The sequence below is a fragment of the Triturus cristatus genome, chromosome 4_2 (assembly GCF_964204655.1).
Source record: "Triturus cristatus chromosome 4_2, aTriCri1.1, whole genome shotgun sequence".
Taxonomy (NCBI): Eukaryota; Metazoa; Chordata; class Amphibia; order Caudata; family Salamandridae; genus Triturus; species Triturus cristatus.
In genome coordinates this window covers 808726066-809879498 of record NC_140586.1, presented here as the reverse complement: position 1 = coordinate 809879498, position 1153433 = coordinate 808726066, and the positions used below count along the sequence as shown (strand labels likewise).

Genomic DNA, 1153433 nt, shown 5'->3' with positions numbered 1-1153433 from the left:
ATGCGGGAAAAACTGTAGAAACGGACGGACCTGTGGGAACTTGTGTAGGAGGTTGTAGTTGCGGGGATACAGACGGATGCTCTTGGGGTAGAACACCATCGGCAAGCGGTATGTGTGGTATGGCATTAGCATACTCGGGAGCTACGTCATCTAAATAGGAGGATAGGAAAACGTCCTGTGCTGTTTTGGGATGTGTTTTGGGATGTGCTTTTATCGGGAGCAATGGAGGAGTTAAGTCTTTTTGTATTTCCGGGATAGCCTTAGGTAACCCTTCGGCCAGAAGAGGATACATACCATTCATAAGAGTGTTTCTTTGTCTATCTACTTGTTCTGAGTTTACTCGGGTACCTTCCTCAAGTAATAAATTTTCTCGAGTTTTATTTGAATTCTCTCTACCTTTCTCTTCCTGTCTGTGTGCTTTTTCTGTACGTCTGTATGATTCTTTACGCCATAATTCAATGGCATCTTTCTGTGACTGTCTGGCTTTCTTTTTCCATAATTCTTCTTCTACTCTCATGATGCAATCTGCATCCTAGGTCCCCGTTGCGGGCCATCTCTGACTCTCTGGTAATTCTTTGGTGTAGTCCACCCATAAATCAAGAAATAGTACGGCATCTAGACCATGCTTATGATACATAAAGTATCCTGGAGTGTCCCTAGGTGGAATGGGAACAGCTTCTTCGAGTACACCTTTTCTAGTTTTGATCTGTCTTAGTTTCGAAAAGAGCGGCATTTTTAGATCTTGTTTCTAGAACACACTTTATACGATGAACACAATAATGAACATTCATTCACACCACAATATATAGAACGTATTTAAAACATTTAACGCTTAACAATTTTACGAACAATGATAACTAATAGAAAACTAGTTACTGACATAATACTGACACTAGATAATATTTATTTATATGCAAGACATACTATATATACTGCTAAACAGTACAGATACACTGCTGAAACAGTGCAGACCGGACTTGTGTACCCAAACCCGTCTTGACCGGCACAGACTATGTGCACGTTAAATGCCTCCCCGGTAATGGTACTCACCGGGTAGCTCGGAACGGAAGGCCTCGGAACGGAACTGAAACTGGACCGGACTGGACTCGACTCGACTGGACTCGGAACTTCGGAACTCGGTGGGACTCTGTATACCTCGGATCTCGCTCTCTCAGTTAGGCTCTGGTCGGGATACTTCGCACTTCTCACCGCCTCGTCTGGGTGTTGATCGCAGCCTCAGTCGCTCCCGCTTGGCCGGAGGGAGATACAGGAAATCCTGCAGGTACGCGTTTTTGTCCGTTCAGCTGTGGCAGGAGACCGGGCCTGCAACGCACCGCCGGCGCGTGAGATGAGAAAGTGTCCCTGTTCGGGCGCCAATTTATGTGGTAAATATTTCGTTACCGGTACTATTTTTATGCGGTAAAGTCTTAGTGAGAATAACTCAGTAAAAATAAGAGGCAGAATCCGTGGTATTAGAGGTTTTAAAGGGCTTTATTCCTATACAAAGGAATACAATTCGAATTGTGGGCCTTCTATTCCATCACCACGAAAGTTCAGGAAGGAAGGGGGCATATATTATTGACAGATAGGCAGTTTTATAGAAAATACATTACAGTGAAACAGATGCAAGAGGCGTGACAGCTGATAATACAGAAAAACTGTGCATACGTAACTAATGGAGGCGTAAACATGGGTGTAACTAAAATACGTCATTAAACATGATGTCACAAGTGGGTGGATCCATGAAAGAATCCTGCAATGTCAGCAGAAATGTTTGGCAGAGATGCGCGCGCAGCCGCATGACGTGTGATTGACGTGCAACTAGAGGGTGAAGGGGACTTGACATTTAGCTCTACATGTGGAGACAGAAGTCTGGGGGTCATGTCAACCTAATCCCAAATCATATCTAATATCCTATGTTTAAGGAACTGTGTTATCCAAAAGAGAGGTCTCTTAGGATAGAATCTTATTCTATACTGACTATACTGACTGTTAGTGCGTGTACAAGCGTCTAAGTGTCTACATTAGATGCGAGGGGGTAGGAATATTCCATGGTAACGGGGCTATGAATTACTTGCATGAGGACAGCGAGGCCTGGCCTCTTTGCACGGTAGCTGAAGGAATGTTTACCTAAACTGCTAGACAGGAATGCATCGGATGAGGAGGGAGGAGATAATCTTGAAGGTGAAATACAGTTTTTGGCAGGCAATATGCTGGATCAGGCACCGTTAGCCGCGCAGGGAGTAGGACAAAGTTCATGGATACAGATGCAGGCTCAGACTGGAGCTTTCAGAGGCAGAAGGCAGGAAAAGGCTTGATGACAGAATTCAGGGCCTACTCGCCTGAATCTGTAAAATGTGGAAAGTGAACCACATAAAGTCGGTGGCCTTTCATACTTAGGAATGGAATATCGGACCCATTCATGGCGGATCTGAAAGAGGACATGTTGACGGTGGACGCACATATATTTGCGTCTTCAAAACTGGAGTAGGAGGGAACATACATGTACTTATAGCATGTACATGGAGCCGTTGGGGTCTACGATAGGGGACATAACTGATCACAAAATTCATATTTCCTCAATATGTACAGGGGACAGGGCCACATGGACCACTGTCAGGAATTAGCACTTTTAGAATTTAGAATATAAAGTTACTGTAGCACAAAATAACATATAGCACACAACCAGTAACCACTGGTAACATGTAAGTACCACCTACGCAACCCTAACCACCTTAGGAAAATGTCACGCAGGGAACCAGGACCTCACTAGCACCACCTGTACTAGGAGAAAACAAACAACCACCTAAGTATCACAATACCTGTAGGGGTAAACACACATTACACATGATGCCTAAAACATTCAGAGGTGTAGGGAAGGAAAACACATGATGCATAAAATACATTCAGCGGTGTAAAGCAAGGCACATGACGCATAAAGTACATTCAGAGGTGCAGGTTAGGAACCTTAGCGAGAAACTCCCATACGCCACCACCTGTGGCAGTCCCTAGGCCAACTGGCCTTGTCCAGGCTAGGACGCTCTGTCCCAGTCAAGCTGCGCCAGCTGCGCAAGAAAAAAGCGTAAAAGGTTCCCAACCTAAACGTTGCAGCTGCCCACTAAGTGCTGGGCAGCTGTGGAACGAACTCAGGCACTGGCGTGCCTCTGGAGCCCTCTCTGGGCTCTGTCCACACAAAAATGCCCCCTAGAGCCTTCGTGGCGCTGAACAAATATTTGCCCCGTCGTTGGAGCCTCGTGGGCTCGAAAAGAATGGTGCCCCTAACTCTGGAGCGGCCCACTGCCTTCCGGGGCCGCTCTGATTGCCACCACTAGGCCAGGCAACGTTGGAGCCTTCACGGGACTCTGACACTGCACCCGCACCCCCAACACATGCGCGGAGTCCCCCAGCCCTTTGCACTCACCGGGCTGCTCTCCGGGGACTCCCGCGTCGTCTCTCCTCTCGGCGGCGATGGACTCCGGAGCTTCTCTGCAACGCGGAGGGGCAGGCACCGACAATGTGCCTCGCGCCCCCTCCGCACCGGCTCCGGCCGCACTCCGCCTCACGGTCCAGTGCGGGGTGGGCTCCCGCCTGGATCTTCACTTCTCCCGGGCACTTCGTTCTCGCTGCACAGGAGCGCAGGGTAGGCTCCCGTCCGCTTCCTGCTTCCGGCCCAGGATTCTGTCGCACGGCCCGCCCCCAGGGGGGGTGCCTGACTTCCGGTCCAGGCTGCAGCGGTGATTTCTCTGCTCGTAGAGGGGTAGGCTCCCTCGCAATCACCACCGGCAAGCGGGGTGGGCACCCGCCAACTAACTAATCAAATAAGCGGGGTGGGCACCCGCCAACGAGCACACAATGCGGGGTGGGCACCCGCTGCAGAAACAAAGCGCTCCTGGCGCTATAAAGCGCTCCCAGGCGCTTAGGGATAGCAAGTCCAGCCAAAAAGTCTTCAAAAGGCAGGGGGGCAAAGACTGGGCCCAGGGGCCAGCTCACAGGGCCCTCCAGCAGGGAGGCAGTCCCCAGTGGCGGTCTCTCCTGGCGCCCAGCAGCAGCAGGCCCCCCTCAAGTTGGATCCTGGAAGAACAAATTGTAAGGGGACACAGCCCCTTTTTATACAGTGAAACCCTTTGTCTTCAAGGTGCAGGGAAGGGGCGAAACAGTTACAACTGGTTCCTGAGCACTTTGTTTTGCTCAGCCCCTCTCCCTATTCAGTGGACAGGCCAGGGTCATCAGTCGCACCACAGGGGCCGGAGCCAGCATTGTGTAGGGAAAGCCCTGCCCTATTCAGGACCCAGGTGTACTCCTCCCCAGCCATCAGCATGCTGATCTCCCTATTCACCACCGGGTGACTCCTCCTGACTCTGGGGATTCCCTAGCCCGTCACATGACCTCAACCAGCCAATCGCCAGACAAGCCACACATTTCACACTGCACACAGAAGTGCCCACTTCTAGAAGTGGCACTTCCACACTAGGTACATGCACGCCGCACACATCATCGCGCAGCATTCAATCACACGAGTCCTCACATACCAAACTCGGGCCTGCACACCCCACGCATCAGGAACTACCAGGACACATACATTCCCCCATGCATTCCTATGGGAGGGCAGGCCAACCTCACTACACGTACGCACTTTACCCTGGGACACAGCGGTAAAGTGCGCAGAAACCAAAATTCACTACACCAAGTCACCAATAAAAAGCTAAAAGTTTCGGGGTGAACCTGCCAGAAGGGCCAATTCCAACAGGAAACTTACCAACCCCATACATTTCTGAAAACTAGACACCTGGGGGCTTCCAGGGAGGTATGGCTTGCGTGGATCTCCCAACGTTTCCTTACCCAGAATCCCCTGCAAACCTCAATTTTAGCTGAAAAAATCACTTTTTTCACAATTTTTTGTGTGGGAAAGTTGTGGCATCACCGGGCTCACTCAAATTTCCCACCTCCCAGCGTTCCCCTGGGTCTCCCGGTAAAAATGGTGCCTCACTTGTGTGGGAGGCCCACGTACCCGCGACAGGCAAGGGCCCAAAACGTAGTGTGGTGACATCAAAATTGCCTATCTCAAAACCACCTGGTTTTGCAAGGGGGGTCACTTGGGTTTTTGGCCCGGTGCACGGCGGCCATCGAGGGAAACCTACCAAACCCATACATTTCTGAAAACTAGACACCCGGGGGCTTCCAGGGAGGTATGGCTTGCATGGATCCCCCAACGTTTCCTTACCCAGAATCCCCTGCAAACCTCAATTTTAGCTGAAAAAATCACTTTTTTCATACTTTTTTGTGTGGGATAGGCAATGTTGATGTCGCAACACTACGTTTTGGGCCCTTGCCTGTCGCGGGTACTTGGGCCTCCCACACAAGTGAGGCACCACTTTTACCGGGAGACCCAGGGGAACGCTGGGAGGTGGGAAATTTGAGTGAGCTCGGTGATGCCACAACTTTCGCACACAAAAAAGTGTGAAAAAAGTGATTTTTTCAGCTAAAATTGAGGTTTGCAGGGGATTCTGGGTAAAGAAACGTTGGGGGATCCATGCAAGCCATACCTCCCTGGAAGCCCCCGGGTGTCTAGTTTTCAGAAATGTATGGGTTTGGTAGGTTTCCCTAGATGGCTGCCGTGCACCGGGCCAAAAACCCAAGTGACCCCCCTTGCAAAACCAGGTGGTTTTGAGATAGGCAATTTTGATGTCACCACACTACGTTTTGGGCCCTTGCCTGTCGCGGGCACTTGGGCCTCCCACACAAGTGAGGCATCATTTTTACCGGGAGACCCAGGGGAATGCTGGGAGGCTGGAAATTTGAGTGAGCCCGGTGATGCCACAACTTTCCCACACAAAAAAGTGTGAAAAAAGTGATTTTTTTTCAGCAAAAATTGAGGTTTGCAGGGGATTCTGGGTAAGGAAACGTTGGGGGATCCACGCAAGCCATACCTCCCTGGAAGCCCCCGGGTGTCTAGTTTTCAGAAATGTATGGGTTTGGTAGGTTTCCCTAGATGGCCGCCGTGCACCGGGCCAAAAACCCAAGTGACCCCCCTTGCAAAACCAGGTGGTTTTGAGCTAGGCAATTTTGATGTCACCACACTACGTTTTGGGCCCTTGCCTGTCGCGGGTACTTGGGTCTCCCACACAAGTGAGGCACCATTTTCACCGGGAGACCCAGGGGAACGCTGGGAGGCGGGAAATTTGAGTGAGCCCGGTGATGCCACAACTTTCCCACACAAAAAAGTGTGAAAAAAGTGATTTTGTCAGCTAAAATTGAGGTTTGCAGGGGATTCTGGGTAAGGAAACGTTGGGGGATCCACGCAAGCCATACCTCCCTGGAAGCCCCCGGGTGTCTAGTTTTCAGAAATGTATGGGTTTGGTAGGTTTTCCTAGATGGCCGCCGTGCACCGGGCCAAAAACCCAAGAGACCCCCCTTGCAAAACCAGGTGGTTTTGAGATAGGCAATGTTGATGTCGCATCACTACGTTTTGGGCCCTTGCCTGTCGCGGGTACTTGGGCCTCCCACACAAGTGAGGCACCAATTTTACCGGGAGACCCAGGGGAATGCTGGGAGGTGGGAAATTTGAGTGAGCCCGGTGATGCCACAACTTTCCCACACAAAAAAGTGTGAAAAAAGTGATTTTTTCAGCTAAAATTGAGGTTTGCAGGGGATTCTGGGTAAGGAAACGTTGGGGGATCCACGCAAGCCATACCTCCCTGGAAGCCCCCAGGTATCTAGTTTTCAGAAATGTATGGGTTTGGTAGGTTTCCCTAGATGGCCGCCGTGCACCGGGCCAAAAACCCAAGTGACCCCCCTTGCAAAACCAGGTGGTTTTGAGATAGGCAATTTTGATGTCACCACACTACGTTTTGGGCCCTTGCCTGTCGCGGGTACTTGGGCCTCCCACACAAGTGAGGCACCATTTTTACCGGGAGACCGAGGGGAACGCTGGGAGGTGGGAAATTTGAGTGAGCCCGGTGATGCCACAACTTTCCCACACAAAAATTGTGAAAAAGTGATTTTTTCAGCTAAAATTGAGGTTTGCAGAGGATTCTGGGTAAGGAAACGTTGGGGGATCCACGCAAGCCATACCTCCCTGGAAGCCCCCGGGTGTCTAGTTTTCAGAAATGTATGGGTTTGGTAGGTTTCCCTAGATGGCCGCCGTGCACCGGGCCAAAAACCCAAGTGACCCCCCTTGCAAAACCAGGTGGTTTTGAGATAGGCAATTTGATGTCACCACACTACGTTTTGGGCCCTTGCCTGTCGCGGGTACTTGGGCCTCCCACACAAGTGAGGCACCATTTTTACCGGGAGACCGAGGGGAACGCTGGGAGGTGGGAAATTTGAGTGAGCCCGGTGATGCCACAACTTTCCCACACAAAAATTGTGAAAAAGTGATTTTTTCAGCTAAAATTGAGGTTTGCAGAGGATTCTGGGTAAGGAAACGTTGGGGGATCCACGCAAGCCATACCTCCCTGGAAGCCCCCGGGTGTCTAGTTTTCAGAAATGTATGGGTTTGGTAGGTTTCCCTAGATGGCCGCCGTGCACCGGGCCAAAAACCCAAGTGACCCCCCTTTCAAAACCAGGTGGTTTTGAGATAGGCAATTTGATGTCACCACACTACGTTTTGGGCCCTTGCCTGTCGCGGGTACTTGGGCCTCCCACACAAGTGAGGCACCATTTTTACCGGGAGACCCAGGGGAACGCTGGGAGGTGGGAAATTTGAGTGAGCCCGGTGATGCCACAACTTTCCCACACAAAAAAGTGTGAAAAAAGTGATTTTGTCAGCTAAAATTGAGGTTTGCAGGGGATTCTGGGTTAGGAAACGTTGGGGGATCCACGCAAGCCATACCTCCCTGGAAGCCCCCGGGTGTCTAGTTTTCAGAAATGTATAGGTTTGGTAGTTTTCCCTAGATGGCCGCCGTGCACCGGGCCAAAAACCCAAGTGATCCCCCTTGCAAAATCAGGTGGTTTTGAGATAGGCAATTTTGATGTTACCTCACTACGTTTTGCGCCGTTTCCTGTCACGGGCACTAGGCCAACACATACAAGTGAGGTACCATTTTTCTCTAAAGACTTTGGGGAACGCGGGGTGGGTGGAAATTTGTGGATCCACGCAGATTCCGGAACTTTCCACGACAGACATGTGGGGAAAATGTGTTTTTTTTTTACCATGTTTTAGGTTTGCAAGGGATTCTGGGTAACAGACCCTGGTGGGAGGTAGCCAAGTCACCCCATCCTGGATTCCCCTGGGTGTCTACTTTTAAAAAATTTATAGGTTTGCTAGGTTTCCCAAGATGCCCGCAGAGCTAGGGTTCAAAACCTACAGCTAGTCATTTTGCGAAAAAAAGGTCATTTTTCACTGCGAAATTGAGGTGTGACCACGTTGCGTTTTGTGCCGTTTCCTGTCGCGGGCACTAGGCCGACCCACACAAGTGAGGTACAGTTTTTCTTGTAAGACTTTGGGGAACGCGGGGTGGGTGGAAATTTGTGGATCCACGCAGACTCCGGAACTTTCCACGACAGAAATGTGGGGAAAATTTGTTTTTTTTACAATTTTTTAGGTTTGCAAGGGATTCTGGGTAACAGACCCTGGTGGGAGGAAGCCAAGTCACCCCATCCTGGATTCCCCTGGGTGTCTAGTTTTCAAAAATGTATAGGTTTGCTAGGTTTCCCAAGGTGCCCGCAGAGCTAGGGTTCAAAAACTACAGCTAGTCATTTTGCCAAAAAAGGGTCATTTTTCACTGCGAAATTGAGGTGTGACCAGGTTGCGTTTTGCGCCGTTTCCTGTCGCAGGCACTAGACCGACCCACACAAGTGAAATACCGTTTTTCTCGTAAGACTTTGGGGGACGCGGGGTGGGTGGAAATTTGTGGATCCACGCAGATTCCGGAACTTTCCACGACAGAAATGCGGGGAAAATGTGTTTTTTTTTACAATTTTTTAGGTTTGCAAGGGATTCTGGGTAACAGACCCTGGTGGGAGGCAGTCAAGTCATCCCATCCTGGATTTCCCTGGGTGTCTAGTTTAAAAAAATGTATAGGTTTGCTAGGTTTCCCAAGGTGCCCGCAGAGCTAGGGTTCAAAAACTACAGGTAGTCATTTTGCCAAAAAAGAGTCATTTTTCACTGCGAAATTGAGGTGTGACCACGTTGCGTTTTGTGCCGTTTCCTGTTGCGGGCACTAGGCCGACCCACACAAGTGAGGTACCGTTTTTCTCGTAAGACTTTGGGGGACGCGGGTGGGTTGAAATTTGTGGATCCACGCAGATTCCGGAACTTTCCACGACAAAAATGTGGGAAAAATGTGTTTTTTTAAACTATTTTTTAGGTTTGCAAGGGATTCTGGGTAACAGACCCTAGTGGGAGGCAGTCAAGTCACCCCGTCCTGGATTCCCCTGGGTGTCTAGTTTTCAGAAATGTATAGGTTTGCTAGGTGTCCCAAGGTGCCCGCAGAGCTAGGGTTCAAAAACTACAGCTAGACATTTTGCCAAAAAAGGATCATTTATCACTGCGAAATTGAGGTGTGACCACGTTGCGTTTGGCGCCGTTTCCTGTCACAGGTACTAGGCCGACCCACACAAGTGAGGTACCGTTTTTCTCGTAAGACTTTGGGGAACGCGGGGTGGGTGGAAATTTGTGGATCCACGCAGATTCCGGAACTTTCCACGACAGAAATGTGGGAAAATGTGTTTTTTTTGACAATTTTTTAGGTTTGCAAGGGATTCTGGGTAACAGACCCTGGTGGGAGGCAGTCAAGTCACCCTTTCCTGGATTTCCCTGGGTGTCTAGTTTTCAAAAAGGTATAGGTTTGCTAGGTTTCCCAAGGTGCCCGCAGAGCTAGGGTTCAAAAACTACAGCTAGACATTTTGCCAAAAAAGGGTCATTTTTTACTGCGAAATTGAGGTGTGACCACGTTGCGTTTTGCGCCGTTTCCTGTCGCAGGCACTAGGCCGATCTACACAAGTGAGGTACCGTTTTTCTCGTAAGACTTTGGGGAACGCGGGGTGGGTGGAAATTTGTGGATCCACGCCGATTCCGGAAATTTCCACGACAGAAATGTGGGGAAAATGTGGGTTTTTTGTCAATTTTTTAGGTTTGCTAGGGATTCTGGGTAACAGACCCTGGTGGGAGGCAGTCAAGTCACCCCATCCTGGGTTCCCCTGGGTGTCTAGTTTTCAAAAATGTATAGGTTTGTCAGGTTTCCCAAGGTGCCCGCAGAGCTAGGGTTCAAAAACTACAAAAAGGGTCATTTTTCACTGCGAAATTGAGGTGTGACCACGTTGTGTTTTGCGCCGTTTCCTGTTGCGGGCACTAGGCCGACCCACACAAGTGAGGTACCGTTTTTCTCGTAAGACTTTGGGGGACGCGGGGTGGGTTGAAATTTGTGGATCCACGCAGATTCCGGAACTTTCCACGACAGAAATGTGGGGAAAATGTGTTTTTTTGACAATTGTTTAGGTTTGCAAGGGATTCTGGGTAACAGACCCTGGTGGGAGGCAGTCAAGTCACCCCATCCTGGATTCCCCTGGGTGTCTAGTTTTCAAAAATGTATAGGTTTGCTAGGTTTCCCAAGGTGCCCACAGAGCTAGGGTTCAAAAACTACAGCTAGTAATTTTTCCAAAAAAGGGTCATTTTTCACTGCGAAATTGAGGTGTGACCAGGTTGCGTTTTGCGCCGTTTCCTGCCGCGGGCACTAGGCCGACCCACACAAGTGAGGTACCGTTTTTCTCCTAAGACATTGGGGAACGCGGGGTGGGTGGAAATTTGTGGATCCACGCAGATTCCGGAACTTTCCACGACAAAAATGTGGGAAAAATGTGTTTTTTTTGACTATTTTTTAGGTTTGCAGGGGATTCTGGGTAACAGACCCTAGTGGGAGGCAGTCAAGTCACCCCTTCCTGGATTCCCCTGGGTGTCTAGTTTTCAGAAATGTATAGGTTTGCTAGGTTTCCCAAGGTGCCCGCAGATCTAGGGTTCAAAAACTACAGCTAGACATTTTGACAAAAAAGGGTCATTTTTCACTGCGAAATTGAGGTGTGACCACGTTGCGTTTTGCGCCGTTTCCTGTCACAGGTACTAGGCCGACCCACACAAGTGAGGTACCGTTTTTTCGTACGACTTTGGGGAACGCGGGGTGGGTAGAAATTTGTGGATCCACGCAGATTCCGGAACTTTCCACGACAGAAATGTGGGGAAAATGTGGTTTTTTTTTCAATTTTTTAGGTTTGCAAGGGATTTTGGGTAACAGACCCTGGTGGGAGGCAGTCAAGTCACCCCTTCCTGGATTCCCCTGGGTGTCTAGTTTTCAAAAAGGTATAGGCTTGCTAGGTTTCCCGAGGTGCCCGCAGAGCTAGGGTTCAAAAACTACAGCTAGACATTTTGCCAAAAAGGGTCATTTTTCACTGCGAAATTGAGGTGTGACCACGTTGCGTTTTGCGCCGTTTCCTGTCGCGGGCACTAGGCTGACCCACACAAGTGAGGTACCGTTTTTCTCGTAAGACTTTGGGGAACGCGGGGTGGGTGGAGATTCCGGAACTTTCCACGACAGAAATGTGGGAAAATGTGTTTTTTTTGACAATTTTTTAGGTTTGCAAGGGATTCTGGGTAACAGACCCTGGTGGGAGGCAGTCAAGTCACCCCTTCCTGGATTTCCCTGGGTGTCTAGTTTTCAAAAAGGTATAGGTTTGCTAGGTTTCCCAAGGTGCCCGCAGAGCTAGGGTTCAAAAACTACAGCTAGACATTTTGCCAAAAAGGGTCATTTTTTACTGCGAAATTGAGGTGTGACCACGTTGCGTTTTGCGCCGTTTCCTGTCGCAGGCACTAGGCCGATCTACACAAGTGAGGTACCGTTTTTCTTGTAAAACTTTGGGGAACGCGGGGTGGGTGGAAATTTGTGGATCCACGCCGATTCTGGAAATTTCCACGACAGAAATGTGGGGAAAATGTGTTTTTTTTGACAATTTTTTAGGTGTTAGGTTTGCTAGGGATTCTGGGTAACAGACCCTGGTGGGAGGCAGTCAAGTCACCCCAACCTGGATTCCCCTGGGTGTCTAGTTTTCAAAAATGTATAGGTTTGTCAGGTTTCCCAAGGTGCCCGCAGAGCTAGGGTTCAAAAACTACAGCTAGTCATTTTGCCAAAAAAGGGTCATTTTTCACTGCGAAATTGAGGTGGGACCACGTTGCGTTTTGCGCCGTTTCCTGTCACGGGCACTAGGCTGACCCACACAAGTGAGGTACCGTTTTTCTTGTAAGACTTTGGGGAACGCGGGGTGGGTGGAGATTTGTGGATCCACGCAGATTCCGGAACTTTCCACGACAGAAATGTGGGAAAAATGTGTTTTTTTTGACTATTTTTTAGGTTTGCAAGGGATTCTGGGTAACAGACCCTAGTGGGAGGCAGTCAAGTCACCCCTTCCTGGATTCCCCTGGGTGTCTAGTTTTCAGAAATGTATAGGTTTGCTAGGTTTCCCAAGGTGCCCGCAGATCTAGGGTTCAAAAACTACAGCTAGACATTTTGACAAAAAAGGGTCATTTTTCACTGCGAAATTGAGGTGTGACCACGTTGCGTTTTGCGCCGTTTCCTGTCACAGGTACTAGGCCGACCCACACAAGTGAGGTACCGTTTTTTCGTAAGACTTTGGGGAACGCGGGGTGGGTAGAAATTTGTGGATCCACGCAGATTCCGGAACTTTCCACGACAGAAATGTGGGGAAAATGTGGGGTTTTTTTCAATTTTTTAGGTTTGCAAGGGATTCTGGGTAACAGACCCTGGTGGGAGGCAGTCAAGTCACCCCTTCCTGGATTCCCCTGGGTGTCTAGTTTTCAAAAAGGTATAGGCTTGCTAGGTTTCCCGAGGTGCCCGCAGAGCTAGGGTTCAAAAACTACAGCTAGACATTTTGCCAAAAAGGGTCATTTTTCACTGCGAAATTGAGGTGTGATCACGTTGCGTTTTGCGCCGTTTCCTGTCGCGGGCACTAGGCTGACCCACACAAGTGAGGTACCGTTTTTCTCGTAAGAATTTGGGGAACGCGGGGTGGGTGGAGATTCCGGAACTTTCCATGACAGAAATGTGGGAAAATGTGTTTTTTTTGACAATTTTTTAGGTTTGCAAGGGATTCTGGGTAACAGACCCTGGTGGGAGGCAGTCAAGTCACCCCTTCCTGGATTTCCCTGGGTGTCTAGTTTTCAAAAAGGTATAGGTTTGCTAGGTTTCCCAAGGTGCCCGCAGAGCTAGGGTTCAAAAACTACAGCTAGACATTTTGCCAAAAAGGGTCATTTTTTACTGCGAAATTGAGGTGTGACCACGTTGCGTTTTGCGCCGTTTCCTGTCGCAGGCACTAGGCCGATCTACACAAGTGAGGTACCGTTTTTCTTGTAAAACTTTGGGGAACGCGGGGTGGGTGGAAATTTGTGGATCCACGCCGATTCTGGAAATTTCCACGACAGAAATGTGGGGAAAATGTGTTTTTTTTGACAATTTTTTAGGTGTTAGGTTTGCTAGGGATTCTGGGTAACAGACCCTGGTGGGAGGCAGTCAAGTCACCCCAACCTGGATTCCCCTGGGTGTCTAGTTTTCAAAAATGTATAGGTTTGTCAGGTTTCCCAAGGTGCCCGCAGAGCTAGGGTTCAAAAACTACAGCTAGTCATTTTGCCAAAAAAGGGTCATTTTTCACTGCGAAATTGAGGTGGGACCACGTTGCGTTTTGCGCCGTTTCCTGTCACGGGCACTAGGCTGACCCACACAAGTGAGGTACCGTTTTTCTCGTAAGACTTTGGGGAACGCGGGGTGGGTGGAGATTTGTGGATCCACGCAGATTCCGGAACTTTCCACGACAGAAATGTGGGGATAATGTGGGTTTTTTTACAATTGTTTTGGTTTGCAAGGGATTCTGGGTAACAGACCCTGGTGGGAGGCAGTCAAGTCACCCCATCCTGGATTCCCCTGGGTGTCTAGTTTTCAAAAATGTATAGGTTTGCCAGGTTTCCCAAGGTGCCCGCAGAGCTAGGGTTCAAAATCTACAGCTAGTCATTTGGCCAAAAAAGGGTCATTTTTTACTGCGAAATTGAGGTGTGACCACGTTGCGTTTTGCGCTGTTTCCTGTCGCGGGCACTAGGCTGACCCACACAAGTGAGGTACCGTTTTTCTCATAAGACTTTGGGGAACGCGGGGTGGGTGGAAATTTGTGGATCCACGCAGATTCCAGAACTTTCCACAACAGAAATGTGGGGAAAATGTGTTTTTTTTGACAATTGTTTTGGTTTGCAAGGGATTCTGGGTAACAGACCCTGGTGGGAGGCAGTCAAGTCACCCCATCCTGGATTCCCCTGGGTGTCTAGTTTTCAAAAATGTATAGGTTTGCTAGGTTTCCCAAGGTGCCCGCAGAGCTAGGGTTCAAAAACTACAGCTAGTCATTTTGCCAAAAAAGGGTCATTTTTCACTGCGAAATTGAGGCGTAACCATGTTGCGTTTTGCGCCGTTTCCTGTCGCAGGCACTAGGCTGACCTACACAAGTGAGGTACCGTTTTTCTCGTAAGACTTTGGGGAATGCGGGGTGGGTGGAAATCTGTGGATCCACGCAGATTCCGGAACTTTCCACGACAGAACTATGGGGAAAATGTGGTTTTTTTGACAATGTTTTAGGTTTGCAAGGGATTCTGGGTAACAGACCCTGGTGGGAGGCAGTCAAGTCACCCCATCCTGGATTCCCCTGGGTGTCTAGTTGTAAAATATGTATAGGTTTGCTAGGTTTTCCAAGGTGCCCGCAGAGCTAGGGTTCAAAAACTACTGCTAGTCATTTTTCCAAAAAAGGGTCATTTTTCACTGCGAAATTGAGGTGTGACCACGTTGCGTTTTGCGCCGTTTCCTGTCGCGGGCACTAGGCCGACCCACACAAGTGAGGTACCGTTTTTCTCGTAAGACGTTGGGGAACGCGGGATGGGTGGAAATTTGTGGATCCACGCAGATTCCGGAACTTTCCACGACAGAAATGTGGGGAAAATGTGTTTTTTTTGACAATTTTTTAGGTTTGCAAGGGATTCTGGGTAACAGACCCTGGTGGGAGGCAGCCAAGTCACCCCATCCTGGATTCCCCTGGGTGTCTAGTTTTCAAAAATGTATCGGTTTGCTAGGTTTCCCAAGGTGCCCGCAGAGCTAGGGTTCAACAACTAGAGCTAGGCACTTTGCAAAAAAAGGGTAAATTTTCACTGCAATATTGAGTTGTGAGCACGTTGCGTTTTGCGCCGTTTCCTGTCGTGGGCACTAGGCCTACCCACACAAGTGAGGTACCATTTTTATCGGGAGAATTAGGGTAATTCAGATTTGTAAAGGAACTGTTATTATCTATTGACTTTCGATGCATTTCTGCCTTCCAAATGAAAGGTATTGTGTAAAAAAGAAGTCATTCTAATAAATGACTGATAATTCTCATGCTAGTATGAGTATTCCCAATTTCAGAAATGGGCAAATATCTACTGTTTCTAAACTCTATATTTTGTTCCCATTTCAGAAATACATAGGTGTCTTTCATACCGGTTTTTCCATGTACCCATTTTTACAGAATAATTACTAGATACCCGGTACATAATAAAAAACCATTGCAAGTTGTTGCTCAGTTTTTGGCTCTGGGTTCGTCGGGTTCTTGGTGAACCTACAAGTCCTATGTATCCCCACAACCAGTAATGTCCAGCGGATGCAATGGTATATTGCTTTCAAAGAGCTGTCATAATTAGAAGAAGTTACAGGTGAAAACGTTGACACAAATGGCTGTTTTTTTCAACTAATTTTCAATGTATCTTATATTTAACTTTTTGTTTCTATAAAAAAACCATGATGGATCTACACAAATGACCCCTTGCTGAATTCAGAATTTTGTCTTCTTCTCGGAAATGTATAGCTTTCCAGGATCCATTATTGCTTTTGTACCCATTTCTGCCATTAACTGGAAGGAGGTCAAAAGCACAAAAAATAGCAAAAATTGGCTATGTCCCAGAAAAATGCCAAAACTGTGTAAAAAATGGTGGGTTTCTGACAAAAGTCAGGTATCCCCGAAAAGCTGGGAAAATGATGATTTCAACCCCACAAACCCTTTTTTGATAACATTTACAGGGAAAATCCCAGATGCTTTCATTTGCAGCCCGTTTTTCTAATTTTTCCGAAAAAACACAAAATTTTGCTGTATTTTGGCTCATTTCTGTGGCCCCTCTAGGAGAATCCACAAACCCTGAGTACCTTTAGAATCCCCATGATGTTGGAAGAAAAGGACGCAAATTTGGCGTGGATACCTTATGTCGTCAAAAAGTTACAGGGGCCTAAGCGCGCACTACCCCAAATAGCCAAAAAAAGGCTTGGCACAGGAGGGGGAAAAGGCCTGGCAGCGAAGGGGTTAAACTAGGAGTTACCGATCACACATTGGCAGAAATGTAATATTACCCATATCTGAGATTTCCCTCCCTGCTAGAGAAATCCTATTTGAGTCCCTTATCTAGGTCAGGAGGACCTTCACCATGTCATTTTCTGACGGGGGCGGAGGGGGGGAGAGAGATGGGTGAGACTGACAGATGTCACTCATAACATCAGTAAATGCTGATATCAAAAATTTCCATTTATAGAGAAACTGAGGTATCCCCAAACTGGTTTGTATTGCGCATTTAATCCCTATCATTTGGATTCCCAATGCCTGTATTAACCATTTGAGGTTGTGTCTTAAGTGGCTCACAGGCGGCCTTCCCCCACCATCTGCAGAATTCACCCCGAGGGCGATTAAAACTCCACGAGAGCGCGCGCGACCAATACTGATGCACGTCATCTTCGAAGCGCCATGAGAGCCGAAGGCGACTGTCCTCCGCCCGCATTGTGTATGTGTGTCAATCTTCATTAAACATAATCTACTCAGCGTTCCACTGTATAAATTGCTCATTTCCCAGTTTGAAATGAAACCAGTCCCTGCATGGACGGCGGGGTCTGAATGACGGCAGCCCCTTGCAGAATCCCAGGTTCCTGATTGGATATTCAGTCTGCTCTGCTGTTATCTTCCTGCTTCAGCTCTGACCCTGTGACCTTTATACTTTCACCCATGCAGTCAGACCGGGCGCTCCCGATGCTTTATCGGATACCACAGAACTCCTATTATTCCACTGACAGTGTTTCATTTAAGATATTAATAGAGACATCAGATGTCGCCACTGGAATGGGGGTTCCTTGTTTGTCAGTGCGTTTGTTCAGTTGCCACAAATGCTTCCTGTGTGCAGAAAGTGTCATTGCTTTGACGATTTTTAACTCGGACAGCTGCTGTGAAATAGGGAGCTGATGCATTAGAGGATTTTTGCAGCTGAAGTCTGACATTTGCAAAGTCACTACCACTGCAAAACATCAAGGGGGATATTTACAAGAAAATGTCAAAGCGCGGTGTTATGCCAAAATTGGTAACGCCACGCTCTGACATTATTAAAACGCAGCGATGTGTCGTATTTACAGAAATACGGTGTACCCCAGCGTTTCACCTAGCGCTGGCGCCAATAAAGCTGCCTAGCGCAGGCACCCTTGCGCCACGTTGCAGGGGTGCCTGTATAGCAGGGGCAATTGTTTGCAGATAAACAATCTTGAGAGGCGATTTTCTCTTTCTATGTGTGCTGCAGGTATTCACTGGTCTTAGTTTTTGGCGCTTCCCCGGCCTTGTAAATAGGGGGCAGCGCCAAAAAGCAATGGGCGTTGCGGCGGAAAACCCACTGAAACACCCATTGCACGCCCCTGTCACGCTACATGAAGTGTGAAAAGGGGCCTTGTTTACAAGGCAGTGTTAAGCAATAAGGAGAAGGGAACATTGCCACCAGAACCTCGCTAAAAGTGACATTATGGTCGTGATATCCCCTTGTAAATATGCCCCCACGGTGCGTGCAGCAAAGTCACTCTGCCCATCAGAATGTATTTCTGAATTGCAGTGTGCACTTTGCATCGCATTACAATTCAGAAGGAGGAGGAGCTGCGAAAGAGCCCCCCTCTCTGAGTCTCAATGCGCTGTATCAGTGGTTTGCAACTGATAATGTGGTCCCCAAATCTTGATTGGATCCCAGCTCCTGAAAGAGATGTCTCCACTCGCTGAGTGACAGCTTTTCTTGAGGGACAGCTTTCACTTTGTGAATGTGGACTGCCAGCATGGGGGAAGTGGGAGCAGGAAGTGGTGCCAGAGGCTGCTGTATGTTCTCCCCAATGCCATTCTCAGAATTTCCATTTTATTTTATGATTGCAGCTCCTGTCTTTTTATGAGGCAGAAGCTGCAATGAAAAAGAGCAGCCATTCTCAGACTGCAAATGAAGGGATGGGGGTCTGCTGTCCCTTGCAGGCCTCTGTCCTTGCACTCACAGCACTTTCTGTAAGGTTCCCATATGGAATCCTGCCTCATTAACTGAGCAATATTCTACAAACCTGCCCAATGGTCATTGTGTGCTACAATGGTTCACAATGACGTCACAGCTTTTGCATACCTGACCTTTAGTACATTGGGGTCTTATCAGTGCTTGATTTGTAATTGCATGATTGCTGGTCCTCAAAGCTCCTCTCAGAAGCTCGCAGCCAGTGCTATTAAATGTCTGTGCACAGAATACTTAGGGTGCGTAGTCTGGAATCCACCTCATGCCTCTTCACTCCACCACCAGACACTCCCTTCCCCTTTGTCTTACTCTACAGGTTTCTGCTCTATCCCTTTGTAGCGCCTTACCATCTTTTTCTTCCTCAGTCTTTCCACTGGTGTGTTTTTCCCGCTCTTGCTCTCAGTAAATGTCTGATACTGAAAATAAGTGCCACTCCCCAATGATTAGAGCCAGTGACCCCCACCGGCAACCCCTGGCTCAAATTAAGCACCGCTAATACTAACTCAATAGATGAAAAAAACACCTGTTGTATCAGCATTAAATAGGTACCTGTTTGGGGGAGCTAACCAGTGGCTCAATAGTAATTTATCAACATTTTATTGCACGTGCACGTTGATTGGTGCAACTAAGTGTGTCAACAATTAGAAGAACATTGAAAGGACCCCATGACACACTAATCAGTAACAAGCAAAGGCTTTGCATTAGAGTAGCTGTTTTTTTCATCTGATTCATGGAAGGCAGCTTCATGCATCCAATCATTCGTGCAGCATCCATGTTCATTCAGCATCCATCTTTAAGGTATGCAAGTGAGACGTTACAGTGACATCTTTTCATCAGCTTGCCTAATAGCTGAATAGTGCAGGGTAGGGTTACCTTGGAATAACCAAACAAAAAATAAACAAGAGGTTTAGACAAAAAAGTAAAGGAGGAATTGCATCGAGTAAGGAATGTGGCTAGAATCAGTAACACTAAACACACACTTTTGGGGTGAAACATAATTTCAGCCCAGAAGCTGTCTCCTTCATATTGATCACTGACGCCTGCTGACAGTTTTTATGTGATGTTACCAGAGGCCTTCAAAATGTGTGTTTTTTCATTTTTTATTTTAAGCAAAGATGAATGTAATGAACGCATCTGATTCTCTCTTGTGATTTTATTATCAGCATCTGGGATCTGTAAACTTATGAAGTTGCAAAGACTCTCTCTTGTGAATTTCTCATAAGCATCTGGGATCTATAAACTTATGAAGTTGCAAAGATTCTCTCTTGTGAATTTCTCATAAGCATCTGGGATCTGTAAACTTATGAAGTTGCAAAGATTCTCTCTTGTGAATTTCTCATAAGCATCTGGGATCTATAAACTTATGAAGTTGCAAAGATTCTCTCTTGTGAATTTCTCATAAGCATCTGGGATCTATAAACTTATGAAGTTGCAAAGACTCTCTCTTGTGAATTTCTCATAATTTTTGCAAACAGAATCCTCAGCACCCATAGTTTGCAAAGTTATTTGCTTTTGGTTTTCACCTCAGTGGCAGGACTTTCACTCCCCCTTCCTGTAGTTCCGAGAAAAAAAGTCACCGACTTCAAAACGGTTTGAAAGTCACCAGGAAAACTACTTTACGGTTAATTCGAGAAAACGGCAGGTATTGTTTAAGTCCAGCTAGAAATGTGAGGAACTATTGGCAGTTTATGGTTACAAATAAACCCCAGTTTGAGGAAAAGGGAAAACTGTGTGTATCATGGGATGGCACTGGTCGGGCTCTGAGTGACATGTTGCTTATATTATGAAAAACGCGCACACTACTAGTTACAGTGGCTTTGACTTGAACAAAGATTAAATTACGGGGTTACTCGAGTACAGTATCCATAGAGCAATGGATTACAAGGTGGATCTGACGTCAGAGGGTGGAAACAGACTGGTATCAGTATGTGTGTCTGACACTGAATACATGTGCAGTAATTTCGCATTAATAATCAGTGCTTACGTTTGGGCCATGAGTGCAACTTAAGTATTTTTAAACAGAGAATGTGCCGCACAAATCGTGGTTTGATAACCAGTGTACATAACTGGAGAGTAATGTAAAATATGGGAGTTTATGCGAGATGCAGGAGCAGGGGCGTACCACAGGCCCCGCATCCCCCGCGGTGCGGGGAGCCACCCAGCTGCAGGGGGCGCCCTCAGCACAGCGCTCGGGTCTGAGTGCTCCGGAATAAAATCCGGAGCAGGGGCCCCTCTGTGTACATTGACGGATGAGAAACGCTCCTGCGCCATCCACCTCATCGCAGCCGAGCACATCAAGAGTGCATCCATCAGACCAAACCTTGGACATCCGTCCTCAATTTCAATTTTTAAAAGTGCTCTGCACTAAGTGCAATAAACTTTTGTTACGCCACTGTTCAGGAGGGTTTGTTGTCTGTAATGGTACATACGGTATTCACAGTAGACAATTTGTTTTTCTGCTTCTTTTGGGGTCCTGGTTTGGCTGCAGGCAGGTGGGCAGGGTTTATCAAAAGCTGAAAGAATGCTTGTTTTGGGGAAAAACATTTATTTTAAAAGTTGCCAGTTTATTTTCTGTTAAGCAAGGTTTTCTTTGCTGATATTATTGCAGGGACAGCGTGTTTTGCTGCTGCTGTTTTTTTTCTTCTAAAGTGGAGTAACAACATAACTTGTTGCCTTGTTTGTAGTTTTTTTCTTATTTTGCTGGGTAAAATTTTGGGGCAGATTTATGAGGGACTTGCGCCCCTTTTACGCCGCCGTTGCGTCACTTTTGTGACGCAGCGGCGGCGTAAACCCTGCGCCATGTTGCGCCCCATTTACATCGTGACGCATCTATGGAGATGCGTCACGGTGTAGAGCCCTGCGCCACATGAAACCTGCGTCAGGTTTCATGTGGGCGTTTCTACACAGGGGGGGCGTTCCGTCGCAGGAACGCCCCTGAAAAGTGACTCAATGAAATCTATAAGATTTTACTGAGTCACTTTCCCAACGCTGATGCGTCAAAACCCTGCGCCTGCTTGAAGCAAGCGTAAGGCTTGACGCACCATGTTAGGGATAGGCCAGGTTGGAACAGTGCTGGAGTTGCGTCGCGCTTGCGATGCAACTTCAGCACTGCGCCAACCTTACGCCGGCAGATGCGTCACGTATCTGCTTGTCCTTGCGCCACGATGCACCGCATTATAAATGCAGCGCATCTGCGGTGGCGCAAGGGCAATCTTGCGTGACGCATCTTCCCTGGCGCATCCATGCTGATTTGCAGGGATGCGCCAGGGAACATAAATCTGCCCCATAGTATTTTTAAAAGGTAACATTTCTTTTTCATTTTAAGTTAATTAGTATTGTTTTCTAATATTTTTCTTGGCTTCTTTAGTTTTTTCTGTTGTGGGTTTTGATCTTTGATCTTTTACTATTTTTATCATCTTCTTTTTAATAGTTGGGAGCACTCCTTCCTTGATGTGGAGTATGTGACATGTTGCTTCCTTTCTAGCGTGTGGCAGAACCCCTATCAGTGATCCATATTAACACAGAAGCGGTCTATCTTGGGCTACTGGAACCTTTATTGTGGAGAGAAAGGAGAAGAAGGGATGGAAAGAGAAGCAACAGCATGTGTAAGAACTGCAAGCCGAGATGCTGGGACCTGAAGTTCACAGGCAGGTCCTTAAGGCCAAGTTTGGCCACAAGAGCGTGGACAAGGACGTGGCACTGAGGACAGGGGTCCAAAGAGAATGACCCAATGCCCCAAAATGCCGTATACTCATGGGATTAGGAGTATGTCAAGTTTTTTTTTTGATGTATAAGTTTTTATTGGCATTTTCATAATCACGATACTAATGCTTACATAATAAGGAAAACACAATATTTTCAACAAAGAAACATCACTAGCAATCCCCCCCTCTGGCTCAAAGTCACAAGGCAATGTACGAGTGCTGTACACTGTAGACGGTTCCCCACGACAGAACAAAAAATAGAGGTTTGAGTATAACCATTGCATGGAGTATAGTGTAAGTCATCTTATAAACCCCATTGTATCCATGCCGTCCCTACATCTGCATCGACACACACACATCTAAGGGGGCAACTCGTTGGGGGAGACAACAGTTCAGTGAGCATCACTACCCAGGCGTCCAGGTCATCGGCTAATTTATTGTTCCTATGGGTTTTGCACATTTGGCACTCCTCAGCATTCGCCCACTCACTAATGTCTCTCAGCCAATCAGAACGTTTTGACGCAATCAGTGACAACTACCCTATGGCTATTCCACGCTTGGCCAACACCGGTCCCAAGATAAGAGATGTACTGCTTAATTTCTTCTTTTTCCTAATGAGGGTGCGCCCAACCAGATAATCCTGGTGCACCAAATTGTATGGAAACAGTTTAAACCGCGCATTGGTGGGCGTGGACTTCCTTCCCTCGGGTATTCCCTCCCAGTCTTTTGCAGAGAGTGGCGCCTCCAAGATCTCTTTCCCTGTAAAAATGTGAGATCAGCCCCTTACTGCCTGTCACAGCCAACAGTGTTTTCAAAGTCTGAGATGTCTGTTGGACCTTCAGAAAAGACGGCCATATCCCACGTGCAGTCACTGCTATTTTAGCAAACTATAGGAATTGCCCCATTCCAAGTTGAAACGTGTCAATGGCGTCTGCAAGGTCAATAAACCTATTATTTGGGTATAAATTGTGCAGAGTTTCACAACTGTCTGCCTGCCATTCTAGGGACACCTTCCTGCTCATAAACAATCACTAATGGTGATTTGTTGTTTCTATGTGTGCTGCAGAATGCAGCACACATAGAAAGAGCAAAATACGAGGAGAAATTAATAATTTATCCTCATATCGCCATCCTAAGACCAGGTTTTACCTTGCCTTAGTTTTTAAAGCTGCCCCATCATTGTAAATATGGGGCAGTGTCAAAAAGCAATGGGTGTTGCGGCAGAACGGCCACTTCAACACCCATTGAACGCCCCTTTCACGCTAAGTGAATCGTGAAAAGGGGCCTTATTTACAAGTTGGCGCAAAGCCACATTAAGTGGCTTAAAGCCGCTTTGTACATAAGAAAGGGATATGGCCACCAGAACATCACTAAAAGTGAAGTTCTGGTGGTGATATACCCTTGTAAATACGCACCCAGTATGATAAGGACTGAGGAGCCAGGAAATTGCAGTGAGGAAAGTAATGAGCACAATTATTCCTCATGTCTTACTGAACCTTGAGAAAGCTTTACCACTAAACGAGAGTCAAAGGCCCAGATGTATCAAAGGGTTTTTACCCATTCTATGTCTATGGGAAAATGGCTTAGTACACATGGCCCGAAACGACTTGCCTTCCAATGCAATGAGTCGGGCCTGAGTCGCCAATGCAATGAGTTGGCCCTGGGTCAGAGTTTGCCATGTATGCGATACCTAGTTTCATCTGAAGAGGGGATCAGTGTAGATTTTAGTGGAGAGCTGCTAAGACTCCCATGGCAGGTGGTAGATACATTTGGTGCACAGTGTAGGCAATGTAAAGAAAGAAAACCTATTGTATTTTCCCAAAAAAATAACGAAATATATTGTTTTACTAGTGGCTGTCAGATCTGGAGCAGTATTTACATTTTTTTATGCTAAGATGACTATAATTTTAAACTGCGATCTTTATTAATGGTAGTTCATTTAATTTGATTTTGGAAGTTGGCATTGATACATTTTTGTGGTGTTGTCTCTGCATGTGTAGTACAATGAGAACCACAACGATTTAAGTGAATATGATACATTTTTTATTTGGAAATGTTTTGTGTGGACATGTCAACTTTGTTTTTTTAACTGCAATTCCATGGTATTAATTTGATCAAGTCCTCAGCACAATTGTAGCAATAATCTTCACACTTGGCTCCATGCAGACAAAGGAGCAGCAGAGGGACATGGACCCCTGCAGTCCCTGTGGTACAGAAATGACATCCGTCACAGGCAGAAGCTTAGCCCGTGCCCATTATAGGGATGTATGTCAGAATAATGCATATAGAAATATAGTGTTACTAAATAATTGTGTCCTAAATATAATTTACAAAAATATAATCCTTTGGGTTTGCATTTAATGTTATTTACTTCAATAAGGCGATATATATTTTGGAAGATTTTATTTAAGAGAAAATAATGTTGTTAGGCGATAGTCTGATAATGTTATTCTGGTTCTACACACACTGTACATCTGAGAAATGTTCGGACCGCCTTATGTAAGGTTGCTTCCTAGTTAATCTAATTTAAGTTAACTCGGGTGATGTGCAGCTTTGGTGACTTTTAGAGGGTGGTTCGCTCCCGCTGAGGCAATCTGAATGTCGCCTGGGGTGCGGACCCTGAAAATTGACTACAGAATATCCTGGGACACTAATACCATAGACAGAATGTCAAGGAACAACATATTGAAAGGTAATTACATATAGATTCTCAATAACTAACACCACATATATCTATCTTGACAATATATATATTGTTTCCTTTAAAATAGCTTCATTTCAGCACAAGGCCATGAAACATAAAAACAAAAAACAAACTGCTATGTTAAAAACAAATGATAAAACATGTAATCACTGACATAGTATATTCATACATTCATGTATGAGAGCAGAGGCATAGCAGCGCTCAAAAGAATGTGGGCCTCCTTTATGAGGTTTTGGTGTAGGGCAGCACCGCAAGGAATGTTGCTGCGCTGCCCTACGTCAAAACAAAAGGGCAGGAATGAGCCGTATCTATGTGATACGGCGCATTTCTGTCCTTTCCCCTGCACGGGTGCACAATGGGCTGCCATGCACCAAGGAAGGCACCGTTGCACCATGGTGCACGGGTGCCTGCATTGCAGGGCTGATTGGTTTTGTGCAGGATGGAACACCTTCCTGCAAAAAATCAATCAATTCAGGCGATTTCCTATTTCTATGTGTGCTGCAGAATGCAGCACACATAGAAAAAGGAAAAAACAAGGAGAAATTAAAATATTTCTCCTCGTTGCGCCTCCCTAACCCCACCCCTGGGATGGCGTTAGATTCTGACGCATTCCCAGGTTTTTGATTTCTCGTAAATCTGGGAATGGTTCAGATTCCGTGGGTGTTGCATGGTAACACCCACAGTAACACCCATGGAACGCCCCTTTCACGCAGTGTTGTGCGTGAAAGGGGCACATATTTACAAGGCCAAGAAAAGCCACGTACAAGTGGCTTTATGTGGCCTTGTAAATATGCCGGCCACATTGCGCCACAGGAACGTAAAAAAAGTCACGTTCTGGTGCCGAAAGGGGCCTCATAATTGAGACCCTTAGTGATTACACAAATACCAGCTGTGACGTTATAAGATCAACAACAAAAAATCAATACATATAATTGTGCAATACGAGTCCTAGTTTACAAAGAGCAGATAGGTAATATAGGGTGAGATATATTAAAACATATGAAAAAAGATAATTACAGCAAGTTCAACCATTTCATTCAGGTGTAGAGGGGATTAAAACCATGATCTCTTGACTTGGTAAGAGTATTCTGCATCATTCAGAAACTCTGTCCATCACCACCCCCTTTTTCCCAAATCGATTTTATCCACACTCAGTGTGGGAGGGTATGCTCAGACGTGAGTCCCTTGCTCATTGCACCATCAGGATTCAGGCAAGCCGGGCCGACGAAGGCTGTGATGCCAGAAACCGGTCCCTGGAAGCTTTTTTCCTTCCCAGTATAAGAATTGGCTTGGTAGTTTGGTTTGCCCTGTTCCCATCATGCACTGGGACAGGTACAGACTAATTTGCATGTAGCCAGGTTCTGAGCTGGGATGGTGCAGTGAGCTAAAAAACGGTGATGGATTAAAACCATGATCTCTTGACTTGGTAAGAGTATTCTGCATCATTCAGAAACTCTGTCCATCACCACCCCCTTTTTCCCAAATCGATTTTATCCACACTCAGTGTGGGAGGGTATGCTCAGACGTGATTCCCTTGCTCATTGCACCATCAGGATTCAGGCAAGCCGGGCCGACGAAGGCTGTGATGCCAGAAACCGGTCCCTGGAAGCTTTTTTCCTTCCCAGTATAAGAATTGGCTTGGTAGTTTGGTTTGCCCTGTTCCCATCATGCACTGGGACAGGTACAGACTAATTTGCATGTAGCCAGGTTCTGAGCTGGGATGGTGCAGTGAGCTAAAAAACGGTGATGGATTAAAACCATGATCTCTTGACTTGGTAAGAGTATTCTGCATCATTCAGAAACTCTGTCCATCACCACCCCCTTTTTCCCAAATCGATTTTATCCACACTCAGTGTGGGAGGGTATGCTCAGACGTGAGTCCCTTGCTCATTGCACCATCAGGATTCAGGCAAGCCGGGCCGACGAAGGCTGTGATGCCAGAAACCGGTCCCTGGAAGCTTTTTTCCTTCCCAGTATAAGAATTGGCTTGGTAGTTTGGTTTGCCCTGTTCCCATCATGCACTGGGACAGGTACAGACTAATTTGCATGTAGCCAGGTTCTGAGCTGGGATGGTGCAGTGAGCTAAAAAACGGTGATGGATTAAAACCATGATCTCTTGACTTGGTAAGAGTATTCTGCATCATTCAGAAACTCTGTCCATCACCACCCCCTTTTTCCCAAATCGATTTTATCCACACTCAGTGTGGGAGGGTATGCTCAGACGTGAGTCCCTTGCTCATTGCACCATCAGGATTCAGGCAAGCCGGGCCGACGAAGGCTGTGATGCCAGAAACCGGTCCCTGGAAGCTTTTTTCCTTCCCAGTATAAGAATTGGCTTGGTAGTTTGGTTTACCCTGTTCCCATCATGCACTGGGACAGGTACAGACTAATTTGCATGTAGCCAGGTTCTGAGCTGGGATGGTGCAGTGAGCTAAAAAACGGTGATGGATTAAAACCATGATCTCTTGACTTGGTAAGAGTATTCTGCATCATTCAGAAACTCTGTCCATCACCACCCCCTTTTTCCCAAATCGATTTTATCCACACTCAGTGTGGGAGGGTATGCTCAGACGTGAGTCCCTTGCTCATTGCACCATCAGGATTCAGGCAAGCCGGGCCGACGAAGGCTGTGATGCCAGAAACCGGTCCCTGGAAGCTTTTTTCCTTCCCAGTATAAGAATTGGCTTGGTAGTTTGGTTTGCCCTGTTCCCATCATGCACTGGGACAGGTACAGACTAATTTGCATGTAGCCAGGTTCTGAGCTGGGATGGTGCAGTGAGCTAAAAAACGGTGATGGATTAAAACCATGATCTCTTGACTTGGTAAGAGTATTCTGCATCATTCAGAAACTCTGTCCATCACCACCCCCTTTTTCCCAAGTAGAGGGGATATTATACAGCACAGCAGAGCAATGGCAGGATGTTAAGTTTGACAAAGTGTTGAGGTAGCCTACATGAATGTCTCTACTCAGTACGATAACTGGGGTGTAGGAGATTAATCTATAATGGGTTGTGGAATCGATAAACACTAGGAAAAGGCCTCATGTGTTACACTTTAAACAAATAAACCCTTTGTGTCAGTAGATGTTGCTTTCAGGGTCAGCAGTGGACCCAAGCTTTCTATGAGACGAGGGACCTAGGCCTTAGTATCCACAAGAGACCCAGAAACCCAGCTACAGAACAAGCACACCAAGGGGGGGGGGGAATCAGACCTCAAGATTCTAAGAGCTGTGCAGCTACTTTGCGTCCCCAGAGGTTTACAGAGTGGTTTGATCTATTTTTTGCAAAGGTTAGCTTATCCTGGACAAGCAAGCAAAACATGTGGTATTGTTCCTGCAAAGCCTTTGCACATGGGGCATAAAACACCCTAATTTGTAGCCCACTTGTGAGTAAATGATTTTAGTGGGAGTGCTCCAATCCTGAACTGGAAATAGAGTTGTCTATCTAGGGAGAGAGTAATAATATCCCAAAAGGGTTAGAGGAGGCTGCAGCATTGAAAACCAAAGAACCTCCCCGTCAATGAAGAACCCGTTGCTTCCCGAAGCTCACATTCCATAACCCATGACCAGTAGTGTTTCTTCAGCTGTCCTGCTGAGAGGATGAGGAGACAAGAAGGATTTTCCCATGGTTCCCTTAAACCTATGGCAAAAACCAATTAATTGATTTGCTGGAGCCACTCAATTTTATTGGAACAATCATCATCCACCGCGTCTTTCAAAGCAGCAGGCTAGTAGGCTCATTTTACGGTTGCCCATATCTTTCTCCAGTATAATAGTGGGCGTCATTGGGTTTTGCTAGCTCGAAATCGCCTACCCGTATCATACATAAGAGGTTTAATCAGAGTGGGAGAGGGCAGACGTGGCAAACTTCTTATGAATTCATTCTTTGAGTTTGGTAGGGAGGAGATTTTATAAACCCTACATAGTTCAGAGCCATAAAGGGCTGAGCCCAACACCTTTGCATCATATATCTCTAGAGCTGGAGCAATTTGGTTCACTATATGAGCAATTGTGTGTGATATATATCGTCAAGGTACATGGATGTGGAGTTAAGAATAGTAAATCTATACTTCCCATTCGATATTTTGTCCTTTGACATTTTCTCTATGATATTATCGTGCCACAATATTCTTGTACTCGATTTTTAAGACTAGTCTTCATCCGGGCTTTCTCCACGGCCCTCAGCTTCGGTGTCAATGTCAGTTTTCATATTTTTGGGAGAAGCCGAGATAACCTCTGAATATGCTAATGGGCCTGCAGCATATACTCTTACCATGTCCGAGTCATTTATGTATTCATCCAGTCCTTCTTTTTAACATTTCTGTTGAATAGCATCGACTTTGCTCTAAAGATTGCTAACAAGTGCTGATCCTGAGTAGAGATTTGTGTATCCAAGTACAACGTGGACACCACATAACCAGAAATGTGAGAAGAGGAGAAATGGGCCAGAAGGACGACGAGAGAGGTCAGCTCAGTTTTGGTCCTAGGCAGTGCAAAGATATGGAGGGAGTCTGCACAGTAACTATGAAAGTGTGTAAAGCAATGCTACATTTGCTCTCTGCCACCAAGCTGTCATGAGCCTAATTCAGTCTGTGAAACTAGCAAACATGGCAGCAACAAAGCAGGTGGAACGTTGATCAGTTTTAGAAAATTGATGTTCTTACTTGAGTCATACACAAGGTTGGTTTAAGACTCTTTAATTTAATTATGACTTTGGGTTCGTGCTAAACAGAACAGACACATCCACTGAGCACTTAGATTTACACAATTCCGTTAGAATTATGAGGCAAGGGAATATCAGGGGGGGTCCAGGACGAAGAAAAGGCATGCTGTGTGGAAAGGAAAGGCAAATATGTGGCATAATCCGTGTAGAAAGACAAATTATGTAGCGCATTCAGTTGGAATACTTTCTTGCTATTTAGACATTATAACGCAGTGATAGAAAAGTGGTCCAGTGCAATTGAAAATATGTTGGTTTTTTAGGTATCAAAACTGTACACATTCAGCAGATCTTATTAAACCTTATGCGCCGACAATTAGTGATTTTGTCTTGCATGGAAGCACTGGAAGACCATGTTATTAACTCTCTCCTTTCTATCTCAGAGAATAAAGTAGTTTGTGTAGAATATAAACAAGCGACACCAACAAAAGATAAAATGACATTTACATACTGTTGAACCTGGCCCTTTTCGCAAGGTCATCCCAGAACTTTTTGCCTTCCTCCTGTATTTTTTCTGACCTGTCTTTGCTGGTTTTATGACTCTGGGCACTTTATCACTGCTGATCAGTGCTAAAGTGCATGTGCTCGCTATGGAAAACTTGGTAAGAGTGGTCTACACCTGTTTGGCATATTTAATTTACCTGTCAGACCCTTGTACAGTGGTATCTCATATACCATGGGCCAGTAAATTAAATACTACTGGTGGGCTTGCAGCGCTGCTTGCGCCACCCACCAAAGTAGCCTTTCAAACCTGTCTCAGGCCTCTGCCACTGCAGGGCCTGCACACGCAGTTTACTGCCGCTGTGACGTGGCACATAAAGTGGTTGCCACATCTATGACTCCCCTTTTACTACATGTCAGTCACACCTAAGGTAGGCCCTAGCTAGCCCTATGGGCAGGGTATGGTGTAGGTAAAAGGTAGGACATGTGCCTTAACTGTGTGGCATGTCCTGGTAGTGACAAACATCCTATTTGGTTTCTCACTGCTGTGAGGCTGCCCTTTCATAGGGATGCATTGGGGATTCCCTGCTATATGCTTCAGTGGTAATTCCTGGCATAAGAGGGGTAGCATGATCAAGTTTGATAAGTTTGGAATAGTGGTGATAAATGCTGCGTATTGTTGTTCATGGATTTATTATCACTATTTTAGAAATGCCACTTTTAGAAGTAGGCATTTCTGGGTGCTATGTGTCTTTGTGCCTGCCTGTGTGTATTGACTGTCTGGCCTTGGAAACACAGGGGCTGGGGCAGTGTAGTGGCTCCAGAGAGTCTGGATGAGTCAGCCCTAGGTTGAATAAGCCTGGTCTGCATTTGGAGTGGTGGGAGGAGTAGCACCTCCATTATGATGGCTCCGCCACCCTGTGGTGTGTATAAGGCCAGGGCTTACACCTACAATGGGGAGTGTTGTGCAATGTAAGGATAATTTTAAGTGCCCCCAGAACTGGTTTGGACTGTGTCCAGGGCCCTTTACCAGGGCAGAACAAATACTTTGTGGAGTATAAGTATTGGAGCTGTGACCCCATGTCTTTTGAACTGTGATTGCTTGGAACTGGAACAGAAGATACTGCCAGGAGGTACCGCCATCTGGGAAACCCTGCTGCCTACTGGGTGTCGGAGAGGACTGCCTCTCTGCTAGGGGACCCTGCGTGCTGGCCTGCCTGGGCCCTGTCAACTGCCCCAGTGTTCTCTCAGTGTTTGGGATACTGCCCTGCAGTACTTAAGGAACTTAGCGCTAAGGGAGCGCTGGATTCATTGGGTGCCACATTTTTTTCCCCCAATCCTTGGTGCTTGGCGCTCCTTGAAGTCCCACGGGAGCGGTAATCCTGCCAGGGAATTCTGGGCTGAGCCCCCCACCCCGGTGTATGCAGAGCCCGATGATAATTTGCTGGTCTCCAAAGTGAGGGCGGGAGCCTACCCTGCCTTTCTTTTGCTGAGAAGAGAGAGACTGCCGGAGGCCAGGCAGAGGCTAAGCCTGGTTGTGGGCTGGGCTTCCTTGAGAGAGAGGACAGCAAATGGAAGCCAGGTGTGATGCCGCCTGGTTGTGGGTGGGGCCCACAACCACGATGAGTTGAGGCCTTGCGGCCTGTCATCAGCTGGGAGCCACCGGAGGTCCACAAGAAAGAGTGGTGACTTTGCTCTGTGTTTCTCCGTTGTTGGCACCGCTGCACTGACAGGGTCGTTGCAGCTCAAGGCTGGTGGGTGAGGGCAGACCCTCTCACCTCTATCGCCCTTGTTGGGCAGCTGCCTTGGGCAATAGGGTTTTTCCTACGGAGGGGAGACAGAGTCAGTGCCTCCCCTTCCTCGACCTTAAAGGAAATGGTTCCGACTTTGCGAACCGGACGGGAAGGACGCCTCCACAGAGGTCCAACCTGATTGTGGGGCACTTCTTTTGTGGCATCACGGGACAAGCCCAATAGAGGCCCTGGATTCAAAAGTGGCCCCGACATTCCCCCCTTTCCCTAAAAGGGGGGGCAGTGGCTCCTGTGCTCGGCGCTCAGTGGAGATTTACTGCCTCACAAGACAAGGCGGGCTCTCCGTGAGTGTTACCGACAGGTTATGGTGACCTCTATCATGTGGCTTGTATTACCAACAGTGATGCTGGCTGAGGGAGGTTATTACTGCAGGTCAGTTCCTGAATTACCTAATGTGTAATGTTGGGTTGTTTTCATACTGTATGCAACCAGCCTGCATTTACGTGGTTTCACTGCTTGTGTTACCATGACGGTGGCCCGATTGGCCAAGTGATTCATGAGCACTGTGATGTGATCACAGTGGCTCAATTGGCCTAATGATTTATGTAATCCCTGCATAGGGATGACAAGTGCCTAGAGACACAGTGTAATATATGTGATTGTGGTCTAATGTGTTTTATGGAGAATACAAAGGCTATTTTTTATATACCCTTGTGTGGAGTTTCTTTTCTGGTGTGCCTAGTGTGTCACTGTTGTGTGAGTGTGTTGCACAAAGCTTTACACATTGCCTCTGGGATAAGCCTGACTCCTCTTCCAAGCTACCAAGGGGGTGAGCAGGGGTTATCTTCAGTGTGTAACTCCCTTGCCCTGACTAGAGTGTTGGTTTGTGCCTGGCTTAGGCGCATGCCCTAGCCAACCAAAACCCCATTTCTAACACATACTGCGTGTGGTAATGTGTGTGCGCAATTTGTATTCTATGCAAGCCATTTATGAATAGATTTTGCCTGCAGTTTAAGGTTTACTCACTCTCTGGAAACTGAAAAACATCCCTGCAGACCAGTATTGTAATTTCATTTCAGATTTCTTGTTTGTGTCTCACTAACAAAATATATCCTTAACAATAAATGTTTCATTATTTCCATCCTCAACTGAATTACATTTAAGTATGCACACTTTTTGTTTCCTGAAGCAGACAAAAGGCCGTTCCCCAATCTGTTAATATGTCTGCTAACCCCTTTTGCGGTATATAGTCACCTCTTAAAAGGCACATGGTTTTGACGCATTCCAGATGCTATGTTGCGAATCTGGGAATGCGTCACATACAATGGGCGTTTGAGTGGGAACACCCACCACAATGCCCATGGCATGCCATCCCGATGAAGTGTGAGGCAATGCAGCTACTTGCGCTGCGTTGCTTCACACCATACCTACGAGGCCATGAAGAAATGTGCTGCAAGGGGCTTATTATTCAGCCCCAAAATGTTTTCTTAACATCTGCAACAGTTTGTGGGTATAGTGAAAGGGCAGCAATCCTATAATGATGCAGAAAATCGTGCATCCCTGGAAGCGTGGGTTCCAGTAGCACTGGGAATAAGCAACCTCTGCTTTATACGAGTAGCAGGTAAAAGTCTGAGCATTTGCCATATGTGATTTGATGCTGAGCGATAAAAATACAAATAGTTTACCTCTAAAGGCAGATATAAGTAAATGAGATCTCAAGTGCTGAAATGGAATTGTAGGACACACTGAAAGGATAGGTTTAAATATATATATCACATACTGGCGGTCGCCAATAGGTAGTTATAGTTAGGATCTAGTTTCCATAGGAAAAGCATTTTTTGTTTTGCCAATAACTTTAGCGCAGCTTGACGAATCTTCACAAAATTTTCAAAGGTAAAACGATGCTCACTTCAGCTGCTATCTTAAAGTTTTTGGATCAGCCAATGGTGGGGGGGCTGAGAACCAGTGGTGCTTAAAAGTGTGTTTTTCCTATGTTAATTCTCATAGGACCTTTAGACATGGCTACAGCTCGAACTGCTGAAATGAATTACACCAACTTTGGGAAGGAAGGTAGATGTTGGTTGAAGGAAGTGCCTTTTTTTGATTTGGTGTAAATTCATTCAGTAGTTGCTGAGAAATTTTAAGAAATTCTCAGTTGTACATATAGGGGAGCGGTGGATCCACGACCCCTCCCAATCTCGTGCTGAGATCTAGTTGGCTGCCAACACTTCAAACCAGGCAGTGTTGGCAGCCATCTTGTGACTCTGTAGAATGAAGTTACAAGAAAAAACGTTTTAAAAAAAAGAAAAGGGGGCAGGGTAGAACCACCGTGACCCCCCTAAGCCTCTTTGGGGGTGTTCCAGAGGGACTCCCAAGGCCAAAAAAGATTATTTTTTTTATTTTCGATGGGAGTCACGTTGGATTGGTGATGTCACTGTATGTTAAGTTATTGTAACCTCAGGAAAATGTGATAATACCTTTGTCTGTCCACCCTCGCCGCCGAAATGGACCAGTGCTTAATTTGTAAAATAATAAGTGTAGGAGTCCAATATTTCCTCAGAAGCCTGTGACTGGCGCTTTCGAAGGTTGGCTACTGGATTCCAAGGCTGCATAGCCTTGAATTCCACCTCATGCCCCTTGTATCCACCACCAGACACTCACTGCCTCTTTATTGTACTCATGCAGATTCTTTTTTATCCTTTCTTTCTCTCTTTGTCACTGTTTTTCTCTTCTTTCCCAATTTTATGTTTTTCTTTCTCTTGTCAGGATCAAAGTTTGTTAGGAAAAACAAGTGTCAGGCCCCAAAACCCGAGTGCGGGTAGGTCCCGCCTCTGGCCTCCATCTAAAATTAAGCACTGAACTGGACAGCATGTAGTAGTAGTAGTGGGCCATCTGAGTGGAGGGGCATGAACCTCTGTTAGTCTCTGGGTGCTTGCCCCAGCTAGGACAGGCTGGTGTTCATGCAGTGAAAGACAGACCAATGATTTGAGATCAGGACACCAGGCCCAGTCTGGTAACCATCCCTCTCGACTGCATATTTAAGCCCCCCTGATGCAACATTGGTAGCCCCCTGTATGGCCCTAATAAATATTTATCCATTATCTCCTGGAATTTGGCAGGCATTCAGAAACTCATCAAGGCAAACTCTGCCCTAGAGTATCTCCAAAGCAGTGACATCATCTGCCTCCAGGAGACATGGGCACCAACCACAACAACTCTATTGGGGTATTTTGAAATACATACTCCGGCCATCAGACGTAACATTTTTGGGCGACCAACTGGCGGCCTCTCCGCTTACATTAAACACGCCCAAAGGGTGGAAGTCATCACTCTTACAATCCCCTTAGCCAGAATACAAGCTCTACTTATCAACAGAATAAAAAAACAACAGCAACCACTCCGACTGCTTCTACTCAATTGCTACGTTAATCCTGTATTGCATCAGAAGAACCAAGCACTTAACAACCAGGCGGACATTTTTGGAAACCTCCTGAGTAAATATCCCCACCATAACCCACTCATAGTTGGGGACTTTAACAACAGATCGCTTGGCAATCTATCAAAAGACAACAAACTATCGAAAGAGGTCATTCAATTGCAAACTCTATTTGACAATTTCTCCATACACTCCGCTCACAACCTCAAAAGAGCCCAGGACCGAACATGGCCTCATGCAGGAATATCTCCACAATTGATTATATATTTGTCAGCAACCCGCTAGCCCAACACCTCAGCGACTTTGACATAGATGACCGGTTAGGGAGCAACCACAGACCCCTCACAGCATCTTTCAGACTCTCCATGGCAGCAAGGCACAAGCTCACATCAATTGGAGAATCCACAGGGGCAGAACGCAACAAAGTGCTACGCAGGATCAAATGGACTACAAAGCTAGGCCTAAAATTCACCACCTGGATAACTAACAACAAACAACCAGAAACATCACACAGCCTGGAGGCACTCTGAGAATACTGAACCGCTCTCCTAGCCGACCTACATCTGGTGCTGGGTGGAACACTGGACGCCGGCTAAAAGCAGGGGTTTAATCAACCAACCCGACCTTAGTACAAGGTAGCATGGGGAACGCTGGCAAGCAAGTGAAAGCTCTGAAAGGCCCTAAAAGTGAAACAGAGAGGCGACAACACACCTCAGGGCCACGACATCAAAACCCTTCGAACCACCTACAAGAAAAGTGTATGGGAGCAACGCATCAAACTAATAGAAGCAGACTGGCTTAAAATGTTTTCACTTCTTAAAGGAAAAAATCATGCCCTTTTTTGGAAATACATTAACCAACTCAGCAACCACAACCAGTCTAAGGAGAACGGAGTAGCAGAGAGCATATGAGTCAACTACATTAAAGAGCTCTATAGCGGTGAGTCGGGCGTACCTCGAATTTCCCATTTTACTCAGATATCAAATCCTCAAGGCATGCAGGATTCAGAAATTTTAGAAGCTGAAGTAGTCAAAACCATCAAACGAATGAGGAGTGACGGTGCGCCGGGACCCAGTGGAATACCAGCAGCAGTCTTAAAATCAGCCCAAGCCTTTTGGGCAGGGCTCCTCACGACGCTTTTTAACTAAGCCTTCCTTACAGCAACAATTCCACCAGAATGGCAGGGACCAATTCTTCACCCAATCCACAAAAAGGGTGACTGCTCAAACACGTCCAACTATCGGTTAATAACGGTATTGGACATTGAAGCAAAAGCCTAAGCCCGCATTCCACTGGCCGAACTGGAAACCTGGGCCGCAGAAAAAAACATTCTTCCTCATACCCAGTCAGGAGTCAGATCAGACTGTTCAACAACAGACAACGTAACAGCGCTGGCATGCCTATCGTGGAGTGCCACTCAGGACAAGTAGCGTCCTATATTATGCTACTTCAAGGACTTCAGCGTGGCGTTCGATAGAGGTGACTGGAGAATTTTATGTTACAAATTAAATTCCAGGGGTTAGCCCCCAAACTTCTTACAGCAATGTCACTTCATCAGGGGACCTGGGTTATCATCACAACCAGTGCTACGACAGCATCTGCAAAAATGCCATCAAATAATGGCCTAAAACAAGGCTGTGTACGAGCCCCGTTACTTTTTAATCTTTATACCGCTGATCTGCCAAAATCCTTGGAAAGCGCAAGCCTAGTTACCCCCAAACTTGGGAGCTTACGCTTTCAGACCATGCAATATGCTGATGACATCATCATCATAGACCAAACAAGAATGCGTCTACAAAGAACCCTCAATGCCCATTACAAGTACAGTACGACGAACAAACTCCTGGTGAATCAGTCTAAAACCAAAGTAATGCCTTTTAGCAACCATCCAAAAAGAAATCCATGTTTTGGCGAATAGGTGAACAGAAAAATCGCAACCTGTACCAATTACAACTACCCGGGTGTTTGATTCGACGAAAGGGCAAACCAAGTGACCCACCTGAAGTACATTAGGTCCAAGGGAGCCGGGGTCATTCATAGCCTGAGATGCTTAAACTGGCAACTTTACAGCTCATCAGCTGAGCCACTATTAAATGTCCTACGAACCAAACTGCTGCCAGCCCTGACCTACGGCCACCTAACCTTTCCGGGAAAAACGATCCCATGCCCTACGAACCACCAAACAACGGCTTATAAGAAAATATTCTCCTATCCCCAGCATGCAAGGAGGGCCAGGATGAAGCTGGAGCTGGGCCTGGTAAGTGCAGACCTTCACTGTCTAGGAGACTCAGTGAAACATCTCATCCGCATCCTGCGCGCCCCAGCCCAATCCCCCAATTCCAATATATATTTGCTGATGAGCAGTCCCCATGGCACTCACAGCTGTACCTGCCACTGACACTAAAGATCGAAGTAACAAACCTGTCTAATCCAAGTATCGCTTTGTCAATGTGGAAAAGAACAATAAATGAACGCACCACCCAAGCATCCTATGAAAGAGATACTGAAGGGCTTCAACACAAGCCCCTCTTTACAGACCTGGATATCGCCCAACCGTACTTCAAACAGCCCCTCCGAGCCAAGTTTCGTAAGAATATCTCTTACATGAGGCTGCTCGCTCTTCCAATTCACGCTTTTTCTGGGCGCGGAGGGACGGGCAGTTATCGTGCAGACTCTGTAGTTACCAGCTGCTGTGCTGCTGCCCTCCCCTTGCCAATGATCGCCGCCGCCTTTTGGCCCCACTCTGCCAGGGCAACTTTGATAGATGCTGCAGGGAAGCATCAGATCTGTGCTTCACCAAGAGCACTGTTCAAACCCTCGCAGGGCTAGGGAAATCCACTAACCTCATGGAAGCTGCACTGCACACAGCCCAGCTCCACCGGCACTGACAGAGGTCAGGGGAGTGGCACCTTTGGGGAGGACAATCCAAGTACCTACGAGATGCTTATTCCGACTTACCTCCTGCTAACCCTAACGAGCCTCGCCACCCTACATGCACTGCCCAGATCCTGCTCACACGTTTTGTCTTATTCTATTAGAAAATCGAAGGAAAAAAACCTCTCGATTTTAATGAATGTTTGTAGTTCATTTTATAAGTTTTTAATGATTGAGGGGCAATTGACACTCATAGGAAACTGTGTCATTCCGTTTCCCGACATGTAATGATTTTTATTAATCGAACATGAATAAATAAAATGGATGGAAATGATTTGAGATGTGCTATGGCTGCTTTCACTGCGGATCTATCCCAAGCAGAGGCCTGAATACTGAAGAATGTGCATTTTTCATCTAGTAATGAGGATCGCTGTTCTAGTCAAGTCCCAGTGCACACAATCAGATTGGGCGCTTGCCTAGGCCAGCACGGCGCACTGTTGTATAATACGGTACCTGGGGATGTATTAGATATACTACCCAAAGGGCTCAATGAGCCTATGCACTCGATTTCTGCACCCCCGGTGCACTGCAGCATTGCAGAAGGGGCAGAAGATGTTTGTGCTGCGCTCTCTGTAACACAGATAACATTGGCACACATACAGCAGGGGCCCGCCTTAAGGGGGGATTCCTTAAATGGTCCAATGCAAGTAATGGAAACCCTTTGCCTCGGCGCCCGCCCCTTAATATAGAAGCAGCCAAAGAGGCCGTCAGGTGGTGCACTGACTCTCCGCCCCAAAGAGCTGGTGCACAGGCAGTGCGCCCTCTAGGGTGCCTCTCTGGAGGGGTGAAAGGGGATACCATCGAACCCCAAGACACGTCCCTGCCGGAGAGTAAAGTCAGTCACTGCATCTACCTGGAGGGGCTCTATGCCTCCTTTAAAGTACAGGCAGGAGCTGCTCCAATCAGCCGGTCGGTCTTTCACTAATGCATGAGTTTGTGGCTGTCTTGGGGACAGTGTATTGATTGTAGTATGGTGCTTTTTCCCTTTTTCACGCATGGCTCACCTGTTTAAAGGTGCACCGCAAACAGAGGCAATGCAGGCCCTCGTATTTAATGTTGATCAGAATTTTAGACACGACTGCCATTCACCATCTGTCCTCAATTACTACACTTTCCGAGGAACTTCAAAAGCCCTTCAGACTTGGAGTCAGTGTTCACATGCGTGCTCATCTTAAAGGTGTAGACTGAATATAAACCCACGGTTATAAAAGCGCACTGTGGCGCGGGTCCCCTTGAGGATACTGGCGAGAGAGAGGGCCCGGGCCTGCGCTCCCAGAGGCACTCGATGCAGGCGCACAGTACCCGCCTCTCCATTGCTATCAATCTTCCGTTTTTTACAAGCACTTCACTTCATCCGAGGAGCTTAGCTGGATGTCTTCAGTGCAGAATCAATCACGTTCTATGGCCCTTAGTGCGGCGTGGCTCGCGCCGGCCGCGCGCCCTCCCCGAGCGAGGGATGATTAGCTCGCGCTCATCCATTGATCCCGGCGCCCTCGCCGGCAAAAAGAGAGACACTTCCCTTTCATATCGGCGATATTTCATCCCTGGTTGTCAACATTTAACTGTCCCTGAGCCCCCGTGCCTTTTTGAAGAGGACTTTTATCACTTCCTTAAGGCCAGCTCAGGGACAGCGCGAGCCCCCGGATGATGCACGAGCGCAGCACGGGGCCGCTCAGAGGCCCGGTGCCTCCATGGCCGGGCACGCAGCTCGAGACAATGCAGAGAGTCGCTTTACAACTTATGATTTATTTTATTAGTATGTCTTTGAAACACTGTCTTGTAGTCATCCTTGAAATTGACTCTATCCCCACATCCTTAGAGAGGGGGAATGATCTTCTATGAGGAGTGAGCGCGCAGTTCTCTCTCGTTAGTCCGAGCCCTGGGAGATCAATTGCCCCCAATAATCTTAGCGTCTGAATTTCAGTTTAAGAAACAGGTTATTCCGGTTTAAAAAGAAACCTTATAAACTCATTTACCAGCAATCCCTTAGGAGTCGCTAGGCGTACAGATAATCCTCATATAAAGGTAAAAATGCAGTGCAAAAAAAAAAAAACACAATAAAAAGATACATCTGGTTATACCAGCTACCAGTCTACTTTTTCAAAATACGCATGAATAAAAAAGTCAAGTTTAAGCCGATCCAGGCGTGATTATGAGCCAGGAAGAGCGCAAGTACCGCATGGATTTCCTCTGCGCCCAGTTCTGAATAGGATGGTGTGTCTGCACCGTCCCTTATTTTACCAGGTGGTAATTCTGACGGAAAATTCCCAGGCAGCTTTGGCTGCAGCATCAGACAGTCCTTTTTTTGGGCAGGGGAATTACACAATGCTTGCCCTCTGCCAGATCTTAGTTTCTCCCTCCCCCCCTTACTCCCCATCATCGGGGGCTCCACCCCCACACCATTCAGTGGTCATGTACCATACACTGCACAGAGCAGATGGTAATTGTATGCATTTAACCCCATTGACTTTGACATCCAATGTATTGTATTGTAATTGCCTTTATATAGCGCTTACTACCCCTGAATGAGGTGTTGAAGCACTTTTCCGGCGAGTAGCTTGCTACTCCCCAACACATAAAGGCTTAGTGGTGAATTAGTATAGTGAAGCATGAAAGTAATTTGAGTGGTGGATATGTTAGGCAGTTATTTGGATTGGAAAGGATAGTGGAGGGATAGAAGAGGGAAAATGTTTGCATTTAAATAGAGCTTGCCACCCTTGGCGAGGCTTCAAACTGCTTTTTCGGTGAGTAGAACGCTACTCTGAACCCATAAAGGGTATGTGGTGAATAAGTATAAGTATAAAAAACCTGCTTATAATAAATGCATATATACATCCTACGGTAAGCGCAAGAATTTTTATGACAACTTCCCTGACTGCAATTTTATCTCAGCTAATGATTGATAATCCTTTCACACAGTATATTATATCAGGGGATTTTAATTTAAATTTGTTTGTACCCAATATTAGAGATGAGTTAATTCAGGAACAAGATAATCTCTGGGCAATTCCGCAGCAAATATTTCCAACTGTTCCTTAAAGCTTTCAAAACCCAATTAGGCGCAACTTTTGTTAAGGACATAGAAGCGCTGGGCTTAAGAATCCTAAATGGGAGGTTACCCCAAGACTCCCCACCGGCTTGGACATTTTATTCACAGGACCATAAATCAAGAATTGATTACACTATGGTATCTTTGAATATTTTTATTAATGTGATCTCTTTTTCAATTGTAAAAGCATCTGAGAGTGACCACAGCCAACAAATACTTATTACTAATTTGTCTGTTAATAAACATTCGAATATAGAACATTGCCAGGCCAGATAGGCTCAGTAAACTATAAGAAATGAATATGGAAGGAGCATAGTAAAGAAGATACTAACAAGACGGCCCTTAAATTTGTAGAAACATGTTTTGAAGATAACACCTTAACTTCAATTGAACAATGGGTTAATTTTATTCAAAAACTTGTTAATACCTTTAAGCAAAAAATCTTTAAAAAAGAAAATGTGCAAACAGAAAGAGAGAACAAAATTACTCTAACTGTAACAACTAGGATCTTGAAAAGATCTCTTAATCAACTGAGGAGACAGAAAAAGATGAATCCTAATGATATGGATTTGGGTATAAAATTAAAAAGGGTCAATCGTAACCTACAGAAGTTATTGTGGGAGGAAAAGAACAAAAAGAAACATGATTTTTGGGCCAAAGTATTCTTCTGTAGCAAACAATCAAACTCCAGAAAATTCTGGATGTTGATAAACGGCTTAGCACGATCAAATAGAACAGTTGTAACATCATCCTTAACTGAGAATGAGTGGATCAGGTTTCTGTCTATACATTTAAATCCTGCCGGGGACACAATACGATTGAAACCTAGGGTTAATATGTATGAGCCAATGAGAAAGGACAAAATACAAGACATTTATATAACAGAAAATCTAATTTGTAAATTAATCCAGAAACAAAAAAATGGTGCCCCTGGCCCAAATGGTATACCGTTTGCTCTTTATAAGAATGACCCCAGACTATGGTCAGGATATCTGTCAAAGGTTTTGAATGAAATTGTTCGGTCATCATTGATACCTGAAACTTGGAAGGGATCACTGATAGCTCCAATTCCTAAAAAAGGAGATTGGTCTTTGCCGGAAAATTACCGATTTATTACACTCCAGGATACGGATGCCAAATTATTTGCCGGTGTACTGCTATCTAATCTAACTGATTGGGTAAGAGAAAATCAGATAATCCCTCCTAATCAAACTGGATTTACACAAGGATTAGGTACTACAACAAATATCCTTGTGTTATCTGTTCTAATGGATAAATATATTACTAAGAAACAATCATTATACTTGTGTTTTGTAGAATTTAAGGCAGCTTTTGACTGTGTGCAGAGAGACCTTTTGTGGCAGAAGTTAATAGATCTAGGTATACCTCTCTCCCTTTTAAAATTAATTCAACTTCTTTACTCTGACACATGGGTTAGTGTTCGGATGGGAGATGGCCTAACGGTAACAGAAAAAATTCCAACAGCATCAGGTTTGAAACAAGGATGTGTCCTGGCCCCGTTGCTTTTTAATTTATTTTTAGCGGACCTAACGCAAGCCTTGGATGGGGTGAATGCTTGCCCACCCAAACTTGCCAACACCAGGATATCAAACCTGCTATATGCAGATGATGTTATTCTACTTAGCCAAACGAAGGTTGGATTACAACGCCTGCTAAATAGGATATCTACCTACTCCAAAGAAAATCGAATGGTGATAAACGAATCAAAGACAAAAATGATGGAGATTAATAAATATTCAAGGTCAAAACATAAGTATAAATGGTTTCTTGATAACTCACAATTACAGCAAGTAAATACATAGAGATATTTAGGAGTATTATTTGACGAACGAGGATCATATCAACCACCCAAGACGGATATTCAACGGAAAGCAAAAATATTGTTAGTGGCATTTAGAATTATACAGAAATCCATAGGAGTGCAGAGTTATGGTCCTTTGTTGAAAGTATTATCAGCAAAACTTTTACCAACTTTGACATATGGTAGCGAAGCATTGTGTGGAAAAGACTCGTTCATAATCAATAACGCAGTCACGAAGATCTATAAAGCTCTCTTTTTAATTCCACATAATGCATCACCTGCGCAGATACGAATGGAATTTAGGATGACCAATCAGGTCCTTGCGCGAAAAGGTCAATTCATTAAAGTGTGGAAAAGGATAAAAATGGATACTGTTAATCAATTGTCCAAACTATTGTGGCAGGAAATAAATTTAAATCGGAAAGCTGAGGCATGGAAATACCTATTTACATCATTAGAGGAATATTCAGCAAACTCGGTCTGGGAAATGCCAATTACTTTGAACTCTTTTGAAAAAGTAATTAATAGCTCAACAAAGCATTTATCATTACTTCTGGATAAAGACACCCTCTCAAAAAGAATACATGCGTGGCCGCTCCTGAATGGCTATACCAAGGTTAAAGTGCAACCGTACCTTGGAACTCCTTGGTCTGAGAAATTTAAACACATTTTTATAAAAGCCCGTTTTGGAGCATTTCCAGGCACATGTCATCTAATGCCATGGTTAAGTACAATGGGTCCTACGACTTGCAGTTTATGCAAATTTGGCGAAGAAAACATCATGTATCTACTTTGTGTTTGTCCAGAACAGAAAGTTGAAAGAATATCTATTCTTAAGAGACATTTTAATGTTCGAGGAATAAGGAGTTGTAGACAGGCATTAATAAGATGCCTCCATACAGATGATATAATTTTAAACTCGGCCTTTGTAAAAATGTTAATGAGATTGAGAATCAAGTTAGAATACCAAAAATTGAAAGAATGTAATGATGGAAGTACATAATATGTCAATAATGTAACAAACTTGAAGTTTAAATGTTTTTATACTTGATTTTATATTTATTTTATTGTTATGAATTTTTGTGTGTATATTGTAAGGTTTTTATTAATCAAACAATAAACTTTAATAATAATGAATAGGTATAGTGCTATATGAAAGTAATTTGAGTGGTGGATATGTTAGTCGGTTATTTGGAATGAGAAGGATAGTGGAGGGATAGAAGAGGGAAAAGGTTTCAATTTATATAGATGGTTTTATATCTGGTAAATTCGGCCCCACATGGAAATTTCCTATCCCATGGGGATTTAACTTGTAATTACACGTACTCGTGTGGTGATAGTGCACAGAAGTTTTATTTTTTCGGGGATTTACCACTCCACCAGTACTTTGTAACTTGAAATAAGGTCCGTAGTATTTCTTGTAAACTTACAATATTTTGATCTTATTTGATTGGAGAGTGTCAAGAATTGCCACACTATATGCCACAGAATGAATACAATTAGGAGTAGTTTGTGCGTAGGGCACGCAGGCGGACACCTTTGGTGCCACATGTATAGAGGTTTTTACCGGTATCACCAGCCGTACATATCACAGCATGTTTTACAGTCACATGTCAGTTGGTAAGTGCACTCCACCACCTGGCACAAGGAGTGAGTTTTTTGAGTCTGAGGACGCGCAAGACAAGGGAAGCGTGGACTTGTGCACATCCTGAACATGCAAACAAAAGAAGGAAAGCACATATATACCTTGCATATGGTCATAAATACCTGGTAATTGCTCTGGCTGCTGTCCTGGGTACATCACACAGAAGAAAACCTGGCAAACACTGCTACTAGCAAGAGTAGATAATGGTGTGTGCTGGGAAGTAAAGTCAGAGTGCATTAAACACAGAATGGTATAGCATGTGGTACTAAGGCATTTATATTCCCGTAGCTGACGCCAGTCTCTCGAGAAGTCAGATCACGTCATGTCATGCTATAGGGACATTATTACAACCAAGCTGTATGTTGTAAGGAAAACAGGGACTCGGGATAACAAAACCCTCCTTTAGGTTTGTGCTTTTGGCAAACCTGTGATACCAAGCACATACATATTTTTCATCGGTTTGTGTTTTCTTTGTTCTTTCCTGTGCAGTATCCCCAATCCCTGCAAGCCTTTAGAAAGCACAGCTATCACTCCCTCTCTCCTCATCCTATTGGTGTCACTAGCTATCACATCTTTTCCATTGCAAGCCACTAGGATAATGAAGTCAGCGTCTCACCAACTCCCTGACCTGTAAACAGATGTCAGAACTTCAGTGCAGACTGTGGCCCTCTCACACTTGGACTGAGGCAATGCTCTGTTCCAACCATGGAACCGTGGTGCCCCTTGTAAGCGCCCTCCACACAGAGGCATGTTCGATTAAGGGTTTAGAAAGTACAGCAATATCACCCCCCTGAGGGACTTTCATTGGCTCCCACTCCCTGCCTGCATCATCTTCAAGACTTGCTGCATCATTACCAAGGTCACCTAAAACGCCAAACCCACTTACCTGGCCAGGGAATTAACCACCTCAAGTAGGCAGTGCCAAGCAGATGCCATGACATTGTCAGATTGGAGGATGAAATATGCAGAAAATAAAAAGCCAAACAGCAGTCCCGCTCCATCTATGCTCCCAGGATATGGAAAAAAATGTTCTCCTGCATCAGAACTGCTCCAGCTCTCACAATTTAGAAATCAGCCAATGCAATGACTTACCACCTCAAAGTGCAACGCTCCTTCAAACTGCACTTATGAGTTCTTGCCTTTATATTCACCCTCCATTGCTTTGCAGCGGACTTGTGCATAAACATCCCCATAAATACATACCTGCACACATACATACATACATGTATACTCTCCTCACTGCCTTCTTAGCTTCTAAGAGCATTTAAAGACATAGGGCTATATTTAGAGTTTGGTGGATGGGATACTCCATCAAAACGTGGCGGATATCCCATAATGCATTTTTAATATGCTGGACGGGACTTCCACAGCGGTTGTGATGGAGAATAGATAAGACCCAAAGGGGCATATTTACAAGCCCTCAGCGCCACCGGAGCATCACTTTTTTTGATGCTCCGATGGTGCAGCACCATTTTCCATATTTACAAGGTGGTTATGAGCCACTTTGCGTGGCTGTTAGACTGGGTATCCTTGGCATGGTTTCCCCAGACTTTTTGCCTCTACCTCCTGTATTTCTGATGCTATGCAGATTTTGTTTTTGCTGGCTTAGATGCTTTGGGCACTTTGCCACTGCTGATCAGTGTCAAAGTGCAAGTGCTCCCTTTGTAAATTGCTATCCTGATTGGTTATCCATGATTGTCATATTTAATTTACTGGTAAGCCCCTAATAAAGTGCACTGAGGGTGTCCGAAGCTTGTAAATCAAATGCTACTAGTGGGCCTGCAGTACCGATTGTGCCACCCACACAAATAGCCTTTCAAATGTAACCCAGACCTGCCACTGCAGTGTCTGCATGCAGGTTTTACTGCCATGTCGACTTGGCAAGTGCACCCACTTGCCAGGCTCTAAACTTCCCTTTTCTTACATGTAAGACACTCCTAAGGTAGGCCTAAGGTACCCCAATGGGTAGGGTGCAGTGTATGTGAAAGGTAGGACATGTACTGGTGTGTGTGACATGTTCAGATAGAGAAATACAGTGTATTTCGGTTTTCACTATTGAAAGGCTATCTGTCCCCTAGGCTAACATGGGAGTTACTTTGTAACATCTTCCAAGTATAACTTTCCATTAGGACAAGATGGAGAAATTGAGTTAAGGCTCTCCGAACTCAGAGTGTAATACATCTTTTTAGGGAGATCATTTTTAAATTGTGTGTTTGAAAATGCCACTTTTAGAAAGTAGGCATTTTCGTATTTAACCATTCTGTGTGCCTCTACTGGTTTGTGCATTGACTAGCTGGTTTTGGAGTGACAGGGGCTGGGGATGCGCATTCACTGTAGACAGCCACCGGGGGAGTTGAGTTGTGTCCTGCCTTTCCTGGGTGACTCAGAGCTGAGCTGAATAGACCTTGGCTGCATTTAGAGTGGTGGGAGGAGTTTCACTTACACCTGAGGCAGCGTCTCCTCTGCACAATGCTGTCTCAACCACCCATAGTGATGCTGCACTAGAGAGGGCAGAACTGGTTTGAATTGGGCTCAGAGACCCTTGCCACAAAGAAAACAAAGACAAAATGGGGTATAAATAGTGGAACTTAAATCCCAGAGAATTAGATCACTTCTGGACTCAAGAGGAACCTTTTCCAAGGAGAAGAGCTGCAGAGCTGTAAGGAGGAGTACTGCCCTTTTGCTTTGTGTGCTTTGCTGAGGTTTCCTGCAGTGGTTACTTCTGCCAAGGAAAGGATAAAAGACTGGCATTTTGCTGTGAACCTGCTTGAAGAAGAATCTCCAAGTGCCTGTGTGTGCTGGCCTCCTGCTATGAAGTCTCAGGGACACAAAGACTTTACCACCATCTCCTGTGAACTCCACTACTGGGAGTTCTGACCTGCCAAAAGGTGCCTGTTCCAGTTCTTGGCCTCTGGAGGTTGTTTCTGCTGTTGGGAGCTGGAAGAAACCTAAAATAAACAGGAAAAACAATCTCCAACGCCGTCAATGGCACCGCAACCTACACTTAGGCCAGGGGCATCGCTCATGTAGTGCACAACGCACCGCCCGCCTGCACCACAGCTCCAACACACTTCAACACACTTCCAGTTATTGGCCTTCCTGAAGCCAGGGCTCTGAACGATGCCATCACTGCCAGCACCTGTATCCCATTATCGCAGAGCCGATAACTGATGACAGTGACTTCATGAACGCTTCGACTTTGCATCGCCTCACCAGAACTGTAGCCTCACCGCCAAAGCAACCGGCTTCCCCTGTCCTGTACTAGACGCATCACCTCCATGACGTCATGCATTGTCCAAAGGCTTTGTTCCATGGCACTGTTGTTTGGGGGTCCGTGTGACTCTGTGCCCAGTGCCGTGCACCTCGCATCAGCGCCATACTTTAGATGTATGCCTGTCACGATGTTGTAATAGTCCCAGGTGGGGCTATTTGTTTCTATAAGTGCTATTCTTGCAATCATCTGTAAGTGCTATTTTGATATATGTATGTTGGATTTTTGTAGTTTTCGTCTTGTTTGGTTTAGATAAAGATACTTTATTTTTCTAAACTGGTGTGGTGTCCATTTGTGGGGTTTTCACTGTGTTACTGTGTGTTTTGAGTACAAATGCTTTACACATTTTCTTCAGGATAAGACTTCATGCTTGTGCCAAGCTACCAAGGGGTGAGCAGGGGTTATCTAAAGTTTGAATACCCCTTACCCTGACTAGAAGCAATGGTCTCTACTTGGACAAAGGTGCATAACTCTGCCAGTCAGAGACCCCCATTTCTAATAGTGGCTTAATGCCACCTTCTAAATATGCCCCTTTCCGCAGCATTCCTCTGCGGCAAAGGGGTGTGCAATGGATGTTGCTGTGGTAGTTTTCACCGTTCCACCACAACACCCACTGCTTTTGACACTGTCCCATATCTACAGGCTGAGGCAGCGCCACACACGAAGGCCATGGAATACCAGGCATTAGAAAGGTGCAATGAGGAGAAATTATTAATTTTTCCTATCTTATTGCTCTATCCATTTGTACTGCATTCTGCAGTACACATAGAAGGTGCAAATCACCATTATTGATTGATTATGTGCAGGTAGATGTCCAATCCTACACATAAACAATCGTCCCTGTAGATCAGGCACTTTTGCAACACTGTGGCAGGGTAACTGTGCTAGCGCTAGGCAGCTTTTTCTGCGCCAGCCAAAACACAAGGGTGCGCCGTATTCTTGTGAATATGGTGCATACCTTTTTTTTAAAAATGTCGTAGAGCGGCGCTGCCAAATTTGGCGCAACTTAGCGATCCTACATTTTCTTGTGAATATGCCCCATAGTTTTCTGCCCTGAACTTTCACACTCTTTAAACATATTAAAAAAAATTATATGAGAAAAGGAACGTATTGTTTAGAAAAATAGAGCTATGGCATAAAAAAAAGTTACATTTTTATAGCTGGAAGCAAAACAGACTACTGTGCCAAATGTGTAACTAACTCTCTCTATGTATCTCTTTTTTTATTTTTCATAGAAGCTTTCTTTAACATATCAATAAAAGTATTAAAAATTGTAAATGAACAAATTAGTGCCTCACAGTATTACCTACTGAAATAGGCATTGCTAAAATGAAATGAACATTGCAATTTAACCGGAACTACTTCTGCACGCGCGGCAGGTTAATAATGCCTGGGGAGGAAGAAAACCAGCTGTGCAATATTTAACCTTCTTCTCCAATCTATCAGTGACTACTAATGCAAATAATGTCGGAGTCTGAGGCCGAAATGAGGCTTTCACTCGCCGACTGCATCACAAACGATTACAAATCTGGACTCGACATGTCAGCTAGAATTCTAGGAACATTCAGTGGGCACAATCACGACAACAGATGCAGCTGTTTTCAACCTACGAGCCCCAGTCCTTTTTCTGTGAGTGTGCTTACTAAAATAGGGGCACAGGAAACTGATGGCTGAGGCCACCCCTCACGCACCCCCCCCCCCCCAAAAAGGGGACAACTTCAGTGCATGATGTGGCACAGAGGATTGTGTACAAAGCTTGCAAATCATGATTGATGTCTCCTCCCTAAGAGCCCGTCAGAAAAGATCAGACTTAGAAAACCATTGAGGTGAGGTTACAGCTCTGAAGCCCTCTCGGGTGGAGGGCTGAGCTCCAGCAGGTGGGGAGGAGGAGGAAGGGAGATCAGAGGAAAGGATGGAGTGTTCAGCCCGAGCTTGAATGAAATATAGGTTTAGCCTCGGTTGGAGCTGAGTTTCTTTCTCATGTTTGCTTTTTGAACAGCATTCCGTGCTCCATGGGAGAAATATTTTTTTGCAAAAAACATAGGGGAAGATTTACAAGCCCCGTGCGCCAATTTTGCGCCGCCGTTGTGTCACTTTTGAGACGCAGCGGCGGCACAAAGCTAGCGCCATGCTGCAACAGATTTACAACGTGACGCATCTAGGGAGATGCGTCACGTTGTAAAGCCCTGCACCACATTAAACCCGCGTCAGGTTTAATGTATGCAGGGTGGGCGTTACGTCAGAAAAAGCTTATGAAAAGTTACGCAGTGAAATCTACAAGATTTCACGCAGTCACTTTTCCGACGCTGGTACGTCAAATCCTTACGCCTGTATCAAGCAGGCGTAAGGCATGACACACCATGTTAGGGATAGGGCAGGTTGGAACAGTGGAGGAGTTGCGTCGCGCTTGCGACACAACTTCAGCACTGCGCCAACCTTACGCCGGCAGATGCGTCACGCATCTGCTTGTCATTGCGCCACGATGCGCCCCATTGTAAATGTGGCGCATCTGCGGTGGCACAAGGGCAAACTTGCGTGATGCACCTTCCCTGGCGCATCCCTGCTGATTTGCAGGGATGTGCCAGGGAACATAAATCTGCCCCATAGAGTGCAAGATGCATGCTGCTAACAGGCCCGTGTCACGGCATGTCCTTACTTCCAACCAGACTGGCCCCAGCTCTCTCAGGGTCTCACACAAAGATGGAGAGCGTGCGACCTGCAGCTCCAGCAACAGGTAAGCTTTCAGCAACCACAGTGGCAGTGTGATTGCTGCAGGGGCTCATATTGTCTTTGTAATTACCTTTACCTTTACCTTTGTGATCACCTTCACGGTGGTTGCAAAGTGTATATTTTCAATATGCGGGCTGCACCATGTGGTGCCTGCCACATGGTGCATGGATTTTTGGGGGACACCATCGTTACCCTGCACGATAAAATTCAGTCAAACCACCGCTATGCTATATGTATTTGAGGTATCTGGGAACAAAATGTATGCAAAGCCTCACACACATGCACTTTCTAAGAGCTGGTCTGAAGGTCAGAACCTAAAGAAGACAGTGGTTAGACTTCTAATAGTGTTTAAATCTAAGATTCCTGATGCTCAGTCCTTGTTCGCTGTCTCACTCTCCACTCTCTCCGACCAACATTTCAGTCAGGCGTCAAACCTCCTGCATCATTTCTGTGCACCAATGACTCAGCTGACACTGCTCCAAGAATATCGTCTTCCTTGTCTGTGAGCAAACTACACAACATTAAATTACTTTGGGAACCAGGACTCTACCACAAGCTCATAAAACCACCACAATAGACTGCTGTTTTGTAGAGACTAATATACCAGAAACAAGCTTTAAAGCCAAACAGTGACATCAATCAATAAGACAACACTACAGCAGACAGGGCATTGTATCAAAGGACATTACAATAGAAAGCCATGCACTTTAAAGACTGTTCTATCAGTGAGTCCCAAAGCACTCAAAGCAAACAAGGCCCAGAAGCATATTTCTACCACACAGATCAGCACACCAACAAGAGCTTCAGACTAGAGACACTATTCTGCTAGCTAGAGCATTTAACCAGAATACACATTCTACTTGAGAGTTTCATACCTAGAAACATTTCTACAAGAGATGGAAAGAGGCCAAAAAGAACATTCCGGTAGAGGGCTTAGACTTGACATACCTTAGAGCGCTGTACCAAAGAGAGCTTCCTGCCAGAGTGACCATCTCCCAAGAGAAACCAAATTACCAGAGAGAGTAGCAGCCAAAACTTTGAGTGAGACATAGCCAGGTAGCTGGCAGAACATTCCCGGTGATTATGGGTAAAGACAAGCAGGGCAGAACAGGCCCTACACAAAGTACCCTTGACCAGTACACGACACCCCCTGGTGGGACTGCCGGAGGAGATGCCGGTGGGACAACGCCAGACGACGCAACACTGTTGGCTGCCATAATGGAATCACCAAATGCCCTAGATGCGAACATTGGAGCGGTAGGATTCGAGGTCTCCTTCTCATGACAGGACCTTCACAATGCGGTGGACCGAATCCATCCAGAGGCGAGAGCTCGCGTCTCAACAGTCGAGGATCAGGTATCAGCTCTGCAAAAGAAGGTGAACAAATCGGCGGTGGTGTCCCAGGAGACTGCCTCACGGGTAGAGGACGCAGAAGGTCGAGCCTGCCGCAATAACCTGCATTTCGTGGGGCTTCCGGAGGGGTGCGAAGGTACCTCAATGTTCCACTTCATCACTAACTGGCTCCGGTCGTTACTGCCAGAAGAAACACTGTCCACCTGCTTTGTCGGGGAAAGGGCACATCGAGCACTCACGAAGAAACCCCCTCCAGGTGAGAACCCGAGACCAGTAATTGTTCGGTTGCTGAACTATATAGATTGGGACACCATATTACAGATCGCCAGAACACATAAAGATGATGATGATCTTTGACTCGCGCCGAATCATGGTCTTTCCAGACTATACAAGACTGGTGCAGCAACAGCGTCAGTCCTACATGGCTGCTAAGAGTAGACTTAGAGAGCTCAATGTTCAATATATGTTGCTGTACCCGGCCAGGACGCGCGTTGCCTTTAATTCTAAGACTTTCTTCTTCAATACACCGGAGGCAGTCTTTGCCTGGGCGGATGAAAGAACCCATCTGCAGCCTCACACACCTCCATTGGAATCCAACTCTTCTCAAATATCGCAAGGCTCGCAAAGGAACCGGCAGAAAAGGAATAACTCTAAGCGGAGACATCGTTCTGGATCAAATTGGAGAGCACCGACCACTGAGACTGCGTCCTAAGAAGACAATAAATGCCACAGCCCAGTGTGGAGAGACAAAACTTGTTAACTTATTCTTGTAACACTCGTTACGGTTGAATACCATAATGGCGTGGCACCATGAAACAATCACACCCCTAGATTCTTATGTTCATATTTCAGGGGAAGTTGGGAACCGATTGGCGAAGGACCTCAGGTCCTTCCCATTGGGGGTCTTGGGCTTCCTCCGCCATGACAGATGCTCCTGTTTCTAGGAAGTATTGGGATGAGGGGTGGGGGAGGGGGTTCCGTTCAAGTTGCGTAAGTATTTTTGTTACTATTGTTATTTGTACACAGAAGCACCGTCCAGACTCCATATACATGATGACAGAAAGACGTTATACAGGTTGGGGATGACTAGTACGATACACCAGTCCCCGTTTGGGTAGCTTACTATCGTTAGCTGGAATGTTAGAGGGATACTAAACAAAATAAAAAGGGGTGCCGTTCTCTGTCAGGCCAAGAGGTATGCAGCTGACGTCCTTCTCCTACAGGAGACGCACCTGCTTGGTAATAATGCCCCCTGTCTTGCTAGATTCGGGTACCAGGCGGTTTATCATTCTGGGTTCGCCAGGGGTTCTCAGGACACGGCCAGAGTTTTACATCGCAGGGTCCTCTATATACACGCTAAGCAGTGGCTGGATCCCGGGGGTCGCTACACCATCATCTCAAGGACACTGTATGGTGAACTCATTACTATAAGCAGTATATATGCCCCTCCTCCCCTGGAGAACAATTTTTTTGAAAGAAATACACGGCAATGGGGAGAGCTCCCTGAAGGCATGACACTGCTAGGGGGAGACTGGAATGATGTGATGGTCCCTCTCAACAGGTAATTAGATCCCGGGAGGGAACCTAGAATGGGGGAGACCAAACTACACCTCCTTGCCACTACACCGGGATGGGCAGATATCTGGCGAGACTATCACCCATCAGAATAGAGATACACCTACATGTCTGCAGTCCATGGGTCGCTTTCAAGACTAGACTATATCTTCACACCTCGTTGCTGTATCCACCGGATCTCACACATATCTCATTTACCACGGGGACTCTCTGACCATTCCCCGGTCCTATATAGGCTCAACACTAGGGCCCAAACCCCCCCCCTTCAGATGACGCATGTCCTCCATGGCACCTCCGAGACCCAAGTACCAGGAGACCACGTCGAGGACGGTGACAGATTACCTTGCGCCCCATCCAAAGCTATCTTGTGGGTGGCTCTCAAGCCCACAATCCATGGGAGTAGACATACGTTTCCGCACAGGGAACAAGCGCAAACGACGGGCGCAGTTAAACGACCTCGAATGCCACCAAAGGAGCCTAGAAGCTCAACTCATAACAGACTTTAACCCACAGCACCAATGCAATTTACTTCTCACGCAACAGCGCTTACAGCAACATCTCACCCAGGAAGCGAAGGGAATCTGGTTAGCCTCACAGCACTGGATATACCACTGGGGATAAATCCAGCAAAATGCTACACAGACTGTGCCAAGCTAATAACTCCCCTCCGAGTGCTCCAAGACTACGTGGGCCAGATGGGACTGTATTGTTTAGTAGGGGTGAGCAAATATCAGAAGATCACATTTCCGAATTCCTTAGGGATATTCCCCCTGCACTCTTTCAGATCAAATGAGAGAGCAATTAGATGCACCCATCATGGTGGACGAACTTAATACAGCTCTTGGTAGCATCCGTCCTGGCCGCGCCCTGGGACCCAGTGGGTTCCCGCACTAAATTCCTCAAATCACACATGGACGCGTTGGGCCCACACGTCCTGGAGGCATTAGATGAGGCATACGACAGCCGAGTGCTGCCTTTGGATTGGCGACATGCAGAGATTGTTCTCTGTTTGAAACCCGAAGACCCATCGTCATATCGTCCCATTTCTCTCATAAATTTTTAACCCAAGTTTCTGGGTAAAGTTCTTGCCGACCGCCTCCATATGTGCATTCAGGACTTGATCCATCTTGATCAATCTGGGTTTATGCCACATCGCTCCACCAGACACAATATACTGCGGGTCCATAACGTTCTGGCTAAAGCCCGGGAGTTGGGTCGGCCCACGGTGACTTTGCTCGCGAATATGGAAGAAGCATTTGATTCGCTAAGATAGACGTATTCATTCCAACTTTGGCCCACGTTTTCAGGCCTATGTACGACTGCTATACACAGATCTAACTGCCTCAGTCAGGATGGCGGGTCACAGGTCAGCCCCCATTACGATCGGTCGTGGTACGAGACAGGGCTGCCCCTTGTCACTGTTACTGTTCGCCCTAGCAGTAGAGCCCCTGGTGGTGTGGGTAAGGAGCGACCCAGTGATCCAAGGCTTTGAGTGGTCAAGGTCTTGCTCTGATCGCATTGTGCTTTATGCCAATGATGTGCTGTTCTTCATGACAGACCCTTGGTTCTCGGGCCCCCGCATCCTGCAAATACACCGAGTATTCGGAGAAACGACTGGCCTCCATACTAATCCCACCAAATCTGTTCTTTTCCGGTATGCGGGGACCATGGTCGCAACCCCTGGACAGTGCAACTGTCACAGCGACTACAGGCTTCAAATATCTGGGCAATTTTGTTTCACCCTGCACGAAAATCTCATGGGCTCGTAACATAACCGCATTCATTGCCAGTCTGCGGGACGAGACGGCGATCTGGTCTCACCTTCTGCTGTCATTGTACGGGAGGTCAGTGATTTTCAAAATGGTCTCCCTACCACGTATTTTGTATAGAGTTCAGAATTTTCCGTATGACATACCACAAGCATGGTTCTCACAAATCAACGCCATTTACAATCAATTCTTGTGGAATGGGGGCGATCAAGGTAGCATTGAGCACATGCACGCAGTCCACATACTGCAGAGGCATTGCGGCTGCAGACTTCTATGCTTATTATGCAGCTTCCCACTTACTAGTTATTAACGAGTGGTGGCATAACTCACCCTCAGATCCGGCATATAAACTGGAACATAGGGCAATGGAGCATACACCCATTCTCCAACTCCTATACAGCCACACAAACATAGATTTTATGCCGCCTGCTGTTAGAGTAGTGATTCGGATATGGAGACACTCAGTCCGATGTATGGTCTGGCAAGTCCGCATAGCTGGTATCACACTGCTGTGGTATGGTACATATTTACACCCTGTTGCAGCGCTGGAGGGGTTCCAGAAGTTGGATCTGCTGGGTATATCTACATTGGGAGATGTCATGCGGGGAACTACACTCAAATCATTCAACCAGCTGCAGACAGAGTTTCAATTACACAAGACAGTTTCATAAATATCTCAATTTGAGATATGCACTCAACCCTCAAATACACTTGCTTGAGACAGTGCCTGAATATCACCCACTCGAAGGGAGATTGCTCACAGGAGATATTGGGGGCACAAAAAATACGGCAGATTTACCAGACGCTGACCACACACGCTCACAACACTCTACATAATACACGGGCGGCATGGTTAAGAGATTTGCCAGACATGACAGATGACGATTGGACAGAGGCCCTGACCAGCCCCCGGGGAGCGGTGGTGTCCTCGCGTTACCGCCTTATCCAATTCAAATATATACACTGTATATATTACACTCGATCCCGATGTGTCTGTGGCGGATGGGGGCTATTCAGCCCCCAGTGTGTCTCTGCTGTGAGAAAGAAGAGGGGTCTTTTATGCACACCGTGTGGAATTGCAGTGCACTACAGCCATTTTGGTGCAAAGTGGCGTCTTTCTTAGATCACATCCTATCATGAGACTTCCCATTCGACCCAGACTGTTTTTATTGCATAGTCCTGACGGGATTGGAGGGAACAAATATAAACAGCACTTACTCTTCCTGGCCCTCACCCTTGACCAAGCGAGACATCGCACAGCAGTGGAAGGCTACGTCCCCCCGACAATTGGTGGTTGGAAGAAGGCCTTGGACTCTTGCATGGGGCAGAGATCGCTTTCTTTCAGGCCCAGGGGTGCCCCCAGAAACATAGACAAATATGGTCCACATGGGCGATCTAGCAAGGAGTAGAGCTTCCGCCTCTGCCTAACATAGACCTTGTATAGAATGGCTCCCTCATGGAATTCTAGTCCCTGATCAGTTTAGACTATATACTAATGTTACTGGTGGTCGAATATGTCCTAACTAAATCACTTTGGTGGGGTTTTAAAAAAGACATCTATTTACCATCAGGAGTGCCATACGTAAGACAACTTCTTAACAAAGAGGACCATCTAACAAAGAAAGCAAACCAAATGAAGGAGCATCCATCATAAAGGCCATTCAGCGAAATACAAATACACCCTGGGTTTTTGCTGCTAGAATTCTGTTACACCAGCAGTCCCCTTCCATGTCAATATACTGCTTAGACAATGTGATCCCTTGTTAAGAAGCAAGAGTGTTCTATATGATTATATGATGCTGTGTGCTGTGCACCTTTGCCTGGCTTTGACAGAGAAATGATCAAGGTTTCCTTGACCCTCCCTTTTGTTGTGAACAGGGCATACATCAATTAGGCAATAGGCACTTCGATCTTGGTGATAATCGATACTTCGGGACAGGAGGTCCCCCTTACATTCGGCAAAGTCTGTGGGTGGGTTGTCGGGGTCCAACTCAAATGAGACCATCTCAACAAAGAATGAGGATACCAAGCAGATGCTCACACACAAGATAGAAAAAAGAGACAAACTGATCTAGATTCAAGATAGCACATCGTGTTTTTGTTATATATGTGTGTAGTGTAAATGCAAACTGCAGACCACACATAAAATTTAACTTCCACACTATAGGTGCATTGTGTGCACCATCTACAATGGCCTTACAGGATACTTAAATATACCAATTGCGTGAAATCAATTTACCAATTTTATTTAAGGGTCTCAGAACATGCACAGAGGCAATGAATTTGAGTGTCACAGTTCAGAGAGTCCTAATATCAGTAACAATAGGGTCTAGAAAAGGTGAAGGTTCGAGGATGACCACTCAGAAAAGGTGCATTTGCTACAAAGGCCATCTCCAGCCAACAGCTAGGGTACACTAAACAATCCCTTGATGAAGTTTTATGCCCTGGCGACAGAATGAGGACAATTAAATGCCCCTGCAGTGGCACTTATCAGTTCTATGCCCCTCTAAACATACTAGTATCTTTTTGTCAAGTTCTATCCTAGCTATTATCCGTGTACATAGGGAATCCTTCTCATCTGTGAGAAGACCAACCCTAGCATAGATGCACCATGGTTGCGTGGGTGTCGGGCAGGAGGGTGGGGTGGGGGGCTCACGCAAGGGAAAAAAAATAAATAATAACTTACCTTTCAGCCGGGCTGGTCCCGGGTCTCTGGTCCTGCTCCTGCTCTCCTGCTTCGACCTCAGGAACAGGAAGCAGGCAGTCAGGCTCCCTACACTAAGCCAATCAGAACTCTGAAATGCAGCATTGTGATTGATCTGAGCGCCCTTGACACGGTGATCAGCCAGAGGCTGTAGGGGTGGGCATGTTCTCCATGCAGGCTGTAATGTTCTCCATGCAGGCTTTAATGCAGCCTGCATGGAGAAAGGAAGAGTGCGCATGACTGGTCTAAGTGGCCCGAGAGGGCCGACCAATTAGTCATTGCGCACTTGGGAGTGGGCATACTACTCCTCCCCTGCCCTGCTCCGTGAGCAGAGAAGCCTGGCCCACCCGCAAACGAAACATAAAATGATAATAACTTTAAGTTATTATGATTTTATATATCCTTTCCACTGCTTGAAAGCTGCGGGGCGACGCTCCTCCACCATAGTGGAGGAGCCGCCACTGCATCTGATCCTCCTTATCCAGGCAGGATTTAATTTCTTCAGATATTTCCAATAAGGCTTTTTCTATACTATGATTTGAGCAGAAACCCGACTGAGATGAATGGAGGAGATTATTTGTTTCCAAGTAGGAATTAAGGGGCTAGCACAACCAGTACATCATTTTTTCCCATGTTAAAAGTGACGCACCGGTGGCGCAAGGGGCTTGTAAATAAGCCCCTAAGTTGGCAATTGACCAGTTTTTCCACTACCTTAGCTGCCAGCAGTGAAGACAGAGGCTGAAAATTTTCCGATTTGACCGGATTGGCAATAGGTTTTTTCAATAACATAATGATCGTTGCCTGTTTCCAGGCTCTCTGAACCAAACCTGAGGCAAGCGAAAAATTGAACAGGCGAAAGTACCTTGGGAAAACAGGGATCAAAGGAGGGCCCAATTTACACTGGAGAATCGCCATGCATGATTCGGCCAGTGAAACTGAATCAAATAAGTTGCTATTAGAGTTACGTCTGGTGCCACTTCTGTCAAGGAAAGGGGCAGCTTAAAATTTGTAAAGGGGGCCCAGGATCTTCTATATTTTATCAACAAAGAAAGAGGCAAGCTGATTGCAGAGTTCCTGAGTGACATGGATCTTAAGGCGGCAGGCTTTCGAGTGAAGGAATTGATTTACAATTTTAAACGTTTTCTTCATTGAATTATAAGCCTGTCAAATTTTATCTGCAAAAAATTCAGCTTGAACCATTTTAAACTTTATATGACATTTTATTTCTTTAATGCTGTTTTATAACTTACTTTGGCTTCTGCAGAAAATCCAGCCTGCCAACGGCGTTCAAGCTTTTTACAGTATCTCTTATATTGTGCAAGAACAGGGAAGACCATGGTCTTCCTCGGGGAGAGTAAATAGTTCCCAATGGTGCAGCATGATTAGCAGCACATGTAAGCCATTTATGCTCGGAAGACCAGGCTTACGCAATGTATGGCTCAGAGGTAGGCGAAGAATCCTGCAAGGCCAAAGAAAAAGCTAGTTTGGCACTCATACTCCAACTACGGGCTATCCTAGACTAGTGTATTGTTGTGATGAATCAGGATCCTTTAAAGGTAAGTTTAATCCTCAGTACAACCTGGCATCCGACCACCTTGACAGTCCAGCAGCAACTGACAACTGTCGAGTGCCGTCAACCTCACATTCTATGGAACAGAGAAGAGAGAAATGGCATGACATAGAAATGAAGCTCCACGAGGGAAGAGCTTGCTGCACTCAGGTAAGTGACATCATAACATGTATCTTATTTATTCCCTTTAAGAATGATTAGGTGAATCAGATAGTGATCCGACCAGACTGCAGGGTCCAGGGTACCCACAATCATACGGGTGAGAGGTGCCTCTGCCAGTGAATAAGCAGCGCCAGCCAGACCCCGTGGAAGCTCAGTACTTAGGAGGCCCAAGATGGCGGCTAAACGAGTCGCTGGTAGGTAGGGCACCGCCGGCTCCCGTACCTCTGCCGATGAATTTGTCCTCCTGTCGCTGGCGATCCCCAATCAGAGGCCTCGGGCCAGTGCCGAGGTTCATCCGCTCAGGCAGATACTGTCCCTCTGTCTCAGCCGGCAGCGGCGTGAAGGGAAACGGACGGCTCCAGCTGACGAGAGCGAGACCGCCATTTTGACGATCCCGACCTGGAGCGCCCCTGAGTGGATGAACCACGGCACTGGCCCACGGCTTCTGATTGGGGATCGCTGGCTACAGGAGGACAGATTCATTGGCAGAGGTAAGGGGATGGGGTGCACCGGCGCTCCTACCTGGGGGTTCCCCACCTACCAGCAACCCGCCTAGCCACCATCTTGGGCCTCCTAAGTACTGAGCTTCCACAGGATCCGGCTGGCGCTGCTTATTCACCGGCGGAGGCACCTCTCACCCAGCAGGACACCCAGACATCGCATGCCGACACTGTTGGAGATGCCATCTGCAGGCTGGGAGGTCTCTACAGGTGGCCACCTTTGCTGATGTTCGGCCCTGGCGGCCATCTTTTGACTTTAGCTAATCCCCCGCCCTGAATACTTGTAGGCCCAGATACACATTTTCTCCACCCCGGCGAGGCCTCCCCAACTGTTGCTGGACCCTAGGACACCCCTGCTGCCGCTGCCGGGGGCATTGAGCGCAGCACAGCGGGCATTGGATACTGCTGGACTGTGCCTTGGCTGGGACGCGGCACTGGACATCTTGGGCCCCCACAGCCATCTGGGGCCTAGCTGACATCTTTACTGCCCTGGTGTGGCCTCTCTGAATATGGTCGAGCCCTGGAGACTCCCCGCTGACGCTGCTGAGGGCCCTGGGCTGAGCGCGGCGGGGCCCAGGGTGGCACTGTATCATGACTTGGCTTGAGGGAAAGCACCGGCCACCTTGGGTCTACCTGGCCCCTGGGGGGTGTCCGGTGGATCTGGACCCCCTAAACTGCTTAAACGCTGCACTGGGGTGCTTCTTGCCATGTTGAAGGCCTGGAAGGATGCCCTGTGGACCGAGGCACCTGCAAGCAGCCTCTCTAGAGCCATACGGCCACTCTACTCTAGCTGCAGACTTGGCCTTCAGTTGCCAGGCTGTGGAGCCTGATGCTCTGCTCCGCTCCTCCGCTGTGGCGCAGTGACCCCGTAGGACCACCCCGGTGAGTGCACGCTGCATAGGGATGCCTGACTGCTCCTTGGGGGAAGTAGACGCCTCGCCATTCGACACCACAAGCACCCTTGTAGAGTCTGGCCGACCTCCTGGGCTACCACTGAGTGCCATCTCAATTGTGGAATCTACTGCCCGGCCAGTGTGGGCAGTCCTTTATGTGCCCTGGTAGAGGGGTGGCGATATCAAACGCCTATCTGGCCTGGCCTCCGCTCTTCCACCGGACCAACCCTGTCCGTGCTTCACACCCTCCCAATTGGCTGGTAGAGCACTGATCTTCGGCTGCCTCCGTGTCGCATCGCCTGCGCCGGACCTCGCTTCAATGGCCTCCTGACTCAGCCGGACCGGACAGTAGCTTGTACCTGTGTTGGGTCTTTTGCCTGGGGCCTCTTGCTCGTGGCATCACCCCTGAGGGGACATGACTCGCTCATGAACTAGGAAGTAACCTCCCGCGGCCCCTAAAGATAACCCAGTCACGGCCCTGTGGAACACATCGGGCCCAGCCTTAGCAGCAGACATGGCATCAGCAGCCAGGGGACCTTCTGATTCTGTCACACAGTTCTTTATGGCCACCTTCATGCACAAACTCAAATCTGAAATTGGCTCTCTTAAAACAGAGGTTCAGGCCTACGTCAAGGAGCTCAGGAGGGACGTGGTGGAGCTTGGAGGGAGGGTGGACGACCTCGAAAAGATAGTTGTTGTCCGTTCGGAGGATCAAGAACACCTACAGCAGCGCTTGGCCACCCTGAGGAACAGCACATTGAGTTGCAGATCAAGCAGGAGGACTTGGAAAATAGGGGACGCCAAAATAACCTGCACCTGCAGGGGGGGGAGGTCCCGATTAGGGTGGAAGGTTCAGACATTATGACTTTTGTGGCAGACCTGTTCCAGGACATCAGGGCAGACGAGGATGCATCTCCGCCAGCCCTGGACCGCGCCCATAGAGTGTCTGGCCTGCTTGGACGACCGGGTCTCATCCCCGACATCTTAGCTTGGGTCCATTTTTTTACAGAGAAGGAGGCCTTTCTCAAGGCAGCCCGAGACAAAACGGAACTCACCTTCAAGGGTACTCCCATCCAGCTGTTTCAGGGCCTTGCACCCACAACGCTCCGCCTCCGAGAGATTTTCGGCCTATAACGGATAAGCTATGTGAACTGGGTGTTCGCTACCAATGTGGACACCCGTTTGCACTTATCTTCCAGTGGGAGTCAAAGCGGTGGGTGCTGCGGTCCTTCCGAGAAGCTGCCCAATTGCTCCAGATTCCTGACACGCCACCCACGAGTCCCTCGCGCCTACCTCCCAGGGTCCACCAGCCGGCAAAACCCCAATGGACTAAGGTTCATCGCTCCAGAAGCCCTCCCTCCCGGGGAGTTTACACTTCATCCCAAGAGAAACAGGACATTATACAGCACATCCGCTCCTTGGAGGGTGGACATTCGCCTTCAGGCTCTCAGCCATCTGACAAATAGTTGGTGAATGCACCCGCCAGCTGCCTGTTTTTTTCTCTTTTCTCTGCCCCCTGAGCCGGTCCCTTGCGGACGTGGGTCTAGCGCCCCACTCCCTTCTCGACATCTTGTGGATATGACTGTCCTGTACCTGAACTGCGTCTCGACGGCGGTTCCGGACTACACTCCTAGAGGGTGATACTGATCTGCTATGACCCTCCTCCACCTCTATTACTTGGAGAGTGGCATCTCTGGGATGGCCTGTGCCTTGGTGCCTGGCTTATCCCCGGACTGGAAAATACCTTGTTGGCCATGTTGTTATGTTCAAGATACTATGCCTTTTTTATTCTTATCTCTTTCTTTTCCCTTTCTCTACTCCCATCCCTGGCGGTGGGCAGTCCTGATAATATTAGGGTCTCTCTTTGGGCAGGTTATCCTTCTTTCACCCAGCACCCTGCAGCAAACACTACTGCCTTTGTGTTATTTGGGTCTACATTGGGGGGGGGGGAGAACTGCGCTGCATCCCACTCCTACCCTTCTACTTGTGTTGGCGCTCGCTCCTGACCCACTGATCTCATGACCTATGTACCCTGTCTGAAACTCCTCTCCCTCAATGTGAAGAGTCTTAACTCCCCCATTAAGCATTGCCAGATATGGCGATATCTCCTATTGCAAAATCCGGACATCGTATTTCTGCAAGAAACCCATCTCCTGAGAGGCGACGTCTCTCGCATGGCACATCCTCGATACCCTTTTCAATTTTGGGCTTCTGTCCCCACCAAGTCAGCAGGAGTAGCTATCCTCTGTCGGGCAGGTATCCACCAGGGGGACTCCAGGGTAGTCCATAGTAACAATGGCAGATTTCTCAAAGTGATGGTCAAGATTGGGCACCGCATTCTCACCTTATGCACCACTTACACACCAAATCAGGCTTAAGACTCTTTCTTGCAAGGGTTGTTGCGGGAGCACATAACACAAGATGACCCTGGTCTCATTCTGGGAGGGACTTCAACCTGGTGTGGGAGGCAGGACTCGACCACAGTGAAGGCTCATTCCACGGGACGGGGGCCATGTCCGCAGCCTTAAAGAGGCAACTAACTGAGCTTGGCCTTTTATATCTTTGGCGATACCATTCTCCGAACGTACGCGATTACTCTTATAACTCTCATGTTCACTGCTCCTATTCACGCATAGACTACCTTTTCGTCTCACACTCCCTTGTTAAGGACACCCTCTCGGCGTCAATGTCTGATATGTCAGTCTCTGACAACGCTCATGTGGAACTCCTTATTCATGACCTCTTCTCCCGCCCCAAACATCCCTCCCAGTGGCGTTTCCCCCCTCATATCCTCAGAGACCCCGTGGACAAGGCAGAACTTCGAGGCGCTATCACGTCCTACTTTGAGACCAACGACCTCCCAAAGACTCCACTCCCTGTAGTCTGGGACGCTTTTAAGGCCACAATTCGCGGAAATATCACATCCATCGCTATTGCTCGGGAAGCTCGCCTGTTTGAAGACAAACTTTCTCGCGACAGAAAGGCACTCGAGAGATTAGACCAGGAGCATCCTTTGACGATACATAAGAGGCGCCTAGCTATGCTTCGAGGCCAGCTCCGGGCGCATAGTACCAACACGGCCGAACATGCTCTCTTGGCCCTAAGACAGCAGTACTATGATGGGGGGGACAAGGTGGGCACAGTCCTGGCATGCCACCTTCGAACGTAAGCAGCCAAGGCGCACATCGCTAAACTTAAACTGGGAGACGGTACTTGAGCCACTACTGAGGCTGCCAAGCTACAAGCATTCCAGAACTATTACTTGTCTCTCTATGCCAAGGAGTCGCCTGACCCGGGCCAGGTATTTGCCACCTTGGAGGCCTGTGAGTGGTCTCTGATTAGCAAGTATCATTCTCAACTGCTGGAGGAACCTATCACTCCGGAGGAGTTCGCCAGAGCTCTAAAGGAGCTCCCCTTCGGCAAAACTCCGGGCCCGGATGGTCTACCTGTCTCGTTCTATCACGCCTTCTTCCCGCAACTTAAATCTCATATACTCCGCCTCTTCAATTCCTTCTTGGACGCAGTAGGGCCTTCCACAGTTATGGCTATGGCTGAAATCTTACGCTCTGTTCCTCTTTTTGCCCCATCGCACTCCTAAATACAGATCTCAAACTCTACACTAAAATACTAGCTAAACGCCTCAGCTCACACCTCCCTGGACTTATAGAGCCAGATCAGGTGGACTTTATTCACCAACGACAAGGGGCAAACAATGTACGACACATTGCCCACTTAGTTGGGAAGGCACACCATTGGAAGATACCCTCCTGCTTGTTATCGCTCGATGCTGAGAAAGCATTCGACCGAGTAGATTGGGTATTTCTTTGAGCTGTCTTGCAGAAAATAGGGTTAGGCCCGCAGATGATCGCTAGAATCATGGCTCCTTATATCTCCCCTCTTGCTCGGATGCGGGTCAACGGCCAGCTCACGCAACCCATCTCCATCCACAGGGGCACCCGACAGGGGTGTCCCTTGTCCCCTCTCCTATTTGCTCTCGTAGTGGAGCCGTTGGCCGCCATGATACGCCAATCGTCTGATATTCATGGCATCAAACTTGGGGGCCTGGACCACAAAATAGCTTTGTTCGCTGATGACCTCCTTCTCACTCTGTCACGCCCACACTCTTCTCTACCTGCTTTGCATACGTTGCTCCAATCGTTCGAACGGGTCTCGGGACTTAAAATTAACCATGCAAAATCATGGGCTCTTAATCTCACGATCCCTGTGGAAGAGATTATCGCACTCCAATCTCTTGTTCCTTATCAATGGGCATCACACTCCAGTTGATACCTGGGGCTCAATTAGCCCCCTAACCTTGCCACATGGTCTCAAGCAAATTGGCAGGAATGTAAAACTGCCGTAGTAGCTGACTTAAGAGCGTGGAAATTCCTACCACTTTCCTGGTTGGGTCCCTTGAATACGGTCAAAATGTTGATCCTTCCAAAGATTCTCTACCTATTCCAGACGCTACCCACGCCCATCCCTGAGCATCTGATCCAGGGCGTTCAGCGTGAGCTCACCGCGTTTATATGGGGAGGGAATAGGCCCCGTTTCTCTAGTAAAATACTCATGCTACCACGTGACAGTGTTGGCCGGCCCCAACTTGTTGTAATATTATTGGGCGTCGCACCTCTGCTTCATCTCAGAGTGGATGGCGTGGGAAAGCGAGAAAGTTTGGTTTCATATGGACAGGGCAGTGACCTGTCGCCCCATCTGGGACCTTGCGTGGCTCTCTCAGGAAGCACGCTCCCACAGCGCTTATATCGCAGTTCCTACTCACACGGTACTCAAGATTTGGGACAAATTAGCAACACGCAAAGGCCTCACATCCTTCCCGTCTCCCCTTACCCCCATCGCTTGCAACTCCCACTTTCCACCTGCCTACCACCCGCCCTGTTTCTCAGATTGGACGGAAGGGGGATGTCGGACAATTCGGGATCTTTTCATGGGGGATACTTTTAAAACTTTTGAACAATGTAAACAGGACTTCCAGCTATCGGAGGGTGCGAGATTTCAGTACATCCAACTTCAACACTGGGTCCAGGCATCTTCTCTGTCACGGGCGGCCACTCGGCCTTTTACCTCGTTCGAGTGGCTGGTACGCTCCTTTGATAACTCCAGGGGATTAATATCTCGTACATATCAAGTTCTCCAACATACACAATGAGCTGCTCCGCACCCTTATCAGCTGCGGTGGCAGTCAGTTTCCGACACTGATATCGCTCCCACCCAAAGGGAACATTTATGGCGAGACATCACGAAGGTCTTCCGTAGCATACCCCAGCGGGAGTCTACGTATAAAGTTATGACACAAAGGTATTATACTCCTCGCAGGTTGCATAAAATGTTCCCCACCACTTTGCCTCTATGCTGGCGTTGGACCGCTGCTCCGGGAATTTTCTGCACATTTTGTGGACGTGCCCATTCTTGACCATCTATTGGAAGGAAGTTCTCAGTCATATTCAACTGGTATTAGGTTACCCGCTACCTGAGAACCCGCTTACGATTGTCCTGGGCCTCCGGCCGGTGAACCTGCATGCCATGACCCGCCGCGATCGGCATCTCAGCCTCCACATGCTTGGAGCTGCTAAACAAATCATTGCACTTTATTGGAAAAAAACTGAAACTCCCCCGATTAATGTGTGGTTCACTCGCCTGTGGCATACAGTGGCAATGGAGTTACTCACAGCACGCTTGCACCTTCAGGACACTAAATTCACCAAATTATGGAAACCGTTGGTGGATTATCTATGCCGACTGGAACATGCTCGACTTCAACCACTGAGGTTGCCGGCTCTACGCCTCTTTGAGGATGCAGTATACCCCCTAGATGCAGATAGTCTCTGGAAACCCACCGATGGGCCTATTTGAATTCCCCTTCAGAGCCCGAGATCGCCACCTCTCCTTTCGTCATAGTCGACCCTGACCTTACTTGCATGCCATTAGGGACCACTAACGGCTCTGGCTGCCGCAGCGTTTGCACTCTTGTAGGCTACATTCCTGGCAGTGTTAGACTCCCCCCACCCTCCTGCCATACCTCTCGCTCTCTTTCCCGTCTCATCTGCCCCTTCTTCGCTCTCTCTTTCTTTATTTCTTTGTTTTTATGATGGATATACTGTTCTCAGTTGCAATTGTGATTCCCACGAGCAGATCCGAAATGTGTGCCCCTTGGACTGAGCTCTACAGGGTTGGAGTTTAGTCTTGAGCACTGGTAGCTAGGTAACAGTCTCATGATCACCGAAACACAAGGTCATAAACATGGGAGACCTGACCTTGAGGTAGTGTCCCTCCTTACAATCGCTATCTTGTGCCGCATGCAATGCTCCTGACACCAATTTTGGTGAAATATACAGATGATAATAATGGGCAATGTACAATGGTCACTGATTACTGGCTGGACTAATATGGTGTAACAATGTGGAAACATGGTTGATAATACTATTAAGAACTGCATTGTAGGGGGGCGTGGTCTCAGCGCCGGTTCAAGATGGCCACCTGAGTCCCGGTTTCCGACGCACCGGAGCATTTCAAAGACTGCATTCGCGCTATTTCGCACCATTTCAATGCGGTTTTTATAATTACCGCAATCGGAAGATGCAGTGAACGTGGGGAAGGCTTTTGCGCTCGAATTTGGGCCGCGCTAAATGCCGTTTCCGCCATCAGCAACTCCTCCTCAGGGATGCGGCCGCCATTTTGTGTGCTGTTGTGCCGCGTCTGAACTTCCTCACGGAGTTTGGTCAAAGTAGGACAGACTTTCCCTTGTTTTTCAGGTAATGGGTCTTCTTCTTATCGCTGGCATGTTTCTCTGCTGGGAGCTTCTGGATTTTATCTGACTTTTCTCCATATTTGAATGCTGTTTTCTCACAGTCAGCTTCCTCAGCATATGTGCTCCCAGTGTACCCCCAAACATCAGCTTGTGCTCTCAATTGGCACTCCTACGATTATGTATCGAAGCACTTTCTCCTAGAAACATATTATATTTCTACATATGGGCTTTGGATATGGAATCTTCCTGTTTCTCATCTTCGCAAGTCTCCTTCTGGAATGTTTTTCATTATAGCCCTTCTCATTGAATGTCGCAAGCTCCAAATATGAACTTCTGTGTTACCGTCAACTCACTACGTGTGCATCTTTAATGCGTTTGTGTTACTCTGGTATGCTGTTTTATTTTGGAAGTGTAACACTATCCTAGTGTCCACTGAATTGGTCGCTTCTTCTGTGGCCTCTTCTGCTATCACTGGTTTATGGGTAGGCTACGCAAACCAAAATTTATCTTTGTCCCCAAGACCTCTTCGTCGACGTTACCTGCGCCTTCTTTGTCATCTACAGCAACTGCTCCTTCGTCCTCTGCCGACATGGCTAATGTTCCTTCTGCTCGTGCTCCATTGGTGCATTCTACGCCAAATAAAACCTCTCCACCAACGTCCACTTCAAAACGTCTTAAGCAAGACCTCTCATCTTCTGTTCAGTCATCTTCTGCTATTTCCATGGAACTGTTGCTGGAAGAGATACGCGCCTTGCGTCCATTTGTGGAAGAAACATCCATGGAAAATAGAGTTTCTGCAGTGGAACAACATCTTTCAATGGTTCAGAATGATTCACATAGACTCTCCTTGCTAGAGAGGGAGGTTCCGAAGCTTCAGCAACACACAGAGGATTTGGAAAATCGTAATAGACGGAACAACCTACACGTCTATGGTTTGCCGGAATCTTAGGAAGGAGAGGACCCCATCACCTTTTTCTCATCTTTCTTGCCGAAATTGCTGGACATGCCTTCTTCAACATCACTCAACATTCAAAGAGCCCACAGACTTGGTCCACGCCCTTCAATCTCTTCATCCCCGGTCAGACCTCGAGGAGTTATCATCCTTTTCCTTAAATATACTGACCTGCTCTCTGTTCTGTCTGCTGCCAGAGCCAAACGTCAAATTTCTTGGCTAGGTCAAAGAGTATATCTCTCTCAAGATGTTTCTAATGTTACTGCCAGTAGACGGAAGGAATTTCTTAACCTTCGTCCATCTCTCCGTTCAATGGGAGCTCGATATGGCCTCTTTCACCCTTGCATCTTCAAGGTTACTTTCCAAAATCATACTCAGTCATTTGACGATCCTGCAGAACTGAAAAAGTTTATCCATGCTCATACTTCAACTACTATGGACACCGCTACTCCTTCCACGGGTTGACTTGTTGAATGCTGATTTGTTGAATTCCATTTCTCTTAATCTTTCATTGTTGCCTTGTTATTAATCCATGCACTTCTTATGTTTTAGAAATGTTTGAGAAACATTTGTCTTCTCCCACATGTTTATATTCTATTTTGTTATCGAATTAATTGTTATTTTTCAGTCTCCTTTCTATCCATTTTACTGTTTTACTTCATCTCTTATGTTTTTCTTCCATTTTACTTCATGCGCTCTTCCTCCTTTCTTTCCTTTACCTCTCTTTGCTGATCTTTCTTTCTCCTCACTGCCCTTTTAATCGACATTTTTATCTTTTATGCTTAATTCTATATTTGTGTCTGATTTGTTTCTTCTCTTCACTCCTTATTAATTTTTCTTTTTTGACATTTTCTTGTTCCCCTATTATATTTTCACAGGTCCAGCGTGTTAGCTTTACAGTTATTTGGTCTGTTTGTATTCCCTTCTCTGTCGCTCTGGTGTGACCGGGTTTCCTGGTTCGGGCGTTTCGTCTTCCGCTCATCGCCATTGCCCCATCTTCCTTATGTTGTCCTTATTTCCCCCAGGTATGTTTTTTCAGTCGTCCTTTGGATTTGCACTGTCTCTCATTGTAGCTCTCTCTTCCCTTCATTCTTTCCTATCCCCCTCCTCACTATTCTTCTGGATTCTGCATTTGCTCTTCTTTCATTCATTAAAATCCATCTGGTATGGTATGAGCTTTCATTCTGTCTTTATCCTCTTTTCACTTTATTTATTGATATTTTTTCTTTCTTCTTTATCGTTGTGGATTGTATTTTAGTTACATTTTTGATGATTTTACTTTCATTCTCCTGGAATGTAAAAGGTTTTATCGATCCTATTAAAAGACAGAGAATCCCTTCCCACCTTGGCTCCTATAACCCAGATATAGTCCTTTTACAAGAAACGCATCTCACAGATACTGAATCACTTAAATTGAAAAGAGGCTGGGTGGGTACGGTTTTATTCTCGCCATCTAATAATTAAAAAAATGGCGTTGTTATCCTCTGTCATAAGAAACTGAAATGCAAAGTTATTTCACAAGAAAACGATGCGGAAGGTAGATGGATACTTGCCAAACTATCAATTAATTCTGTTCAATTAACTGTTTTTAATGTTTATGGTCCTACTTTGCCTGACTCTTCTTTTTGGCCGATGATTACTCAAAAATGTATTCAGTTCCGTGATGATTTATTTATTTTAGGGGGTGATTGCAACCAAATTGTAGACCCATTTCTTGACCGTAAGTCCACAGTCTGTTTCATTCCACACAAATCTCATAAACAATTTCTTGATACTGTCTCTCAGTCTTATCTTATTGATTCTTGGAGAGTTTCACACCCTGACACTCTTGATTATTCTTTTTTCTCTTCTCCTCATGCAACACTCTCTCGTCTAGACTACATCTTTCTTTCTCAGTCCTTGTCTCAAAATCTTCTTTCGTCCTCTATTGAACCCATAGTTATCTCTGACCATGCCCCTGTTGTTACAGACCTTGACCTGCTCCCTCCACATCTGAAATCCTCTCAATGGCGTTTTAATAATTCTCTTCATACCGATGCTCTCTTCTCCTCCTCCTTTCGCTCTTTTGCTAAAGAATTCTTTGAAATTAACTGCAGCTCCAACTCATCCCCCCATGTAATATGGGACTCCTTTAAAGCCACACCTAGAGGTTTCATAATTGACTTTGTTTCAAAGAAAAAGAAACGCTTTCTTCGTCAGCGGACGGATACCTTAGCTCACATCAAGTTATTAGAACATGAATTCTATACTTCTTCTAAAAATTCCGTTTTACCAGAACTGATTTGAGCGAAAATTTCATTTAACAAAACCACTGCTGACAATGCTTCTTCAATACTCCTTTGGAGTAGCGCTCGTTATTATGGTGGTCGTAATAAGGCAGGGAAACTTTTAGCAAACTATCTCAAAACACGTAAGGAGTGCACTCTTATAGATTCTGTTTACTCTTCTAACAACTCTCTTCTGCATAAAGATAAGGAGATACTTGACGAGTTTTAACTTTTTTATCAAAATCTTTACACGCCGGAATCCCCTTCCTCCCCTTCTCTTATCCAATCTTATCTGGATAAAATTCCCTCTCCCTCTTCTTCTCATCTTAACCTTCTTGATCTTGATAAAGACCTCTCTCTTAATGAACTTTCCACCGCTTTGGAAAATCTTACTAACGGGAAACTCCTGGTCCAGATGGATTTTCCGTTGAATTTTATCTGCATTTTTCTGACTTACTACTCCCGAAACTTCTAACGCTTTTTCATTCTTTTTACTTAGCGGGTAAAACAGAAGGCACTTTCCAGGAGGCCACTATTTGCCTCATTCCTAAAGAAGGTCGCGATCCGCAATTTTGTAAAAACTATCGACCGATATCTCTTGTCAATGTTGACTATAAATTGTTCGCCAAATTGTTAGCTTTACGTTTAGATCCCCTCATGCCTCACCTTATTGGTAAAGAACAATGTGGCTTTGTGAAAGGAAGACTAACCTCCGACAACTCTCGCCTTTTTCTTAAAGTTTTAAATAAAGTCCCCTCCCTATCTATATCTTTGGCAGCTATCTCTGTTGATGCAGAAAAAGCTTTTGATAGAGTAGATTGGTCCTTTTTGTTTGCATCACTCCAATGGCATGGTTTTGGTTCTAAATTCATATCTCTTATCTCTTTATTATATTCTGCACCTAAAGCTTCGGTCTTAGTAAATGGGAGTGTCTCACCTTACTTTCCTCTCCAGCGTGGTGTTTGTCAAGGTTGTCCTTTATCCCCTCTTCTTTTTGTTCTAGCTCTTGAACCTTTTTTGTCCTCTATCCGTAATAATGATTCCATCTCTGGTTTCCCTTATGGGGATCATCAGTTAAAACTTTCAGCATATGCAAACGATATCCTTCTTTTTATCTCTGATCCTGACACTTCTATTCCTCCTTTATTGCTTGAATTAGATTCCTTTTCGCAAGTCTCTGGTTACAAAATTAACTCAGACAAGACTGAAATTCTCCCCCTTACAAAATTCTGCAGTCCTCACTCTTTCCTCTCCACTGGGTTTGCTTGGAATAGTTCAAAAATCAAATATTTAGGCATATGGTTTTCCAACTCTATTGTCTCCTCAATCAAATTGAACATGTCTGCAGTCTTATCTCGTATAGATAAGTTACTCTCTTCCTGGAACCCTCTTTTCCTTTCTGGGTGGGGTCGATTGGATTCAGTTAAAATGATGATTGCTCCAATTCTAATTTACACACTCTCTATGCTGCCTGTTCATATCCCTGCTGTTTACTTCAAACGCATTGACTCATGTCTCTCTAAATTTCTTTGGAAGAACAAAAAAGCCAGAATTGCCCTATCTTCTCTCCGTAAGCCAAAATCTAATGGTGGGGTAAACTTCCCGGACTTCTGCCTCTATCATAAGTCCTTCTCTCTTCGCCAGGCTTCCAAATGGCTCCTGTCAGAACTCTCCCCATTTACTCCTCATTGGCTTTCCATCGAACAAATCGTGTTACTACCCTTCTCTTTCAAAGAAGTTATGTGTTTCTCTGCCAAATCCTCTTATACCTCTCTTCCACTGTTTCGACATACCTGTTCCCTCTTGAAACCTCTGGTTCAATCTCCTGTTACCTCTCGGGAATCTTTTTTAGATTCTCCTATTTGGCATAATTCGCTTATCCTCTTCAAGAATAGGCCCGTTTTTTGGAACTCATGGAGATTAAAGGGTATTATATGGGTTAAGAATCTTTTTAATGGGATTTCACCCTGCTCCTTTCCTCAATTTCAATCTATATTTCATTGTCCTCGCTCCTTTTTGCACAGGTTTACTACTCTCATGTCAATCATTCTTGACATTTATTTTTCTCTCCCCTCTCAATCTTCATCTGACACCCAAAACTCCCTTTTCACTATACTCCTTACACTACCCAAAGCTTCTCTCATATATAAATATTATTCAACACCTGCCGCTGATCGTCCCAAATCCAAAGTGGAACTTTCGTGGGAGTCGGATCTCAATTGTGAATGGTCTACCATCTTTTGGGATAAAATTTGGTCTCGTTCCTTAAAAAGTTCCCGCTCTGCTTCTCTTACCCAATCTATGTTTTTCCTCTATCGCAGGCTTTATTTCTCCCCTTCATCTTTAGCTCGTTTTTCTTCCTCTGCTGACTCTCACTGCTGGACTTGTGACTCCCCTAATGCTGACCTTTTACATCTTCTTTTTTTCTTTGTCCTTCCGTTTCAGTCTTTTGGGATAAGGTCTGGTCATACATTTCTCGAATGTTTTCAATTTCCATTCCTTATTCTATTCCTCTTCTCTTTGCTGGTAGTCTCTCTGACTCTTTAGAACTTTCATCCCATGAGTCTGGTCTTTTCGATCTTATGCTTGCTCTAGCCTTTCAACACATATCCTTCAATTGGAAAACTCTTACAAAACTTTCCATACAACACTGGTGGAATACCCTCTGTCATTTTCATAGACTTGATGTTGCATTCGCCTCCTCTTGTAAACCATTGTTAAATAGAGATCTCTTCTGGTTACCCCTTACCACTTATTTAGATCGTATTGTTTTACGTAGTATCTCATATGGAACTGCTGAGAATTTTAAGCCTCCTTGAATGATATTATCTCTGTTCTTTTTTACTTTTTACTTTTTACTTTGTTTATTTAATGTATATTTGTATCCACTCGATAACTCCCATTCACTTTTCTGTAATGATGTAACCTATATATTTCTCTTTGTTTTATTTCTCCATACCATGATGTTGTTATATCCTTCTCACTCCTTCCCTTTCTTCCTTTTTTCCCTCCCCTCCCTCTTCCCTTCCTTTTTCTATAAAATCTAAAATGTCTTTACTCTTCTATTTTAGGTACCAGCTAATACAGATGTTTCATTTTATTTCTATTTGATTTTTGATTGTATTGCTGTTATGTTTTCCATATCATTGCTCATTAATAAAGCCTTTCAAACATAAAAAAGAACTGCATTGTAGGATTATATTAAATGCTAATAAAAACAAGTTTTAAAAAAAGAAAATCACTTCCTAGTAAAAAAAACACAAAGAGTAGAAGTCCTTTGTCAGAGCCCTATTAAAATATATCAACTGATATGACTGAAAAACCAGTACAATTTCTGGATCTCAGTCATATTTAGCCATCAGAAGATATTCACCATAAGGGTTGTGTGTGAAGGAAAAATGGAATGGTGACAAGGCCCTCACATCAATTGCTTCTCTGGGACCTGGATCAAAACACAAAGGTAAGGCAGAATTAATTGAGTTTTTTGGTCCAGTTCCAGCACTTGAGAGATTGTTGTGCCAGAATCGTTCTTTTAGCCACCACACAAAGTCCTGCCCCTGAAGTAGTTTTGGTGGACTGGAAATGCAAAAACTTTGAAGAATTATTGGTTTTGCCTCAAAAGCCAACTACTGTTTGCCAGGCCTAAACATGCAGCTCTCTATTCAGGGAGCTCTAATGCACTGGTTATGGACATTGGTAGTTCAGGTTGCCCACACAAAAAACAAGGACCAAACCACAAATAAAGAAGTTTTAAAGTGTTATGAATCTAAAATTACCAAAAAATTGAAAAAAAATTTGTGTTTAGCCTAGTAATCACAAAAAACAAATTGCAAGGAAAATGATTTTAAAAATCCTTTACAACCTATGCCATGCCCATGCCTGCCCCCTTCCTAGTCCATATCCCTCAAGAGTCCCTGTAAGGAAATTAGTGGCAAAAGAGATTCCCTGCCCACACCTAGAAACTAACACAATGCTCATACCTGAGCTAAAATCTCAATGTTCATAGGTGAAAAGAGAGTATTACCACTCAATCTCAAGAGACGTGGTGCTGCTAATGAAATGCTGCCACTAATCCTTACCAGGAACCAAACGCCAACCAAAAGCATTGGTAATCACATCTAACTGATGGTCTCTCTAGCTTTTGTAAAGGAAATAAAATGAGACTGAACAGCATGCGTTCCCATTTTTTAGACTCTTGTCAACACTGGCCCTGGAGGGGAAGGGTTACGAGCTCCCAATTTCTAGCATTCACAGCAGGTAGATTGGGTCAAACGAAAGAAGCCAGAACTACTCCGGCACCAGTGTTGAAACATTATTGTTTTTTCTCCAGGAGCTAAGGGCTAGATGTACAAACATTAGGAATACCAATTTCCTAAACTGATTATCTCCGAATAATGTTTGAATTTTCGTATTCCCATATAGTGATTCATAGTAGGCTGCAAATCGACCCACCTCATCTACCTCATGAATATTAATGACGTAGGTCACAATTTGGAACCCATTGGGAATTGCCGCCAACACAGGGAGGGTGGACTGCTGGGGTCAGGAGATTATAATACCTGTGATTGCCTTTTAATAAAGCAATCTTTTTCTTTTTAAATGCAGCCGTTTTTCTTAAAGGAAAACTGAATGTGTTTAAAAAAAAGAGAATGAAACATTCAAGTTTCATTTTTTAAAGAGCAAGAAGTGGTCCTTTGGAAACTGCCTGCTCTTAAAAAATATGTTTTTTAGCATTCTCAAAGGTTTCCAGTTTGCAACGGGTTACCACCACTTTAGGGATTTTGCAACATCAGAGCCTTTTTAACTGCAAAATGGCCTTTTTACATTCACCTAAGCCAAATAGTGATTCAATAAGATGATACCTAATTGCTAATTGGCTCTGTGAATTAATAACGATTTGGTATTTGCAAGGGGCGTGTTAAGGGCAACCCTTCCAGATACCGAATCTTTATGGTATGTATTAATGTTTTGCAATCAAAGTCCGATATCAGTATTGTACCACCTCAAAGGTGGGACCCCTTCCTCTTTTTGGATGTTCATAAAATTATTTTTATGACCAGGCAGTGGTCCACGAGACCACTGCCTGCTCATAAAAAAAAAGGTTAGTGTCATTATTTTTTTTCCAGTTTTTTAAAAGTGCATTTCGTCACAATATAAGATTTAAAATTAAATAAGATCTCTTTGCAAGGGCAATTAAAAAATTCAAACACAATTTTAAAATACAGAACTGTGTAAAACAACATTTTGTTATAAAATTCAATATTTCTTGGCAGGTTATATTTAATAATCAGCTGGGCAAGGATGTACGATGGCAACTACCATGACTGTACTCAATGCTTGAATTGTAGTGTTTGCAAAATTATCCTGGCGCAAACAGGCCAGACTGCTTCTAAAAATTTAGCTATAGAAAAAAACACACAAGACCAAGGTGCCGATCACGATCCGGTAAAAACCGGGTACGAACCGTCGGACGGAGCATAATCTCCGTCCAACGCGTACCCGGTCGTCAATTTTTACAAACAAGGAATCACGATTCGCACGGGTACACCATTACCGTACGAATCGTAAAAAAGCCCGACCGAACAAAAAAACACCTACCAATGCGATCCGGGAAAGCACCGACCTGACGTCGGGACGCTCAAAGCCAGCCATTCACGACCCAGGAATCACGATTCGCACCGACGTCACCCCGCACGGTGAAAATTTTGCGGCAGCCAAAAACTGCCGGGAAATCAGGACGACGCGAACAAGGACCACCAGTACGCGACGGACAGACGACGACGCGAACAAGGAGGACCAGTACGTGACGGACACACAGGCCGACGCCACCAAGGAGGACCCGTACGCGACAGGACGACGCGATCAAGGAGGACCCGTACGCGACAGGACGACGCGAGCAAGGAGTACCAGTACGCGACGGACAGACATGGACCCGAACCTACGAGTCATCCCTGCCCTCATAGCAGTCCACCTCCTCTACAGATTACGACGCAGACGCCGCAGAAGGTCAGAATAACTAAGGGAGGGGGGAAAGTGGGGTGGGGTGGGGGTGGCAGGACCAGGGCAGGCCACAAAACAACCACATAAGTCACACACCACACATGGCCTGGACATACCTGACTCCCATGCCCTGGTCACCACGAGGGGGTGGGGGCGTGTCCTGATAAGCCAGCGACCGCCACAACGGAAGTCCGTCACCACGCGAACCGGCAACACAACCAGACAGGTACGTCCCGTACCCACGCCTGAAGAGCGTGGGTACGAGTCGGACCACGCCCACACACGTCACCCCAACAATGGCGGGACGGATCGCACCCATGTGGCAAAGGCCTGGGTACGGGCCGCACAAGCATCACATAGCGTGGGGACGGATATGTACGGACCCTACCCCCACCCCGTATGCAAGGAGCGCACCCCCCATGCCAACAGTGTAAGTACGACTCGAACCCTCACCCGCGTATGCAAGGAGCGTACCCCCCAGCCCAACAGTGTAAGTACGACCCGTACCCCCACCCGCGTATGCATGGAGCGTACCCCCCACCCCAACAGTGTAAGTACGACTCGAACCCTCACCTGCGTATGCAAGGAGCGTACCCCCCAGCCCAACAGTGTAAGTACGACCCGTACCCCCACCCGCGTATGCATGGAGCGTACCCCCCACCCCAACAGTGTAAGTACGACCCGTACCCCCACCCGCGTATGCATGGAGCGTACCCCCCACCCCAACAGTGTAAGTACGACCCGTACCCCCACCCGCGTATGCATGGAGCGTACCCCCCACCCCAACAGTGTAAGTACGACCCGTACCCCCACCCGCGTATGCATGGAGCATACCCCCCACCCCAACAGTGTAAGTACGACCCGTACCCCCACCCGCGTATGCAAGGAGCGTACCCCCCAGCCCAACAGTGTAAGTACGACCCGTACCCCCACCCGCGTATGCAAGGAGCGTTCCCCCCGGCCCAACAGTGTAAGTTCGACCCGTACCCTCACCCGCGTATGCATGGAGCGTACCCCCACCACACCAGTGTAAGTAGACTCGTACCCTCACCTCGAATGCATTGAGCGTACCCCCACCGTGTATGTTCCAAGCGTACATATCCTGAAATCGGAGGTGTGTGTGCAGAGTCCACCCAGCAGTGCCCTGAGACAGGAGGGGTGGGTGCCTATCACTCCCAGCATTGCCCTGAGACAGGAGGGGTGTGTGCAGAGTCCTCCCAGCAGTGCCCTGAGACAGGAGGGGTGGGTGCCTATCACTCCCAGCAGTGCCCTGAGACAGGAGGGGTGTGTGCAGAGTCCTCCCAGCAGTGCCCTGAGACAGGAGGGGTGGGTGCCTATCACTCCCAGCAGTGCCCTGAGACAGGAGGGGTGTGTGCAGAGTCCTCCCAGCAGTGCCCTGAGACAGGAGGGGTGGGTGCAGAGTCCTCCCAGCAGTGCCCTGAGACAGGAGGGGTGGGTGTGGAGTCCTCCCAGCAGTGCCCTGAGACAGGAGGGGTGGGTGCCTATCACTAACAGCAGTGCCCTGAGACAGGCGGGGTGTAACACATGTGTGTGAGGCCAGAATTATCCACATGCATACTGGCTACAAGGGAACATGTCCCCATGAACTCATGTCAACAGACTCCACACACAAGTACAGTGATCACCAAGGATGCCACGATTGTTGCAGGTGGAGACATGACCCTGCATGCATGGCCAAAGTAGAAGGGCTCCGTCACACACACAGCTCATGTAGACACAGCTCTGCGCTAAACATTGGGAACACCCTGCAGGGAAGAAAGCTGGGTACACAGAGGAAGGAATACACCCTGGGACAAGTGCACCATGCAGTAACTGCTTACATGAACAAAGAAAGTTAGCCAACACCTTGGGATGGCACACAGATCACAGGGTCCCACCAATGAGCAGTACACTACTACATATCCCACACACCCAAACCCTTACACACCACCCAAAACCATGTAGCAGCCCCACCAACACCAATACCAGCATAGCAGTAGTGTGATAATGAAAACAAAATTAAGCTTTATTCAGCATGAGCACAATGTCCGTGGATCGCAGGCAGTTCAATCTTCACAAAGCCCATAGGGCAGACAATGATTCTCAGCTGGATGGGGGACACAGTGGGATGCGTGTCCCCTACCTTGCCTGCACAGTCAAATGGCATCGTCTTCCACACTGGTGAGGGCATCAGGGGGGGGAAGCAACAGGCACCGCAGGGACATCAGGGCAAAGGGGCGGCGTTGTGGGTGCAGGGATGGAGGACTCCACCACAGGGGGTGGGTCAGTGCCAAAGGCGGAGGCCAGGATGGCACTACACACCTTTGCAAGGTCCTCCAGGGAGTCCCCTGCACCCGAAGGGACCTCAGGCCCCAAGGAGGGGGGGGTCAGAGGGATGGGTCGCAGCGCCACCGGGGGAGGGTGGAGACAGGGGGGGAGACTCAACCACCCTGACCGGGGACCTCCTTGACCGCTTGCGTGGTGGTGTAACTGTGGGGCTCAGGGACAGAGCGGCCATGAAGGAGTCCTTGGGGGAGATGTGGCCAGGAGAGCTGAGGGGAGGGGATTTGGAGGGAGTGGACTGGGTGGAATGCGGACTCCCACTATGGCTGCGTGTCACACGTTTGCCCCCCGACCCAGTGGGTGTGCCTACCTCACCCTGTGTGTGCGTGTCAGGAGGAGTGCGGTGGACCTTCCCTGCTGGTGTGGTGCCCGTGTCCGTTGATGTGGGTGCATGCTGACGTCTGGGTGTACGTGGGACAGGCATGGGAGTGGGAAGTGTGGATGGGGCAGGGGTAGGTGGGGGGAGGTCGCGCTGCAGGAGACCCACTGCTGCAGTCAGTGTGGAGTCTATGGACCTCAGCAAGTTGCGTTGGTCAGCCTGCGATGAATTAATGCCCTCCAAGAAAGCCTCGATGTTGGTGAGGGTTTTGCCGTGGGCATGGAGGACATTAAGGATCGCAGCCTGACCAACCTGCAGTTGCCGCTGGATGTCCACAGACTCTGCATTGGCGGCAGCAGTGGAGACAGGGGCAGGGGGTGCGGTGCCTGGCAGGAAGGAGACATGCTGTGACCGGGCACGCTGGGAAGGGACACGAGCAAGTGGGAGGCGGCTGGTGGAAACTGAGGGGGCGGTGCGAGGTGTTGTTCCGCTGTCAGCTGCTGGTGCAGCCTCCGCCCACTCGGAGACATCCTCCTCGGACCTGTCAGCTTCGTAGTCTGATGTGCCAGTCGACAGGTCCTCGGCCACACTCTCCTCCGCCTCTGTCCCACTCGATGTGCCAGACCCGATGTCACGGCTGGCACTGGTGCTCGGTCCCTCCGCCTGGTCTGTGTCCATGTCTCCCTCTGTGTCCCCCGACGATGCTGTGGGCAGGGTGGAGAGACAGAAATTAATCAGACACCTGTACACATCTGTCACATGAGTCCAATCTACATAGGTAACATTGCATGGCCTGAAAAGGAAGATCCCTAACATCTACTGAACAGGGTACCGATGTAGGGCATGAAACACACAGTTGGTTGAGCCACCATGCCACTGAAATACCATGGAGAGCATGAGACAATAGCTAAACACAGGAAACGGAGTCTGACATAGCACCCAGGCCCTGGGGACAATCCAGCACTGCATCTGCACCACACAGCGTTGGCGAAAATACCGATGACCAGGGAGCATATCCATGAACTTGAGACACATGCTGCATAGGTAATGCTGAAAACATGCACAACATGACTCGGTCACTGCACATTGCGTGTGTGTCCAGACACATCACACACTGCCCAGACCCAGCAAGTGGAAATCAGGAGTTAACACATAGGCATTGCCCGCCCCAACAAGACCCTACACGAGGCAAATTGTTGAGACACAGGTGGCACCAACATCTCATAGTCTGGGTGATACACACAGGGGCAGGCAAAAAGCAAGATTGGACGCCAAACAGCCAAGGTGCGCCTGTACAAATAATGAGGTACCAGTGCCCATCCTCAGATGAGTATAAAAAGACACACAGGCACTGGCAACTGTGAGTATGAAGAAGGACAATCAGGTCAGGCTGCACAGTGGACACCTGTACAAAATAGCACGTCTATATACATGGTGACAGGGGACAATGGCACAGAGCACAACCTACGCTGTAGACACTGAGATTGGCCACGTTTATGATGACACATACACCACTGAGGAAAAGGTGCCCCAGGGGACAGTAGTGGGCACGCAACTACATGCTACTGAATGGTAATGACTGCAAAACACGTCACCATCCCTGCACTATGTGTATCGCACACTCATGCACATCATGTCACAGGCCACTACATAGGACATGCGCGCTGTAAGGCATGACACATGAGAGACCAACTCCCATGTCTGGAGTCAGCATCAGTGCCAACTGACATGAAACCCACATGCAGTGAACTTGACAGTGCACAGGCAAGGTCCCACAACCTGTTACACACCACCCCCACACATGATGCTACAGTCATTGTTCTCGTGGACAAAGCGCCAGCCTACATTACCTTGTGAAGGAGTGACTACACACAGACCAGGGAACACATTGCAAGGAGGGGAAGGGTGGCAGGGGCACAGCGCTATACTGGGGCAAACAGGATCTGCACAGCACCTTTAAACCCTGCCAGTGAATTCATGCTACTGTGCCCTTACAAATGCCGGTGACACACAACAAACACACATGTACCTACCCCCTTCCGGCTGCTGCATCGCCTGTAAGCGCATCTCCAGGTCTGGAAAGACCACTGGCAGCACACGCCTGTGGAGGTGGCTCAGACGGCGGCGGCCGCGGTTCTTGTGGCTCTCAGGTGAGTCCCCCAGCAGGAGCCGTGCAATCCTCCGCGTCCAGCACCGGATATCCTGCCAGCGTTTCCTCACCTGGGGCAGGCTCCGCCTCCGACCATCCACACCCCTCACGGCACTGACGGCGGTCAGCCAGATCTGCTCCTTGGCAGTGGCGCCTACCTGTGAGGAGGAACAAGTGACACCACATCAATACACCAGCCACATGTCACAGAGAGACATATGGGTACAAATTAGCTGGTTACAACAAGGCATGTCATGCAGCCAACGCATTGCACCTTTGTCATAGGGACATCATCCCCTGGTGAGGGCAAAAGCAGTACGTGCCACAGTGGGTACACAGGTGGAATGATGGCAATGTCACAATCAATGATCAAGTCTCACACTGTGCATCACACCCACCCCTCCTGTCTCAGGGCACTGCTGTGAGTGATAGGCCCCCACCCCTCCTGTCTCAGGGCACTGCTGTGAGTGATAGGCCCCCACCCCTCCTGTCTCAGGGCACTGCTGGGAGTGATAGGCCCCCACCCCTCCTGTCTCAGGGCACTGCTGGGAGGACTCTGCACACACCCCTCCTGTCTCAGGGCACTGCTGGGAGACATCAGGCACCCCCCCTGGGACCCCCCGACAGTACATGGCATGTGTGTTACACCTGGACGCAATGGCAGAAGTCACAGTCACAACATAGGGACAGTCTGTGGCAGTGGCCTATGCACTCACCTGATACCCTGGTCGCCCATACAGCATGGAGTACTGTGGGAGGATCACATCCAGCAGAGCCATGTTCTCCTCCAGGGTGAATGGCTGTGTCCTCTCCACAGCCCTTGACATGGTTCCAGGGAATCAGTAGCAGCAGCTGGGTCGAAGAATGCAAAGATGTGCAGGCAAGTGCTCCCTCATGGGACCTGGCTGCCTTATATGTGCCCTTCTGCCCAGTCTCATGCACAGGAGTACAGAGTGATTGGTCACTCACATTTGCATCCTATGTTTCCACCAATCCCTTCAAACCTAGCAGTCTGTGGGTTCTCTATCGGTTTTATTCTCCTGCATGATGTCAGCCCCACAAACACATTGCAACAAAGTAGAAGAATTCCAACTGACTTCTGCTGTGCACCTTCCAGAACAATTTCGAAATTTGAACTCGGTCTCCATGACAACCAGCATGCATGTAGGCCTTAATACTTGTCCCCTATGTAATTTGGAGCATCACACACAGGTACGGTGCGTTTCGGGGCCCTAGGGCACCCCAAATGCATGGCAACGGCCCGTACATGCATGCCTACGTTCACTATCACTATGGGTCTGCACGCGTATGCGTACCCGTAGTGGTACGGACCGTACACACGCATGTACGCTCACTATCACTATGGGTCTGCACGCGTATGCATACTCGTAGTGGTACGGACCGTACACACGCATCTACGCTCACTATCACTATGGGTCTGCACGCGTATGCGTACCCGTAGTGGTACGGACCGTACACTCGCATCTACGCTCACTATCACTACGAGTACGCATACGCGTGCAGACCCATAGTGATAGTGAGCGTAGATGCGTGTGTACGGTCCATACCACTACGGGTACGCATACGCGTGCAGACCCATAGTGATAGTGAGCGTACATGCGAGTGTACGGTCCGTACCACTACGGGTACGCATACGCGTGCAGACCCATAGTGATAGTGAGCGTACATGCGAGTGTACGGTCCGTACCACTACGGGTACGCATACGCGTGCAGACCCATAGTGATAGTGAGCGTACATGCGTGTGTACGGCCCTATCACTATGGGTCTGCACGCGTATGCGTACTCGTAGTGCTACGGACCGTACAAATGCCTGTACGCTCGCCATCACGATGGGTACACATACGGCAGCACTCCCACAGTGATTTGGGAACATGCACAGGCCCTCTCAGCAGGAGTACGGCGGTTTTTACACATCACTGTGGTGATAGGCGACACACAGGTAGGAATAGGGCGGACATACTTGTCCATGGATGGACATACTTGTCCAGGAATGGACATCAAGGCATCGTCTGTGCATTACTACATGTGTGGGGCACAGGTGTCACAGGCTGTGATGTGGAACATGCCTCCTGAGTGGAGAAGGCACCAGATGTATGATGAGATGTGTACAGGTGTACTGTGTGAGGGTGCAATGTGTGCCAGGCATGCCCTTGACTCCTTTGACATGTGTGCATGTGGGACTGCGCACTTGGGGTGAGCGTCACTGGCATGGCACGGACACCAACACACGGAAGTGTCCCATGATGCCCGGTACAGGGGTCATGACACATGACTTGTCACTACCCACAGTGCACAATGTGACTATGTCATATATGTGTCCGGGATTTACATCAGGTTGATGTTGTAGCACCCTCAAAAGCTGCAGCCGTTGCAGCAACCAACATGTGGCTGTGTGTAGATTGTCATTGCACACTGTTCCGCACACCATGCCACATGTGTTATCGGATGTGAGGTGCACATGTATGCATGGGACACGGAGTAGCGTGACAAGGCCATGTCAGCATCCTCACAAGTAATGTGTGGTGAGTCATGACATGTGCACCTTCATGGCAAGGTGTGTGGGCTGGACTAGTGTAATGTCATGTGACCTGTGGCTCCAGTGTTCCGCTACCAGTCTCTGCAATCGGCATCCCACTTCTGCTGATGTGTGGGTGTATGTCACTCCTGTCTTGCGTCGGGCTGTGCACTTGCACTGGGACACAGCTATTTCCATGGCGTGGCATGGGGAGGTTCTCAATCACCGTGTGTAGCTGGGTCTTGGAAGGAGTGTCACCTTGCATCCATACGTGTCCTGGGCATGTAGCACATACCTGACTCCCTATGTAGCATGTGTGTATTGCCAGATTTACATGTGCTCAGTAGACATGAGTTGTTCTCGTAGTGCCCTCACTCTTCCTTGTCACTTCCAAATTACTGCAGAGCGCCGCCTCTTGCCCGAAGAATTCCAGACTTGGCTACCATGCAGGAGAATGACAGGATCCGGCTCTACCGCTTCACCCAACCGTTGATTCTGGAGCTGACGGCGAGACTGGCACCACACCTGCAACCGCAGCACAGGTATCCTACGGCACTGACACCCCAGCTGAAGGTAATGGCTGCCCTACATTTTCTTGCCACGGGTACCTTCCAAAATACCATAGCTCATGTTGGTGGCATGTCCCAGAGCATGTTCAGCGGTGTGCTGCATGATTTCTTGGAGGCCATGTTGATTCACCTGGATGACTTCATCAAGTTCCCAACCCCTGAACAGATGACTGAGGTCAAGCGTGGATTCTATGCCCTGGGAGGGATGCCCCATGTCATTGGGTCCATAGATGGGACACATGTAGGTTTGGTACCACCACACGCACGGGAGGTGGCGTACCGCAATCGGAAGCACTACCACTCCATCAATGCCCTTGTGGTGTGTCTGTCCAATATGGTGATTTCACATGTCTGTGCTCGTTTCCCAGGGTCAGCACACGATGCCTACATCATGAGGCGTAGCGGGATGCCTGATATGATGATGCAGCTGCGCAACGAACGGGCATGTGTTGTTGGTGGGTACAGTCTGTCTGTCCTGTATTCTGTATAGCCGACCAGCACGACCGCTTCACCAGTTCTAACGATGTCCATGTGCTTCCCATGTAGGGGACGCTGGCTATCCCAACATGCCTTGGCTGCTGACACCTCTCCGCAACCCCATCACGCCGGCCCAGCTCCGCTATAACACCGCCCATGGCCGGACAAGGCGAGTGATAGAGAGGACGTTTGGCATGCTGAAGAGCCGATTCCGGTGCCTCCACAAGACCGGCGGTGCACTCCCTTATGCCCCGGCGAAGGTCTGCAAGATCTTCATGGTCTGCTGCATGCTGCACAACATGGCAGTTGAAAGAGCTGTGCCACTCATCCTGAATCAACATGACGAGGACCATCCACCCGTGGAGGACGAAGGGCTTGGCAATGGGGCTAGTGATGTGGAGGATGTGGAGCCGCAAGAGGACATCCGGACTCGGCTCATACGCGACTTCTTTGCTTAGTGGTGAGTACCAGGGTCTGAGTGTGCACGCATTGGTCCCCGTGTGGCATGCGTTGTGATGTGTGTCTCCACCTGCATGTATGGCACGTGGGTCAGAGGTGTGTGTGGGTGTGTCACTGGAGTGATGGTGGCAGTGATGGTAGTATTTCCCCAGTCATAATTGTGACCTAGCATGTTGTCATCCATACATGTGTCGAGTAAATGCACATGCAAGTGGCTGTGCTTTTAGTGGCTGACTTCTTGTGTGTCTCTCTTCCCCAGGTACCTGCGCATGCCGTTTGCTGGTTGCATTGTTGTGGCACTGCTATTCCTCATGGACATGACATCGTGGGCTGACTCAGCGTTACAGGCACGGACACGTTTGGAAGTCTCCATGGGGTAAGGGATGCATCTGGGGTGTATTGGGTGTGGCAGTTGTTCACGATGTGTGCACACTGCCCCGGTCGGGGTTTGGTTCCTCTGCAGTCATGTGGCATCCCCATGGGACACGACATGCAGCTGGGTACACCTGAATAGATGGGCTGCCTGGTAGTCAGTCATCAGTGATGGGATAGTGGATTGTGATGATGGCATCAATGTGTGTGACACTGCCCTCGGACACATACGGTTAACATTGTCTTGACATGGCGTGGGACTTCCACATCAGCGGATCTATGGTGTATGTCAGGCTCTCCGTGTGCAGCTGTGGGTTTTAGCTGTTAGCCGACACTTGTGTGCCAGTTCCATGGCTATCACGCATTTGTGCTGCAGAATGGGGGTGCCAGTGTTGGACCCACATGTTACTCCACATGATGTGTTCATGTGTACTTCAAGTTGCCTCTGCAATCCCAAAAACATGACTAATAAAGGTGTCCCTATGCCTCCAAGGTGCCTCTTCTCAGTCAATGCTGGTGTGTTGGCACGGTGCATCCTGCATGTCTGGCATGGTATTCCCTGATTATGGCTATGTGTCAATGTGTCGAGTGGCAAGATGCAAGCTGTGTGTGTGTGCTGAGACTGTGTATTGGGCATGATGTCCATGACTGTGTGGGTATTGTGACATGTGCCATCCCCATGCATCCAACGTTGTCCATGACCCCATTCTCTGCATCCACCGGACTCAAGCTTGCAGGACATGGTTCTGCCACCTGTCTACACATAACTGGGTGCCCCCCAGGACACTGGCCAGGATCCCTGACCTCTGCGCATGACTGTTGCTGTACTCAATGTGTCTGTCAGCACGGTTGTTCGGCCACCCCCTCAGCTGGTTCTGCCCATCACGGGTGTGTATGGTGCTCCATGTCTGTCTTGCCTAATAAACTGTGACCCATGTGTCCTGTGCCAGACTCAGGCCCCAGGGTGTGGATGGTTGAAGTGAACAGATGACTCAGGCATGTTTAGACTGTACAAGACACATGTTAGGTAATAATGCTACCAGCAGGCATCTACTCTTAATAGTGTGATTTATTATTGGGGGGGGGGGGACAAAGTGAGGGGCTTTCCGGGATTAGGGAATCCAAATTTCAGTAGGGGAGTTGGTGTCCTTGCCATTGGAAATCCTCAGAGTCCATGCCACAGTCTTTGTCAACATTGGTCAGCCAGTGACCAGCAGGGCCATGTGGCAGAGAATGTCTCTTGATGCTGTGATGCTGTTGCTCCAGTGGGCCAGGTGCCAGGCCAGGTGTCCTGGGAGATGGTGATGTAGCAGCCACCCTCACGGTCCTTTCCGTGGACGACCCGGCTTCCTGCGGGGAACCTCAGCAGCAGGCCGTGACGACGTCTGGGATGCTCCTTTGGATGTTTCCTCCTCCTCCTCCTGATCCCTCCCTGTGGGTGGTGATGTTCTCCGCCTTCTGGCACAGGGAGGGTCGGCCATGGTGTCGGCCATCCGACGGAGTGTAGCGTGAATCCCCTGGAACGCCGTCACTTGCTCAGCCTGTCTGTCCTCCATCCTCCGTTGGTGTACCTGTAGACAGGCTATTAGCTCCGCATGTTGCTGGGCCTGCTGGACCTTGATCCCCTCGAGGACGGACACAACCTGGGCCATGCCCGTGGTGTCCTGCCGGTATGAGTCCAGGATGTTACGGACATGGGAAAATACCGGATCCCCAGCCAACTGGTCAGGCTCGCGCCTCCGCCGTCCTCCACTCCCACCACCCCTGCCCACTTGCGTCTGGCCTGCACTTGTGGGCACATCGGGTCTCCGGGACCCCTGAGGGGTGGCATTGGCGTTGTCGCCTGCCTCCTCCTGGGTGCCCGGGACACCGTGTCCCTCCTGGCGAGCCTGGCTGCATTGTGGTGTTGGGGCAGGGATCCTGGGTGTCTCCTGGGATGTGGCAGGAGTGGGGGTGGTGGTTGGCACGGTTGTACCTGACGCAGGTGCTGCAGGTGGTTGGACACCAGAGGGGCCAGGTCGGTCGGGGTCGTCCGCAGAGTGGTGAGAGTGGTCGCTGCCGGTGGGATCGGTCTCCTGCATATCCGGGTCCTGTGAGTGTTCCCCCCCAGTGTTGGGGGGTGCAGCACGACGTTGACCTGTGTGTGAGAGAGAAAATGTTAATTTTGGTCCATGCAACATCCATGTTTCATCCGTTTCAAAGTTGGCACATTTCCTCTTGGAATTAGGATCTGTCTTGCATTCCACTCACAGTGCACTTGTGCATGGGTGTGTCCCTTGGGCACCAATTTGGCCCCTTTAACTATGTGTGGCACAGTCTTACTTGCTGCGTCAAGTGTGACTGCAGTCAGCAGTGGAGTGTGCAGGTGTGGCGAGCCATGCATTTGCGCCTTCCTTGTAGCACTGTACATGTGCACATGGAGTGGATCCACACACTTATATGATGCAGGTGGCTGTCCTTGTGCTCGTGTACAGGTTGTGACATGGCCCTGCGTTTTGCCATGATGAAGAGGGGGGGTTCTGGCACTGGCCACCCTTGTCTACATGCACGCAGTCCACCTGCTGACGAGCAGACATTCCCACACACCAAAGGACTGATTTGCTATCCCTGTGTCTCCCTCCTTCTCTGTCCCTCTCTCCCTCCCTCTCTGTCCCCCTCTCCCTCCCTCTCTGTCCCCCTCTCCCTCCCTCTCTGTCCCCCTCTCCCTCCCTCTGTGTGTCAGCCTCCTCCCTCTGTCCGTCTTCCTGTGTCTCCCTCCCTCTCTGTCCCCCTCTCCCTCCCTCTCTGTCCCCCTCTCCCTCCCTCTGTGTGTCAGCCTCCTCCCTCTGTCCATCTTCCTGTGTCTCCCTCCCTCTCTTTCCCCCTCTCCCTCCCTCTCTGTCCCCCTCTCCCTCCCTCTGTGTGTCAGCCTCCTCCCTCCCTCCGTGTGTCAGCCTCCTCCCTCTGTTTGTCTCCCTCCCTCTCAGTCCCTCTCCCTCCCTCTGTGTCCCCCTCTCCCTCCCTCCGTGTGTCACCCTCTGTCACCTTGGCCCAGCTTCCTGGGCACACACTGTTAGCAGATCTTTGAGTGGCCCTTGGCCTGTTGATGTGAGTTTGTTTCTGATCTCCAGGCACCCATTTTGTCTGCTGTGTGTCTGTGCGCTGCTGCTGTGGTGGTGTGTGCTGCCACTCTTTCACAATGTTGGCTGTTCATTAGCTGCTGTCATGTGCAAAACAGTGCCTTCACCCCCATGTGTTGATGCAAGGCGTCCGCCATTTGCTGGCAAGTCATTCCTGTGTTGGGACACAGTGTTTGTCTGGCTGTGACCTAGGCCATATGGGCAGAGGGCATTGTTGTCTGCTTTGGAGTCGCACTATGTGATTTTTGGTGCCCAGCCTCCCGCCATCCGGGTTGCCGTGTCATGTGTTGTTGTCTTCTGTGGCCTGTGACTTGACATTGTCCAGCTGGGTGCATGGGGCATGGTGGCAGCAGTGGCATGTGCCTGCTCATGGAGTGTGGTTGAGTCATGCGATGGCTTGTGGTGGTTGCGTGCCTGTTAGTAATTTTGGTTGTGGTTGCAGTTCCCCCCATGTGAGGTGCGTTGTTTGTGTACTCACCCGGGTCTCAGAGTCCTTCTACTCCTTCAACTGCCTCCACCGGCAGTATGGCCATCACCCTCTCCTCCCAGGGATGGTACTGTACGGCTCTGCGGGAGGGCCCTCCTCCGGTGGCGTTGGCCTGGTCGTGTTCCTCCTGCCTCATGGCTCTGACCCTCCTCCGCAGATCGTACCACCTGTTCTGGCAATCCTGCTTGGTCCTCCTGGTGTCCGCAACAGCATTCACAGCATCGACGATGGTCTGCCACATGGCTGTTTTGGCTGCCTGGCTGGTGCTTCTGACCAATGTTCCAAAGATCTGTGGCTCGACTCTGAGGATTTGATCAACAAGGACCTCCAACTCTCGGTGACTGAACTTTGGATTCTTGGTAGTGGGCATGGTGAGGGGTGTGGGTGGGGATGGTGTGGGTGTGTGGGGTGTGTGGATGTTGGGGGGGGGGTGTGGATGGTTGTGTGTGTGTGTGAATGTGATGAGAGGGTGTTTGTGAGGGTGGTCGTGTGAAGGTGTGCAAGTGTAAGGTGTGGTGTAGCTTGTAGTCTGGTTCTGTGGTGTCTGGCAGCAGTGAGTCTGTTGCAAAGGCTCATGGTTTGTGTGTGTGGGCCCTTTTTATTGGTCCATGGGTGGGTGTGGCAGTTTTTGAATTTTGGGTGGGTGTGTTATAAGGAGTGGTGGTGTATTGGGCCTCTGTTTGTTTTTGGCAGTTGCAGGTCAGTGATTGTGTTATTTTAGTGGTTGTTGGCCATGTTTAGTGGCTGTGTGCCTTTCGAATGGTGTATTCTTGTGTTGTTTTATTTTGTCCTGGTTGTGTACGTGCGTTTTGAGCGTGTGTACGGTGTGTACATGGGCCATTTGGTTGTACGATTATGTTCTTGTGTGTGGCTTTGTACGACTCGTACATGCGGTTGTGATGTTGGGGCATGGGGTGCGCTCCGTACTTAGGAGGTTGTGTTGGGGGTGCGCCAGGAACTACTGGGGTGTAGGTTCACGGTGGTACGACACGTACTGGGGTGGGGGTACGACTGGAACGTACTGGGGTGTAGGTACACGGGGGGTATGACACGTACTGGGGTGGGGGTGGGGCTCGAACGTACTGGGGTGTACATAGACGGTGGTACGACACGTACAGGGGTGGGGGGGTGTACATTGACGGTGGTACGACACGTACAGGGGTGGGGGGGTGTACATTGACGGTGGTACGACACGTACAGGGGTGGGGGGGTGTACATTGACAGTGGTACGACACGTACTGGGGTGGGGGTACGACTGGAACGTACTGGGGTGTAGGTACACGGGGGGTATGACACGTACTGGGGTGGGGGTGGGGCTCGAACGTACTGGGGTGTACATAGACGGTGGTACGACACGTACAGGGGTGGGGGGGTGTACATTGACGGTGGTACGACACGTACAGGGGTGGGGGGGTGTACATTGACGGTGGTACGACACGTACAGGGGTGGGGGGGTGTACATTGACGGTGGTACGACACGTACTGGGGTGGGGGTACGACTGGAACGTACTGGGGTGTAGGTACACGGGGGGTATGACACGTACTGGGGTGGGGGTGGGGCTCGAACGTACTGGGGTGTACATAGACGGTGGTACGACACGTACAGGGGTGGGGGGGTGTACATTGACGGTGGTACGACACGTACAGGGGTGGGGGGGTGTACATTGACGGTGGTACGACACGTACAGGGGTGGGGGGGTGTACATTGACGGTGGTACGACACGTACTGGGGTGGGGGTACGACTGGAACGTACTGGGGTGTAGGTACACGGGGGTATGACACGTACTGGGGTGGGGCTCGAACGTACTGGGGTGTACATAGACGGTGGTACGACACGTACAGGGGTGGGGGGGTGTACATTGACGGTGGTACGACACGTACAGGGGTGGGGGGGTGTACATTGACGGTGGTACGACACGTACAGGGGTGGGGGGGTGTACATTGACGTTGGTACGACACGTACTGGGGTGGGGGTACGACTGGAACGTACTGGGGTGTAGGTACACGGGGGGTATGACACGTACTGGGGTGGGGGTGGGGCTCGAACGTACTGGGGTGTACATAGACGGTGGTACGACACGTACAGGGGTGGGGGGGTGTACATTGATGGTGGTACGACACGTACAGGGGTGGGGGGGTGTACATTGACGGTGGTACGACACGTACAGGGGTGGGGGGGTGTACATTGACGTTGGTACGACACGTACTGGGGTGGGGGGTACGACTGGAACGTACTGGGGTGTAGGTACACGGGGGGTATGACACGTACTGGGGTGGGGGTGGGGCCCGAACGTACTGGGGTGTACATAGACGGTGGTACGACACGTACAGGGGTGGGGGGGTGTACATTGACGGTGGTACGACACGTACAGGGGTGGGGGGGTGTACATTGACGGTGGTACGACACGTACAGGGGGGGGTGTACATTGACGGTGGTACGACACGTACTGGGGTGGGGGTACGACTGGAACGTACTGGGGTGTAGGTACACGGGGGTATGACACATACTGGGGTGGGGGTACGACTGGAACGTACTGGGGTGTACATTGACGGTGGTACGACACGTACTGGGGTGGGGGTACGACTGGAACGTACTGGGGTGTACCTAGACGGGTGGGGGTATACATATACGGGGGGTACGTGTCGGACGTACGGGGGCTGGGGGGAGTGTTGGGCGCGTATGCGGGCACATGTCTCCATGGTTGCTATAGGTGTTCGGTGCGGACGGTGTTTTTTCCATACGGTTGTAGGCTCGGACGCACGGGATGGATCGTGATTCCTCGGTCGGACTTGGATTTTTACGTTTGTAAGGTAAATCGTCCGAGGACGTGTCGGACACATTTTCCGACCCGAGGACGTGTGGGAAATGATTCCCAGTGCGGTTCGTATGGACTTTTTACCATGCGAATCGTGATTGCCAGTTCGTACGGCACTTGTACGATTCGTACGGTAAAAAGACCCGATACGAGTCGTACGGGGACATTTTTTACCGGATCGTGATCGGCACCCCAGTGTCTGAACTGCAGATTCGCAAGGCTTGTTTGAGGAACCGTATTGCAAGAAGTTTGAATAAGGGTACTGTCCAGCATCTTCTTTTTCTGGTGTATCCTGGAAAAAGTAAGGAAGGTGAGCATCTGTCTCCTGGGCTGCTCCACAGGCCTGACAGGCTGTGCTACTCACTGTTTGGGACCTCCACTTATAGGTGAAAGATGCGAGTGACAGAATACCCAGCCCAAATTTTATATACAAGGATCTGCAGATTGGCGGGTCGATCTCGTCTAGGTAGGTTATGAACCTCGGCTCACTTATGTGGTTCAACAGGAAATCAGATAGACTGCCACTACTAGTTGATGTCAGTTCCCACCTCCACTCTCAGTCCAGAAAGCGTCTCTGACCCCTTATGCAGAAGAAGCAGAGATGCGCTTTGGGCATTGCCAAAGATCAGATGCCCCCAGAGCAAAACGAAATTGCTTAATGTAGTTTAGCCACTGCAAAGTGATAACACTCCTGGGGGGTAGGAGAATATCCTTTAATCCGTTCCTAAAGCATTTCAGCTCAGGCACCACCCATAATCTAAGCCAATATAAAGCAATGCAGAAAGTCAACAAGCACGACTTGTGCGTTCAGGAGTCTGGAAGCACACGCCATGTTTGAGACTGCTCATAGCTGGCAAGGTTTCAGATTGCTATGTGTGACATTGTCATATTCTGATTCTGATTCTGAATGACATTTCAATGACTAGGAGTGACACTTTCTTGCGAGCTAAATCTAGCAAAGAAGACGAGGGAAATATACAAATATCAGAAACAACATCCATTTGAGTATTGAGAAACTCTGTGAATTTAACTGCTGCAAAGAACAAGTAAAATAGTCTCACTGTGGCATCAATTGGGCGAATATTTAGGTCCTCTCTGAAGAGAACCCGGGCATGCCACTGTGGCATCAATTGGGCGAATATTTAGGTCCTCTCTGAAGAGAACCCGGGCATGCCATGGGAGAGTCTAAGCGCTGACTGAAAGAACTAGTTTTCAGCAATCCCGAGTAATTTCACATTGCTGTGGCCCCAGAGTTCAGAGCCATAAGCAGCCGCAGCCACGGCTTGGGCTCTCCAGATTTCCAGTAGTGGAGACATTGGGTGGAAAGATGTGTCTTTGGCTAACATCAATGTAGCAGCAGCCCTGTGATTAAGAAGTAGCCCATTCTTGACAATCTGGCTCTTACATGAGCTGGTACTGGACAGACGTATACCCAGGTAGTAGAAATCTGAGACTCGCTCCAAACTAGCTCCCCCTAGTCTGATTGTTCCACAGAATTGTTTGTGGGGATGAATAGCCATAAACTTTGTTTTGTCAGCGTTTATGGCTAGCCCATTTGTGGGCAGAATGGCCTGAATCTTTCTAATAGTAGTTCCAAGCCCTTGTGGGTTTTTGACACTAGAAGGTTATCATCGGCAAATTATAATGCTGGGATCTTAAAACCACCCAGGACCGGGGAGTCGTTTACACATCCCATTAGGACGTCCACGCATCTGTTGATAAAAAGTAGAAAGAGAGTTGGGGCAAGAACACCGCCTTGCCTTACACTCTTGTCTACTGGGATGCGATCTGTTAATTCACCCTCAGGGCCCTATCTTACTTGGGCATTTAATTTTCCCTTAAGAAAAACCAGATGCATTTTTTTTTTAAACATATGCTTTATTTAAAATCAATCACTGGCATGGCGGTCTTTTGACCCCAGTAGGCCACCATTCCTGTGAATGTAGCCAATTGTAGTGGGACACAATGTACGCTCTACCTAAGCTTATTAATGAGGTAGGTCAAATTGCGAACCGCTAGGATTCTGTATTTTGAAAACCGACCTATTAGTACATAGGTCGGTTCGCAAAATACAATTACATTCGGTAAAGGAAATGCAAATAGCGAATCATTAAATGTCGCAATTTACGATTCCTTAAAAGAAATCTTTGTACATGAGAGTCTGAAACTGGTGGTAAAGTATTACCGTTTTGCGACTGGAATTCTTTTTATAAATGCCCCTTCCAAATACCGGATCACAAATGCAAATTGCGATTCGCTAACAAGTTGCTGAATTACATTTTGTCTTTTGTACACTTCAGAAAGCATTTGTTCGGTTGCAAATGACCTGATTGTGAAAAACGGGCTGTTTGCAAGTGCAAAAATGATTTGTACGTCTGGCTCTAAATGTGGTGCTCCCCCTTTGAGGATTGCGCTTGCTTTCTTCAAAATAAATCGCCATTCTAGACTTATCATCATTAGAAAGCATTCAGCCCAAAAAGTATACCTTGAAAACGATAATTTGTGTTAGTTTTGTAATAGAGAACCTTCTCACCATACTGCTAGCGCGGATGTCCCTCCAAACTGGTGGGGTGGGCAGAAGTGACATCAGAGCCTTTGACCACAGGTGACCTTGCTGACCAGTGCCCAGCCCTTAAGGCGCTGGTTCAATCCTCTGTGTGATGACATCATGCACTTTCTCTCTGCATCTTTTACTGCTCCCTAGAAAATGGATGCTTTCTCACACAGTTGCCCTTAGTCTTAGATGCACCCCTCTCCCATCCCTCACATATGTATTTCATCTCTTTAATTTATTCCAATGTACGTGCCTTTTTTAATAATATCAATTGCCTGGCCTTTGAGCACTCTTCTTTTCCATCTGTGCATATTAGTTATCTGTTGTGTTTTTTCCTATTTGACTGATGCGAGTGATGCATGTGTCTCTTTACAACCCTCAAAATCCAGCCTGCTCATTCAGCCTCGCATCACCAAAGGTGCCTGTGCAGGTCATCACTCCCACATGCTTCCTGGTCTCTCTTCGTCCCCTTCCCCTGTGCTGATGCCAATCTGATTACATCACCCAGCCCCCCTATTCAGAAGAGCAGAGCATGGGTGAGATGCCTTCATGATGTCATGCATGATATATTTGTAATTTCGAGTGCTAACGCTGGTGAGCCATTGATCCTTCAGGCTGATTTGAAGGACCTGAAATCTCCTTCCGGCCAACAATAAATCATTCTAGCGACAAGATGAACTTGTGAGAAGTTCTCATTATTAAAACAGGTTACAATGTGCCAACAGAGATCACAGAAAAGATACAGACCGCAATAATGTATTGTATACCATTAGCCTACATCCATCACCTCTGATAAAGGGCCTTCCAGCTTTGCAATTTGCTAATAGGATGGCATCTCGCTTTATTGGAACAGGCACCACACTTCAAGAGATGGCCTCTAGAATTTAAACAAGGGTCTACAGCCAGCATCTCACAGCAGATGTAAACAGAAAAGAGACAACAGTCTGGAAAGAGAGAGAAATAAAACCCAATCACAAGTATCCTAATTAAATGCTGGTTCAGCGAGTGTCACTGTGAAGCCCTGTGTCACTCTCCCAGTTGTGTGTCCAGATTCACCTGACCTTGTTGATTCCAGGTTCCTGCTTCAGTGTCCCTGTCTTTCTGACGTCTACTTTACATCTTTGTTTCTCTCTGTCTCGCTTGTCTTTCTGGCCAGTTGTCTGTGCCCGCATCTCTGACCCAGTGTCTCCCACCCTCAAGATCTGTCGCTCTGCCCCAGGCCCAGCATCTGCGACAATCTTTCCCTGTTCCTCACACCCTGAGTCCTTGTCATTTTCCCAGTGTCTGAGTCAATTTGCACCAGAGAAGCCTATACTAGTGTGGGTGTTGATATCACCCTGTCAAGTGTCCTCAGCTCTCAGTCCCTGTCTCCATCACTGCAAGTGTCCACGTCGCCCTGTACCAGAGATGATGATTCAAGCAGACATTACCTAACTCTCCTTGCACAGTCATCATGTCCCTTCCGTGCCATTGTGAAAGGTGAATCCAAGGGCGTAACACAGGCCCCCGCGGTGCAGGAGGGCCCTCAACCTCCAGGGGGCCCCCTCAGCACCGCACTTCGGCCACAGAGCTCCAGATTGAGTCCGGAGGGGACCCTCTCAAGCTTCGTTACGCCACTGTGAATCATCATTATTTCCTTTACCACAACCGCACTTGCCACGGTCTCTCATGATCTTGCTATGGCCAGAGTCTATGTGAAATCACACATGTGGGGTACAGTTGTGGAACAGCAGGGGCGTAACAAAATTATTCGTTGACGGGGTGAGAAATCACCTCAAATAATAATGACAGTCCTTGTCAGGGTAAACCACAAAAGTCAGTAAACAAACCTGTGCTTAACTCTCTGGTAGTTTGGTACAAAAGCAGTCAGGCTTATCCTAGAGGCAATGGGTAAAGTAAGTATGAAGTACTCAAACAGTAATAACGTGAAACCACAACACCAGAAAAATCCCAAACCAATTTAGCAAAATAGAAAAAAATTTAATAAATCAAATGACACCAAAATGAAAAAAATGCTATCAGTAATACCGATATGATATAGATTATTAAGGTTTGAAATAAAAACGGTGTTAAAAAGCACAAAGCCTAACAGTGCTCACGTTAGACCAGGTCAAAGTCAAAAGTTAAGGCCGATCGTGATGAAATGTGGGTTGGATACAGAGACCAAGTTTGTCCCTGTGGAAAGTTTACCTTCTGAATTAGAAACTTTTGTTGAGAAAAAGTGGTCGTGGATAAGGCACTGGTGGGCAAGCTCCAAGCTGCATTCGACGAGAGGCTCGATTATGGCAGGCTGCTAAAGAGCAGTGTCCTGGTGCGGTCATCGACAAAGTTATTCCCAGGAAGGCTGGATTGCTACTCTGCGTCAGTCCCAATGAAGGCATTTACTAGGAAACTTTTCTGAAAGTCACATCTCCTTCAGAGGGGGCAAACTAGTAAGCTGAGGTTGACCGGCAATCAGACGTAACAGCTGTGGCTTTGATGGCAGCCCTGGTCTTCAATGTTTCTTCAGGCAGAAAGTTAGCAAAAATGTTCTAAATCCCATTTCTTCCCGTTTGGGGACAGGAGGAGTACACTCCAACACCAGAAGAAGGGTCCAGCCCCTAGGCCGCACCACTTGGTGGTTATGACTCGCTCCAACAGAGGCCAGTAGCATGGTCTAGTAAAGGTCCAATTAGTACTGGTCAATTGCAGGGAATGGCCTCTGGAAGCTTGCTGTGTCCCTGTAGGTCAAGCAGGAGGTCAGCCAACTGACCCTTGGAATCACTCTGGCATCCCGAGTTCAAGGCAAGCAGGCCCAGTCTTCCTCCAGGCTTCAGACAGCAGAGTTAATTCAAAGTTGACTTAGTGAAGGCAATTCCATTCCCTAACAAGGTGCAGAAGGCTGCCACCAGAAGCACTTTTTTATACAGAAAAAGTAAAAGAGTGATCCAAAGAATAAGATGTATATCATGCCATATCTTTATTCCAAGATGTAGGCTTACTTGTTTAAAAATATCAAAAAGAGAAGTTGGACCAGGAGATACAGCAGATAACAGTGCAACTGTTGGTTCTGTTAATCAAAGAATTGCACACCCTGAGAATTATCCACATTATTCTTTTTGACTTCTCCTTAAGTCAGGCTGTGATCGAGTGATAAATATCAATCGTATCAAGCTATTGGTCTACCGTTGTTCTCTCATTTTGGAAGGGGCCAATGAATATATAAAGAGTTAGGTGCACATTGCCTATTCCCTTACTCCATTTTCTCGATGTAGAAGGAAGAGGGATACTGGCTCTTCAAGATGCAACCCTTCCTGACTCCTCAGAACCTTCGATCATCTTTGGCTGTTGCAAATCACATGAGTACCCAGAGCGACGGCAATGGCCTATTGAATGTAGACTCCCACTCAGGAAGAGCTCCGCTCTCTCAAACAAAGAATCCTTTCCCAATGTTATTTGAGATAAACATTTTGCCTGAGGTCAATCATCCACTGAGGTGAAGAATGGATTTCAGAAAAGCTGTAAACTCGTTTATTCTGCTAGGTGTATCTTCTGCATGTTCCCAACCCCATCCGTCCTAGCGCCATGAGGTTTATGGGCGTAACTGCACTGTAGAAATAATATTCACATCAAATCAAACTGATATGATCATCATGCGCCCCTACCTGGATGCTGCAATTTGTTTTGATTTCTTTTTACTACAATCTCATTAAAGGAGAGAAGAGCAACATTTAAATATCGAATTACCAACCAATGAAATAGCACTCTTCTTTTTCTGAAGGAGCAGAATCCAGCTGAAAATCAGTCATGCAATCTTAGAACAAGGACACTTCTTTAGAACAGTCTTGTGTCAATTTCAGTTCAGGAAAACAGGGTGTCAGTGTTGAAAAAAAGATGAATTTAGAGTCAGATCTGCCACAATCTCACTGAGATGCTAGAAGATGCAAGATGGTTTTAGAATGAATGCTTCCCATGCATCTACAGACAGTGGATAAAAAGTTTTTGTTTTAATTATGTTATTGACTCTTGAAACCACAAAGGAACTCCTTTGCAAGGCCATTGCAACGTCGGTGTGTCACTTTTTTTGACGCACCGGTGGCGCAGTGTGCCTGCCCATATTTACAAGGCCACGTAAAGTCAACCTGTGTGACTTTTCATGGCCTTTTAAATATGGGCCCCTTTCACCCATTATCTGCGTGAAAGAAGTGTTCCATGGGTGTTGCTGTGTGTGTTCCCATGCACCATCCACGGAACCTGACACATTCCCAGATTTACAAAGTTTTGTAAAGCTGGGAATGCGTCAAAAATCTATGCCTCCCCAGGGGAGGCGTAGGAGTGGCGTGATGAGGAGAAATACTTTTATTTCTCCTCATTATTTCCTCTATCTATGCGTGCTGCATTTTGCAGCATGCATAGAAAGAGGAAAATGCCATCAATGATTGTTTTTGTGCAGGAAGGTGTGCCTTTCTGCACAAAAACAATCATTCCCCGCAACACAGGCACCCTTGCAACATGCCAAAGAGGGAATTGCCACCCTGGTCAGAGAGGTTCATGTTAGTTGTTTCCAGATCATTGATCTATTCTGTCTCTCTGACTTTATGATGTATGTGGGCTACAAAAGTGATGGCGCTGACTATCGCAGATGTTCCTGTGCTGTTATTGCAGATCAAATCATTTGTGCCAGAGGGTATTGCCACGATTTTCAGAGTGGTTCACATTGGTTATTTCCATACAACAAATCAGCAGCGGCTCCTCTGCTATGGCAGAGGTACGTCGCCCCACTGCCGGCAGAGGCAAATAAAAAATAGAATGACCTAAATGCAGATCATTTTATTTTTCGGCCTGTGGCTGACTATTTGGGGCAGGGCCACAGGACTGCAGCAGGGGGAGGAGGAGTGGTGGGCCCTGCTGTCAGTGTGCATGATGGTTTGGCTACCTGTCTTAGGACGGCCAAACCGTCATGCACACTGATATCTCGCAAACCCAGCTCTGTTGCTGGGTGGAGAGAGCAGCTCCCACAGGGTTCCAGCTCCTAATGGAGCACAAAACGACACCGCTTCCCCCAATCCCAACACCGCTCTCATGGTGAGAGCAGCATCGAGATTGGCCGCAGAGGAAGGTGAGAGCTTCAGCCTGTGCCCAGAGGAGGAGATGACCGGCGAGCAGAGCGGCGAACAAAAGACTGGTAGGCACTGTTCCCAATAAAGTGCGCGCGAGCGCACCATGGTCACCCGGAGCGCGCAGTGTCCTGGATTTAGCGCGCACACTGCATTCCTGAGAGACTGTTCACGCCGCCGCTTTTGAAACGCGAGCGGCGCGAAATACGGGCATTTCCTGGTTGCGGGAGGCAGGAAGAGACAATGGTGACACGAGGGAGCGGCAGGTAAGTGTCTCCCTTACCGCCTGTGGGGTTAGGGAGGGCTGGCATTCACTTGCTGCATTCATTTTCATAATGGTGCGCGGCTGTGGGGCTGATGTGGGCCTTTGTGATAGTATTAGTGTTAATTGCAGCGCCATTGTGTGCTGCAATTAACATGAATACTATCTCAAAGGCCCACATCAGCCCCACAGCCGCGCACCATTAAGAAAATTAAGCACGACGTGTGCTTTCAGGATTTCTTTTCTTAAGAGTGCGCTGTGGCGGGGCTGATGTGGACCTTTGAAATAGTATTCATGTTAATTGCAGAGCACAATAGTGCTGCAATTAACATGAATACTATCTCAAAGGCCCACATCAGCCTCGCAGCCCTGCACTATTAGGAAAAGCAATGCAGAAAGTCAACAAGCACGACTTGTGCGTTCAGGAGTCTGGAAGCACACGCCATGTTTGAGACTGCTCATAGCTGGCAAGGTTTCAGATTGCTATGTGTGACACTGTCATATTCTGATTCTGATTCTGAATGACATTTCAATGACTAGGAGTGACACTTTCTTGCGAGCTAAATCTAGCAAAGAAGACGAGGGAAATATACAAATATCAGAAACAACATCCATTTGAGTATTGAGAAACTCTGTGAATTTAACTGCTGCAAAGAACAAGTAAAATATGCAGCCAGGAAAAAAGCATTCTGTGAAATTAAAATACAAACTGCTACTTTGGTTTTTTATTATGTTTGATGGGTGACAGCACAACACATCTTTAATTAAGATTATTATACCAGCTCAGTCTCTTAGGCACCTACTTTGTTGGTTGACGTTCTCAGGCTTGTCGGGTCCGTGGCAACAAGTGGGCCCTTGCGTGGCCAGAACGCAGCCATTTTGTCTTTGGCGGGTAACCAACGCCCTCTACCTGGTCTGGGTGGGTCTGGCTCATGACTGTGAGACAGCCGCTGTTGACGCTGGTGGGGCCGGGGTCGACTTAGTCCAGGATACATAATGCTCACTATAATACAGGCGCCGCCGCTGTGGTGAGATCAATGCGCCCAGCTGCCATACTATTACCCATACTGAGCTGAACTGTGTGGTGTTCTTATCGCACATGCTGCTACTTCAGGACCGGAGCTGATCACTGGTACCCCACCTCTCTTTTCATGTTGCGGGCTGTACCTTGTCTCCGGGCACCAGCAAGGGCTGGCAGTTGTGGCCCGGGCACATTTGGCTTTACCCGCCTGGCGCATTCACGAGGCAGGGTCTATCAAGGCCTCAGCCTGCGCAGATCCTCTTTTCTCTTTACCTTGAGGGTCCCCTCATGACACAGAGGAGACCCAATGAGAGTGTTATTGCCGTGGGCAATAGAGGATTTTGTAGCGACTCCGGCAAGTAATAAGCTTTGAGGATATTTCAAATGATAAATGTTCCGCCTCAAGGAGCTAACGTAAAGTGCTGCAGGATGATTAACTTGCAGATGCCTCCCGCTCCGCTCGCACCGCGGACTACGCGCCTATTAAAATGAGTCTGACAACTTTAAAAGACTCACACACTGTCTCCACAGTAGCCATTGGGCACACTGACAGTGACTCCTCTGACGTCAAATTTATCGTGCTGCTGTAGTGTTACATTGTAGCAGCGCTAGCGCAGATGAGCCGACATGCCCAAAGTATGCCGGGAGCATCGCGCACCACTCTCACAGCTTTCAGCATGGTGTGTATACATCATAGACACTCCGCTTGACAGCTGTGAGAGGCGCTATAATGCGTGACTTTCCATTTCAGTGCGGTGATGCGGACCACCGTACTGAAATGCGATAGTCTCACGCCTGATGCGTGACACTTCGCAGGGCTGACTGCATTTCTTTTATTAGTGCGGGGCTGCGGAGCGGATTGTGGTCCTTTAGCAGTTTTATATAGCGCTAACTAGATCGGAAGGTATCAGAGTGCTTTACATAAGCACCAGTTGCATTATGGACGGACACATTAATTTTTAGACTACATATACTCTAGTGCTTCTACACCATCTATTACTTTTCTTGATACTTGTTTTATTGTGCCCTCTTCCCTGTGTCTCCTTTTTATGGTGATTTATTTTTGTAATTCTTTAAATATTCTGTGCCGCACCCTCTCCAATGATAGGCCGAAGCTCTCCTGCCCTGCATGGATTCATTATGGCACCAGCCATCACTGTGTCATTACCCTGCAGTGACCAGCTATCACCCATCGCAAGCAGGTAACAAAAGAAGAGAGAGTGACCATTATTGGCGCTAGGCTCTTGCTACTTATTGTCATATGTTTGAAATAGAGATACCTTGAGGACGCAAAGGGACGAGTCATTTGTATCATGTTCCAAAAGGTAAAGGATATTTAAATCAGAACCTTTTGGTCTCCTACGTTTCAATGCCAAAACAAAGAACAAATGAAAACGCAGGACAGTTGAAGTAGTTGTAAAGCGGATGCTGTCTTTATCAGCTTTGCAGGCAGAATGTGGTTCAATATAGTCATCTAATTTTAAAAAGCATATATGTTAATTTTTTAAGAACAAATAAAATGTGCCTTGAAAATACTATCACATATTTCTCCTGCAATATAAAACACGGGTAAATACAAACATTACTTGTAGTTTGGATTGGGAGCTATAAAATCATCTATGTGAACGGTTTTTCTGTTTTGCCCTAAATCCTGTGCAGCGGATACACCAACAATCTCCTCTCCTCCCCCTCTCCATGTACCCACTGACTCTCTCCCACTGGCCTCTAATTCACTAAGTGGCCCCGACTCCGCGACTGCGGCACTTACTCAGGGGCAAGCGCCTATAGGTAATGACTCTACCTCCAGGCAAACTCTAGCTCTCACTGCGTTGGATGTCTCTTTTCTGGCCTCTTCAACTTCTCCACCTGCTACTGATCCTGACTCTGACAGATTTGAAAAGCAAAATTTCCCTTTCCACATTATTCTGCAGACTCTGTCTGATCAACTTAAGGAAACGCAGCAGCAATTTCTTCAACTAAGGGAAGACAATATTAAGATTCAGCATTTTTTCAGGACTTGAACAATAAAGTTGGAGGAGTCGTTAAGGATATAGAATCTCTACAGCAAAGGGTTTTGAATGGAAACGGCTACCTGCCATCAGAGTGTGGCTAACAGACACCAGGAGCAAATTGGGAAGTTACAGGACAAGCTGGAGGACATGGAAAATAGACAAAGACGTCTTAATCTTAGACTATTTGGAATACCCGAAGGGTCTGAAGGGGCCGATCCAAGGGCATACATTGTGTCACTATTCCAGAAAGCCTTCCCTGACCTTTCTGATTGGGATTGGGACTCTCAGCTTCAGAGAGTTCACAGACTCCCTCTTTATACAGCAAACAGGGGGAGCAAATTTCCTCGCCCCTTCCTGATCTACTTCGGCAATTTTCTGCTCAGACAGGCTGTCTCATTTAAAGCTAGGCCTAACTCCCCTGTCACGATTGATTCCATTACCTTTTTTGTAAGATCTGATCTCAGCATAGACGTTGGAGGCTTTGTCAGCTTATTGATCCATTTAAGGCTCTGGGTGGACAGGTTTTCTTGCAGGAACCAGCTCGCCTAAAGGTTATCCACGGGGGGCGGACATACATATTCACAGATGAGAAGGAGGCAGAACAGGCTCTCTCCAAACTAACATCTTAGAGAAGGGCGGGGTCAAATATAATAATAAAAAAAGACATAATAGGAAATTGGGAAAATTCTGAGTGCTAATTATAATTGATGTCCATTGCTTCGTGATGGACTAGTATATATACTTACATACTTACATACCCCAGCAGGGTAAATGAAAGTAGGAATAGCTCAAGTCGAATATTCAGGCTTGCGTTTAACCTAGCTGGTTGGTGGAGGGATGGGGAAGAAAGGGAAAGGGGAAAAAAAAAATATTTAAAAAAAAAAGGGATTGGAGCACCATAATATTCAGACTTTACCGAACTGTTCTAAATCTATACAAATGAATAAATATATTTTGTTTAGCAGGTTGATCACCTCTGCTGCCTCTCTTCAGTGCTGCCCAGCCACCGGCAGCAGGGTATAAGAGGTTTTCCTCCTCTTAGGGATTGGGGGAGGGGGCTCATGCCGAACCCCTTTGGGTGGTTCTGCAGGGGTGGGTTGGGGGGGGCAAAAATGTTAAAATGATCAGGGCGAGGGGGGAGGTACTTTGTTATTATAATTTTTTGCTGAAATATGGTATGGAAATTCAAAAATGGGCGGAGGGGCGCAACATGTTTAAATGACGCCCAGAATTAGATGTTTGGCTTGGAATGTCTCAGGACTCAATAGCAGGAACAAGAGACGGCTTGTTACTGAAGAGTTAAACCTGTATAAACCCCAGATAGCTATGCTTTCCGAGACGCATATTACCTATAAAGACCGTAAGCTTCTCGGGCAGTTAGGATATGACGTGATAGTCCGCTCAGAATGTAGTATTCCAACTAGAGGCGTGGCCATTTTAAGACAGAAAAGACTAAGTATAGCAATAACTAAAACTAAGGTGGACAAAGCCGGCCGATGGGCTATTGCTCAAACACTCTGGCACGATAATATCTTCACTTTCTGTGTATTTTACGGCTCAAATACTGACGACCCTTCTATTATAGATAGGTTAAATATAGAACTTTTGGATAGTAGTGGAGAACTCATCATAATGGGGGATTTTAACCTCATTATGGATTATGATATTGACACTACCAAACATCGAGCATTTCAGAGGATGCGTCGATCCCGAGCCGCTGTCATTGAACTTGGCCGCATCCATAACTTAAAAGATGCCTGGCGAACACTATACCCCTCTATTGCTGGCTTCACATATTATTCAGCACCTCCCCAACTTTGCTCAAGAATCGATATGGCCTGGGCCTCAGATAACATTATAGGGAATAGCTCTATGGAGCTATGTCCAAGAGTGGCTTCGGATCATAATCCAATTATATTATCATTCACTATGCCACCGATCTGCCAGAAACCCAGGACATTCACATTTCCCTGACACCTATTGTCCAATAACGACTATATTTCACAATTAAAAGCACATCTAGTGGAATTTATTACAATAAATATAAATTCAGCTCTACCCAGCATAGTCTGGGATACTGTTAAAGCCAGTATACGGGGGTTTACACAACAGTTCGTTCTCAATCAAAATGCATTATACAAATCTGGCTGGGCCGCGATGTGTAATACTGTAATCATGCTAGAAAAACAGCTGTCACAGGCATTGATACAGGGTGTACCAAATGTAGCTGACATATGTCAAAAGTTAGCTAACTCTAAGCTCAACATTAAAACCAGGCTTATGGAGAAAAATATTAATAGCCTACATAAATATCATTTATCTCAATATGAAAGCGGGAATAAGATTGGTAAAATTCTAGCTTACAAAATTGCTGACGACAAATCTAGAACATTTATAAAAGAGATTAAGGGTCCTAATAACACGGCATATACTCAACCAGAGCAGATTCTTGAGCAATTTGTGGCCTTTTACAGGGCATTATATACTCCAGATGAACAGCCTGCCCTGAATAAGATCCAAGAATATCTGGACACTAATTTAATCAAGGGAAAGCAGACTGAAAGCATGGCGCTGCTTTCTGAAAACATTACTGAATTAGAGATTAGAAAGACGACTGCTACGCTTCCTCTAGGTAAAGCTGCCGGAGAGGATACTATCCCACTAGATATTTACAAACTATGCTCGGAGGAACTGCTGCCACTATTATCTAATGTGATCAGTAATATTGGAATCACTGGGAAGGCTCCCGAATCTTGGAATACTACCAGGATTGTCTTTTTTAAAAAAAAAGGTAAACCTGGAGATCAATGTGGGTCATACAGACCCATTTCGCTTATCAACGTAGACGCTAAAATCTTTGCCAAGGTACTGGCTATCCGATTAGCTTCACTTATCCCCCATCTGGTGTCCCCTCATCAACATGGCTTTGTCACGGGGAGAGACACCACCGCCCATATTAATATGGCTATTACTTCATTTGATGTGGCTAGGTTTGGACCCACCCCACTCGGTATGATACTTCTGGACGCCGAAAAGGCGTTCGACAGAGTGGGGTGGGAATTTCTCTGGTCAACGATGTCCACTATGGGCTTTCACGGCCAATTCCTCAAATGGCTACAGGCTCTCTACGACCACCCAACGGCTAAGCTCTGCTATGCCGGGCTAACTTCGACTAGTTTTCCAATCTACCGAGGTACACGGCAAGGGTGTCCATTATCACCCTTTCTATTCGCTCTATCGTTGGAACCCTTTCTTGTTGCTTTACAAGCTAATCCCAACATCACTCCTTTTGAACATGGTCAGAATTCGTTAAAAATTAAGACGTATGCCAACGATATTGCAGTCTATTCAACTAACATACCGGCAGCTATACTGGGTATTATTGAGGAGGCTAACAAATTTGGGTCAGTTTCTGGCTACAAACTTAACTCACATAAAACACAAGTTATTGTGAACTACAAGCCATTGGCTCCGATCGCAGGTACTTGCAGAACAGCCACTTACCTTGGAATTAAAATTTCTTCTGATATTAATGAGATAATTAAACTTAATTATGAGGCTCTTATTAAAGAAACTGTTACAACTTTAAAAAAGTGGCATAAGGTCCCTCTTAGCATTATTGGTAGGATCAATCTAATCAAAATGAGTATATTACCTAAATTTCTATACTTATTTAGGTCCATACCATTCCTCGTTAACAATACGTATTTCAAACGGCTAGATGGGATTTTTAGTAGCTTTATCTGGGGCTATAAGAAGGCTCGCAGATCAATTACTCTGCTTAAACTACCTCTCAATCAAGGCGGTTTGAACTTTCCCGACTTTAGATCATATTTCTTCTCAGCTTTTCTCAGCCGTCTTCGCTGCTTGTTCATTCGCGACAAGCAACTGTTTTATTGCTACCAATTTGCTCTGGGAGAGGAATCTAATATGTTCTTAGCCAAAGCTAACGACCCAAACTACTTCAAACGGGTAAAATTTAAGACCATCAGAGACAGTGTTAAAATTTGGCAACTTATCCTGGCTAAGTGTAACACGTCTTTTTTCCACCCTCAATTATCTTTATGGGCGAACCCTGGACTTCCAGGGATATTTCATGATGGGATATTTTCTATGTGGAAAGCCGCTGGAATAGAAACACTTGGGGATTTATACGGCAATGACGGCCTCTTGGCCTTCGAGACACTAAGAACACTTTATAAACTACCTATAACCTCACAGTTTAAATACATCCAAATGCATGATTATCTAATACGCAAAATGAAGTTACTAAATATTTCAGATTCAGATATCTGGAATTGTTTCTATTCTAACAAGGTTAAATCACTTATTAGTCTCGGCTATAGAGTCCTAACCTCGCTCAAACTAGACGACTGTGGGAAAATGGCGGAAAAATGGAGCTCTCGGTTAGGCTTGATTATTACTTCTAATCAGATTTCTTCTTCGTTTTGCAGTATAAATCGCTCGGTCCAGTCTTCTAGTTTGAGACTCCAACAATATAAAACGATATGCCAGCTATATTAAACCCCAGAAAAAAATTCAAAATGGTCCAGCAATAGCTCGAATAGCGAACGGACAAGGTGTCTTAAATGTGACCTTCTAGCCGCCAATCTTGAACATATGATGTTCACGTGTCCTCGACTTACGGAATTTTGGCATAAAATTAGTCAGGGTATGGCTCAGATTCTGTCACAACCAATCACACTTAGTCTAACTAATGTACTTTTAGGCACTCCGTTGATAAATAATTCATTAGCAGTCCCACAAGCCGATCTCATAAACATACTGATCGGATGTGCCAGACTGACTATTGCTAGGACATGGATTTCAAGAAACCCACCACATGTGATGGAGTGGTGGCTCCTTGTCAAAGAAATTTATATTATGGAATCTTCTCTCGCTAAGATCAGAGGTGTCAAATCTCTTCAAAAGATAGACAGAATCTGGGGTTCCTCAACTATATGAAGGCCTTTCATATTGGTAGAGGGCTAAGATTGGTGAACACACAACTGTTCGAAAGATGGCTGACCAGGGTGATGTCGGAAGGAATGTGTGTTCCCTTTTATTTATTTTTTTTTGACCAATGCTATTTATACCTGCTCTCTCATAAGAAATATTTTTTCTGATTTCTAATTCTGATGTACACTTCTCCGCTCCGCTCGATATACTTGTTATTTTAACCTATACTATGTCTTGTTTTTCCTTTTAAATATCTTGTTGTTCTGATCTCTTGTCCTGATCTCAATAAAAAATTTAAAAAAAAAAAAAAAATCCTGTGCAGCTGGAGGTTTGGATCGTGGCTTGTACCAACTGCTATACTTTCATAAAGGGGTTGAATGCTGAGGCAAGAACTCATACCTCAAAGTTCTAACCTGAAACTCAATTAGAGCCCTAACAGAAGGCAACATAATGTGTTGCTAGTGCTTAATTTGAGCCAGTGGTTGCAGGAGAAGTCTAGGGGTTAAAACGTACTGGAGTGGTTAGGGTTGTCTTTACTAATAAGAATGTATTTCTACCCAAATCAACCCTTTTTACCATCATTAGTATAGTGAAAGATAAGGAAAAAAACATAACTTTAACCTATACCATGCAGATTGCAAGCAGCTCTTTGACACGTCGTACACATTTTTGAAACAGCCATATTAATACTTTGTACTACTTTATGATGAGTCAAAACTGCAACTAGGCAAACAACTCTCTCCAACAGAAATATTAATCACGGGAAACCTCCTTTACCTCGCAGTCTCAACAACCACTAGCATTTGCAACGCATTCACTACCCCGACTGCGACTTTACCACAAGTTACTTTAACTCAGAAGTTGTTGGACTGGTGACAAACTATCTCTGATGGGAAAGCCAGACATTACTCCGTAGCTTGCACATCAAATTGTAAATATGTTATGTAATTGGGTATATATGTGATCTTGTATAGGCTAATCAAAAACAGATAGGGTCTGAGGGCAAATATTTAAAGACCTACAAGGATACCTAAGCCCCAGTGGGCAGTAAACGTTGGTTACCTGCCTTCTTTTTCCTTTTTTTCACTTTTTTAGATAGAAACACGATTGACAAGGCACAGTCTAGTACTTACGTATACCTAGTACATACCAATTGTGTATTCTGTTTTATGAGCACTGAAAAATACAAAAACATTTATTTGTTTTCTTTGCACTCTTTTATATACTTTTGCTTTTTCCTCCTCTTTTGGATGTTTCTTGAGAAGAGGATACAACTCATTCATTTAACCTCGATACATTGAGAGGACCTTGTGAAGAGTTGTTTGGTAACCCAGATGATGACACTGGGCACTATAAGAGTGTAATGATGGGATGCTGACTATCCTTAGATCAAGCTTTTTTGCTTCACCTTCTGCACCTTTCATCTGTTGTATTGTCCTATCACATGTTTACCTTTTTCTATTGGCATAAAAATTGCTACTAGCCAACTCTCTTGAATCATTGATCAAGGGTGCTAGATCAGACCTCGGATTCCTCTCTTGGTGTTTTGAAATCTTGTATAGGCTCCCAACATTCCCCACCCTATGAACAGTGCTCGAGATGAGAATCTTTAGTAAAATCGTATTACGGTAACACCATTGGAGTCCTGTGCTTTTCTAAACCCAAAGTGTACTTGCCTGTGTAACCAATTTATGTCATTGCGTGTATTTCTAAATTGAAAACCTGCCTTAAGACACTTCATATGGCACCACATGTGTGGAAATGCACTCTCTTTTCACTTTTTTAAGTTAAAGTTTGGAGTTATATTTGGCGCTGCACCCACACGCGCGGTCTGGTTCCCGGCGCACTTAGCCTTAGTTGCAGCGCACAGAGACCTTATACTGCCGCACACAGAGGAAAATAATTAGAGGGAAACATTGCTGGCAGGTACGTTTTTTTATGTTTAAGCCTCCCCCAAACCACATCACACCCCCCATACCCCACACTGACCCCCCACATTTCCCTGACACCAGCTGCTACTGCAACAAATATGACTGTATGATGTAAGTGCGCTACAGAAGTGCTGGAGCTGGCTATTGCAACTCTTACTATTTCGTACTTTCTGCATTCACCAGCAATCAAACTATTTTCAAATATTTTTTTTTTACTGTTTTCTATTTTGCTATAAAAAGAGAGTGTTGTTTGTTGATTTCGAGTTTCGATTGTGGTATTCAATGGTTGTTCGTGAAACACTGACATATCTTCTTTTGACACGACTGAAACTCGCAAAGGACCGCTATTTTGTTTTTGTGACCTAGTCAGTGTTTTTTTTTGTTTCATAAATAACTTCAATTAAGTGTGCATAAGTGATACAGAAAAGATCAAGAGAGTAAATCCAACCTCGCATCCTCAAGTCCTCAATTACCTAAGCGCCTAACACCCAAGAAAAGCATTTTACACAATGAACTCCCTCGTGTCACCCTTAGGACACAGTGATTTTGTTGTGAGAAATGTTGACCAATCACCTAACACCATGAAATTCTGCCCGCCTCTCTCTGGACTTGCAACTTCCTCCAATCTGCAGGTGCAGGAGTCCTTGGTTCTTTAAGAAGGAAATGGAAGGCCATGCGCTAACTTGGTGATTGTTGAGTGCAGGTTGAAACATGTTTCAATAAAAGCGCCGTCTGCTGTCTCCCAAGGAAACAAGCAAATGAACACCCCAGTCTGTCCAGTACTGCAACATTTTCCATCCCTATTCATGTAGTCTGATCAGATTCCCCTCTTCTCCATCAACTAAGGTTAATTTCTCTACCCCCATTCTAAGCCCAGCTGTACATTAGTTCCTCTGTCCTTGCCTATACAATAGCAACTGTACCCCTTCCTATACCCTAGTAACTCTACTGCTGCTTACGGCTTAACACCCTCCAAGAGTTTTAACTAGAAACAATTGCTGATTCTTCCAAAAACAAGTTGAGAACAGCCTATTTATTGGTCTCACCTTCATAGTTTAGGTGAATCTCCTAGGCCGTTCATTAAGAGGGATAGATATATTATTGTCCTGAGGAAGGTGGCTTCATCCAGCTTTATACCAACGAAACACGTCAACGCTTGTCTTTTTTAGGGTCAAATTTAAGGAACGAGGTGTTGCATGTAAACAATAAAATAATGTCAATACTTTGATTGATTCCTTCAAATTAACTGTTACCAAAGACAGATGTATATGTCTTATATTGTGTCTCTTTCTGATGTTTTTAATATTGTGTGAAATAACCATTTGAACTATTTTTAACTGTTTTATTGTGATTTTGTATATATATGTATGAGTAATTTTTAACAATATAAGATTACATTTGGATTACGTATATTTATTTTGTTTTTTCCTTTCAAGACTGGTGGAGTGGAATTTTTGAGTGCTTCAGGGTATGTGAGTTGAGAAATTGAACATAGGTCTTCCAAGAATAGTAGAATTTTCAAACCGTTAATGGTAACCTGACTCTTGGAATAGAGGGGTCGCTCTTGTGTTTTTACACAGTGACTTTCTGTCAGAAATGAATAGAAGGTTCTTGAGCCATGTGGCTCCAGAGGATAATTCCATGCTACTCGAATAGTTCTGGAAACTCAATGACTAATGCAGCCACCCCAGGAATCTGTGTTTGACTGCCTGATCATAGGTTAAAAGTTTGGCAGGTCCACTCAGCTTTTCATCCTGCTGCGGTTATAAAATGAGTACCACTTAGTTTAACAATTAACACCGTTATCTGTCAGTAACAGCAAGAAACACCCCCGGGTAAACATGTATTCTATACATACACCTGTTATGTTATGTTGTAGTCATCTTGTTCCGCTCAGACCAGGACAACTTTCCAGCAGGTCATAGGGCCGAACGTAAAAGTAGACCACACTTACACTTCTCTGTCGCTGGGCAGCACCCTTGGAAAGATCGTCCTCTAAACAACCTGGCGAACTAACAACCTCATTCTTTTTAAGGCAAAACTGAAGACTCATACGGGCAGATTTACAAGCCCCTTGCGCCGACTTTACGCCGCCGTTGCGTCACTTATGTGACGCAGCAGCATCGTAAACAATGCGCCATGATGCGACATATTTACAACGTGACGCATCTAAGGAGATGCGTCACGTTGTAAAGCCCTGTGCTACATTATACCTGCGTCAGGTATAATGTATGCAGGGTGGGCGTCCGCCGCAAGGAAGCCTTGTAAAAGTGACCCAGTGATATCTACAAGATGTCACTGAGTGACTTTTATGACGCGACTGCGTCAAAACCTTGCGCCTGCATTACTAACCATTGCTGGAGTTGCGTCGTGCTTGCGACACAACTCCAGCAATGCGCTGCCACTACGCAAACAAGATGCGTCACGCATCTGTCTATCCTTGCGCCATGGTGTGCCGCATTGTAAATGCGGCGCATCCATGCTTGCGCAAGGCTATTTTCCGGTCACACAAATTAACAGGTGCATTCCTGCTAATATACAGGGATGAGCCAGTTCTTTGTAAATCTGCCCCATATTTTCTAACCCCAGCCCTAATGAGAGCACAGGAAATGGCCAGGAGCACAGCGCAGGCCCCTGTGGTGAAGGGGTAATCTTCCAGGCCCCCTCCAGTACCGGGAATCCCCATTCGGCCCAAGACCAATTAATATGTGTAATATATACGAAAGTATAGGGTCTTTTTACATTCTCCATGTGGCCTCATCATTTTGCGTGACCCCACTGGAACTGTCCTATGAGGCAAGTGCTGCCTCGCCCTGAAGTATTTTAATTTATGACTGCACGCTAAAGCTGACTCACTATTAAAGGGGACCTGTGCTGTAACACAGATCGAATGGATTTCAAATGTAAAATTAATTTCTGAGTGGTGTCGACTCGTACCCCTATACCACAAGGAGACTGCAAGAAATGGTATTACAAAAAAAAGTTCTTTGAAGACTTCTCACACCTGATGCTCGAGTCACTCAAAAGCACCTAGAAGCTAATAAGTCAACCAATGCGCGCTATACACACAAAATAAACACTCATCAATCAATCAAGGTTTTACAGCTTCTTTGCAGGAATCCACCACTGAGATGCGCGCCTGCGCGGTACATGCCGCGCTTTAGACGCACCGAATCCTGCCTCTCCTTTGTTTCTCAGTGGTGAAGACAAAGCCCGTGTAATGAGGCAGACGTGTCTGGGTGAGCGTTGCTCACTTTTCCAGGCAGCCGCAGCCTCCCGCGCGCTCCTGTACCTCTGGGAAATCAGTATCGGCAGCACGAGCCGCTGTGTGTCAAGGGAAGAGAAGGCTGGAGTCAGGCAGGGGCTGTGCTCAGTGGGGCAAAGCGAGGGAACGCGGCACGCATTCGAATGATGTCAGAAGAGGGCACGCGCTTCCAGGGAGAGGTGATCTGTGCTGAGACACAGGCGCGTGGATCTGCAGGAATGCGTGCAGCGTGCACACTGGCCCCTTTGCAAATAAATGTCATACTCAGGGCTGCTGGAAATACTTCATGGTTGGGCTGTGGATTTTTCTGTGTGTTAGTAAATCTGCCGCACTTGACACACAGCCCGCCATCTGCTGTATAATTTCTAGATTTCAGCAAAAAAGGTGTTTTTAGCACGGATAGATCAACGGTTATGGGAAAAAACACGAGGCTCACAAGGAGCGATGCAGTGGCAAACTTTGTAAAAGTTTACTGGTCACGTTTCAGTCACTGATTGCTGTGTACAGGCAATAAACTGGTATTATGGGATGAAACTTTTGCCCTGTCAATATTAATACCACCTGGGGAGGGCTTTTGTTAAGGGCATGAAGAAAATATTTCCCTGTTAAAAAATAATTCAAGCAGGATGGAACTAATGATTCATTCTTTGTCTTGAAAATGTTTTCTTTTATTATTCGTGCAAATCCATGTCACACGACAGATATTTTCCATTTTCCTCAACTCAACAGTAACTTCAAGAAGGTACTGAGGCATAGCTGGCAAGGTTTCAGATAGCTATGTGTGACATTTTCATAATTTCAGTGTAATAATGAGTGACATTTCAACATCTATGAGTGACACTTTCTCGCTAGCAAAGTCAAACCAAGGAGAAGAGGGAAACACAAGTACCAGAAATTACACCCATTGCGCAACATGAAACTCTAAGAAGATATTAAAACTGCTGCAAAGCACCAGAAGTGGAAGTAACAGAGGGCAGACAGGCAGGCACTGCAGCTGCTCAAAAGATGAGCTCATTGATCTGACCATTAATGACGGCCTCAACACCACAGCCCGAACCCTGCATAGATGGATCTCGAACAGCGCCAACACCATAGCCCCCCTCAAGAAAAACAACAATACCCGCGCCAAGAAAGCCAGATGGTTTACCACCGAACTTTGAGAGTCCAGACACACTTGCCGCCACCTCGAAAAGGCCTGGAGGAACACTAAATCCACAGAAGCCCACAACAACTTCAGAGTCGCCACCAACGCGCACCACCAACTTGTCAGAGAAACAAGGAAAAAAGCGATTGAAGACAGAATCTTCCCCCAAGCGCACAACAGCAAGGAACTCTTCAACATCATCAAGGAGTTCGCCCAACCCACCAGCGAGTCTATTGACATCCCTCCCTCACAAAACCACTGCGACAAACTCAGCACCTTTTTCCACCACAAAATCAAGAACATCTATGACAACTTTGACGAAGACAACCAACACACTGAACCCTGACCAACCACCCCCAACACCCGGAAACCAGCGATTGACAACTGGACAGCCCTCACCACCGAAGACACACTGAAGACAATGAAATCAATCCACTCAGGAGCCCCACGGAACCCTGCCCCCACCACATCTTCAACAGAGCCGCCGACACTATAGCACCCATGCTCCGCCACACCATCAACCGCTCCCTGGCAACTGCCTCATTCCCGACGACTGGAAACACGCCGAGGTCAACCCCCTCCTGTAGAAACCCTCGGCGGACCCCACCGCCCTCAAAAACTACAGACCCATCTCCCTGCTCCCCTTCCCAGAGAAAGTCATCGAGAAAGCCATCAACAGCCAACTCGCCACATTCATCGAAGAGCACAACATCCTCGAGTCCTCCCAATCTGGCTTCAGAAAAAAACCACAGTACGGAAACCGCCCTCCTCGCCGCAACAGATGACATCCGCACCCTACTGGACAAAGGTGAACCAGTAGCCCTCATCCTCCTCGACCTCTCAGCGGCGTTCGACACAGTTTCTCACCGCACCATAATACGCATACTCCATGACGTAGGAATCCAGGACAAGGCCCTCAACTGGATCCGCTCCTTCCTCTCCAGCAGAACGCGGCGGGTCAGACTCCCCGCTTTCCTCTCAGACCCTACACCTACCACCTGTGGAGTCCCCCAGTACTCCTCCCTCAGCCCGACACTCTTCAACGTCTACATGGCTCCACTCGCCCCCATCGTCAGGACCTACGGTCTGAACATTGTGTCATACGCAGACGACACCCAACTCATCCTCTCCCTATCCAACAAACCCAACACCGCCAAACACAACTTTCGAGAAGGCATGGAAGCCGTCGCCAAATGGATGAAAAACAGCTGCCTACAACTAAACACCAACAAAACAGAAGTTCTCATCCTGGGCCCAAAACCCAATGCCTGGAGCGACACCTAGTGAAGGCCCACCCTCGGAAACCCGTTAACCCCCATGGACCACGAACGCAACCTGGGAATCATCTTGGACTCCGAGCTCAAAATGGACCGCCAGATCAACTCCGTCTTGTCTTCCTGCTTCCACACCCTCCTTCGTAAGACCTTCAAATGGATCCCCCTCGAACATAACAAGACCATCACTCATGCCCTGGTCACCAGCAGACTCGACTACGGCAACACACTTTACGCCGGAATAAACAAAAACCTCACCCGCAAGCTACAGAACATCCAGATTGCCGCCGCAAGACTGGTCCTCAACCTGCCAACACACTGCCACATCTCCCAGCACCTGTGCACACTCCACTGGCTCCCAGCATCTGCGCACACTCCACATCGAGGCGAGAATCACCTTCAAGATACTCACCCACACACACAAGGCCCTCCACGGCACCGGACCAGCATACCTGAACAGCCGACTCAAATTCCCCCCACCCCAAAGGACCCTACGATCAGCCCAGCTCTCCTATGCCATGGTCCCCCGCACCAGAAAGACCAGATCGGGAGGCCACTCCTTCTCCTTCCTCACGGCCAAAGCCTGGCACGCCCTTCCGCTCCACCTCAGACAGACAACATCGCTCCCCATCTTCGCAAGAAACTTCAAAACCTGGCTCTTCGACAGACCCCCTCCTTGATGGAATGGATCCTGCACCCTCCCTACCCCTAGCACCTTTAGACCCTTACGGGTGAGTAGCCACCCTTAAAAAACTTCTGATTGATTGATTGAGCATGCTAGCCTAAATGGCAAATTTTATGGCATAGCACAGCAGGTGCAACTAGGAGATCATACAGTCACTCAGTCTCAGGCACTTACTTTCTTGTGACTTGGAGCCGCGGCAACAGACCCGAAGCGTCACACTCAGCAGCCCGGCCGCCAGAAGTCACTAACCTACTGTCCCTATTTTAAAATACCTTGCATATTTATAGCGTTTTTGGATGTAGGCTGGCACCTCCAAGCAATATTCACCGCTGCACCAAACAGGATTTAATTCTGTTTTGCTCAGATCTCTCACACAAGCACATACACACCACTGCAGTGATGCATTAAGTGGCTGAGATTTTAGAATGTAAAAGAGTGCATTTTCCACAAATGTTATTTTACATGCAATTGTCCTTACATAATATATATATACTGCAAAATGAATTGTTTCATATTTAACACTAAATCTCATTGCATATTTTGTGGTAGCCTATGTATACTGTCTGCTATACAGTTTTAAAATTACTTGAATATGCATTGTGCTTTCAGTTATAGTCTGGGACTATAAATACACAGATCAGATCAGCCACTGCACCAACCAGGAGTCAATTCCGTTCCTCTCTGGTTCGGTACCCAAAGACATCTGCAGTTATTGTATTAACTAAGGCTTTATAATGTAAATTTCCCGCTCAATACTCTACTTGCATTTATCTTTCCCTTTTGAAGTGTGTTATTTGAAATGCGGTTGCTTCAGTTTGGAGGTCTAACAAAAATAGTGGCAGAATGCTGGCCCCCGGGGGAAGTAGGGTCAACAGACCAGTCTTCCCCCAGGGTTTTCACGCAATTAGGCAGAAGGTCAAGGTGCCTTGCGGTCAAGGGGTTGGGCAGGGCGTGTGGTTAGGGCGAGGCCTTATAAGGTACAGGAGAGGATGTTCATCCTCTTCCTGCACCCAGCACCATTTGGGGAAGGGTCCGTAGTTAGTTTTGGAATGCCCGCCCACCCTACAAGTGCCGGGGAGTAAGGGATGGTTTTTCCCCGTTATAGCGTGCCAGTTTAGGACAGGTTGTTAGTGTTTTGGGTTGGCAGTACTTTGGAGGGGTGCGGAGTCAATGACAGGTATACCCCCCACTCCGGGGAGGGGGATACAGGTGCATGATGGGGGTGCAGGGTGCAAGAGTGCGACAGATGGAGATACTGGAGAGGATGTTGAATGACAAGTGAGGAAGTGAATGGAAAGTTGGAGGAGGTCGCACAGTGAAACGGGAAGAGAGTAACAGGAGTGTGGGAAATGGATGGCAAATGAAAGGTCTAAGGTTGGGGATTGTTTAAGTTTAATGATGTTTGGTTAAAGTATTTGTGTTTTGGCAACCGTGTCATAATAAATGGCATTTTACGCTTCAAGTACAGTGTGGTGTGTGCTTATTGCGCAATTTTTTTGAGTGCGGGTCAGTTTAAAGAACAACGAACATTAGAAACACCCCAGTGAAAGTGAGACTCTGCAACTGAAAGTGCAAGTCCATGCAGACATCAGCTTTCTCGGTAATCCATGCTGAACTCACCTACACCAACGAGAGCCAAAGGTGGCTGCCAAGGCAGGCTGAGCCTGCAAAGTATCGTCAATTGCTGCCGTGCTCGGGCCGCCAAGATGCAACTAGTGAATATCTCTGGTTCCAGTATGACTGACTCGCCCGGGTCACAATGCCCAATTTGGAGGAGTTGAATCAAGGGCAGATGAGGGTATGCCAGCCAGAGCTGACACTTTTAATGTGTGTGTTCATCCCGGGGCTGTCCAGAGATGGTTATTGAAGTCAGACTTTAGTCGGGTGAAAAATATCCTGCAGTGCACCCGCCGCCCTGCCCATGAGCAGCACAGCGCCAACTTGTATGGGTGAAGCGTGCAGAGCAGGATTAAACACATATACTGCCTGCTAAAAACAAAAAGACGCCTTATTTAATACTGTGAACACGACACACTACGACGTCAGATCCACGTTGCCCAAAGAGGCCAGGCCAATCAGTGTAATTATTAACAGCAAATGTTACCAAAGCAGTTTTTTTAACACTTTGTATCTCAGCAACGTTCATCTCTCCTGGTCTGGTTTATCATGACATTGTGGCTGCATACACCAGCAGCACAGAGCCATCCAAAATAGATCATGCCGGTTATAAGAATGCCGCAGTGCCCAAGTGCACACACGTCGGTCCCAGGAGATTTCATATGTGTGACTAATGCGTTTTAGTGTGGTGATGCAGCCACCAGCACTAAAATGTGTTAGTCTAACCCCTGTGGCATGGTACTTGGCAAGGGAGTAGCCAGAAATTAACATTGTTCCCACTTTGAACTAAAGCGCTGATGCCACCGAGCAAGCAATGCAAAGCAAGGGAGCCGAACCCTCCCTCAAACAGCTTCCTTGTCTTTTCCATCCATGTATCTATCCATGGAGTCTTTCACCCTTCCATCCACCTGCTGATATCCAATATTTCACCTTTACATTCTGTCATTCATTCTTTTATCCATCATTCAATCTTTCCCCATCCCATCCATCCACTCATCCATTCATTCAGTCTGCCATCCATCCACCAATTCATCCATCAAACAATCCACACATCAATCTATCCACTCTGCCACCCATCCATTTTGTCACACATCCACTTTGCCATCCATCCATCCACTCTGCCATCCATCCATTCTCTCTGACATCTATCCATCCATCCATTAATCAACTCTGCCGTCCATCTATTCATCAAGTCTGCCAATCATCCATTTGTCAACTCTGCCATCCATCCATCCGTTCGGCAACTCTGCCATTCAATCGTCCATCATCCACCCATCCACTCTGCCTTCAATCTCTGCCTTCCTTTCTCGTGCCTCCTGCCACTCTTCCCTTTGTTCTAGTATGCGCGTCTGGCACTCGGCGCACCCGCTGCATTTGTCAAAACGTTACCAGGGTTACCAGCCGCTTTGCCTGCATTTATTGTACCGGTGGAGATCGGGAACAAGTATTATTGAATGGACAATGAATTTTCAAGCACTGTAGACAAGTGAAATTCCTCAGCAATTTCTCCTCTCCACTCGACCATCCTACCACAGAGCTCAACACAGAGAAAGAGAAACTTATCACGAACACTGCCATCATGTGGTCGTTGCTGGTACTGCACTTTGAGTGCTTTCAATATTCAAATAGCAACATTTCAAGTCTTCAAAAGTAACACGTGCAAACTCACTTAACCTGAGTATCAGTCAGTCTGTGGTTGTGCCTCCATCGTTTCTAATGTTAGAAGGTGAACCGCCCATAGAGTGGGAAGCCTGGATAGAGACATTGAAGACTACATTGTAGCTTTAGGAGAATCTAACTTTTCACCACTAAGAAAAAAACCTTTGTTAACCAGATGTCTTGGCACTGAAGGTTAACATATTTTTAAATATTTTCCACAAGTATATGAAGACAACGGTAATGTAATGGAAGATGTTTATAAGGAGGCCAAATTGCGTCTGCACAAACGTTTTGCTAAGACATTGAATATTGTTATGCAACAACACAAGTTCTACACCCAACCCCAGAGGCTTTGCGAATCCGTAGATGGGTTTGTGGCGAGAGTAAGGAAATTGGCCATGAAATGCAAGTTTGAATCCATGATGGCGGAACTCATAAGACCAATTGATTGTTCGGTGCAATAACAAAAATATGCAGGAGCGCTTGTGGGCAGCCGCTGACCCAACATTAAAGGAGTCCATAAAGATTGTAAAAGTAGTGGAGGAATAAGAGAAATGCATGAGGGAAATGTGAAAAATGAGTAATAGGGAAAACATAGACGTAACAGAAGTGGATTGTGAGACGGAGTCGGGTAATTTTGTCAAGAGAAAAGCAACAATTTCCCCTGCGCCATCTAACAAAAATGCAAATTCAAGAACCACTGTATTCACACAAAGCAGATCCACAGCACGTTTTTGCTACCGGTCCGACAGCAACTTTCACTTAGGGGACTCTAAATCCTGTTCTGCTTTGGAAAAGGATTGTCGTTCTTGTGGGCGTAAGGACCATTTTGCTCGTATGTGCAAAGCGAGCAAAGGAAGGGTGGCAGCTGTTGAGAACTCTGCAGAACTCATGGAGCATAGGGTTTTCATGGTGGACTCGCAGCACTTTAGCCAAATCGAACCTGGTGAATGATTCCAAGAGATGCTTACGTCCCAGAGCGGTTTTTGTGGTGAATGAGAGAGCAGTAATACTGATGGGGGACTCGGGCTCCTTGTACACCATTATTTTGAAAGAGCTGTTTTGTGTTTTTGTTACACTGGGTTGGATTGACTAACTGGTTGGATTTTTGCTGAGTCTACGGGTATGGGAGGTGGGTGGGTATGTAATTGGGTTTAAGTTGAATCTTCTCTTTCACAACATGTAACTAGTGGAGATGTGATTCCCCAAAAATTGTTAATCTGATCAAGATATACCATTACAGAATTGGACAAACAGAGACCATACCGAACAGCACTCAAAGAGTAGTGTGAAAATGTGGTTACTTCCGTGTGTTATAAGTAGGCTGTTGTATGGTTAAAAACGTAAAGTGCCACTTTAGGATACGCTAACAATATTGCTTATTACGTAATCTGTAATGTTACAATATGACTGTAATGACTAATATCTTCTGAACTATGGATTGATGACTATCTTTAATAAAAATATGTAAAAAAAAAAAACATTTGAAAGAGCTGTTTGATGAAGTGTGGCCAGGCAGACTGTTGAATACCACAGATGTGGTATTGAAAGGTTATCAAGGAGCCAACATTGGTGTGATGGGTTATTTTGACCTTAACATTGAGTTTCGTAAGTGACACACAAAAGGGAAAATATATGTTGCAAGTGAAGGCCCACCTATTTTGGGTTGGACTCATCAATATGACTTACATATAGTGGGGAATCCGAGGGCATCAGAGCGGGTCATGGTTGTGTATGAGTGTGATGTGAGTGATGTACTGTTATAGTTTGCATCCGTTTTTAATAACAAGTTAGGAGTGACCAAAGACTATACCTGCAAAATAATTTTGAGGAAAGATGTCATTCCGGTGAGACATAGTGCCAGGAAAGTACGAATCACTACGAGGGAGGAAGTTAAAAAGATCATTGACCAAATATTTAGTGATGGTGTCATCGAACCAGTGGAGGCGACACAATGGTTATCTCCTGTTGTGACCACAAAAAAAGCTGATGGGTCATTGAAATTTTGTGTTGACCTCCGCAGCTTACACCAGAATGTGGTCATGGATCGGTTTCCTCTGCCCAACATCACAGAGCTAGTCTTCTTACTGGCGGGGGGGGGGAAATATTTTTCTAAATTAGATCTCAAGAGTGCCTGTCACCAGGTAATGTTACATCCAGACTCTAAACACCTTACTGAATTTGTTACAGCCGATGGAATATTTCAATTTAATACGTTGCCCTTCAGTTTGTCACCCGCAGCAAGCATTTTTCAAAGGCTTATTTCGAAAGTGTTGGCTGGGATCAAAAGTGTCATATTTTTTCAGGATGACATTTTAATTTTTGAAGATAGCATAGATACTCACAAGGACACATTACATGAAGTGCACAGCAAATTGTTAGAGGCTGGCATCACCTTCTGAAAAGAGAAGTGCAAGTTCTTGGTAAGTGAGGTCGAGTACCTAGGGTACCGTATTTCTAGTGTTGAAGTAAGACCAAAAATGAATTTGGTGAGTGCCATTGTTAATGCATAAACTGACAAGGAGAAATTGCGCTAATTTATGGGCATGGTAGAACACTATACCAAGTTTGTGAGAGATTTTGCTAGTAAATCTGAACAGTTACACAGGAAAGAAAGGAAGTATGAGTGGGGAGCAGAGAGCTTACGCTACAATAAAGTAAGAGATGTCGAATGCCAAGATACCAACTCCATTTCAGTGCAACCTTAAGGCAGTGCTCACGGTAGATGCCAGTGCAGTTGGATTGGGTGCTGTGCTTTCGCAGTTACATGGTGGGTTGAAAAGAACGGTAGCTTTTGCGTCCCGTTCATTGACGAATACAGAAAGAAATTATTCAGTCATCGAGCGGGAGGCAATAGCTGCAGTTTGGGCAACTAGCCATTTCTGCACTTTTATATGGGGTTCCAAAGTAATTCTCAGGACCGATCATAAACCATTATTAAGTGTCTTAGCACTGAATGGATTGAAGAACTGTTCAGCCCGTTTGGCCAGGTTTGTCGTGAAATTGCAGGAGTGTGATTTCAAGGTAGACTTTTTGCCTGGTTGGAAGAATAGAGTAGCGGACTGTCTGTCCAGGTTGTCTGACAAACTGTGTGAGGAAGGCAATTTAGTTACTGAGGAAGTTGTGGCAGGTGTGGACGAGGTGTTAGTTGATCTGCACAGTGCGGTGTCCAAGGAGGAGTGGATAAAAGCTTTAGACAAGGATGAGGAACTGAAAGCAGTAACAAAAATGATTAAGGAGGGTGTTAAAAGAGAGAGCACGTATTCTAATACAGTCAGATCTTATTCAAAGTGGTGGAGGAATTATCTGTGAATATGGATCTTCTCATCGTCAGGGGTGAGAGATTTGTTCCCCCTGTGGCACTGAGGGCTAAACTAGTTTGTTTGCCACATGACGGTCACATGGGACAAACATTCACAATTAAAAGGTTGAAAGAGAACTTTTGGTGGCCAAAATGGATGTTGATGTTAAGAGCTGGATTGAGAGCTGTGTGGAATGCAACAATTCTGAGACGAGTTTGAGAGTGGGAGTGGGAGTGGGTGTTAAAGACACTCAGGGAGATATTCTCAAGAATGTGTGATAACCAGTGCAAATTTAGCTTAACGCAACTTTTCACATCGCAGTCTATCGCGCGAAAAGAACACCGTGGTAACGGGATATTCACAAGTCGGCGGTACCATGCGATAGGCTCGCGATAACACGTCAAATGTCCACGATAAAGTCACTGCAACGCTGCAAAAATGCGAAATACGAACGCAAAAAAATCTGCGATGAGGCCAAGCGCGATACAAAAACCAGACACAGGCCTGTAATTCCCATGCGTCATGCAGGAAAATGCACTATAAAAGCAAAAATAAAAAACACACCAAAACCAAATCAAACTGTGTAGCACCATTGATGCACCTGGACCGAGTGCAGAGGACAACCCGAACCCCACAAGCCCCACGGAGGACCAGCCCGGAACCGCGTGCTTGGGGCAGGGCAAGGAGAAGAGGAAGTCGGGGTTCAGTTCACAGGAAGACCGGATCATCGTCACGGAGGTGATAGAACACTACCAACAACTGTTCGTCACCTCCACTGCGTCATTGGCAACACAAACGGAAATATGGCAGTCCATCGTCAACAACGTGAATGCAGTCAGAGTGTAGAGGAGGTCAATGGAGGAGGTCAAGAGGCGCTGGCATGAAGTGCACAGCCAAACCAAGGAGAAACTCACTGCCAACAGGAATGCAGCAAAGGCGACTGGAGGTGGGACTCCTGCGCCACAGGAGGAGCTGGATGAGCTGGAGGAAATGGTGGCCACAGCCTTCAGTGTGGAGACGGTGCAAGGATTTGGTGGTCTGGAAACAGCTCGATATGACCTGACCCAACTGCAACAGAGTGAGTAACGACCAGGGACTGGGGGATGGAGGGAGATGTGCACAATGACACACATGCACAATCATGTGCAGCACACTGCACATCCACAATGAGTTTGGAACATGTCCCTGATACCCTTGGCACACTGCAGCACACATTGAAACACCAAGTAGGCCCCCGTCCACAATGTGCACAAATGGGCCCCCTCCATATCACCAATGCCACAACCTACCCATGCATATGTGCTGAATCCAGAAAATCAGCGGTTCTGTGAGCGACACGGACTATGCAAGTGACACTCCATGACAGATAACATGGCTGCAGTCACACTACATGACATGGTGCACGAGATGACTTTGAGGTGGCTGCGTGTGGACCACATCCGTAAAGGAGCAGGTCACACTCTGACACATCCACGTGCACCTACAACCCATGACGTCAAAAACACATCTACAGACAAACAATGCACAAGAGTCCAAAATATGTGCAAGAGCACCAATGACCCAAGTCTCAAACATCACAGCACCCGAAAAGCACAAAAGTCAAAGGCACACCGACTCAAAGGGATAAGGGGCCAACAATGCAGCACATACACATAGCAATCACAGCACACCAACATTGACGACAATGTGGTACAAAGTGCAACACTTATGCCACAGGACAGAGGACACAACTGGTGCTGCTCATGTGTAGAAACTGGCCAATCACATCTGGCATTGCATGACACTGTGAGATGATAATGTACGAGTACAACCTCACATCCATCATGTAGTCAAAATGTCCACTGTCTCCCATCAAATAGCCAGCTCCTCCAAAACAGTCACAATGTACATTGTAATGCAGTCTGTATGTAAACATGTACAATGCGTGAACATACATGGAACACACTGTTAACCTGCATCTCATCGTTAAATTGCAGAGGCACAATCAACACCTCCTGCAGAGCAGGCCACACATCTCTACAGTGATGATGAAGAGGACACCCTGCACATTTGACCAGACACCCTCCAATGGCTCGTGGACAGCCTCCGCACCTCATCCCCAGGAGCAGGGCAGCCCAGCTGCATCGCGGTGACCCCATACCCTGCACAGACCACACAGCAGGAAGCAGACACCACCACGGCTGGCTCACAGGACCCCACGACCAACACATGGAATTCCAACAACATTTGTTAGCGTGCCAAGACGAGATGGCTGATCAGCTGCGGGTGGGTTTCGACCTCGTGGCAGACAAACTCGATGCCATACGTGGGTATCTGAGTCCCATCAGGGACCACTTACAGTCCCTAACGGACACCCAAGGCCGCACCATGCTCACCGACAATCCTTGACTGACCTCGCTGGGACCATTACTCAGGTGCAAGAACTGTCTAGTCAGACAGGCTCCAGCGATGACAACACGGAGTTGGCACAGATGCGGAGGACAATGGAGACCATGGAGCGGATGCAGGCTGGAAGTAGGGCTGCCACGGCTGAACACCAGCGAGATGTAGCTGGGATCTTCCAGGCCTTGCAGATCCTCATCTTGCCATTGCTGCCACAGAGCCTGTCCCAAATAACTGCTGCTGGAACTTCGACACACACAACTCTGCCACCTGATGTGTTATTGGCACACAGTGCTGCAGCCCTAGCAACTTCGCACCCAGATGTGTCAGTGCCCCACAGTGATGCAGCCATAACACCACCACACATACCTGACACGCCAGACACAGAAGACGTCTCAGAGGAGTAAGATGTGGAGGGTAATAACTGTGTGAGGAAGGAGGCAGTAGCATCCGTACCCGCCACATGGCCTGTCCCTGCCTGGTTCAGCCCTATGCATCATGCCCTGGAACAACACCTCCCACTGTCCCCCGGAACTCTCTGCGACATTCACCTGGACCCCGACATGAACTGCCATATCTGCTCTGGTTACCAATGACACAGCAATTAGGCTGCAGACTGAACTTTTCCTCTTCAGATTAACTTTGCATTCCCCCAAGGACTCTGGTTGTCCCACCACTGGGCAACCACGTAATGTGGGCTTGAACTGGCCATGTACCCCTCCAGCTCCAACACTCCCCAGAATGTGAATAAAACATTCTAAATCACACAGATGTGTCATGTCTATGTTCACTCGAGTGTACAAGTATGGATGAATGTATGGACATTAATTGCACAAAAAGGTACACCCTGGTAAATGTCATCAATGCGCATGTTTGACCCTGACCCACATGGCCATTTAGATTAATGTGAAGGTGTGAACTTGCTGTGGCCTCATTGCACATGAACAACAATCTCACATCTCCCAACGTAGCCTCACGTCCATGTATTATATAGGGCTGTGTGTGTAAATGTCAGATTCGGTAGCCCATCTGAAGTAGTGTCCCCCATCGCATGTGGCTACAGAACATCTCTTCGCATGACTTACTCACACACACATCAGTGTGGACACAGTCTGTTTTAATGTATCATATTGATCCACATTGCAAGAAGTTGGACACTATACTCACATTGCTGAAGACACGTAAGAGCACAGGTCTACCAGCAACTATACCAAACACAGTGTCTGGCTCACAGAGGTGGAGCTGCCAATAAGGATTCACCACCTATGTACCAGAGGCAGTCTGTCCCTCCCTGTTCCACAGACAATGCTCATTGAGGCACACGATTTATCATACTGATCAACACTCATCACAGTTGTACACTGGTGAAGTTGCATAAACTTTATTAGCATGTGCATGTTAGTACGGGCAAGTAATGGGTCACAACAGGCAGACAAATGCTTAAGTCACTTATAGGCAGAATGGGAACGTGTCGAGGTGCAAGAAATGAGAAGGCAAAAATGAACACATATCCTTATTTATTTATTTATTTATTTAAGAGCTTGTATAGCGCACAGCTACCCCCAACGGGGGTGTCCCGGTGCTTGTGGATACAGTGAAAGATGAAGGCAAGTTAGAGTTGTCGATCCCTGGTTTACTGAGGGAGGCTGAAGAGCCAAGTCTTCAGAGCCTTCAGGAAGATGAGTTCCGATTTGGCTTTTCTGATGCGATCGGGCATGGAGTTCCATAAGGTCGCGATTTTGACGGAAAAGGACCGTCCTCCAATTCTGGATTTAGAAAAACGGGTGATAACAAGGCATTCACGATGATTAGATCTTAGGGTCCTAGACTGATGGTATTTGCGAACTCTCTTCTTTAGGTATTGAGGGCCAGGATCATTGAGTGCTTTGTATGCAAGAGTTAGTGCCTTAAATTCAGTTCTTCTCTTGACAGGCAGCCAGTGGAGACTACGCAAATGAGGGGATATATGATGTCTAAGTGGGATGTTCCTAATGAGCCTGGCTGCCGCGTTCTGCACTGTTTGCAGTTTTCTGAGCAGGTATGCTGGCAGCCCCAAATACAGACTGTTTGCATAATCAAGTTGTGACGTAATTACCGCATGGACTATTGTTTTCCTACAGTCCATTGGAAGGAAGAAGAGAAATCTCCAAAGGGCCTTCTTTTTCCAGAAGCAGGACGAGGAAACGGCCTATCTGGGTCTTACATGACAAGGAAGTATCTAGTTTGAACCCTAGATTCCTAGCAAACGAGACTGGGAGGGGGGTTGAGTTCTGTGGGCCACCAGAGATCTGATAGTGGGGGTGAGGGCTGGTTGAAGAATAGCACCTCTGTTTTTTCTGTGTTCAGCTTTAGGCAGTTAGCTGTCCATGCTGAGATGTCAATGAGACACTGCCTGAAGTTTGAAAATACGGCCTCAGGGCGATCTTGGAAGGAAAACACGAGCTGCGTGTCATCAGCATATAAGATAACATCAACACCGCGTTGCTTTACCAGAGGGGCAAGGGGGGCGAGGTAGACATTAAAAAGGGTTGGGCTAAGTGTCGAACCCTGAGGTACTCCACAGATCAGAGGGCGAGAGTTGGAGGATGCAGCCGGATTCTCTGGGTGCGACCTAAGAAGGAGCTGAACCAAGCTAAAGTAGTCCCTGTTACTCCCAACTGTTGAAGCCTGTCTAAGAAGATCTTATGAGAGACTGTGTCGAATGCTGCCGAGAGGTCCAATAACACCATCATTGCACAGTTCCCTTTATCCATAGTCTCCCTGACAGTTTCTGCTACTTTGAGTAGTGCTGTCTCCGTGCTGTATCCTACTCTGAATCCCGAGTAGTTTATTGGATTCAAGGAATGTGGATAATTGCTTTTGCACTTACTTTTCGAGAATCTTAGCAGGTGCTGGCAGAAGGGAGATAGGTCTAAAAATGTTCAGAATTGTAGGGTCTGCATTCTCCTTTTAGAGGATTGGTTGAACAGTAACGATTTTCCAACTAGATGGATAAATGTCAGTTTCCAACGAGGTGTTCTAGAGCTGGTTTAAGACAGGGTTGAGCAGTGGTGCTAATATTTTAAAAAACCTGGCCAGGCAAAGATCAAGTGGGGACCCGGATTTAGTTTTTTCCAGTTGCGTGAGGGATATAACCAAATCTAAAGGGCTAAATTCAGACCATGTTATTGTTGGGAGGAGGCGAGGCAGTGGCGTGATAGATGGTTCCTTCTCCGGAAAGGCTGCTTAAATGTCTTGGATCTTCTCCTGGAAGAAGACCGAGAGATCCTCACAAAGTGTGGCAGAGGGGACAACATTACTTTTCAGTGCCTATGGTGTAAGGAAACCCTGAACAATTAAAAAAATGTCCTTAGTGAAATTGTCAGCAGATTTTATTTGATTGGCGATGTGATCCTTAATAATATTGCGTTTTAATTTGTAAAACTGTTTTATTGCCTTTCTATATGTATTTTTTGCTTCAGGGTCGTAGGCTAGGCCCCAGACCCGCTCAAGTTTCTTACAGCGGCTCTTTTCTGCTCGAAGTGCTGGTGTAAACCAGGGGGCAGAATGTCTGTTCCTGGCCTGTTTTTCTGTTTTCATGGGAGTTATTTGGTCAAGGGCCGATGTGACCCAGTGGTTAAAGGTTACGGTGTCGCTGTTGGGGTCTCCAGTGAGTAGCAGAGGGGTGTTTACTAATATCGGTCCTAGTACTTCGGGGGTAACTTTCCACCAATTCCTTCTGATTTCGTGTTCGGGTTTTATAGCATTGTGGTTTGTGGAGATAGTTAGATAAAAAGGAATAAGACTGTGGTCTGACCATATGAGGGTGATAGGCAACGGTTGGCAATGGTCTCAGCCCACCTTGCCTTGCTGGTCGAGTCATGTGATGTTTGGCGTCTGCTCATTGAAATACCAGTATTTGTAAAGTGCACAGCTACCTCCGGAGAGGTGTCCTGGCGCTGGGGGCCGTCGGGAAGATTAAGCAAGCTATTGCCCAGAGTCACATGGTGCTGGGCTAACCTGCCGCCGCAGCTGGGGATCAAACCGTGAACCCCGTGGTCTGGAGTCAGGCACCCTGGCCGCTGCGCCACACCTCTTCCACATTGCCCTGTGTCAGGAGACCTGCATGGAGCTGTACCACCAGACTGCACCGACTGTGTGCTATGCTGACAGTGAGCAGGTGAAAGGGACCAACAAGGTCACATGTCATGCTACATTGCCATGTGTGTAGTCACTCTCCAGCAGTATGTCAGATTTAGGAACTTTGCCAAATGACACTGTGCAGCTCTACCCATGGGGCTGCAGCACCTTGCACGGGTGTGTGACAACACGCGTAGGTGCAGGCACATGGATTCTGAGTCCGAGCGAATGCAGACATGTCCACTGTTGTTCTGGCTTATGGGACCATTCCTCCACGATGCAACACGGTGTTGGGACCTGTGCTCTGGGTGTCAATCAGTTGTGGTTGCAGGAAGGTAGTTACTTGTCCATGAATGCATGAGCTGCTTCATAGGCAATCCGTTCCAGAAGTACATCGTTCTCGAGTTCAAGGAACACAAGGGAGAGCCAATCCATTAACTGATCCGAACAGATGTGCTCCGACCTCTGCAGTTTCACCAATCCGCAACACAGCCCAATAGGGGAGCGCCTCGATGTGGTCACTGCACACGATGACTTGTGCAATCTCCCATCCACTGCTGCTGGCACAGACACCACATATCATGGCATCCCATGCCCGGGTATCCCGGTTGAGCTCCTGTTCGTGGCCCAACAGGGGGCGCACACACAAGTCATAATCCAGTTCAGGTACCGTTGTGTTGGATAGGCAGACCTCCATGGGCCACTCGAATGTGCATGATTGACGGTGGAACCAGGGCTGGACGCATGTGACGTACGCAAGCCGGAAACTCAGACGGTAACTGATTCGCAAAATTGCCATTGGCAGAGCTCGCAACAGATGCAGCATTGGTGCGTGGTACAGTTCCACATGACTGGGGTTGTGCATGTGCCTGGGATTGCCTGCCATTGCGGTTGTTGGTCTCGCACCACCGGCACTCCTCAGACCGGTGGCAGTTCTGTGGACGATATGCCACAGCTCGGAGCAATGAGTCATATGTGTGTTCAACGTTTGGACGTATGGGTTGTTTTTTACCAATGTGTTGGGGGCATTCCATGCAGGTGTAGTTCGAGCAGGGACAAGTGTGTCTGGGTTGTGGACACATTGCTCTTTCATTAGCGCAGTTCGTGATGTGGGAGTCGCCAGAGTCTGGTCTGGTATCTCACTCAGGGGGTGTCGGGCGCATTGAAGACCAAGGTCGGAGGTTCGGATGTCCTTCTGCCTTGTGTATTGAGACAAAGGAGCTTTCATGCCTAATTTTAGTCTGACTACTGCTTGCATTTCTGAAATTTGATGTGGCCCTCCCGCTGGAGTTATTGCCAGGACTTAGATTTAGGGTGCACCAATTGCGAAACACATGCAACAGTTGGCATGTATGAGCCAAGGGCCCGATTGTCCTTCCGCTCCTTGTTCAGTCTCTCTCTATCTCTCTTTCTCTCTCGCTGTGTCCTTTGATGAGTGCCTGACATACCTTCTTATCTGGGATATTGTCTTACAGGCTGTCACTTACAGATTGTCCAAGGATGACCCGCCATGACTCTTCCAAATAGTTGTTTGGTGAGAAATTTGATTGTGATATTTTGTTTGGACTCTCAATGGTGAAATATTGATTCTGCTTTTTCTGTACTCACATGACTGTTAGTTGTTGTGATTCTGCGGCATCAGGCAAATGATTTTTTTCATAATTCCGTGACCTTGATATGCAATCTCTTGGTCTGGGGGAGGTTGGGGGTTCCCGGGGTGGGACCCCGGGGAGTGTGGAGGGTGATCCAGGGGTGGGTGGCGGTGGGTGTTGTGGCCCTCTTGGGCTCCGAGCTGCATAATCGTTTGCTCCATGGCATCTGTTGTTCTTCAGGTGTGGCTCTGGGCTGGGCTTTCTTTTCTGGTGCAAGTTGTAGTCCGACTTTGCACCAGGTCAGAGCAGGTGTTAATTTCCTGCTGCTAACGCGCCTTATCACATGTTTTGTGGTCTTATCGCCAATCTGGCTGGTCGTTGAGAATGTTGAGGTGTGGTTTTGTGGTGGCTTTTTGCTCGGGAACGCCTACTCTGCATCTCATTAGCGATAGTTGCCGGGGTCATCCGTGGCGATGTTTTTTGCAGTTGCTATCGCAGGTAAACTGGTGGTATCAGCTGTTTGCACCAGCTTGTGAATAGACCGATGAATTTATCGTGACTTTGGCTGAGATAAAATGCCAATAACTCGGCGATAGATCCTTGAGAATATGCCCCTCAGTTGCATATGTCCGTGGCAGATTCGGTGTGGGAGAAAGTCAGTTTGGACTTTCTTGGTCCTTTAACATTTTTGCCAGAGCGAGAACATTTTGCTGCTGTGGTGATGGATGCAAAATCGAGATGGTTTGAGGTAGTTTTCTTGAAGAATATAAGTACTAGAACTAACATTGCTTTATTGGAAGATATCTTCAGGAGAGAAGGAGTGCCTGTGAAACTCGTCACCGACAATGGCACGCAACTCACCTCGGGAGAAATGAAAATATTTTTGGCAAATATTGGTTTGCAACCTGTATAACCCTCAGAGCAATGGTCAGATGGAAATAGTTAACAGATTGGTGAAGGGTACCATGGAAGTGGCTGGTAAAGCGGGACAGAGTGTGCAGAGTGCAATAAGAGATATGTTGTGGGCATACTACACCACACCCAATGCAGCAACGGGGAAGAAGCCTTTTGAGATGATGAGGGGCAGGAAACCTAGCACAAAACTGTTTCCTTCCTGGATGTGGAGGTGTGGTGAGAAGTCAGTAGCCAAAGCAGGCCTAGGATCCTCCAAGTGTGGTGTGATTTGTGTGGGGGACTGGGTCAAAGTCAAGCCAGGTGGTGTGAGGTCCGGTTTGTCCAAATGTTGAGGTCCATACACGGTCAAGGTGGTGGGTCGCAATTGGTTAATGTTGGAAAATGAGCAAGTCTGGAACATGAGAAGAGTGGCTTTATTTCACAGAGGTGGAGATGTAAATTCTTCAGTGCAGGCAGGGTTGGAGGCAGGCTTGTGTTTGCCAGACTTGAATGATAAGGAGTCCCAGGTGACTTTGGCGCATGGTAGTGGGAGTGAGAATGTTGAGGAGGTGATCCGAGCAGAGACTGTGCTGCACAGTGCAGAGGGTGTTGATGGACAAGGGGAAACTCGGTCGGGTGGAAGAGGAAGAAGATGTGGTAGACCTCCCAGATGGCTTGATGATTATGTGTGTGGCTGAGGAGCCACTCAGGGAAGGTGTAGGTGTGTTCCCTCGTTGGGGTTTACAGGTGGTGTTTTGTGGGTGGTGTCTCGTGTGTGGGTTTCCTCTTGTGTTCCTGTTTGTTCCTTCTATCCCTGTTTGTTGCCCAATCACCGGCAGTGTGAGAGGTGGGGCTCTATATTTTGATGAAAGAAGGGGGATGTGTTATAATGTGCCTTTGTCTTTCCTAGTGTATCTAGTCATGTAGAATGTGGGAATAGTGACATAGGTGGGTTCCAGGTCGGTTGAGAGCAGTGGGGGCTGTTAGCATCTGGCTGTTCAGGCATCGGGTTCCTATGCTCCATTAAACCTAAAAAACCCAACATATTGGAGTACTTGTCGTCCTTGGACTGGAAAGAATACTACATCCACATACTCATTCATACACCCACAGTTCCTTCTTTTCACTCTTCCTTTCAACGTTTCTTCTTTCTGTCCATGTTGTGTTTACCCAGCTGTCATTTTCCCTGCTCCTGCTGCTCCTCTACTGATGCTGTATTCCAGCGTTAATGATGAGCTTTTGTCTGCCGAGTTGCAGATAGAAGAGGTCCGTAAATACACCACACCCGCTGTAGCTGCTTAAGTGGGGGTTAACAATGCCCCTGGTACTTGGCAGGTCTGCTCAAAGTACATGAAAATCCCAAATATATTAATTCTCTTTTTAAGATCTGATATCTTGAATATCAGTAAAACTAAGATAAGGAGAAGGTACTTCATCATGGAAGTTCCTCCCACCCCATTTAAAGTCGGGTGGAACTTCAATATGTAGACAGCAGAGACTACACCACGTCCACTGTCTACAAACACCTCCGACAGCCTGATGAAGTTAGGGGCGTCTGAGGTTTAGCCATGTGTCCCCCCTCTCCTACTTTAAAGTGGGCGAACACATGGCCAATTTTCGCTGTCCTTCACTACCAGGTAAAAAATTGAGGTAAGGGGAAGCGACAATTGCAAAATGATGCCCCCCCTCACACATGGCATAGGAGAAAACTCCCATTCTGAGGGGGGTCAATGTTTTTTATTATAAAAAACAAAATCCCAATTTGAGATTTTGTTTTTGGAAATAAAAGAAAATGAAAGTTTGACGACTGGCTCTATCATGTTGACAAAACTATCCATCAAACTTTCAAAGCATTTACAAGCACTGTCGTCGCTGCGGGTCCTGTGTCCACTGGGCTAGCAGACATCTCTAGATCTAGCGGGTGGAGTGCCCTTGATATGGTGGGAGTAAGGTACCCCATCATGGCAGTGCAGCTTAATCCATCTGCCAAAGTCAAAGTTAGGCCCAAAATGTGGAAGGCAACATGGCATAAGAGATGGGGAACCAAAAAGGAACCCTCAAGGGGGAACAAAACATACGTGAGGAAATGGAAATTGGGTGAACAAACACATGAGAGCAGAAAGCGAATGCAAGAAGATGCTGCCAGGCAGACACCAGTGTTCAGAGTGCAGTTAATAATCCCCTGCCACTGCTAACCTGGAAGATGACCTACAGCAGGAACTCCACCCCCTCTCCACACCAGCCACCACCATAGGTATTCCGGAAATCAAGCTGAGGGGCAAACGAACTTTGAACTGCTTTTTAACTTAGCCATTATTAGTCAAAGCCTGTGGGACTATTGCATTCCTTTTTGAACTTTGAATTCTGTGTGAAGGAACAGAGGATTTCTAGAATCAGGCACCCAAAGGCACCCAAAGGCACCCAAAGGCAATTAATATCAGAAGACTCATACATATGAATTTGAAGGTACTTATCTTGCAGGCAGAGGGGTGGTTAATTAGCATTTTTGTGGCTACCTATATCTTGCTACATTTCAATTTCAGTTTCAGGAAAGTCAGCTTCATACCAAGAGCTCAGAGGTTAGTCAAACTGAGGTAATTTCATTGTGTATCACTGTCGCTGTGAGAGGTAAATGCTGGGCATTCATGACAAATGCTTGAGGATCTCCTATTGGACTTGAGATCCATGCTGACCTGCAGACGTCAGTGCCCATCAGAGTGACGAGGCAGAAGGGTGATATCCACAGTTTCTGTTTTCTTTCTTCTGCATTCCACACTTCTAGTTGCCTCACATATCACACTGTGGGTGGTTGTGGATACTGGTGGAAGAGAGAGTTTTTTCTGTTGGATCAAGAGTACAAAGTTAGTGCTTTCTGACTCATATGTCGAAAATTACCTTAGCATGTCAGGGCCAGCAGTTTGTCATGATTCCCTGTTTCCCTATGCCATGGTTGCCCGCCCTAATGCTACTAATTACATCCATAAACCTGCCACACGCATTTTCACATGAGCATCCCATATGCCAAGAAATACTTTCAATATGCCACCATTTTGCCATGTGGACCCTATATGTCAAGAATTGCCATCAGTTTGCCAACATTTTTAAATGCACATCTCATCTAGCAAGACTTAACTTTAATATGCCAGCGCCATCCTTTTGCCACGACTACCCTACATGCCAACAATTACTTTCAGCATGCATGTACCACCATTTTGCCACAGATGCCTCGAATTACTACCAGTATTCCAGTGCGAGCATTTTGTCAATGGTGCCACCTATGCCAAGAATCACTTCCAATATGACAGTGGCAGCATTTTTTCATGTGTACTCCATATGCCAAGCATTACCTCCGGCGTACCAGCACCAGCATTTTGCCATTTATGTCCCCTATGCTAAGAATAACCTCAAATAGGCCTGTGTCAGCATTTTGTCATGGCTGTCTCTGTAAGCTAAGAATTACCTTAAGAGTACCCGGGTATCAGCAGACTCGGAGTTTAAGACAGTCACACATACTCTCACTCACTCATTCACCCACCCACACACTCCTGAGTTACTGAAACAGAAAAACTGAAAGCTGAAGCATGCGCAGTGCATCCACCATATTGAGGCCCTACGAAGACTCCCGCTTTCAACCTCTGCTTTTCACCCCACCCTGTACCAAATTGTCCATGAATAGGGTGAGTTCTGTGAGGTCGATGAACTAACTACTCGCGGTACTTCCATGAGTGCAGCCCCCAGGTGCACTGGCACTTATGGAAATACAGCAGGTAGATAATTGTGTAACGTGTCTTTGGTTTGAGGAAACACCTAGGTAGCATGGCTATACCTCGAGAAATGTGTCTACAATTGGAAAATACAGAGGTGTGCAAATAAAAGGCTCACATTTCCCTTTTTGCTGCTGAACTATCCCCATCTGATGAGATGAGGGAGGGTAAGGTGACAGCCTGATTGATGGTTTCCCCTGGGGACTGCACAGCAAGAGCACGTCTGGCCGACCCTTACCAGTAACACTAAAGTATGTTACAGATTAGGAGGCCCAGAGTTGTGGCAGGTCCTTGTTCAGTGCTGGACCTTTGACAGACCTGGAAACTCTGTCTGATGGCTGGCGCAGGCAGTGGCAGCCATGAACAGATTCACTGCCTCTGACTGCTGCTCTGCCATCACTTGCATCTATGACCAGCATTGTGTTTATTGTATCATCGTAAGCAATAGGCTGGGATTCACTAAAGGTATTTAACAATTTTGGCAGAAATCAAGGAGGGTGGCTCCCCAATGCCCATAAGGGCAAGCCGCCACTGCCTCACTTTCTCCTGTGTGTGTGTGTGTGTGTGTGTACTTGTGTGTGTGTGTGTGTGTGTGTCTGTGTATTTAAGCAGCTAAGATAGCACAATGTAGATAGACACTAATGTGTGCCAGCACTTAGAATGCATTGTCACTCAGTGCAATATGTGGTGTGTGGGTTGGGGGAGTGGGTGGGTGGGATGGCAGATAATGTGTGTTTGTCTGCACGGGCTCCTCACCAGCTCTCGTTGCAAGAACAGGAGAGAAAAAGGAAAGCAGTTCTTTTACAGGGGAGGCAATATAAGATTATACCCGAGTTTAAAAGCTAAATATTAAAAAAACGTTTTTTGCAACGGGACACATAACCTGGATTTGTGCTGCTGCACAACTTCTCTTGGTGGAGCTAAGCACTAAACCCACCCTTGTTAAATCATTCAAAAGCCCCTCAGGTGCCAGGGCTCAGGGTCCACCGCAGAAACACTTCTAGCACAGATCTTACTTCCTGTCAATGTGTCTCCAAGGTCACCTGCCGCCTTCCATTGAACCAGGGTGTGCCACAGAGGAGGGCACAGGCTGTGATGACACCCCCGTTGGAGGGTTCCTAGGACCCTCCATGTCTCCTTCCAAAGTACATCCTTACTGCGCGCCTTATTGTGGGTGGGATAACATTTGTTTGTCCAATGAGGATCCTTTTGCATGTGTACATGTGTCTGTAAATATGCTGTGTATGCACAGTCAAAGGCATTCGCCCGCTGGTATGGGACCATAGTCCTATGTCAATGAGGAAAACACATTTTCATAACAGATGTGCTAACTTCACACCCACAATCGGAGTACTACAGAAGTGGCTGCACTGTTGTAGAGCATCCAGGCATGAACATTGTGATGGAGAACACATCATCCACTTCCCTTTACTTTTTTTGGTATTGACAGACTTTGGCTGTTGACCCATTTCTCATTGAAACGATGCCCAACTTGAAGGAGAAGCCACTTGATGCCACTGCAAGGACAATGGGACTGCTCCCCTTTACACCCTATAAGGAACACTTGGGGGAATGGATCAACTGAGGGGACCCTAGATGTTCCTGTGGGACTTCTGTGTGCTTGCTCTTGAGTCTGCTGACACAGAGGTGCCCTTTCAGGAAGGAGGAGGCTGTGGGACCTGGAGAGAGTGACAGGGTCGGTGTTTAGCTGGCGGGCTGCGGGTGGTCTGTGGAAGACACCCACCCCAGCAGGAGGTAGAGTACCAGGAGCCCAGACAGAGCACATCTGTTAAGTAAGCATACCTTGCAAGAGAGCAGTAAACCCAGGATCCCCAATAAAAACACTATTTAGAGGCCAGGAGGCCAAACAAAAATGTTCCTGGTGGCTAGGGCAGACCAATAGGAGCTACACGAGCCCAATACCATCTAATTTGGTCCTACAGGGCCAGAGCTCTTGACATTTAAAGCTCGGTTCCCTCAAGGATCGAGCAGAGAATGAAGTGCATGGTGCTTTGCTCTCTTCCTAAAACTCATCCGGATAGGACCAAGCCTTGAGGGCCACTGCAACCTTCCTTTAAAAGTTCCATGGGGAGGAGGTGTGTCTGGGGCCCCCTCATTAGAGCCCCTATTGGCCCAGGGGACCCTATCCCCTATGTAACGATGCTAGGCGTCCCAGGAGACCATGGGTCAGAAGAGGAAGCCAATAATAAGTGCATTTCACGACCCCTAAGCCCATGTCTGGGGGGGCTGTGTGCACAGGAATACTGCCTCCTACCCAAGGCCAGCATGAGCAGAAGAACTCCACATTGCTCCAGCCTTCAGGTGGAAGCCAAAAGCAAGCAGCTGTGTTTCTGCCCAAGCCAGGAGCCCAGAAGCAGATTGCTGGCTCCTGCCGGAGGCAGTAACCAAAGAGAGTATTGCTGGATTGCCTGCTGGGCCAAGAAGGCGCGTGGTGAGCCAGCGGGGGCCACAGGGGCATTGACGACCTCCTGCTGCTCGAAGCAGACCAAAAGTGCATGTGGTGGTCCTGTTTGGGACCTGGGTACCTGTTCATTAAAAAGGAGATGCGGCGTGGGCTTCTAAGAAACTGACTGTCAAAAAATACTCAGTCGATAGGCATTCCATGGAGCAGTTAATTGCCCCATAAGTCCTGCAGGTCTATCAAAATTGCCTATCGCTTATATGTGGTGCCCCAAGAAGGGCAGAGGCACCACCAACAACTTTAAAGCATGGTTGGGGCTACAAAAGTGCAGCAGCCCTCCCTTGAAATGTTTTTAGAAAAACTCACATACCTCTCCACGATATAGAATCCCTCATCCCTGGGAGGTTTGCTTTGATTTCAAATCACTCCTGCAGGTGGGGCTTTTGCTGTTCGGCTCTAGAGTGTAGGGAGCCATGTTGGATGGAATAATAGCCTAGTAAAAGTAAAAGAAAGACTCTGGGCACATTGTATTCATTGTATTCAATTGCATTATTGACAATGTTGATGGTTAACATTAGAAGGTCTTTTAATACAATGAATATTACTGAATGTTGGTACGGTCCCTATTGACTTCAGCGGTGTGTTATAACATGCACTGCATGATAGTGCTTCGATTCATTTAAATTGTGTAGTAGTGATAAAATATAACATGTTCTCTGCTTTTACAATGTGGTGACGCTCTGACCAAGCCAATAGGCTTACCTTATTGATAATGGCATCCCCTTATATTATGAGTTGCACCTAGTATAGGTGGGGGGCATTGTGGTTATAGAGTTCAGGACTCACTAGGGGTGCAATGTGATATGAGAGCATCACCCAAGGTATTTACATCTACTTGTTTATATTCACAAGAAGAAAAAAGGTAATGTAAATCCAGCAAAAGATGTCCAAAGGACCAACTTAGTGAACCCAACTTTCAGATCCCTCACACCATCTGGGTAGAATATCTTGGGCAGAGAAATCATGGAATGTTCTGCTTCGGTGGAGCTGGAAGGTTTCTCTCCCATCTGCCCTCCTCCTTCTGGCATAAACCTGTGTGCCGCTGGACTTGCAGATCCACAAGGCCAGTATTCTCATCGGTTCTCTGGACTGCCAAAGCCCATTCGAAGTGGCTTTCTCCATGTGGTTGGATTAGGGAATGTGCTTTATTCTATATGTTCAGATGTCCAGGAAGTAGCAGGTCTATGCTTCCTTTTGCAGTGACTGTGAACCCGCAAGTAGTTTTAATTTCTTTCAGTCATGATTGTGGTACTTCAGTGGACATTGTGGTCATGCACATGTGAGTTTTCATGGCACTAAACATTTTTACAACCACTACTGATATTTTAGCTGATGTGATATTTGCTGTTCGTCAGCAACTTGCAAGATGGCTGAGTCTAAGTACCATACACTGTGTCCACATGTGCATTTGAGTACATCACTGTTTTGCATGCTCATACCAAAGGTGTCCGGCAGGACGTATCTTGGTGTGAGGAGGTAGCCCTCAGGTAGGGTTGTGTTGATTAGCAGAACATCTTTCAAGGGAGGGATATTTCTACGGGAAGCAGATGCCTTCTGGAAGAGGTTATGGCAGACATTAAAAATAACAAAAACCTTATAAGGCAGACACAGCAATTATATTAGGAGCTGGATTGGAAGCAAAACAGTCAGTAACACTGCAAGCTCACACTGAGATAAGAGCCTTGAGATGTTTCAAAGCAAAGGATTCAGACCTGTAAGCTGGTCTGTTGGTTACCTGAGAGCTACCTGAGCTGAGTATTTCAGCAGGAGGTGGGGTGACAAACAGAATAAAACAAGGACAGGATAGATTGTAATACGAAAGGTGGCATGTCTGAAAAAGCGCCAATATTTTTATTTAAAAGAGGAATTTTTCTTCTGTTTCATTCGGCATTCTTTAAACTTTTGATGAAATTTTGAGCAAAATATGTGTGACGGTTTATTATGTCATGCTATGTTTGTGATGCTATGTTATGTCATACTCTGATTTATTTTCTTAAACCAGGTGGGTATTCATTTTAAATAATCTATTTTGAAAGTATTCTGGCCATTAGCAAACAAATCCCACATATGCATTTATCTGGCTATCCAGGCAGTAGGCATCCTACCACTCATCTACTAAATCTCTTTACCCCTTCCGGGCAGTGAGCATGCTTGCCCACTGTGAAGACTTGTAATGATTTACTACAGTCCTATAGCCTGCCTATCAAACTCTCCGCTCATTAAAGGTGACACAGTCACCTAACGGAGTCATATTGGGCCATATTCACAAAGGTAAATTCATCCATGATTTTTTTTTCTATTCCTGCCTGGTGTTCCCAAGTGAATTTCTGGCAGGTGTAAACCCATGTACGTGTGTGGACAGCTCTACCATGGGCGTGGAGTTCTCATGCATCCATAAATCCCACTAAGTGAGAAGCTATGTGGTTGTTTCAAAGCTTGGTTAGCCTTGAAAGTTTGTGAAACGTGGACATTTAACAGCATTGGCAAACTCACGTTTTCCCTTTCCAACCTGTAAAGGGTTGGATTTTTACTCCAGCCAGGGTCTAGCATAAATTCCTGTGCTTAGTGCGAAGGGAAATGGATCACTCCAGGTTTGGTGGAGGTGGGGAGAAGGTGTATCTCCACCAGGAAAAATATTTTCACTGTGGAGGAAAAAAATGTACTTTTGCACAGGTGACCCTTTTGCCACTGAGCACAGTTCTCAACTATGGAGAGCTCCGCAAAGTGGAAATAGGGACCTGCTTGGAGTATCCCATGACCTCCAAGGAACCCACAAGGAAACCTGCACCTGGCTCACCTTTCCATGCTTATTCCTGGGAATGTTTGTGAATTCCTGAACGTAGTAAATCTACATTTGCACGTAAGTGTAAATCTGCAAGTGCAGACTTACTACTTTCTTTATGAACTGGGCCCATCATCACTTACACGAAAACCTGCGTTAGACATCAATCTGCGTTGGGAAGCTGTGAAACTGCTGAAATGTCATCCCCTGACCAGTGAAAGGTGCTGCAATGCCAGACTGATTGTGCACTATTCAGATGCCAGATAACAATAAAAACAATGTGTGGTCAAGTCCATTTCAGGGAGTGTTAGTATTAATTTACCAATCCCCTTCATTTCTTGCTTATCCGTGAACAAGAGGGCCAATTCGCATATTTTAATTTGTTTTAGTGACGCTTCTCTCATTCCTGATTTCTGTGATCACACAAGCAGGTAAACGTTTTGTGGGTCAGATTATGTTTCAGAATTCAAGTAAATGTGTCTTTTGTTGCAAGAAATTGGAAAATGCGGAAAGGACAAATTAAGTTCATGGAAGACGCTCATCCACACAGCTGAGGATAGCGCAGTGATTTCTCCTCCAACCCCAACATATGTTATTATGTTTTAGACTTTGATGCAAGTTCCCAGAAAAATAACTCTCCAACATTAGAACAATCCAGGCTCCCTAAGGAGTGTGCTTCCTTTTATTTATTTTCAATTACTTGTATTTAAATATATTTATTTGCTTGATTTACATTTTTTTTGTAGCGCGTAACAACCCCCGGGGCTTCAAACAGCCTTTGAATGCTTTTTACCCTCTCTGGGGGTTCAACATGCTCCATATTTGCCTTTCGAATCTTCTTTAATTTGCCAAAGTAATAAAAACTAAGAAATAAATATCAAATACTCTGCAAAGCAATCTCACACCCTGCCAGATGCCATCATTCAATCTCATTGCTGCAATTCCCCAGTGAGATATCCACTGCGAGCGCATATGGCTAGCACGGAATCTTTGCGTCTCCATTCGAGAGAAAGGGAGAGGGATCTTACACAAACCAGTCCTTCTGACCATTCAAGAGAAAGGGAGCGGGATCTTACACAAACCAGTCCTTCTGACCATTCACGAGAAAGGGAGAGAGATCTTACACAAACCAGTCCTTCTGACCATTCAAGAGAAAGGGAGAGGGATCTTACACAAACCAGTCCTTCTGACCATTCAAGAGAAAGGGAGAGGGATCTTACACAAACCAGTCCTCTGACCATTCAAGAGAAACAGAGATGGATCTTACACAAACCAGTTCTTCTCCTGACCATAGATCACTTTCTATCTCCAGATGGACCCCTTCATGGAAAAAATATTGATTTGTGTTTTGGGAATTTTGCATTTCCATGGGTTGACCTTTGCATTTTGCTCCTGCATTTATGAATGCAGACAACCGGCATAGAGGATAAGGTCCAGATTTAGGATTTAGCGGCAAAAATCTTCCAAAATCTTTGAAATTTCCATAATCTTTATGAGCGACAAGAGAATAGATGTACTTTCGAACAATCAATGTTTGTGGAATTTGGGGTCTTCCCGAGTTTAGTATGTCAGATCTTCATTTCAGTTCTAAAACTGGAAAGTTTAGCACTGATATCGGAAATTCTAATGTTTCATCAACTGGAGTTTTGCGCCTCAGTTTCCACATTTTCACATAGGACAGTGTAAGCATCTTAATTCTTAATAAGTCGCCCTCTATCAAGGCTGTAAATGTGTACACTGGGTAATGGTTAGAGAAATCCCGTGAAGGAATTACTAGAATAAAAACAAATCCCACAAAGGGATTACAAGAAAAAAAAAAAGACAACCTCCAAAACTCACCATCATGTTGCAATATTAACTGATATATCCAATAATGGCCAAAGATCCTTGTCACCCGTCGCAGGCTCAACCCACTAGACTGGTGCCCAGCCTAGTCGATATATTAAAAGACAACAATAGGTTTTATGGGGAGCTACTAGTATAACAATAATGCAATAAATTAGTAGAAGAACATCCAATTATTGTATTCTTATTACATTTTATTCTAAGCATATTATCATAGAAAATTAACAAGAACTCTTGTCCAGAAAATGGAATTCCATTTCATTACAAATTGATTCCACAAATATTTTTACAGTTGACTTATTCTGTAATTGAATGTTCGTCTACTATTTTATTGCATTATTGTTATAATAGTAGCTGCCCACCAAACCTATTTTTGTCTTGCGATATTAACTGAAACTACCTCGCCTGCACACTACTTGCTGGGCATTGCAAATACCAATCAAACTGACAGCACATGCATCAAACTCTCCTTTCCATAGTAACACACATAGAACCACAACATACCAAAAACACTAGAACCGCACCCCAATCACTGATGATTCACTCCAAACCACCTCCCATCAGAGACTGGAGACCATGGTGTGAAGGCACCTGATCCGTGCTGTGAGACCATATTAATGGCAGAATATACAAACATCTCTTACAGAGCTTAACATATCATCATATCATGTCCTGCTATACTCTTATGTACTTTGTATGTTTTTATTGCGCTATATAAATGCATGTGATTCTGGTATGCCACTAGAATGGGCTGTGGGTGCATTAGTGTTTCTGGAAGGGGCTACTTAATTTAGGTGATTGATTGGTGAGGAGCCATGTTTTCATGGCTTTTCTGATTTAGGCTCTTATTCTACGTGCATCTGAGATTGCAATGGGGTAAATTCGTACTTGAAATTTCCAACACTAGGGGGGTGTTGGGAGGGTAATTTTGGGATACTTAACTAGCAAATCAGTGTTACTGTACCGGTTTCTGCAAGTAAGTCCCTACTACTGGACTCTTCTAGGGAAATATTCTGCCAGGCTGTACCTGGTGAGAATGTGCCTAGAAAATCCAAAGTGTGCAGTAAATATGTGTACAAATTTACAGCACAGCTCAGTATGAACTATTCTGCAGAAATCAGGTTGGTCTAAGGGGCGATTATCAGTATTAGTCAGTGAAAGGTGATTGAGTACCAGAAAGAGATTTGACATCAAACAACCAGATATGTTTTAATAAGTCTAAACTTCTTGAAGTGTGTGTGCTCCTTGGGTTTAATGGTAGTGTTTGCTTGTCTGTCCAAATGCAGTATTCCTGCCTTTCTGTGGGGTTTTATGGCATTTGCTTCTCGCTGCTTCTTGGGTGTTTTTGCCCCACTGCGTGGTCTAGGGCTGCACCAAGTCCTCTTCAAACCTCTTGTGTCTGCTACCCTCTGTGGACATGATGATGTGCCTCTTTATCTCTCTGGTTCTGGTTTGTGACCACTCTGAACATGGGACTCTGGTGAGTAGCCGCTTCTTTCTGTGATTTTTAGGTCTCGCCTGAGACAGCGCTTTAGCGCTGCTCTGGCGAGACTTATAGTAAGCACTTTTGGAAGTGCAAACGAGTGCTTTCAGGCCGCCAACTACAGTGCATGTGCTCCGGGCGCGCGCACCATTTGGCAGCCTGAAAGCACTCGTTGTCTTTCACTTTCGCGGCCGCTCGGCCGCTTTGATGTTTGATCACTTTCACTTTCGCGGCCGCACTTTAACAAGCTCTAAAAGCGTATTTTTTCGGCTACGTTTTAGAGAAGAAAATGTTCTTAAGATTAATTTGTAAAGCCTCAAAATAGTTACATCCCACAAAGAAGTAACTTCTTACACGCAGAATTGTAAATTGTGTTTCTGTTGCTGGTTTGTTGTTCATGAACATGCCTCCGGAAACAAATAGCAAACAATCAAGGGAGTATGTTTGGGAAATATCATTTGTAAGTAATACATGCTTTATAAACACATGAACATGTTTTGTTGGCTGCCATAGCATAGCAGATCTGGCCTGGTCAGAAGTGAGTTTTGATGCATTTAAGGAAGTCCCATTACTTCAAGAGTATTCTTACTGTGTTTCACTTCGGATACCAGGCGCCGCCTGTAGTGTGGAAACGCCTCTATCGCGCCGGTAAAACTTATCCAGAAAGAGCGGTCGTGCTTTTTCACACGAAGAGTGAATATTGACGGACGTGTGTAGAGCTAGGTGGCCCCGCCGTGGGAGCGGGTGCACGTCACGGCGCCTGGAATCCCAGCGCTGCACCTTTCATTGCGTGAAGCCGGACAGAAGAGCTCTGTTCCTTGGCGCACATATTTTGTCTAGCTGCAGGGGAAGCTTTGTCCCGGCTGCTCTGACAATAGACTTGAAAGTAAAGCGCGGTGCCCGGGGGTGGGGGCCCGCGCCCATTGTGGCGCACAATGAGCTCGGCTGCCGCATTCCTGGCCCGCTCAGGGCCGGTGGCTTCCACTGACTGACGGCCTCCGTGGCACAGGCGCTGAGCGCGGCCACGGCTTGTGTAGCCGCAGACGAGCGCCGTTTAGAAATGTTTGTTGCATCCGGTGTTTGTCACCGGGAGGCAACAAAACATGGAAACGCACCAGTTTGGAATATGTCAGCAGCGTGCGCATAAGGCAGGCTCGGTAAAAGCGCGCGGACTGGCACAGCACAGGCGCCTTGCGTAACTTGGCTTCTGTGCTGGAAAGGCTTGCGCGAGGTGTTCACACTGGCAGGCAGTCATGCCCCACGGAGTGCTGTCGTGCTTCCCTGCGGTGACTTGTGGAGAATCCACCACTACTTCCAGGGCCCGCAGGGCCTCCCTCGGACCAGAGGGTTCCCTTCAGGTCAGGGACACCTCCGCTGGCGCGACGGCCTATGTGCGTGTCTGACACCAGTTGAGTGTGTTACTGTGGGTCCATGCACTTCAAGGCTCTCCTCGCAGCAGGGCCACTTTGGTCGCTAACCTCTCAAGCATCCTTTGCATTTTCCCTTTTAAAACACACATAGGAGCAATTCCAAATGATGTAAACTCTCTCTCTCTCTCTCTCTCTCTCTCTCTCTCTCTCTCTCTCCCCCTCTCTCTCTCTTTCCTTCCCTCTCTCTCGCTCTTTCTCTCTCCCACTCTCTTTCTTTCTCTCTCCCACTCTCTTTCTCTCTCTCCCCCCTCACTTCTTCCATGATGACTTTTCTCCATCTTTCTTGCTGTCCCACTGTGCTTTGTCTCTCTCCTCCCCTCTCCCTCCCTCTCTCTTTCTTTCACTCTCTCTCTTTCTCTTTCTCTCCCTCTCTCCCTTTCTCCCTCTCCCTCTCTTTTTCTCTTTCTCTGTCCCCCTCTCTCTCTCTCTCCCTCTCTCTCCCTCTCTCTCCCCTCTCTTTCATTCCCTCTCTCATTATGTTTCTCTTTCTCTCTCTCTATTTCTCTCTCCCACTCTAGCTTTCTTTCCCCCCTCTCTCTTTCCCTCTCTCTTTCCCTCTCTCTCTCCCTTTCTCTCTCCCCCTCTATCTCTCTCCCTTTCTCTTTCTCTCTCTTTCGTTCCCTCTCGCTCTACTCTCTCTCCCCCTCTCTCTCTTTCTTTCTTTCTCTATCTCTCTCCCCTCTCTCTTTCTCTCCATCTCTTTCTATCCCTCTCACTTTTTCTGTCCCTCTCTCTCTCCCTCTCTCTCTGCCTCCCCCTCTCTCTTTCTTTCGCTCTTTCTCTCTCTCTCGCACACACACACACACTCTTTTTCCCGAGATCCATATATTTATAACCACATCTTAAACTTATGGTGGTGCGATAGGTGGCACTGCCTCCTTGTGATTGCTCCCTGATGGAAAAAATGCAAAATGTAAAAAATATTCAGTCTCTAATTTGTATTCATGGCTACAAAACCAATGCTTGATTTCCAAAATGTGGTAAACCATACATTGCTAACAACCTTCCTCAAATATGCTTTTTACACAGCATAAAGTGAATATAAACTGCTTTCTTAGCACCACAAAACATATTTTTTTAGGTCTCGCCTAGGCAGCATTAGGGTTAGTAATGCTCATTAAGAAAACATTTATGGTTGTGGTTGAAGCAAAATCAGCTAATAATTTTAAGGATGTTGGATCACCAGCATGTGTCAGATAGCTAAGTTAACAGAAAATACAGAACATGAGTAGATAAACTGGTGGAATAATTTTTGGTTATAAATGGAACGTCGACAGATGAGGCAAGGATGAAAAAGCATGTACCAATGACCGGTAACAACAAGCATTTGCAATGCAATATGTCTCACATTTACGCGAGTTTAAGCTATTAGCATTGTAAATGACAATGCGTTTTATTTATATTTCAAAAACCAAAACATAAATAAAAGGCCTTTTTATTTACAATGCCAATAGCTCATGCTCAGGTAAATGCGAGACCTGTTGCATTGCAAATGCTTGTTTAGTGTGTTGCCCCTATAGTTTGTCTAATCCTATTTGTGACTCTGTGGTATGTGTCTTCTCCTTTCTGCATCTATGTATCTGTCTTCTCTCTCTCAGGTTCTGATATGTTAGTTCTTCTCATTGGCCATAGGATATGTCTCATCTCCTTTCTGTGTTTCTGGCATGTCTCCTTTCTTTGGGACTGATTTGTTCGATGCTCTCTCTTTCTGTGGTTCTGTTTGTATTTTCACACTCAGACATCTCCATGGCTCAGCGGCTGTCTGTCTCCTCCTTTCTGTCTTCTGTCACGTCTTCTTTCTTTGGTTCTAAGGTGTGTTGGTTCCCTTGAGGCTCCCTCTTATGTATGAATCTTTTTCTGTGCACCTGACTTGGGCCCTCTTCTCTCTAGTTCGGGGGTATGTTGGTTAACCTTTATAGGTCGTGCCTTTTTTCTCTGCTTTTAATCTGTGTTTATGAGACTTGTTGATTCCTGTGGCTCAGTATTTTTGCCAGTTTAATTATAAACTTTGGGGGTATGTTTACCTTTAGCCACTTCTTGGACTTTTTTTCACTTCAGGTCACATTTGTGATTGTGCACTCTTTTTGGTTCAAATGTCGTGTCCATGCCCCTATATGGGTATGACTTCTTTGTAATTTGGGTTTGGTTCTTGACTGTCCACATAGACAAGTGAGTCAGTGTCCCATCACAGTCATTTCTATTAGTCAAGCACTGATGACATGCCTTTTTTACAATTTACAATGTTATGTAATCAATGCATAATAGTACATAGAGAGCGGGCCAGCGGGCCAGCCCCACCCACCCATTGCTTGTTTCAAGTGCCATTCACATTGTGGATTTACACATGAGATCCACTCGGCGTGGGAATCCTCAGGACACCTTGGAAGAGATGCTCTCCTTACCTCCTTCCTGGAGCTTACTGAGATCTGGCTTTGTCAGATATCTCAGAATATTCTCTGCTGCCATCACCGGTGCAGAGATAGTAGTGGGGTAATCGTGCGGCTAGGTCTGCTACATTTCCGGTGCTTCTTCCATACACACACCCAATGTGGAACTGTGATGTGTATTTTACCATGTATGAAGATGGGGATGTAGAGTGTAGATTCAGGTAAGATGGGGCGACCTATCGGGGATATCACCACAACGTCACTAAGGCATTCCCTGTCATTTAAATGACTCTAACAGCCCACTCTGAGCCTCAACTCCGAGTAGAAGTCTAGGGCAATAAAGTCTGAGTGGCTTCCAGACCTGGGCATGCTAGAGGCCTTGATACCTATTTGATGCTTTCCCACATTGTGTATCGCCTCAGGGTGTAGGAGGATAGGCCTGGGAACTGGTGGCTAAAAACCTGACCGAGAAGTGTCTCTCCCACTCACAGAGAGAGCGGGCTCTCACTGGAAACAATGGGGTATATTCACAAGAATGTGTGATAACTACTGCAAGAGTAGCCTAAAGCAACTCTCAACATCACAGCCCATCATGGGAAAATTACGCCGTGCCAACCAAGTATTCACAACGCGGCAGTAGCATGCGATAGTCACCAGATAACGTGCCAAATGGCAGCGCAAAATCCAAGGGCACGCCGCAAAAATGCGAGACACGAACGCAAAAAATCATGCGATATGGCCAATCGCGGTAAAAATATTCGAGAAAACCAGCCACAGGCCTGCAGATCCCACGCGACTGGCGGGAAAATGCACTATAAAAGAAACAAAAAAAAAACACCAAAACCAATTCAAACTGCGTAGCACCATGGATGCACCCGGACCGAGTGCAGAGGATCAGCATGGAACCCCGGGGTCTGGGATGGGCAAGGAGAAGAGGAAGAGGAAGACGGGGTTCAGTCCACATGAAGACCGGATCATCGTCACGGAGGTGATAGAAAACTATCAACAACTGTTTGTCACCTCCCCTGCGGCACTGGCAACACAAACGGAAATATGGCAGTCCATCGTCACAAAAGTTAATGCAATCGGAGTGTCGAGGAGGTCAATGGAGGAGGTCAGGAGGCACTGGCATGAAGTGCACAGCCAAGAATCTCGCCCCCAACAGGAATGCAGCAACGGCGACTGGAGGTGGGAGTCCTGCGACACAAGATGAGCTGGAGGATATGGTGGCCACAGTCAGCAGTGTGAAGACGGTGGCAGGAGTTGTGGGCGTGGACACAGCTCGAAATGACCTGACCCAACAGCAAAAGGGTAAGTAACGACCAGGGACTGGGGGGACGGGGCGAGATGGGCACAATGGCACACATGCACAATTATGTGTCGCACGCCCACAATGATTGTGGAACATGTCCTTGACAGCCTTGGCACACTGCAGCACACATAGAAACACCAAGTAGGCCCCCGTCCACTATGTACACAAAGGGGACCCCCTCCCCAACACCAATATCACAACCTACCCATGCCCATATACTGAATCCAGGAAAGCAGCGGCTCTGTGAGGCACACTGACTATGCAAGTGACACTGCATGTCAGATAGCATGGCTGCAGTCACAATATATGCCATGGCCCACAAATCGACATGGAGGTGTCCCAGTGTGGATCACATCCGTAAAGGAGCAAGTCACACTCTGACATTTCCACGTGCACCCACAACCCATGCCGCACAACACACGCACTAGACAAACTGTGCACCAGGTCACAAAATCTGTCCGGGAGCACATAGGACCCAAGTAAAAAATAATGCAGCCCCCGAAAGCACACAATTCAAAGGCACTCCGCCTCAAAGGGAGAAGGGTACACAAAATCAGAGCTGTAGGGGCAACTCCCCCACAATGCAGCACCTACACATAGCAATCACAGTACATCAGCAATGACGGCAACGTGGTACAATGCGCAACACCAGAGGACAGAGCTCACAACATGTTCCGCTTGTGCGTAGTCATCTGGCATTGCCTGACACTGTGTGATGATAATGTAGGGTACTACCACACATGTAGTTTGTAAACACACTGACTACCATCAAATAACCAGCTCCACCAAAACAGTCACAATGTACATTGGCATGCAGTCTGAATGTAAACACCTGCAATCCTTCAATATACATGTGAAACACTGTTAACCTGCATCACCCCTTTACATTTCAGAGGGACAAAAAACACCTCGTGCAGAGCACACCACACTTCTCATTAGTGATTATGAAGAGGACAACCTGCACATATGTCAGGACACCCTCCAACGGATAATAGACAGTCTCCGCACCCCATCCCCAGGAGCAGGGCAGGCCAGCTGCCTCGAAGTGACCCCACCACCTGCACAGACCACACAGCAGGAAACACTCACCACCACGGCTGTCTCCCAGGGGCCCCCCGACCAAGACACGGAATTACAACAGCATGTGTGGGCATGCCAGGTGGAGTTGGCTGAACAGCTGTGGGTGGGTTTCGAGCTAGTGGCAGCCAAACTCGATGCCATACGTGGGTGTCTGAGACCCATCATGGACCACGTGCAGTCCCTATCGGACACCACCTGTGCGCACCATGCTCCACCACAGACCTTGGCTGACCTTGCTGGGGCCATTAATCGGATACAAGAACTGTCTGGTCAGACAGGCACCAGCAATGACAGCACAGAGTTGCCACAGATGCAGAGGGCAATGGAGACCATGGACCAGATGCAGGCTGGAAGACTGCCTGCCACGTCTGGACACCAGCGAGTAGTAGCTGGGAACTTCAACGCCCTACAGTTCCTCATCTTGACATTGATGCCACTGAGCCTGTCACAGATGGCTGCAGCTGGAACATCGACACACACACAACTCCGACCCCTGATGTGTCAGTTGCACATGGTAATGCAGCCCCATCACCTTCGCAGTCTGATGTGTCAGTGGCACCCAGTGATGCAGCCATTACCCCGCCACACACACCTGACACACCAGACACAGAACCCATATCAGGGGAGTAAGATGGGGATGGAAATTACTGTGTGAGGAAGGAGGCAGTAGCATCCATCACCGCCATATAGCCTGTCCCTGCCTGCTTCTGACCTATGCATCATGCCGTGGGACAACACCTTCCACTGACCCCCGGAACAATCGGCAACATTCACCCGGACCCCGACACAGACTGCCATATCCCCACTGCTGGGCAATTACACAGCAACCCTGCTGCGGACTGCACTCCCCCTCGTCCAAATCACTTTTCATTCCCCAAAGGACTCTGTTTGGCCCACCGCTGGGCTTCCATGTTATGTGGGCTTGGATGGCCATGTACAGCTCCAGTTCCGTCAATCACCTGAATGTGAATAAAACATTCTAAATCACACATATGTGTCATGACTATTTTCACTTACGTATTGAAGTATTGCGGGACGTAGGGACAATGATGCACATGTAGGTACACCCTGGAGACTTACATCTATGCGTATGTGTATCCCTGAGACACATGGCCAATTGTATGACTGTGGAGGTGAGTACTAGCTATGTCCCCATTGCACACTCACTACAGTCTCACAACCCCCCAACGTAGGAACACGTACATGTATTGAATAGGGCTGTGTGTAGGAATGCCCAATCGGTAGCAGGCCAGAGGGGGTATCCTACATCACATGTGACAACCAAACCCTCATGGCGCATACCTACACACACACATCTGTGTGGCCACGTCCTGTTACAATTCATGACATAGCTACACATGGTCTGAGTTTGAACACCATACCCACATTGTAGAAGTCACGTAAGGGCACAGGTCGGCCAGCAACTGTCCCAAAACAATGTCTGGCCCACAGAGGTGGAGCTTGCAAAAGGTAGCCACCCCCATTGTACATGCGTCAGTCAGTTCCTCCCTGTGTAGGGACGATGCTCATTGTGGCACCCGAGTGGACAATCGATTCAACACTCATCACAGTTAGACACCAGTGGATCAACATAGACTTTATTGGCATGTGCATGTCAGTACGGACGAGGCAATGGCCACAACAGGCAGGGACAGGCTTAAGGCGCTTACACGCAGCATGGGAACATGTCGAGGTTCAGAAAATGGTGAGGCAAAAATAGACAACGATCAACACGGGTGACAACGGGCTCAACACACCTTGCCATTCTGGAGGAGTCATGTGTTGTCTGGCGTCTGCCCATTGCCACGTGTGAGAGGGCTCGACTCACTGCCCATGTGATCAGCATATTGCTCTGCCACCGGAGTGCGCCGATTGTCTGCTCTGCTGACAGTGATCAGGTGGAAGGGTCCGACAAGTTCACATGTCGTCCTACATTGCCATGTGTCTTCATTCACCCCAGCAGTGTGTCAGAATTGGTAACGTTGCCATACGACGCTGTGTTGCTCCGACCATGGACCTGCATCACCTTGCACAGGTGTGTGTACACACGTGTAGTTCCACGCAAATGCATCCAGAGTCCTGACGATGGCAGACATGTCCTCTGTTATGGTGGGATATATGAGCATTCCTCAAGATGCAACAAGTTGTTGGTACCTGTGCTGTGTGTGACAATCCGATGTGGCTGCAGGAACGTAGTTACTCATCCATGAATGCCCGTGCAGCTTCATGTGCAATGTGTTCGAATTGTACGTTGTTGTCGTGTTCAAGGAACACCAGGGTGAGCCAATCCATTAACTGGTCCAGGCAGGTGTGCTCAGCCCACGCCGTTTCCCCAATCCGCAACACAGCGCAATAGGGGAGCGCCTCGATGTGGTCACTGCACACGAGGAATTGTGCAATCTCCCATGCATAACTGCCAATACATTCGCAGCATGTCAAGGCATTCCATGCACGGCTGTCTTGGTTACACTCTTGTTCGTGATCCAACAGGGGGCGCACACACAAGTCATAGTCCAATTCATCTACGGTTGTGTTGGATAGACAGACATCCATGGGACACTCTAATGTGCATGTTCGGCAGTGGAACCAGGGCTGGATGCAGGTGATGTAGGCAAGGCGGAGGTTCAGCCGGTAAATGATCCGCAGCACTGCCACTGGCAGTGCACCCAGTAAATGCAGCATACATGCACGGTACTGTTCCACGTGACAGGGGTTGTGCATGTGCCCGGGATGGTCTGACATTGCATTGGTTCATCTCGTGGAACCGGCACTCTTCTGGACAGAAGCAGTTGTGTGGAGGATATGCCACAGCTCTAGGCTATGATTAGATTGTGTGTGCAACATTGGTGAGAATGGGTTGCTGTTTCCGTGAGTGTCAAGGGCATCCCATGAGGGGGTTTCTGTGTGTGGGGTGTGGACAAGTTGGATTGTTCATTTGCGCAATGCGTGGTGTGGCGGTCATCCACATCTGCCATGGCATCTCTCTTAGGGTGTTCCAGAGGCTTTCAGAACCAAGGTCAGAGGTGCAGGTGTGCTCCCGCCTTCTGCATTGGTACAAAGGAGCTTTCATCCCTAATGTGTGTCTGACTACTAGTTGCGTTTTTAGAATGTGATGTGGCTTTGGCGCTGAGATTGAGACAAGGCCTTGGGCTCATGGTGTCCCGATAGCGATACACACACATGTTGGCATGTAGGGCCAGGTGCTTGTGCAGTCTCACTCCGTCTCTCTTCCTCGCTCTCTCCCTCCCTCCCTCCCTCTCTTCCTCTCTTTCCTTTGTTGTGCGCATGGCACTCCTTCTTCTCTTGGATTTTGTCTTCCTGGCTGTGTCCTACAGATTGTCCAGTGCAGACCCGCTAGTACTCATCTGAATGTTTTTTTGTTTTTTGTTTGAATGGTGTTTTGTGTTGGTGATTGCATTGCTGTATGACTGATTCTCAATTTTCTGGGCACGCATGTGTGATGGTATTCCTGCTTGTGCGACATCAGTCAAAAGATTTTTGTTTTGGGATTCGTAGTGTTGGTGTGCAGTTTCTTTATCCGGGGTTGGAAGGTGCTGGGGGGACCCAGGGGAGGTGGGGGTTGTGGGCTTGGGTGTGGTGTCGGTGGGTGTTGTGGCCCTCATGGGTGTCCGGGCTGCATGAGCAGTTGCTCGGGGGCATCTGTGGTTCTTCATGTGTGGCTCTAGGCTGGGCTCCCTTTTGTGGTGCAGGCTGTGGTCCGACTTTGCACCAGGTCAGAGCAGGTGTTAGTTTCCTGGTGGTAACGTGCCTTATCGTCTGTTTTGTGTTCTTATCGCAGTTCTGGCTGTTCGTTGTGAATGTTGTGGAGTGGTGTTGCTGCTTTTGGCGCAGGAATGCTTACTCTGCATCTCATTAGCGATAGTTGCGGGGGTCATCCGTGGCGATGGTTTTTGGGGCTGTTATCACGGGTAAACTGGTGCTGTGGGATGTTAACACCTGCTTGTGATTGGGGCGATACATTTACCGCAACTTTGGCTGCGATAAAGTGTTGTTAAGTCGGCGATAGATCCTTGTGAATATGGCCCAATAAACTTTGCCATAGGTTCCAGCCTAAGGTAAGAGCTATTATAAAGGAATTATGCAAACTGGTCAGATGCCTTAGAAGCAATCCAACCGAGAGGGGCCTTCCTGCAAGCATGGTAGCCACCAGGAAACTTTACAGAAAATAAATATGGCCGCTCACGCGCTCTGCCCATGACAATGTTTGGGCGACCATCTTCTTCGCAAGCAAATCCAGAAAAGGAAAAATAATATGGTCTCTAGACAGATATAGACCCTTTCGTCCTTTCGTCTGTCATTGTTCGTAATCTGTTGAGCAGCTCAGGTGTGCACACTGGTGGTTTGATCTGCTGGTTTGTTTGATCTGCTGGTCTCCAAGCAGATCAAACCAGTCATGCAACCACACCCTCCTGCTTAGAGATCAAACAATCCCGTCCTCCAGAGCATCAGAGGCTAGGGGCGGTCTGCTGGGGCCGCGCAGCCCTACACATCTGCACAATTGCAAACGAGTCACTTTTTAACGTGACTTCGGAGTCAGCATGTCGGTACCTTTTGTTACTTTTACTATGAGATTATTTTGTATTTACTCTCGTGCGTTTTTTACTGTTCGAATAATACAATGGGATTGTTTCACTCGGGAAGATATATCAATCAGTGAAGCAAGCGTGTTGCAATGTACCTTATCCGCCCATCCCCCGGTTCCCCTTCAAGCCCCATCCAGACACACTTAGGTGGCAGCAGTACACGCTTCTGCATACCGTTTATTTCACATAACTGGATAAAACTAGTTCCCTTTCACTTTAGTAGTGGCACAAAATCTCCATGACAATAAGCCACAGAGGCCACTGTAGTGTCCTGCGAGACACGTTCTAGTGTCTCACAGGAAGCTGTAACCCAAGCCACTTCCTCGAGGGCTGGACACACTGCACCCCACACCCATCCATCACGGGTGTCACGAGTGACGTGGCCCCGCTAATAAAAAGGCCCGGGTGCACGTGCTCGTGGTCAGTCACTAACCCACAATCACCAGGTGTCCGTGTCCATTATTCCGGAGATGTGGGCCTGAGGCCCAACACCACAATGGCGACGAGCGGGTCCAGACCCCGCGTGCACACGGGCTGCATCTGTCGTACCCCCGAGAGGAAATATATGCCGAGGTACCGGTACCTGTCTTCCCGCAATGCATGACCAGGCAGCCGCCAGCCGGCACAGGACATGGGAGAGTAGAGGTGAAGTGCTGCTACATTGCCGAGTACGCACCCACTGCCCGAAGCACCAACGATCACAGCCCGCAGCAACGTGGCTGTAGCCTCTGAAGTGGCTGCAGCGTCACAGGGCGAAGACTGCCAGCTTCGCATCAAGGTGAGGTGGTGAGGGAAAGCAAGGCTACATGGGTGAACTGCGTGCAAACCTCGCCCTGCTACTGGCACCGCTTCCCCAGGGTCAAGGCGATCACAGCCGCAAAAGGAGGCAAGTGTGACTGTACAGGCGGAGTGGCAGTGAGGTGAACGTGGCCAGTGGCCCAGTGCCTCCTCCGGCTATAAGGCGCCAGCGACCATCTGCAAGCTGCCCGACACTGTGAGATCAAACCTAGCATTCCCAGCGATGCGCAGCCTGGTGCCCGATGATAAGGAGTAAGGCGCGCACACAAACCAGGCGACCTGGCGCCCAGCGAAAGCTACTTGCAGGGCGAAGAGACTGCGTACATCTCCGTGTCTCCTGCAACACCTGAAACCCGGAAAGCCTGCCCGCAGCAGGAGGGAGGCTGCCGCGGCCAGTTTGAAGTGTGCAAATAAATAAAATCAGCAGCGCGACCACGATCAATTAATTAATAATGAACGACGTTTGCACACCCGAGACTCTGAAGTCGCTCCGGCTAATGGTAAAAACCCCGCTGGTAGAAAGCGCCACACCAGTAGCTGAGTCCCCAAAGTTACCGGCAGCTGCAATACACAAGGAGCACCGAGCGTGCATGAAACAAGGGCAGTAACCGGCCAAGCGGCGCCGGTTCTACTGAGTCAGCCGCCTACTATAGCTCCCGCCTGCAGGGAGCAGAGACTATCCCACACCCACCACAAATGCGTGTCTGCCCCCATTCACCAATGACACTTGCCCGATAGCGGCAGGTAGCGGGAAGCCGTGCCTGCCGAGCCGTCATTTCCCCTCTGCATCTGCTCCCGCGAGACTCATGGGGGGCGGACAACCTGCTGGATCTGGGCAGCCGCCGGAACTCTAAAAGAGAGGGCCAAGCAAAATCAGTGCCCCCAGCCCGAGGCCCATGGCGTCAGGGACGCTGCTGAGGCCTACATTCAATGGGACAGTGCCACCTAGCGGTCAACGGGGGTACCGCACCCCCACTGTTACATCAAGGATACGTGGCAGTGACCTGCCGTGCTGTGTCAGCGTCTGCTGAAATCCCAGCCCACAGGAATGCATAGGCTGTCCTGCACCCGCATGATCTGGATGCCCCACAGGAGGAGAAACGTTGCAGAGACCTGCGTGCAGCGCCCCCAGTGGCTGCATGCCTGCACCGCCGCACAGCCCACAGTATCAGTGAGACAGACTGCCGTGGACTCACAACACAGGTGGCTGCAGCGCCACCTAACGACTGCTCAGGATCTGCACCCAAGCATCTCCAGAATCCATGCCCAGGCGCTGCTGCCGACAGGAGGAAAAGCCCCAATACCCACACACACACGGGAAACAGGATAGTGCCTCCCATCAAGTGCACCCATCCACACGGAGCCCTTGACAGCGGCTGTGTGTCTTCAGGGGCAACCATACCGCACTGCAGTCACCCACAAGGTAAAGGACGAATAGAGACAGAGCACCATTCCCAGCGCAGCCGAGACCGCTGCCGACAGAAGGGGAGAAACTGGTTGCCCCCACCCGGGAAGCCCAGAGACTGCATAGCCTGGTAAGCCCAATCCAATTAAGGGAACACAACAAGTCAAGCTTCAAGCAGCAACGCCAAAAGGCAACAAGCCACAGCCAGAAGAGACTGAGCACTGATCCCAACACCACGGCACAGAGGGGCCAAAGGCGTTGCCAAGTGGCTGAAAGGAAGAATTTTCGAAGCCCCACATAGCAAAGGGCTTACGAAGTCCAAGCCTACCACAGCTACACAAGCTGCCAAGAGACTGTTGGAAGCCAACAACAAAGCACAAGGGAGAGACTGTCAACCCAGCAGAGAGTTGTCAGAACAGCGGGACCAAAGGCCCACAGCAGCACAGCCTGAGCACACAACGCCCAAGAAAGGAAAGGAAGCGCGCCAACGGAAGAATGCATCCAACCCCACCCCAACTAAGAGACGAAAACAGGGACACCTACAGCCCGGCGCCACACTTTCTCAATAGAAACAGAGGCTGCAAAACTCAACCAGTGCCAGAACTGACCGCACCCAGCTGCCCTGCAAGAGAAGGGCACAAGATAGTCCTACAGTGTCTCTGTCCCTATGCAGCATGCCCAATATACCAGATGAATGCACACATGTGAAACTCACACCCAGCAAGGAGGTACCAAGGGCCTAGGACTACCCCAGCACAGGAACGTGCCAAGAAGCAAAAGACATTGAAGCCCAGCAGGACGGCAAGCCCTGAGAGAAGCACCGGAAGGCGAAGACGGAGCGCACGTGGTCCGAAGCGCACAGAAGACCACACCAGCGAACCAGACAGTACGGGCAGGCGCCCAGCGGAGAGAGACTTCTCCACAAAGAAACACAGCTGAATGCAGCACAGAGAGCGACCACGTCCCCACTGCACCAGCGAAGCCCCGCAGTGGGCTGAAAGCAACACAGGGTCCTCCTCAACCCAGCCTCAAGATGGAGTCGGCGGTGACCCACAACAGGCAAGAGAGGAGTCGCACCCGCAGCGGCCCGGAAGCGTCACAGTGTCCGCGACACAGTGTCCTCCTCAGCACTGCCTCAAGATGGAGTCGGCGGTGACCCACGACAGGCAAGAGAGGAGTCACACACTCCACGTGGCGGCCGCCACAGCAACAGGCGCTCCAACGCCAGCGACACTCGACTGGACGTCACACCGCCCAGCACGCAGGAAGCGCGCCGGAGTGAAGGCAGAAGCCGGCGCCATGACAGCGCCGCCTCGAGGTCCAAGCGCAACGCCCTCGAAGAAAGAAGAGTGACAGCCCTGTCACCCTGAAAAACCGGAAGACACAGGTAGACTGAACAGACCAGCGAAAGGAGAAGACCAGAGACTCACAGCAAGCCAAGAGCTCACCCTGACACATCCGACAGCCACCAAGGCGGACCACCGTCCCTGGGCACAGCCTCACAGGAGAACCGAATGTAAGCTGCAGCAGTCGCGAACCGCGTCTCTCCACAACGCTTCCCCAGGTGAACGGCCACTCCCCAAGTGTCGGCAGTCCAAGTCAAGTGGCATCCCTGCCCCTGTCCGCATATGCCACGGGTGAAGATCTGCTCTGAGTGTCCGTCCTCACACCGCCTCAAGATGGAGTCGGCAGTGGCCCCAAGCCAGGCAAGAGAGGATCAACACACTCTACGTGTTAAACCGCCACGGACACTCAACATCGGCAAGGCGGAGGCACGTGGCTGCCCAGGTCTATCCTGACATCCGTACTATACCAGCAAGTCACCATCACCGGTCATTCCGACTCGCCACATGGCTGGCAACCATCACCACGCCAGCCATCAACACCTGCGTCAAACACCACTCCCCGAGTACCCAACAAGCCGACTAAACGAAATCAGAAGCCACCTGTGAACCTGGCCTACACCGGAACCGCGGCAGCGAGTGCCAGTCTTGACCAAGACCCATCCACCCGTGAGGGTTGTGCGTGCGACCAAGCAACGGCTCCTCGGCGGTCCTGCAGCTGCCACCAGATGGCACACAAGCAGCGGCTCCAGTGCAGCCTTCCTACAGTCCCGCAGCAACCCCGACGACGGGCCTCCCCAGGCGGGAGAGTGAGGAGAGACATTGCCCCACCGTCAGGGGACCGGTCCTGGCCAAGCGTTTCAACAGGGACAGTCGGTCCAGTAACACCTTTGTGAATCAACATGTGAGACTCCATCCATGGTCACGACGCAGCACACTAAAAAGAACTGTTAGAACCCACCACAGACTATCACCGACGGCAGTCAAGAGGAAGCCAGGCAAGACACCAAGACAGGACATTGTCAGTGAACGGACGGTACGCAGCGGACGTCTCCAAGCCAGCGGTCGTGTCCTGAGTCCCTCAGGTTAAATTACGGGTGCCCGTCGAGAAGGTCCTGATGGAAGCCAAGTTCACCAGTCCACGTCTGATGTCGTCCTGCCACCTGACTCGAGAAGCTGATGGACCCTGTGGTATTTAGGTAACCGTTTGTTTTCTTCCCCACAGGTTGGACTGACACTTTGTTTGTCCTTCAATAAAGTTGGGGAGGAATGTAGTGTCCTGCGAGACACGTTCTAGTGTCTCACAGGAAGCTGTAACCCAAGCCACTTCCTCGAGGGCTGGACACACTGCACCCCACACCCATCCATCACGGGTGTCACGAGTGACGTGGCCCCGCTAATAAAAAGGCCCGGGTGCACGTGCTCGTGGTCAGTCACTAACCCACAATCACCAGGTGTCCGTGTCCATTATTCCGGAGATGTGGGCCTGAGGCCCAACACCACAGCCACTGGTAGGGCGAGCATCTCGATTGATGGCTTCTAACAATGAAGTAAGTTAGCCCAAATGAGAGATGTCCGATTTTTAGACCTAAATATCGTCAATGGTTTTACAGGAACATACACCCCTAAACTACATCTGTATTTTCTCACACAACGTGTGGGTTGAGTGCTTCCCTTATATGGTGGTAAAGAATAAAACCCCTCCTAGGGTGCACAGCCCACCTCTGTCCATGTGCTTAAGTTCCTGGGATGTCCTGTGCAGCTTTGCATGCCTGTCCGGTCTGGCAGAGACAGCTCTACCTGTCTGACAGCTCTTGTGCAATTGAAACATGAGATGCAGAGCGCAGCACAAAGGACTGGCCACATCAGTCATAACATAAGTAGGGGTATGTTTACCCAAAAAATGTAAAAGCGCGGTGTTACGCCAAAGTTGGTAACGCCGTGCTCTGCCATTTTTAAAACGCAGGGATGAGCCGTATTTACAAAAATACAGCGCACCCATTTTTTCCCCTAGTGCTGGCACTAATAAAGCTTGTTAGTGCCAACGCAGGTACCCTTGCACCATGTTGCAAAGGTGCCTGCGCTGTAGGGGTGATTGTTTATGTGCAGGAAAGTGTCCCACCTGCACATAAGCAATGTTGAAAGGCAAAGGAATAAAGATATTTCTCCTTGTTATGCCTCACCTGGAGAGGCATAAAACTTTGCGCTTTCCCAGGTTTACAAGTCCTTATAAATCTGGAAATGCGTCAAAAGCCATGGTCGTTGCATGGGAACACTCGCTGCAATACTCATGGAATGCTTCCCTTGTGCAGAATAAGGCAACACGGGAAACAACCTTTACAACGCAACTATTACATCGCACTACACTTACAACGCAGGCATTACAACGGAACATCCTTTACAACGCATGACACTACAACGCATACCATTACAACGCATACCATTACAACGCAGACACTACATCGCATGTCACTACAACGCAGGCATTACAACGCATACCATTACAATGCATACCATTGGAGTTAGAATATTAATTTTTAACCCCTACACTATCCAACACTTACCCTACTGTTGCACCCCCTGGAGTTAGAATAGTAATTTTTAACCCCTACACTATCCAACACTTACCCTACTGTTGCACCCCCTGGAGTTAGAATAGTAATTTTTACCCCTATACTATCCAACACTTACCCTACTGTTGCACCCCCTGGAGTTAGAATAGTAATTTTTACCCCTATACTATCCAACACTTACCCTACTGTTGCACCCCCTGGAGTTAGAATAGTAATTTTTACCCCTATACTATCCAACACTTACCCTACTGTTGCACCCCCTGGAGTTAGAATAGTAATTTTTACCCCTATACTATCCAACACTTACCCTACTGTTGCACCCCCTGGAGTTAGAACTGTAATTTTTACCCCTATACTATCCAACACTTACCCCACTGTTGCACCCCCTGGAGTAAGAATAGTAATTTTTACCCCTATACTATCCAACACTTACCCTATTGTTGCACCCCCTGGAGTAAGAATAGTAATTTTTACCCCTATACTATCCAATACTTACCTTAAATGCAATGTAACATTATGCGTTGTAATGGTATGCGTTGTAAAGGTAGTATGTGATGTAATGGAATGCGCTGTAAAGGTAGTTTTTTAAAATGCGTTGTAGTGTCATGCGATGTAATGGAATGCGTTGTAGTGGATGTTGCGTTGTAAAAATTGCGTTGTAAGTGCATGCGTTGTAAAAGTATGCGTTGTAACGTCATACATCCGGCAACACAGTGATTTGCGCTGTGTTGCCTTGCTCCAGATTTATGAAGCCAATCGAAGGCACACAAAGAGCTTTGCGTGGCTTCATAAATATGACTTAGAAACAAAACAGAAGTGTACGGATGCCAAATGAGCATTCAATGTAGACCGCCTATAGTTTCTTTGTTTGACTTTAATGGGTTCATGCTGCATGCATTAACACCTTAATTCCTGATCCACTGGCTTTACCAGTGCTTGTTCCTTATTACTTTCAGTACGCAAGACAAAGCGGGCTCCACTGTTGGGACGCTTGCATATCTGACCATCTTGGGGGCTGCTGTGTGTGATGTGCACCGTGATGGGGTAGAGACAGACGCAGCGACCCCTGGAGGCCAAGGATATGCAATGCATGGCGCTACTGAGAAAGGGCTCTTGCAGCCAGATACTTTTATTCTAAGTTATTTGCAGGGCTTTAAGTGGGCCGGGACCTGCCGGTGCTGAGCACATGTAGTTCTAAAAAGCAAGTGCAGAGACGAGTTCTCTCCATTTTCGCCCTCACCCTCGGTGAAAAAAATAAATCTTAACTCTGCAGCAGTGCCGCCCTCCACTGCCTTTGATGTAATTACAGAGACTCGTTATAGTTACTTCACAGTCTCATCATTTCAGATTGGAAGCATTTTCAATATTCTGTACAACAAAGCCGTAGTTGCTTATTTATCTTATGCAACTAACAACCATTGACAAAGCCAATAGTCCTGTCTTGCTGTAGGTATAATGTTACTTGTTCTGTTATATATTTGGATGCAGTGACAGAAGCAGCAAAATATCAGTCCGGTGGCACACCATGCTATGCAGAGAATTTCAGTTTACGTGTTTTTAAGCCACGCCTTTAATTACATCGGCCACACCCCTTTGAGAGACCCCCTTAGTTTCTTCATTCCACTGAAAGCCCTGTTTATTTGTAAAGCGCTTATGCAGCCACAAAACCACCTCGAAGCTCAGGAACAATGGAACATTCATTCTAAGTTCCAACACTGAGGGCAGCTGAGTTGAATTATCTTATATTGCGTTACAATATATTATGGAATCTTGAATTTGCACCACAGCATAAGGAACGTGTGGTGTGGCATTTACCTAATCAAAAAAGATTGCAGGCCGCCGCCATTGGTGTGAATGCACACTAATAATGCATGCCGGGGTGATTTAGAAGATTTGGGGACACATGCACCCAGTACCTTCATCCGTCTTGACACCCAAACTTCCTTATTCTCCCCCTGTTACTGTTGGCATCGTCCTTCCTCCATTGATCCATTGACTCCTTTCTGACAGTTCCCTGATCCTTGTACACTAGGCCGTCGCTTTCCTTGATGCCAGCTTGGCACGAATGCCATTCTATTCAGACACACTTTATCTGCATGATTAGCAGTGCCAGGGCTAGTGAAGCCAGAGGCACCATGTGCCATTGAACCTTTGCTCCCCTCTTGGACCAGCTCTGATTGGAGAACTCTCTAAGTAGACCGCTGCGGTACAGGCTGGAATAGCAGAATTATTCGAACCAAGTGCATGTGCTCACTCATTCATAAACCCATGCACAATTACTGATTCATCCATTCATGGAGCTATCTATTCATGCACGCAATCACTCACCTATTCACCCATCTATGCGCTCAGCCGTTTATCCATGCACTCAGTCACTCACTCATCAAGCACTTCTTATAGCCATTGACTCAGTTCTGCATTCACCCCCTCATCTTTCTGCAGTCACACAACCACACCCAGCAGTCAGTGAAGAAACACCCCGGCTATGAAGCCAGGCCTATCGGCTTTGCTAATGCCTGTGTACATTAGCGGTCTTCAAGGTTCTTAACTCATTTATGCCCACTTTTCCACTTCAGTAATTTTAATTTCCTGCCTCAATATAAGTATTCTGATGCTGTGCAAAACCACAACAATAAAATAGATAAATGATAAAATGAAACAAATAAATATAAATAAATAAAATATAATAAAATAAATAAATATAGATAAAATAAATGTTCCTTCACCAAAGAGGTAACCCTTTCCTTGTGAACAATCCAAGGCACAAAGTTACCTTACTCAATGACTCAGGAAGTTGTTTCCTCTCTTGTAATTTTGGCAAAATGGCACCAGTTCCCTGGTGACAGAGAACAGAAAGCAGCGGCCCTGAGACAGCTATGAGCACTTCAGAGAGACACAAAGGAGCTGGAGATACTAAGAAAAAACTAAACCATCCCAGGCTCCGGGAATGCTTACCTCGGCTCCTAGATATCAAAATGCAAACCGGTCTAAAAATGGCAAATATTGCTATTGTACTCCTGACCTTTAATTCGGCTTCTCCTGGTGTTATTTTAATTCAAAAGAATAATTGAATTACCCTGAAAGATGCCGCAGGTGCCTCGCAGTCCTGGGCCGCAGAGCTGGAAGAGACTCGCCATTAATCGTATGCAAAATAAATCATCAATAGAAACTAGATTTGCAAAATCAAATTATAGGCGATCGTTAGATATACTGGGCGCGCGTGCAAGGCAATGACAACTGGGTCGTATGCAAATGAGCGCTCGGCGCCCTGCACGTGAGATTAATAACCCAATGCTGCAATGGAACATTCTCTTTGTCATTGGAATGGTACCGAAATGGGGGCAATAAACCCAGGTACATGTATTCATTTCCTTTAGCTTCACCAATGCAGAGAGTTTCGATCAGCTTCTGGACAATTTTCCCAATCTCTCTTCTGTTAATTGTGATGTTGCCTCATATAGATAGAATGTCTTCTGTAAATTATATTTTAATACCTAGCAATAACAATATTTTTTTTTCTGAAAGAGCATTGCTTTTTCTGCTGCTGTGTGTGGTGTTATCTCTGAGCAGAATGGTATGAGCCAGTCACGAGGCATTAACAATAAAAGGGCCTTTCAGGATGCAGCACAAGGAAGCACATTAAACCCATTGCTTGTATGGGAATGGTCATGCAGGAGGAATGCTGGGGCACCACTTGGTGGCTCTTTGTTATTCATCTAGACAGTTTTCACACTGGCATTAGTCTCTTTACTGATTAGGAGCAGCATTTCCTCTGGGCTTCTACTGTCTATTTCTCAGTGTGCCTGGTGTTCTAGTGCCAGTACTATCATTTCGGAGTACTGGAGCTGGTGCTTAGGTAGAGGGAAGCTTCAGGCATTTCAGAACTGGAGGGAGACAAGATTCGAGTCAGGAGTTGATCAAAGAAAGCTGGAGGGCAGGAACCCTGATAGGAACCTCCAGACAGGCCACGCTTGAGGGAGATCATACCAGGCTTAGACTGAGAGACGTACCAAATGTGGGAGACCACAGGGACAGCCGCGGTCCGTGCAGGTAACAGCGGTGGGGCGGTGGGGCCGCGTGCGGGGTATTTCGAAGGACGAAGCAGAGGGGAAATTAAATAATTAATTTTCCCTCTGCTCGAAATCCCCCCCCCCACCCCACGCGGCACCACCGCCCCACCGCTGTTACCTGCACAAACAGCAGCTGCACAGGGAGATTCAGTGAACAAGCCTCGCTTCTACAATAACATTGCAGATAGGTGGATGAGAGGTGTGATAACTCGAAGACAATCTTGACGAGCCGAATATATTTATTGATTTAATGGGACAGCCTCCTCAACTCCTTGTCTTCAGCTCTGCTCCTGAAATTCCTATTCCAAAGGCAACATTCTTTAAGCGGTTATGACCAAACACATTCTACATTCTATAATATATCACTACTTCTTCCCCCTTCTTTAACAAATGAGCAAATATATAAATAAATAACAAAATTAATTAACACTGTTCAATGAGTCTTTGTGGTTTTTTGAGTGCTCCTGTCCTGCTGTTCTTCTGAAGGATTCACAATCACTTCCTTTTGTATTATTTTCAATTTATTTATTCTCTATTGAAGAAGTGTTTTCTTCTTGTCTCTGTATTTGTGTTTCTTGTTCTTGAACTAGGGTGATAAATGTCTTAAAATATGTTGTGTTTCTCACTATTCTATTTCATTCTGTGCAGTAATTGCTGACCCTGTTATTTTTGTTTTTTCCAATGGCGATGGATGAAGTCTACTTGCATATTTCCTTAATTGTCTTTGTTTCACTAATACGAGATCTCCAACCTAATAACTTCATTCTTGAATGTTTTTTCTTTGATCTGCATATTGTTTATTTTTTCCATTCATCATTTTATCTTTCTTTGTAATTTGATCATTGTCTGCAGGGGGTGTTAACAGCACTTGTGCAGACGTGTTCGTCTGGCTTGCCCAAATGACAACTCTGAAGGACATTTACCCGTTGATCCATGAGGTGTATTCCCATAATCACGCAAGACCTGACACAGAGCTTAATTTATGGAAATTCATCACATCTTGGCTCTTTGAATAGATTTGTGTTTAGTAGCTATCCACCTTTTTACTATTCTGTTACCTTGCGGCCAAAATGGGATCATTCTCTTATGTACCACTCCCATATATTCGAGACATTTCTGAAATTCATTCCCATTAAAAGGTGTACCATTGTCTGTCTTCAATATTTTGGGTATACCCAGGCAGACAAATATCATCTAGAATGGGAAGTATCACAGATACAGAAGTGGATCACACCATCTTTACAATTGAAAATCTAGAGTATTCATCAATAATGACAAACAAATATTGTCCAGAATCTAATGGTGCATAAAAATCACACACTAATACAGACTACACAGCCTCTGGAAGGTTAGACATGTGTAGCTCCTAAAAATTCCTTTCTCTCGTAGTGCATTGACACAGGTGGCAGGCCTGTGTAATCTCTTCAACTTGACTATCAAGTCTTGAAAACCACACCTGTTTATGCAAAAGACTTTTGGTTGATGATATTCCTCTATGACTTTCATGTGCCAGATCAATTACACCCTTCTGCAATTTATGCTGGATAACTAATCTGTTACCTTATAGGAGAATTACAGATGGAGCTATTGTTAGGTCGATTTGTAAGTTTTTAAACACAAGTATATCCCTTTTGTTTATACCAGGTTGAGAATTTGTCATAGCATTTATGTGCTTCCATTTGTTTGAAGTTATTATCTGTCTTACTTCTTCCAGAATGTTATCATTAGTAGATTCATGAATTAACTCCTGTTCTGAAATTGTTTCAGGAATTATTGATTTAACTATAAAATGCACATATCCTTCAATGTCATTATTGCGGCTCTCATTTATGTCAATTGGATGTTTGGACAAGTAATCTGCTGGATTATATTCCTTTCCTGGCTTGTGAATGACTTTGTAAACATAATCCATTAACCTCATACCCCATCTCTCAGTGCAGAGAGGTCTCTTTGCTTTTGGATTTCCAAAAATAGTCTTAAGTGCCTAATGATCTGTGACTATGACAACAGGTTTTCTAAATAAAACATCAAGGTAATGCTCACAAGCCTATACCACAGCTAAACTTTCTTTCTCAGTATGTGAATATTTTTTCTGTATCAGTGAGGTTTTTAGTAGCGGTAAACACCACATATCTGGGAGTTTCATTCCTGGGTTCGTGTAGCAGAAGAATGGCACTTAATCCCACAGGGCTAACATCTACTTTTGGCTCAGTATGCAATTGTGGGTCAAACTAATTTAAATTTGCTACTGACTCTATATCATCTTTAATTTTCTTAATTGTGTATTTAAACTGTTCATCCCAGCTAAACATGCTTTGTTTTCTTGTTATCTATCAAAAAGGTCAGCTGATAGTGGCATAGTTCTTGGCATAGCAAGAGCAAAAACTAGCCATTCCTAGGAAGGAGCGTAGTTCTGCTATGGCTTTTGAAATAGTTGTTGACTTTAAAGATGATACTTTCACAGGATCTGGTCTCATTCCTTTACTTGAAAATATATGACCATAGAGAGATTATTCTGGCTTTCTGATTTCATACTTATCTCAATTTAATGTGAATCCAGCTTTCATGAGTTCTTGAGATATATCCTTTGAAGCTTGACCATGTTCACTTTCCATTTTCCCAAATACCAATATGTCCTCACTGTAGTTCATTGAGTTTTCTAGGAGTCTAATGATATTTTTTATTATTTCTTGAAACATCTCTGCCGCTGAACACATCCAAAAATTAAGCCTTTTATAACGGAATAATCCTAAATGTGTAGAAAAGGTTGTTATATACCTTGAATGCTCATCAATCTCTAGTTGATTAGATCCCTTGCAGAGATCTAGTTTTGAAAAGACTATTGCTCCATTTAAGATGCTAATCATATCATTAAGGTTCGTTCCTGGGTACCTTTACTTCTCGGTTGCTGTGTTTCGTACCCTCATATCTAAGCAAATTCGAATTTGGTCTGTATTCTTTTTTAGATACCACTACTTTAGGGGACAGCCAAGGCATTGGACTAGTTACTGGTTCAATGACGTCTTGCCTGAGCAGTAAATTTATCTCTGCTTCCACTTTGTCTTCAAAGTGAATTCTAACCCTCCTATGCATTTTTTTTTTTTGCTGCAGGTTTCACTGTTTCATTTATATGCAGAGTAATGGTTTTATCCTTCAGCGTGCCCAGATCTTCAAACAAACAGGAAACTCTTTTAATATAGGGTGTACTATTGTTATATTGAATGTCCTAGCCAGTATTCCCATCATTTGAGCAGCGAAATTGCTCAATAAGCAGAGACCAGAAACATCTCTCTCTTTAAAACATGCACTTCCTCTTTCAGAGACGTATTTCTATATGTAAAATTTTCTTTAAATTTTCCAAAGCAAGTAACAGGACATTTCGCTCCCCATTGAAACACATTAACATGAGAAGAGACAAGTCAAGGCTTCTCGTGCACCTTGTCGTTTTCAGTTACACGCATGATGTTACACTGTGCTCCACTGTCAAGGACAAATGAGACTTTTGAGATCCTACTAGTATTTCAACAGATGCTGTCTTCTTTATGTTTTTCTTTTTTAACAAGTGAATTTGCTAACTTTTACGTACTTCAGTCATCAGGTATAATCATTCCAATTGTTCAAATTCATCTACAGAATCATGTTCCAAACTCTCCATTTGTCTAATACGTTTAATATTTTGTTTGGTTTGTCTCTTCCAAGTCTTCTCATTGTCATTCCATTTTAGTCTGCAGACACTTGTGAAAGCGTTTAATTTTCTACATTCTTTACATTATTGTCTTATTGCTGGACATGTATTTGAATACAAGAACTGTAGTCCACATTTGTAGCATATTCTTCTGTCTTTCTGAAAAACATTTGTTTTATTAGTTTTTTTTTTTTTTTTTAATTTCAAAAACCTTTATTAACACAAAGGAACATTACAGATATTGTTTTATTAGTTTTATTATCTTTCTTGATTATGTCAGTTTCATTAACTTTTTTGATCATTCGTCTGACTTGTTCCATTGCTTTAATTCTTCCTTGTTCTGTATTAGTAGTGTGTTTCTTAACCTGTGCTTCTGTTCGTGCAATACGGAGAATTGTTTGTAGGTCATATGTCTTTCCTAATAACTTTTTTGTATGATTTCTGCTAAATAATAGCCCTGAATAATTCTCAGTCTAATTGCTGCTTCATTATTGAATTTGTCAAATTCACAAAATATAACCAGATTTCTTAGTTTAGTCACATATTCAACAATAGTTCCATTATCTTGTTGACAGGTTATGCTAAAATTGTATCTTTCTAAATCTAATTTTCTTTGTGGACCACATCTTTCATTTAAATATTTCATAAGTGCTTTGTATGCGTTCTTATCTGCATCAGGGAATGTAACAATCCGGTCCTCAACATCACCACCTACCAAGTTAAGTAGTAAATCTTTGGCTTGGTCATCAATGCATTTTTTACATGTCGCTTTTAAAAAATGCTCAAATCTCCTTCTCCACTTTTCCCATCACTGAGCAATAGTTTGTTGATCAGTTGTGTCAAAGGGTAAAGGTCTCCTGAAAATCATGCTGAAAATATTCTCTTCATCTTGAATATAGATATCACCCATTTGTGCGTTTGCCATTGTAGTTGTTGAGCTTTCACCTGCTTCCCAAATTTTTTTTTGTATTATCCAGTATTTTTAAATATTTATCTCAGTATTTCCAGTAGTTGTTGCAATATATTCACTTTATTTTTAATTTATTCAATGTATTTCAGTTTATGTGACTTTAAAATGGCACCAAGTTATCTATATCATTAATGTCTGTTGTATTTGCCTAACTTAAAGATGGCTGCCTAGATTGGGTGAATTCCGTGCTAATGCCAGCCTGATTTAAAGATGACAGCTGAGAAGGACAATGACAAGTTTTGCATTATTGGTAGTCAACGAGCATGCTACACTGATCAAAGGCAGCACAGGGAGCTTAGCGCATGGCGGTAAGTGGCACTTTCAATCAATTAACTTTTTACCAATCAGCAGTGCAATTAATATAGTAGGAATACACTTGTGCGCATTCTCTTTAGCTCCCGGCAGTGAGACCTAGCACTCATGATGCTCACAGCATTATTTTCTTTTGCGCTTACGGAAATGTGCTCTTACCACTTTTGTTGGAATCAGCACATTGCAGGTTCAACCAGCGCTTGTTGCTAACTTTTAATAATGCAAAGACGATCTTGGTGTGCCAAATATATTTTTTTAAATGCTGGGATAGCCTCCTCAACTCCTTGTCCTCAGCTCTGCTGCTGTAACTGAAACTCCTATTCAAAAGTGACATTCTATCTGTGGTTATAACAACACACATTCTACATTCTATATTACATCACTAAAAGAGGTGGACCCTGAGGTAACTAGTGTTCAGGTAAACTGTCAAGAATCCACGTTAGCAGTTCAGAGTTCATGATGTATTACGTCCACATTAGCAGTCCAGAGTTAATGACGTATTACGTTTGTTACCATAGAAGCTAAGAGAACAGTTTGGTGGGACTGTTGGAAGTGATGAGTCTGTGAAGGAAAGAGAGAATAAACTACATTTTTACAGAAAACAAACTCTGTCAGTTAACTGAAGTTAGATGGAGCAAATAACTCACAGGTAGAATGCCAGTTACAACATTCTCAGCTCCCACAGTGTTAGAGATGAGGTTTCAGAGCCCTTTAAGAGGTTTGCGAACATAATCTATGTCATAATGTGGTGGCTATCCCGTCTGCCACATTAATAGTTCCATAGGCTATAATACTGCACTTCAATATGGCTGATGGAACCTCTGCCATGTTTGGGATGGAGCAAACTGTCTGTCAAATCCTAAATAAGGCCCTACGTTACGATCATGTGGTATAGGTCACTACCATATGGAGAGAGATTAGTTTAGAAAGGAACCCACTCAAAGTGAGTTTCCACAAACATATATATATATCTATAAAGTCTAAATGAAGTGTCAGCCTCGCCAGGTTTTAAATATAAGACTTTTCATATAGAGATGGAAAATAAAGGAGATATTAGGGCAAGTAGCGTCTTTGACCTGTGTACATTTCAGTTGTCTGTTAACGTTTAATAAGCAAAACAATGTTTTAGACCCTAAATGCAAAGTGTAGAAAGTGGTTCATTATGATGAAATAGTATAGTGGTCTGAGAACCAAATCTTCAGCAATTATGTTTTTGCCCATCATGCATAGAACGGACACAAAAATATAAATATGGTTTATTCCAGTGGGCACAATGGAAGCACCAAGTGCCTCATTTCAAGTGCCACAGTATGCCCAATAGGGCTGGTAACAGGAGTTACAGCCCAACTAGGAATATAAATTGTAGTGTTCTACTTGGAGATTTCGGCTGAACGCACAGATTACTGCATGACATTCCCCATAAACTTGTAATCCCCCTTATCTTCCCTCTTGGAATTACCAAGGTACTCAATAACTGTAAAGCCAATGGCGAGGGAAAATAACATGGATTATCTGTATCAACACATTATGCATATTGAGGCCCTATGTGGTAAAAAATAAAGGATCATCAGTAAAAAAAAAGTATTGATATATCACATTAGCAGTAGCGGCCCGTGGTGGGAGTGCTGCTGGGCGCTGATGTGGGGTGGGGAGGGGCAGGGTGGGGGATAGTAAACTACGGATTATGGCTGATTAGAGGTAAGTAAACATATAAATAAATAAAACGAATTTCGTTGCGTGCGCTGCATCGCCAAATGCTGTTTATCCTTGCGCCATGATGCGCTGCATTGTAAATGCGGCGCATCTGTGGTGGCGCAAGGGTAAACTTGCATGACGCATCTTTCCTGGCGCATCCCTGCTGATTTGCAGGGATGCGCCAGGAAACATAAATCTGCCCCTAAGTGCTATGCATACAGTGCAAAATACCAGAGTCTCTTATTTTATTACAAATTAATATTAACCATTCTACCTGTATTATTGATATGCATATGTGGATCAATATCCAATGTCAATCTTGCATAATGTATCGATAATAATGGATTCTTATAAACTGTTGATGCATTTCGGTGGTTGAAATAGTGGATTCCAACATCTTCAGGACAAAATACATGTAAGCGTCTGATTGGCTGTTGAGACACTTCTCAATGATGATGATCATGTAAATGTAATCTAAGTCTCGTGTCGACTAGCCCTGGCAAAACTCCTTCCAGCGAGATTTTGAACCTGAGCACCAACATGCACCAGCAGATGATCCCTCTTTAATCAGAGGTCAATCACTCACAAAGCCAAACTCCAGTCAAAAATCTTCACCAGCAGAATCCTGTACATCAAAAGTTCTTTCCCCCCAGTTCCATTCAGTTCTGAAACTCCACATGAGCTAGATGTCCAGTTCAGCTTGCAATTCACTCACAGCATAATGTCCACGTGTGGCTCCCTATATTAGAACTCTGAGCTGGCACTAACAGTGAATGAGGGGTTCAACAATTCAACAATGCCATGGAAGCCCATTCAGCTCATGTCCCTGCAGTCTCTGCAACAAGAGAGGTAAGGTGACCTTAGAGAAGTAGTCTGTTTTGATGGACCTAGCCAGCCTCAGGCACGTTTCTGAGAAAGTGAGTCCTTGTGTGCTGTGAGTTACAAAACACAACAAATAATGAAGGCGGTTGAGAGGAGTTGGCCTAACGGCTAAGGCGCTCGGCCGGGGAACTGGGTTCGAGCCTCGGTAATGACGCGGAACTTTCTGTGATTCTGGGCAAATCACTTAATCTCACGGTGCCTAACAAAAGTGTCCTCATGTAACGTAACTGGTGCTATGTAAAGCGCTCTGATACCTGATTGGATTTGGGTCAAGTTCGCGCTATATAAAACTCTGCAAAAAACATAAAAAGGCGGGAATGGTTATTCTGGGGATTACTCATATCCAGAAGTTTAGCACCAGCACAGTGCTTCGATCATTAATGGGTTACTGGGCTGCAAACTAAAAATGTATTTATCTATCTTTTTCTATTGCAAATCTGTGCATTTTAATATATCTCAACATCGATGCCTGGTCATTTGTGGTGCCATGTGTGAAAAGAAATGTGGATTCTCTTGCGCATTTATCTAAAACTATTGTGTTTGTACATAACATACTTTATGAATGCATAGCAAATGAACTACTGATGCATTACTGACCTATAATAAAGCACCATTCGGCAGTGAGTAAACCGAAATGAAATAGCAAACAAACCTATGCACTTTAAGATATATATGTAAATATTAATGTGCACATGAAAAAATGAAAGCAACAAGGGTTAAAAAAGAGGAAAGTGGCAAAGCACATGCCATGATGAGTGGCGGGCCTCCCAGCTGGAGTCTTACACATGTAAGCTCTGTTTGAATTGGATTATCAGCTGCTACCTGTATTGTCCACATTTTAATATAAGGCCAGGTGCCTGCAGATAGCTATGGCAAGCGTCCCTGGGTCTGCAGGGGATTTGTATTGGCGAGTGTATTTGCACTGCACATGTTACGTATGTTGATTAGGGTGAACGTGAAATATATCTGTTGTCCTTAACTGTATAGGGGCTATGATTCTAATTTGGATCACCTATAAGTAAGTGGTTCACAAGATGGAGGATAGAGAGAGCATACCAGACACAGATATATAGATTGTACAGCATTCCCGAGGTTCATGCTCCTGTGACAGGCAGGATGGAGACAGATGCCCCTTTGAAATGCATGCACAGAAAAAAAACATAAAGTGTAGTAGTGGGTACAAAACCAAACCTGAAAAACACTGAAATTTGCTAGTCATGGTTCTGTAAACAAACTGTAACTTGCACCATTTACATGCACTGCTTCTGATGTCACATATTACACAACTCAAGAAAAGATAAATTACATCATTGATGACATCATGGATGACAACTCAAATTACATCAAAGATGACATCTACCTTTTTTTAAGCATATTCAACATGAAAGTATGTTTTGCACTTGCAAGCTAGGCCCTGAGTACCAACATCAACAGATGGCCTTTGGCTGTCTGCACCAGAATGTAGGGTGCAGTTTGTGACTTCTGGCCAGTCCCTAAAACACATTCTTTGTGGGCATCTAACATAATAGGTGGACACAGGTCTTAAAGCTGGACACTGTATGAATGTAGTGCACTGGCTGGACTCTGGCCCTGTGCCACACAACCCATGACTGTTTTACTCCCACTGCAGAAATCCTTTGGCCATGTGCAGTGGGGTTGGGCCATGAAGCTTGAAACAAAGCAGACAGTACTTGCACTCCCACCACTGGGCCTCTTGAGCTCAAGAAACTTCCACTGCATTGTAGTGTATCAACCAGGTTGTACTAGTGCCTTTGCAGGTGACAAAACAAGTGCCTTCACAGCATGGCCACTTAGGGACATGAAGTTTTAGTCCTTGCTGATATACCAGGGGGTTGGTACTAAAGCCTCTGCAGCTGTATCCCTTGATCTCGAGATGCTTGCACCCCTTGGCAGTTTACCAAGTGGGCTAGTAGCCACTGTGCACCTGGGCATTTTCAGCCCATGAACCTTTCACTCCTAGGTGGTGTACTGGGTGTATGGAACTAGCCTCTGCGCAGCTGGGTCCCTTGAGTCCATGAAGCTTGCATTCGGTGGTGTTTTACCAACTGGGCACTACTAGCGCCGCCACAGCTGGGCCCCTTGAGCCTATAAAGCATGCTCCCAGTGGTGTTGGACCAGGCAAGTGGTATACGTGCCTCCACCCATGAGGCTTGCCCCCTTCAGGGGTGTAATGTTGGGTGGTACTAATGCCTCCTCAGCTTGAGCTTATGAAGCTTGCTCCTGTTGGTGATGTATCAGCAGGTCATAGACTGCCCGCCATATTATGAGTTGAAAAAGTTCAACTCATAATACGGCGGGCAGTCCTTTTTGCCCTTTCCATGGTGGTGGCAAGAAAACAGATACCGCAATGGGAATGGCAAAAAGGTTCCAGCACGGCTGGAACTTTGTGCGGATAAAGACAGGGAGCACATGTTGTGCCCTCTTGAATATATACACATGGCTGGAAGGCACATGGGGGCCCTGTAAGGCCACCTTTGTTACTGCACCGCCAGCCTTTTCATGGCGGTACTCCGCCATGAAATGGCTGGCGGTGTAGGAACTTGTAATATGCTGAGTGGGACTGATCCAGTCTCCACTCAGCATATTGCTTTGTGGCGCAGCTGCGCCACCGCAAGGGAATGACTGTTCGCTGATGCAGCCGGCAGTGCACCGCCGATACGGTGGTGAACGTCATAATAATTAAGAAATTAAGAAATATATATACTAGTTCACTCAAAATTTCTAACTACATTTCAAAACGTTACTATCAATTATACCAACAATACTAACACCTAAAATTAATACATTAACCAAAACACTTTAAAATAATTAAAAAACAATATTGTTTTACAATCATATTACTGAAAACGACATTATAAACAACAATGGGGCATATGTATCAACATCACCATTTGCGATTCTCAAATAGCGATTTTTAAAGAATCGCTATTTGAGAATTGCAAAACGGGATGTATTTAAAAAATCGCAAACTTTTTGCGATTTCTTAAAATTCCTTAATTGCGATTAGCAAATTGCGAAATCGCAATTAAGGAATACCTGCCCATTCATTTCTATGGGCCAGGAGACCCATAGGAATGAATGGGAAGTAATTCTCAAATAGCGAATTCGCAATTTGCTAATCGCTATTTGAGAATAATTTCAAAGGTGCAAGGGTGTCATGATGACACCCTGATGCACCCCTGAAATGAGCATGTGTGTGCATATGGCGCACATACATGCCCTAAGGGCATGTATGAGCGTCACGTGGCACTTTGCAAAATTAAAAATAGTGCATTTTGAAAGGAAATCGCAAATTACCACCAACTGGAAGTTGGTGGTAATTTGCGATTTCTTAAGGATAATTCGCACAACTTGGGTGCTTTTTACATTTCATTTAAGAAATCGCAATTTGCGATTTCTTAAATGCTTACGCAAAATTAAGAAATCGCTAAATTAGCAATTCCTTAATTTTGCGATGGGATTTTGCCTAATACATCCCGTTTTGCGAATTTTTAATCGCAAACACTGTATTTTGCGAATCGCAGCGTTTGCGATTAAAAATTTGCTTGATACATATGCCCCAATATTCTTTAAAACGACTTACTGAAAAAAACGATATGCTTGACAACAATAATCTAGACCACAATATTTTTGCATCATATGATTTTTATTCCAATGTATTCTGATATTTTGGACTCCATATTTTGTTTAAATTCTGGCACAATGGATGTAACTCTTAATTTATGGGAAACTTACAAGGCAAAATTAACAAAAACTATGGTGAACTCCTGCCATGTATTATGCCTCACCACTTTAAATATCACCAGCTGCCACTGACTGGCAGGCCTTGTTAGGACAAGCAGTTGTAGGCTCTGGAGTCGTAGATTCCTATAGAAGTTTTCTTTTCTATTTTCAATATAGGAGTGGCCTTTAGAACCCCTGCCCCACGTGGGCCTTGATTCAGGTTGGGGCTGTCCTGCCCCTTTATGTTCCCTTTCCTTAAAGTTTCAGGACTCCAGTCCTGAGTTCTCTAATGGCAACCACAACATTGTCTTGCATGTTGCAGCCAGTCAATCTGATCCTTTTTGATCCACAGTGATTTGAAATAGACAACAAGAGAAAGCTCCCTCTGCCAATATGATATGAGAATTTTTTTTAATTAGGATTTGCAGAGGATCTGCAGATTTAAACTGTCAATATTTCTCTCTCTTTTTCTGGTGGTTAACCCGTTCATGCCCAACTTGAGCCTCTCTCTAAACACAACTTTATCGAAAACTACACCGAACCAACACAATCACAATCCTTAAGTAGACCTCTAACTTTGTGCCAACATTGGTGTCATTCTGAATTGGATAGCAAAACTTCCTATGGGAAGTAAAATAGGAAATAGCAGGTTGGTGATGATCGCTTGGGTTGTGGGCCACAAAGATAGGTAAATCTCCTCTGCCCTGCTAGGTTTCCAGTTCACCCTGGTGGCAGCAGGTCTAGCCACAGGATTGAGCTTCAGGGAGCTACAGCTCGATGGTGATGTGTCTATATACGAGCACTGTAAGTTGTGTGCCCAGTTTTCCGCCCCAGTATTTTAGCTAACCACTGGTGAACATATCAGAAAGTGGGTGAATGCCTTGTTTGCCCCTCAAGCTCATAAGCCACCCAGAATCCTATACTGATTCCGTGACCAGAGTCTGTCTGTACTAGCCACCCCATAGTGCTGAGAGTAGTATTGGATGTCTCCAAGGATTCGAACAGGCTGTCAGGCAGTGCATGGTTCTTGTCACTGTCAATCAACCATGGTGGTGTTATTTGTATGTAAGGTGTACTTGCCTGAAAGTCTTAATTAGTCACTGTCTTCAACCTTTTGCCCTTGGAGCATTCCTCGCTTCTGGAATTAAGCAGTTCTGATCTCAAGGTGCTTACCAAGCCATTTGTCAATGGTGCAGAAGAGGAACCTGGTTTTGAGTTTACCTATTTTGATGACAAATGAGTGATTGGAAATACATGTTATGAGGTTCTTCAATTTTTCCTGGTGCACTGTGACATGACTTCTCAATGAAGCATATTTCAAAGAGGGTGGTTCCACTCGGTGCAGCCATGAGCCATTTTCCTGGCAGTACAGAGATCCATGTATGCAGTTGGTATGGCCCCACTTCTGAAAGTGATGGTCTTTGAGAATTCAGACTTTTAATGAGGGATTTGATGCAGTGAGGGCTAACTGAAGTGGGGCCAAGATTATTTTGTGTAAGGGGATTTTGTAGCAGGCATCCCTGAGGATGTTGTTGAGCATTAATGCTTGAAACATATCGTGGACTAGTTAAGATCACACAATCTCTTCATTTGGTTAGATAAAAAGGCTCATACCAGTGAAATACGCTCCCTGACTGTACCTCTTCACATCAAAGACAGGTTGCAAAGAATCAGGAAATCCCTGTATACCTGAATGCACGTGTGGACTATAATGCAGTGGGCACTCCTGGCGCCAGTGACATACGGTCACTATTGTTATCCTGTCATATGTTGATTATTCTGCCATGTAACCTCACTGAAACCTTCCCCTCTAATGTTTACTTGGCGAGATCTGTGAAGTAATCTCTTGTCTGTAGTAGCATTACATTGAAATAATAAATAAAATACATGTACCAATAGGAGAGCTCTTGGGAAGACTTTAATATGTCCCTTCATATAGTCCCTGTGATCAGAAGAGCAAGATACGAGGCCGTACTTTTTCTTGTGTACCACAACTGTGGAATGGCCTCCCTATATCCCTAAAATTAGAACAGTCATAAGTAAAGTTCAGAAAACTATTGAAAACACATCTTTTCTAATTAGGGCGCTTGTGCTGTCTTATACCGAGTTGGGGAGTTAGCGCTGGGAAGCCTTGACAAGGTAGCCAAGCACTCCACAACAACCAAGTAGAATACAATACAGTATTTCCTTGAGCTGTGACATTTATGCAATGATTCCTTCTCTGGTGGGACTAGGACAGACTTTTAGTTTGTGTTTGTGTGTGTCAATACCACGTTGTAATTATGCATGTCCATCTGTGTGTATCTGTACTTGGTGACTTCCTGGTTGCTCGGGTTTTAATCATAATGCTTCCTTTTTTATCTTTCCGAAAGAGTTTCTGAGTTCATAGCCAGTAGGTCACCCTTTTCCTGGGATTGACTAGTTTCATGCCTTTGTGCTATTATGTACTTCTACCCCTAGCTACACATGATGATAAGCTTTAACACTGGTTAATTTGGGATTGGTTTGTGCATTAAGGATTCACTGGGCTGATACATAGAAGCATTTGTATGTGAAGTACTCTTCAGGAGTACTCTTTTACGTAACCTCATATGCCTTTTTGAATCGACCTCAAAACGTCCAACTACCGATTAGCAAAAGTGCAAAAAAAAGGGCATGGTCCTTTCTGTTTCTGCTAGTTATATGACTATTCCAATTGTATTCCTATTTTAGATGTTTTCACATTAATTCACAAAAGCATTTAAGAATACCACGATAATTTACATACTGCAAAAAGGCCCTTATTCTCTTTGAGCCTCACATACAGAGATTGTGGACTCCTTTGTTAGCACAGTATTGGTTGTTCTCTATCTTGGGTGACCTATCTTATGCTAATAACCGCCTATATTTTATTGTAGGCTGGGCTGCAAATTACTAAAAGAACAATTGATGGGACAGATTGCTGATCAATGCCAAACATTCATCCCTAGTCAAGAGATATGGGCCTAAATCCATCGTTTGTTTGCTCCCTATGCCACTCCATTTTAAACCCAGCCATATGCAAATCAGTCTTGACCCTGCTTCCAGCCAGAATTGCCAGGCCAGGTCCTCCCAGGACTGGAAACAAGCATGATGGGACTGCTTTCAGGGTTTCACGCCTCATCGGCTAGGCTAGCTTGACTCCAGTGGCATTGAGAGCAGAGATTGCATATGGCTGGGTCTAACCTGGGGTGGCATGGTGAGCAAAAGAACGATGGATTTAACCCAGATCTCTTGACTGGGGTGAATGTTTTGATTTGTTCTGCATTCCACCCATCATTTGTTCTGTATGTGTTCTGCTTTCTCGACCTAAGTGCGCCGGGTACGCCCAGATGTGGGACCCGGGCTCACTGTGCCACTGGATTCAAGCTAGCCTGGCTGATGAGGGTGAAACCCCGAAACCGATCACAGGAGGCTTGTTTCTGGTCCGGCGAGGGCCTGGCTTGGCAGCTTGGGCTGGGTCAAGACTGATTTGCATTTGGCTGGGTCTAAACTGGGGTGCATGGTGAGCAAAAGAACGATGGATTTAACCCAGATTTCTTGACTGGGGTGAATGTTTTGATTTGTTCTGCATTCCGTCCATCATTTGTGTGTCTTGTGCTGCAAATTACTGACATTGTTCATCTTCCTTTGCTATCTCGCCCGCACTTTGGTAGTGTGGTTGTCCTTCTCCGAATCAGTTTGCCTAACTTAAAGCATATGTCCTTCTTGGTCGTTTTGCAGTTTGCAACCCCTGTGCATCCTTTATTCTGACATTTTGACCGAAATATTTGTATTGGTCTAAATGTTATGCTCGGTGTCCAAGTTACGCTCTGGCTACCAAATAACATTTAGTTTTTGTATAGTGTACTGAAGCTCCATTTAAAGTTCCAGCGAGGTTTCCAGCGCACTGAGTTAAAATCTAAGGGGCAGATTTACAAGGAAGTGACGCATCTCTATAGATGCGTCACTTTCCCAGTGCCACCCTGAGAAAACCTTGCGCCACTATGGATGCACCGTTTTTACAATAGATTGGCGCAATGAGGAGAAATACTTTTATTTCTCCTCGGTTTTTCTGTTTCTGTGTGTGCTGCATTCTGCAGCACACATAGAAAGAGTAATACACCATTAATGATTGCTTATGTGCAGGAAGGCACACCTTCCTGCACATAAACAATCATTCCCTCAACATAGGCACCCTTGAACATGGCGCAAGGGTGTCTGTGTTGGCGCTAGTCAACTATGCTTCGCACCAGTGCAAGGGGTGCGCCGTTACCTTTTAAATACGGCGCATCCCTCCGTTTTTTAAACGAAGCAGCGCAGTGCTGCAAAATTTGGCGCAGCATAGCGCCATTTCCTTGTACATATGCCCCCTAGTTGTGGTGAGAGTTAGGGGTCATGGGCCATTTTCTAGGACGATATACAGGGAATGTCTTTCCCTGCTTTCGAAAGGCCAGATGGGGTGGCCGTGCTTTTTCGTGGCGGCTGCAAAACTTTGGAATTTGCTGCCTACTCACATTGCGAGTTCGGATTCTTATTCAGCTTTTCATAAGCACCTAAAAACCTGTCTCTTTTCTCAACCACACTGGTGTGTGTGGCTCTTTTCTTTTCATCTCTACAGCTCTTTCAGGTGCTAGTGCTGAGACACCTTATGGCTTAGTGCGCTTTATAAATTCAAATTCAAAGTCAACACCGGAGATCAAAACAACATCTTGGAACACCACAACAGACAATACAGGAATGTTGAGGTGACAGGAGGCTACTGGAAAAAAATGCAAAGTGTGTGCGCCATCTGTAATGACAGCATGATGGAGTCAGTATTTGAGGATGCTTGCTGGTCATTTTCTTATCTGGAGGTAAATTACCCCTCTATTCAAAAGTGAGGACTGATTATTGTTCTGTCCAGCCTCTGCCCAACTTACAACAATGTTATTTGTCTCCAGACCAAGGAAAGTTTCCCAAAAATACCCTATAAGACGATCAGAATAAATAATAGAGTCCATGTGCGCAGACAACTCCTGTTTTCCCAATTACAATGGCAGAGGCCTATAAAAATCTATTGCAACACATTTGGTCACAACTGTATTCAAACTACAAAATATCACGCAATATTTGTGTTGTTGGTAAGGTGAACTGTGTTTCCTGTAAGCTGCGAATTCCCCACACACGGAACCTGGCATGAACAGGAGCTGTGGGCACAGCTTTCCAGGTATCGCTGCAAAAACAAAACTTTTCATCAAACAACAAGCTTGCTTTGCATGACTGCAAAACTAACGAGAGAGAGAGGCTTTGTGTGTGTGTGTGTGTGTGTGCTGGAATGAAGCATCCGGCGCGGTTTTACCAGGTATTGTGTTCCACAGAACAAAGGGGCTATTATTAGCCACAGGCCTGTGTTCCGCATCGAGGGATCAATTCTCGGTTTAATGAGAAGAGGGCTTGGCGGGCGACCAGGGCCACCTGCCTCTGCTTTCCAGGTACGCCACATCAGATTGCGCCCTGGCAACAAGGAGGCCATTCTGTCACGCGCCGCGGCCATTTTACGCATGGCTGCACCAGTTCCGAGTATGGGGAGCCGAGGGAGGTGTGCGCCCGGGGGCAGCCGGTTGTATGCTTATGCTTTCCAGGTTTTTATCACACCGAGCTGCAGCAGCCAAGATCCAGGCTGTCTGCAAACACCGGAGTAACACGCTTCGCTGAACCCGTCTCTGTTTATTCACGGAAGTAAATCTGCGCGAATCCATTTTAATCAGAGATATCGCTTGCCACAGGTCATTTGATTGTGTTTATTTAGGCGGAAAATCCATACTCCCCCCCAACCCCCTCCCCGCCCCAAAAGGGTCCTCGCCACGCGTTGAAAACAGATCAGAGTTACTTGCGAGAAAGATCTGAGTCAATATTTTAAATTCAGGAAACTGACAAAAGCGAAGTTTGATGATAGAGAAGTTCAAATGAAGATTTTTTTGTATTTGTTGTTGAATACTTTCAGGGCTCAAGTCGGGGTACCACGCGGGTGGACGGCGCCCCCCCACTTATTTTACCGGGAACTCGATGACTGGAGCAAATGGAGCCACCCATTCACTCTTTGGCCTCTCTGGAGCGAGATCGGAGCTCATTCAGAACGCTGCTCACGCGCTGGCATCTCTAATGCAATCGCCTCTAAGGGGTGAGCGAGGGGAGGCAATGAGTCTGATGTTGCAAGCCACCTTTCGTGACGTCACTTCCTGTCGTGACGTCAGCGTCCACCCACTTCTTTTTTTAGGACTTGTGCCCTGAATACTATATACATTTTACATGTTTACTTATTTTTTAATCATTAATGGCGTGCATATATTATTATATATCATGATGTCATAGTATTACATTTGATAATGATCAGGCTGTCTTACATCAAAGATGAAAAACAAATGGATTTGAAGGTATTGTTAGGTCTCGCGAGCCAAAGGCTCGAAGAGACATTTTATATCTGGGTTTTTTGAAAGTGCTGCCGTAGCCTAAAGCTACAGTGCATGTGCGCGGGCGCGCGCGTCGCGCTTACTTTCACTTTCGCGGCCGCTTTGATCGCGATCGCGATCACTTTCAATTTCGCGGCCACGCGGCGGCTTTGCTGCGCAGACCCAGCCTCCTCTGCCGGCACACCCACAACTGGCAACATTACTAGCGCTTGTTAATCCTGCAGGCATGCGCAGTATTCTCGCTAATTATCTTCGCCTCGTTTACTTTACCGGATTCTGCCATTTGCCTTCCTGACAAGACGCTCACTGGCAAGTGCTGCCCTCGCTCTACATTGAAAGTCTGTGTGAGGGTTCCTGATACAATTAATCACCGTGCCCCATTTTCTGGTTGGTGTGTCTCCCCCGTTCCCCCCAGACCAAGCAGAGCTGTTAATCCCGTGACGGGTGTACATTTGGTGACCGGATGCTTAGTTGGCAGGTCTGCCAGGAAGGGCCTTGCTACAATCTTTGATTTAGATTACCACATGAACAGCAAAAGACTCTGTAGCTACAGTCTTGTTTATTAAGTGAACACTACCTTCTCACCCCACTGAAGAAACACGCCCGTTAACTGCCCCTTTGTAAACAGTCACGAATCCTGCTCTTCGGTGATCCCTATGTCCGGGGCTAGTTTGCGTCCTAGCAGGGTTTTTGAAATACAGATACCTTTACATATAATACATAAATACAGTACACAATAACAGTCTCTTTTAGAAGTAAACACTGCTACGATTGGTAAAATCAGATTTTTTACTTCCAGTCGTTCCCCGTTACACTTGGAGGCAGCTCCTCTCCCTCAGTGTGCTGGGCCACTCCACTGCCGAGGGATCCGAGGGGTGGCCTGTGGTAGGAAAGGTTAGACAAGCTCCGCTACCAGGGATCAGCACCGGGACAGACCACAACATGCGGAGGAAGGGGAGCAGCTCGCCTTCCTCTGTCAGCAGGGCCCGGCTGCAGGGGATAACAGGCAATGAGAAGTCTTGACATGTAGCGTAAATGTTTAATATATGCCACTCAAACGTGGACGTGCTTCGTGACGCCAGGCAGGGCCTGGGATTATCGCAGTAATCATGGACCCTTTTTAAGGCCCCAGCGTTAGCTGAGTCGGAATGGAAAAAGGTCTTGCCGTGGAGTGGAATTCAAATGTTTTCTCAGGTGTCTCCAATGTAAATGATGGAGGTCCCGCTGGTTAATCAGCAGAGTGGGCTGATAATTCTGCCTGGCTCTCCCTTGTCCCAGTGCTGTGTTGTATGTCGGTACAGGTGGGATGTATAGATCACTGTATGTCAATGCGAGTGCAGGTCCTGCGGGCATGGGACCTTCGTACTGTTGTAACATGTTCTAGTATGTTGAGTTGTCCATCTCTTCGATACACGTCAGCATAATGCATATATGCTAAACAGCAAGATGCTTACTACGTCAAAATCCTCAAAATTTGCATGAAGAGGGCTTCGGGCTTCCGTTGCGCTCTTACACCACACTAATGGCAAAATGTGTGCTCAATAGATACGTCTCACATAAATAACATCATCTTCCTGTGCCATATTTGTGGCAGTTTCTAAATATTGAAGATCTAGGAGATTTCATGACCGGTTAAACTCCTGTTGATGCATTTTGACATCTGCATAGTTTTCAGATATTCATTCCCCATTTTATACTATACTATGAATGATTTGGTCTGGCTTGATAGCGCAGCTGTCAGGAACCTTACGTGATCAATAGAAACAAGCATTTGCAATGCAATAGGTCTCGCATTTACGCGAGTTTAAGCTATTGGCATTGTAAATGACAATGCCTTTTATTTGTTTTAGAAACGAAAACAAAAATAAAAGGCATTGTTATTTGCAATGTCAATAGCGGATACTCGCGTAATGCGAGACCTATTGCATTGCAAATGCTTGTTTTTAAATCTGCCCTTTGTGACAGCTCTAGCCAACCCACCAGACTATTGGGTTTCCAAAATCATTATTTTGCTCACCATGCCAACCCAGTTTAGACCTGGCCATATGCAAATCAGTCTTAACCCTGTGCCTCATGGGAACAGTCCAGCCCGAACTGCCAAGCCAGGTCCTCCCTGGACCGGAAACAAGCATCCTAGGACCGGTTTCGGGGTTTCACCCCTCCTCAGCCATGATAGCTTGATTCCAGTGGCACAGTGAGCCCAGGACCCACGTCTGGGCATACCTGGCGCACTTAGGGCGAGAAAGCAAAAGACACACAATTGATGGACGGAATGCAGAAAAAAATCAAAACATTCACCCCCAGTCAAGAGATCTGGGTTAAATCCATCATTCTTTTGCTCACCATGCCACCCCAGTTTATCCTGGCTGAAGAGGGGTGAAACCCCGAAACCGGTCCTAGGATGCTTATTTTCAGTCTAGGGAGGACCTGGCTTGGCAGTTCGGGCTGGACTGTTCCCATTGGGCACAGGGTCAAAAATGATTTGCATATGGCTGGGTCCAAACTGGAATGGCATGGTGAGCAAAAAAACGATGGATTTAGGCCCAGATCTCTATACTGGGGTGAATGTATGACATTGTTCTGCATTCTGTCCATCAATATTTCTTTTTGCATTGATAATTATCGGGACATAAGGATCCGTACCAAAATCTGCATGTTATTTCCATAATCAGTGACAAATTCATAATTGTGTGCTATTGACTGCATCTGATCATGCAGGGGTCATGGATTTCACAGGGTGAAGTAAATATCACCCAAGTGGTGTAATGAGTGCCCAAGTGTGCCAAGAAACATGGAGATATTTACTTCACATTGCGAATACTGACGTGGGGAGCGATATTTACTGGGTGCTGTCAATAATCCCTATTCAGAGTTATCCTCAGGAATATGAGAAGCTAGATTCTGAATTGGTGTTTATTACACCAAACTCTGCTTTCGTTGAAATACAATCAGGTTTAACTTGATAAAATCCACCAGGGGAAATGTTTTGGAGTGTGGTGTTTACCATACATTTTGGATTTCTATTCTCTCGCATAGAGATCACGGCACTGGTCTGCATCAATGTTGTACTTTGCAATTCACATCTTGTGTTGGCATGATATGCACGAACCCTTAAGGGTGGCACCACACGCCCAGTGAATTTGTTATTTAGTGCAGTGTAAATCCATGACGAAATGTGAAGTCAGAAACAAAGTTAAAACTATGGACATTGATGTATACAAACCATTTCTAACCATGGTTTGTGAATGAACAAACAATCAAGTCTTGAAAACTGCATTAGAATGGTGGGGACTTGCTTAGTTCCTCAGGTAAATGTCACTTTGACATCAACTGCCTTTCACCGTGACTCCCCTCCTGGTTATCAGTTTACGATTACCCGAAATACGTTTTCTATTTCCACACACTGCTCCCGTCTTCCCGGCTGACTATCAGCAAAGTTCAAAGAACCCCTTTACCAAAGTCCTTAGACATCTTAGGCAGCACCAGTGTGCATTACCAGGCACCACCTTCTCTCGACAGTGAAGCGATGCAGTTGAAGAGGGAGTAGGTAGGCGTGTTGCTTGAAAATTGCCTCTTTCTTTCAGGTGTAAATTGACAGCTTCCATATTAAGTCCTACAGCCCAGCTGCCCCTAGACTCAGTGAGTGAGCTGCAGTGAATTAGCTGCAGCAGATATGCCCCCTGCAGGCTGGGCCTTCTCCTGGGACATAAGAAGGTGGGGACTATAATGCCGAATGAAGGCTTCTCCTCACAGTTAATAAGACTTGGCAGGTGTATCTGCCTTGTTTAGTACAATTAATGCCCCAATAACGTACCTGTAATCTTCATGATTCCTAGCCGCACCAGTCATTACTCATGAGGTGAACCCTCCTCTTTGACACAGGGAAACGCATAGAGTAATGTGTAAAACAGAGGCCGCCCATCCCTGCTGGGATACATTAAGAAGGGTCTGGATTCCCAGCATCCCCCTGGATGATCCTGCCTCTGACAGAGACGAGGACAAAGGAAGTATGGATTAAGGGTGGAGCATGTCTTTAATAATAATATTTAAAGGATTATGCCAATGTAAAACACTCCCCCTGCTGGGCTTGGGAGTAAAGGACATTGAAGGTAAGTTAATCATTATGAGAAGTTGGGTTCCTGTCAAACTGAAACTCAAGTACCCATTTGAAATCAGATTCTCTGAAAATGCTGCTTCTACTTACCAGCATTGAAATCGAGGTTATGCTTCTAGGAAATGTGCAAATGCACATCACTGAATAACATCCCTTCCGGGCCTACTTAGAACATGAAAATTAGCAAACATATTCAAAGCTACTGGAAGCACAAAAACACTGTGAAACAAAATACATATTTGATTATATACTATTGGTACATTCTTGATTCTAAATAAAAACCATATTAATGTATTGCATAGGAGTATATGAGTATGATACAAACAGCATTTAGGTTTACACATAGGAGAATGTGAGCTGTTGAAAGTGTAATGAGTCAAATGTGGGGCACGGTGCCAAGTGTGGGCACCGTCTCGGAGGTCAATGGGTGACTGCTCTGCCCAAGCCTGTACGGTCGCCTTACTGTGTTGCAAGTGCTGGCAGGAGGCCAACTGCAAGGCAGGTACTGAGAATCTAGGGGCTATTAACATTTTTGGGAGGTTGGGTAAACATTATTTTATTCTGGGAAACAGCCATCACAACGCAAGCATAACAACGCACTACCATTACAACGCAACTTTTACAACGCAAGATCTATTTCAACGCATGCCATTACAACGCATGCTATTACAATGCAGATGCTATTACAACGCATGCCAATACAACGTAAGTATGGGTAAGCTTTTAATTTTAAAAATATTTTTTATCCAGCCCTTACCCTGTAAGTTTTTAATTTTTAAAATATTTACTTACCCTACTGAAGCACCGACCCTGGAGTAACAATAGTAATTAGTACCCCTACACTATCCAGCACTTACCCTACTGAAGCACCCCCCCCCCCCTGGAGTAAGAATAGTAATTAGTACCCCATCTCTATCCAGCACTTACCCTACTGATGCACCCCCACCTGGAGTAAGAATAGTAATTAGTACCCCTACACTAACCAGCACTTACAATACTGATGCACACACCCCGGAGTAAGAATAGTAATTAGTACCCCTACACTATCCAGCACTTACCCTACTGAAGCACCCCCCTTGGAATAAGAATAGTAATTAGTACCCCTACACTATCCAGCACTTACCCTACTGATGCACCCCCACCTGGAGTACGAATAGTAATTAGTACCCCTACACTATCCAGCACTTACCCTACTGATGCACACCCCCTGGAGTAAGAATAGTAATTATTACCCCTACACTATCCAGCCCTTACCCTACTGAAGCACCCCCCCTGGAGTAAGAATAGTAATTAGTACCCCTACACTATCCACCACTTACAATACTGATGCACCCACCCTGGAGTAAGAATAGTAATTAGTACCCCTACACTATCCAGCACTTACCCTATTGATGCACCCCCCTTGGAATAAGAATAGTAATTAGTACCCCTACACTACTATCCAGCACTTACCCTACTGATGCACCCCCACCTGGAGTAAGAATAGTAATTAGTACCCCTACACTATCCAGCACTTACAATACTGATGCACCCACCCTGGAGTAAGAATAGTAATTAGTACCCCTACACTATCCAGCACTTACCCTACTCAAGCACCCCCCTTGGAATAAGAATAGTAATTAGTACCCCTACACTATCCAGCACTTACCCTACTGATGCACCCCCATCTGGAGTAAGAATAGTAATTAGTACCCCTACACTATCCAGCACTTACAATACTGATGCACCCACCCTGGAGTAAGAATAGTAATTAGTACCCCTACACTATCCAGCACTTACCCTACTGAAGCACCCCCCTTGGAATAAGAATAGTAATTAGTAACCCTACACTATCCAGCACTTACCCTACTGATGCACCCCCATCTGGAGTAAGAATAGTAATTAGTACCCCTACACTATCCAGCACTTACCCTACTGATGCACACCCTCTGGAGTAAGAATAGTAATTATTACCCCTACACTATCCAACCCTTACCCTACTGAAGCACCCCCCCTGGAGTAAGAATAGTAATTAGTACCCCATCTCTATCCAGCACTTACCCTACTGATGCATCCCCACCTGGAGTAAGAATAGTAATTAGTACCCCTACACTATCCAGCAATTACAATATTGATGCACCCACCCTGGAGTAAGAATAGTAATTAGTACCCCTACACTATCCAGCACTTACCCTACTGAAGCACCCCCCTTGGAATAAGAATAGTAATTAGTACCCCTACACTATTCAGCACTTACCCTACTGATGCACCCCCACCTGGAGTAAGAATAGTAATTAGTACCCCTACACTATCCAGCACTTACCCTACTGATGCACCCCCCTGGATTTAGAATAGTAATTAGTACCCCTACAGTATCCAGCACTTACCCTACTGATGCACCGACCCTGGAGTAAGAATAGTAATTAGTACCCCTACACTATCCAGCACTAACCCTACTGATGCACCCCCCCTGGACTAAGAATAGTAATTAGTACCCCTACACTATCCAGCACTTACCCTACTGAAGCACAAACCATGGAGTAATAATAGTAAGTAGTACCCCATCTCTATCCAGCACTTACCCTACTGATGCACCCCCACCTGGAGTAAGAATAGTAATTAGTACCCCTACACTATCCAGCACTTACCCTACTGAAGCACCCACCCTGAAGCACCCACCCTGAAGTAACAATAGTAATTAATACCCCTACACTATCCAGCACTTACCCTACTGATGCACACCCCCTGGAGTAGGAATAGTAATTAGTACCCCTACACTATCCAGCACTTAACCTACTGAAGCACAAACCATGGAGTAAGAATAGTAATTAGTACCCCATCTCTATCCAGCACTTACCCTACTGATGCACCCCCACCTGGAGTAAGAATAGTAATTAGTACCCCTACACTATCCAGCACTTACAATACTGATGCACCCACCTTGGAGTAAGAATAGTAATTAGTACCCCTACACTATCCAGTAATTTTTTAATTATATCATGTTATTTCTCAATTGTTCCGTATTTTATCAAATTTTTATTACTTTTTTGCCTAATTTTAATACTCGAGAAATACTCGAGTATTAAAATTAATACCTGATTATTAATTTTGTAATATAGTATTTAGAAAAAATCTGTGTACAGTTTCTGCCCACATATTAATACACTTACCCACCCCAAACCCCTATTTTCCCTGCATCCCGTGCCAGGTTGTATTTTACACATTTAAAAAAAATATATTTATGCGTTGTAATGGTATGCGTTGTATTGTCTTGCTAAGTTATGGCTCTTTTAATGTATTTAATATATTTTGCGTTGTAAAGGTTATCATTGTAAAAACATTCGTTGAAACAGACTATGCGTTGTAAAAAATGCGTTGTAAAAGCATGCGTTGTAAAAGCATGCGTTGTATCGTCATACATCCTTTTATTCTATGTCACTGTATAAGAATAGGAGAGGAAGGAGTACGGCAAGGAAAAAGAAAATCTTTAATGCTAGTTGGATTGGCTATAATTGAAAACACAATTTAATACCTGGGACTGTACATTTATGTAACCCACAGATCGCCTCATAGATAATGCTGTCACACTATTGTGGTAAGTGAGGAGAGTTAGGAGGGAGCATCTAAACTTACACCGATTCATGCACGTCAGCATCATAGAGGAGGCAATGCAGCAAACTATGGAAAGTGTGAGCTTTCTCAACCCTTCTGAAAGCAACAAAAGTAGGCCTGTGCGTAATGTTGAGTAAGTGAACATAATATAGTGTCGAGCAGGATTTTTGGACTAGCTGCTTCTTACACAATGTCCAGATTTCCTCTCACCTACACTGACTGCACAGTTTTCACTTATAAAAAGTTGGTTCAAGCAGAAAAGGCTCACCACAGTGGATCGTTGCAAGGTAACTGGATGTAAGATAACTTATTCTCATTACCACATTGTGAAAATGTGGAGCTTGTGATGGAAAGTATTGCAAAAGTTTGTTTTTTTCAAAGACGCACTCTGAGTAGTGTGCATAAAACCCATAGTTTTAGTGAAAATTAAAGCTGCAAAGCGACAAAAAACTGTGGAACTTCTCTCACCCCTAGAGAAGGAGAACTTCTAGGAACCCACTCCACGGTGGTATCCTGGGCTTCCCCCTTGCTGTGTATTCATTAGTGCTTGCACATGTCTCTGGCTTCCCCGGTATCAGGGCTATGAACTTCTATGTCCCTGTGAATGTAGCCAATATCAGTTGTATCACTGCTCAAGGAGCAAGGAACTTGGTTCTTGCTACTACTTAAATTCTAAATGTGTTTGGAGCCTAGTGCATCCTTACAGATTGTGAAGCACAAATAAAAATACTAGCATGAGAAACATTATAAGTAGGGCTTCCGGTTTTATGGTATTTATGTTTTTAACACTTCCATCTGTATTTATCCATATTTATTTTTTGGCCTTCTTATTGGTATTTATCCATATTTCTTGTGTGTTTTTAGAATAAATGAGGCGTCGTAAAACAGTATATTTACATATTTATTTAACTCTTAGATGTGCAGTCATACGTGGAAATTAAGCAGCCAAATATAACAATTCACTACACCTATAGGTGCATATTAGCTTTATACTACAAATATATGTAAACATATGCCTGTATTTAAGGAAATCTGATCCTGTTTTCTAACTCCCCATCTGTCTAGCTGCTCAGTTTTTGCCTGGATTTCATGAAAGACAGCATGGAGAGTCTTTCACAACAGCACCATTTTCAGTATTTTTCCACTTTTAAAAATAAATACAGACAGGAACACACATTGTTTTCTGTCTGCATTTATCTGTAAAAACGGAAAACTGGGAGCCTCAATTGTAAGACGAATGGCCCACAAATTCCTTCATGCCAATAGACAGATGTGAGTCAGGATTTCGGTCCTCCCCTAAGAGCTCTCTTGTCCCCCAGACCAGATAGACTGTGAGTCTGCACAAAGTATCTACCACAGGATTCAAGGATCCCTGTGTTTGAAGTTCTACTGCTGTCACAAATTTAAAAAAAATACCTGATCTCCTCCGCAGGAGTATCATGGATGACTTTAGAATAATTCACTCATTATCTCTCTGAGAGTCCTTCCCAGTGCTAGACTTGAGTAAAGGAGACCTACGGGGAAAAGGGAATAGGAAGAGATACAGTGGCCAGTTGTAGCACTAGACAAGGGTTGGTTACCTAACAAAATAAAAATACACCAATTACTTCAGATATTTCAGAGAATGTGGATTATTTACACACAAACACTCTTTCCACTAACCTTTATGCTATCTGAACTTCCTTGGTTGCCTGCACTTTGTTACAACACATATATATTCTTTCTAGTAACTTGGGGGCATATTATCAAGAAACGGGTGTGAGAAGTTGGCCTGATGTATGATGTCACTAGTTATAGTGTACACCTTATATCAGTCCAAATACCGTTATGGTGATTGGTTGTAAAGTCAACCTTATAGACCAGCTATCCTAGTGGTAGCATGGACAAGAGCAGTCTTAGGCTAAACTCTGAATGGCATGTGAAGCCAGCTGTGATACCATATATAATCCCTTGAATACCAAATGAAAGGACACCACAACAGATATATATATAAAATAAAGTGTATTTATTCTAAGCAAACCCTCAGCACTCTTTATGAGATTAGAGGTAAGTACAACACAGTCTTATTAATGCATACAGTAAGTCACACAGGTAAGTAATACAGTTAGGCCCTAGGGGCCACGCAAACCATATACTAAATAAGTGGTATAAGAACCACTGTCACGGAAATAGAATAGGCCTAGGCCTAGGGAATCGCTGGGGCTACACTACACTAGCGTTAGTTAGGAAGTGGGAGGCCCACGGGATTCGTGTGCAGAGTGGAAACACTCACGCGTAATGCGTAAAAGTCAATAGCAATATTACAGTTTAGAAATAGATAGATTTAGGACACTTCCGGAGTAGCTAGGAAGTTGAGACTTGAAAACTAGACACTAGGATAGTCACTATCCTGATGAGCACCGGAGTACCCAAGTTACCTAGCCCACAGGCTGCGGGTGCATAGGGGTGAAGATGCGTCGTTTTCATCGTCGACTCCTATGGATGCCTGAAGAAAGATGCTGACAGGCAGTCAGGGGAGAGTGTCCGGTGGATCCCAAGGCTGGGATCAAGAAGAGAAGAAACCTGCAAGCAGAGGGGACAGAGTCAAGGTCACTAGCCAGTGACCACGTGGAACCAGGAAGGAACCAGACGATGTCGTGAAGAGTTGCAGGTGAAGGTGAAGCTTGTCGCTGCAGCCAGGAGGACCAGGAAGCGTCGAGGACGACCAGGACCAGGAGGCGAGCTGTCCCACGAAGGCTCTTGCTGTCGGCGGCGTCGAAGTTGGACTAGGACTCACCAAGCCTTGGCAAGCGGAACCCACGAAGAACAAAGGACTTGCTTCTGGTGCAGACCAGGAAGGTCTGGGGTGCTTCTTCTTTGCAGAGAAGCGGGAGCCAGTCTGGAGGAGCCAAACCAGCGCAGAAGATTTCAGGGTGCGTCCTCACAGAGGCCACTAGCCAGCGGGCAAGCAACCGGACAGACGCGGCAAGCAGGAAAATGCTGAAGGGCCCCACGCAGGACTCGTGGAGTGTGGGGGGCTGATCTTCGGTGCAGATGGTGCTTGGGGTTGGGGCTTCTCAATCCCCGGTGCACAACTTCGAGGGTACCTCAGAAGCTGCGCTGTAAGTTACTAGCCACTTTTCCCAGGTAGCCGGTCCCACGTCGCTCGTCGCCTCCACGGATCTCAGCTCTGCTGCAGATGTGGATGAGGGTCGGAGAAGTCTGGAAGTCAAGGCTCTGGTCGGGCTCTGCAGTCGGTTCCTCGTAGAACGGTCGCAAAGCAAAGGGTAGTCTCTTGATGGTGCCTGTTTGCACAGGGTAGCCACTCCTTGACTACAAGGGAGATTCTTCAGTCTTCTTCTTTCGTCGAATGTCGAAGGTCCAGAGTTTCTGTTCAGTTTTGCAGGTTCAGGATAATCTAAAGTCTTGAGGCCCAACTCCCACTCTTATACTAATCTGGGGGGCTGGGATACCTGCTAGGTCACGCCTTATGGGTGGGACCTGGGAGGGGGTGGTTACACCCACTTCCCTTTGTCCAGTTTCGCGCCAGAGCTGGGGCTGGAGTGCCCCAGCGCCGGTTTGAACTGGACTATGCAAGGAACACCTTGTGTGCCCCAGGCATGTCTCATTCCTTTCAGCCCACCCTACCCCAATACACTAAAGGCTGTCTGGGGAGGTGCTAGCACCTCCCCAAGCAGGAAACCTATTGTCCAGGCCTCCCTGGCTGGGATCACTCCCAGCAGCAGGAGGTCAGACTTGTGTCTGTGGCAGCAGCATCCATTTTGTGATGCTGAGGCTTTGGTTAGAGATAAACAGCAAAGTAGGATTTTAACATGTCTCTCCCTCTAGAAGGGAGGAATAATATCCTCATCACCAGAAATGGTATGGGGGTATTATTCCAAAGTGTTAGACACCTTACACGACATGTTTTGATAAAGCCAAACCATAGTTACCATAACCGTTTAAGATTATAAGGCACTTTAAGAGTATATGGTAGGCTATATCATAGAACAGCTATAAGGACATGGTTCCGAAAGCTGCAGACAGGCTCAGCTCATGCTAGAGCACCATCTCACATGTTACCAAGCACTCTGCCTCCAGGATTGTTAAGGCCTGCCATAGGAGTGACTGATAGGTACACATGTGTCTATATATAGGGGTAGATATAGGCATACTATATCTAAGCAAGGGGTGATTACACGACCTTGCCCCAGCTGAGTGATCAGCCAGTTGTGTCTGATTGGAAGGCCAGACAAGGGGTGGCATAATACATGCTGCAGCCCCTGGGAGGCCTAGGGTACACCTATGCCCTGGGTACCTAGGGTACACTGTACAGGGTCCAATAAGGTGATCCTTACCAATTGGTTATGTACCTAGGGTACATGGAGTCCATTTTACAGAGAGAGCAGACAGCCTGAGACCCTGAATGGCAGGATCTCAGGCCAACTAAGTCGAAAAACCAGCTAGACACTAGGCAAAAAGTTGGGGGTAACCATAGTCAGATATCCACCTTCCTACACAACCCCCCCCCCCCAAATGAAAGGAGATAAGGCTGGCCTTGACAAGGTAAGCCTCTATTGCCTGAGTGGCCATATAAGGAAGAACCAGCACTGGCATGGTTACCCCCTGTCTCATGGTCCACTAAGCAATCCCTCATCCTAAAGATATCATAGGGTCTCCACCATAGGGAATCTCTACCTTTGGTGTGTCTTTGCAAAGTAAAAGGCTGGTATTGAGATGGAGTACTGAAGTGAGTGTCCTCAAAGTGAGGCCTCAGCTTCCTCCAATCATCCTCCACCATGGATGCCTTTCTTTCTCTAACTGAGTTGCACTGTGCTCTCAGGGTCAGCCTCTGGCTACCTAAAGCTGGAGGCTGGGTCCCTTTTGTGGGCTTACTGGAGGGACAGGTCAGGTTTGGGGCCCTAAGGTCCCAGGTTTGCCTGTGCCCAACAGAATCCCTCTGGGGGAGGTCCCTAACTACCTGTGAAGGGGATCCCTCAGGAATGGTTTTACCCATCACCTGGCTAGGGCTACTAGCCAGGCAATCCTCATTCTTTTGATGGGGGGGTTCTTGTGGACAGGGGCCCTCTTGGGGTCCACTGGCCTCCCTGACCTCTGCAGCCCTGGGCTGACTGAGGCAGGGTAGAGAGAGGCAGGCTACCTGCACCAGACTGGGTCCCACCTTGGAAGGGGCCACTGACACCAGAGGCTCTGCCAGGCCAGGCCTGGCTACCTCCTGGGCAGTTCCTTCACAAGGGGTGAGGTCAGATCCCTGAGGAGGCTGACCTTTTCCTAATGTCTGGGGGGAGGGAGACTTTTCTTCCTCCCCACTACTCTCTGTTTGTGTGGAGTGATCCATAGTTTCAGGCTTCACTACACCTATATCAGTCTGAGTGTGGGCTGAGACCATTACAGCCTTGCCAACCTTTTCAGGAAGGCACTCAGTTTGTGTTTGAGCTGTGACTGTCACAGCTCTGCCAATTTCTACAGGGAAGTCTGTCTGTGCCTGGGCTGTGGCTACCACTGCCCTTCCAACCTTTTCAGGGAGGAAAGCTACTTGGACAGGGGTTGTGACTGGCACAACCCCACTACCCTTTTTGGAAAGGCCTACCATTTTAGAATGGGTGTCTTGTTCAACTCCAGCCCAAGCTGAGAGTTCTAAGTCATTCCCCAGCAAGCAGTCCACAGGCAAGGTTGGAGACACTGCCACCCTTTTAGGGCCAGTGACACCTCCCCAGCTGAGACATACCTCTGCCATGGGATGACTGTTCTGTTTGCCATCAATGTTAGTCACCTGGTATGAGAAACCAGGCAAAAGCTGCTCAGAGGGAACTAGCCTATGGGCCACCATAGTGATGCTAGCTCCAGTGTCTCTGTAGGCCTCAGCTTTTCTACCATTGATGTAGGGTTCCTGTCTGTACCTACCCAAAGTGTTGGGACAGGCAGTGAAGTTGGCAAACCCCATGCCACCATCACAGACAAGAGTAGCTGCTGCAGGGGAATTGGCTAAGCCAGGATCCCCCTGTGTTCCCCAAGAAAACCCAACCAAATTTTTGGGGGCACTCCCACCACCTGGGGGATTACTGCTGACAGTAATAGGTGGTGTGACAGGAGTAGTTGGAGGAACAGTTTTGTTTTTAGCCTGTGGACAACTGCTGTCAGTTTTCCAATGCCCAGGTGTTTTACACACATGGCAGTAAGGCTTTTTAACTGTGGTAGAGGAGGGAGCTTGGGACCCACCACCCTGTGTGGAGTTTTGGGGCCCTGGGGAAGATTTCTCTTTTGCTTTATCCCCACCCTTCTCTTGAGGCTTTGTGGTATCTTTCTTTTGGTCACCACCCTGATTTTTAGGCCTAATCCTGGTCCTGACCCATTTATCTGCCCTATTTCCCAATTCTTGGGGAGAGGTCAAATCTGAGTCTACCAGGTGTTGATGGAGAAGCTGGTTCTGACAATTATTAAGGATCTGCTCCCTCATAATCAAGTTGTACAATCCTGTATAGTCCTGCACCTTGCTGCCATTTAACCAACCTTCCAAAGCCTTAGTGGCACAATCCACAAAATCAGACCAGTCCTGTGTCTGTGTCTTCTGGGTGTCTCTGAACAACAACCTATATTGCTCAGTGGTTAAGCCAAACCCATCTATCAGAGCACTCTTCAGGACTTTGTAATTGTTTGCATCCTCATCACTGACTGTGAGGAGCTTGTCTCTACCTTTGTCAGAAAAGGAGAGCCACAAGATAGCTGCCCACTGACTTTGGGGTACCTGCTGTACTTTGCAGGCCCTCTCCAAAGCAGTCATCCATTTGTGGATGTCATCCCCATTCTGATATGGGGGGACTATCTTGCTTAGGTTTCTATGGTCATAAGACCTATCCCTATCTCTAGGGATGTTGCTGCCACCAGTGGGTTCTGACCCACACAATTTTTGCTCTCTAGCCAGAGCAAGCTTCTCTTTGGCAAGGGCAATTTCTTCCCTCTGAATCCTCAGATTAGCTTCCCTCATTCTGGCTTTATGCTCCTTTCTCTCAGGTGAAGTCATTCCCCTGTGAGAGGAAGCATTAGAGATGCTAGAAACATGGGAGTGGATGGATTCCCTTGAAGGGGATCTGTCCCTCCTGCTTCTCTGTGAATGTCTACTTGTGGGTCTGTATGGGGGGACCCCATGCAAACTCCCATGTAAACTTAAGTTAGCCTGGCTAAGTCTCCTTACTTGGCTCTGGCTGTCTACCTCCCCATCTGAAGCCCCATCTGACTCCTCTGTGGTGGGTAGACCCTCCTCTGTGCCTAGGGCACCTGCCTGAGATGCCCTCTGAGCATCATACTCCTCTAGGAGTTGTCTTAACTGAAGGAGGGTAGGGTTTGCACCCTGTTTTATTCCTCTGGAGGTACACAACTGTCTCATCTCCTGGAATGTTAAGGTATCATATCTAGAGGGGATCTTTTGCAGACCTGATCCTCCTGAGAGAGCATCTACTTGATCTACTCTCAGAGACATGATCTAGTGAGGGTGTGGTGTGTGCACCTACCTACACTAGTTGTATATACTAAACCTTTCTAGTAGTTGTAGTCAGGGTGTGTTATTCCCTTCAACCTACAACTACAAAGTCCAGTAGGACTTAAGTATAATAATCTATGTTATATGTACCTAGACAATATCTGTGTGATCTTTCAATTTAGTATCTCAAGATTACAATGGTATTACAACAGCAAGCTCAGATCCCAACCGCTGCTCACCAATGTGAGAAGTTGGCCTGATGTATGATGTCACTAGTTATAGTGTACACCTTATATCAGTCCAAATACCCTTATGGTGATTGGTTATAAAGTCAACCTTATAGACCAGCTATCCTAGTGGTAGCATGGACAAGAGCAGTCTTAGGCTAAACTCTGAATGGCATGTGAAGCCAGCTGTGATACCATATATAATCCCTTGAATACCAAATGAAAGGACACCACAACAGATATATATATAAAATAAAGTGTATTTATTCTAAGCAAACCCTCAGCACTCTTTATGAGATTAGAGGTAAGTAAAACACAGTCTTATTAATGCATACAGTAAGTCACACAGGTAAGTAATACAGTTAGGCCCTAGGGGCCACGCAAACCATATACTAAATAAGTGGTATAAGAACCACTGTCACGGAAATAGAATAGGCCTAGGCCTAGGGAATCGCTGGGGCTACACTACACTAGCGTTAGTTAGGAAGTGGGAGGCCCACGGGATTCGTGTGCAGAGTGGAAACACTCACGCGTAATGCGTAAAAGTCAATAGCAATATTACAGTTTAGAAATAGATAGATTTAGGACACTTCCGGAGTAGCTAGGAAGTTGAGACTTGAAAACTAGACACTAGGATAGTCACTATCCTGATGAGCACCGGAGTACCCAAGTTACCTAGCCCACAGGCTGCGGGTGCATAGGGGTGAAGATGCGTCGTTTTCGTCGTCGACTCCTATGGATGCCTGAAGAAAGATGCTGACAGGCAGTCAGGGGAGAGTGTCCGGTGGATCCCAAGGCTGGGATCAAGAAGAGAAGAAACCTGCAAGCAGAGGGGACAGAGTCAAGGTCACTAGCCAGTGACCACGTGGAACCAGGAAGGAACCAGACGATGTCGTGAAGAGTTGCAGGTGAAGGTGAAGCTTGTCGCTGCAGCCAGGAGGACCAGGAAGCGTCGAGGACGACCAGGACCAGGAGGCGAGCTGTCCCACGAAGGCTCTTGCTGTCGGCGGCGTCGAAGTTGGACTAGGACTCACCAAGCCTTGGCAAGCGGAACCCACGAAGAACAAAGGACTTGCTTCTGGTGCAGACCAGGAAGGTCTGGGGTGCTTCTTCTTTGCAGAGAAGCGGGAGCCAGTCTGGAGGAGCCAAACCAGCGCAGAAGATTTCAGGGTGCGTCGTCACAGAGGCCACTAGCCAGCGGGCAAGCAACCGGACAGACGCGGCAAGCAGGAAAATGCTGAAGGGCCCCACGCAGGACTCGTGGAGTGTGGGGGGCTGATCTTCAGTGCAGATGGTGCTTGGGGTTGGGGCTTCTCAATCCCCGGTGCACAACTTCGAGGGTACCTCAGAAGCTGCGCTGTAAGTTACTAGCCACTTTTCCCAGGTAGCCGGTCCCACGTCGCTCGTCGCCTCCACGGATCTCAGCTCTGCTGCAGATGTGGATGAGGGTCGGAGAAGTCTGGAAGTCAAGGCTCTGGTCGGGCTCTGCAGTCGGTTCCTCGTAGAACGGTCACAAAGCAAAGGGTAGTCTCTTGATGGTGCCTGTTTGCACAGGGTAGCCACTCCTTGACTACAAGGGAGATTCTTCAGTCTTCTTCTTTCGTCGAATGTCGAAGGTCCAGAGTTTCTGTTCAGTTTTGCAGGTTCAGGATAATCTAAAGTCTTGAGGCCCAACTCCCACTCTTATACTAATCTGGGGGGCTGGGATACCTGCTAGGTCACGCCTTATGGGTGGGACCTGGGAGGGGGTGGTTACACCCACTTCCCTTTGTCCAGTTTCGCGCCAGAGCTGGGGCTGGAGTGCCCCAGCGCCGGTTTGAACTGGACTATGCAAGGAACACCTTGTGTGCCCCAGGCATGTCTCATTCCTTTCAGCCCACCCTACCCCAATACACTAAAGGCTGTCTGGGGAGGTGCTAGCACCTCCCCAAGCAGGAAACCTATTGTCCAGGCCTCCCTGGCTGGGATCACTCCCAGCAGCAGGAGGTCAGACTTGTGTCTGTGGCAGCAGCATCCATTTTGTGATGCTGAGGCTTTGGTTAGAGATAAACAGCAAAGTAGGATTTTAACATGTCTCTCCCTCTAGAAGGGAGGAATAATATCCCCATCACCAGAAATGGTATGGGGGTATTATTCCAAAGTGTTAGACACCTTACACGACATGTTTTGATAAAGCCAAACCATAGTTACCATAACCGTTTAAGATTATAAGGCACTTTAAGAGTATATGGTAGGCTATATCATAGAACAGCTATAAGGACATGGTTCCGAAAGCTGCAGACAGGCTCAGCTCATGCTAGAGCACCATCTCACATGTTACCAAGCACTCTGCCTCCAGGATTGTTAAGGCCTGCCATAGGAGTGACTGATAGGTACACATGTGTCTATATATAGGGGTAGATATAGGCATACTATATCTAAGCAAGGGGTGATTACACGACCTTGCCCCAGCTGTGTGATCAGCCAGTTGTGTCTGATTGGAAGGCCAGACCAGGGGTGGCATAATACATGCTGCAGCCCCTGGGAGGCCTAGGGTACACCTATGCCCTGGGTACCTAGGGTACACTGTACAGGGTCCAATAAGGTGATCCTTACCAATTGGTTATGTACCTAGGGTACATGGAGTCCATTTTACAGAGAGAGCAGACAGCCTGAGACCCTGAATGGCAGGATCTCAGGCCAACTAAGTCGAAAAACCAGCTAGACACTAGGCAAAAAGTTGGGGGTAACCATAGTCAGATATCCACCTTCCTACAACGGGGTTACAATTATCGCCGCGTTAGCGGCAGAAAACTGCCGCTAAAGCGGCGATAATGGGCTAACTGCCGCTAAAGCGGCGATAATTTTAACGCTGTGCTTGATAATATGCCCCTCTATGTTTTAAAACAAAGACACGTTTGCTTAGGACAAAGGGATGAAAGAACTGGGTGTTGCAATTGCACATTTAACATTTCTCCCTCCCTGCCATCTTTACTTTTTATTAAATGAAAGCCTGATGTATAATCCAGCAGAAATATAGTTTAGTGACTTGCCTGGCATTAAAAAAATAAACATAGAGGCAATTAAACTTGTCCCAGGTTGTAGTCCTTTTCAAACAAATAATGCCATGGTGCCATGCTTTTAAATAATCTCCAAGTGAAGGATATGCTCCAGAATTGTTTCCATCAGCCCAAGAAGAAAAGGGAGCTTTCAAAGTTATATTTCAATTTCACATTAGCAGGTCCTGAATAAGTCTGTTGACCTTTGTGAACTCACTTTCAGTTGAGCAAGAGAAAACTTGATATCCAAAGGAAAAAAATAATTCAAGTCAAGCAGCTGAAATGAATCACCCTTAATGTCTTCACACTGAATGAACAAACTCATCAGAAAAAAGAGTGTTGTGTTCACCTTCAACGTAACACGTAACACGTCACTGCAGCAGCAAAGACTAGACCACATTTTTAAAAAGAACTTCAATACGGCGCTTGAACCTGTGCAATAGTTCAGTAATGCAATTCCTTTTAATTCTGCTTTGACAACTTCTCCAAAGGCAATGGCTGAACTGGTATTTGAGAATTCGTTTCTTGCTGAAAAGTTTCATTAAGGAAATTATCTTAACTAAAACAACAGATGTCTCTTAGTAATGTTTTCAAAACATAATTTCTTAAAACAACCAATACAGAAATGTAATTTATGACAACTGCAGGATTCCAGGATGAGGCAGTCTAGTAAAGCCACGCTGATGAGAAGTCTCTGCGTAGCCTTTGCTCTTCACCTGTGTTCCTCAGCTTAGATTCTACTCTTCATCTGTGTGCCTGGTTCTTCAGGTGAGACATTCTTCTAGGTGAGATGCCAAGTTTATCTTCTCAAAAGTTTTCTGCTTGTGGTGCATGTTGGTACTGCTTCTCCAGAATAACTTCAAATAATTTCCTTTCATCCTTGAAACTCTTTGATCTCTTTCTGCACTGCTCCTGTCACCTAGTTATTGGAATTCTGCTTTTCCGTCTACGTTGTGCTTTAACAGCTGTCTCTAAGACCTTCGCAGAGTTAGCTATAAATCTTGTGTGAACATCTGTTTCTTTCCAGTGCCTCAATTTGGGGATTTTTAACAACTGCCTATAGTACACTCGAACATAACCAGTTTCACAATGATTCCCTTTTCTCTAGCAAGTTAATAGTCTGCCATTAATATGTTGAGTGTTTACTATAATTAACTTTTTGCTCGAGACATTTTTTCAGTTTCTGTGGAATGTGAAATCCACTTAAAAGAAAGTGTCATACAATTGAAAATAATGTAAAAGCAGAAAGTAAGAGTAATCTTGTATTTTGTGTAGTATACTAGAGCCATCACTTGTGATAGATTGCAGAACACCTGCGAGAGCAGCCATTTGACGAGATAAGCTATGCAACTACAACCTAATAAAGTCTCATGTGCCTTCTCACATATTCCTAGCCCCCTCACCCTCTTCGCTGTCTGTATTGAGCACAGTCATGGACATATTGATACTGTCAATGTGGAAGGGAACTGGTGGATTACATGTCATTTTTATTATCCAAATGGGAGCTTAGGGGGAAAAAATGAAAAGCAGGTCGCCCCCCAATCAGTAACTTCTCCTCAACAACAGACCTGTTTCATCTTATTGTGTGAACAAAAACATAACGTCCACCATATATTTTTAAAGGATACACATAACTTTACGTGTCCATGCAGAGAATCCAAATTATGCTTCTGCCCTTCAGTGACCTAAATCACTGCTTATAATTGTGGTGTATACTGTCTATTAGTGCAGGATTTCCCACCAACATGCGGGTCAAAGAGAACGGAGAAAACAGGTTAAGAACTGAAGAGAAAAAAGGTGAGGAAAAGTAGACTGTGCCTCACGGGAGCAACACCAAGGGAGGTAACAGGCCGGTACTCGCCTGCGTCCTCAGGTTCTCATCATCAACATCTGCCAACTTGAAAAATATATAGAAGGTGGTGAGGAAAAAATGAACCAAATACGTGAAATAGATTTAACAAGTGACCTGTAAAAGGAAAGACCGGGGCCTAGCATAGAAACCCGGTATGCGTAAATTTAAAAACGAGCTAGACACACTGGCTATGTAAATTTATTCCTTGCTGTGTGTCTGCTCAAAAAATAAAACCAACATGTTTCATTGCCTTGTGGATTTTATGGCAATTCCGTCAGGGTTACGGTCAGCGTCCTCACTGCACCTCTTTTCTCCGATGTTTATACCGAATGGTTGCCCCTCTTCGGCATACCTGCAACCACAGTGCGTGATTACTTAGCGGCTCCCGTTACTGCAATAAGTCAGTCGATCTGTCAGGAAGTGTACGGCCAAAGCTCGGTCCCTCTTCGCTGTCCGTATTGAGCACAGTCATGGACATATTGGCACAGTCAATGTGGAAGGGAACTGGTGGATTACATGTCATCCCTGCAGCAAAATTTGAATCTACAGGTTAGTGGTAACATGATTTTGACAACACCTCCCCTGAGATATTTCCTTTGAGTACAGCCCTGCCCTTTCTCCATGAACATTAACCGGAATTCATAGCACCCCCTTCAGAATGTGCCCTAGCGTAGCAATTCTGATCTGTGAAGAAGAAAATATTTGCAAAAACACGCCAGCTGACAGTGTTTGTTTCCCAAGTGTTTGCGAGAATATGGTGTGAGAATTAAACACATGTAATGCATAATATGCAGTGAGATGATACAGTGAAAATTCTGTTTCCCAAAGGATCTATGCATATTATTGCTAAACAAAGCATTCACAATCGTATATTACAGATATGCTAGCCTTATTACAATGCGAAAGATCTACAAGTTTACGTAAAATAAAGAAAATACATAATAATGCCATATTAATCCTAATCTAAAATAGGTGTAACCTTTAGAGGAGATGCCCAGTATATCTTCAGTTTCTTGGAGGACCTGCTGCAATGACAAAGTTTGTGTAAATATGTTTTCCAAACAACTGTAGAAATACTAGGGTGATAATGGCTGTGATCTTGAAACTGACAGAATTTTCAAGTAAGTTCCAGTGCTTATCGGCCTTTATATTGCTACTCTATGTCTTTTTTTTATCATAATCTGTACACTTGCTTTGTGCACTGAGGTTCTGTAAGTCTCTTTGATCATAGTCTGTGCACTTGCTCTGCGCACTGAAAGTCTGTAAGTCTTTTTGATCATAGCCTGTGCACTTTCTCTGAGCATTGAGGTTGTGTTAGTCTTTTTGATAATAGTTTGTGCACTCGCTCTGAGCATTGATGTTCTCTATGTGTTTTTGATCATAGTTTGTGCACTTGCTCTGAGCATTGATGTTCTCTATGTGTTTTTGATCATGGTCTCTGCCCTTTCTCTGAGCATTGAGGTTGTGTTAGTCTTTTTGATCATAGTCTGTCCACTTGTTCTGAGCATTGATGTTCTGTTAGTAGTTTTGATAATAGTTTGTGCACTTGCTCTGAGCATTGCTGTTCTCTATGTGTTTTTGATCATGGTCTCTGCATTTGCTCTGAGCATTGAGCTTCTATGTCTTTTTGATCATAGTCTGTCCATTTGCTCTGAGCACTGAGGCACTATTAGTATTTTTGATCATAGTTTGTGTCGTTTTGATCATCGTCTGTGCACTTTCTCTGAGCATTGAGGTTGTGTTAGTCTTTATGATCATAGTCTGTGCACTTGCTCTGAGCATTGATGTTCATTTAGTAGTTTTGATAATAGTTTGTGCACTTGCTCTGAGCATTGATGTTCTCTATGTGTTTTTGATCATAGTTTGTGCACTTGCTCTGAGCATTGATGTTCTCTATGTGTTTTTGATCATGGTCTCTGCACTTGCTCTGAGCATTGAGCTTCAATGTCTTTTTGATCATAGTTTGTCCACTTTCTCTGAGCATTGAGGCTCTGTTAGTATTTTTGATCATAGTTTGTGTCGTTTTCATCATAGTTTGTGCACTTTCTCTGAGCACTGAGCGTCAATGTCTTTTTGATCTTAGTCTGTGCGCTTGCTCTGAGCATTGAGCTTCTGTGTCTTTTTGATCACGATCTGTGCACTTGCTTTCAACATTGCCTCCAGTAGTTTCAACATCATGTAGCCTTTGCAATGGAATGGCATGTGCAGTTTGGTACTCTAACTTTCTTCTGGCATGTGAATAATACACATGTTCATGCCATTGATCATTGCAGCTGTGCATGGATGTATCTTATGGAGGAAATGGGTTCCTGTTGCGCTGATGCCTGCCGGTGCTGGGATTTATGCCAAATGTTGCCCCTGTAGTCAGAGCCCTGTGTCCTATTAAAAGCCTTCAATAGGTTTTGTATTAACTTTTTCATATAGTTAAAAAAAGCCAATTCTGGCATACATAATTGCAGAATTCCATAATTGGGAAAACGTGCAGGGTCCCTAGACGTCTGGACACATGCAACAGAAAGTGGCGGACATATCAGTATTCTTTACTTTCTGGGTGGAGGTGGGTGAGTGGCCAAGGCTTAACGCAAGAGAGGGTGTTCGGGATGCATCTAGTCGCAGTGTGATATGGCAATCAAAGCCACAGTAGAGCAGCCATTTCGAGCCATGATCTGCTTTTACAGTATAAATAGGTTTTCTTGCTTGCAAAGCTCTCCTGTTCAGATATCTAAGATCATATAGAGAACACAGAACCAGAGCAATATGTTATGTTAAGGAGATTTATAAAGGACATAAGGTCAGATAAGAGGAGTTTCATAAATAGCAAATGTTCGCAAAGCCTTAGAGTATGGGCACTGTTAATCAAAATGGAGGACTGCAAACATTCCCATCTAAATTGGACACTTTGTAGCTCTTTGTTTATAGTAAAATGGTATTCACAATTCAAGAGGCTTGCAAAGACTAAAACAAAACAACAGAAAAAAACAGTATAGCATCAACATTGTTCCTGTAAAATAAGGGGACAGTGCTCCGAAGTTCAGGATCAGGCTACTTGGCTAGATAAGAGGGTGCTGGACCTCTGTACTTGGCTGGTCAATTGACCACCAGTTGAACAGGAGAGGAGATTAGAGGTGAGGGGAGAGGTGAGGAGAGGAGAGGGAAGGGTAGGGGAAGGAGAGGAAGGGAGCGAAGGAGGAAATATTAATATGGATGAAGTATGCCTTTTAGAATGACCTTGACAAGATTATGTGAATACAATGTTAGAAATTGTAATCAAAAGAATCTGAAACAATATTATTCCTACATTACACGTCCTACATATTACTGACAAATCATACATACTGTGTATGTGCAATGGGGCTGGGGCTGATGGAAGGATAACTACATCCTTTTCAATCAAGAAGCCCAATGATGATGCTGTCACGTTTTTGTAACTTGGCGGAGAATCAAGATATACCTCCACATGGCTTAAGTACGTGAATGAATTACAGTAAAACAACCAATACGTTGCAAACTCTGGTTACTCAGGTCAAGTGATCCATTCCCCTTTGATATTTTGTACTACTGCAAGGAAGCTGAATGGATTACAAATCCTTCTTTCTCCCCCCACTTGATAGAAGATGCAAAAATGAATTGCACCATATTTTGCACACCGGATGGTGTTGCAATACAAACCCCAGATGAAGATGGAGTTTGCAAGTTCATGTTAGCTAAACAGGGAACAGAAGTAAATGAATTATATTCAATGGTGACACAAAATGAATTACCTGCCGAAATCAAACTAACTGTAAATGCAGAAATATGGGATTTTACTGGAAAAGAAATAGGATTGATGGCAAATATAGATCCCGTAAAGGTGACAGTGAAAGAAGGTGCTGTTTATCCGAATACCCGACAATACAAAATGAGTCCAGAAGTAAAGGCAGGTGTTGCAGCAGAGATTGAGCGATTAGTCGAACAAGGCATCCTAAAAGAAATAATGAGTAGCCCTTGTAACGGGAAGTATAGGGTGGTTCAAGATCTTAGGAAAATTAATAAGATTGTTGTACCATGCTGCCCAGTAGTGCCTAACCCAGCTGTGATTCTTTATCAGATACCATGGAAAGCAGGTTGGTTCACAGTAATCGATTTATGTCATGCATTCTTTTCCATTCCATTATATCCAGATAGTCAGTTTTTATTTTCATATAAATTCGAGGAGCATGTTTACGTGTGGAATCGTGTGCCCCAAGGGTACACTGAGAGTCCTTCAATCTTTAATCAGATTCTCAGAAGAAGTCTCGATCTCTTGTGTTGCCCAGAGAGTCAGTCCTGGTGCAGCACATTGACAACCTATTGGTTTCGTCAAACACATGAGATGACTGTGTCACTGATTCAATTGCATTGATAAACAATTTGGCAAAAGGTGGACACAAAGTGTCCCCCGAAAAACTTCAGTTCTGTAAAAACTCGGTCAAATATTTGGGACATCAAATAGAGAGAGGAATTAGAAGAGTGACCTCTGAAAGAATCAGAATAATAAGACAAATTCAGTTGCCATGACCCCAAAAAGAAATAAGAATGTTCCTTGGAGTTGAAGGATATTGTAGGCAGTGGATTGTAGAGTTTGCTTTATTAGCTAAACCCCTGATACAGATGACTAAAAAGAGAGCGAAAGATCCTATAGAATGGGATAATGAAAGCATGGGATCTTTTAGAAAGCTGAGAGATTGTTTGTGTGGAGCACCTGCCCAAGGAATGCCGGACTATTCAAAAGAATTTGCATTATTCTGCCATGAGCGGGGTAAATGTGCACTTTCAGTTCTGACACAGAAACATGAATTAATGAGAAGACCAGTGGCGTACTTTTCTGCTACTCTAGATCCTATGGCCTGTGCATTGCCAGGTTGTCTGAAAGCTGTAGCTGCAACTTGTGTAAGCATGGAACAGAGTGAGTCAATTGTGATGGGACACCCTGTCAAGGTGTACGTTCCCCATGCAGTGGTGATCTTGCTGACCAGAACTCGAACGCAGTACCTTACTCCCAGTAGGCTAACTAAATATGAGAGAATAATACTGGGGGCAGAAAACGTGACTATAGTGAGGTGTACTTTTCTCAATCCAGCCACTTTACTATCTGATCCTTATCACGAAGAAGTGAAAGATGAGGTTGAACATGAATGACTTGATGTGACGGTTGCCGTGTGCTCATGACGGAGCGGTTCCGTCATGCCACGGCCGTTGGCGGCCGCTCCGCCCATGCGGCGCTGTTTCCCCGCCTGTGCGGGGGGACAACGCAACTGGGCGGAGTCATGACGGAACCGCTCCGTCATGAGCACAGCTCAACCGTGGCTCATGACGGAGTGGCTCCGTCATGAGCACAGCGCCACCGCGCTGCCCCCCCGCACCCCCCAGCGCTGCGGCGGAATTCCCGCCGCAGCGAAGGGGTTAAGAGAATTCATCCCTAGATTTGGCTTTCCAGTAACGATTGAATCAGATAGAGGATCTCATTTTAATAATGAAATAATTCGACTAATTTGCGAAGTATTCAAAGTCGAACAAAAATTGCACTGTGCTTACCGTCCAGAGGCTTCTGGGGTGGTAGAACAATTAAATGACACGATCAAGTCAAGACTCGGAAAGGTGTGTGCATCCACCCCACTGGAATGGCCTGATGCTTTACCTTTGGTTCTGATGGGACTCAAAAGTATTCCAACTGATGACTTGGTTTTGGAGTATTGCAAAAAGTTAGCTGACAGAGTGCGTTCTATCTCTCATCAGGCTGGGGAAGACGCAGTCAACAGACACTGACCCAAGCGTATGATCTGAATCCTGATGACTGGGTAGTTGTGAAGAATCACACTCGAGAATCGTGCCTAGCACCAAGATAGGATAAACCGCATCAAGTTATATTGACTACTTCAACAGCTGTAAAGTGTGCAGGATTACCTAATTGGATCCATGAAAGTCATACCAAAAGGGTGCCAGCTTCTGAAGAAGAAGAATTTCAATTGAAACGAGAAATTGAAGTTGCTGAAGGTTGTTCAGCTGAAGAACTTCCTATAGAAGATCCTGAGGTAGCTGCGCAAGAACAACCAAGCACTTATCAGGATGACTGGATCCCAGTGGTGGACATACCTGAAGTATTTATAAGCACTAGGAGTCAAACACAGTTAGACAGACAAGAAAAGAATGAGTACCAGTCAGGTGTAGAAGAACTCGCTCAGGAAAGTAGGGAAACGACTATTAGGGTACCTGAGCAGGAACAGTTAAGGAGAGAACAATATATTCAGACAGAAGAAGACCAAAGCCCCATTCATGAGTCTGAGGAGGGACAGACAGAGTTTAGAGAAAACGTTCAGGCAGAAGAAGGTAAAGAGGTAAAAAGACCTGAACAGGACCAGATAGGCATAGAAACACAAGTTCAGAATACAGAAGAAAAACCAGACATCACCAATCCTGAACAGGGTCAGATTGAGGTAGATCAACCAATCCAGGCAGAACAGGCCAGGACAATAAGCCCTGGACAAGGTCAGATAGAGAGGAAACCTGAAGACGAAGATTATCAAATTGTGCCGAAAATAAAATAAAATAAAAGAAGCTTTGAAGAACCTGGCAGTGCAGTGAAAGTTAAGAAAAGTCGAAAAGGTGATAATTGGCCAAGAATTATCAGGAGACTGAGATACCGTCTTAAAACAATCAGTGAAGAACCTGATCAAGTCAACGAAGTATCTAGTCAATCTGGACCTTCCACAGTAACACCAAAACGAAGGAGTCAAATGTTGAAGACATTGAAAAATAAGTTCAAGGGTCCTGAGTGGACATATGTCATTCTTGAAGATTTTGAAAATCTCGATTTAAATGAAGAAAGTGATGAAGAGCTGAACGACGAACAAATTGATGAAGAAGTGAGACCGACTTGAAAGGGAGAGAAGACGCTTAAGGTGTAATCTGATACCAAGTTCTGAATTAAAGATGAGAAAAATCTTCTTGTCAAAAATGTCTGATTCTAAAGTTACTGGAAAACCAAAACAAAGCTGTATAAAGAAGTGTTGTAGGATCTGTATATGTAGCCTATTATTAGTTTCATAATATGGGTAGTATTAGCAATAGCTATTCCCTATTTGATGGTTACTGACAAACAGAATAGTACTAATGCACATACGGAAGTAGCAAACATTAAAGGAGACAGAGTAGATTTAGAAACACCAGACGAGTTAGATTTACACCACACTGTAGACAAAAACAAAACTGATTTAAATGTATTTGCAAATCTCTTAGTACATTATGTAGAAACAATGGAGGTTAGTGATTGTTATATTTGCATGAAATTGCCAAACTCAGTAGCTGAGGGGGTAACTTATCATCACTTACCTTTGACATATCGTCCTTTTCATGTAGTGTACTAGCTAGTTTATTTGATAGAATTGGAAAACTGCAGTATTATTATTCAAATGTAGACGTAATATTTTCAGAAGTCCCTATGCAGAAGAGCATGAACCCTGTCCTTAGTACTAGAGACTCACAATTCATGGGTGAATATTCCTAACACTGAAGACAATAGATATAGCCGATGCACATAAACGCAACCTAACCTGTAAATTGCATGAAGAAGAAAAGATATTTCTGAACTTAGTAGAACAAAGGAGACAGGGTTTCCGAAGAAGGGCCTCAGAACCAAAACCTCAGATAACTAAATGGGCTGAAAGGGAAGACCTTTTGGTAACTGGCAAGACTCATGCTGCTATGTCTCTGGATTTTGAAAAGAAAGGGAAAATCTGTCTCCATAGATTAAAAACATTATATAACAATGTATTTATTGGTTGAAGTGAATGTGAACATAATGTCTTAGTAATTGGGGGTTGGGGACTAAAAAGAGGAGCTGATCCAGTATTTCCTGGAATTTATTATATTTGTAGAAACAAAGCCTATTTTAGGTTGCCTGATCACTGGTATGGGAGTTGCTATTTCGGAATAGTATTCCCTAAAGTTTATCATGTTAAAAGAATCACTGTAAGCAATAATGACAGTAATGGACTAACCCAATATAAAAGAGCTAGTTTTTCGAAAATAGTAGGAGATTTATTTGGTGCATTGATACCTTCAGTGGGAGTTCTGCTGAATTCTCGAAAAATCTGTCAATTGTCAACAGTAGTTGATTGGTTATCTACTGACACTGCTGGAGGATTTTTACTGATCAATACAGAATTAGTTGCTGTTAGATCTATGGTTTTGCAAAATTGACTTGCCCTTGATATCTTATTAGCAAAAGAGGGTGGAGTCTGTAAAATGTTGAAGGCGCAACAATGTTTCACATATATACCTGACAAAGTGTAGAAATTGGAAGATATATTAAAAATATTACACATTTGGAAGAGGAATTAAAACCACTGGAGGTTGACAGTGTATGGAAGAAAATAACAAATACTTTTTCCACTATTACTAGTTGGTTTTCTAACATAGGTAAGATTTTCTAAGGTCAAATATTATTGCCGATCATGGGCATAACTTTGTTAGTTCTGATGATAATGTGTTGCCACAAATGCAGTGGAAAAAGAAAAAGGTACGAAGTGAACGAGAAGTGTAGGAAAAGAAAATTAGACGAAATACGACTTTAAGAATTGAAGAGAAATATCTACAAAAGAATGAAAGGATCACAATTTATGAAAGATAAAGGAGAGAATAAAGGATTTGAAGAAATCGAAATGATAGAATGCTAAAGTTGGCATCTGGTTTAATAGAAGCTAGTGATGGCATAAAATGCCATCAGAGAGGGGATTGATGGAGCAAGGTTTCGTATTAGAAGAAACTTGCTCTTATGCAATCCTCTCGAATAACCTGTAACATTATAACCGACCTGTTTGTAAGAACTAATTTTGCACCACATTTTACATATCATATCTAGGGGAAGCTTTTCTATGTGCTTCACTAATAAGTAAACTGAATGCCCTTAAAATGGCCGCCAAAAATGCCTGGAACTCTTCTGCGCATGCGTCTACTACATCTACGTAGTATGACGTCTTCTTCAGCTTGGTGGGAAATCTTTGCAGCCGCGCAATAGCTTTTAAAATGGCTGCCCGAAACCCTCGCATTAAAGCACATGCTGTGCTGAAACTAACCTACGCAAGTTTTACTAAGCCACTAATGCAAAAGAAACATTAAGTAAATGGGGTTAGAGTAGAAGTAAGTGGTATACAGTAAATTCATTTAATTTTGTATTCTAACATGTTCTTTTCTGACTTTATTAATAGTTCGTATTTGGGCATTGAAGGGTGACCGATGTCCTCTGTGTCAACTACACATGCATGCAACCTCATTGTTCTGAAACTAATGAAACTATTGAATGGCTGCCAATCCATGTGCTCGGTAAGGACATGGGAAGAACAATTCCTGACCCTACGAGAGGAAGAACCTGAAACATTGTATTACAGATTTATCGATCCACATATGAAATGCTTGTAGGTATTAAAATTAAGGGGCGGGGAATTAGACAATAGAACCAAAGAAAAGTATTGCACTTAGGGGCATATTATGAAGCCAGGCGATAAAATTGCAGAAAACTGCAGCTAAAACGTCTATAATGGGTTTGATAATATGCTCTATGGAATTCCAATTGAAGCCCATGTTAGACGTCCTTCACATTTAACATGGGCTTCAATTGGAATTCCATAGAGTATATTATCAAGCCCATTATCGCCGTTTTAGCGGCAGTTTTCTGCCGCTAAAGCGGCGATAATTTTATCGCCTGGCTTGATAATATGCCCCTTAGTATGGTGTGATGTCCTCACCCCATTGCCTGGCCCAATCAAATTGAGGGGTGTACATGGAATTGAAACATTTGGGGGTGGATCATTCATTTGAATTGGTATAACAGAGGTAAGTTCTAGTTAGTTAGACACACTTGACCCACTTGATGCCGATGCTATGCTGAGATGCTGCCCGATTTTGCTACAATCTGATTTAAGAATCCAACACTAGGGAAAGATCGCAGAACAACCGAGGAGGCACATCTAGGAAGGGGTCTGGACGAGCCAGAGACGGAGAGAGTAGCACCAGAGAGGGGTGTAACGCTGGCGTTATACTAGAAGAGGTCACCTTCCCGATCCTGAACCTGTCCTGAATCCTTGATACTCTGATGTCTAGGTCCTCACACCATTCTAGGTAAATATAGTTCTGTGGGGTTGTGCTTCGTATTTGCTCTCTGTTCTTTCTCTCCTCAGGTACTGTCATCATATGAGATTAATTAATGTGAATTGAATTATAAACTAATTGAACTACTTTTCCTGATGGAGAATGTGTTTACGTGTATTTGATTTGACTCACAAAATTATAAATTCAGATAAACATTTAAAACTTCTACCATGTCTGTGGTTCTTGACATAAAAGTTGAATGTATTGTTTTTACTATTATCATTTCCTCCCTATTCTAATCCACTACTAGATCTTTCGTCAGGTACATTTACTTGAGAGACAGGGGTGATAAAAATACTGGTGTAAAGGTTCTCTAAGGTAAATCAAAATTGATGTCCAGCGGATATTTACTAGCTCATTGAATGTATGAATGAGTGTTGTGTGTATGTATGTAATAGAGTTGGTAAACTACGCTGCATCAGTAGGCTGAGGCATATCAAGTCACATGCTCATGCCGTACTCGGCACCAAGATAGAAAAGGTTTATACCTTTTGTTACCTTATGGTACAGTTAGATTCGGATGGGAAATGGTCTCATTTGAAAGACGTAGGAAAGCAACAATTTGTTAGTGCCAAAGAGTCAATTTTTAGATCTGCTAAAAGACTCAGCCAAAAGCCCATAAAGTAAATGTGCTTGCTTTATAACCCAGACTGTGTCTTTGTGGCAAGTTATGGAGCAGGTGTTTGGGGCTATACTGACTATGGGGTCCTCCAAATAGTGGAAAGCTGTTTATGAGGAGCCTTTTGGCAGTGCAAAAACAAGTTGCTCTAATTTTGTAAGTCATCTAGAATTGGGTCTAAACTACTTGGAAGATCTTATTAGGCTATGACCTCTCATGTTGTGGCACGCTGTTTGGTCTAAGACAAAAACCATAGTCAATCAATTGGTTTTATGGGACTGTTTAACTCTCGATCATGCGCGACACATCTCCTGGCTAGCCTATATTGAAGATATATGTTGGGACAGGTGATAAATTCCGCTCATCTGGAGTTTTTTCTTGCGCGTGGCTCACCAACGTTAAGTTGGTGAACAAGAATTGTGTCGCCTAGCACAACTTTGGGGTGCTACAATGGCCCCCAGTGAGATTTTCTCAACACGGGCAGACATGGACGTTGAAAGAGCTGACGCTCGAGTAGAAAATCTACTCGAACTGCAGCAAAGAAGCAACATCCTCCGGCCCTTTGCATGGTGCGCTTTGCATTGTTTTTGCAGCATGGAACAAGCTTACTGCACTGGAAATTAGTGCGATCAGCACGACCCTCCGATTTCCATCTGCTTGCGGAAGTCTGCAGAATCACCCCTAGGTATATGTTTGAGCAGCAGCCAAAGTGCATTAAAAAATGTATGGGAAATGCGATGCTGCATGCAATGGGGTCGGGTCAGTGAGCAAGGGGTGACATCAACGTTGTGACAAAAAAAATACAATGGGCCATATCTACAAATGTGAGGGATTGCGATTTCCTAATTATGATTTTTTTAAAACCGCAAACAGAAAATCGCAATTCCTAATGTATGAAACCCATTGAGTTTCATTTTGTGATTCCTAATGGGGTTGCAATCTACTTACCTCATGAATATTAATGTGGTAGGTCGCAATTTGCGACCCATTAGGAATTGCTGTCATCACAGGGATGGTGGCCTGCTGGGGTCAGCAGACCACAATGTCTGTGATTGCTTTTTAATAAAGCAATCATTTTTTTTTTGTAATAGCAACCCTTTTTCCTTAAAGATAAACGGGTTGCACTTCAAAAAATAAAATGAAACGTTTAAGTTGAATTTTTTAAGAGTAGGCAGTGGTCTCTTGGATCAACATTCACAAATGGGACTGGTTCTCATGGGGGCCACGTCCCATTTGCAAACGTTTACCACCATCCTTGAGGTGTTGGTAAAAAAATGAATGTTTTGCAACCACAATTGGTCGCAAAACATTCAGACATACCACTGCGATCGGTTTTAGAATCCAAATTCCCAATCGCTAAACACAAATTGCGAAACGGTAACATGTCACCAAATCACAATTTGTGTTTGTACATTTAAAAAATCATTTTTGAAGCTGCAAACAGCCCGATTCTACAAATTGGGCTGTTTTGAAACTCAAAAAAGGTTTTGTACATATGGCCCAATAGTCTGTACGTTTTTTTGGTCTTTCACCTTCAGGTAACTACATATAAAATAACACACAACTTAAATGAAAAATAAATGTAAGTTGAGTTAATCAGCAGGAAATGCACTATAGTACATTATGAAACCTCCATTAATTATTCCACTGCAGAGGTTTGTATGTGTAACCAGGGAGCCGAGAATTGAATCTTGGTCGGAGCAGTGGAGAATAGTAACTTGCGTATTTTTAGTGCTATGTGATTCCAGCTTGAGAAAGAAATCAGTGTGAATATGTAAGTCATTATTTTAAACTTGCACTCCAGAGGGTATGAGTTAGGCTGCTACAAAATGCAATGTCCATCCAAAATATAGATTTTAGTAATACCCAGACCTTAGGTAGTGCATTTCTTTCATATCACTGAGCCTTAAAAGCACACACTTCACACAGTTCAGCTGGTAACACCCCTGCAATATTAGTCAGAAAGAATACATCTGTGTCATCATTAAAGTTCAAGTGACTCCATCAATTGAAGTCAATATCAGCTTCCAAGCACCCTTTACGTCTACAGGTTAACCAGTTGAACACATTTACATTTCTTTCAGGCAGCAGACACCCTGTCAAAAAGGCCTGCTTCTTTTTAGGTCTCGCCTAGCGTTAGCAGCGCACATGCGCTGCCCTCGCCATGGCAAGGGCCTTTTGGAATCCATACGGATTCCAAGCGTGCACGCGGTGGGACAGAAGACGTGCATGCGGGGACTGGATGCTTTACTGGCGGCGTGACACTCTGGGGACTTTTTGGGGGGGCACGCCGCCAGTGAAGCATCCAGTCCCCACGTGCACATTAAGAGTCGGCAATTTTTGATTGTGCTCATTGGACTGTTTGCTTGCTTTTTTTTAAGGACTGTTGTCACTAAGATCTATTTTTGGCTACGTGAAAGGGCTGTCACGTGCGTTAACCAAAATAATAGCCAAGCGTTCTTGTGTTTTTTGTTTCTAAAAGGTTCAATGTGTTGTCTCAGAGAGTGGCTGTGGCGAAACATGTCAGCAAATATTTATTCCCGCCGTAAATCTCCAGCTCACAAAGGTCCACTATAAATAAAAGACGTTTTACTGTTCCACTTGTTGCACGTCCCTCCCAGGACACGCCCCCAACCCCAGCGAAGAGTGCAGGGGGCCTTGTTGTGATGTTTCATACATCCCTACTGTGACTAATAAAGCAGCGGCGCAAGACATTGTCTGAAAACGCAGCCGGAGACAGTCACAGTGTTCGTTATCTTCCAAATATTATTGCATTTTTAATATTCTCTTACATTATAGTCCTTCCTTTTCGACCCTTCTGAAAAACTAAGAAAATGCCAAGGCCGCTCCGTTAGCCTCTCTTATTCGTGTGGTGTACCTTTTACTCACACTGCCTCATTGTTTGTCCCTGGCCTGCCTGACCCAGACAGGGTGACTTGCTGAGCGGTTCTATAAGGGATTTGTTATTGTTAGACTTTTCACATGTCAATTAACGTTTTTTTTGCCTACTTTCAGAAAAGCATTTGGCAAATATGATTGTGTTTGTCCTCGTGTTAAATCATTCCATGCAGCTTTCCCAGAAGGCCTGATCCTAAGCGAACTAGAAATAGTCCCTGCTATGGGCTGTAAGAGCTTTGCACCCCTTGCCAGCTTAGAACCCTGCCACCTGATCCAAACCTTCTAGGCGTTTTTTCTACGGTCGTGGCTACAGCTGTAGTGAGACATCACTGCCTTGAAACTATTGCCACCAGTGGCAAGGAACTGCAGGGGAATTGTCTCCTCTTTGCACCACCACGTCCACCACGTCCACCACCACAACCTCCACCACCACCACGTCCACGACCACATCCACCACCACCACCAGCACCACCACCATGTCCACCACCACCCAGTCCACCACCACCACCATGTCCACCACCACGTCCACCACCAGAGTCACCACCGCCACCACCATGTCCACCACCTCATCCACCACCCCCACATCCACCACCATGTCCACCACCTCCACCACCACCACCTCCACCACCACTGCCACCACGTCCACCACCACCACGTCCACCACCACCACAACCACCACTACGTCCACCACCACCACCAGCACCACCGCCATGTCCACCATCAGCACCACCACCATGTCCACCACCACCACATCCACCACCATGTCCACCACCACCACGTCCACCACCACGTCCACCACCACCACATCCACTACGTCCACCACCACCACATCCTCCACCACCACCACCACCACGTCCACTACCACGTCCACCACCACCATGTCCACCACCACCATGTCCACCCCACCATGTTCACCACCACCACATCCACCACATCCACCACCACGTCCACCACCACCACCACATTCACCACCAACACCACCACATCCACCACCACCATGTCCACCACCACCACGTCCATCACCACATCCACCAACACCACATCCTCCACCACCATGTCCACCACCACCACATCCACCATGTCCACCACCACATCCACCACCAAAACTTCCACTACCACCACCACGTCCACCACTACCATGTCCACCACCACCACCACATCCACCACCACCATGTCCACCACCACCACTACATCCACCACCACCACATCCACCACCACCACCACGTCCACAACCACCACCACATCCACCACCACATCCACCACCACATCCACCACCATGTCCACCACCAGCCCCACGCCCACCACCACGTCCACCACCACATCCACCACCACGTCCACCACCACCACGTCCACCACCACCACCACCACCACATCCTCCACCACCACCCGTGACAGGTAAAGTGTCACTGGAGGGCAGGGGTAATAGGAGTGTCAACCCCGGCTGTACATGAGACATTTAAGGATGCATTGGGTGCGAGAAGATAGTAATAGGGGCTAGAAGTATTACATCAGACCCAAGATACATTTTGAAGAGGCGCATTGTCACAAAAAAGGGCTCCTGTAAAAGCACTCGCAGCATCTCTACCTCACAGAGGCATACCTGCACAAGCCACTCACTCCAAACAAGCATTGGCATAGCCAATAGGTCTCGCCTTTGGGACCTTATAAGTGTTTAGCCATGCAACACTTGATGTTGTTGCACCAAGGATATTGTGCTGGAAACTAAACACTTATAAGGTCCCAAAGGCGAGACCTTTTGGCTATGCCAATGCTTGTTTTTAAACTGCCTGTCACTCCCTTGGCTTCACAGCACGGGAGACTGCCTGCCTTTCACTTCAGCCGAAGCATTTAAACTATCTGAATTAACCGTCACGGGACAACTGTTGTTTCACAAAAAGTAAAGGAATTCTGTTTCTTAAATTAAAAAAGTATGGGTACATGGTGCCCCTCCGATCCCACCCCCTTGGATCCTTGTGTTAGGGACTGGTTAATCTGGGGGCCTCATTTATAATAGAATGACGCAATGCAGTGCCGCAGGCAATTTTGCCGCGCTGCGTCATTCAAAAAGTGCTGGGATGCACCGTATTTGCAAGAATACAGTGGATTCTCATGCTGGCGGCGGCGCTAATAAAAAGCAGCCTAGCGCCAACGCAGCATCCTTACGCCATGCTGAACGGGTACCTGCGTTACAGGGATGATTGATTTTGTGCAGAAAGGGACACCTTTCTGCACAAAATCAATAAATGGAGGCGGTTTCCTCCTTCTATGTGTGCATTCTGCAGCACACTTAGAAAAAGAAAAAAATGAGCAGAAATAAGAATACTTCTCCTTGTTGCTTCTTCCTAACGCGTTAGAATCTGATGCATCCCCAGGTAACGATTCCTTTTGAATCTGGAATGCTTCAGATTCCATCGGTGTTGCATGGGAAACACCCACAGCAACCCCCATGGAATGCCCCTTTCACACAGTGTTGTACCTGAAATGGACACATATTTAAAAGGCCATGTAAAGCCACGTAAAGTCAATTTGCATGGCCTTTTAAATATGCCGTGGCACATTGCGCAACCGGTGCATCAAAAAAGAGATGCTTCGGCAGCGCATAATGCCACTAGGACCTCGTAAATGAGTCCCTGAGTTTTTTAGTGGCCCTGGGGGCATATTATCAAGAAACGGCGTTAGAATTATCGCCCCTTTAGCGGCAAAAAACTGCCGCTAAAGCGGCGATAATGGGCTTGATAATATGCCCTTGAGAATTCCAATAGAAGCCCATGTTCTGGTGTCAACATGGGCTTCTATTGGAATTCTCTGGGGCATATTATCAAGCCCATTATCGCTGCTTTAGCGGCAGTTTTCTGCCGCTAAAGCGGCGATAATTTTAACGCCGTGCTTGATAATATGCTCCCTGATTCTTTGTGTACTATCTCTAAAAGTTAAATTAAAGCCTCCTTTTGGATATGTGTTATGAGAAGCTGTGACAGTTGGAAGCTACTAAAGCTGCGAATGTTGTTCACTCTTTACTTCTGACTTCATAGGGAAAGCAGTGTTATTTGTCTGCAGTCACTATTTCTGTACACAGGTACTTGCTGACACGTTTGAGGCCTAATACGATACTTTTTAATTTAGCGTTGCCGCAAATGGGTGAATTCTCACAAGTTTGTTCTTTTTGTCCTTGTACAGGATTTCCACTCAAACTACTTTGAAATGTGTGTTACTTTGTAAAAAATATGAAGAGTGACAAACATGTTACATATGGCCATTATTGAGGAAATTTGGTTTTAGACAGTGCAGACCCTCTCTGATGTTCTCTTCATCTCCTTTTCCATGATATCCTTATATAATTATACTGTAAGGGTTAGGAGAGGAATACATCTAATGTCATTTATATACTCGATGTACCATTTGCTCCTATGTTTTAATATTTTAGTGTTATCTGTGAAACATTTCTTAATATTCAGTGCAGCCTCCCACCTGGGGGTTTTGCTGGTTGTGCATATGGCCAACCTGGCCTTGGCTGCTGGAGGCCTTTTGGATGCTGCTGCAGCTGGGTTTGTTCAGTTTGGTCATGATGAGAGATGTGATAGGTGTTTTGAAGAAGTCGAAAGGGAGTTGGGTTGGATCCTTGAGATGTTGAGAAGGTGAAAAAGACCAGCCGTTTCAGTGGAAGCGATGGAGTAAGCTGGTCTCTGACAGGAATTGTAGTTACACACCAAAGTTACAGGATGAGTGAGGGTGGGCGCAGCAGAGGCGTTTAGAGGGTCAGATACTGGGGTTAGAAGCGGAAGACTGTTGAAGAAGCCCTGGATAAGCGGAAATACATCATTTCAGTTTTTGCTGAATTTAGGATAAGGGAGTGGAAAGCCGTCTGGTACTATATTTCCTAACCAGGCCACCGTCCTGGAGTGGGGTAAAGAGATGAAGGAAGAAAAGGAGAGGAAGAATTGGGGGTCATCACTAAAGAAGAGGTGTAGGAAGAAGGAAGCAATGATTTTGCCAAGGGAGTTTGCACATACTGAGGAAAGGGGTGGGTTAAGAGCCGAGCTATGGCGGACTCCCGCTAATTTGGAGATAGGTGAGAACTTGAAAGAGTGCCATGCTGGGAAGTGGGAGCAGTCCGCAAAATAGAATCAGATCCAACCCTGAACTATGTGGTGGAGGCCAAGGAGGAGAGGGCAGTGTAAAGTGGGATGAGACAATGTAAAGCGGGGTGTCTCTCCTTGTGAAGTGCTGTGAACTTCAGGACAGAATGGTATTGTTTCGTCCTTAGTCCCTGTAGACTGCGTCAATATGAGATTTCCTTGTCTCTGCTCAGACCAATCTGCGGTTTTCGGTGCAGCTCTTCAAATCTATGCTGCAATCAATTTATTTTAATAAATGCTGAAAGGTGTCAGCATGCTGCTAAGAATAATTTTCTCTTCATGGTGCAATAATTTCATTGCATGTCTCAAAGGTCTTCAGCGATTACAGTAACTACGCATTACAAATTCTTAATTTGCAATTAATATTAATTTAAACATCACGTGAATTGCCATATCAGCACTGGTGGCGTCCCATGATAGTTATTTTTAAAGACATTTATTTCCATGGCCAAAAACAGACACATGCATTCACTCAATCACACGCACAAGTGCATGTATCCACATACGCTTAAATAAAAAACATCTGGGATTTTTATAAAATAATTAACATTTTCAGAGTAATTATCAGCTTGGTGGCCTTTAGAAAGAAGCTCAAAACATGGCTGTTTGGCCAATAAGTTCCTCTATCCCCTGCTGGAGCTCTACGGTTATGGGTCTGACAGCGCCGGGACACTCTGCTTGAGTAGCTGAGCGCTTAACAAAACCCCTGATAACATAACATAACATAACATAACATCAGCTAGCTATCACTAAATGCAAACATATGTTAGCAAATAAAGGTTTTATTTAACCCCTTTAGTGTGGGTGTTGGCCATTGGTGCACTACTTTCTCAGTGCGTATGTCGGCCGTCGGCTGACATTGGGGAGATATATAAAGATAGGCTGCTCGGAGAGAGCTTCCTGACCAGCCTGAGGTCTTTTTTTTTTCTTAGTGTAATCATGATCAGCACGCAGGATGCACTGATGTCATTACACTAAAGTGAAAGTATAATGAGCCGATGGGCTCGTTTTCATTTCACTGCATCTGTGCTCAGTGGGCATATCTCATCCCCACGAGCACTGACTGGGGTCGGAGTGGATCGTTGGAAAGGGTAGACTCTCCCCTTTCCAATGATATCTCTCTGCAGTGGATCCCTACATGGGTATCGCCATAGGAGAATGATCCCTAAGCCGGGATCCAACCACTTGACACCAGGGATTTTGAGGAAGCAGCCAATTGGGCAAGGATTTGTGCTCCCTTAATCCCATACCAGATCAGTCTTTTTGCCCCACCCCCACCGGTGTGGCAAAAAAACCACTAGACACCAGGGTCAAGTCTTTAAATAATTACAGAGGGTGGGGGCTGCCCATTATGTCCATGGCCATGTCCCCACCCCAAAAAACGATTGTGACCATTTTTCTGCTCCCTCTGGAGGGTAGATAGAGGTGATTACCCCAATCTGCCCCGGGGGTGTATGTGGGGGGGGGGGGTCAGAAGGCCCACTAGACACCAGTGATTTTTTCTTTTAATATAAGGGTGGAGGATGCCAATCATGGCCATACACCCACCCCACCAAGAGGTTGGGGTGGGGCTGATTGGGGTAATTACTCACAATCTACCAACCGGGGGGAGGCAGAAAGCCCACCAGACACTAGGGTCTATTTTTTAAACAAATATAAGAGGGTGACAGTCTTTATGCCTCCCCCATGGAGGGCAGATGGGGTGATTACGCCCAATCTGCCCCCTCTGGGGGTCGTGCAGAAAGCCCACTAGACACCAGGGAATGTTTTCTTTTTGGGTTGAAACAATAGCGTGGTGGGGGTTGGCCATTCCCCGTCCTCACCAATAAGCCAGACAGACTTTCTGCCCCCCTTGGGGTGTATTGGGGCAGTCACCCCCAATTTGCCTCCCCCCAGGGTGGCAGAACGCCCACTAGGCAACTGGGGCCACATTTATGCAGTATTTTTGGGGGGGAGGAGAGGCCCTCCCGGGCATCGGCCCATGCACTTCCTCACCTCGCTGCCTAAAAGAATTTCTGCCCCCGGGTGGTGAATAGGGGTGTTCACCCCCAATATAGCCCCAGGGGTCAGAAAGTCCACTAAATACCAGGCATTTAAAAAAGGAGCCAAAACAAACAAATGTGGGTGTGGCTTACCCTTGCATTGAGCCATACCCTCTCCCCAGCAGGGGCAACAGTGTCTTTAAGTCTCCCTGGAGGCAGGTAGGAAGTTTGTCCCAATTGGGGGATGGCCTCAAATATGCCCCTGGGGTAGAAAGTTCATTTGACACCACTTGATTTTGTCTTTGTGGCAAAACAAAGTGGTGCGGGCGCCACACTCTGGCATTGACCATACTCCTACCCACAAAAAAGGAACAAACCAGTCTTTTTGCCGCCCCAGAAAGACTGAATATTTGCCCTAATTTGCCCACATGGGCCAGAAAGCCCAGTGTATGGCAGGAACACATTTAATAAAATAGTGGGGTGGGTTGGCCCATCTTTGCATTCACACAAGCCTCACCCCTAAAGCCTCAACAGTCCTTCTACTCCCGTGCGGACTAAGAAATCCCATCCCAATGGCAAACATAAGGACATTTGATTCCTTTGGGTGTTGTTTTTACATTTGGACCAGGTGCGTGTGCTAACTCCTGAATATCGCTCCAATTGCAATGGAAAATGGCTGCACTTGTTGGGCTTGCGTAGGCTGCCACTTGGGAAAACCTACCAGACCTAGACAGTTCTGAAAACTAGACACCCAGGGGAGTCCAGGGTAGTGGGTTTTGCGTGGCTCTCCCAGCATATTTTTACCCTCAATGTCATGTGAACTGCAAACCTTGACTAAAATACACACTTTCTTTACATCTGTGGGGAAAACCTCTGGAATCTGTAAAGAGCCACACATTTTCGACTACCCAGCATTTTCCAAGTCTTCTGATAACAATGGATCTCTCCACATAGTGCTTTAGGGCCTTTTGTGTCAAGGTCTCTTGGCTCACCCACACATGAGGTACCATTGTTATTAGGAGACTCGAGCGAGTGCTGGGGGGAAGGAACGTAGGGCCAGATGTAGGTGGCCAAATACCAAGCGGTAACGCAGAAATTCGCAGAATTTCTGCGTTAACGACCGGTATTTGGCTGAGTGCAATGTAGGTGAGTTGAAACCTACTTGCAAAATAAGGAATCGCAAAATAGCGATTCCTTATTTTGCTCTTGCATTTAAGGAATCGGAAATACCGATTCCTTAAATGCACTGTACGTAGCTCTAAAAATAGTGCACTTCAGCCTTAAGGAATCGCTAATTACCACCAACTTCAAGTTGGTGGTACGTAGCGATTTCCTTTGAAAAAGCACTTTTTTGCTTTTTTAAATGTGCCATGTGGCACATATCCATGCCCTTAGGGCATGTATGTGCGCCACATGTGCACACATGCACATTTCAGGGGTGCAACAGGGTGTCCTTTGGACACCCTGGCACCCTTGAAATAGATCCCGCTATTAGCGATTCGGGAATACTGAATCGCTAATAGTGAATATCTTCCCATTCATTCCTATGGGCCTCCTAGCCCATAGGAATGAATGAGTAGGTATTCCTTCATAATGAATCTCAATAACCAATTCGTTATTAAGGAATGTTAAGGAATCGCTAATATTTTAGCGATTCCTACCTACATTCCATTTAGTGAGTCCTTAATAGCGATTCGGTAAAAATCACTATTAAGGACTCGCTAAATTGAAGTTACCTACATCTGGCCCTTAGTGACTGCCCACTGATTTCAGAACCTTCCATCACAGAAATGTGAGAAAAATGTTTTTTTGTCAAAGTTGAAGGTTTGCAACGGATTCTGGGTAAAAAAACCTGGTTAGAGTCACGCAAGACACCCCACCCTGGATTCCCCTAGGTGTCTAGTTTTCAAAAATGTTTTTGTTGGCTAGGTTTACCTTTGTGCCGGCTGAGCTAGGGCCTAAAATCCACAGCGACCCACTTCGGAAAAAATGTCAGTTTTCAGTGGATAAATGTCATGCGTCCATGTTGTGTTTTATGCCATATCCTTTTAAGGGCACTAGGCCTACCCACACAAGTGAGGTATCAATTTTATAGGCACACATGTGAGAGCATAGAATAGTAGAACATTTGTTATTGCCATATAGATTTTGTTGTATTTGTGCCTTCCAAATCTAAGCCAGTGCGTAAGAAAGAAGAAATTTCTAAAAATGCGTTCTAAATCATATGCTAGTAGCCACAAATTCAGAGAAGTACAAATAACCACTTCTTTTAAACTCCATATCTTGTGCCCATTTCAGAAATACATTGGTTTCCTTGCCTATTTGTCACTTTACATAGTTCACCATATGAATCGGTCTATACTCGTACATAATGAAAAAACATTGTATGGTGCAGCTCAGTTGTTGGCTCTGGGTACCTTGGGTTCTTGGAGAACCTACAAAGCTTATGATATACACCCGCAACCAGAAGGGTCTAGCAGATGTAATGGTATATTGCTTCTGTAAACCAACCAATGTGGCAAAAAGTTACAGATGAAAACGTTGACACAAATGGCTGTTTTTGCCTACTCATTTTCAGTACATCTTTATTTCAACAGTTTGTTTGGGAAAACCTTGAGAGATCTGCGCATATGACCCCTTGCCGAATTCAGAATTCTGTCTACGTTACAGAAATCTATAGCTTTACTGGAGCACCCATGAGTTTTACACTGGTTTCCACCACAAAAAGTAAGTAGGCCGTGAGCACAAAAAATGGGAAAAATGGGATACCTCTTTAAAAAATGCCATAACTGTGGTAAAATAATTTAAAAAATGTATTCAGCTCTGCATGTTCCTGAAAGCAGGGAAGATGGTGACTTTAGCACAGCAAACCGTTTGTTGATGCAAGGAAAAAAACAGGCACTTTTAGCTAGAGCACTTTTTTCCGATTTTTACCAATAAACTCAAAATGTTGCTATATTTTGCCTATTTTCTCTGTCTCCTCCAGGGGAATACACATACCACAAATCCCTCGGCTGTTGAAAGAAAGAACACAACTTTGGCATGGATACCTTATGTGGAAAAAAAGTTATGGAGCCCTAAGCGTGAACTACTCCAAATAGTCAAAAATGGGTTCAGATTTGGCGGTAAAACCCCCAGCAATTAAGGGGTTGAGAACCCATAGTCAAGGCCCGCTTACACAGTAGAGTAGCATCCTTGAAAGCAAGGAAAATGGTCCTGCTGACTGCTCCTGAGATAATAAAAATTATCAGGGTTCAATGGACCCACCAGAGCTCTGGGCACTGGTGTCACTGCACCCGATGCACTAATGGTAGCTACACATCTGTGCTTACACTCAGTATCATAAGTTAGATCCATACATAATCATAAAATGAGAATAAGAAAGGATGAGCGTGAAGGAAAGAGTGGTCAGAGAAGAGGAAAGAAGGAGAGAGATTTGAGAGGAAAAGAAGCTAGTCATCAGAGAGAAAGAATGAAAAAGAGAAAGTGAGAAGAAAGAAAAACCAGGAAAAGAAACGAAGTGCAACAGAAATAATAGATCTCAAAAGGCAGGCCCTACAGAAATATTAGATATTACATTTAACATTTCGCTTCTATTACCTTGCAAAGTTCTGATCTGCAACATCCTTCTATATGCCTAAATTAATCAGTTTTGGCTTAGCTTCCTCAAAACAATAGAAACAAGCATTAGCAAAGCCAGTTACTCTATTTTTAGTAACTAAGGCATGCATGAATTTGAGATTGTCCTACATCTCTTACCCTTGTGTGACTAATGGACCGGGAGCCGTATTGATCCCTTAACGGATTCTGGTGCTTCTTTCTGGGCCTATTTCTCTATTTAGCATTTAAATGACAATTCAATTTAGACACATAGAACCCAATTGATCCTACAAAAACAACAACGGAGAAGTCTTTCACATGGTGCGTCATACAGAAATCAATTAATATAGTCAAAATCAATTAATCAATAAATCCGAGTGCACAGCTCGGTTAAGGTACAGAATCAATCAAAGAAGTCAATAAAGTTGAGGTCAGCAAATTACAAGGTAAATAATAGGAGAGCAATCCGGCACGGATTCTCCACCAGAAGCCAGTAGGAAATGGCTCATTCCACATCCAAAAAGAGTACACCTTTATAGGGTTCCAAAATATGGACTTCAGGCATTTAATACAGAGGTACACAGTTTCCACAAAACAGACCAATCAGAAGTAAACAGTATGAAAAAAGTTGCAAGCAAATACATTTAGAAACTATCTCATAAAACTACAACATGGAGTTTCTGGCAGCCACCACCTGCACAAGAACAAGTATAGTTTCATTTTTCTGCTAAAACAGCAAGGTGGCAGCCTTGGGGAGAAGTTGTACTGAAGCAACGTTCAATATACACTTGAATGTCATTGTCTTGCCTCTGAAAAGTACGTTCAACATTAGTTTGCTGAAAACTAAAAATAGAGATTATACTACAATTGGTTCTGTTAGGCGGATTACATTTCTTTACACTTAAGAGTAATAATTTTGCAGAAAAAAAGGAAACACACATATATGACGTCAATCAAAGTAGATATATTATAAGCTCTTGATTTGTATATTTTTCTTTTACAAAATTGAAAGGCTGTCATGAACAATATTCATAATTCAAAAAAGAGTCACTTTTTAGGTGAGTACGTGATCTAAGGGTGACAAGGTGTTTTGAGTGAAGATAAAATATACAGTGGTTTACAAAACAGTTTATGAAATGTTGAAATCAATTGACATGCGTTCCTAGGCATGTAAATCTCCAATGAGCCTCCCATATTTTATTTATTTATTTTTCACATTTATAGAGCGCACTGTTACCCGGGGGTGTCCTGGCGCTAGTTAAGAGAGTGTGCATAAGCAGAGGGTTACTGTGTGAACAGCCAGGTCTTTAAAGCTTTCCTAAAAGACAGGAGGTCCGGTAGTTGTCTGAGGTTTAGTGGTAGCGCATTCCATGCCTTAGCCGCCCCTAGAGAGAAGCTCCTGCCTCCCCAGCGGGCTTTCCTGACTCTGGGGATGACTACCAGACTCTGCTCGGCTGATCTCAGAGGTCTTGTTGGTCTATGCCACTGAAAGAGTTGGGAAATACAGTGGGGGCCTAGACCATGCAAGGCCTTAAAAGTTACGCAAAGTGATTTAAAAATAATTCTTTCGCGAACTGGAAGCCAATGTAGCTTGGCCAGGTCCCGGGAAACCGAGGCGAATTTAGAAGTGCCTGTGATTAGTCGGGCTGCAGCATTCTGCAAAATTTGGAGTTTGTTGAGGAGCCCCTGTTGGGCGTTCAACAGAAGGCTGTTACAATAGTCCAGCCTAGACAACACCAGTCCTGTAACCACGGTCTTCTTGTGCTCATCTGCAAGAAACGGCAAGACTTTCCGAATGGTTTTTAGAACAAAATAAGTTGCTGAGGAAAGTGCATTAATTTGGGGCTTAAAGGACAGAGAGTTGTCCATAAGTACACCCAGGTTTTTGACCTTAGGGAGCGGAGCTGGTGGGGTGCCCATTTCCTCGGGCTACCAACGTGGGGACCAGAAGTTATTGCTGGACCCGAACAGCAAGACTTCGGTTTTAGTAGAATTTAATTTGAGGCAATTATCAGCCATCCAGTTACTAACTTCCCGCATGCAGCCTCTGAATCTATCCGCTGTGCTGTCAGTTTCCCCGGGCAGCAGAGATACCACTATCTGAGTATCATCTGCGTAAGAGGTTAACTTAAAGCCGAAAGATCTGATGACTGGTGCAAGGGTGGAGACGTATATATTAAAAAGGGTGGGACTCAAGGAGGATCCCTGAGGGACTCCGCAGGGCAGCATGAAAGGGTCAGATTCGTAGTCCCCTAGGGCCACTTTCTGTGTCCTGTCCGACAAAAAGGCAAGCAGGAGTTTTAGCGCATTGCCCTGGATCCCAGTGGCCCTGAGCCGGTCCCCAAGTATCTTATGGTGGACCGTATCAAAGGCCGCGGACAAGTCCAACAGGATCAGGGCAGCTTTGCCTCCTGCGTCCATCACTGTTCTCACATCTTCAGTTGCTTTAATCAGGGCAGATTCGGTACTATGCCCTGCCCTGAATCCATGTTGGGAACCGTCCAGGCCCTGGCCTGCCCCTAGAAAAGCGCTTAGCTGAGTGTTTAGGATACCCTCCAGGATTTTCGTCGGAAGGGGTAGCCTGGCTATTGGCCGAAAGTTGTTCAGGTCAGTTACCGCTAAATTAGGCTTCTTCAACAGGGGTAAGATGGAGGCTTGTTTCCAACGTAAGGGAAATTCCCCCTTATCCAGCATGGCATTGAACAGTGGGGTGAGCCCTGCGGCGACGGCCGATGAGGCCAGTTTGGCCACGCTGGCAGGGCACGGGTCATTGGGGGAGCCTGAGTTTGTCCGTAGAAGTCTGCTCACCACCTCTTCCTCCCTAATGGGGGAGAAGTTGAGAAGCTTCGGAAGGTAGATGTCTGCCTCAGGGTTGAATTCAGGAGCGGGGGTATTGACACGCATGTCTAGCGGACGGAAGATAATATCTACCTTTTCTAAAAAGAAATTCGCCAGCTCTTGGCATAATTTGCGGCTAGGAGGTATCTCCACTGGTTTGATGGCCGCCAGGGATGAAACTGTGCGAAATAATTCCTTGGCGGAATTGCTGGCCTCCTTGATACGTTTGGTATAGAAGTCATGTTTTGCCTCTTGGATCGCCAATTTGTACCTTTTTATCTCTAGATAGAGAAGCTTTCTGTCCTCCTCTTTGTAATTTTTTCGCCAGATTCTTTCCTGCTTTTTACACAACATTTTATGGTCCCTGATATGTTCAGAGAACCAGGGCGCAGAGGGGCTGGATCGGGTGGAGTGAAACATTTTTGGAGGGGCAAGGTTGAGGCATGCTGCTTCCAGCCAGTTAGTGTATGAAGTGGCTGCATCTTCCACGTTAGCCATAAGGGGCTGCATGGAGGTTTTGAGCAGATTCTCTAGAGCCTCTCCATCTATGTTTTTCCACCTCCTGATCGTTCTAGGGGGGTTCATGACTTTACTAGGTCTAGAAGGCAGGGCCAGGCTGATTTCAAAGTGCACTACCGCATGGTCCGACCAGGAGACCGGGAGGATAGCCAAGATTTCAAGGTTGGGAAGATTGGAGAAAATCCCATCTAGAGTGTGCCCAGCCCTGTGGGTTGGGCCAATAACCCTTTGGTTGAGCTCAACCCCATGCATCAGATCTACAAGATTCCGCGTATCGGGATCTGACTCACATTCCAGGTGGAAGTTAAAATCTCCCAGCGCAGTAAATGTTTTAGCGCAAAGTGCTTCTTCTAGCAAGCGACTAAGTGCAGGGAGGAACGGGGCTTTGGGTCCAGGTGGCCTGTAAATAAGGCCGCCCTTGAGAGATTGATGGTTAGAAAGGGTCAGGTTGAAGGTAAGGGCTTCAAAATAGTCGGTGGTACACGACTGGAATGAACCTCTGATAGAATTATGGTAGATAATAGCGAGACCTCCCCCCTTTTTAATTCCTCTGTTCTGGACAAAGCAGTCGTACTCAGGGGGGGTAGCTTTGACGATATCCGGACCTGAGGCAGCATCTGTCCAGGATTCTGTTACAAATGCTATCTGTGATTTAGTTTCCACTATGAGGTCGGCTAACTCTATGCTGTGTCTCACCAAGGATCTAGCATTAAGTAAGAGGCATTTAACTGTAGTGTGTTCTTTCCTAGCCCAAGGCACTGATGAGGCCGAACAGAGCTTACTAGTATGCCAATAGAACTTGGGGAGAGCTTGATTGCAATTGATGCATTGCTGTGGGGGGGGCAATCCATCCTCGCCCATTTCTAAGATCGCGCATCCCGAGCTCCTGCCTTTATCTCGAAGAGCCAGGAGGGTGTCACGGCAGTAGACAAGATGACTTGACGTTTTCCATGACCCCGGACCATAGGTTCCGGCACCAGGCACGGAACCGGCGCGGACGGGCGCAGACGGGCTTGCCTTTGGCGAGCCTTCGGCGCGCCGCCGGCGCGCCCGCTGCGCTCGTCCGCTGCGCTTCCTGGGGAAAGTAGCCATTTTATACAACTCGTGGAGTGAGGGGCGGAGCACTAGTCTGCTCGCCCACCTCCTCTGTCACGAGGGCGGAACAACGGGCCACTCGTCACGGGTTCGATCCCCGATTGTGCAAAAGAGCAAAGATACAAGCTGAGCGGATTCAGGTACAAATATTAAAATAACGAGTGCAATAAAAACAGCAGCAGGTTACAAATATAAAACCACGTACCAAACAGCAATAGGAGAAGGTTTAAGTATAAGTCCCGGCTTCCGCCTCAGGACCACACTGTTACACACACACACAAACAACAGCTGTGAAGTGAGGGCGGGAAGTTTATACAACTCGTGGAGTGAGGGGCGGAGCACTAGTCTGCTCGCCCACCTCCTCTGTCACGAGGGCGGAACAACGGGCCACTTGTCACGGGTTCGATCCCCGATTGTGCAAAAGAGCAAAGATACAAGCTGAGCGGATTCAGGTACAAATATTAAAATAACGAGTGCAATAAAAACAGCAGCAGGTTACAAATATAAAACCACGTACCAAACAGCAATAGGAGAAGGTTTAAGTATAAGTCCCGGCTTCCGCCTCAGGACCGCACTGTTACACACACACACAAACAACAGCTGTGATGTGAGGGCGGGAAGTTTATACAACTCGTGGAGTGAGGGGCGGAGCACTAGTCTGCTCGCCCACCTCCTCTGTCACGAGGGCGGAACAACGGGCCACTCGTCACGGGTTCGATCCCCGATTGTGCAAAAGAGCAAAGATACAAGCTGAGCGGATTCAGGTACAAATATTAAAATAACGAGTGCAATAAAAACAGCAGCAGGTTACAAATATAAAACCACGTACCAAACAGTAATAGGAGAAGGTTTAAGTATAAGTCCCGGCTTCCGCCTCAGGACCGCACTGTTACACACACACACAAACAACAGAATTTGTTGTTTGTCATGGGATGGAGAACATAGGATGTGGATTGTCGCGGTACGTCGATATTTCGACCCAAGATGGTGTGTGATTGCGATGAGGTAACAACGGTCTTCTTCAGGACACGGAGCTTATAATATATCTACTTTGATTGACATAATATATGTGTGTTTCTGTTTATTCTGCAAAATTATTGCAGTAAATGTAAAGAAATGTATTCCACCCAACAGAACCAAGTGTAGTATAATCTTTAGACACCTAGGTTCTGAGGGACACTGGGTCACCCCATTATATTTTATGAAACATAAAAATACACGTTTGTCCACGTGATACAGGTCATTGGAGTAAACATCACAAACAAGATGCAGTATAAGGCCTAAAATGTCTGTTAATTAGAGTTTTGGTATCATTAGTGCAATGCTTTACATTTTCATTAATGAAGATCCCAGAACAAATGCTGTTTGCATGAACTGCATGCACAAATGCTGTTGGAAGGTTAAAGCTATACCTACTGGCTTTGCTAATGTTGTGGGAAAAAGGAAAAACAGGATTTCACTATAGCATTCATTTACGAGATAACAAAATAAAAGTGACAAGGAGTGTGTTGACTTGTGCAATCACTTTAAATTTCGGCAAAATGACCTGTAATTATGTGAAATGTAGGGGTGGGCTAAATATTCCGTACGGCCGGTCACATTGGGGGAATTTCGCTGACTCTGTGTTACTCTTGTAATACGGAGTAACAGCCAAATTTGGGCAATCGAGCACGGTGGAATTTTTTGTCGTGTGCAGCCCCAGAATGGTCAGTTGGGGTGCACGAGCGAGATATGGAATCAACTATCGCAATTTACGATTACTAGAAGGGCATCTGGTGGGGGTTTTCTAACAGGGCGGGCGCTGGCAGCCGAGACCGTTCACGGTCAGATGGTTGCCACTCGAGTAGAAAATCTACTCTAATGGCAGCAAAATTAACTTAGGTAGCTGCACCCTCTAGCGCACCTCGGGGCAGATTTACAAGCCCCTTGCGCCACTTTTGCGTCACTTTTAACATGGGAAAAGTGACGTAAAAGTGGCGCATGGGGCTTGTAAATGAGCCCCCTCGTGTTGTCATACGTGCTTATTTTTCAGCGTGGAAAGCACTCCCGATGCGAGCAGCATGATGTCCCCATTTCCACCCGTTGGCGGAACTCTCCCAATCCCGCAGAATATTTATGTAAACCCAAGGAATTTAGCAGAGGTGAATTCCATGAGTTCTGCCCGAACGTAATGAAATGCCAATCCATCATTTCGTGCTATATTTTAATGTGAAATTAGTCCATTTATCAATTTATGATGAGAGGATGCATTATGCGCTAATAAAAACACAAAAACAGAATTGCTGCAAGCAACAGTTGCTCACATTCTGGTTATTTGCACTGTACCCGCGCTATAATATTGCCATGAGCAGTGGTATAATTAAGCAAAATGGCATAATGGCGTAATTTCAGTAATGTTGCATACCAAGAGTAACACAAAATTCTCAGAATTATGGGAAATATGCCCGCATAATTTATATTTCGTCCAGACCTATAAAATAGTCTTAGCTTATTTAAATTGAAGAACTTTAGAGATGGTGATTGGTGGATACACCAGTAAATAGCACAAGTTTAGATAGAAATACATGCATGTATGTATTATTCTTTTTTTTCCCACTGAAAACAACAAAGGTTACAGGGACGTCATAGTTGCGAAATGGATTTAAAAATATCTTAGAAATTTACTCGGCGAGGGCATAAGTGTCCTAAGTTCCCTTTAGGGCCCATTTTGGTTCTTCTCTATTTTAGCCTAACTAAACGTTTTAGGCAGTCTATGCTTTGCACAGCCACACATAACACAGTTATTTTGTGCCATGATATTATTTTAGAAATGCACTGTATATGCTATTATTATTAAGTTGTTCTTCTTGGGATTCAGCCTGAACATTTTGTACAAGTTCGAATAACATATTGCCCTTTTTTCTGTGCTTGGTAAAATAACATCTCCTGGTGTTTTAGACACAACACAGAGGCACAGTTGCTGTTTTCCAACAAGGTACTTCTTATCATTATAAACCAAGACTTGTCCTTTAAAAAACAGAAAGGAGAATTGTAGCAGAGGGAAAAGGTCTTGGAACGGGCTCCCAGCCTTGCGCAACCTGAGATGCGGACCGCCTAACTACAAGTGCCAGGTATGGGATCCAGTCCTAGTCCCAGAGATCACTGATATAAAACTTTGCTCACGTAGTAAAGGTAGGCCTAGACAGATATATCATTTACCATGGTAGGCCTTTTCATTGTATACAGTTTGCTCATAATGTTGATTACTTTGCTTAGTTCATTATGTTTTCTAATCGCAGCAGAACTGCTACATAATATACAACGGTAGTTTCAATAAATATTGTAAACTTTCTCCATGTTTATTATGGACATGCCTGAGTGAGAAACGAAAGGTAATGCTAATTTTCCATGGCTCCCTCGAAGACTAGAGAGTTGTGTTCTAGGTGCCAATTCACCTGGTACTCCGGAAATGTTAGGAGGGCAGATGAGGCATTGTGATCTAGTCAGACTTAGGCCCATAGGTACTGATGTCGAATGGTGACTCAGTCCCTACATTCTGATTTCCTGTGATGCCAGGGACAGTTCTGTTTCTGAGCAGAAACCCTGCAACAAGAGTTATGGGGGAATGTGTACTAGGAAGTAGCGGAGCGTGTCGTTAGCCTCCATGGCTTACCGACACGCTCCACCACTTCTGAAATGCAAGGCTGCACCCTATTTACAAGAATGTGGTGCAGCCTTTCGTTTCCCCCTGTGATGGAAACTTAGCGCCAACGCAGGCACCCTTGCACTCTGGTGTGTGCAGGGGATGATTGGTTATGTGTAGGATGATGTCCCTTCCTGCACATAAACAATCCTAAAATGCAATTTTGTAACTTTCACGTTTGCTGCTTCGTGCAGCACAAATGAAAGTTACAAAATGGCATTATTTGAAAAGGTTTGTTTATGTACAGGAAGGGACACCTGCCTGTACATAAACAAACCATGCCATTTTGCTTTTTTCATGCGTGCTGCACTAATCAGCACACAAGGGAAAAGCAAAACTGAGGAGAAATAATGCATTTCTCCCCGTTTCGCCACTTTAAGAAGAGGATTTTCCTGGTCTTAATTTTGGCGCTACCTCCTATGTACGCCACCCTTGTACATAGGGGACAGCGTCAAATACAATGGGTGTTACGGTGGAATGCCCACCACAACATCCACTGCACGCCCCTTTCACGCTAACCATAGCGTGAAAGGGTGCCTTATGTACAAGGCAGGGTTAAGCCACATTGAGTGGCTTAAGGCTGCCATCTACATAAGGTGCAGCCCCTATCGCCACCACAACGTCCGTAAAAGTGACGTTGTGGTGGCGATAGGGGCTTGTATATATGCTCCATAATTACTTGAGATACCTCTGACTATAACTGCTGAATTTCTATGGTTTTGTGCTTGTAAAATGAGATCCTAACTATAATGTCCCTGTAACCTTTGTTTTTTGTGAATTTCTAAGGTTTTTTTAAATTCTATTACCTAACTACAATGTCCCTTCAACTTTTGCTTTTTTAAGTGAATTTTTATGTTTTTAACGTAAATGGCCAACGGTGGGGGGCAAGGTTGGCAGGATGGCCAGGCCTGTGGCTAGACTCTGCGGCCAACACCACGTATTCAGCCAATCACACGCCACTCACGGTGCGGCCAGGTCCATCAGCCAACCCCCCACATGCATCCCTCCTTCTCGGGATGATTTCCTTGAGCGTCTTCTTCCTGAAATCTGTGATAACATAAATCTTTGTATAGAGAAGACGACAAGACAACAATGTGGTGAATCTCTTAACTATATGAAGTAAGTGCTTCTTTGTTTGGTGTAGATGTACTTCTATTCCTTGGTATTGCTGAGAAAACACACTTGCTTTGCCTTTGCCAAGACCAAGATGTTAAGCTCATTTGTCCTTCACAGAAGTGGAGCTTCAACTGGGGCATCTGCTATGTTTATATTTGCATGTGCCTACTGTTGAGGTTTAAATTCTGTGAAATGAGCATTAAGGCCAGAACGGAACCTCATCTGTCCTTTTATACAACATGCATTTCAGCACAAAATGGGGACATGGAGGGAGCCCCAATCCTCCGCGGTTCTCGCTGGCTCCCTGCCAGCATTGCTCCTGCACACAGGGACCAGCAAAAAATGCTACTCCAATTTGTTCAGCTGTTTGCCTGCCTTCTTCACAGTAGACACGGAAACCGATGAAAACTCCACTCCCATTGGGTGGGAGCAGTTGTACTGCTCCCGCCTGCTGGGAGCAGAATGGATGTTTGCTCTCACTTGGTGGGAGCTGTCAAAGCTCCTACCAAGGGAAAGCAAACATCTATGTCCGAGGGTGGGCACCTGGCTAGTGGGTGTCCCCCAGGGCCATTAAAAGCTCCAGGAGAGGGGCTACCCTGCCCCATTCATTTGCAATTGCATGGGCTTGCCCCGGGGAGGTGGTGGTCCTCAGGGCCGTAAACGGCTTGGTGAAGGGGGCCAAGTGTGCCCCCCTGCCCAATATACTAATTTAATTTTGCCCCCAGGACCTAGTCCATCCCTTTTGGTAAATTGGCCTGACCCCCCGCCCCGGGAGGTGGTGGTCCTCGAGGCCATTACTGGCCCAGGAGGGAGGTCCAAGCAGCCCCACCAGGCTTTAGGGGTCAAGTTATTTTTATCCTGCCCTTCTCCTTTCTTTTAACTTTTTCTTTGGGACTCGGCCGATTCTGAGTTCCGAATTGGCTGCCAACACTTCCTGGTTGAAGTGTTGTCAGTCAATGAGATCTCAACATGAGATCTGTTGGATCCACAGAGGTTCAGCGTCTCTAGATATACAAGTTTTTCTTTCTTTAATAACTCCCTAACTATCAAACAGATTTACATAAAATTATAAAAAGGGCTTTTTCTAGACCAAGGTCTACCTTTCTGCAAAATTTGGTGTAATTCAGTTCAGCCGTATGCGCTGTAGTCATGTTAAAAAAAATGCAAAATCCCCACAGACATTGCACGAGGAAAAAGTGTTTGGTACCTTCCCTTTTTTTATCATCTCCACTTGAAGAATCACCCGAACAGCAGCTAAAGTCACTAGTATACTAGTTTTGAAAATTGCTTGAAGATTTGTTAAATGGCACAAAAAATTAGTAGCAAAACATAAACGTTTCATCTATGGCAAAAGTTGGAATTATAACTAGGCCTTTATATACTAATGACATCATCCAAGATTCTTTTCTACACATTACTCTATAAACGAGTATGGCATTTGAGGTATGCTCCTGCAAGCCTGGATCCAGTCCCCTGCAGGCAGCCAACGGCACACTGCGGGTTGGGCACAGGGCCTGGCCTGCGACCAGACCCTGTGCCGTGCCCCCCTACAGACAGCCAACCCCACAGGCTGGGGCGGTGTACGGTTGTCCTTTGGGCTGTGTAAACTCAATTTCAAGGGACATTTTCAGAGGGAAGTAGGGTCATGTAGCCCCTACCCCGAGCCTTATTAGGCTCCGGGGAATTCATACCCAAGGGCCAAATCCCATTCTAATGTGAGGGGGTGTTCACCTCGCCTCCTCGAGCCTTCTTGCGCACTGGGGACCCCATCCAAATTCCAATACAAAGGAGAGGGGAGACATATGGTTCCCCACCCTGAGCCTTATTAAGCCCCGGAGACCCCATTCCCTGTGGCCATATTGGAAAGAAATGGGTCGGGGACATTCAGCTCCCGATTCTCTGGGCCTTATTAGTCCCAAATGCAACTAAATAGATGAGGGGGCATTCTTCTCCCCTCCCCAAGCCTTCTTCGACCCCGGGGACCTCATCCCCTGGGCCATAGGTAATTAAAAAGAGGAGTGGACTATGTGGGTCCCCTCCCCCTGCCTTATCTGGCCCCAAGGACCTTGGGAACCTCTCTTTATTATAGATGGGTGCTCTTGTGCCCACCCTGGTACCCACCAAGCAACACATTAGGGGCCTCAGGGGAAGCCATGGACCCCCATGGCCATAGCCAGCTCCCCGCATCGTGCGAAAGCTGGTATTGCTCCCAACCAGATGGAGCAGCTGTTAATGCTTGCTTCCTCTGGGTGAGAGCAATATCTGATCTATTTCCCTGCCTGCAAGAGGCAGGGAAACAGAACAGAAGTCTGCTTCCAGCTGGGAGAGCATATTTAAATCTCCCACCGGCTTGGAGCAGATTTGCATGTTTTCTCTCATTTGGTGGAAGATTTGAAAATGTTCCCACGATGCGGGACCCAACCTATGTTTCCCTGCTTGTGCTGGTGCAGGCAGGGAAACTACTGTATCCCAGGGGTGGGCTTCCCGGTACATAATCACTGAGCTGGGAGTCCTGCAGGATTGGTGCAAAAATTGCAGTTTTCTTATTTTAGGATCCCTCAGATCCCCGCTACATGGCCCAGTGGGGCAGGGTATCCCTACCCTGCCCACTTATATAATGTTTTTTTACTATTTCAGGACAGGGAACTTTCTCATGTTGTTGGTATCCAATCAGAGCATTAGAACCCCCAGGAGTCTGACTCCTGTGGGAGTGAATTGGCCCAAGGGGAAAAAAACTCCCTGGGCCCATCAAAATACTCTTTTTTTAAAAGTGGGTTCAAACGACCCAATCACCTAGCTATACAATTATTTTTTAACCTTCATTTCTCAAAATCTACTGAACGGATTTACACCAAATCACAAAAAGCACAATCTACGAGCTAAGATCTACCTTTAAGCAATTTTTGAAGTAGCGCTGCTTAGGGAAATCTATTGAAAATGCACTGGAAAATGTGCTTTTGGAAGCCCCCTTTTTTCTCGACCTCCCCCTTGACTAATCACCCCAAAACATTTCATGAAGGAGCTGAAGTAAATTTGCTTTTGTTTTTGTAACGATTAATGAAGATTCATTTGTGTGTGTGGGTGTGTGTACATTTATTTATTCACTGAAAAAACCAAAGGTTACAAGGACATTATAGTTAGGTTCAGATTTTACACACACAAAACCATAGAAATTCAGCAGTTATAGTTATCTCAAGTAACTATAACTCGTGCTGTAAGGTAACTTTAAATCGCGTCCCCGCCATGCATAGTTTTCTCATCAATAATTTCACTGCAAATGTTGCAGTAATATTATCAATGATGTCATAGAAGATGTCATGAGTGATGTAATATCTGTGGTAATCAGCAGTGCATTATGAGAGTGTGAGGTATAGTTACCTTGAGGCATAAGATACTTGAGATAACTATAACTGGAAATGCTGCATTTCTGTGGTTTTGTGTGTGTAAAATCTGAACCTAACTAGAAAGTCTCTGTAACCATTGTTATTTTCAGTGAATTTCTAAGACTTTTAAAATGTTATTTCCTAACTATGATGTCAATGTAACCTTTGGTTTTTCAGTGAATTTCTATGTTTTTACTGCTATTTCCTAACTATAACATCCCTTCAACCTTGTTGTGTGAGGGTGTGTGTGAGTATGTGGTGGAGGTGTGACTGGCTTTGTGGGTCTGTGAGGGGTGTGGCAGTGGCTGTGTAGGTGAGTGAGTATGTGTGTGAGTGGCTGTGTGGGTGTGTGAGGGGTTTTGAGGGTCTGTGAGTTGGTGTATGGGTGTGTGACTGATTATGTGGGTGTGTAAGTGGGCGTATGAAAGCTGTGTGGATGTGTGAGTGGTTCTGAGGGTGTGTGAGTGGTTGCGTAGATGTGAGGGATTGTGTGAGTAGGTGTATAGATCTGTGAGTGAGTGTATGCTTTTTTAAAATTGGGTTCTGGATCTTCAGACCCCCCCAAATTCAACGGATTCAGGTGAAGGATATGAGGTGAGTTAAAAATTCTTGCCCATGAGGGGGTCCCTTATAGACCCCTCCATTAGTCCCATGAGGGACCCTGCCTAGGGGAAAAAACTATTCTTAAATTGTGCTTCAAATTTGGGGAGGATGGCCAAATTTGCGGTTAAATAAAAACAAATCAGTTTCAGAAGAAACCCCCAGAGTAGGCCAGGGCCTTGGGGGGAGGCAGAGGGAGACGGGGAGGTGGCATATATGTTAGGGGGAGGGGCACATGGCCTCTCCTTCCCAAGCGGCCCCGGGGACCCATCTCTCGTTCACCCATCTCCCGAGGCCAGTAGCTTTTAGAGGGGTGATGCGCCCCATTTCCCCAAGCCTAAAAAGGCCACATATGTGGCAATGACGAAACTCAATATTATTGGTTAAATAAAGCTGCTGCTGGCTTTGTCAGGGTTTCACAGGAGGAAGAAGGAGTTCCCTGTGTGTGACGGCCACAATGCAGCCCTTGCTTCCTTGGCCCGCTTGAGCGAAGCTGTCTTTACTGAAGGTCACAATGCGCCGGGGGCTGTTCCATGTTCAAGTGACATCAGGCAGTCTCCAGTGACATTAATATCTGAACATAGGATGCATGACCTGGGGAGACTTTTCAGCATTTTTTAAATATTCTAGGAGCTGGGGCTTGATGCTCTTCAGCTCAGGACAACTAATGGTGAGTTCATGGCTGAATTATGTGAAGTGGTTAATGAAAGATTGACACGTGTTTGTAATTGATTTTAAAATGCTTTTTTGATAGTGTCTACTGATGAACATTGCAATGGTTATAAGAAATACATTTAAACATAATTATTGATCCCATTGGTTTAAATGGTGATTCCTAATATGTGATTATTGCTTTCACTAACGAAGTGATCCTTTGACAAAGTCAATAGCCTTGCCTTGTATTTTAATGTGGTGATCCCTTGACAAAGCAGATGGGATTGCCTTGTATTTAAACGTGATGATTCTTTGACAAAGCTAACTGGCCTGCTTTATTTAAAATGACACCCCATTTAAATGGTGATGTTACATCTGATATAGATGGGCCTATTGTGGTTATGGAGGCAATGACCCATGAGGGGTCTAATTTGATTTCAGAATGTCACCAAAGGTATTTCCATCTACCTTATACATATGTTTGGAAATCAATGAGTATTATTTAGTAGTGGGTGTGTAAACAATTACTTTTCATTTTTCAAACAAAAAACACTGACTGGAGAATGGTGTTGTTATGTGCCACCTTATGGAGATTACTAGCCCACACCACCTCCATTTAGTAGGCCTTGGACTGCTTTGCTTCACTACCCTGCGAGAGTCAACCGCCTCAATGGTTGGTTCCCGGGTAAGGAGATATATGTGGGCCTACTATTTGAGCAGGACTCACATCCTGCACCTAATAACCCAATGTCTTCTATATATATTTGAAAGAACTGTTTCCAATAGATTCATAGATCACTGCATTGTCAAGACAAACATAAAAAATACCCTTATGGCTGAAAGATGTAAAGGATTATGATCTCTGAGTTTTTGCACATTCCTGAGTGTTGCTTGCTCGATTGCACAGAGATATCCTTCATTAAGAAGCCAGTCACTATCCATAAAAGGCTACTTTAAGTCTGGCCACTGCCAGCTAGGTAGCCATTGTACGGAACTGCCCCCTCAGTGGATTGCGGAGGGGGAGTCTGAGATGCCAACAGGGCTTGAGGGCTGATTTCATTTGGAAAAAGTCTTCATCCAAGCTTCTTGAGCTGGCTTATCTCCCTCATTTTAAAATAATTGCATCGATTTCCATCCCCTCTATGGTAAGAAGCAACCTACAGCCTGCTACTTCAATATCTATTTGCCAGCATCAACTCATATTTAAGAATATATCAGGTGTGTAAAATCTGTGGCGAGCTGTAATAATGTGTAATGACAATTGGATTGGAACCTGCAATAGCTGCAGCCCCAGGGGCCCTATCATGATGGTCTTTTCTGTTGCAGTGCAGAGACGACTGACTGCTTTATGCATCTGCAGGGAGTAAAGTGAATTCATTTAACCCTCTATTTCTCTGAGTTACTGCTTTATTTTCAGATAGTGTAGCTGGGAACAGTGAGCAAGGCTTGCCTCCTTTTGGCTTTGAGCTGTGCTGTCTGAAAATACTTATTTATGCAGGCCACGCGTGTGTGGGAGGTAAGATGCAGTTCACCTGTCATGCTTGGGCCCATGTCTGTTACACTGGAGAAAGATCTTATTGAGACCATTGTTTTTACAGTACCAGGTTAACAGAGTGGTAACTGTTGTGCAGTTTCATTTCATAAGGCGCACGGATATTGTACATGCGCGACTGCCTATATTTTTATGTGCGATTGCCTACATTTGTTGGGATCGCAGTGTTTATTAAAGCCGATGAACAAGTGATCTTAATGATCCGCCCTAAATATTGTTTACAACGCTCTACTGGGCGTAGATTCTCTGTTATTAACTCCAATGGGGAAAAATATTTGTAAACCAGATTTGGGACACAATATTTTTGCCCAACAATTTTTAGGCTACGATATTTGGGTAATAAACCCTTGCAACCGCTAGCTGGCATTTGTATATAGATCTGAGTGTGAGGGTCAGTCTGTTCAGTCCTGTAGGAAGTCAGCCCAAAAGGCTTTATCAAGTCTCTTCTCAATGGACCGACAGTAGAGACCCTGATCCTGACTGATGTCCCAATTCTGAATTCGGCTTAAACTGCTGTTGGTGCCCAAGTCTGCTCTATAACCCAGGTTCAAGTTCTGCATCCTGGACATTTTTGCCAATACCACTAGGCTGGGAAAATAGTGGGCTTGCATTGATTGCAATACTCAGAATGAGAAATATTATGAGCTATTGGTGTATTTTGCACATTCCAGCATGCGTAAAGAAGAATAGGTCGCATATTGCTCACCGGGTAAATACAAATTCACACGAAATCTGTATTTATGAGACGCGCAGTTTGTGCCCAGGGGGCCATGTTATAGGTTACCCTCCTTGATTTGGAACTACAATTGTCACAGGTTGTTGAAATGTGGTTCCTTTTAGTTATCATTACAACCACCCTGCTGAGTTTGACAGAGTAACTATAAAGAGAAGTTGAGCTACCTTCGTTCTTTGTATAAATAGCTACCCAGTCCAGTCCTGCCCAGTATCACACGTTGGGAGTTAGAGAAAAGCATTCTGGGGGTTTCTTCACATTGCCATTCCAGTCTACTCATGCAAATCAGACAAGTATGTTTGTCACAGACAGCCATTCAGTAGAATGTTTGCAGCTGTTGTGTCTGATAGTCAGCCCATGTGAGTTTTTGATAAAAGGTGACGTTCCGATGGCGCAACGGGCCTCATAAATCTGCCCCAATGAGTTTTGGAACAGGAGAAATGTAAAAGGATGTCTTGTGTTTTTGTTGGACAGAGAATGCACTTACTGTTGCTGTGATAGGTATTCGGAATGTACTTCCTGTCATTAAGTAGCATCACGTCCTGTTTCAAATCCTGTCTCTAAAATGGTAGGCAACCTATGTAAGAAGAATGCTCACTAAAGAGTTAAAAACAAGACCGTTTTAAATTTAATTTGGCAAATCTTAATAGTAAAGTACAGCATTTTATTTTGTAAATAAAGTATATCACCCCCTTCTCTTCTTCTTGTCCTATTCATTACAATGGTAGTTACTTCATTATAAACCATGGCTATATCTTATTTAGTTTGAGTACTTTTAGCTTTAAAAGTCTTGCCATTCATGCGACTGGCTTTTCATCATTATTTTTTATATCTTAACTTTTATAATCATGGTGCTCATTTAATTTGGTCTCCCATCTTCTATTATTCAAGAAGTAAAGTTTTGTGCTCGGTCAGCTGTCTAAGAATTAAGCCTTTGTGACTGCGAAAAGGGATTGTTATTACTTTGTGTGTGATCATCAAAGGTCGATTTTGCTGAGAGTTCTTAGTCAGGGCTCAGAAATGCACCTTCTCTTTGATTGAATCTCAGGCACAAATGATATCAAGAAAGGATGTTTTAACCCCTTCGCTGCGGCGGAAATTCCGCCGCAGCGCTGGGGGGTGCGGGGGGGCAGTGCGGTGGCGCGGTGCTCATGACGGAGCCACTCCGTCATGAGCCACGGTTGGGCTGTGCTCATGACGGAGTGGTTCCGTCATGACTCAGCCCACAGCGCTAATCGCCCGCACAGGCGGGGAATTAGCGCCGCGTGGGCGGCGCGGCCGCCAACGGCCGCAGCATGACGGAACCACTCCGTCATGAGCACACGGCAACCGTGGCTCATGACGGCGTGGTTCCGTCATGAGCACGGAACGAGTTAAGGAAGGAGGCATGAGGGATGTGTTTGTCAAATATTTATCTCTTTTTAGTACTGGCTTGAACATTTAAGCCCAGATTTATGAAGCCTTTGCATTGTCCTTGCATCGCATAGAGACGCAAGGATATCCCAAATGCTTCAGTAATATTTACAAAGTCACGCAAGGGGAGGGGTGTGGGGTTCAGGATTTGAGAATAGAGGAGGTGGGACACATGCCCTCTCCCCTTCTTTTTAAATAAGGCTCTCAGGAATGAGGTCCCCGGGGCCTCTTGGAGGGATGAGGGTCTCACACACCCCTCCCCTTTTGAATTCAATCAGCCCTGGAAATGACCAGGGGAGGGAGGCTGCACAATCCCCTTCCCTTAATAAATCAGTCAGCCTGGGGGGATTGGGTCCCCCCGTGCCTAGAAATGGCCTAGGAAGCGGGGGGTGCATTCCCCCTCCCCGTGAAAATATATTGCACTGCCCCTCCAAGCCCTGATCCACCCCCAGCTTTTTTTTTTAAGTGCGGCAGCCAGTGCTTTAAAAAAATTATTACCTGTAACCTATGATTTTTTCAGTGAATTTGTAAGGTTATTTTAATTCTATTTCCTAACTATACTTGCCTGTCACCTTTGGTTTTTTCAGTGAATTTCTAAGGTTTTTTAAATTCTATTTCCTAACTATAACATCCTTGTATCCCTTGTTTATTTTTCAGTGAATTTCTATGTTTTTTTAATGTTATTTCCTAACTGTAACTTTTGAGAGGGGGTGTGTCAGTGACTGCACGAGTGTCTCAGTGGGAGTGGGTATCAGAGTGGCTGAGTGAGTCTGTGAGTGGGTGTGTGAGTGTCTGGGTGGGTGCATGAGTGTCTGAGTGCGTCTGTGAGTGGGTGTGAGAGTATCTGAAAGGATTTGTGAGTGCCTCCATGAGTGTGTCAGTCAGTCGTCTGTGAGTGAGTCAGAGAGAGTATGAATGATTCTATAAATGGGTGCATGAGTGTCTGACTGGGTCTGTGAGTGGGTCTACATGTCTGAGTTTGTCTGTGAGTGCATGCATGAGTGTGTGAATGGGTCTGAGTGACTGTGAGTGTCTGAGTTGTTCTGTGAGTGGGTGCATGAGTACCTGATTGGGCTCTGCTCCTTCCCTGCTGATTTTCTGACTTTTTTCTGCTCACTTCTTGCATTATTTTGCTTCTTTCTCCTCGTTGCTGACATTTATTTTGCCTCTTTCTTTTTGTTCTGCCCTTTATTTTGCCTCTTTCGGCTAATTTCTGATCTCTATTTTGCCTCTTTCTGCTTGTTGCTGGCCTTTATTTAGCTTTTTTCTGATGGTTTCTGAACTCTATTTTGCCTCTTTTTGCTTGTTTCTGATCTCTATTTTCCCTCTTTCTGTTCCTTTCTGCCCTCTATTTTGCCTCTTTCTGCTCATTTCTGACCTTTATTCTGCCTCCTTCTGCTAGTTTCTCACCTTTATTTTGTCTTCCTGCTCACTGCTGACCCTTATACTGCCTCTTTCTGCTCTTTTCTTACCTTTATCTTGCCTCTTTCTTCTCTTTACTGAATTCTATTCTGCCTCTTTCTGCTCGTTTCTGACCTTTATTCTGCCTCTTATTGCTCATTTCTGACCTTTATTTTGCCTCTTTCTGCTCTTTTCCCCTGGGATAGCCGGGGAAGCCTCAAGGCCCTTGAGGTCCCAACCGGCTCCTCACCTCCTGCCAGAGAGTTGCATTGCTCTCATGCAAAAGGGGCTGTTGGAAATGCAGCTCCCTGCATGAAAGAGCAATCTATTTCATCTCTTTCCCTGCCCATGTCTGTGGGCAGGGAAAGAGATGAACCCTCCACTTCTCGCGGGCGAGAGCACTTTGACAGCTCCCACCCACTGGAACTAGAGTGTTTGCTTTGGCTTGGTGGGAGCTGTCATAGCTCCCACCAAACAAAAGCAAACTGCTATGTCCCGGGGATGGGCTCCCTGGGGTAGAGCAGGAGCTGGCTCTGGGAGGTGGCTGTCCCCAGGGCCATGAATGGCTCCAGGAGGGGGCAGGCTGCGTGGCCCCCCCAGTTTACTTTTCACAGGCAGGCCCTGGGGAGGTGGTGGACCCCAGGTCCGAATATGGCTTGGAGGGGGGTCGCTCGGCCTCATTTCTCCTTTTTAAAGTTATGTGTCCCGGGGAGGTGGTGGTCCCCAGGGCCCAGGGGGTTCTGCAAGGCCCTATTACTTTCAAATTAGCTACCAGGAGGTGGTGATCCCTAGGGCTCGGGAGATGTCCATGAGGCCTCTACCGGTATGATGTTCATATGCCCTGGAGAGGTGGTGGTCCCCAGGGCAAAGTAAGCCCTTGAAGGGGGCCCCATGTGCTCCCCTACTTTTTTAAAAGCGCTAATGCTTTTTTTCCCTGCATGGTCTAACTGGGACCCCAGGAGCAAGGTTAGGGTATTCGTACCCTGCCCCCTTTTTTTTGTTGTGTTTTTGTTTGGGACCCAAGATGGCTGTCAACACGTCCTGATTGAAGTGTTGGCAGCCAATCAGAGCTCTGAAGTTCTCTGCACAAGCTTGTTAATATGCAAGAATTTGCTGTGATCGGAGATATCCAAATTTGGATTTCCATATATTTACATCAAATAACTGAAAGCATGATCTGCGAACCAAAATCTACCTTTCTGCCAAATTCGGTGTAATACCATCCAGCAGTTTGACTGTAGTCGTGTTTAAAGCTCCTATGGGAATTAGCATGGGAAACACACTTTTTATTGCCTCCTCCCCCTTTTTCTCGGCCCCCACTTGACAGATCAGGCTGAAGCTTTCCATTCACAACAAGACTCACTATGACACTCTTTTGGAACATTTCGTGAAGATTCATCAAACCAGGCCAAAGATATAGGCAAGTCAAAAAAAACGTTTTCTTTGGAAACATGGTCCTAACTATAACTACCTACTGGTAACTGCCAATTATATAAATTTTGAGAGAGTGTGTGCGGGGGAAGATATTGGGTTAAAAATACTACTTACCACCTAAGCACTGATTTAAATGTCTTGTGAAGTGAAGGATCGTGGTGTAATGTTAATCACAGAGTGTCACTTTATAACAACTGACATTCCCAATACGACCTAGGTTTCAAAAACAATATTGGCTATGGTTCTGGTCTGCTCTTATATTTCCTATTAAATTTATAGTAGCCAAATCATTCCATTTCAGCATAACACCATTTTTCCTGCCATAGACTTTCATCAAAGATATCAGAGCATTCTGGGTCTTGCAGCTTTCATTTCGTTTCAATTTACCAAGCAGGATTAATGCAGCTATTAATGATTTTAAATGGAAAGCCTAAGGCCTGAATCTACATGTACCAATGTGAAACAATGTAGCAATCCTTCTTAAATTTGCACCGGAAGGTCAAATGTTGGTCAAGTTGTAATTTAGATAGCCAAGGGGTCCCCAGAAGCGGAATTATGCTGATGCGTTCGATGAAGCCATTAGGTAAGACTACTCTTATATGTGAAATCATTAAAAGGCAACTTAAAAAAACGAACGTCAAAGCCAGCAGGTCTGGTGTTGGTCACCAGCCTTTTGGCTTTGACAGTTCTTATTTTGTTTGATCAAAGTTTTTGCAAAACATTGTTAATGGCTAAGCTGCTGGGCCCTCATCAATCTAAAAAAAATAGCAACATAAGCTAGAGGCTAAATAATTATTTTGGTCTGAAAAAAGCACACATTACCAAAGTAGTCCTGGGCACTGACGGGAACTACATTGTGTGTGGTTGCCCTCCTTGTGAAAGGACAGACAGACTAATGGATGAAGTCTGGCTGAAAACCACTGCAACTGACTTTCAGTAAAATCAAAGGGACATTGTCTGCCAGTCTTTTGCCTTTGGTAATGATATTTTTTGTTGAATGTTTTTGTAAATCTTCATTACAAATAGATTGAGAGGGTTAAAAAGATAGATTAACAGAAAGGCTAGCAAAGAATATGGAGGACAGGGTTGCATAGACAGATAGGATTGCAACGCTAGATTGAACGATAGCTTGATAGCTAGACAGAAAGGTAGAAGGTTACATAGATAGAAATGATTCATAGAGAGCTAGTAAGAAACGTTTGTATACATAGGGAAGGTTGCACAGACAGAGATAGATAGATAGATAGATAGATAGATAGATAGATAGATAGATAGATAGATAGATAGATAGATGGATGGATGGATGGATGGATGGATGGATGGATGGATGGATGGATGGATGGATGGATGGATGGATGGATGGATGGATGGATGGATGGATGGATGGATGGATAGATAGATAGATAGATAGATAGATAGATAGATAGATAGATAGATAGATAGATAGATGGATGGATGGATGGATGGATGGATGGATGGATGGATGGATGGATGGATGGATGGATGGATGGATGGATGGATGGATGGATGGATGGATGGATGGATGGATGGATGGATGGATGGATGGATGGATGGATAGATAGATAGATAGATAGATAGATAGATAGATAGATAGATAGATAGATAGATAGATAGATAGATGGATGGATGGATGGATGGATGGATGGATGGATGGATGGATGGATGGATGGATGGATGGATGGATGGATGGATGGATGGATGGATGGATGGATGGATGGATGGATGGATGGATGGATGGATGGATGGATGGATGGATAGATAGATAGATAGATAGATAGATAGATAGATAGATAGATAGATAGATAGATAGATAGATAGATAGATAGATAGATAGATAGATAGATAGATAGATGGCACAGCTTCAGTTAGTAATATAATATTTTAATATCTGTATGGGCACAAGTTACAAGAGCACTGAAAGCAAACTAGAAAGCCATACAAGCAAGACTATGTTTATAAGTATAACCGTGGTCTTCAATTCAAATGCATACTAACATGACATACAGGAGTGCAGGTATAAATGCACTTCTTTGCATGCATGCTATAAAGAGGATAACTTTATAAAGAACAGTTTCAAATAGACACAATCTGGTGTACTGTTAAACAGCAGCAGTCAGATAAACAAAGGCCATTAAAAATTAATATACATTAGCATGAGACAGGAACAGATAAAGCAGGAATATGCCCTGTGCTCACACCAAATGTATTCTGTTATTACCTGAGGCTCTAAACACAAAGTTAACACTAAACTAAACGTGAGACTCTAAATACAAAGGCAGCACTAAAGTAATAATAATTTTTAAAAAACACACTGGCACTGAAGGAAACTAGCTTGTAAGCGGATGTGCTCTTTGTGAAAGTGCAGTCAGTCAAAGTGAAGTTAGCCAGTGGCTGAAGTGGGCTAACCCAGTGGCCCATGCCATATGCTGTACTGGGCTGAAGCAAAATGTGAATGACACAACAAAAGACCAGTGGGTGAAGAGAGTTGGCTGAAAGCCCCTTTAAAAGTATGTGTATTTTTCATATCATTTTTGTAAAATCAAAATGTCTTGGTTAATGCTAGACTTCCAAATGACTATTTACTGTTAGAAAAAAATAAGCAGGACACATTCAAGGAGCAGTCAAACGCACAATCTACTGTATCCTGTTTTACAATTCAATTTTCGCAATATCTTTGGAATGCAGATATTGTCAGTCCTCTAATGGTACATGGTGGGGGCAAGATATATCGTTATATGACCAGCTACATCATACCTATCGCTAGGAAAGAGGCACAGAGGACGCGTGATCCAAGAGTCATGGCGGACATCTTTCTGCATCGCCAGGCATTTTTATCCCAAAGTGACTTATTTCACCAGGTGGATATTTGAACAATTGCTCCCTGAAGGGCCATGAGCAGGCTTTAAAAAGACACTGCTAAAAAATGACCTCCCCTGGTAGATGTGCTGAGAATACAAACTGCTTCAACATGCGAGGCAAAACTGCAGCTGGGCAGCGGGAAATGAGAGTCTGCAGGGCCTAGCTGGTACAAAGCCAAGCATAATAGGTGTGAGGTGCCCCGGGGGAGCCTTGGAGGCAGACGGAAGGCGCGGATGATGAAGGAGGTCAGCTTCTGCTGGATTTTATACAGGCAAAACTGGCCAGCATGCAATTATGATCAGAATTCATTTTCTTCCAAACCTCTGTTCAATTTGGCGCGTAACCGTTATTCAGAGGCGTGCTAATATACACAGACCGATTCAAACTGCGCTCCAGGACACTTTTCTGAGATTTACATTTTTGCCCCATCTAGTAAGTTACTGTCTTCTGCCCAACTGCATTGAAAGTCACAGACAAAGCAGGAGAGACACAAGTCCCTGCCTGTTGCATACCTGCCAACATTATTGTCGGTTACCGTTGAAACAATTCCTACCGCCGACCGATTTTGCAACACATCCCTACATCTTTTTAATGCCTGCTGCCCCCTGCTGGGAGCAATAACCAAAGATTAGGTCAGGTAAAATGGTCTTTGAGCATGAACTATAAACTCCTTTCAGCTGCAAAGACAGGATTCTATTGAAATCATTTCTCTTTTACGCCATATTAGAATTTTATTTTGGGCTTCTAAAAAATCCAAGTACAGGCGTTTGAAAAGGTCAGGCAGAAAACATCCTCTGCCTTGAAAAACCAAGCCTTTGAGGATTTTTCTTCTGCAAATTTTGCTGAATGCAAAAAGAGATTTCACAGTCTTGCAGTAGCTGCTAGAGTTATTAATTGAACCAGTGTTAGGAAGATTAACCCTTACCCTGACCACTGGAATCAAAACGCACTCACTTATGGCATGTAGTTTATATTTACTGATGTCTTCCGGGTCACAAGCCACATGATCATTCCCTCTGATCGTGATCTGAATTCATGTCCTGTGACTTACTGTGATGTCATTGTCGCTACAATGGTCTTGCGATGCAATTTCCTCTGATGTCATTAGTGTGCTAATTAGTTATTTTGACACCTGAAAATCCTACCTCTTTTTGGTCACAGAATGATCACAAGTGTGCCATTGGAAAGACATGTTGAATTCTTGCTAAAATTGCCCAGCACAGTATTCCAAATTGCTGTAATCGGGAGTCAGCCCCCCCAGTTAGCCGGTGGCGCTCTCTTATGCATCTTTCGCAATACACAGATCCAAAGTGGAAAAGCAAGCGCCTCCTTATAAGGGCCTTGTTAAGTCCTTTAGTTTTCCTTCCTCCCCCAGAGGGACCTTCACAGGGGTTACTGGTAACTCAGAGAGGGGCGGAGTTACTGGGGGATTCTAAGTGTGACCACTTTGAATTGAGGCATTATTAGAGGAATGTATCATTTTAGCCCGGAGCCTCCCTTAATTCCTCATTGTTTACTAGTATAGTATTTCACCCAGCGTCTACTGTGGATGAAACACCACATATCAATGGATCTGTAAATCTTGAAATTCCAATGGGGCCATTAACTACTGTTTCTGCACCCATCAGAATTATGAGATCCGCGTAAAATGCAGTTAGCCGCGCAATCAGAATTAAAAAGCCACTTGAATGGCTTCAGTTCCTTCCCTGGACATTGAAGAAGCTACAACGTAATTTACTAACTTTTAGGAACACACATAAACCATTAACACTGGTTAGACAAATGCAAATCCATCAACTCTTCTAAAAACCTACTGCGCGAACCATACGCACTACGGCTCAGATTTACAACGGTTTCGCGCAGCGTGACACTGTGCAGCGTTGCATGAATGGGAGAGAGGAGGCCTGCACCATATTTTCAAACAAATGGAGCAGTTCTACTCTCTCCCTGCGCTGGCGCCCTTTGAGCGGCCTAGCACCAACGCACACACCCTTGTGCCATAGTGCAAGGGTGCCTACAGGATAGCTTTTGTGTCTGAATGAGTACCTTGCTGCACAAAAACTATCCTTGGAGGCTTTATACTCTTTGTATGTGTGCTCCATCATGCAGCATAGTTTTAAAAAAAACAAGGAGAAATAAAGATATTTCTTCTTGTTTTGTCAGCCTTGGGCAGGCGCACTATTTTGGCACAAACCTATGTCTACAACTCTTTGTAAATATGAGTCTGCTTCAAATCCATGTGTGGATGCACGGTAACGCCCATGCAGCACCCATGGGACACCTCCATGAAGCAACGCTGATAAGGCAGCGCAATGCGCTGCACTGTGTTATTTATTTAGGTATTTTTTACAATGCAAAATAAATCCCCATTTGCGCCGATTTGTAAATACCAAAATTGATTTTGCTTCAGGTCCACCTCAAAAAAGTGACGCAAACGTATGCTAAATCTTTGTAAATTTGGTCCTACTTGTTTACTGTGGTTTTCTTCATAGGGGTAAAATAATATAATTATATATAGCTGATATTTTGAAAAAATTCACTTTATTTTGTTTGTCATTTTGCCAAGTATCACACTTGCCTAACTTAGTTTTGATGTTGCCCAGTGGAATGAGTCTCCACACAGCAGCCTTTTCAACAGGCATAAACCACCCCTTCACAGATGACTTCAACCAGTTTGGTGTGGTCCATGCACATAGACACTCTGATGGGTGTCGTATTACTCTGCAGCCTTAGAGGGGCTTTCACTAAAACCAGGCTTCACCCAAAAGATCCCTTCACAGTCTTCAGTAACATTAACATTTCCATAGCCAGCCCTTGTAACCTGTCGGCATGCATTTTTTTTCTCATTATTTATTCTGCATTGTTTTATGGACAGCAAGCTAGCCCCAAGGAAAAGGTATGAGCACATTGTGATTTTTTGTGCAAGTGGCACCCTTGTGCTTAATTTCAGAGCCCTGTTAGTGTTAAATGGGGACAGGGCGTGCAGCTTCCTGTAAAAACGATTAAAATGCTTGCCATCGATTTATTTCATTCCAATAAAGAGTAGAGGAGAGGGTGCTGTGTAATGTACAATGTAAATACAAGGTCCTCATCCTCGGCTCCACCCCCTCAGCCTGGACCGACTCCTGGTGGCCATCCGCACTCGAAGCAGCACCAACACCCACCGACCACACATGCAACCTGGGGTTTATCCTCGACTCAACACGCTCTATGACCAAGCAAGTCAACGCCGTCTCGTCCTCCTGCTTCAACACCCTCCGCATGCTCTGCAAGATCTACAGGTGGATCCCCACTTAAATAAGAAGAACGGTCACCCAGGCCCTTGTCAGCAGCAAGCTGGACTACGGAAACGCCCTATACGCAGGAGCCTCAGCCAAACTCCTGAAACAGCTACAACGCATACAGAACGCCTCTGCCCGCCTGATCCTCGACATCCCGCGCCACAGCCACATCACACCACACCTGAGAAACCTGCACTGGCTTCCCGTCAACAAGAGGATCACCTTCAAGCTCTTCACCCACGCACACAAGGCACTCCACAACACCAAACCAGCATACCTCAACAGACGACTCACCTTCTACACCCCTCACCGTCAGCTCCGCTCCGCTGACCTCGCCACCGTCCCCCGCATCCGAAGAGCAACCACCGGCGGCAGATCATTCTCCCACCTCACTGCCAAGACCTGCAACACCCTCCCCATCCTCCTACGGCAGACCCAGGACCTACTAACCTTCAGGAAGTTTCTCAAGACCTGGCTATTCGAGCAGTAGCAGCACCCCTCCCCCCCCCAGCGCCTTGAGACCCTCACAGGTGAGTAGTGTGCTTTACAAATTTACTGATTGATTGATTATTTCTGTAGAGCACTACATTGGCACTTTGTGGAAACATAGGAGTGCTGTGTTATTACATACATGTGACATCCACCCATTTTCTACAGAACAGGACTACAGTGGGGTCGGAGGTCATCACTGTGCAGGGAGGGCAGTCAGGAGGAGAAAGGTTGAAACCGTAAGCACAAATTGCGGCTGTCCCCCCGTCGTGTCCTGTGCATCCTCCCTTTGCACATCATAAAGTTCCCACCCTTGAACCAGGCGCTAGTTTGTCCTTGCACTATTCCTCATCTTGCGCCAAGGGCCACTCCCCTTTGACCCTAGGCTGCTTCTCCCCTGCACTCTCTGATGCTCGCCTGCCTCGTGTCCTGTGCTTCTCTCCTCTTGAACCTCGCGCTGCTGCCTTCCCTCAGTCTCTGCTCTGCCCCTCCCCTGACTTCATTCTTTTCTTCTCTCCTGATTTCCACCCTTTACTGCTTTCCCGGGCACCACGAGATGCTCCCTCACTTGGCAGTCTGCACTGCTCCAAAATGGGATTTGGAATAGTGAAAAGCTGAGCACTAAGCTTCACTATTATACAACTGGAACGTGGACAGCATCAGATGAAGCTTCCCTAACACAACAAACACTGACAAAGCCGATAGGTCTTGCCTCTGTGGGAGCTATGGCTTTGTCAATGTTTTATAGCCATGTTGCACAGCAGCACGGCTGTGCAGCATGGCTAAACGTAAAATTAGAAAAAAAGCATTATGACGTGCTAGCTCTAGCCGTGTCATAGCACTTTTTTTTCTTCTTGCGGGTGGGCAAGATGGACAGAGAAGAGGGAGGGAAGGGGCATGCGCGATATCGAACGGGCAAGGAAGAGAGCTGGACAGTAAAAATAAAAGCTAGAACGCATCCATTACTGGCCACTTGCTTTTTTTGCTATGGCCGGTGGGAAGGAAGGCAACATGGGCAACGGTAAGGGTACAGACAACAGGGATCAAGCAACACGTACAACAAGGGTGGGAAAGGAAAAAGCAATGGATGTTGAGTGGGAGCAGAAGCAACTCACCCACAAGCGGTAAATGGACAGCGGAAAGGCACTAACCTAGTTAAATCAATCAGAAGGTGGTCCATGCTCTACACTAAAGAAGAGGAAGTGAAGCCAGCATGTGCTGGCGAATAAGGAGGCAGCAACGAGGAGTGACAATGCAGCTGAATGGTAAGCATTGGGCAGTCTCCAAGCCCTTTACTGTAAACAATACCCTTCACAGCGACAGCTCATGCGCTGCTGGCAGGTGAGGCCTAGAAAGGCCACAGGGGAAGAGGCATCGGTGTATTCTTCCTCGCACATAGAACAATTACAACATTCCTGCATTTTACTACTACACATGTGCTAGCTATTGTGTGTTGTGTATTACTTAAGACTGCAGCCATCTTTTCAATATACAAATGTGAAAATGTGAAATGAATTGAATTTCCAGTGTTTTTCTGCCTCTGCATAGATTTCAACAGGCCTCCTGTTGGAGTTACAGAATAAGTACCGCAGCATGCTGGGTGCAGCAGGCTGCCTGCGCTCCTGGCCAGAAATCTCTTTTTAATTATCGCTCAGCATTTCCTCTTCGATTTGTTTCTGGGAAAAAATCAGTTATTCATGAGAACATGCATTCCCTCCATCCAAATAAATTAAACTGCAAAAATGAACAACCAAAATAGTTGGAGGCTTATTTAAGGAGACAGTCACACCGCATGTTAAAGTCACATTCATTAAATAGAAAAGACTTAGCAGAAGGATAATTATCTATAGAGTGAGAGACATCTCAGTGCTCAAGTGGGCAGCAGAATTTATTACATCACCTTCTTGGGTCCTTTGAAATCAAAACCTCTGTACAGCAACAGTCACCCTCATCTCCTCACGTACAAAGGTTTTAGAGGCCCCTATTTACTCATTTGGTTGCACCCTTTCCCCTAGCCACAAGGCAATATTGCAGGGCATTTGGTAGATCATGATGCCCTCTTGTGGCCATTTGTGTTGGTGCCTAAAGGCAGCAGTCTTTGATGGCCCTAATCTAGCACAGACCTATGGTTTTGAGGATCCTTCTCCTTGGGTTTGATTACCACTCCAACTACATTAACATTTTTCCCACTGACCCTAGATGATAGTTCACCTCTGCTGTACAAGCACTACAGATCTAATAATACAGCTCCAGAATTAACCTTACCCGATTGTTTGCACCTTCGGTGTCCATGACCACTAATGCAATGCTGGAAGAGGCGATAATTACTCCCTCACAGGCCTTCAAGGATCAGTGGTCAGTCGGCACCTTAAAAAGCCCAAAAATGACCTTGAGACTCAGAGGAACGTCCGTCATGTCCTTTGAGCTTTATCAATTCAGCTTCTGCATGCGGCAGGGAAGGGAGACCATACTGCCAGATCTCAGGAGTTTGTAGATGAATGATAAATGAGCTTGTTGATGTTAATGTCTGTGATGTTGGACACCATGGACCATCTCACCTTGCTAGGTAGGGCTAATGTAGTCGCAGAAGAAAGCAGATGTGTGTGCCTATGTAACTCCTTGGGGAGAGGATGTGGTCTAATGGCTAGGCGGTCTAACTCAAATCTGGAGAACCGGGTTCAAGTCTTGGCAATGACGCTCAACATCCTGTGATTCTTTGCAAATCACTTAATTTCCCCGTGCCTAACAAAAATGAATGCGTCCTTGTGTAATGCAACCGGTGCTCATGTAAAGCTCTCTGATACCTTCGGGTCAAGTTTGCGCTATATAAAACTCAGAGAGAAAAAAAATTGTTGCTTTACTGTCTGTCCAGCAAGCAGTCATTTCAGGACAGGCCCTGCATCTTTGGTCTGTACATCAAGCCGCTGTTATATCTGATCTGCTCCCGTGGATGATCTGCAGGCTATCCTGACACGCATTGATGATAGCTCCTTGAAGCATGTGCCTCATTATTATGGCTCTTTAGATGGATTATAGGTGCTACAATTAAATGCCATAAAGCTTTGGATTATCATGTTTATCAAACAGACCAAAACCAATGGATCACATTTTGTCAGAAGTTGACCTGCCATCTTTACCCAACCTGGAAAGAGTAATGAAATGCAATGTCCTAATAGGTTAGTAATTGTCAAACAAGATGTGTTTTAAGGTGCTTGTGGAGGAGATGAACTAGGTTTGTGTCCTTAATACCAGGGAAACAGGTTCCTTACTGTAGTAGGGGCCTCAGTGAAGGATTGCTTCAGTGAGGACACAGTTCTAAGTTTGGGAATAGGGTGCCCTGGCTTCTGAGGCCTTTCAAGCGACCAGAGGCGAAAAGCACACATGCCACATACTATGATGGATTTGATTATAGATAAAGCTCCCAATGGCTGACCAAGGGTTCAGCACCTCAATCCATGTCGCATTAGATTTAGTGTCCTGTGCATCTACTTCCCGGCACTCGCCGCCATTGAGCGCCACTGGAATCCAGAAAAGGGAGGGTGTTCTTAGGTGAAAGGTGCACCAGAAACGTAGTCGAGATAAGATATTTAGTTCATCAACCTTTAATTAAACTTGAAATAGAATCAGTCATCAGCCAACACGTTTCGTTCCTCTTTCATAAGGAACTTCATCAGGGCTTAATTTGTCATCCAGAATATTCACAGAGATCCTTAATATTCGTGATAGTGTTGCCAGGGTAATTACCTCTGAGTACAGGTAAATCAAGCCGAGTTCCTGCTTGCGATCCAAAGTGGTTAAGTTTCTCTCACGGCATGGTCGCCAACAGCAGAGTTATGATGGTTTGCTGTATGTTCCTTTATAGGTGAGTCGGCAGAGTTTGAATCAGATGCTTGCCTCAATGGGGAGCCACTGGAGGCCATGGTTTGGGAGGCTTGATTCCAATATCTGCTGGGTATTTGGTGGGTTCCTGCCAGCATGGAATTCCCAAACCCTAATCCAGCTTTGACCACATCTGTTTGAGGTACAGGGTTTTTGCAGGTGAATGAAACTTCTTGTTTTAGCCACCGTGTTTATACAGGAAGGTCTGGTTAGCAGCCGCTTTAGCTGCTGCCAGAGCTCATGGCCTCTACAGTGAAGCATACAGAGAGGAGGCTTTTTTTGTGCACACTATGCACATAAGATTTCAGATCTCTGAATGCGCTGCACTCATTTATAGCATCAGAGCTCTGTGCATGATCGAGCAAATGTCTAAGGGTTGTAGGGTATTGGGTGACGCAACAGAGACAGCATCATAGGACCAGACATAACAATATATATCACCACACCTATTATTGCACTGGTTGTGATTTCAAACAAGCATGATTCACAGCAGCTGTATCCAGGAATGGTCCAGGAGGGCTGGATTCATGCCACTGCTTCAAACTATCCTCTTGCAACTCATAAACATGCAATTATTTTGGGGGATAGCTTGCATTGTAAGTGGATTCTCTAAAAATCTCACATGGATTCCGACCTCTTGTACTCAGCACTGGACTCTCCTAATACATAAAGAATGCAAACTTCAGCCATTGTATTTTTGCCGTGTAGAATGAATAAAATGGACCACCATTTTATCAAAAAGTGCTTAGTGAGCAGAGGTAGGGAACTGAATGTGTGTGGTGAATTAGCAGTTGCCTGACCTTAGCCAAGCAACTTTATTTCTATGTACTCGCCTTTATAAATGTAAATTGAACATCGCTACATTAACAGCTATGCACATAATATTACGGCTTACAGAAGACAAGTCATAATATTACAATTTATAGGCAGTGGCACTGGAATTATGTGATGTAGCATCCACAGCTTTTCCCACATATTTATGTATTTTCCACATAGTTTATCATCTGCTACATAAACTGCAGCTCAAACGCATCAAAATTTACTAAAAGCGTTGCGACATGTGTTCGGGTGCAGTGTAAGGCCCTTCGCAAAGGTCAACTGGTTATATTTCAGTTGTTTATTTCTGTATTTGGTGGTTAAACTGGTAGTAATGAGCTGAAATCTTTGCCCTGACAGTATTAACATAGTTTGCCTTTTCTTGCCACATAATTTCGCCACATAGTTGCCTTTTCTTGCTACATAATTCAGTCAACCCTTCTGGTAATTTGGTGCTCTCCTGCTGCATAATTACAGAGGCCCTGTTTATAGGAGACATGGGTACATGCCTGTTTATTCCGCAAAAGCCTGTCGGGAATTATGTATCGAGATTTACAGCTCTAAAATGGGCCAAGACACATTTCAGACGATGCTCCGGGGTGTATTGGCCTTGGAATTCTCTCCCCCTGGCAGCTTATTTTCTCTTTTATTTGTTTTATCATCCGCCTAACCCAGCGCGCGCTTATCTGTGAGCCTTCCCTCATGCCGAGCTCCCAGAGGCCTCCTCCAAGCACGTGGCGCTCCATGAGGGTAAAACAAAACAAATAACAAGCCCCCCGCCTGGCACCTTTGATTGGGCTGAGTTATGGAGCATCAGGGATAATACGCGGTAATACCGCTTCACGATCAATAGCCGGAGTCACGTCTGTAATTGCCAGATAGCTACTCAAGTCATGAAATATTTTATCTCTGCTGGCCCCAGACACGTACATACATTACGGTAATAGACTACATAGCAGCATGTGTCTTCTTTCCCGCTTTTTTTTCTGACAGAGAGCAGTAGCTTTGTGTAAAGTGAGCCGAGCTACGCATGACCTGCACCCTTGTGGTGCGGCAGTCACGGGCAGTCGGCCAAACCATTGGCAGGGAATAGAGCGTGAGGCCCTCTAGTGGCCTCGAGCTTCGCTTGCACCAGCAATTTATACAGTTAATTAGTGAGGCAGTAAAAGCATCATTTTTACCAAGTGACAGTCTGCAAAATTCTCAATTTTCGCCCTTTCTGAGGCTTTACAAGTTCGCTCTTTTAATGTTCTGTCCGTAATTTTTCTCAGCATATTAAGATATTTCTTGTTGCTAGCGGGCTATTTTTGAACAGAAGAACGTGTCCAGGCATTTTTTTCTGCAGGTTTACCTTCCGTGGAACTTGTTTTTATGCGCAGTGTCAAATTTACGAAGAATTTATCTGTGCAATGTAGCTTATTACAGAGTTCGTTTTTTTATGCACAGTGGCATTTTAGTGGAATGGGACCCGGGGGGACCGCGGCGCGAGCCGGGTGTCCCCCTGGGAAGGTTCGCGCGATGGTACAGACCACGCAGCGAATCACGAGTTAGGTAGGGGGCGGGGCTTAGGTTTTCACCCGGGAGAGGCGGTTAGGCGGGAAACGAGCGCTGAGGCAGAGAGACGGTCGTTTTTTGTGCCGTTTTTTGCCTCATTATTTATTTAATTTGTTATTTAACTAAAGAAGCTGGTCATGGCTGACGACCCAGCTGTTCAGAATGCGCTCCGTGTTCTGTATGAGGCAGGCCGGGTGGACTTACTGGCCCCTGGTGTTCCTGACTTAATGTCTTCAGCTGTGAGGCGCCCGAAGAGAGAGGCGGCGAAAGGTGTGAGCGACGCAGTGGCAGCTTGTCTTCCTGTCAAAGGACGCGTGCAGGAGTTGGCCACCAGAGGTGAACTCGCTCCTTTTTCAGCTAAGGAACCACGCGGCAGGCCTGCTCGTTTGAGCTCCCATTCCCGGCTCCTGACAGCGCGCTGCGCCTTTGCACCAGCAGTCACGGTGAGGGAGTCCGGGGAGGTCTCAGTGACTCGGGTGGGACGAGCTCGTCGTCGAGTCAGCGCCAGGGGAGGCGCGGTTTCTAGAAGCCTGCCTGCATCATCACGCAGAGGTATAGGTGGGAAGGGGAGGGGAATGTCTAGTGAGGGTGCTGACATTATGTTTATTGAGTCCCCTTCTCCTGCAAAACGGGCGTCTTTGAGGGGCGCAGAGTATTTTTTGAAAAGACCCGGTTACATTTCTGGGCATAATATTGACATTGCTCCTCCTGTTTTGTCATTGGGACGCTCTGCAGCTTTGGTGGACTATCCTAGCGATAGTGGTGGGGAGGAGGAGGTTTGTCAAGACAGGTCATCTTTTTCTATCCCTTCTGAGGCTTGTGGGGGACGCCTAGCGAAGGGAACTTATTTCGGTAAGCGTTTTTCAGTTTCTGGGGTGTCCCCTTTACCTAGGGGCCCCCCTGGGTCCAAAGGTGTGTATGCTCTTACATCAGCAGTTGGCTTGGGGCAAGTTACTCCTTCTTGTCTCCCTTTGGGTGAAGATGTGTCAGAGAATGTGGCTACGGTGGTACAGAGGTCATCGGAAGATGCTGGGCCTTTGCAAGAAGATACTGTTATTAACTCTTCAGACATTGTCTCAATTTTCCCGGCTTCTCGCCCCCCTCCTTGTCACCCGCAGGTGGATTTTGATTCTCCTTTTGGTCCTCAACGTGGTCAATGGATTTGGGTTGAGCATGCTGTTCCTGACTCATCGGAGGCGGATGCTTGTAATCATGTCTCTGGTCATGGTAAGTTATCGCATTCTGGCACGAGCGGCGAGGAGGCGGTAGGTTATTCAGTCCAGCAGGCAGCTCAAGTTTTTCCTCGAAAAGCAATTCAAAAACAGGTTTCGCCTTTTGGTAACGTGTCATTTTCATCAAGCGGATCAGGTGCGGATCTTAATATAGCGGCCGGGCTCTCTAATCGGAGGCCTGTGACCAATTGGGAGTTTTACGATGGTGGGGTGGGTGATGGCGAAATGCCAAGTACAAGCAAGGATGTTTTGGAATCTTCAGAGGTGCAGGGTATTCGAGGTCTGGGTTATTTTGATGGTACTGAAGATGTTTTTCCAGAAAAGGATCGTGGGGGTAATGGTTGTTGTTCCGAACATGTTCCTTTCGTGCCTTCAACGGGTGCGGGGGCAACCAATTCTGCTAGTGTCTTACAGAAGTCAAGTGTGGATTTCACGTCGGACCAAGAGCGGCATCGCGATTATCAGCGTCGTGATGATCCTCGGGAATTTCAGAAGCATGCTGCACAACTAACGTCAGGTAAGCCTCATTGGTGGGCTGCTTGGTCACAACCTTTGGTAGGCAAAATTTTGCCGGGCTCGGTGGGGGTGGACGAGTCAAATACATCTAAGGTGTTGGGGGTTGGTTTTTGTGGGGATACAAGGGACAAGGCTTTTCGAACATCTATTTCAGGTAATGCGGATAGTTCCAGCAAATGGTCTTCTTTGGGTAGTGGGGTTGCTGAGGTTGGTCTTGCTGGTTCAAGTCAGGTGAAGGCTACTGCTGGGACTCGGCAGAAGCTTCCTTATATGGGTCTTGCCATGCCATTAGGCATACATCTGTCAGTTAACACCAAGAATAAGATTTGGCTGCATGAATTTGTCGATATTTTTAAACTCCTTCATAGGGATATTCAAGCCAGAGAGGGGTCCAAGGAGGAGGAGTGGGAACTTTCTAGGCGGCCCAGGGTCCCAAAGTCTATAGAAAATTGGACTGCAGCTTTTTTGATATATGCTAGCGTGTATTGTGAGAGGTATCCGGACAGGGCTATTTCATTGTTTAAATATATGGACACCATTCGTAAGGCACATTTGCAGTTTGGGGGCTATGCATGGCTTAATTATGATGAAGAATTTAGGGCGCGGATCAGTATGTTTAAAGATAAACCGTGGGGTGAAGTAGATCAAGAGCTTTGGCTGCAGTGAATGTCCTCTGCTCAGCCGGTTGCGTCAACGCATACTGCAAGTGGTCTGCCGATTATATATCGGCCCTTTCTGCCTCGCCCCGCTCCAGTTGGGGCGGGGGTTACAGGAAGGGGTCACTTGCCGACGCCAGGGGCCTGCTGGAATTTTAACCGGGGCTCATGCATTAGGCAATTCTGTAGGTTCAAACACGAGTGCTCTCAATGTGGCGGTAGACATGCCATCACCCAATGCTTCGCTAAACAGCCTCAAGGGGGTTCAGGGAGTTTTCCAAGGGGTGGAGGGGGATTCCCTCAATTTATGTCAAAGGGCTCATACCCCAATTAATCTGATGCGTTTGCTGCCTTGGTTGGAAGTTTATCCTGATTATGAAGCTGCGTCCAAACTGTTTTGGGGTTTTAAAGAAGGTTTTCGCATTGGCTACCAAGGGCCTCGTGATCACCGTTGGGCTGACAATCTAAAATCTGCTAAGGAACTGCCTCACGTGGTGCAACGGAAATTGGAGGCTGAAATTCAAGCTGGTCGTGTAGCTGGGCCTTTTATTCAATGCCCCTTGGAGAATTTGATAATATCTCTGTTGGGGGTAGTCCCTAAAAAGCGGGTTGGTGAGTTCAGAATGATTGTACACCTGTCATGGCCGGATGGCCAATCTATTAACGATTTCATTTCCCTTGAGGATTCCAATGTCTCTTATGCGTCCGTGGATGACGCTTTGAGATTGGTACGGGAGGTAGGGGTTGGTGCAGAATTAGCAAAATGTGATATTCAATCGGCCTTCCGTTTACTTCCTATCCATCCATCGGATTTTGAATTGCTAGGTATGTTTTTTAATGGAGCTTTTTACGTTGACAAAGTACTTCCTATGGGGTGCTCAGTGTCTTGTGCCTTGTTTGAAACGTTTAGCACGTTCCTACAATGGTGTTTTTCGGTGAGGAGTGGCCACACACATGTCTGTCATTACTTGGACGATTTTATGTTCATTGGCGATGCACAACTAAAACAATGTCTTAAAGGTCTCGAATTCTTTCAGGACTTGGCTGAGGAGTTTGGTGTTCCGCTGGCTCCTGAAAAAACGGAAGGTCCTTGCACTAAGCTCGTATTTTTGGGCATAGAGATAGACACGGTAACTATGATGGCTAGTTTGCCAACTGCAAAGGTAGAAGAGATCAGGTCTTTTCTTTTGGAGGTTCTTGGTAAGGATAATATTGAGCTTCGGCAAGTCCAACGGCTTTTGGGCTATCTGAATTTTGCTTGTCGGGTTGTTAGGGCAGGCAGGACTTTTTGCAGAAGGTTGGGTTTTGCGATGTCCGGAGCCTATCTTCCTCACCACAGAATTCGTCTTACCAAAGCCATCAAGGAAGATCTTCGGGTGTGGTTAACCTTTTTGTCAGAGTTCAATGGAGTTTCTTTATATTTTCTTGGTGACAATACTATTTGGCAGATACAGATTTTTTCGGATGCCTCTGGGGCACATGGTTTTGGTCTTTTTTGGGAGGGTCGTTGGTGTGCGGAGGCATGGCCACGCCATTGGTTATCACAAGGGCGCAGTATTGCTTTCCTTGAGTTGTTTCCACTAATTGTGGCCCTGATGGTTTGGGGTGTGGAATTCAGTAACAGATGTGTAATGTTCCACATTGATAACATGGCTGTGGTTCAGCTCATAAATAATCAGAAGGCCAAAGATCTAAGGGTGTTGAGGCTTTTGCGTTTTTTCATGTTACTCAGTTTAAAATGCAATATTGTTTTTCGTGCAAGGCACATTCCAGGTGTCAATAATTCAATTGCAGACGCCTTGTCTCGTTCTAATTGGCAGAAATTCCGCAACTTGGCGCCTGGTGCAGACACCTACAAAACTCCAATCCCGCAAGACATCTGGGTGCTGGGGGAATGAGAATCATCGATTTGGTCGAGAAATCGATAGCCCCTGCTACTAGACGCACTTATCTACAGGCTTGGTCTGAATTTTTAACTTTTATGAGATCACACTGTTTTGAAGGTCCTTTATTGGATTCCAAGTTCTGTATGTTACAGTTTGTTTTATCTTTAGTCAATAAAGGTTTATCACACACAACCATTTCTGGCAAATTGGCTGGGATTTCTTTTTATGGTCAGCTATGGTGGGGTCAAGATTTAGTTGGGGATGTTTTGTTGCGGCGGATGCTCAAAGGTTTGAGCAGGGAGCGGATACAGTCCGGGCCTTTACGAGAACCTATTACTTTTGGATTGTTACAGCAGTTACTAGTTCAATTGCCTTTTTGTTGTTATGACCTTTGGGAAGTGTCGCGCTTTCGTCTATGTATGATTTGGTTGTTTTTTGGTGCCTTTCGGGTTTCAGAATTATTGGGGTTGCGAGGACAAATGGGGATTCGGTCCAGTGAAATTGATTTTCAACGTGGGGTGTCAATCAAGTTATTTTTGAAAAAGTCTAAAACTGACCAGTTGGGTAAAGGTGTTTGGGTTAAGTTGAGTGGGAGTGGGGTTCAAGGATGTTGTCCTATTTGGGAATGGGATTCATTTGTAGGTTCCCCTGATTTCATACATGGGCCCATATTTTTGCATCAAGATGGGTCAAAAATTACTGATGCTCATTTATTGGCTGTTTTACGCAAATCCTTGAAGAGGATTGGGAGGGACCCCTTACTTTTTGGGACTCACTCATTTAGGATCGGGGCAGCTACGGAAGCGGCTAAATTGGGCTGGGACTGGGAGGACATTAAGAGGATTGGTAGGTGGAAGTCTGCATGTTGTTCTCGTTATGTCAGACTATGATGGCTTATCCGTTTGCTATGATACAGGCTAATTTTTACTTTTCTACCTAGGTCGTGCCATCAATTCTTTTTCCTCAAAAATGCGTACTTGGATCATAGGTCATTCCTTCGTCAAGTGGTCTGCTGTTTTTGCAGAACGTCAGATCTACGGCAGGTCGCTCGGACTTCCTAGCAAAGGCCACGAAGTTCTATGGAAGGGTAACGGTGGGATGAGGTGGAGCAAGTTGTTTTCTATGCTATCTGAATTATCAGCTGACAGAGGTTTTCCAGACTTGTTAATAATACATTTAGCTTGAGAATGATCTTGTACCTTTATCTGGGTTATCGCTCTTGAAACAAATGCAATTGGATCTAGCATTCATCAAGAACAATTGGGTGGGTACGTCTCTGGTGTGGACCGAATTTATTTATAGACAACAGTGGAGGGGGGCCCGCAATCATTCAGCCATGGAAAAAGCTCGCAAAAAATTAAACCGTGCGATGAAGATTTTTTGCAATGCAATGGGTATTCAGGTTTTGTCTCATGATAACATTACCAGTGCCGAGTATCATCTTTTTCAGGAGGATGGGGTTCATTTATCCCAGTTAGGTCAAGCCTACTATATGATGGAATTACGGGACTTGCTGGCGGGTTTTTGGAATGAGAATCTTTGGTGTGATCATCTTTTAAAGTAGAGTATGTTGGTTTTGAGCAATTTTCTTTTGGGGGTGGGCCAGGAAAACTCTTTGGGTTTTCCTGGGTGGCGGTTTTTTGAGGGTTTGGATAGTCTGGAGCGGGCTTATCCTTCCCTCTGGGGCGGGGGGAGGGTGGAAGAAAAGCTGGACAGGTAGACCAAAATGGTCAAAAAGGAAATGATGCCATTGGGGCAGTACATGGGGTAATTTATGGTAAATTTTGGTTGGGGTATTTCTGGAATTGTTTGTGGCAAAAATGTTTGGGAAGCAATTTGATAATATTTATATTGTCTCAATAAGTGGTTCTTAGTTACCTGTCCTAATAAAGTGACCTTTTTTGCTAAGTCAAAATTTGGTGTGGTCTGTCTTATTGCGCGAAAAAATACATGAAGGACCAGATTTACTCATTGTATTTTTCCAGCGCTTGCGTCATCTGTGGCATAACCAATCACCCTTCAAGCACAGAAACATTTTTTTAACCGAATTTTGACTGAAGTACCCGCCAAAATCCTTTGCACTACATCATCATTGAAATGTATGCAAGGGAGCCTAGATCATTGGGAACAGCCCAATTGCCCCTAGGTTTTCATACATCGCCAGATCCGTTAGATGACTTAGTAAGAAACCCAGCTGTATATGTACAAGCCTCTATCGCCATGGGAACGTCACTTTTTCTGACATTGTGGTGGCGATAGGGGCTTCGCCTTATTTACAAGGCAGCGTTAAGCCTCTTAGCGTAGCTTAACGCTGCCTTGTGCATAAGGACCCCTTTCACACTATGGTTTGTGTGAAAGGGGTGGGCAGTGGGTGTTACGGTGGGCATTCCACCGCAACACCCATTGATTTTGACACTGCCCCCCATGTACAAGGGCATCATACATAGGAAGCAGCGCCAAAGTTAAGACCAGGGAAAACCGGCTTACAAGAGGTAGCTCTACATCTTCCCTTACCTTTCTGGGAAAGGCCTTTCTCAATGATTTTTGCTTTTTCGCGCTCAGAAAAAAACAGAACGTGTAGGGCTGGGATATGTTCAAAACCTCATACAACCTTAAAAGTTGGGAATGTTATGCGCACTTTCTTACACTTCCGAGACCACTTGTGCCTAATACATGCCTTTGGTGCCTCGGTGGGCTGTGCGATTGAAATCTCAATTAAAATGTCGCACATCAGCAATCTTAAAAACGTGACTGCAATGCTGCAGTACGTAGGCACATTGTTTCAAGCGCTTGTTGGCAAATGCAGCTGGCTCTCTGGCAGCCGTGCTTCGTTTGTATCTTGGGGGAAATAATTTAAAACAGGTGGGTCTCTTCTGACAGTCATCCTAGCTCTTAGTTTTGCCGTGAGATTACTGCACAGCTCTTCCCTCAGTCTGAGGCTAATGCAGTATAGTGCCTGTCCGTGCGCGAGTCAGTGTCACACTTAGGCAGCTAAGATGCATTTGTGTGTTGTAACTATTCATGTTGGGACTGCCTCACATCCTGGTGGGTTGGGTCCCATGTGGACAGAGAGGCCCTGGAGTCCTGGTGCTCTCCTGATTGATTGCTGGCAGGGAGGGGGCCCAGGGTGGGCTAAGGCTGGCAATCGCAGGGGCGCCTCTGCAGCAGGCAGCAAACTTGTATTTCATAAAAGCACATGGGAATGTGCAGATTAAGTATCAGGAGGTGTCTTAAATATTCCTTTTACCCCCACATACAACATGGGGGATCTCATACTGGTCATGATGTGTACCACAAGCCATTAATTGTGCTTAAACCGTGTTCCCAGCAGCCCTGTGTTATAAAACACTCCTAATAGCTTTTGACAAAACACACTTCCAACCCGTAGGTTGGCAAAAACCATTGATTTCTGTTTCCTGGCACGAGGTTTAGGTATGTGTTTTTTAATGATGCTTGGCCCCGGGGGTTAGATTGTATCAAGGTGGTTCTACGTTGCCAACGCTGTGCCCTGCGTATTGCGGTGCAGTTTCTATGCCCTGCAGGTGTGCGTCTTTAAGGATGGTGGGTCTTGGGAATGGCCCATTGGCCTCTGTGGAAGGGAAGGACACGCACAGTACATGACCATCTACTATACAATGAGAGGCCATACTGTGCCATTCCATGACTGAGTGCCCTTCCTTTTCTGGTGCTTTGCACCATTTCTGGTGTTTTAAGATCTTCAAGTTTCTTCTTGCTCAAATGGGAGTCATTTCTGATATTTTGATCGTCTTCGTTTCATAATTTCGCTCGTAAGAAAGAGTCACTCATAGTCATTGAAATGTCACTCATAATTACACTGAAACTATGAAAATGTCACACATGGTACTCTGAAACCTTGGCAGCTATGCCGGCAGCAGCCCCCATGTTCCAGCCTCCAGGGGCCCCATCAGTGCTGTAGCGCACACAGGCAGCACTACACTCTCTCGCCGGCACTGGTTGCACCAGTGAGTTGCCTCATAAAAGTCCTGCCTCATAAATTAAATGGTGCGTGCCACGTGCAGTGGGTGCACGAGACCTGAGCTTCCAGGCCCAGCAGCAAGGGGGTTTTACATACCTTTGTAAGCTGGTTACAGAGTCTTAGTTTTTTTCTGGTTCCAGTACCCCCTGGGCCCCCCCTCTGCCTATTCCTTACATTTGAAATTTACATTTACTGCTGTAGTGTGAGAATGCATTTCATGTAAAGGAATATAAAGTAAGGTTGCCAAAAGAAAAATGTCAGCAATGTGTTGTTTAAAGAGCCTGGAAAGACCTTGTCTTGACACTAAATAGGGTTATAAATAAAGTATGTATTGATTTGTAATTTGACTTTTCTGTCTTTGTTCACTTTAATTATCAGTCATGTATCATTTAGGTAGCCCTAGAACACAATTAGAAGTGCTTTCTATTTATATTTATTGTTTAAAGTATGCACAGATAAGTGCTGAAAATACAGCTTTAGGTGACTGCTTATTTTTGCCCCGTCTGGGACATCTAAATAATGTTAGTACATAATAGGCTATTTGAATTTTTTTTTCATTGCCTAGAGGGTGGAGAGGATTCTGAGTCAGAGTAACACCTCCCTATATAATCAATTACACAAATGGTTTTACTCCAACTGGCCAGCTAGTGGTCGGTATCAAAGCACGTAAGTGGAATGATGTGAAGTATCTGGTGAGGGAAATTTTAACTTCACCAATAGGTGAGCAAGGAAGCAATTCCTTTTGATTTAGGTACCCTCACACACCCTAGTGGTGTCATGCTTCATCTTCGGGTCACCCCGACGCCTAAAAGTCGGGGTGGGCTCAACCACAATGTTGGGAGCTCTTTGAAGATATTGTAGGCCAGGGGGGGGCTAAATAATAAAAAAAAAACCTCAGGCAGATCCCCAGTTTCCCTTTATTATTGGGTCTGTCTGGGTTAATAACATTGTTAAAATGGGGTCTTAATAGGAGTATTATGGTCCTAAGACCCTAGTGCCAACATGTTTCAGTCCGTATGCGGCCATGAAGGTCCAGGACTTTCTTCAGGGCAAGAGTGGCCTCCCTGGATAGCAGAAAGGAAATTCCCTATTCTGTTTTTGAGGCAAGGGCAGAGTAGCTGCTCCTTGCGTAGATGACTGATAGATTAATCCGTCACGCGTAGTGTTCCATCCGAACTTCGGATGAGATCCGTTCCTCAGGAGATCATTGGGCTAATGGGGGTAGCTCTATAGTCAAACCTTCGTCAAGAGTCCTGCCCCGCCACTCAACCTATTCGGTCCCGATCTCCGTCATCGGAGTCCTGGACCTTCACGGCCGCATACGGACTGAAACATGTTGGCACTAGGGTCTTAGGACCATAATACTCCTATTAAGACCCCATTTTAACAATTTTATTAATCCAGACAGACCCAATAATAAAGGGAAACTGGGGATCTGCCTGAGGTTTTTTATTATTTAGCCCCCCTGGCCTACAATATCTTCAAAGAGCTCCCAACATTGTGGTTGAGCCCACCCCGACTTTTAGGCGTCGGGGTGACCCGATGATGAAGCATGACACCACTAGGGTGTGTGAGGGTACCTAAATCAAAAGGAATTGCTTCCTTGCTCACCTATTGGTGAAGTTAAAATTTCCCTCACCAGATACTTCACATCATTCCACTTACGTGCTTTGATACCGACCACTAGCTGGCCAGTTGGAGTAAAACCATTTGTGTAACATCAAAATAATGAGCTGGCAACCCTAATCACAAGACTAGAAGTTTGTTGCAGGATCAGCACATGATTTATTTCCTCCACCCTCGATCCCTGATTAACACCATAATAGCAATAGTTGAACTTATATCTGAAAACCCTACGTCGCGATCAATAACATGCTGAGTTACTTCAAGTGTCTGGGACTGCACCCTGCATCAGACAACTCACTCCTCATTCTCGCATTTCACTTTTAGGCTCACCCTGCACTCACAGCAATCACAATGCACTCACACTGATTACCATCTACTCCCACCATTCACCCGCTCACCCTGCACTCACAGTGATAACTCTGCACTCATAATGCACTTGCGCTGTACACCCTGTACCGCACCGTGCAGTCACACGAGCACACTACTCACCCTGCACTCATGTCACACTTCACTCACCTGTTCCCCTCACTGCTCAATCTGCAATCTCACTTAAAAAAGCACATCACTAACCATGCATTCTTTTGTCCCACTCTGCACTTACATCCGTACCCAAATTCATATGGTCACCTCACTCACCCTGCAGTCACTCCTCTTACCCTACTCTCACACTGTTGCATCACACACCGTGCACTCACATGGGCACTCTTACCACCCACAAAGCGCAGAGGGTTAACGTGCTTGCTACAAAGAATGTGTACCATGCAGATCACAGAACTGAGTGTGGGTAAACTATGAGTAGTGCTATAAAAAAAATGAAATGTTTTTCAGAAAGCTGCTATAAAGGGATGAGGTGCATTGTTGGTGAGTGGTAGTGAGGGAATTCATGGAAAAGGAGGAGGGAGCTCGTGTCAAAAAAGACTGTCAGATGCCATCCAGAGACTTTTTGAGGTATGGGCAAAGTGGGCTCCGGCCCAGGGCCCCAGAATTCCAGGGGGCCCCCTGAGAAAACAAGCTCTGTTCTGTAGAGTCTTGCCCTGATGGCATTAAATGATTCTTGAACAGATTATTTTAAATACAACTTTCCTTCGCTTTTTTTCAATATTGGTCATGTGTGTCTATTACAGACATTTTGTAGAGGAATGTTGTGTTTGATGCAACATCCATAACATTTTCTTTTGGATCAAATTAGGACCTCACACATATGAGAAATGGGAAAGCGTCAAAGACATTATTTGCAATAATATGCTGCTGTGTTACAATATTGAAAACACGCATCACTATCCCTGATTATTACATGTTTACACATTTAGAATTTGGACTAGTGTGTTTGTGCACTGTCTGTGACTCACCCAAAGAGGGCATGAAAGAGATGGAATAGGATCATAAATTGAAAACTGTTCTTACAGAGGTCCCCAAAATATGTTTGGCGGTTGTCCCCTAATATCCTTAAGACGTTCCTGGTGCCATCTGCGAATATGATGGCCCTAATTACCACATGGGCTGGCACGTCTAGGTCCATGGAAAATACATTTTGTGCATACAGTTCAGCAAAAAACCCAAATTGTAGCAAAGGTGCAGAATGTTTAAACTCTGCATACATGTTTCTGTGGTGGTGCACGAACAAAAAGGGAATTAGTTTGACTAAATAGGTTTGATTTATGTATACTGCTGCTTGCTGTACTTGTTATTGTTTTACAAGTCACTTTCAAATAGTTGCACCTTCATGCACAAGCACAGATCAAAAGGTCATTGGTTGACTAAAGTGGTTTGATTTTTGTATGTTGTTGCCTGCTGTACTTGTTACTGTTTTGCTAGTCACTTTGAAATATTTGACACTTCAAAAAGGGAATTCTTAGTTTAAACTGGTTTGATTTTTGTATGGTGCTGTAGTTGTTATTGTTTACCAGTTGCTTTAAAATATATGTGCCTTTATGCTCAAACTAAACCCGGAATTGTTTCACTAACCTGGCTTCATTTTTGCATACTGCTGGACTTGTTTTTACCATGCACTTTGAATGTATTTTCATTTTGCGGCAAGAAAGAAAGTTAATTGTTTTACTAAACATGCTTGATTTTTGTTTATTGCTGGACTGGTGATTGCTTTACTGTGCACTTTTGCTTTACCAACTACAGTTTGTATAGATTGTCATTAGGTACTTGCTGATATGGTTTGTTTTTATTCTACATACAGTGTTATTTATGGTGTTGCTTGCAACTGTCAGTAATTCGTGTGTCTTGAATCTTGTGTCAATTCTAATTCAGCCCCTTCATAGTTATTCTTCAGCCTTAGGTAGTTCCTTTGACAATAGGACCGCTCTTTGGCATTGATCTGATTGCTTCAGTTCCTGAGACAATAGGATCACTCCTTGGCATTGTTCTGATTGCTTCCTTTCCTGAGACAATAGGATCGCTCCTTGGCATTGTTCTTATTGGTGCAGTTCCTGAGACAATAGGATTGCTCTTTGGCATTGTTCTGATTGCTTCCATTCCTGAGACAATAGGATCGCTCCTTGGCATTGTTATGATTGCTGCAGTTCCTGAGACAATAAGATCAATCCTTGGCATTGTTCTGATTGCTGCCTCAATGAAATAATCTGCTTTTGACATTATTGTTACAAATGGCATACCTTATATGTTAAGAGGGTTTCCCACTTTCTCATTAGAACTTTGAGAAAGACAATATAGAGGCATTTCATATAAATGTTGGAGGTTTCAAATCAAAATATGCCAGATTTTTGGGCGGTGGGGCAAAGTGGTAGGTGATGGGCAGGGCCGCGGGGGGGGGGGGGGCCCTCCATGTGTTTTGCAAGGGACCCCCTCAAATTGCGTTACGCCACTGGAGGGAGGTGTTAAACAAACACAAGGAGATGATGGACGGAGTGCTGAAACTTTTCAAACACTGACCCCCAGTCACAGATCTGGGTTGAATCCATCAGCATTCTTTAGCTCACTTTGCCACCCCAGTTCAGACATGGCTATATGCAAATCATTCTTGACTCTGTGTCTCATGGGAAAAGTCTAGCCCGAACTGCCAAGCCATGTCTTCCCTGGACCGGAAACAAGCATCCTGGGACCAGTTTCGGGCTAACAGCCCTCATCAGCCAGGGTAGCTTCAATCCAGTGGCAAAGTGAGCATGGGACCCATGTCTGGACATACCCTGCCAACTTAGGGCAAACAAAGCAAACACAAGGAGATGATGGACGGAGTGCTGAAACTTTTCAAACACTCACTCCTAGTCACAGATCTGGGTTGAATCCATCATCATTCTTTAGCTCACTTTGCCACCCCAGTTCAGACACAGCTATTTGCAAATCAGTCTTGACCCTGTGCCCCATGGGAACAGTCCAGCCTGAAATGCCAAGCCATGTCTTCCCTGGACCAGAAACAAGCATTCTGGGACCGGTTTCGGGCTAACAGCCCTAATCAGCCAGGCTAGCTTGAATCCAGTGGCAAAGTGAGCAAGGGACCCACGTCTGGGCATACCCTGGAGGGAGGTGTTAAGCCATGACGGCTAACGCCTCACTCCTCCATTTCTATTGTACATATCCCCCCAAGTTGACAAAGGAAACGAGGTGCAGACCATGGGCAAGAGAATATCATGTAACATCCCTATGCCTAAATGTGTAATTTTAGCGAAATTACAATTTTTACATGTTTTACCCTTGGTTAGTGGCCCTCATGTTGAGATTTTCACTGACACGTTTACCTCAAGTACCCATCTCACCCAAGAAACCACTGTGTCACGTTTACACTATAGAACAACGATTAGTTTTGCAAAAAAGCAAATTTTGTTTTGCTCGAGCACAGCCCATGACATCATTAGCATGTCACAGGTACTAAACATGGTGCTGTGCGTTTTAAAAAAAATCTTTCCCACAATGCAGGGCTGCTTATTTTCACACAACACTGTATAAATATTGTACATCTGGGCCTAACTCTTTTGTGCAAAGCATATCTTATGCAGAACCATTTTGACAAGATCAAATACATTGTCACCAAAGACATGATGTTGGTGTTTATGTGGCAAAGCGAAAAACTTTGCAATGATTTCCATTGATCATAATGAATGTTGGGGACAAATAAAGAATGCAGCAATTTGGTACACCCTCGGCAATTAGTTTTCAAACTTAGCAGTATTGGAATTGCCTCCAATTGATGCAAACAATGGTTAGAGAAGAGTTGTCATAATTTAGTGGTGGAAGTGGCCATGTTTCGTAGGTATTTGCAGAGACCGTCGTCGCCATTTTGTTACTTTGTCCTCCTTGCTCGTCACTGTCATGGCATTATGGGAGGCAGGCAAAGGGGATCAGCCTGATTGTCTTCTATTTTGTATTGATGTTAATTATGCGGTGCACGAATGGTCTTTAACAGAATGCTGATCTTTGCAGCTCTCAGAAACTACCCCAGTCAGCACAGACAAAAAGAGCATAACTTAAGAATGCTGGAATGCACTTTTATTTTTAATTCAATCTAACAATGATTTGCAGAGGGTATTGGTTCCTAGACGATGATTCCAAAATTACACATTGGCGAATATATAATAATAAACACAAATGCAAGAGCAACTCAAATCTATTCTGAACTGGGTCTAGTCCTCGAGCACTTTTACAATAACATGCAGTTGTTGTCATTTGACAGTTTCAGCAACCAACCATATAAGATTTTGCACAATGCATTCAGCGATAAAAGGGTCCATTGTCACACAGTTTGAATTCTACTTTTGAGATTATGGTCAGCTCCCCTGGAATTATGCGATTCTGTGGCAGCAGCGTTTGTCACATAACTATGAATTTGGCGCCTTTGCCAAATGATCCACAACCTGCTACATAATCTGCCGGTTTTAACAAAAAAATTAGTTTGTAGCCCAGAGGGATCAAAAGTTACTTAAAAAAACAGTCTCACTTGTTTTTATTAAAACTTCTCTTTATTAAACAATGTCAGCTGTGCAAAACTGTTACATAGGCATGCCCTGAGGTACATGTTTCCTCGATGATTCACACAATCTGCGATTCACAAACATGGTATTGTAGCTTCGGTCCCATCCCAGCCCCCTTCCACTTAACTGCCCGGAACAGTCTCACTGGTTGCTGTTCAGTGGGGGTTAAAATAGTGCTAACGGGGTGAATTATTTGACCAGACAGTGTTGACTTGTGTACAAATTAAAGATAATGATGTAATACTCTAAAAAATGTGCTTCATTATGCTGCATAATTTGCCTTTCCTTGCTGCATAATTTAGTCATTCTTGCCACATAATTTGGTTCTCCCATGCCGCATAATTCCAGTGGCCCTGATTATGGTTTGTCAAATCATAGTATAGCAGATTACATGTACAGGCAGTAGGATTTCCTAAATACAGCAAACAGAGAACAACCTTTAAAGCTAGCAAAATGACATAAATGCTCCTGTTCAATGATCTAATTCTTGCTAAAGAGAAGGTTGGAGCAGTCACGTGACATTGCAGACAAGTCAATTGATGTTCTTTTCTTGTTGATGGCATTGTGCTGATTTCCCTGCTCGCTGTCACTAGGGCGCAAAGGGACCCATGCTTGAGACTGGAAAGCTGGATGCCGGAAATTTTTGGTAACGAATAGTTTCTTACCTGTCGGTGTAGTTTTGCAGCTTGAAGATCTTTCCGGATTCACTATGTTGTGCATTATTCCGCGATCTGGTGGTTGGGTACGGATTCGTATTCTTTCCTTTGTTTTTTTTGTAGCCCAGGTGGGCGTCGACGTCCCACCATTTGGTGCACCTCTCATGACGTCGTCGTGCTTCCTGCTGAAGTCCCACCTCTGGGGCGCCATCTTCGGGTTCTTTTTTCCTCTCGTTTTTTTTTTTTTTTTTTTTATTAAACCCTAGGCGAATGATTAAATTATATGTCCACTTTTCTGTAGTATTTCATTCCTTCTGTTCTTCCTTGTTTTTCCCCCTCTTCCTCCAGCCTCATCTTCCTGGCGGAGGTGGGTGGGTTCGCTAGTGAATCCAGAAAGATCTTCAAGCTGCAAAACTACACCGACAGGTAAGAAACTATTCGTTTTGCAGCGTGAATCTTTCTGGATTCACTATGCTGTGCATAGACTTTGTAGCGGTTTGTTATCTTTGTGGCGGCTGGGTGGTAGATGAGCGTTGGTCGTTGAATATGTGTTGAAGCACCTTCTGACCTACTTGTGCTTCCTTGTTCATCTGTATGTCCACGCAGTAGTGCTTGGTGAACGTGTGCACCGAAGCCCATGTTGCCGCCAGGCATATGTCCTGAATGGGCGTGTTTGCCAGAAAGGCAATGGTTGCCCCCTTCTTCCTTGTGGAGTGAGCTTGAGGCCCCTCCGTTAGCTCCTGTCCTGCCTGATTGTGGCAAAACTGTATAGTCAGTGCAATCCATCTAGCAATGGTGCCCTTTGTCACTGGTCTACCCATGAAACTCGTTGCAAAGGACACAAAGAGCTGCTGAGTTTTTCTGTGCTCCTTGGTCCTCTCAATGTAGTGCATCACCGCTCTCCTAGCGTCTAGAGTGTGTAGAGCCTTTTCTGCGTTCGAAGTTGGGTTTTGAAAGAAACTCGGTATCTGAATACTCTGGTTCATATGGAACGCCGACACGACTTTAGGCATGAAGTGTGGGTCCGTTCTCAGGACAACCCTATCCTTGTGTATCTGTATGTAGGGCTCTTGTAGAGTTAGTGCTTGCAGTTCGCTCACCCTGCGTAGCGAGGTTATGGCTACCAGAAATGCCGTTTTCATAGTCAACATTTGCATTGAGGCCTTGTGGATGGGTTCAAACGGTGCCTTCATAAGCTCCGTCAGGACCACGTTGAGGTTCCATGCCGGCGGCGGCAACCTCTTAGGTGGCGCGATTCTTTTCGCTCCTTCCATGAATCACTTTACTACCTGCCACGTAAAGAAACTTCCACCCTTCTCCCCTCTTGTGTAGGCTACTATCGCCGCTAGGTGTACCCTTAGGGAGGTCGAGCATAGGTTACTTTTCAGAAGGTGCGTGAGGCATCTCAGCACTGTTGAGTCCTTTGTCATTTTATTTTGCAGCCCATTTTTCCTACACCATATTGTAAATCTTTTCCATTTCGCACTATAGCATTTGCGTGTAGTCGGTCTCCTTGCCTCTCGCAGCACTCGAATAGTGCTTGGAGGCAATCTAAGGTCCGCAAACTCTAAGTCTTCAGGAGCCATGCCGCTAGGCTGAGGCTCTCTGGTTCTGGATGTAGAACCTCCCCGTTCTGCATGGAGAGCAGGTCCTTTCTTCTTGTGAATCTGTGGGGATTCCTTTGAGCCATTTCTAGAATTTGGGAGAACCAAGTCTGCCTTGCCCACTGTGTTGCCACCAGGATCAGTGTCATGTTGCTGGTTCTGAATTTGTCGAGCACCCTGTGTAACAGTGGTATCGGCGGAAAAGCGTAGGCAAATGTTCCTTGACCAGCTTATCCATAGGGCATTCCCTTGCTGATCTGGTTGCCTGGACGCGAAGCTTTGGCATTTTGCATTCTGGCGTGTTGCAAACAGGTCTATTGTGGGAGTTCCCCATTTCTGGAAAAGCTTTTGCGTTTCGTGCCCATTGAGCTCCCACTCATGTGAAGCCGAGGTCTGCCTGCTTAGCCAATCTGCCTCCACATTGTCCTTCCCTGGTAAGTGAATTGCCAGCAGGTCTATCTTGAGACGTATGGCCCATCTCCAAATCTCCTGTGCCAGAGTGGAAAGGGGGAACGACTGTGTCCCACCCTGTTTGTTGATATAAAACATGGTTGTGGTGTTGTCCGTTTGAATCAACACTCTCTGGTTGTACAGGTGCTTCTGGAATGCCTTCAGGGCTAGCAGGACAGTCTTCAATTCCAGGTAATTGATATGTCTGACCGCATCTGCTGGAGCCCACAGACCCCTCACTCTGAGTTTGTCCATGTGTGCTCCCCATCTCATTTGAGATGCGTCCGTGGTGATGGTCACAGTTGGGTTTGGTGGTGCAAGGCTTTTCCCTGTAGTTATGTTGTGCCTGTTCCACCAAGTTATCTCTTCCTGCACTGCGTGCGTAACAACCACTAGATCTTCCCAACTTCCGCTTGCCTGTGACCATTGCTGTTGTAGCCATTCTTGGAATGGTCTCATGTGAAGTCGTACATTTGGGACCAGGTGGATACATGACGCCATCATCCCCATGATCTTGCTCACTGTTCTCACTGTCAGAACTCGCCCCTTCTGGTAGAGGCTCGTCTCCTTCGGTAGGGCTGCTGCCCTCCTGTCGCTGGGCACGACCGTTCTGTTTCTGGTGTTGATTTTTGCTCCCAGGAAAATCTTCACCTGTTCTGGCTTCATTGATGACTTCCCCCAGTGTATCGAGAACCCCAGGTTCGTCAGTGTCTTGGTCACCTGTGCTGCGTGTTTCTCGCACTTCTCGTGGGTGTTTGCTTTGATCAGCCAGTCGTCCAGGTAAGGGTACACATGAATCCCCTTCCTTCGTAGGTATGCTGCGACTGCCGACAGGCATTTCGTGAATACCCTTGGTGCTGATTTCAGACCGAAGGCCAGGGTCGTGAATTGGTAATGATCCTGGTTGATGCTGAATCTTAAAAGTCTTTTGTGCCTTATGCTTACTGGGATGTGCAGGTAGGCATCTTTGAGATCCACAGTGGACATGAAGTCTCCATCCCTTATTTGTGGCAGCACCTCCTGTAGTGATGTCATTTTGAACTTCTGTGTTCTGATGAATTTGTTTAGGTATCGCAGGTCCAGGATGGGTCTGAGGTTTCCGTCTACTTTCGGTACCGCGAAGTAGTTCGAGTAGACCCCTTTGTTCCTTTCCTTGTAAGGCACTGGCTCGATGGCTCTTTTTTCGAGCAGCTTCAGTGTTTCCTCTCTGAGTTGAGCAAGCTCTTGACCTGAGCGTTGCCTTCTTTTTGGTTTTCTGTTTGGAGGCGTTCCCTCCAAGTCCACGCAGTACTCGTGTTGTATGACGTTCAGTATCCACTTGTCTGTGGTTATACGTTGCCATTCCTGTAGGTAGAGGCCCAGTCTTCCGCCTACCGGTGTTGGATGCTCGTAGGCGATCGGGTCTCGCCCCCCCGTTGTTTTTGCATTGCGCCTCACCACTGGGGGTATGTTGGGGGTGAGCGTCCCCATGCGTGCCGAGTCACTTAGATGAGGGTTGGTCACCCCCTCGTCTCCTTTGGCCACGTCCGTTTCCCCTCCCGCGAAAGGACTGGCCCCGAGGCTGGTACTGCCAGTTTTGTTTTTGCTGACCTTGCTGGCCGTGACTGTCACCCTGCTGTCCTTGCTGGAACGTCTGGTGCGACGCTCCCTGCTGGTTACCCCCTCTACCGTAGGGTCTCCTAGTTGGAGTGCCTCTTCTCATCCCCCTGAACTGTAGGGCCCCCATGGACCTCGCCGTCTCGTTCTCTTTCTTCAGCTGGGTGAGCTTTTCGTCCACTGTTGCCCCGAACAGCGTTTCCCCGTTGAAAGGAGTGTTTAGTATGTTGCTCTGCACCTCCTGTTTGAATCCAGAGATTCTCAGCCAGGCCTGTCTTCGTTCGGTGATCCCTATGGCCATCAGTCTGCTTGAAGTTTCCGCCCCGTCCAATGCAGTCTTAATGCATGAGTTGGCTATGTTTTTACCTTCTTCCACAAGGTGGGAGGCTCTTTGGCGGTACTCTTCAGGGAGGTGTTTGACCAGTTCCCCCATCTCGTCCCAGTGCTGGTACTGGTGTCGATTGAGGAGCGCATTGGAGTTCGCCATGCGCCAGTGCATTGCAGCGTTCCTTTCGACCTTCCTTCCAGTGAGGTTCATCCTCCTGCTTTCCTTATCGGGGGGTGGCCCCGAGGTCGCTGGCACGTTGGCCCTTCTCCTGGCCGTGGAAGCGATGATGGAGTCGGCAGTGACCGCTCCCTTGATGTAAGGCGGGTCCAGGGAGGAGTGCTTGTATTTCTTCTCCGTCCTGGGCGTGATGGACCGGCATGTTGCTGGTTCCTTAAAGGCCTCCTTCCCCTGGTTCATTACACTTTGGAGCATGGGAAGGAACTGGCTCCTCGTCTGAATGGGGAGCAGAGTCTCGAGAAGGAAATCAGCTTTCGGTTTCTCCTCGTCTAGTTTTACCCCAAAGGCTGCTGCAGCACTCCTGACGACCATATTGTACACCCCGATTTCGTCGGGCGGCGAAGGCCTCGAAGGATACGTGTCCACGGGCTCTTCGGGATTTTCGGCGTCGATGTCTTGCCATTCCAGTTCGTGAGTGGTTGATGGCGCCGAGCTGTAGAACGACTGCTGGTCGTCTTCCTCGTCTTCGCCTTCATAGTAGGTGCCTTCTTCCTCCTCCTCAGGATCTCTCGGCAGCCCTTCGGCGTCGAATTCGTCCTGTTCCTCGATCTCGACGACGTCCGTCGACAGAGTCGTTGGAATTCTGAATTGTTTCAATTTGGCGTCGAAATCCTTCTTCCTCTGAAGGATGCTCTCCATCTCCGCCACGAGCCTTCTCTTCTTTTTCTCCATCTCGGAGATGCTTTCGACGTCGACCGCAGCTCTCTTCGACGGAGCTTGCGTTGACGCTGGCTTGTCTTTCTGCGTCGAACGCCCCATTTCGCGGGCTGTCCTCGACGAACTTTCGGCGTCCTTCGGCACCAGGGAGTCCTTCTCGCAGGATCCGCTCGGCCTTTTGTCCATGGATCCACCCTTGGTCGTCGAAAATTTCGGCACCGGTGCTCCTTTTGAGGACTTTGACTCAGATTTTCGAGAGTCACTCTCGGGTTTTCGAGGCCCTTTCGGGGGTTTTGAACTCGACGATTCTCTTACCTCGTCAGGCGTTTTCTTGTCAGTCTGTACGACCGTGAAGCTATCAGGTCCCTCGGCGATGTTGTCCTCATCGTCGGTGGAGAGGCCCAGATCGTAAAGCGACGGGGCCTTACCCTTGCCTTCCATGCTGAAGTTGGCTCTTTTCTGGCGTTCTCTCACCCGGAGCGTCTTCGGCGTGAAAGCTGAACAGGCGTTGCAGTCCTTGCTCAGGTGGTCGATCGGTAGGCAAAGGTTGCAGACCGGATGCTGGTCCTTCTGCGCGAACTTGTAGTGGCAGTTAGGGCAGAATTTGAATGGTGTCTTGTCCATTGCGCTCAGAGCCTCTGAGTGCGCATCTTCGAAGGGCGTTGAAGAAAATTCCTGAAAATTCTTCCTTCTTCGCGTCCCGGATGTAAGTTATTCCTCTCTGTGATCTCAGTAGTTCTTTCTCGACGAAACTCGCGTTTTCTCCTTCTTCCTTAGATTGAAATCCTGGAGCTTCTCGATGACGATCCAGACCCAACGGCGGAAAAAAGAATCTGAAGATGGCGCCCCAGAGGTGGGACTTCCGCAGGAAGCACGACGACGGCACGAGAGGTGCACCAAATGGTGGGACGTCGACGCCCACCTGGGCTACAAAAAACAAAAAAAAACAAAGGAAAGACTACGAATCCGGACCCAACCACCAGATCGCGGAATAATGCACAGCATAGTGAATCCAGAAAGATTCACGCTGCAAAACTATAGTCTCGCTGAAGAGGAGATATGGCACCAGTTTAGCAAGAGATTTCAGAACTTGATGAGGGAGATTTTTGACTCTCATTATATTTGAAACCAGTGTAATTGTGGTAATATTCTGTAGCTTGAATCAGGTCTTTCATTGTGAACTAATACTTTGAAGAGTTGATTTGTTTTGAGGACCCATGGTTATTTTTGTTTATTTTCTTATTTTGAGGTTTTGTGAAGCACGTCACCTTAGGGCAAGTGCTGGGCGCTAGTGAAGTCGGCTGAGACCCTCAGAACTACCAGCAGAGGTTTAGGTAGTTAAGAGCAGAATCAAATTTGAGGTATAGCCCCCCTGCCCACCCCTCCATTCAATATCCCTACATCTATCTTTTCCACTCCAGAAAAGAAAGTTTTTTAAATGTTAGGTTCCATCTCACATGGCTACAAAGGGCAACGAGCTCCATCCTCTTTTGTCTGTATCCAGCCAGATATGGGTGAATGGGTTCCCCAGGGTGCCCGATGGCAGGAAATTGTTTGTTGTAACTTAGTTCTGCTTAGCTCCAGCATGCAGGAAGCTTGCACCTTACAGCATAATGAGTAGGGGTGGGCGGAATTTGCGAAATCCACTTTCGCAAATGATCGCGAAAATGTTAAAAATTATCGCAAACACGCGGAAATATCGCGAAGATGCGGAAGTTTTTTTCCCGCATGTTCGCGAGATTTTCTGCATGGTTGCGGCACGCCAACTTGCCCATGCGGTTGCTCGCGGGCGCGGCCATCTTGTTTTCAGTTGTCTCGCGGTGCATGATCGCGAGAAGAAAGACGTGATCGCGCGACGCATGTCGTCACTGCGGCCGCGAACTGTCGCGAGACAGCGCAAATGGCTAAAAACAATACAACATCTCATGGAGAACGCGACCGGATCAAGAAAACTTGTCGGCGAACGCAGGGATTCAGGTAAGGCGATCGCGCGCGCGCGAGAATGTATTATTTTACAGCGCGAGCAAGAACCAAATTATCGCAAAGCTGCGGAATGCGGAAATTTTGACATTTTCGCGCTTTCCGCGGAACGCGAAAATGTCAAATTATCGCAATTTCCGCGAACGGAACGAAATTTTTGCCCAGGCCTAATAATGAGGCTCTATGAGCTGGCTCGATCTGGTGCAAGACTAGTGTTGGGTAGTGGGGAGGCTACTGGCCTGAGTGCAGCACGTCTTCAGCAGGAACATGCTCTATGGACCCCCTTCTCATTGAGTCGTGCATTGTTTTGTTTGAGCACACAGTGAGGGCATGAGTGTGTGCATCCAAGGTGCTACGGTACCCCAGGCTCTACTATGTCCATACAAGGGGTCTGGGGTCATGCTACTGTTGACGATGCACTTTACTGCTGAAACCACAGAGATTCTCTAAAAAGAAAACCTACAAGAGAGCCTTCTTTGGAATCGCCTTCAGCATTTGAAACTCCCTCCTCCCCAAAACAAGACTGAATCCCTAACCAGCATCTTTCAAGAAAGAAGTTAAACTACTACTCATCAACACATTTCTGCCTTAGATCCTTGGAACTCTTCTCTCCGAGCTTATCAGGACTTGTCAACTTCACTCATGATTACGTCTCACTTGTTATATTATTGTTTTGATCTATCTGTCCTATCATTGAGTTGATCCCGCCCTCATCGGAGATCTGTCACATCTTGACTATTATAATATAGATTGTATATGTCTCTGTTCATTAACATGTGTAGAGCACTCTGATACCTGCGAGGGTCTCCTTTGTGCTATATAAAACCTTCAAATAAATAAATAAATGTGTCAGATGTGGGGACTTGCCCCAGCATGCCAGTGTCAGTTGCCTTGTGCCTTGCCACCATGGGGGGATAATATGAACTGTTATTCCTCCCGTGCAGTGGTTTCCCTTCGGATCCAAGCAAGGCAGGTTCTGGCTTCAAACACTCAGGATCTATACTTGCATAAATGTACCTTCTGCGAATGCAAGTCTCAAGGCTCATGAACTTCCTGTTGGCATACTTGAATTTTGGTTGCAATTTTGGTGTTCAGCTGGACCAGTTCTATCTGCATCCTTCTAGAGATGATGTTTCTATCCCTTGACTTTGGTCTGGTGTTTCTTGTTCTTCCAGAGCTTGAGACTGGAGGGAGCCTCAGTGGCTTAATGATTAAGACGTTAGACCTTAGCTCTAAGGACGATGGCATCATGTTCTCTCATAGACTTGTCTTCTTCAATGGCCCTTCCAAAGTGCCTTATTAACCTTACATATATGCAAAACCTAGAAGCCCAACATATTGCCTCACTCACTAAGCATTTGTGGGTCGCCTCAGCTTGGATGGGGAACAACACACATTGTGTTTCATCATGTTGTTATCCTTCTGTATAAGTCAAATCACAAGCTGGGACTCCTTCTGGTAGATTTGCTATTTCTGTTGCTTTGTGCTTTTTAATCGTGGTGCTTACAGAGTGCAGCCCATGTGGTTTGGTATGCTTTCTGTGGTGGTTCTGTGGTCTTTTGTAGTGTGGTATCTGGACTTGGCCGCTGGAGCTGGCCTCTTGCATTCGTGTAATTTAGATTGTCCTTCTTCCATGTCCTTTGTCCTAGACAGGTTGGTTCCTTCCTCATCTGTGTGTACTAGAAGACACATTTTCAGCTTTGAGTGTATCAGGTTTGGTTTCTGCTAATATGGGAGTTTTTTTCTATAGACAGAGCCATGACTTATTCCGCAATGTGGTAACCTTCACTTGGAGGGGTGGGGTGAAGGGGGTTGGAATGCTCCTCATGCTCTTTCACAGCACCTTCTCCATTGGTTTCACTTCTGCTACTTATGGCCACACATGCCTGTCCTGATCCTGGTTAAGTTGATGTACCAGTTATGTTTCTTTGGAAATCCAGTTTCTAGTTTCTCCCGATCCACCTTCTTGTCATTTATGTTGTGGGAGTTGTACGTTTAGTTGTATGTTACTTTTAGGACCACACCATTTAATTTTTTTATTGGCCTGCAGGGATCTGGTGGCATCTTTGAGGGCTGCATTGCTTAATATCTGATGATAATATATGGTCTGTGCCAAGGCAGACGGACAAGCGGGTAATATTCTGGTTACTTTCCAGCAACCTTAATTCCTTGAAGTCGTCACAATTGCAGTCCTGTACTTGCTTGTCCACTCCCCTTGGCTGTCCTGCTTCCATTTGTTGTCTGGATTGTTTTTGTCCATCAAAAGGCAGGGATGTGGTGTCTGTTTGTAGTTCGAATGGGGGGAACTTAAAATTGTTTTTTGAACTTGGAAAGGCTAACGGAGGAGCAGTGTGGACGCTTGAGTGCTGCACTCTGAGATGGTGTTGATTGTAACAATACCCATCACCAGGAATGCCAGATGAGTGCTGCAGTAGAACTGGCGCAAGTGCAAAAAAACAGTAGATGGACAGAATGCAGAACAATGTCATACATTCACCCCAGTACAGAGATCTGGGCCTAAATCCATCGTTTTAATGCTCACCATGCCGTTCCAGTTTGAACCCAGCCATATGCAAATCAGTCTTGACCCTGTGCCTCCCGGAACAGTCCAGCCCGAACTGCCAAGCCAGGTCCTCCCTGGACTGAAAACAAGCATCCTAGGATCGGTTTCGGGGTTTCACCCCTCTTCAGCCAGTATAGCTTGATTCCAGTGGCATGCATTCCGTCCATCATTTGTTTGTTGTAACGCTTTTCGCCCTAAGTGGGATGGGTATGCCCAGACATGGGTCCCGTGCTCACTACACCACTGGAGTCAAGCTATCCTGGCTGATGACGGCTGATAGCCAGAAACTGGTCCTAGGATGCTTGATTCTGGTCCAGGGAAGACATGGCTTGGCAGTTCGGGCTGGACTGTTCCCATGAGGCACAGGGTCAAGACTGATTTGCATATGGCCATGTCTGAACTGGGGTGGCGTAGTGGGCAAAAGAACGATGGATTTAACCCAGATCTCTTGACTGGGGGAGAATGTCTGCATTGTCAGCATTCCGTCCATCATTTGTTTGTTGTAACGCTTTTCGCCCTAAGTGGGATGGGTATGCCCAGACATGGGTCCCGTGCTCACTACGCCACTGGAGTCAAGCTATCGTGGCTGATGACGGCTGATAGCCAGAAACCGGTCCTAGGATGCTTGATTCTGGTCCAGGGAAGACATGGCATGGCAGTTCGGGCTGGACTGTTCCCATGAGGCACAGGGTCAAGACTGATTTGCATATGGCCATGTCTGAACTGGGGTGGCGTAGTGGGCAAAAGAACGATGGATTTAACCCAGATCTCTTGACTGGGGAAGAATGTCTGCATTGTCAGCATTCCGTCCATCATTTGTTTGTTGTAACGCAGTAGAACTGGCAGCAAAAGATACCAAATTTTCTCAGTAGGGGACTATGCGGATTTGAAGGAGCCATCAGGCTTGATTTGCTGAGCCAGACATATTGAGATTATAAGGAACAACATTAGCACATTCTGTCAGAGACTTCATGTGGTTGAGCAGCCTGCAATAGAGAGCATACAGATCAGCAAGTAATTAGGTAGTTGACTGGAGAAGATGGGACAGGGGGAACCAGGTCACACCCCCACCACCACCCTGCTAATCAAGCAGCACTACATAGGACATCACGACCATGCTGTCCTGTTTTCAGTTTAAATTTTTAGTGGATTTCAGTGATGTTTTCTCCGGGTTATCCAAACCTTTTGAAATCAGTGCCTACCAGTGGTAATTCAGCTGCCTTACCTCCAAAGGAGACAAAAACTGTGTTTTTCCAGTGTTTCCAAAACATATTGTTTTTTGCAGTGAGTGTTATAAAGCACATATTTAATTTAAATGAGAAGCAATGCAGGGCATGTAGTGTCTGCCCACTGGTAGTGTGGCATGGACATATGTTAGACTGTTTTAAGCATAGAAAGTCTGTGTATTGCACTGTCACACACACTCACATCTCATTACCTCTCACACTCTGTCTGGTTTACAGGACTATAATGGATTAAAAAATAACTGTGCTATATTCAAATGTTTTAATAAACAAATTCCTGGACACAGGTGGGGGTCTTTCACCTACTCGAATTTTATGACATTGTAGGGGTGGGTCATCCTGTCAACAATATGGTACCTTGTGAAATCCTTATAAAATTGAAAATATACCAGATTAATTTGTAGCCCTGCATTCTAAGGCACCTGAAGACTTATGCTTTAAGCATGCTTGCCACTGCTTTTCTGCTCTCTTAGCCTGACTACGTCAAGGGGTTGTAGTTGTTTTGTAGACATTTGTAGCTGCCAAGGATCCCCATGGCAAATGTCTATCTTTAAGGCAGTCCTGGTCTTTTAACAGACATCTCATCTTATTCTGGGGCTTGAAAGTTTACTTAGCATTGTACCTATGGGCTCAAAAACCGCTGCAGTAAAGTGCAGTTGGGTAAAAGCCAGGATTCATTGTATGTATCACACATAACAATGGGACACCTCACAGCTATGAAGTTTGCTAATGTGTGTAAAGTCTTCTCATGTTTTTCACACTATCCCATGTGCATGGTGGCATCACTCTTTTCACAGATACCTATCATTACAGTTATTGATGCGTGTTAAGACTTGTCTTGTTTTACTACTATTCTGTGTGGATGATGACACTACAGTTCTCACAGGTACCTGTCATTACACCTTACATTGAATGTTTAAAGCCTGTGATGTTTAGCAGGTAATCAGCAATTAAAACTGACTGATAAAAAAGGAGTTTTACCCATTCTGTGTCTGGGCAAATGTGATAGATAGTGGGCAAGGTTCTAATTAGCCAGCCATTTCAGATATCAATGAAACATTGAACTCTGCCAAAAGATTAAATATGATTTTAATATTCCCTGATTATAGCATATAAAATAATTAGATCAGATCTAAAACATGCTTCTAAACCCGGCACCCTTATCCATGCACACAAAACTAGAGAAAACAAAAGGAAGAAGAAACAATATTTTACTGACATCCCCAGACAACAAAATTCAACATAATAATCTCATACCCACCCTCTTATTGTTACCTTGTATAACAAAGTTACATTGTGTTGGTTGCTTAAAACAGAAATGGCTCATTCTCTCTCACTTTCCTTTCTTTTAATGTCATTGTAATTTGTGGTAGTGCAGTTGTTTATTAGTGTTTATGTGTTTACGCTGATGAGGGCTGTTTCCTAGTTTTGGGTGTGAAGTGAGGCAATATTGCAACCAACAGGGGAGTGAAGCCATTGATCAGTACTGAGAGGAGATGCCCACAACGTGGAAGTCACTATATGAAGGCCGTTGACACCTTTGGAGAAAGAAGGGCACCCTAGCCAATGGGTTCAATTTTGTGTTTCACTAAACAACATCTGTGTACAAAGCCAGATATGCTGATTTCACTGCAGCTGCACGATCAGAAGATCATGAATTGATCCATCACTGCGGACAAACAATGAGAAATGTTGAAAATAGAAGCCTCAGTGAGATCCTCCATCCTGTTGGGGAAGTAATAACAGAAGCAAAGCTACCCCCCCCCCCCCCTCCGCGCACACACACCAGAGGACACCTTCTCTGAGGTGGACACCAGATGGCAGCTAAATAGAAAAAAGAAATAATGACACTTACCAAGGAAAACCTATTGGCATGTCTCTTGGGCCTGCAAGACAAACTAGGTAAAATCTTCACAGAGACATTATAGATCACCAAGATGGAAATGACATCTGCAATGGATGAGATTGCGAGGGATATAAAAACGATAGGGGACAGAGTAGGGGGTAAAAAGATAACATCTTCATGGTGAACGGATTAATGGAGGAGACCTAGATATCCGTGGGTAGTGTGAACAGTTGAAGGATAGTTCCATGAGGGACACTATTTGAATTAGGAATGCCTGAGATGCAATGGAAGGAGGAATCACAGTGGCCTTCAGTGCAGCACTAGTAAAGCATACCTTCGGGTGGCTAGACAGCCCACAGAGTGGAAGCTCCTTGCCAAGCACCAGTGTAATATCAAAGCGACATTCTAGTGAAACTCAGCATCTCCAAACTCAAAGACAAGATAAAACAAGCAGCCAGGCCCAAGGACACAATTGAATTTGATTGCTGCACAATACAACTATATCAGGCTCTCTCACAGACCACCCTCAATGAAAGGAGGCCCTTCCGAGAATTGACAAGGTAACTGAGAAATAGACAAACTCAAAATAGATGGGCATTTCCCTTTGCAGTGGCTTTCTACTTGATGGGAAGATGAGAGTAATTCACACACTATTGAATGGCAGCACAGATCTGATGATACAACCATATATAAAATTGAAAGCGAAGTAATTACAACCTTGGACTGTGCTCCAGTGATACTGGATTATACCTGGGAACACACCCAAGAAGAAGGGAACATGAAGATTCCGAAGTATACAATATATGACATTGAATGGAGGGACCAGATAAAAGAATATTTTCTGATAAATGTAGTTAGGGACATTCAGGTGCACTCAGTCCAGGGCTACTCTAAGGCTATCATAAGAGGAAGGGCCATAGCAGTAAAGGCCAATCAAAGATGTGAGTGGGCACTGACAAAGAACAAACTGGAAAAAGAACTGAAAACAACTGAGAAACAATGCAGAGGAAAGTAAACAATGGCAATGTGGAAGGAAGTGACTAAACAAAGGTGTCTGATTGACTTCTTCTCGCGAAGTATTCAGAGACAGCATTCCTCCGGCTCAAACAACACTTCTATGAGAAGATAGACAAACTATTAGCAGCAAGGCTGCAAAACACAGGATCACACAAGATCCCTAATATGTGGCGTGTGGATGGGACAATAAATATCTGTTACTGAGTGCCAAGATGAAAGTGTGCCTGCAAGGGTGCCTGCGTTGCAGGTAATGATTGTTTATGTGCAGGAAGGGACACCTTCCTGCACATAAACAATCAATAATGGAGATTTGTAACTTCTATGTGTGCTACAACATGCAGCACACATAGAAGTAGCAAACCGTCATTATTTAATGAAGGTACACATTCCTGCACACAAACAATCGTTAATGTTTTTGCTCTTTCTATGTGTGCTTCAGAATGCAGCACACAGAAAAAAAACAAGGAGAAATAAAAGCATTTTTTTTCGCCTTTCTAACGCATGCTCTTGCGTGGCGTTAGTTTATGTTGCTGTCTCCGATTTACACCGCCTTGTAAATCTGGGGCAGCGCAAAAAAGCAATGGGTGTTTCTATTGAATGCCCACAGCAATACCCATTGCACCCCCTTTCACGCAGATAACTGCGTGAAAGGGCACTATATTTACAAAGCAGTGTTAAGCCACAAAAAGTGACTTAATGCCACTTTGTAAATATGGAGCAGGGCATTGTGCCTGTGGTGCAATGCCCTTGTAAATATGCCCCCAGGTCCCACATTTTAGGTGCAAATGTTAGAACAGAATGGGCGAACTGCTAGAAAACGGTGGATAATAACTAAACTATAAGAACATGAAATGGAAAATAAAGAAAGGGCACAGGGAAAGTGATGCAAAGAAAAAAAACACTTTAAGAAAGAATGCACCAGTTGTAATTCATAAAAGATACTCACATATCTAGTCATAATCTACCAGAGTTTGGAGTGAGGCACTCACTACACATAAATTAACGAAAAAAATAGTCATATAACTTTAGACATTTCAAACACCAATACAAATCACATTGTAAGGCTATAAATATACCTTATGTAAATACTTAAATATAAATTGCTGAAGAAGTATTTTTTATTAAAGTGATTTATTTCACATCTAACACTGCACACACACATTCAAGATATATGACACTTTGCATGTCCCAAACAAACACACACACACTAGACTGGGGCGGAGACAAAGAGATCGGGTAACAAGAAAAATAGCATGGTCATGTGAGGAGCGCCCAAGAGAGAGAGAAAGAGTGAGAGGGAGGGAGGGAGGGAGACGGGGGAGAGAGAAAGTAAGAGAGATGGGAAGGGACAGAACATGCACTCCCGTGTAGTGTTAAATCACAAATGGTACGAACAAAAAAAAAAACTTTCCTGACCTCAGTAGGGGTATAATGCATCTCACCCAATCAAAAGCCAGGGTAAAGCAGAAATACTTTTGGGAGACACACAAACACAAGCACATGGAGGAAAGCTATTTAATTAACAGCAGGGAAATAAAATGAACAAGAAAACCATCCATTCACAAGCAAGGGAATGAGAGAAAGCCCACTCTATGAAGTATTGTAAACAAGGCTGTCTGTGACAGACAGATAAAGCTTTTTGTAGAGATACCTACAAATGACTGGATATCCCTGTAAAATGCATACAACCAGTCTTCCAATTTTACAATGACGTGATTGCTTCATTTTTACAGAAAATATTCTTGCAAATTCATCCGTCTACATACCATGAATTCGAGCTGACACATAGATCTGACACATTTTGCAGTAGTCTATGGCCTCAGACTTATTTCCGTTTAGTTTAGTATGCAGATGAAAGAGGAGTGATTTGTGTCCGCATTGAGCACGCTCTCTGATTCGTTAGCCAAGAAAGGCCAATGATAATAACATAGAAATGCACTGCTCTGCTTTCCTCGCATTTAATGTTTTACTGTGAGAAAAAATACAGATGTATGTTTTTAGTGCACATGATTTCTTAGGTGTGTCTTATACCAGGTTTACTGAAAATCATTGTTTTGTGTTCATGCTTTTTTGTGCAAGCCGGCCTCACTTATTTCTAATAAGATTTCTTAAAAAGTGTCAAGCAGATTTATCATGCGATTGGTATAACAACCTTAGCATACCACACAATCGGCCTGATAAGGATGATGCTCGGATTTACGTCTGAGTGCCATCCCTTTGGAAACGGGGCCAACCGACTAGCTGTCGGTGGTCCCACAGCCGGTATCACGATGGGACCGCCTTCATGGTGGCCGCAATGTGTAGCTTTTGTATTGCGGCGTGTGCTGCGGGCTGCAGCACACGCCGCAGTACAAAATATACAATCTGTACATATCCTTGCAGTATGTGGCAGGCACCATCTGGTGCCTACCACATGGTGCAGGAATATGTAGTGGGGCACCAAAGGTGCCCCCCAGGGTCCATATCGGAGGGCCTCCAATATCCCATTCCGCCTGGCTTTTCATGGCGGGTAAACCGCCATTAAACGGCCGGCGGGAAGGGACATTATTTTCCCTAAGGCGGTGCCTGGCAGGCATCGCCACCATTGTAGGGATAGCAGACCCTTGACGGTCCGACGGGCTCCTTGAGCCCATTGGATCCGTGGTGGTCGGTCTCTACTACCGCTAAGCATCCACCCCCCATCATAATACGGCGTGCGGTAATGCAGGGTCCAATGGTGGTGGGACTGCTACCGAAGCGCTTAATTTTTCCTAGCAGCAGAATTTGCAAGCGCCTAGAAGTGAACCACCTTCGACCGTGCATTGGACAAGAACACAAGTGGTACAGTGCACATAAGGTTTCTTCATACAGAATACCATGTGTGTCCATTTAGTTCACACTAAAATATAATTGATTCTTTACTTCTTCATAGGAACATCAGCACGACATTTCTTTCTCAAATCTTTTGCTACCGGCTATACTGGTTGGTTTCAGGATGTATTCTGAGAAAGTAACTAGTCCAGCTTTCATCATTGACTCAGAACTGTCTTTCCATTGTGCTGCGACCGCAAGGTGAAGTGTGTAGTTGGTCATGAACAATCAAACCCTGACCTTTAGGCACTGACCAATCCAGGGGACCCGGATGGGGTCATAGTGCAGGGTGTGAGTCCATGCTTAGCTCGATATTGTGCAACCTGCAAGTGTCATCTTGGTCTCTACTTAGGTGGAATACAAAATCACCCCACCTGTATGATAAAGGCACATATAACATGATTTATGGATGGTAAACGGGTGCTCCTTTCACACTTGCTTAGGGGGATAGGAACTTATGCCCAGGACTTTTCCTCCAGCATCCACCCCTATGGTGCTTATTCAAATTCAACCAATCCCTTAGCAGGTCTTCTTGACATGTTATCGCACAAACTTCTCTTTTGGAAACGTTCTATTTCACAATCCTTTATTCAATTTATTTATGGTTCATTACAGTAAATTGTATTTTCTGCTTTTTATTATAACATACAGCCAACACGTGATTCGTGGCCATCCCCTTTCTGAAGGCTAAAAAACAATCATGTCGATTTAGAATTCAACCATCCATTATCAATATGTCTCTTCATATCATCATTCACCCATTCATATGGTTACAGAAATAGGCGGGATTCCCCATGCCAAGCCTCTTGAATCATGGGTGAGAGTTTGCGCTGAAAACAATCTTAAGGCACATTGAGTCGATGCCTGAAGTGGAAGAGGCCAAAAACAGCATCCCATTCAAAACAGAAATTGGTGACAGAGTTATTTTTTCAAACCCCTCAAAATACTTCCCAGTCCTATCATGTATGCATACCGTGATTTAATCAGGGGTCTGTTCATTAACAGGGATGTGAAGAATAGCATTGCCCATAGGGTCTGCCATACCACAGCTACTCATGTAGTCCCAGTGTGAGTATGTAGGACTTATCTTGCATCAGACATATGAAAGGTGATAGGAGGGATCCTGACAATAAATCTAGCCAATGGCAATCGCTTGGGTTGTATTCCAACCTATGGTTCTTTTGCCCACTATGACACCTCGGTTTGGACCCAGTCATATGCAAATTAGTCTTGATTCTGGTCCAATAGGAACAGTCCAGCCTGAAATGCTAGGCCAGGTCCTCTCCGAACTGGAACACAAGCACGGGACCCACGTCTTTCTTTTGTGCAGGGTGAAACTGGGCTTGGGTTGCTTGTGCTCTGGTTCAGGTAGGACCTGGCCTGGCAGTTCAGGCTGGACTGTTCATATTGGAGCAGGGCCAAGACTGATTTGCATAGGGCTTGTCCCAAACTGAGGTGGCATCGTGGGCAAAAAAATGATGGGTTAGAATGCAACCCAAGCGATTGCCAGTGATTAGAATTATTGTAAATGTCCCCCCATCACCCTTTGTGTGTTTGTTGTACTTACCTTGCTGCCACATATTACTCAAAACACTGAGAACCGACTTGCTATATTTGACTGGCAAAAGATTAAACTGTCACGTGCTGAAGCAGGAAAAGCCTTACACATAATTTAAGCAGAACCTAGCATGGTAGTCAGCTTGCATGTTCATGGGTTGCTTGCTTTGTCAATTGCATTAATGCTATGCTTTGTGTATGGTGGGTAACATACCAGACGTGTGCAATCTAAGGCACCTAGCCGTCGTGGGCAGTGGCAGAGAAGTCATGTGCCTCCCCTTGCCTGTCTTGCAGTGACTGAGGCATTGTGGGTCAGTGCTGCACTTGACCAGTGATACATGTTCCAAACACCTGCACTGGCATGCCCATGAAATACTAGTCATGGCCCTGCTGGTCCTCTTCAATGATCCAGAGAATAGAATACAGCTGCCATTTTGACATGGAATGACACAGGTGCTGGCGGTTGGTGATGTGAGCTCCTGCGCCCATTCTGCAATCGTATCCAAGAGCGCAAGCGGAAGGAAGCCGCATCTTGCCACTACAAGATCCCTGTCTCAGGAGACTCTGTTTAGAAAGGCTCTGAAGACATGGATTTTTTCTCTTACTGATGCAGCTTGTTTAGCAATGGTGTAGGTATAGGTGTTAGCGTGAATTTGTCTGCCCCCCCCCCAACCATTCCATCTGGTTGGTTTAGCGCCAAGATACTCCCTGGAGTGGTAGCCGCGCTTTATAAGTACACCTTTACATTACATTACATTACATTACATTACGTCTTCTTCAGACACGCCCAAGAGAGCGATTGTTGCAAAGCCTTTCTCGCCTCCTAAGCAGTTGTCCCTTAACATGTCGGCCAGTGCAACAAAAACTTTCACCAATACTGCGGGGAACGTGGTATGTCTTTGGCTTGCCGTTTTACTTTCTTATTTCTGGCCAGGTTGCTTGATTGATGAGGCACAGTTGATGATTGTGCGGTGCTTGTATTGTGAATGACACCCCCTTGCATTCACAGGTTTGTAGTATACAAGATGGGTTGTAAATGTACTTCTACCTTTGTGAATCCATATTATATATATTTTTTTAAGTGCATTGATTTATAAACTTGACAACATGTGTGCTTGTGGTGGTCACTTCTTCTCTTTTTTATTGTTAATGCATGTGACGTCTTTTGTGTTTTTCCCTTTTTTGTAATATGTGTTTAGGCCTCATGCATGTGTGTGTGAGCATGTGAGTGTGCGGGGATGTTGTGTAAGTGCCAACAGTAGCTCTGTATAGACTGTAGTTCCATTTCCCTTTCTTTTTCCATTAGTTCTATGAATGTTATCCCCTGCCTCCACTGATTTCTCTGAGATTCCACTCCAATTTAAGTTGCCCGGTGGATTGTGTAAATTTCTTCAAGGCTTGGCCACAGTAGGTTTGACTCTTGCTAGCCTGTAGTACTACTTGGGTAGGTGTGGGTGTAACTTTTTTTAACCTGGTGTGACTCACACCTCTGAAGGGTGTGCTGTTCCATTTGCAAGGCTCTTCCTGCAAAGAAGGAGCCCCTGCTCTTCCCCCTCCATTTTGGAAGAGATACACCCCATTTTTGGGTCACTCCCCATGGCCATCTCACCTTTACATCTTAGTAGTGGGTTTATGTGTAGGGGTGGGCGGAATTCGCGTAATCGCGTTATGCAAATCTCCGCGAAACGGTAAAAAATCTCCGCGAACACGCAGAAATTCCGCGAACACGCGGAATTGCTTGTTCGCGATACATTTTCCTGTTCGCGATCGCTGTTTGCGTGCTCGGGGTGAAATATCTCGCGAACACGCATATTGAGAACGCGAACAAGCAAAAAATTTCACGAAGTCGCGGAACGCAGATTTTTGGGCAATTTCGCGTTCTCCGCGGAACGCAAAATTGCCCAAATTCCGCAAATTCCGCGAACGGAACGGAATTTACCGCCCAGGCCTATTTATGTGTGCATGTGAACATGCATGTATGTATGTGTAGAGTTGGATAATTCAGTGGTGGAAGTGGGCAGAGGAATGGGGGAGCGGCATTTGCAAGCTTTCTTAATGTCTTCAAACATTTGCCACCCTGGAGGATTCATTTGCTGCAGCCTGAAGTGGGGAACGGGGAGAAGAAAGGTTTCCTCTACTGCGAAGTGGGAGAAGGGAGGGGCAGCTAAAGAATAAACAAGCCTTCTCTCCAGAGGGTCTACTGCTTGAAAGAAATGTACATCTGTGCAGGTGGTTAATGCCAAATCTAAAGCTGCTTGGGGGCCAGTATAGGCTTTGATGGACAGAATCTGGAAATTGTCCTTTCAATGAAAATCTACAAAAAGCTTTTCTCAAGGTACAGTCATCATATTGCTAAAATCTTTGGGGCATATCAGCAACAACCGGCGATAATTATCGCTCAGCGCTCTTAGCGTGAGGATAATTATCGCCGGGTAACGTGGATTTTTATCGCTGAGATAGCGTGCTATTAGCAACGCTTATCTCCTCAGCGATAAAAATCCTCACGCTAACTGCCTAACGTGAGATTATCGCTGGAAACCCAGCGATAATCTCACGTAGTGTGGCGTTAGCTTGCTGATAGGGACTCAGAAGCTTAGCCATGATATCCACCTTCCATAGGATATCATAGCTAAGTCAGTCCTGAAGCAGGCGTAAGGAAAGTAGCGATAACAGGGGTTATCGCTACTTTTCCTGACGCTATGCTTCATAGCGTGGGGCTTGATGATAGGAGAAATGTCGCTTCTCCTGTCATGTTAGGTCAGGAACGCCCACTTTGCATCTCATTAGAGATGCAAAGCTGGGCGTTAGGAATCCTGATGCTAAAGCAAGGTTTCACGGGTCAGCGTGGCCTTGCTAATTAGGCAATAAAATTATCACCGTTTTTCGGCCGAAAACGGCCGTAAAAGCGGCGATAATTTTTTATCGCCAGCTTGTAAATATGCCCCATAATTTCTAAAAGCACTGCAAACATTTAAACACAATCTTTTGACCTTTTTGCGACAGCCCATTTATACTGTGTGCAACCAATCTTATACAGTGCGTAATTTATGTTTCTAAACAAATGACTTGCGCCTTTCACAAGGCTCTCTGTCACAAGCTTGGACCTCTTAACTCTATAAACAGTACACTGGTTGTCCAGTGCCCCAATCAGGATTCATAGCAGTGACCGTCCAGTTACACCCACTGACCTCTCAAGCAATCGCATTAACCAACCGAGCTCTGCTACCAGAAAATGAATCTCCCATGGTTACATTTAAGGTGTGCACACTAAATTTTATATTTTGTCGCCTGTAGGTGAAAGGCCAAAACAATTGTTACAGAATATTTTGTTATTTTTTAGCAATGTCTGTGACCTCGACCTCACACTCTATGACCCCATCCCCTTTATAATATGGAAGACAATTCCCTGACCCTTCTTTAAGCACTTCGACCCCCGGATAAACACAGGGACTGCAAGACAGGCTCGGGAAAGTAGGAAAGAGCTCAGAGTGGAAAAATAGTGGCAGCCCAATAAACAGGTGAGAAGAAGAGATGGAAACAAAGGAAATTACAGACAAGGAAATAACGCAGGGGACGAGGGTAATTACGAGCGAGGAAAAGGTGCGCCAGAAAGAGCCATGTAGACCCGCGGAGACTGCAGGTTCCTTTGTCTGCGCGCTGGTCTCAGCACAGCCCGTTCCGCTAACAAAGGCAGTCGATTCTCTCCCCTATCCGCATCCGGCAGCGCGCTTTCAATTACGCCTCATGAAAAGCCCAGCAGAATGATAACAGCAAATGTCAAGATGGCAGAAAAGAACCGCTCAACCGGGGAGAGAGAGGGGGCAATCCGCAGCCACAATTACAATGCGGAGTCCTTGACGTGAGCCCTAGTCTGGGGCACGTGCGCCGCCGATGCACCAATCTGCCTTCCTGCTGCTGCGCCGGCCTGTTGGGCTCCTTGAACTGCGGTGAAAACTGTGCTTTGTTCCGTTCCTGCGCTTCTCTGTCTGTTGGAAATCCTCGTCGCCAATAAAATGTAGCATGGGCTCCACAGCGAATAAAACACAGAGCTCTACGAAATAAGAAGTTGTACTGAAGAAGGTACCCACGTGCTTCCCTGCAGAAGTGCTTGTCAGGTCCTTACACTGTAGAGTCCCCAAAGCGACATCATCCCATTCCAAACTCTAACACACCCCTACTCCCATACTACACTGTCCATGCCTCCATTTCATCTCAGGGAAGTGATCTGAAGGAGCGCTGGCACAACCACAGTCTTGCTAGCCTTAGTCCTGCGGGCTGCCTTTTAAAACAAGCACGGCATGAAAACACCCGGACTCAATGAATGAATGAAGGCTCACACTTTTAATATGGAAGGAATATATGTTGCAAGTAAATTGAATGTTGGGTGAGTAAATTACAAGCCATCCAGGTAGTCAGCATCGAATCTGAATTGTCTTCCGTTACTGTGCACAAATCACTCTTGCTTTGATGTCACCTCCAGTGCAAAGGTCATCAGATCCCCAGGAAAATTGACAACATGTTGTTTGACTGCTCCCTTTTGATGCAGTCTTGCACCCTCTTTTGGTTATAGTTGGGCGCACATTAAGCCGTTGCAGATATCCTTGATGTTGCACCATCTAACTGTTGTTTCTCTAGTGTTGAGTGACTGAACACCATGGCGGCTTGCTGTTCCCTTTCCATATATTTTTAAAGAGACCTAACTTCACCTGGAGGATGTGGTCATGTCACGTGGCTTGTGTCTTGACTGCGACCCATATACCTGGGTTCTGACCAGAGCTTACCTACCTGACCACGTTGTTTGATCCTTCACTCCTCTGTGCCTCATTTCCCATATCTGCAAAGATGATGGCCGGAAAGAATGGTCTGAAAGCTGTGGAGACTACAGAGTAGGCAGCCTGGCTCTTGTCTCTAAGATGACTTTGCCATTGAGGAGATCAGTAAAGATGGGACATTATAGGCAATGTTCCAACTTTCCTAACATCTGGGGATTGTACAAAGGCTCAGGGTGACAAACTCTGCTGATATTTGACTTGCATATGTGAAGGAGCTGAAAGCAACATTTAAATATCAAACAGGTTAGAACCTTGCAGGGCTCACTAAGCCTTTCATCCTTCCCCAGTCAGTAAAATGAGTACTCTTGAGTTAAGTAATAATAAACAAACTAATACCACCATATATGGACCCAACACATAACTGATTACACTAAATTATTGCATTATTTCACAATTATAACGCAGCAAATAAAAAAGGTTAGCCCCAAAGCCTGTTCCTGAACCATACAAATCACTAAGGACAGTAAAAATGGAGGCCTAACCAGGGTATAATAAGAGACTGAGGGAAGCAGTATTTCTGTTTTTGAAATATTATTTCTCTTATTTTATTGTTTCAAATTCTGGCATGTCTTTAGGTCTTGCACGAGCTCAACACAGATATCAACAAATCAGCAGCACTACAATCAACATAATGGACACCACCAATAACTCCAACTAAAGAAATGGAAACAAATTCAGCAACTGCAATATTTTGAAAGAGATGGGCAACAGGGAGGAGGCACCGACCCAACCACTTGCAGCCATTCGAAAGACATTTAACATTAGTTATTATTTACATTTATGACACACACCTGACCTGGACACTCAGTCACATGGTCTCAACATTATTCGTTTGTGGATGTCCTCCAACTACCTAAAGCTCAAAAAAAGAAGGCCTGATTCTCAAACTGCAATTTTACACTACGTAAAGTAGTACTACATTGGTACTACTTACTACAAAATGAAATTGATAAACCTACCCTATGAGTGGAAATCTCTACCTCTCCTATCTTTTCTATGGAGAGATCCTCACACATGTAAGCTTACTGCTTAGGCTCTCATTATGATGAGAGTCGGAAAGACTCCAACCGCAGGTCGGAGGCTTTCCGAGCCTCATCGCGGTTTCAGTTTTGACAGCAGCATTACGATGCAGGCGATCGAAAGGGAAACAGGCCGATCATTGGACTAGATCAGAGGGGCTCAAGTAGGAAACCATGTAGTGTCTGCAGTAGAAAAAAATCATTAAAGATAATAGTGCTTACAGCCTAAATAAGATGTACGTGTAACAACCAAAGTAAAATGGTCAGTCCTCATGGGTGATTACAAATGAAGACAAGGCGGTAATAAGGAGGGACTAACAAGCCTATTAACGAATCAGAAGCCAACATTTACAAAGGACAATGACATAAGCTGATGACAAATATGGGCGGAGCGTGGGTGGGGCTTGCGGGGCTGCACATGCGCTGCCCAGGCTCGACCTAAAAAATATTATGTTATGCTAAACTATTTTAATAAACTCTTTAAATCTAAAAAGAAATGCAATTACATTTTTTTATTAGGTACATTATTTTAGATTAATTGTATGCACACCTTTGTATATTTTTAATACACAATAAGTAAATATAGACACTTTATGTGGATTTAAAAAAAAACAATCTTTAAGAAATAATGTAATTTAATTTAAATGTAGCATTTTTTTTCTTTTGTTCTACATTTACATTAATATTTAACTTAAAAATATTATTATTAATAAACTTTTCAAAAAACTGTCCCTATACTTTACCATAGGGAGCTCTCCGCCCCGGTGGATGAGAACTCTGCCTACATGTGAAAAGTTACTATTATTAAATTTTCTTTCATGAATTTGGCTCCACCCCCTTTTTCAAGGGGTGAAGAGATGTAGGTCTTAAGTGGAGACCTACAAGTCTAAGTGTAAATTTACACTTGGAAATGATGAAGAACCAAAAGTAGTACATTTACTACAAAGCGCAGGAGTCAATTTACATATGTAGATGTACTTGCCTGTAAATGTACCTTTGTGAATACGCCCCAGAATTCCTTCTCATGTCACTTCCCAACAGCAACACACCAGTTCAAAAATGGCTCATGGGGAGGTCAGTTCTGGATACTTAAAAAAAAAAAAAAAATCTATTGTGTTTCGATCAGATACAAATCACAATGCCGCCATGCAAGGCAGTACATTGATCAACAAACAAAAAGAACAACAAAACGGATGTGACTGATCATATCGCAGTGTTCGTGCACATGAAACTGAATACCACATACTAACCCAAAATCATGAGGAATGCATGTTACATAATGATACCTTTCAGCCATTAGTTAAAGGTTCGCTGCGACCTTTCGTTAAAAGATATTGCCTTAATGGTTCCCAGAAGTCCTTGGGCTTGGACGATGACGGAAGTTCTTCTGAACAGAGCTCAAGATTTTCTTTGCAATACACCATATCCTTTATCCAGTGGTCAGGACGAGGGGCCAAAGTGCTCTCCCATGTTAGCGCTATTCACTGTTTTGCTAATAACAAGCAATTCTCAAAAGTTTCCCCAATGTGCCTTTTACCTAAGGCACAAAGCATAACAAGCAAAGTGATGGTGTGCACTGCAAGGACAGATTGGAACTAACAATTAAACATTCTGTTACTTATTCCCAATATTTCATAACAAGATTACACTGCCGCGCCAGGTGCCAAAAGTCTGCATCGGGTTGGCCACACCGTTTGCAATTACTCGTGTCACGGAGGCCGATTTTATATAATTTAAGAGGTGTGTGGTTGATTTGGTGAATATATTTAAAATGGGTGATTCTGAGATTTCCATTAGGGGTTAGTTTACCAGTTAAAGTGCAAATGTGCTCCCATTCTAGTGGTGTCAATGGAGGATCCAGTTTATCATTCCAGTGGGCTAAGCTACAGTCGTCATCTCTTACCGTTTCATCACGCACCGCCCTGTATAGTTTAGTAACCAATTGACGCTTCGTGGGTGTTACCAGCAGAAGTTGCAAGGAGTGTAGGGGAGGTGGTTCCACAGGAAACAACTTCTAATGTGTTTTGAGCGCAAGTTTCAGGCGGTGCTCAGTTAATTGAAATAGTGGTGTTTGAATAGTAATGTATTGGAGCGCCTCGGAAGTGACAAAACGCCCATACGGAAAGAGATCGTGCATTCGATCAATACCGACCTTCTTCTTGTGCTACTGAGAGTGATGCATGATGTGCAATCGGTAGGGCCAGGACATATATTGGGAGTTTGGCCGCAAGTTTACCGATAGCTTGCCAAGCGGACATAGTAGTGTCTAGGGTGTTTATTTCTGTTGTGGGGGTGCCCCTACGTGTATGAGTGAGTATACCAGTCAGTGGAATGGGGTGTGCTTCCCATCTTCTACCGCAATTTGAGGTGTGAAGGCGTGCGGATGATACCAATGATAGGCGTACTGCACCTGTGCACAGAGGTAGTACAAGTATAGGTCTGGCGCGCAGAATCCTCCTTTAGCATAGTCCAGTGTAAGTATGTTCCAGCCCACTCTAGCTTGCTTGCCGCCCCAAATGAGTATAAGTGAGTTCTCACTGCGTTAAAAAACTGTTTTGGGAGCTTTATCGGGATTTTGCAGAAAAGAGATAAAAACCGCGGCATGACGATTATTTTAGTAACGGCAATGCGGTCAGCAAGGGACAGTGGGAGTGACGACCATCTGTCTACTTGAAGTTCCAGGGACGCACAGGCCGTTCCATAGTTCTCCCGTATGACAAGCTCCGGATCGTGATGCACCCACACGCCTAGGTATTTCACCAGTTCAGTTGACCATATCACTGGATATTCCATATGTGGGGGAGTAGTGATCGTTGTCAAGGAGCTATCACCAACTTGTCCCAGTTGATCATGAGACCAGAGAACAGGCCGAAACTGATATATTCCCGCAAATACACAAATATTTGTGTGGTTCACGAATAAAGAGCACCATATCATCAGCATAAAGGGATATGCCGACGGGGTGATGATTAAAGTTTAGTGCTCACTCCCTGTGATGCTGCCGATTCACACAAGCCAGAGGCTCAAGCATGAGGGCCAATAAAAGCGGCAAAAGAGGACAGCCCTGCCAGGTGCCTCTCTCGATGCAAAATGGTTCTGAGGTGAGACCCCCCACGCGTACCCGCGCCGAAGGGTCAGAGTACAAAAGACGCACCCACCCTAAAAACACGACCGGAATTCCCATCCGTGTTAAAATATAGAACATATATCGCCATTAAATAGAATCGAATGCTTTAGCTGCATCCAACATGACTGCAGCAGCAGGGATATCCGGATTTAATTGTTGGACGTAGAGCGCTCTGGTATGAAGTCAGATTGAACCGGCAGCACTAAGCAGGACATTAATGGTTGGAATTTGGTAGCTGGTATTTTGGCTAGTATTTTCGTGTCCAAATTAATTAGCGGTAAAGGGCGGTAGAATTCACAAAGAGAAGGTGATTTGTCTTTTTTTGAGTAGTGTGAAAAGTAGGGCCTCCCGCAGGGACAGTGTCAATATGCCAGTCTCATGAGCCTCTGCATACATCTCTAGGGCATTAAAAGATCAGCATATTCTTTATAGAACTCAGCCGTGAGGCCATCCGGACCAGGAGCTTTTTTGTTTGGTAGGGATCGTCTCACTGCTTTAATATCAGACTCATTGATGGGTTAGCTGAGGTATTCGCGGTGACCATCTGCTAGCCAAGCGCAAGCAATATCAGAAAGATAATCATCAAGTGCATCACTGTCCATACACCCGCGCAATGTGTACATCTCCGCAGGTCCTGAATTCATTCACTATCTCTTGAGGCGTGATGTGCTCCCCCCCCTTGTGTGTTCATTATTTTAGTGATGTGGTGATGTTCAGTTCTAAACTTGAGTCTGCTGGCTAGTTGGCGACCCGGTCGGCCCCACTCGCCATATGCCCTAGCAACATGGCGGCGCGACAAATAACGGGTTTCAGTTTCTGCCATTGTGTTTGTGTTAGATTCTATAATCTGTTCATGTATATGCGCCAGAGTGGTGGTGCTTGGTTTTGTTATGTAGTCCCGTTCCAGGTGTGCCAGTGCCGTCTCTATTTTGGAGAGTTGCCCCCTAATGTCCCGCAATATACCTGCTGTTGTGCTAATGCAGACTCCCCATCACGGTAACCTTAAAGGCCTCCCATAGGGTGGCTGCACTATTTACAGTGCCCACATTTAATTAAAAGTACTGCGCTATCGCTTTCCTTATGGTGTCAGTATATATAGGGTCTAACAGAGCTTCAGCACGAAAGCGCCAGGTGAATGGGTGGTGTGTATTGGTGGGGATACTGAGGACCACTCTCACAAGATTGTGATCAGATAGTGTGCGAGGAAGCGGAGCAACATCCGTGGCCCAGTTGGTAGTTTCTTCACTTAAGAGCCAAGTGGGACCAACTATTATGTGCTGGTGTGGCGTGTGTGCCCCTTCTTGTTTCATCATTGCATATACACCAAGCAGCTACCAACCCCATCTCGAGCATAGCATCCTTTATGCACTGGGCAACTTTTATGGTGCGTGCTCCCTGTGGGTTCGATTTATCTTTAGTAGGATCCAGATGTGTATTTAAATCACCCCCCCCATAAAATGACCGCATCCGGCCAGGTGCACAACACACTAAGCATTTGAAGAAATACCTGTGGTTCATCCATTATAGGGTCATATATGTTAATAACAGTAATCAGTGATAGTCCCAACTTTCCATGAATCATAGCACACCGGCCCTCATCGTCTGTGTATGATTTGATTGGTGTAAATGGCAGACCCCTTTTAAACAGAACAAGAACCCCCCTTACGTATGTGGAGTATGAAGAGGCAAGCTTGCATCCAGACCACTTAACTTCAATCCTAGCTTCCGATGACTTGGTAAGATGTGTCTCCTATAGGAGAGCTATCTGAACCCCATGCCTATCCAGATACGCAAACACTTGACGGATTTTTGGGGGGTAATTGAGCCCTCAGACATTCCATGTCAGACAAGTGTATCTATCGCTCATGAGCAGAGACAACTATACTAAGCTGGAGTACTTAGTCAAAGCATGTATGGCTGCAACAGTAGGTAAGTATCGTAGCCAATCTGAAGGTACAATCACAAACAACAGCTCCCATTGAGGAACAATAAAACCCCCTACCCCCACCCACTTCAGCAATCCCAATTTGCCAAAGCCATATCCCCAAGATACAAAAGACCCCAACATAGAGAAACAATTACAAAACTTTAGATGGGGTACACCCATTGGGGGACACTGTGGCACATCAACCTCCCAGATGGACCAAGGAGGTGGCCGCCGTCTATAGCCACATACTCCCTGAGGCATCCATCCAGAACCATCAGAGACAATTTACAGCATCAACGACATCCGAACAACTGAAATTGCAGTACTTGTGCAGTGTTATCAGTAACGATATATGGACAAAGGATACCAAGGTATCAGGAGAAGGCACAATCATAGATAAACTATGCAATACAAGTCGCTAATCCAGCCAGTAATGAATGCACTGCCACATTACTAAAGAGCACAATGACATCAATGTCCTAAACAGAACCAGAGCAGTTATAGCCTACATTAGAACCAAAGTGAGATTCATCGGTTACTGGCTTCAATCATCATTGTCCGATGTATCAGGAGGGACATGTTTCTTACGGCAGAGAGATTTGGCAAAGTCCATGGCCCGTTTGGGGCTGGTGAAGATCCTGGCCTTATCGTCCGTGCCTATCCGAAGGCGGGCTGGATAAAGCATAGAATATTGGTTGTTTTCATTGATCAAAAGCTTTTTCACATTTTGGAATTCCTTCCGCGCTGCTTGAACGGTGGCTGTAAAGTCAGGGTAAAAAGATAATGTATTACCTTGATAGGTGATGGGTCCTTTTTGGCGGGAAATGCAAAGGACCGCATCCTGGTCCCTGTAATTCAGCAAGCGGGCGATAATCGGCCTGGGTGGGTTACCTGGAGGCGGGCGAGACGCCAAAGAACGATGAGCCTTTTGTACAATGAGCAGTTCAGAAAGGTTATCAGCGCCACAAACTTCGCGGAGCATATTCTCCACATAGGTTTCCAATTTGCCCACATTCGAGGATTCCGGCAGATCCAGTATGCGCACGTTGTTGCGCCGTGAATGCGCTTCAAGGTCTTCATTTTTAGCTTGAATGACCGCCAGAATCTTTTCCATGTCAGAGACCTTGGTGGTGACCTGCTGCAGGCCATCTTCAGTATTGGAAATGCGTTGCCAGCCTCGCCAATTCAAACGGCCTGCATGTCAAGCTTAGCGGATATATGGTCCATTCGACCATTGAGGGCCGCAATCTTATCATCTATGGACTGTAAACTAGCCTGAATGGCGGATAGAGTCTTTTCAAGAGCAGTTGGTGTTGCATTGTTGGAGTCTAGCTCCGAATCGGATGCAGCAGTTTTCAATGGCTTGCCAGATTTCCGCTGTTCAAAATTGAGGCACGGCTGGCCTTTATCTGGTTTACCCATGATATTACAAACACAGTGGCTCAGCACAAGTGCAGTGTAACAATGCCCCACAGTCCTCTGCACAACCAAGAAGGCAGCGTATTGTGTACAGCCAGTTCACTATACACAGCAGGCCAGGAAGAGTCTCAGCGAGACAACACGCTCCGCTGGAAAAGCACGCAGTGCATGCCTCTCACCGCAGGTCAGCCTGTTGTGTGCAGATTTAGATTCCATATATAGGTTTCCCGATTTATGCCCTTATATAGGTACAATTCACATTGCCCTTATTTGGACATAGAAATCCGGTCCTTATTTAGACATTGTCCGTACAAACCAAATACAGGCATGGCCACCTATATCCGTCCATCCACGTCACAACGAATTCTTGGAAAACCAGACCCTTAAGCCTTTAGGAATTTCTCTCAGCTTGAGTATTGATTTCTCCAAGAACTCATTAAGTATGCATGAACATCTATTCCTTAGGGGTTCATTCATGACGTTCCTCTTCCCGACTTTTACGTCAATAGTGGCATTCCTAGACACCTTCAAGGTATAAATATACCAGCACTTGCATTGGCAAATTGCGGTTCCCGGAGGATTCGATCCAACCCAGACAACGCGGTTCGCCACGGCAAGTTCGGAAGGAGATCGAGTTCCAGCCTGATGCACTGACCTGACGCTGCCATCCTCCTCACGGAGAATCCAGCTCCTGTGCTCTCTGACTTCCCTTGCAGGGGGTTAGACTATCGAGTCCAGAAAAGAGATTCCAACCTCTCTCATTCTCAGGTATGGAGCTGACTAGATCTTAGAGAAACTTTTGGCAACTCTTGGCTAAACTAAAATATAGCTAGCTATACTTTAGAAATGGTACCTACTTCAAACCTCGTACTGCACTTAGGTTAGGTACACTGGGGTAGAACAATTTAGAAGCATCAGATGAGTATCACATTTTAGCCTATGTATTTTTATTAATATATGTCATAGCTACAAACCATGCTATTGCAGTATTATTTTATCTTACTGCTAACCTCGTACATATTGTACATCGCAGTCTGTCTTATGATTGTAGCAATTCATATCTCTTGCATGAGAAATAAGACTGTTCAATAAATCCTTTTATTGAAATGCCCGTCTCTCTATTTCTGTGCAACTCTGTAGAAACAAAGCATGCACGATTGACTGAGTGAAACTGTTATCTATTGTTTTCACGATTCTGAGACTGTTCCGATTCTAAAGGGAAACAAAGTTGTCATGTTTATGCGGTTGTCAGAGACTAATCCCTTCTTGTTTATTCGAGAAGTTTCTATTGACCTCTGAGTTAGCTGGCACACACAAGTAATTAAGTATAATGTACTCGATAGAGACATACTGACCGTAGTCCTATGTCAAATCTATTGTGTATGTTATTCCAATGCACAGAGCCTATTGGGGATATAGGAAATACACTACATGGCGCCCAACGGTTTGGTAAGGCACTAATTTAACGCTAGATACTGAAGTAACTCAGTCATGCTTTTCTCAGAGATCCTCTACTCATAAAACTCCATAAGACGTCTGGAGTGGGTAGGGATAATATCCGCCATAGCTGAATAGGACGAAAGTCCTATGTATTAACTGTTTGGTTTTGTTCAACGTTGAAAGGATACAGTGTTCCAAAATATTGTGCAACGTATCTTTGTTTCCTTGAAACTTGTTCTAAATTTTCATTAAACAATGTCCGACAACGGCGATGTTGTCGTTAAGAACAGTGCAGCTGCGGCTGACCTTACAGGTTTAAATGAAAACGAAGCGGGTGTTATACACATCCCACCAAATTTAAGGAGAGCCATCACTCTAAAACTTATAAAACATGGTCTAACACCAAGAGGTGGTAGAGCAGTTTTCGTGATAGAGGCACATGAATCTCACCAGACAGAGGTATTCTACTCATGGATAGTTTTCCCAGAATCAAATCCAGTAACACATTTGTTTCACTTCTAAAAAGAAGTTGAACCACCAGAGGAATATATTCCTTTCGAGGATATTGAAATTCCACTCACACACCAGGAGCATGAGCTCTGGCTTAAAGGCACCCTAAAACATTACAATCACATTACCAGGCTCGGTCCACTAGGTAGACCAGAAGCAACATGGCCGATTTTAGCCGGCTACACACCTCATCCTGACATTGAAGAAATGTCAGATGTAGATTTACTAGCTCAACTCAAGGAGCTAATCAAAATTTATAGACAATTGGTTCAATATGTCATGAGGACTTTCACAGTCCAACCACCATTAACCATTCAATATCCAACCCCTCATCAGGGGAATACACTAAAAATCACTCTTCAGACTTTACACGCAGTCATGGGAAAAATGCCCACATAACGTGAACGAATTCCATTCTGGATACCTCAAAAAATTACTAAAATCGAAGCAGTATTTCCTAATACTAGCCCTTATGAGAAACACAGAATTCTAACAATCTGTTTACTAATGGGGATCCCACCACATCTGGAAGACTGCACTACTTGGGGCACAGTCTTTGCTGCAATCTACACAAAAACACATGGTGTTCCGTCCATGGCGGTAATACCTGATGTCCTGAAACAGATTCAAAACGAGTACGGGGCAGAGCCTGCTCTGAATTTAGGTATGAAGTTACTTAAAAATTTCTACCAGGTCTCAAGAATAATATTATCTAATATTAAAGGAGAAGCAGCATCAGTGGCGATCCACCAGAAACTAAGGGAATTTGATGTAACAGAACAACCTCAAGAACTAGCCAGAATAATTGAGAAATCCTATGAAGAGTTAGGCAGAGACAGTTTGGGAGGGAAACCAGTAAAACCACACCTGTCTGAATGTCCTGATAAGGTCTTTCCTAAAAACACTCCTACCTCTTCTAAAAAGAAGTGGGAAAATAGCAAACAGATTTCCAAAGAGAAGCGTTCTCGTTCACGAGGCAGGTCTCCTCCACAGAAAGAGCCCTCTGAAAGGAGGTACAACCTCAGAAATAGGGATAATTTGAGAAAACCTGACTGTAGGAACCTGGGGTCACCAGGCCCTATAGGCGGTAGCGTGGCGCGAGCCGGTCGGGCAACCAGAGGGCTATGTGTTAAGCAACCATACACCACACGCTTCTCATGGACTAGAGTCACACACAATAAGGGACGCCACACCGTTTAAATTATGCAAATACTTCAAGTTTATCCAAGTATAGCTGGTCAGATGCAGTTCAGGAAATAACAAGGTAATACATGAATCATAATACCATAGTGACATTACATTCGACACTCTGGGTGATATCTATGCAGTGCCTAACCTTGTTCTAGCGCCGTGCGCGCTTACGTAAAGTCTTTCCCTGAACCGGCCGTCTAACTAAGCGTAATACTTGAAAGGGGACACATTGGGTTCACTAACATGGCACCTGTAGAACTGAGCGCTCCTCGTGATCAAGGGCCCCTAGTACTGTGAAGCAAGGCATATAAACATAGCGCTACGCGCAATCAGTTGCATGTGGATACGTTTGCGTAGAACATTTAATACATCGCGTGACTCGTAATCAGTCGCATGTCATTACCTTTGAGCAGAGCATATAACACAGTGCGCTACTCGCATTCCTGGGCATGTAACTACTTTCGAGCAGAGCATATAACACAATGCGCTACTCCCATTCCTTGGCATGTAATTCTTTCGAGCAGAACATGTAACACAGTGCGCTACTCGCATTCCTTGGCATGTAATTACTTTCGAGCAGAGCATATAACACAATGCGCTACTCGCATTCCTGGGCAGGTAACTACTTTCGAGCAGAACATGTAACACAGTGCGCTACTCGCATTCCTTGGCATGTAATTACTTTCGAGCAGAGCATATAACACAATGCGCTACTCGCATTCCTGGGCAGGTAACTACTTTCGAGCAGAGCATATAACACAATGCGCTACTCGCATTCCTTGGCATATAGTTACTTTCGAGCAGAACAGGTAACACAGTGCGCTACTCGCATTCCTTGGCATGTAATTACTTTAGAGCAGAGCATATAACACAATGCGCTACTCGCATTCCTTGGCATGTAATTACTTTCAAGCAGAGCATATAACACAATGCGCTACTCGCATTCCTTGGCATATAGTTACTTTCGAGCAGTGCATATAACACATGGGGTTACTCGCCGTCCCGGTCTCTCCGGCTGAGGAAGCAGAGTCGGTGGCGTGAAGCGCCACACAAGAGTAATGTCAGTCAGTACTTTGAACGGCTTCCAGCGGGGAAGATTACTGGACTTGAGGAGCGAGTCCCTATGCTCCGGTGCAGTTCACAGAGCACCGCGCTCAGTAACACAGGAGGGGGGACACGGACAGGATCCCTCGGCGGGGTCTCTCCGTCGCGCAGGCAGGGGAGGGGATTCCCACGGAGGGGACAACCCGGGCCAAGTGCGGTGTGGTTTCCAGACCAGCAGGGGGCGCACCAGGGGGGATCTCGGCCTCCGGGCTTACCTCCGTCTCGGCGTCAGCAGGCGTCCGTCCTCACGACGTTGGGGGAACTCGGCCCCGACCTTGCGCTTCTCCTCACACGGCTGCGACGGCAGCGACGGGGCCCCGGACTTCGCCTGGGCCTCGCGACACAGCAGGGCACTCCTCCAGGCCTCCAGGCCGCGGCGGTGAGCGCGCTGGCTTCGTCGTCGCAGGGGGGGGGGCTCAAATTAAGGATGGGGATATGGTGCTCAGCGGAGCACGCTGCCGGGGGTCCCAGACCAGGGCAGGGAGCGCGGGGGTCACAGCGCTAGTACCTGGTCGATCCCCGGTGACTTGGCAATCGGCTTAGTATTTTGTTCACTAGGGTAGCTTGGACACGCAGTCTCAGCTCTGGCATTCAAGGCTTACAGCTCGCTCTTGTCATGCAGTCTCAGTTCTTAAAGTTAGGTTTCAGTTCTCAGTTGACAGATGAAGTCTTTTGGCGCAGATGTATCTGGCGCCCTTAAGGGGTTCTGTTACCGGGGTAGGGATGGAGAGGGCGACTAGGTCCTTCCTAGTCAGGCTGGCAGAGAGTCTCTGGGTCCTCCTACTACTGGGCAAGATCAGTGGGATTCACAGGGCACCACACTCACTTAAGAGGCAGTACCTAAATCCTGTCACTCTCAGAGGCATAAGTCCCTGGCTAGGCCCTACCGCCTACACTCCTGGTGGATTCTTCCAGCTCTGCTTCACCCCAATGGCCAACTCACCACAAAAGTTTCCCTCCCACTCTTAAGTAGCCCTAGGTCAGGTGACCTCTAGCCAAGGCGGCAAAAGTAAAACCCCACCTCCCTTCAAGAAGGTTCCAGCTTCTTCCAGGAGCTTCCCCACTCTAACTATGGGACAAAAAGGCGGGCTGGTATCGCAACATTGTTGTGGGTCCCAGCCAGCTCCTGGCAGCTAGGGTGCTACTATGAAAAACGACCACCCTGCAGTAGCAGGGGTCTGTGGCAGCCATCTTGGGAGAAGTAAGCACCTGCACCTTAACATTACAAAAACGAAAAAAATGAGGGAAAAAGGGCCAAGTCCAACATAACCCCCTTCCAGCCGAAAGCCAGGGTAGACCGATCAATGCCTTGATGGTCTTCCCTGCTTGGGGCGAGAAAAGGTGGACGCAGGCCCGCAACGGCAGGAGCACCCGCAGGTTCTCCTCCGCTCTGGAACCCAATGGTTCCCTAACAAACCTCCCTGGACCAACGAAACCACCCCACTGGGGCTCCCTAGCTAGTGGTGGCCAGGACCGGCCCCTGGGCCGTCCAGATGTCTCTGGCCCGGGTGATCTCGCGGAGTGGGGGGCAGTAGCCCCAGGCCTGTAGTGCCTGTTGACCACTCCGGTCCTCCTCCTTGCAGTCCTAAACTGCCTCTGGTCCTTCCTCCTGGGGTTCACACCCTTAGGCTGACCAGCCTTCAGGGGCGAGGCTCTCCTCCCCCTAACTCTCCTTCTGGGGTTCCTCACCCTACCCTGTGAGGCACCCTCAGACCACCACTTCCTCCTCAGTCTAGGGCCTTGACCCCTCAACTGATCCCTCAACCTAGGGTCTAAACCCTTAGGCTGAGTCGGTGCCCGAGGCGAGACCTTCCTCCCTCTGCACCCCCTCCCAGAGTTCCGCACCCTCCCACTGGGAAAGGTACCCCTGGAAGTCAATTTCGGGGGGACCCTGTTAACAGAGGCCCCACCCGCCAGGTCAGGCAACCCCTGAGCCTGGCATCCCAGCACAGGATCTAAACCCTGCGACTGGGCCAACCCCAGAACCTCAGGCGCGCTGGTTACAGTCGCCCTGGGTCCTCCTGACACTAGGGGCTCCCCTGCACTGGATGGCACATCGGGACAGCCTAGGCTCCCAACCTGGGGCTCCCTTGCGGAACTCTCCAGGCCCTGAGACTTCAGTTGGGGCACCTCGGGACACCTCCCCGTCTCACGCCTTCCTATAGATAGGTCGTGAGGCCCTACAACCCTCTCTCCCTGGGACCTAGCTGGGCTAACTGCCACTCCTCCCACCTCGCTGGGTTGGGAGATCCCTGCACCACCCCCTTCAGGTTCACACCCCAATGCCTCCTCAGACACCCTGGTGATGTCATCCTGGGGTAAATAAACTTCTAGCTCCTGTGGAGCTTCCGGTATGCTGCCACCAGTGTCCTCACTGGACACATTCATCCGGAGGGCACGCAGCTTCAACTCCTTCATCCGAAGCTCGTGCGCCATCCTCCTCTCTTCCATGCCCCATCTCTTGCTCTCTCTTTTATACTCTAATTTGGACAATTCCCATTTTCTTTCACGTTCCAATCTGGCTAGTTCCCATTTTCTTTCTCGTTCCAATCTAGCCAGCTCCCATTCTTTCTCATGTTCCAATCTGACTAGCTCCCATCTTACTTGCCTCTCTTTCCTCCTGTCCTCGTACTCCTCTGGAGACGCGCTCCTGCTAGACCCTGTCCTACTACTGGCCCCAGAACGTCTTCCTGGGGGCACATTTTCAGACTCCTCTATGTTTACAATGTCTAGGACTTCTTGGGCGCTCTCCTCCTGAGGTGCATCTGGCGCTTCCTGTCCCTCATCCCCTCTCCCGTCTGGGTGGGCTTCTACCCATGCCCTAATGGCGGTACGGAGTTCCGGCGCTTTGGCCCTCCGCATCCCAGGCACCCCCAACTCCTGCGCGAACTCCCTTAGTTGCTTCACTGTGTACCCCTCGAGGTCAGCTAACCGGGATTCCATTCTGGCAGGTGGGGACCTAGACTCTAAGGAGAAAATTCCTAGGGTGTAGGCAACAGTCAATAGCTAACCAGGCTTCTTGCACTCTCTACCTGGACAGTGGAACTAATGATCCAGCAACAATGGTTTCTGAGCTGTGGAACAAAAAAATGTAGGATAGGCGTTTAATTGTGGCGCCCTTCGCCTCACGGAAGGGTGCTGTATGGTCACAGGTCCCAAGGATCCCACCGCTGGCCAACAATGTAGGAACCTGGTGTCACCAGGCCCTATAGGCGGTAGCGTGGCGCGAGCCGGTCGGGCAACCAGAGGGCTATGTGTTAAGCAACCATACACCACACGCTTCTCATGGACTAGAGTCACACACAATAAGGGACGCCACACCGTTTAAATTATGCAAATACTTCAAGTTTATCCAAGTATAGCTGGTCAGATGCAGTTCAGGAAATAACAAGGTAATACATGAATCATAATACCATAGTGACATTACATTCGACACTCTGGGTGATATCTATGCAGTGCCTAACCTTGTTCTAGCGCCGTGCGCGCTTACGTAAAGTCTTTCCCTGAACCGGCCGTCTAACTAAGCGTAATACTTGAAAGGGGACACATTGGGTTCACTAACATGGCACCTGTAGAACTGAGCGCTCCTCGTGATCAAGGGCCCCTAGTACTGTGAAGCAAGGCATATAAACATAGCGCTACGCGCAATCAGTTGCATGTGGATACGTTTGCGTAGAACATTTAATACATCGCGTGACTCGTAATCAGTCGCATGTCATTACCTTTGAGCAGAGCATATAACACAGTGCGCTACTCGCATTCCTGGGCATGTAACTACTTTCGAGCAGAGCATATAACACAATGCGCTACTCCCATTCCTTGGCATGTAATTACTTTCGAGCAGAACATGTAACACAGTGCGCTACTCGCATTCCTTGGCATGTAATTACTTTCGAGCAGAGCATATAACACAATGCGCTACTCGCATTCCTGGGCAGGTAACTACTTTCGAGCAGAGCATATAACACAATGCGCTACTCGCATTCCTTGGCATATAGTTACTTTCGAGCAGAACAGGTAACACAGTGCGCTACTCGCATTCCTTGGCATGTAATTACTTTCGAGCAGAGCATATAACACAATGCGCTACTCGCATTCCTTGGCATGTAATTACTTTCGAGCAGAGCATATAACACAATGCGCTACTCGCATTCCTTGGCATATAGTTACTTTCGAGCAGTGCATATAACACATGGGGTTACTCGCCGTCCCGGTCTCTCCGGCTGAGGAAGCAGAGTCGGTGGCGTGAAGCGCCACACGAGAGTAATGTCAGTCAGTACTTTGAACGGCTTCCAGCGGGGAAGATTACTGGACTTGAGGAGCGAGTCCCTATGCTCTGGTGCAGTTCACAGAGCACCGCGCTCAGTAACACAGGAGGGGGGACACGGACAGGATCCCTCGGCGGGGTCTCTCCGTCGCGCAGGCAGGGGAGGGGATTCCCACGGAGGGGACAACCCGGGCCAAGTGCGGTGTGGTTTCCAGACCAGCAGGGGGCGACCAGGGGGGATCTCGGCCTCCGGGCTTACCTCCGTCTCGGCGTCAGCAGGCGTCCGTCCTCACGACGTTGGGGGAACTCGGCCCCGACCTTGCGCTTCTCCTCACACGGCTGCGACGGCAGCGACGGGGCCCCGGACTTCGCCTGGGCCTCGCGACACAGCAGGGCACTCCTCCAGGCCTCCAGGCCGCGGCGGTGAGCGCGCTGGCTTCGTCGTCGCAGGGGGGGGGCTCAAATTAAGGATGGGGATATGGTGCTCAGCGGAGCACGCAGCCGGGGGTCCCAGACCAGGGCAGAGAGCGCGGGGGTCACAGCGCTAGTACCTGGTCGATCCCCGGTGACTTGGCAATCGGCTTAGTATTTTGTTCACTAGGGTAGCTTGGACACGCAGTCTCAGCTCTGGCATTCAAGGCTTACAGCTCGCTCTTGTCATGCAGTCTCAGTTCTTAAAGTTAAGTTTCAGTTCTCAGTTGACAGATGAAGTCTTTTGGCGCAGATGTATCTGGCGCCCTTAAGGGGTTCTGTTACCGGGGTAGGGATGGAGAGGGCGACTAGGTCCTTCCTAGTCAGGCTGGCAGAGAGTCTCTGGGTCCTCCTACTACTGGGCAAGATCAGTGGGATTCACAGGGCACCTTACTCACTTAAGAGGCAGTACCTAAATCCTGTCACTCTCAGAGGCATAAGTCCCTGGCTAGGCCCTACCGCCTACACTCCTGGTGGATTCTTCCAGCTCTGCTTCACCCCAATGGCCAACTCACCACAAAAGTTTCCCTCCCACTCTTAAGTAGCCCTAGGTCAGGTGACCTCTAGCCAAGGCGGCAAAAGTAAAACCCCACCTCCCTTCTAGAAGGTTCCAGCTTCTTCCAGGAGGTTCCCCACTCTAACTATGGGACAAAAAGGCGGGCTGGTATCGCAACATTGTTGTGGGTCCCAGCCAGCTCCTGGCAGCTAGGGTGCTACTATGAAAAACGACCACCCTGCAGTAGCAGGGGTCTGTGGCAGCCATCTTGGGAGAAGTAAGCACCTGCACCTTAACATTACAAAAACGAAAAAAATGAGGGAAAAAGGGCCAAGTCCAACACTGACAGATATCAAGATAATGATACACGTTCCTCTCATACCTCACAGATATCGTCACAGACATCCGAAAGAAGAGCACGGTCAGAAAACAAGGAAGAACGTGTGAAGTCCAAAGATGATCAGCACGTTCAGAAAAATAAAGCAAAACCTAAATTCTCCAAGAAAAAGGTAGCAGGTCTAAAGATCAGACATGCCGAGAATACTGAGAACACCACTCAGGAACGGAGAGTGGGCCCAGACCATGCTGGACAGTGCAGCAGAAGTTACAATAGCTCGCCAGAACCTGTAGGGACTTCTGGAGACAGTGGACTTGAATGAAGACATACAAGTTGAGACTGTAGACACCAGGGTTAGTTCTCCACATAGGTTATATGAAATAACACTCCGGATGGAGGGAGACATACCAAGAAAAGTGAAAGGACTCTTTTGAGAGCATCTTTCAAAGGGTTATGATATACCTCTAGCAGAACAGGACTGGCCACCAGAGTTTGTCAGGGAGTGCCCACATGGCGAGGCCATCATTATGCCTGCCTTCTCCAACCATATTCCAGTTAGTTTAAAATATACATTAGCCAGGAAATGGGCAGTAGCCCAAGCTCCAGCACTGTATAAAAATCATGTGGGATGGGATGAGGGCACACCTCACCATAAAATCCAGTTAAAAAATCAACCGACTGCACAAAGGCGGTACCCAGTTAAGCAAGAAGCTAAAAAACAGGTCAGGGAGATCTTAGATCAACTTGAATATCAGGGGGTGATTGAAACATGCACCTTATCAATGAACAATCCTTTGTTTCCTGTCTCCAAAACAGACAATACATATCTTCTAGTTTTGGATTACAGACACTTAAATTCTTGTTGCAAAACATTTACAGTGCAAAATGCACATAGTACAGCATTAATGAATAACAATGTGCATAAAAAATATAAAATCACATTAGACATTTCAAATGGTTTCTTTTGTCAAAATATTGCACCAGAAAGCAGATATTTTACCGCTTTCTCAATAATGGGAACCCTGCGTCATTTTGTCGACTGCCCCAGGGATTCAAAAACAGCCCGGGGTTATTCTCAGCAAGGGTAACAGAGTTACTACAAACTTATGATGATTAGGCATTGTCATATGTCGATGATATCTATCTGACAGACGATGACCTGGATAGGCACTTGAACAGGGTGAGCACCATAATATTGGGCTTCGCCTCAGAGAGTTACAAATTCAACTTTAAGTAGTCAAGAATTGCCCACCTCAACGTCCTTCTCGTTGGATATGAATTATCAAGTGAAGGCAAACGCCTGGCAGCCAACTTTTTAGAAAAGTGTGCGCTGTTCCAACCTCCAAAAACGCTGAAAAATTTACAGTCGATTCTACGTTTCCTGAATTTTGGAAGAACTTACATTTTAAATTACGCAGAAAGGGTTAAACCTCTCTATGAATAAATCAAACCTAATTTTAAAATCACACATTGGACACAAAAACACACAGAAATTTTGCGTTCCTTCCAAACAGACATGTAAGCAACAAAACACTTGCAAACACGTGTAAACATACGCAACTTGGTGATCCAAATAATTCCGGGTCAGTGTGGATTCACCTACTTAACTTTTTAATGAAGGTGGAAAAGTACCAATTGCATACAAATCCCACTTGTATACACAAGCAGAAATGAAATTCACTTCTACAGAAATAATTCTGACAGCAGTTCAAACTGCTGTAGCAAAAGAAAGAGCCCTAGCACAGGGGAAACGCATTATGGTTGTGACTCCTGTACCAGCCTTAGAGGCAGTTACAAAGGCTAGCATTCCAAATGCAAAAGCTTTACATCTGAGATGGATACAATGGGTTAATTCTCTAGCTGCAACTGATGTTGAATACGTTTTTGATCTATATTTTAAACACGAATGTCCTCTGACTACTGAAATTCTCCCTCTTGACCAGTACGAATTTATAATTTATACTGACGGATCTACACAGCCCGCTACGGGGAGTAAACAAGCTTACAGTGCAGCATGTGCTATCGTTAAAGGTCGCATGCGAGATGGCAAATTCAGACCAATGGTCACAAAAACCCAATCCCTAGGGGATTGTACAGCTCAGCGAGCTGAACTACAAGCACTTAAGATGGTACTTGAAAACACGGATCGCGAATTCCCCACACTCATAGTGTGCGATTCTTTTTACTGGGTTCAATCTTACAATGAATATTTACAGAATTGGATTCAAAATGGTTTCAAAGATGCAAAAGGTGGTACAATCAAGCACAAATTGCTTTGGGAGCAAGTAGTTCAGTTGCGAAACGGACTACAGAATACTCACGTGATACACACACTGAGTCACCAACGTGATGGCGTTCACGTTGAAGGGAATTCATTGGCTGATGTAGCCGCGAAAGGGGCTGTGCAAACCGCTTCCGTAGCTGCAATCACTCGTTCAAAAACGAAAATAGACAGCGAAATAATGCTGGCTCTCATTGCATCAAGCAAAGGCAGCGGTGCGGCATTACCTAATAAGTTTCCACTCAAATACTCATATATCATTGATGCAAATGGCTTTCCGTTTGCTCGAATCCCTGGAGTGGGGGATAGAGTAATTCCAACCAGGGAACGTAGAGCAGCTTTGATTTATGAAGCACATCTGGGAGAGGGTCTGATACAGCAGGGGATCTCAAAGACAATTTTAGAACTAAAAGAGATGTACTCGTGGCCAGGGATGAATACTTTCATTCACATCTTCATTAACAACTGCATAGACTGCAATAGAGATAGCAGTACAGAACGCCATCAGATACCGGACTACAACATAGCCAGCCCAGTTCAGACACCATTATTAGACAGCATTAGACTATCTACGTGCAGGCGTCCTCTTGGACAAAGGCAATCCCAGAAACACTAAGTCTAGGTTCTTATGGATGTGGCCTCAGCGCTCGGCTGACGCTCGAACTGTTATAAAAGATTTGCGAGTCTTTATCGGCACATACGCAATAGGCACACTACATTCTGACCAGGGTCCTGCATTTAGCTCTAGGGCTTATAGAGAAGCCATGGCCAGTCTGGGCGTAGCATTGCGGTATTCTTCTCTGTTTCATCCTGAGAGAATCTCTGTTGTGGAAAGAAAAAAACAGGACATAAACCAGTCTATAACAGCTAGGGTATTAGGTTCGGGTGATGGGTGGGTCAAACATTTATATGGGGTCCAGTGCGCGCTTAACAACTTGCCAAGAAGTTCTCTAGGGGGTGTCACTCCATATGAGGTCCTGTTTGGGACTAGAATGTTGGTTCCGGACTTAGATATGAAAGGCACAGTGGTGGAAAACAAACAATTTGATATCAAAGATCACTTGGACTTAAATGATTTAAGATCGAAACAAAGCAATGTGATCCTGAAGCCAACCACCACTGAAGAAAATCTGGCCGTCCCAGTAAGACCTGTCTGGATCCCAAAGCTTGGGGATCTAGTCAGAGAAAAGAGCGCAGACAAGAAGGAATTTGGGCCTTCTCACAGACAACCAGTACCTGTCCTAGCAATCCACGGATCAAGAACAGTACTTTTGCCGCCCCTTGCTGGTAAAAAGGAGAAAAGATTTGTGTCCATCGACCTGATCAAACCACACTATGTGGCCGATACTGAACAGTAGGCCAAGTGGACTTCGCCAATGTAGCAGACGCACTCCTCTAGCTACAATCTAAGCGGTTCAAACTGAGAGACTCATCACCTTTGAAGATTCGACAGTACGAAATAGAGTACTAAGCAACAATGCTATGGACCGTGTACCTCTTGAGACCCAAATAACAGTTCGTCCTGATACACATGTCTACAACGAAGTAACAAGTGATCAACTGGTTCCAGTGAATTCAACAACTCCTGATGCAATTCCAACCATTGACAGAACTGCTTCTGGCTATTTCATGAACTTTGATATGTTTTCTGAGGATCCCAGCGAGCCTGAAACGACGCCAGTACAAAGAACTTTCAAAGAACAAGCAACAGACTTTTTTCAACTCCCGAAAAAGACTTATCTGGTTTCACCTTGGATTGAACTATGGATCGTTTGGGAATATTCTTCTTTCTACTTTGGTTTATTTTATTTTTTTTATTTGAAAAGTTTGATAGAGCGCGAACAAGACCCTTGCGGGTATCAGAGCGCTTAACAGTCAATAGAGTTTTTATACATAAATCAAAGGCACATTGTAACATCTATACAGAAAAACATGTTGCAAAAACAAAGTGATCAGGTACAACGGGACTCTATCACCTTGCATCAGGGAACAGTAAGATGGAATGTCCAAAACTTAGCTGGACCCTTGTCCTAGGCCGGGTAATGGGAACATTAAAGAAGATCACAACCTGTCTTTGGCCCGTACTCAAGTGAATTTGGCCATGAGAATTGATTTGACTTCCTTTTTGAAGGAGGCAATAGAGGGGTTAAGTCTGGTTTCAGGTGGTAAGGCATTCCAAATTCTTGGTGCCATCCCTGAGAAGGTACGGTTGTATGTTTTTTTCTTGTTGAATCTCTGTGGTTTTAGAATTAAGTTTTCCGCACTTCTAGAGGATCTGAGCCCACCGGAGATTGTTAACTTCTGTGATAGGTAACTGGGTGTTTTGTGGTGCATGGCTTTATCCATCATACACGCTATCTTCAAGTGAATTCTGGCTTCCAGGTGTAGCCAATTCAGGGATTTGAGGTCCGGTGAGATGTGAACATTTCTTTTAGACCCAGTGATGAGTCTCGCTGCAGCATTGACTGTGGCTCTTAATGGTGCTGTGGTTGCCTTGGGTAGGCCGCAAAGAGAGACGCTACCATAATCGACTCTGGGGATGACAAGTGCTTGAACTGCTTGCTTAAAGTCCTTGTTTGGCAGGAAGGGTTTCAACTTCCTCAGTGTGTTTATCTGGTAGTTAGCTCCCTTTGTAGCGTTGCTGATGTGTTTTTGCATACTGAGGTTACTGTCAAGAGTTATTCCCAGAGATTTCGCAGAGTCAACGATGATTGGTTGGACGTTGAGTGCCGTAAGGTGTTTTATCCAATCTTGCATTACAGGGACTTGGGCTGGTGGAGCTATAAGCAGGAACTCGGTTTTTAAGGCATTTAGTTTGAGATGGTTTTTTGCCAGCCACATCTGGGTATTCCCAAGCGTTGTGTTGAGCAGTTTGATATCGTTTAAGGTGTGGATCTTGAGGTATAATTGAGTGTCATCAGCGTACATGTGATATTGCACGTTAGAAGCTTGAAGAATTTCGGTGAGGGGTTCTATGAAATGGTTGAACAAAGTCGGGGATAAAGAGAACCCTTGCGGTACTCCTAATGTTACTGGGACGGGTTTAGACATGGTGTTGTTGACCCTGAATTGTTGTGTTCGATTATGGAGAAATGAGGTAAACCAGTTTAACACTGAACCTGATAAACCCATTCTGTGCTTCAGAAGATCCAACAGGTTCTCATGTTTGACCGTAACAAAAGCTGAGGATAGGTCCAGCAGGATGCGTAGGCATGATCCATTCTGATCCAGAAGTTGTAGCGCGTCATCAATTATATGTGTCATGGCTGATTCTGTACTGTGACCTGCACGGAACCTGATTGGTATTTATTAAGCAGGTCAAAATGGTCGATATGCTTTGTCAGTTGGAGGAGTACACATTTTTCCAGGAGTTTGGCCAATGTAGGGATGTTGGAAATAGGCCGATAATTATTTAGATCCGTAGGGTCGGCCAAGGGTTTCTTAAGAATGGGTGAGACCTGGCCCACTTTGAGGGTGTCCGGAATGCAACCTTGTTGAAGTGAACTGTTTATGATCTTAGTCCAGAGAGGCAGAAGAAGTGGGGTAAGGTTTTTAACCGCGTTAGCGGGTAGGGGATCGGAGAAGTGATTGGCAGGGTTCATGGCACCATGTATTTTACCAATGGCTTCTTCGGAGTATGTCGAAAAGGATGACCAGTCGGCATCATTATTTAGGTTAGGCTGTGATGGGAAATGGTGAGGTGCCATTGGCCTTTTTGGGGGGGTCTTCATGTGCTGTCCCGTGTGTAAGATTAAATCATTCAGGAGGTCCGTCTTGCTATTGTCTGTCTTCATGGTGAAGACGGCGGAGAATTCTTCACAGTTGGGTTGCCGCCAATCTATGTGTTGTGGACGTTGAGCAGGGTCCTTAGATTGGGATTTGATTAGTTCAAAGAGTTTTTTGGGACGATTTCTTGCCTGGTCTAGTTGGTTGCTGAAGAATTCTGCTTTAGTGCGCTTGATCTTTCTGAAATAAGCGTTTCTCTTTTTCCTTAGTGTATTTAGGTGATTGGCTGAAGGAGTTGACCTCCAGGTACGTTCCGTGGCTCGGAGAGAGCGCCTGTCTTCGTTGAGCATTCCATTGTACCAAGGCTTGGAGTCCTTAATGGAGGCTCTCTTTAGTTGCAAGGGGGCTACCTCATTTATTATCCTGGTCATGGAATTAAGGTATTGATTGCTGAGGACATGGACTTCTGAAGATCCCATGGGGGACAGAAGTAGGTTGTAGCTGGAGGATGGAAAAGTAATGGGGTTGATTTTTTTGATTTCTCTTTTCCAAACTTTAGGTCTTGTAGATTGCACAGAGATCGGTTTCACTATTTCCTTGACAAAGAAGGTGATGATGTGGTGGTCAGACCAGTCACAAGGTTGGATCGAGTCTAGCTGAATGCAATCTCTTTTAGAGATTATTAAACCCAATATTGAGCCTTTGTCGTGTGTGGGGCTGTTGCAGCTTTGGGTGAGGTCTAGGTCTTCTAGGAAATTTTTGAGGCTATTGGCCGCAGCATCCTTGTGGTCGTTCCAATGTAGATTAAAGTCGCCAAGGAATATTTGGGTATTTTGGCGCCTGGTGTTTGTTGATACCATGTCCATGAAGTGTTCGGTGAAGGCCAGGTTGTCACCTGGTGGATGATATATCGTGTGTAGGGAGCATAGTGGTTTGTCATTACTGGAGATGTTGAGGCATATGTATTCGCAGGATGGGAGTACCGGTGCAATTGATCTGCTTACTGAGATACTGCTTCTGTGTATACAAGCGATGCCTCCCCCTGTTTTATCAACCCTATCTAGTCTGATGATGTCATAGTTAGGGGGTACTAGTATGTCCATGATAGGTGAGGAGGATTCATTTAGCCAGGTTTCGGTAAGCAGTATCAGGTCTGGTTCTTGTGTGAGAATGAGGTCAGCTATGTCTGCTGCGTGTCTAGCGGCCGATCTACAATTTAAGAGGATGCATTTGAGGCGAGGCGAAATGAGGGATGATGTAGGTTCTTGGATGAGGGGGACTTTTTTAGGTTGTTGTCGATGATGCCTCTACTGTTATGTTTGGTGGTCCTGTGTGGGTTGGGGGGAATAGTTGGGATGGTCATAGCAGAGGGCGAGATGGGGTTCGTAAGGGGGGGTGCATATGAGTGAAGTAGAGATAGTAGGTCCCTCTCTGTCAGCGAGTTGTTGATTCGTCGAGGGCGGGCAGAATTATTAATGGAGGGAACTGATTTCCAACTAGGTAAGATCGGAATTGAGGTATTTGTTAGCTGCATCAAGAGCCCGCTAGCTTTGGGCTGACTTATAGCTCCAGAGAGCCATGGTTGTTTCAATAACAACTCATTAAATGCTTGGATTTCTACTTTGATTTGATGTAGTGCGATCATGATCTCATCAAGTCTGGGGTCTGGAGTGTTTAGGAGTAGGGTTGTAGGCTGTGATGTGGCTACGGTTGGGTGCGTTGTGGTTTGGTCGGGTTCATGGTCTAATGCAGAAATGGGTGGGGGGGAGGGGGTGCCGTGGGTGCGAATGGCTGATTAGGGGATGTGGATGGTTGAACTGTTGGCGTGAGTGGCTGGGATGAGGGTTTAGGAGGTGCACTGGGGGCCAGAAGGGGCTCTGGTGGTGGTGTGTCATCAGTGTAGTGATGGGAAGTATTATTATGTTCTGCCCGATTAACTGTGTGTGGTAGGGTGGGCTGCGGGCTATGTGTGCAAGGCGTCTCGGTGGTAAGTGGAGATGGAGTGGCTGGAGTTTTTGGTGTGGCGGGGAGGGTGTTGATAATTGGGGCAGCTGTGTTCGAGGGTAAGGGGGATTGGTTATCTGTTGGTGGTGTGAATGCTGCCACGGTAGTGTTGGGTTGGAGTATTGCAAGAGGGTCAGGCAATATGGTTGTTACCTTTGAATCCAATGTGCCTAACGGTAGGTGTACTAACGTGACAAGGTTGTGGGGAATGTTTGATAGGATAGTGTGCTGCGTGTTGTAGTCAGAAGTAGTCTGGGTGGCAGTAGCGTCTAATTCTGATGGAGGTAGTGGAGGGGCTGGTTCTGGGGCAGGGCTGTCACTGGGGAGAGGTGCTGGGGTAACTTTTTTTTTTTTTTTGAATTCTGTTTATTGTTTTTCAACACAGCAACAAATTACACAAGCACCGATACAGGCAATAATTAGCGCATCACGCTATAGACATGTTTCTCCAGCATGGAAGGTCTGAGACCAGATTTCAGCATATGTTAGAGCATTGCATTGCATTTTCAATACATGAGAGACTATTAGGTTACCCCTTTGACATCATATCCTCAGGCACAACATAGAGACCCCTGCGATCCAGGGCCCCCCGACCCCCCCATCGCCACTCAGTAACTCAGCCCATGGCTCAACACATCATTCCGAGTCACCAGTATGTGGCCCGCACCAAAGACCCCAACTTCACTCTGGAGGGTCGCCTATCCATGTATGAAGTATAGGACGCTTATAAGGGACCAGCGCAGCGTTCCCATCTCTGTCACAAATTTAACTGCACGCCCCCCCCTCATCAGGGGGTTCCATCCCTCGCGGGCGTGACAGTAAGTAGCATGTTAGGGGAGCCCATATGTCTCTAGGTCTGGAGGCGCTTGGCAACAATTCAGCATATGTGGTGAGTTTGTCCTGGCAAGCCACCAAGTCATCCACCCAGTCCTTAAATTTAGGTGCACGCCCTCTGCCCCAGCGGCACGCCACCCGCCTCTTTGCCAAAAGTAAAGTAAGTGCGACGTATTTGCGATGTGTCGCCTGTACTGATTTGACATATCCAAGCCGTTTATTCGTTGTATTTTTTAGTATGGATTGGCGCGGGGCCAGCGCCTGTGGTTCCGCCGGGAAGTCCGGGATTATCGCCCGAATGCCTGATCGAAGTCGGATATAGAGGAAGACATCCAACGAGGTTTGTTGCATGTCCCGAAAGATGTGCTCAGCAGTGCAAAAGCGCCCATCACAGAAGAGGTCCCCCCAAGTGTCGATACGAGCGCGCTCCCTGAATTGATGAAACACTTTTTCCTGCAACAGGGGCACACTCGGATGATAGCGGAGAGGCATCAATGGGGAGTAGAGCATGGCGGCATTCAACATATGGCCAATACGCCGCCAAGCCCCCGCCGTGCCTGTGAGTGTAGTCCGCTCCCGCTCTCTGGACGCAGCTGGGTCAAATAGCACTCCCTCCAACGGGGTGGGGTGCGCGAGCCAGTGCTCAGCTGCAACTTGCGGCATATACCTTGGTTGCTTTAACCAGAACCACGCATGATGAGCCTGCGCGCTAAGATAGTAGAGCTAAAAATCCGGCAATCCAAACCCACCTTGAGCATACGGCCTAATGAGCACCTGCCATTGTAGTCTGGGCTGCTTCCCTCCCCACACGAGTCGTACCAACTCCGATCTGGGTGTCTTGAAAAAAAAAGCCCCTGGATGATAGGGTATATTTAAGAACAGATAAAGCAGCTGGGGAAGTACCACCATTTTAATTAGTGAAGCCCTTCCCGCCATAGATAGGGGAAGTGTTATTCAGCGATTAACATTTTCGGAGAGGCGTGTCATGGCGGTGCCATAATTTAAGCGTGGGAGTTCCTCCTTATCTTTTGTAACTCTGATGCCCAGATATTTCAGCTCGTCATCACACCACTCCAATGAGTAATCCAGCGGGTATCGTGTCACTGCCGCCGTCAATGGGAAGAAGCAGGACTTGCCCCAGTTAATCTGAATTCCCGACAGAGCCCCAAATACGATAAATTCACGCAGTATTGGATTCATATTCTGCTGCGGGTCTCGTATATATAAGGTGATATCATCAGCATATAGAGATATCAAAATTTGCCGCATATTACATCGCAGGGCCTTGTCATTATGGTGCTGGCGCAGCTTCGCCGCTAGCGGCTCCACTGCAATGGCAAAAAGCAGTGGGGATAGCGGGCACCCCTGTCTGGTGCCTCTAGTGATTTGAAAAGTCTGAGACATGTGACCGTTAACGAGCACCTTGGCAGTCGGCGATTGATACAGTAGTCGAATCCAGGACAGGAATAATGGCGGGAAGCCCATTCGCAATAGAACTCCAAAAATATAATCCCATTCAAGGGAATCAAACGCCTTAGTGGCGTCCAGAAATACAGCCGCCAAGGGCATTTCCGGCGCTACATTATTCATAACAGCGAAAAGCGTGTGTAAATTATGGGAGGTTGCCGTGCCGGGCACAAAACCCGATTGATCCGGGAGAATCAAGTTTTCCATAAGCAAACTCTAGCGCGTGGCAATGATTTTCGCCAAAACTTTGGCATCGCAATTAAGAAGCGATAGCAGCCTATAGGTGTCACATTTCCGGGGTGATTTCCCAGGCTTCAAAAGAGAGATAATAGTAGCTTCTCTCATAGAGGCAGGGAGACGGCCTACTTCAAAGGATTCTTCATACACCTCCCGCAAAATGAGGGCCATGAGGTCTATATAGGTTTTGTAAAATTCTATCGGAATGCCATCGGATCCCGCAGCCTTCCCAGACTGCAGACTCATGATAGCCTCCCGGACCTCATCCAACTCAAATGGTGCACATAAAAATTTCCGCTACCTATCACTTAACCAGGCCAGCGTTACGTCTCCTAAAAAATCTTCCAAATCCAGTCTGTCCCTCCCCCGAGTGGCGTACAGCTGGGTATAGTGGTGCGTAAAGACCTCAAGAATACTGTCAGTATCATGACACACCCCTCCGTCTAAATCCTCCAGTTCAAGAACATACCCAGAATAACGCGGCTTCCTGATTGTCTGCCAAGGCCCTACCAGGACGATCTCCCTCACCATAACAGCGCGCCACCCAATACTTACCCCGGAACCGGGTCTCCCTCTGCGCCATATCTATGTATTCCGTAAGCGTCTCCCGAAACTTGAGTTGGGTATCACTGCTCGGGGTCAAGGCAAGTTGGGCCTCCAGGGACTTGAGCTCCCTCTCCAGTCTATTCAGGGTATTAGTGATATCTTTGAGCACCCCCGATCCTTTTGCAATACAAAACCCCCGGAGCGTGGCCTTAAACGCCTCCCAAATGATCTCCACACTATTCACCGAATCTTTGTTACGTACAAAGAAATCCTTAATCTCTTCTCGCAACTCTGTCTGAAAGACTGTGTCTAACAAAATGGGAGCGTACATTCGCCAAGCCCTCCGGCGCATGTAGAATTCGGAGGACGCCAACGTGATCTTGACGGGGGCGTGATCCGAATAGGTGCGTGCCAAGTGTTGTACTTGAACTATCACTGGTCCCATCCCCCGAGACATCAACCAGAAATCTAGCGGCGCCCAGGAAGCTGCCTGCGCTGTGTAATGCGTCCCCTCGCGAGCATGTGGGTGGGTATGTCTCCAAGCATCTACCAGCTGATAGGTGGTTATGATATCCTGGAGAGCTGCGTGCGCCCTGGTATAGTGGTGAGGCGCAGGATGCGACCTATCTAATCCTGGATCATACGCCACATTAAAGTCCCCGCCCCAGATGATATGACTGGAGCCAATATCAAAGATTCTAGCCCACAACGATGTGAAAAACTCAGGTGCATCAGAGTTTGGACCATAGCAACAAGCTAATGTGACCGAAACCGAGCCCAGTCTCCCCCACGCCAGACAATATCTACCCTGCGCGTCACATGCGGTGCCGGCCAACTGAAACGGTACTTGTTTCTTAATAAGAATTGCCGTTCCCCTTGCATACGATGAATATGAGGAGAAAATTCTATACTACGCCCATTTCTGCGCAAAGTTATTTGGCTTCTGAGGAATGAGATGAGTCTCCTGTAACATGGCTATGTGTATCTTGTGCCTATCCAGATATGCTAAAATGTGCCTCTTCTTTCGTGGGTCTCCCATGCCTCTAATATTCCATGTGATGATGTTCAGCTCACCTGAGAAGGTATCGGACATATGCCAATGCCTGTATCGTCATCTGGCAAGCTACTCTCCACAAGGCCCTCCATGTCATTGACACTAATGTAGAAAATTACCTGCATACGTTTAGTGTGCTCGTACTGCTGCCCGGCAAAAACATTGTCGGAGCCTCAACAAAAATACCCTGAGAAATGAGTATCATACAAATTCCAACACAAATTCGCCCTTCGCCCACCCCCTCCCACTGAAGCAACCCCAACCTGCCAGAAATAGTCTCCCACCCACCCTCCCTTACTTGCATCTTAAACAAAAACACCAATAACATCCCTACCATGAGCCTAAAAAAAGCATTCCCCGGGGTATGCCCACAGAGGGACATTACTAGGTGGCGGCACAGATACCTCACACCTGTGGAGCCCACTGCTGATGGTCAGTCAGGGCCCACACAGGCAGAGGGTGCCCGATGTATATAGGGTAGTGCTCAAGAAAACAGGTTCCCCCCTATCATACAATAGAAGTGACCAGCGAGCTAGTCTATGTGTCCAACTGCTATATTAGTCGTGTAATACAGGATAAGGTTATCACAGTTCCACAATAAAGTCACTGTTCCCGCGAGTCCTCCCCCTCTCTCAACGGCGACGAATGCTGTGACGATTCTCCACCTCCATCCGCGCGATGCGTGCGCTTGAGTCTCTTGAGGTAGTCCTCCACCTGTTGTGGCTTCGTAAAAAAATGCTGTTTCCCCTGATGAGTTATTCTGAGCCGCGCCGGATACAGTAGAGCATAGTCTACTTGTGCCTTCCTCAGCTTGCTCTTTACATCTACGAATTTGCGCCGCTCCTCTTGAACGATTGGCGTGAAGTCTGGCTAGATGGAAAACGCATTCCCATCATACGTCAAATTCCGTTTGCTTCTTGCAACTCTCAAGGCCGCATCCCGGTCTCTGTAGTTTAGCAAACGTGCTATAATTGGCCGAGGACTGCTGCCCGGTGGCGGCCGCGGCCCCAGTGAGCGGTGAGCCCGCTCCACAATGAACTGATTGGAAAAGGTTTCAGCTCCAATGGCGGTCAACAGCAGCCGCTCAACATACTCTTCCATTTTACCAATATTGGTGGACTCGGGAATACCTATGACGCGTATGTTGTTGCGCCGACTGCGTGCTTCCAAATCCTCGTTTTTCGCTGCGATGATCTTCAGAAGCTTGTCCATTTGGGCTAACTGAGTCGTGTGGCTGGTCGTCGCGTCCTCCACATTCGACAGGCGTTGTTCCGCTTCCTTTAGACGATCGTCATGCCCCTCCAGCTTATGAGCTATAGCATCCATTCGCGTGGACATCCTGTCCACTTTGTCCACTATAGTGGCAAACCCTTGCCTGACTTCTTGCAGTATACTCTGGACGTCGGTATCATGGGACATCGCACCTCCCTGCTCCACAACCCCTGTGTCCGAGTGACGGTCGTCCTGGGAAGCCCTAGGGACCTTCTTCGCGGTGTCAAAAGTCAATTTCGGCTGTCGAGTATCCGACTTGCCCATGGCGCCGACAATGCAGGGGGCAGAATATGCGTCCGCTCCGTACCGCTCCGAGGCGGCCCGGCAGCTCTTTATTCGAGGACGCACACTAGCTCCAATCAGCACCAGTTAGGTCAATCTGACACCGCAGCACTCCCACAGCGACAAGTGCTAGGACGTAGTGCTCCGCAATTATCTCCGCTATTGTTCAGTGCCCTTCCTGCCAGTCCCTCAAGGCCCCACACCTCAAATCTCACCAGTGCGCGCTTGCCGGTGGCAGTCCAGGGGCCGACAAATCAATCAGTTCTTTAGTTGGATGACTCTACAGTCGCTCCTGGCCTCCGCTCACTTAATGTGCCCCTGGCGTTCTGAGCCTCTCCTTTTATGGCCCCCAGGTCCGATCAAAAGAAAAGAAAAAAAAAACAATCACAAGTTTGAGATGAACTTGCCAGATCGCTGATCGTATGCGTGGGGCCTCCTGCGCAGCTCTCCAGATCTTCCAGGCGATGGCACACGTCCTTCGTTGCTCCTTCCTTCCCCGGGCACCAGGTCAGCAGCGTCCCGCATATCTCCTCCTTCCGTCGTGCAGAACAAAGGCGCCTCGCCGTCCCCGGTAGCCCCACGGGAACGCGCGACAGCACCTGCAGCACCCAGCAAGCTACAGAGCCCCCCCGCGGGCAGCTATATCCACAGTATCCCAGTGTGCTCCGCCTTCTCCCCGCGTCGCCACCAGTTGCGGTCACCACTAACTTTCCCCCACGGCGTGGGTCGATGTACTTCCCGCCGATGCCGCCGCGGGCCGAGGCGTCCTCGACTCAAAGGCGGCGCCGCTACCTTCGATCTCCCAGCTGCTTGAGGCCTCCGCGACACAGCTCAGCGCCGCTCCCGCCGTCGTCGCAGCAACCCCGGGGCCTCGCCGACAGGGAAGTCACCACACTCGGCCCCGGAGCTCCAGATCTTGGTCGCTGGCCGCGGTCTTCGCTGCTGTCCGGGCCGCAGCTCCGGGCCCAGTCACCACGCGTGCAGCAGCGGACTCTCCTAGTAGCAGGGACCGCCACAGGAGCAGCCACTCGCTCCGTCACTCCTCTCGGTCGGGGACTTGCGGGGCCAGTTCTCGCCCGATTGTGTAGCAAATGCGCCACAATTCACCCCAAAGCAGCAGCCAGAATAGCGGTATCAGACCCTACCTCTTCCAGGCAGGGGGGAGACCAGATGAGCAGGATAAATGTAGTAGAATTTCATCAAGCCGCAGGAGCCTCACATTTGTGCGGCCATCATGCGCGTGCGCCACCTACCGCCCCCCGGTGCTGGGGTAACTTGTATGGTGGTGGTGGGGATGGCCTGGTTTCCAGTTTGGGATTTCGAGACTTGATCTTTAATAATGGGGAAGATGCTATCCAGGAGGTTTAAATTACGGTCAGTGGATTGCATGAGGATGGTGCCGTTATTGTAAATGGTAATCGTTGCTGTCGCGTGAAAGAACTGGGAGGGGGAGATGTAAATAACTAGGCCGTGTGCGGATTTCCTAGTGGAAGCAATCGTAAATAAGGTAAGGGCGGCTTTCCTCCATTGCGCTCTTCATTTCGTATGAAAAATGATATCGGTAGTAGTGTGCCCGTTGTGCAGTGAGAAGTAAGGATCAGCGATAGGTGTTTCAGGATGTATTTTTATGAGATTGTGTTTAAAGCGTTTGGCTGATTTTTTTGATAGGTTGGGTGGGTAAATGATGGTGTAGGTATGAGAGCCTGTGAGTTCCATGGTATGACGGAATTTATGAGACGATAAGGGTCTCACAAAGTGTATAGGGCTTGTGTTGGGTCTGTGTTGTGAGTTAAGGTTGGATTGTGGAGGCAGGTGGCTGTGGTAGAGGGAGGTAAACCGCTGTGGGGGTATGTAGAGTTGGATTTGGGTGGGGAGAGGGTGTTGATTCTATAGCCCTAGTGGAAAGGACCCTGGGCGTAGACTGCGTGGCGAGAAAGTGGGCAGGCTATGCAGAGCAAAGAATAAAATAGGCAAAGGAGGACATAAAGACTCAGACTCGTAACTCTTAGGAAGGTCGGTCAATGTTGAGAGGATATGTGGTAAATCATTGACATCGAGTCATTCTAAGATGGCCGGCTTCTTTGACCGGGAGTCTAATGGCTAACTGTGCTGACCTGAGTCTCTCTCTGTGGCATGTGGATTGGCTTGTTTCACTTTCCTTTCCTTTTTTGTAGTTGTCCTCTTTGAGTTGTTATGCTTAGGATGAGATTATTAGGACAGGAGCGACCAGTGACCGGCGGTGGACCCCTCGCCCATGTTAATTCAATGGTCGGCCATTTTATGAGTCTGTGACCGAGGGGTAAAGTCAGCTAGCTTAATATAGAGATAAAAATAAAGTTAAAAGATAGTAAAAGGTAATAATGGAGGAGGAATGAGTGACCGTACCGTGAGTCCTCCCTGATGTCGTCGCTGCAGTAGATGTACCGATGTAAACTCCCGCTGGTCCGGTCTTTGATTAACGTGGGGATGTAACGGGGCTACTGTGAACTCAATCAAAATCAAAAGCCCAAACAAATCAAAATGCCAAATCCAGCCACCCGTTAGTGTGCACTCCTCGTCTTTATGTGCTGAGCCTTAGGGGCGGGTAAAGGAACCGACTGCTTCCGTTGCGTACCGCAGACCAAGCGGTGCGGGAAGAAGTGTGCTAAATCTGTACCTTTGAGGAGGCGGTTAGAGAGGTTCTGCCTCCTCCGGTGCTGCCTGCCCTTAACCTTGGGCGCTCCAGATCCTTGGCCCGTGCCAACGGTGCGCGCATTTGCAAGTTCGTAGATGGACACTCCTGCAGTCACGTTGTGATCGGAGGTCCGGGGCTGTGCTTCTGTGCTCAGCATCTGCTCTGATGTGTGCTGTAGGGGCCCTCCACATCGGCCTCCGGAGGCGCAGCAGACTTTTCAGGTCCGGAGGCCACGTCAGGAGTCTGGGGGTTAACCTTAAATATCAGACGCCCGACTGGCCACTTCCTTCTAAGATACGATCCTCTTCATGGGGTCATCGGCCTGGCTCGTTCCTTCGTCGCTGCGCTCCAGGACACGGCTCCTCCGGCTGCCCTCAACTTCGGCTACCTCGTTGGGTGGCTGAGAGGGCTCAGCCAGCTCGCCGACCGAGTCTCCTTGAAAGCAGCTGGCCAAGCCACGGGCTGTATCGGGGTAAGTGGCGTTGATTTTTCTTTTTGACCCGATCCTTCTAAAAATAAATACGTGCAATGTAGAGTAACTCCTGTTACTGTGGTGTGTTCCGTTCTGTTCCGTTGTTGTAGTCGCTAACCGGGATATTCCGATTTCGGGATCCCAAGTGCCTGGAGCTCCTTCGTAGGGCTCCTACCAGTCGGCCATCTTTTGCTCCTAGTGGTTAGCTCTGGTATTCACTCTGGGTATGCTGATTAATGGAAGATATATTCAAATGGACACAGCAAGTAAAACAGTGAACTTACTTCTCCAGCCACACAAATCATCCCATCGTGAAGCAAGAGACTTGTCAGCAGTGAACATCACAGCGATTCTTATACCAGATGGTATAGTTTGAGACAAAACCGAATATGACATTTTTGGTCCGTCGGAGCTTTTGAAGATTCTACATTTATTTAAAATTTCATTAAGTGACTTTATTACCCCCATTACCTTTTCTGATGATTGGGACTTCGAGACTGTTAATAATATGATGTCTGATCTAGAGATGTCAACTGCATTCACTAATAATGAATATTTACAAGGTTCATCAGACTATGAACAACTGTATTGTTATAACCACTATGGTCATCATTTCTTGCATAAATCTGCAACACCTAGAAATGTATTTATGTATAACCAATGGGAACATTGTCCTACGTCCAAAGGGTAGCTCGAAAACATTTGCAATGAAATTTCCATATTTTTCAGGGTTTAATATCTCGAATGCAGAGACATTTTACTTTAAGAATGTCAGTAAGACAGGAATGAAAACTATGTTAACGAATACCAAACAGATTTATTCTACAGCCTTTATTGCCCAACTGTCTAGACAGGGTTACGATTTTTGGAAAGACAACATTGAGACAAAAACTGTCTGGGGTACTAAAGATTGGCAAGTACAGGGAATAGAAGCTTTGTTTAGAGCCTGTATCATCCCTGAGCAAATTATGTTTTTGAACGACACTGTCCAACAAACATCATGCCTTGGTATAGCCAAGATTAAAGACATGAACACTACGTCTATACCTGCACCTACAAGTGAAAGGACTACACAGGGGGAGGTCGACGTACATAATATTTTGCATCACAACAGAACAGATCCTGAATGGGCAAATTGGTTGCTCTGGCCCTTAGACACAAACAACTGTCAAGATAGATTCCTGAACAAACCACAAGGTTTTACCTTTCATAGGCCAGACCCACGTTATGTCCAAAGACAGCATCCGGGGGTAGTAACAACTTACAGTCAGACCCTCCAGGATTTCGCGAAATCGGCACTTTTGTAAAAATGCCGCGATTTTTACAAAGTGCCCGCGAAATCCTGGCATCCAGCAGACCCGCCCTCTTCTATTTCTTCTATTGGCCAGTGCAGTGGCTCTTGCCACGGGGCCAATAGAAGGGGGGTCCTCACAGCAGGCAGGCGTGAGGTGTGATATTTATCTACACCCCTCACCTGCCTGCTGTGCTGTTCTTTCACTTTCCTGCTGACGACTCACCTGGTCTGGAGCGGCTGCTGGAGCTCACTGGTCTGGAGCATCATCGTATCGTTGGACCTGGCTGGTGCTGGTGGATCGTCGTCTCGGGAGGCCCAGGTAAGCTGCTGCTGAGCGCTGAATTGTTGGGGGCCCGCCGCGTGCCCAGTGTGCGTCGGGCCCTCGGGTGGCATTTCTGCCGGGGCCCGCTGCACAGAGGGCACGCGGCGGGCCTCGGCTGCCATTTTATTTGGAAATTTTTGTTGTTGGGGGCCCGCCGCACACAGGGCATGCGGCGGGCCCGCAAGGGGGCATTTTTTTAAAAATACGTTGTTGGGGGCCCGCCGCACACAGGGCACGCGGCGGGCCCTCAAGGGGGTATTTTTTTTAAAATACGTTTGTTGGGGGCCCGCCGCGTGCCCAGTGTGCGGCGGTCCCTCGGGTGGCATTTCTGCCGGGGCCCGCTGCACAGAGGCACGCGGCGGGCCCCGGCTGCCACTTTATTTGGAAATTTTTGTTGTTGGGGGCCCGCCGCACACAGGGCACGCGGCGGGCCCTCAAGGGGGCATTTTTTTAAAAATACGTTGTTGGGGGCCCACCGCAAACAGGGCACGCGGCGGGCCCTCAAGGGGGCATTTTTTAAAACATACGTTTGTTGGAGTCCCGCCGCGTGCCCAGTGTGCGGCGGGCCCTCGGGTGGCATTTCTGCCGGGGCCCGCTGCACAGAGGGCATGCGGCGGGCCCCGGCTGCCATTTTATTTGGAAATTTTTGTTGTTGGGGGCCCGCCGCACACAGGGCACGCGGCGGGCCCTCAAGGGGGCATTTTTTTAAAAATACGTTGTTGGGGGCCTGCCGCACACAGGGCATGCGGCGGGCCCTCAAGGGGGCATTTTTTAAAAAATACGTTTGTTGGGGGCCCGCCGCGTGCCCAGTGTGCGGCGGTCCCTCGGGTGGCATTTCTGCCGGGGCCCGCTGCACAGAGGCACGCGGCGGGCCCCGGCTGCCACTTTATTTGGAAATTTTTGTTGTTGGGGGCCCGCCGCACACAGGGCACGCGGCGGGCCCTCAAGGGGGCATTTTTTTAAAAATACGTTGTTGGGGGCCCACCGCAAACAGGGCACGCGGCGGGCCCTCAAGGGGGCATTTTTTAAAACATACGTTTGTTGGAGTCCCGCCGCGTGCCCAGTGTGCGGCGGGCCCTCGGGTGGCATTTCTGCCGGGGCCCGCTGCACAGAGGGCATGCGGCGGGCCCCGGCTGCCATTTTATTTGGAAATTTTTGTTGTTGGGGGCCCGCCGCACACAGGGCACGCGGCGGGCCCTCAAGGGGGCATTTTTTTAAAAATACGTTGTTGGGGGCCTGCCGCACACAGGGCATGCGGCGGGCCCTCAAGGGGGCATTTTTTTAAAAATACGTTTGTTGGGGGCCCGCCACGTGCCCAGTGTGCGGCGGGCCCTCGGGTGGCATTTCTGCCGGGGACCGCTGCACAGAGGGCACGCAGCGGGCCCCGGCCGCCATTTTATTTGGAAATTTTTGTTGTTGGGGGCCCGCCGCACACAGGGCACGCGGCAGGCCCTCAAGGAGGCATTTTTAAAAAAATACATTGTTGGGGGCCCGCCGCACACAGGGCACGCGGCGGGCCCTCAAGGGGACATTTTTTTAAAAATACGTTGTTGGGGGCCCGCCGCACACAGGGCACGCGGCAGGCTCTCAAGGGGGCATTTTTTAAAAAATACGTTTGTTGGGGGCACGCCGCGTGCCCAGTGTGCGGCGGGCCCTCGGGTGGCATTTCTGCCGGTGCCCGCAGAGGGCACGCGGCGGGCCCCGGCTACCATTTTATTTGGAAATTTTTGTTGTTGGGGGCCCGCCGCACGCAGGGCACGCGGCGGGCCCTCAAGGGGGCATTTTTTTAAAAATACGTGTGTTGGGCCCCCCCCCCAGGCCTGCTGGTCATGCGGGCCCAGGGGCACAAGGGGGTGCTGTGGTTTTTAGAGCAGCGTAGTGGGGGGGTGCCATGGGAAGGGCTAGCAAAGCCAGCTGTAACTCCTTTTTCTTCTTTTTTCTTCTTTTGTAGAGTCCCGGAGGCAAGGAGCTGCTGGTTCAAGATCCGGTGCAGAGCACAGGTAAGTTTTGTCCCCGCAGCGTGCAAGGTGTGCGGCAGGTCCAGGTGCCATTCTTTTGAGGCCAGCTGGTCATGCGGACCCAGGGGCACAAGGGGGTGCTGTGGTTTTTAGAGCAGCGTAGTGGGGGGGTGCCATGGGAAGGGCTAGCAAAGCCAGCTGTAACTCCTTTTTCTTCTTTTTTCTTCTTTTGTAGAGTCCCGGAGGCAAGGAGCTGCTGGTTCAAGATCCGGTGCAGATCACAGGTAAGTTTTGTCCCCGCCGCGTACAAGGTCCAGGTGCCATTCTTTTGAGGCCAGTCATGTGTGTTTCATAATTGTAATTTTGTTTTTTGTATGTCTTGGGGCTGCATATTTGTAGGTGAGTAACGCGAGTGTGCCACAAGCCAGAGATCTTTTGGATTCCAAGCGGCCAGCAAGCCACCACAACAAAAGCACGATGGAGAAGTTTATGCAGCCTTTGAAGACTGTGAAGCACCGATCACATCTACCCACCCATATAACTGCAGCAGATCGGGCCAAAGAGTACAGCGCTGTGATGCATGCCGATGGTGGTGTGCTGTTTTGCAATGTGTGCAATGTGGCGGTGGACCACATCCGGAAACACACGGTTGATATGCATGTGAAGTCCCAAAAACACTTGAAGCGCTGTTCAGATGATCCAGACCCTCGCTCTTCACCAAAACGTGCCCGTCAGATGACTGTCAACTCACTTTTCACAAAGAGTACAGCTGCCGGTGCCTCAAACCAGGAAATTATGAGTGAGTGGGTCAATGTCTGCACAGCACTGAACATTCCGCTGAGCAAAACAGACCACCCTGTGTTGCGCAAGTTTCTCCATGAGCGAGTACGAAATGGTGGAGCAATACCTGGAAGTCATCAGCTTCAAGAACGTTATCTCCCAGAGAGATATATAGTAGCAAAGAACGAGCTGAAAGAACACTTGCAAGATCAGAGGATCAGTGTTATATTTGATGAAACACCTGATGTTGAAGGGCGTTGTGTATTGAATGTGTTATTTGCGGTGGTCTCTGCGCATGGTGGCCGTAAGATCCACACCCACCTAGCAGACACAGTGTTCCTCTCACAGTGCAACCATGGGACTGTAGCGCAAGCAGTTGTGAAGGTGCTGACAGAGTACAGCATAGCCTTTCAGGACGTTATTTCCTTTAACACTGACAATGCGGCATACATGCTCAAGGCATACAACACTGTTTTGAGAAATCTGTACACATACTCCATACATATCACCTGCTTGGCACACATAATGAATCTTATTGGAGAGTCATTTAGAAAGCCTTTTGTGGAGCTAAATGCTTTCCTCCTTTACTTCTCGCGCATCTTTTACATGGCCGGGAGCAGAAAGAGAAGGTACCTGCACCATCTTGCTGAGAACCATGGGATGAAACCATGGATGGCACCTGATCCTTGCAGTGCCCGGTGGAATTCTTGGTTTGCTGCTGTCCAGTACCATTGCAAGCATTTTGAGGCCTATGCTGGGTTTGTTGAGTCTGAGATGCAACTCAGCAAGTCTCCCCCAGATTCCCTTGAAAATCTGCAAAGGATTTTGAACAGCGACCAAAGAAACTGCATTAAAGTGCAATTGGACATTGTGGCCGAAAAATGCCAAAACATTTTGCATCTGATAGACTTATTCCAGAGTCAGACACCAGTGACAATGAAGGTGTATGATTATTTGGAGGACCTTCACATAGACCTAACAAACAATTCAGTCCTCACTCTGGAGTCACTACAACCATTTCTGCAGACGAGTGCAGGGGCTAAATTAACTCTGACACAGAAAAAAAAGATAACAGCCCAGCTCAATGAAGCTTTTGAAAATTCTCTGGAAAAGGTGGGCAAATACATGGGGGAGGCCCAACCGGGCATTGGGTTCTTGAAGCAAGTACGCCTTTTCAATCCTGCACGACTCTGCATCCTGCCTAAGGACAAGAGTGCATATTCTGCCATCCCTGGTTTCAGCGAAGTCCCCGATCAGGAGCTTTGCCTCTACTTTGAACATGTAGGCCCAGAAGCAGTACAGGCATCTGTTTCTGGGGTGATTGACACCGACCTCTTTTGGTGTGGGATGGCTGACCGCATTCCAGTCCTTTCACAGCTTGCAGCTGTGTACAAGGACTGTGTGACCAGTTCTGCAGATGCTGAAAGGAGCAACAGCATCTACAAAATTATTTTGTCAGCCAGACGACGGTCCCTCTCAGAGCAATCCATCCGGGCATTATTGTTCCTGCTTTATAATCAGCAGCACAACATTGGGCTACATTTGGACTGCTCAGAAGAACTGCAAGATTAACACGACAAGCATACAGGTACCCTGGGCATTTATTCAGTAACAGGTTTATGTCCTATATGTAGTCTTGAAGACAAACAAAGTGTCTACATTGTAAATAAACCAAATATACATAGCTTCATGTTGTTAAATAACTCAAAAAACAAAGAGATCTGTGTTTGTTGTAGGAAAAAATGCCAAATAAAACGCCGCAAAATTGCCGCTAAAGTTCCATATTTGTGCCGCTAAATTTCCATATTTGTGCCGCTAAATTTGCTAATCCATGCCGCTATATCCTGGGGGGTCTGTGTGTAGGGAAACTTTGCCTTGATTGGCAACAGAAAGCTACACTAGAGGATGTAAAACAACACTTAACTTTACTTCAAAAAGGTGCAGAGATGATATAGAGAGAATTGAGAATCATTCTCGTAGGAATAAAATAAGATTCTTAAATATTCCTGAAAACGAAGAAGGGGCGGACATGAAGACTTTTATAATCGCCCTTCTTCGGAAAATGATTTTGAAGGATAAGGAGGAGATAAATATTGAGAGCGAAATACAGAGGGCGCACAGAGAGCCGTTTCAACGTAATCCACAGAGAACCAAACCTAGAAAGATTTTGGTAAATTTCCTTTCCTATAACATCAAGGAGGAGATCCTTAGTTCTGCTTTAACAAATGGCCCATATGTGGTTAATGGCTACTCCTTTCTGGCTAGGTCTGATGTATGTAAGGTCACAGAACAAAAGCAGTGGGAGCTAGGCGGAAAGAAGGAAGAGCTTAGAAGGCTGGGAGCGAAAGTGCAGTTAAAATTCCCCGCTATGCTCCGTATAATGAGGAATAATAAAATGTATAACTACCGCTCAGTGGAGGATTTAGAGGTATTAATAAGTAGAATGCGCAATGAGCAATGAGAATGCGTCAAAGTAGAAAATAGCTCTCTTGCTCTCCAGCACTCTAGCAATGTATAAATAAGTAGTGTGTTATTTCCTCCGGACTGTACGCCTATAGGCATTATTATGCCTAGCAATGTAGGGAGGGTTCCTCGGGGGGGCACAGTAGTGGAGGGGAGGGGGGGTGGTGGGGGAGCACGGGGGGGAGCAATGGGGGAAAAAAACTAAAAAAAGTTCTCAACACCTTTCATGCAGGAATGCCTTTTCAGTACAGGATTGAAACTAGGAAGAGAATCTATTAAGAAAGATGACTTCGATTAACATCCCGAATATCAAAATTCTTACTTGGAATGTGAATGGCATGAGGTCTAAACCTAGGCAGAGGAGAATACTCGAGTATCTAAAAAATAGCCAGGCACAGGTAATATTGTTACAAGAAACGCACCTCATGGTAAATGAGAGTAAGGAGTCCAAAATTTTATTGCCTCAGATCAACTATTTTGCTGCAAGGGAGTGGCTATTTTGATTAAGACCGGTTGTGGAATAGAAATGAAGGAGTCAAGCACAGATGGTTCAGGTAGGTGGGCTGACAAGGATTTTTTATGTATTGGATATTATGGTCTTGATGAGGATAATCCTCAACACATTGTCGACCTAGAATTGAGGATGGCAGCAATTTCAGTTTCCGTAATCGTAGGCGGCGATTTCAATGTTCTGTTAGACCCTGTGTTAGATCGGTCTACAAGAAGAGAGAGTATATATGTCCCTAGAATGAGGAACGCTCTGAAAAGCATGATATGCGATTTCAACTTAGTTGATGTATGGAGGCATTTGAAGGGTAAGACAAGGGGTTACACGTACCATAGCAAAAAACATCACCACTTTTCAAGACTTGATTATTTTCTAGTTGATAGATCCTTTTCAGCAAATATTAAGAAGATCAAGCATCTCCCTGCTAATATATCAGATAACTCACCAGTAATGGTAACCATACAAGCCCTGAGGCCACAACCACCTAGGAGATGGACTTTAAGACGTGCACTGCTTTTAGAAGAGGGGTGGAGATAGCTTTGAACGAAGCAGCAACTGAATACTTTGTTAATAACCAAGACACTGCCCCCTTGGGTATTGTTTGGGATGCCTTTAAGGCATATATCCGAGGAATTCTAAAAAGCCTAATCTCATTAGAAAATCGGAAAGCACATATATCACTAGAGAACGGTGAAAAGGAGATTGGGATCCTAGAGGAGGCTCTACATTCCGTGATTTCAGAGGAAAAAAAAGCGAGGATGGAAGAGAGGTTACATGCGGCACGATTGGAATTTAAGATGAAAATAGAGCAAAAGTATAAAGCTAGATGGCAAGCGGCGAATATAAAAGAATTTGAATATGGTGAAAAAGCAAGAGTCCAGCTTGCCTGGAAAGCGAAAGTGGAAAGGTCAAGAAATGATATAAAAGAGCTAAAGAGTGAAACAGGAGAAAAGCTGTATAGTTGAGATTCTATGCAGGAGCACATAGTTACAATATTTTCACAGCTATATACGGAAAATATCATTGCTGACCTCACCAAGACCAGATGTTGGCTTAGTACACTCGATCTTCAGTCACTGAGTGAAGAAGGAAAAGATATTCTAGAAGCCCTAATCACAAAAGAAGAGATAAAAGGAGCAATAAAAAAGTCTAAAAATGGGAAGGCGGCAGGGCTCGATGCTCTCCCAACAGAAGTATATAAAAATATAGCTGATGAAATACTACCCGCCTGGGAGATGCTGTTTAATTTGATATATAGAGGGAAAGTGCAGGCTCCAGAATCATGGCGTGAAGCCTCTGTAGTTTTAATTTTGAAACCCGTTAAAGCAGAATCATATACGCCAATCTCCCTGCTAAATGCTGACTAGAAGATCTTCGTCAGCATTTTGGCAGGGAGACTATCTAGAGTAATTCCTCAATTAATACATGAGGATCAGAAGGGGTTTATCCCTGGAAGGCAAATGTGTGAGCTAACCCAACAACTAATAGGATGTATTGATATAGCGACAGAAAGATCTGTCCCCTTGGCGGTGGTCACACTGGACGCCGCTAAGGCGTTTGATCGAGTTTTTTGGGAGTATTTATGGGTAGTACTAGAGCATATGGGGTTCGAGCCTCACTTTGTAATCACATTAAAAACATTATATAACAGCTCTAAAGCCAGGATTCTCTTAAATGGAGCCCTTACTAAGAGTTTTAGGATCACAAGAGGGACACAACAGCCCTGTCCAATTTCACCCCTGTTATTTAACTTATATATCGAGCAATTTGCTCAGGCGCTCTGTCAAGACAATCAGGTGAAGGCCTTCCGTATAGGAATGTTTGGAAAAAAAATCTCATTATACGCGGATGATCTAATCATCTATACAACAGACCCGGTGATAACGATTCCAAGGGTTGAACAATTGGCGGATGATTATGGGGCCCTGTCTGCATACTTGGTAAACAGAGAAAAAAACGGGATCATGTGCTGGAACATTCCGGATTGGAGGGGGAGTGTACAGAGAGAGATTAGATACTTAGGAATTAATATCCTCAATGCAGTGCAGGATGTCCCACAGCATAACCTGGAAAGAATTACAAAGGAAATTGAAATTTTCTTAGCTAGGTGGAAGAATCTTCTGCTGACGGTATACGGAAGGGTCAATCTGATTAAAATGGTCATTCTGCCGAAGCTTACATTTCTTTTTAAATGCATACCTTTAACGTTCCCGAGTACGCTAATAGATAGAATACAGGGTAAACTGGGCAGTTTTGTTTGGGCAGATAGGGGAGCATGTATGTCCTGGAAAAAACTTAGATGCAGATTGGCAGACGGAGGGCTTGCACTACTAGATGTAAAACTATACTGCATGGCATTCCAGTTTAAAAACTGTAGGGTCTTATTATGCACAACAGGGCACAGGGTGTGGGGAGGTTTGTGTGAGGAGATAATTAAAGAGTGGGGAGGGAAGGGATTTCTGTTTAAGTTTGGCGCACAGAAATTCTTCAAAAAAGTAAAATTAAAAATGTTGAAGGCAGCTTTGATTTTGTAGGTTAAGATTAGAAACATTTTAGGAATCGGATACTATTCAGGAGAGGCTCCAATATGGCACTCACCTGGTACGCCCGAATGCTTGCAGGATCAACTGAGTGTCCAACTTAGGAGGGCAGGAATAGAGGTTTGGGGGGACCTGATAGTGATGGATGAGGTGGTCCCATGGGAAGTATTATGGACTAAGACAGGGGGATCTATGTCTCGGTTTAAATTTCTCCAGCTAAAGTCTTAGGGGAAGCGAATAGACGTGAGACTAAGAGTCTTTGGGAGTTTGAAAAAAAACTAAAGAACGAAAATACAGCAAAGAAGGAAATAAGCGGATGGTACCACGCACTACTAACTTCCAAGGAGGAAAAAATCAAAGCCTCCTATGAAATATGGGACGAGGTGATGCAGACTCCTGATCCACAAAAGTATGGCAGCTCTCCTTCAAGTTACTTTACAAAACAGTCAAACCATCAAACTTGAAGAGGAATCATTTCTTTACGGCAAATAGACTATATTGGACTCCGCAAAAATTAGCAAAGTTTGTAACTGATGTCCCCCCCAAATGTCGCAGGTGCGGATTGATCAGTGCTAATGATAAGCATATGTTTATGGAATGCCCTCAGTTAGAGGAGTATTGGTCTGAGGTCGAAAGGATAATTAATGAAATTCTCGCTACAAACATCAAAGTTAACCTTTTCTTAGTAATGCTGGGGGTAGCAGATCAGCTATGTAATGACATCACTGGGGATAAATAGGCCTTGCTATTCTATCTAATTCTTCTCGCTAGGCGGGAAATTTGCAAGAAATGGATTTAACCCAGATCTCTTGACTGGGGATGAATGTATGATTTATTCTACTTTCAGTCCACCATTTGTTTGCGTAGCACTTTTCACCATAAGTGGGATGGGTATGCCCAGACGTGGGTCCCTTGCTCACTGTGACACTGGATTCAAGCTAGCCCGGCTGATGAAGGGTAATACCCAGAAACCGGTCCCAGGATGCTTCTTTCCGGTGCAGAGAGGACTTGGCTTGGCAGTTCGGTCTAGACTGTTCCCATGAGGCACAGGGTCAAGACTGATTTGCCTATGGCTGGGTCTAAACTGGGTTGGCATGGTGAGCAAAAGAGCGATGGATTTAACCCAGATCTCTTGAATGGGGGGGAATGTATGATTTATTCAGCATTCCGTCCATCATTTGTTTGAGTAGCACAATCCTCGTGGCAGCGCGCAACACAATAGAGCAGCAAATGGGGATGATGCGGTGCGTCCCAGCAACCACCACACAGCCAAGCAAAAGCATCAAAGTGAGTCACCGCGCGGCCCAGGTGCGCAATACAGAGAGGGGGCAATTATCCAGCAGTCCCTCGGTGGATATGCACTACACAGCAGTCAAGGAGGTCCAGCACGCTAGGCTGAGTAGAAATAGAGAGGGAAGAGACCCGCCTGCAGAGCACCCCACAACCGCAAGCCCAGGGTACTCACAGTGGACGAGCCAGGTCCCATGCGGGCCAGGACACACACCCTCACCCCATGCTGGCGGCACACTCGATCAGCGCAGCCCGCCCGCGCCATGCGATTAGCAGAGGCTCCCGGTTCAGTCGGACAGCACCAAACTGTTACACTATGATGGTAGATGAGCCGCTCTGCAAGATTTGGCGCGGATGGCACCCAGGGAGCAGGATATTAAAAGGATAGTGACGGCGGCCGGTGGAGCTGCACTACAGTGCGGCCACCTTGCCGTGCACCCTCTAGCACCCCCTGTCAGTTCTGGATACTTACCTAAACAAAGCAGAGTCTATAAAATCCCTTCGCTTCATATTAGACAAAAATGCATGGAACGCCATACCCACAAACAAAGAACCAGCACTTCGTATGGAACCTTTAAAAGAGAGCTGAAATCATGTTACTTGAACACACCCAGTTTATCTAGACAATAAGGCGTTCCACCCAATAGTCACAACTTCTGCACAGTGATATTGTGGTCTCATATCCATCCCACTAACCAATGTCTCCCCAAGGTTTTAGAATGGGTAAAGATGTCACACTATGGACTTTCAAACTTTGTAAATATAATACGAAGTTTGGGGATAGTAATAACCAAAATCAACAATAGTAAAAATGTTTTTTTGGGGTGTAAAGTGTTCTGTCACCTTAAGGTCTTGTCCATGCTATACAAAATTGCCAAAATAGATTGAAAAATTTATGTTTATTTCAATGTTTTTTTTTTCCAGTTATGTTTCACAAGCACATATTCTGCCTCTGCATGAGTTTTAGGCTGAAATCCCTTTATAAGGGGTTGCATTGAGGGAACGTCCCTTTTGTGGTGTTGATTTTTAATTTAGAACACACAGTGCTTTAAATGGACCGGTACTGTTCAGTACTGAGTACTTGCACTTCTTTAATTCGAAAAGGAGTGTACCAGCACTTCTCAGGAGCAAACAGGTACCCTGCATAGCGAGTACCAGCACTTTTATATTTCTATTTACAGCACTGATGAGTACTCCAGATTACATCTGTTGAATATATCAACGTGTCTTGACAATAGAGGCCTTTTTGGCTTCCTGATCTGAGAAGCTCTCTTGCAGAAGGGCCCTTAGATGAGACAAAGGCCCGGTGGCAGATTGTTTCGGTGACGGGTGCTTCTAGCTAGCCCGGCTCGTGCTGCGTCAAGCCCCCTTCTTTCCCATGGGCCCGGCTGCCAAGCATCTCCGGGAAGGACTGTCTTGTTTGCTTGACACGTGTTTAGAAAGCAGCAGAGATGTTTGGATGCATTTGGCTGTCTTAATAAATCTCGCACGTGTCAGCTGTCTCAGGCCTCGACACAAGTGAATCAAACACGCGTAAGCGCAGCTGCACCGCTTACAAAGCCGACTGCTTCACTGATCAGCTCTGCTGCTCCAATGGTACCCATGAGGCAATGCGCGGCTGGGAGGACGTGTCCGGGGCGGGCAGAGCCGTTGACGCAAAGGGCACGTAACCCATCAATCTTCCGAGAACTGCCACTTAGCCTGTCTGACAAATTGCACCTCGCGAAGACCAACAGCCAGTGTGATGGACACACGTTTACATGTTAGGGACCAACAGCCAAGAATGACTTACTCCACTCCCCTGACGTCGGCTTCTATTGTGCAGAACAGAACCCTCTCCACACTGGCAGACCAGAGTAGGGTCCCCTAGAAGGCCTTCCGTTTCAAATGTTTAATTCTTGAGTTTAGATTTAAGTATTGCGAAATTAGATATTTAACAACTTATCATCTACAATTTTCATTATGTGATCTGTATATATTTCACTAGTCAATTTTGGCTTTCAATTTGTTTATTGTTCGTTACTTTTATGGCATTCGTTGTAATCTAGTGATTTCACTGTCCTCTTGTATTTATTGGATCTTAATAAAACACTCTGATGCCCCTGAAGCCTGATTCATACTATATCACCCCACAGATAAATAAATGCAAATAAAATGTCATTATAGTTTGGGAAAACTACAAAAGGACAAATTGTTTTAATTCACGTGAAGAAATCATGACTGTATCGCCGTTTAACGAGTGGATTTTTCAAAGGCTACCCCAACTTTTAATATTTTGGAGAAAACATAGACATTTTGAAAGATCATGGATTATATTATATACTTACGCTCAAACGACTGTTGCTCCCTGCCCTGAAATTGTAGTTGTTTTAAAAGTAACACATGTGAGGCACAGTGGAATCCTTTGTCTATTACATAGAGAAATGGGTGAAATAACCCTCTGACAAATAGAGGTATTAAAAGTGCATATTACAGTAAATAATGTCATAAGACACCCAAATGCACTGTAGGATTTTTATCATGCACACGATCACGGATACTAAAGAAATATAAACGCTAGAGGCAGAACTTGAAAAGCTAAATAGTCTACCAAGTTAAAGTGCACTGGTTACAATCTGGTTGCAAACCGCAACATATAGGTACCCCTACCTGCACTTAGATACGCGTAAATGACGGCCCTGGTGGGCTACACTGCCTTTACCCCTTTCATTTTGACTTAATTCTTATAGTGCACTTCCCTGTTCCCCAGTACACACCTCTGTGGTAATTAATTTTCAAGAAGACATAATGAACTATAAGCCATTTGATACAAAAAATACCTAACCCGAATGTTCAGGATTCATTATTTTTGCATTGAATATTTATTCAGCAAAATACCTGCTCTCAAGAACCATGCACGGATGTTGTATCCTCAAGCAAAATAGCATTTTGCTGCTGAAGCGCTTCCCATCTGCAAAGAGCAAGCATTGGAAAAAGCCAACAGGACTGGTTTGCACTTTGCGTTTTGAATGAAACATTTACAGAAGCCTGCTGCAGTGAAAAAAAAATCACTTGCTCTCTGTATACAACACGTCTATGAGCAATAGAATTTAATGTGTGAAGATTTAGTGTCATTTTAAGATGCTAATAGTTCCTCATGCATTTCAATGGAAGCATACCACAGGGGGTGGCAAAATGCACTAGAAATTCAATAGGATGAGATGAAAGGGTAATACTTCCCCGGTTGCGCCCAAAGCACACTTTATGTATATTTTAACATATTGGGAACAATTGGCCTTGCAGACAGCTATGCTGTTAATCCAGACACCAAAAGGCTATTTTTCGAGCCATTCACTGTAATTTGCTTCTGGCTATTAGTGCTGCTTTAAAACTGCTCCTTTCAGACACATTACGGAAACGCTGTTCCTGTCTACTGTTCATCAATATTTTTGTGTATGTGATCAATTTTGAGTCCAACGTTGTACAATGTTGTTGTGTCTGTGATGAACCACTTGCACTTTAGAGCAGTTATGCTGAATGAACCGCTTGTGTATGGGCCACAGAATGCCCTAATTTTTCTCCCCAATTTCCCTAGCCTTTTTGATTCAAGCACCTAAAGTTTGTAAGTTAATTAAATGTTAGATAATATATTACAGAGTATTTAATTTTAACTTAACATTGTTCTCTGCCCTTATTATTGCACTTCATAAAAAATGAATACCTAGATTGACACCATCAACGCAACCAAACATCTTTCTTTGCTTCCATAGCGAAGCCATAGTATGGCTCCTTGATGACTTGATTTTTTCAGGCACACCTTGGTCAAATCCTGACATTTCCTTTTACACTCAATGCATACTGAGAGAGATAGATTTACTTCACCTCAACTGAACCAATGAGTCTAAAATTCTATACTATAGTGGTTCCTCACCCTCTGTGCAGGCTTCCCGGTGTGAACTATCAAGTGTCCGCTACTTTTGTTGGTGAAGCCAGTGAAGTTAGGTCTGCCTCGCTATTTGAAAAATAAGTACGATGCAAGGTTTGATTACTGTATGGTCTTGCTGATCCCATCGGTGTGTCCTTTTACTAGTCTAGGTTAAAACCAGAATAGTTCATGCTTACAGTTGCAGGAGCACCGGCCAAACTCCTGAAACGGCTTCAACGCATCCAGAACGCCTCCGCACGCCTGATCCTCGACATCTCTCGCTGCAGCCACATCACACCCCACTTGAGAGACCTCCACTGGCTCCCCATCAACAAGATCTCACCCACGCACACAAGGCACTCCACAACACAGGACCAGCGTACCTCAACAGCCGACTCAGCCTCTACACCCCAACCTGCCAGCTTCGCTCCGCAGACCGCGCCCTCGCCACCATCCCCCACATCCGAAGAGTGACCGCCGGTGGCAGATCATTCTCCCACCTCGCTGCCAAGACATGGAACACCCTCCCCATCCGCCTGTGGCAGACCGAGGACCTCCTAACCTTCAGGATACTTCTCAAGACCTGGCTCTTCGAACAGTAGCAGCCTTCCTCCTCCCCAGCGCCTTGAGACCCTCACGGGTATGTAGTGCGCTTTATAAATTCTATGATTGATTGATTAATTGCCAATGGGCCCATGTCTTGAGGAGCACTTTATCTAGTCCTTGGTATTTAGCCTACAGCGCTTTGCATTCTGGGACTTACAGATTCACCTTTTCCATTGTTAGCAAGGGGTTTCCTTTGATAGTAGACCATGGAACTTTGCATTTATTGAAACTGCAAACGTTTTCCAAAGTGAGAATCAACTTATATTTGGCAAAAGAAGGGTATCATCGATTGCCCTTTGCGACATCTGCAAAATGTGTTATGTATGACAAAGGGCTGTGCAATGGGGGACTTTGCATTGCTTGTCAATTACCCCCCATTTCCTGCCCTGAGGTACACCCCCAACTGCAAAGTGCCCTGGTCAGCCTGACAAGCCAAGATCACTGCCCCTCCTCTGCCACTACTTCCCTCTGCACTGCAACACCCACCTACCCTACATTTTCTAGTCACCCCCACCATGCTTCGTCTTTTGCACCCTCCACTACTGTTCCCCTCAGATGAAGCTCTTCCTGGTGATACGTGGGAGGGTGCAGCTTTCTTTCAAGGCTTCCCAGGTCCAGGGTGTCCTGCCCAATGGATACGCAGGATCAGCAAGCAGTTACAGGAGTGTGCGCCATCGATATGTATATATTTTTTTAAAGAGTTTTATATAGCGCGAACTAGACCCGAGACATCGGGTATCAGAGCGCTTTACATGAGCACCAGTTTCGTTACTAGGAGTCGTACACTAGAGTCAAATTCGAATACTTCAAGTGAATTTACGAATGCGGAAATTTTCCAATCCCCTCAACTACGTAGGCATAAATAAATGTGCCCACCTCCAATTACATGAGGGTCATCCATTTAAAGGAAGTGCTATTGGCTAAAAACAAAGAATAGGTGCAGTTGCTGCTGAGAAAAGGGGCCAAATGGCAAATGCATGTTGAGCATAGAGATATTTTTTGGATTGAGTCCCTCAGCAGAGCTTACCCTCTCGCCCACTGGGAAAATGAAAGCTTCAGCACATCATTAACAACGAAATAACCAGTACTTTGGGAGCTACTACCTTGTGTACACTTCTGTTTAGCAGAATCTGTGCAAAGGCATGTCATTGGTAATCTCTCAATTTACATCTTCCTGGATACCTCCACACCTCTGCAATGCTGATATAGCATACTGTGGCCCTGATAACTAGTTGCTTGTTATATTCTGATCCATGCACAAACCCTGGTTTATGCATGGATCGTAATTGCGAGTTTTAAAGTATTTAACACATCCGATAATTAGAGGATGCATTAAATAACTCAACCTTCGTTAAATTTCATCAGGTCAAACCTGCCAAAATTTAACTTGGGGAAAACATACAGTATTTACTGTATCATGCAAATTTTGGTGCGTTAAATACCAAAATCCGCATTGTTATTCCCCAGTAACTCGTAATAGGTGTTACTTATCATACTCAATCAATAACGTACGCTATTGAATTGTTTTTTATCAGGCGCGATACATAACGCCTAAACTCGTAATCAGGCCCATATTGTTTCCATCCAGTGTTCCACAATAAATGTTGCCAAGGCTAATTTCTAAGCGCTGGCACCATTTACCCATGTCGTTGGGGCAATGCACTGCTCACATGTCTGGATAGTTCAGAAAATTAATTTCTCACTCATTGCAAAAATAATAAGAACTGCTAACCTAATTATAATGTTTGCTAGTTTCTTTGGACCCACCCACGACTCATACATTATAAGAAGCATCAGTATTCCCTGATGTTGATGAACCTTCAAGTAGAGAAGGACTGGTTACTTGGTAGGTACAGCTTCTTAAATTATGGGATTCCCCTAAAGTGCCCAGTGGGGAAAACCAACAATATATCTATCACCAAAGGTGACTAGAGGGGAAATATTAAATATTTGTATTCATTAGTCACAATTTGAGTTTTAGTTTTCTACTCTACCTGTCTGTTTCCTTTATTGTTTATGTAGATGCAGGATATTTTACATTAACAATAATATATTAATGATTTTAATACAGAAGTTTTTTTTTTCAATTTATATGTATCTTTTTTAACATACAGATGTTGCTACAATGCTGAAATCTATAGTCATCAAATATCTATTGAATTACCTACGCTAACTCCCGCTATTCCATGGAACAATCCCATTCATACTCATTCTCATCTTTTCACATAGGCAAGAGCAGGAAACAAAAGCTCGTCTTAAATGTCACAATTATATGTAGGTACAATCTTACGAGTATGTCGTGTGCTGATATCCATAATGAACATCAATCGTCAACGGCAAAGCAAACTTCTGCAATGCCATGACCAATGTCGCCAAATGGATGAGTGACAACTGCATCCAACTCAACTCTGACAAATGTGAAGTACTGATCTTGGGAAAGAACACCTCGCATGGGACCACAACTGTTGGCCTGCAGAACTTAGACCTACACCCAAACTGACCGACAATGCATGCAACTACGGCATCATACTCGACAGCCAACTGACCACGAAACAACAAGTCAACACAGTCGCCTCCTCCTGGTTCTACACACTTCGCATGCTCCACAGAATCTTCAGATGGATCCCAACCAACACCAGAGAGACTGTCTCTCAGGTCCTCATCACTAGCTGCGTCGACTAAGGCAACGCCCTCTACATCAGCATTTCCAGTCAGATCCTCAGAAGACCTCAGACCATACAGAACTCCGCAGCCAGACTCACCCTGAACCTCCCCAAACAAACCCACATCACCCCCACCTGAGAGACCTCCACTGGCTCTCCATCCAAAGGAGATGCCAGTTCAAGATCCTCACACACGCCCACAAAGCCCTCCATGACCTGCTTAGATCAACCATCGACTGAACTTCCACCTATCTTCAAGACACCTGACCTCCTCTTCACTCGCTCTCGCACACACACCCCACTCCTTCTCCCACATCGCTGCCAAGACCTGGAACGACCTTCCCCACCAGCTCCGTAGAACCCCCTCTTCAGACTTCAGGAAGAGACTCAAGACCTGGGTCTTCGACGGAGACACAGAGCCCAGATACCCCTAGTGATGGGAGCCGCATCGCACCACCGGAAAGCCTGTGCCTGTCCTGGACTGCATCTCCCAGGAGTCTTTGCCGCCCGCGCCCGTAGGCGCCGTATTGCCAGCAGCTGTGAGCGCCCAGGGGGGCTTACTTAAACGTTCGCGGCTCCTGCTTCGCGGGAGCCGCATCGCACCACCGGAAAGCCTGTGCCTGTCCTGGACTGCATCTCCCAGGAGCCTTTGCCGCCCGCACCCGGAGGTGCCGTATTGCCAGCAGCTGTGAGCGTCCAGGGGGGCTTACCTAAACGCTCGCGGCTGCCGCTTCGCGGGCGCGCTCTGGGCAAAGCCCGGGCCAAGGGCGGGCCCGTAAGCGCCCGTCCGAGAACGGCTGAGACCGGACCGGGCCACCCCTCTTCCGCCAAGTCATCAAAATGGGTACGCGAAAGGACCTTTGCTCTGCTGTATCGACTAAATCTAAGGCTAAAATCCCACGTAACTGTGCCTCCATAATCTCATATCTGACTACTGCTGTGGGGGCTATAACTAATGAGATCCAAGACGTGGAGGCTCAGTTGGGGTTGGGGATCGACAATTTAGCGGAAAATGTTACTGAGGATAAGTCTAGATATTGTCCAAAGCCAAAATATAGATGTGCCTACTTACAACAATGACTTTGCTTCCATATCCGGCCCCAGCAGCAGACCGGAGTATAAGGGAAGTATGGACCTGCTTAGTGACGGGGCTGTAGCTGTAGCATCTGTAAAGAAAGGGAGGAAAAAAATGTTCAAAAATTGGCCCGGCCACCAAGAAGCTCCCTACACGGAAGGTGTGCACTGACCAACGACCCACGGAGAGACGGCTTTCTACCAATTTGGTTAATGCAGATTTGGACCCGGTTTTTATACACATTGACAAACTTGTTGAATCGTTAAAAGATGACTTATTTAAGTGTGTCAAATCTGGTTTGGACCATGTAATGGGCAGGTTAAGCAAAATAGAGTCCAAACTTGATGTCCTCAGTGCAAGTGGGAGCCAGGCCCATAAATTATATGCTGTGGGTAACAAACAGGTCAGGTCGAGGAAGTTAGGAGTCAACTAACATCCTGTACTACAACCATTGACAATGATATCACACCGACACCAATGCCTTTGGGACCTACTTCTAGTTCTGTTGCCTGTAGTAGTAAAACGGGCGATAACACAACAGGAGCTGCGAGCTCCATGAAATGGAGGCCCGGTACATCACCCTCTGCAGGGCCTAATTTACCAACCCCAGGAGCATTTGCTAAACAAATAATCCTGGACTTGCCCCCGGAGGCTTCCCCCTTGGTAGTGATCCTAGCAGGGGTACCTCCTCTCAAATGCAATAGCATCGAGACAACTGAAGAGCTTATGCGTAAAGTGATGTTTTGGTGCAGCAGGGCTTCTGAGGGAGGCTTAAGTGCATCCACACACATCATAATGGCAAGGCGGGTAGGTTGGGTGGGGAACGGACCAAAAACAAAGGATGGTGACTGTATAGTGATACATTTTGATCGGTCAGATGCGGTGGGGTGGGTCCTTCATGGGAATTCTGACAGGGCCAGAGGAGGGATTATAGCTTTACCTTTGGGCTTTTTTTATCCACCTGATATGGGCACAAGGTCAAGAGAGGGTAGGGGGTTACTGAGATATAGGGCTGGTCAAGAAGCATATGGTTCCTTTCCTCATCTCTTGCATAATGCTACTCAGTCTCCCAAGGTAAACATCATGGCTTTAACCCAAGACCACTCAGCAGATAATAGAACTATAGAGTCTAGGTTTGCGACATCAAACAGATTTGTCCCACTTAGCCAGCTGGACAGTAACGATTGACTAGTTCCTCGCCCTGAAGGCCATAGTGGGGACAGAGTTAATAGTAAGAGATGCCGGAGTGAATTTACCCAGGGGTCACTGAGGAACCCGGTACAATGCACTACAATCTTAAGTTGGAATATAGCAGGTCTCAAAAATAAGTCAGCTGATCCCAGGTGGATAGACCTTTTAAGTGAATTTTGTATTATAGGACTACAAGAAACCCGGGACGCTGGGAATCATTTCTGGTTGGACGGTTACACAATCTATATGGAGTCAGCTAAATCCTCCACTATAGGCAGGGCAAAGGGCGGTCTTATGACCTTGATCTCCCTAAAAGTTGCAGGTAACCATTGTAAATTGGACTCAGGCTCACCAAACTGCTTGGTGGTACAGATTATTTTCCCCAACGCTCCAAATCTGCTTATTGTCAATTTTTATAATTCATTTGACAAAATTATAATTAATGAACATTTGGTCAGCCTGAATTGTTTCCTTGATTCTTATAGTAAGAAACAAACTACTTCTTATTCGGTTATCATTTTAGGCGATTTTAATATACATCGTTGTCACATAAACTGTTATGTCTTGGATAGCTTGAGTTCTGCCGTTCATTCAGAAACTCACTTTGAACATACACCGCAGGGTGGTTTTTTGGATAGTATCTTGGCGGACCATGATTTATTTTATCCTAACATAAGGCAAGAGGGTGAAGATATTCCCTCTTTTAAAGGCAGAGGTGTGCACACCATTATTGATTATATTTTTATTAGTGCAGGTCTGACCTTTTGGGTGATGGATTATACCATCGTGTGGTCAGTGTATAGTGATCACAACCCTATTAGCCTGACACTAGCGGGTGGTTTTTAAGAAAACTCAAAAACTGGATAGACCGGATCCCATTCTGGATATTCGTCCTATAGACCGGGCTCGCAGACTTAAATGGTGCTCGATAGTACCGGGGGATTTTCAGGTGAATTTGTCGTACACTGTCGGAAGAGAGATGAATCTTTGTTTAGACGCCAAATCGAGGGACAGGGAGATCCTTACGGCATATATTAAAATTTGCAGCCAGGTGGCTTCTGATCTCAAATGCCCGGCTAGGGAACACCAGAATAAAGGGGAGAGAAGGTTCGATCATAATTGCTCAGTTGCTCATCGAAAGCTGTTATTGGCTTTAAAATCTAAACAACAAGATAAGTGTGTATTAGCTGCAATAAGGAAATCATATAAACTGGCAATTTATAAACGCAAAAATGAGATCAAATAAGGGGCATGGAATGATTTACTCGCTATTGATGTGATCAAAAATAGTGCCAAATTTTGGGACATTGTGAATAAACCTATCTTCCAAGAATCTATCGTCTCCCCATTAGATTGTATTATACAGGAGCAAGACTGGTAAAACCATTTTAAATCTATGTATGGTGACCAAGGACCCTCAGGCACTACTTTTAAAGTTAAAGCTTACACTCTGATGTTTTTGGAGTCAGAAGTAGTGGAGGCCATAGCACAAATGACTGGCAATAAAGCCCCTGGACCTGACGGTGTCCCAGCCGACCTTTTTAAGTCGGACACAATGTGCTGGTCCAAAATACTGGCTCATGTTTTTAATTCCGCTTGTAAAATAGGACTCCCTAGCTCATGGTCAGAGTCAGTAATCGTCCCAATTTTTAAAAAAGGAAATAGAGGGGATGCAAGCTGTTATAGACCAATATCGCTTATTGATTCTGCTGTTAAGGTACTTGGAAGGGTGATACTTGGCAAATTGACAGCTTGGTTAACTGAATCTAACACACTCTTGACTTTGCAATACGGATTCAGGAAAGGACGAGGCACAATCGATCAGTGCCTCAACCTGCACCTATTAATTGGGAAGTACACCATTGCCAGGAAGGGAACACTCTACCTGGCGTTCATGGACCTTTCCTCGGCATTTGACCGAGTGAATAGGCCAAAATTACGGTTGATGCTTCTCAACTTAGGCGTAGATAAAAAATATTGTCTATTTACTCGCCGATCTGCATAGGGACCTGACTGCCACCGTGAGATATGATCAAAAGGGGAATTGCACCCAGAGAATATGTATTACAAATGGTGTGAGGCAGTGGTGTATTTTGGCCCCCTTACTTTTTACCCTTTACATTAACAACCTGGAGCAAGTATTAGGGAAAGCCAGTAAAGACATCCCGCGTGTAGGGGCGTGACTGATCCCGGCACTCCTATACGCGGATGATGCCGCACTGTTAGCAAGAACGGCGGTTGGTCTACAACATCTTTTAAACCCCTTTGCCATATTTATGAGATCTTTAGATCTAAGCATACATTTTTCAAAATCGCACACAATGATAATTGGCACTAAGCCTAAAAGGGTCAAAACACTTCAGTGTGAGGGCAATGTGATCACCAGGGTTACTACCTTTCCCTATCTGGGCGTTCTATTTGATGAACAAGGCACATAGATCCCGCAATTACATGCAAAGAGGAATGTCTTGGCAAGATCCACATCCGCAGTTTTTGCCTTCGCACGTAAACTAGGGGCAAAACCAATGCAAGCACTCTTAAAAATATATAGAGCAAAATGTATCTCAATTGCAACCTATGGTGTGGACATTTGGGGTTTCAGAGAGGCTAGTGCAATTCAAGTGGTTGAGAACGAATTTCTAAGGAATTTGTTAGCGGTCCCACAATCCTCACCTGTATATATAATCCATCAAGAGTTTGGGATTGGCTTTGTTGAGGACCAAATTGCCCTAGCACCTCTCTTGAAATGGATTACAACCTGGTTAAACCCCGAATTAGAACTAAACTGTGAGATATTAAGCGATTGTCTGGCTTTAGATCAAGCTAGCCGTATCCCTTGGTTGAGCCATGTTAAAAGGTTGGCGGTGAAACTGGGTCGGCCAGAGTTATTTAACTCGCCAGCTAAATTAGTTAAGGGTGACTTGCAGTGGGCAAAGGGTTCCTATCTATACATGGTCTCCATGGAGAGAGAAGGAAGGGAGTTGACAAAATCAACTGTTTGCGCCCATCAATTATTAAAAACATCTCCTGCAATGGAACCATATTTGATTGTGGTAACTAATCCTAACCACCGCTTCCTTTTGACAAGATTTAGGTTAAATCAGCTACACTTTCTTCTTGCTGATCCTCCGGGTTGGAGAAAGGTGGAGGATCTGGGTGTCTGTTCATGCGATAACTTTTCTGTGCAGGACACAATACATTTTATCTTTTTTTGTGAGCACTTTTTGCACATTCGGAAGCGCTTTATTCTCCCAATCCTAAAAGACAAAGGCTTCAGTTCTTACGAGTAAAACCGGCACTTATGTACCTACAGTTGCTGTCTAATGTTTGGGAGATTTTTAGTATAGCAAGCTTTCTCATTGCAGCAACTAGGGTAAAGAAGAAAAAATGAGTGATTTGATAATTATGACTATATTAATTCATCTTAATGAATTTAGGATTTTATGATGTATTATTTTTTGGTTGTCTTTCCTGATTTATTCAAAAATTTTAAATCGTGTTGACAATTTATACGGGGGAAAATAATGAGATGGATTTTCAAGATTCAGTTTATATTAATTGACTTTTATGTATTATGTTTTTTTATAAATGTCATATTATAGATTGTTTGTTCCTGACTATTTAATGTTTGACCTTGTGTAAAAATTTCTGCTGCTAATCAATATTTTATCAATTCCAATTTTAACTTCATGTATAGTATGCTTTTATGGTTTTAATTAACCGAATAAAGTACATTTGACTGACTGACTGACTGAGAGTGTTGTGCTTTACAAATGCTGATTGATTGATTGATTGATAGATTGGTAGATTGAACAGCTTTGCACAGTATTGTCTATATGTAGACTATGGCTTTAGCAATCACTCTTATCCTTCTTCTTTCCACACGTTAGCTTTCTTCAGGTCTTTCAAATTTCCTTTCCATTGACCGTCATTCACACTTCCTCCATATGATCCAAAAGGCAGAAGTAGGATTTTATCTTTACTATTGCTATATAATTCTACTCATCCTTTGGAAATCCTACAATCCTTCTCAATGACGGGTCCCTTTCATGCATCATGTTTATACAGAAGCAGTCTTTATTTTACATGTTTTGCTGTAATTGTTCTATTTTACCATCAAAACTAAGTACCGGTTTGGAGAGGGGATTTGGGTGTTACAGATCATTTTGTGAAATTACTCAGTAAGTGACATTATCAGGAAGTACTGGTAATGGGCAGTTGCATCTTTACAGTTGAATGTTTCTATTCATCAGAAGAGCACAGCTCAGATCCAGCAGAACAGGACAAGTTGAACAATGAGTTCTGCACTATTGGTATCATTGTATTGTATAGTATTGTATATATTATTTGTAAAGGGCGACTATCGCTACGAAGGAGCATCATGGCGCTGGCCGGGGATTTAATTGGCATTCCAAGATGACTAGGATATGACAAAGGGATCAAATAAGTGAAAAGCACAGAGAATCTGAAGCTGTGAAAATCCAGGTTTTCAATAATTTCCTAAAAAGGGATTCTGCATGCGTGGATCACAGATGGCGGGGGAGTAGGTTCCAGGCTTTAGCCCCAAGGGCAGCCAAAGATTTGCCGCCTTTTGTCTTACAACTGAAAGGGGTAGTTTTTAATAGATTAGCTGATGAGAATCTAAGAAAGTGGGCAGTGACCTGAGGCATGAACCTGGTAGTTAAGTATTTAGGCCCTATGCTCTGAACTCTCTAAATGTGATTACCAAGATCTTAAATAGCACTCTTTTGTGGATGGGTAGCCAGTGGAGAGATTTAAGGGCTGCCTAAGCTGAGGAACCACGAGGTAGTTTTAGTACCAGACGAGCCGCAGCATATTGCCCTGTCTGCAATTTCTTCAGTACCGTCTTGTTGGTACCTGCATACAATCTGTTGCAGTAGTCCAGTCTAGATGTGATAAGGGCCATAGCTACTGTCTTTCTCGCCGTGCACGGCATCAGGTCAAATTTTTTTTTTTGTATTTTTATCAAATTGAAACACTTCCCTGCCACAGCTAATACTTGTGGCTGAAAAGGTAAAGCAGTGTTGAATTTTATTCCAAGATTCTTGACCACATCTACAGTATTCGGTGGGGGCAGAGTGTCTTTGGGGCTCCATAGGCTGGGAGTGAATGGATTGGACTTCCCTACTAACAATATCTCAGTTTTTTCAGTGTTACATTTAAGATAATTAAGTTGCATCCAGCAGATGACTTATATGAAGCATAACTTAAACTGATCTTCTGATTTGGTGGAATCTTTCTCTAACACTAAGATCAACTGTGTATCATCAGCATAAGAGGTAGTTTCAATGTTGAAAGATGATATCGGTGATATGAGGTGGGCCATTGTTAGACCTGTCAGCCCTTTGGGTGGTCCCTCCTCATCATTATTTATTTTGTCCCACTTTTGCCTCAAACCCTGTTAGTATTTTTCCTTTTTGGGAACCACCAGACTTTTTAGTGTTGATGCAGGGTCAGGGAGCCATTTTCCCTACCCCTGGAACTTCTGTCTGAGGGCCTGAAACACAAAATGGTGGCTACCCATTGTCACCTGGGACATAGCTGGAACCTACTAGTACCTTCCAGAACATTCTAGAACCCTGTGACAGTGTGAGGCAGGTTTAGAATGTTGGGAAGCCAGCTCAGAGTTGGCAGTTGGAGTAGGCAGTTGGCACCTGACTGGAGAGGAGAGAGGACAGAGAAACAGAAGGAGGAAGGAGTAAGGCAGCAGGGGTGGAAACTTGTGCCTGGAGTGGGGTCCAGAAACCCACCCTTGATACTAGTCCCTACTGACCAAGCCCAGCCTAAAGCCCTGTGTGGGATAAAGACCAGAAAATCATCTTAAGGACCTGAACAGCCGGAACAGGCCTTAAAGGAGAAGAACAGCAAGTTCCTGACCTGTTTGGTGGAATCCTCCTGGAGACCCAACGTCGAGAAGCCTGGAGACCTGGAGCCCGAGGTGGAGAAGCGGCGCTGACAGAAGGCAGACGTCGTACCCGGAGCCGCTAGAGGTCGAGTGAGGGCGCCGACGGAGGTCGTGGAGAGACACCGGAGGTCGAGTAGAAGTCACCTGAGGTCGAGGTGAGGCGTCGACGGGGGAGTGAAGTCCGCCCTCCGGAGTCGCCGGAAGCTGAAGTAAAGCGCGCAGGAGGTCGGGAGTGGAGGTCGCACTCCGGAGTCGCCTGAGGTCGAGGCGAAGCGCGCAGGAGGTCGGGAGTGGAGATCGCACTCCGGAGTCGCCGGAACCCGAAGTGGAGCCGACGGAGGTCGGGAGTGGAGGTCGCACTCCGGAGTCGCCCGGAAGCGGGGGAACCGTGACCCTGTGACGCCGGAACACGACATCGAGCCGAGGCCGCCCAGCGACATCCATCCGGAGCCGCCTCACGGCATCGACCCGGCGTCAGGTAAAGCAGATCGACGCAACATCGAACCGAGGCCGGCCAGCGACATCGAATCGGAGCCGCCTCACGGCGTCGACACGGCGTCAAGTTGAACAGATCGACGCGACATCGAACGGGAACCGCCCAGCGACGTCGACCCGGCGCCGAGCGGAGCCGATCTTCGTGAAAAGGGCAGTAAGTGGTAGAAAGGGCATCTGAGGCCCTGTGGAGCCCTAAAAGACCATTCTTGGGGCTAGAGGGGTGTTAGGACCAACCTGAGAGTGCTAGGGGGTGAACTGAGACTGGTGCAGGGACCTGTGTGAGGGACTGTGTAGTTGGAAGAGTCAGAACCTTAGGTTTCCCTCATTCTACCTCAGCTTAGGCCCCAGCCTTGACCACTCTAGGTGGGACATCCCCAGGCCACCCCAGTGACCATAAGCTGTACTTGGGCATGGTAAAATCAATCTACCTCATAAATGTGATCTGATTTGCAATTGTTTGATTGCTTATATTATTTATTGAAGGTGTTTTATTTATTGTCTGACCGTATTTATTCCTGCCTTGTATTTATTGTCTGACAGTATTTATTTGCCCTGTGTATTTATCGCACCTCTATTTATTCCTTGTGTATTTATGACCTAATCCTATTTATTGCACCTGCAAAGTGTTATTATTTAATTGACCTGCTATTTCTGAAGAAAATCCTTTTGTATTGTATTTGTGTCATAACCCTGCAACTAAGAGAAAAATTAAGATAAACACAAAGAGATTCTTTCATAAATTTTTACGGTGTAGAGTCGTTTTTGGAACGGATGAACGCATGGTTATTGTGAGGGTGTGACGTACGCTTAACACGGTGCCTGACCCCCGACCGCTCGAGCCAAGCTACCCCTTGTGTTGGGAAAAACTGGGTGACTGCTAACCCGGTTGCCCGGGGTTTTCTAACATAATTGGTGTTCAGCGGTGGGATAGAGCTGTGCTTGCGTCCACTCGACAACAACTGTGGGTAGTCCATAGGCCTACACCAGGAGTTTTCTCAAAGCGGACTTCCTAATTCTGAGTTTTGTTTTTTCCAAATTTACTCTGGTGGTGGGAGGAGGTATTACAAAAGGTACCCCCCTGCATAGCTTCTGTAAACACCTGTCTTCTATTCTGAGTGTGCAAAATGGAGTTTGTGTTGGAAGATGTGGAAACTTATACTGTGGCCCAACTCAGAGAGTTTTGTCAGCGAGAGGGGGTGTATTGTCCCCCAGGTGCCAAGAAGGCTGAACTCTAGACCAGCTTGAGGGCTTGGGGGGAGGCACGACGGGAAAGTAAGGCTGAGCATGAGGACAGGGATGGAGAGCCTGTTAGCGAGGGGACTGGGTTGTACCAACCTGAGGTGGGGAACCTGTTAGCGGGGCCCAGAACACTTTCCAGGAAGGGCATCACTGTCTCTAGCGGTGGCCTATCTGAAGCAGAGTTAACGGACCGGAGGGAGAAAAGACAGCTCACATGGGAGTTGGCAAAGCTGGAGAAAGAGAAGGAGGGACAGAGGATGGCTCACGAGTTGAGGCTGAGGGAAATAGATCTCCAGATCCTACAAGTCGGGGCACACACTGTTCCTAATGGTGGCAGCAAAGACAAAGAAATCACCAGGGAACCCAAACCCTATCTGCCAAAAGACATAGTAGCTAGCTATAGTGCAGGGGATGATATTGCCAAGTGGCTAGCGGCCTATGAGGTCTCTTTAAGGGCCCATGGGGTGCCAGAGAAGTACTGGGGAGGGGGATTGTACAAATACAGGCCTCCAGCTGGTAGGGATGCATTATTGGCCCTAGAGCAGGATGAGCAGACCCACTACCCCACCATGAAAGTGGCGCTCGTAAGAAAGTTTGGACTAACACCCAAGAAGTACAGACAGAAGTTCCGGGGTAGCCACAAACTGGGCACACAGAATTGGGTGGATTTCCTGGACTATGCAAAGAAGGCATTAGAGGGTTGGATTCAAGGCAGTGAGGTGAGGGACTACGAGGGGTTGTTTGATTTAATGTTGAAGGAACACCTGCTCGAAAAATGTTTCCCTGAACTGCGTCAACACCTGGTGGATAGCAAGCTGACCAATCCCCGGAAGCTTGCTGAGGAGGCGGACATTTGGGCTAGTACCCGGGTGTCCACAAGGGGGACTGGAGGGGATACTCAAAAGGCCGGACAGGGCGCCCCCCAGAAGAAAGAGGGAGGGGAAAAGAAAAAGGAGTTCTCTAAAGGCCCCCAAAATAATTTCCAAGGAAAGGGAACAGGATTCATCCCTAGGGCTAACCCACCCAGAAACCCTAATCCTGGCCAGAGTCAGCAGCCAAGGGTTGTCCATTGCTTCGAGTGTGGTGGCGTCGGACACTATAAGGGAGATGCGAAGTGCCCGAAAAGACCACCCCCTCCCATTGGAGGAAAGGCCCCCGGAGTAGCTAGTGTAGTGCTCGGGGAGGAGATGCCCTTAACTAAGGGAAGGGAGTGGGCGGGTGTCACTTTAGTGTCCCTGGGAGAACGGGAGATGGTTCCTAAGATCCAGGTGCCCGCAAATACCATAAAGTATGGGCAGTGGGTCACCATCAGCGGCCAAAGAGGGGAGGCTCTGAGAGACACAGGAGCCAGTATGACTATGGTACGTAGCCAACTGGTGTCTCCAGAGCAGGTAATTCCCGATGTACTCCACCCAGCCGCGATGGCTGACGGCAGAACCGGCCACTATCCGGTGGCCGAGGTTCCCTTTGAATGGGAGGGGGTTGCAGGTTCACTTCGAGTTGCCGTAAGCCCTGCCGTGCCGGTCGATTGTCTACTGGGGAATGACATGGAGCACAATGCTTGGAAGGAGGTGGAATACCGGACTCATGCTGAGATGCTGGGTACACCTGACTGGGCCTGTGTTAGCACAGGGTCCGCGACTACCCGGAGAGGGAGTTTGTTTCGACTGGAGCCTGGAACAAAGGCACAGCCGGCTGCCGACCAAGGGAAGAACCGAGGACAGGAGGAGCCTGCCTCGGCATCCGCGCCCCGTGTGACGGATAGGCCACCGGAGGTGGTGGACCAGGAGTCCACGGTGGGGGATGTTACCAAACTGGAGGACCTACACATCCCGGCCGAGTGGCACGTGGAGGGAGGGCCGACCAGGGAGGAATTCTGCAAGGGCCAGAGGGAGTGCCCTACCCTTGAGGGACTGAGGCGACAGGCCGAAGCCCAGGCAGCAGGGAACGTTGAGGGGAACTACAACCTTTACTGGGAGGATGGCCTCCTCTACAGTGAACCCAAGGCACCCCTACATGGATCATCACGAGCCTTAGTAGTCCCTCAACGTTACCGAGCCTTCCTACTGGAATTGGCTCACGAGATCCCCTTGGCAGGACACCTGGGGCAAGACAAGACCTTTGCCCGTCTTGTCCCACACTTTTATTGGCCTCAGATGAAAGTGTCGTCCAACACCTACTGCCGGACGTGTGTGTCTTGTCAAGCCAGTGGGAAAACAGGGGTGAAGCTGAAAGCTCCCCTGGAACCACTTCCTGTCGTTAGCACCCCCTTTGAAAGGGTGGGCATCGACATTGTGGGTCCATTAGATCCGCCTACTACAGCTGGTCACAGGTTTATCCTGGTTCTGGTGGATCATGCCACACGGTACCCAGAGGCTATACCTCTAAGGACCATTACAGCACCTGTTGTGGCTAGGGCCCTGATGGGAATCTTTACCCGAGTGGGTTTTCCCAAGGAAGTTGTGTCCGACAGGGGGACCAACTTCATGTCAGCATACATGCGGGCCATGTGGAAGGAGTGTGGAGTGACCTACCGGTTCACAACTCCTTACCACCCCCAGACCAATGGTCTGGTGGAGAGGTTTAACAAAACCTTGAAAGGCATGATCAGAAGTCTGCCTGAAAGCCTGCGGAGGAAATGGGACGTCCTCCTACCCTGTCTATTGTTTTCCTACAGGGAAGTGCCACAGAAGGGAGTGGGCTTCAGCCCCTTCGAGCTTTTGTATGGGCACCCTGTGCGTGGACCTCTCAGCCTGGTGAGAGACGGATGGGAAAGAACTCCCAGAAAGCTTCCCCAGGACGTGGTGAGCTACATGCTGGCCTTCCGGAGCCAAATGGCTAAGTTGTGGAAGCAAGCTTCTGACAACTTGGAGGCCAGCCAAGCAGTAAAGAAGGCGTGGTATGACCACAACGCTCACCCGGTGGAATTGGAGCCTGGCCAGAAGGTGTGGGTGATCGAACCAGGAGAGCTTAGCGCCCTCCAGGATCGCTGGTCAGGACCCTTTGAGGTATTGGAGAAGAAGGGTAAGGCTACCTACTTGGTGGATCTTAAGACCCCTCGTCAGCCCCTACAGGTGCTGCATGCCAACCGCCTCAAACCCCACCACGAGAGGCCCGAAGTCATTTTGATGATGGTGACTGACGGAGCAGAGGACGTGGAAAGTGAGCCTCTCCCCGATTTGTTTGCGTCTCAAGAGAAGGATGGGTCAGTGGAGGGAGTGATTCTCTCCCCATCTCTAACTCCTGAACAGCAGGAGGACTGCCGCCAGGTCCTGGGACAGTACTCTTCGTTGTTCTCCCTTGTTCCGGGTAGGACTCACCTGTGCGTCCATGATGTGGACACAGGAGACAGCCCACCTGTGAAGTCCAAGATCTACCGGATGTCAGACAAGGTGAAGGCCAGCATTCACAGTGAAGTCAATAAGATGCTGGAGCTAGGAGTGATCGAACCTTCCAGCAGCCCCTGGTCCAGTCCGGTGGTGCTAGTACCAAAAGCCGCACCACCGGGTGCCCAACCGGAACTGAGGTTCTGTGTGGACTACCGGGGACTGAACTCAGTAACCAAGACTGATGCTCATCCGATCCCAAGGGCGGATGAATTGATTGACCGGCTGGGAGCTGCCCAATATCTAAGTACCTTTGACCTTACTTCTGGGTACTGGCAGATCTCTCTGACTGACGGAGCTAGGGAAAGGTCAGCCTTCTCCACGCCCAAAGGCCACTACCAGTTCTGTGTGATGCCCTTTGGGCTCAAGAACGCACCTGCCACGTTTCAGCGTCTGGTGAACCAGATCCTCACTGGAATGGAGAGTTTCTCTGCTGCTTATCTGGATGACATAGCCGTCTTCAGTAACAGCTGGGAGGATCACTTGCGTCACCTGCAAGCTGTTCTCCAGGCCCTGAGACAAGCTGGTTTAACGATCAAGGCCAGCAAGTGCCAGATCGGGCAGGGGTCGGTAGTGTACCTTGGACACTTGGTGGGTAGGGGAGCGGTGCAACCCCTCCAGGCGAAGATCGAGGCCATCATGGCCTGGGAACCCCCCAAGACTCAGACTGAGGTCCGAGCTTTTCTGGGCCTCACCGGATATTACCGCCGCTTCGTGAAGGGATACGGTACCATTGTGGCCCCCCTCACGGAGCTTACGTCCAAGAAACAACCTCGACGGGTAGTCTGGACGGAGGCTTGTCAGCAGGCCTTTGTAAAACTGAAGCAAGCCATGTGCGAGGCCCCGGTCCTATGGGCCCCAGACTTTTCCAAGGAGTTCATTGTCCAGACGGATGCATCGGAACATGGCATTGGGGCAGTGTTATCGCAACTCAATGAAGAGGGTCTGGATCATCCCGTGGTCTTCCTATACCGGAGACTACTTCCCAGGGAACAGAAGTGGAGTGCAATAGAGCGTGAAGCCTTTGCAGTGGTATGGGCTCTGAAGAAGCTGCGGCCATACCTGTTTGGCACGCACTTCCTAGTTCAGACCGACCACAGACCCCTTCGTTGGCTGATGCAGATGAAGGGGGAGAATCCCAAGTTGCTAAGGTGGTCTATCTCCCTACAGGGAATGGACTTTCAGGTGGAACATCGGCCTGGAGTGGACCACGCCAATGCAGACGGTCTCACAAGGTATTTCCGCCTTAGTGATGAGAACTCCCAAGGGGTTGGGTAGCTCTCCCCACTTTCAGCTGGGGGGGACGCGTGTTAGACCTGTCAGCCCTTTGGGTGGTCCCTCCTCATCATTATTTATTTTGTCCCACTTTTGCCTCAAACCCTGTTAGTATTTTTCCTTTTTGGGAACCACCAGACATTTTAGTGTTGATGCAGGGTCAGGGAGCCATTTTCCCTACCCCTGGAACTTCTGTCTGAGGGCCTGAAACACAAAATGGTGGCCACCCATTGTCACCTGGGACATAGCTGGGACATAGCTGGAACCTACTAGTACCTTCCAGAACATTCTAGAACCCTGTGACAGTGTGAGGCAGGTTTAGAATGTTGGGAAGCCAGCTCAGAGTTGGCAGTTGGAGTAGGCAGTTGGCACCTGACTGGAGAGGAGAGAGGACAGAGAAACAGAAGGAGGAAGGAGTAAGGCAGCAGGGGTGGAAACTTGTGCCTGGAGTGGGGTCCAGAAACCCACCCTTGATACTAGTCCCTACTGACCAAGCCCAGCCTAAAGCCCTGTGTGGGATAAAGACCAAAAAATCATCTTAAGGACCTGAACAACCGGAACAGGCCTTAAAGGAGAAGAACAGCAAGTTCCTGACCTGTTTGGTGGAATCCTCCTGGAGACCCAACGTCGAGAAGCCTGGAGACCTGGAGCCCGAGGTGGAGAAGCGGCGCTGACAGAAGGCAGACGTCGTACCCGGAGCCGCTAGAGGTCGAGTGAGGGCGCCGACGGAGGTCGTGGAGAGACACCGGAGGTCAAGTAGAAGTCACCTGAGGTCGAGGTGAGGCGTCGACGGGGGAGTGAAGTCCGCCCTCCGGAGTCGCCGGAAGCTGAAGTAAAGCGCGCAGGAGGTCGGGAGTGGAGGTCGCACTCCGGAGTCGCCTGAGGTCGAGGCAAAGCGCGCAGGAGGTCGGGAGTGGAGATCGCACTCCGGAGTCGCCGGAACCCGAAGTGGAGCCGACGGAGGTCGGGAGTGGAGGTCGCACTCCGGAGTCGCCCGGAAGCGGGGGAACCGTGACCCTGTGACGCCGGAACACGACATCGAGCCGAGGCCGCCCAGCGACATCCATCCGGAGCCGCCTCACGGCATCGACCCGGCGTCAGGTAAAGCAGATCGACGCAACATCGAACCGAGGCCGGCCAGCGACATCGAATCGGAGCCGCCTCACGGCGTCGACACGGCGTCAAGTTGAACAGATCGACGCGACATCGAACCGGAGCCGCCCAGCGACGTCGACCCGGCGCCGAGCGGAGCCGATCTTCGTGAAAAGGGCAGTAAGTGGTAGAAAGGGCATCTGAGGCCCTGTGGAGCCCTAAAAGACCATTCTTGGGGCTAGAGGGGTGTTAGGACCAACCTGAGAGTGCTAGGGGGTGAACTGAGACTGGTGCAGGGACCTGTGTGAGGGACTGTGTAGTTGGAAGAGTCAGAACCTTAGGTTTCCCTCATTCTACCTCAGCTTAGGCCCCAGCCTTGACCACTCTAGGTGGGACATCCCCAGGCCACCCCAGTGACCATAAGCTGTACTTGGGCATAGTAAAATCAATCTACCTCATAAATGTGATCTGATTTGCAATTGTTTGATTGCTTATATTATTTATTGAAGGTGTTTTATTTATTGTCTGACCGTATTTATTCCTGCCTTGTATTTATTGTCTGACAGTATTTATTTGCCCTGTGTATTTATCGCACCTCTATTTATTCCTTGTGTATTTATGACCTAATCCTATTTATTGCACCTGCAAAGTGTTATTATTTAATTGACCTGCTATTTCTGAAGAAAATCCTTTCGTATTGTATTTGTGTCATAACCCTGCAACTAAGAGAAAAATTAAGATAAACACAAAGAGATTCTTTCATAAATTTTTACGGTGTAGAGTCGTTTTTGGAACGGATGAACGCATGGTTATTGTGAGGGTGTGACGTACGCTTAACACGGTGCCTGACCCCCGACCGCTCGAGCCAAGCTACCCCTTGTGTTGGGAAAAACCGGGTGACTGCTAACCCGGTTGCCCGGGGTTTTCTAACAGCCATATATATGTTAAACAACATCGACTGAGAGAGGATCCCTGAGATAATTGCCTTTTCAGTTGACCGGTGGTGTCCAAGAGTAACTACTTGCCTACAGTCGGAGAGAAAGGATTTCATCCAGGCAAGTGCCAGATGAGAAATGCCGCATGTTTTCATACAGTGCAATAGGATGTCATGGGAAATGGTTTCAAATGCGGCTGATAGATCTAATGAGATCACCACTGCATTTTTACCAGAATCTAAAGCAAATTTAAGAGTTTCAGGGATTTCTAGTAACACAGATTCTGTGGAGTGTTTAGGCCGAAAGTCCGACTGGCGGAGGTGTAGAATGTTAGCCTCTTCTAGAAAGGTGGTTAGTTTATTACTATTAGTTTTCAATGATTTTACGTAGACTAGGCAGTAAAGAAATGGTCCGGAGGGTAGAAAGAGTAGTGGGATCAGATATTTGTTTCTTTTGGAGGGGTTTGACTGCGGTAATTTTCCAGTCAGCAGGTACTTCAGCTGATTGGAGTGAGGAGTTAATTATATTATTGATAACAGGGTTGATGATATAATTGATGGCATGAAGTACTTCAGGGGGACTGTCGGCGGTCCGACGGCCACTGATAGGCTGTTGGCGGTCAGACCACCAAATGATGGACTGTTGGCTGCCCAACCAGAGATATCATAATGAGGCCATTTGTTTTTCTGCCGTGAGTTCATGGGCTTGCCATGTGATTTCTGGCCGGCTGCTTGGCTGCATTTGCAAATGGAATCGAAGTCTGCGAATGTGACTCTATTCGCTATGTCACAGATTGCAGTCACCTGCAAACTATAGATTTCTCTACAACATTAGACCTTACTAAGTAGAGTGTTTACATAGAAAATTATGACAAATTATTGAAAAAAGCAGAGCACAGATATAAAACATGTAAGCAGAGGTCCTGTAAAAAAATATAATAGCTATGTTTCCATTTGCAATCACATGCAATAACTTAGTTTGTTTAATTACCACAATGAGGAAACTTACGTTGAGCATAGTTTGTTTTTCTCCTTAGATTCTGCTACTTGTAACTTGTAGTTTTGTATTTGTAATAGAAAAAACAATACTACTAATGCCAGAATGCAGAGTGAAAACAGGACTGGACCAACTAACTACTCATAACCGAAATGGACAAATACTATGGGGCTAAAACACCCTAACATGCCCTTAAGTAGACAGGTGAGCATTCACACATAAATGTGAAGTCAATTTCCAGTTGTGACCCAAAATGCAATATGTACCTTCCAGGGGCTGATTGTAGATGAATGAAGTATCCTTTGTGTATAAATTGTCATAAAGAAAGGACTAGCATTCAAGGACAGCAGTCTTTCTGTTGTGGTATCGCAGTGATACCGCGCTTATAAGTGTATGAGAACCAGAGGCTATAATTAGACCAGGCATCAAGATTGCAAGCTAACTAGTGAAATGAGTCCATGATACACCTCTGCAAATTTTATCACCAGCATGTAACGCACCAAGAGATACATGAAGTGGGATCAATGACACAATATCTTGGTAAACAATATCGTTGAGAAAAATATTGTGTTGAAACTATCATTTACCACAATAGGGTGTTCCTATACTTATAATGGTAAGTTACAAAATAGCTGGAATAATTAGATTTTTAGCTATAAAGTTTAAATTGTTAATGCCAAATATTGTAATATATACATTTACTATAAGGCAAATTAAATAAATTCCCCTAATATTCAATACTATATATAAATATTTACTTATATTAACACACACACATAAATTTGTGTCTGTATTATACATTTATATACATATGTTATCTACTGCGGTCGCCAGTAGATAGTTATTGTTAGGACCGTGTTTCCATAAGAAATCTCAAAATTCTATTTTGAATAACTTTGGCGCCGGTTGACGAATCTTCGCGAAATTTTCAAAACTAATTGGGCGCTCCGCTCAGCTCCTACCCTGAAAGTCTCGGGGGGATTCGTCAAGCGGGGGCCGAGAAAAAAGGGGGGTCCCAAAATGCGTTTTCCCCATGCATTTTTCCATAGGACCTTTAGTCGAAGGTACAGCCCGAACGGCTGAACAGAATTACTTGAAATTTGGCAGAGAGGTAGTCCTCAGGTCAGGGAAGTGCCTTTTGCATATATGGAGTCAATCTGTTCAGTATTTCCAGAGAAAATTGCATTTAAAAGCACATACATATCTATAGCCGTGCACCGTGCGCACACCATGCGCGCACCGTGCGCGCACCCTAACGTGCGCGAGCGTAATTCTGATTGGTTGTTACATGTCAGTCAACGTTCGAATCGAAGGAAGTGTCGGCCGCCATTTTGTTTGTTTTCAGTGCGAGAGTGGAAAAGGAAGGTGGCGAACGTGAAAAGGGGGCAGGGTAGAGAGTTCCGGACCCCCTAGCCTTTGTCAGGGGGTCCCTGAAGGACCCCGAAGGCAGAAACAAAACATTTTTAAAAAAATTAACATCGCGCACGGTGAAAAACCATTAAAAAAAAAAAAGAATTTTTAATACGTAGTTTATTGAAAAATAAATATATATAAAAAATTAAAATACATACATAACTTAGCATTTAAAAAACCATACAAATTCACTGAAAAAACCATAGGTTTCACACACGTTATAGTTAGGAATTAGCATTTTAAAAACCTTGCAAATCCACTTAAAAAACCATAGGTTTCACACATGTTATAGTTAGGTGGATATTTCACTCGTAAAAAAACAATGAAATTCCTCCGTTATAGTTACTTCAGATAACTATAACTCGCGCGACCGCCACTCTATCACAAGGATGATGTCATCAGTGATGTCAAGAGTGATGCCACTGACCATGTCATGAGTGATGTAATATGTGACGTCATGAACAGAGGATTGCGGGCGTGCGAGTTATAGTTATCTGAAGTAACTATAACGGGGGAATTTCATTGTTTTTTTACGAGTGAAATATCCACCTAACTATAACATGTGTGAAACCTATGGTTTTTAAGTGAATATATATATGTATATATATGACACAATTAATAAAAAAATTAAGTTTACATTATATTTTTTAAATATTTTAAATGTATCACTATGAAAACCAAAGATATTAATTAATATATATGCATGTGTATGAATATTATCTACTGGCGGTCGCCAGTAGATAGTTATAGTTAGGACCGTGTTTCCATAGGAAATCTCAAAATTCTATTTTGAATAACTTTGGCGCCGGTTGACGAATCCTCGCGAAATTTTCAAAACTAATGGGGCGCTCCGCTCAGCTCCTACCCTGAAAGTCTCGGGATGATTCGTCAAGCGGGGGCCGAGAAAAAGGGGGGGTCCCAAAACACGTTTTCCCCATGCATTTTTCCATAGGACCTTTAGACACAGCTACAGCCCGAACGGCTGAACAGAATTACGTGAAATTTGGCAGAGAGGTAGCCATAGGGTCAAGGAAGTGCCTTTTGCAGGTCTGGTGTAAATTTTCTGTGAAAATAGCATTTAAAGGCATATAAATATCTATACGCGCGCAGTGTGCGCGCTGGGTGCGCGCACCCTGCCGTGCGCGTGCGTAATTCTGATTGGTTCGAATCGGTCGAAACCAGGAAGTGATGGCCGCCATTTTGTCTCTCGCAACGTGCAGACTAAGGAAGATAGGAGCTCAGAACCGTCAAAACGATACGCCCGTTTGTGCTTCGCTGGCTGCAACGGAGAAGCCACAACCCGGAAGAAGGGGGCGACAGGAGGCTCGAGGAGAAGGAATCTGCAAACTCGTTAGAACCCTGCTGACCATACTAGGAAATGTCACTGGGAGCCAACGGAGACAAGGGCAGGCTCTGCAGCCTTAATTGTGTGTGAAAGGGGAGAGGACTATCTGGGTACCGGGGGTGGTGTGGGAGGAGGATGTGGGAAGGGCGTCTGGCAGGGAAGCTTCAAGGGGATGGGGGAGACGCTGTAGGGGCGCGGTGGCAGGGAGTGAGCAAGGAGGATGGATGAAGGAGTGTAGAATGATGGAGGGAGGGAAAGGGATGGCAAGATGTTTACGACATTGAAAGTGGGCTTAAGAGAGGCAAGGGGGAAATGAAGGGATATGCAAGAAAAACGCAGTGAGACCGTTCCGATGAGAAACCAGTCTGCATAATGCGCTTTTCAACCTTCCTCCTTTGACTTCACTGTACTCCGTCTCCCCGCACTATGTGAACAAGACAGGCCGAATTCGCATCAGTCACAGTGTTTCCGTGTATGATGGCAATTTTCCAGGAAGAAGGGCAATGCCTGAACGGTCGGGCACCCGGGTACCACTCAGGCATTTCAGCCTCTCTTCCTGTTCTCCCAGAGCTTTCATGCTTCTCTTCTTAACTACAACTTGACTATAACTTTCTTTCCCTTCATCTCTCTGGAGGTGACCGGTCGGGCTTTCAGTGCAGAATGTACATTATAGATGAGCCCTAAGACTGCCATAATGACAATGTCTTAATGACTAGGCGGCATCTGGCACCTCTGTTTAGAATACTGAAATGTGTGTTACAAGAGACAAAACTCTGGACTATTTGTATTGGATATGGCATCTCATTACAAAAGCAACAAATGGATGGAGGGCAGAGGCATAATGTAAAATGATGGGGTCCATATGCAGAATGTGGTGAGGACCTCTTGAATATCCCTTCTCGTACAGATATTCTAAGGTTTTAAGCTCAATGGGGGGAGGATGGGGGTCCCCTGCACTTCAAGGGACTGTAGGACCGTGTGTTACATCCCTGATAGAGGGGGACATTGTTAGACAAAGCTATGTGAATACCAGTGGGAGCCACACATCTGATGATTCTCTCCGAGCATTGCCTCAACCCTCTAGGGACTGAATCGTGAGATATGGGGGTCCTAACGACAAGGCCACCTCTGTGTATCTGTCCTGTGTGAGCACGTCAGTAAATATGCTGGAAGCCCTCGCATTTTGCTCTGCAAGGAAAGTACTGGCCCACCATGAAAGGTTTTCAAGCAGCCTTGGACAATTTATAAGCTTGAGTCTAGAGAACCTGAAAAAAAAATATTAATAAATACATAACTTAGCATTTAAAAAACCGAACAAATTCACTTAAAAAAACATAGGTTTCACACACGTTATAGTTAGGAATTAGCATTAAAAAAACCTTGCAAATTCACTTTAAAAACCATAGGTTTCACACATGTTATAGTTAGCTAGACATTTCCCTCGTAAAAAACCAATGAAATTCCCCCGTTATAGTTAGTGCAGGCAACTATAACTCACGCGACCGCAATCCTCTGCTGATGACGTCAGATATTACATCACTGATTACATATGTGTCTTTCTGAAAAATAAATATTTGTAATATATGTATAGCTAAAGATTAATGGAAGAAGACATGGGTAAATAAGTGTCTAAATACAGTGATGTAATATCTGACGTCATCAGCAGAGGATTGCGGTCGCGTGAGTTATAGTTGCCTGCACTAACTATAACGGGGGAATTTCATTGGTTTTTTACGAGGGAAATGTCTAGCTAACTATAACATGTGTGAAACCTATGGTTTTTAAAGTGAATATATATATCTATGTATAATATATACACAAAATATATACACAATATAAATTATTCAATAACAATATATATCAATTAATTTAGTCAATAGATAAAATATTAAACATTTTAAACCTCGAAAACTCATTTACTAAAAATACTATAAAAAAAATAAAAAAGAATACATAATATAAAATATAAAAACAAACAAATAATACTATAAAATCTATTTAACCAATATTGGGATACCTACTGGCATCTAAGTAAGTATAATAAAAATACTATTCCCACTCAAGTTTATGCAACAGTAGGGAAAGTGTTGGACTTTGGAGAGGTTAGATTTACTATTTCTACTCCATTCAGTGCAACAGTAGGGAACGTTTTGGACTGTGGAGGGGTTACATTTATTATTCCCAGTCCGGTCTTAGCAACAGTAGGGAAAGCATTGGGCATCAGAGGGATAAGATTTACTATTCCCACTCCAGTATAAACCACAGTAGGGAAACTGTTGAACTTAGAAGCAAATAGATTTTCTATTCCCACTCCAGTCTAAGCAACAGTAGGGAAAGCACTGGACTGTGGAGGGGTTAGATTTATTATTCCCACTCCACTCTGAGCAAAGTGTAGAGAAAGTGTGGGACTTTGGAGGAGGGAATAGATTTACTATCTAAGCAACAGCAGATAAAGTGTTTGGTATAAAAAGTATTTAATACATGAATGCAAATCATATTAAATTAGTAAAAATTTTTATACACTAACTACAAAACATTATTAAATTCCAGTACTCAAAAATAAATATATTTATTTGTAAAACAGTTAACATATCACTTAAAAAATATAGAAATAAAATAAAATTATATATAATATAAAATTTACTAACTACAAAAAAACCTCAAAAATCAAATCATCAATTACATATTTAATTTAAATTATAAAAAAAAAAAAAAATTTAAGTAACAAATATAATCTCAGAAACAAATTCTCATAAACACTTACCATTAGATAAATTATATAATTGTTTTAAAAAAAACATTGTACACAATTTCCAATTATTACATTAAATACATTAATTAATAAAAAAGTTATACATTTTTATTTTCTCCGCAATCTACTCGCCTAAAATACCATAGCATTAAACATACATGTTTACTAAACATACAAAAATACATATGAAATAATTAAAACATTTTAAAAATTACAGAATAATTAATGAATTAGGTAATATACAGAAGTAAAAATCGGTGACCTCACCAGCACCCACGCACTCGCCTCCACGGACTACATCCTCCTCGGGGACCTGAACTTCCACCTCGAGAACAACAACGACGTCAACTCCACCACGCTGATCGGCAACCTCGCCAACCTCGGCCTCAGACAACTCGTCACTGCACCCACCCATGCCGCCGGCCACACGCGGGACGCTGTCTTCTCCACAAGCACCCACGTCACCTTCAACCACACCACCGAACCCCACTGGACCGACCACCGCTGCATTCACTTCACCTTCAAAAAACCAACCACGTACTCCCGCACCCAACAGCTGCCTCGCCATGGCTGGAGCAAAGTCACCGAAGACCAGCTGCTCACCACCCTCTCCCAGAACCCACCCACCGACCCCACCAACCCAGACGCCACAGCCCGCAACCTCAGACAGTGGATCGACGACTGTGCCAACACCCTCGCCCCACTGAAGAAACCCCCCAACAGCCACGCCAGCAAGAGAGCCACCTGGTTCACCGACGAGCTCCTGGCCTCCAAGCGCGCATGCCGGAAACTGGAGAAGAAATGGCTCCACGAACATACACCGGACAACCACGCAGCCCACAAGGACGCCACCCGCAGACACCACCACCTCATCAGATCAGCCAAGAGGTCCTCCTTCAAAGACCGCCTGGATAACAACGCATACAACAGCAAAGAGCTCTTCCGCATCGTTAAAGAACTGTCCAACCCCAGCGGCAACACCAACGACATCCCGCCCTCACAAGAACTGTGCGACTTACTGGCCATCTTCTTCCACCGCAAGATCGCTGACATCCACGACAGTTTCAACACCACGACCGACCCGACCACGCCAGACTCCACCCCTCCTCCGAACACCAACAACGCCAACCGCCTCCCCTCCTGGTCCAACTTCAGCGACGACGAGACACGCAAGGTCATGAACTCCATCCACTCAGGATCGCCGACAGACCCGTGCCCACACCACATATTCAACAAGGCAGACGCAGCCATCGCCCCCCAACTACGGAAGGTCAACAACATCTCCTTCGAAACAGCGACATTCCCAGAAAGCTGGAAGCACGCCGAAATCAACGCCCTCCTCAAGAAGCCCAAGGCGGACCCCAAGGACCTCAAGAACTTCCGGCCCATCTCCCTACTCCCGTTCCCGGCGAAGGTCATCGAGAAAATCGTCAACATGCAACTGACCCGCCACCTCGAAGACAACAACATACTGGACCCGTCACAATCCGGATTCAGATGAAACCACAGCGCCGAGACTGCCCTCATCGCCGCCACAGACGACATCAGGCGCCAATTAGACAACGGCGAAACATCAGCCCTCATCCTCCTGGACCTCTCGGCCGCCTTCGACACGGTCTGCCATCGCACTCTCAAAACACGCCTCCAAGAAGCCGGTATCCAAGAGAAGGCCCTCGACTGGACCACATCCTTCCTCTCCGGCAGATCCCAGAGCATCCGCCTCCCACCCTTCCAATCCAAAGCCACCGACATCATCTGCGGCGTCTCCCAGGGCTCCTCCCTCAGCCCTACGCTGTTCAACATCTACATGGCCCCCCTTGCACAAGTGGCCCGCCACCACAACCTCAACATGATCTCCTACGCTGACGACACTCAGCTCATCCTCTCACTCACCAAGGACCCGCGCACCGCCAAAACCAACATCCACGACGGAATGAAGGCCATCGCCGACTGGATGAGGAGCAGCCGGCTGAAACTGAACTCGGACAAGACGGAGGTCCTCATCCTCGGACCCAACCCCTCGGCCTGGGACGACTCCTGGTGGCCGACCACTCTCGGGACAGCACCGACACCCACCGGTCACGCATGCAATCTAGGATTCATCCTCGACTCCTCCCTCTCCATGTCCAAACAGGACAACTCCGTCTCCAGCTTCAACACCCTCCGCACGCTTCGCAGGATCTATAAGTGGATCCCGACCGAAACAAGAAGAACGGTGACACAGGCCCTCGTCAGCAGCAGGCTGGACTACGGCAACGCACTCTACACCGGAATCCCAGCCAAACACCTACGACGACTACAGCGCATCCAAAATGCCTCCGCCCGACTGATCGTCAACGTCCCCCGCCGCAGCCACATCACCCCCCACCTGACAAACCTACACTGGCTCCCCGTCGACAAGAGGATCACCTTCAAACTCCTCACCCACGCACACAAAGCACTCCACTACATCGGACCAGCCTACCTGAACAGCAGACTCAGCTTCCACACCCCCACCCGCCAGCTCTGCTCCGCCAGCCTCGCACTCGCCGCCGTCCCCCGCATCCAACGAACAACCTCCAGCAGCAGATCCTTCTCCTACCTCGCCGCCAAGACCTGGAACACCCTACCTACTCAGCTACGGCAGACCAAAGACTTACTCGCCTTCAGAAGACTCCTCAAGACCTGGCTCTTCGAACAGTAGCGCAACTCCCCCCCCCCCCTCTTAGCGCCTTGAGACCCTCACGGGTAAGTAGCGCGCTTTACAAATAACATGATTGATTGATTGATTGAAATAAAATATATTTTTGCAAGAAAATAATATTGAATTAAAAAACATTTATTTTCATTTAACTACTCGTCATATTCACCTACCAACCCAGCAATTCACAACTAAAATGTAAGATAAATAAATCAGTATTAAACTAATCACATAAGTAGCAATCATTTAACTAATTATTAAAAAATGTATTAATGACTCCTAATGGCTCAAATTCAAGTGAGGAATTGGCTGTTCACTTGATAGATTGAAAAGTGCAGATGTAAAAATTGTACACGGTGTTCAAACTTTCTGTGATTTTAATTATTTTAATCTTCTTTGATTTTTTAGGTATGAAATGGCATCTTGTTGATCTTGACGCTACAATGAATTGGATAGGTTGGTTTTGTTTTCCAGCCAAGTGTTTTACTTATATAGGACAATTGATTTGAGCAGTAGCATGATTTGTGACTGTTTGCCCACTGGGGTGAGACGCAATACAGTGATTATTTACATCAATATAGAAAAGGAGAGGTGATTATGCCCACAAGGGCGTTATTGTCAGAATCATGTGTTATTACGTATTGTTATGGCAGTTATGATTTTATATTGCGCTAATTTGTCTCTCTTTGCAATGATACATTTGTCAGTTTGACTGCTATTAAGCTTGAATCTAGCTCCAAGTATTATCGCACTTGCGACGAACATTATGTAAACACGAAGATTGGACAAATGGGCAATATTTATTTAAATATTGTAATTATTATTATCACATATTATTTCATGTAATATGAATTAGAGATACAATTTATTTCTGTACTCATATGATTTCATGAAAATTGCAATGAAATTTGTATATATTATCAATGGATTGAGAACTTTAAAGATGGATGCCAATTTGCAAGTAGATGCCTCACTGATGTGGTGGTAGTCCTATGTCTATGTTAGACACTGGTTAAAACTAGTGTTGTAACCTTGAAAAGTGATCAAGGCGCAAGCTGAAACTCATTGTTTCCTGCAATTAAATGTTTCACAAGCATACGTGGAGTGTCCGAGTACGTCTGTTGGAGGAGCAGAACGGAGTGAATATAATATATATATACTTTGGCACAATATTTTTATGATCTACATTATAAGTATGGGGTCACAATATTTTTGACAATGATGTTTTTGACTCAATATTTTTGTATCCCGATATTTGTAACCACGATATTCTGTCAGTGATCCTACTCTGTTAATTAAGCAGAGTAAAGATCAGGGTGGAATTATACTGGGGAATAATTTGAATTATACTTGTGACATTCACATAAATCATGAAATATAGCAATATAGAATTGTTGCTTGTGGGAGACTCATTCAAGCAGAAAATGACTAGCCAAGAGACATTTCCTGCTTGAATTATTTTTGTTTTCACAGAAAAAAATATTTCGTGCCATTCTCACCATTTACCATAATCGACTGCGATATTTTTGGTTCCTGCGATAATTCCCCAACTTCTGGGAACAATCAGGGTCCCTCTTGAAAAGGCATATCTGCATAGCAAAATTTCAGATACCCATTGCATGGGTAATTTCACGTACCAAACTACCCATTTGTGTTGACCGGAAACTTATAAAGGAGACAAAACGTAAAGATTCTTCACTGCAATAATGGAGCAGTACATTAGGGTATGGCTGGCCTGAACTATCAGAAATAATTGACTCACTGATGTGCATAGGTGGGAGAATGGGATGCCTGTCTCCAAATAGAAAACAGTGCTTATTTTGTAAAGAAATAAGTGCCAGGGTTCTGGTCAGGAGGACAGTGTAGCGTGCACCACACATTTCCCATGCCATGCTGCCAATGATAGTAACAACACAACTACTAATCATCACACTCCTGCAAGTATGACAATTTGGACTATTCCAGGCCTCCAAAGCTATAAGAATGGCGTGGGTAGCAGGTAATAGTAATTTTTAATGTATATTGAATTAATAATTAACTGCTGTTGTGGTCATCTCCTCTAGAATTAACCAGTCACAAGCACCTGTGTTGATAATTAAGTGCCGCTGCTGAGCCCCGGAAACCACCAGCTCAAATTAAGCACTGAGAAAACTTTTACAAGACCCTGGCACCTCCATTGCATCACTTTTTTTGACAAAACGTCGGCGCAAACAATGTGGCCAATTTAAAATGTGATGCGTCACATTATACTTGCGCCAGGTATAATGTATGCAGGGTGGACGTTCCCACGCAAAAAGCCATGTAGAACTGGCGCAGTGAAATTTACAACATTTCACCGCGTTACTCTACGCCTTCACTGCGTCAAAATCCCTACGCCTGCTCATACCAGGCGTTAGGAATGACGCTAGGCTTTTTGAATGGGACTCACCTATCTGTTGTGGCACAGTGCTGGAGTTGCATTACTTTCATAAGCAACTCCAGCAAAGCGTCACTTTTGTGCCAACAGATGCGGCAGTATTTATGACGCATCTGTTAATCCATGCGCCATGGAGCACTGTATTGTAAATACAGCACATCCATGGTGGCGCAAGGACATTTGGCACTGACGCAAGGAAACTGACGCATCTATGCAAATGCGTCAGTTCCTTGTAAATCTGCCCCTTTGTGTCTCCATCTATAGGAGACATAAGTATGTAAGGGCATTGAGGAGTATGCAGTGCACTCCAGTGCAGTGCATACCCCTCTGTGTCCTTGCATAAGTATGTAAGGGCACCAAGGGCTATCCACTCCAGTGCATACTCCTGTAAGAGTACTAAGGGAGTATGTGCCCTGCAGTGGCATTTAAACAGGGCCGGAAGAGGGAGCAGTCCCTCTATGCTTAAAAATCACTGCAGATTAAAGTTTAATCTGCAGTGGGTTTTAAAAATAGTGGACTGCTAACTCTCAGCCCTGTTTAAGTACCATTACAGTGCTGATTTAATTCCACTGGTGGAACAGCGGAATTAATTAGTAATTCTGCATTACATGAGCAACAAGGAATTACTTTATTACTCCAATTCCACTTGTAAAATTGAAAATTCGGCCCACCCCTACTTTTTTGTACTATTTTCACCTAAAACATTAAAAAAGTCATACATCCAGATCTACTGATTGGTTGTTTGTTGTTTGTGTGCTGTATACATAGTTTACACATTGCCTCTAAATTAAGCTTGCCAAGCTGCCAGAGGGTTCACCGCAGGCTAATTAGGGGGCATATCAACAACAACCGGCGATAATTATCGCTAAGCGCACTTAGCGCTAGGATAATTATCGCCGGCTAGCGTTGATTTTTATCGCTGAGATAGCGTGCTATTAGCAACGCTTATCTCAATAGCGATAAAAATTCTCACGCTAATTGGCTAACGTGAGATTATCGCTGGAAACCCAGCGATAATCTCATGTTAGCTTGTTGATAGGGACAGACAAACTTAGCCATGATATCCTCCTTCCATAGGATATCATGGCTAAGTCAGAAAAATACCAGACGTAAAAAAGCAGCGTTAACCGCGGTTAGCGCTGCTTCTTTTGTCTCTAACAGGGTTAGCGATATTCTTGATAATAGGAGAAATGTCGCTTAGCGACATTTCTCCTATTATTTTACTCTGGAACGCCCCCTTTGCATCTCATTAGAGATGCAAGGGGAAGCGTAGAGTAAATGGGTGCTAACATGCAAATTTGCATGTTAGCACCCTGTTGTTGATAGGGTGCTAGTTTTTTCTCTGCTTTTTTGGCTTTTAAAGCCAAAAAAGCAGAGATAAAGCCCTTGTTGATATGCCCCATGGGGGCATATCAACAACAACCGGCGATAATTATCGCTCAGCGCTCTTAGCGTGAGGATAATTATCGCCGGCTAGCGTGAATTTTTATCGCTGAGATAGCGTGCTATTAGCAACGCTTATCTCAATAGCGATAAAAATCTACACGCTAACAGGCTAACGTGAGATTATCGCTGGAAACCCAGCGATAATCACACGTTACCTTGTTGATAGGGACAGGCAAACTTAGCCATGATATCCTCCTTCCATAGGATATCATGGCTAAGTCTGAAAATTAGCAGACGTAAAAAAGCAGCGTTAACCGCGGTTAGCGCTGCTTTTTTTGTCTCTAACAGGGTTAGCGACATTCTTGATAATAGGAGAAATGTCGCTTAGCGACATTTCTCCTATTATTTTACTCTGGAACGCCCCCTTTGCATCTCATTAGAGATGCAAGGGGAAGCGTAGAGTAAATGGGTGCTAACATGCAAATTTGCATGTTAGCACCCTGTTGTTGATAGGGTGCTAGTTTTATCTCTGCTTTTTTGGCTTTTAAAGCCAAAAAAGCAGAGATAAAGCCCTTGTTGATATGCCCCATGGGGGCATATCAACAACAACCGGCGATAATTATCGCTCAGCGCTCTTAGCGTGAGGATAATTATCGCCGGCTAGCGTGAATTTTTATCGCTGAGATAGCGTGCTATTAGCAACGCTTATCTCAATAGCGATAAAAATCTACACGCTAACAGGCTAACGTGAGATTATCGCTGGAAACCCAGCGATAATCACACGTTACCTTGTTGATAGGGACAGGCAAATTTAGCCATGATATCCTCCTTCCATAGGATATCATGGCTAAGTCTGAAAATTAGCAGACGTAAAAAAGCAGCGTTAACCGCGGTTAGCGCTGCTTTTTTTGTCTCTAACAGGGTTAGCGACATTCTTGATAATAGGAGAAATGTCGCTTAGCGACATTTCTCCTATTATTTTACTCTGGAACGCCCCCTTTGCATCTCATTAGAGATGCAAGGGGAAGCGTAGAGTAAAAGGGTGCTAACATGCAAATTTGCGTGTTAGCACCCTGTTGTTGATAGGGTGCTTGTTTTATCTCTGCGTTTTTGGCTTTTAAAGCCAAAAAAGCAGAGATAAAGCCCTTGTTGATATGCCCCTTAGTGACTTTTGTGGTTCACCCTGACATGAATTGTGTTTATTATTTGAGTGGGGCTTCCACCCCTCTCAACTAATAACCCAGTTTTACACTCCCACAGATTTCACATATTGCCTGTTTGCAGGGGTTCAAGCCCTATGCTCCTCTCATGCTTGTGTTGTGAAGTGTTAGGGGCATATTAGCAAGGACGGCGTTAAAATTATCGCCGCTTTAGCGGCAGCAAACTGCCGCTAAAGTGGCGATAATGGGCTTGATAATATGCCCTTGAGAATTTCAATAGAAGCCCATGTTCTGGTGTGAACCTGGGCTTCTATTGGAATTCTCAAGGGCATATTATCAATCCCATTATCGCCACTTTAGCGGCAGTTTCCTGCCACTAAAGCGGCGATAATTTTAACGCCGTTCTTGATAATATGCCCCATAGTTTTAACAAACATGGCAAACGGAGACGGAAGTAAAGTGTAAAAAGGTAGAAAGGTGAATGTTAATAAACAGGATTAATAACAAAGCTCGGTATTCTGCAGGGATGTGTGTTTGACTAGCCTGTAAAGGAATGAGAATACCCTTTTCAAGTAACATTTTCATTCTTTTGATTTCATTGTCTGTAGCTTACTTCAGCAGCTAAATCGATCAGCCTTGTTTTTTGGTTTGTTAAATGCTGAATTGTTCTCAACTTGGTCATTAGCAAGAGAACCTTAAATGCATGTGTATCGGTCAGATCATGTTACACCTTTAGCATAACCCATTAACATTAGTTGATTGCAAGCTAAAATATGCCAAATGTTACATAGGTTAAACATAAATAACTGGGGTCATATTGCATAAGTGCCCCCGGGGCACTTTGGTATTACAAATGAACTGTAGGCGATTGTGCGGCCCTTTTTGTAATACAGATAGCGCTGGCGCACATATAATGCCAGAGCTATCACCAGAGAGCATGACCTCATTTGCATGGGGACGCGGCCCCATGCAAATGAGGGAATCCCTTTGCCTCTGCGCCCGCGCCGTATTATGGACGCGAGTGCAGAGGCAAAGAAGCTGTCAGGACATGCACTGACAGTGCGCCACCTAAAAGGCAGTGCACTGTTAGTGTGCCCCCTGATAGTAGCCCTTTGGAAGGGAGAGAGGGGGATCCTATGGACCCCCCACAGACATCCCCTTGCAGGCAGGTGCAGTCACTCACTGCCCCCGCCTGCAAGGGGATCTCTAAACCCCCTTAAAAGTGCAGACGGGTTGCCGCCTGCTTAGCAAAATACAGAGCAGCTGCTTCAAAGCCGCTCCATTTTCACTTGAATGCTCTGCCCCCAGGGCAGCGAGAGTTCACAGCTGCGTAGAGGGCAGCACACTCAACATAATAGGGTGCACTTACCCTTTTCGTGCACTGTGCACTTGTTTCAAGTTTGAAGTTGCGCCATGACGCAATCTGGGAAAGGGCGCTCTATCCATAATATGGCCCCTGCTCGGGTGCTAATAGCATGGGCATTTGAGTAAGCGTGGACGAAAAATTAATCTAGAGAATTCATAATTTGCCTTTTCATGCCACATGTTTTAGTGAACCCCACTGCATAATTTGGTCTTTCTGGGCTGCATAATTCTAGTGGCTCTTGTGATAAGTGACAACTCGGCGCGAAGTCCACCTTGACAGCTCAGTGAGTTAAGCTTTCACTGCAGGCATCGATGTATGACCTAAATAGGTCATGCATTACAATCTCAACAGTGCCAGCCCAGACTTTAATCCTTCAGTGGATGATCAATTACCTACCATTTAGAAAGGCAAAACAAACAATGGTTATTTATAGTGCTTTGAGAGAGCCAAGGGTATCATAGGGGTCTTCTACTGGACCATTCTTCATAAACACCGCATACCCTGACTGCTTTCTCGTATGTGTGCGTGTGAATGGTATCCATTCTGCTGACTGTAACTACTTGTGTACAAAAACGAGAACTGTACCTTTCACGAGAGAGTTACTAGTGTCTGTAGAGATTCTGTGAAGTGTTGTTAACCAGGAAACGGCCACATCAGCTTACTAATGGACACCATCATTTTCTTCTGGAGTCGTTTGACTTCCAGACGTTCATAAAACTTTAACTTCTTTTGTGAGGGCAAAAACTGTCCAGCAGACTCGTGGTTTTTTTTTTTTAACCATGGTTTGCACGTGCGCATGCGCATCACTGCACAGTATGCTTTCCGTCTTCAGTTTTTACATTTTTTATTTCAAAGTATTTTTATTAATTTTTTACAAAGCAGGTACATTCACATTTTCGTTATGGGTTTCCAGATAAACGTAGTTGGTGTTACAGAGATTGCATGATATTGTTTTGTACACGTCCAGCTGGTCCCCTCTGCGTTGACTAGCTGGAAAAATAGAGATAGGATAGCAAGAAGTGAGAAGAAAGGAGAGAAAGAGTAGAGGTAGGGTACAAGAAGTGTTCTCTCGCTAGGAGCCTATTGTGGGGTTGTATCACTGTGTAGAGGACGATCCATCTTGGAGCCCGAGTGGGCTCAAGGGGGTTCGTAAGAGTCCAGGAGCGTGTCTAGCGACTTCCACATATCCCTAGTAGCTGGTCTCCAGGGCGAGTTTTGCAGGGTAGTGCTATCTGCGCCTCTGAGGTATTTTACCCCATTTAAAACAGCATTTGTATGTTGTCCTAGCATTATCCTTCCAGTTGGACAGGACCAATTTAACTGTTGCGGTCAATAGGAGGTCTAGAAGATCCCTGTCCTGCTGTGCAGGGGGTCCTGCGGTTATAAATGCGATGGTGAGGGAGGAAAATTCTGGACTTAAAGTGCATCCTAGCGCCCTTTTAATGAAGTCAAAGATTTCCTCCCAGAACTTTTTGAATTTTGGGCAATAAAAGATGAGGTGTTCTAGATCCCCTTTTTCACTGCCGCAGTTCCAACACAGGTCGTTCTCTCTGAGGCCTAGTGAGGCTAACCGAGCGGGGGCCCAGAAGGTCTTGTGGAGTAGCCAGAATTTTGTTTGTGATAGTGCTGGCAATATTTTGTTACGTGAGGGGGAGGCCCAAAGGAGAACTAGCTCCTGCTCATTGAGTGGAGTGTTGGATTGTTTTACCCAGTAGTTTGCTGTCTTGTCGTTGACTTTTGGTCGGAGAAGTTTGTAGAAGTGTGATATTTGATGACCTATCCTATTAATTTTTGTCATATACTGCATGATTGACGGGGTGACTGGCGAAATTTGGGCTTTTGTTAGGGCTGTTTTGATTTTTAGGAAACTGTAGAACTCCATTGCCGAGAGTTTATATCTATCTTTCAAAGTGTCGAACGTGCTGGGGCTGCCATCTTCCTCAAGCTGAGCTGGGTATGAGATGCCTTTCTCTATCCATGCGTCAAAGACTAGGCAAAGACCATTGTATTTGAAATTGCTGTTGGCCCAGAGGGATTCCCATTTCGAGTTCCTTACACTGTTCTCCATTTTCTTTTCTATTTTTAGTATGGCTATTTTTGTGTTTTTGAAGATTGGGCTGGAGGCGTGTGCATGTTTGTTAGCTGTCAGCAGAGCTAGCGGGTTGAGGTTGTTTAGTATGGCTCGTTCCACTAGTAGCCATGCTGGCATGTAGTCTTGCGGGGGTGACAGCCAGCAGGCTCCTTGCTTTGCCAAGAATGCCGTTTGGTAGATTCTAAAGTCAGCTAAGTTTAACCCCCCCAAATTTTTTGTCTAGTATTAGTTTTTTAATACTAATGCATGCTTTTTTACCTCACCATAGGAAGTTACTGATTAGTTTATCCACTTTGCGGAGGAAGTCATCCGTGAGTAGTAAAGGTAGCATGCTCACCAGGTAGTTGATCATTGGGGTAATCATCATCCTGATTGTTTCTATTCTACCCCACCATGTTATAAATTTGGGGGACCAGGATTCTAGGAGTTTATTTATTTTTTCTAATAGTAGCTTCTCATGTTGGTGTAATGTGGTCATGAGATCGTTACCAGGTATTTGATGAACCCTGTTTGCCAGGTCAGGCCTGAACCTCCCAGGGAGTCCCTAGAGGTGTGGATGTTGAGAGGTTTGCACTCTGATTTGTCCCTGTTGAGCTTATATCCTGAGTGTACTGAGTATAATTCTATGGATTCAATCAGGGCCGCAATAGAGGACTTAGGCTGCTCTGTCACGATAAGGATGTCGTCAGCATAGGCGGCTAATTTAATTTCCACGTCCCTTATATTGATCCCCTTTACTTCGGCATTAGTCTTGATATCGCTAATCAGTGGTTCTAGGGCTAACAGAAAGAGTGAGGGAGATAGCGGGCAGCCTTGTCTGGTGCCGCGTGGCAGCATGAGAGGTTCGGTGAGTGAACCATTAATACCTATGCGTGCTTTGGGGTCCCCATACAATGCCATCACCTTCCTAATGTACCCTTCTACTGGGTTGAATGACTGCATGCATTGCTCGAGGAAGGCCCAAGAGACTCTGTTGAAGGCCATCTCGGCATCAAGGGCGATAGCCACAGCTGGCTTTGTCAGCTTAGAGGTGTGTTCTAGAATGTGGCAAAGGAGTCTGGTGTTGTCGCTAGACATACGGGTCTTTAGGAAGCCTATATGTGAGCTGCTTATCAGACTGGGTAGAACAGGGTTTAATCTTGCTGCCAGGATTTTCGCGTACATTTTGCAGTCTGCGTTGATTAAGGAAATGGGCCTATAGTTCTTGGGCAGCAGTTCATCCTTGCCTTCCTTTGGTATGACAACTATATTGGCCTCTGACATGGATTGTGAAACCAGCCCATCCTCCGCACAGTGGTTGAACACCCTTTTTATGATGGGTTTCAGCTGATCTAGGAAGTTCTTGTAAAAAGTCGTTGTGTAACCGTCCAGTCCTGGGGCTTTGTTATCTTTCATAGACTTGACGGCCATTTAGATCTCTGCTATGCTAATGTCTTGCCCTAGTCTCTGTGTTTCTAGTTTGGTTAGCTTGGGGAGGTCGAGTCTGCTGAGATATTTTGTACACGCCTCCAGGTCAAAGCTCTGGTCGTTTTTGTAGAGTTCCTGGTAGAACTCTTGGAAGGTCTTTAAAATGTCCTTGTGCCTTGTGTGGGTTCTGTTGTTTGAGTCGGTGATGGATGAGATGGTAAATTGGTTACGTTTGTGTTTTAGGTAAGAGGCTAGGAGTTTCCCCTCCCTATTAGCCTCGTAAAGGTTTATGGATTTGTATCTATTGATCCATAGTCCGGCCCTTTCACTGAGGATTTTGTTAAATTCGTATTTCCTACCGGTTAGTTCACGTAGGATAGTAGTGTCATGTGTGGTGCTGATGTGGGCTGCTTCTAGTTTCTTAATGTCTTGCTCGAGCTGGTTCAGGTTTAGGTTAGTGGTTTTGTTAATTTTGGATTTAATTTCAATTATTGTGCCCCTGACTGTTGCCTTGAGTGCATCCCAAAGGTTGCTTGGCTTAATGTCCGGTGCATCGTTGTGTCTAAGATACTCATTTATGGCCTCCTCTAACTTTTTTTTGTTTACTGGGTCTGTCAAGACGTCGCTGTTAAAACGCCATCTTCGGGAGGTTTTTTAATGCTAAAAAAATCAATGCAATGCATTGTGCAACTTTATGTCACATTGTGTCAAGCGCAAAATCTTAGTAAAAATCTTCTATGATCTTATTTAGGAGTAAGCGCTAAAATGGATGTAACGTTTTTTTCTACAAATTCATTCATGAGCCATCATAGCGCTTGTGAGCTCAGTGATACCTTTCACGTTTCACTTTTGCCATCAACTATAGGCTGGTGATAAAACTAGTGCATTACACCCACTTGTAACCATTGCCGAAAAATAGCTGTGTCTCTTACCTCCTATTTCTGCAGGTAAAGGCAGAATACCTTTCTGGAAATGTTAATTGCATTGTAGAGTTTTGTTCCAGTTGTAGCCTGGACTCTACATGACACCCTAAGTAGTGTTGATGCTGCTGCGGGGTACGAAGCAGGCTCCAGGCACATGGATGCATGTCTCTTCTTGTCGGCACTAGTGGTCAGGGTGAACAGCGGACGGGGCATTGGTGGGGTTGTGGCAGGCACTGGGCACTGTGGGGTAGATATGAGCGAGTCAGGAGGGAGAAGGATTAGTAAGATTTAGGAGGAATCTAGTTGAGATCAATGTCTCAAAATGATCAGACTAGAGTATGCCTGGCATGAGCTCAGACTCTAGACAAGAGGTGACTCTACTTCTATGAGCTTAGATATCTCTGGCTTTGAGGGATCTCCACTGGTGAAAAAAACCAAAACCAATATGATACTCAGTCTGCACTACATAAACCAATTAACAAATAAATAAACAAGCAGATAAATAAATACATTAATTATTAAATAAATCAGAATCAAATTTAAATCCCTGACTGATCCACAAATCAACTTTGATTACCTGAGAGAGTGACTTAAACCCTCATCCGCAGTGACAACTCGGATCCAGCAGCAAGAACTATCTAACAGAGCTTCAGGTAAAGAAGCAATGGCAGGCGATCACTGTTTTCCTCTGCCGGCCTGCAAACACTGCAACCATTTACATGGCAACATCAGAGGGGAAAGCAAGGGGCTATCATTTAGGAAAGCATGAAACAATGCTTTTCTAAAAGGAACTTATTCCCCCAGGGGCTGCAGGACTTAGAATACTAAAGATGGTGTTAGCATAATGAAGATGGGACCAACAGAAATAGGTTTAGCAATAAATATATCAGGTGGAGTAAGAAAGGTGGAAGTCTCTGGGATTGTTGAAACTGGTGTGTGCAGGTAAGTGGTTCTTTTTACATTTATTTTCATTTACCCCCCACAGCTCACCTCCAGCCTCCCCACCCCCGTTAAGTACCGGCCGCCACTGGATTACACTCATTGTTGTGTGTGTGTGTGTTTTGCTTAGTTGTATGAGGGCAAGACTCCATTTTGGATCTTCTGTGGGTGGAGGGGATTAAAGAGGGAGATGGCAAAAGTCTGTCAGACAGAAACATAGATTGAAGGAACATCCCTAAGGCTCTTTGAAGTGTACCAGGCCCCTGGTGAAGGAAGAAGTGAGACTGGGATGCTTTTTCAATGTAGGGACAGTTTAGGTCGCCTTTCTACTTCATTCTCCCTCAGAGGTGTTACTGCAGCAATTTTGTTTGTAGCAGCTGAGTGGGAAGACCTCTCCATCTTTTGTGCCATTGCCTCTGATTTTCCAGTCAAGGAACATCCAGTTTTACCCCCTCTTCGAACTGAACCTTAAGTAGCAAAGCCTTTAGTTTCACAAGTCTGGAGCTGATAAACACTTTTCAGGGACTACAAGAAACCAGCTCCATAGAATGATCTCTGGAATACACATTGGTGTCTGCAAAACTAGAATAAATACCCAATAGAAATCAATGTCAATGTGCCAGGATATTCAGTGACCGGAACTACATAGCCATGTGGGTGAGAAATATATGAGCTCCAGAGACAGGATTCATGATTGCTGGCTTCCTACCCAGCTGGTGATATTCTTAAGAAAGTAAAACAGCCTGAAGGAGAAACTGTCTCCTGAAAAAACTGGACCAACTTCCGTGTGGCCACACTCAAAATTGAACTGGTACTCACCAACAACCTTTAGCTGGGGAGTTTCAAATGAAATACGGCTCAGTAGCCTCCTAGTGCATTCTGGTCAATGTGGTCCATCATTGCAAATATGCATTTCATCCAGTGATGCAAAGTTTGATAAATCTTAAATCTCTTCCTGTAGTTCCTTTATCTTCTTAGCTTGATAACTCTTGGATCACAGACATAATATTGATGCATACAATATCAAAACACAAAAATATTGGAAATTAAATATTGTTAACATAATTATCACCTTCCTATCCTCAACTAATAAAACCACAAATATCAAGAACACAAATATCATTGTTAAAATTATCGATTTGTACTTATATTGAAAACAAAAATACTGGAAACAAAAATATCATCACCTTCAAATAAACGTGTAATATGTAAAGAATATTGATTTACACAATATATACATATATATAGTAGAAATTTACACTTAGACAGGTGTAAATTCAGTCTTCTTTATTCAGGAAAAGCACTGCACCCTCCAGCCAGCTCACAGCTAATCTAACTGCCAGCTACCAGAATTCTCGCCACCGTACATTCCACATTACATCATAAGCAGGAAACATTCCTGTCTCCCAAGTTTTTCCACTGCTCCAATAAAATCCATCACCAAATGTTCCAAGGTTTCTCAGACAATTCCCTACAGCTCAAATGTGGTTTCCTACCACACGCACTGCAGACTCTCACCTTATCTTCCACCACTTTATCCATTCCCGGCCACCTGAAAAACTGCATCAGTCTCCTTTTAGTTAGAGTTCTGCCCTATATGGATCAATTTTGCCCTCAAATTACCTGGGGAACAGTTTGATTACACTGGAATACCTTAAACCTACAAATGCTCAACTCATCCTTGACCACGCTATATAGCTTCATTCTTTCACTTTCTTTACCATACTGATTTCAACCTCCATTTATAAGGCGCTTCAACTCTCCAAACGCTTCATCATCCATCAAGCTTGTTGCCAATCATCTTCTGTCAACGCAAATTCACGCACATCACAAATATCCAGAACCCCCTGTTCTTTTTCCCCTTCAGCATATAAACTGTCATCCACTGGCATTTGGGACAAGCAGCCAGCCGCAACATTTTTCTCTCCCTCAACATAATCTACCACAAAATTGAAATCCATCACTGATAGTAACAACTTTTTCTTGGTGTCACACCACCCTCTAATCCCTTGTCACACTTAAATATGTGCAGCAAAGGTTTGTGGGCAGTTCGGACAGTAAAGGGTAAACCCCCTAGATGGTACTTAAAATGGTTTAAACCCCAACATGCCAATGCCTCCATCTATATAGTGGAATAAAACCGTTCCGCTCTCTGCAATCTTCATGATGCAAATCCTATTACCTTTTCCTGCCCATCCACCCTTTGAGATAACACAGCTCCCAACCCGATGTTACTTGCATCAGTGGTTACCACAGTTTTGTTAAAATGACATAGTGATGGTGACTTAATGATAGACTGTTCTCATCAAATGCACTTTCACACTCCTTTCTCCACTCAAATTCACACTTTGGGGGATATTCTCAAGAACGTGTGATAACCATCGTAAAAGTAACCTAATGCAACTTCCAACATCGCAGTCTACCACAGGAAAATTACACTGTGTTAACGAAGCATTCTCAAGACAGCGGCACCATGCGATAAAATCAACGCCACGCCGCAAAAATGCGGAACGCGAATGCAAAAAAAAGCTGCGATGAAGCCAATCGCGATACAAAAATCTGCGAAAACCAGCTGCAGGCCTGCAATTCACCATAAAAGTAGAAAAAAACTGACAAACAAATGCCAACAACATCCAAGCACAATGGATGTTGCCGAAGCAAGTACGGAGGCGAACCAGAACCCCACAAGCCCCCCCCGGAGGCCCTGCCTGGGACCTCGGGGTCAGTGAAGGGCAAGGAGAAGATGAGTAGGAAGAAGCGCTTCAGTCCGCAGGAAAACAGCATCCTGATAACGGAGGTGGTCGAAAACCATCAATAACTGTTCGTCATCCCCACTGTGTCATTGGCAAAAAGAAATGAGCTATGGTAGTCCATCGTGGACAAGGTGAATGCAGTCGGGGTGCTGAAGAGGACAATGGAAGAGGTCAAGAGGCGCTGGAATGACGTCAAGCGCAAAACCAAGCTGAAACTCGCCAACAATCGGAAGGCAGCAATGCAGACTGGAGGTGGGAGTCCTGCGCCACAGGAGGAGCTGGACGACATGGAGGAAATGGTGTCCACAGTCATCAGTGGGGAGACGGTGGCTGGAGTTGGGGGACCGGACACTGCTCAACATGACCGAACACAACAGCACCAGGATGAGTAACAACCAGGGAATGGGGGGACGGGGGGAGAGGGGCACAATGGCACACATGCACAATGGAGCTGAGCACATCTGCGGACAAACCATGCCCCAGACCCCAACTCCCACCAAGAGAACAATGTACCCACGTATGCTACATGTCAGCACTGTACAAGCACAGAAGTCAAAGGCACACCTCTTGAAAGGGATAAGGGGCAGCAAAACAGAGCAGCAGGAGCCACCCCCCCCCCCAATGCAGCACACACACATAACATGCAGAGCACATCAACATTAACAACAAAGTGGCACAAACCACAACACGTCCACAACAGAACACAGGACACAACTGACGCCTACTGAGTGTAGACACTGGCCAATCGCAAGTGGCATTGCAGGGAAATGTGAGTAGACAATGTACAAGTTCAAACACACATCCGTGATGTTGTCGAAATGTCCTCTGTTCCGCAGCAAATAGGCAGCCCCTCCAAAACAGCCACGATGTACACAGTCATGTAGTCTGTATGTGAACATGTACTCCGACAACACATATGTGAACACATTGTCAAACTGCATATCCCCTTCACATTGCAGAGGGACAATCAACACCTCCTGCAGAGCAGCCCTAACCTCTCTTCTCTGATGACAAAGAGGACCACCACAGCTTCGGATCCAATGCCCTCCAAGAGTTCATTGACAGTCTCTGCAGCCCACCTCCAGGAGCAGGGCAGCCCAGCTGCAACTTGGACACCCCAACCCCTGCACAGACCACACAGCAGGCAGCACCCACCACCATGGCTGCCTCCCAGGACCCCCACGAAGAACACATGCCCTTTCAATGCCGTGTGTTGGGATGCCAGGAGCAGCTGGCTGAACAGGTGCAGGTGGGCTTCGACCGCATGGCAGACAAACTAGATGCCATACGTGGTTGTCTAAGTCCCATCAGGGACCACTCACAGTCCCTAACGGACACCAACAGTCTGCTCTATGCTCTCCAATGAACCATGGCTGACATCGCCAGAGTCCTGACTCTGAGACAAGATCGACTGTCTAGTCAGAATGGCTCCAGTGAGTTGGGACTCATGCAGAGGCTCATGGAGAACATGGGGTGGGCCAATACTGAAAGAGCGGCTGCCACGGCTGCACACCAGCGAGAGGTAGGTGGGTTCCACAATCACCTCAAAACAATCCTCATGGCATTGCTGCCACAAGGCCTGGCGCCGATGCATGCTGCTGCTACCACTACATCCACATCTCCGCCCCCTGAAGTGTCAGTGCCACACAGTGCGGCAGACATTCCAACTCTGGCCCCTGAGGTGTCACTGCCACACAGTGCTGGAGAAAGGCCAGCACCACCCACACGTGAGGCACATGAGACAGCAGAGGACGAAGATGCGGATGAAACCGCCTTACTGGTACGGAGAAAACTGTAGCATTCATCTCCGCCATATGGCCGGTTTCAGCTTGGTTCTGTCCTCTGCATCATCACCTTACACTGTCACCCAATACACTCTGCGACACTCACCTTTTACCTCGCAATGGACTGCCATATTCTGTTTGATCGCCAATGACACAGCTAACAGACTGCGGACTGAACTCTTCCTCTTTCTTTGGACTTGTCATTCCCTGAAGGACTCTGGCTGGCCTTCCTCGGGCCAACATTGTAAAGTGGGCTTTGCATGGACCTGTACTGCTCCAGATGCAACACTCCACTGAGTGTGCATTAAACATTCCGAATCACACAGATGTGTTGTCTCTATGTTCTTTCAAGTGTGGTAGTATGGACGAATGAAGGGTCAGTGAATTCCTCGTACGTCCATGTGGCTCATGTCGTTGGTCTTGGGTCACAGGGTGACACATTGCCGAATGTTGTCAGGGTGGCGCCGACGCAACAACAGCGACACACACGTTTGTTACTTCCTTGTCCAGCCCCGTACGGAACAACGCCCAGATCCCCGGGGTCATTGTTCAAACCCTTATGCTGGACTGGCATATGCCAGGCCAGCCCACTCCACTTAAGCTTACAGGGGGGGACGACAATGCTACATGTCCCAGGTCTTCCCTGTAGGGATCTGCTGCTCACAGGTTTAGTTGTCAGCATGCCACAGCCACTCCCTCACGGCTGGTGTAGACCCACACCACACCCATCCAGCACACGCTTCACAGCACATGTGACCCTGCCAATAAAAAGGGCCGGGCACATGTGCTCGATGCAATTTCCAACCTCTCTTGGGGTGTATCCGTGTGGTGTGCATGTAGGCATGGGGGCCGAGGGGCCTGCGACATCACATTCTGCAGGCCCGGAGGTGACATGATGGCGTCCGCACCACGATACCCAATCATAGTGGGTCCATGACTTGTGGGGCACAGACTTGGTGGCACCGGATACACTGTGGCCGGCACAGGCACACTGCCACGGGGTGGTGACTTTGGGTGCACTGAGGTAGGGGCACCGTAAGTGCTGAGTGGGTGTGCAGCCTGCGATGATGCCCCGTCTCAGCGGTCTGGCCTGCTCAGGTTTTGTGTGCCCTGCTGGACCACAGTGTAGGCCTGAGCCAGCGCCATGTCCGTGGGCCCCGGGCTTGTGGCTTGCAGCGGCATGTGGTGGGCCCTCTTTTCTACACGCCGGTGGCGGAAGGTGAGCAGTGAGGCTTGGGTGCGCAGGGACGTGCATGAACCGCCGGGCGGCGGGAGGGGCTGGGGTGCATCTGCCTAGGTGCGCAGGGGCGGGCATGCACAGCTGGGCGGCAGGAGGGTCTGGGGTGCATCTGCCTGGGTGTGCAGACGTGGGCATGCACAGCTGGGCGGCCGGAGAGGCTGGGGTGCATCTGCCTGGGTGCGCAGGGGCCGTCAGGCAATAATGTCTTGAGCAATTGTATGTACTGTGCCATTCATGTATCTGTACTCTGTTTCAGATGACGGGTCTGTCTCAGATGTGGGACCTGGTGAACTGCACTACATACAGGCAGGTGGTTAGAGACACACCAGTGGCAGCAGGTGAGCAATGTGGCCTGGGTGCGCAGTGTCGGCACTCTCTCTCCCTGTCCCTCTCTTCTTTTCTCTCTCTCTCCCCCTCTCTGTCCATCTATCTCTCTCTCCCCCTCTGTCCGTCTATCTCTCTCTCTCTCCCACTCTGTCCGTCTATCTCTCTCTCCCTCTCTTCCTCTCTCTCTCCTTCGCTCTCTCTCTGTCCCTTGATGTGCGCAGGACACACCTTCTCATCATGATTTTTGTCTTGCAGGCTGTGACCTACGGATTGTCCCGAGGGGAGCCGCCATATGTCTTCATATCTGTTCTGTGTTTATTTTAATAAATTTTCATTTGTTGCTTCGAAGGTCAATGTGTGATGCTCATTTGTGTGACGACACATGCATGTCACCAGATGTGATTGTGCGACATCAGGCGTATTATTTGGTACATGATTCCGTGTAGTTGATGTGGCATGTCCTTGGCCGGGGGGAGGGGGGGTGCTGGGGAGGTGAGGTCCTGGGGGTGGTGGCGGTGGGTGTTGTGGCCCTCTTGGGTGTCCAGCACGCATGTTCAGTGGCTCCATGGCATCTGTTGTTCTTCAGGTGTGGCTCTGGGCTGGGCTCCCTTTTGAGGTGCAGGCTGCTGTCCGATTTTACACCAGGTCAGAGCAGGTGTTAATTTTCTGCTGCTAACGCACCTTATCGCATGTTTCGTGGTCTTTTCCCTGATCTGGCTGGTCGTTGAGAATGTTGTGGAGTGGTGTTGTCATGGCTTTTTGCACGGAACGCCTACTCTGCATCTCATTAGCGATAGTTGCCGGGGTCATCTGTGGTGATGTTTTTTGCGGCTGCTATCGCAGGTAAACTGGTACTATGGGCTGTTAGCACCAGCTTGTAAATGGGGTGATAAATTTATCGCAACTTTGGCTGCGATATAGTGCCGTTAACTCGGCGATAGCTCCTTGAGAATATGCCTCTTATTCTTTAACAACATCTGCATGGGTTCAAATTTTTTTGTGAAATTGCATATAAAATGAGAACTGTTATCTGCCAATACCAAAAAATACTTTAACCGTTCCTTATTCTGAGGCCTTGGTACATCAGATACAGTCTTGATGATGTTATTCTTAGGCTTAATTGCCATTGCTGAAATGTAATGGCCTAAATAATCCACCCTGTGTATTTTTCAACTGACATTTTTCTCTCTTTATGGTCAGACCTCGTTTTTCGATTCTTGAAAAAACTTCCCTTAAGACCTCTTCATGCTTCTTTTCCAATCCGCCTACCACCAAGATGTCGTCCTGGAAGCACAAAACCTTCTCCATACCATGGAAAATATTCTGCATGATCCTTGTGAAGACAACTGAGGCGGACGCCAGTCCGAATGGCATCCTATGATATCAGAAAGCCCCCAGAGACATCACAAATTAAGTTAGTGGCCGTGACTCTTAGTGTAGATTTACTTGGCATTATGCCGATGACATGTCAAGTACACTAAACAATTTTCCTCAACCCATCATGCTTAACATCTCAGAGATATTTGGCAGTGGCTGTCTGTCCACTCATATATTCCTGTTCCGCTCCCCCAAATCTATACATTCAGGAAAAGTAATGCAACCTCCAGCCAGCACACAGCTAATCTAACTACCAGCTACCAGAATTCTCACCACTCTTGCATTACACATTATATCATAAGTAGGAAACACACACGTGCACACAAACACACACACACACACATATATAAATATATTTATATATTTATATATACATATATATTAATATATATATATATATATATACACACACATATATACAACTATGTTCAAAACTATCTATCAAACATCATAAATAAAGCCTAAAGTAGCGTTACACATAGAAGGGCATAACTGATAAAAATAATTCTAACTAAAAATAAACTAACCAATAATATCAAACGATAAATAACTATAACCAATAAAATCACAGACACTAATAAATAAACAATATAAAAGGCACACTAATTTTATCAACTATATACTCTAAAAATGACAAACACTGTGAGACGAGGAAACTCTGCCCGAATTTCTGACCATACTCTTAAAGAAGATATATATACATCCAGAAAAATACCTAACCAAGTAAGTAATACTTATATTTAAACTAAAGTTACTTGTAAATAAACTTAAAATTGTAAAATAGCAAATAATTCACAAAACACTCTCCAACTGCTATCTCTTTACATGCACTTTTTCTAAAAGAAAACAATACGACTTTGAAAAGTGATAAGCTGCCAGAAAAAACACCTACCTCACAGCAATAGCGAGGAAAAATAAAGCTAACAATGTTAACCTCTACAAACTACCAACAAATAAACACCCAAAAATAAACTGAGACATTTTTTTCTTCCAACAGAAAAAAAGCCCCTGCTCCGTATTACAACAACCCCAATGGAAAATCTGCTAAACAGATTGAAACATCTAAAAAGAACTTACATGTATGTAAAAATAATTTGAAGTAGTTGCCTAATTTTATATGTAAATTACAAATGTATAAACTATAAAACAAATTGTATTTAATTACACTATTACACTACTTTCAGATACAATGACAGAGAGAGCCAAATACATAACATCCCAGAAAGAAAAGCAATTACTAAGTCACATGGGTTACACCTAAAAGCAAGAAAGTGCATCGACAGCAAATGTGAATTTGAAATGTTCCAAATTTTATTCTAATGCATGCTATGATAGGGCCACTACAAAAGATGATACTGTAATTAATGTAGTAGAACACAACCACACCCAAAATGTGACAGAAGTAGAAGTAAGGGATGTATTGCAGGATATAAGAGAGGCAAATACTATCTCCCAAGACCCCACAACAAAAATCCTAAAAGATATACTGCCTAAAGTCCACAAACATAGCACAGGCCAACTACGACCTATACCCACAATTAAAATGTTTAATTGCACAAACTAAAAAACCCATGAGCGATACTCCTCCTGCCCCTAGAAGATACTACTACATACAAATACTTGAACTTTGAGCAATGACACCTAATGAAGAACCTTTCCTTTTTTATATACATTACAAAAAGAGCAAAGCTACCAACAACTAAGAACGGAACAATAAGCTACCAAAATTGCCCCTATATTTAGCAAACAAACCAAAAGAACGTACGATATGCTACAATTTAAAGTCAAAGTTTTCATAAATAACAAAGGAGTAGATTACTTAGAAATGATTGCTAAAATCATATTATAAAATAAATAGTTACCTACCAAAATCCTCAAAAACTATGATAAGTTTAAATGCAACATATCTTTGTAAATGTGGAGCATTTATGCCATCTCCTTTTCATGTAGTGCAGTGCAGCAGCTTTGCCTGCTGCCCTGTGTTGTGTGAAATCTTTGTAAATCTGCCCCTAAGAGTCAAGTTCTTCTTGTACTGCTGTGTGTAGCACTGCTGCTAGCCATAATCTCAGAGTTGGCGACAAGGACGGGCTTTACCCCGTCTACAGCAGATCTGCCCATGTACTTATGCAAAGCCGGTGAGCTTGTCACAAATCAATCCATGTGATGCAACTGTGCTGGCTTCCCCCGTCAGACACGCCCATGCGGGCAGAACAACTGCATTCACCCGGTAAGACTGAATGTGGAGGCACCCCACGTGGCAAGTTTTGCTGCACCCGTGTGCCAGTACCAGTTATCCCGCAACTGAGGCAGGGAAGTGTGCATTGGCTGCCAATGGTCCACTGTAAAATGGAGACAGTGCAGAGTCTGGTGAACGGGGTATGATCAGCATCATGTGGGGCAGACAGGCAAGAGTTGTTGTAGATGCCAGACACCTAACCAGTAGAGGAGTAAGCTCATCCAGGCACACACCCCACAGTGTTGGTGGCCTCACTGGCACCCTACGACAGTTAGGCAATGGTCATGACAGACATTCTGGCTATAGAACCATTCATCATTGAGGCAGTGTCCTCAATACAAACACCCAAGTGGAAGTTCTGAGTGAAAAGCTTCAATCTCTACTTTTCTACCACAGCTATGGAAGATGAACACAAAAGGGCCCTACTACTGCATCTTGCAGGGGCAGACATTTATAAAACTGTCCCACACCATCACAGAAGTTACCCCACCCACAAATGTGACACTAGTCATGGCGCTAACCACATACTTTGAACCAATGGCAAACCCTGATTACAAGCAGTTCATTGTCCTGCTGTAGATATTTATAATGCACACTGTTAGAAATTAGGAGTCAATGCATGGATTTCTCCTTCACTTCACCAGATTCTACTTCCAGGGTATCAGTAACTGGATTTGGCACCACTTGCAAATCAGGAATCTCAGCACTGGTAGGTGAAGTCTTTGATGGCCCTGAACCTTCTTAACAGTAGGCAAGCACACACAAGCCCTTGGAGACCATTTGAAGCAGGATACAGAAAGCTAAGTCCAGTCCTTTCATTCCCAGGACAGAAGCAGCAAGCCAGCACAACAAAGCAAGAGGCAGAGTGTCAGTTCATTCTACAGCGTCCAGCTCTTCTTCCTGGCAGAATGTCCTTTTTTCCAGAAGTGCATTGATTTGAGTGTCAGGGGTCCAATACTTATACCCCTTTCTGCCTTTGAAGTAGGCAAACTTCAAAGGAAAGTCTTTGTAGTGCGCAGGACCCTGCCTTTCACTGACCTGGCTCTAGACACACTACAGAGGAGTGGAGACAGCTTTGTGTGAGAACAGGCACAGCCCTATTCAGGTGTCAGTGACAATTCCTCCCACCACTTTAGCTCAGGAAGGCTCATCAGCTGGGTGATGCCGCATCAGAATATGCCAGGCACAACTCAGCTCCCTTTGTGTGACTGTCTAGAATGAATGCACAAGAGCCCAACTGTCATCTTAACCCAGGCGTGGATTCTACAGACAGGCAAAGGCACAGAATAGATAAGCAGAAAATGCCCACTTTCTAAAAGTGGCATTTTCAAACACAAAAAAACATCTTCACCAAACGATGTACTTTTAAATTGTGAGTTCAGAGACCCCAAACTCCAAATCTCTATCTTCTCTCAATAGGAAATTACACTTAAAAGATATTTCAAGGCAATCTCCATTTTACCCTATGGGAGAGATAGTCCTTGCACCAGTGAAAAACTAAATTAGCAGTATTTCCCTATCAGGACAAAAACACACCGGTACATGTCTTACCTTTTAAATACACTGTACCCTGCCAATGGGGATGCCTTGGGCCTAACTTAGTGGTGGCTTACATATAATAAAAGGGAAGGTCTAGACCTGGCAAGTGGGTGCTCTTGCCAGGTCGAAATAGCAGTTTGAAACTGTACTCACAGACACTGCAGTGGCTGGTTTGAGACATGTTTGAAGGGCTACTAATATGGGTGGCATCAGTGCTGCAGGCCCACTGGTAGAATTTGATTTACAGGCTCTGTGCACACCTGGTGCACTTTTAGGGGCTTACTAGTAAATCAAATATGTCAATCATGGATAAACCAATCACTAACATAAATTACACAAGGAGCACTTGTGCTTTAGCACTGGCCAGCAGTGGTAAAGTGCCCAGAGTCCTAAAACCAGCAAAAACGAAATGCAGCACACAGTCAAAAACAGGAGGTCAGAAGCAAAAAGACAGCGGAAATCACGCCAAAAGATGCCAGGTCTAACACTCAATAGAGTATGTTAGGCATAAATGTATGGGAAATATAAAGTCTTCTACAATTAGCATTTCATTCATACTATTGCACTCACTGCCACATCGTGCACATACACCGCTTCCCAACATAGTCAATGCAACGTTGCACAAAAAAAATATGTATATACTGAGAGATTTCACATCTAAAATTCATATCTAAGGTGGCAACAGCCCCAGTTGTGGATAGTTAAACTCAACTGTAATGTATGATCTTGAAGAAGACCTATGCGGCTGGAGGATCAGCAGTCTACATAATATCAGGATTTGCATGTACCTAAGGGCAGAAGCCCAGAGGGGCCAAGAAAGCAGACTACATCAGCATCCCTGGTTGAGCCAGATTAATCAGAATAAAGAAACGAGGTGCATATCAGCAATGAGGCGATAGAAAATTATCGCCGCTTTTGCGGCCGTTTTCGGCCGAAAAGCGGCGATAATGTTATCGCCTAATTAGCAAGCTCACGCTAACGCGTGAAACCTTTCTTTAGCGCACGAAATCTTAACGCCCAGCTTTGCATCTCTAATGAGATGCAAAGTGGGCATTCCTGACCTAACATGACAGGAGAAATGTCGCTAAGCGACATTTCTCCTATCATCAAGCCCCACGCTTTGAAGCATAGCGGCAAGAAAAGTAGCGATAACCCCTATTATTGCTACTTTCCGTATGCCTGCTTCAGGACTGACTTAGCCATGATATCCTATGGAGGGTGGATATCATGGCTAAGTTTGTGAGGCCCTATCAACAAGCTGACGCCACATTTCGTGAGATTATCGCTGGGTTTCCAGCGATAATCTCACGTTAGGCAGTTAGCACTAGGATTTTTATCGCTTTTGAGATAAGCGTTGCTGATAGCACGCTATCTCAGCGATAAAAATCCACGCTAGCCGACGATAATTATCCTAGCGCTAAGTGCGCTTAACGATAATTATCGCTGGTTGTTGTTGATATGCCCCCGAGTGTTTACCTCCTTTTTCTTGTTTCATCTTTGGCAAAATTCATCTTCTGTAATGGTAGTTCACAAAATATCTCTTTCCTGGTACTGGTTCGGTAGCAGTATCGGCTGCCTCCAGCTCAGCCAACAGCTTATTTAGCAACATCTGGTGCCAAGATTGCGGCACCCTGACAGCACCAGCAAAGTAGGGCTCCAAGGAGAGGAGGACCTCAGCATTCTCTTTGTTCAAACTACAAATGTCATCTTAGTGTTTCAAACCTTTGCCTCTGAACTTAATCATCTTAAGCACCCATTCCTTCGCAAATAAAAACATCTTTACTCTATAGCTCTTTAAGAAAATCTACTTGAAATGCTACTGACACCAGAAATGAATGTGTGAGCATACTACTTATGAAAATGATGTCAAGCCAGCAACGCTAAAATTAAATCCATAAATCGATAAGTCCTCCCAGAGGTGCACATGGAGCGCCAGTCTTTGGGGAGGTGGGAACCTCTACTAGTAGCACCAAGCCTGCACTCCGAGTCCACAATTAAGGGCAGCTTAGACTGACCAGCTTAAATCTTGGAATATTCTCTGAGGTATCCCCGGGTTGTGTCACATGTTTAAAAGAAGTGATCTGTAATTGGCATCGGTGGACCAGACTACATGTAGCTGTGTGTCAAAGTTCACGCCACAACCTGTACCTATGTAGTGCTTATCATTACACTCATCTGTGCAAGTGGTTGTCAGGCCATTTTTGTATTCACCAGAAGCCACATTTCAGCATTAAACGAACAAAGGCAGACTCATAATCTTTCCACAATGCTAGCGATTCAATAGAAACAATAAACTAGTATATTGGGAATGTGATCAACTGTGGGGTAAAATTAAGGCTGTGTGTGTGGGACACATCAGAGCATGTTTAAACAATGAAAGGCCTCTTTGAAAAAGTTGCTTTTAAATTATTTCTCTAAATGATGCATATATGTCATTCCTCCTATAGGAAGGCCACAGGGAATTCCCAAAGGAGTGTTCCCAGGACTTTTATGGTTTATCTACCATGTTTTTTCCATCTGTATTTGGGGACAGTGGTTAGTTATGTGGTGGTAGATCTGAAAAACTCACCGGGAAAACAGTGGAGAGACAGACTTCGGACATGTTTGAGATCTTCTTTGCAAAAGTACTTAAAGATGTACTGAGAAGTTTGGGGCAGATTTACAATAACTGGCACATCCCTGCATATCAGCAGGGATGCGCCAGTTATTTTGCGTCACGGCAGACACCTCTTGCGCCACCATGAATGCGCCACATTTACAATGCGGCGCACCATGGCAAGCGCGACGCAGCTCCAGCAAGGCTCGGGGTGCCCCTATGCCTAACATGCTGCATCAATCCCTATGCCTGCTTCAAGCAGGCGCAGGGTTTTGATGCAGCAAGGCCGTAATAGTGACTGAGTGAAATCTTGTAGATTTCACTCGGCCACTTTTAGGAGGCGTTCCTGCGTTGGAACGCCCCCCCCCCCCCGCACCGGAACGCCCACATGTGGCGCAGGGCTGTACAACATGACGCATCTCCCTAGATGCGTCACGTTGTAAATACCCCGCAGCATGGCGCTGGCTTTGCGCCGCCGCTGCGTCACAAAAGTGATGCAACGGCGGCGCAAATGTGGCATACGGGGCTTGCAAATCTCCCCCGCAGTATTTAATCCTTCGGATCACTGGGAGGTAATGGAGTTATTTCATGGCATGCAAGAAGTGGTTGCATAAGTATAAGCGTGGTGTGGCAGAGAGTGTGTTTATAGATTCTCTTATGTGAGAAGTGATGCAGTGACGCAGATGCAGACACAGCGAGAATGCAGGAGCAGCCAGTAGCTGGAGCAGCACGGGCATTCGTGCCGCTGTACCTTTGCAGCACCGACACTGGCATCAACAGTGGCTGACAATGGTGCAGGAGCCATGCAGGGATTGAATTAACCCTGATTCGGGTCTGACCAGGCCCAAAGCCAGCCCGTGAACCCACCAAAAAGAAGCTGGCCCATTAGTCCCGCTAGTCCGCCAAGCATGGCCAGGCCGTTGGACCATCAAAGCGCCTTTGGATTTAACCCCGCCCACCCCCACCTACCTTAACCTGCTTTGACTGGACCACCTTGATCCTACCACCTCGTGTGTCCTGAGGACTGGAGAGAAAAGGCGCCAGACCCTGAGGACGCGAGGGAGTGAGGGGAACGGGGGGTGGACACTCAGCCGGAGTCCCCCAGTAGGGGGACCACACCAGGGCGAGAGCGTTTTGGTTGCAAAGGCGGCCGCACAAGGTCCTGGTGCAGCTTGTCGGCTTGCGCTCCCCTATCCTGCTCCCACTCTTCCCTTCTTGCTTTTATTAGTAAAGGAGCCTCTACCTTCAGCAAACCTTCTGCAATCCCTATCGTGCCTCTTTCATCTCCAGCTCAATGAGGAGGGGCCACCTATAAATATATGAACTGGCCCCTTTCACAGAGAAGTTTAAAAGGAACTGGATATAAGCCTCAGCTGTTGTGGCCACCACGGCCTCTGATTTGTGGTCATGTCTACTGGGGTCCTCGATTGAGACACCATTGAGCGGGGCGATACAAAGGGGAGACTGTTCCTCCGAGAGCATTTAATGACTGGCAAATCGTTAAATTGCCCCTGAGAATATTTGGAGGTGGGAAGCTGAAGCAAGCAGAAGCAGTCTCATTATTTAGAGATATGAGGAATTAACCGCTAAAGGGATCTGTTGTGCTAGTTATTCCACTAAATATAAGAAGCAGGTTTGTACATTTCGGCACTGAAGGTATTGGAAGAGCATAAGTGCAGTGACTACAAAAAAACAGATCTTGGCGCCTGTTAAGGACATGAGCAAAAACCAAATCTAACCCACTACGGAATACAGACCCCATAGTCACTGCATTAAAAAGCAAGAATCAAACTATCTCTCTATGAAAAATGGAGAACACAACTCAAGAAGTCAATGTGGATCAAACGGGGTGCCTCAACACCAATGCTTGAATGGGCCTAACCCCGGGTGGTCATTCCAAAAGCAATTCCTAAGGAGGAGAACAAACTAAGAACAACACATCTTGAGAAGTATCTTCAAAGAAATGAACTTGGCTCACTAAAATTGGATCCTGCTTGCTCTCTTAAACTCTCCTCCTCTCTATGCCTGGTCTCAGATACACTAACAGTAGCTCCCATAATGGTGGGTAAGCCAGCATCACCACCACAGGAGTGTCCCTCGTGAAGAGTAGCCTCATACATCTTGGATGAGGCTTCACGTTATCAGATATAGATTTAGAACTATGTAGGAAATATTGGCAACAAGATAAGGACTACAGAAATTACAGCACCTGAACTCTTTGTCTCTGACACTACCCACTATTCTGCAACCTTTTAGCAGTACACCCCCAAATAACTCTTCTGTACTATCACAATTATCAGAGAATCCAGATCTGGAATTAATGGACAATCAGCTGCATCACCTTCTGGATCATGAGGTAAAGATCTCAGCATCCCTACTTTGAGAAAGGAATGTGATCCGCTATAGGTCGATTTGAGAGAGGCAGTGATTAAGGGACAGACAAGGTCCTTTTGGACTTTAGTAGCGGAGGGCTGTGGATCAAGAGTTAGATCACTTCCTTGGCCATTGAAGAAGCCAGCTAGATTGACTTTATCACTGACTTGCGTGCGGCAAATGGAGAGAAGGTAGAATGCGCCAAACTTGAAATGGGTGTACACTCTGACTGCCCTCTCTCGGTTAAAGAAATTAATTGACTTGGCTATGTGAGGGACCAGACAAAGTCCCTATCTCTGTTATAAAACAGGAATCATCCCTTTAGAGCAAAATATTGTTACCAGATTTTAAAAGTTGCTACAAGAAAAGGAAAGCCCCCCCCCTGGACAGGAAGTGTTATGGTCCCTCTATTTAAGAAGGGAGATCGAAAATTGCCAGGGAACTTCCCACAGATAGCCCTCTTAGATGCAGTGGGCAACGTTTTTACATAATGCTTACTGACTCAGAAAAGTGAGTAGGTTGAAGATAACAATATAATACCTGTGGAGCAAATTGTGGTCTGGATAAATCACAGAACAGTTGTTAATATAGCAGCTCTTCAGCTGATTAATGAGAAATATATAGGGGTATCAGGAGGAGTGAACTGTGCGGCCTTTGTAGATTTCTCCAGAGCATTTGATAAAGTGGACCGATCTTTGCTGTGGAGGAAACTCATAAGGCTGGGTATGCCAGGCACCCTGCTAGATTTAGTAATTACACTCCACTCCTCTACCTGGTGTTGAGTACTTCTAGGCAGTGATCGGGCCTCTCTAAAAAAACACCAACTCAAAATGGCTTAAAACAGGGGTGCCTCCTAGCCCGATACTCTTTTTGCTATATTTTTCGGATCTCCCAGTCGGCCTATCACTGAGTGAGGGTATAGTGCTGTCTTTTGGCAGTAAAGTAATAGCCTGTTTACTATATGCAGATGATATAATAATTTGAGACCCTACCCCTAAAGGTCTAAATAGTCGTCTGCAGGTGTTACAACAAATTGCTGATACCCATCACTTAAAGATTAACATCTCAAAAAGAAAATCATGTGTTTCCATGGTATGAAGAAACCCCAAAAATACACATTTCTCTTGATCTCTGGGCTCCCAAAAGTTAAAAACACAACACTTTTATTTGTTTTTGGGAAGATAATGTGTGGCAAACTTAGTGATAAGGCCCATATTGAGAATAACAAAAGTAAAGTTCAGGCCAAATGATTGGATGCTATTTATAGGGCAATTGGCAGAAGACATTTCTCTTACCTCCTCGAGGTTTATTGAGGAAAAAAACCGCCTCTCTACTGTATAGTCTGGAACCGATTGGAATAGCTAAATGGGGCTTCCTAAATGTGATGGAAGCGCAAATATTAAGAAATATCTCTTCGGTTAACTCAGCGAATTCAGTGGCTGCATTAAGGCTGGAAATGGGTTTAAGAAGTGTTATTTGAAGGGCCTGGCTGGGGTGGGACTCTGGGTTGCCAGATTAGTGAGTAGTGAAGAAGACTCATTTAGGTCACTTATGAAGAAAGAAATTCTAGAAGACAAAAAAGAGTAGTCATTAGTATATAGAAATTCCCTCTTTGCTGTTGATCAGTTACATTTAGATCCCAATTTTGCCCTTCCACTAACAGTGACACAAATAAAAGCTACCTTAAAACAGGCCACCTGAGCCCTAAGCTTTCGCCTGGACAGGGAGACGTGCCTGAAAAAAAGAGGTTTCCAGTATATAACTGACTCTATCACAACAAATAGAGTGCAACCATATATCAATTGGAATTTGCCTCATGGGTTGAGACGCTTTTGGATCTTGCTGTGGTTGGATATGGAGCAGCTCAGCCCCCTCATGGCCACATGATACGGAATCTCCTCTGAATGTAATTTATGCCATAACAGGATTCAAGATCTGAACCATGTTCCATTTGTCTGTCCGGCACTTTTATTACACCGTCGAAAATAGTTGAGGCCCATATGCTTGCAGTTATCTCTATGATCAGTCTCGGAAGCACTACAGTCACTTTATGTGCCTCCTAACGAAATGTTATGCTATAGAATTTCTAACTTTTTAACTGTTTTTTTTTTATTTGTACTTATGGTCGTTACAGTATGGTAATTTTAAGGTGGATTGGGATTTTCTATGCATATTATGTGCATTTTTACACGCTATGAGAATATGTATATTTTATATATGTTTTTATGTGGATCTCTTTGAAGTTTCATAACATAAATAGAATAAACTTTAATCTTGAGTGTTTGAGTTAGTGAAATTTGTATGTTAGCTTACTGGATGGGCAACTTTAGCCTGGCAGATCATTTACAAATCGCTCGGTGGCCAGAACTTAGAGTCAAGCAGCCAACAAAAACATAACTCTTAAAAACTCTGCTTAGAGCAACTATTTACCCCGGAATAGTGCAGGAAACGAGGCGATACCGCTGGATCTCCGTTCCAGCAGCTATTAGTGAGCCGGGTCTGGGACCAGGCCGACCAGGTTAAATTTACTGAAATTGTCCTGATTTAATTTTCCAACACCAGGACACAATTCAGCAGAGCCCACCCGTTGTCATCTCTCTCTTCAGAGCAGCTATCTGCAGGTGGGAGGAGGCGTTCTTATTTTCAGTTCTAGCTGGGCCATAAGCGGGGGCCGAAAACAAAGGCCTGACTTAAAGGGCCATCAGTCCTATTTTTGTCCAAGTACGGTCCTGCTGGGAGTCATCTGGAGTCTAACACCTAGCTGCCATTGCAACCGGAGGAGCCACAGGCACACAGCTTATCGCTTCACAAGTACTTTAGAGAAACTATATAATTTGTACGCAGGGTGCTGACTTTGTTCAAGCCCAAAATGTAAGAGATCTACATGCACTGTAGACATGTCAGATATATCTGTGTGTATGAGTAATTTCATAAATAAAAATATAAATGGCAATTACTAATTTATTTTTTATTTCATTATTTAATAGCTTTACTCATCCTATTGTAGGGTATCATAGTGCTTTACATCGCACATAGAGAAACAATGAATCATACAAAGGTGTGCATCAGTGTACAGGATGTTACATAAGACAATGAGGGATATAATTTGTAGGAGTCAAATATCCTCCATACTTGTAAGCATTATATAAGATTGCATAGTAAGGAGAAACACAATAGTCGGTTTTAAATAGTGATTGGGGATGTCTGTGCTGACATTACTCTATTATTGCACAAAGATATACTTTTTTGCAAACTTTGAATAACAACAGATTTAGAAATAAACAATAAGGATCCAAACCTGTGACTTCCAGCTTGCATGCAGCTCCTTGATGACGGTTATTAGCTCACTGTGCTATATTAGGGTCGCAATTTATGAACTGGAAGTAACAAAAGGATTTCTGTGTCAAAAGTAGTAACCCTCAGAGCGGTCTAAATAAAATACAAACCTGTGATCTGCATGCTACATGATGCGCTTTCGGATTACCTTTCAATTTAGCTTCAGTTTCAGCTCTTTCATGTACCCTGGTTGGAAGACACTCGTTCACTATTCAGGGATAGTGATGTGTGTTTTCAATATTGTAACACAGCAGCAGCTCACTAATATTACTGCAAACAACCTCTGGGACCCCTCCCATTTTGCATATGTGAGACCTTGTTTGCATCTAAAAGAAACGTGTTATGGATGTTGCATAAAACATAAACACAACCTTTGTCTGCAAAAGGTTTGTAATGGACTCTCACACATTACCCAGATTAAAAATACATGAAAGGGGAGATTTGCAACAATCTGTTCAATAAATTATTCAAGGTCATCAGGGAAAGACTTTGCAGAACAGAGCTGGCTCTACGGGGGTCCCCTGAAAGGCTGGGGCCCTGGGCCAGAGCCTTCTTTGCCCATGCCCTAAAACGTCTCCGCCTATAAGATATTTTAAAAGGCACCCTCTTTCTGGCCAATTAAATAAACTAGAAGAGATTCGCTGTAACATTTATTCCTGCTGCCAATTTGGGTGTCTCAGGTTAAAAAAACAGAGAAATGTATAAATTGCCTGTCAGACTCCGGTGTTCCTGACCCCGCCCCTCGTGATGCCCCTCTGCCACACCTTGACGCCCGATTCTTGGGTTTTTGGAGAAATGTAGGTTTTCTTTCTCCGATTACAGCACTGCCCCGGAATGATGTCACTAGTGACAACTAAACAGGTGGAAGCAAAGTAATGAGCCTTCTGAAAGCAAAGACGTTATTATCACAAACACTCGGGAATGCAACGCAAATAGATTTTGGAAACGAACATAATAAGGAATACTAGAGCAAACTCAGAACCTGCCTAGCAATAACCGCGTAAGTGAACGGAGCAGGTGATAAAGTACAGGAAACAGCAAAAACTACACTGCACAGTGACAAAAACAAGCTAAAGTAAGTAACTCGCTGAAGTGCTGCCATTTGAGAAAATCCAACTCTCTTATGAAGACAAAACCACAAGTTTACAAACGCAAAACAAATGGAGACAATTCAAAAGTATTAACAAATCTCACCCGTGCCCCCAGTGCCAAATTTGTAAAATAAGGAGTGTAGGTGCCCAAAGATCTGCTCAGAAGCCCGCAGCCGGTGCTATTAAATGTCGACGCGCGAGAATACATCGTCGTGATTGGACCTCATGACTGTTAAATCCACTATCAAACCCCCCCCCCCCTTTATTGCACTCTTGCCGGACCCTGCTTTCTCCCTTTGTGACTTTTTTTCCATCTTTCTCTTGCTCTATTTTTCTCCTTTGTGTGTTCTTGTCTTACTTTCTTGCAGTAAATGTCAGATGATTACAAATAAGTGTCGGTCCCCAAAAAAGAGTGCTAGTGGCCCCCACCGGCAACCACTTGATCAACTTAAGCACTGCACTTCCGTTGATTCCAATCTAAACTGAAAGAAACCTTGCATCAAAGACAGACAATCAACCAAGTCAATACAGCATAATTAAACACAATCTTGAAATAAAAGATTCACTTAAGACAAACAAAACCAGAAAGCTTTTCGACCGCAGCAGGTACTGACAGCCCTATAAAAGGGAAACTTTACCTAAGGGTTTTATTATTACTATGAACTCTTACTGCAGGACAACCGAGACAGAGATCTAACTCATTCTCCCAAGCATTGGTGTCTCCAACACTTAGAGGCTGTAGAAGAGGATGTGCCACCACTTGCAAAATAAGAGGGGAAGCTTCTCTGTCAATCAATCAATCAATCAATCATGGCATTTGGAAAGCGCACTACATACCCGCGAGGGTCTCAAGGCGCTGGGGGGGGGGGAGCTGCTACTGTTCGAAGAGCCAGGTCTTGAGAAGTCTTCTGAAGGTCAGAAGGTCTTCGGTCTGCCGTAGGCGGATGAGGAGGGTGTTCCATGTCTTGGCGGTGAGGTGGGAGAATGATCTGCCACCGGCGGTCACTCTTTGGAAGTGGGGGATGGTGGTGAGGGCGTGGTCTGCGGAGCTGGCGGGTGGGGGTGTAGAGGCTGAGTCGGCTGTTGAGGTACAGTGGTCCGGTGTTGTGGAGTGCCTTGATGAGGACCTCCGTCTTGTCCGAGTTCAGCTTCAGTCGGCTGTTCCTCATCCAGTCAGCGACGGCCTACATTCCTTCGTGGAGGTTGGTTTTGGCGGTGTGGGGGTCCTTGGTGAGGGAGAGGATCAGCTGGGTGTCGTCTGCGTAGGATATGATGTTGAGGTTGTGCCGTCGTACGATGTGGGCGAGTGGTGCCATGTAGATGTTGAACAACGCTGGGCTGATGGATGAGCCTTGGGGTATGCCGCAGATGATTTCGGTGTCTTCGAAGCGGAAGGGGGGAGGCGGACGCTCTGTGTTCTGCTGGGGAGGAAGGAGGAGGTCCAGTCCAGGGCCTTCTCTTGGATTCTGGCGTCGTAGAGGCGTGTTCGTAGTGTGCGGTGGCAGACCGTATCGAAGGCGGCTGATAGGTCAAGGAGAATGAGGGCCGCGGTTTCTCCGTTGTCTAGCAGGGTCCTGATGTCATCGGTAGTGGCGATGAGGGCAGTTTCGGTGCTGTGGTTGCTGCAGAACCCGGACTGGGACGGGTCCAGGATACTGTTCTCCTCGAGGAAGCTGGTCAGTTGTTTGTTGACGGCCTTTTCGATGATCTTCGCCGGGAACGGGAGCAGGGAGATGGGTCGGAAGTTTTTGAGGTCCTTGGGGTCCGCCTTGGGTTTCTTGAGTAAGGTGTTGATCTCTGCGTGCTTCCAGCTCTCCGGGAAGGTCACTGTCTCGAAGGAGATGTTGATGGTTTTCCGGAGATGGGGTGCGATGGTGCTGCTGGCTTTGTTGAAGATGTGGAGAGGGCACGGGTCTTCCAGGGATCCGGAGTGGACGGTGTTCATGATCTTGATGGTGTCGTCGTCGTCGATGTTGGTCCAGGCGATCAGGCGGTTGGTGAGGGTGGTGGTCTTGGGAGCGGGGGTCTCAGTGGGCTGTGTAGCTTTCCGGTGTTCGTTCACGGGTTCAGTTTTTTTCGAGTTTTCGTCAGGTTCTTTTGGAGGTCTGGAGGTCTTCGGCGAACCAGCTGGCTTTCTTGCTAGTGTGGGTGTTTGAAGACTTCTTGAGCGGGCGAGGGTGTTGGCGCAGTCGTTGATCCACTGTTTGAGGTTGCGAGCGGCGGTGTCGGGGTCGGTCGTATCTTCAGGTGGGCTCCGGGCGAGGGCGTTGTGGAAAGCTGATCTTCGGTGACTTTGCTCCAGCAGCGGCACGGCATCTGTTGGATGCGTGGTGGGTTTCCGGAAGATGAAGTGGGTGCAGCGGTGATCGGTCCAGTGGAGCTCGGTGGTGTGGTTGAAGGAGACGTGGGGGCTTGCGGAGAAGATAGGGTCAAGCGTGTGACCCGCGGAGTGGGTGGGTGTAGTGACAAGTTGTCTGAGTCCGAGGTTGGCGAGGTTGTCGTTCAAGGTGGAGGAGTTGGTGTCGTTGTTGTTCTCGAGGTGGAAGTTCAGGTCCCCGAGGACGATGTACTCCGTGGAGGCGAGGGCATGTGTGCTGACGAGGTCGTGATGGAGTCGCTGAACTGTGCTCGTGGTCCGGGGGGTCTGTAGATGAGGGTTCCTCTGAGGGTGGTGTTGGGATCGGTGTGGATCTGGAAGTGCAGGTGTTCGGCGGTGCTGAGGGTGTCGTCAGTGTTGGTTGAGACTTTGAGAGTGTTCCTGTGGACGATGGCGATTCCTTCTCCTACTTCATTGGTGCGGTCCCTGCGGGTGATCTTATAGCCTCCCGGGATGGCTATGGCGATGTCGGGTGCCGAGGAGGGGTTCAGCCAGGTCTCCGTCAGGAAAGCGACGTCTGGGGTGTTGGAGTCCAGTAGGTCCCAGAGTTCCACGGTGTGTTTGCGTGCGGAGCGGGTGTTGAGAAGGATGCATCTGAGGTTGTTGGGTTCTTTGGTAGGTGGGTTGGTGGGCCGGATGCTGGTGAAACTGCAGTTCCGGCAGGGGAAGGGTCCTTGGCTGCACTTCGGGGCGGCCAGGCAGCAGGCGCGTGATTGTCCGGTGTTGAGTGCGTGGAGGGTGCAGGAGTTGTAGCAGAGGCGGGCGTCGTGGTGTTCGCGGGGGCCAGGGGTCCTGGCGCTGGGCGCCGTCCAGGCGCGGACGGGTGCAGAAGGGCTTGCCTTAGGCGTTCCCATATATGGGGAGGTGGGAGGGAGGAGCAGCTGGGAGGTGGGAGGTAGGGGCAGCGAATGGGCAGTCAGGGGGAGGAGCCGCAGGGGACGCAGCGGCGGGAACGGGAGCGGTGAACGGCACGGAAGGCAAAGGAACAGAATCACGGGGGCACAGAAGGAAAAAACGGGCACAGATCACGGAGGCACAGAAGGAAAAACGGGCACAGATCACAGGGGTTACAGAAGGAAAAGCGGGCACAGATCACGGGGGCACAGAAGGAAAAAACGGACACAGATCACGGGGGTAAGCGAAGGAAAAGCGGGCACAGATCACGGGGGCACAGAAGGAAAAACGGGCACAGATCACGGGGGTCACAAAAGGAAAAGCGGGCATGGATCACGGGGGTCACAGAAGGAAAAGCAGGCACAGATCACGGGGGCACAAAAGGGAAAAAACGGGCACAGATCACGGCGGGCACAGAATCAGACCAGAAGGAGAGGATGCTGCAAAGAACAATAATGCCAGGAGCCACGCGGCGGGCTGTAGACGGATCATGGCACAAGACTTCAGAAACAGGTTTACAAGATGGGTAAGAGACGACCATGCAGAGGATCAGCAAGTAAACAATCAGCCAGAGGGTGGCCATTGGAATGAAAGCGGGTCTGGGTGGCAGTGATGCTAACCCAAAGCAGTCACCCTGCACTGTTCAGGTGTTCTTATCCTCAACTAAATCAAACCCACAGGTGGATCAACCTCTCATGCATGGAAAATGTCAACTCATTTCTGTCCAGAAAGAATTACATTAGGAATGTGCCAATAGTGCGCCAAACTCAAAAAAAGCTGATAGTAAGGCCAGCTGCAGTTCATTGGAGTAAGCACACCACATATGCTGAAATTACAATCACTAGAACTTTGTATCATTGGCACAAATACAGATGTAAAGGTTTATAAATTTGAGGAGCTAGACTGCATTGTAGAAAAGTTGGTTTGAAAAGAACACATTTTACAGTCTACCTATGCCCAATGGACACTTAAAGCTTTAGTATGGGTATGAATTGGTAGATACCCAGCCATGCTGATAGGGCCTCCTTTTACAGTATGCTTCACCTGCTACCTTCTATCCACATATTAAAGCATGTCCGTGTGTGGGTTTAACTTTAGAAACCAGGCGTACACATAGGATATTAGACTAGAGGTTTTCACGGTTTCCGTCCGGTGTCTGGTTTTGATATAGCACGTTTATGAGACTTTGTTGATTATGTGGAACCCCTCTGCAGACACGGTATCATAATATTGTTACATTCTCCCTTTCACAATTTGCTGTATGGTTTTATTTTATCATATTGATTGAATGTCTCTATTGCTGCCCTTGCCCTACCCAACATTTTACATCATGTCCCGCTTGTCAAAGCGCAACATGCCTTACAGTGGCCAGCAGGGCAGAAGAGACACCAGCGGGCTGCCGCACACTTCCATGATCCTTACCGTGAGGTAGCTGGCCCACCAGTGCAGTCTGCTACAGTCCTCTCCCCAGGGGCCATGCTGGAGGGCGCCATGGGTTCTTCTCCCAGTATCCTACAATTCTCCAGGAAGGAGTCATAAGATTAATAGAACCCAATCCAAGGGGGTGACTATCCATTAGCTTTCTATGTTTTGTTCCCAACTTATCACGGTGGCACTATTTTATGAGGCAATTTCCGGTCCTTGGGGTATATAAGGAGTTAGAGTCCTCTTCCTCCTTGCGTTGCAACACTACTTTGCTCCTATAGGTGTGTTTCCTTTCTCCTGTTGGTGATTTTCCTCACTCATGTTGGTGGTTTTCCTTCCGCCTATTGGTGGGTTTCCTCGCTCGTGTTGATTCTGGGATTCTGCCTCCCTTTTCTGATTCTCCAGTTGTGTTCTTTGCTTCCTTCACCTGTCTCCTGAATGCTTTCCTCTTACGCCCTTGGATCTTGGAGCCACGCTGACTTCATTGGAGGTTTTTTGTCTGCTGGATTTTTCCTCCCTGGGGCTCCTTCCGAAGGGCACTATGTGCTTAAGCACTTAAAGTGTCGGCAGCCTTGTGGCTACTGGAAGGGTTCGCCCTTACTTCTGGCAGACCAAGACTGTCAAGAACTTGCCATCCAAGGCTTGCAGAAAGAAGTTCTCCACCTGAGAAAGTTGACAGTCTCTTCGTGTACCTGGCTTGTTCTATTTGAGACTCCTAAGCTTGGCTGGAACAAAGAAAGGATTTTTTGTTGGCCCAAAAAAGCTGGAATTACTCTAAAAGAAATTAAGTTAAACTTTGCGGCCTGGGGATATCAGTATCTCTAGACTCCAGTGGGTTTAACCCTCCCATAAATTGTAAGGCTGCAAGAACTGGAGGCATGCTGACTGAAGTGGTAAATCATATCATTCCAGCTGAAGTTCAAATTCAGTATATATTATTATCCTTCATCCAAAGACAGGGTTTCCCACCAGGATATTGAGGAAAAATATGGTGGTGCCAAAATATCGAGGCCTACAAATCAAGTCAAGTACAAAAATATTGTTACGGCACATATATATATAGGTATGAAAAGGAGAGTATGCCTATTATACTTAACTTGACATATATGTGCTTTAACTATATATATAAAATATCCACACGCAATCCATTTTTGTCTCTATAAGATCAAAGCAGACACATTTTGCAGTTAAAACGGATATGTTTATTCTCCTTTCGACATTACGTATTTCAGCAGACCACAGCGGCCTTGGTCACATGACATGCATGCATACTGACATTTCTTTTATGGTTCCAGATCCTGGAAAGGGCAACAAGACTCGGTCCCATTCCGATGTAGAGGCACAAATTTCATTATTCACCGGACTCACTCTGATTCCTTCAAATCACCTTTTTAGATAGGATATTAATCGCAGTTGTCCAAGCAAGCTTTGGTTACCAAAACATCATCTCATTCAACTGATTTTTTGTCACAATTATTTTAGAAAATGCAACACCTCTTTAATCCAATGATGCAAGCTTCGAAATAGCGCATTACACTATTTATTTATCATACTTGATGTATTATAATGCACATTTTTCCGACTCGCTTCACCTTACTATTTAGCATTTACACTAAATGCCTGCATTGGTCTTGTGAGTAGGGCTGGATATCTAAGTGCATGCTAAGTTGAAAGTGATTGTGGTTTTCTGTGAAATACAAACTGGGCCCATGTGGGCAATCACTGCACCATCACCACCTTATTCAAGAACATGCAAACTCATTGAACATGGATGTCAGCATCCAAATTAATGAATTCATAACATTTCTAATCATGCTCAATATTATTTAGGGTAATAGCAACAAGGGGTTTGGCCTTAGGCGGCAGGACAGGGCCGTAGTAAACTAAGAGAAAGGGGGAGGGTTGTCCTATCTGTCACATTCAAATGCTGCTAAACCAAATTAACAGACTAAAGGCCATCAATTCACTTGATATGGACTATAAGCCTTTATTTGCTACTTCGGTCTGTGCACTTTACTCCACATTTAATCATGGGTCAGGTAAGTGCGGATAAGATTCAATCAAGAACAAATTATACATATTAAGGCAACAAATAAAACAAAGACATACAAACTTTGTGATGAAACAATATGATGTAACAAACAGTACATGAAGCGTGATACATTTATCTAAACAATATAACATCAGTCTTAGTTCACAAACGGCGCAGCTACTACGACAACCTTTAGCATCCACATTGTGTAACAAATTCAAGGAGCTGCTACCCACGGGGAAAAGAGAAACATTAAGCCCAGTAGTGAGACAATTCAAATAACATTTCTACTGGGGAAAACTTAATTAAAAGGGAAAGTCCCTGCGTTGTGTAATGCTGATGCGTTTCGATTCCTAAGGTGGTTTGTGTATTCTCTTCAGGGCGTGGACTGATTTATCTAAGGAGCAATAAGAGGGTATGAATTATACAAGAGGAGGGACTCTAAACTTCCCCATTACTCAAGTTATGTGGTAATTTCTCAAAAGTACCTGATTGAATAGAGAAATAAATTCGCACTTTGCAGGCGAGAAGAGGCTAGTTAAAATGTGGATGGCATGATCTAAAATGAGAACAGATGCACCATCAGTCATAAACATGGTTTAGTAAATGTAAATATTCGGTAACTAGAAGAACAAGAAAAGGCACTTACTTGCGCCATACGGGCAGTGCCTTTACAAAGGGTATAAGAATGCTTGCTGTAGGTTAAATGGAAACCTAGTTGTACTTTGGTTTGACGATATATAAACAGAAATGAGTGCTACATCAATAGAGTATCTTAATAGATAGGGGCAGATTTATGTTCCCTGGCGCATCCCTGCAAATCAGCATGGATGCGCCAGGGAAGTTGCGTCACGCAAGTTTGCCCTTGCGCCACCGCAGATGCGCCGCATTTACAATGCGGTGCATCGTGGCGCAAGGACAAGCAGATACGTGACGCATCTGCCGGCGTAAGGTTGGCGCAGTGCTGAAGTTGCGTCGCAAGCGCGACTCAACTCCAGCACTGTTCCAACCTACCCTATCCCTAACATGGTGCGTCAAGCCTTACGCCTGCTTCAAGCAGGCGCAGGGTTTTGACGCATCAGCGTTGGCAAAGTGACTCAGTGAAATCTTATAGATTTCACTGAGTCACTTTTCAGGGGCGTTCATGCGACGGAACGCCCCCCCTGAGTAGACACACCCACATGAAACCTGACGCAGGTCTCATGTGGCGCAGGGCTTTACACCGTGACGCATCTCCATAGATGCGTCACGATGTAAATGGGGCGCAACATGGCGCAGGGTTTACGCCGCCGCTGCGTCACAAAAGTGACGCAACGGCGGCGTAAAAGGGGCGCAAGTCCCTCATAAATCTGCCCCTTACATTGTAGCTTTGTGGGCTAAATGCAACACTTACTTTCGCCATGCCAGCGATGTTTTCTTTAATGATTCCTTTCAGCTCTCAGTCGGTTCAACATATAGCTTGAACAGCGCTGCACCGCTTTCAATTTCACAAATCGGTAAAAAGAGTTGCTTCCTTTAAAGATCGCACAGAAACTGACTGCATCGCGTCTCTTTGTGTAAACAGAAAAGGACGTGTCAGCCTGTGTCTTATTCCACAAAAAAGAATTTAGCACACCCTTGTAGTGAAAGTTTGCATAGTCTAACTTGCAATCAGCTTTGAAGGTCATCTAATAGTGTCTCATTCCCAGTTTCTCTCTCGAGAATGCTTTCGGGTCACAGGAAGTTGAAGAGTAACCTGATCCCATTGCATTATCGTAAAGTGAGTTTGTGAAACAATTGAAAATTAGCTGTGCGATGAGAAAATCATATTCTAAGGGAAATATAGAGCATATATATCTTTTTAAAGGTTTGTGGGTAGCTTAGTATTAAAAAATATAGACCTGTTTCCAGAAATATTTGATTCATGATGCAAACTGGAAATGCAAAGTCTGGACTGGAACTATTTTAGCATTTACCCATTTGTGACATTGCATTCAGTCCTTTAGTGATGCTATTGAAGCGAGCTATCAGGCAGGCTTCTTTTCTTAACAATGAAGCCTCAGCTTCACCCTCTCTTGGTGATGGTTTAGTGACTGGTAGCACAGTCCATTTAAACTCAAGTTCGTGGTGATTGGAGTCAATGAAGTTGTTCACCATAGGTGCTGATACACTTTTATTTTTTATCATTGATCGATGCTGCGCTACACGTTGACGAACCTCTTGCGTAGTTTTTCCAATGTAAATTCTTGGCCAGAGACAAACAATTGCATAAATTACGTTTTTTGCCTTACAGTTGGAAAATTGTTTCCTTGTCCACTTATTGTACTTGTGTATAAAGTCAATACCCACTATCGTGTTACTACAATTCATACAGGTACCACATTTATGGTGGCCCGTCAACGGCTTCATTTTGAACATTGTTCTGAGATCTTTCTTTTTACTGGAAGGGGGTAAATCTGCTCTTACAATTCTTTGTCCACTGCTCATATTCTTCTTCATAGCGAAGAGAGGGACATCAATCTCAAGTTAAGAATTCTGTGTAAGGTGCCAAGAGTCGTACCCCTATATATATTGTGTTTTTGGTGATTAGAGCAGCTACGGCTGCGGGTCCTGTCTAGACTTCAGATTTTTCTTAAGAAGTCTTAAAAAACACTACTTAAGGTCTTTGACCGCTGAAACACCCGTCCCACGATGGCTGATTTTGCAGGTTTAGCTTTTGATGATGAAACTCTTAGTACTATACTGTCTGATAATCCCAGTATTCTGGACTCCCTACCGGAAATCACAGGGAGCCCAAAGGATGACTGGGCCACTTTACTTACTCTTAGAAAGACACAGTCACGAACAGCAGTCCATGGTTTAGTCATGACTGAATATCTACGAGGAAAATGTGCCCCCACTGGTTTAATTGTGACTAACACGCCTATATTATTTCTCACAGACAAACAATTCATGCGGGACTGGTCACTTATCGCCTGGCGGTGTACCCGTGACTGGTTAATTCTGATTATCAGCACGGCGAAACGCCAGGCTGATGCAATTCTTATTGAAATCCAAACACTTGAGGGACAAATCAAAACCACCATTACATCGGCTCTATATAAGAAACAACTGGATGAGACAAACAAGACCAATAAGGAATATAGAGACAATATTCTGATCACTAAAATAGACAAGTTCAAGAAAGATTTAGCCCATTTTTCTTGGGAGAAAATTTACCCCTATACTAGTGACACGTATGTGGCCCCGTTATTTAACAACAAAGGCAGGCGTTACGGGTCCAACTATTCATCGTCTGGGTCCGATTTAGGATCTAGTGACTCCGATTCCTACACTACCGGGGCACCCCAAGGTAGAGGGAGAGGACAATTCCGCAGATTCAACAAAAGGCGTGGTACCCAAGGATTTTATCCAAATCAAGGCCAATGGTGGCCACCGGCTCCTTGGGGCTACCAACCACCCCCTTTCCCACCACACATGCAATCTTTTCCACCACAACAACAGTTTTACCCTCACCAGTCTTTTTTAGACCAGGGTCAAGGTCGCGCCAGGGGCAAACGGAGAGGTACTCCCATTGTCCATTGGCAACCAGATCTGACATTTCCGAATACTCGGAGCAGGAGGGGCAACCAGCAGCAAACCCCCAACTCGACCGGGGAATGAACGATCTTATAGTTAACCTGAGCTCAAGGACCCTTACAGAAGATAAACAGAGTGTTCTGAACAGAGGGTTGGGTTTCGTGCCCACACATTTAGGTGATCCTTTTGCTTTGAGGTGTGAGCTGCAGAACTTCTTCAGAAAAATTCGGCTCCACTTTTTCTTTAAAAACAGAGAGTCGGATGACAGCATGTCTCCCAGCGACAATATGAACAACATGAATACTGGTCTACGTCCCAAAAGTAATTTTACACCTTTGTCACATCAGGTTCCTTCCCAGGTTACCACCTTTGAGAAGGCAGTAACCCATGATGTGATGGCACTATGCGATACACGGTCGACCAACTATTGTAATTTTACTAAAAAGGACAGATTGGCCCTCCAGAATTTGACAAGAGATATGTCCGTTACTATTAAGCCAGCGGACAAAGGGGGTGCCACGGTCCTTCAAGATACCGTGAGCTATCAGACCGAATGCCTAAGACAGCTCAAGGATACTAAATCTTACCGGATTTTGGATATGGATCCCACACCCAGGTTAACTTTGGAGATAAAACAGCTAGTCGAGGAAGGTGAGGCAGAAGGGTGGATCACGCCACATTAGGCAAAATTTTTGGTAGCCAACAACCCTGTGATGCCCTATTTTTATTGCCTCCCTAAAATCCACAAAAGTCAACGACCACCTCCTGGACGACCCATTATATCTGGGATCGGCTCACTACTTGAGCCTTTGTCCAAATTCGTGGATTTCTTCCTACGGCCCATGGTTGCTGAGATGCCCACCTACCTCAAAGATACTTCTGATGTATTACGGATTTTGCCTGAGATCGAGTTTAACATCAGTACCGATATTTTGGCCAGTTTTGACGTGAGTCGCTCTATACGTGCATTCCCCAACAAGAAACTCTGGACTCCATCAGAGGCCTTCTGGAGGCACGTGAGCTGAACAGCATGACCCCCGTCACCTTCATCATGGAGTGTGCCAGAATAGCAATGATGGAGAATTTTTTTAGGTTCGAAGATCAGATCTTTCTTCAGGTTTCTGGCACCTCTATGGGTAGCGTTTTTGCGCCCAGCCTCGCCAACCTCTATGTCCATCTTTTCGAGCAAAATCATGTACTGAACCACAGCAACCCTTATCGTCAACATCTGGTGCTGTGGAAGAGGTACATAGATGATGTACTAGTGGTGTGGCGGGGCACCAGCCAAGAGATCTTGTCTTTTCACACGTGGCTCAATCAACAAAATGCCTTTTTGAAATTTACCATCAAGTATAGTCAGCAATGGTTATCTTTCCTTGACATCTCCATTTTTTCCCATGAAGACACATTGCAATGTGAACTATTCAAAAAACCTATGTCGAGGAACTCTCTTCTTCCCTTTGATAGCTATCACCCTAGGGCTCTCAGGGAGAATCTTCCTGTGGGCCAGTTCCTACGCGTTCGGAGGAACTGCCACAGTCTCATCCGATTATTGTATTTTCCTTTTGAGTATTGTTTTTCACGATTTTATGCACTAAAGGTGTTTATCCTGCAGTAGCCTTCATTTCCACTACATCTAGGTCCTGAAGAAAGCCGGGTCAGTTGACCGATTCGGCTGAAACATGTCGACCACATTAGACTTAGCCAGGAAATAGTCCATTTTCTCGAGACTATTGGTTTTTTTAAAATATGACACCTGGACAATTTTCAATAAATATATTTTTTGCCCAGGTAGCCATTTTTAACTCACACTTACACTAGAGCACTGCACGTCACTAGAGTCTATATAGTTTGAACACACACCTTGGCAGGAGTTTTTTCAGGAGCATCAGGTTGGGCACCCAGCAGGGCCTGTTGGCTCAATACTGTGGCCCTAGATCTTGACCTCCTAGAGTCTCAGATGACGAAGCTCCGCCAGTAAGGGTGGGCTGATGGACTCTTAACTCCTGCCAGGTGATGAGCAAACTATTTGAAGAGGTTTCTTGACATTTCTTTCACAGCGTCCAGTGGCTTTTTGTTCTTTATGAACAGACTGAGCATCTCCTGTTAGTTGTTAAGTGCCAAGAGTCGTACAACACTTACTTTTCTAGACGTAGAGGTCTTTCCCTATCAGAACAAACTTGCTACTACTACGCTTCACAAAAAGGTGACAGACAAGAATGCCATCTGTTGAGATGAATTCAACGAAGAAAAACAGGAGACTCTTCAAAGGTTGATGAAGTTTACTGGTAACACAACCTGACATCCAGCTACCTCCACGACCCAGCTACAACTGACACCCGTGGAGTGCCGTTTGCCTTACATTCTAACTCGAGGACAAGAACACAGAGAGCATGAACGCTCCATACCAGGTAAAGACAGCTACACAAGGTAAGCATGTAAACCCCATAAGTATACTTCACAACACATCCTCTCCTCTTAATGATAAACCCAAATAAAGAAACAAAAGTAAACATCAGAAAAAGAAAGAAGAGAACACAAGTGATAGAGAAGAAAAATAAACGACCCAGAAACCCCCAAACCTACCAAATCCATCATTCAAGACCTAACATAATCTTGAAGATAACCAGGTGGTCTACGGTTCCTGACCCCCATTCCAGCAGGAGTGTCACACAACCCATCTTGATCCACCCCCTTAAATCCCTGAGTAGAAGGACCTTGATCATCAAAGTGAGACACATCTTCCACAGATCTAGAATCCACCTTGTCAGGCAAAAACATTGCACCAGAACAGCTTCCAGTGTCATTGGAACGTTTATCAACATAACCACCCTTCTGGTACAAAGCCACTCTGCGCAAATTCCAACGCTCTCCTCCCTCGATGACCACAAAATATCTATCTACGCTCACAACACGACAAGGGCCCTTAAACTTGGTAAGACCACCCTTAATTCTTCCAGATTTCAATTTGACCCAATCACCAACCGAAATCTTGGAAGGAACAACTTCAACACTACGTTCACCTCCAGAAGAGACCCATCCCTTAAGCCAAGATGGAACAAGGCGAGAACCCGGATGTCGGCCCCTCATAATCAAAAAAGGGGACTTCAACGTAACACTATGAGAAGTTGTGCAGTAAGCCCAAACCGCATCTTGAACAAGTCGACTAGGAGACACCCCATTAGCTAAGGCAAGTTGTAAAGTCCCTTTGACAAGCCGGTTCGCCCTTTCTACCATACCGTTACCCATCGGATTGTATAGAGAAGTACAGGAATGCTTCACCCCACACCTCTCCAAAAAACAACACATCTCACCAGAGGTGAGCTGTGTCCCATTATCCGTAAGTAAAACCTGAGGAATGCCTTCACGTAAAAATAAAGTCTCCAGCACTGTAATTGTAGATCTTGTTGTGATATCCTTCAAAAATTCAAGATGTAACCACCGCGAGTGTACATCTACAATTACAACTGCAAACCTCATATCCAAAGCCATTTCTGAAAGGGGCCCAATAAAATCGAGGCAAATAGTGTGCCACGGTTGACCAGGATCCACAATACGACCCATACAACTCTGCGAACCAACTTTCAACCTCTTCTCGCTCTCTTTACAAAGTGTACAATTTACCACCCATTCTCTGATTTGGTCATCCATGGCAGGCCACCAAAATTTTGTTTTATGCGCCTGATGGTCATACCTTGACCCAGATGACCCTCGTGGGCAATCTTAAAAATGTGTAACCTAATGGCACTCGGAGGAACAAACTTTTCACCTCTCATAATCACATCAACACCATTCAAGGAAAGTTCATCCAACAACTTCCAATAGGGCCTAAGAGGAGCTGAAACCAAACTTTCACGGGGTGAACCTTTCTTAATCAGGATTAAAACCTCTTGCAATATGGGATCTTCAACCATGGCTTTAGACCACTGTGCACTGGAAAAAGATCCCAGACTACATTCACAAACATCAAAAACAACTGCCACAGCCTCCTCATCTTCTAACTTTTTGACAATCTCTTTGTCTACAGTTTCCCAATCAAGAGACATGCGTGAAAGGCAATCCGCTTGCGAATTCCTCCACCCCTGGATAAACTCAATGTCATATAGATACTCTTGTAACCTTGCAGCAAACCTAGCAAGATGTGCCGACCCCTTCCCAGCACCGCCTGCGGACAAAATCTTGATCAAAGGTTTGTGATCAGTCCTTAAGACAAATCGCGAACCCCATAAATATATCCTGAAATATTCCACGCCCCAAGCTGCAGCCAGAGCCTCACGCTCTATAACCGAATAATTCCTCTCAGATTGGGTGAGAGTTCTTGAAGCAAATGCAATGGTCCTCTCAACACCTCTCTGAACTTGAGAGAACACCACCCCAATTCCAGTAAGACTTGCATCCACAGTAAGCAACGATTTGCACAGAGAATTAAAAGGTGCCAAAATCCCAGCGTTACAAATCTCAATTTTAATCTTGGAGAACACATCAGACTGATCTTTCTCCCAAACAAATTTGCATCCTTTGCGAAGAAGTTTCCTGAGGGGCTCAGAAATATCCGCAAACCCACGAACAAACTTTGAGTAGTACTCAACTAGACCCAGAATAGACCTGAGCTGGTCTTTGTCACTCGGGGAAGGAGCATTCTGAATAGCATCCAAAGGTTCTTTTTGGGAGCAATACCACCACTGGAAATTGAGTATCCTAGGTAATCAACACGTTCAGTCAAAAAACAACATTTATCTTTGTTGACAGTAAGACCATGTTGTTCCAGCTTCCACAACACTTTTTTTTTTTTTTTTTTTAATGTTTACAAGCATTTTATTAATAGTAGTCTTTTTTTTTTTTTTTTTTTTTTCCTTCCCCCAGAACGTAGGGCACAGTCACACATTTTATGGCCATAAACTCCAAACCCCCTTCCTCCCCCCACGATTCCCCCCAACTCCCCTAACCCACCCACCCCAACTAAACAATTGAGGTCCTAAGTCAGTCGCAGCCCCATTCGCTTCCCGCACTCAGCCGCCACTCATCTTCATCATGCGTCCCCCACACAAACACCTCTCCCGGGAGCCTCCTCTACTGCAATCTCCGTATCAGGACCCCCATCAGGGCTCCCCGCTGCAGTCTCCCGCCCGCTCAGGTAGTCTACGTACAATTCCCAGAAGTTTTTGGGCCGGCTACGCGGTGGCAGCAACTCGCTGAACCTCTCCGCTTGGGTGCCGCAGTATAGCACATCTCGCTTCCACTGCTCCACCGTGGGCAAGGGGCCACGCATCCAGCTCATCGCAACTCGTCGTTTCGCAACGAGCATCCCCATATCCACCAGGCGTCGGGCCGCCTTCGGCACCCCCCTGGAATGCCCCAATAACGCCACTGCCGGGTCCGGAGCCAACACTACCCCCGTCACCCCTACTATCTGGTGGTATACCGCTTCCCAGTAGTTGTATATGCCCGGGCATTGCCACGCTAGGTGAAGGAAGTCCGCCGCCGGGTGTTTGCACCGTTCACATACAGAGTCTTCACGCAGCCCATATCTATGTAAGCGCTCTGGTGTGTAGTAGTACCTGTTGAGGAACTTGAAATGAACGAGTCGATGTCTGCCATGCAGAGAGATGCGTTTGATCCCCGTGCAGCAGTACGCCCACATAGCATCGTTAATGGTGATCCCTAAGTCTCTTTGCCAGTCCAATCTGCATTTTGCAAACTCGTGCACCCTATGAGATTGCGCCATTCGGTACAGCTTAGAGATCAGCCCGCGGGGGTTGTCATTCTTAATTATGTATGTCAGTTCCTGAACCTCCGCCGGCTCCTCCATGTCACACCCCAACAACTGTTTCCAGGCATGCCTAACTCTGTGATACTGAAAACGCTGCAACTGCGTGCCCTCCATGCCCGAGGTTGCCACCGCCTCCCACGTCTTGACTTGGCCGTCAGCAAACATGTCACCCATAGTGTGTACACCTATCTCGTTAAGCGATCGCCGCACTGCTTCCTCATTACAAGGGGCCAGCCACACCGCCCAAGCAATTGACATTGCCGGTGAATATAGCTGCGCCCCCGACTCGCGCTGTAGTATACAGTTCCAGGCATGCCTAGTGGAGTTCAAGGAATCAAGAAATCCCGTGCGACGGTCCGGGTGCTCAAAAATGACCGCGGGGAGCGGCAGCGGCGCCGCAAACAATGTCTCTAACTTGAGATACGGGACAGTCTCACCCCCGTGTATCCAGCTATGCGCCTGAGCCCCCTGCGCCACCCGATAGTACAGCTCCATGTCGGGTGCCCCCAGGCCACCCATCTGGTAAGGTAGCGTCAGTACTCTCCAGCTGGTCCGCGCCTGCTTGCCAGCCCACGCCAGCCTTAGCATTGACGCCTGTAGCCTCCCGAAGAAAGCACGTGACAGCACCATGGGGATGTTCGCAAACAGAAACAGAAACCGAGGGAGTACCACCATCTTCATGATGGATATGCGCCCCAATAACGAAAGGGGCAGCTTGATCCAGGTCTCCACGTCGTCCTCCAGTTTACTGATGGCCCTTCCGTAATTCTCAGACAGCACCACCTCTGAGTCCCTATGGAGCTGGATCCCCAGGTATCGGACCGGTTCCTCCGACCATTGCAACGGGTATTCCATATCAAATGGGGTCGTGACCGGTGTCAGCGGGAACACGATAGACTTGTCCCAGTTTACCTTCAGCCCGGAGAGCGCTCCAAATTGAACAACCTCCCTCAACACTGGGGCCAGGTTATTTTCTGGGTCACTGACATACAGCAGGGTGTCATCTGCATACGTGGATACCGTTATCCTGTAAGTCGGAAAATTAATACCTCGTAGGCTGTGGTATTCACGCATAGCGCACGCCAGCGGTTCCGCCACCAGGGCGTACAGCAGAGGCGATAGGGGGCAGCCCTGCCTCGTGCCCCTCGAGATTGTTATCGGTTCCGTGACTCGATCGCCCAATCGTATTCTCGCCATGGGGCCACTATACAGCACCCCTATCATTTGAAGGAAGATCGGGCCTAGCCCCATTCTCGTCAGGACCTGTCGCATGAATGGCCACTCGACAGAGTCAAAGGCCTTTTCCATGTCGAGGAAGACAGCGAGCGCGCGCACGTCAGGGCGAACATGTTGCATGACGCCAAACACTGTCCGCAAATTGTATGTGAGGTTCCTGCCCGGCATGAACCCCGCCTGCTCTGGGGCGACCAGTTCGGGAGCGAGAAGGGCTAACCGCGTGGCCAGGACCTTGGCATATAATTTCGCATCCACGTTGAGCAGCGATAATGGTCGATAGGAGCTGCACTCATCGGGTGGTTTGCCCGGCTTCGGTATAGCGACCAAGAGCGCCTCGCGCATGGACGGCGGCATATGTCCCTTGATGCACATATCGTCGAACAGCGTCGACACGTGCGGCAAAAGCTGGTCTATAAAAGCGCGGTAGAACGCGACAGTGAGGCCATCAGCTCCAGGGGCGCTCTGCGCCTTCATGCTCGCAAGGGCCTCTAGAATTTCATCCCTCTCGATAGGCAGGGATAGAAACTCCCTGTGTTCGTTCGCTAGGAACGGCAACTTTATATAGTCCAGATAGTCCCCTATGCTGTCTTCCATCCCGGCTTGCTGAGAAGCGTAGAGCCTGGCGTAATACGACCTAAATCGCTCCACCACCTCCTCCTCCGCCGTGAGCAGCGAGCCATCCCCCGACTTGATCTGCGTGACGGCGGTTCTGCGTCTGCGAGCCTTGAGCAGATTAGCTAACACCGACCCGGTCTGTCACCCTCACCATAAACCCTGGCCGTAGCGTACTTCCCTAGATGCAGCACCTCTGCATCAGCAGTTTCGTGGTACTCTGCCAGGAGAGTTTTTATCTCCTCAGTAGCGTCCTCTCCGCCCGTCTCTAGCAGTCTGGTCTCCAGTGCAGTCAGATTGCGCTCCTGCGTCGCAAGGCGCCGCCGGATATCTCGGAGTACCCCCGAGTGTTTGGCCATCGCCACTCCGCAAATGTAGACCTTAAAGGACTCCCAGACAGTCTGGAAATCCTCCACGGAGCCCAGATTGGTGGCAAAGAATAGCTCGATAGCAGCCGTCAGCTCCTCCTTAAATAGGGGATCCAGCAGCGAGTAAGGGGGAAATCGCCAAAGAAACGGCGGGGGGACCTTTCTGGGCGCCGCCAGGGAGACCAGTATCGGCGAATGGTCGGAAAGCGTGCGCGGGAGTACCGCGCACTCGCGTATCTGCGGTAGGAGGGGCGCAGATAGTAGCCAGTAATCTATCCGCGTATGCAGGTTATGGTATGCTGAGTAATGTGTGTAGCCCCCTATTGCCGGGTTACGAGTTCTCCACAAATCCACGAGATCCAAACAAAGCATACCTCGAGCAATCGCCTTCGCTGCCGCTGGTTGCGCTCGTTTCGGGCCGCCTGATCTATCCAGCTCCGGGTCTAACACTACATTAAAGTCGCCGCCCCAAAGCACATGCCGCGCGCCTGCATCCCCCACCGCTCCTGTCAGCGCTGTGAAAAACTCAGGGCAGTCATAGTTCGGCCCATAACAATTAACCAGGAGTAAATCCATGCCCTTTCCCTGGAAGCGCGTGAGCGCAAACCTGCCCGCGTTGTCTGTGGCAATGCACTGCAATCTGTGCTCCACCCGCGCGCTTACCCATGTCAGCACCCCTCTAGAGTGTGTAGTGAACCCCGCCGCATGTGCCTCCCGCAGGTCCCTAGTGCGTAGGATAGGGCTGTTATTAGGAAGATGTGTCTCCTGTAGGAAAGCAATATCTATCTTATGCCTCTTAAGATAGTGCATTACTTTACGGGCTTTGCGGTAATCATTAAGTCCCCTTACATTCCAAGTGAGGATTCTTAGTGTGTCGTGCCTCTCAGGTATGGCCGCTTCGGTGTTCGCCATAGCTTGCTCTAGGGTGCAATTCCCTCAACTGAGCGTGTCTCCAAGCGCAGGAGCATACTAGCAGATCAAACCGCGCACCCCGACCTAGTGACCTCAAACCCCCGTAACCCAAACCCCTCCCTCCCCCCCACCCACAGAAGACCCACCCCAACTCGGCCTTACAGATTCCCAAACTTGGGCACCCCATACCTCCCGCCACCCCACCCATAACTTTTGAACCCTCAAAGGTGTGGGACGCACACGCGGGCGGAGGTCGCTCAGCGCTCACACACTAGTGTGGAAGCGCCTAGTACCTAACTGCCGCCGCCCGGCCCAGCGAGCCACTATTGTGTCTCCCGTCCCCTCCCAGCGCACTGTTATCATAACTCAGCGGCCCTCTCAGATGGTAGGCCCCAGCAGCGTCCTCGATAACCATATAAAGGATTGGAGCAATTGGGGGATGAGTCACTGTCTATGTGCCTCCCTTTTGCGCCTAGTCAGGGGGGGGGTGCATCTCACAATGTACTGTACCACCTAACGATATCGTCCAAACGCCCCCCACCCGCGCCCCCCAAAGCCTACATCCCTTCAGCCAAGCATGTCCCGCAAAAAATACCAACTAGGTGAGTCCTGCCCTCATGGTCAGTCCTGTGCGTCCAGGTCGCCGTCTCTCTCGTCCCCCCGCGGTGACGTCGCTGGGCTCCGGCGCTGCTCCTTCGCCCAGTCCTTCAGCGCCTTTTGGAGTGCTTTAGGGTCTTGGAAGATGTGCGACTTGCCCTGCCGGTTAACTCGCAGCTTAGCCGGGTACAGCATTGCATAGTCCACTCCTAGTTCCCGGAGCTGCTTTTTGGCAGGGGCAAACTGTCGCCTGGCCTCCTGCACCCGGGCCGTGAAGTCCGGGTAGAGCGAGATGGGCGACCCTTCGTAGGACAATGTCTTCTTTTCCCGGGCAACTCTCAGCGCTGCATCTCGGTCCCTGTAGTTCAATAGTTTAGCTATAACCGGTCGGGGCGGTGCACCCGGCGGGGGCCTTGGGCCCAGGGACCTGTGCGCTCTCTCTACCACGAACATCCCGGAGAACACATCTTTCCCCAGCAGCGCAATCAGCAGTGTTTCCACGAAGGTCTCCATTCGGCCCGTGGCAGTGGACTCCGGCAGGCCAGTGATTTGCAAGTTGCGCCGCCGAGAACGGGCCTCTAAGTCCTCCGTTTTGTCCTGCAGCATCTGCATTTGGCGCTCGAGCTTCTTGTGGTCGCGATCCAGTGTCGTCTGCGCGCCCTCCACCTCCGATATGCGACTGTCAGCTTGGTCCAGGCGCTCCGAGTGCTTGTCCAGGCGCTCCCCCATGCGGTTCATTCGGTAGGAGAGCGCGTCAATCTTAGCGCCCAGGGCGGTGATGCCGCTCTGCAACCCCTTCTCCATGGACAACAAGAGGCCCCTCAAGTCCCGGTCGTCCTCCGCGGGCTCAGATCCGCCTCCCGTAGCATCCTCCTGTGGTGTTTGCGTCTGGGGGCGCCGCTGCTCGAACTTCAGTTTTGACTGGGTTTTGTCGGATTTACCCATCTTGTACCCACACACCGTTCAGCGCGATGCCGCTTGGCCTGGGCACGCTCCCGCCGCCACGTAGCTGTGGCGCAATCGCAGGCAGCCCTCCGCGGGCGTCCTGGTGGCTTGCTCAGCACCCGTTGGCACCACCTGGCGCACCAGCCGTCTGTAGTCTTCACCGTGCTGCTGTTAGGCCGCCCGCTCTGCCTCAGCTTCTCACACTCCCTGCTCGTGGCGTTCGCGCCCAGCTCTACCCCGGAGGCACCTCGCCCGTGGTTTCTCCTATCCTGTTGCCTCCTCCGCACTGCCGCCGCCGGGTACACCGGTGCCCCCAGCCCAGGCCGCCACTTCAACGAGGCCCGGAAATGCCCCCAACGTTCCTCACTCCAAGCCGCTCTGCCACTTATCCTGCTCGCCTCGGGGTTTGAAGGGGGTGCTGCTGACCTTCCGCGCTCCGAGCGCCGCGGGGCTCACCCAGGGCCTCCCAGCGTGCTCTCCGCCGATCTCGCTCGCTCCTTCTCGGCGCCCCGCTCACGGCGCTATCTGCTGCCTCTGTGCTCGCCGCAGGTCACCACATCCGATCTCTGCTGTCCGCCACTATGCGCCTCGGGTCCGCCCCTCGCGGCCGCCGCCGGCCGCACGTTGCCCCACGTCGTCGGCCGTCCTCCTCACTCGAGGCTGGGGATCTGCGGCCTAGGACGCTTCCCGAGTCGCCGGCTCCGGAGGTCGCCCCTTCGCTCGAGCGGGCTGGAAATTACGCCGGCCGACTGCCCAGCACCTCAGGATGTTCCGCTGGGGCCAACCGTTGTTCTGGGAGACGTTGGGATCAGGATTATTGGCGAATATATGGCGTGGCTCGCCGGAGCTCCGAGCTCAAGCAGCCATCTTCGTTGCGAGCTAAGCTCCGCCTCAGCTTCCACAACACTTGTTTGAGACCTACATTATGTTCTTGAACAGACTTCCCAGAAATCAGAATATCGTCTTGGAAGTAAACTACTCCCGGTAAACCTTTCAACAAGTCAGACATCATCCTTTGGAAAACGCTAGCGGCGGAAGCCAACCCAAAAGGCATGCGAGTAAACTGAAAGATCCCCTCTGTAGTGATGAAAGCTGTAAGTGACTTTGAGTCCGGGTGCAATTTAATCTGGTGGTAAGCACTCCTCAAATCAATCTTAGAGAAAAACTTGCCACCCCCAACAGACTGCAACAACTCATTGATATTTGGAAGAGGAAAGGTGTCAATGATTATGTCACGGTTTAATGACCTGAGGTCGATACAAAAACGAAGACGACCATCAGACTTGAGTGTCAAAACGAGAAATCCACGAAGACACCTCCACAGGTTCAATAACTCCAGATTTCAACAACTCATCTAACAGATCTTTAAGACCTTGCCTAACAGAGAGAGGTGGATGTATGACGTTACAACGCACACTTTTACAACGCATGCGCTTACAACGCATGCACTTACAACGCATAATCCATTACAACGCATGACATTACAACGCATGACACTACAACGCATTTTTAAAAACTACCTTTACAACGCATTTCCATTACAACGCATACTACCTTTACAACGCATACCATTACAACGCATAATATTAAATTGCATTTAAGGTAAGTATTAGATAGTATAGGGGTAAAAGTTACTTTTCTAACTCCAGGGGGTGCAACAGTAGGGTAAGTGTTGGATAGTATAGGGGTAAAAACTTACTATTCTAACTCCAGGGGGTGCAACAGTAGGGTAAGTGTTGGATAGTATAGGGGTAAAAATTACTATTCTAACTCCAGGGGGTGCAACAGTGGGGTAAGTGTTGGATAGTATAGGGGTAAAAATTACTATTCTAACTCCAGGGGGTGCATCAGTAGGGTAAGTGTTGGATAGTATAGGGGTAAAAATTACTATTCTAACTCCAGGGGGTGCAACAGTAGGGTAAGTGTTGGATAGTATAGGGGTAAAAATTACTATTCTAACTCCAGGGGGTGCAACAGTAGGGTAAGTGTTGGATAGTATAGGGGTAAAAATTACTATTCTATTCCAGGGGGTGCAACAGTAGGGTAAGTGTTGGATAGTGTAGTTTAATATTATGCGTTGTAATGGTATGCGTTGTAATGGTAGTATGCGTTGTAATGGAATGCGTTGTAAAGGTAGTTTTTAAAAATGCGTTGTAGTGTCATGCGTTGTAATGTCATGCGTTGTAATGGATTATGCGTTGTAAAAAATGCGTTGTAAAGGTAGTGCGTTGTAAAAGTTGCGTTGTAAAGGTTGTTCCCCGAGAGAGGTACCTTCCTGAGCTTATGTTGTATCGGGCAAGCATTAGGTTTGAGTATAATTTTATGCTGATACCCCTTAACACAACCAAGTCTATCTTCAAAGACCTTATGTGCATCTCGAAGAATATCCTCAACTCGTACATCATCTTCTACTACCATTATTTGGTTTGCAGCTCTAGGATTGATAACAATGTGTAGGTCATATTGATGCATCCAACCTAAAATTGACCCTCTTTGGCCACATAAATTTTACCCAGTGTGGTGCGTGATTTAAAAGAAATATGACCCGACATGTACCCCACCACATCTATGGACTGACCTTGGTATCCCACTGGATTGATATCCTTTTCCAACAGAGACACCCCTTGCCAAGTGGTGTGAAACAAAGCTTCAGAAATAATTGTGTACATGGAACCAGAATCTACCATTAATGTGATGTCCTTGCCACAAACGTTAAATACAGCCGTGGGTCTAATTAATCTAGAAGACCCTTGAGTGGCACCCACCATGGTTTGATCGAATTCTTCCCCCACTATCAAAATTTTGTTTGCAAAAGGGTTATGAGCATCATCATCATGCACTACACTTATTTTATACTTCGATCTGTCAACAGAATCAGATTGTCTACACATCCTAGAGTAGTGCCCCTTCTTCCCACAGCGCCTACAGGTCTGGTCAATAGCATAGCACTTTTTAAAATCAGCTAAATGATACTGACTCCCACAACGCCAACATTCCTTGGACTTGGCCTTAACGTTATAACCACTAGCATTACTAGCTTTAAGATTTTTCTTCATAACTGCATTTACGTCTACATGTTCATCTTTGATTTCTACACTCCCTACTTCTTGAGAAGACAATCTATTTTTGTTGCCCAATTCTTTGATACAACTTCAAGGATCACCTTCCTTATGGGTAACGTCTCAGGATCCGAAGGAACTGCTCCCATAATGATGACTTCCAAATACATGGAGAGGCGTCCTGCGAGCAGATAAAGGAACGGGCGTACCCTAAAAAACTGCTGAAATGTGCTTTCAAACGGGCATGGTGTACACCAAGAGAGTCTTTACTTATCAAAAAAGTCAAAGTCCCCCACGTTCTTTTAAAACTACAAGGAAAATCCATTGAGCAGATATCACGGACAATGTTTCTATGTGATGACGTATCTAATGTACATCTTTCACAGGGATGACCATCCAAGTGGGTTGCACGTGCACCCCTAATATTCCGAATAATTATGTATATTTTGTGTGGGAAAAAAGAAATCACAGTTTCCCCCAACCTAGTTATAAGCTGTCGGACTGGGCAACATGAATGCTATTCTGTCCCCTTCCTTGCCCAGCTGACACTCTTTATTAACCTGTTCATTCATCATTTGCGCGAGCTCGCTGATGCCAAGGGTCACCTTCTCTCATTTGACCTTGGGAAGCTTGACATGCTTTCTCCACACAAGGTAAGCCTCCCACCTGATTGCTCGCCGCCTCAACGCCCTTCACTGATCAGCAGCATTTTACAAACGAGACTCCTATCTCCATCTCTCTTCTAGGCACACTTTAGACTCTGATGGGGAGTTTCTCATGCTTGGAAGTGAAATCGACCCTCTGAATCTTTACGACTTTTATTTGTCAAATTCTGCATTCCTTCTTGGAAACATGAAGTTTATGATGTGGAACAGTCTCCTAACCTGATTGCATTTAAAAGTGGGATTTTGACTGAAAATTCAACTTTAGCAACAAAGTTAGGCGCAAAGCTTACACCTGGTGATGCCAAAGTTACCTATGCAGATACATACATTAATTAATTCAATTGATAAATTGCTTCATAAAGAAGGAGAGCAGTACATTCCCAAGGTACAGAAGGAAGGAGATGGGACAAAAATGGGACGCATGAAACTTTGCATCTCAGGGTGAACTGATTGGCATTAATAAATAACCAGTATGAGTATGAACGGAATGTGTCCAGAAGTCTGCTCCAAAGGTAGGTACATTTGATAAAAAATTATTTCGAGTTCAGCTATTGATAACATTTGTAATATTCAATTGACAATGAGATATTATGAACAAAAAGAGAATTTAACATTACATTCAGTCAATATTCCCAGTAATCACCTTACACATTATGGAGAGCCAAACAAACACATGCTGCCTCACAGACCATTCCTTAGGATTTGAACTTGCCCAGTTATTGGTAGGTTACACAATCAATAAAATGAACCTTAATAGACCACTGTGCAAACAGAAGCATCTCTCCCTTTCTAATGGCATAAATCCCCTATTGATGCTACGGTTGCTAGGGGTGATGACAAGCTTTGCAGCCCAAGGAGGAAAGTTATTTCACAGGCAGCTGCTCCTGGACCAGAAACTCACAGTCTCGTGTACCATTCTCACAAGCTCCCACCATTCCCTCAAACCACCCACATACACAGGTGGCCACCAAACGGAATCTCTACATAAATGGCCTGACTCACTAAGGAAGGGCTCTAAAAGTTGAAAGTCTGTTCCTCCACTTTTACTTCCAAGCTTCGGGTATATTTCAAACTTTTGTAGCGTTCACAAAAGAAATCCAAGACTGTTCCTGGGGAATCTACCACAGTCGTGGGTTTGCACAAGAACGCTAGCGTGCAAATATTACTCAAGCGCATATTCTACCAGGTGAGACATATGATCAGACCGTGCAGCATTGTGCATTTGCACAAACGTTTCCTATTTTTCGTTTTGAGAAAACCTTTTCCATTTAGGCCGGTTAAGTGCATGGGTGTTCCCTTCTCTTACTCACCTAGGAATTGCACTTACTCCTGCCTTTCACAAAAGCATATTTGTGTACTTTTCCGCAGTAGGGAACTACCCACACAGGTAACATATTTCTACAGGCTGTTCTATCCGAAGGAGGTGGTTTCTGGTGTAGTGTGATCAGGTACTGGGCAGGGAGCCCAGGCCAACCATGGAAGCTATCTGTGAGGTCAAGGGGTATATGTGCAAGCTTGTCCCAGCACTGGAAGTTTTACTTGTACTTTAAAACCACCTTAAGCAGTGTCTGGCAAGGTCAGGCAATCTCTAAGCCACAGCTACAGGCGGATGTCAAATAAGAAAAAATAGAACACTTAAGATCCACCTGGAAAACCCCTGACATTGCAGTGCCCTTGAAGATGAGGGTATTTTTTGATGAAAAGTTGAAATGATATTTAGAGCAAGGTCAGAGGCTTAATTGACTGGCAGCTGTCAATCAACCCCATCCTTCACAGTTCCATGAACCATTTAAGTTACTTCTCTTTCCATGTCATGGCTCTTGATTTGTGTTGTACATGTGCTGCTGTGCTAAAAGTGAAATTCTGTGCAGCTACAGGGAGAAGACCTTAGGAGCACCCATCTGGGCCCCAACACTTCTAGCCAGTGCCCCAAACATGTAGATAAATTGGCACGCATGAGCATCAAGGAAGCGATACGTGTTGGGCACAACACATGGCGTTGTTGAGATTTACCACAAAACCCCACTGATGTGCCTTGAACCATGAATCAGGAAGTTGGGACTGTTGAGATCTTTTCGGAAATACATACACGAACAAGGACCATCAAGGGGCTGTCGCTCACCTTTGTTGCCAATGGAGCTGGAGGGTTCTTCAGCCCCCCCTCCTCCGTCTCCATCTTTTAAAGACATGGATGAGCTCTCTTATTGGCTCTCTGGGCTGCAGAAATTGATGACATACCGTTTTTACCCATACTCAGTTATAGGATCTAGAGATGTATTCATAAAGCAGGAACCCACAAGATCTCACAACCTTGTGCACAGGGCATTCCAAATCAATTGAGACATGAATTGTTAACTCTGCAGTAATCTCAATGTGAGCTGTCATGATTGGTCATGACATCCCATCTCATCTTCTTTTCATATGGCTTGAGTGTCTGTCCTTGTTCTATAGACAGAAGATTGGAAACCAATGTTCACCAAGAACCAAAACCATATGAATCACCATTAGCAAAGAACAAATCATGTTAACCCTTATCTCTCCCAATATTAAGATACAGTCTCACTACTTCTATTGGACCACTGTACCTCTTTATACTAGGGTGGAGAGCCCACCAATATATCCACTGACTTCAACTTGTCTAAATTAGAGCAGCTGGGCTCATTCTTGGACTTAGAGGCCTCCTCCTTTCCTCAGTAAATTACAATTGTTGCTGGTAAAATACAAGATTAATTTTAGTACTTTATACATAGTACACAGAACCATCTGAGGAAAGACCAATAGTCATACGAAAATGACTAAACGGTTAGGCTCCCTCGAATGCCCAGTAATCATCACAGAAACATTGCTGCAGTGCTTTAAGATCAACAGAGGTTGACAATGGACATTATTGGATCAAAATCATGGAGATCGCTGTGAACAATTACTTATAGACCTGTTCGCAAAGCTTTCCTGCAAAAAATTGTGGGTGATCATAGCATGCTCAACGTCTGGCTGCTGTTACAATCTACACACTCCATTTCTCTTATTCACCCCCTTACCTTTTTTCTAGCTTCACCACAAGTTGAGGTTTCATATCAACCCTCCAACAAGTCAGCTAACAAGACACATTTAAACTAACAGCCAAGTATATAAGGCACTGTAGCAAGCAACCCAACAACATCTAACATAACATAGCAAAGGAAATATCATTGCTTTACACTTCATTTAAAATAAACTGTTGTCGTATATCCTGAATCGTAGTGTGCAAAGCTTGAGTCTGGATCCAGGTGTGTCAATAAAGCCCCTCTTCACTTTAGTTTGCATTAAAAGTTTAATAAATACATTTTTGGTACCAAAGCACTTGGATTGATAAAGTCCCCACACATGCTTAACCACCTGACCATACCAAAAGGTGCCAACACAGACAACTGCCTATCCCTTCAGAGTCACATCACCTCTTCTGCTAATTGGTTGGCACCCTAGAAGAATGTTATTCCTCCCCACCGTTGGTTTGTCGAGGAAAGAGAAAGACAGTATAGATACTGTAAAGCAAAGGTTAAAAAAGGGAGAGGCTGTCTGCAGAGCATGGAGACAATGTGAGGCTAAGGGAAACTTTTAGAAGATCTGCTAAGTGCAGTTGGGTGGGAAGATGAATGGGTAATTTGAAATGGTTTGCCCTATGGAGGCTTGCCTTTGTAATCCCTCTTTTCGCAATTGACGAACAGATTCTGTTGCAAATAAGAAAAGATAACTTTTTCTCTAACTAGGGTGACAAATGGAACCCTACTTGTAAAATGAAAATGACATATCTGTACTACTGCAGCAAATCCTTCTTCTATGATAAAAAGACATATAATACAACCAGGGAAAATAGTTCCCTGATTCTCAAAGCACCTGCTACAACCTAATGTATGACCTCTTGAAGGAATGCAGAATGCAGATGGTGAGATCTCTATGATAGTAATCCCAAACTACAGAATGTGAAGGCCTTCACGATCAATATGGGTGAATTTAGGAAAACTCGTTAATGCTTCTATTCCACTAGAATGTAGGATTGATTTTAGTACTTTGTACAGAGTACACAGAACCACTAAGATCCTTGTGAGCAGAGCACTTCTATAGAGTTGTTTAAAGTTGTTCAAAAAATGTCAGGCGCATAGATAACACCTTTTCTCTAATCGTGCAAACACTATACTGGTGACTATTGGAGAGATCAATTTGGATTGAGGTTTCTCTCCATCCACCTGGATCACCCGTACTCCATCCTTTGTTCCTTCACGTTACTGGATGAAATTGATCTCAAATGAGTCAATCACTTCTCAAAATCAGACTCGCTTCGGACCCATGACCAGTTGGTATCGTTAGGCAGCTTGGTACTGTGATTTCAAAATCCCTTTGCAGCCTTCTGAACTTGTCTCTTAACTCAAGATAAACTTAAAGATGCAATTGCTTTACTTCTGTTTGAAACAAACAGACACTAAACCAGAAATCCCTGCAAACACCAAACAATGTTGTTATTCAGAGCCCCTGCAACGCTCCTCCAACTTCAAGCTGCCAAGAACCAATCAGCTAATTAGGAAGATAACCAGATTTTGGACACTCTTCAGACCGGCTTTCTGCCTTCGAGTACATAGGCCATACTACAAGTGGTGCCGGGCATCCTTTAAAAAGTGTTTGATGTCAACATTTTCAACACCCTCAAATTAATGGTTTTATCTCTGGTATTCAACGCTGTTGGCCAAGGATTGTTGCTGCAGTGGTTTTTTGAAAGTGGTCTGAGGTTTTCTGGAGTGAATCCACTGCTTTGAGACCTGCTTGCAGTTTGTGTCAAGATTAACTTTGAAAGTATTATGTATGAGAAATATATTAATATTTGGCCAATCACCTTTCTTCATGCACTTGCTCCACAGACGCTACTTCCTAGCAGAGTCTTGCACTCATATTTAGCAAATTTGCAAATCCTTCCTAAAACCAAAACGTTCGTATGGGTGGCCTCTACCTTATGAAACTCTTCAATCACATTTCTATTAAAATGATTGTTAGAGAAAGCTTGGACAGGGGCTTTGGGTTTACCCTTTTTAGCAGCACTAGAACTTATTGGGAATAATGCACTCAATAAAAATGTCCACAACCATACCATACCCTAGGATGCCATAACCCAGCATCAGAAACACTTCTCCTGGAGGATGTCTGAACCACTGTGTGCACTGTCCATCCTGACTATTGCACAGGAAGTACCAGAAGAGTGACTGAGTATTCTAGCTTTCATTGGAATGCTGTTTTTGTATCATGAGCCCTCTATCAATGCAGCTCCACTAAAGAGTATTCCTGCAAAAGTGAACAGTAGGGGGAAAACATAAGACAAGATGCATTCCTTTATTACAACTCACCTATAGCTACCTGCCCAATTTTGTTTGCCTTTGCACCAAGTCTGTAGAGACGGGTAGGAAAGGTGCATTGACATCTTCAGACCTGACAAAGTTGTCTTCATTCATTGTATACTCTGTGCCCACTTTATGTCAATTCGTTGACTATGCCATTTATACCCATTCTTTTTAATCAAAACTTAGCCTGTGTCTAGGCGCTTGTAGTTTAGATTGGTGGCATTAAGTAAGCTATGGTACCAAACACGGCTTGCGTACAGTCCCAAGGCCCACCGCAAGAAAAGTAAAAATACATAAATGTTATCCTCACTTCTTTGCACGATTGCATAGTAACTTAATAAACACAGAAGACAGAACCATCGAATGTACTCACCACAGCCTTGGGGAGAACCACAGCATCCAATGGGGTCGGCGTGGGTCCTGGTCCAGGTATCCGCGAAATAAGCCTCTCCAGTCCAATCCAATCCACATATTTATCCAGACTTGGTTCTCACATTAGCCCCTTTCAGCCATCCAGGGGGCCCCTGATCCCTTCCTTAGATGTGTCCTTGCCTTGTTAACAGTGAGGATATCCCTAGGGAGCAATCCAGTGTCCTCCTCCTGGTTCTTCTTATGCTTGTGAAGAGCTCAGGATTGCTGGCCATCAGAGCCCGCTGTGAGCCTGTGGGCGTGTGCCAAAGGCTGCTCAGAGATCCAACACATGCACTCTGCATCCTTACTGCCCTCTTCACCCGAAGATTTAAAACCACAACTTAAAGGGTAATATCCTGGAAACCAAGTTTACCCTCAAAATGCAACACTTACGTGAATGCACTGCAAATTGTAGGCACAAACGTATTTATAGTAGTGTGCTATTGTATGTAGATGCTTCTGATCCCAAGGAGCCCAATTTTAGCAAGATCCACAGGGGGATAGTGAAACACAGATCCTGTTCCTCGCGTACAACAGATGACAATTTGCTTTCCATGCACCTCAAGGTCTTCCCTGTGTGGGAAGGTGTGCTATCCCCCAGACACCCCGTGTCCCTCTACAAAGTTCGCCATTTCGCCTTTGTCGTTCAAGGCTGCCCACAACGGAGTCTAAGATCAATTGTCGTCTATGGCGTGGCGCCCCGCGGTCCATGCACATCCACCTTTGGAAGAAGGGGCAGGCGTATGCATTCAAAATAAAGCAACGCATGACAGCAGCATTTCCCAGTGCCACGGCACCCAGCAGCAGGCACAGGTAGACCTCATGCAGAGGAAACATCTGCAGTCTGGAGGGCAGGCAATGATTGGGAGGGCTTGGAGCCTAGGTGACTGATGGTAACACACTAAGTGAATATATTAAGGACACATATGATACTATTAGTTTAAGGAAAAGAAACAAAAAAGGAACCAAGAAATCAGGAAATATTGAACTTAATCATTTGCCAATAAAGTGTGTATTTCACAAAACAGAAATGTAGAGAGAATGAATGCAGTAGATACAGCTACAATTTGGCTGCTGAAAGGAACAGTTGTCAATGCAATAACACCACTGTGTTGCGCATATATAATATATATATATATATATATTTATATATATATATATATAAATATATATATATATATTTATATATACAGAGAATTATATATGTGTGTATGTATATATATAATTTGTAATGCAGTATGATATATATGTGTGTGTGTGTGTGTGTGTGTGTGTGTATATATATATATATATATATATATATATATATATATATATATATATATATATATATATATATATATATAATTTTTTATACAATACTATGTAAAGTTTGTGAAGTGCCAAAGTGGAGTGAAAATAATATGAAAATAATATGAATGAACATGAAATGAGCTGGCGGAGATTAAAAACACCCTATAGTCTAATGAGCACTTAACAATAAAACATACCTGGGTGAGAAGCAAAAACAGGATGCCATTTAATTCTTTTGCCCCCTACCCCAAAAAAGAACCCACAGACTATTCCCTCGCCTTGAAAGAGAACGTGGCATTTGCCTAACTAATGCACCTGCAGCCCTCCCCTCAGCATCCCTCCTCGTCGCCGGCTCCCCCTGGTCTGCGGCACTCCAAGACGTCAAAGTTAAATCACTGCAGCCGGGCAGTGCCAGGCGCGAGCCCTGTGCAACTTAGAGCGGCTGCAGCAACTCCTCGGCATGGCTGCCCCAGACTCACCCCTCACGGCCGCCAGCCCCGTCCGGAAGGATGCCGAGGGGTGCTGCGGCATCCCCCCGCCGCTCAGACGCCGAACTTGTCCCAGAGGGGCACAGATGCCCGCTGGGGACTGGGTGTGAGTCCAGACGGCTGCCGCTCCCCCCAGACCGGTCGCCGGCACCGCTGTCTGCTATTTATAGGATGATGTCAGCAGCAGACACACACACCTCCTCCGCCGGTGCCAGTGATACGGGGCTCCCTCTCGCACACTCTTCCACCGCTGCAGCAAGAGTTGGGCAGGGAGGGGCACCCAAGCACAAAAACTTACGGCCGCGTCTGGGCAGACATGGAAGGAGCTGCCTGGCCGCTGGCAGCTTGTAGATGATTCCGAATGGTCTCTGCTGATGCCAACCACGTATGTGCTTGTTCGTAGAAGCCAGGTACCAGGCAGAGGGGGGAATACAAGGGCTGAGAGCAATCCGTTCAAGTTCAGAGCACAGAAAAGCGAATACCTGGACGACTCGGGTGCAGAGCGCCCGGAAAGGCGCCAACAAAGAGGCAAAGCACTACACTGCAGTGCAAACACAAGGGAATGTGCTAACTAACCCTTTGCCAATCAAGGGGAAGGTGAAACAGGTGTGTTCCCAATTTTTGAACATGGCTCCTAATGTAAACTTCTAACAAATAGAGAAACAAATACACTGCTGTGTATGCTTCATTCCATGTAGTTACTTTTAATAAAGCCACCTGATGCTAATGGCCAATAGAAAAAAGATGCAGGGGCGTGGCTCACCGAGGGAAGAGACCTGCACGGATTTTTGTCACTGTTGCCTGGTTGCTCCATCCACGTTGTAGCTCGACGAGAGTTGTCACTTAAGAGATGACCACAGAACATTCAAAATGTTCTCCGCCAATAATAGGCCCCCGCAGCACCACTCTGAGTCCTGTCTCCAATCATGACTCCACCGCAAGCCTTTTCTGGAGAAGACACAGATGAACAACTCAGGTGACATCTGGAACTTCTCATGAGTTTGGAAAGTTAAGGACTCAGGGAGATTTCCAAATTTTATGGGTTTCAGGAGGAAATTTGCTCCTGTAGAAAAACCAAGCTCTCCTGGCCGGTCACCAGGCTGGACAGGTAGCGAGAGTGGAGAATCGCTCCTTGTTATTGAACAGGTGCCGGAGAAAACTACAGAAAGGCATTATTTATGCCAGGGACATTATCATGGTGACTATTCTATAGACGGACCAGCAACTGCTCAATAATTCTATTTTACCACCAGTAGAAAACCTTGTTTGATAGTGGTAGTTAATAGAGAAAAAAGAATTCCAAAGTGAAAGTGATCAGTAGATTCTTTACAGAGTAACCAAACATGAGCAACAGTCCTGTGAAAATGAATTTCATCTCTTTTGGAAGAGACGGCACAAAGGATTGCCTGTGGGCCACTCTTCTGTTTAATTGATTCATAACTGACCTAAAATATATGTTTATTAAAGTAAGTGGAACCCCTCAAAGATTAGGAGTGCCCATATGCCAGGGTTATGCTACATGAACAACATGAATAGCTTCAGCGACACCCCGATGGGTCTTCGATGCCCACTGAATACATTATCGGCTTAACCTGCTAGTAATTTCCTACCGATAAATTGTTCGATGAAGATCTTGAAGTTGCCACACATATGCTTAAAAGTTCCTTCTACTTTAGAGATGGTTGCCTGAAATTACTTGGAATAAATAATTGATGACAAACTTAAATAGAAGAAGATGCTTTTTCACGGTCATAGATCTGTGTCAAGATTTATTAGGAGGGTGAGAAGTAGTTTAGGAAATTGACTGAATCATCAGGCTGTTTTTCCATACAGCTCTTTTTAATGGGATATACCACTCATTTTGTTAAGTACTTAGTTTGTGGTGCAGATTTCTGGGAGCAGAAGAACATTTACTTTATATACTTAGTTGAAGGTGCGGTCTTGAAAGAAACTATTCCCTGAGATAGTTCATACCAATACCGGCCAAAAGGCTGAAGCTACGATTGTGCTGTACGAAGGCTCACCTATTACACTGCATAATGTGTCTACTATGTGATTTAACAAGTGATGATTGGACATTTGTTGATTTCCTTGTATGGGAGCAACTAACATAGAATCCCAGGGCCTGGAGAGGGCCATAAAATGGGCTGATATTAGAGTGGGGACGTTGGAAATGGTAAACAGCGTTTAGTACGCATCATTTAGTTCGCATGCCATAACAACACGGTTGTTACAACGACCGCGTTGTTATTTCGCGTACCATTACAAAGCAAGTCGAAACAACGACTTGTGTTAGGGGGCGGAAGGTGTTGCATTTAAAATCCAAAACCTTCCCTTGTGTCCGCACAGACTGGAGTTGGAATAGTAAATTATACTATTCCAACATCCAGCGACCCTTACAGCGCAAGTCGTTGTTCCGACTTGCGTTGTAATACGCTCAAATACAATTGAGTTTACTGAAAAGCAAAGTTTAAAAATGGTCTTTTGAACCTGGTAAAGAATACCTATTGAAAGAAAGAGTTCGTAAGCAGATTGTTTAGAGACCCTATATTACAAAGACATTACTGTCTATTGATACTGCCCTTGGGTCTTCATATTAGAAGAATCTTTGTTTGAATCAGCTCAATTTGTCGAACGTATGGAAACTGGTATGATGTTTATTATTTCTTTTGCAATTTGCACAGATTAGCACACAAGCACTTTTTGAAACCCCTGTAACGTAAGCAAGGATTTCAACGATGTAGAGTAGCCGTGCTCCACTAACAGTTTGTAAGTTCGCCTGAAATTTCATTTCATGCCTGTGCTTTTTTAAAACTATGACAGGTTAATTGCATTCTGGTCTTTTTATGTTTTTTATACTTTTTATTGTATTTCTTTAATTGCATGCATATCTAGGGTTTTTAGGAAGACTCCAATATACACTAGCTCCCTCGGGAGGAGAGTGATTTTCTGTGTTAGCTCCTTTCTCCCTTTGCTTATCCGCTCATGTTCAGGTAGTCATAGCTCGTGCTGTGGCGGCCTTTTACAGGTGGAGTTACGCTGAGGCGCGTCTTCTAACTCTTGCCCTTGTAGGAGCGCATAGTGGACCCTATTTGAGGTTTTTGTTCACCTGCTCTTTTCTTTTCTTAGCATTCGCTGATTGTGACGTTAAATTGTTTTAAAATTCTGTGAGAGCATGGATTTATATTGTATTTGATGTACTTTTATGGTCTATTTCCAATTAGACCTAATAAAGATTTTGAATTGAATTGAATTGTACATTAATTCGACACACATGCAGACTGTGCTGTATGAAACCTGAAACAGCTGATTATATTTCATTCTGATGTCTAACTTTCTTATGAAACTATATTCAAATATATAACTCTTTTTTCCTAATCATGTACTGCATGCCAAAACTGTGAGAGTGTTCCCACATTGAACATAAGATATATTTAAATCAACTTGGATACATTATTTATAACTGCTCTCAGTAAAGTGAGCATCGTCATTACATAATCAAGCATTGTTCATAATATTTTTTGAAATCTTACAAAGTTGATCTTATTGGGGAGTCTGTTTGGCAGGGGCGGCACCTCCGCTAAGGCGGAGGAGCGTTGCCCCACAGGAAAAATAAAATTATAATAACAATGTTATTATCATTTTATTTTTCATGATTGGTTATGTAAATGTGCGGGTGGGGTGGGGCTGCGCTTCCTGCAGAAGAGGAGGCCACCACTCTCCTAAGTGCGCACGACAGTTTGGCCGGCCCGAGACAGTGCTGAAATTAGCTGCCGTATGCCACAGAGACACCTTTGCACCATAGTACAACGATGTCTCCATGAGTCAAGGGAAGGTTTTGTATTGAAAATATACCCTTCCAGTACAAAATACTGTGCTTAGACTAATTTAAAAAATGGTCCCACTTTGTATGTGTGCTGTACCGTGCAGCACACACGCGAAGTCGGAAAATAAAAGGGAAAAAAGCACTTCTTCTTCATAGCACCTGCTTGAAGGGTGCACTATTTTCTGACACTAAACCCTGTCTACTTTATTTAGTAAATTGCGTTTAGCGTCAGAAACTCTTGGTGGTTCCATGCACCACTTATGGTACGCCCCCTTGACAAGTTTACAGCTGGAAAGAAAGTCGGACAAAAAGATTTTGCACCAATTTACATCACTTTTGTCACGCAAAAATGGCGTAAAATCTTAGTAAATCTGCCCCCAAATGTCACTCAGAATGCTTTGGATGATGCACTCCATCCAGTTCACAGCCGCAAAAGTACAGCATCCTTCTGTGTTTATATGCACAGTTGTACATCTGCCAGTTTTACATACTGATGGGGTAATTTAAGAGGATCAGGTCCCAGGTGTGGAGCAGCTGTGAAGTGGTTGAGCAGTCAAGCATGTCTTGCCCCAGAAGATCAAGCAGCATCATGGAGCAGTGTGGACCCGCATATGTCATGATGATGCTCACAGGCAACTCTACTTTCCACACCTTCCCTAGGAGAAGACACCGTTGACCAAGATGTAAACTGTATGTACCATGTCGGTGAACGCCCCTCTCTGCAGGCTATGAAGATAGCAACAGTGCAGAGGATAAAACATATCTTTAAGAAAAGAATCCACAGCATCAGTAGCAGAAAAACAGGTGCCGGAACAATAGAACTGCACCACACCTGTGTAGAAATCCCTCAAAACTGTTGTAGCAAGAAGCTATCTCAACTCTACCATGACTGCCATCACCAACATCACTGCAATGGATGCACTGACCTAGCGTGGCATGTTGAGGCGTGGAGAGCATATCCCACTCTTGCAAAACAAAAGACTAAGGGCCATCTGTACAGTCATTTTGTGACACCAACTCCTTCTGTTTGCAGAATCACTGCGTTTATTGGCAGCAGATGGCTGTTTTTACTCATCAGTGATCAACACCCGAAGGAAGTGGCAACTGACTTGCTGTTGCCCTCGGGGCGACCTCTGAAGGTAAAGGCAGTGGTCAAAGAACGAAACAGAATATATATATATATTTTTTTCTAAAGGCGCACCGGTTCCTTTTAGGATCATGTGCTGCTTAAAAAAAGTTTTCCATTTGTGAATGCAAACCCAGAGCTGGTGGTCTGCTGTTTCTTGCAGCCCGCCATCCCTGTGTTGGTTGCAAATCACAGGGGGCCGCCAATAGCAGTCTGCCCAATTGATCCTTCATTATATATATTTGGCAGGTCATTCTGCGCCCCTCTGTGACTACAGATTATGGGATGTGACTTAGTACATAGTTGGCATCACACAATTAAAGACTGGTCGTAAAATAATGCTGCACAAGTTGCTACCATCTTTTGAGCCCACTCTTTTAGTATCTGGCCCTAAATCTCTTGAGGTTGAAAAGAGATGTATGGTATTTATTGTTCTTACATAGCGCTAGGACAGCGAAACAAAACTCTCATAGCACTCGGGGAGAAGGATGGGTAGAGCTGGAGCAAGAGATTAGAGCAGAAAGAACAGACAGAGCACATGTAGTTTTTCCAGAAGAGGTGGGTCTTCAAATGTTTGCAATAACTTCTGTTGTCTGTTTCTGTGTAAAAGGGCCTCGAAAAGTGGCTGCAACTTGATCACCTCCTCTGCAAGGGCATGTTCAGTAACACTTGTTTCCTATTGGATGCAGCACTGAGTCCAGGCAGCTGCCCTTATCTGATAATAAAGGACAGTCTGCTCAGGTGCTGCACCCTGCAAGGCAACCTAGATCAAATGGAGGATTCTGAAGTCAGCTTTCTGCCTGATGAGGAGACAGCGGTGAGACAACCATGAAGGCAAAAGAGAGCATCCTTTCTCAAGTCAAAAATGTGATGGAGGGTGAAGGTGTGCACTCATTACACTTGCATTGCATTTCAGCTGAGTACCTTATGTATATCACATTATAATTTCTGGGGAAGTGGTCCCTGCAGTTTAAAGACAATTATCCAGTGTTCTACCTGCGGATGGAGTGTGCCTTGAATTTACTGGATATGATAGAAACATTTCTTGGCCACATTGTTTACTTGAGCGTTGGATGACTCTGAGCCAAAGAACATTCCTGACTTTGTGACTTAGCTTCATGGAGTTGGAGGAGTTCCAGGAGTGAGTGGCAAGGTGAAAGGTCAATTCAAGAAGTCTGTGGATCTTGAGAGCACAGTCTCTGTTTTCACTCCTTTGAGGGAAAAGACCATTTTGGCTCATCTATTAATATTCCAGAGAGACGCCATCTTTGAGAGTATTGCAATTGCAGTACTCATTGTAGGTACTAGTGCAGAACTGGGCAGCCTCCACATATAGGCCAAAGCGATTGCTGATGATGTTTGATAAGGATAAGGATGTATGCAGTAAATGGAACTGTGGAGGGAAATCCTTACATCATGAAGCAAAATAGCCTGGTGGCTTCTAAAGGGGAATAGTCTGATGCATCCTGTTGCACATAGCTTGATAGGAATGCCCTAAAAATTGCAGGGCTGTAGACTCCCGGGATGACACGCCGCGCTATACAAGAACTTCCTGATTGAGTTAATGAAGGCTGGGGAGTATCAGCAACTAACATGGATGCACAGTAGGGAGGCTCCGTCAGCCCAACTCACTATCCTACATAAACTGTATATCAAAATTCACCCTCAGGTCGATGAAGTATTTGTAAACTAGCAACACAAGATTCAAAACAAAAGAGTTGTCCCCACCTGCACTAGTGTTGGACTTGGCCCTTTTTGCAGGGTCGTCCCAGATCTTTTTGCCTTTCTACTGTATTTTTTCTTACCTGTTGTTGGTGGTTTTATGACTCTGGCCACTTTATCACTGCTGATCAGTGCTAAAGTGCATGCTCTCTCTTGTAAACTTGGTAAAATTGGTTTACACCTGTTTGGCATATTTAATTTACCTATCAGCCCCTTGTACAGTGGTATCCCATATACCCAGGGCCAGTAAATTAAATACTACTGGTGAGCTTGCAGCGCTGCTTGCACCACCCACCGAAGTAGCCTTTCAAACAAGTCTCAGGGCTCTGCCATGGCAGGGCCTGCGCGTGAAGTTTACTGCCGCTGTGACGTGGCACATAAAGTGATTGCCACGTATATGACTCCCCTTTTACCACATGTCAGTCACCTCTATGGTAGGCCCTAGCTAGCCCTATGGGCAGGGTGCGGTGTAGGTAGAAGGTAGGACATGTGCCTTAAGTCTGTGGCATGTCCTGGTAGTGACAAACAGCCTATTTGGTTTCTCACTACTTTGAGGCTGCCCTCTCATAGGGTTGCATTGGGGATTCCCTGATATGTGCTACAGTGTGATGTGTATTGACCGTCTGGTTCTGACTAGAGGGCATGTGCATTCACTCCAGCCAGTCCCGGGAGGGGGAGGGGGGGAGGTTGAATTGTGTCCTGTCCTGCGTAGGTACACTCAGCACTAGACTGAATAGACCTTGGCTGAACTTAGAGTAGCGGGGGGGAGTTTCCCCGACACCTGAATAGGCCTGGTCTGCATTTGGAGTGGTGGGAAGAGTAGGACCGGCACCTAAATAGGTCTGTGCCTGCCTTCCACAATGCTGGCTCCGCTCCCTGTGGTGTGTTTGGGGCCAAGGCTTACACTAAGGATGGCGGTTGTTGTGCACCTTTATAGATATTCTAAAGTGCCCCCAGAACTGACTTGTACTGGGCTCGGTGCCCTGTGCCAGGGGAGAACAAAGACATATGGACTATAAGTACCGGGGCTGTGACCCCATATTTATGGACTGGAGATGAACTGGAAAAGGACACTGCGTGGGACTTGTGCCTGGCGGGCTGCTGGACTGACAGGAGGAACCGCCAAGGGACTGGACTATCTTGGGGGGAGGCTGAGAGAAGGCCTGCCCCTCTGTGCTGCGGTCCCTGTGTGCTGGCCTGCTTGGCTGCACCCTGCTGGCATGTCCTCAGCACTCTTCCAGGAGCGCTGCTGTGCCCCTGGTCTGGGCAGACTCGAGTGCTTGTTTTCTTTGGGCTTGTGGCCTTAAACCTAAGCTTGGGGGGCGAGCTGTGACCAGTGTTCCTGAGTCCCAGGTGTGGGCTTGTGCCTCTGTACAGCGTTTGGAGTGGGCTCCAACCCTGAATGCAGCAGGGGCAGTCATGCCGTGAAGGGAAGCCGCAGCTACCGGAAGCCAGGCAGAGGCTGAGCCTGGTTGTGGGCGGGGCTCCCGTGAGGAAGAGCGAAGCAACCCGAAGCCAGGCAGAGGCTGAGCCTGGTTGTGGGCGGGGGTCCCACGAGAAAGAGGAGAGCCCAGTGTGTTGCCTGAGCAGTGGAAGACCCTGGCCGGGCTGAGTGGAGCAGAGTGGGCTCAACGGAGACTTCGCTCTGCATCTTACCACCACAGCACATCACCAGTCGAGGAGGCGCGGGAGAGGAGAGCTGAGGGGGTCGCAGCATCCTCCCTCTCCCAGCCGATGCCGGCCTTTATGTCTAGGTATTTCCCTAACCCGGCCCGAGGCTGTGGTGGTGAAGTGCTCCGCATTTCTGACATTGTTGCAGCTGCACCGCATGGCCCTGGGCTGCTGCACTCCTACCTGATGTTGGGGGCATTTTTGAGTGGCATCATGGGGCGAGCCCAGTAGGGGCCCCAGATTCGGAAGTTGCCACGATATAGCCGCATTTCGCTAAAGGAGGGAGCAGAGACTTCTGTGCTCCACGCTGAGTGGATAATTACTTTATCATAAGATAATGTGGACACCGGTAATACAGAGGTGTTGTGCCCTGATGTAATGATGTATAGTCCGAGGGTATCCATAGTGATAGTGGATTTATATTGTGTGAACGCTACTAGCCTTTACTAGAGTGCACTGTGGAGGATGTGTCTGCATAATGTGTTATACTAAATACAGTTCCTACCAGTAGTTACTGGGTGGGGACAACCAAGATGTTTTTGACCGTGGCCCGATTGGCCAGCACTGATGGCACAGTGTAATATATGTGATTATGATCTTATGTGTTCTTATGGATAATGCTAAGCTATTTTTATATAACCTTGTGTGGAGTTTCTTTTGTGGTGTGCCTAGTGTGTCACTGCTGTGTGAGTGTGTTGCACAAACGCTTTACACATTGCCTCTGGGATAAGCCAAGCTACCAAGGGGGTGAGCAGGGGTTATCTTCAGTGTGTAACTCCCTTGCCCTGACTAGAGTGATGGGTTCTGCCTGGCTTAGGTGCATACCGTAGCCACCCAGAAACCCCAATTCTAACAACTAGAGACTGGAGATTATTGAGTGTGCAATAGGGCTCTCACATCTGAATGATCTTCAGCTGAGCAGGCTATGCAGTGAAGGAGGCTTACAAGGTTCCAGAGCTGGAGGCATTGGCCAGAGTCAATGAAGGCAGATGAGCACCCAGGGCAGAGCAGCAGGAGCAGGCCATGAGCGTTCTGTGGACTGACAATGTAAGGGAAGCAGATCAGGAGAGACCATCTGGAGCTGTAACAGCTGATGTCCAGCACCAAAAACACGACTGACACAGCAATGAGGAGCAAATGGTCCAAAGCTGCAGAGGCGCTAAAGGAGTTGGTGACGGAAAATTTTGGAAGTGTTTAGGCACATTTTCAACTTATGCGGTATGAAATGAAGCAAGTGGAATGAATGCGTTTAGCAGAGCCAATACTCAAATCCTGCGCAGATTAAATTTCAGGTCACACTGATAATGTTGCCCACTGCTTAGCTACGTGGACCATGGAGAAGAGAGACCAATCATAATCTAAGCTGCCATTCGACCTTAGAAAGGTGACAAGACCAAATGATAGAGAGATAAGCAAGACTAAAGTCACAAGCAAACAGCGTTAATGGTATGGAAGTGAAGACCTGTTAGAAATGTGGGTCTCTAGTTGGGAATGGTTTGCACCTTTGTCCAAATAGGGACCCTTGTTTCTAGTCAGGAAAAGGGAGATACACACTAAGATAACCCCTGCTCACCTCCTTGGTAGCTTGGCACGAGCAGACAGGCCTATCTCAGAGGCAGTGTGTAAAGCATTTGTGAACACATACAGTAATACAGTGAAAACACTACAAATGAACACCACAACAGTTTAGAAAAATAAGTAATCTTTATCTAGACTTCACGCAAGAGCAAATGACAAAAATCCACAATACAATATCAAGAATATGACTTTCAAATAGTAGAAATATCTTAGTTAAATGTAGATGGTAAATATGACACTTTACTCTCAAAGTACCTCAGATGCATTACTCAAAGCAAACAAAAAGGGTCGCAGAGAAGGTGATGCGCCATTCGTTACACTCAGGGAAGTGGATGCGTCGGTTCCTTACTGCCATGCAGGGGAGTTGACGCGCCGCTTCCTTACTGCATGGGGAGTTGATGCTCAGTTTCTTACTGCATGCCGGTACGATGCGACAAGATGGCGCCTTGATGTGATGCGACGATCCGGTGCGATGCGACAAGATGGCGTCTTTGATGTGATAACATGGATGCGATGCGTGCACGCCCGATGGCCGTGCATCGAAATCGGTGGTTTCTGAGCCATGACAGGCCCTGCGACGTGCTTCTCCGGTGATGTGAAGGCAACCTCTGCGGTAGTGGCACGCTTCTCCGGCGATGTGACACGCTTCTTCGCGATGCGACGGCAAACAGCTGCAGTAGCGGCACGCTTCTTCGGCGATGCACCGGCAACAGCTGTGGCGTCGACACGCTTCTTCCTTGTTGTGTCGCACTTCTAGCTCCCAGCAACACGCAGAGGTCCTAAAACAACAGCAGGCACCTCTCTGCAGGTATAATTCCCAGCAAGGGGAGCTGGTGGTGAAGTCTTTGTGTCCCTGAGACTTCAGAACAGGAGGCAGGATCAGCTTCAAGCCCTTGGAGATCTTCCTCAAGATGATTAAAGTACACACAAAGTTCCTTTCCTCCTTTCCTTGGCAATAAGTAACCACTGCAGGCCAATCCTAAACAGTCACCAGCGCAGGGGCAGTCTCCTCCTCCAGCTTTCTTGGTTTCTTTCCTTGGCAAAGGTTCGTCTTGATTTCCAGAAGTGATCTAAAGTTCTGGGGCCTGGGCCCCAGTATTTATACTACTTGGGGGCATATTATCAAGAAACAGCGTTAAAATTATCGCTGCTTTAGCGGCAGAAAACTGCTGCTAAAATGGTCATTAATGGGCTTGATAATATGCCCTTGTGAATTCCCATAGAAGCTCATGTTCCGGTGCGAACATGGGCTTCTATTGGAATTCTATGCGGCATATTATCAAGCCCATTATCGCCGCTTTAGCGGCAGTTTTCTGCCGTTAAAGCGGCGATAATTTTAACGCCGTGCTTGATAATATGCCCCTAAATCCTTTGTTCTCTGAAGGCAGAGAGTGTCTGTACCTAGTCAAAAACAGTTCTGTCCTCCCTGGTGCAGCTTCCTGGCAGGAGGTGGAGACAGCATTGTTGAAAACAGACCTGGCCCAGGTAGCTAAAAGGAAATCTCCTCCCCCTACACTCTATTCAACCCAGGTCCTATTCAGCCCAGCCCTGACTCATCAGACTGCTGAAGCCAAAGCCTTCTCCAGCCCCCTGTCACTCACAAACCAGACATGGAATACACAAACCTAGCAGAGGCATACTGGATGGTTAGGCAAGTAAATACCTACTTTCTAAAAGTGGTATTCTCAAACACAGAATGTAATAATCACCCACACTAAAAGATGTATTTTAACATTCTGAGTTCAGGCATACTAAACTCGTTTTTCTACCTTGTTCCCCGGGTCAGTTAGGATTATAAGATGTTACAATCAAACTGCCCATTCTTGCCTATGGGAACAGGTAGCCTTGCAATATTGAAAAACGAAATAGGCTGTAATTGATTATCAGGACATGCCACACACATCAATGCCACACACATCAGGGCATGTCCTACCTTTCACATACAATGCACCCTGCCCACAGGAGTACCTTGGGCCTACCTTATGGGTGACTAACATGCAGAAAAAGGAAAGTTTAGGGACTGCCAAGTGGGTGCACTTGCCAGGTCGACATGGCAGTCCCAGACTGCACACAGGCTCTGCAATGGCAGGCCTGAGCCACATTTTACAATCTGCTTCTGTGGGTTGCACAACCAGTGCTGCAAGCCCACCAGCAGCATTTGATTTACAGGCCCTGGGCACACATGGTGCACTATACTAGGGTCTGACAAGTAAATCAAATAGCCAATCATGGAGTCACTAATCCATTACAACAATTTACAATAGGGAGCACTTGCACTTTGGCACTGAACAGCAGTGGCAAAGTGCCCAAAGCATCTAGACCAGCAAAACATAGCAAAAACATAGGAGGCACCAGCGAAAAAATAATGGAAGGGAGACGCACGCCAATGGGGCCTGGTCTAACAAGACCCTTCTTTTAGGCATCCCAGAAAATCTTTCAATAGACAGATAGGCAGACTGCCTCAACACCCCCGTCTCACTTGGAAGAGATTAAGTAACCAGCGCATGTTTGTGCATGCTCACGCTTACGCTGAAAACATTTTCAATGTTGTCATTAGGACGGTTTCCTCATTGTATTCGACTTATTGTTTGCTTTACAGCATTGTTCCCTGATGAAGGGCGCTGAGCCCGAAATGCATTGGAACACGTGATTGATGAACATCATATGATTTAAGATTATCGTTCCATGTACAACCAGTGATGATGATCAAGAGTTCACTATGGATTGAATTTTAAAATCCCTGTAACGCTCAAAATATATTTGTGAAACTTACACCAGTTCATTTGGAGTGATTAATTTTTTTTTACAAATTACTTGGATATTGAATTAAACCCAGTGTTGGGTCCCGATTGTGCCCAGGGGAACTCACCCATGTTTGTGGGCGCGCTGCCTCTTGATATAAGTATTTTGCGCTCTGGACCGGAGAGCGTTTCCCCAGGAGCACATCCAAGCTGATCAGTGATACACAACTGTGATCAACCAGAGATTGTGCGTGTACACCCATAGACTTTTCATTTTCCTTTACACCCATAGACAATAAATATTTTAAAATCATTGTAATACAAGTCTTCAACGGCACCATTGTAATGGACTAATTCCCACCTACATCCTTACAGCTTACATAATACAGCATATATAAAAAATACCCATAATATTCTAAAATCGATAGGAGTCTATTCTAAGATGTATTTCTTAAAACTAATGTTTCACAATTAAAAATTATTTAAGATCAATAACCATCCTAACTTCTGGCCTATCTTTCAAACATCCATTTCTTTTTCCAAGAAAGACCTTTTTACCGCCTTCATATATTTTGCAATGGCAATTCCTATATCGAGGTTTGGCATATCTGTAGGAAGTTCAATCGCTTGGGGACGCGAGGCAACACCATATTTTAAAAAATGGGGCGTAAAAACTGTTTCCGCAGAAGTAGAACATTTTGACAGTCCATTATAATATGTAAATCATCACATTTTGTGCCCAACCTACATGAGCATTTACCATTAGGTCGTAATATTACTGATTTTATACTCCCATTCGATATACAATGATTAATGCCTATTCTCCGTCTTAGAACTTCGACTCTGAGGCATTTGTTGGGTAATGTATCCAGGTAGGGGTGCCAGATTTCTTTCTCCCAACTGTTCATCATAAAATTCACAGATTCTTTCTTTCTCAGGTACCCCATATCTGCTAGCCTAGATGCTGCCTTCCCTAGTGCTCTAAGTTCACTTTTTGTTGTTCTAATAGAAGAGTCCACTGATCAATTCTCACTTTTAGGGGCATATTAGCAAGTAAGGGCGATAATTATAGCCCTGCCAAGTATCGGGAGTTTTGTTATCGCCTCCTTTCCCCGATAATTTTCGGCTTCTTACCGACGTATTATCAACACGTCTGTAAGAGGCAATAGTGTCAGGGAAAGGGGGCGATAACTACCACTAAGAGGTGATAGGTATTCAGGCGATACCTTGCCATTGGCAGCGATCGGCGCGTTAGCGGCATTTATATTGCAGCTAATATGACAATATGCCTGCAAAGACGGGTGGCCGGGTGCCAAAATCAACACGTACTGCAGTGCCAATGCAGAGGACATTACCTCTACAGCTGCTCTGCCACACCTGTGCTTGCAGAGTTAAGAGAGAAGTACTCAATATCGGACTAAGTGCAATATTAGATGATTAGCAGAGCATTCGCTCCTGCTGCCACACGGGGAGGAGTGAATTTTTATTTTGTGTGTTTTTGTTCCATGGCCATGTGAAAGGCTCCGATATTGTGTGTGTCACTGTGTGGCCCACAGTGAGATTGAAAGTCTGACCTTGTGCTAAGGGGCTAATAATGCAGCATACTCATTACCTCTTTGATGTCTGTGGGTCTTCTGATGGAGATCTGGCTTTAGTCAGGTTTTTAGCAGGTGTTAAATTCCTGCGGCTATCGGGGATTAACGCGACTTTATTTATCGCGGGACATTTTTGATAATAGAGTGTAGTGGTGTTAGCAATTTATTCGGTGTAATTTTTGTAAGGAACGCCTACCTTGCATGTCATTAGCTATAATTATCGCTGGCATGCAAGGCGATAGAAAAAACTGGCAGCTAACGCCGGAAAGCTGGCGCTAACGCATGTTAGCGCAGGCTTGCTAATACGGCGATAAAAATATCGCCACTTTATCAGCAAAAAGGGCTGCTAAAGCGGCGATAAGGCCCTTGCTAATATGCCCCTTAGATTTTTACAAACAGAGAGCAGTTTCTTTCTGACCACTTTGGCCCATTTTAGGTCACTATTCAGAGACTCATTCTTACACCATTGTGATACTTTCATGTCTTCTCCTGAACCCAATCTTTTTCAGAATCTTTAGAGGGCCACTTTCACCTGTACGTGTGTCAAGCCCAGCTCCAATCTGATTGCCTGAATCATAGTGGAGCCCGGTAATGACATTAAGGGTTTCAAACATTTCCCTTCCTCGATGTCCCAACTAGTTTTCCCACTTAAGCACAGGACTTCTGCTCCATATTGTGATTGCGGGGTATCATTGCATTATACGCTTTCAACAATGGTCTGTGGGACATATCCCCATAGATGCGGTTACATTTTCTCAACCCATATACTGATGTAAGAGCTTTAGCTTTCTGGGCCTCCAATTGCGTGTCCCATTTTAGAGACTTATCAAACCAGACACCGAGATATTTATACTCGTTCACATTTTCCAATTTGGTTGGGCCCAGATACCAAAACCTCTGGTCTCTCTTTCCAAAGCACAGAATTTTGGTTTTGTCCATATTTACAGTCAGTTGCTTAGCCACACAATATTCATTAAAAGTAATTAACTTCCTATGTAGGCCCATCTCTGTCTGGTCGAGAATTACCAAATCGTCGGCATATAATAGGCAGGAAAGTTGTTTCCCATTCATTTTTGGGTTAGCACTTCTATCCACCGCCAAGATAGTTGGCAAATCAGCCAAGTATATGGCGAAGAGTAGGGGGGCCAATACACATCCCTGCCTTAGACCATTGATGATCATTATTTTCAGTGTCAGGGCCCCGGCCGTATCCTTAATAACTTGGGCCCAGTTATGACTATGTAACTCCTGGGTGACAGTCAGGAGCCCCTCCGGGATATCGTATTTCCTTAGGGTCTTCCAGATGCATCTCCTGTCCACCAGGTTGAATGCCACGCGGAAGTCGACAAAGCTGCAGCACAACTTTCCTTGCTGCTCCATAGACTTCCGCGCCACCGCCCATAAGGCGAAACAGTGGTCAACCGTAGAGTGCCCCTCCTTAAAACCCCCTTGTTCAGCCGGCATGATCGACCGCTGTTCCACCCAATCCTTCAGGCTGCCCAAGATTGTTTTGGCAAAAACGTTTCCGCCCATATCCAGTAGGCTGATCAATCTGTAATTCTTTGAGGCTTTCCTCTCTCCCTTCTTATGGATAGGTCTACTATTACTGCCCCCCTCCACTCCTCTGGGATTTGGCCAGGGTCCAGTATGGCCAAGAACATATAGGATAGAAATTCCACCCACCAATTTAGCTGAGATTTTATCATAATGACCGGGAGATTGTCAGGTCCCGCTGCACGGGTTAAAGTCAAGTTTCTTACAGTGTCTTTTACCTTTTCTACTGTAAAAGGAGATTTTAAGTCTTCACAGCCCCTCTCCAGAGATGAGTATTACTTCCAATAGCCACTACACTTGTCCCGTATAGTTCGCCTAGGTACTCTTCCCATGCTGATTCTTCCACTCCAAAGGACATAACCCGCGGGGAATGTCCAGATGCTTCCTTTATCAGTTTCCAAAACGTATGTATGTTTTTTGCTTCGATTTTTTCCAGCAAATTTGCCCAACATTTCTCTTTAAAAACCCTCTTCTGATTCCTGACTAACATTTTATATTCTTTCCTCCATTGAATCAGTTTTGACTGTCTTCCCTGGTCATATTTTATTCTTAAACTTCTTTCTTCTCTCCTTATTAATCTTTTCTTAATCATACATTCCCCGTTAAACCAACTTGATTGTCTTCCTTGCGTTCTTTGCATATCATTAGGACGAGCATTCTTACTTTTTAATTCCACTCTAAGGCATTGTACAACTTCTATTGTTTCCTCAAACCAAGCCACTTTCTTAGCCCTTGCATTTTCCAATATTCACTTCGGTTGAAAGCTGGCCAACTTTTCAATATATTCCTCTGTCAATCTTGTTGTCAGGCGTTTGGGATACTCTAATTGTTAAGGGAGTACTATTTCACTGGGGCTCATCGACCCCCTGGCCAGTTCAAAGCGTTACGATCGCTGCCTGTGCTCTGGGTTACCTGGAACCCTTTTATAAGGGTGAAATTCCAAGCATGAATAAACACATAGTCAATGGGGCAGAGTTGGGTAACTGTTTGGCCGGGCTGTCTGTTTTCCACCTACCATTTAAACAGAACAGCCCCTTTAACCCCAAATATTTCCCAAGCTTTACATCTTGTCTGGAAGTGGTGCAATTTGGGAAGACAGCTGGCAATATATTAATTGAACTCCTAAGTTCCTTAAACCAAGGATCTTGTTGTTTGGGTTCAGTTTATGATTAAAATCTCCAATTACAATGATCATGTCATTCTCAAATTTTTCACACTGTGTATCCAAATCTTCTTTGAAATGCCTCATTTCCACCTCATACTCCTCATAGGATCCGATTGTATGTAAACATTCATGATTACCAAGTGTTCACACATCCTTTCTGTAACCAGCAGGGATACCTTACAAACCAACAATCATTTGCATGGCACTTTTACTGACAACACCTTTTTCGCAATTCTAGTTGAGATGAGAGTCATGATCCCCTCGACTGGATGACCGAACCTTTTTTTCCTTGTGGGCCTATCCAGTTGGGCAAACCCTTCAATTACAGGGGTATTGTCGCATAGCCAAGTTTCCTGTAAGCAGATGATCTCTGCTCCCCTTGCTATATGTTTTATACTTTTGACTTTTATCTCCCCTCCTAACCCATTTACATTCCAAGATATTAATTTCAAGCTATGCGACACCCCCATTCTCTAATCAATATCACTGAGATGGTCAACAACGTTTTGATCCCACTGGTCGAGCTTAGCCAACTACCGTCAGGGGTCCAATCGCACCAGGGTTTACTAAACTCATGATTCTCAACAGCTATTTTCATGTTTTCTCTTTCCCTTCCTTCCCCTACTATCAGCATTATCTGCCTATTCCCCAAGCCTGAATGACATGTCAAAAAGGCCCTGTCTTGCTGGTTCCTCCCCACCAGTTCCCCAACTGGTTTAATTCTTATCCCCTCTTTCGCTATCTCTTTTTCGGCTTTTACATTGGACACAAATTACACCTTGATTCAATGTTTAAAACACATAGAGGATATTCAATGTGTTACTTGATGGCATTTTTGTTAATGATTTGATCATAATAACACCGTCTCTCACCCAACTTATACAACATATTAAAGCATTTCAAATGAAAAACAGAAAATTAAAGCCGAGCCAGTTTCACAATAAGTTCTTATGTACAGTTCATGAAGTCCCACTGCGAGTTGCTATTTGAACGTGGCGTGTTAAGGGCGTCCCGTCCTAATAGCGAGTCGCACTAGTATGTAGGAATGTTTTGCGACCGGAAAGTGGTTACCAAACATTCCCAGTTACCACCAACATCAAGTTAGCGGTAACCCACTGGGGACCCCTTCCCCTTTGTGAATGTGAGCGCCAACTATTTGCGACCCACTGGGCATTGCAAAATGTGTCTAAGACACATTTGTAGATGTGTGTTTGCGATTTCCTTATTGCGAATCGCAAAAAAAATCTCTATTAGGAAATCGCAAACTGACTTTTATGTACATTTGGCCCTTTAGCATATAGGAATTACAGAATAGTGTGCAGTGCAGTAAAGCTGGAGTGATTTGACTTCTGCAATCAATGCTTTATCATCACAAGGAACTCCATACTGACAAAAATGCATAGCAGAATCATGAGACTGTCCTCACAAGACAACAGCAGCTATCCAACCACCTCTGAATGGTGCATTCTTTAATGAGTTTACAAACAACGACAGTAGTGTAAGACTATCTTTCTGAGATACGTAGAGACGTTAATGAAACAGGTGACAGTCTAAGTTGGAAAGCAACAATACTTGAGGAGGGTTACCTTATTTTGTTGAATCCTACTACTATACACAAGACAGAATGTTGCATTGTCACTGTCTCACTCTGTGTAGGATTGTTCACCCAGGTAAATTAGTGAAAATCACTGTTAGACCTGGGGGTCTCTAGTAGGCTGAGGTAGGTACCTTAGTCCAAATAGGGACCCTTGCATTTAAGTCAGGGAAAGGAAGGACACCTTCTCAGATAGCCCCTGCTCCCCCCCTCGGTAGCTTGGCACGAGCAGCCAGGCTTATCTCCAAGGCAAATTCCACTTTGGCAACGGCGGCCGGCGGCACAGCTCCTCTGGGGATGCCGGGCTGGGCCGATGGCGAAGACGAAGATCTCAGGCTGCAACAGGGCACACGCACACAGCGTCGCTGAGACTCACTTGAACTCTGGGTGTGCACGATCACGAGACAATCCTCACAAAGCTCTCAGGCTGCACAAAGCACACGCACACAGCGTCGCTGAGACTCACTTGAGTTCCAGGTGCACACGATCACACGGCAATCCTCACGAAGGTCTCAGGCAGCACAAGCACACACAAACAGCGTCTCTGAGAGTCACTTGGATTCCAGGTGTGCACAGTTACAGGGCAGTCCTCACAAAGGTATCAGGCTGCACAAAGCACACAAACACAGCATCACTAAGACTCTCTTGGACTCCGGGTGCACACAATCACAGGGCAATCCTCAAGAAGGTCTCAGGCTGCACGAAGCACACGCACACAGCGTCGCTGAGACTCACTTGGACTCCTGGTGCGCACAGTTACAGGGCAATCCTCACGAAGGTCTCAGGCTGCACAAAGCACACGCATACAGCGTCGCTGAGACTCATTTGGACTCCGGGTGCACATGATCACATGACAATCCTCACGAAGGTCTCAGGCTGCACAAAGCACACGCACACAGCGCCGTTGAGACACTTCCGGAAACTTTTATGTTCCTGAGTTTCCACAACAGGGAGCCAGCTCTCCTCGGGCCCTTGGGGACAAGTTACTTCAGGACACAGCACATAGTAAAGTCCTTTCAAGCAGGGGTACACAGCACACAGCAAAGTCCCTTAGCCTCTCCTTGGTTAAATCAGCAAACTGCAGGCCAGCCCCAGAACACACAGCAAGGGTCATTCCTTTCCTTCAGTCTCTTCAGCTGTTTCTTCCTCAGCAGAGGTTCCTCTTGACCACAAAGTAGTTTCAATCCTTTTCAGTTTTGATCAGTTTCATTCCAACATTCAGGGGTTTCAGCTCTCATAGTCATACCTCTAAATGTCTTTGAAGTCTTTGTGTTCAGGGGGGCGCTGACCCCTGTCAAAACCAGTTCTGGTTGTCTCCCTGCCAGTGACACCTTCTTCCTTTGATAGTGGGGGTCTGGATCCTTAATCACTCAGCAGGGGACTGAGCCATTGTTTTATGGCAGCAGCCCAGGCCTCTTCACCTCCAGGGGCTACTCCTCCCCCTACACTCCAGATGCAGGACAGCCTGTCACTGTCTCACCTCCTCCCCTGGGTCAAGACATTCCCCAGATCCTATCACTTTCAAATCCAGACAGTCAATCCACAACCAGGCAGAGACATACAGAAATGTTAGAACACAAAAAACCAGCCACTTCTAAAAGATTGGTTTCTAAACACGCAATTCAAAAACCACTTTCACAAAAAGATGTGTTATTAAATTGTGAGTTCAGGCACACTAAACGTCACCTCTCCATCTTAATCCTATGGGAAGATAGGCTGGAAACATATTACACAGCCTCCCCATTCCTATGGGCAAGATGGCCTTTCAACAGTGAAAAATGAAATGGAGAGTATTTCACTGTTAGGACATGGTACACACCTCAGTACATGTCCTACCTTTCACATACACTGCACCCTGCCCCGGGGGGTACCTTGGGCCTACCATAGGGGTGTCTGATGTGCATAAAAAGGGAAGGGTAAGGCATGACAAATGGGTGTACTTGTCAGGACAAAAAGGCAGTTTAACAAACTGCACACAGGCACTGCAGTGGCAGGCCTGAGTTCTCTCTTTAAAGCTATTTGTGTGGGTGGCACAATTTGTGCTGCTGGCCCACTAGTAGCATTTGCATTACCAGCTCTGGCACACATAGTGCACTTTACTAGGGACTTTACTAGTAAGGCAAACATACCAATCAGGGACAACCAATTATCATTACACTTTATTCAGGGAGGACTTGCACTTTGACACTGATCAGCAGTGGCAAAGTGACCAAAGCATCTAAGCCACTAGAATGCAATCCTTCACAGCATCAAAAATAGAGGAGGTAGAGGCAAAAAGTCGGGTAATCACGGCAAGAAATGCCAGGTTTAACAATCACTATGCTCTTGTGGAATATATTTTAGGGTCATTAGCCACAGGTATCACTTATGGCTTGCTTCATCATTGGACCCTCGTCCCACTCACCTAGTGTGGTGGGACGGGCTCAACACGTTTGGAAGCAGAGTTCCTAGGCTATGTGGTTTTAGGGATTGTGAGAAGAAATTAAAATTGTCTGCCGGATCCCGCTACTTTTTTATTGGTTGGTCCATTGGCAAGGTTAAAAACAGTGCAATGTCATAGGGGAGCCAAGTCCATTTCCTAATGAGTGCACAGGGGTGCCAAGTCTACTGCTGTCTGAATTCGAAGTGCGGCCGCAAACCATTTAGTAAGGTGTTTTCCTTTCCCCCAGTACATGCACATATTGTATTGTGAGATGTGTTTGCAGGTCTTGCGTAATGTCTCTCCAGTGTCGTTGCACTGTGTGTATCCAGGATGTGTGACTGATGAATAGACCCGCCGGCATACCCTCTTCTTCCACTAAAGTCTTGTATGTCATAAGTGTGCTGTCGCAGTAGAGGTCTCTGTAAAGATCCACTCCAACAGAGGTATAATGAAAGATGTCATCTTTATTGGTCCAAGATACACCCACAAGTATCTCCAGCTTGCTCGCACAGCTTCTGATCTGCAACCTCCCTTCCTATTCAAAGAGCAACATTCCACCCATCTACATGGTTCTGAATTCCATCCCAAGGAGGTTAAGACAACTCCACACATATTCCCCCTTCTACACATTAAACAAAAATGTCAATCCCTTAACAACACATGAACTGACAGGTTGAAATAGAAACAAGGAATTGGCTGGGGAGTAAGACATCAGTCGCTAGAGCAAAGCATTAGTCTCCAGGAATTGGCTGGGGAGCATGATATTTATAGACACTCCCCACACTCCAAACAGAACCATCAGCGAAAATGAGAATATTCTCCTTTACTGCTTTCACTTACACTGATTTAGAAAATTGGCTTTCACCCTTGATGACTATTCCACTCCTTCTAACCGTAACCCAATCACCCTCTTTTATGTCAGGCACCTTGACACCTTTCCTGGGATTATAATACTCCATTGCAGCAAGTTGCTTCTGAGTCACATCACTCTCTACAGCAGCACGATCGACCCACACAAACTCTTTATCTATTAGTCAACCTGGAATCTCCTTCACACCCGCCCCCCCCCCTCTTTGAGGGAGATGAACGGTGACACCCCAGTCACAGAATGTGGCGTCACCCTATATGACCACAGCAACTTCTTCAGTTCTTAAAACCAGGACAGCCCATTCGTGAGTGAGAGTTGTATGTTTTCCATTATCAAACGGGTAATTTTCTCAACCAATCCATTAGCTTGAGGCCTGAACAAAGCCACCCTTTCATGCTTTGTCCCCTGTTTACACTGGAATTCCTTCATCTTCCTCGATACCAATTGTACACCATTGTCAGATACTAGAGTCTTCAGCATGCCTTCGTTCATAAACACCCTCTCCAAAAACCCTACTGCCTTCTCTGTGTCAATGCATTCAGTGGTTTCAACAACAAACCACTTGGAATGGTAATCCACCAGAACCATTACAAATTTGCTACTTGACCCAAGTTTAGGTATTTGGCACAAGAAATCAATTGCTACCCTTTTCCAAGGCCATTTGTGAGGAGCCACACAAGCCAGGGGGGGTTGTCTCACAATTTTAGTCTTATCACTGTTTGCACATTCACAGCACTCCCTCACAACCTCTTCGATATCACCATCCATGCCCGGCCACCAAAAAGTCTGTCGTACACGTCTTTTAGTCATATTCCTACCCAGGTGTCCCGCATGTGCGATGTCGACAACTCTCTTCCTGCGTCCCACCGGTGGCACAAACTGACTCCTTCTCAACAACCTACACTCGACTCAGCCCAAGTGGCGATAACCCTTGAAGCGGACGTCCGTCATCTGATCCTTTTTCCATTCTTAACATGCTGTAAAACATCATACTCCAACATGGCAGTTGCCCACTCCATTTTGTCAAGACCCAGCTCCTCTCTTGAGCTCCTCACCACTTCAATGTCTTCATCCACCTCCAATTCAATTTCATCCACTGGAATCCTAGACAAATAATCAGCCACTAAGTTCTTTATGCCTCTCACATATTCTACCTCAAAGTTGTACTCCAGGACGGTTAGAAACCACCTGGAGATCCTGGGGGTCACACTTCCTTCTATAACCCTCCCTCCCTTAAACAAATGAAGAAGGGGCTTATGATCAGTGCGGACCTTGAAAGGTAGACCCCAAATAAAGTACCTGGAATGTTTTATGTCCCAACAACATGCTAGAGCCTCCTCCTCAATAACTGAATAGAAAATTTCCGTATCCTGAAGTCTCCTGGCCGCAAACCCTATGATCCTTTCTTGACCATCATATACCTGGGTTAGCACAGCTCCAATCCCTACTGCACTAGCATCAGTTGTAATAAAAGTTTTAGCCCTGACGTCAAAGGGACCAAGTGTGAATAGAGGCCTTCACCTTATTGAACGCCTTCATTGCAAGTCTCGTCCCATTCAAACATAGTGCCTTTCTTCAGTAATAATCTCAACGGTTCTACAGTCTCAGTGAAACCACCCACAAAAGTGAAACAATATTCTGCTAATCCAAGGAAGGATTTTAATTGTTCATTGGTAAGGGGAGTAGGAGCGTCCTTCACAGCAGAGACAATGCTCTTCATAGGTTTGATTACAGCCTTAGGTATTTCGTGCTCCAAATATGTCACACAATCCTTTCTCAATTGGCACTTCTCCTTCTTTATCGTTAGACCATGACTCTCCATTTGCCTCAGCAGCTCATTCATCACCTCATCATGATGCATACCATTCCTTCCTACAACCAACATGTCATCTTGGAAACAGAGAACATCTTTCAATCCCTCGAATATCTGCTGCATGACTCTCTGGAACACCGCTGAGGCAGACACCAACCCAAACGGCATCCTACAATAACGCAATGCCCTCCAGCGGTGTCACAAACGATGTGAGGTGTCTAGAATCTTTATACAGATCGATCTGGTGGTACGCTGCAAACATGTCAATCATACTAGACACTTCCCCCCCCTCACACACAGCTGCCAGCATTTCAGAGATATTGGGTAGGGGTTGTCTATCAACCCAAATATTTTTGTTCAGGTCATGTAAGTCACCACATAGACGAATTTTGCCCCCATCTTTGGGTGCGACTACTATGGGTGCCAACCATTCTGAGGCCTCAATGGGTTCTATTATTCCTTGTGCTAATAACTTCTTGAGTTCCTCTTGGAGAGGTCCTTTCATTAAATATGTCAGGTTCCTAACTTTGTGCCTAACAGGCACAACATTTTTTTCAGGATGATTCTGTGAGAAAAATCCTTAAACTTTCCCAAACTATCAGAGAAAACTCCAGGATATCTCTCCATCGCGGTTGTCTCATAAGCATCAATATTGTGCACAACCGTGGTCATCACCGGTTCAGTGACATTGGGATTCAAAATGATGTTGAGATCCTTCTGATGACGCCAGCCTAGGAAGTCTGAGCCTTGTTTCATTAAGTACACTCGGCCGTACACCCTCTTCCCGTTAAAGCTGATCACCATCCACCTCAACCCTAAAATCTCTATAATCTTCCCACTGTATCCAGCAGCCTTTATGTACGACTTATCACACAAAGATTTTTCACCCCTCCATGTTTTGCAATAAGTTTCCCTCAACAGTAGCGTGTACAGGCTTCCAGAATCGACCAACATTTTCACATCACACTCGTCCAAGTCTATAGCACGGTGGGGTTTCTCTAGTTTGTTTGTGCTTTCTCTGACAATATTGTCACCTAGCACATAAGGATTACTACAAGATTCTCCTGAAACACCACAAACTTCGACACTCAACATTAATTCATGAACACTTTCAGACTTATCGTCAATTTCTTATACTCAACCAAATTGAGTTTTAGCTCTACAATCCTTGGCAAGGTGTTCCTTACTACCACATGCCCGACATGTTACATTACTGGCCATGTACTTAGTACTGGAAGCAAAGTGGCCAGGAGCACGGCAACAATAACATTTAATTACCCTTGTGCTGAATCTTGGGGTGACTGAGGCAGCTTGTCCGGTGTCACAAGACTTATTAGAAGACTGCAAATTCATGACAGGCTTTACTTTTTTAGTTTCATCAATAGATGCATGTACCTCCGGCACTTTAGAGTAGGCCTGGGCCAAAATTCCGTTCCGTTCGCGGAAGTTGCGATATTTTGGCATTCTCGCGTTCCGCGGAAAGCGCGAAAATGTCAAAATTTCCGCATTCCGCAGCTTAGCGATAATTTTTTTCTTGCTCGCGCTGTAAAACAATACATTCTCGCGCGCGCGCGATCGCCTTACCTGAATCCCTGCGTTCTCCGACAAGTTTTCTTGACCCGGTCGCGTTCTCCACGAGATGTTGGATTTTGGTAGCCATTTTGCGCTGTCTCGCGAGAGTTCGCGGCCGCATTCAAGTCATTTTTCACGCGATCACGTCATTTGTCGCGCGATCAGGTATTTCTTCTCGCGATCATGCACCGCGCGAGTATGAGAAGATTGAGATCTCGAACATGTCATTCTACATCGCGAGCCAGAGAATGAGGACGCGGGCACATGAAATCGAACGCGAACAGGAGAAAGAGACCGCGAACACGTCATATCCAACGCGACAGGGACAAAGAAGAGAACGCGATCATATCGTTTTCGACACGCCGGCGGAAGTAATGTGAAGCTGGAGAACTCAACAATGTAAAATTTACAATTTGGAGAGGAATATCGGCTCTAGCAGCATGAAACCATCTGCAAATACTGATTTTGGATGAAAAGAACTCCTTACATTCACATTTGGCTTTCCTTTTTTGTGCAAGGACTCCAGGAGTCATTTTTTTTTTACAAAGTGGAGAGAGGGAGGAAGTGACACAGATTCTCCAACTTCCTGTTCCTGTCCAGCAGGCTCCTCCCAGTGCTTTGTCCATCTCCTGCTCATTCTGCCTTTGGATTTGGAGCTAGAAAGATCTCTCTTTTTGTCTGCTGCATCATTGCAATTGGATTTCAGGATTTTTGGAATAGGATATTTTACAAGTAAGTGGTTGTTGTGTTTGATTGTGGGCATTGCAGTTGTTGTGTAACTACAATTTATTTTTGATAATTAATTATCATCATTCCTTTTTTTTTTTTTTAATTTATTTTAATTTTGTGGGTTGTAGTAGTAGGCCCGAGCTAGCCATGGGCATGGCCTCATGGGTGTGTGTGTGCATGATGAAGCAACTGTTCCTTTTGTTTTTTGAATATATTTCATTTTCAATCACATTTAGGGCATGGATGGCATTGGATTGAGTTGGGGAAGTGTGTATTTTGGGGTGGCCTTGCTGATGTTGTTGGGGCTCTCCATGTGGCTGGTGGCCATTTTGAGGCCTAGGCCTGCAAGCTTGCCTGGCCTTGTCTGCCAGCAGGCCTGCTTTCATCCACTGCTACCAGAGCAGGTAGCCACAGCTTTAGTAATCTACTGTTTTCTGTGTGTTCTGTTGATTTTAGACATCATTTTGGGCATGGATGGCATTGGATTGAGTTGGGGAAGTGTGTATTTTGGGGTGGCCTTGCTGATGTTGTTGGGGCTCGCCATGTGGCTGGTGGCCATTTTGAGGCCTAGGCCTGCAAGCTTGCCTGGCCTTGTCTGCCAGCAGGCCTGCTTTCATCCACTGCTACCAGAGCAGGTAGCCACAGCTTTAGTAATCTACTGTTTTCTGTGTGTTCTGTTGATTTTAGACATCATTTTGGGCATGGATGCCATTGGATTGAGTTGGGGAAGTGTGTATTTTGGGGTGGCCTTGCTGATGTTGTTGGGGCTCTCCATGTGGCTGGTGGCCATTTTGAGGCCTAGGCCTGCAAGCTTGCCTGCCCTTGTCTGCCAGCAGGCCTGCTTTCATCCACTGCTACCAGAGCAGGTAGCCACAGCTTTAGTAATCTACTGTTTTCTGTGTGTTCTGTTGATTTTAGACATCATTTTGGGCATGGATGGCATTGGATTGAGTTGGGGAAGTGTGTATTTTGGGGTGGCCTTGCTGATGTTGTTGGGGCTCGCCATGTGGCTGGTGGCCATTTTGAGGCCTAGGCCTGCAAGCTTGCCTGGCCTTGTCTGCCAGCAGGCCTGCTTTCATCCACTGCTACCAGAGCAGGTAGCCACAGCTTTAGTAATCTACTGTTTTCTGTGTGTTCTGTTGATTTTAGACATCATTTTGGGCATGGATGCCATTGGATTGAGTTGGGGAAGTGTGTATTTTGGGGTGGCCTTGCTGATGTTGTTGGGGCTCTCCATGTGGCTGGTGGCCATTTTGAGGCCTAGGCCTGCAAGCTTGCCTGGCCTTGTCTGCCAGCAGGCCTGCTTTCATCCACTGCTACCAGAGCAGGTAGCCACAGCTTTAGTAATCTACTGTTTTCTGTGTGTTCTGTTGATTTTAGACATCATTTTGGGCATGGATGGCATTGGATTGAGTTGGGGAAGTGTGTATTTTGGGGTGGCCTTGCTGATGTTGTTGGGGCTCGCCATGTGGCTGGTGGCCATTTTGAGGCCTAGGCCTGCAAGCTTGCCTGGCCTTGTCTGCCAGCAGGCCTGCTTTCATCCACTGCTACCAGAGCAGGTAGCCACAGCTTTAGTAATCTACTGTTTTCTGTGTGTTCTGTTGATTTTAGACATCATTTTGGGCATGGATGCCATTGGATTGAGTTGGGGAAGTGTGTATTTTGGGGTGGCCTTGCTGATGTTGTTGGGGCTCTCCATGTGGCTGGTGGCCATTTTGAGGCCTAGGCCTGCAAGCTTGCCTGCCCTTGTCTGCCAGCAGGCCTGCTTTCATCCACTGCTACCAGAGCAGGTAGCCACAGCTTTAGTAATCTACTGTTTTCTGTGTGTTCTGTTGATTTTAGACATCATTTTGGGCATGGATGGCATTGGATTGAGTTGGGGAAGTGTGTATTTTGGGGTGGCCTTGCTGATGTTGTTGGGGCTCGCCATGTGGCTGGTGGCCATTTTGAGGCCTAGGCCTGCAAGCTTGCCTGGCCTTGTCTGCCAGCAGGCCTGCTTTCATCCACTGCTACCAGAGCAGGTAGCCACAGCTTTAGTAATCTACTGTTTTCTGTGTGTTCTGTTGATTTTAGACATCATTTTGGGCATGGATGGCATTGGATTGAGTTGGGGAAGTGTGTATTTTGGGGTGGCCTTGCTGATGTTGTTGGGGCGCGCCATGTGGCTGGTGGCCATTTTGAGGCCTAGGCCTGCAAGCTTGCCTGGCCTTGTCTGCCAGCAGGCCTGCTTTCATCCACTGCTACCAGAGCAGGTAGCCACAGCTTTAGTAATCTACTGTTTTCTGTGTGTTCTGTTGATTTTAGACATCATTTTGGGCATGGATGGCATTGGATTGAGTTGGGGAAGTGTGTATTTTGGGGTGGCCTTGCTGTTGTTGTTGGGGCTCTCCATGTGGCTGGTGGCCATTTTGAGGCCTAGGCCTGCAAGCTTGCCTGGCCTTGTCTGCCAGCAGGCCTGCTTTCATCCACTGCTACCAGAGCAGGTAGCCACAGCTTTATTGATCAAGTGTTTTCTATGTGATCTGTTGAATTTTTAGACATCACCTTCCTGAGAGTGTAGTGTGGCTGTACACAGTACTAGTAGTATAACATAGCTCTAGTTAAAAAAAATTCATAAATGGCTAGACTATCTTTTGTTTGCACTAGTACAGTACTAAGTAACTGAACCACAAAAACAAATGCAACATTTCACTGATGTTCTTCTCCTGTCTTCTTTGCTTTTAGGTGCACAAAAGACAGAGTAGGAGGTGTCATCGGCATCACCTGGCTACCCGTTGTACTGCCAGCCAGACAGAAGTCCTGCTGCGCATCACGCCCACGTGTGACCAGAACTTGTTGTGCATCTGCCTCCTGCCTGACGTCGGAATAAGATGGCCCCAAAGAAAGGTACCAGGTCCAGTACCAAGAAAGTTGCTGGTGAGAAGAAGGAACAGAAAAAGGAAGTGCCATTAACCACGACTGGTGGTGTGCCGGCCAAGGTTTTTTTTGGCACCAAAGCGTTGTCCGGGAACCAAGCTGGGAGCAGCACAGCGGTCCAGCAACCCCACCAACCTAGGCCCAAGGGCTTTACTGTCGCAGAGGTAGCCAGTCTACTAACGGGCAGCGATGTTGAAGAAATGTCATTACCGCAAAGTAGTACACAATCAAGTTCAACGCAGGCGCAAACTCAGCAGATCAGTGTGCAGCCGCCGCAACAAGAACAGCAGCAGCAGCCGGCGCAACCAGAACAGCAGCAGCAGCCGGCGCAACCAGAACAGCAGCAGCAGCCGGCGCAACCAGAACAGCAGCAGCAGCCGGCGCAACCAGAACAGCAGCATCAGCCGGCGCAACCAGAACAGCAGCAGCAGCCGGCGCAACCAGAACAGCAGCAGCCGCCGCAACCAGACCAGCAGCAGCAGCCGCCGCAACCAGACCAGCAGCAGCAGCCGCCGCAACCAGAACAGCAGCAGCAGCCGCCGCAACCAGAACAGCAGCAGCCGCCACAACAGCCCACCATAGTAGTTGTTGCTCCTGACGTAGGGGCATTTCAGGAAATCGAGCTTCCTGCAGACAAAGCGGAGCGAAGTCAAACCACTGTTTCAGAACATCTATTGTCTTCCAGACCACCAGCAAGGAAAAGGAGGCTTAGTCCATCATCTTCTTCTTCAAGCCCCGCTTCTGATGATCGTGATGACACTTGGGTCCCACCAGCTCGGTCTGAGAGTGAAGTACGCCACAAGACATTGCTTCTGAAAAGGAAGGTCCCAGAAAAACTTAGAGTTATGGAGGTAGATGTAGAAGAGGGGGGTGATGATGTTGATGAAGACGAGCCAGTCATCACGCACATTACTCCCGCCCCAAAGGGATTGGAGACCGACATTCTAACCCTATCCAGAAAGGCTGCTACTGAGTGGGATGCAGCACGGATCTCACCAACACAGGTTACACCACCACTACCTCCAGCTGCCATATTTTCCAAGGCCCGGCAGGGACCTACATCCAGCTCAACCACCTCAGTAGGAAGTGGTAGTAAAAGTCACAGTGTAGGTGGACAGGGTCACATATTTTCAAGGACCCCCTCAAGTTCATCTGGTGTTGAAAGTGGCACATCCAGCAGTGCCAGAAAGTTCTCCTCCCCAGTTTGGGACTTCTTTTCTGTTAGCGCCAAGGAGGAGAACATTGCTATATGCGCAATTTGTCGGCAAGGTGTTCGGCGTGGTAAGCTTGGTACAAACTATGGTACCGGAGGACAAGCAAGTCATCTCAGAATACACCACACTATTGTGTGGGAGGATCACCTACTTAAGTTAAAAGAAAGTAGGAAAACTAAACCCTTTGAAGTTGGTCAGGAATCAGGGAGCGATATTATTGTGGTGGCAGGTGAAGAACAGGGAGGCATTTCTAGCCCTGTCTCCAGTAGTGCAGTCACTGCAGTGGTAACGCCCACATCCTCCTCAGTAACATCAGAGTGGCACCGCAGTAAGAGCCATACTCAGAGTGTGGGTGAGACACCAAGGCGACCGGCGGCGAGTACCTCAATGAGACAATCTGTGTCGTTGAGCCTTAGTGGGTTAATGGCACCACTAAGGAAAGTAAGCCAGCCTACCATTGACAGCATGTTTAGGTTGGAGGGGCAGTTCCAACGCAACCACCCAACGGCACGATTGTACAATGCGAAGCTGGCTAAAATGTTAGCGCTGGACCTTCTTCCTTTTTCATTTGTGGAAGGGGTGGGTTTCCTTGAATTTGTGTCTGCCATCTGCCCGAAATGGAAAGTTCCAAGCCGGTCCTATTTCGCAAGAATTGCTGTTCCGGCACTACATCATGATGTGCTGGAATTGGTTGGACAAGCTTTGCAGAAGAGTGCTGTGCACAATATCCACCTGACAACAGACATGTGGACCAGTTGCCAAGCCACAGATTACATGTGTATCACTGCACACTGGATCTCTTTTGTGGGGGTTAAAGATCAACTATCTGCACGAGGTGTTGTTGACACAGCTGCGATTTTTGAAGGTACTCGGAAACATGCAACTGTAGCCATGTTCGCCATGGAGAAATCTCATACGGCTGAAAACATTTTAGAAGAGTTTCGCACCAAGGTTTTGGAATGGCTGCAGCCCAGAGGGCTTGGTATTGGTTTTGTTGCCACAGACAATGGCAGTAATGTACTTAAGGCCATGGAACTTGGTTCCTATTTCAGGGTTCCGTGTTTGGCACACTGCATAAACATTATAGTGCAAGACTTTCTGAAAAAAGAACCCATAGTAAGCAATTTACTGTCCATCTGCCGAAGAATATGCACTCATTTCAGCCATTCTTTTAAAGCTCGGAAGCAGCTGAGGATCCTCCAACGTGAGCGTAGGGTGCCAGTCAAGGCACTCATCCAGGAGGTGGCAACACGTTGGAACTCAACGTATTACATGCTTGATCGTCTGTACGAACAGCACAGGTCACTCAATGATTATGTCTGGTACAGAAGCAGTGATGCTAGTGTTAAAGGCATGACCCTTCAGAGGGAGCAATGGACCCTAATTCAATGCCTGACTGAGATGCTGTCTCCTTTTGAGGTCTTCACACGTGAAGTCAGCAAGGAGGACTGTACAATGGGCCAAGCGATCCCATTGTTGCAAATGCTAGAGCATGAGCTGAATAATGTGTCTGAATCCTACAAAGGTGTAGAGGACAGAAGGCAAGCCCATGACTTGGTGGAGAGCTTATCCAGGCGCTTATCAGAAAATGTAAGGATACAAAATAAAATTTTGTCACAAGACCATTACATTTGTGCCACAATTCTGGATCCACGTGCAAAATTAGGACTATTCCTTTCTTTTTCCGACACTGATGTTGCCCGCTACAAAAGTTGTATAGCTGAAGCAGCCATCAAGTTTGAAAACGAAGGGCTGCTAATTAAAAGCCCGCCACATCAACCCACAACAAGTACTGATACTGAAGCAGGCCATGCAGAATCAAGTGCAACTTCGTCGGCTGAGGGCAGTGCGGTTGGCTCACAATCGCAACACTCACCATCACCATCGACTACAAAAACAATAACTGGATCATTCAGCCGAGTACAATCATTATCAGATTGGTATGTAAAGATGGGCCGTAAGCACAGTGCTGATGCACAGAAAAAACAGCACAAAAGCTTACCAGCAGCAACCCTGAACATTGAGCGGATGGTCCAGGCCTATCTGGACGACCCAACAGAGGTGTACGTTGATCAAAACCCAGTGCAGTATTGGTATAGGAAAAGGTCTGAATGGCCACAGCTCAGCAGGCTGGCAATAAGCTATCTGGCTTGCCCTGTCGCAAGTGTCTCTTCCGAACGTGTTTTCAGTGCTGCTGGTTCCATTGTAACCTTGAGAAGGACCAGTCTATCTCCCAAAAACGTGGAGAGGTTAACAATGATCAAAATGAATCAGCACTTCATACCACCGAATTACACAATGCATGAATCAACAGAGGAAGATGAGGACAGCGGCTCAGGTGACGGAAGTATTGTGTCAGATGATTACCTACTACTGGACGATCCCCCAGAGTTTGAGGACGAGCTATACTTCCCTGACAATTAGGCTCGCACTTACTGTCTTCCTCCCTTTTTTCCCCCTTTGTTTGTGTCTGTTGTTCCGGTTATAAACTTGTGAATCGCAACCAATGCATTATCACCGTCTTCTAATCTTCTAATTTAAGATACAAGTTTCAGGTGTCTGCCATTTGACACTACAGTCCTCAGAATCCAGCTCCTCCGCTCGATCATACTGCATCTCCTGGTCAATTCCATTTCCCTCATGAATGATGATTGGATGATGGTAACAACAAATTCAAACTTTCCTCGTCCTTCCAAAACAAGTGGACCATGAATCTGATGACTTCTATAGCTATCCTCCTTCAGAGCCGAGAGAGACTGGCCATTAACTGAAAATAAGATGCAACAGGTAATGATTGATGCCATGCATTGTCCGCAGAAAAGCAGACTGAGTGATGTAGATTTTGTTGTGTGTGTTGCGCATGAATGAATTGATGTAATTGTGCACTGCCACTAATCAACTTTCTACAGAACACACTAGTAATTACTAATTTTCCTCTTCTGGCAAACAAGAAATGTGTACTTCTCTCCTGCATCTTGGTGATACATTGCTTTTAATTCAATACAGGAAGGGCACTCACTCAATCTGCGCAATGCAAATGACTGTGACTTAACAGCACCGTCCATCATGATGATGGCGAAAGAGACGGCCTGCAGCGTTAACGAGATGAGATGCAACAGGTAATGATTGATGCCATGCATTGGCCGCAGAATAGCAGACTGAATGATGTAGATTTTGTGGTGTGTTTCGCATGAATTGATGTAATTGTGCACTGCCACTAATCAACTTTCTACAGAACACACTAGTAATTACTAATTTTCCTCTTCTGGCAAACAAGAAATGTGTACTTCTCCTGCATCTTGGTGATACATTGCTTTTAATTCAATACAGGAAGGGGACTCACTCAATCTGCTGCGCAATGCAAATGACTGTGACTTAAACAGCACCGTCCGTCATGATGATGGCGAAAGAGACGGCCCGTTAACTTAAGATGAGAAGTAACAGGTAATAAATGATGATAATTAATGGCATGCATTGGACACCTGACTCTGAGCTATTGATCTTTGTGTTTGCGTTGTTTGTTGTGCACAAAGTGAATGATGTCAAAGTGTACTAGTGTTAATCTATCTTTCTGTACACAATAAAGAATGACTCAAGTCAGTAATATTTATATTTCTACTCTTGTTGTGTTCTAAAAATTACACTTGTACTGCAGGCCGATCTTCAGTCAGTAGAAGTATCAGAGCTGATGATGAAGTCAGGAGGATGTTTCATGAGTGGCATAAAACGGAAAAGCCTAAAGGTAAACACGTGAACCACAACCACAGCACACCCAAATGTCTGTGTAGAAGTTGAATAGAGTGTAGCGGTGGGATGACTGCAGTGCATTGATTTTACTAACTTTAACTGTAAAATGCTATGTCTGGAATGGATAATGTGCTTTGCGTTTGTCCAACTCTTTGAGAGAAAAAAAAAAAGGACTCTAAAGTGTTAACGTAGGATGTGCTAATGGTAAGCACTGTGGGCCTGATCTCTCCTGTTACTGTTGAAGGTCTATGCTGGAAACAGACTACAGTAGAGATGATGCATATGCATACATGCCACCTCGGAAAGTGTTCTTGTTGCACTACACCATCACTTGTGCATTTGTTTTCACTTTCTTTCTGAATATCCCCTTTGGTTTTCAATCTAAAATTACAGGCCGGGCCTTGTCCAAAACTTTGTAAAACATTACAATGCATATTAATTACCTTACCAATCAATCACCTTTTTATTCCAGCCGGGCAGTGGCGAGTGGTGAGGCGACACACCCAAGATTGATGGACGAGAGGAGCAAGAGGAATGCCGAGATGCAAAAAACCAGTCCACATTTTTGACCAGGATAACACAGTAACAGTATCCACTTTTCACTTCTTTTAAATAATTTGATTAATATCTTGTATACATTCTTTACAACAGTGTGTTCTTGGAGTTGTTATTATCAATCATCATTACGTTTGCTCTGTGTTTACGATTCTTCACTACCAATATTTAAAATTTCTATTTGCTATCTGTTAAAGTTTTAAGGCCGGAACAGAACAAGAAATAGAAGTGTATGTAATCCGGGTCTCATCATGCATGCATTTCCTTTTTTATACCTTAACATATGGAATGGATATGGTATGGTAGTCTTCAATGATTGTCGTTTGTTTGTCTATGTATGCATACTGTTTTTCTATGTCAAACCTTTCCCAAAATCCCCCTTCCCATCCAATCAACGGACCCTAACCCTCTTCCCCCGGGCTGTGTGACTTATTGTCGAGGTGTAACTAAATTAAATGTACACCAATACTTAATCACACACTTGCTGGGGCGGATGTGGTGAAAGCAACACTACTTCAATTTCAATGCAGAGCGATGATCTTCTTCTGCTTGCCCACCCATGAGTAGGATATTTCACAGATTATTTTATTTAACAAAGGAACATATACCTCAGCATGAATTGCCGGCATTGATTTGATTTGTTTGTTGTCATTCCTCATATACAGCACTAACTGTTAGACTGTAGGCATAGCCAAGTCGACAAAACTATAGTTTGTAACTCTGTCTAGTAGGCTATCCTCATAATATCCAGCATTCATTTTTTTTGTCAAATATTAGAGCATATAATTGTTGCTCGGTAAATTCTGTGATGTACTTCATTCAACTACTCCTCTAACAGTCTCTCAAAGGCGATTGACTATCTCCTTTTCTTTTTTTGGAAATGCTGCTACCCTGCCAGTGTATACTACTACTATACTACCACCACCACCCCAATCATGGCATGTATGAAAAAGGAAACCATCTTCACCATGCAGCCAGTGCTGTGCCACAGTTGGACATAAACATCAAGCACCGGTAAGAGAGAAGTTTGGGGGAGGCAGAATCAATAATGGACATGTTGTCAATGATGTCAGTTTCAAACACCACTCCAAAGAATGCATAGTAGGACCAGTCAATGAGTGAGGTGTGTCGCATCTATCTGTTTGTGTCTTATACAGTCAGCAAATTATTGAAATCAAACACACGCTATGGGCGGCCATGCACCAGCAAAGAAACAGTGTGATGTAAAACAGTTACCCCACCTACAAAACATTAACAACATTGCATGTAACATAGAAAAATATATTTAATTGACCCTAACAAATAAACTAAACCCACAAAAGCTGACCCACCCCCCTCCCTAACCCCAACGACTGTCCATAGAAATAGAGAACGCCCAAACGAGTGAGGAAACAAACAGGAATTAAAAAAGGGGCAGTGACAGGGACTAACTGGTGGGGCGGGACTGGAGGAGGACACGAATCTGGTCCTCTAAATGGGCGACGCGGCGTCTAAGGCCGCGGCAGTTGCAACCACAGTGGGGGGGGGCACCGGAGATGGCACGGTGGCGGCGGGCAGCCGCCAGACGGTGGCGCCGTACCGCTGGAGGGCGGTGGCTGGGGCCCGGGGCACTGGAGGAGGCTTCAATTGCTGCTGCACTCTCCTCCTCCTCCTCGGCTAGGACCACCAGCCGCCGGTATTCCTGCTGGATTGCCTCCAGCTTCCGGCGCCGTGCCTTGGCGGCCAACTCCTTCCGGTTGATTTTCGGAGTAGCTGTGTATCAAAAAGAAAAAAACAAGACAATTGTAAAATATAGTCTTAATAAAACAGTAGGACAAGGTAATTATTTATACACATAGTGGCATGGTAGAGTAGCACTATAAAATAAAGCACAGTAGTACATAACATTTTAAATGTCGCCCGTCCTTCTTCCTTCCACCTGTCTTACACTTTTTAGTTGAACAGTGCACCAGGTGCTCTTCTCCATAAAACTTTCAAAGCGGAGTTGAAATCAGATAGATGAGGCCATTGGTTACTCAATACTCTGGCTCCTAGTCCTATACCAATTAAAGGGAATTCTAGTCTTCTAGTTCACTCTTCAAACGTCCCCAAGAACTCATACTTACTTACGACATCGGATAGCGGGCGGACTTTGTCCGCCCGCCATCCGACTGCTAAAAAGGGTGGGGGTCCCGTGGGGACAATTAATTAGGATGATGCGCCCGGCACAGTGACGCTGAAAGCAATGCTAAAATGTTGTGCTGCTTTTCCAAGCACAACATGACGGGCCTCGCACGGAGCCTGTCACGTTTTGCTTTGAAAGTCGGGGGGTACCATAGCATCGGTAGGTACCCTCCATGGGGGCCCCCAAGCATACTCTGCAATGTGTGCATGCCTTTCCGTGGCGGACGGTAATGCCGCCACGCAAAGGCATTCCAAAATGCAGATTATATGGCTGCCGGTGTGGTGAGAGAGACACCACCGCCATATTGAACCCTTTTCCGCCTAGACATGTCTGAATATTTTCTACAGGGATGGCGGGAGGTTTGCCCCTGCTGTGACGGCAGTGAATTCCAGCCAGCCCGGCGGGGGCAATACGCCCACCATCCTAATGGGGCCCTAATTCACAACTTTACAGTATACATATACATACAGTACACCTTTGCAGTGAGTGTGCTGTCAAGTTCAACAATAGTTAAAGATTATGAATCTAACTTACCACCGCCTGCCACTGGTGCTGCCACTCCCCCTCCGTTGCTATCTGCAACTGCCGCATCCTCGCCCTCTGCGTCGCCTTCGCTGGCCCCAGCAATGGTGGTCGGTAGTGCGCCTAGAAAACATTACACATTTATTAGGCAACATATACACCTCCCCCCTATTGATCAGTAGCAAGGTTGAAAAATGAGTTAATACTAACATAAATCACTAGTACAAATCAGGTAGTAGTAGAGTAGACACTAAGTTATATGATCATTGTAGCATTTGCTTGATTAGCCCTAGCCATGCACATGTGACGTTACCTTTACCTTGCAGCTTCTTAAGACACCTTTGAGCCCACATGACCTGCCTCACACTGCTACTGTCTAGTCTACGCGCTGCGTACAGGCGGTCAACAAACATTAACAAGCCACTTTTTTAGGAAGAACTGGTGTACTACTGTTACTGTTAGTCCATATTGCTTATCCATAGATGCTACACTTTTTGGCACGGCTGAGAAATGCTTGCAAGTTGCAATATACTAACGCACACCATTTCCTTTTTTCGCATTACAGACGCAAGATTCGCTTCTACGAACCAGAGCTTCTGAACGATGCACCAACTACCAGTACTAGGTTCTTCTGAGGTGAGGGGTCCCTTCACTCACATCTTCATTTATAAATGTATATAAACTAAATTGCTATGGGATGGTGGTGCTGCCTTCCACCACTTCAGTTATCATGATTTAATTCCCAACTGTATTAGTGTAACAATGTATTTTGTTTTAATGTTATTGATTTGCCGGTTGGTGCTGCTAAGATAACAGTGTACAGACCTTCTCAAATTGAAATAAAAATTTTAAACTTACATAGACTTTGTGGTATTTGGTGTGGAGTGGACTAACTTACACGATTGAGCAAATTAAAGTAAGGGTGTGCATGTGAATTGCTTCCACGACAGAGGTTGGGTGTGTTAATGTTCTGGGTTGTCTACTTGTTGGTTGTCTTGGGGGGAGGGTTCCGAGACCTAATAGGTATGACAAGACAGTACTATAGTCAAGCAGTGGAATTGTGGTGGGTGCGGAATTTCTGATTGAGGTGTGCAAGGAAGGTCCAACCTACCATCACCAACATCCTATTTTCTGGTGCAAATGTATGTGCAAGATCCCTACAACAGTTGTATGTCCTATAGGGTATCATATCAAAATATTAAGAAATCTGGTAGGGCTGTTGCTGTGAATTTCAAAGCCTAAACATCAACAAGAGTAAAAAGTAGTACAAGACAACGACCCAACGGATTGTACGAGCTACTGGTGAATATGAGTTTTATATTACAACCTTTCACAAAGAGTGGCACTGGGCAAGACTAGCTACTACAGTACAGACAGACAGACTGATAGTATGTAGTAGTACTCAGTCATCATAGCGGAGGCAGGGATAAGCTTTTTGAAACCGTACAGATCGAAGGATAATTGGTGGTAAAAAATAGCATTTGGAAACACACTATAGTTCGGGAGAAATGGGGCAGTAAAAGTTATGGAATAAGAAATATTATTAAAAACAAGAAGACTTACTGGGGCCAGCAGAGGAGCCCTCAGCGGTGTCCTCCTCGTGGTGTTCCTGTCCCGCCGACTGCCCAGTCCCTGCCCGTCTGCCCCTGGGTGCTGATGAACAGGAAAGATATAAGAAAGACAAACATTGATGGATGGTGTCAACTTAAGCAAATACAATTTTTTTCAACAACGGTCAAAAAACACTAATGTAAACAATTGCAATAACTACATTGACCGATCTCATCTGGTCAACATGTAATATCGGGGGATTCGCAGTTCGACTACTTAAGTTACTATTTATCAACAGTAATCCATTCTTCCATTCTGATTCCAGAAAACTAAGTTACAAGTAAGCCTAAGTATTAGTACAACCTACCACCCAACCTAGCCCACCTATTCCAGGCATGCCAATTGTACATTAAGTATGCATTTCGACTGTATTCCTCAACAATGTGTATGATCCAATCATGGAGGACACATTAACATGACTACATTTTTTGTATATACACAATTTTGGTTTGATTGATGCTCATCTGCTACTGCTAAGTAACTGCAAAGCCTACCTCCACTCATTGAACAAACTAGAAAGGTTCTAAAGACTGGCGTACTAGCAGCACGTCACGTAACTGAGTGAGGGGGCATCACGCATACCACTAACCAATTAGAAGCTCATACAAAGTACCTAAACCTATGTATCAATCCGCCCCTATCTATTAGTGACAGGACAAAGTAAGGAGTGGACATGAGTCACTGTAGCATTACGTAACTTAATTTCTCTAAAATAAACTCGTAAAGAATCACGCTAAGCAAGCGCAAACGCAAAGCTGCAAACAAGTAAGATTAGTAGTAGCGCAGAAGAGCACCTGTGTCATAATCACAGAAGACTTTTAAACATTATTAACCTGGAATGTATTGCAAGCAGCAACATTCTATCTGGTTGGAAGGAAAAAAAGATATTCGCAATATATAACATAGAGCAGAAGAACAGACACAAAGTTGTAATAATTAAATAGGTACTCACCAAGCCCCGGGACCTCCACTCCTAGCAGGTCCAGCAGGTCCTGCTCACGGTCCAGGATGTCGGACCACCGGTGCGTCAGCTGTGCCTGGGTGCGCCGGACCCCAGAGATGCGAGACACTGCCCGGCGCACCTTCCCCCACCGCTGCCGACGCTCCCGGAGGCCGTACCCGGACCCAGGCCTGCCACCTGCTGCCAGGGTTGAGGGGAGGTGGCGCTGCACAAAGAAAATTAGTGCAGCCAACTCCGCCTCCCCAAATAAGGCCCGTGCATGCACCCCTTGTGGGCGCCGCCTTCCGCAAGGAAGGCGGTCGCGGCTCTGGCTGCGCCGGCGAACAGCCCTGCCCTTGGACATGGTTCTGGGGACGGGGCGGGAAAGAAAAGGTAAAATAAATAAAGGAGTAAAGGAAATAAATAGCAGGCAATACAAAGAGAAAAAGTAGCTAAAAAACAAAAAAAAAGGTACACAAAAACCAAAAATATAGAGGCAGGAAAATAGTTAGAGAAATAATAAGTAATAAAGATCCGAAAAAAGTGGCTATAAACAAAGGATTGAAAAGATTTAGGGAGGATTGAAAATCAGGCCCCAGAACCATGCAATAGAGTGGAAAACAAGATGGCCGCGCCCGTTGCGACCACGTGGGCAAGTTCGCGCGATATTTTCTCCCTGAGCAAGCAAAAAGCAACGCGATCAAGTAAAAGCGATCGCGAACAGGAAATATCGACCGCGAACATGCATTGCGCGACCCGGAACAGGAAGTAAACAACGCCAGAGGGCGGGACAAGTGAAAACAAGATGGCCGCGCCCATGAGCGACCGCATGGGTAAGTTGGCGACCCGCGAACACGCAAAAAATACCGCGAACAGGCGGCAAAAAAACTTCCGCATCTTCGCGATATTTCCGGCGTGTTTGCGGAGATTTTCTGCAATCTCGCGATAATTTGCGGAGGTTAATTCCGCAAATTCCGCCCACCCCTACTTTAGAGACTTGTTCCTTAGGTAACTTGGCACTGCTACACTTGTCCATTTCATTGATCCATAAGTCTGTGTGCTTCAACCCCTTAGCAATCTGGATCGCTACTTCCAGTGTGGAATCCTTGATCAACAATTTCTCCCTCATTCTCTTGTTATTGGTGCATCTTACTATCTGATCTCGTATAAGGCAATCCCCCAATCCCTCAAATCGACATGTTAGCGAAAGACCCCTTAATGCGGCAACATACGTCGCAATGTCCTCATCCATCTTTTGGACACAGCAGAACAATTTGTGCCTCTCTAGAACAATATTAACTTTCGTAGTGAAACGTGCTTCTCTAACATTTGCATTGTCATCTCATACACATTATTTGGCTGACCATCTCCCATGCCCAAGGAAATCTCAGGAAGATCTTCGTATAAACATCATCCTTCAACACCCAGGTGATGGAGTAGATTATCTTGTCTGCGCACCGGACCATACTTGTCGGCAGCACTTGCTAACACATAGGTAATTAATAACTTCTTCCACTCCTTCCATGGAATGAGAGACTCACCAGGAGTGGCAAGAAAGGTAGTGGCACAGACAAACCTTGGTCAGCCATAATCACAAACAAATATATATTATTATATATACATTAATAGTCAAGACTTGCTCCCTGTAGTCAACACTCACATGTAAATAGATAGCCCCAATCCATTTCCTGTATTCAACATTCACAATTTACCATGTACTGTTAAAATATAGTCCACAAAGAGTCCCACCTGCAAAAGAAGATGTTGGTTACAATAAATAATAAACTAATTTAATAAATTAAAATATTTATATCAAAATAACAAACCAACACTTCGTAGAGATGAGATAACGTGCTTGGTGGAGGAGATGATTTGTAATCTGTGTACCCCGAAAATCTGGAAACATCCGTTCAGATTTGGCAAGTACGTGACGGAAAGTCGTCGTGAAGAGAAGCTTTTGTTCGGTGAAAGTCCAAAGAGGTCTCGCCAAACCACCAAAAATAGTCGCCGTCTCAAATGGTTGTGTCATGTGGATGCTGGCAGACAGAGGAATCAAAACGACGCAGTGACAGAGACTTGCAAGAAGGTCTAACCCAACCTCCTAAAATGGCCGCCGCTGTACATGGTAATACATGTTGTTGCTATGTGCTGTTTCTACAGGAATTGAAACAACATTTTCACTGGATGCCGGTGGACAGAAGAATCGAAATGCCGCAATGACAGTGACTTTTAAGGACTTCTAACCCAACCTCCCAAGATGGCCACCGCCGTACCTGGTAATTTGTGTTATTTCTACAGGAATTAGGTGATAGAAATAGAATGGAGCAAGATGGAAACTTGAAGAATGTTGTAGATTGAGCCACGGGGAGTTCATGAGACACGTTTTGAAGGTGAGCTGTGGCCAACCGTCATTGTAGTCTGTTCCCGCTACTCTGTTCCAGCTTCACTTGGCTATGTTGGCGCTATACAATTAAACTTGGCCACAGCTAATTAAAGTTCATTACGGCAGAACTTAACAAAAATCACAATCCATCAAAGTCAATCACTATAAAAACACTTATAGCAGAAATTGGTTATGGTGAGTACCTAGGTACATCACAGATTGACTACTGGTGTACCCTTATACGTCCCTAGTATATGGTACTGAGGTACCCAGGGCATAGGTACACCAGGGGTCCCCCATAGGCTAAAGCATGTATTGTGCCACCCATGGGAGATCACTCAAACTCTGACTACAGGCCTGCCATTGCAGCCTGTGTATGCTGGTGCTAGCACTACTTACAAAAGATATAGGTTTCCCTACATCTAAAGTTCCTGCACTTAAAACCTATAAGTCACCACTAAAGCAGGCCTTTCAATCCTGAAGGCAGGGTGCTCCGTTCTCAGTGCTCCCGGTACCAGTCTTCCAGAACCGGACAGCAAGCTTGGGTTGCTGCTGGCCAGTAACACAATTCTGCCCTCCTGTTGCAGAGCAAAGCTCAAACAAGGGGCTGGTAGACCAGTAGATATCCTTTCACAGGGAGGTGTGCCCACCTCCCAGACAAGGTTTAGTGTATTGGGGCAGGGTGGGGGTGCTTGCCATCGTCATTGAGACTGCTTGAAGGGCACACTTGGTGCCCTCCTTGCATACTCCAGTGCAAATCAGTTCAGGGAGCCGTTGGCACACCAATCGTGGGAAACTGGACACACGTGGGAGTATCCTCCATAATGCCCAGCCCCTCCTTTGGGAAAGACACTTGAATCATCCCAACCCTTTCCTTAAGTAACTTAAGGACTTACCTGTGAGTAGGTCTTTAGATTCACCGTGGAATTCCACTTAGAGCCAACTCCACACCATCTTCAACTGTCTGGACACTCTGACCGTGTCGTGCTGCCGAGTCAGACTGACCACATCGAACTTCGCTTTGGGAAATTGAGACTGCAACTGGGAAGACTCCGTCTGCTCCAAGCCTCATCATCCTGTAAGTCTTTTGCCTCAACCGTGTCTGTGCTCCATACAGGTCCCTCACAGGGCCTGTGGACATCAAAGACATCCAAAGAATCTCCCTTGAAGTGAAGGAGTCACTCTTCTGCATCTGCAGGCACCACAACGTAGCTGATCGGTTTGCTGATCCTGGGTTCCCAGGGACTCCTACAGGATCTGTAACACAGGTGATGGTTCTGCAACTCCCTCGAGACCTGCCCTGCACTCAGGCAGAGTCTGAGGCAAGTATCCCTCACCGGTAGCTCCAGAACCAAGTCCCTGTGCATCTTGTCGGCTGGCTGTGCTAAGGCTAGTAGACACCCATCTCCAGAGATCTTCGGGTACTATCAAGGGACTTCTTTGATCCCAATGGGCTCCCCTGTTTGCTTGGGGCCTGCTTCGACTCTCCTCCTCTTGGGTCTTGCTGGTCCTAAACCATGCATCTTTTCGCTTACCACATTGATTTTAGTTGCCATGGCTTGTTGATGTTCTCAAAGGACACCGACCCCTCAACTCTTGACATATGACGTGGGACAGCTTGTGAGCGGCTCCTGTTCTTCCACAGTGACGCTGGGTCCCCACAGCTGCAACTCCAAGGTTCTCATCAGCGCTCCTGCAACACCCGACATCGGTGGACAGTCGTCTTCCGTGCCCCTGGTCACTCCTGAGTGGCATAGACTCTGTCCCCTCTGCTTGCAGGTCCTTTTGCATCTTGAATCCACCTTTGGGTTCCACCAGACACTTTCATCTTCTTTACCAGCGGCATCTTCCTGTAGTCCTCCACTGAGTTCGATGGCTGTTCCCGCCACTTCACACCTATGCACCCGGCTTCCCTGGTCTAGGTATCCTGGTTCCTAGGATATCCACGGTGGGGTGGCTCTCCAACCTTCTGTCTTCCACTGGGTTTCTTCAGGGTCCACTGGGAAGGGTCCCTCTTCTTTAAAATTGCAACCACGACTTACTCATTGACTTGAACTTAGCACGTGGTTGTGTTCCTACACTGCACACGGCCTTCGTGGGGTACCTGGCTGCTTACCTTGGTTGGTTTCTTGGGTCAGCAGCGCTTCTACATCTTATGGGTAGGGTCTTGGCTTGGGTCGTGGTTCGCAACCCACTATCTTAGTATATGGTTTGGTCCCCCCACCGGGTGACCGCTGTGTATTTTGTGCTACTTACCTGTTTTCTTTGCTAAGTGTTGTGTGTATTGTGTCTATGGGTAGTAGATATTTGTATGCGTTAGTGAGTACTTTATAATAAATACCTATTTTTATAAATACATGGTGTGGCTCTTTTTCACCTAATATATATCGATCAGAGATTACGTTCTGGTAAAACAAGCAGCTTTACACTCCTTCTGCACTAAGCCTGAAGGCTGCTCTCCACAACTACCACTTAGAGAGCTTTCTAAGGTTGTCTAATATCACTAAAATCACCATAAAAGCTTTCTGGATTAATGCAGGGTGCTACACTTCCAAAAGTGAGCACCATTTTCTAAGCCAACTTCTCGCAGGTACCGACATTCTGCCTTGAGCCGAGGGTAAATATAGTTTTGCTAGCGCTACTCTACAGCGGGATGTGTTCCATATGAGTTTGCAAAGTGTACATTCCAGTGGACGAAATAAGGCTAGGGCAGATAGAGTGGTATATTCGCAAAGTGGTATTACAGTCGTGGGAGCACCACCGTTTTAATCAGTGCTATCCTCCCTGCGACTGAAAGAACGAGAGTATTCTAAAATGCTATTTGCGATGTCAAGGAGGTTATGGCCCTGGGGAGGTTGCATCCATCAGATCTTGGTTGGTATGATACACCTGAATTCCCAAGTACCAATACATAGTCGGCTGCCACGTGACTGGGGTATCACCCATAGTGAGAACCAGGTCTGGTGTGTGGGCGGGAAATGTGAACAAACATGCCTTCCTCCAGTTAACCCGCAACCCAGACAGATTGGTGATTAGATTAAGAATATTGGGTATGTCAGCTGGGATTGATCCAACAGCTCTGAGGTATAGTAAGATGTCATCTGCATACAGGGCTATTGCATGAGTGTCTGCTCCGAATGGAATACCCCACTGAACCGCAGAAGCGCGTATAGCCATCGCCCATGGTTCAATAGCCAGCGAAAAGATTAGTGGGGATAGGAGGCACCCCTGCCTGGTGCCTCTGCTTACTTTTATGGGCTTCGAGATTAAGTTCCCAGTCCGAACCCGTATAGTCGGTTCGTCATATAAAAGTTGGACTAGGCTAAGGAAGTAGGTACGGTCCCATCCCATATCTCGGCAGCACATTGAAGAGAAATGACCACTCAACGGTGCCGAAAGCTTTTTCCAGGTCCAGCACCAAGCACCCCGATCTGGGCCAGACTTTTGGAGCGCATAGCCTGCGTATATTCAGAGAGGTGTAACATGCCAGGACGAATCTGTTCTGGTCCCTATGTATCAATTGGGGTGTCCGTGAAGCCAACCTCCCCACTAGTATTACCGCCAGTATCTATTAATCTGCATTTAAATGTGCCAGTGGGAGATACAAACCTAATTGTGTGGGATCTCGATCAGGTTTTGGTAGTGTAACTACTGTAGCTTTGTTGAGAGAGTTAGGTAAATGTGCAAGTTGTAGTGCCTCTTCATACATCTAGTGTAGTTTTGGGGCTTGGATGTCTGCGTATGTTTTGTAGGATTTGGATAGGAAGCCATCCAGGCCCTGTACTTTCCCAGAGGTTAAAGGGCGCATTGCACCTTGTATCTTGGTAGGTGTGATAGGGGTGTCCAGATCCATTCGCTGATCTGGGGTCAGCGTGGGAAGGCGAGATTGTCCAGAAAGGAGCTTATATCCCAGTTCGACATTTCCAGCGTTGATTGCTATAGTTTCTTGAAATGGAGGACCATCTCACCATGTATTTCATGCTGCGTGTATTGCATCGTACCATCAAGGGAGGACAGTGCAATAATAGGTCTGGCCAGTTTTCCTGCCTAATCAGCCAAGCAAGAAGGGTACGCGGGTAATCAGCTGCCGCATTTGTTTTCACTGAGTGTGCCGTATAGTTCAGGCATCTAAGTCGCTCTGTCAGTGTGGCGTGTGTTCTATGCGCATCTGCAAGTGTTAGATACCCCAGAGGACTCGGTGGCATCATGCATCTCAAGGGTCAATAGGGTACGCTCCACCTTCAAGAGATTTGATTCCACCTGCTTCCTCATACCACTGCCCGTGTCCAGGCAGTGCCCCCTCAGTGTCACCTTTGAAGCATCTCACTCCACTAGGGATGACGTGGCTGTGCTAGCATTGTGTGCAAAATTGTCTGTGATGGCGGTAATAAAGGATTCGCGAAAAGGGATATCCTCCAACATGGCCGGCTGTGAATGGCAGATGGGGACCTGGGAAGTTCTAGTTTCCCAGGCAAGTGCTATGTAATGTGGGTTATGGTCTGAGTGAGTGCTCCCTAAGTAATCAGTGTTCACATCAGCAGGTTGGGTGTGCACAATATTCCATCTAGTAGAACATGATGTGCATGGGGAGCTGAGTAAAAGGAATATACCCGTTTCATAGGGTTGCGGTGTCTCCATATATCTACGAGTCCCCACTGCTGAGGCCAGTCCCTTGGTGCAAGCACATTTGTGGAGGCTGTTGTGCAGCGTAGCGGGGCAAAGGATCGGTCTAAGTCCGTGTCCATGACACAGTTCAAGTCCCCACCTATCAGTCATGGCAGACTACACCATTTAGAGAGCACCGCATGAAGTGGCCCTGCTCTAAATTTGGAGCACATATGTCACCTAACAGGACAGAGGTGTCAGCCACCTTTATCAAGACATATCTACCCTCCATATCTAATTCTACCTCCTCCACTATGAAGGGTGTGTCAGGGCATACCCAGATCAGCACACCCTAGCAAATGAAGAATAATTTGTTGCAAAGACTCGGCCTCTCCACCTTTGCTGTAGCTTACTCACTTCGGAAAGCGTCAAATGTGCTTCTTGTAGAAGTGAGATTTGGGCATTGTGGAGTAGATTTACAATAAACTAACGCAGCGCGGTACCGCAAGTCATTTTGCTGCGCCACGTTAGTTTCGAAGCACAGGAATGCAACATATATACAACAATGTGTTGCATCTCTGTGCTTCTTCTTGCGCTGGTGCACAAACTGCTGCCATGCGCAGGCACCCTTTCACCATGGTGCAAGTAAGCCTGAGTCGTGGGGAGATTGTTTTTGGGCAGGAAGGTGCCCCTTCCTGCACAAAAACAATCAATTGAGGTGATTTCCTCTTCAAATGTGTGCTGTAGAATGCAGCACACATTGAAAGAGGAAAAAAACGAGGTGGCATAGCATTCTGACGCGTTTCCAGATTTCCGATTGCTCGTAAATCTAGAAATGCATCAGTGGACATGGATGTTGCGTGGGAACACCCACTTCCACACCCATGTCACGCCCCTAACATGCAAAGTGTTGCTTGAAAAGGGGCGATATTTACAAGCACAGGTAAAGTCATGCAGGTTGGCTTTACGTGTGCTTGTAAATATCACTCAGCAGGTTGCGTCGCAGGTGCGTCATGCAATGTGACGCACTGGCAGTAAATCTTCCCCTGTGTCTTTTGAGGTAAGAGTATACCACGAAACGCCGGGAGGGTGTGCGCAGACCTCTCACATTCAAAGTGAGAATATATTGGTCAGTCATGATATAGCTGTATAATGGATAGCGCCATTCCCAGGGTCAGGGCATGCATGGAAGTACCAAAGGGAGGTCATAGGAAAAACCTGCAAGAAGCGTATACAGCTGAGCCTATGTAACCTGGACTGTAACCTAATTGCCAACATGCTAATACAACAATACCAATAGAGCGGTCCATGCAAACAGTAGGGGCTGTCCAAACTGTCTCTCAACTTCATGCAATCAAGTAAACCCCAAAGTGGTGTGGGTGACTGAGCGTGGTACCTTACGAAGGACTCCGGTTGAACATCCCCCAAAGTTACCAGTGATAGAGGGCCTCAAAGGCGGTGCATCATTAAGCCAGTTTTCGGTGGGAGGCAGAGCCTAACCTTTTGCACCCCGTACCCACAGGGAGCCATAACAACATACAGCTGCTTCCATTTCGATTCACCTCCCTCGGCATAGCAGCAGCAAGTCAGAGCCATCCTACATGCAGAATAGAAAGTGGAGTGACGTGGTTCACTGACACAACATCGATGTAATAAATATATGGACTCCTATACTCAAACAGGGAAGTAAAAAAATATCAACTAAAAAATATCGATATAAAAAATATAGATGTATAAAATATCAACTTTTATAGAAATATAAAATAAAACGATATATATTAAATATATTAAATAATACATTTAATTTGAACGAAATAAAATACATTTAGGGGTCGATTCCGATCCTGTGAAAAGACCCTACGAATAGTCGTACGGAGCGTTTTCTCCGTACGACTCGTACCAGGTAAACTCATTTCGCAACCTAGGAAGTACGATTCTTACAGAAAGCCTTCTGTCTGTACGAATCGTACAAAAGACCGTGCAGCAAAAAAATACCCACGATTCCGATCCGGAAATGCTTGTACGCGACGTCCGTACGTATTTCGCCAGCGTTTTCCGGCCCAGCAAGTACGATTCGTACCGACGTCACTCCGTACGGCTCTTTGTTTACGGGAGCCAAACACAGCCGGAAAAGCAGAGTCCGACGCGAACGGCAACGCCACGGAGCCCCGGTACGCGACGTACAGCCATGAACCCCATCGTACGTGTCATCCCGGTCCTCTTGGCCTACGACCTGGTGCACCGCACCCGACGCACACGCCGCAGAAGGTGTGGGTACGGTGCGTACCACACGTACCCCTACGGCGCCATGACAACAGTGGTACGGACCATACACACGCATGAATACGTGGGTACGGTGCGTACCCCTACGGCCCCATAAGTACTCAGGTACGGACTGTACCCACGCATGAATGCGTGGGTATGGTGCATACCATACGTACCCCTACGGCACCATGCCAACAGTGGTACGGACCGTACCCACGCATGAATACGTGGGTACGGTGCGTACCCCTACGGCCCCATAAGTACTCAGGTACGGACCGTACCCACGAATGAATGCGTTGGTTCGGTGCGTACCCCTACGGCCCCATGATTAATCAGGTATGAACCGTTTCCACGCATGAATGCGTGGGTACGGTGCGTACCCCTACGGCCCCATGATTAATCAGGTACGGACCGTACCCACGCATACATGCGTGGGTACGGTCCATACCACATGTACCCCGTTACGGCAGCAGGAAAATTTGGATACGAGGCGTACACACGCCAGGAATGTGGGCATAGAGGACTGGCCCAGCATGTTACCTACAAATTGTTGTGTGTGTAGGTCCTGGCCAGCAGTGTACAGCTCCAAGGGGGTGCGTGGGTGGGTGCAGAGGCCTCCCAGCAGTGCCCAGACATATGAGGGGTGGGTGCAGAGGACTCCCAGCAGTGCCCAGACATATGAGGGGTGGGTGCATATCACTACCAGCAGTGCCCAGACATATGAGGGGTTGGTGCAGAGGACTGCCAGCAGTGCCCACACATATGAGGGTGGGTGCATATCACTCCCAGCAGTGCCCAGACATATGAGGGGTGGGTGCATATCACTACCAGCAGTGCCCAGACATATGAGGGGTGGGTGCATATCACTACCAGCAGTGCCCAGACATATGAGGGGTAGGTGCAGAGGACTACCAGCAGTGCCCATACATATGAGGGGTGGGTGCAGAGGACTACCAGCAGTGCCCAGACATATGAGGGGTGGGTGCAGAGGACTACCAGCAGTGCCCAGACATATGAGGGGTGGGTGCAGAGGAGTCCCAGCAGTGGACAGACATATGAGGGGTGGGTGCATATCACTTCCAGCAGTGCCCAGACATATGAGGGGTGGGAGCATATCACTCCCAGCAGTGCCCAGACATATGAGGGCTGGGTGCATATCACTACCAGCAGTGCCCAGACATATGAGGGGTGGGTGCAGAGGACACCAGCAGTGCCCAGACATATGAGGGGTGGGTGCATATCACTACCAGCAGTGTCCAGACATATGAGGGGTGGGTGCAGAGGACTACCAGCAATGCCCAGACATATGAGGGGTGGGTGCATATCACTCCCAGCAGTGCCCGGACATATGAGGGGTGGGTGCAGAGGACTACCAGCAGTGCCCAGACATATGAGGGGTGGGTGCATATCACTACCAGCAGTGCCCAGACATATGAGGGGTGGGTGCATTTCACTCCCAGCAGTGGACAGACATATGAGGGGTGGGTGCAGAGGACTCCCAGCAGTGGACAGACATAAGAGGGGTGGGTGCATATCACTACCAGCAGTGCCCAGGCATATGAGGGGTGGGTGCAGAGGACTACCAGCAGTGCCCAGACATATGAGGGTTGGGTGCAGAGGACTACCAGGAGTGCCCAGACATATGAGGGGTGGGTGCATATCACTCCCAGCAGTGCCCAGACATCTGAGGGGTGGGTGCAGAGGACTACCAGCAGTGCCCAGACACATGAGGGGTGGGTGCAGAGGACTACCAGCAGTGCCCAGACATATGAGGGGTGGGTGCATATCACTCCCAGCAGTGCCCAGACATATTAGGGGTGGGTGCTAAGGGGAGTGGATTTGGAGGAAATGGGTCGTGAGGACTGCGGACTCTGACTGTGGCTGCGTGTCTGCCGTTTGCCCCCAGACCCTGTGGGTGTGACTACATCCCCCTGAGTGTGCGTGCCAGGAGGTGTGCGCTGTGCCTTAGTTGGGGGTGTGCTGAATGTGTCTGTTGTGGTGTGTACCTGTTACTGTCTGTGTGTGCTTTGTACAGGCATGGGAGAGGGCAGTGTGGATGGGTCCGGGGTAGGGGGGGGACGGAGCGCCACAGGAGAGACACTGCTTCCGTCAGTGAAGAGTCCATGGACTGCAGAAACCTGCGTTGCTCATTCATCGTTGATGACATGCCCTCCACGAATGACACCAACTGTGTGAGCAGTCAAGTGTGTTCATTGAGGACATGCAGCATCGATGCCTGACCAACCTGCAACTGGTGCAGTGTGTCCACAGACTCTTCACTGAGGGCAGCAGGGGTGACAGGGGCAGGGGCTGCGGTGCCTGGTTTGAAGGAGACACGGTGGGACCGTGCACAGACAGAAGGGACGGGAGCAACTGGGAGGGCGGAGATGGCAATGGAGGAGGCGGGTACAGATGGTGGGATGCTGCCAGATGTTGTTGCATCCTCCGCCTCCTCAAGGATGTCAGCCTGGGACCCGTCGGTGTCGTACATGCTCTCGCCTCCTGACAGGTCCTCCGACTGACTCCCCTCGCCCTTCGTGCCACTGTCTCCTGCTGACTCCACAGCACTGGTGGCCCTGTCGCTGGGTCCCTCCTCAAGGTCCATGCCGGTGTCTCCCTCGCGTGTGGATGATGATGCTGTGGGCAAGGAGAAGAAACCAGAAAGCATCAGTCAACTGTATACATCTGACACATGAGCACAAGAACAATAGGTCACAGTGCATATCAGGCAATGTATCATGAGTAACATCTGTATTACTCCGCACATATGTAAGCCCTGTACTGCCCAGTTGGTAGACCCACCATGCCACTTTGACACCAGGAAACTCAATACACAAAAGGCCACAACTTAAATGAGCAATTCGTTGAGAAGCTAGTGTCTGTGAACCGGTGAGCACAGCAATACAATGAAGTCATGATACCTCTTGTTTATCCTGAAAGAAACAGGAGTGGTGCACTCAAGGTTAAGTAACACACCTCAATACTCAAGGTGTCCCCACACTCAGAGACCTGTAAGTCCCTTGGAACACAAAACGAACAAATGTTGGTACCTTGGGACTCACACAACTTCAACCAATCTACATGTTTGGGATGTGCCAATTGGCCATTTTGCAAAAAGAACACTGATGTGCCTGCATGCAAGATGTTGCACAAGGCAGTGCACACAAAAGTACATTGACACTGTCTTTGAAGAAGCTGGCACCTTTTCGGAGGAGCCACTGTTAGAAATAGATTGTGTTTCAGAAAGTACATATACATGGGCCCACGGAGGTTTGGGCGTCTTGACACTCGTTAGTTTGTATCACCGACAACTAATGAGTCTCAGAAAATCAAGACCACCGTGGGCACATGTATATGGAGAATCTGTGACAACATTTATTTATAACAGTGGCTTCATTGAAAATGTGCTAGCTCATTCCATGACAGTGTCAATGTACTTTTGTGTGCACTGCCTTGTGCGACATATTGCATGCAGGCACATTAGTGTTCTTAACTCTTAACACAACCAATTTCCACATGTGAAACATGAACAACTGTTGACAAGTGCTGTGAGTGCCAAGGTAAAAATCATGAAGAGTAACAACTTGAATCATGTCAGTTGTCACCAGGCCATCCGTCACCTGATTACACAGTTGGCTACACATATGACCTACTGCCTGTCATCTGGAGTGGCACCCATGTCCACACCCAGGACAATGCATAAGCTAATGGGTCTGCAATTGGGTGGTAAAAAAAGGCCAGCTGTACTGTGGGGACACCCTCATGGCAAGCCTGAATGTACACACAGATGTCAGCACACACAGTCCAAACTGCGTTGCATCTGAACCACACACGTGTCAAAAATGTATGAGCAGGATTCTTGTTGGTAAAAAAATGACACAGGCTGCAAAGCACGTACATTGAGCACTGGCCAGCGTCACAGGGGCACTGCCCAGTGTATTTTAGTCCAGGCAATTCTCCCACACAAGTCAGACCTGCCACTGAAAAATCAGAGTTGCACATGTATGCCTCTCCCGCACCCCCCTCCCCAATACCTGAGTCTATGTGATTTATACAGATCAAGAAGTGACACCTCTTATTCAGGGTTACAACAACTGTGCTTGCAAAATTGCTTCATTGACACCACATCACCTCGTGGGGCTGACAACACATATTTGTGACAAACAACCATCAACAGATTGTTGTGAATAGACACACAGGCACTGGCCAGTGTGAGTATGCACAAGCAAAATGTTGTATTCCTGTCCAGTGGACACATGTAGCACACATTAACCAAATAAACGTAGGGCAGGGAACAATGCCACAGAGGCAGACCTATGCAGCACACACAGTGAATGTGCACAGTGTTGGATGACACACATGATTAGGAGGCCAGGGTGTCTCAGGGGACTGTAGTGGGCACACTGATCCATGGTCCTGGACTGAGCTGACTCTACCATGTACAGCCGTCATGGCACTATGCATATCTCACACTCATGCACATCATGTCTGAGGCCACAACATTGCACATGCATGCTGCAAGGGTGTCCAGTTGAAAGCTCACACTCCTATCTTGAGAATCAGCATCAGTGACAACAACTATGGACCCCCTACATAGTGAACAGGTCATGGCACAGGCAAGGTACAGACACAAGTCACAGACCACCCTCCCACATGATGCAGAAAGCAATGTGCACTTAGATGTACTGGCACCCTAGATGACCATGTGCAAATGTGATTACACACACACCAGGGGACACATGTAAAGGAGAGGAAGGGATGAAAAAGATCCCCAAGTGACATTTTGAAAGAGAAAATGCACTGCACATATGAACTCTGGGAGTGTATTCATGCAAAATAGCACTTCCTAAAGCTGGCGACACATAACACAACAAAAAGCCATGTACCTACCCCCTCCTTGCTGCAGTCCTTCCTCTAACTGCCTATCAAGGTCAGGGAAGACCACCGCCAGGACAAGTTTCATGTGGTGGGTCAGGTGTCGGCGCCCGCCGTGGCGGCGAGGTGGAGAGAGCGGAGCTGGACCCGGGCGATCCGCCGGGTCCAGCACCGGATGTCATGCCACCTCTTGCGGACCTGGGCCAGCTGCCGATCATGCCCTCCCGCAGTCCTCACGGCCCTGACGACGTTGGTCCAGATGACCCCCTTCTCGTAGGCAGTTACCTGTCAGGAAGACAAAGTGACACAACATCAATACCCCTGCTCCATGTCCCAGAAACACACATCAGAACATCTTTGAAATGTTGAACAGGGCATAGGATGCTGACAGGAATAGCCCCATTCACAACATGCAAGTGGCCTGTGTGCAAGCACCAATGCAGTACATGGCATTGAAAGTCTACAGGTGGCATGAGGGGTGCAAAACACTCAATGAACATGCCACACACTGTGCAGCACATGCAACAGCAGGCTGATGGGCAGCACGTGCCATGCAGTCACATGTCCCACTCCACTGACGCACCCTCAGCAGACTAGACAGACACACCCAGCCACTGATCACTGGCCTGTCATTGACCACAGCGGATACAACCCTCACTCTGCACAGGTGCCATTTGCCAGGGGGGAGTCACAGGTGTCGTGCCAGCTCTGCAAGTCAGACACAAAGCACGGCTCACTTGTCACATCAGATGGTTAGATCATTAGCCTTCAACATGCAGCTGTGGTGCAACACTTCACATAGACACTCACCCACATGACAAGGAACATTCACACATGTCAATGTCCATGAGGTCGTACACGTCATTTGGACACTCTCACCACAAGTCCACCCAACTCATACACATCTGTGGGTACAGTCACCTGTCACACTGGGAGGACCACTGAATCACCTCAGGACAACATAAATAAAAGCCCCCAAGGATTAGCCAGGCTGAATGTCTCATGCACTATGCAGTGAAAGTCACTGTAAGCACCATGCAAGTGAGGAGTGCACACAGGAACTACATGATGCACTGCATGAGTGACATAAGCATGCCCCACCCCCGGGACACACTCTGAACAACATTGCATGTCAGTCCCACCTGGACACAATATTGACTGTCACACAACAGGTGCATAGGCAAAGGTAGTGGACTCAGAACTCACCTGCTCCCCTGGTCTCCCATACAGGCTGGTGTACTGTGGGAGGAGGACGTCCAGCAGGGCCTGATTCTCCTCCAGGGTGAATGGCTGGGCCCTCTCCACAGCACGCGACATGGTCCAGGGAAAGCAGAGACAGCAGCAATGTTGTCGACAGGAAAGTTGTGCAGGCAAGTGCCCTCTCATGGCTTCTGGCTGCCTTATATCTGTCTTGCTGAGGGGCATTCATTTTGAGGAGTACATAGTGATTGGTCTGAATCATTCGCATCTTACGTTTACTCCAATCCCTTTAAACATACACCAGTGACAGCATTTGCATCGTTCAAATTTAGAGCATCATGTCAAGTCAACAACCACTTTGCAACATTGTATTTTGTGGCCAACTGATTTTTCCAGGACACCTGCTGGAAAAATTTGAAGATAAATCTCGGTATTCATGGCAACCTGCATGCATTTAGGGCCTAATACCTGTCCCTTATGTGTCCCCTATGTAAATTTGAAAGCCACACACAGGTACGGTGCGTTTCACACGTACCCCTACGGAACCAGTTATCCTACTGCGCTGACCCCCAAGATGAAGGTGATGGCAGCCTTAAATTTGTTTGCAACAGGTACGTTTCAATTTACCATAGCTGATGTGGGTGGGATGTCCCAGACTATGTTCAGCCGTGTCCTGCGTGATGTTTTAGCAGCCATGTTGGAGCACCCTGATGAATTCATCAAATTTCCGACTCCAGAGGGGTTGAAGGATGTCAAGGGGGATTTCTATGCCCTGGGTGGGATGCCCCATGTAATTGGGTCCATTGATGGTACACATGTGGCTTTTGTACCACCACAGGCACAGGAACAAGCCTATCGCAACCGCAAACATTACCACTCGATAAATGCCCTTGTGGTGTGTCTTGCTAACATGCTGATTTCACATGTCTGTGCACGTTTTCCAGGATAAGCACACGATGCCTACATCATGAGGCGTAGCAGGGTGCCACAAATGATGCTGCGGCTGCACAACGAACGAGCATGTCTTGTTGGTGGGTATAGTCTTTTTGTCCTATGTGTTGCGGTATCTTTGTCTTTTACGGCATCTCGTGACCCACTTATTTACATGATGTTTCCATGTAGGGGACTCTGGCTATCCCAACATGCCATGGCTGCTGACACCTCTCCGCAACCCAAGAACAGCTGCAGATCACCGGTACAACAATGCACACGGCCAGACCAGGCGAGTGATTGAGAGGACGTTTCGACTCCTGAAGAGCCGATTCCGGTGCCTGGACAAGACAGGCGGGTCCCTCCCTTATGCCCCAGAGAAGGTCTGCAAAATCTTCATTGTGTGCTGCATGCTGCACAACATGGCAGTTGAGAAGGCAGTGCCACTCATCCTGGATCCAGATGAGCAGGAGCATCCACCCGTGGAGGATCAACGGCTTGGTCACGAGTCTAGTGATGAGGAGGAGGAGGGGGATGATATCCGGAGTCAGCTCATACGCAACTTCTTCTCATAATGGTGAGTCATTGGCTATGAGTGTGCAAGCTTGTAGCGTTGAGTGGCATGTGTTGCAATGTGTGTGTCCAGCTGACTGAATGCAAAGTGACTTGGATGTGTGTTCTGATGTGTCACTCGAGTGATGATGTCATGCAACACAGTTTTGCAGAGAGACTTGATTGGCAATTTACATGTGTCCAACATTGTTGCTGTTTGGTACACTTCCATGTGTGCGTTGAGAATCTTTTTTTGCTGACTTCTCGTGTGTCTGTCATTCCCAGGTATTTGGCACATGTTGTCTGGTCGTGTCATCGTTGTCCTCCTGCTATTCCTCGTGTGGATTGCAACGTGTGCTGAATCAGCGTTCCATGCACGGACATGTGGAAATGTCAGTTTAGGTAAGTATTGCAGCAAGGCTTTTTTGTGGTGATACAGGTTGTGAATGTGTGGTGACTGCTTCTGTGCATGTTGTGGTACCATGCATACATGTCTTCTCACCATGGAGCATATGACATGTAGCATCACTCCCATGACATGATAGTCAGCCTTCTTGACAGTCATCTGTAGTGGAATATGGCGTCTGATGAAGGTTTCAATGTGTGTGTACCTTGGCTCTGAAACATTGCAGATGCTACGGGTGGACATAGTGGGGGACATCACAACAACATGCTCTATGGGGAATTGCAGCCTCTCCGTGTGCAGCAGGATGTGTTTTGCTCATCCCCTTACCTTGTGTGCCAGTTCATTGGGATTGACATCATCCGTGTTGTGAAGGGGGGTCCAGCGTATGTCCCACATGTTCTGTCAACTGACCGGTGAGTCTGTTAATATGGAGGCATATCCCTTTGTGTGTGTATGTGGAATAAAGGTGTTGTTCAGCACAATCCAAAGTGCCTCATCTCGGTCACTGCAGATCTCTTACCAGTTTGCATGTGTCATCTATGGCAGAATTGACAAAGATTGAGCATATGAATGTATGTGTACTTTGGCAACATGCATGCAGTGCTTCATGGCTAATGATCTCTATTGTGCATGACGTGCCTGGTTGTGTATGTATTTGTGCAGGTTGCTGACCACAACGGGACGTGAATGCCTGCTGATGGTGTGTCTCCTTTGCGCATCTCTGCATTTTGTAGCCTGACACAGTGGCTGTCATTTATGGTGATTGATCATACACTTTCTGGGAGTGACCCATGAGTGAGCTGACACTCCTTCCTTGACATACACCTGTTGCACTGTGCCTTGCAGACCTCCTTGTCTTTGTGTGTTGATTTTTGCATGATTTCTAACCCCTTCCGCCTGCTGCTGCCTCACCTGCGGCCCACCACTCCGAGTGCCCTGATTCTGCAACCCCCACGCCTCAGAAATGCTCAGCCCTTCCGCCTCCACCCATTTGTAATGCAGCCAGCAGCTTTTCTGTGCCACTATAGCCCCAGCGCCGTGCCAAAGGCTGGACCGTCTGCGCCTGCAACATGCACAGTGTACGACCCTCTAGTCTTTGCATGACCCACATCACACAACAGGCTCTTGCTGCAGCCACTCTCCAAGCAATGTCCTCGTGACAATCATCCTCCTGCCATCAGGCAAGCCCTAAGCACACACACGACACCTTTGCATGCTGAGTGTGCTACTCCAACTGCCTACACAGCGCTGCCCAGCCTACAAGACCCTGTCATTCCAACCAGGTTATGTGCCTCCTACTCCACACCCGCTCCATCCACCAGTACGCCATTGGACTCTGTTACCTCCTCAACACTACAGCCCCACACATCACCTTCATGACAGTAACCTGGACAAAAGCATCCTCAGCACATGACGTCTTCATTGCCATCTCAGACGGATCCAAGATCACCCGCAGGGATGCCAACACCACTCCCGGGGGCTGAATTGGTAATTATTGACAAGTACACCCTCAGAGTCACAAGTCCGGGTTCGCAGCAACTCCCTAGCAACCCTCGGAGTAACACTCATCTACAGATCTGCAGGCATACATCCACAATTCCGCTAAGCCAACAACATGTACATCTGCACGCAGGCCCTCACCTCCACAGGCTACATGTGGCTGGGGACTAGTAACTTCTTGCTGGATGGGACACACCACCATCCATCATTGGTCCATCATCATTTGAATCCACGTCTCCAACAAGCAACATAGTGCCACTCACCCCGCTACCGATCCCTCAAAGATGCCTGATGTAAGTCGCCACAGACAAGCTGTGTGGGACACTCAAAACACCACCGCCACACCCTGCAAACTCACACACTGGATTAGCAACTGATCCATCGATCTTGCCACATTGACGGACTTTCCTGTGAAGCACAACATCAGTTAAGGAACCTGGGACAAGGCAGACCTACTGGACTCCTACAAACCTAGCCGAACTCTTGTGCAAACCTTGCAACACAAAGAGACATAATTTTCCTTACAGCCCTGGAAAACACCACACACAGACATCACCATATCATCAGCAAGGCCAAGTGGAGATCCTTCAGATAGTGCCGAGACACCCAAACACACGACATCAAGGAGCTCATCAGCATTGTGAGTGAACTGACACCAGATCTCCATCCAAGACACCCCACCCATGCAAGGCAGACCCCATCCGTTGCTACTTTGTACCACTGCAAGCTCATGGCTATGGACAACAGCCTTGGCACACAGAGGCAGACAGCACTATTTTCCGCTGGACAAACCCCCCTCAGGTCATGGACTCCCGTCAGCAGCAAGTACACAACCGGGATCAGGTGCACCATCCACTCTGGCTCTCCATCAGGCCCCTTCCCACACAACATCTCAACCACATCATTCACCATCCTTGAAGCCCACGTCCTGCGCGTCATGAATGTCTCCTTTGAGTTAGCCACATTCCATGGCTGCAGGAGACATGCAGAGCCCCAGGCCCTTCTTAAACAACGGACGGCAGTACCGCAGGATCTCCTGGTACATCAGCCTACTTCCCTACCCAGCAAATGTCACCAAAGACACTCAACTAGCAACTGACCAATTTCCTACATGCAACCAGCTCCAGCCAACTGGCACCAGACCGTTTTACACAGTAATCACACCACTGCAACCGTCATCATTGCCAACACCAACGACTACTTTGCCCTGCTCACCAATGGTGAGGCCACCACCCTTGACCTCTCAACGCCATTCTACACCATGTGCTACCACACTGTCAGCTCACACATCTCCAACACTTGTATCCAGAGGAGGGCCCAGGATTCACTCAGGAAGTAGCTCACCAGCAAGGCCCAGGGAGTCTGCCTCCACCCTGCAACATGTAGTACACTGGGGTCATCTGGCCCATGCCACAGGGCTCTTCTCTCAGTGTGACAATATTCAATGTCTCCATGACCCCCCTCTCCACCATCAAATGCACACACAATCTCATCATCATCTGGTATGCCATTGACACCCAGCTGCCCCTCAAACTCACCAAAGAGCCAGCCATTGCCAGATCCAAACTTCAAGAAGGCATGAGATCCGTTGATGAATGGCTGAACATCAGCCATCTGAGGCAGGACTTGGACGGGACAGAGGTCATCATCTGAGGATAGTCCCCTTACGGCTGGGTCAACTCCTTGCATCCCACTGGTCTGTGCACCGCACCAGCACCCAGTGGCCACGCAGGCGAGCTGGTGTTCATCATGGACCCATCGCTCACAATTAACATGCAACTCACCAACATCTGTGCCTCATGCTGCAACACCCTCCACATGCTGCTGATGGCCTCCAGATAGATCCACTCCAAGGCAAGAAAGACCGTCCCCCTGGTCCAGGACACCAGCCGGCTCAAATACAGCACCGGCCTCTACAGAGGACAACAGCAAACATGCAGGAGAACTTATCCACATCCAGGGTGCATCCTCACACCTCATCTGCAACATCCCCCACCCCAGCCACATCACCGTCCACCTGAGATAGGTACAATGGCTCACTGTGTGCTGCAGGATCACCTTCAGACTCCTCAACCACACTCAGGAGGCAGTCCACAACCCCAGACCCAAACCGACCTTGGACGTGTGTCATCCAACACACCGTTGGCCGTACTCCATGCAGACCACCTTGCCCTGGCCACCATTCATCACATCCACATAACCTCTGCATGCACGAGATAGTTCTCCCACCTCGCAAAACAGACCTGGTACTCCCTCCCCGGGCACATCAACATGACCCATGACCTCTACACCTTCATGTAACTCTACCAAATTGGTCTGTCAGAGCAATATAGAAAGCCCCCCCTCAGCAGCTTGAGGCCATCACGGGTGAGTGTTAGGCTCCATGTTTGTATTTTGTGATACATTGTGAGCCATGTGTGTCCTCGACCGGACTCAGATCCAAGTGTATGGAAGGCTGGAGTTAGTTCCACACTCAGGCATACTTTAACATATCCCCACACGTAGGTTGTGGACTCATGCTAAATGACTGCAACATGAAATTTCAATTATTACATTTTTAATTTCGAGCTCTGGGGCGTGATTTGTGCACAGAAAATGGGGAAATGCAGGGACCATAGAATCCAAAGTTCACAGGGGGAGATGGGATCCTTGCCATTTGAAGTTATCAGAGTCCAGGCAACAGTGTTTGGCAGCATTGGTCAGACTGTGACCAGCAAGTCCATGTGGCAGATGATTTCAGTCAATGGGGTGATGCTGTCGCACATGAAGGCCAGGTGCCTGGCCAGGTGACCTGGGAGATGTGGATGGCCCGCTGCTTCTCACGGTCTTTTCCGTGGACGACCAACCTTCCTCCGGGGACCCTCAGATGCAGGCCTTGACGATGTTTGGGACGCTCCGTCGGACAAATCCTCCACCTCCTCCCTCCCTGTGGCTGGTGCTGGTCTGCGCCTGGTGTCCCAGGGAGGGTTGCCTATGTTGTCGGCGTCCGACTGAGTGAATGGCTTATGTCCCTTTGCACCGCCAGGAGCTCAGCCAGTCTTGCCTCCATCCGTCCTTGGTGTTGTTGTTGACTGGTGTGTTGCTCGACCTGCTGGTTTTTGATCTCTGTGAGGGTCCCCACTACCTGGCTGATCTCCCTGGTGTCACGCCGGTATGCCTCCATGATGTTGCGGATGTGTGACATACCGGTCCCTTCAGCTGGCTGGTCAGGTTCTCGCCTCCGCCTGCCTCCACTCCCGCCACCCCTGCCCACACGAGCCGGGCCTGCCGTTGTGGGCACATCGGGTCGACGGGACCCCTGAGGGATGGCAGTGGCGGTGTTGTCTGCCTCCTCCTGGGTGCCCGCCGCACCTTGTCCCTCCTGGTCAGACTGGCTCTGTTCACTGCGGGCAGGGTTCCTGGGTGTCTCCTGTGATGTGGCAGGAATGGGGGTGGTGGTTGGCACAGATGTTCCTGAACCAGGTGCTGCAGGGGCTTGGACACCAGATGGTCCAGGTTGGTCGGGGTCATCCGCGGAGTGTTGAGAGGCGTCGCTGCTGGTGGGATCCGGTTCCTCCCGAGCCTGTGACTGTGATTCTTCCCCCCATTGTTACTATTCCCACTCCAAAGAGTGCAACAGTAGGGAAAGTGTTGGATAGCGGAGGGGTAATAATTAATATTCCCACTCCACTGATTGCAACAGTAGGATAAGTGTTGGATAGCGGAGGGGTAAAATTTACTATTCCCACTCCAATGAGTGCAACAGTAGGGAAAGTGCTGGATAGCGGAGGGGCGAAAATTACTACTCCCACTCAAGTGAGTGCATCATTAGGGAAAGTGTTGGATGGTGGAGGGGTAAAAATTACTAGTCCAACTCTAGTGAGTGCAACAGTAGGGAAAGTGTTGGATAGCGGACAGGAAAAACTACTATTCTCACTCCAGTGAGAGCAACAGTAGGGAAAGTGTTGGATAGAGGAGGGGCAAAAATTACTATTCCCACCCAAAGAGAGCAACAGTAGGGAAAGAGTTGGATCGCAGAGGGGTAAAAATTACTATTCACACAACACTGAGTGCAACAGTAGGATAAGTGTTGGATAGCGGAGGGGTAATAATTAATATTACTATTCCCACTCCAGTGAGTGCAACATTAGGAAAAGTGTTGGATAGCGGAGGGGTAGAATTTACTATTCCCACTCCGGTGAGTGAAACAGAAGGGAAAGTGTGGGATAGCAGAATAATTAAATTTACTATTCCAACTCCAGTGAGTGCAACAATAGGATAAGTGTTGGATAGTGGAGGGGTAAATATTACAATTCCCACTCCAGTGAGTGCAACAGTAGGATAAGTGTTGGATAGCGGAGGGGTAAAATGTACTATTCCCTCTCCAGTGAGTGCAACAGTAGGGAAAGTGCTGGATAGCGGAGGGGTGAAAATTACTACTCCCACTCCAGTGAGTGCATCATCAGGTAAATTGTTGGATAGCGGAGGGGTAAAAATTACTATTCCCACTCCCATGAGTGCAACAGTAGGAAAAGTGTTGGATAGCGGAGGGGTAAAATTTACTATTCCCATTCCGGTGAGTGATACAGAAGGGAAAGTGTTGAATGGCGGAGGGGTAAGATCTACTATTCCCACTCCAGTGAGTGCAACAGTAGGGAAAGTGTTGGATAGCGGGGGGGGTAAAATTTACTATTCCAACTACAGTGAGTGCAACAGTAGGGAAAGTGTTGGATAGCGGAGGGGTAAAAATTACTATTCCCACTCCAGTGAGTGCAACAGTAGGGAAAGTGTTGGATAGCGGAGAGGCAAAAATTACTATTCACACTCCAACAGTAAAAAAATATATATATATTAAAAATTCAAAAAAAATATACAAATAAATAACATTGAAAAAAATTAAAATCAAATATATTAAATATATAAAAAGAAAATATATAGGGGCTGATTCCGATCCTGTAAAACCCGGGTACAAATGGTCGTACGGAGCGTTTTCTCCATACGACTCGTACCTGGGAAATCCACCTTACAAACCAGCAAGTACGATTCGTACCGAAATACCATTTCCGTACGAATCGTAAAAATCTACGTGCGGCTAAAAAATACCCACAATTCTGATCCGGGACATCGCGTACGTGACGTCCGGACGGAGTCAGGCAGTGTTTTACGGACCAGCAAGTACGATTCGTGCCTATGTCACTCCGCACGGCTCATTTTTTACGTCAGCCAAAAACTCCCGGGAAATTGAGGACGACGCGAAGAAGGAGCACCGGTACGCGACGGACAGCCATGGACCCCATCCTACGTGTCATCCCAGCCCTCCTAGCCTACGACCTGGTGCACCGAAACCGCCGCGCATGCCGCAGAAGGTCAGAACAACACCCAGGGGCAAAGGGGGGGCGAGGGGCAGGAAACATAACCTCTACCTAATTTTGAAAATACCATATTCTGTACATACATTACCTACAGGGTCTGGTCACTTCGGGGGGCTTGCCCACCAATCCCTGCGTACCGCTACAATGGCAGTGGGCGTGTACGCGTACCCGTCACCACTACAATGGTGGTACGCGCCGTACCCACGCCCTCAGAGCGTGGGTACGGCCCGTACCCCTACATCACCACTACAATGGTGGTACACACCGTACCCACGCCCTCAGTGCGTGGGTACGGCCCGTACCACCATTGTATTGGTGATGTAGGGTTACGTGCCGTACCCACGCCCTCAGAGCGTGGGTACGGCCCATACCACGCGTAGCACTACATCACCACTACAACGGTGGTACGGCCCGTACCACCATTGTAGTGGTGATGTAGGGGTACGCGCCGTACCCACGCCCTCAGAGCGTGGGTACGGCCCGTACCACCATTGTATTGGTGATGTAGGGGTACGCGCTGTACCCACACCCTCAGAGCATTGGTATGGCCCGTACCACACGTAGCCCTACATCACCACTACAACGGTGGTACGGCCTGTACCACCATTGTAGTGGTGATGTAGGGGTACGCGCTGTACCCATGCCCTCAGAGCGTGGGTACGGCCCGTACCACCATTGGAGTGGTGATGTAGGGGTACGCGTGGTATGGGCCGTACACACGCTCTGAGGGCGTGGGTATGGCGCGTACCACCATTGTAGTGGTGAGCTAGGGGTACGCGTGGTACGGACCGTACCCAACCTATGAATGCGGGGGTACGGACCGCATCACGCCTACCACTAGGGCACCTGTACATTAGTGATACAAGGCGTACACACGCCACGAATGTTGGCTTAGGGCCTGGTGCAGCATAGAACCAGTATATTGGGGTGTGTTTATGGCCAGGACAGCAGTGTACTGCACCAAGGGTGCGGGTGGGTGGGTGGGTGTCTGCCTAGGATTCCCAGCAGTGGACAAAGACATGTGAGGCGTGGGTGCAGAGGAATACGAGCAGTGGACAGAGACATGGGGGTGGGTGCCCATCACTCCCAGCAGTGGACAGAGACATGTGAGGGGTGGGTGAAGAGGAATACCAGCAGTCGACAGAGACATGGGGGTGGGTGCAGAGCACTCCCAGCAGTGCCCAGACACATGAGGGGTGGGTGCAGAGCACTCCCAGCAGTGCCCAGACATATGAGGGGTGGGTGCATATCACTCCCAGCAGTGCCCAGACATATGAGGGGTGGGTGCATATCACTCCCAGCAATGCCCAGACATATGAGGGGTGGGTGCAGAGGACTACCAGCAGTGCCCAGACATATGAGGGGTGGGTGCAGAGGACTACCAGCAGTGCCCAGACATATGGGGGGTGGGTGCAGAGGACTACAAGCAGTGCCCAGACATATGAGGGGTGGGTGCAGAGGACTCCCAGCAGTGCCCGGACATATGAGGGGTGGGTGCAGAGGACTCCCAGCAGTGGACAGAGACATGTGAGGGGTGGGTGCAGAGGACTCCCAGCAGTGGACAGAGACATGGGGGTGTGTACATCATTAGCAGATGACCACAACTCCATGGGTGCATGTAGGCATCCCTAATTTTCGACTATGTTGATAGTGCCATAACAACACAACACTGACAGCAGTGTCCCACTCCCATGAGGATGGATGTGTTTCCTCCACTGCATGACACACCACATGTGTGTGTGAGGACAAATGACAAATGCATACCCACCCCTGGCGGATGCAGCACAATACACACACAGAGATCATGCCACGAGACTGTATAGTCATGTCAATGCCTACTAAACCAAGAGAGCCAAAGGGAACACACACTGTCACGCACATCCCAGGACTGATAGGAATGTCCAGGTGCCGGGACAGCCACCAAGATGTTGTCGCTCATGGAAGGAATAGGGTGGAGTTCCTACAGATACAATGCCCACAATTGTCAGTCAGGTGCCCAAATACCCTGCAGAACAAGTACCATATGTGTGCTAGGCTGGGATTACACACATGCATAGTGCGGAAAAGGGACAATTTCTCCATGAAGGCATGGCAACATACTCAATACACAAGTACGGTGACTAGCAAGGATGGCACAGACGATGGAGACGATGCATCCGGAGACATTGCTGAGCAGGCATGGCCATAGTTGAAGGGATCCGTCACCAACAAAGGGAATGTAGACACAGGTCAGCACAACAATTGTGCAAATCTCTGCAGGGAAGATGTTAGGTGCCAAGGAGGAAGGGACACTCCTTGGGACAATGTCTCCAAACACAAATAGCACACACGACAAAAGATTCTTTGCAGAGACCTTGTGATGGCACGCTGATACCATGGTCCACCCCATGAGCATCAGACTACAACATTTCCCTGTAACATAACACATTACCACAACCCCAACTCCTGCAGCATCAGCACCAACATCAATACCTGAAATGCAATAGTGTTCAAAGTAAAAAGAAAATGCTTTATTCAGCATTCAACGAAAAGTAATTAGAGGACACTATTTACAAAGGCCAATGGCCAGTCCAGATCATAAGTCCTTGAGGGGGACACATGGTCACGCGTCTCCCCTAGCTTGACTGCACATCAGAACCCTCAGGTTCGTCGACTGGGGGAGGGGGGGGCATCATGTGGGGAAGGACCAGGCACCGCAGGGAAAGGAGGGGGAAGGGTAGGTGTGGTGGGTGCAGGGCTGGAATCCTCCACCACAGGGGGTGGGGCAGCGCCAAAGGTGGAGGTGAGCTCGGCGCTGCATACTTCTGCCAGGGCGTCCAGAGTATCCCCTGCACCCAGAGAAACCACAGGCACAAAAGAGGGGGGGGGTCGGAGTGATGGGGTGCAGCGCTACTGGTGGAGGTGGTGGACAGGGGGGACACTCAACTCCCCTACCCGTGGAGTGCCTTGCCCGTTTGCGGGCTGGTGAGCCAGTGGGGCTGATGCCCAGCACAGCCAAGTAGCTCTCTTTGTCAGACTGTGTGGCAGGGGAGCCGAGGGGAGTGCCTTTGGAGGGACTGGTTAGTGAGGCATGCGGACTCAGACTGTGGCTGTGTGTATGCCTGTGTGCCCCAGACCCAGAGGGTGTGCCTTAATCCCCCTGAGTGTGCGTGCCAGGAGGTGTGCGCCTGCCCTTACGTGTTTGTGTGCTGCCTGTGTCTGGTGGGGTGCGTGCTTGGGAATGTCTGGGTGTGCATGGGACAGGCATGGGAGTGGGAAGTGTGGATGGTACAGGGGTGGGGGGGGGGCGAAGTGGTGCAAGAGACTCACTGCTGCCGTCAGTGAAGAGTCCATGGACCTCAGCAACATCCGTTGGTCAGACATCGCTGCTGACATGCCCTCCATGAACGACACCATCTGTGTCAGAAGTCTGGTGTGGCCATGGAGGACATTCAGCATCGATGTCTGGCCAACCTGCAACTGCCGCTGAATGTCCACAGACTCTGCAGTGAGGGCAGCAGGGGGGACAGGGGCAGGGGGTGCGGTGCCTGGCACGAAGGAGACACGGTGGTGCCCTGCACGGACAGAAGGGACCGGAGCAACTGGGAGGGCGGTGATGGGAATGGAGGGGGCGGTGACAGATGTTGTGCTGCTGCCAGGTGTTGTAGCAGCCTCCGCCCCCTCGAGGAGTTCAGCCTCAGACCCGTCAGCGTCGGTGTCACCACCAGACAGGTCCTCCGCCTGACTCCCCTCGCCCTCCATGCCACTTGCTCCCGCAGACTCGCCAGCAGTGGTGGCACTGGTGCTGGATCCCTCCTCCAGGTCCGTGCAGGTGTCTCCCTCGGTGTCCTCCGATGATGCTGTGGGCAAGGTGAAGAGACAGAAAATAATCAGTCACCTGTATACATCTGACACCTGAGTCCCAACAAAATATGTCACAGTGCATATCAGGAAATGCATCATGAGTAACATCTAGAATACTCCGCACATATGTAAGTCCTGCACTCCCCAGTTGGTTGACCCACCATGCCACTTTGAAACAAGGAAAATTAGGACACAACAGCAAATAACTTGATATCGAATTAAACTGAGAAGCTAGTATCTGGGAACAGTTGAGCACAGCAAGACTATGAAGGCATGCCACCTCATGTTCACTGTGAACGAAACAGTATTGGGGCAGCCAAGGCCAAATAACAGACCTCAATGCTGAAGGTGTCCCCACACTCAGAGACCTGTGAGTACTTTTGAAACCCAAACAAAATACATTGTGATCCCTTGGGAATAACAACACTTTACACAATCTCTATGTCTAGAATGTGTGAATGTGCCACTTTGTGAACAGAACACACATGTGCCTGTATAAAATAAGTCGCACAATGAGGTGCACACAAAACCTACATTCATACAGTCATTGTATGAGATGCCAGCCTTATTCATATAAGCCACTGTTAGGAAGAAATGGGGTTTCAGTAAGTACATATACATGGCACCACGGCGGTCTGGATGACTTGACACTCGTAAGTTGGTATCAGCAAGAACCAAGGACTTACCCAAATGCAACCACACTGTGGGAACATGTATATGTATAATCTGAAAACAAGTCTTATTCAAACTGTGCCTTCCTTTAAAATGTGCCAGCGTGTCCCCGGAAAGTGTAAAGGTGGTTTCTTGTGCACTTCCTTGGGAGACATCTGGCATGCAGGCACATTATTGTTCTTCACAACAAAACATCAAAGTCAAGCATAGACAAAATCGAGACATGTTGACAAGTGTAGTGAGTGCCAAGGTACAAGACTTCTTTACTAACAACTTGAATCATGCCACCTGTCACATGGTCATCCATACCATGATGACACAGTTGGCAACAAAACTGACCCACTGCCTGTCATGTGGAGTGGCACACATGTCCAAACACAGGACAGTGCATAAGCTAATGCGCCTGCAATTGTGTCGGAATAAGGAGCACCTGCACTGAGGAGACACCCTCATGGCAAGCAAGAATGTCCACACAGATGTCAGCACACAAAGACCAAACTACGTAGCATCTGGACCACACACTGGTGCCAAAAATGGATGAGCAGGAACCATGTATTTAAACTTTTGACACATGCTGCAAAGCACAAACATTAAACCCTGCACAGCATGACTGGGTCACTGCATGTTGAGTGTCTGTCCAGACAATTATCACACACAGGTCAGACCTGGCAAGGAGACATAAGGTTTGGACATGTAGGCCTTGCCTGCACAAACCCCCCATAGACAATGTTATTGAGACAGATCAAGAAGTGACATCTCTTAATCTGGGTTTACTAAAATGTGCATCAAGATCTCCTAAATGTACTCCACATCACCTCGTGAGGCTGCCAACACATATTTGTGACAAACAACCATCAACAGATAGTTGTACATAGACACACAGGCACTGCCCAGTGTGAGGATCAACAGGCCAAATGGGTTCACCCTGTACAGTGGACACATGTAGCACACTGTACATGAATACAAATGAGGCCAGGGAACAATGCCACAGAGGCCAACCTATGCTGAACACACAGAGAATGGGCACAGTGTTGGATGACACACATGATTCCGAGTCAAGGGTGTCTCAGGGGACTGTAGTGGGCACACTGCTCCATGGTCCTGGAATGATCTGACTGAAACATGACCAACCATCCCGGCACTGTGCATATCTCCCACTCATGCACCTCATGTCTGAGGCCATAACATCGGTCATGCATGCTGCAAATCTGTTAATTTGAATCCTCACACTCCTATGTTGAGACTCAGCATCAGTGCCAACAAATATGGACCCCCAAATGACTGAACAGGGCAAGGCACAGGCAAGGTACCAACACATGTCACAGACCACCCCCACACATGATGCAGAAAGCAATGTGCACATGGATTAACTGGCAGCCTAGATTACCATGTGCAATAGTGTTTACACACAGACCAGGGAACACATGTCAAGGAGGGGAAGAGAGGAAGAACAGCACCGGTTGACTTGGGGGAAAAGGATATGCACTGCACATATAAACCCTGGCAGTGTATCCAGGCGACTGAGCACTTCTAAAAGCTGGTGACACACAACAACCACACATGTACCTACCCCCTTCCTGCTGCTGCATCTCCTGTAACCGCCTATCCATCTCAGGGAAGACCACCGCCAGGACACGCTTCATCTGGTGGGTCAGGCGTCGGCGCCCGCTGTGGCGGCGTGGAGGTGAGTCCTTTAGCAGGACCCGGGCGATCCTCCGGGTCCAGCCCCGGATGTCCGGCCACCGTTTTCTCACTTGTGCTAGGCGCCGACTGCGACCCTCCACCAATCTCACGGCCCTGACGGCCTGCTTCCAGATCTACCCCTTGGCGTAGGCAGTTACCTGTGAGGATGACAAAGTGAGACTACATCACTACACCTGCTCCATGTCAGAGAGACACACATTTGAACATCTTTGAAATGTTGAACAGGGCATAGGATGCTGCCAAGGAATGGCCTCTTAGTCATATGGACATTGGCCTCTGTGGAAGCCCCAATGCACTACATGGCATGTAAAGTACACAGGTGGCATGAGGGGTGCGACACACACCATGAACATGGCACACACTGTGCATCACAAGAGACACCAGGCTGATGCACAGCACCTCCAAACAGTTACATGCCCCAGGCCACTGACGCAACCTCAGCAGAGTACATAGACACACACAGGCACAGAGCAATCACATGCCATTGGCAACAGCGGATACAAACCTCACTCTGCACATGTGCCACTTGCCTGTGGGGGGTGACAGGTGTGGGGCTAGCTCAGCAAGTCAGACACACAGCACGGCTTACTTTTCACATCAGATGGGTAGAGCTGTTGCCTCCTCCATGCAGCTGTGGTGCAACACTTCACATAGACACTCACCCACATGACAAGGAACATTCACACACATCAATGTCCAGGGGGCGTACACATCACTTGGACACTCTCGCCACAGCTCCACTCAACTCACACACATCTGTGGGAACAGTCACCTGTCACACCAGGGGGACCACTGAATCACCTCAGGGCAATAGACAAAATATGCCACGAAGGATTAGCCAGGCTGAATGTGTCATGCACTATGCAGTGAATGTCACAGTAAGCACAATGCAAGTGAGGAGTGCACACATGAACAAATCATGCTCTGCATGGGAGACATAAGCCATCCCCCCCCCTGGGACCCACTCTAAACAACATTGCATGTCTGTCACACCTGGACACAATGCCAGAAGTGACAGTCACAAAAAAGGTGCACAGTCAAAGCTAGTGGAGCCAGCACTCACCTGCTCCCCTGGTCTCCCATACAGGCTGGGGTACTGTGGGAGGATTACATCAAGCAAAGCCTCATTCTCCGCCTGTGTGAAAGGCTGTGCCCTCTACACAGACCTTGACATGGTGCCAGAGGAAGCACAGGCAGCAGCAGTGGTGTCGACTGAAAGGTTGTGCAGGCAAGTGCCCTCTCATGGTTTCTGCCTGACTTATATCTGCCTTGCTGGGTCATTTCATTACAGGAGTACAGAGTGATTGGTCAGACTCATTTGCATCCTACGTTTCCTCCAATCCCTTTAAACATACACCAGTGACAGCATGGTTCAAATTAGCAGCATCATGTCAAGTCAACAACCACTTTGCAACAATGTAATTTTGTGGCCAACTGACTTTCCAAGGCCACCTGATGGAAAAATTTGAACAGAAAACTCGGTATCCATGACAACCAGCATGCATTTATGGCCTAAAACTTGTCCCTTATGTGTCCCCTATGTAAATTTCAAATCCCCACACAGGTACGGTGCATTTCACACGTACGTGTAGGCACTGGGAGTATACGTACGTGTACTACCTCAGTACACGTACAACTAGTGCGTACACATACATGTACACGTACTGTTGTAGGCACTGGTAGTACACGTACGTGTACTGCCTCAGTACACGTACGCGTAGGCACTGGGAGTACACGTACGTGTACTACCTCAGTACATGTACGCGTAGGCACTGGGAATACACGTACGTGTACTACCTCAGTACACGTACGTGTAGTCACTAGTTGTACACGTACGTGTACTGAGATAGTACACGTACGTGTACTACCAGTGCCTACAACAGTATGTGTACACATATGTGTACGCACTAGTTGTACACGTACGTGAACTGAGGTAGTACACGTACGTGTACTCCCAGTGCCTACGCGTACGTGTACTGACGTGTACTACCAGTGCCTACAACAGTATGTGTACATGTACGCACTAGTTGTACATGTACGTGTACTGTACGTGTACTACCAGTGCCTACAACAGTACGTGTATACGTACTGTTGTAGGCACCGGTAGTACACATACGTGTACTACCGGTGCCTACAACAGTATATATACATGTACTGTTGTAGGCACATACGTGTACTACCTCAGTACACGTACGTGTACACCTATTGCGTACACGTACGTGTACTAGCTCAGTACACGTACGTGTACAACTAGTGCATACACGTATGTGTACTACCTCAGTACACATACGTGTACAACTAGTGACTACACGTACGTGTACTGAGGTAGTACACGTACGTGTACGCACTAGGTGTACTAAGGCAGTACACGTACGTGTGTACGTCCCGTAACACGCATGCTCCTACAGCAACAGTACTATAGTCATACGGACCGTACACACGCCCCCAGAGCATGTGTACGGTGCATTTCACATGCTTACACTGGTGATAGGGGGCGCACACGAAAGCCATGGAGGTGTCAGACTCGCACAAGGCTGTACATCAAGTCATTGTCATGAATGTCCTTCATGTGCAGGGCCTATGTGTGTCAGGCAGTGATATTACACATGTCTCCTCATGTTTGAGCACAATAGATGTGTGATGACCTGTGTACACATGTCATGTGTGATGTGGCACTATGTGGCACACTTCCCCTTCACACTTTGCACATGTGTGCATGTAGTCCAAACGTGTCAAGCACAGCATCACTGGTATGGCACAGTCACCAACACCCGCAACTGTCGCCTGATGCCAGGGACAGGGACACTAAGAACTGACATTGAATGACCAGCGTGCCACGATGTGTGTGTGTCATGTGTTCCCATGAGCTGGCAGTTGGTGTTCCGTCAACTGCATCTGCTGTTGCTGCATCCAACATGTGACGGTGTGTAGATGGGCATGGCACACATCTACACACACCATGCCAAATGTGGAATCCCACGTAATGTGTGTCTGTATGCATTGAACATGGGATTTAGACATGAGGACATATCTGCATTGTCTCAATGTCTGTGTTTTCATTTTTCCCATGTACCCCTTCATCGCAATGTGTGTGATCTGTACATTTGACCTTCCATGTGACCTGTGCGTCTAGCTTGCCGTCAGCTGTCTGTATGAGATGACATCCTTGAAATGCAGATATGTGGATGTATGTCACTCCTGTGATGTCCATGGCTGTTCACTTACACTGGCCCACAGCTCGTTTCAGGGCATGTCATGTAGACTTGCCAATCAACGGTTGTATCTTGCTTTTTGTAGGAGTTTCACCTGGCTGGCATACGTGTCCTGGATGTATTGCACAGACCAGACTCTGCATTAAGCAGATGTGTAGTAGCAGTTGAGCATGTGCTCACTTAATTTACATTGATGTTGTTATGTTCTCACTCTTCGTTATTCATTCCAATTTTCTGCAGGGCACCGCCTCTCCCCCGACCAATGCCAGACTTGGCTGCCATGAGGGAACGTGACTGCATAAGATGTTACCGATTCTTTCAACAGTTGATTGAGGACTTGACCGCCAGGCTGGCACCAAACCTCCAACCGCGACACAGGTATCCTACAGCGCTGACCCCCAAGATGAAGGTGATGGCAGCCCTACATTTTTTTGCCACCGGTACGTTTCAATTCACCATAGCTGATGTCATTAATCCCATAGCTAATCCTATCCTCAATTTATCCCTGAGTCAGGGTTTTCTGCCCCAGGCCTGGAAGCAAGCCATGGTCATCCCCCTGATCAAGAAGCCCAATCTTGATCCAGAGGCGCCTTCTAATTATAGGCCAATCTCGCTCCTTCCAGCACTGACCAAGATCCTGGAGAAACACGTGCACAGCGTGCTTTCTAACTTCCTGGAGTCTAATGAGTTACTTCATGAATCCCAATCGGGCTTTCGTTCCAACTTAAGCACCGAGACGGCGCTCCTGGAAGTCTCGGAGATCGTGAAGGAGGTGCTGGACACAGGAGGCAGGGTGATGTTAGTCATGTTAGACCTGTCGGCGGCGTTTGACACCGTCCCCCACGAGGATCTCCTCACTAGACTTCATAACATCGGTCTAGGGGGGACGGTGCTCAACTGGTTTCGTTCCTTTCTGGCCAACCGCCGGCAGACGGTCTGGGTCCCACCCGGGTCCGCCGAGATGCCGCCATTGGGAGTCGGAGTGCCTCAGGGCTCTGTACTGAGCCCCACTCTATTTAACATCCTTATGACCCCTCTGGCGACACTGGCGGAGTCCTACGGGGCCCGGATCGTCTCTTATGCTGACGACACCCAGCTTCTATTCACCTGTCGTAAGAGCGAAGAGTTCGATGGAGAAAGGATCTGCGAGTGCCTTGGGGCTGTCTTTAGCTGGTTTTCACACAACAGCCTCAAATGCAACTCGGACAAATCCGAAATACTATTCTTCGGATGCCCATCAGAACCAGATTGGCAGGGATGGTGGCCTGCTGACATGTTCCCTCCCACTCAGTCCTCTAAGTGGGCTAAGAACCTGGGGGTTAAAATTGACAACGAGCTCTCGCTCAAATCCCAGGTTTCCACTCTTACGGGAACATGCTTTGGGATACTCAGAATGTTGCGCAAGTTCTTTCCCCTTCTCTCGGAGGAACATCGGAGGATCACTGTTCAGGCACTCATAGGGTCCAGATTGGACTATGCTAATGTCCTATATCTGGGTCTGCCTGAATACCTCCTCCAGCGTTTGCAGGTTACTCAGAACGCTGCTGCTCGTGCAATTTTTGGCCTGCACCGCCGCACCAGTGCCTCCAATCTCCTCGTATCCCTTCACTGGCTTCCGGTGCGGAAGAGGATACTTTTCAAGGCCATGACTCTCGCCCATAAGGCCTTGCATGGCAATGGTGCCAAATATCTTCAGAGGAGGCTGGACTTCTATCGACCTGTACGATCCCTCAGGTCAGAAGCTTTGGCTTTGGCTCGGGTGCCACGCATCAAAAGGGCTCGGCTAGGCGGCCGGTCCTTTAGCTTTCTTGCTCCGCAGCTATGGAATTCCTTACCGGTGTCCTTGCGAAACACCGCTAACCTGCTTGCCTTCAGAAAAGACTTAAAAACCTGGCTGTTCACTGGATAATCTGCCCCCTCTTTAGGCCCCTGCTCTTTTTACTGTTATGTTTTCCAGCTCTTTCTTTGGTCTGGAGCACAAAAGCGCCGGGACACTCCTTTGGAGTAGCCGTTGCGCTATAAAAGTCCCATTTAACATAACATAACATAACATAACATAACATGTCTCAGACGATGTTCAGCCGTGTCCTGCATGATGTTTTAGAAGCCATGTTGGAGCACCTGGATGAATTCATCCATTTTCCAACTCCTGAGCAGTTGACAGGTGTCAAGGGTGATTTCTATGCCCTGGGAGGGATGCCCCATGTAATTGGGTCCATTGATGGGACACATGTGGCTTTGGTACCACCACAGGCACAGGAGGTAGCCTATCGCAACCGTAAACATTACCACTCTATTAATGCCCTTGTGGTGTGTCTTGCTAACATGCTGATTTCCCATGTCTGTGCATGGTTTCCAGGGTCAGCACACGATGCCTACATCATGAGGCGTAGCAGGGTGCCAGAAATTATGCTGCGGCTGCACAACGAACGAGCATGTCTTGTTGGTGGGTATACTCTGTTTGGCCTGTGTGTTGCGGTATCTTTGTATCTTACGGCACCTCCGGACCCACTTCTTCACATGATGTTTCCATGTAGGGGACTCTGGCTATCCCAACATGCCATGGCTGATGACGCCTCTCCGCAACCCAAGATCAGCTGCAGATTACCGTTATAATAATGCACACGGGCAGACCAGGCGAGTGATTGAGAGGACGTTTGGCCTCCTGAAGAGCCAATTCCGGTGCCTTCACAAGACAGACGGGTCCCTCCCATATGCACCGGTGAAGGTCTGCAACATCTTCATCGTGTGCTGCATGCTGCACAACATGGCAGTGGAGAAGGCAGTGCCACTCATCCTGGATCTGGATGAGCTGGAACATCCACCCGTGGAGGATGAAGGGCTTGGTCACGAGGCAAGTGAGGAGGAGGAGGAGGACATCCGGAGTCAGCTCATACGCAACTTCTTCTCATGATGGTGAGTCACTGTGTCTCAGTGTGCACGCTTGGAGCCGTGTGTGGCAGGTGTTACAATGTGTGTGTCCAGCTGACTGTATGCTAAGTGACTTAGAGGTGTGTTCTGAAGCGTCACTCAAGTGATGATGGAATTCCACACATTTTAGCAGAGACACTAAATTATAAATTAGCATGACCATGCTTGCGGATTACAATATTTTCGCTGCCTCCTTGTGTGTCTGTCTTCCCCAGGGTCTTGCGCATGTTGTCTGCTCGTGTCATCGTTGGCCTCCTGATATTCCTCATGAGTATTGCAATATGTGCTGATTCAGCGTTCCAAGCACGGACATGTTGAAAATACATTTTGGGTAAGGATTGCAGCAAGGCATTTTGGGGGTGTTACGTGTTTTTTTGAATGTGTGGGGACTACTCCTGTGCATGTTGTGTTACCATGCATACATGTCGACTCACCATGGGGCACATGACATGTAGCATGACTCCCATGAATTGATAGTCACCCTTCGTGACACTCATCTGTAATGGTTTGTGGATTCTGAGGAAGGCATCAATGTGTGTAAAACTTCACTCAGACACATACAGGATGCTACGGGTGGACATAGTGTGGGACATCCCCATAGGAGGCTCACTGGGGAATTGCAGCCTCTCCGTGTGCAGCAGGGGGTGTTTGGCCCACCTCCTTCACTTGTGTGCCAGTTCTTTTGGATTTACAACATCTGTGTTGTGAAGGGGGTGGCCAGTGTAGGTCCCACATGTTCACCCAAATGACCTGTAAGTCTGTTCATATAGATGCATTTCCCTTAGTGGGAGCCTGAGTAATAAAGGTGTTCCTCACACTCCAAGGTGCCTCATCTCTGTCAATGCAGGTCTCTTGCCACTTTGCATGCGGCATCTCTGGCATAGTTGTCAAAGATAGTGCATATGAGTATATGTGTAGTTTAGCAACATGCATGCAGTTCTTCATGGATTCGAATCTGTATTGTGCATGAAGTCCATGGTTGTGTATGTATTTGGGCATGTTGATCCCCACAACGGGCCGTCAACACCTGCTGAGGGTGTGTCTCCTGTGCGCAGCTCGGCCTTCTGTTTCCTGATCCTGTGTCAGTCATCTTTGGTGATTGTGCATCCATACTCTCGGGGTGTGCCATGGGTGACCGGACACTCCTTCCTTTACATACGCCTGTTGCAGTTGTCCTTTCTGACATCCTTGTCTTTGTGTGCAACTCTTGGCATACTTTCCAGGGCATGGCGCCTGCTACTGCAGCCCCTGCAGCAAGGGCCCACAAAGTAGCGGGAGTCAGCAACACACACGCCTCAAAGATGCTCCTCCCTGCCTCCCTCAACCCATTCATTTGGCTGTCATCATCTTGTCTGGGCCACTGTTGCAGCCACGCGGTGCCAAAGGCTGGACCATCAACACATGCAACGTGCACATTGCACGACCCTCATGTCCTTGCATGACCCACATCACACTACAGTCTGATGTTGTAGCCACCCTCCAAGCAATGTCTATCCAAAACTCTACCGCCTGCTCTCAGGCATACCCTAACCGCACACACAACACCTTTGCATGCTGAGTGTGCAACTCCAACTGGCTACACAGTGCTGCCCCGCCTTCCAGGCCCTGTCACACCAACCAGATCATGTCCCTCCTGCTCCACACAGGCTCCCTCCACCAGCAAGGCCATGGGAGTGGGACTCAAGCCTTCAGCATGTGGTATAGTGGTGTCATCTGGCACATGGCCCAGGGATCATCTCTCAGTGTGTCAATCTTCAATGTGTCCAGGACCCCCCTCTCCACCATCACATGCGCACACAACCTCCACATCATGCCGTATGCCATTGACACCCAGGTGCTCCTCAGCCTCACCAAAGACGCAGCCATTGCCAGTTCCAACATTCAAGATGGCATGAGGTCCGTTGATGAATGGCTGAACATCAGCCACCTGAGGCTGGACTTGTACAGGACTGAGGTAATCATCTGAGTATTGTCCCCTTACAGCTGGCTCAACTCCTTGTGTCCCATCCGCAGGGGCCCTACACAAGCACCCACTGGGCACACACACAAGATGGTGTGCATCATGGATTTGTCACTCACATTTGCCATGCAAATCACCAGCATCTGTACCTCATGCTGCAACACCCTCTGCATGATGCACATGATCCTCAGATAGATCCACTCCAAGGAAAGACAGACCATCCCCCAGGTCCACAACGTCAGCCGTGTCAACTACTGCCCCGCCCTCTACGGAGCAAGTACATCCAAACTCACGGGAAACTTGTCCACATCCAGGGTGCATCTGCACAACTCAGCTTCAACATCCCGCACCCCATCAACATCACCGTCCACCTGAGATAGCTGCAAGGGATCACTGTGTGCTGCAGGATGACGTTCACACTCCTCACACACACTCAGGAGGCAGTCAACAACCCCATATCCCAAAATCAACCTTGTACGTCTGTCATCCAAGACCCCGTTGGCCCAACTATATGCATCCGAACTTTGCCTGGCCACCATTCTTCACATCCACAACACTCCAGCATGAAGGAGATGTTTCTCACGCCTGGACAAAAAAACCTGGGACTCCCTCCCCGGGTACCTCCACATGAGCCATGACCTCTAGGCCTTCATAATTCTCTTCCTGATTGGTGTGTCCGCACAGTATTTCAACCCCTACCCTCAGCAGCTTGAGGCCATCACGGGTGAGTATTGGGATCCCAGGCTGTATCGGATGATACATTGTGACCCATTTGTGTCCTGTACCGGACTCAGATCCCAGGGTATGGATGGCTGGAGTTAGTTCAACACTCAGGCATAGTTTGACATTTACACACACGTATGTTGTGGACTAATGCAGAATGACAGCAACATCTCATGACAAATAAATAATTTTATTGTCGGTGGGTGCGTGTTTTTGTAGTAAAATTAGGTGCTCTATCGGGTGCATAGAATCCAAAGTTCACAGGGGGAGATGGGATCCTTGGCATTTGAAGTCATCAGAGTCCAGACCACAGTGTTGGTCATCATTGGTCAGACTGTGACCAGCAAGTCCATGTGGCAGAGAATGTCAGTCAATGATGTGCTGCTGTTGCGCATGAAGGCCAGGTGCCAGGCCAGGTGACCTGGGAGATGTGGATGGTCCGCTTCTTCTCACGGTCTTTTCCGTGGACGACCCACCTTCCTCCGGGGAACCTCAGATGCAGGCCTTGACGATGTTTGGGACGCTCCGTTGGACGAATCCTCCTCCTCCTCCTCCCTCCCTGTGGCTGGTGCTGGTCTGCGCCTGGTGTCACAGGGAGGGTTGCCCATGTTGTCGGCGATCCGACGGAGTGAATGGCTCATGTCCCTTTGCACCGCCAGGAGCTCAGCCAGTCTTGCTTCCATCCGTCCTTGGTGTTGTTGACTGGCGTGTTGCTCGGCCTGCTGATTCTTAATGTCTGTGAGGGTCGCCACTACCTGACTGATGGCCCTGGTGTCACGCCGGTATGCCTCCATGATGTTGCGTACGTGTGACAAACTGGTCCCTTCAGCTGTCTGGTCAGGTTCTCGCCTCCGCCTGCCTCCACTCCCACCAACCCTGCCCACACGAGCCTGGCCTGCCGTTGTGGGCACATCGGGTCTACGGGACCCCTGAGAGATGGCAGTGTCGGTGTTGTCTGCCTCCTCCTGGGTGCCCGGCGAACCTTGTCCCTCCAGGTCAGACTGGCTCAGTTGTTCAGTGTGGGCAGGGCTCCTGGGTGTCTCCTGGGATGTGGCAGTAATGGGGGTGGTGGTTGGCACAGATGTACCTGAGGCAGGTGCTGCAGGGGCTTGGACACCAGAGGGGCCAGGTGGGTTGGGGTCATCCGCAGAGTGTTGTGAGGTGTCGCTGCCGGTGGGATCAGGTTCCTCCCAAGCCTGGGACTGTGGTACTTCCCCCCCATTGTTGGGGGGCGATCCGTGACGTTGCCCTGTGTGTGAGAGAGAGACAATGTTAATGCTGTTTAATGCGACATCCATGTTTCATACATATTCTAGTTGCCACAGTTCCTCCAGGTAGTTGTATGTGCCTAGCATTCACATCAATGTTCACTTGTGGATGGGTATGTTGCAGGGGACTGATTGAAATGGTCTCCAGGGTGTTTGACATGTCGAATTTGGGCTTGGATGCTTTATTTGCTGTGGCTTGATCTTGTTGTGTCACATGTCCATTGTGAGAGTGGGTGACTCCATTGGCTGCCCCAGGGGTGTGTGCTTGTGTAAGGGGTGAGTGATCATCCCTCAGCCCGACGCTGTTCAACATCCACATGGCCCCCTCACACAAGTGGCCCGCCACAACAACCTCTAAACCATCTCCTACGCCGATGACACCCAGCTCATCCTCTCCCTCACCAAGGACCCTCACACCACCAAAACCAACATCCACGAGGGTCTGAGGGCCATCGCCGACTGGATGCGGAGCGGCCATCTGAAACATAACTCGGACAAGACGGAGGTCCTCATCCGGGGACCCACACCCTCAGCCTGGGACAACTCCTGGTGGACGATAGCTCTGGGGACATCACCGACACCCACCAAACACGCATGCAACCTAGGATTGATCCTCGCATCCTCCCTCTCCATGTCCAAGCATGTCAACGCTGTCTCCTCCTCCTGCTACGACACCCTACGCACGCTCCGCCGGATCTACTGATGGATCCCGACATAAACAAGTAGAACAGTGACACAGGCACTCGTCAGCAGCTGACTGGACTACGCCAATGCACTCTACGCAGGACTCCCATCCAAACACCAACGGCAGCTACAACGCTTCTGAAAGGGCTCCGCACAACTGATCGTCAACGCCCCCCGCCACAGCCACATCACCCCCCTTCTGAGTGACCTGTACTGGCTTCACATCGACAAGAGGATCACCTTTAAGCTCCTCACCCACGCACACAAGGCACTCCACACTGCAGGACAAGCCTACCTGCACATCAACTTCTACACCCCCACCCGCCAGCTCCGCTCCGGCATCCTCGCCCTCGCAGCTGTCCCTGCATCCAACGTACGTCCGCCTGCAGCAGATCCTTCTCCTACCTCGCCGCAAAGACCTGGAACACCCTCCCAACCCACCTACGACTGACCCAAGACCTACTTGCCTTCAGTAGGCTCCTCAAGACCTGGCTCTTTGAGCAGTGGTGGGAACCCCCCCCCCCTCAGCACCTTGAGACCCTGACAGGTAAGTAGCGCGCCTTACAAGTGCCCTGATCGATTGTTGATTGTTTGACGGTGCCTGCAGGTGGGTATGGCTTGATTTGGAAGTGGGTCTCCCAGGTGATGTATCTGTCCCCCCATGGCGCATGCTGCCATGTCAGTGAGTGGGAGTTCCTGTCCTAGATGTCTGAGCTTGTTGTGTTTGTGTTCGAGTTTGCAGATGTCACAGGAGGGCCTTGTGCTGCCTACAGCAGGGCCAAGTGTCAGCTACCTTGTCAGTACTTTACCAGTCCCTGTGCATTGCGCATGGTGCATGGGTATGTACCTGGGCCATATGGGCTGAGGGCAATTGTTTCTGAGTTGTACAATATGTTTAGTGATCCCCACCCTCCCAGCATCCCGGACATCCTGTCTTGGGTTTGTGGTTTGTGTAGGCTGGGACATGGCATGGCCTTGCTTTGTGAATGGGGCATACTCATGTTAGTGGCCTGAGCGTTGTTTTTGAGTGTGGTTGTGTCCGGCGAGGGCTTGGGGGTAGGTGAGTGCGTTTGTTGTAGTTGGGGTGTGGATGCCATTCCCCCCATGTTACGTAAGTTGTTTGTGTACTCACCAGGCTCTCGAACTCCTTCGACTCCGTGTACTCCCACCGGCAGAAGCAGGCCATCACCTTCTCCTCCCAGGGATGGTAATGTACCGGTCTGCGGGGCAGCCCACCTCCTGTGATGTTCCTCGTTCATTTTGCGCTTGACTGCCCTCCGCAGATCGTACCACCTGGCTTGGCATTCATTCCTGGTCCTTCTGATGGGCGCAACAGCATTCACCCGATCGACGATCCTCTGCCACAGGCCTGTTTTTTCGGCTATGCTGGTCTGTCTGACCAATGTTCCAAAGAGCTGTGGCTCGACTCTGATGACTTCGTTGACAAGAATGTCCAGCTCCTCCCTTGTGAACTTTGGATTCTTGTCTGTGGGCATGGTGTGGGGTGTGGGTGTGGATGGTTGTGGGTGTGTGGGTGTGAATGTGTAGGTGTGTGTGTATGTGTAGAGGGGGTATGTGTGACGGAGGTTGTGTGAAGGTGTGTAAGTTAAGGTGTATGGGTGCAGTTGTTTGTGTGTGATGTCTGTCAGCAGTGGGTCTGTTGCAAAGGCTCATGGTTTGTGAGTGTGGGCCATTTTTATAGGTCCATTTGTGGGTGTGGCTGGGTTTGAACTTTTGGTGGGTGTGTTATAAGAGGTGGTTGTGAGTTTGGGCCTCTGTTTGCCTGTTTGGATGTGCCAGGTCAGTCTTTTAGATGTTTTTTGTCCTGTAGACGTGTTTTGTGGTGTTGTGCGAGTCGAATTTTACAGTGTCCTGGTTCAGTACGAGTCGTTTTCGCGTATGTAATGTGCGTACAGACGCTATGTTGTTGTACAGTGATCACATATGCAATGGTGTTGTACGATTCGTACATACGCGATGCTGGGGTACGGTGTTGGGGTACGGTGCGTCCGAGTACCGGGGTGGGGGGTACAGGGCGTACATACGCGGGTGCTGGGGTGGGGGGTACGGCGCGTACATACGCGGGTGCTGGTGTGGGGGGTACGGCGCAAACATACGCGGGTGCTCTGGTACGGCGCGTACATACGCGGGTGCTGGGGTGGGGGGTACGGTGCGAACATACGTGGGTGCTGGGCTGGGGGGTACGGCGCGTACATACGTGGGTGCTGGGTTGGGGGTACGGCGCATACATACGCGGGTGCTGTGGTACGGCGCATACTTACGCGGGTGCTGGGGTGGGGGGGTACGGCGCGAACATACGCAGGTGCTGGGCTGGGGGGTACGGCGTGTACATACGCGGGTGCTGGGGTGGGGGGTACGGCATGTACATTCGCGGGTGCTGGGGTACAGCGCGTACATACGAGGGTGCTGGGGTGGGGGGTTCGGCGCGAACATGCATGGGTGCTGGGGTGGGGGGGTACGGCGCGTACATACACGGGTGCTGGGGTACGGCACGTACATATGCGGGTGCTGGGGTACGGTGCGTACATATGCGGGTGCTGGGGTGGGGGGTACAGCACGGACATGCGCGGGTGGGTTGGGGGGGCCGTACGACTCGTACCCCGGACACAAGTGTACCCGGGGTAGGGGTCGTGCAAAGTTCGCTCCGTACGGGACGTTTTCCATACGCTTGTGTATTCGGAACGCCAGTACGGATCGGACTTGTGCGCTCGGACTGCGGTTTTACGACTCGTACGTAAAACTGTCCGGGGACGTCTCGTAGACCTTTCGAGGTCATTCGTATGTATTTTTCACGTACGAATCGTACTTCGCCGTTTGTACGGGACTTGTACGATTCGTACGTAAAAAAAATACGGATACGAGTCGGACGGTAAATTTTTTTAACAGATCGGAATCGGCACCATAATATTAATTACATATAACAAATACATAAAAATGTTAAATAAAATACAAGATTAAATACATTTTAAAAAAAAATTCTGTCAAACTAGAAAATATTTACAAACAAAAACATTAATTAATACAAAAATGTATTTATGTTATATCCTACCATATAACACCACACCAATACCATCACACTTCAACATTTTAAATTAAATTCACTTCCATAATTAATAATCAACTAAAAAACAATATTTAATAAAAAAACTAATAAACCCTAATTAACTACACACACTTTAACACTATAATGTCCACAACACCCACCAAATTAAACTATAAAATAAGAAAACACAAAAAAACTTTTTTAACTTATAAACTATTTTTATTAACAAATTAAAATTGACTTAATACCCACCCTTTACCCATTTAAAAGTAAAATAACACACAAAAAATAAAGTTACCCAAAATAAATATCAAATAATTAACATTAATTAACAACTATGTATCAATTAATTTTAATACAAATTACTTCCCATCCATTACCCCTATAAACAACACAACAAACACCTAAAATTAATTACACAATTGCCAAAATAAATGTTGTATTAAGTTAATTAATGTCAATCAACAAATAAATATTAATAAAAAATAAACTACTTAACACCCTTCACAACTATAAAACCCAAAAAACACACCTAAAATTAGTTACACAATTACCATAATTAATGACCAATTAATTAATTAAAATTAATTAATGACCAACTATTCATTTATCAATTAAAAATAAATTACTTTCTACCCTGAACACCTATAACAACATACCACACACCTAAAATAAATTACACAATTACCATAATTCATTACCAATACATTAAAATTAATTAACAACCAATTATTATTAATTCATCAATTAAAAATAAATTACTTCCCACCCTTTACACCTATAAACACCAAAATAGACACCTAAAATTAATTACACAATTACCAATTAAATAATTATTATTAATTAACAACAAATTATTAATTAATTGATACTAAATTACTTTACACATTTAACACTATAACATCTCAATTAAACACATATTAATAAATAAAAAAGGTTCAATTAATGTAATATAATTAAATTACTTCCCACCCTACTCCTCTATAAACCCACAACCCGCTATGTAACTAAAAACGCAAAATTCTAATAAAAATAATAATAACTACTAGAAATGTAATACATATAATAATTATACAAACAATTCTTGTACAAAAAATACCTCACATACATTTAAAACATATACTAAAATACATTTTTGCAAACGATATTATTAAAATCGATATTACTTACCTTAAGTCGATATTCTTGACCACGATATTCTTGCTGTCGATATTTCTGAACAACAATATTTCTGACCCGATATTTGGGCAACTCGATATTTTAAACTCGATATTCTGTCTGCACACCGAGTGACATAGGATAGCAGTGGACATATAATAACATATCATGCTTCAGACATTAGCATCGGATGTCTGTGGTGTAACGCCTGGTAGGTATAGTGAATGGGTATCAGATGGGCAAATCAACGAAGACTCCTTTTGGAAGTGTCTGCTATGCGTTCTGCCTCACGAATTGCCCTCTGCAGTTCATGTATGAATTGTTCCAAATCCGGGACTGCAGACAACCTGGGTGGTCGTCTTGTGCTCCTTTGCCAATGTGGACTAGGGGCCCCTTCCGAGGTACTCCAGTTTCCACCCTTGCCGCTTGGGCTAGGACCCGAAAACTGTCTGGTGAATTCTATCCCATAAGTCTTGTGGCGCATTAAAGAATATTGCTTTGTCACCGCCCTACCCATAGGCGCACCAGGAACAGCAGTGAGTATCGAATATCCAACTTTCTGTTTCCTGCAAAAGGAGCCGCATTGGTGTTGCACCATCATGGTGTAATCCGGAAGGAACATCATACGAGCATTCTCTAGTTTTAATTCCGGCTTTTTTGCATTCCTTGTAGTATTGGGTCCCTTTCTCAAAAATGTAGGACCTTGAAAATAAGGGTATGAGGCCCCGACCTTGGTGCTGGCCTCCTGGAAGGTGTGTGGTGTGCTTGCTCGATTGAGAAATACGTGGACAGAGAGGACGCTGGCATTAGCTCCCTAATCCACCTTTCCATGAATGACACTGCATCCTGCACTTCCGCCCCTTCTGGCAGACCAATTAGGTGGATATTGTTATGACTCGAGCGCCCCTCTGCACCTTCCACCCTGTCTTCCAAGTGACAAATTCTGGCCTTGTGTTCTCACAGTTATTTTTGTACCAACTTCGATGCAGGTTGTAGCGTGGATAGGGTTTGTTCTGTGACCATTACTCAGTCCAACAGTTTTCTGTGGTCTGCATGTAGTTATGTGATGTACTGCCAATTTTTGCCTCCACCGATACACAGGATCTCTCTATAGCATTTAGTATATTTTCCAGTCTATCCCCAGCGGGGGAGGTGGATCCGGTGAGTTCCATTATAGCTGAGGAACACTACGAGGCCCTGGATCCTACTCCACGTGTTCATCCCATGTCCGTGGCCCTTGGTGTTCTCAGTTGGAACAGGCGGGGCTTTGTCCCTCTCCAGTCAACTAACTGGTTTATGCAGCAATGGAGTATTAGGGGAGCATAGTGATGTCACATATTTCCCTGGTATGTTGCCACAATGCAGTGTGCTCGCAGCAGCGGCACCCCATGTCCTCACATCTCTGGTTTAGCCCCAATGTAGTTCATGCTAGTAGTGAGTAGCAGTCTTGGGTGTCCCCCAGCACCGCCGCGGTCGAGGCCCAGCACACCCCAGGCAAAGGAGAGCTACCACACTATTGAGGGAGGCTATCTTCCTCTTCAGTGTTCAGTAGGCCCATTAATAGGTGGGAGTGCTGGTGTCTTTGTCCATGAGGTCTCAGTCCCCCAGCAGAGGCAGCAGAGGCAGCCTTGTGTATTTAAATGTCTCTCAAAGCAGTTACCACATGCCTGCTGGGCGCCTCATTTGACCCCCTGTGTGATCTGCGACCTCCTGGAGATTAGCAGCGGGAGGCCCCCTCTTACAGTTGTGTGTCCTGTTACGTCCTCCCGTGGGCCTTAATTATGCAATGTATTGTGGCGCCACACTGCCTGCTTCTCCACAGCTGACCCGGGTGACTCTCAGTCCCAAAGATACAGTTTTGCCTTACCATTCCCGCTGTCAGTCTGTCTCTGAGTCCGAATAACCCCCCACAGCACAGCCGATTTCAGGCGCCCAGCGCAATGAGAAGAAGAGGAGCAGGGTCCGGACCCCGCCTCCCAGCACCACACCGCTAGGTCCAAGCTCCAGCCTTTCCAGGCAATCGTATGCTCCAGCGTCTACCAAGAATCCGCCGGGCCGCCCCAACGAGCAGGGCCCAGGCAGCCACTCGTCATACACCACCGCTGGGCTTTTACTGTGGTGCCTCGTGCCGCAGTGGCTGCACGGTTCACTATTTGGAGCCTCACGCTTCTATCCGTGGCTCCAGATCTAAATCTGGACTCTAAATCTGTGGCCAAGAAAAAGCAAACATGGCTGCAGATTTCCAGTAGGCATTTTACTTGCAAATGTTCAGCCTCATATTTGTTAGTGGTTCAGAATAATGCTGTTTGTGCAAGCCTCACTGTCCGAAATTGGTGAAATTTCAGCAGAAATGTGTGGTAACTCCACTTTCGCCCATAATTCCCATTTCAAAGGCACTTCCAATGACGGTAAATTACAGGCTCAGGATTACGCAATTTGATCAAATCTGGAATATGAGTTCAGAAATTTGGTTTCTTGATACTACAATTTCTGTGGTAACCACTGGACCTCTGTCCAACAGGAGGTGTAAGATTTCACCCCGAGATATTCACTAAAAGCGCCCCGAACATCAGGTTGGTCTTTCACTGCTTCCTGCTGAGAGGGGGTGTTTTCGTCACGCTTCCAGTGGGGTTAGGAGTATTGGAACGAAAATGCTGCCTTTTGTCCTTCATTTGTCATGGAAGCTGACTTGGGGAAATCATTCAATTAACAGGAGCCTGGCAGAATACTTAAAATAACAATATGCGTTTAGGAAAATCAAGGCTGCGAGCGAGGGGGCTCCCGGAGCCGCTCTATCGAATGAAGCGGTGCCTTTTCATTTTCACTGATTTCCTCGGTGGAAATAATAAAAAATAATATAATAAACCGATACTGCTGCAGTGTGTGACGTGACTGTATTCTTTCGTAATAAGGCGAGGATGTGCATATTACAGGCTAGTGTCGTTTTATTGCACGGAATGCAGTGGTATAACAACCCATATCTCACAGGGATCCCGAGAGTACCTAAATATCACCATTGTAGGACATTTGATGGAATTCCACTAAAAGGACTTTTTCGGAAATTGTTTAAAATAATGCATTTTAAGGTGCGCTGGTCATGGCAGTTTAGTATTAAAAAACAACTTCAATGCGGCGATAGGAAGGACTTCGCATTGCTGTGTAGAGTAAAAACGCCAGTCACCTGACCACCACAGGTCTCCCAGCCCTCACAACAGCCAAACACACCAAGCAGCTGAGACAGTCGGGAGAAAGAGAGTCCAATGAAAAGAGGTAAAACAGAGCAAGAGACGGAAAGCAGGCACGTGGGGGGAGGGAGGGGTCGAAAATAACGGCAACAGAGTGAGAACGAGAAATGAAGAGATACGGGAGAATCAAGGCTCAAGCATGCCCGCCACTGAGCAGATCCTGTCAAGATAGTAAGTAACACTGACAGGAAGGAGGGACATTCGTGAGAGTGACCGAAGAGCAGCAGAAGAACGCTAAACCACACTCAAAGAGAGGGGGAAGGGAGAGAGACACATAAAAAGGAACTTCCCAGAGAGAAGAGAGAAGCTGGTGCGAAACTGCACACTGACGGCAAGAAAAAAAATGTTTAATCGCTGTACAAATGAGCTCCTGCAACGTGAGCTAACGTGTATTCCAATACGAAACCATTTTGCATCGTAATTTGTTGACAGTGAGTGAGCAGTGTGCAATGGCCTTGGGTTTGAAAGATAAACCTGGAGGATGTGAAAGAAATATGGTGACACACACGTTTAGGTTTTTTTTGCACGTCACACACATATTTTACATCATTTTAGTTTTAGAAACACGAACACGTAAGCTCGGAGAAGAGGGCGGCATGACCTTGGTTATACTGAATAAGCAGCTACCTTTGTTGTTATAAGACATCTCTTTATTAATGTAGTAACTGCACTTTCACAATTGCTTTAGTAACCTTCCTGCTTTCTCAAATTTACTTGAAAATGCACCATTTGTCCACTCTTTTTATAAAATTTCCCCCCCAACCCTCTGTAGGTTGTTCGGGCTCGCTCCCTCGCTCGCCACAATTCACTACGACAATCATTTTACGCCTCACCACTTTCAAATGTCATCAGCCGCCACTGCTCTGAAAATCGTAATACTCTGCTTTCTCAGGAGTACGCAGGGACACTATCTTGTTCAGGGCTCATGCACACATGCTGCATACTGCAGCTGTTCCTTGTCTCAGCACCACGGCCTGCAGCAGCCCTGGGATCCATTGCATCCTCACTGATTCAGGTATCTGCGTGATGTAAGAAAGTACCCTCTTTTTGCATTGTTGCCCCCACTTTTTGCTAAACTGCTGATGTACTTTGACTGAGTGTGCCCTGGGTTCCTCCCAAACAGGTACCCAGGGCCTATGTTCTTTCCCTAAACTGCATTAAAAACAAAACTAAATTGGCACTCTTTGGCCACAGGTCACTCCCTCGTAAATGGTACCACAGGTACCAAGGGCACTGTGGCCATGGAAGGCCTCTAAGGGCTGCAGCACTTACTGCACCACCCTTAGAGGCCCTGTACCTTTACACACACACACTGCCTTTGCAGGCTGCGTGTTTTGGTGCAGAGCAAAGTGAAGAGTTGACATGGCACACATCTCTGTGCTTACAACCCACTGCCCTGGCATAGTTAAGCCGCCCCTCTAGCTGGGTGCACTATACCTGTGGTGAGGGTACAGGTGCATGAGCCCTGTACCCCTACAGTGTCTAAGCCAATGCTTAGATATTGTAAGTGCAGTAATGCCATTAAGAGTATATGGTGCTGGGAGTTTGTCATTACGAACTCCACATTATCATAATGGCTTTACCTAAAACTGGGACGTTTGGTATCAAATTTCTCAGCACAGTAAACCCACACTGATGCCAGTTTGGGATTTAATGAAAAATGCACTGAGAGGACATCTTAGAGATACCCCTTGAAAAGCGACTTAACACTAGTGTCAGCTGCCACCACCAGACATGTTTCTGGACCCCTGGGTCGAGAGCCTGCTGCTCTCGGGGGTCTGAAACAATGCACATCCTGGGACAAGGTGCAAAGCCTCCTACCCCAGGATGGGCGGGGTCCACGAAGGGGAAGCTTCAAAGGCTTACCACCTTTGTGAGCTACCCCAGGCCTTTGCTGCTCCCAGCAACTGGCCCCCACCGGTTCTGATCCCCACTTTGGGCAGGAGAATTGGCGGGAAACCCAAGTGAGGAAGGGAGGTGTGCCCACCTCTCAGTCACTACCATCTTGCAGATGGGGGGACCCAGCCAACCAGAGTGAGGCATATTCCCCCTCCCACTGGAGGGTGGCATAATAGGGGGTGTATCCACCCCAATGAAGGTACCCATTGGCCCCAATTTTTACCTACCTGTAACTAAGGGTGGGCGACAATTTCTGTTCCGCTCACGGCAATTGTGAAAATTCATCATTTTCGCGTTCAACGCGAAAATGTCGAAACTTCCGCAATCCGTGAGGGAACGGAAATTGTCGCCTAGGCAGGTGTGCTTTCTCCCCATATCTACTACCGTCAACAATATGCTGTAATCCTTGATGGAGCTCTGTGCACCCATGAGTTTCTCAAGCGCAATCCCCGTGTAGTTCCTGACACCAGGAGGTTCTGTCTCCTCATCTGCTGCTCTGATCGGTCTCTCGCCCTTTATAAACAAGTGGCATGTGAACTGCATGGAAGCCCCGCCCGTTTAGCACCAGCCCACACACCAGCGGTGTGCAACGTCTTCCCGCCCTTTCCCCCACTATGATGGACAGCTCACTCGAGGGACCCCGGCGCCCGTCGGTGCTGTGGCAACGTTACAGACACACATGCTCGCTGCAGACAACTCTTCTGGCCCTTTTCTTTACACAGCTGTAGTGTAGGAAAAGCACTATACATTTACCCAGCGAGGTAGCGTAGCAGTGATTAGCCAGTAGAAAGTACTCCAGTTGAGTAGAGGTATTGCACAAAACGGAGGCATCTTCTTGGATAAATATGCAGGCAGGGCAGGATTCATTCTGGCACGATGCTCCTGTCACAAAAATTAAACCCCAACGGGAAGTACTTGTATTTGACCTTCAACTCGGGCACCTGCTTTATTTATATCTGTAAGTCTTACAGATATAAATAAAGCAGGTGCCCGAGTTGAAGGTCAAATTCAGTAACGCGTTAATCAGCACACAAAAATCTCCGTGATCACGTGAAATTTCGCGTGATCGCAGAGTTTTTTTGCCGTTTCGCGATATTTTGACAAAAAGCACTTTCGCAAATTCCGCCCACCCTTACTTGTAACGCCCCTAAATCTAGTATTACTAGGGAACCCTGAGCCTTGCCTCCACAGACAAGAATTGGCAAGAAGAAGAGGAGAAGAAGGACCGAAGGAACCGTGCTGAACTAAGAAGAGGAGGACGCCCACTGACTTGTCGCCAGCCCTACCGGCCTGTCCCCACCTCGAACCTGCTCCAGCGAAATCCCAGTGTGTCCTGCAGCCAGTAACCTCGAGAACCCGGAGGACCTGCCCTGCTTTCCAAACCAAAGACTTTGTCTCCCGTAAGCATCGGATTTGTCACCAACAGACTCTGGTCCCAGCCAAAACCGTGAGTCTGCACCACTCTGCACCCAGTGCCTACGGCCCGAGTTCAAGTGCCCCAACACCACGAGGAGGTATTCCTGGCAATCCTGACCTGAGATCTGGTGATTTCTGACCTGCCTCAACCCTCCAAACGACACCTGCGGTCTCTTTTTGGAGGACCCCCACAACCGCGACCGGAGCTGGTAAGAAAACCCGATGCCTAAAGACACCCCTGCACCCGATGTCCCCCAGCCTTGGGTGGCCCAACTGATGGTGTCCCAGCATCCCAAGGCATCCCAACTTACCTCTCCAACCAGTGGTCACCTCCAGAAGATCTTCGTCTCGAGCCTGCAGTCTTTGTTGCGACCGGAGAATCCCCATTGAAAACAACAGGGCACCGAAGCCAAAACAGCACCCTGGACCCAGCCGTCCCTGTACCTCTGCGGGTGTACTTTGGGTGCTAACTCGGATCCCCCTTTGCCCTGAGCCTAACACCAGGAGCTTTGCCCCCACAACCTTGTGGCCTGCTCGTGAGCAGCCACCAACCAGAGGCCCCCTATCACCTGTTGGATAACATTGGGCCTCAGCACTCTGCACCCGGCCGCCTTAGTTTAGCTGAGGGTGCTTTGAGAGTGCATCCTTGACCCTGGAAGAACTCTGGTTCTAACCCCAGAATACCAACTCCCACAACCAAGTACTTACCTGTTAATAGATAACCACATTTTCTCCATAGGAAGACATTGCTTGTTTTTCCTTGAAAATTGTTCTGTGTGGAGTTGGTTTTGTAAGAGAACTTGAAAAAATGCAAATCATTGTAAACTGCTTTACTTACCTTTTCTCTAGGTAATGTCCCAGTGTGATATCTAGGCATGTCACACTGAGTGGAGATAGTAATTGATAAGGTAATCTGTAAAGTAATCAAAAGTAATCTAACAATAATTTCCACTGTATTGAAAAGATTTACAAACATGTAATAAAGACATTTTCATTCAGCTTCCTTGTATTGTTCAACCTGCCTTGAAAAGTACCATTTACACTTACCTGTACCAGGCTGCTTGGTTCTACAAAATAAGTATAACTAAATAATATTTTTTATAAGAAACAGATTGGTCTGAGTTCAGTCTTTTAAGCGTGTGACATCATTCGCTGCCCGAGTGTGTAAAACAAATGCTTAACACTACCCTCTGATAAAGCCTTATTGCTCACCCACACTACCACAAATAGAGAGTAAGGTGCTATCTACTTTTACCTCTGCCTACCTTTGGGGTTCCACTGGTCTCTGTGCACGCTATACCTCATTTTGGTATAGTATATACAGTGCCAGCTTCCTACATGTGCTGTATGTCTGAAACCGAGCCGTTCCGATGAGTGTTGGCAAACCCCCCCTATAGCTTTTTTCACGAGATGCTGCTCTGTCTCCGATAATCGATCGGATAAGGGGAATATAGTGCAGAGCGGAGTTAAGAGACATCCGCCATCTTGCCCCATCAGTGAATCGTCCATAAACGTGATTTGTTTATCGTCAATGGATTATAATAGACAAGGTATGCAAAAGTGTTAAGTCTTTTCCTACCAGCATCTGTTTTAATGCAAATATCTCAAAATCTACTAAATGGATTTACATCAAACTTTCTAAGTAATGTTATACTTTCATACACGTTTGGCATAAAGCCATTCAGTGTTTTTTGCTGCAGTTGTGAGCAAATGTTACTATGCAATCTAAAATGGGAAAATATCTTTTATGATCCCCACTGCATTTTTTTGTTCCCAAGCACAGTATGTCATGAAATTTCGCATGTCAAACCATAGTCACCTAAGTTAATTTTGGTGCTGATAGGTAAATCAAAAAATGCTTTCTCAATAGAAATACATCCAGGGCCTCATTTATGAGGTTTTACCATAGGGCAGCGCCGCAGGCCTTCCTGCTGCGCTGCCCTACTGTAAAAGAAAAGGGCAGGAATGCACTGTATCTCTGAGATAAGGCGCATTATTGTCCTTTTCCCCTGCGCCAGTGCACAATGGGCTGCCATGCGCCAACGCAGGCACTTTTGCACCAAAGGAAACCTTCTCTGCACAGAAACAATCAGAAGAGGCTTTTTCCTCTTTCTGTGTGTGCTGCCACATGTAGCACACATAGAAAAAGGAAAAATGAGGAGAAATAAAGATATTTCTCCTCATTGTGCCTCCCTAACGCCTCCCCCTGGGGAGGCATACGTTTTTGGCGCTGCCTCAGATTTACGATTTCTCGTAAATCGGGGGCAGTGTCAAAAAGCCAAGGATGTTGCTGGGAACGCCCCCAGCAACACCCATTGCACGTCCCTTTAGCGCAGATTTGGGAGCCATATTTACGAGGCTGCATTAAGCCCAAAAAAATTGCTTAGTGCTGTCACGTAAATATGGAGCAGGTTCCTGCACCACGGAACCTGCTCCATATTTGGCATTGCAGTGTGTGCAATGTAATTCATTTTATTTATTTATTTATTTACTTAACTCCGTTCGGCCGAATGCCGGAGTTTACTACCCCCCACCCTGCCCCTCCCCCGATCCCCATACTGCCCCGCAGCACTCCCTCGAGGAGACGCCGCTGCAAAATGGATACCAGGGCTCCCTCAGATACAGAACCAGAATTTAAAAAAGGTAAACCCGCCCTCTAAATCTAAATTGTTCAAGATTACCCCCTCTTAGGTCCTACTTTAAATTGCGCGAAAAGAATCTGGTGACTGAGAAGGGCCGCCTTTTCGCAGACACACCACAGGTTTTGCATATTAAGCTTGGCTCCAGCAGCGGCAATGGATACAAATATGTCTGAAACCCAATATCAAGAGTATACACAAGATATATCAGATATGTCCCAAATTCCGACCAGCGCTAACGAGTTCCAATATTTAGCGGTAGAAGCTAGTACAGAGAAAGCAGGAACCGAGACAGAGCCTGAAAGCAATAAGGCTAGCGTGGCTGCGGATGATGAAGCAACTAGATGTGAACAAGAGCAAATTTCGCCAGAGAATCCCTCAGTCGAGTCAGTCTCGCAAAAGCCGATGGAACAAGGAGTAAGGGATAACTCTCTGGAACAACTAATGAGGTTGCTGACAACCCAGGTTAAGAGTGAGTTCACAAAATCCCTAGATAACCAACGGGAGATTCAGGGTGTCTGTGAGGGGCTCGTGGAAAAACTTTAATTACTATCTTAGAGCTCTAAGGGGCATATTATCAAGCACGGCGTTAACATTATCGCCGCTTTAGCGGCAGAAAACTTGATAATATGCAACAGAGAATTCCAATAGAAGCCCATGTTGACACCAGAACATGGAGTTCTATTGGAATTCTCAAGGGCATATTATCAAGCCCATTATCGCCGCTTTAGCGGCAGTTTTCTGCCGCTAAAGCGTCGATAATTTTAACGCCGTTTCTTGATAATATGCCCCTCAATTACGAAACTTCAGGAAAACTCAGCACAAGATCGAGAGAGTTACACAGGCTAAGGATGATGGTCAAAGGGAACCAAGAAAAGTTGGAATCTATGGAGAACAGCGCAAGGCGAAAGAATATCAGACTACAGAAGGTACCGAAAGGAAGTGAAATGGAGGATATAAAAATCTTTTGTAATTGACTTGCTGCAATCTAGTGGGGTGTGGGAGGTGCTACGGACTAATTGGCTCAAGATATTCAGAGGGTACATCGGGTCAATTTTTGGAAAATTGCAATGAGAACGAAACCACAGAGAATTTTGGTGAATTTCCTTACTTTCACAATCAGAGAAAATAATCTGAACGCCGCGCTGAGAGCAGGAACACTAGTCGGAAAAGGAGTCTCCTTTGAAGTTAGATCGGACATCTCACAGATCACGCTGAATGTGCAGTGGGAACTTGGGAAGAGGATGGATGATTTAAAAAAATAGGTGGATCTGTCCAGTTGAAATTCCCGGCCATGCTTCGAGTAATGTTAAACAACAAGATGTATAACTTGAGAAGCTGTAAAGAAGCGGATGCATTACTCGATCAAGTTAGGCTAAACAAAGAATAGGGTTTGCGAGAATGTGGTATGGAAAGTGGGGAAGGAAAAAGGGTTGTCCCAAGACTAGCCTAATTAAACGCAATTTTTCTTTTTTGAAAGTAAGCCATAAAAGTATATGCTGGTTTCTTGTTTTCATTGTAATAGCACACCTTTCAATAGATCTTAATTTAATCACTGAGTTCTTCTCTCCTCGGCAGAGCCTGGTGGCTAGTTTAGCCAAGGAAAGAAGGGGTAGGGTTCTCCAGAGAAGAGTGAAGGAAAGGGGGGAGCACAAGGTGGGGGGCATAAGGAGAAAATATTTTTTTTAAAAGTCCTTATTTCTTGATAAATCTCCAGAGCGAGGGATCTCTAATCAGATGGGGTTAAGGAATAAAAGTATTCAAATCCTCTCTTGGAATATTAATGGATTGCGGGTCAGGAAAATCAGAGCAAAAGTTTTTCAATATTTCAATGACGCCCGGCTCAAATCATTATACTTCAAGATTCACACTTAATCAAAAGTGAGTGTCAGGAAGCTTTTAAAAACCAAAACTGGGTAGAACAAATGATATGCTCAAAAACAAACGTGCCAAAAGGAGTGATAATTCTTAAAAACAAATCAGCGGAGGTGTCCATAATGGATTGGACAGCAGATAAGAAGGGAATATGGGTCATAGCAACAACTTGAGTGTTTAAAGAGAAGATTTATATGTTGGTGGGTTACTATGGCCCGAGCATAGATGATAGAGACGCTGCAAAATCTATGTGCAGAGCTGATGTGCAGTCAACATCCAATTATTATGGCAAGAGACTTTAATGTGGTGATGGATTATCAACTTGACAGGTGTAGCAAAAATAAATCTGTATTTTGCCCTAAAATGCCTACTTACATTTGATCCTTAATGAAACAATTGAGCCTATGTGATATTTGGAGAGACAAACATGGTGCAGAACAGTGACATACATTTCACAACAAAAGGTATAATCATCAGTCTCGGATAGACTATTTTTTGTTAGACCGGTCCTTAAGCATAGTTACGATGAAGGTAGAACATCTACCCACTCACTTGTTAGATCATACTGCAGTGGTTTTGGAAATAGATGTAGAGTCAGGAGGTAAATTGCGAAGATGGACACCGGACCAATCCTTATTAAATGATCCAGTTCTAATTGATAGACTAAAAGAGGAAACAGTACATTGCTTTAAGATTAACAGCGCATCGGCATCTAAGAATATAGTGTGGGGTACGTATAAAGCATATATTAGGGGGTCCTGGTCAATATATCACCACATAGGAATAAACAATATAGAAAAGTGATTGAGGGTTTGGAGCAAGAAATAGGGAAATTGGAAAAGAATTGTGAGGAACAATGGGTGAAGAGAGAGTGTAGGGAGAAGTGGCAAAAAGAAATCCAAGATGGAAGCGTAAACTGAATGACACATTGGAGGAGAGAGTTCGAGCACGTTGGGAAGCTAGCAAAATAGCACACTTTGAATACAGAGCAAATGTGGGGAACTTCTAGCATGGAAAATTAAAACAGAAGGGTTAAGAAATTAGATTAATGAGGTAAAGTGCAAGAAAACTGAAGTAGGGTAAGAGGAATCCAGGAAGTGGAACAAGCCTTTCTTGGAAACTTGTATGCAGAAGATCTAAAAGTATCAGAAGACCAGATCAATAAATGGCTAGACGGTCAACATATGGGTATGCTCTCAGAGGGAGAGGGGGAAAATCTTAATGATGAGTTAGCTCAAGATAAGATTCTTCAGATGATTAAGAAAGGCAAGGCGGCGGGGCCAGACGGGATCCCTAATAAATTCTATCAGAAACCGAGTGAGATATTATCCCCGGTAATGACGCAGCTCTTTGTAGTGATTTGGGAAGATGGGCTCTCAACTCAAAAATCCTGGGAAGAAGCAATAATCACATTAATCGCAAAACCAGGGAAATATCTAATGCTGTGTGAGTCGTACAGGCCAATTTCACTTTTGAACTGTGATTATAAATTTAACGCAAGTATTTTGGCCAAAAGATTAAGCGGAGTAATGGAAGGGCTGATAGTGGGAGATCAGAAGGGATTTGTGAAAGGCAGATATATGCACCACTTGAGTCATGAATTACTCGGGACAATAGATCTGGCAATAGAAAAGAAAGTGCCCCTTGTGATTATCAAGCTTGACGCTACCACGGCATTCTATAGGGTAAATTGGCAATACCTATTTACTATGCTGGACCACTAAAATCTGGGCAATACATTTTGTAAGGCCATACGAGGTATTTATAGTTCCCCATCAGTAAAGATCTTATTGAATGCAAGTTTTACGTCAAGCTTCAAGATAACACAGGAAACTAGACAGGGGTGCCCTCTCTCCCAATTACTTTTCAAATTATATGTTGAACCCTTCGCTGAAAAGATAAGATTGGAACAAGGGATTGTCCCCTTCTCTTATGGCACGTGGATTTAGAAAGTATCCCTTCACGCTGATGACATTATGGTATATACACAAGACCTGGTCTCTACTGTGAGGATATTAGACTCTTTGGTGATAGAATTTGAGAAGGTAGCAGGGTATGAGGCTAACACATCTAAGTCTGAGGCAATGGTATGGAACATAAAAGAGAACCACATGTTGATAAAAAGGGAAATAAGATATCTAGGAATAAAGATTATTCCCACCCAGGTGAAGCTGGCAGGATTAAACTTTCGGGAACTTCTGAAGGAAACAAATAGACTTGTACTAAGTTGGTCCCATTTCCCGCTGAGGCTACACAGAAGAACTAACCTAATTAAGGTGTTGATACTCCTGAAATTTACCTTCTTTTTTAATATGATCCCACTTCACTTTGAGAAGAGCTGCTTCGGGAAACCACAGAGTAGAATAGACTCTTTTATTTGAGCTTCCAAGGGTGTGAGAATGAAGTTAAGAAGAAAATAAGAAGAAGGGGGGATAGCCTTGCCAGACTTCCAACTATATGCATGGGTCTTTCAATTAAAGAAATTTAGGTTTCTACTTACTGAAAGAGAAGGGTTAGGGGGCAGTCATTTATGGGAGGCCATGTTAAAAGAAGTAAGAAATGGGGGGGGGGGGGGGTAAATGTATGCACAAATATGGTGATCAGAAGTTTTTCCCAAAAATTAGATTGAAAGTGCTACAGGCAGCGGACCAGTTATGAGCGCAGATTCAGCATATAACAAACCTGTCGTATTACAGAAGGTATGCTCCAATATGAGACTCACCAGGCTCCCCAGAATGCCCTAAGGACAGACTAGCAGAGAGCTTAAAGGAAGCAGATATAAATGAATGGGGGCAGATACTTCCGGAAGGGAAACTCTGCTCTTAGGTACGGCTTCAGTACTTAACTAATAATACTGCTTCTAAATTTAAATTTCTACAACTACAGAGTTGATCCCAGTCCCTTGGAGAAACAAAGAGGATACCAACGATCTAGAAGAACATTTGATTGAGAGCACGCAACAAAAGAAGCTGGTGGCAACATGATATACCCAATTCATGGATAATTCAGAAAAGAGACTGAGGGACCCACATTCTTTGTGGGGAGAGATAATGCTGAGCACGAATCTTGACCATCTGTGAAATGTATCTTTTCAAATATTATATAGTACGGTTAAACCAGCGTATTTGAGGCAGAACCATCTTTTCTCTCTCCACGGAGTCTACTGGTCACCAAAAAAGCTTGCAAAACTGGGGGGCCATGTTGAACCCTGCTGTACGAAATGCGGCAGGACATTGGCAGATGCCCATTCATTTCTGTTCTGTCCTAAAATCCCAAAACTTTGGAACGAGGTGTGTAACTTTGTGAACGGTCTTCTGCACACTCGAATTCAGGTAAACCAAGAACTGATTATTTTTGGGCTGCCACCAGATGGGGAGGGCATATGAACTACCAAAATAAATTAATTTTGTATCTAATTTTGTTGGGGAGAAGACAGATTTGTAAAAAGTGGATCTCATCAGTGCCACTGGTTGAATAAGACTGTAATCCGTGAGATGGATTTATGTCATGGTGCACACACATGATCCTTGTTTGCCTATGACAATAAAAATGAGTATTAGGGATCCAGGCAACAGTACAGTTGGGCACTCAGGGCAGGGTACATGTCCATCACCACGAAGAGGAATTTTCCATCCCAACACTCTCCATCATTGATGACTCCATCTTCTGATCCAGCCTCCTGCCCTGCCCTGCTGATAACTCTACCTTCCCAAAAAACATTTAGCTCCAAAGATAAATCTTTGAGCTTTGACCTGCCTGGATCTTCTATCCAACCTCAAACCTTACCCTTGTCCTGGGTTCATGTGACCAGATACCCACGGTTTGCACTTTGTGATTTAAGGCACTAGAAAACCCTAAAACTTTGAAAAATCATATCTCCAGGTCCCGACATCAGATATTTGTTGGTTTGATGTCTATTTGTTTATTAAAATGTTCTCTTCTTCTATAAACTGGAGTGGGATTTTTATTGTGTAGTGGGTTCTACTTAATGACTGTTTTTGTACTGATAAATGCTTTACATATTTCTCCTAAATTAAGCCTGTCTGCTCGGTGCTACAGGCTACCAAGGGTTCAGCTCAGGGTTAAATTATTGAAACCTCATTGAACTTGGTAAGGAATAGTGTCAATATTACCTGAAGAGAACTACCATCCACTTAAACTAATAATGTCATGCCTGCTCCGCACTCGGCCGATTATGTGGCGGGGCGGAGCCGTGCAGGCATAAAGCCGGCCGACACGGGCGGTAGAGCATTTCACATTCTAGTTGATTCGCGCTTGTCTTCCATCCTGCCCTTCACTGACCTTCTGCTTCCATGGTCACCTCACGTCACGGTCGGCTTTCCTCGTTGGGCTGCAGTGCAGCAGCTCCTCTTCCTTCCTAGATTCTGTTTCAGTTCTTCTGGCTTCCACGGTAACTCTTGGCTAATCTTCTGGAAACCTGGAAAAAGAAGAAAAACACCAAAGACATTTAAAGAATCAACTCTTATGATTGAGGCAGTAACGCGCTCTGCGCAAAAAATGTATTGTGCTGTACTTATCTGATATAATTATCCCACAGCGTTTGGAGATTCCATTTCCTATTGTGCATTTCTGTGGAAGCTATATGAACTACAAGCAAAGTATTAGTTATTCCTGCGGTTAAGGGACTAATTCCTATTACTAGCCTTGCACATTTTGTGCATATTCCTTGTTTAGATTCAAGCAACAATTCACATTGGGAATCTATTTTTTTCATTTTTGTATGGATATATGTTTTTGGGCTTTCACTGATTCCCTGTTCTATCACATTTATAGGTTTGTCCATATGATGCTTCACACTTCATATAAATGTTCTCTACTCTGATTACTATTAAACACCTAGGGGTCTATTAGGATGGCGGTCAGAAAATCACTCCGACCGCCATGGTAGCGGGAAAACACCGCCCGCTAAGACCGTGGCATAACCGCCGGTCCAATTAGTATGCTCCACAGTCGAAATCTGACTGCGGCGGTTCGATTGCGGCTTTTAACATTGCAGCGGTTGCTGCTGCCAGCAGCACCGCCGTGATGTCCAAAAAGGCATGTCCAGCCTAACCCTGCACTGTGTGGCAGGCACTGCACAGTGCCTGCCACCTGGTACAGGGACATAGGGGGGAACCATGGGTACCCCCCCAGTGCACCCACATCGCCCCAAACACATTGGGGGCCCGCAACAGGCCCCCAGAGACATTCTCCGCATAACTTTCCATGGCGGTTCCACCGCCACGGAAAGGCTGGCTACCACCGGCATCATAAACAAGCCGACGGAGCCTGACCCTGCACCAGCCCCCTTTTAGCGGTCCAGCTCCACCCGCCAGGCAAGCGTGCGAACTGCTACCGGCGGAAAAGTGGCGGGCGGAAAATCTCACCGCCGCGGTCATCACCGCCATGCTAATGGGACCTGCGGTTTTCTGGGTTGCGATCGCGAGCGGATAACCAGCGACCATCCGACCGCCATCCTAATAGACCCCCTAATTTTCCTCTGTTACTTACACAGATGGTAATCTGATCCTGCATCTACAACCACTGTATCATAGGTGGAAGAGGGGAATTTGACAAGTAGTTACTGCAGTGACAGTAAATACATGTAAAAGAAGAGTACTTTGTATAATATCAAAACCATATACATACACTAGCACCTATATTCTTTTCTTTACATGAAGGAATCACATAGAAAGATTCTGAATCTTACCATTCATCCCTGAGTGGAATGTGTGTCTTTTCTCTTCCCTTGTTTTCCCCTCTTCCCCCATCTCACCATTTCTTTCTTTGACATTGTTGGGCATTCTTGGTGGGTAAGGGAAGTTGGGACCTTGCTTCGGAACTTGCATCTCTCTCCTGCGCAAACCTTAGTTGAGAGTTACAAATAATCCTCTTTATCTCACTGGCGTAGAAGGTGTTCCTGTAGTCCAACTTGCTGGTAATTAGGGTGTGAATGACAATTTTTCTGGTGTTACTTGGTAACCATTTGAAGATCCGCCTCAGCATCTTTAGAGTGTAAGCAGGATGCAGTGACAACGATGACTTGTATGGTCATGTCTGCTGTTGGTGATGATTCTGAGGATTCTGCCATGGGTGCTTGGTGTCGGTGTGGGACTGAGTTTGGCCGGCCACCAGTTGGAGTCCTAGGGCGAGGTATTCTTGCAGAAGATTACTACCTCTGTCTTGTTGATGTTGAGGTTGAAACAGTTGGCTTTCATCCAGTTATTGACATTGGTCATGCAGGCGGTGAACTTGTTTCATGTGTTGATATTTTTGTCAGAGAGGGAAAGTATGAGTTGCATGTCATTGGCATAGGAGAGGATGTTGATGCGATGTGCATGGATGACGTTAGCCAGAGGATCAGGTATGCATTGAACAAGATGGGGCTGAGTGATGTAAGTTGTACATGCAGCATTGTTGGAACTGAGTGATTTTAATTGATTAATTAAAAGGGGGCTGGTGCAGGGTCAGGCTCCGTCGGCATGTTTATGATGCCGGTGGTAGCCAGCCTTTCCGTGGCGGTGGAACCGCCATGGAAAGTTATGCGGAGAATGTCTCTGGGGGCCTGTTGCGGGCCCCCAATGTGTTTGGGGCGATGTGGGTGCACTGGGGGGGTACCCATGGTTCCCCCCTATGTCCCTGTACCAGGTGGCAGGCACTGTGCAGTGCCTGCCACACAGTGCAGGGTTAGGCTGGACATGCCTTTTTGGACATCACGGCGGTGCTGCTGGCAGCAGCAACCGCTGCAATGTTAAAAGCCGCAATCGAACCGCCGCAGTCAGATTTCGACTGTGGAGCATACTAATTGGACCGGCGGTTATGCCACGGTCTTAGCGGGCGGTGTTTTCCTGCTACCATGGTGGTCGGAGTGATTTTCTGACCGCCATCCTAATAGACCCCTAGGTGTTTAATAGTAATCAGAGTAGAGAACATTTATATGAAGTGTGAAGCATCATATGGACAAACCTATAAATGTGATAGAACAGGGAATCAGTGAAAGCCCAAAAACATATATCCATACAAAAATGAAAAAAATAGATTCCCAATGTGAATTGTTGCTTGAATCTAAACAAGGAATATGCACAAAATGTGCAAGGCTAGTAATAGGAATTAGTCCCTTAACCGCAGGAATATCTAATACTTTGCTTGTAGTTCATATAGCTTCCACAGAAATGCAAAATAGGAAATGGAATCTCCAAACGCTGTGGGATAATTATATCAGATAAGTACAGCACAATACATTTTTTGCGCAGAGAGCGTTACTGCCTCAATCATAAGAGTTGATTCTTTAAATGTCTTTGGTGTTTTTCTTCTTTTTCCAGGTTTCCAGAAGATTAGCCAAGAGTTACCGTGGAAGCCAGAAGAACTGAAACAGAATCTAGGAAGGAAGAGGAGCTGCTGCACTGCAGCCCAACGAGGAAAGCCGACCGTGACGTGAGGTGACCATGGAAGCAGAAGGTCAGTGAAGGGCAGGATGGAAGACAAGCGCGAATCAACTAGAATGTGAAATGCTCTACCGCCCGTGTCGGCCGGCTTTATGCCTGCACTGCTCCGCCCTGCCACATAATCGGCCGAGTGCGGAGCAGGCATGACATTATTAGTTTAAGTGGATGGTAGTTCTCTTCAGGTAATATTGACACTATTCCTTACCAAGTTCAATGAGGTTTCAATAATTTAACCCTGAGCTGAACCCTTGGTGGCCTGTAGCACCGAGCAGACAGGCTTAATTTAGGAGAAATATGTAAAGCATTTATCAGTACAAAAACAGTCATTAAGTAGAACCCACTACACAATAAAAATCCCACTCCAGTTTATAGAAGAAGAGAACATTTTAATAAACAAATAGACATCAAACCAACAAATATCTGATGTCGGGACCTAGAGATATGATTTTTCAAAGTTTTAGGGTTTTCTAGTGCCTTAAATCACAAAGTGCAAACCGTGGGTATCTGGCCACATGAACCCAGGACAAGGGTAAGGTTTGAGGTTGGATAGAAGATCCAGGCAGGTCAAAGCTCAAAGATTTATCTTTGGAGCTAAATGTTTTTTTGGGAAGGTAGAGTTCTCAGCAGGGCAGGGCAGCAGGCTGGATCAGAAGATGGAGTCATCAATGATGGAGAGTGTTGGGATGGAAAATTCCTCTTCGTGGTGATGGACATGTACCCTGCCCTGAGTGCCCAACTGTACTGTTGCCTGGATCCCTAATACTCATTTTTATTGTCATAGGCAAACAAGGATCATGTGTGTGCACCATGACATAAGTCCGTCTCACGGATTACAGTCTTATTCAACTGGGAGAGGCGCTCAAAGTGCTACCCTCATAATGATGGAAGGCTACTGCCTTCACCAGAAGTTAAGCAGCACGAGCGTGGTGGTGGCATCATACTATATAGTGATCTGTAGGAATGAACAGGAGTGAGGCCTTCCAGCTCGTCACCATTTTAAAAGTTCTGCTGGGGTGTGTTTAACTCACCCCTTAGCCTACACCAGTTAGATGTTTACTACTGCACAGTGCAGGATTGATGACTATGAACTGGCTGTGTGTGTACGTAGGAAGGGTACAGTATAGGGATAGAGCACTTCTGTGCTGTGAGTGCATGTACTGAGTGTATATGTACCTGTGAGGAATACATTAAATAAGAGATGTAGTGCTGTACAGTGTGTGTGCAGTGAACGCCTGTACTGTTTGTATGTCTACTTGGAAGAAATACAATACAAGAAGGGTAAAGTGTTATGCAGCGCATGCCTGGTGTTGGTGAATGTGTGGGCTAGAAGTGTGCATTCTTGCAAGTGGCAAACCAAGGGAACAATAAAGTAAGGCTATAGTACTGAGCAGTTCACGCAGAGCGAATGTGTGTGCTGAATGTATGTGTGTGGGTGGCGCAATACATGTAGGTAATAGTACTGGACAGTGTGTGTGCTCGGTATATACACTGAGTGCGAGTGTACCTGTAATGGTGTGTTACATGAAGGACACTGGATTCCATTTTGGGAAACCCAGGCCTGCGTGGTGAAACTATAAGGAGTAGAGGAATCCCCCTAGACAGATTTGTGTATTGCTGCATTCCTGTGAGCTGGGTGAGATACAGTGGAGGAGGGAGAAAGAGACTCCCAGTGTACACTTCAGAGGGTGCTCTTTGATTCAGTGAAAGAACATCAGAAAGGGTCCTGGACACATCTCTAAAAGGGGCGAGGGAGTATCCGAATAGGAAAAAAAAACCTTCCACATGACAAAGAGTGGGTGGCACAGGGATTTGCCGGTGGAAATCAAGGGCCCTGGCCTTAAAGGGAAATATGTTATTGTTTATACATGTCGTAAGCGTAGAGTTAGAAATAAAATACTTCTTTTTATTATAGGACTGGACATGGATTTATTGACACTGCTGTGTGCTCTTTGAGTTATGAGTCGTGTTCACTAACCTGGATTTACGCTTCCCTCCCAATGGTGCCTTGGACTGCTCGTCCGCGGCTACAACTGAGAGTCATGTACTGAAGTGGTACTTGGCCCAGTTGCTCAGGATCCATAGTAGGGCCGGCCCCAGGAAATCAGGAGTAAAAGGGTTGAGCCCTAGTGATTGGGTCCAGTAACCATGGTATGCCCTTGGCCCTCTTAAATGGGTTGTGACAGGGAGCCACTAGACCAAGTCTCTGAGAAGGCGTCAATGCAGGTGGGAAAAGCTAAGCGTTCGAAAGGCTGGATTTCACTTCCAGGAAGCCGTCAACGTCGATCTAATACTGCTCCACGTCAGGTCCGGCAAAGATTTCTTCCTTTGGACTTAGGGGCTGATGTAGAGTTTGGCGGACTAGAATGCGCTCCATCAGGGCGATGGACCCAGGTACTCTGTCGCCTTGAGGGAGTTCCCTCCCGCCAAATTTTGTGATGTCAGCCGACCCATTGGCCATTTCTTCCATTTATAGGAACCATCGTCACAATGGTTTTTGTGTTTGACGGATGGCTTGTAATCAGGCCAAAGAATAGCCTTTTTTGAGGAAATATGAGTGTACATTTTTCTTAAAAAAGTGAAATATGACTTTGTGTGGATATATCTATATCTGTCAGTTCAGTTGGATCCCCGGCAGGGCAGCCTCCTCGTAGCCCCTGCGCAACAACACAAACACGGACCACCTTCTGTAGTGCAAAGAGTTTTATTTGCTCAACTGCTCGATGTCGTCATAACGTTTCGGCTCTCCCTGAGCCTTGATCACATGATCTGTATATACCAAGATATATACGCAAATATAAACAAAACCATATTTATACATTTTAAGCAAATATGCGTGTCTGTATGTGTGTGTGTGTGTGTGTGTGTGAGCACACACTTTTCACTACTGTCGCCAATGTTATCAGTGCCTCATTGTGCCCCCACTGCCCCCCCAAAGAAAATGACTTCTAGAGACACTACTAGTCATACAACAGATCACTGTATATGAATCATGCCACAATTCACATCAGAAAAGCTCTCATTAGAAGCAGAACAATTATGCTAGGTGCATGCAATCTCTTCTGCTTCTCACGCTAGAGCCACGCGTCTGGTGCGATGATTTTTCACGTTTGGTCCTTCAAGATGCCACATGAATCTTCAATGAGTGGACGTGCCGGAGCTGAGCTGAGCATCAGCTCTGCATTTACATTTCTAGCCCTGCAAAATGGTCTAAATGTAAGCCATGAATACCAGTTTGCCCTCTGCAGCAGTAATGTGATGTGAACACTGTAGTGATGACAGAGAGGCAGGTAAAGCAAATTACTGTGCCGTCCAGGAACCTAATGACGTTGTGGTACCCTAATGTATATTTATATGTACCCCATTTGCATCACATCCCTCCGCGCTGCTAAGTGCAATCAGGCGATGCGGACGTGCAAAGTGCTTTAAAGCAATCGAGCACACAGTAGCCTGCTTGCCTCTGGCCTCCTCTTTTGTGATTTGCACCTAATACACCTGCATTTTGTGTTCCTTAAAAGCTTTTGCCCAGAAGCGCTCAATGAAAAACCCACTCTGTATTCCTTTGTCGTTAATGACACACATTAGTTTCAATGCAGGCATACCGTTTTAGTGCCAGGTTGAACAATAGCCTGTATGTTTCTTGGATTAACCAGTTTTTATTAAATAGATGCTGATGTGGAATGATTGCACGGATCTGGGGGCGGCTGCCCCAGAGAGGCACAAAGGTCACAGCAACTGGTGAAGTTGAAAGCCAGCATTGGGGGTCGCTTTTAAGGAGCTACAACTGCGATTGTCCACAACATGGTATGAAAACCGTTTAAAAGAGATGTCTTGACTTAGAGGCATCTGGTCGCCCTGCTACTGCTTCCGATAGATAAGCACAGGTTGGGTGAAAACATTTAGAGCCAGTCATGGGTGCCAAGCCTCCACTTTGAGCATTCCCTTAATGTGGGGATGAGGCAGTGCTTAATTTGAGCCGGAGGTTTCCGATGCTGGCACTGGCACATAATTGTCAGCCTGGGCACTTATGACAGTCTGCCACATGGTGGCAATGTTTGTCTGATTTAGAGAAGAACACAACAACTGCTGGTTATTATCTCAATATACGTTGAAAATGACTAATACCTGCCTCCTAAGACACTCGTATAGCTTTTGGGGCCTGGAATATTCAGAATTGTCACACTTAAAGCAGTGTGATGGTCAGTAGTTGTGTTGGTACTGTCCTTGGCAGTGATGGAAGGGGCAATGGGTGGCACGTGCAGCAATGGCCTCCTGACAGGGGCCCTGGCACTTATTTCTTACAAATTGAGCACCAGGCCCGGGCCACACCTCCCTTCATTCTTTAATCAGAAAAAAGGAACCAAGTGTAGTAGAGAGAGGGGGTGCTCACCTAATCAGCTCTATAGTAGTTCCTACTCAATAACAAATAAGCAGAGCCTGACATGCGATGCGGAAGAAAGATGGGTGTCCTTGAAGGTAGTGTTAACTCCCTAACTGGATCCCGCCAGCATCATCTTAGTAAACAAGTGCAGAGGCCATCTTCACAAAAGCTCACCCTTCTGATTCTGTCTGAGGTCCTGGGTTTCATGGTTTGAGCATTACAATGAGTTGACCAGTGTCTTGTATGTACCCCACAAATGGAAGATCTCTGGGCTAAGCCATCATTTTGCCTCAGGGCCTAGTTACCCACGAATGCTTTTCTAATATTCTGTTACGAAACTACAACACCAACAGTGCAACAATTCATTGTCACATAACAAAATTAAGGTGGAACTGTGGGATTGCAAGACATATGACCGACACAACTCTGCTTTCCAGGTGCTCTCCTGGATTTCACACATCTGAATTGACCGCTCACACTTATGCATCATGAGTGACCTTGATACCTGGTTCAACTAACCTAAAATAGGTCACGCCGCATGGCTCTGTTCCAAACCTGAAGCTATCTTAACCAACCAGTCACTGTTCATTCTCACTCTGCTTGCCATACTCTTGATGCAATCAAAGCACCAAAGGAACTGGGAATGGTACTTGCTGAAGGATTCATTACTCAAAACATGCCAGATGGCAGGAGGCTCTGGACACTTGTAAACTACTGAAACTATTGATTGATGGAGCTCCTGGCTCTCCTTGGAAACACCAAAAGACATGGGAGAAATGCACAGAGCACTGAGGGTTCCCCTAGCTGGAGGGGGTGAGGCTGGATATGCGTCTGTGTGTTTGGTGTGCCGCTGTAGATTCTCTCCTGCTTTTGAATTCCTTTTGTGATGCATGATGATTTAATATTGAAAGTGTCAATGTTGAACAATAATGATTGCCAATCACATACAATGTGGCAATCACTGTTTTAAACTAATCTAAGTTAAAGAAACAGCCTTATCACCTGCAGTGATCAGCACATCATGAGCCTCAAAGTACCCAGTGTACCGCCTCACCCTCTCACCGGCCTACTACACAATTGTGATTACTATGTCAATGAAGGGACTCAACCTTGAACCCTTTCAGCGAAAGCTGTTTGGGGCATGGGAGTCTCTGATCACTGTCAACCAACTTCATCTGTGGCTCTTAGACACTTTCAACAAGCTGGTTCTTTTAAAAACCTCACAAAATAACAACAAAATCAAAGGCTGGTTCACAAAAAACACATCTAGAATCCTTGAAAGGCACTGGAACAGATGGAAACATCATGTTAAATTAAGCGACTCTTCAATTTTCCGACTCAGACTTTTACTCAATGTGTGCTGACAGTCTCAGGAGCTCTTCAACTCACTGCACTGTTAAAGCTAACAGGCTAGATATGCAATTTGTAAGCAATCAATGAAACCCCATGGCCATCCAAACTGAATTCTATCTCCCTAGCCATGCCACCTAAATTATGAACACTCAGCATAATTTCTAAAAAAGGAAACTACTGAATTAATCAGTGCCTTTGCCATATCTCCCCTGACTTTCGTCCCCCAAATATGATCAAAAAACATCTTTCTTCCATTGTTTGCCACCATGATAGGCAGAGCACTCAATAACTCAATCCACTCAACCACAAAACTCCTCAATGAACTGTAAAACTCCTCAATGAACTATAAACGTCCTACATTAAGATGGTACTAAAGAAGCAAGGACTTGTACAACTGAATTCGGTAAACTACAAGCATATATTAAGAGACCCATTTCTCACTGAAAAGGCAAATCTCTGATTTTGTCAAACAAATTCTCCACTCAGAAAAGCAGACAGGTTTCCACCCCGGTAGAGGAACTAAATCTTTGATAATTGCTATTTTGAATGGCCTCAAACTCTAACAGTATCATCACCACCCCCTCCTTCTTGATATGTCTTGATTCCTGATCTGTCATCCCCCTTTTAAACGCTTGAATATCAACTTTAATTCATACACAGGATAGATGTCTCAGAAGACTCAAAGATCAGTCCATTGCTCTTTAATGAATATCTCTCCACACTGCCAGAGCTCATCGTCCCTTCAACCTTAATTGCAACAACTAAGCTGATCCCAGTCATTCTAACAGTACAATAATGGGCGGTCCCAGTGAAAAAACACTAGGTACAAGTACACACTGAGAACAATTTAAACAAAATCACACTGGTGCTTGGGAGAGAAATTGGTTCGATGTTATTTAATCACATTGAACAGTGATAAGTGCTGGTCAGTCAGTATGTAATTCCAAACACTTTGCACAAGTGCCCCACAGCAAAGGGAGAAAGGAAAGGGGAGGAAAAAGTGCATCAAGTGAGGGTCATAAAGGTGAAAGAAAAAGATGGTGACATCATCATCATTACGAAATTAATTACAATAAACAGTGACATGTGTAAGCCACAAAGAGTAAAAATCTGTTTAACATTGCCATAACAAAGAATCACAGTTATAAATCACTGTTGATAATGGTTGGCATAGAACGACAATACAGTCGACGTTTCGACCCCAAATTGAGAGTAGGCTGTTAAATTCGGCGGGGTCTTCCTCAGGACTAGAGAATAGGGGCACCTGGGAAGAATGAGAGACAATGCTAAGTCTTAGGTTAAATGGCATTGTATGCTGCCCAAATAGGACTAAGAAGCTAAAATTAGAATTACCATGAGACACCCTTGACTCTGGGTGTGGGAAAAAGAAAGGGGCCCGTAGGCTCGCCTTGGTTGAGAGCGGAGGGTTGGCACCTGTAATGTGAATAAAGTACCATCAGAGATAATCATCTCTATTTAGGGTAAATGAAGAAGTGGAGACATCGAAGACTTCAAACATTCTATGAATAGTGGAGAGTTGCTTGAAAAAGTCAAAAACAATATAAATTAATTAGCATGGACCAGGAGGTTCACTTTCTGCGTTATGGGTTTCTATAAAGAAAAAGAAAAAGAAAAGGACCCCGTATCAAAACCTGACTACTAAAAACAGGAAAAAGTAAAAGGACGCAATTGAGGTGAAATAAATGGCTATAAGGCGCAATGCGGGAGTGCCGTGAGAGCCTCTAACAGAGTGAGTACTGTTACAAAAGCAACCGTAGAACGTCAAAGTGACGAGCACGTTCTCTGCCGCTTAAAGCGGACTGAACTGAATCGTTACGTAGTCATGGAGGAAAGACTACGTCAGAGACGGCCGGTCCTAGGTAATATATGTATAGTAAAACTTTAACGGTTGGCTAAGAGGAAACACCATAGTGGGTGTTAATCAATGGTTTGACATCAGTGGGAGTAGCTGACTATTCAATTAATATTAAGAGAGACCCATGTGGACCCGATTGGACAGCGTGCTAATTCGAATAATTAAACAGAACATTATTACTCAGTAGAGACATGTACAATAATCTCATTGTGGCGAGACAGCAAGCTGATCAAATTGAAACATTGAAAATGCCTCTATAGCAGAGGCTCAAACATTATTATGCAAATAGAAACACGTAGAATAGTTTCAGGGTGGTGAGGCCGCAAGTTGGTCAATTCGCATCAAACAATAAAAAATGACAACAGTGGCTCAATGTCCAAAAGTTAAGCATACAAATACAAACATCAAGACATCGCGGAAGTGAGGGATATATTGATGATAGAAGGCAGATATCTCTTAGTTTATTGTTGCAGTGTTGAAAGGACCGAACAGAATTGTTCTGCTGCTGTGAGGCACTTGTGCAAAGTGTTTAGAATTACATACTGACTGACCAGCACTTATCACTGTTCAATGTGATTAAATAACATTGAACCAATTTCTCTCTCAAGCACTAGTGTGATTTTGCTTAAATTGTTCTTAATGTGTACATGTACCTAGTGTTTTTTCACTGGGACCGCCCATTATTGTACTGTTTGACACCCAGGTCCCAGTGACTGTTTTGGGTCTACCCTTTTTTTATAAACCATCCCAGTCATTCTAAAGCTGGAAAAGCCTTCAGAACTAGAAATATCAGGACTCAGCCAATACCCAAAAGCATTGGACATTTGGATGCTACCAAACAACTTAAAACTCAGCTCCGCAACAAGAGAGATCCTCAATTATAGAAAAAGTCAGAAATTTGACACCACCAGCAACATGTTTCAGCCAATACACCTATGCCTTAACGGGTCACTTGGTTGTCATTAAGACCTCTAAAGGATCCCATACAGATTACTTTACTTCTGTCAACTATCCCCTCTTTGTGGCTATAATTGTAACTTGTGAGTATTTCCCACAACCATTCAAGCATGTCATTCATACCGACTTATTGTGTATGTCAAGGCTGTATGGGGATAAGGAGGCCGATCTTATTGTCACACCTTCATCAAAGTTCTTTATCCTACGCTTTGAGGCATAGGTGTGTTGAATGAAACATGTTGACCTAGGGACACTAGAGATAATAACTCTCTTGCTCAGTGTTCACAACTATTTTTAATATTGCATTGGTGTGGTTCAATTAAAGCATGGATTTGGACACATTAGACAATTTTAATTTTAGGATCCCTCTAAAAATCAATTAGCTCCCTTGATTCTGGTTGAGCACGTCCAGATAAATTTGGTACCTGGGACCATATTACAGAATATAGCGCGCTCTCTTTCTTTTCGCTGGGCTCACCTTTTAAAAGGTGCGCCCTGAGCAAACAAAGAGAATTAGATATATTAGAATAAATGCACTGCCCCCAGGGCAGCCACGAAGTTGTGCTGCCCTGGGGGCAGCGCATTCAAGTGACATATGGCATGGCTGTGAAGCAGCCGCCATATGTTTCACTGCGCAACCCACCTACACTTTAAAGGGAGAATAGAGATTCCCATGCAGGAAGGTGCAGTGAGTGACTGCACTCGCCTGCAATGGGATAACTGGGGAGTCAATAGGACCCCTTTTCCCCCTCCAGAGGGCTCTTTTCATGGGGTGTACTGAGAGGGTGCCACCTTCCAGGTGGCACACTCTCAGTGCGCCTCCTAACAGCTTCTTTGCCTCTATCCCTGTGTCTATTATACAGCATGGGCGCAGAGGCATGGGGTCATGTCCTCATGCAAATGAGGGAACACCCTCTGGTGATAGTGTGGCTCTATATGTGTGCCAACGCTATCTTTATTACAGAAAGGGCCGCACAAGAGTCTGCAGCCCTTTCTTTAGTACCAAAGTGCACTGGGGATGTATAAAGCGGGCCCACATGCCCCTGGGGCTCTTTCCATAATACGTCCCACAGAATACCACAGAATTACTACTGTTTTTCACATACCAGCACTATGCCAGGTCTGCACACCATCGTGAAAAATTTGTTACCAATAATGCAAGAATGAACCACATTATCCTAAGCCCGCGTAACATCAGTCGTGTTATGTTATGCAGATTTGTAGAGCACACTATCACTCTGGAGGGGATCCTGGCGCTGAGCAGGTGAGAGTCCTGACAAATCTCGGGTCTAGTGGGACCACTCAAAAATCCTTGTCTTCAGCTTCTTGCAGAATTCAAGAAGTGAAGAGACTCTAATATGTAGTTGCAGGTCGTCCCATGCTTTAGGAGAGATATAGGAAAAGATCAACCTCCACATCTTGTTTTCCGTATGCATGGGAAGTGTGCATGAAGGAGCCCGGATAAGTGGGGGTGCCCGGAAGGTTTGTGAAAGCAGATGCCATTGTTGCTGTATGATGGGCTAGGGTTGTGTAATGCTTTAAAAGTGAAGCTGAAGGGTTTGAACTGTGCTTGTTGATGTATGGGGAGCCAATGAAGCTCCTTCAGGTGTTGTGTGGGAGGTTGAGAGTGATTCTGGCTGCAGAGTTCTGAATGGTCAATAGCCTTCTGGTGAGTTTTCTGTTGATCCCGCCGTAGAGGGTGTTCCCGTAGTCCATCTTGCTTGTAACCAGAGCGTGTGCGAAGGTTTGCCAGGTGCAGATTAGGAGGTATTTGAAAATATTTCTTAGTATTCAGGAAGAATGTGGCAATGACTGCATTGATTTGGGTGGTTATGCCAAGTTTACTATCGAAGACAATCCCGAGGTTCGTGGTGTGGGGGTTTTATGGATAAGTGTTGGTGCCGGCTTTATTGGCCACCAGAGGCTGTATTACATATTCGGCACACTTTCCCTGTTTGCGCCACGGTGCACCTTTAAATAGGTGAACTGTGTACAAACAGGGAATGCAATGCACTGCCCCCAGGGCAGCCACAAAGTCGTGCTGCCCTGGGGGCAGCGCAATCAAGTGAAATATGGCATGGCTTTGAAGCAGCCGCTGTATGTTTCACTGTGCATGCAGCAACCCTATCGCCAACGATATCTGTATTACAGAAAGGGCCGCACAAGTTTCTGTGGCCCTTTCTTTAGTGCCAAAGTGCCCTGGGGCTGCAAAAAGCAGGCACACATGCCCCTGGGGCTCTTTCTATAATATGGCCCCTGGACTTGAACTCTATGAGGAAGCTTGCCATTAGTAACCCTAGTGGGTGAGAGTCCTAAAAAGCCCTAGGGTGGCTTTACATAGTGGGCATAAAAGAGATAGGGACCTAGCATTAAGGGTCCTCTCATATTGATTTCTCCATTATGCCAAGGGCAGCACAGTATGCAAGATGGACATCAAAATGGGATGGATGGCCACAATATGCCAAGAATTACCTCCATTACAAGTTGGTACCATCATCTTATAGTTTCCTTCAATATGCAAAAAATGATTACTATTATGCTTGGGCCTGTACTATACCAAGAACACTCAAAATATTCCATGCATTACCCCCACTATGCCAGGACCAACATTATTTGACGAATACACACCATCTGAAGAACCAGAACCTTTTGGGTCTGGCGGCGCAGGGTACGCCCTCTGTCCTCGGAGTTCACCTGCTTCGCTACACAGAGACACAGGACACTCTGTCAGCGTTAGAAGATTGGATTTATTTAGCTGCAGCTAGTACAGTTATCCTAGAAGTACACAAAGTAGGTTCTCAGGAGACTGCCACTTCACTCTGTGGCGCATCAGATTAAATACTATACAGTACATAATTATTAACGAGACACACTCCCCAAGCATAGAAGAAAAGAGCCAATAGGGTAAGTGGAAAAACAAAGTGGAACCAATAAGAAAGGTTCGAAAACAGAAATATCAGATGACTCGAAGAGACCTCTCCACCAACTGTGTTTGTCATCCCACCCCCGAACTAATTCATTAACAGATTATAACTAACTTGCAGGTGGTGAGATACGCTTGTGTGTATTGGAGGACAGTCGTGACACAAGAGAATGCTAGCAGGAGACAGTGAAGGCCAGTTGATAAGATATGATCAGGAAAGAATAGTGTGAGCCTACAGATAGGATTAGGAAAGCCAGACAAGGATTAGTGTACTCGGCTAGTCCAAACACCAGCTTCGCAAATAAGGCCGAGGACGTATTTCGACACCAAGCTACGGGAAAAGCAGAATAGACTTCGTTCGCCGTGTTGCCTGAGTGATGGCAACACAAAATGGCGGCGGGTCACAAAATGGCGGGTCGATTCGATCGTGATCGAAAATCGAAGTTCCTCAGACCCTCCTTTTGCCAGAACTCAGGAAAGATAGACTCACGTTAATCTGATTCCACGTCAATAGCCATGAGATCATCGAGCTGTTGCTGTAACATCATTCTTATGTTTTCCGTTACCGGTGGTTTGGGTTTTGGGATGCACAGAGTAGCACAAAGATCACAGATAGCGGGACCACAGTGCATACAGAGGCAGCAAGAAAGTACAATGGTCAAGATTATTCCAAGGAATGTCAATGCTTTCCAACCCCATTTGGACAGTAGTCCCCAAAACCATTCCGTTAAAGACCAATCTCCTTCGTCCTGATGAATAGACTCGGAGATTATGTGCAACTTGGAGATAGCTTGGTATACTGTCGGAGCGTCATTAGGAATGAAAATACAGCAGCTTGACCCGATCAATTTACATACTCCACCACGATCGGCAAGAATAAAGTCTAAGGCAACTCGGTTTTGTAAGGTCATAAGACGATCCGCCCGTAGTTCCGCAGTGATATTACTTAAGGCTCCTACAGTGATGTCTATTGTAGTCTCTACGACACGGACCAGTTGCCTTATATTTCTGCTGTTGGCCATTGGACCCCAGAAGGGAAGGAAACCTTTAAGGAAATCTCCTCCCTCTTGTCCCGCGGTGTCTTTTGAGTCAATAATTCCTCGGCTGAAACGTGTTCGGTGATAATTGGCAGAGGCAGTGTAAGTAGGAGGAAGAAGGAAGGCTATGTAGCAAGTACCAGAGAAACCCGTTGGTAACCAAGTATAAGCTCTATCATAGCAAACGAAATAGGTGCCTTGAGACGGTACTAGAGAAGGCGAGTTTGGAGAGGAATAAATGTACGTGTAGGAACAGTTACTCTTTTGTGCAGTGTCAGAAGAACGATCGTTTATCTGTAAACAGAAGTTACCTTGATGCGGTATAGTCCAGATTGGCGAGGATTTTCCCTTTCCTACTTTATTATTAAGACTCGACATGTATTGGGTGACGTTCCAATTGGTGTATGCTTTCCTTTCGTCAATGGAAATTTTGCTGTTCTCCATGATTTTAGCCATAACTACCATACCCTTAATCAAGGAACTATGACTAAAATCCGGATAATTAATTTGTGAAGTAACAGACCGTCTGAATTTGCTTTGATATGCATTGGAGAAAATAACGAAGAATGCCCAAGCAGAACCCTCATAGGAAAAAGGAAGAACTAGATAAGGCATTCCTTTCTCGGTGGTATGTGGCATAAGACCACATACCCAACAATCAGTTGTGTTAACCACTAATTGATGCTGGTGTAATAGTTGGATAAAGGAATTGTTGTAATACTCGGTTCTTCTGACAAGTTCATGTGAAGGAAAAGTATGAAAGAGGTGTGGAGAGATAGTAGAAGAAGGCAAAGAGGAAGAAGGGGAGGTATTTCTTGGCTGCAAAACATAAACTATCCAACCAATAATCGCCAAAGCAATACATAATGATATAAAAACACATAGAGTTATAATAAAACGACTGTACATTATTTTACAAGATGCTTTCTTCATTTAATTTCTTCTCTCTTTATTACTTGTGTAGTTTCCATTTTTACTAGTGGATGCTCACGGCAATCTTCCTCAATCACTGAAGTCACGATGCTCTACCGTCCTATGACACTGAGGATCCTGCAGACCTATTGTCACTACTCAGGTCGTGACCTAGACTCCTACGTGACCCTCCAACCTAAACAGAACACTACACAAGGGAGAAGAAAGTCTCAATTGTTCTTTTGTCTGGGCCTAAGTTTGTAGCGCTCCTTCCCCAGAACACTCTGATCTCGAAACAATGTTCTTGGTTCAGTCGTATTCAAGCGATGATGCGATGGAATTGCTTCTTGTAAAATGTCGTCGTCCTCTTTCTCAGACAATGTCCCATTCAGGTGTGCATCACTAAAGGGTACAAATCATGGAACTGTTTCGCCTTCACAGTCACCAACCCCTCTACGAACCCACTGATCAAAAGGCAAAGGCAAAGGTACTTTCTTGCAATGCACAGCGTGAATCCAGTTCTTTTTTCCTTCAACTTTGACGGCTGTTCTTGTCGTTAGTAACACCACTCGAGGCTCACGCCACCTGGGCTGCAGATTTTTCGTCTTTTGAAAATTCTTCACACAGACCCAGTCACCTGGTCGGATGGAATGACCTGGGTCTGTGGAGGCCTCCGGCAGAGCACTTTGAGCCTATTGATGAAGAACACGCAATTTAGTTGTAAGGTCATGCAGATAGTCAATAAACATTGGATAGGGCAAGTCAGAGAATTTTTTAGGGCGAGGTATTCCCCATACATTGGCCGGACGGCCAAATACCACTTCATAAGGGCTAAGTCCCAAACGAGAGTGTACTGCAGTTCGGGTGGATAGCAGAGCTAACGGCAAAGCATCAGGCCAATTAAGTCCTGTGCTTGCTTGAATCTTCGCTAATTTCAACTTTAGAGTTCCATTGTAACATTTTACTAAACCCGCTGATTGTGGATGATTTGCCGCGTGCAACTTTTGCTTGATTCCAAGACCTGCACAAACTTTCTGCATGACTTGGCCAACAAATTCGCTCCCATTGTCACTCCAGACAATGCGTGGCAAACCAAACCTGGGAAAGAACTCTTTTAGTAGGATTTTAGCTGTGGATAAAGCTGTATTATCTTTCAAAGGGTATGCTTCTATCCATCTCGAAAAGGCACATACTACCACCAGAACATATTTGAGATTGTTGCATCGATCCATATGGATGTAATCGATTTGCAACACTTCAAATGGGTATGTCGGAGGAGCAAAGTGACCTGCTGGAGTTGGGGTTCCCTTTCCTGGATTGTACATTAGACAAACAATACAATGCTTTACTACATTGTCTGCACATTTTGGGATGTTCTCATTTCGCCACACTGGGGCCAAAAGTTTACAAATGCCTTTTGCACTAAGGTGAGCTGGACCATGAGCCATAGTAACCACTGGGAGTACATAAGCATCCGGTAACAACCAACGTTGATGTTCGGATAATTCTATCCAACAACCTATCTCATGCAACATTCCCGTACTTTCTCTCCACTTGCTCAACTCTCTTTCTGAAGCCTCTTTCTGAATCGTTTTCACGCTTTCCACTGTATTCTCACACATTCCTCTCTCTCTGACCCAATTTGCAGGATCTGCCATATACATTCGACTCGTTGAATCTCTCGCTGTTTTCTTTGCTGTTTCATCAGCAAATGCATTTCCTCATCCAACATCATCCGTAATCTTCTTGTGTGCGCTACACTTCACTATCGCTATTTGGATGGGTAAAGCAAGTGACTCAAGGACATCAGTCACTAACTGACCATGCTGTATTTTGGTGCCATGTGAAGTTAGGAATCCCCTTTCCTTCCAGAGACGCCCAAAACTGAACGCGACACCAAAGGCATACTGACTGTCAGTGTACACGTTCACTCTTTTCCCTTTCGATAATCCACAAGCTCTCGTCAGTGCTATCAACTCTGCTGCTTGCGCTGAATTGTGTCTTATACGTGCAGTTTCCACAATCGTATGTAAGGTAGTTACAGCATAGGCTGAAACCGTATCTCCATTAGGCATTTTAAAACAAGAACCATCTACCCATAAAGTCCCATCTGGATTCTCTAACGGTGTGTCTCTCAGGTCAATTCTCCCTTTTGTCTCTTCCTCAGTACGGAAGAAACAATCATGCTGATCCTCAACACTCTCCTCATTTGGAAAGGGCAACAAAGTAGCTGGATTCAGGGTATTACATCGTTTGATGTGTACGTGACTAGCCAAAAGCGTCAGCTCGTAACCAGTTAAACGTGCACTCATAAGATGTTGTGTTTTCGTTCTGTTTAGCAAAGTATCCACTGCATGTGGCACCATGACAATGAGAGTGTTATCTAACACCATTCTAGCAGACTGTCGGATAGAAATTGCTGCGGCTGCTGTGGCTTTGAGACAACTGGGCAATGCTTTAGCTACGGGATCCAATGTAGCCGAAAAATAGGCACATGGCCGCTGTCTGTCTCCAAATTGCTGTGTCAAGACTGACAACGCACAACCTTCTATTTCGTGAACATACAGCGTAAAAGGCTTAGTGTAATCTGGAGTGCCTAGTACAGGGGCAGAACAGAGAACAGTGCGTAAATCAGTGAAACTCTTTTGGCACTCATCAGTCCAAGGAAGGGGCTGAGGCGTATCTTTTAAAGTGAGTGTTAACATAGGTTTGGCGATCAAAGAGAAGTTAGGGATCCACTGTCTACAATAAGAAGTGATACCCAGAAAAGCACGTACTTCCCTTTGTGTGGATGGTACAGACATTCGTGCAATCGCTTGAATTCGTTCTGGTGTCAATCGCCGTCCCTTCTTTGATAGGAGATGACCCAAGTAGGTAACCTCTCGACAAACATACTGTAGTTTGGAAGGTGAAACCTTGTGATTCAGTTTAAACAAGTGGCGTAGCAATGCAACAGTGACATTTTTACAAATCTCTTCTGAGTCAGTGGCTACTAACAAGTCATCCATATACTGGATGAGAGCAGCACCAGACGGCAAATGAAAAGTATCAAGATGACATTTCAAAGCTTGACTATAAATGGAGGGACTTTCACAATAGCCTTGAGGTGCGCGTTTAAACCGGAAGCTTCGGCCTCCAAGAGAAAAACCAAAAATGTCCCTACTCTCTTCTGCAATGGGAATACTGAAGAAAGCATTCTTTAGATCGATAACAGAAAACCAAGTCTCTGTGGAAGGTATCATATTCAACAAGGCAGTGATATCTGGAACAACAGGGAATTGTGGAATCACAATTTTGTTTACTTCTTGCAGATCAATCACAAACCGGTACACAGGAGGCTGAGAAGGATCAGTACGTTTAAGAACAGGAAGAATAGGACTATTGCATGTGTTACCTCTCGTTTCTTCAACCACATCCTTCCGAATTAGGTCATGAATGATTTCCAAAAGCGCTTTTTCACCTTCAGCAGAAATTCTATATTTCGGGACACGTGGTAATTCAACATTGGGCTTGAGAGTAACAACATAAGGCGGTATCTCAAGACAACCTTCATCATTCGGACCCGTGGCCCAAAGTGCTGTTGGAAGAGAAAGCAACTCAGGAGGAAACTGATCTTTGGACAGATACATTGGGGAGATCAACTTCTGACCTAGAGTGAGATGTACGCCAGAAGGAGAGCAATATATTGTAGCATGCATTCTTTTCAATAGGTCTAAACCCAACAGATTCTCACCACAACCATTCGTCAACAAAAGTGGAGCTTTCAAATCATAAGGACCAACTGAAATAGGCAGAGGACAAGAAACCGGATTGCGAACAGGGGCGCCAGAGAATCCTACAGAAACATTCGTTAAGCCAGACAAAGGTGCCCCAGGGAGTTTAGAATGAATGATAGAACTTCTCATTGCTCCAGTATCCAAAAGAAATGGCTCTGATACACCCATTGTAGTGACGTTAACATAAGCACCATTTTGACCTACTGGGATTGGCACAACTCCTCTACTTTGTCTATGGCTGTCCTAGTTGGCATGAAGACTCTCATTCTCGCCTTCAACATAATGGTCTTCATTATAATACTGAGTAGATCTCACATTCTGCTGATCAAAGTAATTCATGGAATTGGGAGAAGGAAGGGCACGCTGTTCTTGAGTTAACACACCTCGACCTCTACCTCTGTTTGCTGACTGGAGGCCAGCACGACCTCGTGGAGCAGATAACGCTCCATTGCGCTGTAATAAAACCAGACAACTACTCTTAAAATGACCTTCCTCTCTACAATAGGCACATTGATTAGGACCTAACAAAGGTCGCGGAATGTATGACTCAGGTTTCTGATACAACCTTTGAAACTGCGGTGGCTGTTGAGTCTGAGGCTGAACATAACGTGGAGGATAAGCTTGCTGCAAGAGAACCTTCGTTTTTAAATCTTTCGTCTTTTTCTCTTGCTTTTCTTTTTCTTCTTTATCCCTATTCTCCTAATATTGTGCAGTAGCCAATATCTGAGCAGAAGAAGAAACAGCCCAAGAACTTTCTGAATCTTTTAATTTGTGTGACAGCTCGGGAAGTAAATTGAATACAAATTTATCCACGAATAATCGCTGTCCACCCTCGGTAGCCATGTACTGACTACTGTGATCGATAAATGTCTCTTCAAAACGAGTAAAGAAGTCAGAGACACTTTCATCTTTCTTTTGCTTGCATGCTGCTAACTTATCCCAATTAACTCTCAGTACAGGCATCATAGTTTTCATTAACGTAATGATTCTACCAGGAAGTTCCGAGATCAAAGCGTCAGGCTTTGCGCCACCCACTTGGTCTCTATCTGTATCAGCTATAACATTCCAAGTAGCACCTAGTTCCTGTGCGTGATCCTCTCTACGAATCTTAGCCCATATTGTCTGTGGGACGACATTACCCATCATCATATCGATGTCTGCTAGATTCATAATACAAGCATCGATTGTCTCCGATAATTCTTTATAATAACCTGCAGGGTTCTTACGAGGATCTGGTAGAGTCTGCTTAAGAGCCAAAACTTCAGATCTCTTCCATGGCACATGTACCCATATACGCTGAAAGTGAGCAGGAATAGCTGGATTAGCACATACTCCCGCAACCTCTTCCTTCCATACTGGAGGAACCTCTCTCATAGGGTAATTTTTCGACGTCAGTTTAACCGACGGATCGGAATCAAGAAAAATCTGAGAAAACAATAAGGATCTATGAGAGATAAGTGTCCTTACAGCTTCCTCGACTTTGGAACCTACAATAAGTCCTTTTTCAAAATCAGCTTGAACATCTAACAGATCTTGTGAGATCGACTCGAACTCACATCTTCCCATTCTTTAATGAGAATGTCGCACATTACATTAAAAACATATCTCTGCGTAGGCGCATTCCATTGCGAAAAGGTAGGCAAAATATCAAGTACACTATATTGTGGACCCTTCTTGATCCATCTTCGTGCAAGAGAGTCTAGCTTTTCTCGTTCCTCAAAATCTGGAAACTGACTACGAGATTGTCTTCGAGCAAAAGCCGGAGACACATTAAAAGCACCAAAGAAAGGAGATAGTATACTAGTGACAGAATCTGTGAGACACTTACGCACAGACGGTGAATTAGACATTAGAATTGGAGACAGAGTATTAGGAGAACTAACAGGAGAAGGACTGGAAATTACAGGAGGAGCAGAAGGCAAAGGAGAGCTAAGATCAGGAGATGAAGGCTGAGAAGTTGAGACTAATGGTAAAACCGGCAAGGGCGGTAATACTGGAGGAGGCAAATGCTGAAGAGACGGAACCGGAGGAGGTACTACCAGCAGCTGGGCAGGCTGTAACGGCTGAGGTACATTGGCATTTTGCGCATAGGGTGGAGGCAACCTTAATAAATGAGACATTAGGGGATCCTCTTCTATATCTTTCTTATTATCAGAAGGAGAAACAGGCAACACCGGATAGCATTTATCTATCACCATACGATGTTGTCTTTCTGAAATTTCATTCGCATTGTTAATTTCATCATTTTTGAACTGTTGGGCAGCCTGTATAATTGTCATACCCTGTGCTTTCCTATCTCGTTTTGCTTGTTTAATTTCTTTCTGTTTGGCTTCCTTACGTCAAAGGCGGAAAGAGTCAACCATTGCCGGCCGGGCTTTTCTTTTGAATAATACTGCTTCCAAATTATCTAGCACATCAGGATCAAAACTACCGTTTTCTGGCCATTTGAGAACACCATCTTTCTTTGTGTATCGAGTCCATGTCTCGTTAAAGGCAATGGGGCCGATACCATGTTTCGAATAGAGATCATATGTGGGAGTTCCAACCGAAGGAATCGGACAAGAGTCCTCAAGTCGGGAGTCCCTATTATAACCAAGACAACAAATTTTTCCAAACTTATTCAGACCAGGCATCTCACGATATTTCCTGTCTGTTCACAAACTTCAAGGGAGTAAAACTCAGTTTACGCAGTACAAATGCACTTACCCTCGGCTTTAGCCTTTGCAAACGCTAAATCTAAGTAACCTAAGGACATAAAACAAAGAACCAAATTGTGGGCGCGACCCACGAAAATACTTAACTAAGGACGTCTTCTTCCACCAACAGAGGCCCGTCTATCGTCTCGCCTTACCATACATCACCAAAGGAATGGGCCAAAGCAGGGCGGCAGTCAGGGCAGCGGTCGTCAGTAGCCGTCAGGAAGGAGTAACCGCGCTGCAAACGACCTTTGGACCACTTTCGACATGCAGGGGTCGCTTAGTGTGGCTCGCGAACCCTCCGGAATTTTCTTGCGGGGTTCCTCACGACCTTCGAGCAGAACCGGTACCACTGAAGCCGCCCCAAGTTGGGCGCCAATTGAAGAACCAGAACCTTTTGGGTCTGGCGGCGCAGGGTACGCCCTCTGTCCTCGGAGTTCACCTGCTTCGCTACACAGAGACATGGGACACTCTGTCGGCGTTAGAAGATTGGATTTATTTAGCTGCAGCTAGTACAGTTATCCTAGAAGTACACAAAGTAGGTACTCAGGAGACTGCCACTTCACTCTGTGGCGCATCAGATTAAATACTATACAGTACATAATTATTAACGAGACACACTCCCCAAGCATAGAAGAAAAGAGCCAATAGGGTAAGTGGAAAAACAAAGTGGAAACAATAAGAAAGGTTCGAAAACAGAAATATCAGATGACTCGAAGAGACCTCTCCTCCAACTGCGTTTGTCATCCCACCCCCGAACTAATTCATTAACAGATTATAACTAACTTGCAGGTGGTGAGATACGCTTGTGTGTATTGGAGGACAGTTGTGACACGAGAGAATGCTAGCAGGAGACAGTGAAGGCCAGTTGATAAGATATGATCAGGAAAGAATAGTGTGAGCCTACAGATAGTTGAAACAGGGATTAGGAAAGCCAGACAAGGATTAGTGTACTCGGCTAGTCCAAACACCAGCTTCGCAAATAAGGCCGAGGACGTATTTCGACACCAAGCTACGGGAAAAGCAGAATAGACTTTGTTCGCCGTGCTGCCTGAGTGATGGCAACTCAAAATGGTGGCGGGTCACAAAATGGCGGGTCGATTCGATCGTGATCGAAAATCGAAGTTCCTCACATCATGACATGGATACCCACAGTATACCACAGAATTACTACTGTTTTTCACATACCAGCACTATGCCAGGTCTGCACACCATTGTGACACAGATGTTACCAATAATGCAAGAATGAACCACATTATCCTAAGCCAGCGTAACATCAGTGGTGTTTTGTTATGCAGATTTGTAGAGCACACTATCACTCTGGAGGGTATCCTGGCGCTGAGCAGGTGAGAGTCCTGACAAACCTAGGGTCTAGTGGGACCACTCAAAAAGCCTTGTCTTAAGCTTCTTGCAGAATTCAAGAAGTGAAGAGACTCTAATGTGTAGTTGCAGGTCGTCCCATGCTTTAGGAGAGATGTAGAAAAAGATCAACCTCCACATCTGGTTTTCTGTATGCATGGGAAGTGTGCATGTAGAAGTCCGTATAAATGGAGGTGCCTGGAAGGTTTGTGAAAGCAGATGCCATTGTTGCTGTGTGATGGGCTGGGGTTATGTAATGCTTTCAAAGTGTGGCTGAAGGGTTTGAATTGTACTTGTTGATGTATAGGGAGCGAATGATTCTCCTTCAGGTGTTGTGTTGGAGGTTGAGAGTGATTCTGGCTGCAGAGTTCTGAATGGTCTTTAGCCTTCTGGTGAGATTTCTGTTGATCCCGCCGTAGAGGGTGTTCCTGTAGTCCATCTTGCTTGTAACCAGAGCTTGTGCGAAGGTTTTCCAGGTGCAGAATCGGAGCCATTTGAAAATCTTTCTCAGCATTCAGGAAGAATGTGGCAATGACTGCATTGATTTGGGTGGTTATGCCAAGTTTACTATCAAAGACAATCCCAAGGTTCTTGGTGTGGGGGTTGGGGATAAGTGCCGGTGAAGGCATCATTGGCCACCAGAGGCTGTATTACATATTCGGCACACTTTCCCTGTTTGTGCCACCGTGCACTTTTAAATAGGTGAACTGTGTGCAAATAGGGAATGGAATGCCCTGCCCTGGGAGCAGTGTAATCAAATGAAAAAGAGAGCGGCTGCTTCAAAGTCGCTCTGTGTTTCAGTGTGCATGCCGCAATACGCCTGCACTTTAAAGAGGGAAGAGAGATCCCCTTGCAGGTGGGTGCAGTGAATGACTGCACCCACCTCCAAGGAGATGTCTGGGAGACCATTGGGCCCCCTTTCTCCCTTCTAGAGGGCTGTCTTTAGGAGTGAAAAGTGGGTCATCTTTTTTGCAGCACCTTCATTGCACCTCCTAAAAGCATGTTTGCCTCCACACCAGTGTCTATAACATGGAGCGGGCACAGAGGCAAAGTGATTCCCTCATTTGCATGGGGCCACACAACATGCAAATGAGGGAACAACCTCTAATGATAGCGCTGGTTCTACATGTGCATCAGCGCTATCTGTATTACAGAACGGGCTCCACAAGCGTCTATGACCCCTTCTGTAATAACAAAGTGCCCCAGGGTTGCACAAAGCAGGCGCATATTCCTGTTGCGCCTCCGGGTACTCAATGTAATACGGTCCCTGGTGGGATTTCCATGGTGAAGTGCTTTTCCCAAAAATCATGATTTCGGTCTTGTCGGTGTTCAACTTTAGACAGTAGGGGGCAGATTTACAAGCCCCATGCGCCACATTCACGCCGCCGTTGTGTCACTTCTGTGACGCTGTGGCGGTGTAAACCATGCACCACGTTGCGCCTTATTTACAACGTGACACATCTAGGGAGATGCGTCACGTTGTAAAGCCCTGCGCCACATGAAACCTGCGTTCGGTTTTTATGAGTGCATTCCGGCGCAGGGTGGGCGTTCTGTCGCTGGAACGCCTCGTAAAAGTGACGCAGTGAAGTCTACAAGATTTCACTGAGTCACTTTTACGTCCATGCTACGTCAAAACCCTGCGCCTGCTTGAAGCAGGCGTAAGGAGTGATGCAGCATGTTAGGCGTAGGGTGCCCCTGGGCTTTGCTGGAGGCGCGTCACACTTGCGACACGACTCCAGAATTGCGCCGCCCATACGCCACAGGATGCATCGCCCTATCCTTTCGCCACGGTGCGCCGCATTGTAAATGCGCCACATTCGTGGTGGCGCAGGGAGGGAATTGCGTGTCGCATCTTTTCTGGCGCATCCCTGCTGATTTGCAGAGATGCGCCAGAACTCGTAAATCTGCCCCTGGGTCTTCATCCAGTGGGCGATTTCCGTTATGCACACATTGACCTTGATCCGGCTACTGGGCTCTGTTGTCTGTGAGGGAGAGAATGAGTTGCATGTTGTCAGTATGGGAGAGGGTGTTGATGTGATGAGAGCAGATCATGCTGGCTAGAGGGATCAAGTATGCATTGAAGGAGGCGGGCTCAGGGAGGATCCTTGTGGAACTCTGCAGATGATGTCATGGGCATCCAAGGTGTATAGCGCTAGGCTAATCTGACTGGGTCCTTTCACTCAGGAAGGAGCAGATCATTGGAGTGCATATCCTTGGATTACAGTTTTGTGTAGGCATTGATAAAGGATGGGGTGGGAAACCATGGCAAATGCTGCGGAGAGGTCCAGGAGGATGAAGGCCTCTATGTCAGGCTGAGCGGGGTCGAGGAGTTGGTGGTTGTTGAGGTAATTGGTAAGGCGTCCATTGCTGATTTGTTTCTAAGACCATGGCTGGGAATAGTAGCAGGCAGATCAGTCTCTAGTTGACGAGCATTGAAGAGTCTGGAGAGGGTTTCTTCATTAATGAGAGGACATTTGGATGTTTCCCAGAATCTGGGAAGGTCGCAGAAGAGGTAGAGGCATTCACAATGAGTGTGAACATGGGTTGCAGTCCTCTGGAGTATGCCTGGTGGGGGCAGGGGTCCAATGGGGAGCCTTAGTGGATGGACTTCATGTTGGTGGTGGTTTTTCTGGGGTGATGATGGGCCATTTGGTTTGGTTCTTTAGATACGATTGGGAGGCATTTGGCAAGGTCTGTAAGGTCCGATTGGGGGCTGAAGTTTCTGTAAATGGTGGTAATTTTGTTGCTGAAGAATTGAGAGAGATTGTTGAAGAGGTCCTACGAGGGGGGGGATTGAGTTGGAGGCAGCAGGTGGTGAAGTGAAATACTGCTGGTAGTGGCATCGATTTGTTCTGCAAGCGTGGCATGCTTGGTGTACTGGCTCATTTAATGGTGTTGTCTCAGTGCAGATTTGAACGTGCTCCTGTCTGTATTGTTCTGGCTCATTCTCCATATGCACTCCAGTTGTTTGCAGTGGTGTTTCATCAGTCTGAATCCCTCCATGTACCAATTGGTCTGGGGTATAGATCTTGCTGTATTGCTGTGTTTGAGGTGGACAGGAAGTCGGTCCAGGAGGTAATCCAATTGTTGAAATTCTTGATGGCTTTAGGGAGGCTGTTGCTGTGTTCAGGTTGGTGGGTGTTGCGAATGGTGTTACTGTCCTTGTCAGTGATGCTATTTCAATTTCGGCGAGCTGGTCTGGCGGTGGTGCGTGTGCGTTGGACAGGGATCCTAACCTTGACAGGAGCATTCTCTGTCCAGGAGACTGTTATCGGCTCGTAATTTCTGATGTTGTTGAAGGTGGTGCAATTGGGTCCATAAGGTGTACGGAGATGTGGGTAGGTCCCTTTACTCATCAGGTGAAACCCAGGCTTCCAAGGTCTTCGATGAGTACTTTTGAGATGGGGTCGGCGTGGTCTTTCTGCTGGAAGTTCAGGTCGCCTGGCAGAATGTAATTGCTAGCGTTGAGGGCGAGTGGTGTGACGAAGTCCATGATGGTGTCTGAGAAATTGGTCTGCGGTCCCTGTGGTCTGTAGGTAAGGGTGTCACTTAGGGTGAAGTTGGCTGTGATGTGGAGCTTGAATGACAACTGTTCCATTTTGGAGGATGACGTGTCAATGGAGGTGGTGCAGCTGATGGTGTTCTTGTGGATGATCGGAGTTCCACTTCCAGACTTGTAAAGTCTGTCTTCCCTGGCAAACTTGTAGTTAGGGGGCAAAGCTGTGGCAATGTCAAATGTCGATGCAGGTTTTAGCCAGGTTTTTGTGAGAATAAGTAGATCTGGGGCGCTGTAGTGCAGCAGGTTCCTGATCTCTGTGGCATGTTCTGTGGGTGAGCGGTTGTCGAGGAGCATGCGGAGTGTTATGTGAGTGGTTACAGGACTGTGTGAGTATGATATAGTGGGGTGCTGAATGCTGTCAGTGCGGGTCCTGTGAGTGTTGGGTGTGGGTAAGTGCCTGAAAACTTGCAGCCAGCACAGGAGAATGCTCCCTCTGTGTTGTGTGGTGCAGCGAAGCAGCAACATGTGGAGTGATGACCAGGGCTTAGGGCACGAAGGGTCACAGCAGAGGAGTGGCAGGAGGATCAGTGTTCCTGATGCTGGGCACAGTCGCGGCGTGGATGGGCACAGACAGGTTTGCATAATGTACCAGCGGTGCGCCCTTTGCACGCATCCACTGCTCGTCTGTGCGGCAGCCGCTATTTAGTAGTCCTGGGAGGGGGAGGAGTGATTTGATTTACTGTGCAGATAGTTGATGGGAAATCCAGTGATGCCACTTTATATGCAGATAGATTTTGTCGAATCCAATTATATCACTTCCTGTGCAGATGAGTGATGTAAATCAACATGCAGTGGAGGACCATAATCTATCAAGACTTCAGGGCATTACCTAGGAGTGGACACCATGTCAGGGAGGCATGGTGTCCCAAATGACACCAGCATTCAAGATATCTCAATATATTAACGTTCATCTTGGACTTTGCACAGCATAGCAAGATAGTCTCAGCAATTTATCCTTCTACAGTCAATACATTTGAGACTATTCTTTGGGACAACAGTAACAATTTTATTAACAGCATTTAGAAACAGTGTGTTTTTATAATGTCCAATACTAGAAATGAGTTGTTATTCTTTATATTTAAAATTGAATGGACCATGATCTGTCCTAAATTGCTTGTCTTCAAGTTCTTATTGGGCTCACTCTATTCCATCACTCCAGACTACTGACCTCTATCCCCTTCCGACCACACAGAAGGCCATTTATCACACTTAGTGATGGCTTAATTGAACTAATTGAAGGCTCTGCGCTATTAAACACACTGTAAGTGTGATACAGCACCTACCAATCAAAGTCTGGAAGGGTTTATTAATGAAAGAAAAGATAATAGTCTGTGCATCACATATTCAGAGTGTGAGGGGGTCCCCTGGCAGATTATATTGGCGCAGTTGTACTACTAAATAGACTACTAAGCACAGACCACAACAATTTTGAGCTCCAATAATGTCAATTCAAAACATAGATAATCACAAAATCATCTTTGAATAGACTCTTTGTAAAATATAAAAATATTCACAACACTAATATAGTGAGTCTAAATATTATAGTAACACAATATCAATGGATCAAATACAGACACCCCAAATATCAATCCCTCTATTAAAATAAAGAATATATAGGAATATCAACGCATAAAATATTAAGAAAGAAATAATGATAAACCTACTAAATATATTAATTTTAATATATAAAACACTGCAAAACATGTTAAATAATACTGAAAAATTAACACACATTTGAACTAGCATTTTTCATATAAGGAAAATGCCAATTGAAAAACAACACATAACAAATCACATTAGAAATAAAAACAGTTATTAAATCAGAATAAAAAACTATTAACAAAACACTATCGGGCCTATTAGGATGGCAGGCGAACTATCCTCGCGGTTCTGGGACCGGCGGCCAGATGTGCGGCTGTCCCGCACTGCTGAGTAGGATGCGATCGCCACCCTGGCGGTCGCATTCCACATATTTAACATTGCGGCGGGTGCTGCTTACAGCCGCAATGCCAAATCAACATGTTGTGCGTTCCCATGCACAACGTGGCAGGCACCCGTGGTGCCTGTCACCTTGTACATAGAACTGCAGGGGGGTACTAGGGGTGCACTGCAACTTGCTCCCAAAGCACATCGCGCCAGCCTGCCGCCATGGAAAGGCCTTTAAAAGCATGCATCCTACCACCATATTGAGGGCCAGTTCTGCCCGGCCGGCAATCGAACGATTGCCGACCGGCGGAATAGCGGCGGACGCACTTTGCATCCGCCGTGTTACCCCCCCGCCATCAAAATATGGCGGGGAGTAAATCTGGTCGGGATGAGCGGCGGATCGCCATCGCCAGGCCGGTGGTGGCGATCCGCCCGCCATCCTAATGAACCCCTATGAGTAGAAATACAAAAGAAGCCATTTTCATGACTGCACCAAAATAAGACAGGTGCCGGTCAGGGTACCCAGTGATATAAAAAAACAATTTGAAAAAATTACAACTTTATTAATTTAATAACTAAAAAAGCAAAATAAGTGAGCTACTTTACTAAAATGTTCAAACAAATAAAACAAATATTTTCTGTCATAATTGTATGCTCCCAGTACTGCAAACAAAATTTTAATATTCTGAAAACCAAACTGATAAACCAGATGGCTCTAAGCTTTAAACAAGCACGATGACAAAAGAAAATAACTGGAAATGTTAATAAAAATCACAAAAACAAATATATAAAATTCATATTAAAAATGAATTTACATAACACAGAGAATATTACATTAAAACTTGTGTTTATATTTTTTTGCTTTTTTAATTTCCAACTTGTCCAAGGAAGCCACTTTCACAGAATCTCAGAAAGGGAAACCCCTGTTTAAGTAGGTAGTCTGCACCTACTGTAAAGATCACAGCAGGAAAGAACATAGCCACTAGAAATGTATGAAACATTACCCCAATGGTTGCTATGGAAAGGCCATCACTATTCATGACCAAGTGGGTAATGTAACTTAACAAAATCACCCAATATATATGTCTGCAGCATAACCCAAGACTTGAAAGAGGCCCGCAAATTCCAAGTGGAACAAGACTGAGAGACTAATCATGAAGAACAACTAAGCCCAGCTACTGTCAGCATATAACTAAAAAGGACAATTTCTAGCAAAAGAAGTGAAAGAATTGCTAATCCTATTCCAAAGGCTTTCTCAGAAATGAACATCCCTGAACATTTAACAATTACCCACACATATTATAGATAACCCCAATAAAAAAAACAAAGAATGATCATATTTTCAATGGCCCACAACCCATTAACACTTACTCATTTCCCATGTGGCTCTAATTGGGACCTTTAAAACCTGCCAACCTCCATTTTACCAACTACATACCATCCATGGACAATAACAAGATAAAATTATACCCAACATATTTGCACTGCTTCCAAGCAAACAAAACATAACTTGCAATCATCTATCACACATAATATAAGAAAACACAAACAACTACTCACACAATAAAGTAGTTATACATTTAAAATCTGGCAGCATCTAAAAAATCCAGCCTGATAATAGATTACTCAAGCAACAGCACCTTCCAGTGTAAATACAAAACTATTTGCTCTGGCCTTCGCACAACATATAGAAGTAACTAGATTCTATTACTTACTTATAGAATCTGCATTCTACAAAGATAATGATGATAAATTATCCACACTCCTAGACTACTTTGAGGACACAATCCTAACTTTAAGACTTTCGGTATTCACAGAAGGCATTTAGGAGTCCTAAAGTTAGGACTCCTAACTTCTGTGAATACCGAAATGAGTAAGGGCCTTCTGTGAATACCAAAATGAAGAGGTACCTTCTGTGAATACCAAAATTGTAGTAAGTTTAGGATTTTGTCTTAAGTTATCTCTGTGAATCGGACCCTCAGATGTTGGAAGTAAATTTAGTCCGTCTAGATTTATCCTAACTCAGGGAGAAAGTCACAACCACTGAAACGAAAATAGGTCAATTACAAGCAGTGTCAAAAAAACTGGAAGGGCAAGTGCAGAAACTGACCCACCAAACCAGGACGATGGTGGCCAAACTTGAATATCTGGAGGGCAGGGCGAGGAGGAACAACATCAGAGTGGTGGGAGTTCCGGAGGGCATGGAGGGCCTCAGGATGGAGCTATTCATGGAAGACTTTATTATGAACACACTGAAACCAAAGAGGTTGTCCAAATTTTTCACCATTGAAAGGGCGCACTGGGCACCAATCCTGCCACCCAGGCATGGGCACCTCCAAGAACAATAATCGCCCGACTTTTCAATTACCGTGATTGAGATGTCATCCTTCAGGCGGCCAGGGCGGCTGGAGAAATACAGCTTGGAAATGCTCAAACCAGAATTTTTCCAGATTTTACTCTGCTGGTGCAGAAACAACACAGGAGCTTTGAGGAGGCAAAGAAGAAACTACGCGAGAAGGGTATTAATTATATGATGGTCTTTCCAGCCAAACTTAAAATCATTAGCGACGGTAAGAAATGGTACTTTACCAACCCGGAAGAAGTATGGTACTGGCTGGAAAGGCAATATCCGGGATCTCGTGCCCAAGGAAGCAACCTGTGACAGAATCAAAAGGACCCTGACAGAGCACAAAACTTTAACGACCGCTCAAAATCGAGGGAGGACAGGGAGAGGGACGATAGCGTCCTGAATTAAGCGGGAGCTTCAGCAAGCTGAGTCGGACTGAGGCCACACGGTGGAGGAACCAGAAGACCACTGTGGCAAAGTACTTGGGATTGAAAGACTGCCGACCACAAAAACACAAGTATGGTGGACAGAGACTAATAAATAGGAGGTGTGGCACATTGGTGGTGTTGCTGCGCATTTCTTTACCTCCCACTGAGGTCTTTTTTCACTCTCTACCGATCACGGAAACCGAGCACCCGATTGCTTGGTGCAGCGGTTCTCCCCAGTTAGGTTTGCCGGATTCCCTTGACAAAAAAAGCGGGAAACCATGTATTTAACATCCTCTCTTGATGAGGATCTCTGTCACTGCACCCGATTTAGCTGACTGATGCAGCTTTTCCAAACATACACGTGGAGCGCTGTCCCGCTTTTCTAATCATTTATTCAGGTAAGAATTGGCACGTCTAGGCTCCTCAGCCTTTACGCTCAGCCCCATTTAAGTATACTCACCCTTATATTATTATATTTTTTGAATTTCCATAGAAATTCTCAGTGCATTGTCACTGCTCACCTACAAAGGGATTCTCCATCGCTGCGGCTGTAGCATAAGATTAATTGAGCCTTCCTGGCGTACCTACATACCCTATTGGATTGACAGCCTTTCCTCACATTCAGGTAAGAACCTCTGGGACACCAGTATTTTATTACATTTAGCACATTGTCCAATTTCTAGTAACCGCAACTTTCTACTTCTCTTCTCACAATCTTAGTACCCGGACGGGTCCTCATGCGAGTAAACCTCTTTTCTTCTAATCTTCACGTGTGGCACATCATTTCACGAGGCTGCGCAGTCATATTTTCAGGTACCCCTTTTTATCTAACAGCCTCCATTTTCCTTTTTTTTCGCATTTGTGCCGGTACATGGGCCTTATACTCTTTTTGATTTCATCCCCCTTCAGATGGCCCTTCATCAATAGTCCTGAAGAGACCCCACATTGTTTTGAGGGTCGAAACGCCGTCGACAAACAGAAAAAACCTTTCTCCCAGCGCATATCACTGTATATAGCTGCTGTTCACATGGAATTATTTTGATAATGGTCGACTTGTACAAACTGTGGAAACCTTGAATATAATATTCACATTGTCACTTAGGTTTAGGTTCCCGTTTTCACTTGGGACACTATGCACAAATGTTGTTTTGATTTACAATGTTTACTTCTAATTTTATTTAAAAATCCATAAAATATGCTACACTGAAATGGTTTTGTTAGTGGTTCCTTGGCCCTCTGCCGTTACTTAACCCTCCAAATTGCGATTGTGCTTGTGTATCATAACTTCATAATATATTATTCCACAGGAACCACTGTCGTTTTTATATAACTACTACCCTGGTTCTTTAGTGAGTAGGGTTCCCCTGTTTCTCTGTAAACAGATAGTAGGTGGGTGGCACAGATAATAATAATAATAATGACATTTGTAAAGCGCAACAAATACCCGGAGGTGTCCTGGCACTAACTAGATCCTCTGAGACTGATGACGAAAAAAAGAACGGAGAATAAAAACCTGCTCATTGTGAGAAAAGCCACGATTTTAGTCCTTTACGAAAGGACACAAGATCCATTGTATTTCTTAAATGGAATGGCAAGTCATTCCAGGCTTTTGCTGCACCATAAATGAAGCTTTTGCCACCCCATCGGGCTTTGTTTATAAGCGGCACCAAAACCAGCTTGGCTCCTTTTGACCGCAGTGTTCTTTCAGGAATATACCATTGAAGTCTGTGCTTTAGGTAGTCAGGACCTATGCCATGGAGGGCCTTAAAAACCAGGCAAAGAGCCTTGAAAAGTACTCGGCTTTTGACTGGAAGCCAATGTAATTTTTTAATATCATTGGAAACCGAGGAAAATCTCGACGTTCCTGAAAGCAGTCTAACTGCAGCGTTCTGTAACATCTGCAATTTATTCAGAGATCTTTGTTGAACATTTAAATAGACCCCGTTGCAGTAGTCCAGTCTTGCCATTACAAGGGCCGTAACCACAGTTTGTCTGCCTTCCCAGGGCAAAGAAGGCAACACTTTCCTCAGCATTCTGATAACGTACATAGTTTTTGATACCACAGCATTCACTTGAGGCTCTAAAGTGAGTCTTTTATCAAGTATTATGCCCAAGTTTTTTACCTTTCTAGTAGGAACAGGGAGAGTGCCCATCGAGTCCGGTCAACAGTTGGGTGTCCAGAAGTTAATGTTGTTACCAAACAATATCACCATGGTTTTATCCGAGTTAAGCTTGAGGCAATTCTTAGCCATCCAGCTGCCCACTGCTAACATACACTCCTGAAAGCGTCCTTCAATACCAGCCTCTGTCCCAGGTGTCAGAGATACCACAATTTGCGTATCATCCGCATAGGAGGTAAGGCCAAATCCAAATGCATTTATGACAGAGGCCAGCGCACCGACATAAATGTTAAAAAGAGTTGGACTGAGAGATGATCCCTGAGGGACCCCACAAGGCGATGTGAAAGGTTTGGACTGCAAGTCCCCCAGGGCCACAATTTGTTTTCTGTCCGCAAGGAAGGATCTTAAAGGATCCCAAGCTTTCCCGCGAATACCACATGTTTTTAAACGGTTCACCAATATTATGTGATGGACCGTGTCGAAAGCGGCGGACAGATCCAACAGGATCAGTGCCGCCCTGCCTCCTTGATCCACAGCTTCCCTGATCTCTTCCGTAGCTTTAATGAGTGCGGACTCTGTGCTGTGCCCTGCCCTAAAGCCATATTGAGAGGGATCCAGCACTTGTGTCTCTGCTAGGAAGTGATTTAGTTATTTGTTCATAATTTTCGCCCGTAGAGGGAGTCTAGAGATTGGGCGAACATTATTCAGATCTTTGGGGTGCAGATTCGGATTTTTTAGAAGGGGCAAAATGGATGCCAGTTTCCAACGCACAGGGAAATAGCCTGTTGCGAACATCAAATTAAATATGACCGTCAGTGAATCAACAATAGGGCCTGGGGACAGATTAACCCCCTTAACAGGGCAAGGATCATAAGGTGAACCTGAGTTTACCTCCATGAGGGTCTTTTGTGTGTCGCCGGGGGAGGCTAACAGGAATTTATCAAACATGGGGGAGAGATCCCCTATTGACGTGGATTCCTCACCGGCCATGTTCGCCTTGCCAGTGCTTGCTTCGCTAAAGGCCGCGAAGATAGATTCCACTTTAGACAGAAAGAACTTCGCCAATTCTTCACAGAGTAATTGGCTTGGTTGAACTATAGCCGACCTGGGCAAAGCCAATGTGGCAACCGTCTTAAACAGTTCTTTAACTGAGTTCTTTGATGCGGGTAGCGTAGAATTTTTGTTTGGCCGCAATGATTATCTGTTTATAGATCTGCAGGCTGCATTTATAGGCCTTTTTCTCCGTTTCCCTGTAGCTACTCCTCCACTTCCGCTCGAACTGTTTACAGATGAGTTTTTGATTTCTTAGCTCATCCGTATACCAGGGAGCGGAGGGATGAGTTCTTTTGGGGCAGAGAGTTTTCATAGGAGCTAATGTATCACATGCCTGCTCCAGCCATTCTGTGTAAACTTGGCAAGCCTCTTCCACTTCCAACGGCAGTTGGGTTGGTGAGGAAGCCAGAAGCTCCTTCAAGGTGGTTTCCTCAATTTTATTCCAAATTCTTACTCTTATTTGTTTCTTAGGGCCTAAGCTTCTCATGCTTTGTTCTGTCAGTCTTATCTCAAATTGAACAGCAGCATGATCCGACCACACCAAAGTTAGGAGGCCCATGAATTGTATATTCTGTTGATTTGAAAAAATCCCATCCAGGGTTTGCCCTCCCTTGTGCGTGGGACCCACTACCCGCTGCTTCAGGTCAGCGCTCAGCATCAAGTCGTTTAAAATCGTCATGTCTATTTCCGCGATTATTTCCAAGTGGAAGTTAAAATCTCCCATAATTGTAAAGGCCTCTGAAAGCGCCCCCTCTTCCAGTAAGATACCCAGGGAAGCTAAGAAAGAATTTCTCGTTCCAGGCAGCCTATGCAGTAGACACCCCTTAAAGGTGTGATGGTGGGAAAGACTGAGGTTAAAAAACAGAGCCTCACAGGTATCTATAGGAATAGGCTGAAAGGCTGCCTTAATCGATTGATGATAGATCACTGCCAGGTCTCCGCCTTTCCTTATTGGCCAACAGACAGAGGGCGGCCAGACTCATACAACTCCCATTGCAATAGCTGACGCCTTCGCGGGGTATTTCGAGACCTGTTACACGCAACGTTCCCTGGCAGAGCCATCACAAATCCAGGCATATCTTCAGACAATACAGTTCCCTAAGTTAACAGCCAGCGAGTCACAGACACTGGACGAAAAGATCACAAAGGAGTAAATTATAGTAGCCATTGGCCAGTTGTAAACTGGGAAGGTCTCGGGCCTTAATGGGCTCCCTCCTGAATATTTTAAGCAGAACGTGACACTATTTAGTTCATACCTTCTCCAACTATATTTAGAGGCGCAGGAGGCGGGCAGTCTCTTTGAGGACGGCCACAACTGTGGTAATTCCCAAGAAGGACAGACCGCCACAGAAGTGTAGCTCATACCGACCTATCTCCCTTATTAACATGGAGACCAAAATATTGGCCAGAATACTAGCCAACAGGCTTACCGTGGTAATTACTGGTGTCATCCATTGGGATAAGTCTGGCTTTATGCCAAAGAGGTCGACGAGGCTCAACTTTCGAAGGTTACATAACTGGCTAGAGGTGGTGAGCCCAAGGGAAGACCCACATCTCATCCTGTCCCTAGATGCCGAAAAGGCATTCAACACAGTTCACTGGCCCTTTCTTATGTCCGCTTTGGAGGAGTTTGGATTTGGCCCGGTATTCAGGCAATGGATTGCCCTTCTCTATGAGAGACCCCTGGCCAGAACCAGAGTTAATGGTGTGGTGTCGTGGGAATTCTCAATAGGAAGGGGCACTCGACAGGGATGTCCCCTGTCCCCTCTCCTCTTTGCTCTGGTTCTGGAGCCCCTCGCCTGTGTCATCCGAGTGCACCCGTGCATAACGGTATTCCGGGGAAGAGAGAACGAGGACTTGGATGAGCGCATCTCTTTACATGCCGACGACATACTACTGTATGTTACAAATCCGGAAACGACGCTCTCCAATATTATGGAAAGTTGCGAAACTTACAACGCACATGCGGGAAATAAAATTAACTGGGAAAAATCATGTCTCTATCCAGTGGGCCTGAATGGTGGGTATAATGCCTGCCCAAGCCGACTTCAGTTAGCCCCCGATGGCATAAAGTACCTAGGTATCTATGCCACAATGAATACAGCAGTGGCGCTGGATTGCAATCTTTACAGGGTGCTCGAGGAGTTTCATACGGATGTGGAGAGGTGGAAGTCCTTGCCGTTGTCGCTGCTAGGCAGCGCTTTACAAAATGATAGTGCTTCTGAAATTCTTATACGTTCTGCAAAAGACCTATCAGCTGATAAAAGATGAGGTGTTCACTAAAATTGACGACACACTGCGGACGTTTCTTTGGGACGGGAGACCGCCGAGGATAGCGCTGGAGATATTGCAACGCAACCAATATAACGGTGGCATTTCCCTACCTGACCTTCGGGCATATTACTGGGCGGCTCATTTAATTATTGTGAACGAATGGGAACATGTAGAGAGGGACCACCCAACATACGCACTTGAACGCACACAATTTGCCGGGCACTCGTACACGCACTACATCTATGGCATAGCTCCTAACAGCTACATGGATCATCATCGCGGCATGGAAAAAGGCAGACAGACAGATGAAATGGGAGGGCCGGGTGACCAGGGATACCCCACTTTGGGTGGGAAACCGGCATAAATAAATTGCAAAACTACGAGGTTTGAGGAAATGGGATTTGCTGGGCATCTCACAATTTAAGGACATACTATATCGAAAGAAGCTGGTAACATTCTCTCATCTCCAGACTGAGTATGACATGAATCAGACGCAACACTATAAGTACTTACAGCTGGCGCACGTGTGGCAGGCGCAACACATAGACACCGACGATATCCCTGAATACGCCCCTTTAGAGTGACGACTCCTGATGGGTGAGATTGGGGAAAAGGCAGTCTCATGAACATATAGAACCATAATCAACAACAAGCCAGATTCCCTGCAGAAGTTGAAGGCGAAATGGGAGTTAGATCTGGGAGAGATAGTGGACCTGGATTGGGAAATGGCTCTAATGCATCCCCAGGAGGTGGCCATCAAGTCCTGACTTAGACTGATCCAATTCAAATACCTACATAGAGCCTATTATGACAGAGCGCGACTGCACCGCATAGGGAGGGCGGAAGCGCCCAACTGTCTGCGATGTAACACGATTGAGGGTACATTCTTCCACGGTTTGGGAGTGTTCGCAGATTCAAATGTACTGGGCAACCCTGCTGGAGGAGTTGGGAGCTATCTTGGAGACGATACCCCTGAGTCCCCTGTTTGTTCTGTTGGGAGTATCCATGGAGCTTGACCTCCCCAGACCAAAGTTAACCCTTCTACAGGTCGGATTAGTGGTAGCAAAACGCAACCTGGCTAGTGCATGGTGGGCCATACCGAGCCCATCATTGGTCGACTGGGGGAAGAGTATGGATATGCATATGCTATGGGAGAAAACAACCTATAGAGCACGGGGCTGTCCCACAAAATTCTGGAAAATATGGAAGCCGTGGCTTACACATTACGGACTCAAGCTCACTGACTCCCAATGATCTCTGTGGGTGGGATGATGGGTGGGGAGAGGGGAGGGGAGGGAGCTCGTGGTGTCTTTTAGGAACACTGAACTGCTATTTGCCTGTATACCACTGCTAGTGAAATATGCTGTTGATGTAATATTGAAAGAACTTCTGTGCTCCGAAGATGTGTATTGTTTCTATTTTGCAATTCAAAACATGCCAATAAACATATTCACCCCAAAAAAAAAGGAAGATAAGATTCAGAAATGCCAGGCCCTAGAGCATGTGGTGGCGGGCGTTGAGGCACAATTGGGTAGGGGGAGGCAGACAACACTAGCACACAATACAAGTTACAGTTAAAGCAAAAGGAGCTGAGGGACTTAATGGACAACAGTGCTAGAACCTTGCCCTGGGCCACACAGATTAGGCTCTATGATATAGGGGATAAGGCAAGCAAGCTGTTGGCTTGGCTCGACAAGAAAAGAATGGAACGTAACTGGGTCCCCAGAATAATAGACAAGAGAGGGCACCTGCACGAGACTGTGACCGCAATAGCAGAGGCGTTTGCTACATACTGCGAGTCACTATATTTAGCCCCCTCCTCAAAATCTGAAATGGAATGTGAGGAATTCCTAAAAGACATTTGAATGATCTCACAGTAGAGAAACTCAAGGCAGCCACACGAGCGCTACAATCTGAGAAGGCAGTGGGACTGAATGGTCTGCCACTTGAACTATTTAAAGTACTTCTAGATGAAACAGCAGAGCACCTCCTGCCAATGTACGAGGAGGCCAAAACAACGGGGACTCTCCCGCCTGACCAGAGGCTGGCGACAATAGTCGTAATCCCAAAGGAAGGTAAACCGCCTGAAAAATGTGAATCATATAGGACAATTTCCCTGATAAATTACGAAGCAAAGGTCCTGGCCAAGGCCTTGGTGACACGACTATTGAAGGTAATTATGTCCCTCATACATCCAGATCAGGCAGGGTTTATGCTACACAGAAGCACAAGACTTAATCTACGGAGATTGTTCGGTGTCCTCCATATAACATCCACAGAGGAGTCACAGCCGGCAGCCTTGCTGTCCCTCGATGCCAAAATGGCCTTTGATAACATTGAGTGGAATTACCTGGTTGCAGTACTGGACCACCTGGGCTTTGGACCCAATTTTGTCTAATGGGTGAAGCTTCTATATAGCCAGCCCATAGCGTGAGTGAGGGTTAACTCATCGGTATCCCGAGCATTCACGTTGCAGAAGGAAATAAGAAAGAGGTGCCCCCTTTCCCTACTTTTTTTTGCCTTGGCCCTCGAGCATCTGGCGGCATGGATCCGCTGAGACTCACTGATCTGGGGGATACCCATTTGAGAAGAATGGGAGGAGCACATAATGTTATACGCTGACGATGTCCTGCTGTATGCAAGGAAACCCAGGCAATCAATAGATAGGCTGCTCCAAATCCTACGCATATATGGAAATTATGCTGGCTATCACATAAATTGGTTTAAATCTTTACTCTTCCCACTGGCAGGTGGCGCCCCAACACTCACATGTAGAAGTGTGATCCCCATTGAAACCAAAGATTTCAAATATCTGGGTATTTATATTACCAGGAATCCACAGGACTTTTATTAGAGAAACATCGAACGGCCGTTGATGCATTTCAAAACAGATGCCGAAAGATGGATAAAATTGCCCCTCACTTTAATGGGCCACACAGCTCTTTTCAAAATGATGACTCTCCCGCGACTTCTCTACGCCATACAAAACACCCCTTTTGTGGTTCCTAGCGCATTCTTTACTCAAGCAGAGGCCGAACTGAGAGCCCTAAATATGGAATGATGGTCCCCAGCGCATAGCTCTACGGAAATTACAGAGGGGGATTTATGATGGGGGCTTAGCAGTTACAAATATTAGGCTATACTATTGGGCTTCACAGTTAGTATGTGTGAACGATTGGGTATTTGGAGACAGGGTGGACCCGGCCTATAGTGTCGACAGAGATAGTATGGGAGAGGGAGGCTACCCACGCCTCCTTTTCAACCCAGGGAAAGTCGAAGCTCTGTTGCCGCATACACCAGGCATGGAATGCGGCCCACAAATACTTAGGGTGGAAAGGGGTACTAACGGAAATGATGCCACTCTGGGAAAGTAAGCAACTCGAGGGGTGGGGCAACCTGCAAGGCTTTCACAAATGGAGGTTACTGGGTTTAAAACGACTGGGGGATGTGTGGCGGGGCAGAGCCTACATAACATTCCCAGAACTGCAAAAAGACTATGACCTTAATCAGGGAGAATGGTTGAGGTATCTCCACTTGGGACATGTCCTAAAATACAGGAGGGGACGGCCTTACTGGCATCGTCTCCATTGGAAGACAGGCTGCTGACTGACGCATTGGCCAGTAAAGCCATATCATGTATATACAGAAAGCTCGTCAGCAACTCCCAGACCCCTTGGTGACATTGAAAGCTCAATGGAGGTGGACCTAGGGCAGATAGATGAGGAAGAATGGAGGGACATGGTACAGGGGACACGTTGCAACCGTTCCCGCTTCCGACTCATCCAATTAAAAATCTTGCATAGGGTGTATTACTCCTGTGAGGCAGTATTCCGCATGGGACGTTTAGAGAATAATCAATGTCAGAGGCGATGCGGGCAGGTGGGGTCTTATTTTCATATGTTATGGGATTCCCTAGTGCTAAAAATGTACTGGAAGAAAGTAAGGGACGTTATGACAAAAGTGGTGGGGTCGGAGGTCTTACTATACCCAAGATGGTTCCTTTTGCTTCCTCCCAATGAACCGTTGTGGCCCAGATACACGGAAAAATGGCTAAAATTGTGGCAATCATTGCAAAGCGGAACATTGGTAAGCACTGGGGGGCGGCAGCCACACCAGAGGTGTCGCAATGTATGGCGGACCTTGATTGGTGTCAATAAGCAGAGCACACAGTTTATTTGAGCAGGGGGTGCCGGAAGAAATGGTAAAACATCTGGGAACAATGGCGTGCATATCGGGACGGGGGATGACTGACACATGTACTAAGGATGGGTGGGGGGTGGGATGGCACTGAGGTCGTTTGTTGAAATGCATGTTTATTACAATTTGAAAACAAAGACATGTAACTTATTCTGTGTTATATTGTCACTTAAGTGAATTACTGAATGCTGAGCATGATTATAAAAAAAGATACAAATAAAAAAAAAGAAATTAACTTAAAACTGTGGATGTTATAAAATGCTTAAAATAATTCATATTAATACTAAAACACCAAAAATGGAGGGTGCATGGAGAAAAAAAACTACTTTGATTGTAATTTTCAAGTCTTAAATTACAACAAATATATTCTCACCCCACTCAAAAACCACTTTGCACTTACAAAACCCCACATAAAACAGTTTTACAACAGAACATTACCTCGAAAACAGGGAAACATCCTTTACTCCGCATGCGTTACAACGCATGTCATTACCCCGCATTTTTTACACCGCAAAAACGTTTACAACACAGGGCTTTACACTGCAAACCATTACAACGCATTCCCCATTACAATGCCCCGGTGGAGTTAGAATAGTAAATTGCGTTGTAATGGACAATGCGTTGTAATAGATTATGTTGCAAAGCCCTGCGTTGTAAAAATATGTGCGTAGTAAAAAACTGGAGTAATGGCACGCATTGTAAATGTGTGTGGAGTAAAGTGTCCTATTCTAGAAAACATTTTAAAACATGCAGTAGGTATATGAATCATAAACATTAATGCTAACACTCTAGCACAATAAACCTACATATTGCTGATAAAGCTATTTCTAAACCTAAACAGAATACTAAACCTAAAATATTATGAAAGCCACAACCTACAAAACTAAACTAATTCGTCAAATATATGTCTAACTTGAACTTACCTATTGCAAAGAGACGTGATCCAATCTCCATTCTGTAGCCATGAGGCGTTAGCCTTATTATTCCCTAAACATGACATTCAGCAACACTGGTGGTGGGATCCTAAAAAAACACTTTGGTCCATTAGACTTCTTTTTTACACACTAAGGGGCATATTTACAAGCTGGCGATGAAAAATTATCGCCGCTTTTGCGGCTGTTTTCAGCCGAAAAGCGGCGATAATTTTATCGCCTAATTAGCAAGGCCTCGCTAACGCGTGAAACCTTGCTTTAGCGTGGGGATTCCTAACGCCCAGCTTTGCATCTCTAATGAGATACAAAGTGGGCGTTCCTGACCTGACATGACAGGAGAAATGTCGCTAAGCGACATTTCTCCTATCATCAAGCCCCACGCTATGAAGCATAGCGGCAGGAAAAGTAGCGATAACCCCTGTTATCGCTACTTTCCGTACGCCTGCTTCAGGACTGACTTAGCCATGATATCCTATGGAAGGTGGATATCATGGCTAAGTTTGTGAGTCCCTATCAGCAAGCTAACGCCACACTACGTGAGATTATCGCTGGGTTTCCAGCGATAATCTCACGTTAGGCTGTTAGCACTAGGATTTTTATCGCTGAGGAGATAAGCGTTGCTAATAGCACGCTATCTCAGCGATAAAAATCCACATTACCCGGCGATAATTATCCTCACGCTAAGAGCGCTTAGCGATTATTATCTCTGGGTGTTGGTGATATGCCCAATAGGGGCATATCAGCAACACCCGGCGATAATTATCAATAAAGCAAAGGTTTCACGCGTTAGCGTGGCTGTGCTAATTAGGCGATAAAATTATCGCCGCTTTTCGGCCGAAAACGGCCGCAAAAGCGGCGATAATTTTTCATCGCCAGCTTGTAAATATGCCCCAAAGATGTGGAAACGCCTCCAAGTAGGGCTATGAATGCACTGATTTGATTTATTAATTCGCAGTAGCCATATAGAAGACCTATTAACAGAACAGGACACACTTTAGGAATATATGACTTGATAGGAGGCCTGAAAGAGCAACTGCCTTATTGCATTTGGAATCTCAGAAGGACATTGGATACCTTGTTCAATAGTTACTTCCTACTTTTAATAAGAGAGTCCATATTAATATAGCATCAAAAATAAGAAAGTAATGTGTGATAAAACAGTGCAAATGTGTGTGTTACTCAACAATCTTACTCATGGCCTCTAACAATTGTTGGTTTCTAGGGTGTTAGGAGCACATTGTAGACCAACAGAAGTCTGGACAACAATCAATAAAACATCTGCACAATAAAGAGCTGTCACACGCTTGTTATGAGGCATAGGTTTTTTAAGCACAGTGCTACAAAGGTGGCTTTAAGATCGCTAAAGATGGCATGTATGGCACTTGTATGCAGCCTAGTTGTATGTCTGAGTGATAATACGTCTTTTATGGGCCTAAGAGTTATGTGAAGAGGACACTTAGGCCTACCTTTTGGGGTACAGATCACATATTATAGAGACAAGGTTCCACAGGGCATCAAAATGAACCATTTTAGTGCTCTTTGTGCTATTTACTAAAATCAATAAATGCACATTGCACTGGCAGTATAAACATGTTCATTGTGCATTTAGCTAGGGATTCTAATTCCTTGTCCTTTTCCATGGTAAAAAGAATCTTTCATAAGTCCATCCGAGGTGATGAATTATGCTATTTTATTGACCCATAGGGTCCATTCATCAAGGAGCAGGTTTATGAACATTTTTGTGGGCATATTTAGCATTGCTAGTAGGTGATAAATTCTTTTTTGTACTCGTTTTAGATCCGAGTTTTCAAAAAATATATAATATACTCAAATAGTGGGCTTTGTGTCAGTGTCCTTTAGACACAGGCTTCCCTTAGTACATTTCAGGCCATGGTTTAACACATTCACAAACACTTCTTAGATCAATCCATAGCAGTATCTTAGTGTCATTGTCTTTCTATTGGCTACTTAGGTGTACCTTACACCTCAGAGGGATGCACAGAGACTCGGATGCTTCTGGATACGATTCGGCCAGACTCTCATTGACTTCAATGCGAGTCTGCGTTCCTGAAGAAGAACACAGGCTCCCATGGAAGAAAGGGGTGGCTGGGGAAAATCTTGCACCCTGTGGCGGGCTTCCCATGTTGCTTGCCACACTGTGCATGGTTGGAAAGGGGGGTCCCTTGGGTACCCCACGGGCACCATTCGGAAGGCCCTGAGTGAATGGAGATCTTCTATGGGACCCCAAAGACAGATTCTGGCAGCAGATTCATCCAGGAGAAACCGAATCGGAACGGCTGTCCGAATCGGTCATTGCACTCGCTCGCTCGGAAACCGAGTCCATAGAGCTGCACGATTCGGCTCCGAAAGACGTGACCTGTACGAATGCCTTTCGGAACCGATTCAGATAGCCCTAACAGTTTCCAGGCATCAGAATCTGTCGTTGGGAAGTGTGTACAATTTGGTCAGAAACAAGGGTTCTGGATCGGATTTGGCAACCCTGAATCCGATTCGGAGTCCTTCCGAACAACATCGGAATCGACCCCTTAGTGTTGGGCTCCCACTGTGCTGATAATACCATTCTTAAAACCCCTTATGCAGTGAAAAAATTGCTTTGTGAGGGGCATCAAAGTATGGCACAGTATGTTAAATGCATCAAGTTTTTAATTCTTTCTGTCAATACTAAGATGGCTATTGGGCAACTCCTTTCCCTTGCCATTGTGATGCAGCTTTCACAGTAAGTGTACACGCTATCTTTTCTCTGCCCCAGGCCACTTTATCCTATCAGATGGCTCAGCTTTTCTGTTTTGAGCCTGGTACCAGGAAGCATATGCTAACCATCACATCTGGCGGCTCCCTACAGGTGGCAAACATTGACAAAACTAGTAAATCACCATGAGTGCCACACCTCTTCTCTTAGCCAATGATGTTTTAATACAGAGCCCTCGTCCTAAGGTCCTGATTTAGAGTTTGGTGGAAAGAGTACTCTGTATCACATGTGATCGAATGCCGTGCCCTCCAATCCCTCAGTCCGTCTGCCTCATTTACAGATGGACGGACCTTAAGTTTTGCATCGATGGAGGCCCCATTTTCTCTGTCAACGGACTGCTTCCTACAATGGCACAACAGAGATAAATGGTGTCATGCTTTTGTTCCTGTCGATCACAACAAGGAAAATCGTGGCAGTGAGGAACAGGAAATACAATATAATGATCCCCACACCCTGGGACAAAAACTCTCAGTGTGCAAGAGTCATTCGTTTTTTTTTTTCAGAAACAAGCAACCTCAAAGTGAATTTGCATCTGACAAACAACACAATGTCAAAAGTGTGGTGAACGGTCATTAAAATGGACAGCGACCTTCCCCAAACTTTCAGTACATTGAAAGGAACCATCATGACAGCAGTTCCCTTCAATGTACAGAGATGACTGCTGGGCAGGTGGGTAGAGTACCCTGAAGATGGCGGAGGCCCTTTGTTTGCCATTCAGCCAGATGTAAAGATTTCTCTGCACAGAGCAAATAGGAAAGGAGTCCACCAATCTACATTTTGCCTGAGATGGCTGCTGGACCAGCCATAAGGGCTGATAGCCCCTCAAGAATGGGAAGACTTAACATACTGCACAATTCTAGAGCAGATCACAGTCATATTGAGATCACCAATATATGTGATGTTAACTGAGGCATAGAAGACTGTGTGCCGATACAGTTTGGCAATATAGGCTAACCATGCATTGACATCTGTCAATTGTAATTGGTAATTGCATCACACACTTAGTCCTCATTTTGTTTCTGAGTTTTTTTTTTTTAAATTAAGTTTCTTGAGTGCTTTCTTTGAATGCTTTATAGAGCTGGACTTTCACAGGGACATTCTTGGGCCCAAATTACTAGCTGCTCAATTTAAAGCCCATGGTTCCCTATGCTTCTTGACACTATAACTATAGAACCATTAACTATTTTATTTCAGAGTGGTTTGCTTGAGAGGGGGAGCTTGATCAACCAAAGAAGCCATAAAATAGCTGGACGAGTTGAGGGAATGGTCACTTTTAATGACATTTCAAATGTAAAAAGGTACAGCGATCTAACAATAATTGTGAGCAACCACTAATCCTAGTAAGTTTGGAAGATCGCTCTGGAGGGATCCAACCACTTACGACATCCAAATTAACTTTATCGGCAAATTCAAGCAACTCTGTGCCTCGTTTGCCACATTTGCCCTGGGCAATATTGAATTCCTTATGTTTAACCTCATGTCATTACTGACTAGTTCCTTCTAGTTGTAAGTGCCTGAAATCTTTGTTTTGTAGTCACCAATCTAGCATATTTCAAGACATTTAATGATACCCTCATTGTAAAAGTGCAATTATACCTCACTTGTGTGGGTGTCCAATGCAGAATTGGCTAATAACGTAGTTTAAAAAAAATGTTAAATGTAGTGCTTAGAATTCTCTGTGCTATACCCTTAATCCCTATGTTTTTGGCTCTTCCCAGTCACAGGCCTTTGCCCCACCCACACAAGTGAGGTATCCTTTTACTCGAGGGACTGAGGGGAACGCTGTGTGGTAGGACATTTGATGCAGGCATGGTGATCCCACGCAAAAATATGTGGAAAATGTGATTTTTTTCAGCTAAATTTGAGGTTTGCAGGGGATTCTGGGTAGGAAAATGTTGGGGGGTCCATGCAAGCCATACCTCGCTGGACTCCCCTGGGTGTCTAGTTTTCAGAAATGTTTGGGTTTGGTAGTTTCCCAAGATGGCTTCCGAGCCCGGGGCCAAAAACCCAGGTGACCCCCCCTTGCAAAACCAGGTTGTTTTGTGACAGGTAATTTTGATGTCTCCTCAATACGTTTTGGCCCCTTGCCTGTCGTGGGTACTTGGCCCACCTACGTGAGTGAGGAACCATTTTTATCGTGAGACCTGGGGGAACGCTGGGTGGTAGGAAATTTGTGTCATCCCAATGATCCCACAACGTTCCCACACAGAAATTTGAAAAACATTTGGTTTTTTTCCAGCTAAATTTGAGTTTGCAGGGGATTCTGGGTAGGAAAACGGGGGGTCCACACAAGCCATACCTCGCAGGACTCACCCGGGTGTCTAGTTTTTAGAAATTTGTGGGTTTGATAGTTTCCCAAGATGGCCACAGAGCCCGAGACCAAGAACCCAGGTGACCCCACCCTTACAAAACCAGGTTGTTTTGTAATAGGTCATTTTGATGTCTCCTCAATACGTTTTGGGCCCTTGCCTGTCGCGGGTACTTGGCCCACCAACGTGAGTGAGGTACCATTTTTATCGGGAGACCAGGGGGAACACTGAGTAGTAGGAAATTTGTGTCATTCCGGTGATCCCACAACTTTCCCACACAGAAATATGAGAAAAAATTGATTTTTTCCAGCTAAATTTGAGGTTTGCAGGGGATTCTAGGTAGGAAAACGTTGGGGGTCCATGCAAGTCATACCTCGCTGGACTCCCCCTGGTGTCTAGTTTTCTGAAATTTGTGGGTTTGGTTGTTTCCCAAGATGGCCGCCGAGCCGGGGGCCAAAAACTCAGGTGACCCCCTTGCAAAACCAGGTTGTTTTGTGATAGGTAATTTTGATGTCTCCTCAATACGTTTTGGCCCCTTGCCTGTCGCAGGTACTTGGCCCACCCACATGAGTGCGGTACCATTTTCATCAGGAGACCTGGGGGGAATGCTGGATGATAGGAAAATTTAGTTTTTGCTGATACCAGAATATTATGACACAGTAAGGCAAGAAAAATGAGTGACTATAGTCACATTTTGAGGTTTGCATGGCATTGTAAGTAAAAAAAATGTGTTGGGATCCATGGGAGGCACACCACCCAGCACTCCCCGTTGTTTTTGGTTTACAGAAATATCTCAAGTTGGTAAATTTTCCCTAGAGACAGACTACACCTTAGCACCTTAGCACAGAAAGACAAATAAGGCAAATATGACTGCCTATCCACCTGTTCCTCAAGTACACACAAGAGGTTGAGTGAAAGGTTCAAAATATATATTTTATTAACGATATTTCACAAAAAGGAAATGCACTGTTTGTAATTAAAAGGTTAAAAGCCTGAAACAATGACTCACAGCTCGTGAGCTGTAAAGCCACAAAAAGGCACCAACCTCTTCACAGACCAATCACACACCTTTCATACTTGACACACACTTTCACACCACAAACTGCAGCCCCAGCACATTACAACACTCACATCCACAGACAATGTGGAGACAATGTACACCCTGGCAGAGAGACAGAGAAGACAAATATTACTTCAAAATGAACTATTCCTTAAGTACACACAGATACTGGTTGGATTTGGCACGAGGGTGAGTGAAGGTTCAGAGCGTACAATTCTATTAACAAGAGATTTCACAAAAAGGAAATGCACTGTTGATAATTAAAAGGTTAAAAACCTGAATCAATGGCTCACAGCTCATGAGCTGTAAAGCCATGGCAAGGCACTAACCTCTTTACAGGCCATTCACACACCTTTCATACGTGACACACAAGACCATTCACACTGCCAGCCGCGGGCCCAGCACATTACAACATTCACCTCAACTGACAGCGCCATTCAAGCGTCCATCACTTTCATATGCCCACATGACTGACACAGCAATCACACCGGCTGGTGATTGACATAGTGTGTCTCGTGGCGTTTGACTAGCAGAGTGTGTAATGACCAGCAGCAAGTCACTACTCACACACTGCCAGCCAATGCCAGCCCATTTACACTACCAGCCAAGCACCAGTCCACCCACACCGCCAGCCCACGCACGCCGCCAGCCAAGCGCCAGCCCAGGCACACCACCAGCCAAGCGCCAGCCCACGCACATCGCCAGTCAATTGCCAGTCCACGCACACCGTCAGCCAAGCGCCAGTCCACGCACACCGCCAGCCAAGCGCCAGTCCATGCACACCATCATCAAATCTTTTTTTAACAAGAAAGAAAACACAAACCAATTGGAACTAGAGACACAACTATAACTACAAACACAACAGCTGTAACTAAAGGCATCATTCTAATGCCAACCATGAAACTGAACAACAACTATATAAACGCATACAGACCAGGCAGTACACTATTAGACTCACGGTTGCTCCCAAAAACTCTTTTGACTGTGATACAATCTGAAACATGTGGGCACATACAGCCCAGGATTAGAAGGACAATCAGCACAGTGCATACAACTCTCCTTCCGCATACCTCTTCACAAACAGACATTGCATCTCTCACAGGGATTGTTTTTTTTGGGCGTGGGAGGAATTAAATCAGGAAAGTGGCGATCTTTCAATCTAGTCACATCCTCCACCACTACAAATCTAGGAACACTTGCCTATTCCACTACAACAAGGCTGCTTATCACCGACTCCTGAAACTGAACAAAAGACATCTTTGATGCAGGAGAACACTGCTTGAACACAACAAAAGCATTAAAAGTTGCTAAATTGAAGAGATGGATGGCCATCTTCTTATACCAAATGTTAGCCTTACGAACAGCAGTGTAAGGTTCCAACCTCTGACCTACTCTATAGACACCACCCATGTGCTTATTGTAGTCTACAATGCACAAAGGTTTGCGCACTTCAGCAGCCTGACCCCAAGCAGTCACAGATGAAGTACGGTCATCATGGATGGTAGTCAGCATGTACACATCCCTCCTGTCCACAGATTTCACAGCTAGCAGATCCTCACTGTGCAAGGCACTGTACTGTCCCCTCTGAAGCTTTTTGCAAACAAGCTCTTTTGGGTCGCCTTTACTGTTAGAGCGGATTGTGCCACAAACAAGAGTGTCCACTTTGAAACAATTCTTTAAACAATTGCACAGCAGTTTAGAAGTTATCAAGGTACACATGGTGACCTTTGTTAAACAGTCCTCTAGCAAGTTCCCACACAATTTTCTCTGAAACTCCTAAAGTGGATGGACAACCAGGGGGGTATGTAGTGGAATCCCTACCAGTGTATACCCCAAAATTATAGACATACCCTGTCCTACTCTCAGCCAACATATATATCTTAATTCCATAACGTGCCCTCTTGCTAGGAATGTAGTGCCTAAAAAACAAACGGACCTTGAACAGGACCAAAGACTCATCAGCAGCTATTTCTTTCCCTGGAGTATAGATCACTAAAAATCGATCTACAAAGTGATCAAGAACAGGCCAAATCTTAAAAAGACGGTCACAGTCAAGGTGATCTTGTGGCAACGCCAAAGCATTATCAACAAAATGTAGCATCCGAAGCAAAAGTAAATATCGATCATGACTCATAATTGCAGGTAATTTGGCTGTTGCCATCAAGGGACTGGTAGACCAATATGAATCCAGGCACAGCTTCCTTATCAAGCCCATCAAAAAAGTAACACTCAAAAACGTCTTCATCTCATCCAGATTTGTGGGAGTCCACCAGGTTGCTCAAAAGCGGGGCGTAAGTCTGGCACTGTTGTCCCTCAAAAATTGTTCAGCATACAAATTCGTCTGCTCAACAATCTCAGCCACAGATACATCATCCATAAACAACTGAAAAAACTGAAAAAACTGTATAGGCAAAAATATTTCACAATCCACTCTACACCCTGCATCACCACTAAAGGCAGGCAACACCGGCTGCACCATGTTTGGATCAGCCCAGAGTCCAGCACTTCCAGTAGGAAGCCTTGCAGCCCCAGGCTGCAATCCCGATGCCTCTTGCTGCACCATCCACACATCAGTATCCTCCTCTAAAACAGGCACTTCATCCGCACTGAGAGTAGCTTCATCATCAGATGATTCCTCATGGACAGAAAACTCACTGCCGGAATCTTGCACTCCCTCCCCTCCCTCAGATGCACTGTCAGTCTCATAATCATGGTCAGAGGAAGATTCAAAAAGCATACCAACCACGGGCTGAGTAGTAATTCTAGAGCTATCCATAATCCTTACTAATAAAGGTAACTTGTCAAACAAGTCAACAGCAACAAACACTTTGTAAAATAAGTAATAAACACAATGTGGCTTTATCATAAAGACCTATATACTCTATAACTATACCACTCACTTGCCAGAAGCAGCTAGACTCACCACCACCTACTCTGCACAGACACAGTAAGGACCAACAGTATCCTACTAAAAAAGAAAAAGAAAAGACATAAGACAGCGCAAAACACATCGCAGAGAATTTCATGCTCAAGACACTAACTAAATATGCTGCCATTATGACACCACTTACAATCATGCATGACAATAATACTCATTTGGAGTAAACGCAACAAAAATGTTTTTCTTACCAAATAAATGCAACTACGCAAAACTGCAGAACAACGATCGCCAAAACCGTAAACAAGAATAAAAAGCTTTGCGCTAGAATAAAAAGGAGAAATGAAACATTACAGTCATATATGCAAATAATGCACCAGTCCACACACATACCACCAGCCAAGCTAAAGGGTAGGTGGGCCTAAAAGCATATGGCTGATCTACCCCCAAGGGGGGCAGAAACCGCCAAAATATTCACCCCTGTAAAAGGGGAATAACCTTTGCTCAAGAGGCCACTCCCCTACACCAACATTTGAAAACCCCCTGGTGTCTATGGCTTCTGCCCCCCTTAGGGACAGATGGACCTGAAAACATATGACCGATCTGCCCCCAAAGGAGGCAGAAATGGCCACAATAATCACCCCTTAAAGGGGAGCGACCCTTGCCCAAGGGGCCGCTCCCCTACATAAAAAAAACAGAAATCCCTAGTGTCCTAGAGGACCACACAAAACTAAAAGAAATCAGCCGATCTGCCCACCAGCGGGGCAGAAAAGGCCAAAATAATGCTCCCCAAAGGGGAGCAACCCTTGCCCAAGGAGCTGCTTCCAGCAAACATATCCCTGATGGTCTAGTGCGGCAGACTTTTTTAAAAATATGGTCCGATTTGCCCACCATGAGGGCAGAAACAGCCATAATAATGCTCCCCAGAGAGGAGAGACCCTTGCCCAATGGACCACTCCCCACAAATATATCCCTGGTGGTCTAGTGGGCACGAATACAGAAATGGCCTGATCAGCCCCCCTGGGGGGCAGAAACAGCCAAAAACATTGCCCCCCAAATGGGAGGGACCTATGCCTAAGGGGCCACTCCCCACAAACAGTTGATTACTTTAAAAAAACAAAAATCAAGAAATCCCTGGTGTCTAGTGGGCATTCCTGCTGCACGATCGGGCGATCGTGCAGCAGGAATGCTCAAAGAGACATCGGAGGAAAGGTAAAGCCTTTCCATTCCTTCAATGCCTCTTTTGTTTAAATTCCCCCCACCCCGAGGAGAAACTCACCTCCTCTTTGTTGACGCGCTGGAAGCAAATGGCTTCCAGCGCATCCGGTTTCATCTAATGATGTCGGCGCGCGGGGTGCGCTGACATCATTAGATGATGTGGAGATGGTGCGGGGGCAGCGGAAGGTCACCCGCTCCCTTCCCCGGTGGGGGCAGCATTACCCCGTGGGTAGGTGCTAGGATGGCCTGGAGCCGTCTGACGCGCACGCCCACCGTGATGTCAGATGGCTCCAGGCCATCCGACGCATGAAAAGGGTTAAATGATTGTTAAGGAGGGCTTCTCCCACAAATAGTTTTTCGTTTTAAGTATAAAATAATGACTTACATATTCACAGTGCTTTCTGTCAAAGGCTGTGACCTTGTAGCACAAAAAATATGCAAGTCAGTGTTCTTCAACCAAGATGTAATTCTGTGGCTCTCTGGTTACACACAGATCTCTGCAGTGCATTAATAGAGGTTTCATAATGTACTACAGTGCATTTCCCCGCAAAGTAACAACTTTTTACAATTCATTTTTAATTTAAGCTGTCAATTATTTTACCTATGAGGCAGTGCAAAGTCTTACGGCCGTGCATGGTCTCGTAGATATGGAGTAAGACAAAGCAGCGCAGGTCACTGCATTGCCTTACTCTGCGTCGAGGAGCCGTTCCATGGGCGTTGCATGGGGGTTCCCGCGCAACACCCATAGATTTTGTTGCTACCCTAGATTTACAAAATCACGTAAACCTGGGCCAGTGGCAAAACCTTACGCCTCACCAATGGAGGCGTAATGAGGAGAAATGTTTCATTTCTCCTTGTTTTTCTGCAGCTCAAATAGAAAGAGGAGAAACTGCTCTCAGGATTGTTTTTGTGAAGGAAGGTGCCCCTTCCTGCACAAAAACAATCCTGCTTATGTTGGTGCCACGTAGCGATTTGTGTGCCAACACAAGGAGAAAGGACTGGAATGCTCCATATTTCATAAATACGGTGCATCCCTGCCCTTTCACATTGGTGTAGGGCACCGCAGCAAGAAGACTTGCACCGCTGCCCAACGGCAGTTCCTCAGAAATGAGGCCCTTTGTCTTTAGCTACACCTTTGACCTCGCCCCCCACGCTGACTGACCTTTAGTTTTATAAACACTGTTTAATATTATTTCTCCAAATAAAAATGATTTGCTGTGGGATTTGGGGTCGCTTATGGTTGTTGATGATGAGGAGTCCCAGGTTCTAGAAATGTTTGTCAGGACGGAGTTTTTATGCCTAAAAAGTTTTGACAAGTGGTTTCGGCATTAAAAAGTTGAAGACCTCTGTTCTTCATGTGTACATTGCATGCTGACACAGAGTGCGTCATTCCCGCACATGATGTCTATCAGTATATGAATCTCACTGGAGTGTATGTAATTTAGGTAAATTCATACAGTCATTGTCTTAGGGCTTTGCAAAAAACATCTGCTCATTACATGCATCTTCCAAGATGGCTGCCACGCGGCCACCTGCCTTGTCCCCGTGCAGACCTTCTGTACTAACTCTCGCAAGAACTGAAGTATAAGTGCTCCCATGCCTTCTGCTGGGAGCGCTGAGCCATGGCCGAGAGCCGCTGGCTCCGTTCCAGTGTTAGCGCCACACAGCACCGTCAGCAGTTTTCTCTCACCGCAGGTGATCCCAGGCAGGATACCTTTTAATGAACACAGATTTTTGAACAAGATGGCGCGGGTGTCTAAAATTGGAACATCTGTCAGCGACGGGCAGCAAGTGAAGCCCTGCGGGGGTCAGGTATCTGCCGATGCCATACTCAGTCAAGGGTCTAGAAATTAAAGAATGCAGCGCACTTGACAACAGTTCATGCCTGCACACGGTTCTTCGAGTGTCCTTTTAGGTGTATGCCTGCTGTCTTGCTGGCACACTCCCTGAACTGCTGAGTCTCATTAGCTGCTAGGCCTGTGCCCTTCTGTCGGGTTCCAAGGTTGACATGTGAAAAAATTAATCATAATCTTTAGATAGAAACCACATTGTATGTATGTACCTTCGCAGTATTTGCATAATAGCGCAAAGGTAACCAAAAAACATCGGAGCGCTATACATACACTTGCTTTCCACCTGCTAACTCTCCCATAGCACGTGACTTCAAAGTGTAGTCTGATGTTCAGCACTTCCCAAACTATATCTGGAAGTGGCACTTGCTGTGTGGGTACAAGTGCCCATATATCCAAAAGACTCTCAAAATAAAGTATTCAAGCGCATAGTTGACTTGGGGACGACATTTCAGAAAATGCATTATATTGCAGTTAATGGTGAATTTCAAATTTCTACTTTTGGCCTTTTGAGTGCTTAATTTGTAATAAATAAAAAATACGTGCTGGTGCCCTCAATTCTTACAGCTTTGAGTAGCCTGGATTAGTCTCAACTGACACATTTATATGACTGTGATGCTTACTATGTAACATGCATAGTGACTTTCGAAAGCGATGGCAGGTCCAGTTGGTAGTGCATATAGCAGTCGCCTCCTGAGCAATGGCATAGGCCCTAGCATTTTTTTTAAAACAAATTAATCAATAACTAAAAGGCGTGGCTTCGGGAGCTCTAATCAGCAGCCCTTTGTTAACAAATTCCTCACTGAATTTGTAAACGGAGTCCTGTCACCCTCCTTCTCATCCCAATGTCTGTATCTCCACCCTCCACCCACTGGAATGCAGGCAGTAAACGTCCACTGTCTGGGGAAGCTGTCCTAGCCCTCCATTTTGTTTTATGTCAATCAAGATGCATCCAGTGGCGGCAGGCACAGATCGGGGGTGTCGAGGCGAGGGGGCGGGAGGAGGAAGGGGAATGTTTCAAAAAAACAAAAAAGCACTTACCTTTTCGCCCCGTCCCTCTGTTCCGTCTATCCTCTATCAGACCAGCCACGGCCCGTGCAGGTAAGAACAATGGGGCTGGGTGGGGGGTGGATTTCGACAGACTATGATGAGGGAAAATTAATTATTTATTTGATTTTCCCTTGTGGTCGTCTGTTGAATCCCCCCTCCAACCCCATCCACTGCTCTTACCTTCACGGGCCACGGCTGCGTCAGACTCGAGCCGAACAGCAACTAGGAAGCACACTCAGGCTCCCCATACCAATGAGAATGCTGCAATGCAGCGTTGTGATTGGTAAGCACCCAGGCTCCCCTGACCAATCGCAACACTGCAATGCAGCGTTGTGATTGGTCTGAGCGCTGTGGTTCGGCGCTCAGCTGGGGAATGGGGGTCTGGGCAGGCTCTCCACGCAAGCTGTACTGCAGTCTGCAAGGAAAACAAGCAAAATGCGCATGAATGCTTGGCCAGCCGAGAGGGCCAGCCAAGCAGTCATGCTCACTTGGAGAAGGCAGACCACTGCTCCCTTGTGCTGCTCTGAGAGCAGGGCAGCCCCACCCACCTACAAAGCAGCTGGAAACAATAAAATGATAATAACAAGTTATTATCATTTTATTTTTCCTTTCGTCTCACTGCTTAAAAGCAGTAGGGTGATGCTCCTCCGCCTTAGCGGAGGAGCCGCCACTGGATGCATCCAAAATAAATCTCCCTCTGCTTTGTAATTAATACTGCGAGCCAAACTTGAGGATGAACATCTGAAGACTAGGGGTGGGTGGAACTTGCGGAGTATCACTCCGTTGAATTCTGCTGAGTAACAAAAACACTCCACCATATTCTGCGGAACATGTCCAACGAGAAGAAAATATGCAGCTAGTGCTGCTTGCACTGCAATTTAGCCCCAGTAGAGCGAGCAGTGTTGAAAATCAGCACAAACGGCACCAAGCGTTGTGCAAGAGCGCGCGGCCGGTCGAGTTGGTTTTGCTGCCACTCGAGTAGAAAATCTACTTGAGCAGCAGCAAATCCACTTGAACAGCAGCCCACTGACCGTGACCACTCACAAACACCAGTGACCGCCCACATTAGAAAATGGCCCTAGGGTATGTCGAATCTCGCTCGTGCTCACCAACCTGCATATTCTGGAGCCTTGCCGGAGAAAAATTCCGCCACGCGGTGATGGCAGAATTTGGCCAGAACTCCGCGTTAAACAGTAAGCAGAGTGGCCAAAATTCAACTCATTCCACAGGCGGAGTGGAATATTTCACCCACCCATAAAGAAGACATCCACTGCATCATTTACATGAGTTTATTTTCTGTGGTATTTACAAATATATTTTTTTCATATTGATATGCTCTTGAGGTTACTGCTTCCTTTGCGTGCAATCTAAAGTTCTTGATATTTCCTATTACCTGCTTCATGCTTTCTGTCCACAATAGATATATCAAATATGCATACGGATAACACAGCAAATGAATGTTTCTGGCCTTAAATACCTTGGCAGCCACATCATAATTACATCACAGTACGCCATGTTGAACGATTAGAATACAGACAGTTGTTTGATGTCTACCATGACGTAGCATCATTGTGCAACTGGTGCATTGGTACCAGTGCCAAGAGTTGTGAGGGGCATCTGCACTGCAATTGTAGCTGACTTTTACTATTTAATATGGGGGCAAAGGAGCCATATTGTATTTATTTGTTTGTATTGGGGCCTCCTCATATGACTGGAGTGTACGTAATTAATTCAGCTGACCTAGTTGGAGCAGTAGACAAGCAATAGCCTACCAGTGGACAGACAGTTTGGCTGAGTCTAGTGTATATAAAAATATAGCTCTCTTTTCACTCACAAATAATTTTGTTTCTTTCTACAGCCTTGCATCCTCAAATTGCATGCTCAAAAACACATCTTCTATATTCTTAATATATGACCTGTATTTAAAACTTCTGCTTCCTTATTTCTTTCAAATGACCCTTCCCTCCCCTTCCATCCTCGACATGCCCTGTCTCTCGAAGCACAACCAGTCTAAGTCACATGCATGTTTGCCTTAACATGCATGTTTGCCTTAATCTCTATTTTGGTATTTCTGTAAACTGACCACAATTAATTTACAAGATCACAACCTCTCCTCTTCTGCTACCTAACAATACCTAATCTTCTCTAGTCATCTATGAATTCCACAAACATCTACACAAGCTCACATACCCTACACTGAAAATTACACTAAACTCCTATTAATTTAATCTACCACAAAAAAACTGGAGTTAATGCATGGAATGGTTTGCTTGGGCACACAATAGCTAACAATAACCAATAACATTGGATTAACCAATGACCTTGGGTTATGAATCAGCGTGATGTCTGGTGCAAAGAGCTGTCAGGGGTAGTAAGACCTATATAAATGAAATTAAATGCCATACAATTTTTATGGTCTGAAATGCGGAGGGTAAAGGTTCGGGTATTTGAAGAGATACCGAGATGCTTGGTATGTGTTCTTTGTGTGCATGCTGATTAATTCTTTGACAAATAATATTAAAGTTGGGGTGTTGAATAATTATGGTATTTATCCCTGCTAATCTAATTAAAAGATGCTTGGCAATAAGAAATCAATGTCGCATGCAGGAAAAACAAAAAATAAAGTTTTTTGTTGTCACTTCTAAAACGACGACGCCGCTTCCATAATTCTCACTCGATGAGGAGAACAAAATCAACTTGCAAAGTTGCTGCTAGTGCAGATCGTTCGCCTTCCAAGTTCTATTGTAGTAGACTATCATGAATTTATTTGATGTAATTAATTCATACAGATCTAATGTTTTAATAAATAACTTTTTTATTGGTTGTTCTGCTTAACAATTACTGTGACTTACAAATGTTACATATAGTACTGGATACATTATGGGGCATATTCTCAAGGATCTATCGCCGAGTTGTCGGCACTTTATCGCAGCCAAAGTCACGATAAAATTATTGTCCCATTCACAAGCTGGTGCAAACAGTTTATCTGTGATAGCAGCCGCAAAAAACATCGCCACAGAAAAGCCCGGTAACTATCGCTAATGAGATGCAGAGTAGACGTTCCTGAGCAAAAAGCTGTGTTAACACCACACCACAACATTCACAACATCCAGCAAGATCGGCGATAAGACCACAAAACAGGCGATAAGGCACGTTAGCAGCAGGAAATTAACACCTGCTCTGACCTGGTGCAAAGTCGGATGACAACCTGCACCATAAAAGGGAGCCCAGCCCACAGCCACACCTGAAGAACAACAGATGCCATGGAGCTACTCATCATGCAGCTCGGAGTCCCAACAGGGTCACAACACCCACTGCAACCCCCCCCAGGCCCGCCACACCCCCCGAACCCCACAGACCACCACAGAGGCAGCGCAGACAAAGACAGCGGACCTTCAGGAAACGCATCAGCCTCACAGACTTAACACCAGAGAATGTCATTGCCAACTACAGACTGAAAAGGACAACCATCCTCCGCATCCTGAACATCATTGACCACAGGCTGATTGTACCAACGCAGCAGACAACCAACATCCCACCTCAGAAAAGCTGCTGGCTGTGCTGCACCTGTTGGCCTCTGGGACATTCCAACCAACAACCACCAGAGTCGGAGGAGTCTCACAGCCAGCCCTATCCAAGTTCTTCACACCTGTCCTGGATGCCACACTGCGCAGAAACAGCTGGAGACCATGCAAGGCTTCTACGCCATAGCCGGATTCCTGCACGTGTTGGGGGCAATTGACTGCACACATGTCCTACTTGTGCCCCCTGCCGACACTGCATTCAATTACGGCAACAGAAAGCACACGCATTCCATCAATGTGCAGGCAATAGTGGACCACTGGGAACTCTTCATCAATGTCGTCGCCAACTAACCAGGCAGTGTGCATGATTCATACATCTTCTGACAGTCTGTCGTACTTTAATATTCGGGACCGCGTAGGGGACAGGGCCCTACCCCTGTCTATCTTGGTATTAGCAAACCGCAAATGGTAAATGCGGCATGTACGAGTGCTTTATATATCGTTCTAGCTATGAATGCACTGTGTACACGTTATTCTGCTTCACTACGCGGGTTCCATTTTGGAAGCAGTGGCCATCTTGTCATTGCCCTCACATAGGCTATAATGGAGTAAATACGGGCCTCACAGTACATGGGCTTCTCCTCTGACTTTTCTGTGACCTGGGCAGCTGGCTCTGCTGCCCCAGGTCAAACCGGTCTCACGAGCTCCCCTTCCTCCGTCCACCTGTGATTAGCATCAGGGCTTGACCCGTCATAAAACCCTTTCATTCTACACAAGCCTCCGGCTAATCTCTTTCACACCTGCTTGTTCCTGCTTTATGACTTGTTTCCCAAAACAGGAGATGCTCGTGTTTATTGGGGGGTCTATTGACATCCGATGTGGGATCTGAACCTTACTGTGTAAATCATTGTGGGCTGGCCGAACTGGAATGTGGGATGGTCATCATGACTCTGCTTTTTCGTTTGTAATGTATACTTGTAATGGCCATATCGTAAACCAAGGAATGTGTGCCTGAAGCATGATATTTTGTATTTAAGGAGAAGCCCGTTCCTATGATTTTCGGCAGTCTCCTGAGAACATACACACTGTTGTACTTCTAGGATACCTGTAATTGGTCTGCAGCCAATAAACGAATCTTTGACTTCACCCAGAAGACTCTGTGTTTCTGTAGGTCTGGAACAGGGTGAACCCAGAAGTCATAGGGTGTGTGCCCCTGCACCGCTGGGTCTAAAATACCCAGTACTTCAGTTTGGCGCCCAACGTGGGGCGATTTCAGCGGTACCAGTCCAAGCCAGAGGTTCGTGAGGAGCTTCGTGTGGAAATTCCGGAGGAAGGCCGCCACTTCATCGACCCCTGCATGTCGACGTGGTCCAAAAGTCTTTTCTGCGAGGTTCTCCGCGTCCCGACGGCTACGAAGGACTGCTGCCCTGATTAATCGACCTGTTTTGGACCCTTGACGAATCTGAGAGAGCGAAACAATCGAGAGAGTCTTCTGGTGACGCCATCGATCAGCAATATTCAGTTAAGTATAAGTGGAGCGTCTCCCATTTGTTTTGGTATCCTTCGGGATCATTTGAATTAGTGATTTGGAGTTTGCAAACGCCAAAGCCAGAGGACTCGTGTATTCACGAGACTATCGTAATCGATAATCCTTTGACGTTTGGATCTAGACTAGTGAGCAAAGATGCCTGGTTCTGGACTATTTGGTAGATTATTCTGTTTGGGTTGTGGAAAAGATTTCCAGCTAGAGGAATCATGTCCGGTTCCTCCGGTTGGAACTCCAACTTATGAGCTCTATGTAAAACATGGCGTAGGCCCCATTGCATATAACGAAGTGTGGATCCACTACACCAGGAAAGACGGTGTTTTAAAATGGCCCCAAAATGGTAGTTTCGATACCGATATTTTAGATAATTTGGAAATTAAATTGTTTAAGAAGAAAGCCCGGCCGGCGATGTTTGACTCTTTCCGCTTATGGCGAAAGGAAGCCAAACAAAAGGAAATTAAGCTAGCGAAAAAGAATAAGAGAGAGAAAGGTATGACAGTAATGCAAGCAGCTGTACAATTTAAAGACAATGAGGAGGAGCAGATGAGTGAGCAATTGCACAGGCAGTGCAAGTTAGGGATTGACAAATGTTACCCAGCTTTACCACATTCTAAGCAGAATGAGTTAGAAGAAAAGGAGAAAGATCCCTTGATGTCACATTTGTTGAGTTCGCCACCCCCGTATGCTCAAAATGCCACGGCACCTCCCCAGCTTGTGAATATGCCACCTCCAGTCAATATACTGCAAGCCTTGCCGCTACCGCCAGTTGCTTTGCAGCCGGCTCTTATCCATGTAGCGCAGCCCTCTCAAGGGCCGCCAGTTGTGCTTCCAACTGCCCCCGCACTTCCTGCGACTTTGCCTAATACAGCCGCTGCCTCTTCTGACACTCTTCCTTGCACCACTCCAGTACCTGTTTCTACATCCTCTTTTCTCCCCTCTGTTCATCCCCCTGTTTTCGCCTCAGCTTCTCCTTCAGCGCGACAGCGCTTAGCTAATGTGGTTACTACATTAATGTCGCCTCTCTTTGACTCGTCTGGTGCGACTCCTGGTTTACAGCGTAAGCAATTGCGCAGTCAATTGCCTAACCCTGACGAGAAAAAGGTAATAGATAACATGGCGCGTAGATGGATTGTTTTCCCTTCACTGTATGATGTGGAATCAGTTGTCAACGTTTTCCATCTGTGGGATGCCCCTAAACAGAGATATGTGTTTGAGAAAATGTGCGAAATTCTCTGTGAGGAATTGGAAGATAGTGGTAAAAATCCGAGCCCGCAGGAATTGTGTAGAGTGAGGTTTGATTTTGGAACTGGTATAATTGTGGACCGCGGAGTAGATAAAGCAGTTGCGGTTGTATTGTCCTTCAGGAATGATGATTGTCAACAGTCATTGTTTGAACAAGATGTCCTTGTGGGGAAAAAAGGTAAAAGCGCGACAATACCCCATGAGAGAAGTTCCCCCGGTATGGAAGGAAGCAGTTGCAGCTGGTGCCGGTAATCCCGCTGTGCCAGCGCATTTCCAGCGTGTTTGGGTGCATGTCCCATGGAAGCGCTCAGAGGTGTTAGCACTTAAGCAGTCCTTACCTGATCCCCGTAAAAACCCAGCAGGTTATTATAAAGAGTTGTCACAGACGGCAGGGTCATGCGTTATGAATCTGGCCGACATAGACATGTTATTTGGTAATGTTGTTCCACAGCCTCTATGGGGATCAATTCGTAATGTAGATCACGATGCAGAAGTAGGGGATACATGGGCTAACATCGTTGCTGCTGATGCTAGACAAACTGGTGGCGCGAAACCAGAACCTTTAGTAGCTGAACTGCCTGGTAGAATCATCACGTATATGAAGACAATAATGCCTGCGATGCGCGTAAATTGGGACAAGTTATCTGCATGCAAGCAGAAGAAAGATGAGACAGTGTCAGACTTCTTTACTAGGTTTGAAGAAACATTTATTGACCACAGTGGGCCAGATATGAGTACTGAGGGTGGCCAACGGTTATTTGTGGATAAGTTTGTGCAGAATTTACTTCCTGACCTGTGTCAAAGTTAAAAGATTCAGAAAGTTCTTGGGCTGTTTCTTCTTCAGCGCAAATACTGGCTACTGCACAGTATTATGAAAATAGAGATAAAGACGAGAAAGATAGAACAGAAAAGAAAACGAAGGAACTAAAGACAAAGGTCCTTTTACAGCAGGCCTATCCGCCACGTGGAGGTCAGAATAATTATAGGCAATCCCAAGGTGTCTATCACCAACCCCAACAGTTTCAGAACAACCAGCAAATGAACGGGTATTATTAACTACGTGTCCCTGTAGGTCCCAACCAATGTTCATACTGCAAAGAGGAAGGTCATTATAAATATAGTTGCCCTAAATTAATGCAGCGGAACGGTAATGCGTATGGCGCAAGAGGTAGGGGTGGTCAGCAAGCTCCTAGAGGCCGAGGGCGTGGAAATGCTCCCCAGAACGCGCGTCCTCTGCCGCCTCAAAGTACCATCAATAGCTTTGATCAGCAAGCTAACGCGACTAGTAATACGGCCCAGTATTATAATAATGATTATTATGCAGAGGATGGTGATGCAGAAAATAATGATTACTAGGACAGCCATAGACAGAGAGAGGGAGTTGTTTCAGTGCCAGTGGATCAGAGTGGACCGTATGTTGAGGTGACTACAGCAAATGTAACGGAACCTTTTCTGCTAGACACTGGTGCTGCAAAGAGTTCAATCATGCATTCAAAACTCCCTGGCGCACCTTTGTCTGGCGATATAAATGTTGCAGTAGGTTTTTCTGGCGCCCCAGTTAGGAACCCGATTTCTAGTCCCATGTCACTTTCTGTTGGACCTTGCGAGCTGAAAGCACCCCTGATTCTGACAACAGGTTGTGGTGAGAATTTACTGGGATTAGATTTGTTGAAAAGATTGCATGCTACACTGTATTGTTCTCCTTCAGGAGTACAACTTACATTAGGCAAGAAAGTGATTTCCCCAATGTACTTGTCTAAAAACACAATGCCGCCTGAATTGTCATCCCTTCCGGATGCCCTTTGGGCTACTGGTCCCAATGATGTGGGCCTCTTGGAGATACCGCCATATGTGGTGACCTTAAAGGCTAATGTCAGACTGCCACGTATTCCCCAGTACAAGATCTCTAATGAAGGCCAGAAAGCATTGTTAGACATTGTCAGCGACTTGATTAATAAGGGTGTGATTGAAGAGACAAGAGGCAACGTTTGCAACAGTCCGATTTTACCTGTCTTAAAACGAACGGATCCTTCACAGCCACCTGTTTACAGATTTGTGATTGATCTCAGAGAGGTTAATAAGATTGTTGTGCCACAGTTTCCGGTTGTCCCTGATATAACTGCCTTGTTAACGATGATTCCAGCCTCTGCTGCATGGTTTTCAGTGATTGATTTAAAGAATGCCTTCTTTAGTATCCCAATTGCAGAAGAGAGCAGAGACATTTTTGGTTTTAGTCTGGGAGGCCGAAGCTTCCGCTTCAAACGCGCTCCCCAGGGCTACTATGAGAGTCCATCCATATACAGTCAAGCTTTGAAAGAGCAGCTTGATGCACTTGTTTTACCTAGTGGCGCTATCCTGATTCAGTACGTGGATGATTTACTAATTGCCGCGGATACTGAGAAGATCTGTAAAGAAGCCACATTGTCACTGTTGCGCCATTTATCCGCTTTCCATCACAAGGTGTCTCTCTCTAAGCTGCAATATTGTCGACAAGAAGTGACCTACTTAGGTCATCTCTTATCGAAGGAGGGAAGGAAACTGACCCCAGAAAGAATTCAAGCCATTGCACAGTTGAGTGTGCCAAAAACACAGAGAGAAGTGCGTGCTTTCTTGGGCATCACTTCATACTGTAGGCATTGGATCCCTAGTTTTTCTTTGTTGGCAAAACCTTTGGTAGCCTTAACATGCAAAGACACACCGAATCCTATCCCATGGTCTGAAGAGTGCCAGAAAAGTTTTGTGGAATTGCGTAATGCATTATGTTCAGCACCTGTGTTGGGTACCCCTGACTACAGTAAGCCTTTTACATTGTATGTTCACGAGAAAGATGGTTGTGCGTTGTCAGTGTTAACACAGCCTTTTGGCGACAGACCGCGCCCATGCGCATATTTTTCATCAACCTTGGACCCTGTAGCGAGGGCATTGCCAAGCTGTCTGAGAGCGACAGCTGCTGCAGCAATGTCTATCCGACAATCTGCTGGTTTGGTAATGGACAATACATTGATTGTTATGGTTCCACACGCTGTAGACACATTATTAAATAGAACCAAGACACAACACTTGACTAGTGCGCGATTATCAGGTTATGAGCTTACACTGTTAGCAAATCACATACACATAAAAAGATGCAATACGCTGAATCCAGCTACATTGTTACCAATTCCAGCAGACTCAGACGAGATTGAGCAACATGACTGTCTGTTCAGAACAGAAGAAGAGACGAAAGGGAGAGTAGATCTAAAAGATACTCCCCTGACTGAGTGTGATGGCACTTTATGGGTGGATGGTTCATGTTTCAAACTCCCTATTGGTGACACGACTGCTGCATATGCTATCACGACTTTACACACGGTCGTGGAAACTGCACGAGTGCCACATAATTCGGCCCAAGCAGCGGAATTAATTGCCCTCACGAGAGCGTGTGTGTTGTCTGAAGGAATGAGAGTGAATATATACACAGATAGCCAGTACGCCTTTGGCGTGGCTCATAATTTTGGGCGTTTGTGGAAGGAGCGTGGGTTCCTGACATCGCATGGAGCTAAAATTCAGAATGGCAAGTTGGTGAATGATCTCCTTGAGTCACTGACCCTACCGTTGCAAGTTGCGATCATGAAATGCAGTGCGCACAGGAAAGTCACAGATGATGTTGGACGTGGGAATGCGTTTGCTGATGAGACCGCGAAAGAAACAGCACAGAATGTGAAGACTAGAATGTATGTTGCAGGCCCCGCAAGATGGGTTAATGATGTGGGAATGTGTGAGAACACAATAGAGAGAGTGAAGTCGCTTCAAGCTGAAGCCACAGAGGAAGAGTTAAGCAAGTGGAGAGAAAGTATGGGTAAGTTGGATGAGAATGGTTGTTGGATTGATCTGACAGAACATAGGCGATGGTTGTTGCCTGATGCATATGTGCTTCCAGTGGTTACTATGGCACATGGAATGGCACATATCAGTACGAAAGGTATATGCAAGTTGTTGGCTCCAGTATGGCAGAATGCTGGGATTCCCAAGTGTGCAGAGAATGTGGTCAAGAATTGCATAGTATGCTTGAAGTACAACCCTGGTAGGGGAACCCCAACTCCAGCTGGTCACTTTGCACCCCCATCATGTCCATTTGAAGTTTTGCAGCTGGACTTTATTCACATGGAAAGATGCAACAACCTGAAATATGTACTGGTGGTTGTTTGTGCTTTCTCAAAATGGATAGAGGCTTATCCTCTGAAAGATAACACTGCCCTATCCACAGCCAAAGCCCTTGTGAAGGAATTTTTCCCTAGGTTTTGGATGCCAAGAATGGTGTGGTGTGATAACGGAAGTGAGTTTGTGTGTAAAGTGATGAAGAATGTATGTGAAGGGCTAGGGATAAAGCAGAAGTTCCACGCTGCAAATCACCCCCAATCAGCTGGATTAGTAGAACGCTACAATGGAGCCTTAAAGCTCAAGCTGGCCAAAATTCAGGCGAGCACCGGTCTTAAATGGCCTGACGCTCTGCCTTTAGCACTCCTGTCCACCAGAATGACCATACACTCACGAGTGGGACTTAGCCCTTACGAGGTTGTTTTTGGCCGCCCGGCCAACGTATGGGGTGTACCGAGGCCTACGAAGTTTAGTGAGATTGAACATCCAGTACTACTCGATTACCTGTATGATTTGACTGTTAAACTGCGTGTTTTGCACCAACAGGTACATGATACTCTTCCCCAAGCTTCTGAACCTCCTGGACACCCTATCAACCCTGGCTCGTGGGTCCTGATCCGAAATTTCCAGCGTAAGAGCAACGACGAGCCTCGCTGGATCGGCCCTCACCTTGTATTCCTGTCGACAAGGTCAGCGGTGCGAGTAAAAGGGAAGAAACACTGGATCCATGGTACCCACTGCAAAGTAGTCCCCTTGCCTCTGCCATATGACCAGTGGGTCAAGGAGGGTATCGCCGACTCTGAGACAGACACTGTACCTCGTTTTGTACCATTCAGTGACGCACGCCTAAGAGGCACAGTTTCAGACCAAGAGAGTGACAATATTCTGCAGGAAGCTGTGCCACCATCAAATCGACTGGACACCACTGAGCCTGAACTTTTGTTTCAAGACCAAACAGTACCTGGCCGTCTCCGCTAAAATTTGAGACCAAGGCCCATGGACAAAAAAGATTTTCTCACTATTTCCTTTTTAACATTTTTTGCTCTCCCATCTGAAGGACTTTCTTGATTTTTGTTTTACGAACCACCATCCGGGTTCTGCCGCAGGGTCGCGGTGCCAAGACTTTGGGGTACAGGCCGAAGACGTTAGGTCAACGGTTCTGGTTGGTCTAGGGCGTTTCCCTGGACTGACAGGCGTGCCCCTTAGCAGAAGACACTCATCCACCGCGAGCTGCCCGAGTAGAGGATGGAGTTTTTTAAGATGGAGAGACCAATTGAGGAAATGAACTTTAACGCAAGGATGTGTAGAATTGTAAAAAGTAAATGTTTTGTATTTTTGTGCCTTTTTACACTGTGTAGCATAATGATGTTTATTGTAGGGTTTGTGTTCTTCTCCGCTCAAAAGCCCATTGAACCCACTGAACAGCCTATACCTCTTTCTACTGCCTCCTCTCACTCTTTTCACCCTTTGCCTGAGCACGAACAGACCAGACGATCAGAGTTCGTAAATAACTCGTTTATCCAGCTCTTGCACCAGCACCAACTAGTAATGAATACGACCAATTGCTGGGTGTGTGGGTTAATGCCACATACCATTAACAAGGGTATTCCCTACCTGGTGCTGCCGTACAGTTACAATGGATCGTCATGGGTATTCCAGACCATGTTTCTCTATGCTCTAGATACATACTCCCCTCGCCAACCGCGTTCCATCAGACCTATCACCAATAATAAGGCTTTGATAAAAGGAGTTGCCGATATGAGTAGGGATATCGATGCATACTCATCCATTCCCAAAGAAGAGTTGAGACCTTATGTAGGATGGAACGCGACGGGGTATAGTATTAGTCTGGGTGAAAGACAGCGAAAAATCTCATCTCCAATCTGGGTCGTACCCCACATGGGTCGGTTCTGCTTACAGGGTAATGGTCAGAATCCTAGAGCTCAACTGGGAAGAAGTGACTGTACTGAAACGTACACCTTCCCGTCACAGTTTTCCCCTGCGTTTTTGGCTGCCAAGGGCACATATTTCATCTGTAATGACCGAGCATATACATGGCTGCCCCCTGATTTCACGGGCACATGTTATATTGCGAACTTGCTACCGCCGACATTTACTGCTGCCTCTGACTATCACAAGACCAGAGTTGTGAGAGGTGTGATTAGTAAGGAGGATACTGCCGGTCAGGAAGCGGGAGACTTCTTCTTGGGTTTCCTGCCGTTTTGGGGACCTATGGTCAATAGTAGGAACCTGAGACAGCTGACACGTGTGGTTGAATCCACTATAAATGTAACGGCTGGTGCCCTTGGTAATCTGACGGCTGAGCTCCAAGCGGATCGCCTTATGACTTTGCAGAACCGCATGGTTCTAGACGTTATTCTTGCAGACCGCGGTGGGGTATGCAAGGTCATCCAATCTAGTTGCTGCATTTTCATACCAGATAATGCTCCAACAGTATATCAAGCCATCTCCAAACTCCATAAAATATCTGAATCCATACACGTGGATAAGGGAGACTGGTCACTGATGGGGTGGTTCTGGGAATTGATATCTGCCTGGGGTTGGAAAGTTCTGATGGTCATTGGAATGATCTTAGCCATTCTTTTCCTGTTCTGTCTGTGCATACAGTGTGCTCCTGCGATATGTGGTCTCTGTGCTACCTTATGTGTAAGGAAACCTGTATCGAGGGACGAGCTAAGTAATAGGATGATGCTACAGCAACATCTCCATGACTTTGTGAACATTGACCTGGACTCGGATTAAGATGAGTATAGTGATTGCCTATGTAAGGGCAAAAGGAGGGTCTGTCGTACTTTAATATTCGGGACCGCGTAGGGGACAGGGCCCTACCCCTGTCTATCTTGGTATTAGCAAACCGCAAATGGTAAATGCGGCATGTACGAGTGCTTTATATATCGTTCTAGCTATGAATGCACTGTGTACACGTTATTCTGCTTCACTACGCGGGTTCCATTTTGGAAGCAGTGGCCATCTTGTCATTGCCCTCACATAGGCTATAATGGAGTAAATACGGGCCTCACAGTACATGGGCTTCTCCTCTGACTTTTCTGTGACCTGGGCAGCTGGCTCTGCTGCCCCAGGTCAAACCGGTCTCACGAGCTCCCCTTCCTCCGTCCACCTGTGATTAGCATCAGGGCTTGACCCGTCATAAAACCCTTTCATTCTACACAAGCCTCCGGCTAATCTCTTTCACACCTGCTTGTTCCTGCTTTATGACTTGTTTCCCAAAACAGGAGATGCTCGTGTTTATTGGGGGGTCTATTGACATCCGATGTGGGATCTGAACCTTACTGTGTAAATCATTGTGGGCTGGCCGAACTGGAATGTGGGATGGTCATCATGACTCTGCTTTCTCGTTTGTAATGTATACTTGTAATGGCCATATCGTAAACCAAGGAATGTGTGCCTGAAGCATGATATTTTGTATTTAAGGAGAAGCCCGTTCCTATGATTTTTTGCAGTCTCCTGAGAACATACACACTGTTGTACTTCTAGGATACCTGTAATTGGTCTGCAGCCAATAAACGAATCTTTGACTTCACCCAGAAGACTCTCTGTTTCTGTAGGTCTGGAACAGGGTGAACCCAGAAGTCATAGGGTGTGTGCCCCTGCACCGCTGGGTCAAAAATACCCAGTACTTCAGTTCCATCATCAACTGGCGCTTCCAGGATGGCACCTACGGAAATGCAGTGCTCGTTGGTAAGTACCAAATGAACACACCACACACCTCAACTCCACAATCATGCAACTCACAACTCTGGGAATGAACACGTTACAAACTCACATACAACATGCCAAACACCATGCTCACCCACCATATACGACAGTACAATGTACTGCGGTAACCTGGGCTAGCCATGTACATCCAGGCCTCACTTCTCACCTGCCAACACCGGCGTGTCTCCAAGAGGGCCCACCATGTGCCGGAGCAAGCTCCAAGCCTGAGGTCCGCGACCTTGGCAGCCTCCTCAGACCATCACGGCCTCCGCGAGCAAGACCCGCAGTACTCCTTTTTCGTTGACGTACTCCACCAGCATACACAGCAGACAAGTAGGTCACACATTTGGAACTGAGTCTTGATTACACAATGGCAGAGTACATATTTTATGGCTGAGTTTATGTCACTATACTCCCTTCGATGTGGTGCCACCAACTCTGTGCATAGCATTCTGACCACACATGTCTGTGGGCCCTTGCTGACTTCTGCCTTCGGCCTACACTGCGGTCCAGCAGGCCTCACACCAATCCAATACAGTCCGTACCAGGCAGGACATGGCATCGTCGCAGGGTGCACACACGCTCAGCTCTGGTGCCCGCACCTCCGTCAACCAGAGATCTTCTTTACATGCCATTTCAACTCCGTGTGTTAGAGATCGAGGAGGAGCTGGCTGCACAGCGGTTGACCCGCGCTGACCGCTGCCTCCGGCCTACACTGCGATCGAGTAGGTCACACATTTGGAACTGAGTCTTGATTATGCAATGGCAGAGTACACATTTTATGGTAGAGTTTATAACACTGTACTCCCTTCGATGGGGTGCCACCAACTCTGTGCATAGCATCCGAACAACACCTGTCTGTGGTCCCTTGATTCCTGAATGGCAGAGTTCATATCATTGTACGCAAGGAGAGGAGTAAGAGGAAGGCGTGGTTCAGTCCTGAGGAAAAAAGGATCCTCGTTACGGAGATGATCGAACACTACCAACAACTGCTCTGGTGCCACTGACTCTGTGTCATGGGAGCCATAAACACTCTCTGGTTGAACTTTGGTGGCATCTGAGTCTATGGCCTGGGGGTTGTCTTCATCATCAAGTAGCTGATACTGACATGGTGGGAAAAAGGAGACTGTAGCATTCAACTCCTCCATATTGCCTGCTTCTGCTTGATTCGGCCCTCTGCATCATGCCCTGGATGGACACCTTCCACTGTCCCCCGTAACACTCCGCGACATTCTCCTTGGACCTCAACGAGGACCCGCTCAGCTCTCGTGGCCCTACCTCAGGGCATCACAAGTCACCATCCTGTGGCGGTGTGCCTGTGCCGGCCGCAGTGCATCCGGGGCCACTAACTCTATGCAGCTCAAGTCATGGACCCTTGCTGTTTGTACTTTCAACTTCTGATTGTCTGATCACTGTTGTAGTTGTTGCCAGCACCAACCAACCCCTGAGGGGTGGCTTCCAATACCCAACACCCATCCAGCACAGGTGTCACTGGACGTGTGACCCTGGTGATAAAAGGTGCCGGGCGCACGTGCCCGTAGCCAGTTCCACAAATTATCTCAGTGTGTTTGTGTGGTCATTATGCATGTATGAGGACCCCAGGCCATACCACATTACATTGTGCTGTGTACAGCGGGCGCAACCTTGTCACCTCAGGCAGTGGGGTAGACCTGGGACATGTAGCTGTGTAGGACCCTCTGTGAGCGTAAGTGAGTGGACCGGCATACAGCAGTATGGCATAGGGGTGTGGTCATTCAACACATAGCTCTGGGCTTGGTTGAGTTTAGGCCATGCCAAGGAAGTAACTGATGCGTGTATCTCTCTTGTGTAGTGCCGGCGCCACCCGTCATGCAATATTTAATGTTGCTATGTAGCATGCCCCCGGAGTACGGTCTCGACCGAGGGGTACATGAGGGTGTGCAAGCCCACTCAGGGTCAGGGATCAGACATGTCAACTGTTGTGTGTGTTGCTATTTCCGCAGCATAAGCCAAAGGTCTACCCTCAACCACATTGCGAGTTCAGCCAGGCAGGAACTCTACATCTGTGTCCGCCCTGTCCTTACCATAGGCCTACACACGTGGTCGCCCACCTTCAGCACACAAAATCACTATGTCGTTGTCAGGCTTGTGGACATGCGCAGACAGGCATGACAATGGGGTGCCGAAGGGGTGCAAGTGATGCAACTGCAATGCGCACACTAGTGAATGGGCTCAGGAGGAGGGAGGAGCAGCAGTGAGGCTACGTAATACACATTGATGCCGCTCATTTGCAACAAGCAGTACATTTCAAACAGGAATCACAAAGTCACACATAGCACACACCAAAGAACCAGTGAGTCTGCCAGCACATCATGCAGAACCAACTATTGACTCATGTCTCTCTGCACTGTCACAGGTGACCAAGGATATGCACTCTGCAGTTGGATGTTGACACCCCTCCGAGCCCCAAACACACAGGCCCAGAGGCAGTGCAATGCAGCCCAAAAATGCACCAGGGGCATCGTGGAACGCACATTTGGCGTGTTGAAGTCACATTTCAGGTGCCTGGACATCACAGGTGAAAGGTTCCTGTCCAGCCTAGACATCATGTGCAAGATGATCATTGCATGTTGTGTGTTTCACAATATATGTGTACGCAGCAATGCCCCATGGATACAAGTGCCAGGTGCTCCGGACGATGATTATGAAGATGAGTCAGTTGGACCACATCCCACTGCCGCCGCAGCAGGAATAGCCCATAGGAACACCATCATTGCAAATTTCTTCTGCTGAGCACGTCACATTGTGACAGTCCTTAGCAATCACGGGACAGTACAAAATGACCACATGCACAGCATGTGCAAATAAATGCATTCCAAAAACACATTCCCTGAGTGCATGTCACTCATCTGTACAGGCCCATCACTCAGACAAGTGCGGGTGCGACATGCAGTGCTAACAATTTTATGATTTGTTCATGGATGGTGGGTGTGTCACCTCTGTGCAGAGAGGCTGTTTAGGGTGTCACGTATTTGAACTGCCAGTTCTGTGTGTCACAGTTAGAAGGGAATCCCACTCTTCGGCGTTTCACATGTGTCCGAAGTCATTCCATTTTGGCTGCCATTTGTGACCTACATGTGACAACAGGCCTCCTTTTGGGGTCAGATATGTACCACCATAATGCAGGGATGTCCCCTGTAACTCAAGTCCCACAACATGGGCAACATGTACGTAAGTGGGAGTCACTGCCCCTACATTCGTTCACGCTTTCATAATTGATTGATCATGGTCATGACACATCTGTGTGTAGGAGGGGTTGCTTGTCCCTCTGCAATGTGAAGGGGAGATGCAGTTTCACAGTGTGTTCCATGCATGTTTCAGCATTGGCGCAGTTTACATGCAGACTGCATGTCAATGTATATTGTGACTGTGAGGAGATGTCTATTTGATGTGGGACGATGGTCATTTGTTCTACGTCACGGATGTGGGGTTGTGCTCTTACATTGTCATTTCACAGTTTTTTTTACTCTGCTTATATGGTGCATTTTCCCACATGATGCGTGGGAATTGCAGGCCTAGCGCTGGTTATCGCTGATTTTTGTATCGCGAATGGCCTCTTCGCAACTTTTTTTGCGTTCGTGTTTCGCATTTTTGCGGTGTTGTGTTGATTTTATCACGGTCATTTGACGTGTAATCGTGGGACTATGGCATGGTGCCGCCGGGTTGAGAATACTACATTAAAACGGCGTTGTTTTCCCACGATAGACTGCGATATGCAAAGTTGCGTTAAGCTAATTTTGCGATGATTATCACACGTTCTTGAGAATATGCCCCCATGTCGCTTATCTAAATATATACATGCATTTGTTACCAGTGGCTGTTGTGTGCCACTCCTGTGTGCTTTGTGCCCAAAGAGAAGTGTGACATGCAAACAATGGAAACCCGCCCACCGATGATGTCGGTTGACAATACTACTGATGGCTGATCCTTGCAGTATGATACCGCACTAGGGTGAAGGCTCGGAGTGATGGAGAAACAAGCAACACAACTGCATGGGTGTGCAGTGGATGGACAGGATGTCGGAGGAAACAGTCGTGTAACAATAACCCCCGAAGCCCCCGTGGTGTGGGTGGGGCCCCTGAGCTCCAGGGTGCCCCTCTGGCACTGTGCACGGGTGGCAGGCCCTGGGCTTGAGAGCTACTGATTGGGTCCGGAGTGTGGGCGGTCCCATCCACAAACTTTGCTGGGAGCCCGTCAAGTTTTGTTACACCACTGCGAGGAACAATGAGAAAGACTAGGGATGGCTGCTGCTGCTGCTCGGCTCCAAGGGCTCCTTCTCCTTATGGGTCAATTTCAGCCGAAACTGAGGATGGTGGAATGGATACAATACTGTGGGAACAACACAGCTACGATGGCAGGGTACATTGGGACAGTCTTGCAGTAGCAGATGTGCAGGTAGACCGAACTGTTCAGGGCAGCAGGAGAGAACAAGTCGGTGCAAAGTGTGTGAGTTTGCACTCCTCCCATGGTCGTGGGCAACCACTGACACAAATTAACTACTGGGCCCCTGCTTGTGAAGATGAGACTCGTGCTAAAGGAGAGCTGAGACTGTGGTGGGGAGTTGGTGCCCCTGCTTGTGAAGATGAGACCCGTGCTAAAGGGGAGCTGAGACTGTGGTGGGGAGTTGGTGCCCCTGCTTGTGAAGATGAGACCCGTGCTAAAGGAGAGCAGAGACTGTGGTGGGGAGTTGGTGCCCCTGCTTCTGAAGATGAGACCAGTGCTAAAGGAGAGCTGAGACTGTGGTGGGGAGTTGGTGCCCCTGCTTCTGAAGATGAGACCAGTGCTAAAGGAGAGCTGAGACTGTGGTGGGGAGTTGGTGCCCCTGCTTCTGAAGATGAGACCAGTGCTAAAGGAGAGCTGAGACTGTGGTGGGGAGCTGGTGCCCCTGCTTGTGAAGATGAGACCAGTTCTAAAGAAGAGCTGGGACTGTGGTGGGGAGTTGTGTGACATGGTACAGACTGGTTGTATGTTTTGGTCTGGTGTACTGTGACTGCAGGTAGGACATCTTAGACATATTTGAAAACAGCCCACTTGGCCTCAGTCTGTTGGCATGCTGGGGTCTGTCTAAACCCTTGAAGAGACCAACATCTAGAATATGAGTCACAATAGCAAAGGTTTAATATTATTCTGCCCTTAAATCAACAAAGGAATATCGACTACGATCGTACCTTCAAAGGTATGATACATAGGGAAGCATTGATTTACTATTCCCAACTCCACACCTACGTACCGTGACAATATGCTGGTTATCAAAATTGCAGAATCAATATATGCGCATGTTGTTATTAAAAAAAAAGATATTTTGGTACGACACTCATCTGGATAACATGGGGCACTGAGATTCGAAGTACAGCTTTGAGCACCCGGCCAAGGGGTGAATCTGTCTGGTGAATTCAGTGATACTAAAGTTTGTAGCCCTTGCAGTTGCCACATTATTTTATTTTAACATCCCATTTGCAGGTGGAATTAGGAATTCTGTTAAAATTCCACCCAGCAAAGAATCCCGAAAAAGCACTTTATGAGTCATGATAGAATCTCTCTATGATTTCTGTTCTTGACATTTCAAGAATGGATGTTTTTAAAGACAGCGAATGGATGTGTAAATAGCAGCATGGCCGCTGGGCCTTCCCTTTAATCTGACCCCCTATTGCGTCCTTATGATGTTTATCTTTAATAAAACTAAGTTTGCAACAGACCCACCAGGCTCAGAGCAATGGGGTGCACCTTCTTTATCGAGCATCCTGTCGATCTGGAAAGGATGCTCCTTGAACTGAAACAGACATTCCTGGAAAGGCTTTCTTGGGGTTGGGAGACCCCTTAAGATGCAGTTAAGATTCTATACTCCTGCAGTAAAAAGGGTAAAAAAATATCTGTTCAATGCGTTTCCACCAACAAGGGATCGACCGCGGCTCAGCGCACATTGATGCCACGTTTGAAGCCTATCGCTTTTAGCTACAAAGATTTCCTTCTCATCTTTTTATTCATATTTTCCAAATACAGAACGATACTAATACACAGGGTCAGAAATCCTCATAACCTCCTCTTGCTGGTTAAGTACAAATGAATGATGAATGAATCAATCAATCAGTCAGGGTTTTGTAGAGGGCGACTACTCACCTGTAAGAGTCTCAGGGTGCCGTGGGGGGCATGGGGTCTGCAGTTCAGCCGAAGAGCCTGGTCTTGAGGTCCTTCCTGAATTGAGGCAGAGATGGTGATTGCCTGAGATGCAGAGAAAGGGAGTTCCAGGTCCTTGAAGCGAGTTAGGGGAAGGATCTTCCTCCAGCAGTGGTCTTGTGGATCTGTGGGATGGTGGCCAGGTCCTGAGGGGTGGAGCGGAGATGCCTGGGGAGGGAGAGGAGGTGGTTGAGGTATACGGGTCCGGCATTGTGTAGTACTTTGTAGGCATGCGTGAGGACCTTGTAGAGGATCCTTTTGTTGAGTGAAGGGCTCGCAGGTGGTCGGTGATGTGGATGCGGCGAAGGATGTTCAGGATGAGTGTGGCGGAGGTGTTTTGGATGTTTTGCAGCTTTAGTTTTTGTCTATTCATGGTGCCGGCATTGAGTGCATTGCCGTAGTCGAGTCTGCTGCTGACGAGTGACTGGGTGACTGTTTTCCTTAGCTCGTGGGGATCCACTTGAAGATCATTCGGAGTAGGCAGAGCATATGAAAGCTGGAGGACGTAACGGCATTGATCTGGCAGTTCATTGAGAATTAGGAGTCCAGGATGATGCTTAGGTTTCGTGTGTGGTCCTTGGGTGTGGAGGCATCAGAGCACTGCGGGCCACGTGGAGTTATCCCAGGCAGAGGGGATGGGGCCCAGGGTGAGGACTTCGGTCTTGTCTGAGTTGAACTTGAGGCAGCTGTCCTTCATCCAGGTGGCTACTGCCTTCATTCCGCTGTGTAAATTGTTCTTGGCTGCTGTGGGTTTGTAGGAGAGATAGAGGATCAGCTGGGTGTCGTCGGCGTAGGAGACGATGTTGAGTCTGTGGTTTCTGACTATGGTTGATAGCAGGGCCATGTGGATGTTGAAAAGGGTGGTGCTTAGGGAGGAGCCCTGTGGCACTCCGCAGCTGATTTCTTTGGGTTCTGAGACAAATGGTAGAAGTCTATGTTCAGCCGGTGAGGTAGGAGCAGATCCAGTCAAGGGCTTTGTTGCAGAGGCAGGCGTCGTGAAGTCTAGTGCAGAGGGTGTCATGGGAGACAATGTGGAAAGTGACCGAGAGGTCTAAGAGGATGAGGGTCACGGTTTTGCCTCTGTTGAGGAGGATGCAGATGTTGTCTGTGGCAGCGAGGAGAGAGGTCTCGGTGCTGGGGTTTCGTCTGAATCCCGATTGGGAGAGGTCCAGGATATTGTTTGATTAGATGAACTCAGAGAATTGAGTGTTGATGTCCTTCTCGGTGGCTGGGATGGAGAGCTGCAAGATGGGTTTGTAGTTCTTGAGGCCCGTTGGGTTGGCACATGGTTTCTTCAGTAGGGGGCGTGTTTACAGTCTTCAGCAAAGGTGGAGGATTCGATGGAGCAGCTGATTGTGCGGCAGAGTTCGGGTGCGACGGAGGCGCTGGCTATGTTGAATATGTGGTGGGGGCAGGGATCCGAGGGGGCTGAGGAGTGGATGCTCTTCATAAACTTGAAGGGCGGGAGAGGACCAGTTAGCTTCTTGGGGAGTTGCTTGCCTGAGGGGGGCCAGTGTGTTGGCGCAGTTGGAGATCCATGCGTGTAGGGGCGTTGGCATCCATGGATGTCGGTGGTGGGGTTGCGGTGACGGTGATGGTGAGTTGGTCTTCGGTGACCTTGTTCCAATTTCTGCATGGGTGGCTGTGGGCATGCTGGTGTACAGTGGGTTTAATGAAGGAGAAATGGACGCAGCAGTGATCGGTCCACTGTAGTACAGAGGTGTGGCTAAAGGAGATGTTGCTGCTTGCAAGAAGATGGGGATGAGTGTGTGTCCTGCTGAGTGGGTTGGAGAGGCGACCAGTTGCTTGAGTCCGATGGTGGCGATGTTCTCCAGTAGGGATGAGGTGCTGTGGTCATCCAGGTTGTCCAGGTGGAAATTGAGGTCTCTGAGAAGGATGTAGTCCATGGATGCGAGAGCATGAGGCGGGGTCCAAGAGGTCTGTAGATGAGGGTGCCGTGGAGGGTGGTGTTCGGGTTGATTTGGATCTGCAAGTGGAGGTGCTCCATGGTGGTAGAGTTGTCGTCCGAGATGGTTGCGATGCAGAGGTATTTTTTGTATACCTCCTGGCCAGATGGAACGGTACTAGTGGATGATTTTGTAGCCACCTGGGATGGCGATGGCGAGGTGGTTTTCATCCAGGTTTCCATGAGGAAGGCAATGTCAGGGGAGAAGGAGTCAAGCAGATGCCAGCTCTCCACGACGTGTTTCCGGAAGGAGCGTCTGTTGATGAGGATACAGCTGAGGCAATCGGGTCTGGTTTTTTTGGGTCGTGCAGTGGGTCGGTTTGTTGTGCTGTGGCAGGCAAAGATGCTGCTGCAGTTGCGGCAGGAGAAAGGGACCTAGGTGTCGTTCAGCGACCTGAGATGGCAGGCGGAGTGGCGCCGGTGTTGAGGATGTTGGTGTCGTCGTGGTGGATGGTCCGAGGACCAGGGTCCGGGGCGCTGGGCGTGATCCAGATGTGGACGGGCACAGACAGGCTTGCAATTGGCGTGCTTTTGATCCACCAGCGGTGCACCTGCTGCACAGCCGCTGGATATGGCCACCAGCGGTGCCATTAAGTAGTGTGAGAGGGAGGGCTGGACAGCTGGGAGGCAGAAAAGTGGGAAGTGAGAAAGCAGCACTGGAGGGGGGCGGGGACGAGCAGGGACACGGAGTGGAAAATGGCACAAATTGTGAAAGAGTGACAAAAGTGGAAGAAAGTGACAAAAAGCAGGAAAGATTAATCACATACTTAACAAGAGTCTTTCCGTGCAGAGACTACAAGGTTTATCTCCGTTAAGTACTTTGGGCATTAAAGTAAACTCTGCTCTTTCCTTTCCCCAAAGACAATTTCAGCAATTTACAGAGTCACCAACCTGGCAAGATAAAACAAGCACATGCAACTTCAAAGTTTACCCCTAACCACTGTCAACGTTTGCTTACTGGATTCTGCCTGAGTTATGGTGGGTGTTGCAAAGCTGCTCAGGCATTAATGCAATAGTCACTCACAAAATACCTATTAATAATTCAGTCTAACTAGAAATCAATGATATTGTTCTTCAACTGAAGGTTTGTATTTTTATCGAAAACCTAAGCAGCGGATATTACAAATAACATAAAATGAAAAAAATACGCAAGCAATAATAAATGAGAGAAAAAGATAAACTCCAACAATATCTGCTCAAAATCAAAAATTTCCCATCAACCACTATCCCGTACCTATTCATAGTTTCAAGGCAAGAAGCTTTCCACATCCTAAACTGAAGGTTAATGAATGCCAGGGTTAGAAGAGCTAATTAGGTAGCCATCTCTTTAAGGATAATCTTTTCATTTCTTGAGCAGGGGTACATTTTGTAGAGGTATCAGGGGACTGTTCAACCCCAACAAACCCTAATTCTACTGCCTCACGAGCCCCCTGCTTTGGGCACCTGATCACCAGACTCAGCTCTCCATATAGCCTGGATGAGTTTTCAAATGCTCATCCAAAAATCTTTCAAAATAGGTCTCTGTATGTGGTCGTCGATTAAAATATATTGCTGTGACATTCATAAGATAGCTTATCAGAAAGATTTGCAGGGAGGGAAGGCATACACCAAGGCCCAGGGAGACTGGTGCTTTAGTCACTTTTCTTTAGAGTCTAAGAGAGCATTTCTCTGAACAGGCAATAGCGGGCAACGGAATGTGAATTAGAACATGGGAATATTGGGAGCTCCATTGAAAACAATGGAGTGCACCGGGCTTCTAACGGCTGGTAAAAATCCGGCGCTCCAACATTCCAATGTTGTCATTCATGGAGCCCGAGGGGATTTTAATCCACTCAGGCTCACTGAGGCCTTTGTTTCATTTTTAGAACATTTTGCCCTCTACTGGCAGAATGTTTAATAGCCTTATAGCCCACTGTAGTTGGTCTATACCGCAATTAAGGTCCCGCTCCCTGCGTCTCGGGCCTTTTGCTGGAGCTGGCCTTTATATGCCAAGTGCGATTGAGGACGTGCAATTATCTTCAGTTTTTTCTATTGGCTCTTCCAAGAATCTTCCCCAACCCTCTACCTCCCAAATTCAAAATTAAACTGCAAAATGTAGAGGCAGATTTATCAACACTTTGCGCTGGTGCAAAATCACCAAATGTGAAGCAGACTGGCAAAAAAGTGTTGATTTGTTATTTACTTCCAGCACAACAAATTGCCTAGACATAATGCAAAATAGCATCCCATGGGTACGACATGATTGTTGACACTCTGCCTTACATAGTTTTTGACACAAAGTCCTATCTACCAAGATTGGTAGGCACGGTTTTGCACCAAACATAATGCCAACTCGATACAGGTGTTAACTTAGAGAAATTTTTTAATTTCTCTACGCTGTTCAATCTTTGCCTGTGTGCTAAAATGTACAGCAAAGATAAAATGTTTGAAAAGTTTTAAAGTATGTCTTAGCATAGTTTTTTGTAGTGGAAGGAGGACCTTCCAGGTCAAAACCTACGCTAGACATAATCCACACAACTTTGCACTGTGGTGCAAAAGTGTATGTCTGTGTGCTGCTAGGCAGCCTGTTGGAGCAACAGCACAGGGATGACAGCAGTGGCATTATATTTTTGTAGATATGGGACATATTTACAAGCCCCATTCGCCACTGGAGTGTCACTTTTTTTGATGTTCCGGTGGTGTAGCTCCATTTCACATATTTACAAGGTGGTGATAAGCCACTTAACAAGGCTTAACACCAGCTTGTTAATATGCCCCTTCCACATATAAAGAGCAAAAAGCCATTATTGATTGTTAATGTTCAGGAAGGTGTCCCTTTCTATAGAAGTAACTAATAGCCATAATGGATTGCTTATGTGCAGGAAGGGACACCTTCCTGCACATAAACTATAATTCCCTGCAACGCAGGCACGCTTGCACTATGGTGCAAGGGTGCCTGCGTTGGCGCTAGGCAGCTAATTTTAGTGCCAGCACTAGGGAAAAAAACACAGGCGTGCGCCATATTGTAGTAAATACGGCGCATCCTTACATTTTGAAAATGTCGGAGCGCAGCGTTGCTTAATTTAGAGCAGCTCTGTGCTCCAACATGGAGTAAATCAGATAGACAGCGAGATTTCAAATATTGATTGAAAATCAAGGATTTTTCAACACTTTAGTTGAAGGCATAATGGTAAACAGCTGCAAAATCAATTTAAAATACAATTCACTTCCAGCTGCACAATTCTGGTGCTTAGTTCATTCCTCAAGGACATTCAACAATGCATTTACTTACCAAGTCAGGTTTTTTTTCTGCAGCTTCACTTTGGCTGCTTTTGGAGGTGGTCAATAGAAACCAGGCCGGGAAACATTTTAACACACCTGGGTCTCTCGTTCTTATGACCTATCAAAATCTATAACTGCATGCCAAATGAAGACTTATTCAAGGACTGCTCCCGCTATAGTTACTAGCTCCGCACATCTTGCCCACTGTCTTCCTAAGACTTCCATTTTGCCAGAGTAAGATATCCAGGTCTCTCAAATGTTTCTTCTAGTCTTCACTCCCTTTTCTACTTCCCTCACCAAGGTTCTAATCGACATTTCTGCAGTCATCTCCTCTTTCCAATGTATCAGCCATTTTCTGTGGTTGATCAACCACTCAGGTACCTGCTGATCAAAGGGTATTCCGCCCATGTCGGAGACTGAATTTTACTAGATGTAATTTCCTAAAATTCACCAACTTCGGTTTTCCTTTGTCCTTCATGCTGCTGATATAAACGTGATCCTCCTCTGTGTGCTTTCAGATGCTCACTACTGATATCCCTCAATGCCACTCCGAGTCAGCAAATCCCTCAATGCCACTCTGAGTCAGCAAATCCCTCAATGCCACTCTGAGTCAGCAAATCCCTCAATGCCACTCTGAGTAAGCAAATCCCTCAATGCCACTCTGAGTCAGCAGCCCTTTTCTGCATGGCCTGGCCATGTCCCTTCCAATGTTGACCATCCCTTTCCACTTGACTCAGATGGAAACTGCAATGTGTATCTCTACCTGCTCTTTTGAAACATGTTTGAAATAATTGTTATCGTCTAGACTACAGGCATCTCAATTTACTAGTCTTCATCTGATTGCTCCTTCTGTTTTGCAGTCTATTCTTGTTCATTTCAATAATTTGGATATTAGCATTCCCTTATTTTACATACACATTTATTTGTGAGATTCTGTTTGCAGCCGACAGGTGTTTTGCTCCGTTAGGGGTGACCCATTCAGCTTTTTAGATGATAATTATGGGGTTTGCATTGATTTTGTTTCAATAAACAATATAAACAAGACAATACGAGCTTGATTTATTGTTTGGTGGACAGGATACTCTGTTCTTTCCAACCAGCACTAACCCAATGTGCTTAATTAATCATCTGGACGAGGCACAGAAAGGAATACCTACTTGGTGTCTCCCCTCCAACTCTGCTATCTCGGACGGTGCCATCTCCATCATGGTACAGCTATCCGTTCTTAAAACAGCCTCTCATTCCTTCCAGCTTGGTTTATACGGTTATAGAGGTAAAGGGCGTTTTTTGCGTAACATCTTCCTGTGGCATTTGCCATTTGTGTCCCTTGTTAAGCTCTGGAAGGTACTTGGGCGAGAACCTCTGCTCAGTCTGCTTCTCTCAAATCCTTTACCTAGAATCCGCTGCCTCTACCTGTTGCTCCTACTACTCATCTTAAATCAAATCATATTCTCCATACAGCAACACTGAGGGACACTGACTACCTCCAGTTTCTCATAATTCCTACTCCTGTGAGCAGCTTTCCCTCCACCATGCAAACATCCTCTGTCCGTTGAATTTCATTGAGCTGAGCCTTTAATGCTGCCATGCAGACTCTAGGCCTCTTTTTCTATCCTTTTTTAGGTCTCGCCTGGCTATCGCGTAAGCGATCACACAGCGAGACTTTTGTAGGGGCTTCAGAAAATGCTCCCAAAGGCTTCACAGGCAGATCGGGTGGTGGTTACGCGCACAACCACGCGCATTCCATTTGCCACCAGCTACTTCCTGCGCGTGCGCTGCCTCACGCATTCAGAGAGATTTATTAAGGGGCACAAGACCTTAGGAATGCGGTTTATGGCCAGTGCATGTGAGGCATTCAAGCGCGAAGCTGGAATCTGGCATCGGACTTGAAAGCAGCAGACTGCTTTTGCCAGCGCGTGCTCGGCCTCACTTCCTGCATCCCCTCTTACAACAATTAACTTTCGTTATAACTCACACCCCATATGCTCGTTCCCTCCCACCCTTCCTTTGATGTCCGCTTTTCTTGTGTACAAACCATGCCACACACTGCTGCATTACACACTGCTGCACGCCACACACTCCTGCACGCCTCACACTGCTACACGAAACACTGCTGCATGCCTCACACTGCTGCACGCCACACACGGCTCCATGCCACACACTGCTGCACGCCACACACTGCTGCACGCCACACTGCTGCACGCCTCACACTGCTGCACGCCTCACACTGCTGCACGCCTCACACTGCTGCACGCCACACACTGCTGCACGCCTCACACTGCTGCACGCCTCACACTGCTGCACGCCGCACACTGTTGCACGCCGCACACTGCTGCACGCCACACACTGCTGCACGCCGCACACTGGTACACGCCACACACTGCTGCACGCCACACACTGCTGCACGCCACACACTGCTGCATGCCGCTGCATGCCACACACTGCTGCACACCACACACTGCTGCACGCCACACACTGCTGCACGCCGCACACTGCTGCACGCCGCACACTGCTGCACGCCGCACACTGCTACACGAAACACTGCTGCACGCCACACACTGCTGCACACCACACACTGCTGCACGCCACACAGTGCTGCACGCCACACACTGCTGCACGCCACACACTGCTGCACGCCGCACAATGCTACACGAAACACTGCTGCACGCCACACACTGCTGCACGGCAGACACTGCTGCACGCCGCACACTGCTGCACACTGCTGCATTACTCACTGCTGCATGCTGCACGACGCACACTGCTGCACGCCGCACACTGCTGCACGCCGCTGCACGCCACACAGTGCTGCATGCCTCACAGTGCTACACGAAACACTGTTGCACGCCACACACTGCTGCACGCCGCACACTGCTGCACGCCACACACTGCTGCATGCCACACACTGCTGCACGCCGCACACTGCTGCACGCCGCACACTGCTGCACGCCTCACACTGCTGCACGCCACACACTGCTTCACACACTGCTGCACGCCGCACACTGCTGCACGCCGCACACTGCTGCACTCCACACACTGCTTTTATGCAAGTTTATGCTACTGACATTGTAAATGACAATGCCTTTTATTTGTTTTAAAACCAAAACATAAATAAAAGGCATTGTAATTTTACAATGCCAATTGCTCAAACTCTTATAAATGCGAGACCTATTGTATTGGAAATGCTTGTTCTATCCTGTTGGCAAAGTGGCTGCTTGTTGGACTTGGCCCTTCTGGCAGGTTCACCCCTAAACTTTTTGCTTTTTATTGTGACCTGGTGTTAGTGATTTTTGGCTTCTGCGCACTTTACCACTGTGTCCCAGGGTAAAGTGCGTGCGTGTAGTGAGGTTGGCCTGCCCTCCCATAGGAATGCATGGGGGAATGTATGGGTCCCTGGTAGTTCCTGATGCGTGGGGAGTGCAGGTGCGAGTTTGGTATGTGCGGACTCGTGTGATGAAATGCTGCGCGATGATGTGTGCGGCGTCAATGTACCTAGTGTGGAAGTGCCACTTCTAGAAGTTGGCATTTCTGTGTGCAGTGTGAGATGAGTGCCTTGTCTGGCGATTGGCTGGCTGAGGTCATGTGATGGTCTAGGGAATCCCCAGAGTCAGGAGGAGTCACCCAGTGGGGAATGGGGAGATCAGCAGCCAGATGGGTGGGAGGAGTACACCTAGGACCTGAATAGGGCTGGGCTTTCCCCACACAATGCTGGCTCCGCCCCCTGTGGTGTGACTGTTGATCCTGGCCTGTTCTGTGAATAGGGAGAGGGGCTGAGCAAAACAAAGTGCTCAGGAACCAGTTGTAACTGGTTCGCCCCTTCCCTGCACCTTGAGACAAAGGAAACATGTGTATAAGAAGGGGCTGTGACCCCTTACAGAATGTTCTCTGCTGACCCTAACTGGGGGGGCCTGCTGCTGCTGCTGGGCGCCAGGAGAGACCGTCACTGGGGACTGCCTTCCTGCCTGGAGGGCCCTGTGAGCTGGCCCCTGGGCCCAGCCCTTGCCCCCCCTGCCTTCCTACAAAGACTTTCCCTGGACCTTGCCTTATGGGGAGGGGCACCTTGTCTTCCCTTCTCAAGGAGTGCTTTATTTGGATTGACGATCAAGCGCTCTACTGACCCAGGGAGCAGCGCTTCTAATTGCAGTGGCAGCCCGGAGCTACGATCCTTCTCGAAAAGGGAATCCCCAGCATGGAGATTCCCTTGCAACTCCAATCATTTATAGCGCGGGAGCCCACCCCTCATTGCCTGCCGTTGTTATACCCCTAGCGGGCGCCCACCCCGCCAGGGACCGTTCTGCATAAAGAAAAGCGGGTGCCCACCCCGCAATTCTATCGCCTTTAGCGGGTGCCCACCCCGCGAGTACTTTTATCTAGAACGGGAGCCTACCCCGTATCGAATTCACCGCCGCCAGCCCGAGAGTCCGCTGACGTCACCATCGCCGCGCTGGGATTGGCCCAGTCGTCGCGGTTGCCTGGCAACGTGAGGAAGCGACACCGAGGATCACCGCGTCGGCCCGGGTGAAATCAGCCGGAAGCCGACGGGAGCCCACCCCGTGCTCCGGTGAACGAAAGGAGGCCGTCGGGTAAGAGAGGGAGAGCCCCGGAGGAGCGGGAGCTTTCTTGTGCCGGCCGTTCTGATCCCGCCGAGTCCTGCGTGCCTGGAGCCTCGGAGGCTCCACAGGAGGAGCGCCGCCCGGACCAAAATAGAAGAGAGCGGAGACAACGCGGGAGTCCCCAGAGAACAGCCCGGTGAGTTGGGAAGGGCTGGGGGACTCCGTGCGTGTATTGTGGGTGCCGGTCCCAGACCGGTCTATCTCCTGAGCGGCCCCCCCGCCTGTTAGAGGGGGGCGCTCCCACGTAAGGGGGACATTATTGATTTAGAGCCTAGAAGGCTCCAACGTCGGGGGCATTATTTTCTAGAGCGCCAGTGCGCGCCAACGTGGGGCATTACAGAGGCCAGAGAGGGCTCAACCGGCACAGTGGTGCCCAGGCTCATTTCTCCAGCTGCCCAGCACTTAGTGGGCAGCTGCAACGTTTAGGTTGTGGCCTTTACGCTTTGGCTTGCGCAGCCTGCGCAGTCCAGCCCTGACTCTGCTGGACAAAGGGCGTTTGAGCCCCTGAGAGGCCAAGTTGGCCTGGGGACAGTTTTCTTGCGTTGCGCCCTCACCTAGGGTACATGATTGTCTTTACCTGTGTGCGTTTGCGCAATATGCATTGCCTTTATGCTAAGTTTAGGCCTAACTGTGTTTATGCATAGGAGATTGTTATTGCTAGACGAGATTATGCTAGTGAGTTTATGGTCCCCTGCGTGATGTGTACCTAAGGTGTTTTAGGATTGCGTAGGGTGTACTTACCTGTTACCAGTGGTTACTGGTTGTGCGCTACATTTATTATTTGTTCTACCTTTCTACATTTACAATTTGGTGATTTGTGATAATTCTGACAGTGGTCCATGAGGCCCTGTCCCTTGTAGATAATTTCCCTGTAAATTCTGCCGTGCCAGTGGCACATTGTAAAGTGTGTATTTATTATCTAATGTGTTTGGTATAATACAAAGGCTATTTTTATATATAACCTTGTGTGGAGTTTCTTTTGTGGTGGGCCTTGGGTGTTGTTGCTGGGTGCGCGCGCAAACGCTTTACACATTGCCTCCGGGATAAGCCTGACTGCTCGTGCCAAGCTACCAAGGGGGTGAGCAGGGGTTATCTTTGGCGTGTAACTCCCCATCCCTGACTAGAGTGGTGGTTTCTGCCTGGCTCTGGCGCAAGCCCTAGCAAACCAGAAATCTAATTTCTAACATTGGTGATCAGCGGTGGGATAGGACTTGCGTTTGCGCTGTACCGCAGCAGCAACTGGCTGCACTACAAAACTCTGCATTTTAGATAATCACGTGTTTGGGGAATATTGTTTTGAGTTCCATTATTCTTCTCCTAAAAGTGTCATTTTTGAATTGTGTACTCTTGCTTCAGCTCAGACACTTAGGTCCCTTGTGTTGCACGTGTCCCTGAGCGTCCTGCCAAAATGGAGTCTGCTTTTAATTTCTGTGGTCTGTTTAGATACAGTATGGGGGAGTTGGTTGAGTTTTGTGAGGAGAGAGACATAGCAGTGAGTGTGTCAGACTCCCAGTCAAAACTCCGGGAAAACCTGATCCAATGGCAGAAGGATGAAGGGGAACGTGAGAGCAGTGAGGAGGAGAGGGTCCGGGCCGCACGCCAAGAGGGTGGTGGGGTTGAGGGGAGCCCTGAGGAGTCTGAAGAGGAGGAAGAAAGTGACAGGACAGGGACGCTAGTAGATAGTGAAGACCCCATGGATAGGGAGTCCCTTGCTGGGTCCAGTGTCAGGGGCAGCGCCCCATCCCTTTTCCTGTCCCCAGAGGAGTGGGTAGATAGGAGGGAAGAAAGGGAGCATCAGCTGGCTTTGGAGAAGCTCAGGTTAGAGCATGCCAAGGAGATAGCGCAGCTGAATGTGGAGGAGAAAAAGTTTGAGACCGAGAGGGTCTTAGCTCAGAAGCAGATGGCGAAGGCTGAGAGGGCCTTTGCCAGAGAGAAACTAGCTCTGGAGGGTAAGTTGTCCCCTGAGCGCAGTGGTAGTTTTCTGGATTCCCCAGGGAGGGTAGAGTCCAGTGGTGGCAGCGATAGAGAGTCCAGTGCAGAGAGTCCCACCCCCAGTTCCCAGAGTATGGTACCTGTTTCCCAAGAAGAGGAATATAGGTTGAAATTCAGGGGCAGTAGGAAGCTGTCTCACCAGTCTTGGGAGGAGTTTGTGGATAAATGTGATGATGCACTGGATGATTGGGTAAAGGTTAACCCGGAACGTGGTCAGTACGTGCTGTATGATCTGGTTATCAGAGAGCAGATGCTCAGTAGTTGTTATCCCGGGTTGCGCCAACACCGGTTGAGGTATGACTCCCTTTGTCCGTGGGACCTTGCAGAGGAAGCAGACCGCTGGGAAAGGGCCCAAGGTTATGATGAGGTATGGGAGAGTACTTCCAACAGTAGTGGCTCAGGTATCTTCCCGTCCAGTATGGGGGAAGAGGCTCAGAGTAGCCCAGCTAGTTCCCAGAGTAGTGAGAGGGGTGTAGGGGCTCACGACCTATCTCAGTGGAGTAGGAGTGAGTGGGTGACTTCGAGTCCCCAGAGGCCCGAAACCCAGTCTCAGAGCCTGGATGGTTTCTTCAGGGAACACCAGGTTGGGGGCCTAGGCTGTCCTGTCAGTCCATTTGAGGAGGATCACCTAGCGTATGGAGAACCTGGAGCATCTGTAAGTAGAGCTCCAGTGGTTCTGATGTCTGGCAGTACTGCTCCAGTAGGGAGGGTACAGAAGTCCAGCGAGAGGGGTGGCATGGGGCTGTGTTCCCCAGTGGAGGAGCCAGTGGGTCAGGGACCAGCCGGGAGGGCTGAGTCTCCTAGAGGTGACCATGGTGACCACACATCTGTCCTGGGGGATCTTCGCACACTGTCAGGGGGACAGGGGACGGGAGATCTGCGCCAGGCATACTGTCACGCAACATATGAGGCATATGTTACCCTCGGGGGGATGGTGTGTAAGTCCCCAGAAGTTCTGGAGTGCCAGGCAAGTACTCAGCCAAATGGTTTAGACCCCTGGTTGGGAGGCCAGGTTCAGGATCAGCCTGACCTGGAGGGAAGGACGACTGTAAGCAGTGTCCTGACCGATGTAGCTATTAGGGGCACCACTCCAGTTGGGAGGGTGCCGGACTCTGGAAGGGGGTGCAGAGGGAGGGAGTCCTCGCCTCTGACCCCGGTGCAACCTGAGGGGTTAAACCCTAGGTTGGGAGACCAGTTCTCAGGGAGAGGTCGTGAGCTGGTGGGAAAGTTGAGTTATGAGGGTGCCTCTCAGAGGAAGAGAGGACGGAACCCTAGAAGAAGAGGTAGGGGGAGGAGAGCCTCGCCTGTGACTTTTGGTCAGCTTGAGGGTACAGACCCTGGGCTGGAGGATCAGTGGCAGTTTAGAACTGCCCTGATGAGGGGTAGAGTGGAAAATGGTTGCTATGTGCCAGGGGTTACTACCCCCCACTCTGGGGTTAGGCAAGGACCAGTGGTATCTGGATGGCCTAGGGCCTGGTCCTGGCCGCGGACAGCTGAGGAGTACCAGTGGGGTAGCCCAGTTGGTCCGCCGAGTTTTTTCCGAGGGAACCACGTGGGTTCAGAGTGGCGTAAAACCGGAGAATGTCCCTGCCGTTGCAGGCCTGCGTCCGTGTTTTATCGCCCCAAGCAGGGAAGACCATCACGGTGGTGATTGGTCTACCCTGCGTTTTGGCTGGAAGGGGGTTGTGTTGGACTTGGCCCTTCTGGCAGGTTCACCCCTAAACCTTTTGCTTTTTATTGTGAACTGGTGTTAGTGATTTTTGGCTTCTGCGCACTTTACCACTGTGTCCCAGGGTAAAGTGCGTGTGTGTAGTGAGGTTGGCCTGCCCTCCCATAGGAATGCATGGGGGAATGTATGTGTCCCTGGTAGTTCCTGATGCATGGGGAGTGCAGGTGCGAGTTTGGTATGTGCGGACTCGTGTGATGAAATGCTGCGCGATGATGTGTGCGGCGTCAATGTACCTAGTGTAGAAGTGCCACTTCTAGAAGTTGGCATTTCTGTGTGCAGTGTGAGATGAGTGCCTTGTCTGGCGATTGGCTGGCTGAGGTCATGTGATGGGCTAGGGAATCCCCAGAGTCAGGAGGAGTCACCCAGTGGTGAATGGGGAGATCAGCAGCCAGATGGGTGGGAGGAGTACACCTAGGACCTGAATAGGGCTGGGCTTTCCCCACACAATGCTGGCTCCGCCCCCTGTGGTGCGACTGATGACCCTGGCCTGTTCTGTGAATAGGGAGAGGGGCTGAGCAAAACAAAGTGCTCAGGAACCAGTTGTAACTGGTTCGCCCCTTCCCTGCACCTTGAGACAAAGGAAACCTGTGTATAAGAAGGGGCTGTGACCCCTTACAAAATGTTCTCTGCTGACCCTAACTGGGGGGGCCTGCTGCTGGGCGCCAGGAGAGACCGCCACTGGGGACTGCCTCGCTGCCTAGAGGGCCCTGTGAGCTGGCCCCTGGGCCCAGCCCTTGCCCCGCCTGCCTTCCTACAAAGACTTTCCCTGAACCTTGCCTTATGGGGAGGAGCACCTTGTCTTCCCTTCTCAAGGAGTGCTTTATTTGTATTGACGAACAAGCGCTCCACTGACCCAGGGAGCAGCGCTTCTAATTGCAGTGGCAGCCCGGAGCTGCGATCCTTTTTGAAAAGGGAATCTCCAGCATGGAGATTCCCTCGCAACTCCAATCATTTATAGCGCGTGAGCCCACCCCGCATTGCCTGCCATTGTTATACCCCTAGCGGGCGCCCACCCCGCCAGGGACCGTTCTGCGTAAAGAAAAGCGGGTGCCCACCCCGCAATTCTATCGCCTTTAGCGGGTGCCCACCCCGCGAGTACTTTTATCTAGAACGGGAGCCTACCCCTTATCGAATTCACCGCCGCCAGCTAGAGAGTCCGCTGACGTCACCATCGCCGCGCTGGGATTAGCCCAGTAGTCGCGGTTGCCTGGCAACGTGAGGAAGCGACACCGAGGATCACCGCGTCGGCCCGGGTGAAATCAGCCGGAAGCCGAAAGCCGACGGGAGCCCACCCCGTGCTCCGGTGAACGAAAGGAGGCCGTCGGGTAAGAGAGGGAGAGCCCCCGAGGAGCGGGAGCTTTCTTGTGCCGGCCGTTCTGATCCCGCCGAGTCCTGCGTGCCTGGAGCCTCGGAGGCTCCACAGGAGGAGCGCCGCCCGGACCAAAATAGAAGAGAGCGGAGACAACGTGGGAGTCCCCAGAGAACAGCCCGGTGAGTTGGGAAGGGCTGGGGGACTCCGTGCGTGTGTTGTGGGTGCCGGTCCCAGACCGGTCTATCTCCTGAGCGGCCCCCCCGCCTGATAGAGGGGGGCGCTCCCATGTAAGGGGGGCATTATTGATTTAGAGCCTAGAAGGCTCCAACGTCGGGGGCATTATTTTCTAGAGCGCCAGTGCGCTCCAACGTGGGGCATTCCAGAGCCCAGAGAGAGCTCAACCGGCACAGTGGTGCCCAGGCTCATTTCTCCAGCTGCCCAGCACTTAGTGGGCAGCTGCAACGTTTAGGTTGTGGCCTTTACGCTTTGGCTTGCGCAGCCTGCGCAGTCCAGCCCTGACTCTGCTGGACAAAGGGCGTTTGAGCCCCTGAGAGGCCAAGTTGGCCTGGGGACAGTTTTCTTGCGTTGCGCCCTCACCTAGGGTACATGATTGTCTTTACCTGTGTGCGTTTGCGCAATATGCATTGCCTTTATGCTAAGTTTAGGCCTAACTGTGTTTATGCATAGGAGATTGTTTTTGCTAGACGAGATTATGCTAGTGAGTTTATGGTCCCCTGCGTGATGTGTACCTAAGGTGTTTTAGGATTGCGTAGGGTGTACTTACCTGTTACCAGTGGTTACTGGTTGTGCGCTACATTTATTATTTGTTCTACCTTTCTACATTTACAATTTGGTGATTTGTGATAATTCTGACAGTGGTCCATGAGGCCCTGTCCCTTGTAGATAATTTCCCTGTAAATTCTGCCGTGCCAGTGGCACATTGTAAAGTGTGTATTTATTATCTAATGTGTTTGGTATAATACAAAGGCTATTTTTATATATAACCTTGTGTGGAGTTTCTTTTGTGGTGGGCCTTGGGTGTTGTTGCTGGGTGCGCGCGCAAACGCTTTACACATTGCCTCCGGGATAAGCCTGACTGCTCGTGCCAAGCTACCAAGGGGGTGAGCAGGGGTTATCTTTGGCGTGTAACTCCCCATCCCTGACTAGAGTGGTGGTTTCTGCCTGGCTCTGGCGCAAGCCCTAGCAAACCAGAAATCTAATTTCTAACATTGGTGATCAGCGGTGGGATAGGACTTGCGTTTGCGCTGTACCGCAGCAGCAACTGGCTGCACTACAAAACTCTGCATTTTAGATAATCACGTGTTTGGGGAATATTGTTTTGAGTTCCATTATTCTTCTCCTAAAAGTGTCATTTTTGAATTGTCTACTCTTGCTTCAGCTCAGACACTTAGGACCCTTGTGTTGCACGTGTCCCTGAGCGTCCTGCCAAAATGGAGTCTGCTTTTAATTTCTGTGGTCTGTTTAGATACAGTATGGGGGAGTTGGTTGAGTTTTGTGAGGAGAGAGACATAGCAGTGAGTGTGTCAGACTCCCAGTCAAAACTCCGGGAAAACCTGATCCAATGGCAGAAGGATGAAGGGGAACGTGAGAGCAGTGAGGAGGAGAGGGTCCGGGCCGCACGCCAAGAGGGTGGTGGGGTTGAGGGGAGCCCTGAGGAGTCTGAAGAGGAGGAAGAAAGTGACAGGACAGGGACGCTAGTAGATAGTGAAGACCCCATGGATAGGGAGTCCCTTGCTGGGTCCAGTGTCAGGGGCAGCAACCCATCCCTTTTCCTGTCCCCAGAGGAGTGGGTAGATAGGAGGGAAGAAAGGGAGCATCAGCTGGCTTTGGAGAAGCTCAGGTTAGAGCATGCCAAGGAGATAGCGCAGCTGAATGTGGAGGAGAAAAAGTTTGAGACCGAGAGGGTCTTAGCTCAGAAGCAGATGGCGAAGGCTGAGAGGGCCTTTGCCAGAGAGAAACTAGCTCTGGAGGGTAAGTTGTCCCCTGAGCGCAGTGGTAGTTTTCTGGATTCCCCAGGGAGGGTAGAGTCCAGTGGTGGCAGCGATAGAGAGTCCAGTGCAGAGAGTCCCACCCCCAGTTCCCAGAGTATGGTACCTGTTTCCCAAGAAGAGGAATATAGGTTGAAATTCAGGGGCAGTAGGAAGCTGTCTCACCAGTCTTGGGAGGAGTTTGTGGATAAATGTGATGATGCACTGGATGATTGGGTAAAGGTTAACCCGGAACGTGGTCAGTACGTGCTGTATGATCTGGTTATCAGAGAGCAGATGCTCAGTAGTTGTTATCCCGGGTTGCGCCAACACCGGTTGAGGTATGACTCCCTTTGTCCGTGGGACCTTGCAGAGGAAGCAGACCGCTGGGAAAGGGCCCAAGGTTATGATGAGGTATGGGAGAGTACTTCCAACAGTAGTGGCTCAGGTATCTTCCCGTCCAGTATGGGGGAAGAGGCTCAGAGTAGCCCAGCTAGTTCCCAGAGTAGTGAGAGGGGTGTAGGGGCTCACGACCTATCTCAGTGGAGTAGGAGTGAGTGGGTGACTTCGAGTCCCCAGAGGCCCGAAACCCAGTCTCAGAGCCTGGATGGTTTCTTCAGGGAACACCAGGTTGGGGGCCTAGGCTGTCCTGTCAGTCCATTTGAGGAGGATCACCTAGCGTATGGAGAACCTGGAGCATCTGTAAGTAGAGCTCCAGTGGTTCTGATGTCTGGCAGTACTGCTCCAGTAGGGAGGGTACAGAAGTCCAGCGAGAGGGGTGGCATGGGGCTGTGTTCCCCAGTGGAGGAGCCAGTGGGTCAGGGACCAGCCGGGAGGGCTGAGTCTCCTAGAGGTGACCATGGTGACCATACATCTGTCCTGGGGGATCTTCGCACACTGTCAGGGGGACAGGGGACGGGAGATCTGCACCAGGCATACTGTCACGCAACATATGAGTCATATGTTACCCTCGGGGGGGATGGTGTGTAAGTCCCCAGAAGTTCTGGAGTGCCAGGCAAGTACTCAGCCAAATGGTTTAGACCCCTGGTTGGGAGGCCAGGTTCAGGATCAGCCTGACCTGGAGGGAAGGACGACTGTAAGCAGTGTCCTGACCGATGTAGCTGTTAGGGGCACCACTCCAGTTGGGAGGGTGCCGGACTCTGGAAGGGGGTGCAGAGGGAGGGAGTCCTCGCCTCTGACCCCGGTGCAACCTGAGGGGTTAAACCCTAGGTTGGGAGACCAGTTCTCAGGGAGAGGTCGTGAGCTGGTGGGAAAGTTGAGTTATGAGGGTGCCTCTCAGAGGAAGAGAGGACGGAACCCTAGAAGAAGAGGTAGGGGGAGGAGAGCCTCGCCCAGGACTTTTGGTCAGCTTGAGGGTACAGACCCTGGGCTGGAGGATCAGTGGCAGTTTAGAACTGCCCTGATGAGGGGTAGAGTGGAAAATGGTTGCTATGTGCCAGGGGTTACTACCCCCCACTCTGGGGTTAGGCAAGGACCAGTGGTATCTGGATGGCCTAGGGCCTGGTCCTGGCCGCGGACAGCTGAGGAGTACCAGTGGGGTAGCCCAGTTGGTCCGCCGAGTTTTTTCCGAGGGAACCACGTGGGTTCAGAGTGGCGTAAAACCGGAGAATGTCCCTGCCGTTGCAGGCCTGCGTCCGTGTTTTATCGCCCCAAGCAGGGAAGACCATCACGGTGGTGATTGGTCTACCCTGCGTTTTGGCTGGAAGGGGGTTGTGTTGGACTTGGCCCTTCTGGCAGGTTCACCCCTAAACCTTTTGCTTTTTATTGTGAACTGGTGTTAGTGATTTTTGGCTTCTGCGCACTTTACCACTGTGTCCCAGGGTAAAGTGCGTGTGTGTAGTGAGGTTGGCCTGCCCTCCCATAGGAATGCATGGGGGAATGTATGTGTCCCTGGTAGTTCCTGATGCATGGGGAGTGCAGGTGCGAGTTTGGTATGTGCGGACTCGTGTGATGAAATGCTGCGCGATGATGTGTGCGGCGTCAATGTACCTAGTGTAGAAGTGCCACTTCTAGAAGTTGGCATTTCTGTGTGCAGTGTGAGATGAGTGCCTTGTCTGGCGATTGGCTGGCTGAGGTCATGTGATGGGCTAGGGAATCCCCAGAGTCAGGAGGAGTCACCCAGTGGTGAATGGGGAGATCAGCAGCCAGATGGGTGGGAGGAGTACACCTAGGACCTGAATAGGGCTGGGCTTTCCCCACACAATGCTGGCTCCGCCCCCTGTGGTGCGACTGATGACCCTGGCCTGTTCTGTGAATAGGGAGAGGGGCTGAGCAAAACAAAGTGCTCAGGAACCAGTTGTAACTGGTTCGCCCCTTCCCTGCACCTTGAGACAAAGGAAACCTGTGTATAAGAAGGGGCTGTGACCCCTTACAAAATGTTCTCTGCTGACCCTAACTGGGGGGACCTGCTGCTGGGCGCCAGGAGAGACCGCCACTGGGGACTGCCTCCCTGCCTAGAGGGCCCTGTGAGCTGGCCCCTGGGCCCAGCCCTTGCCCCGCCTGCCTTCCTACAAAGACTTTCCCTGAACCTTGCCTTATGGGGAGGAGCACCTTGTCTTCCCTTCTCAAGGAGTGCTTTATTTGTATTGACGAACAAGCGCTCTACTGACCCAGGGAGCAGCGCTTCTAATTGCAGTGGCAGCCCGGAGCTGCGATCCTTTTTGAAAAGGGAATCTCCAGCATGGAGATTCCCTCGCAACTCCAATCATTTATAGCGCGTGAGCCCACCCCGCATTGCCTGCCATTGTTATACCCCTAGCGGGCGCCCACCCCGCCAGGGACCGTTCTGCGTAAAGAAAAGCCGGTGCCCACCCCGCAATTCTATCGCCTTTAGCGGGTGCCCACCCCGCGAGTACTTTTATCTAGAACGGGAGCCTACCCCTTATCGAATTCACCGCCGCCAGCTAGAGAGTCCGCTGACGTCACCATCGCCGCGCTGGGATTAGCCCAGTCGTCGCGGTTGCCTGGCAACGTGAGGAAGCGACACCGAGGATCACCGCGTCGGCCCGGGTGAAATCAGCCGGAAGCCGAAAGCCGACGGGAGCCCACCCCGTGCTCCGGTGAACGAAAGGAGGCCGTCGGGTAAGAGAGGGAGAGCCCCCGAGGAGCGGGAGCTTTCTTGTGCCGGCCGTTCTGATCCCGCCGAGTCCTGCGTGCCTGGAGCCTCGGAGGCTCCACAGGAGGAGCGCCGCCCGGACCAAAATAGAAGAGAGCGGAGACAACGTGGGAGTCCCCAGAGAACAGCCCGGTGAGTTGGGAAGGGCTGGGGGACTCCGTGCGTGTGTTGTGGGTGCCGGTCCCAGACCGGTCTATCTCCTGAGCGGCCCCCCCGCCTGATAGAGGGGGGCGCTCCCATGTAAGGGGGGCATTATTGATTTAGAGCCTAGAAGGCTCCAACGTCGGGGGCATTATTTTCTAGAGCGCCAGTGCGCTCCAACGTGGGGCATTCCAGAGCCCAGAGAGAGCTCAACCGGCACAGTGGTGCCCAGGCTCATTTCTCCAGCTGCCCAGCACTTAGTGGGCAGCTGCAACGTTTAGGTTGTGGCCTTTACGCTTTGGCTTGCGCAGCCTGCGCAGTTCAGCCCTGACTCTGCTGGACAAAGGGCGTTTGAGCCCCTGAGAGGCCAAGTTGGCCTAGTGGCAGTTTTCTTGCGTTGCGCTCTCACCTAGGGTACATGATTGTATTTACCTGTGTGCGTTTGCGCAATATGCATTGCCTTTATGCTAAGTTTAGGCCTAACTGTTTTTATGCATAGGAGATTGTTTTTGCTAGACGAGATTATGCTAGTAAGTTCATGGTCCCCTGCGTGATGTGTACCTAAGGTGTTTTAGGATTGCGTAGGATGTACTTACCTGTTACCAGTGGTTACTGGTTGTGCGCTACATTTATTATTTGTTCTACCTTTCTACATTTACAATTTGGTGATTTGTGATAATTCTGACAGTGGTCCATGAGGCCCTGTCCCTTGCAGATAATTCCCCTGTAATTTCTGCCCGTGCCAGTGGCACATTGTAAAGTGTGTATTTATTATCTAATGTGTTTGGTATAATACAAAGGCTATTTTTATATATAACCTTGTGTGGAGTTTCTTTTGTGGGGGGCCTTGGGTGTTGTTGCTGGGTGCGCGCGCAAACGCTTTACACATTGCCTCCGGGATAAGCCTGACTGCTCGTGCCAAGCTACCAAGGGGGTGAGCAGGGGTTATCTTTGGCATGTAACTCCCCAGCCCTGACTAGAGTGGTGGTTTCTGCCTGGCTCTGGCGCAAGCCCTAGCCAACCAGAAATCCCATTTCTAACACTGATAATCAAAAGGGTTGGGCCTCTGTCACACCTAGATGGAAGGTGCTTCCAGCGACACTGTTCCTGTGTCGCTCCTGGATGTACATTGTTTAGACTCCTAGCTGTTTAACCAAAACTCCACTAGGGTTGGGACTCAGTCACTCCTTGGTGGCCTCCATAAAGGAATCTTGATTCATTAACGGTGTCTCTTGTGGGTCTGTACCTCTGTCGCTCCTGGGTGGAGGCGATATAGCACTCATGTGGGGCATATTATCAAGGACGGTGTTAAAATTATCGCCGCTTTACCAGCAGGAAACTGCCGCTAAATCGGCGATAATGGGCTTGATAATATGCCATAGATGATTCAAATAGAAGCCCATGTTCTGGTGTGAACCTGGGCTGCTATGGGAATTCTTCAGGGCATATTATCAAGCCCATTATCACCGCTTTAGCAGCAGTTTCCGCCGCTAAAGCGGCGATAATTTTAACGCCATCCTTGATAATATGCCCCATGTGTCCCTTCAAGGTAGACTCCATATAGTACATGCCTGTGACCTCTCTGTAGTTTCTACCCTTATGGACCCACTAAATCCACTTAAATGGAAATGTTTTCTAATTGCTATAGTCCATATGGCCCATTCCTACTGATGGAAACTATTTGCATACCAAACTGTGCATATCCTCACACACTTTGCAACACCTTGTGGTTATGTTTACTCAAATTATGATCTAAAAAATAAATATCTGAATGCTCGATGTGATGTACCCCATGGTATTATTCAGGAAAATCAATCTTTATTGTGGAAGAAGAACATAAAAATATTTGTTTAAAGAGACACATGGCAAATATTGACCAGCATTTATATACTTTTCTTGATAAGTTGTGTCATTACTTTACTAACATGTTTGCTTCACTCCAGAGTTCAGATCAGCCTCTTTCTTTTCAATGTGAATATGATCCTCACATAGATTTTATGCACCACTGTAGACATTTTTCTATGTTGTGGGTTGTATATGCCGTTGTCATTCTTCTTTCAAGAAAGGGATGCTGAGAAGGGCTGTTGAGTACCCTTTGCCCTTCATGACTGCCCGAGAAATGGGCAACCCCTACCTGTATCCACTGTGCCATCTTGCACAGAATAGTGCACATGAAAGGTGTCAACCGTCTCCTTACGGGTGTCCTAATTAGGAAGACAAAATCCAGAAAGGGTAGATGCCCGCTTCGGTAATTCTGTAGCTCCTGATTGAAGAGGAAGATTAACACTGAAGTGATTAGCACAGCGCCAACCTCCTACTGATATAAGGCAAGAGATAAGAGCCAAGAAAGAATTTATAGAACCAAGTAGAAGTTCCAACTGCTAAAAGCAAAAACCAGGGACATAAATGGTAGCAAAGGGTTGAAGCTTACAACAAAGAAAAGAGAACAAATGCATTATGGCACACCCACCACTTAAATTGCCTCCTTATATAATTTAAACAGGAACTGACATCACAAAAAATACTCAACCTTATCTTGGACTGGAAAACTCAGAGGGCATCCTATAGAAAGACCATCATTTTTTTTTAAAAGGGCTGTTTAAAAGGCTTGTCTAAACCCCTTTCCTATAACTCATTCGGCAAATGAAGTGTAAGGTTGACAGCATCTGCCGAGTGCTGAATTCCACTGGTCCACCACTGTCCTTTATGTCCGGTGCTTTAGGCAACTCGTGAAACACCCACGCGGGTGACCACAGAGACGGCAGAGTGATCCAGGCAGTGAAGACACTCAACCATGCTTTCAACAACACACTGCAAACACAGTGGAAGAACATGCCTTCCTCTCTTATGTGCTAAGAGGGTGAATATAGGAAGTAGGGTCAGGTGGACAAAGCAGAACGTGTCCCCATGCTTCTTCTACATTGCACAGTCCCGAAATACCGGGATCAGTTTCGCTCCAGATCAAGAGAGCAGGGTGTTGACTTCAACTGAATTACTGGTCTTTAAGAAAGGGGTTTTGAATCTACTCTAAGGTGTCAAAGTAGCTGTGGATTTTTTTAAACTACTCTACATCAGGTTTCAGGTCTCATTTTGAGTGTCACAGAGCCCCAACAGTTTCCATTGCTGTAATATTCAAGGAGCATAGCTAATTCTCGGGGATGTCAGGTTCTGAATATTTGGTAGTCTTTCCATCAATCATGAGGATTCAGAGCTCAACAGAGTACTGAGACCGCTCTTTTGGTAGTGGTGGAAAGTCTTAGGATAATTATGGATAGCGGGGGCAGCGCTGCATTAATCCTGCTCGATCTCAGCGCAGCCTTTGATACGGTTAACCACCAGCTTCTGATTCAGAGGCTTAGGGAGGTTGGAATTACCGATTTGGCATTGAAATGGCTGCAATCTTTCCTTGAAGACTGCTCTTTTGTAGTCTTCGAAACATTTTTTGCTTCTGTGCTAATGCCCCTTGGATGTGGGGTTCCCCAGGGCTCGTCCCTGAGCCCCACTCTTTTTAATATGTATATGAGCTCCTTGGCGGAACTAGTAATTCCTTATGGCATCCAGATTGTCACGTATGCGGATGACACCCAATTAGTGGTTTCACTTAGTCAAGAGGACAATTCAGCTCCTAATCTGGCTTTATGCCTGCAAAAAGTCTCCAGATGGATGGATAATTCTTATTTAAAGCTCAATGGGGACAAGACAGAACTTATGTTTAGAGGAAACCACTCCCCTCGTACAATAGCCTCTTCCTGGCCTAATTGTCTCGGTCTCCCGCCCACTCCCAAAGCGGAAATTAAGAGTCTGGGAGCGTGGGTAGATCATAACCTGGACTTTAAGAAGCAGGCTAGCAAGGTAGCCGCTGGTTGCTATGGAATACTTAGAATGCTTAGAAACATCCTCCCCCTGCTCCCACTAATTGTAAGAAGAGTATTGGTCCAGGCACTTATTCTTTCTCGCCTGGACTATGCCAATGCCCTCTATCTAGGAGCTCCCCTGTCAGCTATTAAAAGGCTCCAGGTCATTCAAAACTGTGCAGCACGGTTACTTACTAACTCTTCTAAGCGCATCTCAGCTAAACCGTCGCTTTCAGCACTTCATTGGCTGCCGATCTCCCAAATAATTCATTTTAAGGCATTGTGTATCACTCATAAAGCCCTTTCTGACAAAGGTCCCCTCATCATCAGATCTCTTATTCAGCCCTATCGCCCGGCCAGGTCGCTTAGATTTGACAAAAAGCAGCTAGCTATAGTCCCGATTATAAAGAGAACACGCAGTGGAGGACGCCGTTTTGGGTACAATGCTGCAAAACTGTGGAACAACTTGCCACTGTCAATCCGTTGTGAATCAAACTATCTTACCTTTCGCAAGCTTTTAAATACCTTTTTGTTCCCTTAAGTTCTCTACCTGCTTTAAGGGTTGCTGTAGCGCTGGGATGCTTTCGGGTACCCATGCGCTTAGAAATGCCTTTTCAATTCAATTCAATGTCACAGAGTGCAATAGCTCACACTAAATATCTCACTGAGCCAGTCTAGTTTGGAGTGGCAAGAATTTTTCCTCTTGATGTTTGTTTCCAAGGAAGCGTCCAACAAACATGCATCAATTGACCATAGTGCATGAAGAGGCCAACATTTTCCTTGGCTGCTGGGAGGATCGTTCTGATATGTTGGTGTTGCATGAATCAGGCAATAATAAGCTGAGGTTTGTCTTCCTTGTTTGGTCTGCACCGTTTTAATGAGTGGGCTCTCTGGATCCCCACTGGCACCACAAAGTGAAGACTGGGAAGCGGTGGAATTCACTCAATCAGGGACCTAATGTTATTGTGGTTTCTCATTCCTCAGGGTGCACCATATACATGAATATTATCATGCCTCAATCTACTCTCTAAGACAGCGCGGAGGCGGAGCGACCATACCTCTGTTCTCTGTCTGGCTGAAGATCTTGTTTATATTCCAGAACTGCAATCAGAGGTATCGCGACGTTGCTGGAACAACTTGAGGTCACTGCGTATTGACTTCATCTCAGAGGGCATGTTTCATATTTTAGTGTCCAGTTTTCACTTGGGCGAAACAATCATTGAGAGTTCCTTCATAATGCTGTTAAACGTCACTTTAGACATGGTTGCAAAACTCTGTTTTGATTTTGCTCTACCCGCTGAAAGTGCCTCAGAGAAAAGCAGCTGTCGTGCCTGCCGAGCATGAAGACGACATTGGGTACACGTCATCACAATGATGTTGTTAGCACCTCAGGTGAATTACATGAAAGGACCTGGAAGGCAGAGAGGAGCAGTATGAGAAGTGAAGGGGGTGAGAGGGTCATCAAGTGACCCCCAGTTAGTTTACAGCAGAGCATCTGCGCTCGCCTCTGTTGTAGGGTTGGTAATTCTAAGATATAAGGGCAAGAAGGAAGGTCCAAGTTGTGCTATGGTAGAAAGTGGTCAGGCATTGTCTTCAGTCATAAAAGAGAAGGCCTGAGCTCCAAAGGGCAACAGTCAGCAGGTCAACAGGCAGCAGAGATTGACAAGTCACTCAAATTCAATGCACCAGCCCCCTGGGGAACATGGACCCATACTGAAGCCCACACCAGAGGCCGCAAGGATGAGGCCCACTAGAAGTGGGTCTCTGCCAGGACTTCCTGATGTTTATAGTCACTAGTTGTGTCTGGTAGTAGGTAATCGCAGACCTCCAATCATGTGGCTAATGTGTTCCCACTGTGGAAGCCCCTATAGCAATGGCAGTACTAAAGGTGGTGTGTTCTAGAGGCACTGCTCAGTAAGAAATCAAGGCTTTATCTCAGCCGATTGTGTACATTCACTCAGTTCAAGAGGAACACCCTGTGTTCAATGCTCCAGCATCCAATTGTTGTAAGTACACTTCCTCTGTCATTGCACTCTGCTACCCGGTGAACCTCCAAGTGGATGTAGGCTGTCTCTTCCGCTGTGCCAAATGCAGTACGACCATGAGGCACAGACGGTCAATGGGGTCCAGAGAAGGCAGTCAGCAAGTAAAGTGACAGCCTCCACAGTTCCCCACCGAGAGGTAGGATAAGAGGATCAGGATTACTGGAGGTCTCACTATGAAGATCAACAGTCCTGCACTTGGAGCACTGTGCCCAGCTATGAAATCATGCAGCTCCTAAATGTAGTTTGACCTCCTATTCCTCACAGAGACCTGGCTCAATTAATCCTCACAATCAGTGCTCGACCTCCTGTTCTCCTGTAATAGGACTGAAAAAATGGGAGATTTAATGGCAAGCATCCACATGTACTCCATCAAATGCATAACAGTTAAAAATAATGACATTCACATGCTTCAATGCCTTTCAATAGAAATCCTTTCTAAAAATATCAACTTAACCAAGTTCCATCTAATCTACCACCCTCTCAGAAAAGCCCCTCCTTTGTGGAACACATTACTTAACTCATCCTTGAGAAACTATCTTTAACAGATCAGGGGGCATATTTACAAGGGCTTTATCTCCGCATTTTTGGCTTAAAAAGCCAAAAAAGCAGAGATAAAAATATCGCCCTATTTACAAGAGGGTGCTAACATGCCTAATCGCATGTTAGCACCCTTTTCCCCAACGCCTCCCTTTGCATCTCTAATGAGATGCAAAGTGGGCGTCACTGGGCGTTCCCCGGATGGACTACCTTGCAAATATCGCTGATGTTCACATTGCGATATTTACAAGGGAGCCCACAGGATTTTAGCATTCGATTTTGGCGAAAACGGCCATTTTCGCCAAAAACTAACGTCTGCTAAAATCCAGACTTACCTATGCTTTACATAGGGGGTGAATTATGCTGATAGGACCCTGTGGGTCGTATCAGCAAGGTTATCGTCGTTTTGCAGGGAACATCGCTGGAAAACCAGCGATGTTCCCTGCAAAACGGCGAGAACCTCGCTATCGCTGGAATTTTTTATCGCCCTGGAGTAACGCATTGTTAATGACTACTACCAAATATCTATCTCTTCTACTCATGTGAAAGGTCAATAGTATACCTTGTTATTGCTAACAAAGATCAAATTAAAATGGAAAAACGTATTCCAAGAGAATGTTTTTAGTACCTCCTAATTCTGCTCTCTGTCACTTCCTCTAAAATGATCACCAATAGCCAAGATAAACACCCCAAACAATGGGTAATAGATTTTTCATACACTACCCTAATGGGCCTGCATTACAGCATATTCACGTCCATGTCTACCATTCCATCTTCCCAAGGAGTAGAAAACTTGACAAGCCAATGCCAACATTTCTTGTCCACAATCATTAATGATGTTGCACCTAGAAGCCTTTGAAGCTGAAATGTCTCTAATATATGCCCTAATGTTTCATAAAACAAAAACATCTGGACAGAGAGATTGTGAGACTGGTGAAGGAAAATGGTGACAATGTTCATTCACTTGCAACCTAAAACTCTGAACTGAGAGACGAAGGTGCAAGAAACACATATTTGAATCCAATGACTCATACATTCAATCTGAAATCAACAGTGGAAAGAGGAAAGAATCGACCTAAAACAAAATTGATATAGTCAGAAAATCTACAAGCTCATTTCCTTAGACCAACCCTAACACCATCAGTGAGACATTTACTGTACTCCTTAAAAACAAAGTCAATGAAATCAAGCTCTCTCTCTCTCGTTAGTACCTATGTTACCTCTCAGTGATCTTACTCAAAAATCCACAGCCACTTGGTCAGAATTCAAAGATGTTTCACTAGATGACTTGTGTAAACCATTTCCAAATTAAAAACTTTCTCTCACATCTCTGATCTCTCCATCATGAAGAATTTTAACCCAGCTTTTGAACCTATATAGATTAAACTTATCAATGTATTTCTATCTCAAGGCATTGTACCAGGCGTTCTTAAGATTGGCAAGGTTACCTCTATTTTAAAAATTAGGATCTGACCCAGAAAACCTAAATAACTACCACCCGGTCTCAAATTCCCACGCTGGCTAAGGCCCTGGAAAGTTGTGCGGAATCACAACTAAAACAATTCATTTATGATGGAAACAGCTTGATTACTTACAATCTGGTTTCACTTCAGCATGCAGTACTGACATGGCAATAGTCTGCATTGTTGACAATAACCCCATTATGTCAGATAAAGGGGAATCCTACCTCCTCACCATACTCCACATTTCGGCAGTCGTTGACACTGACATCCATATCACTCTGCTCCTTAAATACTGGAATTGGATTCAAAGACACCATACTCAATTGGTTCACACCGTATCTGGACAATCGCCTTCAACCCATAAAAAGTCTAAATTCCACCTTAAAGAACATGCCACAAGATTAAGAAATGCACGGAGGCTCAATCCTCTATGCCTCTCTTTTTATCCTCTACCTGGGACATCTTTGTGCCCTCCTTGATGATTCGAGCATCTCTTACACTCTTACTCAGGCAGCACTTAGCTGCATCTGAAAAATCACCCAACCCAAGAACATTGAATCCTTTGCTCCAATGGCTGCACACATACAATTGTGGCTGTCCCACCACCACCTCAACTGAACCCTCCCTCCACCCCCAAAGATGGAATTGCTTCTGACATCATCTTCCAACAGTTCTACACCGGTGCAAACCTGGATTAGTGCCACCAACATCCTCAGATGCCGACCTTTCATTGTTGACTACGCAAAATCCCTTGGCTTTCAGCTTGATAAAAGCCTGAACTTACCAGCCCACATTAATAACTTAACCAAAGAAGCATAATTTCAAATTATGCTGCTGTGAAGAGTAAGACATCTAATTGCGGCCGAGGAGTTTCAATAGGTAATCCAATCTCGTGCCCAGTCTGGTCTATGGTAATGCACTTCTATCAGGGATACCTAAACTCCACCTGGCTCCATTAAAAGCGGACCATTGCTTGGCAAAAGGAATTAAATGAAAGTCAAGGAAATACGATCACATCCTCACCGTCTTGATTTCATTGAACGTTCACCAATTGAAGCTAGAAGTATCTTGAAACCTTAACTTAAAAAAAGGGCATGATGGATAGTCTTCCTGATCTTATAGGACTTCTGTCTATTACATCTGTTGTGAGATATGTGCAACTTTGGGGGGTGTAGCACACTTTATATCCTCTCACCCTCTTTTACATAATTAATGTATCATGAATTTGGCCCTATCCTGCATTATTCACAAAGCTCCTTACATGTAGACCCTGATGTATTGTGTTGAGGCATTGGTCATCCAAACAACTCCTTTGAAGCACAAACACTCTCCTACTAGAAATCCCCTCCACTAAAGAATAGGACACTCAAACAACCTTCTCAGGATGTGTTCCCAGCCTATGGAACACCATTCCCCCTTCCCTTGAAGTCTTCAAAATAAAGAAGAAAACTATACTCCTCCATAATTCCTCCTAAATGGCCCCACATTCATCGCCCTATAGCCTGCAACAAATTGAGACCACTGATTATAAGATCTATGGGACATTGTATATACAGACTCTAGCTGGACTTGACATAATTGTGATCATAGTCTACAACACAACAACCCATGAGGTGAAGAAATCCATGGTTTCAACAATTCCCTCACACATATAATAGTACAAACGTTCCTGTGGACCATGTCCAGCCGTCCTCACTGTCCCATAGTGGCCCCAATTGATTCATATGCAGGGACATTTCATTGTACTACATATACATGTACACAACCAATATCCCTTTGTACCTGTATATAGCTGTAGCTGCCAATATTCACATATTTTACTATATGAAATGAAATGATCCTTCCTTGAGTTGTCAGCTCTCGATATAATGTACTACAACCCGGCGTGTTTCCAACACAGAACCATATCAAAGTATCTCGCAAATACTTGTATATTTGTTATTCTATGTATATCTTTATTATTTTTGATGCTCTGCACAGTAATAATAGCTAGAAGGAATATTAGTTATGGGACGTTTCCTCCTGGTGTCCTGTGGTCCCATACTGTAGAACCACAACCCAGGTACCAAGCACCCTTTTCAGCACTTAACTTTCAAGGTAACAAGGCAGGTATGTCCAGGTATGACTTGGGGGAACCTGTGGGCGTGAAACTCAGAAATCAGCACAAAATACCACTCATTAAATCAATATCCAGTGTTTTCTCTAAAAAAGAAAGGTAATTTAATGCGCACACACCTAAATATTGTGTATAATAATTCAAATAATTGCAATGTTTCAGGTGAATAATAAATTCGAACCTTGCCTAAAGGGGCCCTGCAGAATAACCTGAGTGCAAATTATATACCCTAAAGAAATGTCACAGTGGCAGCTTACCCCATTATTCTGGTCTATTCGCGTCATTTTTAAGCGACCATTTGACAATTTACACAGCCAGGACGGCCAATTCCCAAAAGACCAATTCTCTGCATAGGCCAAAGGCAAAACCATATGAGTTTACAGTATTTAAAAGTTATGAATGCTGACTTTGTTAATGTATTCGCGGTTAAATAAAAAAACTTAACCCCAATATTACTTTTCAACATTAGAAAAGAAAAGCATACAGCCTTTGACCATGCCTTTCATTATGATCAACATATGCTTATTGGCTTTATCAAGACATTAAAACGTTGACACTTCAAAACATATAAAACCAAACCTATTGGCTTTATCTTCACATGGGGTCTTCTGATAGGAAAACGTGGACACATAACTACATATTGTGCACAAAAATACAAATAGGAAAAGATTCTGGTGGAATTGTAAATTAAAACCCGGCCTAAAGGGGCCTCAGAATAACCAGAGTGCAAACCATGTACCTTAAAGATATGTCTTAAGGGCAAATGACCTCAGGTCCCAGAGGGGCTGCTTACTGTGGAATGTCCTGCCCTGCTCTTATTTGACATAAACATTCTCCATCCTGGGAAATATAGAGTGACTCAATGTATCCCTGCACTCGGGGTCATATGGCATGTGTTGCTGCATTGAGGTTGGAATCCAAAGGTTTGCTATTGCTCCTCCCAGATGATTGCCCATGTTCCTCAAGAGCACCAGATTACAATATGCATGTTTTCCTCTCTCACTGAGGGAATATGAGGTGCACCGTAGCTCCTGCAACTGTCCGCAGCTTTCATGTTTTTTTTTGCCCAGGTGGGATACCATTTCTGAAACAGGCCCCTGTCCTTCCAACACACTCTTGTTGACCATGTGGCAGGTTCTCCAAGTCATTAGATCGAAGCAACTCCTCTGCACTGTTTATTTTCTTGGGTGTAGAGGGAGACAGTGAGTGCTCCTTGTTCTTTTGGGAGGACCATTAACCCTTGGCTTATGATACCATGGCCTGAAGCTCCTCTGGGGAGTAAACAGATGTCATTTGGGCAAGGGGAGTTGCGGCAGGCATGTGTTCATGGTGTCAGATGCCCCCTACCCTACGGTGTCCACTACATTTTAAGCCACACATGAGCAACCATTTTATTTTAGAATATCTCTGGCCGCACTGCCTTCGAGGGGCCTCCTGACTCCCAGCATATTTTGATTAATTTCCTACAGCCTCCTACTAGACTCTGTCACCACTGCTTTCCTCTCTTTGGAAGATTAGCTTCAGGAATGTGATCCTCCTTGGATTTTACTGACATGCATCAATGTCTTCTTTGCATTACCAGCAAGGTCCTCCACAGAAGACTATTCTCCTCGCCGGCACTCACCACCCCAAGACCTTGCCCAGCTTGCAGGGTGACTGTGTACAACACTCTACTGTGCACTGTTCTGGAGCACCATAGTTGCAGGATGAAGGCTATGGGGATACTAACCCCAGCAGCTGATTGTTAATATTCTGAAATAAGCAGATTGTTTCTTTGGGGTTGTGACCTGCCAGTTGGCACAGAACCGTAATTAACTCACGAGCCAGTCAACTGAAAGGACAAATCCCTTTAAGGACTGGTGCAGAAAAATAAGAAAAATTATAAAGTATGTTAAAGAATACAGAGTTGTAAGAAGAAGACTTGTGGCGCTGCTCCACGCCAATTCCTCATAAATGAGACCCACAGGGCTTGTAGGCAGCCACAGTTTGCATTTGAACCAGAAGGGTGTAGGGGTCAGAGCCTAGTAAATATACGCAAATAGAAAATGCGTGTGCCAGATGGCGAGACAAGAAATTGTGAGTTAGGGAGCTAGGGAGATGGGACGATGAGAGGTTTATTATTCCTGTTTCTTCAGGAAACACTTGTTCTATTTCGAATGTGCAATACACCAGATCATAAGGGTGTAAATATGAAAGGGACGTGCTCTGGCGGCAAAGCCTTTCCACTTCCATACAGAACACATCTGTGGCCACCGCGTGGCACTAGCAAATAATGAATCAGGATTTCTTTCCTCATTAATGCGCTCGGGGCCTGATGTACTAAGAAAGGATTCGGTAAAAGGGGTCTCAAATTGCGCACCGATTTTTACCAAATCCATTCTGTTTTTGCGCACCAACCTATGTGCTAATAGGGCAGTTCACAAAAACCTGATTCGTAGTGGGTTGCAGTTCGACCTACCTGTTGAATATCAACGAGGCAGGTCACAAATTAAGACCCACTAAAAGTCACAGACATCACAGCAGACCACCTGTCTGTGATTGCTTTTAAACAAGGCAATATTATTTTTTACTGGGACCCATTTTCCTTAAAGAAAACCAGGATGCGTCTTAAATTAAAAAATGCAAAGTTAAAGTACTAAATCGATATTTGGTCACAAACCCAAATTGCGATTCCGTAACGTGTTACCAAATCTCAATCTGAGTTTTGTACATGACAAGAGGCATATTTGCAGTCACAAATGGCCCGATTCTGCCTTTTGCAAACTTAGGGTTGCCTAGAATGGCTAATGTTTTTCTATGGAGGCCAGCAAAAAAAGATGGCAACCGTATGAAAATGCAAAAAAGCTTTATACATCTGGCCTCTGAAATATTTAACATGTTTCACTGTGGGTTACGTGTCTCACACTTTCAGATCTATGTTGCTTGTGATACCTTTATCAGCTCAGAGCAAGTGCAACTCACCGTGAAAACAAGCCCACCAGGGCAAGGCGCGCTTCACTTCACTGCCACTGCCTGGGGTACGCTGTCGCATCCAAGACGCTTCAGCACACCCAGCAAGGAGGCCTATCGATTTTTGTGCCTTTATTTAGAGTTTGCTTTTTGCCGCCAGGCAGTGCCGTGAAGATGTTGTACTGTTTTCCTAGGCGGTGCGCCTCTGCGCTCGTGAGACCTCGCGAGGATCTTTCTCTGCCCGGTTCATTGCATGCAATCTAGCTGTCGCTCACCCCCAGAGATGTCCATGTCCAAGGTGTGAGTAAACAGAGCTCTTGCTATTCTGTTCACGGGAAGCGCTAATGGAATATGAAATTGTTGTCAGTGCTCTCGAGAGTCAACTTTCGTGTTCGATGGACAACAGGGAAGAAACCTCTTCCTGGAATGTCTTCATTTGGAATGGAGCGCACTGGGGGTGGTATTGCTCGCAAGTCATGTGTCCTTCAATGTGCCGGCTGGGATTTATCTGGGGTGGTCACAGAAGACATATTTGGCTGTCCACTTTATTGTCACCTTGCAAGGGACGAGGCCAGCATCTGAAACACTAGACTGTATCCAGCAAGATACTACAGCCTGTCTTGTGACTTTTTCGTTTTTTTCATTTTCGAGAACCTGGCAAAATGCAGACTGATGGACAATGTACTGTAGAAAATGTTCACATTTTGTGGCTCTGCAGCTGCTGTCTTTTTCCAGTATGTTCTATGATGCAAGTTCTATGGCAAACCTGTTCAGCACTTTCACCACGATCAGACTACTGCAAGCCATGCTACAGTTTTGGCACTACTCTGAGAGTAATCGATCAGAATAGGGGGTTTGCTAGGTCTCTCAGTCAGTGGTTAGTTTGTAAAAAGTACAAATACGTGCCAGGTGTCTTGTCAAGGGCAGTGGTGGCTCTTCCGTTAAGGCTTTATGTAGTGTAAAAAATGGAAAAATAAAATGATAATAACTCAAGGTTATTATCATTTTATTTTTTCCCGTTGCGGCATCTTTGTGAGGCGGGGCTGCTCTCAGAACAGGGGGAGGAGTGGTTTACACTCCCTATGTGAGCAAGAGTGATTGGCAGGCCCTCTTGGGCCGGCCAAACAGTCATAGTTATACGCACATAGCATGTTCTCAATGCAGGCTGCATTCCAGCCTGCGTGGAGAAACTGCCCACCCCTTCAGCCCCTCGCTGAGCACCGTGTCACGGCGCTCCGATCAATCACAAAGCTGCATTGCATAGTTGTGATTGGCTGCAAAGAGCATGGGACCCCTGGTGCTTTCTGCTTCCTGTTTCCTCCAAGAAGCCGGGAAGAGGACTGTGGAGAAGTGTGGCTCAATGGTTAGAGGGGCAGACCCTGATGCAGAGGTCTGGCCCGGACCAGGGTTCAATTCCCGCCTCGGCGAGTCTTGGGCTCAATTTCCCCAGACCTGATAATTTTTGCCTCGGTGCCTATTCTAATCATGGGTCCCAGTCTGCAACTCTGGGCAATAGCTTGCTTAATCTCCACAACGGCCCCAACAGCGCTAGGATGCCTGGCTTCACCTTGGGGGTCCCCATGAGTGGGCACTTCACAGGGAAAGGCCAGGAAGGGTTCCACAGCGGTATGTGCACAGCGCCTGAGAGACCCTTTCGGGGGGGTGCGGAGTGCTATATAAATGCATTACATTTACGCAGGAGAGGTGGCGGCGTCTGGCCGGGAGGTAAGGGATTATAATTTTTTTAACCCAATCCCCCCGCCTCTTCCCCTCCACCCCGCCCCACTGCTGCTTCTAGGCAGCAGCCGCCACTGGTCATGATTCCACTGCAGCATGCACTACACAGTGCCCCCGCCATGGTGCCAATGATAATAATATAATGGTGACATTCGATTTACTATGCAATCTAGTTCTCAAGAGATCGACTTTCTGGACATCACTATCCGCAACGAAGACATTAAACTCTAGTTACCATCCCCGTGGTCTGAGGGATAACCTCCCTTTTGGACAGTTTTTACGTCTTTGGAGGAATTGTTCCAAAAGGGGTGACTATCTGAATGAATCATAGGATTTGAGCAACCGTCTGTTGGAGAGGGTGTACCCTAAAAGGCTGATCAGGAGAGCACAGAAAAGGGCCTGGTACAGCCCTCGAGAAACGCTCCTAACAGGGAGAGAAAAGGTGGATGCCACTTTGCAAAGAATGATCTGTGTGACTACATTTTCAACACAAAGTAATGCTATTAAAAAGGTGATCAATAAGCATTGGGATTTGGTGGCAGACAACATAGAACAACCTGAATTACCGATGCATTCTTTCAAAAAAGCAAAAAGTGTGAAAGACTATGTTGTTCGCTCCTTTCTTGAAACTCCAGAAGCACCTACACTCTAATCACTTTGGAATTTGCCAGCCACTCTTGGCCATTATAAATGCGGCCAATGCAAGGCGCGCACCACCACGATCAAAACCAAGAAGCTTACCTTTAAACATCACATGATTGAGCTGAAAACTTTCACTAACTGCAATACCAACAATGATATTTATGGGATAATTTGCCCTTGCGATATGATATACGTAGGCCAGACAACACAGAATATAAAAGCACGTATACTACAACATCACAGCAGAATACGCTGCGGAGTTCAAGGAGCCCCACTTGTGGAACACTGCAGAGATGCAATACACAGCCCAGATGAACTGTAGTAGGTTGTTCTTGAGAAAGCTACATTGGGTCCAAGGGGAGGAGAGATCAGCGCAATCCTCAGTACTAGGGATTGCAAATGGATGTCCCGTTTGGACTCAACTCAGAATGGGTTAAATGAACTTGATTCTTGCCATGCACAATTAGCTAGTCTTCCTTCGGAATGGAGGGCCCGTGTAACATCGCTGGCTGCCTTTCTATCGTTTCCCCCATAGAATCTGTGATACATATTCTTAACTATGGGTTAAGCAATTTTATCGTTTTTTGACATAGCCCCGATATATAATGATGGAACCATATAATTATGATCCTGTAATGTGTATAGGATTTGTTATGATATCGATATTCAATATAACGAGGTGTAATTCTTTCACACTCCTGTGTTAATGTTTTTTAGTATATACTTGGTGACGTGAGTAATGATGGATGCCAGGCAGTATTGCTAAATGTTGGATGATGAATGTTAATCGACTCCGTTTGTCGTTGTGAGCACAGAAGTTGTCGTATTATGATGGAATTCCTACACATGAAGTCTGTAATAACATACCTGTTGTTGATAACGTTCCTGCTTTGGTATGCTTGATTTGTGTTTAATTGACAGTTGCTACATGATTGATCACTTTTTTGCAATAATAATGTTGTGCAAACTGTGTTGTTGATAACGTTCCTGCTTTGGTATGCTTGATTTGTGTTTAATTGACAGTTTCTACATGATTGATCACTTTTTTGCAATAATAATGTTGTGCAAACTGTGTAATGAGTGTAACACACAGAAAGGGTTCTTTAATACTGTCATTGTTGATGAAGCCCATTTACCATTCTGTAACGCGAGTCTGTTCTCACTGACCGCTATGTCATCCTTGATTTTTTTTTTTGGTAAACATTTTTATTGGATTTTACAGATATCATACAGGTTATACAGCAAGCAGTGATATTAATCATGGCGTTACATTCATCATTGAGAGATTCATAATGAGTACCTGCATGTCTATTGGTGGATGACGGGCGTGCAGCCTTGCGGGTGGATAGCAGGTTGAGGTGTAAACCTGTATGGGGGTGCCCATAAGGTGAAAGGAAAGAACCTATCAGCACCAGTCGGACAGTCTACTGAGGGTGGTCAGAGGGGTGGCTCACTTCAAGGGGGGCCTGTGAGGGTAGGGGTGCGCTAGTGTCTGGCCCTGTTTGTGTGGCTCAGGGAATCTCCCCGGGGGTAGCCTGTGTGTGCACAAAGACGTCGAGTAGCATTGACCACTCCATCGATATGGGGTTTCGTCGCACGCCGCGTGCCTCCTCCTGCCTGATGATGTCTTCTTCGGCTGCACCTCATTTCTTGACCGCTCCCCACCATGCGTTGATTGGGGGACCGCTTGGTGAGCGCCAGTGCATAGCTATGCTTCGTTTTGCGAGGAGAAGGGCGAGTACTGCAAATGTGGTTTCTACTCTTCGTTGTTTGTGTCGCTTAAAAATGCCCAGGGCGCTTGAGTCCCATGTGTCGAGTCTCACTAGGCCCGTGACCGACTGTAGGCTATGTCATCCTTGATGAAGCCGTATAAACCATTCCAACTAAAACAAGAGTCTGTTCTTACTGACCGCGATGTGACACGCGTTGTTCTGACACGGCGGTTTCAGCATCCAGCGTCTGTGCAGTGATGTCAGCGACACCCGCGCTGCATTTTTTCTACCTATTTAAGCCACAGATGGCTTAGCGCTCAGGTTCCATTTCACATGCATGGAGCCAGTGAGCGGGTAGCGGTGAGTCATCTTCCGTCGGATATTTACTAGTAAATCCTTTCCCGTACGTGGATACTTTTTCCATACTTTTTAACTATTGGCCTGCTACTCTGTTTTCATGCAGAATCAGCACCGCTTTGGCAACCCGATGATTTCACGGCATCCCCATTTCCTGGGGTGAGTCTTTGTTATTTAAGGACCTAATTTAAACACGTAGACCAGGCTGGTTTGGACTAAACCGGCTTTTGTAATATGCTTTGTCTTTCAGACTCCGCATTTTAACAGCGCAGTCTCGTTCTAAAATGGAGTCATAGGAATAAGGTATTTCTTGATGGGGCTCAATGGTGGTTTGATTTGTTGACAATATCCGATAATGGGTCTGTTTGAGTCACAACATTTGTCTCGTTTTATAGATAAATTAATTTAAGCGATCAAACCAAGATCTCTGGTTGTGATCTAAACGGGGACTGTTGAGGGACATACTACATGTATTCTTTCTCTGAGTAAATGGCATTACTTCCATCCTTGGTTGTAACTAATAAACTCCCCCTTCATGGGTAGGTAGTCCACAGTCTAATTGAACCTTATTTCTTGCAGGTGCCTTATTTTCGCTCCCCAATACCCTTTGGAGCCTATGTGCCCATCGTTTTAATTGCCCTGCGTCTAGGGCTGTCCACGGTAATTTATGGGATTTTCTCATTTTGCCGTAACTAGTTTTTCATCCCCTTTGGTTGGAATATTTAGTTTATATTTTCTAATTCATCCTTAGGTGCCCTCCCCCTTTCCACCACCGTCCTGAAGAAGACCCCGTTGCAAGGAAGTCAGGAACCTACATTCTTTCAGGGGTCGAAACGTCGACACTTTGTTCATTGCCAGTATAACCAACAGTAATTGTTTTGCTGTGGTACCCCCCTTGGGAACATGGCTATGTATATATAAAAAATGGACAATATGTTGAATCAATGGGCTGAATGATAGGCCTTGTTCGGAAACAATTTTTGAATATGTATTTGGCACACTTCTCTGTCTCTTTATGCACACTTTTTATCCCCACGTAAATCACTTAACCTCAATCCTTTTTCCTCCTTTCTGGGCACTTACTGTTTATGTGCAATAGCTGCCTATATTTTTATAGCGTTGTTCAGTGTGATTAAACAACACTGCTCACTAAACATATAACTTGATTGTCTTGAGTTTGTTTTCTAATTTGTGTATATATTGTGTTTTTTTGGTGAAATTTTCATGTACTGGGACCACGTTTTCATTGTAATGATATTAACAACACTAACCATCACACTTCTGTGAGAATTCAGACTATTTCAGGCCGCCAAAGCTATGTGTTTCGTTTCTAAATTCTAAATTATTTTTCTTACCTTGACCTAAAATGGGATGCTTTAGCTAGCTTACAGGAGTGTATTTCATTATTAGTAGAACAAAGGCTCTTTGTGCATGCGCCTCTCAGCTCCTTCAGCTATTAAAACTGCACATGGCCTAGTGGGATAACCATAGATGCCCCGAAGTGATAGCACCATGGCTTGATGGACTATATGGTATGGTGTGGCTGCCACTATCCTCGGGTTAGCGCCGGACTGATCAGGTAAATGGCTGATTGTTTTGAATTCTGCCTGTGCTGCAATGTTCAAGTTAGAGTTAGTTAAGTATTGGAGAGTATTTTAAAGTAAGCCTCCAAGAAAGCTGTTTCTTCACACCTTTCTGAGTGTTTGTCCAAGCAGGTCAAGTGTGAATGAACCCACGGGTTTAAACCAGATTCTGTGGGTTGCTCAAGAGATGGATAGTTGAATATGATTGCCATAGGGTGCTTAAGGCAGTGTTCACATGTTTGTTCTTTATTGGTCCCTTCGGTGGGGCTGACATCAGACTGCAACACATTGTGAGGGAGGTCAGATGAAGAACAGTGAGTCAACAAGCGCACCGGGTACCTGCAATAATAAGGAAATAATGGCGTAATCCTGTGTTCACAGACACCTGTATTACATGTAGTTGAATAGTGGTTTGTTCTCTCTGAATTACTTAAATACATGTTTTATTATTCAAGGTGCATTCTAAGGGATCTACCACCTATACTATACTATTCATTACTATACAATACTAAAGTTTAACACCCTCCTAAAAGCATACACAAAAGAGGACATACAGAATATTTATAAATTAGGAGTCCAGTGCAAAGTGAAATATGAAATCAAATTTGCACGTATGAAAACAATGGGCTATGGCTAACATTAATGCAAGCACTTAAAGACCGATATCATACCACAGTGTGTCTTTGGGTGGTACGCAGTCTAGTAGAATGTCCATTTAATCTTTTATATGGATGCTTTGACCTCATTAGAATGAGTTATAAGTGCCTTCAACAATACCAGCTGAAAGACAAGGTCAAGCAACCACCATAAGTGTTGAATGTAGTATTGAAGTAATCTGGGCTGATATGTTTCACTGAATTGGTCTTTAATCAGGAAACTCAAGGCTGCACTGAAACTCAGCAGAAATGTGGTGGCCTGTGAAAGTTCCACCAATTTTTTTAATGTTACCTGTGTCATGGCAGAGGGTCTAAATGGATCCCAGGAAAAGTACCTAGACTTAATTCCTTTGGTTGTCAACTGTAAGGATTAATGTCCGCCTTCCAAGAACATGTGGCCCAGGTGCGCATTAGTGCATTTTGGGCAGGAGTTTGTTGTGTTTCAAGCAGTGGAGTAACACAGGCTCCCGCGGTGCAGGGGACGGGGGCCCTCAGCACACTACTCTGGCCCGAGTTCCTGATTAAATCTGGAGCAGGGGCCCCTCCATGAACCTTGCTGGGGGGCCCCCTCAAGTTTCGTTACGCCACTGGTTTCAAGGGAGCGACAAACTATTGCTGTGCCTACAATAAGGCACTAGTATTAGATGCTGATCGTGACTTAGTTACATTCAGGGATATGCATTTGGTAGGGTGTACAGGAGATTGGAGGGTCTCATGAGATCTTGTGGACCCTGCAGCCATTATGAGTGTGGTTTGAGTGTATAAGCCGAGGGCCGTGCTTAGTTTGAGCCAGTGCTTTCCAGTGCTGAGCACTGGCACTTAATTGGTTTCCGGTGCTCCGCACCGGCATCTAATTGTCAACACCACCCTTAGGGCAGTCTGCCACATGGTGGCCTGCTCATGTAATTTAGAGATGAGCAGTATAACAGTTGTTTAGGGAAACTATGTACATTAAAAAAAATTGCTAATACCTGCCTCCCCAGCCATTCATTTAGCTTTGGGGACCTGGAATAATCTGAACTGTCTCATTTACATGCGAAAGAGATGGTTAGTAGTTGTTTTGGCAGCAATGACATGGGCGGTGCAAGCTGCAATGGACTCCTGGTCATAGTGCCAATATCGGCAACACTTCTCAGTTCTCATACAGCAACATACATAAATAAACCACAAGACAGCTTATCAGTTTTTGTACGGCAAAATACATAAATAAACCACACAACACCTTGTTAGTGGAGAAAATTGCTGCAGGGTTATTTGGGTTATCTTACGGGCGATCCAAGGGCAGGCCAGCCCCTACGCCGCCTGAACGCCTGATGATCCAATTTACACCGTGGCCGTCGCCAATCGGTGGCTCCCAATTTTGGGAGGGGCCACCCCTCCATCAGGGGACCTCTAATCCACGCACGTACTCATGCACCCAAAGGGGGGGCGGAGCCTTCCAGGCAGCCCTCGGTTACTCAGGCCAACAACCGCCCATAGGACTAATGGGGCGCCGTCGCTCTTCCAGGGGACAATGCTAAGACATCCCTGGTTATAGTTGGCTTTGCACCCTTGTTGTGCTGCTGCATATAGTACCCTTCTGTACCTTGCAGACTCTGGATCGCACTGTAACTCCTCCTGCAACACAAAACAATAAGTTAGATTCTTCCCCTCCCCCTACCATCCTTTGGCCGTCCGCAGGGTAAGCGGTAGGGCGGGAAACAGCGAGACGGGCAGCAGGCAAGAGGCTGCACCTTGGGCGAGAGAAGCTATTTGTACCCCTGTCCTCCCCCACCACGGCCCGAAGTGACGCGGCCGTCTGACCCTCTGGTCCCTAGACCGGGGACCCTAATACGCTGACTCATGTGCCTTCTTGTGGCATTAAGGTGGCCGCCCTGTTAGGAGGGTCCCCTACGTGGACCCCGGGCAGCCTGACAAAGTGCCAATATCGGCAACACTTCTCAGTTCTCATACAGCAACATACATGAATAAACCACAAGACACCTTCTCAGTTTTTGTACAGAAAAATACATAAATAAACCACACAACACCTTGTTAGTGGAGAAAATTGCTGCAGGTTTATTTGCATAACAAATATGCCAACATGGTGGGTTATCTTACGGGCGATCCAAGGACAGGCCGGCCCCTACGTCTCCTGCCCGCCTGATGAGCCAATTTACACCGTGGCCATCGCCAATCGGTGGCTACCAATTTTGGGAGGGGCCACCCCTCCCATCAGTGGACCGCCAGTCCACGCACGTACTCACGCCCCCAAAGTGGGAGGGGGCGGAGTGTTCCAGGCAGCCCCCGGTTGCTCAGGCCCACAACCGCCCGTAGGACTAACGGGGTGCTGTCGCTCTTCCAGGGGACAATGCTAAGACATCCCTGGGTATACTTGGCTTTGCACCCCTGTTGTGCTGCTGCATATAGTACCCTTCTGTACCTTGCAGACTCTGGATCGCCCTGTAACTCCTCCACAGCTCTGGGGGTGGCCACCGTCACATCCAGGGCCCCCCACCAAGGTAGGCATTTTTACCTACATCCTGCTGATTCCCAGGCCTCTCCCAGGTCCAGCCAAAACAAGTCCAAGCCCATACTGGACCGGAGGCCAGCATGCCCCTTCTGGACAGGTGCCCCCATCCTTTCTAAACTCCCTGTGAACTTAGCCTGATAAAACCAAGACCCCTCTGTTCAAGGCCTCTACACCTGGCACTCTTAACTCTTCCTGCGTGAGGTTTCCCCGGCAACCCTTGGCCAGGCCCCTCCCATACTACATTGGGCTATCTTTGACCATCAAACTCACATGCCCACCGATGGTTGCATAACTTACACCAGGAAGAATTCGATTCTGGCAGCAGGACCCTCCTACCCTGGAAAGTCAAGTCATTGCCTCCCAAGTGTCAGACCACAGTGATGAGAGGGGAGACCCCCCCACTCTTGCCCCTGCTTCTACAGAAGCTGTTCCAGTGCCAGCACAGTAACACTACCCCTCCCCAGGGTGGCCTAAGGTCGGCTGTACCCTTTAACGCCTTGGGATTCCCATCGCCCCCACCTGTAAGCATGTCCTGCCAAGTATGAAATTTGAAGGGGGGGGCCAGTATCCGGGGCACTCGCCTCGCCTAGCCCATCAGTGCTGCCCAGAAAAGGCGAGACATAGTAGGATCGACCTGGCCACCCCATTTAGTATAATGGCAACTGCCAACCGGTGCTGTGTTGCCACCCTAGTGTCCCTACCCCAGCGAGTGTATCTGTGCCCAGGATGACCTAAAACAATTAGTTTGGTGTTGGTTTGATGTTGACATTGCCTGGCTGATGAGCAATACCTTTGACAAGCCACTCCTGACAAGATGTGCCAATGCGGGTAGAAGTAAGAGATATCAATCCCGCCTTACTTCCTCTCACCCAGTTATCTGTGTATAGCGCTTATCAGAGTATGTCCATCGAATTCAGCCAATCACCCCCTAGGTGACGCCTTGCCCGCCCAAACTTCTGCTAGTATACTAGGGAGCAGACAAGACAGTTTGAACCGGAGGGTAACCATATGTGTAAATACCTGCCCTTTCTTGAATACTGGGAATGCCAAGGTTCTTTAATACTTTGTAGCCCATTAGTGCTTTAACCCAGAGTTTCCCCAATTTGTGGACCGCAGCACACTCGATGGATGACAACTTCCACCCTGTATGGCTGTCAGCCAAGGCTATAAGGCGGGAGAAATTGCACATGTTTATGTTACTCAACTCAATGGTACTTGTTTTATCGACCTCAGAAGGATGAAATGCTAAGTGGACCCACCAGGATCTGAACCTGTTGACCAGAGGTCGAACACAAGTCCCTTTCAGTTCTGCCGCCCCACATGCCTGTGAACTTGTTTCCCAAGGCAGACTTCGGGCACCTTACCCCTTACTTGGACAGGCCTGAGCTAGAAACCCACATCTAAAAGGCCTGCCAACCGGCTGACCACCAAAATTGCAGTCCCAATGTTAGCTGACAACTCCCAAGGAAAATTCGCTTAACCGAAGCAACTGGTAACATGTAAACAATTTAATCAATTTAATCTTAACTATGACTACAAAATGTGCTCTGGTAGTTGTCCGTATTAGTGCTCCATCACCTCCATATCAGCACTATCAAGGCAACCCACACCCTCTTGGGAATGGCACACTCACGCCCCAGCTGACAGAAAGTGCCTATTCGTGTGTAGCCCATGACCTTATGTTTATCACTGATGGTATACCAGGATTATGTTGAAACTTAGCTAGCTCTACTGCTGAGTGCGCGTTGCACCATCACAGGTATGTCTTTGCCTATTCAGTTTTTTGGCTGCAAAGTTTGATGAAATAGCCAGCTTCAATTCCGGGCGAAATAAAAGGAAGCTTTACTGCTACCCCTGTGAGCCACTGCTGGTGCTAATGATGGTACAATAGCACTGGTAAACTAGATGCTGTACTGTAGCATTAGAGAGCCATTGTAGCACTTTATTAAAGTCCATGGCTAACCTAGTCACAGTATGGCAGGGACAGGAGAGACTGTACATTTAAAGGCCATTGAGATGATCATTAGATAGACCCAACCGGGAGTGATCATGTGAAATGAGGTAGGGCCACCACCACCCCACCCCGCATGTGAATCAGTCCAGGTTTACTTCGCCATGTGCAGTAGTGCAGCCACAATTCGCCGGCATCGAACCTGTACAGTGTCCTGTTCTGTGCAGTCCCCCTCATGCTTCCACTGGGCACCTCTGCCTGATGTGTGTGACCTAGGTACATGGTCCCCTTTGCATGGTGGCCTGCCAGTGAGATAATACATCACATACCCCATAAGTACCGCTACCTGCCTTTGCTAGGATCTTGCCTGGCATTCCTACAAGCCCAGATATACCAAGCGAAAATGACTGTACTCGGTCAATTGACCTGACCAACATCAAACCCCACAGAGACAAGATGCGGCCTGTTAACCTGCCCCAAACTCTGCGGAAACCACAAATAAGCAGGATCTGCCATAAATGAGGGGATCCCTGGCTGTACTTGGAAATTTGTGTACTGCCCCAACCCGATGTGCCCCTTGGAAAGATACCACAACCGCTTTGGTGTTGAGCCTCACCAAGCACACCTTTTATTCTGGACCTACCTCCAACATGACGTGTATTTGAGCGCGCTGTCACCCTAGGGGTCTGCTGGCTCTTGACAGAGAACTGACAAGATGAAGCATGATAACCTGCCCCCCAAACTCAGCGGAACACCCACATGTGCGAGCTAGCCACCAACGTCTGCCAAAGCATGAAAACCCATATAGTGTTTTACTTCTCTTTGCTCAAGGGGGGGGGGGGCAGTCCTGTCTAGAGGTGTGTGTATTGAACAACATGTGTCCTGGACGTACCTATGATTTGAGTACAAATTTCACTACTTCATAGTACCTGGTGTGTTTAATAAAACTAATAACAGGTCTAACAAATCCATCCGGCATCCTCCGCTTACTTTAGGCGTGTTGGATTGAGGGGGGTCCAGTGAAATATGGAAGATATCTCCCTTGGCATGCCATCCCTTTAGCACCACATTACAGCTTTTATGCATATCGATTAAATCGTCTCCATCATGTGTTTAAGGCTAATTAGTTTGAGTTCTGCTCTTGACCACATCCCTTCTAACCAACAGTGTTGAGTAACCACTCATGTTTGTTTCTTGTACAAGTCGTCGCCGTTAACCTGGCACTGTTAGACCAAATGAAACTTTTAACAAGCTCCCTATACAAAGTATATCATGTTGCGCAACTTGGGACACTGTTACTTCTTCACTACGTACGTTCAGGCATGAAAATACTGCCAAAGGTATCCCCCCTTAGTACCTGTTTAACTACTAAATAAATACTGTATAAGGGAACAAAAGATTACCAGTGCACCTAGCCCTGGGCCTTACATTAACTGACACAAAGTAAGGACCCTAATGTGTGCATGTGCAAAGCTGCTAGGTAGGCTGTGGGCAAAATGCCACCAAGTAATGTCACCTCGGGTCCACAATTGACTGTCCTAACCATCAGGAGTACGGTAAAGGTGTAGCATAGACACATATGGGTCGTATAATAGTACCTGAACAGTCTGGTATGCAATGGCATTCGGCTATGCTCCACCTGTATTATCCGGTATCCCCAGTGCTAAAATGGAAATTTAGCAGTGCAGGTACTCTGGACCAGAGTACCTGCTTGTTTCTAAGAAGAACGTACTTCGTCAAGCCACCCGCTGGCCCAGTGATTCTGGCCTGGGCGATGGCCTATCTTAGGCATTGGGTTAAAACAATAAGCTGCAATCTTTTCCTAACCTAGTGTGCCACACAGTTCTGGCTCTTCTGTCCAGTTTCCCTCTAATAAAACAACCTGTAACCGTTGGACCCATCGCCAGCAGGGCTGGACTGGGAACCAAAACTGGCCCTGGCAGAGTGCTTGGCTGCCCCCCTCGCCACCGCGGGGGGTTGGGGTGCCGCCGAGCTCTTTGCCATGGCCGGTTTTCGGCCGATTTTGTTACAGAGCCGATTTTGCAGCTATGCTGCAAAAACGGCCCTGTAACAAAAACGGCCCCCAGGGGCCCAAAACCGGACCCCACCCGTGCGGCGCACCGGGGGATTGCCCGGTGCCCACTACAGCCAGTCCGGCCCTGATCGCCAGTCCTAATATTGCCTTTGGCAAAGGTTGATAGTTGCATAGGCAAATAAGCAACCAATAGGCTTCCTAGAGAGAAATCGAAAATCGCTGCAGTACTGAATCATGAGACTGTGCAAGATCTATACTGCAATTCTTAGAGGTGAATCTGTCTCTCACTCCACCCTTACAACTTAGTTGCAGAGTTGCTCCAGTGCGCGCCTGCTGCATGTGGGCCTCTGCTGACACCCTTAGTAAAAGCCCTCCTTTACCCTATCCCATAACTGCAAACCAGGCCTGTTTGCACCCATGGGAAACCTTGTAACAACGTGAAATCCCATATGCACTAGTCCCGTTACACCTATATGCCAGATATGACCCTGCATTCTGGATGAAACAGAGTTCCTGTGCTGTAACCTTTGCCATCTTTTGTAATCCTGCTGGTACCAATTAAAATATATACCCTCCCTATTCAAGTATAAGCATGATTCTTAGCATGTGGCATGAAGTATGCCTTGTATTGAAATGCACAAACGCACAAAACGCTGGCTACCCCACCCCTACTTTCACTCCAAATAGGCTAATACATTCTTTGCTTGAAAAACGAATAGACTTAGTTTTCGCTTCCGATCTCGGGTTGAGTTTACCCGCAGACAACACAATAACGCTTAAACGCCCCGAGAAATCATAATAACCGTTTGCTTGCGTTCGACCATTACCACCAAGCACTGCAATACTACCCGTGAACACACATCACATGCCTCTCCACAGTGAGCTCTGGCATGCTGACCGTCAAAACTAGGAGCTCAATGGGTAAAGGGGAGCAAATACGACCAGACTATTCTCACGGCACCACACTGCCAGCAACAAGCTAATCAAAATTCACTTCCGGAGTCACCGCATCTACACCGGAAGCCATTTCCTAAACCATGGACAGAACCATTTTAGCGAACAAACAGAAGAGGTCCGGGCTGCTAACCAATCATGTGTGCCCCTGTTGTAATGTTGGAAGTGTCACCCCTAGCCGTTGAAACGTCCCATTATTGCACTTAAATTTGGAGCATGTCACACATAGCAGTCTGCCTTGGCAGCTGTCTTAAATCACTGTAACTAACACGCAGTACACTTGTTGTCCTGCTCGTTGTAAAGCCCTCTGATGTCTTCGGGCCAAGTCTGCGCTATATAAGACTGCAAATAAATAAAATAAATAAATTAAACAATTGTTGTAATGCTTTCCCCTGCACTCCGGCGCAGGACAGGGCACGACGAGAAACACTCCTTCAAGGGTAACCACTCAGGCAGTAGCTGCCCAGCTGCAACTGGCGCTAGCAGTGCAGATGCGCATTCCAGGTTCTACCGGGCCAGTTTGTGCAGAGAACCTGCGACTAACCTTCTGGGCCTTGTCCCCCTGCAAATGCATTGTAACTGGATGGAAGCAAATTCTTGATGTAAGATGACGGAATGCGTTTGAGATATGCGGGAGTAGTTGTCCATGGACATGGTTAGTTTCAAGTTGAAAGGTTACAAGGCCGTGGCCCCAACTAAGCTTACCAGGCCACAAGCGCTTCATGAGCCCGGCCGGGAGCGCTGCGCAACGCACCTCTCTCCGAGCCGAGAGCGAGTTCGGGCTGCCTTGGCTGCCGCCCGAGTCTTGGCACCCACCAAGCCCTCCGAGGACGCGCACCGAAACACGGCCCGAAATTAAACATGAACCAATCTCACCACTATCTCCTCATAGCACCGACTTTCTGTTCTCTGCATCAATACGTGAGATTGTGAACGTCTGGAGGTGAGTCCTGGGCTAGGTGCGAAACACTGGCCTCAGAAAGGCATTCTAACCTTCAACATTAGGAAATATTTCGACCCAGAACACAATGGAGAGAAGCAAGTATCCAGAGAAAACCTTGTCGGAACATTTGTGTCTGCCTAGCACCTTTGCCCCACGCACAGTACCCTACGAAGTTCCGAATATGACCCAAATGTGCAATTTACCTTATTTTTTATGTAGGACATGTAAGTATTCCTATAAACATAACTAATGTAATACGGTCCGAAGTTTGAGGTACTAAACCCTGTTACACTCGACATGCAACATCATGCATAATAAAATTCTTGCCCCTCTCCCCAAACCCAACCAAAATTGCCAGCCTACTAACCGCTTCTTATCAATCAGTCCTTGAGCACACCTCTCCCAGCCTTCCTCCCGCCACAATCTCTTTTGTGAGGTACCATTCAAACCGATCTACTTGATCCGGTTGACCTGCTCCGGGTGACAAGTTATAGTTCGCACCGTGAGGGCGAGAGGTGGAGGTGTGTAAATAAATATATAACCCCGGCCACCCTGACCGCTGCGAGGGTTCTGCCCGGCAAAAGGAGCTGACTTGTTTTAACATTGCTGACGAAGTCTACCGAGGCCTCATCCTACACCGTTAACTAGGCCCTGCAGCGAGGCCCGATGTTGCCAGGCCCCAAGGAGCCCAGAGGCATAGCCCTCAGTCCCAAAAGGGGGGCGCCAGGAGGCTAAAAGAAATTGCCCCGATGGGCCCCGGACTCCCCTCCTAATACACCAACGCTGCCTGCACCTCAAAAGTGCAGTGCCTCCAGGACTGCGTTACCAGGCAGGTGGCGAAACCTTCCAACCCGCCAAAAGGCTCACCTGTATGGCCCTACAAGCATCACAACCGGCGCGCCATAGCCACACAGCAGGGGAGGTGCACAGGCAACACTGCAACATCCCTACCCCAAAACGCCGAAGCAAAAGGTGCGCCCGGCCCGACCACCACAGAATCCCAAGGGGAAGCAATTGCCCGCACACTCCCCAACCGATAGGTGGGCTCCCACAACCGTGGGACCAATCACTCCCAGGACCGTGCACATGGGGACATCACGGGGTGCAGGGCAGGGACTTGGCCTCTGCATCCCGCTGTCCACCGCCTAAAGACGGCGTGATGTCCGGCACGAAAAGGGACCACAACACAAGCTCTGAGCTACAGCTCTACATCCCCGAAAGCGACGGGACCCATCCGGGGAGAATGGGTCGCCCATGAGGACCGCACACCCGGGAAGGGAGAGGATACGACTCACCGCAAACAGACGCCGACAACACGACCCGGAATGTAACAAGCACGCGGTCGACGACAGACCAGGCCTCTGGACGGAGCGACCCGAAGGCACGCAAACAGCGAGACGGTCAGCAGGCAAGAGGCTGCACCGTGGACGAGGGAAGCTATTTGTACCCCTGTCCTCCCCCACCACGGCCGGAAGTGACGCAGCCGACTGACCCTCTGGTCCCTAAACCGGGGATCCTAATACGCTGACTCATGTGCCTTGGCACTAATGCAAAAACAACAGTTGATGGACAGAATGCAGAACAATGTCATACATTCACCCCAATACAGAGATCTGGGCCTAAATACATCGTTTTTTTGCTCACCATGCCTTTCCAGTTTGAACCCAGCCATATGCAAACGAGTCTTGACCCTGTGCCTCATGGGAGCAGTCCAGCCCAAACTGCCAAGCCAGGTCCTCCCTGGACTGGAAACAAGCATCCTAGGACCGGTTTTGGGGTTTCACCCCTCTTCAGCCAGGATAGCTTGATTCCAATAGCATGGAGAGCACGGGATCCACGTCTGGGCAGACCCTTCCCACTAGGGGTGACAAATGCAAAAACAACAGTTGATGGACAGAAGGCAGAACAATGTCATACATTCACCCCAGTACAGAGATCTGGGACTAAATCCATCGTTTTTTTGCTCACCATGCCTTTCCAGTTTGAACCCAGCCATATGGCACAGGGTCAAGACTGATTTGCATATGGCTGGGTCCAAACTGGAATGGCATGGTGAGCAAAAAAAGGATGAATTTAGGCCCAGATCTCTGTACAGGGGTGAATGTATGACATTGTTCTGCATTTTGTCCATCAATAGTTCTTTTTGCATTTGTCTTCCTGTGGCACTAAGGCAGCTGCCCTGTTAGGAGGGTCCCCTACGTGGCCCCATGGCAGCCTGACAAAGATCTGGCAGTTAATATTTTACAAATTAAGCACTGCTGGAGGGGCTGAACCTACTAGGACTTCGCGTGCGAGCAAACTCGGTATTTAGCTGGGACATAATGAATAAAGACATGAAATAACCTTGCGGTTCATCAGTTAGATGCTGGCTTACGGCTAGGTTGCAAGACAGGTACAAATAGTGGGCAGCTTTTATTTTTTTCTATCTTGAAAGAGCGATGACTTTCAGAGCCGACCTTGAAGTCCACTGTCCCTATTTTTTTATTAAACTAGGTTCGCCCCCCAGACACGACTACAACTGGGAAAAAATATAGACAGTAACACAATTGTTATGAGTTCCCATGGCACGGCGTTCACGCGAGGTGTCCTGGCCGGAAGTACTGCGGCGACAGGTTAGAGTGCACTTCCGCAGTAGCCGGCAGCACGCGCGCTCCCTCGGCGCAGCCGTGACATTTCACCGTTTGCACGCAATCCTTGAAATAAACACGCTCGTGCAGGTTCAGCTCGGCTGCCTAGGCGAGCTTCGGGAGACAAGGCACGCAAGACGAGGAGTGCGAAAAGTCAAAATGAAAGTGTCTGAAGCGCCGAGTGCACGGGCCTACAATTCCCAAAACATGCGGAGAAATCACCGGGGAGAGATTTTTCAGCTTCAAAATCAGGCTGTCACGCACTGAAGTGTGTCAGCTTGCCTGTGTATAGTAAGCACTGCGAAGTCTGCTCGTCATTAAACTTGTAACTCTGTGGCTCCCGAAGGAATGATAATGTATTAATTACCTGAAAGAAAAGTATGTCTTCGGCTGTGAATACATGTGTGCAGCGCTCTACTTTTTCTCTCGTGAAACCCCCAGATAGTAAAAATACAACGCAGCTCATAGTAATACTATAATCAGATGTGCATAGTTTTGTTAGATTTGACAATTAAAGCCCATTGGAATAAAGTGATTTTCCCAGGATGACTGATCTATTTCATTTGGACCTTTGAAGAAAATCTGTGCACACGTCAATCACGACTGGAAAAAAATCTCTTTATGCAAAGATGAGTTTTTTTGGGCCTGATTCACAAGCTGCACTTTGTTGTACGTTTTGTAGTACTAGATAGCTGCCAAGTTTTCTCTTCTTTTATTGTGACGTTTCCATGCGGTCAGTAGACTTATGTGTGATATTCAACTCCTTTGTGTGTCACTTTGAGTGACAGTTTATATTGAGTAGCACTAAGCGTCTATGTTGATGTAATATCTTGCAAGAAATTACCCATTTAATGGATAGTAATGTCCTAGCCACTGCTTTGGAATATCTGCAACCATCCTGGAACAAAACCCCTCTGTAAGGCCACTAAACTATGGCTTTTCTAACAAGACACAGGGGTTCTGTGTACCTCTGGTTACCTTGTTAGTGGAAGATTTGACAGCAGAATACTTGGTGTATGTTTGAAAGTAACAACCTGATCAAATGAGGCTGAACAACATCAGTCGCTGACTTAATGCTGCAGGAAGACCCTCGAACTGCAAATATTGTTGATCCCAAACAAACTTTGAATGGCTTATTTCCCTTCTGTATTAACTTTTTCATTCACTCTTCTATATCTTTGCTACCTCCGTGTTCTTGAAGTTCACTTCCCATCCTGCTCTCTCTCCGTTTCCCAATCTCCTGTTATCGTCCTCCTCACTCATTCTTTCTTCTCTCCCTTCCTTCTCTAAGTTTCATTCCGTTCTGCTGTGCTGTTTCCCTGCTCCCCCCCCCACTTAGTCTCTCTCTCTCTTCTTTCCTTTACCTCTCCCATCGTTACACTGAGGGGCATATTTATAAGCCCTATCGCCACAGGAACGTCACTTTTAATGACGTTCCTGTGGCGATATGTGATGCGCCTTATTTACAAGGCATTGTTAAGCCACTTAACGTGGCTTAGCGCTTCCTTGTAAATAAGGCAGCCTTTGATGCTGTACTTAGCATGAAAGGGGAGGGCAATGGGTGTTGCGATAGGCTTGCCATCGCAACACCCATTGATTTTGACGCTGCCTCCTATTTATAAGGGCAGCTTAAATAGAAGGTAGAACCAAAACTAAGACCAGGGAAAACCTGGTCTTAATCAGGCAAAACGAGGAGAAATGCTTTATTTCTCCTCGTTTTAGCTGTTTCCATGTGTACTCCGTTATGCATCCTACATAGAACCAGCAAATTGCTATTGATTGTTTATGTACAGGAAGGTGACCCTTTCTGCACATAAACAATCTTTTAAAAAAATGATATTTTGTAACTTTTATGTGTTCTGCATTAAGCAGCACACATAGAAGTGACAAAACGCCATTTAAGGATTATTTATGTGCAGGAAAGCAGACCTTCCTGCCCATAAACAATCTTCCCCTCAACGCAGGCATCCTTGCACTATGGTGCAAGGGTGCCTGCATTGGCGCTAGGCTTCTAAATTTAGCGCCAGCACATGGGGAAACGCAGGGCTGCACGATATTGTTATAAATATGGTGCAGCCCTGCGTTTCAGAAGTGGCAGAGTGTGGTGTTGAGCCAAGGAGGCTAACGCCACGCTCCGCCACTTCGTTGTAAATATGCCGCGCAGTGCGGCTGTGTGAAGCTGCCATTCTGACGTATTAGCAGTGCGCTATGTTCCTATTGTCAACTTAAACCATTCTAAACTGAGTCAATAAGTTTAAAATTCAACTTTTGGAAAGCCAATTGTAAGCCAGAAGCTGGATTAATATTTATGCTGCATCTTCTTTCCTGAAGTTTATGTGACAGCTAAGAAAGATTTCTAACTATATACACCAGACAGTTATGTCTCATTATTCATTGGCACAAGCCACCTGCCCTTACCAGTGTTGTTATCTTAGATGTGGTCTCTGGACTCTTAGTGACATTGTCAGTCAGTGTGCCAAGAGTGGCACATGACGATGTTGAGAAAAGCTTGTGGTGCCTGGCCGGCCCGTCTGTGCTCTGCAACTCTGGAGCGTGGAACAGCGGCTGCTTCTCTGTTAAGGCAGAGGAACGTCGCCCGACTACTCTCTCAGCAGTGCACACAGAAATAATTAAATGATAATAAAACAATTTTATTTTCTTCGCTGTCACTGAGCCAAGTCTTGAGGGCAGGTCCATCCTGACGGAGGAGGAGTGGTGGGTACTAAGTGCGGATGTCGGTTTGGCCAGCGTCTTAGGACAGCCAAACCGGCATGCGCACTTAGCCTTTCTCCAACCTGAGCTGTGTTGCACAGCCGGTCGGAGAACATACACAAGCTCCCAATCCTTGTCTGAGCACCAAACCAGGCTGTTCAGACCAATCCTGGCACTGCGCTCATGCTGGTAATATTATTACCAGTATTAGAGCAGCGTCTGGATTGGCCATAGGGTGTCTGGGAGTGTGTGCATTGGCTGCTGGGAGTCGACAAGAGCAGAGGAGGAGAAGACCACCGAGGCGGCGGCCAACAGGTAAGTACTACTTCTCCCCCACGCTGCCCCCTCAGTTTGCCTTCTCAGTAGCCGCCACTGGAGTGAAATTTAGCGCCTAGTGTAGTTGATAATCACGGATGTGCAGTAGAAGGCCGTGTGAGGCTGGAGGGCCAAGTGTATGGTAACTGTGTTTATAAAGCATACTGTATGTATTACACACCACAGCAGGCAGGACCTTTGTTACTAATCCCGGGGGGAGGGTGGTGATTCAGCTGTCAACCATTTCTCATTCGCCTCTGACCAGGGACCTAACTTGCTTTTCCTCTCTCAATGACACACTGGACTCCTGCGCGCATGTGCAGTAAGCCTCTGCTGTAAGTTGACCAGACAGACTCGGGAGTGTAGCTCCAAGGGGGAAGCCCAGCCATTCTACAGACTGGATAGAAACATGGTGACTGGACTTTATTGAGGGTCCAACGTAATACATCACTAGTGGCAGATAACTGGTGGCCTCAGCAGCGGTCTCAAAACAGAGCGAAACTGACTGTCAAAGTTAGGGCAATAAATGAAACGTGATCAGCACTACACTCTGAGATTGAGTGTGGTTTTCATGGCAATTTTGAGTGCTTGCAGGGGATGCGAGTAAAACTCTGAAACGTGATAGCTTAACCCGAGATGCGTGGCACTTAGCAGTGGTGGTACTACAAAAATTGCTTTTCAAAAACTGTGCAGAGTTTACGCCTCCGCCTGTTATATCTTTTTATGTGTGGAGATCTCAGTCCGATTGTGGACTTTCAATAGTAAATGTGAGGGGTCAAAGGGGAGTGAGGGGGAAAAGGGGCATGACCCTAAAGGGAAGGGGAGAAGTCAGGAGTTGTCAAGGGGAGAAGCAGGGAGGGGTTTAGAGAGGATCAAACCCCCCACAAACTGCAATTCTGAAGTTCCTACAGCCCAAACTAAAAGCAGTGGTAAGTCAATCACCACACATGGCCAATTCCTGGCACTGCAATACCCTTCCATAGAAAATAAAGGAGGCAGCAACTTTTAAAACAAGTATTTGCAATGCAATAGGTCTCGCATTCACCCGAGTTTGAGCTATTGGCATTGTAAATGACAATGCATTTTATTAATGTTTTTAAAACGAAAACATAAATAAAAGGCATTGTTATTTACAATACTAATAGCCCAAACTAGCGTAAATGCGAGACCTATCGCATTGCAAATGCTTGTTTGTGGTAGGTACTAGGCCGCACCACTTTGCAGACAAGGAGCAAATTGCACCCATATGAAATGGAAATATAGCTGTGCACTGATCCGTTGTCACATGGGCCACCTTGAACCAGTCTTGGCTTTTTATCCAGAAACATATTGCTTGCTGGGACCAGTCTCTTCATACTTATTATGGAAATATCAGCATTACAACCCACAGCATGCAAGAGGTTGTTGGCTGGAAAATCCATACTAAAAGAGGCTGGTGCTTATAACATTGGTCAGTGGCAGCCATAACAGGAGCATGGTAGCAGGGCCGGAGTTAGACATGGGCTGTTGCCCGTGCCCCCGTAGTCAGCCCTCCAACTTGGGGCCTCGCACTAATGCAACACAGTCAGACCACAGCATGAAGGTGCCACTGTGCAAGTGCGCCACCTTAGAAGGGCCCTCATCCCCTGGTCTCACTTCTATGGTGTAGCAAGAGGAACCCGAGGGGGGCCCCCATTCCCAGTTACAAGAAGACACATTCCTCAGGTTTGTCCAGAAATTAGGTCCCCACCCACGCAGAAGCACAGCAGGATGGCTATAGCCCTGCTGTTTAGCTCCCTGGCAGTATTAACCCTCTCTGGAGATAAGCAACCCTCACACCTTCAGTCCTTGATGAGCTGTTAAGAGGTGCTGAAATATGGCTGAGAGGGAGGGGCTGCAGCTTCAGGAGCATCTATTCAGATGCAAACAGCCCTGAATGTGTCATGTCTATGCAATTTAGAGGGGCCTCGCATATTCCCTTTCTGCCCAGGGCCCCAAAAATCCTAGAACAGGCCCTGCATGGTAGTCCCCTTTTTGTGGGTTATGGCTTTTAATAGTAATACGCAGAGTGGGAAGGTTACTAAATGTGTACATGTCACCAAACAGCAACGTTAGAGTCCTGTAATCTTTTTTTACAGATTGTTATTTTCAGAAACGTTAGTACAACTGTATCAAATGAAGGACTACAACTCCCAGAAGGCAATGCATTAAACTAAACACCAGGCATGGAGTAAAATGTGGAGTTACCTGGTAACTTTTACAGTGGGTTTGTTGTCCTGATTGTCATCATGGGTAGCCTTAAAGGAGAATCGTGGTCTGGTGCAGAGGTGGTGGTGATGAGCGCTGGCAGTCTTCTCTAGGGCAGGGGGCAAGCAACCCTTCTGCGTTAAACCTGAGAGACTCAACACCACTTCTCTTGTGAATGGATAATAACAACCCACCTCTGCAATACAGCATGGATGGGGCATCTCCCATCTCGGCTGGGGGGCACAACGCCCCTAGTCCCCCTTCTTGAAAACAGTGTGCTTCTGAGCAGGTGGCCACAGTGACCCGGACTCCCACCTCTCTCCCCTCCCCGGTGCCTGCACCCAGCGCTGTGAGGCCTAGCCAAGGCCTCCGGTGTGTCGCAGTGAATCTCTTCCCCCTGCTGATGGCTCCCATGCATCACTCCTGCTCTAGGCCTCACCAGGGTGGGCTGTGGGGGAGGGCAGCGGGTGGACAGGGCATCGGACACTCACCATGTTTGTATGCGGCCTCCTCTCCTCCACATCCACCCTGGCTCGGGTAGCTGCTGACTAAAAATTTAGGACAAGATTAACAAGCATTTGCAATGCAATAGGACTCGCATATACACGAGACCTATTGCATTGCAAACGGGAGTCCGGGCAGGCAGAGGGCAGGGGTGCGAGAAGGCACGAACAACAGGAGTGCGGGGGGGGGGCGAGAAGGCATGGACTGCGGGAGGGTGGAGAAGGCAGGGGCAGTAAGAGAACCTCATTAAACAAAATAGTGCTCACAATCTAAATAACACATACCGTGCCACACTTAAAGTAAAGGGTCCAGTAACCATGGGAGGATGCAAATGATGACATGGCCGTCATAAGGAGGGACTAACAAGCCTATAAACCAATCGGAAAGCAGCATTTAGGAAGGACAAAGACACAAGCCAATGAAAGCTGGGTGGGGGAGTGGGCGGGACTTCCCTCACGTATTGAACTACCACAGATCAACCCCAGAGAAGCGCTTGCGCACTGGCTCAGGGCTCGACCTAAAAAGCATAGTAAATAATGGTAAAACAAATTTCTTTCAAACAATAATGTAAAATATACCGACTTTTAAATGAATAAATTCATGAAATTCTTTTCTTTCATTAGATATAATGCAATAAATTAAATAGAACTTACAATATATTTATTTAAAACATAATTGCAGTACAATTCCTTCATTAAAATGTATTCATCACTGCACAAAATTAGTATAGCCTAATTTAATTATATTTGTATTTATACGGTTTTTCATATGTTTAAAATATTACTTCCAGAAAAGTATAGCGGCAAATGCTGAATATATAAACCTAACAATAGTTTCAACACTTGGAACACACTTGGTAATGAATGGAGCAATAGTTCTCAAGCCCACCACCCATCTCCACCTGAAGCTCATTACAACAACAACCATTCACAACCAAGGTGAGCAGATAAAAAAGGAACGGGCTCACCAAACCTCTTTTCGTGCCTTCACTATGCCGTTGAGCATGTTTATGGGTTTGCCCCTTCTTTTGAGGGGAATTATTTGAGGAGGAGAGAAAGGATTTATAACATCTTTGGTACTTCCAAGCAAGCTCTTATTTCCAGATACTGCTTCTCACCAGATGTGGTCTTGGTTACTGAGTGGGAACAGCAGCTGGATACAGAGCACGCCAAGGCTATTATAGCCTCAGTGAAAATACCAGCGGCAATCCATTTTGTTTTCAGGGGGTATCCGGTGACAATGTTGCCATCTCACAAGCAAGCCAGTCCAAGCTGAGATACCTCAACAGAAATGTTTACCAGTTTATTTTCATGCCACAGTGACTGACAGAAAGGGAATGGGTGGCAAAGGAATTGTATACTTCTGCCTTCTTCCCTCATGTGCTAGGTGTCCACATGTGGCACTTCAGCCAGCTCAAATAAATTGTTCTTAGTGCACTTAATATGCTTGATGGTTTCAACTCTTCAATTTAATTCATGGTGTGCTACAGCATCTGTTACACTGTGTCTGGCAGTGCCCTTAAGAATCCAAGAATGTGTGGGTCAGGAACTCCTTTCCCTTAGATGTGTGCACCTTTATCTTGAAACATACAGTTTCTTCTCTTGGTGTAGATCAATGATTTTCACATGAATTTAAGTATTTGATCAACAAAAAGTTTTATTCTTGTTTTTCTTTCTTATAAAATTCCTTTACAGTTCTAGCATCTTATGTTCTAGCATCTTATGTTCTCAGATGCGAAAAGATTCCATATTAGCAGTTTCTTCTAAACCCAATGCATTTCAGGTCTTATTTGACCCTTCTTCAGGGCTCTGAAAACAAATACATGAATAGCACAAATCAATTTTACATTCCCCAAAAAATTTCTTAAATGCTTTAAACAAAACGAAGCCTTAGTGACAATTCTGTCTAACTCATGTTCCACAGCGTGAAAGATATATTAATTCAACTTGCACTTCACTGAGTACAATGCTATCTATATACATGTTATGATAATCGTTGCAGTCTACATAATGGTGAATAAACTGGGAATAACCTTGTCAAAAAGAAATCTCAAAATGCACACTGAGCATATGAACGTTTAACATTCTGTGCGCAAGCTCAGCGCGCCCGAAGAACATGTGCGATGTCAAACTGTTAGATACATAGTATCGGCAGACGGCCGTCATTACAGGAAAAATGTATCCATGATTAACTGTTACGCGGTTACCAAGATTCAAATGAATACTTAGTTTCAATTATGTAGCTACTGTTATACACCATTTCTCATTAGAACACAACTCGCATTTTAACAATGTGCTCACAGAAGTTAACAAGAGACACTTACATTCAAAAACTGTATTTTCAAGATAAAGGTGCACACATCTTAGGGAAAGGAGTTCCTGACCCACACATTCTTGACTTCAGCCACCTCCCCACACAGATGTGTATGCTGTCTTTCCTAGAAGTGCATATGACAGCTTTATTTTCAGACGGTCATCCCTTGCACGTTGTTTGGTTCCTTGGGAATTCAGTTACATGTGGATTCTTGGTAAGTAACACACTTTATACAGAGCTTGTGTTAGTGTGGGGGGCATTTCAGCACTAATCAAAATTGACTACAGCACAATCAAGACACATGGGCCTGACACACACTGTATGTAGTTAAGCATGAATAAAGTGCTTCAAATAGAATTTAGGGCTCTTCATGATTTTTTATTTTCAGGTGATGCTGGGTGTGGTCTCTCTCCCTTCCCCTCACACCCTACAGATATCCAACCACAGTTTTTCAGCAGAAGTACAATAGGGCACACTTACATACACAAGCTATTAATGAATGCACTTGGGGGGGGGGGGGGTCCTCAAGTTGCAATTCAGATGCCTTGACTGTAGTGTAGTTCTAATAGTACCCTGCATGCAGGACCTACGCATTTGGTGATAGACTGACTCTGTACACCCCCGCCGAATATGTTAGCCTGTTTTCGCATTAGCTAGCTTGTAGTGCTACTAGAATCTTCTGTTATCAGAGAGATTAGTTTTGGCACCTCAGAACACAATAATCTCAGACTCGTGGAGACAATATACTACTTTTCACCCAGTCACTCGTGCTTGCTTGTTTTTGCTCTCGGAGAGATACAGAGAAGAAACAGTCGAGCATTTTTACAATAAGAATGTATTGTACCGTAGTTCTTCTCATGTAGAATAAGTGCGCTGTTACAATTGTAACACAGTAGCAGAGACATTGAACCAGCAGTACAGTGAATAAAAAGGAATAGTATTGTTCTGCCATTTTGCAATAGTCACAAACATATACATAAATATGAAATGCATTTATAAAAATAAAGTGTGTACTCCTAAGATGCCTGACTAGATGTACCTGAGTGTACCTAGCATGTAAGTAGGTGCAAAAGAGCTACTGAGCCTAAGATCTAGTCTAGAATCTAAGAGCCAAGAATCCCTCTCGGATTGAGTCGAACCCTGAATAGTGAGAATGTGGGACTTCATCCTGGACTTGAGCTGGACACCCCGCAAGGGATAGTTGGACCACTTTCAGCTGGAGCAATGGCATGCCGGAGCTGCAGCATCTCTGGTCAGTGTGTTGGTCTTGAAGTCTCGGTTCCCTCCTGCCTACTGATAGCAAGAGGTTCTGTATTTATACAGTCTATGTACATGTGTTACCCATTGTTTAGTATGAGGATGACATTGGGGATTAAACCTTGTGCGTCGATGGGAGAGGTGAAGTATACCTCCTGGAGAGTGTACTCATCAATTATTCATATGTGTTAAGGATGACGTCTTAGCAATATCGATTGGGAAAAACCCACCCTCGGCATGGAACTAGGTGAAAGGTTTAGTCCATAAAAAGCTACAGTCTTTATAAGGCGTGATGTCCCTAGAAGCCTCGGCATGGAACTAGGTGAAAGGTTTAGTCCATAAAAGGCTACAGTCTTTATAAGGCGTGATGTCCCTATAATGCATTTTGTCCTTATTTGGAGTTATGTCCATATAAGGCTCATTCATATGAAATAACGGGAGTTGATGTAGGGAAAGTGTACGATGTTCCCTGGACCTATATTAGGGCACCGATATGAAATATAACACCCACTCCACCTTATACTTAACAATAAAAATACACATTCTGAGATACACATTTTCCTAACAGTGTCAGTGTATAAAATTATCAAGCAGTTATTTAAAATGTTTCTAAAAATTGTATAAAAAATCATTTAAAAACATATTAAAATGAGGAAAAATGTTCTTTGGTAACATTTGACATTGTCATAAAGTTCGGCAAATCACAGTTCTAACTGAGTTCAATCACACAAGTTGAACTACTGCAAGCATATTTAGAAGGCCATGCTTCGTGATAGAAAGTGTCAATTTGAAAAAGTTATTGTAGAAATATAAAGGGAAGGGAAAGTTCCATATTCGCTCCCAGCACACGGTGAGCCAGATTCAGATTAAATGTCCTGGCTGGGAGACATAATATTATCAGCTTGCTACAGCAGGGGACAAACATTGCAATACCTCGCATATTACGTCAAGTGTGCATAGATGTAACTCCTCGTTGCCAACAGCTGGTGTGTAGGCTTCTGGTACCGGATTCGAGCCCTCGGTGTCAATGCTGGAGCTGAAATTTAATTCAGTCCTGAAAGACACCTGCGGTTCCTCAAGGAAGGCATGCGTCAAGATGGGAATACGCTGGGGACAGAGGCGTGCATGGGACAACAAGGGTTCCAGCCGAGAGTCTAAGTCCGCTGGCGTCTCCATCAGAGGTGTCAGACAGATGTCCAACTCGCATTTGCCTATGCAGAACAGGCATCGGAAGACAGGTACGATGCAGTCCTTAAAGACTGGTCTGAAGGGTAAGAACCAATAAGCACTCAGTTCTCGTAGGCGAGGTGCACAGAGATGCTATACCATGCGCTCACGGTAATGTCTTTCCAGGAGAGCTTTTGCAATCTCACTGGCGGATGGTCCGTCCATTGCACAGCAGGTAGATGATAATCAGGATTCCAGCTACAGCGAGCAGTATCAGAGGTAGACCCCCAAAAATACTTCCAAACACAGAGTGTATGAAGTTAGAAATAACTCCGAGGATAGTCTGGAAAGTGCTAAGGAATCCGGACCCTATGGTCTTAAATAGGTGTATAATGCCACTTGTATCTGACATATTAAAGATACGTCCCACCATTTCTACGAAATGTAGGGCAAAGTTTGTTCGAATTAGCGCTTGTATCTTGGTCGAGGTCCTTGCAACTTGGAGTTCAAAGGTTTGTCGAGCGGAGGTCAGTGGCACGGTTTTCTGTAAAAGCATGGCTTTCATTCTGCTCAAAGCATCAAACATTCAGTGAAGGCCATACTAGCGCCTCCCTGACTGTATTTGACGAAGGAAACAATACATGCATACAGCAAGTAACCCTGGTGTTCACGGTGACCAGATATGCAACGTCTGGAAGCATGCCACATCAACCTTGATCGTTCAGCATCAAGTAACTCCCATTCAAAAGTAACTCGAACACTGGCGATATTATGGCAGCTGGTGTTCCTTTCATGTGGAAAGACAGATTTGAAACTGAACCATTACAGGCTCTGTGCAAAACGTTATCTTGGCATATGAGAGAACCGTTAAAAGCGTTCTTGCAGTTAGTACCACTGAGAAACACTTCTCGATCCCCACTCCGGCATCAAAATCTATATGGTAAATCCCAGGATTTCTTAATGTACTCTTTACCCAATTTTTAATATCTGCCTGCCTGAAGTACTGGGTTTTTAAAACCCAGCGGTGCAGGGGAACACACCCTAAGACTTCGAGTTCTTCCTGTTTCAGACCCACAGAAACACAGAGTCTTCTAGGTGAAGTCAAAGATCTTGTGTATTGGCTGCAGACCAATTACAGGTATCCGAGAAGTACAACACAATGTATGTTCTCAGGAGACTGCTTAAACTTACAGAAACGGCCTTCTCCTTATATACAAAATATCATGCTTCAGGCACACATTCCTCGTTTTACGATATGGTCATTCATATGTATTCATTACAAACGAAAAGGCAGAGTCATGATGACCATCCCACATTCCAGTTCAGCCAGCCCACAATTATTTACCCAGCGAGGCTCAGATCCCACATCAGATATCAGCAGACCCCAATAAACACGGGCATCTCCTGTTTGTAAAACAAGCCATAAAGCAGGAAGAGTCAGGTGTGAAAGAGATTAGCCGGAGGCTTGTGTGGGATGAAAAGGCTTTATGGTGTGTCAAACCCTGATGCTAATCACAGGTGGCCGTAGGACGGGGAGCTCGTGGGACCGGACTGACCTGGGGCGGTGGAGCCAAATCGCATAGGTCACAGAGAAGTCAATGGAAGGCACATGTGTTCTGAAGGCCTGTGTTTGTCCTTGATGTGTAGCCTATGTGAGGGCAACCATAAGATGGCCACCGCTCCAAAATGGAACCCACGAAGTCAATGTGTAATGTCGTATACAAAGTGCATTTATCGATGATACCGGAATTGGCAGGGTAGGGCCCTGCCTCCTACGCGGTCCCAAATTTGAAAGTACCACAGACCCTCCTTTTCCCCTTACATAGGCAATAACTATACTCATATTAATCCGAGTCCAGGTCTATATTCATAAAGTCATGGAGATGTTGCTGTAGCATCATCCTATTACTTAGCTCGTCCCTCGATACAGGTTTCCTTACGCATAATGTAGCACAGAGGCCACATATCGCAGGAGCGCACTGTATACACAGACAGAACAGGAAAAGAATGGCTAAGATCATTCCAATGACCATCAGAATCTTCCAACCCCAGGCAGATATCAGTTCCCAGAACCACCCCATCAGTGACCAATCTCCTTTATCCACGTGTATAGATTCAGATATTTTATGCAGTTTGGAGATGGCTTGATAAACTGTTGGAGCGTTATCTGGTATGAAAATGCAACAGCTAGATTGGATGACCTTACATACCCCACCGCGGTCTGCAAGTATGACGTCTAGAACCATACGGTTCTGCAAAGTCATGAGGCGATCCGCTTGGAGCTCGGCTGTCAAATTACCAAGGGCACCAGCCGTTACATTAACGGTGGATTCAACCACACGAGTCAGTTGTCTCAGGTTCCTACTATTGACCATCGGTCCCCAAAAACGGCAGGAAACCCAAAAAGAAGTCTCCTGCTTCCTGACCGGCAGTATCCTCCTGACTAATCACGCCTCTCACAACTCTGGTCTTGTGATAATCAGAGGCAGCAGTAAATGTTGGCGGTAGCAAGTTTGCAATATAACATGTGCCCGAGAAATCAGGGGGCAACCATGTATATGCTCGGTCATTGCAAACAAAATATGTACCCTTGGCAGCCAAAAACGCAGGGGAAAACTGTGATGGAAAAGTGTACGTTTCAGTACAGTCACTTTTCCCCAGTTGAGCTCTTGGATTCTGACCATTACCTTGTAAACAGAACCGACCCATGTGGGGTACGACCCAAATTGGGGATGAGATTTTTCGCTGCCTTTCACCCAGACTAATGCTATACCCCGTCGCGTTCCAACCTACATAAGCTCGCAATTCACCCTTGGGAATAGATGAGTATGCGTCGATATCTCTGCTCATATCGGCAACTCCTTTCATTAAGGCCTTATTGTTTGTGCTAGGTCTGATGGAACGCGGTTGTCGCGGGGAGTAGGCATCTAATGCAAAAAGAAACATGGTCTGGAATGCCCATGACGATCCATTATAGCTAAACGGCAGCACTAGATAAGGAATACCCTTGTTAATGGTATGTGGCATTATACCACACACCCAGCAATTGGTTGCATTCATGACTAGTTGGTGCTGGTGCAGGAGTTGAATGAATGAATTGTTTACAAACTCGGAACGTCTAGCTTGTTCGTGTTCAGGCAGAGGGTGGAAAGAGTGTAAGGAGGCAGTAGGAGGAGGTATAGGCTGTTCAGTGGGTGCAAATGGCACTTGAGAGGAGAAGAATACATAACCTACAGTAAACACCATCATACTAAATAATATAAACAGACATAATAATACAAAACGTTTGCTCTTCATTATTCTACATATTTTCGTCTTAAAGTTCATTTCCTCAGCGGGTCTCTCCATCTTGAAAAACTCCATCCTCTAATCGTGCCGCTCGCGGCGGGTGAGTATCTTCTGCTAAGGAGTACGCCTGTCAGTCCAGGGAACGCCCTAGACCAACCAGAACCGTTGACCTAACGTCTTCGGCCTGTACCCCGAAGTCTTGGCACCGCGACCCTGCGGCTGAACCAGGATGGTGGTTCGAAAAACAAAAATCAAAAAGTCCTTCAGATGGGAGAGCTATAATATCAAAAATAGTAAGGGAAGGGAATTTTTATTTGTCCATAGGCCTTGGTCTCAAGTTGTAGCGGTTTCTGCCAGGTACTGACTGGTCTTGAAACAAGAGTTCAGGCTTTGTGGTGTCCAATCAAATTGACGGTGGCGCAGCTTCTTGCAAAATATCGTTACTTTCTTGTTCTGAAGTTGCGCCTCTTACGCGTGCATCACTAAATGGTACAAAACGAGGTACAGTGTCTGTTTCAGAATCAGCGATACCCTCCTGGACCCACCGGTCATATGGTAGGGGCAAAGGGATCCGTTTGCAGTGGGCGCCGTGAATCCAATTCTTTTTCCCTTTCACTCGAACCGCTGAGCTTGTCGATAGAAGTACGAGGTGAGGGCCGATCCAACGGGGCTCATCGTTGTTCTTTCGCTGAAAGTTTTTCACCAGCACCCACGAGCCAGGGTCGATAGGGTGTCCTGGAGCTTCAGAGGCCTGGGGCAGAGTATCGTGCACCTGTTGGTGTAAAACACGCAATTTAGCCGTCAATTCATACAGATAGTCAAGCAGTACTGAATGTGTGATTTCGCTGAATTTTGTCGGTCTTGGCACACCCCATACATTGGCCGGGCGGCCAAAAATGATCTCATATGGGCTAAGTCCCACTCATGAATGCACAGTCATTCTTGTTGATAGGAGTGCTAAAGGCAGAGCGTCAGGCCATTTAAGACCGGAGCTCGCCTGGATTTTGGCCAGTTTGATCTTCAGAGTGCCATTGTAGCACTCTACTAATCCAGCTGATTGGGGGTGATTTGCAGCGTGGAACTTCTGCTTTATACCTAATCCCTCACACACATTCTTCATCACTCGACCTACAAATTCACTCCCATTATCACTCCACACCATTCTTGGCATTCCAAACCTAGGAAAAAATTCTTTCACAAGGGCTTTGGCTGTGGATAAAGCAGTGTTGTCTTCTAGGGGATATGCTTCTATCCATTTTGAAAAAGCGCAAACAACAACCAGTACATATTTCAAGTTGTTGCACCTTTCCATGTGGATAAAATCTAGCTGTAAAACCTCAAATGGATATGATGGAGGCGCAAAATGACCAGCTGGAGTCGGGGTTCCCCTACCAGGGTTGTATTTCAAACATACCATACAATTCTTGACCACATTCTCTGCACACTTGGGAATTCCAGCGTTCTGCCATACTGGGGCCAACAACTTACAGATTCCTTTCACACTATGTGCCATTCCATGTGCCATAGTAACCACTGGAAGCACATATGCATCAGGTAACAACCATCGCTGATGTCCTGACAAATCAACCCAACAACCATTCTCATCCAATTTACCCGTACTTTCTCTCCACTTGCTCAACTCTTTCTCTGTGGCTTCAGCTTGAAGGGACTTCACACTCTCTATCGTATCTTCACACATTCCAACATCACCAACCCATCTTGCAGGGCCTGCAACATACATTCGAGTCTTCACATCTTTTGCTGTTTCTTTCGCGATTTCGTCAGCAAATGCATTACCACGACCAACATCATCAGTGACTTTCTTGTGCGCACTGCATTTTATAATCTCAACTTGTAACGGTAGGGTCAGTGACTCAAGGAGATCATTCACCAACTTGCCATTCTGAATTTTAGCTCCATCCGAAGTCAGGAACCCACGTTCTTTCCACAATCGCCCAAAACTATGGGCCACGCCAAAGGCGTACTGACTGTCAGTATATATGTTCACTTTCATTCCTTCAGACAACACGCATGCTCTTGTAAGGGCAATTAATTCTGTTGCTTGAGCCGAATTATGTGGCACACGTGCAGTTTCAACAATCGTGTGCAAAGTCGTGATAGCATATGCAGCAGTTGTATCACCATTCGGAAGCTTGAAGCACGAACCATCCACCCATAAGGTACCATCACACTCAGTCAGGGGAGTATCTTGAAGATCCACTCTCCCTTTTGTCTCTTCTTCTGTTCTAAACGGACAATCATGCTGCTCAATCTCATCTATGTCTGCTGGAATCGGCAATAATGTAGCTGGATTCAACGTATTGCATCTCTTTATGTGCACATGGTTTGCCAACAGTGTCAATTCATATCCTGACAATCGAGCACTAGTTAAGTGCTGTGTCTTGGTCCTGTTTAACAATGTGTCCACAGCATGTGGAACCATAACAATCAATGTGTTATCCATTACCAATCCAGCAGACTGTCGAATAGACATAGCTGCTGCGGCTGTGCCTCTTAAACAACTTGGCAATGCCCTCGCTACCGGGTCCAAGGTTGACGAAAAATATGCGCATGGACGCGGTCTGTCGCCAAAAGGCTGTGTTAACACTGATAATGCGCAACCGTCCTTTTCATGAACATACAATGTAAAAGGTTTGCTGTAGTCAGGGGTACCCAACACAGGAGCTGAACATAATGCATTACGCAATTCCCAAAAACTTTTCTGACACTCTTCAGACCATGGGACAGGATTCGGTGTATTTTTACAGGTTAATGCTAACAAAGGTTTTGCCAGCAAAGAAAAATTTGGTATCCAGTGCCTACAGTATGAAGTAATGCCCAAGAAAGCACGCACTTCTCTCTGTGTTCTTGGCACACTTAATTGTGCAATGGCTTGAATTCTTTCTGGGGTCAGTTTCCTTCCCTCCTTCGATAAGAGATGACCTAAGTAGGTCACTTCTTGTCGACAATATTGCAGTTTTGAGAGAGACACTTTGTGATGAGAGGCAGACAAATGACGCAACAATGACAATGTAGCTTCTTTACAAATCTTTTCAGCATCCGCGGCGATTAGTAAATCGTCAACATACTGAATGAGGGTAGCACCACTAGGTAAAACAAGTGCATCAAGCTGCGCTTTTAAAGCTTGACTGTATATCGATGGACTTTCACAGTAGCCCTGTGGAGCGCGTTTAAAACGGAAGCTTCGACCTCCTAAAGTAAAGCCAAAAATGTCCCTGCTCTCTTCTGCAATTGGGATGCTAAAGAAGGCATTCTTTAAATCGATCACTGAGAACCATGCAGCGGAGGCTGGAATCATAGTTAACAAGGCAGTTATATCAGGGACAACTGGAAACTGTGGCACAACAATCTTATTTACCTCTCTAAGATCATTCACAAATCTGTAAACAGGTGGCTGTGAAGGGTCCGTACGTTTTAAAACAGGTAAAACAGGACTATTGCAAACGTTGCCTCTTGTCTCTTCAATGACACCCTTTTTAATCAAATCACTGATAATTGCTAACAACGCTTTCTGACCTTCATTGGAGATCTTGTACTGGGGAATGCGTGGCAATCTGACATTGGCTTTTAAAGTGACCATATATGGCGGTATTTCCAAGAGACCCACATCATTGGGACCAGTAGCCCAAAGGACATCCGAAAGGGATGACAATTCAGGTGGCAATGTATTCTTTGACAAGTACATCGGGGAAATCACTTCCTTACCCAATGTAAGTTGTACTCCTGAGGGAGAACAATATAGCGTTGCATGCAATCTTTTTAACAAATCCAATCCTAACAGATTTTCACCACAACCTGTCGTTAGGATGAGGGGTGCTTTTAGCTCACAAGGTCCAACAGAAAGTGTCATAGGACTAGAAATCGGGTTCCTAACTGGGGCGCCAGAAAAACCTACTGAAACATTCATTTCGCCAGACAAAGGCGCGCCAGGGAGTTTTGAATGCATAATTGAACTCTTTGCAGCACCAGTGTCCAGCAGAAAGGGCTCTGTTACACCCGCTGTGGTCACCTTAACATACGGTCCACTCTGATCCACTGGTACTGAAACGACTCCCTCTCTCTGTCTATGGCTGTCCTAGTAATCATTACCTTCCATATTGTCGTCTTCTGCATAATAATCATTATTATAGTACTGAGCTGTATTACCATTTGCATTGGCTTGCTGTCCAAAGCTATTTATCGTATTGTGAGGCGGAAGAGGACGCGCGTTCTGGGGAACATTTCCACACCCTCTGCCTCTAGGAGCTTGCTGACCACCTCTACCTCTTGCGCCATACGCATTATTGGTACGCTGCAACAATTTAGGACAACTATACTTAAAATGACCTTCCTCTCTGCAATATGAACATTGATTGGGACCTATAGGGATACGTGGTTGATAATACCCATTCATTTGCTGGTTATTCTGAAACTGTTGGGGTTGCTGATAGATACCTTGGGTTTGCCTATAATTATTCTGACCTCCATGTGGCGGATAAGCCTGCTGTAAAAGGACCTTCGTTTTAAATTCTTTCGTTTTCTTGTCTGTTCTATCCTTCTCGTCTTTATCTCTATTTTCGTAATACTGTGCAGTAGCCAGTATTTGCGCTGAAGAGGAAACAGCCCAAGAGCTCTCTGATTCTTTTAATTTCTTACACAACTCGGGAAGTAGAATCTGCACAAATTTATCAACAAATAACCGTTGGCCACCTTCAGTACTCATGTCTTGACCACTGTGGTCGATAAACGTTTCTTCAAATCTTGTAAAGAAATCGGACACTGTTTCATCTTTCTTCTGCTTGCATGCGGATAGTTTATCCCAATTCACGCGCATCGCGGGCATTAAAGTTTTCATATATGTAATAATTCTACCCGGGAGTTCTGCTACGAGGGGTTCAGGTTTTGCCCCACCAACTTGTCTAGTGTCTGCGGCAACGATATTAGCCCATGTGTTACCCAATTCTGCAGCGTGATCTACATTACGAATTGATCCCCATAAAGGCTGTGGAACAACATTCCCGAACAACATATCTATATCAGCCAGATTCATGACACACGATTCCGCAGTTTGTGATAACTCCTTATAATATCCTGCAGGGTTTTTACGGGGGTCAGGCAATGTCTGCTTAAGCGCTAACACCTCAGAACGCTTCCATGGGACATGTACCCAAACACGCTGAAAATGAGCTGGAACAGCTGGATTAGCATTTGCATCAGCAGGTCTCCAAACTGGAGGAACCTCACGCATCGGATATTGGCGCGCTTTTACCTTTTTCCCCACAGGGAATTCCTGTTCGAACAATGATTGTTGACAATCATCATTCCTGAAGGACAATAAAATCGCAACTGCTTTATCTACATCGGGACCCACATTTGTACCTGTTCCAAAATCAAATCGCACTCGCACAACTTCTGCGGGTTTGAGTTTGAACCATGATCTTCCAATTCCTCACAGAGGAATTCACACATTTTCTCAAACACATACCTCTGTTTTGGGGCGTCCCATTGGTAAAAAAAGGTTAACAACTGACTCCACATTATAGAGTGAAGAAAAAACAATCCACCTACGTGCCATATGGTCTAATACCTCTTTTTCTTCAGGATTAGGCAGCTGACTACGCAACTGCTTACGTTGTAAACCAGGGGTCATACTAGATGACCCAAAGAGAGGCGACATTAAACTGGTAACTACATTAGCTATTCGTTGTCGTGCAGAAGGAGAAGTTGAGGCGAAAACAGGGGGAAAGACAGAGGGAAGAAAAGCGGGTGCAGATACAGGTACCTGGGTAGTGTAAGGAAGAGCGCCAGGGGAGGCAGCTGGTGTACTAGGCAAAGTCGCAGGAAGCGCGGGGGCAACAGGTAACAAAACTGGCGGCCCTTGAGAGGGCTGCACTGTAGGGATAGGGGCCAGCTGAGGAGGAGCTGGTGGCTGTGGGAAGGCTTGCGGCACATTAACTGGAGGCTGCATATTTACGAGCTGTGGAGGCGCTGTGGCGTTTTGCGCATACGGGAGTGGCGAACTTAGCAAATGGGACATTAGGGAATCTTTCTCTTTCTCTTTCGTCTCATCTTGTGGTAGGGGTGACAAAACTGGGTAACATTTATCGATCCCTAGTTTGCGCTGTCTATGTAACTGCTCATTCATTTGTTCCTCCTCATTATCTTTAAATTGCACAGCTGCTTGCATCATTGACAGACCTTTTTCTCTCTTATTCCTTTTTGCTAGCTTAATTTCCTTCTGTTTGGCTTCCTTTCGCCATAGGCGGAAAGAATCAAACATCGCCGGCCGGGCTTTCTTTTTAAATAATTTAACTTCCAAATTATCTAAGATATCGGTATCAAAACTACCATTTTGGGGCCATTTTAAAACACCGTCCTTTCTGGTGTATCGGATCCATACTTCATTATATGCAATGGGGCCCACGCCATGTTTTACATAAAGCTCATAAGTTGGAGTTCCAATTGGAGGAACCGGACACGAATCCTCTAATTTGGAATCCCTTCTACAACCCAAACAAAACAATTTTCCAAATACACTAGAACCAGGCATCTTCGCTCACTAGTCTAGTTTCAAACTTCAAAGGAGTATCGAATACGATAATCTCGTGAATACACGAGTCCTCTGGCTTTGGCACTTGCAAGTTCCAAATCAAAGCGATCCCGAAGGATACCAAATTCCCGAAGGATACCAAACAAACTGGGAGACGCTCCACTTATACTTAACTGAGGTATCGATGATCGATGGCGTCACCAGAAGACTCTCTCAATTGTTTCGCTCTACCAAATCGTCAAGGGTCCAAAACAGGGCGATTAATCAGGGCAGCAGTCCTTCGTAGCCGTCGGGACGCGGAGAACCTCACAGAAAAGACTTTCGGACCACGTCGACATGCAGGGGTCGATGAAGTGGCGGCCTTCCTCCGGAATGTCCACACGAAGCTCCTCACGAACCTCTGGCTTGGACCGGTACCGCTGAAATCGCTCCACATTGGGCGCCAACTGAAGTACTGGGTTTTTAAAACCCAGCGGTGCAGGGGAACACACCCTAAGACTTCGAATTCTTCCTGTTTCAGACCCACAGAAACACAGAGTCTTCTAGGTGAAGTCAAAGATCTTGTTTATTGGCTGCAGACCAATTACAGGTATCCGAGAAGTACAACACAATGTATGTTCTCAGGAGACTGCTTAAACTTACAGAAACGGCCTTCTCCTTATATACAAAATATCATGCTTCAGGCACACATTCCTCGTTTTACGATATGGTCATTCATATGTATTCATTACAAACGAAAAGGCAGAGTCATGATGACCATCCCACATTCCAGTTCAGCCAGCCCACAATTATTTACCCAGCGAGGCTCAGATCCCACATCAGATATCAGCAGACCCCAATAAACACGGGCATCTCCTGTTTGTAAAACAAGCCATAAAGCAGGAAGAGTCAGGTGTGAAAGAGATTAGCCGGAGGCTTGTGTGGGATGAAAAGGCTTTATGGTGTGTCAAACCCTGATGCTAATCACAGGTGGCCGTAGGACGGGGAGCTCGTGGGACCGGACTGACCTGGGGCGGTGGAGCCAAATCGCATAGGTCACAGAGAAGTCAATGGAAGGCACATGTGTTCTGAAGGCCTGTGTTTGTCCTTGATGTGTAGCCTATGTGAGGGCAACCATAAGATGGCCACCGCTCCAAATTGGAACTCACGAAGTCAATGTGTAATGTCGTATACAAAGTGCATTTATCGATGAAACGTTATGCAAAGCACTTGTACATACAGCATTGGCCATTCGCGGTTCGCTGATACCGGAATAGGCAGGATAGGGCCCTGCCTCCTACGCGGTCCCAAATTTTAAAGTACCACATGCCTTTGCTCAAGGCAATAGTGAAACTGGAATGTAGTGACCGGGAGAGTGATTTGGCCATGGATTAGCCACTCAGTCGATGGTAATTCAGCTACTGTAAATGGTAGTCTGTCCAGTTTTTCAATTTGCAACATTGTATACTTAGCTCCCCTTTGTGCCATTTCAATCTGTGTATCAGTTAGATTGTATCCTAAAAACAGAGACGTACTGTTTATAAAAAGCCAAGGCACAAGGCCTGCACGCAAAGATTGCAGCGTCCAGCTCAATAACATAATAGAACGAAACTGTTTGGTTGTGTTGTAATATGGCTAAATTTTCTTCCAGTATGTCAATAGCAGGAGATACAATGTTGCCCAATGAATACACTTGTTAACCCATTATCTACCACAGCAAAAGTTTTTTCTAAGTTTATACGGTCTATTTCCTGTATTCTCTCTGCGGATTCTTGTTGGGAAATCCTCCAGATTTCATTATAGGCAGCATAAATACCTGCATATATGAAACGTTTTTGACGTTATTTCCTAGGTCCTTGTAAAAAGTCCCTAAAATCCATGTCTTGTGAGATTAAAGATAAGTGTTGTTTCACTTCTGCAAGTGTTGTGGTTTCTAGCCATTGTAGGCACAACTTCCCAACACTATAGGATGTCACTACCCCTGGATGTTCTCTCTGTACACAACATGGGTCTGGCCAATGCATGCTGAGTTCCTCGGTGATGTGCAGGAACCGTTTATGACATGTGTTTGTGTCTAACGGCCAAACCAACCACTCCTACCAATTTGGGTTTGATCAATTGTACTTTAGTATGTCATCAACTGTTGCACCTTTATAGAAGAATTCTGCCAACCATGTGTTGGTGTAGGTAACCTTGGAGCGTTCAGGTCCTTAATCTTGGCTATTCCAAGACAGGATGTCTGTTGCACAGTATCATTTAAAAAGATCATCTGCTGTGGAATGAGGCCTGCTCTAAATAGTGCCTCTATACCCTGGTCTTGCCAGTCCTTTGAAACCCAAATCGATTTTGTGTTAATTTCGTCTTGCCATAGGTCGAAACCCTGTTCAGACAATTGGGCTAAAAAGGAAGCAGAGTAAACTTGTTTAGTGTTTGTCAACATAATTTTCAGTGCTGATGTTGGTACAACCTTATGAATGAGGCTGGATCAGTGACGTTAAACCCCGAGAAGTATGCAAATTTCTGTGCAAACACTTGTGTGAACTAGTTTTTGGTGGTGTTGGGCAATGTTCCCACTGATTGTATTCAAAGACATTCCTAGGTGAAATGGATGTGTGCAGGAAATGATGACCAAAATGTTAATAACAGTACAATATGTCATAATCTGATGAACCTTCTAACATTTCATTGTTAGAAAATGCAGTAGTTTCCTCTAAATCAGATACCATGTTATTAACTGTTTAAGTGTCCCAATCATCATAAAATGTACTGGAGGTAATGATATCACTCAAAGATATTTTAAATACATGATTAATTTTCAAAAGATCCGTTGAGCCAAAAATGTTGAAATCAACCTTGTCCCATACTATACCATCGGGTATAGGAACAGCTGTAATGTTCACTGATGACGAGTCTCTTTGTTTGCGATGTGACGATGTGTGTGGCTTCAGGAGGATGTTGACCTTTCGAGCTGTGGATTCTTGTTGAAGATAATGTCCATTAATAAGCATGCTAAAAGTCAATACTAAACCTAGCCATAAAAGAAAAAACATTGTCCCTGAAATTACCCAGAGTTCAATCCACGGTGATACCAGGTATGTCTTTATGAAGAAAGAGAAGAAAGTTCTTTAATTCTTGCTTGAATGGTGTTTTGGCTGGCGTTGTTTCCGTCTCGCTTGGATCCAGTGAAAACGTATCAAAGTTAATGAAATAGCCAGAAGCAGTTCGATCAATTGTTGGGATTGCATCGGGATTAGTTGAAATATCCTTTTCCTCTTGACGAGGCATCTGTATTAGGTCTAATTGCAACTTGTGAATTATTCTGATTTTCATTTAGAATTTGAATGTTTGGTTCAAGTAGAACAAGTTCCATAGCATTGTTGCTTAGTCCTTCATTCCTTATAGGTGGCTCTTCAAACATGATGAGTCTTTCTGTTTGAACTTCTTGGATTGTTGCTAGAGGAGGACATCTGCTACATCGGAGTCCACTAGGCCTACTGTTTAGTATTGGCCACATAGTGTGGTTTGATTAAGTCAATTGAGACAAATCTTTTCTGCTTTTTTCCTACTAGAGGCGGGAGCAGCACAGTTCTTGTTCCGTGTACTGCAAGGATTGGTACAGGTTTTCTATAAGAGGGTCCAAATTCCTTTTTATCTGCAATTTTCTCTCTGGCCAGATCCCCGTCTTTTGGGATCCAGACAGGTCTTGCTGTGACTACCTTGACTTCTTCAGTGGCGGTCTGCTTTAAATGGACATTGCTTTGTTTTGCCCTAGAATCTTTTAGATCCTGTAAAACAGCCAAACGATCATTGATGTCAAATGGTTCTTCATCTGCCACTGCGCCTTCACAATCAAGATCAGGTACCCACATTTGTGTCCCAAAGGGGACCTCATAAGGAGTGACACCCCCTAGAGAGCTTCTTGGCTGGTTATTTAATGCCCGCTGTACCCCATAAAGGTGTGTGACCCAACTACCGCCCTTGCCTAATACCCTAGCTGTTAAAGATTGCTTTAAGTCTCATTTTTTTCTCTCCATAACAGAATTTCACTCAGGATGATACGGAGATGAGAACCGCAATGCTACACCCATTCCTTCAATGGCCTCTTTGTAAGCCAGAGAGCTAAACGTAGGGCCGTGGTCAGAGTGTAACGTGCTACCTGCGTATGTACCGATAAAGACTCGCAAATCTTTTATAACAGTTTGAGCGTCAGCAGAACGCTGAGGCCATACCCATACGAATCTTGAGCAAGCATTCACTTCAGCCATGATATATCTGTAAGCCCCGTCCATTTGTAACGGGCCGCAGTGGTCCAAGTACACACATGCAAGAGGTTTGTCTGACTTCAGTAATGGCATCTGTGCCGGGCGTGTAACAGTGGAGCCTTTCATCTGCTGGCAGATGTCGCGTTTCAATACATATTCTTTAGTTTGCTTGCATAATCCTGGCCACCAGTAGCGCTGTTTCAGTAAAGAAATAGTCGCCATAACGCCTGTGTGCGCAGAGCACAAACCCTTGTGTGCAGCTAGTATTAAACCTTGCCTACGATCCATATTTGGTATTACTCCATCCCCCACTCCAGGAATCTGAGCATATGGAATGTTTTGTGCATCTAACTTGTAGGAGCATTTGAGTGGAAATTTTTTAGGTACTGCTGTGCTGCCTTTGCGTGAAGTGATGACAGCTACCATTATATCTCCATCTATCCTCGTTTTTCGAACGAGTCAGTGCAGATACAGAAGCTGTGCGAACAGCCCCCTTTGCAGCTTCATCAGCCAGTGAATTCCCTTCAACGTGAACGCCATCACGTTGATGACTCAGCGTATAGATCACGTGAGTCCTTGGTAGTTCGGATTTCAATTCCGCTACCTGTTCCCATAGTGTTTTGTGTTTAATTATGCCACCCTTTGCATCCTTAAACCCATTTTGTTCCCAATGTTGTAAGTACTCATTGTATGACTGTACACAGTAAAAAGAATCGCACATAATTAGTGTGGGGAATTCGTGACCCGTATTTATAAGTGCCAGTATCATTCTGCCAACGGAGCCGTGCAGTCTCCTAGAGATTGCGGCTTTGTGCAGCTAGGATGGAACATGCCATCTCGCATGCGACCTTTAACGATAGCACTGGCTGAAAAATATTGTTGCTTACTTCCTATGCCCGGTTGCGCAGATCCGTCCGTGTATATAATATATTCATACTGGTCAAGAGGCAAGATTTCATTTGGTAGAGGATATTCTTGTTCATATTGCAGGAATGCTTGTGTTTTTAAACTTGGATCAAATCTGTATTCAACATCTGTTGCAGTAAGAGAATTAGCCCATTGTATCCATCTTGGATGTAACGCTTTCGCATTTGGGATGCTGGCCTTTGTAACAGCTTCTAAAGCCGGTACCGGAGTTACGACAATAATGCGTTTCCCCTGAGCCATTGCTCTTTCTCTTGCTACAGCAGTTTGAACGGCTGTCAGTATTTATTCTGTTAAAGTGAAACGCATTTCTGCATTTATGTACAGGTGTGATTAGTATGCGATTGGTACAGTTTCGCCTTCATTGAAAGTCAAATAAGTGTACCCGCTTTGACCTGCAATTATTCGTATCACCAAGTGGCGTACATTTACGCGTGTTTGTAAGCAATCATGTCTTCCTGGAGTAAACGAAGAATATCAGTATGTTCTTGTGTCCAATCTTTGGCTGAAAAGTCAGGTTTGATTAATTCATAGAAAGGTTTTACCCTCTGTGTGTAATCTAAAATGTATGTTGTGCCGAAATTTAGGAATCCTAGTATTAATTGTAAATTTTTCAATGATTTTGCAGGCTGGAGCAGCGCACACCTTTTTAAAAAGTTAGCTGCCAGACTTTTGCCTTCACTTGACAACTCATATCCCAAAAATAGGACATTGAGGGGACGCGCTCACTCTATGTCAGTAGCGCCGTGAGGGGAACGGCTGAACCTGTGCTCCTGTTGCCAGTTTGCCCTTCTTCTTCTGCCTTTTTGCTAACGCGCCGTGAGGGGAACGGCTGAACCCGTGCTTTGTTGCCTGTCTGCCCTGTTTTCCCTGTCACTTCGCAAACGAGCCGTGAGGGGAACGGCTGTACCGCCACAACTACATCTCCCAGAGGCCCCCAGTGCCACACGGCAATAGAGGGCGCCAGAGGCCCTTTCAAAAGAACTACACGCCTCCCGCTGCGCGGGACGTGCCCGGGCAAAGCCCGGGCCAAGGGCGGGCCCGTCCTTGCCCGTCATTGTCAGCAAGAGGCAGGGCTGGGACCCCCCCCTAACGCTGACTGCCTGCTGGTGCACATAAGGTACTGTTGATTAGCTGCTGTTGGTAGGAAGTACGCCATCTGTTGCATAGCATATCTGTCCAAACATTCATCATGGGGAAAAGAATACCAGCTGTGCCCAGGCGAAATAGTAAGCAGAAAATGCCTGTAACAACTCCCACTACCCCATTGCCCAGCTTGACAGCCATAGACAAAATGCTACAGAAGACTATTGGTGTTGTTGTTACAGCCATCCAGAATACTGAAAGGCGTCTCTCGCTTCCACCGAGCTTGCCCCTATTTATGCATCAAGAAAACTCATTGGATTCCCTGCTTGCTACATCTTATGCGGGGCTTCCAGGCGCAGATTCTAATGAGAACTGTATAATTGTAGATACGGTACCTCCTGGACATTTTTCTACAGATAGCAGGCTCTCGTCAACCCCTACTATGCTAAGGTCAAGCATGAATAGGGGCTTTGATTCTTCTTTACCCCTAGTTAATGACCAGGCACACTTAGAGGGGACAGGACTATGCCCCGATTTTGATGTGTTAACTATAGACCGGGATAAAAGCGTCAGTATATCGATGCAAACTAGGGGGCAGAAAGCTAAGAGGCAAAAAGCTACGCGAAAACAGAAACACATAGAGCCAGCGCCGAATAAACATAGAGATAAGGGTGGGCACAACCAACTACAGAGGACCCCTGCCCCTGTAGAGCAAAATAAGGGTAAGGGGGAAGGTCAATCTAGTGAGATGGATTCCCAAATTATAGAAGGCAGTGCAGCGTTGGGGAACGAGGGCTTTTGGGGGAGATTGGAGACCCTGATAACCACCCTTTTAGGGCCAATTAACCAACAAGTCCTCAATATAGATAAGAGGCTGAGAGCATTAGATGATCATGTGATAACATTGGGCAAAGGGCACAATTTAACAATTATACCAAATTCGGGGATAACTACTTGTGGTTAGTACGAACACAAATGCCCATACTAATGCCCCTTTGCCAACACCAAAACCGAGCACAAGTAAAAACTCATCAAATGCGGAACTTCCAGCCAAATGGGCACCCAATCCTAAAACAACTAAGGCAGATACCCCTGAAGGTATGGATCAAGCCACTGCCAAAAGCAAAAGGGCACAACCTAGACAAGCTAATAACGATGCCCGAAATCCCCTAAATCCCCCATCAGCTAAGTTGGATCAAACTACAGCAACTAATATGAGACAGATACCGGCTCGTATTACTTTACCCCCAGAGTGTGGAGCCTATGTGTTGGTCCTAGATAATGTGCCTAAATTGAGGAAGGATCAAGAGGAAAATTTCACAACTCTAAAATAGAACCCTCCATTGGTTATCTGGAAATTGTAACTTTCCTATGGAAGGAGCAGGGGAGATTATTCATACCCAAAGAGTGGGGTGGGTGGGCCCGTTGAGAAAAAAGTTTGAGGGGGACTGCATAATTATAAATTTTAGGTCCCCGCAATGGGCGCAATCCACACTTGCAAAAGCTCCACTGCCCTCACCTTGGGAATATAATACTACTCTGCTCCCTCTGGGATACTTCTACAGGCACTTAATAGACTCCAATTTTAATTTCGGGACTAACCCCCCAGCATATCAACCGGACCTAAATTTCAATATCAGGAATAACCGTGGATTGTGCCACCAGGATAAAAATTCCAATTTTAGGAACGGTCCCCCATTAGGTCACCTGACCACACCCCCAGTATACCCAATGTCACACCCATTCTTTTCCTTTTTGCCCCAGCATATCCCAAGGGAGAGGCTTCATGCAGGGATTAATCAACATTTTAACATGCCCGAGAATGAGTTGAGGTATATGTACAACATCCCAACCTATAACCGGTTTGAACACGCCTTTTCAAACCTAGAAGATCAGGATTGACTGGGGAACAGAGAAAGTAATATTGAATGTGAAGAGGTAGTTAATGTTACTGGGGAACATTCACATCTAATACAAACTAATACAACCCAGTCATTGGTAGCGCAGGACGTTACTGTCCTACCCTCAGTCATACGTGAGGATATAACAACCACATCAACTCAACCTAAGCAGAGTGCAAGGGACAAGCTCCAAGGTTCCTCTAGTCATTCTGATTTGTCAATCCTTAGCTGGAACGTTGCTGGCTTAGAATCAAGATTGTCAGACCCTCAATGGGTCCAGCTATTGGATGGCAAAGACATTATTATGTTTCAAGAGACATGGGCTGTTGGGAATCTATACATAGAGGGCTACCATTGCTTTAGTGTGACTGCATCCAAGCCTGTTTTTGGTCGTGCAGTGGGAGGACTATTTATTGGTATTAGGACATTGGCGGGTGGCACCATTAAAGATTTATCAGGAGGGAACCCGAATATTCAGGTCCTTGAATTCCAGCGAAAGACTAGGATTTATTTAATTAATTTTTATAATAATGATTTTTACTCTGTACCCAATAAGAACTATACAGCACTCTCTAAGACTTTACGACATTTGGAAGCAAATATAGAACTAGAAGAGGAGACAGGGATTTTAATCGGGGGGATTTTAATGCGAAAATTATAAAAAAGCGCTGGCCTGAGGATAATAATCACTTAGATCAAGCTGAACGAAGGGGTATTGAATTAGCCAACATGCTAAGTGAACACATTCTTAGCAATGCTATGGAAACAAGTCAAACCTCTAGGATGGACTGCGTCCCCACGTTCAGAGGGAGGGACTGCCGTTCAACTATTGACTTTATCTTTATGTCCCCTTATTTAGTAGACCGTGTAATAGAATCTAAAGTGATAGAGACATCATTTGGAGATCATAACCCCCTCACAATCACCCTACATTTAGGCCCCAGTCCGGTATATGTTAATTTAAACGGAGCAAGAGATATCACACCATCTGGCGATGGCCTGCGTTTAAAATGGAGGGGAATTGACTGCGGGGCCATACAAGAAAGTGTGAAAAATGAACATCCCGAATTAATTAACTCCTGTTTATCTTTAGATGGGAATAGTCACAGAATAATTACGGACTTTGGCAAACTGTGTTTAGTAATAAAAACTTCTTTGTCAGTCCCACTACCAACGAAAGGGAAAGAGCCAAGGTGGTTTGATTCTGCCTGTTCAATAGCAAATAGGGAACTGCGTAGGGCACTAACCACCAAGCCAAGGTGCACAGCAGAGGTACAGACAGCTAGGAAATATTACAAACTAAAAATAGCTGAAAGGAAGGCTGCATTACTGACGGAACAGTGGGAATCGCTGGGTGGAAGTGCTAACCTGAAGAGCAGCGGCCCCTTCTGGTCAGCCGTCAGGAAAATGCGAGACATGGGCAAACATCTATCCCCAATTAGCTGTAATATAACCAGCAGCACCAGGGAGGCCCATTTCTCCAAAATATATGCTGCCCCTTCCGAGGAAGTAACTATCTCGGCCTCTGGACTGTTTCGCGGTTTACAGATTGACCTTTATGAGGTAGAAGTAGCCATCAGAGAGAGCCTTGGTAACAAGGCCCCAGGTCCTGATGGACTCCCTATAGATGTTATTAAGCACAGTCCGGATCTATGGGCACCAATTCTTCTTAATGTTTTTAATAGCCTGTCAACAGTGCCCATGCCCAAAACTTGGGCCACCAGTATTATAGTCCCAATTTTTAAAAAGGGCGACAGATCAGATCCAGCTAACTACCGTCCGATCTCGCTCCTGGATAATACCTTAAAAATTCTCGGGCGAGTTATCTATAACAGGGTGGTAGAGTGGACCGAAGATACAGATCTATTGGACCCGTGCCAGATGGGATTCAGGAGCAAGGTGGGTACGGTGGAGCAATTTCTGAACCTAAAGTTGATAATTGATAAGTATAACGTTGCTCGATCGTCCCCCATCTACCTTGCATTCATGGATCTTTCATCCACTTTTGATTTAGTCAATAGATCTAAATTGTGGACCATGCTTCTTAATTATGGACTGGATGAGGCCCTTGTAAATTTCCTGGCTTACCTTCATACCGATCTTAAGGCACAAGTCAGGATTGGGATGGGTGGTGAAGTATCCGGAGCCATAAAAATAGTCAGGGGGGTCAGACAGGGGTGCGTTTTAGCACCCCTGCTGTTTATTATTTATATTAATGGCCTACCAAAAGCACTGAAACAAGTGACTAAAGACGTCCCAATTATCCAGGGGCACCCACTGCCAGGTCTATTATACGCAGACGATGCGGTCCTTATGGGCCGCACTCCAAACGCCCTCCGTTTGCTTGTTGAAACCTTCGTTCAACACATGGAGGCCCTAGATCTGCGTGTAGATTTAAAAAAATCTTTTATTATGCCATGTGGGTCTGGGAAACGAAAGCTCAATACTATACATATAGGGTCAGACAAACTAGAATCTGTAACCTCATTTCCATATCTAGGGTTGGTTTTCGCTGCGAACGGCTCATGGAGTGGGCATTCTGCCCACGCCATGGGCAAGTTCTCGAAAGCCACCAATTCTATATTGAGTCTCTCACGTCCAAAGAAAATAGGCGCCATTAAAGCTATTTTAAATTTTTTTAGATTACAGTGCATTCCTGTAGCCACTTATGGGGCTGAGGTCTGGGGATCGGGGAAAAGTCCCGGAATTCAGCGTGAAGAGAGTCGTTTTTGCAGAAAAATACTGGGCGCCCCAATCTCATCCTCTGAATTTATTTGTCACAAAGAACTAAACCTCCCCTATGTTTGCGACTTTATTAGAACTAGACCAGCTCTATTCTGGATTAGGATCTGGAGGAAGAACTCAGCAACTTTAACACAAGACATTATAAAAGACTGCCTCAAATGTGACCACGGCTTATTAATCCCCTGGCTTGCCGGAGTTTTAAAAACATTGCGTGCCGTGGACAGAGGCGATCTTTTCTCCGACCCATCCAAAATTGAGCCTAAAGACAAGGTTGAGGTCAAACAAGCACTATATGCACTTTTTAATACAGAAAGAATGGGAAGGGAAATATTCAAACCCACCGTTGTTACATACATAGGGAATGATCTGTGTAGGCAACCACTTCCACCCTACCTTACCCTCCCCATGTCTAACTGGGAAAGGTCCCTGTTATTTCGCCTTAGGGCAGGCTCTGTGAAATTTTTATTGGGCTTTCCCCTGGGTTATTACCACACAACACAATATAACCCATGTCCGTGCGATGGCATTAGTACACAGAACGATTTGTACTTTCTATTTTTTTGTAAATTTTACTTAAAATATATTAATTGGTTTTTAACACCTTATTTTAGAAAACAAAGACCCCTCTCCTTGGGGGAGTCTTGCTCAATGCTATTCTCCCTGGATACAGATGAATTAATCTTTAGCACTAGCACTTTCTTGAGACTGATAACACGTGTACGTAAAACGATGGAAAACCCCTGAAAATCGATTGATGAGAGCTGTATTGGTTTTTAATAATTATGAAATTGTACTTTGATTTATTGTGTACTTTTATGGATTTTATGAAATTTGAATAAAGGTCTTTTGAACTTGAACTTGAGGACATTGAGGTGGGCTATTTTCGACTTTTTAACCCCTTCTACGCGCATGACGGAACCACGCCGTCATGAGCCACGGGCGGCGTGTGCTCATGACGGCGTGGTTCCGTCATGCTGCGGCCGCTCCGCCCACGCGGCACTGATTCCCCGCCTGTGCGGGCGAAATAACGAGTGGGCGGAGTCGTGACGGAACCCCGCCGTCATGAGCACAGCTCGCCCGTGACTCATGACGGCGTGGTTCCGTCACGAGCATGGCGGTGCCGCGCTCACCCCGCACCCCCCCCACCCCCCAGCGCCACGGCAGAATTCGCGCCACGGCGACGGGGTTAAAGTTGAACTTGTAGCCTTCTGCGGCAAAACCCATAATAATGGTTTTTACCCTCATCAAGTGCCTCTTTAAGTCGTAGTCAGTCAGATAAATATCATCCACATAGGACAACGCTACTTCATCAAAATTTTGAAGTAACTCTGTTACTGTTGCTGAAAATACACTGGGGCTGTTTCTATACCCTTGTGCTAGTTGACAGAATTGTCGCTGGGACCCTAACGCACTGAATGCCGTCAGATACCTGCCTTCAGGTGCTATATTTGTACAGAAATATCTATTTGAGATATCAAGTGTGGTTTTGTATTTTTTGCGCACAATGTTACTCATTAATGCGGCACTGTGTGCATTTTGGACAGCATTTGTCTTTGTGCATGAGTTTAAATGTCTGTAATCTAATACTAGACGATATGTATTGTCTGATTTAGAAACTGGAAACAAAGGATTGTTTATTGGAGAGGTAACTTTTTCAATGACCCCTTGGTATTCAAGTTCATCTAAGATCTCCCTGACCTGTTTTTTAGCTTCTTGCTTTATTGGGTATTGCCTTTGAGCATTAGGTGAAACTTTTAATGGAATCACGTGGTAGGTTGAGTTCTCATCCCACCGTGTGTGATTTTTGTACAATGCAGGGGCTTGGGCAACTGCCCACTCCTGTGCATATGTATGTTTAAGGTGAACGGGAACGTGGTTGGAAAATGCAGGAAAAATTATACTTTCTCCCCTAGGGCACTCTATTACGAATGCAGGCGGCCAATCTTGTTCTGCTAACAGGATGTCATAACCAGATGATAAGTTCTTCCAAAAAAGACCTTTTACTTTCCAGGGCTTGTCCCCCTCCATCCGGAGTGTTATTTCTAATAACTTATGTGGGACGCTCACCCTGGTGTCTGGTGTTTCCACAGTGATGTAATCATTCAACTGCGCTGTCACCAGAAATTCCTTCAGGTTCTGGTGAGCTATTGTTACTTCTGCCGCACTGTCTAGCATCGTCAGAGCCCATTCTCCATTCAGAAGTTGTGTCCTCAGAATTCTGGGCATGTCTGATCTTCAGACCAGCAACTTTCTTTTTCTTAAATTGAGGTTTTGGATTCTGTTTATCTTCTTTTTTAGAAGTAATTCTTGAGCGCGCTACTTGTCTCTGGACTGTGTCCTCTCCTCTCTGTGTTCTGACCGTCCTTCTCTTTCGGAGCCTTTCTTCGAGCCCTGAAAGGAACGAGATGAACGTGTATCAGTATCCTGATACCTGTCAGGTTTCCTAATATTATCCCTATTCCTAAGGTTATACCTCTTTTCAGAGTGCTCCTGCTGAGGAGACCTACCTCGGGAATGAGATCTCTTGTCTTTAGAGTTTTCTTTTTTATCATCCCACTTCTTTTTAGAAGAAGTAGGTGTCTGTTTAAAAGTGTCCTTTTGTCTTGTAGTTGAGGTTTTAAAGCTTTTCCCCCAAAATTATCCCTGCCTAATTCTGCATACGCAGTGTCAATTATTTTGGGTAGTTCATTCTCCTGTTCTAATGGAGAGAGCTCCCTTAGGCGTTGGCGGATTGCCACTGGTGCTGCTTCCCCTTTAATGTTAGCTAGTATTATGGCTGATACCTGGTCATAGTTGTTTAACAACTTCATCCCTAAGTTCAGGGCAGGTTCTGCTCCATAGTCGTTTTGTATTTGTCTTAATACATCTGGTATCACTGCTAATGAAGGAATACTATGTGTTCTGGTATGTATGGCAGCAAAGACTGTACCCCCAAGAGGTGCAATCCTCTAGCTGTGGTGTTATCCCCATGAGCAGATTGGTAACATTCTGGTGCCGATTACGATCCTGGAAAAACCGGGTACGAACCGTCGGTCGGAGCGTTTTCTCCGTCCGACTCGTACCCGGTTGTAAAACTTTACAAACATGGAAGTACGATTCGCACGGAAACACCATTTCCGTACGAATCGTAAAAAACACCGTCCAACGAAAATATACAGACGAATGTGATCCGGGAATGCCCCGACGTGACGTCGGGACGCTGTCAGGCAGCGTTTCACGACCCAGGAAGTACAATTCGAACCGACAGCAGTCCGGACGGCAATATTTTTACGGCACCCAAAAAGTGCCAGAAAAGCGAAGTACGCCGCAAAACGACCAGAATAGGGGGCCCGGTAGGCGCCGTACCCCCCCCCCAGCCCCCGTGAGTACGCGCCGTACCCCCCCCAAGCCCCCCTGAGTACGCGCCGTACCCCCCCAGCCCCCGTGAGTACGCGCCGTACCCCCCCCAGCCCCTGTGAGTACGCGCCGAACCCCCGTGTATGTACACCCCTGTACGTGTCGAACCCTGTACGTGTCGAACCCCCGTGTATGTACACCCCTGTACGTGTCGAACCCCCCGTGTATGTACACCCCTGTACGTGTCGAACCCTGTACGTGTCGAACCCCCGTGTATGTACACCCCTGTACGTGTCGAACCCCCCGTGTATGTACACCCCTGTACGTGTCGAACCCCCCTGTACATGCTGGGGGTACGCACCGTACATACACGGGTGGGGGTACGACTCGAACGTACAGGGGTGTACATACACGGGGGTTCGACACGTACAGGGGTGTACATACACGGGGGGTTCAACACGTACAGGGGTGTACATACACGGGTGGGGGTACGACTTGAACGTACAGGGGTGTACATACACGGGGGTTCGACACGTACAGGTGTGTACATACACGGGGGGTTCGACACATACAGGGGTGTACATACACGGGTGGGGGTACGACTCGAACGTACAGGAGTGTACATACACGGGGGTTAGACACGTACAGGGGTGTACATACACGGGGGGTTCGACACGTACAGGGGTGTACATACACGGGTGGGGGTACGACTCGAACGTACAGGGGTGTACATACACGGGGGGTTCGACACGTACAGGGGTGTACATACACGGGGGGTTCGACACGTACAGGGGTGTACATACACGGGTGGGGGTACGACTCGAACGTACAGGGGTGTACATACACGGGGGTTCGACACGTACAGGGGTGTACATACACGGGGGGTTCGACACGTACAGGGGTGTACATACACGGGTGGGGGTACGACTCGAACGTACAGGGGTGTACATACACGAGGGTTCGACACGTACAGGGGTGTACATACACGGGGGGTTCGACACGTACAGGGGTGTACATACATGGGTGGGGGTACGACTCGAACGTACAGGGGTGTACATACACGGGGGTTCGACACGTACAGGGGTGTACATACACGGGGGGTTCGACACGTACAGGGGTGTACATACACGGGTGGGGGTATGACTCGAACGTACAGGGGTGTACATACACGGGGGGTTCGACACGTACAGGGGTGTACATACACGGGGGGTTCGACACGTACAGGGGTGTACATACACGGGTGGGGGTACGACTCGAACGTACAGGGGTGTACATACACGGGGGTTCGACACGTACAGGGGTGTACATACACGGGGGGTTCGACACGTACAGGGGTGTACATACACGGGTGGGGGTACGACTCGAACGTACAGGGGTGTACATACACGGGGGGTTCGACACGTACAGGGGTGTACATACACGGGGGTTCGACACGTACAGGGGTGTACATACACGGGTGGGGGTACGACTCGAACGTACAGGGGTGTACATACACGGGGGTTCGACACGTACAGGGGTGTACATACACGGGGGTTCGACACGTACAGGGGTGTACATACACGGGTGGGGGTACGACTTGAATGTACAGGGGTGTACATACACGGGGGGTTCGACACGTACAGGGGTGTACATACACGGGGGGTTCGACACGTACAGGGGTGTACATACACGGGTGGGGGTACGACTCGAACATACAGGGGTGTACATACACGGGGGGTTCGACACGTACAGGGGTGTACATACACGGGGGTTCGACACGTACAGCGGTGTACATACACTGGGGATTTGGCGCGTACTCACGGGGGCTGGGGGAGGGTACGGCGCGTACTCACGGGGGCTGGGGGGGTGGGTCGGCGCGTATGTGGGCACATGTCTCCATGGTTGCAATGGGAGTTCGGTGCGGACGGTGTTTTTACCATACTGTTGTGACATCGGACGCACGGGATGGATCGTACTTGCGCGGTCAGACTTCACTTTTCACGTTTGTACGGTAATCGTCCGGGGAGGTGTCGGACACATTTTCCGACCCGAGGACGTGTGGGGAATTATTCCCAATGCGACTCCTATGGAGTTTTTCCCATGCGAATCGTAATTGGCAGTTTGTACGGCACTTATACGATTCGTACGGTAAAAAGACCGGATACGAGTCGTACGGGGAATTTTTTTCCAGGATCGTAATCGGCACCTCTGTGTTTTTCAAATGGTGGGGTATTCGGGAATACTGCTTCTAACTGGGTTATTTTCTGAGCTACCCAGAAAGGAATTTGTTCACGTTTTGTGGGCACTTTGCCCATTATCACGTGTAATGTTTGTGGAGTAATTTCAGTACCTGAGCTCTGTGTAGGTTCTGAAGTAGATTACTGTAGGTTGGACCGCGAGTGTCCTCAAGACGAAGTGTGTCATGTTTCTATAGAGTTTTATCAACTCTTTATGTTGAACAAGTAGTTCATCCTGTGGCATTGAATCAATGTCTGGATGTGGTGCATAGGTCGCTAATTTCAGCCATGTTGCTCCTGGAATCCCTAAAGGACCAAGCCTTGCTCTTGTTTTTATGTTCCTGGAAAGTAAGCGAAATCTCATTCTCCTCAAAAGGAGTGTAGACCGCTGGAATGTCATCATGTAAGTAATAATGAAAAGTTTTTGTTACAGCCTCGGCTGCTGGGAATATAATCCCTGAGTAGAATACCTCTGTTTTGAAATCTTCGTGTGCCTCTATCACGAATATTACTACACCTCCTCTGGGTGATAATGTTTGAGTAGTTTAACTGTTAAAGTTTGTCTCACTTTTGGTCCAATATGTATTGCCTTCTCATCTTCCTCACCAGACCAGACCAGACTGATTAAGTCTCGGGGCTAGATGGTCTAAATCTCCCCCTTGTTCAACCATTGTGTTTAGAACACGGAATGACTGTTTTTAAGGAAGTTATGTAAAGGTTTTTATGCAAAGGTTTTATGCACAATGTTGGGAATATTTCCTTTCAAGCTTGATTAACCAACAGCCAATACATAGGATATCTCGCCTACTTAACTGTGGCGGAGTTTTTGCCCACTTACTCCAGACGTCTCTTGGTTGGTATTCTACCTTTACTACGCAGTCATTACTTCGTATTACCATTACTACGCATATTTTAGTTCGCAGATGCCATTACTTAGCATGCATTTACTACGCATGTTCCATCACTCAGCATGCACTTACTACGCATAATGGAGTTACTGTGCAAATTTAAGTTTTGGGGTACAGGGGTATTTTTATGGGTCTGGGTGGGTTAGGGTTTTGGGGTACAGGGGTATTTTTAGGGGTCCGGGTGGGTTAGGGTTTTGGGGTGTAGGGGGTATTTTTAGGGTTCAGGGTGCATTTAAGGTTTTGGGGTACTGGGGTATTGTTAGGGGTTAAGGTGGGTTAGGGTTTTGGGGTACACAGGGTATTTTGAGGGTTCAGGGTGCATTTAGGATTTGGGGTGCTGGGGTAATTTTAGGGGTCAGGGTTGGTTAGGGTTTTGGGGTGTAGGGGGTATTTTTAGGGTACAGGTATTTTTGGGTTTCAGGGTGCGTTTAGGTTTTGGGGTGCTGGGGTAATTTAGAACCGGGGTTGGTTAGGGTTTTGAGGTGTGGGTGGTAATTTTAGGGTTCAGGGTGCATTTAGGTTTTGGGGTACTGGGGTATTGTTAGGGGTCAAGGTGGGTTAGGGTTTTGGGGTACATGGGGTATTTTGAGGGTTCAGGGTGCATTTAGGATTTGGGGTGCTGGGGTAATTTAAGGGGTCAGAGTTGGTTAGGGTTTTGTGGTGTAGGGGGTATTTTTAGGGTACAGGGTGTGTTTAAGGTTTTGGGGTGCTGGGGTATTTTGGGGGTTTAGGGTGCATTTAGGTTTTGGGCTGCTGGGGTAATTTTAGGTGTCAGGGTGGGTTAGGGTTTTGGGGTGTAGGGGGTTATTTTAGGGTTCAGGGTGCGTTTAAGGTTTTAGGGTGCTGGGGTATTTTTGGGGTTCAGGGTGCATTTAGGTTTTGGGGTGCTGGGGTAATTTTAGGTGTCAGGGTGGGTTAGGGTTTTGGGGTGCATGGGGTATCATGGGTTATTTTGAGGGTTGAGGGTTCAGGGTGCTTTTAAGGTTTTGGGGTGCTGGGGTAATTTTAGGTGTCAGGGTGGGTTAGGGTTTTAGGGTGCATGGGGTATTTTGACGGTTCTGGGTGCGTTTAAGGCTTTGGGGTGCTGGGGTGTTTTGGGGGTTCAGGGTGTGTTTAGGTTTTGGGGTACTGGGATATTTTTAGGGGTCAGGGTGAGATAGGGTTTTTAGTTGTAGGGGGTATGTTTAGGGTTCAGGGTGCGTGCCAGAGGATAGGTTACTATTACGATAATATTTTTGTTTTAAAGTACCAATAACGGGTTGTAACGGTATGCGTAATAATTAACTACGAAGAAAAAGCATTTTTAATGTATTTGTATATATTTGCGAAGTAAAAGCATGTGCACTAAAATCATGTGTAGTAAAGATATTTGCGAAGTAAAAACTTCGACGTAAATACCTGTGGAGTAACGGTATGCTAAGTAACATCATATATTCCTCTGGGTTTTGTAAGTAGGGTCTCTGAGAATAAGCACGACTGGGCTACTCAGATTCTACTGTTGAGTAAGTGCGCCCTCAATATACCACGTTGGGCTCCATGTAGTGTAGTTCCAATAGTACCCTGCATGCAGGACCTACGCATTTGCGGATAACATAAACTGTGGGTCTGGTGATAGACTGTCTCTGTACACCGCGCCAAATATGTTAGCCTGTTTTCGCATTAGCTAGCTCGTAGTGCTACTAGAATCTTCTGTTATCAGAAAGATTAGTTTTTGCCACCTCTGAACACAATCATCTCAGACTCGTGGAAACAATATACTACTTTTCACCCAGTCACTCGTGCTTGCTTGTTTTTGCTCTCAGAGAGATACAGAGAATAAATAGTTGAGCGTTTTTACAATAAGAATGTATTGTACCGTAGTTCTTCTCATGTAGAATAAGTGCGCTGTTACAATTGTAACACAGTAGCAGAGAGATAGAACCAGCAGTACAGTGAATAAAATGGAATAGTATTGTTCTACCATTTTGCAATAGTCACAAACATATATACATGAATATGAAATGCATTTATAAAAATAAAGTGCGTACTCCTAAAATGCCTGACTAGATGTACCTGAGTGTACCTAGCATGTAAGTAGGTGCGAAAGAGCTACTGAGCCTAAGAGCCTAATAGTCTAGAATCTAAGAGGCAAGAATCCCGCTAGGATTGAGTCGAACCCCCATACCTAAATAGTGAAAAGGTGGGACTTCGTCCTGGACTTGAGCTGGACACCCCGCAATGGACAGTTAGACCACTGTCAGTTGGAGCAATGGCATGCCGGAGCCACAGCGTCTCAGCTCAGTGTGTGGGTCGTTCCCTCCTGCCTTCTGATAGCAAGAGGTGCTGTATTTATACAGTCTATGTACGTGTGTTACCCATTGTTTAATATTAGGATGACATTGGGGATTAAACCTTGTGCGTCGATGGGAGAGGTGAAGTATACCTCCTGGAGAGTGTACTCATCAATTATTCATGTGTGCTAAGGATGACGTCTTAGCAATATCGATTGGGAAAAACCCACCCTCGACATGGAACTAGGTGAAAGGGTTAGTCCATAAAAGGCTACAGTCTTTATAAGGCGTGATGTCCCTATAAGGCATTCTGTCCCGATTTGGAGTTATGTCCTTATAAGGCTCGTTCATATGAAATAACGGGAGCTGATGTAAGGAAAGTGTACAATGTTCACTGGACCTATATTAGGGCACCGATATAAAATATAACATGACCGTACGTGAATTGTGCGGGTGTACTCCCCAGAAGTTGTGTGCAAGATTGTTGTAGCCTGTTGTGTGTTGCACAATATCACCCTAGGACAGAGCTTACACATAGATCTTATCCCTGACCTACGTCCACATTTGGGACACCTGGGTGGGGCCTGGAAACTGAGGTCAGAGTATGCAGGTACTGGTTCGGCTGGTCAACTCTTTTTGTTCTTGAGCTGCTAGTTTGATTACTGCATTTATGTGGCTGGATAGCCTCTTATCACTGATATCCTCATCCTAATCCTGAGACAAATCTGTTTACTTTGTATAATGTATTTGACTAACTGTATCTGAAAAACAATTACTTTTGTGTTCCAAAACACTATCTGACTTATTCCAGACCAACATTTGAACACAATATCTCACACACAAACCTTATAGTTTAGTGAAAACATCAAAATATCTTATATAAGCTCACATATAGTAGGTGCATAACACATCCCAACTTATATTTTTGCACTTTTCCACATTTCTGTGTTTTGTATTATATGTATAGTGTCTCCCTCTTGCAAGAAGAGCTTCTGCAGCGTGTGCAGAGGTTCTCCACATACAGTGCACAGATTCCGCACTCAAGGCGGAGATCTCCACCTACCGCTAATAAACAGGAAATGACATAGAGGAAGAGAAAGCTGCTTATTATATTTTCATTCTGAGTCATCCTCACATTAGAGAAGCATCCTTCTCCACCCTGCTGCTCTCTAGCCAAATCTTGTCCCCCAAGGATGCTGAGAGACTTGAGGAGAGGGCACCCCTTTTGTCCGAGACAGAATTAAATATCCACACCGGTGGGGGAGCTGTGCCTTAAGCGCTTGGAGACCTGTGCTGCTCTGCCGATATTAAGACCTGGGACTCTACAGGCTTGTCCTCATAGGAGTGCGTGACACTCCTGTACTGGAGGGTCCTGAAAGCAGCCGGGCAATCCTCCATGCTCATCTGGAAGAGTTTGAGCAGCAGAGAGGCGGCAAGTACATGCACATTTGTATTTGTCACATAGGTATACATGAGTTTTGAGAGAGCTGTTCTGTCAAGTTTATTGAGAGCTTTCTCATATCCTTACGTATTTAATTTAACATGTTTTGTGGTTGTTTGAATGTTTGTGAAGTTCACATTTATTATCATTTATGTTGATTGTTTGCTTTTGTTGGCTTGACTACTAATCGGTTATAGTTGTTTGGGAAAGTTTAATAGTGTATACCTTTACCATGTTTCCTAAGCAACATTCATATGTCATGTTTAATTTTATAAGTTCACACATTTACCAATTAATGTGCTGAACATTGTTGCCCCTCAAATATATGGCAGTACTAACTCATTTACAATGCTTTGTAGGCTGCTGGTAAAAATGTTGTTTACTTTAAGTTATACAGTGTGTAAACTGTTCTCAAGCTACATTTCAAATAGGTGACATTGTTTCCCTAGCATAACATAATTCTCAACTAAATTTCCACATACGTGGAATGGGTGATACCTCATCAAAATTGTGAATAAGCAATTTAATGAACTTCTAATTCACATCATTTTCATATGAAAGCACTGGATAGGGAGTAGGCTGGTAAAGTGATCACATTTCCAGCAATATTGTTCAAGTTATGTATTGTTCACCCATGATTTAACAAAGACTCTATTTTTGTTTTTATTCATTTGCTGCGGGCCAGGTTGGCCAACAGACAGCAGAGCGGCACCAATGGAAAGAACAGTGATCCTCGGTACAGACAGGCACATCGCCTTGATACTACTGGTAAGGAGGAGGAGCAACCAAACGGCAGAATTACGCAGTCTTCCAACAAGAGGCTCCGGGGGAGGCTTTGCTGTCTTCTGGGCACCACCAGACCACCAGATGTAGGTACTCCTCCAGGCCTTCAAGAAAAGAACGTGGTGTCCCTAGAGCTGGCCTGCCCTCAGTCTCTGTTTTAACTCTTGAGGCCCATATTCCATTGGGGCCCTTCCAGTGCACCCCCTGCATCTACTTCTCCCCCAGAGCCTGCCTGTAAAAACAAGAGTCAAGAGGTAATTCTGCTCCAAATTTCCCATACCCTGCTTGTGATGCCCAATCGTGTGCAAATGAGCTTGTTCTAGTGGCTGCATTCAAGGAGGTGATTATGTCAATTGTAGAGGCAGAGGAAGCCATCTCTCAGGAAATCTGGGACTTTTTGGGAGCTGTCCGGATGTTCCAAGAGACTGTGGCTGTGCGGAGAGACCTGTAATGTGAGTAAAAAGGATTAAGCTAGCGGCGGACTATATAGGCTGTACCTCAATCACCAGTCAAAACAAGTATAATATCCTGTGCACAATTCTTCCAGCACCTGCTGCTGTTTGGTACCACTGTCCAGTAGATCCAAGATTACAAGATATGAGGCGGTGCACCAGTTCGCAGTGACAGGAAGAGGCAGGGCAGGGCCAGCCCCCTTGGTTCTGGTCCAAAAGACTTGAGACTCTGCCCTGGTGAAGATCCAGGAGTATATGGCACGAATCACATTGGTTGGATTTTAACCCGTTTATATCGAAGAAAAATAATAAAGGAGATACTTTGAAATTCATATTGGAATTCAACTTTTTCTGGTGCACCTCCTCCTATCTTGTACACCTGTAATGTGAGGGCTGTTGTGAGTTAATTGTTGTGTAGGCGGATGTAAGCTCCATGGGTGCCTGGCTAATGGGTGGGGACTTGCAATCCTCAGAAGTGAAGTAGGTAGAACACTGCTCTCCAGATACACACGACCTTCTGTCTTTTCAGTGTTCGGTCAACAATGCCCTCCTATTCATCCATGTCTTCCTCTTCAACCAGCTCCTGCTCGACGCCCTTCTCCTCCTCCGCTTCGTCTTCTCCTCATCAATTCTGGTTTCTGAGGGAACCCTATCTACATGTCAAGAAACATCTGTCTCTTTCTTCAAGGAGAACTGCATTTGACAGATTGTTATGGTGAAATAGTTCTATTCAGAGTTCAAATATGAATCAAGTACAGGATCTTCTCTTGGAACAAAACGATAGTTGAATTCAAAAGCATCTTTCAGGCCACCTGTTACTCCTACTTCTCCTCCAAAGATAACTGAGATACGAAACTCAGAAGAACCTATGTGTTCAAGATGAACAAGAATCCTTTTGTCTGAAAATGAGATGGAATATTGATGAAAGATGGGGTTGTGGCTGCACTGCGGTTTGAAAGGCCATTAAATTGAAAAGTGTATAATAAGACTGTCTAAACACTCTGAGCCTGATTTATGAGGTCCCACCGACACTTTTGTGCTGCTGGAACGTCACTTTCTTGACGTTCTGGTGGCCCAATGTGCTCCTGGCATATTTATAAGGCCACATAAAGCCATGTGCCCCTTTCACACAGAAAACTGGGTGAAAGGGGTGTTCTATGGGTGTTGCTGGGGGTGTTCCCAGCAACATCCATGGCTTTTGACACTGCCCCAGATTTACGAGATATCGTAAGTCTGAGGCGGTCCCAAAAACGTACGCCTCCCCGGGGAGGCGTAAGAGAGGCACAACAAGGAGAATAATCTTTATTTCTCCTTTGTTTTTCTCTTTCTATGTGTGCGGCATTCAGCAGAACACATAGAAAGAGGAAAAAGCCTCTTGTGATTGTTTTTGGGCAGGAAGGTTCGCCTTCCTGCACAAAAATAATCATCCCCGCAACGCAGACACCCTTGCACGATGGTGCAAAGGTGCCTGCATTGGTGCACGGCAGCTCATTGTGCGTCGGTGCAGGGGAAAAGGACAGGAATGCACCGTATCTAATAAATACGGCGCATTCCTGCCCTTCTCTTTTGGCGTAGGGCAGTGCAGCAGCAAGGCCTGCTGCCCTGCCCTATGGTAAAAAAGCCATAAATGAGAGCCCTCTGATTTTTTCCTCCACGGACCTCTCATTTTGATATGAAATGTGTGTTAGTCAACCAGACTGTGATTTTATCGGCTGTACATTCATGAGAATAGGCTTCTTTGAAATGAGAAAACACAATATTGAAGCAGGCGAAAGAGAGGAGTAAAACCTTTAGTAACCTCTTGCCTCAAGCAAACAACATATCTTCTAGAGACATTACTTTAGAGGCTACTTTATAGTTCCATTACTGATCCACTGATGCATCCCTGCTGATAGATTGTGGTGCCTCAAGTACCTTTAGGTGCATGAGATGTGCTTGGAACCGTGATTAGTATACCTAAAGAGAACTCGGACTGTGCTCCGGTCTCTTCAAGATTAGTGAGAATAAAAACTCAACCTCTGAAATTGATGAAATTGAAACCTTATGTTTACTTGCAATTGTATCTAATACCATCATGCAGATATCTCTTATTTTGAGAATGTATTGGCTAGTTTTGCACAATCGTTACATGAATTGGACTGCTAAGAGCATATATATTGGATCAGAATAATGTGTGCAAAACGATATAATTAGTTTCTCGTAGGTGTCTCGGGTACGATGGTCTGAGCACTTCTCTCCTTACGCTCTCCGTCCTTCATCTGGGGGTACTGGGCACTTCTTCCACTTGCGGTGGCGTCCTTTCGCCATTGGGCGCGCATGCAGCAGACATTCTTCAGTCCTTCAGAGACTTGATGCCTGGGGCCTGTTGCACTGTACCACACCTGGCGTCCACGTGCAGTACTCACTGGTGTACTTACTTTTGCAATGACCACCTGTGGCCACTAGGTGGGACTGCATTCCTTCTCCCAGGCCCAGGCAGCCTTTGTCCTCCAGGTTCCGTTTGTTCCAACGTCCTCACTTGACAAGGGGGTTTGCAGCAGCTGTTCCTGTGCTGGGGTCCACTTCCTTCATGTGGCAGGAATTGCTGCCCCTCTTGTCCAGCAATGTACTATTGTTTCAATGGTACGCTCCCTATGAAAACTGTGGGGGTCCAATCCATCTCTCCCCCTATTCACTGTGCGCCCCAGCAGCCATTCCTGTGCTGCCTTTCACTTCAACGTGCACTATGTGTGGTGTTCTCTAAAGAAGTGAGACCCACACAGTTCAAGTAAGTCTCTGGTTCTTTTTATTCACCCCAGCCATCAACTGCCCCACAGTAACTGACACCAAGAGAATGTCACAACATCATCATGTTCCATTAAGAATAGGAATATCGTGACATAGTGATGTTCTGTTTAGAACATAAAGGAGTCATCATACAAACAATAAAGGACCATGCCACACATCTTCTTTCTTTACAACAAATACCAACAAAAGAAAACGTAACAAATATAATCCTTCATATACAGAGGTTGTCTTCGAATTCTCTGACTCCTCAGTCTACAATTAACTGGTAGAGAACTAGAACTTGGAGAAATAGGATCATGTTGACTCGTCGATGAGTAAAAGGGAGAGCTAACCATATTATCCATAACTGGTTGTTGCCTAGAGCTGACCACTACTACTCTGCTCTTATTCCAGATTCTACCATCAATAGTCTTCACAGCATTCTTAAATATTTTTATAACTCATCTTACACCTATGTACTTTGACCACGGCTTACATCCAACAGGTGCCTTAATTCTTACATAGTCACCCACTTTTACATCATTGAGTTGAACACACTTTTTCTTGTCAAAATAGATTTTCCTTGTCCACTGCTTTTCTAACTCCTTATGTCTCCAATCACCTGGTTGGTTGTCTCTCAAACCTTTGTTTAAGCTCATCCAACCTGGACATAGTTTAGAGTTTGAAGCTCTACCCTTGAATAATTCAAATGGAGACCTCCCTGTGGTTGTATCGGGAGACATGCGATAAGCAGTGATTCTATCTTGTAACACATTCTTCCAATTGAGATGACTTGCCCTGGCTAATTGAATGCTTTCTTTAAGAGTTTTATTAACCCTCTCGACAGCACCGTTGGTCTCTGGATGATACACAGAGCTCCTTTTGTGAATGACCCCAAAGTCTTTCAAGTATGTCTGCATTTCAGCAGAGCAAAATTGAGGACCAGTATCTGAAAGAATGCAATTGGGATAACTTTCCCTCTTAAAAATTTCCTCCAAAAATTGTATAACATTGGCAGAAGAAATGTCCCTAACTGACCTCACTTCAACCCACCTTGAATACAGAACTAATAGCACAAATAAATATGGGGTATCACTGACCGCATGCAAAGGACCTATAATATCAATTGCAACTTCATCCCAGGGATGTTTTGGTAATTTTCTACAGACCATAGGTAACTGTTTGGTTTTAAGAATCTTGTCACTGGAGCAGCACTCAATGCAATCACAAACCCTTCTCTCAACTTCTTTGTCCATCCCTGGCCACCAGAACTGCATCCTCAAATACTCCTTTGTTTTTACAATGCCCAAATGACCAACATGTGCAAGATTAAGAAGTTTGCCGTGAATACCAGAAGGTGGAACAAGACGTGTGCCACGGACAAGCAGACCATTCATAACAGCCAATTCATCACAGACCAACAACCAAGGTTTATCAAGGTGTTTGTTTTTTCCTTATTCTAATAGTTCAATTACTGTTTTAATTTCTATATCCTTGGCAGCTTCAGATTTCCATTCATTTTCATCAATTGCACCCAAGGTAATCTCACAGACATTAACAACATCATCCAAAAGAAACTCATCCTCCTTGTCAACTTCATCAACATTGACCAAACGAGATAGACAATCTGCAGAGTTATTAATCGCTCCAGGAATGTAGTCTACCTCAAAATCATACTCTTGAAGAGCGATAATCCACTTTCTTATCCTAGATGAGATAGCATCCACTCCTTTTTTTGAGAATATTTTCTTTAATGGCTTGTGGTCGGAGAGAACTTTAACCTTCGTACCCCATATCAAATTCTTATATTTTCTCAAAGCCCAAAAAATCACTAGCGACTCCTTTTCAATGACCGAATAATTCAGTTCCGAACCCCTTAAACACCTGGAGGCACAAGTAATCAACCGTTCTACACCACGATTTTTTTGAAGAAGAACAGCTCCTATACCTTTGGCACTAGCATTAGTGAAGATGTAGGTCTGATGGCCAGGCACAAATGCTTGTAATGAAGGAGCTTTCTTTAAATCTTCCTTAACAGAAAGAAATTCTCTTGCAAATTCACGACTCCACTCAAACATCACATTTTTACCTGTTAATTTCCTCAGATTCTGTGTCTTGTCAGCATAACCTTGGATAAACTTAACGTAAAATTCATCCATACCCAAAAAGGATAGCAATTCCTCCTTGTTACAAGGTTCATTTATTTTTACAATAGTATCAACAGGTTCTTTTCTTGGAAAAACACCTTGACCAGTGATGCAATGACCTAGATAATTGACTTCTTCCACCTCAAACTTGCACTTTTCTTTTTTAAGTGTCAATCCTGCTTTTCTTAGACTTTCCAACAAAGCACACACTCTCGAAAAATGTTCAGCTTTGGTACTTCCATAAATTAACAGATCGTCTTGATAGCACTTAACACCTCTGAGACCTTTGAGTACATTGAACATGGTCCTTTGAAAAACAGATGCTGCCGAAATGAGCCCAAAAGGCATCCTAAGAAATTTGTAAGTACCTATTGGAGTTACAAATGCAGTTACATCCTGGGAAGACTTCTCGAGCTCCACTTGATGATATGCAGACGCTAAGTCAAGAGTCGTGAAGTATATAGCACCCACCAAAGTGCTGACAATCTCATCAATATTGGGCAAGGGAAACCTGTCTATAACCACCTCTTTATTGAGAGCACGCAAGTCTATGCAAAGTCTAATGTCGCCACTGGCCTTCTTGGCGACGACTATGGGAGACAACCACTAAGTTGCTTCAACAGGCTCAATAACTCCCATATCAATCAAGCATTGTAACTCTTTATGCACACTAGGCTGTTCATTCAACGGTACTCTCCTGACTTTTGCAACAATGGGTACAGCACCATCTTTCAATTTTATACGATGTTTATAACCTCTCAGACAATCCAACTTATCTTCAAACACATCAGAAAAACGTTCAGCAAGAATAGTTGCTGTATTGTCTACAACCTGTACTTGGACTTGTGGCACAGCATTAGGATTAAGAAGAACTCCCAGCAAACGTTGATGGGGCCAACCCAAGAGTGCATCACCTTTTTTAGCCACATACACTTTCCCAGCAGCCATCCGTCCACTCAATTCAAAACACGCTACAAAATACCCTATGATGTTAATGGGCATACCACCATAACCCATGGGAGACACATCATTTTTCATAAGAGCATCCTTGCCTTCAAAGTGTTCTACGAAGATGTTTCCTCACATTGCTGCTGCTGTATGCGGTCTTCTATTGCCAGGCTGCCCATTCATCTCATGTTTCTCTTAGCCTTTTGACGGCAGCAGCCTTATCGAACTGCAGGCCGTCATTCAGTGCACTGACCTTGGGCGCGGTGACTCAATTCGGCCAGTAGGTGTCAGTGTTGCATTATTTCCAGCGTGGGCCGCTGCAGGTTTCCTGATGCTGCTGCCTCGCATTGGTACTATTGAGGATACCGGGCACCCTCACTCTCAATCCCCAGCTGGGTGCTCTTGTGTTACACTCTTCACTCCCCCAAAGGAGCGGCTCGCAGGACTGGCATACAGTCGATGTTTGCGGCCTCGTGTCATTAAAACAGCCTCCCCCGATTCCGCCGGTCCCTCGCACACTCGGCATGGTCTCACCCAGTGCCTCTCCAGGGTAAGTCTTTTCTTTGATTTATGTATTCTTCCTTGTTCTTTTTTTTTTTTGTCAGTTACTCACTCTTTGCTGGCCCTTTACACAGTGCTAGTGCACCACTCTTCACGCAGTATGCCAGAATGCCTCTCCACCTTCTCTCGCCCGCCGGCAGCCCACTTCCTCAGCTATTCATCTCACTGAGGGTTGCCGGGGCTGGCGTACCTGGCACAGTGTCTTTTTCATCTCTTAGCCTTACTTGGCTGCATTGCTGTGCAGCCAACTGCCGCTCTGAGTCCTGTCTTGTGCTTCTGCCCCTCTGCAGCAGCCTCTCCTACTTCATGGGCTGTGCGGGGCTGGAGCTGCTACAGGGGAATCTCCACCTCTTCTTCACTCGCAGCGGGTATCTCCGGTGTCTGGAACCACCTCACGCCACTCCACCCTTCCATTGTTGGATTGGAGTTTCTGGGCATGGATTAGGGAGGTCTCTTCCCCTCTTCTTTTCATTGGGGGCCACCCCCTCGCTGCACATTCCTTAACCCGCAGGCTCGCCTCACTCCCACTGGGTTGGCAAGCACTTCACATGCGGGTGGGCTCCCGCTCCATTTTCTCTTTCACCGGAGCACCTGCACAGCTCTGCCACATTTCCTGCACCCCGCGGGCACACCACACACCCTCCAGGTCAGCTGGCTGTTCGCCTGTTTGGCGATGGAGTCGTGACAGGCGGCCCACACAGCCAGCTCACCCCTCTCTGTTTCTAGGGGTCTCTCGGTGCGCCAACACTGGCACATTCCGCCTCGGTGTCAGTCTGAGTGCCCACGACATGGGCAATGCTTTCTCTCCTCAACCACACACAAGGCGGCAGCACACTCAGGCTCTCCCGCTCATCACCAATGTAATGCTGCGGGCCCCTAGGCCCCCATTCATAAATAACTGTGACACAGACACCGTTAGTTACTGGGTACAACTGGCCCAGGGCCCCTTTTATTATCAGGGTCACATGTCCTGTGATTCCTGTGGTGGATGGGTGTGGGTTGGGGTGTAAGTCAGCCCTCGGGGAGTGGCTGGTACAACTGCAAGACTAGAACAGTGACCAGCAGGTCGCTACAGTGACTACAAACCTAATACTCAATACACACAAATCAAACACATTTGATCATTCTAGTTTTTTTGTGTTAATATCAGTCAGGATAAATTCATTGGAAAACACGTTGACTCCCTTCTTTTATATTGGTGCAGGCAGACAAGCCCCAGAAAATTACCCTTTTGGGAGAATGAAAGGGTAACATTCATTCCAAGATACCCAGGAGGGATTCATGTCTGGTTCTAGTATGTAGATGTCCTATTTTAACCTTTTAGCTACAGAGGCTTTCCACCCATAGTGTTAGAGCCCTTTTCCAATGTTTGGGGCTCTTTGCGCTTGAGCTGGATGTTCTAAAGGTACCTAGGGATTAAGTATTCTCCTGAAGAGAACCAAGACTATAGCCAAAACATAGCAGCATTTTGAGTGTTTTAATAAAAATGGTAAAAAAGTGTTTGGCAAGAAGGTTTTTTTTCTCCTAAAAATAGCATCAACAAAAGGTTTGCTGTGCTATGATTAGCATCTTCCCCGACTTCTCAAACAAAAAAACTAAAATTAATTTACTACAGTTTTTGCATTTTTCTAAATGGTAGTCGAGTTTTCCTATTTTTTTTTATTTCTACAGTTTGTGGTGGAAACAGGTTCAAAACCCACCCAGAAAACTATACATTTCTGAAAAGCAGACAACTTTCCGAAATCAGGAAAGAGTAATTTGTGTAGATTGCACATGGTTATTCCCAAAGAAACTAATGATTGAAATAAAAAAGAATTCCAATAAGTTGTAAAAACAGAAATAGGTGACAACATTTTCAGCTGTAATTCTTTTGCCCTGATGACTGATTTACAAAAATAATATACCGCTATGTCTGTCAGACCTTTCTGGTTGAAATAGCAGCAGGTGTATGGGCTGAGTGGTGCGGCGGGAGGGGGGGACGAACAATGACAACAAAAGACAAATAAAAAAATAACTTACCTGCCGCATCGCCGATCTTCTGCTTTTCACCAGCACAGGCTCCCAGAATGCCCTGTGGGCAATCCTGACGCTGCTCTCATGCTGAATGACAGCAGCATCAGAACTGGCCTGTGCGCCCTCAATTTGCGCTCCCAGAGAGACTGGGAGCCTATGCCTGCTGTCCCCAACCCAGCAACAAAGCTCGGATTGGAGACAGCTTCAGTGTGCATGTCGGTTTTGCTGCCCTGAGATGGCCGGCCAAACCCACAGCAGTGCCCACCACACCCCCTCTGTTACTGCCCCCGCAAATAACCCCCCCCCCCCAAGACTCACCACAAAGTGAAGAAAAAAATGATAATAAACCTGGTTTAGTATCATTTTATCTTTCAATTTATGCAGCTGCTGGTGGGGGGGGAGGGGGTTGGCAACGCTTCGCCACTATAGCAGAGGAGCCGCCGCGCTCTGGTTGTAGGGACATATAGTGTTGTTGGTTGTCTAAAAACATGAAATCCAGAGCAAACAATTGAGCTGCAGATGATAATCATTATTCATTGACTATGGTTCAATTCATATGGTAAGAGCTAATGAATGAAAAATTAGTTTAGGAATAGTGGTATTTGTACAACTCTAAATTTGGAGTTGAATACAGTATTAGGGGTCCCAGAGGACATTTTACAAAATGTGCTCTTTTTTGTACACTGGCTTACATTTGGAAGCCAAAAATGGAGAAAAAATTCAATTGTTAATAATGAATATTATGCTATTCTGCGCTATCACACTTCTCCAGACAAAAGTAGTACCCTACTTTTGTCTGTGGACCTATTGCCTGTCACAGGAAAAGCCCCAAAACACAACATGGACACATCAAATTTGTGCAATAAAAAATTACCTATTTTGACTATATGTGTAGCTGTGAAATTAGTGCTTTCAAAAATCTACCAAATCCACATATTTCTAAAAACTACATATATGGCGAGTCCAGGGTGGTGTCACTTGAGGTTTTCCCACTATTACTTCTTATCCAGAATGCCTTGCAAACCTCAAAATTTGACTGAGGTCATGCATTTCCTTACATTTCTGTGAGTGAAATTTCCAGAATCTGAGGGGATCTACAAAATTACCACCACTCAGGATTCCCACACATCTCCCAATAAAAACAGTACCCTCTTATATGGCTGGGCCAATTGCCCGTGAAAGCCATACATGCAAAGGGAAGGCATCACATTTTTTACATGAAAAGTGGCCCATTTTGCCGATATGGGTAGCTGGGAAATTTGGACTTCAGCTCTGCTGCCATCCATGAAATCTACCAAATCAAGACATTTTTTGAAAGCTAAATTTCCAGAGGAGTTCAGGGTCATATGATTTGGGAGGATCACACTACGTTTTCTTAACTCAAACCCTGAGTAAAATCACACATTTTTTCTCACATTTCTGTGAGGGAAATTTCCAGATTCACTCAGAATCCCCACACTTCTTCCGATAAAAATAGCATGGTGGGGTCTTTCGTCCGCAACAAGAAGTCAATGTCGACCTTAAAACGAAGACATCCAATTTTCACCATGAAAAATTATCAATTTAGGCCAGTGGGTAGCTGCAGAATTTTGGGTCCAGGCTCAGCTGACTTGAATGACTCTTACTATTTTTTATTACCGAGAATGCCCTGCAAACCTCAACCTTCAGCTGACATCTCATATTTTATTCTGGTTTCTTTGAGGCAAACTTCTGAAATCTACAGGGGACCACAAAATTGCAACCATCCAGTATTTCCACACTTCACACGATAAAAACAGTACCTGGCGTGTGTGGCTGGGCCTTTCGAACTTGACAAGAAGGGCCCAAAAAGTCAACATGGAGACTTGAAATTTTCGCCATGAAAAGTTTTGGGTGTTGTGGGAAGCTGTAGAATATGAAACAAAGCTCGTCCACAACCTAGACATCCCTACCAAGCACAGACATTTCTGAAAACTAAACACCTAGTGATGTCCATGGTGGTGTGACTTGCATGGAAACCACCACCTTTTCTTACCCAGAATGTCCTGCAAGTCAAACGTTAGCTAAAATTCTCCACATTTTTGTGAGGGAAACACCTGGAATTGGTGGGGATCCTCAAAATTCCCACCACTCAGCGTTCCCACACTTGTTCTTATAAAAACTGTGTGGGTGGGCCTGTTGAGCCTGTTCTGCAGTGGGGGCACGGCATGATGCCTGGATGGGCGCTCCACCCTTTCTTTTTTTTTAAAATAATTTCCTTGGTGCCTAGTGGTCTTTCTTCCCCATAGGTAAACTCATAAATATGCCCCATGGAGGCAGAAACACCCACACAGATTGGTGCTGGGGGGGGGGCTGAGTTATGCCTCAAGCACTGATCAAACTGAAAGCACATGGCACCTAATGGCACCGCCTGCTTTCACTTTTGTTTACTATTATGCCAGTGCTGTTGTCAGGACTCCTTTAAGAGGTCCATGGGGCAAACAGGGGTTACTGGGCCCAACTGTTGGGATTGAGACCTTTTACTCCTGATGTCCCAGTGCCCGATATACTATGGATTTTGAGGAACTGGGCCAAGTACCCCTTCTGCATTTGACTTCTTAAGAATATGCGTGGTCCGAGAAGTCCTAGGGGAGGTGGATACAAGATAGTGAACACGGACTCACAACTCAAAAAAGGCGCAGGAGCAGCCAAATGCTCACTTTTGTGTAAAAAGTGTTTTATTTCTACCACCTTCCAAAGGAAAAGTATGGCATTCATAAACAATTAAACAGTCCCCCTTGAGGTCGGGGCTCTAGTGTTTCCTTGGCGATTTCCTGCCCTACTCTCTCCTTGTGTTAGCAATAGTGGTTATTCTGCATTCACTGTTGTTAACATCCAGGGTAGGCCCCACTAACAGTCTGAGTTTCAAGAGTACTCTTTGACTCTAATTTAAAGACAATATTGTTCTAACACTATTGCCCTAACTTGGAGCAAGTTCCCCTGGGGCCTGCACTGGTAGATGTGGAGCATTTAGAGTTCATGATTGTGCACCCCCGCGTGCACTCGAAGCAGCTGCAGTTGAGTTCAGGTGAGTCTGCAGACTCGGCCCAGGCAGCTGCTCTTAGCGGGTGCAGAGTCCCTCACTTGTGGCTCCTTCTGGGAGATATGTGTCTGGTTTGTCTCCCGGTGGGGATGGTTGCAATGACCCTCTTGGTGGCCCCTCACCTGAGGGATGGTGTGCGGGTGCTCCAACAGAGTGCTCACTTTCGTGGCGGGGGTTGCAGTTCAGCTCGCAGTTCTTGATGCTCCAGGTGACCCCCGCTGCCATATGGGGTCACTGTAACTTACAATAGACAGGCTCCTATCTGTTCGCATGGTAAAATATTTGGCAGTGGCATTCCCTGATATACAGGGTCATGGACTGCTACCACACAAGGCTACGGCCCTTACCGCATAGCAGTCTTTTTCACCACAGCCATCTCAGCACTACGCTCGGGCTCTGGCCCGATTTGCCCAGCGCAGTACATGGCCCACTTCACAGTGGCCCTCCTCTGGCATACGAGGGTGTCGCTGACTGTGTCTTGCACCCTGGCAATGACCCAATCAGTGCAGCCTCCATTTTCTCACACCACACAAAGGGAGTCCACTCACAGGGCTACCCACTGGACCTTGCCCCTTCCATCTCTCTTCTTCTTCACATGGCACACTGGTCCTGCATTCTTGGATGCAGGTAGGTGCTGGTGCGCAAGGTTAAAAGGGCAGGTGGTCTTTGATTCCCTGGGTGATGTCCCCTCAGTCAGCAGGGAATCTAGCAGGCATTGGCCCCCAGTTCTGCTCACTGGTAGAGGTCTAGCAGAGATTCCCCTCCTCACACAGGCTGTCTAGCTGTTAGGCAAATTATATTTTTGTGGATCTCAAACTCCCTTTCAAATAGTCCATTTCCAGACACCAAATATGATTTAGGGTCTGAGTCTTTGGAGTTTTATGTTGGGGGTCTGCTTCTTTTGAAGTTGAAAAGCAGTCAGTCACAGCAGGAGTGACTCCAAAGCTGACAGTTCCACAACACAGGCCATAAAAGTGATTAGAGTTCACACCTGGATGTCAGCCACAGTGATAGGTACATCATACGTTTAGTGCAGGGCACCCAACCTCACTCTTTATGATTCTCTTATCAGCCCTATCTCCTTCCTGAAATGTGCCCAGGTCCCTTCCTTGTGACCTCTCACTGAATGAATGAGCACTCTTAAAAGGGTACAGGGGAAGCCTGGCACTCCCCTCTTTAGGCAGTGTGTTCTACCCACCTTACACGAATGCAGCAATACACACATCTATCTGAAGGATCTCTCTACATTCTCTTCATGTTTCACCCAACAGGCCTACTTCTCCTAAAATGGAACCCAGGGCACTCCATGTATTGTACCACCACAGGCACACATGCACCCAGTGCATGTATACAACCTACACAGACTGCACTATATCTTTCATGTTCTGTACCACTCATAGGCACACATATAACATGCAAGCACTGCACAGCACTATATCCTCCATGTATTGTACCATTCACAGGCACACATGCATCCAGCACATGCATTTATATGTGAGCACTGTAAAGCACTATATCCCTCAAGTATTGTACAACTCATAGGCACACCTCCATCCAGCATATGCACTCACCAAGCACGCACTGCTCAGTAGTGCATTTTGTCTGTATTGTACCCTTCCCAGGTATTTATAAGCAGAAAGGTATGCAGTTCCTAGTGAACACTGTAGGTCGATGTGTACAAGGTGTGTGGTGGGTCACACACTTGTGGGCAGGAGAAAAATTCCTCCGTTCGGAAAAGGGACCCTCACACACCCCCAACAGTGGGGTGTCTTGCTTCATCATCGGGTCGGCGCTGCAATACCCGATCGGCGCCCTTGCCGGGGCCTTTTGGTGGAGATCTTTATTTCCTTTGCCGTAAGGTGCAGTGCGTGTGAGGGCCCTGTGAGTGTGGATGGGGAGGGTGTAGAAGTGAGGTTAAAACAGGAACTAGTGGTTCACCCAGAACTATTTTAATGATTGTGGCAACTATCCTGATTAAAAATGTGAGAGTTGGCGCAACCCTGTTATAAGGTCACAGGATTGTGTGCATTAATGATCAACATGTTACTTGCCACTACTTCAATTAGAAGGCAGTTCTTCAGGACCTTAAAAGTGAATTATCCACACTTTTTGGTGGTGGTACACAATTAATAAATAAAGTGACTACCCTTACAGCACCCTAAAAAATGTGGTACCTGTAGATCAATTTGGAGTCAACCCAAATAGGGTTGTGGTTAGTTCAGTGTCTAGGAAGTTCCTAGGCTTACGTCCGTAGACCTACCCCCGCTCCGCCAGCCCCGCTGGTACACCAGGTACTCATACACCCAGTGCAGAAACACCAAGCCAGCGCTGCGCAGCTCTTCACAACAAAGCGATGTAGGCCAAGGGTGAGTTAAGTAACAGCAATGCAACTTCAAAAATGAGTGAGCCTGTAGGCCTCACTTCAGTGACATACGTTAAATAGGACCTGTTCACTACTATTGATCACTACACAGTACGCTGCCACCACCACGCTCATGCTGCTTAATTCCTGGTGAAGGCAGTAACCATACACCACAATGAGGGTAGCGCTTTGGGCGCCCTTCCTGGTCCAACAAGACCACAATCCATGAAACAGGTCAATGTCATGCTGCACTCACATGCATATTTGCTTGTGACAACAAAAATCAGCATTAGTGAGCCAGACATCAGTACAGATGGGCACTCGGCAGAGGTGCACGTCCATTACCATGCAGAGGAGTCTTCCATCCTAACAGATATGTATGCTACGTATCACGGTAATCAAAAGTAAAAACAAACTCACGATGCGAGGGAAACATTTCCCTTGTTTCATGACTTTGTGTTTTCAAAAGAAAATCATTCTGTGGCTTACTCTAGAAGGATTTCCTTCAGTATTGTGGAAAAATGGATCACATTCACCGCACTGCAGGGGTAAATCAGTGGACGTAAAGGGTGGTCCACCACATTACAGAGGTTAAAAGCTTTTGAGTAGAGACACAGATAATCCCTACAATTGATGAGATTTTCCAAAAGCTGAGGCATATAATTGGAGTGCAGCAGATATGTACCAATATACTACGTTATTCCGCAGCCTTTTTCCCCGCTTGGAATCACAACGCGGTCGTTACAACGACCGCGTTGTGATTCCGCATACCATTACTCCGCAAGTCGGAACAACGACTTGCGGAGGGGGGGCGCTGGATGTTGGAATAGTATAATTTACTATTCCAACTCCAGTCTGTGCGGACACTAGGAAAGGTGTTGGATTTTAAATCCAACACCTCCCCCCCCCCTCCGCAAGTCGTTGTTCCGACTTGCGGAGTAATGGTATGCGGAATCACAACGCGGTAGTTACGGGGCGCTGGATGTTGGAATAGTATAATTTACTATTCCAACTTCAGTCTGTGCGGACACTAGGGAAGGTGTTGGATTTTAAATCCAACACCTCTCCCCCCCTCCCCGCAAGTTGTTGTTCCGACTTACGGAGTAATGGTATGCGGAATCACAACACGGTCGTTCTAACGACCGCGTTGTGATTCTCTTTGTGGAACAATTTCAGGGTAAACGTTGTTTACCGATATGTACATCACATTTGCAATTGGTATGCATGAGTATGAATGTAATCCATGATTTGCTCAGTCACCATAGGAGTTTATCACTAAGGATCGTATCTACATTTTGAACAGTCCTGTTGGGCTGGAGTCAGGCAAAGTCCAGGACTCCCAAGAAATGTGTGAGCTGCTTTGACATTAATTATCTGGAACTTCACAGGGAAAGAAGTTCTGTTCAATTGACACTGCTGCAGCTTAATTGAAAATTGTGTATTGAAAGTTCATATCTTTTGTTAATTGGAGCAACAAAGAAATATCGATCAAATAATGTGTTAGCAGAGAGGCAGCTCCAGATGGTCCCAAGTTAAGTGCTGTCATTAACTGTTAGACCTGTCAGCCCTTTGGGTGGTCCCTCCTCATCATTATTTATTTTGTCCCACTTTTGCCTCAAACCCTGTTATAATTTTTCCTTTTTGGGAACCACCAGACTTTTTAGTGTTGATGCAGTGTCAGGGAGCCATTTTCCCTACCCCTGGAACTTCTGTCTGAGGGCCTGAGACACAAAATGGTGGCCACCTATTGTCACCTGTGACATCACCAGAACACACTAGAGGTTTCTAGAACCTTCTGCAACATTCTAGAACCCTGGGATAGAGGGAGGCAGTTTAGAATGTTGGGAAGCCATCTCAGGTTGGCAGTTGGCAGTTGACAGTTGGCACTTGACTAGAGAGGAGAGAGGACAGAGATTCAGAAGGAGGAAGGAGTGAGGCAGCAGGGGTGGAAACCAGTGCTTGGAGTGGGGTCCAGAAACCCACCCTTGATGCTAGTCCCTACTGACCAAGCCCAGCCTAGAGCCCTGTGTGGGACCAAGTCCAGAAAAACCATCTAAGGGACCTGAACATTTGGAACAGGCCTTACAAAGGAAGAACAGCAAGTTCCTGACCTGTACAGCAGTGTCCTCCTGGAGTTCTGACGTCGAGAAGCCTGGAGACCTGGAGCCCGAGGTGGAGAAGCGGCGCTGACAGAAAGCAGACGTCGTACCCGGAGCCGCCAGAGGTCGATAGAGGGCGCCGACGGAGGTCGTGGAGAGTCACCGGAGGTCGAGTAGGAAGTCACCTGAGGTCGAGGTGAGGCGTCGACGGGGGAGTGAAGTCCGCCCTCCGGAGTCGCCGGAAACCAAGGTGAAGCGCGCAGGCGGTCGGGAGTGGAGGTCGCACTCCGGAGTCGCCTGAGGTCGAGGTGAAGCGCGCAGGAGGTCGGGAGTGGAGATCGCACTCCGGAGTCGCCGGAACCCGAGGTGGAGCCGACGGAGGTCGGGAGTGGAGGTCGCACTCCGGAGACACCCGGAAGCGGGGAGACCGTGACCCTGTGACGCCGGAACGCGACATCGAGCCAAGGCCGCCCAGCGACATCGATCCGGAGCCGCCTCACGGCACCGACCCGGCGTATAGGTAAAGCCGATCGGCGCGACATCGAACCGAGGCCGCCCAGCGACATCGAACCGGAACCGCCAGACGGCATCGACACGGCGTCAAGTGGAACAGATCGACGCGACATCGAACCGGAGCCGTCCAGCGACGTCGACCCGGCGCCGAGCGGAGCCGATCATCGTGAAAAGGGCAGTAAGTGGTAGAAAGGGCATCTGAGGCCCTGTGGAGCCCTAAAAGACCATTCTAGGGGTTAGAGGGGTGTTAGAACCAGCCTGGGAGTGCCAGGGGTAAACTGAGACTGGTGCAGTGACCTCTGTGAGGGGTTGTGTATTGTGGGAGAGCCAGATCCGTAGGTTACCCTTATTCTACCTCAGTGCAGGCCCAGCCTTGACCAATCTAGGTGGGACACCCCCCATGTCATCCAAATGACCACAAGCTGTACTTGGGCATAGTAAAACCAGACTACCTCATAAATGTGATCTGATTTGCAATTGTTATTGATTGCTTATATTATTTATTGAAGGCGTTGTATTTATTGTCTGACAGTATTTATTTGCCCTCTGTATTTATTGCACCTATATTTATTCCATGTTTATTTATGACCTGAACCTATTTATTGAAACCCCACTGTGGTATTATTTATTTGACCTGCTATTTTCAAGGAAATCTTATTGTATTGTATTGTGTTTATTTTATGAAACCTGCAACTAAGAGAAAAAGATAAAGACAAACTACTTTCTTTCATAATTTTTACGGTGTAGTGTCGTTTTTGGAACGGATGAACGCATGGTTATTGTGAGGGTGTGACGTACGCTTAGCACGGTGCCTGACCCCCGACCGCTCGAGCCAAGCTACCATTGTGCTGGGAACCTGGTGACTGCTAACCCGGTTGCCCGGTTTCCAACATAAAATTGGTGTTCAGTGGTGGGATTGAGCTGTGCTTGCGTCCACTCGACAATAACTGTGGGTAGTCCATAGGCCTACACCGGGAGTTTTCTCCAAGCGGACTTCCTAATTTTGAGTTTTGTTTTTTCCAAATTTACTTCTGGTGGTGGGAGGAGGTATTACAAAAGGTACCCCCCTGCATAGCTTCTGTAAGCAACTGTCTTCTAACCTGAGTGGGCAAAATGGAGTTTGTACTAGAGGATGTGGAAACTTATACTGTGGCCCAACTCAGAGAGTTTTGTGAGCGAGAGGGGGTGTTTTGCCCCCAAGGTGCAAAGAAGGGTGAACTCCAGACCAGCTTGAGGGCTTGGGGGGAGGCATGGCGAGAAAGTAAGGTTGAGAAGGAGGACAGGGATGGAGAGCCTGACAGCGAGGGGGCTGGTTTGTACCAACCTGAGGTGGGGAACCTAGTAGCGGGGACCAGAACACCTTCAAGGAAGGGCAGCAGTGTCTCTAGCCACGGCTTATTAGAAGCAGAATTCACTGACCGGAGGGAGAAAAGACAGCTCACATGGGATTTGGCGAAGCTGGAGAATGAAAAAGAGGAACGGAGGATGGCTCACGAGTTGAGGCTCAGGGAGATAGATCTCCAGATCCTACGGGTCGGGGCACACACTGTTCCTAATGGTGGCAGCGAAGAAAGAGAAATCACCAGGGAATCCAAACCCTATTTGCCAAAAGACATAGTAGCTAGTTATAGTGCGGGTGATGATATCGCCAAGTGGCTAGCGGCCTATGAGATCTCATTAAGAGTCCATGGGGTTCCAGAGAAGTATTGGGGAGGGGGATTGTATAAATACATGCCTCCAGCTGGTAGGGATACATTATTGGCCCTGGAGCAGGATGAGCAGACCCACTACCCCACCATGAAAGTGGCGCTCGTGAGGAAGTTTGGACTAACACCCGAGAAGTATAGACAGAAGTTCCGGGGTAGCCACAAACTGGGCACACAGAATTGGGTGGATTTCCTGGACTATGCAAAGAAGGCATTAGAGGGTTGGATACAGGGCAGTGAGGTGAGGAACTACGAGGGGTTGTTTGATTTAATGTTGAAGGAACACCTGCTCGAAAAATGTTTCCCTGAACTGCGTCAACACCTGGTGGATAGCAAGCTGACCAATCCCCGGAAGCTTGCTGAGGAGGCGGATATTTGGGCTAGTACCCGGGTGTCCACAAGGGGGACCGGAGGGGACTCTCAAAAGACCGGACAGGGCGCCCCCCAGAAGAAAGAGGGAGGGGAAAAGAAAAAGGAGTTCTCTAAAGGCCCCCAAAATAGTTCCCAAGGGAAGGGAACAGGATTCACCCCTAGGGCTAACCCCCCCAGAAACCCTAATCCTGGCCAGAGTCAGCAGCCAAGGGTTGTCCATTGCTTCGAGTGCGGTGGTGTCGGACACTATAAGGGAGATGTGAATTGCCCGAAAAGACCACCCCCTCCCATCGGAGGAAAGACCCCCGGAGTAGCTAGTGTAGTGCTCGGGGAGGAGATGCCCTTAGATAAGTGAAGGGAGTGGGTGGGCGTCACTTTAGTGTCCCTGGGAGAACGGGAGATGGTTCCTAAGATCCAGGTGCCCGCAAATACTACAAAGTATGGGCAGTGGGTCACCATCAATGGCCAAAGAGGGGAGGCTCTGAGAGACACAGGAGCCAGTATGACTATGGTACGTAGCCAACTGGTGTCTCCAGAGCAGGTGATTCCCCATGTACTCCACCCTGCCGCGATGGCTGACGGCAGAATGGGCCACTATCCGGTGGCCGAGGTTCCATTTGAATGGGAAGGGGTTGCAGGGTTACTTCGAGTTGCCGTAAGCCCTGCCGTGCCAGTCGATTGTCTGCTGGGGAATGACATGGAGCATAATGCTTGGAAGGAGGTGGAATACCGGACTCATGCTGAGATGCTGGGTACACCTGACTGGGCCTGTGTCAGCACAAGGTCTGCGACTACCCGGAGGGGGAGTTCGTTTAGGCGGGAGCCTGGAACAAAGGCACCGCCGGCTGCCAATCAAGGGAAGAACCGAAGGCAGGAGAAGCCTGCTTCGGCATCCGCGCCCCGTGAGACGGATAGGCCACCGGAGGTGGTGGACCAGGAGTCCGCGGAGGGGGATGTTACCGAACTGGAGAACCTACCCATCCCGGCCGAGTGGCACGTGGAGGGAGGGCCGACCAGGGAGGAATTCTGCAAGGGCCAGAAGGAGTGTCCTACCCTTGAGGGACTGAGGCGTCAGGCCGAAGCCCAGGCAGCAGGAAACGTTGAGGGGAACTATAATATTTACTGGGAGGATGGCCTCCTCTACAGTGAACCCAAGGCGCCCATGCATGGATCGTCACGGGCCTTGGTTGTCCCTCAACGTTACCGAGCCTTCCTTCTGGAATTGGCTCATGAGATCCCCTTGGCAGGACACCTGGGGCAAGACAAGACCTTTGCCCGTCTTGTCCCACACTTTTATTGGCCTCAAATGAAAGTGTCGTCCGACACCTACTGCCGGACGTGTGTGTCTTGTCAAGCCAGTGGGAAAACAGGGGTGAAGCTGAAAGCTCCCCTGGAACCACTTCCTGTCGTTAGCACCCCCTTTGAAAGGGTGGGCATCGACATTGTGGGTCCGTTAGATCCACCTACTACAGCTGGTCACAGGTTTATCCTGGTTTTGGTGGATCATGCCACACGGTACCCAGAGGCTATACCTCTGAGGACCATTACTGCACCTGTTGTGGCTAGGGCCCTGATGGGAATCTTTACCCGAGTGGGTTTTCCCAAGGAAGTTGTGTCCGACAGGGGGACCAACTTCATGTCAGCATACATGCGGGCGATGTGGAAGGAGTGTGGAGTGACCTACCGGTTCACCACTCCTTATCAACCCCAGACCAATGGTCTGGTGGAGAGGTTCAATAAAACCTTGAAAGGCATGATCAGAAGTCTGCCTGAAAGCCTGCGGAGGAAATGGGACGTCCTCCTACCCTGTCTACTGTTTTCTTACAGGGAAGTGCCACAGAAGGGAGTGGGCTTCAGCCCCTTCGAGCTTTTGTATGGGCACCCTGTGCGTGGACCTCTCAGCCTGGTGAGAGACGGATGGGAGAGAACTCCCAGAAAGCTTCCCCAGGACGTGGTGAGCTACATGCTGGCCTTCCGGAGCCAAATGGCTAAGTTGTGGAAGCAAGCTTCTGACAACTTGGAAGCCAGCCAAGCAGTGATGAAGGCGTGGTATGACCACAATGCTCACCCGGTGGAGTTGGAGCCTGGCCAGAAGGTGTGGGTGATCGAACCAGGAGAGCTTAGCGCCCCCCAGGATCGCTGGTCAGGACCCTTTGAGGTGTTGGAGAAAAAGGGTAAGGCTACCTACTTGGTGGACCTGGAGACCCCTCGTCAGCCCCTACGGGTGCTGCATGCCAACCGCCTCAAACCCCACCATGAGAGGCCCGAAGTCATATTGTTAATGGTGACTGACGGAGCAGAGGACGTGGAAAGCGAGCCTCTCCCCGACTTATTTGCGTCTCAAGAGAAGGATGGGTCGGTGGAGGGAGTGATTCTCTCCCCATCCCTAACTCCTGAACAGCAGGAGGACTGACGCCAGGTCCTGGGGCAGTACTCTTCGTTGTTCTCCCTTGTTCCGGGTAGGACTCACCTGTGCGTCCATGACGTGGACACAGGAGACAGCCCACCTGTGAAGTCAAAGATCTACCGGATGACGGACAAGGTGAAGGCCAGCATTCACAGTGAAGTCACTAAGATGCTGGAGCTAGGAGTAATTGAACCTTCCAGCAGCCCCTGGTCCAGTCCGGTGGTACTAGTACCAAAAGCTGTACCACCGGGTGCCCAACCGGAACTGAGGTTCTGTGTGGACTATCGGGGACTGAACTCAGTAACTAAGACTGATGCTCATCCGATACCAAGAGCGGATGAATTGATTGACCGGCTGGGAGCTGCCCAATATCTGAGTACCTTTGACCTTACTTCTGGGTACTGGCAGATCTCTCTGACTGATGGAGCTAAGGAAAGGTCAGCCTTCTCCACGCCCAAGGGCCACTACCAGTTCTGCGTGATGCCCTTTGGGCTCAAGAACGCACCTGCCACGTTTCAGCGTCTGGTGAACCAGATCCTCGCCGGAATGGAGAGTTCTCTGCTGCTTATCTGGACGACATTGCCGTCTTCAGTAACAGCTGGGAGGATCATTTGCGTCACCTGCAAGCTGTTCTCCAGGCCCTGAAACACGCTGGTTTAAAGATCAAGGCCAGTAAATGCCAGATCGGGCAGGGGTCGGTAGTGTACCTTGGACACTTGGTGGGTAGGGGAGCGGTGCAGCCCCTCCAGGCAAAAATCGAGGCAATCATGGCCTGGGAACTCCCCAAGACTCAGACTGAGGTCCGAGCTTTTCTGGGCCTCACAGGATATTACCGCCGCTTCGTGAAGGGGTATGGGACCATTGTGGCCCCCCTCACGGAGCTTACGTCCAAGAAACAACCTCGACGGGTAGTCTGGACGGAGGCTTGCCAGCAGGCCTTTGTGAGACTGAAGCAAGCCATGTGCAAGGCCCCGGTCTTAAGGGCCCCAGATTTTTCCAAGGAGTTCATTGTCCAGACAGATGCATCGGAACATGGCATTGGGGCAGTGTTATCGCAACTCAATGAAGAAGGTCTGGATCAACCCGTGGTCTTCCTATCCCGGAGACTACTTCCCAGGGAACAGAAGTGGAGTGCAATAGAGCGTGAAGCCTTTGCAGTGGTATGGGCTCTGAAGAAGCTGCGGCCATACCTGTTTGGCTCGCACTTCCTAGTTCAGACCGACCACAGACCCCTTCGGTGGCTGATGCAGATGAAGGGGGAGAATCCCAAGCTGCTAAGGTGGTCTATCTCCCTACAGGGAATGGACTTTCAGGTGGAACATCGGCCTGTAGTGGACCACGCCAATGCAGACGGTCTCTTAAGGTATTTCCGCCTTAGTGATGAGAACTCCCAAGGGGTTGGGTAGCTCTCCCCACTTTCAGCTGGGGGGGACGCGTGTTAGACCTATCAGCCCTTTGGGTGGTCCCTCCTCATCATTATTTATTTTGTCCCACTATTGCCTCAAACCCTGTTATAATTTTTCCTTTTTGGGAACCACCAGACTTTTTAGTGTTGATGCAGTGTCAGGGAGCCATTTTCCCTACCCCTGGAACTTCGGTCTGAGGGCCTGAGACACAAAATGGTGGCCACCTATTGTCACCTGTGACATCACCAGAACACACTAGAGGTTTCTAGAACCTTCTGCAACATTCTAGAACCCTGGGATAGAGGGAGGCAGTTTAGAATGTTGGGAAGCCATCTTAGGTTGGCAGTTGGCAGTTGACAGTTGGCACTTGACTAGAGAGGAGAGAGGACAGAGATTCAGAAGGAGGAAGGAGTGAGGCAGCAGGGGTGGAAACCAGTGCTTGGAGTGGGGTCCAGAAACCCACCCTTGATGCTAGTCCCTACTGACCAAGCCCAGCCTAGAGCCCTGTGTGGGACCAAGTCCAGAAAAACCATCTAAGGGACCTGAACATTTGGAACAGGCCTTACAAAGGAAGAACAGCAAGTTCCTGACCTGTACAGCAGTGCCCTCCTGGAGTCCTGACGTCGAGAAGCCTGGAGACCTGGAGCCCGAGGTGGAGAAGCGGCGCTGACAGAAAGCAGACGTCGTACCCGGAGCCGCCAGAGGTCGATAGAGGGCGCCGACGGAGGTCGTGGAGAGTCACCGGAGGTCGAGTAGGAAGTCACCTGAGGTCGAGGTGAGGCGTCGACGGGGGAGTGAAGTCCGCCCTCCGGAGTCGCCGGAAACCAAGGTGAAGCGCGCAGGAGGTCGGGAGTGGAGGTCGCACTCCGGAGTCGCCTGAGGTCGAGGTGAAGCGCGCAGGAGGTCGGGAGTGGAGATCGCACTCCGGAGTCGCCGGAACCCAAGGTGGAGCCGACGGAGGTCGGGAGTGGAGGTCGCACTCCGGAGACACCCGGAAGCGGGGAGACCGTGACCCTGTGACGCCGGAACACGACATCGAGCCAAGGCCGCCCAGCGACATCGATCCGGAGCCGCCTCACGGCACCGACCAGGCGTCAGGTAAAGCCGATCGACGCGACATCGAACCGAGGCCGCCCAGCGACATCGAACCGGAACCGCCAGACGGCATCGACACGGTGTCAAGTGGAACAGATCGACGCGTCATCGAACCGGAGCCGTCCAGCGACGTCGACCCTGCGCCGAGCGGAGCCGATCATCGTGAAAAGGGCAGTAAGTGGTAGAAAGGGCATCTGAGGCCCTGTGGAGCCCTAAAAGACCATTCTAGGGGCTAGAGGGGTGTTAGAACCAGCCTGGGAGTGCCAGGGGTAAACTGAGACTGGTGCAGTGACCTCTGTGAGGGGTTGTGTATTGTGGGAGAGCCAGATCCGTAGGTTACCCTTATTCTACCTCAGTGCAGGCCCAGCCTTGACCAATCTAGGTGGGACACCCCCCATGTCATCCAAATGACCACAAGCTGTACTTGGGCATAGTAAAACCAGACTACCTCATAAATGTGATCTGATTTGCAATTGTTATTGATTGCTTATATTATTTATTGAAGGCGTTGTATGTATTGTCTGACAGTATTTATTTGCCCTCTGTATTTATTGCACCTATATTTATTCCGTGTTTATTTATGACCTGAACCTATTTATTGAAACCCCACTGTGGTATTATTTATTTGACCTGCTATTTTCAAGGAAATCTTATTGTATTGTATTGTATTGTGTTTATTTTATGAAACCTGCAACTAAGAGAAAAAGATAAAGACAAACTACTTTCTTTCATAATTTTTACGGTGTAGTGTCGTTTTTGGAACGGATGAACGCATGGTTATTGTGAGGGTGTGACGTACGCTTAGCACGGTGCCTGACCCCCGACCGCTCGAGCCAAGCTACCATTGTTCTGGGAACCTGGTGACTGCTAACCCGGTTGCCCGGTTTCCAACATAAAATTGGTGTTCAGTGGTGGGATTGAGCTGTGCTTGCGTCCACTCGACAATAACTGTGGGTAGTCCATAGGCCTACACCGGGAGTTTTCTCCAAGCGGACTTCCTAATTTTGAGTTTTGTTTTTTCCAAATTTACTTCTGGTGGTGGGAGGAGGTATTACAAAAGGTACCCCCCTGCATAGCTTCTGTAAGCAACTGTCTTCTAACCTGAGTGGGCAAAATGGAGTTTGTACTAGAGGATGTGGAAACTTATACTGTGGCCCAACTCAGAGAGTTTTGTGAGCGAGAGGGGGTGTTTTGCCCCCAAGGTGCAAAGAAGGGTGAACTCCAGACCAGCTTGAGGGCTTGGGGGGAGGCACGGCGAGAAAGTAAGGTTGAGAAGGAGGACAGGGATGGAGAGCCTGACAGCGAGGGGGCTGGTTTGTACCAACCTGAGGTGGGGAACCTAGTAGCGGGGACCAGAACACCTTCAAGGAAGGGCAGCAGTGTCTCTAGCCACGGCTTATTAGAAGCAGAATTCACTGACCGGAGGGAGAAAAGACAGCTCACATGGGATTTGGCGAAGCTGGAGAATGAAAAAGAGGAACGGAGGATGGCTCACGAGTTGAGGCTCAGGGAGATAGATCTCCAGATCCTACGGGTCGGGGCACACACTGTTCCTAATGGTGGCAGCGAAGAAAGATAAATCACCAGGGAATCCAAACCCTATTTGCCAAAAGACATAGTAGCTAGTTATAGTGCGGGTGATGATATCGCCAAGTGGCTAGCGGCCTATGAGATCTCATTAAGAGTCCATGGGGTTCCAGAGAAGTATTGGGGAGGGGGATTGTATAAATACATGCCTCCAGCTGGTAGGGATACATTATTGGCCCTGGAGCAGGATGAGCAGACCCACTACCCCACCATGAAAGTGGCGCTCGTGAGGAAGTTTGGACTAACACCCGAGAAGTATAGACAGAAGTTCCGGGGTAGCCACAAACTGGGCACACAGAATTGGGTGGATTTCCTGGACTATGCAAAGAAGGCATTAGAGGGTTGGATACAGGGCAGTGAGGTGAGGAACTACGAGGGGTTGTTTGATTTAATGTTGAAGGAACACCTGCTCGAAAAATGTTTCCCTGAACTGCGTCAACACCTGGTGGATAGCAAGTTGACCAATCCCCGGAAGCTTGCTGAGGAGGCGGACATTTGGGCTAGTACCCGGGTGTCCACAAGGGGGAGCGGAGGGGACTCTCAAAAGACCGGACAGGGCGCCCCCCAGAAGAAAGAGGGAGGGCAAAAGAAAAAGGAGTTCTCTAAAGGCCCCCAAAATAGTTCCCAAGGGAAGGGAACAGGATTCACCCCTAGGGCTAACCCCCCCAGAAACCCTAATCCTGGCCAGAGTCAGCAGCCAAGGGTTGTCCATTGCTTCGAGTGCGGTGGTGTCGGACACTATAAGGGAGATGTGAAGTGCCCGAAAAGACCACCCCCTCCCATCGGAGGAAAGACCCCCGGAGTAGCTAGTGTAGTGCTCGGGGAGGAGATGCCCTTAGATAAGGGAAGGGAGTGGGTGGGCGTCACTTTAGTGTCCCTGGGAGAACGGGAGATGGTTCCTAAGATCCAGGTGCCCGCAAATACCACAAAGTATGGGCAGTGGGTCACCATCAATGGCCAAAGAGGGGAGGCTCTGAGAGACACAGGAGCCAGTATGACTATGGTACGTAGCCAGCTGGTGTCTCCAGAGCAGGTGATTCCCCATGTACTCCACCCTGCCGCGATGGCTGACGGCAGAATGGGCCACTATCCGGTGGCCGAGGTTCCATTTGAATGGGAAGGGGTTGCAGGGTTACTTCGAGTTGCCGTAAGCCCTGCCGTGCCAGTCGATTGTCTGCTGGGGAATGACATGGAGCATAATGCTTGGAAGGAGGTGGAATACCGGACTCATGCTGAGATGCTGGGTACACCTGACTGGGCCTGTGTCAGCACAAGGTCTGCGACTACCCGGAGGGGGAGTTCGTTTAGGCGGGAGCCTGGAACAAAGGCACCGCCGGCTGCCAATCAAGGGAAGAACCGAAGGCAGGAGAAGCCTGCTTCGGCATCCGCGCCCCGTGAGACGGATAGGCCACCGGAGGTGGTGGACCAGGAGTCCGCGGAGGGGGATGTTACCGAACTGGAGAACCTACCCATCCCGGCCGAGTGGCACGTGGAGGGAGGGCCGACCAGGGAGGAATTCTGCAAGGGCCAGAAGGAGTGTCCTACCCTTGAGGGACTGAGGCGTCAGGCCGAAGCCCAGGCAGCAGGGAACGTTGAGGGGAACTATAATATTTACTGGGAGGATGGCCTCCTCTACAGTGAACCCAAGGCGCCCATGCACGGATCGTCACGGGCCTTGGTTGTCCCTCAACGTTACCGAGCCTTCCTTCTGGAATTGGCTCATGAGATCCCCTTGGCAGGACACCTGGGGCAAGACAAGACCTTTGCCCGTCTTGTCCCACACTTTTATTGGCCTCAAATGAAAGTGTCGTCCGACACCTACTGCCGGACGTGTGTGTCTTGTCAAGCCAGTGGGAAAACAGGGGTGAAGCTGAAAGCTCCCCTGGAACCACTTCCTGTCGTTAGCACCCCCTTTGAAAGGGTGGGCATCGACATTGTGGGTCCGTTAGATCCACCTACTACAGCTGGTCACAGGTTTATCCTGGTTTTGGTGGATCATGCCACACGGTACCCAGAGGCTATACCTCTGAGGACCATTACTGCACATGTTGTGGCTAGGGCCCTGATGGGAATCTTTACCCGAGTGGGTTTTCCCAAGGAAGTTGTGTCCGACAGGGGGACCAACTTCATGTCAGCATACATGCGGGCGATGTGGAAGGAGTGTGGAGTGACCTACCGGTTCACCACTCCTTATCACCCCCAGACCAATGGTCTGGTGGAGAGGTTCAATAAAACCTTGAAAGGCATGATCAGAAGTCTGCCTGAAAGCCTGCGGAGGAAATGGGACGTCCTCCTACCCTGTCTACTGTTTTCTTACAGGGAAGTGCCACAGAAGGGAGTGGGCTTCAGCCCCTTCGAGCTTTTGTATGGGCACCCTGTGCGTGGACCTCTCAGCCTGGTGAGAGACGGATGGGAGAGAACTCCCAGAAAGCTTCCCCAGGACGTGGTGAGCTACATGCTGGCCTTCCGGAGCCAAATGGCTAAGTTGTGGAAGCAAGCTTCTGACAACTTGGAAGCCAGCCAAGCAGTGATGAAGGCGTGGTATGACCACAATGCTCACCCGGTGGAGTTGGAGCCTGGCCAGAAGGTGTGGGTGATCGAACCAGGAGAGCTTAGCGCCCTCCAGGATCGCTGGTCAGGACCCCTTGAGGTGTTGGAGAAGAAGGGTAAGGCTACCTACTTGGTGGACCTGAAGACCCCTCGTCAGCCCCTACGGGTGCTGCATGCCAACCGCCTCAAACCCCACCATGAGAGGCCCGAAGTCATATTGTTAATGGTGACTGACGGAGCAGAGGACGTGGAAAGCGAGCCTCTCCCCGACTTATTTGCGTCTCAAGAGAAGGATGGGTCAGTGGAGGGAGTGATTCTCTCCCCATCCCTAACTCCTGAACAGCAGGAGGACTGCCGCCAGGTCCTGGGGCAGTACTCTTCGTTGTTCTCCCTTGTTCCGGGTAGGACTCACCTGTGCGTCCATGACGTGGACACAGGAGACAGCCCACCTGTGAAGTCAAAGATCTACCGGATGACGGACAAGGTGAAGGCCAGCATTCACAGTGAAGTCACTAAGATGCTGGAGCTAGGAGTAATTGAACCTTCCAGCAGCCCCTGGTCCAGTCCGGTGGTACTAGTACCAAAAGCTGTACCACCGGGTGCCCAACCGGAACTGAGGTTCTGTGTGGACTATCGGGGACTGAACTCAGTAACTAAGACTGATGCTCATCCGATACCAAGAGCGGATGAATTGATTGACCGGCTGGGAGCTGCCCAATATCTGAGTACCTTTGACCTTACTTCTGGGTACTGGCAGATCTCTCTGACTGATGGAGCTAAGGAAAGGTCAGCCTTCTCCACGCCCAAGGGCCACTACCAGTTCTGCGTGATGCCCTTTGGGCTCAAGAACGCACCTGCCACGTTTCAGCGTCTGGTGAACCAGATCCTCGCCGGAATGGAGAGTTTCTCTGCTGCTTATCTGGACGACATTGCCGTCTTCAGTAACAGCTGGGAGGATCATTTGCGTCACCTGCAAGCTGTTCTCCAGGCCCTGAAACACGCTGGTTTAACGATCAAGGCCAGTAAATGCTAGATCGGGCAGGGGTCGGTAGTGTACCTTGGACACTTGGTGGGTAGGGGAGCGGTGCAGCCCCTCCAGGCAAAAATCGAGGCAATCATGGCCTGGGAACCCCCCAAGACTCAGACTGAGGTCCGAGCTTTTCTGGGCCTCACAGGATATTACCGCCGCTTCGTGAAGGGGTATGGGACCATTGTGGCCCCCCTCACGGAGCTTACGTCCAAGAAACAACCTCGACGGGTAGTCTGGACGGAGGCTTGCCAGCAGGCCTTTGTGAGACTGAAGCAAGCCATGTGCAAGGCCCCGGTCTTAAGGGCCCCAGATTTTTCCAAGGAGTTCATTGTCCAGACAGATGCATCGGAACATGGCATTGGGGCTGTGTTATCGCAACTCAATGAAGAAGGTCTGGATCAACCCGTGGTCTTCCTATCCCGGAGACTACTTCCCAGGGAACAGAAGTGGAGTGCAATAGAGCGTGAAGCCTTTGCCGTGGTATGGGCTCTGAAGAAGTTGCGGCCATACCTGTTTGGCTCGCACTTCCTAGTTCAGACCGACCACAGACCCCTTCGGTGGCTGATGCAGAAGAAGGGGGAGAATCCCAAGCTGCTAAGGTGGTCTATCTCCCTACAGGGAATGGACTTTCAGGTGTAACATCGGCCTGGAGTGGACCACGCCAATGCAGACGGTCTCTCAAGGTATTTCCGCCTTAGTGATGAGAACTCCCAAGGGGTTGGGTAGCTCTCCCCACTTTCAGCTGGGGGGGACGCGTGTTAGACCTGTCAGCCCTTTGGGTGGTCCCTCCTCATCATTATTTATTTTGTCCCACCTTTGCCTCAAACCCTGTTATAATTTTTCCTTTTTGGGAACCACCAGACTTTTTAGTGTTGATGCAGTGTCAGGGAGCCATTTTCCCTACCCCTGGAACTTCGGTCTGAGGGCCTGAGACACAAAATGGTGGCCACCTATTGTCACCTGTGACATCACCAGAACACACTAGAGGTTTCTAGAACCTTCTGCAACATTCTAGAACCCTGGGATAGAGGGAGGCAGTTTAGAATGTTGGGAAGCCATCTCAGTTGGCAGTTGGCAGTTGGCATCTGACTAGAGAGGAGAGAGGACAGAGATTCAGAAGGAGGAAGGAGTGAGGCAGCAGGGGTGGAAACCAGTGCTTGGAGTGGGGTCCAGAAACCCACCCTTGATGCTAGTCCCTACTGACCAAGCCCAGCCTAGAGCCCTGTGTGGGACCAAGACCAGAAAAACCATCTTAAGGACCTAAATATTGTGAAGAGGCCTTAAAGAAGAAGACCAGCAAGTTCCTGACCTGTACAGCAGTGTCCTCCTGGAGTCCTGACGTCGAGAAGCCTGGAGACCTGGAGCCCGAGGTGGAGAAGCGGCGCTGACAGAAAGCAGACGTCGTACCCGAAGCCGCCAGAGGTCGATAGAGGGCGCCGACGGAGGTCGTGGAGAGTCACCGGAGGTCGAGTAGGAAGTCACCTGAGGTCGAGGTGAGGCGTCGACGGGGGAGTGAAGTCCGCCCTCCGGAGTCGCCGGAAACCAAGGTGAAGCGCGCAGGAGGTCGGGAGTGGAGGTCGCACTCCGGAGTCGCCTGAGGTCGAGGTGAAGCGCGCAGGAGGTCGGGAGTGGAGATCGCACTCCGGAGTTGCCGGAACCCGAGGTGGAGCCGACGGAGGTCGGGAGTGGAGGTCGCACTCCGGAGACACCCGGAAGCGGGGAGACCGTGACCCTGTGACGCCGGAACACGACATCGAGCCAAGGCCGCCCAGCGACATCGATCCGGAGCCGCCTCACGGCACCGACCAGGCGTCAGGTAAAGCCGAACGACGCGACATCGAACCGAGGCCGCCCAGCGACATCGAACCGGAACCGCCAGACGGCATCGACACGGCGTCAAGTGGAACAGATCGACGCGACATCGAACCGGAGCCGTCCAGCGACGTCGACCCTGCGCCGAGCGGAGCCGATCATCGTGAAAAGGGCAGTAAGTGGTAGAAAGGGCATCTGAGGCCCTGTGGAGCCCTAAAAGACCATTCTAGGGGCTAGAGGGGTGTTAGAACCAGCCTGGGAGTGCCAGGGGTAAACTGAGACTGGTGCAGTGACCTCTGTGAGGGGTTGTGTATTGTGGGAGAGCCAGATCCGTAGGTTACCCTTATTCTACCTCAGTGCAAGCCCAGCCTTGACCAATCTAGGTGGGACACCCCCCATGTCATCCAAATGACCACAAGCTGTACTTGGGCATAGTAAAACCAGACTACCTCATAAATGTGATCTGATTTGCAATTGTTATTGATTGCTTATATTATTTATTGAAGGCGTTGTATGTATTGTCTGACAGTATTTATTTGCCCTCTGTATTTATTGCACCTATATTTATTCCGTGTTTATTTATGACCTGAACCTATTTATTGAAACCCCACTGTGGTATTATTTATTTGACCTGCTATTTTCAAGGAAATCTTATTGTATTGTATTGTGTTTATTTTATGAAACCTGCAACTAAGAGAAAAAGATAAAGACAAACTACTTTCTTTCATAATTTTTACGGTGTAGTGTCGTTTTTGGAACGGATGAACGCATGGTTATTGTGAGGGTGTGACGTACGCTTAGCACGGTGCCTGACCCCCGACCGCTCGAGCCAAGCTACCATTGTTCTGGGAACCTGGTGACTGCTAACCCGGTTGCCCGGTTTCCAACATAAAATTGGTGTTCAGTGGTGGGATTGAGCTGTGCTTGCGTCCACTCGACAATAACTGTGGGTAGTCCATAGGCCTACACCGGGAGTTTTCTCCAAGCGGACTTCCTAATTTTGAGTTTTGTTTTTTCCAAATTTACTTCTGGTGGTGGGAGGAGGTATTACAAAAGGTACCCCCCTGCATAGCTTCTGTAAGCAACTGTCTTCTAACCTGAGTGGGCAAAATGGAGTTTGTACTAGAGGATGTGGAAACTTATACTGTGGCCCAACTCAGAGAGTTTTGTGAGCGAGAGGGGGTGTTTTGCCCCCAAGGTGCAAAGAAGGGTGAACTCCAGACCAGCTTGAGGGCTTGGGGGGAGGCACGGCGAGAAAGTAAGGTTGAGAAGGAGGACAGGGATGGAGAGCCTGACAGCGAGGGGGCTGGTTTGTACCAACCTGAGGTGGGGAACCTAGTAGCGGGGACCAGAACACCTTCAAGGAAGGGCAGCAGTGTCTCTAGCCACGGCTTATTAGAAGCAGAATTCACTGACCGGAGGGAGAAAAGACAGCTCACATGGGATTTGGCGAAGCTGGAGAATGAAAAAGAGGAACGGAGGATGGCTCACGAGTTGAGGCTCAGGGAGATAGATCTCCAGATCCTACGGGTCGGGGCACACACTGTTCCTAATGGTGGCAGCGAAGAAAGATAAATCACCAGGGAATCCAAACCCTATTTGCCAAAAGACATAGTAGCTAGTTATAGTGCGGGTGATGATATCGCCAAGTGGCTAGCGGCCTATGAGATCTCATTAAGAGTCCATGGGGTTCCAGAGAAGTATTGGGGAGGGGGATTGTATAAATACATGCCTCCAGCTGGTAGGGATACATTATTGTCCCTGGAGCAGGATGAGCAGACCCACTACCCCACCATGAAAGTGGCGCTCGTGAGGAAGTTTGGACTAACACCCGAGAAGTATAGACAGAAGTTCCGGGGTAGCCACAAACTGGGCACACAGAATTGGGTGGATTTCCTGGACTATGCAAAGAAGGCATTAGAGGGTTGGATACAGGGCAGTGAGGTGAGGAACTACGAGGGGTTGTTTGATTTAATGTTGAAGGAACACCTGCTCGAAAAATGTTTCCCTGAACTGCGTCAACACCTGGTGGATAGCAAGTTGACCAATCCCCGGAAGCTTGCTGAGGAGGCGGACATTTGGGCTAGTACCCGGGTGTCCACAAGGGGGACCAGAGGGGACTCTCAAAAGACCGGACAGGGCGCCCCCCAGAAGAAAGAGGGAGGGGAAAAGAAAAAGGAGTTCTCTAAAGGCCCCCAAAATAGTTCCCAAGGGAAGGGAACAGGATTCACCCCTAGGGCTAACCCCCCCAGAAACCCTAATCCTGGCCAGAGTCAGCAGCCAAGGGTTGTCCATTGCTTCGAGTGCGGTGGTGTTGGACACTATAAGGGAGATGTGAAGTGCCCGAAAAGACCACCCCCTCCCATCGGAGGAAAGACCCCCGGAGTAGCTAGTGTAGTGCTCGGGGAGGAGATGCCCTTAGATAAGGGAAGGGAGTGGGTGGGCGTCACTTTAGTGTCCCTGGGAGAACGGGAGATGGTTCCTAAGATCCAGGTGCCCGCAAATACCACAAAGTATGGGCAGTGGGTCACCATCAACGGCCAAAGAGGGGAGGCTCTGAGAGACACAGGAGCCAGTATGACTATGGTACGTAGCCAGCTGGTGTCTCCAGAGCAGGTGATTCCCCATGTACTCCACCCTGCCGCGATGGCTGACGGCAGAATGGGCCACTATCCGGTGGCCGAGGTTCCATTTGAATGGGAAGGGGTTGCAGGGTTACTTCGAGTTGCCGTAAGCCCTGCCGTGCCAGTCGATTGTCTGCTGGGGAATGACATGGAGCATAATGCTTGGAAGGAGGTGGAATACCGGACTCATGCTGAGATGCTGGGTACACCTGACTGGGCCTGTGTCAGCACAAGGTCTGCGACTACCCGGAGGGGGAGTTCGTTTAGGCGGGAGCCTGGAACAAAGGCACCGCCGGCTGCCAATCAAGGGAAGAACCGAAGGCAGGAGAAGCCTGCTTCGGCATCCGCGCCCCGTGAGACGGATAGGCCACCGGAGGTGGTGGACCAGGAGTCCGCGGAGGGGGATTTTACCGAACTGGAGAACCTACCCATCCCGGCCGAGTGGCACGTGGAGGGAGGGCCGACCAGGGAGGAATTCTGCAAGGGCCAGAAGGAGTGTCCTACCCTTGAGGGACTGAGGCGTCAGGCCGAAGCCCAGGCAGCAGGGAACGTTGAGGGGAACTATAATATTTACTGGGAGGATGGCCTCCTCTACAGTGATCCCAAGGCGCCCATGCACGGATCGTCACGGGCCTTGGTTGTCCCTCAACGTTACCGAGCCTTCCTTCTGGAATTGGCTCATGAGATCCCCTTGGCAGGACACCTGGGGCAAGACAAGACCTTTGCCCGTCTTGTCCCACACTTTTATTGGCCTCAAATGAAAGTGTCGTCCGACACCTACTGCCGGACGTGTGTGTCTTGTCAAGCCAGTGGGAAAACAGGGGTGAAGCTGAAAGCTCCCCTGGAACCACTTCCTGTCGTTAGCACCCCCTTTGAAAGGGTGGGCATCGACATTGTGGGTCCGTTAGATCCACCTACTACAGCTGGTCACAGGTTTATCCTGGTTTTGGTGGATCATGCCACACGGTACCCAGAGGCTATACCTCTGAGGACCATTACTGCACCTGTTGTGGCTAGGGCCCTGATGGGAATCTTTACCCGAGTGGGTTTTCCCAAGGAAGTTGTGTCCGACAGGGGGACCAACTTCATGTCAGCATACATGCGGGCGATGTGGAAGGAGTGTGGAGTGACCTACCGGTTCACCACTCCTTATCACCCCCAGACCAATGGTCTGGTGGAGAGGTTCAATAAAACCTTGAAAGGCATGATCAGAAGTCTGCCTGAAAGCCTGCGGAGGAAATGGGACGTTCTCCTACCCTGTCTACTGTTTTCTTACAGGGAAGTGCCACAGAAGGGAGTGGGCTTCAGCCCCTTCGAGCTTTTGTATGGGCACCCTGTGCGTGGACCTCTCAGCCTGGTGAGAGACGGATGGGAGAGAACTCCCAGAAAGCTTCCCCAGGACGTGGTGAGCTACATGCTGGCCTTCCGGAGCCAAATGGCTAAGTTGTGGAAGCAAGCTTCTGACAACTTGGAAGCCAGCCAAGCAGTGATGAAGGCGTGGTATGACCACAATGCTCACCCGGTGGAGTTGGAGCCTGGCCAGAAGGTGTGGGTGATCGAACCAGGAGAGCTTAGCGCCCTCCAGGATCGCTGGTCAGGACCCCTTGAGGTGTTGGAGAAGAAGGGTAAGGCTACCTACTTGGTGGACCTGAAGACCCCTCGTCAGCCCCTACGGGTGCTGCATGCCAACCGCCTCAAACCCCACCATGAGAGGCCCGAAGTCATATTGTTAATGGTGACTGACGGAGCAGAGGACGTGGAAAGCGAGCCTCTCCCCGACTTATTTGCGTCTCAAGAGAAGGATGGGTCAGTGGAGGGAGTGATTCTCTCCCCATCCCTAACTCCTGAACAGCAGGAGGACTGCCGCCAGGTCCTGGGGCAGTACTCTTCGTTGTTCTCCCTTGTTCCGGGTAGGACTCACCTGTGCGTCCATGACGTGGACACAGGAGACAGCCCACCTGTGAAGTCAAAGATCTACCGGATGACGGACAAGGTGAAGGCCAGCATTCACAGTGAAGTCACTAAGATGCTGGAGCTAGGAGTAATTGAACCTTCCAGCAGCCCCTGGTCCAGTCCGGTGGTACTAGTACCAAAAGCTGTACCACCGGGTGCCCAACCGGAACTGAGGTTCTGTGTGGACTATCGGGGACTGAACTCAGTAACTAAGACTGATGCTCATCCGATACCAAGAGCGGATGAATTGATTGACCGGCTGGGAGCTGCCCAATATCTGAGTACCTTTGACCTTACTTCTGGGTACTGGCAGATCTCTCTGACTGATGGAGCTAAGGAAAGGTCAGCCTTCTCCACGCCCAAGGGCCACTACCAGTTCTGCGTGATGCCCTTTGGGCTCAAGAACGCACCTGCCACGTTTCAGCGTCTGGTGAACCAGATCCTCGCCGGAATGGAGAGTTTCTCTGCTGCTTATCTGGACGACATTGCCGTCTTCAGTAACAGCTGGGAGGATCATTTGCGTCACCTGCAAGCTGTTCTCCAGGCCCTGAAACACGCTGGTTTAACGATCAAGGCCAGTAAATGCTAGATCGGGCAGGGGTCGGTAGTGTACCTTGGACACTTGGTGGGTAGGGGAGCGGTGCAGCCCCTCCAGGCAAAAATCGAGGCAATCATGGCCTGGGAACCCCCCAAGACTCAGACTGAGGTCCGAGCTTTTCTGGGCCTCACAGGATATTACCGCCGCTTCGTGAAGGGGTATGGGACCATTGTGGCCCCCCTCACGGAGCTTACGTCCAAGAAACAACCTCGACGGGTAGTCTGGACGGAGGCTTGCCAGCAGGCCTTTGTGAGACTGAAGCAAGCCATGTGCAAGGCCCCGGTCTTAAGGGCCCCAGATTTTTCCAAGGAGTTCATTGTCCAGACAGATGCATCGGAACATGGCATTGGGGCAGTGTTATCGCAACTCAATGAAGAAGGTCTGGATCAACCCGTGGTCTTCCTATCCCGGAGACTACTTCCCAGGGAACAGAAGTGGAGTGCAATAGAGCGTGAAGCCTTTGCCGTGGTATGGGCTCTGAAGAAGTTGCGGCCATACCTGTTTGGCTCGCACTTCCTAGTTCAGACCGACCACAGACCCCTTCGGTGGCTGATGCAGAAGAAGGGGGAGAATCCCAAGCTGCTAAGGTGGTCTATCTCCCTACAGGGAATGGACATTCAGGTGTAACATCGGCCTGGAGTGGACCACGCCAATGCAGACGGTCTCTCAAGGTATTTCCGCCTTAGTGATGAGAACTCCCAAGGGGTTGGGTAGCTCTCCCCACTTTCAGCTGGGGGGGACGCGTGTTAGACCTGTCAGCCCTTTGGGTGGTCCCTCCTCATCATTATTTATTTTGTCCCACCTTTGCCTCAAACCCTGTTATAATTTTTCCTTTTTGGGAACCACCAGACTTTTTAGTGTTGATGCAGTGTCAGGGAGCCATTTTCCCTACCCCTGGAACTTCGGTCTGAGGGCCTGAGACACAAAATGGTGGCCACCTATTGTCACCTGTGACATCACCAGAACACACTAGAGGTTTCTAGAACCTTCTGCAACATTCTAGAACCCTGGGATAGAGGGAGGCAGTTTAGAATGTTGGGAAGCCATCTCAGTTGGCAGTTGGCAGTTGGCATCTGACTAGAGAGGAGAGAGGACAGAGATTCAGAAGGAGGAAGGAGTGAGGCAGCAGGGGTGGAAACCAGTGCTTGGAGTGGGGTCCAGAAACCCACCCTTGATGCTAGTCCCTACTGACCAAGCCCAGCCTAGAGCCCTGTGTGGGACCAAGACCAGAAAAACCATCTTAAGGACCTAAATATTGTGAAGAGGCCTTAAAGAAGAAGACCAGCAAGTTCCTGACCTGTACAGCAGTGTCCTCCTGGAGTCCTGACGTCGAGAAGCCTGGAGACCTCGAGCCCGAGGTGGAGAAGCGGCGCTGACAGAAAGCAGACGTCGTACCCGGAGCCGCCAGAGGTCGATAGAGGGCGCCGACGGAGGTCGTGGAGAGTCACCGGAGGTCGAGTAGGAAGTCACCTGAGGTCGAGGTGAGGCGTCGACGGGGGAGTGAAGTCCGCCCTCCGGAGTCGCCGGAAACCAAGGTGAAGCGCGCAGGAGGTCGGGAGTGGAGGTCGCACTCCGGAGTCGCCTGAGGTCGAGGTGAAGCGCGCAGGAGGTCGGGAGTGGAGATCGCACTCCGGAGTCGCCGGAACCCGAGGTGGAGCCGACGGAGGTCGGGAGTGGAGGTCGCACTCCGGAGACACCCGGAAGCGGGGAGACCGTGACCCTGTGACGCCGGAACACGACATCGAGCCAAGGCCGCCCAGCGACATCGATCCGGAGCCGCCTCACGGCACCGACCAGGCGTCAGGTAAAGCCGATCGACGCGACATCGAACCGAGGCCGCCCAGCGACATCGAACCGGAACCGCCAGACGGCATCGACACGGCGTCAAGTGGAACAGATCGACGCGACATCGAACCGGAGCCGTCCAGCGACGTCGACCCTGCGCCGAGCGGAGCCGATCATCGTGAAAAGGGCAGTAAGTGGTAGAAAGGGCATCTGAGGCCCTGTGGAGCCCTAAAAGACCATTCTAGGGGCTAGAGGGGTGTTAGAACCAGCCTGGGAGTGCCAGGGGTAAACTGAGACTGGTGCAGTGACCTCTGTGAGGGGTTGTGTATTGTGGGAGAGCCAGATCCGTAGGTTACCCTTATTCTACCTCAGTGCAGGCCCAGCCTTGACCAATCTAGGTGGGACACCCCCCATGTCATCCAAATGACCACAAGCTGTACTTGGGCATAGTAAAACCAGACTACCTCATAAATGTGATCTGATTTGCAATTGTTATTGATTGCTTATATTATTTATTGAAGGCGTTGTATGTATTGTCTGACAGTATTTATTTGCCCTCTGTATTTATTGCACCTATATTTATTCCGTGTTTATTTATGACCTGAACCTATTTATTGAAACCCCACTGTGGTATTATTTATTTGACCTGCTATTTTCAAGGAAATCTTATTGTATTGTATTGTGTTTATTTTATGAAACCTGCAACTAAGAGAAAAAGATAAAGACAAACTACTTTCTTTCATAATTTTTATGGTGTAGTGTCGTTTTTGGAACGGATGAACGCATGGTTATTGTGAGGGTGTGACGTACGCTTAGCACGGTGCCTGACCCCCGACCGCTCGAGCCAAGCTACCATTGTTCTGGGAACCTGGTGACTGCTAACCCGGTTGCCCGGTTTCCAACATAAAATTGGTGTTCAGTGGTGGGATTGAGCTGTGCTTGCGTCCACTCGACAATAACTGTGGGTAGTCCATAGGCCTACACCGGGAGTTTTCTCCAAGCGGACTTCCTAATTTTGAGTTTTGTTTTTTCCAAATTTACTTCTGGTGGTGGGAGGAGGTATTACAAAAGGTACCCCCCTGCATAGCTTCTGTAAGCAACTGTCTTCTAACCTGAGTGGGCAAAATGGAGTTTGTACTAGAGGATGTGGAAACTTATACTGTGGCCCAACTCAGAGAGTTTTGTGAGCGAGAGGGGGTGTTTTGCCCCCAAGGTGCAAAGAAGGGTGAACTCCAGACCAGCTTGAGGGCTTGGGGGGAGGCACGGCGAGAAAGTAAGGTTGAGAAGGAGGACAGGGATGGAGAGCCTGACAGCGAGGGGGCTGGTTTGTACCAACCTGAGGTGGGGAACCTAGTAGCGGGGACCAGAACACCTTCAAGGAAGGGCAGCAGTGTCTCTAGCCACGGCTTATTAGAAGCAGAATTCACTGACCGGAAGGAGAAAAGACAGCTCACATGGGATTTGGCGAAGCTGGAGAATGAAAAAGAGGAACGGAGGATGGCTCACGAGTTGAGGCTCAGGGAGATAGATCTCCAGATCCTACGGGTCGGGGCACACACTGTTCCTAATGGTGGCAGCGAAGAAAGATAAATCACCAGGGAATCCAAACCCTATTTGCCAAAAGACATAGTAGCTAGTTATAGTGCGGGTGATGATATCGCCAAGTGGCTAGCGGCCTATGAGATCTCATTAAGAGTCCATGGGGTTCCAGAGAAGTATTGGGGAGGGGGATTGTATAAATACATGCCTCCAGCTGGTAGGGATACATTATTGGCCCTGGAGCAGGATGAGCAGACCCACTACCCCACCATGAAAGTGGCGCTCGTGAGGAAGTTTGGACTAACACCCGAGAAGTATAGACAGAAGTTCCGGGGTAGCCACAAACTGGGCACACAGAATTGGGTGGATTTCCTGGACTATGCAAAGAAGGCATTAGAGGGTTGGATACAGGGCAGTGAGGTGAGGAACTACGAGGGGTTGTTTGATTTAATGTTGAAGGAACACCTGCTCGAAAAATGTTTCCCTGAACTGCGTCAACACCTGGTGGATAGCAAGTTGACCAATCCCCGGAAGCTTGCTGAGGAGGCGGACATTTGGGCTAGTACCCGGGTGTCCACAAGGGGGACCGGAGGGGACTCTCAAAAGACCGGACAGGGCGCCCCCCAGAAGAAAGAGGGAGGGGAAAAGAAAAAGGAGTTCTCTAAAGGCCCCCAAAATAGTTCCCAAGGGAAGGGAACAGGATTCACCCCTAGGGCTAACCCCCCCAGAAACCCTAATCCTGGCCAGAGTCAGCAGCCAAGGGTTGTCCATTGCTTCGAGTGCGGTGGTGTCGGACACTATAAGGGAGATGTGAAGTGCCCGAAAAGACCACCCCCTCCCATCGGAGGAAAGACCCCCGGAGTAGCTAGTGTAGTGCTCGGGGAGGAGATGCCCTTAGATAAGGGAAGGGAGTGGGTGGGCGTCACTTTAGTGTCCCTGGGAGAACGGGAGATGGTTCCTAAGATCCAGGTGCCCGCAAATACCACAAAGTATGGGCAGTGGGTCACCATCAACGGCCAAAGAGGGGAGGCTCTGAGAGACACAGGAGCCAGTATGACTATAGTACGTAGCCAGCTGGTGTCTCCAGAGCAGGTGATTCCCCATGTACTCCACCCTGCCGCGATGGCTGACGGCAGAATGGGCCACTATCCGGTGGCCGAGGTTCCATTTGAATGGGAAGGGGTTGCAGGGTTACTTCGAGTTGCCGTAAGCCCTGCCGTGCCAGTCGATTGTCTGCTGGGGAATGACATGGAGCATAATGCTTGGAAGGAGGTGGAATACCGGACTCATGCTGAGATGCTGGGTACACCTGACTGGGCCTGTGTCAGCACAAGGTCTGCGACTACCCGGAGGGGGAGTTCGTTTAGGCGGGAGCCTGGAACAAAGGCACCGCCGGCTGCCAATCAAGGGAAGAACCGAAGGCAGGAGAAGCCTGCTTCGGCATCCGCGCCCCGTGAGACGGATAGGCCACCGGAGGTGGTGGACAAGGAGTCCGCGGAGGGGGATGTTACCGAACTGGAGAACCTACCCATCCCGGCCGAGTGGCACGTGGAGGGAGGGCCGACCAGGGTGGAATTCTGCAAGGGCCAGAAGGAGTGTCCTACCCTTGAGGGACTGAGGCGTCAGGCCGAAGCCCAGGCAGCAGGGAACGTTGAGGGGAACTATAATATTTACTGGGAGGATGGCCTCCTCTACAGTGAACCCAAGGCGCCCATGCACGGATCGTCACGGGCCTTGGTTGTCCCTCAACGTTACCGAGCCTTCCTTCTGGAATTGGCTCATGAGATCCCCTTGGCAGGACACCTGGGGCAAGACAAGACCTTTGCCCGTCTTGTCCCACACTTTTATTGGCCTCAAATGAAAGTGTCGTCCGACACCTACTGCCGGACCTGTGTGTCTTGTCAAGCCAGTGGGAAAACAGGGGTGAAGCTGAAAGCTCCCCTGGAACCACTTCCTGTCGTTAGCACCCCCTTTGAAAGGGTGGGCATCGACATTGTGGGTCCGTTAGATCCACCTACTACAGCTGGTCACAGGTTTATCCTGGTTTTGGTGGATCATGCCACACGGTACCCAGAGGCTATACCTCTGAGGACCAATACTGCACCTGTTGTGGCTAGGGCCCTGATGGGAATCTTTACCCGAGTGGGTTTTCCCAAGGAAGTTGTGTCCGACAGGGGGACCAACTTCATGTCAGCATACATGCGGGCGATGTGGAAGGAGTGTGGAGTGACCTACCGGTTCACCACTCCTTATCACCCCCAGACCAATGGTCTGGTGGAGAGGTTCAATAAAACCTTGAAAGGCATGATCAGAAGTCTGCCTGAAAGCCTGCGGAGGAAATGGGACGTCCTCCTACCCTGTCTACTGTTTTCTTACAGGGAAGTGCCACAGAAGGGAGTGGGCTTCAGCCCCTTCGAGCTTTTGTATGGGCACCCTGTGCGTGGACCTCTCAGCCTGGTGAGAGACGGATGGGAGAGAACTCCCAGAAAGCTTCCCCAGGACGTGGTGAGCTACATGCTGGCCTTCCGGAGCCAAATGGCTAAGTTGTGGAAGCAAGCTTCTGACAACTTGGAAGCCAGCCAAGCAGTGATGAAGGCGTGGTATGACCACAATGCTCACCCGGTGGAGTTGGAGCCTGGCCAGAAGGTGTGGGTGATCGAACCAGGAGAGCTTAGCGCCCTCCAGGATCGCTGGTCAGGACCCCTTGAGGTGTTGGAGAAGAAGGGTAAGGCTACCTACTTGGTGGACCTGAAGACCCCTCGTCAGCCCCTACGGGTGCTGCATGCCAACCGCCTCAAACCCCACCATGAGAGGCCCGAAGTCATATTGTTAATGGTGACTGACGGAGCAGAGGACGTGGAAAGCGAGCCTCTCCCCGACTTATTTGCGTCTCAAGAGAAGGATGGGTCAGTGGAGGGAGTGATTCTCTCCCCATCCCTAACTCCTGAACAGCAGGAGGACTGCCGCCAGGTCCTGGGGCAGTACTCTTCGTTGTTCTCCCTTGTTCCGGGTAGGACTCACCTGTGCGTCCATGACGTGGACACAGGAGACAGCCCACCTGTGAAGTCAAAGATCTACCGGATGACGGACAAGGTGAAGGCCAGCATTCACAGTGAAGTCACTAAGATGCTGGAGCTAGGAGTAATTGAACCTTCCAGCAGCCCCTGGTCCAGTCCGGTGGTACTAGTACCAAAAGCTGTACCACCGGGTGCCCAACCGGAACTGAGGTTCTGTGTGGACTATCGGGGACTGAACTCAGTAACTAAGACTGATGCTCATCCGATACCAAGAGCGGATGAATTGATTGACCGGCTGGGAGCTGCCCAATATCTGAGTACCTTTGACCTTACTTCTGGGTACTGGCAGATCTCTCTGACTGATGGAGCTAAGGAAAGGTCAGCCTTCTACATGCCCAAGGGCCACTACCAGTTCTGCGTGATGCCCTTTGGGCTCAAGAACGCACCTGCCACGTTTCAGCGTCTGGTGAACCAGATCCTCGCCGGAATGGAGAGTTTCTCTGCTGCTTATCTGGACGACATTGCCGTCTTCAGTAACAGCTGGGAGGATCATTTGCGTCACCTGCAAGCTGTTCTCCAGGCCCTGAAACACGCTGGTTTAACGATCAAGGCCAGTAAATGCTAGATCGGGCAGGGGTCGGTAGTGTACCTTGGACACTTGGTGGGTAGGGGAGCGGTGCAGCCCCTCCAGGCAAAAATCGAGGCAATCATGGCCTGGGAACCCCCCAAGACTCAGACTGAGGTCCGAGCTTTTCTGGGCCTCACAGGATATTACCGCCGCTTCGTGAAGGGGTATGGGACCATTGTGGCCCCCCTCACGGAGCTTACGTCCAAGAAACAACCTCGACGGGTAGTCTGGACGGAGGCTTGCCAGCAGGCCTTTGTGAGACTGAAGCAAGCCATGTGCAAGGCCCCGGTCTTAAGGGCCCCAGATTTTTCCAAGGAGTTCATTGTCCAGACAGATGCATCGGAACATGGCATTGGGGCAGTGTTATCGCAACTCAATGAAGAAGGTCTGGATCAACCCGTGGTCTTCCTATCCCGGAGACTACTTCCCAGGGAACAGAAGTGGAGTGCAATAGAGCGTGAAGCCTTTGCCGTGGTATGGGCTCTGAAGAAGTTGCGGCCATACCTGTTTGGCTCGCACTTCCTAGTTCAGACCGACCACAGACCCCTTCGGTGGCTGATGCAGAAGAAGGGGGAGAATCCCAAGCTGCTAAGGTGGTCTATCTCCCTACAGGGAATGGACTTTCAGGTGTAACATCGGCCTGGAGTGGACCACGCCAATGCAGACGGTCTCTCAAGGTATTTCCGCCTTAGTGATGAGAACTCCCAAGGGGTTGGGTAGCTCTCCCCACTTTCAGCTGGGGGGGACGCGTGTTAGACCTGTCAGCCCTTTGGGTGGTCCCTCCTCATCATTATTTATTTTGTCCCACCTTTGCCTCAAACCCTGTTATAATTTTTCCTTTTTGGGAACCACCAGACTTTTTAGTGTTGATGCAGTGTCAGGGAGCCATTTTCCCTACCCCTGGAACTTCGGTCTGAGGGCCTGAGACACAAAATGGTGGCCACCTATTGTCACCTGTGACATCACCAGAACACACTAGAGGTTTCTAGAACCTTCTGCAACATTCTAGAACCCTGGGATAGAGGGAGGCAGTTTAGAATGTTGGGAAGCCATCTCAGTTGGCAGTTGGCAGTTGGCATCTGACTAGAGAGGAGAGAGGACAGAGATTCAGAAGGAGGAAGGAGTGAGGCAGCAGGGGTGGAAACCAGTGCTTGGAGTGGGGTCCAGAAACCCACCCTTGATGCTAGTCCCTACTGACCAAGCCCAGCCTAGAGCCCTGTGTGGGACCAAGACCAGAAAAACCATCTTAAGGACCTAAATATTGTGAAGAGGCCTTAAAGAAGAAGACCAGCAAGTTCCTGACCTGTACAGCAGTGTCCTCCTGGAGTCCTGACGTCGAGAAGCCTGGAGACCTGGAGCCCGAGGTGGAGAAGCGGCGCTGACAGAAAGCAGACGTCGTACCCGGAGCCGCCAGAGGTCGATAGAGGGCGCCGACGGAGGTCGTGGAGAGTCACCGGAGGTCGAGTAGGAAGTCACCTGAGGTCGAGGTGAGGCGTCGACGGGGGAGTGAAGTCCGCCCTCCGGAGTCGCCGGAAACCAAGGTGAAGCGCGCAGGAGGTCGGGAGTGGAGGTCGCACTCCGGAGTCGCCTGAGGTCGAGGTGAAGCACGCAGGAGGTCGGGAGTGGAGATCGCACTCCGGAGTCGCCGGAACCCGAGGTGGAGCCGACGGAGGTCGGGAGTGGAGGTCGCACTCCGGAGACACCCGGAAGCGGGGAGACCGTGACCCTGTGACGCCGGAACACGACATCGAGCCAAGGCCGCCCAGCGACATCGATCCGGAGCCGCCTCACGGCACCGACCCGGCGTCAGGTAAAGCCGATCGACGCGACATCGAACCGAGGCCGCCCAGCGACATCGAACCGGAACCGCCAGACGGCATCGACACGGCGTCAAGTGGAACAGATCGACGCGACATCGAACCGGAGCCGGCCAGCGACGTCGACCCGGCGCCGAGCGGAGCCGATCATCGTGAAAAGGGCAGTAAGTGGTAGAAAGGGCATCTGAGGCCCTGTGGAGCCCTAGAAGACCATTCTAGGGGCTAGAGGGGTGTTAGAACCAGCCTGGGAGTGCCAGGGGTAAACTGAGACTGGTGCAGTGACCTCTGTGAGGGGTTGTGTATTGTGGGAGAGCCAGATCCGTAGGTTACCCTTATTCTACCTCAGTGCAGGCCCAGCCTTGACCGATCTAGGTGGGACACCCCCCATGTCATCCAAATGACCACAAGCTGTACTTGGGCATAGTAAAACCAGACTACCTCATAAATGTGATCTGATTTGCAATTGTTATTGATTGCTTATATTATTTATTGAAGGCGTTGTATTTATTGTCTGACAGTATTTATTTGCCCTCTGTATTTATTGCACCTATATTTATTCCGTGTTTATTTATGACCTGAACCAATTTATTGAAACCCCACTGTGGTATTATTTATTTGACCTGCTATTTTCAAGGAAATCTTATTGTATTGTATTGTGTTTATTTTATGAAACCTGCAACTAAGAGAAAAAGATAAAGACAAACTACTTTCTTTCATAATTTTTACGGTGTAGTGTCGTTTTTGGAACGGATGAACGCATGGTTATTGTGAGGGTGTGACGTACGCTTAGCACGGTGCCTGACCCCCGACCGCTCGAGCCAAGCTACCATTGTTCTGGGAACCTGGTGACTGCTAACCCGGTTGCCCGGTTTCCAACATAAAATTGGTGTTCAGTGGTGGGATTGAGCTGTGCTTGCATCCACTCGACAATAACTGTGGGTAGTCCATAGGCCTACACCGGGAGTTTTCTCCAAGCGGACTTCCTAATTTTGAGTTTTGTTTTTTCCAAATTTACTTCTGGTGGTGGGAGGAGGTATTACAAAAGGTACCCCTCTGCATAGCTTCTGTAAGCAACTGTCTTCTAACCTGAGTGGGCAAAATGGAGTTTGTACTAGAGGATGTGGAAACTTATACTGTGGCCCAACTCAGAGAGTTTTGTGAGCGAGAGGGGGTGTTTTGCCCCCAAGGTGCAAAGAAGGGTGAACTCCAGACCAGCTTGAGGGCTTGGGGGGAGGCACGGCGAGAAAGTAAGGTTGAGAAGGAGGACAGGGATGGAGAGCCTGACAGCGAGGGGGCTGGTTTGTACCAACCTGAGGTGGGGAACCTAGTAGCGGGGACCAGAACACCTTCAAGGAAGGGCAGCAGTGTCTCTAGCCACGGCTTATTAGAAGCAGAATTCACTTACCGGAGGGAGAAAAGACAGCTCACATGGGATTTGGCGAAGCTGGAGAATGAAAAAGAGGAACGGAGGATGGCTCACGAGTTGAGGCTCAGGGAGATAGATCTCCAGATCCTACGGGTCGGGGCACACACTGTTCCTAATGGTGGCAGCGAAGAAAGAGAAATCACCAGGGAATCCAAACCCTATTTGCCAAAAGACATAGTAGCTATAGTGCGGGTGATGATATCGCCAAGTGGCTAGCGGCCTATGAGATCTCATTAAGAGTCCATGGGGTTCCAGAGAAGTATTGGGGAGGGGGATTGTATAAATACATGCCTCCAGCTGGTAGGGATACATTATTGGCCCTGGCGCAGGATGAGCAGACCCACTACCCCACCATGAAAGTGGCGCTCGTGAGGAAGTTTGGACTAACACCCGAGAAGTATAGACAGAAGTTCCGGGGTAGCCACAAACTGGGCACACAGAATTGGGTGGATTTCCTGGACTATGCAAAGAAGGCATTAGAGGGTTGGATACAGGGCAGTGAGGTGAGGAACTACGAGGGGTTGTTTGATTTAATGTTGAAGGAACACCTGCTCGAAAAATGTTTCCCTGAACTGCGTCAACACCTGGTGGATAGCAAGCTGACCAATCCCCGGAAGCTTGCTGAGGAGGCGGACATTTGGGCTAGTACCCGGGTGTCCACAAGGGGGACCGGAGGGGACTCTCAAAAGACCGGACAGGGCGCCCCCCAGAAGAAAGAGGGAGGGGAAAAGAAAAAGGAGTTCTCTAAAGGCCCCCAAAATAGTTCCCAAGGGAAGGGAACAGGATTCACCCCTAGGGCTAACCCCCCCAGAAACCCTAATCCTGGCCAGAGTCAGCAGCCAAGGGTTGTCCATTGCTTCGAGTGCGGTGGTGTCGGACACTATAAGGGAGATGTGAATTGCCCGAAAAGACCACCCACTCCCATCGGAGGAAAGACCCCCGGAGTAGCTAGTGTAGTGCTCGGGGAGGAGATGCCCTTAGATAAGGGAAGGGAGTGGGTGGGCGTCACTTTAGTGTCCCTGGGAGAACGGGAGATGGTTCCTAAGATCCAGGTGCCCGCAAATACCACAAAGTATGGGCAGTGGGTCACCATCAACGGCCAAAGAGGGGAGGCTCTGAGAGACACAGGAGCCAGTATGACTATGGTACGTAGCCAGCTGGTGTCTCCAGAGCAGGTGATTCCCCATGTACTCCACCCTGCCGCGATGGCTGACGGCAGAATGGGCCACTATCCGGTGGCCGAGGTTCCATTTGAATGGGAAGGGGTTGCAGGGTTACTTCGAGTTGCCGTAAGCCCTGCCGTGCCAGTCGATTGTCTGCTGGGGAATGACATGGAGCATAATGCTTGGAAGGAGGTGGAATACCGGACTCATGCTGAGATGCTGGGTACACCTGACTGGGCCTGTGTCAGCACAAGGTCTGCGACTACCCGAAGGGGGAGTTCGTTTAGGCGGGAGCCTGGAACAAAGGCACCGCCGGCTGCCAATCAAGGGAAGAACCGAGGACAGGAGGAGCCTGCCTCGGCATCCGCGCCCCGTGTGACGGATAGGCCACCGGAGGAGGTGGACCAGGAGTCCGCGAGGGGGATGTTACCTAACTGGAGAACCTACCCATCCCGGCGAGTGGCACGTGGAGGGAGGGCCGACCAGGGAGGAATTCTGCAAGGGCCAGAAGGAGTGTCCTACCCTTGAGGGACTGAGGCGTCAGGCCGAAGCCCAGGCAGCAGGGAACGTTGAGGGGAACTATAATATTTACTGGGAGGATGGCCTCCTCTACAGTGAACCCAAGGCGCCCATGCATGGATCGTCACGGGCCTTGGTTGTCCCTCAACGTTACCGAGCCTTCCTTCTGGAATTGGCTCATGAGATCCCCTTGGCAGGACACCTGGGGCAAGACAAGACCTTTGCCCGTCTTGTCCCACACTTTTATTGGCCTCAAATGAAAGTGTCGTCCGACACCTACTGCCGGACGTGTGTGTCTTGTCAAGCCAGTGGGAAAACAGGGGTGAAGCTGAAAGCTCCGCTGGAACCACTTCCTGTCGTTAGCACCCCCTTTGAAAGGGTGGGCATCGACATTGTGGGTCCGTTAGATCCACCTACTACAGCTGGTCACAGGTTTATCCTGGTTTTGGTGGATCATGCCACACGGTACCCAGAGGCTATACCTCTGAGGACCATTACTGCACCTGTTGTGGCTAGGGCCCTGATGGGAATCTTTACCCGAGTGGGTTTTCCCAAGGAAGTTGTGTCCGACAGGGGGACCAACTTCATGTCAGCATACATGCGGGCGATGTGGAAGGAGTGTGGAGTGACCTACCGGTTCACCACTCCTTATCACCCCCAGACCAATGGTCTGGTGGAGAGGTTCAATAAAACCTTGAAAGGCATGATCAGAAGTCTGCCTGAAAGCCTGCGGAGGAAATGGGACGTCCTCCTACCCTGTCTACTGTTTTCTTACAGGGAAGTGCCACAGAAGGGAGTGGGCTCCAGCCCCTTCGAGCTTTTGTATGGGCACCCTGTGCGTGGACCTCTCAGCCTGGTGAGAGACGGATGGGAGAGAACTCCCAGAAGGCTTCCCCAGGACGTGGTGAGCTACATGCTGGCCTTCCGGAGCCAAATGGCTAAGTTGTGGAAGCAAGCTTCTGACAGCTTGGAAGCCAGCCAAGCAGTGATGAAGGCGTGGTATGACCACAATGCTCACCCGGTGGAGTTGGAGCCTGGCCAGAAGGTGTGGGTGATCGAACCAGGAGAGCTTAGCGCCCTCCAGGATCGCTGGTCAGGACCCTTTGAGGTGTTGGAGAAGAAGGGTAAGGCTACCTACTTGGTGGACCTGAAGACCCCTCGTCAGCCCCTACGGGTGCTGCATGCCAACCGCCTCAAACCCCACCATGAGAGGCCCGAAGTCATATTGTTAATGGTGACTGACGGAGCAGAGGACGTGGAAAGCGAGCCTCTCCCCGACTTATTTGCGTCTCAAGAGAAGGATGGGTCGGTGGAGGGAGTGATTCTCTCCCCATCCCTAACTCCTGAACAGCAGGAGGACTGCCGCCAGGTCCTGGGGCAGTACTCTTCGTTGTTCTCCCTTGTTCCGGGTAGGACTCACCTGTGCGTCCATGACGTGGACACAGGAGACAGCCCACCTGTGAAGTCAAAGATCTACCGGATGACGGACAAGGTGAAGGCCAGCATTCACAGTGAAGTCACTAAGATGCTGGAGCTAGGAGTAATTGAACCTTCCAGCAGCCCCTGGTCCAGTCCGGTGGTACTAGTACCAAAAGCTGTACCACCGGGTGCCCAACCGGAACTGAGGTTCTGTGTGGACTATCGGGGACTGAACTCAGTAACTAAGACTGATGCTCATCCGATACCAAGAGCGGATGAATTGATTGACCGGCTGGGAGCTGCCCAATATCTGAGTACCTTTGAGCTTACTTCTGGGTACTGGCAGATCTCTCTGACTGATGGAGCTAAGGAAAGGTCAGCCTTCTCCACGCCCAAGGGCCACTACCAGTTCTGCGTGATGCCCTTTGGGCTCAAGAACGCACCTGCCACGTTTCAGCGTCTGGTGAACCAGATCCTCGCCGGAATGGAGAGTTTCTCTGCTGCTTATCTGGACGACATTGCCGTCTTCAGTAACAGCTGGGAGGATCATTTGCGTCACCTGCAAGCTGTTCTCCAGGCCCTGAAACACGCTGGTTTAATGATCAAGGACAGTAAATGCCAGATCGGGCAGGGGTCGGTAGTGTACCTTGGACACTTGGTGGGTAGGGGAGCGGTGCAGCCCCTCCAGGCAAAAATCGAGGCAATCATGGCCTGGGAACCCCCCAAGACTCAGACTGAGGTCCGAGCTTTTCTGGGCCTCACAGGATATTACCGCCGCTTCGTGAAGTGGTATGGGACCATTGTGGCCCCCCTCACGGAGCTTACGTCCAAGAAACAACCTCGTCATAATTTTTACGGTGTAGTGTCGTTTTTGGAACGGATGAACGCATGGTTATTGTGAGGGTGTGACGTACGCTTAGCACGGTGCCTGACCCCCGACCGCTCGAGCCAAGCTACCATTGTGCTGGGAACCTGGTGACTGCTAATCCGGTTGCCCGGTTTCCAACATAAAATTGGTGTTCAGTGGTGGGATTGAGCTGTGCTTGCGTCCACTCGACAATAACTGTGGGTAGTCCATAGGCCTCCCAAGAAATGTGTGAGCTGCTTTGACTATTAATTATCTGGAACTTCACAGGGAAAGAAGTTCTGTTCAATTGACACTGCTGCAGCTTAATTGAAAATTGTGTATTGAAAGTTCATATCTTTTGTTAATTGGAGCAACAAAGAAATATCAATCAAATAATGTGTTAGCAGAGAGGCAGCTCCAGATGGTCCCAAGTTAAGTGCTGTCAATTAACAAACAACAGAACACATTTGCCCCGGCATGTTTAAAAGATTGGAGAGGTAAAGGCATTAAAATGCTTTGTGGGAGGCTGGGGCCTTTATTACATAATATTATAATGCGACATTTATGTGGTGCTGACTGAATACTAAAGTGCTTGGTACTTTGACTAAAGGTGATATTATTACCTTATTCAATGTTGTTATTCCATTCACTATAAAATGGATACAAGTGAGCTGGCTAGCCTATAGAGCTATCTTATTACCTTACCAGAATTCAAGTGTGTGACCTGCAGTATGCACAAAGAGTCTCTTCACCTTCGAGGAACCACAAACACCTGCAGATGTAACTTACAAACAAAAAGATACGATGTGTCAGATGTGAACTGGCTTACAGGGCAATTAGGGGATTGCTTGAGGGGTTAGTGCTTTGGAAGGTCTGGCAGTTCTGCACATTGTCATTCACATGTCAATTAATCATACAGTGTTAATGAGCATGCTGTCTCCACAGATACCACCATCCAGGAGACAATGTATCCCCCACAAAGGGGTCTAGTAGACGTGTCCAGGATTGGTCATTTCCTTAGCCACTTCCAAAGTTCAGTCTGGCCTCTAACTGTGTTGTTTCTCTCTTCTCTATCTGAATGTTATTTCCTCCGTTTGTATCTAGGGCTGGATGTGGTGGTCGCTCTTTCTTTAGATATCGGGACTTCCAAACATAATGGCGACTCCGTCCTGAAATCACAGCGCCATCTACGCAGTGTTGGGTAATGTATGGTCAGAAGGTGCATCCCAGGAAGGACGGAAGGAGGAACAAACACAATGGGAAAAAACTTCCTGAGTGAGAATGCGAGTAGAAGATGTAAAATGCAGTTCAGAATAATACATGGAAATATATGGTAATTATTATTTTCATTTTTTTACCAAGTGTTTTTATTGGGTTTTTGCATTGAACAATAACAGAGGTATGAACAACCCATGCAGCATACAGGTTTGTATCAAAAGGGAAAGGCGACACACTAGGGTAGGGTAGGATATAGGGGCACCCAAGGAGCGGGTGAATAACATGAGAGACATGTCAAGGAGAGCGGTTTGGATCATGCGCCTTGCCTAATAATAGTGGTGGGTGTATTCATGAACTATGGAGAAGAGAAGAAACAGAGAGGGGGGGAATACATGTACTTATGATGAAAATCCTGGTTACTAAACTACCCTGAACTGAGTAGAGAACTATCAGCTAGGGCTTGCTTCTTGAGTCCAAGGAGGGAAAAAAGGAATCAATTGAGCAAGACTAAAATCTAGAGCAATGGGTGAAGAACACAATGAAAAATACTATTGGGTTCATTGCGACACACGTCTCTCAGACCTCCACAGCCTTATGTACTGTAGAAACAAGAAATTATGTCAGAGGAAATTCAGAGGCCATCTTGGATAGGGATAAAGTCATAGCAGTTTGATTCACCTGCTATCTTGGATTGGGAAACGGATCTACCTTGGCATATCCTCTGTGAGAGCTTCAGTGGAGAAAGGTAAGTATGTAGGGCCATATTACCAAGGAACGGCGATAACATTAGCACCGCTTTAGCGGCAGGAAACTGTCGCAAAAGCGGCGATAATGGGCTTGAGAATATGCCCTTGTGAATTCCCATAGAAGCCCAGGTTCTGGTGTGAAAGTATTAGATGTACTATTGCCACTTCAAATTTAGTCACTTTGTGGTAAATACAATGGGGTGGGGGTTAAATTACTATTGCCACTACACATTTTGAAGTATATATTTTAAATAATTATTGATAACAACTGTAAATACAGATTTTTCAGCCCCAAAATAAAAATGCCTTAACTATATTATTAATATTTTTAATTTTATTTTTAATTAATATGCAGATCAATTTTCCAAAAATAATTCTAAAAAAATATATTTTAAACCAAATACTACTAAATAAATATTGCTATATAAAGAATTTTCATTTGGAAAATTAATGCAAAATGTTTTTTTTTTTTAAATGTAAAGGAATTATAAAAACAGATGTTTTTATTTAATAAAAACAATAAAACTCAGCATCCAAAAATAGAATATATTTTATTTATATATCGCAAAAATAGAACACTATTTAAAAATAATTAAAATTTCAAGACATACACATATTGTCACATACTAGCCCTCAAAACGCCATTAAACCAAACAGCTAAACAATTTACATTTCCATACTCCAATGTTATGCAAAAAAATGAAAATCTAATAATATTTTAAAAAGTAAAACTGTGTTCATGTATAAAACACTTCCGAGCCAAACCCAAACAAACAAATCAACCCACACAAAAAATAACTGTTTTGAAAAAAGCAATTGATTTTAAGAACATTTCTCTAAAAATAAAAATTGAAAAGTCTACCAAAATAAAATATTACTATCAAACAACTATAATTAAAACAATTAAAATGAGAAACTATAGTACTTACAAAAATAAAAATTCACATTAATTAAAATATTTAAATGAAAGAATAATTGACATTATACACCCAAAATCCTAATAAAACCCATTATACCAAAAACAAACAACATCTTTCTTTAAAATAACATTTATATAAAATGTTTAAAAAAATTACAAAAAATATTTAGAAATATTTTACAACACTATGCACCCAAACCACTCTAACACCAAATAACCCAAAATAAAAATACATTTCAATATAAAATGTAATGAATAATCAAATTAAAAAATGTTTTACCCATTCCAAGCTTCAATAAAACCCAACCCCCAAAAAATATTGCTGAAAGAAAAATATTTTTTCAATAAATTATGTACACCAAAAAACAACAAATATATAATAAATTCCTAATAGACAAAATATAAAACGTACAAACTATAACTATAAAAACAACTAAAAACTATATTAAACACAATATTGAAGTAAACAATATTTTATAACGTTGATATGTCAATATTAATGTAACATACATTAAAAGGATCTACTTACCAACACTATTTAATTCCAGGGGTTCCATGGTGGGCAGCCATTTTCCTTTTGTTCCTGCCGTGTTCAATTCCATCCTGCCTCTGAAATATTTTCCGAAATAGACAGGGCAAAATTACCCACTTTGGGGGATATTCACAAGGAGCTATCGCTGAGTTAACAGCACTTTATCGCAGCCAAAGTTGCGATAAATCGATCGCCCCATTCACAAGCTGGTGTTAACAGCCCACCACAGAGGCAGCGCAGACAAAGACAGAGGACCCCCAGGAAACGCACCAGCCACACAGACCCAACACCTGACAATGTCATTGCCCACTACAGGCTCAAAAGGACAACCATCCTACGCATCCTGATCAACAACGCCCAACAGGCTGACGGCACTAACACAACAGACAACCAACATCCCACCCCACATAAAGCTGCTGGCTGTGCTGCACCTGTTGGCCCCTGGTACTCCCAACCAACACCCGCCACAGTCGGAGGAGTCACACAGCCAGCCACATCTAAGTCCCTCACACCTGACCTGGACATCACCATCAGCCTGGTACCCCTGTCCCTATACGTCCAACACAATGCGCAGGAACCGCTGGACACCAAGCAAGGCCCATAGGCCATAGCTGGATGCACGCATGTTTCGGGGGCAATCCACAGCACACATGTCATACCTGTGCCCCCTGCCGACACAGCACACAATCACCGCAACAGAAAGCACAAGTCTCACATCAATGTGCAACAACCGAACACCGTGGAACCTCCACCAATCTCGCATCCAAATACCCAGCCACTGTGCACGATTCCTCCATCCTCCGACAGTTCAGCAGCACCCAGCGTCCCCAGGATGGCACCAAGGCAAGTTCCAAATGAACCCACTCACCTCAACTCCACAACCATGCAACTCGCAACTCTGGCAATGCACACGTCACAAAATCAAAACCAACATGCCAAACAACATGCCGACCCACAAGACACGACAGAACAACTCACAATGCTAACCTGGGCAAGCCGTGAACATGAGCCCTCAACGGCATGGCACCTCAGCCACACACTAGCCGAATGTGGGTAGAGGTGGCAACCAGGCATGTGTGAAGGATGCAGGAGAACCATGACTGGGAAAGCACACAATGCCAAGAGTGGCGAAGATGTGCTGGACAGACCGCAGTATGCTGAACACACCCATATCCATGGCGACATACACCTCTGGTGTATGGAGTGTAGTGGACAGTGGACTCCACCATGTCACCCCGGCCAGTGGGGGAGTTCGCGGAAATGTTGTCTGTTACGTCCCCCCATAAGCGTGAGCGGAGTGAGATGGCCCAGCGAACGGCAGGCCAGCGTAGGGGTATGAATAAAAAGCACATAGCCCTGGGCGTGGTCCTCTTCCGGAAAGCCCAACGTCTCTGCCAGGGCGGCGTCTCTTACCACGCCACGACCCGACGCCATCCTCATGAGCGGAGTTGCCTGCGATCCTGTGAGCCTGCTGTACCCAGGCCCACTGGACCCCGAACCCATCAGGCCCGCCCCTGTGCAGCCAGGCCACACTGATCACCTTCCGACACTGGCGTGTGTCAAGGAGGGCCCACCACGTGCCTGCGCAAGCTCCAATCCAGAGGCCCGCAACCTTGGCAGCCTCTCAGACCATAACGGCCTCCACGACACAGGCCACCTTTAGACCTTTCTCATTGACATACTCTACTGCTGCCTCCGGCCTACACTACGGTCAAATAGGTCACACATTTGGAACTGAGTCTTGATTACACCATGGCAGTGAACATTATTTAAGGCAGAGTTCATGTCATTATACTCCCTTCGATGTGGTGCCACCAAGTCTGTGCATAGCATTACAACCACACGTACCTGTGGGCCTACGCGGACTACTGCGTTCAGCCAATGCTGCGCGAAAGTAGACCACAGAATTGGAACTGAACATCAATTATTCACAGGCTTACAACACATCATCGCACGCAAGGTGAGGCGTAAGTGGATGACGCGTTGCAGTCCGGAGGGAATATGATCATCGTTACGGAGGTGATCGAACACTACCGATAACCGCCCTGGTGTCACTAACTCTGTGCATCGCGAGCTAACGTCAGGTGAGTGTGGGCCACTCCTGACCGCTGCCTCCGGCCTACTCTGTCCTCCAGTAGGTCACAGAGTCTTGATTAAGCGATGGCGTAGTTCATATTAGTGTACCGGCATCATCGCAGACTGCATTCCCTCTCTGCACCGGTGCCACTAAGTCTGTTCTCCGACATTCATGGACACTCTCTGGTCGTACATTTGTGGCGTCTGAGTCTATGGACTAGGGGCTAGTTTTCATCCTCATGTAGCTTGATACCGAATTGGTGGTGAAAACGAGGCTGTCGCATTCCACTCCACCATTTGCTGCTTCCGGATAACATCAGACCTTCCGCATCATGCTCTGTCCACCGCAAGACTCTGCCACATTCACCTTCGACATCGATGCAGACCTGCTCACTGTGCGTGGTCCTACCTCAGTGCACCGGAAGTCACTGTCCCGTGGCAGGGTGCCTGTGCCGGCTGCTGTGCATCCGGGGCCACTAACTCTGTGCTGGTCAGCTCCGGGACCCCTCCTTCTTAGATATTGCATGGCTACACACACCAAATCGAGTCCTGACCGGCCCGGACGTCGCATCACCGCAGGAGGCACATGCCACCACCGGCAGGACCACCTCCAACTGCCATCTGCCAGAGTCGAAACGGTGGCCCTGACAGACTTATGGAGTTGCTCACACCTGTCGTGGATGCCATCATCAGACTGATACCCTGTTCGGCACTCCAGGTGCCACTGACTCAGTGCACCGCAAACCATCGTCCGTTACTGATTGAGTTTTGTGCTGTGGAGAGGTTGCGCAGCGATGTCACCACAAGCAGTGTCGGAGTCCTGGGACGTTGATAAGGAAGATGATGCAGGTGTAACACACCCCACTGCATCTGCATCAGGAATATCTCGAAGGGACACAATCCGAGACTTTTTCTTCACGTGGGCGCACTCAGCTGTAGTGCCCAGACCTCAGTGCGCTGCAACTCACGGACACTTCTGTTTGCTCATTGTGTGCCCTCTGGACTTGCTCAGGCTACCTCCATGATGACCCGCAGTTGTCCCTGTGATGCTGGTGTTGTCTGTTTCCGTATTCATTGTGTTAACTGTTGTATTTGTTGCCAGCATCAACAACTCCCTAAGGGCTGGCTTGCACCCACCTCACACACATCCAGCACAGGCGTCACTGTACAAATGGCCCTGCCAATAAAGGGGCCGGGCGCACGTGCCCGTAGCCAGTTTAACATTGTGTCTGCGTGTGTCCCTGTGGTCTTGTTGTTTGCATGGGGGCCCAGGGCCCTGAAACATTACCTTGTGCTGTGTACAGCGGATGCAGGCATGTCACCGCAGGCATCCGGTTTGAGCTTGGACATGTAGCTTTGTCGTCACCCACTCATTTCATAAGGGGAGTGGCCTGGGCCATCGTACGCAGGGCCAACGTGGGTGTGTGACTGATATGTGCGTGACCCTGGGCGTGGTTGTGTACTGTGAATGTGCATCTGCATGTGTGCCTATGGCAGTGTGGGTCTCCTTTGTGGGGTTTAGGTGGTCTCTGAAGGGTAACAGAGACCAACGTTTGTGACCTTGTTTGCCTTCCATGGGTTGGGATTCCACCCACACCTGTTTGGCCACCTTTTGGCATGCTGACACATGGCATTGGGGTGCCATATGTGGGTGGGTAAAGTGTCGTGAGCCAGCTGTGCTTGCGGGTGCTTCCTGCTGTGTGGTCTGTTGCAGGCTCTGTGTTCTCCTCTAAGTAGCTTGGCTGCCCGGGTCCTGGTGGTGGGTTGCGTGGGATGTCCATGGGCTGTTGTAGGGCGTCAGTGTCGAAGGTGTGGTGGACCTCTCTGGCATCACAGATGTGTTGTCTTCTGTGCTCTGCTGGAGGTGTTGTGTGCCCCTCTGCAATGTGAAAGGGAGATGCATGTTGACATTGTGTTGACGCATTGTTCTGGGTTACATGCAGACTCTATGACAATGTACATTGTGACTGTTTGGGAGGTGCTGTCTACTGCTGCGGGACAGTGTACATTTGGACTACATGACGGATGTGAGGTTGTACGCGTACATTTCCATTTCACGGTTTCCTGCTCTGTCAGTTGTAGTAGGCATGTTTCTGTGCATATGCGGAGCCAGTTGTGTCCTCTGCTCTGCAGTGCCGGCTTTGCACATTGTACCACGTTTTTAATGTGGGTGTGCTGTTCTTGCTATGTGTTTGTGCTGCAGTGTGCCAAGAGAATGAGGGACACGATCCAGGGTAATTGTGGGTGTGCAGTGTGCTACACCTCGTTGTGCATGTGTGCCATTGTGCCCATCTCCCCCCGTCCCTGGTCGTTACTCACCCTGTTGATGTTGTGTCAGGTCCTCTCGAGTTGTGTCCGTACTCCCTACTCCTTGCACCGTCTCCACACTAATGACTGTGACCTCCCGTCGCTGTTGCAGCCTTCCTGTTGGCAGCGGGTTTGTGCCTGGTTTAGGTTGTCACATCATGCCAGCGCCTCTTAGCCTCCTCGCCACTCCGCTGCATTCCAGGTGGTCGACTTGTGGGTCAGTTGCTGGTAGTGTTCTGTCACCTCCGTGACGCTGATCTGGTTTTGCTGTGGACTGCACCCCGTATTCTTCTCCCTCTTCTCCTCAGCCGTCCCCGTCCCTGTTGTTTCTTGCTGGTGGTCTGTGGGGGTTGTGGGGTTCGCGTTGGCCTCTGCGCTGAGGCAGGGTGCATCCATGTTGCTACGTGCTTTCGCTTGTTTCTGGTGTGTTGTTTCTGTGGTTTACATGGTGCATTCTTCCACCAGACACGTGGGATTTGCAAGCCTGTGGCTGGTTTTCGCTACTTTTTGTACCGCGATTGGCCTCATCGCATGATTTTTTGAGTTCGCGTTTCGCATTGTTGCGCCGTGGCGTTTATTTTTGTTGCCATTAGACGCGTTATCTGGTGACTATCGCATGCTACCGCCGCATTGTGAATACTTGGTTGGCACGGCGTAATTTTCCTACGATAGGCTGCGATGTTGAGAGTTGCGTTAAGCTACTCTTGCGGTAGTTATCACTCATTCTTGTGAATATTCCCCCTTGTTTCTTAATTGGTCGAGTAGTCTATCCCAACTTCTCTGTGTCACCAGCAACATTATAACTCATCACTTTTCATCCAAGCTTGACTAGTGCTCTTCTATTTATTCATCCCTAGTGAGAACTGGAGCTCCTTAAGGTGAGGTAAAGCAACAGCCCTAGTGCAGCGCCAGATTCCTGCAGTGGCCCTGAAAAGCCTTATTTTTGGAGGGATATAATCCATCAAGACTCAAGCACATAATTTGGGGATCACCAGAGGATGCAGCTTCAATCCACATGCTTTTCTTGTGACTCTTGTGCCTGATTTCCATCTGCTGAGATACCCTGCTGTCAAATGTCCAGTCTCTTGATTATCTAGTCCTGGAACAGAGATACCCATATTTTTGTGCACCATTTCTCAACCACAGAAATCAAGAAGGAAAAGACTAAGGCATTAACCTATTTCCTGAGCAGCGTAAACCTTTTGGTATGTGCATCTACTGTTTCTACCTGACGAACATTTTTATTATGACTTATGGTAGTGTTTATTTTCTGTGCGGGAATAAAGCTGTTGGACAATGAGCCAAATATCAAATAAAAGGATATTTGCTGAGATCCTCTTCTAAAATATTTCTCAAACCTACTTTAGCCAATATATGCATAAAAATGTACTTTTAAAAATGGAAAGTTTAGTCAGAATTCAAACGTTTCATGAAAGAGGAACCTCACTTGGAAAGGTCTGCCTTGCTCACAATCTTGGCGAGTTCCATGACTCGAGTGGTTTGTCACACTGATGATTTCTCTTGAAACTGAAGGCAAACCAGCGCGCTGTGCTGCTGAATCTAGACTTCAGACTAGCGTGCTCTGCTGCTGAAACTAGACTTCAGACTAGCGTGCTCTGCTGCTGAAACTAGACTTCAGACTAGCATGCTCTGCTGCTAAAGCTGAATGTCAAACCAATGCGCTATGCTCCTGAAACTGGACGTTAAACCAATATGGTCTGCTGCTGAAACAGGACCTCAGACTAGTGTGCTGTGCTGCTGAAACTGTACTTCAATCTTGCGTGCTCTGCTGCTGAACCTGGACGTCGACTCTGTTGTCTGCTGAACCTTGGCTTCAGACCAGTGTGCTCTGGTACTGAAACTGAACATCAACCCAATGTCCTCTGCTGAAACTAGGCTTCAGACTAGTGTGCTCTGCTGCTGAAACTAGACTTCAGACTACCGTGCTGTGCTGCTGAAACTGGACTTCAGACTAGTGTGCTCTGCTGTTGAAACTAGACTTCAGACTACCGTGCTGTGCTGCTGAAACTGGACTTCAGACTAGTGTGCTCTGCTGCTGAAACTAGAATTCAGACTACCGTGCTGTTCTGCTGAAACTGGACTTCAGACTGGTGTGCTCTGCTGCTGAAACTAGACTTCAGCCTACCATGCTGTGCTACTGAAACTGGACTTCAGACTACCGTGCTCTGCTGCTGAAACTGAAAGTCAAACCAATTTGGTCTGCTCTTGAAACAGGACTTCAGACCAGAGTGCTCTGCTGCTGATACTGGACTTTAGACCAGGGTGCCCTTCTGCTGAAACTGGACATCAACCCAATGTGATCTGCTGAACCTGCACCTTCATTCCAGTGTGCTCTTCTGCTGAAACTGGAAATTAACCCAAATAACTCAGCTGAAACTATACTTCAGACTAGTTACTGTTCTCTGCTTCTGAAACCAGAAGTCAGGTTAGTGTACTTTCCAACTGAAACTGGACTTTAGACTTGTGTTCTCTGCAGCTGAAAATGGACGCTCAACCAGTTTGCTCTGCGCTGAACCTGGGCTTCAGACTAGTGTGTTCCAGTGCTTAATTTGAACCAGTGGTTGCCAGTAAAGGCCACTGGCACTCATTTTTGGGGACCGGCACTTATCTTTCTGCACCACGCGTTTACTGAGCGGGTCTTTAATGGCTAGTATAGCCCGCCAAGGCTATAATACAGGCTCTAAAAGTCATAAATGATATGTGAGGTTGGGATCTCTAAATAATTTCCTCGCAGATTGTAGAAATAAAAAGTTGCATCTATTGCACAGAAGAAACTCCAGCACAGTCTAAGCAAGGTAGGTCAGCAGAACTGACTTTCACAGTCTCTGCTTTAACAGTAAACATTCTAAAGAGAACACTTCAAGTGGAATAAATTCATAGCAACCACAGCTTCTCATGCAGACACATGGGAAGAGTTGAAGCATAACAATAGAATACTAACACTAAATTCACATTACCACATGATGCTTCATTGTTTCAGAGATGATGGCTCTTTTAGTCTATCTAACAGAGCTGTTCCTTTGAATAGTGTTCTAGGCTGAGCATTTGAGGAAGGGAGGGGGCACACATTTTGGTGAATGCCGATAAAAATATTCATTAACTTCAAAGCTAATGCCTAGGTCCTTTTGTAACGATGTCTTATCAAAATTACCTATTACAGGATTTCACAAGGGCCATTTAAACCCTTTTCTTTCCAGCTCCATTTTTATACTTCTTAAGAAATTGCAGAAATTGATATGTAAGGCCACAGAAGGGCTGCCGTTGAGTCTCAGATAACAGGCCGTGTGGAAAATGAGATAGCTAAAGCTGTGATCCCTTCAAATATGACAGGACAATGAAGGCAGAAATCACTAGGGAAAAATCCCTTTGGCGTGTCGGAGAGCCTGGTCTGAGAAACGCAGAGGAAGCCGGACTCTGTCTTTAGTTTTCATTAGCCACGTCTATGGAATTCTACGACTGACAGCCAATCAGACGACGGGGTCAAACACCCACCAGGAAAAGCTAACCCGGCTCTGTTGGCATGTATGCAGAGCCTGTATCCGCCATGTCTCTGGAGTGCTAGGTGAGCGCACCGCGGCCCAGCGTGCTTGTTTTCCAGAGCTTCTTGAGGTCAAATGAAGGACAACAACAGGAAGAGGGATTTCTAAGGAAATATCACCAGCCTCAGTCTGTCTCAGTGGCTTTATTGCCCGCATAAAGAAATGAACATTTCCGCAACAAAATGCTCTACAAAACGGTTTTCCTCCTCTTGATAAAGCGGTCGGATTAAGGGTAGATTTCCATCTTAATAGGCAAATAAAATTGAGGTTCGCAGCACAGAGGCTGGGGGCGAGGTGAGAAGGATAGCTCTATTTGGTCCGAATTGAGTTACAATTTCCTGGCACTCTTTGTAACAGATTTAGACAGGGCCTTGAAAATGCATTTCCTTTAAGACAATGCAATCCCATTGTTAGAATGAGCTGCTGTATTGGTGGATGGCGTCCTCAAAGGGCATGGCACATCTGGTCTTCAGAGTCCTTTAAATGAGACAAGTCTGCCGGCGACGGCTTTCTATAACTACAGTAATTGAATGTTAAGAAACAGCTTTCCAGCACAGGACCACATGCTCGGCAGGGTCTATCTGTCATTTACCCTATCTCCAACGTCTCTGTCTATGGGGCATATTATCAAGAAACAGAGTTAAAATTATCGCCGATTGAGCGGCAGAAAACTGCCGCTAAAACGGCGATAATGGGCTTGATAAAAAGCCCTTGAGAATTCCCATAGAAGCCCATGTTTTGGTGACAATATGGGCTTCTATTGGCATTCTCAAGTGCATATTATCAAGCCCATTATCGCCGCTTTAGCGGCAGTTTTCTGCCGCTAAAGCGGCGATAATTTTAACTCCATGCTTGATAATATGCCCCTATTTCCTCTGTCTCTAGGTCTCGCCCTGTCTCTCTCTTTCAGACCCCTGGGGTGTTCTCTTTTGTTGTGTCTGGTGTGTGTGTGCTTTTAGAGGTGGTCGAGACAACAAATTAATAGGGAGAGCCGAGCCAACCAAGGGTCAGCTCTGACTCTAAGAGCCTGTGCACGAGCCGAACCGAGCCTTGAAAATATTTGGCATGTGAATTATACAACAAACATAATCTTGTACTATGACAGTGTGTGCAGAATTCTAAAAAGTGTAATTTTTTAACACAAGGAAGTGTTTCATCTTAGATCAGATTTTTTTAAAAAGTATTTATTCAAAGTGAGAGTTTATAAACGTGAACTGAGAAGAATTCCTGTCTCCCCAACCCCCACCATGCCAACAAGGCACTAGTGAAGTTAAGAGGCAAGTTAGTTGTCCTGTGCACCCCATATGTGGCTGAGATTCTAGTTATACTTGGAGAAACATTGGGGCATATTCTCAAGGACGTTTCTCCGAATCATCTGCCCTTTAGCGCAGCAAAAGTGGCGAAAGAATCATCTCCCCATTCACAAGCTGGTGCAAACTGCCCACATCCCCATTTTACCAGCGATAGCATCCGCAAAATTCATCGCCACGGATGAGAGCGACAACTAACGCTAGTGACATGCAGAGTAGGCGTTCCCGTGCAAAAGCACACAAAAATACCACTTCGTGATATTCACGACCAGCCAGATCTGCGATGCGAACCAAAAACAGGCGATAAGGCACGTTAGCAGCAGGGATTTAACACCTGCCTTTCACTAGTGTAAAGCAGGATGACTACCTGCAGCATGAAAGGTAGCCCAGCCCAGAGCCACATCTGAAGACCAATACATGTCATGGAGACACTGATCATGCAGCTCTGGAAACCCGAGAGGGCCATCCCCCCTGTAAGCGAAAATGTTGCAATGCAGCATGCACCCGGGGGACGGGCTCGCATGAACGGAGTAATGAAGGAGCACAGGACCGCTGGGGGTCCAGGATCATACATGCCAAGTGCTGTGTGTATCTGTATTACCGCAGCATGAGCCAAATGCCTAAACACATTAGCTGCACCATGTCAGCCAGGCATGTACTCTACATCTGTGTCCGGCCTATCCTTACCATAGGCCCACACTTGCATGGCCCACCACCTTCAATGGACAACATCACAGTGTCGTTGCCAGGCCTGTGGATATGCGCAGACAAGCATGACAATACTGTGCCGTAGGAGGACAAGTGATGCAATCGCGTAGCGCACATAAGTAAATCGGTGCAGGGGAGGGAGGAGCAGCTGTGACGCAATGTAACACACAGTGATGCCGCTCATAGGCCACATGCAAGGCATGGCAAAAAAGAATGACAAAGTCGCACTCATCACACCTCACCCCCAACAGTCCACTTCACATTCCATGTCTGCAAGCAGAATCCAAACTTACACTAGGGATGAAAGCTGCTTTGTCTGACACATCAAGCAGAAGCACATCTGCACCTTCGTCCTCGGAATAGCCTGAGCCCGGCAACCCCGGACAGATACCATTGCAGCTGAAGCCGACTCCCACACCAGGCACAGCTTGACGAGGGACATACGTATACACACCCCACACACAGGAGTCCTTGCACGAAGATATCTTGCATGGAATGGCCTTCACACTTACTCCCACAACATCCTAATCATACAAACGGTGCACACTAAAACAACTCATTGATCCGAGATGTGGCATTTCATCCACTGGCCTGGAGCAGTTCAGAATAGTGCTGCTTCAAACAGAGCCACTAACGCAATGGCCGGCCATCCCGGACACATGCACAACCCGTGTCACGTGGAACTGTACTGTGCATGAATGCCGCATTTACTGGGGCACTGCCAATGGCAGTGCTGCAGATCAGTTACCGGCTGCGCTTCCGCCTTGCCAACGTCACCTGCATTCAGCCTGTGTTGCATGGTCGATCATGCATATTCGAGTGGTCCATGGATGTCTGCCTATCCAACAGCACGGTAGCTGAACTGGACTTTGACATGTGTGTGCATCCCCTGTTGGCCCACGACCAGGAGTGTCACCGTGATACCAGTTTATGGGACGCCTGGATACTTGGCTTACATGCTGGCAGCTGGACCTGGGAGATTGCACAAATCCTTGTGTGCAGTGACCACATCGAACCGCTCCCCTATTGGGCTGTGTTGCTAATTGGTGTAAGGGGGTGAACGCAGCACATCTGTCCGGACCTGCTGATGGATCGCCTCACAGTCCTGTTTGATGAAGTCGAAAACGACCTCATGTTGGAAATGTTAGCCTACGAAGCTGCAATCGCTTTCATGGATGAGTAACCTGCAGCCACAACAGATCGGAACACAGTGCACATGTCCCGACACCTTGTGGCATCTTGGGGATCTGGTCACATATCCCACGACAACAGTGGACATGTCTGCATTGGCCTGGACCCCAAATACATCTTGCGGAGATGAACGAGGCTCAACACACACCTGTGGAGGGTGGGGCATTCCCGCGGAGCAGACAGCGGCGCTTGGCAAGGTTCCTCATCCTGGCATACTGCTGCATTGGTCTGCATGTTGTGGCACATACCTTGCCCGTACTGGCAAGCATTTGATAATAAAGTCTACGCACCTCCACCTGTATTTCACTGTGATGTGTGTTGATTTGAATGACAGTGTGTGTCTCAATGCGTATCTGGGGCATGGCCGCATGTGATTGCTGTGTCATTGGTGACGAAACCAAATATGACAGTCCATGTCCATGTCCGAGGTGAGTGTCGCTCAGTGTTTAGGGGGACAGTGGGAGGTGTTATTCCAGGACACGATGCAGAGGGCAGAACGGAGCAGAACAAGCCATGGTGGTGGGTGCTTCCTGCAATGTGGTCTGTGCAGGTGGTGGGGTCTCATGGATGCAGCTGGGCTGCCCTGCTCCAGGAGGTTGGGTGCCGGAGCTGTCCCTGAGCTGTTGCAGTGCATCGGTGTAGATGTTGGGGAGGTCCTCTTCTTCATCAGTGCTGAGTTGTTGGGTCTGCTCTGCAGGCGGTGTTGTTTCTCCCTCTGCAATGTGAAGGGGAAATGCAGATTGACGTGTTCATATGTATGTTCACACATTGTACAAGTTTACTGTCAGACTGCATGGCAATGTACATTGTGACTGTTTATGAGGAGACGCCTATCAGAAGCGGGGCACTTGGCATTTCTACACCATCAGGGATGTGAGGTTGTACTTGTGCATTGTCATCTCACAGTTTCCTGCTATGCCAAATGAGAATGGCCATTTTCTGCACACAAGCGGCAGCAGTTGTGTCCTCTGTTCTGTTGTGAATGTGTTGCATTTCGTGCCGCATTGTGGTGAGTGTTGGGGTGCTCTGCATCTTATGTGTGTGTGCTGCATTGTAGGCGAGTTGCCCTTTCGGCTCGGATTTGGCTGGCCCTTAACCCTTTCAGGCAGTGTGCATTTCAATTCTGAGCTTATGCAGTGCAGAGATGTTGCAGTCTTGGGTAAATTGGGCTGCTGGTCGGAGTTGTGACTTCTGGCATTGTTTATTGGTAGATGTGCTATACTCACTTGTACATGTGTGCCATTGTGCTCATCTCCACCCGTCCCCCCCCAGTCCCTGGTGGTTACTCACCCTGTTGCTGTTGGCTCAGGTCATGTTGTGCAGTTTCAGGTCCCCCAACTCCTGCCACCGTCTCCCCAATGATGGTCCCAGGCTGGTCCTCTGTGGGGCTTGTGGGTTCTGGTTGTCCTCTGTACTTGCTCCGGCCACCTCCATGGTGCTTCGCAGTTGTTTGGGTCTTGTCTGTGTTTTTGGTTGCCGCTTTTATAGTGGTTTTGGCTGCCTGACTTGTGGGACTTGCAGGTTGGCGCTGCTTCTCGCTGGATTTTTTTTTAGCAGTTGTGTCCATTGCAAGTTTTTTCACGTTGGGCTTTAGATTGTTATCTCAGTCCAGGGGCTTTAATCGCAGTCATTTGACGCGTAATCGGGAGACTATCGCATGTTTCCGCCGTGTTGTGAATACTACATTGGCACAGAGTTATTTTCCCTCGATAGACGGCGATATGTGAGATTGCCTTAACTGATTTTGGAGGTGATTATCACAAGTTCTTGAGAATATCCCCCATTGTCTGTTAAATCAAACACAAGAGGCTTTTGTACAGTGCACATCGCATGGGAAGGTGGTCTTGTATGTGACCATGAGTATAAAGGAGGCTTGCTGTTCCTAGAATCACACAATTTGGTCACGTTGGGAGGGCGGAACTGATACCAGATTTTCCAGTTTCACCTTGGTAATCAGTTTTGTATTACCAAATAGACACATTAGGCACTGGCCTTTGGGCCCCACTCCTTTTGGGTCCCCCGCGACAACGGATCAAAATAATATTGATTTGATCTTGAAAGAAAATTACAATCAAGCTTCCTTGAATATTATTTCCATAAGATAGAAAAAAATGAATCAACTCACAGAAACGAAAACTTTACATGAAAGACTCTATAGAGAAAATACTGTATTAATGTAATGTACCCATTAACAACTTAAAATACATAAACTAAAGACATCAAATTCCCATCACAGTTTTCTCTTAAAAACTCATCTTCTGACAGCTGTCAGTTTGTAGAAAAATCTGGTGCACTGGGTATTTGGAGATAATTTGCGAGGGGGAGCCCTGAAATTTCGACTGCCTAGGGGCCTCCACAGGGTTTAATCCAGCACTGCTAGCAATTCAGCCACTGGATGGGTATCTATTTCTAACATCTGAGAGTAATGCTTTCTCCTTAATTACTGGAGGATGAAATGAGAACATAGGTGGCAGGCAAAATCCACTTTTATTTTTGGCAGTTTTAAATAGCATGAACCTTTCCCAAGGCTATAGCAGCGCTTCACAACAGACACGACTACAATAGAGGTTTTATTTTTCAGCACAGGGAGATTTGCCGGGATTACAGGATGCTGAGCAGAGGCAGGATTTGAACCTAGTTTCCCATGTTGCATGGACAGCAGCTAGGCACTAGGACACATCTCCTCCATGAAATCTCATCTCATCTAGGGTTTGAGGCTCCAATAGGACCATGAGCTGAGCCAGAGCCAGGCATCTGGTTCCATCCTGGCTGCATCTTCCAATGACTAGCCTACCTCTATAGGTGTCCCTCAGTCATGCCGTCTCCTCCTCACTTGCTGCCAGTGTCTGTTTGTGTGGGTGCGTGCACACACATGTGTGCATGTGCATGTGTGTGCCAGCCCGTGGTCATGCTTTGCTGAAACTAGGAGTGCGGGAGATGCTGCAGCACACCCTGATAATCTTGAAGCACCTTACTTGGAGATTGAGCAAGGAAGTGTTTTTGTTTTGTCGCCTGCAGCATTTGCTATATATTAAACGGGTCGGTTAAATGCCAAGACGCTTCTCACCGAAGAATTGTTTTACCATAAAAATCTATGCTGATGTAGCCCTTTTCTGACTGCAAAGAGAGGTCACTGTAGAAGGGGGGCGGGGGAGAGTCATAGAGTGTCAAAGGTGCATCTTCACAAATATACTTTCTTCACAAACTAGAGTTCACATTTATAATTGTTTCATGCAATGCAGTAAGTCGCCTTGCTGCACTGCGTGAAAGGGCATGAATGCCCCATATCTATCAAGATGTGATACATTCCTTCTCTCTTCTCGCGCTGGCACAATTTTGGCTGCCTAGCACTATAGTGCAAGGGTCCCTGCATTGCAGGCAGAATTGTTTTTGTGCAGTAAGGGACGCTTTTACCTCTTTTTACATGTGTTGCAGAATGCAGCACATATAGAGAGAGGAAAAACCAGGGAGAGATAAAGCTCTTTCTTCTAGTCATGCATCCCCTGGGAAGGTGTAGCATTTTGATGCGTTCCCAGGCCTACCACTCATGGTAAATCTGGGAATGCCCGCGCTCCACCCATCGACCGCCCGCGCTCCACCCATGGAACACCTCCCTGGTGCAGAGCAATGCAAGTCAGCGGCTCCAGATTTACCGAGCACCGCAGGGTCATGCAAGGGGGCCTTGCGTGGCTTGGTAAATTCTCATTCTAGGTTTTGCATCGCCCTGCATCCCTTAGCGTGGCGCAAGGGTGATGCAGAACCTTTGATAAATATGACCCTATGCTAAAATGTTTTCTTAGCAGCAATATGAATATAAATGAATCACATTTCTCTTCATTATAAAGTGCCATCAAGACGAAGATACTAACAGTATATAAACAAAGACACATTATTTCAATTTGGGTGATATGTACAAGGCTAAAATTACTCTGACTTAGACATTATTTGTTTGAAACATGGCCTAGTTTGATTTAAAACTGAGACAATTTCAAACCCTAAAATCGCTGCATTTGATGGCAACTTTACAGTATAATGGGCATACGATTGCATTTGTTTCCTTTCAAACATTTTATACTCATTTAAAGTGTTACTGTTGCAAATGGCAACAATGTGCCTAAACACTATTTTCACGTGATCACATTATGAGTTTAGTGCTCAAATGACTCGTGTGATTCAGTTTTACCATATCAGAAGCAAGGTTATACTGTTTCACAGGATGCAAGACCATGCTCCCTTACAAATAACATACCACCAATAGTAAATGAACAGGTTGAACCATGCAAATCCCATAGTACTGGTGTTAATACACATTATGGCTCACCTTTCCCTAGAAAAGGAGATAAAGAGCAGATTTTTTTTTTTTGCACTTTTGGGCTTTACCTCTCAAAGCAGTGCGTGGTTGAAATGAGAGAGTACCGCTGTATTTCTTTCAACTTTGTGAACTTGTATGGTGCACATTATTTCAGTGATAATATGTTTTTACTTGGCATAAGGTATTTGAATTTTCCCAATGAGAGATTGTGCATCAGGCACATTGACCCCACTGATGCACCATTAATTAGTACTCAACAGCTGGTTCAGAGTCAACTCTAGGTCCTTCAGTCCTCTGGTTAAATTAGCTGAGTTTTTTGTTACAAATAGTGGCCGAAATATACCGCTTGCAACCCCCTCACAATGTGAGGGCCTCCAAAAAGATGAAATTTGATTCTAGTAAATTTAAATTACATTGTTTCCTAAAATCATACTATTTCAACAAATAGCACAGTCACACAACAAATATTAGGTGACCTACAGTTCCCAATTTCATTCTGCATAGATTTAAAAAAGTGATGACATAAATTCAAGCATAGCTAATACAACAAAAACGTTCTAATAGCCAATTAATATACATTTATAACAACTCGATTGAAAATGGCAAAGCTCAGTTAGTTGGTAATTGACAGGCTCGTTTCAGTTTATATTTCCACTGCAGTGTCCTGCAACAGCCCATACATTCAACTCGACCTCTGCAGGTACCAGGCTTGGCTTGAGGACAGTGGAGGCAATGAGGTGGCAAGGCTGGCATGTTTACTTCCAGAGCTCTGCCCGCATCCAGCTTTGCCTATAATTTGCAGCATTGGTGGCATGGTTTGCTAGCTCGCTCCATGTCAGCAGCATCCCCAGTTTCCAGATCTAGACTTTCAGTTAGAAAATCAGTGGCTGCTTTGAGGTACATTCATTTTATTTCGAATAAAGCAGCTGGGTTTACAGATCACACAACATTTATTTATGAAACGAAACAACTGGTAACACGGTGATCTGCTAAACTGGAAATTCTAGTTATGGAGCTCAGATGGCCTGGGCACCAAATTCCTCTTGGTTAGCACTGGTGTCTGTAATAATAATAATAATCCATATTTGTACAGCGCAAACATATCACCCCTTAAGGTTTCAAGGCGCTGGGGGCCGTCGGGGAGATTAAGTGAGCTATTGCCCAGAGTCACATGATGCTGAGCTGAGCTGCCGCCGGCGATTGAACCGTTAGCCCAGTGCTCCGGAATCAGCCGCTCTGGCCGCTGTGCCACACCTCTCCTCTGTAATATTTTGTATATGTGTCTTCAAAAAATATCCCATGTAGCGCATCCCCATGGTGTTTGGGACAGTACTGAGAGGTATTATTCTGCTGCAGGGCAGTGTTAGTGGAAGTTATTTCATCCGGCACACTGTACCTGAGCTATCGATCTGTTCCTGGTGCAGTATTAATGGTGATCATCACATCTGATGGGGCTCAGTGTTTCACTATCATTAAGGGCAATTTCGGGAATGTCAGACAAACTGGACAAAATTGTTTCTTCTGGATATTAATGTTTTGTAACTGCTGAGGAACAGAAGGCCATGTTTGCACATTGCACAATTGCAAATAACTCATTGGAGTTTGGTATAGGGACAGGAGAGTGAGCGAAGTGTGAGAGTTATTACGCAATTACACCTCCACCTGCAGAAAAATGCAATTTCTTCCACACTCTCAGTGGCTAGAGCAGGTGGCCACCCACCCCACCCCCACTCTCACGCTTTGCCTTCTTCGCAGACTGTGGCATGGAAGGATGCTCTCACAAAAGTTGCCCGAGTAGCCTTTGTTCACAGCCACAATAAACTGATTTTCTGAATGTGCCATGCTGGGAGAAGGCTTCTGTGATGGGGCACATTAATACTCCAAAACACAAGGCACACCAACCAGCAGCCAGCCTGAGACCACCTCACTTATTTCATGTTTACATTGACCTTACACTCAACATGGCGTTTCTTCCCCATTGGCTCCTTGTAGTAGCTTAGTTGTGAAAAGCAGTCCTTCTTATTCAAACCATGCTCTCTCTAAATGTCAACATCCTACCGTGTTTTAGCCATGGATGTGTGGAACAAATGCAGACCCTGCCGCTTCACCCTCTCTGGCAGTGAACTTGGTTGACTCATTTGTTATATTCTCTCTTTGAGTACAATTATTTGGATTTTTTACATCAGAACTTTAGTGAGCAGATGTCACTGGCCCGCACTCCCACTCCGAACTGTGTTCCGGCACAACTGCTTGCATCATACACTCCAGTAGATGCGGAAACATCCCACGCCTGCGAGGATCCATGCAGCTAATGAGTGGCAATTTAAGGTCATGCACATGAAGACAGTAGCACCTCACCCTTACAACTACATTTACAGTAGTAATAATATGATGTCATTGGTGATGTCATATACATCATTATTTTAATAACATTAAGTTACTAATATCAGCACTTAAGGATAATGTGCCTTAACATAAGTGTCTTAGAGTTTTAGGGGGTTTGTATCAGGGTCGGACTGAGGCAGAAAATAGGCCCAGCCACTAAAATAAAAGTGACCCCCATTAGTAAATGAGAAATTTTAAAAAGTGGCCCATGTGTGCATATTGGGTCAGCTTTCAACTTGTAAAGACCGGCAGTATAAGGGTTTTGCAAGGTATGGAAGACTTCATGGATTTGTGCTTGCTTCAGGCAATGTTTGTTTTAATATCAGGGAGGCAAATCAACAGTAAAACCCAGCTCAGCAGAGCAGAAAACGGCCCACAAACAGCCACAACAATGGCCAACTCACTGAGCTGCCGGACCAGCCAGTGTGGCACTGACTGATTGCCACGTGGGCCAATCCGACCCTGTAAAATATCTGGGCAAGTAGTTTGAATTTAATGTACGCTTCCAATAAGTACTTCTGGGCACAACCACCCATGACTACGGGGGCTCCTAGTACAGCTCTTACCTGCAGCCTGCCCTCAAACCCGTGGATAGGATGGCGTGTTGATGATGCTGCTGCACAGTGTTAGTGGGTTCTCGGTCCACAGCATGGCATTTGGCATTGCCCTATGCCCAGAACCGGTTGACACAAAGCCCACTGGACAGAGCCATCAGCTACTGCCAATGTGCTCTTAAGTGGGTTGTATGACAGACAATCATTGAAAATATTGTCTGACAAAAATATTGTAGTCTAAAGATTACAATAGTTTTGCTCCATGGGGTGTAGAGTTTCTATTACTAACTCCAATGGGCTGATCATTTTATGTAACCAATGTTTAGGACACTATGGGACATATTTCTTAGGGCTTTGGGTCATGCTTGCACTAAGCAATGTGGTACATGGACAACACAAACCTCTAAGTCATGTATGAAGCCACGCAAAGCCACTGTTCTTGGCTTTGAATGGGTTAAAAAATATGGAGCAATGCTGCGCCAATCGCTGCGTTGCATTACTGTGTGCAAGATAGGCGTTCCATGGGCTTTGCGGTGGGTTTTCCCTCGCAAACCCATGGGTTTTTTACGCTTTCCCAGATTTACCAAACCTGGCACACCTAGGAATGCGCAAAAAAAATATGCCTTCCTAGGCGAGGCATAACGAGGAGAGGAGAAATATGTTTCTTTTTTTTTTTCCCTCTTTCTTTGTGTGTTGCATTCTGCATTCTGCAGCACACATAGAGGAAAAAATCTCTATGGATTGTTTTTGGGCAAGAAGGTGCCCCTTCCTGTAGAAAAACAATTCTGCCTACAATACAGGCACTCTTGCACCATGGTGCAAGGGTGCCTGCGTTGGCGCTCGGCTGCCGAAACATCACCAGCGAAGGGGAAAACTACATGATGTGCCGTACTGGATAAACACAGCTCATTCTTGCCCTTTCCCTGTGACGTAGGTCAGCACAGCAAGGTAACTTGCTTCTCTGCCCTCGCCACAATTCCCATAAATACGCACCTATATTTTTTCAGACATTATTTAAGCAACAGCATTCTGGTGCCATACCGTCGTAGCAAATGGCAATGGGACTGACATGGCATGCTGCAGCTCATTAAGTTTTCATTAGCCCAAAATGCATCAATGTAATGCCGGGCCGAGACAGCTGTCGGCTGCCCATGCACTCAACCCACTCAAGTGGGAAGCAAACTGGACAGCTAACAGCTCTCTGCACCTCTCCTGAAGTGAGGGGCTGAAAATGCTCTGCAGGAGCTTCCCTCTTTATGAAGACGGGTGCTAATGGACAGAAAAGGCAAGCAGTGGAAAAGCAGCTGTATAGTTAAGAGGACCGACTTTAAGGTGCTAGTGCATGTAAATACAGGAATGCACAAATGCATAGAGAATATATGTGCTGTGTCTCTGGGCAACCTCCATCTTTCTGTCCTCCTATGTCTGTGTCCGATTTGTTATTCCCCAAGCTTGTGGCGCTGTTTAGCATTAGTAGTCCAAGGTTAGGAAATACAACACAGAAGCACTGTAAATAACAAACAGGGCATGGACACTGAAGGCAAGACCTCAGCTGTAGTAAGATGTCACATGAAAATCGGGTCTGGTGTTTCTACGCCCAGAGAATCCAGGTGTGGGGACATAGCAGGACATGTTAGAAATTGGCACAGCACAATTCTATGATGATTTCCACACCCAACAACTTATAATCAGGCACTATGTGTGAACGGTGAGCATCTGTATGATCTCACATAGGGATGAAAGTGCCGTACTTAGTTCAACAGCACCATGAGTACAGAAAACCTTTATGACCACAAATCATAACCGTGCATAAAATCACATTTAGGTACAATAGCACTTATCAGCACAAAAACACATTTAGGTGGAAAAACACAGTGAGTGCAAAGCAGCAGGATTGTGGTAGCAAATTGAAGAGCAAAATCACATTTAGATGCAAAATCACTCTTGGGACAACATTAGCAGGTGTGTGACATGTTCTCCTCCTTATTGACCTCTTCTGCCAGGATTAGCAGGTGTGTGACATGTTCTCCTCCCTATTGACCTCTTCTGCCAGGATCTTCTGCTCCTTGTCACAAAATGTGATTGTATATTGACTGGAGAGGCCAAGCTTTGGTGAGAGGAGGATGGAGGCAGATAGCAGTGCTACCCAAAATGGCTTTCTCTGATTGCTTCAGGTCATCATCCCACAGAAACACTTTTCTTGGCCTGTTAGTCTGGTCTGGGTGTATAGGTGTTCTCTTCCTGGCTCAGGAGGCCGTCGTAAGGAACCTGACGCACAGTTTTATTTAGTGGTACTACCCCATACTCTGACTCCTCAGCTGTTAATATCACACGTGAAATTAATTGGTGTGAAAAGTCCATACCAACCAAGTCAAATCAACACCATGTTATGTGACTCTTATGCTTAATTGTGCATCAAAGCTGCTGCAACATGCTTGCAGCATTGTGATTAGCAGGTGTGGTAATTCTGCGCCTGGAAAATTCCAATCTTATAATCTGGGGCTAAGTGTGCTGTTGCCCTGCTACATTTTTAGGTCTCTCCTGGCGTTAGCAGCGCGCATGCACTGCCCTCGCCATGCGAGGGCCTTTTGTAATCAATACAGTCACGGAATTGACTTTAAGCCCGCCCTTATTTTTAATTGGCATGCGTCACCGTTTATGTTAAACACTGGGATGTGATTGAAAATCGGGCATTTGGGTTAGCGCCTTGTCCACTTTTGGCCCCGCCCACCTGGACTGGCGACCGCCATCTTGTTTTCAGTGCCCCTGTGTTTGCGTGAAACTTTTTCACTTCCTGTGTGTATAGCAATATGCAGTAAATAGAACACAACCGACAAGTGAACGTTCTGACTAGCACACAGTGGAAGGTGGCTGACTCATATTAGCATTTAAATTACAGGTTGTGTCCTCTTCTTTATTGAATTAGTCATTGTCGTTGGGTTGTTTGCAAGATACTACTGTGTAACCCACTGCCCCGTATTCGATGTTAACATATCATATATCATTTTGTGTGGAGTATCAGAGTAGTCGGAGTACAAGCTTGTATAAAGTAACCAGCCCCCTTTCTATGAAGTTGGACATCTTGCCGTTGGTTACACTTAAAACGTGCCTGGGACTAATTTTCTTCGATTTGAGCGACATTAAGCAGTTCAGTCGAACGTCTCCTAAACCCAGGTGGAAACTCAGCCCTGCTTCGGTTGTCACTTGAATGTACAAATGTACAACCTTGTGCACAAGAGGGACATCGATTGAACACCACTGTTCACTTTTAATTATCCTCTCTCCTGTTTAAATTCCCCCTGCCCGAAGGAGACCCTCGAAGGAGTGTAGGGGAGAGCTATTGACTCCTCTGCTCTCAAGAGGTGCTGGGCGAGCAGGTTGTTGACTTACGTTTGTGGAGACTAGATGCCCTTCCTTCCGCTCAGAGGCGGAGTTTGGTTTAGTTATTTAACCCTTTCGGCTGTCAGCAGGATAAGCGCCAAAGCTGAAATAATATAATAGTGTATTAAAGTACACTATTGTACAAAGAGCAGCCCATACCAAAGTGTGGCATTTACGCGCTGAGCACTTATTTGAATGAAGTGTTCATTTTGATTGCTTTAGATGTTGATACTGTGGTAATACAGTAATACCGTGTTTGATGCGAGCTCAAATAACCAGAACAACTGGTCAGCTTGGTTTCTGTTGACAGAATACCTTTTGTTATGTATTGGTGGCAACCAAGAAAAAGATTGGAAGCTCTTAAAAAAAAAATGAGTGACTACTTGTGACGGTCGGGTTGTAAGAAAAAAATTGGAGTTTTGTAATCTAAGTCTAAGTTGTTTTTTAAATTTTTTTGCACCACACTTTTTTTTAGTTTGTTGTCCTTTTTCTTCTATTTAGTTAAATTCAGTAAAGGCCAAACACCAAAGGACAGTATGGGAAAGTTGTCTGTTTGCTGTCATTGCTACTAGTGCCCAGACTGACAGTACAACAACAAGCATTGAAAATGCAATAGGTCTCGCCTTTGATTAAGTTAAAGCCATTTGCTTTGCTAATGGTATTGTATTCTAGCTTTGCATTATTTAGTGAAAAAACACTGTTTCTTTTTTACTTACCTTTCTTTCTTTTACAGCAACTAAGAGCCCATGGCAGCAGCAGAGCAGGATTCAGGTGCTGGACACGGGAACCACGAAGTCATGATTCCTGATGAGGAGCCAGACACAGCAAAAGGGCCAAGTTTCGAAGACAGTCCCACCTCAAGCCTTCTCCCAGCTTCTTGTGTCACATGTGTACATTAGGCCCGGTCAAGAAAATCCATTCTATATATGCTCACGTTCTTAATATGCCTTCTCTCCCTAAAAACGATTACATTTGGCACACATTCTTTTCAGTGCACATACAGGATAAGCTTCTTCACACTCAGTTATGCTTACACTGCCACTTTGCAGACACTCTATCAGAACCCCTTGAACATTTTGTACAAGGGCCAAATTCATCACACAAGATGTTGTTATTCGTTTGGGCACTCGATGACAGGTTATCACAATACAATAAAAAATAGCAGCCTGGCTTGGGCTTCGGCATGGTAACATGGAGGATGTTTTTATACATATGGCATCAAGCCTTTTTTTAGGCAGCAGAGCATTTTGCTGACACTGCGAGGTCACTACATTCCAGTCCAGCTGATTCCTGTTACCGTCTGCGAGGAGGGATGCCCTGCTTTCGACCAAGACGGGGAGCCTGATGACACTTACCCACAGGTAATGAGGAGTTAGACCACCTGGCAGGGATTTGATAGATCACCCACCCGAGGCAAAACTAGGTTATGGAAGCGCGAGGTAGGAGTACACTATACACACTACTTATACGCCAACATATATTCGCTGTACTAGCACAATTGTGGAACTGTTCCTCCTTTTCACCATTCTCATAATGCTAATTACATCATTCTGTTTCCTTCAATTGATTTTGCAGCACACGTCTTTTACTAAAGAATCACAATTAAATATTGAAACTGTAGGTTGTGTATTTTTTGTGTACTTTTGGCATACATGAGTAAGCAAACGAAAAGGTTCTAGATCTGTTACCACGATTTCCGTGGGGAGTCAGGGTTGTCGTCTTCTGAGATTGCACAATCCATGTGTTACCTTGTCAGGTTTTGAGATACGGATGGTGCACTGTGAGCTAGCAAGACTTCAGCCAACATAACCTGAGGGTGTGTATGGAATCAGTCTGGCACAATCCGGATGTTTATGTTGTCCAACAAATGCACAGTTTTACTTGGGAAAGTATAAGACATACTGCACTTGATAGGACTGGAAGCACAGAGTCCTATCAAACATTGAATAGTGCTAGGGTCCTGCTCTGTGTGGCTCTTCATTGGCCTCAGGGATGCACTCCTGTGCACCCTTACAGCCACATTTTAACCAATATACTGTAATGCCTGAGGCATGGGTAGTATGTCTTCTAAATAAAAATCGATTGAGCTTGTTTGAGGGGATCATAGTTGAACTACGCCCCTCAGCCATGTGCAATCTAGACATCCACCTACAGAGTGTTTTTACAAAATGAACCACCCCTGACGGATGGCCTCAATTCTGGTGAGGTCTCGGTTTATGATTGTCACTTTCTCCTTCACCTGACCATACTCCAGAACCTCCTGCACTTCTGAAGATCTCAGGATGCCTGATGAATGTGGGAGGAAATCTAGCTAATGCTGTAAATATTATGCATTTATCAGAATCGAACATAAGTAATCTGAACTCGTCATTGTGTTTGACTTTGCTCCCTCAGTCCAGCCCCTTGTGTGGGGGAAAATGGGATGAATGTGAAAAGTTTAGCTCCAGAGTGTAAGATTAAAAGGTGTCAGCAGGAATGTTCCCCAGTAATTCACTGAGAAGCTGGTGATAAATGATTTCACATAATACATTTGTGTGCAACCTTTCAGGGCCTCATTTACATGCAGGAACAGTGATGTGTTTGCCCACTGAAGCCTGAAAATAAACACTTTTGTTAGGCCAATTAAAATATGAATCACTTGCTTTCTTTGAGTAAATGATATTCAAGGCACTCACAGTAGGCAATCTAAACACTTCTCATTCTCCCTTCCCTCACTCTGTATCCCTTCCTTTCTCTCGCTATATATCTCTCTCCCTCGCTCTCCAATATGATTTGTTGTAGTTCCTCTAATGCCTTCTCAAATTTCAGACAATTTGTGAGCAGGGTGATAATCTCCCAGATTGTTTTGCTCATTTGATCTCGGTTTGTTTCTCGTCACAAAGTGGTAGAGTGGTATCTAATATTTTAGTTAAATTCGGATTGTCCAGTTCCACGTAAAGTAAAGTTCACTAATGATCTTCCAAAATTAAATTGGAAGCATTGCTTTTTCATAACATAAAATAACATGACTCAGCAGGCTGTAGGTGCAGGGCTTACCCTGCCCTCAGTACACCACCACAGGATCCTGATTGGGCATTCAGTCATGCCAAGTATGCACTGTGTACAGTGACTGGCCTTTGACCAGGTTCATTGTTCAGCACTGAGAAAAACACAAGGTTTAGGGTGGGGATTTTGGAAATTAGTCCCTGGGCCCGATTCACAAAGGAATTTACGACTCGAATACTTTGCACTCGTGGTGGAATTTCCGCACGATGCACTGCAGGGAATGCAGAGATTCTGCCACGGATGTGGAGACTCTGCACCTGTAACTTTACGAGTCATAAGTCCCTTTGTGAATCTAGCCCTTAGCCACTATCACTCTGAGTTTACCCGCTACGCCACTCTAGTAAGAGACCAACTATTTGCAAATCAGTGCTGGTCCTGATGCAAAAGGAACAGTTCCATCTGAACTGCCCAGCCATGTCCCCTCTCAAAGCGAACACAAGCGACCTCTGACTGGTTTCAGTCTACTTAGACCCCGTCAGTGAGGGATAATTTGAGTTCTCAGGCACAGTGAGCATTGAACCCACATCTGGGCATACCCATTGCACTTAGGGTGTTCCACTGGGGAAAACATAAAAGTGATGGATGGAATGTGTACAAGTAGTGACACTCACTGGCAGTCACTCAGGTCCATATTCCAGTCCACTGTTTTTCCCACTATGGCACTCCATATGGAGCCCAGCTATATGCACATAAGACGAACAATACGAACAGTCCAGCCTGAACTGCCATGGCAGGTCCCCTCCTAAAGGAAACACAAGTAACCGGAGAACGGCTTTGGCCTATTTAGGCCTCATTAGTGATCTATACATTGAGTCCTAAGGCACAGTAAGCACAGAAACCGCACTTGGGCATAATGGTCATACTTTATGCCTGTTCAAGGGGTCCTAGCTTGGCAGATCTATTTAATCCCTTGGTCAATAGATCCACTGTGTATGGCCTACAGCCATGGCAGAGTTAAATCCAGGTCCCTCCGCCCAGCTCCCCTGTCGCCAAAGCATGCAGATGCATATTACATCGCAAACATGTATTAAAAAATACCAGCAAAACTGTAGGTGCACACCTCACAGGCATGTTGTATTATACGAGCACCCACAGACTTGCATACAGAAGTGTGTACACACAGACACAGTCACACTCATGTGCACTGGATTTAATCCAAATCATAAGCACTCTTGTGACGCAGCCTAGAAGCTGTCAAATAGTTTTATGACAAAAAGAAACTGGATATGACAACAAAAACCTCACGAAAATGAATGTGCACCGTATACACGTTAAGTGAATGACAATGATTGTGAGAAAACCATAGTACAAGCACCGTAAAAGAGTGCTTAGAGCTGTAGAAATAGAATGAAATTCATTTATTAGGTGTCTAATAATTTACTTACTGGTGGCTTAAAACATGGTTGAAACGTAAAATTCATAAAAAGTATACCTTGCTTATATGCAAATCAATTGTGATGTATGGCAAGTTATATACACATGCATACATGAGTCTCAATTTCCCATGTGCAAATGTTTATGATGAATGTAAGCTATCTTGTATTCCTTTTTTATTGTACTGCACGTAGAGATTGAAAAGTTGGTGCAATATTCTTATGCCGTGCCCTATATGAATGAAACTCGCTGGGTAGAAACTTCACACAAATAGTCTTAGATTTCCTAAAACGATTTCTCTGAAATATATTTTAAGAATATTTCACATGTAGGTACTTTGGAAATTGTGGTGGTAGGCCATACCTGTGAATGAACATTTCTATGAAATAATCCTTGACAATTTATAAAATCTGACATGAATGATTAAATAATTTCCACTATGCTTAAATCTAATTTCATATTTGTTCATTAGTTAAGATGTGTTGCCTTAACGTGCATTAAGTGATTTTTTTCCTTAGGTTTGCATTTTGCTTCATGAACTGTTGAGAAAAGTATTTCCTTTGCTTGTAAATCATTTAACTAGTTTGTACTTTCACACGACATTCCTGATACTTAAAAGATACTTTTCCGATACCTCAATATGGGCTTTAACACCGGAAATCAAACTTCTGACACTGCGAAAAGCAACAGTTTGAATGGTTCTTTTTGGGCTAACTTGTGAGCCCGGAGCAGATTCCGATGACTTGCTTGGAAAATTCTGCAAAGTGTCTACTTTTGCACCTTGTGAGAGCACGATGGTCACATGTGACATGGACCATAGTGGGGTGTCAACCGATGTCATGTCTGGACTGGATGGATTATAATAGCAATTTCTCCTGCAGAGGGAGAGGAGTTCGGGTAGAAGCCCGATGGGAGCTGAGGAGAAGTCAGTCCCGAACTCTTTCAACCTGAGCCCTGTCTGGTCACACTTCACTTGACTGCTTCCTAATGCCTGTGCCCATGGTCTCTTTCTGGCGGACCTTGCCCTAACCCAGTGCCAATGATGAAAGCATATTTTCTGAACTGTCCTCCTGTCCTTTCTGGTGGCAGGAACCCCTTTTCCAAGGGATCTTTCTATGGACTCCTTAGCTGAACTTCAGATCCTCAACCCCTCTAATTCTGCTAAATGCATGCTTTAATACTGAATTCTGTAACGGCTTATCAAGACTCATGACTTGTTGCCTAAAGGCTGATTATTGCTTTGAATTCTAAATCTGTCTAATACAAAACTATTTTGTCTGAATATTCCGTAAATTGTCATTTTAAATGTTCTTTCTATAGAGATCGTACATTCAATTGGGCTCAAATGCGAAATGGGGATAGTCATAGATTATTCTCAGAACTTCAGATTCTTATGTTATTGTTCTGTACAGCAACAGCGGAATTATTTGTTTGTATGATCTTTGCCCAATTGAAGTTCTTCAGGAGGTTTGGGCTACCAGTTGCTATCCTATACATTTACAGTATGGTATTAAGAGTAATATATTTGAGTTTGATTTCTAATCTGCGACTTGGTTACCAATTAAATGGTCCTCATTGGGTAGCCAACAGGAGACACCCTAGTCCCTCACCCCTCAATCAGAATGATCAAGATTCATCGGCAGACCAAAGCCTCTAGGGGTGGGAGTATTTACATTAGGATGATAAGAGACTAAAGTGGGCCCAGGTCAACCGCTGCAACACTTGAAAACTCCATGCAGCAGAGGGTCACTGACGGAACCCTTGACCTACTATTTATGACATACGAGCTTTGGCCCTCGCCCTCTGATAATGTAACATGCAAAGACATTTTTAGGTCTCGCCTGACCCAGCGCATGCGCTGGTCTGGCGAGACTTATTGAGAGGGCTCCAAAAAGTGCTACCAGGCCAGCCTAGAGCTACAGTGCATGTGCATGGGCGTGCTCGCCGCGCTTTACCGCGATTACTTTCACGGCCGCACGGCCGCTTGGCATAGCCAATAGGTCTCGCTTTTGGGACCTTATAAGTATTTAGTTATACAACTGTTGCATGGCTAAACACTTATAAGGTCCCAAAGGTGAGACCTATTGGCTATGCCAATGCTTGTTAATGTTTATTTATAGTTTAAAAAGAGCAGGGCTTCCTAGTCTATTTATCATGCAGAGGAGCTTTCTGCAACAGATGTAGTCAAAAGAATATCTTGTTGTTTTTATGCACATTCATGTAATACCTATCCAAATTGTAAAGCGCTCAGATACCCGCCTGGGTCACATTCACGCTACATAAAAGTTTCACATAAATATGGACATGCTTTTGAAACTGCTTTTTGATTGGCCATCTCTATAGTGAGAAATCTCTGTAGTGAGTCTGCGTGCACTGGCTCCTTGTATGACTGTACTAACACCAGATGTGGCCTTTGCCTGGTGATGTTTTGTTATACAGACTTGTTGAGCGAACTATCTCCCAGGAGAGTATCCTGGTTACAAGCAAGTGTTAGTCTAGCTCAACCTAGGGCCTAGTGGGACTACGAGAAAAGGCAGGTCTTTAGCTTCTTATGGAATTCCAGGAGTGAGGAAGAGGCTCTGATGTGTAGTGGCAGATCGTTGCATGCTTTCGGAGTGCTATAGGAGAAGGCTCAATCACTGGATCTGGGTTTCCATAGGCGTGAGATGTGTGCAATTAGGAGTCCGGCAAAGCAAAATTGTCTGGAAAGTTTGAGAAAGTAGATGTGATTGTTGAGGTATGCAGGGCCAGTGTTATGCAGAGCCTTGAAAGTGTGGGTGAGGCGTTTGAATTGCTCTTGTTTGTGTATGAGGAACCGGTGGAGCTCCTTCAGGTGGGGAGTGATGTGAACGCTATGTGGGAGGTTGAATTTGATTTTGGCCGCTGAGTTCTGAATGGTCTGCAGCCTTCTGGTGCCCTCCACCGCTCTCAGTCTATTGGAGTGCGAGTTAAATACCCCACTCCAACATCACAGAGTAGTAAGTAGAAATAACTAAAACTCTATTGCACGCTCCCATCTCCCTGATGGAGCTGAGAGATCTATGAAGTGCAGTCCAAAACATATCGGGGCATATTTATGACTTTGTACCTCCGTTGCATCACTTTTTTTTGATGCACTGATGGTGCAGTGTGGTGCTCCATATTTACAGACCACATAAAGCCACTCTGTGTGGCTTTTCATGTCCTTGTGAATACGGCCCCTATTCATCCAGCACAGGCGTTCCAAGGGTGCTGCTGTCGGTGTTCCCGCGTAACACCCACGGGTTCTGCCGCATTCAAAGATTTACAACGTTTCGTAAACCTGGGAATGCGTCAGACTCCTACACCTCCCCAGGGGAGGAGTAAGAAGGCACAACTCGGAGAAATACTTTTATTTTGCCTCGTTTTTTCCTCTTTCAATACGTGCTGCATTCTGCAGCACACATACTAAGAGGAAAAGACCTCTTGTGATTGTTTTTGTGCTGGATGGTTTCCCTTCCTGCACAAAAACAATCATCCCTGCAGCGTAGGCACCCTTGCACCATCGTGCAAGGGTGCCTGCATTGGCACATGGCATCCAATTGTGAGCCAGCGCAGGGGAGAGCTCAGGGATACGTTATATTGTTGTAAGTATGATGCATCCCTTTGCTTTGAAAGTAACGCAGCACGGTGCAGCCAAATGGCTTGCGGCACCACGCTGCGTTACTTTCTTGTAAATAAGGCCCTCTGTAAGCAGAATGCCCACTCTGACAAAAAATACTTCTATATGCCATTCCAGGGAATTTCTGCACTGAATTTAGGTCAAGCTGGAGTTTCCCATTTTCAAGATCTTCGTCTCTGATTTATAAACTCGAATGCTTCTTGTTTTTGTGACCTGCATTCTTCTCCCAAAGTTCTCCAACTCACCTACATCTCCTCTTAGTACAGGATCAGCCAGTCTTGAGTACTTTGGGACATATCCGCAACAACCGGCGATAATTATCGCTAAGCGCACTTAGCGCTAGGATAATTATCGCCGGCTAACGCGGATTTTTATCGCTGAGATAGCATGCTATTCGCAACGCTTATCTCAAAAGCGATAAAAATCCTAGCGCTAACTGCCAAATGTGAGATTATCACTGGAAACCCAGCGATAATCTCACGAAGTTTGGCGTTAGCTTGATGATAGGGCCTCACATACTTAGCCATGATATCCACCTTCCATAGGATATCATGGCTAAGTCAGTCCTGAAGCAGGCGTAAGGAAAGTAGCGATAACAGGGGTTATCGCTACTTTTCTTGCCACTATGCTTCATAGCGTGGGGCTTGATGATAGGAGAAATGTCGCTTAGCGACATTTCTCCGGTCATGTCAGATCATGAACGCCCACTTTGCATCTCATTAGAGATGCAAAGCTGGGCGTTACGAATACGGGGGCTAATGCAAGGTTTCACACAATAGCGTGACCTTGCTAATTAGACGATAAAATGATATCGCCTCGTTGCTGATATGCCCCCATGTTTGTGGTACACTTATCGATTGTACCACCTCCCTGGAGATGATCAGTTGTAGCACACTCCTATTTTTAATCCTGTACCTCCCAGATTGGATTGTAATTCGGTAGCAAGGCTCCAAGGCCCAAATTACAAACTCATTCCTAATCCCGATTTGGATTGGAACGTGAGTTATTACGCCCATCCTGCAGCCTTGTATTTCCGATACCTCTGTGTGTGATATTTGAAATGCAGTCACGGCCATGGATAAAAATGAGTCCTATACTGTTGGAAACTTTTTAAATCACTTGATATCCTTTTTTTAAAGTTCACTTTCGGCAGTTTTGAAGCATAAAGAAAATGGAAAATCTAATGCAAATAGCAATAGAAATGGGCGATAAATATCCCTTGAATCGTTAAGTGCATTGACACGGGACTGAACCCTGCTGCAAAAAATTATATATTGATGTACAGTAACTGCGAGGGCGTCCGACGATGATGAGCATTCTTAAATTATTGCTACTAAAGGGTAGCCCAAGTGCCGGTTGTACAGCAAGCGCCGCATTAACACAGAAAACCCTATTTCCTTTTATTTCTTCCCTAATGTTCTATTATTACAGGACGCCCTTAATAGGCAGCGGCAAGTTAATTCACGCAGCACATTTGTTCCGCAACATCGCCCCCGTTACAGTTATTAGCGGAAAAGCTCCCCCCCGGCTGCCCGCGCGATGGATCTGCGAGCGTCTGAGTAACTGCAGCGCGCGCTTCACAAGGGGGGGGATACGGTAACGCGCGCGCCGGCCAATCACCTGCATGGAAGGCGAGCAAAAAAACAGCGCGCGGCAATTCTCCCCTGACCTGCCTTCGTTAGCTAAAGAAACTTGCAGTGTAATCATAGCGACAAAGGGCTCAATTTATCAGCCTCAAAAGCAACAGACTGGCAGATTAATCTATTCCCCGTCCCATCGGAGGCTGGGAGATGTGACATCCGCTAACCTGATGGCTTTGGCATTAATGTCCCGCAATACATCATCTCGTAACTCCGAGACGTGAAAATGACACCGCCACCGCGCAGTAAGTGGATGGCGGTGCCGCGGCGGCCTTTTGAGGCTCTTCCCTGAATTACTCCGACAAAGGACGGCCCATTAGGCAATTACTGATTTCCAGGAACTCTGCCACAGCTTGAAGACTTTCTACGACTCCGGAGAGATACCTGGCTGTCGTGTGATTAATTTATGGACTCCTTACTTTTTGTCCAAGTTGAGGGAATGCTGAAGTCATTAAATGAATGGTCCTGATGTCAGATGAACACATCCATCAGAGACAGCGTGGCGAAAAGTCAGAGGCACCGAGACAACGTGAGGAGGACGGGGGGCAACACATGCTGGGTGGGTACATTTCTGAACAAAGAACATTTTATTCACATGATTCGCTATAGCTTGAAGTTAAAGCTACTTTTCCTTTAGTGTGAGATATTTGTTGGTCCATGCATAAAAGACTGGCATCTAAAAGTTAATACCTGAAATAGTATGCCTTGATTACTGAGTGAATACCCACCAGAAAAAATGTGGATTCTCATTAAAAAAAATGTATAGAAATTTGTGCATAGTAGGTAAGAATGCTAGACATTTCCATATTCATAAATTATTCTGGAAACATGACTCACAGCATGTGTTAGTCTGTCCTCAAGAAATAGGAGATATGTTGGCGGCCAAATCATCCACGATAAACTGAGGGTACCAGGATTGGGACCCCATGGCCACTGAGTTCAGAACTGAATGGCTTTATGAGGACTCATTCCTCCTCCACCCTCTTGTCTGCAGCTGTTTCTGTGGTTTTCTTTTCTATTACTGCTCAAGGTCTTTTGAAGCCCCCTGGTTTATAAATACAGGATTATGCACTTCACTTTGGCACATTTGCTCCTGGTCTCTGTTATTGTTACACCTCTGCTAATGTGGCACAATGATTTTTTTTTTTGTGCTCACAGGTGCATCTCCTGGAAAACAAAGAGAATCTGCAAAGCAGCACTGAGACCTACCACGTGAAATCGGATCTGAAGAGAAGAGAGGTGTTGCTGGAGGCAAAGTCAGCAGCCACTGGGACTGCAATACGGAAATCCAGGCCAGGAAAGCAGGCTTCACAGCAGAAAGAGGTACATCAGCAAACTGAAATCAGGTATATTTAGGTCATCAATGTACGTACAGGCACAGCAATATGTACCTTATGTTCATATCTTCACGATCTTGTGGTTGCCAATTTTCTGGATTCAATATTTTGGCAACATGATGTTAAAACAGCTGGCAGGTCGAATACCTCAGTATGAAGGCTTCTGTAAGTGGTACCTGTAACATCTGTAGCTCCTGGCCTCTGCTTCTTCTCTCTTCTGTTACTCTGACTCCTCCCTATTCAGCCTCCTGCTCCTAACTGCCTCAGATTCTCATCACAAAAAGAACAGTTTATGGACAGAATGCTGATCAATGTCGAACATTCACCCCCAGTACAGAGATCAGGGCCTAAATCCATTGCTTTTTTGCTCACCATGCCACCCCTGTTTGGACCCAGCCATATGAAAATCAGCCTTGACCCTGCTCCCCATGGGAACAGTCCAGCCTGAACTACTAGGCCAGGTCCCCTTTGGACCGGAAACAAGCATTCTGGGACCGGTTTCGGGGTGACACCCCTCATCAGCCAGGCTAGCTTCACTCCAGTGGTGTGGCGAGCACGGGACCCACGTCTGGGCACCCCATCCCACTTAGGGCAAAAAATGCAAAAAGAACAATTGATTGACGAAATGCTGAACAATGACAAACATTCACCTCAGTATAGAGATCTGGGTTTGTGCATCATCAGATTCTCATCACAGCCCCTGCATTCTATTGATGACATCACAGGTGCTCCAGCATTGGTTGACTCCAGAATCCTCTGCTGAACAGCACTCACACATACATCTGTCACTCAGACAAGTATTGTATTGTACTATACTGTATTGTAATTGCATTTATATAGCGCTTACTACTCTCGACGAGGCGTCAAAGCGCTTTTTCGTCGAGTAGCACGCTACTCCGGAACCCAAGAAGGATTAGTGTTGAATTAGTATACTGAAATATGAAAGTAATTTGAGTGGTGGATAGGTTAGTCAGTTATTTGGAATCAGAAGGATGGCAGAGGGATAGAAGAGGAAAAAAGGTTTGCATTTATATAGCGCTTGTTACCCCTGATGGGGTGTTGAAGCGCTTTTTTTGACGAGTAGCACGCTACTCCGGAACCCATAAAGGATTAGTGGTGAATTAGTAAAGTGAAATATGAAAGTAATTTGAGTTATTTGGATTAAGAAGGATAGTGGAGGGATAAAAGAGGGAAAAAAGGTTTGCATTTATATGGCGCTTGTTACCACTAATGGGGTCTTGAAGCACTTTCTTGGCAAGTAGCACGTACTCCGAAACCCATAAGGATTAGTGGTGAATTAGTATAGTGAAATATGAAAGTATTTTGAGTGGGGGATATTAACCAGTTATTTGTAAATGATACTAATCTTAAGTCCAGCGTACCCCTAAGGCAAGCCGTAATGACTTGCTTGCAAAAGGAACGAGTCGTAACAGTCGTTCTCATGCCGGCATTGAAAAGGCATGTGTGCAAAACGCATGCATGATTATCATACAATCATCTGCTGGATATACAGATAAGCCCTTTTGTTCTGTATGAATTAAGCACAACTGTAATGTTATTTGGCAGCGATAATGGCTGTCTTCTACTGAAATTAAAGTACACGTCCATCACAAGGCAGATGATTGGAATGGCTACTGCAGTTTTGGGATAATCCACATGCCCTAAAACGATTTTTAAAAAATAAAGTTTTGTATAGCTCGAACTTAACTCGAATCGGGTATCAGAGCACTTTACATAACACTAGTTACGTTGCATGAGGACACACATTCATTTTTGTTAGGCACGGGGAGATTACGTGATTTGCCCAGAATCACAGAATGTTCAGCATCATTGCCGAGACTCGAACCCAGTTCCCCAGATTCGAGGGCGACCGCCCTAGCCGTTAGGCCAACTCCTCTCCCCATGTCTGATTTTTTATTTCTGTTTGGATGCTGGTGCTGTACACGTCTGTCCAGCAGCCTTAATTATCTTCAAAGGTAAAATTAAAAGCCTTTAAACAATTGACAGCCAGTCACTAGAGCCGAGCAAACCACCCACTCAGGCACATAGACAAAGAAAGAAAAAATTGTGAGAAAGGAAACCTATATTTGTCAAACAGATCCTGCAATAAATAAATAACAATGACACACAATAGTTTACCAGACATAGGTCCACTCAAATTGCCCCACAGGCCTCACACACTATCTCACTGACGAGGCCTAAGTAAGATGAAACTGAACGAGGATACTTGTGTTCCAGTTAAGAGTGATGTTAGTTTGGCTATTTAGGCGGCATTGTTCCTTTTGGAGCAGTACCAAGGCTGATTTGCATTACACTAGGTCTTAGGTGGCATTGTGGCCCAAAAAAATGACGGACTGGGTTTCATCCAGAGTAATTACCAGTGGCTCAGATTAATTAAAACAATGTAACCGTAGGGAAACAGACCCAATATACCCTTGAGGGCTTGGGCAGACTAGATAAAGAGTTAAAGTGCCGACAAGTGATTTTATTTCAAGCAAATTCTCTAGTTATTGGTTTTGGAAAACTTACTTAGCGGGTGAGTTCAAGAAAAACACCAACCCAAATGTCAATTGACTGAACCAATCATTAAATATACAAAGCACACACACGGGAAATCTTTTTGTGAAATAAACACAAATGTTATTATATTTAAATCCAATTAAAAAGGAGTACAGGTGAACAATTGAATCAGCAATAAATCATGAAAAAGGAAAACTTGAATCTTATCCACATTTCATGAAGAAACATCTATTCCAGTAAAATCAACAGAGATGTATCTCATACTAAGAGAATGATAATCAACTGTACATAATTAATGTTGTGGAAATAGATGATGGAGTCGACGTTTCGGTCTTAGATGGCATCAATCCGTCAGACCATCTTCAGGACAGTAGGTATTGCATAAAAAAGACCCTTTGTTGATTGTAATTAGCACGAAAAATCTTTATCGTGGTAAAGTCGTTCTCGCTGCTTCTGTAACAAATCCTGGTCAAGTTACTGGCGGTAGATTCATGTAGAGGGGATAGTCCTTCCACTTCTATTTTCTGAACTACGTGGTGACAGTTTTTTGCCAAGAGGGAGGATAGCTAACGTCAGATTTCCCGTGTGTGTGCTTTGTATATTTAATGATTGGTTCGGTCAATTGACATTTGGGTTGGTGTTTTTCTTGAACTCACCCGCTAAGTAAGTTTTCCAAAACCAATAACTAGAGAATTTGCTTGAAATAAAATCCCTTGTCGGCACTTTAACTCTTTATCAGATTAATTGAAGCATTTCACCCTTCACTTTTATGTTAACTTCAGTGCGACTTTATAAATGCAACAGCTATGCCCAGACCTGGGTCCCATGCCCTCTGTGCCACTGGAACTGACTGAAAAGCCTCAGCTAGGGCAAAACTGGTATTGGGTTGCTTGTTTTCTGGTTCATAGAAGATCAGTTTGTTCTGGACTGTTCCGATTGGAGGTGGTTCAAGACAGGTTTGAATATGGAAGGGTCCAAACTGGGGTGGCATGGTGGGCAAAAGAATGCTGGGTTATAATGCTATCCTGAGGGATTGCTATTGGTTAGACAAATTACACACATTCCTTTCATCACCTTTTGCTTGTTTGATCTGACGAAGTCCAGAACATATCTTTAATTAGGCGCAATATATCCCCCTTCAATCTGTATATCTACATTCTAAACCCTGTCCGGAGGGTTTGCATGTCCATCTGGTGTTTCAACCTGTATGCATTCTTTTTTAATTAAATTGTTTGTTTATTGTTTTATACGTAGCATATAACAACTATTCATTAACTTTGTTTGCCTTTGTACCCTGTATCCCTCAAACACCCCTGACCACCCACAACCAACAATCAATGAAGCGATTGTATTAGAAATACTTACTCTAAACGAGTTGAACCCCTAATAAGTGACGCTATCTAGGCTCTCATGTAGACCCATGGCCTCAACTACTCCAGATCTTTTCAAATTTGCACGTGTACACCCCCCTTTCTAAAAGCTCACATGCCTATTTCCCAGTTGTGGTGCAGGGGGATAGTCTCACTACCCCCCTGCACCACACTGCAATGTCCTTCTTGGCCATCATGCATCCCAGATTCACTAGGAGCTTCTGGTATTGTGACATAACTGTCGGCCCCCGCATGTCCAGTATTGCAAATCTGGGCTGTAGATCCAGGGATACTGCAGTGGCTTCCTCCAGCAAACCCCATACCCCATCCCAAAAGGACAGCAGATGGAAACAGCTCCATAATGTGTGTAAGAGTGTACCTTCCATTCCACATCCCCTGAGACAATCTGCACTCTCTGCTCCACCAATTATTTGCAATAAGATACTAGCGTAATATGCTCGGTGGAGGATTTTGACTTGCCTTTATTGCCACCTCTGCAGGTAAACTCAGTGCCATCTGCCAGTCTTCATCATCAGTCTACCCCAGATCCTGTTCCCATCCGCCCTGCAGTTTTAGTAGGGGGTTTGTGTGTTTCTCATTATAGTGTCATTTGTCAATGATATAAGTTTGCTGTCCACTCTTCCATCCAACAGTATCCCATCCAGTGGGTAGTCTTCCTGGGTCTCCTCCTCCAGCGGCACACATTCCCTAAGGGCATGTTGCAACTTGCCATAACAGGAGCCTGTGCCATTTACCACTACAAAGCAATGCTAAAGTGCTTGTGCCCAGTCCTATACATAGTAAAATTGGCATATTTAATTTACTTCTAAGTCCCTAGTAAAGTGGTATACTATATACCCCGGACTGGTGTATGCTACTAGTGGGCCAGCAGCACTTATTGTGCCACCCACCTATGCAGCCCCTTAAAGCCTGTCTCAGGCATGCCAACGCCATTTCAACCTCACAAAATAAACCTTTTGCCAGGCCTAAACCTTCCTTTTTAAGCTATGTCACGCCTAGGGCGGGCTCTAAACAGCTCAGAGGACAGAATGCGTTGTATATAAAAAGTTGGAAATGTACTTTTAGGTTTTAAATGTCCTGGAAGTGAAAAACACTCAAATTTGTTATTCATTATTGCAAGGCCTCCTTCTTCCATTAGATAACATTGAGTTACCTTATTACATTTAATAATTGATAACTTTTAATCTGGGGCAGACAGGAAAGTCATGTTTGTGTCTGATAAATTGTAATTTAAAACTCTCTTTAATGATAAAATCGGACTTTAAGTCATAATTCTGAAGATGCCACTTTTAGAAAGTTGTCATTTTCTTGCCCTGACCATTTTGTCCCTGCAGCCTGTGTCCTGGGTCACAGGTGTAGTTGGCAGTTCACCTTTGTATTTTTTGTTTGAATATGTTTAAGTATTTTCCAAGTTTTACAGCTTATACATGACTTGTACATATTACTAACTGAATTGTCTTAAGGTCACAGAGAAAGTTGCTTTAGATTTAACTAGTATGAGAAATAAAACATCAAACTCCAAGCTGTGTAACAAGCTGCGCTATTCCATACCAAATGCATAGGTAGAGTAATGACCTTCAGAATAACAGATGTGATGCAAGGGGGAGCAGTCATGACAAAGTATCTGACTTGTCTCATGGGAGGGGAGTGACTGTAGAGTTCCAAGTGCCTTCAGGAGTGAGGGTCCCCCCTGGGCGGTTCAGCGGCAGATAGCAGGGTGGTCTGGAAGTTAGCTAGAATTGCCTCTCAGCATGCTGCAAGAGGGCATTTGCGTAAACCCCTATTTATCTTCCCTGTGTAGGGTAGTGTCTGAGCCCACGCTCTCATGAAATGTTCCCTGGTAGTGACCGCAGGAGGAGTAGGTGACTCCCATCTACAGGTGATCAAGCATTTGGCTAGGAGGAGATCCAAATCAATGAAGCGGGTAGTGGCTTTGTGTTTCTTATCCCTGTGGCACAGGACTAGGAGGCATACCTCCCATGTGTGTATAGTGGGGTGCCCTGTGCGGTTTGACAAGTGTGTGGTTATGCCTAGCCAGTAACAGTGAAGAGACGGGCAGGCCCCAGAGCATAAGTAGAAGATTGGCATCAGGCAGGCAAGAGCGGGGACAGATAGCATCTGTACTATGATAATATTGGTTTATCTTATCTGGGGTGAGATAAGCTCTGTGAAGTATATAATATTGAATAAGGCAAAAGTGGCCATTGCATGGGATGAGAGCCAGATATTCCAGTATGGCAGCCCATTCCTTGTCAGATCAAGGGCAGCCCAGGTCCATCTCCCAATGTCGGTGCAAAGGGGTAAGCAGAAGCACCCCATGTGTGCACAAAGGTTCGGCGAGCCAGCGCGTCACCCCATAACATGAAGGCACTGGAGCGTGAGGTGCATTGGGTGTTCCTGGTACATGTCCCCCAGCACCTATCCAATTCCCCAAGGAGAGAGTTATAAAGCTGAAAATGGCCAGGAGGGAGCCCCACGACATCAATCAGAGACTCAAGTGGAATGAGGGAACCAACGCAATAAAGATATCCGAAGGAGTGCAGGCGCACCTCATGCCAAGGGACGAGGTCCACTAAAGAGGTGACCCGTATGCCCCGGGGAGTGCCCAGGAATGGTATAGCCAGGGCATACGGCTGAGTCGCTTTAATGGGAAAGAAGCTGCTTTTATAGTATTCGTGTGCCACGTGCAACCGAGTGGAGCCGTGCAATGGTGCTCTAGAGCAAGAGGGAAAGTGGTGCAATATGTGAGGCAGACTTCAGGCAGGAGAAATCATGGCAGTATCAGCAATTTGAAGGCCCACCATCCACCGTGGCACCCAATGCAATTGGGAAGCCAGGTAATAATGCCTGAAATTTGGGACAGCAAATCCACCTCAGTTGCTGGTAGGTATGGTTTATGGAGCTCCACCTTGCAGCATATATTTTGCTAAAGAAGCTTCCTCATGAGTTTCTCAAGTGAACAAAATAAGGATTTTGGGATATACACAAGTAGATTAGCAAAATAACATAACAGGCGGGTTAGCATCACTATCTTGGTAAGCGCTGTCCATCCCAACACGGAGAGACGGAGCGAACTATGGAATCATATCTGTGCCCGCAGCAGGATACTGCTCGGTTGAGATTGCCATCACACAGGTCAGCAGGTTTGCGACATCAGACAGGTCAGCAGGTTTGCCACACACACAAATGCTCAAATAACAGAACATCATGGGCTGTCATGCTATCCGGGCACAATTAAAACTGTAGGCACGGTCAGGCATCGCATCGCTAAAGAAAAACAAGCATTGGCATAGCCAATAGGTCTCGCCTTTGGGACCTTATAAGTGTTTAGCCATGCAACAGTTGCATAGCTAAATACTTATAAGGTCCCAAAAGCGAGACCTATTGGCTATGCCAAGCGGCCGTACGGCAGCGTAAGTGATCGCGAGCAAACATCAAAGCGAAAGTGAAAGTAATCGCGGTCAAGCGCGGCGCGCGCGCCCGCGCACATGCACTGTAGCTCTAGGCTGGCCTGGTAGCACTTTCTGGAGCCCTCTCAATAAGTTTCGCCAGACCAGCGCATGCGCTGGGTCAGGCGAGATCTAACAGGTAGGACTTGGCCCAATTAAACCTGAGGCCCGATAGTGTTGCAAATAAAAAAAAAAAAGTCCTACACAAGGGGTGATTGCGTGCATGTCCCTAAGGTACAGGAGAAGGTTGAATGCATAAAGTGAAACCGAGTCAGTGTGGGATCCCCCAGGTCTGCCCGTGTATTCTGAAGGCGACCGGCAGTGGTTCAATGGTGAGGGAGAAGAGCAAAGCAGACAGCGGGAATCCCTGCCAGGTACCTTTGTGAATCAGAATTGGTTCAGAATGGCACCCGTTTTCATTCTGGCCAACGGTAGAGTATAAAGTAATTTGACTAGCTGGATGACTCGCCTCCCTAGCCCATAGCAGGGGGAGCACTGCGAAGAAGAAGGCCTACTCCAAAGAGTCAAAGGTCATTTCCAGATCCAGCACAAAGCAGCCCACTTGTGGTCAGGTGTGAGGGCGCGTTCTATGATCATGAAGAATCTTTGCAGGTTAAGATAAGTATTGTGGGCAGGGTCTGGGTGCAGTAGTCAAACCAAAGTGGGCAGGCTTTCGGCAAGGATCTTGGTCAGAATCTTATAGTCTATATTAAGAAGTGCCAAAGGTCAGAATGACCCCAGGGTGGTAGGGTCACAGTCAGGTTTGGGAAGGGAGAAGAGCAGTGCCTCACCAAGTGAGTCCGGTAAACAAGTGGCCAATAGGGTATCATCGTATAGTGTCTGTAAGCAGGGGGCTATGAGTGGAGCATAGGCTTTGTAAAATTCAGTCGGGAGACTGTTTGGCCTGGGATTTTCTGTGTAGTGAGAGTACAGATGATCTCTGGAATCTCAAATAAAGTAAAAGCACTGTCAAGTTCCAGTTTTCTGTTCAGCGAGTTTGTGAGGCAGAGGTGTAGTAGCCAAAAAGGAATGAATCTCGTCCGTAGATACAGGTGTAACAGATGTGTACAAGGAGGCATAAGATATGTAATTTCAACATGGATAGCCTTCTGGATGAGAGGAGGAGGGGTCCTACCACAGACTTGAGTGCTACTATGGGTTTCCGCGGGTGTTCCTGGCAGATAAGTCATGCCAGTAACAAGCTCGACTTATTGGCCTTCTTGTGGGGTTTAGCCATATGGACTGCATATTTAGGACAGCGGAGGCCCGCCAATAGTTCGGCACGCTCCCGCTGTGCTAGAAGCAGTCGTTCCTTGCACTCAGAGTCCCGGGAGACCTTGTGAATCATAGCCTTACAGGTCACATTCTATCTGAATGATATCACTGTCAAGCTCCTGGCGCACATTCCATGTATAACCCAGCCAATTGCTCCTGGTGGTGACCTTGAAGGCGTCCCACTCACGCGAGTTGAGACTGTATTGGCATTAATGTCAAAGTGTTCTGCAATGGAGGTGCTCAACGAGGTGCAAAATGGAGGATCATCCAACGCTGCAACCTCCATGATGGGATTGGGTGGGGCTTGGCATCCCAATTTAGCTGTAGGTGCTGAGGGTTGAGGTCTGATTGGGTGCAACCCAGGTAATCAATATGCGTTATGCGAGGAAGAATGGTCGAGGTGCCAAAAAGACAAACACTCACTTCCGGTGAAACTGAAGAAGATCCTGCCCTACATCTCCCCTGATTTCAGGAGGACCGTTGTAACTACATTAGTACTATCAAAACTAGACTACTGTAACGGTCTCTATCTCGAATTACAGAAACAACATCTGAAAAAACTTCAGATGCTGCAAAATGATGCCGCGGCAGGCTTCTATTGAACTTACCAAAGTATCAATCAGTTCTGGAAGACATTCAGAAACTTCACTGGTGGCCAGTGGCTAAACGTATCAAGTTCAAGGCACTGTACCTGGCCTATAAAGCACTGACTAATCTAGGACCTGCATCTCTGAAAAACCTTTTCTCCTGGTACCACCCTGGCAGACACCCAAGGTCAACCAATGCCAGATTGATGTTGGTACCAACGATTCGAACCTCGAGCTGGGGAGATCGAAGCATAGGCCATGGTACAGCTAAACTGTGGAATACGCTCCCGGCGAACATAAGAGCTGCCAACTCTCTTGTCTCTTTTAGAAAGGAACTTAAAACCTGGTTATTTGTGAATTCATATAAATTCTTCTCCCGTCCCTCAGGGCTTACGCTCAGGTTCAGCGCCGAGACACCCCCTGGTATTTGTGCGCTTTATAAGTTATATTAACATAACATAACATTTATGCTGACATGAAGTCTGTGCAGATGCGAGTGAAAGGAGGAGACCCTGGTATGTGCATTGAATATGCGCCATATGTCCAATAGCTGCCAGTGCCCAAGCCAGTCAGACAGTGCCTGAGCATTGGACTTCGCCGCCATACAGGGGAGAGGGAGAAAGGAGCGATCCAAGTCATCACTCATGACACTGTTAAAGTTCCCAACAAAAACAAGGAGATGATGGACGGAGCACTGAAACTTTTCAGATACTCACCCCAGTCACAGATCTGCGTTGAATCCATCGTTTTGTAGCTCACTTCGCCACCCCAGTTCAGACTCAGGTATATGCAAATCAGTCTTGACCCTGTGCCTCATGGAAACAGTCCAGTCCAAACTGCCAAGCCAGGTCTTCCCTGGACCGGAAACAAGCATCCTGGGACCGGTTTCAGGGTAACATCCCTCGTCAGCCAGGCTAGCTTGAATCCAGTGGCAAAGAGAGCAAGGGACCTACATCTGGGCATACCCATACCCTGGGCAAACAAAGTTCCCTCCAAGGAGTCATGGTATCCCATTCCATCACCAAAGCACCCCCAAGAGTTTGGCTTGGAATCCAGTTTGGTCGGAATTGGGGGCATAAATGGAGCTAATGAGAATGCAATAGTCCTCCAGGCGTCCCTCAACAAAGACGTAGTGACCCTCCAGGTCAACAACTGTTGAGTCAGCCATGAAGGGATCGCTCAACCTGATCATACCAGAGCGTATGTGGAATAATTTGTGCAATATACTTGTCCACATCAGCACAGCTGCACTCTCGCAACCTCAGTCAATGTTAAGTGGGATTCCTGTATCAGTGCGTTGTGTGTGTGGAGTGGCGGCGCAATATGCATAAACAATGCATTTGCGAGAGGGAGTGTGCATCCCTCTAACATTCCAGGTAAGTATGTTAACTTTAGCCATGACAGTGGATGTTGAATGTAGGGCAACTTGGCAGAGCACAGGGGTGGCAGCAGGTCATCCACATAGAAGTGCACGTGAAGAATGGGCGCCGGCAGTAAAACAAAAACCAACTCAAATAACATAAAACTGAGACAACAAACAAAGACTGCCATGAGGGCAGAGAGACATCGTGTATCCACCCAAACTGAGCAACCATGTAAGCCAATAGCGGCAAACTGTCCAAGGGGGGTGGTTTAGCAAGCTAGGGGCAGGGACACAGAAACCCTTATGTGAAACAACCACAGTAAAACCAAATCATGCATTGTCAATAATTAAAAATGTGTGCAGCGTTTGGTACAATCGTGTACATTAACTGTAGATAAAGACACCAAGCATGAGAAATGCACAATGGAGGTAATGGAGAATAAAGCAATAAACATGTAACAAATAATAGGAAGGGCCATTAGCAATGGAAACATCACGGGTAAACAGTAGGCATTGCGTCCGAACACGAAGTCACGCAGAAAAAGGAGGAATGAGTTCCACTGGCGCTGCACTGCCAGGGTGTATTGTTGAAATATCATGACCTGTGCATTGCCGACGCCTGTATCAAAGAGCTTGCGGTCCTCTTGCAGAATTAAATAGCGGTCCCGTTAGTGTAGCAGGCAAATCACCATCGGTCTGGGTGGGGGCCTTCTCCCTGGGACTCAATGTGCCCTTTCAGTCGAAAAGAAAGGTGACAGAGCCCCACAACTCCTGCTGGTGATGTCTTGAGCACCAGTCCCCCCAGTCCCAGGCGGTGTAGTGGTGGTGTAGAAGAAAGGGGTAACAAATGCAAAAACAACAATTGATGGACAGAATGCAGAACAATGTCATACATTCAAACCAGTACAGAGATCTGGGCCTAAATCCATCGTTTTCTTGCTCACCATGCCATTCCAGTTTGGACCCAGCCATATGCAAATCAGTCTTAACCCTACGCCCAATGGGAACAGTCCAGCCTAAACTCCCAGGCAAGGTCCTCCCTGGACTGGAAACAAGCATCCTAGGACCGGTTTCGGGATTTAGCCCTCATCAGCCAGAATAGCTTGACTCCAGTGGCATGGAGAGCATGGGACCCACGTCTGGGCATACCCGTCCCACTCGGAGTGACAAATGCAAAAACAACAATTGATGGACAGAATTCAGAACAATGTCATATATTCAACCTAGTACAGAGATCTGGGCCTAAATCCATTGTTTTTTTGCTCACCATGCCATTCCAGTTTGGACCCAGCCATATGCAAATCAGTCTTGACCCTGCGTGTAGAAGAAAGGGGGCCAGTCCCAGGCAGAGGCAGACGGCTGGCCACATAGTGTATTGTTAGGGAGGTAGTGGTAAATGGTTGTTCAATTGACAACTTGTGGAGGTGGTGCATCCTTGCCCAGTCAATCTTGTGGCCATATCTCCCACAGACCACAAGATGCAGGGGAATAACGAGGCCTGCCGGAGCCCATACACTGTCCGTACGGCGGGGGAAGGGAGAGATGAGGGCCCTAGAGCTGCAGTGCCAGTGGTTATAGGGCCCAGTCCGTGCTGTTGTCAGTGGTGCCTCCCTTACCTGTGCCCATAGTTGACCGCTTACTGGTGAGGGTCCCTAATGCAATGCGTGGGAAATCGAGCAGGGCTCCAGGGCCTGCACGAGATCTGTGGTAGAGTGTGGCCCACGCTACAATGTGGTGCACACCCCGGTGTCCCGGCGCCAATATGCGGGGGGCTCCTCACGTGTAACCCGCAGCTGCCGGTGCCCACCACCACCCAGCCATGCTATCCGCTAGGGAGGGAGAAAAGAGATAGCAGCCCCTTAGAATTTGGCTGTGTGCGGCAGGTCCAAGGCTGTAGAGCCCGCATGGAGCACAGGCACGCCAGTCCACGATGCGGGGTGCACCCGTCCTCCCAGGCCGTGATCCTCATAAGGCATCAGCGGCAATCCGGCAGGCCCAAAAATGGCCGGGTCTGACCGCTGTGACCCAGCAGAGTACCCCAGCGGCCGTAGCATAAACTGAGGGCTCACTGAAACTTTACCTAAAAACAAGCATTGGCATAGCCAATAGGTCTCGCCTTTGGGACCTTATAAGTGTTTAGCCATGCAACAGTTGCATAACTAAATACTTATAAGGTCCCAAAAGCGAGACCTATTGGCTATGCCAATGCTTGTTTTTTTAAATGGTCGAGACATACAAACACCAGCCGTGTCGATACAATACTGGCCAGGAAGCAACACTATGCCGTATTACTTCTATGTTGTCTATATTAAGTAGCTTCCATATACAATGTGGGAACACCACCACCTAGTGGACAGTTGTAGTAACAAAGAGCAACAAGGAAGCTATCGACTTCAGGAATGTGAAAGAAAGCTCACGTATCTTGAAATCTGATGACCCATGACGAGAGAGGAAAGCCATATGGTGCCTCTGCTCGTAAGCGCGTGCCTGCGCACATGCACCCAAGCTCTAGGCCACAGTGTAGCACTTTGAAAAGCCCCTTACTAAAAGTCGAGCTACAGCGCATGCGCTGCTCTAGGCTCGACCTAATGACGCCCTCCTTATAAACTGTGTTGCGGGTACGTTTTGCATTTTCTTTCCTAATGCAGCCTAGCAGGAAGGGTCCTTTTGAGCAACTTTTCTGCATCAGATATATTGCAAAGATCAATACAACTACAAAAATGTTTGAACTGCAAGGTTAGTACTGAAATCTTTGTATGTAATAGGTTGGAGCTGTAATGCGCATTTTAACAACAGCAACGGCTGTACTGTCAGGACAACTCTGCATGGTATTCTCATTTATTCACAGAATTTCAATGTGTTTCTTGCACTCATCAGCATTGTTTCTTGCACATCTACAGCTGCTGCCTAATGTATAACATCATCAACCACTCCAGCGTTTCATTCAATCACACGTTGCACTTTTGCTTTACCACAAAAATCATGCCTGTAACCATCACATCATGTAAAGTACTGTTAAATAAAATCAAGGACTGCCCTAAAGCCTGCCACATGACACGATGCCCTGGCAGCCTTGCGCACCTGTCCCTGCTAGCAGTGTGCACCTGTTTTATGAAGCAGGCTTGAAGTGATGATTGCGTCCTGTCCGTCTATTTTGTAAAGTAGACATGCTCTTGTTTCAGGGATTCTGCTTATGCACAGAACTATGCACAGGAAACCAGGACCTCAGTGAATTGCGGTGTACCAAAAACTCACCTCAGAACCCAGAACCCCTTATCCGACCAGCATCAGTGTCCCATTCGTTATCCGAGGTTTATCTCGGCGGTCCCAATGTATAGACAACCCAGAACAAGCGACTTAGGGTATTCGCAGGAATGGTGGGAATCAGAAATACCTGTTCGTAATTACTCTCATATTAGTCCACAACAGAATAAACAGAGACACGCTAAAGTTTAAAGAGTTTATTTTATAAACCTCGTGTCCTAAGATGCAGTACTTTGGCTAACATAAGCAGACAAATGATTAAAATCAAAACCATCAGCATAGTTACAATACCATAGAAAATGAAAGGAGTAATCTACTAAAATGACAGTGGATCTCAGCCACCTTCCTTTCGCTAGCAAACTAATATTATTATTACTAGACTAGTAAAAGGTCTCTAGGCTTGAATGGGGAACCCCATACCGTAAAGATCAGCTCAGTGAGATCACATCACAGGATCAGCTAGGCTCTGCTCTTGGGAAAGCTCTTCTTCCGAATGTAATGAAAATCATGTAACACTGCAATATTAAAAGCACCCGACTTTCAGGTATTTGCAGCTGCGTGCGTGTTATGGCTAAATAGTGGACCGATCAACCTGAACCCAACAACATGCACCGTCTAGCGACCCAGACTGTTTCTTTACACGATGTGCAGACCAAGGTCGCTGCTCACTGTTTGGGATGTGAACAACAGACAGTTCTCATTTGAAGCAAAGTCGAGCAAGCATTTCTCAATTAATAACATGTGACTACAGTGCCGTGTGCAAAAGCAGCAAAAGCGGCAAGATGACTTTCTAACATCTAACGCGGTTGTGCTAACTTAGCATTGTACATATATAGATAACGATCTTCACTACACCCCCCCCTTGATCGGACCACTAACCAGTAGGGGCACACTTGCAAGAACGCAGAGTTCAAGTTTGATAGAACGGAACCAAGGGCATGAACTGTAAGTCCATATAAGGTAAGTGAAAAAGTTTGAAGAGATAAAACAAAGAAAAAATAAAAAGAGTTGAAAAAAACCATTTAAAGGATAAAAAAAACATAATTGAAGGACTTATGACGAAATGAAAGTGCAAAAAGGTCAATCCATCAATGTATAAGCACAATAAGTTGCAACAGCTTCCAAGAGAAAATCATTGGAACGTTCTGCAAAATTATCTGCCATCCAGTTCAGCACGGGGAAGGAACATACATGCTCCTCGACCACCGGAGCCTCCAGTACCATTCGAGGACAACTGGCGTGCTCTTCAAGATAACTTCTCGCTAAGAATTCAGTTGCATCCGTTCCGATGTCCCAATTCCCAAGGACTCCATGTGCTGCTCCACAGGCCATAATCCCGACGCCAGAACAGTCCAACTCATGAGCCACTAAGGGGCTCATCAGCTGATCATAATCCGGGGCAGGAGACACCGAGTTCGACAGACACAAATCCAGAGCCCATTGGAATGGACAATCTAGGCAATGAAAGACGGGCTATACACAAGTAAAGTAGGGAAACCGGAAAGACAATCCATAGGCTATGCTTAAGGTCGCCAGTGGTAAAGTGCCATAGTATTCAAGCATCCGGTTACGAAGATGTAACGGCCGGGACCTGCTGTCGTGAGACGCAAGTTGTGCATCCATAGCGTAGTGCGCAGATCAACAAAAGTACCCCAGCTACGAGGGTGAGAAGCAAAGGGAGACCTCCGAAGACGCTGGAAAAAATTGAATGAAAAAATGCCGGGATCACACCAAAAATAGTTTGAAAGGAGGTCACGAGGCCGGAGCCCACAATTTTAAAAAAATGAGCCAGGCCACTTGTTGACGAGGCATTAAAGATAGTCTGAATCAGGGTCCCAAAATGAAGTGGGAGATCAGTATTCAAAAGCGCTTGCACCTCAGTGCGCGTGTTTGCTACGTGAAGGACAAATGTTTCCCGGGATGAAGTCAACGCGGCTTCTTTTTGAGACAATAGAGCCCTTATTCTGCTCATCTTATTGAACTCTGCTTTCAAGGTTGGAATGGAAGGCCAGATGGATACATCGAGCCGTCCATGCGGGGGTGGGAAAAGGACGTTATTACAGCAAACCACTCTCTGTGATACAGTCACTATGTAGGGAATTCCCACCAACATCCCACAGCAAGCTTCATTATTTAATAGCAAATAACTACCGTTAGCAAGCAGCGTAAAAGACGGTGTTATAACTGGCACAGGGATCCCTTTCAGGACGCAAGCTAAATTAGGAGCGTGCACATTACATGCACCATGCAATTGAATGTGCCTACACACAACAGAGTGATCAGGAGTGGAAGTGCAGTTTAAGTATACCTCTTTTCCGTCTCTCACACATCTATACGTGAATGGGAGTGACCAAACTTCGTGCAGGAAGGCAGAACCAAGTTTTTCATATCTGCCAAGGGCATAATGTTTCATGCACGAACTGAACTTAAACAGAGGGAACGGTAACGTGATCAACCCGTGGATAAGCCACACAGCGGAATTTAATTCAGCAACAGAGAAAGGTAAAGGTTCTAACTTTTCAATGTGTAGCAATGAATAAGTCGCATCTTTCATGGACATGAACTGTTGTTTTGCGGTTAAATTAAAAGTAAGGAACAAAGATGAAGTATTCATGTAATCCCAAGGGACTTTCCCAGCCTTTAACGTCTGCAATGTCGATGCAAACTGCATAATAGAACGCAATTGATTCTGACCATGATATAAAACAGACAAATCATCCTGCACAATGTCTACCACAGATGAAACAATATTGTCTAAGGTATAAATTCTGGAAGACAAGGTGTTAATGCTATTGTCTATTACAGCCAATACCTTTTCCATATTGGCTTGATCAATAGCACGTAATCTGGATGCAGCCTCAATTTGTGATAACTTCCAAACTTCGTTGTAAACAGCATATACCCATCTTTTGGACCTGCCAACCGCAGGACCCTTAACAAAATCATTCAAATCTATTTTGTCGTTTAATCGTGCTAAATGAAGTTTAACAGATGCTAAGGTGGAATGTTGCAGCCAAGATTGACATAACTTCCCTACTGAGTAGGTAGTTACAGTGTGAGATGACTCAAAACGGGGGTCTACACGAACTTGTGTATACCCGGGTGCCAAATCCAGAAACCGATGTTGACAGGAATCCGAACTCGTTTGCCACACCAACCACCCTTCTGGATTCAATTCAGAAATATTGAAGGATGTGTTGGAAATGTATGACTGCAACGTAGCAAGGGACAGATCCGTATGATTACCCCAATTTGGATAAGCACCCAGACCCGGAATGGAGGGAGAATTTAATTTTTTAGAAGTAGCCAATCCAAAACAGGTGGTTTGAAAAATTGACGAATTTAAAAATAACATGTGATTCGGGATAACACAGGCACGATGCAAAGCTTCTGTTTCCTGTACCTGCCACAGTTTAGAACCCCAAACCGATTTAAGATCGATAGTAGCTTTCCACAGATCATATCCTCCAATTGCCAACTCGTCCATAAAGGACTTGGAATACAACAATTTGGTGTGTGTCAGTCTAACTTTAGAAGCAGACTCAGGCGCAACCTTAAAATAAAAGGAGGCCGGATTTGACACACTGAAATCAGAAAAATATGTGAATTTGTCCACTAACGTGGTGGAGCTGCCCAGCCTAGGGGCGGGACAGTGTTCCCATTGGGTATAATTTACGAAATTCCTAAACGTATTTGCTTTGTGTAGGAAGTGTGTGCCATAATGTTGATAGCAGAACTGCTCATCATAATTAGCAGTATCTAAAAACAAATCTTCAGCATCAAATGCAGCATAATATTTCAAATCAGAAAACAGTGCTTCTATTGCTTGCACATCCCAATCATCTGAGTGGATGTTCTGCTTAACTACATCACCCATAGAAACACGAAATACATTTGGCACATTGATTACTTCAGTGGGGCCATGAATTTGAAATTTTACAGCATCCCAAGCGATCCCATCACGTACAGGCCAGGCAGTAATGTTCACAAAAGTCTGGTCCCTTTTCATGATATGTGATGAGGAGTGGGGGGCCAAAGTTCCATCAATTAGTATAATTGTAGATCTTTCTTTCAGGTAGTGTCCATTGATAAGTCTAAAAAACACTACCACAAAGCCAATGGACATAAACAAAAAAATACATATGAGTACCAGCCAAATCCAAGGGGGAATTAAAAAATGTCTTTTGAACCAGGCCACAAAAATCGAAACTTTGGACGGGGCAATGGAAGTCATTGAATTAGAGTCAAAAGAGTATCGTGACTGGGTAACTGTGGTGGATTGTAAAACAGGCAATGGAACATCCGCAGGATAAGCATACTCAACATCTTCAGGTAGACCACCAGGTGTCGGTGGCAATAAAGGACCAGTAACTGTATGCATCTCGACGGCAACATCAGGCACGGTGTTAGGAGCTTGGGCCACAACAGAATTTCTCAGCATCGAAGGGCAAGAAACGCATCAGATGAGGAGGTTACGTGTTCCTTCGCTAGACTGTCTCTGGCTTCTTGAAGATTCTGCAATACAGCACAGTGATCATCTACGTCAAAGGGTGCGGCCGCCGCCGCCATGTCTAGACCATCAAGGTCCGGGACAAACATTCGTATGCCAAAGAGCATCATGTATGGGGTCCGCCACCCAGAGACCTTCGATGGAGATTATTAAGTGCACATTGCACGTCATATAAGTGGGCTAGCCAGTTCCGGCCAGTACCTAAAACCCTGGCTGTCAAAGATTGCTTTAAGTCACGGTTCATTCGCTCCACTACACTATTACCCTCAGGTCGGTATGGAGAGGAAAATTTGACTTGGACCCCCAAATTTCTCATGGCATCTTTGTACGCCTTAGAGGCGAACGCAGGGCCCTGATCAGAATGAAAGGTACCACATGCAAAACTTCCAACAAAGACACGCAAATCCTTTATGACAGTACGGGCATCAGCACTACTTTGTGGCCACACCCACAGAAAACGTGTGCACGAATCCACTGCAACCAAGATGTATCTGTACGCAGTATCAGAGGTAAATGGACCGCAATGATCTAAATAAACACAACCTAGTGGTTTATTAGATATGTACAACTGAGTTTGTGGTGGGCGCGCCGCAGTTGAAGGTTTTATCTGCTGGCAAATATCACAATTAAGAACATAAGCTCGGGCTTGTTTATATAAACCGCACCACCAGTAACGTTGTTGCAACAGAGATACAGTAGCTGCAACGCCGGCATGCGCGGACGCCATGCCCTCGTGAGCTGCTAATATCAAAGATGGTCTGCAGTCCGCGTTGGGAATCAATCTGTCACCAACGTCATTAATCCTCATTAATGGGACATTATCAGGACTTAAGCGATAATGGTAACGAGAAGGGAAACCTCTTGGAAATTTCGTTCCCTTCTCTGTAGCAGCAATAGCTGCCAAGATGTCATCATCGATCTTACTTTTGGATCTTGTAACTGCTGCTACTAAGTATGTTGCCACTGCTGTTTTTGCTGCCTCATCAGCCAGGCTGTTGCCGACAGCATGGACACCAACTCGTTGGTGACCAAGAGTGTGAATAACATTCACGAGAGGCAGATGTTCTTTAAGTTCTGCCACTCGAACCCAAAGCGTTTTATGCTTAATCGTGCTACCTTTGGAATCATGGTAATCATTCTGAGACCAAAAATGTAGATTGTCGTTGTATGATTGGACACAATAAAATGAGTCACTCACTATAAGGGTAGTGACTCGGGGATCAGCAAACTCTAGCGCTAGCACCAGAGCACGAAGCTCCGCCAACTGTGCGGTACAATCACCCAATGACTGCGTATGCACGACATCGGATTGGAAATCACCATTTACGAAAGTACCGACCACAATTGCGCAGGCCGCTGAATAGGCATGCTTTGATCCAGTTGCCGGTTGCGCAGAACCGTCTGTGTAAATGACATAATGGTAATTCTCGAGCGGGCGCAAAGACAGAGGAGCTGGATGAACGAATTCATATTGCAAAAATTCCTGAGTCTGAAGTGCCGCGTCAAAGATATATGTGACGTCAGGCGATGTCAAGGAAGTGGCCCATTGTATCCACCTTGGATGCAAAGCCTTAGAATTTGGTACACTTGCTTTTGTCACTGCCTCAAGGGCAGGATATGGTGTTACCACCAGCATGCGTTTTCCTTGCGATAGCGCTCGCTCTTTCAGAATCGCCATCTGTACTGCCGTCAGAACTTTCTCGACAGCAGAAAATCGCAGTTTAGCCGAAGTGTACAAGTGATATTTGTAGGCAATGGGGACGGTGTCGCCCTCATTGAACGTCAAGTATGTGAAACCCACTGCGCCTGGCACAATTCTTATGACATAAAGCGGCTTGAGACGCTGGGCATAATCTGGAATGTAAGTTCGACCGAAATTCAGAAAACCCAGCAGAGATTGTAATTTCTTCAGTGTCGTGGGAGCACGTAGGCATGCGCATTTCTCTAGGAAGTGCGGAGCCAATCCTCGACCTTCATTGTTGAATTCGTACCTCAAGAACAACACTGTATATTCCGCAATGTGAGACTTTGCAAAGTTGAATTTATAACCGAAGTCTGCAAACAAAACAATAATGCGATCAACGCGACTGAGATGCGGTCCCAACTCGTCATCTGTGAGATAAATATCATCCACATACGAGTACGCATCAGGGTCTATGCTCTCTAACAGAGAGACCACGCGAGCGGCGAAGACACCAGGGCTGTTTTTATAGCCCATCGGTAATCTTTTGAAATGTTTTTGTTTGCCATCCGAGGTAAATGCCGTCCACTCACTACTAAGAGAGAACATATTATGGCTGTAAAAGCCATTGGAGATGTCAAGTGTGGTTTTAAACCGTTTTCTCATGAGACTATCGACGAGAGCCGAACTGTGGGTATTCTGTACTGCACATGTGCGGCAATGAGAGTTTAAATGCCGGTAATCCAAAACTAAGCGGTACGACCCGTCAGGTTTCGTCACAGTGAATAAAGGATTATTCATTGGTGACACACAAGTTTCAATTACCCCTTGATATTCCAATTGTTCAAGGATAGCCGCGAAGTGAGATGTTGCTTCGCGGTGCGTGGGATATTGGGGTTGTGGCTGGGGCGTGGACCGCAACGGAATTTCATGGCTGGGGGACAATTTATCCCAGCCTACCTGATTACGATACAGAGCAGGTGCAAGCACCAGAGCCTACTCCTCTGTGAACTTTTTAGCTTGGTCCCTTGGTACTGTGTGCGCAAAGGACGGGAGGATTACTTCCTCCCCTCTAGGAGCATCTAAAACGAAAGCCGGGGGCCAATCTGCCTCTGCTAATAGAATATCATATGAAGTGGTCAGATGATCCCAAAAAATCCCTTTAATCGCGCGTTGTATGTCACCCTCAATTAAAAGGACTATGTTATATAGTCTGTCAGGGGGAGCCACTCTAGTGTCAGCAGTTTCTACGGTTATGAACGTATCAGTTGCTGTCTCTACCAGATATGGACGCAGTGCTTGTCGCACTACTGTAACTTCCGCCGCGCTGTCGAGCAGCGTTAGTGCCCATGTCAGGTTCTGAAGCTGCGTCCGCACCATCTGTGGCATACCTCGCTGTTAGCGCAGCAACTTTCTTCTTCTGAAACGGGGGTCGTTGACGCGCAGACTCGTCCTTTGCCGTCAGTCTGGCGGGGTTGCTCACGACCTTGGGCACCACTTCCTTTCCCACGGTCTCCGCCACCGGATTGTGAAGCCGATGTTTCCTGTGAAGAACGAGGAGAGTCTTGTTCAGAAACCTGAAATCTATCAGGTGACTTAATACGAGATCGATCGCGCAGATCAAATGTGCGTTCACTGGACGACTGCACAGGCGATGCAGGACGAGACCCCTGTTCTGTTGCTGCTTACCCTGTTTCTTTGCTCGCCAACTTTGTTTAGGAAAGCCTGGGCGTTCGTCTTTAGTTGACGAGCTCACCTTAGTTTGCTGTACTATATCAGGAATAATAACGGCTGGTTTAACACCCAACGCACTACGGCCAACTTTCCTGTAGGCTTGCGCAATTATTTTTGCGAACTCCTTGGGCTTGTCGAGTTCATCCACGCTGTCCAACTTATTTAGTACTTGGAACTGCATGGCATCGCCTTTGAGGTTGCCCATTACCATGGAAGCCACCACATTGTACACCCCGACAAGCCTCATTCCCAATTCCCCAGCAGCCTCCGCACCGTGATTCTCTTGAACACGTTTGATGACGGAGGGTAGTACAGACATAGACGGAGTGCCGAAGCACTTCGAGTAGGTCGCGCCAAAGACCTTGCCTCAGTTTGTGCAATCAGCCATATCTGGGACCAAGTCTTTCGGCAAACTAATGGTGAGTATCCTGTGTTTCTCCACAGGAGTTGTATGCGGAAAAACCGCCTCCTGTTGGTCAAATTTCTCAGCAAGCCAATAAGGAAAATCATCCTTATTCTGAGGGGGCTTGCCCATAACCGAATTAACCATAACAGGACTAATGACCACCGCGTGGTAGTCCGTTGGTTGTCCCGCTACAGCAGGTGTCCCCACCTTCACGTTGCGCGACACGTACTGCACTAAAGCCCTATGGACTGTAATCAGGGCTGTGTGTAGTACTCGCAACTCAGCCACCGCCACCGTGAGATAGCGGGGATGAGGTGTAAAGCCGGCCAGCACCGGCCATGTGGCCCCTGCAATGGACAACGGGCCCATTCTTGCCGGTGCAACCGCATGGGGAAGGGCGCCATTAAACCAAATGGTATGCTGCGAGGCAGAGATTGGAATTTCTTGTGTCCTATACGGCGTATAGACCGCAGGCAGCTGTGTGGGAGTAAAGGTATGAAACGTATCATCGTCATCCACTGCCGGAAAAGTCACCCATGAGTAAAACAACTCATACGGGTATGACGCATCAGCGCTCACCACAAAAATAACAGCCATCCCATCATCTGGCACCCCATACGTCGTCAAATGACGGCGTAGGGGTGCAAGACTATGCGCGGCTATGTCTACCGCCATTAGGACACACTAAAGAGTATCAACGATATCAACAGTAGCACTGGGGTTCAGTAAAAATAACCTTTTTAATGATCAAGCTTGAAGGAACCTATTAGTCGAAACACAGGTAGGTTAAACCGTCACTCCCGTCAACCGGAAACCAGAGTGAGGGAGTTGGGGACTAATATAAGCCCTACTAAGGCGTTTCAATCAATAGACCAAACGTTAGGTGCGCCATGTTGCAGGGATTCTGCTTATGCACAGAACTATGCACAGGAAACAAGGACCTCAGTGAATTGCTGTGTACCAAAAACTCACCTCAGAACCCAGAACCCCTTATCCGACCAGCATCAGTGTCCCATTCGTTATCCGAGGTTTATCTCGGCGGTCCCAATGTATAGACAACCCAGAACAAGCGACTTAGGGTATTCTCAGGAATGGTGGGAATCAGAAATACCTGTTCGTAATTATTCTCATATCAGTCCACAACAGAATAAACAGAAACACGGTAAAGTTTAAAGAGTTTATTTTATAAACCTCGTGTCCTAAGATGCAGTACTTTGGCTAACTTAAGCAGACAAATGATTAAAATCAAAACCATCAGCATAGTTACAATACCATAGAAAATGAAAGGAGTAATCATACTAAAATGACAGTGGATCTCAGCCACCTTCCTTTCGCTAGCAAACTAATATTATTATTACTAGACTAGTGAAAGGTCTCTAGGCTTGAATGGGGAACCCCATAGCGTAAAGATCAGCTCAGTGAGATCACATCACAGGATCAGCAAGGCTCTGCTCCTGGGAAAGCTCTTCTTCTGAATGTAATGAAAAACATGTAACACTGCAATAATAAAAGCACCCGACTTTCAGGTATTTGCAGCTGCGTGCGTGTTATGGCTAAATAGTGGGCCGATCAACCTGAACCCAACAACATGCACCGTCTAGCGACCCAGACTGTTTCTTTACACGATGTGCAGACCAAGGTCGCTGCTCACTGTTTGGGATGTGAACAACACACAGTTCTCATGTGAAGCAAAGTCGAGCAAGCATTTCTCAATTAATAACATGTGACTACAGTGTCGTGTGCAAAAGCAGCAAAAGCGGCAAGATGGCTTTCTAACATCTAACGCGGTTGTGCTAACTTAATATTGTATGTATATAGATAACGATCTTCACTACACTCTCCTTCTGTACACATTGTCCTGCTGTGTGAGCGAGGTTTGCACAGTTGTTATCCAGGCTGTATATTTTGTGAAGGTGAGTTTTAGCCCCTGGACACCCTCCCTGGTGATAGTGCGCTCCACAGATATGCATACCATAACACTTGCTTGCAGTGCCCTACCTATTTGAAGAGCTACTGCACGTGCTGCTCATCGTTTACACTCAGCACATACCATCCTCTACCTATATTGTGAGGGAGCTTTCTCCTGCTACTCCATATACCTATGTGAAGGACACTTGCACAACTGCTTACTGTGACGTACCATGTTGTGGGAGCAGCGGTCGAAGTGGTTGAGATCAGAGGGGCACGGCTTGCCCATACTTTTTTGATTTATGAAAAACAGTTCCCCCACAACCGTCCCGGGATGTTTAATTGCGATAGTTTAAATGCCTCTGCTGAAGTGTCATTCAGTGACTCTCCTGTTGTGTGAAGCCAAAGACGGACAGACAGCTAAACAAGCCTTACTGCCGGGGTGCCTGCTTGCCTGGAAGAAGTGCAAATGTGAGCAAAGAGTTAATTCTGCAAATGTTAAGGGTAATATGCAAATGTAAAGGATGCTTGGCAGCCGGCACTGGCTTTCATCGAATCACTCAAAGCTTTGTGATGATAAATATTTCGAGACTGATTTAGATCTTGGCAGACGGGTTACTCAGTCATAACGGTGATGGTTATTTTGTCTGCCAAGATATAAATTCCATAGGATAGAATTTTGGCCATCCACCAAGATCTAAATCAGGCCCTATTCTTTTTGAGTGGTAGTGTTAAGAGTTAACAAAAGATGAGCTGTGAAGTGTGTGCTTTTAATTGATCTGTATTTAAATGGTACTTACTACCCCATACGCGGGGTGAGGGAGGGACAGTTATCAAAAACAATTGCATTATGTACAGTTTGGATATTACTAAAATCTATATTTTGGACGCATTATTTTATCTTAAACCTTTTTGCGCATTTTGAAAAACTCTTATACTCTGTTTAATGTAAGTTGGAAATAATGACTTACATGTTTGCAGTGCTTTCTGTCACAGGCTTTGACCTTGTAGCACTAAAAATGACCAAAGTCACTATTCCCCACTACACCAAACAAGATTGAATTATCTGGCTCTCTGGTTACACGCAGAGCCCTGCAGTGCATTAACTAATAGAGGTTTCATAATGTACTATAGTGCATTTCCCACTGAGTAACATCTTATTTATTTTTCATTTAAGCTGTGCGTTACTTTATATGTAGATACCTAACGGTGAAAGACCAAAACAAGTTACATAATATTTTCTTTTGTAGCCACACCTTTAACCCTACCACTACCCCTCACCCATTGCATGCGGCATCACAGTTCCCATACTTTTTTAATGCACTATGACCAGTGCTTAATTTGTAAAATATTAAGTGCCAGGGCTCTGTCCGGGAGGCCACTGCAGCTTGCACCACCCATCGCCCCTGTCATCCAGGGCCGGACTGACTACCGGGCGTTTTGGCATGCTGCTGAGCTGGGGGCTGATTTCGTTGATGGGGACTTGCGTGTACTGAACGAAATTCGTTTTGCTTTAATTATTTCGAAGTACACGCAGGTCTCCATGAACAAAATCAGCCCCCACCGCAGTGAAATCAGCCCCCTGCCCAGCAGAATTCCAAAACGCCCGGTAGTCAGTCCGGCCCTGCTGTCATCGCTGCCAAAACTACTACTAACCACCTCTCTTGCATGTAAATGCGACAGTTCAGATTATTCCAGGACCCCAAAGGTAAAGAAGTGGATGGAGAGGCAGGTAATTAGCAATTTTAATATATATTATATTCCTAAAGAACCATTGTTCTGCTCATCTCTAAATGAGATGAGCAGTGTCACCATGTGGTAGACTGTTCTATGTATGGTGTTGGCAATTAGGTGCCGGTGCCGAGGACCGGAAACCAATTAAGTGCCGGTGCTTATCACCGGAAAGCACCGGCTCAAATTATGCACTGACTATGACCGCTGTGTGGGAGAGATGCCTGCCCAACTAATTTCCATGGATCTGCTGCTTTTCCTATGAGTGACTTTTATAGTTGCTGTCTATATTGTGCCTTTTTTGTCCTAGTCTGAGGAAAAGCTTGCATTGCATCTGCCAATGTTTCTATGTTTGAGGGAAAGTTGCACAGCTACTTTGGTGTTTTACCACTACTGCTTGTGTGAGCGAAGCTTCTAGTCCTGCTGTCAAAGGTATACCTCTTCTCTGTGTGATGGAATCTCGCCCTCTAACTTGTGTTCTGTTTGTTTTGTGTGGGTATAAAGCCTGCAATGCTGCTATCTGTGCAGTATCAGTACCGCATATGAGTTACGTTTAAAATGCTGCTGCTTGTGTCACCCTGCACCCTATGATAGAAACCTTATTTATTGCTGCCTCTGCATCCTGTTGCAGGTAGTTAAGTGATCTCTATACGCCCACGGCGCTGAACTGTACACTCAATCGCAGTGTCATAAGTAATCTGGGTGAAACTGACTTGACTGTGCTAAGGAAACACAGAGATGGACTGCAGAGAACAAGTTAGCAGTATATAGGTATAGCTTTCATCAAAAAATCGTGTTTGCAAAAGTGACAGGTCTGTGTCCGCAAAAGTGACAGGTCTGTGTCCGCAAAAGTGACAGGTCTGTGTCCGCAAAAGTGACAGGCCTAGTCTTAAACTTGTGGCCTTAAATTTGACAGGCCTGGCCGCAAACTGTTGTCCTTAATAACTCGGGTTTTAAAAGGGGGTTTGCATGTAGGGGTAGTCCTAAAAGTGGCAGGTCTGGCTGCAAAACATGGATAGTTGTGTATATGTTTAAAAGGGTGCAGAAAAGTGAGTGCATGTAGGAAATGTCAGGGCCTGTTTCAAAACAGTGTGGGGGTTGCAGACAGCTGCAGGGGGAACAGCTGCGGGGCAGTCCTGAGTCTCCCCAGCCCAGGGCCTGGGAGGAAGGCTATGGCATGTAGGTGTCAAAGTGGTAAAGGGTCCTCACAATCCTTCCTCTGGCAGGTCTCCCAAAATATGCTAATACAAGCCCATAAGGGTGCAGAAAAGTGAGTGCATGTAGGAAATGTCAGGGCCTGTTTCAAAACAGTGTGGGGGTTGCAGACAGCTGCAGGGGGAACAGCTGCGGGGCAGTCCTGAGTCTCCCCAGCCCAGGGCCTGGGAGGAAGGCTATGGCATGTAGGTGTCAAAGTGGTAAAGGGTCCTCACAATCCTTCCTCTGGCAGGTCTCCCAAAATATGCTAATACAAGCCCATAAGGGTGCAGAAAAGTGAGTGCATGTAGGAAATGTCAGGGCCTGTTTCAAAACAGTGTGGGGGTTGCAGACAGCTGCAGGGGGAACAGCTGCGGGGCAGTCCTGAGTCTCCCCAGCCCAGGGCCTGGGAGGAAGGCTATGGCATGTAGGTGTCAAAGTGGTAAAGGGTCCTCACAATCCTTCCTCTGGCAGGTCTCCCAAAATATGCTAATACAAGCCCATTATAAAATATAAACCCCTGCCACCAAGGAGCTTTGAGATGCGAAAAAGACAGGTGTCCTGTAGAGCCAAAGCTTCCCATGAGAACCTGAAGCAGGGTGTCAGCTGCCAGGATGTAATTCACACAAACCCAAAGCCCCTGGTCCCCAATTTTGACAGGATAGTCCCAAATTGACAAGGCTGGCTGGAAATTTGACAGCTCTGGCAGGAAAAAAAATCCCAGGAGGAGGTGTCACGCAGGTGTGAAGAGTTTTGGGGGATGGCCACCCAAGCCCCCCAAGGAGCTTTGAGATGCGAAAAAGACAGGTGTCCTGTAGAGCCAAAGCTTCCCATGAGAACCTGAAGCAGGGTGTCAGATGCCAGGATGTAATTCACACAACCCCAAAGCCCCTGGTCCCCAATTTTGACAGGATAGTCCCAAATTGACAAGGCTGGCTGGAAATTTGACAGCTCTGGCAGGAAAAAACTCTGGCCTTCAAAAAAAAAAGACCGGTGGGGGGTTTAGGATTGGAGCTAGACCCTGTTCCCGGGCTCCCTACATCCCACGAGGAGGTGTCACGCAGGTGTGAAGAGTTTTGGGGGATGGCCACCCAAGCCCCCAAAGTAATAAATGCTGTACCGGTTATACTGTACAAGGATAGAAAAAAAGGTTCCCATCAAAGACCTCCAGGACGTCGTTCTAAACACTTCTCAAGTCATAAAGGGTGTGGGGGGCTTCTAATTAGCCTGCTAGGCCAAGTATAAAAGGCCCCCTCAAGGAACACTGTCAAACACCCATTCAAAAAACCCTTGAGGAGCGACTGGCGTGGATTGTTCTGCTGCACCTTGTGGATTTCTGCACCAACAACCCTTCAAAAACCTTTGGGAGTGACTGGCCTGGATTGTTCTGCTGCACCTTGTGGATTTCTGCACCAACAGCCCTTCAAAAACCTTTGGGGGTGACTGGCCTGGATTGTTTTGGCGACACCTTGTGGATTTTTTGCCCCACCACCTATTCAAGACCCTTGGGGAGTGACTGGCCTGGATAGTCTTGGAGGTGCAGAGCCAACCCTTAAAACAAGAATGGATCTGAGCAACTTCTCCCAGATTGAAGCCGCCTGTCAACATGTAAATCAGGTAAAGAAAGGATGACGCAAATTATGTATTAGGGTGTATATGTAGGTTTTTTTTAAAAAAAAGGTGCACTTTTAAAAATGCTAAATAGTACTATGCAGGCTGGATTGTAAACTGTTAATCTTTAAGTCTATGTGTGTTGCTTAATGGTGACACTGAAGTTTTTTACAAGACGTGAAATGCGATGTAAATGTGTTTAAAGTGAATAAAGGTTTTGTTGAGGCGCGTAGTTTAAAGCTGTGTGTTTGTAGGGCTTTAATGTTAAAGGGGCTGGCTGTAGGGTAGAGTTTACAGGGTAAGTATTTAAGGGGCATAATGTTGCAGGCCTTAGGAGGGTACCTGCCGAGGGGTAATGTATATTTTACAGAACCTAGAAACATTTAAACAAGCTGTTATACATTTAATGGCGCTAAAATGTTAGAGGCTACTGCTGCTTTAAGTAGGGTGGGGGCACAAACATGTGATGTACAGTTCATACTGGTCAAAATAAAGCTTTTTTTTTGTACTCACCAAGCCGCTGTTTTGAGGTGTAGAAGTAGGGGTCTGTTGAGGGGGCCTGGCGCTGGTGCACGTGTCGGGCTCCGTGCCCCGAATGCTGGCTTTGCCGCTTTTTTGTTTAAAAATTAACCCCGAGCCCGCTTCTCCAGGGCGCTGCTCGGGGCTGTGGGGCATGGCGCTGGTGTCCGGGAGGGGCTCTGAGCCCCAGAATGAAGTATTTGCCGCTTTTTTAAAAAAAGAAGGCGCCCCGAGCCCGCTTCTCCATGGCGCTGCTCGGGGTTGTGGGGCATGGCGCTGATGTCCGGGAGGGGCTCCGAGCCCCGAATGAACTATTTGCCGCTTTTTTTAAAAAAGAAGTCGCCCCGAGCCCGCTTCTCCATGGCGCTGCTCGGGGCTGTGGGGCATGGCGCTGGTGTCCGGGCGGGGGCTTCGTGCCCCCCGAATGAAGTATTTGCCGCTTTTTGAAGTCGCCCCGAGCCCGCTTCTCCATGGCGCTGCTCGGGGCTGTGGGGCATGGTGCTGATGTCCGGGAGGGGCTCCGAGCCCCGAATGAACTATTTGCCGCTTTTTTTTAAAAAAAACTGCCCCCGAGCCCGCTTCTCCAGGGCGCTGCTCGGGGCTGTGGGGCATGGCGCTGGTGTCCTGGAGGGGCTCCGAGCCCCGAATGATCTATTTGCCGCTTTATTTTTTTTTTAAAAAATGCCCCCGAGCCCGCTTCTCCAGGGCGCTGCTCGGGGCTGTGGGGCATGGCGCTGGTGTCCTGGAGGGGCTCCGAGCCCCGAATGAACTATTTGCCGCTTTATTTTTTTTAAAAAAAATGCCCCCGAGCCCGCTTCAGCGTGGCGCTGCTCGGGGCTGAGGGACATGGTGCTGGTGTCCGGGCGGGGGCTTCGTGCCCCCCGAATGAGCTATTTGCCGCTTTTTTTAAAAAAAAAATGACCCCGAGCCCGCTTCGCCATGGCGCTGCTCGGGGGTCTTTTGCCTGGTTCCGGCGGGGGTCGCGCTGCTCCGGGGGGCTCCTTGGGGCCAGCAGCAGCGTGGCTGCTGCCGGCTTTGCCTCCGGGACTGTTGTGTAAGGTCCCGCCCCTACAGTGACTGCATGGTGACATCACTGTAGGGGCGGGGCCTTACACAGCAGTCCCGGCGGCGAAGCTGTGTGTGTGTGTGCGTGTGTGCGTGTGTGTGTGTTTTTTTATTTTCGTAAGGCGCTGTTATATAGCGCGGACTTTACCGTAGGTGTCAGAGCGCTTGACAATAGGGGCAGAAATGATACATAAGGAGAAAAATTACAAGTGAGCATGTTACAAAATCAAACGTTATGGGCCATGAGGCAATAGTGACATTTGTGCAAGTATCAGGAGCAAACAACATACAAGAGGTAGCAAACGATACGTTACAAAAGGAAAAAGTGACGTGTGCAGGCATACAAAGTACACAAAGGGCAATAAATGGCAGACACTCAAAACACTAAAACAAAAGTTACGTTACATGAGGCAGTGGTGGCTGTTGTGCAAGTTTCAAAAGCAGCCCAAAATACAAGAGGTAGCAAACGATACGTTACAAAAGGAAAAGGTGTGTGTGTGTGTGTGTGTGTGTGTGTGTGTGTGTGTGTGTGTGTGCGCGCGCGCGCGTGTGTGTGTGTGTGTGTGTGTGTGTGCGTGCGTGCGTGTGTGTGTGTGTGTGTGTGTGTGTGTGTGCCTACAAGAATTGTTTGAAATTGTAATACCTTGTTTAAGAAAAGGTGTGTTTTAAAACAGTTGCTTTTTATTTAATACAGATGCAAGACCCTGCAAATGTCGCAGTTACAGGTGTACCCCTGGCTATGGACACCAGTGTAATAACTAGCCACCCAGTACAGCTGACAGCACCGCAACCAGGTATATATATATATATTAGGAGTTGTGTAGTTCTACGTAGTTTTGTAAACCAATAACGCACAAGTTCTCTTTTTCTAATGCGTTTCTCGTGTATGTATGATTTTACAGCTTATGAACATGACCTAAAACAAGTTTTTGAAGAGATGATGAGGGACATCGAGGCTCAAGGAGCTATGAACACTGTGCAAAACACTACAGTTCCTACAAGTAATTAAAAAGACCGCTGTTATTTAAACTGTCTAAGGCGCTAGGGAGCTGGCGGGGTAGGCCAGAGTTCTGACCCTGCGGGTGTATAGGAGGACTCCGGCGAAAGATGCCTAATGTTGGGTATTAGGTTTCTTTACAGGTGCCCCCACGGTATGCCTGGACGGCGGCACGGGCCAAGATGCGGTGCAGAGTTCAAAAGAAAACCCTCTGAAGAGGAATGCTTCAACTTCTAAAGTGGGACCCCTGTCAAAGAAAGGAGCTGCAAAAAGACCACTACCAGGTGTGTTTGTTACAAAAGGGTGTGAAAAGTACTACCAGTGTTACAGACTCTCAAGCAGATGGGTACAACGGCTTGTACCAAGGCCTATATAAAAAGGTGGCTGTGTAGAACTCAGGATGGTTTTGACTGCATGTGTTGTTTTATGTTTCATCTAATATATATTCTGTTTATATTTTAGAAGCTCTCAGAAACATGCGGCTGGTGGGGGGTCGGCGCAGCCCTTAAGGGACATAACAACAGTCGTCCAGAACAACAGAAGCGGCGCAAAAGGCGTGAGTAGCAGTGTACGCCAGGAGAAACTCTCTACGTACTACACCCCAAACAACAGGTTGAACATTCTGCATAGGGGCGGGGTCAACAACGGCAGAGTGCTTACAAACACAGATAGCACAGGGGTGGGTCTGTGTAAAGCAGCTACAAAGGGTCTGAGCCCTCTCAGGGTGTTAAAAGGGAAAGGTGTCTCAAGCACAGACCTCATCAAGAAGGATCACAGGCACTCTGAGAACCGTCACAACCCTTTAAAACTTGTGAAGTCCATCAAGGTATTCACAGAACCCCAATCCGAGCCCTTAAACCTCAAGAAGACAGCGCCGGTACTCACAGAGGTCCAAGCCCCGCTCTTAAGCCCTGAGAAGAAGAACCCGAGGACCCCTGCGTCCCAAGATAGCCCCTTGGACTTATCTGTAAAAAAGGACGCTAAGCCCCTGAATGAGGCCTATACACCCAAGAGACCCCTGGCAACGATAGATGTACCAGAGGGTGAGGAAGAGGTGGCGCCCCCGCAACCCGCTAAAACAACACGCCTCTCAAGAAAATATCTGAAGCTGAAACCAGGGGTCCCTAAATTGCAGATAGCCGCGGGCCTCAGCAACCCTGAGGCTGCGGTGGAGCCGCCCAGCGTCCTGAAACCCCAGACATTGGCAAAGCAAATAACTGTCCGTGTAGAGGTGCACGCCCCAGAGCAGCCCCCTAAGCCGTTTGTAAGTGTTCAGGCCCGGCCGCGGGTCTCAACAGTGGGTAATACACATCCCCTAGAAGGGCCTTCGAGCACGGGTACCGACGCACTCACGCTGATGAGGGGGTTGGTAGACAGCATAGGTAGAACCCCAGAAGAGGCGTGCCCTGGGTCTTTGAGCACAGAGGGTTTACAGAACACCGGTAACCATGCACAACACCCTAGCACCGACATTTCAGCGCGGCCCCAGGATTACAACGACAACTCCTCACAATCCTCGTACCCGTTGTCCCCCGCTACCCCACCGGGAGCATACGACCCTACCAGCCCCGTGGCCATCCCCTTGTACAGTCCTGTGTCCAGCCCCACTGCCAACCCCGTGTACAGACCCGTGTCCAGCCCCGCGGCCCTACCCGTGTACAGTCCTGTGTCCACCCCCGATGCCAGCCCCGTGTACAGACCAGTGTCCAGCCCTGCGGCCCTACCCGTGTACAGTCCTGTGTCCAGCCCCGATGCCAGCCCCGTGTACAGGCCGGTGTCCAGCCCCTCTGCCATACCTGTGTACAGTCCTGTGTCCAGCCCCGATGCTAGCCCCGTGTATAGGCCTGTGTCCATCCCCTCTGCCATACCTGTGTACAGTCCTGTGTCCAACCCCTCTGCCATCCCAGTGTACAGTCTTGTTTCCAACCCTGCGACCGCTAGTGGCAGTATAGCTGGTGCTGCGGAGTTGCCGCCATTTATAAGACAGTGCAAGGTGTGCCCCCCTCAGCAGGGACAAGATGTGTCTGTAAACGCAGAAGATGTATTCAAGGCTCATGTAAAAGAGATGCAGATGGCTGTTCGAAAATTAAGGCGTCAGGGGAACCGCGCAATCATGAGAATTGATCTAGGGTTTACCAAGAGCTGTAACAGGAGGGAGGCCCAACATCTGATAGCTGCAAGGACAGGGCTGTGTAAAAATGAGATCATACAGATGTGTCAGACAACCCTGGGCGACATACATGGTATACAATGGTGACTAAGACAAGACCAACCCCTAAAGACCCCCACAGCGACTGGTGCTCATAAGCGGTCTCTAAAATATAGCCGTCAGGTCCAGAGGCTAGTGACAAAGTCTGTACGCTTCTTAAAACGGCTCCAGCAGCGACCATCTGCTGCCCCACACCCCCTCAGACAAGACCCCACTGTTTCCACCCAACCCCTCAGACAAGACCCCGCTGTTTCCCTAAACCCCTTCAAACAGGTTACCGTAGCTTCAACAGCCCCGCCTGAAACACTTAACCCACCACTTCACCAACAAGACCCAACTGTTTCCCCACATCCCCGCAGACAAGACCCAGCTGTTTCCCTAAACCCCTTCAACCAGGGTACCGCAGCTTCAACACCAACTCCTGGTACACTTAACCCCGCACTTCACCAACGACAATACATAGGGTCAGGGTATAACATACCGAGGGTTGGCCATTTGAAGGGAGTAGGGGGTCAGGCTTTAAAACTCCAAACACCACAGCCTTCAGAAGGACCTAGGGGTGGAACTGTAGCGGCTGCCTCCATGAACAAGGTGTCCCCTGATACACCCCTGATTGTTCAGCTAGGCAGGGGTTTTGTATCTAGAAAAGCCTGGGCCCGTAAAAAAAAAAACAAGTGGCTTAATAGTACAAAGCAACGACGGCTTTTAATACATAAGCTGAAGAAGGCTAGAATATGCGCTACCCGTAGGTTTACAAGGACCCCTGAGACAGATCCCACCCCTACCCCCCAAAATGACACATCAGAGAACAACTCCACAAATCACACTCCTACTGATGAGGGACCCGAGCCCTTGTTTCTAGAGAGTGTTAGAAGTTACACTCGCGAAGTAGAGAGGTTTAGGGCCGTAGAACACTATGAGGAGTTTAGATTTGTTAACCTACACCAAATAACATCAAACACTCATGGTGTTCTAGCTATACATCAGGCTGTGCAGGCGCTCATAGAAAGGTTGTTACACGATGTGGGGCCTAATGACTTTTTCCAACTCCGCTTCCAGGGGCAGGGTTTTGACACTCCTTTGTTCACCAGGCGGAAGAGCCGAGATGTTTTTGACGCTGTGCAATTTTTAGAAAACCTCTCAAGGCTGTTACAGAGTAAGGCTGAACTAGTCGCCTATGGCACTTTTAGAGTCATAGCCCTTATTGTACGAGGGCGTGAGGGGGGAGGTGTTTCCAGACCCTTAAAGAGCATACTATACAGTAAACTAATTGGTAAGAAACAGAGGTGGCTGCTCAACTTTAGCAGCGCCTCGGCCAATACATGTCTGGCGGCCAGCATCGTGGGGCTGCTGATGGCTTGCAAGACCCCTGACGCTGTCATCATGTCTAGAGCTGCTAAAGCCCATGAGGTTCTTGAAATACCTCCTGACCGAATGGTCGGCTTTGGCGATATAGGTCTTTTTGAGAACTATTTCGCCGTGACGGTGAAAGTTCTTTATCACAATGGTTCCTGGAAGTACTTTACAACCGGGGGACCTGTGAGAAACAAGACCGTATATGTCCTCCACGTTGAAAATCATTTTTACGGCATCTTGAACCTAAAAGGTTTTCTGGGAACCAGGTATGTGTGCACCCACTGCGACCATATATACACCAATAAAGCATTTCACCAGTGTGAAATGCATTGTAAGATGTGTCAGAGGGACGGTTGTATAGAAGACACCACCCTGAAGGTGAGGTGTGGCACATGTAGGATGTTTTGTCGCTCGCAAAACTGCTTGAGCATACACGAGAAATCTTACAACTGCGTCCCTAAAAAGGACTGCACCGAGTGTGGGCGATATGTGGCAGGGGATCACAAGTGCAAAGGTATGATATGTCCCCGCTGCCACGTGTCTTACAAGGCCGGCACCAACCACCAATGTTATATGGTTAAAGGTCCCCCGCAGACCAGGACCGAAGACGATATAGTATTTGATATAGAGTGCACACAAGAGACTGGGGTACACCAGCCTAACTACATTTACGCACACCATCTAACCTCCGACGTAAGTTGGGAGTTTGAGGGGCGAACGTGTGTTGGTGATTTCCTAAGCACTTTCATTCAAGCCAAGTTCCAAGGATATACCATGCTCGCCCACAACTCGAAAGCCTATGACTCCTTCTTTATTCTACGCGACATGATTCGTGAAAAGATACAGGTGGAACTCATAACCCAAGGTTCTAAACTGATGCTGATGACGGTATGCCCTTTAAAAATACGGTTCATAGACACCCTGAATTTCCTCCCCATGAAATTGAGCATGCTGCCAAAGGCCTTCGGGTTCCCAGGATGTAAAGGTTATTTTCCACACTTTTTTAACACCTGGGCTAACCAGAATTATGTGGGTCCTATGCCTCCTCCCGACAGCTACGGGGTTGAATACATGATGCCTGATGAGAAAGCGCACTTTATACAGTGGTACTCTGAAAACCGTGAAAAGGAGTTTCACTTTCAAACAGAGTTGAAAGCTTATTGTCAGGCTGATGTAATGATCCTCAGGCAAGCTTGTAACCTCTTCAGAGATGTTGTGGTGTCTATGACTAAAGAAGTCACGGTCTTGAAACCTAAGACAATACCTAAGAAAGTCAAGGCCTTGACATCCAAAACCCCTAAAATACAACATGCGGTCGAATACATAGACCCATTTCAAAACGTCACTCTGGCATCCATGTGTATGTCCATCTACAAACACATGTTTTTAGTGCCGGAAACTATAGCTCTAGTACCGCCAGACCTCTATAACGGTAAACAGAAACGTTATTCAACCCCCTCTATCCAGTGGCTCATGCACATCTCTGAGAAGGAGGACATCCAGATTCAACATGCCTTACAGGGTGGTGAATACCGCTTGGGACCCTATTACCTGGACGGGTACTCTGTAATTAAGGGTGTGCCGACAGCCTTTGAATTCAACGGTTGTTTTTACCACGGCTGCCCCAAGTGTTACAAACCCCACGAGTATAACAAAATGTTGGGTACCAAATTTGAACACTTATTCAGACGTACTCTGACAAAGGCCCAGTATGTTGAAAATCAGGGCTTTGCTATGAGAGTTCTTTGGGAGCACGAGTGGTTAGATATGTTAAAAACTGACACAGCCCTCTGCTCGTTTCTTAAGACTCATGATTTACCCACACCTTTGGAGCCCCGAGATGCCTTATTTGGGGGGCGCACAAATGCCATACAACTGTACAAGGTCGCTGGTGAGGGTGAGAAAATACACTACTATGACTTCACCAGTCTGTACCCTTTTGTGAACAAAATGAAGTTGTACCCACTGGGTCATCCCACCATCATCTATAGAGATTTTAAGCCCCTATCCGAATACTTTGGGCTTATCAAATGTGAAATCTATCCGCCTAAGCAGCTCTACTTCCCGGTGTTACCATGTAGAGTTGATGGTAAGCTGCTGTTCCCCCTCTGTCGAACATGTGCGATGTTTAAAGAGGTTGCGGGGTGCAGACACACCGATGAACAAAGGATGCTCACAGGGACCTGGTGTAGCAACGAGGTACAAGCTGCCTTAGAGAAAGGGTACAGGTTAGGTAGAGTACACGAAGTGTGGCATTTTAAGAGCACTACAACACAACTCTTTGCCCCCTACATTAATTTGTTTCTCAGAGACAAACAGGAGGCCTCAGGGTATCCTGAATGGTGTACTAGTACGGGTGCAAAACAGAAATACATCGCCGACTACTACGCTCATGAGGGTATCCGTTTACGCCCCCACCTGATAGAGGTCAATCCTGCACGCCGACAGTTAGCCAAACTCTGTCTCAACTCCTTATGGGGAAAATTTGCACAGCGCACAAACCTTTCAAATACTACCTTAATATCAGATCCTGATGAACTGTTCAAGTACCTGTTTGCCCCCTGCTACGAGGTGTCCAGCTGCGATTTTATCGATGACGATACCGCGGCTTTGTGTTGGAAATATGCCCAAGAGTACCCCACAACGAGTAACAACATAAACATTTTCATAGCATGCTTCACGACAGCCCACGCTCGTCTAGAGCTTTATGGGGTTATGGATAAGCTCCAGGATCGTTGCTTGTATCATGATACAGATTCAGTGATTTTTCTCAGCAAGCCTGGGGATGAAGACCCTCCTCTAGGAGATTATCTGGGTAATCTAACCAGTGAGCTAGATGAGGATGAGTATATAAAAGAATATACTTCCTCAGGGCCTAAAACATACAGTTACCGTACCAACAAGAACAAGGTTTGTATGAAGTTCAAAGGGATAACATTAAATGTCAGCAACACCCTAAAAATCAATTTTGATAGTCTGAAGAATCTGGTGCATGAATACGCTACAGCAGACGATTCTGAGAATGCTAAAACCATAGTCGTGAACCAGCCCTGCATAGTCAGATCCAAAAAGAAGTGGGAAATCACAACCCAACCTCTACATAAAACATTGCGAGTTGTTTTTGATAAAAGGGTCCTGACCAGCGACTATAAAACACTGCCTTATGGTTATTAGACCCATTAGAGAGACAACCGCCACAACATGGACACCCGGTTACAGCACCCGTTCTCCTGCGTTCTAGCAGGCCCCTCAAACTGCGGTAAAAGCTACTTTATAAAAAAGCTCTTAGAAAATGCCGACTCTGCTTTATCACAAACCCCTAACAATATTGTATGGCTTTATTCATGCTGGCAGCCTCTTTATACAGACTTGGGCCGTCGGTCCCCCCATATCAAATTTATAGAGGGTATACCGGATAACCTCAACGATGATGAGCTACTGCCCCCAACCCATGTAAATATGATAATTGTTGATGACCTGATGCGTGAAGGGGGTGATCATCCCGAGTTAGAGAGAACTTTTACTCAATATTCACATCATCGTAATCTAAGCATCTGCTACATTGTGCAGAACTTGTTTTACAAGGGCAAGAACAGTCGGTCTATAGCTCTCAACGCTTCATACCTTGTTTTATTTAAAAACCCCCGTGACAAACAACAAATATCCGTCATAGCTAAACAGATGTACCCCGGAAACACACACTTCTTCATGGAGGCCTTTAGCGACGCTACATCAAAACCCCACGGGTACCTGCTGGTAGACTTAAAAAATGAAACTCTAGAAGACTATAGACTAAGGGCTGATATTTTTCCCCCAGAGCTCCCTGTAGTTTACACCCCAAAGCCCAAGACTAGGCCCTATAAAAAGCAACGCTGATGTCTTTTAGAGCCATTTACAGTTCAGCCATTATAACGCTCAGTGGTGACCATGTCTGACCGCCTACGTCGCAATCTAGCGCTCCTGAAAATGCTTGCTACCGCCAGCCCCCAACACAGAAAGGCCATCCTGGGCGCCGCTTCTGACGATTTAGTGTCTGCCATTTCAGAAATAGCCCTAAACACCCTAAAAGGCAATGTTCCTATATCAAAGCGTCAGTTACATGTGTTGAAGAAGAAGAGGGGTCTTATCAGGAAGCTCAGTAATAAAAGGGCCTCACTCATCACAAAGAAGAAGCTGGTGAAACAGTCTGGGGGTTTTATAGGTAACTTGTTGGGCATTGCTATACCTATAATTACAAGCCTCATCACGGGGCGGTGATGGAACATGCCACAAAAATGTATCTGGTGCCTAGACAGCAAATGGAGCATCTGGGGTCTTCCTCGGACAACGCCTGGGATATACGTAGAAATGAGACTCTACGCCTGGATACTGAAATTCAAGACATTTTGAGCAGGACTGATCTAAATCCCTACGACAAGGCTAACCTTTACACAGCCACTCTCAAAAAATTCTTAAATTCATACACCCTATGGAATACCGAGAAAAACAAGCTGACTCTATACACCCCAGACTCTGAACAACCACCAGCTCCAGCCAACGCCCCGCAACCCCTGCAGCCGCCTCCCGATCTTGCGACAGCCTCAGATACCTTTGTTGACGATCTCTTAAAAAATATAAGCCAGAGGCACAGAGGGGCTGCGCAGATGCTAATGAGTAAACTAGCCGCTTCTAAAGACCTGACCTCTTGGAATGAGCGAGGTGAATTTCTCTACAAGGGACACCCGGTTGCAGGGTCACACATGTACGATCTAGTCAAAGGTCTCACGCACCCCAAAATCCTAACGCCTCAAAATGCACCGAGAGGGTGGGAGCAGTTTCTGCAAGCCGCTGCTGAACTCAATATACCCTCCACGCTCGTTGGGAATAATGAACACCGAAGACTGTTAGACACTTTGAAGGATCCCCTACTACCATCGCCTACAGGTTCAGAAGCTCGAAGGCTATACACTTTGAAGGATCCCCTACTACCATCGCCTACAGGTTCTGAAGCTCGAAGGCTATCCCCGACATGGTCGACCCCTGCACCTAAGGCACCACCGCGCAAAAAAAAGACTATGCCCAAACCCCTCCCGTGGATTACGCCTTGATGGGGCCGCAGACTTTTCGAATAATTGCGTGTATTATATGTATAAACGTTCCTGGTGTTTTCTACTTCATTGGTTTCTTCAATAAAGTTTGTGAAACTAATGACCCCACTACCAACCTGTTTGTAATAAACACATGTTATAACTTTTCAATCCGTCTCAGTCATCTTTTAAAACATTTAAGGTGTATGTATATTGAAATACGGAGTCTGAATACATGTTTATTTTAAAATACAATGTCTTTATTTTACATGTTCAACATTAAGCATACAACTGTTATAAACCCTTACAGTTTTGACAAGCTGCATATTCTATTTTCAAAGGTCTGACCGACGACCTTGTGTTTTCTTTTACATATTTCACAACCATACTGTCATTGTTAACAAGATCCCTCGAATATAGATTTAAGAAATTTCTAAACTAAACACCCTCTGACATTTTACTGATAAAATAAATACAGTGTTCCCCGCATGTGATGGCCGTGGAATCCTGCACCCTCAGCTTGTTATACTCCACCACCGCTGCAGCTTTTTTCACAAACTTGAATATGGACCGTGTATAGAGTCTGTGTTCAGGGAACTCTGCTGTACTGTCAAACACTGTAACCTTGTCCCTAGCTATAAACAAGGCGGCCCAGTGTGTCCCCGCCTGGTCATGCGGGTCTGTGTTAAAGACTAGGGTGCACGGTCTTTCTGGCCCTATTTCGCTTGGTAACCCATCGCTAGGGAAAACACCCAAAAAGTATTTCCTAGCGTATTTATGTCTGTTTAAGAAGTCACGTATCTGCACAGTATCCATTTCGCAAATGTTTTTAAAGATAGTCAAACAAAATCTGTCTTGCGTGGTTGATCTGAATGATGCTGTCGAATACAGAGAATACGACCATGTTCACATTAGCAGCCAACGGGTCGGCGAAACGTATTTCAGCTTTTAGATTCCCATTTTTGACCAGGTTGTAGTGATCGCCATCTTCCATGTCCGGTGTCAGGTCGAATGCGAACAGCGTGTATCCGCTCCCATAGCCTTCTCTTGACACGGCTACACCACAGTCCCTTTGATGCTTTCCTGTTATCGAAACCAGACCCTGCTATTCCCTGATGTAATGACGGGCTGCAAAACTGGGTGTGTAGGGTTTTGCAGGAATCACATTACCCTCATGGACCAGCGCCGCGTAGTTGATGTTGTAGTGTTTAAAATTGAAGGGGTTTGAGGCATAGGTACCGCTAAAAGCTGTATTGTCCACAAAACCTATGATGATGAGTTTGGGTAGCTGTCCCAGAAATAAATTCTGCTGCTGTGTTAAGCGGGTTCCTGCAGGTATACTGAATACCTTCAGAGATACTCTTTCCACAGCGTACTTGGCGTTGGATATTTGTAAAGCTTCGGCGTGCGCCAACCTGACGCTCGGTGACACTTTCACTCTCTTTACAAACAGGCTCGCGGACAGGATGCTCAGTTTGTAGTGTTCCGCATCCCCGCTGATGAGGCAGAATGAGTCCTTGTTGCGAGTGAGCTTGAGCTTAAGATCAATTCCGTTGATGAGCAGTTTATCTTGGAAGAAGAGGTCTGAATGTATGCGACCTAGGAGGTCAAAGGTACGACTACTTCTCGCCTGCCCCGCTCTTTTTATAAACCCCTTATTGGCTCCATCCAGAGTTGTGATTTCAAACTGTCCGTATGTATCCCGGTGAAACAGACCAGCTGAAAGTTGTGTGTCAAGGGCATCGCTACTGTAATTTAGAATGCTCTCAATGTAGGCTCTGTAGGCGTACATGTTATCGTTCTGGGTGATGAGTCGATCACCCAAGGTGATGTCCACTTGGTTAAACAGGGTAGCTAGCGGGTAAGCGATCGTTGCCACTCTAGCGTCGTCTTCAATGTCGGTCCCATCGGCTTTGACGATTTTACACATAAGATGTAGCAACGTGTTGTTGAGATCCAAATACATATCCGTGGACCCTGACACAAAAAACTCTATGGGGGCCAGCGGCGTCAATGCTGCTAAAGGTGATACCTCCATGAAGAAGCTGTTTTCGATGCTTGTCTGCGTGGGTTTTAGACTAAACAAGTCTAACTCTGATTTGGCGCACTCTCCAGATCCACAATGTACGAAGGCCATGGCTGTGTTTACGAGGCTTTAAAAAATATTTACTTTAGAGCCGTTTCGCTTCTTGGCAGCTCTCTTCCTTCTTGGGGCTCTTCTTTTCTGAGTGCGTTTTGAAGAGCTCCTCCTTTTTTTATAGGGGGCCGGAGGGCCCCTGCGTCTGGAAACCCCGCGTTTCCTTTTGACACTCGCGCGTGGTTTATACATCAAACCAGCTCCTTCTTGAGGTTGCTTGTTCATGCGCTCTGCAACCGCCGATGTAACAGACCCCACCACCTCCTGGGCAATGTTCTTGGCAGCCGCCTTAACATGGGGTTTTGCAATTTCATAGCCTCTTCTCAGGAAAGGCATAGCTCTTCTAAACAGACTTCTAAAGAATCCTCCTAATCCAGCCCCGTACATAACAGGTGACCCTTGAAAGTACGGCGGTCCTCCATAACCGGCTTGACTTCTGTAATAGTCTCTGTACATAGACGGATCTCCGTAGGTTTTCATAACCACCATTGCTGCTGCTTAATATCCCCTGTCGTGTCTAGGCCTTAAATGAAGTTTGACAATAACTTTCCCGTATTTAAAGGCCACCGGCTCAGACTGATCATCGTAGATCATAATTGAAATAGTGTCAAAATGGTTTTTAGAAACTGCGACGTAGTCAGGTTTGTTAAATTGGATGTTGACCATGGTATTATTATCACCCTGTACATGAACACATCTTAACAGCGGCGAGTAACTATCCCCGATCCTCTGAGCCTCTACAATATCACCATACACATAGAGCGTGTAGAAACCCCCGTTAATATCGGGGCACGTGTGATCTTGTTCCACCGGACTTTTCACATGTTGTACTGTCCCTAAAACCCTTTTTAATTTACCGGAGCAGTTAAACAGAGTATTGCGGTTTATGGATTTGAGAAACACCTTCCTTCTAACGTTATCTAGCACCAGATGAATATTCGGCAGCGGTTCTAGGGCAGCTATGGATTTGTTGATGGCTTCGACAACGCTTGAAACGCTTGGGTATTAGCCGTGAGGGAAGGATACGTTTAGGACCTTGGGGTCCTGTTCACGCTTGAATTGGAACTTGGTTTCGGCCGCTGTAAAGGTATTCCATGTTCTAGGGTACTGGATTTCTGTTAGGGCAACCTCCCAGTCCCCTTTCAGGTCCACAGGCTTAGCCAGTTTGACGGTGTAATTAGAAATCTGATTGTTGGGGAACATGCCCTTAGAGGCGTTGGATGGTAAGGTTATATAAAAGGGTTTTGTCTCCATCGTATCAGCTGTTTTGAGCTCACACACCCTTCAGGGAACTGGCCAACACCCAACTGTTAAATTTCTCAGGCCACCCCCGCCATTTGACATATGCCTGGCTCTTAGCCCCGATACCTTTCCTTTTCAGACCCTTTTCAACCCTGTACACCCTGTCCGGATCATCTGGCACTTTTTGTAACTCTTCCTTGTAAAAAACCCCAGACACCGTTTCCCCATCGTAGTCCTTTAACCTGTAAATATACAGCCCTTCCTTAAGCTCCACACTTTCCACTATAAATATTTCATCGCTAAAAGTCTGCTGGTAACCCTTCGTGAAGACTCCTTTCAATTTTGAAATCCTTACGTGGTCACCTTTTTTAAAAACAGGCTTCTTCACCTTTGTATCGAAATTACGACCATACACATTTCTCCAAACAGTTAACGAATTACTAGGTGTCACATCTTCGGGGGCCCTTTTGATGGTCCTATGATAACTGGCATTATATACAGCTAAGAAAGCCTGCAGGACATCCACGTATCTGTAGGTGTTGTGGGCCGTAAAATACCTCCACATCTTAGACTTTAAGGTTCTGTTAAACCGTTCTACAACAGCTGCTTTTACCTCCGTGTGTGTTACAAAATGTTGAACATTGTATTGCTTTAATAATTTCTGAAATGCCTTGTTTAAGAATTCTTTTCCGGCGTCTGTTTGAAGTTTTTGAGGAATACGCCCCTTATCGAAGATGGCTTTAAAAGCGGCTGTGACGCTAGACCCACTTTTATCACGCAGCGCCTCTGCGTAGGCGTACTTGGACAACACATCTATGACGGTTAATATATAACAAGATCCGTTGTTATGTTTTGCTATATCTTGTAGACTTATTATGTCCGCTTGCCATTGATAATCTATTTGCGCATTAACAATTGTTGGGCGTCTCTTAAAATGTCTTCTGGCCGGTTTATGGAGTGAATACGCCTCCTCGCCTGATAACCAAGTCTTCACAGCTTCTCTGCTTACCGGCTCCTTTTCATCCACAGCCCTTCTATATGGAGCTTCGGCGCTCCCAAAGCTACCAACCCCCCGAGTATCGTAATAAAGTTTTCTTAACACGCCCCCCTGCATGTTATCAGCCGTTACACACTGCAATGAATGACGCTTGTTTTGTGTAAGAACATTTTATTAAAAAATAAAGACTATTAGCAAAATCATAGACATTGGTTTCATATCTTTTCACATTCTGCATAGTACGACTTAACACCGCGTCACCCTTTTGGGTTTAACATTCTACTAGTTTGTTCTAAATACACGCTATCATGTAACGTTACATAAGAACCTGCTTAAAACAGTCTTCGGGGGGCCAAAGACCCTGCTAGTCTATTTGTTTTATACACATTACACATACGCCTTGCTATGAGTCTTTCTATCATCCTTCTATTGAAAGCAGTGTCCATTCCCTGCATAACGGTTAGTTTTGAGCTCGGGTCTAAGGCGTATCGGATCTCATTGAGTGCCCCTATCAAGATCATCAACATATCGGGGTGGACATCTTTCTTTTCATTGTACAAACCATACACAACCCTTAGCAGTTTATATACCTTGTAAGGGTCTAGCAAAGTACAAATATAACGTATTGTTCTTGTTCTGTATGATTCACACAAGCATTCGTGCGCCGCCTGCTGAGGATCTTTGATTCGATGACCTTGACAAAGGCTGTAATAGTCCCGTTTGACACAATTTAGTACCACCGACGCGGCGAAAGCCTTCACTGCCTGTCGGACGTCGTCGGGCAATCCTTGCTCTTCCTTTTCACACGCGTCAGAGCCGCATACACACTTGTCGCAGCACTCACGGTTTTGACATATGGAACTTTCAGTTTGTTTTGAACACCACAGACAATTGAAAATTACATTGTTCGCTTTTGCAGGTCGCCACCCTGACACATGCCTCCACTCTGTAGCAGACCTTTTGGGGGTCTCTCTCTAGGTTCAAAAGACGAGAGAATGACAACACGTTAGTTGAAGAAATAACATACATCATTTTTTTGTAACTATCTGCTCATAACATTTTCCTACTAACCTCTGCATTTTCACAGCCCTCTGCGGCGGCTCTGAAATCTTGAGAGTCGCTAATGTCCTGCGAGGCCCCATCATCTTCGACGCTTGTCCCAGGCTGTTGCAGACCTTCCTTCTCTGCAGCCGTATTCTCCTGAAGGTCCATGTCTTCATAGACGGGTGTGTTAGGGGGTTCTACAGCCTCTTTATCATAGCGCATTATGGAGTATGTGCATCCAGCGGGTTTTGCTCTCTATGGGGTCAAAAGAAGACAGAATGACAATACGCTAGCTGAAGAAATAAAATACATCATTTTTTTGTAACTACCTGTTCATAACATTTTCCTACTAACCTCTGCGTTATCACAGCCCTCTGCTGCGGCTCTGAAATCTTGCGAGTCGTTAATGTCCTGCGAGGCCCCAACATTTTCGACGCTTGTCCCGGTCTGTTGCAGCCCGTCCTTCTCAGCATCCGTATTCTCCTGAAGGTCCATGTCTTCACAGACGGGTGTGTTAGGAGGTGCTACAACTTCTTCAACGTCCTCCATGTCCACTGAGCTGAGGCCAGCAAGCACACTGTCACTACACGATCCCTCACTTTCGCTGCTGTCGCCCTTAACCGGGACCATCCGACATCCGTAATCCTTGAGCCTAAGTTCTTCCATAGGCCTACACAGGCCGGTGCCAAAACCAGTAACGTCGCAGCCCATATCCCGAGGTGTTTCTTGTTGAGCATTCTCGTCCATTACCAGAGGTGTTAAGCTGCGGTAATATCTATTGATAAGGGTCTGGGAGCCATCCACCATGGCGCTTTTCACGAGCGGGTTGTATCTCTTCATTTTGGCTGTGGGTCCCTTTTCGTATTCAAACGTCTGCTTGCTGTGCACGGCTCTTGCCACATGCTTATATGTATTCTAAGAAGCCACAACCCCTAAAAGAGGCGTACACCTCTACAACACAACACGGTCACGTGGCCTCAGGACTGCCCCCGCAGCTGTTCCCCTGCAGCTGTCCATTTTTGATGGCAGGCCTGTCAAATTTAAGGCCACAAGTTTAAGACTAGGCCTGTCACTTTTGCGGACACAGACCTGTCACTTTTGCGGACACAGACCTGTCACTTTTGCGAACACGGTTTTTTGATGAAAGCTATACCTATATACTACTCAAGTTGAGAGAGAAGAACAAACAGAGTGCTGTTAAGGAAGTGGCAGGGCACCAGGCAAAGAGGGTAGGGAATAAATGAAAGTGGAAGAGGAAAATAAAGCAAGGAAAATAAAGAAGCGAACCCTTGATATGACAGACCATTGCAACTACCACCCTATTTCTCTCCTTCCCTTTTCAATATAAGCATTAGAGTGGGCCTCTCGGTCTCAAATCTGTATTGCGTAGCACTGCATAACCTCCTCCATCATGAACATGCTGACTTTCTTCCACACCATAGAACTGGACTGAGAGTGCTGTCGATCCTGGGTAACCTAAGAGGTAAACACAAGAAAACAAAAAACACAAGCCAATTTAGAAAAATATAGAACATTTTAATAAACAAGATGGTACCAAAGCGATACAAATCCAATAAGTAGAGTCGGAGATATGAATAAGCACCCATTTTGGCCATCTGATCATGCCAGGCCAGTTCAAAATCAAAAGTTAAGGACGACTGCGATGGAGCATGCGTCGGATAATGGGACAAGGTTCCCGCAAGTGGAACGTTTACCTTCTGACTTAGAAACGTTTATGGTGAAAATGTGGTGTCTGAAGAGTTGCTGGCAGGGCAAACTGGATTTCAAACAGTGTTTGATCATGGCGTGTTGTTGATGAGTGGGATCACAGTGTGGTAGTTGATAGAGGCAGAAAAGCGAGCGGGCGAAGTTTGAAGTCTGTGCCTGGGAAGGCCTCAATGTCGATCGGTTACTGTTTCGTGTGGGTTCCGATGAAGCCATCTATGTTCAGACTTAAAAACATTTCTAGAAGTCAGATTTCCTTCAGCAGGGCAAACCAGCAAGTTGAGGCCAACTGGCGATTTGACATCAACGACTGCAGCTCTGGTGGCGATCCCGGTCTCTGTCGGTCCTCCAGGCAGAAAGCTGGCAAAAAGTTTATAAGTCCCACTTCTTGCAGTTTGGGGGCAGGAGTAGACTCTAACACCAGCCAAGGGTGCTGGCCCTGAGGGCACCAATTGGGGTTTACGACTCACTTCAACAGAGGACAGCAGCAGGGTCCAGGGCAGGTCCAGTGGAAACTGGTCAGCTTGGTAGTTGCAGAGAGAGAGGCCACTGGAAGCTTGTTAGGTCCCTCTAGCTCAAACAGGAGGACACCCAACTGACTCTTGGCATCTCTTCTTGGGTCCTGGGCTCAAGGCACACAGGGCATTCTTCCTTGAGGTTTTTCAGAGAGCAGGGCAGTCCTTTTTCTGATTCCTCACTTGAGCAGGAGTATTCTGAAGAGAGGTCTGTTGGGTCTACTTTTATGCCCAGTGCTGGCCTATGGGTGGAGGCAAAGCCTTTGTTCGCCCATAAACCATATCTGGTCAGTTCCTCCCCTTTCACTGGGTTTGGTAGCACCTTGGTGAGAGAGACAGATGGGAGGCAGGCCTAGGTGTGAGGTCCTCCTGCCAGTGACAAGATAGCTGGCCTGGAGAAATCTACTTGCCCCCTCTCTATGATAAGTTAGATTTTATACGGTCAAGCAAATTTTAGGGCTTACTTGTCCTGTCTGGCATGCTGGCAAAGAACAGGTGTTCTGTTTATTCAGAAAGTGAATTGGCAATAAATATGTCTTTAAATCTTGTTTTTTTCTTGTCAAATTTGCTTTGTGTTTAAAGACAGAGGTCAAATGTCATGCTATGTCTTCTAATAAATCACTGCTTATTTTAACATGGAGATTAGTGTTTACTTTTCTTTTGCTGACTACAAAGTTAGATGATTTTGTAAAGTGAACTGTATGACAATCGTGCTGAGCACACAAGCTTGTACCTGAACAGCACAAATATTTCAAAATATATTTTAGTAGTTGGGAAAGTACTTTTTTCGTAATTCTGAAGTGATATGGAAACAAAGGTTTTAATATGATCAAAACAAATCACAATACTTTACTTGGTTCAAATGATGCATATTTGCTGAAATCCGATTTCTACACATTATTGTTTGCACATATTTAGTTTTATCAGTAAGTTTGATGGAAAATGTCTGTCTGTAAATGGCAGTGTGATAATTCATCATGCTTTATTGATATATTTTTATCAAAAGATAGAGTTTTAAAATAGAAAATGAGAAACATTTGAGCTGCCTTCCCTATTGGTAATTCTATTAGTGATCTAAAAGGTAAGTTAGGTGTCATGTGTACCGTATTTGTGGGCTAGATTATGATTATAGATTGAGCAAATGTTTAGCCTATTAAATCAAACCAAAGAGTTTTTTGTACCACAGACATGCTGAACTCACATATTTGAAGGTGGTCTCATATGTGGTAATGAAGGAGAAGGTGACTCAGTGAAATAAAGTATTTGCCTAGGATCACACAATTTGAGACGGGTTTATGGGTCAAACGCTTACAGTTAGGTCGAGTAGATTATTCAAGTCACTAGACCTGCATGTCTGGTAAAAACAAATTGATTTTTCGAGGCATGGCTAGACATCCTTGTGAGAAAGTGCCCCCTTTCTTGCATGGTATGCCCCTACTTTTTGCTGAATTGCTGATGTACTTTGACTGAGTGTGCCCTGGGCTCCTGCCATTTAGGTACCCATGGCCTGTGTTCCTTCCTTAAACCTGCATTGAAGCCTAACCCAATTGGCATCTCTGGCCACATGTCAGCCCCTGGTAAATGGTACCACAGGTACCCAGGGCACTGTGACCAGAGAAGGCCTCTAACGGCTGCAGCACTTATTGTGCCACCCTTAGAGGTCCTGTACCCTGACACTCACACACTGCCTTTGCAGGCTACGTGTCTTTATGCAGAACAAAACAAAGAGTCGACTTGGCATACATCCCTGTGTGCCTTGCCCACAAACCACTGCCCTGGCATACAGGAGTCACCCCTCTAGCTGGGTGCCCTATGCCAGTGGTGAGGGTACAGATGCATGAGCCCTGTACCCCTACAGTGCCCAAGTCCATTCCTGGGCCCTGTAAGTGCAGTGTTGCCATTAGGAGTATATGGTGCTGGGAGTTTGTCATTACAAACTCCAAAGCACCATGATGGCTACTGAAGGCTGGGAACTTTGGTATCAAACTTCTCAGCACATTAAACCCACACTTATGCCAGTGTGGGATTTAATGTAAAATGCACAATAGAGAGCATCTTAGAGATGCCCCCTGAAATTCTACCAACTTCTAGTGACCTGACTGAGTGGCTGCGTAGGCTGCCACCACCAGACATGTTTCTGGACCCCAGGGTAGAGAGCCTGCTGCTCTGGGGGGCCTGAAACAATGTACATCCTGGGATGAGGTGCCAACGCTCCTCCCCCGGATGGGCAGGGTTCACAAAGGAGAAGCTTCAAAGGCATGCCACCTTTGTGAGCTTCTCCAGACCATTTGCTGCTTTCAGCAACTGGTCCTCACTGGTTCTGCCCCCCACTTTGGTCGGGAGAATCGGCGGGAAAAACAAGTGAGGAATGGAGGTGTGCCCACCTCTGCCAACTGCACCCCTCATGTGGGGAGGCGAGGTGAAGTACAACCTCGAGTCTCCGCCATCTTGAGGATGGAGGGACCCAGCCAACCAGGGACAGGTTCCTGCCCCCCTCCCAAAGGAGAGTGGCAGAATAGGGATTGTACCCACCCCAGGGAAGGGACCCATTGGTCCCTGCCCTTTACCTACCTGTAACGCCCCTAAATTTAGTATTTAGGGGGCACCCTGAACCTTGCTTCCTCAGATTAGAAACCACAAAAAAAGAAGATAAGAAGAAGGACCGAAGAGCCATGCAGAGCTAACAAGAGGACGACGCCCACTGACTTGGCCCCAGCCCTACAGGCCTGTCTCCCATCGGACCTGCTTTTGCAAAATCCCGGCATGTCCTGCAGCCAGCAGCCTCACAAACCCCTGGGACCTGCCTGCCTTCACTTCCAGGACTCTAACTCCCGAGAACACCGGACCTGTTTAAACTGCAGCTTCTGGTGCCATCCAGAGACCGCGAATCCAGCACACTCTGCACCCACCGACGCCGGCCCGAGCTCGAGTGAACCAACACCACGAGGAGGTCCACCCGGCCATCCTGACCTGAGATCTGGTGACCCCTGACCTGCCTCAAGCCTCCTGACGCCGCCTGCAGCCTCAATCCAGAAGACACCCCACCGCGACTTGAGCGGGCAAGAAATCTGACGTCCCAAGACATCCCTGCACCCTACGCCCCACGGCCCTGTGTGCCCAAACCAACGGTGTCTAACCAACCCACGACATCCCAACTTACACCTCGAAGTGGTGGTCGCACCCAGAAGATCCTCGTCCCCGAGCCTGCAGTGTTTCTTTGTCCCAGAGGTTCTCCATTGAAAACAACAGGGCACCCAACCTCAAAAGGACACCCTGCACCCAGCCGCACTAGTGCCGCTGAGGGTGCACCTTTGGTGCTACTTTGGTCCCCAACTTGCCCTGAGCTAAACCCTAGGAGCTTTGCTCCCACAGCCGCCAACCGGAAGCCCCCTATACTCCATAGGATAACATTGAGCCTCAACACTCTGCACCCGGCCGCCCTAGTGCCACTGAGGGTGCAATCACAGTGCATCACTGACCCTGGCCTGACCTTAACTTCCACAGTCGTTTACTTACCTGCAAACCTATAACCTATTTTTCTTCCATAGAATAATATTGACAATTTTCTTCGAAAAAACTACTAAGTGTGGAGTTTTGAAAACTTGAAATATTCCTTAAAAATCGAAATAATAACCAAAACTCATTTTCTCAACTGTTTTCAGGAAATGTCCCAGTGCTGAATCTAGGCATCCAGCACTGAGTTAGAAAAAGTATCGTAAAAGTTACTAGCCTGCAATTTATGGTAGAAGCCCATTCATTTCAATGTACTGCTCCTAACAGTTTTTAAGTGTGAAGTTTTGAAATCTGAAAATATTCTTTAAAAATCACACAAATAACAAAAACGCATTTTCTCAACTGTTTTCAGGAAATGTCCCAGTGCTGAATCTAGGCATCCAGCACTGAGTTAGACAAAGTAACGAAAAAGTAACTTACCTGCAATTTATTGAAAAAGTCCATTCATTCCAATGTACTATACCTGCTACATTATCTGTAAACCAAAACCAGTATAATTTCTACTACATTTTTGAACTGTATTACAAACAAAGTATCATATTACTGCAAAGTATTTATATGCTTACCTGTGCCAGGCTTGCTTGGTTCTAGAAAAATAAAACAACAGTATATATTTTTATACAACAACAATACGCCTAGAGTTCAGTTCTTGAGTGTATGAATTCATTTGCTGACTGAGTGGGCACATCAAATGCTTAACCTTGTCCTCTGATACTGCCCTACTGCTCGACCAAGCTACCACTTTAGAGAGTAAGGTTCTATCTAACTTTAACTTCCGCCTACCTTTGGGGATTCTTGGACTCTATACACACTGTACCTCACTTTGGTGCAGTATATATAGAGCCAGTTTCTTACAATACTTTGATGCTCAGGAAGGGGCACAGCTCCCAAGCCGTCTTGAGAAGGGTGGAGTCCCGCTACCCAAACCCAGAGCCCTTCGACTACTGTCAGGGAGTAATACACAGCTCAATGGAGGGAAGCCACAGGGTCAGGTTCCAGCTGGACGCTGGCAGCAAAGCCTTATGGTTTGAGGCAGAATATGACAACTGTGTAAAAGTGTCATTTTAAAAGTAGTAATATAGAATCTGACTTTGACCATTAAGTTGGATTTCAAATTACTATTAAAATGAGTCCTTGAACCATTTTTCTAGCTATTCCTAAACTGAATTTAGCACTTATTAAAGGTAATATTTCCAAACCATTGTTAAGCTATGCAAGCGGCAGGCCTTGCCACAGTGAGACATGACTTTGGAGGTTATTCACTGCCAGGACGTGCAAAACATTAAATGCACATGACCTGCTTTTTAAATACCCTACACGCTGCTGTATGGGCTTTTAATGCCCACCTTAGCGGTGACTTATTAGTATTAAAATGAAATGTATAGGCTGCCAAAAAGGTTATTTTGCCAAGTCAAAATACAGTTTAAAACTACACACACAGGCTGCAAGGGCAGATCTGAGACATTCTAGCTGTAGTGGGTGGCATAATGGGTGCTGCAGTCCACAAGTAGCAATTAACGTGCAGGCCCTGGGTACAGGTGGCAACATATATCAGGGACGTTTATGTGAATTGAATGTGAGAATCATGTGTATACCACATTTGCCATGTTTGAGAGCACAAGCACTTTTTTCTTGATTAGCAGGGTTAAAGTGCACAGACTTCTACAGCCAGCAAAAATAGAGTTAAGTAAAAGGCAAAAAATCCCATTTGACCCTACGGGAAGGGCAGATTTCCAACACTAGTGTACGACACAGAAGGAACATCAAGTCAAGCTGAGGATTCCTGAGTCTCTGAAGGTAATGCAGATTAATAGCTGGAGGGGGTGAAAGCCTGGTACAGCTTCTTTGTGCTGATATTTTATGGAACACACAATAATTAAAAACACATTTAGTCTTGTTTTACAAATATGGACGCCTTCTGTTATAATGAAAGTCAAACAAGAAATATTTAGAAGGTAGTAATGTCTATTAGCGGTCATTGAAAGTGCTACCGGGGGTGTCAGATTCTGGTCATTATTCCTTAAATGTCCTCTGTGGAGTGCTGGTACTGTCCACTGGTAGTAACATTCTTCTGCTGAGAAGTGCAGACATTGCATATTTTATCCTGGGTCAGCTCAGTGGATTCCTACACGCATTGCAACTGTCTTTGTTTGACTCCATTGTCAAAGGTTCGAGTACAAGCTAGACAATCCAGCCTTCACCTTTCAGAAGGAATACAATTAATGCTATTGAGAGGGTGATATTAAGCATCTGTATTTTATCAACAGGCTGGCTGGGTGTACCTGCGCTTCCCAAGTATGCCTTTCATGTTCCCAAGTATAATAAAGCATCAACCTTGAGAAGTTTCCATTATGTTACATTTTATGTGTACAACAGAGCTGGGCTGTGCTTCAAATACTCTATTTGTGACATGATTTGTTCCTTAACTATATATAACCAAGGTGGCCTGTTTGCTTCTCCATACTGAAAGACTTTCACAAATGACATTAGATATTAATCGTCAGTTTATTAATAGTCCATTGTCTTAAAACAGATTTGAATACATATGTGACTTCAGCATCACACTGAAAATTAATGGATTACAGAAGTAATTCAAAGCACTATTGACATTACATGAGACAGGCAAGTCAATCCTGTTTCCAAAAGTGGGAAAGTAAGAGATCTGATGGGTCTGAACCTTAGAGAGTGCCACCTGATGTTAGGCGGCCTGTTCAACGAAGCAGTCCCAAAGATGTTATTGTCAACTATACCTTCATAATCTGACAATTATATAGAATGACGTAAGAAAGGCTTCTCTGAAAGGGTTGCACAGTGGCACCTTAAGCAATTCTTAGAAGATTTTGTGAAAGGGTCCATTTAAAAAGGAACCGCACAGCAGCACTTTACCTATGATTTTTTTTCTATCATGAATTTTTTTACCTTCGAATTTTAAAATACGGGGCAGTGTAGGCAAATCTTATTGAATTTCTTAGAAATTTTAACTATTAGTTTTACAAATAATGTAGCGTTGTCTTTTGTGAATTGTGTGAAATTCACAAAATTCACACAATAATAATATTAGAAATGGAATGTCAACCGGAGAAGGTTGGCTTCCTTGTAACGGTTACATATAAAGGCACTTTCCAATGGCACTTTAAATTAGGATCTGGAGAAAACATCCTTAAAATGCTGCTTAATTATGGTGTGATTACTGAATTGAAACATAACGTATCCGCGATATTATTTTATACTTTACAGTGTTTTGTTGTGTCTAAGTACAATTTATAGTTTTTTATATATACCTCCTGTTTGTAATGATTTTTATTAATCAACAATAAAGTGATTTCAATTGACGGATCTGATGGAGAGCATCAAACAACAGTAAACGTATAGCAGACTAGGCGGTAGACAGTTTGGGTTGCTCCCAAGAAGATTGCCCCAGGCACTGGAGACCAGTGGTGCTCCTGGGAGGGGTGTACCCGGGCTCTGGAGGCTGGATTTGTGTATTGTAGGCTAGAGGGGAGGTTGCAGTGGACATTCAATGCTGGAGTAGCACCTGGATTGCAATTAAATGCTGGCAGGAACAGGTAAGCAATAAAAGGCTGGACATACAGTGGTGGTGCCTCTGTGTTTTAGGATGTACCTGCACATAACTGTGTTAGGCATATGATGATTTTACCTGGGCAGGTGATGACTAGGATATTGTGGCGGTACCTAGTCGATACATATGGGTGGTATAAATAAAACACAAACAAACTCACACTGTGCCTTATTAACTACTAATTGTGCGCTTATTATGCAGTTTTTAACAATTTTGTCAACTTGTGTGATGATGTGCATTCAAAGGTTTTGTGAAGTCACTTCCTTTGATGAGTGCGGTCAAAGGTTATGTGTTGACAATTCCTATGATATCACTGAGGTCAAACAGAGAGAGAAGGTATTTCTGCTACTCCTAGCATTTTGGCGACTGCAAATCCGTGATGCCTCTGTTAAATGTTTGTCCAACAGATAAGAGCATTTTCAGAGCACCACTAATATTGGGCCCAGATTTCACCTCTCATCAGGGGAAGAAAAGAACGAAGAGGAAATACAGGCACAGGTGTTGATCCAAACATTTTTCTTCTTTTTCATAATTAGGAACTTCTATTTGCAATTGCCTTTTTTCCCCTCTTGTAAAATATATTTGATCTTGGAGAAACCCTTTCCCGTATGCCACCCCATTTTTGCGAGAGCTCTAGGCCTATTCCTCTGTTCCAAAGGGATTTTGTCTGGAGGCTAAAAAGGAGTAAAGCTCCAATCATTTCCAAAGTATGAAAGAGTTGGAAAGATATTCACAAAAGCGTACGTTCAAAACATTCCCTGGCATCCAAATCCTCAAACACGTATTCCCTTCCCCGTATTTACTCATGAGCAATATCATGCAATCTTGAGTAATATTATGCGTAAGTAAGAGATTTACAACTACATGGCCCCCATTTGTGAATTCCTTGCACATGAAAATGAAGCCATTTACCTGTGTATGACTACCAGTCTGGCTTCCGATCAGGCTGCAGCATTGAGACCACGGCCTTACTCGTCGTACACAATGCCCTGATGACCACGGATGAAGATGACCCCTGCCTCCTGATATTGCTGGACCTCTCAGCTGCATCCGACACACGGGTAATACACAGTTCTACTCGAAAGCCTCCTCCCCTTCTGGCATCAAATGCCTCCAGCGCTGCCGGCGCATCATCCAGACCTGGATGCCCAGCAGGGCTTTAAGAGGTGCTCAGCACCGGCAGTTTTTTGAAGGAGGCCTCGAAACGGGTCTCTATCGGGCTCTGTTTTGTGCCCCAGCGGTCCGTTTTTTTCTGGACTGCAGTAACAGCAGGCACATTGATGTGTGCGTGCTCACACTTCTCACTAGTGGAGAAGATACGGCATGATGTCATGCCAGGTGAGCGTTGTAGGGGAAGGGAAATCCTTTAAAGGGAATCATTTTCTCTCTGGATTTTCCTTCTCTTTTTGAAACGCAGGAGCAGCAACATCGTCGTGGTGTCATCAGGGCTTTAAGTGGAAGCTTTTTCAATATTATATACAAGTAATAGTTGCTGCTTATTTATCTTATGCAACTAACAACAATTGACAAAGCCAATAGTCCTGACCTGTTGTAGGTATGATGTTACTTTTATCATATATCTGGAAGCAATGACAGAAACATTAAAATACAAGTCGGGTTGCACACTATGCTAAGTCACAGATTTTTAGGTTACTGTTTTTAAACCTCGCCCTTAATTACATAGGCCACGCCCCTTTGAGAGACCCCCCCCAGTTTTTTCATCCCACTTAAAGCCCTGATGCCCAGCACCTACCAGAAGCTCTCCCCGCCCAAGACAGATTTATGTTGTTTGAGAAGAACAAAAAACAGTACAATAGGAAAAATGGTATCGGGGAGTCAGTACTATTATTATAGACACTTTTGACAATGATCAATATTGTGCTTTGAAGTTCACAGGAAACAGTGAATTATTTTCTATTCTCACAATTGTTTATTTTCACAATTTTACATTCATAGTTCAAACCAAAACATTTTTGGAGTATCATGTAAAAGGCAACTCACACGTGTTTCACCGCTTTTGGCGCACACTCCTGGGGCTTTCTGAAAGCGAAACCTCTGTTGCCTCTAGGGCTGCAGGAGTCCGCATATTCGGAGTGGATTGTGGAAACCCGATGGAGTATGCTTTCATATTTTTTATTTAAAAATCCAGGTATTCCTTCAAATAGAATCCCACCAATAAAGCATTGTGTGCTTTACAACCTTGCATACTGTACATTTCCCCTACGAACACCTGGGAAAGAATACACGTATAGTGCACAGCTTTAATGTTTGGTCATAGCAGGGGGCCATGCCCCCCTAAAAATATACAGCTGGCTACGGACCTTCTACCATCTTATCTGCATTTCACTAGATAAGTATCATTTGGCTAGTCCTGATCCTCCAATGTATTTGAAACCTAGAACTGCAAAACAGCAGTAAAGAAAATGTAAAGAGCTGCAGATACACGTATGAATAGGAACCAATGGTTAAGTCATCAAGCGTGCTGTCCCAGGCGCCATCTATTATAGGTGTAGACGAGATGGCGAAAAGCGTGCAGCCATCTTTATTGTATTTGTGTCGTGTGCTGGTTCGGACACTCTTCTCCTCGTTTGGCAGTCAGGAGAGTGTATATTTGTCAGGGTCTGCGCACATTTTAAGCTGCTGTTAAGATTACAAGTGATCCCTTTGTGCAAACTCAATACATCCCTCACTCTGCACAGCTTCCCTCCACAGGGCCGCTATTAACCCGCTATAACCCATACACAAAATCATTTCCAGAAAGTGAGCAACAAAGATTTTATTGGAGGGGGATCGTTTTCTTTATCTTTGAACTCTATTATTCGAAAATTGCTGTGCATTGCCCATGAAATGGGAAATATTGTCGGCAAGCTTTTGTACTTGACATTAGGGGACAGATTTACTATAAAATCACGCAAGATAAGACGACAAGATAACTTGCCGCACCGCGTTGCGTGACAGAGCGAGAGCAAGAAGGCACCCTATACACAAAGATATGAGGCGTTCCTGCTCCCTCCCTGTGGTGGTGCACTGAGTGCAGCCTAGTGCCAATGAAGGCTCCCTATACACAAAGATATGAGGCGTTCCTGCTCCCCCCCTGCGGTGGTGCGCTGAGTGCAGCCTAGTGCCAATGAAGGCTCCCTATACACAAAGATATGAGGCGTTCCTGCTCCCCCCCTGCGGTGGTGCGCTGAGTGGAGCCTAGTGCCAATGAAGGCTCCCTATACACAAAGATATGAGGCGTTCCTGCTCCCCCCCTGCGGTGGTGCGCTGAGTGCAGACTAGTGCCAATGAAGGCTCCCTATACACTAAGATATGAGGCGTTCCTGCTCCCCCCCTGCGGTGGTGCGCTGAGTGGAGCCTAGTGCTGATGAAGGCTCCCTTTACACTAAGATATGAGGCGTTCCTGCTCCCCCCCGCATGGTGGTGCGCTGAGTGCAGCCTAGTGCCAAAGAAGGCTCCCTATACACTAAGATATGAGGCGTTCCTGCTCCCCCCCTGCGGTGGTGCGCTGAGTGGAGCCTAGTGCCGATGAAGGCTCCCTATACACTAAGATATGAGGCGTTCCTGCTCCCCCCCTGCGGTGGTGCGCTGAGTGGAGCCTAGTGCCGATGAAGGCTCCCTTTACACCAAGATATGAGGCGTTCCTGCTCCCCCCCGCGGTGGTGCACTGAGTGCAGCCTAGTGCCAATGAAGGCTCCCTATACACTAAGATATGAGGCGTTCCTGCTCTCCCCCTGCGGTGGTGCGCTGAGTGCAGCCTAGTGCCAATGAAGGCTCCCTATACACTAAGATATGAGGCGTTCCTGCTCCCTCCCTGCGGTGGTGCGCTGCGTGGAGCCTTGTGCCAATGAAGGCTCCCTATACACTAAGATATGAGGTGTTCCTGCTCCCCCCTGCGGTGGTGCGCTGAGTGGAGCCTAGTGCCAATGAAGGCTCCCTATACACTAAGATATGAGGCGTTCCTGCTCTCCCCCTGCGGTGGTGCGCTGAGTGGAGCCTAGTGCCAATGAAGGCTCCCTATACACTAAGATATGAGACGTTCCTGCTCCCCCCCTGTGGTGGTGCGCTGAGTGGAGCCTAGTGCCGATGAAGGCTCCCTATGCACTAAGATATGAGGCATTCCTGCTCCCTCCCTGCGGTGGTGCGCTGAGTGCAGCCTAGTGCCGATGAAGGCTCCCTATACACTAAGATATGAGGCGTTCCTGCTCTCCCCCTGCGGTGGTGCGCTGCGTGGAGCCTTGTGCCAATGAAGGCTCCCTATACACTAAGATATGAGGTGTTCCTGCTCCCCCCTGCGGTGGTGCGCTGAGTGGAGCCTAGTGCCAATGAAGGCTCCCTATACACTAAGATATGAGGCGTTCCCGCTCCCTCCCTGCGGTGGTGCGCTGAGTGCAGCCTAGTGCCAATGAAGGCTCCCTATACACTAAGATATGAGACGTTCCTGCTCCCCCCGCGGTGGTGCACTGAGTGCAGCCTAGTGCCAATGAAGGCTCTCTATACACTAAGATATGAGGCGTTCCTGCTCCCTCCCTGTGGTGGTGCACTGAGTGCAGCCTAGTGCCAAAGAAGGCTCCCTATACACTAAGATATGAGGCGTTCCTGCTCCCCCCCTGCGGTGGTGCGCTGAGTGCAGCCTAGTGCCAATGAAGGCTCCCTATACACAAAGATATGAGGCGTTCCTGCTCCCCCCCTGCGGTGGTGCGCTGAGTGGAGCCTAGTGCCGATGAAGGCTCCCTTTACACTAAGATATGAGGCGTTCCTGCTCCCCCCCGCATGGTGGTGCGCTGAGTGCAGCCTAGTGCCAATGAAGGCTCCCTTGCACTATAGTGCAAAGGTGCCTGTGTTACTGGCAGGATTGTTTTTGTGCAGGAAGGGGCACCTTCCTGCACAAAAACAAGTCTCTTAAACTTTTTTCTATTTCTTTATGTGCTGCGAATGCAGCACACATACAGACAGGAAAAAAACAGGAGAAATAAGCGTTTCTTCTTGTTACGCCTCACCTTGGAAAGGTGTAGCATTTTGACACATTCCCAGGTATACTAATGTTAGTAAATATGAGAATGTTCCAAAAACCATGGGTGGAAGCGTGAGAACACCCACACACCAACCCTGGAACGCCTTTCCAGTGCAAAGTAGCACAAGGCAGAACTACCCTTAAGGTAGGAATAAAATGCTAAAGTGCTCATAATAAGGTAAGATTCATTTTGCAATTGAGTAAACAATTCGTCAAGTATAATTTTCAAAACGGTCTTGCTATTACATAACCATTTCTCATTTGTGCTCATAGAAAGAAGCCTAAAGATAGGAATACAATTATAAAATGATTATTAAAAGTTAAGGTTCACTGGGTAATTTGTGCAAATCCATCAATGTGAATATTTATTGAAGTAGCAGAGCTCTGGGACAGCAGTCTAGGACAGACACAGTTTGACTGCTCAGATTCCTTGGTTAGAAGCAGGAAAAAGAGGACTCTGGGTAAATAGAGGCACTCTTGTGCACGGTCAATAACTATGTTCAGAATAGGAACTGCTAACGTCGAAATACATTTAACACATTTGGGGCGACGCAAAACCAAGCAAATCGAAAACGTATGCACTGCTATATGAGGGGGCAGGGGAACAACCTTTACAACGCAACTTTTACAACGCACTACCATTACAACGAAACTGTTACAACGCGAGTGCATTGACAACGCAGGACATTACAACGCAAGTCTTTACATCGACTTGCACTAGATGGCGTGCTAACATTAAAAATAGTGTAGTTTACTATCCCAACACCTTCCCTACTGTTACGTGGACTGGAGTTGGAATAGTAAATTACACTTTTTTAATGTAAGCACGCCATCTAGTGCAAGTCGATGTAAAGACTTGCGTTGTAATGTCCTGCGTTGTCAATGCACTCGCGTTGTAAAACTTTCGTTGTAACAGCATGCGTTGTAACAGCATGCGTTGTAACGTCATACATCCGAGGGGGCAACCACTTCTTGAACAATTTTCTCAGATTCTGCCTGGATATTAAAGTGTCTGCAACAATCTTTACCTTCAATTAGGCCTATTATGATGGCTTCTAATAAATGTGATGTGCAGTTAGTTTCTTCTCCTCTCGGAGGTAATTGGGAGATTTGGTAGGCATCAAATCCCTTGCCTATAAATTAGCTTCCCCCATTGCAGCATCTTGGGATTTCTAGTCCTTAATCAGAGCTAGGCCTTTCCTGCTCCAATGGAGCTTCAGCAATTACATGAAGCTGAGCCATTTGAGATATGCTGATTAGTTTATTTACATATTCATATCAGTATTATAGACATTTGCCGCCTCCTGCTCCCCTTACCTCTCCTCTTCTGCATGGCCAGCTATCCATAGATTTTAATTCTAACATTTAAGTCCCATTACATTTTTTTAATTTCTCTTTCGACCTTAGAGAATAGAGCTTGTGTTCAATACTGCAAATAAAGCACGTCTTATATATATTAAAGAAATAAAAACATAACAATTTAATACAACTTTTGGAACTTAAAAGGGCTTATTTTGTATTGTGTAGAACAGAAAATTGATGGATGGGACTTCTTGGATTTCATTTAGACCCTGGGGCTAGTGATAAAATGGATGCAAATTATATTTTCACCTGTTTTAGTACTAGCCCATGCACACTTAAGTGCTGTGCTCTTTGGTGGTAAAAACAAACACACAACTGTAAAAAGGTAGTAATACCATGTGCACATTGAAAAAACACATATTGGTGCAATTGTCCCTGCTTTTTGCTCCTGAGTATGAATCGGGCGCAAAAACCTGGCCGGTAACAGGGCACAATTATTATTACGTTTTTGTGCCTCATAGTAACCGTGATATTGAAATGATACCTTTGGATATGCATAAGCTTGAGGAAAAGTCCTAGCTTCCAGCAAAATGGAAGCCCTCATAAATTATACACACCCAAATTAAATAAAAATGTAGCCACAGTCCAGCCTCTTTTAACTTGATGGTTGTCCACAGCGTGAAGAGCTTAGCACACAAAGCAAGCTTCAATGTAAAGATAAAAGAAAGAAGTTATACTTATAAATCACATGCTACTTTTAAGAAAGCAACAGAAAAGGTTTTTCCAAAAATTGCACCAAGCAAGTTATGTTTATTAGTGCATCACTCAAAAGTAGCAAAATGAACACTCAAAAAGAAGTTGAGACACTAAAATAATATCAGTACACAAAATAGGTGAAAATGACAATAAAAAGACAGACTGGTGCGAGTGTACCTTGCAATCAAGATGTATCCCAGTGCCCAAGGAATATCTCCAATTATTGAATTACTGAAGTACAGATAGAATTAATATGCATACAGATGTGCATTTATATATGATATGGAGAAGTTATTTGCACAAAGAAATTGTTTGTCACAATTTATGTCCAAGAACCTACCTCTGTATGTTCTAGGAACGGATGCCTTTTCACTTTACAGAAATTAGGAATAATGGGGCAGATTTACAAACCACTTGCGCCTCATTTACGCCGCCGTTGCGTCACTTTTGTGACGCAGCGGCGGCGCAAATCCTGCCCCATGGTGCGGGGTAGTTACAACGTGACGCATCTGGGAGATGCGTCACGTTGTAAAGCCCTGCACCACATGTAGGTGTTCCTGCGCAGGCGGGGCGTTCCGGCGCAGGAACGCCTCCTAAAAGTGGCTGAGTGAAATCTACAAGATACTTTTAGGCCCATGCTGCGTCAAAACCCTGCGCCTGCCAGAAGCAGGCGTAAGGATTGACGCAGCATTAACAAGATAGGGCCCCCGAGAGCATTGCTGGAGCTGCGTCGCGCTTGCGACGCAGCTCCAACAATGCGCCACTTTTACGGCACAGATGCGTCACGCATCTGTGCCGTTTTTGCCCCATGGTGCGCCGCATTTACAATGCGGCGCACCATGGGGCAAAAACTGCATTTTTTGGGAATTTTTTTGAGCCCAAGACCGGCCAAGGCGGGGAATTGAACCCTGGTCCCAGGCTAGACCTCTGCATCAGGGTCTGCTGTTCTAATCATTGAGCCACACTTCTCCACACAGAATCCTCTTCGCCCCGGTCCCTCTACCAGATGGTCCCTGGGTGTAAGTTGCCTTGGATTTTGCTGGTCCTTTCAATCTTTTGCCCAGCTCTTCAAAGTTTTTATTGGTACTAATTGACTACTCCTCCAAATGGATTTACTTTTCATTTGTGGATTCTGCTTCCACCCAATCTGTTCTACAATTCCTTGAAAATGTTTTCTCCCTAGAAGGTCCTCCAAGGGAGTTAGTCCCTGACAACGGCACTCACTTTGTCTCCACTGCTTTGAAAAACTTTTTGGCAAGTTTTGATATCAAACATCTGCAAGTTGCTTTGTATAGCCCTTCTGCCAATGGTTTAGTGGAAAGAGCTAATCGCTTTCTCAAGGAAGGCATTCAAACTGCTCTTTCCTCACATTTAGATTACAAGCTCTTTCTTAAAGACAAAGGGAATGCATACCATAATTCCCCTCAACCTGCCAATGGTTACACCCCTTTTGAATTGTTGATGGGTAGAAAATGTCGTTCCAAACTCCTACCCTCTTGGTTGGAGCGATACTCTGTTATTCCTGGCCCTTCCAATCTCAATCAAGATTCCATTCTACGACACACGGTTTCCTCAGCACAAGATAGACAGAAATTTCACTGTGATAATCTCAAACATGTCCACAACAAAGAATTCACTGTCGGTGCTTGGGTTCTCATCAAGAAACCATTTGGTGTCAAAAAGGGTGAATCCTCTTTTACTTCTCCTTGCAAAATTGAAAGGGTTAGCCTAAGTGCTTGTTTGTTGCAAGATAGGGGGTGGTGGAACAAGGGAAGGCTTCTTCCCATTTCTGATTTACAAGCTGACATTCACAGGAAAACTGTTGTACCATGTCTCTCTGATGGTTCCATTTTGTTTGAGAAAACTGCAGTACCATCTGTTGAAACATCTCATGCTTCTGTCTCACAGTCTGATGTTCATTCTCATTTGAATGATCTTCATTCCCAATTGAATGTTTCTAATGCATCTTCTCCCATTGTTATTGCTCCTTCATCTGTTTCTTCTGTGTCGCCAGCAAGAAGAATTTGCAGATTACCACAACGTTATAAAGATTTTATTATGTCTTAATTTGTTTGTAAAGAAAGGGAGATGTTGTATTATCTTTCCATCTCTCTTTTTCCCTTTTCTTCCTCCTTTCTCCTTATGCTCTTTGCCCTTTGTCTCTTTCTATTCTTTCCCTATCATTCTATCTTCTAGAATCCTTCTGCGCTCTGTTTCATTCTATCGCTGTACTTCGCCTTCAGCAGCTGCCTTCTCTGTGGGTTCCGTTACTCTGTAACTTAATTGTATCTAGCTTGGAATAAAGAAAACTGCATCGACTTCACACTCCGCTTGCCTCGCATTCCTTCCGATGCTACAACCAGCCTGTGTATATTTGTGTGCTTGTAAGCCTCTGTACAGGTGTGTTTGAATGTTTGTGTGTCTGCACCTATGTGTGTGTGCATGTGCATATCTGTGAGTGTATGTCTGCGTAAATGGGTGTGTGTACACATGTGCATGTTTGTGTGTCTTTGTGTGTACCAACGTGATTCTGTGTCTATGCAAGTGTTTTGCCCACGGACACCACCTATGAAATGCTGCACCTGGCAGAATGGTGGTAATTACTGGCAATCTGATGGTCCTGGCAACATGCTGACCCTGGCACAACGGTGTTAATTTCTGGCAATATGCAGACCGTTGCACAATAGCTGGCCGTCCTTAGCAACCTGCTGACCATGGCTCAGTGGGGGTAATTTCTAGCAACATGCTGGGCCTGGAGCAGTGATGGTAATTCCTGGTAGAATACTGTCCCTAGGTCAATTGTTGTAATCTCTGGCAACATGCCGACCATGGCACATTGTTGGTAATACCCTATAACATGCTGGCCTTTGCACAATGGAGGTACTTCCCGGCAACATGCTCACAATAGTGATAATTGTTGGAACGTGGAAGGCCGTAGAACAATGGTGGTAGTTTCTGGTAAATTTCTTGCACTGGCATAATGGTGGTAATCCCTAGTAAAATGCTGGCCTTGCCACAATGGTGGTTCTCCCTGGCAACATTGCCTCTGGCACAATGGTGGCAATTTCCGGTAAAATGAAAGCCATGGTGGTAATGCTTGGAAACATGCGGGCCGTAGCACATTAGTGGTAGTTTCTGGCAAAAGGCTGATCCTGGCACAATGGTAGTAAGTCCTTTTAACGGGCAGGCCCTGCCAAAACTGTGGCTATTCCTGTTAAAATGATAGCACAGGCACAGTGGTGCCACAATAGTGGCAATTCTTAGCATCCTAAAGTCTTTTTAAAGTGATGCTGAATCTCCAGCAACATGCTCACCCTGGCACAATGGTGGTCATTCATGGTAAAATGCCTGCCCTGCCTCTCTAGTTGTAATCCCGGGCAACATGTTGTCCCAAGCACAATAGCGATAATCCCTTGAAACTGGCTGATCCTGGCTCATTAGTAGTTATTTCTGGAATATGCTGGTCCTAGCATAATGGTGTCCATTCCTGGCAACATCCTGGGACAACGGTGGTCACCCCCTAACTCGGAGAATAGAATGACCATTGCAAGTGCACGCTTAGCAGGTATGTCAGTGGGCATGCCTGGCTGACCTCTCCAAAACCAAATGTATTTGCCATCGCTAGGTTTTTGGGGAGAATGTTGGACAGGGTGAAACATTGCCTTTGTAGATTGCGTATTGCACTTGTTTTCTCTTTTTTTCCCTCACTGTCAAAAAGAAAATATCTCACAGGCTATCACCCTTGACCACCAAGGTTTGCCCTATGCACATGTCCCCATGCAAACCCTATACAAACAACATCAGCTGTTTGAAATGCAAATAATCTTGAGGTACAGCTGAAATGGATACAAAATGTCAAAGCTATTGTACGTTTTCCCAGAGACCAAGGGTCAGCCGCTCAGCATATTCTTTAGAGTAAAAAAAAATATGAAATCACGTGGGGATGTAAGCACCAATTTCCTGATATAATATACAATGTTTAACATTTGCGAGATCTTTCTTGGAAAGATTGCTGAAACTCAGCTTCACTGTGTGTAAGATTAAATATTGAAAGTGAAGACCCCTGCCTGCTAAATTGACTGTGAAGTCACCATTGCTCATGAGGAATGTGTGGCTAGCTGCTGCTGCAAATATTGGTCATTTAACAGACGCTACTCATTCAGTTAGGACAGCACTTACTGATAACGCCTTGTTTGTCTCTAATTATCCTATTACCTTTTCATCTCAGGTCCCCCTCGTGCACCATCTTTATTAGACTGCGAGTGATTCAGCCAGGCAATGGTTTGACCTCACGCGGTGACCTCACCCAGCTCATCTGCAGTACCCTTCACGTCTGGAATCACTCTGACCCTTAAGACAAGAAAGCGAATGGACACCCATGGCAGCCTGGCTCTCTTTTCATAATATCCCGTCGAGGCTAAAAGGCTGCACAGCGCCATTTCAAGGCACCTCTCCTCTGACCACTTAAAGCTCATTTCCGCTCTCCTCCAACCAAAGAGGTTGTAGTAATTATGTCAGCGCGCGCGCTACTGCCGTCACAGCTTGGAGCTCTGAGGGAACATTAGCTATAGCCTGGCAACCACACGTGGAGAGGAAAGTGGAGAGGAATATACATCGTACACCCTCCGGCTCTTCGGCCATATTATTTGCTTTTAGACAACTATTAAGAATGAGTCAGAGTTAATCTTCAAGTAGTTTAATTCAAGGCAGCTCGGCAGTATGTCCTTCCAGCTGAAGGCTTCTCAAGTAACTGATTAACACTGGGCATAGACATACAATTCCAAAACAGAACCTAGAATGCATTGTAAATAATAACTAAGCGCATGCCACAACTAACAAGGTGCATGCACTTAAAGGTACATAACCTAGAATATAACACATCTCCCTCATTTAAAGAGAACAGAGAAGTAAATGAAAACAAAACTAAAATTAAAAGACAACATAAAAGACAACTAGACATAGTCATTCAACTTTTTGGGAAAATATTTTACACGGTTAGAAATCCGAGTCTTAGAACCAACAGAATTGTTTTTATCCAACATGCTTGAATCACCAGGGATACCAACATTATTATCATGAAAGTGGTCTGTCTCTTTAGAAAGATTTGCAGAGAAATTGCTTCGCATGTTGACTGGACACCTTGCCACTCTTCTAACGTTCCAAACCTTGCCATCTTGAGTGGCAACAGAGTTCCTAAAAACTCTTTTAATTTGAATTGGCTTACCAAATCTGTTAGAACCCTTACTGATGATTCCTGGTTTTAAAATTCTAACCCAATCACCAACTCTAAAAGATGGTACACGAGTTTTCCACTTTTTATCAAACCACTTACAAGTACTTTGGGGCATATCAACAACAACCGGCGATAATTATCTCTAAGCGCACTTAGCGCTAGGATAATAATCGCCGGCTAGCGTGAATTTTTATCGCTGAGATAGCGTGCTATTAGCAACGCTTATCTCAATAGCGATAAAAATCCTCCCGCTAACAGGCTAACGTGAGATTATCGCTGGAAACCCAGCGATAATCTCACGTTACCTTGTTGATAGGGACAGGCAAACTTAGCCATGATATCCTCCTTCCATAGGATATCATGGCTAAGTCAGAAAAATACCAGACGTAAAAAAGCAGCGTTAACCGCAGTTAGCGCTGCTTTTTTTGTCTCTAACAGGGTTAGCGACATTCTTGATAATAGGAGAAATGTCGCTTAGCGACATTTCTCCTATTATTTTACTCTGGAACGCCCCCTTTGCATCTCATTAGAGATGCAAGGGGAAGCGTAGAGTAGAAGGGTGCTAACATGCCAATTTGCGTGTTAGCACCCTGTTGTTGATAGGGCGCTAGTTTTATCTCTCCTTTTTTGGCTTTTAAAGCCAAAAAAGCAGAGATAAAGCCCTTGTTGACATGCCCCCAAGTTGTTTGTTCTTTACTTTAGAAGCAATGTCCTTAACACATTCACTACTCAAATTCTGTTTGACACACTTCTGTCGAAACCACCATGGGCAAATCTTAGAGGCTGGTTCTCTTCCTTTCAACAATTTGAACGGGCTGACTTCAGTCGTAGTATGAGGAGTAATTCTATATAACCATAATTTCTCTCTAACTCTACTCAACCAGTCATCCCCAAATTTTAAAGACTCCACTATGTAATCCTTCAAAACTCTGTTAAATCTTTCAATCTGGCCATTTTCATGTGGCCCGTCAAGGGACGTGAAAACGTGTCTAATTCCGCATTCTTTCACCTAATTTTCATCTCTGAAGATGTAAATTGCACGCCGTTGTCAGTGACGAGGTACGATGGACAACCTTCACACGCAAAAACCTCTCTTAAAAAATGAAAAACAACTTCCGTTGTGATTTTATTTACAAACTTTTCTTCTGGCCACTTTGAATGGTAATCCACCAACACCAAAGCAAATCTAAACTTTTCTGGGAGCATATTAAGAGGACCAGAAATATCAAACCCTAACTTTTGCCAAGGTTCTTTTGGCCATTCAACCATTCTTAAAGGAGGACTTTTCACACTGAGCATCCTTTCACTTGAAACACATGAATCACACTCCCTGACTACACGATCGATAAATTTGTCGATGCCTGGCCACCCAAAAAAATTCCTAACAAGGCGTTTCATAGAGGAAATTCCAGGATGTGTCTTCTGAGCTATTTTAAGGATAACATCTTGCATTCCTTTAGGGGGAATGCATTTACAGCTCTTAAACAGAAAATCCCCTTCAAATTCTAATTCTCCTGCAACCTTGAACAAAGGTAACAACTCGGGTCTAATCTGATGTTTTTTTGGCCATCCTTCCATCACATATTTTTTAATTTCTAACCAGTCCTTATCCTTTTTGACACACTCTTCCCACAGTGTCTCACTAATCTCCTGAAACTGTTCAGGCATAATGTCACTAATGTTAAGTACAAAATCTTTTTCTTTAACAACATCCACACCACTTTGAACACATGGTGATCTTGAAAGAAAATCAGCTGTTACATTTTTCTTCCCAGGTACATATTCCGTTTTAAAATTGTATTCTTCAAGTCTAGACGAAAGCCTAGCAATTCTAGCAGTAGAGTTCCACCCTCCACCGGATGAAAGGATGCTGACTAAAGGCTTGTGATCAGTTCTTAACGTGAACTTGCTACCCCATACATACAGCTTGAAATGCTTAATGGCCCAGACACAGGCAAGTAATTCTCTTTCAATCACAGCATATTTCTCTCTGTCTAATTTAGCGTTCTTGAAGCAAAGGCCACATTCCATTCTTCTCTACCATATTTCTGTGAAAGTACCCCACCAACACCATATAGTCTTGCATCAACTGTGATAATGCACTCTTTTTTTAAGCAAAACGGTTTCAAAGTAGGGGCGCGCACTATGTCTTGTTTAATGTTTTCAAACGCCTTCTGTTGACTACTGCTCCAAATGTTGGTTGTATTTTTTCTAAGTAACTCTCTCAAAGGTTCCATTTTTGAAGCAAAATTATCTACAAATTTACTATAATACTCACACATCCCCGAAAAACTCAACAATTGTTCTTTGTTTGTAGGAGCTGGGGCATTAATGATAGCTTCCACATTAGATTTCTTTGGAACAACCCCATCACCAGACAGGGTGTGTCCTAAGTACTCTACAGACTTCCTGTACAACTTACATTTGTTTTCCTTGAGAGTGAGACCATTCTTTTCTAACCTGCCACAAACCTCTTTAAGATGTACATTATGTTCTTCCTCGTTTTTTGAAAAAATTCAAATGACATCTTGAAAACATTTAACAAAATGATCAATATCTCTAAAAACTCTAAACATAACTCTTTGAAATACGGATGCGGCAGATGCCAAACCAAACTGCATCCTTGTGTAGCGATACAGGCCTTGAGGGGTTATGAATGCTGTCAGGTTTTTTGACTCTTCAGACAAACTGATATGATGATACGCAGACTTTAGGTCTAACGTTGAAAAAAGTTTCGCTCCTTCCAACATTGATACGACCTTGTTTATATTTGGAAGGGGATGGCAATCAATTACAATATTCGAGTTTAAAGCTCTCAGGTCCACACACACCCTCAAATTCTTATCCGCCTTGCGTACCAAAACTATGGGTGAAACCCATTCTGACGACTCAATTTCTTCAATAATTCCTTCATTAGTAAGTTCTTTCAACATATCCTTGAGTTCATCTCTCACATTTATGAGTACACCTCTCAATTTTTGTACAACTGGTCGTGCATTCTCTTTTAGTATAATTTTATGTTCAAAATCCTTGAGTCTTCCCAACCTATCACTGAAAACATTCCTGTACTTGTTAACCAAGTTCTTCACTTTGTCATTGGGATCTAAAACCGCCACTTTTCCTTTTGGAAAATAATCACCTAAAATGACCGGATCTGAAGCTCGTGGGTTTAAAATAATCCCCAGCTTCCATAGATCACGCCATCCTAGCACATTTACTCCTTTAACAGCAATGTACAATTTTATTTCAGCACACCTTCCTTTGAACCACAAAGTGACACTAAAATAACCTTCCATATCAATTCTTGTTCCATCAAAGCTTTCTGCAATCACGTCACGGATGTATGACGTTACAACGCACACTTTTACAACGCATGCACTTACAACGCATTTTTTACAACGCATAATCCATCACAACGCACTACACTTACAATGCATGACACTACAACGCATTTTTAAAAACTACCTTTACAACGCATACCATTACAACGCATAATATTAAATTGCATTTAAGGTAAGTATTAGATAGTATAGGGGTAAAAACTACTTTTCTAACTCCAGGGGGTGCAACAGTAGGGTAAGTGTTGGATAGTATAGGGGTAAAAATTACTATTCTAACTCCAGGGGGTGCAACAGTAGGGTAAGTGTTGGATAGTATAGGGGTAAAAATTGCTATTCTAACTCCAGGGGGTGCAACAGTAGGGTAAGTGTTGGATAGTATAGGGGTAAAAATTGCTATTCTAACTCCAGGGGGTGCAACAGTAGGGTAAGTGTTGGATAGTATAGGGGTAAAAATTACTATTCTAACTCCAGGGGGTGCAACAGTAGGGTAAGTGTTGGATAGTATAGGGGTAAAAATTACTATTCTAACTCCAGGGGGTGCAACAGTAGGGTAAGTGTTGGATAGTATAGGGGTAAAAATTACTATTCTAACTCCAGGGGGTGCAACAGTAGGGTAAGTGTTGGATAGTATAGGGGTAAAAATTACTATTCTAACTCCAGGGGGTGCAACAGTAGGGTAAGTGTTGGATAGTATAGGGGTAAAAATTACTATTCTAACTCCAGGGGGTGCAACAGTAGGGTAAGTGTTGGATAGTATAGGGGTAAAAATTACTATTCTAACTCCAGGGGGTGCAACAGTAGGGTAAGTGTTGGATAGTATAGGGGTAAAAATGACTATTCTAACTCCAGGGGGTGCAACAGTAGGGTAAGTGTTGGATAGTATAGGGGTAAAAATTACTATTCTAACTCCAGGGGGTGCAACAGTAGAGTAAGTGTTGGATAGTGTAGTGTAATATTATGCGTTGTAATGGTAGGCGTTGTAATAGAATGCGTTGTAAAGGTAGTTTTTAAAAATGCGTTGTAGTGTAATGCATTGTAAGTGTAGTGCGTTGTAATGGATTTTGCGTTGTAAAAAATGCGTTGTAAGTGTAGTGCGTTGTAACAGTTGCGTTGTAAAGGTTGTTCCCCTCACGTCACTAGCATATGATTTCTTCCCCTTACACACTTCATTCAATTTCTCTTCAAAATATTCTTTAGAAATTATCGTCCATGGTGACCCTGAGTCAGCCATGAGTTGTCATTCTACACCCAAAACTTCCACCGTACATTAATGACACTCCAATGAATTTTCTTTTCCCTCACTTACGCTTCTACTAACAATGGATACCACAAATTGTCTTTCACACTCGGAACTGACTGTCGATTGATCTAGAAACAGATGTGGATGAATTATTCCTTCTATTTTCTCTGCAGACATTACTAAAATGACCAAACCTTCCACACTTCCTGCATTCTCTATTGATAGCAGGACAACCTGTGAAGGACGCTATGTGTGTTTTACTCCCACATCTGAAACACATACTCTGACCTTCAAAGTTCCCATTACTTCTAAATGCATTACCACTGCTGTACCTGTTGCTTACAGGCCTCTTTTGGAAAGCATCCGGCTTGCTGTTTCGCCCTTGCGTACTATTTCCCGTATTATTCTTTATAACACATACCTCTTGCACACTTTCATTCTTCTTCGTACTTTGTCTAACCGTTTGCATCCAACTCTCAGACTGTTCTACTGCTTTTGCATTAGCTATTGCTTCAGACAAACTTGGATCACCCATCACCCACAAGTTCTCTTGTACTTTTTTGTTCCGCACATGCACAATAATCTGATCCCTTATCATTTCATCAACCATCATGCTGATTTTACAATGAACAGAAAATGATCTTAGTGCGGTCAAAAAGTCATCAAACGATTCATCCTCCTTCTGTGCCCTTGTGTAGAACTTAAATCTGTTCAAAGCAATGCTGGTAGTTGGTTTGAACCGCTTTTCCAGTCTTTGTAAAGCTTTGTTATACACATTCAAGATCTCTTCTCTTAACTGTGGTATAACTTGTGGTAAGGCTCTGAAAATGTCTTGACCTTCTGATCCTAAACAGTGCAGTAAAATACTTTTTTTTCCTTTCTGCTCCCATTCGTTCTCCATCTATCGCCTTCATATACGTTAAAAACTCTTCTTTCCACCTTGTCCATGGCAAAGGTGGATCTCCCTTATTCTGTAAAAAAAATTCTGGGGGGTCAAACTGCATTTTTTCTTATGTGTTATTAACTTCCTTCGCTCTAATGTTGACTACTCTTTATTTTTTTTTATTTCCTTTTTAAATTCTATTCAATGTACAATGGCAACTGTTTACTTCTTCACTTTCCAGTAAGTATATGTAAGTGCTCTCCTCTTTTATTCCAGAAACTTGTCACACAACTCTCTCTGCTGAATCCTTCTTCCCACAAAGTATTTTATCAAACTCTTTTCTTCACTTTAAAAAAAATAATATATATATATAATGTCCCAAAAATGAGCTCACCAAAATAATGTAAATAAAGTTTTCCTTTCAGGCTTAAAATATAGTCAACATCTTACTCTTTATCCAACATTATGCAAAACAAAGGAAAAATAAATGCACTTTTGTTCCCCACCTTTGCCTTGTTTCCTTTTGTCCGCTAAAGAATTTCTCCTCACTTTAATAAACGATCGCGCCAAGCCTTCTTCTTCTTCTTGTGAAAGTTTCCCTTTCAATCTAACAATGGCTTCCACGTCGCGCTGTGCGTAATGCGCATTGACACTCCTGCCTCCTGGTTATGTATTGGTTGCTCAGCAACCACATTGGCTCCACTATGCTCTGCGCGTCTCTGTGCGTGTTGCGCACTAATGCTCCTTCCTTCTAATTGAGTGTTGGTAACCTAGCAACAACGTTGCCTCCCACGACGCTCTCTACGTCAGCAAACGTCTTGACAAAGACGCTGACCTTGATGACGATTTCCTCGTAGCTTCCCGGAGCGCGTACCTTCCTTCGCTGCGTTCTCCTCAACGGTGCAAGGATACGGCTAACGCTCCTCCTCGAGATTCTTTTGATTCACGGTACTCTTTATTTATCTTCAAAATCATATCTCCCTTTCATCATTTTTACTACGCTTCCAGCTTTATATCGACCAGTCTTCCTTTTTCATATGTAGATTGCTTAAATAAAAATGAATCCTTTCCTCCTAGTTTCCTTCTTCTTCTGTCTTCTTTTTTTTTTTAAATCCCCACAAAATCAAATTTTCCTTACTTCTGTAGATTCTTTATCTCTGCGTTCCTGTGCTGCTACTGACTGGAGAGGTTTCTAGCTCGTCGCCAATATTAAGAATGAGTCAGAGTTAATCTTCAAGTAGTTTAAATCAAGGCAGCACGGCAGTATGTCCTTCCAGCTGAAGGCTTCCCAAGTAACTGATTAACACTGGGCATAGACATAAAATTCTAAAACAGAACCTAGAATGCATTGTAAATAATAACTAAGCGCATGCCACAACTAACAAGGTGCATGCACTTAAAGGTAAATAACCTAAAATATAACAACAACCTTATTTGGTTGGCTAGATGCGTAGACCCCGTCACTGAGCTCCACTTTCATAACATCTCATTACACACTGAGTGGGCAGGGTATGTGATTAAACCACGACGCGGAAGTGCAGTCTTTCTTCATACTCTATGATGATCATAGTGACATAATTAAGGCACAACTCATTGTCCAAGTCGTAATATGAAACACGGTAGGTCAGAGTGAATGACGTCTTCTGCAGACAGCCATGCTGACAGTAGTGGGGCTCAGGGTGATAGTACTGGCACACGTGCAACTCGCCCCCACTCAATCTCCACATTCTGCAGTGCTCCAAAAAAGATATTAGAACCCATGTGTGGTTTTTCCGACGGGGTAGCTTTTTATTCACACCAACACTTAAAATTGCTCATCAACAAAGACCGTCAAGGGTCAGGTGTTCCTTTAGAAACATTCATTTAGTATGAGCACAAAATCAAGCAGTAAGATGAGATACACAAGTCAAATATCACATTTCACATTCCAAGAACATCAAGAACACTTTGTCGCACGATCCGATATGCGCATAGTGCCAGATGGCCCCTACTTGCAACAGACCCTTTTTCCACCCAGGGCATCCATGCACGCTTACCAAAAGGCATTGAAAGGAAGATCATTGTTACAACTTTTCCACATCTCCTCCATTCCAGAGGAGTACCACAATTCGAATCGAGGGCACAGCATCGCGCACCTGGCTACCGGGGTACCTAAACATAGGTGTAATCCCCAAAGTTCAAATTCAGGCATCGCAGGGTAGGGCAGGAGAATCTTGGACACCAGCAGGTCAGTCACCCCTCCCGCCAGCCTGGTGTCCATGCAAATCATACCCCGCCAAGGGGTCCGTCCAGTCCCAGAATCAGAATTCTTGTGTATCCCCCATTTTGATCTGCCAGGAATACCGCCAGTCCAGGGGTGGGTGGGTGGTTGATAAGTGGTGGCTGCTTCCTATCCGCACCAGGCATGATGAAAGAGACAAAGAGGATGCGATCTGTAGTGTACAGGCTTAAGTAGCCCGCCAATGCTTCTCTGCGCTAATTGATGACGTTGGGTTACCCTCCATGCCTACACTTCCTGTGCAAGACAGGTCTCCAGCCTGTGGCACGACTAAGGGCGCCCCGCCTCTAGTCTCGGGTCGCCTGCTCAATTACTTTAAATATGAGCAGCGAGAGACTGATCGTTCATCTATGCCTTCTCTAAGCTGTCGTACCTAGAATTGAAGTGTACACTTTTGTAATTGTTAGATAGTTTGTTCTTGTCTTCACTGCTACAGTACAATGCACTGAACCCAGGACCAATAAAGTTATCAATTGATTTACCTAAACAATCTCTATGACTTGTCTGTGTGCAGTGTGTTATATTAGAACTGATGTGGACACTTGGTTTCATCTGTGCTACTGCATCCCACAAGATGTGGTCAAGGAATGAAGTTGCTGACTTCGGAAAGAGACAAGCTTGGAACAAAATAGTCATGTGCATGGGAGCACTGGTTGTCCTTGGTAGGCCCAGAAAACCAGACGAACCTTTTCAAAGTTACCCATGATCCAACCAAGGGCATCATTGTGAGTTGGCTACTTGTAAGTTTGAAGTGAGTCTGGAAATGTAAGTGCACAAATATGCATTGGAATATGCAGAGCACAAAGCTGGTTGAAGGACAAGAAAGTGCGGAACATTCTTGAATAGCACATGTGAGCTTCATCAGTTCACGTGACATTCGGGGGAGCTTGCTGTAAGGGAAAGTAGTTCTGTTATTCTAAATTGCAGTTCCATTTCCTCCTTCCTTTGTGGGTTTGGTTTGGCTTCCGGAAGGAGGGATGGACTCATTCACAGCTCGAGAAAAAAGATTTTGGGAAAAGGTCGGTTTTCTTGCTCATTGTCTGTTATGATGACGTTATTTTGAATTGAGCAAAAGTTTGTTTTATTATCTTAATTTTTTATTCTGTAGAGCTTTGCACAATTGTCTAGGGAACGTTTGATTATTTGAAACCCAATTAAAGCTTGCCTTTTTGGTGGTTACCTTTTTCTTTCAGTTATACCGGTTCTGACTTTTTTGGGTTTTTCTTTTTCCTGTCATCCTCAGGCTTTCTTAATGTTCACTTCCATTTATTACTCCTATTTTTTTTTACTTGTTTTGAGTGATTCGTGATTCATTTTGTTGTACTTGGGCTGACTTTTTTTAATGAAGATGCATGACTCGTTAGAGAGGGATGGTATGGTCACTTTCAGCGAGTTTAGCGACCTAGATGGGAAGGTTGATGTAGCTATGTTGTCCTCTTTTTCAGGCAGAAAGCTACTCTTTCAATGCACCAGACCTGATTAAGGGTTGCTCTACAATTCCATCTGTTGTTGTGGGGGACACGCATGAAGGGTGACAGGATGAGGAAGAGAATGAGATGACACTAGCGGTTCAGACGTCAGAGCTGAAAGGTCAGGTGACGTGTCTGAAGGGCATACTTGTCACGTTTATGGTTGTTAAGGTGCTAGAATGGAGGTCTTCGCATACTGACAATGCCACTCGTTCACTGCCCTCCAAAACCACATATGACACTGGTGTAGGCAAGTGGGTGTCTGTTGCAGTAAACCCCCCCCCCCCACTTTTTTGCCAGACCACTGATGCATTTTGACTTGATGTGTCCCTGCCAATCAGGTTCCCAGGGCCTGTGTTCCTTCCCCAAAACAAACCCAATTGGCATCTCTGGCCACAGGTCAGCCCCTGGTAAATGGCACCACAGGTACCCAGGGAACTGTGACCAGGGAAGACCTCTAAGGGCTGCAGCACTTATTGTGCCACCCTTAGAGGCCCTGTACTGCTACACACACACACTGCTTTGCAGGCTGCGTGTTTTGGTGCAGAACAAAGTGAAGAGTCGACATGCCATCCTACAACCCACTGACCTGGCATAGGTCAGCCACCCCTCGAGCTGGGTGCACTATACCAGTGGTGAGGGTAGGGGTGCATGAGCCCTGTACCCCTACAGGTTCTAAGTCCATTCTTAGACACTGTAAGGGCAGTGCTGCCATTAAGAGTATATGGTGCTGGGAGTTTGTCATTATGAACTCCACAGCACCATAATGGCTACACTGAAAATTGGGAAGTTTGGTATCAAACATTTTAGCACATTAAACCCACACTGATACCAGTGTGGGATTTAATGTAAAATGCACAACAGAGGGCATCATACAGATGCCCCCTGAAACTTGACCAACTTCTAGTGTCCCGAATGAGTGGCTGCTTAGGCTGCCACCAACAGACATGTTTCTGGACCCCTGGATCGAGAGCCTGCTGCTCTCGGGGGCCTGAAATAATGCACAGCCTGGGACGAGGTGCCAGGCCTCCTCCCCCAGGATGGGCAGGGTTCACGAAGGGGAAGCTTCAAAGGCAAGCCGCCTTTGTGAACTTCCCCAGACCACTTGCTGCTTTCAGAAACTGGCCCCAATGGTTCTGACCCCCACTTTGGGGGGGGACAACCGGCAGGAAAAACAAGTGAGGGAGAGAGGTGTGCCCACTTTTGCCAACTCCACCCCTCAGGTGGGGGAGGCGAGGTGAAGCACAACTCGGAGTCTCTGCCACCCACCCCAGGGAAGGGACCCAGACCCATTGGTCCCTGCCCTCTACATACCTGTACCGCCCCTAAATCTAGTATTTAGGGGGCGTCCTGAACCTTGCTTCCTCAGATCCAGAAACGACAAGAAAGAAGATAAGAAGAAGGAATGAAGAGCAGTGCAAAGCTAACAAGAGGATGACGCCCACTGACTTGGCCCCAGCCCTACCGGCCTATCTCCCCTCGAATCTGCTCCTGCGAAATCCCGGTGTGTCCTGCAGCCAGCAACCTCAAAAACCTAAAGGACCTGCCTGTCTTCATTTCAAAAGACTGTGTCTCCCGAGAACAGCAGACATGTTCAACTTGCAACTTCTGGCAGCAGCCGGAGACCACGGATCCAGCCCACTCTGCGTCCGCCGACCCCGGCCCGCGCTCGAGTGGAAAACTCAACGAGGAGGTCGATCGTGACCCGAGATCCCAGACCAGCCTCAAGATCCCCAGCCGACGCCTGAAGCCTCAATCCAGAGGATCCCCTCTACCGCGACCAAGAGTGGGTATGACTTTCCAACTCCAAAAGGCACTCCTGCACGCGACGCCCCACGGCATTGTGTGCCCCAACCAACGGAGCCTAACCAATTCAAGACATCCCAACTTACCCCTCGAAGTGGTGGTCGCACCTAGAAGATCTTCTTCCCTGAGCCTGCATGTTTCTTTTGACCGCAGTCTCTCCATTGTAAACAACAGGGCGCCCGACGCCAAAACAGCACTCTGCTTCCGGCCACCCCAGTGCTGCTGAAGGTGCATCTTTTGTGCTGACCAGCAACCCCAATTGCCCTGTGTTAAACCCCAGGAGCTTTGCTCCCACAGCCGCGTGGCCTGCTTGCTGGCAGCCGCCAGCCGGAGACCCCCTATAGGATAACATTGGGCCTCAACACTCTGCACCCGGCCGCCCTAGTGCCGCTGAGGGTGTAACAAGAGTGCATCACTGACCCTGGGGGAACCCTGAGTCTAACCCCAGAACCTTAACTCCCGCAGTCGATAACTTAGATTTGAACCGATAACCTACTTTTCCTCCATAGGATAACATTGATAATTTTTCTTCCAAAAAGTTTCTGTGTGGAGTTTTGAAATCTAAAAATATTCTTTAAATATCGCACGATTAACCAAAATGTATTTACTTATCTGTTTGCATGAAATGTCCAAGTGCTGAATCTAGGTATCCAGCACTGAGTAAGAAAAGTAATGTAAAATGTAACTTACCTATAAATTACTGAAAAAGCCTATTCATTTCCAGTGTACTGTACTTGCTAAGTATTACAACCCACTGCAGTCCCTGTAAATCAAACAGCGTACAATTCCTATTGCATTTTCAAACTGTTCGACATTCAGCAACTTATTACTGTAAAGTATTTAACGCTTACCTGTTCCAGGCTTGCTTGGTTCTAAAATAAAACAACAGTATATTTTTTATACAAAAACGATTGGTCTAGAGTTCAGTCCTTGAGTGTGTGAATCCATTTGCTGTCTGGGTGTGTACATCAAATGCTTACCACTGTCCTCTGATAGTGCCTTACTGCTCGACCAAGCTACCACAAATAGAGAGTAAGGTTCTATCTAACTTTAACCTCTGCCTACTTCTGGGGTCACCTGGACTTTATACACACCATACAGAGCCAGTTTCCTACATTGGCACCAGGGTATGTAGGACACTACTATCATTGGGGTGTTCTTCTGAATTTTGCTGATCTTGTGGTCTCCTACTTACGCAGAAATGTTCTTCTACAGACACAGCAGGTGAGAAAAATGGCTGACAACGCAAAGGGTGTTGGTAGTAATGAACAGATTGCAAAGAGTTAAAAAATGGACTATGTTGCTTGGGAGTTAGCAACATATATTGTGTTGCATTTGCATATGGCAAACATTCAGCACTGCTCAAAAGTTTTGTTGTGCATGTAACACTTCCTGATGGACACTGGGCCAGATTAATCAATCTTACACGCAGTGCAGCAAGCCATCTTGCTGCTGCGTGAAAGGAAAAGGGTAGAAATGTGCGGTATTTACCATTATATGGCGCATTCTTGTCCTTTCCTAGCACTGGCACACTTTTGGCTGTCTAGCGCCAAAGCAGGCACCCGTGTGCAGTGGCGTAGCAAGACGGGGAGCAGTCCGCCCCGGGCACACGAGTTTTGGGCTCGGTGGCTCCCCCCCGCTCTTACATAAGTGTGCTGCGGAGGAATCATAATCCGCAGCACCGCCTACCCCGCTCTTCATCGCGGCAGGCAGCGACCACCACGGGGGTCAAAGTGCTTAGCTATGCCACCGCCCGTGGGGAGGTGTAGCATTTTGAGACATTCCCAGGTCTACCAGTGTTGGTAAATCTGGGAGTAGGTCAAAATCCTTGGGTGAATGCGTGGGAACACGCACGCTCCACCCATGGAACGATTCCCTGTGGCAGAGTAACGCAAGGCAGCGATTTGCGCAGTAGTGCGATACTCAAGATGTATCAAGCCATGCAGGACCACGCAAGGTGGCCTTGCTTGGCTTGCTAAACCTTAATTAGGTTTTGCGTCGCCCTTGCGCCCCCTTGTGTGGCGCAAGGGTCACACAAAACCTTGATAAATCTGGCTGACTGTATCTACTAAGCGTTACTAAGGTTTATTAATGATTGTTTGCAAAGAGTCCCACCACATGAAGAATCTGAGCTCAGACGTGAGAGTGCTTCAGAATGCAACCCCTATCAATTCAGACTTAAACCTCCTGTAAGCATCTGAACCTTGTTGATGTCTCTCCCCTGGGTGCCAAATGCCTTTTCACTTTGGGACGTAAATAATGGTTATCGGTGTGTGTGACAATTCCAGAGCATGTCTTGCAGTAGTTGATGGTTTGCATGACTCTCACCTGTTGGCAGCATCACTAAAATTGTTTCTGTGCACAGCATGAGTATTGGACTCATTGATAACAATTATTGGTGAGTACAACACCCCTTGGAGGGTGGTGATAAAGATCGCTGGTGTGCATAATGTCCCCGGAGAAGGCTTCCACAACTTTGTACATTTAAATATTAAAAGACACAATAGTGTCCACACTCAACTTGTCTTGCTGAACTCCCCCCACACACACACTTGAAAGCTGGCCATTCTTTGAGCTCGAGGTGAATCGACAGACTCCTGGTACTTTCTTTGTGCAAGCGCCGGTAATGGTGTCTTAACAAAGTCTGCAGGGAGATGGTTCTCATTCATCTTGATAAATATGAGTTGATCTGGATGAACAACAGAGATGTTCTCCAGTGTTCAGACACAAAGGTTTCTGCAGTACAGGATCATCCTATGATTGTACCCTAGTGTGGTGACAGTAGTTTAACATCTACTGTCTGGCATGTGCCTTGCTAATATGTATTTAGCTTCTGTGCAGCTCAAGAGACACTGCTTCTAGATTCAGACTCTGAGCAGGTCAAATGTCACAGGGAGGTCTGCCTGACCACTGCGCACATTGCAACGGTGCCCCTCCATCCAACACATTCAGGGGCATATCAGCAAGCAGGCGATAAAAAATTATCGCCGCTTTTGCGTCGATTTTCGAACGAAAAGCGGCGATAATTTTATCGCCTTATCAGCAAGGTCACACTTTCGCGTGAAACCTTGCCTTATCGCCATTTCCCTTAACGCCCATGTTTGCATCTCTAATGAGATGCAAAGTGGGCGTTCCTCCCCAGGATAACAGGAGAAATGTCGCTAAGCGACATTTCTCCTATTATCAAGTCTCACGCAAAGCAGCATAACGTCAAGAAAAGTAGCGATAACCTCTGTTATCGTTACTTTCCTTACGCCTGCTTTGAAACTGACTTAGCCATGATATCCTATGGAAGGTGGAAGGTGGATATCATGGCTAAGTATGTGAGGCCCTATCAGCAAGCTATCGCCAAAAGTTGTGTGATTATCGCTGGATTTCCAGCGATAATCACACATTTGGTAGCTTGCGCTCTGAATATTATCACTTTGGAGATAAGCGTTGCTAATAGCACGCTATCTCCGCGATAAAATTCAGAGTTGGCCGGCGATAATTATCCTCACGCTAAGAGCGCTGAGCGATAATTATCGCCGGCCCTTGCTGATATGCCCGTGAGTGTCTCAATACAAGTGCTCAAGAGCCAGCCCCATTATGTCTGCCTTCCTGAGTTAGCGATAGTAGGGGCATTTGTAACTCCTGGTGGCGTGGGGGGCGGCAGGAGGGGTGGACTTAACTGTTATTACAATTAGGACCCTGAAGGTCTGTAAGGTAACAATTAATTTCCTGGGAAATTGGTAATTCCAGTTCCGTTCCCCAGGTTATTCCTTGTTACTTGGTACCAGCCTGTTGGGACCGTCAGGGCACTTGTAAAATGCCCAGGCGAGTTGTGCACAAGGATCACCAGACTGGGTCGAGGGGATTGCCCCGACACTACTTGTAGTTTCTGCCTCTGTTCATTGAGCCACTACTTCTCCAAGTGTCTCGGCAGTGCATGGTTGTGTTTTGCAACTGTATTCACACAGAGATCCAGCTACCTTCAACTTAGTGCAGGCGTCCAGGAAAAATGGCAACAGATGTTCAATGTGTTCGTGAAAGATGGAAAGTAATTGCCTAACACAGTTTGTCTAACATCAGTCTCCATAGGATTTTCATTTCCACTCAAATACTGATAAAACTATTTTCAAATATTCGATTAGGGGCAAAAACGTACCCTTGGTGAAGCAAGGCTTCCTCCCACAGCATGGCCACCCCTGTAGCTCATGGAGTGCCTAGAAGCACTGTCTTGCCCACAAAGGAAGCCAGACATGTGGAATATCATAATCCAGCAGGTGGATCCAGATATTTCCAGCTGATGGTGTGGTGCTTTGTGGTTCAGCTAACATCAAATTAATGGAAATTCATTGCTGTACAACAAGCTGACATGCAAACCAACTTTCTGCACACATACAAGCATGTCCAAGACAGGAGAATAGTCACTGACAACCTTTGTCCGTACAAGATGAACATGTGAACATGTGTAAAGCAAATTCTTGCATCGTGCTGTTCTCCTCAAGGAAGCAATGACATTCGAGCCACTGCCCGCACCATCAATTCTATCTGTAAGCTTTTGAGGACATAGCCACTCTGACCACAAACCCTGTCACATAGATCCACCTCTCTGTGGCTCTTGCCATCAAAGGGGAGCATGCACAAAGTTGTATGATGTTAAACCGCATGTACCAGTTGGGGGTCATTCTGTTGCCTTGCACTAGAGGCTGAAGGTGACCCAATGCGGCGTTACACCCACGCAGTCGGTGCTTTAAATAATGGTGATCTTTATGACGGAATGGACTTTTGACCCATCCAATGCCTTTCCACAAGTAAGCGCCATTTGCTTGTCCTGCTCTAGTCCATCCTTGCATGAAAAAGGTCTAATACTAATGTTATTGTTAGTTTGCATGGAGCAGACATGCTGCACCATGACTCCTGTAGTATTTCATGCTGTGTTCTCAAGACTCGCTGAGGGGGAACTGGTGCATTGGTCTGGTGTGGACTTGTCTCAGGGTGTTGTTACTGCTATTTGGCACGTGTCAACCCACTTGCCCAATGTCCCTTTTGGTGTGCTGTTACAGGCATGCACCAGCATGTGGTTGAGTTTTTGCTTTTGTGCTAAAAGGTGGTATTTGTGACATTCCCTGTTTTGTTTATGGAGCGGTTTCATAAGGCTGTGCATAGATGAGATACTGAGGTTGGCCCAGGCTTCCCACAGGGGACAGTTTCATTGCACTGAGTTCAACCTTTTGTGTGTGTGTTGCAGAGATTACTTGTGTGGTCTGGCTGCCACAGTCTTTGCTGGCACATTACAATCTCTGAGGTCTTTGCAGGCACACTACAATCTGAGGTCTGGCATGTACGCAGTGTACACAGGATGAGTATCTCCTCCCTGAAGTCATGCAGGTGTCATGTTTGTTATCATGTACTGCTGCAACTCTTGCAGGTGTCATGTTTGTTATCATGCACTGCTTCAACTCTTGCAGGTGTCATGGTTGGCATTTTAGAGAGTGCTGTTTTTTTCCCCTCCTCCTCTGTGTGGTGATCACCAACATAATCCCCAGTACAAATGAATAGAGTGCTGTATACAGTCAATGGATGAGAGACATTATACACCCCTGACTTAGACCTGCTCCTGAAAACTGTGCCTATTAGAATCCTTCAAGCATGTGCTTCTGGTGGGCTAAAATTTTGGAATCTGAACAGGTACTGGCAGTATTTGGACAGGTACCGTTATCAATAGCTGTCCATTTCAATTTGTGCCAGATTTTTTATTGTGTTGGGAGACCTTGGGACTGGCAGTAGTGAAGAGCCAGTAAGATCTGTACTATCAAGTATTTCTAGTGTTTTCTACCCATGGGTATGGCCACACTGACCCTGATTATACTTGATTACACTTTATCTTATTGCCTCAAACACCACACAAGCCCTGAGCCTGGCACTGTATGACCTGCGAACACAGTAGCACTCACCCAGATGCTCAATAACCTGACACATTACTACACCTGTCCTGTTCCACTTACTACTCCATTTCCCAAATGGGCTGTGGTGAAAATCGGTGTGGCTAAATCTGCCGCATATAGTTCTTAGAATGCATAACCGTATGAAGATGGACTTCTGTCACCTGTTTAGTTACCTGGCATATTGCATTTGTTCTGTTTCTCAAAATATATAATTTCTCCAAAAGTCCCAACTGACTCAGTTTAGAACTTGGGGAAGTGTTGTATCAAGCTTAGAAATAATTTGTTACACCCGATGAAAGAAAGTCTCTCTTTTTGCATGATCACCCACCAAAATTGTGGACTGATGTTTCTGTTTTTTATTCTGCAGAGCACTGGCTCCATTGCATGTGCTCTAACTCCTCAAAGAGTTTGTGCAATTGACCAATCCCAGATTAACATATTTAATTTGCCTATATGTCCCTAGTATATATCATGTGTACCCCCGGACTAGTAAGTTAAATGTCACTAGTGGACTGCAGCACTTAATTTTGCCACTACTGAAGTGATCAAGTGAGAACATGGCTATAGGTCTGCCATTGCTGTCTTGTCAGGCACCCTTTAAACTGCCAATCCAACATGGCAAAATAAACCCTTTTGCCAAGTCCAAACCGTCCTTTTTAATATCTATGAATCACCCCTAGGGAAGGCCTTAGAAGCACATATGGCAGGGCACTAAATATTAAAAAAAGACATGTTTCCTGCTTATCATATTCATAGAACAATCATTGTTTTTTCACATAGTTATTCCATATTTACTTGTGCTATCTGTACCTGCTCAAGATTAACAATTCATTATAATTACAAAAAGGTCTTTATAATGCAAATGCAGACCTTAATCCATCTTCAAAATTTGTGACATCATCACAAACATCTTAAGTTCATTTATAAATCCCACTAAACTAGTAGAGTCTTGGTTGCAGCCTCATATGATAATTCAGTATTACATTTACTAATGCCTAAATTATACTCACTTGACTACCACATCTGTTTTCTCAAAATCCCAGGGTTTCTCAACACGTCATAAAATATTATCTCCTGCATTTGTTGACTTATTACACCTCTCCGGGTACATCTTACCTCTAAATCCCTAGGCCTCTCAGCACTCTAAAATGCTGAAAAGCTATGTACGCACTCTTATGCAGAAAAACAGTTCAAATCCATTACCATTAATAGAACAATGGTCATGGTACATGTATCTCGTCCTTCAAGTTACTGCTTTTCAAATACCCCTTCACTCACCAGTAAATAAATAAAATCAATGTGAAGGCTTTTATCTGTATTTTACTAAGACTTTGGTCTGTCTTTAATATCAAAAGTTATTCTCGATTCAGTATCACTGCAAAACATATAAACTTCACACAAAAAACTCATTCCCAATTTGTGCAACAATTAACTTCAAAACTAAACAAAACAGTAACGCTATTACTTTCATAAACACTTTGGTGCATATCAGCAACAACCGGCGATAATTATCGCTAAGCGCACTTAGCGCTAGGATAATTATCGCCAGCTAGCGTGGATTTTCATCGCTGAGATAGCGTGCTATTAGCAACGCTTATCTCAAAAGCGATAAAAATCCTAGTGCTAACTGCCAAACGTGAGATTACCGCTGGAAACCCAGCGATAATCCTACAAAGTTTAGCAATAGCTTGCTGATAGGGCCTCACATACTTAGCCATGATATCCACCTGACTTAGGATATCATGGCTAATTCAGTTTCTAAGCAGGCGTAAAGAAAGTAGCGATAACAGAGGTTATCGCTACTTTTCTTGTCGCTATGCTGCTTTACGTGAGGCTTGATAATAGGAAAAATGTCGCCCGTTATCCTGGGGAGGAACGCCCACTCTGCATTTCATTAGAGATGTAAAGATGGGTGTTAGGAATTCAGGCGCTAAGGCAAGGTTTCACGCGATAGCGTGACCTTGCTGATATAGCGATAAAATTATCGCCGCTTTTCGATGATAATTTTACATCGCCGCCTTGTAGATATGCCCTCTGGTTACCTGATGATCTCAGCAAAGTAACAGGCATAGCACCTAATTTAAACAATGTATATGAATTCTAAAATACCTCAAAATGGCCGTTTTATATGTAGACTGCCGACAAAGATGGCTACTGCCTGCTCCATCTCCCTCAACATTTGTCTACCAGTTCCTCAACTGCACGACTGCCTATTTCACCAATGTTCTCATTGCAATCATCAATTGTAGTCCTACATTTAATTTCCAAAGTTAGGATAAAAATAAAATATATTGACATCTATTTATACCATAAACAAAACTTAACATGAAATAAGCATCGCAATGAAACATTTTAAAAAGTTTGATCTCCAGATTCAAACTCTGAACCTCAGCCCTAGCCATTTGATGTTCCATGTTCTCCACCACTTTTCAGTTCCTTCAGTATGTGAAAGCTCATCATATATTTTAAAATATTTAGGCCCTATGCTGAATGCTCTTTAAAAAAAAATAAAGATAGCCTGTCTTTGAGTTAGAACCCTAGCTGTAACCTGTCTTACCCTCAGTATTCCTTTAGCGTATTGAGCATTAGCCCGGTAACATGGGGATACACTATCCCAGCTTCTAAGAGCTAACTTCCATTTGGGACTATCAAATATAGGACTTCAAGGGATCACATTAATTGCTACGTTATATGTGATTTAGAGCTGACATTGAATTTAAGGTCACTTGTAATGTAAAGGTGACTTTAGAAAGTTACCACCTTCTTTTACCAAAATTCTAGTAGCCATTTCTGATTCACTACAGCATTTGTCACCCAAGAGAGCCTGCTTCCCCCCTGCCTGGCTGTCAGGAAAGGGGACCTAAAGGCCTGCTGGTGGGAGGAGGTGTGACCGCCTCCTGACAGTATGGCAGAGGGCTGCATTAATAAATGGCCCAACTACAAAGAGGCTGCCCCCTCTGATTAACTCCTTCTTTTCCGAAAAACATAAAACTATATTTTTTACAGACTCCACCCATAGTGCTGAAACCTTGTTGTTCTCAGTATTGCAGCACCAGAACACCTTAGAGGAAATTGTGCGCTCCATAAATACCTCACAGATTCTGCATAAAGTTATCGTATAAACATTGGTATCATGCTGATGATGCGAGGCATTGGGGAACCACTTGGTCTACTGTTTACATGTGTGCTCCGAGGAAAGATCTCTCATGAGGCTGGGACCCCTGCTTAATTTGCTGAGTGTATTATTTTGTTTTAGCGGGTATGCTTGCACCTGTAAGCTCTAAAGTGCCATACCATATTTTATAATTTTGTGGTCAATTGCTTTCCTTTGGCTGTGTATATGGTATGTTATGTTATGTTAAGCAAACTTATAAAGCGCATGGCTGCCCCTCGCCCCGGGCGTCCCAGCGCTGACAGACAGGCGGCTATAGAGAGGAAAACTAAATAGTAGAGAAAAGCCAGGTTTTAATCAATTTCCTAAATGCCCAGTAATCTTGTGTGTTCCGAGCAGCAAGAGGGGAAGCATTCCATATGGCAAGGGCCATTGCCCCAAATGAGTGCCCCCCTGCTCATCCCCTGCGCACTCGGGGAGTACAAGCCAGGTGCAAGGCAGCGGAACCTAGGGCTCGAGTCGGAACATATGGTGAACAGAGCCCTTGCAGGATTTGAGGGCCTTGGCCATGTAGGATCTTGTGCGTAGTGCAGAGAGTCTTAAACTGGACTCTCTGTTCAATTGACAACCAGTGAAGACGGCAGGCAAAGAAGATTAGCGGCATGGTAGTGCTTTGGTAGGGCAAAAGAGTGCAGGCTGCCGCATTCTGTGCCTGTTGTAGTCTTTTAGTTACCGATTTGTTCACGCCGAGTAAGAGCCTGTTGCAATAGTCTAATCGAGACCGCACTACAGATTGGATGATCGTTTGGCGGTTGGGTGCATCGAAGTATCCCAAGATGGGTTTCAGGCCACGTAAGAGGCCAAAACAAGTCCCCGCCACTTGTTTTGCGTGGTTCTCAAATGAGAGGGCATTGTCCAACAGGACCCCTAAGTTCTTTACCACGGTTTTCTGTAAGGGGGGCACCTAGAGCCGTAGACAACCATTGGTTGTCCCATTGATGGTTATTACGACCCACCAAGAGCACCTCAGACTTAGAGTTCAGTTGAAAGCAATTATTTGCCATCCAGTCTGAGATGGGCAGAAGATCCTCTTGTAATTTCACTTGGTCCTGTTTAAGGTTATTGGAAAGGGTAAATACCAATTGGGTATCGTCAGCATAAGATACCATATTAATGTTCCGTGCTTTAGCCAAGAGGGCCAATGGGCGGACGTATACGTTGAACAATGTAGGGCTCAGGGCAGAGCCCTGAGGGACACCACAACCGAGAGGATAGATGCTGGACAAATGGGGAGGGGCAGAGACATGAAAGGAGCGATCAGCCAAGAAAGATGCAAACCAGTCCAAGGCCTTGCCCATGACCCCGATCTCCTCAAGCCATTGAAGAGATTGTTAAAGAGAAAAGGACTTGTTTACAAAAAGAGTAGTTAGTTCCAGTAATAACAAGTACATGTGGGCATGGGTTGGACCTGCACATGAGCGAGGGCCAAGCTTGAAAAATGATCGCTTCTTATTGAAAACAGTTCTAGTACCCTCATCCAGGAAGTCCTTTATTGTGACACTTAGAATATAAAGAATGACACGGGGAACACCTACTGAGTGCCTAGAAGCTCACACATACTGGCGAGGTAATCCTTTCAGAGCATCACATCCAAATTTGATACCTTAAATTCAGAAGTATCTTCCACCTTTCTTGGTTAGAGTTGCACAATAAACAGGAGGCAATAACCATATTGTGAGAGGAAGTGTAAGGTCAGTGCCCACTATGTCGCTCTTGGAACCCCCACAAAAAAGGGCTATACTTCAATTTTCTACAATGAATTATATCCATAGCCAATCATGATTATAAAACCCATTAATCTATGTTAATATAAATTTAAAAAATCGAATAAATAACTTCATAAACAAATAGATAATAAGAGAGGCAGCTAAGCAAATAAATGTTTTGCACGAACAGGAGAAACTCTGCTGAAGATCCATAAGCAGAATTGCTTGATATGACCTTGAATCCATATTTCTTTTTCAAACATTGTAAATAGATGTTCTACATGCAGCTTCATTTGTGAAAGAATCAGTTCTGGAGCCCAATGTTTTAATAAGAAGTCTGTGGCGAGTGCTACTGAATGTCGTTGTGCCGAATACTAAGGCTTCATACTCTTGACTCCACCATGTCTCTTTAATCCGCCAACAGAAACTCTGCGTTCCTTTATTTCCCTCTTACAGGTTCCTTCGCTCTCCATTTGCCATGATTTTCCTTCTCTCTCTTCCCCCATCTTTACCAATTAAGCACTGACTGGTTCAGAGTCACAGTAAGTGGCCCCCTCTTCAATATTAACCCTTAACAATATTTGACCAATGGAGGTCCACTAATCTTTGAGTATACAGATGTACTTAAGTCTCTAAACCTTACACCAATGTCTTTGTCTTAAATTTGGTGCTAAATGTGTAGCGATACTACAAATACTGTAACAATGTTACCACAGTTGTGGTATACAATCTTATCTCAGGTTTGACTACTTCCTCATTATTAACAGTACCTTGTATCTGACAATTATTTAGAGAGCACCATTTTAGCCAAAGTCTAAAATTACAGATTTATGACCAAAAATTCAAATATAAAAATATTTAAACCTATATCTTAATTCATAAGTGTTGGAAGGCGTTCCCCGGGGAGGCTGCGGAATGTGTTCCCGACCACCCGGAGGCCCACCTTACCCAGAGTTAGGCCGAGCAAGAGCAGGGAGGCCCTTCCTGGAAGGGTCTCGCACCTAGGATCGCACACGCTGCGCTTACTCTCTCTTCGGATAGAGGGACACCACACAGTAGGTCGTTATAAGACAATATGCTTTTATCGGTAGTTGTCAGGGATCTTTATGATCCGGCAGGCAGGTGCAGAATTAATGCCACAAGTGGCAGCGATCTCGTGAGGAGGGAAAGGATAGCGGGACAGTCTTTGAATTAGTGTCTCTGCGAAGTATCCGGCGCACAGCTCTCAATCCTCGAGCTGAGGGGATGTTGTTTCTCTTGGCAATCTCTGCCGATTCTCTTGGAGGAGCGGGCCGCGAGTCACTCAGCAGGCACCGGAGGGTCGTAGTTCAGGGAGCCGCGACGGCGTCAGCAGGGCTCAGATGGTTCGGAATTCGGGGAGCCGCGACGGCGTCAGCAGGGCTCAGGTGGTTCAGAGTTCGGGGAGCCGCGACGGCGTCAGCAGGGCTCAGGTGGTTCAGAGTTTGGGGAGCCGCAACAGCGTCAGCAGGGCTCAGATGGTTCAGAGTTCGGGGAGCCGCGACAGCGTCCGCAGGGCTTAGGTGGGTCAGAGTTCGGGTAGCGTTCTTCTGTTCGGTGAGCGATCGAGCCGCGACCAGGTCAGCAGGCTCTCGTCAGTCCAGGTCTTCTCTGCTCCCGTCCTTTCCGCCCCCCTTGTTATACTCCCCCTCCTCTTTGAAGTCCGGAGCCCTCGCGGAGAGGGGTCTGGTGCCTGAGGGCGGTGTGTCGGGGTTTCCTGTCGCTCGGCCCTTTGATCTGTTCAGGTGGGTCTGGGAGGGACCCCAGACAACCAGCAGGCGAGGCGCCCGCTCACCGGGGGCCTGGTGTCGATCGAAACCTCCCTCGGGGGAGAGACCAGAGGTGTGACAGGGTCGGCGCCTCTCGGTCTGGTTTGGGGTGGGGGTTTCGTTCTCCCTCGGCCGGGCATGCGTGTTGGGGATCTGGTCGGCCCTCGGGATGTTGGCCCACGGGAGCCGGAAGGCCGTGGCCACGAGGTTCGGCGTGGTTGTCGGGTAACTTGCTGGTCGGGAGGGCCCACGCCACGAGGCCGGTCTCACACGTGCCCCCCCCAGCTGAAAGGCGGGGAGAACTACCCATCCACTTGGGGGTTCTCCTCGCTGAAGCGGAAGAATCGGGACAGGCCGTCCGCGTTGGCGTGGTCCGTCCCGGGGCGATGTTCCACCGTGAAATCCATCCCTTGGAGGGAGATGGACCAGCGTAGCAACTTGGGGTTTTCCCCTCGCATCTGCATCAGCCACCGCAAGGAGCGGTGATCCGTTTGTACTCGGAAGTGGGTTCCGAACAGGTAGGGTCGTAGCTTTTTGAGGGCCCAGACTACTGCGAAGGTCTCTCTCTCAATGGTGCTCCACCGCTGTTCCCGGGGCAGCAACCTTCGGCTGATGAAGGCTATGGGCCGATCTATGCCCTAGTCGTCGAACTGGGAGAGGACTGCCCTGATGCCGTGTTCCGAGGCGTCCGTCTGGACCACAAACTCCTGGGCGTAGTCGGGTGCTTTGAGCACTGGAGCTGCGCACATGGCGGCCTTGAGGGTGTCGAACGCCTTCTGGCAGGAGGGAGTTCAGTGTACTTTCTTGGGGTGTTTTTTGGAGGTTAGTTCTGTGAGGGGGCCTGCGATGCTGCCATAGTTCTTGATAAACCTTCGGTAGTAGCCGGTGAGGCTCGGACTTCCGTTTGGGTTGCGGGGGGTTCCCAGGACAGGATGGCGTCGATCTTCGGCTGGAGGGGGGCGACCTGCCCACTTCCCACCTGGTGCCCCAGATAGGTTACGGAGCCGTGCCCAATTTGACATTTGCTGGCTTTGATGGTGAGGCCGGCCCGGCGCAGGGCCAGCAGGACTTGACGGAGGTGCTGGAGGTGCTCGGTCCATTGGGAGCTGAAGACGGCTATGTCGTCGAGGTATGCTGTGCTGAACCCCTCTAGTCCGGACAGGACCCTGTTCACCAGCCGCTGGAAGGTGGCCGGGGCATTCTTCATTCCAAACGGCATCACCCTAAAGCGGTAGTGCCCATCCGGGGTGGAGAAGGCGGAACGCTCCTTGGCTCCCTCGGTGAGGGCAATCTGCCAGTATCCACTAGTCAGGTCGAAGGTGCTGAGGTAGCGAGCGGCCCCAAGGCGGTCAATGAGCTCGTCGGCACGGGGATAGGGTGAGCGTCCGCTCGGGTGACCGCATTGAGTCCTCGGTAGTCCACGCAAAACCTCAGCTCGGGTGCAACACCCGGGGTAGTTGCTTTCGGAACCAGGACTACCGGGCTGGCCCAGGGGCTGTCGGAGGGTTCAATCAACCCGAGGGCTAGCATCTTCGCCACCTCGGTCTGGATGCAGGATCGGACCCGATCAGGGACCCGGTAGGCCCGATGTCTCACTGGCGGGCTGTCACCGGTGTTCACGTCGTGGACACACCAGTTGGTGACCCCAGGGGTCAGGGAGAAGAGGTCCGCGAACTGCCCTAGTAGCTGGCGGCAGTCGTCGGACTGTTGGGCTGTGAGGGCGGTTGACAGTTTCACTCCCTCCACGGACCCATCGGTCTCTTTCGCCCCCAGGGGGTCTGGAAGGGGCTCGGTGTCTTCTTCGGCCCCATCGTCGGTGGCCAGGAGTAAACTCAATTCTGTCCGTACAAAGTGAGGTTTGAGGCGGTTCACATGGAGGACCCGGAGGGGGTTCCGCGGGGACTGTACATCGACGAGATAGGTGACTTGGCTCTTCCGCTCGACCACCTTGAAGGGTCCAGTCCATTTATCTTGGAGGGCGCAGGGTCTTACCGGGGCCATGATCCAGACTTGTTGGCCCGGCTGAAACTCGCCCAGCGTAGCATTATGGTCATACCAGCGCTTCATTTCTTCCTGACTAGCCTCGAGGTTTGCTTCTGCGAGTTCTCGGAATTTCCGGGTCTGGTTGCGGAGCGCCAAGATGTATCGGAACACATCCGGAGGGGTCCCCCGGGGGGTTGTTTCCCACCCCTCCTTGACCAGGCTCAGGGGTCCCCGGACGGGGTGTCCATATAGTAGTTCAAATGGGCTGAATCCCAGGGATTGTTGGGGAACCTCCCGGTAGGCGAACAGGAGGCAGGGGAGGAGGACGTCCCATCTCCGGCGTAGGGGTTCCTCGAGGCCCATGATCATCCCTTTCAGTGTTTTGTTAAAGCGCTCGACTAGGCCGTTTCCTTGGGGGTGGTACGGGGTGGTGAATTTGTACGATACTCCGCACTGCTGCCAGAGGGACTTCATATATCGGGAGATAAAGTTCGTACCCCGGTCACTCACAACTTCGCGGGGGAACCCCATGCGGGAGAAGATCCCCATCAAGGCCCGGCCCACCACGGGGGCTGTCACGGTGCGGAGAGGCATGGCTTCGGGGTAACAGGTGGCATGATCCACCAGGACGAGGATGAACCGGTGGCCCTGGGCGGTCTTGGGGTCCAGTGGTCCTACAATGTCGATTCCTACCCGCTCAAAAGGGGTACTGACGACGGGGAAGGGTTGGAGCGGAGCCTTGCGCTTGCCCCCACTCTTTCCGCTGGCCTGGCACGTGGGGCAGGACTTGCAGTGGGCCTCCACATTTGCTCGCATCTTGGGCCAATAGAAGTGGGTGATGAGTCGTTGGTAGGTCTTATCTTGGCCTAAGTGTCCGGCCAGGGGTACATCATGGGCCAGGCCCAGGAGAAGACTTCGGAAGCGTAGGGGTACCACTAGTACTCGGGCCGATCCCAACTCGGCCGACTTCTGTTCGCTGTACAGCAGTCCGTTCTCCCAGTATACCCAGTGGGTGCCAGTCCGGTCGCCTGCTGCTTGGGCCTCGGCCTGTTGTCGGGGTCCAATGAGGGACGGGCAGGTGGATTGTTCTTGGCAGAAGTCTTCACGGGAGGGGCCCCCTTCGCAGGGCCACGGGGCCAGTTCTGGCAAGTCCCCGAGTTTGGTCAGGGTTTCGGGGTCGGAAGGCCCTGATCCTTCGTCGGGAGCGGTTGGTCCGTCCAGAAGGGGGTTGTTGGCCTCTGGTGGTGCATTCTGGATCTCGGGGATGGTGGCGGTGCTCAGTGGCATGGCCTCTCCCCCCTCGGAGGAAGGCGCCCGGAAAGTCATCGAGCGCGTGGTGGCGCATACCCACTCGGGTAGGCCCATCATCTCGAGGTGGGCCCTTCGTTCCACTTGTCCCCACGGGGAGTTCTCCAGGTCGTTGCCCAGGAGGCAGTTCACGGGCTGGGAGGTTCGGACCGCTACCTTTAACTTGCCGGTGACTCCCCCCCATTCGAAGGGGACTAGGGCCATCCGGCAGAGGCTCTCGGAATTGTCTGATGATATGACGGGGCAAAAGGCGTCAGGCAGGATCTGATCCTCGGAAATCAGGTGACAATGAACAGCCGTGACACTCGCCCCCGTGTCCCGGAGCCCTTCGATGCGGTGACCGTTGACCATTACCTGCTGTCGGTACTTCTTCGTGTTGGCGGGCAGGGACGTTCCGGGGACCATCTCCCGGTCCCCTAGGGAGACCAAGGCCATGGCGGCTGGTTCCCATTCTTCGGAGTCTTCCATCTCTTCCCCCAGGGCTACAGAGGCCATCTGTCGAGCCGGCGGGGTTGTTGTGGCGGTCCGCTGGTACAGGGGACACTGAGGGTCACTGGCATAGTGTCCGGTCTGTTGGCAGCGGAAACAGGTGATCCTCACTCGGGGCCCCGGCCTCCCTGGTGGCCCGGTGCTGGCCGGAGGTGGAGCTGGAAAGAGCGGAGATTGTCCTCTGGGAGGGCTGAGCGGGGATCCCCCCGGGAGCTCCCTTTGCCGGCCTTGATTCCCTCCGCCCCTCTGGCGGGGGGTCCCTGACTGTGGCGACCGTAGTCTCCCACGGGGCCCCGGGAGGCCCGGGTGTTCACCCACCGGTCAGCCTCGACGGCCAGTTTTCGAGGGTCTGTGAGTTTGCTGTCCAGGAGGTGCTGGCGCAGCTCTACGAAGCAATTAGCGGCCAAGTGTTCCCATGCGATTAGGTCGAACAGCTCCTCAAAGGTGGAGACCTTGCTGCCCTTGATCCATCCGTCCAAGGCCAGCCTGTAAAAGTTCACAAACTCCACCCAGGTGGTACCGGGTATCTTTTTGCAGTCTCTAAACCCTTGCCGGTACATTTCAGGGGTGAGCCCATATCTGGCTACCAGGGCCTCTTTCATGTGACTGTAGGAGTTCATCACCGTGGAGGGCAGGTCCAGCAGGGTATCTCTCCCCTCACTCAGGAACCGGCCCCACAGCCCAGCCCCCCAGTCTTTCTGCGGGATTCGGTGGGAGGTCATGGCGACTTCGTAGGCCTTGAACCATTGCTGAATGTCGTCGTTCTTATAGTATTCTTTCACCACATCTTTGGGGATGTGGACCTTCGGTTCCACGGTGGAGGAGATGGGTTGGGTTTCCGAGGGTCGGGCCTCCGCCCTCTTAGCCGTGAGCTCGATTTCTTTTAGGCTACGTTCGTGCTCTAGTTGGAGTTTCTTTTCTTCGTGTTCTCTCTGTCGTTTCTTTTCCTCTAGTTCCCCTTGTAGGCGTAACTGTTCCACCGCTAGTTTTTTCTCAGCCAGTTTTATCTCTCCTTCGATTTTTAATTTTGCTAGTTCCAGTTCGTGGTTGCGACCTCTTTCTCGGTCCGCTAGTTCCTCTGGGGATAGGCCCCCCTCGGGGGCGCCGTTCCTCCCCGGGGTGCTTCGTGGTTCGTTGGGAGGCTCTCCTTCTGTTTGTGTCCGGGGAGTTCCTGCCTCGATCCAGGTTTTTAATGCCCCCTGGAAGTCCTCTTTCGTGCTTAGTCCGGTGGTAGCGATTCCAAAGTCTTTGCAAAATTGTTTCAGTTCTCGGTGCGTATAAGATTCTAACTGGTCCTTTTGAAATGCCGTGCTCGGGTTGGTGCCTGCGGCACCTAGGGAAGTTTCTCCTTCCATTTCTTCTTGGTAGTGCGTAAGCCGTCTACTGCACGATCTCTAGGTGTTGGCTCGTATCCCGTCGCCTGCCACCAAATGTTGGAAGGCGTTCCCCGGGGAGGCTGTGGAATGTGTTCCCAACCACCCGGAGGCCCACCTTACCCAGAGTTAGGCCGAGCAAGAGCAGGGAGGCCCTTCCTGGAAGGGTCTCGCATCTAGGATCGCACACGCTGCGCTTACTCTCTCTTCGGATAGAGGGACACCACACAGTAGGTCGTTATAAGACAATATGCTTTTATCGGTAGTTGTCAGGGATCTTTATGATCCGGCAGGCAGGTGCAGAATTAATGCCACAAGTGGCAGCGATCTCGTGAGGAGGGAAAGGATAGCGGGACAGTCTTTGAATTAGTGTCTCTGCGAAGTATCCGGTGCACAGCTCTCAATCCTCGAGCTGAGGGGATGTTTTTTCTCTTGGCAATCTCTGCCGATTCTCTTGGAGGAGCGGGCCGCGAGTCACTCAGCAGGCACCGGAGGGTCGTAGTTCAGGGAGCCGTGACGGCGTCAGCAGGGCTCAGATGGTTCGGAATTCGGGGAGCAGCGACGGCGTCAGCAGGGCTCAGGTGGTTCAGAGTTCGGGGAGCCGCGACGGCGTCAGCAGGGCTCAGGTGGTTCAGAGTTCGGGGAGCCGCAACAGCGTCAGCAGGGCTCAGATGGTTCAGAGTTCGGGGAGCCGCGACAGCGTCCGCAGGGCTCAGGTGGTTCAGAGTTCGGGTAGCGTTCTTCTGTTCGGTGAGCGATCGAGCCGCGACCAGGTCAGCAGGCTCTCGTCAGTCCAGGTCTTCTCTGCTCCCGTCCTTTCCGCCCCCCTTGTTATACTCCCCCTCCTCTTTGAAGTCCGGAGCCCTCGCGGAGAGGGGTCTGGTGCCTGAGGGCGGTGTGTCGGGGTTTCCTGTCGCTCGGCCCTTTGATCTGTTCAGGTGGGTCTGGGAGGGACCCCAGACAACCAGCAGGCGAGGCGCCCGCTCACCGGGGGCCTGGTGTCGATCGAAACCTCCCTCGGGGGAGAGACCAGAGGTGTGACAGGGTCGGCGCCTCTCGGTCTGGTTTGGGGTGGGGGTTTCCTTCTCCCTCGGCTGGGCATGCGTGTTGGGGATCTGGTCGGCCCTCGGGATGCTGGCCCACGGGAGCCGGAAGGCCGTGGCCACGAGGTTCGGCGTGGTTGTCGGGTAACTTGCTGGTCGGGAGGGCCCACGCCACGAGGCCGGTCTCACAATAAGCAATAAAAAAATCAATAAGGCATCCAACTACCATTAATGCTGTACAAATCAATTGAAGCCAATTCCGCATTTGGTAACTCTAATGGGTCCTCAGCGCCGAGCCCAAAACTGGCTTGACCAACATGTACATTGAAGTCTTAGAGATGCTCACTGGTATCTTAATCCTGGCTTCCTGGAATGACCAGAAAAAAGGGGGTCTGAGGAGATTTAGAGACCTGCAAGGGTTGACTCCGCAATCTATAAGTCTACCACAATCAAGAAACCCTTGGGTCTAAGAAATATAGATATGTTACAAATGAAGGCTTAGCTCCAATTGACAAATTCCCTCACTCACCAAAGGTGGCTTGCTTCACCATTGGGAATCTCCTCATACCGTGATACAATGTCACGGTACGGGCAACAGTCCCCTCACTGAGAGGGAGGAGGTCAGTGATGTTTTATTGTAAAGGAGTGGTATGCTCCTCTCAGTGAGGGAGTTGTGGCCCATTCCGTGACTAGGTATCACGGAACGAGGAGATTCCCAATGATGAAGCAAGCCACCTTTGGTGGGTGAGGGAATGGCACGCTAAAGGAGGCCCCTGATCTGAAAAGTGTTCGGCGGACACAAGAGTGGCATTTGGTGAAATGTTGAAATGGAGACTGCCAGAACCGTCACTTCACTAAAAGGACAATCATACACATGGACACTGAGTCCCCATTACTAAATGGCATGCGTGAGTCACAAAATGAGCTTTTAAGGGTGAGATACCCTGAATGTGATAATTGCAGCTGTTCAAAGGGGTCAGAGAGTATCATATTAATTTAAGCAAAACCGCTCATGAAATAATAGTAAGAACTTGAGATGCATTGTGGAACTTGCCGTCATTGTGAGAGACATTATCTACTGAAGGTGATATTTTTCAATCCACAGGCACTGTAATTGGAAGGATTAAAAGATATGGCAATCAATGGGAGTGTGTTTTGCAAAAAAAATGAAAGAACAGCTAACATCAGACCCCCGGTGGAGACAGGCATTGAAAAAGGCGAATTCTCGCTGAAACGCATCTGCTTGGCATAATAAAAGGGCTGTGGAATCTGCTGTGTGCTCCTGAATGTTCCTATTGGAGTGTTGCTGTTTGAAATGTTAAATATGTGTAGCCACTGGCACGCTAAAGGAGGCACCTGATCTGAAAAGTGTTCGGCAGTCACAAGAGTGGCATTTGGTGAAATGTTGAAATGGACACTGTCAGAACCGTCACTTCACTAAAAGGACACTTATACCCATAGAAACTGAGGGGCTCATTTATGAGCCCCTGCGTCACTTTTGCGCCACCGGTGCGTCACTTTTTGTGACGCACCAGTGGCGTAAAACATGCGCCATGATGCACCATATTTACCAAGTGACGCATCTACCTAGATGCGTCACTTTGTAAACCCCTGCGCTACATTATACCTGCGTCAGGTATAATGTATGCAGGGTGGGCGTTCCCACGTAAGTAAGCATCGTAGAAGTGACGCAGAGATTTCACTGCGCCACTTCTAGGGTGCAAATGCGTCAATATCTTGCGCCTGCCTCACAGCAGGCGTAAGACTGACGCAGGCCCTTTCACATGGGGCTTGCCCCATGTGAAAGGACACATTGCTGGAGTTGCGTCACTTTTGTGACACACTCCAGCAATGCGTCACTTTTGCGCCTACAGATACGTCAGAAATACGGACGTATCTGTGACTCCTTGCGACATGATGCGTCATACTGTAAATATGACGCATCATTGTAGTCGCAGGGAGGGCGCAGTGAAAAGTGACGCATCACTGTTTTCACGCAGTGATGCGTCACTTTTCATAAATGAGGCCCTGAGTCCCCATTACTAAATGGTAAGCGTGAGTTACAAAACAAGCGTTTAAGGGTGAGATACCCCTGCGGCCGATCGAGGGGGTCAGAGAGTATCATATTAATTTAAGCCAAACTGCTCATGAAATAATAGTAAGAACTTGAGATGCATTGTGGAACTTGCCGTCATTGTGAGAGACATTACCTACCGAAGGTGATTCTTTTCAATCCACAGGCACTGTAATTGGAAGGATTAAAAGATCTGGCAATCAATGGGAGTGTGTTTTGCTAAATAAATGAAAGAACTGATAACATAATACCCTCGGTGGAGACAAGCATTGAGAAAGACGAATTCTCGCCGAAACCTGTCTGCTTGGAAAAATAAAAGGGCTGTGGAATCCGCTGTGTGCTCCTGAATGTTCCTATTGGAGCGTTGTTGTTGGAAATGTTAAATGCGTGCAACCATTGGCACGCTAAAGGAGGCACCTGATCTGAAAAGTGTTTGAAGGTCACAAGAGTAGCATTTGGTGAAGAAAAAAAAAATATATATATATAAATAAATATATATATATAAGCTGAAAGTTGAAAACAGACTAGCTCTGTATAGGATCTTGACAAGAGTCTAACAAATATACTGTTTACACGATAATTATTGCATTTTGCACAGCCATAATTTGCACTATTAGTACGGCTTTTCATGTTTCTATCAATATATAAATATATGGTACATGATTTTCATATGCATTTTTTGCACGTTCAGAATGTGAATTTCAAGCATTCGTTATGGCTCAGGTATTTTTATAAATTCTAATTATTTATTTATTTATAATATAGATTTATTACCTTGAAAGGAATTGCAATATTATAACATCATGTTTTGTGCATTTACGCAGCAATATTATGTCTCTTGTTTACATTGAGAACCCATTGATGGCTGGTATTTACAACGATTGGAAAACAGACTCGCAAGCGCTTTCAAATAAGACTACCAGTGTTTTTTCTATGTTTTTTAATGTTTTTTAATCACATGGAGATGGCACTTTAACACTGCATTGCATTTAGAAATGGCGAATGACGTTTCTTACTTGACCAGTGAGCAAGGGTACTAGATACCCGAAACGCGTCAGGTTCGAGGTTTCTTCAATAAAATACCATCTGGGTTCGCTGGGTTCGTGTCTCTGTCGCCCAAAATAACGGACACCACACATGTAACTCAATAGCAGAAAAGGCCACTTTATTGGACGAGGTAACTCATATTACTTCAGGCAACTTAATTTCCTAGAACATTTCGCAATTTGGGCCAAAAACATTTTGTTATCACTATGCCTAACAAACTGTACATTTTCCAAGCAAAACCAATGTTTACTTTTGCATTTCCATATTTTGTTTTCAATCCTTTTTCTTCCCTTTTCTTTAACAACTTACCAATAACGAGGGTTGGGTAAAATCCGCTCCAAATTTACCCTCCCCATCTGGCCTACACAACTATACGTGCCTGGGCGAGTACCTGTCCAACTGTGGCGAGACACACTTCCCCAAACCCAACCCGCATGGTCCCCTCATGTGTATATATATATATATATATATATATATATATATATATATATATATATATATATATATATATATATATATAAATGTAAATTCGTCTCTAATGCTGCTGCCTTGGTTAGAAAGACGAAAGAACGGACCCAAAAACTTCGGTGCCAATCACTGAGATTTTATTTCATATTTTCTCTGTACCAGTCCGCCATGACGCGTTTCAGCCCCCACTCGGGCCTTGATCACATGATATATATATATATATATATATATATATATATATATATATATATATATTTTTTTTTTTGGGTGGGAGGGTGGGAGAAAACAAACTTCCCACACCTAACTGCTTCTAAAACAACGCTGCGCCACTCCACGCTCGCGCCCTGACCTCCTTATATAACCTACGCCTCGCGCTGCACGCTACGCCTATGCCGCCTACCTCTCTCCATGCCCGTACCATTTGGGCGAATGACCCCGGGGGGAGACCGCTCCGCTCTGCTCCCCCCGAGGCCCCCATCGCCCAAAATAACGGATACCACACATGTAACTCAATAGCAGAAAAGGCCACTTTATTGGACAAGGTAACTCATATTACTTCAGGCAACTTAATTTCCTTGAACAATTTCGCAATTTGGGCCAAAACCATTTTATTATCACTATGCCTAACAAACAGTACATTTTCCAAGCAAAACCAATGTTTACTTTTGCATTTCCATATTTTGTTTTCAATCCTTTTTCTTCCCTTTTCTTTAACAACTTACCAGTAACGAGGATTGGGTAAAATCCGCTCCAAATTTACCCTCCCCCACCTTGCCACCCCAGGAAAACCGAAGAGTTTTCCTGGACCCCACCTTCTCAGAGAAACAGACCCCACTTTTTTTTTTTTTAAACATTGCCCCATAAATTCACTTCTAACTCCGTGGCCAAACAATCTCTTACTTCAAGTAAATAATACGCAAGGCCCAATTGTGAGAGGTGTACCCCGTCCGAACGAAACAAGTGGCCATCCTTGCCTATAATGTCTGAGTGGCTAACATACTTTATGTCCATAGCACTGCAGAATGTTTTCATTGCGCAATTCACCTTTTTTCGGGCTTTGTCCACTGCAGCTTCGTTTCTTGCATTCCTCCAACGCCGCCTGTAAATAAACTCAGTCCATGCAAGTCGTGTACCAAGCCAATTGTTCTTCAAAACAGTTAAATCAAGCTGCATTCGCTTTATTAATGACAACCCAGAGAGCGATACGAGGTCATTTTCCCCAAGGTGCAGTATTAAAAACGCTGGAGACCCTCTAACACATTTCATGCGTGTAAGAGTAGGAAACAATTCATCCCACCTCATGCCTCCACGTCCTTTCCATACCAGCTCGTGCCCACTGCTGGGTAGCTGCTGCTCCGCAAATATAGCAGCCCACTTTATAAAGGAGTGGCCTACCAACCACACTTGCTGCTTGCCGGACAGGCCTCGAACGTCACCTATGTGGAAAAACATAATGAGCAACAGCCTACAAATGCACATTATTTACGAACATAACTAGTGCAGCAACTTGATCTCCACCTGCCTATACGTTTGATGGTGTCCCAACCCAATTCCAAACGGGCTGCTTCAGTTGCCGCCCCTATTCGAAACGAATGTGTCCCATAATCCCCGGGATGCTCCCCCACCCACAAAAGTGCCTTCCTCAACATGGCCAATACCTGTGACGCCGACAGCCTCTTCCCCGTCGAGTGTATGAAAATAAAACCTTTTCTCATCTGTACACAGGTGGAAAACTACCCATTCCTGTACAGGGCAACAATTACTGCTGCCACTGCCATGAAGGAAAATCCACACTCCCCTCCCCAACTGGTCAGTTTTTGATTTCCGTAGCCAAATTCTCACTCGCTCACCCTCGTGGACCACTTCATCCCACCTCAAACCTCCCTGACCCTTCAAACCCAACAATTCGGATACCCTGAAAGCCCCAAAAAAGAGCCATATCATACAAATGCGGAATAACGCAACTTCTTGTTGGCTATAACAACATGCTGGGAGTGCCATCAAAATCTTTTGTAACAACAAAAATGTAATAGGGGCTCGGCCACTCTTTGCCCCAACTGACAATCTCTCCAACCCCTTTAACATGCGCTTAACTAAAATGCCATTACAACAAACAAATGATGGACGGAATGCTGACAATGCATACATTCTCCCCCAGTCAAGAGATCTGGGTTAAATCCATCGTTCTTTTGCCCACTACACCACCCCAGTTTAGACATGGCCATATGCAAATCAGTCTTGACCCTGTGCCTCATGGGAACAGTCCAGCCCGAACTGCCAAGCCATGTCTTCCCTGGACCGGAATCAAGCATCCTAGGACCGGTTTCTGGCTATCAGCCGTCATCAGCCAGGATAGCTTGACTCCAGTGGCGTAGTGAGCACGGGTCCCACGTCTGGGAATACCCATCCCACTTAGGGCGAAAAGCGTTACAACAAACAAATGATGGACGGAATGCTGACAATGCATACATTCTCCCCCAGTCAAGAGATCTGGGTTAAATCCATCGTTCTTTTGCCCACTACACCACCCCAGTTTAGACATGGCCATATGCAAATCAGTCTTGACCCTGTGCCTCATGGGAACAGTCCAGCCCGAACTGCCAAGCCATGTCTTCCCTGGACCGGAATCAAGCATCCTAGGACCGGTTTCTGGCTATCAGCCGTCATCAGCCAGGATAGCTTGACTCCAGTGGCGTAGTGAGCACGGGTCCCACGTCTGGGAATACCCATCCCACTTAGGGCGAAAAGCGTTACAACAAACAAATGATGGACGGAATGCTGACAATGCATACATTCTCCCCCAGTCAAGAGATCTGGGTTAAATCCATCGTTCTTTTGCCCACTACACCACCCCAGTTTAGACATGGCCATATGCAAATCAGTCTTGACCCTGTGCCTCATGGGAACAGTCCAGCCCGAACTGCCAAGCCATGTCTTCCCTGGACCGGAATCAAGCATCCTAGGACCGGTTTCTGGCTATCAGCCGTCATCAGCCAGGATAGCTTGACTCCAGTGGCGTAGTGAGCACGGGTCCCACGTCTGGGAATACCCATCCCACTTAGGGCGAAAAGCGTTACAACAAACAAATGATGGACGGAATGCTGACAATGCATACATTCTCCCCCAGTCAAGAGATCTGGGTTAAATCCATCGTTCTTTTGCCCACTACACCACCCCAGTTTAGACATGGCCATGGATGCTTGATTCCGGTCCAGGGAAGACATGGCTTGGCAGTTCGGGCTGGACTGTTCCCATGAGGCACAGGGTCAAGACTGATTTGCATATGGCCATGTCTGAACTTGGGTGGCGTAGTGGGCAAAATAACGATGGATTTAACCCAGATCTCTTGACTGGGGGAGAATGTCTGCATTGTCAGCATTCCGTCCATCATTTGTTTGTTGTAACGCTTTTCGCCCTAAGTGGGATGGGTATTCCCAGACGTGGGACCCGTGCTCACTACGCCACTGGAGTCAAGCTATCCTGGCTGATGACGGCTGATAGCCAGAAACCGGTCCTAGGATGCTTGATTCCGGTCCAGGGAAGACATGGCTTGGCAGTTCGGGCTGGACTGTTCCCATGAGGCACAGGGTCAAGACTGATTTGCATATGGCCATGTCTGAACTTGGGTGGCGTAGTGGGCAAAATAACGATGGATTTAACCCAGATCTCTTGACTGGGGGAGAATGTCTGCATTGTCAGCATTCCGTCCATCATTTGTTTGTTGTAACGCTTTTCGCCCTAAGTGGGATGGGTATTCCCAGACGTGGGACCCGTGCTCACTACGCCACTGGAGTCAAGCTATCCTGGCTGATGACGGCTGATAGCCAGAAACCGGTCCTAGGATGCTTGATTCCGGTCCAGGGAAGACATGGCTTGGCAGTTCGGGCTGGACTGTTCCCATGAGGCACAGGGTCAAGACTGATTTGCATATGGCCATGTCTGAACTTGGGTGGCGTAGTGGGCAAAATAACGATGGATTTAACCCAGATCTCTTGACTGGGGGAGAATGTCTGCATTGTCAGCATTCCGTCCATCATTTGTTTGTTGTAACGCTTTTCGCCCTAAGTGGGATGGGTATTCCCAGACGTGGGACCCGTGCTCACTACGCCACTGGAGTCAAGCTATCCTGGCTGATGACGGCTGATAGCCAGAAACCGGTCCTAGGATGCTTGATTCCGGTCCAGGGAAGACATGGCTTGGCAGTTCGGGCTGGACTGTTCCCATGAGGCACAGGGTCAAGACTGATTTGCATATGGCCATGTCTGAACTTGGGTGGCGTAGTGGGCAAAATAACGATGGATTTAACCCAGATCTCTTGACTGGGGGAGAATGTCTGCATTGTCAGCATTCCGTCCATCATTTGTTTGTTGTAACTAAAATGCCAGCCACTGGGTCAAAACCCCAATATAACTGGCCAAAAAATGAAATGCCTGCTAACTTTCCCCCAATGGTGTACGGAGACAAACCTTTGTCCACTAAATCCAAAACAAAATCCAACACTACAGGTACATTCACCTCATGTAACTTATTACTAGAAACCAACCGTACATAACTGGCAAAATCCGCCCATGCTCTTCGGTATGCGTTCCTTGTGGATGGCGCCACTGAGCTTTCAATCAGCTGAACTATTCTCCCACACTATTCTGACACTGCACGCACCTTTTTCCCTCCTGAGGCGGAAGCCGGGAGGTCTCCTGTCTGTCCCTGTGTTTTTAAATCACTTGTAACTCGTTTTTATTGCGTTTGTATTGGTACTCGTTTTTGCCCCACACCTGATCTTAGAGGTGTGCTGAGACCCCCCAGCGCCTAGCAGCACCCAGAAGTCTACTCTTACCTGTCCTGCTGTGCCGGTCCTGCTCTCGGCTGAGAGCACCGGGCGCCGGTTTTTGGCGGCCATCTTGGGTTGGGCTGGGTTGGGGACGCCATTGAGAGCACTATAAAAGGTGCCTGGTGCAGGTAATCGCCTATTCTGACACTGCACGCACCTTTTTCCCTCCTGAGGCGGAAGCCGGGAGGTCTCCTGTCTGTCCCTGTGTTTTTAAATCACTTGTAACTCGTTTTTATTGCGTTTGTATTGGTACTCGTTTTTGCCCCACACCTGATCTTAGAGGTGTGTTGAGACCCCCCAGCGCCTAGCAGCACCCAGAAGTCTACTCTTACCTGTCCTGCTGTGCCGGTCCTGCTCTCGGCTGAGAGCACCGGGCGCCGGTTTTTGGCGGCCATCTTGGGTTGGGCTGGGTTGGGGACGCCATTGAGAGCACTATAAAAGGTGCCTGGTGCAGGTAATCGCCTATTCTGACACTGCACGCACCTTTTTCCCTCCTGAGGCGGAAGCCGGGAGGTCTCCTGTCTGTCCCTGTGTTTTTAAATCACTTGTAACTCGTTTTTATTGCGTTTGTATTGGTACTCGTTTTTGCCCCACACCTGATCTTAGAGGTGTGCTGAGACCCCCCAGCGCCTAGCAGCACCCAGAAGTCTACTCTTACCTGTCCTGCTGTGCCGGTCCTGCTCTCGGCTGAGAGCACCGGGCGCCGGTTTTTGGCGGCCATCTTGGGTTGTGCTGGGTTGGGGACGCCATTGAGAGCACTATAAAAACGGGCAGGGATGACTCCGCGCAGCGGACGCGATCAGCGGGCGCGCCGGATCTGCGCCGGAGTCGTGCCAGAGTCCTGCCCGTCTGCGCCCGTCCGCGATACGGCAGCGGACGGCGCGGCGGCAGGCTCTGGCCATAGGCTTTCCTACTCTGCAGCGGATCTACTCTCACTTAACCTTAATACCGCTACCTGTCGGTATGTCTTTCCCGGCCGATTCAAAGGTAAATGCTGCTGTCCAGGGTGTGGATGGTATCCCAACATATATCGGGCTTCTGAGGGTTCCCGTCCGCTCCCTCCCAAACAGTTTAAGTGCTTATTGCTCAACACCCGTTCTTTACATAGGCACGCTTTGGACATCTTTGAGTTACTTACCTCGGAGAACCCACTCTGTCTCTTGCTCACAGAAACATGGCTCTGTGAGTCGTCTAATCCTGACATCGCGGCAGCCTTTCCGCCAGAGTATATTGTTTACAGACAGGATAGGACAGTGGGTAAAGGTGGTGGGGTTGCACTTGCAGTTCTTAGATCTTTTGCCTGCACAATTATCCCATCTCAGCCTATTTCTGGCTGCGAATCCCTCGCCTTTTCCATTGCACTCTCCCCGCATCAATCTTTTTCTGGGCTTTTGGTCTACCGACCTCCGGGTCTGCGGGGTTCCTTCTTTGACGACCTTCAATCTGTTATTACTGCTCTTTGCTTGAAGGTGGAAAACTGCATAATGTTAGGGGACTTTAACATCCATATGGACGTTGAGTTGGACAGTGAAGCGGTCAAAATCAAGGACATCACTGTTCCTCTTGGTCTAACTCCTTACATCTCAAGTGCGACTCATGATAAGGGCCACACGCTTGACCAAGTGTTCTCCACCTTTCCCCTTATTATGTCCCGTCCCACCCCTGTTCTCTGGTCCGACCATTCTTTGATTAGTTTTTTAATTCAGGGCAGAAGTAAAACATCTTATACTAACCCAGACCACCTTAGGCACCCCAGACGACCTTTGCATAAAATCACCCTTGAGAATCTTGCTCTAGCGCTTCACGAATATCCCTGTATCCTATCCGGCCATCTGGAGAGGGACCTTGAAACTTTCCAGGAATGGTTAGTTGGAAGGCTTGATGATCTTGCTCCTCTTTCTACCCCCTTTTCATCTGTCAAGCGCAGATCGGCTCCTTGGTTCTCTAAGTCACTTGCTCTGGCACGGCGTAACTGTAAGTTAGCCGAAAGACTCTGGCGGAAGCAATTTGACCAAGAAGCTAAGTCTGCCTATAAACTTTCTATTAAATCTTACCACTCTGACATTCTTGAGGCCAAAAAGAACTATTTTGCAAATAGAATTGAGTCTGCTTCAAATTCCAGTAAAGAAATTTTTACGATTGTTAAAGAGTTTATCTCTCCTAAATCTAGCATAGTCCAGCATAAGTTCTCCGAATCTTGGGTAAAGGAGCTGGCCACTTTCTTTAATACGAAAATCAAATTGATTCAAGAATCTTTTCCACCAGCTGCCCCAAGTGCTTCAGTGCATGACTCCATCTTGATGACTTTACCTCCTGATTCTTGCCCCATTTTATCGGAGTTTCCTCCTTTATTGGAATCTAATTCTCTGGATCTTTTACTCAGGATTAAATCTAGCTCTCCGCTCAAACCATGCCCGGCGAGCTTTTTAGCCAGGACTGCCAAGATTCTGAATTCCTTAATCTTTCCTGTTTTGAACCTATCTTTGTCCAGCGGCACTGTTCCGCCAGCCTGGAAGAAGGCAATGGTCGTTCCCCTTCTTAAAAAACCAGGCCTTGACCCAGAGATACATGCTAACTATAGTCCCATTTCTCTCCTGCCCAGCTTGGCTAAGATCGTCGAGAAGCACATCCACTCTGTGCTTTCTTCCTTCCTTGAAGACCATGGGTTACTCCACTCTACCCAATCTGGCTTCCGCTCCAACTTGAGCACGGAGACCGCTCTTTTGGAAGTTAATGAAGCCATTAAGGAAGTTCTCGACTCAGGAGGAAGAGCAATGCTGGTGATGTTGGATTTGTCGGCGGCCTTCGACACCGTCCCGCATGAGGCCCTCTTGAGAAGACTTCACGAGATCGGTCTCAGAGGGACGGTGTTGAGCTGGCTGAGATCTTACCTAGCGGGTCGTCGACAAGTGGTCTGGGCCCCCCCGTACTCCGCCGAGGTGCCGCCTATGAATGTCGGAGTCCCTCAAGGATCGGTGCTGAGCCCGACCCTTTTTAACATCTTCATGACTCCATTGGCGATACTGGCGGAGTCGATGGGTGCCCAGATCATGTCATACGCTGACGACACCCAGCTCCTCTTCACCTGCAAGAAGGGCATGGAGTTTGACGGGGAGAGCATCCGTGGCTGCCTTGGGGCTGTCTTCAACTGGTTTCAGCGGAGCAGCCTTAAGTGCAACCCTGATAAATCCGAGGTGCTCTTCTTCGGCTGTCAGGCAGAACCGCCCTGGCAGGAATGGTGGCCGGTTTGCATGTCCCCCCCTTCCTCTTCCTCTTTGGTCGCTAAAAACCTTGGGGTCAAAATCGATAACACCCTGGCTCTGAAAACACAGATCACAGGTCTCACGGGTACCTGTTTTGGTCTACTTAAAATGATGCGTAAATTCCTTCCTTTGCTCCCTTTAGCCCACAGGAAGCTGACAGTACAAGCTCTGATCTGTTCCAGGCTTGATTATTCGAATGTCCTCTACCTGGGTTTGCCGGACTATCTCTTGCATAAACTCCAGGTTGTACATAATTCAGCGGCAAGAGCCATCTTCGGCCTACCCCGGCAAGCCAGATCATCTGAGTTGCTTTCCTCCCTTCACTGGCTTCCGATCAAGAAGCGAATCACATTCAAAGCTCTTACACTGGCCCATAAGGCACTCCATTTGGTGGGGGCCTCCTACATTCAGAAACGGCTTTCTTTTTACAAACCCTCCAGATCTCTCCGGTCGGAAAATCTTGGCCTGGCAATGGTGCCTCCCATTAGGAAAGTCAGAATTGGTGGACGTTCCTTTAAATATCTCGCTCCCAAACTATGGAACTCCCTTCCTGTTGATCTCCGTCTTATTCCCAACCTGTTTGCCTTTAGAAAGGCCTTGAAAACCTGGCTTTTTAATCAGTAATTCTGTTATGTTTCTGTTCTCTTTTTTCTTTTCTCAGTAATGGGTCAGAAAGCGCCGGGACACTCCTTGGAGTAGCCGTGCGCTATACAAGTCACCCATTAACATAACATAACCTAGCTCCCAAATCCTGTCCGGAATAGGCGTTTTGCTGTCTGCTGCTCCCGGCGCCAATGTTCGAAAACGCTGCCAATCGAACCGGGACAGTGCATCAGCAATCACATTATTTGCACCAGGTATATATTTTGCCCTAAAAACTATATTCGCCTTAAGCAAAGCAACATGAATGCACGCAGTAACTTCAACACCCGCACATCCCTGGCCTTTTGGTAGTTGATGAGATTGACCACTGCCATGTTATCCACATTAAAAAGGACAGACCTATTCTGAAACTCCTTCCCCCAAAGTGTCAACGCGACCAGTAAAGGAAAAAACTCCAAGAAAGTGATACTTCTTCCTTCACTCAACCACTGCGCGGGCCAAGGTTCTGAACACCAACGCCCATCCCAAAAAATGCCAAAACCTTTCGATCCAGCTGCTTTCGAATAGATCTGAATCTGCCACTGATATTGATCGTCAATGAATCGCAGAGGGACACCATTGAAGTCGTCCAAAAATGACAGCCAAATCTGTAAATCCTTTTTGACCAATCTGGACAACCTCAATCTATGGTGGGGCAGCCACGCCCCGACAATGCCATACCTAAAGCCCTAGAAAAGGTCCTGCCCGCCCGCACCACTCTACAAGCGAAGTTCAGGTATCCCAACAACCTCTGGCTTTGCCGGAGCTCGAGCTTATTATGCTCCAGGGCACTGGCCACGCAAGCGCGAATCTCACCCAACTTATCCGCTGGTAATCTAGCAATCATGTCCGTCGTGTCAATCTCTATCCCCAAAAAAGTGAGCCTGGTCACTGGCCCTACGGTCTTATCCTGTGCTAAGGGCACTCCAAAATATTCCGCCATACTCTGAAATCTGTCCTGTGTTTGCTGACAGTCCTGTGTACCAGCACGTCCCATAAACAAAAAGTCGTCCAAATAATGGCATGCCACACCTCCTGCTCCACTTGAAGAAAGTACCCAATGCAAAAAAGTACTAAACTGTTCAAAAAGTGCACACGACACCGCACATCTCATAGGGAGTACTTTGTCAACATAATAGCATCCATCAAAACACATCCCAAATAGTTCAAAATCTGTCGGATGGATTGGCAAAAGTCTGAAAGCGGACTTAATGTCACACTTTGCTAGCTCTGTCCGCTCCCCCAAGGAATAAACCATGTGTAATGCCTCGTCAACCAACGTGTATATGACCGCAGTATCCTGCGTCGCGATATAATCATTAATAGATTGTCCTTCTGGCCAGGATAAGTGCTGTATCATACGATATTCCCCCTTTGCCTTTTTGGGAATGATACCTAATGGTGAAACAATGAGGTTCTCCAAAGGACAGAATTCAAACGGGCCCGCTACTCTGCCCAGCTCCACTTCCTCTGCCAACTTCTGACCCAGAATGTCATGAAACTCTTCTGCTGATCTTAAGTTATCTGCCCAACGCCGCCTACGTGGCCCTTGGTAGCTGATCTTAAAGCCTTCCAAAAAACCCCAATAAAGTTTAGCTGCCGCCCTTCGGTCTGGATATTCGTTTAACCATGGAACTAAGTGTTCCAAACTAATTGGGGTAGGCGCCTTTTGGAACCAAAGTGCTCCCCTACCTCTAGCTGACAACCCGTGCTCCTGCCCTCTCTGGCCCCCTGAGCCCGCCACCGTACTGAAACACTGGGCGACTGTATGCTTTCCCCCACATTGTGAGCATTCGTGGCGAAACCTACACAATTGCCTGGAACAAAAGCCTCTATTAAAGTTCCAACAAGCCCCGAACCCTGCTGCCTGCCCTCTACCAACCATTCCCGCTCCTTGAAGGGCGGGACGCCCAAGAAAAGGCAGATGAGCCACCGGTAACCCACTTGCAGTATGTGTCATTGTGGGAGGATTAGAATATGACATCCATTGGAGCCATAATTCAGAATCTATTTCACCCCAAGGTTTATCCACGCAAACACTCATCTGGGCTCTGAACTCCTCATCGTAATTTAACCATAAGTACCCTCCAAAATTCATATGTGCTTTACGCACTACGACCATATATTTTAACAACGATGCCGCCCTCTCAGGATAACGCTCCACATAAATGCTTGCAAAGATAAGGAACGCTGATGTCCAGTTATCCACGTTACGTGGTACTCTGGGACGCCGGGACAACTCCAATTCCTCCTCCTTAGATCCCTCCGGGGCCTGTACATCCCTATGTAATAGCCGAAATATATCCACAAAATCGTGGTTCCATATTTTTTGTTTTGTCTTACCTGCTAAATGGGACCCCAGGGGCATCGCCAAACCCATATAAGGAAGCCGAGTCTGCTTAGCCAAACTTACTTCTTTCCCTGCGGCACCAAACCTGTCTTCGTTCTTTTTCCCCCACCCCGGGACTCCCTGAGAGACCCCCACTACCCCTCCACAGGAACACGCCCTATTGGGAACGCCTTCCTGTCAATGCGGCACCCATACCCACTAACCGTCCTCAGGACCCTCCCCATCTTCATCCTCGCATTGCATTAGACCCGGCCTCGGCCGTGCCTTAGGAAAAATATACTGCATGTCATAACGACTCATGCGGTCCTGGCCCTTATGACTCACTGCCAAAACCGACGAGTCACCAACCGGGCTAAATAAGTCACTATCTTCACCATTATCGCCCTCACCACCTTCCTCCTCCAGCTCTAGGACCACCCCATCTAGTGGGTCCCTTTCAACATGACGGTCCACCTCCATAACCGGCCACTCTGCAGTGTGGCGGCCTGCCACCTGCCCACGCCAGGCTATCGCTACCGGCTCCATGGCCTCCTCAGAAACCACCAACGCCCCCTGGCACATCGTGCACCTCATCCTCCTCACTGTCAGATGAATAAGCCACCAAACTGGCACACTCCCCTGGCCTCTTTATGAGAGGAGCCGGCTGGCACTCCACATATGTGCGCCGGACAAAATGGGGGTGGGGGGGCCCGCTCGGTCAGTGCTTCCTCCTCCCCAAGCCCCTCCGGCCTTGCTCCTCACCAAACTGTGCCGCCCTTGTGACAGCCACTGCCATCTGCTCTGGGCCAAAACGCCTGTCATGCCTGGAGGCACTCCTGCCCCTTCCAGACTTATTTCTGGTCAGGGCGCGCCCCCTCACTATGACACTAGTAATCCTCCCAACATCTTTGACATACGGGGCCTCTGCACGCACACTCAACCTTTTCGAGCGCATGCCCCTCCTCCCGCCCATTGCAGCAGGTCACCTCCCAGCTGACCTGCCCACCCTGCGAACTGGCTCACCTAGACAAGCAGCCACCGCCGACTTTACTCCCAATGACGCCTTGTGTGGTGTTCCCCTCGGCGCTATCAACGCGGAGCCCCCAGCGGCCGGAGCTGCACCTGACAGCCAGTCCTCCTTCCCCGCCTCACGCAGAAGCTGAAGCGCTGCGTGTAACTCCGCCTCCGACGCCATGAGAAACGCAAAGGAAAACCGGCAAGTCGCGTGCTCCTTCACTGGCTAAAGTGCCTCAGAAAACAAACTTCCCACACCTAACTGCTTCTAAAACGACGCTGCGCCACTCCACGCTCGCGCCCCTGACCTCCTTATATAACCTACGCCTCGCGCTGCACGCTACGCCTACGCTGCCTACTTCTCTCCATGCCCGTACCATTTGGGCGAATGACCCCGGGGGGAGACCGCTCCGCTCTGCTCCCCCCGAGGCCCCCATTCGCCAGCTGCCTGGGAGTGCAGAGATTTAGGATCATTTCATAAAATTACGGAAGCCGGTTTCTTCCGTGTATGAACCCACTCTCCAAGAAGTTGGCTGCTGTTTGTAAACCGAAGAATTGCAGAGTCCGTGAGAGGAGCATTCACGGCGGCCCCCTAGTGCAACTGGAAATCGAATCACCAGCCTGAAGGAAGGTAATCCACGACGCGGTCGGCTGACCAGCTGCAGAGAGCGTTCCGAGGCGGTGAGTGTAACCGGAGAAAGCGCATAGGTGGGGAGGAGAAAGAGGCACGGCTGTAGTTACTTCAACAAGCAACAGACAGCATTTTATATAACTAAACAAGATTTGTACCTCGACATGTCAGCAGAAACTGTTCGCGAATGGGAAGCGGCGGCAGAATAGCTTTTCAGTAGCTCGTTTGAGATGAACACAACCAACAAAAAATACCCACCGATAGCAATACAGTCAAAGAGGGGGATATTAAAGCCCTATTGAGAAAGCTTGAAAAGTGCATGAAAGCCGAAATTACTAAGTGGTGGGAACAAAAATCTTTGTCCAAATACGTGGAGGCAGGAAGAGTGCCACGAGGTTTGAGGATTTTACTGGCTCCAAGTTACGAAAGCCCCAACCCAAGTATGCTGAGGGAATGGGGTGAAAGTAACTTACAGGCATCTATGAACTTGGTCAAAACTTTGGTCAAATATGCAGACATCGACCGAGAAGCCCTTATGTTAGAGATTGAACAAATCAATGAAAATCTGAATAAACTTAAACCTAATGATTTTATTTCCAAAACACGAGCGGAGATAAAAGATCGTCTGAGCAAACAAGAAGACAAAATTAAGGCTCGCAAAGCTTATAAATTCGCTAGAGATATAGCTGACTATGAGCAAGGCCGCATCTTTACATTTGCCCGGAAATATGAAACAACTAAAAAAGTCAAGTTTAACAGCAAAGGGAATAAATCACAAGAACAGGGCGCAAGAATAAATTCCAATATTGAAACAAGTGAACTAACGAGTATTTCAGATGTGGACTCTTTGGCCAGCGAGGTCTCATCAGATGGAGGAAGCAGCCTGGGAGACCAGGCACACAATAGAGTGTTAGATCTCGGAGAGGAGGTGGATTTATAGCGTTGGACCGTAGCCAGACCCTAAGACCGAGACAACCGAAAAAGAAAGAAGAAGGAGAAAAAATACAAGAAGAAGGGAGAGGCGCAAAAGGAAGGAACGTGAAAGCACCGAAAAAAACATACTGGCGCAGAAAATAAAAATGAATGACAATACTATAGTCAACCTGTCCACCATTACTCTCACAGAAGCCGAAAAGCAGTTATTAGCTTTAGAGATTTCCTTCTGTCCCATCAGTGATTTCAACTATACTCGCACTAGAGTCGATATTTTTTGCTTTATTAGTAAGCTGAAATTGAAAAAGTTATTTTCCATCAAGGAGGACATGAAAGAAATACAAATGGACGATAATATCAACAAGACCAATGTGGAACTTCAAGCTAAAGATGTTCCTGCCCTTTTAACCCTCCACAATTTGTTTGAAGAGAGGCCCACTGCAGCATCTGATAGCACAGATATGTTACCAACACAGGAAAGACTTGCTATGGCCCAGATCTAACAAAGTGGAGCAGGTATCAGTCCCTTCAAGCCTAAATCACACTTTATTCCGATGATGCCGAAGGATGCCATCGATATTTTCCATAAGGTTGTAACAGACGAGATCAAAAAATTGCACCACCAAATCAAACATAGAAGACGCCAAAAAAGCGATCATGAATTGCAGTACTCTAAGCTCATGAAAAAACTTGGGACCAATATGAAATAATAATTACCAAATCGGATAAAGGGTGCAACATTGTTATCTGGACTCAAAAAGATTACAAAGTATAAGCGCGAAGGCATCTCGAGGACCAGTCTTGCTATGAAAAAATAGATATGAAAAAGTACAATACAGCCAAAAAGAATTTAAAAGCGAAATTGTTACAATGGAAGAGAGATGGATGTATATCGTCAGAGGAATACAATTTCCTACATGTTGAACATCCTATACTGCCCAGGCTGTACTTAATTCCCAAAGTCCACAAACAAGCTACCCCTGTTCCAGGCAGACCTATTATCGCAGCCATTGGCAGCGTGGGGGAGCACGTAACGCAATATGTGGACTTTTTTCTACAAGAATGGGTGAAAGAACTTCCTACTTTTATTAAAGACACCGGAGATCTATTGAACAAACTAACGGAAATACAATGGGCGGAAGATTTGTTGTTTATGACGTTAGACATCGAATCTCTTTACACGAGCATCGAGCATGAAACGGGTCTGAATGCCTTATCTAATTTTTTGGGCACCAGACCATTGGACTTTTATAACCATAATAAGATGCTCTTAGACTTAACAGCATGGTGTCTTTTTAACAACTTTTTTCTGTTTGGCAATGAAATGTATCTGCAAAAGAGGGGCGTGGCGATGGGGGCCTGTTTCTCCCCAGCTATGCATGTTTGCCTGTTGGCTGGTGGGAGGAACAGGTCCTGAAGCACACATTCCATTCTGAGTACTGTAACCATGTAGTGCAATAGTGGCAATACATTGACGATGTTTTTATTGTTTGGAGGGGAAATGAGAAGAGTGCTAGTGATTTTATTGATAAAATTAACATCAATACTGCCAATTTAAAATTCACTTCACAGATAAGCAAACAACAGGTGGATTTTTTGGATGTTAAAATATACATAAAAAATGGGAACATAGCGACTACTCTTCATAGGAAGGCCACAGCTGGCAATACAACTCTACATGCCAGCAGTGCACATCCCCATCACACAATAAAAAGCATCCCATTTGGAGAACTAATACGCCTTAAGCGAATTTGCAGCACAGATGAGGATTTCGCTACATGCAAACATGATGCCCTAGAAAGATTTAGAGCTAGGGGCTACAGTGAGTCCACCCTTGTTTAGGCAGTCAACAAAGTAGATATGAAACCGAGGGAAACACTTTTACCTAAAGTAAACCACGTGGAACATAGTGATACCACCATGAGCACCCCAAGATTAATCACTGCCTTTAATAAACAGGAGAGAAAAATCAGGTCCATCATAAGGCGTAACTGGCCCATTATCATGACAGATGGAGTTTTGGCTCCTATTTTACCATCTCAACCCTCGATCACATATAGGAAGGGGCCTTCCATGACAACACAAATTGTGAAGACTTTTCCCCAACTAGCAACAGTAAAAAAATGGCTACAACCAAAGCAGGGGTTCACTAAGTGTTCCTCCTGCAGAGTATGCAGGTTCGGTGTGAATACTGCCTCCTATTCTTCTCCCTTCAGTCCAGACTTGGTTCTGATTAGGGGCAGTTTTAATTGCAAAACTGAGTTTGCAGTTTATGTTCTGACGTGCACCTGTGGCTTGAGATATGTGGGTAGTACCAAGCTGCAGGTGCACGTCAGAATACTGCAGCACTTGCGGGCCATTGTCAACAACGATTCCTCATATCCGGTGGCCCGGCATTTTAAATCTATGCATAATAATGATCTCAGTTGTTTACAATATTTTGTCGTGGCAGCTATTCCCAAACCCCGTAGGGGAGGTAATAGGGAAAAAATGTTGAGCGAACTAGCATCGAGAATGATCTTAGAGCTGGACAGTAAAACACCTAATGGCCTTAACAACACAGAGGATCTGTATCATTTTCAATAAAACATTCCTCACAGAAATGAACCCATTTAGATATGAATATGTTTGTTTGTGATCTCTTAAATTAGGAGTAATTTAAAATGCTGCCGGTTTTTAAGGTTTTAGCTCTGTTTTTAACCTTGTTTGAATAGGGTCATTACCTTTTTACTCAGTGGTTTTAGTTGTAGCATATTTCATTAAATAGTATTAAGCACTAGCACTTTATGTGGATCCATTAGGATCTCTTTGCACTTTACAATATATCTTGGCACTTTCTTTTGCGAGTTTGCACATCTTAGCCTTGCATTCAGATAAGGCAATATCCAGCATTTAAGCTGAAAGTTGAAAACAGACTAGCTCTGTATAAGATCTTGACAAGAGTCTAACAAATATACTGTTTACACAATAATTATTGTATTTTGCACGGCCATAATTTGCACTATTAGTACGGTTTTTCATGTTTCTATCAATATATAAATATACGGTACATGATTTTCGTATGCATTTTTTGCACGCTCAGAATGTGAATTTCAAGCATTCGTTATGGCTCAGGTATTTTTTATAAATTCTAATTATTTATTTATTTATTTATTGTTGGACTTGGCCCTTCTGGCAGGTTCACCCCTAAACTTTTTGCTTTTACTGGTGACCTGGTGGTAGTGATTTTTAGTTTCTGCGCACTTTCCCTGTGTCCCAGAGTAAAGTGCGTGCGCACTCTGAGTGCATGTGGTGAGATAGGCCTGCCCTCCCATAGGAATGCATGGGGAATGTATGTGTCCCTGGTAGTTCCTGATGCGTGGGGTGTGCAGGCTCGAGTTTGGTATGTGCAGACTCGTGTGATTGAATGCTTTGCAATGATGTATAATGCGTGATTATGTTATGTGCGGAAGTGCCACTTCTAGGAGTTGGCATATTAGTGTAAAATGTGTCTGGCGTGTGATTGGCTGGAGCTGGCTGGTGAGCCTGGCTCCAGGAGTCTGGGTGGGTCTGCCCCAGTGGTGAGGGTGAGATTAGCATGCTGATGGCTGGGGAGAAGTGCACCTGGGTCCTGTGAATAGGGCTGGGATTTCCCCAAACAATGCTGGCTCCGCCCCCTGTGGTGCGACTGATGACCCTAGCCCTGCCAGTGAATAGAGTGAGGGGCTGAGCACATCAAGGTTGCTCCCCAACCAGCTGCGACTGGTTTTCCCCCTCACCCTGAGCCAAGAACAAAGGGAAAAGGTGTATAAAAATGGGGCTGTGTCCCCACAGAAGTTGTTCTCTTCCCGGATCCTGCCTGAGGGGGCTGCTGCTGTTGCTGGGCCAGAGGACCGCCACTTGGACTACCTCCCTGCCTGGAGGCCCAGTGAGCTGGCTCTGGGCCCAGCCTTGCAGCCTTGCCCCCTGCCTACCTTCCTGAACTTTGCCAGGACCTTGTTGCTGGACCTTGCCTGCCAGCGCCTGGGAAGCGCTGCACCTTTACTGCTGAGAAGCGCCGGCAGTGTGACCAGCAGCGCGGCGCTACGACAATCTGCAAAGGGAACCCGACGTAGGAATTCCCCCGCTTTTTCCGGTTTTAAGGCGGGAGCCCACCCCGCATTGTGTGCTCGTTGCGGGTGCCTACCCCGCTTATTTGTTTATTTAGCTGGCGGGTGCCCACCCCGCTTATTTGTTTTGGTTACGAGGGAGCCTACCCCTCTTACGGCCAGAGAATCACCGCCGCGGCCGGGGAAGCCCAGGAAGTCAGGCAGCTCTGACTGGGACGTGGGCGGGGCCTCAACCCGGAAGCAGATGGGAGCCTACCCCGCGCTCCCGTGACGACGGAGGAGACTGCAAGCAAGCACAGAACTTAGTCCCGGTCCCGAGGACGGGGACCGGGGGAGGCGAGGCCGCGAGACGCTGCTGCCCCGCCGGAGTGCTACCGAGAGCAGAAAGCAGAGAGCGGAGACGACGCGGGAGCCCCCAGAGCAACAGCCCGGTGAGTGGAGCAGGGCTGGGGGACTCCGTGCGCGTGCTGTAGGTGCCGGTCCGCTCCAACGCGGGCGCATTATTGTACAGAGCCTACGTGGCTCCAGCTTCTGGGGGCAAATATTTGTTTTAGAGCCCCACAGGCTCCAACGCGGGCCGCATTGTTGTTTTGAGCCCCCAAGGCTCCAACGAAGGGGCATTATTAGTCTCTCGAGTCCCTGAGAGGGACTCCAACGACGGGGCACCTTGTTTGTGGTCAGAGCAGCCCCGGAAGGCAGCGGGCCGCTCCAACATTTGGGGACCTCATTCTTCTCGAGCCCACTAGGCTCCAACGGGCATATTAGTTTCAGAGCCCAGAGAGGCTCCAACGGATGCCATATTCGATTTACAGTCACCGTGGTGCCCATGCTCATTTTCCCAGCTGCCCAGCACTTCGTGGGCAGCTGCTCCGTTTAGGCCCCTGACATTGGGACACAGGGCTTCCTAGCCCCGACAAGGCCAGTTGGCCTAGGGACTGCCACAGGTGGTGGCTAATGTGAGTTTTGCGCTATTGTTCCTAACCTGCACCTCTGAATGTGTTTTATGCGTCATGTGCCTTGTGTTTACACCTCTGAATGTGTTGTGATGCATCATGTGTAATGAGCTTATACCCCTACAGGTATTGTGAGACTTCGGTGGTTGTTTTTCTCCTAGTACAGGTGGTGCTAGTGAGGTCCTGGTTCCCTGCGTGACATTTTCCTAAGGTGGTTAGGGTTGCGTAGGTGGTACTTACCTGTTACCAGTAGTTACTGGTTGTGTGCTACATGTGTGATTTTGTGCTACAGTAATTTTATATCCTATGTTCTAAGTGCTAAGTCCTAAAAGTGCTAATTCCTGACAGTGGTCCATGTGGCCCTGTCCCCTGTACATATAATCCCTTGTAAAATTCTGCCCAGTGCCAGTTGGCACAGTGTAAATTGTGTGAATATTATCTAATGTGTTTTGGTATAATACAAAGGCTATTTTTATATAATACCTTGTGTGGAGTTTCTTTTGTGGTGGGCCTTGGGTGTTGTTGCTGGGTGCGCGCGCAAACGCTTTACACATTGCCTCCGGGATAAGCCTGACTGCTCGTGCCAAGCTACCAAGGGGGTGAGCAGGGGTTATCTTTGGTGTGTAACTCCCCAGCCCTGACTAGAGTGGTGGTTTCTGCCTGGCTTTGGCGCAAGCCCTAGCCAACCAGAAATCCCATTTCTAATATAGATTTATTACCTTGAAAGGAATTGCAATATTATAACATCATGTTTTATGCATTTACGCAGCAATATTATGTCTCTTGTTTACATTGAGAACCCATGGATGGCTGGTATTTACAACGATTGGAAAACAGACTCGCAAGTGCCTTCAAATAAGACTACCAGTGTTTTTTCTATGTTTTTTAATCACATGGTGTTGGAAAACGAGGCAGCATCTGTGAGGCCTGCACAAATAACATGACTACATTTGTCCTTCACTGGGAACCAAACACCCAATTGTAGCGCCTGACTCTCAGAGGGTAGCGTTGCAGAGCAGTCTGAGGCTTACTCAAGGGAGGTGGTGTGGGCTAGTAATCGCCATTTGCAGGTGCACAAAAATAACACTCAATAATTGATTGTCCAGTCTGTACTTTGCTTTATAAAAGTAAGAGTACATTTATTAAACACACACACCACTCAATACTATGCACCAATTTACAAATATACATAAGCTGTTGGAATTACTTTGTGACATTGCATAACATCTCCCGCAGGGGAGGGGTGGGGTCTAGTACCACCACTCCCATGTATGCACATCAACTTGCCCCCAATGCAGTTATTTGAACATAACTTGGAGCGAGGGCCCTGCGCACTGGCACCATCCCAGTGGCGACCCACCCCATTACCTCAACAAGCATTAAAAAGGGGTAAACCTGCCTTGGTGACACATGACCCTGACTGAGCATCTCCTACTGACCATAAAGTATGCACCTCTATATCTTAAGGGCTAGCAGTCTGGGGTCTTCACCTAAGCGCAGCAGCAAGAATCCATGTTTACGCACACTTTAGAATGACAGTACTCATCACCTTGGTTGATCATTTGAATGCATTGCAATTACAGCCCCTAAGGGCATCACAGATGAAATCACAGGATTGAGCATATACAGCCAGACACCCTAGCAGGAAGGTACAGAAACATAACTCCATTTAGCTTAACATCACCTTACACATGTGACTTACAGTCCCTTCAAAAGAAGTACTCATGGCAACTACACTTCTCCTGCAGTGCGCCTCTTCACTTTAAAAGGAATCACAGGTAAAAGCATGGGATTACGTAAATACAGCCAGACCCCCTAGCAGGAAGGTCCAGCAACATAACTCCATTTAGCTTAACATCACCTTACACAGGTACTTCACTTTACACATGTGACTTTCAGCCCACCTAAAAAGAAATAACCAATAGTAAATGCATTTCGGTGCAATTACACCACTTCACCTCCAGGGGATGCCCTTCTCCAGACATCCCCAACTCAGCCCTTCACTCCATGATGCACTTCATAGTACACCCTCAGCTGTAGAACATAAGTTCCAGCCTAGAAGGTGTTAAAGGCTGGCTGAGCCCTTGAGGGGTTATTCTTTCAGATGACCCGTGAAACTTAGGGGTGGACTGTTCTTCATTATGCTGGGGGAGGCTGCGGTGCTCCTGCAGCCCCCCTGCACCCCTTTTCACACATGAGGGTGACCCCCTCCTCTGGGGGCCACAAAGCACCTAAACGGCAGATTTCCAAATGCCTGGCGAGGCATTATGGGGCGCTTCATGCTCCTCTTTACCAGCCCCAGCCACTGGGAACACTCTCCTCTGCCCTCTGGGTCTCTGAGAGGGTAGATTCAGCAGTGTGCTGTCTTTACTGGCTCCCTGCGCCAGCCTTTCGTTAGGCTCTCCTTCTGGGCCTCTCTCCCTGCGCAGAGGCCCCTGCTTCTGTGCACCAGTCCTGAGCTCTTCTTCTGGTGCTGATAGGGTCCTGGGGGCAGTCAGGGGGTCTCTCCTTCCAACTGCCCATTGCGCCAGGCTCCAACACCTTCACCCTCAGCAGACCACACCCCAGAGAGACCTTCTCTTCCTGTGCAAGCACTTTTTAAAAGTTGAGTAGGGGGCTGGCAGGAAGTCTCTGTTGGTCCTATCAAACAGCGACACATCACGTCCCTGCTCCCTCCTTCTTGTCCAGCCTCTGACCTTGTTCAAAATAGCGTCGTCCAGGGTTTCTGCCACATGTCTCGGATGCACCTTCCCCCCAAGCTGCCTTCCCTCCTTGGTGCAGCCTGGTGCCTTGCACTCAGCGACAGCGTTTGATGGATTGGCCTGTAGCCCCACCCATCTTCTCTTCGTGGAGAGGAGGCCCTCGCTTGTGGAAGAAAGGTTATCAATCCATCCAGCTGAGGTCAGCCCTCAGCCTGGGTCTGGTCATGGCTGGCTCAGAGAAATATGACAGTTCTGGATGACCCAAAAGCAGTACAAATATGACTTTGGACTCTGCAGAATACTCATTTTCACATTCACTACATTGGACTTAAGTGCGTGTCTGGAATCTGTAGGCCTAACAAGAAGTTAATCTAGCCATGGGCCCCACATTCCCTTAGGGGAATAATGAAGTGAAAACACAGTAAAACACACTGACTTTCCCTGGCATGTTTCTTTCCAGCCTATAAAGCCTATGCCATGTACACACGTGTCTGCATGTAACCAGCCCGGTGTCCCTTACTCCAGCTGCTGCGCAGGGGCCTGGTCAAGCCAGGGGAACACCAGTAAAATCCCCATGCAGTCTCTTACATCCTGAATTCACTGTGGGTGAGTCCCAACTTATGAGGCTCCCCCACAGTAAAAGCTCAACAATTAGGTGCTCAAAAAGCGAAAAATCCGTGCGGCCCATAATGTCAGAACCACCTTCCAACACATGGTGATGACACTTTAACACTGCATTGCATTTAAAAATGGCGAATTACGTTTCTTACTTGACTTGTGAGCAAGGGTACTAGATAACCGAAACGCGTCAGGTTCGAGGTTTCTTCAATAAAATACCATCTGGCCTCATATCGCTGGGTTTGTGTCTCTGTTCGCCAGCTGCCTGGAAGTGCAGAGCTTATATATATATATATATATATATATATATTACCTATTGGCGGTCGCCAATACGTAGTTATAGTTAGGACCTATTTTCCATAGGAAATCCGCAACGTTCTATTCCCAATAACTTTGGCGCCGGTTGACGAATCTTCGCGAAATTTTCAAAACTTTTGGCCAGTTCTTGTCCGCTCCTATCCTGAAAGTCTTGGGGTGATTCGTCAAGTGGGGGCCAAGAAAAAAAGGGGGTCCCAAAACGTGTTTTCCCCATGCAATTTTCCGTAGGAACCTTTAGTCGCAGCTACAGCCCGAACTGCTGAACAGAATTACACCAAATTTGGCTAAAATGTAGCCCTTGGTTCAGAGTCATGCCTTTTGGTTAAATGGTGTAAATCCGTTCCGTAGTTCCTGAGAAAATCAAAAGTAAAATCACATATATATCTATGGGCGCGGTGGATCCGAGCACCCTGAGCGCACCCTGCGCACACCCTCCCGATCACGAGCTGCATGTTAATTGGCTGTCAACTTGCTGTCAACACTCCAAACCAGGAAGTGTTGGCAGCCATTTTGTGCCTCGGTAGAACCGAGGCACATGAAATCCTTAAAAAAAAGTGCGCAAAACGCAAAAAGGGTGCAGGGTATGTTAAATGGTAGCGGCAGTCGCAGTCGATAACCTTTCAAGTATTGCCCGGCGGTAATCGCCTCTTATACCATTCGATGCTAAACCAACAAAGAGGCAGGCGCCGGAGACTGGAAGGCAGGAAACAAAGTTTTATTCTCTCCGGAGGAGAACACATCAGATCAGACAGCAAGGTATCGTCACGAGGTGCTCTAACTGCATCTCTGAGGCCTGGCCTCTTATACACAGGTTTATGACTTTATTGCAGGTTTATCACACATGGCACATTCTTGAGATTGTCTTGATACAAGAAAGAACATCCTCGGAATCCCCACTTCGAGCTCGTTCCCACACATATCTTCAGTGGAAGTCCCCACCCCACCCACAGTAGGAGATGGCTATCACACAGCTGGACATACCGCCAATTCCCGGGGGTGTGTGCAACCGGTCGGGTCTCAGGGGGTGGGGGCCTTGATCTGCTGTAATCCCTTTGATGTGGGGTGTTTTCCTTACAGTAGGGGCAATAAACTGCATCCGCAGGGCTAGGTGATGGCCTGGGATCGGTTCGGACAATCGGGCGCGGAGGAAGGGGGTTATCAGAAAGGATGTATGACCATGTATGGGGTGAAAGGAGGTGTTGGTCAGGCACGGGGTGCGATTCCACGGCAGGGTCGCGCAGAAGGAGAGGTTTTACGGCCCATGTATGAGAGAGCGGGGGTGGCCAGCGCGCGGGGGATGTTCGCAGCGCCTGAGGGGCGCGCTGGTGATCGGCAATGAGCGGGGAGAGAGAGTGGGGTGCCTAAAATGGCGGCTGTGCGTTCGCTATGCGTGGCGCTGGGGAGAGGCAAGATGGCGCAGATAATGTTCAGTTACAAGCTAAATTTCCACAGTCCTCCCTTTTAACGTATCTCGCCAGCTTGCCTGGCCGACATTCACCTTCGTTAACCCTTTAGCTATAATACCGTGAATGTTTTTCATGCATTCCTTAAAAGTACAGAGTTTTTAGGACAGGCAGGAGCAATCTGACACAATTGTATATAGTTACATATAGTTGATAAAGTAGGCGAGGAGGTAGTGCATACAAAATTACATCAGCTGTGTGTTGTAATCTAGGAAGTTTATAATGCATCTACTCTCTGTTGCTGTCCTTGCCTTGCTGCTCAGTCTGTGTGATGTCATCGGAATGTTGAGTGGGTTTGAGTGGAAGCAAAGATCAGTTGGTGAGATGGGCTGAGCAGCAGGGAGGCTGCTCCTGGTGGGGCATTGCTGGACACTGATTAAGGCCTAGCATGAACTTGTTGTGGATCCTAACCAAAGAATAAAGCTAAGATCTTGGACCACATCTATGGACTACCTGGCTTTCTTTAATTGCAACACTGGCGACGAGTTAGAAGAACCTGCGTGCTGGTTGGACTTTTTAAGGTGAAGAAATCAATTTCTGTTAGTGTATCACCTGGATTTGAAGAAACCTGGCACACCTAATGCCCCACCAGTGACCTTGTCAACGGTCGCCCACGACGTGCCAGTTTCTGTTTGCCTATCTACCCTCTTCTATGTTGGTCTGCTGTGATGTTTCTAATGTTGCTGTGAAAGACTCTCCTAAGGTCCTATTGTTTATTTTACTGAAAGGGCTCGACTTCCTGCTCTTGCTGACATTCCAGTCGAATATCGGAAGTAATACCCCAGTGTTCGTGACATCTTGCTTTGAAGAGCGGATCAAGTTGTTATCTGGGGTGTGTCTAAATGGAGGAATATTGTACGGTTTGTGGCTGAATAGAGAAGTGTCGTATGTATACAACCAACCAGCGTGTGTCAGCACGGATGAGTGTTGGATCTACAACTGCTCTTGGATGTAAATGGACTGTGGAGGCATTTATACAGTGTTTTGTTCCTGTTTTTAAGCGTTTCTTGGATTCATTTGTTGGCCGTTACGCTGTAATTTGAAAACAACGCTCGTGCCTGGGTAGCGCGCGCAGAAGTACCTGTGAGCTGGTGAGCGGGGAGGTTGCCATGGATCCTCTTCGTTGAGCACTGCCGGTGCCTGTTCCATAGCCTGCATGCAACGACGTGTCGTAAGCCACCCGAAGCGCCGTCACCTACGTGCCACCATTTTGGATTCGGGGTCCAATTGAAGGAGAGGAGACTTTCCTCTGGTTGTCAGGGGCAAAGCAGAGTCGCATGCAATGGAGCGGGGTAACGCAGTGTCGCATGGAATGGAGCGGCGTTTTTATGCAAGGTTTGAGCTTTTGTAAACTCCTGTTGCAGAACTTTGATCACCGTTTCTCTGACAAGGATTTAAGGAAGGAACGTTATAAGTCCTGAACTAGAAGGCAGCCAACTAGAAAGATTTCCTTCTGTCTTGAGTTGCAGCGGGAATGCAGAAGTCACGTGGAGGAATTCCTTTTGGTCTATACTGTTATAAGGCAACTGTGAGCCTCGGGTGAGAAGTCGCTCACCGGTGGTTTATGACTGTTTAACTAACTATTCTATTGCCAAGTCTATGTTGTGCTTTATGTCTAATGCCATATTTATGTTTATTTTGTTCTCTTGAAGAAATATTCAATGTGATTGTGAACGTTGTATTATGTATGGCATCACCTGCATGAGGTGGTAGGTGTATGCAGGTGTGGGTTTACGTATGTCCTAAGTCCTGGGTTTTTGCAGAAGAGGAGGGTGTTTGTGTCACCTTCTAAGTCCTGCGGGTGTAGCTGCACTGTAGTGCGTAAATGGGTGTTGTAGGGGAGGTGTTTTGTGTTTCCAGTCCTGGGAGCTGGTGTTCATGAGGGTTGTTCTTGTGTGTGTTTGTATGGAAATAGGGAGAAAGAGGGTATTGTGTCTTTGGTTTTGTGTGTCTCTAGTATTGTTAGTGTATGTTTTGTTAACTTTGCCATGTGCGAGGTGTTGGTCTGTGTGTTTGAGTACGCACGTCAGAAGATTCTTAATGTGAGTCTTCTCAGACGTATGTCTGGTTTTACCATTTGTTAGTGGTTACCTCGAGTGAGGTCTCGGTCTATGTGTTATGGGTGCGCATGTAAGAAGACCTTTGTTTTAAGTCTTCTCAGACTTGCCTGTCTGGTATTACCCATGAGTTGGTGGTTGCCTCGTGTGAGATGTCGGTCTGTGTGTTATGGGTGCGCACGTAAGAAGATCCTTACTAAGGCTTCTCAGACTTATCTGTCTGGTTTTACTCATGAGTGTTGGTTATTTGTGTGTAGTGTTGGCCTGTGCGTGGTGGGTGCGCACATTAGAAGACCTTTGTCAAGGCTTCTCAGACTTTACTGTCTGGTTTTACGTTTGGGTTAGTGGTTACCTCGTGTGAGGTGTTGGTCTGCGTGTTATCAATATGCACGTTAGAAGACTCCTAATGTGAGCCTTCTCAGACGTTTGTCTGGTTGTACCCTTTAATAGGTTACTTGGTTAGAATGGTTGGCCTGTGCGTCATGGGAGCGCACGCGTAGAAATTGTTTATCTTTTTATCATCTTGATTTGTTTGTCAGGGGATCCAATGTTACCCTTTTCAAGTTTTTACTTGAAGCTCATTGGTTTTTAGGATGTGTGTTTTTCTATCTTCGCACAGTTTATTTATTTGGCCTTGTTGCATAATGTACTTTGTTTTTGCATTTTACTATCTTCACAATTTGCACAAAAGTACATTGTTTTTGCATGTTCGTATTTTCTCTAATTTGATGAGGGGGGGATGTGTTGTAATCTAGGAAGTTTATAATGCATCTACTCTCTGTTGCTGTCCTTGCCTTGCTGCTCAGTCTGTGTGATGTCATCGGAATGTTGAGTGGGTTTGAGTGGAAGCAAAGATCAGTTGGTGAGATGGGCTGAGCAGCAGGGAGGCTGCTCCTGGTGGGGCATTGCTGGACACTGATTAAGGCCTAGCATGAACTTGTTGTGGATCCTAACCAAAGAATAAAGCTAAGATCTTGGACCACATCTATGGACTACCTGGCTTTCTTTAATTGCAACACTGTGCCGCATGTCAGGCCCAGGGATAGGAGGAGGGGAGCTTGTTTGAGCACAAACATGATACCGTAAAGCAAAAATGTTTCTGGCAAAACAAGGGATATTTCGTACATTACTGAAGGCCCAGACTTCGTGTGGATCAAAAATAGTCAGCATAGTCGTGTGCACGGCTGGTGTTATACGAATGTCATTATACAAAGTTAGAGTTTCTTAACTTATCAATGTACAGTTGGAAGTGACTGACGCAATATCATGAAAACTCGACTGGAAGATAGTCAATGTAAAAAGGTGGTTGGGAGAGGAATTCAACTTAACATGAGTTACAGTCATGGAAGGGAGTTCTTCTTTCCAGTGTCCTATTATGACGAGCCATCACTGGTAAGCTCTTATTGTTGTTCTTCTTTTGTTGGCACTGTTGAGCACCAGCGGTGGAGCTAAGGTCCAGCTCAAATCCAAGTTTTCACGTAGCAGGGTGTGACCATTCGTTGTTCTCCGATCACAGTCCTGTTCCCTAACACATTTTATCATAGGTACTTTGAGACGGGGTACCCGCTTTTTGTTCTTCTGTAGTTAAGTCAAATTCAAAATCCATATAAAAGAGGGAGAGAGAGAGAGAAGGGGTGTGGTGTGCTTCGGGATGCTGAGGGAAGAGGGGGTGGAGTGGGATCGGATCAAAAAGCGGACCAAGGAGAGCAGAATCTTCCAGCACTGGGCCCATCAATCGGGCCCGATGGGTTGGGACTTCAGGCACGCTGGTCAGTGAGCAGGGGGCCTCGAGATAGCCCTTCGTTCTATCGCTTATCATCCTGATAATGGTGCCTCGTCTCACGCCCTTTTTGCTTCGTTGCTTCCCCCTTGGTCGATGCCATAGATGTTCCATGGTCCGCAGCCAGGCTGTGCGTCACGTCCGACCCCTCTCTTCCGATGGCCGCAGGTTATCTTTGAATGAGTACAAGAAACAAAATCTTAGAGAGTTGGCAGGGAAGACATTTACACACTTCATCCTCTCTCCCAACCACCGAGTAGTTAGGGAAATGCTTTTGTCGGTCGCTGCATGATTGATGTCTATTAACTCTTATGTCGGTGTGTGTTACTAATCTATTAATCATTGCTGTGGTGCAGGTTTCTGTGGGTGTTCCTGTTCATCTTCTGGCCTGCTAGGTGTCGATTCCTGTGCCCTATAATCGTTGCAGGAAGCCTGACATCTGTTGACTTTCTGGTTTATCAAAAATTCGAACCGGCTTCTCCGGTAGAGACTCGTTCATCTTAACACAAGTTCTGTTAATACACATTTTCCTCCGAGGACTGCTAAGTTTATGAAAAGAAAAAAAATGCGAGGTGCTACTGTCATGGGTTCACAGGTATCTATTTCGGGGAGGGACATAAGCTAAACATTTTTCTTGCTGGAGACAATAGGTAACCCTTATCAGCTTAGGCGATGTACCTTTAGAGAATAAGGTCATCAGCTGTTTTGTTCGAAATACTCTGAGACGGCTAGTACAGGGCTGGGGTTATTTTGGGAGAACGGGGTGCTTAGACATTCTAGTTCGGGGTAATTGGGCGGGGGCAATTCTGGGCGGTGGAGATGGTGTTGTTAAAGCTCTAAAAACGAAAACCACTGACATATAGTCCCCGTGATGAGGGCCAAATTGGGAGACATCAGTCGTCTTACCTGTCCTTTCTTTCTCAGCCAATTAAGTTAAACATTTGCAGAAAGGAGAGGTAGTACCGTGGTAAACTACGGTCGTTTTTGTTTCTGTCAATTTGTTCGAACACCGCCGCGTTCGAGGCCAATTATACACATACTGAGGAGGTATGTGTCGTTAATTTGTTAAAAAAAAAACAAAGAGGGCAAGAAAGCCTTCAGCGAGGGAGGGAGAGAGAGTAAGAGAGAGAGAGAGAGAGAGAGAGAGGGAGAGAGAGAGAGAGAGAGAGAGAGAGAGAGAGAGAGAGAGTGAGTGAAAGAGAGAGAGAGAGAGAGAGAGAGGCGTGCGCATCAAGTAGGCTATTTGGCATACGTACGACACAAAACGAGAGAGAGAGAGTAACATGTGTACGATAATAGGCTACTTGGTGCACACACAATATTGGAGTAGCGTGGGTCAGTTCTATGTAAGAAAACACAAGCGGGGGAAAGACATAAATTTGGTGATCACGTACACAAAAATACCGGATAGGGCGTGTCAGTACATACATCAAGCGCAGAAACTTAAGACGGAGATACAGGGCTACGTTGAGTATGGGGACCTTTCCTTTCTTGTCCTCTTTCCTATGCATGCTGCGTATTTTCAGTATCTTGTAGTCTATCTTGAGGGGGGGGTGTCGGACCTTTTACTCCCCTCCCTTTGATTGATAGACAAGCACTTCAATCATACGATGACGCTCTCCTCAAGCGACCCAAGCATGAAATGCATACACATTCATGCCGCATAATCGTAGCACACACGCACAATCATATCATACAGTTTTTTCATGTTCCCAATGGTGGTCTGCACTTTGCGCATTATCCCACAACGTTCGTCTATGTTTTTCCCTATATTGAACATGGTGCGGTCCATGTCCACTCCATTCTTTAGTCGGAACTTCGTCGTGACCTATAGAGGGGGAAAAGAGGGGAGGGGATGTGCAGTATTCAAAGTACATTAGCGCGCGTAGACACGAAAAAGTTCTACTTACCACGTACCAGGCTAGCCGCAGGAGTGGGTAATACCACAGACCTATTATTCTTTTATTCCGAAACAAAGACGCTCTATTTCATTCATCTCCTAAATTCGGGTTCCCTGGTCGTACATGTATTTCTCAATCGGTCGTATATTATGGTGCAAGATACCATACCTTGCATTCGGCATATACCTCAAGCTATAGTCGATCATTTTCTGACAACTCTTGGAAAAAGACAGGTGTGACAGGTACAAATTCCGTTAATAAAAAAGATTCAGGTAAATGGGGTCTGCATTATCTGTTTTCTATTGCTTGGGAGTAACAATCATTTATTCAAAAGAAAACCTTTACCAACCTAGATGATTTGTCATGACACTGATTCCGTAATTCCTTTAAGATGCCCTTTATTTAAAACAATGTCAGTTTACAAATACAGGCCTACAACCGTTCAGGCCGGCCACGGTGTGAAAGGCGTCTCGGCGCCATTTTGGGGCGAGGTCGGGTGGGTTCAGTGCACAATTATAAGTCTTTCCACTAACTAGCTGCCGGACCAGAATCCCCTTCGGTAGTTCGAGAGTTTTTCATCAGCGTCAGCTTGCGTCAGCATGGCGTCACCGCGGTCTTGTAGCGATGCCGTGGTTCGTCCTTGGGGCGGGACAGCAGGCGGGTTCTTCCGCCGTCGCCCTGAATCAGTCTTTCTTTTACGACACCAAACGGAGGCGAGATGGCTGCTGCCCGGGGCAAGGACAAGTTAACGTGGAATAATCAAGAAAAATAGCGGCGATTGTCCCCACCGGAGGCCCACGGGAGTCGAATGTCAATGACTCCCGCAGAACCTGCAAAGCTGAGAGGGTGTTTTTCAAGGGGTGGGGCCCACGCCTGAGCAGACAAGCCTCCGAGTCCAGGGCCGTCTCACGGTGGGCTAGGCCTGGATCCGAAGAACCGACCGCCGGAGTCCAAAGGCAGCAGCAGCAGCTCTTCGTTACAGCCACCGGGGTGGGTCCCTCGATCCCTCGGCCGCGGGGGCCCATTTCTCGGGTGAAACGCTAATGGCAATCTTAGTGGGTCTGCGCCTGAGGGGCTACCCGGCAGGCAAGACTTGAATGGCTGTCCCGTTGCAGCCGGTCGGTGGGTGCAGGGTCGCCCACTCAGCTGGGCGGCGAGTGAAATGGCTGGGTGCAACTCAGCTGGCCGGTGAAAGAGACGGCTGGGGTGCCCTCATCTGCTGGCGAGCCTCCACCTGGGGAGGCGGGGGAGTCCCGTCCGCGTCGCTTCCCCCCGCCAGGGCACCCTTCGTTGTTGAAGGAAGAAGAAGAGAACGTGGCAGACCCCACCTCGGCGTTGCCAGGGTCTTGGCGCCGCATGTAGCTTCCGGCCTATTCGCACAGTTGTCCGCCACTGATGTCGATGGATTTTTGCATGGCTTTTATAGCCCAAAGCCGACTAAAAGGACCGCCCAAAACAGGCCAATGTTGCAACTTCGAGGAAGGAGAGGCGAGGACGGTGTCACGCGGACGTAAATGCTTTGGGATGGAGGTTGCAGCAGATTGTCATGTAAATAGTTGTTTAAAACGTGTTTTAACTTGTTCACCTTGTCGGAATGTTGTTATACCTATAAGTTATTAAAATGTTTTAATCATACTACTTTGTTGGAGTGTTGTACATATTTGCAATCTAGTTACTGTGTAATCGGAAAATGGCATAGTCCAATTGTGCGTGATCCTAGTCCAGTTCGGTGACGTCGATGGTGGGTATCAGCAGGCTTCCGGTTGTGTGTGATTTTTGTCGTGTTTACTGGGCGGGGTGGGTGGTAGGGCAGACATGTTTAGGCAGCGAGAGCGATGGAGCCGAGCTACCTCGTGGCCGTCTTGACCGTGAGCTTGGCTCCTTCCCCTAGTTTCATATATCCCACAAAGGGCTATTTCCTAGCCTCTTTTTAGTTTTGTAGGGTCAAAAAAAGATCCCACCAGTGGCCACTGACTCTCGGGGTCCCCCTTTGTATATTTATGCCATAGCTTGCTATAAGCTACGGCGACTAATCCATATTTAGTGAACATGTCCTTATTAGGGGTGCCCTCCAGTGGAGCCGGATGGTTCACCTCTAATAAGCGGTCCAGGCAGAACCAACTACCAATCAGTGGGGAGAAGATAGGCATGACGGGTTACAACGGGGACAAAAGTCAGCACTACCTATCTTTTCACTGCTTGCAAAGACTAGACAGAATATCTCTATTCCTCGTTATTTGTAAGCAGAGAATACCTCCAAAGAACCAATATCGAACAACTAGTGTTCGGACAATCAATCAATCAATGGGGAGATAAAGATAGGCACGACGGGTTACAATGGGGACAAAAGTCTGCCTTACCTACCCTTCACTATTTGCAAAGACTAGACAGAATATTTCTATTCTACGTTATTTGCAAACAGAGAATATCTCAAAGAGCACTATCCTTCAAAACAATCAATGTTCGGACAATCAATCAGTGGGGAGATAAAGATAGGCACGACGGGTTACAACGGGGACAAAAGTCTGCGTTACCTACCCTTCACTATCTGCAAAGGGAGAGGGAGAGAGTATTTCTACTCCTCCCCGTTTGTAGACAGCGAATATCTCAAAGAGAACAATCAATAAGCAATACTAGTATTTTTCCATCAATCAATCAATCGTTTCGCAATTTGTCGTGTTTCACGACCTTACCCGGACCGCGTGGACAGTTTCTCGTCTTCCGCCTCCAGCGCCCGATCATCCTCTACTCTCCGTTATTGCCGCGGCACTCCTGATGGTTCCCAGTCAGGACCGTAGATCACTCGAGAGAGGTCTGCTCGGAATCAGTGAAGTTCGGATGATCGGCTGCCAGACGAGGGTCTATCGGGCAGGAGCTCTCCCGATCGTTGCAGTCGTTCACTCTGTCGTCGGGACCTCTCCCACTGGATCCACGTGTCGCTGATGGGCTCCACGTTGGGCGCCAATTGTTAAAGGGTAGCGGAAGTCGCAGTCAATAACCTTTCAAGTATTGCCCGGCGGTAATCGCCTCTTATACCATTCGATGCTAAACCAACAAAGAGGCAGGCGCCAGAGACTGGAAGGCAGGAAACAAAGTTTTATTCTCTCCGGAGGAGAACACATCAGATCAGACAGCAAGGTATCGTCACGAGGTGCTCTAACTGCATCTCTGAGGCCTGGCCTCTTATACACAGGTTTATGACTTTATTGCAGGTTTATCACACATGGCACATTCTTGAGATTGTCTTGATACAAGAAAGAACATCCTCGGAATCCCCACTTCGAGCTCGTTCCCACACATATCTTCAGTGGAAGTCCCCACCCCACCCACAGTAGGAGATGGCTATCACACAGCTGGACATTCCGCCAATTCCCGGGGGTGTGTGCAACCGGTCGGGTCTCAGGGGGTGGGGGCCTTGATCTGCTGTAATCCCTTTGATGTGGGGTGTTTTCCTTACAGTAGGGGCAATAAACTGCATCCGCAGGGCTAGGTGATGGCCTGGGATCGGTTCGGACAATCGGGCGCGGAGGAAGGGGGTTATCAGAAAGGATGTATGACCATGTATGGGGTGAAAGGAGGTGTTGGTCAGGCACGGGGTGCGATTCCATGGCAGGGTCGCGCAGAAGGAGAGGTTTTACGGCCCATGTATGAGAAAGCGGGGGTGGCCAGCGCGCGGGGGATGTTCGCAGCGCCTGAGGGGCGCGCTGGTGATCGGCAATGAGCGGGGAGAGAGAGTGGGGTGCCTAAAATGGCGGCCGTGCGTTCGCTATGCGTGGTGCTGGGGAGAGGCAAGATGGCGCAGATAATGTTCAGTTACAAGCTAAATTTCCACAGGTAGAAAAACCCTGACCCCCTAGGTCTGCTTAGGGTTTTTTTTTTTAAACGGGAAGATGCGCACAAGGTGTGCAGATCCTGCCGATTTTAAAAAAAACGAACCGCTGGCTCCCGCCGTTCGTTGGTAAATAGCCCCCGGGGGGGGCAAGTCCCAGGGGCAATATTATTATGTGAATGGGGGGCCCAGAGGGACCCTCCAGCCCTGGAGACCGCCACCTTCCGGGGCTTTATAAAATTATGTATGGGGGCTCACAGCCCCCCCCAGCCCTGGGAACCGCCAACCCCCGGGGCTTTTCACGCGCAAGCTTCATGTAAAGTAATACGTATGTGTCGTATATGCACCTGGAGTCACGTACTGGTCGCATAGCGATCGCGCACGAAAATACGCACCCATCGCACATCCTACGCGGATCCTACACAACAACCCTAAAATGGCGGCTAGGTTCTGCGCAGTGATCGAGAAAGGTACGCTTTGGGTGTGCGACTCGCAAAAAAAGTTTACAACAAAAAAAACAATAAAGAAAATAATATAAATATATTAAAAAAATATATAAAACAAAACATTAGAGTTTCGATATTTCATTTTTTTTCCATTCATATGAAAAATATATAATTTTATTTTAAAAATAAAATATGTAAAAATACATTGTTAAAAAAATGTAGAAAATCAGTATCAAAAAAATAAATATAACTATTATTACATTTAAAAATTGTCATTTAAGAAATCTTTGAAATTCACTGAAAAAACCATAGGTTTCAGACATTTTATAGTTAGCAATTAGCATTTAAAAAACCTTTGAAATTCACTGAAAAAACCATAGGTTTCAGACATGTTATACATTGGAATTAGCATTTAAAAAACCTTGTGTTATAGTTAGCTGGACATTTCACTCGTACAAAACCATTGAAATTCCTTTTTTATAGTTAGTTCTACTAACTATAACTCGCGTGCCTGCAATCCACTGCTGATGATGTCACATATTACATCATTCATGACATGGTCAGTGACATCACTGATGAGATCACTGATGACATCTCAAATGACATCACTGATGACATCATCCACGTGACAATCTGATACACCTCATCATACACTAGTATAACCTTTCATCACTCATTATAAAATATGGAGTACCATATTTGAAATCATTGACACACCAATATAAGTTTCTAAAAACCCACTCAGTGATTCCTAGATCTACACACACAGCTAAACACTTACCTATAGATTCACTCATACATGCTGACAAAGATCAATAGAACACTATCAAATATACTTATGCACCTACATCAACATTAAACACCAGCATACATCCTATTCACGTATGCAGTCGTCCAACTCACTTATGCAAACAATTGATCATACTTACATTTACTCAGCTACACACTTATACAAACACCACTTAATTTATTCATATAGATAGTAACTCATACTTAGTGTGTTATAAAATCACTATTACAAGTATACAGTTATCCATACAGTCACTCATAGAATCACTGAGTCTTATGTATTGTGGTAAATAATTTAATTACCGGGACTTAATTTGATACAGAAAAATAATAAAAATAGCTCAGTAAAATAAGAGGCAAAATCCGTGATATTAGAGGTTCGGAATGGGCTTTATTCCAATGGACGATTCGAATCGTTGACTCCAGGTTCCATCACCACGGAGGTTCAGGAAGTGAAGTACATACTTTATTGATAAGTAATCACTTTTATACAATAGGCATTACAGTGAAGAAAATGCAGGAGGCGTAACAATTGATAGTACAGATAAAACATACATGCGTAGCAAAAGTGGGCGTAACTGGGTGTAACTAAAGAACGTCATCAGGTATGATGTCATAATAGGGTGGTTCCATGAAAGAATTTCGCAATGTCAGCAGAAATACTTGGCAGAAATGCGCGCGCAGCAGCATGACGTATGATTGACGTGCAACTAGGGGGTGAAGGGGATTTTGACATTTAACTCTACATGTGGCGACAGATGTCTGGAGGGTCAAGTCAACCTAATCCCAAATCATATCTAACATCCTATGTTTAAAGAACTATGTTATCCAAAAGAGAGGTCTCTTAGAGTAGAATCTTATTCTATACTGACTATACTGACTGTTAGTGCGTGTACAAGCGTCTAAGTGTCTACACTAGATGCGAGAGCAGAAGTCTTCCATAATAATAGGGCTATGAATTACTTGCATAAAGACAGAGAAGCCGGGCCTTTGCTCGGTAGCTGGAAGAATGTTTACTTAAACTACTAGACAGGAATGCATTGGGCAGGGAGCGGAGTAGCTAATTTCGAAGGTGAAATACAGTTTTTGGCAGGCAACAGGCTGATGTCAGGCACCGTGAGCCGCGCAGAGAATGAGGACAAAGTTCATGGATACAGATGCAGGCTCAGACTGGAGCTCTTAGAGGCAGAAGGCAGGAAAAGCTTGATGGCAGAATCAGGGCCTACTCGCCTGGACTGAAAAATAGCATAAGTGAACCATATAAAGCCGGTGGCCTTTCATACTTAGGAATGGAATATCCGGCCCATTCATGGCGGATCTAAAAGAGGACATGTTGACGGTGGACGCACATGTGTTTGCGTCTTCGTAACTGGAACTGGAGGGAACATACATGTACTTGTGATTCATACATGAAACCGTTGGGGTCCAAGATAGGGGACATAACTGATCAGAAAAATCCATATTTCCACATTCCCTCCTTGTCCCCTACTTGCCCGTCAAGAGATATCAATCTTCATCAATCCGTTGATCTGTTCATATAGCATCATTTGTTCTTCTTTTTTCTTCTGGGACGAACGAAATCTTGGTGGTGGAATACACGATGTGGCACACAGACCACAAATCGCTGGTCCACATTGTAGGCATAAGCAGCAACTGAATAGTATGAGAAAGCCAATACCTAGGAAGGATAGGACCTTCCATCCAAAGGTAGATAATACACTCCAAAACCAACCGGACCAAGTCCAGGTGCCTGGATTCTGATGTATCTGGCTTACAATCTTATGAAGGCGAGTTATGGCTTTATATACAGATGGCGAATTTTCTGGTATGAAAAATGCAACAGCTTGATTTGATGACCCTACAAGCTCCGCCCCTATCGGCCAGGATAACGTCAAGGACAAGACTATTTTGAAGCACAACAATCCGCATAGCAGACTGCTCTTCTGTTAAATTGCCTAAGGCGGAAATAGTTTCGTTCACTACTGCTTCAAGGGTTCTGGTTAATCTACGTATCAGCTTACTATTGGTAACTGTACCTATATAGGGAAAGAAACCTTTATTGAAATCTGTGTATTTTTCCCATGCTGTTTCAGTGTAATCGACAATTGGGAGATCTCTCTGCTGTCTATTGTGTACTAAATGAGTATTTCTATGATAATCAGGAGGAGCTAGGAAAACAGGTGGCAAAAGGAATCCGATGTAGCAGGTACCATCCCAATCTAGAGGCAGACGTATATATGCCGTCTGACCACATATAAAATAGGAATGGCGGGAAGCTCTAAATGTCGACTTGCCTTGATCACTAAATTCTATTACAGTGGTGCATCTACTATGGCCCATATGTATGGAACCATTCTTTCTTACACATAATTCACCTTCTACTGGAAATACTGACATGGCGGGTAAAATTGGAGTAGCTTCGGATTCGACATTTAGGATCATAAGATTAAGCGTAAAATTACCTAATCCATACACTTCGTTTTCCAGATCAGTTCCTGTTCTTTTGGGAAGTCCCTCCTTGTTAGGGTAGCAGACTTTAAGTAAAACTAAGTTCAAATTTCCCCATACCCAGTTGTCTTGATAAACTGCAGAATTTGAATCTAGGGAATTGATTAAACTAAACCATGCTCCACAGGAGCCGTTGTGTGTGAACGGGTATGGAAAGAGAGGTAAAATTCCTTTATAATTCTGATAGGGAGGGAGTCGGCCACATATCCAACAATTTGTAGCATTGCTAACCTGATGGGAATGATGTAACATACTAATAAACGTGTTATTGCGCAGCGCAAATCTATATGACAATTCATGTGGAGGTAATTCGCTAAAAGAATGTTCAGCAGTAACATTATAAACATGTCTAGAAATAGGATAATATATGTGCAACAATATACTTGCAGTAATTATTAAAAGACTTAGGAAAAACAGAATTAATAACGTCACTGTGCAATGACTACGCAGTGATTTACAGTACGCATGTCGTTTCAGCTTTATCCTTTTGTTTCTTTCTCTGTACAGGTCTAAGGGATACATGTCAGAGACAAATTCGACCGCTTCACCTTGGAGAGGACTTAAACAATCAAATTGCCTGACTGGTTAGACCTGAGTTTTAGTTTATATAGTTCACGACTATTCAATTCAACCAAAGGAAGTTTAGAGTCACTCGGGGAAGACACGCAAGGTGTGTCGTTTACATCTGATGGTAGTCCATGAAATTTCTTGATATGACTTGAATGTATCCAGCCTTTTCGACCTTCGATCTTTACGGCTGTCCTCGTCGTTAACAATACGAGCTGAGGCGACCTCCACCTAGGATCCAGCTGAGACTTCCGATCAAAGTTCCTCACTAAGACCAGATCCCCTGGAATTACGTCATGGGGTTTCACCTCAGTGTTGTCGGGAAAAGCTGCAGCTACCTGTGAACGACAAGATTGTAGTGCAGACATCAAGGAAGCCAAGTAATCTGTCAGCATATTACAGTCAATATCAGTTATTTTGCGTGGTATAGGCGTCCCCCACATATTTGGTGGTCTGCCAAAGATCACCTCATACGGGGATAGCCCTGTTCGAGAGTGTGCTACCATTCTCATGTAAAAGAGTGCAACTGGTAACGCTACTACCCAGTCGACACCTTTCTCTCTGCATATTTTGGACAATCTAATTTTCAGGGTCTGATTATGTCTTTCCACGAGACCTGCTGCCTCGGGGTGTCGGACACAGTGAAACTTCCACTGATAACCTAACAGAAGTGAAACGTGTTTCATTAGTTCGGATGAGAACGGCTGGCCGTTATCTGAGTAGACAACACGTGGTAAACCGTACCGTGGGAAGAATTCTCGAACTAACTGTTTGGCAGTAGTCGGGGCAGTGTAATCTGAAACTGGGTATGCCTCTGTCCAACAGGAAAGAGCACAGACAACTACGAGAACATATTTGAATCCTCGACATCGTTCCATCTGGATATAATCCATCTGGAGGACTTCAAAAGGGTGATCAGGAGGCTGAAATCCACCCTGTTCTACGGGAATGCTTTTTCCTGGGTTAAACTGACAACAGATCATACAGGTACGAACTTTTTGTTTAGCTGCTGCTCGTAAATGTTTGTTGAACCAAATGTGTTGGATGCTGTCTAGCATAGCTTTTTCTCCTAGATGTGCTGGACTATGTACAGTGTTAATAACGACTTGGACCATTGAATCAGGAAGGAACCACACAGATTTTTCCTTCGTCATCCATTCTTGATCCGTTTGGATCCCTCCTAATTCAGTCCATTTCTTTATTTCGTCTGGAGTAGCATGTGTCTGTATGTCAATTACGTCAAGAGCGGGATCCTTAACCATCATGCAATGTGTTGGTGTCGGGACTATTGTCTTTGTCATGTCGGATGTTTGAGTTTGAGCAGTCTGTTTAGCTGTCCTGTCAGCTAGATCATTGCCTTGAGAAATGATATCAGTAACTTTCGTATGAGCTTTACATTTCATAATTGATATTGCAGTGGGTAGATGTATTGCATCTAATAAAGCATGAATGAGGGGTCCGTGCTGAATGTGGGCACCGTGAGAAGTTAAATAACCTCTCTCTCGCCACAGCACGCCGAAGTCATGTACAACTCCGAATGCATAACGTGAATCAGTGTATATGTTGACTTTTTTATTTGTGGCTTGAATACAGGCTTGTGTCAGAGCGATGAGCTCTGCTGCTTGAGCGGACAAGGTATTTATACAATTTGTTTCAATGATTTCAGTGTCTGTTGTGACTGCATAAGCGGCTACTAACTCTCCGGTACCTGTTCTCATACATGAACCATCTACATACAACGTCAGGTCTGGGTCTGACAATGGGACGTCTGTCAAATCTTGTCTGGGTTTCGTCGTGATAGTGATAACTTCAATACAATCATGTGCAAGTGGGTCTGTTCCATTTACAGGTAACAGTGTGGCAGGATTCAATGTACTACAACGTCTGATTTCTATATGTGGCTGAAACAATGTTAATTCGTAACCAGTGAGTCGTGCTATAGTCAAGTGTTGTGTTTGTGTGCGGTTCAAGAGAACCTCTACTGCATGTGGTACTTGAACTGTCAATGGATGTCCTAATACTATGGCATCGCTTTGTCTGATTGCTAAAGCTGTTGCTGCCACTGATTTTAGGCATGCAGGCAAAGCCTGAGCTACGGGATCTAATGTACTAGAAAAATAAGCACATGGTTTGTGTGATCCTGCTTGTTCCTGTGTGAGTACTGACAAGGCAGTACCTTCGCGTTCTGTAACAAAGAGTGTAAACTGTTTATAGTAACATGGTGTTGCTAAAACGGGTGCTTGACATAAAGCTTTCTTTAGGCTTTCAAAAGCTTGTGCATGTTCCTGAGTCCAAGGGAGAACAGTCGATGTGGCTGCCTCCTGTGTTGTCAATTGAATGAGTGGTTTTGCTAGAAATGCATACTGAGGGATCCACTGCCTACAATATGAAGTGAGGCCTATGAACGCCCGCACCTCCTTTTGTGTCTTGGGTATTGGCATGTTAGCTATTAGCTGAATGCGGTCGGGTGTAAGCTGCCTTCCCTCCTTGGACAGCGAGTGTCCAAGATAAACAACTCGCTGGACACAGAATTGCAGCTTGGAAGGGGACACCTTGTGCCCTTTTTCGGCTAGACATTGTAAAACTGTCAGTGATGCTTTCTCACATTCAGGTTCGCTTCTAGCGGTGATCAGCAGATCATCGACATATTGAAGCAGGGCAGTGTTGACTGGCATGTGGATACTGTCGAGTTCTCGTTTCAGTGCTTGGCTATAGATGCTGGGGCTTTCTGTAAATCCTTGAGGTGCGCGTGTGAATTTAAAGCTACGTCCATTTAAACTAAATCCGAACAAGTATTGGCTTTCCGGATCTATTGGGACGCTGAAAAAGGCATTCTTGAGATCAATTACAGTAAAGAATGTTGCTCCGGAATCAATAGCTGTCAGTAATGACGAGATATCTGGGACCACAGGGAATTGTGGCACAATGCATTTGTTCAATTCGCGCAGATCAATAACCAATCGATACACTGGCGGGGCCTTTGGATCTGTTCGTTTAAGAATCGGAATTATCGGGGAATTACATACATTGGAGTCTGTTTCCACAACCACTCCTTGGACAATGAGCTCGTCAATAATTTGCAGTAAAGCCACTACAGCATCTGGTGGTAACTTGTATTGTCGCATTCGTGGTAGTACCACTCCTGCCTTTAGTGTAACTCGGTATGGTGTAATATTCATGCAACCAACATCAGTAGGGCCTTGTGCCCATAAATGTGTAGGTAAAGTCTGCAGTCGGGGATCCATGTCTCGAGACACATAGTGACCTTTAAAATCACGTAAAAACAATCTTACTCCTTCCGGAGAACAACATATTATAGCTCCTAGAGCTTTCAGTGTTTTTATACCTAACAAGTTTTCTGGACATGATTTAGTAAGCAATAAATCTGTAGTTCGGGTCAAAGGTCCTATCGTAAGTGGAAGAGGCTGTGATACTTCATTAACAATAGGTTTTCCTGAGAAACCAAGGGAAATATTCTGTGAGCCTGAGAGGGGTGCCCCTGGAACTTCACTACGTTTTATAGTTGTTCGACTTGCCCCTGTATCAAGTAAAAATTTTCTATCCTGGCCTAATAGTTCACTATGTACATAAGGTCCTTCTTGGTCTACAGGGACCTCGATAAGGGGTAAGTCAACTTCCCTCTCTAGGCTGGTTCATGCGTATCGTTGATAATCAGGATAGTCATACTGTGCGGTCTGGTACAGCTGTCGTGTCGTGGTTTGTGTGGCAGCAACAGGCAGCGCTGGTGCGGCTGGCACAAACTGTATAGACTGTTGTGGAGCTGGCATGGATTGTGCATGCTGCGGGGCTCCTTGTTCATTCTGATCCTGTCTAGGTGGCCGTGGTCTTTCTTGTGTTTTACCTGTGGCGATATTACGCTTCAGGACTGGGCAATCGTGTATGTAATGACCTGGTTGTTTACAATAGTTGCATGTCCCTTCTACAGGTCCTGCTGAATCACCGGACTGTGTCGTACCCTTTTTATGACCTTCAGCTGGAACTGTCTGGGAGACTAGCATTTTCATTTTTGTGTCTTTCATGCGTTTCTGTTCATGTTCTTGTTCCTCTCTAATCCTATTGTAATGGTACTGTAACATTTGTAACATTTGTGATGGGGTATTACCTTGCCAGGTACTCTCGAATTTTAATACTCTATTCTTCACTTGAGGCAAGGAATTTTCAACTAATTTTGTCACAAACAGATGTGGGTATGACTCGCTACTTGCTTTTATACCACTATTTATACCAAAACATTTTTCGAATCGTGCATAGAAATCACTAGTGTCTTCATCTTGCTTTTGTTTACAGGCTGAGATTGCACCCCAGTCTTCCTTTTTCGTGGTTAATAAATGTGGCAGTACCTGTACTAGTAAACCTGGTAGTGCTTTAGTTTTATCCCCAAGCCCCGAACCTGGACCTCGGGCCTTTTCTTCATTTTCTAATGCTGTCCAGTCTATCTTTTGGTCTCCCACCTCCCACTCTTTTTCCTTAAGTTTTTCATAAATGCCAGCAGGCATTAATACCTTTAATATTGTCATAATGTCGGGATAGGTATACTCTCCCATGAGTAACATGTCTTTAATTTCTCGGTGAAAACCCGCTGGGTCTTTGTCATGACTGGGTACCACTTTCTTCATTTCTAACAATTCTATTTTCGATATGGGCGTATATACAAATACACGTTTAAACTGATTGTCCTCGCCCTTTATTGGGTGTACTTCTCGTAAGGGATTCTGTCTGTCCATGTAATACGTCGTTCTTTCCTTGATGGGCAGTGAGACATGTTCTGGGCATACAAAAAGAATGTACTGCTTTCTTGATTCTAGTATATCTCTAATTAACTTAGTACCTGAACCTCTCCATCTATTCGTGAGTAATTCAGTCAATATATCAGGTAAAAGACCAGGATCGGAATGTTGGTTTTTATAAAGTATAAGAAGTTGTTGAATCATATAAATCCCAGCTAAACGCTGTTCATCTGGGGTGAGGTTCAAAAATGTGTGTGCTACTGTATCATCACCATATTTTCCGGGACTGTCAACCCAATGAACGGCTGACCTGGCTAATTCTTGTTCATCCATAGAATCGAGTAAATGATAACCCCTTCGTTCTCGGAGTAATTTGTCAGCGGCTTGGAACGAATGCTCGGGGGACCTTATATTTATTATAGGTGTTTGGAAATTCCTGTTATTATCTGAACATATCGGACGTATCGGGTCAGTGAAACATCTAGTACTATTACAAGATCTTCCTCTACCTACATAGGCTACGGTTTCTGACTGTCCTGTGGGCAGTCCTGATCCTTCCTCCTCCTCGTTTTGTTCAAACTGGTCTACCGCTAATCTCTCTTCGTGTAGGCGTTATATTTCTTTACGGATCTTTCGGCACATGGCTATTATACATGTTTGCCTATCATGTCTTCCCTCTGATATATTCTGGCTCCATCTGGTAAGAGTTTGCATTATTCCCGGATCTACCCCCGGTCGGTCTTGATTTCTGATCACACAGTTTATGAGAAAACGTAACAGTTCCCCCTGTATCTCCACTTTCTGGTATTCCATAGCTCTGTTAATACATTCAGAATCTCGCCCTGTTTGGACAAAATGATATATATTATCTAGATGCATAGTCATTCCTGGTAGCTTCCCTAAATACACCGCAGCTCGTCTGATACGTAATGATGCCAGGATCATTTCGTCCTCTTTGCCGGGCACAGGGTCATATCTACAATCTACAAGAAGTTCCTTAAGCGTGCGGGAATTTATGAGTTTGGGCGTACGTGGATGCGCTGATTCTTGAAAAGTAAGTTTATTTATTCTGGGTGGCGTAGAAAAAATGTTGGTAGCACCTCCGGTAGCCCCGTCTGGGGTATCGGGCGTGAAAGGATTCGTTGAACGCGATACAGCAACTATAGGTGTGGACACAGCTGTAGAAGCAGCTGTAGGAACAGATGTGGAAACAGATGTGCTTGCTGGAACTTGTGTCAGGATTTGATGCTGTAGAGATACAGATACAGGATCTTGGCGTTGAACCTCCCCGGCAGACGGTCTATGTGGGGCGGAGTTAGCATACTCGGGAGCTGCGTCATCTAAATATGAGGAAAGGAAAACATCTTCTGCTGTTCTAGGATGCCCCTTAAGATGCATTTTTATTGGGAACAATGGGGGTGGCAAGTCTTTTGGTATCTCCGGAGTAGCCTTAGGTAATCCCTCGGCCAGAAGGGGATACATACCATTCATAAGGGCATTTCTTTGTCTGTCTACTTGTTCTGATTTCACTCGTGTACCTTCTTCAATTAATAGATTTTCTCGGACTTTATTTGAATTCACTTACTCCTCTCTTCCTGTCTACGTGCTTTTTCTGTACGTCTATACGATTCTTTACGCCATAATTCAATGGCGTCTTTCTGTGATTGTCTAGCTTTCCTTTTCCATAATTCTTCCTCTACTTTCACGATGCAATCTGCATCCCAGGTCCCAGCTGCGGGCCACCTCTGACTTTCTGGTAATTCCTTAGTGTAGTCTACCCATAGATCAAGAAATAATATGGCGTCTAAGCCGTGTTTATGATACATGAAGTACCCTGGAGTGTCCCTAGGAGGAATGGGAACAGCTTCTTCGAGTACCCCTTTTCTAGTTGTGATCTGTCTTAGTTTCGAAAAGAGCGGCATATTGAGAACAGATCTAATACTTGGTCTTGAACAAACTTAATACAATAAACACAATAATGAACAGTCATTCACACCACAATATGCAGGACGTATTAATACATTTAACATTTAACGTTTAAATGAGCAACAATGATGATGACGATCTGAGAAAACTTAATCACTAAACATAATCCTCAGCATTAACTGAATTATTCTGAATTCATATACTTGATATACTAGATATACTGCTAAACAGTACAGATACACTGCTAAAACAGTGCAGACCGGATTTGTGTACCCAAACCCGTCTGGACCGGCACAACTTATGTGCACGCCAGAACGCCTCCCCAGTAATGGTACTCACCGGGTAGCTCGGAACGGAAGGCCTCGGAACGGAACTGAACTGAACTGGACTGGACTGGACTCGAAAACTTCGGAAAACTTCGGAACATCGGAAACCTCGGAACTTCGGAACTTCGGAACTTGGTGGGCCTCTGTATACCTCGGATCTTGCTCTCTCAGCTAGGCTCTGGTCGGGATACTTCGCACTTCTCACCGCCTCGTCTGGGTGTTGATCGCAGCCTCAGTCGCCCCCGCTTGACCGGAGGGAGATACAGGAAATCCTGCTGGTACGCGTTGTTGTCCGTCCAGCTGTGGCAGGAGACCGGGCCTGCAACGCACCGCCGGCGCGTGAGATGAGAAAGTGTCCCTGTTCGGGCGCCATTCATGTGGTAAATAATTTAATTACCGGGACTTAATTTGATACAGAAAAATAATAAAAATAGCTCAGTAAAATAAGAGGCAAAATCCGTGATATTAGAGGTTCGGAATGGGCTTTATTCCAATGGACGATTCGAATCGTTGACTCCAGGTTCCATCACCACGGAGGTTCAGGAAGTGAAGTACATACTTTATTGATAAGTAATCACTTTTATACAATAGGCATTACAGTGAAGCAAATGCAGGAGGCGTAACAATTGATAGTACAGATAAAACATACATGCGTAGCAAAAGTGGGCGTAACTGGGTGTAACTAAAGAACGTCATCAGGTATGATGTCATAATAGGGTGGTTCCATGAAAGAATTTCGCAATGTCAGCAGAAATACTTGGCAGAAATGCGCGCGCAGCAGCATGACGTATGATTGACGTGCAACTAGGGGGTGAAGGGGATTTTGACATTTAACTCTACATGTGGCGACAGATGTCTGGAGGGTCAAGTCAACCTAATCCCAAATTATATCTAACATCCTATGTTTAAAGAACTATGTTATCCAAAAGAGAGGTCTCTTAGAGTAGAATCTTATTCTATACTGACTATACTGACTGTTAGTGCGTGTACAAGCGTCTAAGTGTCTACACTAGATGCGAGAGCAGAAGTCTTCCATAATAATAGGGCTATGAATTACTTGCATAAAGACAGAGAAGCCGGGCCTTTGCTCGGTAGCTGGAAGAATGTTTACATAAACTACTAGACAGGAATGCATTGGGCAGGGAGCGGAGTAGATAATTTCGAAGGTGAAATACAGTTTTTGGCAGGCAACAGGCTGATGTCAGGCACCGTGAGCCGCGCAGAGAATGAGGACAAAGTTCATGGATACAGATGCAGGCTCAGACTGGAGCTCTTAGAGGCAGAAGGCAGGAAAAGCTTGATGGCAGAATCAGGGCCTACTCGCCTGGACTGAAAAATAGCATAAGTGAACCATATAAAGCCGGTGGCCTTTCATACTTAGGAATGGAATATCCGGCCCATTCATGGCGGATCTAAAAGAGGACATGTTGACGGTGGACGCACATGTGTTTGCGTCTTCGTAACTGGAACTGGAGGGAACATACATGTACTTGTGATTCATACATGAAACCGTTGGGGTCCAAGATAGGGGACATAACTGATCAGAAAAATCCATATTTCCACAGTATACTTATTTATATTCAACAACTGTCACATACACTGCCTTTATTATTTCTACTTTGTTGGACATGTATCATTGAGAAATATATTTACTCATCACTACACTCATAAAGACATTCATTCACCCAAACAACTGTTTCCACATGCAGTCTTAACCTCATATACCTACTAAATCAACTATTTACACATCTTTGGACAGTCACACACCTCCCACCCAACCACACACACATTAACTCTCCCATAAAAATACTCACTTAACTAATTAATAACTAATATAGACTTTCACATAGCTAGTAGCCAAGTTATGCAGTAGTTTACACAACAAGAGACAGAGTGATACAGATATTCACACAGTTTAATCACTATCCTATATATTTAGTGAGACACTTTAAATTAGGCACTTCAACAGTCAATCACACTGCTAGTAAATCCTCCATCCAGACACTTATACTTCCACTCATTCTTCAATGCAGATTGCTATATATATAATGCAAAAACAACAGTTGATGGACAAAATACAGAACAATGTCATACATTCACCCCAGTATAGAGATCTGGGCCTAAATCCATAGTTTTTTTGCTCACCATGGCGTTCCAGTTTGAACTCAATATCCAAAACGGGGTACAGAGTTCCTCAAGTACTAGAAGGAAGAGATAAGGTAGGTAAATGGAAGGTTAAGTCAACAAAGGTTTGTTGGAGATCAACAGGAGACCAGGGAAGTTCCCTTGGTGGAACTAATGCTCTCACACACCCAGCAAGCTAGGTGTCATGCTTCATCATATGAGCATTGCCCCTCGTCAAGTCGGCGCTGCAATCCTTGACGGGCTCCCGAAACCGGGGCTCTTTGTCGGGGATCTTTTGTTCCTGCCGATATGTGCTTGGGTGTAAGGGGCCTGGTGGAATGAATGTAGCAGAAAATCGAAGTTTTTATTAAAAGGCCAGCAAGCGGCACCAGGAGTGTGCTCTAGGAATATGAAGCTGCACAGCACATGTTGGCTGGCCTTCGGTTTGTGGGAGTTGGAAGCAACACACTAAACGATTTCACAACCGCAAACATGGGTCCCACATTGTCAATAGAGTGTAATGTTTTACCTAAATAACCACACGCTGTATCTACCGAATGGATTAACAGTAAAAGCAAAACAAGAAAGTACATATTTCACTAATGACTGAAAATAAAGTATATCAAGGCAAGGCCTAGTTTCCATGCAATGTTGAGGGATAGATTTTATACAGTGGTTAATTTGTAAACAAATAAGTGCCAGGCTCTTGTCAGGAGGCCACTTGCAACAGCCCATTCCTCCTGTTTGCCCCGCCCAAAACAGAAAAAACAACTACTAAAGATGAAAGAGGGGAGATGATGTGGCATAATGGCCAGAGCCGCCGACTTCGGCGCTGGGAAACCAGGTTTGAGTCTCGGAATCGGCTCAACATCCTGTGATTCTGGGTATATCACTTAATCTCCTCATGCCTACCATAAATGAATGTATCCTTAACTGATGCTCATGAAAAGTGCTGGTGTTGGTGATTAAGTAGCGGTGCTGAGCACCGAAAACCACCGGCTCAAAGTAAGCACTAAATTTATAAGGTGAAAATGGTTCGGTTACTGGAACACACTTCAGCACCTGGTGATACCATGGCTTTTGACGCCGAAAAGGAGCAGGGTCATTCTGCCTTTGAGGGCGGTGGGGTGTTGTGTTGATCTGTGCCTTCAATTAAATATAATTCTTCAATAGGAAGTTTCCAGTTCCCATCTCCCCTCCCCCGACTTTCTGTCCCAAAATGAAAGGAGCAGAAACAGCCTGTTTTCTGCCTCTGTAAACTGTGCTATAGACATCAGCAGAATCGCTCACCTGAGACGTCTCACCACTACCTTCCCTACCCATCCAGTACCCCGTACCAGAGCCATTTTATTTACCTTTCACACTCCAGCACCCTCCCCTGTCGTGAACAGCGCCCCCTTCCCCTGCACACGCTGCATTGCTCTGTACTTGATGCAGGGATTCTGCACAAATACAGAACTATGTGCAGGAAATGGGAGCTTGTTGTATAGGGACTGAGTCTTTCTACCACCTTAGTACCCAAAAACCCAGGACAGACTAGCTATAGTGTCTCACTTGCTCTCTGCTCACTCCCAAAGAAACAAATGATTAGACACCCCAGAACACAACACTTCCAGATCGCTCAGGTAACAAGACACACCTGTTCGCTCACTCGCTTGTACTCGTCCACAATAAGATCTGACGGAGACACGAAACAGTTTAAAATATTTAACGTGCCCTAATATGCAGTATACAAGTCACAAAAAGCAGGAACATGCATAGTACAAATATTTTCAGCATAGCAGTCAGTCAATAGATCATGAAGGGAGTTGTCATCATAAAAAGACAATGGAGAAAGGACTATAGTGCCTAACCTCCCTCACCTTGCTAAGAAGAAGTTTTATTATATAATAGAAGATCTCTGAGCTTTGTCAGCACACCCCATATCTTAGCCTACAGATGGTAGATCTACATCATGGGTGCTCTTCTCCCTGGAAAGGTCCCATTCCAAGTGTGTGTTACCTATTTGTGCACCCCACTAAAAACCCAAGTACGCTGTCCAAACAACAGCTGAAACGGTATGTTTTGCCTAAGGGCTAAGGACTGTCCAGAACAAAATAACAAGGGGCATTGTTGTTCGACCTTGCACATAATGTTTAGTCAAAATGCCAGGAACATGCAGAGAACGAACACAGTGATGAGTTCTCATGTGAAAGCAGTCTTTGTAAATATTACAAAAGAAGAAAGACGTAGTAACGTGTGCAAAGCAGCAGGCAAGCTGCAATGTGCTCATGCTAAGTTAGCGAAAAACGACAATGTCCCTATGGGCCACGTGACACCCTCCCCTTGGCTAGGACATTAACCATATGCAAAAAAATCAGAGTTAAGCAGAGGCCAATTTATGTAATTTTGAAGCCAAACATTTTTTTTTGTACTGCCAGGTTATAATGTTCCAAACTTTTGCCAATTGGCCCCTCAAAAACTGCTAACCATTCATAGTTAGTCGCCAATTTAAAAAATTTTGCTGGAAAAGCAGAATGCCATGAACTCCAGAACGTTGTCCATTCTTTCCACTGAAAAAATGTATGCCATCCTGTTTAGTAGGTCGGCCGAGCACACATACTCCTCATATCCAGAAGCTGTTAGGAGTATCCCAGGGCAACCTGCGTTAACCTTGATGAAACTGTGGTCTATCAGGCGCAGCCCGTAGTCCATGGCAAAAAACTCCACTGGCATAGCACCAAAGAGCTGCCACATACGATCACGGTACAGTTGCAACTGGACAGGGTTTGGCAGCTCCACAGATCGAGCATCTATTGCGGAGCAATACTAGGAGAACCAGCATGCCGCAAAGCAAACAGAGCACCAGGGAAAACCCTCAGAAGGCACTGGATAAAATTGAATGAATAGAGGCCGGAATTACTTCAAAAATAGCCTGAAAGGAAGGATCCCATAAGTTTAAAAAAGTTAGCAAGGCCCTCCGTATCAGACGTATTAAATATTTGGTGTATTAATTCTCCAAACGGAGTGGGAGATTTGTGTTTAGCAGAGAGTGTATCTCACTTGCGGTTCTTGCCACCTACAGTTCAAAGGTCTCTCGAGCCGATGTGAGAGCCACTACAGTAGCGCTTTGAGTCTGCTTGGTTTATTGAAATCTGGTTTCAACGTTTGAATGGAAGGCCAAAGCGAACTATCTACAATCTCATGCAGGGGTGGAAATAGGACATTGCTGTAACATGTAACTCTTTGAGAAACTGTTACTATATAGAGGATAAACAAAGGGGCCCGCTCCTATTAGAATGACCTAAAAAGTGCTTAGAAGTGTTATGTGTATGTGAGTGTGGACATCTCACAAAAAGTTTAGGACTGGCTTCACACACCACCTGGTGTCATGCTTCATCATTGGCCAGTCCTCGCCCTCTAAAAACTCGGTTTGATAGAGGGCGGGCATACACCTGAGGACAGGGATGCACTTCTAACTAAGTGGGGGCCCAGAGTGAGTGAGTGAAATTGAAAGCCATTACAGTTACCTCATTTAATTTTAATGAACTAGGTGGCTGTATGGTGTATAAAAACAAGTGAACTGAGAAATGGGGAAAGTTATTGACCCCTCGCCGTATAGAATTGGGTCGACGTGTTTCTGCCTTGTGTCAACAGTGGTACATGACATTCATCAGGACCTAGATAATATAATATATGAAGGGCTCCACTCTTACCAACACTGTGTTTACAAAAAAACCTTCAGTGAGGTGACCTTTGTCACACTTTGCTGTCTAGGGGTCTTTAGTACCCTGTAAGAAAGAAATAGACAACACATACCAAGCAACCGTCAGAAGTGAAGGTCATTCATGAAAAGGCAAACACCACTCCACACATTTTAAGCGCGTGTGGTTTAAGTGTATAACACGTGTCTGTCATACGTGAATACACAAGTGAATATAAAAACAGGGGAGATTTATCTCCCACCTCTTACCCACAAACTTTACCCTATGTGCTTCATAGGTCATTCTAATAGGAGCTGCCCCATTTGTGTATAACAATTTGTGTTGGAGGCTGGCCGGCTCCTATCGCCCTGGTGTGCCTCTAGTTCCCTTCCCCAGTAGAACCTGGGGCTAGTGTGCGTTTACTATATAGAGGATGCCAGCTCTCAAGCCGCAGCAATCATGGTTATTCAAAACAAGATTACTACAGTTAGAAAGCAAACTGCAATAATAGCTGGGACAGGGGTATCTTTAAAAAAAAAGCTAGATTAGGGGTTGAAACATTACAAACTCCGTGTAGCTTAACTTGTTTACAGGGATCACTGGCATAATATCGTCAGTCAAAATCTCGAGATACCAGAATATCGTGTCCAAAATATCGATAGACAAAATATCGACTTCCTATCTCCATAAAGGTAAGTACCAAAATATCGATACCAAAATATCGTTGTTAAAAATATAATTGTATAAATTATAAATCTAATGAAATAAAACATAGTTAGAATTATTTAAAAAAAATGTAATTATAAATATTAAATGTAATGTAAAAAATATTAAACATGCATAATTAATTTTGTATATATATTAACTTACATTTAGTTATAAAATGTTGGAAACATAATTTAAATTATAATTACATATATATCTGAATAAACCTGTAATATACATATAAAAATTAATTTAATATATAATAAATTGAATTATTAAAATGATTATTTTATTTAAAATAATATTTCACCCTACATTATGTAATAACAGTAGGAAAAACATTACAAAGCGTAGGGGATAAAATTACTATTCCCACTCAAACAAGTGTAACAGTAGGGAAAGTGTTGCATAGCAGGAAGGTAAAAATTACTATTCCTACTCCAGTGAGTGCAACAGTAGGGAAAGTGTTGGATAGTGGGTGGGTAAAAATTACTATTCCCACTCCAGAGAGTGCAACAGTAGGGAAAGTGTTGGATAGCAAGTGTGAATAATTTACTATTACCACACCACCAAGGGGCCGATTCCGATTCCGGCCGCAAAACGTACCGACCGACACGGACCCGGAACGGAGACGGACCGGCGCCGTACGACCCATGCAGTACGATGCAATGCGTGTGAATTACAACAGACAGGTATGGAATACAAGCCGTACGACCGAGCCATAGGGAAAACAGTGATTCGGCCGGAAAACCGAAGCGAGTTGCACCGACCGACACGTACCCGGAATGAACCCGACCGACACGTACCCGCGATGTCCGATCCACGCAGTACGTTGCAATGCGTGTAAATCCCGACCGACTCGCAAGGAGCCCAAGCCGCATGACCGACACGCACGGAAAACAGGGAGCTCAAGCAATAGAGATCTCCGCGCCCAACGCGTATGAAACACAGAAGAAAGTCAGCGTGAACGACCCAGAGAAGCCCGCACGAGCCTACATCAGCGTCTGTCTCGGTCAGAAGAACGTCTCCTTCATGCCTAGAAAACCCAAAGGAAAAAACACAAAAATGTACCAAACAAGCAATGACAAAGCCAATAGATATCAACAAAAAAAACTGGAACAAAGACACACCCACAACTCCACCTATATAAAGGACATCAATCACTACCATGATCCTTTGCAAATAGGAGACAACAGCCAGCACAAAACACCATCACACAGCAACCACAGACACACTAACAACTCACCATCACACAACTTTCACACCATTAGCACCTCACCAAAAGCACACACACATACAGCTAGCAAAACCAACACTAACCCACCCTCAATTGCACCCACACACACACATCACTCATCACCACCACCCATCACCATTCCCCCAAAGAAGAATCCAAAGTTCACAGATGATGAGTTAGAAGTGCTGGTAGACGAGATCATCAGAGTAGAGCCACATTTGTTTGGTACATTGGTCCAAAGGACCCCCATGTCACAGAAAACAAAGATATGGGCGAGGATTGTGGACAAGGTGAACGCACAAGCACCAACATTGCGCACAAAGGACGATATCCAGAACAGATGGTATGACGTGCGCAGGAGGGTCAAGAAACTCATCGAGAAAGATCACACCATGAGTCAGCGCACTGGCGGTGGCCCTCCTGACAAACCAGTCTACTTCAGGACCTGGGAGGAGAAGGTGTGGGACATCCTCCCACCAGAGAGCGTCCATGATCTAGCAGACATACCAGAGCCTGGTGAGTACACAAACAACATACTCAATATTGTGTGGCAAGGGGACAGTGAAACCATGCACCGTTAGCGAAGCCACAGCAACCAATAGATAATCATCCCAAGATGTGTATGCTAGTCAGACAAATACAATACCTGCCATCTCATAGTGACTTGGAACTGTGTCATGACTTGTACCAACCTACAAACAAATAGAGCAAGGCAGTGGCAAAAAAACAAATAAACACTGTCAGACAGTTTGCCACCACAAACACACTACCTCACAGTGCAGCTGACTGACAGGAAGGAATAGTGGGTATGCAGGTGAAGTGAGTGTATCCAAAAGCATGGTGGGGTTTGTAGTCACAGATAATGCTCCCCCTCAAAATTGCCCCATCAAGACCTCTCTAAACCATGCCCACATCACAGGGAGTGGAAAATGACTGACAAGATGGCTGACACTGGGTCCTGCTGTGGGTAGGGCTTGTGCGCCAATCAGAAGCAGGACACCACTGCCTGACATCCTGAAAGACAACTTGCACGCCCTCCAATGAAAGCACATTTCACGGTGGGATGCATGGCCGGGTGGGAAGGAGAACTGACAGCTCTGACCATACTTACCAGCATGTGGAGACACACACACCCCTCAACACAAACTCCACACAACTCACCGGGTAGAATGCATTGACTCACACCTTAGTGAAATATCAGCCAAAGATACACCGTACTGGGTGCTGTTGTGTGTAGCACAGGGACTCTCTTTGGACTTGTAGCCAAACAAACACAAGGACTTCACAGTCAGTCATCTTGCCATTACTGTCACACCCCCTCACAGGGAAGCAGTCTCAAGAGGAAGGAAGTATGGGCATGCTGGGAAGGGAGGTGTAGCCAAGAGCATGATGGGAGTTGCAGTCACAGACAATCCCCACCCACCCAAATGGCCCAGCAAGCTCACACTGAACCATGCTCACCTCACTGGGAGTGGGAATGGACTGACAGGATGTCTGATACTGGGCTGTGTTGTGGGGAGCACAAGGCCATACAGGGAATTGGGCACCAACAAACACCAGGACTGCACAGTCAGCCATCTTGCCATTGATATCACACCCCCTCACAGGGAAGCAGAGTCAAGAGGAAGGAAGTATGGGCATGCTGGGAAGGGGGGTGTAGCCAAGAGCATGATGGGAGTTGCAGTCACAGACAATCCCCAGCCACCCACAGGGCCCAGCAAGCTCACACTGAACCATGCTCACCTCACAGAGAGTGGGAATGGACTGAAAGGATGTCTGACACTGGGCTCTGTTGTGGGGAGCACACGGCCATGCAGGGAACTGAGCACCAACAAACACCAGGACTGCACAATCAGCCATCTTGCCATTGCTGTCACGCCCCCTCACAGGAAAGCAGAGTCAAGAGTAAGGAAGTATGGGCATGCTGGGAAGGAGGGTGTAGCCAAGAGCATGATGGGAGTTGCAGTCACAGACAATCCCGAGCCACCCACATGGCCCAGCAAGCTCACACTGAACCATGCTCGCATCACAGGGAGTGGGAATGGACTGACAAGATGTCTGACACTGGGCCTGAGAAATGATGTAGCTGACAACCACACATATGCACTGGCCAAACAAAACCCGGTCGCACACACATCCATTGCAACCATACGTTCAAAATCATTGTTTGGGGATGCAGTGTCCAGGGGTGCTCCCTGGCCAGACTGGGGAGGTGTGTCTTGCAGATGACAAGTGTGGAGAGCTATTTATGGTACATTGCACAAAACACACAGGAACTCACATATACATCATTGACAGAGGACATCTGACAGTGAATGGAATGGACACACCAATATAGCCGACACCATAGCATGGTCTCATTCACACTCGGTGCTGTTGTGAGCTGCATTCCACTCCTACATCGTGCTGAAACATATGCATCCTTCACACAACACACCACTCACTGACATAGACACTGTAGACACAAGGTCTAACCTGGACTGCATTGGAGGAGACATGCTACTCACAGGAGCAAAACTGCAACACACACACCACCGGCCCTCACTGTCATAAGCATTGAAAAGCCAGAGTTCTACCTTGCCCAATCCATGTCACCATGAAGAACATTGACAAGTCAAATCACATATGCACGTACAAAACTCAGCGCCAGACTTATTAATGATGGTGACATCATTACTTGTATGAAATGAGATGGGAACTAGGAACACTGTAAAAAAAACACTTCCTCCAAAGAGATCACAGGCATACCGGACTGTGACAATGCCGTACCAATACACCAATGTGGAACACAAAGACTAGCAAAATCTGCTACCACACATGCCCCAATAGTACAACATATCCTCAGTGGAATAGCAAGTATGTCCTTGTTAAAGCTCACATGTGTACAGGGATGACACACCTGTGTCAGCAACGTGATGGCCCTTGAGTAGTAATGGCCATGTACAGACAAATCTATACATGAGCTGGGCATGCACACACTTCAACATGCACATTGAAATGTTTCATTTTGGCTGGGCAATGTGCAACAACAATATCAATCTCTGTCCGTGACAACCCTGGACAAAGCAGTGTATAGGTAGGCATCCGGATGTACAGTAGAGAATGTCATGTATTTGAACCATTGATGCCTATAGAAACCTAACTTACATTGTGTGTCTCTTCCAAACACAGGTGGTGCTGGGGACACAGCACCAAATGAAGAGGAGTCCCAGTCCCACACTCTGGTGGACCCTCAGCTCTCTGGTTTGAATCTGTCTCTGTCCTCTTCGGATGACGACGAACAACCTGGCACCTCCGGTGTGAGTCATCATGCAGCACTAGCAGCACCAACATCTGCACCCCCTGTAGCCACGCCTCCAGCATTTGGAAACAGACAGGGCACCCCGCCAACACGGACTGACCAAGGCCACAGAACACCGACAACACAGGGACACAGGACCCCCAGGATGCTACAGAAAACACCACCAGCAACACCACCCAAGGGGTCCCAGTGTCACCTGTGCGTGCCGCCGCTGGTCCTGCCCGTGTGGATAGGGGTGCTGGGAGGGGTGGGGAGGCAGAGGGCACGCCTTGCCGAGGGGTCTGGACTGCATGATGTTATGTTATGTTATGTTAATGGATTTTTGTAGCGCGCACAGCTACTCCTAGGAGTGTCCCGGCGCGAGCCTGTGAAGATCCAGAAGAGGAGAGGAGTTAAAATAGGAAGGCTTTAAGCTGCTTTTTAAACTGAATAATCTCTTTGATGGCCCGTAGAGAGACGGGGAGTGAGTTCCAAGCCAACGCTGCCTTAACAGCAAAGGATCTGCCCCCCATTCTCTGAAGGCGCACCCGAGGAATCCTTGCAAGCAGCAGAGAAGATGATCTTAGAAGCCTGGTTGGCACATAAAAAGCAAAACGTTTCCTGAGATATGGCGGACCACCAGCATATAAGGCGCGATGGGTGATCACCAAAGCCTTAAACTCCACGTGCTTCCTTACCGGGAGCCAATGAAGCGTGTGTAGATGATGGGCCATGCTTGACCTCAGCAGGATGTTCAGAACCAGACGGGCTGCCGCATTCTGGACTACCTGCAGTTTTTTACAAATATATTCAGGGAGGCCCAGATACAGCTCATTGGCATAATCCACCCGGGAGAGGATCAGCGCCCGCGCCACTGATTCCTTCGCTGGTCTTGGCAGCAGAGGAAGAAACTTCTTAAGGGACTTCAGAATCCCAAAGCAGCTCCCCGTCAAGTCTTTTAATCTGGGATGAAAAAGACAGCTGCTCATCGAACCAGACCCCTAGATTTTTTGCTGGGAGTCCTGAGCACAGGGGTAGGGGAAAATCAGAAGGCCAGAGGGATTCCCGGAATCGAGGGGGAAAGTTACCATAAAGAAGGATCTCGGTCTTTTCCTCATTGCATTTAAGTTGAGCCGCCATAATCCAATGAAAAACAGCTATCAGGCAGTCCTGCACCTTTGTGGTGGAAAAATCCGATTTACTCCAGGTAAACAAAAACTGGGTGTCGTCGGCATATGCCACAACCTTTGCACCCCGCGCCTCTGCCAAAACAACCAGAGGGGTGACATAAATATTAAACAGCAGGGGACTCAAAGAGGACCCCTGTGAAACACCCGTGGTAACTGGCTGCGGAAGAGATGAAAACGGCGGCAGCCAGACCTGTTGAGACCGTCCCTCTAAAAAGGACTCCAGCCACTTCAGGGCTCTACCGGTGACACCAATATTAGCAAGCCAAGTTGTGAGACCGGCCTCGTGGCGTGGGCCCTCCCGACCAGCAAGTTACCCTACAACCACGCCGAACCTCGTGGACACAGCCTTCTGGCTCCCGTGGGCCAACATCCCGAGGGCCGACCAGATCCCCAACACGCATGCCCGGCTGAGGGAGAACGAACCCCCCCCCCCAAACCAGACCGAGAGGCGCCGACCCTGTCACACCTCTGGTCTCTCCCCCGAGGGAGGTTCCGATCGACCACCAGGCCCCCGGTGAGCGGGCACCTCGCCTGCTGGGTGTCTGGAGTCCCTCCCAGACTCACCTGAACAGATCAAAGGGCCGAGCGACAGGAAACCCCGTCACACCGCCCCCCCAGGCACCAGACCCCTCTCCGCGAGGACTCCGGACTTCAAAGAGGAGGGGGAGTATAACAAGGGGTGCTGAAGGGACGGGAGCAGAGAAGACCTGGACTGACGAGAGCCTGCTGACCTGGTCGCGGCTCGATCGCTCACCGAAGAGAAGAACGCTACCCGAACTCTGAACCACCTGAGCCCTGCGGACGCTGTCGCGGCTCCACGAACTCTGTACCATCTGAGCCCTGCTGACGCTGTCGCGGCTCCCCGAACTCTGAACCATCTGAGCCCTGCTGACGCCGTCGCGGCTCCCCGAATTCTGAACCATCTGAGCCCTGCTGACGCCGTCGCGTCTCCCCGAATTCTGAACCATCTGAGCCCTGCTGACGCCGTCGCGGCTCCCTGAACTACGACCCTCCGGTGCCTGCTGAGTGACTCGCGGCCCGCTCCTCCAAGAGAATCGGCAGAGATTGCCGAGAGAAGCAACATCCCCTCAGCTCGAGGATTGAGAGCTGTGCGCCGGATACCTCGCAGAGACACTGATTCAAAGACTGTCCCGCTACCCTTTCCCTCCTCACGAGATCGCAGCCGCTTGTGGCATTAATTCTGCACCTGCCTGCCGGATCATAAAGATCCCTGACAACCACCGATAAAAGCATATTGTCTTACAACGAATTACTGTGTGGTGTCCCTCTATCCGAAGAGAGAGTAAGCGCAGCGTGTGCGATCCTAGGTACGAGACCCTTACAGGAAGGGCCTCCCTGCTCTTGCTCGGCCTAACTCTGGGTAAGGTGGGCCTCCGGGTGGTCGGGAACGCATTCCGCAGCCTCCCCGGGGAACGCCTTCCAACACAAGTCAAGAGCAGAGCATGAGGGACGGTGTCAAATGCTGCCGACAGGTCCAACATTATGAGGGCTGCCCTCCCTCCCGAGTCTAAACACTGACCCCCAACTGGCACGCATCATAGATGCGTACCAGGATAGCACCGGAGGATTTGGCCAGGTAGTGAGGATCCCCAAGGACATTCAACAGGAGCAGGCTGCCCACTATGCCCGCATGGAGGCTAAGTGGGATGTACTTACTGCAGTGCATCGGGACATACTCCAATGCCTCCGCCAGATCAGCACAAACATGTCCACACCTCCCTGTGTGGTGACAACATCTGTTGCCACACCATCTGCCAGTGCCACAGGGAGGGAGGATGGCTCTGGCGGAGAGTCCCCTGCACCGCAGAGGCCTGCACCTGAGGATCCCCCCCCCCAAGACGAGGGGTCATCCGAAGAAGGACATGTGAGATGCAGATGTCCCCCAGGGCCTCTAAACCTGTTCTGGATAATGTTCTTTGTGCGCAACCCATTCACCTTGTCAACAACACATCTCGCCTACATGACATGGAGGGTTTATGTTGGTCCAATGTAGCAGATGACTGTGGACTTTACTCTGGACATTTCATCTACCAACACTTCCAACTCTACTGTGAACTTTGGGTTCAAAACCCAATGTACAGCACCCACCATCCTGTGCACCATCCTCACACATGTTTGTAAATAAACTCACCAGTACACCATACTTGCCTCTGTTGTGATTCCAACTTGTCATGTGTCATGGAGATGTTGATCTGCTAAACAACACAGTGCATGCCAAATACTGCAACAATGTGACCACCGTTATGTGAGTCATGGTGATGTTACACATGTGAAGGAGACACACCACTATGGCAAAACAACACATACTCACCATGGCCATGTAACTCATCCCACACAATTATGTTGACCGTAAAAACACATTGGTATGCACAGACACAACACCTATCCACAGTCAGTGGTAACAAGTCCACAGGTGAGGTAAGCAAATGTCACTCAGATGTGGGAAGACAGACAACACACCTAACAAAGCATAGCACAGCTTCATTACACATCAGCAACATGTTTATTCCAAAATAGTTGCAAGGTAATTGTACGTTACAGTGGACACACGGTCACAAAGTGTCTGAGAATTGAAGTTCAGGGGTGTGTGGCACATCACTTGATGGGAATTGACAACTCCCACACTGGTGTTGGATTCTGGGTGTTGGGGGTCAGTGTTGACCATACCACAGGCAAAGTACCCTGGGAAGGACAGACACAAGACACAGTCAAAAGCACAGCAGAACAGGAGAGAAATGCAATACGCATGCACAAAACATGTCACAAGAAACCTACACAGAAACAAGTTAGCAGTTCTACACTATTGTGGAGTACAGACCACCTGAATGGACACATCACTGCACGCATCCAGTCAAGTGTCACACAGACACACTCAAACAGCAACAGAGCAGCCACAACACATTTCAGGCTAACTCCATACATTGACATAACAACCCTGTAAACTCACATTCAGGTGAAGAAGTTGTTGATGAGCTGTGTGCGGACGTCACCCTCATCATCATCATCACTGGCATCGTGTCCCAGGCCTGGATCCTCCACAGGTGGCGGAGGTCGGTCATTGTCATCCTGGATGAGAGGCAACTTCTTCCGCACTGACATGTTGTGTAGAATGCAGCATACAAGGATAATTTTGCACACCTTTGCAGGGTCATAAGGGAGGGCCCCTCCGGTCTTGTCCAGGCAGCGGAAGCGGCTTTTCAGGAGACCAAATGTCCGCTTAATCACCCTCCTGCTCCGACCATGTGCCTCATTGTAGCGCATATCGGCTGGTGTCACAGGGTTCCTGAGGGGTGTCAGCAACCACAGCATGTTGGGGTACCCGGAGTCACCTACACACAAACAATTGAACAATTAGCAGAGTTGTGAAGGAGGGCGGAATACAACAATGCTAAACACACACAATGGTAAACAGTCAGTACACACCGACAAGCCAGGCACATTGGTCTGGCATCTGTGACATCAGCGTTGCAATGCGACTACTCCTCATGATGTAGGCATCGTGCGCAGAACCGGGGAAACGTGCACACACGTGTGATACATTTGTCTGCAAGATATACCACCAGAGCATTGAAGAAGTGGAAATGTTTCCTGCTCCGGTATGCCTGCTCATGTGCCTGTGGTGGTATCAGGGCCACATGTGTACCATCAATTGATCCGATGACGTTTGGCATCCTCCCCAGTGTATAAAAGGCATCCTTTATTTCAGGGAGTTGACCTGGGCTAGGGAACTTGATGTACAGGTCAAGGAAATGCAACATCCCCTCCGAGACATCGCGTAGCACACGACTAAGCATAGTTTGCGACATACCACCAGCAGTAGCCACAGTGTACTGGAAGGTACCAGTAGCAAAGAAGTGCATGGCTGCCATCACCTTCACCTCTAGGGTCAGTGCTGTAGGGTATGTCCGGCCAGGTAGCAGATGTGGCGCCAACTGCTCCGCCAACTCCTCAATTAGTGGCCTGGTGAAGCGGTACCGTCGGATGCTGTCGCGTTCCTGCATGGTTTCAAGGTCTGGGAACGGTCTATGGACAGCTGGTGCCCTGCAGAACAGAGATGCACAAAGGACGATTGTCGGTTCATCCACCCATGTGGCTATGACCAATCAAAATATCACATGATACATCATGCCAGTACACAATGTACTGAGGTGTGTGCTGTTGGGCATGGACACATATGTCACCTACATGGCCATCACCTCACATCTCAAGTCCACATGTCCACATAAGTCCCATGTAGTGCAATGGCCAATCATTGGGCTGTGTCACCCTACCAATGTACTGCTGTGACGTTACAAACACACACCACAGTGACAAGTGAGGCATGATGTCTCCCAGGCATCACAGATCTTTGCCATGCAGATACCCAGGGGCTTAGCCACCTGACTACTGTTTAGGGCTAAACACTGTTTCACGTAGACCTGGGCAGTCATGCCTACGCAAGGGCATTTAGAAACAGTCTGTAATCCCACTCCTGTGTATCAACTTACAGGTTGTGCTTAGTGACATGTGCCTTCAGGTGTCTGCCTCTGTGTCATTGTGGTGTGGCTTCCTTTTACGTACAACTGGGGTGTTCATGAGTTTGAGGGTCAGCAGGACATCTGAGATGTGACTATGAGAGACTTGACCTGTGTGACATATAGGTGTGTGATCACTTGACAGAGCACAATGGTGTATGCAACTGTGCACTTCAGGCAGCTGGGTTACATGCACAGCAGACTGTGATATGCTAATGTACAGGGAGTTGTGATCGCAGAGACTCATATGTCTGATTTGTATGATGTGGGGTCTTCTGGGTCAGGGATATGTTGTTTGCAGGGGATGGGCAAGTGCACTTGTCAGCTGCAGAGTTTGTGTTATCCCTGAGCTATGATTGTGACACAGTGCATACTGTTGTTGTCTGGATGCCCTGCCCCTGTGACAGGAGACAGTGTTGACTGACTTTCCAGGCATGCCAGTGCCATGGCATTTAACTTGCTATGAGTGATCCTGCGTTGTGCTCAATTGTGCTCAATGCACCCCATTGTGGCATTGACTATCAGGACATGAGAACATCATAGTGTGTGTTGCTGGCATGCATCACAAGCATGCGAAATGAGACTCTGCCCATCCCTTCATCCTGACATCTGTACTGAGTCAGAGGCAAGAGATGTGCTGTGTGTATAGTGACATACTCCTACATGGTCACTTGCATGTCCAACAAATGTGTGGGTGGTGCATGTCGGCACATTGGGGTATTAGCATCCAATTTGCAAAAGACATATGGGTGCAAGTTCAGGAGGGATATGAGTGCCATGGTTGATGGTGAGACTGACAATTGGATTGTTTTAAACAGTGTGAGCACTTTGGGCTGTGTTCAGCTGATGATGCCAGGGCTTGCCCTGTGATTTGATGTACTCACTGTGGTGTGCGCAGTCAGTGCAGGTGACTGATGTTGTTCTCTTTTTTGCTAATTCTATCCAGATACATCCACGGCCACAGGAGGAGACAGCTCCACGGACCAGGAGGAGACACAGAGCCTGACTGGGACAGAAGGCGAGGAGTTGGAGGGACCCAGTGGCACGGAGGGTGAGTGGAGCCACAATGAGGAGTCCTCAGCAACATCCACCCCAGCTGAGGGCCACAGCAGCTCAGAGGAGGACTCCCTTGTGGAGGTGGGTGTCAGCAGCCACCAAACCCCAGCTAGTGAGGCTGTCCCCGCCACCACCACCACCATCACTACCCTCTCATCTGCTCCCATCCCAGAGGTCCGTGGAGGCTCCCGTGTTCGGGAGCATGTCTTCTTTGTGCCAGGCACTGCACCCCCTGCCCCTGTGTCCCCTGCTGCCCTGAGTGAGGAGTCTGTGGACTTGCTTAGACAGATCCATGTAGGGCAGACATCAATGCTGAGTGTCCTCCATGCACACACCAGTCTGTTGACACAACTGGTGTCGTTCATAGAGGGCATTTCATCAGGCATGTCTGCCCTACAGAGGACCAATCAGTCCGCGGCCTCCTCCCTGGCGGTAGGAGTGTCCCTCCTCCAACAGTCCCGCACCTCTCCTACCCCTGCACCACCCACGATTCCTAGCACCCTACCTGTCCCAAGCACACACACACCTGCACATTCTCACAAACCCACAGACACGGGCAGCACACAAACACCCAAACCAAGGTCTAGACGTGCACACAAGCAAGCGCAGGGGACTGACACCACACTCACAGGGGATGGTTTGCAGACACACAGTCATCCACAACCACTCCGCAGTACTCCAATACCTCTCCCTCCCAGCCCCCTTCCCTTACCTCACCTGCAACCCCATCTCCACAGAAGCTCTTACTCTGTGACCTTTGCCTCCTCCCCACCGACCCAGCAGAACCATCTTACAAGGGGAAGAGGAAGTCCCCACACACAGAGGGGAGTGCCCCTCATACCCAGACACCCTCCCCTAGATGCAGTCAGACTGAGGCCCCCACCCGCAAGTCCCCCCGGAGCTGGAAGAGCAAGACCCCACCCCCGCCCTGCAGCTCCACGACGAAGTCTCCGTCCTCCATCACCCAGGCCACCACTCCACAGGTTCCCCCGCCACACCCTGCCCCAGGTTCCCCCACCCACAGATACACCATCCCCAAAATGCTGAGGCCCTCACCCCCTACCTCTTGCTCTTCCACCCCCGGCCAGACAGTTTGTGCCACTGATGTGGGGACCGTGTCCCCCCTCTGTCCTGCCGACCTCACCTGAACCCCATACCTCTCCCATGGATTTAGGCACTGCAGGGGAGTCCACGGCCACCCCGTCTGACTTGGGCACTGCAGTGGGGACCCAGTCCACTCCATCTGACCTGCCCACTGCAGTTGTGCCGGCACACACCCCATCTGACTTGTGCCCCACAGTTGTGACTGCACCCACTACTTCAGTCAGCTCCACTGCAGTTGCCAGTGACTCTCCTGCATCCACCACCCCTTTACTGCCTCCTTCTGCTGTGCCCTGATCCTGTCCCTGTGGTGCCTGGCCTGCCCCCATGTATGCCCCTCCAATGGGATGTCCCCTGTCCTTACCAGTGCAGGCAAGCAACATGTGACAGTTGTCACTCAAGTTAACTTCTTGTCATTTGGATATGGACTGGCAATTGGCCTTTGTTATGAAAGGACTTTGCATTTTTCATTTACTGAATAAAGATTTTTTCTTTATCCTTGTGAATTTGATTTAGCTGTACATTATGTTGATGTTTAGCATGACCTTGCAGTTGTAATTCTGGATTTCAAAAGTTGAATACTGAGGTGTTGATGTGAGGTACTCCATGTGGTCCATGAAATATGTATCCTATTCTGGTCGTTATCCATATCATCCTTTACAGCTAACTGGGTGAGTCATGATTAACAATTTGTGGACACTCTGTAAACATTTCATTTGCATGGTCACATCTGTGGCTTGCACACATGCACATATGATGTGCTTCCCATTGTCCAATTTGTCTATTTCCCTGACTGTGGGCGCATCTCCACTGGACATGTAAGTGTGGGCATCATTGGTGTAGGAGCAACTGGGTCCTCTGTGCAACTTGCTAAACATATGTATTGAGTATGTGCAGATGACTTAAGGGACACTGCCGCACCCATGCTGTTGTGAACAGAGCCTTCATTGTGTGGTAACTGATGGCTGACTGACCAAGTGTTCTGCTGACATGACCGAGACCTGCTGGGGCTATGTTTGGCACAGCTGAGCTTCCACAGGAGTTGAGTCCCCTCAAGTAAGTGTGTTGTTCCGTGACATTGCCAGGGCCCATGTTGTGTGTTGTGTGAGCATGTGTGTGTCCACATCCCTTTTCATACACAGGCAGTGTTCCCTTGATATGTTCCTGTTGTTGATGCTTGCTGAGTGGTACTGTGTTCATCCCACAACTTTGCCATGAGCTACCAGATGTGTGGGTGCATGACACACTATTGTTAATTGGTGTGTCATCATTGGGATTTGTCTGTTCTGAGTGGTGATGATGTTGTCAGACGCAGATGGGACACAGTCAGGGGTCCCCAAGGCACTTGTTTGTCCGCAATATCATGTAGTTGTCCCTAGGTGGTACCTTTCAGTGATTGAGACATGTGTATGTGTGTGTGACTGCTCCCACTTGTCCGGTTCAGGGCTGCAATGTTTGCAGGTGTCAGCATGTGTGCCTTGTGGTTCTCCTTGGCTTCTGCATTGTCCTGGGACTGTGGCAGGTATTCGTAAGGTTACGCGAGCTTTGACGTCATGGCTATGTACCGCATACTGTGCAGTATTTATGTCATTCACCAGGGTTGTAAACTGTCCTTGTGTGATGAGTCTGTGCACCTTAGTTCCTCCCAACATTACTGTGTTTGTCATGGGTGCATGTGCAATGTCACCTGTCCATGTGGGCTTCACAGATGCACATTGGTGCAGTTCAGGGTGTGTGGTGTTGAGGGTGGACTGATGTAAATGTTTGCATGGATGGGCCCCTAGCTCCCGTTTGTCCATGGATGAAGAGCCATGCTGAGTGGTTTGTGTTTGTGTATGTGTGATGTACGTTTGTGGCACAGGACACATGTCTGGGTTTCACAGTTTGTACGACATCTACCTTTGTCATCACAGTGGACGTGTCATGCATGCTTCTGTCACCCCAATGTCTGGTCCCTGGGGTTAGTGCTGTTGTGTGTCAGTCTCTTGCTGTGTTAGTTGCTGTTCATTCCAGCTTGTGTCACATGTGTCTGTTGTGCTCCCTCTCATCTCACAATGAATGATTGCCCACTAAGGGGGAACCATTGATGGTTTACTTTTGTATGGCACTGTGTCCACATCTGTCTCACTGTGGTTCAGCCCCCCTCATGTGTTGTGTAGTTGCCTGGGGATACTGAGACACACACACACACACACATGTTGTGTCAGATGTGCAGTGTGAGGTTGCCTGTTTGTGTTTGTGCATCTGCACCAGTGCATTGGTATTGCTGTTGTGGGCCATTGTCTGGATATTGTTTTTGTGATTTTCCCTGCTGTCCCTGCGAGTCATATCACATCATTCTGCACATTCATCCTGGTTGTTAGGTGCCATTGCTGGCATGGAATGGGAGTTTGTGACCTGACACCTACAGTCTACACAGGTTGTTTTGATTTTTGTGTCTATTTTCGAGATGTGTGTATGCTTTGTGATGGTCACTTCTGCTTTTGTGTCATTGTACACTGTATGCATGGTCAGCCCCCATGGGTGGTGCTTGTCTGCACATGGCCGAGAGTATGTTAGGTTTTCACAGCACTGTTAGCCTGTGGGTATGGGACACAACCACTACTTTGCCCCAAAAGTGTTTCATGTGTTGGGAGCAGGAATCATACATGCTGTTTGGCATTTGCAGCTTTAACCATGATGACACTTACCTTTTGGTCACTGTGATGAGGGGGGTTTTCGACCCCATCACCACAATGCTCAACATTTACTGCATTTTGGAAGCACATACTTAACTTTTGTTCTAGACAGTGAGGGGGTGTTATTTTTACATTGACACAGTGCTAGTGATGCTTGCCTTGTGTAGGCCACACTCAGTTTTTGGTCACACTTGTGATGGTAGTTACATTGTATGTTCGAAATCATAATCACTGTGTGTGCATTTGTCACAGACTACACACTGTTGTCATGATGTTAGGGTGGATGTATTTTGCTGACATACCTAATGTTGGTGTATGATGGATGTGTGGCGCATCACCCATCCTATGAGTGAGGTTGGCATTAGTGATGGGCAACATAGGCAGTAGTGATGGGCAACAGGTCCCCTATGGGTGGGGGTGGCAGTAGTGATGGGCAACATAAGCCCTATGGGTGGGGCTGGCAGTAGTGATGGGCAACAGGTCCCCTATGGGTGGGGGTGGCAAGAGTAATGAACAACATAGGCTCCATGGGTGGGGGTGGCACGGGTGCTGGTCAACAGGTCCCCTATGGGTGGGGGTGGCAGTAGTGATGGGCAACATAAGCCCTATGAGTGGGGGTGGCATTAGTGATGGGCAACATAAGGCCTATGGGTGGGGGTGGCAGGGGTGATGGGCAACAGGTCCCCTATGGGTGAGGGTGGCAGTAGTGATGGGCAACATAAGCCCTATGAGTGGGGGTGGCATTAGTGATGGGCAACATGTCCCCTATGGGTGGGGGTGGCACTAGTGATGGGCAACATAGGCCCTATGGGTGGGGTGGCAGTGGTGCTGGGCAACAGGTCTCCTATGGGTGGGGGTGGCAGTAGTGATGGGCAACAGGTCCCGTATGGGTTGGGGTGGCAGCAGTGATGGACAACATAAGCCCTATGGGTGAGGGTGGCAGTAGTGATGGGCAACATAAGCCCTATGAGTGGGGGTGGCATTAGTGATGGGCATCATAAGGCCTATGGGTGGGGGTGGCAGGGGTGCTGGGCAACAGGTCCCCTATGGGTGGGGGTGGCAAGAGTAATGAACAACATAGGCTCCATGGGTGGGGGTGGCACGGGTGCTGGTCAACAGGTCCCCTATGGGTGGGGGTGGCAGTAGTGATGGGCAACATAAGCCCTATGAGTGGGGGTGGCATTAGTGATGGGCAACATAAGGCCTATGGGTGGGGGTGGCAGGGGTGATGGGCAACAGGTCCCCTATGGGTGAGGGTGGCAGTAGTGATGGGCAACATAAGCCCTATGAGTGGGGGTGGCATTAGTGATGGGCAACATGTCCCCTATGGGTGGGGGTGGCACTAGTGATGGGCAACATAGGCCCTATGGGTGGGGTGGCAGTGGTGCTGGGCAACAGGTCTCCTATGGGTGGGGGTGGCAGTAGTGATGGGCAACAGGTCCCGTATGGGTTGGGGTGGCAGCAGTGATGGACAACATAAGCCCTATGGGTGAGGGTGGCAGTAGTGATGGGCAACATAAGCCCTATGAGTGGGGGTGGCATTAGTGATGGGCATCATAAGGCCTATGGGTGGGGGTGGCAGGGGTGCTGGGCAACAGGTCCCCTATGGGTGGGGGTGGCAGTAGTGATGGGCAACATAAGCCCTATGGGTGGGGGTGGTAGTGGTGCTGGCCATGCAACCCCTAAGGTGGCCTGTTGCTAGTGGACAGGATATGGATCCCCTGTGTGTGTGTGACATTTTGCGGGTGCATGCCGTTTGTTTGTGTGGTGGGTGTCTGACTTACCGTCTGCGCCATCTGCGTCTGTTCCTGATCCGGTCACAGATGTACAGTACTGGTATGACCTGCGCGATGGGATTCATGATGTGTTCGTCTCGTACACGTTGCTTGTTGCTCCGTCTCGTACCCGTTATTAGCTGGTCCGTCTCGTAGCCATGTATTGAGTTCTGCCGCGAATCGCACCTGATATGCTTCTTTTCCAGATGCTGTGACGTGCCGTACGTGGCGACCCGTCCGGCGCTTAGGAAGTACGCATCGTACTTGTCCGGCCGGAAACTGCTAGGGATACTGCTTCCAGGGACTCGGTTCAGCGTTCAGAGTTACGACTTGGACAGAGAATGAAGCTTGAATCACAGCCTACGTGTCGGTAGGGTTTTTGGCAGTTATGCGCATCGTACTTCATCAACAGGACGGACCGGCTCCGGGTACGGGTCAGTCGCAAGGTAAGGCTACGAACAGCTCTCGGGGAGCTGCCCACCCGGATTGGAATCGACCCCTAAGTGTAACAGTAGGGAAAGCGTTGGATAGCGGAAGTGTAAAAAAGTGCAACAGTAGGGAAAATGTTGGATAGCGTGTGGGAATAATTTACTATTCCCACTCCACCAAGTGTAACAGTAGGGAAACTGTTGGATAGCGGGTGTGTAAAAATTACTATTCCCACTCCACCGAGTGCAACAGTAGGGAAAGTGTTGGATAGCGGCTGGGTAAAAATTACTATTCCCGCTCCAGCGAGTGCAACAGTAGGGAAAGTGTTAGATAGCGGGTGGGAATAATTTACTATTCCCCCTCCACCAAGTGTAACAATAGGGAAAGTGTTGGATAGTGGTGGGATTAATTTACTATTCCTACTCCACCAAGTATAACAGTAGGGAAAGTGTTGGATAGCGTAAGGGATTAATTTAGTATTCCCACTTCTGCAATATAATTAACGTTAATTAACAAATAATTAATTTAAAAACATCACCACCAATATTGTAAAATATTAATCAATTAACATAATTAATTATCAATGAATTAACAAATAACAATTAACAATAAAATTAATAACCATCAAATATAAATTAATTCACACAATTAATACAATAAAATAACTTTAAAAAAAATATAAAAAATAATAATTTTTCAATAAGAATGAAATTACGTTGTTTTGCCCCAATTGCCGTTTTTGAGGCAGTTTCAGCCCTGTTTTTCGCCGGCTGGAAACTACGTGGCCACTAAGATAGCGGCGTTCCGAACGGCGGGATAAAGATGTAAACGGCACAGAAAGTATCGGGCTTGCCGCACGTTATTTTCTTTTTACCAGAGGGCTCACTGGGGCGACTCGAGACTAAATTCATCTGGACTGCGAGTATCCTGCATTGTTTGGGTCACCCGCTGCTTGCCGACATGAGCGCTATTGTAATGGCGTCTCCACGCGAGTCTCGGCACTGATGCACACTAGTGTGCTTGTTCTGGGGTTGGATTTGGTTACTGTGGCCGGCGATGCTCCAGGGATACACCCGCTACCCTTCTCTAGAGGCTGTACAGCTTGCCTAGAACTGCCACTTTGGTTTGCGCATATCGGCGATTGCAAGAGCACTGTGTTTACTGAGACTGAGGTTCCTGGAGGAACGACAATGGATTTGGTGAGCACAGCGGCGCATATTATTACTTAATTGTGCAAATATCTACGGCTCAGTGAATGACTGCCTATGGAGGTGGCTCCATACATTGAGAGTGCGCAAGGTACTTTATGTATGAAGTTGTGCACCCTTGCATTTACTTTATAACTGAGAGGGCATGTTTTGCTGGGTCAGAACACTGTTTATTTCATGTGGTCTGGGACTCTCTCCTACGAGGCTCCTATCTCTATGTAGTTCGTATATAGAGAGAATTGGGCTCCCTGCACATTGTGCCTGACATGCTTCCACCTGATTTCTGGACTCAGTGTTATTGTGCTGCGTTCAGAGGGGCTGATAAATAGCGGAGATTCCGGTATGAAGACACTGCTGGATGTGCCTTCCAGACTGTAGTGATGCTGTATTGACGGATTGGGTGCATGTCTTGTCTTACGCCAGCAGGGGTGGATATACCTGCGTCGTCTGCTCTCTGAGATTCTTGTGCTATTGGATTTTCTAGTATGGCCACTGTGTAGCTATAATACATCATAAACTGGTGGTTGTGTACGCCGCTTATCTTACTCATGCTCCATTCTTGAATTTGGATCAGCCAGGCCACCCCTAGGAGATAATCAGATACAACCAATGTAGGTGTGGCCTATCTTGGAACTCCCCTCGCTCGACACGTCTGAGCTGAATATAAGGTCACATCAGTGTGTATCAGGTCCACCTACATTTGTGCCACTAACTTGGCCTCCTTGATCTCATGATCTCATGGCCACAGTCCATCAACCTAGTCTCATTGCTTAGTCCCTGCCATTCGCCTGACCTCCAGTCATTACTCAGATCGCTAAGTGGCCGTCGCTTTCATTGAGAGATACTTTACAATCTTTAAAATGGCTGACCGCGATTCCAAGTTGATGCACAAAAGAAACAAAGGCGAATCCTCACAGTCAGAATCACCCATCAAAGTGAAATCAGATATCAACAAAACATTGGACCTGATCCTTAAAAAGCTGGCTGATGTCCATGAGTTAGCCAATACAACCAAACAAACAACGGATACTATACAGCTGGAGATAACAGCCATTTGAGCAGATATGAACACTGTGAACTTTCTGTAGCCGAACAGAGGATCAGTGATGTTGAGGACATTGTAACCAAGTCATGTAATGAAGCAAAATCCTTGAAGAATGTGACGTCTATGCTCATGAGACAGACAGCTGAGTTGGAAGATCGTAATCGGAGAGGTAACATCGGAACCCTTGGTGTTCCGGAGGGATCGGAGGAGGCTCTAGGCTCTTGTTTAGCTTTTCTAGAGGATTGGATTCCTAAGTTTACTGGCATAACGTTTGATCATGCTTTTGAATTAGACAGAGCACACAGAATCCCGTCATTGAAATCCTCATCACAGTAGGGGGTCCGCCCAATCATCTGTAAACCTCTGAGATTTCAACAGGTAGAAACAATACTTAGCTATGCCCAGAAAAAACGTCAACTCCTCTGGAATGGTCAAAAAATATTTTTACCCAAGATTTTTCGAAGTCAACTGTTGACACACGTAGGGGTTTCTTAAACCTAAGGGATAAGTTGAGGAGCAAAAATATCCAGTTTTCTTTTGTTGGTCCTACTAAGTTTAAGATCACTGATGGGGGAAGACACCTTTTTTTCAACGATCCCAGAGACCTTGCAAATTATCTAGAAGGCCCTCCTACTCAGGACATGGATTCATCACAGTTCTCTGCCAGTAAGAGAAAGTCCTCGCCAGGTCCGGCATAATGCTAGTCTTGGTTCCATTGTACCTTTTAACATTGTTTCCTTCAGAAGATTCGGTGTATTGTATCTATTCATAAGTAATTTGATGATATGTACATGTCCTTCATTGGTTGTGATGGTAATTGTTTCTATTTAGACTTGTATATTAGCCGAAGGTTGGTTGATAGTTAGATATTGGGAAGGTCTGCATATGATCTGATTATGTTGTTTCCTCTGGAGTACAGGTGGAAACTCCTGTCGTCGCACCTCCCACATGCTAAGTATTCAGGTTGGGGTGGGGACGGGGGGATTGGGTTGAGAGCACCCAAGATCTAAATAACATTTTCACAGATTATACATTTGATTCCTTGGCTGCTCTCCATCTATTTTTCTTTCTTTTTCTTCTTTTCCTTCATTTTTCTCCTTTCCTGGCTTCTTCTACTCGCTAGACATGTCTGGTGCCCAGAATCCCTAGTACAATTTTCAGGATGTGAATATCTGACTTTCAAGTTTATTATGCTGTTGAAGGTATATGACTTTGATGTCTGTCATATGAGCCCTACTATGTGGTATTTAAATTATTCGCAAATGTTCCTATGTCAAGACCCATACTTATTGAGTTCACCATTTGAAACCGTTCCTGATGGCCACTAACAAACAATGTGCCCTATCAAGCGATTTTAAGCTAGTGTCTCTTAATGTTAAAGGTCTTAATCACCCTGTGAAAAGACATAAAGTCTTTGAGTATTTAGCCAAGACAAAAAGTGACATTGTGTTGTGACAAGAGATAAAGCTTTCTGAGGATGACAATAAACTCATTAAATGTAACTGGATTTCGCAAAAATGGCATGCTCTCCAGGAGATAAGAAGAAACGAGGTGTTATTACCTTGAATTCGAGATCAGCTAACATAACGCTAGAATCCTATACACACGACGATGAAGGTCGGTTTTTGATCACTCACTTGAGGAGAGGCGAGGATTTATTACACGTGGTCAATATATATGCTCCTAACACGGATGATCCTTCCTTTTGGTCCAGCATTTCAGACAGGTTAGATAGTATACCTCAGGAAGATCTTATAGTAATGGCAGGAGACTTTAATCTACCCTTGGACCCGATAATTGACAGGCAGTCCAACTGCCATTATCAACCCACGAGCTCACACGCAGTACTTACAACTATTTGCTCTAAATTTAATCTCAAAGGCTAGTCCATACACAAGGTAGTGGTGGATAATGAGTCGCACAATCACTTGAGCTGTTTGGTTCAGATAGTGGGGTAGTTCAATACAATATATATATCCAACTGAAACACAATATAAGGAAGGTGCCAATCGAGGTCAGATATCCCACTACCAAGGATATCAATTAAACAGGCCATACATGGTCTGTAATAGAAGCAAAAGGGGAGGACCCCGGCACTCTTCAACTAATTTATACACAATACACATTCGTTAGAAATTAATCATAAGTACCAAGTCATAGAGAGAAGAGCCAATTCACATGGGGAATATCAGAAAACCAACAAATCTATGCTGTGAGTTTGGTTTAATGGATTTTAAGCACAGAGCATTTCATCTAGCATATTGCATCAAAAATTGAACAGAACATCGGACAGAGAAGAATATCTCCCTTGTTATCATGTATGTCCCAAATCTTGCAGTTCTTGTGAATGCTAAGTTTTGACACGTAGAGTGTTCTCTCTGAAACAGCCAACGCGCGTTTCGTCACCACCGTGACTTCCTCAAGGCTGTAAGGTAATAGTAAAGCAAACGTTGAAGTGTCTTGAAATTAATGCCCAAACTGCTGTAACAGTCCTTTATAGAAAAAAAAAATTCTTCCTTAAATGAATTTGATTTAAAAATTCAAGTACTGTAAAAAGCACTGAACATCATTGACAAGAAGACTAGTTAAAAACAAGTCCTATATACAATGTCACCCTAGTGTGTGAACCAAAAAGTGAATAATAAAGACATGCAAAGAAAAGAAAAGGAGTAATATGTGAAGCGTAGAACAAACTCCAGATTTAGAAAAAACAGTCATTCCAAATAGTGACACGGTCAGACTGACCCGAAAAGTGTTCATACCTACGCAAGAGAAAGTAGGTAAGCCAGTCTAAGAAAGATAGAGTCTAAGAATCCGTGTTCACTTCCTGAATAAGTTACAGAAAGATGGCTCCATTATTATGAGACCAAGTAAGAAAGAAGAGAATTAGAGATCAAATTCTTGTATGTTGTTATATCACCTTCAGATATGATGTTTGCATAAATGTTGGCAATGGCTATGGTAGGCCCGATCCCCTATATATCTCCGAGGTCCCCAGGGAGTGATTCGATGAGTCCAGAAATCCACTGGCTCCTAAAGTTGCAAGAGTCGTGGCTAGAAAAGGAAAAAGAGCGCAGCAGTCCTCGCAATATTAGATAATTCAGTCTAATTAACAATTAAAGAGCTTAGGTATTGTCCTTCCTATTCCAAAGGCCGATAAGCCAAAAATTCACCTTTATTTATCTTCAAGTGTGTAGTAAAACATATTATGCTGTGATGGGGCCGTTTACAACCTAAGAGTTTAGAAACACCGGTTCTTAGATCCAGAAATAATGAATGTCTCTTGTCATTTGAGTCAAGTAAAAATACGTCTATGGACAACAGAGAGTGTGCACATTAAATGCATACAGCAAAAAGACTGATTTAGTTAAGAGAAGAGTAACCTCATATTCAATAACCATTACAAAATAGTAAAAAGAGTAATTTAAAACCAAAAAAGAGCACTTACACAGTCACCAGCAAGCTAAATAAGCTCTGCTATTCTTCAGATATCCCGTGGATACTGCTTAAGGAGCCATGATAAGGTCCTAAGGTATGTAAGGAAAGTGTTTAGAAAATTATAAAATTATATAACGCAGTCATTTAGATTGCTTGGCCAAAATTAGGCTAATGTAGGCAGATTTATAAAAAGGTACCACATACTTGGCCAGCCTTGGTGCTGCACTATCTGGTAACAAGGTATGGAGCAGAGGGTCCCCGCTTGTGGGTACAGCTACTCTTAACCAACAACGTGGACCTCCCATCAAGTACCACACTATCCACCACACTTGTCCCCAATCTTAAAATATTAGCATTAGTGGTTGGAGCCATTTATCAAACAGGAACAGAAAAGTGATGCATCTTAATCACTTTTGTTAGTACGCAGAGCCATTTAAAACGTTTCAAACAGAATGAGTTCGCTAACGGTTGTGACAGCCGATAGTACGTAAGAATAGACCTCCCGCTATGCGCCACACTACCCACTGTAAATACCTTCAATTTTGCAAAGTCCTCGTCCTTAGAATCCTATCGTCCTGCAACAGGCAGTACCGCTCGAGATCTAGTTCTAGTTAAGATCTAGCCTCTCCAATACCTATACAATTTTCTGATGTAGCCTTCTGGGGAAAGCTGCCAATGGAGAACAAAGCTTGTTATAGTTATTGGAGAGGCTGCCTTGAAATAATCAACATTGTTAGTATATGAACTGTGATAATTGCTTTGCTCTTTGACTACAGTATTTCGCAAATGGCCCTACTAAAACTGTATAGATGTTTATCAATAGAATGGCCTATTGAATTCTGAAACTAAAACATATTGGGGTTTGACTTTGCTCACTTGTGTCTTACGCCATGTTATATTGGATGTCAACCATAATCATTGAATACCGCTACAAAATTAATTGTAACGTTTGTCCTGCTCTTTGTGTACAGCACTCCTCTAATGGTGATGTCGGAGAATGTATAGATACGCAAATAATAGACTTGACTATCGAATTCTCGAATCAAGGCGGACGGGGGTCTTTCTGCACTCCCCTTCCAAACTTTGTGCACTTCCCTCTCCTTCTTTCTTTCTAAATGTATCTATATACTGAAACTTGAAGTGTATATATTGTTTGTACCACGAATTTTATGCACCACATTCTTGGGACTTTAACTCTTTTGGGCTAATAGCGACCTCATTATACGAATTGAATTAATTTTTAAAAATTTCCATATTTCAATATGGCGCACGCACTGTAAAACCATTACCCATTCTAAATGTAAGTGTTTTTTCCTTTTCGCTCGAAACAATGTAAGGAACACCACACCTCTCTGTATTACCATTTTTTTGGGGACACTCTATGTTCTAAAATAATGGGTTGGTGGTAACCTTAACAAATGAATATCATAAATAACTTTTTCCGAATCTTTTCCTACTCCAACATGGCACCCGCACCGACGAACATTAGTCCGTCTTTGAATGTATGTGCGTGTTCGCGCACTTGACACAGTACTAGGAATACTTCCGGTACGGAAAAGGTTCATAAACTAGATCTCGAGCGGTACTGCCTGTTGCAGGACGATAGGATTCTAAGGACGAGGACTTTGCAAAATTGAAGGTATTTACAGTGGGTAGTGTGGCGCATAGCGGGAGGTCTGCTCTTACGTACTATCGGCTGTCACAACCGTTAGTGAACTCATTCTGTTTGAAACGTTTTAAATGGCTCTGCGTACTAACAAAAGTGATTAAGATGCATCACTTTTCTGTTCCTGTTTGATAAATGGCTCCAACCACTAATGCTAATATTTTAAGATTGGGGACAAGTGTGGTGGATAGTGTGGTACTTGATGGGAGGTCCACGTTGTTGGTTAAGAGTAGCTGTACCCACAAGCGGGGACCCTCTGCTCCATACCTTGTTACCAGATAGTGCAGCACCAAGGCTGGCCAAGTATGTGGTACCTTTTTATAAATCTGCCTACATTAGCCTAATTTTGGCCAAGCAATCTAAATGACTGCGTTATATAATTTTATAATTTTCTAAACACTTTCCTTACATACCTTAGGACCTTATCATGGCTCCTTAAGCAGTATCCACGGGATATCTGAAGAATAGCAGAGCTTATTTAGCTTGCTGGTGACTGTGTAAGTGCTCTTTTTTAGTTTTAAATTACTCTTTTTACTATTTTGTAATGGTTATTGAATATGAGGTTACTCTTCTCTTAACTAAATCAGTCTTTTTGCTGTATGCATTTAAGGTGCACACTCTCTGTTGTCCATAGACGTATTTTTACTTGGCTCAAATGACAAGAGACATTCATTATTTCTGGATCTAAGAACCGGTGTTTCTAAACTCTTATGTGCACGTAAGTCATACGTATACGATGTGCTTACGTTTTACAAGGTTTGATAATTCTTCTTTTTCTCTAGGAACTACTTTACATTTGTTTTCTCTATCTGTCTTATATGCAGTCTTTGCCAAACCGTACAACACCACGTCTGGTTTACGGGATCTCTATACTCTACAGAACTTTGGAGGTTGTAAACGGCCCCATCACAGCATAATATGTTTTACTACACACTTGAAGATAAATAAAGGTGAATTTTTGGCTTATCGGCCTTTGGAATAGGAAGGACAATACCTAAGCTCTTTAATTGTTAATTAGACTGAATTATCTAATATTGCGAGGACTGCTGCGCTCTTTTTCCTTTTCTAGCCACGACTCTTGCAACTTTAGGAGCCAGTGGATTTCTGGACTCATCGAATCACTCCCTGGGGACCTCGGAGATATATAGGGGATCGGGCCTACCATAGCCATTGCCAACATTTATGCAAACATCATATCTGAAGGTGATATAACAACATACAAGAATTTGATCTCTAATTCTCTTCTTTCTTACTTGGTCTCATAATAATAGAGCCATCTTTCTGTAACTTATTCAGGAAGTGAACACGGATTCTTAGACTCTATCTTTCTTAGACTGGCTTACCTACTTTCTCTTGCGTAGGTATGAACACTTTTCGGGTCAGTCTGACCGTTTTTTCTAAATCTGGAGTTTGTTCTACGCTTCACATATTACTCCTTTTCTTTTCTTTGCATGTCTTTATTATTCACTTTTTGGTTCACACACTAGGGTGACATTGTATATAGGACTTGTTTTTAACTAGTCTTCTTGTCAATGATGTTCAGTGCTTTTTACAGTACTTGAATTTTTAAATCAAATTCATTTAAGGAAGAATTTTTTTTTTCTATAAAGGACTGTTACAGCAGTTTGGGCATTAATTTCAAGACACTTCAATGTTTGCTTTACTATTACCTTACAGCCTTGAGGAAGTCACGGTGGTGACGAAACACGCGTTGGCTGTTTCAGAGAGAACACTCTACGTGTCAAAACTTAGCATTCACAAGAACTGCAAGATTTGGGACATACATGATAACAAGGGAGATATTCTTCTCTGTCTGATGTTCTGTTCAATTTTTGATGCAATATGCTAGATGAAATGCTCTGTGCTTAAAATCCATTAAACCAAACTCACAGCATACATTTGTTGGTTTTCTGATATTCCCCATGTGAATTGGCTCTTCTCTCTATGACTTGGTACTTATAATCTCAAAGGCTCCCTGGAGACTCCAGCACCCAGACACAAGGGATTACACTTTCTACTCGGCCTCTCACAACTCGTACACTAGGATTGACTATATCCTTGTTTCTGGGGCAGACACCCGCCTCATCGAGTCTACTGATATAGCCCCAAGGTTGATTTCTGACCATTCTTGCATTTCTCTTAAATTAACGGGAAGTCACAAGGAACAAACTCCTAAAAGATGGCGGTTTAATGACGATGTCTTGTCAGACCCTGAGGACAGAGAGAAGATTGCGGAGGCCATTTCAGACTATCTGAGACATAATAAGGTGAGTGATACTAATATAAATATACACTGGGGTGCATTAAAGGTCACTATAAGGGGGCTAGTCATTGCAATAAAAACAAAAATAAATACACGCCTGAACCAAAGACTACTCCAGCTAGAACGGGAAATTAGAGATTTAGAGACTGCCCACGTTGCTTCCTTAAATGATTCTAGTCTATTGCTGACATTGACACAGAAGAAATATGAGTACAATAAGATATTAAGCGAACGTACGGGGTGTGGATTAATAAATTTAAAGCTCTGAATGTATGTGAGGCCAACAAGGCAGGGAAACCTTTAGCTTCATACCTTAAACATAGACAAAACCAACATGTCATCTCTTCAATCAAAGATGCCAATAATCAAACTCATACGAAACATAACGACATTCTCAGTACTTTTAAACAATTTTATCAAGACCTGTATTCAAATAATCAGACTTTTGACAGTGAGAGGTGCACTGGTTTCCTCCGTGATCTCAATCTGCCATAACTCTCAGAAGTGGATTCTGCCATGTTAGGTATGGAAATCAATAGCTCGGAGATAGAAAAGGCGGTCAGGTCCTTGAAAGAGAATAAAGCGCCTAGGCCAGATGGTTTCACGGCAATCTTCTATAAATCCTTTTTAGTTCAATTAGGTCCTACTATGAAACAGGTCTTTAACCATATTGCCACCACAGGACACACACCTGACTCTATGTCCGAAGCTAACATTGTCGTTATCCCCAAGGAAGGGAAAGACCCTGTATATCCCAAAAATTATAGACCTATTTCACTCATCAATGTTGATTATAAAATATATGCCAAAATTCTTGCGGTTAGGCTCAATTCGGTCCTTCATAAATTGATAAGCAACTCCCAGGTGGGGTTTCTCCGGAACCGTTTATCCAATGATAATACACATCTGTTATGCCATGTATTAGAAATTGCTACAACAAAAAATTAACCCGCTGTTGCCATCACGTTAGATGCCGAGAAGGCCTTTGACAGAGTCTCTTGGGCGTTCTTGGAACGTTGTTTGCATTTCTTTAATTTGGGTAATGATTTTATTAAGATGGTTATGTCACTTTACCTAAAACCGACTGCCCGTATAGCTGTTAATGGGTCACTTTCGGAGGCCTTCCCTCTTTATCAGGGTACCAGACAGGGATGCCCTTTATCTCCATCATTTTTTCTCTTGGCATTGGAACCTCTTATTCAGGCCATTAAACTCAACACAGATATTACAGGAGTTGATATCAATGGCGTACGAGTCAAATAGGCCGCATATGCGGATGACATTTTGATAGTTACAGAACGCCCGGATTCTTCAATAACAGCCCTGATGGAAACAATAGCATTATATTCTATACACTCCGGGAATAAACTCAATAGAGACAAATCGGAAGTTAAACCATTAAACGTGTTTTGCACTAGCGATATGTTGGGGGACTCCGGTTTAACATGGCAATCGGGTTACATTAAATACTTGGGGATTGTATTTGGAAATAACATTATGGACACCCTGGAACAAAATGGGAAGGTGCTTCTAGAGAAAATTAAGAAACTTTTGGATGCCTGGTCCCCAAAATTTATTACATGGTGGGGGAGAATTGAGACTATCAAGATGATGGTTACCCCTTAACTTAATTACCTCATATGTATGCTTCCACTTATACTGACTGACTCCTTTCATCATAAATCAGATACGCTTTTAACATCCTTCATTTGGCGCGGGAAAAAAGGTAGAATTAGCATTAAAAAATCGAGGCTCAATAAGATGCTGGAGGCGTTAACCTGGCTGACTTTCGTCTCTACCAATACGCCTTTTTGGCGAAACAGGGCCTACTTTGGGTTTCTCCTCCTGGCGACTATATACTAGTGTGGTTGGAAGTGGAAATGGCTCTCCTCAATAATATAAACCACCTTTCCATTCTCACGGCCAATCGTCTTGTCACCACCCATTCTAGGTCCATCTTCAAGAACACTAAAATAGCTCTCTTGAAAATAGATAGGACCATGGAAGTCAGTATGAAGGGTTCCAACATGGAATCGCTTTGGTTAAACACCAAAATTCTTTATAATGGTAAACCCCTATTCCTTGACTCCTGGTGCAAAAAAGGTATTTTTTTTCTCCACCAATTGGAAAATACTGCATACCCAATGGCGTTCAGGGAACTTCAAACTAGGTATCAATTAGCTGATATAGAATTTTATAATTTCCTGAAAGTGAGGGCTGCCGTTGCGAAATCCAGACTGTCCCCTAGTTACCCATCGTTGCCCACATTTGTAACAAAAATTAATAAGCTTGGCCATCAGCTCTCCCAGATCTACAAAACGTTTGCGTCCCAAATCCTCAAAGCTTAATGTTAAGGTAGTTGATAAATCCTCAAAGCTTAATGTTAAGGTAGTTGATTACTGGAACTTGCTTTCGTCTACTCAGTTACCAGAAGACTCGTGGTCCTCATTATGGAGTTCGGTTTCACACAATAAGATTTCCCCAAGTTCTATCTCAAACTATATTCTGGTTATTACATAAGGCTTTTTGGACACCGTCTAGGCTGTTTTCCATGGGGATCCGGGAGGATGACATGTGCTGGAATTGTAAACAAGGCAGAGGAGATTTGGCTCACCTTATTTTGCATTGTTCTGTAGTGAAACCCTTCTGGGATAAGGTCTACTTGTTTCTGAATAAACTATTTAATTGTGTACTTCCCAGGGATCTACCAACCGTGGTAACTGCTTTTTTACAGATGGATTTGCAGTCGGAGGATGACCGAGCTCTTCTTGATCTATTGTTGATTTCTGCAGTTAAAATGGTACTCACCAATTGGAAAGATACTAGCAATGCCTCCTACAATTGCTGGATGAACTGGGTCATACACCTCAGGGGGGCAGATAACACTGACTTGCAAAATTCGCCCTGGAAACCCTCAACGAGGAGAATGTGGTCTACCCTGGACGAATACTTTGCTTCTCATAAACCACCATCAACTCTTTATTTTGAACGATAATTGCTATGCGGGCCTTACATTTATGAAAATTGTGCTTGCCAGATATTTACTGTATTATGTTATGTTAAGTATAGGGCTCGAGGTTCTGGACAGTCTCTTCTGTCTTTTCTCTTCCTCTTCTGGTTTTCTTTTCCTCTTTCTTTTCCTCATTCTATTTTTTCATCCTCTCTTGAGCTGGTGATTAAGAGGTTATTTTATTGTCAAGATGTACATGTATTGCCTGTAATTGCTTTATGATTATTTGAAGTACCATATTATGTACATTGTGATACTTGGCCATGTTACCACTAGGGGTGGGCGGAATTTGCGGAATCGCGTTACGCAAATCTCCGCGAAACGGTAAAAAATCTCCGCGAACACGCAGAAATTCCGCGAACACGCGGAATTGCTTGTTCGTGATACTTTTTTCCTGTTCGCGATCGCTGTTTGCGTGGTCGGGGTGAAATATCTCGCAAACACGCATATTGAGAACGCGAACGTGCAAAAAATTTCGCGAAGTCGCGGAACGCAGATTTTTGAGCAATTTCGCGTTCTCCGCGGAACGCAAAATTACCCAAATTCCGCAAATTCCGCGAACGGAACGGAATTTGCTGCCCAGGCCTAGTTACCACCTCCTGTTATGATCCTCTCATTTTCTTTTTTCTTTTTTGCCTTCTTTTTCATAAAATTCAATAAAGATCATTTGAAATCAATATTCTGTACCACTATATATTTGACAGTCGATATTCTGTCCTCTCGATATTGAAAACTCAATATTTTTTCCACTCGATATTTAGAATTCGATATTTAGACTGTTTACCTGTTTACAGACCAGGGAATGTCCTACTGTCGAATCACAGTCCTCCCCTGTGAGGAAAACTTCCTTTACTGCACATTGACATCTGTAAGCGAAAGGTAAAGACCACAATTTGTGAATAAAAGTATTGCTGAGGGGCTCATAACTCCCAACGGGATGTTTCATACATGCTGTGAACTGAAAAAGTGAGATAGGCAATGAAATAGCCCCATGTATTAACCACACAGCTGAATCCGTCTCGGCTACCGAAAACGGTAACTGTTCAAATTGTTCAATATGTAACAGTATGTATGTGGCATCTTTCATGGACATTAATTTCTGTATATCAGTCAAATTAAACGGTAAAAACAGTTCAGAAGCATTCAAGTAATCCCATGGTACTTTTCCATTTTTGAGTGTTTGCAACGTCCAAGCAAACTACATTATGGAACGGAACTGATTTTGACCATGATACAAAACAGACACTTCATGTTGAACAACGTCAATGACAGAAGATACCATTTTATCTAAAGTATATATACAGGAAGACAGTGTATTAATGCTATTATCTACTACTGAAAGGACTTTTTCTAAATTAGCCTTGTCAATTTGGCAGAGACGCACCGCAGCTTCCATCTGCGACAGTTTGCAAAATTCATTATATGAGTAATAAATAAAATGTTTTGTTTGAGGGGACTTTGGACCTAAAAAAGAATCAGCCAAAACGATGTCACCTGACAAATGAGTGAGGTGTTGTTTCACAGACGATAGGGTGGAATGTTCCAACCATTGCTGGCATAATTTACCCACAGAATATGTGGTAACTGTATGTGAATGTGGGAAATGTTGATCAGATCTACTTTGTGTAAAACCCTTTGTCGCATTAGGAAAACGTAATAGACATGGATTTGAAGTTGTCGGCCACACCAACCATCCTAAGGGGTCAATATTGGACGAGCTAAGTGTGCCATTTTGAAAAAAGACAGCTAAGTCTTCAATTGTGTAGTTAGTGTGTGTTTGCCATGTATCCTATGCAATCAATAATGGATTGGAGGGTGTACATATAGGTTTTTAGCCGTGGCTTAACCAAAACAAGTAGTCTGTTATACTGTGTCATTTAAAAATAAGATTTGAGAAGGTAGCAGACAAGCCCGATGCAAAGCTTCTGTGCCCTGCACTTGCCAATCTTTAGTACCCTAAATGGATTTTAAATCAATTGTTTCCTTCCAATGCTCATAACCCTTCACGGACAAGTCTTTCCTGAAGGACATGGAGTAAACTAGTTTAGTTTGTGTTAACATAAATTTAGTTAGGGGCGGCATCTTCAATTTATAAAAATAGGACTGCGCGTCCGATAGATGGTAACCAGAAAAATATACAAATTTACTTTGTAGGGTCCTCAAACTTCCCAGAAATTGTGTTGAGCAACGCACCCATTGGGTATAATTAAAAAAGGTTCTCTGTTTTTTTGTCTTGTGTAAGAAAGGATGGCCATAATGTTGACAACAAAATATATCTGCATAATTAGCCGAATTTAAATACAAATGTTCAGTGTCAAATGCAGCATAATATTTTAAATCAGAAAATAACAAATGAACGGCATGAACATCTCAGTCAACAGAACGGATGTCTGGCAAAACCCCATCTCCGAAAGAAACGCGGAAGAAGTATGGAATGTTTAAAATTTCCCTAGGGCCATGGATATCGAATGCAACTTTATCCCAGACGATGCCATCAATAACAGGGAACGCTGATATATTGAAAAGGGCTTGGTCTCTTTTCCTTATGTGGGCGAATGTGCGAGGGGCCAGAACTCCATCAACAAAGGTCACAGCAGAGCGTTCAGGTAAATAATGGCCACTAATGAGCAGGAAAAATACAGTCACAAATCCGATCCAAATGAAGAGGAATATCATTGTAAGAACCATCCAAATATATGTCCATGGTGGGACCAAGTAAGTCTTTTTGAACCAAGAGATAAAGACACTGGTACGGGTAAGTGTCTCCTGCACAGAAGATGACGAGGAAGATGTGGCAGAAGAAAAGCTATTACAGTCCATATAATAACCATTGGACCCAAGTTCAAACAACGGGGGATGTGCTGAATGAGATGCATCAGGTACGGTACTCTCAGGAATGGCAATTATGACATCAACTGGAGGAGAATCATACTCATTATCCACAGACGTAGATGTAGAAGGAAAAACTGGTAATAAATTAATTGAAGTTTCCATCTTCCCTTGTAATTGCTGGGGAGTAGCCGAAGAAACAGAAACCATTGGGTTCAGCAAAAGTTCTTGACCTGGAACATTTTAAGGCATAGTATTCAGTATAGGCCGTATGGTGTAACTTGACATGTTTGATTGAAATGTAACGATTCCCCTTACAACAAGGTAAAGGAAGCAGGATCACTGTGTTGGTGTCTTTCAAACCAAGGACTCTGACCGGTGCATGGCAGGATTGACCAAATTATTTTTGTTCTCCACTTTTTCACGGACCAGATCTCCAACTTCAGGAAGCCAGCCAGAAACAGGAATCAGCACAGATGGATCCGCGGAAGAGGGCAACTGGGATCTTGCTTGTAAATCACGAGCTTTTCGTAGATCTTGTAACATAGCACAATGATTATCTACGTCAAAGGTTGTGGCAGCTGCCACAAAGTCTAGACCATCAAGGTCTGGAACAAACATTTGTCAAAGAGCATTTAGTAGGGGGTCCGCCCACCCAGAGATCTTCTTGGGAAGTTATTTAGTACACGTTGTACTCCATACGAAATGCTCCAGAACACAACATTGGGCGCCATGTTGCATGGATTCTGCACAAATACAGAGCTATGCGCAGGAAATGGGACCTTGGTGTAGAGGGACTGAGTCTTCCGACCCAAGAACCTAGGACCGACTAGCTATAGTGTCTCACTTGCTCTCCTACTCACTCCCAGAGAAACAAATGATTAGACAACCTGTTGGAAATTGCCCTTTTTGCAGGGTTATCCCCAAACATTTTGCTTCTTCCACCTATTTTTCCTGAACTGTTGTTTATGGCTATAGGACTCTGGGCACTTTACCACTGCTGATCAGTGCTAAAGCACATATACTCTCTGTGTAAATTGTTATTGTGATTAGTTATCCATGATCGGCGTATTTGATTTACTAGTAGGTCCATAGTGAAGTGCACTGAGTGTGCCAGGGCTGGTAAATCAAATGCTACTAGTGGGCCTGCAGCACTGATTGTGCCACCCAAATGAGTAGCCCTAAAAAGATGTCTCAGGCCTGCCACCGTGGTGCCTATGCGCAATTTGTTAACTGCTGTGTCGACTTGGCAAGGGCACCCACTTGCCAAGCCGTAACCTTCCCTTTTCTTACATATAGGGCACTTCTATGGTAGGCCCAAGGTACCCCCCCTGAGCAGGGTGCAGTGTATGTGAAAGGTAGGACATGTACTGGTGTGTATAACATTTCCTGATAGTGAAATACTGCAGATTTCGTTTTTCACTATTGAAAGGCTATCTTGCCCCAAGCGGACAGAAAGGGGAATGCTTTGTAACATTTTACAAGCATATCTTCCCATAGGGATAGGATAGAAAAATGGAGTTTGGTATCCCTGAACTCAGGATTTATGAACACATCTTTTAGTAAGATGTTTTTTAAATTGTGTGCTTGAAAATACCACTTTTAGAGGGGCTATTTTCTTGCTCAACCATCCTGTGTGCCTTTGCCTGTTTGTGGATTGACTGTCTGACTTTGGAGGGACAGGTGCTTGTGAGGTGCAGTGGCTCCAGGAGTCTGGATGAGTCAGCACTAGGCTAAACTGGCCTGATCTGCATTTGGAGTGGAGGGAGGAGTAATACATGTAACTGAATAGGGTTGGGCCTGCCTTCCACAATGCTGGCTCCGCCTCCCTGTGGTGTGTCTGGAGCCAAGGCTCACACTGACAATAGATGTTGTTGTGCACTTGCAGAGTGCCCATCAGAACTGGTTTGAACTGGGCTCAGAGCCCCTTGCACAAAGAGAACAAAGACATTTTGGGGTATAAGTATCAGACCCAAAACCCCAGACTTTAGATCATTCCTAGAATTCCAGAGGAACCTTTGCCAAGGAGAAGAGCTAGAGAGACTGAGGAGAAGTACTGCCCTTGCTGTGTGTCTGGGGTTGGCGTGCAGTTGCTGTTTCTGCCAAGGAAAGGAGAAGGACTTTGCTGTGTGCTGTGTCCCCTGCTTGAAGGAGATCTCCAAGGACCTGAAGTGTACTGGCCTCCTATTCTGAAGTCTCAGGGACACAAAGACGTCATTCCCAGCTCCCCTGAACTCTGCTGCTGTGAGTTCTAGCCTGCCAAGAGGTGCCTGTGCCAGTTCTGGGCCTCTGGAGGTTGTTGCTACTGTTTGGGAGCTGAAAGAAAGAAGAAACGTCAAAAACTGCTACAATCGACGCATCTCTCTTCTTGCGGCTGATTTCTCAACACATCTCCGCATTGGAAGAAGAATTTCCACGCATCGCCGTGCCGCTGCGAAAACCGTTGCAGCGCCTGTCACTACTGCAAGAATCAACACATCGAGGGATCGCGGCTGAAGGGGATCGATGCAGCGCCGCTCGACGCCGCAGCATCTATTGCCGACGCATTCCGCAGATTTCCACGCATCGTACCTGTGCTGCACATTCTTCCGAGGCATCACCCATGGACCGGAACCGTCACGAAGAATCGATGCATCACTCCCTGTACAGAAAGGATTCAAAGCAACAATTCCTCTGCGAGCAGCGGGACTGTCGCATCACCTCCCCAAGGTCTCAGGAGTGTCGCATTTCTTTATTTTCCGACGCTGCGGGTGTTTGGCTTGTGAACTTTGACGCATCTACAGGTACTTTGGTGAAAAGTCACACATCCATACTTTTCTATAGTACAACTTCTTGAATCCTTTTTGAAAGTCATATTTTTAACTGTGTATGTTGGATATTTGTCGTTTTGGTCTTGGTTAGTGTAGATAAAGTTACTTTATCTTTCTAAACTGGTGTGGTGTCCATTTGTGGTGTTATCACTGTGTTACTGTGAGTGTTGGTACTAATATTTTACACATTGCCTTTGAAAGAAGCCTGTCTGCTCGTGCCAAGCTACCAAGGGGGTGAGCAGGGTTTATCTAAAATGTGTATACCCCTTACCCTAACTAGAATCAAGGGTCCTTATTTGGACAAATGTACCTACCTCTGCCAACTAGAGACCCCCATTTCTAACACACCCCAGAACACAACATTCCCAGATCTCTCAGGAATCGCGGTAACAAGACACACCTTTTCGCTCACTCTCTTGTACTCATCCACAATAAGATCGGACAGAGACACGAAACAGTTTAAAATATTTATTTTAACTAATGTGCCCTAATATGCAGTATAGGAGCCAAAACAAGAAGGAAAATGCATAGTACAAATAATGTCAGCCTAGCTAGTCAGTCCATAGATCATGAAGGGAGATGTCATCATAAGAAGACAATGGAGAAAGGACTAAAGTGCCTAACCTCCCTCCCGTTGCTAAGAAGAAGTATTATTATATAATAGAAGATCTCTGGCCTTTGTCAGCAGACCCCATACCTTAGCCTATAGATGGTAGATCTACATCATGGGTGCTCTTCTCCCTGGGAAGGTCCCTCTCCAAGTGTCGGTCACCTATTCGTGAAACCAACTAAAAACCCAAGTAGGCTGTCCAAACAACAGCTGCATCAGTACGTTTTGTCTAAGGGCTAAGGACTGGTCACAACAAAATAACAAGGGGCATTGTTGTTCGACCTTGCACATAATGTTCAGTCAAAATCCCAGGAACATGCAGAGCGAAAACAGCGATGAGTTCTCATGTGAAATCAGTCTTTGACAATATTACAAAAAATAAAGACGCTTAGTAACGTGTGCAAAGCAGCAGGCAAGCTGCAACGTGCTCATGCTAAGTTAATGAAAAATTACTATGGGCCACGTGACATACTGACCTGGGAGTCGCTGGGCCTCGGCCCCAATGTTATTGTCTCAAAGTTTTACTCAGCGGTGGATCACCAAGTCGGCTCAAGGAAGTTATGCCTCTGTATTCGCTCAGGTGAGCTCTAGTGGTGCTGGGTGATATCCCCAGAGTCAACTCCCCTAGCCAGTCCCGACACTGCTCTCATGCTGTTAACCAGCTGCCTCCGTGCTCAAACCGGCACTAGGGGCCTGTGTTTTCTATACACCCGCTTGTCTATCAAAGCTCATGTTGGGGTAGTTCAAACTGCGCATGTCAGGTTGGCCGTCGCAACACAGCCGTCCAAAGTTTCAACTGGTGTAGCCAGGCACCCCTGCTCCCAGTGTGCACTGCAGAAATGGTCACACCCTGCAGTATCCTCAATCTCATATCCAGAGGCTGACAGAGCAAAACATTAAATGGTGATAAAGTCGCTTTATTACCATTTTATTTCCTACTTTTGCCGTGCTCACCGTGGGGTGTGACGCTCCTACACCCAAATAGAGCACCCTCTGCTGCTTTATTTATATACACTTATAATAGTATTTCGTTTTCTAAGCAGTCGCACACTCCCCGAGTAGGCATTGTGAACCACCCCCAGAGGTCCCAATACCACATGTTAAGAACCGCTGCTCTAGTGCTTGAGTCAGACCAGGAGCATATTGAGGAGATACAATGTTTCTCATGACTTAACTTTGCTCTTTTCCTTCTTATTGTATTTGCTTCTTCTTGCGCTTTCTAAAGTGCCAACAGTTTGCCTGGCAGCCATTGCAGAACCCCCTTTGATCCCAGAAAGAAGGTATGCACCTCAGGAGTGCTCTTCAGTCAAGCACCAGGAGGCTTAGATGGTCCAGAACATACAACCCACACATAGAATCACAAGGAGAAAAGAGAAGGGAAGGATTCCATTCAAGCTAACATGTTTCAGTAACTTAAAGCAAGTAGAGCATCTATAATCAGAAAATCGAAGCTGTTTCTGAAAAGAAGTGGAAATATACAACACCGAGCTGCCACAATATTACAGTTCAAACTTTTCCCAGAGGGAGGAATCATGCTATCCTGAGAATCCCTGAAATATAGAAATGTATGCCTCTTTGTTCTCATCTCTGAATGTCAGATCTGTAGAATAGCAATTTATTTGATTATCCGGTGCCCCCTGCCTCTTCCTAGGAATCTGAAGTTCCTGTAAGATGCTGTGTTCTTCACTGGTTGATGGTAGATCGCCTTCCGCATGTGAGGAGAAGGAGGCAGCCTGCAAGGAAAATATGAATGATTTAGGGAGGCCTTTGAAAACAGAACTCACATATTCCAATGTCGATCAAACAAAACAGGGGGGTGTACTGTGCTGGAAAAATCATTGCAGATAGTAAAGTTTCGAAATCAGCGAGACATTGTTTATTCTCTGGAGTGCTCTGAAGTAATCAGTTCTTTAAGCACTTCACCTACAATGCACATATATGTGGCATGAACACTTTTGAGTTTCTAAACTGTTGTTTAAGCAGTATTTGGGATAGTGTGCAATTTTAGATGTATTATATTTTAGTGTATGTTTGAAGTTATAGTTGTACTGGCATGAATAAAGCGTTGTAGTACTTCACAATAATATCTTGCATCACAACATACAGTACTTATAGCTCATAAAATAATATTTACCTAAAAGTCAATTTGGTTCCAGAAATCGATCATGAAGCAAGAGATCAAAAGGCATGCTAGAAAGACTTACAACTTTCTAATTAGGCAGAATATATGCAAATTAAACAAACCACCTTCCCAGCCTTTATTATTGTGTTAAAAGGCTGTTCATATTCTGCCTATATGTAACTGTGGTCGTTTTTAGTATAAACTGAAATCCTATTGTATTTTACAAATTGTCACTTTGCCCCTTCCTGCCTTGTTTAGGTTTCAGCCACTTGGGACACCGAGCACACTGCTTTTTTAACTATTTTTCACTATATGAAATGCAAAAATTAGTAAAAAACTTAGAAACTTCATCCGTGCATGGTTTTGCTTCTCCCTCTGACAATCCGCTCCCATAAATATATGCCATTGAGCTTCTTTATTATAATATATTTTCTACATAGTGCACTGGAAGCACTGTCCCTTGTAGCACACTTTATCTCCGAAAGGGCATGGTGGCTGCTGCTACTCGAGAAGCAAGTTGTAACTGCACCCACCAGTGTAACACAATCCCCTGTTGGTAAACCTACAGCACCAACAACATCACATTCACTTCCAACATCTGGAATGGATGGTTTTATAAATGTACCATGACTTACATCAAGCACCCAAGCAACCATGAAACAGACAGTGTCCTCAACTATAACAAAATAGCACAAAACTTTTTAGATGACCAAACAAAAATCTATTTGGATCAAGCGCAGTTGACCTACTGGCATGCGAAAAAGGAACAGTGGCTAGAACTCAATAGGCTAGCAATAAAGTACCTTGCAAGCCCTGTAGCTTGTGTATCTTTGGAGGTGTTCAGTGCTGCTGGGGTAATTGTCATTGTTCAGAAGGACCAGGTCCTCTCCGAACATGTAGAGAGACGTATGATGACTAAAATAATAAACATTTCATATCCAAAAATGAAGAACTCCACAAGAGACAAGCCCAGATTAATGTAATTTCTTGGCTATTGCAAGAGTGTAGTGATTATAGGTGGCAGAGAAAGAAGACTAATTCAACTTTAGGGTCAACTGTATACTTTGCAGTGAGCAATCAATCTAAGTATCTAAGTGTACAATGGATGACTTTAGACCATTTCCTGAAAACCACAAGTTACCTGTCTAACCTTGCATTAATAAGCTTTTTTTGCTTTAACTTGGGCCTTCCTATACTTTGCCCTTGCTATCCACACACTGCAAGACTCTTCAGAGGAACTCGCATCCACAAGATTACTCCTGGCCTCTTAACATTCATTATTAATGATATGAGTTTTTTCGGGACGTACTTTTAGCCCTACCCTCTTTAATAAAAAGAGGTCACAATTTAGAAAATAATTTATTATGAGATATGGTCATGACCTCAAGGGGAGCGGAGTAGGGTAGGAGAGCCTCGAGATCTGAGCTTGCATCTTCAGTTTCCATGGCAATAGCATCCGGGATATGTGGCTTCTCCAAGACCATATCCCAATTAAGTCGCCTCATATCATTGGTGGACATCAAATCGCGGGTAGTTGGCTGAATATCATGGGAGCTATCTGCCTGTTGGGTCAATAATTTAAAAGTTGAGCACAGTGGGTTGTGATCACTCTCCAGGCGATCACAGACCTCCATGTCCAAGAGGGTATGCAAAAAATCTTTAGGCTAATTGACATATAATCAATGCGACTCGTATGTCGACCATTGTTAAAGGTGTTGGCCCCATGCCTATCGGAGAGAGTTGTTCCATTTGCCGCCCTTAGACCTCTTCCCAGGCAAGTTGCTTTGATTTGAATTGCCACATCTGTCTACCTCTGTACAGGTGTCAGCTCAAGGCTTGGTATTCCCCATTGTGCGCCCTCCTCTTTTGTCAAGTCCTCAATACCAAGTGGCTCAAAAGTTGAATTAAGATCCCCCGCCACTATCACCTGGGAGTCTTTAGAGAGATGGTCTAAGTGCTCATCAAGGATTGTTATGGTCGCTGATCTCTTGCCCCCACTGAGCCCTCTGGCATAGATATTGTAGATGTCGATGTTCCCATGGGGGCCCGCTGCCAGTCTAATAGCTAGGATATCATTACACATATTTGGAAGCTCAATTATCTTATATTTAGGGCTTGCCTAACCCAGATTGTAAGCCCCCCTGGGAGCCTCCCTTTATCTCCACATCTAGCCTTGATATGATGATTTAGGCACCATAGCTGGAAAAGGGGCTTCACTAGCCATGTCTCTTGGAAGCGACATATGTCATAGTGCTCTATAAGTGTATGCCACTCCGGGGATACACCCCTTGACTTTAATCCAGCTATATTTCATGATAGATAGATACTAGTGGAGGTATGGGATTTCTCAATATGCTCATTGTGCACTGGGACTTGTATTACTACATCCCCCTTCCTTCCCTCGAGAACCGTATCTTTAGTCTTTAGGGGGTAAATTATACAAGGCTGTGTTTGGTTGAGTTAATGAGGAAGAGATAGTAGTAGTCTCGCTGACAGGTAATGATCTAACATGTGTAATTGGAAGGTCAGCGAGAGAAAGATACCTTCCGTCTATCTCTCTTAACGGAGAGAAACCCAGGTGGGTGGCTGGTTCTGGGGGATTGAGCTTGATACGAATAGTAGAGCAAGTAATATTTTAAGTACGAATATCAAAATCAACAAGGTTTTCTACCAAATAGCGTGGGGAAGTGTCAATGCAATATAATCTAATGGTAGTTCGGGTGTCGAGTGTCATTTAGCCATAAGGATGTCTTCTCTAATTACTGAATGACAACCCCTCACATGTCGTATCCACTGTAAACATTTGTTGCGAAGAGAGTCCACATCTTCCTTGTGCGAGTTGCCATTGCATTTAGGGACATGAGTCATGTATACTATATTTTTCTTTCCTGTTTTAATAGGGGTCTCCTTAGGCAACCCCAATCTAGTAGTTCCTAGATGGTCATAGTTGGCCGGAGACGAAATTGCTAGAGTTTGAAGTCTAAGATGTTGGTTTGTAGGTCTTGCTTTGGATCCCCTATCTAATTGATTACGTCTCATGTTAGTGAGGCTTGCTGAGGGTTTTTTCCATGGTTTTTATTACCAATCGGAGGTTTAGCATGGCAATGGGTGTCTGACTGGTTATTACTACTCATGTCCCCCACTATGCTTAAATTATTTCGAGGTTGTTCTCTCAACATGGTTTTAACCTGCTGGATAACTGAGTGGGCCTTGCTTAGGGAATCCACTAAGTTACAAACGGAGGCCTTAAGACACTGGATCTTATTCATAATGACAGTCAACTGTATGGCAACGGAACTTTGCGGTGAGCCTTGTAATGGCTCCATAGGGAGCCTATCAGATTGTCGAATGTTAGTGCCATGCCCTCTTACAGTGCAATTTGCGTCCCCTGATCCTTCTATATCCTCGGTGATGTGGGCCAAAATACTCATTATGGCCTCCCTACAATCTTGGGAGAGAACAATTTGGGGAGTGGTCACTGTCTCTGGCTGCTCTTTCAGAATGTCAAATCTATTTGAAGATGGAAAGGCAGCCATGACAACCGATATGGGCGGAGTAGGTGATCTATCTACAGTTGGACTCGCAAGAAGTGGGCTAGGGGAGTTTTGGGTATCATGGCTTTTAGCTGTCTTTCTAAACATATCTGAAATTCGCCTGTTAATGAGCCCGCTTCCTCCACACTGCTTAATGCTGCGGTCGTGGGATCATGTTGAATAGGGTCTGAAAAGACCTCACATTCAGTCAAAAGATTGTTTATTCTGTTCATCACCCCCTCCCCTGCCCCTTGAGTTCCAACCAGACTTTTCCTTTTACCCCTTTTTCTTTCTTCCCTCGCCCATATCGCCCTCGCGGGATTTCCTTTTGCCCATGCTTGCAATAGAAAACAATCGATCATAACAATAGATCAAAAGGATAAAACAGAAATTAAATAAAAACTAGCATGTAAAACAAATAGTCCCATAGATGTACATTTCAATTGCAATAGGCAACAGAGAAAGCCTTTGTTCCAATAGGCTTGCTATTTATACACAATGAACATACAAGTCAGCATTAAAAAGAGGACTAGTCCACTTTGAGCATAGTTCCGTCAAAACAAACCAAACCAAGCCGAGGAAAACAAAGAGGGAAGTCTCATCCATTCTCTTCCCTCGTAGGCACTGAGGATTATAAATGCCTTAAAAGTGGCGTAAGGTAAGACTACGTTTAGTGAGCAGAATTGGATTTAGTACCACCCACTCAATAACTGTGTTGAATTGGACGAGCACACTGAATCTACTATTTGCCCCTCACAATTTTAGTACAAATACTAATTCCAGTTTGTTTTCAAGGACAAGAAAATAAGAGGAGAGAGCAGGGGAAGGAAACCAACTCGCAGTTTTGGTCGCAAGAGTCACCGAAATCCACGGTCAAAAGAGGTGGCCCTGCCCTGCCTCTTCCAGACACTGACGGGCAAGGACGGGCAAGCCCTTGGCCTGGGCTTTGCCAGGGCGCTGCCCATGCGCGTCCCACGCGTTGGTTTTTGTAGCACCTCCTGGTGCTTCCAGGTGATGTGTATTGGTGCGCAGCGGCTGCTGGCTCCAGTAGTCCTAGCGTCAGTGACGGGGCGGCAAGGTGATGGCAAGATGGGATTGCCGCACTGCGGGAGCCCGCCTTGGTTTTTGTAGTGCCTTCTGGTGCTTCCAGGTGACGTGGGCAGTGCACAGCGGCTGCTGGCTCCTGTAGTCCTGGCCTCAGTGATGGCGGTGGCAAGGTGATAGCAAGATAAGCTTAGCTGTAAGTGAAGATGTGAAGGAATGCACAGCTTATGTATGTCACTCTTCTGGGCGAAAAGAGACGTTTAGATAGGTACATGGACACTACACTGGTACAGGTAACTTGCAACAATAAATGCCAAATGATGATTCATGTGAAGGGCTTAGCTGATGATTTGATTCAGAATGAATGCTGAGAGTGTTACATGATTGGCCTTTGATAATTGACCTCCAGCACTTTTGATTCTTCTGAAATTTGCTCAACAGGTCTGTATATTTTTGGGAGAAATTAATTTTGCATGTCTCGACAAAGCATGCAAAAGAAGGACCAATGCTTATCTACTTGCATGGAAATCAGAGAAATCAGAGACCCACCTTTGTGCACTGGAAACGGGTGAGTTGTTTAAATTAATGCAGACTAGTGGCTCAAGTGGCAAGTCCTAAGTGGTTGAGGTGGACATAATGATGACAGGCACAGATAAACCTATTTATTGTTTAGGTGATCAATAATTCAGGTTACTTGCAGCAAATTGTCTGTGATAGGTGTTACACGATTGACCCTTAGTTAGTTGTATGCCAGCATATGCTTCACACTCTGGCTCCTCGCACACCTGTTTACCTTGACTCTCAAATACTGTAATTTTTATTTTCTCATTCTACAAACCTTCTCTTCTTCCAGGGAGTGTAACATCTATGGTGCTCCTGCCCTGTTTTTTTACCCCTGCTGCCAAGAAGGACAATGGCAGAAGAATGCAGTTGCACCATTTGTGTACAGTATCAATTTACATCACTTTTGTTATAAATATATTTTCACTGTGTGTATTGTTGCTATTTTGGATTTCAGCCTAGAGAACTATAACTAACTTGGGAGTCTGTTGGCTGCTATAAACTGAACAGGTTACCTTAACTGTCAACTTCTTTTCATGATTCGTGATCATGTACTTGCTGAATGCTGTTTTTGTCTCTAAACCTTTCCCTAATTCCTCCTCCCCATTCAATCAACAATACCCTAACCCTCTTCCTTTAAGTTGTGAGATCTGTTGTGCCGTCATCTGCTTCCTCCTCTTTACACTGTGTTGGTTTATGCCGGTCTTTATCTTGGATATTCACTCAATCTTTTTATTTTGGTTTCATGTTGGAAAAAAATCCCTCTTCACTGGTTCACCAGTTCCATTCTCTATGAGGCTAACCTTGTTTTTTCCTGTGACATCTTCCCCGGTTGAGCCTGTTAGGGGCACCAGCATTTAGTCCCCTTCGACAGGCAAAAACATTGCATCACCATCAACAACAGCAAGTCATGGGAAGGTGGCACACAACACCTTTCAGTTCAGGCAAGAACTGGAAGGATGGAGTAGTAGGGTTGGGATTGGACAGGAGTTAGCAGTCTGCATAATATAAACACATCGCTTGTATTCCATTGGCTGGTTTACTGATGAGTGGTGTTGAGGGGCAGAGGGTAAGGAAACAGAAAGATATTACTACTAGTGACTGATTGGGTGTGGGTGCTTTCAGGTGACATTATTGAATGAAGGGGAAGGTAAAGGTAATGTGTCATCAATTTTCCAAAGTTTAATTGCAGGAGGACGGACTGGAGGCAATAATTAGGATTAGCCTAGAAAGAGAGCTCAGGTCAAGTTGAGAGTAGTCTAGAGAGAGAGAGTGAGGGGATGAACAAGTGGACATTTTTGTCGTGATAGGCCATATTTGGGGTTCAGTGTCTGCTCTGACGGTAGGGAGGTGGTGCATGTTGTTTTACAGATGTTACAGTAAAAAGTACAACAAATGAAACAACTAGTAACCTTAGTGATAATGACCATAATTATAACCATTATAAAAAACGCATAAGAAGGAAAAAAGAAAGTCTTTATTTAGCAAAAAATGAAAGCACCCACTCCCTCCACAAGAGACCCACTACTCTACCTAAACACACTTAAAAAACACAAATCTATCCTAAATTAATATACTCCTTCTCCAACTGCTCCCAATCACAACACTTGCAACAGGCCCACTCCTCTCCCTAAAGCTCACAAAACATACAAATCTATCTTAAATTAACTTACCCCTTCCTCAACTGTTCCCACCCACATCACCACAACAGACCCACCTCTCTCCCCAAACCGTAAAAAACACACAGAGCTAAATTATCCTACTCTAATCTGCCCTTTCTTCATCTGTTCTCACCCACTGCACCAGCAACAGCCACACTTCTCTCCCTATACCGAATTAGGGATGTGTGAAATCCGCATAGCTTGCTTCCACGCAATTTCAGGAAAATTAGGTGTAATTGCATGTACTGCAAATCAGGCATTACCCTACATTTTAGAGTAAAATGCTTAACTTCCTATGTCAAAAATAAAGAGCCTCTTGTGTCTGGCAATTCACGTTATTCCTTTTGGGCGTACTTTAAATTTTACCTGGGCCTACTCAAAATGCCTCTCCAAAACTTCCAGTCAATTGAAAATGTCCCTCCAGCCCTCCATTATGTCCTCTATATCTATGAGTACATTGTGGAGGAGGCACACTATGGATGAGGGGGATTGGTGGCAACTTTAGCATGAGGTGGTCCATTCAATCTTCTGTGGCGGCTGGGGCAATGGTGCCTTGACCTTGGTTCTGGAGGAAGAAGAAATCTCTGTTTTGTCCTTCTCCTCCACCTTCTGCAGTATCTTTTGATGACAGAAGACCACAATGATGGCCTTCTCATTCTGGTGGCATAGCCAAGTGGCTACCTCTCACCACTCCTTGTCACTGGAGCTTGGGCCTGGGCTTCCCATGGGAACACCAGGATCTTGTGAGGAAAGAAGCAACGAACATTATCCCTTAGCAAGCAGGTTTTTATAGTTTGTCAAGAACATGGAGTTGCTGGTTCTCTTAGTCCAGTGGAATTTTTATGTGATTCTGTGTGAATCTTTTACACATTATTCATATAATTACTATTTGCAGTACTATGTACTTATTATTCCACACAAGCAACTGCATAGTTAATTTACGTTTTGCTCAAATGGAAAAGAATAGAAAAGTTTAAATGAATAATTTCGTGAGGTGGCACTTTCTTTCACCAGACACTTAAAAACATGACTAAGTTATAGAAATTGCCGTTGAACACTTTGGTGATTTAACAATTTATTTTACAATATCATGCAACCTATGGTTAGGGCAGCATGATTTGTGGACAAATATTGGCACATAACAACAATAATTCTAGTGGCACTACTCTTTCCCTATTTCTGAGTCCCATCTCACGTCCTACTCCCCACACCTCAGCTCAAATTCATCACCAGTACAAAAGATAGTGTTCCTGGGTTAGGGAGCAGGTAAGTGTTAGTTAATTTGTAAGCCAGGGTGTGGGTAGGTTTATGTTCGACCACTGACAGGTTGAGTGATTAACGGAGGGTGGAAGAGAAATCAGTGGAAGAGTTGGCATACAAGGAGGAAACTTAGAAGGAAGTTGAGGGAGAATTGATAAATTATCAGAGTAAATGGACGGAATCAAATTCATGACAGTCCCTGTCACTAAGATGGTGATTGGATTTGTAAAATTAAATTATTGCCACAAATGTTTCTTCCATACCAAGCATCAAGGATCATTGAACCCAGTTTGTTTGTCATAAACAATGCAATATTCGTTTTTTTAAAAGCAGTGTTTAGCATGTAAATGCTTCTTTACTAACCTCAACGTAATGGACAGACGGAAATTGCTTGTTGTGTTGTGAAAGACACAAATATGGAGGGCTACCTTAGGGAATCTGTCGGGATAACCTAGAGGCTCAGCTGTAGGTTTAGGGTTGGTCAAAATGAAAATTCTACCCTCCAAGTTGAATGAATTTTGGAAACTTGCCCTTCTCAAAAATAGGGGAAGTTTCTTGACTTTGCCTCAGGTTAAATGTACCTTGACTTGATCTCCTGTCCTGCAGATAGACAAACCACCGAAGACGAATGGCGTTTTTGCCTACAGGGGATTGGTTTCACCCAGACACATGACTGCCCTTCACCTAGGCGACAGCAGGATTTTAGCAGACATTAGATTTTGGCGAAAACTGCAGTTTTTGCCAAAATCTAACGTCTGCTAAAATCATGTGGGCTGCCTTGTAAATATTGTGATGTAAACATCAGCGATATTTACAAGGTAGTCCATCCGGGGTACGTCCAGTAACGCCCACTTTGCATCGCATTGGAGATGCAAAGGGAGGCGTTGGGAAAAAGGGTGCTAACATGCGATTATGCATGTTAGCACCCTCTTGTAAATAGGGGGCTGGTTTTATCTCTGCTTTTTTGGCTTTGTAAGCCAAAAAAGCGGAGATAAAGACCTTGTAAATATGCCCCCTCATTAACATTGGTTTGCCAAAGAAGTCCAGGAATTTTTTATAAATTAAAAGCTCATACCAGTTTCAGAACGTGCACCATATAAATGCATATAAAATAACAGGACTTGAGTGTACAGGCCAAGGAGGTTCAAATATGCTACAACAAACTGGGAACAGGCAGACAGGATGGGTCTGGTGCGCTTCTTTGCCATTGGTGGTATATAGACTAATAAAGGGAAGAGATGGGTTAAAGAGCTCAAAATATTAAAATCGGGCACAAGCTCATTGAGATATAGCCAAGTGCACTTCCTAACTAGTAGACTGCTAATTCTAGTCAAAGAAGTCTGCTGAACAACTGCAGGTTGGCAGCCAAGTAGTGGAAAGAGACTGCAAACATTATTGTCCATTCAGACTTAGAAGTCTTCCTACTAACTTAAACATGGCTCAATGAGACCGCCCAACCTTACATGGAATTACGGAGCCCGCCTCACATTCCTTCTTGGCTCATCACATCCAGCAAACACAATATCTTCATTGGAGAGTTCATCCACCAATGGGGTGACCCCTCTTTCCAATTACACTCCTCTTTCCAGCAAGAGAACAACCTAACACAACACTGCCTTAAACCCCCTCATATCAAAGACACTATCCTGGACTAGATTATCATGAATAAGGACATATACACTTCATTGGTCTGATCATTGTCAAATCCCTTTTTAAGCCGAGCTTTGACCCTCTGTAGTATATTCTGTGGGTTTTACGCACACTCACATATTGCAATTGGTTATTATCTGTGGCATTCAGAAATGCTGGCTTGCTATTGGTGTTTGTCAGTGTTGATCCCTCCTTTATGTGTCTGTTCCGCCTGGTGGCGATTTCACTAATGGTTTCATTTAGTCTGCCACGACGCTCCTTCATAGCACGATGGCTGGGCAATCTTTGCATGATAGTTTCCTGCCGCAGAGATTATTTATCGTCCTGCTCCGTTAGTTCCACTCCCTCCCTGGCCTATCTTTGCCCTGCCCATCAATTCGCTTTTCTGCCCGCCACTTTGCTTTTCTGCCGTCACTTTCCGCCCTTGTTGCTTTTTTTTTCCCTTTAGAAGCGCTTTTCACAAACGCACCTTTCCTGCTCATGTTGCCTCACATGGACCTCTGCAAGACAAAATGAAAGTAAGTGGCATGAAGACGGTTGAACAAGCCGCTGCACCTCATGGGTAGAAGGAATTAGGGGGCATATTATCAAGGGAATTATCGCCGCTTTAGCGGCATTTTTTGCCAATAAAGCGGCGATAATTTTTTCGCCCTATTAGCAAGCCTGCGCTAACATGCGTTAGCGCAAGCTTTCCAGCGTTAGCTGCCGTTTTTTTCATCGCCTTGCATGTCAGCGATATGTATCCCTAATGACATGCGAGGTAGGGGTTACTTACCTAAATTTCATGGTAAAAATCGCTAACAGCACTTCGCTGTATTATCAAGGATATCTCGCGATACAATAATTTGCGCTAACCTCCGATGTACGCAGGTTTTTAACACCTGCTAAAAACCTGACTAAGGCCAGATCCCCATCAGAAGACCCACAGACATCAAAGAGGTAGAGGGCATATTAACAAGTAAGGGCGATAATTATCGCCCGTGCCAAGTATCTCTTTGATGTCTGTGCGCCATCGCTGCCGATGGCAAGCTATCGCCTGAAAACCTATCTCCTCTTAGCGGGAGTTATCGCGCCCTTTCCCTGACACTATCGCCTCTCACAGACGTGTTGATAATATGTCGGTTAGAAGCCGAAAATTATCAGGGAAAGGAGGCGATAACAAAACTCCAGGGGGCATATCAACAACAACCGGCGATAATTATCGCTCAGCGCTCTTAGCGTGAGGATAATTATCGCAGGCTAGCGTGAATTTTTATCGCTGAGATAGCGTGCTATTAGCAACGCTTATCTCAATAGCGATAAAAATCTACACGCTAACAGGCTAACGTGAGATTATCGCTGGAAACCCAGCGATAATCACACGTTACCTTGTTGATAGGGACAGGCAAACTTAGCCATGATATCCTCCTTCCATAGGATATCATGGCTAAGTCTGAAAATTAGCAGACGTAAAAAAGCAGCGTTAACCGCGGTTAGCGCTGCTTTTTTTGTCTCTAACAGGGTTAGCGGCATTCTTCATAATAGGAGAAATGTCGCTGAGCGACATTTCTCCTATTATTTTACTCTGGAACGCCCCCTTTGCATCTCATTAGAGATGCAAGGGGAAGCGTAGAGTAAAAGGGTGCTAACATGCAAATTTGCGTGTTAGCACCCTGTTGTTGATAGGGTGCTAGTTTTATCTCAGCTTTTTTCGCTTTTAAAGCCAAAAAAGCAGAGATAAAGCCCTTGTTGATATGCCCCGAGATACTTGGCACAGGCGATAATTATCGCCCTTACTTGCTAATATGCCCCTAGGTGTTGCAGTTGACCGCATGCACTTGAGCTGAAGATCCTTCCATGACAAGCCATTCAAACACAACAGAACATCGCCCAGCAAATAATTTCTGTGCTGCGTATGTCTGATGATGCAGCCATTTGAAATTCAATGCCGTTTCAACAGACACGCAGATTCACTGGCTCCCGCATTGCCAATACAGTAGACTAACGCAGACCAAAACACGCACGGGTCCTCACTTTGGGTCCGAGCTTAATGCTATTAGACACACTATATATATATACCATTACAGCCTGCACACCAAAGAAAACCTTTCAGTGCCTCTAAGCCACCAACGTGACTTCCCGCACATTTGTTAAGTAACGCATTTGGCTCTACCGATATATCTAATAAACTGCGAGGGTGCTTGTGAGCACGGCTCAGAGCCCCATTGATTAAAATATGTGCCTTTTACAGCTGCATTAGTGTTCTTCCTAAAATAAGTACATTCAAATAACAAGTGCACTGAACCTCCTCACTGTTTACATCCTTCTGGAAATGTAACTTTATATTGTGTTTTTTAAATGTTTCCCATTAGGTCTGCAGCAAAATATGAGGAGGGAGCCTTAGTTGTTGTGGACAGTTTGGGCGATGTGGCGAGGGCAGAAAAAGTATATAGGAGGAGGATTAAAAGGTGTATATTCGAAGATTATCCTTGCTGCTGATTAACACATGGCGTACTGACATCCCCAGCAGTTCACAAACTCACTACTCAGCATACTATATGTGTATTTGAAACTTTTTATAGACTACTACATTCTCCGCCTATTTACTTTGGAGGTTGAGACCTGTTCCTTCTTGCAGTGTGAAGTTTAGTTCGCTCAAAGTTGCTAATCCTCTCCCACTTACTTGGACTGACCTCTTTGCTTTCTCTTTCTCTCTCTCCTAGTCTTCTTCGTAGGAAACACTCATTGGTGGAAAGAACACACTTTTCAAAAGGAACTGGAAAGGGCTCAATGACGAAACCCTATCACAGGCCCTGAGTTACTGCAACAGGGACATTTGAAGGATCACAGCTCTTTCATGCCCTCGTTGGCCAGGTCGCTGAGAGTGCACAGGCGCACTCGTATTTTATTTGCAGTATATGTGTATCACCGCTCTAGCCATGTCAGACAGTGGAGTGTATTATACAGCACAGTGAACGTGCAATATCATGGCGTGCGCCTTAAAAAATAATGATCAAATGTTTTTATTTGAACACTTTATTTTCTGCATTTTGATTTGCCACCATCCTGTTTAAAAGTGTTTGTCACCACCGACGCCTACTAGCACCACCACAGCAGAGTTTGCCCTAATTGCAAGCCCACATCACACACCAGGGCCGGCTCTAGGGCGTTGCAATCGGTGACTTGGGGTGGGGGTGTCATTTTTGCAAGTATATTATCATTTTAAAAGCACCTGCTGCTGATTTCCTGGCCTCCAGCAATTTTCAGGCATCAATTAATAATGTCAAGATAACTCTGGTGATTAATCATCTTCCTGGAAAGAGACCAGAAGTTTGTCTAGTGGAAGTTTTGACTCATCCTAAGGTAGCACAGAGGGTTAAAGTGCCTGCTGCTAAGAACGTGTACCATGCAGATAACAAAGTGCATAATCTAAATAGGTCAGTGGGTTACTGCTTCTGTAAGAGAGCTCCTTTTGTTACTTGTAGTTTATAAGTTAAAATCCTAATATAGAACTTTGAGCTATTAACTGTAATCAAACTGCCAGACCAATTTGCATTGCAAATGCTTGTTCTCATATGCTTTACTAGTATTTTGATATGTGGCCAGCTGAAGAGGCCCACAACTCTTCTCAGGGATACTATTAATCTCAACCACACAGCCACGGCCCATGGAAGTAAGAGCGGTGGGGCGGTGAGGCCGGACTGTGGGGGATCCGATAGAGGATCACGAGGGAAAATTAAATAAATAATTCATTTTTCCTTGTCGTTGTCAGTCGAAATACCCCCCACCCGGCCCCATTGCCCTACCGCTCTTACCTGCACAGGCCGAAGCTGCAACCACAACGATCCTGCCTATTGTCTTGTTCCCTGTTTACCCTTCCCATCGATGGTCAGGACATGAATAAAGCTAAAAATTCTTTTGATGACACTTTGACAGGCATCCTACACATTTTTGCTCCACTCAAGGAAAAAAGAATCAAGAGAAAATGATCTGCTTCCTAACATAGCAAGGAACTTAATGTAGAAAAACAACTATTTCAACTACAGTGGAGACACTACTTAGCCAGGGTAAATCCACAACACTTCCACGTGGCCAAATGAACATATAAAAAGAACAATGTTTGATTCAAAATCTCAGGCCATTAGAACTCATATTAATCTGGCCAAAGTAGACCCAGGAAATGTTTCAAAGTCATCAGATCTCCACAAATCCTCCACCTACTCTTAGCATAATTGACCCCGCCAAGAAATGTGATGAATTTGCTCTTTTCTTACTAATCTAAAAAAACAGAAGCATTCTTAAAGCTTCCCCAAATGCATCTCACTCCACTGATCTCTCAGGCTGAGTGCTTGGATCCGATCACCCCAGTGTTGTACTCTCCACGCTGGCTTCCTATTAAATGAAGATCTACTTACAAACTGATATGCGTAGTTCATAGCCGTATCCATTCTGAAAAGCCCCACTATCTGTTCGAGGAACTGATGGTCTGTGGAGGCGCTCAACATCTCAGCACTTCTGAATCAACCCTACAGGGAGTCTTGGCCTTCAACATTAAACACATCTCCAACCAGCCTTTCTCAGAATGGACGCCCAAGTGCGGAACTCTCTTTCTCCTGCCATTCGTACAAGCAGTGGCGTAGCTAGCCCTCTGCCCGTCCATGGCGGTCTCTGCATTTGCCGCCCCGCGGTAAGAACAGGGAGAGGCCACCATCCCCAACACTCCTGCCGCCCTGGGCGGACCGCCCACCCCCAACCCCAGCTACGCCACTGCGTACAAGTTTACCCATGCCTGCCTTCAAAAAGGAACCAACTCTTCCCTTTCAACCTTTGTTTCATGCCGTCTGCACTCTAGCCACCTGCCTGATGCCAACTACTCCTCACAGGACTGGACAGGCTGGCGTACTCCCACACTCATGTCTCTCCCGTGGTACGACCTTTGACCCAAACTCCCCCCCCCCCCTCCGACTTTTCTGCATTCACCCTACTCTTTGTGTTACTGTAGTCTATCCCTTTTGTTTCTGCCACTTGCCTCATTGGTTGCTTCACACAGTTGTTTGCGCCTCTGTGCGTTTGCTTGCCCTAGATATTGCCATTGAATTTGTAATGCAACCTGATCTATGTAAAGTGCTCTGACACTGGGAAGGAGGGAGGAGGAAAGAAACACACCAACAAACAACAAAGAAAGAAAAAACGTGGATGTCAAAAGCGCTGGGGGTTTCCTTGAAAAGGAGCAGAGTTGGCAAATAGGGGCTAAGAAAGGTGTGGAGGGGATGTCAAACCAACAGAAGGGTGTTCTGATGGGGTGTGTCTGCATCCCTCTCACACAAGAACGATCACAGGACAAAAGCATTATATGTTTCTGATTTTAAGACCTCTGCAGCAAGGACCCCCCCCCCCCCCCCCCCACCACCACCACCACCTTCCCAGAATCCTTTACCACTAAATTAATAAAACAAGCTGGTAATAAAACCCCATGAGCAAGTTGTTTGGAAATTATGTTGTCCTGCCACCTTTAATGTACCATAGCATTTTTCATCTCTGAAGCTGGTTCTTGAACTGTGCAGTGATTTGTTCTGCAGAGACTGCTCCAGTCTCCACGCCCCTAAAAAGGCACGGAAGTGCATTCCGCCTGATTGATTACAGAGGCTGACAGAAGCCCGCCCGCCCCTTCGAGTCCCTGTGATGGATAAAGGCCATAACAGCTCTTGTCATCTTCATCCGCCTCTGATTTCATGTGTGTTGTGAAACGTGCGCGTGCGCTGCATGGCATATGGGCTCCCGGCAGCCCCGGCAGCCACAGGGTTTGAACAGGACCGCCGTGCAACCACTCTTGCATGCAGAGAGCCCCCGCCTGAGCCTGCCCATACTGCATCCTGAGAACAAAGCACCCTCGAGACTGACGGCTCTCTCTTTTTCAATACCGAAACCAGCGCGTGCTCTGCCGCGGCGGTGTAAACATAGGGGCAGATTTACAAGCCCCTTGCGCTGCCAGTACGTCACTTTTTGTGACGCACTGGCAGCGCATTACATTGCCCCATGTTGACAAGGACAGGAAAAGCCACCCTGCGTGGCTTTTCCTGTCCTTGTAAATACGTCACAAGCAACACTTTGCGTGAAAGGGGCGTTCCATGGGTGTTGCTGTGGGTGTTCCCACGCAACAACCATGGAACCAAACCCATTTCCAGATTTACGCAGATTCGTAATGGAAATGCGTCAGTATGCGTAGCGAGGCGCAACGAGGAGAAATGTTTTAATTTCTCCTCGTTTATTTCCTCTTTCAATGTGTGCTGAATTCTACAGCATGTGTTGAAAGAGGAAAATGCATGTAGTGATTGTTTTTGTGCAGGAAGGTGCTCCTTCCTGCACAAAAACAATCTCCCCATGACGCAGGCATCCTTGCACCAAGGGTGCCTGTGCCAGCGCATGGCAGCTGTTTGTGTGCCAGCGCAGGGGAGAGCACAGGAACGTGACATATCATTGTAAATATGTTGCATTCCAGTCTCTGAAAGTGCCACAGCATGGCGCAGCCAAAGGGCTTGTGGTGCCACGCTGCGGCACCTTCTTGTAAATCTGCCCCATAGTATTTACCTGACATTCGCTGCACAGTGTTATGTCACGTGACATCGTCATACTACGTACCACCATGTGATGTTCTTATGCCCTAGTGTCCCGTATTTTACTATGTTTTTCCATACTTGCTTGAAAATGACTCTGATACCCAATTTTATTGGCTGATTATCTGTAAAGGATTATAGGGCATATCAGCAAGGAGGCGATATAAAATTATTGACGCTTTTGCGTCCGTTTTCAGACGAAAAGCGGCGATAATTTTATCGCCTTATCAGCAACGTCATGCTATCGCGTGAACCCTTGCTTTAGCTCCCTTTCCCGTAACGCCCACCTTTGCATCTCTAATGAGATGCAAAGTGGGCGTTCCGTCCCAAAATAACTGGAGAAATGTCGCTAACCGACATTTCTCCAATTATCAATGGGCACGCTAACAAGCATAACGATAAGAAAAGAAGCGCTAACCTTGGTTATCGCTACTTTCTTTACGCCTGCTTTTAGTTTGACTTAGCCATTATATCCAATGTAAGGTGGATATCATGGCTAAGTCTGCCCTGCTTTATCAACAAGCTATCGCCAAACTTTGTGAGATTATCGCTGGATTTCCAGCGATAATCTCACATTTGGCAGTTAGCGCTTGGAATTTTATCGCTTTTGAGATAAGCATTGCTGATAGCACGCTATCTCAACGATAAAATTCCACGTTAGCCGGCGATAATTATCCTAGCGCTAAGTGCGCTTAGCGATAATTATGGCCGGTCCTTGATGATATGCCCCTTAGTTCTTCTCAAATGGTGTGTCTGCAGTGAGCTGACACTTTTCTGGTAAAGTTGCACTTTATAAACAACGCATAGTAAATACGTAAATAGTTATGTTTTTTGTAAGCTACGGCAGGTGGTTTTATGCTTGGTGTGTTTTTTATGCCGTGTTGAGTTATGTCATTGTGCTATGATAACTCCTGTTACTCTGTGTAACGTTATGTCACTTTATAATCCGATTTATGTTGTTATGTTATGATGTGTTATGCATCATTCAATTGCGGATTTATGCAAATTTATGTTATGTTAAATTGTGTCAAATTACGTTATGCTACATTTCGCTTTCATAATCTTGTGATGTATACAATGTGCTAAGTTATGTTACATTCTGCTGCACTAGTTTATGTTATGGTATTTTAAAAACGTTATGTTCTGTATTCTGCTACACAGTGTTGTGTTGTGTTGTGTTGTGTTGAGTGGTGTTATATTATAATGTGCCAAGATACTTTATATGACATTCTTCTGCACTGTGGTCTGTTATATTATGCTATGTTATAATGTGTAAAGTTGCCACATGTTGCATTGTACTGCACACTGATATGATATATTATGCTATTTTGTAATGTGTAAAGTTACCTAATGTATTATTCTACTGCACTATATTATGTTATATGATGGTATGTTATACTGTGTAAACTGTGTAAATGTTACATTCTGCACCATGATATGTTATATTATGGTACGCTATATTGTGTAAAATAATTTTTTAAGTTACTATGCTGCACTATGGTATGTTATATATATATATATATATATATATATATATATATGGTATGTCGTAGTGTGAAAATTCACTTAATGTGACAGTCTGCCTCATTATGTTATTTTATCATAATGTATCAAATAATGTGCCTTTGCTTCCATATCTCACCTTCTGTCCCTCACTCTACATAGACTTGGAGGCTTATTTATGAGTCCCAAGCGTCGCCGGTGCATCACTTTTTGTGACGCTCTGTCGGAGATTACAAAATCATATCGCTGAGGCCACGCAAAACCAATGTGCGTGACTTTAAATAGATTCTTAGATATGGAGTAAGGCAAGGAAGCACAAGCACCTCTTCCTGCACAAAAACAATTCTGCTGACAACACAGGCACACTTGCCGCAAGGGTGTCTGCGTTGGCGCTAGGCAGCTGAAACGGTGCCAGCGAGGGAGTAGGGCAGCGCAGTAAGATGACTTCCCCTACACCAAATTCCCGTAAATAATGGCCCTGGTTTCCTCTACGACTGCATTCAGTTCTCTTGCTAGTCATCACATAAAGAAGTGGGGCCTCATATATCAGATTTATTCTACTACCAGCAAAACTTGGGACTCATTCCAGTTGCTGCTGTTGTGCATGACTGAAGACCATGACTGCTGCCAGCGTTGTGCTGCTGTGAGACGGGACGTCGAAATTGCAGAACGGAGACAGGTCAGAGCAGAGGATGCTGCCTAGTTCATCATCTTACCAAGCAGTGAAGGTCTTTTCAGATGATAAAATATTGCACAGCAAGAAACCTTTCTAATAGAATGAGACATTTTTTTCTGGAATGCAAAAGGGAAAGAAAAATATTAAACTCGAATTTGTTCAGGTTGTTTTGCTGCTACAAAATTTGAGCAGTTCATTTCCATTTGCTGGTTTATGTGAGAGCGAAATTCCACAAGAAGTGTTAGAGTTTTCACAATATCTGCCCTTTAAACAGATTTGCCATAAAATAGTGAATCTGTTCCGTGTGCAACATTTCTGCCCAGACGGATTTTGAAAATATCATTTTCAACGAAAAGGTTCAGACAAAAGTAAACTAATTATGAAAGAATGGGGCATCTAATTATGAGGCAAAGAACATCTCGCTTTCATAGTTTAAAAAGCATAACATAACTATCATAAGCTGAAGATAGCTTTACTTCCCATTTTGTTGCAAAAAAATAAATACATAAATATGTGAATCACAGTATCAACCGACCTGGGGATCCCTGTAAAATGGTCAGCGGAGGCAAGCTTCTTCAGGACAGGCGGGACTCCAATGCATGCTTTACTACACAGAGTTTCTAGTACCTATTATGGGAAACATCCTTTAACACGTAGTCACTACCACAATCTGCCTTTACAACGCAGTCACTACCCCGACTGTGACATTACCACGCTTTGCTTTACCACGCAAGTCATTACAACAACTTGCTTTAGCCGTGCGTTGTTGGACTGGTGTTGAAATTTAGGTCCAGCACCTTCCCTACTCTTGAGCTGGAATAGTAAATTATACTATTCCAATGACTTGCCTGGTAAAGGAACGCATGGTAACGTCGCAGTCAGGGTAGAGACTGCGTTGTAAAGGCATGCGTGGTAAATGTGTGTGGGGTTCCATCATGCAACCAGCTATCATATGACAGACTTATCACATATAAGCAGGTGCCTAGCTGACCTTATGAGAAGTGGAGAAATTCCCTACAAGATTATAAAAATGTAAATAGTGTTCCCCTGAGCAGGCTTCTCCTTACTTCACGACTTGAATGCTAACACTCAGAGCTCCTCAATGTCAGAGATGGGTACACCTTGTGGGCAATATTGGCATGAGCAGAAAAACATTGCTGAAGCAGGTTACAGTTAAGCAAAGAAAAGAAAAGGTGTTTATATTTTCATAATCCATTCTTCTCAGGCTATTTATCAGTGCAGCTTTCAATTAATTGAAATACTTCTTGCTCAACATTTCCGTTACTACTTTCCAAGGTACCATAATCAGATTTGTGATTCATCTCATAATCATTGTCATCACAGAATGTCAAGGGGTAAGAAAGGGGAAGTACCCTGACCTCTGGTGATGCTTGCAATAGAAATACTACAGGCTCATATGAAAATGCAAATCAACTAAAGGACAACTAGAATAATCAACACTACCTACAGTATTTTCATACTCCGCCTTCCAAAAATGCTTTTTAACCAAGTCCGGAGGTCTCAACCTTCGAAACCAAATTACCATCAAAAGTATTTAAATCTTTAAAACGTTCACATATTTTCTCAATGTGCTCATGAATACCTCGAGAATCGCCGGGCATGTAAGTACTGCATTTCACCCCAATTATATGGTACACAACACCCTTAGCAACAAGGCAAAATTGAGAACCATTTTATTTTTGTAAGGCCACAGTTCGCCGATCCCCCAATTGAGTGGTTATCAGATCGGTGGGCTTTTTAAGTTGAATTTTCTTCTTCAGTACTTTGATGACTGAGCACATCTCATAGATGATAAGTTCTATTCCGTAGCTTGCGATCAGTATGGCAAGGAATCAAGCACTCTCAGAAAATGTCTTAAATCAGTTTCCTTCACCAGGTAGAAGATTGTGTAAAAAATATCTGATAGTGGACACGCTGTAAGCAGGATAACAAGATCTAGACCAGCCTTGAGTGGCCACACATAAACACAATTGCCACATGTTAGAAATTGGGTTTCTGATTGGCAGAGGTATGCACCCATGTTCCACAATCCTAGTCAGGGTAAGTCACAAACACACCCTAAATTAACCTGTGCTTATCCTCTGGTAGCTTTGCACAGACCAGTCAGGCTTAACTTAAGAGGTAATGTGTAAAGTATTTGTGCAACACTTCACACAGTAGCACAGTGAAAAGACCACAAAAAGACTCCACCCCAGGTTAGAGAAATGGAACTCAATTTTATGACTAAAACAAGGCCAAAACAAAAAAATCCAATGGTAGAAGTTGAGATATGAATTTTAAAGATTACATGTAAAAATAGCGCTTAGAAGTAATAAGCGCCAATTTAGGATATCTGGTCGTGCCAGCCCAGAACAAAGTCAAAAGTTCAGACCGTCTGCGATAAAGCACAGGCTGTATACAGGTACCCAGCAAGGCACGATGAACAAAACTATCTTGGTTGCAATAGTGAAGATGCGTGGTGCAGCCAAGCGATGCGTTGGGGTTGATCCTGCAGTCAAGATGATTTGTTGATTTTCACCACACGGCGATGTGCCAGTTTCAAAGGAGATGCCCCGGTTCCGAGATGCGATGGTTCCAAAGCTGATGCATCGGGTTTCTCCACGCAGTTGAGGGGATGCTCGATTGTCCCTCTGCAGTGGCAGCTATGCAGTGGTTCTAATGCGACTGTTCCAGGGGCCATGCCAGTGCGATTTGACGGCCCGTCCCCGCAACAGCGGCAATGCATTGATTCTGCTCTCGCAGGAGAGGATGTGTCGATTCCGCTGGAGCAAGCACCTTAGGCCCACCTCCAGTGGTCCAGGTGCAGGACAGGGGTGGAAGTCTGTTATGTCCCTGAGACTTCAGATCAGGAGGCTAGTCAGCTAACCCTTGGAGTCACTCTGGTTTCAAGTGTTGTAGGTCCAGTTTTTTACCCAGTCAGAGAGAGCAGCAGGGCAACACAGCAAGGCAGCAGTCTTCCAGGGCAGTAGTCCAGAAGAGTGGCAGTCCATTAGCAATACAGCTCTTCTTCCTGGCAGAATGGTTTCAGCTCCAGGCGTGTACTGTCTTGGTGGGGTTAGAGACACGGTACTTATACCCAGTTATGCCTTTGAAGTGGGGGTGACTTCAAAGAAGGGTCTTTGAAGTGCACAGAGGTCCTCCCTTCTTGCCCGGGCTCCAGGCTCACTACAGGGGGTATGCAGTCCTTTGTGTGTGGACAAGACACAGCCTATTCAGGTGAAAGTGTGGGGATGTGCTCAGCTACTCCCTTCTATCCTCCCAGGAAGATCCATCCAGTCACACTTAAGTTGCCTTTATGTGTGGCTGTCTAGAGGGAATAGACCAAGTTCAGCTGTCACTCACCCCAGACTGATCAGAGACAGGCTGCAGGAACAAAAGGGCTACCAGCAGGAAAATGTCAACTTTCTAAAAGTGGTATTTTCAAAGTTGTAATGATAAATTCAACTCTACTATTAAGGAGAATTTTTCATTACAAATCTATAGGTGTATCACGTGACAGATCTACACCTTCTCAATCTGGAATTACAGCTTATTAAATTAATGAGAAATCCCCAATGTTGTCATATGAGATGGGTAGGTCTTGCAGTAGTGAAAACGACATTGGGAGTTATTCACTACCAGTACATGTAAACCTTAAAAGCACATGTACTACCTTTTAGTTACATAGCACCCTGCCCTATGGGCTACCTAGGGCCTACCTTAAGGGTGACATATGTAATGAAAGGGAAGTTTACGGCTTGCCAAGGGATACTAAATGCTAAGTCAACATGGCAGTGTAAGCTGCATACACAGGCTCTGCAATAAAAGGCCTGAGACATGTCTAAAGGGCCACTTGAGGGGGTGGCGCAATACGTGCTGCAGTTCCACTAGTAGCATTTAATTTACAGGCCATGGGCACATGCAGTGCACTTTACTAGGGACTTATAAGTAAATTAATATGCCAATTATGGATGCATCAATCAGATCATGTTTAGGGGAGAGAGCACATGCACCTTAGCACTAGTTAGCAGTGGTAAAGTGCTCAGAGTCTTAAAACCAACAAAAAGAAATTAGCAAAATATGATGCAAACAGTCAAAACGTTTGGGAGAAGACCACCCTAAGGCTGTCAGGTCTAACACCACTTGATAAGTCACAGCTTGATTAAACATACCACTGTGGGTAAGCAGTACTCCGGATGCAAAGATCTCAACTTGCATAAATAATGGCAAGGGGAATAACTCGTTAGCATTTCGAATCCCATTCCCAATACCTTCATAGACTGTCACAGAATCAATAGACACATCAGGGCACAGGATCTGTTCATCAGTCAGGGACCTTGTTAGATTAGCAAGGGTGATGCAGGTGGTATACTTATCACTTTGAGGAATAAAGTGCCCACAGAGTTGTAAGTCATCACATTGTCCCACCAACTCAAACTTAACTGGGATCATTGGTGTGCATGAAGAGAGGTTCAGATTCCACTCGTATTGATTTTAGACTTATATATTGAGCATTTATTCAAGGAATGGACGGTGGTTGATTTCTTCTAGCCTTCCGCACTCCAACAACTGATACAGCCACATGTGTTCGAACTAAATAGGTTTGCAGTGAAGAGGGTCAGCCAAATCCCCTGAAGAATCAGGAAGCTGGAAGATTTCACACTAGCCAGGACGTAGGTCGTAACCATTGTCAAGGAGAGGGGCTGCTTCCTGATGAAATCCTCATGGAACACCTGCAGCAGCAGGAGCTCTTCTGTCTGGTGGCCCTTTATCTTTTGGTGCAAAAGTCCACTTGCATTGTGATGCATGCTCCTGATGGGAAGTCTTTAGACACTTTAAAGCTGTGTTACTGGTGAGCAGGATCTCAAAAAGACCACCCCAGCAGGTCTGAAGGCTCCAACTGTCGCTGGTGGATCTTCACATGCGCTCTACTGCGGGACAGATCACAGTAGACTTTGAGTGGGCTGATGAGAAGAGCAGCTTGAACGTAAGAACAGAAGCTATAAAGACAGAGAATCCGTTGTTTGCAGTATTCTAGAATCATGTCATCTGATTAATGCAAATTGAGTAAGGTTTGAGAGGGGTGGAAGGAAGAATCACGGATCTGCCCATTCAAATCTCTTATGGACTCAACTTCGCCCTCTGGCTAGGGAGGAACCATTTCCATTCATATCTTAGTTACTTTATTTTTCTGAGCCAGGCATGTTCGGGAGCAGTACCATAGGGGTAACTACCATCTTATCTCCTCATGACCGTTCTTTCTCAATACCATCTTTTCACCTTCGAGTGCCTGATTCTGCAAAGCTGCAAGAACCTGTAAAGTGTGAAAAAGGGATTCAGCTGCTTGGGAGACATACAAAGTTCAAATGAAACCAGGGGAGAAGGCAGCAGTTTTAGCAGTACTATCAGCAAAAGTGTTACCTCTGGATACTGTATCTTGGGATGACTGGTGGGCTTGTGGGCATAATTTGGGGAGAGGATGTAACCTGATGGCAAGAGCGGTCACCCTCGAAGTTGGGGATCCAGGTTTGAGTGTTGTCGGCAGAGATGCTCAGCATTCTGTGAATCTGGGTAAATCATTTAATCTCCTCGTGCTAACAAAATTAATGGGTCCGTCTGTAACACAACTGGTGCTCATGTAGAGCGCCCAGATACCGTTGGGTCAAGTTCGCGCTATAAAAAAACTCAAAAAACAAAAAACAAACACATACTAAGATTCAGTAAAAATGGTTACAGTACTGGGCAGTTAATATGCAAGCACATAGAAGGGCAATCAAATGTTCTACTTGTGTGGAAAATACTTGAAGTAAACACCGACCCTCAAAGATTTAATGTAAAGTGTAAATATAATAGCCAGCAGCTAATGCTCCTTCACCACTTCTGAGGCAAGAACCATCAACATAACTTACAAGATCACAATTTGGGAAGGGTGTGTCAGTAACATCGGGATTCGATCAGGCATGCAATGGCGATACACCGCATAGTTCGCCTTCGAAGGTGTGGAGAAGAGTGAAGAGGGGTCCAACATGGGACAGCGACCAAAGTGATGTGAGCAGCTGATGGTGAACATATTTCATATTTTGACAATCTCGACACGGAAAGGTGCTGGATTTTAGTGGTTAACAATAGTGCAGAGACAGCACGCATTATAGTGATGTTGATGGGAGACCCAACAAGGTGGGCAGCTGTTGAAATAGGGCACAACTGCGGAAGCAGGCCCTTTTCCACAGCATGAAAAGCAAAGGAATAACAAGCAATAGTTTCCTTTTTCTCACCATGATCCTGTACCACCCGGCACAAGCCAAGCCCCTCCTTTCGGGGCAGAAGAAAGTGAAGGTTTTGGCATAATGAGATAAACCCAGAGCAAGGACAGGCGCGAAAGCACAGCCTTAATGCAATTAGCAGGCAGGTGTGTCTGTCCAGACGAAAGGCTCTGGCCGAAATATTGAACACAGAGTTTCAGTGGATTCTTTTTTACATTCTTGAACGACCATGCAGTGCTTTGCTTCAGAAACCAATCTCTGCATATTTCTGTTTTACCATGCAATTGATAAAGCTCTCAGTTCTCCCTATAAACCCTTGAAGGAAAGCTGCTCCTAACACTTCTTGGATTGTTTTGGCAGGATTTACAAATACTGAATGGTGATCAAGTCTTTCAAATGATCCAGGAAATCAGCAGGGGCTTCCCCTCTGTTTTGTTTACAATTGTTTATTTTGTTCAGACACTTTTAGAGGGGCAAAGCTCACAGGCAGCAGTCAAAGAGACATCCCTAGCGGCAATCAAAGTAACAATATCTCTAAGTATTTGTGATGGCCAGTTTTCTGAGGTTACTAGCCAGCCCTGGGCCTCTCTTGGCATAATGGCACATAGTAAATTGATGTTCGGACCTTTAACAAGGGAGCGGGCCTTTAATGGCTGGTATTGCCCGCTACAGAGGGCCATAAGGCTATTAGAACATTCCGCCCCGTATAGGGTAAACTGTTCCAATTAGTAAAACAAAGGCCTCACGGAGCCCGAAGGGGTTCAAATCCCCTGGGTTCCTTGAGGCATGTGTTCACAGCAACAGCTGTGGAAGGGAAACATTGGAATGTTGATGCTTTTTGCTTCTACCGGCCCTTTGAAGCCCCGAGCTCTCTATTGTCTTCAATTGAGCGCTCAACATTCCAATGTTCTAATTAAGATTATAACAGTCATTTTGAGGAATTGATGTGTGATGTTCAACAGATAAGATAGAGCCATTGGAAAAGGATGTTGACACAACCCCCTCTTCCGGGGCCAGGGTATTGTTGTAAAGACAGAAAGATACCAGACTGAACATGGGAATGGTTATCAGGATCATCTGCGTCCTCAAAACTTGAAGAAGATGCTCTTCTGTCAGGTATGGGTCCACGTACGGGCTTTCAGCCCTTCATCCAGACATTGGTCTTAAACAATTCCTTGTATTTGGCAGACTGCGTGCCTGACTCCAACAATCCAACAATGATGAAAACTGCACTAAAGGTGGCAAATGCAAAGAAGTTGTGTCCGCCTCTCATATCCCTGTTTTGCTTGTCATACTATAGTCAGTTACGCTGCAGCTTGCTGAGTACACTTTTGCAAACCCTGGTTGTGCACCATTTGCTGATCCTTTGGTAGGCGCTGCACCCTTTCAGGACACAACCTATGGAGCAACTCCTGCATCTGGACTGGAAAACTCAGAACATTTAATACATACTCCATTCTCTCCTCCGTTCCTTCAGGGGTGTGATTAGTCAAAAGATTATGATCAAAGCAGCGCAGTACGGCCACAAGTTCACACTATGTCCCTTAAAATGCTAATTTGATTTATCAGTTTCTCCTGAGTACCTTTAAGACCCCAAACCTGAGATTCCTTAAACCAAGGCATTAAAGTCAAACATAGTGCTTTGTGTATGATCATGTATTTCTTTATTATTATGGGCTTGCGTGTGTGTTTGTGTATACACATATGTATGTGGTCAATACCAGAGCATCTGATAGAGATTGCTGTCAAAGGATGTTAATACCGGCTATATGATGGAAAAACCTACCATGGAGTCACGGTACTAGCCAGAGGATATTCATAACTCCTAAATGATGGAGTAAGCTAGCAAAGAATGGGATACTTTGCCTCTAATGGAGATACCTGGTGTAGAATAAGGATAATATGACAGGCCGGTGATACCTGGCATATGATGATACTTGTCATGTGATGGGAGTACCTCCCATCTTATGGAATTAGGTAGCATATGGTTTGTTTATGTAAATCGAGTTTTAATGATGGTCTACATGCAGTTTATAGCCACTTTAGTGGCTTTATGATGGGGATACTTGAGACATAGTGAAAAAGTCTGACATGTCAAGGAGACACATGCAATAAAAAGGAGGTTACTTTTCTTTTGATGGGGTTATACACAACCCATATAATGTCAGAAACTGGTAGAGGCTGGCAACGCCAGGAGTATCATGGTGACAATTCTCGTATGATGGGGAAACCTGGAGAATTGTGAGAATACTGGGAATACTGGGTGAATAACAGGAAAACCTGTAATATATCTAATGAGGGTGATGGGTGTGTTTGAAATTGTGTAATGTCATCTAGACCAAGTGTACATAAGGTTTTATAAAACTTCCCAAACTTTGAGCTTTACAACGTTTATAGATTTCAATGAGAAAACAACAACATAACCTATTTTTGCGGGAGAATTATCTTGCAAAATAAGTTTTACCAAGAACAAGTTACTTACCTTCGGTATTGCCTTTTCTGGTAGAGATAACCAAAGATTCCGGTGGCGTAACAAAGGCCCCCGCAGTGTCAGGGGGCCTCCTCAGCACAGTACCCTGGCCTGTGAGCTCCTAAGTGAGTATGGAAGGGGGCCCCTCCATCTACTTTGCAGGGGCCCCCCTCAAGTTTTGTTACGCCACTGGCAGATTCCTTACCTTGTATATTTCCCTATGTGCTAGACTGGACCCAGAAATGTTTGTAGCAATTCACCTGTGCGTCTGTAGGTGGTGTTGTGCGGCTCCGTCACCTCCATGTGCTGACGTCAGTTTCCTTGTGATTAATGTCTGTGCCATCGGACGCGGAGCTAACAGGATCAGACAGTGCAGTGTGCAGATCTTCAGATTTGGTATCTTTTTATTATGTGACTGTATGAATCCATTCAACAGAATGCGGAAAACGGTGGGTAGGTGAAGAATCTGTGGTTAGAGTCTCTACCAATAAAACCATTGCCAAAGGTAAGTAACTTGTTCTTCTGATAGAGACTTCTAACCTCAGGATTTCTCACCCTGTGACCAGATACCAAAGCAGTACAACTCCACCGGTGATAGGTCTGTGGAATGGCTTACACCAGGAAGTCTTGCAGGACAGATCGGGTGAAATGCCCGTAATGTCGGACCTGGCTACCCAAGGAGTAATTCTTTGTGAACATGTGGGGGGTGCAAATGTCAGTGAATGGCACATGCCGCGCTAGTGCAGTGGTAGCAGTCTTTGCTCTGTTGGAGTGAGTGCGCAAACATTCTGGGGGCTGCTTCTTGACTAACCCACAGCAGATCTTAGTGCATAAGTCAATCCATCTGGAGGTGGTTCTCTTTTGTATTGCTTTTTTTTTCTGAGTCCCAGAGAAAACGATAAAAAGTTAGTCATCCTGTTGGAAACCCCTAGTCTGATCAATGTAGAAGCTGATTGCCCTCGTAGGGTCAAGGTGGTGGAGCCGTTTTTCCTTCTGGGAGGGGTACAGCGCATAAAGATGGCATGGTGATGGATTGCCCTATGTGGAAGATCATGACTACCTTGGGCATGAATCTCCCTTTTGTCAAGAGGACTAATTTATCTGGAAAAAAATTGTGTATTTGGCGTTATAAATACCTGGAGTTCACTAACTCGCTCGGCAGATGTTCGGTTCAAAGGGAGTACTCATCAATTATTGAAAACCAAATTAAGGTCACACTGCAGCATCACAAAAGGTGTTGGCAGGCACATGTGGATCAGCCCCTTCATCAAATGCATCTCAACTTGAAGAGGGATTGCTGATCAGATAAATGCAGAAACGTTGAGGGGCCGAAAGGCAGCCCATAACTCTTGCCAAAGCAACGCCTAGCTGGACTAAGGATAGAATGAACAGTAGAACATCCAATAACTGCATTCATGGAATGAATATCTCAGGAGTAACACCTGACAAAAATCTTCGTACAGCCTCCTGCATGTTTGGTGGACGGCACCTGGGTTCAAGGATGACACCCACCACTTTGGCAAGAAGATCGATAGCCATCAACTGTCACCATTCAAGAGCTCAGTGCAAGAATATTCTGGAGGATCGTGGCCCCAAATCCTCCGGAAGGGGCAGCTGGATTTGAGGACATGTGCTCAAGGTGAGTGGTTCCGGTCCCAGGATGCTTGTTTCCGGTCCAGGGAAGACATGGCTTGGCAGTTCGGGCTGGACTGTCCCATGAGGCACAGGGTTAAGACTGATTTGTATATAACTGTGTCTGAACTGGGGTGGCGAAGTGAACTAAAGAACGATGATGGATTCAACCCAGATCTGTGACTGGGGGTGAGTGTCTGGAAAGTTTCAGCGCTCTGTCCATCATCTCCTTGTGTTTGCTGAGTGGTTCTGAGTACCACACTCTCCATATTCAGTCCGATGCCAGCTGGATGACTTGGGCCTGTCCTCTCTTGATCTGACTGAGCCCTCTGGGCAGGAGAGGGAAAGACAGAAAGGCATGTACGAGTCCCGACCCGCAATGTAGGTGAATTGTGTCTTTCAGAGAAGACCTGCCTTTGAAAATCCAACCCACAAAATCTTTGGCACTGCACGTTCGCTGGGGTACCAAATAGATCTGGCTAGTGCTCTCCCCATTGCTGGAAGAGGTCCTGTGCCCCCTTTGAGTGTAACTGTCATTCGTCATCTGCAAGGCAATGTCGGCTGAGGTCCTCTGCCCTGGCCTTTAAAGATCCATCACCATCCACATTCAATGTTTATTCACCCTACACTCAGCCTGTAGTTCCTCACTGATCCACGCAGCACCCAAAACCTAAACACTATTTTCTTTTATGCCTTCCATCACCACAAGTTAATGATACAAAGAATACCCTTTCCTGACAAAGGCTGGTTATCCAATTCATATCCAATGCATTTTAAAGCGTTTAAGGCAACACTGCTCTTTCCATATTATGCACTCTTGAAGCAAACACACCTAATCATCGTTATGTCTTTTAACTCAACATCCAAATTTTCAAAATGTAACTTATAACTTACCAATTGGTGCATGTCCCAATGTACATGCCAACTCTCCATACAACACTTCAGAAGATACTTTTTCAGAAGATCTCTTAGGAAACACACCCATTTCAGATCTAGTTTCTCATATGCTTCATAGACACTATCCTGTTAAACTTCTAAAATAACTATTTTGACTGAGACCTGGAGTAAATACAGGCTGAGACCAATTCATAACACTGAAGTTGCTTCCTGAATAAGTCTTGACAGGCGCATTATAATGGCAAACACTACCTGCAGGGGAATAATGACAGGCGACACAAACACATTTTACAAGTTAAACGCAAAAGGCATGAGTCTTACCTTCAAAATACAATCCTGTGTCATTGCCTCAAAAACACGTCTCAGTGTGACGGATAAGGAAGGTGCAAGCAACAATGGCGGGGAAGCAACGATGATGTAGCGGGGGAAGCAACAATTAAAAAAGTACCTCAATCTGAGAGCGAACAGCAGAAGGACAGCAATAAAAAACATGAATTTACAATGCAATGGTCTCGGCATTGTTAAAGTTAGAGCTATTGGCATTGTTCATGACATTATTTTTGTTTATGTTTTTGTTTTTAAAACATTTAAAGAAACGTCATTGTTATTTACAATGTCAATAGCTTAATAACTCTCAAATGCGAGACCTATTGCATTTGCACCCACACACAGAGCCATACACACAAAGCCACCCACACACACAGAGCCACTCACATAGAGCAACCCACACACAAATAGAGCCACCCACAGAGCCACCTACACACACACACGCAGAAGCCCACTGACCTATTTACATTATGCGCACTTTGTGATCTGCATGGTACATGTTCTTTGCTGCAGGCACATTAACCCTGTGTGCTACCTTTCCAGGAGTCAAAACTTCCACTAGACAAAACTCCGATCTCTCTCTAGGAAGAACATTAAACACCAGAGTCATCCTGACATTTTTTTTGTTGCCGAAAATTGCTGGAGGCCTGGAAGGAGGCAGCAAGTGCTTTTAAAACCTTAATTTACTTGCAAACATAATGTCTCCACCCAAAGTCAGTGCCCAGTCACACTGTTTGCACTGCACTAGAGCTGGCCCTTCTCAAGAGTCCTGTGACCTCAGTGACAGAGTCACTGTTGTTCTTGGCTGTGCTGCTTCAGAGGCCTGCTAGCAAGACTGGAGGTGAACTTCAGTATGGATTGTGGTGGACAAACCTTGAAGGTTAACCCATACTTGCCAGTGCTAGGGTCCACCAGCTGGTGCTAAGACACAAGCGCTTCTAAGGTCTTGCGAAGCCTTCTAAGGTCTAGCATGGGATTGTGCTCTCTCAGGAGAGTCGTCTGGTGGACTGGTTATTAAGGCTGAACCTGGTTCCCCAGTTCCAAATTCAGCAGCTCTGGCCATAGTGCCACATCGTCTCCCCCACTGAACACCATACTGTCCCCCTGAGAAAAACTCACACTGCCTTCAACTACAACCCAATTGCTGCCGGCTATAAACACCTGGATGAGGCTCAATTTAAATGACGCAATAGACAAGAGCAATATGCGGCCTACAAAAAAAAGTAACATCATCCTGGAAAAAGCAAACACTCATAGGGGAATGCAAAATTTAGCAAACCATGTGAAATGCAAGCAGGAACATCAATGTTACCTTAACGCTTTTACACTCACTATTCAGAAATCAGTGAGTGCTTTTGCCTGAAAGGGGCCTTGAATGGTCCCATTTCAATGTCCATTGCTGATATCCTTACAAAACGTTAGCAGTATGGTAAAAAGACCACATTCCTGGACGCAGAGCCGCAGTACACATTTTGTTTTCCAATCCACACTTTGCAGTACTTCCAGGATTGGTGCACTAGTTGCAAGCCCAGGGAAAACAAAGACAAGAAACAACAATAGCGCTTCACTGACAAACTCTGTAAAAAGTGGCGCTAATGTGTTTGGGTGTGAATAAAATCAATCTGGCCAGTTTGCTACCACTTTCTTACTTTATTTCGTTATTTTTCATATATTTAACCTTTTATTCCAGATGCTGCACCTTAGAATTAAAATACAACATTTCCAGCAAAAATGATTTTCTTTTTTGGATCAATTTCACAGGGGAGCAAATAAAAGAAAGTAGAGGAAAGAGAGTGAGAACCCCGTCTTGAAGTCAAGGTTTTCAGTAAGAGAAGAACTGCTAGACAGAAAGAGAGGGAGGAATGAAAGAGTGGGGGGGGACAGCTGAAGCGGCAGAGCAGAAGCGGTGCACCTGATGCAGTGCTGAGCGGAGTGAGGGCATCCCTGAATGTAGGACCTGGAGGCACTGCTTGAGAAAGCGGCAGTTCCTGTTGGGCCAATGTGCAGCCCCTGCTGGTGTTGAAGGAGGACCACAGGATGCTTCATGGTCGCCCGCAGAGACTGTGGTGAAAGGTCGCTGCCTGGGAAGCCATATTGGGTGCAGCCGGGAGCCAGAAGAGACTACAACGGCTCCTGTTGGGCTTTGTGGAGACCCATGTTACGTGGGGTCCAGGAAGGTTGGTCGCCTCTGCCTTAAAGTGCGGCAGTGGCCCCACAGTGAATTTGGGACGTAGCTGGGCCCGGTAGACTGCACAGAGAGTGAGCATCCTTCCAGTTTGGACAGATAGGTTTTGCTAGTGGCTCTGGGCTGGCCTCTACTGCTTTGGAGGGGGCTTGTGCTCCCGCGGACCAGCTGACTTCTCCATTGATTGGGAGCGGCCATTGGACAGGCGACGCCACCTGCGGACTTGTTGCCTTGAAGCTGTTGAAGGGGCTACCGGGGCCTGCAGTGGTGACTTGTGGCTCATTTTTTAAAGACTGCGGTGGAAGAATGCGAGCTAGTGACGGCTCCTGCATACAGTGTTAATAAGAGATGAGGCTCTCCGGGGCTGGGAAGAGTCACTGATGCGGGGCAGAGGGGGATGCCCCTGCTTTGTGAGCCTGGGTTGCTGTGGCCTGGTGGGTGCCCTTGGAGACGTGGATGTCCAGCATAAAGGAGGCCATAACAATGGAGTGGAAACCAGAGGGGGCACTGAACTCTGTTGGGGGCAGCGTGGCTATGTTCGAGTACGTCACAACTTGGACCTGCATGTAAAGAGCTTGCCTGCTGGGGAGAAGCACATTAAACTCTTATCCTGGAATATTCGGGGCCTCAACAACCCGGAAAAGATACGCCCGTGAACCATGTGAAATGCAAGCAGGAACAACATTGTTACCTTAACGCTTTGCCGGACTTGAAACGCCGATCCAGGAAACGCTGAGCCTTGCAGCAAGGAAGAGGCGACCCCACGTCCCGCTCCGTTCCGACCGCGCAAAAAATGGCCGAACCATCCAATGTTAAAAAAAAAAAAAAAAAAAACACGCCCACCACGTGTAAAAGGGACGGAAAGGGGCGGGGCTTAAAAAAAGAGAAAGAATCAAAAAAACACGCCCACGAATCCGAAAGAGACGGGGCTTATTTGGCAAAGCTCTTCTCCAATGGCTGACCAGCATTTAAGAGGCCAGCCAATGGAGAAGAGGAGAGAAGAGAGGCGGGTTGAAGCCCCACTTCACAAATTCATTAAATCTCACGAGCGAGACTGCGCAGGCGCAGCCTTCGCTAGCCGAGACCTAAAAATGAATTAGTATTTGGTTCATGCTCCATCAAAGGGACAAACAGATGAAGAGGAAATTGAGCTTGTGCATGCTGACCAATGAGAAGCAAGGAAACAAGACTGATGATGAAGCCAACCAATGGTAAGAAATGGGTAGGCTCTAAGCCCCCTGTATATAAACAAAATACCTTGCAAGCGACAGTGCTTGCGCTGTCTCATGCAAAGCCTTAAAATCACAGTCAGCATACAATCAGTAATCAATAGGGCAGTTGATCCAGGCTACAGAGGTGCATGCTGTCTTCTAGTATATTCAGGCCTGTGTTGAATGCTGCACTGTTCTGTTTTATTAAGGAGTTTGATATTACCGTTGCTTCCTGGTGGACTATACAGCGCTTCCACTACCTGCCATCTGATATCAGTTTCTGAGTGATTGTATTCTGTTAAGTAGAATAACAAGGCCATTTTGGGAAACCTACAACAGATCCTACTCCGATGCTGGCCAATTCTTTTTCTCAGTGACTAGTTTGGCCATACTGAAACGTAATACTGTGAATAACATTCTGTGATAATTCTGGGAATCGAGATGAGATTGAGGGGTATGCGTGTATTAAAATATACATATTATTTTCTTTCCACTTTTAGTGGGCATACCCTGCAGTTCCCACACCTAAAATGTGGATATCTGTATGGTCAAGGCACTTTTATCACAGAGAAAACCAAAATGTTGTCAAAAATGGCCCCAGTGTGCTAGGAATGGTCCTTCAGTATGCCATAGTTAGCCAAAATGCTGTAGAGAGAAAATGCAGCCATTATATTAAGGAAAATTCACTTTAATGTCATGAACAATTAAATACCACAACATGCCAGGGCCGCAACATGCCTGGTTAAGCATTATTCTGAATCTGCCTGACTGTTCTACATCCCCTTCTTCATCACACAAACACACATACTCACAAACACATTTGTGTCACTCGGTCTCCGTAGCACTCTTCAGTTACCCTCCCTTCCTCCTTTATATATGATTTCACTCAGGCAACCTCTTTTTTGCCATGATGGGCGAAAGAACTGCCGCTTTTTCTGGTGCCCGCCCTCACCACTCTGCTGGGCATTCATGACAGGGTATAATTGAAGGCATCCACTCTCACATGCCCACTGTGTGGCTGCACACTGGGCATCCACTCACATGCCCATTGTGTGGCTGCACACTGGGCATCCACTCACATGCCCACTGTGTGGCTGCACCCTGCTCTGCTGTACTTCTACTACCACTGTCGACTCTGAGAGAGTTTCAGACCACTCTGCCAATCTCTTCTTCCTCCCTGCTTCTTCTGGGCTGGCAGGATTCCGTACCCGATTCCCCCTCTCATGGGCACGCCGCCCCGCTTAAAAGGAGTAAATCGCTGACTGTTTTCAGTGTGGGTAACTGCATGCGCAGGTTTTGGAAAACAGACACAAAGATGCACGTTTATGGATCCTCACCATCGTTTGGTGATGTGCCCACCCTGAAACACCGCACACACCACCCCGTGACATACTTTTGCGATGTGTGAGCAAATCCATTTACAAGTGCAAAATCATATTTCTCCAATAAGGAAGTTAAATTAGTACTTATAAATGATGCAATTTGTGCAGGTGTTGTAAGTCTTAATAAGGTACTCCATAATAAGGTACTTAATAAGGTACTACAAAGAAAGCTAATTGTTAGCTACTTGTTGCACCAGCGAGATGGTCCACATGTTCAGGGCCGGACCGGCCGTAGCGGGCTCCGGGCGTTTTCTTGTTGAGTCGGAATGGTAGGGCCGGTTTTGGACCGGTGGGGTTGATTTTGTTACTGGGGCCCAGTTTTGCGGCGGCCCCCTGCAACAAAAGCCGCAGCAGCGTAGAAGCAGCAGTGTTTCCAATACCACCCCGCTCACCTCCCCCCCCCCACCTGTGGCCAGTCCATGTTAATTCCCAGGGCTGGTTTGCGTTCCCAGTCCAGCCGTGCTCATGTTCCTGGGCAGTAGTTCAGTAGTTCAATAAGGGTAAGTAAAGTAGCAGCTTTTGGGTGCCACCCAGGGGCGGCTCCTCCGCTAAGGTGGAGAGTGTTGCCCCACTGCTTTGAGTATTGTAAATAAACAAAAAATAAACGATAACTCGATGTTATCATTTTATTTTTTCATGCGGCTTGGTGGGGCTGCTCTGCTCAAGGAGTAGGGGAGGATTGGTGGGCACTCTGCAAGTGCGCATGACTGTTTGGCCAGCCGTCTCGGCGAAACATTCTAGCGCACTTTGCATGTTGTGAACCAGGCTGCATTATAGCCTGGGTGGAGCACATGCCCAGGCTTCCATTCCCCATCTGAGTGTCGAAGCATGGCGTTCAGACCCCTCACAACGCTGGTGGGGGTGCCCGGGCTGACACACAACCAAGGTGGGGGTGGGGCAGTGGCGTAGCTAGGGGGGGGCGGTGGGGGCGGTCCGCCCCAGGCGGCACTATTTTGGGGGCGGCGGCCTTTGTAGTTTACTTGGGGACACTCACTGACACTACTGTCAGTCAGTGTAGCTACGCCTCTGGCTTTACTGCAGCTAAACAGGAAATTGATTTGAAATAATAATGAAGGAATGCGGATTAATTCATTATTTTCCATCCATGCCTTCCTGCCTCCCCGAGCGCCTGACAATATTGAAAAGACAGGAACGTCAGCGATGCGGCGGTCAATCGGGCGTGCAGGAGGCAGCAACGCTTTTATGCAGCAGCAAACTACACCGCAGTGGAGGCTGCGGAAAAGGCCTGCGCGGTAAAGTGCACTGGGAGCGGTATTATGTGCAGGAAGGTGGACTTTATTTTACACTGTGCATACTGTAAATGGCGGCAGGAGCGGCATTCGGAAGCATAGCTTCTGGCTTCCTTCCCAGCATGTCGCTGTAGGCACAAGCTTGGTGCAAGTTTTCTGAATCAAGTGCGTGTTATTCACAACAGTTCCAAGATGTATGCCAGCTCTGCTGCTCCCCGCAGACGTGCTGCCAGCAGCTGGGCTCAGTAAATTAAGATTTAAATATCTGCCCTCTGCGCTGGAGCAGGCTGAGTGTGCTACAATGTAGCAAATATGCCCGGCAGCATATTTCCTGTGGCCTGCGGCGCCGCGCGGCTTTCAGACGCACCACCACACTGAGACTGACTAGGGGGCCCGGGATTAAATCCAGATGTGACCACCGTAGTTCCTCGTCAAGACCTGAAGGAAGAGGAAGTGAGGTAGGTCAGATTCGGTGGGGAACTTAAATCTGAGTCGGAGTCAACTCAAGTGACAGTCCTCGGTGCGCTGCTGACTGCACAATAGAATACATTTATGAAACCCCCCGGCGCTGCCAGAAGGGCGACCAGATCAAGACCAGTGTCAGTGACTGATTCATTTCTGTCACAGAGACACTCACGGCCGCCGCGCATCAGTGGCATCAACATCATGGTGATGATGATCGCGGGCACAAAGTGGTGCGGCCAGGTGGGGGACGGGTCAGTGACTCAGTCTGGGAGAAGACTGGCGAGTGCATCATGCAGTGTGCTGCAGCTGTGCAGCCACTATTCGAAGCCCTGTGCGGCATGCCGCAACCGCCGGACAGACCTGGAGGAACCAGCAGACAGTCTGAACAATTCATTAAGTGTGTGTTACTTTGGCCAATGCGTGCAGAGCCGTTAATGACTTTGCTGTACACAGTTTATTATAACTTGTGTTAGCGCCGCCGTGAGGGGCACGCACAGTGTCTGTTGTGATAATATTGGGCTGGTGCTAGTAACTCGCTCCACGTCTCTTATTTATATGCCATTCTTTGCGGTTTTTATTATATGTTTTACAGACGCATGTTTTAAACATGCTACTTATGTGATTGGCAAATGTCAACCACATGTTCCAGAGACTAGTAACGACATACATAATATATACACAAAAAGCAAGCCCTGCACATGATAGTGATGTACTGAACAGTACAGGTGCCATCAGCATATTGCACTGATACTAGTGAAGTATTGTGCACTACATGCGTTTGTGATGTGCTCTCCAGACACTAGTGCTGTACTGCACTCGGCAGATACCAGCATGGTGCTGTGGGGTGTCAGTAACAATTTGATCTCATTCTAGTTATATACCTTATGGATGCTAGTGACGAACCAGGCCTGGCTTGATTTCACACAGACTACATTGGGCTGGCTGGACTGAGCTCTGCACCAGACACCAATGTTGCAGGCTGTCAGCAGTCTGTGCTGCGCACTCTGACGCCTCTGCCCCAGGGTCAAGAGAGCCTCTCCCTGTAGCACCACTGAGGCCACTAACTTGGGAAAAACTTGACTAATGTCTGCCTTGCGGCTGGTCGCCTTGCGACTGCCTTGTGCCCCGAGAGAGAGCCCCTTCCGGTGCCCCTGCCTTGCTATTGACGCCAGCAGCACTAAATTGAGAAAACATGGAGAGCAGCACTGGAGCCATTCTGGCACATTCAGCGTTTCCCACTCTCTGGTAAGGTTGCTAAATACTGCCATACTGGTCATTTGTTTATGTTGATTTAAAGCTTAAGCATGACAAAATTATAAAAAAAACATTGTCTTCATAAAGTTTATACATTTTACAATGAGCTTTGTCTTTATTTACTTTAATTATGAGACAGTTATGTTTAACTTCGCAGCTTCAGAACACTTAAAAGTATGCACTGATGAGGGAAAAAATCTCGGCTTTTTGTATGACCCTGAGCCAGGACAATACAATACTGATCATGCCAGTAAAAACAACAGATTAGTGGTAACCCCATAGTGACTGGTACAGTAGGACCTACCTGGGATCTACTGTAGTAACAGTGAGCAATAGTGAAGGCAATAATCCAAACAGGCCAGTCCAACCCTGGTCAGGCTCAGGTTCTTCTTCATGGCAGGAGGGTGAATGTGCACACTGAGCAGCATTTGCTGCTGCTTTTGGGCCGGTCCAAGCCTGGTTGGAGCTTCTTATTATTGTGGTGGGGGAGAAGGCTTTAAATTACATTTTTGTCAGAGGGTGTATCTGAGTGTCACTTAACACCAAGTACGATAATGTAGCCCATCCATAGCTGCTTCCTGTTGTGTGTTTCATGTGAATTGTAACACTGTGAAACCTGACTTGTTAATCCTAAACACTTTGCATGCTGAGATTAATAGTTTTCTCTTTTCCTATCAGAATGAATGCACGTACAATATCCACAGTACAAAATGCACCTAGTTATGAAAAGCAGATGTGCTGTGATCAATAGGAAGTGCTCTGCAGCAGTTTAAAGATCTTTTTCGAGTTTCTCACAGCTCAAAAGGGTATAATTTGTAATGTTTATTCATTTCCATGGACTTCATTGCTAGGTTTTGCTCACGAGAAATTGTCACTCATAGTGGTTGAAATGTCACTCATAATTGCACTGCAATTTAAAAAATGTCACACATAGCAATCTGAAACCTTAGCTGCTATGCCGGCGTGGCTGCCACGCAGTGACACACTTGCTGGGATAGGGGAGCAGTTGAGACTCAGACCGATGTGTGGGAAGGGGACACATTGCATTGGGTGTGTTGAATGCTGTGGTGAGCAGGATTTTAGGGTGGCTGTGCCCACCTGTGGAATTGTTCTGTGTGGGTGGCGGGGTGAGACATAGGCCGTTCGGCACATGGGTAGGGGCGGTGAGAGATGGGCCCAGACTGTGGCGGGATGTGGGAGTCCCTGGCACAGATCTCGATTGCCTCAGGCCTATACTGTGGATTAATTGGAGTCAGCTGACTCACGGACTCCGGCCACCGCGGTGAGCATGTGCGTGATGGCATGGTTGCTGGGCGGGCCTCGGGAGAGCTTGCGGGACGCGTGTGCCGATCACAGTCAGGTAGGCTGATGGATATGTTTGGAGGTATTAGGAAGAATCACACCAGTATGGTTGGGCGAGTGGCCCCGGAGTGCTGTGCGCGGCCCTCTGCGGCTGCGAGTTCAGATGGTTGCACTTGCTTGCACTGGTTGGTGGACTGGTGTGGAGCTGGTATACCGGTGATACATGTGAGAAATATTTGTGCCTGAGGTTTGACAGTGGGGTGAGATTCGAAATTCGAGTTGAGACTTGGCCTCGCAGGGTCATGGGACTGCGGATGCCATGGGCGGCAGTCTGTGGGATGGCCCCGGGCGCCACGGGCTCTAGCTACGCCCCTGGGGTGGGGGCTGAAGCCGTTGTTGCACGCCTGGTATCAGATGACTCGCCAGCACTGGGGCCAGTCTTTAGTCCACCTAGGGATGTTTACAGTAAGGTGTTGCTCTTGTTTCAACCTCACACACGCGCCCCATAACCAGAATGTAACCTACTGCGGTAGTGATATTTTGCATTACGAATACCCTATCGCCTTTCATATCAATTTCCCGTGTGATATATATTATTTTTCCTTCGGGAGTGTACTGATTTTTTTTGCCACTGTAATGACATAAAACGTAATAAAATGTTTGAACAAAAGAAAATAGAGCCGAGCGGCCTGGCGCACTGACCCGCAGGTCTTTCCTCCCTCACTCAGCGTCTCTGCTTTTAAAATAAATCATTTGTAAAGCTAGACATTATTTGACATTAGCTACAAATATATTACGTTAAAAAAGCGCGAGCCAGGAACGAGTCTTACATTTTTGGCTGCGGCGAAATTAATCCAGTAACAAGAGAAAAGTTCACGGATGGACGTGAACCCTCGGACCCATAATAGAGAGATCATTTTACTCCTGGCGCTCGGTGATGACGCCATCGATTTTTCATCAGGATGACTGATCACTGGCCGCCTGGCTCGCGACACGCTGGCATTTATTTAATAGATAAGACTTGTGGGTAGAGGCGTGGAAGAGCAAAGGCCAAACGGACATTTCATATGCTTGGTTTCAGTTTTTTCTAGCACTGGGGTGGGATACTTGAGAGTAGACATGGTGCACGTGTCAGTTTGTGGTTTAATTTCAGCTATATGTATATCGCTTTTTTGTTGTTTCAACAGACTTTAGTACACTTGGGGGCATATTTACAACTAAATGGCGCAGCGCTTCAAGCAATTTAGTAGTACCACGCCATTTAAAAAATATAGGGATGCTCCGTATTGATAAAAATATGGCGCACCCCTGTGCTTTCCCTTGCGTCAGTGCAAAAAAAGCTGCCTAGCGCCAGGGCAGGCGCCCTTCCTGCGTTTTGAGGGATGATTATGTTTGTGCGCTTTCCGGCACAAACGCAATCATTAATGGCGTTTTGCTCCTTCTAATTTTGCTTCAGAATGCAGCTCACATAAAAAGAGCAAAAATAGAGGAGAAATAAAAGTATTTATCCCCGTTTGCCACTCTAACGCCTCCTTTTTAAAGGCGTTAGTTTTTGGTGCTGCCTCAGATTTACAGATTCTTGTAAATCTGGGGGAAGTGTCAAACAGCAACAGGTGTTGCGTGGATACGCCCACAGCAGCACCCAATGCACTCCCCTTTTTCTCAGAAAACTGTGGCGAGGATGCCCATATTTGCAAGGCTGTGTTAGGCCACGCAAAGTGGCTTAGCGCAGCCTTGAAAATATGGAGCAGGGCATTGCACCACCGGAGCGTCCAAAAAAGTGACCCTCCGGTGGTGCAGTGCCCTTGATATATGCCTCTGGGTCCTGTGCCGAAGCAGTGCTTGGTATTATAAAAGAATACTAGCTGCATTCTTAGAAAGAAACATAAAAAGACTACAGGGATCTCTTGTTCCGGGAAATGTGTAGAACAAACAGAGATAAATCGACAGCAGGAAAATGAACAGTGCAGAGGTATTTTAGAAGCCCAAAGGTAAATTGAATGTATGAAACACAGTCAGTGCTTTTGCACTCACTGCAGGTTTGAAATTAGCTTAAATAACCAGAGAATGCTGAGATCAGAATGGTCAGCTACTACTGTCTTATACTTGCTTATTTTTAAAGTTAATATGTTGTGTAGGCTCAATAGTGGAACGCAAAGTGATGGGCGCATACCACTGCTACAATGCATGGTCAGGGCAGAGGTGGTCTCACCCATCGGTGTGCCGCTTCCAGCACTGAGCGCTCAGTCAAAGGCCTCATTCGGCCACGCAGGGGCTGCCATGAGTTTGGATTGGGGAACCCAGGCCACCGCAAGGGTTCTAGAGATCCACATGACACACTTGGATAAGCTCCTTCAGCAGGTGCATTACTTAGGAGTCTAAGAGTCACAAGCGCAGCCTAACACGCTATGCACTTCCCTGCATCCCCCGGGCCATCCGGTGCAACCCTCCCACCCATGTTCCGCATCTCTAGTCTTAGGAGAAGTCAAAGTGCGACTCTGATGCATCAGACGGCATCATATCTGATGTAGCACCACGTGCATTCGAAAACTGCAGAGCCGTATCTACTAATATTGACCTGGTACTCTGGTCATCCCCACCTGGCGCTCTAATTAGTGTGGAAATGTGGATTTTCCTGATCAGTTATGTCCCCTATCTTGGACCCCAACGGTTCTATATGCATGTTACAAGTACATGTATGTTCCCTCCAGTTCCAGTTTCTAAGACGCAAACATATGTGTGTCTACCGTCGACATGTTCTCTGTCAGATCCGCCATCAATGGGCTGGATATTCGATTCCTAAGCATGAAAGGCCACCGACTTTATATGGCTAAGTTACTCCATTTTTACAGTTCAGGCAAGTAGGCCCGATTCTGTCCTCAAAGCCTTTCCCTGCTCTCTGTCTTTGACAGCTTCAGCTTGAGCTCGCATCTGTATCCATGAACTTTGTCCTACTCCCTGTGCAGCTAACGGTGCCTGCCTCGGCCAGTTTTCGCCTGCCTGCCAAGAAGCTGTATTTCACCTTCGAATTATCTATTTTGCTCTTCAGCCGATGCATTCCTGTCTAGTGATTTAGGTAAACATTTCCTTTAGCTCACAAGCAAAGGACTCAGCCTTTCCGTCCTCCTGCAAGTGATTCATAGCCTTGCTGCCATGGAAAGTTTTCTGCCTCTCGCATCTCATATAGACACTTAGGCGTTTGTGCACGCACACAGTCAGTATAGACTAGATTCTGTCCGAGAGTCCTTCCTTGTGGATAACATAGTTCTTTAAACATAGGATGTTAGATATGATTTGGGATTAGGTTGACTTGACCCCCCAGACTTCTCGTCTCCACATGTAGAGCTAAATGTCAAGTCCCTTCACCCCCTAGTTGCACGTCACCCACACGTCATGCTGCTGCGCGTGCATCTATGCCAAGTATTATCTTATAAATCCACCTATGTCTGATAATCCTAACCAATCATGTTTCTTTTATTCCTTATTACGCCTAGTTTCGATTACGTACCTGTTTTGTCACTTTTCTTATCAAATGTTACGCCTTCTACATTCGTTTCATTGTAATGTACTTATTATAAAAATGCATGTCTGTCAATAAAGTATTGTACTTCACTTCCTGAACCCTCGTGGTGACGGAACCTGAAGGCCTTGACTCGAGTCGGCCATTTAAAATGGAATAAAGCCCATTTAGAAACTCTTATACCACGGATTCTGCCTCTTGTTATTTTGAGCTATTTTACTTTATTTTAAGATCCCGTATAAAATTCAGTCCGGTAAAGAAGATTTTATTTACCACATAATGGCGCCCGAACAGGGACACTTTCTCATCTCACGCGCCGGCGGTGCGTTGCAGGCCCGGTCTCCTGCCACAGCTGGACGGACCATAAACGCGTACCAGCAGGATTTCCTGTAAGCTCCCTCCGGTCAAGCGGGGGCGACTGAGGCTGCGATCAACCCAGACGAGGCGGTGAGAAGTGCGAAGTATCCCGACCAGAGCCTAGCTGAGAGAGCAAGATCCGAGGTATACAGAGGCCCACCAGGTTTCTCGAAATCCCGATGTCCAGAGGGTCCGCTGTCCGCAGTCATCGAGTCCTGTCCATTCTCTGAGGCCTTCCGTTTCAAGGAGCTACTCGGTGAGTACCATCGCCGGGGAGGCGTGTTGACGCGCACATAGGTTGTGCCGGTCAAGACGGATTTGGGTACACAAATCCGGTCTGCACTGTTTAGCAGTGTATATGTACTGTTTAGCAGTATATCAAGTATTCCGAAGTATGCAGTTATTGTCAAGAATTCAGCGTGGTGATTAGTTAGGCAGACTGTCATCATTGTCGGTCATTGTTAAAATATTTAATGTTCAATATTTAAAGTGTTTAAATGTCTTGCATATTGTGGTATGAATGATTGTTCATTGTTCACTGTTCATTATTGTGTTTTTCGTATTAAGTAAATTCAAGAGTAAGTATCAGATCAGTTGTCAATATGCCGCTCTTCTCGAAGTTAAGACAGATTACTACCAGAAAAGGGGTGCTTGAAGAAGCAGTTCCTATTCCTCCTAGGGACACTCCAGGGCATTTTATGTACCATAAGCATGGCTTAGATGCCATATTGTTTCTTGATCTATGGGTAGACTATACCAAGGGATTGCCGGAAAGTCAAAGGTGGCCCGCAGCGGGAACCTGGGATGCAGAGTGCATCATGAAAGTAGAGGAAGAGTTATGGAAAAGAAAGGTCAGACAGTCACAGAAAGACGCTGTTGAGTTATGGCGTAAAGAATCTCATAGACGAACAGAAAAAGCACGTAGACAAGAAGAGAGGAGTAAAGAAAGTTCAAATAAAGCTCAAGAAAGTCTATTAATTGAGGAAGGTATCCGAGTGAAATCAGAACAAGTAAATAGGCAAAGAAATGCTCTTATGAATGGTATGTATCCCCTTCTAGCCGAAGGACTACCTAAGGCTGCTCCAGAGATGCCAAAAGACTTGCCACCCCCATTATTTCCAATTAAGGTACATCCAAAAGGGCATCCCAGAACCGCAGAAGATGTTTTTCTTTCCTCATATCTAGACGACGCAGCTCCCGAGTATGCTAACGCCGCACCACATAGACCGTCTGGTGTAGGGGTTCAACGTCAGGATCAGGTATCTGTCCCCGTGCAACAGCAAGTCCCGACACAAGCTTCGGCAAGCACATCTGTTTCCGCATCTGTCTCCGCAGTCGACTCTACAGAGGTATCGACACCCATAGTTGCCGTGTCACGTTCAACGAACCCATTCACACCCGACGCCCCAGATGGGGCCACGGGAGGTGCTAGCATTACCTTTACACCACCTAGAATAAATAAACTTGTTTTTCAAGAGTCAGCGCATTCACGTACACCTAAATTCGTAAGTGAACGTACGCTTAAGGAACTCCTTGTAAATTGTAGATATGATCCGGTGGTTGGTAAAGAGGACGAAATGGTCCTGGCATCATTACGTATCAGGCGAGCCGCAGAGTATTTAGCAAGGTTACCAGGAATGACTACGCATCTAGATAACATATATCATTTTGTTCAAACAGGACGAGATCCAGGATGTATTAACAGAGCTATGGAATTCCAGAAAGTAGAAATACAGGGGGAACTGTTACGTTTCCTCATAAACTGTGTGATCAGAAATCAAGACCGCCCGGGGGTAGACCCGAATGCAATGCTTATTCTTACAAGATGGAGTCAGAATATATCAGAAGGGAGACACGATAAGCAAAATTGTATAATAGCCATGTGCCGAAAAATCCGTAAAGAAATAGAGCGTATTCATGAAGAAAGATTGGGAACAGACGAGTTTGAGCAAGATGAAGTGTCCGAATCAGGGAATTCCGCAAGACAGTCAGAGACCATAGCCTATGTAGGCAGAGGAAGATCCTGTGAAAATACTAGATGTTTTTCTGATCCCATACACTCAGTATGCCCAAATAATAGCAGAACGTATCCGACGCCTATAATAAATCTGAAGTCTCCTGAACATTCGTTTCAAGCCGCAGATAAAATACTACGAGAACGAAGGGGTTACCACTTCCTCGATTCCATGGATGAGCAAGAATTAGCCAGATCAGCTGTTCACTGGATTGACAGTCCTGAAAAATACGGCGATGAGACCGTAGCACACACGTTTTTTAATCTCAGTGCAGATGAACAACGTTTAGCTGGAATATATATGATTCAGCAACTCCTCATATTATATAAGAGCCAACATGCTGACCCTGGTCCTTTACCTGATATATTAACGGAACTACTCACGAACAGATGGAGAGGTTCTAGTAACAAGCTAATTAAAGAGATATTAGTGTCACGTAAGCAGTATGTCCTTTTTGTAAGTCCGGATTCTCTCTCGCTGCCCCGCAGAGAAAGAGCGCCGTACTATATGGATAGACAAAATCCTTTACGAGAAGTGCACCCAATAAAAGGCGAAGACAATGAGTTTCACCGTGTATTTGTTTACACACCCATATCAAAAATGGAATTATTGGAAATGAAAAAAGTAGTACCTAGTCATGACAAAGACCCAGCGGGTTTCCACCGAGAAATTAAAGACATGTTACTGATGGGAGAGTACACCTTTCCTGATATTATGACGATATTAAAGGTGCTTTTGCCTGCTGGCATTTATGAAAAACTGAAAGAAAAAGAGTGGGAAGTGGGTGACCAAAAGATAGACTGGACAGCATTAGCAGAGGAAGAAAGGGGCCGAACTGCAGGTTCAGGGCTCGGGGATAAAGTTAAACTGTTACCAGGTTTACTAGTACAGGTACTGCCACGTTTATTAACTACAAAAAAGGAAGATTGGGGTGCAATCACAGCCTGCAAACAAAAGCAAGATGAAGACACAAGCGATTATTATGCTCGTTTTGAAAAATGTTTTGGTATAAATAGTGGTATAAAAGCAAGTAGTGACTCATATCCACATTTATTTGTGACAAAATTAGTGGAAAATGCATTGCCTCCAGTGAAGAATAGAATATTGAAATTCGAGAGTACCTGGCAAAGTAACACTCCGTCGCAAATGCTACAAATGTTACAGTATCATCACAATAGAATTAGGGATGAACAAGAACACGAGCATAGACGCATGAAGGATACAAAAATGAAAATGCTAGTTTCTCAGACAGTACCAGCAGATGGTCACAAAAAGGGTGTGACACATTCTGGTGATTCTGCAGTTCCTGTAAAGGGAACCTGCAATTACTGTAAACAACTAGGCCATTATGTACACGATTGTCCAGTCCTGAAGCGTAATATAGCTACAGGTATTGCAAAGGAGAGACCACGATTAGTTAGACAAGATCAGAATGAACAAGGAGCTATGCAGCATGGACAGTCCATGCCAGCCTCACAGCAACCCATACAGTTTGTGCCAGCTGCACCACCGTTGCCTGCTACTGCCACACAAACCACAACACGACAAATGTATCAGACTGCACAGTATGAATACCCTGAGTATCAGCGTTACGCATGAACCAGCCTAGAGAGGGAAGTTGACTTACCGCTTATCGAGATCCCTGTAGATCAAGAAGGACCTTATGTACATAGTGAATTATTAGGTCAAGATAGAAAATTCTTACTCGATACAGGGGCAAGTCGAACAACCATAAAACGTAGTGAAGTTCCAGGGGCACCCCTCTCAGGCTCTCAAAATGTTTCCCTTGGTTTTTCAGGAAAACCTATTGTTAATGAAGTATCACAGCCCCTACCACTTACGATAGGACCTTTGACACGAACTACAGATTTATTGCTTACTAAATCATGCCCAGAAAATCTGTTAGGAATTAAAACTCTGAAAGCACTAGGAGCCATAATATGTTGTTCTTCGGAAGGAGTAAGGTTGTTTTTACGTGATTTTAAAGGTCACTATGTGTCTAGAGACATGGATCCCCGACTACAGACTTTACCAGTACATCTATGGGCACAAGGCCCTACGGATGTTGGCTGCATGAACATTACACCCTATCGAGTCACACTGAAAGCAGGAGTGGTACTACCACGAATGCGACAATACAAGTTACCGCATGATGCTGTAGTGGCTTTGCTGAAAATCATTGATGAGCTGACTGTCCAGGGAGTAGTTGTAGAAACAGACTCCAATGTATGTAATTCACCGATAATTCCGATTCTTAAACGAACTGATCCTACTGCCCCACCGGTGTACCGATTGGTTATTGATTTGCGTGAACTAAACAAGTGCATTGTACCACAATTCCCTGTGGTCCCTGATATATCATCATTGTTGACAGCAATTGATTCCGAAGCAACATTCTTTACTGTAATCGATCTCAAGAATGCCTTTTTCAGCGTCCCAATAGATCCGGAAAGCCAATATTTGTTCGGATTCAGTTTAAATGGGCGCAGTTTTAAATTCTCACGCGCTCCCCAAGGATTCACAGAAAGCCCCAGCATCTACAGCCAAGCACTGAAACGAGAACTTGACAGTATCCACATGCCAGTCAATACTGCACTGCTTCAATATGTCGATGATCTGCTGATCACAGCGAGAAGCGAGCCAGAATGTGAAAAAGCTTCTCTGACAGTTTTACATTTCCTAGCCGACAAAGGGCACAAGGTGTCTCCTTCTAAGCTGCAATTCTGTGTCCAGCGAGTTATTTATCTTGGTCACTCGCTGTCCAAGGAGGGAAGGCAGCTTACACCAGATCGCATCCAGTTAATTGCTAACATGTCAATACCCCAGACACAAAAGGAGGTGCGGGCTTTCATAGGCCTCACTTCATATTGTAGGCAGTGGATCCCTCAGTACGCATTTCTAGCAAAACCACTCATTCAGTTAACCACACAGGAGGCAGCCACATCGACTGTTCTCCCTTGGACTCAGGAACATACACAAGCTTTTGAGAGCTTAAAGAAAGCTTTATGTCAAGCACCTGTTTTAGCAACACCATGTTATAGCAAACATTTTACACTCTTTGTTACAGAACGCGAAGGTACTGCCTTGTCAGTACTCACTCAGGATCAAGCAGGATCACGCAAACCATGTGCTTATTTTTCCAGTACATTAGATCCCGTAGCTCAGGCTTTGCCTGCATGCCTGAAATCAGTGGCAGCGACAGCTTTAGCAATCAGACAAAGCGATGCCATAGTATTAGGACACCCATTGACAGTACAAGTACCACATGCAGTAGAGGTTCTTGTGAACCGAACACAAACACAACACTTGACCATAGCAAGACTTACCGGTTATGAACTGACATTGTTTCAACCACACATAGAGATCCGACGGTGTAATACATTGAATCCTGCTACACTATTACCTGTAATTGGAACAGACCCACTAGCTCATGATTGTGTTGAAATCATTGAAATAAAGACGAAACCTAGACAAGACTTGACAGACGTTCCATTGTTAGATCCAGACCTGACGTTGTATGTAGACGGATCGTGCATGAGAACAAGTACAGGAGATTTAGTGGCCGCGTATGCAGTCACAACAGACACTGAAGTTATTGAGACAAATTGTATAGATACTTTGTCAGCCCAAGCAGCAGAACTTATTGCTCTAACACAAGCCTGTATTCAAGCCACAAATAAGAAAGTTAATGTATACACTGACTCACGTTATGCATTCGGAGTTGTACACGACTTCGGCGTGCTGTGGCGAGAGAGAGGTTATTTAACTTCCCATGGTGCCCACATTCAGCACGGACCCCTCATTCATGCCTTGTTAGACGCAATACATCTACCCACTGCTATATCGATTATGAAATGTAAAGCACACACGAAGGTTACTGATATCATTTCTCAAGGCAATGATTTAGCTGACAGAACAGCTAAACAGACTGCTCAGAATCACACATTAGACATGACAAAGCCAATAGTTCAGACACCAACACAGTGTATGACAATTAAGGATCCCGCACTTGACGTAATTGACATACAGACACATGCCACAGCAGAAGAAATAAAGAAGTGGACTGAACTAGGAGGGATCCAGACAGATCAAGGATGGATGACGAAGGAGAAATCTGTATGGTTTCTCCCTGATTCCATGGTTCAAGCCATTATAGCTACAGTTCACAGTCCAGCACATTTAGGAGAGAAGGCTATGCTAGACAGCATTCAGCACATTTGGTTCAACAAACATTTACGAGCAGCAGCTAAACAAAAAGTTCGTACCTGTATGATATGTTGTCAGTTTAATCCAGGAAAGAGTGTTCCCGTAGAGCAGGGTGGATTTCAGCCTCCTGACCATCCTTTTGAAGTCCTCCAGATGGATTATATTCAGATGGAACGTTGTCGAGGATTCAAATATGTTCTCGTAGTTGTCTGCGCTCTCTCCCGTTGGACAGAGGCGTATCCCGTATCAGATTACACTGCCCCGACTACTGCCAAGCAGCTAGTTCGAGAATTCTTCCCACGGTACGGTTTACCACGTGTTGTATATTCAGATAACGGCCAGCCTTTCTCATCCGAATTAATGAAACATGTCTCGCTTTTGTTGGGATATCAGTGGAAATTCCACTGTGTCCGACACCCCGAGGCAGCAGGTCTCGTGGAACGACATAATCAACTTTTAAAAATCAGACTGTCTAAAATATGTCAGGAAAAAGGTGTGGACTGGATAGTAGCTTTACCAGTTGCGCTATTTTACATGAGGATGGTAGCACACTCTCGAACAGGGCTATCCCCTTATGAGGTGATCTTTGGTAGACCACCGAATATGTGGGGGACGCCTATACCCCGTAAAATAACTGATGTTGACTGTAATATGCTGACAGATTACCTGGCTTCCTTGATGTCTGCACTACAATCTTGTCGTTCACAGGTAGTCGCAGTTTTTCCCGACAACACCGAGGTGAAACCTCATGATGTAATTCCCGGCGATTATGTTCTCGTCAGGAATTTCGATCGGAAAACCCAACTGGAGCCAAGGTGGAGGCTTCCTAAGTTGGTCCTGCTGACGACCAGAACAGCTGTGAAGATCGAAGGGAGAAAAGGCTGGGTGCATTCCAGCCATATCAAGAAATTTCATGGACTTCCTCCTGACACAAACAGTACTCCCCGTGTGTCTTCCCCCATTGACTCAAAGCTACCCTTGGCTGAGGCCAGTAGCACCGAACTCTATAAGCAGAAACTCAGGTCCAGATCTAAACTGTCGGACGATTTGATTGTTTAAGTCCTCTCCAAGGTGAAGCGGTTGAATCTGTCCCGACATGTATCCCTTAGGTCTGAATGATGTAGAGTCCAGAATCATAATGAAACGACATGCTTATTGTAAATTACTGCGTAGCCACTGTATTGTGACTTTATTAATTTTGTTTTCCTTGAGTTTTTTAATAGTTACTGCAAGTATATTGTTGCATATGTATTATCCTGTTTCTAAACGTGCTTTCAATATAACTGATGAACATTCTTTTAGTGAATTACCCCCACATGAGTTGTCCTATAGACTTGCGCTGCGCAATAACACCTTCATTAGTATGTTACATCATTCCCATCAGACTAGTAATGCCACCAATTGTTGGGTGTGTGGCCGACTCCCTCCCTATCAGAATAACAAAGGAGTTCTGCCTTTCTTTCCACATCCGTTCACACACAATGGCTCCTGTGGAGCATGGTTTAGTTTATTAAATTCCATAGACCCAGACACAGCAGTTTATCAACAACATTGGATATGGGGAAATCTGAATCTAGTTTTATTCAAAGTCTGTCACCCCAATAAGGAGGGTCACCCCAGTAGAACAGGAACTGATTTAGAAAATGAAGTGTATAAATTAGGTAATTTTACGCCTAATCTTATGATTTTGAATGTCAAATCCGAAGTTGAACTAATTCTGCCCACTATGTCAGTATTTCCAGTCAAGGGTGAATTATGTGTGAGAAAAGTTGGTTCCATACATATGGGCCATAGCCAATGCGTTACTACAGTAGAATATAGTGATCAAGGTAAATCTTCATTTAGAGCTTCTAGCCATTCTTACTTTATATGTGGTCAGACGGCATATATGCGTCTGCCTCTAGATTGGGATGGTACCTGTTACATAGCATTCCTTCTGCCACCTGTTTTCCTAGCCCCCCCTGATTATTATCGAAATGTTCATTTAGTACACAATAGAGAGCGAAGAGATCTCCCAGTTGTCGATTATACTGAGACGGCATGGGACAAGTATGTAGATTTCAATAAAGGTATCTTTCCCTATATAGGTACAATATCAAATAGTAAGCTGATACGCAGACTAACCAAGACTCTTGAAGCTGTAGTAAACGAGACTATAGCCGCCCTAGGCAATCTGACAGAGGAACAATCAGTGATGAGAATTGTTGTTCTCCAGAATCGTCTTGTCCTTGACGTCATCCTGGCCGATAGGGGCGGAGCTTGCAGGGTCATCGGATCCAGCTGCTGCATATTTATACCAGAAAATTCGCCATCTGTATATAAAGCTATAACACGCCTTCATAAGATTGTGAGCCAGATACACGAAAATCCAGGCACTTGGACGTGGTCCGGGTGGTTTTGGAGTGTGATATCAGCCTGGGGATGGAGAGTTCTATCCTTCCTAGGTATTGGCCTTCTTATGCTCTTCAGTTGTTGTTTATGCCTGCAATGTGGACCAGCGATTTGTGGTCTGTGTGCCACATCATGCATTCCATATCACAGTTCTCGTTCAAAATGCCGGAAGAAGAAGGAAGAAGAAATGATGCTCCATGAGCAAATCGATGGAATGATGAAGATTGATATCTCTTGAAGGGCAAGTAGGGGACAAGGAGGGAATGTGGAAATGTGGATTTTCCTGATCAGTTATGTCCCCTATCTTGGACCCCAACGGTTCTATATGCATGTTACAAGTACATGTATGTTCCCTCCAGTTCCAGTTTCTAAGACGCAAACATATGTGTGTCTACCGTCGACATGTTCTCTGTCAGATCCGCCATCAATGGGCTGGATATTCGATTCCTAAGCATGAAAGGCCACCGACTTTATATGGCTAAGTTACTCCATTTTTACAGTTCAGGCAAGTAGGCCCGATTCTGTCCTCAAAGCCTTTCCCTGCTCTCTGTCTTTGACAGCTTCAGCTTGAGCTCGCATCTGTATCCATGAACTTTGTCCTACTCCCTGTGCAGCTAACGGTGCCTGCCTCGGCCAGTTTTCGCCTGCCTGCCAAGAAGCTGTATTTCACCTTCGAATTATCTATTTTGCTCTTCAGCCGATGCATTCCTGTCTAGTGATTTAGGTAAACATTTCCTTTAGCTCACAAGCAAAGGACTCAGCCTTTCCGTCCTCCTGCAAGTGATTCATAGCCTTGCTGCCATGGAAAGTTTTCTGCCTCTCGCATCTCATATAGACACTTAGGCGTTTGTGCACGCACACAGTCAGTATAGACTAGATTCTGTCCGAGAGTCCTTCCTTGTGGATAACATAGTTCTTTAAACATAGGATGTTAGATATGATTTGGGATTAGGTTGACTTGACCCCCCAGACTTCTCGTCTCCACATGTAGAGCTAAATGTCAAGTCCCTTCACCCCCTAGTTGCACGTCACCCACACGTCATGCTGCTGCGCGCGCATCTATGCCAAGTATTATCTTATAAATCCACCTATGTCTGATAATCCTAACCAATCATGTTTCTTTTATTCCTTATTACGCCTAGTTTCGATTACGTACCTGTTTTGTCACTTTTCTTATCAAATGTTACGCCTTCTACATTCGTTTCATTGTAATGTACTTATTATAAAAATGCATGTCTGTCAATAAAGTATTGTACTTCACTTCCTGAACCCTCGTGGTGACGGAACCTGAAGGCCTTGACTCGAGTCGGCCATTTAAAATGGAATAAAGCCCATTTAGAAACTCTTATACCACGGATTCTGCCTCTTGTTATTTTGAGCTATTTTACTTTATTTTAAGATCCCGTATAAAATTCAGTCCGGTAAAGAAGATTTTATTTACCACATTAGGATGCCTTGCATGACACGCAGCCTCACACCCGGTGCTTGTTTTGTAAAACAAATAAGTGGCAGAGCCCTCGTCAAGAGGCCAATGTAGCTTGCACCACCCATTGCCCCCGCCAGCGCTGCCAATGAACGTACTGACACAACTACTAAGTATCATACTCCTACAAGTGTGACATTTCAGATTATTCCAGGCCCAAAAGCTTAAGGAATGGCTTGGGCGGCAGGGATTATTAATTTTTAATGTATATTGAATTAATAAACACCTGTTGTGCTCATCTCTAAATTAGACAAACAGCGCCACCATGGAAGACTGTCATAAGTTCCGGTGTTGACAATTAACTGCTGGTGCCAAGCACTGGAAAGCACCAGCACAAATTAAGCCCTGCTCGCACCATGCCTGGGCTGATGTAGGAATAGACACGGTAGGAGCACTGTTTAGCGATAACACTCTTTTAGATCATGACAACTTTACACGTGTGACAGGGGCGCTGCATCACTTGTATTTGACACATGCCACCGTACTGCACTGTGTAAGGAAGTGTTGGGGCTCCCAGAGTATGGAACATCCCCACATGAGTTAGTTCGCTCATTATACTACTTTATACTACACGGGTGAAGGACGGCACCTCATAAAATGGCTAATTGTTGGCATCCGAGCTCACGCAGCAGTGCCCCTTACTGATTTGACAACCAAATGGTCGGGAGAGATAAGGCGGGAACTGTCCGATAAGGATTGGGCTGCTATTTTGGAACATCCTAAATGAGTGACCTGAAACGCAGAGTTTAAATTTATACAATGCATGGTTCTTTACAGGTCCTATCTCACACCACGCCACCTTCACCGAATGTTCCCAAACACACAACATTGCTGTCCTCGTTGTAAGATGGATGAACCGGATCTCATACACATGTTGTAGGCCTACCCCCACCTTAGAGAGTTCTGGGAGGAGGTGTGTAGCGCTATAGGGGTAACCACACACCTGCAAGTTGCAGACACTATTGAAGAGTGCCTGTTAGGACTACGGAAACGCACAGGCCCTCAGACAGTTCAGCTTTGATTCCTAGACCTCGCTCTTATAATAGCGAAATGGTCCATAACTATGAGGTGGAAGTCAATGAGACCTCCTGCGATATACACTTGGCATAGCGAGGTAGTATGATGTAGCGGTGCCGAAAGTGCAGCTATCAGGCGTGAGGAGGCTCGGGGGCTGCGCAGGAACACGATATCCATGGACTGAGATATTATACTGGAAAACTTTAAAGCCATGGACCTCAATCCTCATCACGACACCCCAGCTACACAGTAAAATGCAAGTCATGTAGCAACACTATGGGATGCAATAGAGCGACCAGAGTATACACGCACCCGCACAACTCAGAATATTATGCAACTCTTGTTGCGAACTATCGGCACACTAGACAGTAGACGTGATGGGCCAGAACGTGGGTGGGGGGATGGGGGGCAGTTGATCTTAGTTGAGGTGATAGCCTTATTCTTAATGTGGACACCTATAAATTAAAGCAATGTACTGCATAATGATATACAAAATCAAAAATGTTGTTAACCTGCACTGCGGCAATGTAATGCACTCATTTAAATACGGTAGAATGTAAAATGGCAAGGAATATAAAAGATAAATGTTTGTAATTGATACGAGACATTGTGAAAATCAATAACGTTTGCTTAAAAAAAAATGTTGCAAGTGTTACTTCTTGAAATCGCTTCAACTTTTCATCATGTTTATAAATAATTTTTGATTGTGGTGGTGGTCATGGATTAATTCTTGAAATGGTACCTTTCAACACTCATTCAGACACAGCCAAACTACTGGCCCAAAGAGAGGTATGGTGGGTTAAATTTTTAAATACATTGGTACCAGCAGGATTGAACGATAAATTGGAACTTGTGTGCTTTTTGTAACCAGCATAGATCATGGGAATTGTATTCTCAATGTATGTATATAGATTGTAAGTACTGTCCTCACGTTCTCTTGGTTTTGGGATCTATTTTCATCTTATAATTTCACTACTAGTTGAGCAACATCTTATCCTCTAGTCACTTCGTTTTTAAATTTTTTCCACATTTTGCACATTTTATTCTTCATTCTCACCAATTTTTGGTAAGGTATTATCACATCAGTTCTTTTTTCAACTCCCCACAGGACCCGGATTACTGAGGATTCATATTTCATAGATTTTATATACAGTACGCCATTTTGGATTGGGCATACTATTCTCTTAGCAACCACAGCACCAGTCTCCTGGCCGTATTTGTGTAGAAGCATGCCTGCACTTTTTTTGCTTCTTAGGGTCAATCAGTGTTTATTTACATCACATTACAGGATACGGAGTTATATTGGCTTGGCAAGTACTCAGGAGCACAGTTCTGCTATCACGGGGCTACGAGCGCCATCACAGCATGGGTTGAGTTAATCACAACCTCACAGTTACCGATTACGCTGTAACATCCACAGCTGAACACACTTCATGTTCCGTGAACCTTCCAACAGGTTCACGGCAGTTTTAGCGCGCCATCTTTAGATGGGTTCAACTTTTATCAGGCTAACATGGATTTCAGTCCTTCTTCAATTTCAGCGGCTCGCGCATGCCTCGCACATCCGTCTATAACAGTCCGGAAGTGTTTGAATACAAGATGGGCGAGCGCGTTTCCACACGGAGCTCGTCTTCACATTTCAGAGCTTTGAAGAGTTCCGAAGGGCTACGCGAGGTAGGCACATTTATACCACAGCCAGCGGTAACTCAGCGTGTTGCTAGATAGATTTGGGGCTTCATGTGGGGGGAGCAGCAATCTTGAGTTATTCTGTTTTTTGTCTACAGGCTGTTTTCACGCGATCTAAGGAAGGCTTGTTTTGTCGTGATTCCCATTCTAATACCGAGTTGTCCTTGGCATACTCTTAGGTAAATATGGTGACTTCTTTCGACATGACAGTGTAATTAAACGCTAGTGTAACAAGATATAGCGATTTTATCACATCACATTGCCATTTTTTGTACATAGGCTATTGCAAAGATCTGAAGCAGACCCCAGCACTGCTACGCATTTTTTCTCCCTCTGACTGCATTAGGAGAAGCTTGAGACCATTTATCTTGAAATGCTAAACTCGACAGTTTTCACGTATGGGTTCTCTTATATGCATTTTCTACTGGGCTTCAGGTGGTCTTCATCGTTTCACTGGATCAAATCCATTAACAGTGGCGTGTAGTGGTCAATTTTTGGAATCTATGATGTTTTTTCATATCTGGCTTCTTAAGCCAACACACCCACGCACAGGTTTATTTCTCTACTTTAACCTCACTTTCGGTGCATGTGTAGGACAAGTACAGGCACGATCAGACCTCTCTGGAAAGTTAGACGATGTTACCAAAAAAATTTTTTTCTAATACAAATGAAATTCAGGTAGATATTCGTTTATTTTATTACATGTTGCAAAATGTATTCAATTTTTTCTTTTATACACAGGCCCCTGAAGAAGGGATTGCTGTAAATCCCGAAATGCATTGGGCTATCTTCAACATCTACTGCCATGCTGCATAACATTTTGGAATTTTGTATCTGCATTGTTCAATGTGTATTTACAAGGAATTCGTAATTATTGCTCATTTATAATGTATATTCATTACATCATTGATGTTAATATTTTGTTTACTTTGTGGGTTTGGAGGCTCATGAATTAAATGAGTTGAAACCAGCACAACAATTGCTTACATCATGGTTTACTTTATTCATTAGCAACAAGCATAGGTTCAGTGGAGTACATACAGAGGTACTTTTAGCAGTGCAATCGGTATACAGTTGCTTCGGCACCTGTTATTTTCATGTTGTACGAGGGTGGCCACCTTTTTCCGATTAGCACGCAGTTCTAGTTTTAGCACGATTTAATAGTGGAAACAAATAATATCATTTTGATAATTGAGTAGTGCGCTGACTTCCACAGATTGCATGTTCATCTTCTAGCCACTTCTTAGCCAGCAGCACACACAACACATTCTCTATCATGTCTTTTGACAGCATCTCTAACCTAACTGACAATAGAGCAGAGACATTGTCATTTACAACATCAGAAGTTAAGGATATTTATGCCTTAATACAGGATACACCGTCTTTCAACGTCCAGAGCGGGTCAATTTCACAACAAATTCGGCAACTCGAATTTATAGCTCGCAGAGCATTGAGTCAGAGATTACATGCATCTACACTCATACAATACCACAAGGTGCAAAGAATCCCCCGGGGATTACGTTTACCCATCAAGCCTTTATTATACAAATTCCAATTTAATAAAGCCTTCATGGAGAAGTGGCAGGCCATTTTGAATAAGTGTTCCCTAGATTTAATTATTCTACTTATAGAAGAATTATCACGTACAATAAAAGAGCTTGAAGAAGAGATGAATACCATTAAAACAGATCTCTCGATACGGTGTGAAGCTGACTACTGGAAGCTCACATTAGATGATCTTAACAACAAACTAGACACTTACGGCAAAGAAATTCAAGAAAGAAAACTACGCAAATTTCGACGAGACACCATCGATTATAAATTGAATGAGGTGTACACTTGGGCGGAAGTATACGCTCGCAGACAACCTTACCAAAAACCTCATTCCTCCTCTCAAGAGTCAGTGGTATCTGATCGCGAACTAGATCCTGCTAGGGTTCCTATCAACACACAATCAGAACCTACAAGTGGAGAGGACCAAGCTACATCAGCAGCTCCTCAACCTTCCACATCTCAGACACAATCGGCTTCTTTTTTAGAGAGCGGCCAAACTGCTGGTCGCCCACCAGATTTAAAAAAATCAGGAGGGGCAAAAGAAGGAGACATCAGGAGTACGAGGAGCAGAAAAGTCTTGTAATCAATATTTCTTCCATTCAACTTACACCCAGCCAATTGACAGTTCTTAACAAAGGGACATCTTTTGTACCAATATACCAGACTAACTCTTTTGAACTTGAGGTTGCGGTGTTTAAATTCATGAGGAACATACGCTTGAGACATTTTTTTACAAACGTTGTTCCCAGTACACCAAGTTTAGACGTCATTGAAGAAGATCACGACTCTGAATTGAGCAAGTTCAGACCCAAAAGCGTGTTTATGGCACCAGTCACGCATAAGACACTAGACACTTTTGAGACACTTATCCGCAAGGATATGTCTCAACTGAAATTTCATGCACCTACCACTACCAATTTTAAAAAACACGAGATCGCCATCATACGTCACTTGGCTAAAGACAACAGATTAGTATTTCAGATGGCTGATAAAGGAGGTGCACTAGTGATTATGGATAAAATTATGTATGATCACAAAGTAGAGTTACATTTACAAGATCCTGATACGTATTTGAAACTAGAACAGGATCCTACCACCAAGATCATGGATACTTTGAAACACATATTAGACCACGCGGAGGAAATGTCGTGGATTTCTCCTAAAGTCCGCAGTTTCCTATCAGTCACACATCCCAGAAGACCATCATTGTACATGTTGCCCAAAGTTCACAAAAACTTACATGATCCTCCATTCCGCCCCATAGTTTCGGGGTGCGAGTCTCTGTTTACACCAGCAGGACAATTCATTGATCACTTTCTCCAGAAATTTGTACAATCTTGGAGAAGTTATGTGAAGGACACCACACATTTTTAAAATCTTTTGAACACAGTAATGGCACGCTTTTCTTCATCTTGGCTTTTGTGTACCATAGATGTCACATCTTTATACACATCCATACCTCTCTCAGAGGGCATTGACGCGTGCGAATGGGCGCTTCTACAATTACCAGAATTGGCAACCGACAAGGTATTCATTCTCGAATTGTTAACTTTTTGTCTCCAACACAGTTATTTCAAATGGCATGATGAGTACTACCTTCAAATCAGTGGTACCAGCATGGGTTTGTCTGGGGCACCAGCGTATGCCAACACTTTCATGTCTAAATTTGAGCATGATCATATTTTTAACAACAATGAATGGCAAACGAACCTTGCATTCTATGTGCGTTTCATCGACGACATATTTCTGATTTGGATTGATTCACGAGCCAACCTTGAATTCAAAATCCAAGAACTGAATGAAAAAAACAGCCGGATCAAATTCACGCACAACATCAGCACAGAATCATTGTCATTTCTTGATGTACTCATCACCAAGACAAGCAATTCCTTCGTAACTTCAGTATTCTCTAAACCCACAGACAGGAACAACTTGCTGCTGTATTCGAGCTTCCATCCTCCTTCTCTATTATAGAATTTGCCTTTTTCACAATTGTTACGCACCAAAAGAATTACATCAGACCCCAACCAGCTAGAAAAAGCTCTCTCTGAGCAAAACTTGAAGTTTCACGAACGGGGTTATCCTGAACAAGTTCTCAAAAAAGCAGTGGGTAAAACTAATCTCAAAGATCGCAGTGAGTTACTTAGATCTCAGCCCACGAGCAGCCAAAATAGACAAGTTTTCGTCTCTAAATATTCTATCACGTCCCCTGCAATAAGTAAAATCATCAAAAAGAGGTGGGAGATACTACAACAAGAACCAGACTTCAATGGTCTATTCCAACAGCAACCCTTGTTGGCATACAAGCGGAGTAGAAATATCAAAGAACTGTTGAAACAACCAGCAGCAACAGCTATTACACCATTCTCAGGGATGCAGAAATGCTACAATTGCGTGAACTGCAACAATGTTATGCAAGGTAACATCATCAACCACCCACACACCGGTAAATCCATTAAACTCAAATACAGTGGAGGCTGTAATAGCTTGAATGTTATTTACACCATTAAGTGTCCATGCGGATTGCTATATGTGGGCAAAACATCGCGCAAAACCAAAATCCGCATATCAGAACACAAAAGTACAATTCGCACAAAGAATCAAAAATCACATTTAGTACTACATTGGATGGAACATCAACATACCATTGCACAACTAAAATTTACAATTCTTGAAATGGTACCTTTCAACACTCATTCAGATACAGCCAAACTACTGGCCCAAAGAGAGGTATGGTGGGTTAAATTTTTAAATACATTGGTACCAGCAGGATTGAACGATAAATTGGAACTTGTGTGCTTTTTGTAACCAGCATAGATCATGGGAATTGTATTCTCAATGTATGTATATAGATTGTAAGTACTGTCCTCACGTTCTCTTGGTTTTGGGATCTATTTTCATCTTATAATTTCACTACTAGTTGAGCAACATCTTATCCTCTAGTCACTTCGTTTTTAAATTTTTTCCACATTTTGCACATTTTATTCTTCATTCTCACCAATTTTTGGTAAGGTATTATCACATCAGTTCTTTTTTCAACTCCCCACAGGACCCGGATTACTGAGGATTCATATTTCATAGATTTTATATACAGTACGCCATTTTGGATTGGGCATACTATTCTCTTAGCAACCACAGCACCAGTCTCCTGGCCGTATTTGTGTAGAAGCATGCCTGCACTTTTTTTGCTTCTTAGGGTCAATCAGTGTTTATTTACATCACATTACAGGATACGGAGTTATATTGGCTTGGCAAGTACTCAGGAGCACAGTTCTGCTATCACGGGGCTACGAGCGCCATCACAGCATGGGTTGAGTTAATCACAACCTCACAGTTACCGATTACGCTGTAACATCCACAGCTGAACACACTTCATGTTCCGTGAACCTTCCAACAGGTTCACGGCAGTTTTAACGCGCCATCTTTAGATGGGTTCAACTTTTATCAGGCTAACATGGATTTCAGTCCTTCTTCAATTTCAGCGGCTCGCGCATGCCTCGCACATCCGTCTATAACAGTCCGGAAGTGTTTGAATACAAGATGGGCGAGCGCGTTTCCACACGGAGCTCGTCTTCACATTTCAGAGCTTTGAAGAGTTCCGAAGGGCTACGCGAGGTAGGCACATTTATACCACAGCCAGCGGTAACTCAGCGTGTTGCTAGATAGATTTGGGGCTTCATGTGGGGGGAGCAGGCATCTTGAGTTATTCTGTTTTTTGTCTACAGGCTGTTTTCACGCGATCTAAGGAAGGCTTGTTTTGTCGTGATTCCCATTCTAATACCGAGTTGTCCTTGGCATACTCTTAGGTAAATATGGTGACTTCTTTCGACATGACAGTGTAATTAAACGCTAGTGTAACAAGATATAGCGATTTTATCACATCACATTGCCATTTTTTGTACATAGGCTATTGCAAAGATCTGAAGCAGACCCCAGCACTGCTACGCATTTTTTCTCCCTCTGACTGCATTAGGAGAAGCTTGAGACCATTTATCTTGAAATGCTAAACTCGACAGTTTTCACGTAAGGGTTCTCTTATATGCATTTTCTACTGGGCTTCAGGTGGTCTTCATCGTTTCACTGGATCAAATCCATTAACAGTGGCGTGTAGTGGTCAATTTTTGGAATCTATGATGTTTTTTCATATCTGGCTTCTTAAGCCAACACACCCACGCACAGGTTTATTTCTCTACTTTAACCTCACTTTCGGTGCATGTGTAGGACAAGTACAGGCACGATCAGACCTCTCTGGAAAGTTAGACGATGTTACCCCAAAAAATTTTTTCTAATAGAAATGAAATTCAGGTAGATATTCGTTTATTTTATTACATGTTGCAAAATGTATTCAATTTTTTCTTTTATACACAGGCCCCTGAAGAAGGGATTGCTGTAAATCCCGAAATGCATTGGGCTATCTTCAACATCTACTGTCATGCTGCATAACATTTTGGAATCTTGTATCTGCATTGTTCAATGTGTATTTACAAGGAATTCGTAATTATTGCTCATTTATAATGTATATTCATTACATCATTGATGTTAATATTTTGTTTACTTTGTGGGTTTGGAGGCTCATGAATTAAATGAGTTGAAACCAGCACAACAATTGCTTACATCATGGTTTACTTTATTCATTAGCAACAAGCATAGGTTCAGTGGAGTACATACAGAGGTACTTTTAGCAGTGCAATCGGTATACAGTTGCTTCGGCACCTGTTATTTTCATGGATTAATTTGTGCCATGCACTGCTACCGCATTGTATGTAGTATGCATTGGAAAAATGTTGGCCCTGTGACCAAGAATCACACCAATTCTAATGGCCTTATGATACAGCAATGTTCTGCTACTGTGCGACTGTGTATTAACAAGTGTTTACGTTGAGTACTATAATTCATGCTCTTTTCTTCTTTCAAGGGATCATTTAGCTGCTCCTGGAGGACCTGCCCCGGTGGTCCACTCCCGGCGAGAGAGAGCTGCTCGACTGTGCCTCTAGACAATAGAGGCAATTATGGTGGAGTACTGGTGGTCCTTGAGGTCAAAAAGGAGTCAGCAGCCACCATTGCATCAGGCCAACAGCTGCAGAGAACTCAGCAACGTCACTGCTGTAGGCAGCAGAGGTTCCTAGCCACCCACTTGCAACACCATCACCACCATCTACTGCCCTCCTTAATAAAATTACTCAGGACCTGGAGGATCTGAAGAAGGGCCAGCAGGATCTTTCTAAGATACTAGAGACCTATTTTCTATAGGTGGGGTGGTGTGACTGTTGTTGTAGGAGGTGACGGTGGAACAGTTGGGGTCAGGGTATTTGGACTTTTAGTGTTGTAGGGTATTGTCTTCAAGGGTGTGGGGTGGGGTGGGCCTGTTGTGGGGGGAGAGGGTATAAGGACAATTGTGGAATGAGGGCAGGGTACTTGTTTTATATGTTTTCCATGTTTCTTAAGTGAGGGGTTGGGCCAGTTTTGGGAAAAGATGGGGGGAGTTTTTTTTATTGGGTTACTTTTTTGTTTGAAAATCTGTCTTTGCATTACTAGTCAGTATAACATCACAGTTAATTGCACAGGAAGCACTACCAATGTAGTGACACGAGGCTATCCGCTGCAACTGTCTCATCACAAAGTGCATAGCCCAAGGCCAAAATACAACACTGACTATGGTCAGTCAAGCCTTTCACCCTTGATGACTTGAACTGGCTGTGCTGCACGCATCCTCCCATTAGTGATAGTTGCATTCTACTTACTTACTGCCCGTGTATGTTGACAGTTACTGCCCGTGTAATTTACTGCCTGTGTATGTTGACAGTAGGGGTGGGCGGAATTTGCGAAAGTGACTTTCGCAAATTATCGCGAAAATGTTACAAATCTCCGCAAACACGCGGAAATATTGCGAAGATGCAGAAGTTTTTTTCCCGCCCGTTCGCAGTATTTTCTGCGTGGTCGCGGCTCGCCAACCTACCCATGCAGTTGCTCGCGGGCGCGGCCATCTTGTTTTCACTCTTCTCGCGGTGCATGATCGCGAGAAGAAAGACGTGATCGCGCGACCAATGACATTACTGCGGGCGCGAACTGTCCCGAGACAGCGCAAATGGCTACCAACAATCCAACATCTCGTGGAGAACGCGACCGGATCGGGAAAACTTGTCGGCGAACGCGGGGATTCAGGTAAGGCGATCGCGCGCGCGTGAGAATGTACTATTTTACAGCGCGAGCAAGAAATAAATTATCGCTAAACTGCGGAATGCGGAAATTTTGACATTTTCGCGCTCTCCGCGGAACACGAAAATGTCAAATTATCGCAATTTCGGCGAGCGGAACGGAAATTTAGCCCAGGCCTAGTTGACAGAGCCCAATAGCGGTCACTAGTTACACAGGGTAGGGTGTAACTAGTGACCGCTATTGGGGTCTGTCAACATACACCAAAACAACAATCCTTCCTTCCCAAGGAGTTCTTTTTCACCTGCGTAGATGAAGCGATTTCTGCTATCCATCACAATCGACCCACACCTCACTTCTGCATTTTCCAAAGGGCCTTCTTAATACGGGTAGTGGCCCAGGGCTAACTGGGCTGATATCACAGGAAAAGCAAGGTTCTTCTTATTTTAAATGATGCTGTTGAAGTGAACTAGCCACAACATTGTCATTATGCATCACAGGCACCTAGACTAAAAGAAAACTCAAACTGAGTGGACGATCCAAGACTGAGACCACCATGACGCCACAACTACAACTAGCAATATAGTGTTGAGTTACTGGTGGGTCGCTCAGGGCCCCTGGAACATGCTCTGGCGGCCACAGACGAAATAGCTACCGAATCTTACTGTTCCGCAAACATGGAGAACGGGGTCGAGGCGGTGGGTGGCTGCTTCCCACGAAAGGCCAAAGTTCCACAGGGGCCCTCATGCAACGCACAAAGTGCGCGGGAGGTCTGTGCTCTATTGAGGATAGAAGAAATTACCCCGCACGAGGCTTTTATGCCTGTAACTAGAACTTTGAGGGCTTTAGAGATTCTGTCATGGAATGTGGCTGGGCTCCCCAATAAGTTAGGCAATACTGATTGGGAAACCTTTATCAAAAAACAGGACATATGTATGTTCCAAGAGACGTGGTCCAGAGAAAATCTTAGCCACCCTGGTTTTGCTACTTTTGATATTCCAGCTAGATGGGGCGGGAAGGGACGCCCGTCTGGTGGCCTATCAACATGGATTGCATGTCATTTAGGTTGCACTGCCGAGGTGGTAGAAACTAACTCTCTGGATATCCTATGTGTCGTCCTGCGTTGGCCCAATGGGGCGGGTCTGAGACTGGTAAATATATACTCTAGACCGGTTGGAGTTGCAGCCACCTCAAGGTCACTGGAGGATTTAGGGCTTTTTCTTGACTCCCTCACTGGCCCAGATATACTCTTGGTCGGAGGGGATTTCAATATTCAGTTCGAACCACTCCCGGCGTATCTAGATGGGATCAGCAGTGAGGAGGATGATTTCTGGGGAATTCAGAGAATTACAGGTCCGCCAGCCAGGGTAGCATCACCGCTCCTATTGCAAGTTCTAACATTAATATTGGCAAATTCACTTAGAGCATGCAATGGTAGGTTTAAGGGGGATAATCCGCCCAAGCCAACTTTTAATAGACCAAGGCAGGAGTCCCGGATCGATTACATACTGATCAGACTCCAAGACTGGAAATTGGCATTAGACTTTAAAATTGCCCAAAGGGCTGATAGTGATCATAACCCCTTAATCCTCTCATTAGCTGTGGATGGTTTTCTCAGGCCAGAAACTCGGGGAAATGGTTTACCTGCCCCTAGCCTCACTCTGTCTAGCAACAGACGAAGACTAAGGTGGGATAGACTATTAGAGAAACCGAATTGTATAAGGGCTATATATGAGCAAGTGGCTGTAACTTTGGAAAGAATGGAGAGCCTTCTCCCTCAATTGCCCTCGTCGGAGGGCTGTTCTTCCCTTGAGGATATCCATCAGACTTTTTGCGCCAACCTAGCTGAGGTATTGAATCCTGTGGTTCGGGGCAGGAAAACGAGGAGTGAAAGAGCCTCTTGGTTCAACGCCAGCTGTAGGCTGGCAAAGAAAGATCTTCTCCAAGCACTTAAGAATAAGGAAACATCCTCTGTGATCAGGGAAAAGAGGGTGGCCTATAAGTCCAGTCTTGAAGCTGCGAAAATAGACTGGGACTGGGAGAATTGGTCAGAAATAACATCTGCTCTCAAAGTCAGAGATTCCAAAAAATTCTGGCACATAGTCAGACATGGTTCTGCTGAACCTGTTAAGGCAATAGATGGTAATGTTACAGCTGAAGTCTGGGAAAAACACTTCTCGTCCCTTTATAGCAGTGTTGGGATAGACCAAATGGGAACTCCGCCTGAGAGCTTAGTGAACCCCACTGATAGTTGCATGGTGCTGGAAGACTTTAAGCTGGAGGAAGTGGAAAGGGCAATCACCTGCCTTTCTTTAGGAAAAGCGCCAGGCTTAGATAAGATTCCAGGTGACCTCCTAAGGCACGAAGTCAGAATTTGGGCATTCTACTTCCTGATACTGTTCAACGCAATTATTCATGGGATGGCACTTCCCCCAACTTGGCTGGGGGCGGAGATTGTGCCCATTTTTAAAAGGGGCTCACCTTTGCTCCCCGCCAATTATAGACCGATCAGTCTGATAGACGTTCCACAGAAACTCTTTGCGAGGCTTCTGCTGGATCGACTTTTGGACTGGATTGAGGAGAGGGATGTCCTGAGCCCTCTCCAGGCTGGGTTTCGCCAAAAGATCTCTACCGTGGACCAGGTCTTTAGGCTGTCCCTTATTTATTGGAAAACAATACAGCTGGAGGGTGGCAGCCTCTATACTGTATTTGTAGATCTAAGGGCTGCGTTCGACCTTGTTCCGCGTGGTAAGCTTTGGGAAGTCTTGGCGAAAGTTGGGGTGCCAGCTGATCTCCTGAATATGATCATCCGCCTCCATACAAACACCTATGCCCGTGTGAGGTGCGGTGCGCAGGGTGTACTCTCAAACAAGTTTCCCGTTGAGAGAGGGGTTAGGCAGGGGTGCGTACTTGCACCGACCCTGTTCTGCCTCTTTGTCAACGGGGTTATTGACCACCTTAATGGGGTCCCCAATTCGGATGTCCCGAAGTTGGCGGGAAGGAGGGTCCCAGCGATTATGTTCGCTGATGATACCCTCCTTCTCTCCAAGTCACCTATGGGAATCCAGCGTGTTCTGGATGGTTTTGGGGACTTCTGTAGAGAGCATGGATTGGAAATTAACACCACAAAGACCAAATTTATGGCCTTCAATCCGCCACCCAGGTTTCACCGCATTCCTCGCATTGGGGAAAATGTATTAGACCGAGTGAGCACATTTGAATACCTTGGTGTCACACTCAACGAGGAACTGGGGTGGGGTCAACACCAGGAGAAAACAAGGCTGAAGCTGGCGCAACATATTGGTGGAATACTAGCAATGGTGGGGAAGAATAGGTCAACCCTTAAACCCATAGGCCCTCCTCTTCATATTTATAGAGTCCAAGCAAGAGGAGCAGTTACCTATGGGAGTGAATTATGGGGTCATAAAATCCTGGATAGCCTGACAAAGGAGGAGAACAGATTCCTTAGGTGTCTAGCAGCTCTTCCACCGAGCACACCGCTAGTGCCTTTACGACTTGACCTAGGCATTAGACCACTGGAGGAAGAGTTGGCACTTCGTCCTGTGATCTACTGGCGCAGATTATGGACAGTGCCTGAATTGATTCACTATAGACAGGGTCTCCAGGAAGTTCTCAGCTTCCCAAATTCGGGGAACATTCCTTGGCTTAAATTCATAAGGAATAGTTTGATGAGCCTAGGACTAGATGCACTATGGAACGATCCTGGTAATGTTTGTCCCAAACTTTCTAAAAAGGCTCTAACCAAGGTGTATCATGATTCTAAGGCTCCTTTACTCCGACCCTCCAAATCCGTAGGGTCCCTAACAAACCAATTCCTTTTTATGAAGAGTACATACATCTTCGAATCGGCCTTGGATAATGTTTACCCCGTAATAATTAGGAAGCTCTACCTCCAATGGAGGCACGGGTCCTTGCCAATTCGTGCTTTCACTAGCTCCTGGTCCCAGTCGACACCCAGTATTTGCCCGGCATGCAGCGCAAGTGAGGAAACTGAGCTGCATTTTATATTTTTTTGCACAGGCTATACTGAGTTCCGAAGAAAGTGGATCATTCCCATCTGTAGGAACCTGGGCTTCGTAAGGTGCCATCAAGCCTTTAGAATTCTTAAGAGCGAAACAGCCGCGCACATTGTCTTCGCAGTGGCAAAATTCTTGGGGGCTTTCTGGCACAAACGGAAAAAATACCTAAAAATGTCGATTTGATTTATGCATGTAATTAGTATGTATTAGCTGTTTGGATGCATTATTTTTAAAGATTTTATTATTGTTGCCAAATGTTTTATACTGATTTTATGTGCTTTTATGGATTTATTCCGAAATAAAGTTTTCTTGAACTTGAACTTGAACTTGAACTTATTAAAATAAGCATAATGAAGCCCTCAAGTCTTTGGTGATAAAACTCAGTAGAATTCATCAGGCATAGCTTTGTAATATTGTTGTAATTAAGCCTCTGCACTACGTCCCTTTCATTCCTGGGTAGGATGGGCAGGTTGGGCAAATGTGTCAATTTTGGTAACCCCTGCCTATAATAATTGGTGTCACTTTAACCACATTCGCTCCACCAAGAGTAATATCTGTTGATGGTGGACACTAACACACACCTCAACTGATGAAACACAATCCTAAGGGAAGAGGTTTAGAGGTTTCATGAATGGATGAGTAGGGGGAATTGGGGAAAGATGATAAATAGACAAACTCAACATTCATCAAGTCGATGCACATATCACATCTGTTGTGGAAGTGAGATGACAGTTCAGTTACCAAATGCAATCAGTCCTGCAGCCCCCAGACTACCAAGTTTGCTAATCAATTTGTTACCTAGTCTTGAAAATGGGAAGGACTCACACAGTTCAAAATATTGTTATAGTTAGGAAAAGAAAAATGATACTGTATACAAATGGATGGCACATTTACTATTCTTGTGGCATTGTTCGTCTTGGGGAACAGGGCTGAACCACAAAGTTGAAGCTCTAAAATGTCAATATTGGAGAGTCGATGTAAGCAATTAGCATCATGGTGCATAAATAGCAGGATAAGGCAGAGGACAGACTGCTGCAGTGGTGCACCATTAACTAAGAAGAAAGTAGGACTAATTTAGTAAAACAAATCCCAGGCAACTAGCTGCATGTACCTTGCTGATCACTCTCACAATAACACGATTTTGCTGTGTTCATTGAAGAAGACACAACAAATCAATCACCTAATTAGTTTGCCATTTGAACTACTACTCTGAATTTTTCCAATCAACCCACCTATCTCAAGTCCACAGGGGTAGGCCTTTTTGAGTACTTCTGTTTCCCATTGAAAATGTTATGTTGTTTTTGTCTACATGTACCTGTCGGTGGCTAGGGTTGAGGTGGCTCCTGGAGTCCAACCCATGTAGCTAGGCATCTCTTTGGTTCCCACCTACCTTCTTCTTTGCCATGTGCTTGCCCACCATTTTCTGTGTATCTATGTATGTGTGACATGATTGATATATTGTGGTGGAGGAATTTTTAAACTTGATTTAATTGTTGTTTTTTAGATTGTTGGTTTAATGTTTGTGGGTAAAGGGCAGTTACATGTATGGGCCCAGAGACATCGGGTAGATATTATCTTCGCAATCCTTCCCTGTAGTGCTTCAAGATGTATTTTTTGGGAGGGGAGATGCTCCAAGAAAGATAGAGCAACTGTCTTCTTTGTTTTCCATGTCTCCCTCTTTGCTGGCATGATATAGTGACCATTTTGTGAAGCCAGTTGTAATGTGTTTGTCATAGGTCACCATTTTGTCTTTGCTCCTTCATTTCTTGCCATATGGCGGTGGCCATGTTGTGTAACAAGTGTGTACTGTTTGAAAATGCCTTATTTACTGGCCTTGCAGCAGTGGCTATTTTGAGTCACCAGTGCGTACTATGTTTGCCAAAGGCCACCATGTTATCTTTCTTCTCTATGCCTCCTTCTTTCTCACCATTTAGTAGAGCCAGTGAGGTGTGTGTGTATGTGTTTGGTGGCCATTTTGTCATTGTATTCCATCCCTCCGTGAGCTACCTACCACCATTTTTTAAAGCCAGTGCATGTTTCAACCCTTTTCCTCCACTTTTAAAAGCCATTTTTTAGGAACATTGATAAATTAGGCCTATGACATTTTTGTTAATTTTTCCTGATGTATATTTATTGTCCGTGTGGCTGACTGTAGTACAGTAATGTTGTTTTAACACATATTTTCGATTGTTGCCTGCCTCTATCTGCCTCCCGTAGAACCCCCATGGGCTCTGCAGGGGTAGCAGCAATTATATAATGCATTTTGTTTATTTTTACCTGCCTCCCATTAAGCCTCAACGGTCCCTGAAGGGGCATCAGCAACTATTTAATATATTTATACAGGTTTTGCCTAACTCCCACAGGGACCCATGACCCTGAATGGATGCCAGCAATTGATTAATTAATGTTTTCCCTTTACCCCCTCCCTCCCATAGGGGTCTCATGGCTCTGAAGGGACACATATCAACCTTTTCTGTGTAATGTGAAGAATAGTTTAAGCGTGGTTTGGGTACACTACTGTTAAGCATTTGAGATGATGGTGATGATTTCACTAGTGTCGCATTGGTTAGATTTTGATTCCCCACATGTAACTGACTGTTTTGTTGCTGCTTGCAGGTGCACAGGATATCACACACTTACTGGTACAGAGAAAACTCTGCGAATTAGATGACAATTACACTTGAGTCCTTCTCTGATAAGTGCTTCTGCTCCAAGTGCAAAGTGCCAAAGTGCCAGCTGCTAATGCTAAGAAGATGGCCCCACAGAAGGAGGTTTCCTGAAAAGAAAGTGGCCAGTGGAGAGGAGAAGAGGCTTGTTGCCACCTCTCTTTACCTCACTCTTGTCAGTTCTTCTTCATGCTTATTTTCTTAATTTAATACTATTATTATTATTATTACCATTATATAGGGTGTTCACACAGGTTCTGACCAAACTCAAAGGGTTCTGCCACCCTATGTTTTTATTGATAAGGGACCTTAAGAAGAAGTAGGGAGTTGGATGTCAAAGTGACAGGCATATCTGGAAAATGTCTAGTTAAAAATCTGAGCCCAGTGCCATAGAATATATTATGTTCCAGGCAAGATAATTTAAAGAAAATTAATGGAGTTGGCAGGTGTAGGAAGAGACATGGTCATATTGTTTTCTAGTTCGAAACAGTGATAGTTATCACAGTCTATATTTTCCCTCTTTGGTAGGCCTAGGTAAGTGGAGAATCTGTAATCAATGCAGGACTAGATAAAAGCATTTGCTAAAGAAAGCCAGTGTGGGAAAACCAGAAAAGGAGAATGCAGTGTAAATGTCGCAAAAGGTCAAAACAGGTTTTGTCAGCATTGAGATCTGGGCAGTGGTGGCAGCTAAGGAACAGGGTTGGGGGGCAGGAGGGTGGGAGATATTGAAAAGAAATCACTTACCTGGTTAGGGTTCGCCGCCTCTCATCCGTCCTCTTTTCTTCCTCCTGACTCCAGGAAGCAGGAAGCTCCCAGGCTCCCCTAAGCCAGTTACAACGCTGCTGTCAAAAGCATGACAGCAGCTTCATGATTGGCCTGAGCGGCCTGTTTGGCCGCTCAGGCAGTGCCTTGGAGCCTTGGGACAGTTCTCCACCGGGCTGTGCAATACAGCTGGGTGGAGAAATGCTAAGTACGCATGACTTAGTAGTGCCCATACCACACCTCCTCCTGTGAAGCAGCAAAAGCCCATTCCGCCCTACAAGGGCTCGACGCAGAAATATAAAATGATAATAACAATCTGTTGCACTGCTCTGAGAGCAGTGGGGCGACGCTCCTCCGCCTTAGCGGAGGAGCCACTGCTGGATCTGGGACTATACTACAGTATATGCCACAGTGGCAAAACGGCAATTTGCACCTGCTTCTTGTGCCCCTGGGGCACATTGGCATTAAAGAAGGAGCTACTGATGCTTTTGCTGCACCTTCTATACTGCAGACCGCGGTGATCACAAGGGGTCAGGCCCTAATTTGCATGGGGAAGAAGCAAAATGAGGAAACACTTTGCTTCTGCACTTGTGCTTTAACACACATAAATAACGATGGATTGGGGCGTGTCACGAGTGATTACCAGTGGCTGACATGGCAGCTCGGGCTGGACTGTTCCTATTGAAGCACGGTTAAGACTGATTGGCATATAGCTGTGTCCAAACTGAGGTGGCATGGTGAACAAAATAACGATGGATTGGAACGTGGCCCTGAGAGATTACCAGTGGCTGAGATTAACTCAAACATTCCATCCATCACTGTTTTGTGTATTTATTGTGTCACCCAAAGTGGGGCGGGTATGCCCAGGCGTTGGTCCTGTGCTCACTGTGTCACTGGACCCAAGCTGACCTGGCTGATGAGCCCATAACTAAGTCGCAGGGATCCTGGGTGGCTTGTGTTCCGATTCAGGGAGGACCTGGCCTGGCAGCTCAGGCTGAACTGTTCCAATTGGAGCAGGGTCAAGACTGATTTGCATATAACTGGGTCCAAACTGAGGTGGCATGGTTCGTCTATCCATCCATCACTATTTTGTATACCTATTAATACAGATGTGGGCACAGAGCAAGGGAACTGTCCGAATGGGCAGGTGAGAAAAGGGGACCCATTGTTTGCCCCGGTATTCCGTTGCAGATAGGTGCTGCTAGGGGATCTCTGCCTCCCTTTCAAATGCAGGCTGGGGTGCTGCCCGCACAGTTGAACCGGCAGCTTCAAGGAACCAGACTGCCAATCACTAATGTGCTGCCCCTAGAGCGGGCATGATTTCACAGCTGCACTGGGGACACAGAATTTACTGAAATAGGGCACGCTAGCTAGGTCTCCGCAGAGTGCACCAAGTTAAAGGTGTGCAGCTGCGCAGAGACATTATGTAATGTGGGCCCAGGAGTGCAAGGACCCATTCAGCACCCAGCATCATTACAGAGTTCCCGGCTACCATAAACGGCTCTGGGCACATGCTTGCTAATGCAGGCTATAGACGGGATTCACACTGATTTTAATTTGCTCAGGGTGAGCAACATTTCTGTGACTGAGAGATTTCATTTCCAGCCATTAAAGCTCATCCAAGCCCAGACTGCCTCTCATGCTTGTCAAATGCAGGTGATGGGATTGTTTGAGTCATCCTGGATATTACGAAGCAGTTGGGTTGAGCCTGCATGTAAATATGTGATCATTATATTCCGACAGAGGAGGCAAGCAAGAGGTTGCCAATATAGGTTAAAAAGGAGTGGAGAGATGATCCCTGTGGGATGCCCCAATAGAAGGGCATTTGATCAAATGATAAGGTTCCAATTCACACTTTTTTGATTCTATCTGCTAGGAGTGACTATATCCCCTGCTATAGCTTGCCAGACGTGGCATATTTGGATAAGAATTGCAGTAGATTAGAACGTGGTGGTCACTGGTGTCAACCAACATATGTAGGTCATCAATTCCTGAAGTGATCACTACTTCACCGGCTCACCAAGGTCTGGAACCTGCCTGAGCAGCGAATAATAAGACATTGCTTTCAGCAGAGCTTTTCAGCAGAGTGGTTGCTATCTTCTCAGCAACCGCGTCTTGTAAAGCAGCAATGAGATTGGCTGAAGTGTTGCTGTATCCTCTGTACTTGAGGAGGTCTTTCTCAGAAGAGGCCAATGAATGCCTGCTTTAAATTCACACGGCACACTACAAGAGCTCAGGCACTCGATGACACCCGTGACTGAAGGAGCTATGTATCACTCAATAGATTTAACACACGGGGTAGGACAGGCATACAGTGATGAGCTTGAAGGCTTGGTAGATGCTACAAGTTCTTCGCAGTGTTTGTCAGACAGATGCTTAAAGTCAGACAATTCGACCGTGGCTGATGACTGGTGGCAGGAATATGTAAAGGACACAACACCTCTCTCCCCTTTCTCACTATTTTCCTGTCTATGGGGCATATCAGCAAGGGCCGGCGATAATTATCGCTCAGCGCTCTTAGCGTGAGGATAAGTATCGCCGGCCAACTCTGAATTTTATCGCGGAGGTAGCGTGCTATTAGCAACGCTTATCTCCAAAGCGATAAAATTCAGAGCGCAAGCTGCCAATTGTGAGATTATCGCTGGAAATACAGCGATAATCCCACAAGGTTTGGCGATAGCTTGCTGATAGGGATAGACATACTTAGCTATGATATCTACCTTACATAGGATATCAAGGCTAAGTCAGAAAAATACCAGACGTAAAAAAGCAGCGTTAACCACGGTTAGCGCTGCTTTTTTTATCGCTAACAGGGTTAGCGATATCCTTGATAATAGGAGAAATGTCGCTTAGCGACATTTCTCCTATTATTTTACTCTGGAACGCCCCCTTTGCATCTCATTAGAGATGCAAGGGGAGGCGTAGAGTAAAAGGGTGCGAACATGCGAATTTGCGTGTTAGCACCCTGTTGCCGATAGGGCGCTAGTTTTATCTCTGCTTTTTTGGCTTTTAAAGCCAAAAAAGCAGAGATAAAGCCCTTGTTGATATGCCCCAATGTCTTTCCCCTCCTTTCTACCCTTTAGCCTTTCTCTCTCTTGCTCTAGGGCAAAGTCTGATGATAAAAAATAAGTCTAGGACGACAAAAATGAGTGCTGGTGCCCACCGCCTACAGCCATCGACAATTATTAAGCAGAGAGTGATGATCCAAGCTTTAAATTGCACTCACTTTTTTCTATTTTACACCTAGAACAGCACAGTATGCTCACACGTGAGTCCCTTGCTCACTTTGCCACTGGATTCAAGCAAGCCTGGCTGAAGACGGCTGAAATGCCAGAAACCGGTCCCAGGATGCTTGTTTCCGGTCCAGGGAAGGCATGGCTTGGCAGTTCGGGCTGGACTGTTCCCATGAGGCACAGGGTCACACTGATTTGCATATGGCCATGTCTGAACTGGGGTGGCAGAGTGGGCTAAAGAACGGTGATGGATCAAACCCAGATCTGTTGACTGGGTGTGAGTGTTTGATTGGTTCTGATGCTCCGTCCATCACCACCCCCTTTTGTACCGCTTTGTTCGCCATAAGTTGGCAGGGTATGCTCAGACGTGAGTCCCTTGCTCACTTTGCCACTGGATTCAAGCAAGCCTGGCTGAAGACGGCTGAAATGCCAGAAACCGGTCCCAGGATGCTTGTTTCCGGTCCAGGGAAGGCATGGCTTGGCAGTTCGGGCTGGACTGTTTCCAAGAGCCACAGGGTCAGACTGATTTGCATATGGCCATGTCTGAACTGGGGTGGCAGAGTGGGCTAAAGAACGGTGATGGATCAAACCCAGATCTGTTGACTGGGTGTGAGTGTTTGATTGGTTCTGATGCTCCGTCCATCACCACCCCCTTTTGTACCGCATCGACAATTATTAAGCAGAGAGTGATGATCCAAGCTTTAAATTGCACTCACTTTTTTCTATTTTACACCTAGAACAGCACTTAAAGAAAGGGGAAGTGCCAATGACTGTTATTGAGATTTCAAGTCCCTCCCATTGCAACCGAACTTGGACTCACATGTCATAAATTTAGGCCCAAAGATTAGTTGTCCAGGCCACTGTTAAAGAATTAAAAACTCCCAATATTTTGCCATTCTCACCTGGACATCAGTGAAATTGCACAAACACAGAAATATGACGGATTTTGCTTGTCAAATAAAAAAAGATTCAGGGCTGAGATTTGTAAGTCAAGTCCACTGCAGAACATTTAGACCCTCATTATGAGTGACCCGGTAATTACAACAGAGTCAGTAACAGGCGTTACCGGAATGCTGAGTTCTATGGGAACACCGCTGATTTAGGGGCATATCATCAAGGCGGCGATAAAAAATTATCGCCGCTTTTGCGGCCGTTTTTGGCCGAAAAGCAGTGATAATTTTATCGCCTAATCAGCAACGTAACGCTATCACGTGAATCCTTGCATTATCGCCCTTTCCCCCAACGCCCATCTTCGCATCTCTAATGAGATGCAAAGTGGGCGTTCCTACCCTGACATAACTGTAGCAATGTCGCTAAGCGACATTTCTCCAATTGTCAATGGCCACGCTAACCTGCAGAGCGACAAGCAAAGTAGCGATAACCTCTGTTATCGCTACTTTCCTTACGCCTGCCTCAAGACTGACTTAGCCATGATATCCTATGGAAGGAGGATATCATGGCTAAGTATGCCTTGCCCTATCATCAAGCTATCGCCAAACTTTGTGAGATTATCGGTGGATCTCCAGCGATAATCTCACATTTGGCAGTTAGCGCTTGGAATTTTATCGCTTTTGAGATAAGCGTTGCTAATAGCACGCTATCTCAGCGATAAAATTCCACGTTACCCGGCGACAATTATCCTAGCGCTTTGTGCGCTTAGCGATAATTATCGCAGGTCCTTGATGATATGCCCCTTAGTTTTTTCGCCTTCAGCAGCTGAGAACAGGGGAAATTCAAAGGCTAAATGAGGAATACCCAGGGAAAGCAGACCCTCATGAGCCCGCTTGTAACCACCCAGTTACTCTGTCCTCAGAGTTACCAGAACCCCCAGTAGCGGTAACTCCAGAGGCTAGTGTTACCAGGAGGGTTACAAGGCCCTTTGTACTGAAGGCCGCGGTGTTCCCGTGACGTGGACGGCTACTGTACCTAGTGGACACTACCATATTTGGAATTTGGATGTCTTACCATGAAGGTAATAAGCAAATGCAGCTGCTGACGTCACTGAATAGGAAATATAGGCTTGGCGGAAATCGATTTATGAGAGACTCTTGCTAAAGGACTGTGTGTTACAAGATTTGTAAATACATTTTTTTCTTTGGATTTTCGTATTTGAATTTCTGAGAGTTTTGACTGTCTGCCATGGGATAGCAACCCAGTGCCCTTCAGTCTAAATTTGCATCTCTTGAATTAGTAATGAATGCCTTTTGCTCTCTGTCCTACATAATTCCCTAAAGGAAACGCCTAATTTGTCTAATGAGCAGTCTGCAAAATCAAAAGCTGCCTTTTTTATTGGGCGCCTGTGGATCTCAGACGTACAAAGGCAGCATAGCCAGATAGGGGCTGGAGGGTGGCGAGCAAAAGCTTCAGAAATCTGGCACGTGGCGCGGAGTGGTTTCACGCCTAATTCCCTCAGCAACGCCCAAAATCACGCGGTGTTTAACATTGAATTTAGAGGAGCAGCAGGGTTTAGGGTGCTGGGGATGAAAACCCATTTATGGTCATTGTTGTGTACAGACTTACTGCCCCCTGCTGGCAGACATTGATGTGCGATACCACGTAAAAGACAAGGGATTCGCTAGAGGTCTCCGGCTCTGCTTAGCACTGTCGTGTTTGGGAAAACGGAAAAGTAGTATACCTTCTCACGCCTGAAGCCAGTCTACACTTGTCAATGGTTATTTATTTATTTATATTAAAAAAGTACTTTAGATCCCTAAAGTCGGATTCGCCAGGGGGCACACAAGAAAATTAAATATTCATTTGCTGTGACTCTTGTGCGCTCTCTGTTTCTCCAATTATATATTTATTTCCCCTCGTTTTCCATCTCCTTCTCACACACACTTTTTCAGTCCCTTCTATTCTGTTCGTGTCCGTTTCGCTAGATCTCTCGTTTGCCTCACTCTCCCTACTCCTGTGTTATTTCTGACTGACAACCTTTGGCTCTATCTCTCTGCTTGGAAATGTGTCACTTTCTTTTTTTGGAACCCTGCCCCCCCCCCCCTTCTATTGTGCACTATAACCTTCTCTATTTCTTTTTCTCTATCTGGCATTTGCCATCTCTCCTTTCCTATGTCTTGCTGTTTCTGTGATGGGACCTGGTCGTAGCCTAACTAAGGCTTTACGTGGAGGGGCTCAACTCATCGGCGGTTATTCACTTTCCAGTGCAAAAGGTGTTTTTCATGCACACAAGCACTTTTGATAATAAGAAACCACGCAAGAGCGTTAAACGCCCAGACAGCAGGTCTGATCCATGACAGCAAGATGGGTTACACCTGGAGTCAGATTGAAAGAACAGCCCAGGACAGAGATGGCCGGAGAGTCCTGGTTGATGGCCTATACCCCAGGAGGGCAGTAGACGTAAGTAAGTACCAATTAGAGACCAGAATGTGTTGATGAGAGTAAGGAACGACCAGGGAGAAGGGGCTGTCAAAAGGAGTGGCCAACCACCAAAGAATGGCACCTAGCAAGAACAAGCAAACACCAGAGAGCAGAGTGATTAATCAATAAGAAAAATGCACAGCAATGATGCTGAGAAACTGCCAGAGATTGAACCTAATTAAAGGGGCATATAAATGAGGGCAAAGCACTATGCCACCAAGAAAAGATGACCTTTAAAAGAGAGTGGAAATACTGTTGTGCAGGATCTGTTTATAAGAATAATTAACAACCAGAGCAAAGTTTGGTGCTCAAAATGAGCACCCAATGAAGGGTGAGTATAAATATTGAGAAGGTGCATCAGAAAGAGTGCAGGCTCAATCAATAAATGTGTGTGGCCAGCAGTACTGGCGAATATGAGCAGAGGGCTTCCAGAGGGCGGAACTGATGACCGAGACTGAGCGGCCTCCAGATAGCAAGTCCTATCCATGAGTCTGAGTCACAGTGAGAGGCCAGGCCTAAATAATGAGTGAGAGTCAACCTTAAAGACTCAGTGGGGTCGAGCAGCCACCAGCGGCCAGGATCTATCCATTACAGCAAGCAACCACTACAGACGAGAGTGAGCATGAACAAGGAGAGCTCAGTCTGCACCTGAGCTAAAGAGCAGGAAATGGAGGTAGGTGCTCTCTCCAAGCAAAAATTAGACTCCATGTGTCAAAGTGTAGAGTTCAAATGAAATGATCTCGTGTATTCAGACACAGAGCAAGATAAAAAAAGAAGAGGGGCGATAATCACTGCACCATTGATTGTAGAGAACCTTTTAGCCATAAAATGTATTGAAGCTTACCAGGAAAGTTGTCTTTGATGCCAGCAGACAGTAAAATAAATCTATTTACTGTTTATCATATTATTGAATAATAAACACAAGTTAACACAAGGTGGGTTCCAACTAAGTAGAGTCAAGCTGCAGGTTCCCCCTTACTCTGAATGTGAAAATGAAGGTATTTAAGGAAGACAATGGAAAAGTCTGAAGAACTACGAAAAAACAACCACATTTTAAAGTGATGAACCCTTTAAATCAGGATCAATGACAGCACAGCACTGGCTTTAGAATGCACTCATATACTGAGTAATCTATAAGTGACTGGTCTCGTGGTCCAAGGGCTGATACCAGGGCGTACTGAAGGACATGTCAAACCTATCTCTGACATCACAGTGAGGCCTTTCGCTGCAAAGAAGAGTACTAGTCTCAAGACGCGTCCTTGAGCTCCTCTCAGGAGGTGCCAGTATATTTATATCTTGTCCCTTTCTGGGTTATTTTACTTCATTTTCATTGTATCTTTCTGTTTTTTTTCCTTCATTTTCTTCATGAATTCTCCCCCTCCCCATTCACCTTGTCCTATTCTCTTTATTTGCCTTTTCCAACCTATTGTCTTTTCTTCCTCCATTGTTTAACTTTTTGCTTTTAATTAATCTCTTCTTTTAACCCCTTCAGTGCCCCGCCCTTTCCCCGCCCTGTGCCGGGCGTTACATTAGCGGGCGGGGTTCATGACGAGATAGTCTTGTCATGGGCACAGCGCAACCGTGCTCCATGACGAGACTATCTCGTCATGGGCACTGAAGAGGTTAAATAAGAGAGGGCGTCTTTATGTGTGTGTGTGTGTCTGTACACACACACACACACACACGTACTTCTGCCTGTATATTTTGTCTTCTGTCTCTCTGTCATTCCATCTAGAGGATAAATTAATATAATTGTTGGTGTGTTTTTAACACACAAAATATCACAATAACATAAAGTGCGTACTCTCGAAAAACATCATATAAACTGAATAGTTCCCTACCTCGAGTGCAGGTGTGATGTACCCAGTATGTTGAATTCTGTGCTTGGCATTGCACATGAATGCTGCGCACGGACTGTATTGTAGTGAAGCAGCTCTGTGCTTGGCATTGCACATGAATGCTGCGCACTGACTGTATTGTAGGGAAGCAGCTCTGTGCATGGCATTGCACATGAATGCTGCACACTGTATTTTAGGGAAGCAGTTCTGTGCTTGGCATTGTACATTAATGCTGCACACTGACTGTATTGTAGGGAAGCAGCTCTGTGCTTGGCATTGCACATGAATGCTGCGCACCCACTGTATTGTAGGGAAGCAGCTCTGTGCTTGGCATTGCACATGAATGCTGCACACTGACTGTATTGTAGGGAAGCAGCTCTGTGCTTGGCATTGCACATGAATGCTGCGCACTGACTGTATTGTAGGGAAGCAGCTCTGTGCTTGGCATTGCACAGGAATGATGCACACTGACTGTATTTTAGGGAAGCAGCTCTGTGCTTGGCATTGCACATGAATGCTGCACACTGTATTTTAGGGAAGAAGCTCTCTGCTTGCCATTGCACATGAATGCTGCACACTGTATTTTAGGGAAGCAGCTCTGTGCTTGGCATTGCACATTAATGTTGCACACTGACTGTATTGTAGGGAAGCAGCTCTGTGCTTGGCATTGCACATGAATGCTGCACACTGACTGTATTTTAGGGAAGCAGCTCTGTGCTTTGCATTGCACATGAATGCTGCACACTGTATTTTAGGGAAGCAGCTCTGTGCTTGGTATTGCACATGAATGCTGCGCACGGACTGTATTGTAGGGAAGCAGCTCTGTGCTTGGCATTGCACATGAATGCTGCGCACTGACTGTATTTTAGGGAAGCAGCTCTGTGCTTGGCATTGCATATGAATGCTGCACACTGACTGTATTTTAGGGAAGCAGCTCTGTGCTTGGCATTGCACATGAAGGTTGCACACTGATTGTATTGTAGGGACGCAGCTCGGTGCTTGGCATTGCACATGAATGCTGCACACTGACTGTATTTTAGGGAAGCAGCTCTGTGCTTGGCATTGCACATGAATGCTGCACACTGTATTTTAGGGAAGCAGCTCTGTGCTTGGCATTGCACATGAATGCTGCACACTGTATTTTAGGGAAGCAGCTCTGTGCTTGGCATTGCACATTAATGCTGCACACTGACTGTATTGTAGGGAAGCAGCTCTGTGCTTGGCATTGCACATGAATGCTGCACACTGACTGTATTTTAGGGAAGCATCTCTGTGCTTGGCATTGCACATGAATGCTGCACACTGACTGTATTTTAGGGAAGCATCTCTGTGCTTTGCATTGCACATGAATGCTGCACACTGACTGTATTTTAGGGAAGCATCTCCGTGCTTGGCATTGCACATGAATGCTGCACACTGACTGTATTTTAGGGAAGCAGCTCCGTGCTTGGCATTGCACATGAATGCTGCACACTGACTGTATTTTAGGGAAGCAGCTCTGTGCTTTGCATTGCACATGAATGCTGCACACTGACTGTATTTTAGGGAAGCATCTCTGTGCTTGGCATTGCACATGAATGCTGCGCACTGACTGTATTTTTGGGAAGCAGCTCTGTGCTTGGCATTGCACATGAATGCTGCACACTGACTGTATTTTAGGGAAGCATCTCTGTGCTTGGCATTGCACATGAATGCTGCACACTGACTGTATTTTCGGGAAGCAGCTCTGTGCTTGGCATTGCACATGAATGCTGCGCACTGACTGTATTTTAGGGAAGCAGCTCTGTGCTTGACATTGCACATGAATGCTGCACACTGACTGTATTGTAGGGAAGCAGCTCTGTGCTTGGCATTGCACATGAATGCTGCGCACTGACTGTATTGTAGGGAAGCAGTTCTGTGCTTGGCATTGCACATGAATGCTGCGCACTGACTGTATTGTAGGGAAGCAGTTCTGTGCGTGGCATTGCACATGAATGCTGCACACTGACTGTATTTTAGGGAAGCAGTTCTGTGCTTGGCATTGCACATGAATGCTGCGCACTGACTGTATTGTAGGGAAGCAGCTCTGTGCTTGGCATTGCACATGAATGCTGCGCACTGACTGTATTTTAGGGAAGCAGCCGCAGGGTCGCCAAACGCTGCTTCTTCTCTGAATTTCTAAGTCATGTGAAGGATAAGGTTGATAAGTTCCTGCCTGCCATTTGTTTACTTTGAACTCTTCTGGAACAGCTGGTAGGTGGAAAATAATGTGGTTAAAATTGTCACAATTCTTTTCTAACATTGCAATTCTTCATTTGTTCTAATAATCATTCTGAAACGATTTTGACAGGTCTGCAATAATTTTCAAATGACTTATTTGTGTGTTTGCCCTTTTAGGTTTATGTTTCAGAAGCAGAATAAAAACTGTCTTTCACTAATTTTTCCAATATTTAAAAAAAATGCATGACAGGCGCCAACCCTATAAGCTCGGGATGGAAGAAGACAGGGGGCATGGTCGAGAAGCCATTAGTTACAGGGAGATACCAGCTCTGTTTGTTGTTAAACACGCGCGGATCATGTAAGGCGTTAATCACAGGGGTGTCATGCATTCTACCTGGAGGAGGGGAGCGGCCTGAGAGGTCGGACAGTGCTGCAGTCGCCATTTAATGACTAATGAGGAAGGTGCCAGTGACAAATGAGGGCGGGGTTTGCCAGGGAGAGAGAATGCTGTGCCTCCATTCACCTGTTAGCGCGTAAATGATCTTTATTGAGACCAACGTCTGAAGCCCATTGGTATTCATCTGGCTTCATGAATTATGCAGGGCGGTAATTACAGAGCACGCGCTGCCCTTTCGCGCTCAAATCTTCGCCGCCGCGGCTGGAGGTTGTATATTCGAGGGGCTGGGGCTGTCAGTGCCCCGGCTCTAATCCAACACAGACGGAATGGGCGGGAGAGGGCGGAACCACCATGGGATGGAGGAAGATAGATCATCATGGAAAGAGACAATGGGATAGTCTTAAGGTTGGATGTGCCTTTCCGTCTTTATTTGACTGCATCAGCAAATTCCTTTGTTTCCATACAGTAACACTGTCTTCTGAAGCCGTACCAGGTAGCCCTGAGTGCGACGGGTGTCCCCAGATGTGGGTCTCGTGCTCACTTTGCCACTGGAACCAAGCTACACCTGACTGAAGAGCCCCAGCTAGGGCAAGACTGGTCTTGGGTTGCTTCTGTTGTGGTTCGGGGAGGACCTGGCTTGGCAGCTCACCCTGGACTGTCCCTGTTGGTGCAGGGTCAAGGCTGATTTGCATATGGCTGGGTCTAATATGAGGTGGTGTTGTGGGGGAAAAATTGATGGACTGGGCGGAAGGCCCAAGTAATTACCAGTTTGTGAGATTATATCAAGCATCCCCATCACATTTTTGTTTATTTCAGTGCGATGCACGAAGTGTGACAGGTATGCCCAGATGTGGGTCCTCTTCTCACTTTGCTACTGGAACCAAGTTGCACTGGACAAAAAAGCCCCAACTAGGGTGATACCGGACTTGGGTTGCTTGAGTTCCGGTTCAGAGAGGACCTGGCTTGGCAGTTCGGGTTGGACTGTTCTAGTAGAGCAGGTTCAAGGCTAATTTGCATATGGCTGGGTTTAATCTATGGTGGCATTGTGGGCAAAACAATAATAAACAACTGGGATGTTGTCCAGAGTAATTATCAGAAGCTGAGTTAAATTTAAGTTTCCCACCCATCACTTCTGTGTTTACTTTGGTACAAACAGCAGCATCAGCAGTAAGAGAACCATGTCCAAAGGGCGAATGATGCACTATACATCCTGGATAATACTAGTCAATGCATCTTTTCTCAATTAACTGTGATAATGAGAAAAGGGATATGTGTATTTTGTAAAATTTTTATTTGTTGACGTGATTATAAAAAAGATGGAATCTCTGTGCTTGTTTCTACATTTTCTAGGCTACAGTATTTTATTTTTAAATCTGGCGTATTAAAATGATTCTTGCAACAGAAATCTAACTGCTTTTTGACGTTTATAGTTTTGAACTAGAGATTCTAAGTTTATTTCTTTCATATGAAAGAGCATCACATCAAGAATTGTGGGAAGGGTGATGTGTGACCACGTATTATTAGAAATAAAGTCACCGCAGAGTTCCTGACCTTGTCAAGGAACTCAGCCTCTGTGTGGTCATGGAACTCCTCGGTGGCTTGCAATATTCTTATAATGTGCAGTAGATACCCCAAATATATTCTGCATTTAAATAGAAACTTTAGAAATCCTAGTGAATAATAATGACATCTATTACCTCAATAATCAGATGGTAGCTCAATCTCACTGTATTATTGTGGTTGGTCACTGACTTCCTGGACTTATATCTTTCCAACTCAGAAGTTTTCCTGGCGATGGGTTTCCAGCTTAAGACCTACCTCACTGGGTTGGTGTTCAACCCTGGCTGTGGTACTCAGAAACATCTGTGCGTTTGCACTGACATGGCCATCTCCTTGACTGCACACTTTCTGCGGTGTCAAAGGTCTCTTTTATGCACTTCAGTGATCATAAACACATTGTGCTTTTCTTAATTTTTACAAAAAAAGGTCACAACGATAAGTGCCTATGTACACTCTGTTAGAAATGGGGGTCTCTAGTTGGCCATGGCTGGCGCCAATGTCCAAATAGGGACCCTTCTTCTTAAGTCAGGGCAGGTGGGCTACTCCCTTTGATAACCCCTGCTCAACCCTGTGGTAACGTAGCACGAGCAGTTGGGCCTATCTCAGAGGCAGTGTGTGAAGCGCTTATGGCCACGTACAGTAAGGCAGTAACGACACCACAAACGGACACCACTCAGGTAGTTCTAGACAAATAATATCCTTATCCAACAGTTTAACTCAAAGACTCTTAAAGCGTTTTAACAACTACAATTCACGTCAACCAGTAGGGACTAAAAGAGACAACAATGTATTCACCCAAAACGGGACACGGGCTGAGTTCGGGGCCGGGCCTACGTGACCCGTTGCGCACCAGGTACCTGTCGTTGAAAGGGACTACAGCACGCTGCTTCTGGAAGAAGCAGAGACAGTGACAGGCGGACTCCAAAGCTACCACGGGTCTTGGATGCTGAGGTCCGCAGCGTGCACTCACAGTGGTTTGGGCACTCAGGGGCAGGCGGGTGCTCAGTGGCAGCAGCGCGCGGTTGCGGTGGCCCGGGCTGCCGGTGGCGATGACTCTCGTCGTGCAGCTCCGTGGTGGGCTCAAAGCGGCAGCAGCTCTCTCTTGGCTGCGACGGACCACAGAACAAATCCCAAGGATGCAAAGTTGTCAATGGTGCGGGCGTTCAGCGGCCACAGCTCCCTCTTACCTGCGGCGGCCCGCGTGGCAAATTGCGAGGATGAAAAAAAGCACCAGGCTACAGCTTTCTCTTGGCTGCGGTGGCCTATTGGACAAATCATGATGATGCACAGTAGCAAAGGGTGCGGGCACTCAGCGGCAGTAGATCTCTCTTCGCTGCGGCGGCCCACGGGACGAATCACGATGGTGAACAGTAGCAAAGGGTGCGGGCCCTCAGCGGCAGCAGCTCTCTCTTGGCTGCGGCGGCCCAGGGGACAGATCACGATGGTGCACCGTAGCAAAGGGTGTGGGCACTCAGCGGCAGCAGCTCTCTCTTAGCTGCGGCGGCCCACGGGACAATTTAGGGTCTCGACCAGGTGGGCACCACGGTGGCCGCTCAGCGGCCACAGCGCTCTCTCAACTGCAGCGGTCCACGCAGATTCAGCGGAAGGTCAGAAGGTGCCGATTCAGGCGGGCTCTCAGCGGCGGCAGCTCTCTCGTAGCTGCAGCGGCGCACACGGATCCAGCGAAAGGTTTGAAGATACAGATTTAGGCAGGCTCTCAGCGGCGGCAGCTCTCTCTTAGCTGCAGCAGCCCACACAGGTTTAGCAAGAAGGTTCCAAGGTTCAGAGTCAGACGGGCACTCAGCGGCAGCAGCTCTCTCTTAGCTGCAGCGGCCCGCACCGTTTCAGCGAAAGTTTAGAAAGTCTCAATTCCGATTCAGGTGGGCTCTCAGCAGCGGCAGCTCTCTCTTAGATGCAGCGGCCCGCACAGGTTTAGCAAAAGTTCAGAAGCGCCTGTCCACGGTCCTCACAGTAGAACTTGAGGCTCCGGATTACTCAACGGAGGCCTCGCCTGCAAGCAGAACTCCTCGCACAGGAATTCCGACGGCGGACGGGGTGTAGTCTAATGTCCCTGAGACTTCTGTAGGAGGTGCTCTCGATTTAGACCCTCGGGTAGTTTCTTCGGCAAGCTTGATGAAAGTTGCAAAGTTCTTTCCTCTGTTCACTCGGACAGTGTTTCGTCTTGACCTCCAGAAGGAACACACCTGGCCAAAGTTCCAGCGCAGCATTTTATACCTAAAAAGTCTTTGTTCTCTAAGGTTGCAAATCACTGACTCCGGTCAGAACCAGTTTGGTAGGGTCGGGGAGCACTTGGTTTACGAGGTGACATTGTGCCCTTTCAGAATGAGGGGGTCTGCTATCAGACACCCAGTGGGAGGTGGAGCCATCATTCAACTTGCCAGGCACGGCCCTGCACGGATCAAAGAGTCACCCCTCCCCATGCTCTGAATACCGACCTCTCTCTCCAGCCAGGTCTGACCCGGCTGGCCCTGCTCCTCCAAAACCAGATGGCCAATATACACATACGCGCAACAGCCTACAGTAAAGCTTAGGCAAAAAACAACCACGTTTTCAGAAAAGGTATTTCAACACATGCAATATATAAACGGTCCTTACTAAAAGGTGCCCCTCAATGTCCTGAGCATATACGTATCAAACTCGAGGGTCCTATCAGGATCCTAGGGCCCGATAGGATCACAGAAAGCAATCTTTAACCGGCCCATCCTGGCCTATGAGAATGGATCGTTTCGCAGTAGCGACAGTGAAATGGAAGGTAACTCACTATTGAAACAGGCTACCGCGATGTAGGTATTATAGTTATCCTAATTCATACAGTCATTTATATACAGGGAGCATTTGCGCTGTGGCACTGAGTAGCAGTGGCACGGCACCCAGAACATCTAAATCCAGCCAATAGGAAAGATAGGGAGAGTAGAGAGGAAGGGAGACCCACGCCAATGATGCCAAGTCTAACACGTGATCCCTCCTGCTGAAATGTGGGGAGAACTACCCATCCCCTTGAGGGTTCTCATCACACTAAGGTGGAAAAATCTGGACAGACCGTCAGCATTGGAGTGCTCTGTACCAGGGCGGTGTTCCACCGTGAAATCCATACCCTGTAGGGAAATGGACCACCTTAACAACTTAGGATTCTCATCGCTCATCTGCATCAACCATCTAAGGGGCCTGTGGTCTGTCTGAACCCGGAAGTGAGTCCCAAACAGGTATGGTCTCAACTTCTTCAGTGCCCAGACCACAGCAAATGCCTCACGCTCAATGATACTCCACCTCTGTTCCCGGGGAAGTAACCTCCTGCTTAGGAAGGCTACCGGTTGGTCCAGTCCCTCCCCATTGATGTGTGACAGAACAGCCACTATACCATGCTCTGAGGTGTCCGTCTGGACAACAAATTCCTTTGAAAAGTCGAGCGCCTGAAGCACGGGTGCGGTGCACATGGCACTCTTCAGGGAGTCAAAAGCTTTCTGACAGGTGTCAGTCCAGTTAACCTTCTTGGGCTGCTTTTTAGAAGTCAGCTCAGTCAAGGGTGCAACAATGTTGCCATATCCCTTGACAAACCTCTGGTAGTACCCCGTGAATCCTTAGAAGGCCCTCACCTGCGTCTGAGTCTTCGGGTGTTCCCACGCCAGGATAGTTTCAATTTTGGTCTGCAGGGGTGCCACCTGGCCGCTCTCCACTTGGTGCCCCAAATATACTACAGAACCCTGCCTAAGAACCCTGCCTAATCTGGCACTTACTGGCTTTGATTGTGAGGCCTGCCTTCCGCAATGCCATCAATACCTCCCAGAGGTGGTGCAGGTGGTCCTCCCAAGAGGAGCTAAACACCGCAATGTCATCCAGGTAGACGGCACTGAAATCTTCCAGCCCAACCAACACCCTGTTGACCAACCTCTGAAAGGTGGCAGGGGCATTCTTCATTCCAAAAGGCATCACCCAGAACTGGTAATGCCCATCGGGTGTGGAGAATGCTGACCTCTCCTTTGCTCCCTCGATCAGGGTGATCTGCCAGTACCCAGACGTCAAATCAAATGTGCTGAGGTATTTGGCAGCCCCCAACCGATCTACGAGCTCATCAGCTCTGGGGATGGGGTGCGCATCAGTCTTCGTGACTGAATTGAGGCCCCGGTAGTCCACCCAGAACCGAAGTTCTGGGGTGGCACCAGGCGCGGCAGCTTTCAGGACCAGGACCACTGGGCTGGACCACGGGCTGCTAGAGGACTCAATCACCCCAAAGGCAAACATTTTGGTAACCTCGTCCTTAATGTAGGCCCTTACCTGGTCAGTCACTCGGTAAGCTTTATGCTTAATGGGGGGACTGTCCCCGGTGTCCACATCATGGACACACCAATCAGTGACACTAGGCACCAGGGAGCACAGATCACTGTATTGCCCCAACAGTTAACGACAATCACCCTTGCTGCTCTGGAGTCAGGGTGGGAAAGAGGACCACACCTTCCACTGACCCATCTCGCTCCCCGACACACAGGAGGTCAGGAAGGGGCTCGCTCTCCTCCAACATCCCAGCATCTGTGACCAGAAGCATGCCCACTTCAGACCTCTCAAAGTCGGGCTTCAGGCAGTTAACATGTAGGACCCGCAAGGGGTTCCTGGGAGACTGCAAGTCAACCACGTAGGTAACAGGACTTTTGCGCTCCACCACCTCAAAGGGGCCGGCCCACCTATCCTGGAGTGCACAGGGCTCAACTGGGGCCATGACCCAAACCTTTTGTCCAAGCTGAAACTCGATCAGAGTGTCATTCTGATCGTGCCAGCGTTTCATCTCTTCCTGGCTGGCTTCCAGGTTTGCCTCAGCAAGTTTCCTGAAATGCTGAGTCTGGTTTCTGAAGGCCAGCATGTAATTAAACACATCCTGGGGAGGTTTCCTGGGTGATTGCTCCCAGCCTTCCTCGACCAGACTCAGAGGCCCTCTTACCGGGTGACCTTAGAGTAGCTCAAAGGGACTGAACCCTAAGGACTTCTGTGGCACCTCACGGTAGGCAAACAACAGGCATGGCAAGAGGACATCCCACTTACAACTCATGGGCTCCCCTAGGCCCATAATCATGCTCTTAAGGGTCCAGTTGAATTTCTCAACCAGCCCATTACCCTGGGGGTGGTAAGGGGTGGTGAACTTATACGTTACCCCACACTCCTCCCACAGAGACTTCATGTACTTGGAGATGAAATGAGTTCCCCTATCGGACACCACCTCCCTGGGGAAACCCACGTGGGAGAAAATCCCCATCAGTGCCCGTCCCACCATGGGGGCCGTCACTGTCCTGAGCAGGATGGCCACGGGGTACCGGGTGGCATGGTCCACCAAGACCAGGATGAAACTGTTGCCCATGGCTGTCTTGGGATCCAGAGACCCCCCAATATCAATGCCCACTCTCTCGAATGGGGTACTCACAACATTCGGTCTCACACATCCTGCAGTGAGCATCTGAGTTCCTGCGCATCTGGGGCCAATAGAAGTGGGTGACCAGCCTCTCAAAGGTCTTGGTCTGCCCCAGATGTCTTGCCAATGGTACGTCATGAGCCAACCCCAGTAGGAAGGACCTGAAGCGCTGGGGTACCACCAGTGCACGGGCTGACCCAGGCTCAGCAACCTTAGGCTCGCTGTAAAGGAGGTTATTCTCCCAATAGATCCAATGTGACCCTGTCTGATCACCTGCTGCTTGGGCGGCGGCCTGTTGCCGCACCCCCTCAAGAGAAGGGCAGGTTCTTTGTTGCTTGCAAAATTCCTCCCTGGAGGCCCCCCCCTTCCTGCTGCCAATGGGTCAGCTCTGGTATGTCCCCCAGTTCAGCCACTTGTTCCCCTATAGGTTCCAGGGCATCCCCCTCATGGTCTGATCCCTCTGGGACAGTGGGAACCGTGGGGCCGGTTTCCCGTGCTCCCTACCCCTTCTCTTTAAGGCAGGGGCCCTGTGAATTCCCATAGAAGCCTAGGTTCTGGTGTGAACATGGGCTTCTATTGGAATTCTCCAGAGCATATTATCAAGCCCATTATTGCCGCTTTAGCTAAAGCGGCGATAATGTTATCACTGTTCTTTGATAATATGGCCCTCTATTTCGTGTGCAGTGAAATTGATTTTTTGAAGGGTGATGAATAGTGAATATTGAATGCTTGAATTCTTCGAGGGCATGTACAATGTTATGAAGACAATTTGGCCCCACTCTGTGAAACAGTAGCTTTAAATTTTAATTATTGTAAAATTATAAATCTAAAAAAAGGAATAAATATGATTGAGGGGGTAGCAGGATTTCGGTTTTGTTCAGGTAAATTTGATCCTTTGTAGCACCGGGTTGAAAGTGGTTTGAGTGTCTTTTAAACTGTCTAAATGTTAATATAAATCTATTGTAATTTGGATTAGATTGGCACACATATAATATTCATAGTGGCAAATAAAAAATCAGGATTGTTCTGATGATGGAGACACCTAATTAGAAGAAGTGTTGAAACGTCAATGACAGATAAGCCTCAAACGGGCTTATGAATAATATATGACTGACTGCGTTATCTCCTTTACTTAAAGGAATGAGTCTAGGGAGTAGAATGTGAGGGTAATAACACTCCAGGCAACATTCAGTCCCTAGGCATTTCTTCTCTACATAGCTTTTATGGCTTAATTCATGTGATTGAGATGACATTTGTGCACATGAAGGAATAATAATTATGCACCACTGTAACTTGTGTTTTTACTGCCAAGAGTTTTTAGATTGTTTAGAAAATAAAGCTAATATTTGTGTACTGTGGATACATTTTGGTGTCATTTCTATGCTGCTAGTGCCATTAATTAATATTTTGTACAACATTACTCATTTTGACAAATGGATGTATGTTATATTTAAACAGGACCTAATCTATCAATGATATAATAGTTTCACTTAGAGTAAGGTTAATTATTGCACCTTTGAAGATAATATAATACTTCAAAGTGTTAAAATATTTGCAATTCATTCAAATAGGTCTTCCACCGAGGGAGTCACGCAATAGTTCATTAAATTGCATACAGTGAGTATTCCCACTTTATAGGTATAATAGTTGGGCATATATGATTCGCTCTAACAAGTCCTCCACTGAGAACACCCAGACAAGCCATTGACACAACATCCAGGGGGGGGGGCTTAACCATGAACAGCCTTCCATAGCAGTCCACCTCCATGTGCTCTTACATATATCCACTGAGGTGTGAGGAGATGCGTTTCTGGACTCTGGTGGAATGTATTTCTGGGAAAAGGGTTGTGCTTCCCTCAGCAGTGAGCTGTTTTTGGTGGAGAGGGGCTTCAAGGAAAAGTGGTCGTCAATGTAAAACCCAAGGGAATTCCCACCTGTAGTGACGTTTGGGGATCCTGTTGCATATTCCGAATCATGCGTGGTTCTCGGGTTACGAAACTTTGCTGGTAATTAGCCAAACTTTTTACTGAGGTTGAGTTTCAACATAACCAAGGCTTCTATGTTTGGCTGATGCAACGCAGCATGTGGGGCATCTGAACCTATCAGTTCATTCTTCTATTCTGTTCCATGTTCAGTGCTCACCTTGGTGCTGTAAAGAGCCTTAAGCGTGCATTAGGGAACAAAGCTAAAAGTCTTCACAATTTAAAACAGCAAAGTCTTCAAACTCCTCAAAGAGGTGAGAAAGTTGGTGTCTTGTCTCAGCTACAATGGGAAGGAAGGAGGTCCATATGATGCTATGAAATGAGAAAGTTCTTATTCCTCATCAGTCACACATGAGTTTAATTAGAGTGAAACAAAAAGATGGAGAGTGAATGTAGGTTTGCCACTGACTTGTAAATACGGAGCATTCTTGCCAAGAGGATAGCGCAGTCTGGATGATAAACATGGCGCATTATATACACAGGTTTGAAGGCTAACTTTTTCTGTAGTGGAAGCAAGTGCAACTCTCCCAGTTTGCCAGCAATCCGATCAACTTTTTTCACACCCAATAAGAATCTTGCAGCCAGATTCAGGACCTGCTGTGACGTTATTACGCCTTGCACTGGAAGTCATAATTTGATGGAATAGTCTAAATCCAGATGGGAGTGTGTTAGACCTGGCATCATTGGCATGGGTCTCCCTTCCTCTCCACTCTCCCTATCTTTTATATTGGCTGGATTTAGATGTTCTGGGCGCCTTGCCACTGCTACTCAGTGCCACAGCACAAATGCTCCCTGTATATAAATGACTGTATGAATAAGGATAACTATAATACCTACATCGCTGTAGCCTGTTTCAATAGTGACTTACCTTCCATTTCACTGTCGCTTCTGCGAAACGATCCATTCCCATAGGCCAGGATGGGCTGGTTAAAGATTGCTTTCTGTCATTTTATCGGGCCCTAGGAACCTGATAGGACCCTCAAGTTTGATACGTATATGCTCAGGGCACCTTTTAGTAAGGACCGTTTATATATTGCATGTGTTAAAATATCTTTTCTGAAAACTTGGTAGTTTTTTGCCTAAGCTTTACTGTAGGCTGTTGCGCGTATGTGTATATTGGCCGTCTGGTTTTGGAGGAGCAGGGCCAGCTGGGTCAGACCTGGTTGGAGAGAGAGATTGGTATTCAGAGCATGGGGAGGGGTGACTCTTTGATCCGAGCAGGGCCGTGCCTAGCAAGGTGAATGATGGCCCCACCTCTCACTGGGTGTCTGATAGCAGACCTCCTCATTCTGAAAGGGCAGGATGTCACCTCGTAAACCAAGTGCTCCCCGACCCCACCAAACTGGTTCTGACCGGAGTCAGTGATTTGCAACCTTAGAGAACAAAGACTTTTTAGGTAAAAAATGCTGCGCTAGAACTTTGGCCAGGTGTGTTCCTTCTGGAGGTCAAGATGAAACTCTGTCCGAGTGAACAGAGGAAAGGACTTTGCAACTTTCATCAAGCTTGCTGAAGAAACTAACCGAGGGCCTAAATCGAGAGCGCCTCATGCAGAAGTCTCAGAGACATTAGTCTTCACTCCGTCCGCCGTCGGAATTCCTGTGCGAGGAGTTCTGCTTGCAGGTGAGGCCTGCGTTGAGTAATCCGGAGCCTCTAGTTCTACTGTGAGGACCGCGGACTGGGCGCACCTGAACTTTTGCTAAACCTGTGTGGGCCGCTGCATCTAAGAGAGAGCTACCGCCGCTGAGAGTGCGCCTGAATCACAATTGAGACTTTCTAAACTTTCGCTGAACCTGTGCAGGCCACTGCAGCTAAGAGAAAGCTACCGCCGCTGAGTGCCCGCCTGACTCTGAACCTTGGAACCTTCTTGCTAAACCTGTGTGGGCCGCTGCAGCTAAGAGAGAGCTGCCGCCTGTAAAAGCCCAGCTAAATCTGTATCTTCAAACCTTTTGCTGGATCCGTGTGGGCCGCTGCAGCTAAGAGAGAGATGCCGTCGCTGAGAGCCTGCCTGAATCGGCACATTCGGACCATCTGCTGAATCTGTGTGAACCGCTGCAGTCGAGAGAGTGCTGTGACCGCTGAGAGTCCACCATGGTGCCCGCTTGGTCGAGACCCTAAATTGTCCCGTGGGCTGCTGCACCTAAGAGAGAGCTGCTGCCGCTGAGTGCCCACACCCTTTGCTACGGTGCAGCATCGTGATCTGTCCCGTGGGCCGCCGCAGCCAAGAGAGAGATGCTGCCTCTGAGTACCCGCATCCTTTGCTACTGTGCACCATCGTGATTCGTCCCGTGGGCCGCCGCAGCCAAGAGAGAGCTGCTGCCGCTTAGTGCCCGCACCCTTTGCTACTGTGCACCATCGTGATTCGTCTCGTGGGCTGCTGCAGCCAAGAGAGAGCTGCTGCCGCTGAGTGACCGTACCCTTTGCTACTGTGCACCAACGTGATTCGTCCTGTGGGCTGCCGCAGCCAAGAGAGAGCTGCTGCCGCTGAGTGCCCGCACCCTTTGCTACTGTGCACCATCATGATTCGTCCCATGGGCTGCCGCAGCCAAGGGAGAGCTGCTGCCGCTGAGTGCCCGCACCCTTTTGTACTGTGCATCATCGTGATTTGTCCAGTGGGCCGCCGCAGCCAAGAGAGAGCTGTAGCCGCTGACTGCCCACCCCTCGTGCTATTTTCATCCTCGTAATTTGCCTTGTGGGCCGCCGCAGCTAAGAGAGAGCTGTGGCCGCTGAGCGCCCGCACCATTGACAACTTTGCATCCTTGGGATTTGTTCTATGGGCCGCCGCAGCTAAGAGAGAGCTGCTGCCGCTGTGAGCCCCCCACGGAGCTGCACGACGAGAGTCATCGCCACCACTAGCCCGGGCCGCCGCAGCCGCGCGCTGCTGCCACTGAGCGCCCACCTGCCCCTGAGTGCCCGAACCACCGTGAGTGCACGCTGCGGACCTCAGCATCCAAGACCTATGGTTGCTGGGAGTCCGCCTGTCACCGTCTCCGCTTCTTCCAGAAGCTGCGTGCTGTAGTCCCTTTCAACGACAGGTACCTGGTGCGCAACGGGTCGCGTAGGCCCCGGCCCTGAACTCAGCCCGTGTCCCGCTTTGGGTGAATACGTTGTTGTCTCTTTTAGTCCCTACGGGTTGACGTGAATTGTAGTTGTTGAAACGCTTTGAGAGTGTTTGAGTTAAACTGTTGGATAAAGATATTATTTTTTTATATCTACCTGAGTTGGGTCCTTTTGTGGTGTTGTTACTGCCTTACTGTACGTGGCCATAAATGCTTCACACACTGCCTCTGAGATAGGCCTAACTGCTCGTGCTACGTTACCACAAGGTTGAGCAGGGGTTATCAAAGGGAGTAGCCCACTTGCCCTGACTAAGGAACAAGGGTCCGTCCCTATTTGGACATTGGCGCCAGCCATGGCCAACTAGGGACCCCCATTTCTAACATTGGCGGTCAGCGGTGAGGATCAGAACTTTCCTTTATGATCCACGTACAATAACTGGTAAACACCACTGGTGAGTGTAGACCAATCACAGCCACAAACATTTTTGTAGTGTTTGGTTGGTTGTCTTAGTAGTGACTTGTTGATAGCAGCCATGAGTACTGCTAGTAGAGGAAGGCCAACGTCCAATGCTTCGTAGGATCTCACCTTTGAGGAGGAAAGATTAGATACCTATACTGCCAGACAGCTGAAGTCATTTTGTAAGCAATTTGCAGTCCCTGTGATAGGCCTCACTAGGAAAGAGGAGTACCAGAAGGCGCTAAAGGCCTGGTGGGAAACGAGAGAGTCCACCGGGGATGAGGAAGAGAATGCTGGAGGGCAGCCGGATGGTGCAGTAGAGGGTGGTGGGGATAGAACACCCTTCAATCCAGGTACTAGTGTATCCCAAAGGAACCTGACCCCAGAAGAGCTGAAACAGGGGTTATCGCTACTTTTCTTGCCGCTATGCTTCATAGCGTGGGGCTTGATGATAGGAGAAATGTTGCATAGCGACATTTCTCCAGTCATGTCAGGTCAGGAACGCCCACTTTGCATCTCATTAGAGATGCAAAGCTGGGCGTTAAGAATCCGGGCGCTAATGCAAGGTTTCACGCGATAGCGTGACCTTGCTAATTAAGCGATATAATTATATATAATTATCGCCGCTTTTCGGCCAAAAACGGCCGCAAAAGCAGCGATAATTTTATATCGCCGCCTTGTAGATATGCCCAAAAGCCTTTACGCTTTAAGAGTTCAATTTAAGTCAATACCTTTATCTCTTGGCTCTACATATGTGACCTATATACCACTGAAAAATTAGATTTACTTTAGTGTTCTTCATTTTTCTATCCCATCTGGTTGTCGGCGTTCTCAGGCGTTAAATTTATCATTTTCCCACCGTGTCACTAAACCTGGGTAAAATGTGACCTATGCTAGGGCAATTTGCATAATTTTGGAAATTTCAAGTTTTGCTTGTTAAGGGAAATTCCCAAAATTATGCTATTAGGCCATGCTGTATAATTGCACACCATTTGTGGCAACATTTTGCAGCAAGCTCTCACGAATCCTGCTAACGGCTAGGAGGCGTATCTGCAATCCTAGGAAGGGAACCGCTGTTGTTTGCTACTTGTGTGTTTGTGCTATTTATGAGCACGAAATGTGTCCTTGTGTCGAAAATTGGCATGAAGATACACTTTGCACTAAATTGTGGCGCTAAATGACAGATTTGCATGTCTCATAATGACACAGAATTTTGCATAATTTACTCAAAAGTTTGAGCAACTACACAAAAGCAAATGACTCGAACTTGTCACACACCTACTTGGCTCTCACTTAGAAGGTGATTATTCTTTTTTACGTTATTAGCACCTCTGCATGCCTTTTAATGACTTTCATCAAATATCAGCTTTAACTAACATCATACCTACCAACTTGAAAAGAAAATATGTCGTGTGGGAAGGGGGTGTGGCTTGGAGAGGAAGGGGCTGAATGCGGAGAACTACCCGAGTGACATCTCTGCCTCCATCGCCTGTCCACATCAACCTTCTCCTCCTCCCACTACCCCCTCACAAAAACAAAAGTCTGCTTAGGCTGCTGCTGTTGTCCTGTGGTGTTTTCATTGACTTCGGCTGCTTACAGTCTCAAGACGAGCTAGAAATCCACTATTTGCAGCGGTTTCCAGCTCGCCTTGCCTGCCATCATGTGATATCGGCTCCTTGCCGGGTGACCGTCTGAAAGGGAGCCGATAGCGTGTGACACACTGTGGCACCGTGTGAGTTGGCAGGTCTGTTAACATTTAGACCGCTAATCTACATGTCAGCAACCAACTTGGGAATCACCCTGTCACCCTCCATAAAGATGAATCATGACTGCTGATTACGCTCCCTAAATAGTGTCTTCTAAAACCTCTAGAGTACATCTTATAAAAGTAGAGCCACCCTGTCATTCAAATTGGTCTCACAATCACTCAGATATGTGCACATGTGCCAGCACACAAACACAGAGAGTGAAGAAAAGAACATACCTTAAAACAATACCTAGACACTGTCACTTTGACTACCAGAGTTATCCACATTCTGTATTGCACAGTTACAATATTATCTTATATTGGCATTTATAGAGTCCTTTTGGTACCTGTTGAAGCCCCCAAAGTGCCTACATTTTATGAGTTCAATCAGAGACAAAGCGGGACAGAAAATAGGCCCGACCACCAAAATAAAAGTTGCCCTTTTAGTGAATTAGATTTCTTAAAAAGTGGCCCATGTTTGCTAATTGCTGTATAAGTGTTTTGCAAGGTATGGAAGAGTACATGGTTTTGTGCTTGTTGCAGGCAATTTTTCTTTTAATATCAGGGAAATCAACAGTTAAAACTGGACCAGCAAGCCAGGTCCACAAGCAGCAAAAAATCCGGCTCACACACTGTTCTTTCAGAACAGCCTGTTGGGCACTGCCTGATTGCTCTGTAGGCCAGTCCGACCCGAACTGTTAAATACGAATACCATAAAAGCAAAAACACATCCAGTACTACATTTAGAAATTAGGCGGATTTTTTTAGAGTGGTATTAATCACGCAGGACTTTACAAATGAAAATAAAAAAATAGTTGGCAAAAAGCAGGAGAAAATGCTTCCAATGTGTTTCAACAGGTGTGCTTAGGTACTTTCAGATTTTCTTACTTCGATTCATCTTTAGTTTGTTGTATTTAGTTCAGATCTACCATTACTTTGGATTCAGCCACATCAGCTGGGGCTTTACTTCGGCGCGATGTTTGTTAAAAACAGGTGTGCAAATATATATATATATATATATGTACTCCAATGGCCACTGAATGCTGCCGAACACTTCGTAACGGGTGCTTCCTCGTTGAGAGTGGCTTTCACAATAAATTTTTTAGAAACAAAGGTAGGAGCACACACGGGTCTTTTACCTTGATTTATTGAGCCAACAGACGCGTTTCAGCACATTTGCCTTTCTCAATGTTGGTTTCCTCAAAATTAGATGAACACATGATCGGATTTTAAATGCGTGCTTGCTGTCTTTGATTGGATGACTGCTTAAATAAGCACAAATGAAAAGTTCAATGTTCCAACGTTATTTCGCCAGCACACACTGATTTACTCGCAGCATTTTTAATCTTTTAGTGGATGTTCTTGCTCCAGTAGCTGCGAGCACAACAGATTATTTCCACAGAAAGCCCATCATGTCTTTTATATATATATATATTCAAGCTCCAGGTGCCCTCAGGCGGAGGCGCACTCGGAAGGAAACTTGCTGCAAGGCATTCAAAGGTAGAAACTGCTCTGCATTCCAATCAGTAAACAGTCAGGGTGCCGAATACAGCCTGACGCGTTTCAGAGCTCTTCGCTCCTTCCTCAAAGACTCGGCATAACCAAATGTGCTTGAGACACACCCACTGTTTAAACGCCCTCAGATGGGCCACTTTAGATAAGTAAAATGCACAGGCTTATGGACTTTGTAGTGTGTGTCCTTTTAATAAATCCTGTATGGATGCACTGAAATCTTACTGTGTCCCAATTACAAGTCCTACAATGGACCTCGGTTTGTAGCGCAGTCATTAATCCTCTCAGTTGCCTTCCCACTGCCGGAGCTTGAAAATATATATATATATATATATATTATCTACTGGCGGTCGCCAGTAGATAGTTATAGTTAGGACCGTGTTTCCATAGGAAATCCGCAACATTCTATTTGGAATAACTTTGGCGCCGGTTGATGAATCCTCGCAAAATTTTCAAAATAGGTGGGGCGCTCCGCTCCGCTCCTACCCTGAAAGTCTCGGGGGGATTCGTCAAGCGGGGGCTGAGAAAAAAGGGGGGTTCCAAAACACGTTTTCCCCATGCAATTTTCCATAGGGACCTTTAGTCAAAGGTACAGCCCGAACGGCTGAACAGAATTACTTGAAATTTGGCAGAGAGGTAGTCCTCAGGTCAGGGATGTGCCTTTTCCAGGTCTGGTGTCAATCTGTTCAGTAGTTCCTGAGAAAATCAAAAGTAAAACCATATATATATGTGGGCGGAGCCTAACCACACATCTCATCCTGAGATCTGATTGGCTGTCAGCACTTCATCCAAAAAGTGTTGGCAGCCATCTTGGGACCAATATACATGATAGCACCTCATTAAAAAGCATTGCAGTTCATAGAAGGTTTTAAGACTTTAGTTACATTATAAATCATTTGTTGATGGTACCATACTCATTTTAGGAATTGTGGTATGTTCTAAGGTGATTTCACCATGTGAAAAAGCCTTCTGCTGGGATATCATGATTGAGAGAAAAATATTTTCTCATGATTTTCCCACAGAGGTTTGGAAGGTGATCTATAAGCTAAACTGAGAGCTTATTTTCTGTAAATTCACATTATCTTTCTCAGTAATGAGAGAATGAAGTCTGACATTCTCAGTAAAACATGTACATCCAACAAGGGCAGAGACTGTCAGTTGATTCCTTTGTGTTCTACTGCAGCTTCCCAGAGTGTTCCAAAGAACAACTAGAGCGCTAACAGTCCTACTTATGATAAACGTATGGCACACCTGAAGCCATCTTGCTTGGATTAAAGTGGTAACTCTTAAAACATTTAATTTAAAAAGGAACAAAATGAGGAGCTTCATTTTTCCATAAAAAGTATGATTAGTGCTACAGAAAGAAAAATTAGGGCAGATTTTGAGTGACTTCTCAAATCCTCTTCTATTTCATTAAAAAGTTCTGACATGCAGACTGAAACATGCACTTTCAATACCAGCAGCATTTTACCCTGGTGAGCAGTAGCTTTACTACAGTGATCTAATGAGCAAAAAGAGTGCTAACATTCTGAATTTATGGCAAATGTGTGACATCTGAATGCCTTTGGAATCAAAGTAAAAAACTGAAAGTATTTCATACTGAGGAGACTGCAGTAAATGAGGAAATTAGGAAACTTCATAACAAATAAGTCTGCCAAGATGGCCACCAGAGACAAAAGAGCCCAAATGTAGCCCAAATATCACCCAGATGTAGCCCAAGTATAGCCCAATGACAGAATGTCCCAGAGTGTTCTTAAAAACAACTAGAGCGCCTACTGTCTTCATTATGACAAAAGTATGGCACACCTGAAGCCATCTTGATTGGAATAAACTGGTAACACTTAAAACATTTAATTTAAAAAGGAACACAATGAGGGGGTTCATTTTGCCATAGAAATTATGATTAATGCTGAAGAAAGAAAATGAGGGCACATTTTGAGTGACTTCTCAAATCCTCTTCTATTTCATTAAAAAATTCTGACATGCAGACTGAAACATGTACTTTTAATACCAGGAGCAGACTTCCATGGTGAACAGTAGTTTTACTACAGTGATCTAATGAGCAACTAGAGTGCTAACATTCAGAATTTATGGCAAATGTGTGACATATCTGAATACCTTCATGAATCAAAGTAAAAAACTGAAAGCATTTCCTACTGAGGAGACTGGGAGACTGCAGTACATGAGGAAATTAGGAAACTTCATAACAAATAAATCTCCCAAGATGGCCACCTTAGACAAAAGAGCCCAAATGTAGCCCAAAATCACCCAGATGTAGCCCAAATATAGCCCAATGACAGAAGTGTGCAAAACACTTATTATTTTGTGTTTTTGCAGTGTTATATAGTGCAGACTTGTCAGGTATTGGAGTGCTTTACATGAGCATTGGTTACATCACACAAGAACAAATTCATTTTGGTTGTAGACATGGGGAGACTAAGTGATTTGACCAGAATCACAGAATGTCGAGCTGAAGCAGAAACTCCAACCTGGTTCCCCAGTTGCAAAGTCTGCAGTTCTGGAAGTAACACCACATCCTCTCCCCTAAGTGCAACATTTAATCAAGTGGTCAACTGCATAAAAAAACATAAAGGTAACAAATAATTTAAAAGTGCTTTCTCGCTATTTGAAAACTCAGAAAATATGTCCTTATTTTAGTCTTTTAGAGCACTAACCATAATTTTGATGCCAATAAGACCCTCTCATATATGTAATTTCTAAAGGAAATGCTCTAGGTATTACAGTTTTGATTACATCAAGATGACGTCAGGCGTTCCACACTTTTGTAATAAATATAGAATGTTAGCAATCTAGTTGTTCATTAGGATACTGTTGAGAGGCAGAGGCCAGGGGCACGGACTCTGAAAATTGTAGGCAGGTAGGAGGGTGCAAAGGCAACAATTTAACCACACTGAGCAGGCAGGAAGGGCCGTGGCAGCACAACAGACTATAGAGGGCAGTGGAAAGGGGGGCAGGGGCAACAAAACAACAATACAGGACTTGCAAGAGAGGCTGTGGCAATGTAATAGACCATTGTGGGCAGAAGGAAGAGTCAATGGTAGTACAACCATACATGCCAACAGACCCGATTCAGCCATGAAACGTCCAATGTTTTTAAGCTCAAATGGGCTTTATTTTATCTGTCTCCTGTCTACAATCTCCTCTTTTTCAATGTAACTCAAAGGGGAAAATCAATATCCCAGTTTTTTTTTTCAAAATCTCCCTCTTACCAAGTTCAAAATGTTCGCAAGTATGGTACATTGGATCATGGAAGGAAATGGGGTAGGGACATGGACTTGGATAACAGAGGACAGGAGGGACATGGAGAGGTGCACCAAACTGATCCTGCAGGGCAGGCATCAGGGTTTGCAGCAGCACAATACACCACACAGGGCATGCAGGACGGGAGTGCAGCACAACAATCCATAGAGAGCAAGAGGGAGGGGACAGGACCATGCACATGGACAACAGAGAACAGAGGGGCAAGAGGCAGGACCATAATGGACAGACAGGAGAGAAAGCTGCAGCATAACAGACCATAAAGGGCAGGAGGGATGGATCAGGGGCATTACAATGGAACAGACAAGCCAGGAGGGAGGGAGTAGGGGTCTGCACATGTAAACAGAGGGCTGGGGGCAAGGGGGCAGGGCAGGAGCAGCAAGATAGCCATGGAGGTCAGGCAGGATGGGCACTAGAAGCAAGACACACCATGAAGAGCAACAGTGAGACTGTGATGGCATACACACAGACCATGGAGGGAAGGTGGGAGGGGTTCAGGGGCAGCTAACTGACCACACAGGGAAGGTGGGAGGGGCCATGGCAGCACAGAAGACCATGCATGGCAGGAGGGAGGAGGCTAGTCCATGGATTCACACAACAGAGGATAGGGAGGAGGGGGATGGGGCAGCAAGCTAACTGTTCAGAGAAGGCGGGTATTAGGAACTTTATTGTTTTTAAAACGTGTGTCTGTGCGAACTACTTAAAATATGAACAAGTATGCAGCATAATCTCACTTTTATTCAGGAAGAAGAGGACGTTTGTGACTGTGACTCCGGGCTCACTTGGCAGAAACACCCCCTGACCCTCCACCCCCTATCGTAAAATGTAATGCCCGTGAAAAGGGTAGGTGAACACAGTGTTATATAGAACATAGTCCTGAGAGCACTAGATTTAGTGTATGGTATAAACTATGCACCAAAAAGTGTGATATAAGATGAACCGGGCGTGAAATATAATATGCAATACATTGTGCGCAATGACAGATTCATTGGAGAGCGCGATATAGCACAGGCACTAGCGCGTGCTATGCGATATGCGCCTTGGAGTGTAATATGCACAGGGCAGTGTTGTGTAACCTAACTAGTCTCTAAAGTTGTAATATAAAATATGTGCTGGGGAGTGGAACGTTGCATATGCACTGTGACAAAGATATGGATCCCAGATTGTAATATGTATGGCATAGCACTGTGCGTTATAACATAGGCATCGAGGAAGGCACGTTAGATGGGGCAATATAACCCGTGCGAAGACAAGTGTGGCATGACATATTCACGGGGTGGTGTTACAGTGCACATGGGCTAGAGAGTGTCATAGCATATGCACTAGCTAGTGGAATACAACACAGAGGTGTGTGGCACTCAGCAGGCAATGGTGGGTGTAACACAGCATTAGGCTCTGCCAGGAGCGCGCTGTGACTCTCAAGTGATGTTCGTCCCCTTTCCAGAGAGTAAAATAAAAAGTATTACACATCCGGCAGTGGATGTGTGTTTTATTAACCGTGAGGGGGGTTTCTTGCATAGTTTTGGTCGAATTTTTGTCGAATCCCCTTTAAATGGCTTGGTGGGCATGTGTATTAAATGTGCCCGTCAATAGCTACCCATGTTTGTATAAATAAACAACAAGGGTGTCTACCGGGATTAGGCACGGTAGGGCATCAGACATGTCAGAGCTTCACTAGTGGTGTAAATACATTCCACGTGGATTCATTGTATGCATAGTCGCCTTTTAATGAATATCACGCAAATCGTCATGGTGATAGGTATGTACGGTTTGTCCAGCATGTCCTAGGTGTGTCTATAAATATATATTTTTTAAAAATAATAAAAAACAGTGGCCGGCCCTGGGGATTGGGGTCAAAAAAATATAATTAGGAGACAGGCCCTGGGGGATGGGGTCATCAAGGCCAATAAATTAGAATAAGAAGGGGAACCACACAGCCCCCCTTCTTAAAAAATTAAAATAAATAAAAGACTGGCATCGTGCCGGAGGCCACGCCCCCTCCTTGCAGCACTCTGCAAACGCGCCCCCTGGCGAGTTGTAAGTTGGGGAATTAATTCCTCTTCAATACTGAGGCTCCCTGAGGGCCAACTAGCCCAACAGGCATCTCCAGTATGCACCAGGGAGCTGCGCTGCAGACAGGTGTTCTGAGGCCAAGCCACTTTTTACACTCTCTGCAACGCAGCTCTGTGGCGCTTACTGGAGGTACCTAGTGGTCTAGTTTGACCCTAGGGACCCTTAGGATTCAAGGGGACTTAATCTCTCAACTTAGAACAGCCACAGGGCGCGTTTACACAGTGGTGAAGGGAGGGGACGGGGCCTGAGGTGACGTGTGCAAACACGCACTATGGCACGTTTTAAATTGGGGATATCATTTTCCTTCAATACTGAGGGCCCCTGGGGGCTAACTAGCCCACCAAGTGCTTCCAGTAAGCGCCACTGAGCTGCATTGCAGAGAGGTGGTCCAGGCCGTGCCACTTTTTACACCTCTCTGCAACGCAGCTCTGTGGCACTTACTGGAGGTACCTAGTGGGCTAGTTGGACCCTAGGGACCCTCAGGATTCAAATGAACTTAATCTCCCAACTAAAAACGGACACAGGGCGTGTTTACACAGTGGTGAAGGGAGGGGACGGGGCTTGAGTTAACGTGTGCAAAAATGCCCTGTGGCCTGTTTTAAGAGGTAGTTTTAATCCCCCTGCCCTATTATATACTAGGGGCTTACAGAGGAGGTCATGCTAATCACAGGGGGACCCCAACGCATAATGTTCCCTAGTGTATGTAGGTGTTTTCACTGTATTCTAAGTGTCTTTTAACATAGCACTGGCTCTAGGACTGGTTAGTCAGACTCAGTTACCACCAGTATCCGTCTGAAAAAGTTGAGGGTACAGGATGATTTTGCAACAAGGCTTCTTTCTGCTCTTCTTTTTGTTCTTTCTGCACGTTATCCTTCTTCCTGCACTTTTCTTCGTCTTTGAGGACTTCTGTTGCTTCTTTCTGCACTTCTTTTTTTTCTTTCTGTGCATTTTTTCTTCTTTCTTCACATGTCCTATCTCTGTAGGCATAGTTAGAAATTAGCATTTAAAAAACCTTTGAAATTCACAGAAAAAAACATAGGTTTCAGGCACGTTATAGTTAGGAATTAGCATTTAAAAAACCTCATAAATTCACTGAAAAAACCATAGGTTTCAGGGGTGTTATAGTTAGCTGGACTTTTCACTTCTACAAAACCATTGAAATTCCCCCGTTATAGTTAGTTCAGCTAACTATAACTCGCGCGCCCGCAATGCACTGCTGATGACGTCACATATTACATCACTCATGACATGGTCAGTGACATCACTCATGACATCACTGATGACATCTCAAATGACATCACTGATGACATCACTGATGACATCATCCTTGTGATAGAGTGGCAGACCTCCTCTCACCCTAATATAACCTTTGATACACACATTCAAAAATAGAGACTAAATTTTTCAAAACAATGCCATACCAATACCAGTTACAACAACCTCTTCAGTAATTCTAAGATCCACATACACATCCACTCATTCACCAACAGTCCTATACAGTCACTCATACATGTATTCACTCATCATATGTACTCATACACCTATACATCCTGTTACACAATGCCACTCATCCATAGAGTTACTCACACACATAGTCACTCATGCTAATAAAGAATCAAACATACATTTATTTGCATATACAGTTATCACACACCACCACACTTACTTCTACGGAAACTTACACATAGTTAGTCTTTTAAACAATCACTTATAGAAACACATACTTATTCATACAGGAACTCTTTCAATCTCTCACTCTCACATATACTCACTTATATACACCAATAGTCACATATACTAGTTTAAAACATATGTAGTTACTCATAAAGACACTATTGAGACAGTCATTCACTCACTAACACACCCATACACACACTCATCCACCCATGCAGTCCTGCACACATGCTGTCTTCAACACATACAAAGAGTGAGTCACTCATTCATGCACCTATGCACTACGTAATACCCCCCACCGAACCATGCAGACACTCAGACTGATACTCAAAAAACCAACTAATAACCTATATAGACACCCATGTAGCTACTCACCAACCCATGCAGCCACTTATACAAAAAGTGAGAGACTGATACAGATATTTACATATTTAAACATTACTCACTAAGCCATGTATTTACTATGATACACTTAATCAGTCAGTTACACAATCAATTTTTCAAAAACAAATCATCCATTTAGACACTTATATACCCATTTATTCTTCCATCGACCTTGAGATATACATATATAAAACATATTTAATTTTCAGAAAAACACACGTTCACTGGATGATGTCATCAGTGATGTCATTTGAGATGTCATCAGTGATGTCATGAGTGATGTCACTGACCATGTCATGAGTGATGTAATATGTGACGTCATCAGCAGTGCATTGCGGGCGCGCAAGTTATAGTTAGCTGAACTAACTATAACGGGGGAATTTCAATGGTTTTGTAGAAGTGAAAAGTCCAGCTAACTATAACACCCCTGAAACCTATGGTTTTTTCAGTGAATATATACTGTGGTTTAAAAACATTGTTAAGAGACTGGCAGCGGCTCCCACTGGAGGTTTATATTTATTTAGAACTGCAACTACCAGAGTGCAACGAGTGTACACACCCACTGGGTGGAACATGGATACTTATGAGAAAACTGCCAGCTGCCTCTCCATTGCCATCCCGTGAACAAGGGCTAGAGGAAGCCCGAAACGCGTTGGGATATTGATGGCTAAAGTTCATGCTGTACCTACCGTGCTGTTGACCGTTGCTGCCTTGCAGAATAAAGATATAAACACGCTGAGAGTGGGCCTCCAAATGTCGGGTTCTTGCAAGTGGAATATATATATATACTATGTACCTATATACAGAGATATAAACAAAATGTATCTATATATATATTCAGTGAAAAAAACATGGGTTTCACACACGTTATAGTTAGGAATTAGCATTTAAAAAACCTTGCAAATTCAGTGAAAAAACCATAGGTTTCACACACGTTATAGTTAGCTGGACATTTCACTCGTAAAAAACCAATGAAATTCCACGTTATAGTTAGTGCAGGCAACTATAACTCACGCGACCGCAATCCTCTGCTGATGATGTCAGATATTACATCACTGATGAAAAATAAATATTTGTAATATATGTATAGCTAAAGATACAGTATTAGCATCAACAGAGGATTGCGGTCGCGTGAGTTATAGTTGCCTGCACTAACTATAACGTGGAATTTCATTGGTTTTTTACGAGTGAAATGTCCAGCTAACTATAACGTGTGTGAAACCTATGGTTTTTTCACTGAATTTGCAAGGTTTTTTAAATGCTAATTCCTAACTATAACGTGTGTGAAACCCATGGTTTTTTCACTGAATTTGCAAGGTTTTTTAAATGCTAATTCCTAACTATAACGTGTGTGAAACCCATGGTTTTTTCAGTGAATTTGTATGGTTTTTTAAATGCTAATTCTTACCTATAACGTGTGTGAAACCCATGGTTTTTTCAGTGATTTTGTATGTTTTTTTAAATACAAATTCTTATATTAAACGTGTGATTTTTTTTTTTATTTGCAAGGTTTTTTACATTTTTTTTTTTTTTACTTTATATTCTCTTTAAACACTATGCTTAAATTTAAAAAATTCTGCAATATATTATTTTTTCTCATTTTTTTTTTACCAAACAGGTAAGATATATTAGCATAACATAGTGATTCTTTTTTTCCTTTTTTTTTTTTTTTTTTACGTTCGCGTACAGTAAGCTTACGGTAAGCGTACGGTTTGCGTAATGTACGTAATATTTCTACTCTTTTTGCGTATGGATACGCAATTTACGTAGCCGTGCGTACTGCGTACGCGGCGCGTAAGCGCATACGCTACACGCGCACGTTACGCGGAAGTGTTGGGGCATGCCTGTTATGCGCATGCGCGCGTGCGCGTGTCTTTTATACGCGCATGCGTACTTTTACCGTAAGCTCTCCGTAAGCGCTCCGTAAGCGTAACGTACGCGCACGGTGGGTCATGTGATCAAGAAACAAAACTTTTGATTGGTTTAAAGTAGTTTCAGTTCTAGAACTCTCCTACACCACACCCATTCCCCTCATTTCTGCTTGTGATCCCTTAGGAGAAGGAGCTGAGTTGTCTTTGGGATACGATGGCAGACCAGCACTCCTCTTCTGAGAGTGAGGCTAGCAGCACCACCATCAGGCAGAGAAAGAGGAAACAGAAGAGCTATTTTATATGGGAGTATTTTACTTTTCCTGAGGGCGAGAAAAAAGTAAATGCTGCTTTAGTGACTTGCAAGCTGTGCCAGCGTGTACTTTCTAGAGGTAATCCTAACAAGAAGTATTCCTTCGGGAATCACACTATGTTAAGACACCTTGAGGATGTACACCCTAGGACACATGCTCGACATACTAGAGGAAACCCTTCAGTAAGTCGTGCAAGCACATCCACAGCAGCTCAGCCGAGTCCATCTTCGGCAGCTCAGCTGAGCCCTTCATCTGTGGGGGCAGATTCACCTTTTTCTGGTCCTCTGGAAACTAACCATCGATTTGCGAGGGTTACAATGCGGTGCTCAAATTGCCATGGTCTAATTGTTCGAGGGGAGACCAGTGTTCCCCTAATTAACAACAGAATAGACCAGCACATTTGTCCTACCAGCTAATATTCCCATTCTTCCTTTCCTCTGTCCCTGCATGAACACAACGGCTCTTTTAAGAGCCAACCTTACCTCTCAACTTTTTTTAATTTTTTCTTTAAAACTTTTTTTTTTTTTTTTTACCGTACGCGTACGGTAAGCGTATTTTTTTTTTTTAAAAAAAACAAAACAATTACCACATCACAAGGTCCTTGAGGGATTAATAACGAAATACTGAAAATCTGTTTGAGGAGAAGTGGAAAAAAGGGACCATCTAATTTCTGACTTACCTGACCCACCCAAAAATTTAATTAGAAAACAGTATTCCTCATTTATACCAGTACACCTTAATTTATGGTGAAAACATAGTCCATAATATTTTACATGTGCCTTACATTTAAATTTCTCCCCCCCAAAAAAATGATAAACACAACTTCAACAAAAGGAATTCAAATTCTATTATTCATTTCTTAATTTACCACATACATCCCCTCTCAAACTCATAACTCACCTTTAAAATTAGTTAGTTGTGAAAGAAATGTGGCACTCAAACAGCAGATTATCAGAGCCAGGATCTCTGTTCTGTACACCTCTCTCCTCTCAGCAGAAACAGATAATGGCAATGTTTCCCTCTCCTTTTCCACACATATACATGTTAATTTCAAATCTCAGTGCTTCCCCCTTTTTTTCAAATGTAATCACACATTTCTATTGGATGAAAACCAACCCTTTTCCAAAAGTACCCTTCCCCCAACTTGACTTCTGCCTGCTACCATAGCAACAGCTCATGGAACACTGCTGTGTGGAGTTAGGTCAGAAGTTCACCACACAATGTTTCATTTCCAAAGAGCAAGAGCCAGAGCCAGGATCTCTGTTCTGTACACCTCTCTCCTCTAAGCAGAACCAGATAATGGCAATGTTTCCCTCTCTTTTTCCACACATATACATGTTAATTTCAAATCTCAGTGCTTCCCCCTTTTTTTCAAATGTAATCACACATTTCTTTTGGATGAAAACCAACCCTTTTCCAAAAGTACCCTTCCCCCAACTTGACTTCTGCCTGCTACCATAGCAACAGCTCATGGAACACTGCTGTGTGGAGTTAGGTCAGAAGTTCACCACACAATGTTTCATTTCCAAACAGCAAGAGTGCTTGACTTTTCTAACCTAACAGCAAATCCATAGTACTGTTCTTTGGTAACACATTTTTCTGTACCAATACAAAACATGCTTCTATAAATTGACACATACAGCCTAGTTTTTAGTGTAGAATGGTATGAAACAGCCAATGAGTTCTTTTTATTTAAAAAAAATATGTATGCCTCCATTTCCAAACTGTCTTTCATTTCTTTTTCCCATTCTACTGAAATACACCTCCTGAGTGCATCCAGATCTCCTTGGAAGATGTTCACAGTGTGGATTGTAGGGCACAGCTATGTCTTCTGGAGTGAAAAGTATGCAGAGAAAACAGGTATGGTGAGAGACCTTGCTTTGCCAAATGTAGACATTAAATGGATTGGTCAGAGAGGGTTAAAGTGGCACCAATTGATTCCATTGGTGAAATCCTTCATGCAAATCCAACACCCTGACCTCATAATAGTGCACTGTGGTGGCAATGACCTAGGCACTTTGACTGGGGTAGGTCTGGAAATGCTTATGAAGGACACCTTTGCACAACTGTTTTCCCTTTTCCCTAAAACTGCCTTTGCGTATTCTAACATATGCCAAAGGCAAAAATGGAACTGGTCCAATCATTTTTGTCCACAGATTGAGAAAGCTAGGAAACACGTCAACAAATCTGTTTCTGCTTTCCTCCGAGACTATGGTATGGGTTCCATTTACCACAACAACTTGCGTTACGACATGCAAGACATTTATAGAGGAGATGGTGTACACTTCACTGATGAAGGGAACAGAGTCTTCCTCTTGAACCTTAGACTCTGCATCGGTACTTACTTGTAGGTACCACTAAAAAATCACTTCATTAACACAACGGCTCTTTTTAGAGCCCCCTAATATCTAAACACTTAAATCTGAATTTTATTTTTTTTTTTATTTTTTTTTTCTACCGTACGCGTACGGTAAGCTTACCGTACGCGTACTCCGCGATTTTTTAAAAAAATTAATAAATGTTTTTTTCGTAATTTTGTGTCCTTCTTTGACCCCCTTTCAAATGTTAGGGGGTCTGTAACTCTCTTCCTTGCCCCCTTTTCACGATATCTCCCTTTTTTTTTTCTGTGGGAAACACACAAAATGGCGGCCGACACTTCCTGATTTCGTCCGATTCGAATGTTTACAGTCATGTGACAACCAATCAGATTTGAGCTCGCGCACGGCACCGTACGCGTACGGTAAGCTTACCGTAAGCGCACGGAGCGCGCTTAAAGATATATATATTGATTTAAATGCTATTTTCTCAGGAACTACTGAACAGATTTACACCAGACCTGCAAAAGGCACTTCCTTGACCTTAGGGCTACCTCTCTGCCAAATTACAAGTAATTCTCTTCAGCCGTTCGGGCTGTAGCTGTGTCTAAAGGTCCTATGGAAAAATGCATGGGGAAAACGTGTTTTGGGACCCCCCTTTTTTCTCAGCCCCCGCTTGACGAATCCCCCCGAGACTTTCAGGGTAGGAGCGGAGCGTAGCGCCCCATTAGTTTTGAAAATTTCGCGAGGATTCGTCGACCGGCGTCAAAGTTATTCCAAATAGAATGTTGCGGATTTCCTATGGAAACACGGTCCTAACTATAACTATCTACTGGCGACCGCCAGTAGATAATATATATATACACATATATATATATATATACATATATATATATATATATGTATATATATATATATATATATATATATATTCACTTAAAAAACCATAGGTTTCACACATGTTATAGTTAGGTGGATATTTCACTCGTAAAAACCAATGAAATTCCACAGTTATAGTTAGTTCAGATAACTATAACTCGCGCGACCGCCACTCTATCACAAGGATGATGTCATCAGTGATGTCAAGAGTGATGCCACTGACCATGTCATGAGTGATGTAATATGTGACGTCATGAGCAGAGGATTGCAGGCGCGCGAGTTATAGTTATCTGAACTTACTATAACGGTGGAATTTCATTGGTTTCTTACGAGTGAAATATCCACCTAACTATAACATGTGTGAAACCTATGGTTTTTTAAGTGAATTTGCAAGGTTTTTTAAATGCTAATTCCTAACTATAACGTGTGTGAAACCTATGGTTTTTTCAGTGAATTTGTACGGTTTTTTAAATGCTAAGTTATGTATGCATTATTATATTTTTTATATATTTATTTTACAATAAACTACGTATTATTTATTTTTATTTTTTATGGTTTTTCACCGTGCGCGCACGGTGTGCGCACCCCCGCGATTTAAAAAACAAAAATATTTAAATGTTTTTTTCTGCCTTCGGGGTCCTTCAGGGACCCCCTGACAAAGGCTAGGGGGTCAGGAACTCTCTACCCTGCCCCCTTTTCACGTTCGCCACCTTCCTTTTCTGCCCCCTTTTCACGTTCGCCACCTTCCTTTTCCACTCTCGCACTGAAAACAAACAAAATGGCGGCCGACACTTCCTGATTTCGACCGATTCGAACGTTGACTGACATGTAACAACCAATCAGAATTACGCTCGCGCGCGTTAGGGTGCGCGCACGGTGCGTGCACGGTGCGCGCACGGTGTGCACACGGTGCGCGGCTATAGATATGTATGTGCTTTTAACTGCAATTTTCTCAGGAACTACTGAACAGATTGACTCCATATATGCAAAAGGCACATCCCTGACCTGAGGACTACCTCTCTGCCAAATTTCAAGTAATTCTGTTCAGCCGTTCGGGCTGTACCTTCGACTAAAGGTCCTATGGGAAAATGCATGGGGAAAACGTGTTTTGGGACCCCCATTTTTTCTCAGCCCGCGCTTGACGAATCCCCCCGAGACTTTCAGGGTAGGAGCTGAGCGGAGCGCCCCATTAGTTTAGAAACTTTCGCCAAGATTCGTCAACCGGCGCCAAAGTTATTCAAAATAGAATTTGGAGATTTCCTAAGGAAACACGGTCGTAACTATAACTATCTACTGGCGACCGCCAGTAGATAATATATATATCACTTCAATACTCTTCCACCATATTTCCATTCTTTTGGATGCTGGATGCAAAGAGCACGGACCACAAAATCCTTTAAACTTCCGCTCAGTTTATTTCATGCTTTTCACAAAACAGGAACGGCAGCCATTACGCGTTTCGTCCCTCCCTGGGGACTTGATCACATGACGCGCATTTGCAAATAGGAATGCTTTTTATAGGTTACGCACTTTTTAAACTTTTTTTCTCCTTCATTGTTTCCCTCGTATTTTTTTTTTCGAGATAATCCCTTAACTTTATTTATTTGTGGTTGTGCTATGTGTGTAAACACCACCTGGTTTGATTTCTTCAAGATATTCATACCAACAATTAAAGGCGAGTAGAAGACATCAACATAGGACTGGTATTCCTTGTCGTAAGTTATAGGCTTGGGTAATTCAAATACAGTTTCAAAGTTGGTCCCATGGCTACTTTTAAGGTGCAAGATATTGTGTACAAATTTGCAATTAAATAAATAAATAGTTAGATAAATAATTGTTTACAAATCCTAAACAATTCCTGTTTAAATACAGCCTTAAAAGTAGTAAAAATAGTAAAAACAATATCATATATAGTAATTAAATATATTGCATCATTTCATAAAAGTTAATAAATAAATAAATGCATAAAATTTATATAAAAGGATGAATCCAAATCCTTTAGACCTGCCCAAATACTCTCTTTTTTGCTATAATAGTGTTTATATAGAGTATAGGCTGATCCATTTTTGATTCTTGGATTTTAATCATTTGCATATATCAGACTACCCATATTGGTAAGCTGAAGAATATTGTTTATTCAATGAGTTGGTAATCTAACCAACCATTTTTGAAACTGAACTTAAAATGATATCTTATATCTTCACTTACTAAAAGATTTTGTTATGGTTTTTAGGTCTCGGCTGCGAAGGCTGCGCTCGCGCAGTCTCGCTCCGAGATTTAATGACTTGGAGAAGAGGGGCTTGAACCCGCCCCTCTTCTCCCCTGTTCTCCATTGGCTGGCCTCTTGAATGCTGGCCAGCCATTGGAGAAGAGGTCAGTCATTCACATTAGGCCCCGTTCTTTTCGGATCGGGGGGCGTGTTTTTTGCGAGAAGTCTCAGGGAGGAGACAACAGCAAAACACGCCCCCGAATCCGAAAAGGACGCTGCCTTTCTCCGAGGCATTTCTGTTTTGCCTCAGAGAAAGGCGGTGGTGTCAATGGCGTCCTCTCACCCTGCTGTCGGCTTCCGTGTTGTTCGTTCCTTGGAGGATTCAACTCCTGCTTTCCTGATCTTCAGCCTCATTTCAACGCGGCATACTTCTCACCACAGCCGCTCCGAGGGTCACCAAAGTGCGAGTCTCTCCCCCTGCACTCGTGGCCGGGGCCCGCACCACGTGTGAAGCCGCGAGCTCGAGTTACAGGAGCCGCCCGCAGCGTTCAGCTCCGCCACCGCGGCCGGACGCCTCTCTCCGGGTCACACAGCTCGGCACAGTTCAGCTTCCAAAGCCGCGAGCTCGAGTTACAGGGGCCGGCCGCCTCTCTCCGGGTCACACAGCTCGGCACAGTTCAGCTTCCAAGGCGAGTGTCTAATCTGTAGGGACTTTGGCAAGAGTCGGCATAGAAGAGTATGAAAGTAGGAGTGAGGACTTAACCAACTTTGATGTATTCTGTTCAAAATCCGAGGAAGGTTCAAGGACCTTGTTTGTTATCATTCTGCAGGCGCTTTATATCTATTTGTAAATACCGCATTATTCAATGACCTTCTACAAGACCTTTGGCACCACCTTTCCACAAAGCTCTTAGAACCTTACCTTTCCCCCGACAGGACTGTCCTCCTTGGCTGGCACCACTAGTTTATTTGAGGTTGGATGCTCGAAGTAGTGAAACATTATTTTATCCTCTGCGACAGAGATCCATAATGTGGCACATCAGCCCTAAATGCTGTTTATCCAACATTCCCTAATCAAAGCTGCTCACACCCAGGCCTCCGAGGTATATTGTGCAAAGCAAGTTGTATGTATAGATTAAACACCACTATATTTTTTGAATTTCTCGAGTTGGTGTTCACCACAGACAGTATAACCACTCAGAGCTGGCAAGTGTACAGTTTGAACAATATAGTGTTTTTGTTGATGATGTCATTACCGCTACTGGCTTTATAGTGCTTAGCATGTTTACTGAAGAACTCGCTTTCTCAGTTGATTTCTCCTCCCTCGTAGTTATCGTAGGTATAGAGCTTGTCACTCACTTTCTGTTGTTCTTTCAAGGATAAGTTGTTGTCTTTGCTGCAGATGGTGAAGGATTTGTTGGCCCAGAACTCCTTTTGCCGCTCAGTGTTCTGCCAGGAGCTTTGGAGAGTGCAGGTGAGTTATGAAGATCCCCCCATGCCATCACAATGAGCCTCACTGCACTTGGGAGGACACAGCACTTGAAGAAGCCTAGATGTGTTCGATAAGGGTCCTTGGAAGGCATGTCTAGTGACAAGTTGAATACAAAAAAGCAATCGCTCCGAACAAGGTATTTTTTCCCCTTAGAACTAAAATGACCATTTTAGTAAACTGACTGGTGAAAAGCCATAAAACACCCATGCAATCCAATCTGTGTCCAAGTTTTCTATCCTCCTCATTTCCATCAGTGTAACTCGTGTAATTGAAGAATGAACACAAAAGTGTTACACAAAGCAAGAAACTCTTTTCATTCGTGGAGTTCAATTTCTGAACCTAATGAGTTAACATTTATTGTATATAGCATTTACGGAATGCCAGCATGATTTCACTTTTATAATTTGATAAAAACAAGTACTATAGTTGACCCCTTAAAGTCTAAACCACCTCAAATTATCCCAGCTGTGAAGATCACATAAGCGTGCTCAGGGGCGCAACGCCCATTGGGTTGAAAGGGCTTCAGCAACCCCGCGCCCCCCCCCCCCCTCGTGTGTGTCAGCCCGGCTGAGACAGCTTCCCGGGCACCCACACAGCCGCACCCGAGCACTTCAAAGCTCTTTAAAAGACCATTTACTTGCTAACGAGGCTTGGTTGTTTTTCACCCATTCTTAGAGCCCCTGCAGCTACACTGTGCCTATTGCTTGAAGAATTGCCCCCCCCCCCCCCCCGTCCCCGAAATTCAGAAATTTTTCTTGGAGGTGGCCAGAAGCTGTCTGAGACTAAATGCAGAAGCAGTATTAATCTCCCCCAGGCGGCACACGTCCCACGGGACCTACTGTCCATCAATGACAAGAAAAGCACATTTCAGTCCATTGTAGGCATTCAAGCTAATCTTTTTTATTTAATTGTATAATTCTCTGTGTTTAAACCTTTGAAACGTATTGACGTGGCGATATTATAAGCGAGATAGATAGGTTATTTGTTATATTAAAAAACCTATCGAAGGATGCTTTTACGCTGGGACCATAATGAATGTTTCTGATTACCATCACTATTAATGAGAATTCCAAAATGAATCCTCATAATGAATCCACAACTTCCTTGTTGTTAGAGAAGAGAACGATGCAACTTTCAGTAGAATTGTCATGGGCGGTCTGCGATGGTGTAAAGTGTGACTTTGTTTCTCTTCACCCTCAGACCCCCCCAGTGTTGGAGGCTGTCTGGCACCTGCACAAGGAGGTCGTGGAGTTGGAGGAACTGCTGGAAAGGTGTGTACTGTTTTAGTGCGTTCCAGAGTTCAATCTGCAGGGTTAGGGTCCAACATTTGCAAATTCTGCTTAGTATTGTCTAAGTGAAAGTGTGACCGTTTCACAGTGGAAAACTGGACATCCACAGCTCCTGCATGTGTTTCTATTTTGTGGCGAAGCTGTTTCAAAATGCTCTCTGGTGTGTAGATAACAATAGGTGTGCGTTTTCTTCTGCACTGTACTAGCCATTTGATTGAGGTTGTGTTCTTTGCATCATTAACTTAATCTAGATTCACTTGCTGTGCACTATATTATCATTACCATAATATTACCATTACCGGTCATAGGTCACCAGTGGCAAACAACCTCAGCCTCAATGGTTGAGGCCTGGTTGCCATGTTTGCCCTGTGGCCTCCCTAACAGGCACTGACAATTAAGATATTTAACCATCATCATGGCCGGCTTTAGGGTGGTGCGACTGGTGTCACCGCACCAGGCGCCAAGCTCAGGGTAGCTGTGCTTTGAAATAAATTATGAGTTTAAAACCACTAGCTGCACAGTTCCTTGTGTTTGCAGCAATTTTTGGGTAACAAAAAAAATGTCAAGAGAACTCTAGAGGGGAGAGGATGTGATAGGGCTGTCGACCTCGAAGCTGGTAAACCGGGTTACAGTCTTGGCAGGGACGCTCAATATCCTGTGATTCTGGACAAATCACTTAATCTTTCCGTGTGTAAGAAAAAAATGAATGTGTCCGTCTGTAACGCAACTGGTGCTCATGTAAAGCGCTCTGATACCTTCGGGTCAAGTTAGTGTTATATAAAACTCTGAATTTGTCTAGTAGCTAGTTTGACTCAAAATAAAGTGGTGCAAATGGTTAATATATCTGCTGCAAAGCACGCTTACCTTACAGATGACAGAATTGCTCAGTGGGTTACTGCTTTTGTCAGAGATATCGTTTTTTTTTTTTTTTTAACATACTTTATTGATGACCGTGACAGCATATCCAGTGCAATGAATACCATAGAGAGGTGGTCTTTTGTATTTAAAACAGATACAACATATACATCGCATGAGTCTATCATACCGTGTTTGTACTATTTGGTAGGAAATGAAAGGCAAAAGGTTCCGGTGACAACATGAGTTCCATATCATTGCATCTGTATCAGATAAAGTTACATCATAAAGCATATACATTTCCAATTAATGAGAGCAACAATCTCAACTATATCCCATCCCTCCCTAACCCTCCCAACCCATACTCGTGGTCGGTCAATGCCTGAGATCCATAATAATTGGAGGAAGATGCTAGCAGTGTAGTTCTGAGGGGTCTGCAGTGCCCCTAGGTCTTAGTGTATGGGTCTGAGTCTTGTAACCTAATGGCGAATAGTCGTAAAGCGACATTGTGTGTTATGGGGGTGGGGTACTTTGTGGAGGTAGTAAGTCAAGTAATTCGAACTCGTGTAGCATAAGCTCACACTCCATCGAAATTGGGGTCTTCCGTAGGCCTTTCTCTTACTCCCTTCGGAGAGCTGCAACCTCAGCTTTCCCCCACTGAATCATGTCCTCTTGCCAGCTGGACACCGCTGGGCACCTGGGGGATTTCCATCTCATGGTGAGGGCTCTTACTGCCAAGATGAGGGCTAGGTCTAAGAATCTCAGTCGTACCTTCTGTACTTTTGTACATCAGAGAGATCCTTTTGTTACTTGTAGTTCATAAGTCACAATCCTAATGTAGCACAGGGACGTATGAGCGGTCCTCAAAGAGCAGCACGCAAACTGCAAGGTATGTGTTACCATGTTAGTTTTTCCCCCAGTCGTTCGTTATCCTAATGTTGTTAAAAAGTGTTCATTTAGGCAGAAATACATTCTTATTAGTAAAGTCAACTCCAACCACTGTGTTACGTTTTACATCTTCATTTTGGGCTTCCCCAAGCAAAGCACTGTTAAAATATTCTACATGTCAGTATGGATAACATGTGACTTCTACACCTTGTAGTCCTCTTTGTCTTATGTAACCTTTCCTTAACATTGATTTGCACACAGATGATTATTTATCTTTGTGTAATGCATGTGTGATGTAATGTGCTCTGACACACTAAACTGATATGACTAGTCCTATAAAACAAATGAAATACCTGTGAGAGCAGGGCTATGGCTAGATGAGGGTCACAGTTGGAGGGTGGTAGTGAGGGACTCCGTGGTGCAGTCAGTCATTGGGGGGGTGCCAGCAAAGATTGTCACACCAGTCTCCACCAGTGCTTAAGCTGGCCCTGACAATCATTCTGGCCTGCGTAGTCTTTGCTTAGCATAATGCACACTCATGAGCAACGCTTGTGATGCTTCAGAAATTCTCTTTGATGGAAGAGCTTCATGTGCCAGAGCTTATTTCGTATGTATGGTGAATGGTGAAAGCTGGCCTTTATTCCTCGGTGTTGCTTAATCATAAGTGAATAACCCTGAATGTGGTGTCCCTTTTACAGCTCTCGTGACCATGGGGTGGCAGTGGAATGGCTGTGCAGTGGTCTGTCTCTCATGTGTCGGTGCATGACACATCACCCTTCTGACCAGGAACTTTCCACTCTGGTTCTTACAGGTAAGTCTGCCTCAGGTGTTTGCCTGCGCATCTTTTCTGCAGCTTCTTGTTCCTCTGTATTCACATAACTGTTTTACGTATCTCTCTATTTTATGGAGATCTCTGTTGGGATTCTTAATTTGTTTATATTATTACAGTACAAATGACCTACAGTTTAGTCTACTGACATCTCATGTTGGTGCTGTCGATCTGCCTCATTCTCCCTTCATGTTTACATTTCACTGACATTGTCCATTTACTGCTACAGCCACCTTCTGTTGTTTACATAGTATACATTTCCTCTTCAGAAATTCTGCATGCATCCCAAACCACATTAGTTTCTCTTAACTGCTCATACTACTCTATTGAGCACCTTTTTGGTATTTAGTTAGGAGAGGCATCCACTATTTTTTATTCCTTATTCACCCGCACTAAGTTTATCAGTCTTCTCATGTGGTTAGCTTAGTTTGTGATATCCACCACCAAATTAAAATTTTATTAATTGGTGGTACCCTGTCTACAAGAACTTTAGTCCTGATTTAAGACTACATCTTGGTTTATTATTTGTCAGTCATGTCATTCCACTGATTTGTAATATCTATTATCACCCCATCAGCCATCTGTCCCCAGTGGTTCATCTGATAACACTGCTATTAAAGTGTGTGGTTCCCACTGCAAGAATCTTATAAAACTCTTCCACAGAGATATTGGTACAATGAGAGTTGTAATTTTTAATTCTAAAGTTGACCTCAACGTTTCTACACTTCTGCTGAATCATCTGCTTTTTTTGTTCATTTACCAGAATTACTAAACTATCCAACTTGGATCAACCCTCATATGTATGGGTGAACTTTGTTTTTCTTACTTCATGCCATGCTATCTGTAACTTTAGGCTGCTGTCCCTGACCCTTTTAAACAAGTCTAAAACTGTATGCCATGGTTTAGCAAAACTGCTCTAAAATTTCTGACATCCAGCCCTCAATGGCATATTTTATGAACCAGGATCTTGGTTTTGTTTTCTAATTTATCCTCTCTCCTAGGCATTGGTGTGCTCTGCTGATATCTTGTTTGTCTTCCTGCAGCTAGAAACTCACTCTATGGGGTTAACTTATAGAGTTTTGTGTTCTGATATGGACCTTACTCTCCATTAGGCCTGTCTATAATTCTTTGTTAGTCCTTGGTCCCAACATTCCAACCCCACTATCCCATCCTGGTTTATTGTGCCCTGAATCATTTGCATTTCGATGTTGTTGTTTTTTTTGCCTGTATTCTCCAAATTTAGAAAATCTTCTATCATGTGTATTTGCTCAACATGGCATATCTATCCTGTTTTTGGGAATGAATGCATGTATTGATGCTCTCTGCTAAATTTAGCACCTGGCCTCTCATTGGACTTTTGTGTTAATATTGTTCAAGTTTCTCTGTTTGTCTGTTTTTCATGGTACTCTTCAATCTGTGCTGAAATCCTCCTTATTGAAGATAAATAATGCCTTATAGATGAATCAATATGTATTTTGGTGATTGCGCGGGGTTATTAGTTAAGTTCTTTAAGCATCGGTGGGATCAAGTCATACTTGGATTGCTATTCTGTAATGTCAGATGGCTGTCCGCAATGCTGGTGAGTAGGCATTGCTGTGGTCCGGGTGAGACTAAAACCCAGCTTGAACAACAGTTTGGTACTCTGACTTCAGGGTAATGTGTGTAAGGGAAATCTGGTGACTGGCTATCTGGGTCTTCTTGCCCATGTGAATTTTGAACTGAGCCCGCTGCAATGTGGACGACCAGTGATTTGGCACAGTTCAAGAGTTGAGGTGTAAAGTGGTTGAGGTTCTTTTGTGTGAGCTATTCTTGTATATAAACTTGTTTGCGGTTTGTAGCAATCAGTGCGGAACCTATTTTTAGGGGAGTTAGATTGAAAGAGCCCTTCAACATGGAGGCTTGAACAATGGCAAATGGATCCTTCGGCCAGCTGTGTTGCCAAGAGTTGAGAACTTTAAGTTGAACTGGGTGTCCAGTCACAAGCCTGCCTAGAAGTTTCTTGTAGAGGTTGAAGATGACTGGAGATAAAATAGTCCTTATATACACTCTGATCATTAGGTTCTAATTTGCAGCAGGTGGTTTATGTTGTTTAGGTAGTTGATTACCCACTGTAGGACTGTGCCACAAAAGCCCATATGTAATGCATAAGTGATGTTGAAGGCACCATCTGCCACCTAGATTGTTGCCATCTATCCTGTAGCTTAAATCCTTATTGATAGGAGAGTGTTGGTCTTGATGCTCAACTGCTTTGTTAACTGCTTACCCAGCATTGGAAGGTGAGTGGTAAATCAGTAGTTGGTGAAGTACTTTGGGTCGAGTATTTTTCAAAAGCAGAAGGATCTGTCTGCTCTCTAGAATGAAGGTCACGTTATCTAGAATGAGAAAGGTAAGGGCCGCACCCTACAGTGGCTAAGATATCACATATCGGCTTTTTCCCCATTTCCCCTTGCCCCTTTTTAGGTCTCGGCTAGCGAAGGCTGCGCTTGCGCAGTCTCGCTCGCGAGAGATAATGACTTGGAGAAGAGGGGCTTGAACCCGCCCCTCTTCTCCCCTGTTCTCCATTGGCTGGCCTCGTAAATGCAGGCCAGCCACTGGAGAAGAGGTCAGTCACTCCGATTAGGCCCCCTCCTTTTCGGATCGGGGGGCGTGTTTTTTGCGAAAAGTCTCAGGGAGGAGACAACAGCAAAACACGCCCCCGAATCCGAAAAGGACGCTCCCTTTCTCCGAGGCATTTCTGCTCTGCCTCGGAGAAAGGCAGTCGTGTGCTCGTCCGCTCCCCTTTCGTCCGGTTGCTGCTCTGGTCTCCTCACCTTTTCAAGGGTCTTCTTGTGTTTTTTTTACCGGCAGGCTTCAGCTCTGCCTCTTCTCTCGCCCTTTCACTGTCTCCCCCGCCGCCCCCTCCTCAGCCTCTTCCTCTGCAGTCTCCGCTGGACCCGACCTCCCTCAGCATTAGTATGCCCAGCGCCCTCTCTCCCCCAGTCCCTCCGCCTCTGCCTCTCTGCCTCCCTCCCTCCTCCTCGCCTCTCTCCCATGACGTCTGATCACATCTCGATGCCTTGAGAAGGATGCCCGTGCTATCACCAGCAACAAACATTGCACCCGATTCCTCAGTTCCAAAGTCAGAAGCTGTGTTTCGTTTGCAGAAAGGAGTTTGACTCAGGCCGTTATCAATCGAACTTAGCGTAACTGGGTCTTCTCTGTGGCTCTTACATATTCTTTCTTCGATTTTATTGGCAGTATTGGTCTTTGATTGTTGCAGTCCACTTTTTATACGCATGAAGCATTATGTTCTGTAGTGTTTCTTTTCTGTCTATTGTTTATATCGGCATCCTTGTTATGATGATAGCTGCCTGTCTGTCTGGCATAGCGGTACCGCCTTCTCCTAGTACCCCGCTTTTCATTGGTGTAAACCATTCCTCTATTTGCCTAGCAGCGCTCTACTGGTGAAAACTCTGGAGAGTTAGAATTCTGCTTCCGGGAGCGCGTTGTGGACGTACAGAGGCCGCCATTGTGGGAGCGGAGGATCAGGTCCTGGATAACGACTCCGCGGTAAGGAACTGGCAGGGGGTATGCAAGTTGTTCGATTTGAGGCTATGTGAAATGATATGTATACGTGTAAAAGTCAGAGAGATTGGGCGATGTGGGGAGGTATTCGGGAAAGTACTTTACAATCGCTTGATAGGCTGTTAAAATCCTCTGTCGGTGTTGGCCTAGGCTTTTACCTCTGTCCGAGTTCTCAGTATCGTAATCCAGTGCCCCCTTTCACCGATCGTAAGTTTAACGGTGAGTGTTAGCCCCTCGCGGTTGTGTCCTCCCATTTGACAACTCTCTCCGACTTCTTTCGTCTGTAGCTGCAATGGTCACATCCGTCCACACTTTCACACAGTAGTTGTGCTCCTGTTCCTCCGTTGCAAAGTTTTAACTACTGTCTCTCTCATAGAATGCTGCTATAACCAATTTCAGTAGAATCGAGCTGCGATTTTCCAAGTTTCTGTGCATGGCTTCAGTACTACTACTGTGTATGTCAGGGAAGCTTGCACTGGTCTATTCTGTGAGGATCCCAGCACGGTTAAGAAAGTGTTGAACACGTCTGTACTTCTACTACCAATATTTGTGCTCGAGGGGGCCTTGCTCTGTTGCCTATGCTGTCCCTCCCTTCTGTAAAAGCTTGCATGCTACTGTTCAGTTGCACCTGTGTGTTTGTGAGAGATTATCAATACTATTTCTTGCGTTGTCGTGTGTGTGTGTCTGCCCACATAGCTTACAGTGCTGCATTAGCTGTCCTGATTCTACGTCTAAAGTAAACTTGCATTGCTGAAGTATGATGCAGCGTTGAGTATGCGAGCGAAGCTTGCTTACTCTTCTACCCGCTGGCCGTCGCATCCATAGAAAACGGCAAAATACATCAGTGAGTGAAATTGTACTGCCGCAGTTTGTGCTGTACTTGTTCGGTCTCTGCATCAAGCTACAGTACTGCTTTGTTGTGCCCGATCTGTGTTAGAGAAGCTTCTCGCGCTCCTGTCTGTGCTCTACACGCCCAGTGTCTGATGGAAGCTTGTACTGTTGTTGGGTCTGTTCTGTCTGCGTGTGAGGTCAGCTAGGCCTAGTGTTGCCCACACTGTACTATTTTCTGTGAGAAGGAAGCTTGCCCTGCGTCACGTGGTGCACGTGTGTGTGTAAGCTTGCACTGCTGGTTACCCCGCTCCTGTTCTTTGTAGGATGGGTTTGTAAAGTGCCAGTTCTGTATCTCCCCTGCTCTTGAGACAGGCCTGCGCTTCTACTGCCTATGCACTATCAGTTTTATTTATGGTGGAAATTGCTCTACCTCATGTGGTGCACACACTGTGTGTGGAAGCTTACATTGCTGGTTACCCCACTCCTGTTCTTTGCAGGAGTGGGGTGTTAAGTGCCGGTTCTGTATCTCCCCTGCTCTTGAGGCAGGCCTGCGATTCTGCTGTCTATGCACTATTAGTTTTATATTATCAGGCCTAGTTGGCTTGATGTGGAAAATGCTACGATTTTTTAAATATCATTTTGTGTGAGGGCGCATGTGGCCGTGAATACTGTTGTTAGGGCTCCAAGGTATAGACAGATTGACAGTGCGGTTTTGCTTTGTTCAATTATAGGGTGAAATCGGATTAGTAGAAAAATACCGCCTACTACTATGGTGCTCGAGTGCAGCAGGGCACAAACTGGGGTAGGGCCCTCTTGTGGCGGCCCCTACACTCCCACCTCTCTACTCCTCCCCCCACCCCCTTTTACTTCCTCATCTCCGTCCCCAGGGACCGGGCGCGCAACACCAATTGGACTCAAAGGGCTTCATCCCCCCCCCCCCCTCGTGTGTGGCAGCCCGGGATGAGACAGCTTCCCAGTGCCCACACAGCCGCACCCGAGCACTTCACAGGTCTTTGAAAGACCATTTGCATGTTAATGAGGCCTCGCTGGTGTTTCACCCTTTCTAAGAGCCCCTGCAGCTCCACTCTGCCTATTGCTTCAAGATTCAGGCCAGGCCCCCCCCCCTCCCCCCGCAAAAAAAATGTCTTCGCCCCCCCCCCTCCCCTCGTAATTGGGCTCTAGTTGCGCCTCTGTGTGCAACCAGACCTCTTGCACGGTCTGGGAGACACAACCTAACACATTGCTTTATAAGTGTTCCCCTTAACTTAATTGTTTTGTTCGGTGTTGATTGTTTCTTCTCCCTGTCACATAATAATTAAATGCACGATACAACTGAAATGCTTGTGACAGAACATCACCAGTAAAACAGTCCGATGTTATTATTTTTAATTTCACAATATTTATTGCAAGCATATAGTGGATTGGTCAGGTAGCCGCCTGTTTTCTCTTTTTGTTTTTGTGCCGCTTGCTAAATATCCATTGCAACAGCTTGCCAAGTCCAGATACATTGGGTTTGCCAATGCTTGTTTGTAGTGGCTCGGCTTCCGCTTTGCACCCCGTGCGCTGTCTCAGCTGAGGTCTCATAGTGAGACGCGTGAAGTTTGAAATGCCCACTCCTAATTCAGATGTTGCCACCTCCCTAAGAATTGGTGCAAATAATGTTTGCTTCTGTGTTCAAGCATAGCGCCTAAGCGGTGTGAAGCGCTTTTTACACTTTGTTCACTTCCCCCGTCATTGTTTACCGGTAGCAATAGAAAGTGCAAAAGTAAAAAGAAATGTGTAACCAATACAAAGAAAGGTGACGTAAAAGCCACTTAAATGTGTTTCCTTCACTTTGAGGGTTAGTGATTCATTGGCAGCAAAAGCGTCTTTTAAATGATATCACGACAAGAGACAGCAGGGTGATTCTTATCAACGTGGTTATTTAAAGGACTCTTCTATTTGCCTTCCAAAATTATTTAACTGCACAGAAATGTGAGTTTTTACATGATTAGCATAAAAGAAAGCAAAGTATGTACATGTCGTGAACTAAAATGGTGAAAAATCAGGAATGAATGGAAAATATACAAAACTACAAGTCCCATAATGCCTGTGGTAAAACGAATCCCTCAACGGGAGCCGAGCACTTTTAAATGTAGCACGAGCGGATTTGTCGGGGTAGCTCTCACGCTTTCAAGCATATGAACGTGGTCCCTCGGAGCCTTGCTTCCTGCGCAGGGGTGCGTGCGCCCCCGGAGAGGCAATTCTGTCGCTTGACCTTTGAAATGCGTCATTGTTTACACTGTAAGTAGATGCTTTTTTTGTTGACAAAGATTACAGACAAATCAACATATGTTTGTGAAGACTTACAGTGCTGAGAAGGAATGACTGCCAATTGAGACTACGAATACCATGATGCAACGCGTGAAATAAAACTAAAGGGGGCTGGACCTGCCCAACCTGAAAAGCGTGTGATCTGCAATTCCTTTGCATCAATTTCTTTTCCTGTGTTGTCATTGGGACATCCTTCGCAGAATTACTTTTAAATATAGCACCCAGAAGCGATCCAGTCTATACAGTGCTCTGTGAAACTAGAATTTCGCACTCAGTGCTAACATAGCGCAGCGAGGCACACAGGGAAAACAATGAATTTTCATGCAAAATCACCCCCAGCCTCATGTACCTCTGGCGCTATTACCGGACTGGTGGTCTGAGCTCCTCTTAATGTTTCTGGGCGCTATGTGTGTGGTTGGGGGTTAGGGGTCTGGGTTAGAACAGATAAGGGCATCATTGTAAAGAACAGGAGTGACAAAGAGTGTCTGAACTGTTTTGTTTGTTTACAAATTCTGATGTAGCGCTGGTATGCTGCCTGTCTGCTGTTTCAAAGCGCTTTGAGACACTGCAAGCATGCAGACATGATAAGACAGGGCTCAGAGAATACAGTGATAGTGTAATATGAATGCAGGGGCACGGGCTGTGAGATAATGTTGTCGCCTAGAGCCCCCCCACCCCCGTGGGTTCAAAGGGATCCAGCCAGCAGGATATATTCTGGTTGTCTATCTGTCCACCCCAGCTGTCAACTTGTATTAAATAAACAAGCATTTACAATGCAACGGTCTCGGCATTGTTAAAGTTAGAGCTATTGGCATTGCTCATGACAATGCCGTTTCTTTAAATGTTTTAAAAACAAAAACATAAACAAAAATAATGTCATGAGCACTGCCAATAGCTCAAACTTTACCAATGCCGAGACCATTGCATTGTAAATGCTTGTTTGTTTATGTTGTGTGCTCATCCCTCATTGATGTACAAAAATTCAGTGCTTATAAAAAAGTGCTGAGTGCCTAAGATTAGTCTAAAAAAAGTGATTAAAAAAAAGGTTCACTTAAAAGGGAGAATTTGGTAGGCTGATTGGTCTTGAGATTCATGGTAACTTCAAATCTATTTCCTGTTGTTAGAATTGTCAATACATTTGTTACAGAGGCTACTTCTTAAGACTATCGCAGTTTTCTCTGTGTTTGTTATTGCTATCGTGCTATAAACATTACAAAATGTACTTCTAAAGTCATTCTTATGATTCATTTGGTACTTATACTGGTGGACCATAATTATTATTGCAAACTGGCATGTAATTCTTCAGAGCTGTTTAACCCATTGGGTTGTTTGGTATCTAGGTTTAGAATATAATTCATTTCCAATATACGAAGGGTCCTTTCCCTGTTACCTCCTCGTTTGTTTCTGGGGACAGAATCTAATAGGAAATATTTAAGACCTTTTGGATCCCCATCATGTTGCTCATGAAAATGACGTGCCACAGGATAAGCCTGGTCATGATTTTTAATGGCTCGTATGTGTTGAAGTATACGCTTATGCCCTTGCAAGATGGTACTGCCAATATATCTCAGTCTGCAAGGACATTCCAATATATATATCACATATTCGGTTTTGCAATTCAAGGCCTTGGTAATTTGTCTGTTCGGTCCACCGAAAGGAGTTGAATATTCGGTGGTAGTTACTCCAAACTGACAAGCCTTACATGTTTTACATTTGAAAAATCCGATTCTTTGAGCTAACCATGACCCCTTAGTTCACAGGGGTCATTGTCCACCAAGGTATCCTTCATTGAAGTATTTTTTCTATATGTTATAGAAGGTTTTTTAGAAACTGATTCATCTATTATTGGATCCTGTTTAATCAGATACCAGTTTTTGTTGATGATCTTTCGTACTGATGACTCGTGCTGATTATATTCCAGAATAAATCTGAATTTACTAGGTGGTATGCCTAGCTCTGTTGCTTGTACTTTAGGTTTTAACAGATTGTCCCTTGTTTTCAAATTGCTTTTATTAAATGCTTTGACTAAACATGTTTTACTGTAGCCTTGTTCTCTAAATCTGGTTAAGCATTCCAATTGTGCTGTTTCCAAATCTTTGTCATTACTGCAAATGCGTTTAGTGCGCAGTAGTTCCCTATATGGAATGCTTTGCACTAAGTGTTTTGGGTGTGCACTTCTTGCATGAAGGATGGCATTTCCTGCCGTAGGTTTCCTATGTAGCCTGGTGTCTAATTTATCATGATTGACAATGAGCTCTACATCTAGAAATACCACATTGGTTTTGCTGATGTTGGCGGTGAAACTCAGATTTAGATCATTGATGTTGATGGATTCAATAAATTTCAATGCTGCCTCCTCAGTGCCCTGCCATACTAAGAAGAGGTCATCAATGAACCTCCACCAACATTTTACGTGGGTTTCTAGAGTTTCAAAATATTTGTTCCTGAGAACCAGCTCCTCCCACCAGCCCATGTGTAGGCAGGCATAGCTGGGGGAAAAGCTGGCTCCCATGGCTACTCCCTGCAACTGTTGAAACATGGTATTTTGGAACATGAAAATGTTATTCAATAAACACATTTCTACCATATTTACTAACATTTTAGTATGGTCAGCATATTGGGACCCTCTTTTCAACAGATAATATTGTAGAGCTCGTAACCCGTCCCTGTGCTTGATTGAAGTATATAATGAGGCCACATCAAGGGTGATCAATAAATAGTCATTATGCCAAGAAAAATTAGCCATTTTGGCCAAGAAATCCCCTGTGTCTCTGATGTACGAGGCTAGTTTCCGAACATGTTCCTGTAAAAAAAAAGTCAACATAGATTGAGGTGTTTTCGAAAATACTGTTCCTTGCCGATATAATTGGTCTGCCTGGAGGGTTTCTTTCGTTCTTATGTACTTTGGGGATGAAATACATGATGGGGATAGTTGGATTGGCATTCCATAGATATTTATATTCATCAGAGGTTAATTGTCCAGTGTCACGCCATCCCATCAGCTTTGTTTTGAACGCCGTTTGTACTGAATTGAAAATCAATTTGTTGCTATTTCCATAGCATGTTTTGTCATTCAGTTGGCGCATTGCTTCTGCCAAATAATCCTCTTTTTTCCATAGCACGACGTTGCCGCCTTTAGCCGCATTTCTAATGAGTACTTCCTTGTTGTTTTTTATTTTCGTCATTAGTTGATGATATTGGAGCTCTTTTTTGTTTTTGACAGTCTTGTTTTTTTCTTTGAGTGTAACTTTATTTAGTTGTTTTAAGTCTTTAATGACTTGTTCCTGGAAACTGTCTATTGTATCCTTTATCATGAGTGGATAAAATTTGGATGGCGGCTTGAAGGGTGTCTGACATAAATTGGTATTGGTTATCACTGTTTCGCCGCTGGCCTTGTCATTTAAATCATCATCTTCGTGAATTAAATCATAAATGGTATCCACCAAATTACAGGATTCATTTTGAGTAGGTCTTGGGGGAGCAATTTGCGTGGGCTGGTTGTTGATCTTGATCTCCGTTCCAGCATTTCTTTCCATATTTCTGGATTGCGCATGATATTTTTGGAGCTTAAGTTTTCTAACACTCTTATAAATATCCACACGTGATTTAGCATAGTTGAATGAACTTTCAGGGCAGAAGGATAGACCCAAGGCAAGTAATTGTTTTTCAGCAGAGTTAAGGACTACATCAGTTAAGTTGATAACAGTCTTATCACTGGTTGTTGTTGGATCAATGGCCCCTATTTTTTCCAGAATTTCTTCTGCTGACGTCTTGGTGGCTTTTTGTTTGTTTTTTCGTCTGTTTGCTTTCCTTCTCTCCCTTTGTTTGTTGTTTCGCCTCGCTTTGGATTCGCTTGTTGTTTTCTTGGTCTGAGCGATTGGAGGCGTTCTCGACATAAAAAATCCACTTCCTCCGTAAGTGAATGTCTGCATGTCGTTGATTGTTTGGCTTTTGTGCAGAATTCAGATTCAGACCCACTTTCTACGGCCGAACTTAATTCAGATGCAGAAGTTAAATCAGGTTGCGCATTAATTGCTCCCGCCCCATGTTGTTGACTTACTGTAGTACCTGTTTGGTCGGCCTTCAATGCCTCAAATTTTCTTGCGAAAGTGAACATTTTGCCTTGTTCATAGTCGCACCGGTCCCGGTGGAATTTGAACGCTTTTCGTTCCCTAATTATGTCTTCCTCCTTCTTGAGTCTTTTTTTCATGTCCGTTTTAAGTTTTTCAATTTCATCCTGTCCCTCCATTAGTTCCAGTTCTTTGTTAAGGTTGTCAATATCCTCAGCCAATTTTATACAGTCTCTTTCAGCATATTTGACCAAAATGAATAATAATTTACGCAATGAGTCTAAATTTGTTTCTGCCCACTCCCGCATCATCTCACGGTCCGGTGTTTCATAGCTGGGGGCAATAAGTATTCTTAGACCTCTGGGGACCCGCCCCACATCAATGTAGCGTTGTAATGATTTGGCTTCCCACCAGCGTTTTTGTTCAGTTCTCATCATCTTTTCTAATTGTTTGCATTTATCCCTAATGTCCGCATTTTTGATTAATGCTGGTGATTTATGGGTGACTGAGTCTTTTACTGGGGCCATGTCATCGTTAAACATCGCTGCTGCTGCCTCCTCCCTTTCTTTTAGAGCGTTGGTTGCCATGTTCCCTGTGTGTGAATATTGCTTTAAATTACTGCGGTGGCTTAGTGCTTTCGGCTTAGAGAAAGTTCGTCTCACACTGTGTAACAGTTAAGCCTCGAAATTAAACAGCTTGGACAACTCTGCACCCAACACGAAGCTACAAGAACTAGGGCTAACTGACACCCGTACAAACTGGCAACACGTTAGTCGCGCCTTCCGGCACGTCCCCCGCTTACCTATGTATTGAACGGGATGTCAGCTATCCGCTCCTGTTTTCCTGGCTTCGTTGGGGGGCTCCTTTGTCAAGATTCCTTCCGGATTTAAAGTCGAACGCTCGAGCCCGAGCGATAGCTCCTTTTGAAACAGGTGAGCCCATTTTGCAGATGGATCCGTGTAAGAGGCAGGAGCAGTCGGAAACTGCCTCGTATTAAATCAATTCAATACTCTTCCACCATATTTCCATTCTTTCGGATGCTGGATGCAAAGAGCATGGAGCACAAAATCCTTTAAAATTCCGCTCAGTTTATTTCATGCTTTTCACAAAACAGGAACGGCAGTCATTACGCGTTTCGTCCCTCCCTGGGGACTTGATCACATGACGCGCATTTGCAAATAGGAATGCTTTTTATAGGTTACAAACTTTGCAACTACCAGAGTGCAACGAGTGTACACACCCACTGGGTGGAACATGGATACTTATGAGAAAACTGCCAGCTACCTCTCTTCATTGCCATCCCGTGAACAAGGGCTAGAGGAAGCCCGAAACGCGTTGGGATATTGATGGCTAAAGTTCATGCTGTACCTACCGTGCTGTTGACCGTTGCTGCCTTGCAGAATAAAGATATAAACACGCTGAGAGTGGGCCTCCAAATGTCGGGTTCTTGCAATTGGAATATATATATATACTATGTACCTGTATATAGAGATATAAATAAAATGTATATATATATTTATATGCTCACTGTTCCGCGAGGCCACCCTGAAGGGTCGGGGGCTCCTTGGGCTTGGAGACTTTGTTTTGCATTCAAATCGGGAGCATGACCCACTGCAGTCGCCCTACCTAATCAGGAAACGCTACGAAAGCAAAAAGAGCAGACTGTGTGGAAAGGAGTCGGATGGGAGAACATCCCATGCTCTGACCGCTCGGAGAGACATGCAAATTGGAAGACCTATGCTGAATGTGAGCACTTGCATATAATCGGAAAAAACACATGGCTGCGAGACTTTATTTCCACTAAAATGATGCAGGTACCAAAGAAAAAAAATGCTGAAATAACGCTGTTTGAGGATCAATCATGATTCCATGTGTAATGAACTTACGAACTGTACAATGCATTATGGGGCTAGTATTTCAAATGCCTGGTCATGTGACATTTTGTTTAAAAAAGCAAGTACAACGCACTTTGCATTTGTTAACTTCTTACCTGTGAGCAAGGCGACAGCCGAAACGTGTAAGGTGATGGAAGATTAGTGCTGCTGTCTTCGAAATAAATGCTTTTATCTCCGTGATGGGCCTCGCATCTTTGTTTGGTCACGGCGTGTGTTGGTGAGCTGCTCCATGCTCACTGTTCCGCGAGGCCACCCTGAAGGGTCGGGGGCTCCTTGGGCTTGGAGACTTTGTTTTGCATATATATATAGTATAGTAACTCCTGTTCCAAGTTATATGAGTTCACTGTAGATCATCTTTTCTAGCTGCAATGCATGGTATTATTTATGAAACTTTTTGTATTAGATAACCCATACACTTTATGTAATAGGCCTCCATTCATGACTGCAGAATTTTACTTGGCTGATTTTATGACCCACGCTGTAGATATGCCTGTTTATTGAAAATCCTGTGGTAGGGGAAAAACCAGATATACTACATTGTAATCTTGTGTTTCTATTGACACTGTAATATGTGCTCTAACATAAAATTTTATTCTTGTCTTTACATCTAGATGGGACCCGGAAATTGACAGACACCACCGTTACTGTTATCTGATACGAGCACGGAGCATTTGGTGACTATTTGTTTAGCACCATCTCCTTAAGGGTCACTGAATTCTCTACCATAGTATATAATGAAAAGAACCTGAAACACACTTTTCTTTAGCTTGATAGGGTACTATACCTTGATTTCGGGTGAAAATTTAGTATAATGAATTATTTACTATTTTCTTAGCATATCATGGCGTGGGCAAAATGTATGTTGAATTTGACTTACTATAAGTTTTATATGTATTCACATAAATATAGCATAATGAAGTATGTAAATTCTGCTTGGTCACCATATATATGTGATTGTTCACAGGAGACACACTAGAAAACAAATGGTGTTCCTTTATTATTTTTTCTAAAAATTATTTAAAATACACTCTTTTCATACCTATGATTACCATTGCGCAGCAGCTTGATGATTTATAAAAATACCATTGTTTTATATTATTGTTTCTAAAATGTATGAATTGATAAGTCTTTTGTCTATGTTCTTGTATGAGCTTAAATACATTGAACTCGGAACCTATGGTCATGTGACCAAGAGCACGTTTGCTCGAAACGCGTCATTTTTGTTTGCCCGTAACATTAAAAAATTGAAAATCAACTGGATTCGTGTGGCTCGTACTTACAGATAAGTGGAGATCTGTGAGCTGACGGATAATATATATATATATATATATATATATATATATATATATATATATATATATATATATATATATATATATATATATATATATATATATATATATATATATATATTACCTACTGGCGGTCGCCAGTAGGTAGTTATAGTTAGGACCACGTTTCCATAGGAAATCCGCAACATTCTATTTTGAATAACTTTGGCGCCGGTCGACGAATACTCGCGAATTTTTCAAAATAGGTGGGGCGCTCCTACCCTGAAAGTCTCGGGGGGATTCGTCAAGCGGGGGCTGAGATAAAAGGGGGGTCCCAAAACGCGTTTTTCCCATGCATTTTTCCATAGGACCTTTAGACAGGGCTACAGCCCGAACGGCTGAACAGAATTTAATGAAATTTGGCAGAGAGGTAGTCCCCAGGTCAAGGAAGTGCCTTTTGTAGGTTTGGTGTAAATCTGTTCAGTAGATTCTGAGAAAATAGCCTTTAAATCAATATGTATATCTGAGCCAGCTTACGGTGCGCTTACGGTACGCTTACCGTACGCGTACGGTGGCGTGCGCGAGCGCGATTCTGATTGGCTCTTAGATCTTAGTAAACATTCGAATCGGCCGAAACCAGGAAGCGGCGGCCGCCATTTTCTCTCTCGCACTGAGAGTGTGGATTAAAACACAAAGCACAAAAACATGTAAAGGGGCTGTTTGGGCAGCTCCAAAACACCTAGCCATGTTGTGGGAGTCCCCAAAGATCCCCCAAGGCCAAAAACGGAATTTATATTTTTTTGCTAATTTCGCCGATTACGTTTACCGTACGCGTACGGTAAACAAATATTAAAAAAAAAAATTATCCACACTCTCCCCACCCCGTGTGCAAATGGTGCCCGAAGGCCACCATTTGTGCATTGCTTATAAAATTTTATAAAAAAGTAAAATATTACCTTTCAAAACGAAGTGCATCATATGTCCTCCATGTGCGCACGGTGCGCGAAGCGCATCGTGCGTACATGGCCCATCTAGCGTAACGTGGGCACGCGGTGCGGGTGCACGCACCGCGTGCCCACCGTGCGTGCACGGCACTAACTGCGTAAAGTGGGCGCGCGGTGCGCAAAGCACACCGCGTGCTCACTGTGCGCGCACCGTGCGCGCACGGAACGAACTGCGTTAAGTGGGCGCGCACGCCACGAATGGCGTAAAGTAACTTAGCATTTAAAAAACCGTACAAATTCACTGAAAAAACCATAGGTTTCACACACGTTATAGTTAGGAATTAGCATTTAAAGAGAGCAGCAAATCGTTGCTGAACGGGACACCTCCAGGCAAACATTATCGCCATTGACGACCTCGCAATGAAGAGTGGGCGGCCTTACAGCTGACATCGTCAGTGCATTACTTAATGCGCGAACCGGTTACTTAACCTACGTTCGCTGAACGGAACTGCCTACATGCCTCGTTGCAATGGGAGTCTTCAGATGTCACTTGATAACAGGGGCTTCAAGATCATCAGCGCAATTGATTACCATACTGAAAATAGAGACTTTACAATCAAGCTCTCTGATTGGTTGCATGAGGACCAATAGGATGACAACAAACAGTATGTTAAGCCCCATTCAAATTAACATTGTGAAACACAATGCTGGCAATGAGGAAGGCATTCGCCGAAACGCGTCTGCCAGGTGTTTTATTCTGTGACTTTGTACCAGTCTGAGTGGTGAATAAAGCCTACCTGGAGAGGTCCCGAGCATGTGTCAGACCCGTTTCTATGGCTGAGGCGGGAATAGTCTTGGATATATATATATATATATATATATATATATATATATATATATATATATATATATATATATATATATATATATATATATATTACCTACTGGCGGTCGCCAGTAGGTAGTTATAGTTAGGACCCCTTTTCCATAGGAAAACCTCAACATTCTATTTTGAATAACTTTGGCGCCGGTCGATGAATCCTCGCGAATTTCTCAAAATAGGTGGGGCGCTACGCTCCGCTCCTACCCTGAAAGTCTCGGGGGGATTCGTCAAGCGGGGGCTGAGATAAAAGGGGGGTCCCAAAACGCGTTTTTCCCATGCATTTTTCCATAGGACCTTTAGAACGAGCTACAGCCCGAACGGCTGAACAGAATTACTAGAAATTTGGCAGAGAGGTAGTCCCTAGGTCAAGGAAGTGCCTTTTGTAGGTTTGGTGTAAATCTGTTCAGTAGATTCTGAGAAAATAGCCTTTAAATCAATATATATATCTGAGCCCGCTTACGGTACGCTTACCGTACGCTTACCGTAAGCGTACGGTGGCGTGCGCGAGCGCGATTCTGATTGGCTCTTAGATCTTAGTAAACATTCGAATCGGCCGAAACCAGGAAGCGGCGTCCGCCATTTTGTCTCTCGCATTGAGAGTTATTTCTCAAACTTGATGCCCAAAAACATGTTACGGGGCATTTTTGACAACTCCCTCCCACACAGTCATGTTGAGGGAGTCCCCAAACATCCCCCAAGAGCAAAAACGGTTTTATTTTTTTTTCGGCAATTTCGCCGAGTACGCTTACCGTACGCTTACCGTAAGCGTACGGTAAAAAAAAAAAAAAAAAAAAACACTATCCACACTTACCCCACCCCCTGTGCTTTTGGTGGCCGGAGGCCACCAAATGTACAGGGCTTATTAATAGGTAAAAAAAAAAAAATTTTGGCAACATGAAATTATAAAATCGAAATAAAAAAAACACTATCCACATTGACCCCACCCCCTGTGCTTTTGGTGGCCGAAGGCCACCAAATGTACAGGGCTTATTAAAGTTGATAAAAACCATGCACGGAACGAACTGCGTTAAGTGGGCGCGCACGCCTCGAATGGCGTAAAGTAACTTAGCATTTAAAAAACCGTACAAATTCACTGAAAAAACCATAGGTTTCACACACGTTATAGTTAGGAATTAGCATTTAAAAAACCTTGCAAATTCACTGAAAAAACCATAGGTTTCACACATGTTATAGTTAGCGGAAATTTTACTGATAAAAAACCAGTGAAATTGCCCTGTTATAGTTAGTGCTGGCAACTATAACTCACGCGACCGCAATCTTCTGCTGATGACATATGTGTCTTTATGAAAAAAAAATATTTGTAATATATGTATAGCTAAAAATGTATGGAAGAAGACATGGGCAAATAAGTGTCTAAATACAGTATTAGCATCAGCAGAGGATTGCGGTCGTGTGAGTTATAGTTGCCAGCACTAACTATAACGGGGCAATTTCACTGGTTTTTTATCAGTAAAATTTCCGCTAACTATAACATGTGTGAAACCTATGGTTTTTTCAGTGAATATATATATATATATATCAACACAAGTCTGCCCAAATATGGAAGAGCCTCTGCAGGTAGGTTTAGATCTGTCATTTATTCCATGGAGGCTGCATACAGGTTCGGTAAACCGGCATCCTTCTTCTTGTGCCAGACGCGTTTCGAGTTTTCACTCTTTCTCAATGGCAGTCACGTTTTGAAGATTGGTAAGTGCAACCTTTTTTGAAGTTCGTAACATCCGCCGCAGTGGGCGTGGCCACTTCACCTGGCCCTCTGGTACTTGTAGTTTAAATGGTTGCAGTCTATAAACCTCAAGTGAGTCCGCTCAAAAAAAACGTGATATTGACAAAAATAAAACCACAGTGGGATGATGTTCAGCATACTTTACTCTGCTGCACGTTTATTCCTCCATGGACGACCCCTCACCCGCAACAGTGGTAACATCATGTGGCGTCACCCTGGATACGCTGTATTCCCAGCGGGGCTTCTTCCGCGGTCAGAGCGGACCGCTAACATCCCAACACAAGTTTGCCCAAAAATGGAAGAGCCTCTGCAGGTAGGTTTAGATCTGTCATTTATTCCATGGAGGCTGCATACAGGTTCGGTAAACCGGCATCCTTCTTCTCGTGCCAGACGCGTTTCGAGTTTTCACTCTTTCTCAATGGCAGTTGTGGAAATATGGATTTTTATGATCAGTTATGTCCCCTATCTTGGACCCCAACGGTTTCATGTATAAATCACAAGTACATGTATGTTCCCTCCAGTTCCAGTTATGAAGACGCAAATACATGTGCGTCCACCGATAACATGTCCTCTTTCAGATCCGCCATGAATGGGCCGGATATTCCATTCCTAAGTACGAAAGGCCACCAGCTTTATATGGTTCACTTATGCTATTTTTCAGTCCAGGCGAGTAGGCCCTGATTCTGCCATCAAGCTTTTCCTGCCTTCTGCCTCTGAGAGCTCCAGTCTGAGCCTGCATCTGTATCCATGAACTTTGTCCTCATTCTCTGCGCAGCTAACAGTGCCTGACATCAGCTTGTTGCCTGCCAAAAACTGTATTTCACCTTCGAAATTATCTGCTCCGTCCCTATCCAATGCATTCCTGTCTAGTAGTTTAAGTAAACATTCTTCCAGCTACCGAGCAAAAGGCCCGGCTTCTCTGTCCTCATGCAAGTAATTCATAGCCCTGTTACCATGGAATATTCCTACCCCCTCGCATTTAGTGTAGACACTTAGACGCTTGTACACGCACTCACAGTCAGTATAGAATAGATTTTGTTCGAGAGACCTTTCTTTTTGGATAACACAGTTCTTTAAACATAGGATATTAGATATGATTTGGGATTAGGTTGACATAACCCCAGACTTTTGTCTCCACATGTAGAGCTAAATGTCAAGTCCCTTTCTCCCTCTAGTTGCACGTCTATCACACGTCATGCGACTGCGCACGCATCTCTGCCAAATATTTCTGCTGACATTGCAGGATTCTCCAGGTATCCACCCACACATGACAAATTACCCATTATCATCAAGTGGACGCCCACATGGACGCCCACCTTCACGCCTACTTACACGCCCACATGCTCTTATCTCATTCTCTCTTGCTCTTTTGCTTACGTACAATTGAGAAATGTATATATACTGTACTCTGTGAATAATGTTTTGAGAATATTGAGAATACTTTTGAGCCCCTTTCCAGATCCAATTTTGGTGATGGAAATATTCTCCCTTTGACTCGAGTTATTGGAATAAATCCCTTTATGAACCTGATACCACAGACTCAGCCTCTTGCTTTATGCATGATCCTATTGATATTCTGAAATTATGAGAGCGTGATATTTTATTTACCACAGAATGGCGCCCGAATAGTTTAATCTCTTTCCCCACACGCCGGAGATGAAGGTCCAGTTTTGCCCCCTTCCACAGCCGTGATGGACTTCAAGCGCGCACGTCGCGGGTCTTCCCGCCAACTCCCTCAGGCCAACGAAGGGGACAGACTGCGACCAGGCATCCATACGAGGCGGTGAGGAACGCAGATTGTCCTACCCAGAGCCCACCTGCGAGAGAGCTGTGTCCGAGGTATACAGAGGCCCACCAGATTCCGAAGTTCCGAAGTATCCAAGTCACGAGTCGAGTCCAGTCCAGTCCAGTTTGGTCTAGTCCAGTTCAGTTCCGAGGCCTTCCGTTCCGAGCTACCCGGTGAGTACCATTGCCGGGGAGGCGTTCTGACGTGCACATAGGTTGTGCCGGTCAAGACGGGTTTGGGTACACAAATCCGGTCTGCACTGTTTTAGCAGTGTATCTGTACTGTTTAGCAGTATATCTAGTATATCAAGTATATAAATTCAGAATAATCCAGTTCATGCCGAGTATTATGTTTAGTGACCAGTTTCTTAGATCATCATCATCATTGTTGCTCATTAAATGTTAAATGTTAAATGTGTTAATACGTCCTACATATTGTGGTATGAATGACTGTTCATTATTGTGTTTATTGTATTAAGTGTGTTCAAGTAATAAGGTCTAAAAATGCCGCTATTTTCAAAATTAAGACAGATCAAAACTAGAAAAGGGGTACTCGAAGAAGCTGTTCCCATTCCACCTAGGGACACTCCAGGGTACTTTATGTATCATAAGCATGGCCTAGATGCCGTATTATTTCTTGATTTATGGGTGGACTGCACCAGGGATTTACCAGAAAGTCAGAGGTGGCCCGCAGTTGGGACATGGGATGCAGATTGCATCATGAGAGTGGAAGAAGAATTATGGAAAAAGATAGCCAGACAGTAACAGACAGATGCCATTGAATTATGGCGTAAAGAATAGCATAGACGCACAGAGTAAGCGCTCAGAAAAGAAGAGAAAAGTAGGGAGGATTCAGACAAAGCCCGAGAAAACGTGTTAGTTGAGGAAGGTATACGAGTAAAAGCAGAACAAGTAGATGGACAACGAAACACTCTTATGAAAGAGAAAATGTAGACCAGCTTGGAAGGATGCCATTGAGTTTTGGCGCAAGGAGTCACATAGTAGGTCAGAGTAAGTGTTTCACGAAGCAGAGAGGAGTAGACTGGAGTCTGGAAAAGCCAAGGAACAGATGTTACAGGAGTAATTGGAGTAGGTAAAATGAGCGCAGGCTGACAGAGAAAGAAATACTGACGTTGCTGGTATTTATCCCGTCCTTTCAGAGGACCTAGCAAGAGTGGCCCCAGTAGAAAGACCAGTTAGAGTGCCAACGCAAGTACCACGATACATATAATAATGATATAGTAGCCCAAAGGTTCTTGAGCCACCCACCAAATGAACAGCGCATAGCTGGTGTTTACATGGTCCAACATTTGACTACGTTGTCAATAGGAAATTGAGAGGGGTGTAGCTAGAGAAGGAGCAACACCTGTGATTTGATGACACCCCTAATGTACAAAGTGTTAATGAAAAATAATTAGTGAAAAGTTTAGCTTGAGAAAAATTGTGGGTATTTCGAATTTACAAAATTGTTCCAGAATCCAGGTTTGTGTTCTTGGTGGTCCAGTGAGCCAATGTGCTGGGTCAAGTCGGTAAGATTATGACCCCCTGAGTGCAAATTGTATGTAAAAATAATTTTTCAATTGAGCGAATTATTGCAGTTTTTATGGAATTGAGTAGTCTTTTTGTCTTTGACAGCTTCAGAGTGAGGAGAAGGTGGGGGCTGTGTAGAGCAGTATGTGATACAGAAATCGGAGACAGATTCTGACCTTGTAGCCAGTGTAGGTGGGGGCCGGTGAGAGGAGCAGAACAGAGGCACTGCTTAGAAAGCTTCTCTGACATCGCATCTGTGTAATGCCTGCAGCCGGAACAACGAAAAAAGTTGGCTGGCAGCCCAGGCTCAGGCCGCGCTGAGGGGCTATTTTTAAATTCTCTGATAAGACAGGGCAGCTGAGAAATGTAAGTCGAGAAAGATTCCCTTGTTCTATTCTGTGCAAAACGAGTGCCCCGAGGAAATGTCTATGGAGAAGATTTGTTTTATTTTTTAGCAAATGCTATATTGCTTCTGGCCAGAAAGTAAAATGTTGCTCTTGCTTGGAATTTTAAGGGCTATGTGCCTATATAAAAACGATTTTCAAATTCAGACATTTTTGAATTGTGGCCACAAGCTGCCACCAGTTGCATTGGATAAATGATCCAGTGGTTAAAAGTCTGTAAGGAGAGATGAGAGGTGCGTCTTCGTCTGGGACATTAGGGTACATTGTGTTGACGAAGATGCATAGCTCATTTTTATAAAAGAAAACAAACAGGTTCGTGTGTTCTTCGTTTTTGATTATTATTGCTGATTCTGTTTTTATAAAAGAAAACAAACAGGTTCGTGTGTTCTTCGTTTTTGATTATTATTGCTGATTCTGTGTGTCAGACTTGACACGGTGATTTCAGATGGGGGTGTATAGGGCAGGTAAATGAATTATTGATTATAAGCCTGACAAATTAAGCAGGCCAGAATGTTCGCCTCTGAGCTGTAGGTACTGTAATTGCGCATCGCTGCTCATTTATATATGTTAGTGCAATTGTCTATGCTTTCTGTGCTTGGTATACTGATGGCTTGGCATATGTATTTTATATATGTTTTGTTTTTGTGTTGTATTGACCAGTCTGTTTAGCGTTTAATACCAAGTTCTCCTGTGCAAGTACAGAGATAGTCGTGACGACGGCGATCTTTGCACAGCGCTTGGCTGGAACTTGTTCACAATTACTAAATTTCACAGACGTGATATTACCTTTATCATGCTGTCAAAATAGCAGACAACACGTTATCAGTGTATGTCTAATTGGTGTTGGAGATGAATGAAATAAAAGGAAAAATTATGCAAGACTAAAATATTTTTCACATAACTGCCTTTCTCTTATAGACAGGCAGCCTCGGTCATATGTTTCCAGATTGGACATTAAGGAACACTTATGATCTGTGCACTCGCATCTTAACTCTTGAAAGGCCTGTTTTAGATAAGGACTGCCACCACAGAGTGACAAATGAGGCTCGGTATTTAGGGTAATGAGAAAATATCTGACAGGATTTCCTTTTTAAAGTTTGCTTTAGTAAGCTCATTCTTGTAAGTGGTGGCCCCAAAAGTTGACTTGTTTTTAAATTAGGCTATTTATTGTATAGGTGGAAATTATTGCAAAATGACTGATTTCTTTAGCAGATAAATTATTAATTATCAACATTAACAACTGTTCTTAAACTTGGTTTTCCGAATATTTAGGTAATTTAGCATTCCTATTAGGGCCTACTAGTATTAATATTGACTTCAGGTTGGTGTAGGTTCATGTAATAGGGACATTTGCATATGAGATGTCATTTGGCCAGCTTATGAGCTAACACAATGAGGTTTGTACATTAATTTGAAGGATTTCTCGCCGTTTCAAATACGCTGTGTATCTCCTATAATTTTGCTTACGCCCAGTAGCTACACACAGGGATTAATAGTGTTGACAAGACACAGGGTTTGATAGTGTTTGACAGCAGTGAAATCTGTTTCAGATTTCCTCCTGTCAAAAAGGGGGGGAAGGAGGAGAATATTGGCCTTCTGCTGGCCCCTGAGGAGGTTCGCTTCCCGCTAGCCCCTTAAGAAATTAAGCCCCTTAGAAATAAGCCCCCTTCGAAATTAAGTCGAGGAAATAGGTATGGTGCTTTCCCTTTTTTCTCATGTTTTATTGTGATCTTTCAGGGGTATTAGTCCAAGCCCCTAATACAGCTTCTACTAAAGTCCTCCCTTGGACACAAGAACACACTGTGGCATTTGAAGAATTAAAGAGAGCTTTATGTCAAGCACCAGTTTTAGCAAACCCTGATTACAACAAATCGTTTATGTTTTTGTGACAGAGCGGGATGGAACAGCACTATCTGTCCTAACACAAGATCATGCAGGAAAACACGAGCCCTGTGCTTATTTTTCTAGTACATTAGACCCAGTAGCACAGGCTTTGCCTGCGTGTCTAAAATCAGTTGCAGCAACGGCCTTAGCCATAAGACAAAGTGACTCGATAGTGCTGGGCCACCCTCTGACAGTACAAGTACCACACGCAGTAGAGGTTCTCTTGAACCGGACACAAACACAACACCTGACTGTAGCTAGACTGACAGGCTATGAGCCAACGTTATTTCAACCACACATAGAGATCAGATGATGCAACATACTGAATCCTGCTACCCTTTTGCCCTCCAGTACAGAAAGCGTTTCACCACACGACTGTGTTGAAGTAATACATACCGTGACTAAACCAAGACAAGACTTGACAGACGTTGCACTCCCAGACCCCGACCTAACACTATAAGTTGACGGCTCATGCATGAGGACAGGGGCGGGAGAATTAGTGGCAGCATATGCAGTGACTACTGATACTGTAATAATAGAGACTAAAAGAATAGACATATTGTCAGCACAAGCAGCAGAGCTCATCGCCCTGACACAAGCGTGCATAAGAGCTAAGCACCTGAGAGTAAACATTTACACCGATTCTCTGGCGAGAAAGAGGTTTCTTGACCTCTCATGGGGCCAAGATACAGCATGGCCCCCATATTCAAGCCCTACTGGAAGCAATACATTTACCAACAGCCATAGCTATCCTAAAATGTAAAGCACATACTAGAGCCACAGATACCATTTCCCAAGGCAATGATCTGGCAGACCGAACAGCTAAACAGACAGCTCAGACCCCACTAGACATGACAAAGTTACAGGTTCAATAAGTGTCCAAAGCCATGACAGTTAGGGATCCTTCCAAGGATGTACAAGACATACAGACACATGCTACTATGGACGAATTAAAGAAATGGTCGGAACAAGGAGGGGTACTGACTGATCAGGGTTTCTTCCTGATTCGATGGTACAAGTGATTATAAATACCGCACATAGTCCTGCACACTTAGGAGAGAAAGCAATGATAGATAGCTTACAGAATATATGGTTCAACAAGCACCTGCGTGCAGCAGCGAAACAAAAGGTCAGAACATGTATGATCTGTTGCCAATTCAATGCAGGTAAAGGCATTCCGATGGAACAAGGTGGATTCCATCCACCTGACCACCCTTTTGAAGTGCTCCAAATGGATTATATCCAAATAAACAGATGTAGAGGTTACAAATATGTCCTGGTACTAATGAAGCAGGTGTCCCTTCTGTTAGGGTATACCTGGAAATTCCATTGTGTGCGACATCCTGAAGCAGCAGGCCTTGTAGAAAGACATAAACAGACATTAAAAATTTGCGCAGACAAAGGTGTAGATTGGATGGTAGCCCTGCCGGTTGCCCTCTTTTACATGCGAATGGTAGCTCATTCTAGAACAGGCTTATCTCCCTATGAAGTGGTCTTTGGTAGACCACCAAATATGTGGGGCACTCCAATGCCTAAAAGATAATAACATGCTGACAGATTACCTGGCTTCCTTGATGTCTGCACTACTCTCTTGTTGTTCGCAGGTTGCTGCCGCCTTCCCTGACAACACCCAGGTCAAAGAATACTCCATCGCTCCTGGATGGAAGGCGCCAAAGTCAGTGCTCTGGACCACGGGGACGGCCGTTAAAGTCAAAGTGCACCTTCACCACTCTTTTACAAAGGAAAAAGACTTTAAACTTGGATTTTGGATTTTGAACACCATTTTCTAGAGGAGACTCCCCAGAAGTTTCCACAAAGCTAAACTTTGATCTAAGAAGTCAGAACCCGTTTGATCAATTAAGTCCACTAGGTGGTGAAGCGGTTGAACATGTATTCTGGCTTGCATAAGATCTTGGACAATAACATTGATATAAAAAAAAAAAAAAAAAGAGCAAGATGTGCATCACGATAATATGTATCAGCTTAATACTACATGCTATTTTTCCTCCTATTGCCTCACTTTTACACTCCTCCACTAATGATACCATAAAGCACACATTTAGTGATCTGCCATCCTATGAGCTATCATATCGACTTGCCTTACGCAACTATACCTTTATTCAGATGCTGCACCATTCACATCAGACTAGCAATGCTACAGACTGCTGGGTCTGTGGCCGACTCCCCCCCTATCAGAACTATAAGGGAGTTTTGCCCCTCTTTCTCTATCCGTTCACACACAATGGCTCCTGTGGAGCATGGTTTAGTTTGATTAATTCCCTAGATTCGAATTCCGCAGTTTATCAAGACAACTGGGTATGGGGAAACCTGAACTTAGTTTTGCTTAAAGTCTGCTACCCTAACAAGGAGGGACTTCCCAAAAGAACAGGAACTGATCTAAGAAATGAAGTATATGGATTAGGTAATTTTACACTTAACCTCATGATCCTGAACGTTGAATCTGAAGCTACACCAATCTTGCCCGCCATGTTCGTATTCCCAGTAAAAGGGGAATTATGTATAAGAAAGAATGGCTCCATACACATGGGCCATAGTAAATGCACCACTGTAATAAAATTCAGTGATCAAGGCAAGTCTACATTTAGAGCTTCTCGTCATTCCTACTTTATATGTGGCCAGACCGCATATATACGCCTACCTCTAGATTGGGATGGTACCTGTTACATAGCATTCCTCCTACCACCTGTTTTCCTAGCTCCTCCTGATTATCATAGAAATACTCATTTAGTACACAATAGACAGCAGAGAGATCTCCCAATTGTCGATTACACTGAAACAGCATGGGAAAAATACACAGATTTCAATAAAGGTTTCTTTCCCTATATAGGTACAGTTACCAATAGTAAGCTGATACGTAGATTAACCAGAACCCTTGAAGCAGTAGTGAACGAAACTATTTCCGCCTTAGGCAATTTAACAGAAGAGCAGTCTGCTATGCGGATTGTTGTGCTTCAAAATAGTCTTGTCCTTGACGTTATCCTGGCCGATAGGGGCGGAGCTTGTAGGGTCATCAAATCAAGCTGTTGCATTTTTCATACCAGAAAATTCGCCATCTGTATATAAAGCCATAACTCGCCTTCATAAGATTGTAAGCCAGATACACCAGAATCCAGGCACCTGGACTTGGTCCGGTTGGTTTTGGAGTGTATTATCTACCTTTGGATGGAGGGTCCTATCCTTCCTAGGTATTGGCTTTCTCATACTATTCAGTTACTGCTTATGCCTACAATGTGGACCAGCGATTTGTGGTCTGTGTGCCACATCGTGTATTCCACCACCAAGATTTTGTTCGTCCCAGAAGAAAAAAGAAGAACAAATGATGCTATATGAACAGATCAATGGATTGATGAAGATTGATATCTCTTGACGGGCAAGTAGGGGACAAGGAGGGAATGTGGAAATATGGATTTTTATGATCAGTTATGTCCCCTATCTTGGACCCCAACGGTTTCATGTATAAATCACAAGTACATGTATGTTCCCTCCAGTTCCAGTTATGAAGACGCAAATACATGTGCGTCCACCGTTAACATGTCCTCTTTCAGATCCGCCATGAATGGGCCGGATATTCCATTCCTAAGTACGAAAGGCCACCAGCTTTATATGGTTCACTTATGCTATTTTTCAGTCCAGGCGAGTAGGCCCTGATTCTGCCATCAAGCTTTTCCTGCCTTCTGCCTCTGAGAGCTCCAGTCTGAGCCTGCATCTGTATCCATGAACTTTGTCCTCATTCTCTGCGCAGCTAACAGTGCCTGACATCAGCTTGTTGCCTGCCAAAAACTGTATTTCACCTTCGAAATTATCTGCTCCGTCCCTATCCAATGCATTCCTGTCTAGTAGTTTAAGTAAACATTCTTCCAGCTACTGAGCAAAAGGCCCGGCTTCTCTGTCCTCATGCAAGTAATTCATAGCCCTGTTACCATGGAATATTCCTACCCCCTCGCATTTAGTGTAGACACTTAGACGCTTGTACACGCACTCACAGTCAGTATAGAATAGATTTTGTTCAAGAGACCTTTCTTTTTGGATAACACAGTTCTTTAAACATAGGATATTAGATATGATTTGGGATTAGGTTGACATAACCCCAGACTTTTGTCTCCACATGTAGAGCTAAATGTCAAGTCCCTTTCTCCCTCTAGTTGCACGTCTATCACACGTCATGCGACTGCGCACGCATCTCTGCCAAATATTTCTGCTGACATTGCAGGATTCTCCAGGTATCCACCCACACATGACAAATTACCCATTATCATCAAGTGGACGCCCACATGGACGCCCACCTTCACGCCTACTTACACGCCCACATGCTCTTATCTCATTCTCTCTTGCTCTTTTGCTTACGTACAATTGAGAAATGTATATATACTGTACTCTGTGAATAATGTTTTGAGAATATTGAGAATACTTTTGAGCCCCTTTCCAGATCCAATTTTGGTGATGGAAATATTCTCCCTTTGACTCGAGTTATTGGAATAAATCCCTTTATGAACCTGATACCACAGACTCAGCCTCTTGCTTTATGCATGATCCTATTGATATTCTGAAATTATGAGAGCGTGATATTTTATTTACCACACAGTCACGTTTTGAAGATTGGTAAGTGCAACCCTTTTTGAAGTTCGTAACATCCGCCGCAGTGGGCGTGGCCACTTCACCTGGCCCTCTGGTACTTGTAGTTTAAATGGTTGCAGTCTATAAACCTCAAGTGAGTTCGCTCAAAAAAAACGTGATATTTACAAAAATAAAACCACAGTGGGATGATGTTCAGCATACTTTACTCTGCTGCACGTTTATTCCTCCATGGATGACCCCTCACCCGCAACAGTGGTAACATCATGTGGCGTCACCCTGGATACGCTGTATTCCCAGCGGGGCCTCTTCCGTGGTCAGAGCGGACCGCTAACATCCCAACACAAGTTTGCCCAAAAATGGAAGAGTCTCTGCAGGTAGGTTTAGATCTGTCATTTATTCCATGGAGGCTGCATACAGGTTCGGTAAACCGGCATCCTTCTTCTCGTGCCAGACACGTTTCGAGTTTTCACTCTTTCTCAATGGCAGTCACGTTTTGAAGATTGGTAACTGCAACCCTTTTTTAAAGTTCGTAACATCCGCCGCAGTGGGCGTGGCCACTTCACCTGGCCCTCTGCTACTTGTAGTTTAAATGGTTGCAGTCTATAAACCTCAAGTGAGTCCGCTCCAAAAAAAACGTGATATTTACAAAAATAAAACCACAGTGGGATGATGTTCAGCATACTTTACTCTGCTGCACGTTTATTCCTCCATGGACGACCCCTCACCTGCAACAGTGGTAACATCATGTGGCGTCACCCTGGATACGCTGTATTCCCAGCGGGGCTTCTTCCGCGGTCAGAGCGGACCGCTAACATCCCAACACAAGTTTGCCCAAAAATGGAAGAGCCTCTGCAGGTAGGTTTAGATCTGTCATTTATTCCATGGAGGCTGCATACAGGTTCGGTAAACCGGCATCCTTCTTCTCGTGCCAGACGCATTTCGAGTTTTCACTCTTTCTCAATGGCAGTCACGTTTTGAAGATTGGTAACTGCAACCCTTTTTAAAGTTCGTAACATCCGCCGCAGTGGGCGTGGCCACTTCACCTGGCCCTCTGGTACTTGTAGTTTAAATGGTTGCAGTCTATAAACCTCAAGTGAGTCCAAAAAACCGTGATATTTACAAAAATAAAACCACAGTGGGATGATGTTCAGCATACTTTACTCTGCTGCACGTTTATTCCTCCATGGACGACCCCTCACCCGCAACAGTGGTAACATCATGTGGCGTCACCCTGGATACGCTGTATTCCCAGCGGGGCTTCTTCCGCGGTCAGAGCGGACCGCTAACATCCCAACACAAGTTTGCCCAAGAATGGAAGAGCCTCTGCAGGTAGGTTTAGATCTGTCATTTATTGTTATATGTTACGAACTTTAAAAAGGGTTGCAGTTACCAATCTTCAAAACGTGACTGCCATTGAGAAAGAGTGAAAACTCGAAATGCGTCTGGCACGAGAAGAAGGATGCCGGTTTACCGAACCTGTATGCAGCCTCCATGGAATAAATGACAGATCTAAACCTACCTGCAGAGGCTCTTCCATTTTTGGGCAAACTTGTGTTGGGATGTTAGCGGTCTGCTCTGACCGCGGAAGAAGCCCCGCTGGGAATACAGTATCCAGGGTCTTAATAATAACTAGCTACTGGTGAGTAGGTAATACATATATATGTATATATATATATGTATGTATGTATATATATATTCACTGAAAAAAACATAGGTTTCACACACGTTATTGTTAGGAATTAGCATTTAAAAAACCTTGAAAATTCACTGAAAAAAACATAGGTTTCACACATGTTATAGTTAGCTGGACATTTCACTCGTACAAAACCATTGAAATTCCCCCGTTATAGTTAGTTCAGCTAACTATAACTCGCGCGACCGCAATCCACTGCTGATGACGTCACATATTACATCACTGATGACATCTCAAATGACATTACTGATGACATCACTGATGACATCATCCAGTGAATATGTGTCTTTCTGAAAAATAAATATTTTTTATATATGTATATCTAAAGGTTAATGGAGGAATAAATGGGTAATAAGTGTCTAAATGGATGTTTTTTTGTAAAATTAATTGTATAACTGACTTATTAACAGTATCTTAGTGAATACAGTGATGTAATATGTGACGTCATCAGCAGTGGATTGCGGTCGCGCGAGTTATAGTTAGCTGAACTAACTATAACGGGGGAATTTCAATGGTTTTGTCCGAGTGAAATGTACAGCTAACTATAACATGTGTGAAACCTATGGTTTTTTCAGTGAATTTGCAAGGTTTTTTAAATGCTAATTCCTAACTATAACGTGTGTGAAACCTATGGTTTTTTGAGTGAATTTGCAAGGTTTTTTAAATGCTAATTTCCAACTATAACGTGTGTGAAACCTATGATTTTTTTAGTGAATTTGTAAGGTTTTTTAAATGCTAATTTATGCATGTATTATTATATTTTTTATATATTTATTTTACAATAAACTACCTATGTATATAGTTATAGATTGACTGTATCCTTTAATATGGAATGGCTCAGCTCTTTTATTTTGAATTTGGATAAAGTTGAACAGCATAGTTAATATCTTCTATAAACTTATAAACAGTTTCAAATGTTTTTTTTTTTTTAAGGGTTTTTCATGGTGCGCACACCGTGCGTGCTCCGTGCGCGCACCCCGCGATTTTTGGAAAAAAAATAAAATGTTTTTTTCACCCTTCGGGGTCCTTCAGGGACCCCCTGGCAAAGGCTAGGGGGTCAGGAACTCTCTACACTGCCCCCTTTTCACGTTCTCCACCTTTCTTTTTCACTGTCACACACAAAATGGCGTCTGACCGGAACTTTGTTGCGTGGACGCAATGACTCTTTCCTACTTCGTTTTAAAATGTCTAACTCTTCCCCCAAGGTCAGTCTTATTTTGCTGGACTCAGATCTAGTTCCCACATTTTCACTTTCAGACTCACTCTCTACTGCAGAGCTCAAGTCTGATATCGAAGGTGACTCGCTCGGTTTTTGCCCTCTCTCTGTTTGGCTAATACTTTGTACTCGTCTATTAGCTGTTGCTGTTCTCATTGAATCATATCATTTCGCAAACGTAAAGATTTGACCGTTCGCGTAGTTATCACGATCCCTCCTGAATTTATAAGTTTTTCTCACTTAGATTTTTTCTTCCTCTTTACATAATCGGTTTATCATTTCCTCATTTAATTTATGCTTGATTTGGGGATCTCCTTGTGTTAAATGGTAGCGGCAGTTTCAGTCGGTATCCTTTCAAGTATTTGCCCGGCGGTAATCGCCTCTCATACCACTCGATAATTTACCAATAAAAGAGGCAGGCGCTGGAGACTGGAAGGCAGGAAACAAGGTTTTATTCCGTCGGAGCAGAACACATCAGATCAGACAGCAAGGTATCGTCACGAGGTGCTCTAACTGCATCTCTGAGACCTGGTCTCTTATACACTGGTTTATTGCTTTATTACACATAGTACATTCTTGAGATTCCCTTGATGTGCGGGGAAATATCCCCTGAAACCCCGGCTCAGATCCGATCCCACACATGGTTACAGTAGAGGTTCCCACCCTACCCGCAGTGGGAGATGGCTATCGCGCAGCGGGGAATTCCGCTAATTCCCGGGGGTGTGTGCAACCGGCCGGGTCTCAGGGGGTAGGGGCTTTGATTCTACTGTAATCCCTTTGATGTGGGGTGTTTCCCTTACAGTAGGGGCAATAAACTGTATCCGCAGGGCTAGGTGATGGCCTGGGACCAGTTCAGACAATGGGGCACAGGGGAAGGGGGGTTATCAAAGGAGAGGCATGACCATGTATGGGTTGTCGGTCGGAAGTGGTTCTGTAGCAGGGTCGCGCAGAAGGAGAGGGTTTATGGCCTGTATGAGAGAGCGGGGGTGGCCGGCGCGCGGGGGGATGCTCGCAGCGCCAGGGGAAAACGCTGGCGGTCGAGAGTGAGCGGGGAGAGAGTGGGGTGCCTAAAATGGCGGCCGTGCATTCGCTATGCGTGGCGCTGGGGAGAGGCAAGATGGTGCAGATAATGTTCAGTTTGCACGCTAAATTTCCACAGTCCTCCCTTTTAACATGTCTCGCCAGCTTGCCTAGTTTGGATCTATCCCCATAATACCCCGTACCTCCACCTCATTCAGAGCTTTCATCCGCTCAGTTTCAAAGTCCAAAGTCTTAGGGCAGATGCAGTTCATAAAAAACGAACATAAAGGTGGCAGACACTGAATCCCCAAGCAACATCCACATAGTATCATGATTGGTATGAGGATAAATGAAAACAGCCTCCATCCCCAACCTTTAATAGCGTCCCAAAACCAACTCCCCAGCGACCATTCTTCTTGTTCTTGATGGACCTCTGTGGACAGTCTGTGGAGGTGTTCAATTGCTTTGTAGACTGAGGGTGAGTTATCCGGTATGTAGGTACAACAGCTGGACCCAATGATGTGGCATGCTCCTCCGCGGTCAGCCAGAACCACATCTAGAACAAGGCGGTTCTGGAGAGCCACCAGGCGGACGGCCTGAAGCTCAGCGGTGTTGTTGGCGAGGGCGCCAGCTGTAATGTTCATTGCTGTTTCGACCGCCTGGGTTAAGTGGCGGATGGCACGGCTGTTTGCCATCGGACCCCAGAGCGGAACAAGACCCTTTACTGCGTCCATGAACTGTGCTCTGGTGGAGTCGGTTTGTACAATGTCTTTGGCACGTTTCTGTCGGTGATGGTTTGCTGGAGCCACATACGTCGGAGGAAGGACAAAGGCGATGTAGCAGGTGCCTCCCCAACCTTTCGGGAGCCAGGTGTAGGCCTTAGTACCACACACGAAGTACATATTCGGGGAGGCAACAAAGGAAGGTGGGTCAACTGAGTCCAATGTTCGGGTGATGAGGCAGGAGCTGTGGCCCACCAGCTGTGCCCCCAGGCCTTCGAGGCATACAGATCCAGTGATGTTGATGACGGACAGGGCCACTGTTAGGGTGGCGGCTGTCCGTTTTCGGAGGTAAGAGAAGGTGGGTCTGGCTGGATTGTTGAACACCTGCATTTCAATTCGTTCTTTGGCGGGGATGTCCATGTGAAAGGAAGTGTTCGATCTCAGAGGGCAGAAGAGGGCGGAGGTTCTACCAGTTTTGTTCAGCCAGAACCCATGGTAGAAGTGTGACATGGTTCTGCCGGAAGTGGCATTGTCCTTGTAGCTCTCCTGCAGGAGGATCAGCCAGGCGAGGCAGGAACCATGGACGGAAAAAGGTGAAGGGATGAAGGGGATTGAGTGCCCAGTGGCATGGGGCAGCAATCCACAGATCCAGCAGTTAGTGGCGTTGGTGGCAAGATTGTGTTGGTGGAGTAACTGCACAAAAGAGTTATTCCAGAACTCCTTACGCCTTTCTCGGAGTTGGGGTGAAAGTGAGATCAGATGGTGTTCTTTCGTGGTGGTAGTTTGAACGGTAGTCAGCAATGTCTTATGAGCGGGTGTGCTCTCCTCCATGATCCAGAAGGTGACCACGAGGAGAAGGCAAAAGAGAAGGGAAATGAAAAGTGCTATTGTCTTAAAGCTGTGCATTCGGTCAGTCTTTGAGTTTTTGAAGTGGATCTTCGGACGTCCGGTTGCTTCCATCATCTTCATGTCGGGCGCTTCCATCACCTTCAAGAGACTCGGTAGCGGGCAGAACCACAGACTTTGTTTTAGTTTCTCTCCTGGTGGCCTTTGAGGTGCCTAGGCTACCGTTCTGAGATTTCCACTTAGCCTGTGGTCTGCTTAGCCGAAGTTCTCTCCTTTCGTCGCAAGTTATACCCTTCTTTGGATGGCACAGTGGGATCGGGATATTCAATCAACTCAAGTGTCTCTGTATCCGGGCAGCGGCTCAGGGATGGTCGGTCTTTGTCCAGAAGTTCCTCTTGGGCGGTGATGTTGTCCGTGGTTGTCAGGGTCGGTGATACCTTCTTGCAGTGGTGTGCGTGCAGCCAATTGCGTTTCCCCTCCACTCGAAGAGCTGTTCGGGTGGTGATCAGGACTTGCAGGGGGCCCGTCCACCGGGGCTCCAAACTCTTGGTGCGCTGGAAGTTACGCACTAAGACGAAGTCACCGGGTTGGATGTCGTGTCCCGGGCCCCTGGAAACATCGGGAATGGCGTGCAGCACCTGCTGATGGATAACAGACAACGTTTTAGTTAGATTGTACAGATAATCAGACATGAGGACGTCCGGGACGTCGTGGATGGATGTCGGTTTTGGTGCAGTCCAAAGGTTCATGGGCCGCCCGAAGACGACCTCGTAGGGGGTTAAGTGGTGTTTGGTGGGGGTGGAACGCATTGATAGCAATGCTAGTGGGAGAGCGTCTGGCCATCTTAGTCCTGTGGTGGCGACTATTTTTGCTATCTTAAGCTTCAATGTGGCATTGTGTCGCTCAACCAGGCCTGCAGATTGGGGATGGAAGACCGCATGGAACTTCTGTTTTACACCCAACCCTTTTAAGATGAGTTGGATAACTTCGGCTACGAAGTGGGGGCCATTGTCGCTCCACAAAATTCGACAAAGGCCGTATCGGGGGAAGAATTCCTTCAGCAGTACTTTTGCAGTAGTCATAGCGGTGTTGTCATGGGTCGGGTAGGCTTCCACCCACTTGCTGAAGGCACACACAACGACAAGCACATACTTTAAACCTTGGCACCTTTCTAGCTGGACATAGTCCATTTGTAGGACTTCAAAGGGGTGATTGGGGACCCCAAACCCTCCCCGGGGTACAGCAGTTCCTTTCCCAGGGTTGTGTTGGAGGCATACTAGGCATTGTTGGACCAGACGTTTGGCTGAGTCTGATATTCTGTCGTTGTGCCAGACTTTGGAGATGAGTTCGATCATGGGGGCAGACCCTATGTGTGCGGGGGAGTGTGCCATGGTCAGCATGGGGATCAAGTATGAGTCGGGTAGTAACCATTTGTTCGAGTCTTTAGTTCGCCAACAACCGTCATCGTCCTTCAATCCCACCCGGGCCCATTCAGTTAATTCGTGTGGTGTGCTGGCTAGTTGGATATCCCTAATCGTTTCCCTAGCATCCTTCCATTTCTCAGTTTGTGACCTGGTCACGTACATGCGGGTCGTGGACCTATTCTCGGCTGTGGTTCGGGCAGTAATGTCAGCTAGTGCATTTCCCTGACCTATAATGTCTGTCACCTTCTTGTGTGCCTGGCATTTGATCACAGCTATCCGTGTGGGGAGGAGGACTGCTTCGGTCAGGGCAGAGACTAGATCTCCATGCAGGATGGGTGTGCCATGAGAAGTCAAGAATCCCCTCTCTTTCCATAAGAGCCCGAAGTGGTGAACTACCCCAAAGGCATACTGACTGTCTGTGTAAATGTTTGCGGTTGTCCCTGCTGCCAGGATGCAGGCTCGTGTGAGGGCAATTAGTTCAGCCGCCTGTGCGGATCGCTGTGTGATGCGGGCTGTCTCAACAACTGTTCGAGCTGTGGTGACTGCATAGGCAGCTGAGGTGGTGCCATCAGGGAGCTTGATGCATGAGCCATCCACCCACAGTTCTCCGTCAGGGTCCGGGAAGGCAGTATCCCGGAGGTCAACCCTACTCTTGGTTTGTTCGTCGGTGAGGGTCACGCAATCATGTATAGGGGATGCATTGGGGTCAGCGTCAGGAAGAGGTAGTAGAGTAGCTGGATTCAGAGTGGTGCATCGTTTCAATGTGATATGGGGCGCAAGCAGAGTCAGTTCATACCCAGTCAGTCGTGCGCTAGTCAGGTGTTGAGTCTTGGTTTGGTTCAGGAGGGTATCGACAGCATGGGGTACCAATACTGTGAGGGGGTTCGAGAGCACGATCCCCTCACTTTGCCGGATAGAGACAGCAGCGGCGGCTACTGCTCGAAGGCAGGCGGGCAAAGCTCTGGCTACGGGGTCAAGAGTGGCAGAGAAGTAGGCACAAGGGCGTTGCTTAGGGCCTATGGACTGGGTTAGGACAGACAACGCACATCCCTCCCTTTCGTGGGTGTAGAGGGAGAAAGGTTTAGTGTAGTCTGGGGTTCCTAGGACTGGGGCCGAGCAGAGGGCGTCTCGTAATTCTTTGAAGGAGGATTGACATTCAGGTGTCCAGGGGAGGGGGAAGGGGACATCCTTAGCCAGCAGGGAAAGCAGAGGCTTTATGGTAAGACTGAAGTTTGGCAACCACTGTCGACAAAAGGAGGTGAGGCCCACTAGGGATCGTACTTGCTTCTGAGTTTTGGGAACAGGGGTTTCTAGGATGGTTTGAATTCGGTCAGGGGTAAGTTTCCTCCCGTCTTTGGATAGTAGGTGGCCTAGATAAGTTACCTGGGGCTGGCAGAATTGCAATTTCTTTCTGGAGACCTTGTGACCGTTCTCCGCAAGGAAGCGGAGGAGGTGAATGGTGGCTGTGACGGCGAGAGGAGTGGTGTCGGCCGCCAAAAGAATGTCATCAACGTACTGTATCAACACCACTCCATCGGGTAGTTGGACTGCATCCAGTTGCCTCTTGAGGGCTTGGCTGTAAATACTGGGACTCTCGGTGTAGCCTTGGGGTGCCCTGCAGAATCTGTACGAACGGGCTTTTAAAGTGAAGCCGAACAGGTAGCGGCTGTCTGGGTGGATGGGGATGGAAAAGAATGCGTTCTTGAGGTCAATAACAGTAAAGATGGTGGCAGTGGATGGAATCAGGGTGAGGATGGTGGTGATGTCTGAGACTACGGGGTACTGGGGTATGACTACTTTGTTAACCTCTCGCAAGTCAACAATGAAACGGTAGGCTTTCTCATCCCCCTCGCCTTGCTTCTTTACAATGGGTAGGATAGGGCTGTTGCAAACATTACTGACTACTTCTTCTACCACTCCTGCCTCGACCAGGGACTCGATGATTTCCACCAATGCCTTCTCGCCTTCGGGTGATATCCGATACTGTGGAAGCTTTGGGAGCACTGCGTCCGGTCGGACGGTTATGTGTACCGGGTCGATCACCATGCGCCCTACATCTGAGTCGGCTTTAGCCCATAGATGTGAAGGTAATGTGTCGAGTAGGGACATATCAGCATCGGTTATAGAGAGCATACGCCGTGTGTGACAGGGTCTGGACAGATCTGGGTTATCGTGTAGGATGACTCGAACTCCGTCTGGGGAGCATCTGATGGTGGCTCGAAAATGCTTTAACAAATCAAGTCCCATAATAGCATCGGGGGTGTTGGAGGAGAGCAGAAAGGTCGTGTCAGTGGTGTTGTCGTCTAAGTCAAAGGAGATTGGTGTTGATAAGGGGTTAGTGGAGGGCGTTCCGTCAAAGCCTATTGAGGTTACGTGTGAGCCAGACAAGGGTGCCCTAGGAATCAGTCGTTTAGATAACGCACTACGTGTCGCCCCAGTATCTACCAGGAATGGAGATTTTGTGCCCAAGACCTTAGCGGTGACGTAAGGACCTTGCTGGTCAACACGGAGTTCGACTGGATCCCTCCCTTGCCCCTGGCGGTCCTATGCGAAGTCATGAGTGCTCTCATAGTCGGACTGCTGACACTGGTTTTGGCGGGGGCGATCAAAGGTGTTTGGTCTGCTTGGCCTGTCGTTGATGGTGTTGTTCGTGTGCCCTCGTCCCTGTCCTCTATTTCTGGGGTCATATGCTGTGTCTCTGGGGTCCCTATTCTTGTTCATTTCCAGAAGGACCGGGCACTGGGATTTCCAGTGTCCGAACCCTCTACAGAACGCACATTGATTTCCATCTAAGTCTCTCCGTCCGTTGTAGGGTGCAGGTGTATGGTCTCTAGGGGGTAGCTTTCTAGGGGCGGTTGGTTGGTAATTCTCTTTCGGGGGTTCCCTTCCTATGGTCACCCCTTGCAACTGTGCTATCATTATTCTCTCCTTCAGTTCCTTTTTCTTCTTCTCTGATGCCCTATCGTTCTCGTTTTTCTGATTTTCGTAGTATTGGGCCATCTGGAGAATCGCTGCGGGTTTGGAGGCTACCCAACTACTCTCGCTGGTCTGTAGCTTCTGGGAAACTTCCTGTGACAGACCCTTTACATAATTCTGGACAAAGAGGTGGTGTCCGGTTGCGGTGGTTATGTCTTGGCCACCGTAATCGGAAAACACAGTCTCGAATCGGGAGAAGTATTCAGACACATCTTCCTGGGGTTTCTGGCGGCAAGCCGTCACTATCGACCAGTCTACCTTTCTTTCTGGGATTAGAGTCTTCAGCTTTTGTACAATCTTGTCTGGGAGCTCTAAGATGGCTTTCGGGGGTTTCTGTCCTGGTTCTCGCTGTTTATCTATGGTATCGAGTTGTATCCAGGTATATCCGAACGGCTCAGCGTGGTCAACTTTCCGGATTTGTTTCCACACATCAGCCGGCAGGCATAGCCCAAAGAACAAGTCGATATCTGCTAACGTCATTATCGTTGAGCCTAAGGCTGTACCCAATTCAGTGTAGAAGGCAGTCGGGTTCTTTCTCAAGTCGGGTAGAGTCTTTCTAAAGGTCAAAATATCTTGCCGGTCCCACGGCTGGTAGACCCAGTTATATACAACCCTTCCCTTCGCATCTTGGTGGTTGATGTCGTCGTGTGTTCCCTGACCCCGTGGGGGGACCCAGTAGGGGGCAGCTTCTTTAATGGGCATCATGGCATCGGCCCTTCCTCCCTGGGGCTTAGTTGCTATGGGGGTTTCTGTTGTGGTGATCTGTCCATGTTCTTTAAGGTGTCGGTAGACCTCGAGTGTACGAGTGAAGAGGTTCGTTACATCGCCCTCTCTTTCTTCCCCAATGTCTACCTTCCTATATAGGGCCGCTAAGCCTTCGGGACCTTTATTGTGGTACCTATCCTCATATGCATTCAGGGCGTGATAACAGAGCCGTACGACGAAGTGTCGTCTGCGGCTGTCGGCATATGAGTTATACACGTCTGTTATATACTCCTCACTTTCTTTTCGTTCCACCAGCGTCCCTACTATCTTGTCAATTCCTGCTCGTTCATCCTTAGTTAGTCGATTCATTCTGGTGGACTCTCTCTTTCCTATCTCATGGTCGACTGGCGTTGTGGTTGACGTTGGGTTCGGCACAAGAGGCTCAGCCGGCGCGGAGGCCGTGAGGGCCGAGGCCCTTGTACTGCTTTCGCTCGTGTTCGGGGGTTGTGGGTGTTGTACTATTGATTGGGAGGGTGCATACGGAGGGGGCATGTAAATGATCGGAGGACCTAACAGTAACTCGTCATTCGTTCGCTGCTTGGAGGACAACTCAGGGTAGAGCAAAGAAGGGGTCCTAACAGCGTACTGGCCTGAGGTTTCGGGTTCCTGTCTTAGTTTAGTTTCCCTTCTCTCTTTTATGTCTTCTTCTAACTTTCTAGCGGCAAGGTGAGCTGCCTTTCGTAATTCCTTTTCTGCTTTTACTTCTTCCCTCTTTTTCCGTTGCGTTGCTTCTTTGCGCCACATGCCGATACTGTCAAGCATAGTAGGCGTCGTCTTATTGCTACGCAGAGCTATTTCTAGCGCTTCTATCTTATGGTCGTCGAAGGATCCCATCAGTGGCCACTGACTTTCGGGGTCCTTCTTGGTATATTTATGCCACAGCTTGCTATAGGCTACGGCGACTAGTCCATATTTAGTGAACATGTCCTTATTAGGGGTGCCTTCCAGTGGAGCCGGATGGTTCACCTCTAATAAGCGGTCCGGGCAGAGCCAACTACCAATCAGTGGGGAGAAGATAGGCATGACGGGTTTCAACGGGGACAAAAGTCAGCACTACTTATCTTTTCACTGCTTGCAAAGACTAGACAGAATATCTCTATTCTTCGTTATTTGTAAGCAGAGAATACCTCCAAAGAACCAATATCGAACAACTAGTGTTCGGACAATCAATCAATCAATCAATGGGGAGATAAAGATAGGCACGACGGGTTTCAACGGGGACAAAAGTCTGCGTTACCTACCCTTCACTATTTGCAAAGACTAGACAGAATATTCCTATTCTACGTTATTTGCAAACAGAGAATATCTCAAAAAGCACTATTCTTCAAAACAATCAATGTTCGGACAATCAATCAATGGGGAGATAAAGATAGGCACGACGGGTTTCAACGGGGACAAAAGTCTGCGTTACCTACCCTTCACTATCTGCAAAGGGAGAGAGAGAGAGATTTCTACTCCTCCCCGTTTGTAGACAGCGAATATCTCAAAGAGAACAATCAATGAGCACAGTCAATGAGCAATACTAGTATTTCCAGAGCATTAAACAATCAATCAATTATTTCTCAATTTGTCGTGTATCACGACCTTACCCGGACCGCGTGGACAGTTTCTCGTCTTCCGCCTCCAGCGCCCGATCGTCCTCTACTCTCCGTATTTGCCGCGGCACTCCTGATGGTTCCCAGTCAGGACCGTAGATCACTCGAGAGAGGTCTGCTCGGAACCAGTGAAGTTCGGATGATCGGCTGCCAGACGAGGGTCTATTGGGCAGGAGCTCTCCCGATCGTTGCAGTCGTTCACTCTGTCGTCGGGACCTCTCCCACTGGATCCACGTGTCGCTGATGGGCCCCACGTTTGGGACGCCAATTGTTAAATGGTAGCGGCAGTTTCAGTCGGTATCCTTTCAAGTATTTGCCCGGCGGTAATCGCCTCTCATACCACTCGATAATTTACCAATAAAAGAGGCAGGCGCTGGAGACTGGAAGGCAGGAAACAAGGTTTTATTCCGTCGGAGCAGAACACATCAGATCAGACAGCAAGGTATCGTCACGAGGTGCTCTAACTGCATCTCTGAGACCTGGTCTCTTATACACTGGTTTATTGCTTTATTACACATAGTACATTCTTGAGATTCCCTTGATGTGCGGGGAAATATCCCCTGAAGCCCCGGCTCAGATCCGATCCCACACATGGTTACAGTAGAGGTTCCCACCCTACCCGCAGTGGGAGATGGCTATCGCGCAGCGGGGAATTCCGCTAATTCCCGGGGGTGTGTGCAACCGGCCGGGTCTCAGGGGGTAGGGGCTTTGATTCTACTGTAATCCCTTTGATGTGGGGTGTTTCCCTTACAGTAGGGGCAATAAACTGTATCCGCAGGGCTAGGTGATGGCCTGGGACCAGTTCAGACAATGGGGCGCAGGGGAAGGGGGGTTATCAAAGGAGAGGCATGACCATGTATGGGTTGTCGGTCGGAAGTGGTTCTGTAGCAGGGTCGCGCAGAAGGAGAGGGTTTATGGCCTGTATGAGAGAGCGGGGGTGGCCGGCGCGCGGGGGGATGCTCGCAGCGCCAGGGGAAAATGCTTGCGGTCGAGAGTGAGCGGGGAGAGAGTGGGGTGCCTAAAATGGCGGCCGTGCATTCGCTATGCGTGGCGCTGGGGAGAGGCAAGATGGCGCAGATAATGTTCAGTTTGCACGCTAAATTTCCACACTTGTTGCTCCATCACTTTTTACAGAGCTTCAATTTTTACTTGTAACTCACTCCTGTCAATGTCCGCATACTTTACAAAAATGTGGACCAATCTACGAGATTATTCCAGATTGCACTCGCCCCACTCAGCCATCATGAGTGGGTTGGGTGCTTCGTAACTGGGGGCGATCATTATCCAGAGACCTCTAGGAATTCTCCCCACATCTAAATATCTCTGAAACGATCTTGCCTCCCACCATTTAGATTGATATTGATGTTTGAGCTTTTCCAGTACTCTAAAATTATCCTTGAGCCCTTTGCCCCTGCTGCTTAGCTCCTCTTTAGTATCCTTGCTGGTGCCTTGTGGTTCCGGGGGAGATTCTGAAAACATCCCCTCTGCTGCCAGTTTGCGATTTCTAAGTGTGTCTGCAGACATATTGGCTGTATATTAGAAACTGTTTACCCAGTCGGTCTTTCTCGTTCGGTTAGTACCTCAAGGACATTGCGGTAAGCACACCTCCCAACCCGTAGATTATCAATATTTGTGTACCTTGGAGGACCGGTCATACACTGTGCGGTTCCTCTTCCCGATGTATACTCCTCTGAGCTCACCCCGAAGCGAGAAACCACTATGCTGACCTCCACCACCGATAGTACGTTGTATCTTGCTGATTCACAGGGGGCTCCGTCTTTTCCGTTTTCGGAACTTTGACAAGTGGCCCGGGGTCCCCGCCAAGGACGCACCATGAGCCCGTGATGCTTCTGACAGGGTGCCGGGAACAAGACTTGCCTGATACGGAGCCGCTTTCTGGAAGGGGGTCTACGAGCCGAAGGAAGTCAATCCGGCATAATATGTCGTTCAGCACTCCAACATAATCTCCAGGAAAAAACGAGCGTATACCTAAAATTTGTGCTGTGTTAATATGTTGCCAGTCTGCCATGACGCGTTTCGGGCTATCCCGCCCTTGATCACATGACACAGTTTAGACATTTACCCCAATATTTAAAGTGCTAGTGCAGGTGACATCACAATGGATATAGAAAACATACTTGTTTCCAATTGAAGTGTCCCACAGAATATACTCATAAATGTTACATTACTGTCATCATATTTTTCTATGTCTATAAAAATCCTTTAATGTGAAGTGGACACCACAAATCAATGTTGTATAATAATCACAGTAAATATATAAATATGCTAATCATGTTGGCTTAAATGCCATAAGATTATCCTCATAACATTCCAATCCAATTGTGAACCTTAAATTAATATGGTGCTGACCCAAAACCTATACAATGGGGCCGATTCCGATCCGGGTCGGAAGGGCACCGAACGCGATCCGGCCGGAAAAACATCGAGCTGTACGCGTGTTTTCCGGCCGACTCATACAGCTGTACCAGCGAGCCAGTACGATGCGAGCTACATGAAATTCACTGACGTCTCGGTCGTAAGCTAACCGTGGCGTGCAATGGATGCGATTCATGACCGAGCCAGTATGATGCATGCATCGGACAGCCTGTGCGAGCCGGTGTGTCCGGCTCGCAAAAGCTCCCGGAGTCGGACTTCGGGGGTCCGCGTCGGACCCCCCGACACCCGCAGCGGTACGACTCGCACACAGGGGGAGACCTATGGGTCTCACCAACACTGGCATGTACAGTGCGGATGGCACCGATGCGTACCCACTGTAGGGGCGCACTTGTTCGAGACGTACCCATTCAGTCAATGGGAGGGCATGTACGCGTCGTACAACTGGCTCCCATTGACTTCTATGGGAGTCCGACCGAACCGAGTCCGACAGCATATGTGCACATCGTACTCGCTCGGTCGGACTGTAGGGGTCCGGCTCGGTCAGAAAACACTCCGGATCCGACTTGGTCGGAGTGCTCTCCGACCCGGATCGGAATCGGCCCCAATGTGTGAAAAACTAAAAAATATAAATATATGGTTCCAGCCTTAAGATACTAATTCAACCACTAGTAGGAAATACTACTGTAATAATATTTTCTTGTATCTTCATGCTCCAGATGATATATTCCTGAATATATATATATATATTAGTTATAGTTAGGACCTAGTTTCCATAGGAAAAGCGTTTTTCTTTTCCCAATAACTTTGGCACCGGTTGAGGAATCTTCGCGAAATTTTCAAAACTAGTGCCCGGCTCCGGTCAGCTCCTGTTTTGAAAGTTTCAGAGTGATTCGTTAAGCGGGGGCCGAGAAAAAAGGGGGTCCCAAAAAGGCATTTTCCCCATGTTATTTTCCTTAGGAAACTTTAGACAAAGCTACAACCTGAACTGCTGAACAGAATTACACCAAATTTGGCAAAAAGGTAGGTCATGATTCAGAAAGCAACCTTTTTTCTCAATGGTGTAAATCTGTTCAGTAGTTTCTGAGAAATTAGAAAAAGAAAACGTTTTGATATCTGGGGCAGCGGTGGGTTCGCCAACCCTCCCGAGTACGAGCTTCACTGTGATTGGCTGCCAACACTCCAAACTAGGAAGTGTTGGCAGCCACCTTGTGACTTGGTAGAACCGAGTCACAAGAAAACAGTGAAACACAGTGAAAAAACAAGAAAAGGGGGCAGGGTACAAACACCCTGACCCCTAGGCCTGCTCGGGGGGTCCTACAAGGACCCCCAGGGTGAAAATTTAGTTTTTTTTAAAAAAGAAGTTCTCAGCAAATCAGCTCTGTGGCGCTTACCGGAGGTACCTGGTGGGCTAGTTGGCCCCCAGGGACCCTCAGGATTCAAGGGGACTTAATCCCCCAACTTACAATGCACCAGGGGCTGCATTTGCACAGTGGTGCAGGCTGGGGGCGGGACCTGATATGACAAGTGTGTAAACACCCCCTGGTGCGTTGTAAATTGGGGGATTAAGTCCCCATGAATCCTGAGGGTCCCTGGGGGCCAACTAGCCCACCAGGTACCTCCAGAAAGCGCCACAGAGCTGCATTGAAGAGTGGTGGTCCGAGGCCGCGCCCCTTTTTACACCACTCTGCAAACGTGGCTGCTGGTGGGGCGATGAGGTTCTCTTGTGTCCTGAGGACCTCAGGACACAAGTTGACTTCATCGTCCGAGCAGCAGTGCACCAGAAGCTGCGTTTGCAGCATGGTGTAAAAAGGGGCATGGCCTAGGAACACCTTGCTGCTACGCAGCTCTGTGGCGCTTACTGGAGGTAATAGGGATGTTATAGTTAGAAATTATCATTTATAAATCCTTAGAAATTCACTGAAAAAAAACATAGGATTGCGTCACATTATATTAGAAATTTCCGTTTAAAAAAACATTGAAATTCACTAAACAAAAATATAGGTTTCAGGGACTGTTGGACCTGTCAGCCTTAGGGTGGTCTCCCCCTACATTTTTGCCCTTGTGCCTCCCATTTTCACCGTACCTTTTTGTTGGACTTAGGCCTCTGGGCACCTCACCACTGCTAAACAGTGCTGAGGTGCAGGTGCTCTCCCCTAAAACATTGCGACGCTGGCATATCTGCCACAAGCCCCTGCTACTACAGTGAGGCTTAACCCTCCATAGGCTAACATTGGGAACCCCCCTTATGGGATAATTTCTGACAGGGACCTAATAAGTCTGTCATGTTTGGTCTTGTTGGACTCGGGGCGGGGAACCCTTTCCAATGATATATGGGGTTTGGGCACTACTCCTTTAGCAATCCCACTTTTAGAAAGTGGATGTTTTCATGCCTACACTTAGTCTGGGCACTGCAGACTCCCCCCTTCCATCTACACACTGATAGCTGCCTGGGTTGGGAGGTGGGAGTGGTGATTTGCACCTTCTACCCTTGAAGGGGCTGTGAATGGCTGCCCACTGGAGCCTTAACGGCCCTGTATCTCGTCACTGTGACAGCCAGGTCAGGGAAGTCAAGGAACATCCCAGAACTCCCTGGACTCTTCCAGAAGCCCCTGCCCCCAGACCCTTCCAGAGACTTCTACCACTTTCTAGTAACTGGGCTGTAGGGTATATAAGGGAGGGTCCTGGCCTCACATCTTTGTTACACTGCTGGAAAAAGGCGAAACGCTGCTGGAGTACAGACTGCTGCGCCAGGAGGATTGCCACTCTGCTGGAGCTGACTGTTCCTAGGAACTGCTGCCCTGTTGTTGCTGAGCTGCCCTACTGCCTGCTGATCTGACCCTGCCAAGAGGAGACTGAAGCAACATCTCCAGAGTGTCTCCACAACATTCATAAGGACTGCCTTTTCTGGAACAACAACATTTCCCAGACTTGCCCTGGAACGCTGTGTCTGCGTGCAGCCTTGCTGGCCCTGGGACCTTTAAAGAGACTGCCTCTGCCACACGGGGTGTGGAAAGCCATCTGTTTCATCTCCCCACCGTCACCGCTGCCAGTGTGGACTGAGCGCCTAATTTAAATTGCCCCCGTGGTGCTGTGCGTGTGGATCAGAAACCACATCACGGACTGCCCTGTGGGAGGACTTTGGCTACGGGACCTGAAGGCACTGTGGAGCGCTATATAGCGTTGTGAAGAAGAGCGCTTTTTCACCTGTAATCACCCCTGCCGGCCCGGGCACCCTGCCGCACTGTGTCCTGGAAGCGCTGTAAAGAAAAGCGCTATTTTACACCCAGAGGTCACCACCGCCGGCCTGTGCCCGGAGGAGAGCTGCCTGTTTTAAAGAGAACTTTTGCATTCAAAACTGATCATCACGCGGCACGCCTGTGGCTGTGCACAACGTGGGGCTTGTCATGTGACCAGAATTCGCCCGAGATCGCCACTGCGGGTCAGAGCTGAACTCCCGTGAAATTGCCCCTGATCTCAACTGCGCCAAAACTGCTGTGGGAATCACCGCCACAGGCCCGGGCTTCAGGCACACATAGACTGTCCCTGGAATCACAGTTGCTGGCCGGGAGCCTTGTGAACCCTGTGCATGTCATCGCTGATGTCAGGAGTCAGGCTGCTCTGGGATTGGTGGTCGTGCGGAGTTGCCTAACAACGAGGGGCTCGGCCAGAAGAGGAACCGCGCTGAGGAATGAAAACCTGCAGCACCGCCGAGCAGCCCGGCCGCGTCCCAACCATCAGCTGCTGCGCTTCGAGTTACTCTGGGATGGGCCGAGGGAGCGAAGCTGCGTGGACAACTGCCTTCGCAAGGGGCTCCCGGGGATCAGAGGAGCCTCGTGCCGGCGCCAGGTAACACTCTGAGCGGGGTGCTGGAATTCCCACGGGCGGGGATGCTGAGGGACTGTTGGGCATTCCTCCTGAAATCGTGCCCGAGACGGGGTTAGGTTAACCGCGGGCCTACTCCAGGGAACGGGGGGGGTGGTTGACTATGCCTCTCTGAGAGCGGGACTGTGATTACCTGCATCACTTAATAGCGGACTATCGGAGACTGCATTGTGAACAACAGGGCCTGCCAGGGAGGGACCTGGTACCTTTGGCGGGGCAATTTAAAAGCACAGCCTAAACAGTGGACTCTGCCCCAGCAATTGCTTTGAGGACATAACCCCCCCCCTGGCAACCACGCGTTTCAGAGCCCATCCTCCACTCCGCTGGAGGAACCGTCTTTGCCTGAATGTACTCCCACTGAAAGTCAGTCTCTACTAGGAACTGAGTATCCACCTTGCCAAAAGACATTTGACTGACGCCTGCTGACTGCATGTGGGGAATTCTTACTATTTTTGAACCTTGCACAATTTCCAGATAAGGATAACATTACCCTCTTTATATGCAGCTAGATTTATCTGATTCTTGATCTTGCCTGGAAACTGGATTTACCTGCTCTTGGATCTCGCACAATTTTATATAAAAACTGGTGTGGTGTCACTTTTCTGTGTGTTTTACTGTGTTACCATTGGTGTGTGTTGCGCAAATACTTTACACATTGCCTCTGACGTTAAGCCTAGCTACCCTATCGGAAGCAGTGGTCCCTACTTGGACTAGGGTGCATACCCCGGCCAACTAGAGCCCCGGTTCTAACAGGGACGTTATAGTTAGAAATAAGCATTTAAAAAAAAATTGAAATTCACTGAAAAAAATATAGGTTTCAGGCACGTTATAGTTAGAAATTAGAATTTAAAAAACCTTAGAAATTCACTGAAAAAACCATAGGTTTCAGGGACGTTATAGTTAGTAGGACATTTCACTCGTACAAAACCATAGAAATTCCCTCGTTATAGTTAGTTCAGCTAACTATAACTCGAACCCCTGCAGTGCACTGCTGATGAAGTCACATATTACATCATTCATGAGTTGGTCAATGACATCACTGATGACATCTCAAATAACATCACTGATGACATCATCCACTTGAAAATCTGATGCACCTCCTCACACTCTAATATATCCTTTGATACACCCACTGTCAAATACAGACTACCATTTTCGAATCCATCGACACACCAAAACCAGTTACTACATATGCACTCACTGATTACTAGGTCTACACACACATCCACTCATTCACCCATACAATCACTCATACATGCATTCACTCATCAATACAACACTATCATAAGCACTCATACACCTATACAGACACTCACATACCAC

General features: G+C 46.3%; 1 protein-coding gene and 1 long non-coding RNA gene across 2 annotated transcripts; one reads left to right on the top strand and one right to left on the bottom strand.

The window, feature by feature from the left end:
- Positions 1-842568: 842568 nt before the first annotated feature.
- Positions 842569-843775, bottom strand: LOC146835097 (uncharacterized). The gene is made up of 2 exons (XM_085599960.1): positions 843635-843775; positions 842569-843210 (listed from the first exon to the last, which is right to left on the bottom strand). Exons 1-2 carry the CDS (start codon positions 843773-843775, stop codon positions 842569-842571), a joined length of 783 nt encoding a protein of 260 aa, XP_085456086.1.
- Positions 843776-1101885: 258110 nt separating this feature from the next.
- LOC146835096 (uncharacterized) lies at positions 1101886-1105842 on the top strand. The gene is made up of 3 exons (XR_014960381.1): positions 1101886-1101981; positions 1103200-1103270; positions 1105730-1105842. It is a non-coding gene; the product is annotated as an uncharacterized LOC146835096 (long non-coding RNA).
- The last annotated feature ends 47591 nt before the right edge of the window (positions 1105843-1153433 follow it).

Coding starts and splice junctions, on each gene's coding strand:
- LOC146835097 (XM_085599960.1), bottom strand. CDS start 843,775: ATGGACCTTCAGGAGAATACGGATGCTGAGAAGGACGGGCTGCAACAG. Junction 843,211..843,634: donor AGGGCTGTGATAACGCAGAG/GTTAGTAGGAAA, acceptor TTTTGAACCTAG/AGAGAGACCCCCAAAAGGTC.